Raw genomic sequence first — 1100244 nt, 5'->3', positions numbered from 1 at the left:
CATCACTCGAAAGAGCTAATATTAGTCCCATTTTAAAGATGAAGAAATGAAGTTTACAGTGGTTAAGGTGTATAGGAGCTAGCAGGTAGGAGGTAGAAGGACCATGACCTTGATCTGATCAGCTTGGTCATATCCAAGGTGCTGATCATTTCGCCAATGTGCGTGTCTCCCACTAAAGGTATAGGAGATGCTTTTGAGTGGTACACAGAGAGTGAGGTTAAATAACAGATCACATAGTGAAAATAGCATATGCCCCTTTAAGTTCTCTTGAACCTATGATTATGTCAAGGTAGGAGTATTATTTTGTGGTACCTGATCGCTACACCTCTCAACATTTGCTAAGCTCCTGTTTTAGCAAAGGGAGAGACTGCCTCAGGCTCAACACCTTTGTTAGTCAACACTTCCTAAGTAGAATTTAATACCATCACTTTCTCTTCTTTCTGATATTAGTCTCTATGCTGTCAGGTTCCAATTGATACAGGTTTTCCACATACAAGGTGATACAGTTTCCATTTAAGGTAAAACTTATCCATGAAAACTGGATAATTTGAAAGAAAGACATTAAAAACCAATAGGACCAGTGATATTTGATTTTGATAAAATAAAAATGACAAAGTAGTGGAAGTGGTACGCAGATGCTTACACCTGCCCCTTACTTCATTTTGACCTGCGGAGGGAAGGTATGGTGAGGCAGGTTTCAGTTAGAAATAAATGAGAATTTCTGACAATCAGAGCTGTCTGAGAAGATGTGTGGGCTGCCTTGAGGGTGTTAACCACATTCTCTTTACTTCAGGGTTTGACTTAGGGGTTAGATACCTGCTTAATACTAATGAAGTCAAGGGAAGTCAAACACCAGGTAGGCTAGAAGCTCTAAAGTTACTTCCAGCAAAAAGAATTTGAGGTTCCAGTGAGCTTTCCAGGGACCTGACCACTCGAGAGACTGGATTTTGGAGTAAGTTTCATTAGCTCCCTTCAAGGAAAAAACCCCAAAGAAGAGTCCCAAGTGAGCTTTGAGTAATGGCTGCACCACTGTGACAACTGCATAGTTTATGGACCACTAGTTGATTACCCACAAAGCAATGGCTTTGAAACAGACAACATTTTGGGAGGGGAGGGAGGAGGATTAGAAAATTTTAGGGTGTTTGCTTACAATTCAATCATTTAATCTACAATTACACTTGTGCCTGGTGTAGCCTCTATTCCTAACCATGCCCAATGGCAGAAAGGATGGAGCTGCTCCTCCTTTCTTTCACACATCAGCATTCCCCACTCCCAGGTTTCTTTGTGTGGTGTCTGCTTACCCCAAAGCAGCTGCCTTTGCTGTTCATTTTAACCATTTTGACTAGTATAAAAATGCATGTGTGATGGAAAAGGTAAGCAGCAGTGAAAAAGTTATTTTGGTATAGAAAATTTACTTTGTAACTATTTAGCCTAAAAATTTACGAAGTATAGAACCACTTCCTGACTTCCTTAAAATCCAAGTATTTGCTATGTGCGTGATATCTTAGAGGTCACCTGAGGATAGAAATGCTCTTATGACCTTATTTGGCAAGTAAGTTAGAGAGAAAAGAACCCCCTAATGGAGTAACTGCCTCTGCTAGAATAAGTGCACCTAGGGAAAGCTCATGCGATTGTCAGACAGCTCCTTGGGTTAGAAAGTTTCTTTTGCACGCCATATTCAACCCACCTGCAAAGTCTTGCTGCTTCTAGTTTTCAAATACAGCCAGAATCAACCTCTTTTCCCCACCTCCACCACTAGCGGCTTCATCCAAGCCAGCATCATCTCTCTCTTACTGTTTCTGCCGCTCTATATTCTTTCCACAGAAACTGAAGTGATACATTTCAAACAACTTGAATTATGTCATTTCTCTGCTCAAAACTCTGACTGTAATAACTTTCTGTCTGATTCAGTAAAATCCATGGCTCATCGAGGCCAGCATTATCTGGCTCCTGGCTATTTCTCTGATGTCGTCTCCTACAATCTCTCCTGGCTTCACACACTCTGTTTTCTTGCTGGTTTTTAAATGCGCCCAGCGTATCCTGCCTGGGAGTCTCTGTGTTAACTTTTCTCAGTGTGGAATACTCTGTCTTCTCCCCCCCCCCTTTATTTAAGTGTTACTTTTTCAAAGAGGCATTCCTGTGGGATGTCTATCCCCTAGTAGCATAGCCCTTTTCACTCTTTTTCACTATTCCTTTATTCTGCTTTTTTATTTTTTAGGGTGTTGTAAATTTTTTTGATGGTTTGAGAGCAATAAATTGGAGGATGTAATTGGGGTCACAGAGAGTTTAGAACAACTCATAGCACAGAAAACAACTTAAAATGAATATTAAATACACTGTTCTTTAAAACACTTAGGGAATTCAGCTACTGTGAACTTGTTGTCCGCTGACTTTCCTCTGGGTCCCCAGTCATCTACTTTATTACTGTAGGGTTTGGTCACACTCTGACCTGTAGCTCGTTTCATTGTTTTATTCTAACTCCTCTCAGGATACTGTTAAAAACTCAAATGGAGCCTATTCTTTTTGTTTTAATTAACTACTTTCATTGAAGTATAACATATGCTTAGAAAGATCTACAGTTTGACCAGCATTCATACCCTTTCCATTCTATTAAAAACCCAGAGAGTTATCACTATCCTGACTTTAACATCATGGATTACTTATGTGTGAATTAATAGAGTCATTCAATAAATACTCTTTGATGTCTAACTTCTTTCATTCGACAATTTTAAGATTCAACCATATCGTGCAGTAGTTTATTCCTTTTATTTGCTATATAATATTCCAATTTGTGACAAGTATTAGTTTATTGATCTATTTACTTTTGACTGGCATTTGAATTGCTTTTAGTCTTAAGCTGTTATGAATTATGTTATCATAAATGTTTCTTTATGTGTTTCCTGGTGTATGTGTGCTTGCATTTCTGTTGAGCAATATAAAGGAGTAGAATTACTAGATCAAAAGGACAGAAAATGAATTGACTGTAGGTGTTGGGCACACAACATAATCAACAGTTCAAATACTATAGAAACATTTACCTGAAACCTATATTCTCTTATTGATCAATGTCACCTTGTTAAATTTAATTTTCTAAATAAAATTTAAAAAAGGAAATAAATAATTGGAATGGACCTATAATAAGTAAAGAGGTTGGATTAGTAATAAAATAACTTCCTACAAAGAAATGTCTAGGCCCCAATAGCTTCACAGATGAATTATACCGAACATTTAAAAAAAATTAACACCAACTTTTTAGAAATTCTCCCCAAACATAGAAGAAAAGGAAACACTTCCCAATTCCTTCTATGAAGCCAGTATTACTTTGTTACCAAAACCATTCATAGATATCACAAGTAAAGAACATTATAGGCCAATATTTCTTATGAATATAGAAACAAAAATCCTCAACAAAATATTAGCAAGCCAAATCCAGCAGCAACATAGAGAAAGAATTATCTACAATGACCAATTAATTTACTCGAGTAGTGCAAGGTTGGTTTAACATCTAAAAATGAATTATTGTAATATATTAATAAAATAAAGGACAAAAACCACATGGTCATCTCAGTAGATGCAGGAAAAGTTTTTGACAAAATACGGCACCCTTTCATGAAGATAAAAACACTAAACAAACTAGGAATAAAGAGATTTTCCTCCACCTGATGAAGGGCATCTTTGAAAAATCCATATGAATATGAAAGACTGGATGTTTTCTCCTTCAGATAAGTAACAAGACAAGTATGTCTGCTCTCACTACTTCTATTCAACATTGTTCTGGAGGTTATAGGGAGGGCAGTTAGGCTAGGAAAAGAAATAAAAAGCATACAGATTGGGAAGAAAAAAGTAAAACTATCTTCATGGCATAGTTTTATATACAGAAGATATTACAAAATCTACAAAAATTATAAGAATAAATAAATGAGTTCAGCAAGGTTGCAGAATATATGATTAATATACAAAATCAAGTGTGATTCTATTATACACAAACAATGAAAACTCTGAGCCCTAGCTGGTTGGCTCAGTGGTAGAGCATCGGCCCAGCATGTGAATGTCCTGGGTTCAATTCCCAGTCAGGACACACAGGAGAAGCTCCTATCTGCTTCTCCACCTGCTTCTCCACCTCTCCCCTTCTCACTCCTCTCTCTCTCTCTCTTCCCTTTCTGCAACCACGGCTCAATTGGAGTGAGTTGACCCCTGGTGCTAAGGATGGCTCCATGGCCTCCGCCTTAGCCACTAAATAGCTCGGCTGCCAAGCAACTGTGGCCCCACATGGGCAGAGCATCACCCCCCCTAGTGGGCTTGTTGGTTGGATTCCCATCAAGGCACATGTGGGAGTTTGTCTCTGCCTCCTTTCCTCTCACTGAATAAAAAAAAAAAAAAAAAGAAAAATCTGAAAATGAAATTAAGAAAAAATTCCTTTTACCACAGTATCAAAACAAGGAAATACTAGCAATAAATTTAGCAAAATAAGTACTTGTTCTTAGTGGTGGGATTTAAATGATAGAATAGTTGGTTCTCTGCCCTAATGACCATATTAAATATAAAAAAATGATATGCCAAAGGTAGTTTATTATTTCTTGCACTTAATACTTAAATGAGAATAATAAAGGAGGTATACAAAATTAGATTGTTATAAGAAAGAGTTCTAAAATATTAATGAAAAAATATTAAATAATACCTGCCAAAACCAATAAAACTGTTATTTAAAATATTTTCATATTGTATCTTGATTGGCATCCTCACAATTTTTTTCACCTATGGATGGAATGAACATTACTACGAGCACATAGAATATGCTATTGCACAGATAAACATTATAAAAAGAGTAAGGAGTGTAAATCTATGATTTCCACATTGGGTGGCTACCCAGGTACACACCTTAGAGAGAACGCTGATTACAAGTGCCATTTTAACAACTGCTTTGCTGAACTCAACAAAAAATTAGGTATTGGTTCTGCCGAACTGGTGTGAACCATCTGAATTCCACCACTGGCCATGTGCTACACACAAAAATTAACTTTAAAGAGATCATAGACCTAAATATAGCTCGGTTGGTTAGAGCATTGTCCTAAAGCATAGTTTGCCTGTTTGATCCATGACTGTGGTCATACAGGAACAGATTGATGTTCTGTTTCTCTTTCTCTATCACTTTCTCCATTTCTTTCTCTAAAATCAATAAAATAAACATTAAAAAAGAGCTAAAACTATAAAGCTCTTAGAAGAAAACATAGGAATAAATGGTCAAAAAGCATGTGAAAAGATGTTCAATATCATTAGTCATCTGGAAAATGCAAATCAAAATCACAATGAGATACAACCTAATATGTCAATTTCATATACACTAAGATGGCTATAATAAAAACGATAGTAACAAGTATTGAGGAGATGGAGAAATTGAATCCTCAAAAAATTGCTAGTGAGAAGGTAAAATCATGTAAAACAGTTTGGCAGTTCCTCAAAATGTTATCGAGTTATCACATAATCCAGTAATTCCAGGTATATGTAGGTGTAAGTATATATACCTATATCCTAGGTATATACTTAAGAGAATTGAAAACATATGTCCACTCAAAACTTGTACACCAACATTCATAGCAGCATTATCATAATAACCAAAAATGGAAACAATGCAAATGTCCAACAACTGATGAATGAATAAACAAAATGTGGTATATCCACATAATGAAATGTTATTTGGCCATAAAAGGGAGTATAGTTCTGATAACATGCTACATCAGTGAACATGAAAATTGTTATGCTAAGTGAAAGAAGCTAGATATCAACTACCACAAATTGTATGATTCAACATACAGTATATGCAAATGTCCAGAATAGGTAAATTCACAGAAACAGAAAGTAAATTAGTAGCTGCCAGGGTTTAGGGGAGGAAAAGAATGGAGAGTGACTGTTAATAGGTATGGAGTTTCTACAAGGAGTGACAAAAATATTCTGGAATTAGATAGTAGTTAGTGATCAGTATACAACTATAATAAGATACTAAATACCACTGAATTATATACATTTTAAACTTTTTTTTTTAATTTTTATTTATTTATTTATTTTTTACAGAGACAGAGAGTGAGTCAGAGAGAGGGATAGACAGGGACAGACAGACAGGAACGGAGAGAAATGAGAAGCATCAATTATTAGTTTTTCATTGCGCGTTGCAACACCTTAGTTGTTCATTGATTGCTTTCTCATATGTGCCTTGACCGCGGGCCTTCAGCAGACTGAGTAACCCCTTGCTGGAGCCAGCGACCTTGGGTTCAAGCTGGTGGGCTTTTCCTCAAACCAGATGAGCCCGCACTCAAGCTGGCGACCTCGGGGTCTTGAACCCAGGTCCTCTAGCATCCCAGTCCGACGTTCTATCCACTGCACCACCGCCTGGTCAGGCTGAATTATATACATTTTAAAAGGATGAACTTTATGATATGTAAATTGCATTTCAATAAAACTGTTATTAAAATGTAATCAAGACAAACTATAATATTTGAAGAGGTCAATAAAAGAGAAGAAATAGAAAAGTAGTCCAAATAAATAAGTAAATGAAGAATAATGCCATTTTATACATAGAAAGATTTAATATCATTACCAAGGAATTATTTATCACCAAATTAATGTATAAATTTAGTGTAATCTCAATGAAAAATTGTTTTAAAAATAATTCTTTTCAATTCTGACCTGTGGTGGCACAGTGGATAGAATGCCAACCTGTAATACTGAGGATGCCAGTTTGAAACCCAGAGCTTGCCAGGTTAAGGTACATAAGGCAAGCAACCAATGGATAGCTAGAATGAAGCAACTACTCTTTGTCTGCCCTTACCCCATAAATTAGTAAATAAAATATTTTAAAAAATAATTTTCTTCAAGATGATTCTAAAATTCATCTACAAAAGTAAGTATACAAGAAAAACCAATAAAAATTTAAAATAGAAAAAATATCAAAGAGTGACTAGCTCTAGCAAAACAAAAGCTATTATGAAGCTAATAATTAGAGACTGTAAAACTAGGTCCCAAAAAACTATGGATTTAGTTTGTGATAAGTGAACAATTGTTCCTTTTGGGGGGGAGGGAATAAAATAATATCATACTTCATAACATATTCAAAACTAAATTCCATATTGATTCAATAGCCAATTTAAAAAACAAAATTATTGCCCTGGCCAGATAACTTGGTTGGTTAGAGCATTGTCCCAAAGCAAAGTTTGCCGGTTTGATCCCTGACTTGTGGTCATACAGGAACAGATTGATGTTCTGTTTCTCTTTCTCTCTCACTCTCTCCCTTCCTTTCTCTAAAATCAATAAAATAAACATTAAAAAAATAAAAACCAAAATTATTTGAATAAAACTTTTAAGTATATTTTTGTCATCTTGGAATAGGTAACACCCTCCTAAGCTAGATAAAAAGCAGTTACCAAAAGGGAAAGGCAGATGGATCTGACTATGTACAAATTAAAATTTTCTGTAAAATGAAAGGCATTAAAGACAAAAAGGACAGGGAGAAAATATTATCAGTATACATAATAGGCAATATAATTTAGTCATCTGTAGAAGACTTCTACAACTCATTAACTAAAATATGAACCATCTGCTAGAATAATGAACAAGGTATGTGAACAGGTCATTCACAGATGAAAAAAATATAAATAGCTAGTAACATGAAAAGATGTTTAGTCTCTCTAGCAGTTGTGGGAATGTAAACTAAAATAATAAGATATTTTGATCATCAGATTGACCAAAAAAGAGTTATTTTAAGTTTTTTAGTACACATGGTTTCAGACAGTATACAGGAATCACTATTTTCATACATGGTTGATATGTGAGCTCAAATGGCATAGCCTAGTTGGAAGGCAATTAGGCATTATCTACCAGTATCTAATAACGTAGCTTCTAAAAATACTTGTTATTCTTAACATCTCTCTTCAGAGAATAAGCAGAACTTAACAGAGGGCTTCCCTTGTACAGAAAAGCTGGGATTCCCATCAATATTGATGGAAATACAAATAACTTGATCAATATTTATTAAAAGTTTGAAAATTTTATACCATCTGACCCACTAAAGTCCATTACTAGTAATTTATCATGAGGAAATTATCCTATGATAAAACTTTTATATTAAATATATTCATAGCATCATCAACCTTAATAGCAAATATTTTAAATTTATTTAAAACTCCAAAATAGAGATATATTAAATGATCCATGGCAAATCTGCTCAATAGACTATGATGATACCATTTGAAAATGATATTTATGAAAATAATGTGTTATTAACATAGAAAGTGTTTCTGAGATTATATTTGCAAAAAGTTAGGGTACTTGATGAAAATGAATTATCAAAGATATAGGTAGAGCTTGGAAAGCCCCTTTCCATATAACCACCGGCCCAAAATCCTCTATCCCATCTGCCTGTTTCCCTGTTCCCTGCTCCATCCCTTCAGGGTTTTTCGTTGTGTCTGTCTCTCTCTGAGTTTACACTGCAGCCTGAGTCTCTACCATCTCCTGGCTTTTACCCTGTCTTTCAGCATTGGCAGCTCTGGTCTTCTCTCCCCCAGGCTTCCCTCTACACAGGCACCGGGCTTCTTGCTTCATTTCCCAAGGCTTCAGGAGTCCAAGGTGGTTGTCTATACTAGACACTTACTGAAGGGGTAGAGATGACAGAATTTGAACATAGTACTGAAAAGAGCATTGAAATGAATGCACATTACTGTTGCTGTAACAAATTTTCTTCCCTCTGTGATCTTCTGGTGGCAATTATTAAATAGTGATGTGTTTTCCTCCTGTTCTCAAAAAATAATATGCATCTTTGAACTGAAGAAATATATGGTGGTTTTCATCGCGCATGCCTACTGTGGTTGGTAGGGCTGCCAAGCGCTCTCCCTGTATGCAGAAGCTGGGCCTACAGTCAGCAAGAAGGAATAGGGCTCTTGTCTGCCCAGGCCCAGGAAGAACCTCTAGTCGGCCATCTTAGGCAGGTGAATGTAACATTCTGTGATTTAATAGCATTATTCGCTGAGATTATTTCCACAGGCAAGAGAGGAAATTAAATTCTCCAGCCTCGCCTGACCTGTGGTGGCGCAGTGGATAAAGCATCGACCTGGAAATGCTGAGATCGCCGATTTGAAACCCTGGGCTTGCCTGGTCAAGGCACATATGGGAGTTGATGCTTCCAGCTCCTACCCCCTTCTCTCTCTGTGTCTCTCTCTCTCTCTCCTCTCTAAAATGAATTAAAAAAAAAAATTCTCCAGCCTCAGAATAGGGACACCTTGTGTTGTCCCAGACCACATTAGACAAAATAAAACAAAATTGTGGTTTCCTGCAAATGGTGCTGCTCTCATATCCCTGTGCTGGAAGAAAGATGGCTCACGTGGCTCTGTGCCCTGGTCAGCCATGTCCACAGGCTGCAGAGAGTAGTCAAGGAAGAGCAGGAAATGACCCTGGGTTGCTCACTGCAGTTTACTGCTGGGGAGGAAAGTGGCTAGGGTTGTTAGGATATTTAATGGGGGCTGCAATCTTATTAAGCTCCTGTTAATAAGCATGACTTCCTTATTTATCAGGATAATGAGGTCCAGGATTAGAGAAAGAGCTTATAGTCTTTAGCTTTCAGGACATAAACTATTTTTTTCTGTCTTACCTCACAGCTGTGAACCCAAGATTAACCATTTTCCTGTCACAGTATTGCCCTGAACTGCAGTGTACTAAGTTCATATCTGAGTGTTTAATTATGTCTCAACTCTTGATTTTTAAAACAGTTGCCGGGTGATTAATAAGAAAGCTAGATTTACAAATATTAAACGTCCTATCCAAATGGTGGCTCGGGCTCTTCTGAGAAGAAAAATTCTAGCCTTCTTTCTCTTTGTGGTAAAAGCATAGCTCCTCAAATTTTAGATGACTGAATTGATTGGGTCCATCAAATTTTCCATCAAAATTTCTAGAGTAAGCCTTACCCTCTCAGGTAGAGAGACATGTAAGATGTCTCTCCTCTCGCCTGAGAATCTCTTTTTATTCAGTGTCATAGACTGGCTTGGGACACAGTGCAGCTCAGAGGAGACCCCCTTTACACAGGTATCAGGACCTCGTGAGCAGAGTCCCTGCAGAACTGAAGCTTCCATTAAACATTCCGGGAAGCAGCTAGAGGCAGGCAGGTCTCCACACCATCCTCTCACAGTGCACAGTTTGGGCATTTTGGCCCTCGGGTTGGGGAAGCAGGTGACAGAATAGAGAAGATAGTGTCTGCTATTCCATTGGGAAAGTTATAACATGTGATCTGACTGAGACCACCAGGGCCTGGGAAAGAGCTCAGGTCAGAAAAGAGGGCTCTGCATCCCGGTGTGGGGCCTGGCACTGGGTCAGTGTCCTGCTGGGTAAAGCTAGCACTATGCAATTTTGTGTGTTATGCAGGTGGTTGGCAAAGCCTCCCTGGTCAGCTTGAGTTTTCCTTTTATCTGAACTTGGCTAAAAATGTCCATAAGCATTATCCAGTGCTTTTTAAAAGATTTTATTTATTAATTTTAGAAAGAGGAGAGAGAGAGAGAAAGGCAGAGGGGAGGAGGAGTGGGAAGTATCAACTCATAGTTGCTTCTCATATGTGCCATATGTGCTGTGACCAGCCAAGCCCAGGTTTTGAACCAGCAACCTCAGTGTTCCAGGGCGATGCTTTATCCACTGTGCCACCACAGATCAGGCATACCCAGTGCTTTTTATATATTTATTTTAAAAAAAAAAAAAAAGAATATTCAAATTGCTCTCTGCTTCTGTGACCGTGTCTGCCTAGGTAGGTGGAAGATAAATAGGTCCCCAAGGCACTTGGACCAGGTAAATGGCGGAAGCCTTTCCCATTATCTGGGGCTTAGCTGGGCTCAGCTGTCATAGAAAGCCTCGGGGTCATTCTTCACAGACCTCATCAGCAGATCTCTGAAGACCTCTGTGGGGCCGCAGAGACCATCTGCCCATTTATCTCAGAGATGCATCCTCACTGTTTGAGAGGCCCTAATTATAAAAGCCCAGCTAATCACACAATAAAATATTTATTGGGCACCTAAGATGTGCTCAGCAATGTGCTGGGTGCTGGTAAATATAAAAGTATAATGCCTACCATATGTTAAGCATTGCAACAACAATGGAAGGCACATTATTATTACACATTTTACACATGAGAAAACTGAGGCAGAGTAAAATTAAGCAACCCACCTGGTAGAGCAGAGATTTGATGGTAAATGCCAGGCCCTTAGAAGGTTCTTTCCTGTCATTTTAAGACTTCTAAGATCCTGAAACCATAAGGATATAATAGTTTATTTTCCAGGCTGTGGTGATAAGGAAAATGTGAACTAGTTAGCTGCATGTTCTGTGTTCTATTTTGTCACAATTCATATATTTAAGTTTGGTTTTGGGACAAGATTTCTATGACAACACAATGGGCTTTCTCAAGGTATAGAAGGCATTTACAGGCCACTGTCTCAAAAGTACTCAAAATGTACTTTCATTTACTTCACTTTCTGTTTGTTCATCTAAGCACAGAGTATTTTTATCTGGATCAGGTTCATCTGATAACTCCAGAGTGATTTTTCCACCCCTACATGCTCCAAATCCCTTACGTTAGGAGTTTTATTTTTCTGTCACCTGTTTGTTGGCACATTTTTCTAAGAACTTTGTTTCTCAGAGCAAGAATGACTCATGACATGCAAAGTCAGCAGGTTGGCCAGGAGAGAGGGAAGTGAAATTAAACCTGGCGTTTATTCCTCTTAGGGATGATGGTTCAGAAAGACATGCCATCAGACCAAAGATGTATTGGTGGTCAAGGAATAAAAGTCCCAGGGATCAGACAATTAAAATAAATCATGATAAGAGCTGTTCTAGAGGTGAGCAAGGCACAGGGAAGCTCCAATGCTCATTCTCTCTCACAGTACATGTTATTCTTTCTCATCATATTTACGACAATATACCACTGAGTTTGTGGAAATTTGTTACAGCGACTCTAGGAGACTAATACAGTGAGTGATCTGGCAAATGTATCATCTCTATATAATGCAGGCATATATTTATTTTTCAGATTTAAATCAAGACATTACCTTAACCGGGGCTGATTTGTCTCTTTCCTAACAGTCCTAAAGATTTTTCTCATGTCTATAAATAAATGTATTGAGAATTTTAGGGCGTTCCTCTGGAAGCCAAAGATAACGTTAGGTTTTATTCCTCAGATGTTATATACCTTATTAAAAATGGTCACAGAAATCTTATTCTTGAGAGATAAATAGGGTGATGGATAACAACATGTGGCTTGTTCAAGTTACTTAAATCCTTACAGATGTAAATAGAGGGTCTCTATTTTACTCTGCCTCAGTTTTCTGAGGCAACACCATCAAACTATGTTGTTGAAGATTTTTTTTTTTTAACAGGGACAGAGAGAGAGTCAGAGAGAGGGATAGATAGGGACAGACAGACAGGAATGGAGAGAGATGAGAAGCATCAATCATCAGTTTTTCGTGGCAAAACCTTAGCTGTTCATTGATTGTTTTCTCATATGTGCCTTGACCGTGGGGCTACAGCAGACTGAGTAACCCCTTGCTTGAGCCAGTGACCTTGGGTTCAAGTTAGTGAGCTTTTTGCTCAAGCCAGATGAGCCAGCGCTCAAGCTGGTGATCTCGGGGTCTCGAACCTGGGTCCTAGGCATCCCAGTCCAACGCTCTATCCACTGTGCCACTGCCTGGTCAGGCTGAAGATTTTGATATAACTAATATTTTAATAACACTTCACAATTTGCAACATTTTAATATATTAATTATTTCTCTTTGTTTCTGCACAAGAACTCCGTAGATTATTAATATTATTTATCCCTTTTTAGAGATGAGAGTACTTACCTGTGATGAGTTAAACAACTTGTCAAGGTTTCACAGCTAGTACATTGTTTAGTTAGGACTCTTACACCATGTGAGCTGCTGCTTCTTTTTTTATAGGGAGACTTTATTGTGATTGACTGATACTCATTTTAAAATGTTTTGTTCTATACTTGTTTATAAGAAAACACTTCTGGTCATTAGGAAGCTAATACTGTGTGCTTTCTTCTTGCGATGGTAGCCTGGATTATTTGTATCAATTTTCCCTTTAAAAATTGACTAAAAAATAATGGATAAAAAGTTATTTCTAAAAATCATCAAAGAGATAACAAAATAATAAAAAAAATAACTAAATGAAGAAAGGAAGGCATGGGAGATGATCTGATCTTGAAGGCATTTCCAATTCTGACAAGCTTGAATCTTGTTTTTGATGGACTCTCTGATCTACCCAATGGAAGACTATAATTGGAATTCTTTGAAAATTATGCTAGTTTCCAAAGGGCTACCCCTTTAGGGTTATGAAGAAACAATAATAATTCAATCTGAAGTAGATATGCAGCTTGAGTTCATATTCCTTGGGTCATCTAAGGAACCTCTTGTCATGAACTTGATTTAAAATTTTCTCAGTGAATACCCCTCTCTAGAGAAAAACATTTTCATTTTGGCTATCTATAAATTCAAGGTCCATGAGCAGCACAAATCCTAGAATAAGCATACACAAAAGAAAACAAGTATACAGAAACAAATACACAAAGATTTTAGATATTGGCATTATTTGCCACAGTCTATCAAATATGCTCACTATGTTTTTAAAAATAAAAGATATGCTTTAAAACATTACAGGGAACAAAATTTAAAATTATGGCAAATAATATATTTATTTTTATTATTTTTAAAACTTTATTTAGAAAATTAAATTTAACAGGGTGACATTGATCAATAAGAGTACATAGGTTTGGAAGACAAGATGGCATTGGAGTAGGCGGACGTACCAACATCCACCTCCCAGAGCCAAAGTGGATTACAAACTAATTTTAAGAACTATCATCTGGAAAAACCAACTTTGGACTAAACTAAGAGGACTCTTCAACCAAGGAACACTGAAGAAGCCACACCGAGACTGCTTAGTGTATCCCAAGGTTCTCTTTACCACACCACAGTCACAGAGCTCCAGGGAAAAGCAACCTGGTCTCATCTCTCCAGGCAGAGGAGAACAGAAGCTCCATCTCCACACATGCTGCAGATGGCTTTTCCAGTCTACCTGAATCATTACCAGCTAGAAGCAGCAGTCATTGGGACTTCGACGTTAGCTGCAAAGTAGAGAATTGTGACAACAATTCCAGTGCCATGCAAACTTTTCCTGGGTGTGGACTTTTCCTGGACTCCTGCTCCTTGTGACAGCTCCTAACAGACTGAACTGGGGTTGGGTTGCATTTGCAGGGATTTGGAATGGTGTTGGTGCCAACTTGGACTTGGTGAACATGTTAAGGACACTACTCTTTTATGGATTCTTGCTGTATTGGCCAAGAGTTTGCTTAAAGGCCTTAATCACTGTAAAAAAAAAAAAAAAAAGAAGACCGGATAAAGAAGATGTGGCACATATACACTATGGTATACTACTCAGCCATAAGAAATGATGACATTGGATCATTTACAACAAAATGGTGGGATCTTGATAACATTATACGGAGTGAAATAAGTAAATCAGAAAAAAACAAGAACTGCATGATTCCATACATTGGTGGGACGTAAAAACGAGACCAAGAGACATGGACAAGAGTGTGGTGGTAACGGGTGGGGTGGGGGAGGGAAGGAGGGAAAGGGGGAGGGGCACAAAGAAAACTAGATAGAAGGTGACGGAGGACAATCTGACTTTGGGTGATGGGTATGCAACATAATTGAATGACAAGATAACCTGGACATGTTTTCTTTGAATATATGTACCCTGATTTATTTATGTCACCCCATTAAAATTAATAAAAAATTTTAAAAAAAGTATGAATACTTGGGTCCCAGCCAGAAAGACTATGATATAATTGATTTGAACAAAATCTTAAACAATGAGATTTTTTAAATAGCTCTATTGAGGACTAATTTACATAGCATAAAATTTACCCATTATAATTGTAAATTTAATTATTTAAAAATATACTTGAGAATTGTGCAATCATCACCACAGTCTAGTTTTAGACCATTTCCATCAACCCCAAAAGTTCCCTCCTCCCACTTTGCAGTCAATCTTTGCTCCTACCTCTGGCCCCAGAGAGCCACTAATTTGCTTTACATCTCAATCAATTTTTCCTTGTGGACATCCATATAAACCACATGTAGTGGTTTGCATCTGGTTCTTTCACTTTTCATAAGATTGTTGGGGGTCTCATGTTATAGCATGTTCTTTTTTTTAAAATTAATAAACAGCATTCTATTATATAAAAAAAGAGTACATAAGTTTTAGTTAAACATTTCTGTAGCATTTGAACTGTTGATTATATTGTATACCCATCACCCAAAGTCAAATAATTTTCCATCACCGTATATTTGTCACTCCTTATGCCCTCCCTCCCATATCTCCCCCAAATCCCCTCCCCCAGTAACCACCTCGCTTTTATCTATGTCCATGACGCTCAGTTTTATATCCCACCTACATGTGAAACCAGATAGTTCTTAGATTTTTCTGATTTAGTTATTTCACTCAGTATAATATTCTCAAGGTCCATTCATGTTGTCATCACTGGCACTATGTCATCATTTCTCATGGCTGAGCAGTATTCTATTGTATATATGTACCATATCTTTTTTGTCCATTTCTCTATTGAAGGATACTTTGGTTGTTCCCATATCTTGGCCACTGTGAATAATGCTGTGATGAACATGGGGGTACATGTGTCTTTACGTACCAATGTTTTTGAGTTTTTTTGGTAGATAGCCAGTAGAGGGATTGTTGGTCATATGGTAGTTCTATTCTTAATTTTTTGAGGAACCATTATACTTTCTTCCATAATGGTTGTACTACTTTACATTCCCACCAGCAGGGAATAAGGGTTCCTTTTCTCCACAACCTCTCCAACACTTGTTGATAACAGCCAATCTAACAGATGTGAGGTGGGATCTCATTGTAGTTTTGATTTGCATTTCTTGAATAGCTAGTGAGAATGAGCATCTTTTCATATATCATTTGCCCACTTGTATGTCTTCTTAGGAGAAAATTCTGTTCAGGTCCTCTCCCCATTTTTTAATTGGATTGCTTGTTTGTTTGTTGATGAGCTTTGTGTGTTCTTTATGTATTTTGGATATTAACCTCTATTGGAGATGTTATTTGCAAATATCATCCCCATTTGGTTGGCTGCCTATTTGTTTTGTTGTCAGTTTCTTTTGCTGTGCCGAAGCTTTTTAGTTTGATATAGTCCTGCTCATTTATTTTGCCTTTACTTCCCTTACCTTTGGGATCAAATTTATAAATTGTTCTCTACAGCCAAGGTCCATGAGTTTAGAACGTATGTTTTCTTTAATGTAATTTATTGTTTCAGATCTTTTATCTAGGTCTTTGATCCATTTTGAATTAGCTTTTGTGCAAGGGGACACACTATAGTCAAGCTTCATTCTTTTGCATGTGGCCTTCAAATTTTGCCAGCACCATATATTGAAGAGGCTTTCTTTTCTCCATTGTGTCTTTTTGGCTTCTATGTTGAAGATGGTCTGTCCATGTATATGTGGTTTTATTTATGGACTCTCAATTCTGTTCCTTTGGTCTGTTTTTCTGCCAGTATCATGTTGTTTTGATTATAGTGGTTCTATAGTATAATTTGTAGTCAGGTAGTGTGATACTCAGCCTTCATTCTTTTTTTCTCAGGATTGCTTTGGCTATTCAGAGTTATTTATGGTTTCATACAAACCTGGTGGTTTTTTGTTCTATTTCTTTAAAAAGTGACATTGGGATTTTGATGTAGATAGCATTAAATTGTATATTGCTTTGGGTGATATGGCCATTTTAACTATGTTGATCTTTCCAATTCATGAACATGGAATATTTCAAAATTTCATTGTGTCTTTTTCAATTCCCTTCAATAATGCTTTGTAGTTTTCAGTATGTAGTCCTTCACATTCTTTTTGTTTGTTTGTTTTAAGATTATATTTATTCATTTTAGAGAGGAGAGAGAAAGAGAGAGAGAAAGGGGGAGGATCAGGAAGCATCAACTCCCATATGTGTCTTGACCAGGCAAGCCTGGGGTTTTAAACCAATGACCTCAGAGTTCTAGGTCGACTCTTTATCCACTGTGCCACCACAGGTCAGGTTGGTCCTTCATATTCTTTGTTAATTTTATTCCTAGGTATTTTATTATTTTTTTTGTTGTTGTTGTTATTATAAAGGAATTGTTTTTTGGGTTTTCTTTTAGTTCATTTTCTTAAGTTTCATTATTGGCATACAGGAAAGCAATAGAGTTTTGTATATTTGTTTTGTATCCTGCAACTTTACTGTATTGATTTATTGTTTCTAATAGTTTTTTTAGTGGAATCTTTGGGATTTTCTACATATAGGATCATGTCATCTGCAAAAAATGATACCTTTACTTATTCTTTCCTGATAAGGATGCCTTTTATTTCTTTCTCTTGCCTGATTGCTCTGGCTAAAACTTTCAGATCTATGTTGGATAGGAGTGGAGAGAGTGGGCAGCCTTGTCTTTTTACTGATTTTAAAGGGAAAGTCTTCATTTTTTCACCATTTAGTATAATATTAGCTGATGGTTTGTCATATATGGCCTTTATTAGGTTGAGGTGCTTTCCTTCTGTATCCATTTTATTGAGTGTTTTAAACATAAAGTGATGTTGTATCTTATCGAAGGCATTTTCTGCATATATTATTGAGATCGTATGATTTTTGTTCTTTGTTTTGTTGATGTGGTGTATTATATTGATCGGTTTACAAATGTTGAATCATTCTGTGCTCCTGGAATGAATCCCACCTGATTGCATGTATTCTTTTTTTTTAATGTGTGGTTATATTTGACTTGCTAGTATTTTGTTTAGGATTTTTGCATTGGTATTCAATAGAGATATTGGTCTGTAGTTTTCTCTTTTTGTATGTTGTCCTTGCCAGGTGTTGGATATCATGGTTATGTTGGCTTCATAAAATGTGTTGAGGGTGTATTGCTGTTTCTTCTATTTTTTGGAAGACTTTGAGAAGTGTGGGTACCAAATTTTCTTTGAATGTTGGGTAGAATTCACTAGTGTAGCCATCTAGTCTTAGACTTTTATTTTGGGGGAAGTTTTTGATAGCTGTTTCTATTTCCTTCCTGCTTGTGGGTCTATTTAGGTTTTTCACTTTTTTGTGACTCAGTCTAGGTAGATTGTATAGTTCTAGGAATTTATCCATTTCTTCTCAGTTGTTGAATTTGGTGGCATATAATCTTTCATAATATTCTACTGTGATCCTTTGTATATCTATGATGTCTGTGGTAATTTTTCCTCTTTCATTTCAGATTTTGTTTATATGCATCCTCTCTCTTTTTTCCTTAATGAGTCTAGCCAGGGGTTTGTCAATTTTATTGATCTTTTCAAAGAACCAGCTTTTTGTTGTATTAATTTTTTCTATAGCTGGTTTGTTCTCTATTTCATTTAGTTCTGCTCTAATTATTACTATTTCCTTTCTTCTGCTGAATTTGGGTTGCCTTTGTTCTTTTTCTTTTTCTTTTTTTTTAGTTCCTTAAGATGTGATATTAGGTTGTTTACTTGGGATCTCTCGTTTCTTGATATAAGCCTGTAATGATATAACCTTCCCTTTTATTACTGCTTTCACTGCACCCCAGAAATTTTGATGTGTTGTGTTGTCATTTTCATTTGTCTGTATATATCTTTTGATTACTGCTTTTATTTCTTCTTTGACCCAGTCATTTTTTAGAAAGATGTTGTTTAATTTCCACATTTTTATGAGTTTCTTTACTTTGTTTTTGAAGTTAAATTCTCATTTCAAAGCCTTATGATCAGGAAATATGGTTGGTATAGTTTCAATCCTCCTGAATTTCTTAATGTTAGTTTTGTGGACCAACATATGGTCAATCCTTGGGAATGTTTCATGCACACTGGAAAAAAATGTGTAACTTGATGTTCTGGGATGCAATGTTCCTTAAATATCTATTATGTTCATTTGGCCTCTAGTGTGTTGTTTAAAGTCAATATTTCTTTATTGGTTTTCTGTTTGAATGATCTATATAAAGTCATCAGTGGTGTATTGAGATCTCCAAATATGATTGCGTTTTTCTTTATTTTTATTTTTAGATCAATTAGTAGATTTCTCATATATTTTGTTGCTTCCTAATTTAGGGCATGTATATTAAGAAATGTTATGTCTTCTTGATACAATGTCCCCTTTATCATTATGAAATGTCTATCTTTGTCTCTTGTTATCTTTGTTGTCTTGAAGTCAGCACTGTCAGATATTAGAGTGGCAACACCTGCTTTTCTTTGAGTATTATTTGCTCAGACAATCATTTTCCAATCTTTCACTTTGAGTCTACTTTTGTCCTTGCAGCTTACATGTGTTTCTTGAAGCCAGCTTATAGTGGGTTTTGCTTTTTGATCCAATCTGCTACTCTGTGCTTTTTTATTAGTGAGTTCAAGGTACATTTAAGGTAACTAATAACACTTGAGGATTTTCTATCACCATTTTATGTTTTGTTTTCTGGTACCAATGTGTCTTTTGGTTCTTCTTTTTTATGTTTCTGTCAGTTGTTTCTATGTGGTGGTATTCCATACTTCTTTCCCTGCTGCTTTTTTTTTTTTTTTTTTAAATGTGTTTCAGTAGTGGATTTTTTGTGGGTGGTTAACATTAGGGTATTAAGAGAAACATTTTCATATATATAAGAGTCCTTTGTTTCATAAGTGCTTCTGCACTCTGTCTTCTTTTATTACTGCAGAATTTTATCCTTTCCCATTTTTTTTCTTACAGAGACAGAAAGAGAGTCAGAGAGAGGGATAAATAGGAACAGACAGACAGGAACTGAGAGAGTTGGAAACATCAATCATCAGTTTTTTGTTGCGACACCTTAGTTGTTCATTGATTGCTTTCTCATATGTGCCTTAATCGTGGGTCCAAGCTGGTGAGCTTTTGCTCAAACCAGATGAGCCCGCGCTCAAGCTGGCGACCTCAGGGTCTCGAACCTGGGTCCTCTGCATCCCAGTCTGATGCTCTATCCACTGCACCACCACCTGGTCAGGCTCCTTTCCCCTTTTATGTTATTGTTTTCCTTGTTTTTATTGTGACCTTGTTGGAACTTTTTCTTGTTTTGTTTTTTGTATCTGGTCAAATAACCCTCTTGAGTACTTCTTGCAGTGGGAGTTTTCTGGTAATAAATTCCCTAAGCTTCTGTATGTCTGCAAAATTTTTATTTCTCATTTATATTTCAAGGATAGCTTTGATGGATATAGTATTCTTGGCTAGTAATTCCACTCCTTCACTACTTTAAATGTTTGGGTCCATTCTCTTCTGGCTTATAGAATTTCTGCTGAGCCTTCCTTTATATACTTTGTTCTTTTCTGTAGTTTCCTTGAGGATTCTTTTTTTGTCATTGATTTTTGACAATTTTATTACAATTTGCCTTGGAGAAGGTCTTTTTGGGTTGAGGTAACTCAGCATTCTGTTTGCTTCTTGAATTTGAGGATCTAACTCTTTTCATAGGATTGGGAAGTTTTCATCAATTTTTTGTTTGAATAGTCTCTTTATTCCCTTCTTCTCTTCTTCTTATATACTCATTATTCTTATATTGCTCTTAATGATGGAGTCAGACAATTATTGTAGAGCTCTCTCATTTTTTAAAATATTTGTAAGTCTCTCTGTTCTTCTCTCTTAGCATCTCTAGTTGCCTCTCTTCAGTGTCACTGATTCTTTCCTTTATCTAGCTTGTTCTATTAGCTAAACTTGCTACCTCAGTTTTCAATTCATGTGTTGAATTCTTTATCTCTGTTTTTAAAGTTTCAATCTCCTTGGTGAAGTACTCATTTTGTTCATTAATTGTTTTTTGAGCTCATTAACTTGCCTTTTAGTGTTTTCTTGAATCTCACTAAGTATATTTAGGACTTTAATTTTCTATCATGTAAATTTGAGATTGCTTTCTGGAAATTTTTCTTTCTTTTTTTTCTGTATTACTAGTCTATCTTGTGTAGCCATGGTATTTGATTTCTCCTTCCTTGATGGCATTTAAGAATGGTATTGTTAAGACCACTAATAAAAATTTACTTAAAAAATACAAATTGCAAAATACAATAAAAATATAAAAATTTAAGAAATAATGACAAGTAAAACAGAAAAATTATTGAAAACAAAAAGTAGAAACCAAAAGAAATAAAGAACAAACAATACACCCCCCAAAATAAGAAAAATATAAAAATTAAAGAAAATGAAATTCAAAAGAGAAAAAGTGGGAAAAAGAAAAGAAAGAAAAAACAGGGAAAAGGAAAAGAATTTCAGTTTTGAGAAGTTATTGTCTTCTACCAGTAGGTGTCGCTGTATTACAAATTTTAGCTCTGTGAAATTCCTGAGTTGACCTCCACTAAGATGTTGTTGTCTCAATGATGTAGGTGGGGCCACAGTTGCATTGGTGGGAGGGGCATGTTGTGAGAGTTCTACAGCTTTATGATTTTAGCCATGGTGATCTCAGGGCACTCCTCCCAGCATCTTAACAGACCAGGGGAGCAGTTGCAGAGCACCTCTGTACTTCCCAGGAAAGAGTGGTTCTGGAGAGTTAGCTGTGTGGTTTGTTTCTGAGCACTGTTTTTACCCTTGAGATAAGGGAGGTGGGATCTGGGAGGCTGGGGGGGGGGGTCCACATTTTGGTTTTTTCTATCTCTGCACTAAGTGCAGGTTTTTGTCCATTTGATGTGCCAATCTTTCAGGCACACCTGTGAAAGGAAGCTGGGGTTCCTTTGCTGTGTTTTAGTTGTTCAACTTGTTGAAATTTCAAGGGGAGAGATCAGGAGTATCTGTCATGCTGCCATAACTCTGACATCATCCTCAAAAGAGGTTTAAATAGTATTAGAAAGTGTTCTGTAAGCTGTACTGTCCAAGAGGAGATGGTCATTAACTATACATTTTGATATATTTAGTTTGTAGGCTGTAATTTCTATATAGTCTTTAAAATAATGGAAACTGGCATTTCCTTCAGCACTCCACCATCTTGGCTGCTCTCCTTTCTTCTGTCCTCTCTAATGCTAATCTCAGGAACCAAGAGAGCAAGCTCCCGTTCTGCCCCCATTTTATAGTGTAGAAATCAAAACCTTTAATCCAATATACAAATAAGGAAGTCTCTAATACAAAATCACTTATTTGAGGCATAATGGGATTCCTCATGCCAGTGCACCACCCACATCAAAAAGGGTGGGAAAGGCTTAGTCCTAGAACCAAACCCCAGGCTACAAGGATCCTGCCTGCCCACAGCCCACCCCAACACACACGTGGGCTGCGCCATCTTCAACAAAGTGAGCATAATATATTTTATCTGCCCAACAAATGTAAAAGGAAAAAACAAAAATATTTTAGAGAACAATAGAAGAGGAGAATATCTTCATGACTTTGGCTGAAGGCACCCTGAAAAGCACTAGTCATAAAGGAAAAGATTAATGCTTTGACTATATTAAAATGAAGAACTACTGTTAATCAGAAGATACAATAAAAGAAAAGATAAGCTATAGAGGAGAGGATATTTGTAACATACATAATTGACTAAAAACCCATTGGGGTAATCAGAATATATAAAGAACACCTATAAATCAAAAAGAAAATGACAGACAATCCAATTTAAGAATTGTGAAAAGACTTAATAGGCACTTTATAGTACGGTAATCTAATTACCAATAAGTCTATCAAAACATGTGATCAGAGAAACACAAGTGAAAACCACAAATAAAACACCATTATACATCCACCTGATGGGCAAAAATGAAAAAGTCTGCAGTGTGTTGGGCAGATAAAATATATTATGCTCACTTTGTTAAAAATAGCGCTGCCCACGTGAGGCCGTCGCCCAGATGATATTAATGTGTGTTGAGAATCCTTGCAGCCTGGGGCTTGGTTTTGGGATTAAGCCTTTCCCACCCTTTTTGATGTGGGGTGGTACAATCCAATCATGCCTCAGAGAAGTGACTTTGTATTAGAGACTTCCCTATTTTGTTTATTGGATTAGAGGTTGTGAAGCTACAATATAAAATGGGGATGGAGCGGGAGTTTGCTCTCTTGGTTCCTGGGATGATTAGCATGAGAGAGTAGAGGGAGCAAAACAGAGAGCAGAAAGAGGCCATGTGGCCAGGAGAAGCAGCCAAGATGGCGGAGTGCTGAGTGAGCTAGAAACTTTTGATTCTAGGAAACTCGGATAAGTCAGTGGCTTTGTGAGCACTGAATGTGAATGGGTTTTGGAGCCCAGTGTGTGTTTTTACTTGCCCGTCGGGTGCAAGCTAGAATTAAAGACTATGGCCCACCAGTTTGTGGCTCCGTTGTTTCTTTACCGACTGTCCGAATCCAATGCGAACCTGCATGGGCCGGGCTGCTGTGATGGTGGCCCTGGCCCTGCCTTCTGGCTTTACACAGTGGAAAATGTCATACATGTTGGTGAGTATCTAATTTGGAACAACCCCTTTAGAAAATAGTTTGACTTTGTCTAATAAAACAGAAGCTAAACTGTTTGTAAGGGACCAAAAAGCTGCAAATTAATATTGATATTCTAGGAAAAAAAGGTCTGGCTTTCCTGTCCTTTCTTTGGAAGATGGAGGAAAAGGAATGTAAAAGTCTCCTGACTTACAAGGACGACTAGGGTCATTTGGTTTTAAGTTCTCTGAAAGAATTAAAGTTAACTGAGAAACTTCCTCTCTTTCAATAGGAGGCAGAATTTATACACCACCTTGCATGGATTGTAGTTCCTCCCTTTCCTGGAATCTTGAGAGTAAAATACCTCTAGGCTAGTGAGGGAAGAGGAACCCTGAAAGATTTGTAAATGTCTTTGATTGTGTTACCTTGAGAGTCTTAATGTTTCTGTGTATCCCCTAGACAAATGTTATAATCTTGTTAATAATTGTGCCATAATGTCATGCTCTCCCCCGCCCGAGTGTGATCAAGGGTATATAAGCAGCCCCTGAACTATTTTTGGGATTGCACGATTTGGGCCTGATGCCCCGTGTCAGCCATATACGGCCGGAATATTAATAAATCTCCTCCTTTAATAAAACTCTTCAAAATTCATCTGGACTGGGTGTCTCTACGTGGACTCGATGAAGTGAGGTACAGTGCCTTTCAGAATCTGGGGTGTGGTACTTTATAACAAAACATATCTCATGACCCTATGTACAGGAGTTGAACAAAATGGAAAGTTTTTATAGGCAGAAAGATGGCGCTGCCCATATGGAAGCCTGTCACCCAGGTGATATTAATGTGTGTTGGGGGCGGGCTATGGGCAGGCAGGATCCTTGTAGCCTGGGGCTTGGTTTTAGGACTAAGCCTTTCCCACCCTTTTTGATGTGGGGTGGTGCAATCCTAACATGCCTCAGATAAGTGACTTTGTATTAAAGACTTCCCTATTTTGTATATTGGATTAAAGGTTTTGATTTCTGCATTATAAAGTGGGGCAGACCAGGAGCTTGCTCTCTGGGTTCCTGAGATTAGCATTAGAGCGGAGAGCAGAGAAAGGCCACATGGAGGAGGCCAGGAGAAGCAGCCAAGATGGCGGAGTGTTAAAGAAGAAGCCAGTTTGTGCAGTTTGTGTAGAGAGAAGAAAATGGGGAACAAAGGTGAATAAGGCTGGTGAGCTAGAAACCCTTGATTCTAGGAAACTCGGATAAGTCAGTAGCTTTGTGAGCACTGAATGAGTGGGTTTTGGAGCCCAGTGTGTGTTTTTACTTGCCCACTGTTGGGCAGATAAAATGTATTATGCTCACTTTGTTAAAGATAACACGAGGAGGCCGTCGCCCAGGTGATATTAATGTGTGTTGGGGTGGGCTAAAGGCAGGCAGAATCCTAGTAGCCTGGGGCTTGGTTTTGGGATTAAGCCTTTCCTACCCTTTTTGATGTGGGGTGGTACAATCCAATCATGCCTCAGAAAGTGACTTTGTATTAGAGACTTCCCTATTTTGTATATTGGATTAAGTGTTTGGATTTCTACACTATAAAATAGGGACAGAGCGGGAGTTTGGGCTCTTGGTTCCTGGGATGATTAGCATGAGAGAGAGAGGAGAGCAGAGAAAGGCCACGTGGAGGAGGCCAGGAGAAGCAGCCAAGATGGCGGAGTGCTGAGTGAGATGCCAGTTTGTGTAGAGTTTGTATCTGGGATAAGGAAGGACATGGGGAACTGAGGAGAATAAGGCTGGTGAGCTAGAAACCTTTGATTCTAGGAAACTCGGATAAGCCAGTGGCTTTGTGAGCACTGAATGTGACTGGGTTTTGGAGCCCAGTGTGTATTTTTACTTGCCCGCCGGGTGCAAGCTAGGATTAAAGGCTATGGCCCACCAGTTTTTGGCTCCATGGTTTCTTTACCGACTGTCCGAATCCAATGCAAACCTGCATGGGCCAGGCGGCTGCTGCGATAGTGGCCCTGGCCTTGGCTTCTGGCTTTACACCCACTGAGTGCAAGCTAGGATTAAAGATGATGGCCCACCAGTTTTTGGCTCTGTTGTTTCTTTACCGACTGTCTGAATCCAATGCGAACCTGCATGGGACAGGTGGCTGTGATGGTGGTCGCAGCAACTGGCTTCACATATGAGAAAAAAAATTAGGCACTTGTTGGGCAGATAAAATGTATTATGCTCACTTTGTTAAAGAGGCCATCGCCCAGGTGATATTAATGTGTGTTGGAGATCGTTGTAACCTGGGGCTTGGTTTTGGGATTAAGCCTTTCCCACCCTTTTTGCTGTAGGGCGGTACAATCCAATCATACCTCAGAGAAGTGACTTTGTATTAGAGACTACCCTATTTTGTATATTGGATTAAAGGTTGTGAAGCTACACTATAAAATGGGGGCAGAACGGGACTTGGCTCTTGGTTCCTGAGATTAGCATGAGAGAGCAGAGAGAGTAGAGCCAGCAGCGGGAGGAGGCCACGTGGAGGAGGCCAGGAGAAGCAGCCAAGATGGCGGAGTGCTGAGTGAGATGCCAGTTTGTGTAGAGTTTGTATCTGGGATAAGGAAGGACATGGGGAACTGAGGAGAAGAAGGCTGGTGAGCTAGAAACCTTTGATTCTAGGAAACTCGGATAAATCAGTAGCTTTGTGAGCACTGAATGTGATTGGGTTTTGGAGCCCAGTGTGTATTTTTACTTGCCCGCCGGGTGCAAACTAGGATTAAAGACTATGGCCCACCAGCTTTTGGCTCCACTGTTTCTTTACCGACTGTCCAAATCCAATGCGAACCTGCATAGGCCAGAAGGCTGCTGTGATAGTGGCCCTGGCCTTGCCTGCTGGCTTTACAGCACTCTAATTCTTGCAGCTTTTTTTTTTTGTATTTTTCTGAAGCTGGAAACGGGGAGAGACAGTCAGACAGACTCCCGCATGTGCCCGACCGGGATCCACCCGGCACGCCCACCAGGGGGTGATGCTCTGCCCACCAGGGGGTGATGCTCTGCCCATCTGGGGCGTCGCTCTGTTGCGACCAGAGCCACTCTAGTGCCTGGGGCAGAGGCCAAGGAGCCATCCCCAGTGCCCAGGCCATCTTTGCTCCAATGGAGCCTCAGCTGCGGGAGGGGAAGAGAGAGACAGAGAGGAAGGAGAGGGGGAGGGGTGGAGAAGCAGATGGGTGCTTCTCCTGTGTGCCCTGGCCGGGAATCGAACCTGGGACTTCTGCACGCCAGGCCGACGCTCTACCACTGAGCCAACCAGCCAGGGCCTAATTCTTGCAGCTTTTGTTGATCCTTTTGTGGTATTTCTGGGGTCACAACATGGTGCTGAACCTTAGAACTCTCACAGGCCATGATCCCAGGTTCACAACTTTCAATACTGTCACTTTCTCTTTTCTCCCAGGTACTTCATTCAGCCCTAGGGAGATCATTTGTTTAGCAGTTAGCAGCTGTGAACATGCATGTAAAGTTTCTTAGAACTGTTGAACTGAGTACAGCAGGTGGTGTGGGCCAAGCAGACACCTTGCTCAGTGTTGGGCAGATAAAATATATTATGCTCACTTTGTTAAAGATGGCGCTGCCCATGTGGAAGCCCATCACCCAGGTGATACTAATGTGTGTTGGGGGCAGGCTGTGGGCAGGCAGGATCCTTGTAGCCTGGGACTTGGTTTTAGGACTAAACCTTTCCCACCCTTTTTGATGTGGGGTGGACTTTGTATCAAAGACTTCCCTATTTTGTATATTGGATTAAAGGTTTTGATTTCTGCACTATAAAGTGGGGCAGACCAGGAGCTTGCTCTCAGTTCCTGAGATTAGCATTAGAGGAGAGAGCAGAGAGGAGAGCAGAGAGAGGCTTCATGGAGGAGACCAGGGGAAGCAGCCAAGATGATGGAGTGCTGAGGAGAAGCCAGTTTCTGCAGAATTTGTGCAGAGAGAAGGAGATGGGGAACAGAGGTGAATGAGTCTGGTGAGGTACAAACCTTTGATTCTAGGAGACTCAGATAAGTCAGTAGCTTTGTGAGCACTGAATGAGTGGGTTTTGGAGCCCAGTGTGTGTTTTCACTTGCCCGCCAGGTGCAAGCTAGGATTAAAGCTAATGGCCCACCAGTTCTTGGCTCCGTTGTTTCATTACTGTCTGTCTGAATCTAATGTGAACCTGCATGGGCCAGGCAGCTGTGACGGTGGCCGTGGATACTGGCCTTACACTCAGCTAAAAGATAATTGAAGGTTATTCCAATACCAAGAACAACTTTTGCCAGAGAATCAAAGGACTTGGGGGGAGAGAGTAGCTCTTACTTCAATAGCAGATTCTGCAATATTTTTAAGACCTAAGGAGAGGTTCCTTATTATAGCCTTATTTGTATTTATTTCTAACCACCGGAAGTAGGGACCTGCCAAAGGTATCTTTTAAATTTTCATCATGAAAGCTTTTTGTAAGTCCTTTCTAACTTAACGGTATACATTCAGTAAAGTTAACCAATGATGAATCCCAGTTCATTTGTGAAGTTAGAGTCATGGTTAGTTAATCTAAGAGGCATTTCCTGGCTGTGTGCTAGCTACCTTTGCTTATGTGATAACTGAAAGACAGAAACTGCAGGTCGAACCAATAACACAAGGCTAGTGTGTTCCAAAAGGAAATTTTATTTATTTAAAAGCACCTGGGTGTAGGCAGGCTGAGACCAACAAAGTGTGTCAGCCCTGAGCTGCGGGAGGGAGCATTAGATATAGGGGTTGCTAGCATCATGTTGTGTGCACCTGGACATGCTCAGATTAGCATATCTTGGTTTGTGGCCTTGGTCACTGACTTGATGATGAGCAGTAGGTGGGGGATTCAGCTGAGAAACATCTCCTCTGCAAGTTTTTCTGATGTAGCACGGGCCTCATCAGTGTGGTCCTATCTGGTGTCCTTGGTAAATCTTAAAGACAGCCAAGAGGTCAGGTGTCTTCCAGGAACAGCTGGGCCCTGGCACCTCTGGGCTGTGACTAGGCTGTGACTAGGCTTTTACTATTGTGATTTAAACTCCTCTAATTGTCAGGTCTCTTCTCCAATGTAAACTTTCCCTGTCATTCCTGAGAGGTAAACTTTTTGCTACATTTCAAAGTAAAGGCCAGGAAGCCATTAAGAGAGAGAATAGCAAGCAAATGAACTACAGCCTCACAGTAGGGGCTGAGAATGTTCTGTTTTGAGCCCTTCCTCCTCCTTTGGGTCTTCACTGTTCTCCAGAGGGCAGCTGAGTAGTCACTGTATCTATCAATAACCACCATAGACAAAGATATATCCTATTAGGCACAAACCTTTCCACGAAGGGGGCACTGTGAATAGACTCATTTTTCAGCAATTGCTGCATTTACCTGTTCAAGTCAGGGGTCTGTCAGGTTTTTGATTCATTTGGGAAAGAATCTAGATTGAAACAAACAGTGATTCTAAATGCTTTGTAAAGATGGGTGCTGCTGTTGAAAACTCTTAGTAAGTGTAGGCAAATCTGAGCTAGATAATTATGAATAGATTGGAATCTTTGATGACGATTCTAGCAATCTGAAAAGTTACCTCCCTGGAAGATACATTTGGTGGTGTTATCTTTCCAGACCAATGTTGGAGTAAAAGAAAGTAAAAGGAGAGAGTGTTTCATATATAGTGAAGGGTAAAGTCTTTTTTTTTATTTATTTTTTATTTTATTTTATTATTTTTTTAATGGGGCGACATCAATAAATCAGGATACATATATTCAAAGATAACATGTCCAGGTTATCTTGTCATTCAATTATGTTGCATACCCATCACCCAAAGTCAGATTGTCCTCTGTCACCTTCTATCTAGTTTTCTTTGTGCTCCTCCCCCTCCCCCTTTCCCTCTTCCTTTCCCCCCTCCCCCCCATAACCACCACATTCTTATCAATGTCTCTTAGTTTCACTTTTATGTCCCACCTACGTATGGAATAATGCAGTTCCTGGTTTTTTCTGATTTACTTATTTCGCTTCGTATCATGTTATCAAGATAAGGGTAAAGTCTTGATCCTTCATTTTGGGCAAAAGCAGTCTACATATATGTCAGCCACTCTCCTTCCTCATCAATTGAGTTGAAGATCTCCAGCGTCTGTACAGGACCAGAGCCTGAGATGTATCAATACATCCACAGCTCAATGTCTTCTAGTTCTGTAGCAGTGTCAGTGGTCAGGAGTACTTGGCAAACTTCCTTCCAAAGGGGCTTGTGGGCCGTCTTCCTCTGATGATGCTTCCAGAATATCATTGCCAGGCTCTAGACTGTAATGAACAGGATTATTTGAATTAGTATCTGGGAAGGCTTCTTTAACCTATTGGTGATAAAGCTTAAGCATAAGACATTAAACTTAGAGTAGCTGGTCATACAAGCATGGGAAACAAGGAAGGTTGTATCCCATAGCCCTGACTGTTCATTTAATTTACAGATATTGTTTACCCATTTTAATGCTTCACTTTTGGAGCACGCTGTTACTGTGCTACAAAGAACAGCAGGATGGCAAAAGTCTGGCAATGAGGGCTTATTTTTTGCAGGTGAAGTTTGAACCACTAGAGCAACTCTGTCCCCACAGAGATTTCCAAAATGACAGTTTTTTTTTAGTTCCTCAAAAACTGGATTGCAGCCTGAATAATATCAAAGGAATGACATACCCACTGGCATTGTTAGAATGTTTCTCTCAGTTTTAGCAGAGGGGAGAAGTTATTTTTTTTTTTTTTTTTTTTTTTTTTTTTTTTTTTTTTCATTTTTCTGAAGCTGGAAATGGGGAGAGACAGTCAGACAGACTCCCGCATGCGCCCGACCGGGATCCACCCGGCACGCCCACCATGGGGCGACGCTCTGCCCACCAGGGGGCGATGCTCTGCCCATCCTGGGTGTCGCCATATTGCGACCAGAGCCACTCTAGCGCCTGGGGCAGAGGCCACAGAGCCATCCCCAGCGCCCGGGCCATCTTTGCTCCAATGGAGCCTTGGCTGCAGGAGGGGAAGAGAGAGACAGAGAGGAAAGTGCGGCGGAGGGGTGGAGAAGCAAATGGGCGCTTCTCCTGTGTGCCCTGGCCGGGAATCGAACCCGGGTCCTCCGCACGCTAGGCCGACGCTCTACCGCTGAGCCAACCGGCCAGGGCTGAGAAGTTATTTTTAAAAAGTTCCTGTCAGGCTCTACTATCACCTTCCAATCTGACCAAGTTTCTGATCAAAGTTTATTAAATTTGTTCAAATATCTTGTCACGTTTTAGCCTGATGTAAAGCCAGGAGACGCGGCCACCATCACAGCCGCCTGGCCCATGCAGGTTCGCATTGGATTCGGACAGTTGGTAAAGAAACCACAGAGCCAAGAGATGGGCCATCATCTTTAATCCTAGCCTGCACCTGGCAGACAAGTAAAAACACACACTGGGTTCCAAAATCCACTCATTCAGTGCTCACAAAGCTACTGACTTATCCGAGTTTCCTAGAATCAAGGGTTTCTAGCTCACCAGCCTTATTCACCTTTGTTCCCCATCTCCGTCTCTCTGCACAAACTCTGCACAAACTGGCTTCTCCTTCAACACTCCATCATCTTGGCTGCTTCTCCTGGTCTCCTCCACGTGGCCTCTCTTTGCTCTGCTCTCTATTCTCTCCTCTAATGCTAATCTCAGGAACCGAGAGTGCAAGCTCCTGGTCTGCCCCACTTTATAGTGCAGAAATCAAAACCTTTAATCCAATATACAAAACAGGGAAGTCTCTGATACAAAGTCCACCCCACATCAAAAAGGGTGGAAAAGGCTTAGTTTTAAAACCAAGTCCCAGGCTACAAGGATCCTGCCTGCCCACAGCCTGCCCCCAACACACATTAATACAATCATGCCCATTCCAAGCATAAGGGCAACTAATATCATCACCTGGGAGACCAGCTTCCAAGTGGACAGCACCACCTTTAACAAAGTGAGCATAATATATTTTATCTGCTCAACACAAGATCAAACAGCAAATATTTCTGGCAGTACTACACAACCCCATTTATTTTAATTTTAGTTTCTTCTTGGCTGTTTAAGGCAATAATATATCTAGAAAATCTCTCAAGAGCCCCATCAATTTTGGGAGAGGCTCCTATTCGGCCTACTTTTGAAGGTAGACATGAAAGCACTGGAGAAATTGTATATTTAAATAGGGTCTTGAGGACAATCTGTTCTCCAGTGTCCCAGTAATCAATTAAGACATCAATTTCTGGGCCAGTGTCTCAATAATGAGCACTTCAGAGGGAGTAATAAGGAGGCCTAGGGTGTTGTTTTAGATACCTTTTGTATTTTTTATTATCAGCCTTTTGCAGTGAATGTTTTTGTGTGTGAAAGGGAGAGAAGCGTCAACTCTGTTTCACTTATTTGTGTCCATTGATTTCTCCTTGGAACCAGCAATCTTGGGGAGTCGAGCTGGCACCATTAAGAGCAAGCCAGTGACCCATGATTGTGCTGGTGACCCTGGCACCCTGTGGCAAAGCTCTATCCACTGCACCATGGGTCAGGGCCTGCAATGAATCTTTCAATGAAGGTATTTTGGAGTTTTGAAGGCTTTTGTAAGCTTCTGCATACCAATTAAAGTAGGCATCCCATTTCTTTTTGTTCAGCTGGGATCCTTCTCTCTCAAAAGCATTTCTTAAGTGAACAGTTTTGTCTAATGGGAACCTGCCTTATAATGACCATTGCTAATACTTTGTCATTTTGCTAAATATCTGCAGTTTCTGCTACTATAGTTGTTTAAACAGGTGAGCCATAAGGTGGAACACTCAACTTTTTAACATAATGGATCCCATTCATCTTAGACTTGATCTGCATAAAACAAGATAAACAAAGCTTTGCACCTATGTATATCAGCAGTAACCAAGAGATGTTACAGTGTCCTAAGAAAAGTCCCTGTTGGCACTTCCAAGAATTCCTGTGGAACCATGCACTGGGGAAAAAATTGAACCAGAAACCCCCAGGAATGGGACTATGGACTGATTCCAAACAAATAGGGAACTGCAGCTGCTACCACACCAACAGTTCCCAACATGGAATCTGGAAATAGAATAAGGGCCAGGGTTTCCCTCTGTATCAGCAGTAACCAAGAGACGTTACTGTGTCCTGGGAATTGCTGTCTGAAAGGGTAGGGGCTTGACTCTGAGGAGAATCTCCTACCAGGAAATTCTAATCAGGAAATTTCAGATTAACTGTTTATAAAGTTCACATTTCTGGGAAAGGTTGACTAATGCAATTAAGTCTTGGTTTGCTATCATGGGGGCTATAGATAAGGTTTTACCTCTAAGGGGAATGGTGGGCTTGTGATCTCTTTTCATGAGTTCTTGATCCCCTTTGATTGTACATGTTAAGCAGGACCCCTGATGGTGGCCCATCTCCTTGCCCCTGAGAATACTATGTTCTATGAGCTACCTCTAGGGCAGGGGTCCCCAAACTACGGCCCGTGGGCCACATGCGGCCCCCTTAGGCCATTTATCCGGCCCCCACCGCACTTCTGGAAGGGTACCTCTTTCATTGGTGGTCAGTGAGAGGAGCATAGTTCCCATTGAAATACTACTGGTCAGTTTGTTGATTTAAATTTACTTGTTCTTTATTTTAAATATTGTATTTGTTCCCATTTTGTTTTTTTACTTTAAAATAAGATATGTGCAGTATGCATAGGAATTTGTTCATAGTTTTTTTTATAGTCCGGCCCTCCAATGGTCTGAGGGACAGTGAACTGGCCCCCTGTGTAAAAAGTTTGGGGACCCCTGCTCTAGGGAACTCTGTAGGTTTGCTGCTCCTCTCCCATCCTCCCCTCGCCACTGCTGTTACAAATTTACTGCCCATACAGTAACTATACTCATTACCTCTGATGTTTAAGTGCTGCCCCTGATCCCTGGATATTCCAGAATTTTGTCATCTGTAACAACTTCTTCTACTCTCAGTCCTGGCCTACAAAGAACAGATTTTCCTGGACTTTCAACAATGCATGAAAGTCCCACTCTCTCCAGTGTATTTATTACCATCTCGGCTGATGAAGTATTATTCAGGCCTTCCTGAGAAATATACAGTGGCAGGTTTTCTGGGCTTGTGTAGTAGGCTCAATCCAGCATTCCAACTTCTCTAAGCTTTTTGAGCCTACTGCCTTTACTATGGGCTGTGTTTTTCTCCAATCTTCCTGCACCAGCACCACCTCGGTAGTGTATTAGAACTGTGTTGGGCAGATAAAATATATTATGCTCACTTTGTTAGAGACGGCGCTGCCCACATGGAAGCCCATCGCCCAGGTGATATTAATGTGTGTTGGGGTGGGCTGTGGACAGGCAGGATCCTTATAGCCTGGGGCTTGGTTTTAGGACTAAGCCTTTCCCACCCTTTTTGATGTGGGGTGGTGCAATCCCATCATGCCTCAGATAAGTGACTTTGTATTAGAGACTTCCCTAATTTTGTATATTGGATTAAAGGTTTCGATTTCTGCACTATAAAGTGGGGCAGACCAGGAGCTTGTTCTCTGGGTTCCTGAGATTAGCATTAGAGGAGAGAGCAGAGAGAGGCCACGTGGAGGAGTCCAGGAGAAGCAGCCAAGATGGCGGAGTGTTAAAGAAGAAGCCAGTTTGTGCAGTTTGTGTAGAGAGAAGAAAATGGGGAACAAAGGTGAATAAGGCTGGTGAGCTAGAAACCCTTGATTCTAGGAAACTCGGATAAGTCAGTAGCTTTGTGAGCACTGAATGAGTGGGTTTTGGAGCCCAGTGTGTGTTTTTACTTGCCCGCTGGGTGCAAGCTAGGGTTAAAGCTAATGGCCCACCAGTTCTTGGCTTTGTTGTTTCTTTACCGACTGTCCAAATCTATTGCGAACCTGCACGGGCCAGGTGGCTGGGATGGTAGCCGTGGATACTGGCTTTACAGGAGTTTTTGGGGAATGTTCACTACCTTTTGGTTTATCATTTTTTTAGACTTAAAACAGTCAGTAGGGCATGAATCAGTTGTAAATTATTGGAATACCTCCACTGGTTAGAGGTACAAGGGGATGCACTAACTGGTACAGTGTCCCAGCATGAAATTCACCCGGCAATTTCTTTTTTTTTTAAAGATTTTATTTATTGATTTTAGAGTGAGGAGGGGGGAAGAAGCAGGAAGCATCAACTTTTCATAGTTGCTTCCCATATGTGCCTTGACTGGGCAAGCCCAAGGTTTCGAACCAGAGACCTCAGTGTTCCAGGTCGACGCTTTATCTACTGTGCCACCTCATGTCAGGTTTTCCTGGAATTTTTTTTTTTATTTCCTGGAGGGCATTATCCTAAGTGAAATGAGTCAGAGACTAATACCATATGATTTCACTTATATGTGCAATCTAAAGAATAATGTATAACTGAACAAACAAAACAGAAACATACTCATGGATACAGAGATGAAACTACTCTTTTGACAATAGGTCCATGATTCCTGAATCAAATATCTGGGCCTGGATTCTCTTTCTTTAGAATAAATTATTTCTGAGTATCACCAGGTCTTCCATCAGTTCTTTCCTCATGATCACTTATACCAGAGTCTCAGTGTATGACAGTTTTGGTTCCTACTGCACAATCCTGCCCCAACACAACAAAATCCTTGGTCACTGTTCTGCTGTTCTCATAATTTTTTTAATCTTCTCTTTATTCTCATACTATAATACTCCAGTATGCTTTCCTTTGGTGCTCCTTTCTCTTTTTAAAATGAGCCCTTAAATTTCTACAAGATGATACAGCTGTTTCCCTTCTTCCCAAGATAATATCTGTAAACTTATTTTTTTTAATTAAAAAAAAATTTTCTTTTAAAGCCAGCCTCTAGAGACTCATTACAGGTGACATTTTGAATCCTAGGTGAGAACTATTTTAAATGTCTATTTTATTGGTTTTAGAGAGAGGGAGGGACAGCAAGAGAGAAACGGGAACTTGGATCTGTTCCTGTGTGTGCCCTGTTCGGGGATCAAACCTGTGGCCTCTGTACTTGGGGACAATGCTCCAACCAACTGAGCTATCCAGCCAGGGCACATGTAAACTGTTTAGCATAGTGTGCTCAATAAATAGCGATGATGGTGATGATGATGATGACGACAACAACAACGATGATGGCAATGATAATGATGCCACATCACTCCCTTATATAGGTTTAGAAAGATTTGACAATTTCTTCCAATGTTTAACACCCTGATGCAAGATTTTCTTCATATCTCACTTATATTTCCTGCTATAAATAAAGCACTGCTAATAAGTTCTGGATATATGCAATTACTCAAGGAGGATGAAAAATCTTTAAATTCTCATTGATCTACCATCTTGTTTCTTTTAAGTCTTGCTACAGTATCTTTTTTTCCAATCCAAGACTATTTAAACCCTGAGGACATTCACACATGTTAATATGCATGGCTGGTTTGGACACAGAAACAGATTTATTTTTAACGTTAATAAAACATTTCTTTTCTTTTAAAATTGATAATGAGAGTCTCAAACTCTGAGACTCTAACTCAAAAACTAAATTGGAAATTAAAGAAAAATTTGTTTTAAAAAAGGGACAGATTTAATTGTTTGGATTGATTTTTTAAATTTTTTTAATGGAACGGACTTGATGTTTTCCCATCAAGTGGACACAGCTCAGCTGTTTTCACAGAGGTTGTGACGTCTGAAGCCTGAGGGCAAATACTTGATGTGTGCAGTTAAAAAGTGGCAGGTGGACTGGTAGAAACAGCATATAACTAGTTCGTGCTACCCATCAGCAAGGCAACCAAACCCTGGGTGGTTTTAAATTTCACATATCTACTTTGGGTTGCAAATGCGAATTTAAGAAAGTTAATTTTTTCATAGTCAGTGATCTGGAAGTAAAGAGCCCCTGATTCCTACTCTGCGTCTCTGGTCTCTCTTATCTGAACTTAACCTTCAGCTTGACTTCATGCTGGGCCTACAGTATAGAAACAGATCTGTTCACCTTGGTGACTAAATCAAAGACTATGATGTATAATACTATTTTTAGTCTGATAGCTATGCTTGAATCATCTAGCCTTTCCAGCATCATGCTTTAGGATTCGTTCCTTTCATTCTGATTGAGTGCAGAGAATTCCTGTCATCCATCTTTCCATCAGCATCTCAGCATCTCAACCCAGGGACTGAGATGGTTTGTATAATCATCTTATGTCCATGGGACTTTTCCATCTTTACTATCTGAGGCCAAAGTTATCTTTCAAAGACCCCCCTTATCTCCCCTTTGTCAAGATTCTTTCCAGACATTCAAAAATATGTACTTCTAGCCTGACCAGGCAGTGGCACAGTGGATAGAGCGTTGGACTGGGACGCAGAGGACCCAGGTTCGAGACCCTGAGGTCACCAGCTTGAGCCCAAGGTCACTGGCTTGAGCAAGGTGTCACTGGCTCAGCTGGAGCCCCCCAGTCAAGGCATATATGAGAAAGCAGTCAATGAACAACTAAGGTGCTGCAATAATAAGTTGAAGCTTCTCATTTCTCTTCCTTCCTGTTTGTCCCTATCTGTCCCTCTCTCTGTCTCTCTCTGTCACATGCATGCACACACACACACACAAATATCTATAATATATACACACACACACACACACACATACACAAATATATATATATTTATACATATACACACACTTCTCTGTCAAGGCAGCAGAGAGCTCTGTTCATCTTGAGTATAACAAAAATTCTAAGAAGTCAGGTTGACAGAAAAAGGAGTCCAGGGGCCTCTAGCCAACATTTGAGAAGACCTCTGTCTTAGAAGGCAGTCATGCAGAAGATGGTTTGTTAGGGAGAGAGGTGTGTAAATCAGAAGCGGGAATATCAGTTAGGAAGCTGGCACAAGTATGGCATTTCTAAGGAGCTGAACTAGAAGAAACCTCCTAACATTTCCAGCCTGGATCCTGGTGCCTGGGCTCATCAGACCAAGGGCAGGGTCAAGGAACCTCCACTACAGAAGCAAATCCAAATGACAGAAAAATGGAAATTTAAGGAGTTGTAGAAGCATTTCTGGCTTTCTGCAGGGTGTGTAGGGACTTCTGTGCAGACTGTCATATGACAATCTACACCCACCCCTATTACTCACTCCACGAAAGCTTCCTGTTCCCATTCTCCTACTACTAATGCTCCCTCATCACCCCTAACCCCACTCGACTCCAACAAGCTACACAATTCATGTTTGCTAGGATTCTTCTCCTCTCCTCTCCTTTCTGCTTCTCTTTTTCTTCAGTTGTATAATCCTCATATCTTCTGGATTGTCCTTGATTGAATGAGGTATGTTATGTATGTATTATTAACCCTATTTATATTAATACATAAGGAAACTGAGAATCAGAGAAATTAAGCGCAATTTGCCTAAGGTCACATGCCAAAGTCCACGCACTTGCTGCATTATCCCCTGCTGACACCTGCCTCCCAGCTCTTCCAGCTAACGAGAACAGCAGAGGGACCCAGTAAGATGGAAAGCACCTTGGTCTGAAGATTGAAACCTAGGTTCTGGCCATGGCTCTTGCTGGTGTTTGGTAAATCCCTCTTTTCTTTACTCTCTTTTGCCACATAAAATGAATGCTTTCTGTAATTCTTCCATATATAATAGACTGTTAGGACAATTTACTGACTTTTTACTCTGTACTTTATATATTTAGCAAACTTGTGAGTTCATAGCTTTTAATCTCAGAAATAATAGACAAGATCAGATCTACAGTCAGATTTTGAGAAGAGAAGCCACTTTGCCACACGCTATGAGCATCACTGACTGGCCCTACTGTCCCAATAGAGAGTTACCTTCTGAAATATTGAGTATTTCAGAATTCATGGCTATTTTTAAAAGGTCTCTTTTCATAATAAAAACACTGAAAAAGTACTAAGGACTCTAATATTTATGTCACACTTGTTTATATGTAACTATACTTGTGTAGTTATGAATAGGGGATAGCATAATTGGTGCCAGGATGAGGAAGACTAGGGGGCTTCATTAGTAGACAGCCTTGACCTAAGACCCAGCATCTGTGGTTTCTCCAACCCCGTGATTCTGAGGTAGACTCTGTAAGTATAGGGTCCTACAAATACCGAGATGTATTTCTCTCTCCTTGTCCACTAAAAGCATTTATTAATCACTGTAATCAAACTGTAGCTTAATAGGAAATAATTTGAGAAATGGGAAATCTTATGTGCTTCCTCATAAAATGTGAAAACTACTGATTCTGATCTCTTTTATGCTTCCTTTATTATTATATGCCTTTAATCCTTAATATTTATTCACAAGAAAGTATTAAGAAATGTATAAGGAACAGTAGAGATAACTACCTATATGATTAAAAGCATTTTGTTACATGCGGGCAAGCTTAAAGTGCAGCAAGTTTCAGAAATGTTGCCATACACTGACATTTTTCCTTTTCTATTCTACTTTAACTTTGCCACCACCCCATCATCTCTGAGTGAGTCTTTCCTTTCTGTTTACCATCTCTCTATACCCTGCTTCCCAATTCCTGTGGTACCCAGCCTCCATCATCCCCCTTGAGGAACAAGACCTGTTTTGCTTCTTTCAAGCTCTAAAATTATATGATTTCATAAAATGAGAGGTTTTCTTTAGTTAATAAGGATGTCTACTAAAATTGAGGGGTAGAAATGGCATACCTCTACCTCCTGTGTAGAGTCATGTGCCCTGTTAATCCTGCTTCCTGTTGGCTGGGAAGAGCTTCTCTGGTATGAAAGCTCTGAAATAATGGGTCTGGAGCCTAAGATGGGTGGGGGTGTGTGTGATTATCCTGGGTGGCCAGAGACAACTTTTTAAGGGAGTGAATCCAAGTTGTACTTAGAGTGGGAAACTAAAATTCTAACCTGGGAAGAGATGCTGATTGTCAGGTCTAAGTGATGTGGTAAGGACAGGAGGCAACTCATTGGTTGAAAGCCAGGATGGTTGGGGAGAAGTTTGCATGTAGAGCATGAAACTGCCCAGAACAAGGGGTTTAGAGCTAAGCCTGTGTGCAACAGAACACCTGCTTCTTCAGTGGCTTGAAGTTCCCCTTGGGACACCCAGAGCTGCTCTATAAATTAGCCCATAGCCAAAGTCATGGTACTTGGTGGGGAAGAAAAGTGTTGGAACAAGAATGAATTATTGCTGGAAAGCGTGTTCTAGAATCACAAGGATATGGCGTCAATTGTGTGCAGCCTGGGTAGTGGTAAAGTATGTGGACCCACAGAAGTAGTGGTATTTGAGTCAGGCTTTAATGATGAACAAGAATCCAGAAAGCAGAGGCAGATGGGAAGAAATATTCCAGAATAGCATACGGAGGAAAAAAACAGGTAATACAAATTATATTTAAAAAATTATTAGTAGCTAAATCTAACAAGATCACAGTTTTACAGTATGCAAAGAGGAAAAAATAAGGGTGCTAAAAAGTTGAGTTATTTTTGCCTTGGCCATTGGCTCAGCAGTAGAGTGTCTACCTGGTGTGTGGAAGTCCCAGGTTCAATTTCTGGGCAGGGCACACAGGAGAAGTGACCATCTGCTTCTCCCCCCTTCTCTCTCTCTCTCTCTCTCTCTCTCTCTCTCTCCTCCCCTCCTGCAGCCATGGCTCGAATGGTTCAAGCAATTTGGCCCTGGGCGCTGAGGATGGTTCTATGGCTTTGCCTCAGGTGCTGAAATAGCTAGGTTGCAGGTTGCTGAGTAGTGGCCCCAGGTGGGCAGAACATTGCCCCGTAGGGGGCTTGCCAGGTGGATCCCTGTCAGGGCACATGTGGGAATCTGTCTCTGCCTCCCTACTTCTCATTTAAGAAAGAAATAAAAAAGTTGACTTATTTTTGAGTCACATTGTTGATGACTTTGGATTTTAGGCTGAAGGCAATCAATGGTAAAGTTCTTAAAATTTTTGAATAGTAGAGTTTCCGGTAAAATGGTAGATTAAATATACACATCTAATTCCATTACCTCCTGAAATTCCATTAAAACTAAAAAAAGTTTTTTTTTTTTTTTATTTAAATGGAAAAATTTAATAAGTATAAGAATAGGAAAGGAGACAACAGTTTGGAATCTGAAAAGTAGGTGGATGAGTGGTAAATAGAAAGACAAGAGAGCTACATCTCATCTATTATCCGGTAAACCCAAGAAACAACCCAGTTTATACCCCCAAATTATCAGAAACTTCAGGAATTAGCAGGACTGGTAACCAATTGAGGGTGAAAATTAAAAGAAAAGATCCAGGCCAAACTAAAGAAGATTGGGTAAAGGTTGTTTGAGAAGCAATTAGAGCTGAGCTCTCCTTTTCCACTCCACAAGACTGAGCAACGTCCCTCTCCCACCCTGGCAGAAGTCTGGAGTCTTGTTCTCTAGAGAGGGTAAAGAAACAATGTTTGAATTGATAGACATCTTACACATTTGAGGATGGAGTTACCACACTGAAAACACATAGATGAAGTAAGTTGTGCATATTAAGTGAAGACTGCAGAGACCTCACCACAACACACACATAAACACACCACACACCCCTCTTCTCTCACTTGGCTCCCAGAATGCTAACAGCCAGACTTCTACCTTCTAGGCAAAATACCGCAAAACCACCAGCCCAAGAGCAACGAACTAAAGATAGTTTCCCAGCAAAGGTTCACCTAGATTCCTTTCCAATAAAGCTAAAGTTAATAAGCCAATCCATAGACTCAAATCCTCCAAACAAATTTTTAGTTTCTCACTCTTAATCATGAATAGACAATCAAAGGTAATTAGATATCTGAGGAAGCCTCCAAAATAGATGCTATAGACCAGGGGTAGTCTACCTTTTATACCTACCGCCCACTTTTGTATCTCTGTTAGTAGTAAAATTTTCTAACCGCCCACCGGTTCCACAGTAATGGTGATTTATAAAGTAGGGAAGTCACTTTACTTTATAAAATTTATAAAGCAGAGTTACAGCAAGTTAAAGCATATAATAATAATTACTTACCAAGTACTTTATGTCAGATTTTCGCTGTTTGGCAGAATAAATCTTTATAAAACAACTTACTATAGTTAAATCTATCTTTTTATTTATACTTCGGTTGCTCCGCTACCGCCCACCATGAAAACTGGAACACCCACTGGTGGGCCATAGGGACCAGGTTGACTACCACTGCTATAGACCAAAACAAACCAAACAGGAAGGAAAAAACTTGGAGAATTCAGAGACAATAGAGAAGATATAAAACTTAATCAGCATATCAATATCTTCAGAGAGTTAATATTGCAACCATCAAGAACAAGCTCCTTGGAGAAAGAAACATTCAGAGAACAAAAAGGAACTCTTGGAATTTAAATTATGATAGCAGAAATTTAAAAATACAACAGCAAGTTAGGAAGATAAAGTTATGGAAATCTTTAATAAATTAAACAAAAGACAAAAAGATGGAAGAGGACAGAAAGATAAGAAAAAAAAGATCAGCCTAGGAAATCCAACACCGAAATCCAGTATCCTAGAATGAGAGATTAGATAGAGGGAAAAATAATCAATGAAACAATTTAGGAAAACTTTCCTCGAGTCAAAGACACACATTTCCAGATAGAAAAGGCCACCTCAATGCTAAGCACAGTGGTTGAATAGGCATTTTATTATAAAACTGAAGAACACTGAAGATAGAAGATCCTAAAAGCTTCCATATTAGAAGGCAAGGAGTCAGAACACCTATAGGTATCTCAAGAGCAACCCTGGAAGCTGTAGAGAATGGAAATAATTATACAAGACAAATGATCAATTAAGTAGGATAGTAGGATAAAGACATTTTCAGATACACAAAATCTCATTAAATTTACTTCTCACAGGCCCTGGCTGGTTGGCTCAGTGGTAGAGCGTCAGCCTGGCATGTAGGAGTCCCAGGTTCGATTCCCGGCCAGGGCACACAGGAGAAGCGCCCATCTGCTTCTCCATCCCTCCCCCTCTCCTTCCTCTCTGTCTCTCTCTAACCCCTCCCGCAGCCAAGGCTCCATTGGAGCAAAGATGGCCTGGGCGCTGAGGATGGCTTCATGGCCTCTGCCCCAGGCACTAGAGTGGCTCTGGATGTAACAGAGCAATGCCCCAGATGGGCAGAGCATGGCCCCCTGGTGGGCATGCTGGGTGGATCCTGGTTGGGCGCATGCAGAAGTCTGTCTGACTGCCTCCCTGTTTCCAGCTTCGGAAAAATGCAAAAAAAAAAAAAAATAATAATAATAATAATAAAATAAATAAATAAATAAAATAAAAGTTTACTTCTCACATATCCTTTCTCAGAAAGCTACTGGTGGATATGAGGGAGTAAGTCAAGAAAGACAAATACATGAAATGCAGGAAACAAGAGATCCAGTTCAAAGTGACTATTATCCACTAGACCTAGGGTATAACTTGTACAGACTGAAACAAGTTCAAAAATTTGTCTAAGGACAGTGCAGGCTTTGTATCTGTTTGTATTTTTCTCCCTGGAGTGCACAGGTAGCAATGGTGAAAGCCAACGGAACCTCACTTTTACTGTAAGAACCACAAGAATGCAGGTATATGGCTGAGAATGAAAACTAATACATTAAAAAAGTATGTTTGTAACTAAAGGATTACAATTAGAGGCTAGTGTCTCATAATCATTTTAGCAAGAGCCTTATGTTTAGGTTTAAATTGCTTAGGTATAGAATAAAACCAAATATGATTGAATAAGGGGAATATATCATATATATGGGACACATATAAAATAAATACATATATACTATATTTACACACATACTATATATATATATATATATATGCACAGTGTATCTATGGAAAGGTACATATGAAGCTGGAGATGGGAGTTGCCTCTGTGTGGTTAGGAAAAAGAAATGTGAGATCTTTGTTTTTTACTATTTACCTCCTTGTTCTTTTTGATGTTTTGGGCATAATGCAGTGTAAGAGAGTAGACTAGGGTCAGTTGGGTGGTGACTGTCATGTTCTTGGAAATAAGGGTATGACTGAAAAAATAGGGGGTGGATGCAAAAGCTAGAGAGATCCTTGCCTGGCCTGGTGGTAAGCAAATGTGGCATTGTGGTGGAGGTGGGCAGTGGGTGTTGAGGGAAAGGTCAGAGGGCAGTAGTCAGAGATGACTGCTTTCTAGCTTGTGTTAACTAACACACATGAGGGCATTGAGTGAATAAAACCGGCTTCACAATTGCAAAGGGAGGAGGGTGAATTACAAAAGAACAGTAAGTGGCAGGGATGGAGGGGGAGGATTCGCAGGCAGCAATTGTAGTTCACTTTCCTCCTGACCAAAACGTCATTTTCACTGGTTACATCATGTGCCTGAGCATCCACAGCTTCTGGCCTTATGAGATGATAGAATGACTTCTGGAAAAGTCAGGGATGGGTCCTCTGGAGACATCACCTTAAAGGGCTGAACTACAGTAATGCAAGACGTGGCGTAGGCACTCAACCTGCAGCCCACCAGAATGCTGTCTCTCCAACGGCCAGAAAATATGGGGCTGAGAAATAAAGGGGTGGAGGTTATGATGCTTTCCAAAATCTTCCCTAGCTCTGCCACTTACTAAGTTAGAGACCTTGGATAAAGTGCTCTGACCTCTCTGTGCCTAGGTTTCCTCGTCAGCAAAATGGGCACCATATCCCAATACGGACATTATAGGGTCAGTATGAGGATTAAGTGGGATAATAAATTTCAAGGTTTAAAAGAGTACAAAGTAAGCACTAGTGATGTTAGTATTGATATTAAATCTAGTGACTTCTTTTAACCTTTCTTGGTTTTCTTTCTCCCAGAATTGAAAACCGATGGTCTAAATGTAATATACAAAGGAGAGATATTTTTGCCAGAGGACACATTAATATTTCATTCAATATTTAAACAAATAGTTTTGAGGTATTCTTTATTGAGGTGCCTGGGAGTCATTGGTGAAGAAGTTAGACACATTTCTGTACCCACAAAGCCTGAACAGGTTTCTCCCAGAATCTCCCTGCATTTATTTATTATTTCCAATTAAGATTTAATTGCCATATACATATTAGTTTTAGGTTTACAAAATAATCATTGGATATATGTACATACTGTGAAATGATTACAATAAGTTTAGTTAACATCCATCACCACACATAGTTACAAATTATTTTTTTTCTGATAAGAACTTTTGAAATCCACACTTTTAGCAACTTTCCAACAGGCAGTACAGTTATATAAATTTTTTTATAATAATATATTCTCAAGAAGTACTTTTACATTAGCCTTCGTTTCATGTGTATACAAGTACATTATTTTGAAAGTACACAGTATAAAAGGTTATAAACTAAAAAGTATTCCTTCCTTAACTCCATATCTCCTAGTTGTCTTGGGAAACAATCAGTCTTACCTAATCTTTTATGTCTTATTACCAAGATTAGCATATAGAATTCTATTATCCCCTCTTTCTCATGCAATGGTTAGGGGAAGGGAAGAGGGGAGGGTTTGGGATGAGGAAGAGGCTTCTAGCTAGGGTAACTGGAGAATGGGGCCACCACAGAGATGTCAAGAGGAAGGAAGTAACTCAAGAAGACAAAGGGAGTGACATCAGACTATAAGGGCTGAGTAATACTGCTGAAGTAGAAGCAAAAAATGTAGACTTTTAAATCAATTTAATGAAAATTTACTGAAAACTACCCTGTACAAAACATGTTAAAAACCAGAAGATGCTTAGCATCTGAAAAAAAAGGCAGAAGCAGGGCAAAGCACATAAATGATAATATTACAAGGATGAGCATGGCTAGCACAGCTGTCTACAACCCTCTAGGGTCTACAGAACTATTTCTGTAGCTTGGGCCTCCCAAAGTTCTCTTTAGCTTTGAACTGAGGCTGCTCTATCCCGTAGTGATGCTGCCATAGACCAGGGTCTCCTAACTAATTTCCTTTGGGCTAGTAGATTCCTCTTCTGCACCCTGTTTTCTTGCTGTTGAGGATGATGCTCAGAGACAGTCCTCAGACACAAGTTCACTAGCTCTGCTCTGGCCAGCCAATATGTTCTTAGGGCATCTATGAGCTCAATCAACTTCTGGATGAGTTGCATCTGGTCTTCCTAATCTTATTCCAGCTCTTTGTCTCTCAGCCATTAGTTAGAAGAATCTTAAGCCTCCTTCCATTTGTCACATGATCAAGATGATAGCTCTCTCTTCCATGCTCTGTTGCTTTCAGCCAGGTGACACATCACAACAACCTGGGTATCATCAGAACCCTTTGGTGACCACCCAGGAAACTACTGTCTGTCTTAAGCCTGTTTGGGCAAACTGTCCATTTGTTGCTTGTCCCAAGGCTTGTTGAAGGACTGGGCAGATTGAACATGCATGTGTATCTCTGTTGGTCAGGATTTTTCATTTTTTCCTCTTTTGAGTATTGTGATCTCCCCATTGGCTCTGGCATAGTTGTCCAGGCCATGATCTCAATCAGTTTTTTCAAGAAGAGAAGTAGGGTTCACAATGCACAGCTTTATCCAGCGCTCTCTTGCTTTTATCAAGCACTTATTAGCTTCTTGGGCACGTGGCTCCACCTCAGTATTAGCAACAGTGCACATAGAGGTGGCTCCAGGATCCAGAGCTGGTTTCATCTCCATCTCTCCTAGTCTCCCAGATTTTGTGTTTGTTTGCTCATTGTTGTCAGCACAGTAGGCCATCACATTTCTTACCAACCCACAAGGAAGAACAAGAACTCCTTAGCAGAGGGTGGACATTTCTCAAGGCATTATAAATTATGATAGCACATATTTCTTTCTATTTCAAGATGTTAATATTAACACTATAAAGATAGACTGAGGTACTAGCTTAGAATCCAGAGTAGATAAAATCCAGTATTCCAGGAAATGGGAGCTCTACAGAAAACACAATTTGTAAAATTAAGAAAAGAGGCCAAATCTGAAACAGGAGGCATTAGTCCTAAACGTGATCCAGGAGCCAGTCAGTGTGCTCTGAAAAGAAAAGTGGGAGATAAAATTTTCTCGGGCAAAGGGAGAAGAGCTGGCATTATAAGAAGGCAAAGTAACATAGAGGGAGTCGTAGGGCCCCTGCTATTATTAATGGTAATATTTTCTTGCCTTCTGGGAAGGTTCAGAGGGACAATAAAAAGATCAGCCATACAGTTGAAAAGAAAAGTGTATGTATCATAGAATTGTGCACTTGGAACCTATATAATCTTATTAAACAATGTCACTCCAATAAATTTAATTAAAAAAAAGAAAAAATAATAAAGAAAAACAAACCTACCCGGGATCCAAAAACAAACAAACAAACAAAAACAAAAAAGGGACAGTCAAGTAGATTTTACTCTTTAATTAAAAATGTGTAGCACTTTTGTCACCTGAGGCTGTCTTTGAAATGTTAACAACACACTGGGCCTCATCAGATCTTTCAGGTACACTGTTTTCTACTCTGGAAAAAAAAAAAAAGGAATTGGGTCAGATTTCACAGTAGAGCCACTTCCTTTTTCTAGATTTCAATGACAGGGCCAAATATAGAGGGTATTGCAATAGCACCGAGGAGAAACAAAGTATTGAAGAGAGAAGTAGAGAGGTGCCATCCACACTTCCTTTAATAACTACCCTTTATCTTGTCTGGGCATGTCCCTGTCCTATATGAGTCCCTGCTACCATCCCTCTATAGGCTCTTCCAGACCATATCTGAACTGAGTCTGAAAGGGTAGGCAAGATCTCAGCACCCTGGCTCACCTCCCAGGATCTCTAGAGTCACAGTGGCTGGTATATCCAGATAAATGCCAGGCACACTGGGGCCTATGCACTCTGGGGCCATAACTATATCTCTGAGGCTGCTATGACCCCACACCTGTGTAGCCAGAGCCTTAATGTTCTTGAGAAGCTCAGTTCCTCAGGGGGGAGGAAGGTATAATCTGATTATATCACACTGTGAAAGGATTTATCACCACAAATCTTCACACATTCCTTCATGCATACATTCAATCTTTCAACAAATATTTATTGAGCACCTACTATATGCCAGGGACTGTGCTGGGTGCTGGCAGCACAATGATGACCTTAGTGGATATGGTCCCGGTCTTCTATTGAATTTAGTTTAGTTCAGTTTATAGTTTAATAAGACAATTACACACACACATATATATACAAGTATACTTGCTGTTATAAAGAAAAGAACAAGGGCTGACATAATCTAGTTTCAGAAGGGATTTTAAGAAAGTGCTGCTTCAACTAAGACTGAAGAATGAGGTGAAGAAGTGGCAGAAGACTATTCCAAGTGGAGAGCACAGCAGATTCAAAAACACAGAAGCCAAATGGAACATGTCATTCCTCACTTATTCATGTGTTCACTCCACACATGTAGGATGCCCACTAGTCCAGGCTCTGTGCTAGGTACTGAGGTTACCATGGTGAATAAGATATAGCTTATGGTCACAACATCAGACCACTTTGGTATTGACTGGCCATGACTGAGCATTGTACATTGGACACCCTGTCACCCATTTACTACTAGGACATTTTCCTCCAGGTCCTATTAGTCTGATTTTCCCTTTCCCTCTCCATTAGCTCGTGTTTGTTGGGATCTCAGCATGCCTCAAATTGAAACCTATTCAAGTTACAAACCCTCTTGGAATTTGACTGCTTTGAGCAATGTTTTAGGAGCAGGACTCACCTTTCCTTGGCCTGTTGACTCTCTTCCCCTTCGGCCTGTTGACTCTCTTCCCCTTCTACTCGGGTGCCTTCTGAAAGAGAGCAAAACCACCTCAGAAAATGTATTGCCAATTGATACTAAAAGAGGGAAAGGTTGGAGAGGTTTCAAAGTCTTAGGACTCAGAGAAAAATCATTGTACCTTATATGTAAAATAGATGGTTACTTGATGCAATTTCAGGGGGACTGAGAAAGAGCTCCTTGCATCCCCAAAGTAAATAAATGTCTTCATTTGCTCTAATCTTGGAAATAGGATTTTCATTTACAACTCTACTCTTTGCTAAAATAAAAATACTACTGGGAAGGAAATATATACATTTAGTTGTAGCAATCATTTAGTGATCAGAAAAGAGTTCCTGATCCTTTTCTGAAAGTAAGGAAATCTCGAAGATATTGATGCTGAAATGAGTTAACCAGTTGGCACTACCAACTATACAGCATTGCATGAATGGGCCCAAGTGGGAAAGCTCTAGCTGGCTAGACCTCCCAAAGCTTGAGTTGCTACTGGTATGAACTTACTACTGATGCAACTTGCGGTGTAAATTCCTCTCAGTTGACTGCTATAAGAGTACTAACGTCCCACTTAGAGCCTTACATCAGGGGCTGTTAACCTGGGTGTCCATGGAGAAATTGAGAGTCCACAGGAATCTTCCCAATAGCTCCCCTGATGGTTTTATGAACACTTCCTATGACAGTTCTAGTGTGTGTGTGTGTGTGTGTGTGTGTGTGTGTGTGTGTGTGTGTGTGCATATCTTGAAAATAATTAGCTTTATGGAGGTATAATTAATATACAATAAAATCCAATTATTTTTTATATAGATTTTGGTGAGTTCCACAAATGTATGCTGTCATGTAACTACCACCATAACCAAGACATAGAATATTCATATGAGCCCCAAGGTTCCCTCCTGCCTCTTCCCCTCACCCCATCCCCTGGTAACCATTGATCTGAATGTCACAAGAGTTTTGCTTTTTCTAGAATTTTATATATGCAGGATCATATAATGTGTAGTCTTTCTGTCCCTGGCACCTTTCACTTAACATACAAAATGCTTTCGAAATTCATCCATGTTGTGGCATGTGGTCTGTTCCTTTCCATACCTTGAGAGAATTTCCTTGTATGACTATACCACCATTAGTTTACCCATTCACCAATTGATATAAGTTTGGGATTCCAGGTTTTCGGTATTATAAAGAAGGTTACTATGGACATTTGTGTGTGCGCTTTGTGCAAACATGTGGTTTTTATTTCTCATGGATAAATATCTAGAATTGCTAGGTTATATAGCAGTACATGAGAATTTCAGTTGTTTCACATCCTCTTCAGAACTTGGTATTTATTAGACCTTTTAATTTTAGATATGTTAGTGAGTGGGTAATGATATCTCATTATAGCTTTAATGTGTATATCCTTAATGACTAATGATGCTGTGACTGTGACTGTGTGACTATTTTTTTTTTTTTTGCCCATTTATATATTTTCTGTTAAGTATCTGTTCAAATCTTTTGCTCCCTGGCCTTTTGTTAAACGGATTATCTTATTACTGAGTAGTGATATACAATTATATATTCTGGACATAAGTCCTTTATCAGATAGACATTTCTACAATATTTTCTCTTAGTCTGTGACTTGACTTTTCATTTTCTTAACAAAATCAAAGGGCAAAATATTTTAATTTTGATGAATTTCAGTTTATCAATTTTATGTTTTTATGATATAGTTTATATTTATTGTATTCTGTCTAAAATTTGGGTAAGGTAAGGTCACAAAAATTTTCTTCTGTATTTCTTTCAAAAATCTTTTAATGTTAGCTTTTATGTTTAGATATAAAATCCACTTCAAGTTTTTTTTGGCCCTGGCTGGTTGGCTTAGCAATAGAGCATCAGCCAGTGTGTAGAAGTCTTAGGTTTTATTCCTGGTCAGAGCACACAGGAGAAGCAACAATCTGCTTATCCCCTCTCTCCCCCCTTCTCTTCCCCTCCCACAGCCATGGCTCAAATGGCTTGAGCAAAGTTGGCCCCGGGTACTGAGGATGGCTCCATGGCCTTAGACTCAGGCACTAAAATAGCTCAGTTGCTGAACAACACAGCTGCAGCCCAGCCCCACAAAGCATCACCTGCTAGGGGCTTGCCAGGTGGATCCTGGTCAGGGTGCATGCAGGAGTCTGTCTCTGCCTCCCCACCTCTTGCTTAATTTTTTAAAAAAAATAGTCTTTTTTTGCATGTGTGTCTATGTTCATATATCTCCATGTGGCTATCTAATTGTCCCAATACCATCTGTTGAAAAGACTATCCTTTCTTTATGGAATTACTTTTACATCTTTGCCAAATCAGTTGACCATGTGAGTTTATTTTTTGACTCTCTATTTTGTTCCATTGAATGATGTGTTTGTGCTTTTACCAATATAATGTTGCCTTAGTTACTATAACTGTATAGTAGATTCTAAAATCATGTCGTATAAGTCCTCTATTTTATTCTTATTTTTCAGAATTGTTTTGTCAATTGTAACTCTTTTACATTTCCACATAACCTTTAGAATCAAAATTTTAATTTCCACTAAGCAGCTTGCAAAAATTTTTGATTGGTAATACATTAAATCCATAAATCAATTTGAGGAGAACTGGTATTTTAATATCTACTTTTCTGATTCATGAACATGGCAAATTTTTTCATTTACTTAGGACATTTTAACTTCTGTAAGTCATAATATTTTTTAGTTTTTGGTATACAGGTCTGGCACTTGTTTTTAAAAATTTATTGCAAAACTGTAGTATTATTTGATATTATTGTACATGGTATTTAAATTTCTCAGTGTCCAGTTGTTTGTTGTCAGTATATAGAAATGCAATTGATTTGATTTTGTGTAATTGACCTTATATCCTGTCACTTTGCTATACTCAATTAGTTCTAATATCTTTTAGTGGATTCTTTAGGCATTTCTACAAGCATGATCATGTTATCTGCAAAAAAGAGAGATTTTTGCCTCTTCATTTTCAATTTGAATGCTTTTTATTTCTTTTTCTAGACTAGTTGCACTGACTAGGACCTCCAGCACAATGTTGAACAAAAATAGAGTGCACATCTTGCTTTATTCTTGATCTTAGGGGGAAAGCAATCAGTCTTTTATCATTAAATATGATACTAACTAAAGGATTTTGGTAGATGTCTTTTGTCAGGTTGAGGAAGTTCCTTTTTGTTCTGACTTTTATAAGAGTTTTCTTTCTTTTCAAGTTATAAATGGATATTATTTTTGCCAAATGTTTTTTCTCTATCCATTGACATGACCACATGGATTTTCTTTCTAGTTTGTTAATATGATAAATTATTTTTGTAAGGCTTTTTTCTAGTTTTGATATCAGGGTTCCCCCTACCATCACAGCTGCCTGGACATTGACTCCAGACAGGAAGGTGGGGACAATTACAGGGTTCACCTCACCTTTCTCTCATGTCAGAGACTATAATTTTCTGCAGCCTATTGTCCAGTGTCTTAGAACAGTTGTTTTACATAGTTTGTCTGATTTCTAGTTGTTTATGGAAGGATGACAATTCCTATAGCAGTTAATTCTTCAGGTGAGATGGGAGAAGTCTGTGTCTTCTATATACTTTTAAAAAAGAGTTTTAATTGTTAGGAAAAAGCTATCTTATTTCCTATACCTTCTTACAATCTTTATCCATTTGGAGTGGCTTTGGAGCCACAGTAAAATATGATTGATGTATCCTGTGGGAGCTCTTTAGATATTTGTAGGTGTACTTGAATCTTCCCCAAGGCTTTTTTTTCCTGGTTAAGCATCCTTGGTTACTTGAGCTATTTCTTATTTGACTGAGTTTCCAGAGATGAGAAATCCAGTTAGGTTCTATTTTTGTCAAAGTTTCTTTTAAAAATAATGGTGTTTGTAGCTGAATAGAGTATTTCAGATGTCTTTAATCCAATGCAGAATAATTAAATCATTCTTTTATGCCTATGACAAAATTATCACCATTAAAAGAACCACTTTTATTTTACAGTGAAAGCAGACAATAAAAACAGATCTCTAACATTTTGGATTGGATTACAAATTTAGCATTTTGAAGGGCAGATATGATGATATCACCAACTTTCAGTTTTTAAGCCCTGTAAACTTTTCTGTTTAAATGGTGGTTAAATGATTTATTTTGGAAAAGATACTTGCCCTTTAAGAAATCATTCTTGAAAAAGCTGAGACTCTTTCAGGTTTGGTGGATGCAGGCAAGTTGAAAAAAAAACAACTGTTGGTTGCTAGGGCACTATCACATACAGATTTCAGTCACACAAAACCCAAATGAGGAAGCAAAACTTCAGGAGGAGCTATTTTAGTCTTTCTCCCCAATGGGTAAGCTAATAGGGTAGCTTTTGATTGGGAAGACAGTAATTCAAACTGACAATTTCTCATACCTTATCTGCCTTATTTGACCAAACAAAAAAAGAGAAGAGAGATTAGAAACCAGCTAGACTAACCATGGCATTTCCCTTTTATTAATTTAACAGGGTAAATATGTATGGTTTGAGGGGAAAGGACACTGTAAGTATGAACTTTTGGTGCCAAGTTAGTTTGAGGGCTGTCTCCTCTGAGGTGAGGGTTAATATTGGGTTAGGAGGAAGCTCCATTTCTGGAGAAATTCCTACAGGTTATAAGTAAGCTTGTGTCTCTGAGGATGAATCATGACTGCTTTCATCTCTGCCTATTGGCAGAATTTAGTTCCTGTGGTTGTGGGACTTAAATCTCTGTTTCCTTGCTGGCTCTCAGCTGAGGATCATTTCAAGCTTCCAGAGGCTGCCTCCATTTCTTGGCTCATGGCCCCTTCCTCCATCTTCAAAGCCAGCAATGGTGGTTTGTGCCTGTTGTAAACTTTGGATTTCTCATCTTTCTAACTAAGCTGGGAAAGGTTTTTTGACTCATGTGATTAGGCTGGGTCCACCTGAATAATTCAGGATAATTTTATGATCGTAAGGTCAATATCTTAATCACTTATGAAAGTCCCCTTTGCCACGTAAGAAAATATTATAGAGTCTGGAGTATAGAAAGTGGATACCTTGTTGGGGGCATTATTCTGTTTATCATATAGCCAATGCCAGAGGTAGTCACAGAGCAAGTGCAGACATTGCTAAAGTTATGGAACACAAATTTATAAACATCTCATATCTACATGTCATAGTTATTTGGTAAATCTCTCTTTCTCCAGTGATATCAAGGCTCTTCTCTTTGACCAAACCCACTCGCACAAGTGACTGAACCAAACAAGGGATCATATATGTGCTGTGTTCTCTTGTTGTCTTCTGCCTTTTATCACTCATAGCTCAGTTTGACCATCTCATATGCATATATGCATATAGCTTCTTAAACCCCCTTCCAACTTCTCTTATGTTTACACACATATCTTCTTCTTTAACTCCCTATCTAGTCTCCCGAATTTTTCTGATTGCCTCTCGGAGAAAGAAAAATTCTTACTCTCTTTTTCTCTATCCCTTCTTTGTTTCATTTGTAAGTTAATTATTTCAATGTGAAAGCCAATTTAGGGAACAGCTTATTCCCAAACTGAAGGTTGCTTCTGCGCATTTAGCCAATTCTAAAGGCAATAAGATTGAAAGAAAGAGAAGCTCAAAATTCTCACCTTGGAAAGTCAAAGCCTAGAAAAGCATGGTATATCCATACATCTGATCCTGTACACCAAACTTTACACATTTATATGATAGAAATCTTTAAGCACATCCCTTACTTTAGAAGTTTGGATTGCTCCACCATATGCTTTGTGTTAATTTATTGAAATTGGATAATCACTCCCCAATTCCCTGTTTTTAAAATACAGCAGGATTAAATGAATGACTACTAATGTCATCCATTTTCTAGATAGCTCTTAACATCAGTACACTGAAATTTTAAATAAGATGCTGACCAGAAGCATTATTCTTTTTACTATAAGTAAGAAGGTTACCTTAATTATTAATGCCAAGCAAACTTCTATCAGAGGCAATTACTGAAATAAAGGCCAACCTGATCTTACAACTTTGTCCAAACCAGCCCACACCTCATAAAGGGCTTATTTTAAAGTCAGGAATCACCTTTCCCCACTACACACAGGCCATTTTTACAATAAATGTGGGGACGCTACAGAATAAAGTACTGTTTACAATAGCAAAAGTATGGGGAAGACCTAAGTGCCCAACAATATGAAGTTGGTTAAATATGTTAAAGTATAGAATGCATTCGGGGCAACACTAGAATCTATGTAAACACAATAAATTAAAATAAATTTAAAAATAAGTTAAAGTATAGCCACATGAAATAACTCGCAGCCACTTAATGTGATGTTGCAGAATGATATTTAATAACATCGATTACTTTTTTCTACATTTAGTACAAAAAAAGTTAGAAAACATGTGAGATTATCCTAATTGTAAAAAAATAAGTCCTTAACCCTGGCCGGTTGGCTCAGCGGTAGAGCGTCGGCCTAGCGTGCGGAGGACCCGGGTTCGATTCCCGGCCAGGGCACACAGGAGAAGCGTCCATTTGCTTCTCCACCCCTCTGCCGCGCTTTCCTCTCTGTCTCTCTCTTCCCATCCCGCAGCCAAGGCTCCATTGGAGCAAAAGATGGCCCGGGCGCTGGGGATGGCTCTGTGGCCTCTGCCCCAGGCGCTAGAGTGGCTCTGGTCGCAACATGGCGACGCCCAGGATGGGCAGAGCATCGCCCCCTGGTGGGCAGAGCGTCGCCCCCTGGTGGGCGTGCCGGGTGGATCCCGGTCGGGCGCATGCGGGAGTCTGTCTGACTGTCTCTCCCTGTTTCCAGCTTTAGAAAAATGAAAAAAAAAATAAATAAATAAATAAAAAAAATAAGTCCTTAAAATATTATCACACTTATGGAAAGTAATATAGATTTCTAGTACATAAAAAAATCTGAAAGTTATACACTAAAATGTTGTCAGCATATTTTTTTGTGTTACTAATGAAACTATAGGTCATTTTTCCCTAGTATATTTGGCAATGCATATGTAATACCTGGCATTTAATTAAAGTTCATATTCTGTTTAAAAGTCAGTGGAGAATAATTCACCTAACTTACTTCCTAGGAAACCTGCTTTAGAGATGAGAAGGCAAATCTGATGGTTATCTAATGCTCCCCTCTTCCCAACAAATATCCCTGCTTGAACACCACCAGGTCTGTCATCCCTAAAGTGTTTTCACCGTTTTACTTCATTGAATCCTGACAGTAACCATATGAAGGGAAGTAGGTAAAGCAAGGAATAATCCGCTTTGTCTGGAAATCACAAGTATATTTGTAAACCTTAGGTTAGAAATGTTGCCTTTCTTAGAAATCCAGAGCTACATGATCGGTTGCTGAGCCCCATTTACATGGGTTCCAAATCCCAAGGGGAAACCTCCCCAACCACTTGCTGACTTTTTGCCAGTCTGGGCTCAGCCAAGGAGCTCTGGGAGGCAGCAGTCAGGAAAGTAGCTGCAAAGCGTCATTCTGCAGAGGACAAGCACTGACTCACCACTTTCATGAGAGGAGCCAGCCTGCTGCTTCTTCCTTTTCTTACATTTTACAGAGGCCACAATCACACACACAGTGGCCAGCAGCCCAAGTATCGCTAGAGCCACAATTGAGGCGTAAGATTCCGGGGGAGGCGGGGGTTGTACAGGTAGCTTTGCATCTAAAAATAACCGCAAGTTTTCAGTCAGTCGAAAGGTTGATTACAGAAGGTTTAGAATTACTGTTCTCTTATCTACATGTCAGCTTCCTCTCCCCATGGTTCCTCAGCCATAGGGCCAGAAATACACAATTTGAGATGATAGGAAGTCCCAGTCTCAGAGTCTTCAGCAGCTAAGAACCAAGCCAGTACCTCTGGACTAAGCTCCCTCACCGTCCCGGAGGCTGGGATGACAATGACTGTGGTCTAGAACAGGGGTCCCCAAACTTTTTACACAGGGGGCCAGTTCACTGTCCCTCAGACTGTTGGAGGGCTGGACATTTAAAAAAAACTATGAACAAATCCCTATGCACACTGCATATATCTTATTTTAAAGTAAAAAAACCAAAACAGGAACAAATACAATATTTAAAATAAAGAACAAGTAAATTTAAATCAATAAACTGACCAGTATTTCAATGGGAACTATGCTCCTCTCACTGACCACCAATGAAAGAGGTGCCCCTTCCGAAAGTGCGGCGGGGGCCAGATAAATGGCCTCAGGGGGCCGCATGTGGCCCGCGGGCCATAGTTTGGGGACCCCTGCTCTAGAAGATGGTCAACCTGGTCCTTGGTTCTGGAATTTGGGTAAGGTACCTGTGCCAAGGCTCTGACTGTACAGTCATCTGTGTGATACCTGCTCCCTCAGCCCCATATATAGTCAGGCTCCAGGCCCTGAGGTTCCCTGTGTAATAATTCCTCCACCTACTATCATCTCTAGGTCAGGCTCCTGACACCCCTCACCAAAACACATATAAAAACCTCCTCACAGGCCTCCTACCTCCAGTTTTGTTTTTGTTTTTTGTCTTTTACAGCAGATTGCCCAAGTATGGCATCAGCATGTCTAATCCACTAGAAGAACTTTGCTATCTCTTCATGCCCTCAGGAATCAGGGTCAGACTCAGCTTCTGAGAGGTCAAGACTTACTTCCTTGCATGGAAACTCACAAGTTTCTAAGAAGTTGGAAAATAGGCTTTGGGGGGGAAAAACTTACAACTGAGTGGCCTACTTTATAAACATTTATGGGAAGAGTTTTAAACATTGATCCTAACTTACAGGAAAATAGGACCAGTTGACCTCCCATTAGCTTAGCTGCAATTTATGGACTCGTGCCCGGTTCCTGGGATATTAAGAAGAGCAATTACTGCAAGGCTTGTTCAACATTTTTCGAGTCTCTCCCATTGCATCCCACTTGAGCCTGTTTGGCCTTCCCAGTAAAGGGGAGTTATACTTGTTAACATGGAGACTGCTCAACCTTTTGGCACCCCAAAAAGTTCCTTGACTCCAGGTCTAGCTTACCTCTCATCAGGTCATAGAACAGGGACACAGAGAATCAAGCCCCATCTTCCTGACGCAGTTAGAGCTGAAAGCTTTCTGAAGATGGTGGTTTTGGAAGCCTGGAAGGTTTTGGCAGTTGTTGAGAAGCAGCCAAAAGGTGAGTCATGATGAGGCTATAGTGGTGGCAAGGCCAGGAGCCACGGGCAGAGGGCCCTAGGGCATGTCATGTGGTAATATTGGTGGCTTCAAGAAGGTGCTTCTGAACTTCAGGGATAGCTTAGGAGAGGCCTACAGTAGAAGGCTACAGGCTACAGTAGAAGCAACCAGGACAGGCTGGCTGGCGTTACCATTTACTGGATTCTCAGAGGCGGAGGTGTTTGAGCAGAGGGATTTAGTACCAGGAGAGAGAACTGGCTCACTAGTAAAGTTGGTTGGCAGGAACTGGCTCCAGAGGCTGTACATAAAAATGTCTCCAGAGACCAAATTATATTTAAACATGAGACATCAGGAGAGAGGAGGCAGCAAAATCAGAGCATGGAGCAAAGGACTTGGAAGGATCACTTAGGAGGGGACAAAACAAGGGGCCAGAGCTGGAGAAGGGGCCCAGGCAAGCAGAAGACAGATAGGTTGTGTCCTCCTGACAGGAGGGGTCAGGATCTGAACAAGCAGTGATGAAGACAGTGTGGGAGAAGAGTGCCTTTATTCCAGGAAAGAATCTTGCAGTTACTGCTCCTCAAAAGTGGGGTTTCAAATATGGATGCTTCCCCTCAAGGGCAAATCCGTGACTTTAAAATGGCAGGCTCCTATCAGCATCCACTGTTTAGTCTCAACCCTTTCCTCCAGCTGGACTGCTGTCAACATGCCACAAGAATTTCTGCTTCTGAGTCTTTCCCTGACACATACATACTGGTGTGCACCATTTGTGCCCACATTGGATACTGTTAATCGGTCATGGTCCTCTCACTTTCTAAGTCTGAATACTATCTCAGAATTCTTCTTCCTGTCCAAAAAGCCACCACAAGTCTGGGTACCTATCATCACCTCACCACACTCATCAAGCCTAATTCTTTCTTTTATTGTGTTATAAGATCCCACTTCCTTTAAGAAGACTTTCCTAACCATCAAGAACTTGCCTATGTCTGGTTGCCTAGAAAACTAATTACAGTCACTCTTATTTCTAAATTTATACTTTATTTCCATTAACTATAATTTAGATTCCAATCCAATCTTTTTAAAGTCCAGATTTTCATGTGTGTACAACATGGAGGTCTAATTCTATCGGAAGGTCTTCGAGGGCAGAGGGCAGAGAGCATGTCTTAATTCTTTTGGTTTTCACCCCTGCAACCAACAATGTCTAGAATGGTTCTATACACATAACAAGTGCTATATATATGTATGTATGGGGTGTGTGTGTGTGTATGTGTGTGTGTGTTTTAATGAATGGAATCATTCTAGTCTGGAGGAACCCTGCATTTTTTTTTTTTACCTAAACTTCAGAATTTTCTATCCAAAAGTAGGCCAAAAGACTGGGTCAGTTTCAGGGCTTACATATATGCTTCCTCAAGTACAGATAGGCTCATAGCCTCCTAGACCCTGCAGCACTCAGCTGAAGCAGGAGCTGTCTGTCTGAGTATAAAATGCCTCAGTTGGAGGTTTCCTGGCGAGCAAGGGACACGGGATGGTCTGCCGTATCCACTTTTGTATATTACCTGTTAAAAGAAATAGTCGTGGGAAGCAGCTTTACCTATATTGTAAGGTCGGGAGAGGAGCTGTTCCTGCGTTGGTCCAGGTTGCAGGACGCAGAAGATGCTCACATTTGTTTCAGGAGTCACTGAAAAAGGCAAGCTGATAGAAACATTGTACAGTCCCGTGATATTACTGTGATCTTCTCTCATGTCAGCATCATACTTTTCAGTTGAATTCACAGTTGTTAGCAGAAAAAACATCTTCTCAGGTTTTGGGTAACCTTGTACAGATGAGCAGGTCAAATTAATGTCAGAATTTTCTGTTCTATTAGAAAGTGGCACTATTTCAGGTTGACTGAAGTTAGCTGAAATCAGAATGGGGAGGGGGGACAAAAAGAAAGAAAGAAATCAGTCTATGTATAAATGTATTTAGAAGAGAATAGCAAATGACTAGGTGCCTGACCTGGGAACTCTCTGAGGGCACACCTAGGAGCCTCAGGTGTGTGCCTCAGCCCATGGTGATAGCCACATAATGGCCCCACATTTCTTTTTCAAGAATGCAGTTTGGGGCTATGCTTACTTCCTGCTTACCTAAATCAAGGGGAGGCTGTTTGAGTGTCAGGAGGGCTGACTTTGAGTCATCAAAAGACTATAATGACACCTAAGGAATAAAGTCTTTGGAAGGAAAAGAGGTCTGACTTTAGGACCCAAGTGTCCTGTGGACAGAGGTAAATTAAGGACGGTTGAAGCCCTGGGCGCAGAAGTACTGGGCCCCTTATATTAGAAAAAAGTGCAAAGTTGGAATTTTGCAGGGCCCAGGGCGGGTGCCCGGTGTGCCCGTCATTAAATCCGACTCTGCCTGTGGAATATACTCCAGGTTGCCAGACCAAGAGAACACAAAGGGATTGAGGCTGAAGTTCCACCAGGAACCGACAGAGCTCGTGACGCTGGCATGCTCTGGGCCCTGTCTTCCAGAAGCCTATGTAAGAGGGTGGTAAGTGAGTGGATGGGGATTTGGGATTTAGATATTCAGAAAACTGGTTCTGAGCATGACTGTCAGGGTATCTTCATCATTCACTTTAAGATGAAGGGCAAATCCAGTTGATTTTAGGAAAAATGTATGATCTTAATACACACAGAACTTCTCTTGCTTCGTTTGCCATTCCGATTTTCATGGCCATCGAGGATCACTGGCTCCTACTCCCTCTGCCAGCCACAGCCCTTGCTCTCCCTCCAGAGGCACTGGCTCATTTGCAGGTTCTGCACACTAATACATAATTTAGTATGTTGTTTCTGAAACTTCAGTGATTTGCATGCCACAGTTACAAATTTTGCTATATTGACCCACTACTTAATCACTCCGCCTGTAACTTTATGTGGTCTGGAGAAGGTAGAATGCCATGGCACCACCTACTGTGTAGCCTTATTGGCAATATCTGTGAATTCACAGGTTGTGTAAGTTAGTTATAGCTTTCTAATATATATTAAAATAAAATACAAAACCATTAAATTTTTTTTTTATAAAATGATTGTCTGTGTCCCACCTAAGCCACACCATGTTTCTTTATAGTACCTGGCCACACTTGGAAAACATCGATTTAGCACTTGGTTAAATGTCCCCAAAGCCCTGCAGCCTGGTTTGAATCACAGAGGGCTTAAAGGGGGCGCCTTCCCATTCTATTTTTACCTCTATTTACTCTGTGGCTTCAGAATTGGTGTTAATCAGTCTTTTCTAGTTTCATCAAAAATTAATCTGTATCTAGTAATCCCACACCTGGGTATTTAGCCTAGAGAAATAAAAACTTATGTTCACACAAAGATTTGTATGTGAATGTTTATAGTGGCTCTATTCATGATAGCCTCAAACTAATAACAACCCAATGTCTTTTCAGGGTTGAGTGGTGATAAATAATAGAATGCTATTCAGTGATCAGAAGAAATAGATTTTTGATACATGCAACAACTTAAACAAATCTCAAAGGCATTATGTGGAATAAAAGAAGCTAGTCTTAAAAGGTTATACGCTTAATGGCTCCATTTATAGGATGTTCTCAAGAGGATAAACCTGTAGGATGCAAAGCAGGGGTTATGGGTGTGCTGAGGGTATGATTGTGGAGGGATAGCATGGGGAAGTGTTTTTTAGGATGATAGAAATGTTTTCTATCCTTTTTAGAGTGGTGATTACAAAGTCTATATATAAATTAAACAAAACTGTACACCAAAATAAAAATGATTAATTTTACTATATTATAATTTTTAAAAATCCATAGTGACATTTAAGCTTTTCAAGGCCTAGAGAAACAAAGGAGCTGGCTGGCCAGTTTTTATACTATGTATGTTAGGTCATTTCCCTTCTGTCTACCAGGCTTATGGTTGGGCAACAAACGACTCATAAACAACCTTTGGAAGGTTGAAGGGAAAACCCAAGTTAGTCAGCTGTCACCCTCTGTAGGAGCTCCAGGCAAAGAATCAGTGGGTGAGAAATCTTGGACCAAAGGAGAAAATGAATGCAAGATATTTGAGGCTTATATGGTTATATAATGGCCAAATTATGGTTTTTACTTAGCTACATTACCTTTGTTCAGTTAGCTCTATTTTTATCCCCAAAGCAGATTCTTACTGATCCTTCAGAAGTAAACTTCAAAGATTACAAAAGACTTTTAGTTCCCTACTCCCAAACCCTGCATTACCTTCAAGTGAATTTCCTTCCTAGAAATAGCTGTCCTCTGCCTCCTCTTTACAGGTCACCCCCCATCCCCCACCAATGTCTCTTTGGTCATTGCAATCTCATCAAAAAAGGCCAGGGATCTGAACAAGCCATTGACAACATACCAAGCACTGAGAGGTCAATACTCTTTTGGTGGACGGGAACCATTCCTTGACTTTTGAGACGATGGATGTAACAGAAATACAAGCCCTCGTCCTTGATCTGAACATTGTGGAGTTGCAGGGTCCACTTATCCTGGCCCAAGCTTGTACGCCCCTTGTAACTGGAATCAATATTTGTAGGTTTCTCTTTGCCTTTGTATAGCTCATATAGAACCAACTTTTTCTGGTTCTGCCAAAATACTACCAGTTCCTCCATGCTTATGTTTTCAGAGTTTATAAAGTTGCATGGGAGTTGTCCAGTCTTGTTGAAATATGCCTGATTCTTCACAAAAGCAGCATCTAAAAAATAAAAAGAAAGGTGGAGATTGGCGAAGAAGAAACGAAAGGGGAGAAAAACAACACTGTTTCTCTTTACAAAATACCTAGATGCTATCTTGTCAGTAAGGAGATGCAAGAACTAGATATTGAACTTGTAACTGTGCATGCTTATTGGCATCTGGAGGATGGGACTATTGTTCTCACTCTACTGTTAACTGTGCGTAAATAGGCGTGGCCTTGTGTAAACTGCAACTGCTGAGAGCCTCAGTTTCCTTTTCTGTTTAATGAAGCAGTGAACTGAGTATTCTGAGGGTCTTTCCAGTACCATGTGTCTGTGAGTTTAAATCCCAGAACAGGGAAAACCAGCAGCTGGACAACTCATTTGCCCATCTGTTACATTCCTATAACCTGAGTATTGATTCACTGTAGCTGTTACAGGCTCCATTATTTCTATACTATCACCAAAAGCTCTCCCTTTCCTTCCCTATCCCCTTATTCCTTGGTTTTGCTATAGTGAAAAGATTTCTGCTAATGATAACAAATTGATATCCCCCTCTTTCATTATGCCTCCATAGTTGGGGATCACATTGAGTAATAGCTTTCAAATTCAAATAGTTCCTTATATAGAACTTCTCTCATGACTGCAGCTTTCCTGGCCAGGGATCCCAAGGATGTAGCACAGTCTGAAATTGATACAAATAGTCAACCAAGGCCTCTAACCTTAATGACCTCTCTAAGCTCTTTCAGGGACAGAAAGAGAATTGGGCAAATATAATGATTGTTTGGGGATTGTGGCGGGCAAAGATCATTTAAGGTACATGAATGAAATGCTGGAAATGAATTATAGAAGGTGAGGATGTGCTTTTGGAGTAATGAGGAAACCCCAATCACCATAAACTTGCTCTTCCCAGCATGCATAACCTTGCAAAGTTTTACAACCCCTGGAGGACAAGGTGGGAGAGTTCAGAGAAAGGCTTTCATCCCCAAGGGATATTTTAGAATTTGTGGAAGGGATTTCAGCCACCTAACTTCTCAAATGTGATTGACTATATATTGTAATAACTATGTATAGTGGTAGGTGGGTACTTGAAATATCAGGGGGACCTCTTTGTAAAGTATATGATTATCTAACCACTATACTGTACACCTGAAACTAATACAAAATAATATTAAATGTAAATTGTAATTAAAAATACAAATTTTAAAAAATGTAATTTATTATAGAGTTTTAGTAAGACCTATACCGGGTCACAAAATTACTTGAGACTTAGCCGAGAAATTACTTGTGGGAGAGAGTATAGGGTGGAGAAGAAATACTGTTTCTTAGTTAATAGGAAGTTAGATGCCATCTTAGGGAGGAAGTTAGGGTGGGCTTTAAATGAAGCATCACCATTTGGGACTTCATTAAGGAGGAAAGGGAGGTAGATGGGTGAGAGAAATGAGAGAGGTTTCATTTGAGTGCTCATTGAGGGGTGGTAGGAGAAGTTAAATTGATCTGATCAAATAGAAGGACAAATAATAATGGCATTCATTTGGCAGAACTGAACTGTGTGCAGAATGGCCCAGTGAGGACAAATAATCACAAGGGTTGGTGATGGTCTTGAATTTGAAGGGAATCAGTGAGAGCTGGCCCAGGTTTGAATTGCTGCCTATTACCTTCTACACTAGAACCCTGTGAACTACTTGGAAGTATAAAAATGCAGCATACATACAGGATACATTCCCATATTGGAGGGAAGCAGAAAAATCTACCTGGGTACCTGAAGCAGTGAAAGGGGGGGCCTCAGGAAGATTTACTGTGTTGAGTAATTATATCTTACAAGGCAATCCTGAGGCTCCTGCTCCTCCCGTGCTAAACTCCAAACAATGAGGTAAGAGTGCCACCTACCGTAAAAGCATCTAGCAGCCATCTCTAGGGAAACTGATTCTGGTTGTGTCTACTGACATATGAAACAAGGCAAAGGACCTAACAGAGAATCCAAACACAGATGGAAATTCCGCCAGTTAGCAGTCAATGTTATGTTATCACTCAGCGGTCAACTGTGCCCTCTGGACCTGGAAGTGACGTAGCCTTAGGCTTCAGTCTTCTTGATTTATGGTTGTTTCTCTACAGAGCCTCACTTTACCTTCTCTTCTTTCCCTCCAACTCATCTCTTCACTCACAGACCTAACTTCTCTGATCCAGGACCCCTCTCCCAAAGAGTACAAGGACTTTCCTCCCACCCATCTAACTGCTTCCCTCCTCATTTACAAACCAAAAGAGTGGTCTATGTTCAAAGGCATCAGCATCATGGAAGGCTGGTGAGAAATGCAAAAGCTCTGGCCCCACCCAGACCTACTGAGTCAGAATCTGCATTTTAACAAAAGCTCCAATTTGACGTTGTGTCATGTGTGTATAATTTCACCAATCTCTTTCCCTTCTCTGATCCCTTCCTATCATCCCCTTTCCCTCTGTCCGCTTTCCTTCTGGACCCATTGATCCCACCTCTGTCTCTATTCCGTTCCTCAGTTCACATTCATTGGATTCCTCAAATGAGTGAGGTCATATGATATAATCCTGGAGGGAAAAGGGAAGGGTGTTGCGGGGAGGGAGAAGGGGGATGGTGTGGAAAACACAGGGGAGGGTGGGATGCATTCAGGGGGACACTAGAATCTATGTAAACACAATAAATTAAAAAAATTTTTAAAAGCTCCAATTTGAGAAGCTGCAACAGAATATCTCTACCTTCCTCTCTAGAGTGAAACTGAGGTGATAATGATATGAACAACTGGTTTTCATCCAAACCCTTTTTTCTATTCTGGGGTGCAAATCACTCTGAAGCCCACTCTGAGTGGAACTGAAAGTATTTCACAATTTGCACTCCATAGTTCCTCACCAACCACTGGCTTCCATGACATCACTCAGAGCTACGCATACTAATCCCCTGGCTGACAATATGGAAAAGATTTAGTTCAAGGTCTATTTTCCCTAAGTGACATTAGGTCTCCCCTGCTATGACCCCAGACCCTGAGCCACCCAGCTACTAGACTCACTGGGACTCCATTGATGGGTAAGCATTGAGATTCTCTTCTTTCTCAGCACTTGGGTAATAGATATGGTCTGGGTCTAGTTGTAACTGGATGCTACAATAATTTCAGAAGCTAGGCACTCAAGAATCCATCTACATACCTCCTTAAATGGCTGAAGGGATTTGTTTCAAGGGATATTCTAGAACTTCCTCAGCAATATTCTATTTGACTGCCACACAAAAACGATAGTCTTCTAACCTTGTGAGGTCTCCGACCCCCCCTGCGATTTCATTCTCCCTTGGCTACTACCCTAAGTGCATGTCTGGTTAGTCATAAGATCCTGAAGAGTCAAGGATCATGTTTCACTCATGTTACAATGCTGATCTATACTAATGAATTTCCCTTCTTTTACTAAACTTCTTTCAGTGTTATACAGGGTGGGGTAAACATAGGTTTACAGTTGTCCATATGGAAAATAACATAATAATTAATAATTAATAAGAATATAAGAATAAACTGTTTTGTGTATCACAACTGTATACCTACTTTTGCCCTACTCTGTATCAGGCCTTCTGGAAGCTTCATTCCATTGTAATAAACTACATCCTTTACCTCTTCATCAAATGTTTCTCTCAAGATTTTGCTTTCATTGATATCTGGCCCGACCCAAAGCATGGCACTTTCCCCAGCCCTGCTTATTTTCTCATACTTCATGGAGACGCTCTTCCCCTCTGGGATGTCCCTGTTGCCTCTCATTGTTGTCAGCTACCAGCAGCAATGTCATTACTTCCTTGCTCACTGAGCATTTTGGCATTAGAAGCAAGGTCTTCCTTTTCAACCAGTTACAACTATCAATTTGGATGACTTCAGCAAGGATGAGTTTACCAGAAAACTTGACAAAAATGTTTTGATCTTTTTCATTTCTCAGTTTCTTTATTTTCTTATTTTTAGTGAGAATGAGAGAGAGAGAGAGAGAGACAAATAGAGAGATAGGAAGGGAGAGAGATGAGAAGCATCAATTCTTTTGTGTCACCTTAGTTGTGCATTGTTTGCTTTCTCATATGGTGGTCTTGACCAGGGGGCTCTAGATGAGCCAATGACCCCTTCCTCAAGCCAGCAACCTTTGGGCTCAAGCCAGCGACCATGGGGTTATATATATGATCCCATGCTCAAGCCCATGACCCCACGCTCAAGCTGGTGAGCCCATGCTCAAGCCAGATGAGCTTGCATTCAAGATGGTGACCTCAGGGTTTCAAACCTGGGTCCTCAGTGTCCCAGGCTGAGGCCTTATCCATTGTGCCACCACCTGATCATGCTGATCTTTCCCATTTCTAAGGTCATCCACAGGTGATGTTAATAGTCCCTCTCCCATGACATAATCCTGAACCTAATCTCCAAGAACAGATCTACTCCAAGAATCTTAAACCTCAATGTACTTATCTCTGTATAGAATACATCTTCCTCCAAGATTTGCTCCATTGCTTCACCTATATCTCTTTTTTACCTCATCAAGACCTCAACTCTATCCAGTCTAGACCCTCTAGTTCAGTGCTTTCCAAAAGAGCCCTGCAGCAGGGTAAATGTTGTACCTCTGTGCTAACCAATATGCTAGTCACCAGCCACTGCTATTGAGCCATTGAGCACTTGATATGTAGCTAGTATGACTGAGAATTAAATTTTTAATCTTACTTAATTTTCACTAATTTAAATAACTACATGTGGCTAGTCACTATCATACTGGGCAGCACAGTGATAATATATCTTTTCAACCATTCTCTTGCCAGCAACTTCAATAAACTTGCCCCTTTGTACAGAATTCATCTCAAGAACACTCTACTTTTGATCTACATATCTGTTCTTACAACTGAATGTTGGAGCACTCCTGAAGGAAATTATTACAAGTCTGTAGCCTCTTGTCCCACTTAACTTGGCCTCTAAGTTACTCCCTCTGCTTACCAGCCTCTTCCTTCCTCATAGCAGTTTCATCAGCAGTTCCCACTGCTGCTGCTTCTGGTTCCCTTTCTCTTATAGTCAGACTCCCGGAAGGAGTAAGCAGCTGTTGCTGCCTTCATTCCCAGTCTCTGCTCCCCACCTCTCTGCCGGAACTTCCCTGGCAAAGGTTATCAGCGACTCCCCATCGTTGCCAAATTCAGAGCTCTTTCAGACCTCATTTTATTTGACCACCCTGTTGACTGTCACACTGTTGGTCATGTCTCCTTGAAACTCTATTCTTTCCCAATCTCTGACCTCCTGGTCAGTTTTCTCTGATCACTTGTTAAATACTGATGATCTTGACTGCCTGCTCTTGATCTTCTCCCCACTCTTGACACTCTTTCTCCGGGTTTTCTACTTTATTGAAAGAAAGAAAATTCACGAAGACAGATATGCATGGTTTCAACTGCCAAATATAAAAATCAATAATTCACAGATGCTTATCTCCAGCCAATAACTTATACTAGCATTCCAGATATCCACATCCAACTGCCTGCTGGATACTGCTATTTAGGTAACAAAACATACTCTGTTCCTCTCCTTCTAACTTTTCTGTCCTCTATCTCAGTGAATGATTTCCCCACTTGCTGTCATCAGTAACCATCTGACTCATCTGTAGAAAGCACCCAAAGAGGGTCTTCACAGGTGTGGCTGAGAAGTTCTAGCTTTGCTACAGCCAGAGCTGACCTCATGGCCAGGTTGGTTAGTCAGGAGCAGCCTGCTTACTGCTATGGCTAAACTGCAGACTCAACTCACTGTCTGCTCCACACCGGGATGTGTGTATAAGGTGGCTCCCCTCTCAGTGCTGGGGTGGGGGTGGTAAATGGGCAGCAGGAAAGGGCAGGACAGGAGAAATTAAAGGCACCTAGTCAGTCACAGGATGTGCGACAGGAACCTCCACCAACCCGTTAACAGATGAAGAAACTGAAACTCAGAGAGAAGTTGCAAACAGGGAAGATCTGAGTTCTATGAGTTCTGACACTCTGAGAATTTCTTTTGGGCAGAAAGGACTCTTTAAGAAATGCAGAATTCAAATACAAAATGCCCACGGCCACTGTAACACCACCCAACCAGAGGAGATTGGAGAGAAAAGTTGCAATAAAAAGACTCAGTGGTTTTAACTTATTGTGGTTAAAATATCTTACTTTTGAAAATTGTATCAAAGCATAAGACATGTGACCATCCTGCTGGAGCCCCTCTGGGAACCTTGGAGGGGCGCTGGGTAGGGCTTGTGTGCTGGAGACACTCCGCAGCTCAGCTTCATTAGCTTCACAGTAAATCGGCTGATGCCATTAGCTGAACGTTGCTGAAGTAGGTATTGCAACACTGGGGTATTCTGATCCTCCCAGTAAGCAATGGCAACTATGGTCTATGGGTGTGGACCAATGGAGGGGCAAGGTAGAGGAGAGGAGGGAGAAACATGAAAACCAATGCTCCCGAAAGGAAGGAAACTTTTAGAAACCCAATAGCTGTTTCCTAAAAGCCTAAAAATGCCAGAAATGGGTGCAGAGAAGACCAGAAAGGAGTATGTGTGAAATAAAAGAGTTAAGGCTCAGGGGTGTCAGAGCAGGAACCTTCCGCTTGCTCCCTGGGTGCCCCTGGACAGGCCACTCTGTCAGATGGCACCTTGTGAGACGGCAGAGGAGAAGGACGCACAGAGAGGATGGGGCTCGGTCCCGGGCCCTGCCTGCCATCAGCTGAGATACCTGTTCTCAATCATGAGGCTTTCTTCTTCTCCACAAAAGTCTTTTTCTGCATGTGGTATTGTGCAACGCTGGATAGAAAGTGAGTAAAACCCACCAGGTCACAGGCCTAGGCTTGCAGTGGTCAGACTCATCAGGAGACAGTGGAAGAAGGATGCTAGGACTTTACAGAGCCAAAGGTTCTTACCAAAGCACAGGAGGGTCACCACAAGGATAACTGTTCTCAGTCCCATAGTGCTAGAGTTAAAAAAGAAAAGATAAAATTCGATTAGAAACAGAAAACTGAAAACCAAAACACAAGTGAAGTTTGGGATTCCCTTAGGTCCATGGGTATGATATAGCCCCTGCTAGGTGCTCGCCAAAGCCATTTTCTTTGTTGCCTAGCTTCACAGATACGCCCTCCTTCCCAGCCTCCCCCTTAGCTAGGAGGGCCACGTCAGAGGGTTCTGGCCAATGGAATTGTGGGCAGAAAAATCGGGTATTACTTTCGGACCTACCACTAAAACTCTATTTCTTTCCTTGCACCCTGCCTCCTTGAATGCAGAGGAGCCAGAGAAGGAGTCCAAGGGTGTAGAGGCCAGCAAAGCCTCACTGTGGAGGCCAGCTAGTTTTCTGAACAAATTAACAAGGCAGCTCTCTCCACCTCACAGTGATTCATAAGCTCTCTCCACCCCACAGTGATTCATACTGGAATGTGACATGAGCAAAAAATAAACTTAAAAAAAATTTTATTAATTTTTTTTCTGTTTTTTTTTTTTTTTAGTGAGAGAAGAAAGGAGAGAGAGACAGAAACATTGATCTGTTCCTGTATGTGCCCTGGCCAGGAATCGAACCTGCAAACTTTGTATTTCAGGACAACGCTCTAACCAACCAAGCTATCCTGCCAGAGCAAACAAAAAACAAAACAACAACAAACAAAAAAAACCCAACAATTTTATTGCATTAAATTAATGAAAATTTTGGCATTGTTTATTACAGTAGCTAATATTATTTATCTTGGCCAACACAGTGAGTATTGATGGGGCAAATGGAAAGTATTTTTGTTTAGAAATCAAGGTTCCTTTGGTTTCCCTGTGGTTCTCAAACTTTTCTTTTTTGTGTGTGTGGCAGAGATAGAGAGAGTCAGAGAAAGGGACAGACAGACAGGAAGGGAGAGAGATGAGAAACATCAATTCTTCGTTGTGGCTCCTTAGTTGTTCATTGATTGATTTCTCTTATGTGCCTTGACCGGGGGCTACAGCAGACCGAGTAACCCCTTGGTCAAGCCAGCGACCTTGGGCTCAAGCTGGTGAGCCTTGCTCAAACCAGATGAGCCCACGCTCAAGCTGGCGACCTCAGGGTCTCGAACCTGAGTCTTCCACATCCCAGTCCGATGCTCTATCCACTGCGCCACCACCTGTTCAGGCACAAACTTTAATGTAAATAAAAATCATCTTGGAGAGCATGGTAAAGCAGTTTCTTGGGCCTCATCCACAGAGATTCTGATTTAGTAGGTTGGGTAAAATCCAGATCTAATAAGCTCACAGGTGATGCTGATGATGCTTGGTCTGAGGACCCCATTTTGAGAATGATAGCACTACAGTTATTCACTTAATCTACCTGATAGAGCCAAGGAAAATAACAGGAATTGCTTTATAGCCTCTGTCTTCTCTTTCTTCCTCTCTCTCCCTTCCTCTTGCTGCACTCACCCACTTACCCCAACTTACACCAAAAGGGCTCTACAGTGGCTTACAGGGAAGCACTGCAAGGAAAGATGGACATTAGAAACAGGGGAAAAGCAAACCAAATACAAGAATATAAAATGGAGCCAAGTACAAGGCCAATGCTAAGCGCTTACCATAGAAATCTGCCCACTCTGTATGATGCAGGTAACAGGTTTGGCTTATGTTTTTAACAGCCTAAGTGAAAGGAAAACCTAATTGGTGAATTAATTTCTAGATTTGTCTTGAAGGTAAAAACAAACCAATCCTTAGGAAAAGATGCACAACTATTTCTGATTCAAGCAATTTCTTCCTTGGGGTGGATTGTCTAGAAGCTATCCCTGATCTCTTTGGGTTGTGCCAGATACCCTATTTGTTCCCACAGCACTCAGCACAGGGCTTTGGACTAAAAGTGTCTGTTAATGTTTTTTTTGTTGTTGTTGTTTTTCCCCTTCTAGACTATAACCTCTCTCTCTTTTAATTAAAAATATTTGAGTCCTTGGCTGGTTGGCTCAGTGCATAGAGCATCGGCCCAGCGTGCAGACGTTCCAGGTTTGATCCCTGGTCAGGGCACACATGGGAAGCAACCATCTGCTTCTCCCTCTTCTTTCTCTCTTCTCCTCCTGTAGCCAGTGGCTCAGTGGGTCCGAGTGTCAGCTTCAGGTGCTGAGGATAGCTCAGTTGATTAGAGTATCAGTCCCAGATGGGGATCGCAGGATAGATCCTAGTCAGGGCACATGCAGGAGTCTGTCTATCTCCCCTTTTCTCACTTTAAAAAACCTTTTTTTTTTAATACAGCCCAGTCCAGTGGTATAGTAATAGAGCATCATCCCAGAGAGTCAAGGTTGCCTGTTCCATCCCAGGGTTGCTGGACTGAGTCCCAGTCAGGGCTTGTATGGAAAGTAATCAGTGTACAACTTAGTGGAACAAGTTGTTGCCTCTCTCTTTGTCTCTCTCTCTCTCTCCCCATCCTTCTCCCTGCCTCTCCCTTCCTGTCTCTCAAAAAAAATTTTTTTTGACTACTTCATATCTGCATATGGTACTAAATTTAAAAGGTAAAGGTGATAAGTAGTGGGAAGCAAGTCTCTTTCCCAACTCTGTCCCCTAGCAGTCTAGTTTTCCCCCACAGACATAACTGGAGTGACGACATTACCTGTAAAGAGTTTCTAGCAGTTATTTGAGGCAAAACAAAATAAAAACATAGACCCATATATTATTTTATTTTATTTTTAAACACCTGGGTAGCACAGTATACACACTTTACTCCTACCATGGAGATTGTTCTGGATCAGCACAGACTGAGTATCCCAATTCTAACACTTGCATATTATTTGATTATATTCTAATAGATGGCAATAATTTATTTTGCTAGCCCCTGTCAATTGACATTTAGGTTGTTTCCAGTCTTTTGCTGTAATAAAACCTTGATCATATGTCAAATCACGTATGTGGGAGTAAGCTATTTTCCTAAAGATACAATGTCTTGACTAAAGTGTTGAAGGGTAATTGCTACTTTAATTTTCACACATATTGAAAATCTGTTCTCCCCCAAAATTATGGGTTTATGCTCCAAACAACAAAACATGAGTGTGCTTATTTTCACATCTCTTTTGCCAATATAGTATGTTTTCTAATTTGTGATTTTTACCATTAGAGAAGGTTAAAATGACATCTCATTGTAGTTGTAAAAATTATTTTTATTATAGTATAATACACATAATATACAGTTTATCATCTTACTAAGCGTGGTGTAATACATTGTAAATCAGGGGTCGGGAACCTATGGCTCACAAGCCAGATGTGGCTCTTTTGATGGCTGCATCTGGCTCACAGATAAATCTTTAATAAAAATAATATTCAATAATAACATTAAAAATATAAAATATTCTTATGTATTATGATCCATTCATTTCCTACCGCTCATGTTCATGGTTGCGGGTGGCTGGAGCCAATCACAGCTGTCCTCTAGGACAACACCAAATTTTTATTGGATAATGCGTAATGTACACAGGTCGTTGTGAGGTCAGGAAGTAAACTTCCCTCCTTTTAATCAAGCAGTCAGCTAGCTAATTGCAGAAACCCTTTTGACAAAGAAGATGGCTAAAAGAAAAAAAGATGAGGAGTATCGTACTTTTCAGCAGGAATGGACAGAGGAATTTGCCTTTGCGGAGAGAGCAGGTTCTGCAGTGTGTCTAATATGCAAGGATAAAATTGCATTGATGAAACAGTCAAATATAAAGCAGCACTTCAACACACACCATACTACATTTGCATTGAAATATCCAGCAGGGCACAGCAGGAAGAAAGCATGTCAAGAGCTACTGTGCAGAGTGCAAACTAGTCAGCAGCAACTCCATGTTTGGACCCAACAAGGTGACTGGAATTTGGCTAGCTTTGCTGGTACTTTAGCAATTGTGAGAGATGGAAAGCCATTCACAGATGGAGAGTATGCCAAAACACTCATACTTGATGTTGCCAATGAACTTTTTGACAACTTTTCGGATAAAGACAAGATAATCAAATGAATAAAAGACATGCCTCTGTCGGCAAGAACTGTTCACGATCGTACCATCATGATGGCAAATCAAATTGAGGCAACACAAGTGAAGGACATAAATGCAGCACCATTCTTTTCTCTCACTTTGGATGAGTCAACAGATGTAAGCCATTTATCCCAGTTCAGCGTGATTGCAAGGTATGCTGTCGGTGACACACTATGTGAGGAAAATCTTGCTGTTTTGCTTATGAAAGAGACAACAAGAGGGGAGGATTTATTCAAGTCTTTCACTGAGTTTGCTAAAGAAAAAAATCTACCAATGGATAAACTTATTTCGGTGTGTACTGATGGTGGGGAAAAACAGAGGATTCGTAGCATTTCTTCATGTACATGAAAAGAGATCCATCCTAAGTTTTCACTGCATCCTACATTAGGAAGCGCTTTGTGCTCAGATGTGTGGCGAGCAGCTTGGTGAGGTGATTTCGCTGGTCATTTGGGTGGTCAACTTTATTGTTGCCCGAGCTTTAAATGATCGCCAGTTTAAAACACTGCTGGATGAAGTTGGGAATAATTATCCTGGTCTGCTTCTGCACAGCAGTGTGCATTGGTTGTCACGAGGGAAGGTGCTTAGCCGTTTCGCGGCTTGTCTGAGTGAAATCCGGACTTTTCTTGAAATGAGAAACGTTAAGCATCCTGAGTTAGCTAACACTGAGTAGCTCCTGAAGTTCTACTATCTCGTGGACATGATTGAACATCTGAACCAGCTCAATGTGAAAATGCAAGGTGTTGGAAATACAGTCTTATCCCTTCAACAAGCAGTGTTTGCATTTGAAAACAAGCTGGAACTCTTCATCATCAACATTGAAACAGGTCGTTTACTACACTTTGAAAAACTGGGAGAGTTTAAAGATGCATGCACAGCAAGTGACCCTGCTCAACATCTTGATCTCCAGCAGCTAGCGGGCTTCACATATACTGCAGTCATTCAAAATGTGCTTTGGAGAATTTCGTAAGCGCACTTGTTTTTTTAAGTTCATCACCCATCCACACAAGTGTGCGGTGAACAGTGCCGACCTGAGTTATATCCCCGGTTCTCCATCAGAGATTTTGAGCCACAAGCTGCTGACGTGAAGGCCTCAGACATGTGGGTGAATAAGTTCAAGTCACTAAATGAAGATTTAGAAAGACTTGCATGACAGCAAGTGGAGTTGGCGAGCAAACGCAAGTGGGGAAAAATGAAAAAACTTCAATTCGCAGACCAGCTGATTGTCAAAACTTGGAATGCACTTCCTGTCACATACCACACACTGCAGCGTGTGAGTATTGCTGTACTGACAATGTTTGGCTCTACGTATGCATGTGAGCAGTCTTTCTCACATCTAAAGAACGTTAAGACCAATCTACAATCACGTTTAACAGATGGAAGTCTCAACGCCTGCATAAAGCTTAACCTCACCATGTATCAACCAGACTACAAAGCCATCAGCAAAACCATGCAGTACCAGAGGTTGCATTAGTGGTAAGAAGTACTTTATTCATCATTCGTTAGCAATAGCATAACAATGTTATTAAAAAGAATTCAGAGACTTATTGTACTTTAAAAGTGTTGGTCTTACATAAAATGCACACATTTACTTGTATTTAGTGTTAAACATATTGTATGGCTCTCATGAAATTACATCTTTATTATATGCGGCTTAAGTGTCTGTTTGTCGCCGATAGCTTATTGGTTGCTTGGGTAACTGTACTAGCCAATGGGGTGAAGTTGCCACGGCTGAATACAAATTGAGCGGGTCAGGGGGAAGGTGAACATTTGTTTGCATTGGCAATCATCTGTTTTACATAAAAACTACGTCTTAACGTAATTTCTTTTAAGAATGCCTCCTAGAAAATACAGCACTGAAGAGGAGAGAAAAGGAGCTAAAGCTGCACAAAAACGGCTTTCTCGACAAAAAGAAACCACTGAGCAGAGAAAGACAAGGCTTGCTTCAGTCGCAGAGCAAATGCGTCTTTCTCGGCAAAATGAGACTGATGAGCATAGAGAAACAAGGTGCTCTTAAGAAATGTACCGCCAGTGGTTTCCTTCATTGCACTCTTCTTTAAGCAATTAAGCAAGTAGAAGGGGGAAACCCCGTGGGGCACTAAGCAAAGGGTGTCCTTGCTGCCTGCCCTGGGTAATTCAGTTTGAATTAGCAGACACCTTTGCACAAATCATTTTAATTACAATTTATAATATCTAGAACAGCGGTCATTTCGTATGACCGCCAGGCTTTCTAGTTTTAAAATATGTGGCGTTCATGACTCTCAGCCAAAAAGGTTCCGGACCCCTGCTGTAAATGTACAGCGGTACTAAATACATTCACGTTGTTGTGCAGCCATCATCTCCACCAACCATCCCCAGGACTCTTCATCTTGCAAAACTTAAACTTTATACCCATTATACAATAACTGCTCTCTCCTCTCCCCCAGCTGCACCAAGCCACTAGTCTACCTCTGTCTCCATGAACTTGACTGGAAACACACAGTATTTGTCTTTTTGTGTCTGGCTTATTTCACTTAGCATAATGTATTCAAGGTTCATCCATGTGGTAGCATTTGTCAGAATTTCGTTCTAGGCTGAATAATATTCTAATATGTGTGTGTGTGTGTGTGTGTGTGTGTGGATAAACGCTCCACACTTTGTTTATCCATTCATCTGTTGATAGACATTTAAATTGCTTCCACCCTTTGACAATTATGAATATTGTATTTCTACATGTATAAGACTCAGCCTTTGTGGTAAACTTGGTGTCTAAAAACTGGGTGCATCTTATTAATTAAAAAGTTTTAATTGCATTTCCCACTTTTTCATGCTTGTTTTTGCTCATTATTGTATGAATATATAAAGACAGTGATTCATCATCAGACACAGATGAGGACAAGCTAATGGATGGGAGTTTTGACAGTGATGAGGAGTTGTATGAATTTTATGAGGAATAAACTTGAGTTCAATAACTTTAAGAAATACATTTTTTTTTCAAATTTTGGGACCCCAAATTGAGGTGCGTCTTATACATGGGGAATACAGTAATCTGTCATGAACAAATATCTCATTTCTTTTGGGCATATACTCAGAAGTGGAATCATTGAATCATATGGTAATTCTATTTTAAAAATATTTTGAGGATTTGCCATAGTTTACCAGAGCAGCTGCATCATTTTACATTTCCATTAACAATGCACAAGAGTTCCAGTGTCACCCTATCCTTGACAACACTTATTTTCTGTGATTTTTAAAAATAGTGTTTATTTTGAGTATCAGTATCTTTTCAAATATATAAGAGGTTATATTTCGTGTTCCGTGACTATCTATACATTTCTTTTACCTACTTTTAATTTGGATCTTTTTCTTACTGATTTGCAGTAGCTCTTTTATATTTAAAAATTAATGCTAACTAGTGACTAATTAGAAGATTAGTGCATTGTGACATCGAATTGCAAATACATTCAGTCGCTAAAGCACACAGTAGGTGTTCAACATATGAACCTCACATTGTTCCTGATTGCTCTCTCCCGCCTTCTAATGATTTCACCAGGTTGTAGAAATTGGGCATTATCTGTTGGGCCAAAGCTGACACCACTCAGTGGTAGAACCTGGAAAGAATTCTCTATTTGATTCTTGTGTACCTCCTCATATTAAATCACCACCAGCCCCTAGACTCTGAACACTGAGAATCCTTTGAACCTGAACTCCCACCTAATATAGGGATTTCCCATTGTTTTCAAACCAACAAGCAAAGATACTCCCCCAACCCCCGCATGATGTTGAACAGGGGCACAAAATCAAATGTATATTTTGCTATAAATTTAAATCACCTTGAACTCAAATAATTATAAGTTATTGGCCCTGGGAAATCTTGGATAAATGGTCCATCCCTGTAAATCAGTCACACAGTGGGAAGGAGCACTGTGTATGACAAGGAAGTCAACACTGGTTTTTTTTAAATTAATTTTAATGGGGTGACATTGATAAATCAGGGTACATATGTTCAGAGAAAACATCTCCAGATTATTTTGACATTTGATTATGTTGCATACCCCTCACCCAAAGTCAAATTCTGTCACCTTCTATCTGGTTTTCTTTCTGCCCTCCCCCCCCCCCCCCCCGCCTCATTACCATCACTTTCTTGTCCATGTCTCTGAGTCTCATTTTTGTCCCATCTATGTATGGATTCATATAGTTCTTAGTTTTTTCTGATTTACTTATAACATTATACTGAGTGAAATAAGTAAATCAACACCGTTTTTGACTTCTCTATTTGGAAACTCTCTTCCCCTGAGTGAGAAGCTGCCTCCTGTTAACTTCCTCTCATCGATACTGGTGTTGTTCTCTGGAACTGCCCATGATAAGCCTAACACATTTGCCAAAGCCCTTCAAGGATTTGAGGACAGTGATTACATCCTTCTTCAGAACCCTGGCCCAGCTATGACAGTCCTCGTAAACTTGACGAACATTCATTTGGAGAATGCACTGTCTCGGACACCACTTTAAACACACAATTTGTCAGAGACCCTATTAAAGTGTGGAGCTAAAATACTTGAGACTGACATGATTATCTTTTAAAAAGTATAAATGCTCCATGTGAAGAATTCCCACTCTAGCCACTGTGCGTGGGGGAGAAGGGTGGTAGTGGGTTAGTAGCCAGTTCCTTCAATGTTGTTGGCTCTAGAAAAGGACAGAAGTGTCACTACTCCTTCAGGAATCCGCTCTCAACCACAACCACATGTCACTGCTCTCTCCAGAGGACCTCGAAGTAGAAACTCTTGCTTTTGGAGGGAGTGATCAAAAAGGGGAATGGGAGAGGAAAGAACCTAAGAATTTATGGGGGAGATTCTCTGAGAGATTTCTGCAGTCGGTGAGCAGAATCAGGTCTGTAGGTAAGCGAGGAGCACCACGGGACACCACTTTTCCTTCACTGCATGCCCGGCCCATCGGTGAGAATCAGCTGAATGACTAATTACGCTATTAGTTCTCACGATGACATGTTCCAGATGAAGAAATGGAGTCTAAGAGAAGTTAAGAAACTTTCCTTAGCCGCCTGGCCAGTAAATGACAGAGGCGAGATTTTAAATGCACTCAGCCTCACTCTGTTCCTTTTAAACACTGATGTAGGTCCAAAGTTCCAGCCAGTCTCAGCTGTGCTGTGGGAGCAAGTGGACAGGATTCTGAGAGTGCCCACTGTCAGAGTAACAGGGGGGCAGCATGTCCCCAAGGCCAGCTGTGAGACTCAGGGAACCATGCCGGGATGGGGGTGGGAGGGCACCGACAGTATCCCTTTGTATCAGGGCAATTTCTGCCCTGAGCTCCCATTAATTCCACAAATATGACTTGAGCACCCGTTATGTTCCAGGAATGTTCCTCTTCCCTCCAGCCCTGGGTAAGTAATCAGTTTGCTGTTGTGGCTTTATCTCCAGGCACCTGTTACTGTGTCCTAGCTAAGCCTCACCTAGAAGAGCTCTGGGCAAATGTGCATATTTGGGCAGAAAAAGGAGGGAATACAGAAGGAATCTTTTGTGTCTTGGGCCTGAAGCCCATGTGAGATCTAGTTCAGGCAAAGGCAGTATGAAGGGATGCGGACTGGTGGTGGCCAGCAAAGGGGAGGGACAGGGAAGTACAGAAATGATGATATGGAAAGTGAGAGGATTCCAAGGCAGAAGTTGGGGAACAGCAAACAAAAATGTTCCTTATTTCACAATTTTGTGTAGAATATTAGTGACGATCAGGGTATAGGAAAAATTGCTATTAAGTTTGCTGCTGTCTTAGGAAGGTTGTTCACTGAGAACAGCCCTCATGCAAACATTTACTGAATTTACTCAGTGTCAGGCTTGTTTTAGAGATTATGGGGGAATATAAAGATGTGTAGGCCTTGGTCTCTCACTTAGTCCTAAAAAGTAAGATAGGGACCACAAATAGCTATAATTGAAGCTCCGGGATCAGTGTGGAAGGCGGCAATGCTTATCTCCTCCCAGCAAATACAAGAGTCCTTATTCCAAGCAAAGCAGAACCCCACAACCTTTGTAGAAGGACCAGGTTGGCTGCAGCCCAGCGCTCAAGGCCCAGCCGTTTGCCTTCCCCAGTTCATATTGTGACTGGACAAGGCAGCCTTGCTGGACTGGTTTTGTCAACCAGGTTACAGGACAGTGGGAGGGCACAAGCTGCCCAGGGCCAGGGCTTGCCTGGGACATGCTACTTGGATTACTTCTCAGAGCACCAGAACCTGAAGCTATACCCTCAGAGCAGCTAGTATAGTGTTACCATTGAGCTGCTGGGAGGATTAAGGTAGGCTTACTTCTTTTATAATTAATTTATTGATTGATTTTAGAGAGCGAGAGGAAGGTGGGGAGAGAGAGACGGAGAAAGAGAGAGACTTTGATTTGTTGTTGTACTTAGTTGTGCATTCATTGGTTGCTTCTTTTGTGCGCCCTGACCGGGGATCAAACCTGCAATCTTGGCATATAGGGACAACACTCTATCCAACTGAGCTACCCAGCCAGGGTGGCTAACTTCCTTGTCAAATAAAGCTTCTTAACTGGAATTAGGAAGATTACTGGGAATTGAATGTATCTGAATTTTCACAAGGCCTCTGACAGGATGCCTCATGATATGCTTACGAGCAGTATGGGCAAATGTGGGATTGGTATTAGTATGCTTACTTGGTTAAAAAGCTATGCCCTAGTATTGTTCATTCATTCAACAGATATTTATTGAGTCAGATAGTGCGCTAGGTGATGGGAATATAATGATGAGTAAAACCAGAAATAGCTCCCCTTCACAGAGTTGCTTACAGTTAAGTAGAAAAGCAAGATAATGATCAAATAATCACATAAATAAATATGAAATTAGAATGATGACACAAAGGAGAGGTTCATGATATTTTGAGGGCCAATGATATAAGTCTAACTGGGATTTGAAGAACGAGGTGGTAGATTAAGAGTGAACACATTTTTTGCTACTCCTCCCATGAAGAGGCAGAATCTTGTTTTTTTCTTGACCTTGGGCTGGCTTCAGAGACTTGTTTGATCAACAGAATGTGTAGAAGGGAAGTTTGGGACTTCTGAGGCTAGATCAAAAGAAACTTTGCATTTTCTTTCTTAGAAAGAACTACACTTTCTGGAGTTCTGAGGCACCATGTAAGATGTTCCGCTGCCCTGAGACCACTGTGCCGGAGAGGCTATGTGCAGGTGTTTGGGTGAAGAGTCCCAACTGAGTCCACTTTCCAGCTACCTCTGCCAAGTCACCAGACATGTGGCTTGAATTCTCTAGATCAGAGGTCATCAAACTGCAGCCTGCAGACCAAATCTAGCCACCAGCTACATTTACAAATAAAGTTTTGTTGGAATACAGCCTTCCCCATTTATTTAATTATTGTTTCCGGCTGCCTTTTCACTGTAATAGTAGGGTTGAGCAGCTGTAGTAGAGACAATATGTCCCACAAAGCTGAAAATACTTTCTAACTAGCCTTTATAAATAAACATATTCTTGCTCCAGATAAGCACAGCCCGATAGAAATGCAAAGCAAGGCACATAATTTGAAAATTTCTAGTAGCTACATTAAAAAATTAAATATAAATAAGTGAAATTAATTTTAATAGTATATTTTATTTAATTCAATATATGGAAAATATTACAATTTCAATATGGAATCAATGTAAAAATTATTAATGGAAATGTTACATTATTTCCTGTATTAAATCTTTAAAATTTTGCATTTACAGTACATCTCAATTAAGACAAGCTACATTTCAAATGATCAGTAGCCACAAGTGGCTAGCAACTACCAAATCGTACAGTGAAGCTCTAGAGAAGTCCATTAATTAGCTAATACCACCAAGTGTCCTCAGCTGATGCCCTAAGAAACAGAGAAATCACTTAGAAGCCTGCCCAAAGTTCTGATCCACAACACTGAGAGAGAGAGTAAAATACTTCTTGGGTTAAGCTGCTAAATTTGGGGGCAGTCTGTAATTCACCAATAGGTAAACAGAATGGACTGAGTAAGTGCTAAGTAGGTGAAAGGTTGGGGAATGGCTTGGGAGGAATCTTGGCAAAGGAAACAGCACGTGAAAGTCACTGAGGCAGAAAACAGATGTGCTAAAGTGAATAGAGAGGTGGGAGAGAAGGCTGGAGAGGTCAGCAGGAGCCAGATCTTTCTTACCTTATGACTCAGTTAGGGATTCTGGTCTTTATTTTGAGAGCAATGTGAAAACTCTGAGGATATTAAAGCAGAGGAATGACATAATCAGGCTTGCATTTTGAACAGATGACTCTGGCTACCGTGTAGCAAATGGCTAGTAGGGAGAACAGACGCCAGAAGACCAATCAGTTGACCATCTCCTTTCAGTCATTTAAGTGAAAGGAGATGGTGTTTGGTCTAGGGTGGAAGGGGCAGAAGTAGAAAGAAGTGAATAGGTTCAAGCAATATTTAGGATTATAATCAATAGGGTATGGTGAAACATTAAACATGGGACATGAGGAGAAGGTATCAGTTGGTTCACTGATTCATACATTCATTCATTCATTTGTTCAACAACCATGTGCCAAGAATCATTCTTGTTTAATAGGCTCACAGCAGAGTAGATACTAAAGGATTGGTTTTTTACTTTTTCACTTTCACAAACTGAGTAAAACTATGAATGAAAGCACAGATCATGCTTTTGCTTTCAAATGTGCTGATGACACAAAAATGAGTCAGATAGCTACTGGTCAGTTGGTCAGCTGAATTAATATTAATAAGTTCTGAAAAGAGACTCTGATACTAACATGATGAATTTCATGAGGATAAGCATCAAGATCTTAAGTCTTAAAGTGATGATTATGAAGTGGAATAAGTGGTCAATAGAGAAATAGCTGAATAGTGGTCCATAGTACATAAATGTTAGGGGGGCATGGGTGATCAAGAATTCACTAAAATCTTAGTGCAGAATTTGGTTACTATATTCTGTGCTTATCAGACTGAATTACCAGTGGTATCACCTTTGGTGAAGTTGGTTGTACTTGAATGACAATGACAAATCAGAACTTATCAAGAAAAGGAGCAAACAATTCAACTGGAGGATAATGACAGTGTGTCAAATGAGGAACAACTTAAAGAACTGGGAGTGATAAACTTGAAGCAGAGAAACCTGCAAGTACATGCCAGTGGTCTGCAAATATCTATAGGCCCTCCTGTGGGACGGGACGGCACATGCACTGTTGCCGAAGGGCAAGTAGTTTCCAAAACTGGGAGTTATAGGGATCCACGTTTCAATCTCAGGCACGTAAAGAAGAACTTTGAATAGAGTGCTACAACCAAAGACTGGATGTTCCTGTGAGGTAATGAGCTTCTCATTGCCAGAATTGCTTAAGCAAAAGTGGGATAATGATGTGTTGGAGACATTTTAGGAAGGATTCTTGAACTGAATATAGGTTGAACTCTATAACTTTTAAGTTTCCTTTAAGTCACTCCTTACATTCCAAGAAAGGAGGAAAAATAATGTAGACAACCTGGACACACCACCTTTCCCTGTCCCCCATCCTGAGTCCATTTCTTTCATTTTTAGCATAGTATAGGATATGGTGCATTTGGAGGATGTTCCTATCTGAGGAGGATCTGCTAAGCTGATCCAGAGCTTCAGAAAAGATGGAGAATAGCAAGCAATCCTACAGCCCAGAGAGAGAAGTGAAGGTATAAAAGTAGGTCAGACTTAGTCTCAGAATTGTATCCTGGTAATAAAAAAAGATGAGCTAGACATGGTGATATTTGCAGGAGAGTCAATTTCTGATGAGGCTTTTACCCAGAACTGGCTCCAACTAAGCCCTGTCATTCTGATACTCTCACTCCCGAGAATTACCACTACATTGCTTAACAGAATCTTACTCAGAGAATTGCTCTTTTTCTTTCATATTAGCAATTGTTGATTTTCTAGAACTCAACATAGTGGCCCTCTGCTTCTGCTCTTAAAGGGCTTTGCAAAGCTTTCAACAATTCTTTTTATGACAGCCCTTTAAACAGATTCCTGAAGCCTGACCTGTGGTGGCGCAGTGGATAAAGCATTGACCTCGAATGCTGAGGTTGCCAGTTCAAAATCCTAGGCTTGCCTGGTCAAGGCACATGTGGGAGTTGATGCTTCCTGCTCCTCCCCCCTTCTCTCTCTCTCTGTCTTTCTCCCTCACTCTCTCTCCTCTCAAAAATGAATTTAAAACAAAATAAACAAACAAAATAAAATAAAATAAACAGATTCCTGAAGAGGTACAACCCTGCGTTCCAGGCATCAAGTTGATGTGTCTCCAAGAACTACTTCCTGCTGATAAACTACTTTTAAATGTTAAATTATATTCAATTAGATAGATATTTCAGTCATATTCTTTTTTTTTTAAGTGAGAGGAGGGAAGACAGAGACAGACTACCACATGCACCCAGACCAGGATTCACCTGTCAAGACCTCTACAGTGCAATGTTCTGCCCATCTTGGGCCATTGATTGGCAACTGAGCTGTTTTTAGCACCTGAGGCAGAGGCTCCTTGGAGCCATCCTAAAGCCCCAAGGGTCAACTTGCTCAAACTAATTGATCCATGGCTGTGGGAGAAGAAAAGAGAGAGTGTGAGAGAGAGAAAGGGAGGGGTGGAGAAGCAGATGGTCACTTCTCCTCTGTGCCCTGACCAGGAATTGAACCCAGGACATCCACATACCAGGCTGTTGCCCTACCACTGAGCCAACTGTCCAGGGCCTCAGTCATATTCTTGATATGCACATATATGCATGCACAGGTATAAGAGCAGAGCATAACCCTATGTTTAATGCTTCCTATTGGTATAATATTTTTTGGCAACTTTCTAAGCCATGATCAAATATAATAGCATATAAAAACACATGAAAATGGGGAAATGATCAAGGCCTTTTTGTAGGACAGTAAGAAAAGCTGACTATACTAGAAGAGAGGTGGACTTTGAAAAGATAATGAAAAATTAGTTTCTGTATGTTGGCTAGGATGCTTAATGGGGCCTAGAAAATCAGATAAGGAGTTTATATTTGATTTGAAAGAGAATTAAGAACTTTAGATCAGGTGTCCCCAAACTTTCTACACAGGGGGCCAGTTCACTGTCCCTCAGACCGTTGGAGGGTCGGACTATAAAAAAAAACTATGAACAAATCCCTATACACACTGCACATATCTTATTTTAAAATAAAAAAACAAAATGGGAGCAAATACAATATTTAAAATAAAGAATAAGTAAATTTAAATCAACAAACTGACCAGTATTTCAATGGGAACTATGGGCCTGCTTTTGGCTAATGAGATGGTCAATGTCCAGTTCCATATTTGTCACTGCTAGCCGTAACAAGTGATATGACGTGCTTCTGGAGCCATGAGGCATGCGTCCCACGTCACCGGAAGTAGTACTATACGTGAGCAACGCCATGCTTTGCGGCACCACCACATACAGTGCTCCTCTCATTGACCACCAATGATAGAGGTGCCCCTTCTGGAAGTGCGGCGGGGGCTGGATAAATAGCCTCAGGGAGCTGCATGCAGCCCACAGGCCGTAGTTTGGGGACCCCTGCTTTAGATTAATAGTTTGGGAGCAAAAAATATATAAAATGAAGGTTTAAAGAAAATAAGCCTATCAGTAGCCTAAAGAAGGAGGTGAGGTCTGATATCAGAGTGATCAAGAAAGCCAGGATTAGCCTGACCAGGTGGTGATGCAGTGCATAAAGCATCAGACTGGGACACAGAGGACCCAGGTTCAAAACCCCGAGGTCGCTGGTTTGAGCGCGGGCTCATTTGGTTTGAGCACAGCTCACCAGCTTAAACCCAAGGTCACTGGCTTGAACAAGGGGTCACTAGCTCTGCGGTAGCCCCCCCTCCCCGGTTAAGGCACATATGAGAAAACAATCAATGAACAACTAAGGTGCTGCAACGAAGAATTGATGCTTCTCATCTCTCCCTTCCTGTCTGTCTGTCCCTATCTGTCCCTCTCTCTGTCTCTGTCACAAAAAAAAAAAAAAAAGAAAGTCACGATTAAAGACTCATAGACCTGAGATGAAGAGGCTGAACCAGCATAGGGGCAGTTGGCATGACAAAAAAGAGATGAGTGTAAGTGATGCCTTCACGAAAACATGTTTTCATGTTTTCTGGTGTAGACACATGAGATGATTGGCTATGGATACATGTCACCCATCCTGGGCTCTGCTTTCCTTGAGCTTCCCCACCAGGCATGTCTCCTTCTAGTTCAAGCTTCCTCAAGGGAGCAAATCCCCCTGGGCTCCCAGTTTTGAAGAATTTTTCTGTCTTCCTTTTCTAACACTGTCTTCCTTTCATTATCTGTCTTCTCCCTCACCCATTTTGGAACACAGTGTTTCCACATGGATAAGAATGGGGAAGCATCAAAAATGCATAGGTACAAAGAAGAGATGTCTATGCAGATTCTTTAAGAATTTTTTTTTTTTTTTATTGATTCTTTGAGAGAGAAACATCAATTTGTTCCTGTATATGTCCTGACCGGGAATCAAACCTACGACCTTTGCATATCAGGATGATGTTCTAACCAACCACACTATCCAGCCAGGGCTATGCAGATTCTTAAGGAGTAGCAGATGCTTTAATTCACTCCCCAATATTGTTGGTAACTAAAGGATTAAAATGAAGAGTCTGTTCTCCGCACTTGATTATAAGATTGACATAGCGTGGCGATAGCATTTAGTTTTTCCTGTCTCCCAACAAGTCTGTATGCAAGACAGATGCCCAGCTCTCCTGATTATATATAGAATCGGACCTTTCTGTGTCAAGGAGCATGACTTTTTCAAATTGTCAATGGCTTTGGAAACCGCTTCTTCCATTTTGCCAAAAGGTGCTGATAGGTAAGCATCATGCAAAATTTTAATAGGCACTCTGAATCTGTGTCAAGGGCTCTGTCTGCCAAGAATAGAACCAATAGGACACACTAAAAGCAGCCATGCCAATCCTGGCCCCTAGGGAACCTCCTTCTGTTCTCTCAGATTCGGAATCATGGTCAAAGAGAGAAAGTCAGTGTTTGAAGAGCCTAATTTGAGAGATGTCCCCCTCTGCCCATTACGAGTACCAGCCGTACTCTGGTGCTTGGAATTCCCAAATTACTCATTCCTTGGGTTAAAGCAATTTTGAAAGCCCCTGTTAAAATGCAGATGCTAGCTGGAAGGGAGAACTGTTTTTTGTGTTTTTGGGTTTTTTTGGTTTTAGCCATGAAAAGTTAAATTCAAGTTAATTTATCTAAGTAAGAAATGGAAATCAGAAAGGAATCATCCTCACAAAAAGAGGGAGAAGAACAGGGAATGGGACCTTTCCCGTCTTGATGGGAGGGGGGTGAAGAGTACTGAAAACATACTTTTCTTCAACACATATTCAAAATGGTGTCTATTTCCCAAACCTCAGCCTGAATATACACCCATATATATTCTGACTTGTTCAGAAACAAGTCTCTAGTTAGATTAGTATGAGAATAAAGGTCCAGTAAAGGTGGTATGCCCAGCTTATGTCCTTCCTTCCTGCCTCCTAAATATTATTATCCGCCTGACCACAAAAGGTGAATTGTTAACACTTGCTTGGACTCTAGAATAACCACCCAGTAGCCTCCCTGCCACCCCCTTGTCTGTTTCAGACATGTTTTGCTCTAGTTGATCTCTTCACAGCTTCAATTTCCAGGCCCAGAGACCCCTAAACCCACTCCCACCCTTATTTGATATTTGAAACATTGTATTTGAACCTTGATTTTCTCCTAAAGAATCTGGCTTGGCTCACCTTTTCACCTGTTTTGTTTTCTTTCTCTCCTTCTCACCCTCCACCCTGCCCTGCCTCATCTCCATAAAATCCAACCATCACCTCCACCAGGAAGGGACATCTGACATCCAGGGATATCAGAGTAACTAAAATATCAAACTCAAAGACATAGTCATTAAACAGTGAGCACAATCACTATTTTCCCACTAAGCTAGAAGCTTTGAGAGTATAGGGACTAAGACTTTTAGCTTTTAGACTCCCTATTAAAAACCCAGTACCTGGAACATAATAAGTACTCAATAAATAATATATTTAGAGCACACAAATGAACAGAAATTTATAAAAGCTTTCCATCTGTACAGGATAGCTTTTGTAAATAGCACTAATGGCATCTGCAGCAGTAAACAGAAGACATATCACAGAACTGTGAATTTGTGCCAATAGTTAAATCGAGTCATTTTAGTTCAGAGCCTTAGTCCAAGATGTAGGTTGCATGTTAGAGAAACAGGTCATCTCCTTGGTGATAAAAATTTGAGAAGACTGGGAAGTTCCCTTGGCCCAAAATTATTTTCACCTGTCTCTCCAGAACCTGAAATAACTATTCGTGAAGGTATTATTTTAAGCATATTTGCAAATGCAAATATGTTCGTGGTATGCAGAACACAGTAAACCACTGATTGCATTCTTTTTTTGCCCAGATATTTCTTTCTGAACGAGCTATTAGGGTCTCTGGTGCAAGGACCAATACTGAAATGGGGCACTTGGATGGGAAGATATGGGGAAAGGTTCTGGACTGGAGAGAAGGGAAAGGCTAAAGCAAAAAGCAGAGGCCACGGCAGAGGCGGTGGGTTTGACCTCCTCTCTTCTGACCTTCCGATTGGCACAAGGGACTCGTACAGGACCAGTCTCCTTGGGTAGCTTGCCCTGGAGTAGAGGTACTAGGAGCACCAAGTACTCCACAGCCAAGAGTAGCTGTTTAAGTGGCCCCTTCTATTTCCTGCCAGTCCTGTCGCTAAGCACACCAAAGCAGAGAAAGGAATCTGGCCGAAAGACAGTTTTGTAATGCTCGATCTTGAACGCTGCCAGTCTGAGAATCAAGCCTCAGGGTCAAAGGTTTTAAGCATGTACTCCACACCCCTTCTTATCCATTCCCTTGCCGGCCATCAGCCCCACATCTGAACATCTGCACCAGATGCAGTCTACCCCACACCACGCTCCCCAGGCACACAAGCTTTATAAGAACATACCTGTCACCAATGTCCATCCAACGCAGCTCCCAGAGACCAGATGTACAAGCCCAGTGGCATTCTCAAGAAACACAGAAGCAAGGTATCAAGAACAAATGAAGAGGAGCCTTTGTGAGCTACCCGGTTTTCCTACTGCTCCTTGTAGAAAAAACATGTTAGGGCTGAGGCCGGAACGCAAATGCAGAAAGGGGAACTGACTAGAGAGAAATAACACCCCAGAAAGGGCCGGGCTCTTGTTCCAGATAAGATTGGCAGGTGGGCATTTCCACTAAACATAATGACTGTGAATACACTCTCAGAGAGTGAGTGAGTGTAAAGCCCTCAGGAAACCCCCCAAAGACAGCCCCAGCCACAAACATGAAACACACATTCCCTGACAGACGGGCAGATCCAGGAATGGAGCCTTTAGAACCCTGAGGGAAAGATTCGGCTCAGCTCAACAAATATTTTACTGGCCAGCCATGTGCCAGGCACTGTGTCGCTCTGCAGGACTGCAAGACATAGTCCTCAACCAGAGACAGCAGAAAGACCAGGTGCTTCACCTGCCACCTCCCCCCCCCCAAATCATTCATTGAGTACCTACTTCCCCGTGGATCCTGCTAGAAGCCAACTAACACACACAGCCCTTATTTTCAGATTGTCCTAATATAATCCTAGATGTCCTAATCTAGAATGTTTCTATAACCTTGGCCCACTATTCCTGGAAGTGAGTGGTACTCTTGAGACGGGGAACAGGTCAAAGCAGAAGTGTAAAATGTATATGAATGCCCAGTGGATTTTTCTAAGCCTAGTGCCTCATCAGGGACAGGCTTTACATATATAATTCTGCTCCCATATGCATGGCTTCTTTCTCTGACTTGATCAGGCCCTGCAAAACCCTCTGCTCACCGTCTGTAGCATTTGAGCTCAGGAGAGAGGCAGCCCTCTTCAAGCATGCCTCCCCCCCGCCCCCTCCCTCTCTTGGAGGCTAGGTGTGTCAGCTTGGCTGGAGAAACTGAGTGACAAGAGTGAAAGCTGTTTGGGTTGAGGAGGCTCGCTCAGGCAGAACGTGTGGTGCAGCGGGGGCAGTGCAGGCTTGGAACTGGTGGTCCAGGGTCAAATCTTGGCTTGAACACTGGACCCTGGGCAATTTACTGAGTTATCTCCTAGTCTGTGTTTTCATCTATGAAATGTAATAACTTTCTTGCTGCATTGTTGTGAAAAAACAAATGAGATCTTGCATGTAAATCACCTGGGCCAAAGTCTGCTATGCAGCTATTTAATCTTCATTATTACTTTCCTATCTTCTTTTTGGACTTTCCAATTCAACTTTGAAATTTTCCCTCTATCACTGGAAAGGTGATGTTCATTCTTCCCAAAACAGGTCTGTAAGCCCCTGCACCTTGCACCCGGGCCTCTCAAACCCGTAGGACTCCTGTGTGGGTCCTGGGCCCTGACTCACAGGGTCATCACTTCCCCTCAACTATTCTACGTGCATACCTTGGAAACTTCATCCTTTATTCGACTAGGCCCCACCTGGGGTTTTCCTCTGGATTTTACAATCATATCTTTTTTATTTTTATTTTTATTTTTTCAAGGGTCAATTTGGTTTCCGTATTGTAACACATGAAAATTACCCACCCATCAAAACATAGGAGAATTAATTCACATTCAACTTAGTTTTTAAGTTTTTCTTTTCCTTGTATTCAGCAGTCAGAATATAAGAGAGGCTAAATTGGAAAGTCCTGCTATCAAAATATTTGGAATAGTATTTCCCAAACTTCATTCATTCTGCTACTTGTGCCACCTAAAATCTGTATTATTGGTTAGACAATGTTTTTCTCCTAACTTTAAGTAAATTTATTGTAAACAGAGTATTTATGTTATTTTGAGGATTAAATAAAATGTATATGTGGTGCCTGGCACGGATTCTGGCAGATAGTAAGTTCTTTAAAAACAAACAAACAGAAGTGTCAGCCCAGCATGTGGAAGTACCGGGTTTGATTCCCAGTCAGAGCACACCGAGAAGCAGATGGTTGCTTCTCCACCCGTTCCCCTCACCCTTTCTCTCTCTCTCCCTCTCCCACAGCATGGCTTGAATGTTTAGAGCAAGTTGGCCCCAGGCACTGAGGATGGCTCCACGGCCTTGCCTCAGGTGCTAAAATAGCTCAGTTGCCTGAGCAACAAGCAATGCAGCAGTGGCCCCAGATGGGCAGAGCATCACCCCATAGGGGGTTGTTGGGTGGATCCCGGTTGGGATCTGTCTGCCTCCCTGCCCTCTTACTTAATAAAAACAAACAAATAAACAAAAACAGTTGTTTTATTGTTTTATCTTTTCCATCTCTCTCCCCTCATCTACTTATTTTGGTTTCTTCTAGAGCAGCCTCCCTCACTGCTGTGAGCTCAGCAGCAGAAATGAAGGATTACACATGGGAGTCTCTTACTCTAAGATTAAGAGTTGCAAGGTTGTCTAAGGTATCTCAGAAGTCATCTCAGTTTCTCACTCCAACAAGGACCCTCTGATGTCCTGTCTGATAGATGAATATCCAGTCATTGCTTTCTCACTTATGTTGGAAAAACTCACTGCCTGATAAGACAGTTATAAAAGAAAGGTCTTCTCTATTATAACCTCAAATCCCCCACCCCTCTAAGTACCATCAAGTTGTCCCTGTCCTGTTTTCTGGAACTACAAGAATATATATTAATGTCCTCCTTTATTATAAAACCCTCCAAATACCTGAAAGCAAATTTTATACATATCCTTAATAGTTTCTTCTCTCAACTAAATACACTGCTCACAAAAATTAGGGGATCTTTTACAGCTTCATGTTCATTCTGAAATATCCCCTAATTTGTGTGAGCTGTATATAATCAGTGGCCTCAGCTGTTCCTCATATGGAAGAATTTTTTATTTTTTTATTATTTATTTATTTATTCATTTTTTAGAGAGGAGAGAGAGTTAAAATGAGAGAGAGAGAGAGAGAGAGAGAGAGAGAGAAAGGGGGGAGGAGCAGGAAGCATCAACTCCCATATATGCCTTGACCAGGCAAGCCCAGGGTTTTGAACCAGTGACCTCGGTGTTCCAGGTCAATGTTTTATCCACTGCGCCACCACAGGTCCAACTGTTCCTCATATGATGTGATCTCTAGACCTACTCAACTTGCTGGCTGTTCCACTGGCACCTGTCTCCCTATATTTGTCAACATATCTCTTTACAGAGAGGGCTCACAGGATGGAACAGGCAATGATAAGATCACCTTTGTTAATGAGTCAGAGATCAAATTAACCCGTGAACAGTTACATTAGGAGGTTGGCTGACCATCATGATATTTTCTACATGTGAAGTCAGATTACCATCCCCTGGTCCCATCCTGTTTGTATGCCAGTCTTTGAGGCCAGTTGAAATTACTCTGAATCCCATACATGACTTCCATTGTATTAGCCATCCTTCTAAGCCTATGCCACATGAAAATCCGATAAGGAGTCCTTACCCAAGGGTTACAAGAGCCAAGGACAGAGAGAGTTCAACAGTGATGGTGGTCAAATGATGGTCAACAGTTTCAAATGTGAGAGGAGGGTGAGAAGAACAAAGATCAGTTCCTTGTGCTCACAGAGAAGGAAGTTGCTGGTAACCTTCAGAAAGCTGCTTTTGTGTGGGGCTGCTTCCTCCACTGTCTCACTCTGATCGGATGTTCTCAGGTCTGAGCTAGCCAAGGCTACAAGGAAAAGTAGCGTGAGGGGAGTGGCTACCGGGGGGAGCTGGGTGGGAAAAACAGATACTTTCCTGATATCCTTGCTTAACGTTGCCCGAGATGTATTTCCCTGGAACCACATAGTTAGGATGGGCTCTGGGAGGCAGTGCTGGAAACCTGTAGACATTTGGAAACACCTAAACACCGTGGAATCTTTCAATCCCAGTCATATATTTGTTGCTATCTACAAGTGGCTTTCTGTGGCCAGTGGTGAAAGGGCAGTCTAAAAGTATTCCAGGTGGCGATGGTACCAGTATAAGATGAAATAGTTTCCACAAATAAATGTAGCAGCATTATTTATTGAAATATTAATTAGTATTATTTTCTGAGTTTTCTTGACATAGCCCAGGAATTTTTGCAGGGAGAAAGCAAAAGAAACCTATAGTGAAAGGCACTTCTAGGCTCTTATAAAAGCCCCTGGAAGACATAATACAGGTGCCCTCGAAGGTGACAAAAAAGAGACAGAGTGCTTTGCAGATGCAAGAGGAAGGGAGGGAAGGGCAGAGGGGTGTGGATACTGTGAAGAGTGGGACCAAGTACTCACTTTCAGCGCTCCCCAGGGGATAACAGCTTCAGGGTGCTGGCTCGTGCCTGCAGAGAAGGTGCCCTTGACTCAGGGACCCAGCCTCAGTAGATAATGTCATTTCCCATTACAGCATGGGGGCAGAGAGCTGCCAGACTTCAGAGATCACTATGGGCTAGACAGTGAAGTTGCTGATGGCAACCAGTACAGATTAGGAAGGAAGTTGAGGCCCTTTCACCACTTTCTAGGTACCAGGTAAGCTTCCTGAATTCTGGCTGGACTACAGGAGGGGCAGGGTACCCGTGTATGACCAAGATAGGGTCTCCTGTCCAACTGGTAAAATTGGGGCTCAGGGGTGGTAGTAGGTTGAATTAAAGGAAACTAAAAAGTTGATCATCTCATACATTCTTAGATTCATGGACAGAAATTCATACTCTATACATATGTAGTACAATCCATGCAGGGGGGCTCAGGATTGGACTATAAACACAGCTCCCAAACTGTTCTTAATTTAGAAGTGATACAGCTCAGGGGTGGGTCCTGTTGTCATTCCCAGACCTGCTGCACAACACCTAGTTCAGCATAATCAGCCACAGCTTCCGGGACCAGACTCTCCCCCCCCCCTTTTTTTTTGTATTTTTCTGAAGCTGGAAACGGGGAGAGACAGTCAGACAGACTCCCGCATGCGCCTGACCGGGATCCACCCGGCACGCCCACCAGGGGCGACACTCTGCCCACCAGGGGGCGATGCTCTGCCCCTCCGGGACATCGCTCTGCCGCGACCAGAGCCACTCTAGCACCTGGGGCAGAGGCCAAGGAGCCATCCCCAGCGTCCGGGCCATCTTTGCTCCAATGGAGCCTTGGCTGCGGGAGGGGAAGAGAGAGACAGAGAGGAAGGAGGGGGGGGTGGAGAAGCAAATGGGCGCTTACTCCTATGTACCCTGGCCGGGAATCGAACCCGGGTCCCCCGCATGCCAGGCCGACGCTCTACCGCTGAGCCAACCGGCCAGGGCCAACTCTCCCCTTTTAATTAAAGTCTGTTGGGTCCACAGACAGAGTTCCCTGACACAATCTGAGAAGAGAACATAAAACATCTGCTCTGAAATTTTTCTTTTACTGTTATTGTAACACTATATTTTTAGAGCCCTTTCTCCTTAAAGCATAAATATACTGCTAAGAGCATTCTTAGACAAGCCACAGACTGGGAGAAAATACTTGTAAAACATATATCTGATAAAGGACTGGTATCCAAAATGTACAAAGAACACTTAAAACTCAGATAAGAAAACAACTCAATTAAACACGTGCAAAAAAATAAACAAACAAAATAGAAACAGGCTCACAGATACAGAGATCAGTCTGATTATTGGTTTCTAAAGGAGAGGAGGGTTGTGGAGGCTGCGTGAAAAAAGTGAAGGGGTAAAGAACTACAAATTGGTAGTCACAAAACCATCATGGATGTAAAGTACAGCATAGGGAATATAGTCAATAATATTGTAATAAGTATGTATGGAGCCAGGTAGGTACTTGAAATACTGGGGGATCACTCTGTAAAGTACATGATTGTCTAACCACCACACTGTATACCTGAAACTAATACCAAATAATATTGAATGTAAACTGTAATTGAAAAAATATTTTTAACTAGGTAAAAGATCTGAACATACACCTCACCAAAAAGAAAATATATAGATGGTGATTCGTATTTGAAAAGATGCTCAGTATTATTGTATATGTCATTAAAGAATTGCTAAGTAAAACAAGAATGAGCTACTATTACATATCTACCTATTCAAATAGCTAAAATCCAAAAAGAAGACAATTTCAAATGCTGACAAGGATGTGAATCAACAGGAACTCTCATTCATTGCTGGTGGGAATGAAAAAATGACGTAGGCACTTTGGAGCACAGTCTGGCAATTTTTTTTATAAAACTTAATTAACAAGATTACCCAATGATTCAGCAAACATGCTCCTAGGTATTTACCTAAATGAGTTGAAAATACATGTCCACACAGATACCTGCACATGAAGATTTATAGCAACTTGACTCATAACCTCCAAAAATTAGAAACAACTGAGACGCCCTTCAATGGGTGACTGGATAAACACATTATGGTACATCCATACAATGAAATATAATTCAATAATAAAAAGAAATGCACTATCAAGCTACAAAATGATATGGGAGAACTTGAAATGCATTTTGCCTAATGAAAGAAGCCAGTGTGAAAAGGCTACATATTGTGTGCTTCCAACTTGATGACATTCTGGAAAAGGCAAAACTATGGAGACAATAAAAAGATCAAATGTTGCCAGGGGATATAAGGAGGAATAAATAGATGGATAGAGGGATTTTTAGGGAGTCAAACTATTCTTTTGACATTATGATGGTGGAAATGTTATTATAAATTTGTCAACATCCATAGAATGATAGGACAGAAAGAGATAAACTTAATACAGACTTAAGTTATTAATAATGTATTGATATTGCCTGACCAGGCGGTGGTGCAGTAGATAGAGCATCAGACTGGGATGCCAAGGACCCAGGTTCGAGACCCCAAGGTCTCCAGTTTGAGCGTGGGCTCATCTGGTTTGAGCAAAAGCTCACCAGCTTGGACCCAAGGTCACTGGCTCGAGCAAGGGGTTACTCGGTCTGCTGAAGGCCTGCGGTCAAGGCACATATGAGAAAGCAATCAATTAACAACTAAGATGTCGCAATGTGCAACGAAAAACTAATGATTGATGCTTCTCATCTCTTCGTTCCTGTCTGTCTGTCCCTGTCTATCCCTCTCTCTGACTCTCTCTCTGTCTCTGTAAAAAAAAAAGTATTGATATTGATTCATTAATTGTAACAAGTATACCACATTAATGCAAGGTGGTTCAAACAGGGGAAACTGCAGGGAAGGGCGTATATGGGAATTCTCTGTACTATTTTCTTAATTTTCCTATAAATCTAAAACTGTTCTAAAAATAAAGTCTGTTCATTAAAAAAATACACACACTAACCACATGCACTGATTACTTGCAAAACAACTAAATTAATGATATGACATTTGAGAGGGCTTCTAGACTAGTAGGTAAGAAAATTAGCATCAATGTCACAGTCTAAAGGTTCACTTCTCCATGTTGTATACATGTAAGTAAATGCCATACACATAAATGTTGCTGTGAAAAATCTCCAGTTTTGTATTTATGCCATCTATTTTGACATTTTCTGGAGATTTCTGGTGCAGAACCATAGGTTTTTATGTCAATTCCTTAGGTAAATTAAAGAAAAAGCCCCATTGTCTTCTAAGGGCCAGATCAATAAAAAAAATAGCTTTCAGTTCTATATTTCTAGAGGAACATTCTTAGAAATGTAATAAGTTTTTTTTCTTTGAGGTGATGATACAGTCTTGACCTACACTTAAAAGCAAATTTTATAGAATTAAGCATTAGAGGGTGACTTTTTTTCTTTGAGTCAAAATTTTGCCACCTCGGTATTTATACTATAACCGAGTCACTGAGGGAGGACTCTACACTGGCTACAGCCTCTACCACTGGCTCCCCTCTCATCCTAGGCTGGCTTGTTTGATCTCCCTAACTGCCCTGGAGTACCTTATTTTATTGACTTTCTCATGATGCAAATTCACAACCATCATTCATGCATGCTAATAAAAAAAAAAAAAAGAGGCAACATGTATTATTTCTTAACTTGTATTCAATCAATTCCTGAGCACAGAAATTAGGACCTAGTGACACATTTTTGCCTAGATGTCTTCTGGGAAGAACTAAAAAAGGCAAGACAGTTATTTGTAAGACATCAATAGTTATTAGTAAGATTCTATCAAACGAATGCAAAAGATTCTTGTCTGCACTTTCTCACAAAACCAAACAATGGGTTAATAAAACATATCCAACTTTAGCAGCAAAATACATTTATTTGGATTGAAAATTACATTTGCATGTATGAAAAGGAGGTAAAGGAAAAAAAATGTCCAAAGGGGAAGCATCATGATGCATGCAGTTTAGAGAAAGGAGTACTGTTGTCCAAGGATAGCTGTGGCCTTGGGGTGAACTGTGACTTCAGCGATGTGGGCAAGTGGGCAAGACAAGGGAGGTGGGATTGGGTAGAGCTCGGGCAAGGTACACAACCAACCAGGGGAGGAGCCAGTCTTTCCACTCTCGTGTCTGAAAGGGGTGGTAGTCTGGTGGAGACATGGCAGAACTTGGGTGGGGGTGTGCTGCAGCACCCCCAGAATCAGGAGTTTTGGGGAAGTGTGATATCTAAAGTGTGGTGGGTGGAGACACTTCATCATTTCTCCCTTTGAAAAAGGCCCATCTCTGGGGTAGTAGCCCCAGAGGCTAGTGGGAAACTGGACCATGGGTCAGAAAATAAGGCCAAGCCAGAGAAGAACTGCAGTTTGCAGAACCAAGGGACTTACAACTCATCTTATGGAGACTAGAGATCAGGACTGTAACAAGAAGAGCACATCCAGAACAGCTGTCTGTCCTTGCTTGCCTGCCTGTGTCCAACACCTCATGAAGGTGGTGGGCAAAGCTTCAGGGCTGTGCCAGGGTGTCCACAGGAACTGGTGACACACAAATTCATACATTTTTTGCTTTACCTTTGTTCCTACCCATCTTTGGAATATCTCAATAATAGTTCTCATTTTCCAATAATACTTTAACATCCACAGATATAATTGTACCACTTGGAATATCTGCTTTTAAGTTTGCCTTCATTCATTCAACAAACACTTAGCCAGCCCTGACTGAGGGTAGTAGGCTCTAGGCTGGTCCTGGGATCCAAGGTGAGCAAAAGCAGAGGGTCCTTGCCTTCCTAGAGCCTGTTCGAGACTTACACCAATACAATAATGTCAATGTACTTGCGACCAACTGATTTTTAACATAAAAAACTTCAGTTAAGTATGATGTCCTGATCATAAAATACCATCTTAAGAACACGAGGCAGATTTATTAGGTTGTGTAGGTCACAATCAAGAAAAAAGTTCTTCCCTGACCTGTGGTGGCGCAGTGGATAAAGCGTCGACCTGGAATGCTAAGGTTGCCAGTTCAAACCCTGGGCTTGCCTGGTCAAGGCACATATGGGAGTTGATGCTTCCTGCCCCCCCCTACTCATTCCTCTCTCTTAAATGAAGAAATAAAATCTTTAAAAAGAAAAACTTATCCAGGCTCTCCATCCCAGGAATAGGTTCTTCCAAGAGATATTGGTTCTCCTTCACTTCATATTCTAAATAGTCACGGTGTCTACATGACCATTAGTCATGGATGGCACAGTAGAGAAAATTCATTCAAGGAAAGGATAGACTTAATGATCCTTAACTTCTGATTTAATAATTCTATATTCTAGCTATTTGGTAAGGTTTACAATACAATACATAAAAGATAGCCTATTAGTAAACAAATAACAAAACCAAGTAAAATATTTTCAAGACAAATGAAACACATAAAGCAGCAAGTTTAAAAATTACTACCAATAAATTACCAACATCGGTGATGGCACTTTTCAAAATTTAACAAAGTAAGTATTTAGTTCCAATCTTATTATCTTTTGATCTTTAGTGCTACCTGCAAATGTTAAACCCAAAATCAGAAGATTGTGATCTCTAAATTTCAAGTGGCCTGTTTGCTTAAGGGTGTGTATGCACTTACACATTCTGAGAAACTGTCATTTCTTTCACAAAGCATCTGGCATTTCCTTTATAACCTCAGAATAAATAAAATGAGGTAATATTCTCAATGTAAAAGTTGCTTGAAGAATTAAGTCCATATGTTTTTTTCCTACTTGATCAGAGGACAGAATATAAACATAACAAAACTAGCACATTTTAACAAATAGCAGCATATTTCAAATTTAGGGAAGCACGAAGATTTGTGAAAGCACCTTTTTATGCAAAGTATTTTTATATGAGTATAAATAAAACATGCACTACAAAGTAAAATAAAATAGGTTGGAGCATATAGAACTAATATGACTAAGCTTATTTAAAAAAAAACAAAACACCGCTGGATTTTTTTAAAGCTTTCCTTTCACAACAGGGTCGAGGAAGAGGACACTGCACCCCCAAAGGTTCACTTCCCTGTGGCATCTTATTAACCCAAATCAATGCACACGAGACTTCTGAGAATCTTTAAAATATGCATTTGTCAACCTGGACTGGCAATTTCAAGTTGGTGGAGCAGAACCCTAGTGGTATAATCTCTGCAGCCCTCTTGGTGCACGCCTGTCTGGAAGATTGCAAAGGTCCACCACCACACATAGGTGTTGCTACTTGAAAGAAAAAGAAAAAAAAAATGTTGCTTCTACTAGTCTTCAGCGATGTGAGTAAGGGATGAAAGGGCATTAAATGGCTTTCCTCAAATCCAGTTTAAGATCTAAAACAATCACACCTAAGCCGCGCACTGGTTATAATATAAGGGAGTTAAAATGTTTAAGAAGGACAGCACTGGTAAACCAATTAGATTTTTGTGTTTTATGGATTGGAGACAAAACATTGCACTCATCAGCTCACATGAGTTACACTTTCACTGTGCATGGCCTATTTGCATATAAACAAAAGAGATTATTTTTTACAAGAGGCTGACTTTGTTTTTGTTTTGGCCCTTTGGGATGACTGTGGTAAGCAAGACGGGACCAAGGCATTTTCATACCTTGGATTTCACTATTGTATTTATGTTACCCTTCACTTTCTCTTCCTCAGCACCCACTGCCAATTCATAGTTTGGGGTCTACATCACCTCTTATCTGGACTATTTATTGTAATAGCCTCCTGGCTGGTTCCCTTTCACTATTCTTTACCTTGCTACTATCTTTCACCAAAAACAATCTGATTACAAAATGCTCTTGCTTTAACGACTTTCTTTCTGTTCCTCATGAGCCGGCTAGTGGTCACACTTCTCAGCAAGGCACACAAGGCCCTTTGTCGGGACCCTTCAAAACCTGAATCTAAATTTTCTCTTCTGCTTCTGTCAATCAGCATATACAACTTACTCTCTAGTTACATCTGACTTGTTCTAAGCTCTTCCCAGACCTTTCAGATTTTTTGCCTCCTTTGCTTTTGCAGAAGCTGTTCCTTCTGCCTGGAATGCCTTTCCTGCCTTCTCTGAAAACCTCTGCTGTTCCTTTGTGATCCAGATCATGCCAGAGTTCACAACTGAAAACCTTCCTGCCATCCTTTCATCCTCTTTTCACCATATCTGTATCTTTCTCCCTCCCATTATTTATTCTTCCATAAGTTTCCCCATTTTGTTAAAATTTCACTGTTCTTTTGGCTGTCCTGTCCTGAGTCTCAGAAGGGCAGAGATTTGTTCCCCTTCGCATACCTGGTCCAGTAACAGATTCAGTCCATGTAATTAAAGTTAATATCTGTTAACTGGTTACTTACAAGCTAGGTAGGTATTCTGCTAAGAACTTGAAGTGTATTATTTCACTTAATCTATGGAATAAATATACAGTTTTACAGATGAGGAAACTGAGTTTCAGAGAGGTTAAGCTGCTTGCCCAGGGACACAAAGCTGATAACCTCAAGGTTTTAGCAGAATATAAAATTGAATCTGTTTGAATTTCTAGCCAACAATATTATATGACTATTATTAGAATGACAGATATCAGCATACTTTTGGGGGTGGACATAGTTTGGCACTTTTTGAGTTATTTACATATTGTGTGACCTTGAATAAGTTACTAAACCTTTCTAAACCTCAAGTTCCTCATTTTATTGTTTAATGGGAAAATAACGCCTCACGTAGTCATTGCAAAGATTCAGAACAACACCTAAGTAATGTTTCTAGCCCCACCCCTGCTCATCACAGCAATCATTCATTCCATCCTACTCTGAGCCATCCACTTCACATTCCTCCATTCGCTCACTTAATCCTTACCCTCTGAAAATTTGAAGCTGTTAAACCTTCAAACAGTTAAAGAAATTGAGGCTTAGAAAAGTAAATAACCTGTTCCACGTTTCTTTAACCTAAAGAAATGTTTCTCCTAAGGTCCCCAGAACTGAATGGGGCACTCTGATCAACATCAAAGTAGTGTGTAATAGACTCACTCTGCCTGTATGTATAAAAAAAGATAACCAGAGGCATTAAAGAGACTGGGTTTGGATATTTTGGTTTTGCTTTTTTCTAATTAGTTTTCCTGGCAATCATGAACACTTAGCAAGCCAGCAAATTCTCTTAGAATCTTGAGTGAACCACCGAATGGTCACATTAACTTTTTTATTTGCTGCAGTATAAATTCTCCATGACCCTCAAATTTATACCTTCTCCACTGAGCCTTCAATCAAGTCTCTCCTAACCCCAATCCACTTCCTTCCAAGCCTCAGCTGAAGATCTTGGGACCATGTGTAACCCAGCCAGAAGGCAGTAAGGTAAATGGCCTCTGCCTTTGGATCTGGCATCCTCAGAAAGTATCTTTCTGGGTCCACACTTTCACACACCCTTAGTTTCTGTCCTGCCAGCTCTCACCTGCCTCTTCCATTTGGTTATTCTTTCCCATATGTTGATGCTCCACTTTCTAGGTCAAGGCTTTATCAAGTGCCTGGTGGTTGCTGGCAGGAACTTAAATGAGTAAAGTAGGCCATGTGGGAAGAGGAGAGCTCATATCCCATTGGAAGTCGAGCAGCCTCTGCCAGATTCACCAGTTGTTACCATGAGGCAGTGATTTCCAACCAGTGTGATGCAAAAAAATTTAAAACATGCAAAACCTATTTAGTCAAAGGCACTTATCTCTTTTTCCTTAGATTGTCAAATAACTCTTTTTCCTTAGATTGTCAAATAAAAAAATAATTGACAGCCAATATAACAATAGCTGTCTGGTATGAATAAATCAAAATTACATCTATTTTTTTAGTCATATCAGCAAAAATATATTTTTCGGTGTGCTACACCACTTTAATCATTAGTTTATGTGTGCCCTTAGATGAAAAAGGTTGAAAATTGCTGCCATAAGGGAATGTGATCCCAGTGTTACTAGGTATTCTGATTTCCAGAGGAGCTGAGCATCCAAATTTATGTGACTTCCCCAGATCTTTAAAGTATTGACAGCTAATTTATAAAGTTCTCTTTAAAAATTATTTTGAACGATTACTGTCTGTCTGTGTACTATTTTTGGCTTGCCGGCCTTTAGTTTTCAACCTCTGCCCCTGACCAATGGCTCCCTAGATCTTACCTTTATCACTTGGTTGCTAGAGCTTCTTTTAGATCCTGGTCCAATATAGATCTCTTCAACCACCCATCTTTCCATTCACAAGTTTTTCTTGCTACTAAGAGTAATCTAGTCCTCCCCTGATATCCCACAATATATAACATGCTTGTTTAGAGCTTTGGACTAGAGTCAGATGGGGGTGTAGAATCTGGTTCTGTTGCCAGCTACATAACCTGGACAAGCCACGTAACATCTCTAAGATCCAGTTTTCCCTTGTGGGAAATGGGGGGGGGCAATAACAGTACTTAGCCCTTTGAGTTGTGAGAATTAGATGACTATATGATATAATATGGTATATCATAATGCCTGCCAAATGGTAAGGAATGTGAGCTAGGAGGAAAATTCCTTACTTAGTAGCTTCTTAATAGGATCCCTGTCACATTCATCTTCATTGTATCAACATTAAATAAAACTTTATTAAAAGAATTAATAAATGGCCTGACCTGTGGTGGCGCAGTGGATAAAGCGTCAACCTGGAAATGCTGAGGTCGCCGGTTCGAAACCCTAGGCTTGCCTGGTCAAGGCACATATGGGAGTTGATGCTTCCAGCTCCTCCCCCTTCTCTCTCTGTCTCTCTCTCCTCTCTCTCCCTCTCTGTCTCTCTCTCCCTCTCTCTCTCCTCTCTAAAAATGAATAAGTAAAATAAAATTAAAAATTAAAAAAAAAAAGAATTAATAAATAAACAGTCCTAGCCCCCTCCCTTCTAGCCCTAATTTACTACAGCCTGGAATAGAATACATTCCTAAACCACAGCATTCACAATGCTCTTCCCCTCCTCTAACCCTCCATTGCACAACACAGGTCAGAGGTAAAAACTGGTGACCTGGGCCAAACCAACCCATCCAGCCCCTGAGGTCTTATAATGGGAAGATTTCACCTATGAGTCTACCTTTCTGACTTCCCTTGAGAAATAAGACTAAGTTGTGCTGAACCACACTCCTACACACAGGACAACAGAGTGGTGACCAGCAGCATTGCTCAAGATGGAGGTCATCGGCCGGTGTTACGCAGCTTCTGCTACTTATATGTCATGCAGGTAACAAACCATAGGCCTGTATCAATCACTCTTTACCCGACGGTCTCAGTACTGGGCTTGCCATTCCTCACTCTGAGTCTTCTCTCACCACTAGATTACTTTTTAACTTGATTTCATCCTGTTTAGCCGAGCAATGTAAATTCACTATAGCTTAAGCAATTTCAGTCAAAGAATAAAACCTTTTTTCTGTAATCTTACCAACAAGGAAATAACTATGACTGTTTTGACATATTCATTTGCTATCTTGTTTCTATGCATTATTTTCTTTAAATTTTTATAGCCTTATGTTTTCTTCTGTCATTTCAAAGTCATTATGAACTTCACTTTCAATTTACTTCACTATTCACCTATTATAAAAAATTTTGGTTGATATTTATTTTTCATTATATTAAATAATGCTCTAATAAACATTTTTGTGCACACAAGTATTTCTTTATCTATATTATTTTATTAGCTAAATCTCTAAATGTGAAAATATTAAGGCAAGCAGAATGAGCATTTTTAATTTAAAAAATGATAGTTTACATATCTTCTAGAATTACAAATGCATTACCCATGATGACTAATGAGCAAAAATGTTTTTATAAATTAAAAACAGACATAACAGACAGAAATTATTCAAGTTTAGAAGGCTAAAAAGGGGAAGGGGCTATAAACAACTTCATGAAGGTACTCACATGATTAAAACTTATCTGACTGGATTTTATTTTAATGTTTTTGGCATTCTACCCTTACATAAAATATATTCCAGGTGGCTTTCACCTTACTCACCTTCATTGAACCTGTGCTTCTCTATCTATAATTGGGAGTTCCACTATAGCAACTTCTCGGTTACAGGTAAAAATCTACTTGCTAGAACTAAATCAGAAAAGACAAAGCTAACGAAAATTGAGTCTTAAATTAAAATATAGGAATCCACAAACAAGAGGTGTTGGTGAGAATGTGGAGAAAAGGGAATCACTGTGAACTACTGGTGGAAATGCTAACTGGTGCAGCCGCTATGGAAAACAATATGGAGGGTCCTCAAAAAATTAAAGATGAAACTGTCTTATGACCCAGTGATTCTACTTCTAGGTATATATCCAAAGAAACCCAAAACACCAACTTTAAAGAATTTATGTATCCCTATGTTTTTTTACAACAGCCAAGATATGGAAGCACCTTAAGTGCGCACCAATAGATAAGTGGATAATAAAGTAGCGGTAGATATATACAATGAGCTATTACTTGGCCATAATAAAGAATAAAATCTTAACATTTGTGACAGCTTGGGTGAAACTAGAGGGTATTATGCTCAATGAAATAAGTCACTCAAAGAAAGACAAGTACCATATGATTTCACTTATTTGTGAAATCTAAAGAACAAAATAAGTGAACAAACAAAACTGAAACAGACTCATAGACACAGAGAACAGACTGATTGTTGCCAGAAGAGAGGAGAGTTGGGGGACCAGGTATAAAGGTGAAGGAATGAAGAGGTACAAATTGGTAGCTACAAAAATAGTCACAGGGATGTATAGTATAGCATAGGAAATATACTCAACAATATTGCAATAACTATGTATGGTGCCAGTGGGATACTGGAAATATCAGGGGAGACACTTTGTAAAGTACATGATTGTCTAATCACTATGCTGTACACCTGAAACTAATACAAGATATTACTGACTGTAAACTGTAAATAAAAAATAGAAATAATAGATTTTAAGAAAAAGAATGTGAAGCCTAAAATATTTTATTTCCACAAGACTTCACATTCATTATAAATTCTCACAACCCTCATGGCATTGGTAAGTACTAATAGGCATGTTGTACAGATGGGAGCATTGACATTCCCGAAGCTGGGTAGTTTCCCCAAGGTGATACCACTAATAAAATAACCACTTATTAACTACTCATTATTTGACACCAGTCTGACTGACTCAAAACTCTGGCACTTACTCAAAATACAATACCGTCAGCAGACAGATGGAAAACATCTACCTTTGTGCTTCTGTGGAACCTCACACACTTCACCATTATATAAAAAAATAAAATAATCACATTTGATATATTTACCACTATACTGAGTTCCTTGAGGGCAGAAATCATATTCACTCATCTCTGGTGTATTTCTAATGTGTGACACAGTGCCTGGAACAAAAGCATTGAATGAGCTGAAAAGATTACTAGAACAGAGAAGTAGAGAGTGGCCAGCATGGGTGTTGGCTTGTACCCATGCTCTCAGCTTATGATGAGGTTATGTTCTTTTTTTCTCTCTCTCTAGCCATTCTGATAGGTATGTAGCAATATTTCACTGTGTTTCCACTTTAATTCCCACAATGGCTGATGACATTGAACATCTTTTCATGTTCATCTGTAATTACATATTCTTTTTGGAGAAATGTCTTTTTATATCTTTTTCCCACTTTTACATTGGATCATTCGTTTGTTTGTTTACTATTTAATTTGATAAATGAAAACACTAATTGGTGTTTGAATTGGTGTTTCTTTAATATCTAATGAGAATATTTTTGTCATTTATATATATATTTTTAAAATAAGTTATTAGCTGCATTGAATTGCTTTTGCCATTTTATAATTGTTTTCTATTCCCAATTAGATTATCAAAACTAAATGTTAGCCATTTCTTTTGTAATCTTCACAGTGCCCTAGAACTATCAGGTTCTTGATAAAGATTTATTATGTAATTGGTTGAAAAACTATTGTAAGAAAGGGGTGATAGTCTGGGTTTATCTTTTGGGTAGTTATTTACTTCAGGTTTTACCCCATGGTTAATTTCTGGTTGGTACTGACTAATTGGCTCACTTAACCAAATGTTCATTCTTTTTATTTTAATCGGGTCTTTTACTAGATCTTTTCGTTAAATCTAATTTTTTTGATCCCCTAATATAGACCTGTGACATTTGGGTTATTTGGTCAATAATATTCCTGAGGCTACAGAAAGAAAATTTTAAACTCATTTTGAGTTCAAAGCTTTCTAAGAAAATGCTTTAATACTTCTCCATTCCAATTCTATGGCTTTTTCTTGCTTATTGACATAAATTATAGGTGGTCCCCCAAATTTCACTCAAACTTGTTTCCTTCTTTCCACCACCAGATTCACCATGGGTTTCATCTCCGAGAAGCCTCAGATAACAACTGTCTTCTGGCCTTAATAAAACAGAATGGAATCTGTGTTCAAACCGAAACCCCGACATGTAAAATGACAACTTCAAAAATCCTTTTCTTTCTGAAATCCTTACCAAACAAGTTTTGCATGTAATGAGAAGTATTGACTTTTCTCTCCTGTGTTTAGCTATTAAATTAGAGGAGACTCCAACTCTGGCTGACTCAGCTCTAAGTTGTACCCATGTGGCTCTTTACAGACAGTGGAGGTGAGTTTGGTCCAAAGAAGAGGTCCCCTTTCATCACCAAATGGTTGGCAGCCATGATCTTCCTGCTGTCTCCATGTTTTCAGCTCTCTGAGATCTACTCCTACTTAACTGGGAACCTTCTACAAAGGTCACTGTAGGCCTCAGGACTGACATTTTCAGTCATTCTCTTACTTCACCTTTCTGCAGAATTTGACCCTGTGACTACTCTCTGCTTTGTGAGACAGTTTTCTCCTTTTAGCTTAGGTAATGTAAGCTAAGACATGGGACACTCTCCCTCCCGTGTCTGAGATATTTACTCAGTTTTTTTCTCTGGCTGTATGCACAATTACCAAGGTCTTACGTACATTAGTCAGATGTATTCATTTGTTAGGGATTGTGGATGAAAAGGGGAACTATAATAAACCTGACTGAAAGTAACCTAACAGGGTGATATGATCAAAAATTCTTAACAGAGCCCTGGCCGGTTGGCTCAGCGGTAGAGCGTCAGCCTAGCGTGCGGAGGACCCGGGTTCAATTCCTGGCCAATGCACACAGGAGAAGCGCCCATTTGCTTCTCCACCCCTCCACGGCGCTTTCCTCTCTGTCTCTCTCTTCCCCTCCCGCAGCCAAGGCTCCATTGGAGCAAAGATGGCCCGGGCGCTGGGGATGGCTCTGTGGCCTCTGCCTCAGGCGCTAGAGTGGCTCTGGTCGCAATATGGCGACGCCCAGGATGGGCAGAGCATCGCCCCCTGGTGGGCAGAGCGTCGCCCCATGGTGGGCGTGCCGGGTGGATCCCGGTCGGGCGCATGCGGGAGTCTGTCTGACTGTCTCTCCCTGTTTCCAGCTTCAGAAAAATGAAGAAGAAAAAAAATTTCTTAACAGGGCAGGTCCCAGGCATATAACTGCTTTAGTAAAAGTTAATCTTCGCCTTAAGCAAGCCTTGGTCAGTGTTTTTGTGTAACTAGGTTAACACATCATTAAAATGCTCCTTTTTCAAACCCCTCAGAAGCATAACCACCCTCAAGAGAGCACATAATCTTGCTAAATATCCTGTAATCCAATCCCCCTTTGCTTTCCCTCACCTTTATGTAATCTTCCTCATGTTCCCTCCTTAATTCCAAATGCATAAAAGAAATGCAGAACTGTCACTCTTCAGAACATCTGATATCTTGCTTCCCAGCAATTGTCAGTTTGGCTCAAATAAACTATTTTTAAAAATTCTCTACAGGTTTGGACATTCTTACATTGACAGGATGTAGTAAAAAGTGCCACAAACTGAGTGGCTTAAACAACAGAAATTTAATGTCTCACAGTTCTGGGAGCCAGAGATTCAAAATGAAGATGTCAGTGGTGCTGCTTCCTTCTGAGGGCTGAAAGGGAAGGATCTGTTCCGGGCCTCTTTACTTGGCTTGCAGATGGCCGTGTTCTCTCTGTCTGTTCACATCAGCTTCTCTCTGTGTGTGTTTCTGCATACAAGTTTCCTCCTCTTCATAAGCACATGTCATCTTGGATTAGGACCCACCCTAATGAACCTATTTTAACTTAATTATCTCCAAGCATGATCACATCCTGAGGGACTAGGGGTTGATACTTTAACATATGTATTTAGAGGGGACACAATTCAACCCTAAACACTGAGTCCCTAGAGTCACTTTTTCTGTTGTATCTCATGTGCTCCATGTAGAAGTTTGGTAAATATGTCCTTCCAAGGACACATCCTCCTCTTTTTGCATCTCTCTCTTGCTTTGCTCCAATCTCTGTAGTCCCTCCTTGGTGTCTGTTTTGGACTCTTTATCTTCATCTACCTCCTTAAATTTAAAAATTTTACAGGTTTTATCCTTGGCTTCTTCTCACTCCACCATCTCTCTCTAGTGATCTCACCCACAACAAGAATTCTGACTATCAGCTGTACTTATGCTGAAGACTCTTAATGTCTGCTCCAGCCCACACCTCTTTCTTGAGCTTTACACCTGTATCTCTACTTGACTACTTGCACATCATCATTTAGCTGCTCCACAGAATCTCAAATTCAGCATGTTAGAAAATAAACTCAACTTCTCCCCTCTCTTTCCCCTGGCCTAAACCCTACCCACTTCCTATATATCTATGTTGTGAAGGATGTCACTGTGTACTTAGATCTCTCCTTCCAAGCTCTACATTTATTAAAATCCAAATCCTATCAATTCTAGTGCTTGAACATCTCCTAAATGCATCCCCTCCTCTCCGATCACACCATAACTGTCTTGGTTTCATGTCCTTTAACACATCTTCTTAAATTATTACAGTATTTTTCTAAACAATCTCCTCATCACCCAGAATCAGTTCTGTACTCGGCTGCCAGAGGACTTTTTTTTTTTTTTTTTTTTTTTTTTGGTATTTTTCTGAAGCTGGAAACAGGGAGACAGTCAGACAGACTCCCGCATGCGCCCGACCGGGATCCACCTGGCACGCCCACCAGGGGGCGATGCTCTGCCCCTCTGGGGCATCGCTCTGTCACGACCAGAGCCACTCCAGCGCCTGGGGCAGACGCCAAGGAGCCATCCCCAGCGCCCGGGCCATCTTTGCTCCAATGGAGCCTTGCTGCGGGAGGGGAAGAGAGAGAGACAGAGAGGAAGGAGAGGGGGAGGGGTGGAGAAGCAGATGGGCGCTTCTCCTGTGTGCCCTGGCCGGGAATCGAACCCGGGACCCCTGCACGCCAGGCCGACGCTCTACCACTGAGCCAACAGGCCAGGGCCCAGAGGGCTTTTTTTAAAGCAAATTTTATCATAATCTTTGCTTGTTTATGACTCTTCAAACTTAAGCTGCGACTTTACAATAATCATGACTGAATGCCTTGGCTCTGGAGGCTCCTTGTTCTAGCCCCTCCCAGTCTCTACCTCATCCTTTTTTATTAGTATCTGTCAGACATCTTCTTACAGCAATAGTTGCAATTCTTACATGCATCTTATTTGTCTATTTCATCACCCAGACCTTGGGGTCTTTGAACCACGTAGACCCCCTACCCTGCCCATGAAGCCCTTAGCTGGTGGTCGATAAAAGGACCTATCTGAGTCATCTCTTCTGCTCTTTGCTCCAGGCTTTATGTCAGCACCTAACCTGGCTCTTAGCTTCTTTAGCAGCATATGGTTCTCCACTGTGATCCGAGTCATTCCCTTGAAGTGGCTGGCCTTGAACTCGGGCACTGCCTGTTTCAGGTCAGCTCCCCTTGGAGCCCAGTCTGGGGTTGTCCTGGCAGGTTCCCCGGATATTAAGCACCTGCTTGAAAAAAAACCTTTCTGAATTCTAGTCCTAGCATTGCCATCAAGCAGTTGTGTAATCTTGGACAACTCACTTTTCCTCTATTTATTAAACCTAACGATAGTAGTAAAAGCAACTAATAATCACTGAGTAGTCATCAGAACAAAGTTCTAAGCACTTTACATGGATTATCTCATTAAAATTTCACAACCACCTTATGTCCAGTCACATTTAGCCCCATTATATAGGTATGAAATTCAGCATTAAAATTGGTCAGTAATTTGTCCAAAGTCACACAGCTAGAAAGTGGGAGAAGCTGGGATTTAAACGCCAGCACTCAGGTTCCAAAGCGTAGCCATGCAACCTCTACACTGTTCCTCCTCCCAACACACAGCTCATTCTAGAGCCATGCCATTGCATCTGTAAAATAAGGAAATGAGAGCTCTGGTCTCTTCCACATAGAACATTCTATGAAAACAGGCCTATTAGGATCTAGTGAATTATGGGTAAAGTAGGTATATTTGAAGAGGACTCAAGAGACAAAAAGCTAAACACTAAGGGCCAAAGTTCTAACAACAAAATTTCACAAATTACGAGTTATTGGTTTCTTTTTCTTAGGTATCTAAATTTCTTTTTCTGCCTGCAGATGTTGAATTAGTTTAAAAGCACAAAGTTGAAATTAGAAATCATCTGTAGGTCTGATTAGCACTGTGTGTAAACAGGTATCATATATAAAAGTAGTAACACTGTACATTCCACCTTTTTTGTTCTTAAGCTAAAGACATAAAAAATTGTTCTACGATAGAATTTTTCATGATTGTATGGTATTCCATTGTGAATGTTCTCTAATTAACCAGTTAACCTATGTTTCGAACCTTAAGTTGTTTCCAAGATTTTCCCTATTAGACACAACGGCAAGAAAGATACCCATGTCACTAAAACTTTACAACCATACATGATTGTGTCCTTACAATAAATTTCTAAAAGTTGAACTGCTTGGTTAAAGGAAATATACATTTTAAGGGCTTTTGATATATATCACCAGATTATTGTCCAGAAAGATTATATAAATATTACCATTCACTGGTAATAAGGGTATAAATGTTCTTCCCTCCTTTGAAACTTGTAGGATTTTTGCTTGCTTGCTTTGTAAATAAAATATTTACCACTTTGATAAAAAATAATATATCACTGTTTTAATTTCTATTTCTTTTGTTTAAGATAAGACTAAACATTATTTATTGGCCATTTATATCCAAAACTTCCTGCTCATAATCAATTTTCAGGCACTTTGAAACAGAGAGAACCCAGACAGTGGCTCGTGGTTCTAGAGACATCTGCAGGCAGTGTTAACATAATTAAGTGGTACCACTTCTGTGGCTCCACAAAAATGATAAATTCTGAAAAATTATTTTTATACATGTGGAACATTTCAAAAGTCCGGTGGAGGAAAAAGGAATCTTTCCTTGGAAATTAAGTTCTAATCTTCTGAAACAAAAGCAGCAAAGCTGTTTTTCAAGCCTGTGAGCACTGGCTAGATGAGGGTTACTTCGATTTTCAAAGAACAATAATAAGTAACGACTGATTCCCGCTGCCACGATCTGGGAGAGGGTGGTTGTGACCCCTTCCCGTAAGTCACTGCCACGGGGAACTGCCAGGGCATGGAGAAACCTTGTGAGGGGGGAACCAAGTGGCAAGAAAGATTCTAGCTCTATTCCTTATGAGCGGGGTGAACGTTAGCCTCTCCAGCCTCAGTTATCTCATTCATAAAACACAGTGATGATGTCATCTGCCTGAGAGTCAGGGCAAAGATTAACGTTCAGTGAAACAACAGTAATAAAGTACACAGCACACCAAACATGTTCAATACCCAATAACTAACTGAATTACTCTACTTTTTTTTTTTACTACCTCATCCTACTCAGAATCTCCCATGGCCTGTTTGTGACTCATTATCTGACTTCTGTATTTTCTTTTTACACCTCTTCTTCCTCCTCCTTTTCCTCAGCCTCTTCCTCTCTAGCTTCACTATCTCATTATTCCATCCCCAGATCAAGCTGATTTGATATACACAAAGTCTGTTCCCTAGTTTTTGTCATACTTAGGCAGACATTTAAAAATTTCAGTTCTTAAAATCAACAACTGCAACATTGAAATATTTGAAAAACAAATTTACAAAATTCAAATTAATCACTAAGAAAATTCAACAAGCAATAAAATTTGTGGCAGCTCGATAATCCTCTCCTTCAAGTGCCAGTCAAATGTCTTTGATAGAAAAAATTTTTTAAAGCTTCCCTGCCTTGGAACTATGGAATCAACATGGAGTGGATGCTCCTTTTTGGAGAAGGAGAGAATGGCTTTGGGACTCTAGCCAATGTTTCAAAGGACAGACCATTCTTTCTCCCTGGTGTTTCTACCTTGGGCTTCTAAAATACGTTCTTAATATGGGTTAGCATTCTTGGGCAGGAAGGACACAAAACAGCACTCATTCTCAACCTCAGCCTGCCGCTGAGATCACTTAATTCAAAATCGCCTTTCAAAGAAAAATAAGAATAATCACTCACCATCCAAGATCCATCCTGGCTGTGTCCAGCATTGACCTAACGTCTGGGAATGATCCCACTTGTCTGTGTTAGTCCTGAGTCAAGGTGGAAGGAGGAGCAATCCCTTCCACGCCTGTGAAAGCCTTCCTTCTCAATGACTGCATATCCTGTAAGTTTCTTTAATAAAGGCTGTTCCTCTTTTCTTTTTTGTCAGATCTTGCTGACACTTGTGGAAGAAATTTAACCCTTTCCTTGGAGTTGAATTCATTAGTCTCGGTCAAATATATGCTTAAATAAATAATTTAGTGGTTTGAGTACCAGACCACAACATGAAGATGAGGCAGACAAAAAAATGTCTCCTCTTGAAATGTCCTCAAGAAACCTAGAAAATAAGATAATTTAAAAGAGTGGGGGGGGAGGGATCTCTGCATCTATAAGATAGAATAAAAGAACATTCTATAGATTTTGTTAAGACAGTAAAAAGGTGATTATGTGTGTGGATTGGGAGTATCTTCCCCTGCTGATTTCCATCACCAAGATGAGGGAGGATTTCAATGAACTTTGGAGCAAGGAGGTGCCCTCTTGTGAGAGCTGCACAACCAAAGATGGCAAACAAAAGCTACTGCTTTTATTATGTCATTCCTACTATATCCAGAGATTAAATTGGTCAAAGAGAAGATTCCTCAAATAGAGTCCCAGGAGGGAGGGGAAAAAAAGACAACATCCTAAAATTAAGAGATGTATTTATGAAAGAAACATGAAATTCATGAAGCAGAAACTATTACAGAAGAAATCAAACATGAACTAAATAGGGCACTATTAGGTCAGATTATCAAAAATTTATAAAAATAAATTCTTATTCAGGTAAATATTGTTAACATTTTAAATTCCAAAGACAAAAAAGCTAAAAATAAAATTAAAAAGTAGAATGCAGAGGAAGATTAAACCAACTTGGCCTCTTATTCAACCCTAAATAACGTAAAAACCATAGAACAATATCTAGAATTTAGAGGTAGCATTCTCTATCCAGATAAGATTCCAGTAAGTGTAAAGTCAATAGAAATATATTACCAAGGAAACATATGGATTTAGGGGCATACAACTCAGTCCACAAGAAATACTTTTTGTATCTATTAGATCTAGGTAGATACTAAAAACATCTATCAAGATATTAAGAGTATCTATTAAGATACTTCTTTAACAAAGTATTTTAAGAACTTAACAGTAAAATTTATAATTGTGCTATTTTCATCATTTATTTTACTTTGATACATACTATAAGACAATATATTGTTATTATTTTGCTTTAAACAGCCATTTTCTTTAGCACATTTAAATCTAAAGAAAAATAGATTTTACTTTTTTCATTTATTTCAATTCATTTATTCCATTATTTCATTTCAATTTTTGTGTATAGTCAATTTTCTGACCTATTTTACATTCCTTCAGCCTGAATTTTTTTGTTTTTGTTTTTATATTTCTTGCAAAGTATGTATACTGGCAGTAAAATTCACAAATATTTGTCTGAAAAAGTATTTCTCCATTATTTGTGAAGAATTTTTTGCTGAGCAAAGAATTTGAGTTGACAGTTTTCTTTCTTTTAGCACTTTAACTATATCACTACATCGGCTCCCTACTTATATGGTTTCTGGGGGTGGCGGGAGAGTCTGCTGTAATTTGTATCTTTGTTCTCTGCAGGTATTTTTTTTCCCCCTCTGTATATTTTCAATTTTTTTGTCTCCTTTTTGATTTTAAAAAAATTTTTTGAAAGAGGCAAAGAGAGAGAGGCAGAAACACGGGGTTGCTCCTGCATGTGTCCTGACCAGGGAACTAAACCAGCAACCTCTGTGCTCCAGGATGACGCTCCAACAAACTGAGCTATCTGGTCAGGGCTTAATTTCTTTTTTTAGAGACAGCGAGAGGAAGAGAAAGAGAGGAGAGGGGGAAGGGAAGCATTCATTTGTTGTTCCACTCAGTCGTACATTTATTGGTTGCTTCCCAATTGTGCCCTTACCGGTGATCAAACCCACAACCTTGTCATTTCAGAACACGCTCTCAACTGACTGAGCTAACTGGCCAGGGTTTTTTTTAAATGAATTTTTAAACAATTTATTTGAGCTTCCAACTGACATATTCTGTTTTATTTACACCAGAATAAGGATTTAAGGGACAGTATTTTTTTTATTATATGTATTGAGGTGACATTGGTTAATAAGATCACGTAGGTTTCAGGTGTACATTTCTAGGTTTCAAGTGTACATTTCTTTGGAGAGCTTTGTTTTGCTTTTAGCAGTTTGAATTTTGGTATGGACTGAATTATGTCCCCCCCCCCCCACAACATTCATATGATGATGTCCTAATCCAAGTACCTCAGAATGTGACTGTATTTGGAGATACAGCCTTTAAACAGGTGATTAAATTAAAATGAGGCTGTTAAGGTGGCCCTTCATTCAGTATGACTGATATCCTTATACGAAAAAAAAAGAGATGACATCCATGGACAGAAAGATGACCATGTGAAGAGACAGCAAGAGGGAAGCCATCTGCAAGCCAAGAGGAGATGCCTCAGAGAAAATCACCCCTGCCAGCACCTTGATCTTTAACTTGCAGCCTTCAGAACTGTGAAATATACATTTCTGTTGTTTAAACCACCTAGTATATGGTATTTTGTTATAGTTGCCTTAGCAAACTAATGCAGATATGATATGCCTAGGACGGGGGTTATTTTTTTCTTTTGTTTTTGGTATTTATCCTTTATGGTGTTTTCTGAGCTTCTTAGACCTGTGGTTTGAGGTATGGCATTAATTTTAGAAAATTCTTGGCCACTTTCTCTTCAAATATTTATTTCTCTCTTATATTCTTTCTCTCTGCTCTATCTGGGATTTCAATTACATGTATATTACACCATTTAATATTTTCCTTCAGCTTTTGGTCGCACTATTCTGCCTTTTCCCCATTTTACTTTTTCTCTTCTTTACCAGTTTAATGCAATTTCTATTGACTTATTTTCAAGTTCAATGATTCTTTCTTTTGCTGTGTCAAGTCTACTGATGGACCTTTTTAAGGCATTTTCCATCTCTGTTACTGAATATTTTACTTCTAGCATTGCTGTTTGATTCTTTCTTATAGTTGAGATTTCTCTGCTGAAATTATCTGTCTGCTCTTGCATATTACCTAACTTTCCCATTAGATCCTTTAACATCTTTTTTTTTTTTTTTGTGACCTGAAGTCCTTTATTTATTTATTTATTTATTTATTTATTTATTTATTTATTTATTTACAGAGGCAGAGATAGATAGGGACAGACAGACAGGAATGGAGAGAGATGAGAAGCATCAATCATCAGTTTTTCGTTGCGACTTCTTAGTTGTTCATTGATTGCTTTCTCACATGTGCCTTGACCGCGGGCCTTCAGCAGACCGAGTAACCCCCTGCTGGAGCTAGAGACCTTGGGTCCAAGCTGGTGAGCTCTTTGCTCAAGCCAGATGAGCCCGCGCTCAAGCTGGCGACCTCGGGGTCTCGAACCTGGGTCCTTCCGCATCCCAGTCCGATGCTCTATCCACTGTGCCACCACCTGGTCAGGCTAGATCCTTTAACATCTTAATTATAATTATTTTCAATTCCTTGTGAGACAGTTTCAATATCTTTGTCATATTTCTGTCTGGTTCTGATGACTGTTTTGTCTCTTCAGATTTTTATTTTTCTTACCATGTTGTATATGTTCCCTCCACCACCTACCATGTTGAGGCCATGTTTGGAGACAGAGCCTGTAATGCTGGTGGCCAAGGCCAGGCAGGTCCACATTGGATTTGGGCAGACAGTAGAGAAACTGCGAAGCCTGAAAGCGTTGGGCCATTACCATTTAATGGAGTTTCTCAATGGCAGACGAGCAAACAGGTAGGGGAAAACCACTTCCCAAGCAAATGAACAGCAAAATGGCCCCTCACAGTGGCAGGCAGGCAATCTGCAATTCATCATCTGCAATCTTTGTGGAGGGCAAGCACCTGTGGCCTTACCCAGATTATACGCTCGTGGTGCTGCCACATGCTCATGCACTAATCAAGCAAAGTGCTTGCAGCTAGTAAACCAGTGAGCAAGCCTAACAGATATTTTCCCCACATTCCACCTTTTTAGTGTTTCTCGCCTCACCATATGCAATAGATATCTCCCACAGTGGTCCCTGTGCAAGGTATGAGGTACATTATATAAACATAAACAGTACAGACTATAGCAACCAAATTACAAAGGCACAAGCTATTACAAAAAATGAACTTACAAAGGTTCCCTTCACAATGTCTCCCTGAGCACTCTGTCCAGAGAGTTAACTGGAGGCCCACCTCTAGCACCCATCCCAGGGTAGGTGGGAGGGCCTGTACAGTCCAGGGCTATGTCCATTGAAGAAATGTCCTTGGGGCATCTCTGCAACTGGATGGAAGCAGCTTCCTGGTGCAGGAGGGCCTCCACAGTTGCCATGGCCGCCCACCAAGGTCTCTCATAGTACTGTCCAAAAGCAGAATGTCTATCCAGCAAGGGAGCTGGTGTTCCTCTCTCTTTGCAGTTCAAGAGTCCATTACATCACTCAATGATCAGTCCATGATAGACAGGCCAGCTCTCTGTGCAAATCACCAAGGTAAAAGTCTATTATAGACAGCTAGCCATGCTGTTCTTTATTAACAAATCTCAGCACCTTTCCATAAGCACTATGTCCATTGTCAAAATCCCCTTCTAAACCTCTCAGCAAGCTTACAGGGCTTGGTGGAGTCAAACACATTCAAGGACTGTGCTGCCTTAACAGTTCTCTTAGCTGCTGCCGCTGCTGCTACTGCTACTGCTGTGTTAAAAAAGCACTTATTATCTTCTAATGCCAACACTTGCTGCACATTAGAAATGGACCAGTGGATTGTCAATTTCCCATGGGCTCCAGCACCCTGCCTGTCCCTGTAGGACAGGTCACTAGGCCTTCCCCTGGACAACGGGTCTTGGGGATCCTCCTCTCCCACAGCTGTCTCCAGCAAGTAATCCTGCAACCATGCAACCCGAACACCAGCCATTTTCCTGGCAGCTGCCGGGGTCACCTGCTTTCCCCACTTTTTCAGCAGCTGGAACCTCTGTAATGGCTCAAGCTGCTGCAAAAGCTCTAACAGGATTTTATTAGAACTGCCACCTAATTTCTCTCTATCTTCCCTGGCCACAGGCAAACCTACTCACATCTGTGTTCGTGTAACCTTTCCAGGCCCATTTCTCTTATTAGTTGGGGGACAGCACGGGCATCAGCCCTCACAGCCTTATGGTCCCATGCTATCTCCAGCTCCCCCAAATCTGCTACCATCTGTGTAACTACATTAATGGGCTGCCACACATAAAGCTCAAGATAGCCACTAGTGACCCAACAAGGACTGATGAAACACTAAAGAGAATAAGGGTCCCTTATCCCTGCCATAAACACTTCCCCATCTGGCCCACAGGACTTCAGGTTGAAAGCAGCATTCCTCATACCTAGTTCCTGAAGAACCTAGGGGCAGCTCACTATAGGACTGCCACTGACTCACTGCCCCTGGCAAGTCCCCAGCAATCTGGCGGACCATATGAATGGTGGCCATAACCCATTCTAATGGGATATGGTTTCCTGGGTTGTCATGGCAGTCATGAAGACATTTCCTCAAGGAGGAGTGCATGGTAATGGAAGCCAATTTCTCCATCTCTGTTCTAGAGAGCATGATGCCATCCACTTCCTATGTCCCACAACTGCAGCAACCAGGCTTCCAGGGACTTGGTGGGTTTCTGCCTGAATTGTGATCCCAACTTCATCAGCTCTGCCTGGGTGAAGGGCCGGACCACAGAGTGCTCCACTACCTGCAGACGGGGTTGTACCTAACCCTGAGGCACTCTTGGACACTGGCTTTTTACCTTCTGGGTGACTACTAGCCAGGCTCCGAGTCTGCTGACATCAGTTTCAGTCTAAACCTCCCCCTCATAAGAGGAGGAGTTGGAAACATCTGCTCCCACCAACTCAGAGCCACTCCACCAGCATGGATGCTGCTCCTTCTTCAGCACCCACCTCAGCTCCTGTGGCTGCTGGCTCTCGGCCTGAAGCTGAGACTTGAGCTCTTCAACCCACAGTTGTTTCTCCAATAACTGTCGCTGCTAATATTCAGCTTCCAGGGAAAATTGCAATTAGCAAACCTGTAATTTCTTCTCCAAAGATTATTCCAGTTGGTGCTTATCTTGCATCTCACACTGTAGCTATTGAGAGCCATTGGCTTCTCTCTCTAGTATTCATTCCAGTTCACACCATTGCTGGTTCTCAGCCTATACCTTACCTGCAGCTCTCAAATCTGCAACTTTTTCTCCATTGACCGTTCCAACTCATGCCATTGTTGGCACTAGGTTTGCAGCTCATCCTTCAACTTCTGACCTTGGGCAGGCTCTTACACAGAGCTCTTGATTTTTTTCTCTCAGGGCTATAAAAACCACCCAGCCCAAGGCCCCCAAAGGACAGCCATGGGGAACCATACACAGAACAACAACCAGTCCTCTAACCCACCTTTCAAGGGTGTTGGTGGCTCCATACCAATCTGCTCTGAATCCTGCCCACTATGCCACATGTAATGCCAGTGGCCAAGGCCAGGCAGGTCCACATTGGATTCAGGCAGATGGTACAAAAACTGTGGAGCCTGAAAGTGTTGGACCATTACCGTTTAATGGAGTCTCGCAACAGCAGATGATCAAACAGGCAGAGGAAAACCACTTCTCCATCAAATGAAAAGCAAAATGGCCCCTCACAGCGGAAGACAGGCAATCCACAATTCTCCTGTAGCCTTACATAGACTTTACACACGTGACGCTGCCTCATGTTTACACAGAAATCAGGCAAAGTGCTTGTAGCCAGGAAACCAGCAGGCAGCCTAACACAGTTGTTTTCCTCACAGAGCCTTTGGGATGTAATTAGGCTTAGATAAGGTCGTAATCATGGGGCCTTCATAATGGGATTATGAAGATGTTCATCTGAGAACAGACGCCCAAAGAACTTTATTTCTATCTCTCTCCACTGTATGAAGACACAAGAAGACGACCATCTGAAAACCTGCTAGAGAGCTCTCATCAGAACCCAGCCACTCTGGCACCCTGATCTTGGACTTCCCAGCCTTCAGAACTGTGAGAAATAAATCTATGCTGTTTAAGCCACCCAGCCTATGGCATTTTGTTATGCTAGCCTGAGAAGACTAAGACCACCACAATTTTTTGATCAAAGTCAGATGTGTTTGTAATGCCAGTGGCCGAGGTCAGAGGGTTCACATTGGATTCTGGCAGACGGTAGAGGAACTGTGGAGTCAGAAAGCATTGGGGCCATTCCTATTTAATAGAGTGTCGCAAGAGTGGATGAACAAACAGGGGAAAACTGCTTCCTGTGGCAGCAGGTGAACAAACAGCAAAAAAGGACCCTCACAGTGGTGGCCAGTCGATCAGCACTCTACCCTGAGGGAAAGCACCCATCACTCTACCCTGAGGGCAAGCACCCATAGCCTTTCATAGACTATACACACGTGGCGCTGCCATGTGCTCACACACTAATCAGGCAGAGTACCAGAGAGCAGGTCTAACACAGCTATTTTCCCAACAGTGTTATTATATAAGATAATAGAGACTGGGGTAAACATCTTTTATCCTTAAAGATAAGTATGGCTTTCCTTCTGCTAGGCCAGGGGTCCCCAAACTGCGGCCCCCTGAGGCCATTTATCCGGCCCCGCTGCACTTCTGGAAGGGGCACCTCTTTCATTGGTGGTCAGTGAGAGGAGCATAGTTCCCATTGAAATACTGATCAGTTCGTTGATTTAAATTTACTTGTTCTTTATTTTAAATATTGTATTTGTTCCCGTTTTGTTTTTTTTACTTTAAAATAAGATATGTGCAGTATGCATAGAGATTTGTTCATAGTTTTTTTTATAGTCCGGCCCTCCAACAGTCTGAGGAACAGTGAACTGGCCCCCTGTGTAAAAAATTTGGAGATCCCTGTGCTAGGCCCTTAGTAATATTGGGTATTTGTGTTAATTTTGTCTGCAGTTGAGTTGGATTTGAAGTTTATTGTTGCTATAGTTAATCTTAGTGCACCGCAGGCTCATCTTTCTCTAGGGATACTTCATGTGGACTATTTGCCAGAGTGCTTCTCTCAGTATCTGCTCAACACTTGGCTTCATGTCTCTGTGCTTTGTTTTCAGTCTTTCCTTTGAATTTCTCCCCAGGAAGAATCTGTTTTTTGCAGTTTTCCTTCCCTTATTCCATTCTTATTTTTACTTGATGCTTAGTAGAGTGGTTATGGGAATGGGGAATCATCATTAATTGTTTCCGTTTTAGTCAGACATGGTCGACCTGGCCCTTGTGGGCCTTCACGAGACTTCCTGCCCCTCCTCCAGATCTAGTGCTGAGCCAGAACCCGTTTCCGGGGCTAAATTTGCTTGTTCTTGTTTTATGTCCTCAGTATCATTGGGCTCACACCAAAGGCTTAAGGATAAAGTTTTTGTTTCCATTATCCCTGCAGACTAAGCTTTTTGTTCCATTAGGGAGACAGAATAGATGGGTTTGACAGAGTTTTAGCAGCAACGTCTAGTCCCCCTCATCCAGCCATCCCTATGAGGAACATTTCCACGGGATTTTCTCCAGTTTTCCTTGTGAGTTCCTGGTGAGGTTCTCACAGGAAAAACTCTGCAAAAAGGAGCAAGATCTCAGAGGCTTCACTTATAACAGTAGCCCACACTTAGCCTTTAGCAATTTATTATAATTGTCCAGCTGATTACTGTTCCTGGTTACGTGGCATCTGGAGAGCTCTGCTGCAGATAATCAAACACTGAGCTTGCTTTTGCACATAGGAGCCGTTTCTCCCTAAATTTTGGGTTATGTTTTGTTCTGTGACAGAAGTTCTCATAAGGAGTCAAGAATCTATATTAGTTTGCTGTTTGTCCAGCATTTTCCTATTGTAAGGGTGGGAACAAATCTCTTATAGCTCTCTATACCTCTGAGGTGAAACCAGAGTAAATCTCTATAATTTTTAATATGCAATTTTGGGAACTCAACAAAACTAACCAGATACACAGATTTGCTGAAACGAAAGTCAACATACAAAATCAAATGAATGTCTATAAACCAGCCACAACAATAAAAAAAAATTTAATGGTACAATTTACCATCAAACTATATTAATACCTAAAAAGAAACTATAAAAATGTGTAATGTTTCTACCTAAAAAACTTTTAAAAAGTATATACTATATATATATATGGAGAGAGAGAGAGAGAGAGAGAGAGAGAGAGAGAGAGAGAGGGAGGGAGAGAAAGTGAAGACTATAAAAACACATGAAGGTAAATACTAAGTTCAAAAATTGGGAGGCTCGGCCCTGGCCGGTTGGCTCAGTGGTAGAGCATCGGCCTGGCGTGTAGAAGTCCCGGGTTCAATTCCTGGCCAGGGCACACAGGAGAAGCACCCATCTGCTTCTCCACCCCTCCCCCTCTCCTTCCTCTCTGTCTCTCTCTTCCCCTCCCACAGCGAGGCTCCATTGGAGCAAAGAAGGCCCGGGCGCTGGGGATGGCTCCTTGGCCTCTGCCCCAGGCGCTAGAGTGGCTCTGGTCGCAACAGAGCGATGCCCCAGAGGGGCAGAGCATCGCCCTCTGGTGGGCAGAGCGTCGCACCCTGGTGGGTGTGCCGGGTGGATCCCGGTTGGGCGCATGCAGGAGTCTGTCTGACTGTCTCTCCCCGTTTCCAGCTTCAGAAAAATACAAAAAAAAAAAAAAAAATTGGGAGGCTCATCCCTGGCCAGTTAGCTCAGTCAGAGCATCATCCTGAAATGACAAGGTTGTGGGTTCCATCCCCTGTCAGGGCACACACATGGGAAGCAACAATAAATGCATGATTGAGTAGAACAACAAATGAATGTTTCCCTTCTCTCTTCCCTCTCTCCCCCTTCCTTTCTCTGTCTTCTAAAAATCTATTAATATATACAAAAAACTGAGCCCTGACTGGATAGCCCAGTTGGTTGGAGCATCATCCTGAAGCACAGAGGTTGCCGGTTTGACCTCTAGTCAGGGCACATACAGGAACAGCTCAATGTTCCCGTCCCTCTGTCTCTCCCTGCCTCTCTCTCCCTGCCTCTCTCTCCCTGCGTCTCTCTCTCTCTCTCTGAAAAAAAATTTTCAAGCCTCAATAATATAAAAATGTCAATTCTTCATATCCCCCCAAATTGACCTATCAATACTGGTAAGGCAATCCTAATTAAGATCTTACCAGATTATTGTGGAAGTTAGAAAGCTGATTATAAAATGTGTGTGAAAATGCAAAAAGCTAATAATAATCAAAGGCTTCTTGAAGAAGAAAATGGTATGAAAGGACTTGCTCTAGTGGATATCAAGATTTTTTTATAAAGCTATAATAATTAAGCCTGACCTGTGGTGGCACAGTGGATAGAGTGTCTACCTGGATTGTTGAGGCCGCTGGTTCAAAACCCTGGGCTTGCCTAATCAAGGCACATACAACAAGGAATAAGCAAGCAATAAACAACTAATGTGAAGCAACTACAAATTGATGTTTCTCCTTCTCTCTCTCTCCCTCTCTCTCTAAAATCAATCAATAAAAAAATCTTTTTAAAAGCCATAATAATTTAAAAAGTGAGGTTTTGGCACAAGGCTTGGCAAATGAATAGACAAATGGAAGAGAATAGAAAGTCCAGAATCAGATATACACATGTATGTACACTGGACTTTTGGAAGAGCTGACACTGCTGAATAGGGAAAGAAATTAATTTTCAATAATTCGGCTTGGTCAGTTGGCTATTCCTATGGGAAAAAAAGGTGAAACTCAACCCCTTACTTCACACCTCAGTGTTATGTGGCTTGTAGATCTAAATGTAAAAAGCAAAGTATTGATATAATACTTCTAGGAGATAATTTATACAGAAGAATATTTTCATAACCCTAGGAATGCAAATATTTGTTGAATAAAACACCTAAAACTAAAGGATATTAAAGAAAAATATGAATAAATTAATTTAAAATTTTAAATCTTTAAATAATTAAAGATTAATAAATTAATATAAATAATGAAAATATCTGTTTACCAAACAATATCATTAAGAGAGCAAAAAGGTAAGTCACAAATTGGTACTACACAATTTGTAACCTATATAACCACAAAAAGAACCATACATCTAGAATACATAAGAAACTTCTACAAATCAATAAGGATAGAAAATTGAATAGAAAAATAAGTAAAAGATTCCATCAAACAAAAAATAAAAAGAACAACCGAAAGTCCAATTAACATATGAAAAAGTGCTCAACTTCATTAGTCATCAGAGAAATGCAAATTAAACCACAATGCAATACCATCACACACCCACCAGAAGAGCTATAATTAAAAAACTGCCAACTTCAAATATTACCAAGGCCGTAGAAAAATTAAAACGTTCATACACTGGTGGTCTGTAGGTAAATTTGGAAAAGTCTTGTATTTTCTAGTAAGTTTGTACATATGGTTATTCTACTGGTAATCTGTTGCTGCGTAACAGAAATACTGTTCTGGTGACTTAAAACAGTAAACATATATTCTCTCACTCTGTGGGTCAGGAATTTGACAGTAGTTTATTGGTATGGTTTTTGGCTTAGGTTCTCTTATGAGTTTTTGGTCAAGATGTCAGGTCCTCAGAAGAACTGACCACAGATAGGAAAGTTCCTCTCCAGATGGCTCACTCACATGACTATTGACAGGAGAACTTAATTTCTTACCCTATGCGCCTCTGCACAGGCCTGAATGTCCTCATGAGATTGCAGCTGGCTTCCTCAGAGCAGTCAAGGAAGTAGCTATAATGCCTTTTATGACCTAGTCTTGGAGGTAACACACTGCCGCTTCTGCTATTCCATTCATTACAAATGAGTCACTAAGATCAGCCTACACTTGAGGGTCATGGATTTAGGTTCCCCCTTTTGAAGGAAGGAGGGTCAAAGAATGTATAGACATATATTAAAATTACCATGCATACCTTATTGACCAGACAATTTGGCCCTGAGTTATAGAACCAAAAACGGATGGGTGTGTGGCACCCCAAACAGTTACAAGAATGTTTATTCATAATAACCACATAGTAGAAACAAATCAAATGTCTATCAACAATAAAATGGATTAATAAATTGTGATATAGCCTAAGAATGGAATACCACTCAGAAATAAAAATTAATAAACTACAGATACATACAAAACCATAGATGAATGTCACTAAAATAATATTGAGACAAATTCTAAAAATGCATTCTACATTATTTCCTTTACATAAATATTAAAAGAGACAAAATCAGTCTACAGCGTAAGAAGTCAGGATGGTGGTTACTTTTGGAGAAGATAAAGGAGATAATGATTAAAAAGGGTTCTCGAGGGGGGCTTCTGAAATGGTGATACTGTTATATAATGCCCAGAATGGCAATTGCATAGGTGTGTTTACATCATGATCGTTCATTGAGCCATATACCTCTGATTTGTACAGATTTCAGAATTGTCTGATACTTCAAATTTGGAAAGTTTAGAAAACATGCCAAGGAAAGAAAAAAAGTACAGTACTGTACTTTGAAGGCAAAAACAAAACAGGTCTGTCTGTGTGCTAAATTTGGTTTGCAAGTAGATAGTTTATAATATCTGTTATAGACCACGTTTGGTAAATATGATCTTTGGCAGGCCTCAACGCAGGTGTAATGAGCATAAATCTATTTCTGTAAAACTTAGAATTGCATAATGTTGGTTCTGGAAAAGGCCTTCTGGATCATTTGATGCTGTGATTTTTCAAACCAACCCCTCTAACAGAGGCAACCCCTTAGGTATGCCACAGAATGTCAGACCTTCTCAGAACACAGTATAAAAACCACTGATCTTGTGTTACAAATAAAGAAACTGAGATTTAGAGAGACAGTGTTACTTGTCCTGCACAGCTACTTGGGGGTAATGTCCTGAGATGGTACCATGAGTATGTTATGCTGTCCTGGTGAAGACGTCAGGAAAGGGAAGTTACACACTCCATGACCCTGCGCTTTGTAGTGGAAACTCTCCTTTTCTGTCACTTGAGATAGTGGCAAAGCAAAGTTACCAAAGAGAAGCTCAGATAGGAAATGTGTTGGAGAATGTTCCATTTAGGGACTACCCTGGGGAATGCCCTATTTGGTAACAAACCCTTTAACTATCTTTCCAACTCTGGCTACACATTAGAACCCCCTGGGAACTTTTAAAAAAATACTGCTTCCTGGGCCTCCCCATAGATTAATTGAATCAGGCTCTCTGGACTGAGCTGGAAAGAACTGGATAGTCTGACCTTTATTGAGCTTTACTGATATGGGCATGGACTGAGCTCATTATCTTAGAAGAGTCTGAACAGCAAACTGGGTCTTGCCACAAGAGAAGAAAACACCAGAAAGAAAAAGAAATACCTGGTGATAGCAGAAATTCAGACTCTCAACCTTTGTTTCTAGGACCTCTTCTCTATGGCTCCAGCCTCAGGAATGCAGCCCCCCATTTGACCCTGGTTTCTCTTCTTATAGTAAAATATTGAAAAACCAGATTCTTGGGCCTTGCATAAGTGCAATTAAAGTGCCTTGGTATCATGCAGGATTTTAGTTTCCCATTTGATAGTTTAAAACATTCTCAGCCCAAAGTGACTTATATAACATCACACTGTGTCAGTGGAGAAATATCCTGGCACAAACATACTTGATCTGCTTCTACACCTACTGCTGCTCAGTCTTTGTTGTCTTAAAAGGTTTATTTCCATTGATTTGAGGGCAGGGTGTGAGGGAGAAGAGAGAGAGAGAGTCTCTCATTCTAATTAGTTGTTCCATTTAGCTGTGCATTCATTGGTTGCTTCTGTTATGTACCTGATGCAATAAACCTCAGCTTGCCCAGATGACGCTCTATCCACTGAGCCACCTGGCCAGGGCCAAAAGTATTTTTAATTACAAAATATGCCAAAGATACATAAAAGTATATAAAATAGTATAATAGGCACCCCTTAATACCACTTAAATTTAATTGATTTTACATTTTTAGTGTAATTGTTTTAGATATTTAAAAAATAAATAAATTGTACAGATTCAGCTAAAGTCCCTCCTGAGGTATTCTTCTCCTTTTTTCTCTCAGGAATAAGGATGCACTAAGACTGGTGAATCCCATTCCCCTCAATGTTAATATATATATATTCCATAATACTATATGATGCTGTTTTGTGTCCTAACAGTTGGCAAATTTCTGTTAATAGTATTTTAACTTTTTATTAAATTTTAATCATCCATGGTATAGATCTAGTTAATTCATTTTTATAACAGCTTGTTATCTTATTTTATTGATAAGCCTCATGATATTTATTTATTCTTCTTGATGGAAAGTTGTTTTCAAGTTTCCCACAGATTGTTCTTCAATGAACATTTTGCACATGTATCTGTCTGCACAGTGAGAATTTCTAGAACGGAGACCAAGAAGGAAAATCACAAGGTCCTAGAATTATATAAAGTTTTGTCAAATTATTCTCCAAAGTAGTATAGTCAATTTACACTTCTTACAACTTTACCAACACTTGTTTGGCTCAGACTTTCACATTTTAACCAATATGCCATTTGTGAAATAGCATTTATTGGTTTACATGATTTCTGATTACTAGTCAAGTTGTGCATCTTTTAATATGTTTAGTAGTGAATCAGATTTTCTCTTATGTGAACTGCCTGCTCATCTCCCTTACCACTGTGTTGTCTCCTACTTACTTTTTAGGAGGTTTTGTAATTTTTTTGCTTTTGTTTAAAAAGCACAGAAAATACCTTTTTCTAGTTTGTGGTGTGCTTTTTCATTTTGTATATGTTGTCTTTTGTTTACGGAACTTTTCAATTTAACCTAGGCTTATGTATGTCTTCCTTAATAAATTATTCTTCGTGTTTTTGTTTAAGAATTTACTTTTTCTTTAAGGTCACATGGGTATTCTACCATATATTCTTCTAGAAGCTTGATATTTTTGCTTTTGACGTTTAGATTTTAACCAGATCGGAATTTTGCTGGTGGTATAAAGAAAAGGTATAGGCATACCTCCTTTTATTGTGCTTCACTTTATTGTGTTTCACAGATGTGCTTTCTACAAATTGAAGACAACCCTCACCAACAGCAAAAGGATTATGACTCACTTACTTTATTACAATACTTGCTTTATTGTGGTGGGCTAGAGCCAAATCTGCAGTACCTCTGAGGTAGGTCTGTACATTTTATCTTTTAACGTAACTGTCCCAGCATCACTTATTGAATAGTTTATGCTTGTCCCATTGAATTATAATGTCGTCTTTGTTATATATCAAGTTCCCATCTATATGCATGTCTACTTCTAGAATCTTTTATGCTCCACTTGTTTATCTAGATGTAAATGCCATATTACTTTGCTTTAGCTTTATCATAAGAAGAGGTAAATCTTTCTCTTCCTCCTTATTGTTTTTCAATATTAGCTTGGCTATGTACCACTCTATAATTTTCATTTAACTTTAAAAATGGCTTATAAGGTTCTGAACAGATTTTTCAGATTTTTGTTAGACATATATAGAATTTATTGATTAATTTTGGAAAATCATCATCTTTATATGTTTTTACTCATGAACATGGTATATCTTTGCATTTATTTAAGTCTTTAAAAAATATTTTCTCCAGGAAAATAATTCAGTCAAAAAATGGGCAAAAGAAATGAATAGACACTTCTCCAAAGAGGACATACAGATGGCCAATAGGCAGATGAAAAAATACTCAACATCCCTAATTATTAGAGAAATGCAAATTAAAACCACAATGAGATATCACCTCACATCAGTCAGAATGGCGCTCATCAACAAAACAACACAGAGTTAAGTGCTGGCGAGGATGTGGAGAAAAGGGAACCCTCCTGCACTGCTGGTGGGAATGCAGACTGGTGCAGCCACTGTGGAAAACAGTATGGAGATTCCTCAAAAAATTAAAAATCAAACTGCCTTTTGACCCAGCCATCCCACTATTAGGAATATATCCCCAAAACACCACATCAATGATTCAAAAGGAGAAATGCACCCCCGTGTTTATGGCAGCATTGTTTACAATAGCCAAAATCTGGAAACAGCCCAAGTGACCGTCAGTGGACAAGTGGATTAAAAAGCGGTGGTACATATACACAATGGAATACTATGGGGCCATGATAAAAAGGAAATATTACTTTTTGTGACAACATGGATGGACCCGGAAACTATTATGTTAAGTGAAATAAGCCAGGCAGAGAAAGAAAAATATCATATGACCTCACTCATTTGAGGAATCCGACGAACAATATGAACCGAGGAGCAGAATAGAGACAGAGGCGGGATCAAAGGATCCAAAAGGAAAGCAGACAGTGGAAAGGGGATGATAGGGTGAGAGGATGGGATGAGAGCAGAAAAGCAAATCCTGGAGGGATGGGGGCAGGGCGTTATGAGGAGGGGACAGGGGCGATGTACTGGGGAACATGGGGGAAGGGAGGAAGTATTCGGGGGGACACTAGAATCTATGTAAACACACTAATTAATAAAAGAAATGTTTTCTCCATAAAACTGTTCCACATGTATTGTTAGGTTTATTTCTAGTTACTTTAATAGATTTATTGCTGTTGCAATGTGTATTTTAAAGTTATACCTGTATCTTCCTAATGGATGTTGCTGGTATATACAAATGCCAGTGACATTAATAGATTGACCTTGTTTCTAGCAACCTCTCTTGTTAGTCCTTATATATAATATTCTCTCCAATATTCTATGTAATCATAATACTTTGAATCTTTATTCTTTTTTTTTTTTGTCAGAGACTGAGTCAGAGAGATGGACAGATAGGGACAGACAGATAGAAAGGGGAGAGATAAGAAGCATCAATTCTTCATTGCAGCACCTTAGTTGTTCATTGATTGCTTTCTCATGTGTGCCCTGGCTGGGGGGGCTACAACAAAGTGAGAGACCCCTTGCTCAAGCCAGTGACCTTGGGGTCATGTCTATGATCCCATGCTCAAACCAGCAACCCTGTGCTCAAGCTGGTGAGCCTGTGCTCAATCAAGCCAGATGAGCCAGCATTCAAGCCGGCAACCTTGGGGTTTTGAACCGGGGTCCTCCGCATCCCACACTGTGCTACCACCTGCTCAGGCTCTTTTTTGCCTTTTTCTTTTCTTATTATGCTAGTTATAATATCCAGTATAATGTTGAATAGGAGTGGTAATAATGAGCATTTTTTTCTCCCAAGCTTCTTTCACTAGATTCACTAGATTTCACTACCTTTTGCCTTTAGCTCTACTTCAAGTTTAATTATCTTGTTATATCCACTAACCAAGAATTAGGTCACCCAGGACCCTACTGACCCAAACTTCCCAAATAGGTTTGCAGCTCCTACCAACTTCATTCAATCAGTTGCACTTAACAAAGTATTCCAATCATTCATAGGATGGTCCACTATTTTGTCAGGTACAGTGTATCTGTAGTGATTCATAACCCTTTATATACCTATGTTCTTTAAAGGAATTACCATCCACCCAGGCTCAATAGTCAAAAATTTACATTTTTCTCACAAGTTCCACATCTAATTTATCATCATTCTTATCCATTCTAGATTCTAATTTTATCAGCCAATGTATTCTCTTCTCTATTCCCAACACCAGTGATTGACTTGAGCCCTAAGTATCTCCCCCTTTGACTATAGTAACAGTTACCCAACTGTTTTCCCTGCCTTTCATCTCAATTTTGCCTAAAATTCTTCTCACTGCTGCCAAGTTTATCTTTCTCAAATACAGGTCTCATCATGTTTGCCAGACTAAAAGCCCTTCACTGGCTGCCCATTGTCTCATTTCTCTAGTTGGTCACACAAGCCCTTCCTTTACCCTGGCGAGCTCTCTAACGTACTTTACTGCCAATCCCCACCCTGTGCTATAGTCTAACAAATATGAAGTGCTTATAGTTCAGCTATGGTATTTCCTGGTGCCACAATTTCTTGCACATGCTGTTCTCTCTGTTTGCCTTGCTCTGGCAAAGTCTTATTCATTTTACACCCAGCTCACAGCTCACTTCCTTTAGGAACTAGGGACAAAGAGCAGTACCTATATGCCAGGTACTATGCTATTAGATTCTAGGCACACAAAGATGAGTAATATATACAGCTTTACCTCAAAGGAACTTGTTCCAGAACTCCCCATAGGTACTAATACCTGTGGACGCTCAATTCCCTTTGTTGGCCCTCTGTATTTGCTGGATTCTGATAATTGAATCCGTGGATATGAAACCTTGGATATGGAGGGCTAACTGTATTTGGATGTTGCAGTATTAGTGAGTACTTTCATTTCTTGCTTCGTCCTTTATTTTATTTATTTATTTGTATTTTTCTGAAGTGAGAAGCAGGGAGGCAGAGAAACAGACTCCCACATGTGCCTGACTGAGATCCACCCAGCATGCCCACCAACGGGCGATGCTCTGCCCATCTGGGGCGTTGATCCGTTGTGGCTGGAGCCATTCTAGTACCTGAGGTGGAGGCTATGGAGCCATCCTTAGCACCTGGGCCAACTTTGCTCCAAATGGAGCCTTGGCTGCAGGAGGGGAAGAGAGAGATAGAGAGAAAGGAGGGGGAAAGGTTGGAGAAGTAGATGGGCACTTCCCCTGTGTACCCTGATTGGGAATCGAACCCGGGACTTCCACACGCCGGGCCAATGCTCTACCACTGAGCCAACCAGCCAGGGCTTCTTGCCTTGTCCTTTAACTTTAACTACCTATGGCATGATTTTTACTTACTTATTTTCTTTTTCTGACATTTCTTTTCTCAATTCTTGATAAATATACATGTAGATGAGCAAATATATTATTCTCAAATACAGATGCATGTGTGTATATACAATAGATGCAGTATTCAGAAACATTCATAGACACAGTTTCAACTAGCAAGTGTGATTATAAGTGATGAGATCATAAACTCAGGACTTTGTGGTTACAACTTGGACCAGTTGACACAAAGGAGCACAGTATGGCTAGGTTAGTGATTAAGGGTGTATGCTCTGAAGGTAGATGGCCTGAGTCTGCATCTTATTTCTGCTACTTACAAGCTGAATGACCTTGAGTAAGTAACTGAACCTTTGTACCTCAAGTTTTTGATCTATAAAATGAAGACAATGATAGTCCCAGCCTCATAGTGCTGTTAAGAGAATTGTTGAAGTTAATATAAAAAGTGCATAGAATAGCACCTAGCACATCTTTAATAAATGGTTGTTATTATTATTACTTTGTATATGAATAACACTTTTGTCTTAGTCATATCAACAGGTCAAGTGATTTTTACTTCTATATCTAGCAATGAAAGAACTGCTTGTTCTGAGCCAAATGTGTACATTTGTCTAATTTTTAATGAACCAATGGCATATATTGGCACAATGACTGGCCCAGGAGAGCTCATGACAGTAGACTGAGATTTTCTTTATAAATCTAAGTGACATATACAGAAAAAAACTGCATCAACACACACTGATGGAGCCAGTTAACAGCACACACAGATTGAGACAGGTCTATGAAAGTGTATAGTATAATAGCTGAGACCACAAAGTCTGGAATTGGACTATGTCACTTAGATTGATAACTCTACCACTCACTAGATTTGTTACCTTGGGCAAGTTACTTCCTTGTACCTCAGCTTTCACAACTGTAAAATGTGATTGAAAATAACAGCTCTTATTTTACACAGCTATTGTGGGAATTTAATGAGCTCATGCATGTAAAATACATAGAACATTGCTTGCTGCATAATATATAAGTAGTGAAGAAAAAAAGATCCATGTAGTAGGCAGAGAAACATAGTTAACTCTAAGGTATTCACTCTAAGAGAAGAAATGGAGGTAGATGTTCAACTGAATAAGCAATTCCCAAGAGAAAATAAGAAAATTCTATTCTTCTGCACTTGAGATAACCTTTGTTAAAGACATTTATTTTTTTGTTTTTATAGAAGTCTCTAACACATCCCCTCAATTATGTTTTGTTTAGAAAACTAGAATTTCCTAAAATATCCTCCATGGAATATCTGCCCTGAAATATGTATGAAAAAAATGATTTATGGTTGAATAATGCTGAGAAATATTCCTTTGGAAATTCAAATGTATACTAGCACACTAAGGGTTTGATAAGTCCTGGAGAAAAAATGTTTTATTTAGTTTAATCCAGCATGTCTTGAATTTATTTGATCACAGAGTCTTTTCCCCATATACTATTTATTAACATCCCATTGAACTACTGTTTTATAAAATAAACACGGAGCAACACTGGCTTCAATGAATATTAAAATGACCTTTATACCAAAGCAAGGGCTAAGGGTGGTGGGAAGTAGGTCTGGGGAGGAGAGGTTTTATACAGTTTTAGACTGGGATTGAAAATTTGCCTAGAACAATTCACTAAACCAGCGTCCACACAATCCCTCTGGGTCACAAACATTCAAACACACACAATGTTCATGGAAGTATGTGTGGGATCTCTGGAGGGGGGAGGGGAGCACCCATCTTTTACATTGTATCCTCCTGCTGCTATGCTGGGATCCCACTGTGGAAGACCTAAAGTCTCCTAAACATACCGTACCATCTGCCCTTGACCACGACTTCCTGAACTTACTTCCTATTTAATGGAAGAAAAGAAGCTACAAGAAAAAACACTTAAAATGGAAGGGCTGAGTTGGGCAACCAGAGGCCAGACCCAGGAGTGGAGGAGGAGGAGTGAAAATGGGAGAAGGGACTGCATTGAAAGCTCTAATCAGATTCATAACAAGGATAATCTTGGGTGGAGGTGAAATGAGGGACACCAGTAACATCAGTGAGAAGGACTCTTCAGAGCAGAGCAGAGCAGGTATACACTTCAGAGAAATAATATTGACTTGTAAGGTCAGTGACCAAAATGGAAACTTCCAGAGGAGCAGAAAACATGTTAAATACACTTTTATAATTATTTTCTTGAGGAAAAAGATGGTGACAAAGAGGGAGGAGAATTGTGTTTGTTACAGGAAGGGTAGCATGATAAAAAAAATTCCTGAGACTTTTGGACAAAATGGTGGCATAAGTAAACTAGGGAATTAAAGAAGAAGCCACATTGAGACTGGTAGGAGAGGCAGAGATGCGGAGTGGACGGTCCCATACCCACATGTGGCAGACAAAGACTGGGAGGGGTATCTCAGCTGAGGAGGTTTTCCCTGAAGGAGCCAGGGGTCCCAGCCCCACACTCTAGGCCTCCCAGCCCAGGGTTCCAGCGTTAGGAAGAGAAGTTCCCATAACCTCTGGCTGTAAAAACCAGTGGGGATTGAGGCTGAGGGAAACAAGAGGGCTGCTGGAGTCTCAGGTAGTACCTGTGAAGGAAGAGTGCAGACTTACTCAGACTCTCTCCTTCTGAGTTCCAGCTCTGGGGCACAGTGCAACAGGCACCAGAGACATATGGGTGGAACCAAATTTCTCGGCATCCAGGTAAAGCTGGAGTGGGGGGGACAGCTTTCTCCCAGGCAGAAGTGCTAGCCAAGGCCATTGTTTCTTTTCTGAGCCTTCCCCCTACAGAACAGATGGACACCATATCTGAGACTCCATCAACCTGGCTCCCATTGCTTGCCCCACCCTGATGATTTTCTGAGGCCTCAACCCACCCAATTTTCAGGCACCCCCCCCCCACCACAAGCTGTTTCCAGTGGCTTTTCCATAAAATGACCTGTGTTGGTTCATGCTTCAGATTCTCCTAAAATCTTTCAAACAAGCAGCATCTGGCCCTCAGTATGCCCCATATCTCTTGCTAATTGGCCCCAGCCCTGGCACTAGCAGCAACTGGCCTTGGTTCACAGCCTGACCTTGCTTGGGTACCTCCAAGCCCAGTACAACTAACAGTCATCTGCAGATCACTTTGTAGCTCATGCCGAGTGGTTCTGGGAAGAACACAGGTGGTGGTTGACCTTTCTCTACACTTCTTGGGAAGCCCCAGAGCCAGAGAACCCAATGAATAGCTTCAGAATATGTTGAAACATCACTACCACCTCCACAAGCAACACACTCAAGGGGAAGACTCAACAGGAACCTGAGTCCTGCTGAGATAAGTAAGTCGTGTTCTATTGGGGGGGGTGCACAGCTGATCCTCCACAGTGTTCAGAGGTCTGTGGTCAATCGTCACAGCCAGTCTTTGCAGGTGATTGGCCTGGGGGTAAATCCTTCCCATTGATGTACCAACAGCAATCAGGGCTCAACTACAAGAGGAGGTGAACACAGCCCACCCAGGGTGGGGGTGCGTGCGAGTCCTCTGCTTGGTTGATCAAGGAAGATGTACCACTGGACCCTGCAGAACACCTACATTAAACCACTTCATCAAGCCTGGCAGATGTAGCAACTGTACACAAAACATAGAAACAAAGACAGGGAGGCTGCCAAAATGAGGAGACATGGAAACATGTCCCAAATGAAATAACAGAACAAAACCCCAGAAAAAGAACTAAACAAAATCAAAATGAAGATAATCATCTACTGGATGCAGAATTCAAAACACTGGTTATAAAAATGCTCAATGACTTAGTGAGAACCTTAACATCATAAAAAAGGACCAGTCAGAAATGAAGGATACACTAACTGAAATGAATAATTTACAGCAAATCAACAGTACAGTAGAGGAATCCAGGAATCAAATCCAAGCAATTTGGAATATAAGTAAGCAAAAAACACCCAATCAGAATAGCAAGAAGAAAAAAGAACCTATAAAAAAGGATAGTATAAGGAGCCTCTGGGACAACTTCAAGCCTGCTGACACTTGCATCATGGGGTTGCCAAAAGGAGAAGAGTGAGAGCAAGAAATTGAAAACTGGCCCTGGTGGGTTAGCTCAGTTGGTTAGAGCGTTGTCCCGAAATGCCAAGGTTGCAGATTTGATTCCTGGTTAGGGCACATGCGAGAAGCAACCAATGAACGCACAACTAAGTGGAGCAATGAATGAATGTTTTCCTCTATTTTTCACCCTTCTTCTTTCTGTTTCTCTAAATACAATAAAAAAGAAAGAACAAAAGAGAGAGAGAGAGAGAGAGAGAGAGAGAGAAAGAAGGAAAGAAAGAAAGAAAGAAAGAAAGAAAGAAAGAAAGAAAGAAAGAAAAAGAAAGAAATTGAAAACCTATTTGAAAAAATAACAGAAAACTTCCCTAGCTTGGTGAAAGAAATGAACATATCAGTCCAAAAAGCACAGAGAGTCCCAAAGAAGAGGAACCCAAAGAGGCCTACACCAGAACACATCATAATTAAAATGCAAAAGGTTAAAAACAACAGATCATCTTAAAAGCAGCAAGAAGAAAGCAGTTAGTTTACCTACAGGAGAGCTCCTGAAAGACTCCCATCTGATTTCTCAACAGAAACTCTGTAGGCCAGGAGGGATCGGCAAGAAGTATTCAAAGGATGAAAAGCAAGGGCCTACCACAAGATTACGCAACAAAGCTATAATTTAGAACAGGGGTCCCCAAACTACGGCCCCCAGAGGCCATTTATCTGCCCCCGCCGCACTTCTGGAAGGGGCAACACCATCTCATTAGCCAAAAGCAGGCCCATAGTTCCCATTGAAATACTGGTCAATTTGTTAATTTAAATTTACTTGTTCTTTATTTTAAATATTGTATTTGTTCCCATTTTGTTTTTTTTTTTTACTTTAAAATAAGATATGTGCAGTGTGCATAGGGATTTGTTCATAGTTTTTTTATAGTCTGGCCCTCCAACGGTCTGAGAGACAGTGAACTGGCCCCCTGTGTAAAAAGTTTGGGGACCCCTGATTTAGAATCAAAGGACAGATAAAGAGCTCTCCAGACAAGAAAAGGCTGAAGGAGTTCAGCACCACCAAACCAGTATTATATAACATGTTACAGGGAAGAAGAAAGAAGAAAAAGAAGAAAAGAAGAAAAAGGAGGAAGAGGAGGAGGAAGAGGAGGAGGAGGAGGAGGAGGAGGAGGAGAAGAAGAAAAGATTTTAAAGATTTAAACAATAAAATGGTAAGAAATAGATATCCATTAACAATGAATCTAAAAAACAAAACCAACAGGCAGAACAGAAACAGACTCAGAGATACAGAGAACATTTGATGGTTGCCAGATGTGAGGGCACTTTAGAGGGATGGGTGAAAAGGGTAAAGGGATTAAGAAGTACAAATTGGTTGTTACAAAATAGTCCTAGGGATGCAAAGTACAGCACAGGGAATATAGTCAATTATATTCTAATAACTGTGCATGGTGTCAGCTGAGTGGGAGATTTATTGGGATGATCACTTAGAAAGTTGTATAATGTCTAATCAATGAGGTATACATCTGAAACTAACATAATAATGTATGTCAACTGTAATTGAAAAATAAAAATGACTTTTAAATGAAAAAAATTTTAAAAGAAAGAAAAAAAATTTCTGATAAGGGAGATGTGTATAAAATGGCTTGCTGTCTATTTACATTGACCACTATAGAGGTGATTTTCAAAATGTTTTTGATTGGTTCCTGAAGGCGAGTTTGCCTTCCTCCTCTGTTTTTCTTTACCCCTTCCTGAGGTTTCCTGCCAAGGAAGAAGTAAAGACAAATTATATCCTAAGTGGCCTGGTGAAAAGAAACCTAGAATCTTGAACCTTGGGAGGCCTGAGTCCTGTGAAGGGCCAGCGAGCTGCATGCAGGATGAAAATAATACAAAGGAACATACCAACACTGACAGTGGTGGGAGCAGGATTTTTTATTTCTATTAATTTACATTTTTCTAACTTTTCTATAGTAAATGTCACTTTTATAATGGTCAAAACTTAAGTTTATTTTTCTAGTTCATACACTATATGTTTAGTTTCTAGAAAACCTGAATAGACATAATGTGTAAACTTCATATTAGTATTTTTTTTGGGGGGGGGGGGAATGTTTTCCAAGCACGTATGAATGAATGGAAACATATCGCAGGAAATACTCCCTAGAAAATTATATTTACGTAATTCCACAAAGAGGGGAAGAATTTATCCAGGGCTAAGAGTGCAGAAAAACTTCTGTTGAAAAATGGCACATTCTCTATAGGCGGGAGTGGCTGGAGACACCTTTTCGGTGAGGTGGGGCAGCACCTGGCAGCTTGCAGAAAAATCGGTAGCAGGTAGGAAAGGCGGCTGGGTCTTCAGGGACCGGGGGCGGAGCAGGAAACGGCGGCGCGGGGTCGGGGGCGGGGCCTCGCGGAGCGCCCCAGGTGCGAGGGAGCGAGCGTACCTGCTCCCCGCCCGGCCGGCCCTCCGCCGCGGTGCGCAGAGGGCGAAGCGGAGGGATTCCTGGCTAAGTGCTGCGTCCCGGGGCGACCGCTGATGCGGGAAGACTGTACCCCAGAACCCCTGTGCTGAAAGGGGTCAGAGAGGGGCCGGCATGGGGCTCGAGTTACCTGCGCCTTGGCTGCTGCTCTTCACCTGGCTCCCAACAGGTGAGCCGTGGGGAGATGGGTCCCCACCCTGTGCCCGGGGAAACTGGAAGCCATTGTTGCCCGCCTTGCAGAGCTGGCCACGCAGGGCAGCGGAGGCCTGGCCAGCGCTCGGTGGCTCTTAGTGTGGGGACTGGATAGTTTCACCTGTGGGAACCTGTTGTTTTCCTCTTTTATTATCCCAAGCCCCTCAGAAACAGGTGCAACTAAGAAAGGAATCTCTTGGTTTCCCCTCTTGCAGTCATTAGACGTTTCTTAGTTTCCAAAGCTGACGTGATAGATGCGGTAATACCACTTTTGTAATTCCTGATTACTTTTTCCTTTCATCTGATACTTGCTTTTAGGTTTTAGATATGGTGACAGCTATATTGGCCCAGAAATGCATTTATTTCACTCCTGGGAGATTATAATGTGTCCCAAAATAACATCCCCCGAAAATAAGACCTAGTGCAATTTTTTTCAAGCTTAGAAATATAAGGCCTCCCCTGAAAATAAGAGCTAGCATGTCTTTAGGAGCAAAAAATAATATAAGACACTGTCTTAATTTTCGGGGAAACACGGTATATATATAATGGATGTTCGGTATGATTCAGAACCTGTTTTACAGGACCACAACATTTTTAGCTCTTTGCTAACCATCTTCAGGGTCACTTGCATATTTTTTATTTTTATTTTTTCTATTCACCCTCTTCTCTAACTTTCTAACTTCTCCCATGTTCAGTATCTGCCCTTCAGGTTTCCAACCACACACAACCTCTATGCCAATCCTCTGTCTGCTTTGGAAAGCATGGTTTTGTATGTCTCAGTTTTTATCTCTTGGGAATATGAGAGAAGTGTGTATCTGCACGAGTGAAACCAGGTAGGGAATGATGGCATGTGCAGGCTCTTTCAGCCCTGTTCAGTGAGGATGCAGGTGTCACCTTGCAAACCAGCACGTATCATTTCCATATCATTTCCCTTTGAAGTTCTGCCTTGTTTTATTTTGTTTTACCTTTTTCTCCATTTTTTAACAATAACTGCCTTCTTACCTCTTTGTCAGTGGGAGGTCAGCTCAATTTGCTCACAGACCAATTTGAGTCTTGTATTTTTCCAAGAGAAAAGATGTTATATGAAGGTACAGGCAGAATTCCATTTTTACAAGCTTAATAGAACATGAAAATCATTCAGATGTAATGAAAACTCATTCAGATAAGATTCTACAATAACTTAAGCTTAATACTGAGGGAGGGAGGATTGCAAAAGGGTAGGAAAACTAGAAAATTGGTATCTCTAAGGTCCGGTAGCTTACCACATTTTCTGCAGGATATAGGGCCTACAAATTATCTGAAGCTGGCTAGACTAGATGTTAAACACTGATGATACACAAGAAAATAGACCACACTTCACCTAAATCAAAGTGCCTGAAATTCCACCAGGGTAGACATCAGTTTGGACTATAGAAGCTAATACATAAAAATCCCACAGTTTTGCATAGTTTTCTCTTCAGTGCCTTGTGTTCAGCTCAGAGTCTATAGCAGCTAGAAGTTTCTGAAGCTGCTTGAGCTGCCTTTTTAGGAAAATAGAGTTCTACCCCCACCTTTGCCCCTGGGTACCCCATCTTCAGAGTGCTCCTGAGCTGAAAGGGGGCATGGATTTTGTAGCCAGCAGTAATCCAGGTCAATAGAATAAGAAAAGATGCCTTGCAGACAAAAATTCCATTAGAGTATAAACCCCAATCTTTAAATTATCAGCATAATGTTTTAAAAGCTATTCAGTTTTTCTGAAGAATATCAAACAATGAACATTTTCCAACCATAGTGATGCTAACAAAGGGTATGTTCTAGTAAGCACATTGCTAAATAGACAGGGACTTCAGAAAACGTTGCTCCAAGAGTTCATGAACCAGACATGTAGTGTGAGTAGCTAGGATGCTAGAAGTAAAATAATAAAGACTGCTCAGTCGGCCTGGCCTTCTTTAAATGGAAGCCTACCTGCATGATGCATTTAGGATGTAAAAAAGTCCTAAGTAACATCTAACCTCACTTTTCTATCATAGATGAGAAATTGAGATTTCAACTCTTTTGACTCCAACACTTGAAGGGAGAAATAGCTCTTTTAGCAGGCATTTTCCCTGAATATGGGCAAGAAATGTAAATAAAGGTGCATTCAACTACTTTAATGTGCATTTGGATTTTGTATCCGTGATGTTGGTCAACTTTCTGAATTGCTAAAAGCCTCCAGTAAACTGGGATGATCATAGTACATCTCTCATAAGGTTTTTGTGATGATTAAATGAAATGAAGGTTTTAAAGCACTTAATACATACAGTTCCTGGACCAAAGTGAGGGCTTAATAAATGCCAGCCGTGGTGACAATGGGTGTCATGACTCAGACCCAAGTAGAATTTTATAAAGCTAATTTCAAAGAAACAATTTAGCCTTTTCTACTCCTCTTTCACCTGCAGCTAAAAAACTGCAATTAATAGATGATTATCAGGTTGGATTTCATAATCTACCTCTTACAAGTTGTAACTTTGAAGGAATCTCCCTTCATCTAGAAAGCAGGCAAAATTCCTGACAGAACCCTTTTCTTCCCCACTCGCTTCCCTCCCTCAAAACTCTAACTCTTGTTGGGTGGGTTAAAATCAAACACAGTGTCGACAATGTGGTCATCATTCAGGAAATACTGGGTCTCTCCCTACTGCCCTCACTTCTTTATTTTTAAGCTAAACTTACTAAAATGTCTCTAAGATCAGACTGGTGAAGATCCGCTTCCTCTCTGGTTCTCAAACTTTTTTCACAGCTCCCAGAAAGAAATACCATTTACACTGTGACATGTAAACACATACATAAGATTTATAAAACAGAAACAAAAAGGTTCACACACACACAAACCCTGTTACTACGTTGAATAAAAGAAATAAAAATTGACATCAAATATTATGTTAATAATATTTAAATTCATAGAAAATATTCTCCAAATTAACAATACTAAACCAAAAAATCCAGTAAGTTGATTTTCTCAAGATCCACTACAAATTGCTATATGAACTTTGGAAATCCCTATACTAGAGTGTGTTCATTTTGGTCCATCACCTTGTTCTCTTCTGTTTCTAAAGAAGAGTCAACCCAGTCCTCTGATTAGCATCTAAGCTTCTGCAATTGCAAAGCGTGGGCCGCTGGTGAAATGATGTCAGATTTGGGTACTTGTTATTTGGTGTGGCTTGGGGCCCCTGATGAAGCCTGTGAGGTCACAGAGTCCTGGGAAGTTGCCATAGTCCCAGTGCTCTGAGCTGTGAGAGATCAGTTGTCAGAGGTATTTTTCTTCTTTAAAAAGAAATAAATTTTTATCACACAAGTAGTACTTGCTTTTAAAAACAAAACATTAAGATAAGGTGAAAGTAAGTACCTGTAGCCCATTGCATTATTGGCTAACAGTTCCTGTCTTGTTCAACCTCAAAGTTGATTCCTGGAATGAAAGTTAAGTTCCCTACCCCCAAATTCTAAAAGGGTGTGTCATTTGTGCTTTTTTGAAAAAATTTTAAGGTCATAGAGTGGTGTTAACTTATATAGATCCCTACAGCTATCAACATATAATATTATTCATTGGGAAATCAGACAGCTAAATCCTAAGGGACGAGATTCTAAGCATCTAAAACTCATAATTTTTACTTAGAGGTATGAATGAAGGTTAGAATCAAACTGAAGATTTGATGACATCTTGATCCCTAACATAGGAGATATTAAAGTGGAGCTTCTCAGGGTGAGGGGCCTATGGGTGGTGGATGGGAGGCTGCCCGCTCGGCAGTTCCCTTGTCCCCATGGGACCCCCTGAAATATCTCCCCAGAATCCCTGTGTTCTGCTAAACATAAGTAGAAGTCACTCTGAGTTCCTGTCTTCCCCTCCTGGCCAGTTTTACAGATAAGGAAATCTGTGTTTGGGAAGTCACACAGCTCAGGTGGACACAATGGAGTTAATTTGTGAGCCGTGACCAGAATCCTGATATCCTCACTCTTTGTGTGTGTGTGTGTGTGTGTGTGTGTGTGTGTGTGTGTGTGTGTGGCAGAGACAGAGTCAGAGAGAGGAACAGATAGGGACAAACAAGAAGGGAGAGAAATGAGAAACATCAATTCTTCGTTGTGGCTCCTTAGTTGTACATTGATTGATTTCTCATATGTGCCTTGAATGGGGGGGGGGGCTACAGCAGACAGAGTGACCCCTTGCTCAAGCCAGTGACCTTGGGCTCAAGCTGGTGAGCCTTGCTCAAACCTGTGCTCAAGCTGGCGACCTCAGGGTCTTGAACCTGGGTCCTCTACATCCCAGTCTGATGCTCTATCCACAGCACCACTGCCTGGTCAGGCTCCTCACTCTTAGTCCATTGCTTTTTGTCTATTTCATGTCATGGAGTGGGATTGTTTTGTCTAATTGGATCCTGGTATACAGAAATAGAAATAGATTGTCTAACTAAATGCTACTTATTGAACACCTTGCCTAACACAATGAAGTTGCATGAGATACCAGGTAATTAATGTATCATCTGCCTGGATTTCTTTCAGCCTAATTCTTTATTTTCTTTTTTGAAGTCCTTGGAATAGAAATAAAATTATGTATTTTAAGAATTGGGTGGGTATGCAACATAATCAAATGTCAAAATAACCTGGAGATGTTTTCTCTGAACCTGTGTACCCTGATTGATCAATGTCACCCCATTAAAATAAAAAAAAAATTGGGAAGACTCTGATTATGTCGTCTTTCTCCAGTCCTTATTTCTGTATCTTCTGATGTATAAATCTTAGTGCAAGGTGAGTTCAGAGGAAAGCAATTTTGACACGTTTTTAATTTCCCAAATTCAGTTAATCACAATGCTCCTTCATTTCTATTCTAGGTGACAAACCTCATCCTAACCTACTTTAAGCATCTTAACAGTCTCCTTGCTGCTAAAACTACTACCTCTCCATCTAGTTCCAACCATTCTTCAACCCAGATGATAGATTAACTTACCTTACCTGGGTTCATCTTTCCTACATTCACTTTAATCCTCCAGGAACTTCCCCATAGCTTTTAAGAGTGGCTTAAAGCTCTTTGTGTGGAATTCAAGGCTCACTGTGTCCCCACTGAATGGCATGCTCTTGTACCACCTCTTGCCCCAACATATACCCTTCTTTCTTGGTTTTTATCCGACCACATTATAAATGGTTAACTTTAACCATTCATTTCCTGTTCTTTTAGAGCACTTAAAATTTGTTCCAAGCAGTTTGGCCTGTCTCATATGAATTGATTGGTTTTACTTAGCAAATGTTTAATGCATAACAATGCATTGGAATGAGATGCTGGGTAATTAACCGGCAGGCATGCTGGCAAACAAAGGCAGATGTGGCCTTGGCCCAGTGGTGCTTAAAGTCTAAAGAAAATACAAGCACATGTAGAAATACTACTTTGACAGGAACCATGAAAAAGAGCTGTAGGTACCACAACAACATCTAATAGATGGACCATGTTCATTCAGGAGGCCCTCCCTGAAGAAGTGATGCTTGAGTTAAAAGCTGAGAAATCATCATTTCAAACTAAAGGAATAGTATGTGCAAGACAACTAGATAGGAGCTCAGCGAGTATGTGGAGAGGGAAGAATGTTAGCGGGACTGAGTGGAGGAAGTCACAGGGCCTATGGTGGAAATGAGGCCAGAGGTGTGGGTAGGACCAGATATATATGGCTTCATGGGTCATGGTAGGAGGCTTTGTGTTTATCCTAAGAACAGTGGACACTTTTAAAGATTTTTAAAGAGAAGGAGTTGGGAGACTGACAGCAGTGTGAATCTACATGGCTGAGAACCAGAGTAGGTGCAGGTATCAGTAGAGCTGAGGCAATATTTAGGCTGAAAGTGATGGTAGCTTGTACTAGGGTAAGAGTGAGGATGGACAGAGAGAGAAAGAGATTCCAGAAATACTTAGGAGATAAATAAACCCAGTTTAATAATAGATTCTATATGGAGAGTAAGGGACAAAGAGATGTCAAAGATGATTCCTAGTTTTCAGTGTTGCCCATTCATTGAGATGGAAAACATTGAGAAGGCGCAGTTTGTATGGAAGGATGATTCTTTAATTTGGGGCTTGATTTAGAATTTAAAACAACCCAGAAGAGCTGTCAGGAGTATTTGGATTCGTGTGCCCCTCTTGTCCCTGTGGTATAGTAGTAAGATTTGATATTCAAAGATCTCTCAGGGTCTTGGCCAGTTGGCTCATTGGTTGAGCTTGCCTGGTGTATGAATGTCCCAGGTTCGATTCCACTCAGGGCACACAGGAGAAGCAACCATCTGCTTCTCCACCCCTCCTCCTCTCCACCCTCCCCCCCGCCATCCCCCGCCATGGCTTGATGGTTCAGCGAGTTGGCCTGGGTGCAGAAGATGGTTTTGTGGCCTCTACCTCAGGCTCTAAAAAATAGCAATGAAGCAGCAACCCCAGATGGGCAGAGCATCGCCCAGTAGGGGGCTTGCAGGGTGGATCCTGGTGGGGGCACATGCTTGAATCTGTCTCTCTGCCTCCCCTCCTCTCACTTAATTTAAAAAAAAAAAAAAAGCTCTCTCAGCTTCTGAGCAATCCTGTAAAGCTTAGCCACAGAATACCTTGTCTGTGTGTTTACTTATTTATTGCTGACTCTCCCACCAAGAGTGTAAGTTCCAGTAGTGAAGAGACATTGTCTTCCTTATTTGCTACTGTACCTCCATCATCTGGAATGGTGCCTGGCTCATAGTAGGTATTCAATAAATTAAGTGAATGAGTGACCTCTGAAGACACAGGGAACATAGAAATTTGTCATTCTGGTGAGACCCAAATTTGCATATTTTCTGAGATTAGCATGTGGGGACATGGATGAGTCACTGATCTAATTGACAGGCTTTGGGAAACTCCAAGCCTCTGCCTTTCAACAAGGTTTTATCTTCTACCCCTAAAGGAATACCAGGTTCAAACCACCTGAGTAACTATTTTTTCACCTGGTAGTTTATCAAAAAATTTTAAAGATTTATATGTTCTTTAATTGGAAAGATTGTGGTGAAATATGGGACTATCACACTGTTGATGTGAATATAAATTTCTGTCCTGAAGTTTCTATTAAAATATAAAAGCCTTATTCACTTTGACCCAGCAATCTCACTTTAAGAAATATATACTAGCTCTGGCCAAATAGCTCAATTGGTTAGAGTATCGTTCCAAAGCTCAGAGGTTGCTGGTTTGATCCCCGGTCAGGGCACATACAGGAACAGATTAATGTTCCTGTCTCTCTCTTTCTCCCTCTCCTTTTCTCTCTTTCTAAAATCAATAAAATAAACATTTAAAAAAGAAAGAAAAGAACTATATTCTACTGAAAGGCATGCATGTGAAGAGATACTTTATATAAAGATACTCATTTTAACAATTCATGTTATTGTTTGTAATAAATCAGAAGCACCTTAAATGCCCATTATTAGGAAAATGTATAAATAAACATGGTTCATTCATGTAGCCAATTTTTACAATATGCATAATATTAATTTTTTAAAGAGCTGCATAGGAAAAGATAGGAAAGGCTATACACCAAATTCTCAGCCTCTGGAGAGTGGAACCCATGGCAAGAACATTTTACTTTATATCCTTCTTAATTGTTTCAAGTTTCTTATTATTTGTTTAATATTACAAAAAAAGTAAAAAAAAAAAATGGTTCCTATGCAAAATGGTTAAAATGAATTTGTGAATGTGCCTTAACTATGTGAATATCCCTTAAAGGTTAAACCTCCACCATTGGAAAAACGTACCCAGAAAGCAGTCAGTACACTGGAAACAGTGTAGGCTTTGGAATTTTAGAGGGGTAAATTTAAATCTAGCTCTGCTGCTTTCTAGCTGTGTAACCTTAAACCAGATACTTAATCTCCCAGTGGATTTTTCTTACTTACCTATGAAATTCAGATAAAAATAAAGCTTATCTCGTCGAATTTTTGCAAACGTTAAATGCGATGCTGTATAATAAGGCACGCAGGGCCATGTCTAACAGCGTGCAAGTGTTCAGCGTATGTCAGTTTCTTCCCCAGCGTAGCCACGTTTAGTGCCGCCCCATGTCTAGCACTGCTGAGTAGCACAGGCCAGACCTTTGTTAAATATGTAATATGTAGACATAATTCCTCCCTCACCCCAGCTCTCTGCTAACTCTCTAGATCCCTTACTTCTTGTCTGTACTCACTGCCAGCCCCTCTTCCCCTTTATTTCTCTCATATTTGCACTGTTATCTAAGGAAATGTAAGAAGTACAGAGGGCAAATATACTCGGGGAGATAGCTTGCTCAGAAATAAACTGTGATAGGATTAAACCTGTGTACTTTTTGTTAAGCTGCATACTGGAGCAGAGGTGACTGTGTACTTGAAAAGCACTCAAGAATCAAGACCTCAGCGTCAGCACTAGGCCACCGCCCTTACCAGGAAGGACCATGCTCTCCCCCTCTGGTACCATCCCCTTCCAAGTAGGACCCTCCGTGTCGAAAGGAGGGGAAATGCCATCTCATGTGCTGGAAGCAGTTCTTATTTAAAGAAAAAAAAAAAAAAAGCTTTGCACCTATATCCCTATGCTCTATAGATAGTATGTTCTAGAAACTGTAAGACATCTTGCCCAATTTGATTATAGACTGGGAAGACAATGCAAAAATAAATCTACAAAGATGTGCATGTATCCGAGAACACATGGCATTTAGTTGTAAAGACACTCTTTTTTTGATGTGTTTTTCTTCTACTTGAATGTCAGATGGTAGTCCCCACTTTGCACAGTAGTCTTGGAAAGTACCTCATAGTGGGAAACAGAGAATCCCCTTCCCCTTCCCTCTTTCCCATGAGCTCTGGTATGTCATCTGAAGTTACCTTTCCACCCTGAAATGACAGGTCTTCCTCCCTTCCTCTTTCACAGAGGAGGTAAATTGTGAACGGATTTGCCAGAGTATAAAGCAACACAGCTTTAAAAGTTTTTATGCACTTACTCATTTTGCAAAGAGAAGACAGTTGTGATAGTTTACATTTGTATCATTTTAATTCTTCCAAAGGCTTTTGCATAATGGTCTCAGTTGATCTCAGTATTTTAAGGTAGGTAAGATGCATGCAAATTAAAGCTAATGTTTGTTGAGTGTTTAGTATGTGCCAGGCTCTTTGCTAAGTGCTGGACATTTATCTCAATCCTCACAACAACCCTACCAGGCCAGTATTAGTATCATCCCAATTTTGCGTGTAAAGAAACCACTGGAGTTTGGAAATAACTTGCCAGGTCTCTGGTGGGAAGTGAAGGTATAATCTGAATTCAGGAAGCCAGTCTCTAGAATTAAAGTTTTCAAGGGAACCCTGACCAGGTGGTGGTGAAGTGGATAGAGCATCGGACTGGGACGCGGAGGATCCAGGTTCAAAACCCCGAGGTCGCTGGCTTGAGCATAGGCTCATCTGGTTTGAGCAAGTCTCACCAGATTGAACCCAAGGTCGCTGGCTTGAGCGACTAAGAGGTCACTTAGTCTGAGTCTGCTGTAGCCCCCCCACCCCATCAAGGCACATATGAGAAAGCAATCAATGAACAACTTAAGGTGCCACAACAAAGATGCTTCTCATTGCTCTCCCTTCCTGTCTGTCTGTCCCTATCTGTCCCTCTGTCTCTCTCTGTCCCTATCACACATACAAAAAAAAAAGTTTTCAAGGGAAAAGTGATAGAGACAGCTGGGAAATTAGGTGGCAATGAATTGGGGATAAGGAGATATCATAGATGAAGAAATTTAAGAATAATAAGATAATTTACAAATTGGAAAACTTGTAGTTCTAAGTTTAAAAGAGCAATGATGTAGTCTATAAACAGGGCATTTATCCCTTTGGATCTTTTGCAGCCTTGATTTTGCTGCTTATGGCCTCTTCTTCAAAACTTGATCTGCTTAGTCGTATGTGTGTCCAATGTGGTTAGTTTTATAGAGAAGTTGTAAGCTAACGGGAAAGAGGGGAGGTCTTTGCCTTCCAGATGGATTTGCTGCTTTCTTTGTCTTCACCCCGATCTGAAATATCCTCTTGCTTTTAGAAAGTCCAGTGCCTGACTTCCACTGGGAAGGTTATACTTTCCTACTTGGGAAAGATTGGCTTAAAAATAAATAAAAAGATTGGGTTTTGATGTCAGCAAGCCCCAAATTCAAATCCTGAAGCTGAGAGGGCTTGGCTTATTGTCTAAACTTTTGCCCACATAGATGAGCAGGGCTGATGCCACCACAGGGAGGGTTGTGAGGATTAGAGATAATGTGTGCACTTCACTCAGCAGCACAATAGATGCTGAGGTCCAGAGCAACAACCCAGAAGAAGGGAGAAGGGTTTGCTGGTTGCTCAGTTACCTTTTATCCTGAGACCCTTCCTTACTCTCCAGCTGAGGGTTATAGGGGCATGGGGGTGGGGAGGCCTGAGAGTTGTGCAGAATGTGTCAGGCTGGCAGACCCCTGGACAGACTATGAGTAAGTTCTATGTGATCAAAACATCTGGGAACCTGGGAACCTGGCATATTTTAAGGCTTGAAATTCACATAAGGGATGAAATTGAAGAGAGGATAAAAGGCGGCACAGCCAGTGTTGACGTTGGTAAAGGTGAGTTCTCTGACCCCAGGTGTGGTTTGCTCATAATAAGAGCATTCACGGGAGGGGAGCTGAATGAGGACTTGATCATGAAGGTGATCATCCCTATCTCTATTCGCCTGCCTCAGAGTGTCAGATTCAGCCATCTTCAAAGCTACTCCAGAGCGACTTCTGGCTCCAACCAAATTGCTTCCTCTGACTCTCAGCAAGAGTATCCTTCTCACCCAAAATGTTTCACCTCTATACAAATGATACTGAGTGTAAACTGCTATTTATGTTGAATTACCATTCAGCGAAAATAACTTATAGTTTATTAATTATGGTATCAGAATGACAGTTGCCAATTGTATATTAATTATTGCTCACATAGCCTGGCCCCATGTTCCAAATTCTTTGCAAGCTAATGGATATCAAGCATGCTCCTTTATTTAGAGAATGGCCAGGCAGACTGGCAAGAGCACTGCTCAGGGGAAGACTCTTGAATCATGTTCTCTTAGAAAATGAATGACCAACCACAGACAAGTCACGCTTTCCAGTCTCACGTTTGCTGCATATGAAATGGGCACAGCTCCTCTCTTCCCAGGGCTCATATTTACTATGTAAAAGAAAATATCTGAAAGTTCTGTGTGAACCTCGGGTCTTGTTTAGACTGCAAATCGGTGGTTTTCTCCCTATTCCAATCCATATGTATTACTATACAAAAGAAGCTAATGTTGCCCTGGCCAGTTGGCTCAGCGGTAGAGCGTTGGCCTAGCGTGTGGAGGACCCAGGTTCGATTCCCGGCCAGGGCACACAGGAGAAGCGCCCATTTGCTTCTCCACCCCTCCGCTGCGCTTTCCTCTCTGTCTCTCTCTTCCCCTCCCGCAGCCAAGGCTCCATTGGAGCAAAGATGGCCCGGGCGCTGGGCATGGCTCTGTGGCCTCTGCCTCAGGCGCTAGAGTGGCTCTGGTCGCAACATGGCGACGCCCAGGATGGGCAGAGCATCGCCCCCCTGGTGGGCAGAGCGTCGCCCCTGGTGGGCGTGCCGGGTGGATCCCAGTCGGGCGCATGCGGGAGTCTGTCTGACTGTCTCTCCCTGTTTCCAGCTTCAGAAAAATGAAAACAAAAAAAAAAAAAGAAGCTAATGTTGACAAACTTACTGTCAGAATCTCACCTGTAGCTCCTTCTGCTCGGTTAAACCTGTGTTGGGCACAGGCTCCAAAGTCTAGTTCAGGTCAGTTCTGGAAATAAATAGAGGGTGGAGAAGCAAAACTTAGAAAACAGATCATGATAGAATCCATATTAGGCTTGCGATGCTATTCACTGGACTCTTCTGGTCTGAAAGGGTTCCTGGAATCCTACAGCTGTTAGAGACAGTAGCTATTTTCCCCCAAACTATTGAAGGCTTATTTGCAAAATGATGTTCTTTTTCCATTCACAGCTGAATAAGGAAGTTACCTATCTTCCTAAAAACACCACTGTCACCATATTCTTCAGAAAACCCTTCAGTGATGATCTCTTAACTAGAAAAAGACATTGGAGTGTGATATAGACTCCAGTCCGTCTCCCCACCTCCCCGTCACCAACGCCAGCACCACCTTATTTATCCCCTCTGTCTCCCCTAAAGCCCAAGATGCCAGTTAGGTTGGTTCCCTCCAGGTTCCCCAAGTAAGTGCTCCATCCTGCTAAGGATCTTTGCTTATCTTCCATCCTGAAACGGTTAGTTTATCTGCCCTCTATTTCTCATGTGTAATCTTTATCCTATCTGAGTCTTAGAATCGAGCTTAAGTCTTTTCCTTCATGAGGTCTCCCCTATCCGCAGGTCTCCTCTCCACTTCTGCAGGCCCTCTCTCCACGGCCGGTTATAGCCCAGCCCTGGAGATGGCCTGGGTCATTTCTGGGGGCCAGAGCTTGTCCTGAACAGCATTCTGCTGTCTCTCGGTGGATGTGAGAAAAGTGGGTGCAGGTGCCCTTCGTAAGCCTCAGCAGACAATCTGATATGGGCTATGTCCAGAAAGTGAGGTGGGACCCAGAACCAGTGGCCATGGAGACAGACCCACCAGCTTCCCTGTAATGGGGGTCTGTATTCGTTTTGTTTATGGAAATAAGTCAGTCAAAATAAAGGCAACTCTACCTGAGAACTTGTAATTGGGGGAAAGGGAGAGGGAGAGTGACTCATGTGCTGATGCTAACATGGTAGCATATGTTCCAGGCACTGTGCCACGCCCTGGATATGGATTATTTCATTGAATTATTGCAAGGACCTGATGATGTTAGTACTACTATAATCTTCACTTATCGTTGAGGAAACACAGACTTAGAGTAAATAACTTGTCCAATGTCTAAATAAGTAGTAAAGTTTTGAACCAAGTTATATCTGAGTCCAAAGCCTGGATTTTTTTAAAATCAAGTCTACACCAGTGTTTCTAAAAGTATGGTGCCTAGAGCAGTAGCATCTGCCTCTCCTGAAATTTATTAGAAATATGAATCCCTGGGCCCCACCCAAGTCCTACTGAGTCAGACACTCCTACTGACATTGATCTGGGCTGTCACAAGTTTCCTGGTGGTGTATGCTCAACTTTGAGTCCTCCTGCTCTGCACTAACCCTGCCATGAAAGATCCTCTGTAAGCCGGCCTGGAACCATATTGACGTAGGAACATGACAAGATGCCAGTGACGTGTGGCCCTCTGACTGTGCCGAAGTGCTGCCAGACATTTCTGTGCCACTTGGTTCTTTATCAAGGCAGACCTGGAGTATGTCTGCGTATTTGGAAGGTTAAGAGGAGGGAGGTTTTAAAAAGAAAAACTTTTAATCTCTTTGAGTCTTTCTTGATAAAATTTGTTTACCAGTCTGATAATTTTTCCTTCATCTGCTTAATGCTTTTGTTGACCTGAGCTGCCACTATCCACTGGTTAATGTATTTTTGGTCATTCATTCCATCATTTATTCAACAAACGTGTTGGTTGCCTGAGAGGCGACAGGCACAGTACGTGGTGATTGTGTTTAAACAGTGAGTTTTGGACAAAGCATGCTGGCCTTCTCAGAGCCTACAGCAAAGAGGCCAATCAGGGGTCTTCAAACTTTTTATAAAAACTGCCCACTTTTGCAGTGCTGGTCAACCTGGTCCCTACCACGCAACCAAACAGCGCTGCGATTGGCCCACTAGTGGGCGGTAGGGACCAGGTTGACCAGCACTGCAAAAGTGGGCGGTTTTTATAAAAAGTTTGACGACCCCTGGAGGGGTTCTGGAGGAGGGAAGGGTGCAGGTGCAGATCTAAGGAATAAATAGTAATTAGTCCAGTGAAGGGGGTAGAGTGGTGGCGTGGGAGAGTGCTGCAGCCGAGAGGTCCATGTGTGGGAAGACCTGGCAAAGACGCGGTCCTGGCGTGGAAAGGACTGAAGCCAGTCCTGAGTGGCTGCAGCTGAGGTTAAGGGAGGCCATGAAGGCAGATGAGGCGAGAGAGAAAGGCTGAAGGCAGACCTGACCTGCCTTGTGGGCTTCATTGTAGAGGTTGAACTTTATCCCTAGGGAAATGGGAAAACATTTTAAAAGAAAGTGCTGTGAAAAAATATATATATTATCAATGTCACTCCAGTACAAATATGGCCTTATTTTAATATAATTTCTTTATTGTTGTTACATGTGTTGTCACTATCGATGGACCGTGAGCTCCTTGGGAGTTGCCCTTGATCTTTTGCTCTGCTGTCTTCCCCATTGTCTGTTGCAGTATCCACCCGACATTATACCCAGGCCAAGTAAGAACTCAGACTCTGCCTGTGACCTCCCAGCCAGACAGGCCTTGTGTTTGTTCATTTGCATTGCTTTTATTACCCCATGAACAGAAGTAGGTCACCTCCCAGAGATCTGGTCTGTCTTCAGTATTGTCTCCTGCTCTCGGCTTCAGGGTGCCTGTCCTTGTTGGTGACCGTCCAGCACACAGAGCGCTATGTCACCCTGTTTGCCTCTGTCATCCTCAAATGTGACTACACCACCTCTGCCCAGCTCCAGGACGTAGTAGTGACATGGCGCTTCAAGTCCTTCTGCAAGGACCCCATCTTTGACTACTACTCTGCATGTGAGTGCCCTCCCCTCCTGCTCTGCCCTGGTGCCTTTGTGAAGTATTGCTGTTAGAGTGTAGTTATTATTTAGGGATCACAAATCCTCATAAGTCTTAGAAGAAGCCACAAAGGTCACTTTATCCAGTCTCCTCATTTTATAGATAAACAAACTGAGCCCACACAGATGAAGTCACTTACTGAAGGTCACATACTATTATATTTATTTTAAAATTTATGTCCCACCTTGTTTTAAAAAAGATATAAAGCAGCTCAGACATTAAGTAGAAGACAGAGCCAGTTCCGCCTCCTAGTCCATGCCAGCGCGTTGAGCTGAGGATGCAGACCTGCCACTCATCTCCCCACCCTGAGAAAGCCAACAAGAAGACTCTTATACCCCCGGGGGTGCAAGAGGAATGGTCCTTTGTGGACCTTGTTGCCCACTGCTGATTTCAGTTCAGCGGCCCGCCTTCCTGGTGGACAGTCATTCCTCTGCTGACTAAACACTCGGTGATGTAGAGCTCACTGCACCCAGCGAGCACAGTTGTTGTTTGACATCTCTGAGATGCACATCTCCCCCTATGTTTAGCCAAATCAAATCCTACCTCTAAGTAACAATGGCCCCATTCACGTCAGTGCTGCTGTCTGGAACCAAAGCTCTTCCTAACCGCCCATCTCAGACTCTCTAAGGGAACCCAGGTACCCACTGTCAACCTGGGGCAATTAACCTTGTCGAAATTTTGGGAACAGAAGTAGACGCCCTGTCCTGTTTGTAGGAAGGAAGTGAGCTTCCTGAGATGAGGAAAGGAGGGGGAGACCTCAGTGTTGCTCTTTTAGTCCTACTAATGTCTCACAATATGAAACTGCAGCCTAACTGAGCCATCCACGGAGCCTCATGTCCCCCAAAACCCCTTCCTCTCTAAACTGAGACATTGTTTCCTGGGAAGGTTACTCGTAGAATGCCTGGGTTAAGTGGGGAGGTAAGAGAGACTAGGGTAGTAGGCGTTAACAGCTGGCCAACTTCGTGTTGTAAGGGTAAGCCCCAGGGGGGCAGAGTCTGGGGCATCTGAAAATGAGACAAGGGAAGTTGGGATGGGACATGGGGGTGCAGCCAGGATATGTAAATGATGGCCTACTGAGGGGTCTGGAGGCTCACTTCTCAAACTGTGGTTCCTTGGTATCACTTGGGAGCTCATTAGAAATGCAGAACCACTGCTTTTCACTCAGACATACAGAATCAGAATTTTCATGTTTAACAAGATTCCCTGGGGATGCACAGACACACTAAGGGTACTGTTCTTCCTGGGAGCTCCCATTGCTGTTTGACTTGGGTGTGTCCTCTTTCCTCAGCATACCAGGCGGCTTTATCCCTGGGCCAGGACCCTTCCAATGACTGCAATGACAGCCAGCGGGAAGTTCGCATCGTGGCCCAGAGGCGGGGGCAGAATGAGCCTGTGCTGGGGGTGGATTACCGGCAGCGCAAGATCACCATCCAGAATCGTGAGTGTGAAGGAGGCGGCAGGGGACTGAGGGTGGCAGAGGTACAGATGCCAGGTTGAGTCACTGTGGGGATTTCCTTCTTTCTCTGCTGCCAGATGATCTACTTGGTCCCTATCACTGTTTGAGGAACACGCCAGGTGTACTGAATGTGCTGCATCTTTGAAGTCACTTCCCTGGAAGTTGGTCTCTGGATGAGCTCTGGCTAACAGTCTGGGAGGGTATGGTTTCCTCTGCTTCCCTGGAATTCAGATGTGGATCAAGCTCCTTTGATCCTTTCCACGAATTGCTCTCAGCGTCTGCTTGAACCCCAGGCTCCTGAATTTCCCTCTGGTCAGAGCTGTTACACACATCTAAGGACATAGGGCCTTCCAAGGAGATGGTCACCTTGTGACTGGCATCCTTCATTGAAACAGAAAAGAGTGTTAGGCTTAGAATCAGACACCTGGCTGAGCGTCCCATTATTTCCATGTGCTGGCTCAGTGACCAGTAGCTGATATTTTCTCTAGCTTTTGTTGCCTCATCTGAGAAATGAGCATAATGGTCTCTGTCTGCCCACACTGAAGTGAACATCACATGTGATATCCGAGAGCTCTGTCTAAAGCGTATCTATCCTTTGTGCCCAGTACAGGGAGTGGTGATTAGACTCAGGTGTGAGTCCCCGTTCTGCACTTAACAGGGTTTGTGAACTTGGGCAAGTCCCCTCAATTTTCTTAGCCTCAATTTCTATAAAATGAAACTTGCCATAGTACCTAGGGCAGTGATGGGCAATCTTTTGAGCTTGGTCTGTCAAAATTCACCAAAAAACCGAGCATAACTCGGGGGGTGTGTCACTTCAAGAAAAAAACATAATTTCGCAATATTTATAGTTTACATAACAAAAAATGTATAATTGTAATATATAACTGTATTTAATAAACCAAAAACTAATTATTTAACTTACCTGCTTAGTGACTTCTTTGTTCATCTGTCAGTCGGTTTCTTTTGTTGGTCTTGATATTATTTAACTTGTGTGGGGTGCCGTGAACTAAGATAAGTGAGGAGGAGGGGGAATTCTTTAACTAACCTGCCTATTAGTGACTTCTTTTTTGCTGAATTTCATTGGCTAAATCTTCAATTGAAGGTTTGATATTTTCTACACTTCAAGCCCAAGCAAGCGCTACTAACTTCATCTGTCAATCTGTTTCTTTTGTTGGTTTTATATTATTTAACGCTGAGAATAAGGTCTCACAAAAGTACATAAAGGGAAAAATTGTGAGTAAATCCATTGCTATATTTTTCAGGGTGCTAAAAGTGTCTGGTAATCGGTTCCAGGCATTCCAAATTTCCTGTTCGTAGTGGCACTCTTCTTGATTCTCCAAACGGCACCTTTCCAGATTCTCAATCTTTGACCTCAAGTTGACAAACACCTGAGCCCAGATGCTGTCTTGAAGTTCTGCAAGTTGCATCTTATGTAAATTAAGATGGCTGCCGCTATTTCTAATGGCAGGAAATGGCACCCATAGCACAGGCCCTCGCCTCTTCCAGCCTCCCCCTCACTTATCTCAGTAATCATGGTCAATTAGAAATCCATGACACCTGTTGGGCAGATAAAATGTATTATGCTCACTTTGTTAAAGATGGCGCTGCCCATGTGGAAGCCCATCGCCCAGGTGATATTAGTTGCCCTTCTTGCTTGGAATGGGTGTGATTACATTAATGTGTGTTGGGGTGGGCTGTGGGCAGGCAGGATCCTTGTAGCCTGGGGCTTGATTTTAGGACTAAGCCTTTCCCACCCTTTTTGATGTAGTATGGTGCACTGTCATAAGGAATCCCATTATGCCTCAAATAAGTGACTTTGTATCAGAGACTTCCTTATTTGTATATTGGATTAAAGGTTTTGATTTCTACTCTATAAAATGGGGGCAGACCGGGAGCTTGCTCTCATGGTTCCTGAGATTAGCATTAGAGAGGAGAGCAGAGAAAGGCCATGTGGAGGAGGCCAGGAGAAGCAGCCAAGATGGCGGAGCGTTGAAGGAGAAGCCAGTTTTTTGTGTTTTTTTTTTTCCGGGTCTGTTTTATTTATTTTATTTTATTTTTTTGTATTTTTCTGAAGTTGGAAATGGGTAGGCAGTCAGACAGACTCTCGCATGCGCCCAACCAGGATCCACCTGGCACGCCCACCAGGGGGTGATGCTCTGCCCATCTGGGGCGTCGCTCTGTTGCAACCAGAGCCATTCTAGCGCCTGAGGCGAGGCCATGGAGTCATCCTCAGCACCCAGTACAACTTTTGCTCCAGTGGAGCCTCGGCTGCGGGAGGGGAAGAGAGAGACAGAGAGGAAGGAGAGGGGGAGGGGTGGAGAAGCAGATGGGCGCTTCTCCTGTGTGCCCTGGCCAGGAATCAAACCCGGGACTCCTACATGCCAGGCCTACGCTCTACCACTGAGCCAACTGGCCAAGGCCCCAAGGAGAAGCCAGTTTTGTGCAAAGTTTGTGCAGAGAGGAGATGAGGAACAGAGGTGAATGAGACTGGTGAGGTAGAAACCTTTGATTCTAGGAAACTCAGATCAGTCAGTAGCTTTGTGAGCACTGAATGAGTGGATTTTGGAGCCCAGTGTGTGTTTTTACTTGCCTGCTGGGTGCAAGGTAGGGTTAAAGATGACAGCCCACCAGTTCTTGGCTCCGTTGTTTCATTATCGTCTGTCCGAATCTAATGCGAACTTGCATGGGCCAGGCGGCTCTGATGGTGGCCGTGGCTACTGGCTTTACAACACCCCAGAATAGTAGATTGGATGATGGTTGCTATGGTTATGTGGTTGCTGATGATGGTGATCACAGGGCCCCCAGAGATGTGTCCCCCACGGCAGGCATTCGCTGCTCCCTGCTCCGCTGGCCGGAAGTGAGGTCAAAGATCCCCTAACAGCCTAACCAGAATTCTCAGAACTAGACACTCTGTGCCGGAGTTCTGTTGTTTTGGCCTACAGATCTCCGGTACAGAGTGTCTACACTACAGCAAATGTTTTATTCTCGGATCCTGCACCTGGCCATGCAGGAGCCGAGGATGAAACATCTTTCTCGGCATGCAGCCCCATACTTCTCTGGTATGCAGCTGCATGCAGTCATGTGTCATCGAAAATGACACTGACATGCATGTCATAGGTTCACCATCACGGACCTAGGGAGTTGTCAGTATTAAGTGAGACAATACGTATAAGTCACTTAGCAAACAGTAAGTATGCAGTGAACTTTAGTTAAGGTCACTCAGCATACTTTTGGGTGGATGGGTTAGCACCCCACACTCATATCTTGTAAACCAGAATTAGTGTGATGGGTTATTGACACAAAACCAGAGCCTATTTCAGTGAGTTTTGTGTCCTATGTTAAGTAAACATTTGCTTGTTAAAAAGAAAAAGAGGGCCCTGGCCAGTTGCTCAGTGGTATAGAGTCAGCCCAGGGTATGGATGTCCTGGGTTCGATTACCAATCAGGGCACACAGGAGAAGCAACCATCCACTTCTCCACCACCCCTCCCCCTTCTCTCTCTCTCTCTCTCTCTCTTTTTATCTCTCTCTCTTCCCCTCCCACAGCCATGGCTTGACTGGCTCGAGTGAGCTGGCCTCGGGCACTGAGGATGGTTCCATGGCTTCTGCCTCAGGTGCTAAAAAATGGCTCTGGATGCAATGGCCCCAGATGGGCAGAGCATTGCCCCCTAGTGGGCTTGCCAGATGGATGCTGGTCCATTGCATTTGAGTTCTGTCTCTCTGTCTCCCCTCCTCTCACTAAAATAAAAAAGAAAGAAACAAGAAAAAGAGGGTAGGGGGAATACACTTCGGATACCCATAGCAACAATGTGAAGAAATCAGTTAATATTCTGTGACTGTTTAAAGGTAGATTATTTAAAGGTAACTAGTTTAACAATTGCTTCCAACTTTGTTCCTAATATTTTGGCTGTAATACTTAAGTCTGATCCTTTTACAAATTCATGGCCTTAGGGAACACTCTTCTTTGCCAGTCTTCAGGGGAGTTCTCAAAGATTCAGGGTGGTTCTTTCTCCTGAGCCCAAAGAATTAGCTCTGACTTGACTCCAAAGTTTGAAGTCTGTAATTAGCAAGTCTCCTTTATAGTTTTTGAAGGTTGAAAGTCCCCATGGGTAGTAGTTCCTGCTTTTCTGTCATTTTTTCTAATGTTGGGCAGTCCTGTCTGCTACCTCCACTCCCAGCCAACCACTTTGGATGAGACTCTGACTTTCTACTCCCTGGGGAAAGTGGTATTTCCCCTTGGTTTTTATTTCTATTTCTAGGCTTGTGACATCTGATGTCCTTGATCCTTTTATGACCATGTCTACACTATTTGAGATGACCCTGTCAAATCAGTTCTTGGATTATTTAAAATGTTAACATATTTGAATGTCCTTATTATTCTGACATCCCTAAAATGATGTTTTATGTCTCTAATAAAAATTGGGGCAAATTTATAGTACACATTGACCTTTGAGGGGAAATTTCCCCCAAATCGTTTTCACCATTCTTCCAAGTCTGTGGTAAGCTTGTTTCTGGGAAAGGTAGTGGGTTTGGAAAGCCATCGGTAGGAAAATAATCAGAGGGATTGACGTAGAAAGAGAAGGAAACTGAAGTCAATGTTAGCTCCAGTAGTTCATGATCTCACATTTTTGTTTCATTTCCTCAATAAATATTTCTTGACAAATGATAATTGCAAATATACAGATGATTACCAGACTTATTGTGGTGATCACTTCATATGGTGGATAAATGTTGAATCACTATGTTGTATACCTGAAACTAATCAATATTATATGCCAACTATACTTTAAATATAAAAAAAATTTAAAAGGCAGATATGACTGTTAACTAAGCAGGAGTGAATCTGTAATGCTAAGGTCTTTAAAAATTTGAAGATGTCCCCTGACACTTACTGTGGCTAAAACAGTGGGGACATGGAGGCTGCCCTGATGCCTCTGTCTGGACTTGAAGCTCTCTTGAGACAGAGATGGGCCTTATTTCCCCTCAGATCACTTGCATTTCCTCTTGAGAGCTTCCACAGTGTCCAACAATGCTGAAACCACAAAAGGTCTTTAGTGAGCATTTGTTGTGTTTGCTAATCTTGAATATACTATTCGTCTATCTTAGTGGGGTAGTGCAGCATTTGGTGCTCCTGAGAATTAAAATTCTTTTCTTTGAATAATATTTACTCTGAAAATATTGGCATTTCATCCCTAGTTATTCAGGTTTATCTCATAACCTACCCCTTCAAGATCCAGAGGTGTCTGTTCACAGCTGGCAAGGGATCCAGGCTGTGGCTTTTTCCCATCTAGTTTGGAGAGGACAGTAGAGCTGAGTGTTAAGAACATCAGTGGTGAGGTGAGGAGACATGGGGTTGAACCTACCTCTGCTAAGCATTAACTGCATGTTGTCAGGCCAGTTTTTTAGTCTCCTGGAGAAGGTTAAGGCCTGCTAAACTGCTTGGTCTCTTCATCTGAAATGCAGCTAATAATTGTATCCACTGTATCAGGATTAATTTTGATTGTGAGTAACCAAAGGCCCAAAATATTAGTGACTTAAACAATAAGGTTTATTTCTTCTTATTATAGGTTTCAAGGTAGATAGTCCAGAATTAGTATGGCGGCTTTCTTCCATTGAGTCCTCAGGGTCCCACGCTCCTTCCAGCTTACCAAGAATATCATCTTCTTCCTCATAGTCCAAGATAGCAGCTGTCACACTTGTTTTCCATAACAGAGTAGAAGAAGAAGTTAAGAACAAAGAGGCAAAAGTGTTCCCAGACTGTTTTTAAGAAAGTTCTTGAGAGTCATCATGTAACACTTCTGCTTGCATTTATTCACCAGAACTGAGTCATGTGTCCATGTTTATCTGTAAGAAAGAATGGGAAATATTGATTTTATTCTGGGTGACCACTTATACAGCCAAAAATTCTATGATTAGGAGAGAAAGGGAGAATAGATACTGGGAGACCAGTGGTAACCTCCACCGCACCTACTTATTGAGTTGTGGTGGGAATTATTTTAGGATTTTACTTATTGATTTTAGAGATAGGAGAGAGAGAGAAAGAGAAAGGGGACAAGGGAGAAGCAGGAAGCATCAGCTTGTAGTAGTTGCTTCTCGTATGTGCCTTCACCGGGCAAGCCCAGGGTTTCAAACCAGCGACCTCAGCATTCTAGGTCAACACTTTATCCAGTGTGCCACCATAAGTCAGGCATGTGGTGGAAATGAAATGAAGTGATATATCCAAAATCCTTTCAAGACACCTTGTAGGGCTCAATGAATGATCAGTTCTACCATCATTATACCGTTTGGAGAAAGAGAAGGATCTCAAAAGAAGGAATTGAAGCCTTTCTGTGAACTATGAGGAGCCCTCTTAGGATGTGGGAGAACTGTGCTAGGGTCTTGAAGCTCCCATCGGTCAGAAAGCACTTCCTTCTCCTCTAACCAGTGGCACCTTCTCCCTCCTTTCTTGTAGGAGCAGATCTTGTGATTAATGAAGTGATGTGGTGGGACCATGGAGTGTATTATTGTACCATTGAGGCTCCAGGGGACACATCAGGTGACCCAGATAAGGAGGTGAAGCTCATTGTCCTGCGTAAGTGCTGCAGGAACTTTCTATTTGTCCACCCCACATAACACTTATTTCATACAGAAAAAAGCAGAAGACAGAAACAAGCAAGCCCATGTTGTTATTTTTGGATTGCCAACCTCCAAAGTTCCCTTAGCATAGCTAATTTATTTCTACCTGCCTTTCCTTCCCTCCCTCCCTCCCTCCCTCCCTCCCTCCCTCCCTTCCTCCCTCCCTTCCTCCCTCTCTCCCTCTCTCCCTCTCTTCCTCTCTCCCCCCTCCTCTCCTCTCCTTCCTTCCTTCCTTCCTTCCTTCCTTCCTTCCTTCCTTCCTTCCTTCCTTCCTTCCTCCCTCCCTCCCTCCCTCCCTTCCTTCCTCCCTTTCACCCTCCTCCTCCCTTCCCTTCCCTTCCCTTCCCTTCCCTTCCCTTCCCTTCCCTTCCCTTCCCTTCCCTTCCCTTCCCTTCCCTCCCTCCCTCTTTCTTTTTTCTTTTTTCTTTTCTTTTTTCTTTTCTTTTCTTTTCTTTTCTCTTCTCTTTTCTTCTTTTCTCTTTTCTTTTCTTTGCTTTGCTTTGCTTTCTCAACCTAGCCTGTAGGTCAACAGCTGTATTTATTAGCCCTCTAGGAAACTAGAACTGGAAACATGCCCCTGTATATGTAGTTCAACCCCTGCTTGGCTTCTCCCCTGCAGACTGGTTGACAGTGATCTTCATAATTCTGGGAGCGCTCCTCCTGCTCCTGTTGATTGGAATATGCTGGTGCCAGTGCTGTCCTCAGTATTGCTGCTGCTACGTCCGCTGCCCCTGCTGTCCTGCCCGCTGCTGCTGCCCTGAGGAAGGTGAGAGGGGATGGACAAGCAGTGGGATGGGGTGCTGCTTGCGCTTGATGTCCCAAACAGATCAGCTTCAAAACCTTGTGTTCTTCCAGGTTCTCATCCATGACCTTCTCCCACTGTAGGCTCAGGGATCTATCTTTGGCCCCAGCCCACAAAATGATGCTTGTGCAAGCAACAGAGTCAAGTGAGAGGACTTCTTCTGTCCTCATTCTAGCTTGCCTACTGATGGCATTTCCTCAGTAACTCGGATGAGCCTGCGCTCCACTATTTGCTCCTAGCGCGGGCCTTGCTTGAACCTGTGGCGGCTGGAGGGAGTGGTTTAAATGTAGCAGCAGGCCTGACCTGTGGTGGCGCAGTGGATAAAGCGTCAACCTGTAAATGCTGAGGTTGCCGGTTCAAAACCCTGGGCTTGGCCCTGGCCGGTTGGCTCAGCGGTAGAGCGTCGGCCTGGCGTGCAGGGGACCTGGGTTCGATTCCCGGCAGGGTACATAGGAGAAGCGCCCATTTGCTTCTCCACCCCCCCTCCTTCCTCTCTGTCTCTCTCTTCCCCTCCCGCAGCCAAGGCTCCATTGGAGCAAATATGGCCCGGGCGCTGGGGATGGCTCCTTGGCCTCTGCCCCAGGCGCTAGAGTGGCTCTGGTCATGGCAGAGCAACGCCCCGGAGGGGCAGAGCATCGCCCCCTGGTGGGCAGAGCATCGCCCCTGGTGGGCGTGCCGGGTGGATCCCGGTCGGGCGCATGCGGGAGTCTGTCTGACTGTCTCTCCCCGTTTCCAGCTTCAGAAAAAAAAAGAAACAAAAAAAACCCTGGGCTTGCCTGGTCAAGGCACATATGGGAGTTGATGCTTCTTGCTCCTCCCCCTTCTCCCTCTCCCTCTCTCTCTCTCTCTCTCTCTCTCTCTCCCCCCTCTCTATAATGAATAGATAAAAATCTTTAAAAAAAATAAATAAATAAAAATAAATGTAGCAGCAGGAGAGGAAGCTACTCCCTAGAGATGACTTGAAAAGAGCAGATCAGAGGAAAGAGGTGTTGGAGCAGGGGCTCTAAATTTAAGAATCACCTAGAGGCTTGTTAAAGCTTAATTGCTGGTCCCACTTCCAGAGTTTCTGATTTAACTCGTCTGAGTGGGCCTGAGAAGCTGCATTTCTCAAAGTTCCCAGGTGATGTGCTGCTGCTGCTCTGGGGCCCCCACATGGAGAATGTCTGTGCTAGAGGAAGGGAGGAGGGTGCAGAAGAGCATCTCGCTTTTAGTGTGATCTCTCTCTGGACTGAAATTTGACTTTTTAAAACAGAATTAGGACATGCCCTAAACAATTTAGCTGCAGAATGCATGGTGAAGGTAAAAGAATAATAAATTATTCCACAATGATCTTTTTCTTAGTAAATAGCTGGAGTGGAATCAGCTTCTTTAAATACAGAGAGTATTTGTGTTTTTAAAATAACATTTCCTTTTCATGATGATATAAGTAAAGTATTACAGCATAGAAAATTTGAGAAATTCTGGAATATGTAAAGACTAATCTTAGCGCCCGGAGATAACCACTTTTTATCATTTTGGTCTATTTTAAAGGGAATTTTTTTTTATGGGAAAAATAAGGAATTGCCTTTTAAGATGGAAACAAAACCTAATCTACAACGTCAAAAAGGTCAGTCTGAGTCTGGTTTCAGGCCTGTGTTCCAAGGCTGCTGCTTATAGGAAAACAGAACTTAACTCTTATTGGATATCCCTCTGTGCAGGCCCTTTGCCTATATTTCCCCACTGAATTTTCACAACCCTAGAAGGCAGGTATCATTACTATTTAATAGACAAGTGACTGAAAGTCAGAGAAGTCACACACCTAGTAAGTAAGCAGCAGCAGTAGCACAGTGTTGCATCCATGATGTCTGACTTAGAAGAGCCCGAATTTCCCACAGTAGAGTCTGCCACAACCCCTGTGTGTGCATCATGGTGGGGTTGGCTGAAATACCAACAAGCTCCTCAAAAGGAGGAAAAATAGCAGAGAACTCCATACTGGGCCGTGGAGCATCCTACCTTTACGGGGACTATGGGAGAGATGGCATGATGTCACTGTCATTGGAGTAGTAATATGCAGGAGGAGAGGAGAAAAGCCGTCTCAAGGTGCCTTGTTAGAATCCCTAAGTCAGTGGGACACTCAAAACAGGCAGGACTGGGGACAAACCCAGCAGAATTAGTAAATGTATCCACTGTCGGTCAGCTGATAAGCAGGTTCTGGGGGAGAGTAGTTCCTCCTACGTGGTTAGAGTTCATTTAGAAGAACTGTTGTAGTCAAGAAATGCAAGCCACAAATAAAGGTCCCTAGACTTGAGCAGACGAGGTCACTTCTGAAATGAGTCACTAAGTCAGACAGTCCTGAGAAGTTTGGTGACACAGGGAGATTATATGGAGGGGACAGAAGTTGTTAAGGAAAGCTCTCGGATAGAGAAGAGGGTCTGTGTGTGTGTGTTTGACTTTTGTTCTGTTTTTAGAATAAGATAACTCTAAGCATAGCTGTAGGCAAGGAATCAAGGCCTATGGAAATAAGTAAAGTAAGGTGGTCACTGAGGAGTGATGGAGCCAGTGGGAATGATATCAGGCTTATAGGGAAATAACTGTCTTCAGGAAGGAAAGGAAAGACCGTCTGACCTCTGAAGAGAGAAAGGAAGTCATTATAACACAGACAATGATTAAATACAAGGGAGGAAGCTGAGGGAACTCACATTTAGCAAAGCAAAGTTCTAGACACAGAAGGGAGCTTCAAGAATGATGTCAGTGGTTCTTGAACTTCCCTGACCACAGCCAGTCTCCCTAACCTGCTCCCACTTTCTAGTGAGAGTCACTAGAGGACCAGAGAGGAGAAAAATGAAAATGACACTATGTTTTAGTAACTCTTGATAATTCACTTAGCACTAGTAAACAACCCACAGTAGAACTTAAAGATGAAAGTTACTGAAACTGAACCTTATTTTTTTCTGTGAGAACTGGAAACGCAACTTTCATGCCCAGATTGTTTACTGGGCGTCCTTCCCACGGAACCTCCAGGCACAGCCTGCAATGGGCCACAGGCCACCTTGGGAACCTCTGAGCTGTGCCAGCCCCTCCCCACCCTCCTCACAGATGAGGGATGTGAGGCCTACTGAGACTTTCTCACAAATATACTCAATGTTTTAGTGGGGAAGCCTGGACTAGAACTAAGTCTCTCTCTCTTTCTCTCTTTTGAATTTTAAGTATTTATTTATTGATTTGAGAGAGAGGAACGGAGAAAGACACATTGATTTGTTTTTCTACTTAGTTGTGCATTCATTGGTTGATTCTTGTGTGGGCCCTAACCAGGGGTCAAACCCGCAACCTTGGCATATCGGGATGATGGTCTAACCAACTGAGATACTCAGCCAGGGCTATAGACTAGAACTGGACCTCTTGAATCCTTACCCACAGCTGGTTCCTCTTCCTCAACAAAGATGATGTCATTGGCTGAAAGTTCGTGAGGAGGGGAACACATGAGAAGTGGTGTGTGTTTAAACTGCTGCTCTAGAGGAGGGAAGCAGGGTCGGTAGATCAGGGAAAGTCAGGTTGGGAAGAGGCTATTTGAGGTCAGTTGCCCGACAGCGCAGTCAGCTCTGTCGATGTGGGGCCAGGAAGCATGGGCTGGTGGTTCCCTAAAGCTGAGATGGTAAGAGTTCAAAGGGTGTGGGATTCTAGAAAGCTCCTGAAGATGTTACTGAAATGACTGGCTTGCCACATCACAGGGGCTGGTAGTATGGGAAAAGGACTGTGTGACCATAGGTCTAAAGAGGGCAGATAATGAGTTCTGTAAGAGGGGACAGGAGCAGGTGCAGCTGCAGATCTTCAGGGGCACCACGATGAGGCCCACAGCAGATGCGGGAGGCGCAGGTCTCTGGAGGAGGGAGTGGGTGCTGAGTGTTCTTTCTGTCAGGAAGGAGACATCTTAAAGAATATGCCCCAGGTTTCCCTCAGAAATGAAAATGAATGTGTCTTTGGTGGTTTAGTCTCCAAACATGTATTTTTGTCTCCTGTGGGATCTAAGGCAAAAGAAGCGACATATAAATTTATTAAAACAATGAGCATCACTATCTATTGACTGTCATATATTAGGCATTCATGGGTATTACCTCATTTAACCTCAACAATTTTGTGAAATAGGTATTATCCTCATCTCACGCTGGGCTCAGACCCCCTGAAAACTCACTCAGAATCACACAGCTAGTACATGCTGGGATTCCAGCTGAAGTCCGCATGACCCTCAAAGCCTGTACTTAAGGAAACTTAGCCCCAGGATCACATGTGTCGAAGGTTGGTGAGGGTCCACAATAGTCAACTCCGATTTGACTCTGCATTAGAATCAGGGAGCTTGTTGGAAACACAGACTTTCTTGCCTTGCATTAGACTGAAGGAGAGTTTCTGGGGAGTGGGATGCAGGAGTCTGTATTTTTAACCAGCTCATTAAAGATGGCCAAGGCACACTCTACTTCACTGAGGTTCAGACATAACTTACTAGGAATCTTTTGAAGCTTTGTTACTTTTTCTGTGTTTCTTATTTTATTGTCTGATTCCCCATTAGGTGAGCAGCAGAAAACCCTTTTAGTCTAGACATCCTCATGGGGCTATTTCCAGGGACAGGATGGCAAGGGAGAAGCTCAGGAAGGGAGGAACCCTGAGAAAAAAGTGGTAGCAGCTAAGAAGGGAGCAGGTGGGCCCATGAAAATTTGACAGGAATGCTCATGGAGGATCTGGACAGATCTGTAGAGAGTTATCTGTGCAGGTGGAGTAGGAGGAAGAAATGGCCAGAATGGGTAATGGTACCATTTGGAGGCTGTCAGAAGCCATCGGAGGGGCAAGGGATGTACAGGGATTTTCCCAGTGGAATCAGAATGCCCTTAGGCCTTGGAGGCAGAGACTAGTCTGGAGTGGGTTTTAGAAGGCGTGGAGCCGAGTTGGAGAGGTAACCTCTAGGAGCCCAACTTCCTCATCTGATCCCACGTTGAAGATTTCTCGGAGGACTAGTTAGGTTATGTAAAGTGCCCCGTATTAAGCAGGGCTTTATGTATACTCACGGTGACATGTATAGGGAGCTAGGGGAGGCATCTGTTAGCAAAAGGGAGAGGGAAGTGCTGAGTATGTGGACTTGTCTTTGGAGGGTATGGAGTGCTGTCCATTTGCTTCTGATTTCCTCCAGGCTGGGCTGTGACTCACCTTCAGGGTTGTAGCTCCAGGCGTGTCTGGGGGGACATACTGCAACCGCTTCCTGTTGTGCGGGAAGCTGGAAGTTTGTTGCTCACGGGAGCCACTGGAGAGCTGTCCGTGCGGCCTCTTATTTGCTGGACTCACCAAATCCCCTACCCTGTGCTGTGGGGTCCAGAATGGCTGCCTCCTTTCTCCCCTCTGTGGCAGGAGGGAGGCTCAGGCAGAGCCTGCAGCGTTAGGCGTGGCCACAGGGGTTGGGGAACCCAGGTGGAGGGGGGAGTGCAGCTGGGGGCCCGAGGCAGGTACTTCCTGCACGTAAACACACAACTGCATTTCCTACACGCAAGGATAGACGAGGACTTTGGGAGACGTGGCTCTCAGTCACAATTACCGCAAAATAGAAATTTATGAACAAAAACCACTAAATGTGTTTGTGTTTGACATGCACTCGCTATGGGTTATGAGCTTCAGACCAGCTGCACCTAGGAGACCAGAGTGATATTTCCATGCATCCCTTGTGCTGTTTTTATACTGTTTTCATCACTCTGAAAGGAAATGGTATCTCCCTTCTTCCTTCTCCGCCTCAACCCCACCCCTCAGAGAGTCCCCCCCACTTAGGGAAAACCCCCCACTTAATAAGGTGAGAAGAGTGTGAAAGGTCCACTCTTTGCATTCTCATGCCTTCCTCCCACTGGTTCCCACCCCCCGGGCTGGTGTACTATCTAGAAACGTTCTTTACCAGTAATTCTGCCCATTGACCTCAGCATCTACGTCCTTCTCTTTTTCCACTCTGAGCAGGCAGCCCTGAGCTTCCCTGGCAGCCCCTGACTCACAGCCTCCTCTACACACTTTGCACCTGTACCTTCTATATTTGGCCTGTGGCTGAAGGCCTTGTTGGCTTCTGGCCTGAGATTTCACTACCTGCTAACTACCCGTGTATGCATCCCGGGAATACGCAGGATGATGAAATGTTTTCAAGATCAGGAAGTCAGTTCTAAGAGGGTACTGTCCTGGGGTACAGGAGTTGCAGTCTTGCCTAGGCAATTTATTCCTAGTTCCTTCCCAGAGGGACAATTGGTTCACTACTCCCTTACCTCGTACTCCTGTGCAAGACTTTGCACATCCTGAACTTTGAGGAGGGAGGCTGGCCTCTTGGCAAGGCCACTAGGTGGAGAGAAGTGGGAGGTGCGGGCCTTGCCCTGGCTGAGGGTCTGCATTTCTCCTTTCCCCCTGCAGCCCTGGCCCGCCACCGCTACATGAAGCAGGCTCAGGCCCTAGGTCCTCAGCTGATGGAAAAACCCCTGTACTGGGGGGCGGACAGGAGCTCCCCGTTTTCATCTTATCCAATGAACCAACTGCTGCAGCAAGGTAAACCTTGCCAGAGATTTCGGGTGGGAGAGGGCAGAGGGCAAGAGTAGGAACACGGGCTGCTGGGCCTTCCTGACCAATATGGTGGGTATCTTTGTGATTGGGGATGGGAGGGGATGATGCATACTAGGTAATGTGGCCTCTCCGTGCCCCAGTTCTGAGTATGTTGTGGCCACATTTCTGCATGTTCTTTTCCTTGTTTCCATACAGATTTGTCCCTGAGGTCCAGCCTCCCACAGATGCCAATGACCCAGACCGCCGCTCACCCTCCCATCGCCAATGGTGTCCTGGATTATTTGGAGAAAGAGCTGCGGAACCTCAACCCAGCGCAGCCTCTGCCCACTGACCTCAAAGCCATATCTGGCCAACCTCACAGCATGCTGTCCTCCCTGGGCTCAGAGGTCGTGGAACGCAGAGTCATCCACCTGCCCCCGCTGATCAGGGACCTGCCATCTTCTCGGAGGACCAGCAACTCCTCCCACCAGCAGTGGCTCGCCCCAATTCCCCCCGGACCCTGGGATCTGAGGGAGGAGAGAAGGCAGTACCACCGCTCCGATTTCCACGAGGAGCTCCAGGACTGGCCGCCTAGGCGCTGGGCATTGGAGCGAAGGAATCTGGACCAGCTTCGGAGCGGAAGGCACCGCAGCTCCAGGCCGAACAGGTCACCCATGCCCTGGTCAGACAGGGACAGCCTCAGTGATGTCCCTTCCTCCAGCGAGGATCGCTGGCAGTTCAACTACCCGCCTCTGCAGAGCCGCTACCCAGAGCGGCCCCGCAGGCCCAGCCCCCGGGAGAGCGCCCGCAGGGAGAGCGCCCGCAGGCACCCGAGGCGCCGGCACCGCAGCTACTCCCCGCCCCTGCCCTCCGGCCTCAGTTCTTGGAGCTCCGAGGAGGAGAAGGAGAGGCAACCCCGGAGCTGGGGGGCCCACCGCCGCCACCGCTCCCACTCCCCAAACTGTCCTGAGGAGAAGCCTCCCAGCTACCGTTCACTGGATGTCATCCCAGGCAAGAATGGCAGGAAAAAAGGGAATGTGGAGAGGCACTCGGTGAGCCTGGGGCATCCTGCTAAGGGAAGGGCATAGGCAGCAAGGACCCTTCAGCCAGGCTTGACCCCAGCTGACACGGGCCAGCTCACACGCCACCGCTGGGGATGCCTCTTCCGTTTTGCACAGCGAGCCCTGTGGGCTGGTTGAGACACCTGTTACAGAGCCAGAAGGGACGTAGTGAGTGCAGAGGGCAGGGGAGGTGCTGGTGTCTTACAGAGGGCTTTTCCATCCTTGGGTCCCCCATTTCACAGAGGCTCAGAATAGTTGCCCACCAGGTGAATAGTGGAGCTAGGACTTGACCACTGGTCTTGATGGCTAAGGCTTTACTTCCTGTCACAGCTGCTTTGCTGTACTTAGCAATCATATTTCCATACCCCAAATTAGAACAGGTGGCCTGACAGAGGATGTGCGTGCCACTTCTGGGTTCTGCAAGTCAGTGTGCCAGACCCTGTTGTATTCAGTGATGAGGTCCTTTGAGATCCACGCTCTCCCCTTCCCAGGAAAGGATCATTGAACTGATTTAAAAAAAAAAAAAGACCAAATATGGGTCAAATTTTAGGATTCTGTGAATAGGCAAGGTTACCAATGGGTGCAAGTCAGCTTACCAGCCTAAAAGGAATACTAAGAGGGATGTAGGCCTTTTGGGCCTCTGAACATAAATCTTTATTTTAAAGATGTGCCTTTAAAAAATAATTTTATATAGTTAACATACCCAAATGATAGTATTCTTTTAATGTTGTAACTTCGCAAAGGTATGCTGTCATTGCTCAAGAAATACTCAGGAACTGCCTTCAGAGCCAACTTACAAGCTATCCACAAAAATCTATTTCTCTATTTGAACAGAATCTTTTTCTGTTTTGATTCTTTTGAGATAAAGGGATGTGCAGTTAGCTCTGAGAGACGTTCCCAGAGTAGGAGGATATTATAGGAACAAGAATTTTAGTCTTTCACACACTTTGATGGCTACAACTCTCATTTGGAAATACAGATTCTGCTGTAATTTGTTGAAAAATCAGTCACATGCATGGTCTGTCTGTACAAAGATCAGTAATAATAGGAATTAGTTGTATCCTAAGTGATACTGAGCTATGGACATTTGTGCTGCATCTCATTTAATCCTTACAACACTATGAGATTTGTACAACTGTCTTCATTTTAACAGTAGATACAATTCTTCCTTCTATGTTACCAGTAAGAAAATTACATCCTGAAAGAACACACAGAATCAGTTAGAGCTGGGACAGCTGCTGTTACTTTAATGATATAGCAACTAATCTCTTAACTTCATTTTAACAGAGAATTGCAATTAAAAGCCAGTTTTTGGCCCCAACTCTAAACCCTATTTGCTTTTAAGTTTCTTCTTGTCTTTATTTTCTTCTCTTTAAGTTAAATTATGTGGTTTCTTGTAAGTTAGAGAAGGGAATACCAGTTATGTTCCAGACATTCGGGTAAACCCTTCTCAAGCTTTATTTCATCTAATCCTTATAACAGCCCCGTTGAAGCTCAGTGAGAACATGTCCAAAGTCATACCATCAGTAGGGAGTGAAGCCAGAATTTGAACAGTCCTCTGACTCTCACACCCGTGTCCTTTTCAGTTATGCTGTGTGGGGCAATGATGTTTTCTGGTGATTTTATTTCTTCATTTTCTGAAAGCTTCCTTTGTCCTCCAGATGTACATACAGTAATAATTCTACCACAAGCAAGCCGTATTTTTATTATAAAGTTACTGATGAGAGGCAAAGATTCCCCGGAAGATAATTTTTAAAGCTTTCATTGTTTTGGATGTCTCTGAGTTTATCTCCCAAAGAGTTATCCCTTTACTTTAATCACATTCAATTGTCCACTTATATTTTGAGTGACCTGAGGCTCAGGACCAAAACTTGATTTGGAAGATTGGTTGGTTTGAAGGGCACAGTGTTTTGTGTGTAACTTGAATTTTGAATGCTCTGTAGTGAAGCCAAAATACCGAGGGCCAAAGGCTTACTCTTTTCTCCCCTGCTTGGTGGGGCTGGCTGCGTGCCCGCATAGCTAGCTCCCTAGCCTCTGAAGTGTTCGGAGCCGGCAGCTAGCTTCAGAAGTTATGATACAATCAGGCCACTAGATGGAGATCTTTGGTTATGTATAACAGGAAGTTTATTTACTCCTTGAGTTGATACGATTTATTACTAGTATATTTTCTGAAATCAGGTCTTCAGAAGTTACAGCTTCACCCTAACTTTCTAATAAAATACTTATTAAAAATGCTTTCTTAAATATTCAGAGCAGTATGAATTAATCAAAAAAATCTTTTGGCAAACATGGGATCTTCTGTCTCAAGAATAATGTTTAACAAGTAGATACCAACAAACAGGGCTTTCATATAAATGACCTCATGGGAATACAAAATAGGTAAGAACTATTCTCTGCACAGTGCCCATGGGAAAATGGAAGTTATGTTGAAGAATCTCCCATTTGACTCCAGAACTAGGGCGGTAGCCAGGATCGCTTTTTAGGTCTGCTGGTCTTTTCACTCTACCAAAGGCTGAAACCTCAGAAATATAAGAAGCATCTGACCTGTGGTGGCGCAGTGGATAAAACGTCGACCTAGAATGCTGAGGTCGCCTGTTCAAAACCCTGGGCTTGCCTGGTCAAAGCACATACAGGAAGCAACTACTACAAGTTGATGCAACCTGCTTTTCCCCACTCATTCTATCTCTCCCTCTCTTTCTCTCTCTCTCTCTCAAAATCAATAAATGAAAATCTGATATACATATACGCATATATATGCAGTAACACCAAGCTTTAAACTCTATTAGTTTCAGACTGGGTGTCCCCTATGTTCCTGGGCTCCTTCAAATGGATTTTTTTCCAATCACACTCTATCAAAAAGGGCTTCTTGAGGCATTTCCGCTTTGCTCCAGACTTGGCCTGTACATACCTGTTCTAAGAAAAATTGCATTCTTTCCTCTCTAAGCTAAACTCAGACTTTCTGTAGAGAATCCAGGATTTATTTTATTTTTTCTTGACTTTTAATTTAAAAAAAAACAATCACTTTTTTAGATTAGGATACTTCATCTTTTCCTTTCAGTAAAATGTCTATTCCTTGATAATGTCTAGGATTTCCTTTTCTTTTCCTATCTTTTCTTTTTATGGTTTGGTAAGGTTTAATGGCGTTGAAATGGGAGGCTGCCCACAGGTTCCCAGTGCCTTATCTCTGTCCGTCCCTTTATGGGAAAAGTCAAATCTTGTTTTCATTAAGCCCAGTCCAGAGCTTAGTGTCATGATTCAGTCCAGTTTGCCAGCATAATCTTTTTGGTTTTGCCTAGGCTGGTCCTATTCTCAGGCCCACATTTAGAGCCTGTCCCCACCCCTGCTTGACATCTGTGCCACCGCGGGGCCCCAGACAGCCATTAGAGCTGCAAAGGAATGGGGTGAGCACGTGTTTTCCAAGCAAGAGGACAGCTGTTTAGGTTTTTCCTCAGTAAGCCCAGGACAAGTTCATTTTGCCTCATGTTGCTTTCCTTTGTGTCCGAGAACATTTACCCCTAGTTTTTTTTATTAGAAACTATATTCCCTAAAACTCACTTTCCTGATAAAATGGAAACAGAAAACATTTTTAAGTAGCAACATGAATATGCATATGTTTTGGGACAGATACCTTATCTTGCCATTTCAAATAAGGTAAGAAAGGTCACGTTCATGCACTACAGCTGTCGATCATCAAAACCTAAATAAAACTATCCCTATAGTACACAGAGAAACATGAACCATAGTCTTTGACCTCGTAGAGCAAATTGAAAAAGCTAAAAACTCAAGTGGAATAATGTTTGAAGAAAAGCCATGGGGGGGGGGGCACAGAGAAAACCAGATAGAAGGTGACAGAAGACAATTTGACTTTGGGTGAGGGGTATGCAGCATAATCAAATGTCAGAATAACCTGGAGATGTTTTCTCTGAACATATGTACCCTGACTGATCAATGTCACCCCATTAAAATTAATAAAAAGAAAAAAAAACAGCCATATACATACAGGACAATGTCTAGACCATTAAAAAAAAAAAGAAAAGCCACAAAGTTTGGTCAGGAAGAGGTAATTGTGATTTTTGAAAAATAACTCCAGAGAAATACTAAAGTATGAAGCTAAACTTTGTCAACAAGGACTGAGAAGGAATCATGCAGGAGATATAAGTAGGAAAAGGAGAACTGGGCCATGTTTTCATGAACAAATGGTAACAGATAGACCAATGAATGGAACAGGGTGGCTTTTTTTTTTTTTTTTTTTTCAGTGTAAGTGAGGCTTGGAGATGTTACAAATCAAAAGTCAGAGTGAATGAGACTTTGAAATTTTTTTAGAAATTAAAGGTGTTTGCAGGAGGCTCCAGAGAGGTAAGAGGGAAGAGAAACCTAACCCTGGCGAGAGGCTGGCTTCATGCAGAGTTAAGAAATGTTTTTCGGGTTCAGACCTGCTACCCCAGCGGCCACCACGCACCTAGGATTTGCACCTCAATCTAGCACACCTTGTATATTGTGTACGTGGATGACAGAGCCCAGCTGACTGGATTTTTTGTGTCTTTCTATTCCTCAGGAGAGAGAGAGCTCCCATAGTGGAAGGAGTGTGGTCATTTAGTCACCGGGCACAGCGCTACTTCTGTGACTACTTCTCAGCTCCTGCCTGTCATCGGCATTACTTAGACTTCCAGGTGACTTGGGAAGTTCACTGAAAGTCTATATTTCACAAGTTTTGGCTTAGATTCTGAGAATCAAATAGAAGAATTTTTAAAACAAGAGTTTTATGAATTAATAACTTATTTTTAGCATTGGTTCACACTCTCTGAATATTTAGATTAAGTCTCTAAATTGTCATGGACCCAAATGAGATGTGATTTCTCAAGAACTTAGTAGCCTGAGTCTTCAACTAGGTTATACTGGTCAGAACCATGACCATTCTCAAAGTGAGAACTCAGGAACTTTAACAAAAAAAATCAAACATGATTCAGGAGCAGGAACTCTATGGAGAACTATAGAGTAATTTCCATGGGAACTTATCTCACTCTATAGCATATATAGAGGGTCCTTCCGTGTTAGGAGTCCACCTTGCTACCCCCATGCCTGGGCGCGAGTGTTCCTGAGGGCCTGGTAGGAAGAGGCCCAGGAAATAACCCAGCGGTGTGCTCTTGGGAGCGATTTATTGCACGTGTAGAAAGTCACAGGGAAGCAGTTTTGCACCATTCCTACTCCTGTTCCTTGTTTTCCTCTTTTTATTTTTTTTGCTTATATCTAATTTATATTTTTGCATATGGTATGTATCCATTACAATCACTTTAAATGTGTCTTGAGAACAACAGAGTATATAAATAAGAAAGAAATAAAGTGTGTTGGCCTGAATAAATAAATACCTGCTTTGGTGCAGTTGCCTGGATGAAGCCTGCTTTTGGACTGACGCTCAGAGAAGAGCCACCGGCCTGGGCAGTTCTGAGGCTGCCTTTGTCCTGGCACCACTCAGCCTTCCTAAGCAGAAGCTTCCAGCCAGGTTCTGCCACTCATAGCCCCAGAAAGAAGGAAGGCTGAGTGGTGCCAGGAGAAAGAGGAGCTGTGCCCTCCCTGTAATAAGCTCTGCCACTCCCTCATATTTTCCCCAGTTCTTTTGGTGGCTTCCTGAATCTGTTTGTGCTTAATGTAGCGGCCCTCCTTGAGAAAATTGGAAGGAGATGGCCTGTAAGGAGGTGTAGTGTGTGTGTGTGTTTGTGAGTGTGTGTCCCTCAACAGTATCTATGTGTACGACCCCCAGCTCCATTTAGATCCTATTGTGTTGACATATCACCCCCACATCTCATTAATTATATGTTGAAAAAAAACAGGTTAAAGGCCTGCTTTGGGAAAAGGTTTCTTTAGGACTCTTTATCTCCATAATGTAATTGAGTCTAAATTAACAGAAAAAACATTTTTAATGGATGATGAATAAATATAATTTAGTGGGTGAAAGACTTCTGGTTAGAGCAAGATGGCATAGACCTTTTTTCCCTGCTCCTCTTTGCTAAAGACAACTTTATAAACCCCAGAAATGGTACCAGAAACAAGCAAAGGAAAACCCCGAAGGGTAATAAAAAGAAGTCAAGCTTGTTTGGGAATACGGCATCAGAGGAACAACACAGAGGCAGGTCATCTTGTGTCCCCCAATCAGCAAAAGGTGGTCACCCAGACCTGACATTTTCTGACTTCCCACTTATTACTAGAAGGTATTCCAGTAGCTCATTCTTCCCCTTGGATCTAGTGCAGTGGTTCTCAACCTTTCTAATGCCATGACCCCGCAATGTTACGGTGACCCCAAACCAAAAAATAATTTTGGTGGCTACTTCATAACTGTAATTTTGCTACAGTTATGATTCGGAATGTAAATACCTGATATGCATTATGTATTTTCCGATGGCTTTAGGTGACCCCGCCGGGGTCGCGACCCACAGGTTGAGAACCGCTGATCTAGTGGGAGTCCGTCGGACAACCTCAGGCAAGGGGGACCAACTGGGAGCCTTGCCAAAAATAAGAGATGAATTATCCTTCCCTCCTAGGCTAGAGAATCCTCTTTTTCATGGACAGAGACTAAGGTAGATAGGGGGAACCAGTAAGAGAGACCCAGGAAAAACATCTGGCTCAGCTGGGGAAGTCTCTTCATTCCTAAGGGTTACAGACTTTCTTTCCCTGCCCAGAGATACTAGGGCTGTCGGGTGGAGCCAGAAAAAAGAACTTGTCACAGTTGGCCCTATAACTAGCAGCCTGGTGCCAGAAGTCAATTTGTCTCCATGGAACTGAGACTCTCCTGTCTGGCTCAGAGAAACCTGTGTACCTGGAGGGTACCAACAGAAGGAGTTTTCCACACCCCTCCCTCCCCAAGAGATAACTGGCTATCCAACCAGAGAAAATTCCACCCACTCAAAGGCAGCATTAACAGACCAGTGCAAGCTCCAACAGTACTGGACACATCAAACAGACCAAAATAATACCACAAAGACTCTGAAAATCAGACTGCCATTGGAATGTACAAAAGTAGGCTAGTAATCATATGCTAAACATAGGTAAAGTAACTCCTTGTAAAATAAAATACTTAAGTAGAACCCAGAGTGTCCTAACATGATAGACAAAGGATCCAGGATACAAACCAAGAAAATCACAACTTGAATTAAAAAAAAAATGAAATCAACTGATGTCAACACTGAGAAAAATCATTTTGTAGTTATGTGATAACAATTTTAAGGTGGACATTATAAAAATGCTACAATAATCAAGTACAAATATTCTTAAATTAAAAATAGGAAATTTCAGAAAAGGAATAAAAGTTATGAAAAAAATAAATAGAAATTATAGAACTGAAAAATACAATAGAAATAAAGACTCTGGATGAGTTCAACAATAGTGTGGAGATTATGGAGGACAGAATTAGTGAACTTGAGGACTGAACAATAAATTTCACCCAATATGAACATAGAAAATAGGCTTAAAAATATGAGCAGAACCTCAGGACTTGTGAAACAATTTAAAAATATCCAACATTTATATCATTGGAGTCCTAGAAAGTAGAGAAGAAAGAGTGGGGATGAATGACCATTTGAAAAAATAATGGCTGAAAACTTCTGGAATTTGATAAATGACATCAACCTAGAGATCCAAGAAGTATAATGAACTCAACAGGATAGACTAAAAAAATTCATGCCAAGAAAAATAATAAAATTTTGAAAACTAAAGACAAAACATCCTGAAAACAGCCAGAGAAAAATAATGCATTCCTGGTAGGGAAACACCAATTTGAATATATTTATCAAGTAAAATCATAAAGAAGGAAATGACAAAATATTTTTAAGTGCTAAATGAAAAAAACTGTTGACTCATAGTTCTGTATCTGGCAAAACTATCTTTCAGAAATGAAGGGAAAATAAAAACACAGAAGAATGAAAATTAAAATATTTTGTGACTAGCAGAACTATCCTTGAAAGACTGGCTAAAGGAAATTTTTCAAACAGAAAGGAAATGGTAAAACAAGGAAACTTTGAGCATCAGGAAGCAAGAATGAACAATAGAGCAGAACTATGAGTCCATAAATGGACAAATTCTTTTCCTTACGGGTTTTACAAATCATATTTGATTATTGACAAAAATTATAATACTATCTAATACTATAAAAAATGATATTTAAAGGTGGGGTATGTGCCTGACCAGGTGGTGGCACAGTGGGTAGAGCATTGACCTGGGATGCAGAGGACCCAGGTTTGAAATCCCAAGGTCACTGGCTTTAGTGTGGGGTCCCTGGCTCAAGTGTGGGATCATAGACGTGATCCCATAGTCGCTGGCTTGAAGTCCAAGGTCGCTGGCTTGAGCAAGGGGTCACTGTATCAGCTAGAGCCCCCACTTACTCCCCATCAAGGCACATATGAGAAAGCAATCAATGAACTAAGGTGCTGCATGAATTAATGCTTCTCATCTCTCTCCCTGCCTGTCTCTCCTTCTCTAAATAAATAAATAAATAAATAAATAAATAAATAAATAAATAAATAAATAAATAAGGGATACAAGCCATGGCTGTGGGAGGAGAAGAGAGAGATAGAAGGGAGAGGAGGAAAAGTGGAGAAGCAGATGAGTGCTTCTCTTGTGATTGGGAATCGAACCTGGGACATCCACACAGACCAACACTCCACTGCCGAGCCAGCTGGCCATAGCCTAAAACCTCAGGTTGCAAATGGACTTCCTGGTATAAAAATGAGAATACTAGAAACTCTCATATTTCCTCCAATTTCACTACTCCTTACTTAACACCTATGTCTTGTTAAAGTACAGTGTGTCCATAAAGTCATGGTGCACTTTTGACCGGTCACAGGAAAGCAACAAAAGATGGTGGAAATGTGAAATCTGCACCAAATAAAAGGAAAACCCTCCCAGTTTCTGTAGGATGATGTGGCAGCATGTGTGCATGTGCAGATGATGATGTAACACCGTGTATATAGCGGAGCAGCCCACAGCCATGCCAGTCGAGATGTGGACGGTACAGAGGAAAGTTCAGTGTGTTCTGTGGCTCGCTAAATTCGAATCCGTGACCAAAGCGCAACGTGAATATCGGCGCGTTTATAACGAAGTGCCACCACATAGGAATAACATTACTCGGTGGGCAGTTGAAGGAAACCAGCAGTTTGGTGGAGAAACCCCGTTCTAGTAGGTCATCAGTCAGTGATGAGTCTGTAGAGGCTATACGGGATAGCTACCTAAGGAGCCCTAAAACATCTGTGCGTGAGCCCACATCGAACTGCACTGAATAAGTATGAAACTGGTATAGTTTTCCTTTTATTTGGTGCAGATTTCACATTTCTATTGTCTTTTGTTGTTTTCCTGTGACTGGTCAAAAGTGCACCATGACTTTACGGACACACTGTAAACAAATTTTTCAGTATATTTATTTTAGTAAACCTGAAAAGACATAATTTTGATTCAAGATTATTTTCCAACATTTACAAAAGTGATACAAAGACTTTTGGTAGCCATTTTTAAAAAGCAAAAGCTTTTTTCATCTTATATAATTCTGTAGAGTAAAATACTGCACTTTTCTTAGGGTAGAGTTCATGGAGGATTGAGTTCATAGAGTTCATTTTAAGTTCAGATACATCAAGATGTGAACTAGCCAGGCCTTGGACTTATTTTCATTATCTCAAACATATTTCACAATTTTTGACAAAAAGATTTACATTTCAGATGAGTCATTAGACTATTTCACAGCACAAGTCTTAATTTATTTACCTTGAATATCAGGAAACTGCAGCAAAAAAAAAATTGTAGGTAAAATAGAACATAGTCGAGTTTTATATTACTGGAGACCTGATCTGAACCTGAATTAGTAAATACATCCTTTCTTTTTTTTTTGTATTTTTTTTTTTTTCTGAAGCTGGAAACGGGGAGAGACAGTCAGACAGACTCCCGCATGCGCCCGACCGGGATATCCTGGCACGCCCACCAGGGGCGACGCTCTGCCGCAACCAGAGCCACTCTAGCGTCTGGGGCAGAGGCCAAGGAGCCATCCCCAGCGCCGGGGCCATCTTTGCTCCAATGGAGCCTCGGCTGCGGGAGGAGAAGAGAGAGACAGAGAGGAGGGAGAGGGGGAGGGGTGGAGAGGCAGATGGGCACCTCTCCTGTGTGCCCTGGCCAGGAATCGAACCCTGGTCCCCCACACGCCAGGCCGACGCTCTACCGCTGAGCCAACATCCTTTCTTGAGTCACTCTGGCCATGAGTATATTGCACCCTCTAGATTTTATTATCAGAAAAAGAAGTGATTTACAATAAAGTACTTTTAGGACTTTGTTCAGTTTCTTTTTAAGTTAAAGTTGATGCCCTTGTTAAAGGGAGGCTCAAATTTTGGTTTATAAATTTTGTTTTTTAAAACTTTTTATTTATTTATTTTAGAGAGGCAAGGAGGTATAGAGAAAGAGAGAGAAAGAGAGGACGGGGAGGAGCAGGAAGCATCAACTCCCATATGTGCCTTGACCTTGACCAGGGAAGCCCAGGGTTTTGCACTGGAGACCTGTGTTTGTTACAGGTCAACGCTTTATTCACTGCGCCACCATAGGTCAGGTTCATAAATTTTATTCTTTGTAGATAAGATATATTGTTCTGTTTCTGTACAATATTTTTTATTATACTTTCTATATATAATGTGCTTTCCAATCACATTCTCATAATTAGTCAGTACTGGTTTTATATCTACCATAGCTTTTTCATTCCTGAGTTCTTTATTTTTATCTATCTCTTCTTATCTAGATTTCATTATCACATAGCTTTTGCAAGAGGTTCTCATAAAGGCAGTCTTCCTTGCGTTTGTTCATGTTTATGAAAGCTGTCAGTGGCCCTAAAATTTCAACCACATTTTGGTATAATTTTCACTTCATTATCTTTTGTTATCAGTTTTTGCTGTGGAAATGACTAAGGACAGTCTGTGGGGATATTTTTCTCTTTTTTGTAGATTAGGTGTTCTTAAAGTATGGTCCTTAGATCAGCAGCATCAGTATCACCTCGGAATTTGTTACGATGCAAATTCTCAGGCCTCATTTTACAGCTACTGAATTAGGACCTTAGGGTATAGAATCCAGTAATGTTCTTTTTAATTGAATTTATTCGGGTAACATTGATTCGTAAAAACATACAGGTTTCAAGTGTATGACTCAATAAAACATCACCTTCACCCTGCGTTATGAGCCCAGTGCTCCAAGCAAAGGCCCTTTCTTGTCCCCCTTCCTCCCCCCTTCACCCACCTCCACCTGCCCTTCACCCTCCTTTCCTTCTGGCTATCACCACACTGTTGTCTGTATCTATGTGTTATGTACATACTTTTTTGGCTAATCCCTTCACCTTCTTTCATCTACTCCTCTACCCCCTCCACAGTGGCTGCATCGGTCTGTATTCCTACCAACTGTGCACAAGGGTCCCCTTTTCTCCACATTCTTGTCAACACTTGTTGTTTGTTGATTTATTGATGGTAACCAATCTGGCAGATGTGAGATGATATCTCATTTAGTTTTAATTTGCATCTCTCTGATGATTAGTGATATTGAGCATTTTTTCATATATCTATTGGCCATCTCTATGTCCTCTTTGTCCTCTTTGGAGAAATCTCTATTCAGGTCCTTTGCCTGTTTTTTAATTGGATTGTTTGTCTTCCTAGTGTTGAATTCTATAAGTTCTTTATATATTTTGGAAATTAACCTCTTATCAGATGCATCATTGGCAAATATGTACTCCCATTCAGTAGGTTTCTTTTGCTGTAGAAAAGCCTTTTAGCTTGATGTAGTCCCATTTGTTTATTTTTCCTTTTGTTTCCCTTGCCCAAAGAGATATATCGGCAAAAATATTGCCTTTTTTTTTTCCCCCATAAAAAGAGCTTGAAAGTCTTCCCTCCTCTTGACTTTTTTGGAATAGCTTGAGATTAGGTGTTCTTCTTTGAATGTTTGGTAAAATTTGCCTGTGAAGCCATCCAGCCCAGAACTTTTGTTTGCTGGGAACTTTTTGATTACTGCTTCAATTTCATTAGTTGTAATTGGTCTATTCAGGTTTTCTAAAAATCCAGGAATGTTTTAATAAATCACCCAGATGCTTCTCATATACACTATAGTTCAATAACTATTATTTATTTTTCTGCCTGTAGTTGAAGATTTGTTACTTTTAAATTCAATGACCTAATCCAAGAAATCTTAGAATTGAGATCACTCTATCAAAATTTTCTGGATCTATCTTTCAGTGTGCACTCTGGTTAGTTAAGGATGTGTAGCAAACAAAATTACTTGGCTCTCACAACTGGATGAGCATACATCTCAGGATAGTTTTAATTTATGCCTGTGGTCCCAGCATATTTATTACTAGTGCTTCCTTTCCATCTCAAAACTGTTCTACTTTGAATGATAAATTATATGGTCACCCTATTTATGACCATTGAGTCCAATGGTTTGCAAAATATCTATGACTGATCATGATGCTGTATGGACTCTGTGGAATACCTGATAGAAGATTCAAATAGAGATCCATCTGGTTTTGGAGAAAAATTATGCCTATTTTGAAAAGTAATTATCCTCATTTGAGAGATAGGTTTTGGCTTGCTATTAGGAGTGATTGAGACTGAACACTTACTTGACTGTGGAATAGCAGCTGCCCCACGTGAATTAGGTGTCTGATCTACTGAGCCATAGACCTGGGCAGGCCCAACAACAATCCATCATATCATATATTTGGGACTGGGCATAAACAAGTATAAACTGAATGAACACATGGCTCTCACTGCTGGTGTGTTTACTCTCATTGCACTGCCATTCTGCCCTCATTCCATATTTAAGTCAAATGGAGTGTTCTCTATAGCAAGTTAATCTGCAAATAAAATGTTTGAGCCTAATTTACATGGTTTTGCAAGACAGCTGGAGATGACTTATTCGATGCAGTAGCCCCATCAAGGGGTGGCCCTGCCATAAAAGAATAGGGAATTTCTTCCAATGAGCAGAATTGTAGACATGACATCTCATTGCCCATTTTGCCCATAGAAAAGCTGGCCTTTGGAGCAACTCTATAGTATACATGGATCAGGGCTAATGATGTGGTAAGACAGTTGGAGACATGAAAGGGATAAGATCTAAGAACTGGTGCCTGACCAGGCAGTGGCACAGTGGATAGAGCATCGGACTGGGATGCCGAGGACCCAGGTTCGAGACCCCGAGGTTGCCAGCTTGAGCGCAGGCTCATCTGTTTAAGCAAAGCTCACCAGCTTGGACCCAAGGTCGCTGGCTCAAGCAAGGGGTTACTTGGTCTGCTGAAGGCCCGCGGTTGGGGCACATATGAAAAAGCAATCAATGAACAACTAAGGTGTTGCAATGTGCAACAAAAAACTAATGATTGATGCTTCTCATCTCTCCATTCTTGTCTGTCTGCCCCTATCTATCCCTCTCTCTGACTCTCTCTCTGTCTCTGTAAAAAAAAAAAGATATAAGAACTGGTAACAAGTTGGTCACGAGAAAGAGTTATGTGATGGTATCTCTCAGAATGAACTCATAGTGTCAGAATATTTGTCTTATGTAAATGTTCACCAAAGGGCCTTTACTTCACAGAAAGCATTCTTTACCCAGATAAACTTAAGGACCCTCCTACTTTAGCACTAGGGACCCTATGATCAATTATTTAATACAAAATATTCCAATTACCCAGTTGACTCTGAAAATTTGGTAATACTTAATATTTCTGAGACATCATTAGCTTTATAGAAATTATAGAAGCTACTTTAATATCAGTATTTTCCACCTTCATCTCTGACCTGCAGAAGACAGCCACTATAGTGCTTTAAAAATATGTTGGCTGTTGACACTACCTTTATTAATGCATTTCTCAATGCTCTTACAACAGACATATCCTTGGGGCTGGGATGGCTAAATGGGTAATACCTAACAGATTCATTCTAACATTCTCATCTTCCTAAATCTTTCTATTCCTTCCTCTACAAGGGATTTCTGACATCTGAACTCAGCATAGGCCAGGAATGAATCCAATTTTCAGTCTACCAACAACAAAGAGAGAAAATAATTAGAACTCTACCAACTGCATGTAATAGTACATTGAATCCAGAATCTCTGGTAAGTGCACCTATATAATAATGCTGGCATAACTGAAGTTTATTTTCTACAATTTTTGGTCTGGTACACTTATAATTCAGTTCCATATATATTTCTCAGATTCTTGCTGATAAACATTAGTGCTATTTTATAACTCTTGCTGTGCAAGCTTCTTGCTTCCTAATTAGACTTGGCAACTGGCCCACACACATTTTAGGATATGTCCATAGTTGTAGATATGGAGGCAATGAAGGAGAGTGGAATAGGACACTCACTTGCCAGGAAAGCACTTCAAGTGGGGTCACTACAAGGTCTTCAAACAGGGCAGACTCATCATCCATCAGGGAAGGGTAAGGAGGCTGCTTTTGCGGACAACAGAGGCTCTCTGGTGTTTTCAGTTAGCAGATACTTGGAGTTATCTGAATCCTTTTCAGGTGACAATTCCAATTCTTAAGCCCCATTCTTTCTCATTTGCTATTTTGTCCCCATATTCCTCACTTTTCCCTGAATGTCTATCCTTCTGTCTGTTTTTGTCTCTTTCTGTTGCTCTTTTTGTCTCTCTTTTAAGCTGTGTGTATCTTGACAGTTCAGCTCTTCTCTCTGTATTTGCTCATCTATCCTCTTTTCTGACAACCTTATTTTACAGCATTCTAATTTCATCCCAATATAACTTTTGCTTACACAAAGCTGCCATGATGCCAATACCCCTGCCCTCTGACAGTCTACACACCCTTCAGTGTAAGTGCCCTACACCATCTGACTGATTCTCTCAACCTTTGTATTAATTCTAATTCTTGAGAGACTCTGATGGGCCCACTTGTGCCAAAGTCCACCCTTAGTCCAATCTAAGGATGACAGAGTTACTTAGTATCTAGGGCATCTCCTTTTCTGGATTTTGGCTAGAGATTTTCTCTAAGAGTTTTGGTAGGGAGGATCCTGTGGAGAATGCAAAAGAAATATAAAATAGGTCCTTGTCTTTAGGGAATTTAATACCAGAATTTAATAACCATGGGCTTAGAACTTGCTATGCTTCATTATTAGAATTCTGGCTCCTTTTGTGTTTCTGCAATTGAATATTTGAGATTATAGATGGAGTTAGTCCAGGGTAGGTTTATAATAAAGTTCTAACTCAATGAAGATCTGAACTTTCTTTCCTACTTATTAAACTTAACATAATAGATTGCAGTTTTTATGGCGTGCCTACTGTTATCCCCAATGCTTTTATTTTATCAGAAACTCTATTAACAGTTATTATCATTCTTACTCAGGGTTGAAAGAAATTAATAAATCTTGCAAAAGGACCTCTACTAGTAAATAAAATATTCAGACTAGAGTGTGCTACTCCACAGTCCATGTTCTTTCTTGTAATATTACAAAGCTGCCTTGCTAACCAGAGCAATACAGAACTTTTCTTTTGTTAGGACTAAATGTTCCTCTTCTAGAGGTCCGAGTGTCTCAGAAGTGACCAGATCAATGCAGAAAACAGGCATGTAAAAGGTGGATTGGGCTGGCTTTGTCTGTTATGAACCAGCCTAGGAAATAGGCTACATTCCATTCCTCAAGCTACACATTGTAACAGTCTATGTGGCACTATACTTAAAACCCTCCTTGGCTGTCATACCAAGCATTGATCTCACCCTTACCAGTTTAACATCTTCAATTTGATCATTGGCATCTGAAGCTTACCATGCATAAAACAAAACTACTTGTTACCTTACGCCCCAAACCTATCCTTACCCTCGTCTTCCCTACTCCAAGAAACTTGCACCATTGTTCATTCTCCTTACTCAAGCCCCAAAATCTAAGAGTCAGCATTGCTTGCTGTCTTTCAAAACCATTTATATAATATAAATCATACTTAATTCAGTCCTCCCTTAGTGTTAAATTCCAACACATTCCTACATCCACTGCTCCCACTTTGTCCAAGTAATAATCAACTTTTGCCTGGATTGTTATAAAAATCTCCTAATTGGCTAACTGGACACCCTTCCTTCCTGCCTACAGACAACTCTTCACTCAGCAGCCAGAGTAAGCTTAAATGGAGAATCAGATTGTCTCTCCCATGTCCTAAACCTCCAGCACTTTACATCTCACTTAGAAAAACACCAGAGTCTCTTACCGTGGTCACAAGGCCCCACACGATCTGGTCCCTAGCTTCCTCTGCCTGCATCCTCTACCTCTTCACACCTTACTTACTCCAGTCCTGTCATACTGCCCTTCTTGCTCCTTCTCAAAAGTCCATTACTTCTTCAAGGGCTTTGCACGCTTCAGAATCTTGACAGTCAAGATAAATGAGGTTACTGTGCGCACATGTATAGTAGATTTTCATGTTTGGTTTTCCAACACCTAACTTAGTGAATGGCATATAGTAGAACTCAAAGGTGTATTTGGACAAACAATAGCTCTCTTAAAGAACTGGAGATTTTAGCTGACCACATGATTAGATTATAAGCTTTCATTGTGAGGTGGTTACCCCAAACATCTAATGTTACCTAAGTCTGTATTAACAAATGTGTATTTCTTGGAGAAAGGGAGATCCTAGTTCTTCTAGTCTGACCACTTCTGGATGTTGTACCTGGTGCCAGGTGTCACATATTAAGAGGGATTCTGACCCACTGATGCATTTCAAACAAAGAAGATTTTTCAGAGGAAGGAAAACAGAGTAGTGAAAGGACAGACTGTGCCCTGTGAGGAAGCACTGAATAAACTGTCTCTCTCTCCTATCTTCTCTCTCGAAAAATAATAATACATTTTTAACTACCCTGTTTAAAAAAGAAACTGAGAATCTTTAGCTTAATGAATACTTAATGATTAGAGACGTAGAAGCTCTCCTCAAATAGCAAACAGTCTGCCATTTGAAAGAGGGTTTACACTTATTCTTGCTAGCAAGAAAGGGAAGAACCAACGTGGTAGGAGGTTTCAGAGAAGAAGCTTTAAGTTTGGCATAAGTAAGGTTTGCCTACCAGTTCTTCTCAAACTAGTGTTCTGCAGAGCATGGCACCATGGCAGGCTATACAAAGTGTCTTATGTTTTTACTGCAGGATTTCTCAGAATCTTTAGTATACAAATATTAAGAAGATATGATATGCCCCATTCCTAGAATTTGTCCATAGAAACTTTTATTCACAGAGCACTGCTAACACCTCTTCGAACAATATTTCATTGAACACACTGAGTTAAAGCTGCTCTGGTTCACATCAAGACATCTGGGGAAACTGGACAGTGCAGCTGTCACTTCAGTACTTCTGAAACCTCGGTCACTAAACCTAAAGTAGATAATGTCTGGGAAGCTGGAACAACTTCTCTTGTTATGCTTACAGTGTGAGACTCAGCACAGTTCTAAATGAGTTTAATGGAACAAAACCAATGAAATGAGGCTCTCCAATACAGTGGTTCTGAACTTTTTTTCTAGCAATACATCCTAATGACATTCTCATGTCTGTCCAAGGATTCATTTGTTGTGTGTAAGGCAATGTTTTTCTCCTTTTTCATTAACATAAAAACAAACAAAAAAGCTCATGTTCTTCCTTCCTCTCCTCCCCCACCCCAGATTGTGACAGGATTTTAATATGGAATTATACCCCTCTGTTGAGCATTACCATTTTAAAAGCTCAAATCTAGTGTTTTAATATAACTTTTTTTTAATAAGTGAGAAATTCCCAGGCCTAAATAAAGAAATGGAATTTAAAAATTGTGAGGAAAATAAAACAAGAGAAGTAATTAAAATGGGGCCACTTTATTTGAGGCTGAAGAGAATGATAAAGGAAGATGGATTCATGAAAATATTGTTGTTATTAAATATTTGTTGCAATAAGCAAGACACGATGTAATAATGAGAAGAAGTTGGCACAACACTGAAAAGACAGGATTTCAAAATTGTATTTAGTGTTTACACACTGTGCACAGGAGGGCAGGAGGCCGGGCTGCGCTGGGTGGCCCCTGCGATGGCGTGCACTGCAGAAGGAGGGCTCTTCAGGGTTTCTACAATGTATACGCATTCCTGTTTTCCAGAACCACATTTACAAACGCTTACCATATTTAATTTGATTTCCAAAGATCCATCAGTCCTGAGAAAGGGATTTTTGCATTAGTAGATAAAATACTGTAATTATAAAAAAGATCTTCTTCTATGTTAATAAAATTAACATTCTGTTATTCTGTACTGAAACATTAACTAAGGTTTTATCAGACTTGGATAGCTGATAAGCTGGCCCCTGGACCAGATCACACCAGATGTACCAGTTCTTGAGTTCCTTGTGAATAAGTCAGTTACATTGCTTATGAAGAAACTTGAAATACTATTTCTCTGTTATTCTGCAGTTTTTCCCCTAAACCAGCATCTCAAAAAGTGAGGTCATCAGTTCTAAATAGTGGGCAGTTTCCACATGATTTTGCATACCCACAGAGACTAATTTCAATTATATAGTTGTGTTTTCATAGCCATTTCTAGACACCAGGCTGGCTTCTCTTGCAATATACAAAGTCTATTGAGTTCATTGATACATGGGAAAACAGCTACAGTCTCAGGGGTCTTGCTCTTTAATGTACTTGAAAGTCCAGAACTGCCTCTACCATGGGAGAAAAGTGGAGGAGATCAACTCAGATATGATGCTACCTCTCTCCCCTGACCAATTAGAATAAAAAGAAACGCTTCAAGTCCTATGATGGCCGAGACCAGAGTCCAGAATTTGGGCCTGGGCAGAGTCTTGGGAGTCATTAGAGCTTTGTGTTCTTGATCTCCAGGTTGATCATGTTCTCTTGGAGATGGGGAATCTGCTTAGCTGCTGACCCCAGAATATCCTCTGGCTTTACAGGAACATAGTAGTAGCTCATGATGGAGAAGATCAGGCAGACCAGCAGCAGGAGACAGGAAAACAAAATGAATTCGGCCCACTGCAGGAGGAAATAAATATAAGAAAACAACCTGAGACTAAAGAGATCATCAGAGGATGAGAACTTGGGAGCAGATTGACCCAGGCTCATCATTTAGGCAGAGGTTTCCTAGAAGACTGGATTCACTGACCTTCCCTCACATGGGATATGGTGGCCATTACTGACACTTATTATATAAGTTGATTTTTCTGACAAAGTCTGTGTGCATCTAACCTGTCTCACAGGGGGAATGGGGTGGGGGAAACCTTGGATAGACAGAAGGTTAGACCTTGGAGAGAAAAAAGAATCCTGTTTCTCTCCGATCCATACCTGTACCAGGCCACTGAACTGTGTTACAGCAAGCACAATGAAATTCCCAGCTCCAATTGTCAACAGCCAGGCTGCCTGGAGTACAGATTTCATGCTAGAGGGAGCCTAGAGAGAACATAGTTTGTCAGTAAACAAAGTCCTTACACCACCCTCATGTGCCATGCACCTATCCAGAAAACTTCCACAAAAGTTTCCAGATTTGAACTTTCCCCACTGAGTTCAGCTATCACAGGGGTGTTAATAATGTTAATAGTAATAACAGGATGGAGCTCTTAACTGAATATTTTAATTCATTATATTATACGATCTTAATTATAACCCTAAGAGATAACTTCTACTAGTATTCTTTTTTATATATATAAAGAAAAATAGCATTAGAGAAATAATTCACTTGCTGAAGTTCACAGGATAGGTTGTGCAGCCAAAATTTGAACATAGGCAATTTGACTCCACAACCCTTATTCTTAATTTTTAAATATCCTTTCCTAGATATCAAATACCATAGGCTACTATGTTATACTTCCATGATCCTGGGAATCAGATGACTCTCTGTTGAGGGTCATGTATAAGGACTCTAAGGCCACAATGTATATATTAAGGCAGCACTAGGATTAAATTTCACCACCCTCTAAGCAATATCTCCACCTCCACTTTCTACCTGCAAAAACCCACCTGAGAATAAGAAAACTCAAGTCCTGTGACAGAGAACATGACTTCCCCAGCTGTAACCAGCGCATATTGTGGTAACTGCCATGAAATGGATATTTTGTTGGCTGGAATGTCTTCAGTCTTCCAGACCTGAGGACCCTGATTGGTGTTCTTAGTGAGGGAGAAAAGATATAGGTTTGTTAGTAGCCTCAAGTAAACATTGCTTACCTACAGCATCCTATGATCTTTTATCCACTGCCTTTTACATTTCCATCCTTTTACTACTTTCAAGAGGTTGAGCGATTTCTGCACAATTTTAGGTTTTTAAAATTCCTTTTGATAACACTGCACTCACTTGCCTGACTTCAAATACCATTATTGACAGAGTCCTTAAATGATAGAATGTTTTGATACGATGGTTTGGATTCCCATCATTTTGACCTATTGGGTATTTTGATCCTGGCTAATATTTTAAGTATAAAATGGGATCTGAATTATACAAACAATGAATTTTCAGAAAGCATGTTCTTGATAAAAGTTTAATTCAGAAAAGTTGATGTCAGAGTAATAGGGGCATGAGAGATACTCCTGATCTCTTCCCTTGAAATTTCAACAGATTGAACAACTATAACACAGTAAAGAAACCCTAGCTGGGCTCACAGGTGCACCTAAAACATTCATGCACCAAATAGACTAAAGGTGGGATGGGGTGAAAAGGGGAGATAAAACACATTTGTGGTGGGCATTGAAGAGGAGAGAAGACAAACCTGGAATGACTGTTTTTTTTTTTCTCTGCTGGAGTAGGAGAGGAGGGAAGCTTGGGCTCTCTGGATTTTGTCTAAGGGGTACAGAGAGGGAAACATAGAGTGACTAAGTCTTCTTCTGCTGGGAGGAAAAGTGACATAGAGGGGCAGAGGGGGAGATAAACCAGAGCAGCCAGAGCACTGTGGTCACAGCCAGTGTTCCTATGGTCTGCCTGCAGCCCACACTTGACAGAGACAGAGAAACTAAAGTGCAGTTCCCCAGCCTCGAAAACCTGCCTCCCTAACTTTGTGGTAACAAGAGTGGCAGACACAAACCTCATAGCTCGCTTTCCAGAGCCACTCTCTCCCCTGAATGACAGAGGTGCTCCACGTTCCGTCCCCAGGTTTGTTGAGACATAAGAAAGAGCACCTGGAAGCCTGAGATCATCATTGCTAGAGCCATAAAGCCCTCCCAACACACCCCACCCACCAACCTGACTGCGGTCCCGCCTACGTCTTTGAGACACCATCCCAGCAGAAGATAGCCCAGGAACCTTACAGAGCTAAAACTTATAACACAATAAAACCTACTGGAAGAAACTTCTGAAAACCAAAATTTATTTTTCCTTATTTTTTCTTCTTATTCTTTTTTCTCCTTTTCTCTATTGAATTTAATTTTTTAAATTTATATATATTTTATTCTTATTTTTGGTGAGTGTTTTTTTTTTTTGTTTTTGAAATACTTTTGTAGTTTTTCTTCCTGTATTTTTTTAAATTTTTATTGTTATTTTAATTTTTAAATTTTTTTAGTTGTTTTTTTTGTTAGGGTTTTTAACAATACCACTCTCAAATGCCTTCAAGGAAGAGGAAATTGAATACCATGACTACACAAGATGGAGACGTAGTTCAGAAAGAAAATAAAAAATCTCCAGAAAAAAATCTCAATCACATGGTAACCTTGGAGTTAAATGATAGAGAGTTAAAAATTGAAGTTCTGAAAATACTCAACAAGATGTGAGACGACACCAAAAGGCAACCTAATGAGCTCAGAAAACAAATGAACAAAACGAACAGCTCACCAAGGGGATTGAAACTTTAAATACAGAGATGAAGAACTCAATACATGAATTTAAGACTGACATAGCAAGTTTAGCTAACAGAACAAGCCAGGTAGAGAGAAAAATCAGTGACATCAAAGACAGGTAATTAGAGATGCTACAGCAAGAAAAGGAGAGGGAGTCATGAATTTAAAAAAAAAAACAGCTCTATAAGAATTGTCTGACTCTATCAGGAAGAGCATTATAAGAATAATGGGTATAGCAGAAAAAAAAAAAGAGAAGGAGAAGGGAATGGAGAGCTTATTCAAACAAATAATGGATGAAAATTTCCCAAGCCTATGGAAAGAGTTAGAGCCTTGAATCCAAGAAGCAAACATAACACTGAGTTACCACAACCCAAACAGCCCTACTCCAAAGCACATCATAATAAATGTCAAAAATGACAAAGAATCCTCAAGGCAGGTAGGGAAAAGAAGAACATAACAAATAAAGGAAAGCCCATTAGGTTATCATCAGACTTCTCAGAAGAAACTTTACAAACCAGAAAAGAGCAAACCCAAATATTCAAAGTAATGAAAGAGAGGAATTACCAGCCAAGAATACTATATCCATCAAAGTAATCCTTCAAATATGAAGGAGAAATAAAAACTTTTAAAGACATACAGAAGCTGAGGAAATTTATCACCAGAAAACAGTCACTGCTGGAAATACTCAAGGGTATTATTTGACCAGATATAGAGAACAAAACAAACTAAAACTACAAGTAAAAGCTCCAACAAGGTCACAATAAAAACAAGGATAATTTGTGACAATAATAACATAAAAAGGGAGAGGATAAACATCAGCACTTGCAAAGGAGGATGGAGTACAGAAGCACTCATGAAACAAAGGATTTTTGTACATACAAACATTTTTCTCTTAATAACCATTTAATGGTAACCACCCACAAAATAGCCACTATTGAAACACACAGCTAAAAAAAAAAAGAAGAAACAGGAGAGAAGTATGGAATACCTCCAAACAAAAACAACTGACAGAAACAAAAACGAGATGAACCAAACAAGATACAGAGCTACCAGAAAACAAAACACAAAATGGCTATAGGAAATCCTCAAGTGTCAATAATTACACTAAATGTAAATGGACTGAACCCAGCAATAAAGAGGCACAGAATAGCAGATGGGATCAAAAAGCAAAACCCACAATATGCTGCCTTCAAGAGACACATATAAACAGCAAGAACAAAAGTAAATTTAAAGTGGAAGGTTGAGAAAGATTCTCCAAGCAAATAATATACAAAGAAAAGCAAATGTAGCCATACTCATATCTGACAATGCTGACTTCAAGACAACAAAGGTAACCAGATACAAAGATGGACATATCATAATTATAAAGGGGACACTGAATCCAGAAGACATAACACATGCTACACAAGACTCTTAATATATATGCACTGAACCAGGGAGCACCAAAATATAAAAGAAATCTACTAACTGATCTAAAAATAGAAGCAGACAAAAACACAATCATACTTGGAGATTTCGACACACCATTGACAGTTTCAATAGATCAAACAGAAAATGGAAGAGGAAAGAAAAGTAAGACCGGCAGAGAGTTAATCAACCAAATTGGAGGAGGAAAAAAAAAATATCAAGAATGAAGATGAGAAACAAACGAACAAATATAATAAAATGGGATAGGTTATAAAGTCTGCGGATTATTCTTGATTTTGAGAGGTTATCTTCTTGCTTTTTCTTTTCTCTCCCTCTTCCTGGTCGGTGACTCTGTACCCGGGTTCTGCCCCTTTGGCATGCTCAGGTAGAGGTTTGCAGTTGATAAGTCTCTATGACAATGTCATGTATTGTGCTTTAGTCTCGTTGGCAGTCAAGGCTCATTAGCATTTATAGGCTCCAACAGTGAGAGAGTCCGTGTTCCTGGAGCCTTTCTCCTAGTCTTTCCTTCCTCAATTAGTAGCATGATAATCCAGCTATGGGGTTGCTGCTGCCTCTGCCTGGATAGTAAGAGGCTCAAAGAGCTGGCAACTCCCCCCTCTATTTCCACTCAGCACAGGGCTCTGGGTAAGGCTCAGTCAGTCAGAGCTGCTAGCATAATCAGGCGGGGCTTCCGCCCACTCAAAGACCTCTGGCTCTGCCACTCTGTCCAGTAACACAGGCGGGCACCCACTCCCGGGGCGCTTGGAAGAAACTCTCGCTCACTATCTGCGCGCGCAGACCAGGATATCAGGCCGGCAGTCTCACACTCTGAGTGAAACCCCCACCCACATGGAAAAGTTCCAGCGGATCAAACAGAAAATGAATAAAGAAATATCGGCTTTATGTGACACTCTGGATCAAATGAACATAATAGACATTTATAGGATATTTCATTCCCAAACATCAGATAGTACATTCTTCTGCACTGTGCATAGAACATTCTCAAGAATAGACCATATGTTGGGCCACAAAACTAACATCAACAAATTCAGGAAGATTGAAATTATACCAAGTATATTTTCAGACCATAAGGCTTTGAAATGAGAATTCAACTGCAAAAAAGGAGTAAAGAAACCCACAAAAATGTGGAAATTAAACAACATACTTCTAGACAATGGGTTGAAGAAGAAATAAAAGCAGAGATCAAAAGATATATACAGACAAATGAAAATGACAACATGACATTTCAAAATTTCTGAGATGCAGCAAAGGCAGTAATAAGAGGAAGTTTATATCATTACAGGCTTATATCAAGAAACAAGAGAGATGACAAGTAAACAACCTAACATCACACCTTGAGGAACTAGAGAAAGAACAAAAGCAACCCAAACCAGCAGGAGAAAGGAAATCGTAAGACTTAGAGCAGAACTAAATGAAATAGAGAACAAAAAAAAAAAAACTATACAAAAAATTAATACAACAATAAGCTGGTTCTTTGAAAAGATCAATAAAACTGACAAACCACTGACTAGACTCACTATGGAAAAAAGAAGAAGGACTCATATAAACAGAATCCAAAATAAAAGAGAAATTACTACAGACATCATAGATATACGAAGGATTATAGTAGAATATTATAAAATATTATATGCCACCAAATTCAACAACCTAGAGGAAATGGATAAATTCCTAGAACTATGTAACCTTCTTATACTAAGTTATGAAGAAATGGGAAACATAAATAGACCTATAAGAAGGGAAAAATAGAAATAACTATAAAAAACCTCCCCCAAAACAAAAGTCCAGGACCAGATGGCTACCGTAGTGAATTCTACCAAAAATCAAAGAAGATTTGGTACCTATCCCTCTCAAAGTCTTCCAAAAAACTGAAGAATTAATACTCCCCAACACATTTTATGAGGCCAACATAACCCTCATACTGAAACCTGACAAGGACAATATAAAAAAAAGAAAACTACAGGTCAATATCTCTAATGAATACAGAAGCAAAAATCCTAAACAAAGTATCAGCAAATAGAATATTACAACATACTAATAAAATAATACATCACAATCAAGTGGGATTCATTCCAGGAGCACAAGGATAATTCAACATACATAAATTGATCAACATAATACACCATATCAACAAAACAAAGAACAAAAATTGTATGATCCTATCAATAGATGCAGAAAAGGCATTCGATAAAATACAACATCCCTCTATGTTTAAAACACTTAACAAAATCAGAATAGAAAGAAAGTACCTCAACATAATAGAGGCCATATATGACAAACAATCAGCTAATATCATACTAAATAGTACATAAATAAAAACTTTTCCTCTAAAATCAGAAACAAGACAAGACTGCCCACTCTGTCCACTTTTATTCAACATAGTTCTGGAAGTTTTAGCCAGAGTGATCAGGCAAGAGAAGGAAATAAAAGGCATCCATATCAGGAAAGAAAAAGTAAAGGTTTCACTTTTTGCAGTTGATGTGATCCTGTATATAGAAAACCCCAAAGTCTCCACCAAAATACTATTAGAAACAATAAGCCAATACAGTAAAGATGCAGGATACAAAATCAATATATGAAAGTCCACTGCTTTCCTGTATGCCAACAATGAAAAATCAGAAAATGAACTAAAAAAAAAAAACCCCAAAAAAATTCCTTTTACAATTGCAACAAACAAAATACCTAGCAATACACTTCACAAAGGAAGTGAAGGACCTATATATTGAAAATTTCAAAACACTATTGAAAGAAATTGAAAAAGACACAATGAAATGAAAAATATTTTATGTTTATGAATTGAAGGAATCAACATAGTTAAAATGGCCATATTACCCAAAGCAATATACAAATTTAATGCAATTCCCATCAAAATCTCAATGTCGTTTTTTAAAGAAATAGAACAAAAAATTACCAAGTTTGTATGGAACCATAAAAAAACCAGAATAGCCAAAGCAATCCTGAGGGAAAAGAATGAAGCTGGAGGTATCACACTACCTGACTTCAAATTATACTGTAGAGCCACAATAATCAAAACAGCATGGTATTGTCAGAAAAACAAGATATAAGGAACAATGTAACGAAATTGAGAGCCCAGAAATAACACCACATATATATGGCCAAATCATCTATGACTAAAGAGCCAAAAACACACAATGGAGAAAAGAAATCCTCTTGAATAAATGGTGCTGGGAAAATTGGAAGGCCACTTGCAAAAGAATTATACTTGACTACAGTTTGTCCCACTGCACAAAAATTAATTCAAAATGGATCAAAGATCTAAATATAAGATCTGAAAAATAAATTACATAGAATAAAACATAGGTACTAAGCTCATGGACCTTGGCCATAGAGAATAATTTATGAATTTGACCCCAAAGGCAAGGGAAGTAAAGGCAAAAATAAATGAATGGGACCATATCAAACTAAAAAGTTTCTGCACAGCAAAAGAAACTGACAACAAAACACATAGGCAGCCAACTAAATGGAGATGATGTTTGTAAACAACAGCTCTGATAAGGGGTTAATATCCAAAACATAAAGAACTTACAAAGCTCAGCAACAAACAAGCAAACAGTCCAATTAAAAAATGGGGAGAGGACCTGAACAGACACTTCTCCCAAGAGGACATACAAATAGCCAACAGATATATGAAAAGATGCTCATCTTCACTAGCTATTCGAGAAATGCAAATCAGAAGTACAATGAGCTACCACCTCACCCCTGTTAGATTGGCTATTATCAACAAGACAGGTAATAACAAGTGTTGGAGAGGCTGTGGAGAAAAAGGAACCCTCATTCATTGCTGGTGGGAATGCAAATTAGTACAACCATTATGGAAGAAAGTGTGGTAGTTCCTCAAAAAATTAATATTAGAACTACCATATGACCTAGCAATCCCTCTACAGGGTATCTACCCCAAAAGTTTGAAAACACTGATACGTAAAGACACATGCACTCCACTGTTCATCAAAGCATTATTCACAGTGGCCAAGACATGAAAACAACCAAAGTATCCCTCAATAGAGGACTGAATAAAGAAGATGTGGTACATATATACAATGGAATACTACTCAGCCATAAGAAACAATGACATAGTATCATTTATGACAACATGGATGGACCTTGACAGCATTATACTGGGTGAAATAAGTAAATCAGAAAAAGCTAAGAACTGTATGATTTTACATATAGTGGGATATAAAACTGAGAGTAGAGGACATATATAAAAGTGAAGTGGTTATCAGAGGAAAGAGGATGTGTGTGAGGGGGTTAGGGAAGTGAGTGGGGAGAAAGGAGTAAAGAGAGACAAATAGAAGGAGATGGAAAATGATTCGACTTTGGGCAATAGGTAGGTATACAACATAATCAACAGTTCAAATGCTATAGAAGTGTTTACCTGAAACCTATGTACTCTTATTGATCAATGTCACCATGTTAAAGTTAATTTTCTAAATAATTTTTTAAAAAGTTTATTCCTTGTCCAATTTAAGTACAATTAAATTGTTTTTAATATTTTCAATTAAAATTTTTATTTTACTAAATTTTAGCAGAATGAATTATTTTCTTGGTAATCCTTACATTGAAAAATTTGTTGATCAATTTTTAAAAACCCATATCAAATACCACCTGCTACTTTGAATTCTATTTTTGGCCATTATTTTTTAAACTTAAGTCTTTCACACTGAAGTTTTTCAAAAAGATGCAATTTTCCTGTAAAATTTTGGTCAAAAGGAGTTTTTAGGGTCAGTTCTTGTTATCAATGTTACCGAATATACATAATTCTATAATTTTTGTTCTTTTACTACCACTTTTACTATATGCAGGTTTTTTAGCTATGGTTGATTTTATTTAGATTATATCTACTAATATTAATTATAAATGGAATGAAATTTTTTAAATTATATATATTTCTTGGAGTTAAAACATTGGCAGTAGGTGTAATATCTGGATAAAATGAGATAAAAATGTCAGAGTTAAAATCAAGGTCAAACGTCCTTGAAATAATAAGTCATTGATGTCCAAATGTAGTTGATTCTCCCAGTCAAAGGGCCACTGGGTTCAAAGTAGGTAAAAAAAAAAAAAAAGTAAGATAAAGTTTGCATTAGTCAATATTGTGATAATACCTGGGCATATATTTGGATTTTCTCAGCCTGAGAGGAAAGACCTGAGCTTCTAAATCAAGGTCATATGCTCAAATACCCATAGGTAGATAATTATAAGTGTGACTGGCTGAATGGAAATGAGGTGACTATGTTGTAATGGACAGCATAGGCCCTGGTCAGCAAACTGCGGCTCGTGAGCCACATGCGGTTCTTTGGCTCCTTGAGTGTGTCTCTTCCACAAAATACTACCTGTGGGCGCTACCTCGATAAGGAATGTACCTACCTATATAGTTTAAGTTTAAAAAATTTGGCTCTCCAAAGAAATTTCAATCGTTGTACTGTTGTTGATTTTTGGCTCTGTTGACTAATGAGTTTGCCGACCACTGGTAGGGTATAGCCACTATAGTACTAGCCAATTGACCGGGTAACTCCTGTTATAAAATCTTCTGATATTGTTTTAAAGAAGTGTTATGAATTCTTAGGTGAAATCTCTTAAATTTTAAATATTGTAAATTAATAATAATTATTGTTGTTGTTAATACTGTGCAGACCAAACAAACCAGGACTATGGGAGGAACTGGGCCTCCAGGCCTCCAATTTATGATCTCTACTCTAGATGTTTGGCATTCAGAAACAATATATATGGCCTCTTTCTTTTTAAATTGAATTTATTAGGCGACACTGGTTAACATTAATTATATAGGTTTCAGGTGGCCAATTCTAAGACCTCTATCTTGAGCAGCATATAAGAGACAGAACAGTCAAAAAATGGAGTAACACCAACAGTGCAAATGTTACAGGTGTGATTGTATTTCTCTAAAACTCATATGTTGAGGACTATACCCCTAGTACCTGAGAATGTGACCTTATTTGAAAATATCAATAGCGTTGTTGCAGAATAATTAGTCAAGTTAAAATGAGGTCATTATTGTTTGCCCTAATCCAATATGACTGGTGTCCTCTTAAAAAAGGAGGAATGGAGTGAAGTTCTCCCTGTATAGATAAGTATCCTTGAGAAGATAAAGCCAGGGATGGATCTTATTCTTCTATATACCTAGGAACACCAAATATTTCCAGAAAACCACTAGGAAGTGTATGGAAGATTCTTCCTTACAGCCCTCTTAAAGATTCAACCCTACCATCACATTGATGACCTTAGACTTCTAGGCTTTATGACTCTAAGATAATAAATTTTTCTTATTAGGCCACTCAGCTTATGATACTTTGTTACAGCAGTCCTAGAAAACAAATACAGCTAGATTGGTTTAATATATGAAAATCAATGTATATACCACATCAATGGAATAAAGGACAAAAACCACATGATTATTTCAATAAACATAGAAAAAGCATTTGACAAAATATGACCCCCTCATGGAAAAAAAGTAAAAAGATAAAAAATTTAAAATCTCAACAAATTAGGAATAGAAGAGAACTTAAGCTAATAAACCCACAGCTAACGTAGTTGATAAAGGACTGAATTTTTTCCCCTTAAGAAGAAGATGTTTGTTCTCACCCTTCTTCTATTCAACATTGTATTGGAGGTTCAAGACCGGACAACTAGTCAAAAATGGGAAGAAGGAAAGAAAATATATCTGTATTGACAAGGAAGAAGTAAAGCTAACTCTATGATGACATGATCTTGTGTGTAGAAAGTTCTAAGGGATCCACTAAAACAAAACTATTAGAACTAATAAATGAGTTCAGTAAGGTTCCAGGATATAAGATTAATATACAAAATCAACTGTATTTCTACACACTTGCAATGAATAACCTGAAAATGAAATTAGGAAAATTATTCCATTAACAATAGCATCATAGCCAGGCCTGTGGTGGCGCAGTTCATAAAGCATTGACCTGGAACACTTAAGTTTCTGGTTTGAAGCCCTGGGCTCACCTGGGCACATACAACAAGCAATCAATGAACAACGATAGCATCATAAAGAATAAAATATTTAGGAATATAACAATATAAATGTAAAACCTATAATCTAAAAATATTGTTGAAAGAAATTTCAACCATGTCTTTAAGAAGACCTATATAAATGGAAAGACTGATTGTGTATACTGATCAGAAGACTTAATATTAAGATAACAGTGTTCCTCCCAAACACCTAACAGATTTAATGCAAGCCCTTTCAAAATCCCAGTTGGCTTCCGTTCCTAATCTGGGCTGAAAATTCATATGGAAATTCTTAAGACCCAGACTATCCAAACCAATCTTGAAAAGGAGGAACCAAGTTGAAGGACATATACTCTCTGATTTCAAAACTTACTACAAAGTATCAATAGTCAAGACAGTGTGGTACTGGCACAAAAATAGTCATATAGATCAATGGAAGAGAATTTAGAATCTACAAATAAGCCCTCACATTTATAGTCACTTGATTTTTGATAGAAGTGACAAGACCATTTAATGGTAAAAGAATAGTCTTTTCAACAAATTGTGCTGAAACAACTGGATATTCACTTATAAAGGAATGAACTTAAACCCCTAGCTCACACCATATACAAAATTAACTCAAAATTGATTAAAAATCTAAATATAAAAGCTAAAACTATAAAATTCTTAAAGCATAGGCATACATTCTCATGATTTTGGATTAGGCAATGGTTTCTTGGATATGATAACTAAATCATAAGCAATGAAAGAAAAAACAGACAAATCAAACATCATAAAAATTACAAATGTTTTTCACAGATCAGAAAAGATGAGGGAATTTATCATCAGAAAACCCCCACTCCAGGAATTACTAAAGGGGGTTCTCCAATCAGATACAAAGAACAAAAAAAAACAGAGCCACAAGTAAAAGCTCCAAGAAGAACACAATAAAACCAAATTTAAACTGTGAAAACAACAAAAAGAAAGAGGGGGAGAAGATGGAGATTAACAGTAGCAAAGGACGATGGAGTGCAAAAGTACTCACAAATAGTTCGCTACAATGAACAGGGTAGGGACCCTTTTCATTACTCAAAGGTAACCACCACTGAAAAAACCACCACAGAAGCACATGAGATAAAAAAAGATAGCAACAGAGGAAAGATGTATGGAATACAACCAAATAAAAACAAAAGATAGAAAAATGAAAGAGAAGGATCAAACAAGACACAAAACTAACAGAAAGCAAGATATAAAATGGCAATAGGGAACTCACAAGTATCAATAATTACACTAAATGTAAATGGATTAAACTCACCAATAAAAAGGCACAGAGTAGCAGAATTGATTAAAAAAGAAAATCCAACTGTATGCTGCCTACAGGAAACTCATCTAAGTAACAAGGATAGAAACAAATTCAAAGTGAAAGGCTGGAAAACAATACTCCAAGCAAATAACATCCAAAAAAAAGCAGGTGTAGCAATACTCATATCGGATAATGCTGACTACAAGACAGGAAAAGTACTCAGAGACAAAAATGGCCATTTCATAATGGCTAAGGGGACACTGAATCAAGAAGACATAAAAATTCTTAATATATATGCACCAAACCAAGGAGCACCAAAATATATAAGACAGCTACTTATTGATCTTAAAACAAAAACTGACAAAAATACAATCATACTTGGAGACCTCAATACACTGCTGACGGCTCTAGATCGGTCATCCAAACAGAGAATCAACAAAGACATAGTGGCCTGAAACAAAACACTAGAGCACCTGGATATGATAGACATCTACAGGACATTTCATCCCAAAGTGACAGAGTATACATTTTTCTCCAGTGTACATGGATCGTTCTCAGGAATTAACCATATGTTGGGCCACAAAAACAACATCAGCAAATTCAGAAAAATTGAAGTTGTACAAACATATTTTCTGATCATAAAGCCTTGAAACTAGAATTCAACTGCAAAAAAGAGGAAAAAAATCCCACAAAATGTGGAAACTAAACAACATACTTTTAAAAAATGAATGGGTCAAAGAAGAAATAAGTGCAGAGATCAAAAGATATATACAGACTAATGAAAATGACAATACGACATATCAGAATCTATGGGATGCAGCAAAAGCAGTGATAAGAGGGAAGTTCATATCACTTCAGGCATATATGAACAAACAAGAGAGAGCCCAAGTGAACCACTTAACTTCCCACCTTAAAGAACTAGAAAAAGAAGAACAAAGACAACCCAAAACCAGCCGAAGAAAGGAGATAATAAAAATCAGAGCAGAAATAAATGAATTAGAGAACAGAAAAACTATAGAAAAATTAATAGAACAAGGAGCTGGTTCTTTGAAAAGATCAACAAAATTGACAAACCCATGGCAAGACTTACCAAGGAAAAAAGAGAAAGAACTCATATAAACAAAATCCAAAATGAAAGAGGAGAAATCACCATGGACACCGTAGATATACAAAGAATTATTGTAGAATACTATGAAAAACTTTATGCCACTAAATTCAACAACCTAGAAGAAATGGATAAATTCCTAGAATAATACAACCTTCCTAGACTGAGTCAAGAGGAAGCAGAAAGCCTAAACAGACCTATCAGTAGAGAAGAAATAGAAAAAAACATTAAAAACCTCCCCAAAAATAAAAGTCCAGGCCCTGATGGCTATACCAGCGAATTTTATCAAACATTCAAAGAAGACTTGGTTCCTATTCTACTCAAAGTCTTCCAAAAAATTGAAGAAGAAGCAATACTTCCAAACACATTTTATGAGGCCAACATAACCCTCATACCAAAACCAGGCAAGGATGGCACAAAAAAAGAAAACTACAGACCAATATCTCTAATGAATACAGATGCTAAAATACTAAACAAAATACTAGCAAATCGAATACAACAACATATTAAAAAAATAATACATCATGATCAAGTGGGATTCATCCCAGAATCTCAAGGATGGTTCAACATACGTAAAACGGTTAACGTAATACACCATATCAACAAAACAAAGAACAAAAACCACACGATCTTATCAATAGACGCAGAAAAGGCTTTTGATAAAATACAACACAATTTTATGTTTAAGACTCTCAACAAAATGGGTATAGAAGGAAAATATCTCAACATGATAAAGGCCATATATGATAAACCATCAGCTAACATCATATTAAATGGCACAAAACTGAAGGCTTTCCCCCTTAAATCAGGAACAAGACAGGGTTGTCCACTCTCTCCACTCTTATTTAATGTGGTACTAGAGGTTCTAGCCAGAGCAATCAGACAAGACAAAGAAATAAAAGGCATCCATATTGGAAAAGAAGAAGTAAAGGTATCACTTTTTGCAGATGATATGATCCTATACATCGAAAACCCCAAAGAATCCACAAAAAGACTACTAGAAACAATAAGCCAATACAGTAAGGTCGCAGGATACAAAATTAACATACAGAAGTCAATAGCCTTTCTATATGCCAACAATGAAACAATTGAGAACGAACTCAAAAGAATAATCCCCTTCACGATTGCAACAAAAAAAATAAAATACTTAGGAATAAACATAACAAAGAATGTAAAGGACTTATATAATGAAAACTATAAACCATTGTTAAGGGAAATCGAAAAAATATAATGAGATGGAAGAATATACCTTGTTCTTGGCTAGGAAGAATAAATATAATCAAGATGGCTATATTACCCAAAGCAATATACAAATTTAATGCAATTCCCATCAAACTTCCAATGACGTTTTTTAAAGAAATAGAGCAAAAAATCATCAGATTTATATGGAACTATAAAAAACCCCGAATAGCCAAAGCAATCCTAAAGAAAAAGAATGAAGCTGGGGGCATTACAATACCTGACTTCAAACTATATTATAGGGCCACGACAATCAAAACAGCATGGTATTGGCAGAAAAATAGACACTCAGACCAATGGAACAGAATAGAAAGTCCAGAAATAAAACCACATATATATAGTCAAATAATTTTTGATAAAGGGGCCAACAACACACAATGGAGAAAAGAAAGCCTCTTCAATAAATGGTGCTGGGAAAACTGGAAAGCCACATGCAAAAGAATGAAACTGGACTACAGTCTCTCCCCCTGTACAAAAATTAACTCAAAATGGATCAAAGATCTAAACATAAGACCTGAAACAATTAAGTACATAGAAGAAGACATAGGTACTCAACTCATGGACCTGGGTTTTAAAGAGCATTTTATGAATTTGACTCCACAGGCAAGAGAAGTGAAGGCAAAAATTAATGAATGGGACTACATCAGACTAAGAAGTTTTTGCTCAGCAAGAGAAACTGATAACAAAATAAACAGAAAGCCAACTAAATGGGAAATGATATTTTCAAACAACAGCTCAGATAAGGGCCTAATATCCAAAATATACAAAGAACTCATAAAACTCAACAACAAACAAACAAACAATCCAATAAAAAAATGGGAAGAGGATATGAACAGACACTTCTCCCAGGAAGAAATACAAATGGCCAACAGATATATGAAAAGATGCTCATCTTCTTTAGCTATTAGAGAAATGCAAATCAAAACGGCAATGAGATACCACCTCACACCTGTTAGATTAGCTATTATTAACAAGACAGGTAATAGCAAATGTTGGAGAGGCTGTGTAGAAAAAGGAACCCTCATACACTGTTGGTGGGAATGTAAAGTAGTACAACCATTATGGAAGAAAGTATGGTGGTTCCTCAAAAAACTGAAAATAGAACTACCTTATGACCCAGCAATCCCTCTACTGGGTATATACCCCCAAAACTCAGAAACACTGATAAGTAAAGACACATGCAGCCCCATGTTTATTGCAGCATTGTTCACAGTGGCCAGGACATGGAAACAACCAAAAATCCCGTCAATAGATGACTGGATAAAGAAGATGTGGCACATATACACTATGGAATACTACTCAGCCATAAGAAATGATGACATCGGAACATTTACAGCAAAATGGTGGGATCTTGATAACATGATACGAAGCGAAATAAGTAAATCAGAAAAAAACAGGAACTGCATTATTCCATACGTAGGTGGGACATAAAAGTGAAACTAAGAGACATTGATAAGAGTGTGGTGGTTACGGGGGGGAGGGGGGAATGGGAGAGGGAAAGGGGGAGGGGGAGGGGCACAAAGAAAACAAGATAGAAGGTGACAGAGGACAATCTGACTTTGGGTGATGGGTATGCAACATAATTGAACGACAAGATAACCTGGACTTGTTATCTTTGAATATATGTATCCTGATTTATTGATGTCACCCCATTAAAAAAAATAAAATTATTATAAAAAAAATTACAAATGTTTGTCCTTCAATGGACATGATCAAGGAAGTTAAAAAGACAACATGTTGAATGGGAGAAAATATTTGCAAATAATATATCTGATAACAAACTTATTTCTAAAATATATAAATAATGCTTACAACTCAATAATAAAAAGACAAACCAATTAAAAATTGGGCAAAGGATCTGAATAGAAATTTCTCCAAAGCAGATATACAAATAAGTATATAATAAGTACATCAAAAGATGCTCAACATCATTAGCCTTCAGGAAAATACAAATCAAAATCACAATGAAATGCCATTTCAAACCTTCTAGATTGGCTAGAATTAAAAAGACATAAAACGAGTGTTGCTGAGGGCATGAAGAAATTACAACCTTCATACACTATTGCTGGGAATATAAAATGGTACATTTCACTTTGGAAATGTCTCAAATGGTTAAACATAGACTTACCATGTGACTCTACAATTTCAGTCTTAGGTATATACCCAAGAAAAGTGAAAACATATGCCCACATGACAACTTGTAAATGAATGTTTATAACATTATTTATAGTTGTCAAAAGGTAGAAACAATCCAAACTGCTGAATAGACACACTGGAAACGTTATTTGGCGATAAAAAGAAATGAAGTACTGATATATGCTACAATATAAATGAACCTTGATAAGTATAATAAATGAAAGAATCAGATACAAAAGGCCACATATTATATTATTCCATTTATATGAAATGTCCAAAATAGGCAAATTTATAGAGATAGGAAGTAGACAGGTGGTTGTCTAGGCGGGCTAGGCAGTTTAGGAGGAAATGGGGAGTGACTGCTAATGGGTTATAGAGATGCTTTTTGTAAGGATGAAAATGTTCTAAACTTGAAGAACTCTGTGATATATTAAAAACTAAATATATATTATTGAAAAAATATTCTCTAGATGAATAGATATCTATATACATTGAAAATGTTAATATATTTAAAACCATTGTACACTTAAGTGAGTGAACTTTATGGTATATGAATTCAACTTAAATTAAGCTGTAATAAAAGTAGCATATCAAAGATATCAGGTTATTAAATTAATCAAAAAATCAAAATATGTAAAACAACAGACTATTCTCATAATACCTTTAGAAATGTTCAATCCTTTTCTTATTCACTCTTTTTTAATGTTTAATACAATGGCAAAAGTAATTAAATAAAATTAGAATCAAGATTGATGTCAAAATTAAATTCAGAGGTACCCTGCCCAATTGCTGAGATAATTGCTTTTGATGGACCACAGTTAGCTAATCCCTCAAACTTTGTGTAGAGACTGACATTTTGCTACCAGTCTTGGTATTTCAGATTGTGATATGCCAATAGATCAATTTTTAGGGAGCTAGGAGACCTGTGAGTCAAACAAAAAGACATAAATAATTGTTATCTTAGGGCCATAATGAGACTAAAAGAAGGCACATCATAGCAATGACTCAAGGTAGATTATGTCTTCTATTCCCCTAGACCAGTGGTAGTCAACCTGGTCACTACCACCCACTATTGGGCGTTCCAGCTTTCATGGTGGGCGGTAGCAGAGCAACCAAAGTAAAAATAAAAAGATAGATTTAACTATAGTAAGTTGTTTTATAAAGATTTATTCTGCCAAACTTAGTGAAAATCCAACATAAAGTACTTGGTAAGTAATTATTATTATATGCTTTAACTTGCTGTAACTCTGCTTTATAAATTTTATAAAGTAAAGTTACTTTCCTACTTTATAAATCACCATTACTGTGGAACCGGTGGGCGGTTAGAAAATTTTACTACTAACAGAGATACAAAAGTGGGCAGTGGGTATAAAAAGGTTGACTACCCCTGCCCTAGACCCTGTGCTTGCTGCCAATGTTACTCTTTGAATGTAGAGACCTCAATAGGCTTTTTAAGGTCACTAGAATCTATTGTCTTAAACTAGAAATACATATGTGATCCTATCTTGCTACAAAGTCTTCTTTGGATTCCAGGATAGACACAGATATAGATACAGATTAATGGAAGGAAAGTGCAGGGGTGGCCCTGAGCTACTTACATTAGTAATAACAAACAGATAAGCTGCACCAAAGTCTAGTAGACCCAAATTCAGTGAAAAGGCATCATCTTCTGTTTTACAGTGCACTGCAGGGTATCTGCAACAGGAGTTTAGGTTAGAATAAACTCATAGCTTAGAAAAGCACTCCCATTAATCTCATCTCTTTATTGATAGTGAGTTGAGCAGCGAAGCCACCATTTCTCTTAAGGAGAGGAGTCTCAATGACTGGTAGAGGATCACCCCAGGACGCTGAGGGCCCCAGTTTGAAACCTCAAGGTCACTGGCTAGATTGGGCTCATCAGCTTGAATGTGGACTTGCCAGCTTGAGTGCAGATTCACCAACTCGAGTGCGGGATAATGATCCCAAGGTCACTGGCTTGAGCAAGGGGTCACTCACTCAGCTGGAGTCCCAGGTCAAGGCATGTATAAGAAGCAATCAATAAACAACTAAAGTTAAGCAACCATGAGTTGATGCTTCTCATCTCCCTTCTCCCCTCCACCCTTACTGTCTCTAAAAAAAAAAGAGAGAGGGAGAATAGTCTCAAGAAGTAAATTATTTCATGCCAGGTTTTCCTGCCCCTGATCTGAACCCTTCATTGTCAAGTATTTTTTGTTTAAATTTAAACCTGAATAAAGAAGGCACAAATCATCTTCTTTTGTGAACCTTAGGTCCTAAGTCTTCTCATCTAAGTTTTATGAATTTTTCTCAGCATAAAACAGTAAACCTCAAAGGATAAACTTGAAGTAATGATTTGCCAATAGGCAGTACCAAAGGATAGGAGCCCATAATAAACTTTGCAAGCCTCCCAGAATTGGGCCTTATTAACTACACAGTACGACCTTCACAGCTCGTACGGCAATATCTGTATGGATAAAGGTGACACTGAGGGAAGGAGGAAGGGGTTAAAAAAGAGCTGGAGTCAGAGTATACTCATATCTTGATATATCCCCAACTATATGCAGAGAAAGCATTTTATTTTATTTTTTATTTTATTTTATTTTATTTTTTCTGAACTGAGAAGTGGGGAGGCAGAGAGACAGACTCCCACATGTGCCCAACCAGGATCCACCGGGCAAGCCCACTAGGAGGCTATGCTCTGCCCATCTGGGGCATTTCTCCCTTGCAACTGGAGTCATTCTAGTGCCTGAGGTGGAGGCCATGGAGCCATCCTCAGCGCCCAGGCCAACTTTGCTCCAATGGAGCCTTGGCTGCGGGAGGGGAAGAGAGAGAGAGAGAAAAAGGAGAACGGAAAGGGTGAAGAAGCAGATGTGTGCTTCTCCTGTGTGCCCTGACCAGGAATCGAACCTGGGACTTCCGCACCCTGGGCCAATGCTCTACCACTGAACCAACTGGCCAGGGCCAAAAATTGTTGATAAAGTAAAATGCCCAAAGGATAATGAATGTTCTTACTCTCCTATTTGCACAGTTCTGTAAGCAGACTCTCCATAGTCTTCACCAACATTGAGGGAGATATCTGTACCCAGGCTGATGTTGACCTCTTTATGCAAAGTGTTAACAAACCTAAGGGTAGAGACATTATTACAGATCAGACAAACTTTCCCAAACAAGGACACATGATAAAAGGGTAGGGGCCTTTTCTGTTTTATTTACCACTATATCCTAGTGCCTAGAACAGTGCCCGGTACTTAAAGGTACATACATATAAATTGTTAACTGAATGAATGAGTCAAATCAAATGTAAAAAGAAATCAGCAGTCTTAGTTGTCCCCAACTTTTTCCTCTCTGAGGTATTAGCTTTCTATCGTTGTACCCTCGCCTGATCTCTAGCTGGGATGGACACTATTATGATCACCCATGGCAATCTGAGTTTGCTCACTAATCCAGCATAGGTGCAACCAATTTCTTTCCCTCTTATAATGGTGGGATTCACCAACTGATGCTCCATTAAGAAAAATGATTATGTACATATCCCAGTATTCATATAAAACTAATACTTTATATTTTTATAAAGGAAGTCTGATTTGACACACAAACTCAGATGCCCAGCCCATAATAGGTTGAGTTCTCAATGTTTTGGAGTCTGCAGGCATTCCTGGACTGATCTAGAATGATCCTTCTAGTCTTCTGAACCCAAGTCCCTAAATTGTCCCCCTAGTATAGGCTTTTGGTACATTTTGATTTCTATAGCTTTGGCTTTTGTTCCTGGCCTATGAAATAAGAAGGGAGTTCCCTCTAGAATTATTAATGTTGATTCCTGGACTGTAGATAATCCTGCACTGATTTAGGAATTTCCCCTTTCACCTATTCTGGAGGCTCCTAGGCTCTCTGACCCAGGGAATCCTGTCAATTCTTAATAGCAACAACCTAATCTTGATGGCCATAGACATGTGCAACTGTCTATTTCATATCAGATTCTTCCCACAGAAAACAAGTGACTTCTTTGGTGCTCTATCAGTGTAACTGTCCCAGGCTGTCTGATAAGACCTCCAGTCTTATCTGAATTCAAACCCAAGCTTTTGACTCCAAATGTTACCTTTATTACACCATGATGACTCTATTAAGTTTATAATAAAAACCATACTTTACTTTAAAAACAAGAGTTAGAAACAAGAGATATCCAACTACCAACAATGAAGGATTATTTGCCCACTTCTAAATTTCTCTCTGGTCATCAAAAAGAGGAAAGTACTGAGTTATTTTCCTGAGAACAAGGTAAGTGGATAAAATCCAGTAGAGGCATATATTCATCAGAGCACAGGGGACATACAGATACAGGGTCATCTTTGAATACCACTTGGGAAAGCAAGTCTATCTTCTCTGTGTCCTGGAAAATGCCTTCTTACACCCATGCCCCTAACATATTAAGAGAGAGAATCCCTGTACAAGACAAGTAGAATGTTAGGCCTAATCATCTGAAGTCCCACAGATCAGAAGAGACCCAGGATTAAAGAGAACAAAGTGGCCTGGCATCTCCTTCGCATCCAAACCTCACAGCTGTCATCCCATTGGTGGTTATGTTTCCTGCATCCTTCACCTTAAATAGAGAAAAGTAAAAATCAGTTACAGCTGATAAGAGGAAACCAGTAATCAAAAATTTTTATCATTAGGCATATACTTGGTAAGATATTGATAAGCCAGTCATCATACTCTAAGATCACAGTTTGGAACCTCGGCTTCCTCAACTTACCATCATGCTGGAAATACTTTTCCCATATTCTCGAATGACCAGATTGTAGTATTTCTTCTCCTCCACATAATGCTGAGTGTAAACAGAGAAATTGTGATATTTCAGGTGGAAGTGGAAATCCTGGCTTTTTGTCTTCAGGAGGAGTTTGGAATGGTGTGGCATTTTCTGTAAAATGGAAAACATATCACACTCACCCTCTGCCCCATGTTGGACAACATAATTTCATAGCATCCCAGAGCAGATGACTGAATCAGATACTTGTTTTTTTAAGTAAGAAGAGGAGAGATAGACAGATTCCCACATGTGCCCTGACTGGAATCCACCTGGCAACTCCTATCTGGGGCTGATACCTGACTCAACAAAGCTATCCACAGCACCTGGAGCCAATGCTCAGACCACCTGAACTATCCTCAGTGCCCAGGGCCAATGTTCAAACCAATCGAGCCACTGACTGCGAGAGGAGAAGAGTGAGAGAAGAGGGAGAGGGAGGGGAAGAGAAACAGATGGTCATTTCTCATGTGTGCCCTGACCTGGGATCAAACCCAGTACATCCGCACGCTGGGCTGACACTCTATCCAGTGAGCCATCTGGCCAGGGCCTCAATCAGACACTTTTAACATTATTCTTTAAACTAGTAAACTCGTTTTTAGGAATATACCATAGGAGTAATTAGAGGCATGCATAAATATTTATGAGTACAAATACTATAGGTTTATATATAATAATAAAAGAACTTAATACCTATAAAGAAATCTTTAAATAAACTATGCTGTATCCATAGGAACATTATGTGTCTGTTTAAATCATGTTCTCAAAGATTATCTAAGGATATGAGAAAATGCTTATGATTCAATTAATGTTAAGAAAAAAACCAAGGTCAATAAGATAGACTTTGAGCACTTTAAAAATTAGATTGTTTATTCATCTATATGAAAATGCTCACTGTGATTATCTGTAGGCAATGAAGTTATAGGTGGTTTTTGTATCTTTCTACATGCTCCTCAATTTTCTTTCTTTCCATATATATATATATATATATATATTTTTTTTTTTTTTTACAGAGACAGAGAAAGAGCCAGAGAGAGGGACAGACAGGAACAGACAGACAGGAATGAAGAGAGATAAGAAGCAGCAATCACTAGTTTTTCGTTGTGACACCTCAGCTGCCCATCGATTGCCCTCTCACATGTGCCCTGACCATGGGCCTTCAGCAGACCGAGCAACCCCCCGCTCGAGCCAGCAACCCTGGGTCCAAGCTGGTGAGCCCCGCTCAAACTAGACGAGCCCGTGCTCAAGCCAGCGACCTTGGGGTCTCGAACCTGGGCCCTCTGTATCCCAGTCCCATGCTCCATCCACTGCGCCACCGCCCAGTCAGGCACTCAATTTTCAATAATAAGTGTATAATACTTTTATTAAGTAATACTTTCAAATATTTCAGAATATGTACAGAAATACTATGCAAGCCAAACTTTTCCAGAAGATGTGTGATCAGGAGGTAGTTTAAAATAATGATACATAGTCAACCTATTGAGACCTTACAGTGTCCTAGACACTGTACTAAGCACTTTGCGTATAATATTTATCCTTACAAAAGCTTCTGACTTAAAAATTATTGCCATTTTACAGATGATGAAACTTAGAGATGTTTAGAAATAAAACAACTTGTTCAGGGTTTTATAGCTATTGAGTGGCAGAACCAGAAATTGAACCGGGTCAGTTCGATTATTAAATGCATACCCTTACCCACTATGTCATGCTGCTGCTTTGGTGCATAACCAGAACGTGTTTCTAATCCATATCTTACCTGAAAGGATTTGATGGACTCTGTCAACAGAGAATTGTTTTCATCTCCCAGCACTGTCACCTCTACCTCATCATCTGCCAGATTCAAGACTTGTAGGAAAATCTGCTGGGGACCTGGCTGTGGTGGGGCCATTTCCTTAGGACAGAGAACGCATGTCAGAATCACCAACAAAAACCCCTTTGGATACAAAGAGAACACATATCTCAGTTCTATCTCTTACAGCCTAGTCCGTTTGTCAGGATGACATAGTTTTCTCCCTCTGAAGAGCATTTGGCTTGGAAAACTCTGAAGGCATTTGTAGGGGGAAACATCAGCTCAATGCAGCAAGCACAGAAAGCAGGTAACAAACTTCATGCTTTTAGACTCAGCTGTGGCCTCATTCATCTTTCCCCAATAGTGGCTACTCAAAAAGTATATTTATGAATATCTGTTATTATATAAGCTTGAGTTTCCAAAGAGATGGCTCGATACCTTGGATATTAGTGTTTGGAAATTCCTTGACAATATATTCTGAATTATTCAGATGGGAGATGAGCCTCATTTTGCATTGCTGCTCTACTGCTGTATCTACTCATTTATCACAAATATTTATTATGTACAGTTCTTTCTTTAAAACAGGTACTGTGCTAGGTCTCAGGGAATCAGAAGAGTGAAAAAGATAGATAAAGTCCTGCACTCGTGAAGCGTAAGATCTATTAGACTTACATTAATTTTTATCTCTACAACTGCCACCACTGCAAATGCCAGGCATGCTAGGATCATACCAACGGCCATTTTCCTAAGCGATCTGCAAAGGAGAAGGGAAAACAATTATATCTAAACTTTAGACCAGGCATCCCCAAACTACGGCCTGCAGGCCACATGCAGCCCCTGAGGCCATTTATTCGGCCCCCCACCGCACTTCCGGAAGGGCCACGTCTTTCATTGGTGGTCAGTGAGAGGAGCACTGTATGTGGCGGCCTTCCAACGGTCTGAGGGACAGTGAACTGGCCCTCTGTGTAAAACGTTTGGAGACCCCTGCTTTAGACTTTAAAGGATAAAATCCAGTCCTCCTAGGCCTACCATCTAAAGACCTCTCCTGATTTGACTCCAATTTCTTCTCAAAGATTTCCTAGAACATCCCTTCACACATCCTTTTTTCTCCCTTTCTTGGTTCTTTGTAATGTATCATATTTCCCACATCTACCTTTGTTTATGATCATTTTTCTATCCATCATGTCATAATAACAAGAATAATAGTAATGCAGCCAGATTAATTGTACATTTACCAAATGCCAAGAGGCATTTACAAAATGCAGGTACTATACACTATTACCTCACTTTTCTCTTCTTCAGAAGTTTTTCTTGACCCTGCCAGCAGACTCCTCTACACTTCCCTGGTACTCGGCTCCCTGATTAGGGCATTTAACATATTTCACTTGGTGTGATAATAATTCATGTGCATGGTCCACTCCCTTGGTAAACAGTAAACTCCTTGAAGGAAAGATTTATGCTTTTACATCTGCATGGCACTTGGTGCTGAACCCACTAATATTTGCTCAATGAAGCAGTAAATGACAAAAGGTCATTTGAATATGGTAAAGGGGTCATTAAAAGTACATTGCTATTAAATCAGAAATTAGAAGAGGCTTGAAACTGTCCTTTGTCAAAAATTACAAAGAATAACACTTCTATGGGGAAAAAGCAGTAAATACGGACAATTCTATCCCCACTTTTACCAGGCCCCTTACTGGTTCAGAGGAACAATAGGAGATTTAAAGAGATTTGTTGTCGTGGAAGGCTTGAGACTTCTTTGAGGAGGCAACATTCAAGAAAAAAGCAAGAAGTTGGTTTAGAAACCCACTCTCACATACTCTTTACTTTCTATGAAACTAATCTACCCCTTCAACACTTCACAGTTTAGTCTGCAGTAATGGCTTAAACTCTCTACAATAAGAATTAATTCATTCTAATTCCCATTCTCTGGTACTAATGACATTTAGTCTAACATGGGTAAACAGAGGCATAAAAATGAGAAACCAAAACAAATCACCACTAAGTAGGAAAATACACTGAATTGTATCAAACTGGGCAAACTGAGTCAGTCTGGAGCACACAGGCATAATGAGCACTTACGAGAAGTTAATTCCGCACTTGGAGACGAGAGGATACACGACAAGGTCAAACAATGGGATGAAGATAAGAACCAGAAGAGGATTTAGAACCTGTAATACCATGATAAAAAAAATAAAGTTATAAGTGTGCTCCTAACATAAGTGTGAGCCTGTGCTTTTACATATTCTCTCTCACGTCCACACTTTCATCATACTGAGTACAAAATGATTCCACACCTCCTAGTCCCTTTACACCCAAGACTGTTTCCCTTGAATTGCACCTTGGTTTCCAGATATACCAAGGAACCAGTTTCACTCTGAACCTGTTTTCTGTGCATCAGTTGGGAGTTTACATTTTCACTTATCTCCATTTCCACAGACCAAAGGAAAATGTCATGGCCACAGAAACGAAGAAGGGAAGAAGAGAAGGATCATTGGGATCATTGAGCAGGAAGTTAAAAAAAGAACTGGGAGTCACCAATGAACAGAGATTCTGACTTTGTTGCTCATACAAACAAAGCCTTCAACTTCCTTTGACAATATTTCCATTATACCACCTTGCCATGAAAAAAAATTCCAATGCTTATACTTTGCTTGTAAGCTCAAAACTCACCCTTCCTGGAATTGGGCAGGAACTAGTTGCTTAACAGAAGATGTGAAAAGGAAGTGTGGGGCTCAAGGAGAATATTTTCATTCCTATGTTTAGCACTCTTCGGCATATAAGAAAAAATAGCACCAAATTATGGTTGGAAATTCTAATACTACAGGTAAAGGTATAGATGAGGAAAGAAGGAAGTCCCATAACTATAAAGAAGTGTCCTACCTGCATCTGGTCAGGCTGAAGCACAATAAAACCCTGCAACATTATAATAAATTTAATTTAGAGGTGGCCAAAAAAGACAAGAAAAGCCTAAATCAACCATCTTGGTAATTATCAGGCAATAAACATAAGTTAAAATCCATCAGGTCTTTGGTTCAGAGCCACTGTCACACTGGTGAGAGTATGTAGGGGAACAGAGTGGGAATGGCCTCAGGCTATGTTGCTGAAGGCAGATGCCCTAAGGCAGAATATTCTTTTCTATGAACTATGCTTTCCTTAACTTCAGAGAGGATAGAGTCAGTATGTTTTTATTCATCTCAGTAACCGGAGTTGTAGGTGGTAATAATATGAAAGACAAGCTATCATGGTTAGGGTAAAGATTCCCACTGTGCTTGCAGTGTTTCCAAAGTTGTTCTCTAGGAGGTCAACAAACAAGCGGGCAATCCTGGTAAATCCTGGACAACCAGAGGAAAGAGAAAGGTAAAACTATACTTGGCAGGCTGCAAAGAGACTGGCTAATAAGACCCTGGCATCATTCCGCTCTATCTCTTCACAACTGAGATGTTAGAAAAAAAATACAATAACCTAGGAAGTGGAATAATTAAGAGCAGAGATGGAACTTTAGTGAGTTTGCCAAAGAATGGAGGTTGGAAAAAGAGAAAATAAAGCTTACAACTTGCCCATTCTTTCCATATCCATGTACAGAATATCCCATGTCCAGGCCCTCTGCTGTGATCCTTGACTGAGAGATAGGCCAGTTGTATCCTGGCACCATTAGACCCGTCTCTGCTGTGCGGGGCAGGCTTAGATGGCAGAAAACAATCACCACCCCAGGTCTGTATCGCTTCATTTGCTATCCTCTCAATACTTCCTTGTATACATCTTTCCTATCCTTATATTCCTGATTCCTAAAGATAAGATTGTGGTTTTTACTTCTAGAATACATTTCTTTACTTTGTCTACTCAGTACTTTCATGCTAAAGGCACCTGTCTTATGACCTTAAGTCAGTTCTCAGGCACAAAGGAATTAATTTTTCCTGAATATGGATTATAAAGAAAGTAACAGACTTCTCTGGAAAAATCTCTTCAACTCACCAAATTTCTGTTCATCCTGGTGGCTTGCAAGGTCCATCGTGAGCCCTAGGGTGGACAGATGCCATTGTGAGAAATTCCTATTCCGTAAGAGGGAAATGGCTGGAAGAAGGGGTGGCTTTCAGAAAAACAAACAAAAAACTATTCTTACCGGCTGTTCTAGAAGAGCCCAGAACATGGGCAATGGAATATAAAGGAATAGTACCCTGGTCAGTGCCTTCACATCCAGAATCAGCTGCTGCTGCAAGAAAGACAAAGGAGGAATGGGCTAAATTGTTAGACGTGGCTTTCTTGCCTGGAGCAGAGGTATTCCCGAAGAGTTTGATGCAGCCAGAGGAAATCAGTTTGGACATTAAGGAAGATGTAACAGAGGCATAAGATATTTCTGAAGTTCCAACTTACTGGGTATTTCTCAGCTGCCCAGTCCAACCAGTGATGTCGCTTTGGAATGTCCCCAGAACGGTTCTTGAAACGGTTAGAAATAGCGAACTAGGGCAGAGCATAGACATCAGACAAAGGGCAAAAAGAAACCCACCCCTGTCTTCCAATTCATCATCCCAACCCTCAAATACACATACTTCAAGTGACGTATTCCAACCCTTTGATTTATCAGACATTGAATTTCAGGATATTTTAGATATAATTTTATTTATCTCTGTCTTTAGTCATTCATTGATTACTTCTCATATGTGCCTTGAAGGGGGGACTCCAGCAGAGCCAATGACCTCTTGCTCAAGCCAGTGACCTTGAGCCCAAGCCAGTGACCATGGCGTCATGTCTACAATCCCATCCTCAAACCGGCAACCCTGCGCTCACGCTGGTGAGCCTGCGCTCATGCTGGATGAGCCTGTGCTCAAGCTGACAACCTCTGGGTTTTGAACCTGGGACCTCAGCATTCCAGGCCGATGCTCTATCCACTGTGCCACCACTAGTGAAGCTATCCTTATGTCTTGTTGACAATATATTTCATTACATTTCAGAAGATTTTTTCCAATTTAAAAAAATAAATAAAATCTTTTTTACTTACTAGTTAAGTAGGGACACAGAGGAAGACTGATTAATCTCAGTTTGCCAAAAGGCACAGATATAGAATAGAGATCATTGAGAAAAACATATACCCATGTTTGAAGGCTTATATGCTCAGCAATAGCATCTCTTTCCCTTTGATTGAAAAAGGCATGTAAACAATTCATGGACTTACCCAGATACATTTGAAAACTTGGGTCACTATGTTTCCTTCTGGAGGTGCTTTATTGTACATTTTGCTTCCCATTGCAAACACAACTGCAGTTGATACACAAACAAGGTTCTTAGCTTCTCATTTAGCATATTCAGTATGCCAGTGCTAAGGACACTACTGAAGTGTAGGAAGATCATCTCATAAAAGGAGGAAACTCACTTAACACTTCCTGACTTTGGAGTTAGAAAAATTGTGGGAGCCAAAAAAAGAATAAAATGGTCAATCGTTACGAGATATCTGTTGAGACTTTCCTGTAATCATAGAAATAGGAGTCATCTTTGCGTTCTCACTCTTCTTTCTCTATCTCTACATCTGATGTATTACCAACTCTCCTCGATCCTCTTTCTCCAGTCTGCCCCCTCTTTCCCACAACCATCGCTACAACTCTTATTTAGGACCTCACACTTTCTCCCCGGGGTTATTAAAATGGCCAATTCCTAGTTTCTCAATCCCTAATCTCTTCTTTCTCTTATCTAATACCAAATTAAAACCTTCTTTTCAGGACCTACCTAATAAGTCTAAACCCTTGGCATGAAAGACCATCCCAAATTCATTATTGTTCTCATGGTTATTATTATTACTATATATTGAAGGCTTATTATTATATCTAAAGTGCTAAGCATTTTACATACTTGAACTGATTTTAACCTGACAAAATATGTACTACCCTATTCATTTTTACACAAGAAGACATTGAAGATTAATGAAACTAAGCAACTTGTACAAGGTTATAAAGCTGGAAATTGCCAGAAACTGCACTTTAGACCTGAGGCCTGATTCAAAAATCTATGCTCTTAGCCATCAGAAAGCATCTCATTCATTCACTCATTCTTGCACTACTCAGTATGCTAACTACTATTAGGGGTAAAGACAAAAAAGATGTGGCCTCTGTCTACAAGGGAGCTCACCTCAACCTACTGTTTCCCACTTTATGTTTCATTACTTGCCCTTATGTATCCTGTGCTCTAACCACTATTCATCATTCCTACAAAAAATTCTGTACCATTTCTGTTCTTAAGCTTACTCTCTTTCCCTTAACTCACATCTTTATTCTTTAATCACATTGCCACAGCTAAGTATAGGGAAATTTTATTTTATTTTCCAAATAATCAACAATGAATGGATAATAGTTTTATAATTACAGAGTGCTGTGGTTGTTTTTTTTTTTTCTTCAAGTTTCTTAAATTTAGCTAAAGTCAATGGGAAGGCTCCATCTTGTGTCCTGCTAGAGGTAATTTCCTCCTTAAGGGATTTTCCAGCTCCAGCAAGACATCCCTCTAGCAGATCATTTACCAATGATACCTTTCTTAGTAGCATTTTCCAATATTCTTACAAATGAGAATGCCTGAATAACCTTACTTTAGTGGCCTTAACTTTTTCATTTCTCCATTCCCCTCAGTCAGATTTTACTCTACCATTTTTTCTTTATTCATTCTCAGTTTCCTCAGTGCTTCTCCAAATACCACTCTTTACCTATAACAGCCTTCTTGCTGTTTTTTTTTTTTTCTTAAGTGAGAAGCAGAGAGGCAGGCAGACAGACTCCAGCATGCGCCTGGACCAGGATCCACCAGGCAAGCCCCCCACTGGCGATGCTCTGCCCATCTGGGGTGTTGCTCCATTGCTTGGCAACCAAGCTATTTTAGCACCTGAGGTGAGGCCATCCTCAGTGCCTGGGGCCAACTTGCTCCAACTGAGCCATGGCTGCAGGAGGTGGAGAGAGAGAGAGAGAGAGAGAAGGGAGAAGGCAAGGGGTGGAAAGAAGATGGGCACTTCTCCTGTATACCCTGACCAGGAATCAAACCCAGGAGTCACACATGCCAGGCAATGCTCTAGCACTGAGCCAACCAGCCAGGACCACCTTCTTACTGTTGATATAAGAAATAGTTCAGGAAAAGAATGTAAATCCTGTAGGAAGAATAAATATAATCAAAATGGCCATATTACCCAAAGCAATATACAAATTTAATGCAATTCCCATCAAAATTCCTATGAGATTTTTTAAAGAAATGGAACAAAAAATCATCAGATTTATATGGAACTATAAAAAACCCCGAATAGCCAAAACAATCCTAAGGAAAAAGAATGAAGCTGGGGGCATTACAATACCTGACTTTAAACTATATTATAGGGCCACAATAATCAAAACAGCATGGTATTGGCAGAAAAATAGACACTCAGACCAATGGAACAGAATAGAAAGCCCAGAAATAAAACCACATATATATGGTCAAATAATCTTTGATAAAGGGGCCAACAACACACAATGGAGAAAAGAAAGCCTCTTCAACAAATGGTGTTGGGAAAACTGGAAAGCCACATGCAAAAGAATGAAACTCGACTACAGCCTGTCCCCGTGTACTAAAATTAATTCAAAATGGATCAAAGACCTAAATATAAGACCTGAAACAATAAAGTACATAGAAGAAGACATAGGTACTAAACTCATGGACCTAGGTTTTAAAGAACATTTTATGAACTTGACTCCAATGGCAAGAGAAGTGAAGGCAAAGATAAATGAATGGGACTACATCAGAATAAAAAGTTTTTGCTCAGCAAGAGAAACTGATATAAAAATAAACAGACAGCCAACTAAATGGGAAATGATATTTTCAAACAACAGCTCAGATAAGGGCCTAATTTCCAAAATTTACAAAGAACTCATAAAACTCAACAACAAACAAATAAACAATCCAATAAAAAAATGGGAAGAAGACATGAATAGACACTTCTCCCAGGAAGAGATACAAATGGCCAACAGATATATGAAAAAATGCTCAGCTTCATTAGTTATTAGGGAAATGCAAATCAAAACTACAATGAGATACCACCTCACACCTGTTAGATTAGCTATGATCAACAAGACGGGTAATAGCAAATGTTGGAGAGGCTGTGGAGAAAAAGGAACCCTCATTCACTGTTGGTGGGACTGTAAGGTAGTACAACCATTATGGAGGAAAGTATGGTGGTTCCTCAAAAAACTGCAAATAGAACTACCTTATGACCCAGCAATCCCTCTACTGGGTATATACCCCCAAAACTCAGAAACATTGATACATGAAGACACATGTAGCCCCATGTTCATTGCAGCACTGTTCACAGTGGCCAAGACATGGAAACAACCAAAAAGCCCTTCAATAGAAGACTGGATAAAGAAGATGTGGCACATATACACTATGGAATACTACTCAGCCATAAGAAACTATGACATCAGATCATTTACAGCAAAATGGTGGGATCTTGATAACATTATAAGGAGTGAAATAAGTAAATCAGAAAAAAACAAGAACTACATGATTCCATACATTGGTGGAACATAAAAATGAGACTAAGAGACATGGACAAGAGTGTGGTGGTTACCAGGGGTGGGGGGAGGGAGGACAGGGGGAGAGTTAGGGGGAGGGGGAGGGGCACAGAGAACTAGATAGAGGGTGGCGAAGGACAATCTGACTTTGGGCGAGGGGTATGCAACATAATTTAATGACAAAATAACCTAGACATGTTTTCTTTGAATATATGTACCCTGATTTATTAATGTCATCCCATTACCATTAATAAAAATTTATTTAAAAAAAAAAAAAAAAAAAAAAAAAGAATGTAAATCCTGGAAGACAAGAGGGCTAATAAAGAGGTATATAAACAAAAGAAATATTTTGAATAGGAAATAAACTGCTCCTGAAACTAAAATTTATCCTAGAAAGAGGCTGGAAATATCAGGAATTCTGATCTCATAAGTGACACTGGAGTAATAACAGAAAGGCCAGGTAATCAACTCAAAAAAGGTCACATTTAAATTTCAAGGCTACTTCTAAAGAAGATGAGTAAGGTCCTTGAGTTTCTTTACTATCTTCTCCCTGTCAGCGTAAGAAATGTCCAAAATTGTAGAGAATTATACACATTTATTTGAGTCAAACTGACAACAATGCCAAGAAGCAAGATTTCAAATGATCTGGAGAATGACAGTTATGCAGTTTCTTTTATACATTTGGAATGAAGGAGGGGATGTAAGGAAGCATACATAAAGGTGGGAGAAAGCAAGGAGGGGACAGGATAGTTAACAAGATTATGTGCTTCCTTGAAGGTGCTTACACCTTTAAAGGGTCTGGAAATGAGGCATTTCAAAGGTGTATAAACCTAGATGCACAAAAAAGAAGGCACAGGTGGAAGGCAAAGTTCAACCTTTTACTAAAACAATTATATGACTGGAGCATGGTACCATGATCTGGATACTTACGAATTTATGATCACGTAACTCTAGACTTGTCAGATTTATTATAGAACCTCCTTATCATCATATCCCTCTAGTTATGATGTTGCCTCTTCATGAAAATGGAAACTCCCTCAACTTCTTGCCATCAAACCTATTAATTCCTGTATTCACACCCATCTTCTCCTCCCTCCAGTTATGTGAAGGTTACATGCTCCTGTACAAAGTTAATTTTGCCATGTGTGCTCTCATACTGACTATACTGTCTTCATCTTGCATCTTCAACCTCTTTCTCTAAAGGAATCTTCCCAATAACATTCAAGTGTGCTTTTTTTTTTTTTTTTAAGAATTTTAAATTTTATTTATTCATTTTTTTTAGAGAGGAGAGAGAGACAGAGAAGTGGGGAGGAGCTGGAAGCATCAACTCCCGTATGTGCCTTGACCAGGCAAGCCCAGGGTTTTGAACCGGCGACCTCAGCATTTCCAGGTCGACGCTTTATCCACTGCGCCACCACAGGTCAGGCTCAAGTGTGCTTAATATCCTCTCTTGACTCCATGTCACCTTTCAGCTATAAATACCATTTTCCCTTTCTTACTTCTTATTCACTTCCCAATCTTTTCCAATCTTGAATCTCCACCAACATACCATACTGATATTACCAAATCAGTGACCTTTTTTTGCAATATTTAATGTATATATTTTACCCTTACTTCAATTTCTAACTCAGTGACATTCATCATAGAATGATTTCCTTTCTTCTGGAAATCCTCTTGGTATCCAAGATAGCACTACTACCACTTTGGCAATTCCTTCTTAGTCTCATTTATGGGCTTTCCCTCTTGGTTTATTTTTTAAATGCTGATGTTCCTCAGGATTCTATCCTAGCCCTCTTTGTACCTTTTTATTATCTCTTAGTTATTTCCACTATGTTCATGGCTTAATCATCACCCTGATACTTATCATTTCAGATATTTATCTATATCCTAAACATTTATTCTGAGCTCTAAACCTGTATTTCCAAATAACTGCTTGATAACTCTGATTATATGTTCCAAGATATCTAAAATGTAACATGTTCAAAACTGAATTCATTGGTATTGCCCCAAACCTGTTCTCCCTCATTATTTCAGTTAATGACCCCCACTATTTGCCCACCTGCTCAAGTCACAACTCTAAATTCAACTTTGACTTGCCTTCTCCCTCACTTCACATATCTAATCAAATCCAGGGATGGGATAAGGTGAGCTGAGTGAGCCACTCAACTTGAGCACAAAATTTAAAGAAGTGCCAAAACCCTAGTAATCAAGATAAATAGTATTCTTCACTCACTTGTAACTGACCCTTTCTCCACATTATAGTAAGAGATACCACTGAAAAATAACAATTTAATAATCATTTCTTTGTTCAAAACATTTTTGTAGCTTTCCACTGTCCTCCTGATAAAGTTCTAATAACTTAATTACTTAAAAGGCCTTTCATTATTTGGTTTCTATTTCTTTTCTTTATTTTTTCTCATTTATGCCCCAGGTAATCTGAATTCTTTTAAGGTTGTTATACGATCTCTCACTTTCTTGTCTTACAGCTACCATGTCCTATTTCTGTTTCACTTCCAATCTCTTCTTTAATTGCTATTAAATTTTTAGTTTGCCCTTAGATATAATTTTTTAGGCAAACTTTTTTTAAGCCCCAAAGTCTTAGTCAGCTATCCCTCTTATGTGTTCCTCTAGCTTTCTATATACTTCCCCAGGTGTGACACTGATCATACTATATTGTGAATTCCTGTAGACATGTTTGTCTCCCTCTTCCTGCTGACTAAATAACTTTTTTGAAATCATGTGCTGTAGTTGTCTCATGCTCCAATGTTACCCCCAAATCTAGCACAGAATCTGACACATAATAGGTACATTAAATAAATGTTTGTTGAATGAATGAATAAATTTATTAATTAAGTAAATTACAGTGAAGGGCCAGAGGATTGAGTTATTTATTAGTACCAAGAAAAGTGAAGCAGCTGACTAATAATGACAGCTAGTACTTGTTTGACATTTCATAATTTATAAAAAACTTTGCAGCATCTCTTTTGGTCTTCATAATTATTCTGCTTTGTAAATATTATTATTATACAATGATTCAGAGAAGGAGACAGTTCTAATCACTGAAAAACCAGGAAACTGGGAAAATGTTTGGCTCCAAAGGGAGAAGGAAGCAGGGAATGTATTATCAGAGCTCTCCTGAATGACACAAAAATTTCCTTGGAATTGGATTTGGAATCTGAGTATTACTATTAGCCAGCCCTGGTAGAAAATAATCACACTGAACATTGAGTCTCTGGTCTCTTTTTCCTCTGTTGAGCTCTTTTTGTGTTTGAACTGGATATCCTCCAGAGGGGGCGTTACCCAAAGGCTCAGAGTGAGAACAGGTTTCCAGGTCAGTGATTAGAAACAATCATGTCCAAGTTTTCCCATAGACTGCATAAAGTAAGCAGCCCACACATCCCTTTTCCTCCTCCATTACTGGGTTCTCAGTGGTAAATAGAATGCCACTGATCTAAGTTGCATGAATCCTACCTACTTATCCAACTCTTCTATTCTCTTTGCTCAAGAGCAAAATCCTTGGGAGTGTTGCAGAGCAGGGCAGAAACAGCTAAACCTAGAAGCTACTTTGTAAGGCCTGAAGGGTTAAAAATGTTTTCCAATTACCAGATGAATAACTATCAGATGAAATAAGCTAGTTTGAGAGAAAGAATTAATTATCTTTCTTGCTTTCTACATATTGTAGTGTAGAACAGTAGATCTCAACCTTGACTACACATTTTAAGTACCTACATATTTAAAAAATTATAGATGCTCAGGCCCTATTCCACAGAGGAACTCATTTAATTGGTCCTATATTGAGCCTAGGGATCATCAGTCTTTTTTAAAGCTCTCTAGGATTCTTATTAGTTGTGTAACCTTGAGCACTTTTCTAACTTCAGTTAACTTAGCTCTAACGTTTAGCGGAACCTCTACAATAACACTTACCTAAAAGGTAATGTGAGGATTGAACAAAATAGTTCACGTTAAGTCTTTATATGGTGATTTGATTTACATGTGGTGGGCATCTATGGTTATTAGTTTCCTCTGCCCCACTGGACTTACCAAGAGCTATCATCATAAGCAATCCTGGGACTCCAAAAGCCAAGGCATAGCAGTCTTCCCCAAAACATTGCACATCTCCTAAAGAAAAAAAAAAAAAAAGAAATCCTGAACCTTGAGTCTATGGTGTTCTATTCTGCAAGCTCAGGTTTTTGAGATGATAGACATAGACAAATTCTTTTCTCCCATCACCTAATCCATAATCCTTCTTTGGGGCCAAGAAAATCAAGATTGACAACAATTTCTCAGATTTTCAAGCCCTTGGAAAAGAAGGAGAGGAACAGCAGGAAGTTTTGGACAGATTTTTGGCTGGCCAGAGTAATGCTTTCCATTGGGCCCCTTAGAAAAGATCCTAACCTCTCAGCATGGGTGTGATAAATGTAGAAAGCAAGCTCCCTGCATTGATGGAGAGGTAGAAGACTGAGAAGTATCTTGTCCGTTCCTTTTCCTGAAACAAACAGGAAACGTCATCAGTTCAGTATGACTCTACCCTATGTTCAGATTCAGGTGGAAGGACCTATACAGAGACAGTTTCAGATATTGCTTCTATGGTATCTGAATATTATATTAGATATTTTAAAACATACCTGCTTTACCCCAAACACTTCCCCATCTTTCAAACCCCAGTACAAGCATCGTTAACATTCTTTTACCTCTGTACCTAGCCAAAAATGACCATCCTATACACATTGCCACTACTGTGTTCTATACATACTTATTGTATAATATTAACTGCTCTGCATTAAATATCTGTTTCTTTCAGTAGACTGTGAGTTCCTTTAGGACAGAAATCATGTGTTACTCATCTCTGTAATACCACTATCTAACATAGCACCTGCTTATATTACAGACTAAATAATTATTCATTGACCAAATTAAGTGAATGATTGAGTTAAATAATATTTTGTGAAATGTGTGGTAGAAATGGGATTAGAATTTATCAGACAGTGGAGTAAACTGTTGGTCAAGCAGGGTAATTCACCTACTGCTTAGGGGAAGTTTGCCAGAGAGTATAAAAGGAAGTCCATGGCTCAGAAGTGACTGGTAGAAATTTGGAGGTGGGTTTGTCCTACTATTAAATTTCTTTGTGGAGCAGTTACCAAATGAAGCAACTTTCAAATAAATTTGCTAATGCTTTATTCACAGTGCGCTGCTGTGCTTCATTCTGGCCCCCCAGGTCTTCTCCTGAAAAAGCACACTCTGTTCTTCCCCATTTTCTATTTTACAGTATATTTCACTTCCTTGTCTGCTCCCCACTTAAATCTTATGTCATCCACATATTTGTATAGTTTGTTGTGCATAGAATCCTACCTGCCAGAGTTTTGTTATTTCTCCAAATTCAGCAAGCAATTATGATCTATGGACCCCCAGACACATAAAGAATATAAAATGATTACTAAAATGGTCTGAAGGGTAAGAGACCATTTTAGTTATGACCACAGGAAGACAAGACACAAAGAGGAAACAGAGAGAAAAAAACTAGAAGCATGATAAATAGCTATAGAAGAGGGAATAGATACATGAAGACAGACAAAAAAGAAAACTGAGAGCACAAGAGAGGAAGCCAGAAATTTTGTCTGTCCTAAGAATAGGTTATTTCCCTTGTCTATTTCTTAGTGCTTTCTCATACGGGCCCATATTTACCTTAATCATATTATTTGTTTTCCTTCATTAACAATAGGAAGTATTTAGGAAAAGAGAGAATAGTCACCTAGACCAGCAATTTTCAACCTTTTTCATCTCATGGCTAATTACTAAGACTGTGCGGTGCACCAAAAAGTATATTTTTCACCAATTTGATTTAAAAAATAAGTATAATTTTGATTCATTTGATTCAATTGCTAGATGGCAATTGCTGTGTTGGCTGTTGTCATTCTGTTATTTGACAATCTAAGGGAAAAGAGGTCAATGCCCCTGGCTAAATAGTCAGCTATTGCATGTTTTAAATATTCTTATAGCACACCGGTTGAAAATTGCTAATCTAGACAAGTTTATCTATAGAAATTCATTCTTTTGGTCATTTTGCCCTTTCATTGAGTATCAAAGCTAGAGATGTTTAAATCTAGCTTTAAACATCTACAGTATTCATCGCCTTCCATTCTCAAAGTGCTTACCACATTTCTTTTTAAATAGACTGCTCACAAAAATTAGGTGTTATTTTAAAATGAATATGAAGCAATAAAATATCCCCTAATTTTTGTGAGCAGTATACTTCAAGTGAGAGTAATCTCACTACTTCAAACTCTGACTATTTCAAGTTTTTTCTTCCTTTAAACAAAAAGCTAGTTTCTTGTAACTTTTATTCATTGGTCTCAAGCTCAATTACTGACATCTGTCCAATCTCTATAGAGAGCTATAATATTCTTTTTAATTATTATCTTATCCAGGCTAAATATCTCCATTTTCCTCAACCTTTTTTCATAAGATGTCTTTTAGTTCATCTATCACTCTGGTCATCTTCCTTTGAACATTTTTTAGTTCTTCTCTCTATTACTGAACAGTACCCCGAATGGAACATCCTCAAATATTTTACCAGTCAATTACTTCAATCTTGGCAAATGGCTACCTACCACCTCTTTTAACATCTGCTCTACATTCTTGAAAATACAGGATTAACAGGACTCTTACATGTTTTTTTTCAAACTGGTCTCCACCAAAAGCTGCCACGCAGGGTTTGATACCTCCTGTCCCCAAAGCTATTAGACTCAGGCCAAGCAATGATAGAACTCTGAAATGAAGACATGAGGACATTAAACACATTGATATTAAATACAACTGTAGAAACTGAATAGACAGCTACAGGAGGAAATAAAAAGTATACAAGAAAAAAATTCTTTTTTTAGTGAGCGAGAGAGAGACAGGAAAGGAGAGAGATGATGAAGCATCAACTTGTAATTGTATCACTTTAGTTGTTCATTGATTGCTTCTCATATGTGCCTTGATGGGGGGCTCCAGCTGAGCTAGTGCCCCTTGCTCAAGCCAGCCATCTTGGGCTTAAGCCAGCATCCTTGGGCTTTAAGCCAGCAACCTTTGGGCTCAAGTCAGCAACTATGGGATCATATTGATGACCCACGCTCAAGCTGGCAACTTCATGGTCAAGCTGGTGAACCAGTGCTCAAGCCAGAGACCTTGGAGTTGTGAACTTGGGTTGTCAGTGTCCCAGATTGACATTCTATTCACTGCACCACCACCCATCAGGCTTCCCTTTACATTTCTAGCCTGTGGGCACTTTCCATTTACCTTCATTCCTAGGAAAGAGTTGAGGGGAACTTAACAGCTGTATGACCCTTGAGCCTCTGCCAGAAAGTATTTAGTGCGTGGAAGAATTTTTGTCCCTGACATTTCGATTTACCCCTTGTGTACAAGAAATAGAAGCAGAAAATGAAGCAACTTCAGAATTAAAGCTCTGGTTCTCAATCTTGTTTTTATCAGAGAAGTTCTTCAGCCTGACCAGGCAGTGGCGCAGTGGATAGAGCATTGGACTGGGATGCCAAGGACCCAGGTTCGAGACCCTGAGGTTGCCAGCTTGAGCGCGAGCTCATCTGGCTTGAGCAAAATAAAAAATGCTCACCTGCTTGGACCCAAGGTCTCTGGCTAGAGCAAGGGGTTGCTCGGTCTGCTGAAGGCCCACGGTCAAGGCACATATGAGAAAGCCATCAATTAACAACTAAGGTATCTCAACGAAAAACTGATGATTGATGCTTCTCATCTCTCTCCGTTCCTGTCTGTCTGTCCCTATCTATCCCTCTCTCTGACTCTCTCTCTGTGTCCCTGTAAAAAGAGGTTCTTCAATAGAAAGATCTTATGAATCCTTATTCCACATAGCATTACTAACCATAATATACAAAAATTCATCATAATTAATTGAAGTATCACTGATTTTTGATGGGATACCAACAAGGAGGTATCTAATATTTATTAAATTTCAAACAAAATTCTTAACTCACTGGATAAATACATATATAGACACATTATAAACATGAATACAAATAACCTGTATCTTGAACAACTGCAATCCTCTTTATCAACTGTATCAAAAGACATCAGAATCTATCAAATGTTTCTTGCCCCACAAACATTAATAGCTTCAGTGAAAATAAATAGACAACTGGAATATATGGAACTACACATAAATGAAAATAATATAAGCTTTGAATATGACTTCTATAGTGAATTATAAAGAAATATTACAGATATTATTTTAAATATTGGTAAAGTACAGATAAATAGATAAGTAAATAGGTGAGGGGATATGGAGGGCATAAAGGCTTTAATGATTGTTTTCAAGCATAGGAGAAGTTTTTATGACGAGGATACTACTAGGCATTCCAGAAGTCCCCAAATGTTTAATAAAAATGAATGAGCTCTAATAAAGTAGGAAAGAGTTCGACTGGTAAATAATTTTTTCTTAACCATTTTGATAATAAAACAATAGTAGGTTGTAAAGTAAAGAGACATCTCAGATTAGAAAATAATCTGTAATAAACATGTGAGACATTTACCTGTCTAATGGAAGAAAAATGGTAGTTAATTCCATGATTTTACTTACGTGTGAACCATGTGTCCCCCCAGTATTGGTAAGGCACCCAAGGACTTGATCACATGGCCAAGCACATACACCAATGATAGATAAATAATTGTCCTGTTGAGAGAGTTAAATCAGTCAGTGTACAAACAGAACTCAGAGGTTTGAGTAATATAGATTCAGAGCTCATACTAGTCTCAGTGCCATGATAAATAAAACGGGAGGAAGAAGGGCTGAAGGAAAAAAAAATTACCTGAGAAATGCAAATATAAATAATGGTGAGTGAGGTAAACAGACTAGGAAAAGAGAGAAGAACTCTTTGCCTTGACTGGTAGAAGTAATGGACATTCCCTTCAAGCTCCTTTCCCATACCTGACCTCTCTTTCCCACCTTACTCTCCATATGTACATAGCATCCCTGCTCTGGTACAGACATGTCAAGACTAGAATAAATTTGTAGTAAGTGACAATGTTTTAAAGTAGGAGAATCAGGCCCTGGCTGGTTGGCTAAGTGATAGAGCATCAGCCCAGCGTGTGGAAGTCCTGAGTTTGATTCTCAGTCAGGGCACACCCTTTCCTCTTTCTTTCCTGTCTAAGCTCTCTCTTCCCCTCCCACAGCCAAGGCTCCATTGGAGCAAAGTTGGCCCAGACTCTGAGGACAGCTCCATGGTCTCCACCTCCAGCATTAGAATGGTTCAGATTGCAGTGGAGCAATGCCCCAGATAGGCAGAGCATCGCCCCCTGGTGGGCATGCCAGATGGATTTCGTCAGGCACATGCGGGAATCTGTCTGACGGCCTCTGTGCTTCTACCCTCGGAAAAATACAAAGAAAAAAAATAAATAAATAAAATAAAGTAGGAGAACCAGAAGAAAAGGATACTTTTGAGATGTTTTTCTTAAAAGATGTCTTTAGCTCTAGAAATTGACAGGGGTCAAGGAAGAACTCCAATTAAACAGGAAAAACAATGGCTAATACAAAGAACTTTCTCTAAAAGCAACAATTGCACTATTTAGAAAGGTAAAGAGCACTCAGGTTCAGCCTAGTCACTTGAACACTTGGGTTCATTGTAATTCCTGTCACAGTTGCCAAAGGTAAGAAAGGAACCGGGGACTTTTAATAGACTTTCCAGTGATAAAGATCATGCAGCTGGTAGGGACTTTCTTTTATGTTGTTTTTCCAAGAAATCTGAATAGCAAATAGAAAGTAGAAGAGTGAGGAATTCCAGTGAGAACATACATAGAATATACACACTGAAATAGGCATACAATCACACATACAGTACACTCCTATTTATATCACCACACTACCATTCTCTATGAAAGTAGAATGTTAGTACTAGAAGGAACCTTGGAAATTATATAGTTTACATCGGTGAGTATAAAGTATTACATGTTAATGTGAACTATAAAGAGTGAATGAAGGTATCAGAGAGAAGCTAAAGATACCAGAAATTTAGGATGTGGATTTCTCATTCTAAATATCTAATTCTATTAGGTTGGGTCTCCAGGGAAGGGTACTTAGAAGGTTTATAACATCAAGTAGGGGATAAAAAGTTGGTTGAATAACTAATATCGGAGAAGGTAGGGTTTCACAAAATGTTTTGTAGGGTCTTCCAAAGAAAAGTTCTCTTTGTTGGAATAAAAAGAATAAATAGAAAGAATGAGAATGAAAAGGCACTGATAAAAGGCCAGCTATCATAAACCCAAAAGAAAGAATCTATGCTAGATTATCAGAGAGAAGAATCAAAAGGAGTCTGAGGTGGAGTAATAAAGTCTGAATAGGGAGATCAAAGTGATATCAAATTTTTGGACTAAATAAATGAGAGAAGTATAAGTGGCTTAGAAAGAAAATAGGCAACTTTCTAGGTGAAATACTCAGGAATTAGTCTAGAATATGAAGAATATAAAAGAGGAAGCTAGAGGACCAGAAGATGGTGGTGGAGTAGGCGGACGTTACAACTCACACTTCCCAAAACCAAAGTGGATTACAGCTTAACTTGGGAACAATCATCTTGAAAAACCAACTTTGAACTAAACTAAGAGGAATCTATAATCAAGGATCACTGAAGAAATGACACTGAGACCGATAGGAAGGGTAGAGATGTGGAAAGGGCTGACCAGCTCCCAGCAGCGAGCGGTGGCCTGGAGGGATTCTCACCGCAGGGTGGGTTTCCCAGAGAATTGTGGTCCTCAGCCACAGGACCAGAGCCCCAGCCTACAGCCCCAGAGACTAGAAGAGGCATATGGACAGCATTTAGTTGAGAGAAGAGCCGGGTTACTCTTTGTGAGAGGGAGACAAAACTCTCAGACCCAGGCTCTGTCTTAAAAAAAAACATGCAGAAAACCTTGTTTATAGCCACTTATTTGGAGCTCTAGGAGTGGGGAGTGCTAAGAGGACTGGAGTTGCAAGAGGAGAGTGTAAGTTCAAAGGCACAGGGAGAGTCTGTGGGAGACAGCCACCCTGTGCTGAGTCATTTCCCAAATCTAAAGTGGCCATTTTTCCTGGGAGAAGCAACAGCAGCAAAGGGAAGCAATCTCCTACTCCAGTGAGAGCAAAGAGTCGCTTAGAAGCAGGGGGTGCATCAGGACACAGGTTTTGAGTGCTGAGGTCTGGGCTACATAGCCCCCCCCCCCCACGCACTGCTGAGTACCTCCCAAGGAGGCAGCAGTGGCGGGCCAGCAGGCAGATCACATCTCAGGAACACAGAGGCCACACCCACTGGCCAAGAGTAGATAAAAGCCATCCTAGGACTGCAGCTGATATTTACAATGGCACCTGGGCCCAGCAGAGGCAGCCACAAATTCTGGATCACCTGTAGCTTCAAGAAGGTTGCTAAGGGCCAGTCCTAGGCAGTGACCCCCACTGGTCTGTACCAGGTTCCAGCCAGGGAGGTCCAGGGCTGGCACATCCAGATATGGAGAGCATCAGCTCAGGACCTAACAACCTTATTTAGAGTGGAATCTTAAGGAAGGGCTCCTCACCTGACCAGGCGGTGGTGCAGTGGATAGTGCATTGGACTGGGATGTGGAGGACCCAGGTTCGAGACCCCGAGGTCACCAGCTTGAGCACGGGCTTATCTGGTTTGAGCAAAAGCTCACCATCTTGGACCCAAGGTCACTGGCTTGAGCAAAGGGTTACTCGGTCTGCTGAAGACCCACGGTCAGGGCACATATGAGAAAGCAATCAATGAACAACTAAGGTATCACAACCAAAAACTGATGATTGATGCTTCTCATCTCTCTCCATTCCTGTTTGTCCCTATCTACCCCTCTCTCTGACTCTCGCTGTCTCTGTAAAAAAAAAAAAAAAAAGGAAGGGCTCCTCACACATGACCCAGATAAGGCATAGAAAATGCCAACAAAAATAGCAAAAAGAGCAGTAGCAGCAAACAAGTAGCCCATAGTGGATTACAAACAGCAGCTGATACCACCCAAGAAGACCTAGAAAAAACACAATTGGAAGCTGGAAGCAGACAACACCAACCCTATACTCAGCTAGCTACACAAACAGCACACCCAAAAGAGCATTCTATAGCCTGACCTGTGGTGGTGCAGTGGATGAAGCGTCGACCTGGAAATCCTAAGGTCGCTGGTTTGAAATCCTGGGCTTGCCTGGTCAAGGCACATATGGGAGTTGATGCTTCCAGCTCCTCCCCCCCTTCTCTCTCTCTGTCTCTCCTCTCTCTCTCTCTCTCTCTCTCTCTTTCCTCTCTAAAATGAATAAATAAATTTAAAAAAAAGAAACATCAATCATCACTTTAAAAAAAAAAAGAGCATTCTATACACAGACAAAATGGGAAGACAGTCTATACACAGACAAAATGCAATCTAAATAAATCAACAAGAGAAATCCCCAGAAAAAGAACTGAATGAGATGGAAATAACCAAGATACCAGATGCAGAGTTTAAAATAATGATAGTTAGGATGCTCAAGAATCTTAGAGCAACAATAGACAGACATAATGAGCACCTAAATAAAGAGATAGCAAGCATCAAAAAGAACATTGAAATCATAAAAAAGAATCACAGAAATGACAAATACAATATCAGAAATGAAGACTACACTAGAAAGAATTAAAAGCAGGCTGGATGAATCAGAGGATTGAATCAGCAATTTAGAGAACACGATAAATGAAAGCATGGAAGCAGAACAGCAAAAAGAAAAGAGGCTCAAAAAGTCTGAGGAAACTCTAAGAGAGCTCTGTGACAACATGAAGAGGAACAACATCTGCATCATAGGGGTTCCTGAAGGAGAAGAGAAAGAACAAGGAATAGAGAAGCTGATTGAAGAAATCATAGCTGAAAACTTCCCTAAATTGATGAAGAAAAAAGTCACAGAAGTTCAAGAACCACAGAGAGTACCATTAAAGAGTAACCCAAAGAGACCTACACCAATTGTGACACATCATAATTAAAATACCAAAGTTAAGATGTAAAGAAAGAATACTAAAAACTGCAAGAGAAAAGCAGTTAATCACCTACAAAGGAGCCCCCATAATAATGACAACTGACTTTTTAACAAAAACACTTGAGGCCAGAAGGGAATAGCAAGAAATATTCAAAGTAATACAAAACAAGAGCCTACAACTAAGACTTCTTTATCCAGCAAGGCTATCATTTAAAACTGAAGGAGAAATTAAAAGCTTCCCAGACAAAAAAGAACTCAAGGAATTAATTACAACCAAACCAATGCTGCAAGAAATGTTAAGGGGATTGTTGTAAACAGAACGAAGGGGGGGGGGGGAATCTAGAAAAAGAAGAGTGTAAATTTAAAGAATAAAATGGCCATAAACAATTACATATCAATAATAACCTTAAATATAAATGGATTAAATGCTCCAATCAAAGACATAGGGTAACTGCATGGATAAGAAAACAGGACTCATACATATGCTGTCTACAAGAGACCCACCTCAAAACAAAAGATACACATAGACTGAAAGTGAAGGGATGGAAAAAAATATTTCATGCAAATGAAAATTTTAAAAAAGGTGGGGTAGCAATACTTATATCTGACAAAATAGACTTTAAAACAAAGGCTATTGTAAGGGATAAAGAAGGTCACTACATAATGATAAAGGGAGCAATCCAACAGGAAGATATAACCAATATAAATATCTACGTGCCGGCCTGACCTGTGGTGGCGCAGTGGATAAAGCGTCGACCTAGAAATGCTGAGGTCGCCGGTTTGAAACCCTGGGCTTGCCTGGTCAAGTCACATATGGGAGTTGATGCTTCCTGCTCCTCCCCCCTTCTCTCTCTCTCTCTCCTTTCTAAAATGAATTTAAAAAAAATGAAAAAACAAAAAAATAAAAATATCTACATGCCTAATATAGGAGCACCTAAATATATAAAGCAGATTTTCATGACATAAAGGGTGAGATCAACAGCAATACTATAATAGTAGGGGATTTTAATACCCCACTAACATCAATGGATAGATCCTCAAGAAAGAAAATCAACAAAGAAAAGCAGCCTTAAAGGACACACTAGATCAACTGGATTTAATAGATATCTTCAGAACCTTTTACCCTAAAGCAGCAGAATATACATTCTTTTCAAATGCTCATGGTACCTTCTCTAGGATAGACCACATGTTAGGACACAAAACAAGTCTCAATAAATTTAAGAAGGTGGAAATCATATCAAGCATCTTCTTTGATCACAATGGCATAAAACTAGAAATCAACTACAATAGAAAAACTGAAAAATATTTCAACACTTGGAGACTAAATAGCATGTTATTAAATAAAAAATGGTTTAACAATGAGATCAAGGAAAAAATAAAAAGTTTCCTCAAAACAAATGAAAATGAACATACAAAAACTCAAAATTTATGGGACACAGCAAAAGCAGTCCTGAGAGGGAAGTTTATAGCATACCTTATGAAGCAAGAAAAAGCTCAAATAAACAACTTAATCCTGCATGTAAAAGAACTAGAAAAAGAACAGCAAATAAAGCCCAGAGGAAGTAGAAGGAAGTAAATAATAAAGATCAGAATGTAAATAAATGACATAGAGGCTAAAGAAACAATACAGAGGATCAATGAAACCAAGAGCTGGTTCTTTGAAAAGGTAAATAAGATTGATGAACCTTTAACCAGATTCACCAAGAAAAAAAGAGAGAGGACCCAAATAATTAAAATTAGAAATGAGAGTGGAGAAGTAACAGCTGACACAGCAGAAATACAAAGGATTGTAAGAAAATACTATGCAGAACTGTATGCCAAAAAATTAGACAACCTAGGTGAAATGGATAAATTCCTTGAAACATAATTTTTCAAAAATCAATCTGGAAGAATCAGAAAACCTAAACAGACTGATTACAACAAATGAGATTGAAATAGTTATCAAAACACTCCCAACAAACAAAAGTCCTGGGCCAGATGGCTTCACAGGCAAATTCTATCAAATATATATTTAAAGAAGAACTAACTCCTATCCTTTTTAAGCTATTTCAAAAAATCCTAGAGGAGGGAAGACTTCCAAACTCCTTTTATGAGGTGAGCATAATCCTCATTCCAAAACCAGGCAAAGACACTAAAAAGAAAGAAAACTATAGGCCAATATCCCTGATGAACTTAGATGCTAAAATTCTCAACAAAATATTAGCAAACTGGATCCAGCAATATATGAAAAAAATCATATATCATGATCAAGTGGGATTTAATCTGAAGAGGCAAGGCTGGTACAATATTCACAAATCAATCAATATGATTCATCACATAAACAAAAGGAAGGAGAAAAATCACATGATAATATCAAGAGACACAGGAAAAGCATTTTATAAAATCCAGCACCTATTTATGATCAAAACTCTCAGCAAAGTGAAAATAAAGGGAATATACTAAACATGATAAAGGCCATCTATAACAAACCCACAGCCAACATCATACTCAATGGGCAAAAATTAAAGCAATATCTCCTTAAGATCAGGAAAAAGGCAAGGGTGCCCCCTTTAACACTCTCATTCAACATAGTTCTGGAAGTCCTAGCCACAGCAATCAGACAAGAAGAAGAAATAAAAGGCATCTCCAAATTGTAAAGAAGAAATAAAACTATCATTATTTGCTGATGACATGATACTGTGCATAGAAAACCCTAAAGCAGGGGTCTCCAAACTTTTTACACAGGGGGCCAATTCACTGTCCCTCAGACCATTGGAGGGCCACCACATACAGTGCTCCTTTCACTGACCACAAATGAAAGAGGTGCCCCTTCCAGAAGTGCAGCGGGGGCCGGATAAATGGCCTCAGGGGGCCGCATGTGGCCCACAGGTTGTAGTTTGGGGATGCCTGCTAAAGTCTCAGTCAAAAAACTACTGGACCTAATAAATGAATTCAGCAAGGTGGCAGGATATAAAATTAATATTCAGAAATTAGAGGCATTTTTATACACCAAAAATTAACTGTCTGAAAGAGAAATTAAGAAAACAATCTCCTTCACTATAGCAACAAAAAAGTAATCAAGTACTTAGGAGTAAATTTAACCAAGGAGGTTAAAGACTTGTACTCGAAAAATTATAAAACATTGATAAAAAAAATCAAGGAAGATATAAACAAGTGGAAGCGTATACCATATTCATGGATAGGAATACTAAACATCATTAAAATGTCTATATTACCCAAAGCAATCTATAAATTCAATGCATTTCCTATTAAAATACCAATGGCATACTTCAAAGATATAGAACAAATATTCCAAAAATTTATATGGAACCAAAAAAGAACACAAATAGTCTCAGCAATTTTGAAAAAGAAGAATAAAGTGGGTAGTATCATACTTCTTGATATCAAGTTATACTACAAGGTCATTGTACTCAAAACAGCTTGGTACTGGTGTAAGAAAAGGCATATAGATCAATGGAACAGAACAGAGAACCCAGAAATAAACCTACACCTTTATGGACAATTGATATTTGACAAAGGAGGTAAGAGCATACAATGGAGACAAGACAGTCTTTTTAACAAATGATGTTGGGAAAATTGGACAGGTACTTGCAAAAAAATGAAACTAGAAAACCAACTTACACCATACACAAAAATAAAATCAAAATGGATAAAAGACTTAAATGTAAGTCATGAAACCATAATCATCTTGGAAGAAAACGTAGGCAGTAAATTCTCCGACATCTCTTGCAACAATATATGTGCTGATTTATCTCCACGGGCAAGTGAAATAAAGGTCAGGATGAACAAATGGGACTATATCTAACTAAAAATCTTTTGCACAGCTAAAGACAATATGAACAAAATAAAAAGACAAAGCACACAATGGGAGAACATATTCAACAATACGTCTGATAAAGGGTTAATAACCAAAATTTATAAAGAACTTGAATAGACACTTATCCAAAGAGGACATACAGATGGCCAATAGGCAGATGAAAAAATGTTCAACATTACTAATCATTAGAGAAATGCAAATTAAAACCATAATGAGTTACCACCTCACACCTATCAGAATGGTGCTCATTAACAAAACAACACATAATAAGTGCTGGTGTGGATGTGGAGAAAAGGAAACCCTCCTGCACTGCTGGTGGGAATGCAGACTGGTGCAGTCACTGTGGAAAACAGTATGGAGATTCCTCAAAAAATTAAAAATGAAACTGCCCTTTGACCCAGCTATCCCACTTTTAGGAATATATACTATGAATACCAAATCACTGATTCAAAAGAAGAAATGCACCCCCTTGTTTATTGCAGCATTGTTTACAATAGCCAAGATCTGGAAACAGCCCATCTGTCCATCAGTGGACGAGTGGATTAAAAAGCCATGGTAGATATACACAATGGAATACTATGCGGCCATGAAAAAGAAGGAAATCTTACATTTTGTGACAACATGGAGGGACCTGGAAACTATTATGCTAAGTGAAATAAGTCAGGCAGAGAAAGAAAAATATCATATGACCTCACTCATTTGAGGAATCTAATGAACAATGTGAACTAAGAAATGAAATAGAGGCAGAAGTGTGATCAAAGGGACCAGAGGGAAAGTGGTCAGAGGGAAAGGGGACGAGAGGGTGGGATCTGAGAAGGGAAGGAGATTAGTGAAATTATATATACATAACACAGAAAATCCTGGAGGGCAGAGGGGAGGGGGCCAGGGGGGTGTTGAGGGGAACACAGGGGTGGGGAGGGAGATATATTTGGTAGGACACATGAATCTGTGTAAACACAATAAATTAAAATCAATAAAATTTTTTTTTTTAAAGAGGAAGCTAGGGGCTTCCTGGCAGGAAACTAACAGAAGGAGGAAGAAGTCAAGAGAGACTTGGAAATTCTATATTTATAATGAGATCATTGGGGTCATTGTAATAAAAATCATATAACCTAGGACTGTTTGAGATAGACTTGACCTAGCTTCCATTTGCAAATGAAGAAAATGAAATCCAGAGAGATCAAAGGACAGTCTTAAAGTGACAGTCCAATTAGTACTGGGGATAGGTCTTGAACTTCTACTTTCTAACTCATAGTCCAGTGTTTCTTCAGTTTTATCATGAACAAGTTAATGTGGAAAAAGGAAAAGAAAAAAGAATAACTTTCAAATTTTATTTCACCAACAGAACTAAATTCAATTAGAGGAATATGTGCAGTGATGGCAAAGGAAGAGACCTAGTGGGAGAGAATAAGCTCTGACCAGACAAAAATGATAGAGGAGGGGGGAGGAAATGCTGTAGTCTCACTAGGAGAAAGAAAAAGGAGAAGTGTCAAGAGGACATCCTAAAGCATATCTGGCAATGAGTCCAGACCAATAAGAATGGGTCACAGGGTATAAGAACCAACACGAGAGATAAAAGTCATCTTCATGCCTGTCCACAGCTATTCTCAGTTTTGTGTCTACATTTGATTATCAAAGGGTGAATAATTTTATTAATTGAAACATTTACCAGACACTCTTTTAGGTGCTGTGGATAAAAATATAAATGGGACTTTATTCTCTTTTTAGAATAAAATATTAGATTTATACACAGATAATTATAGTAAGGTAGAATTTGGTAAATGTCATATGAGGGCAAAAAATAAGAAGTTCAAAGATTAGATTACTTCTGACTAGTATAGTGAAAGGTGAGGGGCAGAGAATATCCATAACACAGGTGGCATTCAAACTGTGCTTAAAGGATTTGGACAAGGGAGAATGAGGAGGAGGAAAATTCCGTGAAGTAGAAACAGTGCAAACAGACATGGAAAAGATATGCACTGACTATTGTTAGGGAAATCTTTGTAGTATTTAATTTTTTTCTAGTAAACAGTCTTGACAAGGAGTATGACAATTAGAACTGGAAGATCAGATAGGATGAGATTAGTAGACAATGGGTTAGTCAGCAGAAGATTTTAAGCAGAGTCGTAATGTGAACAGATTTCTTTTTAGAAAGATTAATTTGGCAGTAGTGTATAGGATATGGGAAGCAGTGATAATACTTTAGGTGCCAATTTCAATAGCCCAATTTGGAGGTAATGAAGCCCAAAACTCAAGCAGTAGCTATTAATGGAAGTGAGATTCACTGCTGAAGAGGGATATATGTGAGAGATATTATAGAAATATTCAATAGAATTGGTAGAATTTGATCATATTGAATGTGGGGGTATAGATTTGCTAAGTGAGATAAGAGAAACATCCAGGACATGAATGGCAATATGTCATTTAAATGCATACTGCAATTTGAGTGAGAGATTAAGATTACAGAGTTTAAGGAGCTATTAGCATATATAGCTAATACTTACACTAGGGTTTGCTGAAGAGAGTAAAAGATACACCCTGGGGAAATGCTTACATCCAGGACAGAGTGAAGTAAACAAAAGGCAGAAGAGGGGCCAAATAAGGAAGCATCCAAAAAAGTATGAGGAAGAAAATCAGAAAATGCAGTGTTAGAGAAGCCCAGGAAGTTTCGAGAGTATAGAGATGATAAACTGACTTAAATGTTAAAAGAAGTTCCAAGTGAATAAGAATCTAGAAAAGGCCACTGGAATTTGTTAACAAAGAGAGCACTATCAATGATCTTAAAGAGAGGAATTTCAATAGGATGAAAGAATGATTTATGCTATTTTTTATCATACTTACTGCAGTCTGCTGAGCTGCATTAACAGTAGTTGAATAAGAACAATGTGAAGCAGGTATTTGTGTCTTATTCATCTCTTTATCCCCCATGCATCTTTAAACAAATAGGTGTTTGATAAGCATTTATTGAATTAACTTCTATCAGATTAAATTGAATTGAATTGGGTTGGATTCTATTGTACTACATTAAATTATATACTTTGACCTATGTGGTGATAAGGAAGAAAAAGAAAGGTAACAGATATAGATGATTCTTTTTAAAATTTGGAGATCGGGGTAATAAGACAAAAAGGACAGCTTAAAAGAAGGGTTAACAATAGAGTTTTGTTTGTTTTGTTTAAAGCTATTGGAGATTTGCACCTGCTTCTAGGTATAGGAAAAGACTGTCTCTAAGGGAGAATTTGAAGTCAAGAGAGGGGAATATTGAGGGTACAGAAATCCTAGGAAGAATAATCTAGGTAATGGTGATACATATGTAAAAATTCATCAAACTGTATGTACACTTAAAACTTTTGGATTTTTGCACTTTATGTAAATTATACATCAATAAAAATAGGTTAAAAAATAAAAAGTATCTCAAAAAGAATTGAAATTGAGGGCATAAGTGGAGGTTGTTATGTTTCCTCTAAAATAGACAGGAAACTATTGTTTACCAAATCCCAGAACTATGCTTCAATTTTAATGGAAGTGATTTAAAAATTAAATAAATGTACTAGGATGTGAGTCTTTAATTCTGTAACTGAATAGAGACCATGGCTTATACTTTTTATTCTGCATAGAGTGTCAACCCCCTATTTGGATAGTACTGGTAACCAATACTACATAAATAGCAAACATGGATATCAGCCGCCTACCCAGAATCACCTTTCAATTAAACAAACAAAACTGTGTTTAGTACTTTATGTATAAATTGTAACTACATATAAAGTGCTGATTAAACACTTTAGAACAATGAATATACAAAGGCCAAAGTTAGAGATAAATCAGTGTTTACTAAAGAGAATTCTTTGGAACATTAGGTCCATTAGATACCCTGAAAAAATATTCTATGGTCAGACAAGTTTGGGCAACACTATGTGCCATTACCTTCTCTTCAAGATTACAGTGTATAATAGCATCTTAAGGGCTATAAGAAGTCATGCAGTAAAGAAACATGTTAAGCTGTGCTCAACTTAGCCTTTTCCAAACTTATTTCACCATGAGCTATTTATCTTCCCATAGAACACTCATTATATCCTATACAACTAATTTTCAACAGAATGTACTTTGACAAATGCTAATTTAGATAAACCCATAGATGACTACTCCATAGAAAATAACTGGGTAATAAATCTAGGATCCATCTCTAACCTGTAAGGGACAACTATAACACCATCCTCTAAATGTCTCTTGGTGCTATTTTCAGAGATTTTTTTTCTTTTAATTAAAATTTCTTTTTCTAAATTGAATTTATTGGGGTGACACTGGTTAATATAATTATACAGATTTCAGGTGCCCAATTCTACAACACATCTCTGTACTCTATATTGTGTGCTCACCTCCTCAGGGACTTAAAAGTAACTGAACTAAATAAATAGACCATTAGTCTAATTCATAAAAATATTTATATTCTTAAGAAGAAAATTACAGAAAGAGGTTAGAGAAGAGAAAAGGAGTTGGTAAAAGAACTAAGAAGAGGGACTCGTAAGAAGATACTAAAAGATTTGGAATGATTCAATATGGAGAAGAGATGCAAAGCATATCAAATAATTATACTGAGGTCTCTAAAATTATTTAAATTTTCTGGTGGGTAGTAAGCTTTATTTCTCCTGAGAGCAGAACAAGAATTGGTCTTAAACCACAGGTTAGAATATTAAAATCAGATTTAAGAAGAAAACAAAACAACTCCTGATTGAAAAGGATAAAAATATTGGGGAAAAAAACCCTGATAATGATGAGAAATAGCTTTTCTATGTTGTCTGTCTTAGAAAGATTCTATTTGTCATGGATGACATAGTATGTTCTTGCATGGGAGAAGAAGCTCTAAGTGGTAACCTTTGCACAATTAATCTGTGAGGCTTCTGGAGATGAGATCTTCCATCTTCCTTACTTGAATTTTCCCAACCATGAGTCAGCAATGGTTGCTCCCAGGATGGGAGTGAAATAACAGAGGCTGCTGAAGGCATGGTATACAGATGTAGAGGTGTCTTCATTCCAGTGCAGGAAATACAGAAAATACAGGGTCAGCACAGCTGAGGTGAAAAAAAAGGGAGGAAAAATAAGATAGATTCATTAAAGTGACTTATGGAAGATAAATACATTTGATCTCTGATCTTTGAAGGTGACCTTGACCTTCAACACTCCTATCAATGAAGTGACTGAGGAGTGACTGCCAGGCAGTAGAAGCAGGGTGGATAGGAGTTATAAATGGGGTGATGCTGCTCAGTGTACAAATGCAATACTACTCCCTTTAGTCTATGTGCACACAGAGCACCTTAGGCCAATCATAAAGATAATAATGGTACATCCAATTCCCTTCTTTCTCCTTCTCAGCAACAATATAGTTCATAGAACTGAGGAACAGATCTGAAGAATGGAATTCAGATGGTGAGCATTTTCCCATTTACATTCTCACAGACTGTGTTTTGGTTTCTATTAGAGCTTTCCATTCTTGGCCTGTATAAGTTTCTAGCTAAAACCCTATGAGGCATTTATTGGAAGTCCTAGCCAAAGGAAAGGACCAATTTGGATGAAGACAGAAAGAGTAGATAAGGGAAATAAAAGCATACAAGAAAACCAGACATTACAAACATGGAGTGAGGGTAAGTGTGGAAGAGGAAGACTCTGAGACACAAAATTACCTTTCATTCCATAATAGGAAAAACGTTCACAGAATTCATTCACCACAATGAAGACAATGCTCAGTGGATAGTTGGAGCCACATATTTTCTATGAAGCAGAAAAAAAAAAAACGGTTCAAACATGAGCTTTTTCCTCCTATTTAAACCACTGGACTGTTTCACAGCAGAAAAATTTATTTTAAGTCACCATGATAAGTAATGTAAAGCAATGATGCCTACTCTTCATAAAACAGCCATTACCTACTACTAAAAGTACTCACATTGCTGATTTAGGAGTGCTAGGAACTATTCTGAGTATTACTTGTTTCTCATTCATTTGGCATGAAACTGCTGACAAATTTCTTGATCCTAGACATTGGACCTGCTTATCTTACCACAACTACGAACTGAAAAGCCTGAGGCTCTGGGCAGAATAGTTGTTACTTATTTCTAGAAACAGAATGAAGTGGTGGCGTAGGGAGCATTTGATGTCCAAGCAGTTACAGTTAGATGTCAGTAACCTGTTTAGCTCCAATGTGCAAACTAACCTCCCTTGTCCCCACCTGCCCTGTTCACCCTGCAAGGAATTCTGTCAATATGATGGCTTCCCACTCAGAGGCTGCTGAAGCCGGGCGCACACCACAACATAGACTCCCAAAGGTAAGCTGATTGATCACCTTGATCTTGGACAAAGAGTTCTTAAATCTTATAAAATTAAATGTCCGTTCATCCTGCCTGATCAGACGGTGGCGCAGTGGATAGAGCATCGGATTGGGAGACAGAGGACCCAAGTTCGAGACCTGAGAATGCCAGCTTGAGTACGGGCTCATCTGGTTTGAGCAAGGCTCACCAGCTTGAGCCCAAGGTCGCTGGCTTGAGCAATGGGTCACTCAGACTGCTGTAGCTCCCCGGTCAAGCACATATGAGAGAGCAGTCAATGAACAACTAAGGTGCTGCAACAAAGAACTGATACTTCTTATCTCTCTCCCTTCCTGTCTGTCTGTCTCTATCTGTCCTCCTCTCTCTCTCTCTCTCACAAAAAAAAAAAAAAAAAAAAAAAAAATGTCCACTCATCCTGTGGAAGAGATTCAATGCTGTTTTTTTGTAATCCCATTAGACATTAAAAAGGACTATGCTAGTTCATGAACTATGTCAGTCATAATATAAGGAATGTCATCTTTTATTTCAAATCTCCACACATTATGATAGCCCAGAAATGTGGGGGAAGGGGATGGGAACAAAGATATCTGTCCTTGAGAGGGTCAAATCTTATTTCATAAAAAATGTATGTGTCTTTGTAAGCAGTCTTATATTGTTTGGGATCAGAAGAACTATAAATAAATAAATATTTTTTTTAATCTTTTACCCATATGGATATATATTAACAACCTTTCTAAATATTAATGTTAATGTACGCTGATAACTTGCTTGAAAGACACAATGAACTGGCTTCTTACCCTCCCAGCTCACAGCTTAAGAATTATTCAGGCTGAAGTTTTCTTAACACACTTTTACTAGCTATATAACATCGTCCCTGGCTGGGTTAATATCCTAATCCTGGTCATGTCACTACACCTGTCTTTATGCTTCAGTTCTGTTATCACAGAGAAATGAGAGTACTACCACCTCTTGGGCCATATTAAGAACTCAGTAAATATTGGCTATTATTACTGGATACTCTCCACTATAAAATTTTGATGTGAGGATAGAGTGAGATAATAAATTTGGAAGTGTTTTAACAAATATATAATAAAAGACACTATTGATACATCTTAGTTTCTTTATCCTGTCTCCCACTGTAAACTGGAACACATAGTGACAGAGAATGGATCTATTCTAAAACTTCCCTTCGTGTCCAGCCTAAGACTCTGCACACAGGGGGAACTAAGGGCTGAATTTTTATATTGGTAAAGAAAGAACAATCACACACAGTTCTCCAAACAGAAGTGCTTGCCAAGCTTCCCTGGACTTTCAAATTGCTTTCCCCCCCCCCTTCGCCCAGAGAAATTCAGAATATACATACAATTAAACATAGCAAAGTCCTGAATCTCAAATGAAAAACTTTGACTACCTCTTCCTGCTGCTTCCTCTCTTAAGTAAAGGGAACCTCAGTTTACATTTGATTTTCATGTTAATTCTAACTCCAAGAAAGAATAGTTTTTAATACCCTAGTACGACTCAGCCTGAAGCTCCAAGAGGCCAAGGGAAAGAACTAAAAGAGCTCAGCGTTCCTGTCAGAGGCAGCAGCGAATCTGGGGACTCACCGGAGGTGGCTTCTTGGGAAGGCTGGGAGGTCGAGGTGGTATCTCTTCGGTGGAAACAGGTGAAAAAAAAGTTTCCTTGGACTCATTTTTCTGGAAAGGATTCATAGCTGGCTCCTTACTCTCTCTCTCTCTTCAAACATTTGGCTTTGGTGAGCACTTGGGACAGCTGCCAGCCTACTGTGAAAAGGGGCACTGGGAGGGAGAGTGGGGGTGGCTTCAGCAACTAGGTTTAACCCTGTGCGTGTTGGCTTCAGCAACTGCCTGACCCAGAGCAAAACCCAAACCTATAGGAAAAGAAAGGGTTGGGTCTCAGAGACCACTTGGAGAAAATAATTATGTAAAAGATAAGTCATGGAGAAGTGAGAACACATCACAAAATGGGAAGGACAATGCTGGAGAATTGCAAAAGAATGCAAAAACAGTTCATACAATCCCTCAAGCATAGATTTAAACAGTGATTTTTGGATAACAATAGCTGCCATTTACTGAACACCAATTATGGGCAAGGTTGATATATATATGAATTACATACTGTATGTATTACCTATCTATTCTAATTTTTATTATTATGCTCATTTTATACGAATGAATGTCCAGAGGTTAAGTAATTTGTGCAAAGTCATGTGGCCAGTAGGTGGCAGAACTGGAATTTCACCATGACATCAAAATTGGGTATTAGCAAACTGAAATGCATTGGAGAGGAAAAGTCAACACATAATTGAATTTGGAAGTAGAAAAGATGTTGAATTTTGGTTTTCATAAAATATCCCATAAGCAATTAAAGAGGTGGGGCTAAAGACAATGAGAAAAGAGTTGGCGATGTACCTACAGGAATCATTCTTCTCCTTTGCTAAATTCAATCCCTGTGTTCGCATCACTTCCAGATAAATCCATCATTTAATAGATAATTTTTTTAAATGAGAGGAAGAGAGATAATGAGACAGACTCCCACATGCACGCCAACTGGGATTCACCTGGTATGAGGCTGATGCTCGAATCAACTGAGTTATTTTTAGCTCCTGAGGCTGACATGCTCAGACCAACCAGCCATCCTCAGCATGCAGGGCCGAAGCTCGAACCAACTGAGCCAATGGCTGTGGGAGGAGAAGAGGGGGAGAAAGGGGAAAGAAAGGGGTAGAGAAGCAGATAGTTGTTTCTCTTGTGTGCCCTGACTGCGAATCAAACCCAGGACATCCATATGTGAGGCCCACACTCTATCTACTGAACCAACCAGCCAGGGCAATAAATAAAATCTAATTTGAGCAAAAATTATGAACCAGTTACTTTCTAAATACTATTGCAAATATCATTTTCCTTATTTTTTAGTGGATGAACCCCCCAAATACTCTAGAATATATTTTAGTCCTTATCACAGGAAGAACAAGAACAGGCATGATGATGATAGATGAATTTTATATAGTATTGTTTTTGCTAAGTCAAAGAGGTAAAAGTAGAGAAGAGTAGGGTGCCCTTCTACATAGTTGTCAGTCAAAAAAAAAAGATTGGTTGGAGAGCTATAAAGAGAATGAGGAAACCAACAAAGTTGGAGAAGAAATTATTTTATGAGACTATGAGAGAGGACTTATAACTCTATCCCTTGCAAAATTCTTACATTACCTAGTTGAGTAATTTTTAAATTTTATTTTATTTTTATTTTTTGTATTTTTCTGAAGCTGGAAATGGGGAGAGACAGTCAGACAGACTCCCGCATGCGCCCGACCAGGATCCATCGGCATGCCCACCAGGGGGCGACGCTCTGCCCACCAGGGGGCAATGCTCTGCCCCTCCGGGGCGTCGCTCTGTTGCCACCAGAGGCACTCTAGCACCTGGGGCAGAGGCCAAGGAGCCATCCCCAGCTCCCGGGCTATCTTTGCTCCAATGGAGCCTCGCTGTGGGAGGGGAAGAGAGAGACAGAGAGGAAGGAGAGGGAGAGGGGTGGAGAAGCAGATGGGCGCTTCTCCTGTGTGCCCTGGACGGGAATCAAACCCGGGACTTCTGCACGCCAGGCAGACACTCTACCACTGAGCCAACCGGCCAGGGCCAAGTTGAGTAATTTATTGACAAAACCATAAAAGGGTGACCTTTCTTCTGTAAACTACTTCAGACTTTGACCATGTCTTCCCAGTTTCTTGTACATGTACCCCCGTGTCCCACAAACCTTTACATAAAGAATCCAGCTTCATTTCTGACTGTGGCATTAATAATTAAGCTGTAGTTATTCTTTCAGGGAGTATTTCTCTTTCTGGTCTGCTTAATGACCCTGGATGCAAAACAAATGAAATTACTAATCCAGTTAACCACTGGTGGCACAGATGCCTTGAAGGTCTAATTATGTCAGTGGTTCCCCTAGCCTTGTACTAGAATAGCATCACATCTAGCAGTGCAGACGAAATAGCACCTGCTTGTAGTGCACCAACTCATTTGTGCTTATAGGCACCCAAAATACCAAACATTAGAGCAGGGGTCCCCAAACTTTTTACACAGGGGGCCAGTTCACTGTCCCTCAGACCATTGGAGGGCTGGACTATAAAAAAACTATGAACAAATCCCTATGCACACTACACATATCTTATTTAAAAGAAAACAAAATGGGAATGAATACAATATTTAAAATAGAGAACAAGTAAATTTAAATCAACAAACTGACCAGTATTTCAATGAGAACTATGCTCCTCTCACTGACCACCAATGAAAGAGGTGCCCCTTCCGGGTGTGCGGCGGGGGCCGGATAAATGGCCTCAGGGGGCCGCATGCGACCTGCGGGCAGTAGTTTGGGGACCCCTGCATTAGAGTATTGACATTGGTTCTCTGATATTCATTTGTGTAGATGAAATTCGTCTTTTGACTATGACAACATAATGGTAGTATTCATAGAATCAAATAATTTCAGAGATGAAAGAAATCTTAATCTCGTTTTATGTAAACTAAACTACCCTGATGATGAGTCATTGTTAATTTATATGTATGTATTTGTATACAAACACATCTTCCCCTTGAAAATTCATCCAAGAACCTATTTTTAAATTAAATTTATTGGGGTAACATTGTTTAATAATATTATATAAATTTCAGGTGTACAACTTTATAATACAGTATCACAATATCCTATTGCAGGGTCGGGAACCTATGGCTCATGAGCCAGATGTGGTTCTTTTGATGACTGCATCTGGCTCGCAGACAAATGTTTAATAAAAAAAATAATGTTAAAAATATAAAACATTCTCATGTATTACAATCCATTCATTTCCTACTGCTCATGTTCATGGTTGCGGATGGCTGGAGCCAATCACAGCTGTCCTCTGGGACAACACCAAATTTTTATTGGATAATGCGTAACGTACACGGGTCATTGTATGGCTCTCATGGAATTACATTTTAAAATATGTGGCGTTCATGGCTCTCTCAGCCAAAAAGGTTCCCGACCCCTGCCCTATTGTGTTCAGCATTGAAAGTCTAGTCTCCTTCCCACCTTGACCTCCTGTACCCTCTTCATTCTTCTCCAGCCTCCTTCCCCTCTGACTACTACCATTCTGTTGTCTGTATTCATGAATTTTTGTTTTGTTTGCTTATTGCTTTTTGTGTTATACCCACATATGAGTGAAACCATACAATCTTTGTGCTTTTCCATTGTATTTTATTTAGCTTAATAATCTCAAGATCTATCCATGTTGTTAAATAGCAATGTTTCATCTTTTTCATGGCTGAGTAGTATTCCATTGTCTATATGTACAGCTCTATCCAATCATCTATCAAAACACAATTAGGTTGTCTCCATGTCTTGGCTATTGTAAATAATGCTGCAATGAACATAGATCTTTACAAATAAGTGTTTTCAAATTTTCTCCTCTCCAACACTTTTTTGTATTGATAATAGTCATTCTAACAGGTGTGAATTGATATATTAGTAAGGTTTTGATTTGCATTTCCCTTACTAGTGATGTTGAGCATTTTTTCATATATAATGTTGGCCATGTGTATGTCTTCTTGGGAAAAGTGTTCAGGTCCTCTGCCTATTCCTTTAATCAGATTGTTTTTGTGTGTGTGTTTGATTGCTGATGAGTTCTTTATATATTTTGGATATTAGCCCATTATTGGTAGTATTATTTGCAAATATCTTCCCCCATTTCGTTGTTGCCATTTTGTTTTATTGATGGTTTCTTTTGCTATGCAGAAGTTCTTTGGTTTGATGTAGTCCTATTCATTTACTTTTGCTTTTACTTCCCTTGCCTTTAGGGTCAATATCACAAAAACCCCTGAGACCAAAGTCCCTAAATTTAGTGCCTATGTTTTTTTCTATGCATTTTATGTTTCAGGTCTCATATTCCAGTCTTTAATTCACTTAATTTTTAAAAAAAAATTTTTTTTTTTTACAGGGACAGAGAGAGAGTCAGAGAGAGGGATAGATAGGAACAGACAGACAGGAACGGACAGAGATGAGAAGCATCAATCATCAGTTTTTCGTTGGGACTCCTTAGTTGTTCATTGATTGCTTTCTCATATGTGCTTTGACTGCAGGCCTTCAGCAGACCTAGTAATCCCCTGCTCGAGCCAGCGACCTTGGGTCCAAGCTGGTGAGCTTTTTTTTTTTTTTTTTTTTTTTTTTGGCTCAAGCCAGATGAGCCCGCACTCAAGCTGGCAACCTCGGGGTCTCGAACCTGGGTCCTTCCGCATCCCAGTCCGACGCTCTATTCACTGCGCCACCACCTGGTCAGGCTCACTTAATTTTTGTGTATGATATCAGATGACAGTCTGGTTTCATTCTTTAGTATGTGGTTTCCAAGTTTTCCCTTCATTTATTGAAGAAACTTTCCTTTCTTCATTGTATATTCTTGCCTCCTTTGTTAAAAATTAGTTGCCATATATGTGTGGATTAATTTCTGGGATCTGAATTCTATTCCATTGGTCTGCATATCTGTTTTTCTGTCAATATAATACTGTTTTGATTACTATAGATTTGCAGTATAAAGTTAGGGAGTGTGATACCTCCTGCTTTAAGAACTTGTGTTTTTAATGAGCACCTCTGATGATTCTTATGACATGGATTTAAAGAACACTGGTTTTAAAGTCTCTGTCCTAGTCTGGCCTGAAGAATATTACAAAAGAGCTCAGAAAGGACAGAGCAGGAACCAGAACTCCAACTTTCCAAGGCCTATTCTAGAGGCCTTTCTGTCATATCAATATGCCTCTTATACCCTATATTTTTGCTAAGTTGAAACCAGATAGAAGGATAAAAGGGAAAAGATCAAAGAGAAAAGCAACTCCTGGATACATTTCAACACACTCTTCAGAGACAAAAAGGTAATAAAAATAGAAAAGTCTAAAATATCAATGGAAAGAGTAAAAACATTTCTGTTCTCAATGCTTGACAGCAGAGAGATATGTACAGTCATATACAGAAAGGAGACGGATGCTCTAAAAAGATAAGTACTAATATAGTCAGAGAAAAGGCAAATACGGAATTTAAAAAGAACATGTATTTAACAGGTATATGACTATAAAATCAGCACACAAAAATAAATTGTATTCAAATTTGGCAAAAGTCAGGGCCTGAAAGAAGTTAATTTGAAAAGGCTGCATACTGTATAACTCCAATTATATGACATGCTGGAAAAGGCAAAAGTAAAGAAAGAGTAAAAAGATCAGTAGTATATCGGTTGGAGGGGAGGAATGAATAGGCAGAACACAGGATTTTCAAGACAGTGAAACCGTTCTGTGTGATATTATAATGGTGGATACATCATTATACATTTGTCAAAATCTATAGAATATAAAAAACAAAGCGTGAACTCTAATATAAACTATATGTTAATAGAGGTTCATCAACTGTAAAAAATGCACCACTCTGGTCAGGGTTTATAGTGGGGAGGTTGTACATGAGTGGGGACAGGGAGTATATAAAAATTCACTGTACTTTCTGTTCAATTTTGTTGTGGACCTAAAATTGCTTTAAAAAATAAAGTTTATTAATTAAAAAAAAACCTTGCTACTGGTCAGTGGCTTTAACTATAATCTAATATTTATCTTTTCGTCTAAATTAAAAATATTAGATATAAATATTATCTCAACACTTATCTGCTTATTTTTCTCTTAAAAATACTAAAATAATGAAAAATATTAAGATAATAGTTGTTTCATTAAAACAATTATTGTCTGACCTGTGGTGGTGCAGTGGATCAAGCGTCAACCTGGAATGCTGAGGTCGCTGGTTCAAAACCCTGGGCTTGCCCAGTCAAGGCACATATGGAAGTTGAAGCTTCCTGCTCCTCCCCCCCCCTCTCTATCTCTCTCTTCTCTAAAATGAATAAATAAAAATAAATTTAAAAAATCAAACCCCCCCCCACAATTATTTAGCTTCACTTTACCCTAAATTATAACTTAATTTTGCTAACAATATATTTTCAACAAAAATTTAAGGAATATGAGATAGAAAAGGTTCAGAGCTATAATGAAATTCACAGTATTACAAATCTATAGTTTTGACATTGCACAGTTGGAGATAACCATGTGATAAAACAGAGCACTGAACTTGAAAACTAGAACACCTGACCTGCCACTCGTTAACTAACAATATGTGGAATATGTGTGGGCAAGTTTAACCTCCGAGTCTGTTTCCTCCTCTTTAAAACTTCAAAAAAATTTTGAAGATGAAATGAAAACACACATGAAAATGCTGGTACGCACAAAGGATAAAAAAATGTAACATAAACTGAAAATTCTGAAACAATTTAATTTCTTTTATCATTTAAAGTTAAGATACATTTTTCTCAGTCCTAGGAATTTTTATTCTTAATATCAAATAAATTATCACATGTCTTGTAAATTTTATATGTATAGCTGAATGTCTCTTCAGTCATCAGTGTCACTTCCTGATTCACTCAGCTGCAAATCATTTCCTAAAATAAAAAATGGCAAAACTGTAGTAATTAATATTTATTTTTTAATATATTTATTTTTTATAACAAATATTATACAAAAGTCCCATGTTATCCTGTTTAAACAACAATTTGTCATTAATAGACTGCTTATCATACAATTTTGTCACATCATTAGTAATTCAAATAATTAATACTAAAAAACACCCCATGACTCTTCAGCATAGTTTTATCATCTGGCATCTACTTCAGTCTTATTTCACCTACCAACATCACCCTTATTTTTATTGCACTGATTTAATTCCATCAGGAAATGAGAGATAAGTGGTTTAGAAGATCAGACTATCATTTCAAAGAATAAAAAAAAATTATATAATTTTTTACTTGAAATGTTGTCAAAATCATTAGTGTTTGTTAAAAGTAACCCATCATTGATTCCTTTTGTAATTCATTCATATGATTATGGCCATGAAATTTACATTCCAGTGAAGAAAACAAACAATAAACAAATATATGACATAATGCCAAGTAGGGATAAATACTATGAAAAAAGATAGGTATGAAGAGAATGGAAAGAAGTGCTATTTTAGATAGAATAGTTGGGAAAGCCTCCTTGAAGGGTGACATTTGAACAGAGATCAAGATGTGAAAATAAAGTCATGAAAATATGGACAGGAGTAACTATCCAGGCTCAGGGACGAGCACATACAAATGTCCCAAGGTAGAAGTTCTAACTATAAGAAGGTCATTGTGGATGGAATGAAATGAATGAGGAAGAGAATGATAAGAAATGAGGTCAGAAAGCTATCCAGAAGACCATCTAGGTCATGGTAAAAACTTTGAATTTTATTTGAAATGGTAATTCATTGGAAAATATTAAGAAAGCAACTGAATTGGACACTACTGTATATCAGGGACTAAACTATAATAGTGTGGAAGAAACATGGAGTCAGAGAGAGTAGTTAAGAAGTGATTGCAGTTTCTCACATAAGAAATAATGCCAGCTTTGCCTGACCAGGCGTTGGTGCAGTGGATAGAGTGTTGGACTGGGACACAGAGGACACAGGTTCGAAACCCTGAGGTCGCCAGCTTGAGCGCAGGCTCATCTGGTTTGAGCAAGGCTCACCAGCTTGAGCCCAAGGTCACATGGAGTGACTCGGTCTGCTGTAGCCCCCCCCACCCAGGTCAAGGCATATATGAAAAAGCAATCAATGAACAACTAAGGTGCCTCAATGGGGAACTGATGCTTCTCATTGCTCTCCCTTCATGTCTGTCTGTCCCTATCTGTCTCTCTGTCACAAAAATAAAAAATACTGGCTTTGACTCCAGTGGTTCAGATGGAAGTGGTGCTAATGGGCAGATTTATAATATAATTTGAAGGTAGAGCTTACAGGATCATCAAAAGCACTAGATTAATAAGGCATGAGAGAAAGCAAAACATAAAGAATAAGCCCAAATTTCTAGTCTAAATAACTGCATAAATGAAAAAAAAATAACTGTATAAATGATTGTATTATTTACAGAGATGAAAAAACACTAAAAGAACAAAATTATGTTAGAAAAATCACAAGGTCAATTTCAACATGTTACATTTGAGATATCTAGTAAATATTTAAATATATATGGTATAGGCCTTTGGTCAGCAAACTGCAGCTCGCGAGCCACATGTGGCTCTTTGGTCCCTTGGTTGTGGCTCTTCCACAAAATACCACATGCAGGTGCTACCTCGATAAGGAATGTACCTATCTATATAATTTAAGTTTAAAAAATTTGGCTCTCAAAAGAAATTTCAATCATTGTATTGTTGATATTTGGCTCTGTTGATGAATGAGTTTGCCAACCACTGATATAGGCAATTGGATACAAGTTTGGAGCTCAAGGTAGAGGCTAGAGCTTGAAATAAAAGATTTGAGGGAGATGATGTCAGAGTAATGGCAGCATGAGAGATACTCCTGATCTCTTCCCTTGACATTTCAACAAAGTGAACATCTATAATGCAGCAAAGGGACCCCAGCTAGGCTCACAGGAGCACTTGAAAGAACCACATACCAAATGGACTAAAGGTGGCTTGGGGTGAAAAGAGGGGGTGGGAGATAAAACACATTCGTAGTGGGCTTTCAAGAGGGGAGGAAATAAACCAGGAGTGACTGGGTTTCTCTCTCTGCTGGACTATAGGGAAAAGGGAAGTTTGGGCTCGCTGGATTCTGTCTGAGGAGTACAGAGAGGGAAACTCAGAATGACTGGAGCTCCTTTTGCTGGGAGGAACAGTGACATAGAGGGGCAGAAGGGGAAAAAACCAAAGTGGCCAGAGCATAGGGTCACAGCCAGTTTTCCTGTGGTCTGCCTGCAGCCACACTTGGCAGAGACAGAGAAAGCTAAAGTGCGACCCCCCTGCCTCCAAGATCCTGCCTCCCTCACCTCGCGATAAGGAGAATGGCAGAGAAACTCCACAGCAAGCTCCCCAGAGCCACTATCTCCCCTGAAAAATAGAGGTGCTCCATGTCTGGTCCCAAGGTGTGTTGAGACGTGGGAAGGAGCAACTGGAAGCCTGAGATTGCCATTGCTAGAGCCATAAAGCCAGAAAGCTGAAGCCATAAAGCCAAAGCTGTAAGGCCGAAGCCTTAAAGCCCTCACAACATGCCCTAACCAACATGACTGCAGCCCCATCTACATCACTGCGATAGCAATATCTCCGTTGAGGACAACATAGGAACTTCACAGACCTAAAGGCTGTAATAAAGTGACACTGAAAGAAACTTCTCAAAACCAAAATTAATTTTTTCTTTCCTCCCATTTTCCCTTTTTTCTTATTTTTTCTTTTATACTCTTTAATTTTTATATTTTTTTCTTATTTTTAATGGGCATTTTCTTTTGATTTTTTATTGGCTTTTGATCTTTTTTTCTGTGGCTTTTCTAGTCATAATTTTTAAAATTTTTGCATTTTGTATTGTACTTTTTTCATTGTTTTTCTGTTAGGGTTATTAACAATACCACTCTTAAATGACATCAAGGAAGAACAAATTGAATACCATGGATACATAAGACAGAGATGTAGTTCAGAAAGAAAATAAAAAATTTCCAGGAAAAAAAAATCTAAATCACATGGAAGCCTTAGAGATAAATGATAGAGTATTCAAAATTGAAGTTCTGAAAATACTCAACGAGATGTGAGAATACATCAAGAAGCAACTTAATGAGATTAGAAAACAAATTAATAAACAAAATGAATAACTCACCAAGGAGATTGAAAATTTTAAAACAGAGATGAGGAACTCAATAAATGAATTGAAGACTGATGTAGCAAGTTTAGCTAACAGAACAAGCCAGATAGAGGAAAGAATCAGTGACATCAAAGACAGGCAATTAAAGATGGTACAGAGAGGAAAGAGACTCATGAGTTAAAAAAACTGAGAGAGCTCTACAAGAATTGTCAGAATCCATCAGGAAGAGCATTTAAGAATAATGGGTATATCTGAAGAAGAAGAGAGGAAGAAGGAAATGGAGAGCCTATTCAAACAAGTAATAAGTGAGAATTTCCCACGCCTATGGAAAGAGTTGGAGCCTCGAGTCCAGGAAGCAAACAGAACTCTGAGTTACCTCAACCCAAACAGACCTACTCCAAAGCACAGCATAATAAAACTGTAAAAAATCAATGACAAAGAAAGAATTCTCAAGGCAGCTAGGAAGAAGAAGAACATAACATATCAAGGGAAACCCATTAGGTTATCATCAGACTTCTCAGAAGAAACTCTACAAGCAGAGTTTGGACCCAAGAGAATGGACCCAAGCATTCAAAGTAATGAAAGAGAGAAATCACCAGCCAAGAATAGTATATCAAAGTTTTCCTTCAAATATGAAGGAGAAATAAATTTTACAGACATATAGAAGCTGAGAAAATTTATCACCAGAAAACCCCCACTGCTGGAAATACTCATGGGGGTTATCTGACCAGATATAAAGAACAAAACAGATCAAAACTACAAGTAAAAACTCCAACAAGGTCAAAATAAAAACAAGGATAATCTGTGACAACAATAAAATAAAAAGGGAGAAGATAAACATCTGCACTTGCAAAGGAGGATGGAGTACAGAAGCACTCCTAAGACAAAGGACTCTTGTATATATGAACATTTTTCTCTTAATAACTTAATGGTAAACACTCATGAAAAATCCAGTACTGAAACACACAGCTGAGAAAAAGAAGAAACAGGGTAAAGAAGTATGGTCCACCAAACAAGCTAATGGACCTTGGCCATAGAGAACAATTTATGTATTTGACCCCAAAGGCAAAGGAAGTAAAGGTAAAAATAAATAAATGAGATTATATATATAAACGAAAAAGCTTCTGCACAGAAAAGAAACTGACAACAAAACACATAGGCAGCCAACTAAATGGGAGATGATATTTTCAAACAACAGCTCCGATAAGAGGTTAATATCCAAAACATAAAGAACTCACAAAGCTCATCAACAAACAAGCAAACAATCCAATTTTAAAAGGGAGGGGAAAAAGTGAACAGGCACTTCTCCCAAGAAGACATACAAATTGTCAACAGGTAATGAAAAAATGCTCATCTTCACCAGCTATTCAAGAAATATAAATAAAAACTACAATGAGATACCACCTCACACCTGTTAGATTGGCTATTATCAACAAGACAGGTAATACCAAGTGTTGGAGAGGCTGTGGAGTAAAAGCAACCCTCATTCACTACTGGTAGGAATGCAAATTAGTACAACCATTATGGAAGAAAGTATGGTGGTTCCTCAAAAAATTAAGAATAGAACTATCATATGACCCAGCAATCCCTCTACTGGTATCTACTCCCAAAACTCAAAAACATTGGTACGTAAAGACAAGTGCACCCCCATGTTCATCCCAGCCTTATTCACAGTGGCCAAGATGTGGAAACAAAGTGTCCCTTGATAGAAGATTGGATAAAGAAGATGTGGTATATATATGTGGTACACAATGGAATACTACGCAGCCATAAGAAACTGATAGTATCATTTATGACAACATGGATGGACCCTGAAAACATTATACTGAGTGAAATAAGTAAATCAGAAAAAGGTAAGAACTGTATGATTTCACACATAGGTGGGGCATAAAACTGAGACTCATGTACATATATAAAAGTGAAGTGGTTATCAGAAAGGGACATAGGGGAGAAGGGAGGGGGAGGGCATGGGTGAAGGGTGTAAACAGGGACAAATATTAGGTGACAGAAAATGATTTGACTTTGGGGGTTGGGTATACAACATAATCAACAGTTCAAATACAGTACTATAGAAATGTTCACCTGAAACCTATGTATTCTTATTGATCAATGTCACCATGTTAAAGTCAATTTACTAAATAAAATTTAAAAATAATAAAAAGATTTGGGAATCAGTGATTGTAAGGGTTTATTTGAAGCTATGGGACTAGATAAAATCATTTGGGTAGTAAATTAAAATGGCTAAAAATATTCTTATTTTTCTTAACTCTATCACAATCAACAAAAGCTGGCATTATTTTCAAGTTAATTCCCAGTTTAAGAGGTATAGTTTTTAAGCAATATACAATTGCTGTAAGGTATCTCAGTCTATTACCTGAACTCCAGAACTGATCACATCATTTGATAAAGAGATCTTCTAAAGCTTCTTCTGAGCATCTGGTTCCCATGATTACCATTTTATCATTTTTAAGACTTAAATTTCCACTTATTATACAACTACTGAATGGATTAAGAATGGTAAACTTGATACGCCTGTAATATGAGTTTCTCAAGTGACACTAACCCAAACATCCTGAGTTCAACTTTTCTTACTAGATTCCTGCTATAAAGCAGTGGTTTTTAAACCAGTGGTTAATTTTCATACAACATCAAGGTGGGTGGTTAACTCTTTTGTGGAATGGCACCAGTCCATGGTTGGCAGTTTAAAAACAATGCTATAGAGCAGGGATCCCCAAACTTTTTACACAGGGGGCCAGTTCACTGTCTCTCAGACCGTTGGAGGGCCAGACTATAAAAAAAACTATGAACAAATTCCTATGCACACTGCACATATCTTATTTTAAAGTAAAAAAACAAAATGGGAACAAATACAATATTTAAAATAAAGAACAAGTAAATTTAAATCAACAAACTGACCAATATTTCAATGGGAACTATGCTCCTCTCACTGACCACCAATGAAAGAGGTACCCTTCCAGAAGTGCGGCGGGGGCCGGATAAATGGCCTCAGGGGGCCGCATGTGGCCCGTGGGCCATAGTTTGGGGACCCCTGCTATAGAGGTTATATGCATAGTATTAGCATGTTGTTAAAATGTTCATACAGTTTTGAATATATGAGATTTGGTAATATAGCTTTTTTTCTTAAAGATTTTAATTTTTCATTTTAGAGAGGACACACACACACACACACACACACACAAAGGGAGAGAAGATAGGGGAGGAGCAAGAAGCATCAACTCCCATATGTACCTTGACCGAGCAAACCCAGGGATTCCAACTAACGACCTCAGTGTCCACTGCGCCATCACAGGTCAGGCTGGCAATACATTTTCAATTAAAATGGTAATTATGATTTAAATAAAAGAGTTTGCCCACAGCAAATGCATTAAGCCACCAAATCAATGGTTTTCAATTAGATCAATACTTCCCCCTGGGAGATGTTATAGAAATTTACATGAGGGGTTGCTTATCCAGATGATTTGCAGATTGCCAGTGGCATTTAGTGGGAGGAAAATTTAGGGATGATAAATGTCTTGCAATGCTGGGACCAGTCTTATGCAATGAAGATGTCTTGCACATTCTATAAAACTTGAATCCAGTGGGATATTCACGTACTTGTAAGACTTGTTTATAATTTTAAAACCATAACTTAATTGTATTTTTTATAAACTGGAAGTCTTCTTCTTCTTTTTTTTTTTTTTTTTGTATTTTTCCAAAGTTAGAAGTGGAGAGACAGTCAGACTCCCACATGCACCCGACTGGGATCCACTTGGCATGCCTACCAGGGGGCGATGCTCTGCCCATCTGGGGCATTGCTCCATTGCAGCCGGAGCCATTCTAGCACCTGAGGCGGAGGCCATGGAGCCATCCTCAGCGCCTGGGGCCAACTTTGCTCCAATGGAGCCCTGGCTGTGGGAGGGTAAGAAACAGAGAGGAAGGAGAGGGGGAAGGGTGGAGAAGCAGATGGGCACTTCTCCTGTGTGCCCTGGCCAGGAATCAAACCTGGGACTTCCACATGCTGGAAGTCTATGCTCTACGGCTGAGCCAACCAGACAGGGCCAGTATTCTTTTATTTTAAAACTGAAAGTATTCTTTTGTACAGATTTAAAATTCATTTAAATGTACAAGGATGTAAGTATCATGTAAACTGAAAGGATACTTTTTCTTAGAACCATACAAAGATTTTCTTTTCTTTAATTATTTGGGAAAACACATTAGTGATCTCAATGGTGCTCACATCTTTGGGTCAACAATACAGCACCTCAATACTTGTCTGTACATGCAAATCTATGAATATATATGTACAGGTATATACTTTTCCAGTACTTATTACAACACATTATATAAAAATTATTGACAAATTTAATGTTGTGCTCTTAATTTCCAATTTATTGACTAAAAGTCAGTACAGTATAAACATATGGCTACTTGGTTATGTCTTCTGGTGTAGCCATGCCTGAATATTTTTAAAGAGTGGATACATATTAGTTTACTATAAATTATTTTTATTTTGTCTTAATATTACATTAATTATTTTCAAAGATGTATGTACCTAAGCTATAAAAATCATTTTAAAACAGTAAAGGGGACTTAAAATTTTTCTTATAAAAGAGGATACTGGGTTTTATAAGGTTGAGAAATGGGATGATTGCAATAACAATAAGAGAGGGTTTATTTCCTCTTACTAAGGAAACCTCCAGTTTGGATAAAATATATTGAGAAAAAAAAATTCACTCTTTTTTTTAAAAGAAATTTCAAGTGGTTATTTCTTCTTAATAGGAAACTTTCAGTCTGTATAAGATATATTGAGAAAAATAAATTCATTATTTTTTTAAAGAAATCCCAAGTGGTTATTAGAGGTATAACACATCACTACTGACTTTTACCTGTAATTTTTTATCCACAATCTTTCCAAATTCATTATTTCTATAATATGTTGATTCTCTTGGACTTTCTATGTAGAAAATTATATTGTCTATAAATAAGGAGCATTTTATTTATTGTTTCCAATTCTTATATACGTAGTCCCCAGGTTTGAATGAGACAGGTTCTGTAGGTTTTTTCTTAAGTTGAGTTTATATGTAAGCTGGAACAGGTACATTTTACCTATTAAATGCAACTTAGATGTTTGTCTTAACAAAGTATTTATTTTTACCTTTCTGTGCATATAAATACTTAAACATTTTAAAACCTACTGAACCTATTTCATTCATAACTCAGGGGATGCCAGTATCTCATTTCTTTTACTTTTTTTTTATTGCATTTGCTAGACTGCTCAGTACAATGTTGAATAGAAATCATGATATTAGTCCTTGTCTTCTTCCTAACTTTAGTGGGAATGCTTCTAGAGTCTATTACCATAATGTTGTCAGTAGTTTTGCTTTTTTATAGTTAACTTTTACGGTTAAGGAAATTCCCTTATAGTCAATCTTTGGTAAAAGTTTTAAAATTAATTTTAAATTTTGTCAAATTCAAATTTGTTGAAATGATTATATGGCTTTACTCCAATAATCTGTTAATATGGTGAATTATATTGATACTGTTTCAGACACTGAACACTTTTTAAAATTCTGTGATAATGGTCATGACTTAGCTTGCTTAAGTACACTGGTTATTCAATTTGTTTATATTTTATTTAGTAATTTTGCATCCATGTTCTTAAATGAAATTGATTCATTTTGATTCATATTGCTTTCTGTCTTGCTCCAGTGCAGTTTTGATATAAAATTATCCTAGAATTATAAAGGAATTGGGTCAATTTCCCTACTTTTCTGTACTGAAATAGTGTGTAGAAGAATTATTTGTTCCTTGAATTTGTTAAAATTCATCTGTGAAACTATCTTCAGTTTACCAGCATCTTGGGACACAGAAGTAGGGTGGAAAGAAAGACGTTAGTTCCTCAGGCTTTCCATTATCTCTTTATTTGATAAATTGTACTTTTTCTAGAAAATCATCTACTTCTGTGCTAAATTTATTGGGATAAAATTTTAACAAAATTCTCATAACTTAAAAAATAAAAGCATTCTTAGATCTATAATTCTAACCACTTTTTCATTCCTAATATTGTTTATTTGTGCCTTTTCTTTTTCTTCAGCAGACCTTGTTTGAGGTTGGTCTTTCCTACTAGTTTTCAAAGAAATTACTTCTGGTTTTGTTTACCCTCTAATGTTTCTTTATATTCTATTACATTAATTTAATATCTAATCTATATTACTTTCTTTTTCTACTTCAAGATGTTATTATTCTTCTAGTTCCTCAAAATGAAATTTTTACTTATTTATTTTCAATTAAAAAAAATTTTTGAGGCTATACATTTCCTTACAAGTATCATGTTGGCTGCATTCCAAAACTGTAGAGATATATTATTTTTGATACTGCTTAATTATAAATATTTTGTAATTTCATTATAGCTTCCCTTTAACATGTACGTTATTAGGCATATGCTTTGAAGTTTCTAAGCATGTATTTTAAATGAACTTTGTGTCAATTATTTATATTTTATTGTATTATAGTCATATAAAATATGAATTCCTGAAATGTTTTCTTAATCTAGTAGAAATTAATTTCTACATTTTATATATAACTTAACAAAGTCCCATTTCACATTTCTGTATTGTAGAATTCTTTAATTACTGTTAGAATAAGTATGTTAATTATGTTGTTGAAAGATTTTATATACCCTTACTATATTTTGTCTGATTGATTAGATACATTAATCTTCTACTAACATAAAAACTTGTTAATTTCTCCTATTTCTGTTCATTTTTGTTTTATATACACACACACATATAACTTCATATTTTAATACATATGGTACATACGTGGTAAATTGAATATTGAATATCAATTCATAAGTGTTTATCTTCTTAGTGAATTAAACCTGTTGCTATTATTTGGACATTCAAGAAATCAGATGCTCTAATTTTAGCACTCAAATTTGGAGTAACAGCATTAAAGATATAAATTAATAGGAGTTCAAAACACCTTTCCTTATCCCTAATTAATTCATAGCGTTACTCCCTCTGCTACCAGCCTTGGCTCCTTTTTTGTTTAATTCCATTATTAGGCTATAGTTAGTCTCTCTTTCCTGGCTGCTTACTTTATCATTATTAATTACACAGTGAGATTAGTTTTAAATATATAGAAAGTCCCATTTTCCCCCAGAGTATCAACCTGCATGGATTTATTTATTTATTTATTTTTTGGGTTTTTTTTTTGTTTGTTTGTTTGTTTTCATTTTTCTGAAGCTGGAAACAGGGAGAGACAGTCAGACAAACTCCCGCATGCGCCCGACCGGGATCCACCCGGCACGCCCACCATGGGCGACGCTCTGCCCACCAGGGGGCGATGCTATGCCCATCCTGGGCGTCGCCATGCCGCGACCAGAGCCACTCTAGCGCCTGGGGCAGAGGCCACAGAGCCATCCCCAGCGCCCGGGCCATCTTTGCTCCAATGGAGCCTTGGCTGCGGGAGGGGACGAGAGAGACAGAGAGGAAAGCACGGCGGAGGGGTGGAGAAGCAAATGGGCGCTTCTCCTGTGTGCCCTGGCCGGGAATCGAACCCGGGTCCTCCGCATGCTAGGCCGACGCTCTACCGCTGAGCCAACCGGCCAGGGCTGCATGGATTTATTAAAAAGTATTTATTGAGCATCTACTATGTATCAGGTACTGCAATAGGTTCTAGCATTCAATGGTAAACAAAAATAAACTGTCTTCCTGCAGCTTATACTTTGGAATAAAGTATATTATACAAATAAATATAAATTTATAATTATTATATTTGATATAAAGATAATATTACTCTGAAGCTGTATAAAAAGAGGGATTGGACTGTGTCAGGAAGGTAGAAGTAGGCTTTCTTGATAATATAAATTTTGAATTGTAATCTAAAGGAGAAAAAGTTAATTACATAAAAAGAAGGAAGAGTTTCTGGATAAATGGACAGCATTTATTAGGGTACTGAGGAGGGTGAAAGGATTTGAGTGAAGTGGCAAAAGAAGGCAAATGTTGCTATAATACAAAAGAGCAAGGCTATTATGGTAAGGCATTTTGTTGCTATCCTAAAAGAATTATAAGCTCTTACAGATTTTAAAGCAGAAGAGATGACATAGTTGAATTATGAAAAGATCAATATGGCTGCAATGTACACAATAGATAAAAAATGGGTTTGAGTAAATATGGGGTAAACCAATTAGGAAGTTATTGCATAGTTAAGGCAGGAAATAATGGTACATTTAACTAGAGTAATAGTGGTAGCAATGCAGAAAAGTAGGTGAATTTGAGAAATATTAAGGAAGTAAAATAAGCAGGACTTGGTGAAGGACTGACTATACTATAAAGAAAGAAAAGAAATCAACCCTTGAATACAATCAGGTTTCTGATTGGCAAAATTAGAGGAATCCTGTCTCTTACTAAGAAGAAACATGAGCCCTGACCAGATATCTCGGTTGGTTAGAGCATCGTCCTGAAGCACAGTGGTTGCCAGTTTGATCCCTGTCCAGGGCACATCAGGAACATATTGATATTCCTGTCTCTCTCCTTGCCTCTCTCACTAAAATCAATAAATAATTTTTTTTTTTAAAAAGAGAAGAAATATGCTCAAATATTTTAAATTGATTTTAGACAAAAGAAATTTGAAATGTCTTTTGCTAAAAGATGATATTGGACTTATGGATCTAGATAGAGCTCATAGGTCTAAATCAGAGATGCAAATTTACAAATTATCTATTGATTGAAACAGATATATGGAGATTATCTAGGAAAAGAGAGAAAAAAGAAAGAAATTAATGGCTTCCAGGCAAGAGCACAGCCTTCGAGCACATGGTACTCGAATCCTCCCATAGCCACATCAAAATTACAACTAAACTGCAGAACAATCATCATTCAGAACCACCTGAAATCTAGCTGGATGGATGTCCTACAACTAGGGATTTAAAGAAGCCACAGTGAGATTGGTAGGAGAGGCAGAGAAGCAGAATGGGCTGGTCTTAGGCCTGGCCGTTTGGCTCAATGGATAGTGTTGGTCTGGTGTGCGGAAGTCCCGGGTTCAATCCCTGATCAGGGCAAACATGAAAGTTGAACATCTTCTCTCTCCCTCCCTCTGTCCCTTCTCTCCCTCTTCCCCTCCTGCAGCCAGTGGCTCAGTTGGTCTGAGCATCGGCCTTAGGCACTGAGGATGGCTTGGATGATTCGAGCATCAGCCCCAGACTGCCAGGTGGATCCCAGTTGGGATGCCGGTGGAAGACTGTCTCCCTGTCTCCCCTCCTCTCACTTAAAAATAAAAAAGAATGGGCTGGTCTCACACCCAAGTGTGGCAGTTTAAAATTGAGAGGGACAGCTCAGCTGCAGAGGTTCCTCTGGGAAGCAAGAAGCCACAGCCCCATACCAGGGCTTCCAGCCCAGGATTCCAGCGCTAATAGGAGAAGTCCTTATAATTTCTGGCTGTAAAACCCAACAGGGATTGTGGCTGAGTGAGATGCAGAGCTGTGGGGGTCCCTGGCAGCTCCTCCTCAAGGGTCTGTGCACAGACTTACTTAGGCTCCTCCCTCTGAGCTCCAGCCCTGGGGTAGCAGCTCAAAAGGAACCAGGACATATGGTGAGTAACTGGATTGTCTGGCATCAAGGCAGAGCTAGGGGGACAGCTTTCTGCCAGATAAAAGTGCTAGCAGAGCCACTGTTCCTTTCCTGAGCCAGACACACAGGGCTGGCAGGTGGGTGTCCTAAGTTTCCATCCACCTGGCTCACACTCTTTACCCCACTTGGATGATTCCCTGAGACCCCACTCTACTTTACTTGCTAGCACATCCAAGCCATTTCTAGTGGATTTTCATAACAAATGGCTTCTACTGCCTCATTCTTCAGACTTTCTTAAAGTCTCTCAAACAGGCAGCCTCTGGCTCCTGCATACCCTGAACAACTTGCTAAATGTCCCCTGGCCTGGCACTAACAGCTGCTGGCCTTGGTTCACAGCTTGGCCTCTCTTGGGCACCTTAAACTCCAGCACAAGTAGCAGCCATCTGCATGCCATTCTGTAGCTTGTGCCAGGTGGCCTCAGGCAGGGCACAGGCAGTAGCTGACCTTGCACCTTCCAGGAGGCCCCAGAGCCAGTGCACCCAGCGGACAGCTTCTGACCACACTGGATTACAACCCTACCACCTCCATGAGCAACACACTCAAGGCATGACTCAGTGAGCACCAACGCCACATTGAAGCAAGTCCTGCTCCTGACGGTCAACTCCTGTTCAGCAGCTTCTCCCCTGCAGCCGCAGCCGGTCCTTGCAGCCAATCAGCCTGGGGGTCAATACCTCCTAGTAACGCCAATTCTTTGCTCAGTTACCATGGGACAGTGCACACAGCCCACATGGGGGAGTGCATCTGGAGCACCCAGCACGGATGACTGGGGAGGTTGTGCCACTGGGCTCCACAAGACGCCTAACTACTCAAGGCCACTCTACCAAGTCTGGGAGAGGTAGAAGCTCTACCTAATATATAGAAATGAACACAGGGAGGCAGCCACAATGAGGAGACAAAGAAACATGTCCCAAATGAAAGAACAGAAGAAATCGCCAGAAAATAAAACTAAATAAAATAGAGGCAAACAAGCTATCAAATACAGAGTTTAAAACAATGAGTATAAGGATGCTCAAGGAACTTAGTGAGAACACAGAAACCATAAATACCAGTCAGAAATGAAGGATGCACTAACTGAAATGAAGAATAATTTATCAGGAATCAAGGGTAGAGTATATGAAGCTGAGAATCAAATCAGTGATTTAGAATATAAGGAAGCAAAAAACACCCAATCAGAACCAAAAAAAAAAAAAGAATCCAAAAAAAATGAAGACAGTGTCAGAAGTCTTCGGGACAACTTCAACTGTACCAACATTCACAATACGGGGGTGCTGAAAGGAGAAGAGAGAGAGCAAGAAATTAGAAACCTATTTTTAAAAATGACAGAAAATTTCCCTAACTTGGGGAAGGAAATAGATATACAAGTCCAGAAATTGCAGAGAGTTCCAAACAAAATGAACCCAAAGAGGCCCACACCAAGACACATCATAATTAAAATGCAAAAGGTTAAAGACAAACAGAGAATCTTAAAAACAGCAAGAGGAAAACAGTCAGTTACCTACAAGAGAGCTCCCAAAAGACTCTCAGCTGATTTCTCAACAGAAACTCTTTTGGCCAGGAGGGATTGGCAAGAAGTATTCAAAGTGATGAAAAGCAAGGGCCTACAACTAGAGTATTCTACACAGCTTAAAACTATCATTCAGAATCAAATGACAAACAAAGAGCTTCCCAAACAAAAAAATCCTAAAGGAGTTCATCACCACCAAACCAGTATTACATAAAATGTTAAAGGGTCTTCTTTAATAAGAAGAAAAAGATAAAAAATATGAACAGTATAATGGTGATAAATACATATCTATCAATGATTGAATCTAAAAACCAAAATAAGCAAACAAGCAGAACAGAAACAGACTCATAGAAACAAAGAACATTTTCAGGGTTGCCAGATGGGAGGGGGTTTAGAGGACTGGGTGGAAAAGGTGAAGGGGTTAAGAAGTACAAACCGGTTGTTACAGAACAGTCCTGGGGATGTAAAGTACAGCATAGGAAATATAGTCAATAATATTCTAAACTATGTATGGTTTCAGATGGGTACAAGACTTATTGGGATGATCATTCAATAAGTTATAGAATGTCTAATCGCTGGGTGTACACTTGAAACTAATATAATATGTATGCCAAGTGTAACTGAAAACTAAGAAATGATTAAGAAAAAGAAAAAAAAGACCTAGGATTAAGTCTTGAAGAACTCCAGCTGTTATGACTGAGGAGATTATAAACCAGCCAAGACAAGGAAAAGTATCTAGAAAGATAAGAGAAAAACTAATAAGACTTTATGTCACAGAGTCAAGAGAAAAATGAATAATTCAATAAGAAGGTAATAATTAATAGCATCAAATGAATAGGAGTCTTTCTCTTCATCCAAATTTTAGATCATAATCTGTACAGCTTCACTGTAAATTCTTACTTTTCTAATTACTCACGTTTATGTATACTTACTTAAAGTATTCATCAGAAGGCCACTGTTATAATGTCTATTATTACCCACATCTACATCAGGAACCCTGCAAGATGGCATGGCAGACACGGTAGGGTACTGAGAGACAGAGTTCCCTGGATCAGGAGAGGATCTGCACTCTTCATCTTCTGAGTCACTAGAACTATCTTCACTGCTTGAAGATGATGAACTTTTAGAATCTGAAGAACTATCACTACTCATCTGATCCATTCGATTAGCTTCTGCCTTCAGTTCTAAAAATATAATAAAACAGATTTGCTAAATAACACTGAATATAAATATTAAATAAATATAATAAAATTTGAATGCATTAGTTCCTAATAAAGTCTTAATGAGGACTCAGACTAAACACATATTACAGCATTTTATTTTAAAAGCTCCTCTAGCCCTGGCTAGAAAGCTCAGTTGGTTAGAGCACTGTCCCAATGTGCAAAGGTTGTGGGTTTGATCCTTGGTCAGGGCATATATACAGAAAGATTGATGTCTCTCTCTCTCTCCCCCTTCATCTCTTTCTAAAGTCAATAAATAAATTTAAAATAATAATAATAATAAGCTGCTCTACTAGTACAAAATAAAAAGCAACATCCTTTACAACCTTTAAATTCTTTTAATCCCCAGAAATAACCACTGCCAACACTTTCTTGTGACCATGTATGTTTTTAAATTCTGCTTGGAAACTGGCATTTTAGATTTTGACACCCAAATCACTGCTATTAGAGCTTGAGTTCACTCTGTCATCATCAAACTAGGAGTTAAAAAAAAAGGAACAATTCAAATTTTTCTGCAAAAAGTGCATCTGTGGACTCAAACTTCTCCTTTCTGTCTCTTCTCAGTAGTACCTCTTTCTCCCAGTTCCATTTCTGGACAACATACATCCAGAGTTCAAGAAACTATCCAATTTTTTTTTTAAAAGCTACTCTAATATCAAGCCAAACCAAGCCAAACTTCAATGTTGGGATTATGAAAGTTAAAAGGCATTAGGGCCCTGGCTGGTTTGCTCAGCCGATAGAGCATCAGCCAGCATGAGGATGTCCTGGGTTTGATCCCTAATCAGGGCACACAAGAGAAGCAACCAACTGCTTCTCTTCCCCTCCCTCTCCCCTTTCATTTCTCTTTTCCTCTTGCAGCCAGTGGCTCGAGTGGTTCGAGCATCAGCTCTGGGTGTTGCATATAGCTCGGTTGATCCGAGCTTCAGGCTCAGGTGCTGAGGATAGCTTGGTTGATTCAAACATTGGCCCCAGATGGCGGTTGCTGGGTGGATCCTACTCGGGGCACATGTGGGAGTCTATCTCCCCTCCTCTCACTTAAAAAAAAAAAAAAAAACGTATTTGGCAGTATCTAAAAATAAACACTACTTTTATTTATACTATTACATGCAAATATAAAAATAATTCAAATAAAACAATAAAATTATAAAGATTAAAACTATAAAAATTAAAAGCTATTTTGGCAGAAACCATCTTTCAATTTGTTTTTTAATTTACCCAATACATATAATGTAATAATACGATACATACAGATGAATTTCTTTTTTTGTCAGCTAAATTAAGGTATAATTGACAACTAAAACGGTATATATTTAAAGTGTACAACAATTTAATTTTTATCATGAAAGTATGTTAAATTTTTTTCAAATGCCTTTTTTGCATCTATTGAGATGATCATGATTTTTAGTCCCATTCTGTTAACATAGTGTTATCATGGTTATTGATTTGTATACATTGAAATATCCTTGCAACTCAGGCAAAAAAAAACAACCACTTAATCATGGTGTATAATCCTTTGAATGTGCAGTTGAATTCCTTTCGCTAGTTTTGTGTTGAGAATTTTTGCATTTATGTTCAACAAATATTGGCTTGTAATTTTCTTTCATTTTATTTAGAAAATTAAATTTAATGGGGTGACACTGATCATTAAAAGTACACAGCTTTCAGGTATAAATTTCTATAGCATTTGAACTGTTGATTATGTTGTGTGCCCATCACCCAAAGTCAAATCATTTTCCGTCACCTTATATTTGTCCCTCTTTACGACTTTACCCACAACCTCTCCTTCACAACCTCCTCCCCCTGGTAACCACTTCACTATGTCTGTGAGTCTGTTTTATATCCCACCTATGTGTGAAATCATATAGTTCTAGCTTTTTCTGATTTACTTATTTCACTCAGTATAATGTTCTCAAGCTCCATCAATGTTATCTTAAGTGGCAATATGTCATCATTTCTTATGGCTGAGTAGTACTACATTGTATATATGTTCCGCTTCTTCTTCAGCTGTCCTCTATTGAAGGACACTTTGGTTGTTCCCATGTCTTAGCCACTGTGAATAATGTTGTGATTACATGGGGATGCATGTGTCTTTGTGTACCAATGTTTTCAAGTTTTTTGAGTAGCTACCCAGTAGAGAAATTGCTGGGTCATATGGTAGTTCTATTCTTAATTTTTTGAGGAAATACCATAAGAACTTTTTTTAGCATTTCTTGTAAGAAATGTGTCTGGTGGTGAGGATCTGCCTCACCTTTTGTTTATCTGGGAAAGACTTTATAACTTCTTTGTTTCTGAAGGACAATTTTGCTGGTTAATGTATTCTTGGTTGAAAGAGTTTTCTGTTTATTTGTTTTATAGCACTTTTAAAGTATCATCCCAGCCTGACCAGGTGGAGGCACAGTGGATAGAGCATTGGACTAGGATGTGGAGGACCCAGGTTCGAAACCCAAGATCGCTGGCTTGAGCGCAGGCTCATTCGACTTGAGCACAGGATCATGGACATGACCCCATGGTTGCTGGCTTGAGCAGAGCCCAAAGGTTGCTGGTTTGAAACCCAAGGTCACTGGCTTGAACAGGGAGTTACTTGCTCTGCTGTAGCCCCCCGGTCAAGGCACATGAGAAAGCAATCAATGAACAAGCAATCAACAACTAAGATGCCACAATGAGTGGATGATGTTTCTCATCTCCCTTCCTGTCTGTCTGTCTTTATCTGTCCCTCTCTCTGATTCTCTCTGTCTCTGTCAAAAAAAAAAAAGCATTAGTGAGTTTGATCAATTTTTTATATAGTATTTGTTGGCCATTATGTATTTTATATTGTGATAAGACTTAAGTCCACATAGAAATTTTGCATGTGATAAAAATGGCTTTTCATATCAACAAAAGAAATGATGGTTTACTCAATAAATAGATATTGATATAGATACTCTTTATTAGTACAATACTTGTTGATTATCAATACTATTTATTGATACTGTTACGGCAGAGAGAAATTTGGATTCACATCTTATTCCCTAAACTAAAATTCCAGATAGCTCAAAGATGTAAATGTAAAAATTAAACCATAGAAACACTAATACACGTGCCAGACACCTAGATATAAATCTGAAAACATGATTCAACCATAGTAGGAGGCACTGGCAAAGCAGAGTCAAGGAAATACTTAAAAGAAGACCATCTAAGGAACAGGCTATACAAACAACTCAATGTAAATTCTTATAGAAACTTAGATCTTAGGTTTGGACCATGCTAACTTATCCTCTATGATATGATCAATACAACGCTTTTACTAAAGTCTCTGCTAAAAAACTGACACAGAGAGGAACTTCTTATATTATAAAATTGTTGAAGATACTATATCATTTAATATTACCTAGAACAGGTTCCATATAATGAATTCCTTTTAAAATTTAGTAGCAGGGAAGTCTAATTCTTTGGAACCTATCTCTATAGATAATACAAAATATGCTAGTCTTTATTTTGATCTTACTGGCTAGGATGCTCATATCTAAATATAATGTTTTATTAATTAACAAATTTGTTTCCTCTTCCCCTTTAATACCATGATTTTCTTTTCCAGTATTTTACTGTATACATGTATATGAATTACATCATGATTCAAATCCATTTTGGAAGCAGATAAGATATAATGATAAAACTCAAGATCCCTTTTAGCAACTAGAGTTCTGAGCTTCTATCTTCCTTACTGTTAGTAAAGGGAACACTAATATATTAGGGTACTAATACCATACTGGACCTAGAAGGGGGTCAAGTGGAATTGGATTGCTACACGTAAGTTACGAAAGAAAAGTATAGAAGCAAATATACTTTGGTTATCAGGGTCTTACTACTACCACAATTACTATAACACCAACATCCAAAATGTAGCTAGAAAATAAAATGGAACCTGACCAGGAGGTGGTACAGTGGATACAGCATCGGCTTGGGATGCTGAGGACCCAGGATTGAAACCCCGTGGTCGCCAGGTTGAGCGTGGGATCGTAGACATGACCCCATGGTCACTGGCTTGAGCAAGGGGTCACTGGCTCAGCTGGAGCAACACACCCCCACCCCCACCTCGGTCAAGGCACATATGAAAAAGCAATCAATGAACAACTAAGGTGACGAAACTATGAGTTGATTCTTTTCATCTCTCTCCTTTCTTATCTGTCTCTCTCCCTCTCTCACTAAAAATCAATCAATCAATCAATCAATCAATAAATAGAATGGAGATTTAAATTTCCTTACTTTCAAAAGGAATGAGCCTCCCTAGAAACACCTTCCTGCTGAGAAGTGAGCAGCAATTCAGAATTTGCCTGCTGCTTCTGCTTACTATATTTCCTCACTTCACGATGACATCTTAGACATCTACAGTTTGGCTATGCATAAAGAACTTTGACAGGAAGATGCTGTGAAGAACTGAATTTGAACCACAACTGTCAAAAAGAAGAAAACTCCAGTTACACACATCTAAACACTTTTTCCTCTGAATAATAAAAAAAGCTGTAAATTCTTAGATATATAATTACAAAATACCCTAAAAATCACAATCTACACTCTCCCCCCAAAATGCCCATAATAATAAAAAATGCTATCAATAAAACTTTATAGTTAGTTCCCTTGTCAATTAAAATGAAAATGTTCACTTTTAATAATTTCTTGTAAAGGAACATTATATACACTTAAGAGTTTACCTCTTTCAATATCATCCATCGGAGATGTTGGAGACTTGTCTTCAGATGGAGACTGTTTTATAAGATTGGGAGTCCTAGTTAAATTCCACATTTGTTGCTGCTGATGCTCTACACGAGGCTGAATTTTACTGCTTCCTTCAACTCTGCAATTAAGAATATCAAAGGTTGAAACAGGTGTGATGGCAATGTAACAACAATTTCAAATTACAGAGTTCCTAAAATTGATCACTTATTCTTTTTCCTAGATACATTTAAATAGTTTTCAAGAATGGAAATGTTAATTTAATACTTTATTTAACAAATATTTATGAAGCCCTGTTCCACTGAGGGATACAAATGTGAATAAAAACAAAAACGCTGCTCAAAATTGTAGAGATAAGACACACAAAAGACTAAAATAAAATATACCTAAGTGTATATTAGGTACAATGTATTCACTAAATTCTAAAATGATCATTTCTCTCAAAATTAAGTCACACATTTTTCATTCATAACTTTAAGGTATGTTACTAAAGCAGACTCATTTACTTTCTTTTCTTTCAATACTTTTAAGGAAAGTATATAATCATGCTTGACTTCTGCCTCTTCTATTTCCAGTGACCAAATTCCATCAGTTATTCATTCACAAAGTATATATTTAGCACCTCATTTTTCTCTTTATTCCTACTCTCAAAATTGTGGTTTGTGCATTTTTCTGTCTTCCACATAGTTTCACTTTACTCAGTTTCTATGGTGGATTAATGTTTCAATACAAAAATATTTTTTATTAAAAAAAACTTAATCCCTATTTTTAACAATGTTATTTAATACATAACCACTGCCAGTAAAGCCCTTAAGACAATGTCTGAAATTCAGGCATTAACTTCAACCTACCTTTATGACTTTCTAATCTAATATCAACTTCATTCTTCACTTTCCAATACTTATTTATATGCAGGCACAGAGACAAATCTCTGCCTTATTCAAACAGGTCTTATTCATGGTCCCAAATAAGTCAAATATATCTTTCCCTAGACATCTTTTCCCAACCTTGTTTACATCCTCATGTTCTCTCTGATCAATTAAATCAGTAGTTTACAAACTTTCCTGCCAATAAAATCACCTGGAGGAGGGGGAAAATAAAAAACAGAGCTTCCCAGGATCCTCCCTTATCTAAAATTTGACTTGGGAACTCATATTTAACAAGCACTAACAGTAATTCTTACCAAGTATGTTTTGTGGGAGAAAAAAGCCCTAAATCTTAACCTTCTCTCAAGTTACATTAATAAGGGCTCCCTAAACGCTCCAATCAACCATAACTTTTCCCCTCCTTTGATTCCTAAAGCAATTTTTGTTTATTCTACAGTGTGTCCGTAAAGTCATGGTGCACTTTTGACCGGTCACAGGAAAGCAACAAAAGACGATAGAAATGTGAAATCTGCACCAAATAAAAGGAAAACTCTCCCAGTTTCATACCTATTCAGTGCAGTTAGATGTGGGCTCATGCACAGATGTTTTAGGGCTCCTTAGGTAGCTATCCCGTATAGCCTCTACAGACTCGTCACTGACTGATGGCCTACCAGAACGGGGTTTCTCCACCAAACTGCCGGTTTCCTTCAACTGCTTATCCCACCGAGTAATGTTATTCCTATGTGGTGGCGCTTCGTTATAAACGCGATGATATTCACATTGCACTTTGGTTACGGTTTCGAATTTAGCGAGCCACAGAACACACTGAACTTTCCTCTGTACCGTCCACATCTCGACTGGCATGGCTGTGGGCTGCTCCGCTGTATACACGGTGTTACGTCATCATCTGTGCATGCGCACATGCTGCCACATCATTCTACAGAAACTGGGAGGGTTTTCCTTTTATTTGGTGCAGATTTCACATTTCTATCGTCTTTTGTTGCTTTCCTGTGACTGGTCAAAAGTGCACCATGACTTTACGGACACACTGTATTTGTATGGCTTTTAGAGTAAGTCCCTTATATTACATAACAATTAATGCACCTGCCTGTACCAAAAAAGGATATGAGACAGCTATACTCTTACTGATTTTCCTAATAGAATTATATGTTAATCTAATTAAAATGCAGAAGTTTTGAGGTTAATACTTATATAGAAAACTTTCCTTTTCCTAGTGCCTTGCAAAGTCAAGGTGCTCAATAAACTTTTACTAATGAAGATAAAATAATGCTGAAGAGTATATATAATGTCTCCTTTCAGTCCAGTTCCATAAAGCAGAGGTCCCCAACCTTTTTTGGGCCACGGACCAGTTTAATGTCAGAAAATATTTTCACGGACCGGCCTTTAGGGTGGGACAGGTAAATGTATCACGTGACCAGGACATGCGTCAAGAGTGAGTCTTAGATCAGTGGTTCTTAACCTGTGGGTCACGACCTCGGCAGGGGTCGAACGACCAAAACACAGGGGTCGCCTAAAGCCATCGGAAATATGTAAAAAATACATATTTCCGATGGCTTTAGCCTCTGAGAAGCCGCGCTACCGTCTGCAGCAGTGCTATTCAGCTTGAACGCACGCTGTTATGGACGTGCATTCCAAACTGAATGCCTGCGGTCATGCGCAGACGTGATTGTATCATCCGTCCGGGCCTAAAGGGTGGGGGAAGAGGGGGGGGGGCGCTCCACAGTCCATAGCAGCGCATTACGTGTGTCCGGCGCTTGCTGACGTCATCAGTGGGCAGGTGCAGCAAGCGCCGGAGGACAGAAGCCTAGGAGGCGGAGAGGCAAGAGGCGGAGAGCCAAGAGAGCCTGTGAGACAGCCTGCTGGTGTAAAAAGGTTAATAATGTAAAAACAGTACACACACCATACACACAATACTGTGTAAGTGTAAGGTGCTTTGTGTGTAATCATTACACAGTACACAAAGCACCATACATTTACACAGTGTGAACTACATCGGTCTTATAGTATAAGAGACCACTATAAGATGTAGTTCACACTGTTCCCCAATGTATAATTATCTCCCATATCTCCCACTATTTTCCCATATTCTGAATGAGGAAACTGCTGAAATCAGTGGTTTCCGGCATTGAATCCGCCTCCTATTGATTTCATTGGGAGTGCGGCGGATTTTGTGGAAGAGAGCTCCCGAGAATCTCGGGTTACCACACAATCCGCCGCAGCCTCCTTTTGATTTCAATAAGAGGCGGAGAAATGACAGTTTCCGACACATTTCTTCCTCTCCTATTCAAGTCAATGGGAGGCCTCAGCAGATTCTGCTCAAATATAGAGCATGTTGCTTAATTTTTTCCACGCTAGAACTTTTCCTAGAGCAGCAAAATTCCAAAGGTGGAATCCGCCACCCCCAACAGACTGAAAGAGGCCTCACACTGAGAAATCTGCTGTGCGGATTCTGCAGTGTAAAAGATCTGCCTCCTATAGAAGTCTATTGGGGGGGGGTGGATTCCACCTTTGGAATTTTGCTGCTCTAGGAAAAGTTCTAGTGTGGAAAAAATTAAGCAACATGCTCTATATTTGAGCAGAATCTGCTGAGGCCTCCCATTGACTTGAATAGGAGAGGAAGAAATGTGTCAGAACTGCATTTCTGCCGAACAGCGGATCTCTCTTCTGCGGAATCCACGGGTCTCCCATTGAAGTAAATGAGATGTGGATTCCACCGCAGAAACCGCTGCTTTATAGTGTGAAAGAGCCCTGAAAGATACCATGCTGTGCAGAAACTTCAGTGTATCCTATGACGTAGTTCACACTGTTCTATATAGAAAACTTGCCACTAATCTGGAAAAAACAGATCCATTTTAGTTAAGCAGCTATTTATGGAATGGTAGCCCCAATACACTAGGTAAGGAGGTCCATTAGTAATAAATATTTCTCAATATATAATTAAATATTGTTTTTGTGATTAATCACTATGTTTAAATTATGTTTGATTTGTAGCACTGAGAATATATAATGCATATCAGGTATTTACATTCCGAATCATAACTGTAGCAAAATTACAGTTATGAAGTAGCCACCAAAATTATTTTTTGGTTTGGGGTCACCGCAACATGAGGAACTGTATTGCGGGGTCACGGCATTAGAAAGGTTGAGACCCACTGTCTTAGATGAATGTAACAGAGGGAAACTGGTCATTTTTTAAAAATAAAACATCATTCAGACTTAAATATAAATAAAGCGAAAATAATGTAAGTTATTTATTCTTTCTCTGCGGACCGGTACCAAATGGCCCATGGACCAGTACCGGTCCGCGGCCCAGGGGTTGGGGACCACTGCCATAGAGAACAAGATATGTCTACACATATAGAAAATATTCAAAAACAAAGCAAGCTTTTCCATATCATAGAAAAAATGTACAAGTTTTGGTTAAGGCTCTCCACCAAATTTAACTTAAAAAATGGTTAAAAGAATTTTGTACCATACAGAAATAACCCCTATATAATAATGTGACTTAATCAAATAATGCTTTTCGCTAACATTTTGTTAGCAATTTATGTGCTGATAAAATAATGTTTTGTTAACCACGTACCTTGTTTTTTTTACAGTGATATTGCTGCTGAGTTTTTCTAGTCGACATTCTCCAGTATCATGGTTAATTATCAAAATGCATTCTTTTAAGTAAGGTTTCTTTGAACCTTTGAAAACAGTTATTGGTGGAGTTGAACCCTGTTTAAAAAGTTAATTATCATTACTTGAAATTTATTATATAAATTCAGGTGGGAGAGATCTGTTGAGATCTGTTTCTCAATTTATGTTATACTTCAAGTTACCTAAATACTTAAATTTAGTAAAAGTTAGAGATGGGCCCTGGCCGGTTGGCTCAGTGGTAGAGCGTCGGCCTGGCGTGCGGGGGTCCCAGGTTCGATTCCCGGCCAGGGCACACAGGAGAAGCGCCCATCTGATTCTCCACCCCTCCCCTTCTCCCTCCTCTCTGTCTCTCTCTTCCCCTCCTGCAGCGAGGTTCCATTGGAGCAAAGATGGCCCAGGCGCTGGGGATGGCTCCTTGGCCTCTGCCCCAGGTGCTAGAGTGGCTCTGGTCACAACAGAGCGATGCCCGGAGGGGCAAGGCATCGCCCCCTAGTGGGCGTGCCGGGTGGATCCCGGTTGGGCGCATGCGGGAGTCTGTCTGACTGTCTCTCCCCGTTTCCAGCTTCAGAAAAATACAAAACAAAACAAAAAAAGTCAGAGATGAAGAGAGGCTGAGATCTTAAAGCCTCTATCTTTGATAGAAGGGAATAAAGAAAGTACTTTTCCTGAGCCAGTACAGATTTGTTTCATTGGTCTACAACAGGCAATTGGGATTCAATTCTAATACAACCAATATGGTTTATAGATAAGGGAGCAGAAGCCTGGAATCCTATTTTCTACCCCTCTTTTTCCTTCTTAAGTTTAGTTTTTAAATCTTGTATTTCTTAAAGTGATGCTTCCCTATGCAGATAAAGGAAAATGAATGTATCAAAGAACACCTGTTACGCTAAACCAATGGTTGGCAAACTCATTAGTCAACAGAGCCAAATATCAACAGTACAACGATTGAAATTTCTTTTGAGGGCCAAATTATTTAAACTTAAACTATATAGGTAGGTACATTCCTTAACGAAGTAGTGCCCGGACGTGGTATTTTGTGGAAGAGCCAAAGAGCCGCATGTGGCTCGCGAGCCGCAGTTTGCCAACCACTGCACTAAACCCACTGATTAATTTTAGCAGCATTAAACGTGAGACAGACAGACATGATATGCTTCATGATGTGATATAAAAGAAAGTATGAAGCATCACCTATACAGTTTTCTTGCTAAAAACAAAACAAAACTCCCTACAAAGAATCTAACTCTCGTCAAGACTTTAAATATAACTATCATTTTACAAGAAATATAAGGAATAAAGGACAAGTTAAATAATACTGGACAACAGAAGTAATTTGGAACCTAGAACATGAGTATATTCTCGAAGATAAATAATGTGATTTCTCTAACCAACTACTGGTATAAAAAGGGAAAGGGACTTTTACAGAATAAAAAAGACTTAAGAAACATCATGTCAAAATATCACAGTAGTCTTTTCTGGATTCCTAGAAGAAAAACTGTAGAAAAGACATTTTTGAGACCATCATCAAAATGTGAGTATATTCTGACCAGGCAGTGGTGCAGTGGATAGAGCATCAACCTGGGACGCCGAGGACCCAGGCTCAAAACTCCGAGGTCACCAGCTTGAGCACAGGGTTGGCAGCTTAAGCACGGGATCACAGAAATGACCAGTGGTGGGGTTCAGCCAGTTCACACCAGTTTGGCAGAACCAATACCTAATTTTTTGTTGAGTTTGGCAAACCGGTTAAAATGGCACTTGTAGTCAGGGTTCTCTTTAAGGAGGGTGCCAGGGCAGCCGCCCAGTGTGGCAATCACAAATTTACATTCCTTGCTTTTTTTTTTTTTTTCTGAAGTGAAAAACAGGGAGGCAGAGAGACAGACTACCACATGTGCCTGCCCAGGATCCACCCAGCATGCCCACTAGGGGGCGATGCTCTCCGCTCATCTGGGCTGTTGCTCCTTTGCCAGAGCCATTCTAGTGCCCGAGGGGGAGGCCATGGAGCCATCCTCAGCACCTGGGCCAACTTTGCTCCAATGGAGCTTTGGCTGTGGGAGGAGAAGAGAGAAATAGAGAGAAAGGAGACAAAAAAAAAAGGGTGGAGAAGCAGGTGGGCACTTCTGTGTGCTCTGGCCAGGAATCAACCCGGGACCTCCACATACTGGGCTGATGCTCTACCACTAAGCCAACTGGCCAGGGCCCCTTACTCTTTTTTAATGTTCACCTGTGCAACAGTGTATTCTAAGTGCCCGTGGAAATGTTCATTCCATCCACAGGTGAAAAAAATTGCAAGTGAGGATGCCCATAAAGAAGCAATATGGCGGAGGACCCGGGTTCGATTCCCGGCCAGGGCACACAGGAGAAGCGCCCATTTGCTTCTCCACCCCTCCGCCGCGCTTTCCTCTCTGTCTCTCTCTTCCCCTCCCGCAGCCGAGGCTCCATTGGAGCAGGGATGGCCCGGGCGCTGGGGATGGCTCTGTGGCCTCTGCCCCAGGCGCTAGAGTGGCTCTGGTCGCAATATGGCGACGCCCAGGATGGGCAGAGCATCGCCCCCTGGTGGGCAGAGCGTCGCCCCTGGTGGGCGTGCCGGGTGGATCCCGGTCGGGCGCATGCGGGAGTCTGTCTGACTGTCTCTCCCTGTTTCCAGCTTCAGAAAAATGAAAAAAAAAAAAAAAAAAAAAAAGAAGCAATATGAAGCCTGACCAGGCGGTGGCACAGTGGATAGAGCATCGGACTGGGATGCCGAGGACCCAGGTTCGAGACCCTGAGGTCGCCAGCTTGAGCGAGGGCTCATCTGGTTTGAGCAAAGCTCACCAGCTTGAGCCCAAGCTCGCTGGCTCGAGCAAGGGGTTACTCGGTCTGCTGAAGGCCCACGATCAAGGCATGTATGAGAAGGCAATCAATGAACAATTAAGGTGTTGTAATGCCTAACAAAAAACTAATGATTGATGCTACTCATCTCTCCGTTCCTATCTGTCTGTCCCTGTCTATCCTCTCTTTGACTCTCTCTCTGTCTCGTTAAAAAAAAAAAAAAAAAAAAAAAAAAAGAAGCAATATGAAAATATCTTAAATAACAGTTTTTTGTCAGGTATTATTTAATATTTTTTCATTAATATTTTAAAACTCTTATAATTTATTTTTGTGTACCTCTTTTACTGTTCTTATTTAAGTAATAAATGCATGAAATAAACTTCCTTTCGGTATATCTCTTTTTATACATAAAACAACTGTTTAGGGCAGAGAATGAGTTGTTAAATTATTTGAATCCCACCACTGAACATGACCTCGTGGGTGTTGCCTAGAGCCCAAAGATCACTGGCTTGAAGCCCAAAGTTGCTGGCTTAAGCAAGGGGTCACTGGCTTAGCTGAAGCCCCCTGGTCAAGGCACATATCAGAAAACAGTCAATGAACAACAAAGGCGCCACAACTATGAGCTGATACTTCTCATCTCTCTCCCTTCCTGTCTGTCTGTCCCTATTTGTCCCTCACTCTGTCTCTCTCTTTCTCTGTCTCTGTCACACTCAAAAAAGAAATATTCAATTTCAATTGAGACCATAACTAAACATATGGTAAACAGTAACTCTTGATTAAAGTAGGATCTGTGTGAATAAAAAAAAGTTTACAAATAAATATAAGAACTCTCATCTGCTTGAAGTATGTAGAAAAGCAATGCAAGAGATGAGGATGGGGGGACTACAATTTGAGAAGGCAATATTATATAATACATGACAAAGTAAAATACAAAGTTCTTCTGCAAACCAATCATCAATGATCAATAATCCTATAATCTGAGACCAGGCTGGTGGTGCCTGTTACCAATTTAAGGTTTTTAAGTAACTTTTAAAATTAAGTGGTAGTTTAGGTTTTTCTTTAAACAACATCAAAAGGAAAAACAAAAAGGAAAGAAAAGCCTTAGATTTTGGGTTCTAGATTTCCAAATTATTTTAGAAGTGCCAGAATCTGAATCCTTTCTCATAAAACAGTAGTACAAAGTAATACGAATCCACAATGTCTCGTAACAATTGACATTACATTTCCTTCAGTTTCGTAGTGAGCAAATGAGAAATATACAATAAAAGGCCCCCACAAATTTAATTTAGCATAGGAAAATCTTCAGAGGCAACTTTAATCTGACATAATAATGGGGCCTAATTAAATGGTTTTGACTAATAAAAATTAAAAAAAAATAAAGACTAGAGGATAGTTTGTTTGCTACCCTTCTAACTATGACAAACTATCTTATACATGCACACAAAAGAATGAGGTTGGCCTGACCAGTGGTAATGCAGTGGATAGAACACTGACCTGGAACACTGAGGTCCCAGGTTCGAAACGCCGAGGTTGCTGGCTTGAATGCGGGTTCAGCTGGCTTGAGCGTGGGGTCACTGACTTGAGTGTGGGATCATAGACATAATTCCATGGTTGCTGGCTTAAACCCAAAGATTTGGCTTGAAGCCCAAGGTCTCTGGCTTGAGCAAGGGGTCACTGGTTTGGCTGGAGTCCCTTGGTCAAGGTACATATGAGAAGCAAATCAATGAATAAGTAAAAGAGCCGCAACTACAAATTGATGCCTCTCATCTCTCTCTTTCTCTCTCTCAAAAAAAAAATTAAAAAAAAAAAAAAAAGAAAAAGAAAAAAAAAGAACGTGAATGAACTAGAACAAAACCATTTCTTTTTTTTTTTTAAAAAAAACCATTTCTATTACAAAAATTAAACAAAACAAAGAAAGCTCAAAAGTCCATATATAACATAAAAACATTTCTTTATATGTTAAAGTTACAGTCATGGTTTTCTATGAGAATAGATCAAGTCAATATAAAGAAATTTAAGTTGAATACTAAAAAATTTCTAACTCAAGAACTGAGAAAACTGAACATAAAATAAAAAACTTGTATTCTTATATAAATAGTATTTGATAGTTTTACTCGGATACGCTTGGAAATTTTTAAATGGTCAAAATTTAAAATTTCTGGTTATAGCCTCCCTGACCTTAATCTCTTCCTTTTCCAACTTATTCCCTAAACTATTGCTAAAATCACTTCATAAACACAAATCTATTCACATTAGTTGTCTGATTAAAAACCTCTAACAGTTCTCTAATACCTATGAGATCAAGTCCAAATTCTATATTGCAACATAAAAGATTATTTACAATCTACTCCCAATCCACTCCTATCAATCATTTTTCATTTTTTATAATGTACTACATGAATTCATTTATTCTGCAAACTTGTTCTTTCTCTACTAGTCTTTCACGTACTATTTCTTCTGCCTAGAATATTCTACTCATCCTTTAATGCTGAGCTCAAATAGCACCTTCTTTGGAAGCCTTTCAAGACTCCACCAGGTAGAGTATTTGTTCCACTGTGTTTGCACAGAATTTTGAAAATGCTCCAACATATAGCACTAGATGTTTACATGTCTGTCGGCTATTATGGATTAGGACTAGACAGGGAATATGTTATTATTCCTAGTTTGTAGTACAAAATCTAGCCTATAGAAGTAATTTAATATTTGTTTAGACTTCCAATTCTTTCAAATCATTTGATGTAACTGTTGAAACTTTTAAAAATAGATTAATGTATTTTAAGATTGTTTTAAGTAAAGGTGTTTTTTTCTTTTTGCTTCATTGTTTATTAAATACTTTGCCTATTACTACATGAATTGTGTACTTATTTCATTTAAATTTAGTGGAAATCTTACAAAAATATCCCTTTGTCTAAATATATAGAAATACTCACTTCTATATTTGGCAGAGTTATTGTCACCTGTTCACCTTTGCCAACCTCAAGCTCTCCTTCACAAGAAGTGTCAACAGAAGCAGGTTTGAAGTCATCTAAAAATAGATACAAACTTTAATAAGATGAAACAACACCTAAATCCCTGGATATCAAAAATAGGAGGTTTCAGAATGATAAATCATTTATTTATTTTTTTAAATTTTTCTGAAGTTGGAAACAGGGAGGCAGTCAGACTCCCGCGTGGGCCTGACTGGGATCCACCCAGCAGACCCACCAGGGGGCGATGCTCTGCCCATCTGGGGCGTTGCTCTGTTGCAACTGGAGCCATTCTAGCACCTGAGGCGGAGGTCATGGAGCCATTCTCAGCGCCCCAGACAACTTTGCTCCAATGGAGCCTTGGCTGCGGGAGGGGAAGAGAGAGACAGAGAGGAAGGAGAGGGGGAGGGGTGGAGAAGCAGATGGGCGCTTCTCCTGTGTGCCCTGGCTGGGAATCAAACCCGGGACTCCTGCACGCCAGGCTGACGCTCTACCACTGAGCCAACCGGCCAGGGCCGATAAATCATTTTTTAAAAACCAGTAATTAGGCCCTGGCCGGTTGGCTCAGCGGTAGAGCGTCGGCCTGGTGTGCGGGGGGACCCGGGTTCGATTCCTGGCCAGGGCACATAGGAGAAGTGCCCATCTGCTTCTCCACCCCTCCCCTCCTTCCTCTCTGTCTCTCTCTTCCCCTCCCGCAGCCAAGGCTCCATTGGAGCAAAGATGGCCCGGGCGCTGGGGATGGCTCCTTGGCCTCTGCCCCAGGCGCTAGAGTGGCTCTAGTCCCGACAGAGCGACGCCCCCCCTCCCGGTGGGCAGAGCGTTGCCCCTGCTGGGCGTGCTGGGTGGATCCCGATTGGGCGCATGCGGGAGTCTGTCTGTCTCTCCCCGTTTCCAGCTTCAGAAAAATACAAAAAAAAAAACACCCAGTAATTAAAATGGTTTTAAAGACTTTATATTACAAATAAACAAACAAAATGCAATCCAGTTTACATCTGTATATATAATTCCAAAACAAAAGGGAAATAGCTATACTCAAACACTATTCTTTAAACCAGTGGTAGTCAACCTGGTCCCTACCGCCCACCAGTGGGCATTCCAGCTTTCATGGTGGGCGGTAGTACGGCAACCAAAGTATAAATAAAAAGATAGATTTTTTAACTATAGTAAGTTGTTTTATAAAGATTGATTCTGCCAAACTTAGCGAAAATCCCACATAAAGTACTTGGTGAGTAATTATTATTATATGCTTTAACCTGCTGTAACTCTGCTTTATAAATTATATAAAGTTACTTCCCTACTTTATAAATCACCATTACTGTGAACTGGTGGGCGGTTAGAAAATTTTACTACTAACAGAGATACAGAAGTGGGTGGTAGGTATAAAAAGATTGACTACCCCTGCTTTAAACCATGCTCCCTGGAATCCTGTTTAGATCAAGATGAACTAGACTAAATGTTCCAATGCTAAAAACTATCAGTGTTTTCACAATTGGCTAAAAAGTATTATCAGTAGAATGTTTCGATTTTCAGTCTTTTTCCGCCATATATTTTTGTAAGCTACTGTGGGTGCCTACTACTGGTTTTCTGCTGTTAAAGCAGAATGCAAAATGAATGAACACATGGCAAATACATATTTATGGGGAAACTTTAGATAAAATAATCTTATTTATTAACAGCTTGAGTTTTTCATGGATATGTACACCACCAAAGGATGTATAAATTTAACTATATCTGCAATCTCAGAAAACCTTAGAATAAGTTTTCATATTGAGTTAAACAGTAATTAAAATGAGGTCATTAAAATATATCACCCAGAAGCAATTTAGGGCACTGAAATATTTCACATGCTGTAAAAGCTTAAAAACCACTAAAGATATAAAAAGCACTTAATTCACATCAATATATATCAATGACTGACATTTCAGATATAGAACTCCTTGGGTTATATTTATTTTTTTTCTAGGCTGACTCTTTATTAAAATATAACATACATGCAAAATAAAACATAAATCATAAGCCTGATGAATTTTCACAAAGTGGCACATGCACAATCAGCAACCATATTAAGAAATAGAATGTTATTAGCCCCTGAGAGCCCCCTTCCAATTACCCTCAACCCCAAGAGATTGGTCTTAATATTAACAGGGAAGCACCAAAGGCAAAAAGTCTAAATCCAAAGTAATAAATATTTATTAGTAAATAGTAGGGAATTATAATGGACAATCTTGGGAAAGGAGAATCTTCTAGTGCTCATCAAATCACCACTGCCAATAAAGAAAGGCTGGCCCTGCTTCATAATGATAATTATAATAGCTAATATTTATGCAACACTTCCTATATGCCACTCATCTTGTTTAACACTTCATATTTAATTCTCATAATACTGCTACGAAAAGAAATTAAATCCATTCCTCTGTTCCTTAAATACCAATTCACACTAAGCATTCTTTATAATATGGTTCATTCTTCATGCTGCTTTATTTCAAAACTTATTACATACAATAACCATCCCTTCAAATCTTGACGCTTATTCCTAGATTTTTTTTTTTTTTTTTTTTTTTTTTTTATTTTTCTGAAGCTGGAAACGGAGAGAGACAGTCAGACAGACTCCCGCATATGCCCGACCGGAATCCACCAGGCACGCCCACCAACGGGCAATGCTCTGCCCACCAGGGGGCGATGCTCTACCCCTCCCGGGCGTCGCTCTGTTGCGACCAGAGCCACTCTAGCACCTGGGGCAGAGGTCGAGGAGCCATCCCCAGCGCCCGGGCCATCTTTGCTTCAATGGAGCCTCGGCTGCGGGAGGGGAAGAGAGAGACAGAGAGGAAGGAGAGGGGAGGGGTGGAGAAGCAAATGGGCGCTTCTCCTGTGTGCCCTGGCCGGGAATCGAACCCGGGACCTCTGCACGCCAGGCCGACGCTCTACCACTGAGCCAACCAGCCAGGGCCTATTCCTAGATTTTAAGAAATCATTTTTAAAAATAACATAAGCAATATGAAAAATATGAAAGAGTTTGATACATTTTACAATGTATCCCTAGGTAGTAAGATTGACTTATAAAGATTAGACTGAAAAAAAATTGAGGCATTTGTTAGTAGCAGTAGCAAGGTAATGAGAAAGATAAAAGATAATTAAGGTGTTAAGCTTTAGATGCTTGAAAGAGGTTTTGGACTTAGAAAAATAACTGTTAATGCCATTGTATTAATCATAATATAAGGTATATAAATGTCTAATCACTATATTGTACACCTGAAACTAATAAAATGTGCATCTACTATATACTTAAAAAACAAAAAACAATTTCACATAAAAATGTCAATTGATGAGGCCCTGGCCGGTTGGCTCAGCGGTAGAGCGTTGGCCTGGCGTGCGGGGGACCGGGGTTCGATTCCCGGCCAGGGCACATAAGGAGAAGCGCCCATTTGCTTCTCCACCCCCACCCCCCTCCTTCCTCTCTGTCTCTCTCTTCCCCTCCCGCAGCCAAGGCTCCATTGGAGCAAAGATGGCCCGGGCGCTGGGGATGGCTCCTTGGCCTCTGCCCCAGGCACTAGAGTTGCTCTGGTCACAGCAGAGCGACCCCCCGGAGGGGCAGAGCATCGCCCCCTGGTGGGCAGAGCATCGCCCCTGGTGGGCGTGCCGGGTGGATCCCCGTCGGGCGCATGCGGGAGTCTGTCTGACTGTCTCTCCCCGTTTCCAGCTTCAGAAAAATACAAAAAAAAAAAAAAGTCAATTGATGAAATGACAGTCATATTTAAAGGGAAAAATCATAACTGTGCCTTGAGTATCACAGAGATAGAGAGAAAATAGAAAGCAGACCAGAAGGCAGAAAAATCCAAGAGAATGAACTAAGATAAAGTAAAACAATAATAATATCAGCTATAACCTATGTGCTAATCAGGTTTTTTTTAATCTTCCTAATTACTTTTCTCTCAAAACTTCACAACAATCCTGTAATGAATAGCACTACCTCACAGATAAGGGAAATAAAGGTGTAAGAAACTAAGTCTCTTGCCCAAGATCACCCAATTAATATCTGCAAAAGCTAGAATAAGGAACTCCAAAATCCAGCTAGAGTGAAAAGATGAGAAGGTTGGCCAACAACCTCTGACATCAGTTTCACTGATATCAACATCAATGAGAAGAGAAAATGACTACGTCTTCTTTCATATTATCTTTTCAGAGGCATCTCCTTCCATTCTTGCCTAGGACAAACTATGTAGTTTCCAATCAGCAAAAGGCTAAACTATCAAAGTACCTAAAGTTTGCCCTTCCGCTTTTCTCTGTGCTTTTGCTCACACAATACCTCATACTTTCATTCCTCCAGAATTGTGGCTCCTAGAACAATACCTTTCATATAATGGGTACATAGAGAGCTTGGTAATTGACTCAAGTTCATATTGTTAACCCTCCTCTGAAGCACTTCCAAACTTATTTTTAAGTATAAACTAATTTAATTTAAAATGTGTAGAGGCTTGATTCTAATTGTTTCCTGAGGATTAGGTTCATCTTTACTTCAAGACTATCACTTCTTTTAGGATAGATATTGCCATCTTCCTTTGTACTTTTTTCACTAGTATGCTTCTGTTTTCACAGAGGGCACCTATTACGTAATATTTGATAATGAAGAATTCTCTGTAATAAATATATAAAACAATATAAATTGTACCCTAGAGTAAAACCATGTCCTTCTGACCTTTCATGTTTTTCTGACAGTGACACAAAGGACAATTCTGGGAGGTATGACTGTCATTTGACTCCCACTAAATAATGCTTTGAAAGGAGACAGGTAACCCAAGGCATGAAACAGACCAGTGGAAACCACAGTGACCCAAAGAATGAATAAACCTAGTCTCAAGAGGACAGCTACAACTGGGCTTCAACCAACTGCTGCCAAAAGGAATTTGGGCTAGGTATTACCAAGTTATCTTCTGATTTTTAAAAGATTTTTGTATCGAAGGTCTTGATTTTTAAGTAGTCACAGTAATTCATGTTAACTGTGAGAGTCAAACAAAACATCTCTAAAGTAAAATTCAGCCATTTGGCTGTTAATCTAAAACGAGGGTCAGGAACGTTTTGGCTGAGAGAGCCATGAACGCCACATATTTTAAAATGTAATTCCGTGAGAGCATACAATGACCCGTGTACGTTAAGCATTATCCAATAAAAATTTGGTGTTGTCCCGGAGGACAGCTGTGATTGGCTGCAGCCACCTGCAACCATGAACATGAGCGGTAGGAAATGAATGGATTGTAATACATGAGAATGTTTTATATTTTTAACGTTATTATTTTTTTTATTAAAGATTTGTCTGTGAGCCAGATGCAGCCATCAAAAGAGCCACATCTGGCTTACGAGCCATAGGTTCCCGAACCTCTGTTTTGGTGTTTAAGAACACTTTTCTTTATAATAATCATCACTTTTTACCTTGACAATCTCTTTGAAATAAGTATTTTCACCTATATTTTGCTGTTGAGGCACTCCTCTGTAATAAAGCCAGTAAAAGATCAAGTAAAAAACCCAAAGGCCCTGAAAAAACAAACAAACAAAAAAATTCAAAGGCCCTTGCCGGTTGGTTCACTGGATAGAGCCATCTGCCTGGCGTATGGATGTCTTGGGTTCATTTCCCAGTCAGGGCACACAAGAGAAGCAAACATCTGCTTCTCTCCCCCTCTTACTCCCCCTTCTCTCTCTCTTCCTCTCCTGCACCCAGTGGCTCAATTAGTTCCAGCATCAGCCCCAGGTGCTGAGGACAGTTCAGTTGATTTGAGCATTAGTGGCAGATGGGAGTGGCCTCTTGCATCCTGGTCCCGGAGCATGAGGGAGACTGTCTCAACATCTCCACTCCTCTCACTTAAAAAACAAAACAAAACTCAAGCCACATATTCTATCACATTGTATAGCCTCTTTCTCTTATATCTACAATCCTTAACTTTTGCGTACATCTGTGTGTTGGGGGAACGGTGTTCCGAGATGCGGGATAGTCATAAATCCCTACAGGCATCTGATAGAAATTATAGACCAGCTATCGATCCTCTCCACACACACACACATAAAAGTATACACAAATATACATATCAAATACTATATAATTTCAAGTGATTTACAAGCCCCTGAAGCCTATCTATAAATGCCTATAGGATCTGAGATAAGTAAAAAGATAAGAATGTACTAAAAATATCTGTAGATTTACCTAATGAAAACTGTGAATTAATCAATAAGTCTATCAAAACTATTCTGAACCTATTTACATTTCTAATTATACTATTAGGATTAATAAATTTCATTTTTTATTATTTGTTATTTAAGTACTGTCTTTTATTTATCTTCAAACAACTTATTTTTTAAAAAGTATATACACTTTCAAGGGGTTAAGCATAGTTCTAGAATTTTAGAATTTGTTGAATAATTTCATGTTCATGCTTTTCATATACTTCCAAATGTCAAATACATTCTCTTGTAAATTGTTGATTCAGATTAGTTTTTTTCTTTCAGTTCTCCTTGGTTTGAAAACTTAACCACCACTTTGACCATATTTATTCTGTCTAGATTTCCTTCATCTATGTTATTTTCTTCAGATTTACAATACAATTACTGATATTACATAAAGATTAGAAAAACATGTCCTACTTTGTACTTACTTTTCTGTCAGTGTTGACCACTTTTCTGATTATTTTGGCTATAACGGTTTATAATGTCAATATCTTCATAAAAGAACCCATAATTACTATAATAAATTTACTTCCTTAGATTTGAACTAATTCAACTAACTCCAATACCCACACCCTTTCCAATATACCACACTGATCGGAGAATATTAAGTATAACTATAATTTTAATCCTGGTTTTCATTACTGTACTTTCTAATATTTTCTCACACAAAAGCTTAATAACCACTTCACTGGGAGTGTTTCCACTTGAACACTCTCCCTGCAGTCAATGCCAATGAGTTCATTATTTCCTGACAGCCAAAATGATATCATTTATAAACTTAGAAATTTCAATGTTTGTTCCCTTATCTGAATATACATTGTAAAACTAGTACTAGCCCAAATCCAAAATTTATTCTGGTGAGTCCTGTCACTCAAACACTTCTACTGGTGAAACATCTGCTGCTGAGCATTTACCTTATCATTTATAGAATATCTCATATCTTCCCTATCACATGCCAGACTATCTTTTTGATAGTTTTATTGTAAAGCCTTGATAAATGCTTTTTTTTTAAAGATTTCTTTTTTAAAAAATTTTTTTTATTCATTTTAGAGAGGAGAGAGAGAGACAGAGAGGGAGAGAGAGAGGTAAGAGAGAGAGAGAGAAGAGGGGAGGACCTGGAAGCATCAACTCCCATATGTGCCTTGACCAGGCAAGCCCAGGGTTTCAAACCGGCCACCTCAGCATTTCCAGGTCAACGCTTTATCCACTGCGCCACCAGAGGTCAAGCTTGATAAATGCTTTTAAAAGTCTAAGAAAATTACATTTCATTGGCAATCCTCATACCTACATAATAAATATACCACTTCAAGAATAGTGGTGACTATTATTATTTTCTACCAGGCACCAAATACTACACTAGGTTGTTCATGCTATCTTATTTAATCTTTAAAAATTATGAAATTTAGATATTATTATTACTACTTTACATGTTTAAAAAAAGACAGGATGTTACTTTTTCCTTTCTCCCAGACGACACTGACATAAGTGTTTGTTATAAATTAGGTCTACCTGCTTTGTATCAATATCTGCTATTCCGTTCCATAGTTTCCTTCCTTTACTATGAGTCCTTAAGAGTGAGGATCATATGGGAAATAAACCTGTCCTCAAGAATAAAGCCTGATTTTATTTAAATAAATCTAGATTCTTCCTGCTTCAACAAGAATAAAACTAAGGGCTGAAAACCTTTCTAATGTCTTCCACAGGACCGAGAGTATAGTCACACATCTTATTTATTGTGGTTGTTGTTTTATTTTCATTCTGTAGGGGGATCATCTGATTCTCAGACTCTTAAGACACAATTCCAGCATTTTGAGAACTATGATAAATGAAAGGCTTTGAAGGATCTGCAATTTTATTCACATGACTCGGGATTCATAGCCTTAAAAAGAGAATATATACCCAAGTTTATGAAAATATATTCCTGATCATATTTTTATAATCCTAAATTTTGTAATTTGAAAAATTAAGACTACTGCATACCAAAGAAGAGGAAAGGAGAGAGGAAAGACTATTTGAGAGAAAGTCATGAAGAAACCAAGTAAAAACTACAACATACTTTTGTAAAGTGGGACTGAAGAAGGCCAGAAACTCCACAGCCAGCACTAACTGTGTCACTGTGGGGAGCTTAGAATAGAGTACCGAGAAGAAGAAGAATCAAGGGACACTGTTTAAGAGTCTCTGTTTGCAAATATCTATCCTTTTAATTCTAAATTTGGATATTAATTTTGCTTAACAAAACCCTTTATAAAATGTATATCCATGGAAAGTTAGAAACCTATTGGTTCTTCATATCTTTACTGTGAGTTATTATAATTAGATTGTCGAAAACTTTAGAAAACTTTTGGAAAATCTAAGTTTTAATTGGGTGTTTTGATTGAAGCTTGGAACACCTCAGAGAAAAAAAAGCCATAAAGATTTGCAGGGTCTAAGGGTAGAATGACTGAGGTGGAATGAGATACTAGACTAGACACTAAGGAAAGGCAGAGCTGTGGAAAGGAAATGAAAATAACAAAAAAAAACAAAAAAAACCCTACTTTACAATTTTGGCACAGAAAAACAAGAGGTTACGGTTCAATGATCTCAAAGTTTCCTTTCCGCTCTATAATTCTATGGGGGGTATTATGCAAAGAATGAATGTTTTACATGCCAAACCATAATATGCTATATTTTTCTTCCTAGTAGCTATACCATCCAACTATTAAAGCAAAAAGAGTTCCCTTTTCTACCTCAACAATATAAAAAAGAATAATTTATCAAAACTAGTTCCAGAGGACAAAAAAGAAATCAAAAGGAGAAATCATAGGGACGTAAATATCTTCTGAATCAAGAAGTAACACACCCTCCAATACTTTGATCAGTATTTGATAATTGAATGAAATCAGGAATCCGAAAGAGACAGATTATAGAGGTGGTTCAGAATCTGTCCCCAGGAACATTCTAAATTAAGAATCCTACTTAGCCAAACAGAAAAAGCGTTTAAGAAAGGAGAGAATATTTCCCTACCAGTCTCAAGGCATCCCCTTTCCACTGTCTAAATTCGGTCCTTTGCTCCCTTCCATTTGTCACCTACCGGCAATTGTTTTCCTTTCCACCTCTATCATCCACCCATCACGTCTGTCTCCATAGTCACTTATGCAGACCTTCTCCACAAAGTTTCCCCTTCGCCTGTCGGTTTCACTTAAATCTCTCTGCCCAAGGTTTACCCCCACCTGCTGGACTCTGCCTCCTTCCACCCACCCACCCACAGCGCTCCAGGCAGGACAGTGGATCGCGCCGGGCATCCCACTCTGCAGCAGAATAAGGGAGTCTGTGAGAACATAACTCGGAGACGTCTGTGCCTCCAAAACCCCATCCCCAGAGCGCTCCCCTTTTCCCAGGGTCGTCCTCACTCACAGCGCACAGTGTGAAAGGCACAGCGCGGTTGCTTCTCAAAAGTCTCGCCTAATTTAAGAACCCGCTCGCGACTGCCGATGTGCCAGGGTCTACTCATCCTTCTCCTTGGGCTCCGATTTTGCCCGAGTCTCAGGCTCTCCCCGCCGTCTGCCACCTCAGCCCTCTGCAGCTGTACTCAAAGCCGCGGGCGCAGCCACCCACAACTCCGCCCCGCGCTTCACACGCACGCCCACCGGACGTCTCGTGTGCTGATTGGCTGCCTAGCGAAAGCCGCCCCGCCCCTTGGCTCGAGGATCCCGGTCCCGCCTCTAGGCCCCTTCCCGCGTTGCGACGCACGCCGCTCCGGGAACGCCGCTTCGGGAACGCCGCTCAGCTGTGGTGAGCCGTCGGAGTAGGTTCTCCGGGAGAGAAACGGGAAGCGGGTGGAGGTAACGGATCTAAGGTGGTGGCTGCGGAAGGTGTAGAGCCCACGGTGCCAAGAGGCTGGCACCCCGACTGCTGGGCCAAGTGACGCGGAGTGTAGGAGCTCTTAACGGGAGAATGGGCCTGCTCCACTCCCTTCTGTGGGGATTTGGTGTGGAAACTGAGGCCCGGGGAGGAAGGGGGTGACTCGAGGCGCAAGGCCTGGTAAAGCCACAGTTGGGTCGAGAATCATGAGTAAGGAGCCCCGCGACCTCAGAGCCTCGGTCCGTGGACCTCACTGGAAGGCGACGCCTTACCTCGACCATCGTTTTCCGACCTATTTCTTAGGAAGTTCCCGGTGCCATTAGGACCCACAGGGTCAGGGCTTGTGCAGGGAGGGAGAAAAGATTCGGAGTTCGGAACTGCTCGTTTAGGACCAGTTGAAACTGCATTGCATCTGGTCTGATATTTATTTCCTCCACAGTGATCCGTGGAGGCAGCAAGCGCAGGGCCAAGAAGACCCGATTCCCAAAGAGTCAAGGCGGGAGCTTGTGCTCTGGCAACAGGTAATATAGCATTTACAATTGAGAAATAATTGTCTTTTTTTCCTGTTAAAAAGTTCATGACTGGCCCTGGCCGGTTGGCTCAGCGGTAGAGCGTCGGCCTGGCGTGCGGGGGACCCGGGTTCGATTTCCGGCCAGGGCACATAGGAGAAGCGCCCATTTGCTTCTCCACCCCTCCCCCTCCTTCCTCTCTGTCTCTCTCTTCCCCTCCCGCAGCCAAGGCTCCATTGGAGCAAAGATGGCCCGGGCGCTGGGGATGGCTCTGTGGCCTCTGCCTCAGGCGCTAGAGTGGCTCTGGTCGCAACATGGCGACGCCCAGGATGGGCAGAGCGTCGCCCCCTGGTGGGCAGAGCATCACCCCTGGTGGGCGTGCCGGGTGGATCCCGGTCGGGCGCATGCGGGAGTCTGTCTGACTGTCTCTCCCCGTTTCCAGATTCAGAAAAATACAAAAAAAAAAAAAGTTCATGACTTTAATAATGGTAAAGATGAGAGAAGTGTTTTATGAGAGGAAAAGCACCCCCCCAAAAGGTTACTTAGGTAATCAAACTCTACTCCAGGGGTCCCCAAACTTTTTTACACAGGGGGCCAGTTCACTGTCCCTCAGACCGTTGGAGGGCCGGACTATAAGAAAAAACTGAACAAATCCCTATGCACACTGCACATATCTTATTTTAAAGTAAAAAAACAAAACGGGAACAAATACAATATTTAAAATGAAGAACAAGTAAATTTAAATCAACAAACTGACCAGTATTTCAGTGGGAACTATGCTCCTCTCACTGACCACCAATGAAAGAGGTACCCTTCCAGAAGTGCGGCGGGGACCGGATAAATGGCCTCAGGGGGCCGCATGTGGCCCGCAGGCTGTAGTTTGGGGACCGCTGCTCTACTCCCTGACTTAACTGATACCTTAGTCAATTCATTGTTCCAGGCAGGTGGATGAATGTGCCACTCACAATCAGCTTTTCTAGACTCGACTCATTAAAGGTGTGCTGAACATTTTTTGTGTGGTCAAGTCAAACACAGAATCTTTGAGTTTGAACTTCATACTTTACACTGTGCAAACCAAAGTTAGGTATGCCTGTTAAAATGGGGGGTGGATCATAGTTATTACACCTTACAGCTGTTGAGAAAATTAAGTGAGTTAATACATGAAAGCACTTAAAACTCATAATAAAAGCTCTCCAGTCTGACCTGTGGTGGCACAGTGGATAAAGCGTCAACCTGGAAATGCTGAGGTCGCCGGTTCGAAACCCTGGGCTTGCCTGGTCAAGGCACATATGGGAGTTGATGCTTCCAGCTCCTCCCCCCTTCTCTCTCTGTCTCTCCTCTCTCTCTCTCTCTGTCTCTCCCTCTCCTCTCTAAAATGAATAAAAAAATAAATAAAAAAAAAAAACATTAAAAAAAAAAAAAGCTCTCCAAATAGTTATTATTGAGGCTTAACTCGACTATTATGCAGCATTTTAGGACCATCCTTGCTGACTGCCTGCTCTTCTAAATCTTGAATTAGTCTAGGAATTAAACTAATTCAGGAAAACCTATTCTCTGACGTTATGGTCTGTATTATCATCTGTGTCATTTATTTGGCACTTAATATTTTATATAATTATTTTATTTTACATATATGTATTCATGTATATGTATATGTTGTGTATACTTTTCCTTTCCAATCAGAACATTAGCAGGACATCTGTCCTATATAAAAAAGTCTTTGTGATCCTTACATCTAACAATGCCGTCCCACACACATTGGGTGATGATAATATTTCAGTGATGTTTTATTATATTAGCCAGAGGGCAAGAATAGTGTTTTCAGCCTATTTTACTTAAAAAGGTTTATGACCATGCCTGGCCTGTGGTGGCGCAGTGAATAGAGCATTGGCCTGGAATGCTGAGGTCGCCGGTTCGAAATCCTAGGCTTGCCTGGTCAAAGCATGTACCACAAGTAAGCAATGAACAACTAAAGTGAAACACCTATGAGCCGATACTTCTTGCCACACACACCTTCCTTTTTTTGTAAAATTAATACATAAAATATGTTTAAAAAAATTAAAAAGGCTTCTGACCAGAAATGTGAGGTTTCCATCTTGTAACAAAGAGAAAAGCAAGGGGGTTGCCGGTGGCACAGTGGATGGAACATTGGCCTGAGATAATGAAGACAGATTCAAAACCCCGAGGTCACTGGCTTGAGCGCAGGCTCACCAGCTTTGAGCATGGGGCGCCAGCTTGAGCGTGGGATCATAGAAATGACCCTATGGTCACTGGCTTGAGCCCATAGGTTACTGGTTTGAGCAAGGGGTCACTGGCTCAGCTGGAGCCCCCTCCCCCAAGGCATAGGAGAAAGCAATCATTGAATAACAAAAGTGCCACAACTATGAGTTGATGCTTCTTCTCTCTCCCTCCAGTCTTTCTGTCCCTGTCTGTTTTCCAACCGTCTCTCTCACAACATCAACAAAAAAAAAGAAAAGCAAGGGTCAAGAAGTTGAGTTTTGGAATGCCCCAAGTTTGTGCATTTATTTGTTATTTCACCGTATGTTCATTAAGTACCTACCATATGCCAGGCACTAGTCTAGCCTCTGGGAATACAGCAATGAACCAGAGAGAAGAAGGCAGCTGTCAGGGTCGTCTGAGTTTTGCTCTTAGGAAGTTTACCTTCTAGTGTGAATTTTCTCCAAATATATATTAAAATAAAATGTATTGAACTAGCCTAGGAATGAAAAAAATAGATTAAAGAATTAAATAGAGTCCAAATATATACCCAAGTGGAATTTCAGATTTCTTCTGTTATATTATTCATGACTAATTACCTCAGGAATTCATGACAGCTATGTTCATTTGTTCTTTTTTCACCAATCGATAACCTCATCTAACTCAAAAAATTTAGTTATATTTCTATCTTAAACCATTCACAAAAATAACTTACATGTGTATTGAAGATATAAATAAAGATAAAAGTTAAATGAAGATATAAGTACAACAAAACCATAAAAACACTAGTATATTTAACTCTTAGGGTAGAGAGAACCTTTTCTAAACATGACATCAATGTTGCAGAAGCCATAGAGGAAAAGATTGTTATACTTGACTACATAAAAATTGTAAAACTATGATGACTCCAACTTCAAGGAAAATTCATACTGTAAAATACTAGCATGAGAGCATAAAGACATGTACATTGATATTCATTGCAGCATTGGTTATAATAGCGTACACTCTGAATGACTTCCAATAAAGGGAATATTTAAATATGTTGGTAGTTCCCCTCTTTATTCATGGAGGATACGCTTGAAGACCCCCAGTAGATCTCTGCAACCATACATAGTACTGAACCTTATATATACCATGCTTTATTCCTATGTATGCATGCTTAGGATAAAGTTTTTAACAGCCACAGTATGAGATTAACAACAATGACTAATAATAAAATAAAACAATTATAACAACTAGTAAAAGTTATGTGGTCTCTCTTACAAAATATCTTATTGTACTGTAATCATCTTGTTATCTACAGGAAGCACATTACAACTTCTCTTTGACATAGCTGAATTGCCAGCATCACTACTCCTTCACTTGGGGGCCATTATTTTAGTAAAGTGAGGGTTACCTTAAAAGAAGCACTGTTATACAGGGACAGGTGATCTCACCATTGAGAAGACTACTAAGTGGCTAATGGGCAGGAAGCATGTGGAGACACTGGACAAATGGATGATTCACATCCAAGGCAGAAAGGAGCGGGACAGTGTGAGATTTTATCACGCCACTCAGAATGGCATGCAACTTAAAAATTATCAATTGTTTATTTCTGGAATTTTCCATTTAATCCTTTTGGGTCTATGTTAACTGGGGGTAACTGAAACTGTGGAAAGTGAAAGTGAATAAAGGGACTGCTGTATTTTGATTCACCCTTACAGAGGAAACAGAATAATGCTGCCTTTGGAAAGATGAGATAATTATATCCACAATCTTGGAAAGTAGTTTGTCTGCTGTGTGCTGGGAGTTGTGCTGGACTTTCTTTAAAATATTTCCTGCCCTGGCTGGTTGGCTCAGTGGTAGAGCGTCAGCCCGCATGTGAATGTCCCAGGTTCCATTCCTGGTCAGGGCTCATAGGAGAAGCGCCCATTTGCTTCTCCACTCCTCTCCCTCCCTCTCTTCTCCTCCCTCTCTCCCCCTTCCTCTCTCCCTCTCCTGCAGCCATGACTTGATTGGAGCAACTTGACCCTGGGAGCTGAGGATGGCTCCATGGTCTTGCCTCAGACGCTAAGAAGAGTTTGGTTGATAAACTGAGCAGTGCCCCAGATGGGCAGAGCATTGCCCCCTAGTGTGCTTGCCAGGTGGATCCCTGTCAGGGCACATGCAGGAGTCTCTCCCTCCTCTCCTCTTACTGAATAGAAAATATATATATATTTCCTGAAATTTTGAGTTTTTTAAAATTATATTTTGTATAATAAAGGATGATTTGAGATGCCTATATTATGTCCAACTCTTCAATAGAAAGAATGGACAGTTATGGAAAATAATAGCTAAGAAAATGGGTTAGAAGTAGGTAATTTGTGGTGTGTTTTATATTCTTTACTATTTCACATTGGGGTCAATATTACAAACATTGTAATTAAAACCACAGACTTTGGAGTCAGACTGATCTGGATTTGAATACATGTTGGGGGAACCATGACAAGTTTCTTAAGTTCTTCAAGCTTTATTTTTCTTATCTGTAAAATGGAGATGATTACGGCACTGTAGTCCTGTTGTAAAAATTAAATAAGGTATGCATATAAATGCCCTTATCACAGTGCTTAGTTCATAGTAAACAATATATGTTAGCTTCTGTTAATTATAAGTTAAGATTATACATTTTTAATGATATCTTTGAGCTTTGAATGCTTTAAATTAAATTAATTTTTATAAAGAAAAGTTTTAGGAACAAATTCTATTGAAATGTGAATTTAAAAATTTTAAGATAATTTCATTTATTCATAAACAAGCTTATTTATTTATTTATTTTGACAGACAGGGATAGATAGGGACAACAGACAGGAAGAGAGAGAGATGAGAAGCATCAGTTCTTCATTACAGCATCTTAGTTGTTCATTGATTGCTTTCTCATATGTGCCTTCACCGGGGCTACAGCAATACGAGTGACCCCTTGCTTAAGTCAGCAACTTTGGGCTTAAGCCAGTGACCGTGGGGTCATGTTTATGATCCCAAGCTCAAACTGATGAGCCCACGTTCAAGCCAGTGACCTCGGGGTTTCGAACCTGGGTCCTCCATGTCCCAGTCCAACGCCCTGTCCACTATGCCACTGCCTGGTCAGGCTAAATAAGCTTTGATTATCTTATAGTTGCATAACCTTTCTGGGTTGTGCGTTGGGAATCCCCAAGACCAACTTCAAGTTCAGTGATTTGCTAGGAGGACTCAGAGTTCTCAGGATATAGTCATATTCATGACTGTTACAGTGATGAAAAGATACAAAGCAAAATCAGCAAAAGAAAAAAGGCCCATGGGGCAACTCAACAGGTGCAAACTTTCAAAAGTCCTGTCCCAGTACAATCATATAGGACATTCATAATTTCTCCTTCAATGAGTTGTGACAACATATTGAAGTGTTGTCTATCAGGGAAGCTCACTGGAGACTCAGTGACCAGAGTCTTTATTGGAGGATTGTCATATAGGCATTCTGTGCTACCATGTACCAGAATTCTAAACTTCAGGAAAGAAAGCAGGCATTCAGAACAAATTACATTGTTTATGCACAGTGAGGCAGTCTTATTAGGGAATGGTAAAAACCTGAAACCCAAGTTTCTAGACACCAGCCCGAGGGCTAGCCTTTTAAGGAGACGTTTGGAAATAGTCTCAGACATATGTTAGCTCTTTTATACATATGTGGTTTTCTTTCATGGTAAAGGAAAATTAATTTCTATCGTAGGACTGTTGTGCAGATTAGAAAGAGTGAATGTGAAGTCTCAGGCACAGTAAGTGTTAGTGTGTACATAATATACAAAACCTGTAGTTGTTACAGTAATGTATAGGTGTCTCTAGCTCTTGTAGAGGTATACTAGTTAGAAAAACCAGAGTTTTCTATATGGGAGAAATGAAAGGAAACAAAAATAAAAAACCATACCCTTCACTTCTCAAACAAAGCAAGCAAAGTTAAGTTTTTATTTATATTGAGACTTTTTTAAACATTTAGGGAGTTACTGTTTTACAGTATGATATTTGATCTTTATTTTCCTCATTCTGTTAAAATATAGGTGATATGAGAAATGAAGCCAAGAGGTACAGACCCAAGGATCTTATCTCTAGCTGCTGAAGTTGCAAAAAGTCCTGAACAGAATGTCCCTATCATACTGTTGAAGTTAAAAGGTAAGAAATTTATTTTTGTGACTGGCTAACACTGTTTAAATAAAACAATTTCATCATGGGTACAATTTTAGCATTTATTTCTAATTTGTTCAGAGAAAACATCATGATTAAGCAGTGGTTTTTTTTCCTTTTAATGTATTTTTATTCAACCTATAAAAATAGATAGTTCTTGGATTTTTAAAATAAAAGTAAGTGTATCTCATTTTCTTTTTCCCTAGAAATAATAAACAACACACCTTTAGGAAGCTCAGAGTTGAAGAAAGTCAAACAAGATATATATTGTTATGACCTCATTAGATATTGCCTATTGGTGCTCAGTCAAGAATGTTCTCGAATCCAGGGCGGTTGGACTACCATTTCTCAGCTTGCTCAGATATTAAGGTAAAATGAATCCATAAATCGCCTTGTTCTTAAGGGATATATTGGTAGATTCTTTTTTCAACATTTGCTTCTTTTTATTCATCTAACAAGTATCAGCAACCTCTTGAGATAGGTTATGGTTGTACTTTTCTTTCACACTGTATGTTGGTTTTTTATAACTATATATTTGGGAATGTTTTACTGTCTAAAATTTGGCTTCATAAGCTCTGTGAAGATTATGATCACGTCTTTTCTCTCACCATTGAATTCCAAGTGCCAGTAGACTTGATTGACTAAAGAATATAGGAAGAAATGAAGATACTAAGACACTGGCTCTATACTGGAAAAACTTCAAGTGAAGATGTGATCACAGTCATGTGAATTTATTGTACAGGGCAGAATAAAATAGGTGCTAAAATGAAAGGCATAAGCAAAGTAGTATAGGAGAACAGATAGAGAAAATAATTTGTTTCACTTTGTATTGATTTACCTATCTCATCTGTGTATTTCATTTGGTAATCCAAATTCTATCAATAAAATTTAGAGGCAGCATTTACTGATCTACTGCCCTGCTAGAAATTAAGAGAAAAGAAGTAAAAAAATTAAAAAAAAATTTTAAGGAGTCAGTAAAATAAACCAGATGTTCTCGGTGACTAAGCCACTTCCTAATTAAGTAACTGAAAGTGTGTATTACTAAATGGATCTTGAAAACAGTTTACTCCTAATTGGTTACTAGATGACAGCCAGATTCAAGGTATACTGTTGGGAAAAGTTAGAAATATACATAATATTTTATACTTTGATTTTCAAGATTATTTTCTTAAGTAAATAAAGCCTTATGTCTTTATTCTGATAAGATATGTAAGCTCATGAAAATATTGGTTGATGTGGGCTCTCTTGAGTGGAATCCAATGTTTGTGAATATACAAAAAACATGTCATTTATTAACATTCTCAAAGTAAGTACTCTTAATTCACTTTAGAAACCAAACAGAAAAACTGATGCGTATGAGCCTTAGTCCATTAATTTTAGGAATTGCTGTGCAGAAACAAAAACAAAACATGATACATTGAGCATTAGCCAGTTAAAGTTTTAGCATGCTCAGTATGTAATTACTAGTGCTCATCAGTGTCTGCACATTTTGTGTAAGTCTCAGATAGCCTTACTTACTCATTAAGAGTACACATTTTAAGACCATTCTTGGGCTTCCCCCTCTGATGTAAGGAATATGCACTCAGATATTTTGCAGATTTTAGGAAAGTAGATCTATTAAAAAGTAGAATTGGTATAAAGTTAGAGTGTTTGATTTTCTAATCTGTCCCTTTCAGACTAATCTCACCCGTTATTTTTCAGCTATTTGATGGCTAAACTGTATCAGTTAGAACAAATGATATGGTTTAGATTCTGAAAGGTATCCTATGGTTTTTTAAATGCTTGTAGCCCATTCACTGAAAACAGCCTCACTTCTCTTCGAGTCAGACGTGTTTTATTTCCTGAAGGGTTGACATGTAGGTTTTCAGGACATAGGAGTCTTGGCTCTAAATATAGGCAAAACCCATATGAGTATGACTTTTCGAAAAAATTGTTACATAGTTTTACAGCAAAAGTTCTTGGTTGGTTTGACAGTCAAAGGAAGATACTACAAATTTTAAGGCACAGTGTCTTTATAAAAGCTTTAGTAATCAGTTGAAATTTATAATTAACACAACCTGAGTCACAAACTTATCCTCTTACTTCAGCCATTGCTGTGTGGGCTTAGAACCAGGAGAAGATGCAGAGGAGTTTTACAATGAATTACTTCCATCAGCTGCAGAAAATTTTCTGGTTTTGGGGAGGCAATTGCAAACATGTTTCATCAATGCAGCTAAGGTAAATGTTCCACGTTATTTTTCAGATGTGCAATATTTGACTGAAGGTACAATTAGAGTAATCAATTTTTATTTATTTATTTTTTTTCCTGTATTTTTCTGAAGCCGGAAACGGGGAGAGACAGTCAGACAGACTCCGGCATGCGCCCGACCGGGATCCACCCGGCACGCCCACCAAGGGGCGAAGCTCTGCCCACCAGGGGGCGATGCTCTGCCCCTCCGGGTCTTCGCTTTGTTGCGACCAGAGCCACTCTAGCGCCTAGGGCAGAGGCTGAGGAGCCATCCCCAGCGCCCGGGCCATCTTTGCTCCAATGGAGCCTCGGCTGCGGGAGGGGAAGAGAGAGACAGAGAGGAAGGAGAGGGGGAGGGGGTGGAGAAGCAAATGGGCGCTTCTCCTGTGTGCCCTGGCCGGGAATTGAACCCGGGACCCCTGCATGCCAGGCCGATGCTCTACCACTGACCCAACCGGCCAGGGCCTAGAGTAATCAATTTTTAAAGTTACAACAACAAAAAATGTCTACATTTAAAATTTGTAAAGTGCTGGCTGAAGCGGACTGTATGATTTTTTAAGAATCTGCCTTACTACTGAACTTTGAGCTGCACCTGTAGACATTTCCTAGCATTTTCTTTCTACTTAATAGTAGAGGAAAGTTGTTCTCTAGGCCCAGGCTTTTCTCAGTAATTCCAGTGGTGAAGCAAAATAAAAGTGAACTTTCTATTTGATCTTTCAAATCTTCTCTAGTCAAAATCCAAGTATTTTCTGGGTGAAATGTACGAGATGCTCTATGTATTCTTTTTCTGACCCATAGAATTAAGAATTTTAATTAATTTAGAAGTATGGTATATTGCTTACTTTCAAGATATTTGACAACTTTCTTGTTTTCTTGTTAATTGTTTCTTATTTAATTCTGTCAGGTCAGATAACACAAAGGATCATTTAAATCTTTTGAAATGTTCTCAGACCTGTTTTATGGCCTTCCATATCTTGGCGAATATTACATAACAAGCAGTCCTTGCTTTTTTATAAAAAGGCCCTGGCTGGTTGGCGTAGTTCTCAAGCATTGGCTTTGCATGTGGATCTCCCAAGTTCTATTCTCAGTCAGGGCACACAGGAGAAGTGCCCATCTGCTTCTCCACCCTTCTCCCTCTCGCCTCTTTCTCTGTCTCTCTTTCTCCCTCCTTCCCTCCTCCCCACCCCCTCACTTCTTCCTTCTCTGCCTCCCTCTCTCCCTCCTCCCTTGCTGCAGCCATGGCTTGATTGGAGTGAGTTGGCCCTGGGGGCTGAGGATATCTTCATGGCCTTTGCCTCAGGTGCTAAGAAGAGCTCGGTTACTGAGCAACAGAGCAGTGCCCCAAATGGGCAGAGCATCGCCCCCTAGTGTGCTTGCCAGGTGGATCCTGGTTGGGGTGCATGCAGAAATCTGTCACTCTGCCTCCCATCCTCTCACTTAAAAGTTTTTTTTATTGGGGTGACATGGGTTTAATAGGGTCATATAGGTTTCAAGTATACGTTTCTATGATACATGATCTGTATATTGCATTATGTGCCCACCACCCAAAATCAAAACATCTTCCATCACTGTATATTTGACCGCCTTTACCCCCTCCCCTCTGCTAACCACCATACTGTTGTTGGTGTTTATGACTTTCAGTTTTATATCCCACATGTGGGTGAAGTCATATAGTTCTTAGGTTATTAGTTAGACTTATTTCACCTAACAAGCTTTGCACAGTGCTATCTTAACTGAAATTCAATGTATCAGAGCCATGTAAAGGTTTTGATAGGCTCACGTTCATTTAATACGGTACCATGCAAAAGCAAGGATTGCCTGTATACTTGAATGTGAATTCCACAGTTGTGTGCGTAATGTTTTATGAATGTGTTTGGTCCAAGTTCAGAGGTAATGGATGGAAGGCCGCAAGGGGCTGGGAGCTGGGAGCTGGAAAAAGATGCATGGAGTTTTAGGCAGATAGGACATGCTTTGTTGGCAGCAGCACCGGACGCAGTATGGCGGCGGCAACAGCAGCAGCAGACAGGCACAGCTGACACTGCACTCAGGTGTTTTGTGATAATCAGATAATAGTGGCACTTAGCCAAAAACCATGTTCTTGATTACATAAGGTGCTTACATTAAGACAGTGCTCAAGGTCCTGTGTCTTTGGTTACATCAGGTTATGGCTACACAGCCGAAAAACAGGTGAGCAAACCTAACTTGAACCTATTTTCCTAACAGAATGTCAATTAGATCAATTTGGTTGTGGAATGTATAAGGAATCATAAGTCTGTAAGGCTGAAACTCCTTTATGTTGGAAGAGTTCTTGGCTGTATGTACATTTGGGTCTACTGCTACATCAGAAATTGAGCACATTCACAACTTATGTGAATTATGAAGAGAAATAAAAGTCCCCATGGGATACTGTTTTATTTGAGATGCTTTGAGAATATAAAGAATAGACATTATCTTGCACTTGAAAAACTCCCAGGCTGTTGCTTGTAGAAAACCTAAGACAAATGTATTATTAATTAAAAATGAAAAGTTGTATGCATGAAATTTAATGAGAAATACAACAATATGGACAACATAGTGGTTTAAATGTAAAACTCATTGGCAGGGAATTTGACTTAGTGGTAGAGTATATGCTTTCTATGTACTAGGTCACAAATACCACTTGTTGAATCTCCACTGGCACTTTTGAGAGATGCTAGCACTAAATCAATATTTGCTAGATTTAATTTAATTCACATTAATTAAAGTGGCGTGAACTATGGAAATTTTGTTGTATTCTATTTCTTTTTCTGGTTGTGCTGCCACAGACTAGCTCTGTCACTTGATTCACTGTATCTCAGTTTCTCCATTGTAAAGTGTTTTCTGTCTTTTGAATAGCTTAGGCCAGTATGAAAAATTTATGTCTTCTTCAAAGCACTTTAATATTCACCTTTTCAGGGTAGTAGTAATTATAGTCTTGTCATTTATATAGTTCTTTACTACTTTGCATTATACTTTCATATTCTTTATTATGATGTTTGTATAGATTTAAAAAATTCCCCAATACTTATTAATTAAAGGACTTACAGATGTTAATTAAAAACAAACCTACAAAATCACTAAAGATCAAATCAAAAACATCAATGTGATGGACGATGTTTTGCTGAAACTAAATTGCTGATGTCCGTGCTCGCTTCAGCAGCACATATACTAAATTGCTGATGTTGAATTAAGTCAGATTTAGTAAACCTACTATTTGCATGTTTTATGCTAAAAAATAAGCCTAATAGATGTTGATATAACTTAGCTTTTCACTGCACATTTTTATAGATTTAAGAATAATTGTCTCAAATGGTCCTGCTTTTAATTATGGAAAAAGATGGTGTGTTTAAAGCTTATTTTAATACTAAAGTGTTAGATATTTTAAAAATACATATAATATATGAGAGAGAAAAAATTGTTTAGTACATATATTAAAGGGAATAAATCAGATGTAGACAAAGAGGGCCACTTAACCACAGGGCAAAATTAAAGAGGGATAAAAATGAGATACTAAGAAAACTGAATCTACCTAGATGTTTCCCACATTTTTTTAAAATTAGCATATACAAAGAATATCACATGGCAGGACATACACAGGACGTTCTGGCCTCATATGTATATATTATATAAGGGTATTATATAAGAATATATATAATATGTATATGATACATTGGAAGGGAAAAACACCTATGGGAGAATTTTGAAGTGATTTGAAGGTAAATTGTGTTAACCATTCCAGAAGCCATAAATTTATAAGTGATATTATCTAATGAGTTTTTAAGAAAATGAGAAGTCTAGGAGCCTAGCACTATTCTTTGAGATTGACAACAGTGAGGATTACTTGCTGTGTGTGTTGGTGAAACTGGCAAAGGCTGTTTATTGGATTAGAGAATTCTTGATATAATGTGACGTTTCCTTTTTTTATCTTATATTTAAGTTAGCACCTATCTAACCCTTTGCTAGAAAAACAGGAAGAACATATGTTCGTTATTATAAAGAATAATCATAGCTATCATAATGTTCTTGCTGGTATCATTATTTTAGTGCTGCAGTACAAACATTCACGATGTGAAAAAGATTAGTAGCTTTCATACAAGTTTCTGCTAAAATTACATGGTCAGTAAATGACAGAATTGTGAATGAATGGAATCTTATTTCTCATAGTGACACATACTCTAATCTAGAATAATTTCACCCTACCTTCCAGAAAAGAAGAAGTAGGGAAAATTGTCATTTATTTATTGAATAAATGTTGATTGAACATTTACAACGTGTCAATCACTTTTAGACACTGAGTGTGTAGTGGAGAGCTAAGTAACATGGTCTCTGCCCTCAGGGAATGAGAGTAGACGCTGCAACTGCAATGCACTATTAATAAGGCTTTACATGCTGACACTTACATTTGCATATTGTAGTGATTTTCAACCTTGGGTGTAGAGTAACTGATAACATCCACCTAACTGTAAAAATACAGATGTCCAGACTTTAACTTTGGAGATTCAGATTCAGTAAGTTTGCACCAAAGACTGTGTATGGAATATTTTCAAAACTTCACAGGCCTGACCTGTAATGGTGCAGTGGATAGAGCTCTGACCTGGAATGCTGAGGTCACTGGTTCAGAACCCTGGGCTTGCCTGGTCAAGGCACATACAACAAGCAACCAATGAACAACGAGAGTGAAGCAACTATTGATATTTCTCTTCCCCAACTCCTGTAAAATCAGTACATAAAATCTTTTTAAAAATTAATAAATGAAAAGCTCCACAGGTGATTCTTTTGCATAGCTAGAGTTGAAAAATCCTAGTATAACCACTGGGAAATTTTTATACTACTTTCATTGTCTAATTTGACCTCTGGGTAACAATCATTTCTAATAAGTAGAATAGGTATTACTAGCATTTAAGCACAAGTTTCATAAATTAAGAAAGTAAAGGCTTCAAGATCATGTACCTCATAATTAGCTGATAGATCCAGAAACCAGGCCTTCTAACTCAATGAGAAAACTCTCTTTCTATTTCTCTCTCTTTTTCTCTCTTTGATAAAGCAATTACAAAAACAGTAAATTGGTTTTTTGTGTGTGCTTGTGTTAAGGGTGAAGAAAAAAAAGAATTACTACACTTTTTCCAAATTGTGACTGATTCTCTCTTCTGGCTAGTGGGAGGCCATGTTCAACTTATCCAAAATGGTAAGAGAAAAGATATTTAATGTGACTGATAGTCATTGTAAAGTCATCTGCTAATAGTTTGATTTTTTTTTTCTAAAAATACATACCTCATCAGCTCTACACATATTTATAGTTAAATGAAAACATGTTGAAGTAACCTCATGTACAAGAAAATAACAGTCCATTTGTACATTACAGTTTTAAATAGCCAACAATGACAATGTGAATATTATATTAAGGGGAAAATTGCTAAAATATAGCTTTCTCCTTTTTCTATTAAGCAAGTCCAAGATAAAAATTGATAATGTTAATAATTTAGGGAGAAAAGTTTTGTTTTTAATTTTTGTGAAAGTTTTGTTTTTTAATTTTTATTTTTCCCAACAATATAACACCCCCCACACACACATACTGCAACGTGCAAAGTTTCTTTCCATCCCCATTTTCTTCCCTTTGCCTTCCCTTCTCCTTGCACCCCTCTTTCCCTCTGGCTATTGCTACTATATTGTCTGTATATATGATTTTGACTAATGTCTTCAACTTTGATCCTGTCACCTCTTCCCCTTTCCCTCTGACAACTGTGCATCTCTTCTCTGTGACCCTACCTCTTTTTCTATTTTGTAGCTTTCATTAGATTACATGTTAGTGAGATCACATGTTATTTGTCTTTCTCTGCCTGCTTATTTCACTTAGCATAATAATCTCCAGGTCCATCCATGTTGTCACAAAAGGTAAGATTTCCTTCTTTTTTACAGCTTCATAATATTCCATGATATAAATGTACCACAGCCTTTTTATCCACTTGTTTACTGATGGACACTTGGGCTGTTTCCAGATCTTGGCTATTGCAAGCAACACTACAGTGAACACGGAGTGGATATCTTCTTTTGAATTAGTGCTTTGGGATTCTTAGGATATCTTCCTAGAATTAGGATAGCTGAGTCATGAGGCAGTTTTATTTTTAGTTTTTTAGAAAACTCCATATTGTTTTTCACAGTGGCTGTATGAGTCTGCAATCCCACCAGCTGTGCAGGAGGGCTCCCTTTTTTCCACACCCTCTCCATTGCTTGTTTGTTGACTTGTTAATGAGAGCTATTCCAGCAGGTATGAGGTGATATCTCATTGTGGGTTTTTGGGGTGTTTTTGGTTCTTTTTTTTTCCTTTAAGTGAAAAGTGGGGAGGCAGAGAGACAAACTCCTGCATGTGCCTGACCAGGATCCACCCGGCATGCCCACTAGGGGACCATGCTTTGCCAATCTGGGCCCTTGTTCCATTGCAAATAGAGCCACTGAAGCCATTCTAACGCCTGAGGCTGAGGCCATGGAGCCTTCCTCAGAGCCTGGGCCAACTTTACTCCAACGAATCTTGGCTGCGGGAGGGGAAGAGAGAGAGAGAAAGGAGAGGTGAAGGGTGGAGAAGCAGATGGGTGCTTCTCCTGTGTGCCCTGGCTGGGACTTCCACACGCAGGGCAGACGCTGTACTGCTGAGCCAACCAGCCAGGGCCTCTTGTGGTTTTAATTTGCATTTCCCTGATTACTAGTGACATTGAGCATTTTTTCATATGCCTATTGGCCATCTGTATGTCCTCTTTAGAGGAGTTCTAATCAAGTCTTTGCCCATTTTTTAATTGGATTGTTTGTCTTCTGGTGTTGAGTTTTATAAGTTCCTTAAGAATTTTGGTTATTAATTCCTTATATGTATTGGTGACTATGTTCTCCCATAGAGTGCGTTGTCCTTTTCTTTTGCTAATGGTATCTTGCTGTACAAAAGTTTTTTATTTTGATAAAAGTCCCATTTGTTTATTTTTTCTTTTATTTCATTTACCCAAGGAGATATATTGGCAAAATATTGCTATGAGAGATGTCTGAGAGTCTACGGCCTATGTTTTCTTCTAGGATTTTTATGGTTTTGTAAATTACATTTAGTCTTTTATCCATTTTGTGTTTATTTTGTGAATGGTGTAAGTTGGTGGTGTAGTTTGTTTGTTTTTTTGCATGTACCTGCCCAATTTTCCGAACACCATTTATTAAAGAGATTATTTTGACTCCATTGTATACTCTTGCCTCCTTAATTGACTATAAAGGAAGCAGTTTATTTCTGGGTTCTCTGTTTTGTTTTATTATCTGTCTGCCTATTCCTACATCAGTATCAGGCTGTTTTTATTACAATGGCCTTGTAGTAAGTACATTTGATATAGGAAGTGTGATATATCCTGCTTTGTTCTTCATTTTCAAGATTGCTGAGGGTATTTGGGTTCTTTTTTGGTTCCATGTAAATTTTTGGGTTATTTGTTCTAGATAAGTATGCCATTAGTATTTTAACAGGAATTGCACTGAATTTATAGATTGCTTTGGGTAAGATGAATATTTTAATGATGTTAATTCTTCCTATCCATGAACATGAAATATGCTTCCGCTTTGTATTTTTCTTAATTTCTTTTTTCAATGTCTTACAATTTTCCAAGTACAAATCTTTTACCCTCTTGGTTAAATTTATTCTTGGATGATGTTTTTTTTTGTTATTGTTTTTTTTTTTTGGTATTTTTCTGAAGTGAGAAGCAGGGGGTGGCAGACAGACTCTCACATGCGGCTGACCAGGATCCACCTGGCATGCCCACCAGGGTGCGATGCTTGGCCCATCTGGATGTTGCTCCACTGCAACTGGAGCCATTCTAAAGCCTGAGGTGGAGGCGATGGAGCCATCCTCAGTGCCTGGGCCAACTTTGCTCCCATGGAGCCTTGATTGTGGAAGGGGAAGAGAGAGAGAGAAAGGAAGGAGAGGAAGAAAGGTGGAGAAGCAGATGGGCACTTCTCTGTGCCCTGGCCAGGAATCGAACCTTGGACTTCCACATGCCATGCCAACGCTCTTCCACTGAGTCAACTGGCCAGGGCCAATGCTTTATTATTATTTTTTTTTGCTGCAATAGTAAATGGTATCATTTCCTTAATTTATTTCTCTCTCTGACTGTTCATTACTGGTATATAAAAATGCCGCTGATTTCTGAAAATTCATTTTATATTCTGCCATTTTGCTGACTTCATTTATCAGGTCTAGTAGTTTTTGGGTTTTTTTAATGGAGACTTCATGATTTTCTATTACAATATCATGTCATCAGCAAATAATGACAGTTTTACTTCTTCCTTTCTAATTTGGACGCCTTTTACTTGTCTGATTGCTGTGTCTAGGACTGCCCGTAGATTTGGGGTTTTGTATATTCATTTTCATTAGTTTCAAGGAAATTTTTTATGTATTTCTTGATCTAGTCTTTTTTTTTTTTTTTGTATTTTTCCAAAGCTAGAAACAGGGAGAGACAGACAGACTCCCGCATGTGCCCGACCGGGATCCACCCGGCACGCCCACCAGGGGCGACGCTCTGCCCACCAGGGGGCGATGCTCTGCCCCTCCAGGGCGTCGCTCTGTTGCAACCAGAGCCACTCTAGCGCCTGGGGCAGAGGCCAAGGAGCCATCCCCAGCACCCGGGCCATCTTTGCTCCAATGGAGCCTCGGCTGCGGAAGGGGAAGAGAGAGACAGAGAGGTAGGGGGCGGGGTGGAGAAGCAGATGAGCGCTTCTCCTGTGTGCCCTGGCTGGGAATCGAACCTGGGACTTCTGCACGCCAGGCCGACGCTCTACCACTGAGCCAACCGGCCAGGGCCGATCTAGTCATTTTTTAATAACATGTTTTTTAGCCTCAAAATGTTTGAATGTTTTTCAGTTTTTTGTATTGTAGTTGTTTTCTAGTTTTATACCATTGTGGTCAGAGAAGATGCTTGATATGATTTCAATCTTCTTAAATTTGTTGAGACTTATTTTTTGTCCTCACATGTAGTCTATCCTAGAAAAAGTACAGTGTGCACTTGAAAAGACTGTATATTCTGCTGCTTTGAGGTGAAATGTTCTGAAGCTATTAAGTCCAGTTGATGTAATGTGTCATTTGAAGCTGGTTTCTTTGTTGTTTTTCTGTCAGGAGGACCTATCTGTTGATGTCAGTGGTGTGTTAAAATCCCCTAATATTACTGTAGTGCTGTTGATCTCTTCCTTATGTCCATTAAAATTTGCTTTATATCTTTAGGTGCTCCTATATTGGGTGCCTAAGTATTTGCAATGCTTATATCCTCTTGTTGGATTGTTCCTTTTATCATTATGTAGTGACTTTCTTTGTCCCTTACTGTAACCTTTGTTTTAAAGATTATTTTATTAGATACGAGTTTTGCTGCTGCAGATTTTTTTTATTTCCATTAGCATGAAATATTTTTTTCCATCCCTTCACTTTCAGTCTGTATTTATCTTTTGTTCTGATGTGGGTCTCCTGTAGACAACATATGTATGGGTCCTGTTTTCTTATCCATTCAGCTCTTCTGTGTCTTTTGTTTGGAGCATTTAATTCATTTACATTTAAGGTTATTATTGATAAGTGCTTTTTTCTTCTAACTAAGAGGTGGTGAGATAGACAGACTCCCACATGTGCCTTGATGGGGATCCACCTGGCAACCCCTATCTGGGACCGATGCTGTACCCTTCTGGGGCCATGCTTACAACTGAGCTATTTTTAGCACCTGACATAGGGGCTCCATGGAGCCCCTGGGACTAGTGCTCTCAAACCAATTGAACCATGGCTGCAGAAGGAGAAAAGTGAGTGGAAAAGCAGATAGTTGCTTCTCCTGTGTGCCCTGACTGGGAATTGAACACAGGACATCCACATGCCGGGCTGACACCTTACCATTGGGCCAACACCTTACCATTGGGCCAACTGGCCAGGGTCAGATATGTGCTTATTTATTGCCATTTTATTCTTTAAACCTGCAATCTTCTTTCTCTTTTTCCCTTTGCTCTTCTTTTAGCAGGCCCTTTTGCATTTCTTAAAATACAGGTATGGTGGTGATGAACTCCTTGACCATTTTGTTGTCTGAAAAGTTCTTTATTTCTCCTTCAATTTTAAATGATAGCTTTGCTGAATAGCATAGTCTTGGTTGTAGGTTCTTGTTTTGCAACACTTTGAATATTTCTTTCCAGTCCCTTCTGGCCTGAAGTGTTTCAGTTGAGAAGTCAGATGTCAGCCTTGTGGGGGCTCCTTAGTAAACAATTTGTTGCTTTTCTCTTGTAGCTTTTAGGATTCCTTCTTTTTCTCTTATCTTTGGCATTTTATGTGTGTTTTGGTGTGGGCCTCTTTGGATTCATCTTTCATTGGACCTCTGTGCTTCTTGAACTTATGTGACTTATTCCTTCATCAGGTTAGGGAAGTTTTTAGTTATGATTTCTTCAAACAAGTTCTCTATCCCTTATTTGTCATCTTCTCCTTCAGGAACTCCTGTGATGTAGGTGTTTCACTTGATGTTGTCACAGAGGTCTCTTAGAGTTTCCTCAGCTTTCTTGAGCCTCTTTTATTTTTGCTGCTCTGCTTCTGTGCTTATATTTATCTTGTCCTCTAAATCACTAATTCAGTTGTCTGATTCATCCAACCTGCTGTTGTTTTCTTCTAATGCAGTCTTCATTTCAGATACTGTACTTGCCATTTTTAGCTGTTTCTCTTTTATCGTTTCAGTGATCTATTTAATGTTACTATCACTTTGTTTACGTTCTCACTGAGATCATTCATTCGTACTCTAAGATCCTTGAGCATCCTAATAACCATTATTTTAAATCTGCGTCTTGTAATTTGGTTGCTTCCATTTCATTTCTTTTTCTGTGGATTTCTCTTGTTGATCCATTTGGGGCATTTTTTTTTTTTTTTTTTGCCCATTTTGTCTGTGTATTAGGTAGCTCAGCTCTGACATTAAGATTTGTTGTGATGTTTTTATGAGGAATAGTGGGGTCAATGGTATTAACCTCCAGGCCACCCAAGCTCCTTGCTCGAGGGTTATATTTGCCCTCCTGTTCTAAGTGAGTCTTAGATGCTGTTGGCTTTTTTGTGGGTTGAGTTAACCCTTCAGGCTGGCTGGCTCTATGAAGGGTCAACCTTGCTCACATGTATGAGATGCTGTACAGTATCTGTCCAATGGGGCATAGTTATTCTCAGCAGGGTCTGGTGCCTGCTGGTCTCCTCCTTTGAGTATGCCATTTGTGTGGCTAGTTGAGACTAGTGTTGATGCAGTCTGCAACCCACTACTACTGCTTTTGTTGGTTCTGAGTCCTCTAGGGCAGGATTCCAGTATAGGTTCATGTTATACGTTGTTTGTAACCCACTGTGGGTTACCTATCTGGAGCATCCACTCTGTTCACTGTTTGTGTCTGTGTTTTCTGTGCCTAGGTGTGTGTGGGAACGGCCGACCTGTGTATGAGAATCAACTTACTCCTGCTTAGAGCTGAGAGAAGGTCCTTGAAGTGACCCAAATTCCTAAGACTTGCTTCTCCTTTTCAGCTGCTCTACCCCCTCTTGCAACTGCCTGGTCTTCCCAGAGTTTTCTGTAGAAAGGCTGTAGAGTGGGTTCAGACTGACCTCACCCCATTGACCCCTCCAGAGTTTGCAAGCTTGGAGGGTTAAGATAACAGGTCAGGAGGACAACATTAATGGGACCCCCTACTTTGGGGGTCTCTTAGTCAGAAGCTTGGTACAGGGAAAGTGGCCCCTACTCAGAGCATAATTTCTCAGCTATGGCTGCATACTGCAAATCTGTTTCTTCCCAGAGAGGTGATCAGTAGGTTCGAGTTGGATGAGGCCAACAGTCCCCTCTGCAGAAGTTCTTTCAACTGAGGAACCCCTGGTGTCAGGGAGGAAGATTGGGAGAGTCGTTTACTGGAGCTGGCTGCACACCTGAAACTGAGCTAGTTTTTGCCAGCACTGGGCCTGGGGGCAAGTAAGCAGAAGACTCAAGGTTCCCTGAGAATCACCTGCTGAGTCTGTTTGCTGGTGCTAAATAGGCATCAGGAAAGTTGATGGGTATGGCTCCCACCCCAGGGCCCCAGGTGTTTGTCCTGAATTTTTCTCAGACCTCAGTATGGTGTGGCCACTAAGAGTCTGGTGGATGTGGCCTCTGAAACCCAGAGATTTGGTTTGCCTCCAGTTTCAACAGTAATTTGTAGAAGATCAAAGAAAATTAATGTTATATTCCAAGAATGCATAGCAAAAATAGACTCTGGGAAACTCATAGGACAATTGGCATAGTTTAGTTAGCAAATACATTTCAAAGGAAATAAAAAAGTAGAGGAGGAATCCATAGATTAAAAGAAATTAAAATATAATTAGTTACAATGTGTGGATCTTACTTAGATCTTAATTTAAACAAACTTTTAAAAATTCACAAAACACTTAGAAATTGGAGCACTAACTGAACATTTGACACAATTAAGAATCATGATTATTTAGATTAATAATGGTTTTATTTTATTGCTTGATAATTCATATCTTTTGTGAATGTATATTGTTTGTAGATAAAATGAATCAGTGTCCTGGATTTACTTCAAAATAAAATGGGAGGGAGGTAGGAAGTGAATGGAAAGGTGAAGCATGTTTGGCCAATGAAACAAGGTCATTGTTAAAGTTGAATGATGGGTACATACAAGGCCATTATAATGCTTTTTTAACTCATATATATTTAAAACTTTCATTATGAAAATTTTAATTAAAGAAATAGGTAAAAGTATTAGTTTTTGTTTCATGGTCCAGTTACCGGACTACACTTGAAAAACAGAATAAAGGCTCCAAAAACTAGTTATGTAATAATATAAACAGTATAAAATATAAAATGAAATGACTAAGAATTTTTTTTTAAGTGAGAAGAAGGAAGCTAGAGAGACAGACTCCCACATGCACCCTGACCTGGGTCCACCTGGCACCCCACCACCACCTTCCATCTGGGCCTGATGTTAGAATCAGCTGAGCTATTCTAAGTGCCTGGGGACAATGCTCAAACCAGTCAAGCCACTGGCTGCCAGAGAAGAGAGAAACGGGGAGAGGAAGGAAAAGAAAAGCAGATGATTGCTTCTTGTGTGTTCTCTAACCAGAAATCAAATCCAGGACATTGGCACACTGGACCAACGTTCTATCCACTAAGCCAATTGGCCAGGGCGTAATAAATTATTTTAGCATAACTTTCCAATATAGATAAAACAAACTAATATATACAGTATATATATACTACATGATTTTGGTGAAATCAAAGTTAATTAAAGAGTTAATAGACACCTTTAAGTAGGTAAAAATGAAGGAATATACCTACCTCAGCTACTTAGAAAAGTTTTTTTTATAGACTAGAAAATAAGAAGCCATAGAAATATTTAATAGTGGGATTGTTTGAAGTTGTTAAACATTTTAAGAATCGGTACTTAGTGAAATAGTGAAATGTTAGACTATGTAAATAGACATTTCTTGTGAAAGAAATCAAATAGCCCTGTCCAAATAGCTCAGTTGATTAGAGCATCATCCCAAAGTGTGGAGGTTGCCATTTCTGGGCACATAGAGGAACAGATCAATGTTCGACCAATGTTCCTGTCTCTCTCCCTCCCTCTCTCCCTTCCTCATTCTCTAAAATCAATAAAATAACCATAAAACATTTTTTTAAATAAAAGGAAATCAATGTTCCTTCAGGAGATAGAGGAAAAGAGTAAGTTGTTTTGTAGAAACTAGGAGAATGTTCACAGAGCTTCGTTGCCACATATCTGGTCCCACTTTAATTAATATTCTGATTAGTTAGTGGAGAAGGGAACAGAAATTGACATTTACTGGGAACCTACCCTGTTCTAGGACATCCTGTGAGACAACTATTATTTCTAGTTTTACAGGTGAAGAAATGAGTGTCCAAAGTGATCAAACAACTTGCATTTAAGGATCCAATGCTAAGTCTTCATAACTGCTGAAAGCCTAAAACTTATTAACCAATTAAAGCAAATGTTGCTTTTTAGTCAATGATTTTATTATTATTTAAGACAAAATGTTAGCAAACTTTTGACACATTTTATAACAGAATTAAATTATTTTAAGGATATGATTGTAATCATCTGTATCGTTTACATATTCTGTCTTCACAAGATATTTGATATTATTCACTGAAATTCAGTACTAGAAAAACAGATTCTAGTTTAGGTCATGTTATATTTTATTTTTCATTTAAGGGGAGATAAAAGATTCTTAGGTTTGTATTGATACTCTAGTATTTATAATAACTTCATAAAAATGGAATGACTGGTTATTGAAACTTCCTATCTATCTTCTTTATTGTTAAGTATACACAGGTAAGAAGTTTTGCAGAAATAGTCATGCTTTGATTTGGTTTTGAAAGGACAAGTGAATTCCAATTGTATCATAAAATCATTGTTTTAATCTTTTTTCTCTTTAGTACTACGGAGTGATAATTTCTTGCACTTACTGCAAACTGACAATGTTCAAATAGGATCTACAGTCATGACTATGCTACAGAATATACTACAGATCAACAGGTGACTTGGTTTTACAAAATATTTATAATTTTTTATTTTTGATTAGCAACATTACCAATTTCATTTCAATTTTGCTGAAATCAATTGCATGTGGATTGTATATGATACTTATCATTGTTTTTTAGAAAAAGAATGAAAATTACATGCTTTACAACACAGGAAATCTGTTGAATTAGTATCATATCTGAGCTTATGATTTTCCACCAAATTTCACACTTGGTGAAGAAAAACCACTGTCATTTCTGAAGAAAAATGTTGGATCACAATTAAAAAGTTTAATTATATATTTGTTTAGCAAACTGCAAGCTCAGTATTGTGCCAGGTGCTATAGAAGGGCCTAAAAAACGTAATAGACAATTTTCCCAAGTTAAAATTCAAAGGCAGAGCATGTACACTTGAAATAACTGGATTTTTTTACTTTAATAGTGGATTTATTAAACACCTATGTTTCCGGTATGTGTGTCTGTTGTTAGGTTTACCAAATTGATTAAGATATAAACCTTGTCTTCAAATAGCTTACAATATAGTGAAATAGACTGACACATGAACATAATCATAGTGTATTAAATATATTGAAGGTGTATACAAAAGTTAGGAGGTTCTAACTCAGACTTAGGGGAAATGCTTCTTGGAGAAGGTAACTCCTGAAATGAAACTTTAAGAACGAGAAATTAGGCCCTGGCTAGTTGGCTCGGTGGTAGAGCATCGGCCTGGGGTGTGGATGTCCTGGGTTCAATTCCTGGTCAGGGCACACAGGAGAAGCGAGCATCTGCTTCTTTACCCCTTATTCCTCCCCCTTCTCTCTCTCTCCCCCTGTCTCCATCCCCCTCCTTCTCTCTTCTCTGCCTGCAACCATGGCTCAATTGGTTTGAGCATGTTGGCTTGGGTGCTGAGGATGACTTCGTGGAGCCTCTGCCTCAGGTGCTAAAAATAGCTCAGTTGTGAGCATGGCCCCAAATGGGCAGAGCATTGGCCCAAGATGGGGATTGCCCGGTGGATCCCAGTTGGGGTACATGCCGGAGTCTTTCTGTCTTCTGAGAAATAGCCAGGGAGGACAAAGAGAAAGCAGTATTTCTATGCAGAGGTAACAAGGTAAGCAAATGCACAGAGATAAGAAACATGTTGAGGGTGAAGAATAGGTACAGTTTATTATTGCCAGCATTTAAAGTTTGATATGTGGAGGTGGCTGTCCAGGTTTGTAGAAACTTGTCATGAAGAGCTTGTATGCTGTGTTAAGAAAACGTAGTTTTATTATATGGGAAATAGGGACAATTGCAAGATTTTTAAAATGGTCAGATTACATTTCACTTATGTTATTTTGGTCACTGGGGAGGAAATATTTAAAGGACATAAAGCTCTAGAAAAAGAAGGCAATTAGAGGAAGAAACCACAGTAATCCAAGTAAAAAGTAAAGGATTTTAAAAACTAGTGACTAAAAATCATCAGTACTTCACTTCCACTTGGGATCAAAATGGAAGGATAGAAATGGATTTACCTTACCACCTGGGAAAAAAAAATCTACCAGGCAAAACATGAAATAAACAGTTTTCAAGAAACTGGACTTCAGTCAATGAAAGGAAATGAGCCCTGAGAAAAAGGAATGAGCAAGGTAAACCTAACAGTTTCCTTAATAACATTTACGGAATTTCTGGCTATCATGAAGGAGGGATATCCCAGCTAGACTGAGTTGAAGAGAGAGCTGAGAGTCTGGGGAAAACAAAACAGCTAGAGTTCTCAAGACAGAATAGGATAGAAGAGAGAGCCACATAGACAACCCTAGGCATCTATAGAGTGTTCCTTTCCAAGTATTCAGTAGCATGCAGGTCACATATGTGATAGAAAATTACCCAAAGTCAGGGAGAACAGTAATCCAAAAGGATTAAAAGGAGTGGTATCAAAAGGTCACACAGAGTCAAGAATACTACCTGATTCTAACAGCCAAACTGGAAAACGTCATGAATAAAGGAGTACTGTATAGTAGGGTACTCAGGAAGGTTTTTTCACCTTGTTAGTGGGGGATAATTACCACTAGACTCGGCACTATTCTGGACCATCCAAACAAAATAAAAACAGGATCCAAAATGATCAAATTATTTTCAAGTAATTGAATTGCATCTAAATCTTTATTGTAAAGTACAAAGGGGCAGGAAATTTAGCAGAAAAGGTTGTGCTTTGATTTGACTTTAAAAGGTACCATCACAGAATCTTTTTTTTTTTTTTTTTTTACAGAGAGAGTCAGAGAGGGATAGACAGGGACAGACAGACAGGAATGGAGAGATGAGAAGCATCAATCATTAGTTTTTCGTTGCGCTTTGCAACACCTTAGTTGTTCATTGATTGCTTTCTCATATGTGCCTTGACCGCGGGCCTTCAGCAGACCGAGTAACCCCTTGCTTGAGCCAGCGACCTTGGGTCCAAGCTGGCGAGCTTTTGCTCATATTAGATGAGCCCGCACTCAAACTGGCAACCTCGGGGTCTCGAACCTGGGTCCTCAGCATCCCAGTCCGACGCTCTATCCACTGCGCCACCGCCTGGTCAGGCCCATCATAGAATCTTTGATCTTTCTTTTTCTCTTCCTTTAGTGATGCAAAGTGATAATTTCTTGCAGTCACTGCAAACTGATCATGCTCAGAAAGAATCGATAACTAGCCCGACCAGTGGACAGATGCTGAAGACCCAGGTTTGAAAACCTGAGTTTGCCAGCTTGAGCAGCACTGGCTCACCAGCTTGAACATGGGGTCCCGGCTTGAGTGTAGGATCATAGACATGACCTCATTGTCTCTGGCTTCAGCCCCCAAAGTCTCTGGCTTGATGCCCAAGGTCACTGGCTTGAGCAAGGGGACACTGGTTGGGTAGAGTTCCCCAGTTAAGGCACATATGAGAAAGCAATCAATGAACAACTAAAGTGCCACAAGTATGAGTTGATGCCTCTCATCTCTCTTCCTTCCTGTTTGTCTTTCTGTCGGTTTTGCTAAAAAAAAAAAATATATATATATATAATATGTATATATATATATTATATATGTAATTATAACTGTTAAAACAGTGCAGATCAGTAGGCAACCTGATTTTACAAAATGTTACTGATTTTTTTTTTTTTAGTGTTTTGGTCAGAACCATTACCAATTTTGCTAAATCATTGCTTGCATATGATTTTTACATGGTTCTTGAAAATATTTAACCAAAAGAAAAACAGGTATTTTTAGGAATACAAAAATATCTAGCACCCAACAAGATAAAAATTTATACAAGTACCAGGAATGCAAGCAAGCAGGAAAACAGAACCCACAATAATATGAATCAGTTGATCAAGACTGACATATATGTTATAAGTAACAGACAAGGCCATTAGAACAGTTATTATAGCTATTTTCCCATATGTTCAGGATATTGAATAGAGGCATACATAAGATCCAAACTGAACTTCTAGACATGAAAACTACAATGTCTGAGTTGAAAGTACACTGCATTGGCTTAATAACAAATTAACACTGCATAAGATTAGTGTATTTGAAGACAGAGCAGTAGAAGCTATCCAAAACAAAACAGAGAAGAATAAGCAAAAAGGAGAAAGGAAGGAAAAGGAAGGCAGGGAGGGAATATAGTGATCTGCAGTACTATTTCAAACAGCTTTATATAGTATAATCAGAGTACTTAAATGAGATAGTAGAGTCAAAAGAAAATATTTGAAGAAATAGTTGCTGAAAAATTTCCAAATTTGATGAAAATCATAACCTTGAAGATTCAAGAAGCTCATTAAACCCCAAGGACAAATAAGTTTGAAGGAAATTCTACTTGAAGGCATATTGTATATAAAGTGCTTAAAACAGTGATAGAAGATATTAAAAGAAGCCAGAAGGAAAAAGGTATCATATACAGAAAAATGACCATGAGGATGACAGCAATTTTATCAGAAGCAATGCAAGCAAAAAGATAGTTGAGCAACATTTAAAAAGAAATTTTTTTTAGGCTGACCAGGCAGTAGCACAATAGATAGAGAATCCTCCTGGGACACTGAGGACCCAGGTTCAAAACCCCAACATTGCTGACTAGAGCATGGGCTCATCCAGCTTGAGCACAGGCTCACCAGATTGAACACAGGTTTGCCAGCTTGAGCGCATGGATGCCAGCTTGAGCGTGAGATCATAGACATGAGCCAAGGGGTCACTGGCTCAGCTGGAGCCCCACAGTACATATGTAAAAGCAATCAATGAACAACTAACAAATAAGGTCTGCAACTATGAGTTGATGCTTCTCATCTCTCTCCCTTCCTGTTTCTCTTTTATCTCTCTCTCTCTCTCTCCAAAAATAAAAATAAAGTGTTTTTGGCCTTGGCCAGAGGCTCAGTGGATAGAGCATCAACTCAGGATATGGACTTCCCAGGTTTGATTCCTGGTCAGGGTATATAGGAGAAGCTACCATCTGCTTCTTCCTGTCCCCCTTTCTCTCCTGTAGCCAGTGGCTCTGTTGTTTTGAGTGTTTCCCCAGAAGCTGAGGACAGTTCCATTGGAACACATCGGCCTCAGGCTCTAAAAATACCTCTGTACTTGAGCATTAGCCCCTGGTGGGGTTGCCAGGTGGATCCCAGTTGGGGTGCATGTGGGAATCTGCCTCACTATCTCTAAAAAAAAAATGTAATTGAAAATTTTTTATTAATGTAGTTGACATATAATATTTTAATTTCAGGTATACAACATATTGAGTGGACATTTATATACCTTATGATGTGATCACCATGATCAGTCTAGTACAGGGGTCAGGAACCTTTTTGGCTGAGAGAGCCATGAACGCCACATATATTAAAATGTAATTTCGTGAGAGCCATACAACGACCTGTGTACCTTACGCATTATCCAATAAAAAGTTGGTGTTGTCCCGGAGGACAGCTGTGATTGCTTCAGCCACCCACAACTATGAACATGAGCAATAGGAAATGAATGGATTGTAATACATGAGAATGTTTTATATTTTTAACATTATTATTTTTTTTACTAAAGATTTGTCTGCGAGCCAAATGCAGCCACATCTGGCTCGTGAGCCATAGGTTCCCGACCCTTGTTATATAAAGTCAGCATTACCTTAATACCAAAACCAAAGACATGAGAAACTACTCATCAATGTACTCATGAACACAAATGTAAAGAATTCTAAAAATTTAGCAAGTTGTATCCAAGAATATATTAAAAAGCCAATATAATTTTTTAAGCAAGGGAGAGGGGGGGGAGGGAGGGACAGACAGGAAGGAAGAGAAATGAAGAAGCATCAGCTTGTCATCATGGCACCTTAGTTGTTCATTGACTGTTTTTTTATACGTACCTTGACCAGGGGGCTCCAGGGAGCCAGTGATCCATTGCTCAAGACAGCAACTTGGGCTCAGACCAGCAACCTTGGGCTTCAAGCCAGTGACATTTGGGTTTAAGCCAATGGCCATGGGGTTGTGTGTATAATCCCATGCTCAACTGGTGAGTTTGCACTCGAACTGGATGATTTCATGCTCTAGCCAGTGACCTTGGGGTTTCGAACCTGGGTGTTCAGCATCCCAGGCTGATGCTCTATCCAGTATGCCACCACTGGTCAGATAAAGTGTCTTTTGATTTCCTCCTTGATTTCATTGTTAGCCCATTCATTGTCTAGTAACATTTAGCCACCATGTCTTTGTGTATTTTTTAAGTTTCTTTTCTTGTGATTGTGATTGATTTTTAATTTTATACCATTATATCCAGAAAAGATGATTGATACGATTTCAGTCTCCTTAAGTTTGAGACTTTGTTTATGTCCTAACATGTGGTCTATCATAGAAAATGTTCCTTGTGCACTTGAAAAGAATGTATATTCTGCTTTGGAATGAAATGCTCTGAAGACATCACTTAAATCCATCTGATCTATTGTGTCATTTAAGGCCCCTGTTTCCTTATTGGTTTTCTTTCTGGAAGATGCCAGTGGAGTGTTAAATTTTCCTATTATGACAATATTACTGTCAAAGATTGACAAACCTGTAACCAAATTCATCAATAAAAAAAAGAGTATATAAATAAAATTAGTAATGAAAGAGGAGAAGCATCAACTGACATCAAAGAAATTCAAAGAATTGTAAGAAAATGCCTGACCAGGCAGTGGCGCAGTGGATAGAGCGTCGGGCTGGGATGTGGAGGACCCAGGTTCGAGACCCTGGGTTGCCAGCTTGAGCGCTGGCTCACCGGCTAGACCCAAGGTCACTGGCTCGAGCAAGAGGTTACTTGGTCTGCTGTAGCCCCACTGTCAAGGCACATATGAAAAAGCAATCAGTGAACAACTAAGGTGTCACAACGAAAAAACTGACAATTGATGCTTCTCATCTCTCTTCATTCCTGTCTGTCTGTCTCTATCTATCCTTCTCTCTGACTCTCTCTCTGTCTCTGTAAAGAAAAGTAAAAAATAAATAAAAAATAAATAAATTTAGAAAATATTACCAACAAATATAAGCCAACAAATTGGACAATCTGCACAAAATGAGTAAATTCCTAGAGATACACAATATTTTAAAACTGAATTGGAAGAATCTGAGAATCTGGACAGACAGATTACAAGTAGTAAAATTGAAGCACTAATGAAAAACTTCCAAAGAACAGAAGTCCAGAACCAGATGACTTCACAGGTGAATTTTACCAAATGTTCAAGGAAAAACTAACATCTATTCTTCTTAAAGTATTTCAACAAATTCAAGGGTAGAGAAGACTCCCAAACTCATTTTATGAGGCCAGGATTATCCTAATTTCAAAACCAGATGAAGACACTAAAGAAAGAAAACTATAGGCCAATATCACTGATAAATGCTGAAGCCCTCAATAAAATATTAGCAAACTGTATCCAGCAATACATTTAAAAGGTCATAAACCATGATTAAGTGGGATTTATTCTGGAGATGTAGAATTGGTACAATATCCACAAGTCAATCAACGGTGATACACCACATAAACAAAATGAAGGATAAAAATCACATGATTGTACCAATAGATGCTGAAAAAAGCATTTGATAAAATTTAGCACTGATATATGATTAAAAAGAACTCTCAACAAAGTGGAATAGAGGCAATATACCTCAATGTAATAAAGGCCATATATGACAACCCAACAGCCAGCGTCATACTCAGTGGGCAAAAGCCATAGGCATTTTCCTTAAGATCAGAAACAAGACAGGGATGTCTGTTTTTACTGTTTTTATTCATCATAGTACTAGAAGTCCTAGCCACAGTAATTAGACAAGAAGAAGAAATTAAAAGTGCATCTAAATTGAGAAGGAAAAAGTAAAACTGTCATTATTTGCAGGTGACATGATACTGCATATAGAGAACCCTAAAGATTCTACCAAAAAAACTGCTAGAACTAATAGATGAATTTAACACAGTAGCAGGATACAAAATAAAAATCCAGAAATTAGTTGCATTTTTATGCACCAATCATTATAAGATAGCAATCCTACTTACAATTGTGTAAAAAAAAAAATCTAGGAATAATTTTAACCAAGGATGTAAAAGACCAGTACTCGGAAAATTATAAGACACTGAAGAAAAAATTGAAGAAGATACAAATAAGTGGAAGCATATGCCATATTTATGGATTCAACTTGATTCTATTAAGATACCAATGGCATAATTCACAGAACTAGAATAAATATTCCAAAAATTCCTATGGAACCATAAAAGACCCCAAATAACAACAGCAATCTTGAGAAGGAAGAACAAAGTCAGAGGCTTCACACTACCTGAAATCAAGTTATACTACAAGACAAGACTATAGGAATCAAAACAGCATGGAAATGACATAAAAACTGACATAGATCAAGGAACAGAATAAAGAGCCCAGAATTAAAACCATATCTTTATGGTCAGTTAGTATTTGACAAAGAAGGCAAGAACATACAATGGGGTAAATACAGTCCATTCATAAATGGTGTTGGAAAAAATGGACAGGTGTGAAAAAAATGAAACTAGACCACCTTCTTACACCATATCTAAGAATAAACTCAAAATCGATGAAAGACTGAATTATACGACTTGAAACCATTACAATTCTAGAAGAAAACAGTAAAATCTTGGACATGTCTCATAGCAGTATTTTTTTGGATATATCTCCTTAGGCTGAGAAACAAGAAAAATAAATTAATCGGATTACATCAGACTATAAAAAGTGTTTGTGCAGCAAAAGGAAACCATCAACAAAATGAGCTGACAGTACAAAGAATGGTAGAACATATTTGCCGGTGATACATCTGATTCGGGGTTTATATCAAAAATTTATAAAGTTATAAAACTCCACCAAAAAAACAAAAACAAATAATCCAATTTACAAATGAGCAAAGGACCTGAATACACTTCTCCAGAGAGACAAACTTATGGCCAATAGACATGAAAAATGCTTATCGTCACTAATCAACAGAAATGCAAATTAAAACAACAACGGAATATCACCTCACACCTGTCCGAATGACAGTCATCAACAAATCAACAAGCAAATGTTGGTGAAGATGTGTAGAAAAGGGAAACCTTGTGTTGGTAGGAATGCAGATTGGTGCAACCAATGGAGTTACCTCAAAAAATTTAAAATAGAACTACTTTATGACCCAGCAATTCCATTTATTAGACTATATCAAAAGAAACAAACACTAGTTAAAAAGAAAATATGCACTCCTATGTTCACTGCAGCATTATTTACAATAGACAAGATATGGAAGCAGCCCATATGTCCGTAAGTAGATGAGCAGATCAAAAAGCTGTGGTACGCCTGCCCTCTGGTTGCACAGTAGACAGAGCATCGACCTGGAACACTGAGTTGGCCAGTTTGAAACCCTGGGCTTGCCTGGTCAAGGCACATATGCCAGGTCATCAATGAACAACTAAAGTGAAGCAACTATGGGTTGATGCTTCTCATTCCCCCAACCCTTCCTCTCTCTGTAAAATCAGAAAAATCATTTTTAAAAAGATTTTTTTTTAAAAAGCTGTGATATGGCCTTGGCTGCTTGGCTCAGCAATAGAGCATCAGCCTGGCGTGTGGAAGTCTCATGTGCAATTCCCAGTCAGAGCACACAGGAGAAACAACCATCTACTTCTCCACCCCTACCCACTCCTACCCCCTTTTTCTCTCCCTTCCCCTCCCGCAACCATGGCTTGAATGGCTCAAGCAAAGTTGGCCCTGGGTGCTGAGGATGGCTACATGGCCTCTGCTTTAGTTGCTAAAATAGCCTGGTTACTCAGCAGATGGTTCCCTGGTAGGGGCTTGCCAGGTGGATCTTGGTCAGGGTGCATGCAAGAGCCTGTCTCTGCCTCCCTGCCTCTCACTTAATAAAAAAAACAAACTGAGGTACATTTACACAATGGAATACTACTAAGCCATAAAAAAGAAGGAAAGCTTACCTTTTGTGACAGAATAGCTGGACCTAGAAAGTACAGTGGTCCCTCGTCTATTGTGGGGGTTAGGTTCTAGAACCCCCTGCAATAGGTGAAAATGCACAAAGTAGCGACCTTTATTTTATTATTTATATATTGTTTAAGGCTTTATAAACCATCCTTACAGTCTTATAAACCGTTCCCACACTCTTATGAACACTTCCTATGCTCCTAACCACTTTAATCTACACTCTTAAACCTATGTAATTTTAACAATAGATAAAATTTTATATGGGTACTTACCAGTGAATATACTACAACTTGAGTGGTGATGTTTTAATTAATATTTTTAATATTGTTTTCAATTTTTTAGGCTAAAAAATGCTTATTTTACCACAAAAATAATAAATATATTAAAATACCTATATACCACAAAATTCCGTGATATAGTGAAAAATCCACAATACAAAATTAGATATGTAAATTTAAAAATCCACTATACTGTGAGACTGCGAAAAGTGAACCACGATATGGCGAGAGACTACTGTATTCTGATGAAATGAACCAGTCAGAGACACAAGTACCATATAATCTCACTCATGTGAAATCTAATGAACAAAATAACCAAACAAAATAGAAACAGACAACAGACTGACAGCTGTCAGAGTGGAGGGCAGCTAGAAAGCAGGATAAAAATGATAAAGGGGCTTGACCTGTGTTGGCGCAGTGGGATAAAGCATCGACCTGGAAGTGCTGAGGCCGCCGGTTCGAAACCCTGGGCTTGCCTGGTCAGGACACATATGGGAGTTGATGCTTCCAGCTCCTCCCCCCTTCTCTCTCTCTGTCTCTCCCCTCTCTCTCTCTCTCTCCTCTCTAAAATGAATAAATTTTAAAAAAATGATAAAGGGATTGGCCCTGGCCGGTTGGCTCAGCGGTAGAGCGTCGGCCTGGCGTGCGGGGGACCCGGGTTCAATTCCCGGCCAGGGCACACAGGAGAAGCGCCCATTTGCTTCTCCACCACCCCCCCTTCCTCTCTGTCTCTCTCTTCCCCTCCCACAGCCGAGGCTCCATTGGAGCAAAGATGGCCCGGGCGCTGGGGATGGCTCCTTGGCCTCTGCACCAGGCGCTAGAGTGGCTCTGGTCGCTCGTGGCAGAGCGACACCCCAGAGGGGCAGAGCATCGCCCCCTGGTGGGCAGAGCATCGCCCCTGGTGGGCGTGCTGGGTGGATCCTGGTCAGGCGCATGCGGGAGTCTGTCTGACTGTCTCTCCCCGTTTCCAGCTTCGGAAAAATACAAAAAAAAAAAAAAAAAAATGATAAAGGGATTAAGCAAAAGGAGAAAAAAACCTCATAGACACAGACAATATGGTGATTACCAGATGGACAGGGGGAAGTAAGTGAGGATATAGAAGCGATAAATGGTGATTAAAAGAGATTTGACTTGGTGTGGTGAACACACAATACAGTATGCAGATGAGGTATTATAGAATTGTACACCTGAAAACTGTATAATTTTATTAACCAATGTCACCCCAGTGAATTAAAACTCTCAGCAAAGTAGTAATAGAAGGTAGTACTTCCTCAGTCTGATTAAGGAAAAACCTATAGCTGAGATACTTAATGGTAGATTACTAAATGCTTCCCCTGTAAGATCATGAACAAGACAAGGATGCCCACTTTGATCATTTCTAAACGTACTGGAGTTTCTAGTCAGTACAATCAAACAAGGAAAAGAGAAGTTATCCATATGTACAGGAAGACTCAAAACTTTCTGTGTTTGGGGATAGCACTATTATCTGTATAAAGAAATTTGATGGAATGTACAAAGAAGCCACTAAAACCAATTGAGTATAACAAGGGTAGTAGAATACAGGATCAATATTAAATATAAATTGAATTTTTATATCCATCGAGTAATACTCGGAAACTGAAATTTCAGAATTGCTATTTATAATAGCATAAAAATATGAAATGTGTAGGGTTAAATCTGATAAAAGATGAAAGACCTATTTACTTAAAAGTATAAGAATTTGCTGAAGGGAATTGCAGAACATGTAAATAAAGGAGAGATTTGCTGTGCTGATAGATCAATGGTACAATATTGTGAAGATTTTGTTTTATTTATTTATTTTAAGTGAAAGGAGGGGAGATAGACTCCCACATGTGCGCTGACTGGGATCCACCCAGCAAATGTTTCCCCATCTGGAACCAATGTTTGCTAAGCTATCCTCAGCACCTGGGCCAGTGCTCAAACCAGTCAAGCCACTCACTGCAAGAGGGGGTGAGAGAGAGAAAGGGGGGATAAAGGGGAAGAGAAGCAATGGTCGCTTCTCATGTGTGCCCTGACTGGGGTTCAAACCCGGGACTTCTGCATACTGGATTGATGCTCTATACACGAGCCATCTGACCAGGGCAAGATTTGAATTCTCTGTAAATTGATATACAGAAGGTCTTCGAATAACATATTGTTCAATGTTGTTTTGTTAGAACATTGGTGATACGTTGTAGGAACTTAACTCTTGTTTAATCCATTAGCCTATGGTAAAATTGTTTATATGTAATTTTGCTTAATGACACAGACCCTGCTGACATCATCAATTGAAGACCTTACTGTTTACCTTAAACATAATCCTCATCAAAATCCCATTTTTGCAGAAATTGATAAGCGAATCTACTAGAATCCACATAAAAGTCAAAAGAACTAAAATATAAAATAGCCCACCCTACAACGTTGGGAGACCTAACAGTACCTAATTTTAAGACTTTTTAATAAAGCTGATATAATTGAGACAGTGAGGTATTGGTACAAAGATAAGCAAATACAGTGTGTCCGTAAAGTCATGGTGCACTTTTGACCGGTCACAGGAAAGCAACAAAAGACAATAGAAATGTGAAATCTGCACCAAATAAAAGGAAAACCCTCCCAGTTTCTGTAGGATGATGTGGCAGCATGTGCGCGTGTGCAGATGATGACGTAACACCGTGTATACAGCAAAACAGTCCACGGTCATGCCAGTTGAGATGTGGATGGTACAGAGGAAAGTTCAATGTGTTCTGTGGCTCGCTAAATTCGAAACCATAACCAAAGTGCAATGTGAATATCGGCGCATTTATAACAAAGCGCCACCACATAGGAATAACATTACTCGGTGGGATAAGCAGTTGAAGGAAACCGGCAGTTTGGTGGAGAAACCCTGTTCTGGTAGGCCGTCAGTCTGTGGAGGGATAGCTACCTAAGGAGCTCTAAAAAATCTGTATGTGAGCCCACATCGAACTGCACTGAATAGGTATGAAACTAGGAGAGTTTTCCTTTTATTTGGTGCAGATTTCACATTTCTATCGTCTTTTGTTGCTTTCCTGTGACCGGTCAAAAGTGTACCATGACTTAACGGACACACTGTATATCATTGGAACAGTGTAGAATCCTTACATAGAATCACACATGTGTGAACAATTGATATTTAAAAGGAGTATAAAGTCATTCAGTAGGGCAAGGTTAGTCTTTTTAAGGGTGGCTGAACAATTGGCTATTAATATATAAAGAAAAGAAATTTGATCTATACCTCTTACCATATACAAAAATTAATTTAAAATGGATAATAGACATAAATGTAAAACTTAAACTGAAAAACTTTTTGAATAAAACTAGTAGAAACTATAATGACTTGGGTTGAACAAACTTCTTAATTATGACTCTAAAAGTAAAATTTATAAAAGAATTTGATAAATTAGACCATTGAATTTTTAAATGCGCTCTTCAAAAAACATTGTTTTAAAAAATGAAAAAGACAAGAGACAGGCTGGTAGAAAATATTTGCAAAACTTATATCTTAAGTACTTGTATGTGGGTGGAGCGCAGAGTGCGTTCCTAGCAGCTGTGGCTGATGCAATACTGTGGGGATACTCCAGCTCCCAGAACCCTCCTGGGCATACCCAGGGAGGGAGCTCGCCCGCTATAAGAAAGTGACTCAGCGCTGACCATGCAGCTCCCTGATCTTTTTAGCCATTGGCTATGAAGGACACGCTGTAACACCCTATAGGCTGAACCTGTGTATATAAGCTAGCTTACTTCCTGAATAAAGTGGATCTGCATCACTGAACCTGGTCCCCAGAGTCTGGTCTTTGCGTCTCTGTCATCCTCACCCCCGGCAGGACTTGTCCACACTTGTATCCAGAATATATAAAGAATTCTCCAAAATTAATAATAAAATGTTTGAAAATGGGCAAAAGATCTGAACAGATAGTTCATGAAAGAAGATATGTAGATGGCAAATGAGCACATGAAAAGGTGGTCAGCAACATTAGTAATTAGGAAGATTTCACTACACACTTATTAAATGACTAAAGTTTGGCCTGACCAGGCAGTAGCGCAGTGTATAGAGCATTGGACTGGGATGTGGTTGACCCAGGTTTGAAACCCTGAATTTGTCAGCTTGAGCACAGGCTCGCCAGCTTGAGTGCGGAGTCGCTGGCTTGAGCGTGGGATCATAGACCTGACCCCACGGTTGCTAGTTTGAGCCCAAAGGTTGCTGGCTTGAGCATGGGGTCACTTGCTCTTAGAAACCCCCCCTCCCCCGTCAAGGCACATATGAGAGCAGTTAAGGTGCCGCAATGAAGAATTGATGCTTCTCATCTCCCATCCTGTGTGTCTGTCCCTCTCTTTGACTCACTCTCTGTCAAAAAAAATTTTTTTTAATAAAAAAGAAAATGGACAAATGATCTGAACAGATACTTCATGAAAGAAGATATGTGGATGGCAAATGAGCACATGAAAAGGTAGTCAGCAACATTAAAAATGAGGAAGATTTCACTCCACACTTATTAAATGACTAAAATTTAAAACCATGACTGACCCAGCTGTTAAAGACATGGAAGAACTCATCCACTGCTGGTGGGAGTGGTAAAATATACAATCAATCACTTTATATAATTGGGCAGTTTCTTTTTTATTCTTTAAATTTTTATTTAGAAAGTTGAATTTAACAGGGTGACATTGATCAATAAGAGTACATAGGTTTCAGGTAAACATTTCTATAGCATTTCAACTGTTGATTATGTTGTAGACCCATCACCCAAAGTCAAATCATTTTTAGTCATTGTATATTTGTCCCTCTTACTTCCTTCCACATAACCTCCTCTACCAAATCTCCTCTCTCTGGTAACCACTTCACTTTTATCTATATCCATGAGTCTCAGTTTTATATCCCACCTATGTGTGAAATCATACAGTTCTTAGCTTTTCCTGATTTACTTATTTCACTCAGTATAATGTTCTCAAGGTCCATCTACAATATGTTGTTGAAAATGGTAATATGTCATCATTTCTTATGGCTGAGTAGTATTTCATGGTATATATGTATCACATCTTTATCCAATCCTCTATTGAAGGACACTTTGGTGGTTTCCATGTCTTGGTCACTGTGAATAATGCTGTGATGAACATGGAACTGCATGTGTCTTTATGTACCAATGTTTTTGAGTTTTGGGGGTAGATGCCCAGTAGAGGGATTGCTGGGTCATATGGTAGTTCTGTCCTTAATTTTTTGAGAAACCACCATACTTCCATAATGGTCGGACTAGTTTACATTCCCACCAGTAGTGAATGAGGGTTTCTTTTTCTCCAGATCCTCTCCAACCTGTCTTGTTAATAATAACAAGGCCAATCTAACAGGTGTGAAGAGGTACCTCACTGTAGTTTTTTTGTTTTTGGTTTTTGGTTTTTTTGTATTTTTTCTGAAGCTGGAAACAGGGAGAGACAGTCAGACAGACTCCCGCATGCGCCCGACCGGGATCCACCTGGCACGCCCACCAGGGGCAACGCTCTGCCCACTAGGGGGCGATGCTCTGCCCCTCCAGGGCATCGCTCTGCAGCGACCAGAGCCACTCTAGCGCCTGGGGCAGAGGCCAAGGAGCCATCCCTAGCGCCTGGGCCATCTTTGCTCCAATGGAGCCTTGGCTGCGGGAGGGGAAGAGAGAGACAGAGAGGAAGGAGGGGGTGGTGGAGAAGCAAATGGGCGCTTCTCCTATGTGCCCTGGCCGGGAATTGAACCCTGGTCCCCCGCACACCAGGCCGACGCTCTATCGCTGAGTCAGCCGGCCAGGGCCTCTCACTGTAGTTTTGATTTGCATTTCTCAGATAGCTAGTGAAGATGAGCATCTTTTCATATGACTATTGGCCATTTGTATGTCTTCTTGGGAGAAGTGTCTGTTTGGGTCCTCTCTCTATTTTTTAATTGTATTGTTTGCTTGTTTGTTGCTGTCCTTAGTGAGTTCTTTGTATATTTTGGATATTAACTCTTTATCGGAGCTGTTGTTTGCATATACCATATTTCCACATGTATAACGCACCATTTTTTGAAAAATTTGGGTTCTAAAAACTGAGTATGTCTTATACAGTGGTTGTAGATTTTTTTAACTTGACTTTTTCTCTTTTTTGCACGGATGAGTAGTTGTATGAATTTTAGGATGAATAAAACTTGAGTTCAATAACTTTATGTAATACTTTTTTTTTCAAATTTCGGGCCCCCAAATTAAGGTGCATCCTTATACGTGGGAGCGTCTTATACATGGGGAATTATGGTATCATCTCCCATTTAGTTGACTGCCTGTTTGTTTTGTTGTCAGTTTCTGTTGCTGTGCAGAAGCTTTTCAGTTTGACATAGTCCTGTTCATTTATTTATTTATTGTTTGTTTGTTTGTTTTTTGTATTTTTCTGAAGCTGGAAACGGGGAGAGACAGTCAGACAGACTCCCGCATGCGCCCGACCGGGATCCACCCGGCACGCCCACCAGGGGCGACGCTCTGCCCACCAGGGGGCGATGCTCTGCCCCTCCGGGGCGTCGTCGCTCTGCCACGACCAGAGCCACTCTAGCGCCTGGGGCAGAGGCCAAGGAGCCATCCCCAGCGCCCGGGCCATCTTTGCTCCAACGGAGCCTTGGCTGCGGGAGGGGAAGAGAGAGACAGAGAGGAAGGAGGGGGGGGTGGAGAGGCAAATGGGTGCTTCTCCTATGTGCCCTGGCCGGGAATCGAACCCAGGTCCCCTGCACGCCAGGCCGATGCTCTACCGCTGAGCCAACTGGCCAGGGCCATTTATTTTTGCCTTTACCCCTTGCCTTTGGGGTCAAATTCATAAATTGTTCTCTAAGGCCAAGGGATGTGAGTTCAGTACCTGTTTTCTTCTATGTACTTTATTGTTTCAGATCTTATATTTAGGTCTTTGATCCATTTTGAATTACTTTTTGTGAAGGAGAACAAACTGTAGTCAAGTTTCATTCTTTTGCATGTGACTTTTCAATTTTCCCAGCACCATTTATTGAAGAGGCTTTCTTTTCTCCCATTGTGTGTTTTCTTGGCTCCTTTGTTGAAAATGATTTGTTCATATATATGTGGTTTAATTTCTGGGCTCTCGATTTTGTTCCATTGGTCTGTATGTCTGTTTTTCTGCCAGTGCCATGCTGTTTTGATTATTGTGGCTCTGATATTTTGGCACTTTCTTAACAGACATACACACACATCAATTTTACCTATTCAATCCATTCCTAGGTTTTTGCCCAAGAATAATGAAAGCATATGTCCATACAAAGGCTTGTACACAAATGTTCATAGCAGCTTTATTTGTAATAGCTAAAGGCTAGAAACGACCCAACTTTTCCCTGCGGGTGAGTAACCCGTGGTGTGTCTATACAATAGATTATTACTCAGTGATAAACAAATGACTTTTTCATATATGTGATGACACAGATGAATATCAAAATTATTATACCCAATGAAAGAAGCTAGGCCAAAAAATTACATACTGTATGTTTTATTTGCATAAAATTCTAGAAAACATTGACTGTAGTGACAAAAAGTAGATCAATGGTTGTACACCCCTAGAAAATCACATATTCCCAAGTGAGGTGAGTATTAAAGACACCCAGTAATCCCTTTTGTCTATTTCTAAGTTTTATATTTTTATGACATATGCAGGATAAGGTTCTTAGTGTAATAAAGAAAAAACCAAAGAATAGACAAATATCCTTCTCTATTAAGTGTGTGATAATTGAATTCCTGTAGTATTTTTATCTTCTTGTCTGAAGATAGGGTACCAGGGAGGGCTTGAAGAAAAGGACTATAGTAAAGCACAAGGAAACTTTGGGGGAGTGATGGATATGTTCATTATCTTGATTATGGTAGTGAAACAAGTCAAAATTTATCAAATTGTACACTTTATGTGCAGTTTGTTATATATCAGTTAAACTTACTAGAGCTGTTAAAAAATTAGAGAACTTGGTGAATGTTTTGATATGAGATGAAATAAAAGATGGATTCAGGTATGACACCAGAGTTTTGGTGTTAAATTGGATAATTAGATAGTGGTATAACCACCAAAGAATATGTAAGGAGTTGGTTTGGGGAGACAGATGACGAATTCGGTATGGGTCATGTTGAACAGAGATATGTTCATCGGCAGGGAAATAAGAGTCTTTAAACTATCATTGTATTTAAAGACTTCATTTTCTAAATGCAAGACTCCAATATCATGTTATAATACCTAGCATAGATTCAGTTATTTTAACTCATTCAGATTCCTTTTCCATTTAGTGGCATTTCATGCGGTCACGTAAACAAACTTGGTTGTTTTTGTTTTCAATGAGTTTATATTCAATATTATTTTGTCAGTTTCAGATATATAGCATAGTGGTTAGACAATCATGTACTTTATAAAGTATGGTCCCCCTAGTATTTCAAGTACCCATCTGGCTCCATACATAGTTATTACGATATTAATGACTGTATTCCCTATGCATTCACATCTCTGAGACTATTCTGTAACTATCAATTTATACTTCTTAAATCCCTCACCTTTTCGCCTAGTCCCCCACCTCCCTCCCTTCTATCAACCCTCAGTCTGTTCTTTGTATCTATGAATCTGTTTCTATTTTATTTTGTTCTTTAGATTCCATGTATAAGTGAAATCATATGGTATTTGTTTTTCTCTGACTTATTTTATTTAGCGTAATACTCTCTAGGTCCATCCATGCTATCACAAGAGGTAAGATTTCATTCTTTTATATGGCCGAGTAGTATTCCATTTGCATATGCAAATGTTTATAGCAGCTTTATTTGAGATGGCCAAAGACAAGATGACTCAAATATCCATTATAGGTGAGTAGATAGACTTACTTCTGGAAGAGATCTGGACTAGAGTTATAGATGTATGAGTAATCAACCTACAAATGACGGTTAAAAACATGAGAACATGAGCTCAATGGGAAATATACTATAAATAGAGTGATAAAGGAAATTGGCTGAAAATGAAATCCTGGGTAATAACCTTTATACTGGAAAAGGGTAGCCAGTGAAGACTGAGGTAGAACGGTCAGAAGTTTCTGAGTGGAGGAGGATCTGGAGGAATATTGTATCACGGAAGTTGAATGGGTACATACTTAGATACAACTTTGCTTTTTCTACTGCAAAAAAGTCGTTTATATTGTTATTGAATAAGAATCTTTTGCTCTCAGATAAACATCATTGCTATTATTTGTTTTCTACAAGTCAACCTCTACTTTTACAGAATTGCAAAATATCCAAACAGTAGTGAGTAGAAATCTTCCCACCTCATTAATGAGTATGTGATTTTTAGGGGTAATGTGAGTAAAAAGACTCCCAGTCTTCTCTCTTGACTATTTCTGTATTTTTTGTATTTGGATTTTTTTTTTTCTGAAGCTGGAAACGGGGAGAGACATTCAGACAGACTCCCGCATGCGCCCGACTGGGATCCACCCGGCACGCCCACCAGGGGGCGACGCTCTGCCCACCAGGGGGCGATGCTCTGCCCCTCCGGGGCATCGCGACCAGAGCCACTCCAGCCCCTGGGGCAGAGGCCAAGGAGCCATCCCCAGCGCCCGGGCCATCTTTGCTCCAATGGAGCCTTGGCTGTGGGAGGGGAAGAGAGAGAGAGGAAGGAGGGGGTGGGATGGAGAAGCAAATGGGCGCTTCTCCTATGTGCCCTGGCCGGGAATCAAACCCGGGTCCCCTGCACGCCAGGCTAACGTTCTACCGCTGAGCCAACCGGCCAGGGCCTCTCTTGACTATTTCTAAATTTCAGATAATTTTTCGTGACATTAGTACTGCAAGATAAGGTTGATAGTGTAATGAAAGAAATACCAAAGGAAACATAAGTTTCTTCTATAAAAAGGACATGATAATTGAATTCCTACAGCATTTTTGTCTTCATACATCACTAAACAATTATGTACTATTGTCTTGTGGTTTTCTTCTTATTGTTGCCTTGAACCTTTTGAATAACCTTTTGAATATTTTGCACATTTATCTTTACTCCACAATTTGATTGTAGGTTTTTCTGAGGAGAGGGCCTTTGGCTACTTTGTATTCCTCATTTTACCTAGCATGGTGTCTTATACACAGTATGAATTCAGTAAATATTAATTGACTTAATTGTTCTGCATTCTTGGAACTAAGCTATACATTTTTAAAAATGCTTATCTTCTTGGACCAGGCCAGAGTCAGCCACAGGTTGCTGACATTTTGTTTAATTTGTTGTAATATCTATGTACAGTTAGTAATTGTCCATTTTCTTTTTGTTTTATTCTATTAGTGGTGATTTACTCAGAATAGAAGCAAAAACCCTGCACTCAATTTTAGATGAAGTTATTTTCAAGCTTTTATCAACTCCTAGTCCAGTCCTAAGAAGTATTGCTACAAAGCTCCTACTGTTGATGGCAGAATCCCATCAGGAAATTTTGATTTTACTAAGACTAAGTGCCTGCTACAAAGGTAGTACATATATCCTTTCTTTTTTTTAGATTTGAAAAATTAACATTTTTATTGTTGGTTTATGGAAAACTATTTCTATGTTTTGAAAAAGTCAGTAACTATGCCTGATCTGTGGTGGTGCAGTGGATAAAGTGTCGACTTGTAATGCTGAGATCTCCGGTTTGAAACCCTGGCTTCCCTGATCAAGGCACATATGGGAGTTGATGCTTCCTGCTCCTCCCCTCCTTCTCTCTTTCTCTCTCTCTTTCTGTCTTTCCTTTCTAAAATGAATAAATAAAATCTTAAAGAGAAAAAAAGAAAAAGTCAGTAACTGAAATGTGCAGATAAAATCATATCACAACAGATAAGCAGGAAAAAGTCTTTAGTTAAGCAAGCAATCTTCGTGTCTCAACAGATGGCGTTTGGTACATTATTGAGTTTACAATGAAGATTTACTCCCTCTCTGATGAAAAGGTTGTGTATTGAATATACCATATATTGTTATAAAATTATGACCAGAAAGATCTGTGACCTTACCAGGTCAAGCTTTACTGGAGAAAATAGAGCTGTGTTTGACTGGTTGATAACCCTTTTGATCGTTATATCAATTAATAATTACTATTTAACTCCTTCACTGTCTTTCCTCAAAAACAGAACATCTCTCTGACTTCTAAATCAAATGTATATGTGAATAAAAAGTCAAAACATTTAAACTAGAAATGGCTCAGTAGTTTACTATTCCCATATAATAGCTTCACTTAATTGAACATTTACTCTGTCTGATACTATTCTACATACTTTACATACATTAAAATATTTAATCCTCATAGTAACCCTTTGAGATATTTACTCTTTATAGTAAAGGGAACAGAAACATGAAAAATAAGGTAATTTATTCAAGATCACATAGCTTTTTTTCAATTGCCAAGCAAAATTATATGTTAGCTTTGTTTTAATTTTTTGCTAGCCAGAGCCATGAATTCATTACAGTATATTTTCTTATTCAACATGGTGAGGAGCCTGAGCAGGTGGTGGCACAATGGATGAAGCATCGGCCTCAGAGGACCCAGGTTTGAAACCCTGAGGTCTCTGGCTTGAGCACAGGGTTGCTAGTTTGAGCATGAGATCGTAGACATGGTCTCCTGGTCACTGGCTTGATCCCAGAGGTTGCTGGCTTGAAACCCAAGGTCTCTGGTTTGAGCCTAAGGTCGCTGGCTTGAGCAAGGGATCATTGTCTCGGGTGGAGCCCCCTGCTCAAAGCACATAGGAGAAAGCAATCATTGAACAACTAAGATGCCACGAAGAAGAATTGATCCTTCTCATCTTTCTCCCTTTCTGTCTGTGTCTGTCTGTCTATAAGTCTCTCTTGCTAAAAAAAAAAAAAGAAAACATGATGAGGAAATGAGTCTAGTTTATTAAATATACTTATTTATATAGGTTTGCATTATGTGAAAATTTTAAAAGATTATAATGTGACACATTTAATACAAAAACTATTACAGTGGCCTTTTATTTATTTATTTTTTTATTAATTTAAAAAAGAGAGCGAGAAGCATCAATTCATTGTTCCATTTAGTTATGCATTCATTGGTTGCTTATTATATGTGCCCTGACTGGGGATCAGGTTATGACCATGGCACACTGGGATGACGCTGTATCCACTGAGCCACTATCCAGGGCCCCTTTTATAATGCTGGCACTTTAGTAACTTGCCTCATACCATTACTGTGAACACTTTATTTTGTTACAAGGAGAGAGAGAGAGAAAGAGAGATAGAGAAACAATGCTAGTAATAAAACCCTCTAGTTTATATTGTGCCAGATGTACATTTCTTAAGTCTGTACTTAGACTTCTTTAAAAATGTGAGTGTTCCAACACAGTTCATTTTAAAGGAATTTCACCTTAACCATCCTTTCTACTTCTTCAGTCTCAAAGAGAGTATATATGATAGATTATGGAAAGATTCATATGGTGGCTTTGCCAATTGTACTCTCCAAAACTATTGTAGCTTACTTATGCTGAATACATACATTATAATACATCATTTCAACATGCCTTTTAAACTGTATTTACTTTGTCCCTTATACTAGTACTATGTTTTATGTTGGAATGAAAATGCAGTATTGTAGCCTGACCTGTGTGGCGCAGTGGATAAAACATTGACCTGGAATATTGAGGTCGCTGGTTGGAAGGATACATATGAGAAGCAACTACTATGAGTTGATGCTTCCCACTCCTCCCCCTTTCTCTCTCTCCTCTCTTAAAAATCAATAAATAAAATCTTTTTAAAAAAAAGAAAATATGCAGTATTTTAGTGTTATAGCACTTCTATAATATTTGCTCAGGAACCTATTGATCTTCCCAAGTTATTAGCACCACTGTGTATTTTTATTTAGTAGTAACTAATTAATGATGAATAATAACCTGCTTAAGTGTTTCCCGGGTAGGCATTTCTCAGTATGTATTCATTATCTTTTTAAAAATGTTTCAATTTAAGGTTTTTATATTCAAATAGAAATAAATTAGGTATATACTCTTTGACTTAGCATAATGATTCCACTCCCTCTTTTTAATTCAAGACATTAGCTAGACAGATTTTGCATCAGAATGCACAAGGACCCTTAAGGACATGGGGCACATAAGAACTCTTAGGACAGAGGAGTATCCTAAAGACATCAATCTAGAAGTCTGAGGGAAGGAAAAAGAAGAATCATGTGATTAATCTTGTTGTGTTCATGTATTTCTAAATCAGCCTGTAACTTCAAATTAATATTAATTGAGTAACAAAATTGTATTTTATTATTAATAGTTGTATCTTTGTTATTCCATTTCAGGACTCAGAAGTCTACTGAATAAAAAAGAGCCTGGGACAGAGTTTTGTCCAGAATTTAGACAGCTCATTGGCCTTTTAAGCCCTAGAGTCTATCAGGAAGTAGAAGAAGAGGTATTAAATTATAAAAATAATTACGATATTTGCTAACATTTCAGTAAATGTTTTCATTTCAAAGTATTGGAGTGATGACCTCTTGAATCTTTTATTTGCTCTCCCTTTTTGTTAGTTATTCCCCCTAAGATCCACAGCAGCCATAGTTTGATGGGGCAAGGGGTTATTTATGGACTGTATTTCAACAGCAGAACCTTTTTTTAAAATTATTTTTAGCCTACGTAGAGTTCTTTATACCTTGAATCGTTGAGTAAGTTAGGCTAGGAATAAGATGCCAAGCAAAGAAGTTAAAGCATTAAATAAGCAGAACTATGAAATATGTGTAAAGGGAGTAGGAAGTAAGATTATTCAGAGAGAATTTGAAGCTCATTACACTGTATCTTGAATACATTCTAGATTTTGCCTAAGTAAATAAACCTAAACATACCTCCTTTGGGAGGTCAGATTTAATATTCTTTGGCCTTTACTGTCCTGGGCCTATAGAAGTGTTGCTTCTTGCCCGATTTATTAGAGATGGGATTAATGCTCCAGGCCTGATTTAAGAAATAAAACTTCTTAGGGGTTAGGGTTTGGGGTTAGTTAGGGTTAGGAAACAAACAAAAAAGAGGTAAAACTTCTGAAACTGTATTTCTTAGAGATGTCTTTAAATTAATTCTGGCATTTAATTTCAGAAACTACATCAAGCAGCTTGTTTGATTCAAGCTTATTGGAAGGGTTTCCAAACGAGAAAGAGATTAAAGAAGCTTCCATCTGCTCTGATTACTTTGCAGAGGAATTTCAGGTAAAAATTTTTGGTGAGAGGAATGGTAACCTGAGAGGGTTAGATACATCTTATTAGGTACAGCTGAGTAAAAACTCAGGAATTTTGTTTTTCTTTTTCATTTTATAATCTGTTTCTTTTATTCTTACTTTCATTGTTTTATACATTTCTGGGTACCAGCACTCTAGTAACAAGATGTACTTTCAAAGCAAAGGACATAATATAAGACAGGAATCTAATGTAACAAATACACAATGTTATTCACTTAATAAGATGTTTTTGTGAGCCAAACCCAGAGAAGAAGCCAGTGATCATGACCTTTTAAAACCCTTAAAATCAAAAGTTGCCATAATTGTTTATATGTAATTCTGATTAAAACATGTATGTGTATTTAAGTATGTTAACCTGATTTTCTTCAATAAGGTGTGGATAGTTATGGTTATTGAGATATGATGTGGTTGTCATCTACCTCTATTTCAAATGAAATACTGAAGACATGGCCCAGTTTTGTTTTGTTTTGGTTTGTTTAGAATCCCTTCTATGTTATTAGAAACAAGAACAATAATTTCACCAGTATGAAGTAATACAATACAAGTAAGTTTGACACTCTTTTGATGGTTGTACATTGCAGACTTGTTGGATCCAAAGAATCCAAATGTGAAATAATTATCATCCAGTCCCTGATGAGTCACTTAAGTCCTGCTTAAATAGCTGAAAGCTTCCACCAGAGGAAGAGTTGCTATTGCTCCTGGTTGGCTTTGTGTTTTCTTTCAGTGCTCTGGAGAACTTTGTACTTGGGCATCTTTGTTGTGTCAGGCTGCTGGACAGGAGTTGATGCTCAAAGCACCGCTGACCAAGGCTGCTTTATTAAAGCTCACTGGGCTCCCATCAGTCACAAAGTGACAGATTCAGCCTGTGAAGGGTCTGCCGGTGGGACATGGCCCAGTTTTTAGTATGACTAATTCATCTAGATTCTTAGAGGCAATAAAAAGAACACACGTACAAATGACTTGGTTCCTAGATCATTTATGATAAAGTAGAGCCACCCCAAAGGTCATTTCTCATGCAGCCTAGCTTAAAGCTAAATTTTAGTCTACTAAAGTGAAACTTACATGTTCTAGAAGCAGTTGGTTTTAATTGAAACTATTCTTTTAATAACTGCAACCGCATTTCTCAGTTTAAAAAATATTTTTAAAATAGTGAACTAAAATTTAGGTTTAAGTTAGACTGCATGAGAAATGCATTCTTTATCATAACTGACTTTTTTATAAAATGACCTGAGTGTGTGTGTGTGTGTGTGTGTGTGTGTGTGTGTGTGTGTGTGTTCATGTGTTCCATTGCCTGTACAAATCTGGATGGGTTAGTGGCAGGTATTGAAGCCATTCAGGCTGACTGGATCCTTAGTAAATGTTCCTTTTATTGATGAAAGTTTCCCTCAGAGAAGACTTAAATATAGGGTATTAGTATTATTGGGCATGGATTTTATTGGTAGCAACAAAACAAAAAAACAAAACACATTAATTCTTTAAACATATTTCAATTAATGTATGCCAGAGGCTATGCCAGATATTGGGAAAGCTAAATAGACTTTAGTTTGAATCTCATCTCGGCAATTTATAGGCTAAATAACTTTAGACAAATTGCCCCACCTCTTTCATCCTCAAATTTCCCATTTATAAAATGGGGTTAATTATCTGTGTACCTCACATGATTAATATAAAGTATTTTTTAGTATATTACTAGACATTTAGAAAATGGTAGGGGAAATCCATATGACATATTTTTTCTTTGAAGATTGCAAATCTAGTTAGACAAATGAATCTGTTTGATAGTCCTGGTGAGAGGCAAATATAGTCCATTCCAGAATTGCTCAGAATTTATTGTCTATCTAAAAAGCTCCTTAAAAAAAGTTGTAAAAGGATTTTTTTGGTCAAGTAAAGTAGGGAAATGATGAATGCTTTGAGAGTCACAACGTATATGCTTCTGTTCAGGAGTCTGAGATGTTATTAGTGTAAATACCTTTACCTTGTGTGATGCACTCACAGTAGTTATTTCTTATGAATTCTACCTGCTATTATTCTCAGCTATTATCTTCTTACACTTAAAGGTACCCATACATGGATTCAGACCTTTAATGTTTAGTCTCACAATTCCTTTTTCTTGCATTATTAAAATCTTTATTTAAAAGTATCCCAGGATTACAAATTTTGTCTACTTAGAAGTATGTTTTTAGAATCTAATTCATATTACACTATTTTAAAATAGAAAATTTTCATTGCTTTATGTAACCAAACCATATCGGTTGTAAATATTTTTATTTTTTTTTAAATTAGCTTTTAAGCCAAAATTATTTAAATCACACATTATAATGAATTTGTTTCCAGTATTTTGGGTTTGAAGTTTTAGGACTGACTGCAGTATAGTTTTAACTTTTGGGTTCTATTTAACTTTTAATTTCAAGTTTGCTTCAGGCTTCACCTTTCCTCATCTATTTAGTTGCAACAGTTTATGCAAATATCTCTTGCTTCCTTTACAGCTGGGCTTTATGCAAAGGTTATTTCTGTCACTTTGCGGTCAGGTTGTTATCTCATAGTAATTTCTTCTTCCCTTGTTTTTGGGGGGAGGGACTGCCCACCACTCACAATTATGGGTTCAGATTCATCAGAACTCTTAACATTCAGCAAGAGGCACTTTTTCATAGACAACCTTGCTAAAGCACTTTCTTGAAGATTTTCTTTTTCACTTAATCATTTTCCATGGTCAGAAACTTTATATTTTGTTCAGTACCTTTTTCTCAACTTTGTTTTCTGTAGCAGCTAATAACTGCTCCAGTTACATTCATGAAACATCGCAATTTACCTATTTCTATCCTGCTGCTGATATTTAGGCGTTTTAAATATACATCTTTAACTTTGTAAGAAAATAAAACAATTTTTTCTCCTACCCATCTCAGGTTCATTGGCTGTGGCCCTGCAAATTAGACTAATAGAAAAAATAACAGATTAACAAGAGAAAACAGTTTATTCACTCATGCAGTGCATATCACTCAGAAGAAACCTCACATAATGAGTAACTCAAAGGGTTGCTTAGAACTTGGGCTTATAAAGATTTTTTTTTTTTTAAACAGAGACAGAGAGAGAGTCAGAGAGAGGGATAGACAGGGACAGACAGACAGGAACAGAGAGATGAGAAGCATCAATCATCAGTTTTTCGTTGCGCGTTGCAACTTCTTAGTTGTTCATTGATTGCTTTCTCATATGTGCCTTGACTGCGGGCCTTCAGCAGACTGAGTAACCCCTTGCTGGAGCGCTCAAGCTGGCGACCTCGGGGTCTCGAACCTGGGTCCTTCCACATCCCAGTCCAATGCTCTATCCACTGTGCCACCACCTGTTCAGGCAAGATTTTTAACAAATATTAATAAATTTGGAGAGCAGTGACAGTTACAAAGAAAGGCATTTTATTTTAGGCTTCCAGGGGCAGCAAACTGTCGGAAGGTAAATATTTTGGGATAAATTAATGGAAGATAGGGGTTATTTGTGCAGGTCTGTCTTGACACCAACTTTCCATCTTCTACATGACCATAAAACTTCCTTAGGATGTGAGGATTTATGGCTCTCCTCATTTCACAGACCTTTTTCTTTTAGTCCAGTAAGGGTAGCTCCTGAAAATCTTTCTGCATTTGCTGATTTTCATTTGCCTCCAACTCAAAATAATCTTTATGCCATAATGGCATATTTTCCTACCTTTTTTTAACTATTCCTTGAAACTGAGCTCCATAAGGACAGAATTGCTTCTCTCCTCTGTTAGGACATTAGTACCAGGTAGCAATTACTCAGTGAAATTGAATTAATGAACTGAGCCCATCAACTACTTTGCCATCAATTCATATTGTACTTGCCAGATACATACTTATTTTTTCCACAAGAAAGAAATTCCTGGAAAATTTCTAATGTCTTGTCAGCAGATAGTTTGGTCAACTCCCTCCTTGATGGCAAAGATTCATGTTAATTAAATGTAAGTCATGGATTATACTTATGTAAATTAATTTAAGAATATGATATCCAATCACTCATTTCCTTTTCAGAAGTACAATTCAAATGCCAGATGGTCACATGACTACTACTGCAATTAAATTAATGGTGTTTTAATTTTTGAGTGATTAGTAATTATAGACACTCTCACCCACAGAATAACTAGAATGTTTCTGGGGGAGGCATCCACAATCCTAGTATATGTTTTAAAATGTGAAATTAAAGCATATAAATTTAGAAACACATATTTACAATTTAGTCATTATTTCAATCACCAAACCTTACTTTTCTCTCTTGCTGGTTTATATTTTATTTCCACCTGCATGCTTCATAGCCTTATGGTTTAGCCATATTTTATAGTCTGTATAACTAAGCTTTTTCCCAAACTCAGGGTTTTTTTGACAGATTAAATGCCCTCATGATGCAGTTTTAATGATTACTATGTTTAGTATATTAAAAATAATGGTAATGTGTCTGAGGTCGCCTGCTTGAGCGCAGGCTCATCTGGTTTGAGCAGAGCTCACCAGCTTGGACCCAAGGTCGCTGGCTTGAACAAGGGGTCACTTGGTCTGCTGTAGCCCCCTGGTCAAGGCACATGTGAGAAAGCAATCAATGAACGACTAAGGTGTCGCAACAAAAAATTGATGCTTCTCATCCCTCTCCCTTCCTGTCTGTCCCTATCTGTCCCTCTCTCTGTCTCTGACACACACACACACACACACACACACACACACACACACAATAATAATAATAATAATAATGGTAATGCATACTAGGTGTTATAATTTATAATCACTTAGAAGTTAGAAACAAGTGGTTTTTGTTTCATTTTCTTGTTAATGAATTTGAAAAGAGATGCTGTTTAGGGCCTGTTCACTTTTACTCTATAAGTAGGTAAAGAATAAAATGTCTCAGCTTGACCTGTGATGGGGCAGTGGATAAAGCATCGACCTGGAATGCTGAAGTCGCCGGTTCAAAACCCTGCACTTGGTCAAGGCACATATGGGAGTTGATGCTTCCTGCTCCTACCCCCTTTCTCTCACACACACACACACTCTCCTCTCTAAAATTAATAAATAAAAAATAAAAATAAAAAAAAGAAGAAAAATGAAATTTAAAAAAAGAAGAAAATGTCTTTATATGCATACTGTACAACCCAGAAGTTTTGGAGGGGGTGTTCCATAGGAGAGGCAAGTTTCCATCAGCTACTGGGAAGGGAAAGAAAAGGTTCTTACTTGATCTCTCAGGAAGAGGAAGAGATACTTAGAAACTATTCAGCTCACCCTACAACCTCTGGAGAACCCCTTTTTACACACACATACTTCAGGTCTTCACTATCTTTGATAATAGTGATAAGAAAGGTTTTTTTTTTAATTTTCATTGAATTTATTGGGGTGAAATTGGTTAATAAATTTGCATAGGTTTCAAGTATACAATTCTATAATATATCATCTGTATATTGTGTTATGTGTTCATCACTCAAAGTCAGATATCCTTCCATCACCATTTATCTGCTTTTACCCTCTTTTACCTGCCCCCAACCCCCTTTCCCTCTGGTATACAGTACTGTTGTCTGTGTCTTTGTTTAGGTTATTTTGTTTATTTTGCTTAATCCCTTGACTTCCCAGCTTCCCTCTCCTCTGACAGCTCTTAGTCTGTTCTCTATATATATGCATGTTTCTATTTTGTGTGTTTATTTTATTCATTAGTAGTTTTTTTTTGTTTGTTTTTTTAATTTTTTTTTTTTAAGATTTTATTTATTCATTTTAGGGAAGGGGGGAGAAAGAGAGAGAGAGAGAGAAGGGGGAGAGGAGCAGGAAGCATCAACTCCCATATGTGCCTTGACCAGGCAAGCCCAGGGTTTCGAACTGGCGACCTCAGCATTCCAGGTCGATGCTTTATCCACTGTGCCACCACAGGTCAGGCCACATTAGTAGTTTTTCTTCTCTACTTTAAAATGCTTCCTTTTATATGCCTAATTGTTTTTGCTTTTCAAAAGAAATTAGATTAAAAATCATTATATCCCTCTTTACACCATTATGAAGTCTCCTATAGCCAAGATACATTTGTTGGCAGTTCAATATAAGAATCTAAGAGAAAGCAAATGTTTTTCAGTGAGATACATGCAGATTAAGTTTGTAGAGATAAAATGAATAATGCATCTTGCTTCTCATTTCTTATTCTCTCTGGTTTTGTTTTCTTTGGTTATCTGAAGGCATTTTGAGTATACTGTACATACCAAATAGTATATAGCAGTGTTTTTTAACCACCGGTCCACAAACCAGTCTACCAGAAATTTTATGTCGGTCTGCAAAAGAGTTAAACCACCTGATGTATGAAGATTATAGACCAAATGATCTTAGTTGAATTTCCTTAAGCTTATTTTTACCTTAGCAATTCCCAACATAATTCTCCTATTTTCACTGGTCCCCAGGTGTAAAAAGGTTGAAATCTACTAGTATATATACTGCTCACAAAAATTAGGGGATATTTCAAAGTGAATATGGAGCAATAAAATATCCCCTAATTCTTGTGAGCAGTATAGTATATATGACTGATACATGTGATCTCCTTACATAGTGATGTAGGAAGCATTTAAAACTGGCTAAAAATGGTTGGGGAGTAAAATTTTGCTGAGTAAAATCAGATAGTATTGAATGCTAATTAAATAAAATTTTGTGGCCACGTATTATAACAATAATATTAATAATTGAGAAACAGGTAAACATGAAGAAAATTAAAATTATTCATAATCACACTATGCAGTGAAGATCCCTGTTGAAATTTTTGTTTTTAATTACTTTTTAAAAGATTTATTTCTTGAAATTAGAGTAGAGAGAGAGAGGAAAGGGGAGGAGCAGGAAGCATCAGCTTGTGGTAGTTGTTTCTTATATATGCTTGACTGGGCAAGTCTGGGGTTTCAAGCCAGCAGCCTCAGCGTCTGAAGTCAACATTTTATTCACTGTGCCACCACAGGTCAGGCTTTAATCATTTTTCTATATAAGTAAATATATATTTTTAACACAGCTTAGATGTCTTCTATATCCTGTTTTGATTTTCACTTAACATCAGATTGTTGGTATATTCCCATGTTACTGAATATTCTTAGAAATTTTTATTGTTTTATAGTACTCATCCAGTGAATGAACCGGTATTTGTTCAGTTCAGTGTTGTGAGACATACAGTTTGTTTTCAACTGTTACTCTTATAATGCTGTGGAGAACATCCCTGAACATAAATCTTCATATACATATCAGGCTTTCCTTAAAAAAATTGTTAGAAATGGAATAAATTTGTTAACATAATTAGGGCTTTTGATACGTGTTTTAAATATTTCTCTAGAAGGTTGTATAGCAGCAGAACCGGAAAATTTATTTTCCCATACTCTAACAACACTAAGAACTATCTTGAAATATTTTTTGTCTATATCAATGTGATTACTAATGAGTTTAAGCATTTTTCATATACTTCTGAGTGGGCATATGACTTCTGAAAATTATGTGTATGGTACTTAATGTTTCCATCACAGATCCAGACGAGCAAAGATATTACTGGAGCTAAATAGACGGAAGGAAGAAGAGGACCGCAGACTACAACTGCAACTCCAAAGACAGAGAGCGATGAGACTTTCCCGAGAATTACGACTGAGTATGCTCGAAATAGTTCATCCAGGTGGGTGGCAGTATCAGTTTAATAAATGTAAGAATGTGTAGGATATCTTTTAGTAAACTAAATTTTCTAGCTACCTAGTGATTTTTTTAAAAAATTTGGACCTTCTCTTTCTCTTTTTTTAGAGAAACCTTATTAAATCTCTTGTCAAATACCTACCTCTTGTTAGTTGACAATGAGCTAGCTCTACCAATTTTTCTATTCTTATCTTTCAGATAAAGTAGTGAAATAGGTAAACACATTCTTAAAGATAGTTGTCAGTGACATAGAGAATCCCTTGAACTGAAGGAGTTAGAATATCACCATTCTGCCATCAGAACTGTACTCATACTCCAGTGTAACCCTTGTGACCCCCTTCTTGTCATTGACACACTAAGCTGGAATTCATATTGAAGTGTAGTCTGAGAGGCCCTGGCTGGTTAGTTTAGTCAGAGTGTCTTCCCAAAACACCAAGGTCGTGGGTTCAGTCCCCATTCAGGTCATATATAAGAAGTGACCAATGAAGGCACAACTCACTGGAACAACAAATGAATTTATTCTCTCTCTCCCCCTCCCTATCTATGTCTCTAAAATCAATCAATTAAAAAAAAAAGTGTAGTGGGAGAGATCTGACTGGTTTCAAGGTTCTGTTTTGTTCTCCCTCTTCTCTTCCTACTGACTGCCAGTGTCCTTTACTAGTTTCTTATTTATCTTCCTTTCCATAAATGTAAATGTTTCTCAGTGTTTGGCTTCACCCCATTATTCTCGTGTTGTTCTTCCTAAGTTATCCCATCCATAACTGTAGCTTCGACTACCGAGTGCTGAGCACTCTGAAATCTTTTCTCCATCCTCTACCTCTCTTCTAAGCTCTAACCCAACAGAACTTTCTACAAGATGAGAGATGTTCTGTATATGCAGTGTCTAACATTTAGCCACTGACCAGAGGTGGCTGTTAATTATTTGAATTGTGAGTAGTGCACTTGAGGACCTGAATCTTTAACTTTACTTTATTTAAACTTAAGTAGCTATCCATGGCTAGTGTTGACTGTTGACTATATTGGACAGCATAGCTCTGTAGCCAGCTGCCTGTTTGATAACTTTACTTAGTTATCCACATATATCCCTGAGTCTAGTCCTTATCTCTCCCCTCTAATTCTTCTCTCTATATTCCCAGTCTCAGGTAATGGCACCAATAGTCTACTCAGTTTCTCATCTGTGAGACATCCTACCTAGCATTCATTTCTTCCCTTATTGCCACCCTCAGTTGGTCTGTAAATACTATCAAATTTTTTGTACTGTCATCTCTCAGATATATCCCTTTTTATTATTACCTTTGACGGCCTTACTCCATCAGTACATACTGCGAACCCTAGGCTATATGTGGACCAGCTCCCAGAAAGTAAAATGAGAAATTTAAAAGTACACAATAGATAACATTTACGTGTGTTTTTCCCTTCTCTCTCATGGTACTAAATGACTTTCACAAGTCATTTACAAGTATTTACTTGTGATTCTTTTTTCTAAGTGCTCTTGCTATTGAGTTTTTAGCCCCTTATTCTTTTCTGTGACAAAACATGAGTCTTTTCTCTAAAGAATCTGTACAATCTGAAATCTGAAAAACCTTTGGAGCTCTGTTTCTGAAAATTAGAACTATTGGAAAACAATAGAAATGGGGAAAGAATTGAACAAAGAACTGTAAGGTTTTTGTTACTATCATTGTTTTGATTCCAGAATTTGAGAAAGCATAAAGGTGAGTAGGTTGTAACAGTGTCTGTTCTCCTTTTAGGTCAGGTGGAAAAACATAACCGGGAACTAGAAGAGAAATCAGCATTGATTATCCAGAAACATTGGAGAGGGTACAGGGAAAGGAAAAATTTTCACCAACAGAAGCCATCTCTCATGGAGTATAAAGCAGCTGTCATACTTCAGAGAGCTGTGAGTCTGATGTAGGAAAAAGAGTACTTGGTTTAGGAGGCAAAAAAATGGGTTCAAACCTGACTTTGCTATTTACCCGATGTGTAATCTTGGTCAGGTCACTTAGTGACTGAGTAACCTAAGTGACTTAGTAATCTGAGCCTTAGTTTCTCTTCTATAAAGTAGAAACCTTCTTTGCACTTGCCAAACTAATTTAGACATCCAGTCCTTAGTACTTGCATAGACCCTTGTATACATTTACCATACTGCAGTGTTTATTCTTTTATTTTCTTAGTTGGACTGTGAGCATCTCCAGGATGAGGAACTAAATCATATTTATTGTTGTCAGCTCTCAGCACATGTTTGATGCATGAATGGATGTCTACCCTACCATTTTCATTCAGTTGTTATTTGGATCAGATGACCTAATTTATTGGGAAAGTGTTTTGTAAATTGCAAAATTCTATGTAAATGCAGTATGTCACATTTGATATTTTTAATGTGTAGATAATGATTAGGTATGACTAGATCACTATAATTTATGAGTTATAGAAAGGTGTTCTTAAATGATTATTTTCCTGGGGATTATCTAGAGCATGGTTATATATAAATTTTTGCCTTGGGAAAGCACAACACAAGTTTATTTCATTTCATGGCAAGTTTTCCTAATATCTTGTTCTTTACTTATACATGGTTAACTTTCATACTACATATATTATGAAATCATTTACTATTTCAGGTCTTATTGTTTGGTCACTTTTGGTTTTTCATAGTGGTACATTTTGAACAGTCTCTTTGCTGAATTATCTGATTAACCTTTTACAAAGATTATTTTAAATCATTCATAAAAAAGAATAGAGTAAGTTCTGGGAAAATAGGAAGAGATGCCTGTCATCTTCTTCCTCAGTCTCTTAATCTCAGGCTATACCTGCATCAAACAGTCCTGCACCAACCACTGAATCACACCCACATTTAATATTTACTCTCTGCTAAATAAGACCATCTAAGGATTAACCCATAGCTGTCACATGTTAGAGACATCTCCTTTAGAGGAATCCTTGAGTCCTTTCTAATATTTTTACCTCATGGCAACCTCCTTTTTAAACTGTTCCCTGTCAGAAAATCAACTGAGTCTTTATTATGTTGACTCACTACTTTGCCTGATTTAGATAAGCCCAACACTTTGTAAAAGGGTCCTCTCTCCTAAAGTGAGATACCTGAGTTTGTCTACCATTCCTTTAAACAGAAGAGCAGGGGTTGTTATAGGACAGGGGTCCCCAAACTACGGCCCGCGGGCCGCATGCGGCCCCCTGAGGCCATTTATCCGGCCCCCCGCCACACTTCCAGAAGGTGCACCTCTTTCATTGGTGGTCAGTGAGAGGAGCACATTGACCATCTCATTAGCCAAAAGCAGGCCCATAGTTCCCATTGAAATACTGGTCAGTTTGTTGATTTAAATTTACTTGTTCTTCATTTTAAATATTGTATTTGTTCCGGTTTTGTTTTTTTTACTTTAAAATAAGATATGTGCAGTGTGCCTAGGGATTTGTTCATAGTTTTTTTTATAGTCCGGCCCTCCAACAGTCTGAGGGACAGTGTACTGGCCCCCTGTGTAAAAAGTTTGGGGACCCCTGTTATAGGAGAATACCTGAGGGCCGTAAAGGCAAAGTTCTTTTGGCTTTCACACTTTCCTTTGGCATAAGTGGGAAAAAAAGTGTGTCAAGTCTGCCTTCTATATATACCCAAAAAAGAATATGGATCTCCGTTGAAGTAAGATCAAAATGGGAAGGTCACAGTCATTTTTATAGTCTTTGGAGTTCACTACCAAAAATAACAGTGAGGCCAAAGCAAAGCTAGTCAAATAAAGAAGGAAAGAAGAGGATTACTTTCAAAGAGGAAAAAGAGAAAGAAAAATAACAGTCCAGACAGGGAAGAAAAAGGAAAGTAGTAGAGAAAATCAGGATGGGGCAATACTTAGTAAAGGACACATTTGCCACATTTTTAAACCATCAATTTCTAAGACATACACTAATTGGACTTGTATTGTTCAATACAGTAGCCACTAACCACATGTAGCTAGTGAGTATTTACATATAGCTAGTCCAAAATGAAATGTGTTATAAGTGTAAAATACCCACCATATTTTGAAGACTCACTATGGAAAAAAGAAAGTATAAAATATCTCAATCATTTTTTATATTTTCATGTAAAAATGCTGATATTTTACTTATATTGAGTAATAATGTTTATATAACTATGTAAAATATTACTTTCACACATCTTTTTTCAATATACTATATAATTTAAAATTACATATGTGACTTGCATTATACAGGGTGAGATAAAAGTAGGTTTACAGTTGTCTTTGTGACTTGCATTATACAGGGTGAGATAAAAGTAGGTTTACAGTTGTCTATATGGAAAACTAATACAATAATTAATATATAATATAAAAATAAATTCTGTTTTATGTATCCACAACTGTAAACCTACTTTCGCCCCACCCTTTATTTCTATTGCCTCTGCAATTGACCTTGGTAAGAAAGGGAAATAATCATTGGTCAGTTTCATAGAAAAAAGTAGGATTATCATTTCATTGGACTGGGTCCTCAGAAGGAACTGGTTATTTTAGTGTCCTTCACAGACAAAGGCTAGAACTGTTGTTTGTGTACTTCCTTTTTATCCATTACCTTGTGCAAAAGCAGAGACATTGTTTTTTAGGTAGCTAAAAATCAAGAAAACCCTATGTAAACTTGCTAATTTCAAATTAAACATTCTTACTTACATAGATAAGTTGGAGTTCTCTGTAGCAGTATAATGTAATTCAATTTGAAGTTAGCTACCTTTTCCCTTTTAATGCTCCAGGATTTTCTTTTCTTGCCTTCTTGTTGCTTAAGCTTAGAAGGAAGGTAATGGTTGCTGGTATTTGGTTTCTAGAGCCAGAATTATGGCTAATTGTTGCTACTTGATTATAGCAGAAAAGTTCTATAGTGCCTTTGCACATACCCATCACAGCCCATCACAAAAGCACTTAGTGAAACAAACCATTGGCAGTGGAGAAAATAAATAAAAATTAGAAGATAAATACAATTTCAGAAAGTTCTGAAATGACAAGGAATGAGGAAAGGAGACAGCAAAAAAGTAAAGGTGGACATTTCTGATCTAAACGCAGTGATTCCTCTGTTTTGGAACATTTCTCTAAAATTCCCAACATAGCATCATAAGCCTAAGATGGTACTAAAAGTAGGAGATAGAGGAAGTAAGGAAGAAAAATCAAGGAAAGGGAAGAATAGCAGGAGAGGATCTTACAACAGGGCAAGGCAAGTACAATTGAAGACTTGAGTACTGTACTAGAAAACACAGTGGTATTAGGGAAATTTTATATACCAAATGTGAAAGCCTCCAGCCATTTTTTTTGTCTCAGCTCTCAGTGCTGTAAAGCAGGCTTATATCCTGCACATTGTAGATTGAATGTGTTTTCTTTGGGAAATCTGAACAGCCCAAAGGAAGAATCATAAGTATACTCACAATAAGGTACCCCAATGATACCACCCAGTTCAGTAATCACATTTTGATTTTGTTTTTTAGTGAGAGAGAGAGAGAGGGACAGACAAGAAGGGAGAGAGATGAGAAGCATCAATTCTTTGTTGCAGCACCTTAGTTCTTCATTGATTACCTTCTCATATGTGCCTTGACCAGGAGGCTCCAGCCAAGCTAGTGACCCCTTGCTCAAGCCAGCAGCCCCATGCTCAAGCTGAATGAGCCCATACTCAAACTGACGACTTCAGAGTTTCAAACCTGAGTCCTCTGTGTCTCAGGCCAACTCTATCCACTGCACCACTGCCTGGTCAGGCCAAAATATTTTCTTTTTAAACTTAGTACAACCATATCAAATGTAAAAAAATTTCTTAACCCATAAGCCATTTAAAAATAGGCAACAAGCTCGACTTAGCTATGGACCATAATTTGCCAGCCTTTGCCCTAAACTAGTGATTTTGAACCGGTATGCCATGGCACACTGGTATGCCACAAGAATTTTTAAAATGTGCATACCTGGCCCTGGCCGGTTGGCTCAACGGTGGAGCGTCTGCCTGGCGTGCAGGAGTCCCGGGTTCGATTCCCGGCCAGGGCACACAGGAGAGGTGCCCATCTGCTTCTCCACCCCTCCCCCTCTCCTTCCTTTCTGTCTCTCTCTTCCCCTCCTGCAGCCGAGGCTCCATTGGAGCAAAGATGGCCCGGGCACTGGGGATGGCTCTGTGGCCTCTGCCTCAGGCGCTGGAGTGGCTCTGGATGCAATGGAGTGACACCCCAGAGGGGCAGAGCATTGCCCCCTGGTGGGCATGCCGGGTGGATCCTGGTCGGGCGCATGCGGGAGTCTGTCTGACTGCCTCCCCATTTCCAGCTTCGGAGAAATGAAAAAAAAAAAAAAAGTGTATACCTGACTATTTAGTCAGGGGCACTGACCTCTTTATCCTTAAATTGTCAAGTAAAAAAATAACAGCTAGTACAACAATAGCCATCCTGTATGTGTGAATCAAAAGTATATCTATTTTTGGACCTGGCCTGGTTGTTCAGTGGATAGAGCGTACCCCCAGCACGCGCAGGTCTCAGGTTCAGTCCCTGGTCAGGGCACATATGAGAAGCAACCAATGAGTGCACAACAAATGGAATAGCTAAGTAGAACGAGTTGATGCTTCCCTCTCCCCTCTCTCCCTTTCCCTCTTCCTCTCTTTCCCTTTCTCTCTCAAATCAAAGGGAAAAAAATTTTTAAAAAGGGTTTTTTGTCAGATCAGCAAAAAATATAGTCTACTTTTTAGAGTGCTGCAAAATTTTAGTAATTTATGTGTGCTATGAAATAAAAAAGGTTGATAATTGCTGCCTTAACCAGTATGAACTTCAGTGAAAATAAAAACTACAAAGGGAGAAAAGTGAAAATAAGTTGGGCAGAATAATTTCAAATTTGTCTCCAAATCTTTCCTTATATTAACAAGATTTTCTATTAGAAGTCCATTCTAAAGGACATGGGAAGAACATTCATTTATAATTTAAAACTTTTACTTTTAGATTGTCTTTTTTATCTTTACAATCCTGTAGGATAAGTAGAATTAGGTCAGTTTTCTGTCCTATAGAAATAAGTGACTTGCCCCAAATTGTACACTTTATAAGGGACTAGAATTGAGACTAGAACCTATTTTTTTCTATTTGTTGCTTACTATACAAATAATTCATGAATATATCCTTGTAAAATATTAAAACACTACAGAAGAATGTAATTAAAAAGTCATTTCACCATGTCACAGCCCCACTCCCTCCTCATATGCACTTAGTTAACAGCTATTATACTGCTGTTGCTACCATACACGTTGCTGTAGGAAGAAAATAATTCTATGAGGGAAAGAAAAATCTCAAATTTTTTTTTCTTTTTATAGACTCTTAAATTCCTGGCAAAGTGCCATAAGAAAAAGAAATTATTTGCTCCTTGGCAAGGACTCAGAGAACTTACTGATGCACGTAGAGTTGAACTGAAGCAACAAGTGGATGACTACGTCAGAAGACATCCAGTATGTAGCCTTGAAAGCGGTTATGTTATTTTAGTACATGATATTCACAACAAAACAGTGTCTCATGTATATGTATATATATATTGGTGGTCTAAGGTAATGCAGTTGCTTTACCACAGAGTTAATGAACATGGGCCATAGAGGTGTACAGGTATAGTCAGTAGTAGTATAGCAAAAAACTTTGCTTCAAGTCAGTTATTTTCCATAATGTCTCAGTAAGACTGTTTCCACATCCTCACCAAGGTTCGTTATTTTCACATCATAATAGATGAAGTGGTATTATAATTTGGACTTACATTTTTCCCTAATAATTAGTGATTTTGAGCATCTTATTTTATTTGATTTTGTGTTTTTTTGTATTTTTCCGAAGTTAGAAGCAGGGCGTCAGTCAGACTCCCGCATGCACCCACTGGGATCCACCTGGCATGCCCACTAGGAAGCGATGCTCTGCCCATCTGGGACGTTGCTCCGTTGCAGCCAGATTCACTTTAGCACCTGAGGTGGAGGCCATGGAGCCTTCCTCAGTGCCCGGGCCAACTTTGCTCCAGTGGAGCCTTGGCTGCCGGAGGGGAAGAGAGAGATAGAGAGGAAGGAGAGGGGGAGGGGTGGAGAAGCAGATGGGCGCCTCTCCTGTGTGCCCTGACCAGGAATCAAACCTGGGACCTCCACACACCAGGCTGATGCTCTACCCCTGAGCCAACTGGTCAGGGCTTGAGGATCTTTTCATGTGTTTATTGGCCAATTTTATATTTTAATTGAAGAAATGTTTATTCAGGTGTTTTAGAGGTTTTTTTAATCAGGTAGTTTTTTTGTTGGTTTTTAGAAGTTCTCTAAATATACTGCTCACAAAAATTAGAGGATATTTCAAAAATGACTATGAAGCAATAAAATATCCCCTATTTTTTTTTTTTTTTTTTTGGTATCTTCCTGCAGTTGGAAATGGGGAGGCAGTCAGACAGACTCCCTCATGCGCCTGACTGGGATCCACCCGGGATGCCCACCAGGGGGCGATGCTCTGCCCATCTGGGGCGTTGCTCTGTTGCAACCAGAGCCATTCTAGTGCCTGAGGCAGAGGCCACAGAGCCATCCTCAGTGCCGGGGCCAACTTTGCTCCAGTGGAGCATTGGCTGCGGGAGGGGAAGAGAGAGACAGAGAGGAAGGAGGGGGGGAGGGGGGGAGAAGCAGATGGGTGCTTCTCCTGTGTGCCCTGGCCGGGAATCGAACCCGGGACTCCCGCATGCCTGGCCCATGCTCTACCACTGAGCCAACCGGCCAGGGCCACATCCCCTAATTTTTTTTTTTTTTTTTTTTTTTTTCTGAAGCTGGAAACGGGGAGAGACAGTCAGACAGACTCCTGCATGCGCCCAACCGGGATCCACCCGGCACGCCCACCAGGGGCGATGCTCTGCCCCTCCGGGGTGTCGCTCTGTTGCGACCAGAGCCACTCTAGCGCCTGGGGCAGAGGCCAAGGAGCCATCCCCAGCGCCTGGGCCATCTTTGATCCAGTGGAGCCTCAGCTGCGGAAGGGGAAGAGAGAGACCGAGAGGAAGGAGAGGGGGAGGGGTGGAGAAGCAGATGGGCGCTTCTCCTGTGTGCCCTGGCTGGGAATCGAACCCGGGACCTCCGCACACCAGGCCGACGCTCTACCACTGAGCCAACCAGCCAGGGCCTACATCCCCTAATTTTTTGAGCAGTATATTTTGGATATTAATCTCTTATTAGATATGATTTGCAAATATTATCTCTCATTCTTTGTGCTTTCTTTCTATTCTATTGATAGTATCTTTTGGTGCACAAAATTTTTTAATTTTGGTACAGTCTAGTTTGTCTACTTTTACTTTTGTAGCCTGTGTCTTCAGTATCATAACCAAGAAATCAGTCCAAAATCTAATGTTGTGATGTTTTCTTCCACCTTTTCTAAGAGTTTTATATAGTTTTAGCTCTTATGTTTAGGTTGTTAGTGTCATTTTTTGAATGCACTAAGTGTGATTCTGTTGCATACTCCTGTTTGAAAAGGAAGTGCTTCTCTAGCTGTACTCTAGTGTATCTGTTTAAAATTCCATGGCCAAACAGTAAGGTGTTAGCTGGAACAGAGCTGCATCCAAGATCCAGGAATTGGAATTTTTATGGTGTTGGAAGTTTTGTCGGATTGATTGATTGATTGATTGATTTCTAGTCAGGCCTTTATTTAAAAATCTGATCTGCCAACTTACTGTTTTCCACCAACACAGGGAGCAGAAACATTCACAGCCTTCACAATCTTTCACTTAGGTCAGGGGTCAGGAACCTATGGCTTGCGAGCCAGATGTGACTCTTTTGATGGACGCCTCTGGCTTGCAGACAAATCTTTAATAAAAAAATAATGTTAAAAATATAAAACATTCTCATGTATTACAATCCATTCATTTCCTACCGCTCATGTTCATGGTTGCAGGTGGCTGGAGCCAATCACAGCTGTCCTCCGGGACACCAAATTTTTATTGGATAATGCATAACGTACACGGGTTGTTTTATGGCTCTCACGGAATTACATTTTAAAATATGTGGTGTTCATGGCTCTCTCAGCCAAAAAGGTTCCCGACCCCTGACTTAGGTGCTGCCTTTGTGGGAGCCTTAGCAGTAGCCATTGCAGTCTTTTTAGACATTTGCCTAGCCTTTTTTGCTTCCTTGGCAGCCCTGATAGCTTGTTCTCATTGAGCTTTCCTAACTTCAGGTTTCTGATTCCTCTTGGCTATTATGTCAGCAAGAGATGCACTAGTGTTTGGCCCTGGCCGGTTGGCTCAGCGGTAGAGCGTCGGCCTGGCGTGTGGGGGACCCGGGTTCGATTCCCGGCCAGGGCACATAGGAGAAGCGCCCATTTGCTTCTCCGCCCCCACCCCTTCCTTCCTCTCTGTCTCTCTCTTCCCCTCCCGCAGCCAAGGCTCCATTGGAGCAAAGATGGCCCGGGCGCTGGGGATGGCTCCTTGGCCTCTGCTCCTTGGCCTCTGCCCCAGGCACTAGAGTGGCTCTGGTCGCAACAGAGCGACGCCCCGGAGGGGCAGAGCATCGCCCCCTGGTGGGCGTGCCGGGTGGATCCCGGTCGGGCGCATGCGGGAGTCTGTCTGTCTCTCCCCGTTTCCAGCTTCAGAAAAATACCAAAAAAAAAAAAAAAGAGATGCACTAGTGATAGCATTCTGGAATTTGATTGCTTGGCAGATTCTTTTCTTTTGAATTTCTGCCATCTGTCCCTTTTTGTGCTTTCTTCTGTAGAGGACAGTCCAGTTTTTCTGTCAGGTGTTCCTCTTGGAAAGGAATGCTAACTCACATTTTGCTTTTAGAAATTTGAAAATCTTCCCTTTGGTCCTGGTGTAGCACCTCCCATGTCCGGGGTAGATCTTGTAGCCACTGAAACTGCACAGCTCGACCTTCATGGTTACAGCTGCCGGGAAGAAGGAATGATGGTGAAGAGAAGGAAAGATCATTTTATCAGCTTTAAAGTTAACATTATTTTATTCTTCTCCAAACTAATTAAGTTTTCCTTAAAGTAGCTTACTAGCCAAAAGAACATGGTTCTTTGGCTGATTTTTGTCCCTTGTTCTATGAAATCAAAAACAGTTATAACATATGACTTAGATAAGTTTGGGAGTAGGGATAAGTAAGATAGTCTTATCAGGTGGGATCCAGAACAAAAGGGTTGGCCTTGTTACTTTCCCAGGCCAGTGTCTTTATCAAACCATTTATAATCTTTACTATGATTTCTCAATCCTGTCTATTCTCCCAGAATATCACACTGTCTGAGGAAGTGGGAGCATACCAAAAGAAACTTCCCCACCTGTAGTTGCATCTAAAGCTGCTTTTAAGAGTCTTTTTAAATGCTTGCACAAGAGTAGAAGGTAGATATCAGTCATAACACTCAGTTAATAAGATGAGAGACAGCTAAGTATTCTGTAACCTCTACTAAGTGGTTGGGTGAAGCATACTTTGGTATATATGTCCTTTCTGTGACAATGTTTTCTTCCCTCTGTTCCCAGAGCTCTCAGATGCCAGCTGTGACCAGCAGGGAGCTCCATTCCCAAGCACAAGAACGGCTACAACACTACTTCATGGGCAGAGCCCTAGAAGATAGAGCCCAGCAGCACAGAGAGGCTCTGCAGGCTCAGATCAGCACCAACATTGATCAGTTAATGAGTATGTGCTCCATCATTTTTGTTTCCTAAAAGTAACCTATACAAGATTTTGTGACATCCAAAATCAGAAGGAAAACACCACTGAATGGTCTTTTAGTCCATCTCCTGTCCTCAGAAATCTCTACTAGATCATACCAAAACAATGTTGCAAATGATGCAGATCTTATAACCTCCTTACTGACTACCTCCAGCCTTGCTATCATTCATGTGTACCAACTCAGTTACTACCTTTAAAGATGCTAAGACCTACTAGCCAGATTCTATTATGTGTTGCGAACCAGCTACAAGGAGTCTATTCTGGGGTCTCGAGCGGGAAAAAGTATGAAATTGAATTAAAGATAGAGACTTAAAGATATATACATACTGGATGGGTTTGGGAGGATGCCATGGCTTGCCAACAGTAACTACTGCTCCAGATCCACAGCATGACTTCCCCAGAAAGACAACCATCTTTATTCATGGGAAAATGTGGTCCATTAGCAATTCAATTAAGTTTCCAAGGCAACTCAAAGACAACCATCACCATACCATTCAATCTAACTTTACACCAATAAGAAACTAGCTTCCAGTCTCTTCCGGAGAACATGGGTGGGCAGAAAGCACAGCTCTTTGTTCACTTAAATAGGCAGGTGAGGTGAGGGGTTGGACCCAACACCTCTGTCCCCAAGATATCCAAATTGCAAAATACCCTGTTGGCTTATTCGGTCTCCAACAATTATGTAGTCTCAAAGCTGTTGATCATGTTTTAGAAGTAGATGATGACTGTGTTTACAGTGCCATTTTATAATTTTTATTTTTTTATTTTTTTACAGGGACAGAGAGTCAGAGAGAGGGATAGATAGGGACAGACAGGAACGGAGAGAGATGAGAAGCATCAATCATCAGTTTTTCATTACAACACCTTAGTTGTTCATTGATTGCTTTCTCATATGTACCTTGACCACGAGCCTTCAGCAGACCGAGTAACCCCTTGCTTGAGCCAGCAACCTTGGGTCCAAGCTGGCGAGCTTTTTAGCTCAAGCCAGGTGAGCCCGCGCTCAAGCTGGTGACCTCGGGGTCTCAAACCAGGGTCTTCCGCATCCCAGTTCGACGCTCTATCCACTGTGCCACCGCCTGGTCAGGACCATTTTATAATTTTTAATAAAGGGCTTTCACAAAAATTCATCTGGCTTGGCCTGTGGTAGTGCAGTGAATAGAGCATCTACCTGGAATACCAAAGTCCTTAGTTTAAAACTCTGGGTTTTCCCAGGCAAGGCATATAGGATAGGCAACCAATGAATAGCTAGAATAAAGCAACCCTGAGTTAATACTTGTCATTCCCCCTACCCTCTGTAAAATTAATAAATTCATCTGATCCTCATTGGTACATTTAATGAGATATCCCATCCATGAAGCCACAGTGTTTCAGTCAGTTTCTGAAACACTTGAAGTATATGTGTATGAGAGAGGGCCAAGGTTTCTATTTCATGCATTACTTGTAAATTTTGTATTTTTGAAGGGATAGGTGGCTATATTTGAACCTCATCTGTAGGATGGAATTCTATTATTTTAAATATTCCTGCTTTTTATTTAATTTTAATTAAAGAGAAAATGTTTTTATAAAGTGAGAGGAGAGGAGGCAGAGACAGACTCCTGCATGTGCCCCGACCAGGATCCACCAGCAAGCCCACTAGGGGTTGATGCTCTGCCCATCTGGGTCATTGCTCCGTTGCTCAGCAACCGGGCTCTTCTTAGTGCCTGAGGCGGAGGCTGTGGAGCCATCCTCAGCGCCTGGGGCCAACTTGCTACAATTGAGCCATGGCTGCAGGAGGGGATGAAATAGAGAAGTGAGAGGGGAGGGGTGGGGAAGCAGATGGGCGCCTCTACTATGTGCCCTGACCAGGAATCGAACCCAGGACATCCACATGCCGGGCATGCTTTTAAAATAAATCTACATCTTTTCTTATTCTATTAAATATATAAGCCCTGGCTGGTTTTCTCAGTGGATAGAGTGTTGGCCTGACATGTTGATGTCCCAGGTTCAATCCTTGGTCAGAGCACTCAAGAAGCAACTATCTGCTTCTCTTCCCTTTCCACCACACCTTCTCTCTCTCTCTCCTCTTGCAGACAGTGGCTCGATTGGTTCAAGCATCGGCCCAGGTGTTGAGGATAGCTCAAATGATTTGAACATCAGCTCCAGATGGGGGTTGCTAGGTAGATCCTGGTTGGAGTGCATGTGGGAGTCTGTCTCGCTATCTCCCTTCCTCTCACTAAAAAGAAAAAGAAAAACATATAATGAGGGGGTGGATGCAATTGCTGCCAGCCACAGCTACAACTTGTGAATAGTCACATGCCATATAAATCCAGCAATGATAACAGATTCAGAGTTGGAAACTTGTCCCTGTCTCTGTTGCAGAATTCTAACTCTATAGTTTTCAAGTTCCTACTTGTTTGTATTGAACTCTTCTCTCACCTGTTTATTTTCTGTTTACTACAGAGGCACCAAGTCTAAAGGAAGCAGAAGAAAAAGAACCTGAGCTCTTCCTAAGTAGATCCAGACCTGTGGCAGCCAAGGCCAAGCAGGCCCATCTCACCACTCTGAAGCATATACAAGCACCCTGGTGGAAAACGTTGGGGGAAGAAGCAGGAGATGAGATTGATTACCCAAAGGATGAGCTTAGTGTAGAATTAGGAACTTTATTCATTAGTGGACCCAAACCCCCTTAAGTAGGTACCCTGAGAAATTGTACAAATTCTGTATTTTAGGAGATTATATTGGTTCTGCCTTCTGGCATGCTAGTAAACTAGACCCATCCTAACTCAGTTTTTCAGAGGTTCCCCTCCAAACAGCACTTACAGGAAGTAAGCAGAGTTCACTTCTACCTCTATCTTATTTCTGTCTCATTTTTTCCCCCCACACCTCCATACCTGGCCACACAAAAATTGGAGTGGATTTAATTGTGGAACTCAACTCAGCATGTCATTCTGCTTATATAAAAATGTGGTATTTCTTGTTTGTTTCTGCTGTTTTCCAACTAATGGTGTTTCTGAAATAAATTTTTTCAACGATTGTTCTGAAAAAGTTGTCAGAATTACTTCACCTTTTCATATTTATTATTAGAATTCCTATTTTTATAGGAAGTATACTCTTGGCCTTTATTAAGATATGGAAAAGAAGTGGTCAACTGAAGAACAATTGTTTTCTACACAGTAGTGTTTGAACTCAATTTCTATCTAATTATCTCTAGAAGGTACTACATTTAAAAAATCAGGATTCGATGCAAGAAAAATTTCTCAAGGTAAAATTGCGTTCTTTCTATGAGAACTGTATAACCCACTATTACCCTTTTTTTTCTTGTCTCCTAAGAATCTCAAAGCTAAATAGAATGCTTAATTTTTGTTACGATCCTAGGTGCCTAGATGATTATTTGGTTCCAACCTATTAATCTCTGGTGTCCCTATTTATCTTTACTTGTGTTTTAATAGCAGAAGCCACCACTATTTGTGTTTATAACTATATGGAATTTAAGTTAAATCAGTTAACAAATGACAGACTTCATATAAGGAACCTGGAGTGTGTGTTTTGTATAAATGAGTATAAATACCAGTATTTCTGTATGGGAAGACCAAATAGTATAATGTCCATTCCCCCAAAGTTGAGTTTAGTAAAATTCTAATCAAAATCCTAATATTTTTATTGTGATTGGAAAAGAAATGTATAAAGTTCATCTGTAAGAATAAACAGATGAGAGTTTTGGTTTCATTTAGAATGTAGAAACTTCCATGAAAATGTTGCTCTAAAAGATGAAATAGGTCATCTCACAGATACTGATATAAGATTCAGTATCTGTGAGATAACTATTTCATCTTTCATAGAGCATAGGAGACAGGTAGCAGGATAAGAAATCAACTAAAAATTTAAAGGCCAAGTGTGGAGTAGCATGTCACTTTAAACTATCTAGGAGTTTCATATAGCAGGAGAATTTAGACCTCTAGCACATACAAGAAACCTTGGGGGCAGTAGGAGGCCTGAAGAGATGCCCTTAGTGGTGCAGGCAAACAAGTGATAGACTGCTACTTACTAGATGATATGCCCAAAGCGTTACCTGCTTTCCCAAACCCTGGCCTTAATAACCTTAAAGCTGTAAGGGCAGGGGCAGCAAGCCCTCTTACCTGCAAGGTTCTGACAAAATTCTATTGCATGTAAAGAAGGAATAGAATCAAAATCTATCTGTCCCTGGGGCGGGATAGGAAACACTAGACCCAGACACAAGTAGAGCTCTAGCATTGCTGAGGAAGGGATAGAAACAAAACCTTCCACTCCTGAGAAGGGCAAAAAAAATCTTGGGCCCAGAAATGTTACATCAGTAGAAACCAGAGGTCAACTAATTCTTGGGAGGAAACTCTCCTGCTAAAGACCAGCCACAGAGATGAGGCAATTTGAATGCCATGGGGTAAAGGGTAGGAACCCTGGGGAAGCCACACCCCAAACCCAGGAAGAAGAGACCTGGCCTAAAATTTAGGCTGGATCAGGACAATAGACCACCCATGACCTGAAGTCTTGCCTAACACCAAGTAATAAAGTTTACTGCTGGGATAGGGTAAAAGTGCAGGGAGTTCCCTCTATGGCAAAAGCATACAGGGATGGTTAAAAGTGGAGGGTAGAGCAGGAACACTGAGAACAGCTTTCCAGACCCCTCTTTAAGCACAAGGTAACAGCAGCTAAAAAGTAAAGGAATTGGGGGTGCATTGAAGATAAAAAACCAACCCCAGCTAAACTACTTTAACTCAACCTCCCCACAGCAATACTGAAAGACAATCCAAATTCTGACAATGCTGTCATAGTCTCTGACTTATAATGCTATTATATTTACTATATTACTATAACAAAACAATTCTGCATTACTCAGATGAGACTAAAAAATCTAAGACACATGAAAAAGTGATTTCATCAATAATTAAATCATCTACAATTTGTCACAAATTTTGTTGGGGTCATTTTCTATAGAGAATAAAGTGCATTTATATATACTTTATAATAAAAATAATATGAGAAATACAAATTCTTAACATAATAGAAGTAGAAAATTATGTAGTAAGACAAATTCTGTTGAAAAGCCACTCTGAATCATGTTTTTAATTTCAGAAATATCCATATCATTAAGGTCAACCTCAAATTATGGCAAAAGGGAATCAAAATACATGATTGCTAGGGCCAATTTAATGATTAAATTTTGAAGTCTTTTTTTTTTTTTCTCCAGGTTTATTGAGGTTTGTTTTTTTGTTTTGTTTTTACAGAGACAGAGTCAGAGAGAGGGACAGACAGGAACGGAGAGAGATGAGAAGCATCAATCATCAGTTTTTCATTGTGACACCTTAGTTGTTCATTGATTGCTTTCTCATATGTGCCTTGACCATGGGCCTTCAGCAGACCAAGTAACCCCGTGCTCTTATTCGAGCCAGCAACCTTGGGTCCAAGCTGGTGAGCTTTTGCTCAAACCATATGAGCCCGCGCTCAATCTGGCAACCTCGGGGTCTCGAACCAGGGTCCTCGGCATCCCAGTTCGATGCTCCATCCACTGCGCCACCACCTGGTCAGGTGGTTTATTGAGGTTTAATTGACAAAAGTATATATTTAAAGTGTATAATGTAATGATTTCATCTATATAGTCATTGTGAAATGATTAGCACAATCAGGTTAATACATCAATCATCTCACATAGTTACCTCTTGTTTATGTGGTAAGAATGCTTAGGATCTACACTTAGCAAATTTCATATATATAATATGATATTTTTAACTGTAGTCATGATGATGTACACTGGATTCCCAGAATTTATTCATCTTATAACTGAAAGTTTGTATCCTTTGAACAGCATCTCCCCATTTCCTCCACCTTCCAGCTCCTGGTAACCACCATTCTACTCTGTTTCTACTAATTTTATTTTTTTAAGAGTCCAGATAGGCCCTGGCCGGTTGGCTCAGTGGTAGAGCATCAGCTGATGTGTGGATGTCCTGGGTTCAGTTCCCAGTCAGGACACACAGGAAAAGCAACCATCTGCTTCTCCACCCCTCCCTCTTCTCTTTTTCTTACCCCTTCCTGCAGCCATGGTTCAATTAGCTCAAGTGAGTTGAGCTGCCTGAGGCACTTAAAATAGCTGGGTTTCCAAGCAACAGAGCAATTCCTCTGATGGGGATCCACCAATCAGGGGTTCATGCAGAAGTCTGTCTCTCTGACTCCTCTGATCTTAAAAAAAAAAAAAAAGTCATCATTCAAGTAAGATCATATACAGTGTTTATTTTTTCTTTCTGGCTTATTTCACTTCCTATAATGTCCTCCAGTTTCATTCATGTCACAAATGGCAGAATCTCCTTTTTTCTTGCAGCTGTATAATATTCTATTATATATATTTCACTTCCTCTAGATATATACCCAGAAAGGAAATGGCTGGATCATATGGTAGTTACATTTTTAATTTTTTAGGGAGCTCCATATTGTTTTCCATAATGGCTGTACCAATTTACAGTTCCAACAACAGTGTACAAGGGTTTCCTTTTCTCCACATCTTTATCAACACTTGTTATTGCTTGTCTTTTTTTATCAAAGTTTAAGAACTGCTGATCTAAGATGACCATTTCAGCATTTGTCTTTAACAGTTGGTCCCTTACCTAGTGTGTTTGAGAATTTAAAGATATGGTATTCATAGACCCTTCATCAAACCATTCCACCTCGTTCCAGGAACTTAATACTACTACTACTGCTACTAAATAATAGTTAAAATTTATTGTGTGATATTTGCCCATCTCTGCTAATTACTTTATGATCGTTCTCATTTAATCCTTACAAGATAGGAACATTTATAATTTCTATTTCACAGATGTGAAAACTGAAGACAAGAGGCTTTGACTATCTTGCCTAGGTTAAAATCTGGCTCTACGTCAGACTGGGATGCGGAAGACTCAGGTTCGAGACCCCGAGGTTGCCAGTTTGAGCGCGGGCTCATCTGGCTTGAGCAAAAAGCTCGCCAGCTTGGACCCAAGGTCGCTGGCTCGAGCAAGGGGTTATTCGGTCTGCTGAAGGCCCACGGTCAAGGCACATACGAGAAAGCAATCAATGAACAACTAAGGTGTCACAATGCATAACGAAAAACTAATGATTGATGCTTCTCATCTCTCCGTTCCTGTCTCTTTCTATCCCTCACTCTGACTCTCTGTCTCTGTAAAAAAATAAAATAAAATAAAATTAAAATCTGGCTCTATATAACTCTAAAATGAACCATTTATTCACTACAGTTAATCATTCACTCTTTTCATTTCTGGAATTTATATAGCTATTTAATTGGTTGTATGAAAATGGCCCATTCATACAAGAGGACTTTATTTGAAGCCCTCTTGAGGCTGGGATGGTGCACTATACATATATTTCTAGTCCTCCACTATGCATTATGTCCACTTAATAACTCCTCAATGACTGAATTCTCAATATTTGACCAAGTGTCTATTATCTCAAGAGATTTTAAACTCTAAGATACAGCTATTCATTCAGTGAATACCTAAAAGAATTTATGCAACAGATGCCGTGCTAGATACAGAAGACAGTCTCTGCTAATGGAGTTTACATTTCAGTAGAAGAGGGAAATATTAAACAAGTGAATTAAAGTGTTATGACTGTTATTCTGCAGAGAGTAATGTATACTGAGAGTCACTAACTTAGTCTGGGAGATGGACAGAAGAAGCCTCTCAGGAAAGTGAACTAAAGAACGAACTGACCAGTTAAAGGAGAAGGAGGAGTGTTTTAGGCATAGGGAATGAAAAAAATATATTCAATTTATCATGAAGAGGCACTTACTATTTATTGAGTGTGGATTTGTCTGTCACATGGAAAGTGGGCTTGCCCTACTTTTGAGATCCAACCAATTTTAGTGCTCTGGATTTTCATGTAATACTGTCACAAAAATATGCAGCATAGAAATATAAATATAAAATTGATATGGATTGACTACATTGGCTTAATGGAATTCCCATATTACATAAAGAAGATAAAGAGATGAGACAAAGTCCTAGGTGGCCTTCTCTAGAATATGCAACCCTCAGCACCACACAGGCATAAAGAGGAAGTCATATCTTATTGAGAAAGACTGTTTCAGGAAGTAGACTAATACCTGTGCCTGTATAGGACTCCTATAAGGTATTTTATTACTGGATATATAAATTATGCAGCTAAATCATTCATATTAATAGGTCAGTATATCTTATGCCTGTCAGCCTAATTAAAATGTGTGTAAGGAAAGTAAATGAGAAGGTTGATAGCCTGAAGAGCTAAGAGGAATAAGGCAGGAGACAAAGGGTAGGGTTGCTTTATTTCAGGAATCAGAAGGGAGGCTGCTAACTGCTGATGATCATATAAAATCCATTAATAGGTTGCTTTTGATGCTAGGTTGAATACACCTTCCTAAATAGTACTCAATTAGTAAATGAAGAAGGTATCCTGTTTAAAAATTCTGATAAGCCTGACCTGTGGTGGCGCACTGGATAAAGCGTCGACCTAGAAATGCTGAGGTCGCCAGTTCGAAACCCTGGGCTTGCCTGGTCAAGGCACATATGGGAGTTGATGCTTCCAGCTCCTCCCCACCTTCTCTCTCTGTCTCTCTCCCTCTCTGTCTCTCTCTCTCCCTTTCTCTCTCCTCTCTAAAATGAATAAATAAAATTAAAAAAAAAAGTTTAAACAAACAAACAAACAAACAAAAAAACTTCTGATAAAAACCAAGGGGAAGCCCTGGCCGGTTGGCTCAGTGGTAGAGCGTCAGCCTGGCGTGCAGAAGTCCTGGGTTCGATTCCCAGCCAGGGCACACAGGAGAAGCGCCCATCTGCTTCTCCACCCCCCCTCCTTCCTCTCTGTCTCTCTCTTCCCCTCCCGCAGCCGAGGCTCCATTGGAGCAAAAAGATGGCCCGGGCGCTGGGGATGGCTCCTTGGCCTCTGCCCCAGGCGCTAGAGTGGCTCTGGTCGCAACAGAGCGAGGCCCTGGAGGGGCAGAGCATCGCCCCCTGGTGGGCAGAGCGTCACCCCCTGGTGGGCGTGCCGGGTGGATCCCGGTCGGGCGCATGCGGGAGTCTGTCTGACTGTCTCTCCCCATTTCCAGCTTCAGAAAAATACAAAAACAAAACAAAACAAAACAAAAAAACCAAGGGGATTTTACTGAGCAGAACATACCAAGGACAATTAGGAGTAAGTATGTGCTTTATATGCAAATCTTCAAATTTATCAGTTATATCTGCAATGGTAGGGTCACTTTGTTATTCTTGGTGATCCTTTTGCTGGAAATATTAATGAGGGTAGGCTTCAGTGATATAGTCCTTGAAAGTTCCTATGAAGTATATCAGAGATGTCAGTTTGATATGTAACGTGAATTCTGGCATTCTCATTGTGCTAGTATCTTAACATTTTAGATACAGCTGTATCCTGAGGAATTTTATAGTACTTGGGATTTCTCCAAAAGAGGGACCTGCCACATCCCCTAAGGCAGTGGTCCCCCACCCCTGGGCTGCAGACCGGTACCAGTCCGTGGGCCATTTGGTACCAGTCCACAGAGAAAGAATAAATAACTTATTTATTATTTCCGTTTTATTTATATTTAAGTCTGGTGTTTTATTTTTAAAAAATGACCAGATTCCCTCTGTTACATCCGTCTAAGACTCACTCTTGACGCTTGTCTCAGTCATGTGATACATTTATCTGTCCCACCCTAAAGGCCGGTCCGTGAAAATATTTTCTGACATTAAACCGGTCTGTGGCCCAAAAAAGGTTGGGGACCACTGCCCTAAGGTACATAAGAACATTCTTCAATTGTTGGGCTAGAGAAGTAAGTCCCCATCACAAAGCTGACTTAGAGGCCTGGGTTTATTCTTAGCTCCTAGATAAAAAATTAGCCACACAAGTGCCTGGCACATAGTCTGTGCTTATAAATATTTTGAATGAGTGTTTAATAAGAACTTTATGATTATACCTCTTAGAAATTTTCTTCTCTTTGGTTTCAGATTCTACATGTCCTTGCCTTTTGGTGCCTTAGGATGAGGAGATCACAATTATTCCCCATATGACTTTCCTGATATATTAGAAGTGCTCAATAATGATGCACACAAATTTAGTACCTGAGTTATTGTGTCATGATGGCTGCTTCTCCTCTACAAAACACTGGGGCTTCTCCCTCTGTGGAGAGCAAGCCTGTTTGAACCATTCTCCACCCTTGGCCTACAATGTCTTCCAAGGTTTTCTGCCTGGATCCACATGCTGCATTAAGTACCCAGCCTGCTGATTCTGTGGGGGAAGACTTGAAGTTAAAAGAGGCCACAATCAATTCTCCTGGAGGCTAGCCTATTCCAGGCCTTTGAGTCAAACAACTCTAGCATTTCTAGTCCCTGAAGAGAGAGCTGTAAGAGCAGCAGCTTCCAGCCAGACCATGGCTGGGAGACAGCCCTTGTTATCCCCAGGCAAGGATGCCTGGTCCCTGTAGCTTTCCTGTTCTCTCATGTGCCAGGGTTCCTGCTTACCACTTTCCACCATTTTCAAGCAAACTGCTTCTGCTTGAGGATGCTTAGCAAGAATGAAAAGACAGGCTGCCTGACCGGTGCACTGAATATTAAGCGTCAACCTGGGACATGCTGATGTCCCAGGGTTGAAACCCTGAGGTCACCTGCTTGAGCGTGGACTCATCAAAATAATCCCTGGCTTGAGCAAGGGGATCACGGGCTTGGCTTGAGCCCCCCAGTCAAGGCACGTATGAGAATCAATCAATGAACAACTAAAGCGATGCAACTACAAGTTGATGCTCCTTCTATCCCCCCCCCAATTGTCTTGCTAAAAAAAGAAAAAGAAAATAAAAAAGAACTAAGACAAGCAGTAGGGCCTTCATATACAGTAGGAGCAGAAAGTAGTAAGCTTCTGCATCCCTCAGGCATCTCTGATGCCTCTGAGAAGATTGAAACTGGGACATCTACGCATTCCACACTTAACTGCCTCTTAGGATCCAGCCTATCACTCACCCACCCCATCCCAAAGCTTATCCAGCAGGAGGCAAGGAAATGCCACAGACAGAATAGATCCCCAAATCGCAATCTCTTCCATTCTCAAACACAGACTATATAGAGAGACCTGTGGAGATCAGAAACCTGGAGCTGGAAACAAAAATACACAAGGGCTACTGTACATTGTAAGTTTTAAAGCGTCAAGAGGATGAAACAAGTCGTCAGGCCTGGGTTTAGTTTTCCTAGAGCCAGCCCAGTCTCTCCATAGGTCTAGTGCTTAATTTGAAGTGCCAACATTCCTAGGAGGAAAGTCAGGAGAACAGAAGTCCTGATTCCTTTAGGAGGCTTCCTCTAACATCTGTGAAGGATGACTACCAACTGTTAACATGGAGACAAATAGTCTGAAATCTACCCCATGTCACATTGGCCTCCTAGAGACACCAGAACAGCCCAAACTATTCAGAGCAGAAGATCCTCCGTCCTCAGCACTGGTGTGACCCAAGTTCCTATCTGCTACAGCAGTATTCTGCAGGTAGGTCCTAGTCAAGAAATAAGCACCAACATATGTCCAGCTATTTCTGCACTTCCAGAGAAAACACCCATGACTCACTACCTGAAGTCTAGGAACAGAGGTGGATTAAGGTCAGTTGAGGCCCCAGGCACAGAAGAAAATACTGGGCCCCTTAACAAAAGAGAGAGAGAGAGAGAGAGACTTGGAAAATAAAAATACATGTTAACCATATTTTTAGATAAATAAAAAATATTATGTACTATTAATGATAAATTGGACATATGAAACGAAACTTGGTGTCATTAGAAAAATGTGTAAAGTTGGGGTTTTGCAGGGCCCTTTAGAAGTTGGGGCCCAGGGCGCATGCCCAGTGTGCCTGCCATTAAATCTGCCTCTGGCTAGGAATTTCAGAATGATCTTTTCCTAGGCTTTGAGTGTGAGGTGTTTGGTATACTCTGGATTTGTTTGGAATTTTTGCTGATAACTGATAGAAGCCAGAGTTCTGCAGGGGAAGTATTTACACATATTTTCAAACAAAATCCAAATCTCTTAATTTAGACTTTTACCCTATTTAATGAGGATTATATTTAATGACTATTTAAATATAACACAGAGAGCAGCTTCATCAGAGGTCTACAAATCATAAGGGAGCAGTTTCAGCTGTTGATGTAGTCAGCTGTGTGACTTAGCCCTAGACAGCTGCAGTTCACACTCCGCAACATTCCCTATTTACTGACCTCAACTAGAAACTCTTGGAGAGCCTGCAGAAGACCTTCCAAGCAGTGGTCATGTTAGGCTCTGGAAGGGCTGCCCTGCACATTCCAAGTTTTGAATATAAGAGGATCAAACAAAAGTCATCAAGCCTGGTCTGTTTTTCGAAAATTGCACTCCCCCACATACACCATACCTCTTCTCTGCTTACTTTTTACCTAAGCATTTTGTCATCTATCATATTATATTATTTATGTATCTTCATTTTCTCTCTCCTCACTAAATTGAGTTCGGAAACAGCAGGAATTTTTGCCTCTTTTGGTCTCAACTCTATCTTCAGGTCCAAGAACAGTATACAGTAATTGCAGGGGACTGCAATTCAGATGGGTGGCCAGCAAAAACCTCACTGGGCATTAGGGTGAAGAGATGCATATAGTGAGCTAGCCTACTGCCTGGCACACAGTATGCCTCAGTAAATTCAAACTAATACTCTGTTAAGAGATTAACTGGCCTGACCTGTGGTGACGCAGTGGATAAAGCGTCGACCTGGAATGCTGAGATCGCCAGTTCAAAACCCTGGGCTCGCCCGGTCAAGGCACATATGGGAGTTGAAGCTTCCTGCTCCCCCCCCTTCTCTCCCCCCCCCCTAAAATGAATAAATAAATAAAAATAATTTTTTTAAAAGTGCAAAAAAAAAGAGATTAACTGAAATCACAGAAGCTGACTACTTTCCCCACTTTCCGTAGGGGTTTGGGTAGAGAATGCATGATTTCAGTAACTTGTTACTGGAGCTCCTCACTGACTCCCATTCTAGCACCTGAGTCCTCAAATCTCATCTTTGGCCCAACTCAAGCGCCACTTCCTAAGAGGCACTTTCCTGGTTATGGCTTTTCTCTCTCGCTCATGTCCTTAGAGACATCTCTGATAGACACCAACCAGGTTCTAGTCAAAGTTCCATCACTAAGTCGCTATTTGTCTGTGGGCGTGTCACTTTAGTCTGGTTCTCATTTTTCACCAGTAAAATGAAAAAGGTCATCAGAGAACTCTCTGGCTCTTATATTTTATTGACTCTAAGAGCAAAACCCACATCCCCACTCTCATCTCACAGCTCATTCAACAACCTTAATGGCAGCAGGCGTCCGCTCCACGGGGTCTACACAAAAGCCCAAACGGTAGTCTGGGTCAGCCGCGGCAAACGCGGCGAGAGAACTGGAGGAACTCCGCCGAAACACCTGACACTGGAAACACCTAGCCTTTCCCAAAACGTCAGTCCTCCAACCATTTCCGGCTCGAACCCAAATCTTCTTCCGGAACGCTAGCTCCCACTTGACCTCCCCCCTACACTACTCTTTAGAGTCCATTGGCTGCTTCTTTGAGGAAGTGGAGCATTTCCTGGCGGTGATTGGTTTGCGTCATAGTTGATGGGTTAGTTCAAACAAGGCGTGCCTGGTCTCCTTGGTAACTCTCCGCCGATAGCCCTGATTGGCCCACGCCCTAGTCCCATTTTCCGTCCCAACAGCGAGTGGTTGAGTGTCCTGCGGGGCCCGGCGTTGGTAGGTGTTGTGTTTGGGATTCCTGAGCTGACGTGGCTTAAATTTGGAAGGGGGCAGCTGGAGCCCCTGGCAGTAGCCTCTTCCAGGTGAGTGGGGGACGCTCCCCAACTCCTCCCCTCCATCAGTCTTTTCACGGTAACCCTCGCCACAGGGTTCGCGAAGCTGCCCAAGCAGCCACCTCAGGTCCCCTCCCCGCCCGGCCTCTTCCAGATTCAGTTCGAGATCCGGCTCTTCACTCGCCTCTCTTCCCCTGCCGGGCCTAGTTCTCTCACCGACAGGCCTGCTGGACCTGCGGGAAGAGCGGGGGAGGGGTTCGGAGTCGCTCTGCGCGGCCTCGGGCACGTACGCGCTGTCCGCTCTCTCCCCAGGACGTTTCTCCTCCCGGAGCGACAGAGAAGGCGCTCGGACCAGTCCTGCCCGCACGGCCTTGCCCTGAGCGGCCTGCTAGGGCGGCCTGGGTACGCAGCAGCTGATGTCGGAAAGAACCTGACCTGCTCAGGCCCTAAACAAACTTCGTGTCCGGAAGGGGAGGCGGGACCCAAACAAATCAAAGGTCTTGAGGGCGGAGATCACAGAAACACTGGAGAGATTAACGCCAACGAGGGCCTATGAGACAATCCCGCTAGATTCTTGCAGTGCCATCAACACTAAAATCCCAGGCAGAGATGGGAAGGCTAAAAGAGGAAAGGGGCTCGTGAAGAGAGTACTGGCGGAAAAGAAACTTGATTTGGTAGTGTGGAGACAGTTTATTCTGCATAATGCGAGTGGCGTGTAGGAGCGTGAAGGGGAGGACAAACCCATTGACAAATGAGAAATACATTTGTCTGACTTATTTAAAGAGTGCCAGTTGGTCTTTGTGGAGAGGACAGTTTAAAGTGAGACAGATATTTAAAATTTCTGGATAAGTATTTTCACTTTTTGAAATAGTTGGAAACTCTCTGGGCTTTTAAAGAAAATCTCACAGCTCTTTAAGATGACAGTGAAGAACTGGGTAGAGAGAGGCTGGAGGCCTTTCAGAAGTATGCAGTAATTAAATTTGGATGGTCCAATTATAGTGAATGGTGAAATATCAGGAAATGTTCTTTTGCAAAATGGCAGGATTTGGTCATGGACTAGATAGATACAGGGAAAAGTTGAAGAGAACTAAAAAAATGACGGCATTGTACACTGTTTCACAGCTTTTACTTTTCACCCCTTATCTATGGAAAGACCATTAAATGCTTTTTCTCTTTGCAGCATTAAATTTGTTTGACTACATCAGTAATTTCCAAACATTTTTTATTGTACCCCCATCAGTAAAACATGTTAAAATAAGCATCCTCCAAATATTGTTTCTTTAACTGTGGGTAATGGGTAAATGACACTATAAATATGTTATAAAATATGTAAAAGCATATTTTTTAAAGAATGAAAACCAAATCTTGCCCACTCCCGGGGATGCTCCCAAACTACTGTGGTTTCCATATAAAGATGTTTCCTTAGTTTTCAAGGAGACTATTGGCATCTCTGAGGATGCCAATCAGACTTAGGAATCTTCTTTTTATTTTTTTTTATTTTTAAGTGAGAGGAGGGGAGATAGGCTTCCACATGCTCCCTGACCAGGATCCACTCAACAACCCCATCTGGGGTCAATGCTTGATGCTGGAATCAACTGAGCTATATCCTCAGTGCCCTGGCCCATGCTTGAACCAATCAAACCACTGGCTGTGAGAGGGGAAGGGAGACAGAAGAAAGTGAGGGAGGGGAAGGGAATCAGATGATTACTTCTCCTGTGTGCACTGACTGGGGATGGAACTTGGTCACACCAGCTGACTCTAGCCTCTGAACCAACAGGCCAGACCCGGGAATCTCCTTTTTAAAAATATTTTTGGGCCCTGGCCGGTTGGCTCAGCGGTAGAGCGTCGGCCTAGCGTGCGGAGGACCCGGGTTCGATTCCCGGCCAGGGCACACAGGAGAAGCGCCCATTTGCTTCTCCACCCCTCCGCCGCGCTTTCCCTCTCTGTCTCTCTCTTCCCCTCCCGCAGCCTAGGCTCCATTGGAGCAAAGATGGCCCGGGCGCTGGGGATGGCTCTGTGGCCTCTGCCCCAGGCGCTAGAGTGGCTCTGGTCGCAATATGGCGACGCCCAGGATGGGCAGAGCATCGCCCCCTGGTGGGCAGAGCGTCGCCCCTGGTGGGCGTGCCGGGTGGATCCCGGTCGGGCGCATGCGGGAGTCTGTCTGACTGTCTCTCCCTGTTTCTAGCTTCAGAAAAATGAGAAAAAAAAAAAAAAAAAAAAAAATATTTTTGAGGACCCCCATTCTTCTGAGATGCAGATTCTTCTAAAAATAATCGTCTGTAGAAGATAATTTATTTTCCTTCTGCTTGATTCTTAAAGATTCCTCTCTTTTTTACCCCTTTGCATTAATGGATTAATTAGAAGGATGTTGGTTTTGCTCTTGCTTATAAAAAAATAAATCATTTATAAACTTCTTTAGGTTAACTGCTATTAGGAATAAGTTATTTGCGAAATGTCTCACCATTGATTATTACATACCACTCTATTGTTAGGAACCTCTATATAAGTAGAGCTTAGGCTCTATAACACTCTATTTTTATTAAGCTACTTTGTAATCAGCAGTATGGGATTTTGGTAAAATGAAATTTAATACAAAAGGATGTAATATAAAAACAAATATCTTTCTCTACTGACCCTTTTTCCCATTCCTCACCTTCCAGAAGTAAGCACTGTAAATAATATTTTCCCTGAGAAATTTTCTAAACATATTCAAGCACATATCTATTTCCTCTTCCTTTTTCTCTCCAAGTGGAATCATAGAACACAAGTTATTTTTTTATTTTTATTTTTTTCATTTTTCTGAAGCTGGAAACAGGGAGAGACAGTCAGACAGACTCCCGCATGCGCCCGACCAGGATCCACCCGGCACGCCCACCAGGGGGCAATGCTCTGCCCATCCTGGGCGTTGCCATGTTGCGACCAGAGCCACTCTAGCGCCTGAGGCAGAGGCCACAGAGCCATCCCCAGCGCCCGGGCCATCTTTGCTCCAATGGAGCCTTGGCTGCGGGAGGGGAAGAGAGAGACAGAGAGGAAGGAGGGGGGGTGGAGAAGCAAATGGGCGCTTCTCCTATGTGCCCTGGCCGGGAATCGAACCCGGGTCCTCCGCACGCTAGGCCGACGCTCTACCGCTGAGCCAACCGGCCAGGGCAGAACACAAGCTATTTTATACCCTTCTTTTGCCACTCAATTCTACATATTAGGTATTTTCCATATCCATATATATAAAACGGCCTTATTTTTTAAAAAGGCTCTACAGCGTTCCTTGTAGAAATATCAAATGTATTTAGTCTTCTGTTGATGGACGTTCAGATTATTACCAGTTATTGGCCATCACAAACACTGCTCTAGTTAACATCTGTGTGCATATATCCTGAGTCCAGAGGGAGCCTGTCTATGATATTAAAATATGGAATTCTTTGGGGCGATACTATTCTACATCATTTCATCTTAGTCTATATAGTCCTCAAAGTGCTCATGGAACTATAAGTATATTTAAGTGTATGAATGTTCTCATGCATCCAGCTCTATTTTCAGCCCCAATGACAAATGCTGGATAATGAGGTGACTCAGGAAATAGATTACATTTGTTTATTTTTCTCCTAATTACATGTTTACTTATTTAACCCAGGTTGCAGATAAAACAATGCTTTCTATAATGATAGATGGTATGTAAAGGGAGAACCTCAATTGGCTTGATTTGGGGATTAAATGACAGTGACCTTTTCCATAATTACAACCACACCAGGTCTGAAACCTTCATCCCAGTTGTCAGGAGGGCACATAGCAAGACTCCCTGGATCTGTTCCCTCAAGATGGGGCTCACTCACAAGGATTATATTTAAATTTTAGGGAAATCATAGCTTTCTGAAAGAATGGGGTTCATGGGGCACATAAAAAAATTTGCTGAATCATGGGATAGATTTAGCAGAGTAGCAGAGAACAGTCTGGGAAGGGAAGGAATAGTTAGAAGTTCATGTTTGTAAATGAAGTTCTGTTGAAAAAACTGGAGTTGAGGATAACCTGTAAGGTACATTAGTTCTCACTAAACAATCATGTATTTGTGTGTTACCTTGAAAATACTAGTGATGGTGCTTAAACATCTCTGTGCAGTTGTCCCTGAAAAGGAAAGTGTGTGACTGCATTATACATACTCAAATGTCTTTTTAGAATATACCATCATACTACTGTTTGTTTCTAATATATATCACTTACACAGTTTTCTTATTTCACTTATAGATGATATGGTTACCAATATAGGAAAAGATTATATTCTATATTTACTGATTCTTATGTTTTCTTTTCCTGCAGAAATGTTCAGCCGAATCTCAGGATTAGCAAATGTAATGTTACATGAATTATCAGAATATTACAGTAATCAGAATATGAGGGATTCTTTAGACCCTGTAAGTAGCTCTGTTCTGAATTAAACTGATGAGGCATAGGTTCCATGTTCTAAGGAAAATGATTTAAGGTAGAAGGGTGTGAACAGCCTCCCATGTGCTAGGTAGAAGAGATGAAAAGATGATTAAGAAAAATATTGAAGCCTTGGCCAGGTAGCTCAGGTGGTTAGAGCATCCTCCCCGTAGGCTGAGGTTCTGGGTTTGATCCCCAGTGAGGGCAAATACAAGAGTCCACCAATACATGCCTAAAGTGGAAAAACAAATCAGTGTTTCTCTCTCTCTTCTCTCTCTTTTTCCTTCCCTCTCTTTCTTTCCCCTTCTCCCTCAAGTCAATTTAAAATAAAAGAAAGAAAGAAAAAAGAACAATACTGAGACTTTATAAATGGACCTTCTGTAAGCTTGTAGCCTAAGAGCTACAGGGATAGGAATCAAGTCCTGAATGAGATTCACGAGATCTTTTTCCTTTGCTCTCCAGAGACTTGTTTAATATTAGCTTGTTTCAACTGCTATTGGATATATATTCCTTTTCCATAGAAAGATTTGAATGACATGTGGCAGAATTGGAGTACTTTTCTAACTTGAGACTGTTTGCTATTGTAAATTCATCCATCAACTTAAAGTTTGCGCTGTATTTCCTGAGGGCCACATAGGGAATCAAAAGAACTTGAGTTTTCTGAAAAGACAAGCATTATTGCTGAGAGGTTAAAGAGAATTTTATTCAACTATTTTAATTTTAAATTTTGGGTGCTCCCACTTACTGGTTTGTGGTCTTTGCTTCTGTTTATTTTTCTCTTTGGTAAAATTTGAATAATACTGTAAATGAGATAATGTTTGGAAAATGCTTAACATTTACAAAAAACTTGTAAATGGCTATGGTAAGAATTATATTGAATCAGAGTTGGAAAGATTTCCTAAATAAGGATATGATTTGGGATAAGATAAAGTTGGAATGAAGAAACTCCTGTTTAGAAGCTAATACCTTTTCCCTGGTGCATTGACAACTTCTTTGTCTAAATACTAGGAATTACCTCAAGAATCTGACATGGAGTTTAATAACAAAACACAAGAGGGTGTTGTGGAACGCCTGACTTATGCAGAACAGTTGGTGGCGGAGCTAAAAGAAACCATTAGACAGAAGGATGCTGAACTGCAGCAGAAAGATGCAGTTTTACAGGTACCATTGTTTTCATTCTTGCTGAGTATTTACTAAAAGAGTAGAGAATCTGATTCATATTTCCCTGATGCTGTGAGCTGATGCCTACTTTTGTTATCACTAGATAAGTGATGAGTAAACATTTATGAATTTATCATCATTGTTCTTTGATAGGATGAAAGAAGAGCTTCTGATGACAAAATTAAAAAAGTGAAACTTCATGCTAAGGCCCAAGTAACTTCTTTGAATAGATACATAGAAGAATTGAAGGCACAAGGAGAGAATGCTCTGCTTCCAGAGCCTCAGTCAAAGAGACAACTATTGAAGGTATGGTGACTGCGTAGAATACATATAAGTGGAAAAAGACTTTCAATATAACAGATCTTCACTAATCACATATATATGAAGTGAAAGTAGTACAGCATCAAATGCTATCCCTTTTTTTTAAGTGTGTGCATGTGGCACAAGAGAGAGAGAAAGAGAGAAGGAGAGAGAGAGGAGAGATAGGGACAGACAGACAGGAAGGGAGAGAGATGAGAAACATCAATTCTTCGTTGTGGCCCCTTAGTTGTTCATTGATTGCTGTCTCATAAGTGCTTTGACCGGGAGCTCCAGCCAAGCCAATAACCTCTTGCTCAAGCCAGCAACCTTGGGCCTAAGCCAGCAACCTTTAGACTCAAGCCAACGACCCTAGGGTCATGTCTATGATCCCACACTCAAGCCAATGAACCTGCGCTCAAGCTGGTGAGCCTGTGCTCAAGCCAGATGAGCCCGCACCAAGCCAGCAACCTTGGGGTTTCAAACCTGGGTCCTCCGTGTCCCAGTCCAATGCTCTATCCACTGTTCTCCCTCCTGGTCAGGAAAAGTAATACAGCATTAAATGCTATCCTTTCTTATTGAACCTGCTGTCTAGCTGGGCTATGAATCATACACAGAGTGAACAGAACAACAGAAAACATGGAAATGAAATGTTAGTTGGGGGTTAGACTTTCAGAGAATTAAAAAGGCTAATGAGAAGAAGTAAATACTGAAGCAAGGTCTTTAGATGGGAGAGGCACAAAGCTTTTGGAGAAGTTTCATCATTGGTGAGAAGATTAAGTCCGATGATCTCGAGGTTTCTTTTAGCTCTGAAATTCTTTAACTCAGTGAGTTGATTTAGAATATTATATGTCCTGATATGGCCACATAGTAGTAGATTAAATCTTCATTCATTGTAGTCTGAATCAGACTGCCTTGGCCTCTCTATAAGGTGGCAGTGATTTTCAACCTTTGTTTCTCCGCACTCATAAACTAATTACTAAAGAAAAAGGGGCCCTGACCTCTTCTTCTTTAGTAACTAATTTATTTGTGCCATGAGATGAAAATGGTTGTATTTAGTCAGGGGCACTGACCTTAGTAATTAGTGTGTGTTTGTGCCATGAAAAAAAAAAGGTTGAAAATTGACCACCACCAATAAAAGAGTTTGAAATTGGAGATAGAGAAGTAAGGAAAGTGGTGCCCTTTAAAACTAAAGCATTGTTTCAGTGCTCATCTTTACTACCTTTCCAAACTTGGCATAGAATATTTGGAGGCTAATATATCACAGTGCACACCACAGTTGGCCTAGACTTTACTCTGCATAGGAAATCTTTTTATTTTCTTAATTTCATCTTGCCTCACTCTTTGACCCACTAGTATTCTTATTCTCAATACTTTTATTTCTTGGGAAATTAGGTTTTAATCAGTTCTCTAGGCACAGTCTTTGGAGTAACTAGTTAGCTCCCTAGTTAATCTTTCTTTTTGGGTCTAATGCTCCAAAAACATTCCTTTTCCCGCATCAATAGCCTTATTTAACTTCTCAAAACTTATTTTAGAAGCTCTCTCATTCTTCTCAGTTAATTTCTTAACATTATTCTTTTTTTACTTCTTGGTTTCCCCTCTGGTAGTTTTTCCCCTAGCTTCAGTAGCAGCCACCTCTCCCCAAATTGTTTTCTTCTAACGTTCTTTTCCTCTGCTATGCTGTTAGATTTTTTAATTAGTCATTTTATAATATGCCTTCTTTTTTTTTAAAGCTCTGAGACCATAAACAAATCAACAGTTTATAGCATCGTTTTCTTCCTATTTAGATAAAAGGATTGGATTAAATCAGGGGTCTCAAACTTGTGGCCCGCGGGCCGCATGCGGCCCGCTGAACAATTTTGTGCGGCCCGCAGACTAATCCACGTAGTCTGCGGGCCGCACAAAATTGTTCGGCGGGCAGTGAGTTTGAGACCCCTGGATTAAATTACTAAGTTCCAGCAGTTTCTCACAGCAGCCCTGGAAACTGTTGTACACCTACCGATCACAGAGCTAGATGTTCTGTGCAAAGTGTAGCTGAGGAAATGGTGGCAACCCCCGGGTGCTTGTCCACTACTTTGTGGAAGAAAGTATACAATTATTCCGTGTAGTTCCATTAAGGAGACTAGGTTCATTAGGGGGAGGTGAGATGAATTCAATTGGGAGGCAAACTCTGGTTCCGCCTAAGGAACTTTTGGGGCGAAAAGTAGACCGTTGAAAGATTTGGATTTCCCCTCACTAACTGGTTCTTTTCTGATGTTTGCCCCTCACTGAGCAGTTTCGGCCTCTGGTTCTTGGAGGCAGTAAGACTGAGTTTTCTGTTGAGTCCTACATGACACTGACTGGTTTTGCACTCAGACTAAAAACCATAAAAATGGGAAACATTTTTTCCAACTATCAACTCTCCTCCAGTATCATCGCTTTTTGTTGCTCTCCTCATGATCAAGTAGCTGTTTTTATTTCTTATTTAAATTTATAGCTGTTATATGAGGAAGGATGGGTATAGTAGGAGCTAGTTGGCCCTACTGAAAATGTAAAACTTTTAAAGTGTCATCCTTGTTGTTAGGTAAGGTGTTATTTCTCATTCCTATCAATTTATTGATTTTAGAGAGAGGAGAGAGAGAGAAAGGGTGGGAGGAGCAGGAAGCATCAACTCATAATAGCTGCTTCTTACCTGGGTCTTGACCAGGCAAGCCCAGGGTTTCAAACCAGTGACCTCAGAATTCCAGGTGATGCTTTATCTACTGTGCCACCACAGGTCACCTATCATTTTGATAAAACTATAATAAAATGGTTTTATAGGGCAAATTCAAGCAAAAGATCAAAAATATATTAATTGCAATTTTTTTAAAAGAAATGACTTTATCTCCTGCATTCTCAGCGTGACCCCAGTTCTGCAAAGAAAAGGTTGGAAATAGAAAAGTTAAAACGTACACTCCAGGAGAAGGAGGAACTAATTAGCAGTTTGCAAGCTCAGCTTACCCAGGCACAGGCAGAGCAAGCTACACAGGTAGGGGTTTATGTCACCTCATAATCATTAAGGGTAACAGTTCACTGAAGCGTATTGGCTTATTATCTGACAAATACATCTTTTTAGGTGCCCAGTGGATATTTTATCCATGTTACTTATCAATTATTTTCATTTCTCCTTCCCTTTCTTTCCTTTCCTCCCTTCCCTTCTTTTCCTTCCTTCTTTCCTAAACCTGGTAATTTTACTAGACTGTACACGTGATTGTCATTCTTAATGTTTACAGATACCCAGTATGCTCTTTTGATATCTAGTTTCATGTATTTTTATTTCAGAAGAATTTCCTTGAATTATATAGCTTGTAGTATGTGGCCTGTTTTCTTCATTAGTGACTTCTTTTAGCTGTATGTTTCATCTTTGATTTATCTGTAACATTGTCACTTTGTCTCAATTTTTTCTATCTTTTCATTTTATAAGTTTCTTCATTTTCTCTTTGACTTAAGGCATTCCATTTTGTGTTTATTTACTTTTGTGTTTTTTATTGTTTTGTCTTTTCTTAAATGATTTTCTTTTATATCAAATTCTTTCTGAATTCTGTCACCTAATTTCTGAGTTTTTCTAATTCTGATTTATGTTCTTCTTTCTTGCCTTGTGTAATTTTCATAATTTTTAACACCTGTTGAAAGAGTATAATTTTTATTTGTTTTTTGAACATATCTCTGATATCCTATTATAGCTTATAAATGGTATATTATTCTGCCCCATAGATTTTTTTTTAATGTATCTTATGAACTATATAACTTGATCCTTCGGATCCTTATTTTTTTATTATATGAGAGGCAGGGAGGCAGACAGACTCCTGCATGTGCCCTGATCAGGATCCACACGGAAAGTCCACTAGGGGGCGATGCTCTGCACATTTGGGGACAATGTTGCGTTCAACTAAGTCATTTTAGTGCTTGAGGCAAAGGGCACGAAAGGATCCTCAGCACCTGGGGCCTACTCACTCAGACCCCTTGAGCCGTGGCTATAGGAGCGGAGGAGAGAGAAAAAGAGAAAGAAAGGGGGGAGGGGTGGAGAAGCAGATGGTTGCTTCTGCTGGGTTCCCTGACTGGGAATGAACCCGGAATCCAGACGCTGGGCCCATGCTCTACCATTGAGCCAACCGGCCAGGGCCCTGATCCTTATTTTTGTGTGAAATCAATTCTCCTCAACTTTTAAAAAGAGTCTCGGTTCAGGAAAGCTTTTTCGATATAACAGGCTTGCTTCTTCCATTATTTCTTGTGCTGTGTTCAAAGAGATGACAGTTAGATTTCTAAGATTTTCTTGGTTCCTTTCCCCTACCCTTCACTTTGGTCTATGCCAACATTGTCCAATATTGTCATAATAGCATAATGTAATCCATATGTATAATTTAAACCTTTTTATCAGCTTTATTACAATAGGTGAAGAAGAAACAGGTGAAATTAATTTTACCAATACATGGGGTCCTCGGGTTATAACATAGTTTAGTTCCTATGACAGTGATGTAACCCGAATTTTGGTGTAAGTCAAAACATACCCTAGCCTAAGTCACTTACTTGTCCTAACACAATTGTAAAATCATCATCTTATTCTAGAACATTAAAATATAACTAAGCCACACAAAATGGAAAAGGACACACCGTATTTTTCGCTCTATAAGACGCACCTGACCATAAGACACACCTAGGGTTTTAAGGAGGAAAATAAGAAAATAAATATTCTGAACCAAATGGTGTGTTTAAATGTTTAATAAAATACTGTATTTTTTGTTCCATAAGACACATGGGAATTTTCCCCTCCACTCTTTGGGGAAAAAAAGTGCGTCTTATGGAGCAAAAACTATGGTAAATATTCTGTATTATACACCTTACAGTAGTAACAGATAAAATGACTAAAATGAGTATTAAAAAAAATTCTTACCTTTATTCCTGTGGTTGGCTTGCACACTGGAAGGGGCATTGCAAGGTGGGAGAGAGTGACCTATTGGAAGGAGGAAGCTGGAGAGGCAGGAGAACCTGCAGAAGGTGCTGGAGATACTGGGTCAGGTGAATCAGGATTGCCTAAGGAACATGCAGGAGACACTGGAGATGATTCTCCCTGTACTACAGGTGTTTCATGTTGCGAATCAGCTGCTGGAGAGGGTACAGGATGTGTTGCAGGCATTTCTGCCTTCTTAAAGAATTGTTCCAGGCTAGTCTGAAACTAGTTCACCATGTAGTCTGTAAGTTTGATGCTAACAGCTAAGCTGAAACACTCACGTCTTAATTCTTTGAAGTTTTTATGGGAGCGCTGTAAACTTGAAATGTTGGACATCAAGACTGTTGTGACCTGAGGACACCCTGTATATTTAATTTAGTTTAATATGTTCAAAATATTATACTTACAAGATAATATAAAAATTATTTTCCTCCTACTCTACAATCAAATCTTTGGGAAATGGGCAAAGGTTAGGGGTAGGGCCAGAGAGACTGAGGAATCTTGGAGCAAGGGGGTTGCAATGCCAGTGGCCGAGCTTGGGTGTGTTCACACTGGATTGGGGCAAACCACAGAAGAAGCACGGAGTCAAACGGCATTGGGCCATTCCTGTTTATTGGATTCTCGCAGAGGCTGAAAATAAACAGGCAGGGGCTAATCGCTTCTTGCGGCAGCAGCCTGGCGATCAGGAAAACCGTCCTTTATAGTAATGGGTAAGCGGTCAGGAACACCCCTCCCTCGCTGTGGCGGGTCAGCGATCCACCCGTACCCACAGCCTTATGTAGGCTCTACACACATGGCTTTGTGCCATGTGCTCACACACTAATTGTGCAAAGTGCTTGCAGCTGGAAAACAAGTGAGCAAGCCTAACCACAGCTATTTTCCCTACAGGGGCTTACTTGTTTTTCAGGGCATAGCCTGGGAAAACTTCAACCTCTTTAGGGAAGTCAAACATTCAGTATATTCTGTATGCAGAGCCACCAACCATGGTTCATTGGAAAGGTCTAGAGGAGAGGTCTCGACAAAATGAGCCTATGGTAGGCTGTCTGGTTCCCATTGCATATGTATGTCAAGTGGGGAGTCCAGAATGTCTGATAGGACTGTGGGGGTATGCAAATGCTAAGAGGACTGGAAGAGGCATGGGGTCAGGTCGAGGAGGCTGCAGAATGTGGGATCTGTATGAGCAGAATGTATAGTAAGGCCTACGCTTTTCAACAGTGGATTCAAATTGTAAATAGGTTGGGCCAGCCTTCCTGCAGAGGATGCCTAGTTGGTTGAGAGAGGCTAGATCAGAGCATCAATACCAAAACATCTCTGCTTCAAATCTGCAAGTATTTAGAAAGTCCCTTGAAAGGAGTCTATCAGAAGGAGGGAGAAAAAAAAGATGTAATATACTGGGATGAAATCCTCAAGCAATGGTGAAAATACCTAAAAAGCATTGGTGAAAACTTGAAGAGACTGAGCTATGTTCACTGATGAGATGAAGATAGATTTTATTCTGTTGAGTGGACTCAAAAGCTAGATGAGATTCCTTGTAGAAAATAGTTACCTTTAAAAAAAAAAAAGATTTTAGAGAGATATGAAGGGAGAGGGAGAGATGAGAACATCAATTCGTTCCTGTAGGTGGTCTGACCAAGGATCAAATTAGCAACCTCTGTGTTTTGGGATAACACTCTAATTAACCGAACTATCTGGCCAGGGTGAAAATATTTTCCTTTTTTTTTTTACCTTTGAATTGTGGTGTGTATCATTAACCATACTATATTTTTAATAATTCTTCAAAAATGCATTTAACAACTATTTAATGGTCATCTATTGTATACTAGATTCTGCTTTTAACTCTTTCTGATGTTTTCAAATCCCTATTTGACACTTTCTATGTGACCATAGACTCTCTTGAAGACTCATGTAGGCCTCCTAAAGCTTCTGGAAAGCCAATCCTGCCTTTTCTTAGAACAGAGGATCTTTATCCTTCATAGTCTCTTCTTTTTTTTTTTTTGTATTTTTCTGAAGCTGGAAACGGGGAGAGACAGTCAGACAGACTCCCGCATGCACCCGACCGGGATCCACCCGGCACGCCCACCAGGGGCGATGCTCTGCCCACCAGGGGGCGATGCTCTTGCCCCTCTGGGGCGTGGCTCTGCCATGACCAGAGCCACTCTAGCACCTGGGGCAGAGGCCAAGGAGCCATCCCCAGCGTCTGGGCCATCTTTGCTCCAATGGAGCCTTGGCTGCGGGAGGGGAAGAGAGAGACAGAGAGGAAGGGGGGGGGGGGGTGGTGGAGAAGCAAATGGGCACTTCTCCTATGTGCCCTGGACGGGAATTGAACCCAGGTCCCCTGCATGCCAGGCCGACGCTCTACTGCTGAGCCAACCGGCCAGGGCCATAGTCTCTTCTTTAAAGCTAGTTTTCTGGGTGTTTTCATTATGATTTTCAAGTAATTGACATGGTAGCTTATTTATGTAAATCTATTTGTTTAAGTTTGAACCTTGTATGAAGTCATATTATCCTTGCATTAGGTCTCTGGTGATCCCACTGCTTTTCCTGGATGTTAAGGCTAAAGCACTGGATAGACACTTCTACATAATGTAACTCAAAGCTGGAAAAGGAGAAAGAAATAAAATGTTTTTGTGTTATTTTTTTTCCTGCACTATGTCTGAAATTTGGTGTATATTTTACATTATATCTGAACATTTTTTACTTTATTTTTATTTAGAAATTAAGTTTAATGGGGTGACATTGGTCTGTATAATCACACAGATTGCAGGTATACATTTCAGTGGCACTTGATCTGTACATTGTGTGTGTGCCCATCACCCCGAGTGAAACTGCCTTTTGTCACCGTATGTTTGGTTCTCTTTAGCCCCCACTACTGCTCTTCTGTCCTCTCTCTGATAAGCACCATACTTTTGTCTGTGAGTCTCAGTTTTATATCCCACATGAGTGAAATCATATAGTTCTTAGCTTTCTCTAATTTACTTACTTTGCTTAGCATAATAGCCTCAGTGTCCATCCATGTTATCACAATGGCGGTATTTCAACTTTTCATGTGGCTGAGTAATATTCCATTGTATATATGCACTACATCTTCTTTATCCAATCCTTTATCAAGGGACACTTTGGTTTCCATATGTTGGCCACCGTGAATAATGCTGTGATGAACATGGGATGCATATGTCTTTGTGAAAAAATGTTTTCAAATTTTCTAGGTAGATACACAGTGGAGGGATTTCTGGATCGTATGGTAGCTATTCTTAATATTTTGTGGCACCGCCATACTCCTTTATTTTTTTTTAAATGTTTATTGATTTTTAGAATGAGGAAAAGAAAGAACAGGAGAGAAACAGGCACACCCGTTTCTGTATTTGCCCTGACCAGGAATCAAACTGGCAACCTCTGCACTTCCAGATGATGCTCCAACCAACCGAGCTATTTGGCCTGGGTGCAACCACCATACTCTTCCATAGTGGCTGTACTAGTTTACATTCCCACCAGCAGTGAGTGAGGGTTCCTTTTTCTCCACAACCTCTCCAACACTTGTTATCACCTTAATGTCTTGTTGAGAATAGCTAATCTAACAGGTGTGAGCTGGTATCTCACTGTAGTTTTGATTTGCATTTCTCATATAGCTAGTTAAGATGAGCATCTTTTCATATATCTGTTGGCCATTTGTATGTCCTCTTGGGAGAAGTGTCTGTTCAGGTCCTCTCCCCATTTTTTAATTTTTATTTTTGAAAGAGATAGAGAGTCAGAGAGAGGGACAGATAGGGACCGACAGACAGGAAGGGAGAGAAATGAGAAGCATCCATTCTTTGTTGCAGCACCTTATTTGTTCATTTGAATGCTTTCTCATTTGTGCCTTGACCCAGAGGCTACAGCAGAACAAGTGAGCCCTTGCTAAAGCCAGCCACCCCGCACTCAAGCTGGTGAGCCTGTGCTCAAGCCAGTGACCCCGAGGTTTTGAACCTGGGTTCTCCACATCCCTGTCCAACACTCTATCCACTGCACTGCTACCTGGTCAGGCCTCTCCCCAGTTTTTAATTGGATTGTTTGCCTATTTGTTGCTGAGCTTTGTGAGTTCGTTGTATATTTTGTGTATTAACCTCTTATCGGAGCTGTTGTTTGCAAATATCATCTCCCATTTGGTTGGCTGCCTTTTTGTTTTGTTGTAGGTTTCTTTTGCTGTGCAGAAGCTTTTTAGTTTGACAGTCTCATTCATTTGTTTTGTCTTTACTACTTCCCATTCCTTTGGGGTCAAATTCATAAAATGTTCTCTATGGCCAATGGCCATAAGTTTAGTATCTATGTTTTCTATGTAATTTATTGTTTCAGATCTTATATTTAGGTCTTTGATCCATTTTGAATTAATTTTTATACATGGGTACAAACTGTAGTCAAGTTTCATTTTTTTGCATGTGGCATTCCAATTTTCCCAGTACCGTTCATTCAAGAGGCTTTCTTTTCTTCATTGTGTGTTTTTGGATTCTTTTTCAAAAAGTATTTACCTGTATACATATTGTTTCATATCTGGGCTCTCGATTCTGTTCCACTGGTCTGTGTGTCTGTTTTTCTTCCAATACCATGCTGTTTTGCTTATCATGTCTTTGTAGTATGATTTGAAGTCAGGTAGGGTGATACGTCCAGGTTTGTTGGTTTTTTTCTCAGGATTGCCTTGTCTATTTGGGGTCTTTTGTAGTTCTATACAAATATGATGATTTTTTCTATTTCTTTAAAAAATGACATTGGGATTTTAATGGGGATTGCATTAAATTTGTATATTGCTTTGGATAATAAGGCTATTTTAACTATGTTGATTCTTCTAATTCATGAACACAGAATATCTTTCTATTTTGTTGTGTCTTTTTCAGTCTTTTAAAAGATTTTTTTGTAGTTTTCAGTGTATAGATCATTCACATCATTTGTTAAGTTTATTCCTAGAAATTGTAATCTTTTAAATTTTTTGATATTGTAAAATGAATTTAAAATTTTTTTTATTTTCTGTGGTTTCATTGGTATATAGGAAAGGATATTTTTATATGTTAATATTATATTCTGTGACTTTAATATATTGTTTATTATTTCTAATAGTTTTTTGATGAGGTCTGGGTTTTCTATACACAAAATTATGTCATCTGTATTTTCCTTCTATATCCATCTTATTGAGTGTTTTAAACATAAAGCGATGTTGTATCTTATCAAATGCCTTTTCTGCATCTATTGATAAGATCATATGATTTTTTTTTAATTTTGTTGATACGATGTATTACATTAATCAATTTATGTATGTTGAACCATCCCTGTGTTTCTGGAATGAATTCCACTTGATCTGATGTATTATTTTTTAATGTGTTGTTGTGTTTGATTTGCTAGTATTTTGTTTAGGTTTTTTGCATCTGTATTCATTAGAGATATTGGTCTGTAATTTTCTCTTTTAGTATTGTCCTAGCCAGGGTTTGGTGTGGGGGTTATGTTGGCCTCATACAATGTGTTAGGGAATATTGCTTCTTCTATTTTTTGGAAGACTTTGAGAAGGATAGGAACCAAATCTGTGAATGTTTGGTAGAATTCACTAGTGTAGCCGTCTGGTCCTGAACTTTTATTTTTTGAGAGGTTTTTGATAGTTGTTTCTATTTTCTCCCTGCCAATAGTTCTATTTAGGTTTTCCACTTTTTCATGACTAAGTCTAGGAAGATTGTATAGTTCTAGGAATTTATCCACTTCTTCTAGATTGTTGAATTTGGTGGGTTGCCTTTTTAGGTTTTTGTTTCAGGCTTATGTTGCCCTCATAAAATGTGCTGGGAAGTATTGCCTCTTCTTCAGTTTTTTTGGGAGACTTTGAGAAGGATAGGTACCAGATCTCTTTGAATGTTTGGTAGAATTCACTGGTGATAATATCATTGGGTCCTAGACTTTTATTTTTGGGGTGGTTTTGATGGTTGTTTCAATTACCTCACTGTTTATTGGTCAATTTAGGTTTTCACTTTTTCATGATTCAGTCTAGGTAGATTGTATAGTTCTAAGAAATTATCCATTTCTTCTAGGTCATTGAATTTGGTGGCCTATAGTCTTTCATAGTACTCTGGTATGTTCCTTTGTGTATCTATGATATCTGTGGTAACCTCTCCTTTTTTATTTCTGATTTTCTTTATATGAGTCATTTCTCTTGTCCTTAATGAGTCTAGCCAGGAGTTTGTCAGTTAATCTTTTCAAAGAATCAACTTGTTGTATTAATTTTTGTATAGTTTATTTTGTTCTCTACTTCATTCAGTTCTCTAATTTTTATTATTTCCTTTCTTCTGCTGACTTTGGGTTGCTTGTTCTTTAAGATGTAATGTTAGGGCCCTGGCCGGTTGGCTCAGTGGTAGAGCGTCGGCCTGGTGTGCAGGAGTCCCGGTTTGATTCCTGGCCAGGGCACACAGGAGAAGTGCCCATCTGCTTCTCCACCTCTCTGTCTCTCTCTTCCCCTCCCGCAGCCAAGGTTTCATTGGAGCAAAGTTGGCCCGGGCGCTGGGGATGGCTCTAGGGCCTCTGTCTCAGGTGCTAGAATGGCTCTGGTTGCAGCAGAGCGGAGCCCCAGATGGGCAGAGCATCGCCTCCTGGTGGGCATGCCGGGTGGATCCCGGTCAGGCGCATGCAGGAGTCTGTCTGCCTGCTTCCCCGTTTCCAACTTCAGAAAAGAAAATAGAAAAAAAAAGAAAAAAAAAAGAAAAGATGTAATGTTACACTGTTTACTTGGGATCTCTCTTTTTTCTTGAGATAGGCCTGCATGATATAAACTTTCCTCATTACTGCTTTCACTACATCCCAGCAGTTTTGATCATATATCTCAATTTGGATGCTATATTTTCATTGGAAATAATTTATCTGTGTTTAGATTTCATAAAATTTCCTGTAGAGAAAATAGATTCATTTACTTAAGTTGCTCTAGACATACCTAAAAGCTTTGCAATAACTGAAATGACGGCTGAAACATTATTTTCCTTTACTATTTGCATCTTCATTGAGAAACAATTCCATAATTTTTAGGATAATAATTTGAGTTTTTGAAAAGCATATCAACTTCAAAGCTAAGTCTGTGAGAAATGAAAGCATATGTTCATACAAAGACTTGCATATAGCTGTTCATAGGAACTTTACTTATAATAACCAAAAACTTGAAATAACTCATGTCTGTCATAGATGACTAAACAGACTGTGGTATATCCATGTAATGGAATGCTACCCAGAAATAAAGTGGAATGAACTATGACTTCATTTTAAACTTAAAAATGTGTCTATTCTTATTTTCTCTAGAAAAAATTCAATTATAATTAAAATAGTAAGTATTTATATGTCAGTTTAATTACCAGTTACAATATACATAGGTATCAACTGTTAGTCTGTATAGAACATTTAAAAGAACACATTACAATGTTATATAGATGTATACAAAAGATATCAAAATGAGTCAGTCCATTGGACCCAGTAAGGTAGGAGCTGTATTTATTGTAACACTAGGAGCAACATGCACACTTAATACTTGCAAGACAGCCTGACCAGGCTGTGGTGCAGTAGGTAAAGCATTGGACTGGGATGCGGAAGACCCAGGTTCGAGGCCCCAAGGTCGCCAGCTTGAGTGCAGGCTCATCTGGTTTGAGCAAAAGCTCACCAGCTTGAGCCCAAGGTCGCTGGCTCAAGCAAGGGGTTACTCGGTCTGCTGAAGGCCCATGGTCAAGGCACATATGAGAAAGCAATCAATGAACAACTAAGGTGTTGCAATGTGCAACGAAAAACTAATGATTGATGCTTCTCATCTCTCCATTCCTGTCTGTCTGTCCCTGTCTATCCCTCTCTCTGACTCTCTCTCTCTGTCTCTGTAAAAGAAAGAAAGAAAAAAAATTTTTTTCAAAAAAAAAAAATACTTGCAAGACAATTCAGTAATATCTTATGTGATAAGTCAAGTGAAATGTAATCATACCAAAACATAGTTTTATTTATTTATTTTTATTTATTCATTTTAGAAAGGAGAGAGGGAAAGAGAGAGAGAGAAGAGAGAGAGAGACAGAGAGAAAGAAGGGGGGAGGAGCAGGCAGCATCAACTCCCATATGTGCCTTGACCAGGCAAGCCCAGGGTTTTGAACCGGCGACCTCAGCATTTCCTGGTTGACGCTTTATCCACCACAGGTCAGGCTACATAGTTTTATTTAATGAAAAAATTTTATGTCTTCAGTTTTTAAATTAAAATTAAATAATGGTAATAATTAAATTCCTCATTCACAGTACGCATATTTCAAGCGTTTTTATAGCTACATATGGCTTGTTGATAATGAGTCCTGTAGCACATGTATTGACCTTCTTTTTCTTCTGTTTTGGTTATCTTTTTTCTGCTCAATTTTTATTTCATTCCTAGACATATCTTAGTGCATGGCAGTGTCTTGGAAGGCAGCCCTATTAAGTCAGTTTTGAGCATTCAGAGGAGCTATAATGTTCTAGCCAGTTAATACTTCTTCTTTTTTTTTTTGTAATTTTCTGAAGCTGGAAACGGGGAGAGACAGTCAGACAGACTCCCGCATGCGCCCGACCGGGATCCACCCGGCATGCCCACCAGGGGCGATGCTCTGCCCACCAGGGGGCGATGCTCTGCCCCTCCAGGGCGTTGCTCTGCCACGACCAGAGCCACTCTAGTGCCTGGGGCAGAGGCCAAGGAGCCATCCCCAGCGCCCGGGCCATCTTTGCTCCAATGGAGCCTTGGCTGCGGGAGGGGAAGAGAGAGACAGAGAGGAAGGAGGGGTGGGGGGTGGAGAAACAAATGGGTGCTTCTCCTATGTGCCCTGGCCGGGAATCGAACCCGGGTCCCCCGCACGCCAGGCCGACGCTCTACCGCTGAGCCAACCGGCCAGGGCCCAGTTAATACTTCTTACCCAATATTGAAGACTGGTCAAGTCATGCCAATTTAAGCTGCCATGCTAAGACTGAACCAGCTGTGTTTTTCATTAAGTGATTTTTGGCTCTGGGTGTTTTCCTGTTTTCAAGGCCATCAGATGTTGTTCTGTTGTTTCCTCTCACAGATTCCTTTTTAAGACTTCTTGGTTTTAGAGAAAAGAGAGAGAAAGCGGGAGGTGGGGGGACATCAACTCAGTTGCTTTTCATATGTGCCTTGACCACACAAGCCCAGGACTTCCAACTGTCACCCTCAGCATTCCAGGTCAACCCCTGTCCATTGTGCCACCACAGGTCTCAGGCCCTCTCTCAGATTCTAATACCTTGCAGGCTTTGTGCTTTTTGGTGGGTTGTCCTTAACCTTTTTGTATTCTGGGCTTTGGGGATAACCATTTTTGTTTTATTGTAAATATTGTCCATGGGCTTTTGGTTTTGCTACCTAGTTGTACTGTCATTCTGTATGAGAGACATTTTTAAAATGCTGTTATTGCTTTCTTCCTCTGAAAAATAGTTTTATAATTTTTTTTTTAAACTGTAGTACATGCAATTCTCTTCTTTAAAGTAGATATTAGAAGGATGTTGGTGGGTATTTAGGGCAGATGAGAAAGAGAGATAAAAGAATTAAGACTGCTAATTCTTTTGATTAAATAATTTTTTCTTGTGTGTCTTAAATTTGATAAGAATTCAACAGAGATGGAAGAATTTTCAGTGATGAAGCAACAGCTCAAAGAAAAGGAGGAACTCATTGGCACTTTGCAAGCCCAACTCAGCCAGACACAGGCAGAGCAAGCTGCTCAGGTAGGTTGGAAGGTACCTTGTAATCATTACAATAAAGAATCATAAAAGTCTAACAAGTTATTACATGATGAGTCAATTTAGACACTCACTTTTAAAATCTTGGTAGATGAAAGTATAAAGCTAGAGTGTTACACTGGTAATTAAAAGGGTGTGCTTGTAGAAGAATTCGAAGTGTTATTTACCTTGATGAATTTGTCATAACCTAACTGATTTTGTTTTTAGTTTTATAGGACCAGAAACTTGATTTTAATAGCACCCAGCAATTCACTCTCTTAGAAAGAGACTCATGCTAACTTCAAGAGACTGATAGATAAACTAAAAGAAATACAAATGATTAGGTCAATTATTTCCCTATAATAAACTCCTAGTAGAAAGTAAATTATAATCAGAAGATTATTTAGTGAGTATGTAATGAGAAAGTGGTATAGGTTATGTGATTTAATATTAAGTGGCACTAGTATTTGACATTCTTCAGTATCAGTGTATTTTTATCTGATACTAGGACCAGACTATTTGGACTGTTATCCTCAACTCTTTCTCTCTGTTTTTCTGAATTTCCAGTTTGACCACCTAACCCCCATATTTTTCTTTTTCGAATGCTTTTGACTCATGACATTTTTTTTTCCTGAAGTGCCCTGGCACAATAGTTATCCATCAGTTATTTACATTATTGATTACTCAGAATATTAGTGGTGCCTTCTGTCTATGAATGGTATTCTGCTGTATATACAGTTAAAATTGCATATCCTGAAATCCTTACATTTATCTATTAGCTTTTATTGTTTCTATTTTATAAATTGATATAAGAGAGAAAGAGAAACAGTGAATTTGTTGTTCTACTTATTTATGTATTCACTGTTTGACTTTCATATGTGCTCTGACCTGGGATTGAACCCACAACCTTGGTGTATGGGGATGACACTAACCAACAGAGATAGCAGCCAGGGCATGTATATGCAAACACTGTATGCAGTTTAATATGGAAAAATACAAAATAAAGTATTTACCCATGAATGGCTTAAAACATGGAAAGCCAAGATATATAAACATATTAACATACCATCAGAATACAAGTTGTTCCAGGTAAGTGCATAGCAACAGCAGTACAGACTGAGAGGATTTGGGGAAGTGAAAGTGGTTACTTTGAGTATGGCAACCAAGGAAGATTACATGGAAAAGTCAGTATTTAGGTAAAATTGTGACAAATAGACAATATTCTAGACAGGGTGGAAGAAAGTATTCCATTTGTGGTGAATGGTGTGAGTCAAATCTCATAGAAGAAAAAGAATATGGTATATTTTGGGGAAAGGATGTGTAGATGTGTTCGGCTCATGAAGCTAGTGCCTATACACTTGAAACACAGGAGTCCAAGTTCATAGTGATATCAAAATTCAGATAATCACACAAAAATTTTGAAGATTTTTGTCCTATCACTAAAGAAAGCCAAGGTCAGTTTAAGATTTCACAAATTGAGAAATCAGTAATAGTTAAGGACCAAAGCAAAATGGACATCCTGATAGCTGGTGGGCATGCTCCAGCAGAGATCTTAAGAAAAGGAATAAGCAGGCACACACAAAACCTCAAAACAAAACAGCATTAATACTGGGCAGCTCACCGTCAGTCACTTTATTTCCATTTCATTCTGTTAAGAGCCAGTTACAAATGAAGGTGAGCTAGAAGCCTTCAAATAATGACAGCTGAAAATAGCTTTCTGGAGAGGTAGTTTGAGTTTGGAAATACACAAAGCCCTTTGGTAGAAGCAACTCTTTGAAAATAAGTCTAGAAAGAAAGATTCATGTTTTTATTTGCAGAGAATCCTGAATAAAAGATCCTTTCATTTGAGGTTTGACATATGAGAATTTCATTGCAAGTTTTTGACCATGAATATGATACTAAAAGAAGTGTATAGGGCTTAACAGAACTCTAACTTTACTTTGTATGTTTAATATTCTAATCTCCTTTAAATTAAAAAAATATATACTTATTGCATATTTAAACATTTCTAGCAACCATGGAAATATACTTTGCAATCAAAATTTATATTTAGACTGACTTTTGAATTTGATAATAGGCTTTATGTCACATTTAGAAGTTACTGTCAGGCCTGTATCTCTTCCAACATTATCAACTTTGGCATTCAAAATTTAATTTAAAAACCTATTGTCTGTCAGTTCTCAATGTCTATTCTTGGAGAATAGTCTGTGCGTTTTGTTTGTGTGATATTTGGGGAGTGTAACTTGTATAGTTTCTCTGGTGTGTGTCTTTAGTTGAGTTCCATGCAGCAGGTGGTCCGAGAGAAAGATGCCCGCTTTGAAACACAAGTTCGTCTTCATGAGGATGAGCTTCTTCAGTTAGTAACCCAGGCAGAGGTGGAAACAGAGATGCAACAGGTGTGTTGCTAAAACTTAGTAGAATGACTGTCATTTTGGTTAACATGTAATCACATTGTCACAGCCACTTTTTCACCTTTACCCACTGCTCTTCACATGGTCTTTGCGTGCTCACTGGCTTTTTTTTTGGTTGTCTTGTTCTTCTGTTCCATATTATTTACTTTTTTCTTATGCTTACCTTGCCTCTTTAGCCAGGTTGTTGGTACTCAAACGCTGAGTTTAAATGGCAAGTGTATGTAGTCAGAAATTAGTGTCTCTTTGGTTTGCTGGTCAAGGCTACTACCTTTGTACATTAAAAACCTGATCCAAAGCATCAAATCAATGAAGCCAGTTTTAAACTTTCAGACATCAATTTTGAACCCATGAAGTTTTTTATCAAATCAATATTATTTTGAAAAATTCATTGAGTATATTTTGAAAATTGGCTTTATTGTTTATTTGAGCTTATCATCTACTAACTTCAAGGTACATATTTGTTTCTATTTAGTGTGAAGTGCAGTGTAGTACTTAAAGGCACTCCAGTGTCACAATAGATCCATTTAATTGTGTTTGACTGAAAACTTCTTCCAAGTTCTAAGCAGTCCTTCAGAATACACCATGAAATTACGTTTCAGAATATAACACTTTTTAAAGTAAAGTATTAATGTATACATGTATCATAGATTAATTTATTTAACAAATGTTTATTGAGTACATGTGGCATGCATGACACTAGAAGAGAAATGGTTCTTGCCTGCAGAGAATGTTCTCTTTGTTGAGTGAGATGTATATACATATACCTATGTTCTTTAGGTATAGGACAGGGGTCGGGAACCTATGGCTTGCGAGCCAGATGTGGCTCTTTGATGGCTGCATCTGGCTCGCAGACAAATCTTTAATAAAAAAATAATAACATTAAAAATATAAAACATTCTTATGTATTACGATCCATTCATTTCTTACCACTCATGTTCATGGTTGCGGGTGGCTGGAGCCAATCACAGCTGTCCTCCGGGACAACACCAAATTTTTATTGGATAATGCCTAATGTACATGGGTCATTGTATGGCTCTCATGGAATTACATTTTAAAATCTGTGGTGTTCATGGCTCTCTCAGCCAGAAAGGGTCCCGGCCCCTGGTATAGGACATTGACTGCGTAATTTCAAAAGTGGATATGTGTTGTTTTCTTTAATTTTAAAAAGGCTCCCTAATTCAGGGACTCGCTTGCATCTCAATTTGGTGGTTGTCAGTGCTCTAGAGGAGACTCTTGGAGATTCCTTCTTGCTGCTGGATGGGGAGCTTGGCATGCTGGTGTCCCACTCAACATCCAAAAATCTTAAGTGCACAAATCTACGTGACATTTTGAAAAGAAAGCAGATAATAGTGCTCACTTGTTAGCACATTATGTCTAAAACATTCTCTTCTCAGAACTTGAGGGTGCTGCAGAGGAAGCTTGAAGAGCACGAAGAAGCCTTGCTGGGCCGCGCTCGGGTCGTGGACGTGCTTCAGCAGGAGCTGACTGCTGCCGAGCAGAGGAACCAGGTACTGCCTTTTGATCTTACTGCCTGCCTTGGGAGCACTTGTTTCTACTTGAGTTTGCCAGGTGGCAGGTATAAAATTTCGTTGCAAGTTTTCAGAGGATTGATGGCATTTATTTATTGTTTTCATGTACCAGTACTCCCTGTGGTAGTGATGCATTGTGAGCAAAACAGTACAGTACAATTTCTTCCCTTGTGACGCTTACATCTCACATCTTTCCATTGCTGTTCTTTTCCTTTGGGATTTTAGATGTAGGCCCCGGTTTCTCTAGAATGTCATATTTTCCTCTGGTGAGTTTCTTTTCTATCAGTTTACCTCTTATCTGCCTCGGATGGTTCTTTTACTTTATGTACTGTCCTTTCTTTGCTTGTTTTTGCTGGTTGATTTTCTGTTGGCTTGAAATAATCCAATTACTTTATGTACTGTCCTTTCTTTGCTTGTTTTTGCTGGTTGATTTTCTGTTGGCTTGAAATAATCCCACCGTGCAATATTCCCTTGAATCTAAAGGTGATCAAGGATGCTGATATCCTAAGATCTTAAACTCAGGCATCCCATTCTCTGAGTGTAACCCATCTTGTTCCCTTTCTTAGACTGTCCTGATCTTCCTTCTCATTGAGGTCCCTTGATCTTTTCAGTTTGTTTCTCTAATATTTTTAGTTCTTTTGTGGACTCTTGCCTCTCCCTGTCTGATAGAAAATCATGTTTGACTATTTGGGCTACTCATTTACCAGCCCTTGGATCCCCTGTGTCCCTGCCCTATCCCATTCAAAAAGCCACATTGTAATATGTAATTGGTGCCACAGTTTCCATTCTCTGCTTGGTTACCTGAGTGCAGGATGCAGCTGGAGAGTGTCAGGCATCTCCTTTCTTCTCAGTATTCAACTCTCCTTAAGAAGGACTTTCTTGCACTGAAAGATGTTCCCTTCTCTCCAGTCCTAACAAAAACCATATACCCTGACCCTGAGGCCCCTCCCTGGCTCTCATCAGATAATCATGTTCAAATCCCAGTCATGTCACTTACTAGATAGATACAAATGGATAGTTATATAATGTGGCTTTTGGTAAAATTTCTTCCTTTCTTCCTCTTGTCCTTTTAATTGCTTGTAAGTATCTCTTTCATGGCCTCAATAATTTTGCATTATAATGATCTGTTTAAAATGTGACTCTCCCACTGAACTTGGAGTTCCTTGAGGGCAGGGATTGGATTCATTTATTCGTTCATTCATTTATTCAGTATTTATTGAGTACTGTGTGGTATGTGCTGGAGAGCAGTGAAGATAAAACAGGCACAGTTCTTTCTCTTATTGAACTTATTTTGTATTGGGAGAGACAAATTAAAAGATAATGATATAAGTAAATGTATAAAATTAATGGCACAAATAAATGCAAACTGTCAAAAGTATCAAGAAGCAAAAATTGACGGTCTTACATAGTTGTAGGTTTGGTGCTGAGTGTCTAGCAGGCGTCCCCAAACTATGGCCCGCGGGCCGCATGCGGCCCCCTGAGGCCATTTATCCGGCCCCCTGCTGTACTTCTGGAAGGGGCACCTCTTTCATTGGTGGTCAGTGAGAGGAGCACTGTATGTGGTGGCCCTCCAACGGTCTGTGGGACAGTGAACTGGCCCCCTGTGTAAAAAGTTTGGGGACCCCTGGAGCCCATGCTTCACCTAGAAGCGGCACTCCACTATGCTTATGGAAATAACGGAGTATAGTTATGGTTCAGGAGGTTTTATCTTTTTTATCTTAGACTCTGACTCAACAGTTACAGCAAATGGAAGCTGAACATAACAGTTTTAGGAACACTGTGGAAACAGAAAAAGAAGAGTACAAGATTCTGATGGAGAAGATGGAACTTGAAAAGGCAGAGAGAGAGTCACTGTTACACCACCTACAGGAAGAAGTGCATCATCTATTGGAACAGCTTGAGCAAGCTGGTCAAGCCCAGGCTGACCTTCAGTCCCAATACAGTGCTTTGGAGCAGAAGCACAAAACAGAAATGGAAGAAAAGACCTCTCACATTTTGAGTCTTCAAAAGACTGAGCAAGAATTCCACTCTGCCTATGATGCTCTAAAGAATGAAAACTCAAAGCTTCTGCAAGATAAAAATGAACAGGCACTGCGTTCAGCCCAGACCATTCAACAACTGGAAGGTCAGTATTTGATTGCTTTTGAAGCCCATTTATCCAGTATTTGAGTGTTCCTACTTTGGAATTTTAGAGATCTGTTAATGGTGGCATTTGCTCAAACCAATTAAATCAATAGAAGGATTAAGAAAGACATTACTTCTGAACTCTTTGTTGTGTTTCTCCTGTCTCTGATTGAAGTTATAGTTTTGCCTAATACTGTAATTATCATTACAGTACTAAAAACTATTGATAATGACTTGTCAAATATTTAAAAGAATGCGATATGAAACATGACTGTGGTTTGAAGGGTTCAGTGACTGAAACGAGTAGGATTTGAATTAATTTATGGATAACTCAGGCCAGGACTAGGTGCATAGGTAGGGAGACTGAATTGCATGGATTTATTTTTTCTTTTAAAGATGGATCTTTCTTGGCCCTGGCTGGTTGGCTCAGCGGTTGAGCATCGGACCTGTGTGTAGAAGTCCAGGGTTTGATTCCTGCTCAGGACACACAGGAGAAACAACCATCTGCTTCTCTACCCCTCCTCTGCCCCTCCCTCTTCTCTCTCTCTCTCTCCCTCCCTCCCACTCTCTCTCCCTCTCTTTCTCTCTCTCTCTCTTCCCCTCCTGCAGCCATGGCTCAAGTGGTTCAAGCAAGTTGGCCCTGGGCACTGAGGATGGCTCCACGGCCTCACCTTAGGCACTGAAATGGCTCAGTTGCCAAGCTGCAGAGCAGAAGCCCCAGATGGGCAGAACATTGCCCTGTAGGGGGCTTGCCTGGTGGATCTTGGTTGGGGGCAAGCTGGAATCTGTCTCTCCACCTCCCTACCTCCCTGCCGTCCCTCCTCTCAATTAAAATAAATCAGGTTGCTGCAAGTGTGCCTGTGGGAAGAGGAAAGAAGCATTAGCATGATCAGGGTAGGCCTTTCTGAAAACTTGAAACCTGAATGATAAAAAATGAATAACCATGCAAAGAGTCTGAGCAAAGAGCATTCTAAGCAGAGAAAAAGAAGTACAAATACCTTGAGGTATGAATAACCTTGTACATTCGCAGACAGAAAGATGTGTTTGGGGAGTAGATTACATGTTAAAAGGGGCAGTACAAGAGGAGGTTAGAAAATAAATGCAGGTCTAGTCATCAGGGCCCGTGTAGGTCGTGTTGAGACGTTTGCATTATAGTATGAGCAATATGCTGGGGACTTTTTCTTTACTATATCTATCTTAGCTTCTCAAAAAGAATGTAAGCTCCTTGGGGGCATATTAATACCCAATACTTTTATCCCCCAAGGTACTACCATGCTTTTTAGATATATGCATTATAATAGAACATGGGATAGGACTCAGAAGACTAGACTCTGATTTCAGCTGTCTTTGAATTAGCTAGGTCATGTCATTTTTTCACTTCATATGGTCATCGAGGAGACTGGCTAGGTCCCTTCTAGTGCTAAATTTGATGTCTTTGTGAACATAAATGAAAGAAAATTGAAGACATTGTAAGTATTATATTAATACAAGTGTATGTTAGGAACATAGTAGGGTATGGATAAGTTAAGGCAAACTTATTACCCTAGAAGTCCAAAATTATGCTACACAATAGCTGCTGCTTATTACATGCTCTGGTGTCCTTCTACTTCAAAGCCTCCACTATTTATTATTCTTTACTCAGGTTAATTATTATCACCTAATATGAGTCTATCTTATATCTTCACTTTACTTTCTATTTCTTTTTCCTTTTATCTCCCCCAAGCTATTTTGTTTGTCTGTTTTTCTTACTAATTTTTTATTTTGAAAGTGCGTTTATTAAAGCTGGGGGCAGTGAAACAAGGAAGGGCTTAGGATAGAAGCCACAGGAGAGAGCCCAGGTGGGGCTGTCTTGGCTCACTGGGAAGTCAGAGAAAAGGGGGCCTTGGAAGCAGTTCAGGAGTTAGGCCAGGCCAGGTGGCTGCTGTCTGTTGTTCCCCTGCTTGGAAGTCCAGTGGGGACCCTTAGAGCCCTAGTCCGCAAACGGCAGCTCGCGAGCCACATGTGGCTCTTTTGTTCCTTGAGTGTGGCTTTTCCACAAAACACCACGTGCGGGCGCAGGTACATGGGGGTGGGGGGTGGGTGTAGGTCTCTCGCTAGCCCCACCTGCAATTCATGCAGGAGTTGAGTGAGCATGTGGCTCCCCTTTCCCCTCCCCCTTCCCCTTTTCTCTTTTCCCCCTTCCCCTCGCCCCCCTTCCTCCTTCCCCTACCCCTCCCCTTCCTCTTCCCTTTCCCCTTTCCCCTTCCCCTTCCCCTTCTCCCTCCCTTCTCCCTTCCTCTCTCTCCTTCCTCCTTCCCTTCTCTGTCCCTTCCTCCCTTCCCTTTCCCCTCTCCTTTCCAAGAAAGCCTCAGCTTTCACATTCTTCCTTTTTCAGGTGGGGAAAACAAGGCCCAGAGAGGTTGGGAACCACAAAATACCTTCTGCTTCTTTCTCTGGGGCAGTGGTCAGCAAACTGCGGCCCAGGAGCCACATGCAGCTCTTTGGACCCTTGAGTGTAGGTCTACTACAAAACAGGACATGGGGCGCAGGTGTGCGCGGGGGTGTGGGTCCCTTGGTCAGGTGAGGGGAGATGTGCTGCAGGATACGCAGTGGGGTGGGGGGGCTCGTGCGATTCATGCACCAGTTGAGTGAGCATGTGGCTCGCCAGCCAGCCACGGTTTGCCGACCACTTTTTGCCAAAGAAGGAAGAAGGACATGGGGGTGCTCCTGGGAGGGAGAGTGCACCTCTTTCCTCTTGATTATTCCATGCGTCTCAAATAGCCTCACACACAATATCATGCCTCTGGTTTTTTAAACACTACATATTCTAAGGATATTTATTTTGTGACTTTCAGAAAAACTCTGTTCTCAGATTACTTTCCTGGAGGCTCAGAATAGAGTTGGAGGGGCAGATAGAGAAGTCAGTGAGGTAAGTGATGTGATCTTAAAATAACCAAAATGTGAACTAGACTAAGAGGACTTAACCTTCAAACCTAAACACTTCTGCAATTTTCTAAGAAACTCATAATGGTTATTACCCATATAGTCATTTGTTTCTGAATATTTGGGTTTTTTATTTGTCCTTATCTTTATAATAATAATGGTTCATATTTGTCCTGAACAAATAAAAAAAGATTTGATAACCCATTTCTCATACTGGGTTATCATTTATCTCAACTTTTTTGCCCATCTCAAAAAAAGTTTCTCAGTAAAGCGATTAGATAAAATCTGTACCACCTCCAATCAATTCACACAGTTTCACTTAGGATTATATTTAAAGAGTATTTTTGGATGACGGTGCTTTTTATAACCTGAAAATTACTATAATTGTGTGCTTTCTTAATATTCTGTTGACATAAGATTACTGTTAGCTGTATTATGTTTAATTAGCTATTTTCTTTTAGTCAAAAAGTCAGTGATAAAGTCATAAATGGCTTTGAGAAATAATGTAGTTTCTTAACAGAAGTATCTGCTTACTTATTGTATTCAAGTTCTCTAGAGAAACAGAACTAATAGGAAATGTATATATAGAGAGATTTATTTAGGAATTGGCTCATGCAATTGTGGAAGCTGGCAAATTCAGAATATAAAGGGTAGGCCAGCAATAGGCTAGAGCAGGGGTCCCCAAACTTTTTACACAGGGGGCCAGTTCACTGTCCCTCAGACCGTTGGAGGGCCGGACTATAAAAAAAAACTATGAACAAATCCCTATGCACACTGCACATATCTTATTTTAAAGTAAAAAAACAAAACGGGAACAAATACAATATTTAAAATAAAGAACTAGTAAATTTAAATCAACAAACTGACCAATATTTCAATGGGAACTATGCTCCTTTCACTGACCACCAATGAAAGAGGTACTCCTTCCGGGAGTGCGGTGGGGGCCGGATAAATAGCCTCAGGGGGCCGTAGTTTGGGGACCCCTGGGCTAGAGACTCAGGAAAGACTTACAGTTCAAGTCTGAAGGCACACTGTTGGCAGAATTTCTTCTTTTTGGAGGAAGCCAATTTTTTTTTTCTTAAGGCCTTTAACTACTTGTTTAAGGCCCACCCACATTATAGAGGACAATAGGCTTTTCTCAAAGTCTACTAATTTAAATATTAATCTCAACTAAAAATACCATCACAAAAACAGCTAGAATAATATTTGACCAAGTTGATAATAAAATTAACTACCACGCTTATATTCATTGCTGTTTCACAGGGCCATTGGTTCTTTGTTCACAAAATGTTAAAAAAAAATCCTGATATTTGAAAATTGTACATTATGTGAGGACTGACAGAATAAAAATAAATTTTGTTTGGCCAGGGGGTACTATGTATTTTAAGATGCTTAGCAGCAGTGGCTAGTGAGAACAAGATAACTTAGTTCAAGAAAGAATAACAGATAAGAAAGATTGGAATTTGTTAAAAAGAAAAGAAAAGAAAAACAGAGCAACCAGAAGGGAGAACAAATAAGAAACAATGGAAAAGAAAGACAAAACACACAGAAATTGCAAAAGGAATGGTGATGAGAGAGAGTAGAAAATTTTTATATGAACTCAGCTGAAAGATGCAGGCTAGTTTTAGGAGAAAAGATAATGAGAGTGGCTAGAAAGAGCTAAATTCTCTGGTTTTCCACCCTCTCCTTATGGGATAACATTGTTTTTTGTTGTTTTTTTACTATAGCCAAAAAGTTAAACTTTGCGGATGCCATAGGTTAGCAGCAGACATCATGACAGATGGATAGAAAAGAGGAAATAAGAATATTTAGGCTAAGAGAGAGAACAAAAAAGGAGTTATATTGAAATCTTCTGGCAGAAGTGGTGCCTTGACTATATCAGGTCTTTAATGTGTATGGGGATGGATAAATAGGAATGTGACATAAATTATAAAGGAACTTTTTCCCTGCCCCAATACTGTTTCTAGTTTTGGTCTCTAGAAAAGTGACTGTGAATAATACAGAGACTGAAGAGTTTTAAATGATTAAAAATAATGCATATGAAACTGATGAGTTAACTTTTCTTAAAATAATAAATAATTACAGAATAATGAACCTTTTTTCTTACTCAGTGGCTAAGAATGATATCGAGATAATAGCTAATATTCATCGAATACTTACTATGTGCCAGCTTCTGCTAGTAGAAGGCAGCACTAGGCTGTGAACTTGGGCAGTTAAGCTGTAGAGTTTGTACTCTTGACTACTATATTATTTGACAGTCTTCTGTCAAATTGGAATTTTTTTTCCGGAAAGAAAAGGTGTTATTGATAAAGGTAGATATTTTATTGCATACACTGTCCCAAACTCATTTAATAAAATACTAATTAAATTTACTACGAGATTTTACTTTTGTTTTCCTAAAAAAAATTATAGAAGTGATTTATAGAGATTGAGCAGTTTATCACAGTTATCTTTATAATAATAATGGTTAATATTTTGTCAAATAAGTCCTTAATTTTGTACTTAACCTCTAGCAAAGCTCCTTTTGATGATTTGATCCTGGTAATTTATCTCAAGTCTACAGCAGGTTCTCAAATACTATTTTGTTCAAAGTTGTTTCATTATAGCATTTATGAGATACTGCAGGAGCTTAACAGTTGTTTAAATCAATTAGTCTATGCTAAAATTGGTTTCATTATACATAGTTTTGCCACATTTCTAAGCTTTTGTTGACATCATGAGGACTTATATAGTTTCATAAGTAAGGAATATCTAGAAAATAAGTTCCAAGTTTCCTTAGGTCTTATGAATATCACCTCAGTGTAGAAATGAGAGGGTTACCTCAGAGGTCGAATTTGGAAAATAAAAACTGACTTTAAAAGTGTGTAGCAATTTTGTTGTTGTTGTTTACAGTTCTGTTCTTTTTTGTTTGTTTTTTGCGAGAGAGAGGGAGACAGGCAGGGAGAGAGATGGGAAGCATCAACCTGTGGTTGCGTCACTTTAGTTGTTCATTGATTGCTTCTCATATGTGCCTTGATGCGAATCAGGCGGGCTCCAGCTGAGCCAGGTACCCCTTGCTGAAGCCAGTGACCTTGGGCTCAGTGATTATTTGGCTTAAGCCAATGACCATGGAATTATTTTGATGATCTGGACTCAAGCCTGTGATCTTAAGGTTTTGAACCTGGGATCTCAGCATGTCCCAAGTTGATGTTCAATCCACTGTGCCACCAACAGTCAAGCACAAGTGTTTAGCAGTTTTTTGGTGGGAGGAAGATTTGGACTAAAATGTTTCAGGTTTTGGAAAATGCACTAAATGCCATTTGTTAATTAGGCTGTTTCTTATAAAACATTTCATTGAAGCTTTTTCTTTCTTTCATATTTTAAAAATAGATCAGCATGATTGATAGTACCAGGCTCAACAAGAACAACTCTTCTACAGAAGAAAGTGATCAAGATGTCCTAGAGAAAACATTTTTTCAGAAAGATAAAGAACTGTCCATTTTATTGTTGGAAATGAAAGAAGCTCAGGAGGAGATTGCATTTCTTAAGTTGCAGCTCCAGGACAAAAGGGCTGAAGGGGAACCTGAGTCCTTTAACCAAGAAGTAATGAACCAGGAAGAGGATGAAGGAATACTTCCAGTTACAGTGAAAATACAGTGTGAAGATACAGGGCAGCATTTCCCCTCCATGTCAAATGAAGAGAGCAGTCTTCCAGGAACTGTAAAAGAAGAGCAGGTGAACATTGAACATCAAAATAGAACATCTGAGAAAATAGCTTCAAATGACTCTAGAATAGAATTGAAATCAACAAAACAGTATGATGTTGATAATCCTCCTTCTGCTGCACCAGGCATTTGTCAGTGTCACCAGCATGAATTGGAAAGGCTAAAACATCAAATTTTGGAGCTTGAGATGAACTTTCATAAGGCAGAGGAAGCCTATGGCGGAAATTTAGATGAAAAAGCTAGAGAAATAAGCAACTTAATGCAGTTGATTGATGAGTTTAAGAAAAATGCTGAAGACACCAACAGTGCATTTACTGCTTTATCTGAAGAAAGAGACAAGCTTCTTGCTCAGGTACAACAAATGGAAATGAATCTTGCAGAAGCAGAAAGGCAAAGAAACCTTGACCATGAAAGTCAAACTATGCATCACAACTTGCTTACTGAACAGATTTATAACCTCAGTATAGAAGCTAAATCAAAAGATATGAAAATTGGAGTTTTACAGAATGAACTGGATGACCTCATGTTTCAGTGTTCTGAGAAGAGTACACTGATAAAAAGCCTGCAAAGCCAGCTGCAGGAGAAGGAAGGTGAAGTGCTTGAGGGAATAGAACGTCTGAGGGATATCTCACATAAGATGGAAGAACTTTCACAGGATCTGTCAAAGAAGGAACTTGAAATAGCAAAAATGGATCAACTCTTACTAGAGAAAAAGAGAGATGTGGAAAGCCTGCAACAAACAGTCCAGGAGAAGGACCAGCAAGTGACAGAAATCAGCTTTAGTATGAGTGAAAAAATGGTTCAGCTAAATGAAGAGAAGTTTTCTCTTGGGGTTGAAATTAAGACTCTTAAAGAACAGCTGAATTTATTATCCAGAGCTGAAGAGGCAAAAGGACACATTGAAGAAGATAAAGAAGTTGTTTCTGGCTTTAAACAGACTTTTGATGAGTTGAACCCAGCAGGGCTAGTAAGTAGAGAAGAACTCCAGCATGAATTAGACCTTGTAAAGAAAGAAAATGAGCAGAGAAAGAGAAAGCTCCAGGCAGCTCTTATTAACAGAAAAGAACTTCTACAAAGAGTCAGTAAATTAGAAGAGGAATTGTCCAAAGTGAAAGATGAATGTAGAAAAGAGGTCCCATTTAATGAGAGTGAGAGAGGAGAAATGGAGAAAGGGAAAGAAGGTAAACAAGGCTCAAAAAAATGTGTGACTTCCAAATGCCAAGAAATAGAAATTTCTTTAAAACAGACAATATCTGAGAAAGAAGTAGAACTAGAGCATTTAAGGAAGAATTTAGAAGAAAAGGCCGCAGCTGAAGAAGAATTAAAGGCTGTGATCAAACAGATGAATCAAAACTTCCAAGAGAAGACACAGCAAGCAGAATTACTCCAAGCAGAAATCACTGAAAGCCAAGCAATTATCCGAAAGTTAACCACAGGTAACAAGGATGCAGGTGATGGAGGCTCAGCAGAGCCTGTAAGAGAAACAGTGGTGAGCAGTCCTCCTGGTGCAGGTGGTGGTGAGTACAGGAAACCAGAACTGGAAGAAAAGATACTGAACCTAGAAAAAGAAAAGGAGCACCTTCAAAAGAAGCTACAGCAAGCATTAATCTCTCGCAAAATGATTCTTAAAAAGGCACAGGAGGAAGAAAGACATCTTAGGGAGGAGCTAAAGCGACAAAAAGATGACTATAATCACTTGCAAGAACAGTTTGATAAGCAAAACAAGGAAATTGAGAACATTGGAGACCCACTGAAGCACTGCCATATTCAAATAAGGGAGTCTGTAGATAGAAAACTCCCAGGCACCAACCAGCAGGAAACAGGCTCTCCTACTCAAAGTTTAGAAGAACCTTTATCTAAAGCCATGAAGCAGCAACCTCTTTTAGAGTCTGACTTGTGCCCAGACTGGCCTGCTTCTCCTGGAGATGGAAATGCTCTGCAGGGCAATACTTCTATTGCTCAGATTAAAATCCAGCTCGAAGAAATAGAAACTGAGAAAAAGGAGTTAGAATTGAGGGTTAGTTCAACAACAAGTGAGCTTACTAAAAAATCAGAAGAGATATATCAGCTACAAGAGCAGGTAAATAAACAGGGTTTTGAAATCCAGAATCTGAAAACAGCGTTCCATGAAGCTGAAGCCCTTGCGGAAAGCCTGAGGCAGAAATTAGAAAGCAGTCAACTAGAACTTGCTGGATTAGAATGTTTGAGAGACTTAAAGCCTGAACTAGATGAACTACAAGAAATTATAAACAGAAAGGAGGAAAAAGTTAGATACCTTTCTGGACAGCTTAATGAGAAAGAAGCAGCCTTAACTAAAGTACAGTCAGAGATGCTAGAACAAGAGGATTTAATTAAGGCTCTGCATACACAGCTGGAAATGCAAGCCAAAGAACACGATGAAAAGATCAAGCAGTTACACGTGGAACTTGATGAAATGAAGCAAAAACCAAAAGATATTGGAGAAGAAAGTAAAGCAAAACATCAAATACTGAGGAAACTGAGAGCTGCCCTCATTTCCCGAGAAGAACTGCTAAAAGAAAATAAAAATCTCCAAGACGAGCTATTTGGAACCAGAGATACCATTGACTGTCTCACCAAGTCATTGACTGATTTGGAAAGCCAAGTTTCAACTAAAAATCAAGAAAAAGCTACATTCTTAGAAAAGTTAGCTGTTCTCAAGGAAGAAAAAGAGAAACTTATCACAGATATGTTCAAATGTTCAACGGAAAAGCAAAATCTTAACAGTTTATGTGAAAGTCAGAAATTAGCTTTGGAGGATCTTACTGAAGACAAAGAAAACTTAGTGAAGGAAATTGAATCTTTGAAATGTGCTAAGATTGCAGAAAGCACTGAATGGCAAGAGAAACACAAAGATTTACAAAAAGAATATGAAATTCTTCTGCAGTCCTATGAAAATGTTAGTAATGAAGCAGAAAGAATTCAGCATGTGGTAGATACTGTGAGGCAAGAGAAAAAAGAACTGTATGGCAAGCTCAGGGGCACAGAGGCAAGCAAAAAAGAGGTGGAAAAGCAGTTGCAGGAAGCTAAGTGTGAAATGGATGAAATGAAGGCAAAGATGAGGAAGTTTGCTAAATCTAAACAGCAGGAAATCCTAAAGTTGGAAGAAAAAAATGACCAGCTTAGAGCAGAGGTACACCCTATAGGAGGTACATCTAAAGATAGTATGGAAGTACCTTCTTTGAATTCTAACATGAAGGAGGAACTAGAAAGGATCAAAACAGAGAATGAAACCCTTTCTAAAGAGTTTGAGGCTTTAAAGACAGAAAAGAACTCTCTAAATAAAGAAATTCAAGATTTAAAGCATCAAATAGAAGATTATATAGCCAGACAAGCTAGCCAAGAGGCCACTGAGAAACGTGATAACCAAATGCATATCATTGAAGAGGCAAGCCAGTCTGTCCCCGGTGAGGCTAATGAGGAAGACTCTTTGAGTATAAGCACAAGGCCTGAATATTCAGAATCCTTTATGCCAGAAGCCATTGTCAATCCTGACACATGTGAGGAAGTCAGCTCACATAATGCAATTAATAACTACCTACAGCAGATTGATCAGTTCAAAGAAAGAATTGCTGAATTAGAGGAGGAGAAACAGAAAGAAACGGAATTTAGCCAGACTTTAAAAAATGAGAAAAATAGTTTACTCAGTCGAATATCAGCAAAGGATGATGAACTAAAAGTGCTTCAAGAAGAAGTAACTAAAATAAACCTTTTAAATCAGCAAATCCAAGAAGAACTTGCCAGAGTTAGCAAACTCAAGAACATAGCAGAAGAAGAAAAAGATGATTTGGAAGAGAGGCTTATGAATCAGTTAGCAGAACTTAATGGAAGCATTGGGAATTATCATCAGGATGTTTTAGATGCCCAAATAAAAAATACACAGTTAGAATCTGAAATGCAGAACCTTAAAAAGTGTATGAGTGAATTAGAAGAAGAAAAGCAGCAGTTAGTCAAGGAGAGATCTCAGGTGGAATCAAAAATCCGAAAAGAATACTTAGAGAAAATACAAGGTGCTCAGAAAGAACCCAGCAATAAAAGCCACACACAAGAACTTCAGGAACTGTTAAAAGAAAAACAACAAGAAATAAAGCAGCTACAGAAAGATTGCATCAAGTACCAGGAGAAAATTAGTGCTCTAGAGAGAACTGTTAAGGCTCTTGAATTTGTTCAAACTGAGTCCCAAAAAGATTTGGAAACAACCAAAGAAAATCTGGCTCAAGCCAATGAACATAGTAAGAAGGCAGACACAGAATTAAATACTTTCAGGGTTCTGCTAGATGACACTCAAAGTGAAGCGGCAAGGGTCCTAGCAGAAAACCTCAAGTTGAAAAAGGAACTTCAGTCAAATAAAGAATCAATTAAAAGCCAAATGAAACAAAAGGATGAAGATCTGGAGCGAAGACTGGAGCAAGTAGAAGAGAAATATCTGAAAGAGAAGAAAAATATGCAAGAGAAACTGGATGCATTGAGTAGAGAAAAGGTCCTCTTGGAAGAGATATTTGGAGAGGTTCAGAATACTTTGAATAAGAAAGACAAGGAAGTTAAACAACTTCAGGAAAATTTGGATAGTACTGTGGCCCAGCTTGCTGCTTTCACTAAGAGCATGTCTTCCCTCCAGGATGATCGAGACAGGGTGATAGATGAAGCCAAGAAATGGGAGAGGAAGTTCAGTGATGCTATTCAAACTAAAGAAGAAGAAATTAGACACAAAGAGGAGAACTGCAGTATTCTAAAGGATCAACTTAGGCAGATGTCCATCCATATGGAGGAATTAAAGATCAACATTTCTAGGTAAAGGAATTTTTTGCTCTTCTGAAGGTAATCGAAGGCAAAGAAAGTTTTTTGGGTTTTTCTTGTTTGTTTGTTTTTTGTTTGTTTTAGACAGAAACAGGAAGTGAGAGAAATGAGAAGCATCAACTTGTAGTTGCGGTGCCTTGACTAGGGGGCTTCAACCAGGCCAATGACCTTGAGCTCAAGTCAGCGACCTTGGGCTTCAAGCCAGTGATAATGGGGTCATGTCTGTGATCCCACGTTAAGCCATCAACCCTGTGCTTGAGCTGGTGAGCCTGTGCTCAAGCCAGCAACCTCAGGGTTTTGAACCCTGATCATCAGCATCCCAGGTCGATGCTCTACCCACTGAACTACCACCTGGTCAGGCTAAGAAAGTCTATTTTTTATATGACTGATTTTGGCTTAAATTTCCCTGGAAGACACATTTTCTCACCTCTCTCTCTTGCTCTCATTTTTCTTTATTTTGCAAATTATTTTCTGCTACAATTGAATTAACATGAAAATTCATGTCTGCTTCTTTCCCCATCTTTCTGTTGAGAACCTCCTAGATTTTTCCCTTTCTTTTCATTTCTGTTTCCACTGCTCTAGTTTGGGTTTGCATCATAGTACCCTCAAGTCATTGCCTTACCCTCCCAAGTGATAACCTCTTCTTCCTTCCTCATAGTCCACATCAATTCATACTGCATACGTGTGTTAGAGTAATTTTCGTCAAACTTCAATTTTATGTCACTTTTCAAGTTCAAAAACTAACAGTATGCCCCATACTTTATACTCTTCCACTTTTAATAGTATCCTTCTGCTTATTTTCTCTCACCTTAAGATTATTTCTTAAAGGGCCAACCATTAACTTATCTAGAGCAAAGTAAAGCATGGTAGTAGAAACTATTACTTTCCAGAGTGTCCCAAACCATGTCGCTAAAATAAGCAAGATACTTTGGAGTTTATAATTTAAATATCTGAATCAGTATGTGCAGTATACCTTTAATACAGAAATACAGAGCATTCAGTAGAACTAATATCTTTTCATTTCAAAGATGAACACTTTTAGTTATGAATATTTATTTTTAGATCTGAGTACATGTTGATGTATGTGTTTCTTAGGCATCAAGTAATTTTTCCTTTACATCTGTAATTTAGGGCCTTTTCTCTTTTTTTCTAGGCTTGAACATGACAGGCAGATCTGGGAGTCCAAGACCCAGACAGAGGTCCAGCTTCAACAAAAGGTCTGTGATACTCTACAGGGGGAAAACAAAGAACTTTTGTCCCAGCTGGAAGAGACTCGACATCTATACCACAATTCTCAGAATGACTTAGCTAAATTAGAATCAGAACTTAAGATGCTCAGAGACCAGTGGACTGATTTAAATAATTCTTTCAAAGAATGTAAGGAAAATAAAGACAACTTTGAAAAAACAATAAGTAAGCAAGAAATTGATATCCAAAATTATAAATTCAGTTATGAACAGCTAGAGACTGATCTTCAGGCCTCCAGACAACTGACCAGTAAGCTGCATGAAGAAATAAACATGAAAGAGCAGAAGATTATAAGCCTACTTTCTGCCAAGGAACAGGCAATCCAAGAAGCTGTTGCTGAACTGCACAAGCAACATGATAAAGAAATGAGAGAATTAGAAAACCTGCTGTCCCAGGACGAAGAGAAAATTGTCTTAGAAGAAGAGAACAGAAAAGCTGTTTACAAAACCAGTCGGCTCATGGAAACACTTAAATCCATCAAAAAGGAAAACATGCAGCAGAAGGCTCAATTGAATTCCTTTATTAAATCCGTGTCTTCTCTCCAGGATGACAGAGACCGTATTTTAGATGACTATCAAAAGCTGGAAGAGCAACATCTCTCTGTAATCTTAAAAAAAGACCAGCTCATCCAAGAGGCTGCTGCTGAGAATAATGAGCTTAAGGAAGAAATTCGATGCTTGAGAAGTCATATGGATGATCTTAATTCTGAGAATGCCAAGCTAGATGCAGAACTCGTCCAATATAGGAAAGACCTCAACCAAGTGATATCGAGAAAGGACTGTCAGCAAAAACAGCTGCTTGAAGTTCAACTTCAGCAGAATATGGAGCTGCAAAGTAAATATGCTAAATTAGAAGAAAAGTTGAAGAAGTCTGAGGAAGCAAAGGAGGATCTGCAGAGGTCCTCCATTGCTCTACAGGCGGAGAAACAAGGTTTATCTAAAGAGATTGACAGCTTGAAAGTATCTATATCCCAACTAAAGAAAGAGTTGATGGCCTTGCAAGAAGAAGGCGCTTTAGGACCATGTCAGGCCCAATTAAAAGTAAAAGAAGAAGAGGTGCAAAATTTAAATACCACCCTTTCCTCCTCTCAAAAGAGAATTACAGAACTGGAAGAGGAATTGGTTCATGCTCAAGTGGAAGCTGCCAAAAAGGTAGGTGAAATTGAAGATAAAATGAAGAAGGAACTAAAGCATCTTCATCACGATGCAAGGATAATGCGAAATGAAACAGAAACAGCAGAAGAAAGGGTAGCAGAACTAGCCAGAGACCTGGTGGAAATGGAACAGAAATTACTCATGGTCACCAAAGAAAATAAAGATCTCACTGCCCAAATCCAGTCTTTTGGAAGGTCTATGAGTTCCCTACAAAATAGTAGAGACGAGGCCAATGAAGAGCTTGATAAACTGAAAAGGAAATATGATACCAGTCTGAGGGAACTGGCACAGCTGAAAGAAGAACGGGGCCTCTTAAGCAGAGAGAGAAATGTCCTTGTTTCTGAAGCTGCCTTTTCAGTGAATTCCAGTGAGGATAAGAGCTTGCCTCACCTTGAGAAACTTAACCAACAGTTTTTATCCAAAGATGAGCAACTGCTTCACCTGTCCTCACGACTAGAAGATGCTTACAACCAAGTGCAGTCCTTTTCCAAGGCTATGGCTAGTCTACAGAATGAAAGAGATCACCTGTTGAAGGAACTGGAGAAACACCACAGGACAGAGGAAGGGAAACAGAGGTCTGCAGCCCAGCCTGCCACCAGCCCAGCTGAAGTGCAGAGTTTAAAGAAAGCTATGTCATCACTCCAAAATGACCGAGACAGATTAGTAAGTGTATGGTTTTCTCTTTCTGATCTTTGAGAGTTTTTGAATCTTTCTTTAAATTACAATTTCTAAAGAAAAAAAAAATACATTGTTTTACATGTTATATGGGAACCGAGAAACAGTATATTATATATTCCTCAGGTTCTGTTCGATCTTAGAGAAACACAGAAACATTATTTATATTTTAAACCTGTTATCACCATTTTTAAAAAGTTAGAAATTTCCTTGGCATAAAACACTCCATTGGTTATAAAAGGTCTAAGAAGTGGAGAGATGTTTTATATATTTTATACACACAACACACATCTAAATGTTTCCAGAATTTGTCATAGTACATTTAAATGACTAGTAAAGTTTTCTTTGCAGACTGAAACATTTACTCACTTTCTTTCATACCTAGCTTTTTTCAGTCAGAGAGAAAGATAAAGAGGATCTCTAATGCTACATTTTCTGCTGTTAGTAAGATCTAGTAGTTTAATCCAGGTCTTTATTCTGAAAAATTCTAGATCAGCGGTTCTCTATCTGTGGGTCACGACCCCGGCGGGATTTCCGATGGCTTTAGGCGACCCCTGTGTTTTGGTCGTTAAGATGGCTTTAGGCGACCCCTGTGTTTTGGTTGTTCGACCCCGCCGGGGTTGCGACCCACAGGTTGAGAACCGCTGTTCTAGATCATCAAGATTCACAGGCAAAACCAGAACTATGTATATAAGCCAACCAGGTCATCAGGGGATTCTACTTTGTGACATTACTCTTTTCACTTTCTTGACAGTCTTTACTCTGTCAAGCCCATGTACTTAGGCAAAATAGGAAATAAAGGCTTCAAAACGGCTGAATATTTTCATCTTAAAAATTTGAAAATTCTAGTTTTTAACATTAGCCCTAGTGAAGAGATCATTCATTCTTCCTTACTGTAAAGTCCATTGCAGACTTTTTTTTGTAGGTAATGTGTTCATTCATAGTACACTTAATATCCAGTATTTATAGATAGTCTTTTGACTTTTGTATTCTGAATAAACTCTCCCTTCAGCAATGGCTTTGACATCAACAATTTATGAATACTTGTTTATATTTTTTTTATTTTTTGACAGACAGAGTCAGACAGAAGGACAAATAGGGACAGACAGACAGGAAGGGAGAGAGATGAGAAGCATCAATTCTTCATTGTGGCACCTTAGTTGTTCATTGATTGTTTTCTCATATGTACCTTGACTGGGGGGCTACAGCAGACCGAGTGACTCCTTGCTCAAGCCAGCGACCTTGGGCTCAAGCTGGCAACCTCAGGGTGTCGAACCTGGGTCTTCCGCATCCCAGTCTGATGCTCTATCCACTGCGTCAGCGCCTGGTCAGGCTTGTTTATATTTTTAAAGTAGTTTGAGTTCAGCTGATTTTGTCCTAGGAGCTTGACCTTTTGTCATTGCTTTCAGAATGCAGGTGCAAAAAGTTTTTTATCAGGGCAGTATATACCTCAGAGATATAATTTATACCACCTAGGTGTTATCTTCTAAGTCAAAATCTTTTTCCTCAAAGCTGTTATGATAGATTCTGAATTAACTTTCATTCAGTGACTTGCTTTACTATTCTTATCTATTATAAATATTAGAGACTAAACTTTGTATCTCTCAACCCTAGTTCCACATTTTTATCTGCTGGATATTTACAAGCCAAGACAGCTTTATAAAAAATCTCCATGTTTCTAGAACTCATAGTAATAGTCTTCTGTTCCCTAAGGCTCATAACTGCGTATGATTTCAATTCATCTAATCATCAAGGTCCATCATTTCTTTATTCATAATATGACTCAAATATTTCTTTTTTCTTTCCACCATTAACTAAGTGAAAATAAGTCCTTAACACCTTACCCTTAAACTGTTGTAAAATTGTTGCTTCCAATTTGTCATCTCTCCAGGATATTGTATATATCACTGCTGAATAAATCTTTCTGAAACTCTACTATGACTGCACTAATCAAAACCTTTAAAAGTTGTGCTATCTCTATATGAGGCTTATGATTCAAACTTCTTAGTCTGGCATTTAAGATCCTATAATTTGTCCTTACCTTTCTTTCCAGTCTTCCCTCTTACTGCTTCCTGACTCATACTCTTCATTACAGCCAAACTGCTCTCATTATGCAGTAATCCTACCTAGTACTCCCTACTCACCCGTGTTACCATCCTTCAAACTAAAATGTCCTCTCAATTTTCATTTTTGGGGCAAATATTACCACTCTTTAAAAGTCACCCCAGAGCTCAGATCCTCTTTGGTTACAATTCCAGATCACTTTATTATCTATTATCTTCTGTTTGTATTTTTGTAGTACTTATAATTTGTCCCATAATGCCTTGATTGTGTATGTATGTGTCTATGTGTGTTATTTCCCTGATTAGATTGCAAGCTCCTACTGATATGTCTTATACTTGTCTTACCCTTTGAGTAATGAGTTTTTTTCATGCTCACTGAACCCTAGGAGTGAGTTTTTTTCAAAAAATGAATTAGTTACAGTTACAGTTTTATTAACTTAAAATTATGTTTGTTTGATATCCAATTTATGGAAACAAGAAGAATATTCATTTGCCTTTTTTTAATGTTGCCTTATACATTTTTAAAATAAAATTTTTGAACAGTCATACTTTGGATAGTCAAGAGGCAGAGGACATACATGAATGTTTGTACTATTCAAAGGGTTAAATTTCCCATCATCTTTATCATAGGGGTAGTTAATTATATGGTAATAATCAGCGATTGGTGGTTATTCTCAATAGTGGTTGTTATTGTAAACACTGTTTTCTCCATTTTGTAAACTATCATGTTAGGAGAGTTACAAGAACTTTTGAGACAGGCTTTTACATCTGCCATGAAAGAGTCAGAAAGCCTAGGCAGGGTCGTAAATCACATGAAGGCCTGACAGTGTGATGTAATGATACTATATACATGCACTTGCTGAGGCCCTTCTGCATACTTTCTGAGTGGATAGTTATCTGTCCATAAACTCTTCCTTTCCACATATCTTGTCCTCAGTCTGTCTCATGTGCCTTGAAGTTTCTAGTCTTTCAGTCATTTGGCTGCATATTCAGTAAATATGAGAGATAACATATTCCCATCTATAACAGTTTAAACATGCAGCCTACCCCAGAAGTTTATCACCTCTGACTACCCTAATCTTCCTTTCCCTCAGGACAACCCCAGAGATTATCTAGGTCTGAAAGGGACTTAGGCTACTTTGGTTTTCTTCTTTACTTAGTCAAGGCGAAGTTTCCCAAAATAAAGTCTTAGGATTCAAGTGGCAGGAATTAGCCCAGGAGATTCTACTGGGGTTTAACAAGCAACTTTGAAAACATTCTGGAGTTTTCATAGCTGTCTAAACTTCCTTAGGAGTTTCCCCTAAGCAAAAAAAAAAAAAAAGCACACATTTTTACCTAAAAAGTAGAGAGCAAAATCTCTAGAGTTGCCTGTATATTTGTTTATCTATACTCACTTCATTCTGAAAATGACTTGAAGTAGCTTATTAAAATATGAAGTTTTTATTTTTATTTTTTTATTAAGTGAGCGTCAGGGAGGCAGACAGATAGGCTTCCACATGGGCCCCGACCGGGATCCACCAGGCAAGCCCCTTACCCTGCGATGCTCTGCCTATCTGGGGCCACTGCTCTTTTGCTCAGCAACCAGCTATAGTGCCCGAGGCAAGGCCATAGAGTCAGTCATCCTTAGCACCTGGGGCCAACTTTGCTCAAACCATTGGAGCTGTGGGTGCAAGAGGGGAAGAGAAAAAGAAGTAGGAGGAGAAGGAGGGGAGAAGCAGATGGTCGCTTCTCTTGTGTGCCCTGACCGGGAATCGAACCCAGACTTCCACATGCCAGGCTGATGCTCTACTGCTGAGCCAACCGGCCAGGACCAACAGTTTTTCAAGATAATATAATACAAGAATTAGGAAGGAGGAGAAAATGAGGACAGAAAGAAAAAGATTAAACCAGGAGTAAGTTTAGTATTCCAAGGAGATGTCACATCGCCTGTACTCTTTGTTAGAACTGTGGGCCATTAATTGCTCTGAGCTTTCTGGCAGTCATCAGAAATAGGGAACTAAAAAACCAAGTACATGAACTTGTAGTGTCCATATTTTAGAAAAGGGAAAGGAAAAACACTACTTGTTCAAGATAAGAATAGTTATTCTTTAAGTATTGAGGCCTACAAAAAAATTTCTTGTCTGTTTCCATAGAGAGGACATGATGAAGTTGTGAAACATCTATTATTTCTCTATAATAAATATACAATAGTATAGTAGTGAAAATGTTTTACATTTTCTGATGCTCTGATCTCTTCCAAGGATAATATTTAGAGTATCTGGACTAGAGGAATGAGTGGATTGCATAAAGAATATATTTTCCTTTAAAATAAAACAAAAATATATTTTTATTTTAGTTTTTGGGTTAAAATTTTCTATACACATGGCCCTGGCTGGTTGGCTCAGTGGTAGAGCATCGGTCTGGCGTATGGATGTCCTGGGTTTAATTCTTGGTCAGGGCACACAGGAGAAGCACCCATCTGCTTCTCCACCCTTCCCCTCTACCTTCTCTTTATTTCTCGCTTTCCCTCCCACAGCTATGGCTCCATTGGAGCAAGTTGGCCCAGGTGCTGAGGATGGCTCCATGGCCTCTCAGGCACTAAAATGGCTCTGGTTGCAGCGGAGCAAGGGCCTGAGATGAGCGGAGCATCACCCCTAGTGGGCTTGCCAGGTGGATTCTGGTCAGGTGCATGTGGGAGTCTGTCTCTCTGCCTCCCCGCTTCTCATTTAAGAAAAATACAAAAAAAATTTATACACATATTTAATAAGTCATTAAGTTCTACATGTTTGATGAGAAAAACAAACAGTAGTACCCTCAACCCATTTCTCTTTCTTTAAAGGCAGTTTACTTTTAACTTAGTATTTTGGTGTTTCCTCATATCTAAACATGCTTACTATTAATAATCTTGATGTTTTATTCTTTGAATTAGATATCACCTCTTTTTATTCTAACAGGCTAACAGGGTTTTAGTTCTCTTTGCTCCTTATCCATTCTCTTGATGAAATATAATTTTAAGTTTGGTTTAATTAACAGTCATTTACATTTTTTTTTCCTACAGGCATACAGATCAATGGAACAGTCATTTACATTTTTATGACTACAAATAGTATTGGAGCTCAGACATTGTTTTTAACTTACTTAGTTTTCTTTGCACTTCAGTATACTCTAAATAAGACTTACTGCCATTTATTCACATTTCCTCCCAAGATGTTTATTCCTATTAATTTCATTTTCACAAAGAAAATTCTCCTAGATTCTCTGATTTGTTCTTTTATGAACCAGTTGCCCTGTACTCCTAAAACACAGTTTTCATCCTAGAATATCTCCTTTCACCTCTCTCCTTTATTAAACCTCTGTTTCTTGTATTCCATGTCTCTTTCGTCTTGGTTTTGTGCCATCTTTTGTTGGAATAAATCATTCAGTAGCTCCCTAGGAAAAGATATGTGGGAGGTAAATTTATTGAAAAAGTCTTTTGATCTCTCATACATGATTGATAGTTTAGCTGGGTATAGAATTCTAAACTGAAAATAATTTACCTTCAAAATTTGTGAAGACATTGGTCTTACTGCCTTTTAGCTTTCATTGTCTAAAGCTGCTGATTTCTGATCCTTCATATGAGTGGTCTCTCTCTCTTTTTCTCTCTCTCTCCCTGGAAATATATAGAATCTTTTAGTCTGTGTTCTGAAATTTCATGATCATGTACTTTGGTTTCATTCTGCTTTTATTCATCATTCTGTCTAGTCCTCTGAATCTAAGAATTTATACTCATTAAAATTGGGAAATCTTTTAATTTATGTCTTACCATTCCCCTCCTCATCAATACTTTTTCTTGGTTGTCTTTTTTTCCCCCTTGAAAATCCAGTTATTTATATGTAGGACCTATGGATTAGCTCTATAATTTTCTTATCTTTTATTTATTTTTTGCTATGTATTGAAAAGATTTTCTCATTATCATCTTTTGAACCCTATTAAGAGGTTTTCATTTTTGCTCTCATATTTATAAATTCTAAGGATTTCTTCATTTTTAAGTTGTCTGATGGATATATGTTCATACCATTCCAAAAATAGTGGTGGTAATTTTGTTCTTTGAGGTTTTCTCATGCTGAGTTTTCTTTATACTTTTTTATTTCTAATTTTCAATATTCTCTCTTAAATCTTTTAATATATTACATTTTTCCCCTGATAATTTGTTTCAAATACTCTTTTGGTTCTTTTCATCTCAGTCTGAATACTGTTCTTGGTGAGGTTAATTCTTGGTTTACTCTTTATGTTTAAGAGTAGGGTCTCAAAAGCTTGTGGGTGGAATTTACCAACTCCAAGTTTCATTGTAGGGTCATCATGCAGAGCTTTTTGTAGGTAGTCCCCCATGTTGGTGTTGTAGGTCCTCTTGGGACAGTCATATTTTCTAGAGAAGACTTTTTCATTCCATGCATGGATGTTAAGGTTTTATGCCAGCACTCCAACCTGAGTAGGGGAAAGGCTTCAAACGTTCAGAAAGAAGACATTCACTTGATCACTCTTGCTTTAGAGCAGGGGTAGTCAACCTTTTTATACCTACCGCCCACTTTTGTATCTCTGTTAGTAGTAAAATTTTCTAATCGCCCACCGGTTCCACAGTAATGGTGATTTATAAAGTAGGGAAGTAACTTTACTTTATAAAATTTATAAAGCAGAGCTATAGCAAGTTAAAGCATATAATAATAATTACTTACCAAGTACTTTATGTTGGATTTTCGCTAAGTTTGACAGAATAAATCTTTATAAAACAACTTACTATAGTTAAATCTATCTTTTTTGTATGAGCATTGTGCTAAGTATTTAATGTTTTTTTAATTAATTTTAATGGGGTGACATTGATAAATCAGGGTACATATGTTCAGAGAAAACATCTCTAGGTTATTTTGACATTTATTTTTTTATTTATACTTTGGTTGCTCCACTACCACCCACCATGAAAGCTGGAATGCCCACTAGTGGGCGGTAGGGACCAGGTTGACTACCACTGCTTTAGAGCAATACCTTTACCTTTAGCTGTGCCTGGTGTTCTATAGTCCAGAGACACTTCTTTTACCTTCTCCAGAGAATAAAACTTGAGTTGCCTGTCAAGGTAACAGAAAGTGTGGACTTCAAGAGGGTATCTAGAGGTACAGTTGTTTCTTAAGCAGCTGTCATCTAATCCTTCTTATTTCAGCTACCTCCTTCTTGTCTCCATCACCGTCTTTTCCAGAGGTACCTGGTGCTGTTCATTTCTGAAGTTTCTGCAGAGTAAGTTCTATAGGTTCTTGTCTTTTTCTACTGCCAACTTAAGATTTGGCTTTCCCAGATCTGTTACATCATTTACCACTTATGCATCTGCTTTTCAGCTTCCAAAATTAATTTTGTTGCAGCTGAGCCCTCTCTTGTTCTCTCTGTTCTTTTGTTTTATGCTTTTAAAAATGCCTTTATTTTAGCTGTAGTATTGTTTCTGGAGTGGGTGAAACAGATCAAGGCCCCCTCTTTGCCCAAAAATCCTGACATTTTTTTTACTACCAAACTTTTTAATTAGTATTGGGGATAAAGTGTTTGGAGATACACCTGGAATACTCAGTTTTGCTGGTTAAAGTCAAGTCCATCATCATTGTGTCATCATCATCATCATCATCTTCATTAATGTTATGTGTGTAACACATTACCATATTTCCTCATGTAGAAGACACACCTTTTTTCAAAAAAATTGGGGTCTAACAACTGGGTGCATCTTATACAGTGATTGTAGAAGTGTGGCATTTCAAATGCCATAAATGGAACTGAGGACAAGGCAGTATATGAAGACAGTGATAAATCATTCAGACACAGATGAGAACAGGCTAATGGATGGGAGTTATGACAGTGATGAGGAGTTGTATGAATTTTATGATGAGTAAAACTTGAGTTCAATAACTTTATGCAATACATTATTTTTCAATTTTTGGGCCCCAAAATTAAGGTGCATCTTATACATGGGAAATACGATAATTTTTTTTTTTTCCTCTTCTTATGATAGGGACTCTATCTTCATTTTATAGGTGAGGGAAATTAAGGCTTAGAGGGTATGAGGAACATGCAGAGGGTCACACAACCTGTGTGAGCAGGATAACTGATTCCAAAGCCTAAGTGCTCTTACCCTGTGGGCCCAGGCATCACCACGTTCTTCATATCATAATCATCAGATAAGGTAGAGTAGCCTGACCAGGCGGTGGCTCAGTGGATAGAGCATCGGACTGGGATGCAGAGGACCCAGGTTCAAGACCCCGAGGTTGCCAGCTTGAGCGCGGGCTCATCTGGTTTGAGCAAAAGCTCACCAGCTTGGACCCAAGGTTGCTGGCTTGAGCAAGGGGTTATTCGGTCTGCTGTAGCCCCACGGTCAAGGCACATATGAGAAAGCAATCAATGAACAACTAAGGTGTCGCAACAAAAAACTAATGATTGATGCTTCTCATCTCTCTCCATTCCTGTCTGTCTGTCCCTGTCTATCCCTCTCTCTGACTCTCTCTCTCTGTCTCTGTAAAAAATAAAAAAGGTAGCGTAAAGGTTGGCATTCATATAAGAAAGTTTAGGAACCCAATCAGAGTACATGGCTAAATAGAAAACCAGTCTGTGTTGATACTTTTTGTTCTAGGGAGTTATCACTCACAAAGAAGCTTTCTGTCCCTTAGGTCTCTCCCATGTCAGAATTGTTGATCCAGAGTGAATTTAGGATGTTGGGAGCAGGGGCCAGGGATAGAAGTTACAGGAAGGTAGGCCCTACAGCCCTGATGGCAGCTTTGTGGAGTGATTCCCACCAACCTGGCCGCTTATATTTCACCATTCTAGAGATTCATGCTACAGCCATATGTCAGTTGACTGCTAGGTGCTGGTCGTCTGCTGTGGTGTCTGACTGACTTAGTAGGGAGCTGCTAATTTACTTATAGCTGGGTGAATGAAGAAATATGATGAATCTCCCTTTTACTTTCCCCTTGGTTAAAGCTGAAGGAATTGAAGAATCTGCAGCAGCAGTACTTAGAGATTAACCAGGAGGTCACTGAGTTACATCCACTGAAGGCTCAGCTTCAGGAATATCAAGATAAAACAAAGTCATTACAGATTATACAAGAAGAGCTCAAGCAGGAAAACCTCTCCTGGCAGCATGAGCTACGTCAACTCAGGTATGACGATCTCTGCTCTTTGGCTTCTTTTTCCAGTTTTCTATTTTTCTTTTTAAGTTTTTAATATGAAATAATTATAAATGTATATAGGAAGTTGTAAAAATAGTACAGAGAGCTCTCATGTGCCCTTCATGCAGTTTCCTCTAATGGTCACATCTTACTTAACTCTAATACAGTATCAAAAACAGGAAATTGACATTGGTATGATTTAAAGACCTAATTGTATTTCACCAATTTTATATTCATTTGAGTCTGTGTGTGTATAGTTCTCTGCAATCTTACCATATATGTAGATTCATGTAACTACCTCCACAACTCAGATATACATAACTGTTTGTTTCATCAACACAAATATGGCCCCTGTGCCACTAATTTATAGTCACGCTCTTACCCCTCCCTCCTCTCCACCCTCTCATCCCTAATCTCTGGCAGCTACTAATCTGTTCTCCATCTCTATAATATTGTCATTCTGAGACTGTTTTATAAGTGGAATCATACAATATGTAACCTCTTGAAATAAGCTTTTTTCACACATCATAATGCCCTTGAGATCCATCAACTTTGCTGTATGTTGTCAATAGTTCATTCTTTTTATTGACAAATTGTATTCCATGTTATGAATATATTGCTTTTAACAATTTACCCATTAAAGAACTTGAGTCATTTCTAATTTTTAGCTATTATAAACAAAGTTGCTATAAACATTTGTGTATAGATTTTTGTGTGGACAGTATGTTTTCATTTCTCTGAGATAATTACCCAGAAGTGCAATTGCTAGGTTATATGGTAAATATAATGTTTAGTTTTTTTAAAGGCTGTAAAACTATATTCCAGAATGACTATACCATTTTATATTCCAACCAGCAATATACGAGTGATCCATCTTCAATTTCAAATGCTGTGTCCTTGTCAGCATTTGATATTAATTAATATGTAATGTTTTAATTTGCATAATGGCTAATAATGTTGATCATCTTTTATGTGCTTGTGTAACAGTCCTTTATCCTTTTTGATGAAATGTTTGTTCATGTGTTTTGTCCATTTTTTCTATTTAGCTTATTATTTTTTTTTACTGTGGAGTTTTGAGAGTTCTTTATATATTCTAGATACAAGTTCTTTCTTTGTTAGACATGTGATTTGCCCGTATTTTTTTCTGTCTGCAGCTTACCTTTTTAATCTCTTTAACAAGGCCTTTTAAATTTTTGACATATACAATTTATTGCTCATTTTTCTCTTTATTCAGATTCATTCATTTCTCTTGTTTTCTCTCCAGTTCACTGATCCCTTTCATCTGTCACCTCCATTTTACTGTGGAGCCCACTGAGTTCCCTTTTTATTTTGCATATGGTACTTTTAAGTTCTAAAGTATTCATTCAGTTCTTCTGTATGTGTTCTATATTTTTGCTGAGGCTTTCTCTAGTTTTCTTTGTTTCCAGTGTGTTAGTAATTGCTTGTTGAAATATTTATATGACTGCTTTAAAATCCTTGTAATGTAATTCCACCATCTGTGTCATCTCATTGTAATCTGATGATTTTCTTTTGTTAATCAAATTTTGATTTCCCTGGCGGTTAAAATGTGACATCCTTGATTCTTATTATGGTGGGTTCAGTTATATCCTGAACATTTTGGAAATTGCTATAAGAATCGAAGTCTTATTTAAGTCGTCTGCTTTAGTGAACTTCCACTGATCCCACACCAGCAGGGGACGAGGGGCATGCCGCTTCACTGCCAGATGGAGGGTGAAGCCCAGAGGGTTCCACACTCAGCCTCCATTGATAGCTCTAAAGAGAAGGAGTGCCCCGATATTGCCAGGAAGAGGTGGAGTCCTGGCTCCCCGCTTGTACTGCACTGACAGCACAATCAGTGGGGAGGGTCATCTCATTACTGTACAGTGAGAGTAGAAGTCCAACCTGTGGTCTCTGTTGATACCACTGGGGGATGTGGAAGTCACCTTATTATTACTGGGCAGTGGTGAAAGTCCAGGCTCCCTAGTCAGTCTCCACTGACACTACAGAGGATGGTTGAGGAGGGGTATCTTGTTACCACTGCATAGTGCCCAAAGTCCAAACTTTCCTCTTGACCTTTTTTAATACTGCCTCTGCAGGGACAGGAAGGAGCTCTTCATTCCCTTCTTTTTTTTAATTTTTTTTATTTTTTTATTTTTTTGTGTTTTTCTGAAGCTGGAAACGGGGAGAGACAGTCAGACTCCTGCATGCGCCCGACTGGGATCCACCCGGCACGCCCACCAGGGGCGATGCTCTGCCCACCAGGGGGGGCGATGCTCTGCCCCTCCGGGGCTTCACTTTGCTGCGACCAGAGCCACTCTAGCACCTGGGGCAGAGGCCAAGGAGCCATCCCCAGCGCCCGGGCCATCTTTGCTCCAATGGAGCCTTGGCTACGGGAGGGGAAGAGAGAGACAGAGAGGAAGGAGGGGGGGGGGTGGAGAAGCAAATGGGCGCTTCTCTTATGTGCCCTGGCCGGGAATTGAACCTGGGTCCCCGCACGCCAGGCCAATGCTCTACTGCTGAGCCAACCGGCCAGGGCCTTCATTCCCTTCTTATGGATGAAGATGGATGCCCAGATCTCACTTGTTTTCTGCATGACACCCCAATAGGGGTGGGGTCGGTCAGAGAGAGGCACCTCTTTACCATTGGGTGGTGGCGGCAGTCCAGGTTACACACTTGGCTTTTCCTGATAGCACCTGGCAGGGAGGGTGAGGTGCATCTAGTTACCTCTAGGCAAGGATGTAATTCTGTTAACGGGATTGGGAAGGTACTGTGGGTTTTCCATGGTGTTCACCTGGAGGTGAGTGTCTCGCCAGGCTGCCCGTTCCTGGTGCACTGGCAAGGGGGCAGAGTGTTCTTGGCACTCAGTGTTTCCAGGCTGTAGGATATTCCAACACCCAGTTTCAGTTACATGGAATTAAAGAACCAGGTCATTCCTCAAGCACTAGGCTCCCTAGCTGGTACACCTCCTTTTCTTCATCTCTCTAAGTCTTGTTTGTTTTTGTATATAATTCCTAGGTTTTTTATGGTTGTTGTTTTGTTTTTTTAATCTATACTTAATGTGAGGAATAAGGAGAAATGCATCTATACTATCTTGTGTGGAACCAGTAATCTAACCCCCTTTCTTTTAAAGAAACAGATGAATTACTGCTACATGACACTATCAGGGCAGAAAAAAATTAAGACAGGAGCTGTAATTCTGCTTGGTTTTTTAATTCAGTGTTTTTAACAAATTTGACCCAAAGAAAAAAGGTAAAGCATAAATACTTAACAGCACATAAAAACAGGTCCTACTGTAACCTTATTGTTGGGACTTTATTACTATTTAGCTTAATATATGGTACATGCCATCTTATTAAATTAAACCCAGAGCTTTCAAGACTTGCTACTAAAAGGAGAATCTCCATGTTGAAAGGCACTGCCGATTAATCAGCAGCTGCTTTGGCTCACCAGTTGCTACAGGACAACCACAGGCAAGCAAATACAGAAAATAAGAGGTGCAGTCTACATTCCTCCCAGCTTACAAAGGGCAACCAGGATGATAGATGCCAATATAGTAAAGTAATAATTGTAACAACCAGAGGAGACCTCTTCGTGTATACAAGAGGTTTATTTCTTCATAGATCCTAGGTGTACATGCACTTTACTGATACGCTATTTCAAAATAAACCTTAAGCAAAGTATATAGAGGAAAGCGCTTTATAGAATTTGGTGATTTAAATTTTATGGAGTAAAGATTTTTGTTTATCATCATTATGAACGTTCTTATAAGTCAGTGGTAGTCAACCTGGTCCCTACTGCCCACTAGTGGGTGTCCCAGCTTTCATGGTGGGTGGTAGTGGAGCAACCAAAGTATAAACAAAAAGATAGATTTAACTATAGTAAATTGTTTTATAAAGATTTATTCTGCCAAAATTAGTGAAAATCCTACATAAAGTACTTGGTAAGTAGTTATTATTATAATATATGCTTTAACTCTGCTTTATAAATTTTATAAAGTAAAGTTACTTCCCTACTTTATAAATCATCAATACTGTGGAGCTGGTGGGCGGTTAGACAATTTTACTACTAACAGAGATACAAAAGTGGGCGGTAGGTATAAAAAGATTGACTACCCCTGTTATAAGTGAATGTATATCAAACTCATTCATTAAGATTGGCAGATTCCCAAGGTAATACAAGAACACATTTTTGTTTTGTTTTGATCAAATGATGATGATTTCAGAGAAGGTAAAACCTGTGTGTTTTTTTGCTCTCTGGGAATACAAATTTCTTCTGTTTATTCTTTCTGAAATTGAACCTCAAAAGAGAAGATAAATTGTCCCATTTTAACCTCAGCTGCCCCCACCCCCTCAGAGAATACTGCCCCTGCTTTATTTTGTTAGACTCTCCATTTATCATAAAGAGATGGGCTCTCGGTGTGTCATCCTTCAGATACACATTGATGCTGACTATTGACTAGGGCCTTCCAGAGATGATTGGTGTCACCTTGCTATCTCTCATATCTAGATCACCTGGACCTACAAAAATCTTAAGTGTCCAGTTACCAGTGTAAACCTACTGTGGTAGACTGCAAGTGGCAAAAAGCCTTTGTAGATTCCACGCTTAGCAAAAGGCTAAGTTCTTGCCCCTCCACCTCCATATTGGCTATGATGCTAAGTATTTGCACCCACTTCATTTGCTTGCTTAAGTTGCTGGAAGCAATTTACATGATCTTCCTCTCACCCTTTGTTTGTTCAGATGTTGGTTGATTTCACCTATGCATGGTGGGGGGGGGGATTCCTGTTTTTGCCTCAGATGTGTGACTTTGTATCAAAGACCTTCTTTGCATATGGCTATATAATAAAGCAGGGGTCCCCAAACTTTTTACACAGGGGGCCAGTTCACTGTCCGTCAGACCATTGGAGGGCCAGACTATAAAAAAACTATGAACAAATCCCTATGCACACTACACATATCTTATTTTAAAGTAAAAAAACAAAATGGGAACGAATACAATATTTAAAATAGAGAACAAGTAAATTTAAATCAACAAACTGACCAGTATTTCAATGGGAACTATGCTCCTCTCACTGACCACCAATGAAAGAGGTGCCCCTTCCGGGAGTGCGGCGGGGGCCGGATAAATGGCCTCAGGGGGCCGCATGTGGCCCGCGGGCCGTAGTTTGGGGACCCCTGTAATAAAGCATACTCGGGGCTATGGGGCACTTGGGTATTGCCATCAGCATTGAAGAGGCCTCCCAATCCCAGTGAGTCTATTTTCTTAATTCTGCCCTGTTCTCCCTGGGGACCCAGAGTTACTAGCTGCGCTGGTCCACAGCAACCTACAAAGGGCTGCAAAGCATTAAGGGCTTATTTTTCAGCCACCTGTTCCTCTTTATATTTCCTAAAAAGGGTATTCCTAAAGGGTACTTTATTTATAAAGTTGATCTTTGGGGAAGAGAAAAAGGGAGATAAGAAACAATTTCTGCCTTATTGATCCTTTTTGCCCTCATTTTCTCCCTTTCCACCTTTCTTTTAGCCTTTTTCTCTTTCCCTTTCACCTTTGGAAAGAAGCAAAATTATATATCAAGTGAATATGAGTAAATTTGGAAAGGAAAGGAAGACAGTTTACTTCATTGTTCGAGGGAAAAAGAATATGAAAACCGAGTTGATTTCACTGACATTAGGATCAGCTTCTTTAGCTAATCTTGGAGATGCCCTGCCCTGTCTTGCTTTTGAAATACTGGGGAGAAATGAGCTTTTTAACCATGAAAAAGTTGAAACATGTTATTCAATATTCTGTGGGCCTTGGGTTTGGCTTCTCAGGAGAGCCTGGATTTATACCATAACCCTTCTCTTCCACTTGTGGTTACTGTTTTGCTTATTCTGCTGTGTTCCTGTGCTCTCTTACTTAAGGGGTCAGTGTGGGATAGCCCTTTTTATGTCTGAGTTCTGTCAAGTAATTAGGTTTGTTCCTTAGCCCCATGCTCTACTGAGGGCTCTTTCCACACCATAACCATAGTAGCCTTGTAATAAAAATTTATTTTAGCCTGACCAGGCGGTGGCACAGTGGATAGAGCATTGGACTGGGATGCAGAGGACCCAGGTTCGAGACCCCGAGGTCATCAGCTTGAGTGCAGGCTCATCTGGTTTGAGCAAAAGCTCACCAGCTTGGACCCAAGGTTGCTGGCTCGAGCAAGGGGTTACTCGGTCAGTTGTAGCACCATGGTCAAGGCACATATGAGAAAGCAATCAATAAACCACTAAGGTGTCGCAACGAAAAACTGATGGTTGGCCCTGGCTGGTTGGCTCAGCAGTAGAGCGTCGGCCTGGCGTGTGGGGGACCCAGGTTCGATTCCCGGCCAGGGCACATAGGAGAAGCGCCCATTTGCTTCTCCACCCCCCCCCTTCCTCTCTGTCTCTCTCTTCCCCTCCCGCAGCCAAGGCTCCATTGGAGCAAAGATGGCCCGGGCGCTTGGGATGGCTCCTTGGCCTCTGCCCCAGGCGCTAGAGTGGCTCTGGTCACGGCAGAGCGTCGCCCCTGGTGGGCATGCCGGGTGGATCCTAGTCGGGCGCATGCGGAGTCTGTCTGTCTCTCCCTGTTTCCAGCTTCAGAAAAATACAAAAAAAAAGAAAAGAAAAACTGATGATTGATGCTTCTCATCTCTCTCTTTTCCTGTCTGTCCCTATCTATCCCTCTCTCTGACTCTGTTAAAAAAAAAATTTAGTTTATAAATTTTAGTTCTGCCTTTTTGAAAAATATTTTGACTATAATCCAAGTTATCTCCTAGGCAAGCAGGATTACTTCATAACAGATATGTATCAATTAGAAAATGACCTGATACAGTATACAGATGAAGTGTTGTAGAATTGAGCACCTGAAGCCTGGATAATTTTGTTAACCAGTGTCACCCCAATAAATTCAATAAAAGGGAAAAAAAGAAAATTACTTTTATTTGTAGAGAGAATGAAAAAAAAGTCAGATGCAATTCAGACCTTTTTTTTTTTTTTTTTGTATTTTTCTGAAGCTGGAAACGGGGAGAGACAGTCAGACAGACTCCCGCATGCGCCTGACCGGGATCCACCCAGCACGCCCACCAGGGGCCACACTCTGCCCACCAGGGGGCGATGCTCTGCCCCTCTGGGGCATCGCTCTGCCGTGACCAGAGCCACTCTAGTGCCTGGGGCAGAGGCCAAGGAGCCATCCCCAGCGCCCGGGCCATCTTTGCTCCAATGGAGCCTTGGCTGCGGGAGGGGAAGAGAGAGACAGAGAGGAAGGAGGGGGGGGTGGAGAAGCAAATGGGCGCGTCTCCTATGTGCCCTGGCCGGGAATCGAACCCGGGTTCCCCGCACAGCAGGCTGACGCTCTACCGCTGAGCCAACCGGCCAGGGCCTCAGACCTTCTATTATTGGAAAAAAATAGACATTAGTGCTATTGAACATGAAGAGATACTATAGAAATTTGCTTATTATTTTAATGGGGTTTTTTCAGGTATAGTATAGAGACAAGTAGAACTATACAATATGACAGAGGCAGTTTTTTTCTGGTGCTAAAGAACATTAGCTGGGATCAAACAGAATCCTCCCTCTTGGTCAAATTCAGGGAATAAATGAATAGAAACATCAGCTGCTAATATTTACTGAGTGATTACAATGTGCCACTCTCTATGTTTGGTTCATGACATAAAGTATCTCATTAAATTCCTACAATCCTAAGGAGTAGGTAGTTTATTCCTATTTTACCATAAGGTTCAGAGAGATTAACTTGAAATGTGAGTTTCATGCCTAGTGTGTGATAGAGCCGCTGTTTAAACCCAGGTCCATCAGACTCTACCGAGACAGCCTCATAGCCATGATGCTCCTGCATCACGCACGGCACTGCCTTTCTGAAAATCAGTGCTTTCCCGTTGCTTACAGAGGAGGTTTTATTGAGCGTGTGTTCAGTGCCTCACAGGATCTGACCTCATCCTCATTTTCTACCTATCTACTTGACACACTGTCGACTACAGCAAACAAAATTCACTCTTGTTCCTTTTACTCAGTTTGTTCCCAGAACCTGGAATGCTTTCCCCATTATGTAAACCTGAGTCATTGTTCAGGGTTCAGACTAAATGCCTGCTTTTCTGGGAAGTATTTCCCAGTATTTCCAGTTGAATTGTTTTTTACACTTTTAAGCCCTTTATTGACATATATACATTTAAAACAAATCACAGATCTTAAGTGTATAGTTTTATTTTTTCATAGTTTCCATAAATTGAACACTTTAATATAATGAACCCACATCAAGAAACATTATTTGTTTATTTGTCATTTATACTTCAATAAAGCTGAAAAATATAAAATTAAAATAAAAAAGAAACAATAACATCCCAGAAACAATCCTTTATGTCCCCTCCCAGTCACTGTATACCCAAAGAATAACCACTATCCTGATTTCTAACACCAAATACTTATTCTAAGTGTTGTTGGTATTCAATATTAGTTTCAGGTGTATAATAAATATAGTGATTTGACATATACCTCAGTGTGATGACCACATTGTCTAGTAACCATCTGTCACTGTGTAAACTTATCACAGTGGTATTGACTATATTTCCCTTCACCTTTTTTTTGACAGGAACAGAGACAGAGAGAGGGACAGATAGGAACAGACAGACAGGAAGGGAGAGAGATGAGAAGCATCAATTCTTCATTGTGGCATCTTAGCTGTTCGTTAATTGCTTGTTCATTGATTGCTTTCTCATATGTGCCTTGACTGGGGGTTACAGCAGGGTGAGTGACCTCTTGCTCAAGCCAGTGAACTTGGACTCAAGCCAGCGACCACAGGGTCATGTCTATGATCCCACGCTCAAGCCAGCGACTCTGAGCTCAAGTTGGTGAGCCTTGCTCAAGCCAGATGAGCCTGCACTCAAGCCGGCAACCTCGGAATTTCAAACCTGGGTCCTCCATGTCCCAGTTTGAGGCTCCATCCACTGTGCCACCACCTGGTCAGGCTCCCTTCACCTTTTTTAATCATCCGCCCATACTCCTTCCCTCTGGCAACCTTCAGTTTGTTCTCTGTATTTATGCGCCTGTTTTTATTTGTTTTGTTTGCTTTTTTAGATTCCATATATAAGTGAAACCATGCAGTATTTGCCCTTCTGTGACTTATTTCACTTAGCATAATACCTTCTAGGTTCATCCATGTTATTATTGCAAATGACAAGATTTCATTCATTTTTATTGATGAGTAATATTCCATTGTGTGTGTGTACACATATACATATATACACACACACCACATTTTCTTTATCTCTTCATTAATTAATGGGCACCTAAGTTGGTTACTTCTAAATCTTGTCTATTGTAGACAGTGCTTCAGTGAACATAAGGGTGTATGTATCTTTTCTAAGTAATGTGTTTATTTTCTGCAGATACTCAAAAGTGGAATTGCTGGGTCATAGGGTAGATCTATTTTTAGTTTTTTGAGCAATTCTTTATACTGTTTTCTACGGTGGCACCAGTGTGCATTTCCACCAGCAGTGCACCACTGTTCCCTTCTCTCACACCCTCACCAACAGTAGTTGTTTGTTGATTTATTACTGATAGCCATTCTGACTGCAGTGATAGCTCATTGGGTTTTGATTTGCATTTTCCTGATTATAGTGATGTTGAATCTCTTGTTTTAGTTTTGTTCCATCATCATGCTGCACGGTTCTGTTTACAATATAAATTTTTCTCTGATTTCATACTTACTACATCTCAACAGCCCATGGTTGTGTTTTAAATATGGAGTTGTCTTTATCTCACAAGTAGAGTTTTGTCTGATTATTTCATGTTTTTTCTAGGATGGAAAAGAGTTCCTGGGAAATGAATGAGAGACAGATGAAGGAGCAATACCTTATGGCTATTTCAGATAGAGATCAGCAGATCAGCCATCTGCAAAACCTTATGAGGGAATTGAGATCTTCCTCCCAGACTGAAACTTTCAAAGTACCATACCAAAAACAGGTGAGTAATTTTAATGCCAAGTGCTACTCAGGGCTAACCATTTCCTGGGACGCATCAGCTTCCGGCAAGCGAAGTGCCCATCTGTCACTATTAGGCAAGCCATCTTATGACTTCTGATGAGATGAACAGAGTTCCTGGGGGGAACTAAGCATGAACAGTCTTAGAGGAAGTTTTCATCAATGTTTATATCCCGGCAGGCATCTGAAGAGACATCAGCTTCCTTAGATGGCTCACAAAACCTAGTTTATGAGACAGAACTTCTTCGAACTCAGCTTAATGACAACTTAAAGGAAATTCACCAAAAGGAATTAAGAATCCAGTTACTGAACAGAAAGGTAAGTCTTTCCTGCTAGGCTGGAATTCAGTTTCTTGCTTCCGTGGCTGGAAGCAAGAAGCTAAATAGAAGCTGATTAACCCCAAGCTCCAGCATATCCTCAGGTACAGACATTCTACCTTTCTCGGAGCATGGGTTGCTCACCCCAAGCACTGGACACAGGGTCATTTTCCTTTCCTCGCTTTAGGAGAAAGTCCTTGGGTTAATTTGGAGACGTCCATTCATTAAGAGTAAAATAGCCAATTCCCTTAAGAAGCCTTCCTCCCCGGCATCATCTCCCCTTCTCTGTCACTCATTAATAATAATCACTTGTTAATAATAATATCCCACAAATCTCCCAACAAGCCCCTCTACACTTCCCACCAGTGTGTAACAGGGAAGAGTCTCAGGAAGGGGGAGGGAGACTTCTCAGACGTGATTAGCTGGCAAGAGCAGAGGTGAGAGGTCTGCTCTCTTGCGCTCCATCTGTGGGCCTCGCTGTGTGTCTGATATTCCAGAACTAAAGAAGCCAACTTGCTTTTCCCCAAACCCCAGCCTTGCCACTCCAGATACTCTAGGGAAGCAGGCTGGAGTGGACGGGACATACTTTTATAGGGAAGGGCCACTTTGCCATCTGGGCCCTCCTAACCATATCTTATAATTTCTTATTTGACGTTCTTGTAACTTGTAACTTTCTACAGTATTGAAGAATATTCCCAGAAATCTTATTGTATGAATTTTTAGATGATAGCTCTACCTCCAACCGTCTTAACCTCGGGGGATTAGAGTCATTTGTTAGTAACTTTAACTTGGATCCCGGCTACCATCCTCTTACATACCCGGGATGCCTTCCCTGTTAGGATGCTTGTGGGCTTCCTCTTCCTGGTCTTTCAGTAAGTCAGGTTTTCTGCTACTTCTCCCAAATTGTTTTCCCTTCTCAGTCAAAAAATTCTGAGTTTTCTCACTTTGATGGAACCCACAGTACCATTGTTCTAGCCTAAGTACTCTTTATACCAGGGGTCCCCAAACTACAGCCTGCGGGCCACATGCGGCCCCCTGAGGCCATTTATCCGGCCCCGCCACACTTCTGGAAGGGTACCTCTTTCATTGGTGGTCAGTGAGAGGAGCATAGTTCCCATTGAAATATTGGTCAGTTTGTTGATTTAAATTTACTTGTTCTTTATTTTAAATATTGTATTTGTTCCCGTTTTGTTTTTTTACTTTAAAATAAGATATGTGCAGTGTGCATAGGAATTTGTTCATAGTTTTTTTTTTATAGTCTGGCCCTCCAATGGTCTGAGGGACAGTGAACTGGCCCTCTGTGTAAAAAGTTTGGGGGCCCTTGCTTTATACTGAAACAGTCCTGTGGGACGGTGCTTATCCAGTCCTCTATCAGTTTTCTCAACCACTCGAAGAGAAAAATGCCCCTTCAATGCAGCTATGTGATACCAATCAAAGTCTTCGCGAGAACCAGCAGCACTACAGTAACCTTTATAATCACTGTGCAGTCTTGCAGAAGCAAATTTAGGAGCTACAGGCGGTGAGTAAGAAGAAGTTGGAGGCTGGGAAAAGTTATGAAACTGAGTGTAAATAAGCAGCGTTGAGGAGGCCAGTGTGTTCAGGCTGAAGATTATTAGGTGTGATGGAAGAAAGTGAGAGAGTAAAGGGGAGTTAATTGAAATGGGAATAAGGTCTGGGAAAAAATTAAAGAAGGGATTAGAAGAAAAAAGATTAGTGAGGCAGTAGGAAAGAAATCAAAAAGCGAGTGGATAATCTTTAAAACGAGTGGAAAACAGTGATGATGGAGGCTTTTGGAATTCTGAAAATAGGAAAACTTTGATTTTGCTTCAAGAAATAAGAAAGCTGTAGGGAGATTTAGATCTGAGGAATGAAGTAGGCAGAGCTGTTGGCAACAGTGGAATGGAGTCCATTGTTGAAATTGGAGGAGATTGAGAATTATTATGAAGATAAATAGGGCAGGAAAGACAGAGAACAGGTTTGCAAGAGATTGTTGAACAAGGGAAGGATCAGAGTACCTTCTGGAAAATCCACGAGCCTCTACTGGAAGAAAGATTTCAGTGGTAAGTCTTTAAAGTTTTGAGCAGAGAGATTCAAGAATGAGATTCTGGCCTGACCAGGCGGTGGCGCAGCGGATAGAGCGTCCGACTGGGATGCGGAGGACCCAGGTTCAAGACCCTGAGGTTGCCAGCTTGAGCGCGGGTTCATCTGGTTTGAGCAAAGCTCATCAGCTTGGACCCAAGGTCGCTGGCTCAAGCAAGGGGTTACTCGGTCTGCTGTAGCCCCACAGTCAGAGCACATATGAGAAAGCAGTCAATGAACAACTAAGGTGTTGCAATGAAAAATTGATGATTGATGCTTCTCATCTCTCTCCATTCCTGTCTGTCTGTCCCTATCTATCCCTCTCTAACTCTCTGTCTCTGTAAAAAAAAAAGAATGAGATTCTAGAATAAAATTAATTGAGAGTTATATGTAGGAGATTAATCTATTAGAGTTAAAGATTCTTTTTTTTTTTAAGATTTTATTTATTTAGAGAGGGATAGATACGGACAGACAGATGGGAACGGAGAGAGATAAGAAGCATCAATCATCAGTTTTTCATTGTGACACCTTAGTTGTTCATTGATTGCTCTCTCATATGTGCTTTGACCGTGGGGCTACAGCAGACCGAGTAACCCCTTGCTCAAACCAGCAATCTTGGGTCCAAGCTGGTGAGCTTTTGCTCAAACCAGATGAGCCTGCGCTCAAGCTGGCGACCTCAGGGTCTCAAATCTGGATCCTCCGCATCCCAGTCCGACGCTCTGTCCACTGCCCCACCGCCTGGTCAGGTGATTCTCGCTTCTAAATCTGTACTTGAAGAGAATTACAAGCAGAGGTATCTCCAAGATTTCTTATTCCCTTTGATGTTAAGCGGGTTCTCCTTTTGCCCTGGTTCAGTTTCTTAAGTACTTTCATCACTGAATTGCTAAGTTTCTTTTTCTAGGGGGCACCAAATACGGATATTGCGCTAGGAGCTCCCCAGGAAATGAATGGAGCTCACAGGAAGAGTGAGACTGAAGAAATGAAGGACCCACAACTAAGGTAGGGAAGCCACTCAGTCCTCCAGCACCGTGACGCACACCGAAATCGGACAGTCATCTAGATTGAACTGGAGTCCATTATATGGATCCGATATTTCATCTCATCTTATTGGCCTCTCAGAATTAATGTGAGGATTAAATAGTAACAATTATAACTAACGAATTAAATATAAAAAATTTGTAAAGCAAAAACAGTAGCACCATCACGTACACACATTTACACCACTAATCCAGTGGTATTCAAATGAAAGATATTTATTCAGTCCCTAAAATCACTTAAGATATTTTCTTTATCTTCAGTATATCACTCTGCAGTTGTGCTTTTAATATATCCTTTGTGTTTGTACAAGCTTCTGTACATTTTCCTGCATTATAACCTTATGAAGACTTGAAATTCCTTGTATCAGCAACTGCGATCTGCATCTAGTGATGCTGTTTGTTTTCTCTTTGTCCTGAAGTTTAACAGAAGCCCAGAAGGAGCTGAGCAACACTAAACAGGAGGTGAATGATTTAAAGAAACTTCTGGATGAAGAACGAGACCAAAGAGTGGCTGCTGAGAGCGCCCTCTCGGTGGCTGAGGAGCAGATCAGACGGTAAAGGGCTGAGGGACACCCGTGTTCCCCTCTGGTCCGTGGACCTTCCCGCAGCCAGACTGGGGAATAATTAGGATCTAATTCTCACCTTTTTTTTTTTTTTTTTTTGCATTTTTCTGAAGCTGGAAACAGGGAGAGACAGTCAGACAGACTCCTGCATGCGCCCGACCGGGATCCACCCGGCACGCCCACCAGGGGCGACGCTCTGCCCACCAGGGGGCAATGCTCTGCCCATCCTGGGCGTCGCCATGTTGCGACCAGAGCCACTCTAGCGCCTGAGGCAGAGGCCACAGAGCCATCCCCAGCGCCCGGGCCATCTTTGCTCCAATGGAGCCTTGGCTGCGGGAGGGGAAGAGAGAGACAGAGAGGAAAGCCTGGCGGAGGGGTGGAGAAGCAAATGGGCGCTTCTCCTGTGTGCCCTGGCCGGGAATCGAACCCGGGTCCTCCGCACGCTAGGCCGACTAATTCTCACCTTGAGATGGGTGCTGCAGTGACTTGAGAGTCATTGTAGTCACTTAAGACTGTAGTTTTGGAATCTAGGAGGCCTGCACTTTCCAGAGCAGTTGTTCTTAGAGAAGAAGAAGAATATCACCCTTCATTGACAGTTTATTTCATGTGGGGTGAAACAAGGTATCTTTTATATCCCAACAATAACTCCGAGGTAGGTGTAGGATTCTTTAGAGAACCAGTTAAATGGCAGCCCCATTCCTATCTGAGATCTGAATCAATTGAAACTTTTTTACAAAGATTAAATATATGGCAGATTAAGAGACCACTTCACAAAGCTGATATAAAAGAATCTAGCTTTTGATTTGTTAGCAAATGCACTTCCTAACTCTGAACTTCCTCCCCTCACAGTTACAGGCCGTGTTAGGTCAAGGTAGACTTGCTTACAGGAGAACCCACGCTTGTAAAATTAGAACAGCAAATTATGCTTCTTTTGGGAAGTTTGCTCCAAGTGTGATTTGAGAGTTCTACATATCCCAAGTTCCTTATTGCCCACTCACCAGTCAAGAGAATCGCTATGCAAAAGAGAGTAGAGAGTGGCTACAATTATTTTGCTGCTGGATGTCCCTTTTCCTGGAAAGAAACATTAAAAGCAGGCTATTTTATTGTAGCCGGTGGGAGATGGGATAGCCACCTACAAACATTGTCTCTTTCCTCAGAGTGGCATTTTGTGATATTAATGGCTTGCAAAGTTTAGGTGGCAGAGGGGAAGCCCCAGTGAGCAGGTCTTATTTAAAATAACATTCTTTCCCAGCCAGCATATGCACAACTTCTTAATTTTCATCACTCCTTTGCGCCTTTGTGTGCAACTTTGAGGGTGGGCTCTGGAGATACCACAGTCTTACTGTCTCCGCTGAGCATCTTCAGGCCTCTGCACCCATGGATGTTTCTCTGCTGCTTGCTGTGGACTTGCTTAGACCTGTGAAACTCAGCCCTTTGAGGGGGGGTCTCTTCCTCATGTGTAATTAACCTGTTCCAAGCCAACCTGAAACTAGTGCAGGGTGATTCTTGAGTCTGTGGGCTCACCACATACATCCAGACTTTGTCCCTCCACAGTTCTCTTTGGCCCAGATGTGGAATGGAAATAGAGGTAGCCAGTCAAGTACGCCTACCTAGGCCTGTTACTGTCATTTTAATCAGACCTTCATGTGCCTCTGTAGTGTGTGTGGAACGCAATGGACTTGCAATTTAAAAGCAGCCAGCACTGTTTGGCTCACCAGTACGTACCTACAATCATCTCCTCCTTCCTCAGCCTAGCCTACAGAGTTGACAGACTGACCTACATAGCAGCATAGACTAGGCTGTTCCAGATCAAGTCTGTCCCATTTATCCCGTGCAGGAACAGACGAAAGTGTACTCTGCAGTCGGCACGTCTCACGAGAGGAAAACAGGCAGACGGACCTAGGCTGAGCTTTCCAGTTTTTGTTTCCAGACTCACAAATCAGATTGAAGTGTTTCTTGTCGCCTGGAGGAAAGTGTGTGACTGCAGAGAGGCCAGGAGCAGCAGGCTAACGGCTATCCCTCCATTGGGGGAAACATCAGAGGGCCATTCTTCCCACCACAATTAAAACATGCCTTCCTCAAGGCAAATGCCTGATCAGATGTGCTGTGTTGCCTGCAGCTTCTTTGATATGGTCCTTGTTTTTGGGAAGGAACCATTGAGTGGGTAAAGGCAGCTTCTTCTTTAAATGGAGAAGTTCTAGTATTAAATAAACAAGTCAGCAAAAAAAAAAAACAAACCCCAAAACAAACCCAGAAAGCAGTAAAGGCTGCCATTCAGTTTAATTCTTTGATGCTTTTGCCCATTAGCCTTTAATAAATGGAAAATAAAATTAGTGACTTTCTGTAAATCAGGTGTGGTGTAGTGGAAAAAGAGAGCATGTTGTTTAGAGGTAAATGTGGGTTTTGAATTCTGTTACTGGCTGTGCCACCAATGACAGTTAATTTTACCTCTTCCAGCCTTATTTGAAGAAAATAACACTAGCTTCAAAACCTGAAGATGAAATGGCTGTAAAGCACCCAGTCCAGCATCTGATAGGGAGTAGGCAGGCAATTCCTGGCAGTTACTTCCTGGCAGCACCTTTTACCGCCACTGAAAGAAACCTGCTGCCTGGACACTGGGCACGGGCGGGGGTTTGCGAGCAGCCTTTGCTGCAGGTCCCCGGTGCCTGGGCACTGGGCACGGATGGGGTGTGAGAGCAGCCTTTGCTGCAGGTCCCCGGTGCCTGGGCACTGGGCACGGATGGGGTGTGAGAGCAGCCTTCGCTGCAGGGCCCCGGTGCTACAGCATGGGGCAGGTTGGCTGGGCTGACTTCGCCCCATCCGCCTCCCATGTTGTGAACCAGTGCCACGTCTCTCTATTTTTTCTCAACACAGGTTGGAGCACAGTGAATGGGACTCTGCCCGGACTCCTCTCATTGGCTCCTGTGGTGCTCAGGAGCAGAAGGTGTTAATAGACATTCCAGGCAACAGTTGTCGAAGGGTAAGAAGGGAAGAAGGGTGGAGAGGGTACTGTTCTACCCTACAGGGCCAGCTGTGTTGAGGCAAGGGGTCAGAGAGGAGGAATGTGGAATGCCAGGCACTGCGCACCAGGTGGGGCTGAGGCTGGGAGAACATGGGAGGCTGGAGGACACTGGGGGACTTTCTCTCAGATCTCTTCTACAGGGGTTGGGGAAGGAAAAGGGACATCTCTCTCTCTACAGGGTTAAACTCAGACTGCCACATTTCTCTTTCAGTCATGGAGCGGTGCTGGGTGGAAGCGAGTCCTCCGTTCAGTGTGCTATTCCCGGACCCGAGTGCGTCTGCTGGCGGCCGTCTACGTTTTAATGATTCATGTCCTATTTATTTTATGTTTCACGGGCCATCTGTAAACTTCATTCTCGTCTTTTGACTACTCCTCTCGGAACTTGGAATTTCCTAATCCCCTTTGGTCCTGTGAAGAGAAGCTGAGAGAAGTGTTTTTTAGCCAGAAGGGAGGCTCCAATAAACCTAATAATCAAAGTCCAGTATCATTTTGATTGATACTTTATTTGCTTCATTTACCTTATATTTTCTGCTGCTTCAAGGGGAAGGTGGACCCATCGTAATCAATTTCTGGGAGACATTATCTCATAGGATCTCTGATTAGGTTTCCTGGCTGGGAGCTGAAGAAGTAACTCCCTAGGGTTAGAGCTGTTGGATCACAGGGAAGGACATCTCCTTCTCTGGCTGTCCAGACGTCATTGGTATAAGATTCGTGGTCCTCAGCTGTAAGGAGAGGATCCCAACACTTATGCCCTCGATCGTGTGTATACAAAGGTACTGAGTGGCCCATGCCTTTCCTGTCACTGACAGGCAGGAAGTACTGGCTGTATAGACAAGGGATTCAGCTGCTTGTCACTCTGCATTACTTGGGTATGCCTGAAATTCAGGAATATTGTAGAGCCCTACGACAGTACACTAGGAGCCAGTCCTAGGGAGGCATTGACCTCCAGCCAAGGCGATCTGACTGGTTGGGAGACCTCGCCTAGCCTCTTAGCCTCTCGAACACTAAACTGCTTTGCTGTTAGTAACAGTTATCCTACTTTCTCAACTTCATGTTCATCTCTCTGTGGTAACAGAGCTAAGGAAAATGGAGGGCTAGTTTGGAGAAGACAAAGTGTTTAAATCTAGGCCTGAGAGTGACGGCAGGATCGAGTTCCATTTGTGCCTGTCCCTGCCTCCCCCCACCTCAGCCCTTCTCTGTTGATTATTTTCTCTTCACGCATATGATGTCTTCCCAGCCTGTTCTCACCGCCCAAAGAGGAGAGAAAACTAATGAACTGACTGATCTGCTCTAATCATCTGTTCTGTGGTGACCAAATATTGGTCACCCCAACCCAGGAACTTTCCTGAATAACTGTAAAATAATAAAATTATTTTCAGAATGAAAAACTGGTGGTGTGTGTGTATAAATACATGGGTGCTTCCATTCATGCGTTCGCGTGCTGAGGGGAAGAAGGGAGATAGGGGATGTAGGAGCGGGGTAGCCAGGGATGGGTAGAGGGATAGAAGCTCTACGTGGTCAGGCTTCCTTCTCACTGACCAGCATCAGTAACGGCTACATGTGTCCTTCCAGCCTAGCTACTAGACGCCAGCCAGGGTAAGGAAGGAGAGGGAGGCAATTTCATCCTAACACAGAGCCAAACAAGGTGGGCCAGTGCCTGGGAGAACTCTTACCTGGTGCATATTGAAAACACGGGTGGCCCTGGCTGGTTGGCTCAGTGGTAGAGCGTCGGCCTGGCGTGCAAGAGTCCCGGGTTCGATTCCCGGCCAGGGCACACAGGAGAAGCGCCCATCTGCTTCTCCACCCCTCCCCCTCTCCTTCCTCTCTGTTTCTCTCTTCCCCTCCCGCAGCCGAGGCTCCATTGGAGCAAAGATGGCCCGGGTGCTGAGGATGGCTCTGTGGCCTCTGCCTCAGGCGCTTGAATGGCTCTGGATGCAACAGAGCGACGCCCCCTGGTGGGCGTGCCGGGTGGATCCCCGGTGGGGCGCATGCGGGAGTCTCTCTGACTGCCTCCCTGTTTCCAGCTTTGGAAAAGTGCAAAAGAAAAAAAAAAAAGAAAAGAAAAGAAAACATGAGGCCTCCAGGAGTCCCTCTGGGTAGTCTAAGGCTAGGCATTACTATGTATTTATATTAAGTTGCTGCTTGAGGAAAGCTAGCTCAGTTTTTCAAGGTATAATAAGTGAATTGAACCAAATCTACCTGTCTTCAAAGCTCATGCTATTTCTATGTGCAACAAACTGCTCACTGCCTCTGCTTGGGACAAACATGGGACATTTGCTAAGGAGAGATGAAATTCCTTGGGGTCCTCTCTAATGTTAGGGTTTCTCTAAAAACTCCCTGGACAGTGTATCAACATCTGGTCAGATCATTCCTATTTTCATCACTGAATTGGGATCACAGTGATCTAAAAGATTTTTCTCCTTCTACAATTTTACTTTTTCTTAAAATAATTTTGATGCTGCCACAATAAATAAGTAATGAAATAGGAGAGATCATTAAATAAACCTCCCTACCCCAAGCACAGATTCCTTAGATTTGGAAGTGACTAAAGTCTTACTTATTTCTAATGCAAAAATCCCCTCCTTAGACTAGTTTCATCTAGTCTTTTCTTAAATCCACTGGGGAGTTTATTTCAGAGCAAGTAAGGTCACAACACCTCAATCAAGATTAAGAGAAGCTAGTTTGACTGATGATAGCACAGTAGATGGAGCATTAACCTAGGATGCTAAGGACTCTGGTTTGAAACCCTCAGGTCACTGGCTTGAGCACAGGCTTATCCAGCTTGAGTGCAGTTACTTGCTTGAGCATGGAATTATAGGCATGACCCTGTGGTGGCTGGCTTGAGTCCAAAGGTCACTGGCTCAGCTAAAAGCCCCCTGGTCAAGGCACATATAAGAAGCAATCAATGAACAACTAAAGTGACACAACTATGAGTTGATGCTTCTCATCTCTCCCTTCCTGTCTGTCTCTCACTTGAAGAAAAAGAAAAGTGTTAGGAGAGGGAGGTTAGGTCATACTATGACAAACACCCCCTAATTTTCAGTAGCTAAAACCACAAAGGATTACTTTCTAATCAAAGTCTCCAAGTCCCTCACAAAACAGTGTTGTCATTCTCAGTTGGGGACCCTGCCACTGCGTGACTGAGGACGGACCTACTGGAAAATTGCAGGTGGTAGGCACTGGGCCAAAGGATTGCTCTGGTCTTCAAATCGCCACCAGAAAGTGATGCATTTCATTACTCATCTCATTGTCCAAGACAAGTGACCTGGGCAAGTCTGACTTCAAAAAGGAGGGAGGTGGCCCTGGCCGGTTGGCTCAGCGGTAGAGCGTCAGCCTGGCGTGCGGGGGACCTGGGTTCGATTCCCGGCCAGGGCACATAGGAGAAGCGCCCATTTGCTTCTCCACCCCACCCCTCCTTCCCCTCTGTCTCTTCCCCTCCCGCAGCCAAGGCTCCATTGGAGCAAAGATGGCCCGGGCGCTGGGGATGGCTCCTTGTCCTCTGCCCCAGGCGCTAGAGTGGCTCTGGTCGCGACAGAGCGACGCCCCGGAGGGGCAGAGTATCGCCCCCTGGTGGGCAGAGCGTCGCCCCCTGGTGGGCGTGCCGGGTGGATCCCGGTCGGGCGCATGCGGGAGTCTGTCTGTCTCTCCCTGTTTCCAGCTTCAGAAAAATAAAAAATAAAAATAAAAAAAAAGGGAGGGAGGGGCAGCAAACCATGAACAGTAGTACAGAATGCCCCAGACCTCCCATCGTCTGGCACCGTCAAAGTGGCTTCAGACTTCTTCCTGCTGTGTGCAACCGAGTCTTTCTATCGGTTAGCTCAGTCTCCTCACTGTCCCCTAAACCATCTGACTTTTTCTCCCTCCATGTCTTTTTGCCTTTCCCCTGTGACTTATTCCCTTCCATCATTCAATTGATCAATATTTATTGGAACACCTACTATATGCAAACCCCAGTTTTAAGTGCTGTGGGTAAAACTGAGTTTTTATAAAAGTGAGTTTCTGTTTAAATCTTTCTGTACAAGATTCACATAAAGGCATTTTTCCCATTAAGCCTTTATTATTATTATTATTATTTATTATTATTATTATTATTATTATTAATGAGTTCAGAAAGTGAGAAAGAAACATGGATTTGTTAAGCCACTTATTTATGCATTTATGGCTTGACTCTTGTATGTGCCCTGACTGGGGGTTGAACCAAGCCTTACTTGATTACTTCAGCCAATACCAAACTGTCTACATTCCTCAACTATCACACACGCAATTGCCTGCCTATCTAAGACACGAATGCTGTTCTATAGCATTATGTTATGCTTTCCGGTTGAATGTTTTGCTTCCCTGACCAGATATAAACAGAGTAAGAGCATTTTTTTTAACTTCCCCATGACCCTCCAAGCCTTGCAAAAGACTAGGCAGAGAAGCATTTAGTCCTTTTTTGTTCAAGTGCCTAAGCAGAAGTAACTGACTCAAACTTCAGGAAGTAGCTGTGAGGACACGAAGGCAGGAAATGACAGAAAACCTGAACACGGAACTGAAGCAGCAGCTCATTTTCTTGCTCAGAAGTAGCGGCAGCTAGAAAAGGAGCCCAGTGTCGCTGTGAAGAGCTGGGAGCTGAGAGCAGACACTCGCGCTGTTGGAGGTGGGCACTCTGAGCGGTGGGAAAGGGAGCAAGGTGAGATCTGGGGAAGCGGGAACCTACCTGGCTGTTAGTCCTGTTGACAGATGGAGTCGGTGCTAGTAGGCTTTTAACCTTTTATGGCCAGAAGGCCTGGGTGGGAGCGGTTGTGGATAATGAGCATCTGGGGGTGCAAAGTGGGGGGCTGGAGCCCAGGGAACATGATTCAGGAGCCATCCAATCCAGGACCCTTGGTTTCTGCTGAAAGTCTACAACCCTGTCTTAGGGCTGGTTGCTCCCAGTCACTGAGTTGGGAGAGTTGGGAGGAGGACCCGAGGAGGTGAGACCAAGTCTCTGCTCTTGGGGACTGTATGATCTAGCAGGAAGACACAATTCACATAAAAGACATTGTGACCGATCAGGAAGCACTTGCTCATGTACGCCAGTGCTGAGAACCGAGTATGGGTGGAGGTCAAATGATGGTGTGACTAGGGGTAGTTTCTCATTGTGTGATCACAGAATCCCAGGATGTCAGAAATGGATGGGACTTTATAGATTAGCTAGGTTAACCTCTTCATTTAGTTTTCCTTTGGGGAAAACTGAGTATCTGAGACATTCAAGGATTTAACAGATTATTTAAGTCAGTATTTGTAAATTGCCTACTCTGGTACCTGACAAATAAGTACATACTCTTTGTTGATTCCCTTACCCATGTTCCCACAGCGGCTTAGTAACATAGCTGGGGTATCTTCTGACTCCCTGTCCGTCGTCTTCACTGATGCTATAAGGCAGCCTTGTGATGAGGCCCTTGTTAGCACATGATATTCTAGGCATCATGCCCTTTCATGCTCTATACCAGTGGTCCCCAACCCCCGGGCCGCGGACCGGTACCAGTCTGTGGGCCATTTGGTACTGGTCCGCAGAGAAAGAATAAATAACTTACATTATTTCCGTTTTATTTCTATTTAAGTCTGAATGGTGTTTTATTTTTAAAAAATGACCAGATTTCCTGTTACATCCGTCTAAGACTCACTCTTGACGCTTGTCTTGTAAGTTCAGCAATTATATTTAAAATACCACAGTTTTTATGCTGGTCGCATAATTTTTTTTTTACTTTGATTTTTTTTTTTTTTAAAGACTTTATTTATTCATTTTAGACAGGAGAGAGAGAGAGAGAGAGAGAGAGAGAGAGAGAAGGGAGGAGCAGGAAGCATCAACTCCCATATGTGCCATGACCAGGCAAGCCCAGGGTTTCAAACCGGTGACCTCAGCATTCCAGGTCGACGCTTTATCCACTGCGCCACCACAGGTCAGGCTGGTTGCATAATTTTATTTTGTGCATTTATTCGTCCCACCCTAAAGGTCAGTCCGTGAAAATATTTTCTGACATTAAACCAGTCTGTGGCCCAGAAAAGGTTGGGGACCACTGCCCTATGCCACGTTACTCTCCAGTCTCCCACCTTGCTTCCCTATTTCTGGCAGTAGCTCAAGGATATTCACTTGTCTCTGTGTCATAAACTTCCTTTTGTTTCAAAAATACACAAGGACAGAAGATTTCTGGGAGAGTCCGGCTGAGGCCTTGGAGGAAGAACAGGAAAGAGAACAGGACCCCAGTCCTCATTGCTGCCCTGTTGTTCCAAAATACTTCAGAAACGCCTCCTGTCCAGGTGTCTGTGTGAACTCCTTTTGTTGCAGAGCAGCCCAGGAGCTATGGCCCAGCTCTTGTCTACCTACCCGCCACCCCTGCATCCGTAATTGCTGCCCCACAGGGGAAGGTAGAGCTGGTCTCAGCAGTGACTCATCCCACAGTGCAGCTGACTTAGTCAATACTTCTCCAACATCCTCTTTGTATCTCTTTAACCAATCTACCACAGACTTCCCTTGGGCTGGTTTCTAAGTCATTTTTCAAAGAGCATGGAAAAGGAGTTTTCAAGTGGAGAGGAAAATCAGAGTCTGAGGGTCTGGGTGGAAGCGCTGCTGTGTCCCGTTAGTGGTTGTAAGGCAGACTGCTTTAAGAGACAGTGAAGAGCATGGGAAAGACCAATGGGATGAAGAGTGTGAGCAGGGAACAACGGGCAGGGGAGTTGCCAGCTAGCACGTGGTATCAGAGTCAAGTGGTCTCACAGCCACCTGAGCAGATGCGCAGTGTGTTTCTTCTCCCCGTCGAGATCCAGGATCCCACAGATGTGGAGCCCCTGTGCAGCTCCCCCTCTGCACGGTGGGCAGGGCCAGTGGAAACAGGGCGGTGCCCCAGCGGAATAACAACTCATAGCCCTTCAAGCTGGTGTTCTCTACAGTTCGTTATCATTTATTAATAAAAATCTGATAACTCCTAATGTTCAAAACGAGGGATTTATTACATGCCATTTTGGCTCAGTTGTCTTCTTTTGAAATATACAGTAATTAAATTTTTTTAATATAATTTTATTTTTTTAATGGGGTGACATCAATAAATCAGGATACATATATTCAAAGATAACAAGGCCAGGTTATCTTGTTCAATTATGTTGCATACCCATCACCCAAAGTCAGATTGTCCTCTGTCACCTTCTATCTAGATTTCTTTGTGCCCCTCCCCCTCCCCCTCTTCCTCTCCCTCTCCCTTTCCCCCCCTCCCCCTGTAACCACCACACTCTTATCAATGTCTCTTAGTTTCACTTTTATGTCCCACCTACGTATGGAATAATGCAGTTCCTGTTTTTTTCTGATTTACTTATTTCACTTCGTATAATGTTATCAAGATCCCACCATTTTGCTGTAAATGATCCGATGTCATCATTTCTTATGGCTGAGTAGTATTCCATAGTGTATATGTGCCACATCTTCTTTATCCAGTCATCTATTGACGGGCTTTTTGGTTGTTTCCATGTCCTGGCCACTGTGAACAATGCTGCAATGAACATGGGGCTGCATGTGTCTTTACGTATCAATGTTTCTGAGTTTTGGGGGAAATATACAGTAATTAAATTTTTTTTAAATGAAAAAATAAATGACTTATTCTCAGCAAATGATGCTTCCCCATGGTCAGGTGCCACCAAGGGCCCCATGTCCAGTGTAGGAATTTCAGCCCTACTGGCTCCATGCAGCTGTTTAGTGGCTGGTCTGAGTGCGGGGTCAGGGGGCAGCACTTGCACTAGGAATTGGAAAATTCCTTAATAGTTAAGCAGGTTGTAGATATTCACTTTATCAAGAGATGGACCAATCTATGTTTTGATAGCTATAAAAGGAGTCCTATAGAAACCTGAGTGAAACGGAGCTGTGATTCTAGCAATGTTCGGGCACCCCTCGTTGATTATGAATTCAAGCCACTGCCTGGCTGATCTCTTGGCAAATGAATGATCCCAGCACTTTTGACACCCAGGTCATTTAGCGTTACTTAATGTACCCACGACTCCTCTCCAGACTGAGGTGTTTTACTTTCCTAAAACTCCCATCTGCTTTGCCTCAGCTTCTATTATCTTCTAACAAAAAACCTCAAGAAACATTGACTTCAGCATTCCTGTTAGCCCTCTCTTGATTTTCTCCCTAATTATTGCCATCTTCTGTCACCCTCAGATGTGGAAGTCTGTAGTAGGACATGATGTGTCTGTTTCCGTGGAGAACCAGGGTGATGACTGGGACACAGACCCTGACTTTGTGGTGAGTTTGGAAACAGCTTTGCTTGGATACAGAAAGGTGGAGGGAAGGCGCTTGGACCACTCTGTAACCTTTGGGGAGACTTAAAAAAGGACAGTCTGGAGCTGAGATAACCCTCGCAGTGGAACTGACTGGTAGGGCAGTTAGTTGTCTATAATGAGTAGGGCATGCATGATATCCGATGTGGAGGATGGGAGGAGACAGGTGAGATGGAGAAAGTAATTGGACATTGTGATTGATGGGCTATGACAGGCTATGCTGAAGGAGCAGGTCAACCTGTGTCTCCTTTGGCCCATAAGCCAGGATTTGGGCTAGACCTTTGTAATCTGGGGGGATTCAAAAGTCATAGACCTGAAGGGGAAACTGTAAGGGATGCAGTAGGAAGGGAGGTTTCAGAGCTCACCAGTTTAATTTAACATGGGGGCCAGGTGGGTACACATGAAGAAGGCAGCAGAGGCAGGGGACATGGAGGGCGTGTGTGTCAGCTGCAGGGCCTCTCTCAGTGCGGCACTTCTCTTGCCATCACTTATTGCTGAGTGTTGTCTTTTGCAGAATGACATCTCTGAGAAGGAGCAACGGTGGGGAGCCAAGACCATCGAGGGCTCTGGACGCACCGAGCATATCAAGTAGGTGCCAAATGGACTAGGAAGAGGGAAAGGGATGTGGGAGGAGCCCAAGGACAACTTGGAAACTCAGGGAGGAAGGAAGGAAAAAGGTAGTTTGTGTTTATGTGTCTTTTCATTTTTTTCTTGAATCTGTGTGTTCCTAAGTGTGTGTGTCATTGTGCATTTCTATCTCGTGTCTCTCCTCTTATCCCCCAACCCTATTATTTCATTTTTTTAAAAGTGAGAGACAGCCTGACCTGGTGGTGGCGCAGTGGATAGAGCGTCGGACTGGGATGCGGAAGGACCCAGGTTCGAGACCCCGAGGTCGCCAGCTTGAGTGCGGGCTCATCTGGTTTGAGCGAGGCTCACCAGCTTGGACCCAAGGTCACTGGCTCCAGCAAGGGGTTGCTCAGCCTGCTGAAGGCCCGCGGTCAAGGCACATGTGAGAAAGCAATCAATGAACAACTAAGGTGTTGCAATGCGCAATGAAAAACTAATGATTGATGCTTCTCATCTCTCTCTGTTACTGTCTGTCTGTCCCTGTCTATCCCTCTCTCTGACTCACTCTCTGTCTCTGTAAAAAATAAATAAATAAATAAAATTAAAAAAAAAAAAAAGTGAGAGACAGAGAGAGAGATAGCCAAAGACAGACAGATAGGAAGGGAGAGAGATGAGCAGCATCAACTCGTAATTGTGGAACCTTAGTTGTTCATTGATTGCTTTGTTATTATTTCTTTTTTATTTCTAACAATCAGCTGTTTTCCCCAAGTGAGTCTATATAAGGGATTCAGAGAGGAAATGGTTCAAATGCTGAGGTTGTATTATACTTTATTATCTATCTATCTATCTATCTATCATTCTATCTATCTATCTATCTATCATCTCTATCTATCTGAATGTAAATGTATGTCTGGAATATAGGGTGATTTCAGATGGCCCAAGGAGGATTCAGTAAGATGTCAAGGTAAAGAACTCAGAATAAATATTGTAAAATGAGGACACTACCAGGTCGCATGCCTGGTCTGAGTAATTTTTTGTTGTTGTTGTTGTTGTTAGCAAGAGAGACAGACAGGAAGAGAGAGAGATGAGAAGCATCAATTCTTCATTCCAGCATCTTAGTTGTTCATTGATTGCTTTCTCATATGTGTATTGACTGGGAGGCTCCAGCTGAGCCAGTGACCCCCTTGCTCAGTCCAGTGACCTTGAGCTTCAAGCCAGTGACCTTTAGCCTCAAGCCAGTTATCTTGCACTCAAGCTGGAGAGCCTGCACTGAAGCAAGATGAGCTAGTACTTAAGCCAGTGACCTCGGGGTTTCTTTTTTTTTTTTTTTTTTAATATTTTTCTGAAGCTGGAAACAGGGAGAGACAGTCAGACAGACTCCCGCATGCGCCCGACCGGGATCCACCCGGCACGCCCACCAGGGGGCGACGCTCTGCCCACCAGGGGGCGACGCTCTGCCCACCAGGGGGCGATACTCTGCCCCTCCGGGGCGTCGCTTTGTTGTGACCAGAGCCACTCTAGTGCCTGGGGCAGAGGTCAAGGAGCCATCCCCAGCACCCGGGCCATCTTTGCTCCAATGGAGCCCTGGCTGCGGGAGGGGAAGAGAGAGACAGAGAGGAAGGAGAGGGGGAGGGGTGGAGAAGCAGATGGCCGCTTCTCCTATGTGCCCTGGCCGGGAATCGAACCCGGGACTTCCGCATGCCAGGCCGATGCTCTACCACTGAACCAACCGGCCAGGGCCAACTTCGGGGTTTCAAACCTGGGTCCTCAGCGTCGTCCCAGGCCAACGCTCTATCCAATGCGCCGTCACCTGCTCAGGCTTGGTCTGAATGATTTTGAAAATAAATATTTGTATTTGGCTACTTAGGAGAAATTGGAAGCTATGAAAAGTGATATGAAGAAATATGACACTTGGGAAGCCTGTCAATTAAAACTATTTTAGTAATGGTGTTTAGCGATCTTAAAGATTATAACCCAATATTTTACCAAAAACAAACAAAAAACTCTGTATCATAAAGAGAAGGTACAGCTATATCTAAGGGTTTCTGTGGGATATATTGTATATTTGAATTGAGAGATTCCCTCTTCTCTTCCCTGGATTACTTGAGATCATCCAACCAGGGCTGTCTTCTTAGGATAGTTTCAGAATATCAAATATTAATAGTAAGGTAGACACAAGAAACGGTATGACAAGGGCAAAATTAAAAGCAAAAGTGGACAACTACGCACAAATTGGCAAAACTAATACAGCTCTAAGCTCCATTATAATTCCCTCCCTCCACTATAACAAAAATGCTTTTACTTCTTTGTCCCCTAGAGTTAAAAAATATCAGGGGAAAAACATGTCAGCGGATGGTCACATTGCACAAACAACACACTTGGAAAACTTGGTACATTTTTACACAATTTGATAATACTGCGCATTGTGCATTGTTGTTTAATGAGATGTAAATGGTTTATCTTAAATAATTGTAATGAATATTATTCTTAAAACAAACAAAGCAATTCTGGCAGCAGTTGGGGAAGTGAACAAGAAATGGATCAGGGTCATGCAGAAAGCTTCTTTATGCCCTCTGTCGGCTCGACAATCTAAAATAAAAGATGCCCCCCATTTTTTCTGAGTAAAGGCCACTCAGCCCTGGGAATCCTGAGAATGGTTAAGATCAGGATGCAGGCCCTGGCTGGTTGGCTCAGTGGTAGAGCGTCGGCCTGGTGTGCGGGGGACCCGGGTTCGATTCCCGGCCAGGGCACATAGGAGAAGCGCCCATTTACTTCTTCACCCCCCCCCTCCTTCCTCTCTGTCTCTCTCTTCCCCTCCCGCAGCCAAGGCTCCATTGGAGCAAAGATGGCCCGGGCGCTGGGGATGGCTCCTTGGCCTCTGCCCCAGGCGCTGGAGTGGCTCTGGTCGCGGCAGAGCGACGCCCCGGAGGGGCAGAGCATTGCCCCCTGGTGGGCAAAGCATCGCCCCTGGTGGGCGTGCCGGGTGGATCCCGGTCGGGCGCATGCAGGAGTCTGTCTGTCTGTCTCCCCGTTTCCAGCTTCAGAAAAATACAAAAAAAAAAAAAAGATCAGGATGCAAACTTTCCTAGTGCCTTTTCCCTCCCGGTGCCTGTGTCATGCGTAGTAGGAATAGAACATTTTAAGCAACATTCCTAAATTCCTGCCATGATCTTAAGGACAGAACTTGAGTTTGGATTCACAGCTCTGCCATTACCAGTAATGTGAATTCAGACATAGAACCCCTCGGAATCTCAGCTTCCTCTTTCTCAGATGGGGATAATAATAGCTACCACGCAGAATTCATGGGCTAACATGTCTAGACCAGTACTTAGCACCTCTTAGCAACTCAATAATTTTATTTCTCTTTTCTGTTAATATAGATTAGTTTAATTATATTTTCTTTGTTTTGTTTTTAAGAAACATTTTATTGATTGATTTTATAGAGAGAGTAGAGAGAAGGAGAGGGGAGTGAAAAGTGTCAACTCATAGTTGCTTCACTTTAGTAGTTTATTGATTGCTTATCGTATGGGCCTTGACCAGACAAGCCCAGAGCTTTGAACCAAAGACCTCAGCATTCCAGGTTGACGTTTTATCCATTGCATCACCACAGGTCGGGCAGATTCTTTTTCTAAAAACCTAACATAAACATGACAATCCTTTTCCTTCCTAAGTGGTATGTACGTCAGCTGTTGTGTTGCACAATCTAGTACATACATGACGCTGACTAGAGACCCCTGGAGTTATAAAATGTGGTGACCCTACATTTTCCCTTATAAACATTACTGGATCCACATATGATAGAATAAATAGTATCTTTTCCCTCCCGGTGCCTGTGTCATGCGTAGTAGGAATAGAACATTTTAAGCAACATTCCTAAATTCCTGCCATGATCTTAAGGACAGAACTTGAGTTTGGATTCACAGCTCTGCCATTACCATTATCTTTACCAAAAAGGTAAAGATATTTACACAAAACCTACTCCCCTCCCATTTACCTAGGTTACTAAGGTGTAAAATCCCAGTCTCTGCTAGCGACTAGCCAGGTGACCTTGGACAAGTCACTTCTCTTCCTCAGATTCTCATTTTTCCCCCTGGGATCATGAAGATCGCTAGATGACTTTCCAGTTGCAAGTCCTTTAGTAATCTCTCTGACTAATGTGGGCTAAGCCATCATTAAGATCATGCAGGAATCACTAAGGGCTTTGAGAGAGGAGGAAGTTGAAGGGGAGAACAGTAGCTGCAGAACTGAGATGACTCAAAGCAGGAAAAGGAAGTGATTGTGGTTCACACTGATCTCACTACCTTACCCCACACCATCATCTTTCTTTTTTAGGTCTACCTAAAACAAATTTAGCTTGGGGTGTGGTTTGGGAACTTGCTGAATAGCTCAAATGATTCTATCTATCTGTCATCTGTTGCATAAAGGAGTCCTGAGCCAGGCAGCGTCAAGCAGCCCAGTGTATCCTAGGAAGTGCTTGGTTTTCAAGGACCATGTCCTTTTCTCCATCTTCTTCTTGCCACTCTTGCCCACTCATACTCATGTGCCTCTTTACAGTCAAATACCCCACTCCCTCCCCTGGATGCATGTCAACACTCATCTGCTTCTTGTCAAGACAGAATAGTTTTGCCTGCTTAGAATTTTATGTAATGAAATAATATAGAACTCATTCTTTTGTGTCAGCATAATGTTTTTGAGATCTATCTATGGTCTTGTGTGTTATCAGTCTGTTGTTCTTTATTATTGCCAAGTAGTATCCAATTGTATGGATATACCACAATTTGTTTTACCTGTTACCCTGTTGGTGGACATTTAGGTTGACAGTTTAGGGCTATGACAAATAAAGCTATCGTGAACATTTGGATTTAGATCTTTTTGTTGACATATATTTTTATTTCTCTGAGGAAATACCTAGAAACAGAATTGATGATTTATATATTAAGTGTGTGTTTAACATTTTAAGAAACTAACAAATTATTTTCTGATAGGAATTTATCATTTTCATTCCTACCAATAATATATGATTTTTAATTGCTCCACATCCTTGTCTACACTTAGTATTGTTAGTATCTTTAATTTTAAACACTCTTGCAGATATGTAGATTTTAATTTGTATTTTTATGATGTGCCATTAGTATCTTTATTAGTGATGTGCCATTCATGTATCTTCATATCTTCATTTCAGTGTCTGTTTAAATCTTTTTTCTCACTTTTTAAAATTTATTTATTTATTTATTTTAGTTTTAGTTTAACACACATTTATTTCCTTAGTTCAATAACCTCTATACACAAATACATGGTTTAAGATTTTTAATTTGGCCCTGACTTGTTGGCTCAGCTGTAGAGTATTGGCCCGGTGTGTGGAAGTCCCAGGTTTGACTCCTTGTCAGGACACACAGGAGAAGCAACCATCTGCTTCTATACCCCTCCCCCCTTATCTGTCTTACTCTCTCTCCTCTTTCTCTCTCTTCCACTACCACAGCTATGGTTCAAATGGTTTGGGCAAGTTGGACCCAGACACTAAGGATGGCTCCATGACCTTGCCTCAGGCACTAAAATAGCTCGGTTGTCAAGCAACAGAGCAGTGGCTTCAGATGGGTAGAGTGTTGCCCAGTAGGACACTTGGCAGGTGAATCCCAGTCAGGGCACATGGGGAGTCTGTCTCTGCATCCCACCTCTCACTTAGTAAAAAAAAAAAAAAAAAAAAAAATCTTACAGGGACAGAGAGAGAGTCAGAGAGAGGGATAGACAGGGACAGACAGACAGGAACGGAGAGAGATGAGAAACATCAATCATCAGTTCTTCTTTGCGAGACCTTAGTCTTTCATTGATTACTTTCTCATATGTGCTTTGTCCGTGGGCCTTCAGCAGACCGAGTGACCCCTTGCTCGAGCCAGCGACCTTGGGTCCAAGCTGGTGAGCTTTTGCTCAAACCAGATGAGCCCGAACTCAAGCTGGCGACCTCGGGGTCTTAAACCTGGGTCCTCTGCATCCCAGTCCGACGCTCTATCCACTGCGCCACCACCTGGTCAGGCAAAAAAAAAAAAAAAAAAAGATTTTTGAGTGGAAATGAATTTAGGTTTTATCAGGTTTTAGAAGTCTGCTACATGTTTTCTGGAAATCATTTAACTGAGCCTTTTAAGACTTCTAGCCTGCCCTGGCCGGTTGGCTCAGCGGTAGAGCATCGGCCTAGCGTGCGGAGGACCCGGATTCGATTCCCGGCCAGGGCACACAGGAGAAGCGCCCATTTGCTTCTCCACCCCTCCGCCGCGCCTTCCTCTCTGTCTCTCTCTTCCCCTCCCGCAGCCAAGGCTCCATTGGAGCAAAGATGGCCCGGGCGCTGGGGATGGCTCTGTGGCCTCTGCCTCAGGCGCTAGAGTGGCTCTGGTCACAACATGGCGACGCCCCGGAGGGGCAGAGCATCGCCCCCTGGTGGGCAGAGCATCGCCCCTGGTGGGCGTGCCGGGTGGATCCCGGTCGGGCGCATGCGAGAGTCTGTCTGACTGTCTCTCCCTGTTTCCAGCTTCAGAAAAAATGCAAAAAAAAAAAAAAAAAAAAAAAAAAAAGACTTCTAGCCTGACCTGTGGTGGCGCAGCGGATAAAGCGTTGACCTGGAATGCTGAGGTTGTCAGTTCGAAAGCGTGGACTTACGGGGTCAAGGCACATGTAAGAGTTGACACTTCTTGCTCATCCTCCTCTCTCCCTCTCGCTGTCTTCTCTAAAATGAATAAATAAAGCCTTAAAAAAAGAACTAAAAAAAAAAACCCTAAAGATTTCTGATAGCTACAGCCAGACAGAAATTTATTTTTACTTTTAAAGTGGGTTGTTTGTATTTCTATTGTTTTAAGAGTTCTTTATATATTCTGGATACAAATCTTTTGTGAGGTATATATTGTGCAAATATTTATTTCAGAGTGCAACTCCCTTTTACATTTTATTAATGACATCTTTTGAAGATCAGAAGGTAATAATTCTGGTTAAGTCTAATTTATCAAAATTTTTATGGTTAGTGCTTTATGTGCATAAGAAATTTTTGCCTATCTCAAAACTGTGAAAATTATCTTATGTTTTGAAGTATTTATAATTTTAACTTTTACATTTAAGTCTATGATCAAATTAGTTTTTGTGTACAGTGAGAGACAAAGATTGAGGTTCATTTTTTGCCATATGGGTAGTTCATTATTCTAACATCATTAAAAGACTATTCTTTCCTCATTGACTTACCTAGCTATAATGCCAGTAACCGAGGCCAGGCAGGTCCACATCAGATTTGGGCAGACGGTATAGAAACTATGGAGCTGGAAAGCATTGGGCCATTCTATTTAATAGTCTCACAATGGCGGACAAGCACACAGGCTGGGCAGAACTGCTTCTCAGGCAAACAAACAGTAAAATGGCCCCTCACAGTGGTGGACAGGCAATCGCCATCCACAATCCCCTTCCGTGCAAGCAACCATAGCCTTACGTTAAGTCACACACATGTGGTGCAGCCATGAGCTCAAGCACCAATCAGGCAAAGTGCTTGCAGCTGGTAAACCAGCGAGCAAGCCTAACACAGCTGCCCCACACTGGCATCTTTGGTCATATACATGGGGGTCGATTTTATTGAGCTGTATTTCTTCCCTGTCCTGTACTATATACTGTGCTGATTATTGTAGCTTTTTTTTTTTTTTTACATATTTTTTTTTCTTTTTTTGTATTTTTCTGAAGCTGGAAACGGGGAGAGACAGTCAGACTCCCGCATGCGCCTGACTGGGATCCACCCGGCACGCCCACCAGGGGGCGACGCTCTGCCCACTAGGGGGTGATGCTCTGCCTCTCCGGGGCGTCGCTCTGCCGTGACCAGAGCCACTCTAGCGCCTGGGGCAGAGGCCAAGGAGCCATCCCCAGTGCCCGGGCCATCTTTGCTCCAATGGAGCCTTGGCTGCGGGAGGGGAAGAGAGAGACAGAGAGGAAGGAGGGGGTGGGGGTGGAGAAGCAAATGGGCGCTTCTCCTATGTGCCCTGGCCAGGAATTGAACCTGGGTCCCCCGCACGCCAGGCCGACGCTCTACCGCTGAGCCAACTGGCCAGGGCCTATTGTAGCTTTTTGACAAGTCATAAAATCAAATAGTCCTCCAATTTTGCTTTCCTTTAAAATAATAAAACTTTTACTATTACAGGATTTTACATTTCCACATATATTTAATTTAATTTAATTTATTTATTTTCTGAAGTTGGAAACGGGGAGGCAGTCAGACAGACTCCTGCATGCGCCCGACTGGGATCCACCCGGCATGCCCACCAGGGGGCGATGCTCTGCCCCTCTGGGGCATTGCTCTGTCGCAACCAGAGCCATTCTAGTGCCTGAGGCAGAGGCCACAGAGCCATCCTCAGCACCTGGGCCAACTTTGCTCCAATGGAGCCTCGGCTGCGGGAGGGGAAGAGAGAGACAGAGAGGAAGGAGAGGGGGACGGGTGGAGAAGCAGATGGGCGCTTCTCCTGTGTGCCCTGGCTGGGAATCGAACCTGGTACTCCTGCACGCCAGGCCGACGCTCTACCACTGAGCCAACCAGCCAGGGCCTCCACATACATTTTAATATTATTTATTTTGTTAGAGAGAGTGAGAGAGAGACAGGAAGGGAGAGAGATGAGAAGCATCAAGTCGTAGTTGCAGCACTTTAGTTGTTCATTGATTGCTTTCTCATATGTGCCTTGACCAAAGGGCTCCAGCCAAGCCAGTGAGCCCTTGCTCAAGCCAGCAACCTTGGGCTTAAGCCATCGAACTTGGACTTCAAGCCAGTTACCCTAGGATCAAGCCAGTGGCCATCATTGACATGATCTCATGCTCAAGCTGGTGAGCCTGAACTCAAGCCAGTGACCTTGAGGTTTTGAGCCTGAGACCTTAGCTTCCCAGGTCAGTGCTCTGTCCACTGTGCCACGACTGATCAGGCCTTCGTATGTTTTAGAATAGGCTTGTCAATTCCTACAAATACGCCTGTTGGTATTTTGTTTAGGATTGCATTAAACCTGTAGATCATTTTGGAGAGAACTGACAACTTAATGTGTTTGAGTTTTCCAATTTATGAACGTGGGCTATCTCTCCATTTAAGATCTTGTTTTTATTACTAAGTAAAAGCAACTGAGCTGACTGACTTAGTCTATAAAGTTTTATTCACAAACAATATGACCACAGATGCAAAAAATCCTAACGAATTTACAAAATCATCTGCTACTAGAACCATTAAGTACATTTGGCAAGATCACAGGATACAAGATTACTTTTGAAGTCAATTTTATTTCAACATACCACCCATGGACATTGGAAATTGAAAGTTAAAAATAAATGCCACTTATCATCACCAGAATAACATAAAATATTTTAGCATAAATTTAACAAAATATGTGCAGGACCTGAATACATAAAAATATTTCTGAAAAAAATTAAAGACAAATGGAGAGTTAATGCGTCAAAAGTTTCTTAGGTATGCCACTAAGCATGCTGAATCGTAACTTTGTGTTTGTTTTTTTTGTTTGTTTGTTTGTTTGTTTTGCATTTTTCTGAAGCTGGAAACAGGGAGAGACAGTCAGACAGACTCCCGCATGCGCCCCACCGGGATCCACCCGGCACGCCCACCAGGGGCGATGCTCTGCCCACCAGGGGGCAATGCTCTGCCCCTCCTGGGCGTCGCCATGTTGCGACCAGAGCCACTCTAGCGCCTGAGGCAGAAGCCACAGAGCCATCCCCAGCGCCCGCGCCATCTTTGCTCCAATGGAGCCTCAGCTGCGGGAGGGGAAGAGAGAGACAGAGAGGAAGGCGCGGCGGAGGGGTGGAGAAGCAAATGGGCGCTTCTCCTGTGTGCCCTGGCCGGGAATCGAACCCGGGTCCTCCGCACGCTAGGCCGACGCTCTACCGCTGAGCCAACCGGCCAGGGCCTAACTTTGTGTTTTCCTCTCTGTCTCTTCCACCTGACCACTACCTCCATACGTTAATCATCTTTGTGTCCTCAGGGCCTAATAATGTCTCACACTTAAAAGTTTAATTAGTATTTAATTAATATTTATGGAATGAAGGAACGATATAATTAAGACCTACTTAAAGTGGCTTCAGCTACATTCTAAAGAATTTGATAAGTTGGTTTTCTTTGGTCCTCACATTTTCATTCAAATTATACTGTGTATTGGCATGATCCTCTAACTAGCCTTGCTGTCATCCATTGGATGATATGACTAAATCTCATTTTCCTTTTAAAAACTTTTTTCCACTTTAATATAGTTATGACCCATGTAACAACCATTGGACTCACTAAAACTTTGTAGAGTTTTTCCATTTTAAAGTAATGGTGCCTGACCTGTGGTGGCACAGTGGGTAAAGCGTCGACCTGGAATGCTGAGGTCCCCGGTTCAAAAAAACGCTGGGCTTGCCTGGTCAAGGCACATGTGGGAGTTGATGCTTCCTGCTCCTTCCCCGCCCTTCTCTTTCTCTCTCTCTCCTCTCTAAAACGAATAAATAAATTTAAAAAAAAAGTAATGGTTAACTCCATTTTCATTCTTTATCTGACTTCTTTGGTTGGGAAATATCAGTCATTTACATGTTCTTGGAACCAGTCTCCGCTTTGACACAGCTCTGAAGTGTTGGTGGTGTTGAATTAGCAACACAGGATCTCTACCCTCACTGCTGCCAGAGGGTTTAGAACAGGTACAGGAACAGAAGGTTCTTCCAGCACTTAGTTTAATTTCACCTGGTTCAAAGCCAGCTTTCTAAAATTAACTGTGACTAAAGCTGAGAAGGCTTCTTAAAAAGATCTTCGGCGGGTGTATACTACAAGGCCACCAGATGGATCTAGTCTTCCATGAAAAAGGAGAATCCCTGATGTGAGCTGGCCATTCTACCTGTAACCAATAGATCTGGTTTTCTTGAGCTGGTGAAATTCCAGTAACATCACTATCTCAATTCCCTAAACTTCCATTTCTTGCTATAGGAAGTCAGTTCTTTTATTTAGGGTGCTCTTGTCCAAATGTTTCTCAGAATTCTAGGGGGTTTATATATGTGTCCAAGTATCAGTCCTAATTGTTACTTATTGGTGTTGGTGCTGACCTATCCATATCCTCAGACCAAACTGATATACTGAGGTGCTCTCTACCCTTATGGTGAAGGTGGAAGTGAAGTAAGGACAATGCCTTCCTTCCTTTCGTGTTACATTCTCTTAGTGATAGAGGTGCTCCAAAGTGTTACAACAATTAGTGATAACAGTCAAGTTCATTAGCTAGCTTTTATTAGTTTTTAGTTCCATAAGAATTCTTAGATTGCGGGTGGGAAGGGAGGGCATTCATTTTTTACAAGAACATAAAACAAAATACTTAATAGTAGATCAATTTCTCAATGCTACATTTTTTATAACCATTGTTTTATTTTATTTTTAAATTTATTTTATTTGTTTAAATTGAATATATTGGGGTGACCATTGGTCACTAAAATTATATAGATTTCAGATGTACAATTCTGTAGGACACCATCTGTATATGTATTGTGTGTTCACCATCCCAAGAGAAGTCTTCTTTCACCATTTATCCCCCCTGTATCTTTTTCTACCATATCACCTCCCTTTCCCTCTTGTAATCACCACACTGTTCTCTGTGTCTATGAGGTTTTTTTCTTGGCTTAATCTCTTCACCTTTTACACCCACCCACCCCCTTCCTCTCTGACAGCTCTCTGTATCTATGAGTCTGTTTCTATTTTGTTTGGTAGTTTAATTTGTTCATTAGATTACACGTATAAGTGAAATCATATGGTACTTCTCTTTCTCTGTCTGGCTTATTTCACTTAGCACAATGCTTTCTAGGTCAATGCATGCTATCACAAAAGGTAAGCTTTCCTTCTCTTTATGGCCAAGTAGTATTCTACTGTGTAAATGTACCATCTAAGGATGGTCACTAGCTTTACATCCACAGCAGATGATCTACTTTAAATATTGTGAAGAGAGGCAGAATGCCTGTTGGAAGGAGGATTACATGTGGCTGTATATTTGGAAAAGGAGAGCTGGCACCGATTAGGGTGAAACTAAGGTGCATTATTGCTAATAAGAGTAAATAGGATATGTGTCAGGCCAGTAGTCATGGGTTTTTAATCCACTCATCTACTGATGGGCACTTGGGATGCTTCCACATCTTGACTATTATAAATAACACTGCAATAAACATAGGGGTGTGTGTATTCATTTGAATTAGTGTTTTAGGTTTCTTTGTATATATTCTCAGAAGCGGAATTGCTGGGTCATAAGGCTGTTCATTTTCATTTTTGAGGTAACTCCATACTGCTTTCCATAGTGGCCACAGCAATCTGCATTCCCACCAACAGTGCATGAGGGGTCTCTTTTCTCCACATCCTTAGCAGAATATATTGTTTGTTGATTTACTGGTGATAGCCACTCTTGACAGGTGTGAGATAATATCTCATTGTGGCTTGAATTTTCATTTCTCTGATGATTAATGTTAAACATCTTTTCATAGGTCTGTTGGCCATCCGTATTGTCCTCTTTGGAGAACTGTCTATTCAGGTCCATGGTCCATTTCTCTCTCTCTCTTTTCTCTCTCTCTCCCTCCCTCCCTCTTTCTTTCTTTCTTTCTTTCTTTCTTTCTTTCTTTCTTTCTTTCTTTCTTTCTTTCTTTCTTTTTCAAGATAGACAGAGACAGAGAAAGACAGACAGGAAGGGAGAGAGATGAGAAGCATCAACTTGTAGTTGTGGCACTTTGGTTATTCATTGATTGCTTCCTCATATGTGCCTTGATGGGGGCAGGGGGATGGCTTCAGCTCAACCAGTGACCCATTGCTCAAGCCAGAAACCATAGGGTTACATCTGTGCTCCTACACTCAAGCCAGTGACCCCATGCTCAAGCTGGTGAGCCCGTACTCAAGCCGGATGAGCCCACACTCAAGCCGGATGAGCCCACACTCAAGCCAGCGACCTTGGGGCTTCCAACCTGGGTCCTCAGCATCCCAGGACGATGCTCTTTCCACTGCACCATCGCCTGGCCAGGCCTTTTTAATTAAAAATTTATTGGGATGACATGATTCATCAAACAATATGGGTTTCAACTGTACAACTCAATATAACACCATCTACACTCCATATCGTGCAACCTCTGCCCCAAGCAAAGTCTCTTTCTGGCTCCAGTTTCCCCACTATTGTCCTCCTCCCCCAACCCCCACCCCTCCCTTTTCCTCTGGCTATTGCCACCTGTTGTCTGTATCTCTATGCTATGTATATATTTTTGGCTAATCCTTTCACCTTCTTTCACCCTGTCCCCTCATCTTCATCACCTCTGACAGCTGTCCATCTGCTTCATAAGTTCATGCCTCTTTTTCTATTTTGTTCCACAGTTTATTGTCTTTATTAGATTCCACATATTAGTGAGATCATATGGTGTTTGTCTTTTTCTGACTGGCTTATTTTATAATACTTAGCATAATAACCTTCAGGTTCATCTAAGCTGTCACAAAAGGTAAGATTTCCTTTTTTTTACAGCCATGTAGTATTCCATTGTATAAATATAGCACAGCTTTTTTATCCACTCGTCCACTGATGGACACTTGGGCTGTTTTCAGATCTTGGCTATTGTGAATAACGCTGCAATGAACATGGGGGTGCATAAATGCTATCAATTTAGTGTTTCAGGATTCTTGGATTTTTTTTTATATAGGGTTTTTTATAGGTTCCTTATAAATTTCAAATGTTAAGCCTTTATCAGATGAACTGATGAATATGTTCTCCTATTCAGTGGGTTGTCTTTTCATTTTGTCGATAGTTTCCTTCGCTATACAAAAGTGTTTTAGTTTGATACAGTCCCATTTGTTTATTTTATTTATTTTTTGTTTCCATTGCACAAGATAATATATCAGAAAAAATATTGCTATGAGGAATGTTCAAGATTTTACTGCCTATGTTTTCTTTTATGATTTTTATAATTTCAAATCTAACATGTAAGTTTTTAATCCATTCTGAGTTTATTCTTGTGCATGATGTAAAAAGGTGACCTAGTTTCCTTTTCTTGGGTATATCTGTCCCATTTTACCAACACCATTTATTGAATAGACTGTCTTTACCCATTGTATGTTTTTGCCTCCTTTGTCAAATATTAATTGACTATAAAGGGTTGGATTTATTTCTGGACTCCCTATTCTGTTCTATTGATCTATGTGTTTGATTTTATGCCACTACCATGCTGTTTTGATTACTATAGCCTTGTAGTAGAGTTTGATATCAGGTAGCATGATTCCTCCAGCTTTGTTTTTTTTCTTTCTCAAGGTTGCTTTAGCTATTCAGGGTCTGTTGTGGTTCCATGTAAAAATTTGGAATATTTCTTCTAGTTCTGTGAAATATGTCATTGGTATCTTATTGGAATTGTGTTGTATCTCTAGGTTGCTTTGAGTAGTATGGACATTTTAATGAGGTTAATTCTTCCTGTCCATGAATAGGCTATATGCTTCCACTTGTTTCTATCTTCTTCAATTTCTTTAGTATTTTGTCATTTCCAAGTACAAGTCTTTTATATCCTTGGTTAAATTTATTCCTAGGTACTTTATTCTTTTGGAAGCAATTGTGAATGGAATTATTTTCTTAGTTTCTTTTTCTGATAGTTTATTGTTGGTGTATAAAAATGCAAATGATTTCTGGATATTTATTTTGTATTCTGCTAGTTTACTGAATTCATTTTTCAGTTTTAGTAGTTTTTTGGTGGAAGCTTTAGGGTTCTCTGTATACAGTATCATGTCATCTAATAATAATGACAGTTTTACTTTTTTCTTTCCAATTTGGTTGCCGTTTATATCTTCTTCTTGTCTTATTGCTGTGACTAGGACTTCCAGTACTATGCTGAATAAGAGTGGTGAAAGGGGACATCCCTCTCTTGTTCCTAATCTTAAGGAAAATGATTGTAGTTTTTGCCCATTGAGTATGATACTGGCTGTGGGTTTGTCATATCTGGTTTTTATTATGTTGAGATATGTCCTCTCTATTCCCACTTCGCTGAGCGTAGTTTTTTTTTTAAACATAAATGGGTGCTAGATTTTATGAAATGCTTTTTTTGCATCTATTAACATGATTACACGATTTTTATCTTTCATTTTGTTTGAGTGGTGTATCACATTTATTGGTTTTCAGATATTATACCACCCTTGCATCCCCAGAATAAACCCCACTTGATCGTGGTGTGATGATCTTTTTTATGTATTGCTGGATTCAGGTTGCTAATATTTTGTTGAGGATTTTAGCATCCATGTTCACCAGGGATAGTGACTTGTAATTTTCTTTCTTATTCATGTTTTTATCTGGTTTTGGAATTAGGATAATGCTGGCCTTATCCTAGGCTTATTTACTCTTGTGGATTGCTCCTTTTATCGTTATGTACTGTGCTTCTTTGTCTCTTATACAGCCTTTGTTTTAAAGTCTATTTTGTCAGATATAAGTATTGCTACTCCAGCTTTTATATTTTATTTCCATTTGCATGAAATATCTTCTTCCATCCTTTTACTTTCAGATTGTGTATACCTTTTATTCTGAGGTGGGTTTCTTGGAGACAGCATATATATGGATCTTACTTTCTTATCTATTCAGCTACCTTATGTCTATTTCTTTTTTAAGTGAGAGGAGAGGAGACACACTCCCATGCGCACTACAACTGGGATCTACCTAGCGACTCGACTAGGGTCAATGCTCAAATCAACTGAGCTATCCTCAGCGCCCGAGGCTGATGCTTGAACCAATTGCGCCACTGGCTGTGGGAGGGGAAGAAGAAAAGAAGGAGGAGAGGGAACTGGCAAGAAGCAGATGATTGTTTCTCTTGTATGCCCTGTCTAGGGATCAAACCTGAGACATCCATTCACCAGGCTGACGCCCTATACACTCAGCCAACTGGCCAGGGCCTATCCTATGTCTTTTTTTTTTTTTTTTTTGTATCTTTTCTGAAGTTGGAAATGGGGAGGCAGTTAGACTCCTGCATGCGCCCGACCGGGATCCACCCGGCATGCCCACCAGGGGCGATGCTCTGCCCATCTGGGATGTCGCTCTGTTGCAACCAGAGGCACCCTAGCACCTGAGGCAGAGGCCACAAAGCCATCCCCAGCGCCAGGGCCAACCCTGCTCCAATGGAGCCCTGGCTGCGGGAGGGGAAGAAAGAGACAGAGAGGAAGGGGAGGGGGAGAGGTGGAGATGCAGATGGGCGCCTCTCCTGTGTGCCCCGGCCGGGAATTGAACCCGGGACTCCTGCACGCCAGGCCGACGCTCTACCACTGAGCCATCTGGCCAGGGCCTTACTCTATGTCTTTTGATTGGAGCATTTAAGCTATTTATATTTAAAGTGATTATTCACAGGTATGTGTTTATTGTCATAATCTTTCTTTTTTCTTTTCTTTTTTTACAGAAACAGAGAGAGAGTCAGATAGAGGTATAAATAGGGACAGACAGACAGGAACGAAGAGAGATCAGAAGCATCAATCATCAATTTTTCGTTGTGGCACTTTAGTTGTTCATTGATTGCTTTCTCATCTGTGCCTTGACCGGGGGCTACAGCAAACCGAGTAACCCCTTGCTCAAGCCAGTGACCTTGAGTCCAAGCTGGTGAGCTTTTGCTCAAACCAGATGAGCCCACGCTCAAGCTGGCGACCTCGGGGTCTCAAACCTGGGTCCTCTGTATCCCAGTCCGACGCTCTATCCACTGCACCACCTCCTGGTCAGGCTGTCATAGTATTCTTTTAACTATGTTCCTCTATGTCTTCTACTACTACTACTACTACTGTTACTACTACTACTACTACTGTTACTACTACTTCTTAAAGCAGGCCCTTTAACATTTCTTGTAATACGGCTTTGGTAGTAACAAATTCCTTTAGCTTTTTCTTGTCTGGGAAGCTCTTTATTTCCCCTTCAATTTTAAATGATAGCCTTACTGGGTTTAGTAGTCTTGGTTATAGGTCCTTGCTTTTCTATAACTTTGACTAGTTCAAGCCAATCTCTTATGGCCTGCAATGTTTCTGTTGTGAAATCAACTCACAGATTTATCGGAGCTCCCTTTAGGTAACTATCTTTCTCTTGCAACTTTTAAGATTCTCTCTTTGTCTTTAATCTTTGCCATTTTAGTTATAATGTGTCTTAGTGTGGTTCTCTTGGGTTCAACTTGTTTGGGACTCTCTGCCCTTCCTGAATTTATGTGTCTTTTTCCTCCACCAGCTTTGGGAAGATTTTGATCATTATTTCTTCAAATATGTTCTTGGAACCTTGCATTCTCTCTCTTCTCCTTCTGGCACCCCTATGATGTGGGTTTTGTTCTGATGCTTCATGTTGTCTCAATGGTTCTTAAAGTGTTCATTCTTTTTAGTTGTTTTTCTTTTTGCTGCTCTAATTTGGTGTTTTTTTTCTACCTTATCTTCTAAATTGCAGATTTGATCTTCTGTTTCATCCATCCTGTTTATTCCTTCCAGTGTATTCTTTCTTTCTTTCTTTTTTTAGTGTGTGTGTGTGTGAGAGAGACAGGATTAGAGAGAGATGAGAAGTGTCTACTCATAGTTGTGGCACATTTAGTTGTTCATTGATGCTTCTCATATATGCCTTGACCAGGGGGCTCCAGTTGAGCCAGTGATTCCTTGCTCAAGCCAGCAACCTTGGGCTCAAGACCATAACCTTGAACTCAAGCCTGTGATCATGGGATCATTTCAAGCCGGTGACCTCATGCTCAAGCTAGTGAGCCTGCACTCAAACCAAATGAACCTGTGCTCAAGCTGGTGACCTCAGGGTTTTAAACCTGGGATCTTAACATCCCAGTTTGATACTCTATCCACTGCACCACCACCAGTCAGGCCTTCCAGTATAATCTTGATGTTAGATATTGTTTTTTTTAAACAATGTAGTTAGGTTTTATTATTGTTATTATAGGAGATGAGGGACTAGAACCAACACTCCCTACAGTGCATGCCACCCACACGTGGCCAGCTTGCAGGAGAAGCTGCAGCTACTTTCTTGTAGATTATACTCTAGAACAAGGGATGAACTCCACTCTTTCACAGACTCTCAGAATTTCCAAAATTGTTAAGGGCTCATCTGTGGATGGGAGTTCATTAACTTGACTATCAGCAAGTCACACCAAAGAGTCTGCTCACAAAAATGCAAAATCCCAACATTGTAGCACAGAAGGAGTTTATTGTGTCTTGAAGACACTACCGTTTAGACTCCTCTCCCAGAGAAGGGTCTTTCAGGGACAGGGAACCATCCTCCTCATTTGTCATTTTCATAGTCAGCTGGATTCTCCCTCTTGCCTTTTTCAAACTCCTGGGTCTTCCATGTGTAGACAAAATAAAACTCTATAAATGCTTTAAAAATCAAAAGTGAGAGAAAGCAGTGAGCAAATATAAACAAAGGGGTCCCATCCTTTTTAAAAACCACTTTTAAACTAGATGATCACACACCATTTGATAGGTGACCAAAGAAACAGAGTCTACCTGGGAAATTCTGTCACCAAACCTTCCTGTGTCTCCCCTGTAGGACATTTGAGAATTTTTAATAAAATAATAGAGATAAAATTAACATAAGAAACTTCACCATTTAACCAAATTCACAATTTTGTGCAACTATCATCACTGTCTGCTGCACGTTAACACAAAACTGCTAGATGCTAAGAAAGTAGTGGGTAAAGCTGACCTCAAGGGAGACGGAGTGGCGCCCTGGCCAACCTGCTCCAGTGGAGCCATAGCTGCGGGAGGGGAAGAGAGAGAGAGAGAGAAGTGAGAGGGGAAGGGGGTGGAGAAGCAGATAGTCGGTTCTCTTATGTGCCCTGACCGGAAATTGAACCTGGGATATCCACACGCTGGGCCCATGCTCTACCACTGAGCCAACCAGCCAGGCATTCTTCATTTCTGAGTGGTCCTTTTTTATGCTTTACATGGATTTTTTCATGCTGTTATTATTCTGAGTCCCTTGAGCATCCATATAACCATTACTTTGAACTCTAAATCTGAGAAATTGCTTGCCTCCATTTCATTTAGCTTTTTTCTGGAGATCTCTTCTATTCTGTCATTTAAGTCCTGTTTCTTTGTCTTGCCATTTGGCTGCCTCTTTGTGTTTGTTTTATGTATTAGATAGTTCTGCTATGACTCCCAGTCTTGGTGGTGTGGCTTATGTAGGAAGCATCCTATAGGATCCAGAGGCAATCTCTCCTTGTTATGTGTGTTGGATGCTCCAGAAATGTCCCTTGTGTGTGTTATGTGGGCACATCTGTCGTAATTGAGTTTTGATTGCTATGGCCCATTCGTGCATGCAATGCGAGGTTCAACTCTGACTGTGAGGTTCAACTCTGACTATGGCGTGACTGGTGCTGACCTCACGAAGTGGGAATTTGCCTCAGCTGGATTTGGTGCTTCCTGAATTTTTCCTTTGGATAGCTGCTTATGAAGCTTATTGGATCCTGCTGTGATATCTGAATCTGGCCACTGGATGTGTTGGTTCTGGGTCTCTTAGGAAGACTCTGGTGCTAACCAATGTCAGTCACTGTCTTTTCCTGGCTCTTGCCAACCTGTTTGAAACTACAAATGATCCACAGTTTGTGGCTGTCTCTCCTGGGCTTGGGTGTGTGCCAGAAGGACAACACTGTGCACCAAGGCTAGCTGTTACTAACACCGGATTGGGGACAGGTCAGCAAAGTCCCAGGCACCCAGAGACCCACCTACGGCTGCCTCCACCTGACAGCTGCTTGCTAGGCTCAGTCACTGTGGACTCAGGGGGATAAGGCTAGTGGATCTCCCATGAGGGGGAGGTGCTGGTCATGCTTCAGGGATGGTGGTGGCTGTGGCTTACATCCCAGATACAAGTGATGCAACCTCAGCGCAGCAAAGCCACTCTGAGTCAGGCAGGTGGGTCCTCCAAAGCTCAGAGGGTGGGTCTGCTGGAAGCCACGAGGATGGTTCTATCAGCTCTTTGATGAGGGGAAAGTGCCAATCAGGTTCACATGAAAGTGGGAAGTGACTCCCACATCAAAGTCAGACAATTCAGTCACCAACACTCCCTGAGTCTGCCCATGCTTCTACACCCTGGCCAAGGCAGCTGAATATTCAGCAGGGCCTAAGCTCTGCAGGGGGAAGCAAGAGGGAGTCCACAGTGTGGGGGGCAATTTCTTTTCCCCAGGCAGATGCCACAGGGAGGGGAATACTCCACCTAAAAAAGATGGCCTCTATTAAAAAATGTATTAAAAATGTATTAAAAAATGACTCAGCACAGGGACCCTGGTGGCTTTTCTCCCAGATCTCTGCCCAAAGCCACAAACTCCATACTCTCGTCACCCAACTCCGGTCTGTTCTGCCTGCCCTTTGTTGGAGCCCAGGGAGAACGGCTGTGAACTAAATTTTCTGCATTGGCCCTTCCAGAGTGTACCTGTATCTTTAGCAACTTCTTGTTTCTTCTGACAGACAAAAACTCCATTGCTTTTCACAGCCAGATGTTATGTGGCCACATCTTTCTAGTTCAGGTGCTCTAGTTCTGGGAGGGCCCACATTGGAGGTTCGGCCCCATGCTTCTCAGGGCACCCCCGCCTCGTATTTGAGACATCCCTCTGAATCTCAGCCATTGCTGGTGGGAGCGGGGCAGACCTTTTTCATCTCTGCCCTTCCTGCCAGTCTCAATGTGGCTTCTGTGACTCCTTCGTTATAAGACCTAGACCATCATTTTAAGTGACTTTCTAGTATGCTATTGAAAGATAATATTGCAGCTGACCAGTGGTGGCACAGTGGATAGAGCATCAGTCTGGGATGCTGAGGTCCCAGGTTTGAAACCCTAAGATCAGTGGCTTGAGTGCAAGCTCCTTCAGCTTGAGCATGGGGTTGCCAACTTGAGAGTGGGATCATCAACATGACCCCATGGTTGCTGGCTTGAGCCCAAAGACCACTGGCTTGAGCCAGGGGTCACTGGCTCAGCTGGAGCCCCCCTCTTCAAGGCACATATGAGAAGCAATCAGTGAACACCTAAAGTGCCATAACTGAGCTGATGCGTCTCATCTCTCTCCCTTCCTTTCTCTCTAAAAAAAAATTTTTTTTAATTTAATAATTTTTAAAAATAACATTGCATTTTACTTAATTATTCTTCAGTTATTGGTCAGCCATATTGGTTGTTTCTTAGTTCTTCTATTACTATATATTGTATACAATGTTTCAGTGCATATCATTAGACATTAAGCTTTTCCATATTTAAAATTATTTTTTTCTTTTTTCTCTTTCTAAAAAATTCAATAAATAAAAAATCTTAAAAAACACAACAAAAACCTAACCTATGGTGGCACAGTTGATAAAGTCTTGACTTAGAATGCTGAGGCCACTGGTTCAACACCCCAAGTTTGCCTGGTCAAGGCACATACAAGAAGCAACTACTATGAGTTGATGCTTCCTGCTCCTCCCCCTCTTCTCTCTCTCTAAAAAAAAATAATAATAATAATAAATAAAATATCTTAAAATAAAATAAAATTATTTCCTTAAAGTAGACTCTTGAAACTAGATTCTATGGATGAAGTGTATATAAATATTTTTGTGCTTCTTGAGATAATGTACCTAATTGTAGAAAGCATATTTATTCAGAGAGGAAAATAATTCCCTAGTTACTAGAATATTGTCCTAATATTTAGGAACTTGGAAAATGGGACTAAATATTAGCAGTTATTTAGTGAGCAAAATAACAGACTAGAGAAAATACTTTTGGCTTATGGAAAGTTTGAATTAGGCTATGGGATACAGGCCACCCAAATCTCTTACTCCCAGACCCAGCTCTGGGATACATTGGGAAAACAGGTTATTGCTAAAAATAAGCAGAACATACTTGAAGATTTCCATTTTGCTGGGAAGTAGGGTTTGTTGATTTCCCTGTGCTAGATGAGTCTCTGTCTGTGGTTACTTCCAGCATCCACCAGCTGAGGAACAAAGTATCAGAGGAGCATGATCGACTCAAGAAGAAAGAGATGGAAGCAGCACCCAAAGCATCCCATGGCTACGGAGGTCGGTTTGGTGTGGAAAGAGACCGAATGGACAAGGTGAGTTGAAAGGCAGAAATTTGCTTAATAAAAAAAGAAGATAGATTCATTCATTTGTTGGTTTTATGGTATAAAACTTGTTCAAAAGTTTAATATTCATTTGGGCTTTAAAATATAGTGTCCATATAGTATTTGTATTATTTTTCCTCCTATATAAACACATAAAATATAGACAGCAAAAAATGGAAGCCAAGAATTGAAAAGGGCTGGCTGGAGTCGGCCCAGCCACATCATAAACCCTAGACTGATGAGACAGGGAGCACAAGTGAGAAGGGAAAAATATGTTTTAAAATAATTTACTGCCCTTAAATGTTTGTGTATCATGTCTGTGTTGCCAATTCTCCTATTATTTTTTACTGTATGTTTAGTGTTTTATGTATATAAATATATATTAATATTATATATTGTATAATGTGCACATAGGTATGAAAAATATTGATGTGAAATTGAAATTATCCATGAGAAGCCCTCAAATATGAATAGTTGTTTTGTGTTTTTATTAAGTGATAGGAGGGGAGATAGTGAGACAGACTACTGCATGTGCCCCAACTGGGATGTACCTGGCAACCCACGTCTGAGGCTGATGCTCAAATAACCAAGCTGTACTCTATGCTTGAGGCCTGCTCTCAGACGAACTGAGCTATCCTCAGTGCCCAGGACCAACACTCAAACCAATTGAGCCACTGGCTATGAGAGAGGCAAAGAGAGAGAAGGGGGAGAGTGCGGGGAAGAGAAGCAGAGGGTGCTTCTCACGTGTGCCCTGACCAGGAATCAAACCCAGGACATCTGTACACTAGGCCACTGCTCTATCCACTGAGCCAATTGGCCAGGGCCTGAATAGTTTTTATTTTATCCACTGGATGCTATAAAAGTATGATAAAAGGATACTTGTATATTGAATCATATTTTCCATTGACTTTCCTAACTTGAAGGATAACTTGTAAGAAAAAAAGTTTCCTTTCAAGGAGAGCCTGACCAGGTGGTGGTGCAGTAAATAGAGCATTGTCTTGGGATGCTGAGGGCCCAGATTTGAAACTCAAGGTTCCAGCTTGAGCATGGGGTTGCCAGCTTGAGTGTGGGTCATCAAAATGATCCTATGGTCGCTGGCTTGAACCCAAAGGTCACTGGCTCAGCTGCAGTTCCTGGGTCATGGCACATATGAAAAGCAATCAATGAACAACTAAAGTGCTGCAACTATGTGTTAATGCTTCTCATTTCTCTCCCTTCCAGTCTGTCTGTCTGCCTATCTTTCTCTCCCTCCCAATAAAAGCCTTTAGTTCACCCTTAAGAGGTATTTAGTTTGTTTGCTTGACCAGGAGGTGGTACAGTGGACAGAGCATCAGACTGGGACGCAGAGGACCCAGGTTTAAAACCCCAAGGTTGCCGGCTTGAGCACAAGCTCACCAGCTTGAGTGCGGGGTTGCTGGCTTGAGTATGGAATCATAGACAAAACCCCATGTTTGCTATCTTGAGCCCAAAGGTTGCTGGCTTGAAGCCTAAGGTCACTAACTTGAGCCCAAGGTTGCTGGCTTGAGCAAGGGGTCACTCACTCTGCTGTAGCTCCCCAGTCAAGGCACATATGAGAAAGCAATCAATGAACAACTAAGGTGCCGCAACGAAGAGTTGATGCTTCTCATCTTTCTCCTTTCCTGCAGGTCCTTGTCTGCCTTTTCCTCTGTTGCAAAAAAAAAAAAAAAAATGGAGGTATTTTGTTTTAGTCACTGTGTGAAATGCAGTGTAGGCATTGTATTTTCCCACAATATTCCTAGAAAAAGAGCAGTCATTCCTTCTTCAATTCAACAAGCAAAATTGATTTACACAGACCCCAAAATGTTGCAAAACCAGTTTCCAGGAGCTTGTACAGGGCAGTGCTTCTCACCAAGCTCTGTATTGATATTGCTTATCCTAGCATGGGATTGGAAATACAGGAGGAAAAAGAAATTTCTAATTTCTTCGTAGCTCAGACTCTTCAGACTCTGCAAGGCATCGTTATTTGGCTTGAAGTAGTACTCAATTCTCAAATTATTAAAGCTTCTATATATATTATAAAAGATATAATTTTTAAAACCAAATAGAAAATAAAATAGTAGATGGAATAAAAAGTGGAACAGAACAGAAAAGATTTAAGTTACATGCCATGTTGAACTGCTGGCAGTATTGTCTGCCAGCCTCCTTTGGTATAGTCAGTTACTGATAAACCTTAGGGTCCAGGTGTCCTATAGGAGAAAAGGTGCAGACAAAAGCACCTGGCTATTTATGTGAACCTTCAATCCTGACTAAGGCATCCAGTCAGTGTCCTTTGGTCTCTCCCCAGTAACTATTCTCATTTCTATTTTTTTTATATAAAGTTTTTATTTTTTAATTAATCAATTAATTAATTAATTTTTACAGAGTCAGAGAGAGGGATAGACAGGGACAGACAGACAGGAATGGAGACAGATGAGAAGCATCAATCATTAGTTTTTCGTTGCGAGTTGCGACTTCTTAGTTGTTCATTGAGTGCTTTCTCATATGTGCCTTGACTGTGGGCCTTCAGCAGACTGAGTAACCCCTTGCTGGAGCCAGCGACCCTGGGTCCAAGCTGGTGAGCTTTTTGCTCAAGCCAGATGAGCCCGTGCTCAAGCTGGCGACCTCGGGGTCTCGAACCTGGGTCCTTCCACATCCCAGTCCGACGCTCTATCCACTGCGCCACCGCCTGGTCAGGCTCATTTCTATTTTGATGCACAAAGTTTAGTTTTAGCTTTCTTTTTGTTTCTGGTTTAACCACAGATCTGTCTTCCTAGTCTCTATATTCTTCTGCTTCCCAGCCTATCCTGTGGGAGTCTCCTGAATGATGGGTTCTTGATGGTATTAAAGAAGAATCAGGATGTGCGAGGCTCTAGAAGTCACCTTGCTTTTCCACCATGTATTCCTTGGCACCACTGTCAGAGACTATGAGTCTGACCCAGAATGCATGTTCTTGTATTCTTCCATCCTATCCTATCTCTGTATCATTTTATTTCTTTATAGTCAGTTTTATCTTGTCACTCATTCCATCCTTGATTTTTCTCAGAGTGCTGTGGGCCATGAGTATATTGCTGAGGTAGAGAAGCACTCTTCCCAGATTGATGCTGCCAGAGGTTTTGGGGGCAAATACGGAGTGGAGAAAGACAGGACAGACAAGGTAAGTGACAACTCTCTTCCCACATCACCTAACTCCGAGCATGTGGGACTTATGAACACTCTCCCTTGAATGTGGGTCTATGCTTCTCCTGTGAAGAATAGGGCAGTGGATCAAGGAGGGGGGTTCATTATGAGGGTAGCTCCTGTGACCTCCTTCAGCACGTTCCTTGGTGCCACTGTTGGAGGCCACGTGCTGAGCTGAAAGGTGGTAATTTAAACCAGACAAAGACTCTCAAACTCTGTTTGAATAAGGAATCATTCAAACCATTGATTTTTGTTATACCTGTACACATAAAAAGAGAAGAGGAAAATCTCAAAGCTCCTCTTTTGGTCAAACATCCAAACCTTATAAATATTTATGCCTTTTGGGAAAATAGAGATGTCAGCTTAAATGTTTCTACCATAGCAGCAAATAATCAAGTAAAACAACTAATTAGGGTTACATTGTTTTTGGAAGGTAAAGGTTACATTTCACAAGATTTAGCACCAAATCCCTGAAATCCTGGTGTTTAAAGACTCCTTTGTACAATAATAATAATAAGAAGAAGAAGAAGAAGTAAATAGATAGATAGATAGATAGATAGATAGATAGATAGATAGATAGATAGTTTTAAAGAGATAAAATATGACAGCATGATTGCAGATAACAGAGTGGTCATGGGAATGCAACTGATAACTTGTTGATGTTCTCAGTTTGAATACTTAGTCCAGGGGTAGTCAACCTTTTTATACCTACCACCCACTTTTGTATCTCTGTTAGTAGTAAAATTTTCTAACCACCCACCGGTTCCACAGTAATGGTGATTTATAAAATAAGAAAGTAACTTTACTTTTAAAAATTTATAAAGCAGAGTTACAGCAAGTTAAAGCATATAATAATAATTACTTACCAAATAGTTTGTGTCAGATTTTCGCTAAGTTTGGCAGATTAAATCTTTATAAAACAACTGACTATAGTTAAATCTATTTTTTAATTTATACTTTGGTTGCTCCGCTACCACCCACCATGAAAGCTGGAATGCCCACTAGTGGGTGGTAAGGACCAGGTTGACTACCACTGACTTAGTAGAACAAATTCTTTGATCTTTACTTTTATGGTGCAGAATAGTGTCTCCACCACAGCTGCACACACAGAGGACATCTCCTTTACAGTTAGCTGGGATTCTTTTTTAACCTTTCATTGTTGGTTAGGTGGGCCTGAATCCTTACAGCTAAGTGTTAGATGTTATTTTGTTGTAGATGGAAAAAATATCAGAAAAATTAAAAACATACTATAAAGGAAAGGAAACATGTAGAGGGTAAATTTTAAGGTAGTAATGGAATATGGAGCATGTTACAGTCTTTTCTAATCAGGATGAAAATTTTCTTCCATCTTGGCTCCTTTCTGCCTTTGCCTAATGTTTCATTGTTCATTCTTTCTACTTTTGGTGATTGATTCAGTGAATCACCTAAACAAACAGTGTGTCATAAAACAAAGTAACAGTACGTACTAATAGCTCTTAAGATGCAAAAGCTAGGCTTACTTAGAGACCCATAGTTACTGAGCCAGTTGGAGATGTAGCTAGGTGGTAATGTTAGGTGCTGGTCAAAACTTTTCTCCAGTCCCAAGAGCAGCTAGGATCCAGATTCTCCTGGCTGCCTCTCATCCCACCAAAATCCACGTTCTTGTATAAGAAGTGAAAAGAGGCAGAATGTAATTAATTAGGAATAGAATATTATCTTTTACATGTGAATATGCTTTATAGTTTACAAGGCTCTATTATCTCATTTTAGTTTCACAGGAGTTAGAAAGAAAAGCACTAATTTACTGGGTAACCCAATGCAAACACTTCACATAGCTGGCACCATTTAGTTCCCACAATATCCCAAACAAAGAGGGATCATTTCTTTCATTTCACAGTTGAGGTTATTGAGACAGGAATACCTATTTTCATTTTATATTTGGAGAGACTGAGGCTCAAATATTAAAGGACATACCTAAAGGTAAACAACTAAAAGTAGGGGAGGTGGGGCTTGATCTAGAACTCCCTGTTTCCAGAGCCTATGTTCATTGGTCGGTACACTGCCTCTACACCAGCCTGTCAGAGTGCTAAATGTTTCTACATTAAACCCCTTACACAGCCCTGGGCCCCTATAAATGAACCTCTGGGCTGAGCTGGGAGTAAGGCTAGGTGAGAGAGGGAGGAAATTGTCAGCTCCAACTAACAAATTCTCTCTCCTTTTCTTTGTAGTCAGCAGTTGGCTTTGATTACAAAGGAGAAGTGGAAAAACACACATCCCAGAAAGGCAAGGACCCTGCCCTTCAGCCCTAGCAGTCTGACTGCCCTGCCATTCCGCTCAGCCTTCAGCTAGCAACAGCTGCTATCAACTCCCTTTTAGTTCCATGACCCAATTCCTCACTATTTCATTTATTTTTAAATCCAAGTGTGTACTTGCTTCTTTCTCCTTCATCACTTTCTATGGGATTAAGTTTTCTTGGGCCCTTTTTTCTCTAATGGGTTGAAAACAAGGTATTCTATTCCTTTATTTTAGGAGCTTATCCTTAAGTTTTCACATGTATCTTTGACTTAAATTTAAAACTAATCATTGCCTGAGCTGTCGTGTTGCTGTGGATAAAAGGTCGACCTGGAATGCTGAGGTCACCAGTTCAGAACCCTGGGCTTGCCTGGTCAAGGCACATACCAGAAACAACTACTACAAGTTGATGCCTGTTCTGTCTCCTCTCTCTAAAATTTTAAAAAAGAGAAATCAAGAGAATCTTGGTGAATGTTCTAGATACATGAAAAAAGTGTAGTTTGCAGTTTGGGGCTGTAGTGTTCTGTAAATGTCAATTAGATCTTGCTAGTTGATAATGTAATTTGCACCTTCTATAATTTTAGATTCCTTTGTCTAAATTTTTTTGTCAATTAATGAGAGAAGGGTGTTATAGTTTTCAACTATGATCATGAATTTGTCTATTTTTTCTTCTGTCAGTTTTTGCTTCATGAATTTTAATTCTATTAATAGTTTTATATCTACATTCATATTCCTGATGAATTTTTTTATTATTGTATTATAGCTCTCTTATCTCATATAATGCATTTAGTTTTAAGGTCTACTTTGTCTCATTATTATTATTATTTTTTTGTATTTTTCCGAAGCTAGAAACGGGGAGGCAGTCAGACATACTCCCGCATGTGCCCCACCAGGATCCACCCAGCACGCCCACCAGGGGGCGATGCTCTGCCCATCTGGGGCACCGCTCTGCTGCAACCAGAGCCATTCTAGCGCCTGAAGCAGAGGCCACAGAGCCATCCTCAGAGCCCGGGCAAACCTTGCTCCAGTGGAGCCCTGGCTGCGGGAGGGGAAGAGAGAGACAGAGAGGAAGGAGAGGGGGAGGGGTGGAGAAGCAGATGGGCACTTCTCCTGTGTGCCCTGGCTGGGAATCGAACCCGGGACTCCTGCACGCCAGGCGATGCTTCACCACTGAGCCAACTGGCCAGGGCCTGTCTCATATTTTTGACATTTTTCTGATGCTTACTCTTTCTGTGGTATATCTTTTCTTTTCTTTTTTTTCTTTTTTTTTTTTTTTACCTCATTGTTGAAACTACCACAGAGCAACTTCAACAGCAAAGCTCTTTAAGGGCTTCTAGTTTGAGAAAGGTAACTTTATTTCTTTGAAATTTCTAGGCTCCAAGGTCAAGGATGTGTCACTGGTGGCAATATCAGTCCTTTTAATACTTGGTAGCATGCATTTTTTTTTTTTTAACAGAGACAGAGAGAAAGTGAGAGAGAGGGACAGATAGGGACAGACAGACAGGAACGGAGAGAGATGAGAAGCATCAATCATTAGTTTTTTGTTGCGATACCTTAGTTGTTCATTTATTACTTTCTCATATGTGCCTTGACCGTGGGCCTTCAGCAGACCGAGTAACCCCTTGCACAAGCCAGCGACCTTGGGTCCAAGCTGGTGATCTTTTCTCAAACCAGATGAGCCCATGCTCAAGCTGGCGACCTCGGGGTCTCAAACCTGGGTCTTCTGCATCCCAGTTCGACGCTCTATCCACTGCGCCACCGCCTGGTCGGTATATCTTTTCTTAGGTAAGCATTTAAATTAATTTCTCAGCTTAGAATTTGTACATGTAAGTAGCATAAAATTGGATATTTGTATTCCATACACTCAAGTGTGGGCCTGTAGTTTCCACATCTTGTAGGTAAATTTCCCCCCTATAGGTTATTCTTGAACAAACTATAAATATAAGCCCCATCACCATTTCCCTGGACAAGTGACTAGAATTTTTCTAGAACTCTTTTATAGCAGTGGGCAGAGACTCATTTCATGCTCCTCAGCCTTCTGTTCTTTTATTGACATTAGAACCCCAGACCCTAGATTCTGACTCTAGGCATTAAATATGGGACTTAAAATATCCTTGGGTTTTCGGGACATCAGCTCATAATTATTTTCATATCTATTGCTTTGATTTAGCTATTTGTTTTTGGAGCCAGGATAATTTTTTCTTATTTTCATTTGAGCTTCATGACTAACAACAACAACAAAACAGATCGTTATATTTTAGCTGACATTTCTAAGTGTTCCTATGGGAGCCGGGAAAGGCGTGCATTTCATGTGGCTATGCCTTCCACGCCTCACCGCCCAGGGAAGCCTCCTCTTTTTTTTTTTGTATTTTTCTGAAGCTGGAAACAGGGAGAGACAGTCAGACAGACTCCCGCATGCGCCCGACCGGGATCCACCCGGCACGCCCACCAGGGGCAATGCTCTGCCCACCAGGGGGCGATGCTCTGCCCCTCCGGGGGGTCGCTCTGCCGTGACCAGAGCCACTCTAGTGCCTGGGGCAAAGGCCAAGGAGCCATCCCCAGCGCCCGGGCCATCTTTGCTCCAATGGAGTCCTGGCTGCGGGAGGGGAAGAGAGAGACAGAGAGGAAGGAGGGGGTGGGGGTGGAGAAGCAAATGGGCGCTTCTCCTATGTGCCCTGGCCGGGAATCGAACCCGGGTCCCCTGCACGCCAGGCCGACGCTCTACCGCTGAGCCAACCGGCCAGGGCCTGGGGAAACCTCCTCTTATATTTTCTATACTTTGCCTTTCCTTGAGGAAGGGAGAAAATTGAAATGATCTTCTCATCTTGGCATTTAAGTAAGAGAGAAAAGAGAAAAAGAGTGAACAATTAAGCTTGCAAAAGATGGCTTAGAACACCTTTTTCTCTCTTTAATTCACTTGTACTTGAGCCCTGCTCTCCTCCCACCCCCAATCGCCCATTCCGCTTGACTTCTGTCCTCAATGGTTTTTTCCTGTGGGTCTAGAAAGGGCTCTCATGACTGCTCCTTCCATCGCAGATTACTCTCATGGCTTTGGTGGCCGTTACGGGGTAGAGAAGGATAAACGGGACAAGGCAGCTTTGGGATATGACTACAAGGGAGAAACAGAGAAACACGAATCCCAGACAGGTAAGTCGGGGCTGGAGAGGAGGGGGGGTCAGAGAGTACCACAGGGCCCTCGTCCTTCCTTTCTGGAAGCTGACAGAGAGGACCCAGAACACGGGGCAGGTGTGCGATGGAGGTGGTGGGTGAAGAGTAGTAAGTGGATGTGTGGGTGGGCCAGCGGCGGCAAACCGAAAGGGCTGGAGAGGAAAACAGTAGGATTGGGGGCAGGGCAGAAGAGGGAGGCTAAAGGAAAGGGGGCCAAAAAAAGAAAAGAAAAAATAAGGAAAAGAGAAGAGAAAAGGAAAAGAGACTATTGAAAAATGGATGAAGACAGACAGCCTGGTGGTGAGGAGTGTGACGGCTGTGATTCTCAAAGGCTCCCCGAGGTCGCCAGCTTGAGCATGGGCTCCTCTGCCTCAGCAGAGGCCCTTCAAGAGCGAGGTCCCCATCCTCTCTGGGACAACTCGGGGATGGCTGGAGGGCGGCCCTTAGTATTTTTCTTTTTAATTATTTCTTTATTGATTGTTTTGAGAGATAAAGGAAGGAAAGAGAGAGGGGGAGAGAGAGAGAGAGCGAGCAAGGGAGAAACATTGGTCTGTTGTTCCACTCATTTATGCATTCATTGATTGATTCTTGTGTGCGTCCCACCTGAGGATTGAACCCGCAACCTTGGTGTATTAGTACAATGCTGAACCAACAGAGCTACCTGGCCAGGGCAGTCCTCACTTTTTTACATTTTTCTCTTTTCTGTCACTTTTTTCTTTCTATGTTTCCAATTCCCAGCTCTCTCCCCTCCATTCACTCCCAAGTGTTTTCTCCTCACCCTCTTGGCTCTCTGCCCATCTATGCCTCTCCCTATCCTCTGATTCTCACACTTCCTCATCCTTCTCTCTGTTTTCCACATTCCTGTCTTCTGGTCTTTCTTCCCCCTACTCCCTCTTCCCACTCATTTCCAGCATTTTAACTCCTGTCTGACTCCCAGGCTTTCTGTCCTGCAGATTATGCCAAGGGCTTTGGTGGTCAGTACGGAATCCAGAAGGACCGAGTGGATAAGGTAAAGTGCCAGAACACTAATGTTTTGAGAATCACTTCCCAAACTGCACCAGAAGTGCACGGAAAAGAGTGAGAGGCAAAGCTGGAAAAAAAGATGGAAAAAGCTAGGTGTACCGTGCAGTCCTCCTGGTGACCTGCACTCCCCCATCAACTGTCCTCGGCATCTAATAAGCATGTCTTCTGAGGCTTGAGCTTTAATTTAGGAAAGGGAATGGAGGCAGAGAGAGACAGAGAGACAGATAAACTCCAAAGGAAGTTTATTGATTGCTTGGAATTTATTTAAAATGTCATTGATTGTTTGGCATTGTTTATCCCAATCTGTTGTCTCTTTCCACTCCACGGTCCTCTTGGTGCGTCACTCAGAGGCTTTGCTGCATGCCACGCGGCTGGATTTGAGATTCTAGGTACACTGTGTTTCAAAAAGGAGAGCTGAGCCGAGCAGTTTAAAACCTCCCTTTCCTTCTCTCTGCCACAAAACAATGGTATTAGAACACCTTGGCCAACTATTGAGTATCAAATGGTTAGGATGCCTCCCACGGTGGCCTCAATCTCTATACTGCTTTCTGAGTCACTGCAACCTCCTTACCCCCCGCCACACACACACACCTACTGTTCTCCTGCAGAGTGCTGTTGGCTTCAATGAAATGGAGGCCCCAACCACAGCTTATAAGAAGACAACTCCCATAGAGGCTGGTGAGTCTTAACAATTCCCTTTCTCTATGCTCCTCAACTGCGCCTCCCTTCTCAGTCTTCTCCCCAGACCACCTCCTCCTTTAGCCTATCTAGATTAGCTGATGTAAACTTGATCCCTACCCTCATATTCCTGGATTCCCTCTCCCAGAAAAATTAGGTTAAGTGGATAAAGAGGCAGAGTGACACTGGAGAAGGAACTGTGAGCAGAGGACCCAGGGAGGCAGGGATGAGGAGCCGCTGGGGAAGAACACATAGGGATAGATGGCTGGGATGATAGGAAGAGGGTGGGTGGAGGTCAGGGGGTGCACAGAGTTAAGGAATGTGAGCAGGGAAGGATGCAAGTTAGAGGACCAAGTCTTATGGTTTAAAAAGGACAAGGGTCTGAGGTCACATGGCTTGGCTTCACAGAAATCTAGGATTCAAGCCTTCATCACCCTCCTATAATCTCCTCGTTCCTGCATCAGCCTCTCTACCTTCCCTTCCTTAAGTTCCCTCTCCACTTGTTCTCCTGGATGATTAACTGATGGCTCTTCTTCCTTCAAGCACCACAATCCCACCTTTCCCCTGAACCAACAGAACCCTAGTTCTTCTTGCTTGTGTCTATAGCTTCTAGTGGTGCCCGTGGGCTGAAGGCAAAATTTGAGTCCATGGCTGAGGAGAAGAAGAAGCGGGAAGAAGAGGAGAGAGCACAGCAGATGGCCAGACAGCAGCAGGAGAGAAAGGCCCTGGTAAAGATAAGCCACGAGGCTCAGCAGCCAGCGGTCACTGTGGAAGAGCCGGTGGCGCCAGCCCCGGTGCCTAAGAAAATCTCCTCAGAAGTGAGTGCTTGGCGCTCTGGGATCCATAGCCAGGATTCCTTGCCTAGACAGGGGCCTGAAGAGTCCAAATCACTAGTAGAAAATAAAGCAAAGGCTTCCCCTGTGTTAAGCAAATTCTACATAAGTGCTGTTCCCATCTTCAGGAAGATTTCAGTCTGATTGTGTAATTGGTTCTCATATATACTAGAATGGTAGAAAAAAGCCACAAGATGTGTGCAGTGTAACAGAAGACAGGCCACCAGCCAGTGCCACCCATTATTCCTGTAGGAACTAAGAGAAAGGAGCCACCGCTTCAGATCAGAGCCCGTCTTGAGTGTGATTTGGATTGGCAGAGGTGGGAGGGAGGTGCTGTAGGACAGTATAAGAGAGAAGATGGCGGCTTGCTTGCTTGCTTACTGGACAGATGCTTTATTCTCCAAAGGTCTGGCCTCCAGCAGGGAGTTCATCATCAGAGCCTGAGCCTGTGAGAACCAGCAGGGAACCCCCAGTGCCCTCCCTGCCCTCAAGACTTCCAATGTCAGAGCCTGAGCCTGTGAGAACCAGCAGGGAGCATCCAGTGCCCTCCCTGCCCTCAAGACTTCCAATGTCAGAGCCTGAGCCTGTGAGAAGCAGCAGGGAACACCCAGTGCCCTCCCTGCCCTCAAGACCTCCAATGTCAGAGCCTGAGCCTGTGAGAACCAGCAGGGAGCATCCAGAGCCCACCCTGCCCTCAAGGCAGAAATCCCCAGAGGTAAGCAGAGCCCCAGAGATTCTCTGTCCCTTCCCCATCTCTTCATGTCATATGAAGGTGACCATAGAGTATGACCAACCATCTTTGTTTGTCTGGGTCTGTCTTGATCTTAATACTGATAGTTCTGCATTCTGGGAAACCACCCTGTAAGGCCAGTAGCCACAGCCACATCACAGCTGCCTGGCCCATGCAGGTTCGCATTTGATTCAGACAGATGGTAATGAAACAACGGAGCCAAGAACTGGTGGGCCATCATCTTTGTCCTAGCTTGCACCTGGCAGGCAAGAAATACACACAATGGGAAAACATTTTCCTTTCTATTCATGGCTCCCAAAGCCACTGACTTATTTGAGTTTCCTAGAATCAAAGTTTTCTACCTCACCAGCCTTATTCACCTCTGTTGCCCATCTCCTTCTCTCTGCACAAACTGGCTTCTCCTTCAGCACTCTACTATCTTGACTGCTTCTTCTCTCCTCTACGTAGCCTTTCTCTACTCTCCTTTCTCTGATCTCTCCTCTAATGCTAATCTCAGAAACCGAGAGAGAACAAGCTCTGGGTCTGCCCCATTTTATAGTGTAGAAATCAAAACCTTTAATCCAATATACAAACAAGGAAGTCTCTGATACAAAGTCACTTAGGGTGGGAAAGCCTTAGTCTTAAAACTAAGCCTTAGTCGGCCCTGGCTGGTTGGCTCAGTGGTAGAGCATCGGCCTTGCGTGCAGGAGTCCCGGGTTCAATTCCCGGTCAGGGGACACAGGAGAGGCGCCCATCTGCTTCTCCACCCCTCCCCCCTCTCCTTCCTCTCTGTCTCTCTCTTCCCCTCCTGCAGCCAAGGCTCCATTGGAGCAAAGTTGGCCCAGGTGCTGAGGATGGCTCCATGGCCTCTGCTTCAGGCGCTAGAATGGCTCTGGTTGCAATGAAGCAACACCCCAGATGGGCAGAGCATCGCCCCCTGGTGGGCATGCCGGGTGGATCCTGGTCGGGCGCATGTGGGATTCTGTCTGACTGCCTTCCCGTTTCCAACTACAGAAAAATACAAAAAAAAAACAAAACAAAACAACTCCCCCCCAAAAAAAACCCTAAGCCTTAGTCTATAACGATCCTGCCTGCTTGCAGCCTGTCCCCCACACCCAATGCAAACTATAAGTGAGCAAACATATACAGTGTGTCCGTAAAGTCATGGTACACTTTTGACCGGTCACAGGAAAGCAACAAAAGATGAAAGAAATGTGAAATCTGCACTAAATAAAAGGAAAACCCTCCCAGTTTCTGTAGGATGATGTAGCAACATGTGCACATGCGCAGATGATGATGTAACACCATGTATATAGCAGAGCAGCCCACGACCATGCCAGTCGAGATGTGGAAAGTTCAGTGTGTTCTGTGGCTCGCTAAATTCGAATCCATGACCAAAGTGCAATGTGAATATCGGCGTGTTTATAACGAAGTGCCACCACATAGGAATAACATTACTCGGTGGGATAAGCAGTTGAAGGAAACCGGCAGTTTGGTGGAGAAACCCTGGTCTGGTAGGCCATCAGTCAGTGACGAGTCTGTAGAGGCTATACGGGATAGCTACCTAAGGAGCCCTAAAAAATCTGTGCGTGAGCCCACATCGAACTGCACTGAATAGGTATGAAACTGGGAGAGTTTTCTTTTTATTTGGTGCAGATTTCACATTTCTATCGTCTTTTGTTGCTTTCCTGTGACTGGTCAAAAGTGCACCATGACTTTACGGACATACTTTTATATCATATTTACAAACTTATTTGACCAACACACCCAGTCCTGGAAAGACTAGGAGAGTTAGGGATCCTAGCTGTGGTATTCCCAACAATGTGCTTTTATTTCATTATTTTCTTGGTCTTTCAAGGGATCTGACTTGCTTCCCACTTCCCTTCCCTCACACATTTTACATTCCTCTCCTGTCATCTCTTGATATATATATATTTTTTGAGTGGACAGGTGTGGGAGGAAGCTAAGGAATGAAGAATGGGTGAGAGACTGTGCGTCCTGGGAGAGGACAGAAGCAAGGGTGGAGAAGTGGAAGCATGCTGATGGGTGGGGTCTGAGCAGTTCTCCACTGGGAGGTTTTGGAGATGCAACCCCGGGTGGGTTCAAGTCACCCGGCTCCACACTGTCTCTTCTCAGGACAATGAGGAGGCCCCAGCTTTGCCTCCCAGGACTCTGGAAGGCCTCCAGGTAGAGGAAGAACCAGTGTATGAAGCAGCCCCTGAGCCTGAGCCTGAGCCTGAGAATGACTATGAGGATGTCGGGGAGCTGGACAGATACGAGCAAGATGATGAAGCAGAAGGGGACTATGAGGAAGTGCTGGAGCCTGAGAATCCCTCTCTTCCCTCCTCTCGGGCTGGTGAGTGATCAAGGGAGAAGCAGCTCCTGAATTTTGTCAGGTCTAGGGGAGGCTAAGAGGAAGAATTGTTCCATTACTCAGAAGAACCTGTTTGCTTTTCTTCTCCATGTTGGTGAGACCATGTTTATATTTCTCATACTACAGGATCGTCAGGCTGTCCGGCTGGGGCTGGGATCTCAGCGGTAGCCCTGTATGATTACCAAGGAGGTAGGTTGGGAGTGCCTGAGGGGTCTTGTGCCTGAAGGCCCTTGAAACAAGAGAGGGGGATGAATTCTGAGGGTCAGGGAAGGGTCCGTGCTTGGCATCAAGAAGACCAGGCCTCTTTCCCTTCCTGAGGCTTAGAGTGAGCACAGGGGTGAAGATTCTTGTCTGACCATCCTAACATCCTGTTAATTTCCTCTCCAGAGGGAAGTGATGAGATTTCCTTTGATCCAGATGACATCATCACTGACATTGAGATGGTGGACGAGGGCTGGTGGCGGGGACGTTGCCACGGCCGCTTTGGACTCTTCCCTGCAAATTACGTCAACCTTCTCCAATAAACGGCCCTTCTGTATTCTGCACGGTGACTTCCCATGTACAAAGTGGCTCTGCGTCCAGCCACTCCCGTCCTGCTGCAAGTGTCTGATAGGATGTCATGAGTTGCCTGAGGCTTTAGACAGATTTCCCTCTCCCTCTCCATCAGGGCTCACGGCAGAGACAGCGTGAGGAAGGAGCTCTCCTCCAGTGTCCTCTCTACCCTCTGTGAGCTCATAGACACTTACCTCGTCCCTCCTCCTTCCCCATGCATGCTCCCTCTGACACCCCAAGCTCTGCCTTCTGCTTTGGTGAGCTCTGAGCTTGCTGGTTTGCATACCTGGGAAGGTATATGTAGATTGCCTGGTTTACCTGGTTGTGCTTTTGGCTTACTTTCCTTCCCTGAAGAGATGTCGTTTCTCTGCTCAGTCTTAAAATTGGAAATAAAATGGGACTATGTTGCACCTCTCTGCTGGGGTAAATAGTGCTTTTTGTGTATCCCTCAATGGCTTTGACTCTCATGGCTCCAATTCCCCTTCCCTCTTTCAGGCATATCCAGAAGACTCCCTCCTACCACTGCCCACTCCCCTGTGACTTGATGTCTAGGGCTGGGCCTTTTTCTTCCGCTGTAGTTATATCCAGTCCAAAATAGATCAGCCTAGGGAATGGGGGTAAGGTGGGAAAACAGAAGGCCAGGTTGTGTCGGCTTCTACTGACTTGAGCAGTTGTGAGAGGCCTGCCTGGCAGTAATGACTACACTCTTTTAGGACATGATGGTTCTTGAAGAAGCAGCACACATTAGGGATTACGAAGGAGGGAAAAGGGAGATTTGGCAACAATAACAACAAAAAGGCAAAAGCTAACTGAATACAGGCTTCGACGAAGTGATAAGGAGACTGAGCCAGAGACTGACCTCTGCTCAGGAAAGTCCAGGCTTCTTTGTAGCTGGAGGACTGAATCTGACAGCCGAGTGAGAGGGCAGATGGAAGACGCTCACGAGCTTCTGTGTGGTTCGGGGCTGAGGCTGACAGGAAAATGATGAGGATGCCTGACCTGTGGTGGCGCAGTGGATAAAGCATCGACCTGGAAATGCTGAGGTTGCTGGTTCGAAACCCTGGGCTTGCCTGGTCAAGGCACATATGGGAGTTGATGCTTCCTGCTCCTCCCTTTCTCTCTCTCTCTCTCTCTCTCTCTTGCTCTCTTTCTCTCTAAAATAAATAAATAAATAAATTAATTAATTAAAAAAAAAAAAAAGAAAGAAAAGTGATGAGGACATTTGGACAGCCAGTGATGGGCAAAAAGGAAATCACCAAGCCAAGTATGGAGATGAGGGGGAATGAGAGGGCAGGGCACAGTGGGTTTAACCTAGCCCAGGCCGCTGGGCTCTGTAACGCTATGGGTAGGAGATGGTAGGCAAAATCAAACAAAATGTGAATCGAAGACAGGGATTTGGTTGGTGTAGGGAATCTTTGGTTGGTAAGACATAGAAGTCTGTGCTGTAACCAGTGTCCGAAGTGGAGTCCAGCTTTCAAAGATGAAGAGCTGACCAGGAGGTGGTGCAGTGCAATCTGATAGAGCATCAGATTGGGACGTGGAGGACCCAGGTTTGAAACCCCAAGGTCACCGGCTTGAGCGCGGGCTCATATGGTTTGAGCAAGACTCACTAACTTGAACCCAGGGTAACTGGCCTGAGCAAGGGGTCACGTGGTCTGCTGTAGCCCCCAGGTCAAGGCACATATGAGAAATCAATCAATGAACAACTAAGGTTTCGCAACAAAGAATTGATCCATCTCATCTCTCTCCCTTCCTGCCTGTCTGTCCCTCTTTCTGTCTCTCTCTCTCTGTCACACACACACACAAAATAATAATTTTGAATAAAAGATGAAGAAGAAAGTGGGAGTTAGGATCAGTGACCGAGACCCACACGTGCTCCAGGACTTCCTCAGTGCCCAGAGCACTGTATCCCTTAGGCTTGTTCCTTGTCTTCTCTTTAGGACACATACTCCTTTGTTTCCACAATGACTTCTGCTGGTGAGTCACATATCTGTCTCTAGACTAACTTAAAAGAGTCACCCAGTTAGCCTTTCAGAGTGCAAAGCAGCTTTTTTTTTCTTTTAAATGAGAGGAGAGGAGATAGACTCACATGTGCTCCAACTGGGATCCACCCAGAAACCCCCATATGGAGCCAATGCTCAAATCAACAGAGCTGTCCTCAGTGCCTGGGGCTGATGCTCAAACCTATCAAGCCATGGTCTGCGAGAATGGAGAAAAGAGGCCCTGGCCGGTTGGCTCAGCGGTAGAGCATCGGCCTGGCATGCGGGGGACCCGGGATCGATTCCCGGCCAGGGCACATAGGAGAAGCGCCCATTTGCTTCTCCACCCCCCCTCCTTCCTCTCTGTCTCTCTCTTCTCCTCCCGCAGCCAAGGCTCCATTGGAGCAAAGATGGCCTGGGCGCTGGCGATGGCTCCTTGGCCTCTGCCCCAGGCGCTAGAGTGGCTCTGGTCGTGGCGGAGCGACGCCCCGGAGGGGCAGAGCATCGCCCCCTGGTGGGCAGAGCGTCGCCCCTGGTGGGCGTGCCGAGTGGATCCCGGTCGGGCGCATGCGGGAGTCTGTCTGACTATCTCTCCCCGTTTCCAGCTTCAGAAAAATACAAAAAAAAAAAAAAAAAAAAAAAAGAGAGAGAGAAAAGAGGGGGACGGAAGGGGAGAGAAGCAGATGATAGCTTCTCTTGAGTGCACTGACTAGGAATCAAACCCGGGACAGCCATACACTGGGCCGACGCTTTATCTATTGAGCCAATCAGCCAGGGCCACACAACAGCTTTTATTTGTTTATAGGACATTGGGATTTCCAATATACAGAGCTAAGTCACCACAGATACACAATCTCATTCCTGACTTCAGTTTTATTTGATATCACACATAGATCAGAATTTTGCAGTGATTTTCTGGTTACATCTCTACATCCCACCTTACTCTTCACATTTCCCTTTGTTTTAAGAGAGAACCGTCTCCAGTTCCCTATGCTATTAGAGCAATAGTTCTACAGACCTCACCCTCCAAGTTCGGCTGATTGCTACTCTGAACTGAATATTGTGGTAGCGATGCTCATCAAGGGCTTTACTCATAGACATCTCTCCATCCAGGCTCCTCTTCCTGGTTACACAGTCCCTTTTCACTTCCCTCCATGCTTCTTGGTCTGAAGCCATGACTCACTGTCTTGCCCCTGTCTGATGATGCCCACTGCTCATGCCGCTCACTACAGCCTCATCTCACCAGCCAGGTCATCTTCCATCTCATTCAGTCTCTGTAAAAGGTTTTCCTTTTGCTCCAACTGACCTCTCACCATAAAATGCGCTTGTTTGTGTTGAACAGTGCGTGCACCGCAGTACCCTGCTTTGTTACAACATATACAATTAGATGTCTTATAAAATGTGCTTGATGATGTTGATCAATTGAATGTTGCTCTGAAGGCAGCAACAGAGAAAGTCAAGGGCCCTGGAAGTGTGCGGCCCACAGCAGTGTGGCCCTGTTCCCACTCTCCTGCCCCCGCCTCCGCCCATCGTACAGGGAGATCCTTTGCTCCCTTCCTTCCGCCATACTTTTCACCATCACAGGAGCCCCTACTTTTCATCTCCCTTGGCCTATAGCACCCTCCTCTCATTTTTTTCTAGTAAAATAAAACCCCCACAATGGATTTTAGGAGCTCTCTTTCTCCATAGGGGAAGGGCTAGATCCAAAACAATGGAACTGATACTTGAGAACTCTCCTCTTTTTTTCCCCCTCACTGTAGTATTTAGTTGTTTCCTGTTACTCATCTTCACTGACTAAAACCTTAGCTCATACTCTAGTTATATTTTTAGAAAATCGTGCCTTATATACAAATGTGAGATATAAATCGAACAATAAGGAGGAGGAAAAATAGTTACATTACCAAATAGTACCAAGCAGCACATTATAATGAAAAGATGAGCCTACTTCTGTCCTGGGACTTGCTTGAGAGCCTCCTGACTGTTCTCAGTGGTGCCTTCTACTTCCTCTGCACCAGCTTTGAACCATGTTCAGAGAGAAAGAGTCAGGCAATAGCAAGCACTGAGAGAGATTAAACTTGTGTGGATGGCTAAATTCTTTGTTCTCTACTTCCCCACAATGCCTGTCCTCCATTCCCTTTCTGTGCCTCTTGCTTGAGGACAACTGAAACTGCTGAGAAAATGGCACCAATTAAGGTGAGAGGGATATAAACATAAGATAAGCAGCTTAATCTTTCTGGCTTCAGCTCCACTAGAAAGGGCTGAAAGGATATGGTTTAGCACATGACTCAAGAACATGAAGTGACCACAAACAAATCAGCTCCATCTGCTTCGCAACTCAAAATCATCAGGTTTCTAAAACCTAGTTAGTAAATGGCCTTGGCCGATTGGCTCAGTGGATAAAGCATTGGCCTGGCATGGAGATGTCCTAGGTTTGATCCTCAGTCAGGGCACACATGAGAAGCAACCATCTGCTTCTCTTTCTCTCCCTCTCCTCCTTTTCTCTCTCTTCCCTTCTCACAGCCAGTGGCTTGATTGGTTCGAGCATTTGCCCCAGGTGCTGAGGATAGCTTGGTGGTTCCGAGCATCAGCTCCAGATGGGGCTTGCCAGGTGGTTCCCAGTTGGGTCACATACAAGAGTCTGTCTCTCTACCTACCCTCCTCTCACTTAAAAACAAAAACAAAAATCTAGTTAGTAAATAAAGAAAAGTGGATACAATCATCACAGATAACTGTGTGAGAGAAAAGATTTGCTGTCCTAAGAAGCTGATCCTAACTCACCGCCACTGGTATGTCATCCAGTGGTTCTCAATCAGGAGTGACTCAGAGGATCTTGCACAATGTCTGGAGACATTTTTGGTTGACACAGCTGTGAGGATACCACTGGCATCTATGACTAAAGGCTAAGGATACTGTGAAGTATTCTGTAACACACAGGACAGTCCTTCACGACAAAGACTATTCAGTGCATAATGTCAGCAGTTCCCAGAAAGCCTACTTTAGGGGAAGTCAATTTCTATTATGCATTTTTCTTTTACTTTTGTTCTTGTGAGTATTCACTCCTTGTTACCCCAAACTGGCAGTGTCACCCATTTCTGACAGTCTGGAGTCAGGACCGGTAATAGGTAGAAGCAATCATAGGGAACCACTATGTTCCATGACTTCCTTCCTAGGTTGCCCCATGGGATACTCCACTGGTGTCTAGGACCAGGCGACTGGTGCCACGGGACCTGCAGTGAGTGCTGGTGCTGGGCTATGCCTATGTTCTCCCTAATCCAGACCTAGAATATAATTTTCAGAAGAAAAGAATCTTGGCTCTTGTCATTATTAAAATGTATAAATGTAGGCTTAAGACTATTTTTTTTGTCCTAATTTTCTCCACAAATATAGTGTACCTTTTGGACTCTTCATTTGTTAAGGTCATCCTATATCTCGCCAAGAGTACACACAAAAAGAACTGTGACCTTATTTCTGTCTTTTATCTTTCGGTTTGTGGTGTCCTCAAGGGTGCTGTGCTTAGCCTAGGTCTCGATTACATCGGGCTGTGTTTGCACTGTCTGGGCTAAGGGATGGTGGGCCAACTAAAAACAGCCATGGACTTGAACATCAGGACAACCCCAGCTCCAGAACCTTCCCCGTGGAGGGCTGGCACCTCAGTTGGCATCTCTGCATTGCCTGCACCACAAATATGAACGTGCTTGTAACCTGAAACGCCCCTCCCCCATATAAGGACAGACCTATGCTGGTTATAGCATTCATTGCTCTCTCATCTCTTAAGAAATGGAGCTTATCTTCCTCAATGACCTTGAGTTACCCATTTCTCTTCAGACTGATTTATTTTAGAAATAAAAAAGGAAAGGAAATAAGTCATCAACATGGCACTATCGCAATTGTATAAGGCAGGACCTAGGAGAGTCTTAGACCTTGTGCAACTGCTCAGGTTTTGAAGGCCATTGCATGTTCTAATCCATCCAGATAAGCATATATGCAGTTTACAGAGAGAAGTCCCCCAAGCCATGCTCTGTCCTACTTTCAGCAACTCTGAGGAATTCAAGAATGGTGGTATCTGAATCTTTAGTTGGCTTTTCTTCCTTGTGGTCTGGCTCTAAAGGTGGTGACTAAGCTCTCTTGGGCCTGCTCACGGGGCTGACACATGCTGGTCAAAAGAATTGGGTCAGTCTTGCGCTCTACAACGTTGAAAGGACAGGTCTTCAGGTGCTCGGACATGGAGGCGACTTCATTAAATTCCCAGCGGTGGATTTTAGAGAAGAGACTGCTGAACTGCCAGACCTGTTGGGAAAGACAGAAGCTCGAAAGTGAACACTGGGGCGATCCCCGTCAGGCCCGCTTTGTTTGGACAGTATAAGTAAACGCCTTTCTGTTTCTCCTGTTCTTAGTTCCCAGAGAGGGGTTAGTGGCTACTGCAGACATTTTGCTAGTTTCCTCTCTAGCACCCAACTTCTACTCCCCACTTCCATTGACGATCTTCCTAGCTGGCCACGCGGTTGTGTGGGAATGATTAATACTGATCTGCATATTGCATATTGAACCCCACCACCACTACCACTACCACCACACACACACGCCAGTTCTAGAATAGATACTTGGTTCAAATCAGGGCAATTAGTTTCAATGAGGCTCTACTCCAGAACTGCCTTTATTGAGATATCAAGAAGCAGATTCTCTTTCCCCCTCTATACTTAGACTGGGGAACTGCTGTCTTAGGAACTGCTGGCCACCACCAGGGACCACCACGGGAGCACTATGTCTTAGAATGGAGCCACTGTTGAGGAAAAAGATAAAATAAATAAAAAGAAAATATCATTTGGGGCATTTTCTTGAGTAGCTAGATCAAGCCTTACCTGAAGCTATTCCCTTTGGACTTTTTAATTATTTGGGGCCAATAAATTTTTCTTGTTTTTTATACCACTTTATTTTATTTTGTATTTTTCTGAAGCTGGAAACGGGGAGAGACAGACTCCCACATGCGCCCGACCGGGATCCACCCGGCACGCCCTCCAGGGGCGAAGCTCTGCCCACCAGGGGGCGATGCTCTGCCCTTGCCCCTCCGGGCGTCGCTCTGCCGCGACCAGAGCCACTCTAGCGCCTGGGGCAGAGGCCAAGGAGCCATCCCCAGCACCGGGGCCACCTTTGCTCCAATGGAGCCTTGGCTGCAGGAGGGGAAGAGAGAGACAGAGAGGAAGGAGGGGGGGGGGGTGGAGAAGCGCTTCTCCTATGTGCCCTGGCCGGGAATCAAACCCAGGTCCCCCGCACGCCAGGCCGACGCTCTACCGCTGAGCCAACCGGCCAGGGCCAGCCTCATCAAATTTATTGGCCTCTTTGCTCATAGGTAAATTAACAGAACCTGGGTTCAGGTGCATAGAAGGGTAGTTAACTAATGTCTTTCAGGTATGTAAGGAAGGGCTATAGGGATCAACTATTTTCCTTGACACAATTTTTCTAGTGCTTGCAAGGGCAGCGTTCTGCCCCCACAGGACCCAGCGTTCCAAACTCCGCACAAAAGACTTGTCTCAGGACCACAGTCTAAACCCCACCCATTTTCCCGCATGTCCCCTTCTTGTTTTATTGCACAGCTGCATGGTTTTTTTTTTCTTTTTAACACATGGATGCAGGTATGGATACATGAGGGAGAATCTCAGTTATTGTTTGAGGAAGACTGCTCATGGAATAAATAATAGTAAGTATACAAGATGTTTTAGAAATAATTAATAAAAATAGATGTAAACAACTCTAACTCTCCAATGTCAGTTTGCAAACAGCCACATATTGGGAAGAAACTCAACTGTGAGATTATAGATTTACTGACCTCATTGGGTACATAAATTTGTGATTCATATTAACATATTTACCATGAGAAAAGGATGCTAAGGTTACTTTGACTACAATAAATTAGGAGTTTCACACCTGTATGGTATAAGGTGATAGAAGAGATAATACTGTTAAGCAAGTATAAACTGACAGGGAAAAAGGAGCAGAGTGTTTTTGAAAAATTTACTAGGCATTTGAACAAGGAAATCAGTGGACCACATTATGTGAGAATTTCAAAATGCCTTTAATGAAGGCAAAAACTGTTTAAAAAATTAAATGACATGGGATGGAGGGGAATTTGTTGGCAGGCTAGATCAGAGTCCAGGCAGGAAACAGATGGCACATTCAAATGGGGTAATTTGAATAGAGTTTTAAAAAGGAAGGATATACTAATTGTGGACAAGGTTTAGGAAAGCCACAGATACAGTATAAGTACCTGGGTTGGTAACAATCTAGAGTTTTACTCCTGTAGGCCTGAAAGGGAAGAAGAAGGTTAGATCACTGGACTAGAATAAGAAACTGTGTGGTGAGAGCCACCTAATACAGCCACCTTCTGTGGAAGGACATAGCCACTGCTAAGTGTCACGAAGGGAGAATGCATGCAGTGAGGGAGCCAGAAGAATAGAAATGTCAGCCTCACTCTTCCCCCTCCCTCCCATCCCCTGCTGATGCGCTGCCATTAGTTTAGCCTAACTGGAAGCAAGGGAGCCAGCTGCGGCAGTCTGCAGCGATCAGCCTCCTGGGGAAAAGGCTGGAGAGTGTGTCAGCAAACAGAAGATATCCAGGACACATACATAAACAGGCACTACCATTTGCATTGCCAGTAATATGTTTATAGGTTTGTCTTTCCTATTAGACTGACCTTGAGCCTGGGAATTGTATCTTATTTCCAGTGATCTAGAACAATCCCAGTGCCTACCTAGTACAGTGCTTGGCGCACAAAAGGCTCTTAAATATTTGTTTAATGAATGGATAAATGAATGAATGTTTACTTGCCTCTCTGTGGGCTCTCCAGGAGGTCCCTCCATGGGAATACCTCTTCTTCTTCCATTCCAGGAGGACCATCCCTCTCTCTTGTAACAGAGTGGCACAGATGTTCCTCATCAGCACAGACACCTGGGAGAGCTGGGACAGGCTGATGCTGTCCAAGAACCCAGCAATGTACTGCAAAATCTCCAAGGGCAGACTGGTTAGAGAATCCTGGCTCTTTCCTCCCTGGTCTGAGAGGTGGTTGTTCTTCTTTCCTTCATTCAGCTCTGAAGCAACTTCTGGCTTGATAGCAAAGTTTTTGAGCTCTTGACTATAGATCACTTTTGCTCTTTGCCCTGGGGGACGGAAATGGTTTTGAATAAATGTACATCCCAAGTAGGCAAGGGGGCACCGATGCTGGAACCAGCCATCGAGACTTGACTGAATGTCTGTGTGGACATTCTTAAAATGAAGGGGGAATTCATCCCTTCTGAAGAATCTGTTGCAAGTGAAAGTGAAGGCAGAGCTGCTCTTGTTGTGCCTCCTGGTCACACACTCACTGTGGAGTTCCACATGGAGGCCCTCTGGGTTGTCAGTTAGGAGGTCAGCCAGCACTGTTCCCGAGCAAAACTGTTTTGGCTCAAAATTATAAGTCTGTGTAGCAAAATCCATGAACAGCCCGTCAATGCTCCTTGATTCAGAGATGACATGACCTTTGAGCTCTCTTTCCAAAGCACACAGGAGGGTGGTCTTGATGAGATCTGATCTGGGCAGGTCCTCCACGGTGATCCCTAAATCTGAAGTGTCTACGGCCTTGTGTTCACTTGGCTTACAACTCAACATGGCATCTCCAAGGCGAGCCCGCTTCCCACAGTAGCTCACGGGAACTTTGAAGGTATACACAGTCTTCACTTCCTGAGCCTCAAGTTTGCCGTAAACAAAGTCCTTCTCCTTAGGTGTACAAGCAGGTATCTGACCAAAGTGGATAAGCATTCTCCCATTGTGCACCAGATACATATTATAGTCCTTCGCATCCACAGCTGTTTTCAGTCTTTCCAGAACACCGTCCTGCCAAGGGGCAAGCCCCATCGTTTCCACGGCTGCCTGACAGTCCTGCTGTTTCTGGGTTTCTTGTGGTTCCTTCCCCTTGGCAGAGTCCTCTCCTACCTTGTTATTGCTGTTGGGAATCTGTTCTTTCCCTGGGACCTTATTGCTCTTGCTCTCACAGCTCGTTGATGAGCTTGTTAAAGCAGAGGCTGCAAGCTCTTTGCTGAAAATATTTTCCCACTTGTTAAAACTGGCCAGGTCCATCCCTTCTTTGGTTTTGGCCAACACCTCCCGTTCTTCTTGACTCAGCTCTGCCATCTCTCCCTTCTTGGCCAACAGAAAGCTATGCGGTACTAAACCGGCATTCGCTCCACCCACGGCTCCTCCCATTTCCTCCCAGCTGGCTTCGCCATTAGTAGTAAGTTCCTCCTCCGTGGGCTTTCTAGTTTCTGGGAAAAGTTCTACCATTTTCAAAGATCTGAAAAGGACCTTCTGATCCTGGAGCGCCAAGGCTGTGTCCAAACGCTCCTCACTGGGTGTTTCTTTCATGATGTTCTCATAAAGGGTTGTTGCCGAGTCCACGTTTGGCCAGCGGTTCCACTCCATAGAACAACAGACCACGCTGGCGGGGCACACCTGCAAGTGCTTGGCCAGCTTGTGGCGGGACATGGAGAGGGGGCAGCCGTACTGAGAGTTGAGGCACGGAACCTGCTCTAAAGGGCAGAGCAGCTTGTGCTCTGCCTCTTTGCACATGTGGAAGGTGGCACCACAGGACAGGTGGCAGTTTATCACCATGCAGGAGACACTGAGCTCCACGGGAATGTGGCAGTGACGGTTGAAGCATCTCTCACAATGCCTGTGCTGCCCAGGCGGAGGCTTGCGTGCCCTGCCCTGCGGACACCAAAAGCAAAGGGCAAGATCAAACAAATGACTGCCGGAAGAGCGGATCTAGTGTGTCTGTGACTGTGTTTAAATTGACTTACTTCCTGTTTATACATGCGTCTTATAGAAACCTTGGAAATATAGTAAATCATAGAGAAAAATGCAAAAATTACTAATAATCCCACAATCCAGAAATAATAACTCTAAGATTCTTTTGTGTATTTTCCAATAGCTTATTTTATGTATGTAGTAGAGATGTTTAGGATAGTAAAAAAAAAAAAAAAGAAAAAGAAAAAAAATGCTGAATGTAATGAAATTCAATGTTGACAATTCTTTTTTAAGTAAGAGGAAGGGAGATAGTGAGACAGACCCCAGCATGTGCCCTGATTGGGATCTGCCTGACAACTCCTGCCTGGGGCTGATACTCAAATCGACTGAGCTATTTTTAGTGCCTGATGCTGACACTGGCACCAATGAGCTATCTTCAGCACCCTGGGCCAACACTCTAACCGATTGAGTCATTGGCTGCAGGAGGGGAAGAGGGAGGGAATGGGGAGAGAAGCAGACGGTCACTTCTCTTGTGTGTTCTGACTGGGAATCGAACATGAGGCATCCACGTGCCAGGCCGACCTCTATCCACTGAACCAGCCAGCCAGGGAATGTTGACAATTGTAATTTTTAGGTTGTGGGTTATGGGTGATTTATATTACACAATTAATACTATGAATACTATTTTGAGTCCTGCTTTTTAACTTGTTATTATAACATGAGACTAGACTGTTTTATTATTTTCTACAAACTTCCTTCATAATGGCAGCGTAACATTCCAGAATGAGAGTGCTGTCATTTATTTAACCAGCTACCACCAGGGAACATGCTGGGAGGACAGGGGCCATGTCGGGTGTTGTTCACACTTGCGTCCCTAACACCTGTCACTGGGCCTGGATCATTGTAGGTACTCATTAATATGCTAAGTGAAGAAATTGTTAGCATTTAGATTATTGCTGCAGTTTTTGCTTTTCTGATTTTTAAAGTTTTACTAAAAATTTTTGCTCACAAATCCTTCTCAGCTCCACCCACTGCTCCTCCCATTCAACTTCTTCCAGGTTCTGCTCTAGCAACCCTCAGGCTGCCAGCTCCTTAGGCTATAGGCTAAATGAAGCCAGACCTGGACCTCTACAATGTAAAGATCCAAGACAAACTTGGTACTTACCATAGCTTCCTACTTGCTTCTTGCTTTGTAACTCTAGGGGAAAACATAAAAAGATAAATATGAATGATTAGTAAGAAAGTATTTTGGCCATCTATGTTAATAGGGGCCGGAGAGATTTCATATACTCTCTCTTATTTAACTCCTTCCACCATCCTGGCGGTGTCATTGCCCCATTCTTAGTCGAGGAAAGGGAAGTCAAGAAGTTCAATAGTTTGTCCAAGGTTATATAGCCGCTAAATGTGGGAATCAGGTCCCAACCCAGGCCATCCTAGTCGAGCTGTTTTCACCAATCCACACTGCCCTCTGATGGGGCATCTTTTTGTTGTTGTTGTTGTTGTTGTATTTTTCTGAAGCTAGAAACGGGGAGAGACAGTCAGACAGACTCCCGCATGCGCCCGACCAGGATCCACCCGGCACGCCCACCAGGGGGTGACGCTGTGCCCACCAGGGGGCGATGCTCTGCCCCTCTGGGGCGTCGCTCTGCAGCGACCAGAGCCACTCTAGCGCCTGGGGCAGAGGCCAAGGAGCCATCCCCAGCGCCCGGGTTATCTTTGCTCCAATGGAGCCTCGGCTGCGGGAGGGGAAGAGACAGAGAGGAAGGAGAGGGGGAAGGGTGGAGAAGCAGATGGGCGCTTCTCCTGTGTGCCCTGGCCGGGAATTGAACCCGGGACTTCCTCACACCAGGCCGACGCTCTACCACTGAGCCAACCGGCCAGGGCTGATGGGGCATCTTAACAACCATGGCATCAGTAACTTCTGCTTCCTGTAACTTTCCTCCATTATCTACTGACAATTATCCCGACATTCCATCCCCCAGCCCCACCTCCCCCTTACACCAACATCTGGTCCAACATCTGGTCTCTATCTCACTGGGGCTTCAAATCCACTTAGAAGACAGCCTGATATCCAGCTTAGTCTGGGCAGTGTACAGGTGTTTGTGAAATACCTCTCACATGTCATTCATTCTAGTATATTCAGCTGTGCTGTGGCTAGTGCAAGGGCCAGCCTCCCAAGACCTCAGAAGCAGGCTGAAGGGGTATCTATCAAGCATAAGAGAAGATGCCCTGTCTTCAGAGCAACATAGCTTCTTGGCTCTGGTCAGTTGGTCCCATATGCAAATGTGTTGCGAGATCTTCTGATCTTCCCAGAGAAACTGGGGTGCAGATTTTTGTGAGTGGTAGTATGGTGTAGGGCACAGATAGCATAGGATTTCACCCTGGCACTACAAGTTCGTATCTGCAAGACTTTGGGAAAGTTACTTAACCTCTTTGTTCATCAGTTTCTCCATATATAAAGGGTGAGTAATAATATTACCTAATTATTGTAAGGAGCAAATGAGTTCAATTAAATACAGTACCTGAAACTCTTGGGACAGTATGTGTCTCATAGGAAGTCATCTACACATGTTTGCTATTCTAAGTTTTTATATTTCATTATATTGCAAAATATTTTATTACATAATATATCAAGATAAAAATTCTTGGAATTTTGAATGTTGGCAAATAATATTTTTAAGAACAACTCTTTAGGCCAAGGAAAAACATGTATGCAGCCTACATAAGGTCTGTACTGCAGGTTTGTAGTAAAATTTCAGCACTGTGTTAGTCTAGGAGAGGGTTAGCACTCAGAAGTCACAGATGCAATATTAAAATTTTAAATTTTGGCACTGGCTGATTGGCTCAGTGGTGGAGCGTCGGCCTGGCGTGTGGAAGTCCCGGGGTTCGATTCCCGGCCAGGGCACACAGGAGAGGCGCCCATCTGCTTCTCCACCCCTCCCCCTCTCCTTCCTCTCTGTCTCCCTCTTCCCTTCCCGCAGCCGAGGCTCCATTGGAGTAAAAGATGGCCCGGGAGCTGAGGATGGCTCCTTGGCCTCTGCCCCAGGCGCTAGAGTGGCTCTGGTTGCGACAGGGTGACACCCCGGATGGGCAGAGCATTGCCCCCTGGTGGGCATGCTGGGTGGATCCCAGTCAGGCACATGCGGGAGTCTGTCTGACTGCCTCCCCGTTTCCAGCTTCAGAAGAAAAAAAAAAAAAAAAAAAGAAAGAGCTGAAAAAGAAAAATTTTTTTTTAAATTTTAATTTACTTTAGGATTTTCCAATTCATTGTGGGTGAATTTTCCTTCAACTTTAATTTTTTTTCAAATATACATTAAATGTGAATGAATATATACAATAAACACCCAAATATACTCTACCTAGATTCAACAATTGTTAGTATTTGCCACTTTTGTTTTCCCGCTTTCTCTCTCTCTCTCTCTCCACACACACATTCACACATTTTTTGCCAAAACTCTTGAAAATAAATTGCTGTTACCATGACACATCATCCTTAAGTATTTCAGCACTTATTTTCTCTCTCTTTGTTTTTTTTGTATTTTTCTGAAGTTAGAAGCGGGGAGGCAAACAGACTCCCACATGCACCTGACTGGGATCCACCCAGCATGCCTACCAGGAGGCGATGCTCTGCCCATCAGGGGAGATGCTCCATTGTGGCTGGAGCCATTCTAGTGCCTGAGGTGGAGGCCATAGAGCCGTCCTCAGCACCCAGGCCAACTTTACTTCAGTGGAGCCTTGGCTGCGGGAGGGGAAGAGAGAAAGAGGAAGGAGAGGGGGAAGGGTGGAGAAGCAGATGGGCATTTCTCTTGTGTGCCCTGGCCAGGAATCAAACCTGGGACTTCCACACGCCAAGCCAACACTCTACCACTGAGCCAACTGGCCAGGGCAGCACTTATTTTCAAAGAATAAATACATTTTTTTTTGTAACTACAATACCATTATTTTATCTAAGAAAACTAAAAATAATTGTCTAATAGCATGTGATATATAGTTTATATTAAAATTTCTCCAAAACTTCATATAGGCTTTACATTTTTGAACCAGAATAACTTTAAGGCCAATTTATTACATTTGGTTGGACAGTGGTAATGAACTTAATGTCCACTCATTTCTTATCCTTCAGCATTATAAAGTGAGTCTTAGGAGCAGTATTATTGAATCAGGAAACATTTGTTGGGGAACAAACAAATATTTGAAGTTATTTGAAAATACCCCTTTAAGAAAAAAATAATAAACTAAATGCATGCAGAAAACAATGCTGCTGTTTTTGTTTTGTCTGGTTTTGTTTTTAATGTTGCTATTTAAAGATCTTCTGCCGGTCATTGGATCTACACCAGATAAGTGACTTTGAGAGAGGACATGTGCTGAGCAAAAAGACACAGCATATAGAGACAACTCTTTGGAGGAGTTTGACAGGTAGATATAGAAAGGTAAATACAACCTAAGGGCATAAAACTCACATCTGAACCTTTTGTTGTATATCTGGAGAAAATTTTTCTCACTGAGATAAAGGAAAGTCCAAAATTCTTGATAGTCTAATTATTGCTAGGTAGGCAAGAAAGACCAATGGCCATGCTTTGCCTGGGACTCTCCTGGTTTTATCACTGGAAGTCCTCAGGCCTAGGATGCTTCTTGGTCCCAGGCAAACTTGAACAGCTAATTGATCACCTTATTTGGAGCCAAATGCTCTTGCCTCAAGTTGATCACATTAAATAAATCATTGGTTGTCTTGGGAGAAGATGTTCCATTCTCCTAACTTCTGTTCCAGTACAGTGACAGGATCCTTATCCCCCCATGAGGTTTGTCTGACTTTCCTAGGTTGATTTTTTCTGCATTTTGGACATCATGGAAAAAGTACAAGATTTTAGTGCTTAACATGTGCTTTCACATAACATCTCATTTAATTATCACAATGACCATGTAAGGTGGGTATTACCATTTCTAGTTTACAGACAAGGATTCCGGGACACACACACACACACACACACACACACACACACACACACACACACATCCTAAGTTATTCGGCTTCAAATTCTGTCCTCTTTGCTACATCATACTGTGTCCCCTTGGAGACCCAGAGACATTGTGTGGTCCAGTCCCATGATTTGGGAAGAAAGCAAGCCCATGACTAGAGCCTATCAGAGAAAGAGTCTCTCCCCTTCAGTTAGGACACAAAGTATCGATGTGTAGGATCTTTCCAAACTGTACAGGAGCCAGATGCTCTTCATTAGGAAGCATCTTCTTCCATTTGCTGACCTTTTTTTGTCCTTCTCTGGACCATGTCCATACTGTGCCCATCTGAACTGAGGAAATAAGATTATTTAGTTCCCTTGCTTTTGCATTTCAGGAAATACAAATGTGAAAGTGAAGTGGTTTCTTTTTTAAAGATTTTCTTTATTGATTTTAGAGAAGAGAGAGAGAAAGAAGGGGGGTGGGAATGAGAAGCATCAACTCATAGTAGTTATTTCTCATATGTACCTTGATTGGGCAAGCCTGAAGTTTCAAACCGGCAACCTCAGCATCCCCTGTCCACACCTTATCCACTGCTCCACCACAGGTAAGGTGAGAGTGAAGTTTTTAGGGTTAAAAATCTACACTGCAACAAGGAAATGTCTGTTGCTTGCTTCTTTGTTTCTTTCTTCTTCTCTGGAGCTCATAGTTCAAACCTGTTGCTTAATCCTGTATAGGGCCTTTCTACTTGATATTTCTCCCAAAATTCTCCCCTTGCTCTTTGTTCATGTTATGGGCTCCTTTTTGCCATTTAAACTTCAGATTATATTTTCTTCCACAAAGAGATCTTATCTGAAATCTCCAATATACAGTAAATAAACAAACACTCTCATTTATTAGCTAATTAATTTTTGACAAGTTATTTAATCTCCCTACCACTAATTTATTCATCCATAAAATAGAGGTCATAATAACCCATAGGATCAAATGAGATAAAGTAGGGAAAATGTCTAATATAAGACTTACTCAGTTGTTAGTCATTCCTTTACCAGGAAGGTCATTTCCATGGTCATTTTCCTTGTCCAGGCCTTTATTTCTTCCCATTGCATCATTCGCACAGCTCTTGGCTGGCCTTCCGATTTTCAGTTCTCCCTCACTCAAATGTATCTTACATAAAATTTCTAGTTGAATAATTGTAAAAAATATTTTTTACCTTACTTCTTTAAGAATGTGAATTCCCTCAAATCCCTCCTGTTGGGAAAACACCTGTTAGGCTTGCTTGCTTGTACTTTGCATGATTAGTGCATAAGCCCATGGCAGAGCCATGTGTGTGTAGCCTATGTGAGGTTATGGGTGCTTGCCCTTAGTGTGGATCACTTGCTGGTCATTCACCTACTTCCATGAGAAGCTGTTTTCCCCTTCTGGTTTTTTGTCAAACATTGGAAGTATCTATTAAAAGGATATGTCTCACCTGACCAGGCAGTAGCACAGTGGATAGAGTGTCTAACTGGTTCTCGGAGGACCCAGGTTCGAAACCCCAAGGTAGCTGGCTTGAGCGCGGGCTCATCCAGCTTGAGTGCAGGGTTGAGCATGAGATCATAGACATGAGCCCATGGTCGCTGGCTTGAGTCCACAAGTTGCTGGCTTCAAGCCCAAGGTCACTGACTTGCGCAAGAGGTCACTTGCTCTGCTATAGCCCCCAGTCAAGGCACATATATGAGAAAGCAGTTGATGAACAACTAAGATGCCACAACAAAGAATTAATGCTTTTCATCTCTCTCCCTTCCTGCCTGTCTGTCCCTATCTGTCTATCTCTCTGTCTCTGTCACAAAAAAAAAACAAAAAAATAAATAAATAAAAAAAAACAAAAAATAAACCAGGATTGGCCTGACATTTTCTGGCTCTGCAGTTCCTCTATCTTCTTCCTGAATCCAATGTGAACCTGCCTGGTCTTGGCCACTGGCATTACACCTCCCCTCTGTGGCTCCTAGTAATCGTCACAAAGCATTTATTTCTTAAACATTTAAGAATTCAAGCAATACTGAATGAGCCAGGAACACCTTCCAGATGTCAAAGAGGCAACTTGAGGGATCTTTTCTCTAAGTTGAAGTTTGTAATTTAAATGTTTGCTGTTGGAAAAACAGCTATGTTAGGCTTGCTTGCTGGTTTACTAGTTGCAAGCACTTTGCTTGATTAGTGTGTGAGCACATGGCAGTACCACGTGTAAATAGTCTATGTAAGGGTATGGATGCTTGTGCTCAGCACAGATTGTGGACTGTGAAATGCCTGCCCACCACTGTGAGGGGCCATTTTGCTGTCTGTTTGCCTGAGAAGCAATTTCCCCTGCCTGTTTGTTCGTCCACCACTGTGACAATCTATTAAACAGTAATGGCCAAATGCTTTCTGGCTCCACAGTTTTTCTACTGTCTGCCTGAGTCCAATGTGGACCTGCCTGGCCTCAACCACAGGCATTACATCTGGAGTAGTTGGCAGGATTCAGATTACATTGGTATGGAGTTGCTAACATACTTGAAGGGTGGAATAGAAGAGTGGCTGTTCCTGGTTGCTGTCCTGTTGGGGACTGTGGGCTGGGTGGTTTTTACAGCCCTGAGAGCAGAAACCAAAAGCTCTGTGTGAGAGGCTGCCGGAGTTCAAAACCTCCAGGATGAGCTGCAGACTGAGCACCAACAGTGGCAGGAACTATAACAGTTGCTGGAAAAAAAGGCTGACTGCTTTCAAGAGCTGCAGTGTGAGATGCAGGCTGAGCACCAACGCACCTGGAATTGAAACAGTCACTGGAGAAGGAATTATGGTTTTGTGAGCTGCAATCTTCCCTAGAAGCTGAATGTTGGCAGCAACAGTTGTTAGAGAAACAACTGTGGGTTCAAGAGCTCAAGTTCCAGCTTCAGGCTGGGAGCTGGCAGCTGCAGGAGACAAAGCAGGTGCTGGAGGTGGAGCTACATCTGTGCCGGCAGAGTGGCTCTGAGTCGACCGTTGTAGTCATTTCCTACTCTTCTGAGGAGGAGAAAGTTCAGGATGAGACTGCCATCAGTAGACTCAGAGCCCAGCTGGTGGTTGCCCAGAAGGTAAAAACCTAGTAGCCAAGAACACCTCAGGGGCACAATCCCCTCTGCAGGTAGTGGAGCACTCTATGATCTGGCCCTACATCCAGGCAGAGCTGATGGACTTAGAATCACAGTTCAGGCAGAAACCCACCGGGCCCCTGGCAGCCTGGTTGCTGGAGTTGTAGGACATAGGAGTGAATGGCATCATGCTCTCTGGAACAGAGATGGAGAAATTGGCTGCTGTTACCACGACTTCTTCCTTGAGGCAGTATCTTCAGAACTGCCATGACAACCCAGGAAACCATACCCTATTAGAATGGGTGATGGCTGCCATTTGTACAGTTGGGCAGAATGCTGGGGACTTGCCAGGGGCAGTGAGTTGGTGGCAGTCCTATATTGAGCTACCCCAGATCCTTTGGGAACTAGGTATGAAGAATGCTGCTTTCAACCCGAGGTCCTGTGGGCCAGATGAGCAAGTGTTCATGGCAGGGATGAGGGACCTTATTCTCTATAGTGCCCTGTCATCCCTTTTTTGGTCACTAGTTGCTATAAGAGCCCTTATGTGAGGCAGCCCATCAACGTGGTTACACAGACGGTGGCAGATTTAGGGGAGCTGAAGATAGCATGGGACCATAAGGCTGTGAGAGTTGTTGCCCAAACTACCCCTCTGACTAACAAGAGAAATGGACCTCTAAAGGCTACCCAAACACAGATGTGGGTAGATTTTCCCCCTTCCTGTGTGCTTGTCTGTCATTGTGAGACGTTATTAAACAAAATGGCCCAATGCTTTTTTGCACCGTACTTTTTCTACCACCTGCCTGAATCCAATGTGGACCTGCCTGGCCTTGGCTACTGGCATTACATTTGCCTACATTATGTTGCTCATTAAGAAAGAAAACAAAGAAAGAGGAAGGTGTCAATTGAGATGCTGCTCTGTCTTGTGATTAGCTGTGGGAATCAGGACAACCTGAGAGAAGCATTGCTCTGACGGTGGGTGGAGGGAGATCCTGATGCAGCCATAAAGGCAACAGAAGTGCTCTGAGCAGGGGAACTTTCCCTGCAGCAGCAGAAGGAGCTCTGTCTGGAATATCAAGAGAGCCTGGAGAGCAAGTGCAAATGACCTCAGGGAATGTGTGAAATGGTTGCTGAGGGACTGAGAGTGAGTGCAGCTAACACTGCTCCCAGCACTCAGTTAACATTTACTGAATAAGGACTGATTGAATGAAATTGAATAGAATCCAATGATGGCAGTGTTTTGAAAGAACCACTTCCTCTCTCCCTTTTTCTTTCTTTCTTTCTTTCTTTCTTTCTTTCTTTCTTTCTTTCTTTCTTTGCAACCTTCCTTCCTCACTCCCTCCCTCTCTCCCTCCCTCCCTTCCTCCTTCCCTTCCCTTCCCTTCCCTTCCCTTTCCTTTCCTTTCCTTTCCTTTCCTTTCCTTTCCTTTCCTTTCCTTTCCTTTCCTTTCCTTTCCTTTCCTTCCCTTTCCTTTTTCCTTCCTTCCTTCCTTCCTTCCTTCCTTCCTTCCTTCCTTCCTTCCTTCCTTCCTTCCTTCCTTCCTTCCTTCCTTCCTATTTTTTTTGAGAGAGAGAGACAGGAAGTGAGAGAGATGAGAAGTATCAACTCATAATTGTGGCACTTTATTTGTTCAGATTGCTTTCTCATATGAGCCTTGATGGGGGGGGGTGGCATCTCTAGCTGAGCCAGTGACCCCTTGCTCAAGCCAGCGACCTTTGGGCTCAAGCAAGGAATCATGGGGTCATGTCCATAATCCTACACTGAAACTGGCTACTCCACGCTCAAGCTGGTGACCTCAGGGTTTCAAATCTGAGTCCTCAGCATCCCAGGCTAATGCTCTATTAATTGTACCACTGCCTACACAGGCGAGCTACCTGTTTCAAAGGCAGCAATTTGAAACAAATTTAGGACAAAAGTGTAATGATGTCAGATGTATGCTAAAATGGGGCTTTTTTTTAAGTAAGGAAAAGAAATGATTTCAACTTTATTAGGTTAGTATAGCCTTAACGGAATGGAAAAGACTTCAGGAGACTCAATTCATCACAGATACTCAGAATGCTGCCAGAACTGTTTTCAGGGGACTGTGTACTAGTTCTAAACCCTGGAGACAAATCAGAAATCTGGGTCAAGCAGGTAACAAGAAAGCCTCTGTGAATGTAGAAATCACCCGAGCAATATTTTTAAAATACAGATTCTGATCTGGTAGGACTGGGGTGGGGTCTGAGCCTTTCAAAATGGTAAGTTTCAGACAATGCTGATGGTCCAAGCACCTCACTTTGAAAGAAAAGGATCTAGCCCTGGCCTGATAGCTTCATTGGTTAGAGCAGGGGTCCCCAAACTTTTTACACAGGGGGCCAGTTCACTGTCCTTCAGACCGTTGGAGGGCCAGACTATAAAAAAAAACTATGAACAAATCCCTATGCACACTGCACATATCTTATTTTAAAGTAAAAAAAACAAAACGGGAACAAATACAATATTTAAAATAAAGAACAAGTAAATTTAAATCAACAAACTGACCAGTATTTCAATGGGAACTATGCTCCTCTCACTGACCACCAATGAAAGAGGTGCCCCTTCCGGAAGTGCAGCGGGAGCCGGATAAATGGCCTCAGGGGGCCGCATGTGGCCCACGGGCCGTAGTTTGGGGACCCCTGGGTTAGAGCATTGCTCCAAAGCCCAGAAGTTGCCGATTTGATCCTCGGTCAGAGCACATACAATGTTCCTCTCTCTCTAAAGTCAATAAATAAAAAAATTTTTTTAAGGGTCTAATTTAACCTCTTCATTTTCATAATCGAGGCCCAGAAAAGTAACATGTCTTGCCCACACTCTTCAACTTGATGTTTTGAGAGATTCCGTAGAAACCACAGTGCCACACACTGTGTACCTGTATGGCGGTGGCCAAGGGCATGTGGGCAACTAGGCTGGTACCAAGGACAAAATAGGACAGAGCCTGGAAGAATGAGGAAGAGGTGGTAACTAAGTGTCGCTGGCCAAGAAAGTCATGAGAAGGCATGTGGCAGGTATATTTAAATCACTGACTCAAGCAAAAAGAGAATGGGATTAACAGATAATAGTTTTAACATTCTTTACTATAATTTTAAAGTTAGTTGGCAAACAGGGTTGATGTCAGGGAGATATTTTTAGGCAAGGGGCACTCTCAGCACCCCTCACATGATGTCAGTGACTAACTGTTTTGCCTTCTCATCTGGCAATAATTATTTATTCCTGAGTTTTCATGCCAGTGGAAGTGACAAGGTCAAAATTAAGCATCAGAGGTATTCTTTAACTCTTAACCTATTAACCAGTCAATTAATTAGTTACTTTAATTACACATTATAAACATGTTTCCCCATTATGGAGATATTTAATTCTAGGGAAAGCAAATGTATAAAGTTAAATATTAAAGTAATCCCTTTGTCTCAAGATTTTGTGTGTGTGTGTGTGTGTGTGTTTGTGTGTGTGTGTGTGTGTGTGTGTGTGTGTGTGATAGAGACAGAGAGAGACAGAGAGAGGGACAGATAAGGACAAACAGACTGGAAGGGAAAGAGATGAGAAGCATCAATTCTTCATTGCGGTACCTTAGTTGTTCATTGATTGCTTTCTCATATGTGCTTTGACCGGGGGGCTACAGCAGACTGAGTAACTTCTTGCTCGAGCCAGCGACCTTGGGCTCAAGCTGGTGAGCCTTGCTCAAACCAGATGAGCCCGCGCTCAAGCTGGCGACCTCGGGGTTTGAAACCTGGGTCCTCCGCGTCCCAATCCGATGCTCTATCCACTGTGAAGCCGCCTGGTCAGGCTCTCTTGAGATTTTACCATAACCAGTTGGCTGAAGATAATTCTTACATCTGGTCCCATAGTCTCGGGTTTTCGAACTATGATCTCAGCACTTTCACTATAACTTAAAAATATAACCATCCTCCTTCAAAATCTATTCAACCTCACCACCAGCAGTCTTCTTCCTATGCTAGAAATCTCTCTACCTTTAAACTTTTGGTTATTTAATTAGCTAGTTAATGCTCATATCTGGTGCTTATATTATTAGTATTAGTATTTTAAATTACCATTTGTTTATTACTGGCCAAGAATGGATTACCTTGGGGGTAGCTGTTAATCAGCTTGTCTTCTTGGTTACTCCTAAGCCAACACTCCCAGTCTTGCTAGGAAAGCACCCCAGCAAACACCTCGAAGACCTTGGTGCCCTGGAAACCCCGTCAAGATTAAATGCACTTAACTGTACCTCGCAAACAGGCATAATTCTAACCCAGACACCCACAGCAGAGTTATGGGATGTGCCTGGAGATTACAGAGGCAAGCAGGCAGGAACTAGGAGTTAGGGTATCTGGGTAGATCTCTTTTTACTTGGCATTGGTGGCTTTAGCCCGGGTACTTCAAAGTTCAGAGTGTAGAGAATCACTTTTGCTGCATAAGCCACTTCCCAGCATGTCCTTAGTTGAACTCCAAACTATGTAACCCCACAGCAAGGCTCAGAGGAAAATAAGAAAATAAGCACTGCTCCCTTATCCCTGCCAACACTATGCAGTTATTCCAAAAGCTACATTTTACAACTCCTAATTCCTCAATTGTTATTAATTGCATCTGTCCTTCTGGATGTGCAAGTGACAAGTCTGTAATAATTTATGGTTTGTATGCAAAAGTCTGTATAAGTTTGAGGCCCTGGTTAGCCTGGTCAAGGCATATACGAGAAGAAACTACAAGTTGATGCTTCCCGCTCCTCCTATCTCCCTTTCTCTCTCTCTCTTTTTTCTCTTCCGAAAATCAATAAATAAAATCTTTTTTAAAAAAGCCAAAAAAAAACCAAATTTGTAAAATATACTTCTCACAAAAATTAGGGGATATTTTAGAAATAAATATGAAGAGATAAAATATCCCCTAATTTTTGTGAGCATTATACTTTCAGTTCTGGCCCTGGCCAGGTAGCTCAATTGGTTAGAACACTGTCTCTATATGCCAGGTTGTGGGTTCGATCCTGAGTCCAGGCACATACAAGAATCAACCAATGAATGCTTAGATAAGTGGAACAGCAAATCGATCTATCTCTCTCCTTTCATAAGAAAAAAAAAGATTATTAAAATACTTTCATAATTTATTCCATGGATGAATTTTGGATTCAAAAGCCCTGGGGTGGAGAGAGCCATATTTAGGGAGTGTTATCAGAAAAAAACAGGCTTTAAACTTCACAGGCAGAGCTTAAATAGTACATGCAGTAAACACAATAGTGCTGCATTAACTGGTAGCGTGACACAAGGGATGGGATCTAAACCACAGGAGGATGACTTGCAAATAACAGAACAAATGCTGAAAATTTGAGAATTGGTAAAAAGATCACAGCATTTGGACTCTAGAAAATAGAAATCGTGGGTTTTGGTCATCCATCCAGTTCTTCACCACCGCCTGCCCTCAACCCTGTGTCCCCTCATCACCACTGTGTCACTTTAGACTTACTGCATAACCTCTCTGGCTGATTGCAGAAGAAAGAACATAAACTGTCAGAAAGCAGGTAATCTCCTGCTCTAAGATTTTTTTATTTAAAAACATGAGTTTATTCAGGGCTGGGTCTCATTCTCAGCGCTAACATTCTCCCCCCAACCACACACATGCACGCATACCAGCCCATGTGTAATTAATTTGCTTAACAACCTTCTTGCCCAGAGCAAAAACGGTGATGTGCAGCGCAGCCCCAGTCCCCATGTTCACTACTCCAAATGTCTCCTTGGTGCACCTGCTCACGTCTGCAAAGCTTACCTTAATGGCATGGGCTGAGTCAGCATCTGTTGCGCCTGCATCCCCCCATTGTGAGCAAGCAGGTTGAGGGAGGCGGCTGAAGGTGTATCAGCTGCACAGAGCACAGAGTCCTGCTGTGGAGGCAGGGAAAGGACAGAAAACTTCAACAGAAATAGTTTGAGTGTTTTGAAGTTAAAAATAAAACTATATCACAAGGGGCAATGTGACCCGGCTCAACTTACTGATTTTTTCTGTCCCCTGTATTTATTATCAACAGTAGTCTTTACTGGAGTGCCATTTAGCAGGGGAAGCCGGAAGGGAAGTGAGGTTTTAGATCAATGAGTTTTCTTCCCCTCGAGGAAGGAGAAAATCCAAGTAAGAAAATTCATTTTCACGGGGAGAGCAGCCTCTCAGACTGCTGTGCGTGCTGCCTGCCGGTCCAGCTGTGCTCACCGAGGCTGCTGGAGCCTTTGGGCTGCTGCTCTAATTATAACCACGCTTTTCATCTAAATCCACAACTCGCTGAAGCAGCAACTTGTGCAAGTGACAGGCGGTCTTGTTTCTGTTTCTCCTATTTCTTGTCATGGCAAGTAAGTGGCTGTCCTAACCTGGCCCTCTCCTTTCCTGGGTGGTTAGGAAAGGGAGAGTTGGTAACTCATAAATCAGACATAGAGTAATCCAGTGAGAGAATGAGAAGTGGTGGGAGGCTTAGCTGAGGTGTAATCCAACTCCTTCTTTTTACAGATGAGAAGACTGAGGTTTAGAGAAGGTAAATTGTCCAAGGTCACACAACTCGCCTTGCTCTAGTGGAAGAGCCAGTTATTATTACTCCCAGTGTAGTGCTCTTCCTTGTCTCATCCTCCTCAAGGGAACTCATTCAGCTACCTTCTGAGAAAAGAAAATATATAATCTTGGCTTTTTTAATTTCTAGGTACAGTTGACCCCCTCATCTTGTGGTTTCTCTTTCTGTAGTTTCAGTTACTTGCAGTCAACTGTGGTCCAAAATATTAAATGGAAAAATTCCAGAAATAAATAATTCATATGTTTTAAATTGCCACTGTTCTGAGTAGCATGTTGAAATCTTGTGCTGTCCAGTTCCATTCAACCTGGGATGTGAGTCATCCCTCTGTCCAGTGCATGGAGGCTGCATACACTGCCCTCCTGGGAATCACTTAGTGGCTGTCTTGTTATCAGATTGACTGTCGTGGTATAATGATGCTTGTGTTCTTGCTAACAATCAAGAAATACAAAGAGAAGCCGTAAAGTGCTTCTTTTGAGTGTAAAGGTGTTGTTGCCCTGGCCAGATAGTTAGAGAATCATCCCGAAGCACAGAGTTTGCCAGTTTGACTCCTGGTCAGGGCACATACAGGAACTGATTGATATTCCTCTCTCTCTCTCTTTCTCCCTTCTTCTCTCTAAAATCAATAAAATAAACAGTTTTATTTAAAAAAAAGACAAAGAAAAGGTAAATATAGTACAATAAAATATATACATATATTTAGAGAGAGAGAGAGAGAGAGAGACAGACAGACAGGAAGGAAGAGAGACGAGAAACATTAACTTGTAGTTGCAGCATCTTAGTTGTTCATTGCTTGCTTTCTCATCTGTGCGTTGACTGGGGGATTCCTGCCAAGCCAGTGACCCCTTGCTCAAGCCAGAGACATTTGGGCTCAAACCAGTGACCAAGGGGGTCTATGATCCCATGCTCAAGCCAGCAACCCTGTGCTCAAGCTGGCGACCTCAGAGCTTCAAACCTGGGTCCTAAGCGTCCCAGACCAATGCTCTATCCACTGTGCCACCACCTGGTCAGGTAAATTTTAGTAATTTGAATCTTGGTTGTTGTTCTTGTTGATATAGCTAATGATTTGTCATTTTGTCGATCTTTTCAAAGAACTAGCTTTTGGTTTCATTGATACTCTTTTGTGTTTCTGTTCTCTCATTTATTTCTGCTCTAGCCTTTATTTCCTTCCTTCTGCTTGCTTTGGACTAAGTTTGTTCTTTTTCTAGTTTCCTAAGGTGAAAAGTTATTGATTTGAAGATAAAAAAAAAATCATTGTTTTGACAGTAAAAGGATTAGCGGTTGCCAGGGGTTAGGGTACAAGAAAGGATAAATTGGATCACAGACGATTTTTAGAGCAGTGAAACTATCCTGTATGGTACTGTAATGGTGGATACATGTCATTACCCATTTATGAATATTTATATAATGTACATCAAGAGTGAACCTAAATATAAACTACAGAGTTTAGTTAGAATGATACCTCAATGTAAGCTCAAATGTAACAAATGTATCACTCTGGTGTGCGTTGTTGCTAGTGGGGTCAGCTGTGTGTATGTGGGAACAGTGGGTATATGAGAAATTTCTGTACCTTCTGCTCAGTTTTGCTAGGAACCTAAAACTGCTCTTAAAAAAAAGACTATTTAGCCTGACCAGGCAGGGGTGCAGTGGATAGAGTGTTAGACTGGGTTGAGGAGGATCCAGGTTCAAGACCCCGAGGTTGCCAGCTTGGGCACAGGCTCATCTGGTTTGAGCAAAGCTCACCAGCTTGGACTCAAGGTTGCTGGCTTGAGCAAGGGATTACTCGGTCTGCTGAAGGCCCACAGTCAAGGCACATGTGAGAAAGCAATCAATGAACAACTGAGGTGTTGCAACGAAAAACTGATGATTGATGCTTTTCATCTCTCTCTGTTCCTGTCTGCCTGTCCCTATCTATCCCTCTCTCTGACTCACTCTCTGTCTCTGTATATATAAAAAAAAAAGACTATTTAAAAATCTAAAGTGAAACACACACACACCTCACAGCCTAAGGGCCAATGTGTGTCACTTAGGCCTGCAGGCTTGCCCTGTAGGATTCCCGTGGTGACCCAATGTGATGGATACTGGGACCTGCCAGCCTGCTACTGTTACTCTCCCCCTTAGTAAATGCTACTGTCAGTAAAAGCTGATTCAGTTATTATTATTACTGTTCACATTATAATTTCTTTCATGATTGATTAATTCTTTGGAAATATACTTTTAAATTTCTCAGTGGAGGGAAAGGTTAGCATTTCTTCTAATTAACTTTCCTTATGATCAAACAACGCTGTTTGTATGTTATTGAATTATTTGAGTTTGCTAAGATCTGCTTTGTGGTCTAGTATGTGGAAATTATGTGTTTGAAAAGAATGTGCGTTCTCTACCAATTGGACGCAGAAGGCTACATACTTCCATTAGATCAAGCTTATTAACTGTGTAGTTGAAATCTTATCTACTCATTCTGTTTTTATCCATTTGATCTATCAATTATTGAGTGTATTAAAACCTTATTTTATAATTATGTACTACTGTATTTGTTAAGTTTCCCCAAGAACTTTGTTAATTTTACTTGATATATTTTGGGAATATGTTGTTAAATAGATACAAATTCAGAATTATTATTATATCTTTTAGGTTAACTGTTCCTTTTGTCCTTGTCTAATATACTTTTACTTCCAAAACAGTGTCTTGCCTTAAAGTTTAACTTGACAGATATTAATATAACTGTGCCAGCTTCCTTTCTATTTAAAAATAAAGATTATTGATTTTAGATCTTATTTTTGAAATATAGGATTTTACAGCTATAAATTTCCTTCTAAGCACAGATTTAGCTTAATTCCATAAGTTTTGGTGTGCTATATTTTTATTTTCACTCATATCTGAGTATTTCCTAATTTTCCTGATTTTTTCTTTACCCATTGGTTTCATCTGATAGATTTCTAATTATACTCTATTGTGTTTGGAGGACATATATTATATAATTTCAATCCTTATAAATTTATTATTTCATGGACTCATATGCCTTTTATCCAAAACATTTCTACCCTGGCCAGTTGGCTCAGTGATAGCGTAGGCCCAGCGTGTGCATGTCCCAGGTTCGATTCCAGGTCAGGGCACACAGAAGCGACCATCTGCTTTTCCACTCCTCCCCCTCTTTCTCTTTCTTCCACACCTGCAGCCATGGCTCAATTGGTTTGATTGCATCGGCCTTAGGTGCTGATGGCTTCATGGAGCCACCTGAGATGCTAAAATAACTGTTGTGAGCATGGCCGAGATGGGCAAAGCATCTGCCCTAGACAGGGTCACCAGTGGATCCCCATCGGGCACATGCAGGAGTCTGTCTTTCTATCTCTATCTCCCTTCTTCTCACTTGGAAAAACAAAAACTAAATAATAAAAATTAAAAAAAAAAAAATTAGCCTGACCAGGTGGAGGCGCAGTGGATAGAGCGTCAGACTGGGATGCGGAGGATCCAGGTTCGAGACCCCGAGGTCACCAGCTTGAGCACGGGCTCATCTGGTTTGAGCGAAGCTCACTAGCTTGGACCCAAGGTCACTGGCTCAAGCAAGGGGTTACTCGGTCTGCTGTAGCCCCACGGTCAAGTCACATATGAGAAAGCAATCAATGAACAACTAAGGTGTTGCAATGAAAAACTGATGACTGATGCTTCTCATCTCTCTCTGTTCTTGTCTGTCTGTCCCTATCTATCCCCCTCTCTGACGCTCTCTCTCAATGTAAAAAAAAAAAAAAAAAAAAAAAAAATTTCTATGTCCTTTGTTCAAGTTTTTGTATTATTCTCCACAAAGGTCTTAACTTTCTTAGTTAATTCCTAAACATTTTATATTTTAATGAAGAGATGCTTATTTTATTTATTATATGTTGCTTTATGAGTGGTTTTTTTTTTCCTGTATTTTTCTGAAGCCGGAAACGGGGAGAGACAGTCAGACAGACTCCCGCAGGCGCCCGACAAGGATCACCTGGCACGCCCGCCAGGGGGCGATGCTCTGCCCACCAGGGGGCGATGCTCTGCCTCTCTGGGCGTCGCTCTGTCGCGACCAGAGCCACTCTAGCGCCTGGGGCAGAGGCCAAGGAGCCATCCCCAGCGCCCGGGCCATCTTTGCTCCAGTGGAGCCTTGGCTGCGGGAGGGGAAGAGAGAGACAGAGAGGAAGGAGAGGGGGAGGGGTGGAGAAGCAAATGGGTGCTTCTCCTGTGTGCCCTGGCCGGGAATCGAACCTGGGACTTCTGCATGCCAGGCCGATGCTCTGCCACTGAGCCAACCGGCCAGGGCTTTATGAGTGGTTTTAAGAAATGCCATTAACTTTGATCACATACCTGTAAAATTTGCTTAATTGGCAGACTAAAAGTTTGTTGATTTTGTCAGTTTTCCTAGATGATCATCTCATCTTCAAAAATCTGTTTTTTCTCTTCCTATGCCAGTTCTTACACTTCTTACTATGTATGGACTCATACTATATTAAAACTAATGGTGATGGTAATTTTCCCCTTAAATTTTGACTAAAACTACCCTTTGGGAAACCCCAGACATATAGATTAGAAATAAAATGAGTTTATAACCTGCTTCCATAAAAAGGCTGTTGACCCTCTTTTAAAAAAATCTAAGATAGCCTGACTAGGCGGTGGCGCAGTGGATAGAGCGTCGGACTGGGATGCGGAAGACCCAGGTTCGAGACCCCGAGGTCGCCAACTTGAGCATGGGCTCAGCTGGTTTGAGCAAAGCTCACCAGCTTGGACCCAAGGTCGCTGGCTCGAGCAAGGGGTTACTTGGTCTGCTGAAGGCCCACGGTCAAGGCACATATGGGAAAGCAATCAATGAACAACTAAGGTGCCGCAACAAAAAACTGATGATTGATGCTTCTCATCTGTCTCCATTCCTGTCTGTCTGTCCCTATCTATCCCTCTCTGTAAAAAAAAAAAAAAAAAAAAAAAAAAAAAGTCTAAGATAGTTTGGGGAAGAAAGGCTTTTGGTGTCCAACTGACCATCTAAGGAAGTAAGGCCTCTTCCCAGGCAGAGTTGTGGGATTGGTTGTGTAGTACCAAGCTACACTTGGAAAAAACTCTAGTTTCTACAACATTTCCATTGAAATCAAAGTGACACTAATCCAGATATAATATTTGGGTTAAGAAGCAAACAAAGGAAAGAACAGAGGCATGTACAAGACACAAGATCCTTTTTTGTACAATTTGGTATTTATTAGTACTTTGATCAGAGAAATCCAAAGTCTAACATACTATCGTGGTTCTGGAATTCCAGGTTGTTACTTAATTTTTTAAAAATTGATTTTAGAGAGGGATAGGAAGGAGAGAGAGCGATCGATTTGTTTTGCTTATTTATGCATTCATTAGTTGATTCTTGTATGTGCCCTGACCAGGAATCAAACCTGTAACCTTGGCATATCAGGGCAATACTCCAACCAACTGAGCTACCCAGCCAAGGCCTCCAGGCTGTTTCTTAGATTGTAGGCTGAAAGGCCTCAGCTTGTCATACTGAGTGAGGTTTGCCTAAATGATAAACCTAAAGTTGCATCAGCAAAGATACTAAGAGAAGAACCCTTTTCTTTCTAGCTGGGGCCTGTGGGTGAGAGATACTGATCTAGAGAGTGGAATGAGTTGGAGGTTTCATCCTCATCAGGAAAACTGTACAGTTCCATGATTTGCTCTATGTCATAGGCATCAGGGAACAAAGTAGGAACTGTGGCCACCAGACTCTCCAACTGAGGGTCTTGCATGTGGACATCACTTGTGGGACTCTCAGTGATGACAGAGTCCCATGCCAAGCTTGAAGGGCCTAAGGGCTGAGGTGGAAGGGAGCTATAGAGATCTGAAACAATAGGAAAATAAGAATAAGGGCTGGTTGATGTTGTGGGTGAGGTGGGCACATTCTTGGCTGGAAGAATCTGATTTGGTCGCTTTAATAGTAGCTGCTGCTGCTGCTGCTTCTTCATTTTGACTCGTCGGTTCCCGAACCAAGACTGGGAGTTGGGGAAGAGGGAAGATTATGGTCTGTTAATGGAGGAGTTTGAAGCTTCTCTGGGTAAAAAAAAGCCATATCACAACAACCCTCACATCTTCTTTCCAAGTCACCATGGCCCTGAGTTCTGAGAGCAGAGTGGGCATAAGTGGCGTCAACAGGGGTGACAGGGAGGGACCAGAATCCCAGAGAAAGAAAAAGGAAAGAAAGGGAGGGATGTTCAGAGTTTGTGTTGGGGGTTCAGGGAAAGGGTCCTGAACTCTAGAGAAGGGAAGCTGCTTCAGGGAACTAGGAGGTAGGGAATTTGAAATAAAGTTTTATTTAGAAGGGCTCTCGAGTAGTAAAGAATCCTGCCCCAAAATCTGAGGGCCTTAGCAGACTCAGAGGTTGAGAGCAGTTATTTGTTTGTTATTAGTGAATAGATTGCAGGGTTTTTCTTGAGAAGACCCCAAGGAAGGAGTATGTCCGGATGAAAGTCCTTCCTGTATTTGTGGTCTGTAGTATAAGACCTCTGGAGCTCAAATTCCAGTTACACTACTCATTGACTCTGTGATCCAGTCAGTTTGCCCCTGAACCTTAGTTTTCCATTTCTTTTAAACTTGATGAGAGTGGGGCCAATATATGCAATGGGCCTAGTTCAATACTAGCACATAGTAGGCACTCAATAAATGCAACATTATTATTATAGTGTTATGAAGGGAATGCCCAGGCTGAATAGTAGAAAAAGGTTGGGAAGGAGATACTAAGCATATCTCAGAGGATCAGACAGACCTTTATTGTTGACTCCGGTAGGTTGAGTTTCAAAGCAAGTTCCTTCTGGAGATTTTTATCTGGAAACATCGTGTGGCTAAAGACAGCCTCCAACTGTTCATGCTGCACATGCTTTAACGAGGTGCGTTTTTGATGCTTCTTCCATGTTGCTGTAGAGCAGTGAGGAGATGGCATGGTTACATGAACACTATCTCCTCTCCCCAAAACCACCCCCCAAAACCATAGCCATGAATCTCTCATGACTGTCTTCCAATCAGGCTTGGAATTGAACAGATACAGATCCCAGTTCTTAACTCAGAGGCTGAGCCCTATGTAACAGTGCTTTATCCTGTTTTCTGAGAGTTAGTTTTTCTCTGCTAAGAAATGTTACCTTTAATTTATCCAGCAACTGACGCCTTTGAGTTTCAGTTTGCCCTGCACGAAAACCAGAAAATCCTTTTTCATATGTACTCGGTCTATATATGTTACTTTAACCTCAGGACAATGGAAAATGCCTTTGCTCTTCTGTTTCACACTTTGTTTCATGAAATGAGACAGGGCTTGGGGGGAGGTGGAGTAGTGTATGGGGGTGATATATGGTGATGGACAGAGTCTTCGACTGGTGGGGTGAACACACAATACATTGTACAGATGATGTGTTCTGGAATTATGCACCCAAAACCTGTATAGTTTTGTTAACTATTGTTACCACCACCAGTCAGGCTAACTTGTATTAAAAGATTTTTAATTAGAATATTTGTCTTCTAATTTTTGAGATGTAAGTGTTTTGTATTCCAGATACAAACCCTTGATCAGATGTACATTTTCCCTCTGCCTGACGGATGGCGTTATCATATCCTTTAGTGCAGGTCCGCTGGTGGGAGGTTCTTTTCACTTTGCGTGTCTGAACCATCTTTACTTGCCTGCCTTTTTCAGAATAGTCTGCTGAATTTTCTGGTGTATACCTGCTTATGTTTTAGGAATTCTGTTCATAACCCTTGATGATTTCCTGCTATTTTCCTCTGCATCGGTGTCACTTATAAACATACAAGGTGGACCAAAAATAAGTTTACAGTTGTTTGTATGGAAAATAACAATAAATAATAACAACAAGAATACACTCTGTTTTACATATTCACAATTGTAAACCTACTTTTATCCCACCCTGTATATACAAATAACCTATATAAAATGTATTTAACATAATCACATATTAAATGTAGATTTTTCTTTCTTTATTGATTTTAGAGAGACAGAGAAGAAGGAAGAGAGAGAAAGCGAAGCATTCATTTGTTATTGCACTCATATGTGCTCTGACTGTGGTTTGAACCGGCAACCTTGGAGTTTTGGGATGACATTCTAACCATTTAGATAACCAGCCAGGGCCTAAATGTAAGATAGCTCTAAGAATCATTTAAAAACACAGGACTTGTCAAAAGAGACTGGTTGTTACAGCAAAGTATGAGCATGAAGCTAAAGTGCAAAAAATTGTTAGTCTTACTAGGAGATACTATTTCAAATAAACATAGACTCAAACTTGAGCATGCGGTTGCTAATCCCAAGATCACCGGCTTGTGCCAAAAGTTCACTGGCTTGAGCAAGGGGTCACAAGCTTGGTTTGAGTCCCCCCTCCTTCACCAAGGCATGTATGAGAAGCAATCAATAAACAAAGTTAAGCAACTATGAGTTGATGCTTCTCATCTCCCTCTCTCAAGAAAATAAAATAGCCAGACTAGTGGTGGCACAGTGGATTGAGCATCAGCCTGGGATGCCGAGGGCCCTGGTTAGAAACCTTAAGGTTTCTGGCTAGAGTGTTGGCTTGCCAGTTTGAATGCGGGGTCACTGGCTTGAGTGCAGGGATCAACATGATCCCAAAGTTGCTAGCTTGAGCCCAAGATTGCTAGTTTGAGCAAGGGGTCACTGGCTTGGCTTGAGCCCCCTGGTCAAGGCACATACAAAAAGCAATCAATAAACAACTAAAGTGAAGCAATTACAAACTGATGCTTTCATCTCTCTCCTCCCCTCCTTCCTCTCTCTCTCTCTCTCTCTCTCTCTCTCTCTATCTAAAATAAAACAAACCAATACAAAATTACTAATTAAAACATTTGAGTGGCATTTCACCAAGAGAAGTTATATAAATGGTCATTAGGAGGAATGTGGAAAATTGAAACTCTCACACAGCAATTGGAAATTGCTAGGGGGACTATAAAATTACATAGCAACTTTGGAAAACAGTTTGGCAGTTCCTTTAAAAGGTTGCCACAAACTTATATGATCCAGTGACTCCACTTCTAGGAATCCACCCAAGAGAAATAAGAACATTTATCCATGTAAGGATAGACATATATCATAACAGCATTGTTTATAATAGCCCCAAACTGGTAGCAATCCAGATCTTCTTGTTCCATCCATATTTAATAAATGTGGTCTATCCATACAGTATAACATTCAGTAACCAAAGGAATGGGTTACTGATATTTTTTACAATGTGGATGAACCTCAAAAACATTATGCTAAATGAGATACATATTTGCTAAGACTAAGTGATAGACTCATAGGAATTCATTACATTATTCAGTTTTTGTTTATATTAGAAATTTTCTATATAGTAAAATGTTAAAGATAAGTAAATAAGAGATAATCTTCAGCAATTATTTTTTCCAAAAGGAGATGGATCTACCATGAGACAGAACTGTTCTGAGCAAGAACTATGATCACCAATGTGAGTGGTTGGAGGAAGTAGAGTAGAGATTGTTAATCAATGAATCATTTATGTTTAATAGTACTTTGCTTATAAAGTGTACTTTTCTGGAAATGTGATTATTCTTTTTTGTTTTTGTTATTTTTCTGAAATTGGAAACGGGGAAGTAGTCAGACAGACTCCCGCATGCACCCAACCGGGATCCACCCGGCATGCCCACCAGGGGGCGATGCTCTGCCTATCTGATGCGTCGCTCTGTTGCAACCAGAGCCATTCTAGCGCCTGAGGCAGAGGCCACAGAGCCATCCTCAGCGCCCGGGCCAACTTTGCTCCAATGGAGCCTTGGCTGCGGGAGGGGAAGAGAGAGACAGAGAGGAAGGAGAGGGGGAGGGGTGGAGAAGCAGATGGGTGCTTCTCCTGTGCCCTGGCCGGAAATCGAACCCTGGACTCCTGCACGCCAGGCCGACGCCCTACCACTGAGCCAACCAGCCAGGGCTAGAAATGTGATTAACAGGTTACTTAAACTAGTCACCTCAGTTTCATCACACATAAGAAAATGAATGCTGAGAGTATCTAGCTTATAATAGATAGTAAATATATTGCATAAATGTATTAATGTAAAGCACTGACATACACAAAACACTATGATAACATGTGACACATCATATTTAGATTAATATTTCATTTTATTAATTTTATTATTTATCACTGAAAATGAAGTCTGTTTATTTAAAGTTATAAACTATATTTAACATAGGTTGTATAACAACTTTATCACATTTCTGATAATTCACTGCTTATTATAATCCTACTGATCTTATAAAATAAACCTCATCATTATATTAAGTGTAAGTTAGAAACACATTGCCAATTAAAATAGTTAAGTGGTTTGCCTGACTGGTGGTGGTGCAGTGGATAGAGCATTGGCCTGGGATGCTAAGATCCCAGGTTCAAAGCCACAAGGTCTCCAGTTTGAATGGGGGCTGATATCCAACCTGAGTGCAGACTCGCCAGCTTGAGTGTGGGGTCATCATGATCCCAAGGTTGTTGACTTAAGCCCAAAAGTCACTGGCTTAAAGCCCAAGGTCACTGGCTTGAGCAAGGGGACACTGGCTTGGCTTGAGTCCTCACCCTCCCCTTGGTCAAGGCACATATAAGAGGCAATAATGAACAACTAAAGGAACACAACTACAAGTTGATGCTTCTCATCTCTCTCCCTTTCTGTTTCTCCCTCTCGCTCTCAGTCTCCCTGACCCTCTCTCTCACTTGCTAAAAACAATAAGATAAGTTGTTTTATAGAAAAGCAAAAATTTTAAACCACGCCCTGGCTGGTGGCTCAGTGGATGGAGCATCATCTGGTGTATGTATGTCCTGGGTTTAATTCCTGGTCAGGGCACACAGGAAAGGTTACCACCTACCCCCTGCCCCGGCCGCCCACAGCCAGTGGCTTGATTGGTTGAAGCATGGCCCCAGGCTCTGAGGATAGCTCCATTAGAGTACATCAGCCTCAGGTGCAAAAAGTAGCTTGGTACTTGAGCATCAGCCCCAGACAGAGATTGCCAGGTAGATCTGGTCAGGGTGCATGTGGGAGTCTGCCTCACTATCTCACATCCTCTCACCTAAAAAAATTTACTTCAGAGAAGAAAGTAAAATAGAAGTGGTAAGAGTGGTCTGTTATGTAAGAACTTTAGTTTAATCTCTATTATTTTGCTTTTATTTTTTAAATAAATGAGACGAAGTTATAGTGTATGATTTACATAGAGCATGAAGTTGAAAGATGTGACTAAAAATTTTATATGTTAACATTTTTTTTCTTTTTGGTGGTAAGATTATGGGTATTTGTTATGTTCATTCTTCTTTTTCTGTATGTTAAGGTATACAATTTTATTGAGTTAAACTACATTAATACTTGGAGAAAATTTTCATTATCATATCAAAAGATGACAGAAAAGTATTTTTTAATTCAACACTTATTTTTGGTAAAACTTTGATCAAGGTATAGCTATAAGGCATCTCTTTAACCAAAAGAGCTCTGCATCAAAAAAATATACTTAATGAAGAAACATTAAAAGCATTGCTATTATAGTAAATAAAGGCCAAAATGTCCTCTAATAGAGGTACCATGCAGTATTGTACTGGTCTACCTACCAAATGCAACAAAATATGAAGGAGAAATAAGTACTATAACTTAGTAAAGTAAGTTATAGTGTCATTATTGCAAAAAAAGTGTCATTATTGCAAAAAAAAAGTTTATCTATTTAAAAAATCTACTGAGAAGACATTGTAATATTGTATAAAACAGTTCAACACATTGGAAAAATATAGAATTGAGATGCAACCATTAGCCTGACCTGTGGCGGCACAGTGAAGAGAGTGTCAACCGGAAAAGCTGAGGTTGCCAGTTCAAAACTCCTGGCTTGCCCAGTTAGGTCACACACAAGAAGCAGCAAAGAGTTGATGCTTCCCCCTTCTCCCCTCCTCTCCAAAATAAACAAATCAAATCTTTTTTTAAAAAAAGATGCAACCATTAATTACTTTAAAGCAAATATAAAATATAATGTCAATACCAGTAATCTCAAAATATATAATGTCTAAGAATACATTTAAATAAAGTGTGCAAGAACTATACAGAATAAACTATAAAGCTGTACTGGAGAGCATAAATGACCTAAATAAATAAAAAACATATTATATTCTTGAAATAAATGACTAGATATTAGAAAAATGTCAATTTCCCCCTCCAAATAACTATGATTTCAATTTACTCCTAATTGACATTTCAACAGAAATTTTTACAGAGCTTGATAAACTGACTTCAAAATTGGGAAATTATCTAAGAATCTGAGAAATTTTCTTTTTTTTAAAAAAGAAACAGAATGGGCTAGATTGTCATCTAATAAACATATCTGAATAGGTAACATATGGAATACTGCAGTATTCTTGCCAAAAGGCTAGTCTAGCGTTAGAACAGAATAGAGAAAGAAAACAATAACAAAATACTAACGTAGATGAAAAGATGGCATTTCCAGACAGTAAGAATAGAACAAGTGACTTTTAGTATACTACAAGAAATTAAATTACTCTCTAGCTCTGGCAGATAGCTTGGTTAGTTAGAGCATCATCCCAACGCACCAAAGTTGTGAGTTTAATCCTTAGTCAGGCCTTCTTTTCTTTCTCCCTTCTACTCTCTCTAAAGATCAGTCAATAAATTAATACACACACACACACACACACACACACACACACACACACACACACACACACACGGGCTTTTGTCCATACTTCCTGGCCCGTGACTCCCAACCTCTTGGTATTTAATTCCTAAGAGAAATGGGAGAATTTTTTTGTCATAATATTTAGTCTTGGCCCTGGCCGGTTGGCTCAGTGGTAGAGCGTCGGCCTGGCGTGCAGAAGTCCCGGGTTTGATTCCCGGCCAGGGCACACAGGAGAAGCGCCCATCTGCTTCTCCACCCCTCCCCCTCTCCTTCCTCTCTGTCTCTCTCTTCCCCTCTTGCAGCCGAGGCTCCACTGGAGCAAAGATGGCCCGGGCGCTGGGGATGGCTCCTTGGCCTCTGCCCCAGGCGCTAGAGTGGCTCTGGTTGCAACAGAGCGACGCCCCGGAGGGGCAAAGCATCGCCCCCTGGTGGGCCTGCCGGGTGGATCCCAGTCGGGTGCATGCGGGTGTCTGTCTGACTGTCTCTCCCCCTTTCCGGCTTCAGAAAAATACAGAAAAAAAAATAATATTTAGTCTTTTGTTCAAAGTTTCTGAAATTTCTAATTTCTTCAAAGCTATAAAAGTGAAATCAGGGTCTCAATCTTTATAACAAGCCCCATGCAACCACAACTGAAATTATGTTAATGAGGTGAAATCCCCTGAAATGGGTAAGGAGGGGTGGTTGCCAGGGAATCCAATCCTTTTTAGAGGGTTGGCATTTTCGGCTCCACCTCCTGATATCTGGGAAAGCAAGAGGGAGTGCAGGTCGAACCAATCATCAGTGGGCAATGATTTAATCAGTCGTGCCTTAAATGAAGTCTCCACAAAAACCCAAAAGGACAGGGTTCAGAGAGCTTTTGGGTTAGTGAACCAGAATGAATCCACATGCTACCAAGCTGGGCCTAAACTCCGTCAGGACAGAAGCTCCTTTGTTTGGGACCCCCATCCTATGTATGTCTTCATCCACCTATTAATTTTTATTCTTTGGTATTCTTTGAGGGGAAGACAATGGAGAGTTATACTCACTGGGAGCAGTTGGATTCTGTGGTATCAAGTTCATGTTGGAATTGTCCATGTGGTTAACAAGATTTGGCTGGGGATTCTCTATAGCCATTCTGTTCATCAGAGATACTGACATCTGGGATGAAAAGTCTATGTAAGGAAGGGGACACTGTTGAAGTCAGTCATTCACTGGAAAGCAATGTTTTCTAGGGGCCCAACCTTGTTGTAACACAAATGAGCTTAACCTCCAGTCTCTACTTTTCTTGAAAAATGATTTGAATTTATAGCATAGAAAAATACTGCAGATTAATATTAGTCAAAAATGAAACTTTGAAATATTAAAAAAAATTGTATATCGATATCTTTGTAACTCAGAGTAGGGGGACATTTTCTTTAATGATTTCATTGAAACACAGTTTATAAATAAAAATACGGGTAAATTAGACAATTAGACTAGATTAACTAACCATAGATTTCTCATCAGAAACCAAGGAAGACAGACAGTGGCACAAAATCTTAAAAGTGCTGAAAGTAAAGAATTGTTAACTCAGAATTCTGTATCCAGGGAAAAGCTACTTAAGGAATGAAAGTGAAATGATGACATTCTCAGATGAAGGGAAACTATGAGAATTTCTGACCAGTAATCCTCTTCTATAGAAATGTTAAAGGAAATTCTGCAGGCTAAAGGGAAATGATACAAGAGGAAAAATGAGAACTTCAGGAATGAAGAAAGAGCCATAAAAAATGGCAAATATCTGGTTAACTGCAATAGATTATTTTTCTCTTAAATTATTTGAAGGAGATACAAATACTGAATGAAAGCAAGAATTATCACATCTTCTAGTGTTTGTTTTACTTTTAATTTTGAAATAATTACATTCATAGAAGTTGAAAAAAAAATTACAAGGAAGTCCTATGTACCCTTCATCCAGCCTCTCCCAATGGTGACATCTTGTATAACTCTACCAGCCTCCCTGACTCCTTCTCCATCTTCTCTATAGGCATTTACCCCAATAAAGTCCTTGCACATCTGTTTAATCCTGTCTTGACATCTACAGTACTTTTTAGAGGACTCAAACTAAGCCATCCAATCACGTTACCAGTTAATCCATTCTGGAAAATAGTATGCAGCCTGCCCCAGAGGCACTTGAAAGTCATTTGACTGTTGAGACTGTCCCTCCTTCAAGGAGGGCTCCAGGAGGTGGGGGTGACACTGGATAGAGGGAAGGAAGAGGGTTGTTGTACTCACTATAATTAACTCTGTTTTGTATCACATCAGTGTTGTTACTACTCATGCAGATGTAGACAAAAGAGTAAGTATGGGTAGTCCCAGTGGCCCCTCTGTTCATCTGGGCACCAGAGAGCTGCCTTGGTAGGTCTGTGGAATAGAGAGACGGTGGAGAATAATAATCTCATTCATGTCTTGGAATGCAATGTATTCAAGGCCATTGGAATTTGGAGCCCAACTCACTCACCTAGTACCTCTATGAATTAAAAAAAAAAAAAAAAAGTTACTTCACCTTCCTAAGCCTGTTATCTCAGTTGAAAAGTAATTATAGTCTCTAACTCACTGAGAGCCTAACTGTAAACCACAAAGCTTATTGCAATGTAATGCTCAAGGGACAGGGTCTGCTGTTACTGAAAAAAGTAATTCAGATCATGTAACTATACTGCTCAGAACCTTTCCATGCCTTCTCTATGCAGGTAGGACCAATCCACATCCTCACTGACCCTGGCCTAGGGATCCTGGGAATAGGCAGTGCTGCCCAGTGTCATAGACTTGGGAGAAAGAGGCCCTTATGTTGAGTCCCTTCATTGAGTTCTGTGCCTCTCAAACTTTACGAAGTATACAGATCACCTAGGGATCTTATTAAATACATATTCTGATTCAATTGGTCTGGGATAGGGCTTGAGATCCTGCATTTCCCAGATGATGCTGAAATCACTGCTCCGCAAAAAGACTTAGAGTAGCAAGAATTTAAAAGAGCCTCTGTGAATATGGATGGATCTTGAGATTACTGTGTTAGGTGAAATAAGTTAAAAAAAAAAAGTTAAGAACCATATGATTTCATTCATGTGGTATATAAAACTGAAAGCAACAAGTGAAGAAACAAAAACAAAAACTCAGAGACAGACAAATATTATGGTTACTAGGGGGAATAGAGAGTGGGGGGCTAGTAAAAGGTAGAGGTCAAATAGATGGTGAGATCTGACTTTGGGTGGTGGGCACACAATGTAATATACAGATCATGTATCATACAATTGTATACTTGAAACATATATATAATTTTATTCACCAATGTCACCCCAGTAGATTTAATTCAAAGAAAGAGAATACAAATAAAGGGCTTCTCTCTGGCTCTTTCTGTATGTGCCCCTCCTCACTGCAAGACAAAAGTGTCATGGCCACTTAGAATGCTTGTCCACCTCTCATACTCCATGTACCAGGGACTACAAGATTTTCTGCCAAATGGTCCTGAACTTATACACCCTCCCTCCTGAATTCATGCCCCTGAGGGGAGACTATGCTGTCCATGTGTTCCCCTACCCTGGGCGCATGTAGACTGTTGGTCGAGGGGTGTCAATAGAGACTGGGCCTTGGGCATGCAGACAGGGGTGAGAATGACGTCAGACAGGGGCTGTGGCTAGCTCTCCCTCCAATGTCATGTTCTAGTGTGGAACTTTCATGAACCCAAGAATTCAAAATTTGAATCTCAGCTTCCTGAAAGATATATTTGTCAAAGGTGGGCAGATAGAATATACTCTACTTAACAGTTTGATTACTTGATTTACAACTTTAAAATACTTACGTGGTAGGTGAGCCTCCATTTGTATTGGTGTCTTGGCCTCACAATGACACCTGCAGAGCACTCCTCGCCCGGCTGGGTTCTGGCCACGCTGGGTTTCCTTTAGTTCTTTGAACAAGTCATGAGCTACATTTCAGGTGTTGGCACATGCTCATCCCCACTATTGTGTCTTATTTGACAACTACGCAATCAATACCCACTCACCTGTCTTTCCTGTTTAAACAACACTGACTTGTAGAAGCTGTCCTCTTCCCAAACTACATCACAAGGTTCTTTTAGCTCTTAGTACTAAATGTTTTTCCTTCTAGAGGCATTAAAAATTGTATTTAATTACTTATATTTCTGTTCTCTATTATCCTTTTATTACCTCTTTGGAGATGGTTGGCTATGAGGAAGGGATGTGTCAGTGGGAGGATAATATAGATTACTTTTGCTTTGCTTAAAGAGAGTTGACACAAGAGAGACTGAGAGGTAATTACTTTCAAAGTTTGGATAGCCTAGGAGAACAGTTCTGAAAGTGGGCTCTGAGGGCCTCTGGAGTTCCTTCAGAGCTTTTCAGGGGATTTTTGAGGTCAAAATTTCCTTTGTAATATTAAGATGTTTGCTTTTTAATTCTCATTCTGTCATGAGTGTCCAGTGGAATACATTTAGAAGAGCATAACTCTGAAAACCAGTATTTTATAAAAAACGACAACAACATTGTGATATTACAACATCATGATGGATAAAAGATCCACTCAAAGGGCAATGTAGACAATGAATTTTTTTTTTTTTTTTTTTTTGGACAGAGACAGAGAGAGACGGAGGAGGGACAGATAGGAACAAACAGACAGGAAGGGAGAGAGATGAAAAACATCAATTCTTAGTTGTGGCACCTTAGTTGTTCATTGATTGCTTTCTCTTATGTGCTTTGACTGGGAGACTCCATCAGAGTAAGTGACCCTTTGCTCAAGCCAGGGACATCGGGCTTCAAGCCTGCGACCTTAGGGTTTTGAACCTGGGTTCTCCGTGTCCCAGTCCAATGTTCTATCCACTGCACCACCGCCTGGTCAGGCTAGACAATGGATTTTAATGTGACAAATTATAAAAAGTTCATTGATATAATTTCAGATTTCATCTAGCAAACAATCTTTAAGAAATTACTACTTATTGAATTTGTTTTGGTTTCAAAGACTATCCACATGATTACAAAGGCTATTAGAATATGTCTTTCTTTTCTAATACCATATCTGTGTAAGGCCAGTTTCAACAAAAACAGTATACCACAAAAGATGAATGCAAAAGTGGAAGGGAATTCTGCTGTCTTCTATTAAGCTGAATAAAAGTTACTATAATGTAAAACAATGACATCCTTCTCACTATTGTTTGTGTGTGGAAAATATAGTTAACATGTAATGCATTTATCATTGTATTTGAAGTAAATATTTTTTTATTTCTCAGTTTTAATTTCTAATGTGGCAAATGCCTATATATACAGCTTACAGATTCAAAAGCTCTTTGGATCCCTCAATAATTTTTAAGAATGTAAAGAGATTGAGAACAAAAAGTTTGAAAAGCAGTAATAGAGGATGAGCCAGGGCCTGACATTTAATTGAAGAGAAGTTAAACTCATTTTAGCATCTGTTCTTCAGTATAATTCTCAGAGTAAATGCAGTAATTAATGATGCAGTTAACGTACAATAACAGTGTTAGGATATTATACAATACAATGACAACAACAACATTTGGAGATGTTTTCCATGTATCAGGCATCTGTTTCATAAACATGATTCATTTGGTCCTCAAGAAACACATGGGTTAAAGTACAATTGCTATCATACTCTTATAGATGAAGAGAAATAAGGTCTTCAAGTTTGGGCAGCTGGAGTAGCATATTGGGAATAAATTTGTTCTTTTATGTAGACACTAACCTCTTGCCCACTTTCCCAGGAAGGGCACTGAGAGCCTACAGCTTAAATTAGCATACTAAACAAAAAAAAGAAGCATGTTTCAAATGGACTCAGGTCTTTTCTGAGATCGTGGCTATGAAAAGCACAAGACAGTGGGGGCCCTGTATTTACTCAGCAAGTATTTGTCTGCCTTCCACAACTGGACACTTTTTTAGATCTAGTGATTCTGTAGTAAATAGAACATACAAAAATTGCTACCATGATAGAGCTTTCCAATGAGGAAACTGCAGGGCCAGGCCAGCCCTGCAAAGCAGACACCAACCCTGCATAACAGGAGTCTCACATTTATCCCCGGACTTCCATGAGGCAATCAGACTTTCCTCCCTCAATTTACAACTCTTTAACATCTCCCTCAATGGGCATGGAGCTGAACGACTTGCTTTCTTTAATCCTGATCCTTTGAGCTTTGAAATCCTTTTTGACCACTTGAACCCCACATTCTGCCCCATGACCCCCCTACCCCAGCTTACCGGCCATGAATCCCCTCGGAGTGCCCATTTTCAAGCCTGCTGGATGTGTCTCTCTGAAAAAGCAGTTTTTTTGGTGTCTTCTCTTGGTGAAACACCATGTATTTAAATGTAAAACTTAATACAATCAACCCTTGCACCACCCAGACCCACCCCTCATGTCCCACCCTAATTCAGTCAATCATTTATTTATTCAATAAAAGTATGCTTACAGACTAATATAACCGTTGCTGGAAATAAAGGTAGAGGTATTTTTCTTTTTATACTCAAACGCTCTACCAGTCGACCCACCCTGTAAGCTGGCTCTCCATTCTTTTGATGACACCACCTCCTTATTTTACTTTTATACTTGCCCATTTTGTTTAAAGTTATAGGTGAGTCTCTTTAAAACAGAAATCCAATTCGAGAATTTAAATTTGGATTAAATCTGTTTATGTTTAATAGAATAATGATTAGTAATAGAGTTAGACTGATTTTTTTTTTCTTTTCTTTTTTATCCCAAATATTTAGAGAAAGTTTATTTAGGAAGTTACAGAGGTCATAGAGGAGAGCCACCCCCGGGCTGCACAGGCTCAGGAAACAAGTTACAGAAGCAAAAGAAGGGCTGTTGGAGTTTAGGAGAAAGAAAAGCAAAGGTAATGTGCCTGGGGGGAAGAAGCGGGGGAAGGGAAAGGAGCCGTGTGCTCCCGAGGGTGGGGGGAAGCACTTCCCGACTGCTTTCTGCTTCCTTTGTGGGTTTCCTTTTTACTTTTCCAGCCTTCTGTTGGAATGACTGCGTTTTAGTCCTTTCCCCTCTCTCGCATGGTATGTTGATTATATGCAGGATTTAAGGTTGCCGTTAATTAATTTTTTACAAACATAATCAATTTTAAAAATTCAAAAACTTAAATCAGTTTCTCTATACTTCTCCCAAACAATAAAATGCTCTTTGGATTTCTAACAGTGAACTCCCCACCGTCAGGCTTTCGTGTTATTTTTGTCGACTATTGTCTACTATTTCAGGTCAAACTTGGTGTTATGCCCCTAAAAGTCATCATTATTATTATTATTTTCTTTTTTTTTTATCACTGTTATATTTTGCCAGAAATATTTATTTAGATTCAACCGTATGTTTATCATGATCTTTGGTCATCATTGCTTTTCTTACCCTCCTTTTTCCTCTATGGCATATTTTTAGACTTTCTGAAGTATATAGAATCATTCATAGTTCTTTTAATGATGGTCTCTTCATTGTAAACCTTTTCAAATGTTTTTTGCATGAAAATACATTTATCATATTGTCAGTCTTGCATAATTGGTTAGATGAGTATAGAATTCGTTTATTTGAAAAGTCTGCTGACAGTAAAACTTTTATTCCTTTGTAGGTAATCTCTCTCTACTCTCTAGTGCGTTTAAAAAGCTGAGTGCTTTGTCCATAGTCTATATTTTTATCTCAAAATGTCTAGGTAATACTTGTTTTTACTTCTCTTGTTCATGTCTCACTATATGTCATTAGTCTAAACACTGAATTTCTTCAATTATAGACATTTCTGAGCTGTTATCTCTTTGAATGGTGCCTTTCTTCCATTATCTCTACTAGCTTCTTCTGGAATTTCCGTTAGATTTGTATTAGAACCTCTCATTCTATTCTTTTTCTTTTTAATGTTTATTGTATTGATTTTAGTGAGAGAGAAAAGAAGGGAGAGAGAGAGGAACATTGATCTGTATGTGCCCTGACTGGGGATCGAACCGGCAACATCTGTGCTTCAGGACTATGCTCTAACCAACTGAGCCATCTGCCCGGGGCTTTCATTCTGGTCTTTGTATTTTTCAAATGCTATCATCTACTTAATTTCTCAGCTGCAGCTTGTTAAGCCATAATGTTAAAAGTCTAATTTATATACATGTGTATATGTATTATACATAATATAATCGTGTATTATAATATGTATATTATATAAATATATAAGGTCTACCAGAAAGTTCTGTCCGTTTTTGGAATAAAACAAAATACAAATTTTTCTTACCATCAATAAACTTTATTAAATAATATAATTGCCATTATTATTAATGATTTCTTGCCAGAGTGAGGGCAATTTGTATATCCCATTTTTGAAAAATGTTTTATCTTTTTTTTTTTTTTTTTTTTTGTATTTTTCTGAAGCTGGAAACGGGGAGAGACAGACAGACTCCCACATGCGCCCGACCGGGATCCACCCAGCACGCCCACCAGGGGGCGATGCTCTGCCCACCAGGGGGCGATGCTCTGCCTCGACCAGAGCCACTCTAGCGCCTGGAGCAGAGGCCAAGGAGCCATCCCCAGCGCCCGGGCCATCCTTGCTCCCACGGAGCCTTGGCTGCGGGAGGGAAAGAGAGAGACAGAGAGGAAGGGGGGGTGGAGAAGCAAATGGGCGCTTCTCCTATGTGCCCTGGCCAGGAATCGAACCCGGGTCCCCTGCACGCCAGGCCGACGCTCTACCGCTGAGCCAACCGGCCAGGGCCAAATGTTTTATCTTTTGATGCGAAAAATTGAACCAGTGCTTGTTTGATATCTTCTTCATTTTTGAATTTTTTGCCCTTCAAAAAATTTTATAAGGACAAAAACAAGTGATAGTCGGAGGGTGCTAAGTCTAGGGAATATGGTGGATGCGACAGACATGCTTCTGTAGTATTTCTTCCTTGTTGAAATTCATCAAAATTACAGTGGCGTAAATGAACTTTATCAGGAGCCATGGGTACACTATCACTTCACACATAAGACTAATGTGAATCAACTTTGTTTTAGTTAATTTGCTACATCAGTATGTATACATTAAGTGATAAAAGTAGAGAGGCACACATGCGCCAAATAAACATGTACTTACGTGTCGAAACTTGTTGAGATAGAAACGAACAGAACTTTCCGGTAGACCTTATATATTAATAACAATATATAAAATATATATATTATCTCTCAGATTGATGCTTTTTATTGACCTTTAATTTTAATTTCTCTGTGGTGCTTTGCCCACCCATCCCAGTTACTATCTTCCACAAACTGACTGAAGCCTTACTTATTCATCCATCTGTTTGTTCTTTCATTTATTCATTCATCGTTTATTTTTTCTCCAGATTTATTTATTTATGGTATAACTGACATATAACATTAAATTTGCCTCAGGTATATAACACAGTGATTCAATATTTGTATTCATACAGTATTGTGAACTGATCACCACGATGAGTCTAGTTAACATTCATCACTGTACATAATTACAAGATATTTTTTCTGTCATGAACTCTTTTAAGATTTACTCTCTTAGTAATTTTTAAATATTAATACAGCATTATCAACTGTGGTGGCCATGCTGTACATTATTCATCACTTGTTTATTGAGTGCCTACGGGCTCACAAGCACTATTCTGGTATTGAAGAGAGAGGAGTCAGTTATGACTATAAGAACTTGACATGCTTCAAACCATAGTAGCAAGCATCCATTTGTTGGACTAGCTTCCCTGGACTGGGGAGTGGGCTCTTGCCATTCTTCTTGTCAGCTAGCCCAGAGGGCCCATCAGTTCAGAAGGCATAAGTCTTAGACTAAGTCGCAAATCTAGAAACAGAAGACTAGGCTCACACTCTATATCCTACCAAAAAAAGAACACAGAAACTTACCACATGACAAAAGAAATGTACCCACAGTAAAACAAAAATAGAAAGCAATAGACAGTAGGAAAGAAAAGATTAAGGTATTAAAGAATCAACCCAGGAAATGGGACAATGATTGACCAGTGTTCCAGAAAAAGAGAACATAGTGTAGTAGGCAGTTAGAGAAGCATAAGGAGAGCAGGAAGATGGGCCAGGAGCAGAGTGTCAACAGAGTGGAGAGCCCCGGATGCCTGGCAATGGACAAAACTACAAGCCCATGCGTGATCACTCCCTTAAGTATTAAGCCCTGGAGATGACATCTAGACCTCAGTGTATTTCAGCTCCAAGCCTAGAAACAACAAAACCAGGTGCAGCAACCCCACAGCTGACGGTAGGACCAGCTGCATTAACTATTGACTCCCTATCCTAATGCCAGCCAATCTGTGGAAACCACGACCCTGAGGAGACACACCACACAGGAAAGCTAATGAATGTTCTGTTGAGAGCCTCTCCTGAAACCTCAGATAAAAACCCTTGGGACCGAGGGCCCAATTCAGCTCTCTTTATGGTGGATCCTTTTCCCCAGGGCATCTCTCTCTCTCTCTCTCTCTCTCTCTCTCTGTCTCCTAAGCTCCAAAGGTTTTTTTTTTTTTTTTTTTTTTTTTGTATTTTTCTGAAGCTAGAAACGGGGAGAGACAGTCAAACAGACTCCCGCATGCGCCCGACCAGGATCCACCCGGCACACCCACAGGGGGCGACGCTCTGCCCACCAGGGGGCGATGCTCTGCCCCTCCGGGGGCGTCGTTCTGCTGGGACCAGAGACACTCTAGCGCCTGGGGCAGAGGCCAAGGAGCCATCCCCAGCGCCCGGGCCATCTTTGCTCCAATGGAGCCTCGGCTACGGGAGGGGAAGAGAGAGACAGAGAGGAAGGAGAGGGGGAGGGGTGGAGAAGCAGATGGGCGCTTCTCCTGTGTGCCCTGGCCGGGAATCGAACCCGGGACTTCCGCACGCCAGGCTGACGCTCTACCACTGAGCAAACCAGCCAGGGCCCAAAGGTTCTTTTTTGCTGTAACTTGTTTCCTGAGCCCATTTCTTTGACAGCTCACTTCTTCTACCTCTGTGACTTTCTAAATACACTTTCTCTTATAGTCTGAGTCTTGATTCTGAATTCTCTGTTAGCCAGAACTCTGAAACTGAGGTTGCTGAACCGAGGATAACACCTGTTCAAACATGTTTCAAATAGTAGGAGAGGGAAAAGATGTGGAAAAGAGTTTTGGTAGTTACCCTCAGGAATCAAAATTATCCACATACTGAAGGGGGAGGGCAGAAAAAAGAAGGAAATGAGAGTGAGGAAATACTGACGAAGGTGAGAATGGACTTGAATCAGACTGTGTACACGTAAGCTCTACTAAACATGTGTGACATTGGGCAAGTTACTTAACCTCTCAGGGTTATTATGAGGTTAAAGTAATTAATATCACTTGAACAATTAAACAATTATTTGTTTTACTAAAACAGAACAGTGGCTACCGTATAGAAAGTACTCTGTACTCTAGGAAGATCTGGTCTGGAGGGAGCCAGACATAAAATAATGAACAGCTTTTATTAGTTTGTTTCTTGATTGGTTGCCCCATTCTCCTTTGATGCATAAAAGCTTCCTTCTTCAAAGTCTTCATAGCTATTCCCACTCTCACCCTAGAAGGAAGAAAAGGGACAAAGCAAAATGAGATTGTAAAGACCAAGAAAAGATCAGAATGTTTAAAATAACAGGATGTAGGCAAGGCACTAACAGAACAGGGAACTTAAGTGTACAGGCAGGTCCTGTCTCTGACCGTTAGGAATGCCATGACCAAGGTTGTTCAAGATACTGACTCACTGACCACATAATAACAGTATACGTGTTTAGGTTGTTCAAGATACTGACTCACTGACCACACAATAACAGTATACGTGTTTAGGTTGTTATGCTACATAAGTATGAATTAGCCAATAGCTAACCGCCACATTTGCTTCTATGAACTGCTTGCTTGCTGAGCTTATAAAAAGACTTAGCTGTAAGCGCTAGGTGCGATTCCCATTGCAGCTCCTTGTGAGTATGGTGTCTCTGGACATCAGGGAATTCGCCCCTGCGCAGGTTAAACTGGCCAATAAAGAAACATCTATACTCCTGAAAGTCTCCGATGTTTGTTCTCGTACCCGGTGCATGCTACAAGATCAGCGCCCAAATGTCAAGCTCCAAGAAACTGAAAATTCAGGAATCCTTCTCAAATGCTTATGATTGATGTCCCTAGTATAAGCAGTTAATATATATTTACATCTCAGAAACTATAACACACTCAATAAAGCCTTTCTCAGGCTAAACTTCCACTTTCCAGTTAAATAAAAACACTGAAAATTTTCAGAAAAGGGGGACAGATGGTTTGAAATTAAGATCCACAAGAGAGGAGACTATATCTCTTTTCTTCATCATTGTGTTCCAGAAGCCAGAAAAATGACATAGTTGTCATTCATCTACAGTATGTATCAGTATGTGTCACATGTTGTGCTAAGTGCTGGAGATAAAAAAGATGAAGTTCCTGCCCTCGTGGAACTTTCATGCTGGTGAAGAAGTCAGTCTATAAATAAACAAATAATACATTTAAGAGAGTTATAGGTGATATGAACGAAGTAAATCAGAAAAGGGAAAAGAATGCTGAGCCAGTGAATGATATTTAGAAAGAATGGTCAAAGAGAGCCTCTCTGAAAAGGTAATTTTTAAGGCATATTTGTTGAACAATTGCATAAATTAATGTAATCTTTTTTCCCCTCCTTTATGAAAGAGTTTGGTGGCTTCCATCAACCAAAATTTTGGGATGACAGAATGTTTTGGGAAAACCCTAAGCCAATGCTTAAAGATGATACTGCATAACTGAATGACTCAAAAAATTTCAAGTTCAAATTTTAAAGAAAGCAATAAATAAATAAATAAAATTTACAAATTTCAAGTCCAAAAAGTTTCTTGAAAATCTTTTTTTAGGTCCTGGTCAGTTGGCTCAGTGGTAGAATGTTGACCAAGTATGTGGAAGTCCTGGGTTCAATTCCAGTTAAGGGTGTACAGGAGAGATGACTATCTGCTTTTTCCCCCCCTTCCCCTTATCTCTCTCTCTTCTCCTCCCACAGCCATGGCTTGATTAATTTGAGTGCATTGGCCCTGTGCACTGAGGATGGCTCCATGGAGCCCTGCCTCAGGTGCTAAAAATAATTTGGTTATGAGCATTGGCCCAAGATGGGGTTGCTGACTGGATTCTGGTCAGGGCCTATGTGGAGTCTGTCTCTATATCTCCCCTCCTCTCACTTAAACAAAAATATATATATATTTAAAGAACACAAGATTATCTGTAGGAAGAGGAAATCCCAAGATATTGTTTCACCTCAGCTGCTGAAAGTATGTTTTCCCCAAGGAGGAAGGGGAAAAGGGAGATTAGAGGTAGAGAGAATAAAGAACATACTACTATATATGCTCTGTATAAGTAAAAATTTATTCATGTGGGATTCTTTAACTGAAGCATAAATTTAAATAGATTCTTCTGTTATTAAAATAAATGTTTATCAATTTCTGTGTTTCAAAATTACTCTGTAGATAGACATTTGTGTTACCTATAATTAAGTATCTGTCACAAACACTTGGGGTGTAAAGATATTAGGAAGGTTTTATTGGAAATAAATGAAAGAGCACTGTTCATAAATAATAAAAAGAGAGAGATGGGAGAAGAGAGTAAGAAAGTCTAACATACTTCTAATTGGAGATCTGGAGGAGACAGGCAGAATATATGTAGTTGAGTAGTAGTTTAAAAATAGTATCTAAGAATTTTCCAAAATGGGTTAGATCCAATACTTAGATTCTAGAAACCTATTAAATCCCAAGAGAAGTTTTTGTCACTCGAATGGCCATTTATTAACATAAAAACTATAGATAAGTGCAAGGTTTCCTTTACCATAATAATTTTTTCCATAGAGGATCTGAGCTTCTTAAGAATAAAATTTGGCATTCTACAATATATAAGCATACACTATCTTAGTAACGATTAAATGTAAACAGAAAGAGAAATAGAGGAAAGTGAATAAATGACAATGACGAGAGAGAATTAGGGACCGAGGTGCTGGGGACATGGAAGAAGAATACAGGAGCACAAGTTCATCCCTGACTAGGCCTGCACCTTAGGTCCTCCCCCCAAGCAAGTGGCTATAACAAATCCCCTATCCATTTTTCATGTGTTGCTGCTCATTTGGGGGAGATTTAGTCTAAATAAGAAAGGGTTAGGTTTCAGGGTATCAAAGGAAAAAAACTAATATCTAGAGAAATCTTCTGAATCAATAAGGGCTTATCTAAAACCTTTACACTTAGGCCCTGGCCGGCTGGCTCAGTGGTAGAGCGTTGGCCTGGCATGCGGAGGACCCAGGTTCGGGAATTCGATTCCCGGCCAGGGCACATAGGGGAAGCGCCCATTTGCTTCTCCACCCCCTCCCCCTCTTTCCTCTCTGTCTCTCTCTTCCCCTCCCGCAGCCAAGGCTCCATTGGAGCAAAGATGGCCCGGGCGCTGGGGATGGCTCCTTGGCCTCTGCCTCAGGCGCTAGATTGGCTCTGGTCGCCGCAGAGCGACCCCCCAGAGGGGCAGAGCATCGCCCCCTGGTGGGCAGAGCGTCGCCCCTGGTGGGCGTGCCGGGTGGATCCCGGTCGGGCGCATGCGGGAGTCTGTCTGACTGTCTCTCCCCGTTTCCAGCTTCAGAAAAATACAAAAAAAAAAAAAAAAAGCAAAAATAAAACCTTTACACTTAAAGACCCAAATGGAAGCCTTGGAGTGCTTGCTTAGGTAGGATCTGACCCAAATCAAGCAGAAGGTTGTTCCAACAGGGCTCTTTCTGAAAGCTTTTCCTTACGTAGAGTACTCACCCCTTCCACGTTTAATCAAAGCCTATTTGTACTCTAAAACTACATCCTTAGGATTCCCAGGCTTACTGCTCATCCCTCCTCCTCATTTTGTCTGTCTCATGTTTACCATACAAGCAGTCAGTAGTATTATTATGTGAAAAGTGGGAAAACAGCATCTCTATATATATACATTTGGAAGTTACTGGTATATGTTCTTATATATTCAATTAGTTTAGTCTCTTTCAGGCTTTCACTGTTTAGTTTTTATCACCTTTAGCCCTAGCTGGACAGCTCTGTTGAGACACTTTCATTTTTTTTTCTTTGATAGAGAGAGAGAGAGAGAGAGAGAGAGACATAGACACAGGAAGGGAAAGAGATGAGAAGCATCAAGTCGTACTTGTGGCACTGTCAGGAAGCTGGTCTCCATAGAATTGGTAAACAGCCTGCACAAGATGGAGTCACTGTGGGCAGGTCCGCTCAGTCAGATCCAGCCATGCATGACTAAGGGAAACAGACAGGGACAGTACACATGCACGCCCAATTTATGTAACCTTCACTTATGTAATCTCTCCATAATCATGGCTTGGTGCCACTTTTGTGTGATTTGCTATAACTCCTGTGCACTGCATGAGGCTGCCATGGCCATACTGAGTCTGGCTGATGCTACAGCCCAATAAAGCATGTTATCATCTGCCTATGGTTCCATGCGTCTTCTTTCAGCTCCTGGCTCCTTGCACCCCTCCATTTCTTGCCTCCAAACTTGGACCCAACAGGCACTTTAGTTGTTCATTGATTGCTTCTCATGTGTCTTGACCAGGAGGGTCCAGCTGAGCTGTGACCCCTTGCTCAAACCAGGGACCTTGGACGCAAGCCAATGACCTTTGGGCTTAAGCCAGAAACCATGGGGTCATGTCTATGAACCCATGCTCAAGCTGATGACCCCATGCTCAAGGTGGTGAACCTGTGCTCAAGCTGGCGACCTTCTGGGTTTCAAACCTGGAATATCAGTGTCCCAGGTCAGTGCTCTATCCACTGCACCACCACCTGTCAGGTTGGTTACAGAAAGGTTGTGGGTTTAATCCTTGGTCAGAGCACATATGGGAACAGATTGAGGTTTCTGTCTCCCTTCCTCTCTCTCTCTCAAATCAATAAATAAATTTAAAAATTAATTTTACCACTCCTAAATTGATTTTCTGATTTTTTAACTTAAACCTTTGAAGTTATTTCAATTTTGCTTCCATCCTCATCCATAAGTAAGCTATTTTGACTAGTTCTTTGGGTCATTGTGGAGAAATTGGTCCTTTTCAGAGTTCTTGTTAATTTAAGCCTCTTGTTAAAATTTTTTCAGTGAAGCCACCTAAATTCAGGTCTGCCTCATTCCTTAGATTGCACCAGTGGTTCTCAATTTCAGCAGCACATTAGGAACACCCGGGGAGCTTGTAGGTGCCTAGAATCTATCCTCCACCAATTATGTCAAAATCTCCAGGAGTGACCCTGGCCGGTTGGCTCAGCGGTAGAGCGTCGGCCTGGTGTGCGGGGGACCCGGGTTCGATTCCTGGCCAGGGCACATAGGAGAAACGCCCATTTGCTTCTCCACCCCCCCCTCCTTCCTCTCTGTCTCTCTCTTCCCCTCCCGCAGCCAAGGCTCCATTGGAGCAAAGATGGCCCGGGCGCTGAGGATGGCTCCTTGGCCTCTGCCCCAGGCGCTAGAGTGGCTCTGGTCGTGGCAGAGCGATGCCCTGGAGGGGCAGAGCATTGCCCCCTGGTGGGCAAAGCTTCGCCCCTGGTGGGCGTGCCGGGTGGATCCCGGTTGGGCACATGCGGGAGTCTGTCTGACTGTCTCTCCCCGTTTCCAGCTTCAGAAAAAAATAAATAAATAAAATAAAAATAAAAAAAAATAGAAAGAAAATCTCCAGGAGTAAGATAACAATTTTAAAACTCCCAGGGGATTGTAATGTTCAGCCACTGGTCTTGTTTCCCTTGCGAACCACTGAACTTCAAACACAAAATTCTCTTAATCTGCATCTCCTTTAATCTGGGAACATTAGACCCAATCAGCATCAATTGAATTCCGTATTTCTGATCCTATATATTTTCCAGTTCTTTCTTTTTTTTTGCAAATCACTTCCACTCATGTGAGAAGCACAGAACAGAATTTATTTAGTGTGGGTAGATGATCCTGTTTTAGTCAGGACATTTACTCAAAATGTAATTTGTGTAAATTTCATTTTCCATATAACCTCTGTAATTTCAATAGAAAAATCACGCTTTATTTATTTATGCAAACTTACTAAAATAATCAGATGGCATCTTTGAATGTATATCAATTGTTATTTGAGTTTCCTTTTTCAGAAAGTATTTATTAATTTTTAGAGAGAGAGGAAGGGGAAAGAAAAAAACAACAACACGGATTTGTTGTTCCACTTATATATGCATTCATTGGTTGATTCTTGTATGTGTCTCGACTGTCATGTCTGGACGATGCTCTAACCAACTGAACTACTGGGCTAGGGCGTCTTTTTTTTTAAAATTTGAATTTCCTTTGCTAATAATGCTTTCAGCAATATTAGGCTGAACAAAACCCACTTGTTTAGCACAGTACACTTTTCCTTAAAACTCTGGATGTTATATAAAAAATGTATTTTAAAAATTCATGATTAAGCCCTGGCCGGTTGGCTCAGTGGTAGAGCGTTGGCCTGGCGTGCAGAAGTCCCGGGTTCAATTCCCGGCCAGGGCACACAGGAGAAGTGCCCATCTGCTTCTCCACCCCTCCCCCTCTCCTTCCTCTCTGTCTCTCTCTTCCCCTCCCGCAGCTGAGGCTCCATTGGAGCAAAGATGGCCCGGGCGCTGGGGATGGCTCCTTGGCCTCTGCCCCAGGCACTAGAGTGGCTCTGGTCGAGACAGAGCGACGCCCCGGAGGGGCAGAGCATCGCCCCCTGGTGGGCAGAGCTTCGCCTCCTGGTGGGCGTACCAGGTGGATCCCGGTCGGGCGCATGCAGGAGTCTGTCTGACTGTCTATCCCCATTTCCAGCTTCAGAAAAAAAAAAATAAAAAAAAATTCATGATTAAACTGATAAAATCAGGGGTTTCCTTGCAGGACAGGAATGTCAAATAATCAAACAATCTAAAGGAGTAAGTGAAGCATTAGAACCAAAGTTTTCCATAGTAATATTTGCTGATGCCTGGTGGTCTACAGTGTGGATGTTACTAGATTATGTATTCTGGGAGATAGCCATCTGGAGTTCCTAGCAGGATAAGAAGTAAAATATAAAATCCCCCAAACCCAAGAAGGGAAACACCCTCAGTAAGCAAAACAGAAATATCTGTTCTGCAGATTGAGAGGATGAGTCTGGAAGCCTGTTCAAATCTGGGTCTGTGTGTCTAACATTACTAACACTATTCTACCACTTTTGTGTCTTAAAAAAACAAACAACAACAGGAACAAAAACACAAAAAAATGGTTAAACCAGAAATTAAGTTTAAAGTGTGCTTCAGGCCTGACCAGGCGGTGGCACAGTGGATAGAGCGTCGGACTGGGATGCAGAGGACCCAGGTTCGAGACCCTGAGGTCGCCAGCTTGAGCACAGGCTCATCTGGTTTGAGCAAAAGCTCACCAGCTTGAGCCCAAGGTCGCTGGCTCCAGCAAGGGGTTACTCAGTCTGCTGAAGGCCCGCGGTCAAGGCACATATGAGAAAGCAATCAATGAACAACTAAGGTGTTGCAATGTGCAACAAAAAACTAATGATTGATGCTTCTCATCTCTCTGTTCCTGTCTGTCTGTCCCTGTCTATCCCTCTCTCTGACTCTCTCTCTCTGTCTCTGTAAAGAAAAAAAAAAAAAAGTTAAAAAAAAAATAAAGTATGCTTCAGAACTGGTATGTTTCCTAGGTCACATTGGCAGAAAATATGTGCACATTCTTTTCTGGAGGGCTTTCACTCAGGCCTTGAAGAGTTAACATTGGAAAAATGCCAAGGAACACAAACTCAGACACAATAAAAAGACAGATGGGAAATACTTTTGCTATTTTAGTATTAATTACAGTAACTGTTAGCATAAAAAATTTTTAATATTTTTGTGGAGTAGCCTTTTCTATTTTCTGAGTTTATAAGATTTGAAATAGATGTTGAATGCTTGAAATAAATTGTAAATTATAAAGTATTCTCTAGTTTTTTTATAGGATGACATAAACCATTACTTGCAATTTCTTCCCTATTATTTTTCCTAATTTGATCATAATTTACCCAATAAAAATAGAATAATGTGAGAGATTTCTTTTGTTTTCATTTCTCACCAAAATTTTGGGTTTATATTAGAACAATGTTAGAACATTTAAATATCACTTTCGGCCCTGGCCGGTTGGCTCAGTGGTAGAGCGTCGGCCTAGCGTGCGGAGGACCCGGGTTCGATTCCCGGCCAGGGCACACAGGAGAAGCGCCCATTTGCTTCTCCACCCCTCCGCCGTGCTTTCCTTTCTGTCTCTCTCTTCCCCTCCCGCAGCCAAGGCTCCATTGGAGCAAAGATGGCCCGGGCGCTGGGGATGGCTCTGTGGCCTCTGCCTCAGGCGCTAGAGTGGCTCTGGTCGCAACATGGCGACGCCCAGGATGGGCAGAGCATCGCCCCCTGGTGGGCAGAGCGTCGCCCCTGGTGGGCGTGCCGGGTGGATCCCGGTCGGGCGCATGCGGGAGTCTGTCTGACTGTCTCTCCCTGTTTCCAGCTTCAGAAAAATGAAAAAAAAAAAATATATCACTTTCTTTTTTAAAAAAATTTTATTTAGAAAATTAAATCTAACAGGTGACATTGAACAATAAGAATACATAGGTTTAACAACACAGAATAAGTGCTGGCGAGGATGTGGAGAAAAGGGAACCCTCTTACACTGCTGGTGGGAATGCAGACTGGTGCAGCCTCCGTGGAAAACAGAATGGAGATTCCTCAAAAAATTGAAAATTGAACTGTGTTTTGACCCAGCTATCCCACTTTTAGGAATATACCCCAAGAACACCATAGAACTGTTCCAGAAGGAGAAATGCACCCCCATGTTTATGGCAGCATTGTTCACAATAGTGAAGATCTGGAAACAGCCCAAGTGTCCGTCAGAGGACGAGTGGATTAAAAAGCTTTGGCACATATATACTATGGAATACTACTCAGCCATAAGAAATGATGACATCGGATCATTTACAATAACATGGATGGACCTTGATAACACTATATGGAACAAAATAAGTAAATCAGAAAAAACTAAGAACTATATGAACCCATACATAGATGGGACATAAAAATGAGACTCAGAGACATGGACAAGAATGTGATGGTAAGAGGGGTTAGGGTGGGGTGGGGTGGGGAGAGGGTGAGGAAGGAGAAAGAGGGGGTGGGGGGAGGGGAGGGGCACAAAGAAAACCAGATAGAAGGTGACAGAAGACAATTTGACTTTGGGTGAGGGGTATGCAGCATAATCAAATGTCAAAATAATCTGGAAATGTTTTCTTGGAACATATGTACCCTGATTTATCAATGTCATGCATTAAAATTAATAAAAGTAAGATAAAAAAAGAATACATAGGTTTCAGGTAAAGGTTTATATGGCATATGAACTGTTGATTATGTTGTGTACCTGTGGGTGGAGTGCAGAGCGCATTCCTAGCAGCTGTGGCTGATGCAATGCTGTGAGAATACTCCAGCTCCCAGAAGCCTCCTGGGCACACCCAGGAAGGAAGCTCGCCAGCTATAAGGAAGTGACTTAGCGCCAACCACGCAGCTCCCTGATCTTTTCAGCCATTGGCTTTGAGGAACATGCTGTAACATCCTATTGGCTGAACCCATGTATATAAGCTAGTTTACTTCCTGAATAAAGTGGATCTGCGTCACTGAACTTGGTCCCCGGAGTCGGGTCTTTACGTCTCTGTCGTTCTCACCCCCAGCAGGACTTGTCTACATGTACCCATCACCCAAAGTCAAATCATTTTCAGTCACTGTATATTTGTCCCTTTTTACCCCCTTTTCCCTATTCCCTCTCCCACATCCTTCTCCCCCCTGGTAACCACTTAACTCTTATCTATGTTCATGAGTCTCAGTTTTATATCTCACCTGTGTGTGAAATAATAGTCCTTAGCGTTTCCTGATTTACTTATTTCACTCAGTATAATGTTCTCAAGGTCTATCTATGTTGTCATAGATGTCACTGTGTCATCATTTCTTATGACTGAGTAGAATTCCATTTTATATATGTATCACATCATCTTTATCTAATCCCTTATTGAGGGACACTGGTTGTTTCTGTGTCTTGGTACTGAGAAGAATGCTGCAATGAACATAGAGGGTGCACGTGTTTTTACGTACCCCTGTTGCAAGGTTAGGACTCTAACAATAAAACAAACAAAACTAAAAATTAAAAATATATGATAAATAATATAAAAATTTAAGAAATGATTACAAGTAAAAAAGGAAAAACCACAGAAAAAAGTTGAAAAAAAATCTAAAACAAACAAAACATCCATAAAAATAAGAATGATAAGTGTAAAAATTAGAGAACATGAAATTCAAAAGAGAAAACAAGAAAAAAGAATGAGAAGGGGAAAAAAAGAAAAAGTTAAAAATGAGAAAAAAAGGAAAAATAAATTTCAGTTTTGAGAGGTTATTTTTTTTTCCAGTAGCTTTTGCTGTGGTAGAACTTTTAGCTCTGTGAAACTCATGGCTGTCCTCCACTGACATGTTGCTGGTGCAATGATGTAGGTGGGGCTGCAGTCGGGTTGGTGGGTGGGGGATGTTGTGAGGGCTTTCCAGCTTTGGCTTTCCAGCTTTCCAGCTCTAGCAATGGTGATCTCAGACCTCTGGGCGCTCTTTCCCACATTTCAACAGACCAGGGGATCTGACGTGGAGCACTTCTATTCTTCAGGGTAGAGAATAGCTCTGGAGAGCTACCTGTGGGGTTTGTCTCTGCCACTCTCCATTCCTGCAAGGTGAGAGAGGTGGGATTTGAGAGGCTAGCGCGGGGGTGTGGGGGGGTAGGGTGTGTGTGTCACTTTTTCTTTCTCTGTCTCTGCCAAGTGCAAGCTGCAGGCAGACAGTGGAAACAGTGGCAGTGACCCCACCCTCTGCTGCCTCTTTTGTTTATCTCCCCCCCTGCCCTTCTATCTCACTGCTCCTCCTGGCAGAAGGAGACCCAGTCACTCCAGGTTTCCCTCTCTGTACCTTTCAGACAAAACCCGAATAGCCCGAGCTTCGCTCCTTCCTGTAGTCTGGCAGAGTAAAAAACCCAGTCACTCCTGGTTTGTCTTCTTTCCAGAGCCAACCGCAAATGTATTTTATCTTGCGCCCCCTTTTAAACCTGTCCCAGCTTTAGTCCATTCTGTGCGCGGATCTTTCAGGCGTACTTTCGAGCCAACCTGGGGTTCCTTTGTTGCATTTTAAGTTGTTCAGTTTGTTGAAATTTCAAGGGGGGAGATCAGGATTATCTCTCATACTGCCATTATTCTGATGTCAAAATATTCCGTTTCTTAAGTATTTAACTATATATATATTGTGTGTGTGTGTGTGTGTGTGTGTGTGTGTGTGTGTGTGTGACAGACAGAGAGAGAGGGACAGACAGGGACAGACAGGAAGGGAGAGATATGAGAAGCATCAATTCTTTGTTGTGGCACCTTAGTTGTTCATTGACTGCTTTCTCATATGTGCTTTGGCGGGGGTGGGGGTGGGGGGTGGAGGGCTACAGCAGACCGAGTGACCCCTTGCTCAAGCCATTGATCCTGGAGCTCAAGCTGGTGAGCCTTGCTCAAACCAGTTGAGCCTGCACTCAAGCTGGCGACCTTGGAGCCTTGAATCTGGGCCCTCTGAGTCCCAGTCTGACGCTCTATCCACTGCGCAACCACCTGGTCAGGCACTAAAGTATCTAAAATATGTAAAAGGATTATGGGCCTTCAGCCCTGGCCTGATGAGGACACTGAAGCTGGATGCCAGCCCTGAACCAATCACCTGGGGATCATCTGGAAGGGTCCTGAACACAGGGGCTTCTCTGTACAATGGAGTTTGGGTTATCTCACCCTACTGCCACACGGATGCTTCCAAATATCATGTTCTTTGAATAGTACTTTTATGCGGTGGTCACAGTTCTAAGCACTTTACACATGTTGACATATTTAGTGCTCATAATAACCAAATACATGGTTACTATTATAATTCTCATCATATTATAGATGAAGGAAAGGAAGCACAAAGGGGTTAAGCAAGTTGCCCAAGATCACACACTTATTAAATCCTCAAACCTGGACTGATTGGCAACAGTTTGTGCTGACCCCATGCTATACTGCATCTAAGAAAGTTTTTCCATTGATTACAATCTAAATCGTGGTCCCTTTTATTTCTTTGATAGCACTCTGTTCATTTCTGACTGAGCATCAGTACAATTTAAAAGAATTAATTAACTAATTAGTTTATTACCTGTCTCCTTCTTCAAGCTCTTTCTCATTGAGAGCAGGAGCCATTTCATGCCATTTCCCTGCCATACACCGGTGCCCAGCACACAGTAGATGGTCAATAAATAGTTAATGAGTGCATAAAAAATAAATAGGGAAAATGTTATTTTATGGAGTAATATCCCCATCTTGTGGAATTTTAGAATATTGTCGTTCAAAAAATTTTTAAAAAAAGGTAAGTTTTTACATGAGAATTTACAGTCATGTGTCTTTTTTATTGGATCAGTCCTCTTGAGATTTTTAGTGCTATAGAATAACACAGCCTTTTCAGGGTAGGGCTTTCGCTTTCTAGATTTGCGTGGTGAGATGGATTGTGCAACTAGATAATTACTGGCAGCAGTTTATATCCAGAGCTCATTTGATTCTACCTTGCCAGTATGTGGAGCACAGGTTCATTAATAAGCTCTGGGCTCACAATGATCACTCAGGCACATCCAGTCCCTTCCTTGCAGCGTTCATATAACCATCTAATGGGTCTATGAGTCAGCAGTCCCCAACTCCTCATGACACAGACCCACAGTGTGTGATGGCTAAAGCAGTGGTGGGATTCAGCCTGTTCTTACAGGTTCAGCAGAACCGATTTCTAATTTTTTGCTGAGTTTGGCAAACTGGTTATTAAAATGGCACTTGTAATCAGAGTTCTCTCTAAGGTGGATGCCTGGGTAGCTGCCTAATGTGGAAATCACAAATTCACATTCCTTACTCTTCTTTTTAACATTCATCTGTGCAACAGTACATTCTAAGTGCTCATAGTAGTTTTCATTCTGTCCATAGGTGAAAAAAATTGCAAGTGAGGACACCAATCAAGAAGCAAAATGGAAATATCTTAAATAACAGTTTTATTGTTTCTTTTTTGGTCAGGTATTATTTAATATATTTTCATTAATATTTTAAAACTTATAATCTAGTTCTGTGTACCCCTTTTATTGTTTTTAAGTATCAAATGCATTAAATAATAAACTACCCTTCAGTATATCATTTCTTTATGCTTAAAATTGTTGTTAAAGTATTTGAATCCCACCACTGGGCTAAAGTGGACATTGTGTAAAGAAATAGCTCCTGTTCTACCATCATCCTCTGGGAGAGAGGTGCCAACTGTGGTGCATTTGAAGCGTAGGTTTTACATATACGTTTTGTGCACATAACGTGTAACTATTTAAAAAGCATAACAATGTTAAGATTTACTTCCCCTGATTTCTATTTCATGGGCGGCTCATTTTACAAAGTTAGCAAAGCTTGATAGTCCAACCAGAAATGGACGAAAAGAAAATATTCAGGCCAGTCTGATTATAATTGCAAATTATATACGCAGAGGGTCTGGTCTCTGACACTAACCAGCTACGGAAGTGGGAGGTCTAGGAAGCCCAGGAGAGCCGCTCCTTCCCCGGACTCTATGGTTCTCAGGTTACAGTCACCACTGAGAACTCTATGGTTTCAGGGCGGGCTGGGAGGCCCGAGTTTGAAGGCCGTGGCGGGAAGGGAGGTGACGGCCACTGCTGTCACCGGCCCGGGTTTCTCCCAAACGGGAGGAAGCTGGAACTGTGGCTATCCCTGAATAGCCAAGAAAAATTCGCAATGAATCTTCCGCGCTGGAGTGGGAAACGGCAGCGTTCAACATCTGGCTCGGACTCCTTCTTGGGAAGCAGCGGTGACCGCAGTGACCGCAGTGACCGCAGTGACAGCCGCCCGCTCCCCTCGGAGCCGGTGCTGAGCCCGCCCGCTGGCCTGAGACGCGGCCTGAAGGACCGCGGCCGCCCCTCGGCCGCAGCAGCAGGTACTCCCGGGCACCCTGGGGCCAGCGGGCCAAGTGGCCAGGCGGGAAGATGTCTCCGCGAGGAACTTGCTTTTCTGCACGATTTCCTCGGTTTCTAGTCCCCTACTCAGTCTGTGACTGGGGCCTGGTGCGGCAGGTCACTTTCTGTTCAGACACAGAAGTGCTTTCAGATTATATTCAGTGACCATCTGGTAGTAGCAGCATTCGAGTGGTTTCTGAGTCTTTCGACCTTTACAGAAACAGCTGCTTAGTTGGCCAAATCGCATCACCTGTAGAGAGCTCACTCCTAATAGTGCTTAATACAACTCACAGCTCCTTGTATTGGATGTGCTTTATGTCAGGTGTGCTTTATGTAGCCTCATTCTAACACGCAGTAATTCCGAAATAGAGTGGAGGGATAACTACTGAAGCCATATGTTAAATTCAGCTATTATTATTTTTCTTTTTTTCCCTAAAAGAGGAATGCAAGCAAACAGTTCCTGACGACCAAACAGACAAGCTGCTATTGGCAAACTGGGGACTTCCTACAGCGGTTCTGGAGAAATATCACAGTTTTGGTGTAAAAAAGATGTTTAAATGGCAAGCAGAGTGTCTTTTGCTTGGACAAGTCCTGGAAGGAAAGAATTTAGTCTATTCAGGTATTCAAATTTGCGTAAATTAATTTCTCTAAATTAAAGACATTGTGAATGTAAAGAATATTCTATTGAGGTAGGGAGAAAGTATTAAAATATATTTGAAAAATGGAGTCTCATTATATGCCTATTTATTTATTTATTTATTTACAGGGACAGAGAGTCAGAGAGAGGGATAGATAGGGACAGACAGGAACGGAGAGAGGTGAGAAGCATCAATCATCAGTTTTTTGTTGGGACACCTTAGTTGTTCATTCATTGCTTTCTCATATGTGCCTTGACCGTGGGGCTTCAGCAGACTGAGTGACTACTTGCTCGAGCCAGTGACCTTGGGTCCAAGCTCGAACCTGGGTCCTCGGCGTCCCAGTATGATGCTCTATCCACTGTGCCACCGCCTGGTCAGGCTATATGCTTATTTAGATTATGCAAAATACATTATATGGCTTGGTGCAGGGAAGGAAAGAAAAGCAGACAAGTTAAAGGGAGCTAACCATTTCTCTCAACAAACATACGTCCCAGGGTGAGTGTGCAGGGGGACATGTAAATCCAGTCTCTCTCAGTTGCTTTTCAGTGTGTGAACATTATAAATTATGTACAATATTTATAAATTGACTTGCTTGTGTAGGATCAAATATACAAAACCACATGTAATATACTTTATAGAAAACTTTATGAGCTTTATAGGGCACTTGTGGCACGCATGCTTTTTAACCTTTTTACTGACTTTAGAAACTAATTGGTAAGATGCACTTTTCTTTCTTTCTTTCTTTTTTTTTTTTTTTTTGGTATTTTTCTGAAGTTGGAAACGGGAGGCAGTCAGATTCCCGCATGCACCCCACCGGGATCCAGCTGGCACGCCCGCCAGGGGGTGATGCTCTGCCCACCTGGGGCGCTGCTCTGTTGCAACCAGAGTCATTCTAGTGTCTGAGGCAGAGGCCATGGAGCCATCCTCAGCGCCCGGGCCAACTTTGCTCCAATGGAGCCTCGGCTGCTGGAGGGGAAGAGAGAGACAGAGAGGAAGGAGAGGGGGAGGGGTGGAGAAGCAGATGGGCGCCTCTCCTGTATGCCCCGGCTGGGAATCGAACCCAGGACTCCTGCATGCCAGGCTGATGCTCTACCACTGAGCCAACCAGCCAGGGCCAAGATGCACTTTCTTTGTATTAGTTTTCTCTGAAATTGTGAGTCATCCAGGTTTTTTGTTATGGTTGAAAAAAATAATTAGACAATTTATCAGTAGATATAAGTTCAAGCTCTAGTCAAACTGGTTGGATTTTTAAAAATTTTATTTATTGATTTTTAGAGATAGAGAGAGAAAGGGAGAGAGACAGACAGAAACATTGATTTGTTTCTATATGTGCCCGGTCTGAGGATTGAACTGGCAACCTTTGCATTTAAAGACAAGGCTTTAACCAACTGAGCTGTCTGGCCAGGGCAGAAAACTATTTTTAACACTTATTGGCTGTGTAACCTTGCAGATCACCAGAGAGAGAGCATGAAAGAGCAGTTAGAACAGTTTTTGGCACATAGCAAGTTCACGATAAATGCTAACTTGTAATTAGTGGCAGTGGTAGAATGGCCTGAGTATTTCAATTATTTAAAACCAATATCTGGTTGTCATTCATAACTCTGGTCACCAATTCACATCAATCACCACATCCAGTGTCTATAACCTCAAATATCTTGATTCTGATTATTTCTCTCTGTTCCTGGGCTCATTACCTAATTTACTACCATCTTTCTCCTATCATTTCTTTGTCTAGATTATGCTCACTATCATCTTTCTTCTAGATTATGCAGTAGTTTTATAACTAGTTTATTTTTTCTCTCTCGCTGGTCTTGTTCTGCAGTCAAAGTCATCTTTATAAAGTATAAATATGATCTTGTCACTCTGAATTACTTTCAGTAAGTCTGTTTTATTTTATTTTTTTTAAGATTTTATTTATTGATTTTAGAGAGAGGAGAGAGAGGGAGGGAGAGAGAGAGAGAGGAAGAGAGAAAGAGAGAGAAAGAGAGGGAGAAACAGGAAGCATCAGCTCATAGTAGTTGCTTCTCATATGTGCCTTGACGTGGCAAGCCCAGGGTTTTGAATTGGCAACCTCAGCATTCCAGGTCGACACTTAATCCACTGCGCCACCACAGGTTAGGCCTGAATTACTTTCAGGATAAATTCTAAACTTCTTACATGGTGGGATGATAAAACTCTTTTTCATGTGATGCATTCATGTTTTTTTTCACTTAGCTATTTACGTGTTCTTTTGTTGTGTGTTTTTTTTTTTTTTTTTTTTTTGAGAGAAGCAAAAACAGACAGACAGGAAAGGAGAGAGATGAGAAGCAACAACTAGTAGTAGTGTCACTTTAGTTGTTCATTCATTGCTTCTCATATGTGCTTTGACCAGGGAACGGGGCTCAAGCTGAGCCAGTGACCCCTTGCTCAAGCCAGCAACCTTTGGGCTCAAGCCATGTCAATGATTCTGTAATCAAGCCAGTGACCCCACACGTAAGCTGGTGAGCCTGCACTCAAGCTGGTGACCTTGGGGTTTTGAATCTGGGACTTCAGTGTCCCAGGTTGATGCTCTAGCCACTGCACCACCACCGGTCAGGCTCCCCTACTTGTTTAATAACTTACGGCCATCTGAACCTACCAGGCTTTCCTCCAGGTTTGCATATACTGTTTCTTCTGCTTGGCACTCATTGCTTCTACCCTTCTTTCTCCTAAGTTCTGTTTCCTTCCCATAAACTTCCTTATAGCTCCTCTCCCTCAACTTCTATCATATCAATAGCTCTTGTCACTATATTAAAGTTATTCACCGGCTTCCTCAGAGAAGGGCTTTTAGCCATACAGTACTTAAAGGAAAGAAGTTTCAGGTACAAGCTAGGTACTCAGTATATTCATCATTTTTTGTTGATATAAAGATTTATTTTCAGTGTGAGACTTCAGAGAGCTAGTTTAAGCTCAGGGATGCTTCAGGGTATAAAGGTTTCAAATGCTTGTTGGGGCTTAATGATAGGAGTCTTAGGCTCTGTAGTTACTGAATATGGTTAAATTATTTACTAGTGCAGTATATCAAATATTATTATTTTTGTGATTAACTTTGTGGAATAACATGTTTTAGCCCCTACAAGTGCCGGGAAGACTCTTGTTGCTGAATTACTTATTTTGAAGCGGGTTTTGGAAATGCAGAAGAAAGCTCTGTTTATTCTGCCCTTTGTCTCTGTGGCTAAAGAGAAGAAATACTATCTCCAGGTAATGTTCTTACACTAAGTTTGGAATTGTGCTAAGGTGTGTTATTGCAGTCATGGCTTTACTCATGAAATAAAATTATAAAAGCAAATGAAAAGTTTTTTTTATTGCATCCCAATATAGCTTTAAGTGTTGATCATTTAAAAAGGGAAACTTTTGTATTATTGTATGAAGGAGAAAGGGCCATCAAATTAAAAGAGTAATTGGTGAACGCTTTGTTAATATTGATAACTCTTTTCCTTAGGAAGTAAAAAGAATACTTCTAGTATTTAAATGTGCAAATTAAGAATCAGCATTTTAACTGCATAGTAGGACTAGCTTGAAGCATGGAAAGGAAAGAGTGTTTAAAGCGGGGGTCGGGAACCTATGGCTCGCGAGCCAAATGTGGCTGTTTTGATGGCTGCATCTGGCTCACAGACAGATCTTTAATAACAAAAAAATAATAATGTTAAAAATATAAAACATTCTCATGTATTACAATCCATTCATTTCCTACCACTCATGTTTATGGTTGCGGGTGGCTGGAACCAATCACAGCTGTCCTCTGGAACAACACCAAATTTTTATTGGATAATGCGTTTACGTACACAGGTCGTTGTATGGCTCTCATGGAATTACATTTTAAAATACGTGGCGTTCATGGCTCTCTCAGCCAAAAAGGTTTCTGACCCCTGGTTTAAAGAAACATACCCCATCCTAACTGAGGGCTGTTGGGAACATTCAGGGGATAAAACACAAGATCCATTAGGCTTATGTGGACCTCCAGGTCTGTGGTTTCTCTGTTCTGCAGAAATGAAAAACATTTTTCATTTGTATGGTGCTCACTGTGGTTTAAGGCAGTGGTCCCCAACCCCCAGGCCGCGGACCGGTACTGGCCCGTGGGCCATTTGGTACTGGTCCGCAGAGAAAGAATAAATAACTTACACTATTTCCGTTTTATTTATATTTAAGTCTGAACGATGTTTTATTTTTAAAAAATGACCAGATTCCCTCTGTTATATCGTCTAAGACTCACTCTTTTTTTTTTTTCTTTTTCTTTTTCAGAGAGAGAGAGGGATAGACAGGGACAGACAGACAGGAATGGAGAGAGATGTAAAGCATCAATTATTAGTTTTTCATTGCGCGTTGCAACACCTTAGTTGTTCATTGATTGCTTTCTCGTATGTGCCTTGACCACGGGCCTTCAGCAGACTGAGTAACCCCTTGCTGGAGCCAGCAACCTTGGGTTCAAGCTGGTGGGCTTTTTTTGCTCAAACCAGATGAGCCCGCACTCAATCTGGCGACCTCGGGGTCTTGAACCTGGGTCCTCTGCATCCCAGTCCAGTGCTCTATCCACTGCGCCACCGCCTGGTCAGGCTAAGACTCACTCTTGACACTTGTCTCGTAAGTTTGACAATTATATTTAAAAATACCACAGTTTTTACGCCGGTCACATAATTTTATTTTGTGCATTTATCCGTCCCACCCTAAAGGCCGGTCTGTGAAAATATTTTCTGACATTAAACCGGTCCGTGGCCCCAAAAAAGTTGAGGACCACTGGTTTAAGGCATTTTTACAAATAGAGTGTTTCATGGAATGGAATAAATTTATTGTGATTTCTGCTGTGAAAAAAATGTGCTGTTGGAATGGCAAGATTATTGTACTGGTAGTTCAAAAAATCTGGGTTCTAGTCCATTTTGCCATTAGTTATGTGTTCATGGAGAATGAGGGGATGGGATCAGAAAAGGTGAAGGGATTAGTGAAATTATATACATTACAGAGATACAGATAACAGGACAGCAAATCCCAGAGGGGAGGGGGGCAAAGGGGGTATAAATAGGGACACAGGGGTGGGGTGGTGAGGGTGTTATGGTCAGTGGGACACTTGAATCCATGTAAACACAATAAACTAAAATTAATAAAAATTAAAAAAGATTATGTGTTCAGGCCAGGCACATAATTTGTTGGGCCTCAGGTTTTTTCATTGGTAAAATAAGGATGTTAACCCCAGTGCTGTGGGTTAACTCAACAAACACTCGGAAATATTTTACTGAATGAAAAGCTCTAAAGTTCTGTGGTTCTATAAATCTTTTTAACAGTTATTTCAGAGGCCAAATAGACAACAAAGCTGGTCCTACTTGGTAACATCCTCTCAACTTAGACCAAAGTAACAAAATGATGAAAGGATCTTTTTTATTGAGAAGGTATGTTAGTTAAAGTTAAACTAAAAAAAAAAAAAAAAATTAACATTAAATTTCCTGCATGTGACTTTTGAAAACTTTTCTTTTGTTATATAAAAATAAGTTGGATAATGAGAATATTTTCCTCATGAAGTATAAATTTATTTCTTAAAGTATTACATTAGCATTAAAGAAAGAGCTAGTTTCTTGTTTGTTAGATTAAAAATATCAGTGCTCAAGTAGTGTTAGTGCTTAGGTGGTTTTTCTCCAATTTCAATTTCTATAAATAACTCTTAGAATTGCTTTGATGATAAAATGCTGTCATGAAAACGGCACACTTAATTTTATTTGACTCTATCTGAACAGAAAAAAAAAATTTCTGTACTGAGTTTCATCAATTCTAAACTTCTAGTATATGATTCTAGAAAGAGCCAGTGTGTCCTGTCCAGGAGCAACTAACAGTAATCTGATAAATGTCTTTAGGTACATATGTCTATGTTCCAGGGTAGAACCGACTTACAATTCATGACCATCAAATATTTTTACCTGTATTGTTCCATTTGACTCAATTCAGAGTCTGTTTCAGGAAGTGGGAATAAAAGTAGATGGTTATATGGGCAGCACCTCTCCAAAAGGGCGTTTCTCTTCCTTGGATATTGCTGTCTGCACAATTGAGAGAGCCAATGGTCTGATCAATCGCCTCATAGAAGAAAATAAGATGGATCTATTAGGTAAGAAAATTAGGAAATAAGCAAATACTTTTTATTGCTTTCTTTTGATGGAATGGAGTGGAACTGTTGTGATCTCTGTTTCCCCATGTTCTATTGTCTATCATCTACTTTTGGAGGTATCGACGTCTGCGACGTTAAGAACTCTGTGTGTGGGGGGGGAAGTTTTGTGTCCTGCTTCTGTTACTGACTAGACTTCCTTATATTTTTGCCCTTTATGAACCATAGAGGATATTCTTGAGCCCTCGAGTCATTTCTCATTGCTTTTTTCTTATCTAAACTTTACCAGAAATAGAAGGAAGCATGCTGGGGTCGGATCTGCCATCTCTGCAATTAGTGTACATGTGTATTGACTATCATCTTCTGGTGCTATGCTGTCTAGATTAGGCCTGTAGCCAGGGGCTACTTTTTAGCAGGGAAATGGTAGGGAGCTACAGAAACTGATTATTGTATTTGAGTTTGGGGCTCTAGGAAGATTTTTTTCTACCTTAATGCTTTTTTTTTTTTTTTTTCATAAACCATTTAGGAAAGGCCCCTGTAGCACCAGGAGAGAATGGTTGTAGCAGCAAGAATATCAGTTAGCTACTTATTGAGATCCTGGTGAACTTAAAAGATAAAGTTGTGGCAGAGTAGAGGTAGGGAGTGAAATCAGAGATTAATATGATAACAGGCTTTACTCTATAAAGCTTGGAGAGCAAAATCACATTTATCAATTTGTATCAGAATTATATTATTGTCACTGCACTGGACTCTATCTTGAGAATTACAATAGAATCTTATTAAGTGTTATAGCTCATATACCTAGCACAGGGCCTGGCATATTAGGTAGGGTAAATTTTTTTGGATGAATGAATAAATACTAAAATAACTCATCATATAGTATAAGCACCGTGTGTCATTAGGAAATGGCCTGAAAGATCTTGATCTTGGTGGGGAGGATTTGTTGGGCGGACACTAGTACATGCAGAAACTATGATGTTTCTGAAAATGTTTAACTGAAGGAGGCATTAGTTGTTACTAAAATCTCAGTAATTCTTCAGCATTATTCCAAGTACATAGACTGGTTTGCTTCTCCAAGCAGAGGGGAATTATGATCATATTTATGTTTTGTAGTCGAGTGACTCACTAACTTAACATAATCAAACAAAAACATCCCTTAAAATAATTTTTTATTCCTGATATTCTGTTTTTCTAAGCAACTTTCTAACATGAGTATGGCTGCCCTGGTTGTTTTTTCCATAGGAAAGTATTATACTGGATAACTGTCATAGATGTCTCTGATACTTCATTATGCATATATTTTTACAAGGTTATCAATTAAAAATTATCAGAGTAATTAAGGCAGTTTTCCCTGAGTTAGCCCTAAGTTTAGCTAATCATTGCTTTTTAGATCCAGAATACATTGTAGCCAGGATCACTTATGAAACCCAAACTGTGTTGGAAAAGAATTGCGCATTATGTGGAATCTGATTTTTGTTTTGTAGTTAGATATTTGCATGACCTGCGATATGTTTTAATAACTACTGACTGTAAAAGATATAAGATATTGAGTCTTTGAAATTCTTCTTGGATTTTTGAAATTCTGTAAAAACTAGTATCTGGAAAATCTCCTCAGGAATTGTGGTTGTGGATGAACTGCATATGCTGGGAGACTCTCACCGAGGCTATCTGCTGGAACTTTTGCTGACCAAGATTTGCTATATTACTCAGAAGTCAGCATCTCGGTGAGTACCTGAAATAACTACATTTCTGAGAGTCTAAACAATGTTGAATGTCTGAAAAAGTGAATAACAAGTATGAGTTACATAAATTAAAGGAGAATAGTATTTGGTACAAACTCATATACATTTTTGTTCCAAAACAACTTTTTTTTTTTTTTTAGGGGGAGATAGAAAGAGGAACAGACAGGGAGAGACAGGAAGGGAGAGAGATGAGAAGCATCAACTTATAGCATCTTTTTTTTTTTTTTTTAGTTATTAGGCATATGTCCCTAATCCTCCATTAAATAGAGCTATTTATTAGGAAAATAGTACCTTTCCTATTTTTGTTAATGACTGTAATTGGCTTCCAGGACCTTTTTTTTTTTTTTTCAGAGACAGCAGGAGAGTCAGAGAGAGGGACAGATAGGGATAGACAGACAGGAATGGAGAGAGATGAGAAGCATCAATTATCAGTTTTTTGTTGAGACACCTTAGAGGTTGATCATTGATTGCTTTCTCATATGTGCCTTGACTGTGGGCCTTCAGCAGACCTAGTAACCCCTTGCTCAAGCCAGTGACCTTGGGTCCAAGCTGGTGAGCTTTTGCTCAAACCAGATGAGCCCGTGATCAAGCTGGTGACCTCGGGGTCTCGAACCTGGGACCTCGGCATCCCAGTCTGACGCTCTATCCACTGCGCCACTGCCTGATCAGGCGCATCTTAGTTTTTGATTGGGGGGCTGCAGCTGACCTAGTGACTTCTTGCACAAGCCAGCGACCTTGGGCTAAAGTCAGCAACCATGGGGTCATGTCTGTGACCCCATGCTCAAGCTGGTGACCCCATGCTCAAGCCAGTGACCTTGGGGTTTCAAACCTGGGTCCTCAACGTCCCAGGCTGACACTGTGCTATTGCCTGGTTAGGCTCCAAAACAACTTTTTAAGGCTGAGAGGGATTTTAGATTATTTTGTAAACATTCTTAAATTGTTAAATTTCTGATTGCTGACCATTTTTTTTTAAGTGAAAATGTGCGATACAGAGATGGACTCCTGCATGCGCCCTGATTGGGATCCACTCAGCAACCCCCATCTGTGACAGATGCTCTGCCAGTCTGGGGCTGCTCACAACTGAGCTATTTTTAGTGCCTGAGGCTGAGGCTTTTATGGAGCCATTCTCAGTGCCTGGGGCCTACATGCTTGAATTAATAGAGCCATGACTGTGGGAGGGGAAGAGAGAGAGAGAAAGAAAGAGAGAGAAAGAGAGAGAGAGAATGGGAAGGGTGAGGAGAAGCAGATGGTCACTTCTCCTGTGTGCCCAGACTGGGAATTGAACCCAAGACTTCCGCACTCTGGGTCAACACTGTATCACGAGCCAGCTGGCCAGGGCCTACTGACCACTTTTATGATAGAGTTTTTAAGATCTATTTTATGTATTTGCCAGTTACTCACACATCTGACTTAAGCAGTCGAGGCTAATTTTGAAAAATAACATTTCTTTATCCCCCACTTCTGAGAGGCAATCCATTTCAACTCTTAATAGCTTTATAAGCATGTTATTTACAGTGGTATCTCTAAATACAGCTGCTTACAATTTTAATTTTAACATTATACATTGAAATTTTACTATGGAAAGTGAAGATCTAGCTGTATTTATATTATTTACTCTCCCCACCCAATCTTCGTCATCCTACCTGGTCTCTATTTCCTCATCATCTTCCCATTCTTCAAATATAGTTATGCCATAATTTTGCTTTGATCCGTATTTAGTTACACTATTATGACTACATAAATGCCATTATCAGATATGCCATGTATATTATGATTACTTTTCCTTTCTAAATAACTTTCTGTTTTCTCTAAAACTTTCGTGTTTAATGGCTTTGTTTCCTATGTACTTGTCACTGATTTATACCCAGCTTCTTCCCCACTTGTGTAAATCTCTACCTAATATGTGCCCACGCATTTGCTATTCTACTAAATTTATCTTTTTTCCCTTTTTATTGAATTTATTGGGGTGACACTGGTGAACAAAACTATACAGCTTTTAGATACACAATTCTACAACACATCATCTGTACACTGTAGTGCAGGGGTCCCCAAACTTTTTACACAGGGGGCCAGTTCACTGTCCCTCAGACCATTGGAGGGCCGGACTATAAAAAAAACTATGAACAAATCCCTATGCACACTGCACATATCTTATTTTAAAGTAAAAAAACAAAACGGGAACAAATATAACATTTAAAATAAAGAACAAGTAAATTTAAATCAACAAACTGACCAGTATTTCAATGGGAACTATGCTCCTCTCACTGACCACCAATGAAAGAGGTGCCCCTTCCGTAAGTGCGGTGGGGGCCGGATAAATGGCCTCAGGGGGCTGCATGTGGCCCGCGGGGCCGTAGTTTGGGGACCCCTGCTGTAGTGTGTGTTCACCATCTGAAGTCAAGCCAAAGTCATCTTCTTGAAGAAGTTTCTCCTAAAGCCTTTGAGTTGTTCCAATCTAGACAAGTGGTTAATCAATATATGTGCTGTATAGTAGTTATCTTGGGATCTCTATCATTATCTTTCATTCCCATAACTTTTTGCTTGAGTCAGAACTTCCTTTTTCTAGGATCACATGCTTTTCTCTTGATTTATTTCCTCATTTTGGTGGGGATATTTTTTAGCAAGTTTTACTTTATTTCAGTGTATAGGCTATTATGGGTATAAAGTTTTTGAAAATTTGCATTTCTGAAAATACCTTACAATTATTTCAGAGATTGTCTAGGTTTGAAAGTCATGGTGTTCTTTTTTTTTTTCTGGTACAAAAATTCTACAAATCGGTAAGAAAAAAGCCAACCCAATGTCAATGGGTAAGGAACTTGGGCAGGCATGTAGAAGAGGGCATCCAAATGGTGCTTAATGTCACTAGCAATCAAGGGAATATAAATGACCTCTTCAAAGAGATATTCCCACATACTCTCCAAAGTGATAACATTTTGGTACACTCTCTTTGGAAAATAGTTTGACATTAGCTAAGGAAATTGAAGATCATCTAAGGCCCAGTAATTTTACTCCTATGTATAAACCCTAAAGAGCTGTATGCATGTATGTACCAAAGAACATGACCAAGAATGTTGTTAGCAGTACTATTTATAATTAATACTATGTATTTTTTAACAGCATTTTCATTTGTTTTTCCCAGCCAAGCAGATTTGGCCAGTCCTCTGTCTAATACTGTGCAGATTGTAGGCATGAGTGCTACTCTCCCTAATTTGGAGCTTGTGGCTTCTTGGTTGGATGCTGAACTCTACCACACCGACTTTCGTCCGGTACCACTGTTGGAGTCAGTAAAAATCGGAAATTCCATATATGACTCTTCAATGAAGCTTGTGAGGGAATTTCAACCCCTGCTACAAGTGAAAGTAAGTCAGTATTTTTACCTCACTACTTCCAGTACTTGGTGTTTGATTGCGTTTTCTAGCAAATTGTTAATAGTTTTTGAGTTATGTAAGTTAGGGGTTGCAAAGTAGTTGAATATGCATTGCATAATCATTTGAATCATATTAATATTAAACTAGTTGCTTTCATTTTAAAGAATTGGTGATGGTGAGAGAGGATATACAGTTGTTTCATCAATTTAAATAACTATCATTTTCTATAAGTAATACAAAATAATAGCTAATTTTATAGATTTTTCTTTTTAACTTGGAGAAGATTTTCTTATGGCTTATTTTATACTAAACATTAATGTGGAAAATTAAACTTAGGTTTAATATATAGTAGAGTGGGAAAAAATATCATTTTTAGAGTTAGACCTACCTCTGATATTTAATAGATAGTTGATATGGGTGTGATATTAGTTGAATCACAAAAGCTCTCTGAATGTAGTGTCTTTGTATATAAAATGAGATATAATACTAATCTTTAGTATAGTTGTAAGAATGAAATGTTTAAAAATTTTCTAGCATCTGAAAAATGCTTGGAAAATGATCAATTCCCTCAGAGTATTTTTCCAAGCCTAATTATTCAATCCTGAGGTTAAAGAACTGACTCACAATCTATGAAGTGAGATATCTTCTATTTTTATGCAGAGCTGTCTCTTTGTACTGAACCAGCCAAGGGTAAGTTTAGAGCTGGACTAAAGTCATCCTTCAGTACCTTCAGAGCTGTTCATTTGTAGCTCTGTACACCTGGTGTGGAATCTTACTCAGTTGCTTTGCTTTGTACTCCAAATCTCATTTGACTTTTCCTTGGTTACCTCAATAGTTATTTATGGAAGCATTTATTTACTCTTCTGTTAATCTTTTTCTTTTATTACCATGCCCATGCTTCTACCTTTTTTTTTTTTTTTTCCTGAAGCTGGAAACGGGGAGGCAGTCAGACAGACTCCCGCATGCGCCCAACCAGGATCCACCCGGCACACCCACCAGGGGGCGATGCTCTGCCCATCCGGGGCATCACTCTGTCGCTACCAGAGCCACTCTAGCGCCTGAGGCAGAGGCCAAGGAGCCATCCCCAGCGCCCGGGCCATCTTTTGTTCCAATGGAGCCTCGGCTGTGGGAGGGGAAGAGAGGAAGGAGAGGGGGAGGGGTGGAGAAGCAGATGGGCGCCTCTCCTGTGTGCCCTGGCCGGGAATCGAACCCGGGACCTCCGCACGCCAGGCCGACGCTCTACCACTAAGCCAACTGGCCAGGGCCCCTCTACCTTTTTTGAATCACTTTCAGCTCCTACCTGAAAAAACCTCCTTAGTTGCTCTCTCTTCTTCTGCCTGGTCCCCTTCCATCTATGCTTAAATCAGGAGCTAGTGATCTATTTAAAATGAACATCAGAGCATGTAACCATTCTGCTGAAAAACTTATGTTGGTGTCCTGTTTCATTTAGAAAGAAAGCAATTTCTTTATAGTAGCCCACAAGGCCCACTTGATCTGCTCTTACCCTCCTAGGGCTCTGACCTCATCTACTAGATCTCATCTGACTCTCTACAGTCTCTTTGCTGTTCAATAAAATGTTAAGAATCTCCCACCACAGGTTCTCTGTCTGGAATGCTTTAGTATAGGCATCAGAATAGTTTACTCTTCACCCTTGGACCTTTAGTCAAGTGTCACTTTCTTAGACCCTCCCTAGCTACCTTATCTAAATTCCAGTGTTTTCTTCCTGGTCCCTGTTTTCCCGTTTTATTTTTCTCCTTCGCACTTTTCAAAATCAAACATACTGTGTGTTTTACCTATCTTGTTTTTGTTATTTTCTATCTCTTCTTATTGGAGTAGAAACACTCTGAGAGCAGAGCTTTTTTCCTGCTTGGTTCTCCATTCCCAGTGCAAAGAACAGTATTGAGCACACAGTAAATGTTTGTTTAGTGAGTGAATGGATGGATGAATTAATTAATCCAGTTGCACACACTGACCTTCTAGTTTTGAGAACTCACTGGGACTTCACATATGCTGTTTATTCTGGATGAAATGTTTCTTCTGTCCCTCAGTTACCTTTCATTGACATAATGTCTCCTCTCCTTCACATCTCAGCTAAGTCACCATTTTCTCAGGGAAACTTTCTTTCAGAATTTTCTGTCTAATTTATGTCAAATATGAGGCCTCAGAACACCATACAACTCTCTTTTTATAGTATATTTTACGACTGTATTTTACAGATTTTTTAGGACTTTAATATGTTTACCCAGTGAGACCTAAACTCCTTGAAGATAGGACTTTGACTTTCTTGTGCTCATTATTCTATCCCCATTGTCTAAGGATTGGAGGTCAGTAAATATTAGTTAAGTGAATTGAAAATATTTCCTTTCACCTTTTATCATAAGGAGGTTTTTTCTTTTTTTCTTCTTGTTTTGTTTTTTCATTGTTTTGTTACTGACTTGGTAACTCATTTTTATTTTGCCTTTGAGTTGAAAGAAATTTCTCTGTGAAACAAATGAGTGACTTTACTATGAAAACGTTTTGAAAGTACCACTAAAGTGGCTATCTATTTTCCTTTCTCAGGGAGATGAGGACCATGTTGTTAGTTTATGCTATGAGACCATTCGTGATAACCATTCAGTATTACTTTTCTGTCCATCGAAGAAATGGTGTGAGAAGTTGGCAGATATCATTGCCCATGAGTTTTACAATCTACACCATCAAGCTGAAGGTAAGTTACTGATAGAAATAAAAACCACCATACTTAATACATTTGCTGAAAGTAATGTTAAGGATTATATTAACAAAGCATGGCTCTCTTTCCTCATTGCCCACATCTGCTTCCCAAGCACTCCTTACAAAACGATGCTTTTGTGAATAGTCCTCTTCCTGTCCTCATTATAGACAAGGTGTGCACACAGTCGGATATTCAGATTTTAGGAAACTGGATGTATACAGGCATTTACTCAGGTCCTTCATCTTGGATCGATGGGCTTTGGGAGGTTAATCTTTGAAGCCCTTAAATTATATATAAAACTTCACACATACACATTTTTCTGGGACAAGTAGCCATATCTTTCTTTATATTTCCAGGCTCTAACTCTAAATAGAATCACACATACACATACATATATATGTATACAGACATGTGTTTGTATATATATTTATTTAGAAATAAGCTTTATTGAGGTATAATATATATACAATAATATGTACCCATTTGAGTATATAATTTAATCAGTTTTAACAAATGTATACACTGATTTAACACCCACTATAATCAACATATAGAACACCCTGTCAACCTGAAATGTTCTCTTTTGCTTTTCTGCTATTTTCTTCTATCCCCACCCCCAGGAAACCACTGATTTGCTTTCTGTAATTCTAGATCAGTTGTGCCTTTTATAAGAATTTCATATAAATGAAGTCATATAATGTGTATGTATCTTTTGTTTCTGATTTGCTTTCTGTTATTCTAGATTTGTTGTGCCTTTTACAAGAATTTCATATAAATGAAGTTATATAGTACTAGAAAGCCCGGCGGTCATACGAAATGACCGCTGTTCTAGATATTATAAATTGTAATTAAAATGATTTGTGCAAAGGTGTCTGCTAATTCAAACTGAATTACCCAGGGCAGCTGGCGAGGACGCCCCTTTGCTTAGTGCCCCATGGGGTTTCCCCCTTCTACTTGCTTAATTGCTTAAAGTAGAGTGCAATGAAGGAAACCACTGGCGGTACATTTCTTAAGAGCCACCTTAGCTCAATAAATAAAGGTGATTTAAATAATAAAATGTTAATTCACATGTCAAAGATCTCTTCGTACACAACATTTCTTGTGTAGATCTTTCCATCATTTTTAAGCTCGCCTTGCAGAGGACCATCAATTATTTTTAATTTTACGTCCGTTCTTTCACGAACTCTTGAACAGGCAACATAAAGTTGACTGTGTCCAAATGCAGGCTCAGGTAAAAAAATGCCAACACGCTTAAGTGTTTGGCCCTGAGACTTATTGATGGTCAGTCATAGCAAAGGCATGTTTTATAGGAAATTGTCTACGTCTCAATTGAAACAGCAACCCTGTTTGAGATGGAGCCAAATCAATTCTTGGAATGACATGTATTTCACCTTTAGAGGAGCCAAAGACTTAGCTATTATGACATTATTTTTCAATTGGAGAACCTCTAGTCTTGTACCATTGCAAAGACCCCTTCTGGTGTTAAGATTTCTTAACAGCATAATAATTGCTCCAATCTTTAACCTCAATTTGTGAGGTGGCATGCCAGAAGGCGACATCAGAATTTTTAGGACACAATATTGCCCTTTCACTAATTTCACTGATGTTTCCAGGCTGGATGATTGCCAATGCAAACAAATGTTCACCTTCTCCCTGACATGCTCAATTTGCGTTCAGCCTTAAATTGTTTCAAAAGCAGATGATTGCCAATGCAAACAAATGTTCACCTTCCCCCCTGACTCGCTCAATTTGCGTTCAGCAGTGGCAACTTCACCCCATTGGCTAGTACAGTTATGCAAGCAACCAATAAGCTATTGGCGACAAACAGACACTTAAGCCGCATATAATAAAGATGTATGTATCTTTTGTTTCTGTCTTATTTCACTCAGCATATTTTTATTTTTTTTGTATTTTTTCTGAAGTTGGAAACGGGGAGGCAGTCAGACAGACTCCTGCATGCGCCCGACCAGGATCCACCCGGCATGCCGACCAGGGGGCGATGCTCTGCCCATCCCAGGCGTTGCTCTGTTGTGACCAGAGCCATTCTAGCACCTGAGGCAGAGGCCATAGAGCCATCCCCAGTGCCTGGGCCAACTCTGCTCCAATGGAGCCTCGGCTGCGGGAGGGGAAGAGAGAGACAGAGAGGAAGGAGAGGGGGAGGGGTGGAGAAGCAGATGGGCACCTCTCCTGTGTGCCCTGGCCAGGAATCGAACCTTGGACTCCTGCACGCCAGGCCGATGCTCTACCACTGAGCCAACTGGCCAGGGCCTCAGCATATTTTTAAGAGTCATCCAGATTGTTACATTTATCAGTTTGTTCCTTTATTTATTGTTGAGTGTATGGCTATAACCATTAGTATATACAGGCTGGGGCAAAAGTAGGTTTAGAATTGTTTGTATGGAAAATAATACAATAATCAATAAATAATAATACAAGAATAAATTCTTGTTTTATATATCAATACTTACAACTGTAAACCTACTTTTGCCCCCACTGTATTTTTGCTGATTTTATTAGCCTGTGGTCCCTTGAGTTACAAAATAAGTGGAGGGAAGACAGAGACCAGTTCTGGTCACAGGATATTAGGCTATTTTATGATTTCATTATGCCATGGCATCGTGAAGCTAGGTAATGGATATCTCAAGCTAAGTTCCAACAAGTGAACTTTTCCTGAAGTTTATATTGGATAGGCTCTGGTTTAACATGAAATTGTCTTTTCTAGTTCTGTCTTAGTTGATACTTTCTGTACTTTGCCAACTTATATTCCTTATATTGTACCATGGTAACTTATATGCCTTAATATCCAGAAAAATTATTATTTTCTTTGCTTAGGGTTCTTTTATTTTGATTTATAGCAGTGGTTCCCAAATCGTAGTGCTTGGGGCTATGATGAAATTTTCACCAGAAAAGACAAGGCTATATATTTTTCATAAAGCTGAAGTTTAAATTCTGAAATTATTTCTAGTACTGTTTTAGTATTTAAGTGACTTTTCTTTTGAAATAAATATATCGATCAATGGTAAGTAAAAAAATTTTTAATTATCCCCAGCATAAGAAAACATTGACAACCCTCTGTGGGTCCTCAACATTTTAAGAAAAGTTAACCTAAAAAGTTGAAAAGTAAAAATATATTTTATGAGAAGTATTACTAGTTTAAAAATCCAAAACTCTAGGAAATTCTGTAAGAAAACATAGCTCCTGCCTGACTGGTGGTGGTGCAATGGATGGAGCATTGACCTGGGATGCTGAGGTCCCAGGTTAGAAACCCTGAGGTCCCCAGCTTGAGCACAGGCTCACCAACTTGAACACAGGGTCGCCAGCTTGAGTGTGGGATCAGTATGATCTCATGGTCACTGGCTTCAGCCCAAAGGTCACTGGCTTGAAGCCCAAGGTTGCTGGCTTGAGCAAGGGGTCACTGGCTTGGCTGGAGTCCCCTGGTCAAGGCACATATGAGAAAGCAATCAATGAACAATGAAAGTGCTGAAACTGAGTTTATGCTTCTCATCTGTCTCCCTTCCTATTGTTCTCTCTAAAAATAAAAAGAGAGAGAGAGAGAGAGTAAGAAAAGAAAGAAAGAAAGAAAAAGAAAGAAGGAAGGAAGGAAAGAAAGAAAGAGAAAGAAAGAAAGAAAAGAAAGAAAGAAAGAAAGAAAAGAAAAGAAAAGAAAATAGTTCCTGAAGAAAATTAAGGTCTTGCTGGGGGAGGTTACACAGAGAAGCAAACATAGAAGGTAATGTATGGTTAATTACCACATTGATGCCAAAGAGGCAAGAAAAATTGTCACACAGAATTATTGTCACACAGAATTAGGCTCCTGTGTAGTACTGAGAGTGCTGGTTGGGGACACACTTTGAGCAAGGATTTTGCTTTTTAGGCTCTGCATGGTAGTCATTATCTATAATCCCCTTCTCCAGCTAGTTTCTTTGGTCTCCTCCTGTGGGCTTGGTCTCACTCTACTACAGTGTTTCCTAAACTTTGGTGCACTTTAGAATTACCTGGGGAGATTTAAAAACTCCTCGTGTTCAGGTTGTATGCTATTACATTACAATGTCCAGGGGTAAGAGCCAGTCGTCAATTTTTTTTAATTCATTTTAGAGAGGAGAGGGAGAGACAGAGAGAGAGAGAGAGAGAGAGAGAGAGAGAGAGAGAGAGAGAGAGAGAAGAGACAGAGAGAGAAAGGGAGAGGAGCTGGAAGCATCTACTCCCATATGTGCCTTGACCAGGCAAGCCCAGGGTTTCGAACCGGTGACCTCAGCATTTCCAGGTCGACGCTTTATCTACTGCGCCACCACGGATCAGGCCAGTCATCAACTTTTAAAAGGAGTCAAGCCTCACCTGTGATGGTGCAGTGGATAGAGTGTGGACCTGGAATGCTGAAATCGCAGGTTCGAAACCCCAGTTTCCTGATTAAGGCACATATGTGAAGCAACTATGAGTTGATGCTTTCTGCTCCTCCCCCCACCTTTTATTATTGGAACAAGCTGGGATTTATGTTGTTTGTTGTTCTCTTTGCCAATTTCATGAGACAGCAACTGAGTAGGTGTAAGAGCATATTTAATTCAAATTACAGCAACTTGAGAAGGCAGGGGACTCCTGTCCAAATGAACTGCCTTAACACTCTCCAGGTGCTGGCAACAGTTTTTATAGGGTTCAGGGGCTATTAGTAATGGTGCACGGGGCAAAAAAAAAAGTCTGTGTAGTTAGTCATGTAACAATGTGCAGGAGGTAGGGGTTTAGTTGCAGGGATGCCTCCTATGAAAGTTCTTCTGGTGTAACACAGGCCCAATCAGCATGGTCCTATCTGATGTCCTCGGTAAATTTTCAAAGCAGCCTTAGACAGGTGTCTCCCTAGAACAGCTGGGACCTGGCACCTTTGGGACTCTCTGCCTCTGAATGGTTTGTGAAAATTCTCCTTATTTTCTTAAGATACAAAGTAAAGATTTAAGATTGGTGAACTAAGTTTCTAATTAATTTATAGGCTTTAACTTTTCACAGTAAATTCTGTGGCTAGGCTTTTACAAACAACTTGTGATTTAAACTTCCCTAGTTGTCAGGTCTCTCCCCAATGTAAGCTCCCCCCCCCTTTCCTACAAAGGTCAAGTTTACTCTGCATTTCAAAGTAAAGTCCAGGGAGCCATTAAGTGAGAAATAGCAAACAGATGAACTATTTCCCAATCCCTAAATATCTCCTATTCATTGCAATGAAAAAGCTACTATTACCAGTCAAATTTCTCACTTTTGGACTCTTGTATCACTTTCTCTCTCCCTTTCTCCTCTCTCTAAGAAGATCAATATATAAAATCTTTAAACTAAAATAAAGGTGTCAAGGTGATTACTATATGCAGTCATTTTAGAATCATTACCTTACTGTTTAGCTCTGTGATGACTTAGGCAGATAGCACTTACAGAGGTCCAGGCAGAGGTGAACAGTGTGGATGTTTTTGTATGACAGGATTGGGAAGATCATCGGAACTTTCACCAGTGACACTGGAACAAAAGGGCCTCCTAGAAGTGATTGATCAGCTAAAACATTCACCTTCAGGATTGGACTCTGTATTACAAAAAACTGTACCATGGGGAGTAGCGTTTCATCATGCAGGTATCCATATCTATAATCAGTTATTAAGAAGCCCCCTGCAAAAGTCCTCACAATTTCTTCATTTTGTATTTATGTGCATTTGATTTCTTGTTAACCACACTTAATACTCTTAGGTCTCATTTTAAGAAATTGTATGTTTAAGTTTAAGCAAGAGTAAAAGAAACGTGTGTAGGTTTACTTCTCTGTATGGTAAACTTGACTTGCAGCAAACAGCTTGATGCCACTTGTTTCAGGACTCCCTTGCTGAAGTCTTTGTACTGGCTCAATGTTTTCTGGTGTTACACATTGCTGTCCATCAGTACACGTTTTCTGTTTTTGTCTTTCACCCACAAATTTAATACTTTTCTCATCTTTAACTAAGCACTTACCACACACACTGTGTCCGTAACTTTTGCAGTTTGAGGTATGATAGCAAAACTAGCACTTGCTATTTCCTTTTTTACAATTTCACAGATAGAAGATTCATTCTTTTTTTTAAATATTGATTTTATTGACTTGAGAGAGAGGAGGGAGAGAGCAAGAGAGAGACAGGAAAATCTGTTCCCGTATGTGCCCTGAGCAGGGATTGAACCAGCAACCTCTGCTTCCAGATGATGCTCCAAATGAGCTATCCAGCCAGGACAGAAGATTTATTCTTAACATAATTTTTTTTTTTGTATTTTTCTGAAGCTGGAAACGGGGAGACAGTCAGACAGACTCCTGCATGCGCTCAACCGGGATCCACCCGGCACGCCCACCAGGGGGCGATGCTCTGCCCATCCGGGGCATTGCTCTGTTGTGACCAGAGCCACTCTAGCGCCTGGGGCAGAGGCCATGGAGCCATCCCCAGTGCCCGGGCCATCCTTTGCTCCAATGGAGCCTCAGCTGCGGGAGGGGAAGAGAGAGACAGAGAGGAAGGAGAGGGGGAGGGGTGGAGAAGCAGATGGGCGCCTCTCCTGTGTGCCCTGGCCGGGAATCGAACCCGGGACTTCCACACGCCAGGCCGACGCTCTACCACTGAGCCAACCGGCCAGGGCCTTAACATAATTCTTGACAACCTCAGCATACAGTCATGTGCTGCTTAATAATAGGGATATATTCTGGGGAAGGTGTCATTAGGCAATTTCGTCACTGTGCAAACATCATAGAGTGCACTTACCCAAACCTAGGCGATACAGTTATTACACACCTAGGCTATATGGTATAGCCTATTGTTCCTAGGCTGTAAAACCTGTACAGCATATTACTTACTGTACTGACCACTATAGGCAATATCTAAACATATCTAAACACAGAAAAGGTACAGTAAAATACAATATAAAAGATATAAAATGGTACAGTTTAACATGAATGGAGCTTGCAGCATTGGAAATTGTTCTGGGTGAGTCAGTAAGTAAGTGATGAGTGAAAGTGGAGGTCTAGGATATTACTGTACACTTCAGTAGACTTATAAACACTTTACACTTGAGTTACACTAAATGAATAAAACAACATGAGACTAAAACAAGCACAAAAGAAAATGACACAATCAAGAGATGCAGTAAACACAAGATGTATGAGGCTGCTGTTGGAGTAACATGGCATACCATTTTATAGTAAACTTTTTTATAAGTAGAGAGAGTATGTTCTAAAATAAAAAAAAGTACCTGACCAGGTGGTTGCACAGTGCATAGAGCATCGACCTAGGACACTGAGGACCCCAGGTTCGAAATCCCAAGGTCACCTGCTTAAGTGTGGGCTCATCGAGCTTGAGCGTGGTATCATTGACATGACCCCATGGTCACTGGCTTGAGTCCGAAGGTCACTAGCGTCAAGCCCAAGATCGCTGGTTTGAGCCCAAGGTCGCTGGCTCTGCTGGAGCCCCCTGGTCAAGGCATAGATGAGAAATCAATCAATGAACAACTTAAATGCTGCAACTGTGAGTTGATGCTTCTCATCTTCCTGTCTTGTCTCTGTCTCCCTGTTTCTCTCTCTCTCTCAATCTTGCTAAAAATAAATAAATAAAATAAAAAGTATAGTATAAAAAACAAAGGAGAAAAAGAAAAAGAATAAAAAAGGAAAAAGTATAATAAATACATAACCAGTAGCATAGTTGTTTATTATCACTATCAAGTATTAAGTACTGTACATAATTGTAGGTGCTGTACTCTTATATGACTAGAGTGCAGTAGGTTTGTTTACACCTGCATCACTACAAAGATGTGAGTAATACATTGTGCTACAATGTCACTAGGTGACAGGAATTTTTCTGCTCTGTTACAATTTTATGGGACCACTATCATATGTTTGTTCCATTGTTGAACTGAAATGTCATTTTTCAGTGCATGACTGTACAATTCTTTTCTTTCCTTATTAAGTGGAGGACTTTTACCTTTTCACTTAAAGGAAACAAGGAAACACTTTCTGGCTCCTCTTTGGCATATCCTAACTGCCATCACCAGGCCTGTGCTTTGAGGTCATTATTAAGTAAAATAAAGGTGACTTGAACACAAGCATTGCAACACCCAGCGTCAGTCTGATAACTGAGATGACCACTAGGTGACTAACGGGCAGGTGGTATATGCAGCGTGGATACGCCAGACAAAGGGACGACTCACATCCAGGACAGATGGAGAGGGACAGTGTGAGTTTTCATCACACTGCTCAGAACAGCCTGCAATTAAAAACTTAGGAATTGTTTATTTCTGGAATTTTTCATGTAACATTTTCAGACCATAGTTGACTGCAGGCGACTGAAACAGTGGAAAGCCAAACTGTAGGTAAGGAGGGACTACTGTACTTGTACTCTAATTTTATGTCACTCTAGTGTCTCCTTTTATCTCAAGGGATATTGAGCTATTCTTATACATATATCAAAATCAAATTAATTTTAGAAATTGTCATATTGTATTTTGAGAAAGCTAGAAGTGTTTAAAAATCAAATACATAGGTTGTCAAAATTGCAAGGATTGTAATAGTCACTGAATTAAATAATTTCTTCCAGAGAGTGGTCTTTCCATGATCATATGTGCTAATGATATGATTAAGAATATATAGTTTCAAAGATTAGGAATTTAACCTTTTCAATTTATTTAAAAATTTATCATGCTATATATAAATAAATTTAAAAAATATATATATACACACATATATACACAGTTGATCCTTGAACAACATGGGCTTGAACTGCATGGTTCCATTTATATGTAGATTTTCAATAAATATATTGTAAAATTTTTTGGAAATTTGCAACAATTTGAAAAAACTCACAGACGAACTTTGTAACTTGTAGAACTATTATAAAGTTAAGAAAACAGTATGTCATGAATGCGTAAAATATATTTAGATCTTAGTTCATTTAAATACCAGAGAAAACAGTCTGTTAGTTCATTTAATACCTTAAAATATACTCAAATCTATTATAAAAAGTTAAAATTGATCAAAATTTCCAAACACAGACCATACATGGAGCAATTTGCAGTGGAGAGAAATATAAGCAATTGTAAAGATATAGTATTAAATAAAAACTGTCTAGAAAAAAGGGAGGGAAGGAGGGAAAAAAAAAAAACCTGTCTAAAATTAACTATAGTACATAGCATACTACTGTAGTACTAATTTCGTAGCCACCTGTTGTAGTGAACTCAAGTGTTGCAAAAGCATTTAAAATGCCTTGTGACATTATCTCCTAGTGAGCAGTTTGTCTCTCCAGCAATTGATTATCACATTGAAAAGTGATCTTTCATTTCTTGCACGTTTTTCACTGTGTTAAGTGCAATACTATAAACCTTGTTATTATACCATAGGACCCTTACGAAGCTCCACTAGTGATGCTGGAAGTGCTCCCAGGAAGCAGAGAAAAATTTTAACATTATAAGACAAAGCTGAATTGCTTGAGATATACTGTAGTCTGATGTCTGCAGCTGCGATTGCCCATCCTTTCAAGATAAATAAACCCAGCATAAGGACCATTGTAAAAAAATGAAAAGGAAATTCGTGAGGCCTTTTCTGCAACTATGCCAGCTGGTTCAAAAATCTAGCACTTTTTGTGAATTACCTTTTTATATTAAAAATGCAGCTCTTATGTGGGTGCAAGATTGCTATAAGAAAGGCATACTATAGACTCTAAGATAATGTAAGAAAAAGCAAAGTCATTACTTGACAACTTAAAGCAAAAGGAAGGGAAAGGAGCTAAAGCTGGAGAATTGAAAGCCAGCAAAAGATGATTTGATAATTTTAGAAAGAGTTTTGGCTTGAAAAAGTTGTCATGATAATAAGAAGCAGCTTCTGCTGACCCAGATGCCATTAAGAAAACTATTGAGGAGAAAGAATATCTACCTGAAGAGGTTTTTCATGCAGATGAAAGTGCCCTGTTCTGGAAAAAAATTTCACAAAGGACATTAATTAGTAAGAAAGAGAAGGGAACACCAGAATTTAAGATTCTGGGAAGGGATAGGCTAACTCTACTCTTTTGTGCAAATGTAGTCAGGTTTATGATCAGGACCACCCTTATCTGTAGCGCTAGTAACCCCTGAACCTTGAAGGGAAAAGATAAACACCAGCTGCCAATCTTTTGGTTGTACAAAGAGGCCTGGATAGTGAGAACCCTTTTTTTTGGATTGGTTTCAATAATGCTTTGTCCCTGAAGTTGGGAAATATCTTGCCAGTAAGGAACTGCATTTTAAAATTATTTTGATATTGGACAATGCCCCTAGCCCCCCAGGAACTCATGAGTTTAGCACTGAAGGCATTGAAGTGGTCTACTTGCCCCCAAACATCTCTAATTCAAACTCTCAATCGGGGGTCATAAGGACCTATAAGGTTCATTGCACATGGTACTCTATGGAAAAGATTGTCAGTGCTGCGGGAGAGAGAACTCTGATAGAAAAAACATCATGCAATTCTGGAAGGATCATACCATTGAAGATGCCATTGTTGTTATAGAAAAGCCATAAAAGCCATGAAACCTGAAATAATAAATTCCTGTTGGAGAAAACTGTGCCCAGATGTTCTGCGTAACTTCACAGGATTTATGACAAGCCATTATCAAGGAAACCATGAAAAGAGATTGTGGATATGGCAAAAACGGTGGAGGGTGAAAGGTTTCAAGATACGGGTCTTGAAGAAGATACTTGATGGAGATGAGTGCTCTGAACCAGTGCCAGAAGATAAAGAAGACATAGAAGCAGAGCCAGAATGCAAACTGACACTAGACAATCTGGCAGAAGGGTTCCAATATTCAAGACTGCTTTTGACTTCTTTTACAACATGGACCCTTCCATGATGTGAGCACCAAAACTAAAGGAAACAGTGGAAGAAGGATTGGTACCATATAGAAACTCTTTTCATAGGCTTGGGAAATTCTCATCTATTATTTGTTTGATAGGCTCTACATTTTCTTCTCCCTCTCTTCTTCTTCTGATATACCCATTATTCTTATATCACTCTTTCTGATGTAGTCAGACAATTCTTGTGGAGCTGTCTGTTTTTTAAATTCCTGAGTCTCTTTCCTCTTCTCTCTAGCAGATCTGGTTGCTGTCTTCAATGTTACTGATTCTTTCCTCTATCTGGCTTGTTCTGTTAGCTAAGCTTGCTACCTCAGTCTTCAATTCATGTACTGAGTTCTTCATTTCTGTTTTTAAAGATTCAATCTCCTTGGTGAGGTATTTGTTTTGTTCATTAATTTGTTTTCTGAGATCATTAAGTTGCCTGTTGGTGTCATCTCACATCTCATTGAGTATTTTCAGAACTTCAGTTTTGAATTCTCATTTAACTCCAAGATGATTGAGATTTTTTTTTCTGGAGATTTTTTGTTTTCTTTCTGAACTATGTCTCTGTCATGTGTAGCCATAGTATTTGATTTCTTCTTCCTTAATGACATTTGAATATGGTATTATTAAGAATCCTAACAAAAAAAACAACTAAAAAATGAAAAATTAAAATAAAACAGTAAAAAATATAAAATATAAATAATTATGACAAGTAAAACCAGAGAAAAAGACTGAAAGCAAACAAAAAAATCAAAACTATCACAAATAATAATAATAATAAATATTAAAAAAAAGTTAAATTCAAAAGAGGAAGAGAAAAAAGAATACAAAGATAAAGAAAGGAAAAAAGAGGGAAAAGAAAGTAAAAATAAATTTTGGTTTTGAGAGGCTTCTTCCAGTAGGTGTCGCTGTATTATAACTTTTAGCTCTGTGAATCCTGGTCTGTTCTCTGTTGAGATGATGCAGGCAGGGCTGCAGACATGATGGTGGGTGGGGAATGTTGTGAGGGCTTTACAACTTTGGCTTTACACCTTTGGCTTTATGGTTTCAGCTTTATGGCTTTATGGTTCTAGCAATGGTGATCTCAGGTTTCCAGGTGCTACTTCTCATGTTTCAACAGACCTGGGGATCTGATGTGGAGCAACTCTGTTCTTCAGGGAGAGAGTAGCTTTTGAGAGCTAGCTGTGGGATTTGTCTCTGCCACTCTTGGAACTGCGAAGTGAGGGAGGTGGGATCAGAGAGGCTGGGGAGCTGCACTTCAGCTTTCTCTGTCTCTGCCAAGTGCAGGCTGCAGGCAGGCTGCAGGCAGACTGCAGGAACACTGGCTGTGACCCCATGTTTTGGCTGCTTTGGTTTATCTCCCCCCTCTGCCCCTCTATCTCACAGCTCCTTCTGCCAAAAGGAGACCCAATCAATCTGAGTTTCCCTCTCTGTACCCATCAGACAAAATCCAGACAGCCTAAGATTCCCTCCCCCCTGTAGTCCAACAGGAAAACAAGAACAAAAATCAGTCTCTAGCCTAACCAGGTGGTGGCGCAGTGGGTAGAGTGTCAGACTGGGATGCGGAGGACCCAGGTTCGAGACCCTGAGGTCACCAGCTTGAGCGCGGGCTCATCTGGTTTGAGCAAAGCTCACCAGCTTGGACCCAAGGTTGCTGGCTCGAGCAAGGGATTACTCGGTCTGCTGAAGGTCCACGGTCAAGGCACATATGAGAAAGCAATCAATGAACAACTAAGGTGTCGCAACAAAAAACTAATGATTGATGCTTCTCATCTCTCTCCATTCCTGTCTGTCTGTCCCTATCTATCCCTCTCTCTGACTCTCTCTCTGTCTCTGTAAAAAAAAACACAACACAACAAAAAACCCCAGCAGTCTCTAGGTTTGTCTCTTCTCCTCTCCAAAGCCCATCAGTATTGTGTGTTATCTTCCACCCCCCTTTTCACACTATCTCACCTTTAGTCTATTTGTGCGTGGATCTTTCAGGCATGCCTGTGAGCCCAGCTGGGGTTCCTTTGCTGCATTATAGTTGTTCAATTTATTGAAATTTCAATTGGAGAGATCAGGAGTATCTGTCATGCTGCCCCATTGCTCTGCCAATATTTTCACTACAGAGACAGCATGATCAACCCTCCTTTGTTCCCTCTTCTTTCCACTCCTCCTTCCCTTCCACCTTCCCCTCACCCTCCTCCTCTTCTCTTCCTCTTCCTCCTCTTTCTCTTCCCCCACAGCCTATTTAATGTGAGGATGATGAGATTGAAAACCTTTATGATGATCCATTTCCACTTAATGAATAGTAAGTAATCACTCCATAGAGTTGATTAACTTATCTGTTGTGTATGTGTGTGCCTTCATGTGAAAATCAAATAACTATGACAGGAACTGTATGAGATATTTTTATGTCACTGTCATCATCATCATCATCATCACCACCTAAGTATTCATTATGTAGAACATCGTGTGCAAGACTTGTATTGAAATGGATAGCCTATCCTTACAAAGGCATAAGGTGAGTGATATTTAACATAAAATTATAATGTGTTAGTTTTCTTACTGTTTTATAACTGCTTTAAAAAATCACATTACTATACAGTATGCCTCTGTTTATCAGCCTATCATTAGAGGTAAGTGATTTTTAAAAAACTGTAATGTTTCCAAATGCTGTATTATGAATATGATTTTTATGTATATTGTTAAAATTTATAACAATTCATTTATTAGTGTGTAGGCTAGGGTGCCATGAAGCAGTCGTATCAGATATGCTAGACTGCCATAAAACAATTGTATTGCTGCTGCTTTGTTATCAATGAATGCATTGTTATACTTATAAGTAAATATGAATTTCTTTTTCATAAATTTTCATTATTGCTGTCTAGTTTTAGTAATTCATGTAATATCTACAGTGTCTTGTATCATATAAGACCATATTGATGTAAGTACTGACAAACAATGCATCTTATAAACAGATGATGTAAACTTATGATATCAATAAATACAGTACAGAACTGTAAATGTATTTTTTGTCTTTATGATTTAATAACAATTTTTTTCCTTCAGCTTACTTCATTGTAAGAGTATGGTATATAACACATACAACATATAAAATATGTGTTAATTGATTGTTTATATTATTAGTAAGGCTTTTAGTCAACAGTAGGATGTTTTGGGGGGAGTCAAAAGTTATACATGGATTTTCCTCTGCATGTGGGTTCTGTGCCCATGACCCCTGTGTTGTTCAGGGGTTATATGTGGATGTTATAGTAACATCCTTCCTTTTTTTAGGTCTTACTTTTGAGGAGAGGGATATCATTGAAGGAGCCTTCCGTCAAGGTCAGATTTGGGTCTTGGCAGCAACTTCTACCCTTTCATCTGGGGTGAATTTACCTGCACGTCGTGTAATTATTCGGACTCCTATTTTCAGTGGTCGAACTCTAAATATTCTTACATATAAGCAGATGGTTGGTCGTGCTGGCAGGAAAGGAGTAGATACAGTAGGTGAGTTTGAATTTAATTTTGATAGCATTGCCAAAGGACAGATTCCTTCTACTTGAAATTTGACTCGTGCCTGACAACCCATTTCTCATCATGTTGTATTTGTTATCTAGAGCACTAATGTCATCCTTTTGGATTTACTTAAAACTTATAATGTGTGTAAGTTATTTTTTATATATTGTCAACCAATTATTTTCTACTAATATAGAATTAAAAATTTCTTTTGTATTATACACAGTGAAATGATTCAGTATTGTTAATCAAGATGACTTATCGCATTAGCTGGAATATGATTTTTAATTTTCAGTATAGTGTACTATTTAGTGCTAATGAAGGGAGTAATTTTCATGAGTATTAGTTAGATTTAGGTGACTGGTCTAACAGAGTTCAAATAGGAATTCTGAGAGCTGAGATCACTATTACACTTTGGGAACAGAAAATGTGATACTATCTTTTTCTCTCTATATTGATGCTGGCTCTCAAAACAACCTTTTCAGTTTCTTACCTTGCATTAGCAAGTAATAATAATGTTACCAGCAGTCCAAACAAAAGTTTTTTCTTAAGCAATGAAGAAGAGACTTGTTTGAATTAAATATCAATATAGCATTATTATTTATAATAATATATACCATATATTACTTCTAACCTCCCACATTATTCTGGGTGTGATTGAATTGTTATGAGTCTTCTAACATTAAAGAAATATTGGAGGAACATTCTTTGTTACTTTATCTTTCTTCTCTAGTTCTCTAGAATATACTTTCTTGACTCCAGTATTACATGTCAAATAAATAGGCCAACAGTTCTGTGGCTATTGAAAAGAAATTTGGATATTCTGGAGAAAAGGGAAAGTCTTTTTTTTTTTTTTTTTTTTTTTTTTTTACAGAGACAGAGAATCAGAGAGAGGGATAGATAGGGACAGACAGACAGGAATGGAAAGAGGTGAGAAGCATCAATCATTAGTTTTTTCATTGCAACACCTTAGTTGTTCATTGATTGCTTTCTCATATGTGCCTTGACCACGGGCCTTTAGCAGACTGAGTAACCCCTTGCTTGAGCCAGCGACCTTGGGTCCAAGCTGTTGAGCTTTTGCTCAAACCAGATGAGCCCGCACTCAAGCTGGCGATCTCAGAATCTCGAACCTGGATCCTCGGCATTCCAGTCCGACGCTCTATCCACTGCGTCACCGCCTGGTCAGGCAAAAAAGGGAAAGTCTTAATGTGAAAATAGCTGAGCTATTCTGGGCACAAAAAGCTGGGTAGTGTACTGAGGAAGTGACTTTTAGAATAACTTGACTTGTCATGTGAGGTCCCTAAATACAGTTGATTCTTGCTATTTGTGGATGTCATATTTATGAATATGCTTAGTAAAATTTATTCATAACCCTAGATCAACACGTGTGGGGCTTTCATGGACTTGTGCAGAACGATGAAAAATTTGACTCTCTGGAAGCACACGTGACTTTTTACCTTCTTGTTTTAACTCTCACACTGTAAACAAGCATCCTTTACATCGGGTAGTCAACCTTTTTATACCTACCGCCCACTTTTGTATCTCTGTTAGTAGTAAAATTTTCTAACCGCCCACCGGTTCCACAGTAATGGTGATTTATAAAATAGGAAAGTAACTTTACTTTATAAAATTTATAAAGCAGAGTTACAGCAAATTAAAGCATATAATAATATTTACTTACCACATAGTTTATGTCGGATTTTTGCTAAGTTTGACAGAATAAATCTTTATAAAATTACTGACTGTAGTTAAATCTATCTTTTTAATTATACTTTGGTTGCTCTGCTACTGCCCACCATGAAAGCTGGAACGCCCACTAGTGGGCGGTAGGGACCGGGTTGACTACCACTGCTTTACATGGTCTAATTAGTGCTATAAATTTATCATTTTTAGGCTTTGTGGTAATTTAACTGTTTAAAATGACCCCCAAGGATAGTGCTGAAGTGCAATTATCATTTAGTGTTCCTAAAGGCAAGAGGCTGTGATGTGCCCTATAGAGAAAATAAGCATGTTAAATAAGCTTTGTTCAGCCATGAGAGGCAGTACTGATGGCTGTGAGTTTAATGTTAATAAATCAATAACATATATTAAGTAAGGTCTCTTTAAACAGAAGCACACATAAAACAAGATTTTATATTGACTGAGTAATGCAAATGTTGAGACTAGGGACTTGCAAGAAGCTAGCTCTGTTTCTCCTAGGAGCAGTGGTTTGATATTCCCTAATTCAGTGTGTGTGTTGACTATAGAATGTAACTACCTCATATAACAGTGTAGTGTAAGTAATCTGGGCCTGACAAGTGACCCCAATGTCAGGGACCTAGACTTTTAGTTTGTTTTACCATGTCCATCAGTATTGTTTCTATCCCACAGTTTAACATGACTATTTCAGTCTCTGACATCACATCTTCATTTTAGCCATCTAAAAGGGGAGATGAGGAAATAAAGAACACATCAGGCCATTGTAAGAAGTACATAGTAAGTAGTTCTCACATACAATTTTTCAGAAGTTAGTCATTTGGTCACATTTCCCAACTGAAAAGGAGCCTGGGGAATATAATCTTCAATTGAGTGGCCATATGTCCAACTGACATTTACTTTTTTTTTTTTTTTAATTAAAGAAAAATTTTAGCCCTGGTCTGGGAGATCAGTTGGTTAGAGTGTCATTCCTGGGTTTGTTCCCTGGTCAGGGCTCAAATAAGAATCAACCAGTGAGCCCTGGCCGGATTCTTGGTGGGTTAGAGCATCATCCCAGAGCACAGAGGTGGCCAGTTGCATTCCTGGTCAGGGCACATACAGGAACAGATTGATGTTCTTTTCTCTCTGTCTCTCTCTCTTCATTCCTCTCTCCCTTCCTCTCTCTCATCCTCTCTCACCCTCTAAAGCCAATAAATAACAATTTAAAAAAGAAAAAGAATCAACCAATGAATGCATAAATAAGTGGAACAACAAATTGATGTTCCTCTTTTTTTTCTTCCTCTCTTAGTAAGTACAAATTAAAATTTTTTTTATTATTTAATTACAGTTAACATTCATTATTATTTATATTAGTTTCAGGTATGTACAGCATAGTGGTTAAGCAATTATATAATTTTCGAAGTGATCAAAGAGAAATTTATGTCTTGCTTCTAGGCAAATAGAAAGAGGGAAAATTGCTTTTTACTGTGTTAGCTACTTCCCAGTTGCTTTCAGGTCAAAATAATCCTTAATATGAAGAAAGTAACACATTTTAGTGTGGCATGCATATTATGATCCCCTTTAATCCAAAGTTATAAAATAAAAACATTAGCAATAATTCTATGACCATAACAGTCACTGTTATCTCATTTCCTTTAAAACAAGGAAGCCAAGGAAGTCCTTTTTAGCCAGTATCTTATGGAAATATGTTGGGCTTTTGCAAATGTATGTCTTTTTTTTTGGTTATAGGTGAGAGTATCTTAATTTGTAAGAACTCTGAGAAATCAAAAGGTATAGCTTTACTTCAGGGATCTCTGAAACCTGTTCACAGCTGTCTGCAAAGACGAGAAGGAGAAGAAGTAACTGCGAGCATGATAAGAGCTATTCTGGAGGTAAATTACCACTTTTTTTTTTTTATTTTTAATCTTTAGTACAGTGGTGAAACTTTAGTATGTGAAAAATATTAGCGTGTGTTTCTTTTTGAGCTTATTTATAGCTTCCCAAGTCTGAATCACTTCTATTTTAATATAGTTATTTTCTGGAATTTACTACAAGCTAGTGCTTTATCAGTTCATTTCAAAACAGTGCATTAAAAGCCAAATGCCAGATGGTTCTTTTTAATATATTATTATTTTCTGAATTAAAAATAAAGGTGAGAAAAATGGACCCTAGTTCCTCTATCCAGATTATACATCTTGATATTAAAATAATATCAAATTACAAATAGACATAATTAGAAATTTTAAACCATATGGAAAGAGCTGAAGTGAAAAATAAAACTTTCTGCTCAGATTCCTCAAAGGTTACCACTTTTAAATATTTCATATGCTCATCCAGGAAAGTGTTCTATTATATCCCAGCATGTCTTGCTATTGGCTCCAGTAGTGGTGCCAGGGGTACTGATACCTATACTCATTCTCTTTTATTTCCTCTCTCTCTTTAGCTCTCAATTGAAAGAAAGAAAGAAAAAGAAAGAAAGAAAGAAAGAAAGAAAGAAAGAAAGAAAGAAAGAAAGAAAAAATAATTGATAATATAGGGTTGGTAAAGATGAAGAAAGTAGGCATTTTTGGCCTGACTTGGTGGCACAGTGGATAGAGTATTGGACGGGACGCAGAGGACCCAGGTTCAAAACTGTGAGGTCGCTGGCTTGAGTGCAGGCTCACCAGCTTGAGTGTGGGATCATAGACATGACCCCACGGTCACTGACTTGAGCCCAAGGTCACTGGTTTGAGCAAGGGGTCACTTGGTCTGCTGTAGACCCTGTCAAGGCACATATGAGAAAGAAATCACTGAACAACTAAGGAGCTGCAGCAAAGACTTGATGTTTCTCATCATTCTTCCTTCCTGTCTGTCTGTCCCTCTCTCTGACTCTCTCACTGCCTCTGTCAAAAAAAAAAAAAAAAAAAAAAGGCACTTTCAAATACTGCTTTGGAGGACAAGCATACCTACTTGTTCATACCTACTAAGATAAAAAATATAATGCACATAGATTTACATCTAAGAATTTTACCTAGGAATTTATTTGTGAAATTACATCAAATTAAATGTACAAGAATGTTGATTATAACACTGTTAGTAGTAAGAAAAAACTGGAAACAACCAAAATATCACCAATACTAAATATATCTTGGAAACACTGAGCAAACTCTATTTAGGATAATTTATGCTTCCAAGATGTATTAAGTGAAAGAAGGTGAGGGTCACCTTCTTTTTTTTTTTTTTTTTTGTATTTCTCTGAAGCTGGAAACGGGGAGAGACAGTCAGACAGACTCCCGCATGCACCTGACTGGGATCCACCCGGCACGCCCACCAAGGGCCATCTTTGCTCCAATGGAGCCTCGGCTGCGGGAGGGGAAGAGAGAGACAGAGAGGAAGGGGGGGGGGTGGAGAGGCAGATGGGCGCTTCTCCTGTGTGCCCTGGCCGGGAATCGAACCCGGGACCTCTGCACGCCAGGCCGACGCTCTACCACTGAGCCAACCGGCCAGGGCCGGTCACCTTCTTTATTTAGTGTCTATATAATAGAATGGTTGTGGGAAAATGATATCCACAAGACACAACTGATTTCATCTTTGTCTACACCTATTCTCAACACCTGTTCTGGGTGGGGAGTAATCAATACTAGCTTTTCTCTATGTGCACATGGTTCAAAGGAAGGATGAGAAGAATTGATTTGGTTCATGGCCATGAGCCATCACAACCTTCTTTCTTTTATTTCATTTTTTTCCCTCCCTCCCTCTCTCCCTTTTTTTTTATTAAGTGAGAGGCAGGGAGGCAGACAGACTCCTGCACCTGTCCTGACTGGGATTCATCTGGCAAGCCTTCTACAGGACAATGCTCTGCCCATCTGGGACCACTGCTCTGTTGCTTGGCTACTGAGCTATTTTAGCACCTGAGGCAGGCTGGGGAGCCATCTTCAGTGCCTAGGACCAACTTGCTTGAACCTTTTGAGCCATAGCTGCAGGAGGGAGAGAGAAAGAGAGAGAGAGAGAGAGAAAGAGAGAGAGAGAAAAGAGAGAGGGGTGGAGAAGCAGATGATCACTACTCCTGTGTGCCCTGATTGGAATTGAACCTGGGACTTTCACACACTGGGCCAACGCTCGACTGCTGAGCCAACTGGCCAGAGTTGAAAAAATAATTTTTAAGAGAACATAACCATTTCATTTCTTTTATGTCATGAGGTCCTGCATGACTTATTAAAAAGTTACAGAACATTTCAAATCTCTTGTATCAGATAATAGTTGGTGGAGTGGCAAGTACATCACAAGATATGCAGACCTATGCTTCTTGCACATTTTTGGCTGCAAGTATGAAAGAAGGGAAGCAGGGAATTCAGAAAAATCAAGATCCTGTTCAACTTGGAGCAATTGAGGCCTGTGTAATGTGGCTGCTAGAAAATGAATTCATCCAGACTACTGACGCTAGTGATGGAACAGAAGGTAACTATGACTTTTTATTTTTTATGTTTTTTTTTTTATTTTAGCGAGAGGAGGTAAGGCAGAGACAGACTCCCACATGTGCCCTGACCAGATCCACTCAGCAAGCCCACTAGGGGGCAATGCTCTGCCCATCTGGGGCTATTGCTCCATTGCAACTGGAGACATTTTTTAGTGCCTGAGGCAGAGGCCATGGAGCCATCCTCAGCGCCCGGGGCCAACTCACTCTAATCAAGCCATGACTGCAGGAGGAGAGGAAGAAAGAGAGAGAGAGAGAAGCAAGAAGAGGAGGGGTGGAGAAGCAGAGGGGTGCTTCTCCTGTGTACCCTGACAGGGAATTGAAGCGGAACATCCACACGCCAGCCGGCGTTCTACCACTGAGCCAACTGGCCAGGGCCACTATGACCTCTTAGTTGCAGTTTACTCACTTTTTGATCTGAATGACTTAGAATGTGTATGACTGATTAGTAAAAGGAAATTGGCTTTTCAAGTAGTGTAAAAGGAAATTGATTTTTTCAAGGAGTAGATCAACTAATTTTTAGTAAGTGTTGTGTTCAGTAACATCAGACAATTAGCATAGAGGCCACTCATAAATAAGCCACGCATTAGACAAGATTCTGTTTGTAAAATATATCAAAGCCTAAAAGATTAATTCCAGAATACAGAAAAAAGTGTGTTTTATTTTCAAATCTAATCCCTTGTTTCTCCACCCCACACCCAAACCAGGAAAGGTGTATCATCCAACACATCTTGGTTCGGCAACTCTCTCTTCTTCACTTTCTCCAGCGGATACTTTAGATATTTTTTCTGATCTCCAAAGAGCAATGAAGAGCTTTGTTTTAGAGAATGATCTGCATATTGTTTATTTGGTAAGTTCTGTGTTCTTCACTGTTATATTGGTGAAAATGGAGGGTAAAATACATAGTATATACAATCTTGGACATCAAAGATACCCTAAGGCAGTGGTTCTCAAACTTTTTGAAGTCGGGGTGCATTTAATCCTACAAATAATTGTGGGCACACTATATACAAATTTCTGAGAAATATGTTATAATAATTAGGTCAAATATTAAAGAAAAAAATTTAAAGCCCAAGTGTGCTTTTATGGCAATTAAACAAAATAAATATGACAAAATTAAATTTATTCTGACATTAAAAAACATTTTTCTGTTACATTTTTTGAGGTATGCTTTTTAGAATTTGTAAAGAGTGGTTAAAAAATAAAAAACGACAAAAAAGTTATCTTTTTATATATATAGATACATTCTTAGTAAGATTTAGTAAATTCAGCAGGTCCTGGTGCGAATGTGTTAAGTTTTTTTCATTCTTGTGTTTATGAGAAACATGAGCCTGATGTGTCCTAGCGATTTCTTCAATGTTTGGGCATATATTTGAAAGGCAAACTCTCATTTCCTCATCAGTACATTGAAAAATTCCTCTCTTTTTACTCTTAATTGTGTTGAGGGTAGAAAATCCTAATTCACATAAATAGAATGTTGAAAATTGTAGTAAAATGTTCAAAGCTTTTTTAGATATTGCCACATATTCTTCTTTTATAGAAATCCAAAAGGCTTCAAGAGACAATTCCTTATGTTTAATCATCAATCCACGATCAGTGGATATAGCTGCCAGTTCTTCTTCTTCTGGTAATGTTAAACCAAAATCACTTGAAGCTTCCATGAATGGGTTTCTAATCCAATCGTATTGTTTAGTGTTAAGTGATGGAAAATGCTATAAATTAAATTCTGCCCATCAGCCTTAAAGTCCTATTTTATTTTACACTTAACTTTTGTTCACTTCCAGAATTGGATTCTTCAATATCACTCTTTTTTTTTGAGAAATCTATCCATTTTATTTGGGTGTATTTATCTAAAAATAATATAATGATGTGTTAATAATAAATATAATAATGATGTGTTAACAAAAAGAGCAGTATTTCTGTAATGAAATGGTATAATAGAGTAACTATATTTTTATATCTAAGCACATGCCATGAACCAGCACAGCTAGTAATTCCAGGTCCTGAGTGGGAATGGTGCAGAATTAAGAAAATACGGGGTCGGGAGGACCCTGTAATTGCTAATGGCAAGAGCAAAGCACACCCTTTATTTATAGGGCAAAATGGACCATTAGCAAATCAATGAGATCTTTGATCATGTTTCTAAGGCAACCCAAGAATTTTACCAAGTGCAGAAAACCTTCACCATACATATCATCTTAACTTTACACCAAACAAAGGATAGAAGAGACTTGCCTCCAGTCTTTCCAGGAACATGGGGGTTAGTGTAAACAATCCAGCACTATAGCTTAACAGTCTTTTGCAAGTGAGGTGGGGGGTTGGGCAGACTGTCAGCTTACAGCCAATTTCCCACACCTCTGTCCCCCCAAAATTTAAACTCCAAAAACCCTGTTGGTTTTTTGGTCCCCAACAGGCACATATTTCTCTGGAATACCATAGAGTGCACCTGGAAATCTTCTAGGGCGCAGTGGCGCACACTTTGAGAACCACTGCCCAACAGAACATCTTGTATTGATAATGCATTGTGGTTGTGGTTTACATAAGAAAGCAATGGTAAATTTTAATCAACAGACCTAAACTCACGGTCAAAAGAAGAGGTCCGACTCTAGCTCAAAATATTGGCAAGTTAATGTACATTTATATTTTAACTTAAATAAAACATTTATAGTTTGCATGTACAGTTTTATTTTGGGGGTTTATTTTTTTTCCTTTTTTCCCCTGCGTTTTTTGTATTTTTAATTTCTGCTTCTTTGTTTTTCTGTTTCTTGTTTTTTTGTTTCAGGTTTTTTATTTTAAAATATTTTTATTAAATTTTTTAAATTTGCCCTGGCCGGTTGGCTCAGTGGTAGAGTGTTGGCCTGGCGTGCAGAAGTCCCAGGTTCGATTCCCGGCCAGGGCACACAGGAGAAGCGCCCATCTGCTTCTCCCCCCTCCCCCCTCCTTCCTCTCTGTCTCTCTCTTCCCCTCCTGCAGCGAGGCTCCATTGGAGCAAAGATGGCCCGGGCGCTGGGGATGGCTCCTTGGCCTCTGCCTCAGGCGCTGGAGTGGCTCTGGTCGCAACAGAGCGACGCCCCGGAGGGGCAGAGCATTGCCCCCTGGTGGGCAGAGCATTGCCCCCGGTGGGCGTGCCGGGTGGATCCCAGTTGGGCGCATGCGGGAGTCTGTCTGACTGTCTCTCCCTGTTTCCAGCTTCAGAAAAATACCAAAAAAAAAAAAAAAATTTTTTTTTTAATTTATTGTGTTAACATGGATTCAAGTGTCCCACTCAATATCCCTCACTCCCCCAACAACGTGCCCCCATTACACTCCCTTTGCCCCTAACCCCCGACTCCTTCCTCCTTTCCCTCTGGGATTTGCTGTCCTGTTATCTGTATCTGTGTTATGTAAATTAAATTTCACTAATCCCTTCACCTTCTTTGATCCCATCCCCTCATCCCTCTTCCCTCTTCCTTCTGACAGCTGTCCCTCTGTTCCCCGTGACCCTGCCTTTGCCTCTATTCTGTTCCTCAGTTCACTGTGTTCATTAGATTTTGCATATATGAGAGATCATATGATATTTGTTTTTCTCTGCCTGGCTTATTTTACTTAGCATAATAATTTTCAGGTCTATCCATGCCTTTGCAAAAGGTAAGATTTCCTTCTTTTTATGGCCACGTAATATTCCATTGTGTATATGTACTACAGCTTTTTTATACATTCATCCACTGATGGACACTTGGGGTGTTTCCAGATCTTGGCTATTGTAAACAATGTTGTAATAAACATGGGGATGCATATCTTCTTTTGAATCAGTGATTTGGTATTCTTAGGATATATTCCTAAAAGTGGGATAGCTGGGTCAAAAGGCAGTTCTACTCTTAATTTTTTTGAAGAAGTACCATACTGTTTTCCATAGTGGCTGCACAAGTCTGCATTCCCACAAGCAGTGCAGGAGGGTTCCCTTTTCTCCACACCCTCACCAACACTCCTTGTGTGTTGATTTGTTAATGAGAGCCATTCTGACAGGTGTGAGGTGATATCTCATTGTGGTTTTAATTTTCATTTATCTGATGATTAGTGACATTGAGCATTTTTTCATATGCCTATTGGCCATCTGTATGTCCTCTTTGGAGAAGTGTCTATTCAGTTCTTTTGCCCATTTTAAAATTTGATTGTTTACCTTCCTGGTGTTGAGTTTTACAAGTTCTTTATAAATGTTGGTTATTAAGTTCTTATCAGATATTTTGATGAATATATTCTTCCATTGTGTGGATTGTCTTTTTATTTTGTTAATGGTGTCTTTTGCTGTGAAAAGCTTTTGAGTTTGATATAGTCCCATTTGTTTATTTTGTCCTTTATTTCACATGCCCATGGAGATGTATTGGCAAAAATATTGTTATGAGAGATATCAGAGATTTTACTACCTGCTTCCTTCCAATATTTTTATGGTTTCATGGCTTACATTTAAGTCTGTTACCCATTTTAAGTTTGTTTTTGTGAATGGTGTGAGTTGGTGGTCTAGTTTCATTTTTTAGCATGTACCTGTCCAATTTTCCCAACACTGTTTATTAAAGAGATTTCTTTACTCCATTGTATACTCTAGCCTCCTTTGTTAAATATCAATTGACCATAAAGGTGTGGGTCTATTTCTGGGTTCTCTGTTCTGTTCCATTGATCTGTATACCTGTTCTAATGCCAGTACCATGCTATTTTGATCACAATGGCCTTTAGTATAACTTGTTGTCAAGAATCTTCATTTTCAAGATTGCTGAGGCTATTTGGGTTCTTTTTTGGTTTCATATAAATTTTTGGAACGTTTTTTCTAGATCTGTGAAGTATGCCATTGATATTTTAATAGAAATTGCATTGAATCTATAGATTGCTTTGTGTAGAGGCCCTTTCTAGGAACATAGAACAGGGACAGAGTTTGGTGCCCTGAGGCAAAAGCCATGGTAGCTTTAATGACAAAAGTAAAGTACTGGCTGCAGTACTGTGCTGAACACAGCACAACAGGGATAGAATGAGCAGTTCTGATTAATCAATAGGGGGGACATTTGAGCTACTCCCTTTCCCTTTTATCTGCTCTAAAGAAGTTCCCCTTCCTGACTTCTTCATTCTCATCTCTGCTTCCTGACTTCCTCATTCTTGTCCCTGCTTCTCTTTGTGTGTAACAATAGATACCGGTCAGGACTGGGGGTCAGTGCCGTGGTGTGAAACCTGTATAGGGGATGGTGAGGCGGTCTCCCGGTCTCCCCTGGGTCCCTCAGTGCACTCCATGTGGTCTCCGAGTAGTCATTGTGTCTACGACAAGTGGTGCCCTGTGTGAGGAACAGGAACCAAATGACAGCTGTGGGTAGTATGGACATTTTAATGACGTTAATTCTTCCTATCCATGAACACAGTATATGCTTCCATTTGTTTTGTGTCTTCCTTGATTTTTAATTCAATGTCTTATAATTTCAAAAGTAAGAACTATATCAAAAGGAATACTCAGTGAAGTCTGACCTCTGTGTGTATGTCCTGCATGCCATTTCCACCCCATTGCCTATATAACTATTTTCTCTAGTTTTTGGTGTCTCTCTTTTCTGTTTCATTTTCTAAATATTAGCAAACACTTATGTATATTGTTACTTTACCTTTTTATACAGGGATAGTATACTATATACATTATTTTGTAATTTTTCTTTTTTTGTGTGACAGAGACAGAGAAAGGGACAGATAGACAGGAAGCGTGAGAGATGAGAAGCATCAATTCTTTGTTGTGGCACCTTAGTTGTTCATTGATTGCTTTCTCATATGTGTCTTGACCAAGGGACTACAGCAGACCGAGTGACCCCTTGCTCAAGCCAACAACCTTGGCTCAAGCTGGTGAGCCTTGCTCAAAGCAGATGAGCCTGCACTCAAGCTGGTGACCTCGGGGTTTTGAACCTGGCTCCTCCACATCCCAGTCCGACGCTCTGTCCTCTGCGCCACCGCCTGGTCAGGCTGTGCTTTTTTCTTAACATAACTTGGAAATCATTTCATATCGGTTCATGGAGATTTTGCGTTTTTTAAAATATACTCCTTTGTTATAGTATGTGTGGAGATGCCATTGTTTATTCAATGAGTTCTCCGTAGCTGGACTTTTGGGTTGTTTCCAATAATTTGTTATGGTAAATGATGCTGCAGTTAAAAAAACTTTGGTACATATATGTTTAATTCTGGTGGAAGTATATCTTTAAGACAGACTCCCAGAGGTACAATTGCTGGGTAAAGGATAAACGCATATGTGATTTTGGTTTTGTCCAATTGCCTTCTATAGAGTTTGTATCATTTTCCAATTTTACCAGTGTTATTTGAGAGTGGTTATTTTTCCATAACCTCATGAATGAGTATATTGTCGGGCTTTCACATTTTGAGTGGTTTTAATTTACATTTTTTATTATGAATAAATTTGAACATTTTTTCCATATGTTTAAGGGCAAGAGAATTTTTTTCTATGAATTATGTGACTTTGTCTCATTTTCTACTTTTTTTTGGTCCTGGAGTTTTAAAATTTCACATATATTAAGGAGAATAGTACTTTGTGGTATAAAAGCATATTTCTCCAAGTTTCTCATGTGGCTTTTGACTTTGTTTATTGTGTGTTTTGTATAGCATTTTTCAAAAATGTAGTTAATTTTGTGAATTTTAAAATCAGTAATGTTTTTTTTACTCTCATCTTTTTTTCATGTCTATCTACAGTTATATCTTAATTTATTAAAAGTTTCATTTATACACAATGATTAAATTTTTTTCTGCACCTTTTATCTTGTAACTTTTTCCTCCAAATTTCATTTACTAACTTGCTTTTGTATTTGGATATCTCTCTAATTTCCATTTGTTGTTGGGTATATTTCTATTTCATTTTTTGATCTGCCAATAGACCAATTTTTACCAATTTGTACACTGGTCCCTCTGTTTTAATTAAAAATGTTTATTATATGTCTTATCTAGTACAGCTAGTTTCTTTCATTGCTGTTTCTTTTTCAGTCCTTACCATATGTAGCATAAAGTACACTGACTTAATTCCAGTGAGATATAGAAACATTCTTGTACATCTCTGTTCTTATCCTTTCTTTGTGCTGTACTATTAATACATGTTACATCATATGTTAAAAACTCAATACAGGGGTCCTCGGGTTATGACATAGTTCCATTCCTATGACAGTGATGTAACCCCAATTTTGGTGTAAGTTGAAACACACCCTAGCCTAAGTCACTTACCTATCTTAACACAGTTGTGAAATCATAATCTAGAACGTAAAAAAACAACTAAGCCAGAGAAAAAGGAAAAGGACATAAATATACTGTACTGTACACTGTGTTTTCTTCTGCTGCGTGCAACCAAACTATACTGCTCACAAAAATTAGGGGATATTTTATAGTTTCATATTAGTTTTGAAATATGTAATTCTTGTGAGCAGTATAGTTAGCCCACATAGTCCATAAGTACAACGCCAATGGCATAAGCTGAAACACATCTTAATTTTTTTTTTTTTTTTTTGTATTTTTCTGAAGCTGGAAACGGGGAGAGACAGTCAGACAGACTTCCGTATGCGCCCGACCGAGATCCACCCAGCACGCCCACCAGGGGCGACGCTCTGCCCCTCTGGGGTGTCACTCTGCCGCAACCAGAGCCACTCTAGAGCCTGGGGCAGAGGCCAAGGAGCCATCCCCAGCGCCCGGGCCCTCTTTGCTCCAATGGAGCCTTGGCTGCAGGAGGGGAAGCAAGAGACAGAGAGGAAGGAGGGGGGGTGGAGAAGCAAATGGGCACTTCTCCTATGTGCCCTGGCTGGGAATCGAACCCGGGTCCCCTGCACGCCAGGCCGACGCTCTACTGCTGAGCCAACCGGCCAGGGCCGAAACACATCTCAATTTTTTAAAGTTTTTATGGGAGTGAGTGTCATAAACTCAAAATGTTGTATGTTTGAGACTGTTGTAACCTGGGGACCTCCTGGAGTTCACTTAATCTCTAAGATATATAGATCAATGCTTTTTCATCAAATTTGGGAAGTTTTTAGCCTTAATTTCTTTTATAAAATTTTTATTGATTGATTTTAGACAGAAAAGAAGAGAGAGGGAGAAAGAGAGAGAAAGAGAGAAACATTGATTTATTGTTTCACTTATATATTTATGTATTCATTGGTTGATTTTTATGTGCCCTGCCTGACAGGAGTGAACCTGCAACCTTGGCCTATCAGGAGATGCTCTAATCAGCTGAGCTACCCAGCCAGAACTAGCCATAATTCCTTCATTTTGTTGTTGTTGTTTCTTTCTGTTATCTTCTGGTGCTTTTATTGTACACATGTTGGTGCACTTAATGCTTCCCCACATTTCTCTTAGGCTTTATTCATGTTTTCTTCCTTTTTCTTTCCACTCAGATTGCATGATCTCTATCGATCTGTCTTCACATTTGCTGCTTCTCCTTCTGCCAGCTTGCATCTATTGTTGAGCTCAGGAGTGAATTGTTTATTTCCATTCTTGTACTTTTCAACTCCAGAATTTCTTTTATTTGGCTCTTTTTTTAAATCATTTTTTTCTTTATTCTTAGTCTCCATTTGATGAGACATTGTCATTAGACTTTTCTTTACTTCATTAGGAATGGTTTTCTTTGTTCTTTGACCAAAATTATGTCTGCTTTGAAGTCTTTGTCTGATAGTTCTGACATCTGAGACTTACTAAAAGTGTTTCTTTTGCCTGATTTTTTTCTGTGTTTGGTACACACTTTTCTGGGCTTTTTTTTGCATGTCTTACAGGTTTTCTTTTATTGTTGAATCCAGGACATTTGAGATAATATATTGTAGCAAGCATGGATATTGATTCCTCCTTCTCCTTGCTCCTCTTTCTATTTTTCTGACTCTTTCTTAGAAATAATATAAAATATGTAAAGTACTTGACATCATAATATTGAGATTAAAAGTATATGTGATTGCCTGACCTGTGGTGGCACATGGATAAAATGTCGACCTGGAGCGCTGAGGTTGCCAGTTTGAAGCCCTGGGCTTGCCCGGTCAAGGCACATACCAGAAGCAACTACAAGTTGATGCTTCCTGCTCCTCTCTCCATCATTTCTCTTTCTCGCTTCTCTCTCTAAAATGAATAAATATATTTTAAAAAAGGATCTGTGATTAAAGTTCCTGGATTCTGTAAAATACAGTTTATATACTTAGTGATCTTTTTCTTAGTGGCCGTGAGTTATTTATGAATGAAATTTCCATATAAATGAGGTATTATCACATTTAGAAATTTTTTTAAAAACTGAGGTCTTTGTTTTAAATATGACATTTACATTGTTCCTTTTGTAATGCAATAGTTTAGGCTAACGATGATGCTTCTTCCCTTCAGGTTACACCTGTGTTTGAGGATTGGACTACTATTGATTGGTATCGATTTTTCTGTTTATGGGAGAAGCTGCCAACATCTATGAAACGGGTGGCAGAGCTAGTAGGAGTTGAAGAAGGGTTCTTGGCTCACTGTGTGAAGGGAAAAGTAGTAGCTAGAACTGAGAGACAACATCGACAAATGGCCATTCATAAAAGGTAAATATCAAGGACCCTGGACTACCCTGTATTTAACACAGTAGAGGTCCAGTTTATTGTAGTTACTTTCATTGTCACTAAATAAAAATTTTGGCTGTATATAGTAAATTTAAATTTACCGTATTTACTGAATTTATTAATATATTAGTTTCTTCCTTGCTACTTGTAATTTAGAAGCCATTATATATGAAGATGCTTTAAAATAGAACATTTAATTACTTTCTCTCCTTAAAGAAATATGAATCAGGATGCTTTAAGGAAAGGAAGGATACTCCTATCATCCTTAGAAGTGATTCATTACCAGTAGGGAAGAGTCAAGAGAAATTGCATAGGCTTTTAGCTTTTTGGAAATATAGTACAATTCTTCTTCTTCTTCTTCTTATTTTTTGTGACAGAGACAGAGAGAGGGACAGATAGGAACAGACAGACAGGAAGGGAGAGAGATGAGAAGCATCAATTCTTTGTTGCTGCATCTTAGTTGTTCATTGATTGCTTTCTCATATGTGCCTTGACCTGGAGGCTAAAGCAGACCAAGCAACCCATTGCTCAAGCCAGCGACCTTGGGCTCAAGCTGGTGAGCCTTGCTCAAACCAGATGAGCCCATGCTCAAGCTGGTGACCTCGGGGTTTTGAACCTGGGTCCTCTGGGTCCCAGTCCGATGTGCTATCCACTGCGCCACCACCTGGTCAGGCTACAATTATTTTTTATTAAAGCATTAGTCTATAGTATATTACTTACAACATAGTGAAGTGTAAATTTTGTAAGGATTTATATACTTGGATTACTTGTGGCACTATTGCCTTTTTTTTTCCAATGATTGGAGGAGAGATAGTGAGACAGACTCCTGCATGTGCCTTGACCGAGATCTACTGATGCTTGAATCAACTGAGCTAATATTAGTGCCTGAGGCTGACACACTCGGATCGACTGAGCTATCCTCAGTACCTGGGCAATGCTTGAACCAACTGAGCCACTGGCTGCAGAAGGGGAAGAGGGAGAGAGAGTGGGAAAGAAGCAGATGGTCGCGTCTCTTGTGTGCCCTGACTGGGAATCAAACCCAGGACGTCCATATGCCAGGCTGATGCTCTATCCACTGAGCCAGCCAGCCAAGGCCACTATTGCCTTTCAAATAAAAACTTTTTTATACTCAAATTTTATAATTTTATTAAAATATAATTAGATGATCATATAACTGTGTATCAGGTGTTGTTTTAAATTTTTGTGCCATCACATTTTTTGAATCAAGTCTTATTTTTTGAAATTAGCAGTATTGAAGCATAGAGGAAATCTTTTTGTTGTACAGATATTAAGTTCTTTGTTATAGTATTAACATATAATGTGTCAGAACTTTACAAACATTGAGCTCAGTCTTTATCTGCTAATCCTATCTTATTAGGGGTCTTCTCAGAGTGTAAACTGTCTCTTGCCTTTTTGGTTCTTACTTGTTTTGCAACATACATTATATATTCATGGTAGTTATAAGTGATCTTTTATTATACTTTCGGTAATTTACTTTCCAGGTTTTTTACCAGTCTTGTGTTATTAGATTTAATCAATGAAGTTCCCTTAAAGGAAATTAATCAGAAGTATGGATGTAATCGTGGGCAGCTTCAATCTTTACAACAGTCATCTGCTGTTTATGCAGGTCAGTTAAACAGGGGTTTCCACGTTTTTTTAAGACTGTGGTTTGAGGCACTGGCTGGGTAGCTCAGTTTGGAGCATCATCCTGATGTGACAAGGTTGCAGGTTTGACCCCGGATCAGGGCACATACAGCAGTCAACCAATGAATGCATGAACAAGTGGAACAACAAATTGATCTTTCTCTTTCTCCCTCCCCTTTCTTCTTCTCTCCCTTCCCCTCTCCTTTCCCCTCTCTCTTCCTCCCTCTGCTTCCTCTCTCTCTCCTTCTCTGCCTTCATCCTTTCTCTCTCTTTAAAATCAATTTGAAAGAAAGAAACTCTGGTTTGAGGCCAAGTTAAGATTACTTTTTTTTCAAATTCCATTTTATTTTCTGCTCCTCTAAAAGTGAGGGGGTCGTGTCAAGCCATAATTTTGTATAGTCCCTAACATTTTTAGAACACCTAGAACTAGGGCTCTCTGAGCTCAGTTGTCCTGCTACAGAAAACTGGCAGCTAGCTGAGTATCTGGACCTTAGTGTCCCCTCCCATTTCTTAGCACCCTACTGACCATCCTTTTGTTTTCTGTTTCTTTTTAATTTTCTTTTTTATTTTTCTGTTGCTTGTTGTAAGGAGAAACAGACACAAAGTTCTCAGTGATTCTCCTTTTCTAATATAGTTACTGATTAATACTTGCTGTTGAGAAAGAGGGTAGCAAATGGAAAGGGATTTCTGTCTGACTGTTCTAAATTATCTCTTGTCTAAGGAAACAGTTTTTTTAAAAAGATTTTATTGATTTTAGAGAGGAGGGATTGAGAGAGAGAGAGGTGTGGGGGAGGAGTGGGAAGCATCTACTCATAGTTGCTTCCATATGTTGCTATGACCAGGCAAGCTTAGGTTTCAAACCGGTGACCTCAGCATTCCGGGTTGACGCTTCATCCACTGCTCCACCACAGGTCAGGCAGTAGTTTTGTTTAATAAAATTTAACCCGCATTCTGCTGTCCCCAAGGGCCCTTTACTCTGACTCTGCAGTAAGCTGACAGCAGCCTCGCCTTGGCTCACTTCTTTCCCAGCATTTTCTAGAGAGCCAGACCAGCCCACCTGCTCCCTCCTGCTGCCGCTTCTCTCCCAGACCCTGTTTCACTGGCCCCAGCTTTAACAAAGTACACACTCCTGGAATCACCTGGAAGAAAACAACAACCCATGTTCTATGAGCTAGGCAAACAGGACAGCTATGGGTCTGGTTTTACCAAGAAATCCTTATTAGTCTTTCGGAAGGAAACCGGGCTGCTGGAGAGTGTGTGTACTGTGAAGTTGTGTCCATATAAGAAGGAGCACCGAGGGAAAGATGCGGGTGGTGGTAAGGCAGGAGAGACTCACCCTTCAACTCGCTAGCATCAGAGATCTCAGACTGCCTCTGGGGCAGTGATTTTCTTAATGACTGGGCTTGGCTGCTCTGGCCTCTATTTCAGGGGTCTCTGGTTATTGAGCTGCGCAAACCTTTGAGGAAAATATCAATGGGAGCTTTACTTTTTGAAGTCTTCTCAGCACTTGAATATTTAAATCAGCTCTCTTGTTATCCTCTAGGTGAAAAGAGCCCCTTACCTGTTTTTTTTCTCCTTTACTTATTTCTTCAGAGTTCTCTCTTTCTTAAAAAAAAAAAAAAAGGAAGAGAGAGTGAAAGAGAAGAATGAATAGAGTGAGGGCGTTTTGTTTTGTGGTTATGTGCTCTGCCTTAGTTTTTCTAAATTTCGAGTACATGATTAAGAATAAATGAGATGACATTTAATGTATTTAGCACATATGTTGGCCATTAGTTAGGACCTTAACATATGTCTTATTCTCCCATTAACTTACTCTGTGGGTCTGTTAAACTTGACAATTGTCCAGGAAAAAAAGGAACAATGCAACCAAAATATATTTACAGAAATAGAGAATTAATCTGTAAAGAATTTTTTTAAGTGAGGGGGGGAGATAGGTAGACTCCTGTATGCCCCCAACCAGGATCCACCCGGTAGTCCCCGTCTGGGGTCAATGCTGGAACCAATTGAGCTATCCTCCGAACTGGGGCTGATGCTCCGGCCAGTTGAGCCGCTGACTGTGAGAGGGAAGAGAGAGAGCAGGGGAAGAGAGAGAGGAGGGGAAGCAGATGGTCGCTTCTCATGTGTGCCCTATCAGGTGGTAGAACCCAGAAGTCTGCACACTGGACCACTGGTCTATCCACTGAGCCAACTGGTCCAATTTTTAATTCAATAAATATTCTATGCATATCCTAGGGATGATTACAGTATTTTGCAACCGCCTGGGCTGGCACAACATGGAGCTACTGCTTTCCCAATTTCAGAAGCGTCTTACCTTTGGCATCCAGAGGGAGTTGTGTGACCTTGTCCGGGTGTCCTTACTTAATGCCCAGCGAGCCAGATTCTTCTATGCTTCCGGCTTTCTTACTGTGGCAGATCTCGCCAGAGCAAATATTGCTGATGTGGAGGCTGTTCTGAAAAATGCTGTGCCTTTTAAAAGGTAAGAGAGATCCCCGTCTGCAGAGGTTAGCAAATGAAAAATCATGTCAATTTGTAAATAAATATTGTATTAAAATATTTTTCTCTTTGATAACATCATGGCATACATGGTATAAGTGGGAGAAAATGTGGCTGCTTCTTTCCCCTTTAGGATTACTTTTCATTTTTTATACTTTTAAAATATTCCATGACTTAAAAAGATATTTCTAAAAGTATCATAATTTTCCCTTAGGAAGACTGAGTAAAAGTAGGTTACCAATGCTTTCTGCCTTGATGGATTTAGATTTTCATATAATGTATATCCAAGACTTATGTTAGATTTTCTTAGGCAAGAGCATTTAAATATGTACTCCTCTTGAATATTCTTTGGACCAATTCTAGTCCCTCCAAACAATTGTGAGAAGAGGATTCCTTGACTATTGTGTGCAAGTGTGTAACCAATTCATATGCTGGACTCAGCATATAATCAAGGAAAAGTTTAAGTATTTTCTTAACCACTATTCTTTGAACTCATTCTTATATGAAACCGCAGCCAGATCGTATTGCTACTTAGGCACTTACAGGTTCTAACAGTTTTATTTTCAGATCTTAAAAATTGGTTCTAAATTGATAAAAGCTTCAGTCTCATTTCTATTTCAATGTTTCTTCCCTCGCATTCAGTTTAGGCCTGATACAGGCTCTGAAACCTGTAATATGTGTGGGAAGGGATAGGGCACAGTTAAAGTAGCAGTCTTGCTGTCGGCCTATGCCACCTCACATGGTGACTGCTCCCCACAACCCCTCCCCCCCCCCGCCCCAGGTATGGCTCCTGTGGGACCCAGGAGCTGCCTGCACAGCACCCAGCATGGCTGTGGGGCATACCTACTTTTACCTAGATTTTGAAGGATGGAATTACCTGGAATTAGGAACGTGTCCCAGAGAGAGAACTGCCGCAGTGGTGGCCACTGTAGAGTCCCCATTAGGTCAATACTCAGTGAAGCTGCAGGCATGGGACCCACTCCTTTGACCCCAGACCAGAAGAGCAACTGCTGTGTGATTTTGTCACTTTGGATTGACATGGAGTATGCTTTAAAACCTTCTTTTAACTGGGTTGAGCCCTCTCCGCCTAGGGACCAGACCCTCCAGGTCTTTGGGAGGCCAAGATGCACCCGTTGCAAGCTCCGTGGTTGGTGGGAGGCAGGGAGGAGGCTGTTGCTGGCTGAGGGCCCAGGCCAGCGTGTCTGACCTCCAACCTTCCAGTCACCTCGATATATTCAGCTGCACCATGGCCCTGGAGGCCAAAGGCGCTGCACTTGTCTGCTTCATAGCGACGCTCAAATGCAAGAAACGGGAGAACAAGGAGGGCAAGGTGGTCGCCATAATTCCCTGGCCTGACCTGAAGCTCAAAGCGGCCCAACAGAAGACCCTACCACCTAGACCCAGCCCAGGAATGGAAGTGGCCGTGACAGCTGTGAGGAGCTCAAGCAGCAGGCGTCTTAGGAGCAGGAGTTCCTGTTGGAGACATCAGGGAGGCGGCGGGCAGGCGCTGTGCACGGCGTGTGGGGCGGAGATCCGTTTCGCCTCGGTGCATGCATGCTAGCACACATCTTGGAGCAGCACCCTCACCCTGGACCGGAGCACTTCCGAGAAACCAACATCCCGGAGGCCTGGACCGAGGGGGCGGCCCTTTTGCAAGATGTTGGAGCTGAGTAGCCACCCCACCCAACTCAGACAGTGCAGACCCTAACTCCGCCCAGACCCTGCCAGAATGCAACAGACTGCTGTTCTTCTAGACTCCAAAGACAACCTATTTCTCCTCAGGGGACTCCGCCCCCTTGAGCTTCCTGGTGCCCCTGCCAGAGCCATGGTCGGAGGTAGAAGGAGCCCCCTGAGAAAGAGCGGGTCAGAAAGACGAGAGGCAAGTCCATGACCAAACACCTGGACCTGGGCCCCGACCTGGACCCCCGACCTGGACCCTGACCCAACCCCTTGACTCCTTCCACCCTCCCCCCAGCTCCACCGTCACCGAATAACCCACGGAGAATTTCACAGCTGCCACTGAAGTCTACACTTCACTGATGGCAGCTTCCCTCCCGGATTGCCCTCCAGCTGGTTTCCCACGCCAGCTAAGGATCTCACACAGCAAGGCGCACCCTAAGGAGGGAGGGCTCCCTAAGGAGGCCTTCCCCAGCTGGGAAGCGCCTCTCCAGCTCCCCTCGGGCTTCACGAGGCCCTGGATCTCCAGGTTATTTGTGTGGACAGAGGAGCCCTCGGTGGTGGTTAGCCTACTGCAAGACCGGTCCAGGCGTCACTAGGGCACCGAGGGTGTGGGAGCAGGTGACACCTCAGACTGGCCCGCAGTTCCGTCAGAACTCAGCACCACTGTGGGGGTGTGGGGTCTGCTGCAGGAGGCGAGAGTGATGCGGAGGCTATTGCTTTCTTCGGGAGGCGGTGGGGGAGGCAGTGTCCCCTTTAGTCCTCTCACTCTGAAATGAGCTGCCCTCTCTGCCACCTGATGAAGAGCAAAACCTGGTGCCAAGGCAGAATGGAGGAGAGGAAGGGGGCACAGAAGAATGTCTACCAAGTGAGGTGGGCGAGGGTGGCTGAGGCTGTCCTGTGGTAAGCACTGGCTTGTGGAGGACACCACCCAGTCCTTCTGCTGACCCTACTCTCTGTCCCCTGACCGCCTCCCACCCTCTCTTAGCCCCCCACCATTCTCCCTTGGCACAGTGCCTCACACAGGAAATAGGTGGCCATCACAGGGTGTGAGCCTCTTCTCCCAGACCTGTTTAGGCTCCTAAACCAGGAGGCCTGCAGGAGAACCAAGCTAGCCACCTGGAGGCTTCATTCACCCAATCTTTGTCCCCTATTTTCCTATCGTATGTATTTCCTTTGTTGACAATATATTATTATTATTATTTTCACTAATAAAACCTTATAAAAGTATTGTTCTCCTCTAGGGCCTCTGATTTTTTCAGAATCTTTGGGTATATTCATACTGGCTTAGAAGTGTGTACTGTTAGTTCCAGAGGTAAAAACACACAAGTGTGGGAGTATCAGTGGTACCAATATACCATACAGCATACCAGAGCCTACTGGGAGTCATCTGAAGGCAGTACACATTTAAACAATTTAGTTGAAAAAAAGTTGTTTAACACATTTTAGAATTATTTCATATTATGCTTAGGCTGTTATTGTCATGGCTCTGCCTCTTCTGAAAGTCTATAACTTTATTGATCAAAATCAGTGACAAATCAGGATCATGTGCCCTCTCATGGTCGCAGTGAGAAAGATACATTACTCCTGAAGTGTTCTTTATCAGAAATGTCAACATGACTTTAATTATAAGAAAACCTCAGACAAACCTAAATTGAGAGACATTCTATAAAATAATTCACTAGTGCTTTTCAAAATATCAAGGCCGTGAAAAACAAGGACTGAGAGCTGTTTATAATTAAAGGAGGATAAAAAAAAGACTTGACAACTCAATGCAGCACCTTATTTTAGATTGAATTAGATGAAGAAAGTGGAACAATTAGTAAAATTTAAGTAAGGTGTGGTTAGATACAGTATTGTATAATGTTAATTTTCCAAATAGAAACTGGTTTATCTGGCCATGGTCACCCTTGTTCTGTAAGAGCCAGATAACTCAGCTAAGCATTTAGATTGTTTCAGTTTGCCATTACCAACAATCTGTAATGAATTACCATGTGCATGTGTATTTTCATGTTGTTGGTGATGTTTCCTCAGAGTAAAATTTGGATTTCCAAAGGTAAGTGCATATGCAGCTTTATTAGATTCCAAATTTCCCTGCACAAGGATTTACTAAGTTGCATTCTCACAACCCTAACACCCACTAGCCTCACCAACAGAATCCATTGTTAGAGATTTTCATTTTACCAGTCTGATAAATGAGAAATTGTATCTCAGTATGGTTTTAATGTACATTTCTGTAATTATAAGTGATAGTGAATATCTTTTCATATTTCAGGATCATTTTATTTTATATCTTTGTAGATTATCTGGTTATATCTTTTCCTTGGATTTTGGTCTTTTTTCTCTCCTTTTAAAAAAGATTTTATTTATTGCCCTGGCCACCTGGCTCAGTGGATAAAGTGTCGGCCCAGCATGTAGATATCTGGGTTCAATTCCCAGTCAGTGCACGCAGGAGAAGTGACCATCTGCTTCTCTCCTCCTCCCTCTCCCCATTCTCTCCCTCTCCCCATTCTCTCCCTCTTTCCCTCCTGTAGCCGGTAACTCAGTTGATTCAAGCATGGCCCCAGGTGTTGGGGGATAGCTCAGTTGGTCTGAGTGTTGGCCTCAGGAGATAAAAATAGCTTGGTTGATTCAGGCATCAGCCTCAGACGGATTGCTGGGTGGATCCTAGTTGAGGTGCATGTGGGAGTCTGTCTCACTATCTCCCCTCCTCTCACATGAAAAAAAAAAGATGTTATTCATTGATTTTATACAGAGAGTGGAGAGGTGGGGACTGGGGAGTAAGAAGTATTGGCTCGCAGTTGGTTCACTTTGGTTGTTCACTGCTTGCTTGTTGCTTCTCCTGTGTTGTCCTGGGTTTCCAATCAGTGACCTCAGCGTTTCAGGTCAATGCTCTATTCACTGCTCTACCACAGGCCAGACTTTCCTCTCCTTTTTAAGAATCTTTTATTCTATTAGATTGATTCATGTTCTTAACCCTTTACTTAATATGTATATTTTCTCAAAATTTATCAATTGTCTTTTAAATTTTATTACATCATTTTCCCCATGTAGAATTATTTTTTATTGATTTACTTTTTATTAATATTTTTTTTCTGAATTAGTATACAGTAACTTTCCTGTATACTGAGATTAAAGAGGAATTCACACATTTTTTCTGATATTTTAAGTTTGCATTAAGAGTCCTGATGCATTTAGAGTTTTTGTATGTAGTTTGAAGTCTAGTTTTAATTTTATCTTTTTCCCATTTATAAAAAAGTTTATCTTGGTCCCTGTGATTTGAGATGCCAGCTTCATCATATACTAAATATCCATATGTAATTAGGTCTATTTCTGGACTTTCTATTCTGTTTACTATCTTTTTGTCAATTCTTGAGGAAGTACTGTGATCTTAATTAAAAGGTTTTATAGTATGTTTTAATGCCTGCTCAGGCAACTTCCCCCTCATAGCTTTTCAGTATTTTCCTGGCTATTTTTTGCATATTTTCTCATATGAAATTTAAAATGTCTGTTGATATTTTATTGGGGTTAGGTTTAGATTTAACTTAGAACTGACATCTTTATAATGTTGAGTCAAACTGCCCCTGGATAGCTAATATCTTTGCATTTGATAGTGTCTTTGTGATTTTGAGGAGTTTAAAAAACATTTCTGCACAAAGCTTTTCAGGAGTTTTTTCAAGTTTTTCTCATAAGAGTTTTGTACATTTCCTGTTAAATTTATTTCTATTTAATTTTTATTCTTTTAATTGGGGGCTTGTGTCTGTGATGTCTTCAACATGATTATTAGGCTATTAATTTTCCTATAATTTAATCCTGTTATTTTCTGAATTCTCTTATTGTTTAAATTACTTTTATCATTGATTCTCTAGGATTTCTAAGATACAGTCATACCATCTACAAGCAGAGATATTTTACTTCTTCCTTAACAATTTTAATACTTCTAATTGATTTCTCTTGTCTAATTGAATTGAAACCCCAGGTTTTTATCCAAGTTACCCTTTATGGTGTTGACTGTAGCTTATCTTCAGTTGAAAAGTGTGACAATTTAACCACAGTCATTCTTTTAGTCTCAACTCTTTCCCAGTTTCTACTTTCTTTTGGTCACTCTATAGTCCCTTCAAATACTTTGTCCAGAGTTCATATTATACAGAAGGATATATTTTCAATGAAAGTTTTATGCTCACTTTTTTTAGGTTTTCATTTAAAGAATGTGTTAGTGAGGCCTTCCCTTATTATGATATGTACTTAAAATTTTTTTAAATTTATTATTATATTGCAGTATCCATCTCTTCCTGATGTTTCTTTTTTCTTTCTTTCTTTTTTAGTGAGAAAGAGAGACAGAGAGACAGGAAGGGAGAGAAATGAGAAGCATCAACTGATAGTTGCAGCACCTTAGTTGTTCATTGATTGCTTCTCATATGTGCCTTGACGGTGGGAGCGGGGGCTCTAGCTGAGCCAGTGACTTTGGGCTTAAGCCAGTGACCTCTAGGCTCAAGCCAGCAGCCATGGGGTCATGTCTATAATCTCACGCTTCAGCTGGTGAGCCTATGTTCAAGCCAGTGAACTTGAGGTTTGAACCTGGGTCCTCAGTGTCCCATGCTGGTGCCTATCCACAGCGCCACCACCTGGTCAGGCGTGGTGTTTCATTTTTCCACAACTCTTATCACCAGTTGACACAGACTGTATTTTAATACTTGTTTATTTTTTGATATCTCCAACTAAAACATAAGCTCTATGAGAATAGTGCTATTCCTTCCATTCCTAAGACAGCTGATGTTTAATAAATATTTGTTGTATAAATGAATGAACAGATTAATTTATTTCTTTATCCTATCTCCTCTCTAGTGCCCGAAAGGCAGTGGATGAGGAAGAGGAAGCAGTTGAAGAACGTCGGCATATGCGAACTATTTGGATGACTGGCCAGAAAGGCTTGACTGAACGGGAAGCAGCAGCTCTTATAGTGGAGGAAGCTAGAATGATTCTACAGCAGGACTTGGTTGAAATGGGAGTGCAATGGAGTCCACATTCCCTCTTAGATTCTGATACACATTCATGGACCAGCAGTGAGTCAGACGAAGTAAAGGAGCATAAATTTACACACCCTACTAAGAATTCTGGTAAAAGATTAACATCAAAGAAAAAAAGTAACAAAATATTTAGTGAGTGTTCTGTTAAGGATTCACCAACTACAGTGCAAGATTTAGATAAAAGTAGAGAGCATACAAATTCCCTTTATCATCAGTTTCAGGATGGGAATCAAGAATGTCAGATACATTCAATTTCCAGAGCAAGAAAACGGGCTTCTTTGAATATAAGTAAAGAAAAGCTAGAAACCTCTCTGAATGAGGAAAAAATAGGCACTAAGAAATTTTTTCAGACTGTCTCATCTGAGAAAACAAAAAAAGAAGCCTTAAATTTCAAGTCAGAAAAGAAGAGTACAACCTTTCGATCTTGGAAACATAGGAAGCACCTAAAACGATCCCGGAACAGTAACCCTTTAAAGGACAATGGGACATGTAAAATCGATTCACAAAAACAGACTAAGTCTGATCTTGTTCATTGTGAAGATTCATTTACCGTAGATGAGAAGAATGTGGAATTTAGAAGTCCTGGGCCGTTTGCTAAAAATGCATCCTTTTGTGCTAAGGGAAAACATAACAAAGCATCATTCCCATTACAAACAAAACAGAGTTGTTCAAAGAACAAAATAACTAATGATACTAATGATATTCTTGAGGAACATTTTATCACAGTATTTCAGAGTAAAACAGGGACTTGTCCAGCCACTAGTGTGGTTAGTGAAAATGGAAGAGTATTCGATGTTGAATCAGAAAAAGTAGATAAAGTGCTGATACAAAATGATTCAAACAACCAGAATGTTTATGTTAAACACCATGATAACCATTCAATTAGCCAGTGCCCGGAAAAGCAGTGTGATAAACAGACAAACACTTATATTCAACAGAAAAGAATACTAGGGGAGCAAATGCCTTGTGATATAGTAAGTAGTTGTATGAATAGAGACTCAAGTGCTATTATTATCAAGTGTAGACGTATGAAGCTTAATGCTGAGAAAAAGAAATCAAATGATCCTCTGGCATCCGGAGATAACATAAGCAGCACTGAGATGCTCAATGGAGTATGTGTACCAACTGGAGCATCTGGTAAATCTGAAGGCCAGCACGAGGACTTTCTAAATACCTCTAGACTACAAGAAAAAACAGATGCTTGTGCAGCAAACAAAACTAAAAATAATTGTGTTTCTGACTTAGGGTTAGTTATTTGTGATTTTGAAGATAGTTTCTACCTCGATACTCAGTCGGAGAAAATTATACAACAGATGGCAACTGAAAATGCCAAACAAGAAGCAAATGATACCGACCTGGCAATGGAGATAATGCAGAAGAGCCTCAACACACAGAGCCGGAGCTCTGTTCAGAACGAGATTCACATCACCTTTCCTGGTGACCAGCATTCTCCAGATCATTTGGGACCTAAGACTGCAGATACTGTAAAACAAAGCACTGGGTCACATGGAATTGATATCCTGACTCCAGAAAGCTCACTTTTTTATTCTCCAATATTACTGAAGGAAAATGACCTTTGTTTTAAAGGGAATGAGCTTTCTGTTACTGACTCCCAATTAAACAGTTTTCTTGAAGGTTATAAAACACAAGAAGCGCTGAAAACAGTTATATCTCTGGTTCCTCAAAAGAGAACTCCCCCTGATGTAGAAGCAGCATGTCAGCCAGTTCCTGAAACGAGTTTGAATTTGAGTGATAGTTTGCTATTTGACAGTTTCAGTGAAGAATACCTTGTAAAAGAACAGCCACCCGATGGAAGAGTAGAGGAACCTCTTTCTTCTGTGGTAATGTCAGACCATTTCACGAATTCTCTGTGTCTACAACCAGAGGGTCCAATTAAATCAAATATGGATGAGAATCAAGATAATCAGCAGCAGTTGACTTGTTTCAGTGATGAGTCTATTTTATTTTCAGAAATGGATTCTGCTCAGATGGTGGAAGCTTTGGATAACGTAGATACATTTCCTGTCCCAGATAAATATAATACTGCAGTGTCTTTTAGAGCATTAGCACTGAGTGGTCCAGTTGTTAATGATTTTCCCCAAAGAGAAGTAACTGGAGGAGATAAAGATGAAAAGTCTCCAAAATCCAAATTAGCTGAGACAAGGCAAAATAATTCATTCATATGGTCAGGAGCATCATTTGATTTAAGTCCAGGACTGCAAAGAATTTTAGATAAAGTACCCAGTCCTCTAGAAAATGAAAAGCTAAAATTAACCACTAGGAATTTGTCTAGTTTGAAAGAAAAAAATACAGAGTTAAATGACAAACAAGAAGAGGTTTCAAATTTGGAGCCAAATCAAGTGCAGGGAATTTCATTATCGCCTAATGTTGACAGAAAAGGCAAGATTGAGGCATTAGAGAGCAATGCTATTCATGGGGAGACCCCGTTCCTTTTGCCTTGTAAAGGAAGTTGTGTAGTTGATGATAATGGACTCATTCCTCCTACACCCATTCCTGCATCAGCTTCTAAACTGTCATTTCCAGATATTCTTGGATCATCTGTAAGACTTCAGAAAACTAGTAGTGTTTTACAACTTGGTGGAAGTTGTTCATTTGGCTTGCCTTCAGATGTTAAAAACTATGATTTAAGTCCAAATAGAAATGAAGTAAAAGACGACAGTCCGATTAGAGGCACAAGTTTTTCACTGCAGTTATCACAGTATGGATCCCAGTTAACTCCAACCTCATGCAGTGCAGAAAGCTTGGCCATAATTGATGTAGCAAGTGATCAAACTCTCTTTCACACGTTCATTAAGGAGTGGCAGGGCAAAAAGCGATTTTCCATCTCACTGGCTTGTGAAAAGATCAGTAATTTGACATCAAAAAGTACTACCATTGGTGGTAGGTTTAAGCAAGGTAAGAATTAAATATTTTTTTCACATTTATATGTAAAATAGTGGACTGAGAAGGGACTGAGACTTTTCAATATTGGATAGTAAATGTAATAAATTTGTTCAAAGTTATTAAGTTTCCCTTATGTGGGTTTACATTTAGAATAGCCTTACTGTTCAGCACAAGTACAGTGTGTCTGTAAAGTCATGGTGCACTTTTGACCGGTCACAGGAAAGCAACAAAAGATGATAAAATGTGAAATCTGCACCAAATAAAAGGAAAACTCTCCCAGTTTCATACCTATTCAGTGCGGTTCGATGTGGGCTCATGCACAGATTTTTTAGGGCTCCTTAGGTAGCTATCCTGTATAGCCTCTACAGACTCGTCCGTCACTGACTGATGGCCTACCAGAACGGGGTTTCTCCACCAAACTGCCGGTTTCCTTCAACTGCTTATCCCACCGAGTAATGTTATTCCTATGTGGTGGCGCTTCATTATAAATGCGCCGATACGGGTTCGATTCCCGGCCAGGGCACACAGGAGAAGCGCCCATTTGCTTCTCCACCCCTCCGCCGCGCTTTCCTCTCTGTCTCTCTCTTCCCCTCCCGCAGCCGAGGCTCCATTGGAGCAAAGATGGCCCGGGCGCTGGGGATGGCTCTGTGGCCTCTGCCTCAGGCGCTAGAATGGCTCTGGTCGCAACATGGCGATGCCCAGGATGGGCAGAGCATCGCCCCCTGGTGGGCAGAGCGTCGCCCCATGGTGGGCGTGCCGGGTGGATCCTGGTCGGGCGCATGCGGGAGTCTGTCTGACTGTCTCTCCCTGTTTCCAGCTTCAGAAAAATGAAAAAAAATAATAATAAAAAAAAAAATAAATGCGCCGATATTCACGTTGCACTTTGGTCATAGATTCGAATTTAGTGAGCCACAGAACACATTGAACTTTCCTCTGTACTGTCCACATCTCTACTGGCATGGCCGTGGGCTGCTCCACTGTATACACGGTGTTACGTCATCATCTGCACATGCGCACATGCTGCCACATCATCCTACAGAAACTGGGAGGGTTTTCCTTTTATTTGTTGCAGATTTCACATTTCTATCGTCTTTTGTTGCTTTTCTGTGACCAGTCAAAAGTGCACCATGACTTTACGGACACAGTGTAGATTAATAATAGTTGCCCTGTGGGATAAGAGAGATAGTTGGCCCCAGGACCCATAGGTGGGAGAACTGAGCACTGAGACCAAGACCTCAAGCTGGGATGCTGAAAAAATGCAGACCACCAAGGCACTACTCATTCCACTGTTATCTCTGGATAATTAGGCCTGTGTTTGCCTCCTTCAACTAGGCCAGAGATCTAATCTAAACAGCCTTCCTACAGCAGCTCCCAACTCTAGGTGACTGGTCAGGAGTTCCAGATGAGTGCTGTCTCCTGGGACACTGACATGGTGGTCAAGCTTATTGCTGTTGGAGCAACCACAATGGGTGTGGCTGGTTCAGGAGTGTGTACTGGAATACTGCTTGGCAGCTTGGTCACTGGGAATGACCATTCCTCAAACACCAGCTGTTTCTCCTATGCCATCTGGGCAGTGCCCTTTCTGAGGCCAGGGGGCTCTTCTGTTTCATAGTTGCCTTCCTCATCCTCTTCTCTCTCTGAGGCTTCATGGAGATCCCTGCTGCTTTAACACCAGGCCATGCCTGGTGCTAGTGCATGAAAGCTTGACCATTAAACACACACTTTTCCTTTAAAAAATCACACACACACGTGTGTGTGTGTATAACATAATATATATTATATAATGTATAGAATTATTAAAATGTAAGTTTGTAAAAGTTAAGATATATATTTTGAGTATGGATCACTTTTATAATTTTGATGGTATATATAGACATGATTTTTATCTGTTATCAGTACAGTACTCATGAATTATTTTGTATTAAATTATAATGTCCTTATTCATTTATATAGTGACAAAAGTACATAGTAGATAGGCCCTACATTTTTCACAATGTATATTAGCTACATTTTCCAATACTTATCTCAAGTAGAACTTATACCTCCACTGGTAGTCATGGATCCTGTACTGAAATGCTGGTCTCAAAACCACACTTAGCTCTTCCACATTTTGAGAGTGTTAAACCATTTGGTCAAATAATGCCATGTATATTCCTGTCTTTATGAAATTAAGGGTTCTGCATCACGGAAAATAGCTGTATTCAGCTTGACAATCTGTTGTGGAAATCAAACATTTGATCAGATTTTTAAAATCTATTTATGAATGAATTTGTTCATCAAGTTTTGAGTATTTGTCTCATCTTCAGTTCATGGAGCACATGTGTTAATGACAAATTCTATGTACATTCCATTTTTCACTCAACATGTAAAATTGAGTGCATTTTTCTGTGCTAGAGTTAGAGGGATAGAAATATTTACTTTAATGTAACAAATATGCACCAGTTATTTTCCAGATATTGGGGATATAATTGTAAATAAAATAAATTGGTTCTTGACCTATGTCTTTGTAAAATTGAAAATCCATTATTTTAGAAAAAAATGTTGACTCCAAATATGAAATCAGACCTAATTCTTCACAAAGAAGAATCTTGAGTTTTCTGGAGTTGCTTAGTGTTAAGAATTGCTGAGTTCACTACAGAAGTTTTATAGTGAGCAAGTGGTCTTTATTTCTGTTTCAGTTATAGAAATTAAAAATGCAGCTTTTAAAATTTTAGTTAATACTCATTTTAGTCATTATTATAGATCTATTTTAAGAAATATTTGGTAGATTTCTCATAGTGACAGTTATCTTACTAATAATTTTATAATAAGCCTTGAAAGATATTACATACAATGAAAATGGTTATCCAAAGGATGCTTTAGAAATCTGGATGTTTTGCCTGTTGAATTTTTTTTTGTGATTATCATTATTTTAATGGCAGTTTAATGGTTTTATTTTTAAAGATTTTTAACTATTTCACTTTTGATTTGCTTAGTTAGCTCACCTCAGGATACTCCTATTAGAGATGATGGGTTTCCTGTTAAAGGTTATGATGACATCTTGGTGATTGGACTGGCAGTATGCTGGGGTGGAAGAGATGCCTATTATATTTCATTGCAGAAAGAACAAAAGCATTCTGGTATGTAATTACTAGTTGGCAAATTCACCATATAATTTTAACATAGCCTCTATGAGGCCATGACTTGCTTGTTGAGAATAATTTCCTGATATTGACCTAGAATTTTTTTTAAATACTAAAAAGGTTTATTTATTTATTTATTTTATAAATAAATTTTTATTTTAATGGGGTGACATCAATAAATCAGGGTACATACATTCAAAGAAAACATTTCCAGGTTATCTTGTCATTTAGTTCTGTTGCATACCCATCACCCGAAGAGAGATCGTCCTCCGCCACCCTCCATCCAGTTCTCTCTGTACCCCTTCCCCTCCCCCTCTCCCTCCTTTCCTCCCCCCACCCCCTGTAACCACCACACTCCTGTCCATGCCTCTTAGTCTCGCTTTTATGTCCCACCAATGTATGGAATCCTGCAGTTCCTGGTTTATTTATTTATTTTTTTAGAGTAGCTAGTGTGTACATTATTTCACATATTAACTAGTAGGAATGTTTTAAGAAATACCGCCCTACTTCCCTCAGCTTTTGGGGCTATTAACACTGTGATTTTTTTCTTGGGGGTAGTGGAGCATCAGGGACCCCCTGGCCACCTGAAGGGTTTGCTTTTGAAGATTGGCTCATAGCAGTTTCCTTTCAGACTTCTTTCCTCCTTCTGACCTCCTCAGACCTTTTAGATCTGGAGCTTATCCAGAGGCAGTGATGAGCAAGACATCTATAGTTGAATCACACAGCCTTGAAGAACTCTGAGGTTTTTGTTTTGTTTTGTTTTTTAGAGAGAGGAGAGAGAGAGAGAGAGAAAAGGGGGTAGGAAGGAGTGGGAAGCATAAAATCATAGTAGTTGCTTCCCATATGTGCCTTGACCAGGCAAGCTGGGGGTTTGAACCGGTGAGCTCAGCATTCCAGGTCGACACTTTACCCACTGCGCCATCACAGGTCAGACAAGAAGTTTTTGGAATTGAAAGTACATGATGTGGAAATACCCTGAGATTGTGGTTGTTGGATACCTAGCTGAATGATTGGTACTAGATAGGAGCAAAACTAATAAGGAAACATTTTAATGGATGCCATATAATGTTTGTTCCTGAGTAAGCATGAAATATTTTCAGTTGTTTTTCAAGAAAATATGTTAGGGTGAGTAGTTACTTGAACTACTGTTTTTTAAGATGTAACATTATACATTCCTACTAAATCTTTTAAAAGGAGCTCCTTTAAAATTCATTTTAAAGTACTATTTTTTTTATCTTTAACTCCTCATTCTGAGAAATGTAAATTTACTTTTAGACATCTTGATATTTAGAATTTCCTCCCCCTAAATAGTGCATTATAAATCACGTATAATTTTTAGATTATGAAGCACTTCATCTACATAGCCAACACGGCCTTGATAAGGTTATACTTAATTAATTGGTTACATGGAACTGGGGTTGGAGTCCTTTTCAATATTTGCATTATAGATTGCTGTTTCATGTGAATGCATGTGGTCTTCGCCTTAAGACTTTTTTTTTCTTTTAAGAAATAAGTGCCAGTTTGGTCCCACCTTCTCTGGATCCAGACTTGACCGTGAAAGACAGAATGTGGCACCTTCAATCCTGCTTTCCGAAGGAATCTGATAAAGAACGTTCTGTTGTCATCTATGACTTCATCCAGAGCTATAAAATTCTTCTTCTATCTTGTGGCATCTTCCTGGAACAAAGTTATGAAGATCCTAAGGTGTCATGTCTTATTTAATTTTTACAATACTTGATTCTTTTTAATGTTTAGGATTCATTTTTAAAGGACTTTGTGTTTATTTACCTCTAACTGTGCAGCTTCAGTTTTATATAGTGTTGGTCCTTTACCCAAAATTCTCATTCATCTACAACAGAATATTATGTACCAAATGCCTCAGTGTAGGTAAAAATAGAAATGTCACAAATTCCAAGTACTAAATTTCATATCTTCCCTCAGCAATATTTAAAATTGTTATTTTGGTAGTATAGTGGTCCCTCGTCTGTCGCTGGGGTCAGGTTCCAGAATCCCCCATGACAGGCGAAAAAATGCAAAATAGCGACCTTATATTTATTTTATTATTTATATATTTTTTAAGGCTTTATAAACCCTCCACACACTCTTATAAACCTTTCCCACACTCTTATAAACACCTCCTATGCTCTTAAACACTTTCTACACTCTTAAACCTATGTAATTTTAACAACATGTAAAATTCTATGTGAGTATTCACTAATGAATATACAATAATATTCTTTTAATATGTTTTAATTCATATTTTTTATATATTTTTTAATATTTTAGGCTAGAAAATGCTTATTTTATCACAAAAATAATTAAAATAATAAATATATAAAAAATACCTATATATCGCAAAATCCCGTGACATAGCAAAACATCTGTGATACAAAATTAGATTTATACAATTTAAAAATCCACAATACAGTGAGATCACGAAAAGTGAACTGTGAGATGGCGAGGGCCGACTGTATGTCCTAAGGTTTCTGCCTTATAGTAAATTAGAAATAAAAAGAGAACTGTCAGATTTATATAGATGATACCAGGATATTTCAACTATCCATGAGAACAGAGACAGAAATAGAAATGCGTAGATGTAAGATGTCCAAAAGAATAGTTAGGGGCCATTTAGCATAGGGACAGACCACCTTACTAGCCTCTTGAGAATTTTCCTATATAACAGCAAAGTATGGTACATTCTTCATAATAATGGCTCAGACTTTTTAAGGAAGGGGTAACTTATGTTAGTGTACCATACACCCAACACTATGATGCATTTTTGAAAAACACATATTTACAATATCATAGCCCTCAAAAGAATCTTTTCCCATGGTGCATAGTGAATACGTGAGGCTGTGGAATATTGATTTTGAGTTGAGATATGATACTACAACATGTCCTCAAATAATGTCTATTGTTCAACATTGTAGAAACTTGTCTCTTGTTTATATTGATTAGCCTATGCTAAAATTGGTTTTGTTATGGTCATTTTACTTAAAGTTACAGAACTATGGATGACATTGAGGACTAACTACTTGGTTGTAATTATCAGCATAATAATGCAATAATTTAGCTTTTTTTTTTTAAGTGAGAGAGAGGGAGAGAGAGAGAGGCAGGCAGACAGACAGGAAGAGAGAGAGATAAGAAGAATCAACTCATAGTTGCAGCACTTTAGTTGTTTATTGATTGCTTCTTATACATGCCTTGACCGGTGGGGGGGGGCTCTAGCCAAGCCACTAACCCCTTGTTCAAGCAACGGACTTTGGGCTCAAGCTAGTGACCTTTGGACTTCAAGCCAGCAACCATGGGGTCATGTCTGTGATCCATGCTCAAGCCGGTGACCCCATGCTCAAGGTGGTAAGTCTGTGCTCAAGCCAGATGAGGCCGTCCTCAAGCTGGCAACCTTGGAGTTTTGAACTTGGGACCTCAGCATCCCAGGCCGATGCTCTGTTCACTGCACCACTAGTGGTCAGGCAAGTTTCTTTAGCTCTTTGGCAAAGATTTTCAAAGGCAGTATCAGATAAACTAAAGATACTATTCTTTTCTATACTTGGTTTACAGTAATAAATGCTATGTAGTTTCTTTTTCTTTTTTTTTTACAGGGACAGAGAGAGAGTCAGAGAGAGGGATAGATAGGGACAGACAGACAGGAACAGAGAGAGATGAGAAGCATCAATCATCAGTTTTTCGTTGCAACACCTTAGTTATTCATTGATTGCTTTCTCATATGTGCCTTGACCGTGGGCCTTCAGCAGACCGAGTAACCCCTTGCTCAAGCCAGTGACCTTGAGTCCAAGCTGGTGAGCTTTTTGCTCAAACAAGATGAACCCATGCTAAAGCTGGCGACCTCGGGGTCTCGCATCCCAGTCCGATGCTCTATCCACTGCGCCACCACCTGGTCAGGCTTATGTAGTTTCTTTTTTAAAAAATTTTATCAGGGTGACATTGATTAATAAAGTTATACATATTTGAGGTGTACAATTCTATAATACATCATCTGTATATTGTATTGTGTGTTCACTACCCGAAGTCAGGTCTCTTTGTTATTATTTATTCCTCCCTTTACCCTCTACTATCTCCCCTCAAATACAGTGTAATTTCTAAACTGATCTCTAATGGATATAAAAGGATGTCATGTAAATTTGATGTTCCTGAATCCAAAATGAGAATATGTTTTCTCATTGCAGGAGGGTAAGGAGAGTGGGAGGGGTGGAGGAGGACAGAGGGAGATAGAGAGTGATGGAGGGAGACTTGACTTGGGGTGGTGAACACACAATACAACATACAGATGATGTTTTATAGAATTGTACACCTGAAACCTGTATAATTTTATTAACCAATGTTACCCCAATAAATTCAATAAAAAGTTTATTGAAGCTCTAAAAATAATGAAAATATACGTAATATGAACTAATTAAAATTACCGTGGCATCACTGATTTATATAGCACCTTTTCCATAATTTGTTTTATAAATCAAAACACTTTTGATGTAAGAAAATAAGCTATTCATTAATAGAATCTCACGTCTATAAGAAACATTTGATAACTTTTACACTAGATTACCTTATGTAATACCTCCTAAAAGGGTTCTGATCAATTTCTAATGTGGTGGGAGGACATGTCCCCTCACTTCCAACAACTCTTTGGGTACCAACTGGGTGTCCTACGACTCCACTCAGTTCGGACACTAGTGTCAGATCCCACAGGTTAAGGGCTCAGTCCCATGAAATCCCCTGCCACCACTTTAGACTCCAGCCACAAGCCCAGGTTGTTATCTGTGCTTCTGACCAACCATCTATAAATCACAGGTTCCCACTACCCCCTCTGGTTTGATTAATTTGCTAGAGCAGCTCAAAGAATTCAGGAAACCAGTTTACTCACTAGGTCACCAGTGTATTACAAAGGATATTGAAGGATACAAATCAACAGCCAGATGAAGAGACACGCAGGCGAGGTAAGTGGGAAGGGGCCTGGAGCTGCCATGACCTCTGTCAGCACCTCTATGAGTTCTTCAACCCAGAAGCTCTAAACCCTCTCTTTTTGTGTTTTTAAGGAGGATCCATTATACAGGCAAGACTGATTAAATCATCACTTATTGGTGATCAATTCAGTCTGTAGCCCCTTCCCCCTCCATCCTTAGGTGACTGAGGGGTATTCCAAAAGTCGCATTATTATTATTATTATTGAGAAGAGGGGAGATAATGAGATAGACTCCTACGTGTGCCCTGAGTGGGATCCACCTAGCAACCCTTGTCTGGGGCCAATGCTCGAATCAACCAAGCTATTTTTAGCACCTGAGGCTGATGCACTAGGACCAACCAAGTTATCCTCAGTGTCCAGGGTCAATACTTGAACCAGTTGAGCCACTGGCTGTGGGAGGAGAAGAGGGAGAGAAGCAGATGGTTGCTTCTATTTTGTGCCCTGACCAGGAATTGAACTCAGAATGTCTATATGCTGGGCCATTGCTCTATTCACTGATCAAACTTGCTAGGGCTTAAAGTCACCTTATTAACATAACAAAAGGCACCTTTATATTTATTCCTACTTAGGAAATTTAAAGAATATTGGAAGTTCTGTACTAGACATGGGGACTGGGGACAAAGGTGATATTTATATTTTGTTTTAATTCACCCCCCTTTGACCCCCCTATAAAGCTACATTCTTAACCTACAAAAATAACTGAGCCATACAATAATTGTCAGACTTAGGAACAAGGCTTATATTTCCTTATTCTAAATTCAGTTTTTTGTTTTTTTTTTTACAGAAAGAGGGATAGACAGGGACAGACAGACAGGAACAGAGAGATGAGAAGCATCAATCATTAGTTTTTTGTTGCATGTTGCAACACCTTAATTGTTCATTCATTGCTTTCTCATACGTACCTTGATGCGGGCCTTCAGCAGACCGAGTAACCCCTTGCTTGAGCCAGTGACCTTGGGCTCAAGCTGGTGAGCTTTTGCTCAAACCAGATGAGCCCTCACTCAAGCTGGCAACCTCGGGGTCTTGAAACTGGGTCTTCCGCATCCCAGTCTGATGCTCTATCCACTGTGCAACTGCCTGTCAGGCTAAAATTCAGTTTTGATCTGCTAGATCTAGTCTTGTTGGGAAGCTAAACAGAATGATCAAATAACCAGTTGGATGATCATGATAATAGGCCTTTATTCTGAGGGGAAAGCAGAGGCTTTCTAGAACTCTGTATGTGAACTTTTTTTTTTTAAGTGAAAGGAAGGGAGATAGTGAGACAGACTTCTGCATGCACCCTGACTTGGATCTACCAGGTAACCCCTGTCTGGGGCTGATGTGCAAATCACCCAAGCTATTATTAGCACCTGAGGCTGATGCACTAGGACCAACCTAGTTATCCTCAGTGCCCATGGTCCATGCTTGAACTAATCGAGCCACTGGCTGTGAGAGGGGAGGAGAGAGAGAAGGGGGAGAGGGCAAGGAAGAGAAACAGATAATTGCTTCTGTGTGCCCTGTCTGGAAATTGAACCCAGGACATCCATATGCTCTATCTACTGAGCCAGCAGGTCCAAGTGATGGATGTGAACTTTTAATGATAAAACATTTGTGCCTCATTTTTTTAATGTTGAAAGAATTAAATAAGCCTGAAACTATATAGGCCCATTTTTATTATATTTTAGCCAAAGTCAGCCTCAATGGAGAAGAGTCCATCTGTATTTTCAGAAACATGGTTTCAGTGAGCTGAGAAGCATGGGGTTTTTTTAATTTTAATTTTTTATTTTTTTATAGAGACATAGAGACTCAGAGAGAGGGATAGATAGGGACAGACAGACAGGAACGGAGAGATGAGAAGCATCAATCATTAGTTTCTCATTGCACATTGTGACACCTTAGTTGTTCATTAATTGCTTTCTCATATGTGCTTGACTGCGGGCCTTCAGCAGACCGAGTAACCCCTTGCTCGAGCCAGCGACCTTAGGTCCAAGCTGGTGAGCTTTTGCTCAAACCAGATAAACCTGTGCTCAAGCTGATGACCTCGGGGTCTTGAACCTGGGTCCTCGGCATCCCAGTCCGATGCTCTATCCACTGCACCACTGCCTGGTCAGGCTGAGTGGCATGTTTTTAAAATTCTATTTTAAATTTATTGGGATGACATTGGTTAATAAGATTATATAGGTTTCAAGTGTACATCTCTACAATACATGATGTGTATATAGCCTTGTGTGCCCACTATTCAAAATCAATCTTCTGTCACCATATAGTTGCCTCCTTTTTTCTTTACTATCTCCCCATTCCCTTCCCTCTGGTAACCACCATACTGTTGTCTGTGCTATGAGTTTCAGTTCTATATCCCACAAATGAATGAAATCATATGGTTCTTAGCTTTTTCTAGCTGACTTATTTCACTTAGCATAATATTCTCAAGGTCCAACCATGATGTCGCAAATATCAGTATTTCTTTTCTTACTGCTGAGTAATATTCTATAATATATATATGTACCTCATCTTGTTTGTCTGATTCTCTATCAAAGGACACTTTGGTTGTTTCCAAGAGGCATGTGGTTTTAAGCCTACTACAGAACTAGGTCATCAGGAGTATTGCAGTAATAGAACAGTTATGTTTTCCTTCTTTGAAGGTTGCTGCTCTCATTGGTAATGAAAATGAGTCCTGCTACAGTTCCTTTTCTTCTCTCCTGGGAAGACCACTGAATAAATATTAAGTAAAAATGAGCCTTCTCCCCACCCCCCACCCCCCACCCCCCTTTTAACATATGGGTGAAGAAGTGTCTTTGATAAAAATCAAGAACACTTCTGATTGCTGTTCTTTCAGGTGGCGTGCTGGTTACTTGATCCAGATTCTAAGGAGCCGACTCTTCACAGCATAGTTACCCGTTTCCTTCCTCGTGAGCTTTCTCTCCTGGAAGGGATAGAGACTGGCGAAGGAATTCAGAGCCTGGGACTGAATGTCAGCACTGAGCATTCTGGGCGATACAGGGCATCTGTCGAGTCGATTCTCGTCTTCAACTCTATGAACCAACTCAATTCTTTGTTGAAGAAGGAAAACCTTCACGGTAAAGCAAAGTTTCTGGCATTTTTTATGCTGTTACAAACTGGCAATAGCTCTACTTTTATACAGAAACTCTATCATTGGAGTATCAGTACAGGGGTCAAAACAAACTTTTCTTTTAAAAGGCCAGATAGTAAATATTTTTCACTTTGCAGCCCAGACAGTCTCAATCACAAATATTCAAGTCTGCCCTAGTAACTTGAAAGCAGCCATAGAAATATGAAAATGAGTGTTCCAGTAAAGTTTTATTTACAGACATCTGTAAATAAACAGACATCTGTCCCTGCTTTGATCATGGTATGCTAAGCTTAGGCTCTACTATAATGAGGAGAATTAGTGATATTTTATTTACTTATTGCTTTTATATTTGAATTTTTTCAAATGATTTCTATTCATTCCTAGAATATATCTTTCATGGGTTTAGAAAAGTGAGCTTTTTTATTTCTTTTATTAAATTCATGGAATGAGTTGATGAATTCATGAATGAGTTATTTTGGAGAAGTTTATGTATCATAGCAATGATGTATTCTTTAAAATTTTGGTAGAATTTGTTTCTACTGTTTCTTTGTGGAAATATATTTTACTACTACTTTGATGTCTCTAATAACTGTAAAATTATTCAATATATTTTTTAGATTATGTTTTGGTAAGCTGTATTTTTAAAGAATTTATCTGTTATCTAAATTCTCAAATTTTTTGTCATAAAGCTATTATTTTCTCTTTTTTTAACATTTCAAGTGTATCTATGTCTTCTCTTTATGTAAAATTTATATTTTAATCTCAGTAGAAGTTTTATTCAATTTTTCAGTCTTTTCAAAGGATCAGTTTTGCCTTTGACCTTTCTATTGTTTTTGTTTTCTATTTCCTTGATTTCTGTCATCATTCTCTCTTTTCTTCTAGTTTCCCTGACTTTATTTTACAGTCCTTTTTTAAATTCATACGTTTGACACTAAACTTATTATTTTTCAAATAATTTCTCTTCTAATTTAAGTATTTTAGGCTATAAATTTTTCTTAAAGCTTTACTTTCATTTTATTTCACAAGATTTGACATGTAATGTTTTCATCATTTTATTCTAAATATTTAAGATTTTCTGTTATAACACTTTTTGACTCACAAGTTATTTAGAAGATTGATTTTTAATTTCTAGTATTTGGAAACTTTTTATTTTGTATTTTTATTATTACCTTCAAAGTTAATTGTATTGTGGTTGAGGAACATGGTTATATAATTTCCATTCTTTGGAATTATTTGAGTTGTTTTGTGACCTAAAACTGGAACTGTGGTGTAAATATTGCACATACATGTAAGAGGAATGTGCATTCTAACTCTGGATGCAGAATTTCATAAGTGTCTGTTAAATCAAGGTTTTTAAAATTTTCTATATCTAATTTTGCATGTAGTTCAGTCAAATGTAACTATATATTTTGAGGTCATTTTATTAGAATCACACATGTTTAAAATTGATTTATCTTCCTGGTATATTAAACCTATCTTTATGTTGTGGCCAGCTCTACCACTAATATTTTTTATTCTTAGTCTATTTTCTGGAATGAATACAGCAGCATCAACTTTCTTTTGATTAACATTTGTCTTTTGTTATTCCTAATCCTTTAAATGTGTCTTATAAACAGAATATAGCTTATTCATTTACTTTTGAAGCTTAGCAATATTTTTAACTTATAAGTTTATTCTGATTATTGATATATTCACACCGTTTTCCTTTGTTTGTATTTGTCTCTTTTTTATTTTGTAAACAATTCATTCACAACTGTGCCCTGTAAACTTTTCTAACAATTTCATATTTGTAGTTCTTGGAATCTAAATCTGTCATTTGTTGTTTCTGCTGAATTCCATTCATATTTCTTTGCTATCTTGTATTTTTCATACCTTTTTCATACAAGATTTGATCAGGGCTGGCCTAACTTGGGAAGCTTTCCTCTAGAAAGATTTTCCTCTTGCCCCTGCTGTTATCCAAGGACCGCATTAGCCTTATACGGGAGTTTTGGTTAAGAACAGGAGCCTGAGAATCAGCTTTTCCTCCTTTTGCTATTTTAAAGGTATATATCCCTTCCACCTTTTGGCTATAGGATTTCATTCCCATGACAACCTGCTTCTTCCTACTGCCTAAGGATCCAGTCTGGCTCCCTGTCACTCTGACTTTGACTACTCTTATTCTGACCCTAGTTCCTTATTTTTCTAGACCAGTATCCCATGAATTTCTGCTTTAGGTTTAGGCCTCAAAATCCAGAGTGACTACTTAGTAACTCTTCTTGTTAGAGACCACTAGCTCGCACTTGCTTTGATGGTGGGTATGAGTGTCCCTGGAGATCTCTCTCCTGCTGATTGAGACCAGTAATGCCTCAGGACAGACACTGTGTTTGTAGAGCTTGGGAGGGCAGGCCAGGGTTTCTTAGAGTCCTAGTGGCCCATAGTACTAGAAACTGAAGTCTTTGGCATGGATATTTTCCTAATGATTTAGGACAGTATTTCTCACAGTGCATTCTATGGACACTATTCAGGATGTTAGTAAGTAATGTAAAAAAAGAGTTTTGTGGGCAGATAATTTCAGACTCTTGTCCAATACAAATTGAAATAGTTGCCTTTGCTTCAGGTCTTCTCAGAGATGATAGTATGTCAAAAGGCATCATGAGCAATATATAAATGCTGAAACTCAGTATACAGTATCTGTCAGCTCCACCCTGTTTATAGAGTATCTTTGAAACTAAAATTTCTATGAGAATAATGGAAAAATTGAGTTAGAATGACAACTCTGTTGATAAATGTCAGCAAATATAAAAATAGTCTGATTCTTATCAGGAATTTTCCTTGCTCTTTGGTGACTGCATCGGAAAATGTAAAACACCCATGTTTAATTCTTTGTGCAGGCATGCACACCATGGAACCAGGAATATTGGAAACAATTTCAAGGAACTGACACTTTGTCGTCATGTTAGCAAATAAGATTGGCTATTTTGCTCTTGCTAAGAGTAGAAGCAGAAACATTATTTAGGTAATCCAGACAATCCACAAGATTGCTAATTCTTTTATTCTCTGGCTAGCCAAGGATAGTAGTCTAGTACTAAAGTGGACAGTACTTTTATACCTTTTATTGTTGGGTTGAGAATGCTGCTCAGGAGACTGGATCATGAAGAATAGTGGGGGTATAGCCTGACCAGGCGGTGGTGCAGTGGATAGAGCATTGGACTGGGATGTGGAGGACCCAGGTTCGAGACCCCGAGGTCGCCAGCTTGAGCGCAGGCTCATCTGGTTTGAGCAAAGCTCACCAGCTTGGACCTGAGGTCGCTGGCTTGAGCAAGTGGTTACTGGGTCTGCTGTAGCCCCACAATCAAGGCACATATGAGAAAGCAATCAATGAACAACTAAGGTGTTGCAATGAAAAACTAATGATTGATGCTTCTCATCTCTCTCCAGTCTGTCTGTCCTTGTCTATCCCTCTCTCTGACTCTCTCCGTCTCTGTAAAAAAAAAAAAAAATATATATATATATAGAATAGTGTGGGTACTACCTGTGGATTTTGCTAGAAGAATTCTATGTGTGATTAGAGAATGATGCTGATGTAGTCGCTTGGCTGGTAAATTAATGTTTTAGTTTTCTTTTTCTCTTCCAGATGTTTTACGTAAAGTGGAAATGCCCTGTCAGTACTGCTTGGCCTTGCTAGAACTAAATGGAATCGGCTTCAGTACTGCAGAATGTGAAAGTCAGAAACACATCATGCAGGCCAAACTGCATGCAATTGAGACTCAGGCGTACCAACTAGCGGGCCACAGTTTTTCCTTCACCAGTTCAGATGACATCGCTGAGGTTGTATCATGGCAATAAGGAATTTAGAAAACTAATTTTTAGAGTTAAAAATGGTGTGTATGAGTGTGTGTATTTCTTAAATAAATATCAAAGATAAATAAAAAAACAATTCAGTTAACCAGAATACTTTGGAGATAGAGAATTCTAACATTTAACTTATAATTTATAAGTTATATCTTCTATGTATGAAATAGGAAGGTAGTAAAGGAGACTCCTAGAACATATGCTCCACGAGAAGGAAGTTTGCTGGGCACAGAGGAGGCACTTATAAGTAAGTGGTGTTGAAGAAAAGACAGTTGGTAACAGTGTAGCTGTTTCTCCATGAAGTCAGTCATTTCATGGGCTCTCACCCCTTCCTCACCTCTAAATCCTTTTTTAGAATACAAAATTAGATATTTTTCTCAGTTAATGAAAAATGGATTTTTTTGAGATTTTTTTCTTTTTAGAAAGAGAGAGGGAAAGAGACAGGAAGGGAGAAAGGTGAGAAGCATCAACTCATAGTTGCGGCCCTTTAGTTTTTCATTGATTGTTTTCCAAATGTGCCTTGATAGGGGTGGGGGGGAGCTCCAGATGAGCCAGTGACCCCATGGCTCAAGCCAGAGACCTTGGGATCATGACAATGATTTCATGCTCAAGCTGGAGACCCCGTGCTCAAGCTCGTGAGCCTGTACTCAAGCCGGATGGGCCCTTGTCCAAGCTGGTGGCCTCAGGGTTTCAAACCTGGGACCTCAGTTTCCCAGGTTGATGCTCTATCCACGCGCCACCATGAGTCAAACATGATTATTTGCTTTTTAAACCCAACTAAGATTTTCTTCACGTTACATAAATTTTGATATAGTTTATTCTTATTTTTATTTTCAAAAGTTGGTGTTCTAGTCTCTCCTTTCCCCACACTCTACAAAGGGTGACTGAGTTGTTTTGGAAGGATTGCCAATGTAGGTTGGGTACTTATACTTGATAGTATCGAAGTTACAGTGTCTTTTAGAATGTAATTTATTTATTATTTTTCATTTTAGTGAGAGGAGGGGAGGCAGAGAGATAGACTCCCACATGCGCCCTGACCAGGATCCACCTGGCAAGTCCACTATGGGTCAATGCTATGCCCATCTGGGGTCGTTGCTCTGTTGCTCAGCAACTGAGCCATTTTTTTTTAGCACCTGAGGTGAAGGCCACAAGCTATCCTCAGTGCCTGAGGCCAACTTCACTTGAACCATTTGAACCATGGCTGTGGAAGGGAAAGAGAGAGAGTGAGAGAAAGAGGCGGGGGGCAGGATGGAGAAGCAGATAGTCACTTCTCCTGTGTACCCTGACCGGAAATCAAACCTAGGATATCCACACACTGGCTGACACTCTACCACTGAGCCAACCGGCCAGGGCCTAGATGTGATTTAATAGTAGAGCACATTGGTGAAGATCATAGGCTTTAGAGCAGCGGTTCTCAACCTGTGGGTCGCGACCCCGGCGACCTAAAGCCATCGGAAAATACATAATGCATATCAGGTATTTACATTCTGAATCATAACTGTAGCAAAATTACAGTTATGAACTAGCCACCAAAATTATTTTTTGGTTTGGGGTCACCGCAACATGAGGAACTGTATTGCGGGGTCACGGCATTAGAAAGGTTGAGAACCACTGCTTTAGAGACAAATTTCTTGGGTTTAAATCCTACCTCTTTCATTTATTAACTAATCAATGATTTTGAGCCAGTACATCAACTCTTTTTTTTTTTTTAATTTTTCATTAATTGAAAGAGAGAGAGAGAGAGAGGTAGGGAGAGAAAGAGAAAGAAGCATCAACTTGTTGTTCTACTTAGTTGTTTTATTTAGTTGTGTACTCATTGATTACTTCTCATATGTGTCCTGACCTGGGATTGAACCTGCGACCTCAGTGCACCCAGACAACGCTTCATCCACTGAGCTACCTGGCCAAGGCTACATCAACTCTTTATCTCAGTTTCTTCATCAGTAAAATGGGTTATACTAGAAATACTTAACGGAATTGTTCTGGGGAGTAAATGATAAATATAAAACACTTAGAAGAGTGTCCATCTCATAGTACTCAACAAATGTTATATACACTTATAAAATGTCAGTTTTTAAGCCACAGAATTAAATGTTTAAGAAAATGAGTATCTTTGTTTCTCCTAACCATTGGTATATTTGTTTGAATTCAGTGGTGCCTTTGTGGGTGTCTACTATTTTCTTTTGAGTTCTTTAGCTCAGAACTCTCAAAGCCAGTACCTACCTGAAAGCACATAAAATTACAAAAGGAGCTCACTAAAAATATAGATTCTCTGGATTTCAGCACGAGTAAGCTTGGAACCAAGGCAGGAATCTGTGCCCTTGTGACTCAGGTGGCCACTAAGGTATTAAGGCCATAGGCCTAGAGCAAACTCTGAGCCAGAATAAAAGGCCATTGGTGTTCCTAGCTTGTTCTTAGGTCTCATGCTAAAATAGAAGTTATATGTAAGGTACTTTAATACTTGCTGATTTTAAGTTGAATCTTTGAACCAGACTGGATATTATTATTCATCTAGAGTTGCATTAATACAGGAGTTACTAGCCACTTGTCATTACTTAAGTTAAAATTAAATAATAGATATCAATTTAGTTCCTTATTTGTACTAACCACATTTCAGATGTCCAGTTGCCACACTGTGGCTAGTGGCTATCATATTGAACAGTGAAAATATGGAACATTTGCATTATTGCAAAAAGTTCTTTTGAATGGCACTGGTCTAGAGCAGGGATCAGCAAACTAATTTGTGGGCCAGATTTGATCTGTCACCTTTTTTGTAAATAAAATTTTATCGGAGTGTAGCCACACCTGTTTGTTTACTTGTTGTCTGTAACTGCTTTCATTCTATATTTTCACAGTTGAGAAATTGTGACAGACGATAAATCGTGAAAATGTCTATTATGTGGCCCTCTATGGGAAAAGTTTGCTGACCTCTGCTCTAGAGGGAAGCATGGGTTAAAGAAAAAAATAAAGGACTTTAGAGTTATAGGACTCTGGGTTCTAATTCTACTATTTCTAGCTATGTAACATTGAGCAAGTTTCTCTATCTTTTTCAGATTTGTCACAGAATTGTTATAAAGATTACATGTGATGACACGTGTTAAAGTACCTAGCATAATGGCTGGTATAGAGTGGGTGCTCAATACATAATACTGCCTATTGCCCCCGTCTTGTCCACCCCCCTCATTTCACAGATGTGTTCAGTGAGGCCTGGAGAAGGAATTATATGTGGGATCCTCCCTGTGCCCAGAGCCCGAGCACCTGCCCTGTGTAGGCCCTGTTTCTTCAGTCGGTGCTCTGGCCACTCTCTAGCTTCCATCATTCCATTTCACATGGGATTGGCCACCTTCTCCTGACTTTTTGTGCCCAAGAACTGTCAGGGTCCAGCTTTATGGTGGTAGAATCAGATGGCTTTTTGGACCCCTTACTACTTAGTGTTCACTGGTTTTTGTGATCACAATAGTTCTGATGACTCCCATGTTGACTTTCTCTGGGGCTTCAATGATTGAGCAGTCGCAGTGTTTGCCACATGAAGTGGCATTTAGGAGAGATCACAGTCCTCAGCTCCTAAAATCTCAGCATTGTTCAGCACAGAGTATGCATTCCTGTGTTCTTGACTATTAAAGCCTGGCATTAGTATTAATCTGTTAGTGCCTAAATTCAGGTATGGACAGCCTACTGACATATACATTTTTATTGCCATTATTTATTAAATGTGATAATTCAAAAATCTCCCCCCCCCCAAAAAAAAAAACAAACCAAAACTATACAACATTTTTTCAACCCATGTTGAACTATATAGGCTGTTTTTTTCAAACAACTTTTAAAAATATTTTCTGACTGACAATACTTGAGATTTGATTCTTGACTAAAGAAGCTTTAATTTCTTACAGGTTTTGTTTTTGGAACTGAAGTTGCCACCAAATGGAGAGAGAGAAAACCAAGGCAGCAAGAAAACTTTGGGTTCTACCAGAAGAGGGCATGACAAAGGCGGCAAGCTGAGGCTGGGGAGACGGTTCAGCACCAGCAAGGTCCGTAGGGGCAGCCGCTGGGCAGAAACCGAGCTGCTTTTAGCACTTTGGTGTCTTCAAAGAATGTCGGTGATCAAGATCCAATATAGCCCACCATTTGAACTTAGCCACGTAAAAACAAACTGGTTTGTAGTTTGGCTGCCAGCAATAAATACTGAGATATTTCAGCAGGGAAAAGTTGGACCATGATCTGATTAGCAGCTCTGTCCTTCCTATCATTAAAACAGTGTAAAGGTTTATAAACTCAGGCCTGTAGACATTACTTAATTATTGATATCCATTACTCTTAGACTTCCAGTGTAATACAATTTGTATATTTATATGAACATAAACAAAGATATGGAAGAATGTTTTTTTAAAAAAGCAAAAGAATAAAACCTGAGTCAATAAAAAGAAAACATTTTTTTTCTATTCCAGGAAAAAATAGTTTTACATGAGTTTCTTTTAAGAATCTCACATGCTGATTCCAAAGTAAAATTGGTAGTCATAATTCATGAAAATTGTTTGTATGGAAAAGAAGAGAGAAAGGGCTCATTTTACATTTTTACTGAATAAATTTTCAATGGAAAAATGAGGGTAGAAAGGACAGCCACAGCAGCCATGGAGAGAGTAGTCCAAGTTACCATCTGTCGAATTTTGACCCTAATATCATTAACTATAACATGCTAGGTCTGGGGGAGTTTTCACGGCTTCATTCTATAGCAAAACTTTTTATTTGCTCTCATTGGCCCTTTCACTTCACAAGTTGCTATTCCTTAATGGTTCATCGAAAGTCTAGTGTAGAAAATTCAAAGTGTTAAAGATAAACGTCTCCTAATATTCTTTTTTTTTTTTGTATTTTTCTGAAGCTGGAAACGGGGAGAGACAGTCAGACAGACTCCCGCATGCGCCCGACCGGGATCCACCCGGCACGCCCACCAGGGGCGATGCTCTGCCCACCAGGGGGGATGCTCTGCCCCTCCGAGGCGTCACTCTGTCGCGACCAGAGCCACTCTAGCACCTGGGGCAGAGGCCAAGAAGCCATCCCCAGCGCCCAGGCCATCTTTGCTCCAATGGAGCTTTGGCTGCGGAAGGGGAAGAGACAGACAGGGAGGAAGGGGGGGGATGGAGAAGAAAATGGGCGCTTCTCCTATGTGCCCTGGCCGGGAATCGAACCCGGGTCCCCCGCACGCCAGGCCGACGCTCTACCGCTGAGCCAACCGGCCAGGGCTTCCTAATATTCTTGATACAGAAACCATGAAAATATTAAGGCAAAAAGGAAAAGAAAACATGGAAACCTCCAATTACCTGAGGAATGGAGGAGGAAACCAGAGAGAGAAAAAGACATGGTATAAACTCTTGGGTAGAGTGTGGGGAGGCAGTTACTTTGCTAAGTTGACATTTTACTGATTTTTTTAAAGGTAGATCTAAATTGATGTTGTTCAGCATTAGCATGCTTGCTTTTAATAATCTATAGTTATAGTTTTAGCATCTGGTGATTTCTATAAAACCCATACAGTAATTTCAAGGTATAGATACAAGAGTTAGCAAATTTAACTTTGAGTCTATATTATTTACCTAAAAGAGATTCTAGTTTGCTCTGGAATTTGGATAAGAATCAGATCTTACCTTATTATGTTTCTTTGGCAGGATGTTTTAAATAAATTAAAGGCATTACATCCTTTACCAGGCTTGATATTAGAGTGGAGAAGAATCACTAATGCTGTCACCAAAGTGGTCTTCCCTCTGCAGCGGGAAAGGCGGCTGAATTCTTTTCTTGGAATGGAAAGAATCTACCCTATATCACAATCACACACTGCTACAGGTAATGAGGAATTGTAAATAGGGATAATATACAGTTTTTGAAGGAAAAATTATATATATATTTTCTCATGCTCGCCAAGGAATTCCAGTGCTGATCATTGGATTCCACAAAGTTTCATAAACATTTATGAAACACATACTACATCTAAAGCATAGGTGGATACTACCTAGATGCAGAGAAGAGATTTAGTAAGATGCAGTTTCTGCTTTCAAGTATTGAGTAACTAGGATGTCTGAGACTGTGCTTTGGATGAGAGTATATTCAGGATTAAATATTTGTTGAGTCATTGATCTTACCTAATTTCAGGCCCTCTCTTGAACATCTTAAGGTTCTCTCTAAGTTGAATCTAAGCAGATATCTGGGGCTTTTGTATAATAACTGAACATCTTATTTTACTCAATTAGAAAAGAGAGTCCTGGCCTGACCTGTGGTGGCGCAGTGGATAAAGCGTCGACCTGGAATGCTGAGGTCGCCGGTTCGAAACCCTGGGCTTGCCTGGTCAAGGCACATATGGGAGTTGATGCTTCCTGCTCCTCCCCCTGTTCTCTCTCTATCTATCCCTCTCTCTCTCTCTCCTCTCTCTCTCTAATAAAAATGAATAAATAAAATCTAAAAAAGTAAATTAATAAAGATACAGCTTTATTTAAAAAAAAAGAAAGAAAGAAAAGAGAGTCCTTTGGGTGTGGCATGGCCCTCTTGACAGTGTGAGTATAGGTGAGGAAGAAGGTATTCTTTCTCTAGACAGTGCAAACTCTAAACGTTTGCCAAATGCTGCGTGCAGTGGAGGTAAGGACCGTGTTAACTCCACACAGAGAAGGCAGTTTAGATTGATGGTACAGAATATACGTTTTGATGTCAGATGTTTTAAAGGTCTGAATCCTGGTGCTGTGACTCTTTGGACAAAGTACTCAGTTTCTTCTCAGTGCCTAAGTCTCCTCATGATAAAACAGGGTGATAGCAGCCCTACTTCACTGAGGATTTAATAGGTTAGTATATGTCAGCTGTTTAGAATAGCGCGGGGCACTAATGCGTGGCTAGTCTTCAGTTGCTGTTATAAGAATGGAGGCACTACGAGGAGCTGCCTTCTTCTCTACTTGCTTATTCCTCATTCTCAACATCTTCTCTTTTCCTTATGCTCTATTTAGTTAACTTCTTTGTCCTTCCTAGTCATTTCTTTCCCAGTTGGTATTTCAGTTTCATTGGTGTAAACTTATGTAAAATAAATCCTTGTTGGTGAAAAAACAAAATATAGAGTTTCAAAGCCATAGCACATTTATTTGTTGCTTAAAAAGTAGAAAGTAATCAAGTTTTTATTTTCCTTATTGTGCTTTATCATACTGTACCTACCTTTAAAGAATATTTTAGAAGTAGAAGTTTCCCTAAATACAACAAAGCTGTTTCATTATTAGAATTCATTTCCAGCCTGTCCAGGCGGTGGCGCTGTGGACAGAGCACCAGCCTGGGATGCTCAGGACCCAGGTTTGAAACCCTTAGGTCACTGACTTGAACACTGGCTCACCAGCTTGAGCTTGAGATCATAAATATGACCTCATGGACTCTGGCTGAAGCCCAATGGTTAACTGGCTTGAGCCCAAAGTCGCTGGCTTGAGCAAGGGGTCACTGGCTCCCTGGAACTGCCCCCCCCCAACCTCGGTGTCAAGGCACATATGAGAAAGCAATCAATGAACAACTGAGGTGCCACAACTAAGGGGCTGCAATGAAGAATTGATGCTTCGCATCTGTCTCCCTTCCTATCTGTCTCTGTCTTTCTTTCTTGCTAAAAAAAAAAAAAAGAATTCATTTCCATTATGCTACATTGATGTTTTATCATTTATTTTTGCCATCTTATTTGCCTGCCAGTGTTACCTCATTAATTCAAACTGTAGACCTGATTGTTATTATAGAAAAGGAGACAGTGTCCTGAGGCAGACTTGGATCACTTCCTCTGCTATTAGTTAGATTTGTAACATTGAGCAGGCCATTTGATGATAATAATTATATTAATATCTACTATTAATTGAGCACTAATTTTTGCTTAAAGCTAAATAGCAAGGGTGTGATATCATGGTTTATTCAGAAAAACAATATTCTAAGTACTTAAAATGCCCGCTTGATTAAAAGAGGATGAAATATATAGTAGCTAGTAGAGAACCCATTAAAATGGTGTATCATAAAACATATCACTATTATGTGTATTGTAAAAACTGCAAAAAATAAAATCAATTACCCAACTGATTTTGAACATTACTTATGTATTCTAGAAAAATTGGACCAATAAGTAAATAAACAAAATGTAGACTATTTGGGCAGGAAATAAAGGCCATAGCATTTAAACAAATAGTTTTCTGTTTCCTAGAAAGTTTATTAACCACCTAATTCTAGTTTCCAGCTATGTGCCTGTTAGCATTGATTCTCTTGATGAGTGATGATGATACTGATGAAGAACATCGGCCAGCCGAGGTCTGGAAAGAGATGTTCCCCTGTCATTGCTGCCCTACCTTCCCCACGCTAACTCCCGTGGCCCAGCTGTCCCTCATCTGCACTCAGGTTGCCCTAACCCTCCCCAGGTCCTCTCTGTATCTCGTGCATCCCTGGCCTCTATGCTTCACAGTCATTTCTCCTAGGAGCCATTCGATTAGCCTTTGCTCAGTGTAAGGTATTTTTCCCCGCTGAGAAAGAATGAAGGGGCCGAAGCCACCAAATGTGGAATAACAAAAGGCTTTATTGAGTACAGCGCATCCCGCCCGGCAAGGTTCCCTGGCCCCGAAGAAAGAAAGATGGAGGAGATGGAGGCCAGGGAAGTTGCAAGGATTAAACTGCATGGGAGACATTTAAAGGGTCCCTCTAGGGAAGTTGAGCTAATATGATGTGGTGAAATCTCACTGGCTGGCAGACAGTCGCTGTTTTTCCCAAGGACTCCTAGGAAGTTTCTTTTGGCGCGCTTGGTTGTGGGCAGTCCTAGCCAAAGTTCGCGGGCCTGGGTTCCCCATGTGACCATCCCCCGTTATTCACCGACCTTACACTCAGTATTATGACTGCTAGTATTTTATAGTGCTGACACCTGGTACTCATTTTAGCATAGGAATAGTTCAGTTTATCAAATAATCCCAAGGTTGCTGGCTTGGGCCCAAGATCGCCAGCCTGAGCAAGGGGCGGCTCACTGGGCTTGAGGCCCCCACCCTGTCAAGGCGTGTATGAGCAACAGTCAGTGAACAACTAAAGTGAAGCAGCAATGAGTTAATGCTTCTCTCTCCCTCCCTCCTCTTCCCCTCCAGTCTCTCTCTCCTTTCTCCCCATCTCAAAAAACAAAAACAATCTGCTAAAAATATTTACTTCCTATTATGGACTTATTTTCTAGAGAACTAGGTTAATGTAAAATATTGCGTTATAGCTAATTCATATATTTACTTACACTGGGATTGGCCTTGTACTTATTTTGTCATTGTTAGACCATGTGAATATAATGAAAAAAAAATTTATTTAAATATAAATTTATTTCAGCAATAATAGAGCATGCATTTTTAAGATAACTCAGACTGCAATTATTATTAAGATAAATGTCAGATTTTCGCCTTTAATTTTGTCTTCATTCTGTTTGATTTTAGGACGAATAACCTTTACAGAACCAAATATCCAGAATGTGCCAAGAGATTTTGAGATCACGATGCCAACGCTCGTAGAAGAAAGCCCGCCTTCCCAGACCCCAGGCAAAGGCCTACTTCCCGTGGGCAGGTAGACAGTACTTCTGTGAGCATGAATGGCTCAAAAATAGCTTAGTGAACAAAGTAATGGAAATAGTTTAAATTCCTGTTGTAGGTATGCACATTTCTACTTGAGGCACGATCCATTTCAAACCCTGAGTCTGTCTATAAAGAAGCTAGTTGAGGGTGAAAAGCTGAAAACCTGGGCCATTAATTAAATCATATGCTTATTTAAGTCAAATACTAAAGGGAAGAGTTGAGCAGTGTCAGGAACAACCCCCCTCCTGCCTTCCTCACATACACACAAAGGGAAGTAGCAGCACAGATAATTTATATTAGATTTGATCAAAGAGATTTATTGAATTGAGCTAAATGTTAGTTATCTCAGAAGCAGTTTGTAGGTAAGGCTTTTACAGAAATGTTTTACTTCCTATTTAATTGAATGTTTGTTTTTTTTAAGTCTAGAATCTTTGTTAAGCTTTAGACTTTCAAATAATAAGGTTTTTAAGTTTCTTAGATGGAGATATTTACTGAATAACCAGGCCTTTCTCATATGTTTGAGACTGCTTTATGTCCAGCTGATGATGTTGTTTGCATGGCAGAGGAAGAAACAGGAAGGGCTGTGGTCTGAACCCGGGGCACCAGGCAGCGATGGAGGAGGGGCCCTCAAACAGAGGAATGCCGTTTGCCGTCAGCATGCGGCATGCCTTCGTGCCTTTCCCAGGTGGGGCGCTGATGCTTTCTGAGTTTCTCTTACTGTGGGAATGTTTTTTTGTTTTTTTTTTATAATAATTTTATATTTTTAATGGGGTGACATCAATAAATCAGGATACATATATTCAAAGATAACAAGTCCAGGTTATCTTGTCGTTCAATTATGTTGCATACCCATCACCCAAAGTCAGATTGTCCTCTGTCACCTTCTATCTTGTTTTCTTTGTGCCCCTCCCCCCTCCCCCTTTCCCTCTTCCTTTCCTCCTCCCCCCCTCCCCCCCCCTCCCCCCCGTAACCACCACACTCTTATCAATGTCTCTTAGTTTCACTTTTATGTCCCACCTACGTATGGAATAATGCAGTTCCTGGTTTTTTCTGATTTACTTATTTCGCTTCGTATCATGTTATCAAGATCCCACAATTTTGCTGTAAATGTTCCGATGTCATCATTTCTTATGGCTGAGTAGTATTCCATAGTGTATATGTGCCACATCTTCTTTATCCAGTCATCTATTGACGGGCTTTTTGGTTGTTTCCATGTCCTGGCCACTGTGAACAATGCTGCAATAAACATGGGGCTGCATGTGTCTTTACGTATCAATGTTTCTGAGTTTTTGGGGTATATACCCAGTAGAGGGATTGCTGGGTCATAAGGTAGTTCTATTTTCAGTTTTTTGAGGAACCACCATACTTTCTTCCACAATGGTTGTACTACTTTACATTCCCACCAACAGTGTATGAGGGTTCCTTTTTCTCCACAGCCTCTCCAACATTTGCTATTACCTGTCTTGCTAATAATAGCTAATCGAACAGGTGTGAGGTGGTATCTCATTGCCGTTTTGATTTGCATTTCTCTAATAGCTAAAGAAGATGAGCATCTTTTCATATATCTGTTGGCCATTTGTATTTCTTCCTGGGAGAAGTGTCTGTTCATATCCTCTTCCCATTTTTTTATTGGATTGTTTGTTTGTTTGTTGTTGAGTTTTATGAGTTCTTTGTATATTTTGGATATTAGGCCCTTATCTGAGCTGTTGTTTGAAAATATCATTTCCCATTTAGTTGGCTTTCTGTTTATTTTGTTATCAGTTTCTCTTGCTGAGCAAAAACTTCTTAGTCTGATGTAGTCCCATTCATTAATTTTTGCCTTCACTTCTCTTGCCTGTGGAGTCAAATTCATAAAATGCTCTTTAAAACCTATGTCTTCTTCTATGTACTTAATTGTTTCAGGTCTTATGTTTAGATATTTGATCCATTTTGAGTTAATTTTAGTACAGGGGGACAGACTGTAGTCCAGTTTCATTCTTTTGCATGTGGCTTTCCAGTTTTCCCAGCACCATTTATTGAAGAGGCTTTCTTTTCTCCATTGTGTGTTGTTGGCCCCTTTATCAAAAATTATTTGACTATATATATGTGGTTTTATTTCTGGGTTTTCTATTCTGTTCCATTGGTCTGAGTGTCTATTTTTCTGCCAATACCATGCTGTTTTGATTGTCGTGGCCCTATAATAGAGTTTGAAGTCAGGTATTGTAATGCCCCCAGCTTCATTCTTTTTCTTTAGGATTGCTTTGGCTATTCAGGGTTTTCTATATTTCCATATAAATCTGATGATTTTTTGCTCTATTTCTTTAAAAAATGTCATTGGAAGTTTGATGGGAATTGCATTAAATTTGTATATTGCTTTGGGTAATATAGCCATCTTGATTATATTTATTCTTCCTAGCCAAGAACAAGGTATATTCTTCCATCTCATTATATCTTTTGCGATTTCCCTTAACAATGGTTTATAGTTTTCATTATATAAGTCCTTTACATTCTTTGTTATGTTTATTCCTAAGTATTTTATTTTTTTGTTGCAATCGTGAAGGGGATTATTCTTTTGAGTTCATTCTCAATTGTTTCATTGTTGGCATATATAAAGGCTATTGACTTCTGTATGTTAATTTTGTATCCTGCGACCTTACTGTATTGGCTTATTGTTTCTAGTAGTCTTTTTGTGGATTCTTTGGGGTTTTCGATGTATAGGATCATATCATCTGCAAAAAGTGATACCTTTACTTCTTCTTTTCCGATATGGATGCCTTTTATTTCTTTGTCTTGTCTGATTGCTCTGGCTAGAACCTCTAGTACCACATTAAATAAGAGTGGAGAGAGTGGACAACCCTGTCTTGTTCCTGATTTAAGGGGGAAAGCCTTCAGTTTAGTGCCATTTAATATGATGTTAGCTGATGGTTTATCATATATGGCCTTTATCATGTTGAGATCTTTTCCTTCTATACCCATTTTGTTGAGAGTCTTAAACATAAAATTGTGTTGTATTTTATCAAAAGCCTTTTCTGCGTCTATTGATAAGATCATGTGGTTTTTGTTCTTTGTTTTGTTGATATGGTGTATTACGTTACCGTTTTACGTATGTTGAACCATCCTTGAGATTCTGGGATGAATCCCACTTGATCATGATGTATTATTTTTTTAATATGTTGTTGTATTCGATTTGCTAGTATTTTGTTTAGTATTTTAGCATCTGTATTCATCAGAGATATTGGTCTGTAGTTTTCTTTTTTTGTGCCATCCTTGCCTGGTTTTGGTATGAGGGTTATGTTGGCCTCATAAAATGTGTTGGAAGTATTGCTTCTTCTTCAATTTTTTGGAATACTTTGAGTAGAATAGGAACCAAGTCTTCTTTGAATGTTTGATAAAATTCGCTGGTATAGCCTTCAGGGCCTGGACTTTTATTTTGGGGGAGGTTTTTAATGGTTTTTTCTATTTCTTCTTTACTAATAGGTCTGTTTAGGCTTTCTGCTTCTTCTTGACTCAGTCTAGGAAGGTTGTATTGTTCTAGGAATTTATCCATTTCTTCTAGGTTGTTGAATTTAGTGGCATAAAGTTTTTCATAGTATTCTACAATAATTCTTTGTATATCTACGGTGTCCATGGTGATTTCTCCTCTTTCATTTTGGATTTTGTTTATATGAGTTCTTTCTCTTTTTTCCTTGGTAAGTCTTGCCAAGGGTTTGTCAATTTTGTTGATCTTTTCAAAGAACCAGCTCCTTGTTCTATTAATTTTTTCTATAGATTTTCTGTTCTCTAATTCATTTATTTCTGCTCTGATTTTTATTATCTCCTTTCTTCGGCTGGTTTTGGGTTGTCTTTGTTCTTCTTTTTCTAGTTCCTTAAGGTGGGAAGTTAAGTGGTTCACTTGAGCTCTCTTGTTTGTTCATATATGCCTGAAGTGATATGAACTTCCCTCTTATCACTGCTTTTGCTGCATCCCATAGATTCTGATATGTCGTATTGTCATCTTCATTAGTCTGTATATATCTTTTTATCTCTGCACTTATTTCTTCTTTGATCCATTCATTTTTTAAAAGTATGTTGTTTAGTTTCCACATTTTTGTGGGATTTTTTTCCTCTTTTTTGCAGTTGAATTCTAGTTTCAAGGCTTTATGATCAGAAAATATGCTTGGTACAACTTCGATTTTTCTGAATTTGCTGATGTTGTTTTTGTGGCCCAACATATGGTCAATTCTTGAGAATGATCCATGTACACTGGAGAAAAATGTATACTCAGTCACTTTGGGATGAAATGTCCTGTAGATGTCTATCATATCCAGGTGCTCTAGTGTTTTGTTTAAGGCCACTATGTCTTTGTTCATTCTCTGTTTGGATGACCGATCTAGAGCCGTCAGCGGTGTATTGAGGTTTCCAAGTATGATTGTGTTTTTGTCAGTTTTTGTTTTAAGGTCAATAAGTAGCTGTCTTATATATTTTGGTGCTCCTTGGTTTGGTGCATATATATTAAGAATTGTTATGTCTTCTTGATTCAGTGTCCCCTTAGCCATTATGAAATGGCCATTTTTGTCTCTGAGTACTTTTCCTGTCTTGTAGTCAGCATTATCCGATATGAGTATTGCTACACCTGCTTTTTTTTGGATGTTATTTGCTTGGAGTATTGTTTTCCAGCCTTTCACTTTGAATTTGTTTTTATCCTTGTTACTTAGATGAGTTTCCTGTAGGCAGCATACAGTTGGATTTTCTTTTTTAATCCATTCTGCTACTCTGTGCTTTTTTATTGGTGAGTTTAATCCGTTTACATTTAGTGTAATTATTGACACTTGTGAGTTCCCTATTGCCATTTTTTTTTTTTTATTTTTAAATAAATTTTTATTAATGGTAATGGGATGACATTAATAAATCAGGGTACATATATTCAAAGAAAACATGTCTAGGTTACCTTGTCATTAAATTATGTTGCATACCCCTCGCCCAAAGTCAGATTGTCCTGCGCCACCCTCTATCTAGTTCTCTGTGCCACTCCCCCTCCCCCTAACTCTCCCCCTGTCCTCCCTCCCCCCCACCCCTGGTAACCACCACACACTTGTCCATGTCTCTTAGTCTCATTTTTATGTTCCACCAATGTATGGAATCATGTAGTTCTTGTTTTTTTCTGATTTACTTATTTCACTCCTTATAATGTTATCAAGATCCCACCATTTTGCTGTAAATGATCTGATGTCATCATTTCTTATGGCTGAGTAGTATTCCATAGTGTATATGTGCCACATCTTCTTTATCCAGTCTTCTATTGAAGGGCTTTTTGGTTGTTTCCATGTCTTGGCCACTGTGAACAGTGCTGCAATGAACATGGGGCTACATGTGTCTTCACGTATCAATGTTTCTGAGGTTTTGGGGTATATACCCAGTAGAGGGATTGCTGGGTCATAAGGTAGTTCTATTTGCAGTTTTTTGAGGAACCACCATACTTTCCTCCATAATGGTTGTACTACTTTACAGTCCCACCAACAGTGAATGAGGGTTCCCTTTTTCTCCACAGCCTCTCCAACATTTGCTATTACCCGTCTTGTTGATAATAGCTAATCTAACAGGGGTGAGGTGGTATCTCATTGTAGTTTTGATTTGCATTTCCTAATAACTAATGAAGCTGAGCATCTTTTCATATATCTGTTGGCCATTTGTATCTCTTCCTGGGAGAAGTGTCTATTCATGTCTTCTTCCCATTTTTTTATTGGATTGTTTGTTTGTGTGTTGTTGAGTTTTATGAGTTCTTTGTAAATTTTGGAAATTAGGCCCTTATCTGAGCTGTTGTTTGAAAATATCATTTCCCATTTAGTTGGCTGTCTGTTTATTTTTATATCAGTTTCTCTTGCTGAGCAAAAACTTTTTATTCTGATGTAGTCCCATTCATTTATCTTTGCCTTCACTTCTCTTGCCATTGGAGTCAAGTTCATAAAATGTTCTTTAAAACCCAGGTCCATGAGTTTAGTACCTATGTCTTCTTCTATGTACTTTATTGTTTCAGGTCTTATATTTAGGTCTTTGATCCATTTTGAATTAATTTTAGTACACGGGGACAGGCTGTAGTCGAGTTTCATTCTTTTGCATGTGGCTTTCCAGTTTTCCCAACACCATTTGTTGAAGAGGCTTTCTTTTCTCCATTGTGTGTTGTTGGCCCCTTTATCAAAGATTATTTGACCATATATATGTGGTTTTATTTCTGGGCTTTCTATTCTGTTCCATTGGTCTGAGTGTCTATTTTTCTGCCAATACCATGCTGTTTTGATTATTGTGGCCCTATAATATAGTTTAAAGTCAGGTATTGTAATGCCCCCAGCTTCATTCTTTTTCCTTAGGATTGTTTTGGCTATTCGGGGTTTTTTATAGTTCCATATAAATCTGATGATTTTTTGTTCCATTTCTTTAAAAAATCTCATAGGGATTTTGATGGGAATTGCATTAAATTTGGATATTGCTTTGGGTAATATGGACATTTTGATTATATTTATTCTTCCTATCCAAGAACAAGGAATATTTTTCCATCTCATTGTATCTTTTTCGATTTCCCTTAACAATGCTTTGTAATTTTCATTATATAGGTCCTTTACATTCTTTGTTATGTTTATTCCTAGGTATTTTATTTTTTTTTGTTGCAATCGTGAAGGGGATTATTTTTTTGAGTTCGTTTTCTAATATTTCATTGTTGGCATAGAGAAAGGCTATGGACTTCTGTATGTTAATTTTGTATCCTGCGACCTTACTGTATTGGTTTATTGTTTCTAATAATCTTTTTGTGGAGTCCTTCGGGTTTTCGATGTATAGGATCATATCATCAGCAAAAAGTGATACCTTTACTTCTTCTTTTCCAATATGGATGCCTTTTATTTCTTTGTCTTGTCTGATTGCTCTGGCCAGAACTTCTAGCACCACGTTAAATAAGAGTGGAGAGAGTGGACAACCCTGTCTTGTTCCTGATTTAAGGTAGAAAGTCCTCAGTTTTATGCCGTTTAAAATGATGTTGGCTGATGGTTTATCATATATGGCCTTTATCATGTTGAGATATTTTCCTTCTATACCCATTTTGTTGAGAGTCTTAAACATAAAATTGTGTTGTATTTTATCAAAAGCCTTTTCTGCATCTATTGATAAGATCATGTGGTTTTTGTTCTTTGTTTTGTTGATATGGTGTATTACGTTAACCGTTTTGCGTATGTTGAACCATCCTTGAGATTCTGGGATGAATCCCACTTGATCATGATGTATTATTTTTTTAATATGTTGTTGTATTCGGTTTGCCAGTATTTTGTTTAGAATTTTAGCATCTGTATTCATTAGAGATATTGGTCTGTAGTTTTCTTTCTTTGTGCCATCCTTGCCAGGTTTTGGTATGAGGGTTATGTTGGCCTCATAAAATGTGTTTGGAAGTATTGCTTCTTCTTCAATTTTTTGGAAGACTTTGAGTAGAATAGGAACCAAGTCTTCTTTGAATGTTTGATAGAATTCACTAGTATAACCGTCTGGGCCTGGACTTTTATTTTGGGGGAGGTTTTTAATAGTTTTTTCTATTTCCTCCCTGCTGATTGGTCTGTTTAGGCTTTCTGCTTCTTCATGACTCAGTCTAGGAAGGTTGTATTGTTCTAGGAATTTATCCATTTCTTCTAGATTGTTGTATTTGGTGGCATATAATTTTTCATAGTATTCTACAATAATTCTTTGTATATCTATGATGTCTGTGGTGATCTCTCCTCTTTCATTTTGGATTTTATTTATTTGAGTCCTGTGCCTTTTTTCCTTGGTGAGTCTTGCCAAGGGTTTGTCAATTTTGTTGATCTTTTCAAAGAACCAGCTCCTTGTTTTATTGATTTTTTCTATAGTTTTTCTGTTCTCTATTTCATTTATTTCTGCTCTGATTTTTATTATCTCCTTTCTTCGGCTGGTTTTGGGTTGTCTTTGTTCTTCTTTTTCTAGTTCCTTAAGGTGTGAAGTTAAGTGGTTTACTTCGGCTCTCTCTTGTTTGTTCATATAGGCCTGAAGTGATATGAACTTTCCTCTTATTACTGCTTTGGCTGCATCCCAGAGATTCTGATATGTCGTATTTTCATTTTCATTTGTCTGTATGTATCTTTTGATCTCTGTGCTTATTTCTTCTTTGACCCATTCATTTTTTAGAAGTATGTTGTTTAGTTTCCACATTTTTGTGGGTTTTTCCCCCTCTTTTTTGCAGTTGAATTCTAGTTTCAAGGCTTTATGATCAGAAAATATGCTTGGTACAATTTCAATTTTTCTAAATTTGCTGATATTGTCTTTGTGGCCCAACATATGGTCAATTCTTGAGAATGTTCCATGTACACTAGAGAAAAATGTATACTCTGTCGCTTTGGGATGAAGTGTCCTATAGATGTCTATCATATCTAGGTGTTCTAGTATTTCGTTTAAGGCCACTATATCTTTATTGATTCTCTGTTTGGATGACTGATCTAGAGCCGTCAGCGGTGTATTGAGGTCTCCAAGTATGACTGTATTTTTGTCAGTTTTTGTTTTAAGGTCAATAAGTAGCTGTCTTATATATTTTGGTGCTCCTTGGTTTGGTGCATATATATTAAGGATTGTTATGTTTTCTTGATTCAACTTCCCCTTAATCATTATGAAATGACCATTTTTGTCTCTGAGTACTTTTTCTGTCTTGTAGTCAGCATTATTAATATGAGTATTGCTACACCTGCTTTCTTTGGGGTGTTGTTTGCTTGGAGTATTGTTTTCCAGCCTTTCACTTTGAATTTGTTTTTATCCTTGTTGCTTAGATGTGTTTCTTGTTGGCAGCATATAGTTGGATTTTCTTTTTTAATCCATTCTGCTACTCTGTGTCTTTTTATTGGTAAGTTTAATCCATTTACATTTAGTGTAATGATTGACACTTGTGGGTTCCCTACTGCCATTTTATAAATTGCTTTCTGTTAGTTTTGTATCTAGTTTGATTCTTCTCTTTTGTTTTTCTATCATTTGTTTCTGTTTGTTTGTGTTCCATACTTCTTTCCTCTGTTGCTACCTTTTTTAAGTCATGTGTTTTTGTGGTGGTTTTTTCTAGGGTGGTTACCATTAAGTAATGAAAAGGGTACCTACCATATTCATTGTAGTACCCTATCTTATAAGTATTTCTGCACTTCATCATCCTTTGCTACTGTTAATCTCCATTCTCTCCCCCCTTTTTTTTTCTTTGTTGTCACAGTTTAAGTTTGGTTTTATTGTGTTCTTGGTGGAGCTGTTACTTGTGGTGTTGTTTTCTTTTGTTCTTTGAATCTGGTTGGAAAACCCCCTTTAGTATTTCCTGGAGTGGGGGCTTTCTTGTGATAAATTCTCTCATCTTTTCTGTATTTGTGAATGTTTTTATATCTCCTTCATACTTGAAGGATAGCTTTGATGGGTATAGTATTCTTGGCCGAAAGTTCCTCTCTTTCAGGGCTTTAAATATTGGGGTCCACTCTCTTCTAGCTTGTAGAGTTTCTGCTGAGAAATCTGATGATAATCTAATAGGCCTTCCTTTATATGTTGTACTCTTCTTTTCCCTGGCTGCCTTGAGAATTTTTTCTTTGTCATTGGTTTGTGTCATCTTTATTATGATGTGCCTTGGAGTGGGTTTGTTGGGGTTAAGAAAACTCGGTGTTCTGTTTGCTTCTTGAATTTGAGGCTTTAGTTCTTTCCACAGGCTTGGGAAGTTCTCGTCTATTATTTGTTTGAGTATATTCTCCATTCCATTTTCTTTCTCTTCTCCCTCTGATATACCTATTATTCTTATGTTATTCTTTCTGATGGAGTCAGATAATTCCTTTAGGGCTTTCTCGTTTTTTATTATTTTTGAGTCTCTTTCTTCTTCTCTCTGTTGTGCCTCAAGTTGTTTGTCTTCTATTTCACTAATCCTATCTTCAATCTGGGTTGTTCTGCTAGCTAAGCTTGTTATCTCGTTTTTCACCTCGTGAATTGAGTTTTTCATTTCTGTTTGATTTGTTTTTATAGTTTCAATTTCCTTGGTAATATATTCTTTGTGTTCATTGAGTTGTTTTCTGATCTCCCTATATTGCCTTTCTGTGTTTTCTTGTATATCTCTGAGTATTTTTAAGATTTCTATTTTAAATTCTCTATCATTTAGCTCCAAGGCTTCCAATATGTTAAGTCTTTTCTCCATAGATTTTTCCACATCTATTTATGTTACCTCTCTTTCTTTTGTATCCATAATATTCGATTTCCTCTTTCTTATTGGCATCTGAGGGTGGTCTTGTTGATAGCACCAATTAGAATTAATAAAGAGTAAAAAAAAAAACAAAAAACCAAAGGGTAAAACACCCCACACAAAAAAGCAGTAATAATTTATTATTTCCCCCTTTTTTTTTCTTTCTTCTCCTTCCCTCCTCTCCCCTCCTCAGGGAAATATTGTGCCTATAATGGAGGGCCTGGTTTGCGGTGAAGAGTTCAAGGGGCAAAAAAAAAGGGGAGTAGGGACCTACTAAATGCAAAAAAAAAAAAAAAAAAAGAGGAAGAAAATCTTATACAAGCATAAGTTGATCTGCCTGCGGGTGATGGTCAACTAAGAGATATAATGAGAGGGATAAGAGGGAACCAGAAAAAAGGACAAAAAAAAGGAATAATAAAGAAGAAAAAAATAAAAATAATAAGTAAAAATCTGTTGTATTAAGTGGAGCGAAGACCAAATACAATGGAGACCTTGGGTTCGGAGGACCCAAAATGCCACAAAAATAAACTAACAAGAAAAAAACAAAAACAAAAGCGAAAAAGAAAAATAAAGCCAAAAAAACCCTTGAGTCCCAAATTAACTAATTTGTTCGTGATTGAGGATTAAATGGGAGGAAAGTAAAATGAGAAAAGAAAAAACGAATAGAAAGGAAAGAATAAGAAAAAGAGAAAAACGAAGGAAGAAATAAAAAAGGAAGAGAAAAAAACAAAATAAAGCAAAAACAACAACAACAACAAAAAAAAAAAAACAAAAGAGGAGAGAGTGAGAGTTAAGTGTCCTGGAGTATAACCCCAAAGGAGGGTGAGGATGAAGAAGAGAAATAAAATGTAACACTTATGGGTAGTGTAGTTCAAGAAAAGGGAAGCATAAGATGGGCAGAGAATAGAAGGACCGAGGTGGAGGAAATAAAGGCAATAGGATAGAAGAAACAAACAACAACAACAACAACAAAAAAAAAATTAGTGGAACAAGTTGTAAAGTCTGTGGATTTTTCTTGATTTTGAGATGTTAACTTCTTCCTTTTTTTTCTCTCTCCCTCTTCCTGGTCGGTGACTCTGTACCCCAGGCTCTGCCCCTGTGTCACATTTAGGTAGGGATTTGCAGTTGATGGGATTCTATGGCAATGTCATATAATTGGCTTTAGTCTTGCTGGTAGTCAAGGCTTGCTGGCATTTGCAGGGTCCAACGATGAGAGAGTTTGCTTTCGTGGATTCTCTCTCCTAGTCCCCCCTTCCTGAATTAGCAGCCTGGTGATCCAGCTATAAGGCTGCCACTGCTTCTGCCTGGGGAGTAAGAGGCTCAAAGAGCTGGGAAATCCCCACTCTATCCCCACTCAGTGCAAGGCTTTGGGAAGGGCTCTGGCAGTCAGGGCCTCCAGTGTAATCAGGCGGGGGTGGGAGTCAATTGTTGTCAAGGTGACTGTTCAGCGCCTAGCATTCAGTTGGACCTCTCAACCCAGGCTTTCCACACTTTGTAGCCTGTTTTGGCTGGTAAGAAGAGGCACTAGTCTCTGCTTGCGACTAGTGTGGTATAGATCTTATTATCTGCCAAGTCCTTCTTGTTAGCGTTTATCCCTGAATATGGAGGCTCTATCAATCAGAAGTTGCCCCCGCCCCTTTAGCGAGAGGCACTAAAAAATATCACGCCTCTTGTCTTGGGTCGGTGAACTGAGAGAGATCTTATCAATTAGAACCGAGGGTGCGCAGATTTCACGGGTTAAGTTAATTTTAGTATTGGGTCACAGCTGTGCTCCCGAAGGTATTTCAGGCTGCCTGCGCGCGCCCCTCCCCCAACGCTTGATTGTTAGCTTGAATGGTGGGTGAGGTGCCCCGCCCGTGGAGAGAATCTCCCAAGTAGGGAATACCGCCCTGGCGGCCTCTCCCGCTCCCCGTTAGCGCGGGCCCGCTGGGAACGTTAGCGGTGCTCGGTCTGCAATGCTCGGTCTGCAACCAGACCGGGAGCGCGCCAGCAGCTGCTCGCCGCTCGTTCTGCAACCGACCCGGGCTGGCGGCGGCGGCCGGCGGCGGCGGCGGCGGCCGGCGGCGGCTTCCGAGTGCGGGATGACTTACCACAGGCGCACTTTCTCGCGGCTTGAGTGAACGTCCCTGGGGTAGCTTCCTCCACACCCTCGTCTCTCAGATTCGAGTGATAACAGTCCTATTGCTTTCAGTTTGCTCCGAAGATAAATTTTCCTGTTTCTAGTTGATAAATTTGTTGTGATTTTGGGGAGATCTGTCGGACGCGCTGCTCACGGCGCCATTTCCGTGACGTCACCCCCTATTGCCATTTTAAATCTTGCTTTCTATCAGTTTTGTGTCTTGTTTGATCCTTCTCTTTCGTTTTTCTATCTTTTGTTTTTATTTGGTTGTATTCCATACATCTTTCCTCTGTTGCTATCTTTTTTATCTCATGTGCTTCTGTGGTGGTTTTTTCAATGGTGGTTACCTTTGAGTAATGAAAAGGGTCCCTACCCTGTACATTGTAGCGAACTATTTTGTGAGTACTTTTGCACTCCATCGTCCTTTGCTTCTGTTAATCTCCATCTTCTCCCCCCCTTTCTTTTTGTTGTCACAGTTTAAATTTGGTTTTATTGTGTTCTTCTTGGAGCTTTAATTTGTGGCTCTGTTTTTTTCTGTTTTTTTGTATCTGATTGGAGAACCCCCTTTAGTAATTCCTGGAGTGGGGGTTTTCTGATGATAAATTCCCTCATCTTTTCTGTATCTGTGAATGTTTTTATTTCTCCTTCATATTTGAAGGATAGCTTTGATGGGTATAGTATTCGTGGCTGAAAGTTCCTCTCTTTCAGGACTTTAAATATGGGGGTCCACTCTCTTCTAGCTTGTAGAGTTTCTGCTGAGAAATCTGATGATAATCTAATGGGCCTTCCTTTATATGTTGTATTCTTCTTTTCCCTGGCTGCCTTGAGAATTTTTTCTTTGCTGTTGGTTTGTGTCAATTTCATTATGATATGCCTTGGAGTAGGTTTGTTGGGGTTAAGAAAACTCAGAGTTCTGTTTGCTTCTTGAACTTGAGGCTTTAGTTCTTTCCACAGGCTTGGGAAGTTCTCATCTATTATTTGTTTGAGTATGTTCTCCATTCCATTTTCACTCTCTTCTCCCTCTGATATACCTATTATTCTTATGTTATTCTTTTTGATGGAGTCAGATAATTCTTGTAGGGCTATCTCATTTTTTTTAATTTTGAGTCTCTTTCTTCTTCTCTCTGTTGTGCCTCAAGTTGCTTGTCTACTATTTCACTAATCCTCTCTTCTGTCTGACCTGTTCTAATAGCTAAGCTTGTTACTTTGGTTTTCAGCTCGTGAATTGAGTTTTTCATCTCTGTTTGATTTGTTTTTATAGTTTCAATTTCCTTGGACATATATTCTTTGTGTTCATTGAGTTGTTTTCTGAGCTCCCTAAATTGCCTTTCTGTGTTTTCTTGTATATCTCGGAGGATTTTTAGGATTTCTATCTTGAATTCTCTGTCATTTAGCTCCAAGGTTTCCAATATATTAAATTTTTTCTCCAAAGATTTTTCCTCATCTAGCTGTGTTACCTCTCTTTCTTTTGTATCCATGATATTCAATTTTCTCTTCCTTAATGACACCTGAGGGTGGTTTTGTTGATAGTATTAATGAGATTTAATAAAGAATAAAAAGTTAAAAAAATAAAAAATCGAAAAGAGTTGTTTTTTTTAAAAAATTAATAATCAAATAAAGAAAAATAAAATAAAATAAAAATTTTAAAAAAAGGAAATTATTCCCCCCCTCCTTTTTTCCTCTCCTCTCCTCTCCCCTCTTTCTTGAGAAAATCTTGTGGTGAATTGTGAATTATAACAAACAATGCCTGTAATGGAGGGCCTGAATTGGGGGAAAGTAATAAAGGGGCAAAAAAAAGAAAAAAAAAAAAAAAGAAAAAAGAAGGGGGTATGGACCCACAAAAAGCAAATAAGGAAAAAATTTGGGTCAAGAATAAAATGATTTGCTTTAAGATGTTGGTTGACTAAGAGTTATGATGAGAGGAATAAGAGGAAAACAGAAAAATGGGGGGACAAATTAAAAAATTACTATTGTATTTAGTGGAACAAGAACTAGATAAAATGGAGAGCGAGGGATGGGGGCACTGCTAGTGAGTTAAAAAGGTGAAGTAAAAAACCCCCCAAAATGCCACAAACATAAGTTTGAGTCCCAGATAAGATAATTTGTTTGTTATTGAGGTTTGAATGAGAGGAGATGTAAAGGAGAAAGGAAGAAACTAATATAGAGGGAGAAAAGAAAGAGAGAGAGAGAAAGAAAGAGGGAACCACTAAAAGAAGAAAAAAGAGGAGAGAGAGAGAGAGAGAGAGAGTTAAGGGTTTTGGAGTGCAACACTCATAGAGAGAAAGGAAGAGGAGAGAAAAGATAATGGGAGATGTAACACTTATGGGTAGTGTAGTTCAAGGAGAGGAGAGAGTAAGACCGGCAGAGAGTTAATCGGCCAAATTGGAGGAGGAAAAAAATATCAAGAATGAAGATAAGAGAAACAAACGAACAAATATAATAAAATGGGATAGGTTATAATGTCTGCAGATTATTCTTGATTTTGAGAGGTTATCTTCTTGCTTTTTCTTTTCTCTCCCTCTTCCTGGTCGGTGACTCTGTAGCCTGGGTTCTGCCCCTTTGGCACGCTCAGGTAGAGGTTTGCAGTTGATAAGTCTCTATGGCGATGTCATGTATTGTGCTTTAGTCTCGTTGGCAGTCGAGGCTCATTAGCATTTATAGGCTCCGACAGTGAGAAAGTCTGTGTTCCTGGAGCCTTTCTCCTAGTCTTTCCTTCCTCAATTAGTAGCCTGATAATCCAGCTATGGGGTTGCTGCTGCCTCTGCCTGGATAGTAAGAGGCTCAGAGAGCTGGCAACTCCCCACTCTATTTCCACTCAGCACAGGGCTCTGGGTAAGGCTCAGTCAGTCAGAGCTGCTAGCATAATCAGGCAGGGTTTCCGCCCACTCAAAGACCTCTGGCTCTGCCACTCTGTCCGGTAACACAGGCGGGCGCCCACTTCCGGGGTGCTTGGAGGAAACTCTCGCTCACTATCTGCATGCGCAGACCAGGATATCGGCCAGCAGTCTCACGCTCTGAGTGAAACCCCCAACCGCATGGAAAAGTTGCAGCGTTGGAATTGGCTCTCGCTCCGTCCCCGTGCGCGGCTTTTGCAAGGCGCTGGGGCGGCCCGAGATTCCGCTTTGGCCCACACAAAGGCCCCTGACTCTGCCCCTCTGTGCAATAACACGGGCGCGCACTGCCGAGGCACTCGGAGGAATCTCTCGCTCACTATCTGCGCGCGCAGACCAGGATATGAGGCTGGCCGCGTTTCCCTCTGAGTGAATCACCTACCAGCACTGTAACGTTCCACCCTTGGAATTAGTTCTCGCTCCCTCCCGTGCGCGGCTTTCCCAGGGCGCTGGGGCTGCCCAGAGATTCCGCTTTCAGCCCACAGAAAGGCCTCTGATTCTGCCTTTCTGTGGGGTAACACGGGCACCCACTCCCGGGGCTTAGGAAGAAATCTCTCGCCCACCTTCTGCGCGCGCCGACCAGGAGTTCGGGTAAAATGGCTGCCCCGCTTGTCTTTCTTTGTTTGGGTTTGGCGCGAGTGTTAGCTTGTATTGCCCGGGTTGCCACAGGATCAGTTTTTCCTCGGCTTGGATCTCCGTGCCACAGCCTGGTTCGGCTGTTTGTGCTGCGGCCTGGATCTTTTCACCCCCTTTGCCCGCCTCAGTTTCTATATTCACGGATCCCAGAGAAAGCCACCCTGTTTAGGTTAGTGAGGAAGGCGGAGCATTTCTTACTCCCTATTTCCTTTGGGGTTTGGTTATATATTTAGCCAATTTTTCGCTCGACCAAACCTTCGGGTGTATTGCGAAACATCTGGAGGCTCCAAGGATAGGTTTTTCTGTTTCTGGTTGAAGATCTTGTTGAGTTTTGGGGGAGATTTATCGGTATCGCTTCCTACCCCGCCATTACTCTGATGTCATCTCCTCGGGAATGTTTTCAAAGCACTGGTAAAGCCTGCCTTATGAATAAGACTCAGCAGTGTGCATTGGTCCCTCCATCTTTCCTGTCTTCTGTGTAGCCCGGTTTTCCCTTTGTGTTGCCAGGTTTAAAACAATCAGTCCTCATGGTCTTTGTGACTTGCTCTGAGGGAAATTTCTGTGGTGTGTGCTAATTTGGCAGCAGTCTGCTCAAACCACGTTTTCCAAGGTCATTATACATCTTTTTGGAAAATTCAGTAGATTTTTTAGTTCTCGTTCTCTCTTTTTTTTTTTTTTTTCATTTTTTGAAGCTGGAAACAGGGAGAGACAGTCAGACAGACTCCCGCATGCGCCCGACCGGGATCCACCTGGCACGCCCACCAGGGGCGAGGCTCTGCCCACCAGGGGGCGATGCTCTGCCCATCCTGGGCATCGCCATGTTGCAACCAGAGCCACTCTAGCGCCTGAGGCAGAGGCCACAGAGCCATCCCCAGCGCCCGGGCCATCTTTGCTCCAATGGAGCCTTGGCTGCGGGAGGGGAAGAGAGAGACAGAGAGGAAAGCACAGCGGAGGGGTGGAGAAGCAAATGGGCGCTTCTCCTGTGTGCCCTGGCCGGGAGTCGAACCCGGGTCCTCCGCACGCTAGGCCGACGCTCTACCGCTGAGCCAACCGGCCAGGGCAGTTCTCGTTCTCTTTGATGATCAACCCTTACTTTCCTCAATTTCTCTCCTCCCTTGATCACTAAGGGCACACCTTTTTTCTCTTTCTCTTGCTTTGCATTTTGTTTCTTTTCCTTTTCTGCTGCTTCCTCTTACATAGTGTGACTCCCAAGGCTACCCTCCTTCTGCCTGTTCTCTCCTCGGTACTCCAGCCATAAGCCTTTTCATCACCAAAACATTTGGAAGTCATGATCTAACTTCCAAATAATCCCTACTATTTGTATACATATTTACTCTCTTATGTTCTGCAAGTTGGCAGGTCAGGTCCAGGTGAGTACAGTTACCTATCTGAATGAATTTGAATTCTGTCAGACACAAAGTCCAAAGGTGAATTCAGGTGTATGATAACATAACCTGCTTGGAAAATTTCAGTTTTGCTTTTTAACTATGAACTATCAGCATTTAACTATTGTAACCATATTTTAGTATTGAGGTCTGTGGCATTAAATACATTTGTTTTTGTTGTGCAACCATTACCACATCCATCTTTGGAACCTTTTCATATTCCCCAACTGAAACCCTGTACCCATTAAACACTAACTCTCCCTCCCCTACTTACCAGCCCAGGGTAACCACCGTTCTTCTTCCTGTCTTTATGGATTTGACTATGCTAGTAGCTCATGTAAGTGTATGTCTGATGAAACTGTATGTCTTAGATATATTAGAGTTTATAATATACATCATGTCACTTCCTTCATAATATATGCATTGCACCATTTCATCCATAACACTGGGGAACAAAATTTTTGTTGCATCCACAAAAACACTTGTTCTTACCTAATTCCAGTGTGCTGATCTCAAATCTGACATTAGTTTTTCTCTGTAATCTACAGTTTTTTTTGCAATCCAAGATTTTAGGTTTTCATCTTATTGTAAAATTTTCAACATTTAGTTTAACATAATGAAGTAGAATGTCTTCTTGGGCATCATCTTTGTGAAAATATAATAATTTATATAATGCAGTAAATACACTAATACACTAAAAAATATGATTGCATCAGAATTTGTCTACAATTTTGAAATAGAACATATTAAAACACTTATTTTAATCATAAAATCTGAGCAAAACTTATTTAAATTCTATTCAGGCAAAAATTTGCGTTTGTAGCTCTTGCGTTTGTGTACTTGTTGAGGACAATCTCGTTTGATGCTCCAGCAGTAGTCTGCCATCATATTTCTGTCCCATCACCCCTGATAATGCTCTTCCATCGTCTTCAGATCTTGATGAAAGTGTTCTCCCTGCTCATCACTAACAGCTCAAGATTTTCAGGAAACTTATCAAGGTGACTGTTCAGGAAGTGAATTTTTTTTTTTTTTTTTTTTTTTACAGGGACAGAGAGAGAGTCAGAGAGAGGGATAGACAGGGACAGACAGACAGGAACAGAGAGATGAAAAGCATCAATCATCAGTATTTCGTTGAGCATTGCAACACCTTAGTGAATTTTTTTTTAATTTGTATTAAATGACTTTATTATGTTGAATCTTCCAATCTATCAAAGTGATATACCTGTCCATCTATATATCTCTGTTTGAATTTCTTTCATAAGAGTTATAATGTTTTCATCACATGAGGCATGCATAGTTATTGTTTGATTTATATATAAATATTTCATTATTGAGCAAATGTAAATGGTATTAGGTTTCAAGTTTCAGTTTCCGCTTGTTCATTGCTCATCTATAGAAATATAACTGATTTTTGTGTGTTGATCTGGTATCCTGTAACCTTTAATAGTTAGTGGGCTGTTTTGTATTGAGGGGCTGTGGTGCCCCTCACCCCCCGCACATCTCAAGCAGCCGCCCCTCGCCCCTGCCACTGGCTCCCAGGGGAATGTTGGGTAAACAGGTGGTGTTTTTTAGATTTGCTCATTTGTATTGAGGGGCCACCACCCCTTGCCCCTACCCCTTGCTTGCTCCCAGGGGGATGTTGGGTAAACAGGTGTTATATTGAGGGGCCACTGCCACTCGCCCCCCGTGCTTCCTGAGCCAAAGACCCTCACCCCCCACGACTCCCCTGTGCATTCCCAGAGCTATCCTCTCACCCCCCACTGGCTCAAGTCGCCGCCCCTCAACCCTGTGTGCTTCCGGAGCCACTGCTGCACCCTCTCGCGCTTCCCCAGCCGCTGCCCCTCACCCCCACGTGCTTCCTGCCCAGGAAGTGAATCTTAACACTCATGTTATATCCAATGTGGCGGAAAGCCAGCAGCATCCTTTGAACCAGAAGTTCATAATTTTCTGCTTTTTTTTTTTTTTTGCCAAGGAAGTTCTTTGTAACTGCCACAAAAGACTGCCATGCTGCTTTCTCCTCCTTATTCATCTTCATGGCAAATTCTTTGTCACGTATGAGGGTTTGAATTTGAGGTCCATCGAATACACCTGCTTTTATCTTCTTGAAAGACAAGGCAGGAAAAGCAGAAATAATATGTTGAAAGCATTCACTTTCTCTATTCAAAGCCTGAACAAACTGCTTCATTAAGCCAAGTTTGATGTGAAGTGGGGGAAAAATGATCCTGTCTCAATTAACTACAGGCTCATTCACAATATTTTGCATCCCTACTTCCAGAGCTTCACATTTCGGCCACTCCTTCTGTGTCCAGTGTTTCTCCCGAGCTCAGCTGTCCCACAAACACAGAAAGCAAGGATACTTCGTGAAACCTCTCTGTTGTCCTAGCAGGAAATTTACCATTTTAAGATCCACACAAATGATCCAGTTATGCTCCTCATACTTCAGAAAGTCAAGGACAATTTTTATGTCATTATAATCTTCTTGCAGATGAGTTGAATAACCAGTTGGAACCGCTGCATAAACATTACCATTGTGTAGAACACATTTCAGACTCTGTTTAGAGCTGTCAAGAAATAGCCGCCATTCTGCTGGACTGTAAGTGGTAACATCTAGCTGGCTGAGAAGACTAGTGATATCATGACAGTAAACAAAGTGTTTGTCTTCGGAAAAAATGTCCACAAAAATATGTTCACGCTTCCTGCAATGGGATACTTTAGCTGACTGGTGAAGTATGTTCTTTTCTTTTCTTTTTTTTTACAGAGACAGAGAGAGAGTCAGATAGAGGGATAGATAGGGACAGACAGACAGGAACAGAGAGAGATGAGAAGCATCAACCATCAGTTTTTCAGCCTGACCTGTGGTGGCGCAGTGGGATAAAGCGTCAACCTGGAACACTGAGGTTGCCGGTTCGAAACCTTGGGCTTGCCTGGTCAAGGCACATATGGGAGTTGATGCTTCCTGCTCCTCCCCTTCTCTCTGTCTCTCTGTCTCTCTCTCTAAAAATCAATAAGTAAAATAAAATAAAATCATCAGTTTTTCGTTGCAACACCTTAGTTGTTCATTGATTGCTTTCTCATATGTGCCTTGGCCACGGGCCTTTAGCAGACCGAGTGACCCCTTGCTCGAGCCAGCGACCTTGGGTCCAAGCTGGTGAGCTTTTTGCTCAAGCCAGATGAGCCCGCGCTCAAGCTGGTGACCTCGGGGTCTCAAACCTGGGTCCTCCGCATCCCAGTCCGATGCTCTATCCACTGCGCCACCACCTGGTCAGGCCATTCTTTTCTTGAAGTCTGGAGGCTAATAACTCAGCTGTTTTCTTTGATAGGTCCGGTCTCTTACTAAGTCATTCAATTCGGGTTGGCTAAACTGCTGAGGGGTTAATGACTGCCTTGCATCAGTAGAAGACCCTTTAGATTCTACAACCATTTCCTCATGCATCTTATCAAAATACACTTGATCATCATGTTCACTTTCTTCATCCTTAGAAGAAATAAAACCACTGAACACTGGAACCAGGAGTGTCTCAGAGTGTGGAATAGGTCGTATTGTTGAAGGAATATTAGGATATGCGATCATATGCTGTTTTTTCTTGCCGATGTCCTTTGTATGGATCAGACAGCAATGACAGTCACTGCTGTGGTCCTTAGGTTCATGCCAAACCATGGGAATACTAAAAGGCATTCCTTTGCATTTTCCTTTGGTCTAGTCATGAAGTATTTCCTCACAATTGTGACACACAATATGAGGAGCCCAATTCTTGTCTTGATCGCCAAGGGGAACTTGAAAATAGGCAATATATGCACGTGTCACAAATGATGAAATATTGCGCCTTTGACGTTGAAGTGTGTAACAGCCACATATATAACAGAAGGTGTCTGGACTATTCTTACATTTACACCTACTCAAAGAAGCCATGATTCAATCTTAAAACAAAATAAGAGGGTGTATTTATCAGATAATAATTTTTTACATTTAAAAACAACTACAATTATGTAAAAGTGATGTTTGTAAAACATTAATTGCCTTGTGGTTATGTTCAATCCAAGAGTCATTGCCCTTTAACTCCAATTTCAAAACCAATGAATACCATTAACTGTAACAAAAATAAATTAAAATTGCATAAAAACTGGAGCATGCACCAAAAAACAGATTTCAGATTTGGAATCAGTGATGCAGAAATATATAGAAACAGTTCTAAAACTTCATGCAACAGAAAATGAAAAAAAAAATTGTTCCCCAGTATAATATAGGAAGTTTTTTCATTTTTCTTATAGTTGATTTAATATTTATGACTGTTATAAACTCTGCTATGTTGTTGTTTTTGCTTTAAACAGTCTATTATCGGCCTGACTGTGGTGGCGCAGTGGGTAAAGCGTCAACCTGGAAACGCTGAGGTTGCCGGTTCAAAGCCCTGGGCTTGCCTGGTCAAGGCACATGTGGGAGTTGATGCTTCCAGCTCCTCCCCCCTTATCTCTCTCTGTCTCTCTCTCCTCTCTAAAAATGAATAAATAAATAAAAAAAATAAACAGTCTATTATCTTAAAAAATAATTTTTTTTTGGTCTCCTTTTTACTATTTCTAGCACTCTTTGTTTCTTGGAGAAGGTTCAGGTTTTTGTCTATTGTCATTTTTCTTCACCCAAATACGTCAAGATTTCTTGCAATGCAGTTCTACTGACAGTGACTTCTTTCAGCATTTCTATGTCTTTAAATTTCTTTATTTTATCTCACTTTTGAAAGATATTTTTACTTGACATAGGTTTATAGGTTTACAGTCCTTCTCTTTTAGCTCTTTAAAAATATATTTCTATTGACTTCTGGTTTATATTATTTCTGATGAGAAGTACACCACCATTTTTTCTTGCTATTCCTCCAAGCACAATGTATCTGTTTCCTGGATGCTTTTTCAATTTTAAAATTTATTATTCAGTTTTAGCAATTTAATTTGGGTGTAAGTTTCTGGGTAGTTTTTTGTGCATTGCTTCTGGGATTTTTGAATTTGCTCAATTTCTTTAGTTTCATATATTTTTTTCTTTAAATTATGTGCTTATATTTTTATTAAATTTAAAGCATTTTCAATCGTTATTTCTTGTAATATTTTTGTCCCTATCTCCTTTCTTCCTTTTACTTGAAATGTACATAGTAATACCCCTTGGTACTGTCCCACAGACCGCTGAAGTCTTTTTCTTTTCTTTTTTATTCCCTTCTCTCTGTTTTTTCACTCTGTGCTGCAATGAATATTTTCTGTTGACTATTTTATTTGTTTTAAAATATTTTACTATTTATTGATTTTAGAGAGAGGAGAGAAAGAGAGAGAAAGGCAGGGGGAGAGGAGCAGAAAGCATCAATTTGTAATTGCTTCTTGTATGTGCCTTGACCAGGCAAACCCTGAGTTTCAAACCAGCCACCTCAGCACTCCAGGTTGACACTTTATCCACTGCGTCACCACAGGTCAGGCATCTGTTGACTATTGTAATGGTCACAGAGCTTTTTGTTTTCAATGTCTAATTGCTGTCACATCCTTTTAGTGAGTTTTACATTTCAGATATTGTACTTTTAGAATTTTCACTTGATATTTTTGTAGTTTTAATTACTTTATGGCAATTCACTATTCGTTCCATTATTATTTTCATATTTCTTTAAATTCCTGAAAATATTTATGTTAGCTATTTGAAATTCCATCATCCCTAGTCCTGGCTGGAGAGCTCGGTTGGTTAGAGCACCGTCCCGAAGCACAGAGGTTGCTGGTGCAGTCCTGGACAGGACACACACAGGAGCAGAGCAATGTTCCCCTTTCTCCACCCCCTCCACCTTCCTCTCCCTGAAATAAAAAAAAAAAAAAAAAATTAAAAACTAGGCCTGACCTGTAGTGGCGCAGTGGATAAAACGTCGACCTGGAAATGCCGAGGTCGCCGGTTCGAAACCCTGGGCTTGCCTGGTCAAGGCACATATGGGAGTTGATGCTTCCAGCTCCTCCCCCCTTCTCTCTCTCTCTGTCTCTCTCTCCTCTCTATCCTTCGCTGTCTCTTTCTCCTCTCTAAAAATGAATAAATAAATAAAAAAAAATTAAAAAAAAAGATCAGAAAAAAATTAAAAACTAAAATGTCATCGTCGCTAATCTCAGGACCATTTTTGTGTTGATTGAATATTCTTCTGGTCAAAGTTACATTTTCCTGGTTCTTCTTACATCCAGTATTTGGTTTTTTTGAACACTAGATATTATGGTTGCTACAGCACTGACTCTGTATTTTTGTAGTCTTAATTAAATAGCATTTTCTTCCGGCAATTTACTCTTACATGAGCTGGATAATTTTGAGACTTCTACAGCGTTGTTAGCAGATGTTTATAGTAGCCTTTATTGTAGGGTTAGATTAGTCTTGATTGTAAGGCATGGCCTTGCCGGGGTTCTGGTGCTCAAGTTGTAACAAGGTCTCTCCATTCAGTTTGACCAGAACTTGGACATCTCTCAACATTTGAGAGTATGTTGTTCAAGTAATTGTTCAGGTTACAGCTATGCAATGGTGGTTCTTTTCTTTGGTGGTAGTAATTTCTTTAGTGTATTTATCTCCTGTTCCCTATACAACCCAGTATTTGGTCCAAAATCCAAAGACATGACTATGCCGATTTCTGGTACTCCTTTTATGCACAGCTCCTTTCTCTCCCTATTTTCACAAATTCTAGCTGCCTCGGTAGGCCCGAACGCCAGCTGCTTCCTCAGCTCAGATAGACAGAGTGCTTTGTTTTCTCTCCTTCCTTGCAGTGCATTCTGGAAAGTGCCTCCATTCAGAAACCTGAGACGGTTGCATGACTCACCCCATCTCCCCTGTGCTCCCCGCTCCTCAGAAATTATAGTCCTGAACTGCCTGTTGTCCAACACCTGAAAAGTTATTTCATATATTTTGTCGTTTCTCTTGTTTAGAACTGGTTATTCATTCACATAGTTCAGCAATCAAAATATATAAAAGGTATATATTGATAAGCTTTGCTTTTTTCCCTGTCCTAGCTACACCATTATCTATAACTCTTATAGATAACTGCATATATGAGTTTCTTATATATGCTTTCAGTATTTTTATGTGGCTATAAGCAAGTAAGAATGTGTAATATTTTCTCCTATTCTTCCACAAAGGTAAGCATTCCATATATACTGTTATGTGCCTTGCTTTTTCACTTGATATATACTGGAGATTTGTGATTCTCAGTGAATAATTTGAATATAAACCAGTTTAATGTGTGTGCAAGTAATCTATATCAGTGGTCCCCAACCCCCGGGCCATGGACCGGTACTGGTCCGTGGGGCATTTGGTACTGGTCCGCAGAGAAAGAATAAATAACTTACATTATTTCCATTTTATTTATATTTAAGTCTGAACGATGTTTTATTTTTTAAAAATTACCAGATTCCCTCTGTTACATCCGTCTAAGACTCACTCTTGATGCTTGTCTCGTAAATTCGACAATTATGTTTAAAAATATCACAGTTTTTACGTCTGTCGCACAATTTTATTTTGTGCATTTATCAGTCCCACCCTAAAGGCTGGTCCGTGAAAATATTTTCTGACATTAAACTGGTCCATGGCCCAAAAAAGGTTGGGGACCACTGATGTATATAGCAATCTAAGGGTTTGTTTACTGAGTCACAGAGTAAAAACCTGTTTACTTTTTTTTTTTAATTTTTATTTTAATGGGGTGACATCAATAAATCAGGGTACATACATTCAAAGGAAACATTTCCAGGTTATCTTGTCATTTAGTTCTGTTGCATACCCATCACCCAAAAGAGAGATCGTCCTCACGTCACCCTCTATCCAGTTTTCTCTGTACCCCTCCCACTCCTCCCCTTCCTCCCTCCTCCCTCCCCCCACCCCCCCACCCCCGTAACCACCACACTCCCATCCATGCCTCTTAGTCTCGCTTCTATGTCCCACCAATGTATGGAATCCTGCAGTTCCTGTTTTTTTCTGATTTGCCCATTTCACCCCACACAATTCTACCAAGACTCCACCATTCCGCTGCAAGTGATCCGATGTCATCATTTCTCCTAGCTGGATAGTATACCATGGTGTATATGTGCCCCATCTTCTTCATCCAGTCCTCTATTTTTTTTTTACAGTGATTAAAAGCCTTTAAGCAAACTCTTGGCCAATACAGCAAGAATCCCTAAAAGAGTAGTGTCCTTAACATGTTCACCAAGTCCAAGTTGGCCCCATCACCATGCCAAATCCCTGAGAAATGCAACCCAACCACAGTTCAGTCTGTTAGGAGCTGTCACAGGGAGCAGGAGTCCAGGAAAGTTCCCCACAGGAAAAGTCCGTGTGGCACTGGAATTGTTGTCACCATTCTATACTTTGCAGCTCATGTCCAAGTCCCAATGACCGCTGCTTCTAGCTGGTAATGATTCAGGTAGACTGGAAAAAGCCATTTGCAGCATGCATGGGTATGGAGCTTCTGTTCTCCTCTGCCTGGAGAGTTGAGGACCAGGTTGCTTTCCCTGGAGCTCTGGCGACTGTGGCATGCTAAAGAGAACCTTGGGATACACTAAGCTGGGGTGGCAAAGGTAAATTCATAATACAAGTTGGCAAAGGGGGAAAGAGAGCTCTAAATTAGGAGTAGTCCCAGCCTGAAATATGAGTGGGGCATTGAGGTAGGAGGGCTAAAGGAAACACTATATATTAAGCAAAGCAGCAGAAAATAGGACTATCAACACCACAACAGAGATTCTTTGAGGGAAGAATAAAAAAACCTGACTATTCAGGCAAAACATAGTTAAGTGGCCCTTGTGCGAATGAGATCAGTTTACCTGCTTTTTGGAAGAAATACCCTAGGCTCGTCCACAGTGTCGTAGATGGGGCCAACGGCCCTGGGCACCTTCAGCCTTCAGTGGCAAACCGCAGCTTTCTGGGCAAGGTTAAAAAACCTGTTTACTTTTGAAAGGTATTTTCAAATCACCATCTGATGGGGGCCAGTTACCATTCACTTCCTAGTAACAATCGATAGCCTTTCTTTCTCAGTCTTGCCCCAGAGTGTGCTCTTAAACTTCTGGATTTTTGCAATATAAGTAGAGGAAAATTGTTTCTTGCTGTAGACTTAATTTGCATTTCTGTTATTGTGAATGAGGTTGAAAATTCTTTAATATGTTTAAGTTTCTTTTATTCTTATTTCCGTGAACTGCTTGTTTATGTTTTGTTTTGTCTTTGATTTATAGCACCCTTTTTATAATATGGCAATGAGTTCTTTGTAATATCAACTGCAAATATGTTTTCTACTTTTTCTTTGAACCTGCATTTATTTTTCAATTTTGGTTTTTTCATGCCTAGCTAATTCAATCATTTCTAATCCACAGGTAAATGATCTGAACCCTCTTAAAAACTTTTCTTCACCTATCAACCACTTGATTTTTTTTTTTACTGACTGTTTTTATCAAAGTAGAGCACCCATTTCTCTCCAGCCCGCTTAAAATGTGCACATATTAGAAACTATATAGTTTCTTTGTTCATTCATATGTTCGTTCATTCAATCATCCATTCACAACCATTTAAGATTCCATTATGTGCCAGGAACCATGTAAAGTTTTATAGAATGCAAAAGAAAATGAAGTCTCCCATCCCTACCAGTCAGTGCTGTGTGGGAGAGGCATGAAAGACCCCTTGCAGGCGATGCGTTAGCTGCTGTGGGAATGGGGGTGGGGGGAGCATGGCCCCCGTGGTTCAGGAGCAGAGGGCAGGGGCAGCTTTACACACATTATGGGTACTTGAAAGCTAAATGAAAAATATGGTCTAAGTGACGGAACTGAATGGCATTATATAAAGAGCACGTTTTAACTTTTGGATGCATGATCTCATGGTTCTATGTAAAAACTAAATTTCTGTCATCCTACTCAATTATATAAAACTTGAATTTGCCTTTGCATCAGCTTTTCTAAAATTCTTCTGCTTCAGGTGGTGTAATATTAGCTGCTGATTACTCTCAACTTGAACTGAGGGTCTTGGCTCATTTATCCCACGATACTCGTCTCATTCAAGTATTGAACACTGGGGCTGATGTTTTCAGGAGCATTGCAGCTGAGTGGAAGATGATCGAGCCAGAGTCTGTGGGGGATGAGCTGAGACAGCAAGCAAAGCAGGTAATCTGAGTGATCACGCTTAACATAAATGAGAATTTTAATGATTCAAAAAATTGAAAAATTGTCTCAATCATTTACAGTTGAGGACTGATTTCTTCTTTGGATCTTTCAAACCACATTTAGTTTAGCCTGTCTCATGGTATTCATTATACTTTCCTTCGGGGAGTCATTAGAAAGAATCAGACTTAGTCTGAGGCACTGTAGTGACATAAAAGCCACATGTGTTAGTGGTAGATGTTGCAATGGTGGTAGTTATTTTTGTTTTGTGTGTGTGTGTGTGTGTGTTTTAAAAATCTAGTCTGCAATCTATATTTTCAGTTTTCTATAAAAAGTGCTTTTTATAAAAAGGGTTTTCTAAATGTTTGTTGAAAAGTAAATATTGTGTAACTGCAGATTATAATTAATAAATGATAGCTTTTTCATTTTTTGAGGCCATTGGTTAGCTAATCCAACTGTGAAACTTCATACTGCCCTTGGACCTTTCATGTGGGTCCCCATTAGTTTCCTGAGTGACTGTCAGGCTCAGAGAACATCAAAGGTCACATTCACACCATTTCCTGGCCTGGATTGACTCTGGCACTTCCTTACCACTTGCCCTGTGGGAAACGTGGTGCTGCTGGGTGGCTGAGGTGAATGCACACCATTCCGTCTCTAAGACCCTGCTTACTGGTTTCACACTTACTGAGTTACTGACAGTGTGGTTCTCTACTGGCTTATTGGGCATGAAACACTTTCTCTCACCACTGTCTGTTTAGCACCAACACTTGTTTCTTCCATGAGTTAGAAAGCCACCTTTGTCTTCTCTATTTAATCTCCTTGGAGTCCTCCTGCATTAGCAACAATCAAAGCCTAGGTAAGGTAGGTGATATTCTAATATTAAATTCTCATAATAAATCCATGAAATAGATATTATTAGTATCCTCATTTTATGTAGGAGAAAACTGAGGTACAAAAAGTTAGTAATTTGCTTAAAGTCATAGCTATAAGTGGTCGAGCCAGAGTAAGTTCAAAATGCCAGAATTTAGATATTCTGACTCTGTAACCTATAAACATTTACCCCCTGATGATAGCAGCCTCTATTTAATAAGTTCTTGCATGATTTAATAGTGTTTATGCTATACCAGTTTTTTTCCCCTAAATCACTATGCACTGCACCATCTAATCCTTGAGTCTTACTGAGATCTCAGCTAGTACTCAGTAATGTCTGAGTTGAAAAATAAAAAAAGTAGGTGTCAGGCATAGAAATATCAAAGAGGAAAACAAAACAGGAGAAAGATATTTGTCTCTGTATTAAAAAAATAAAAAAGGATAAAAAAACAAAATACCTCTAACTGTCCTTTTCTTAAAAAAGTTAAGTGAGGTGCAAGGAGGCAGAGAGACAAACTCCCACATGTACCACGACTGGGATCCACCCGGAAAGCCCCCTACCTTGGGATGCTCTGCCCATCTGAAGCCCCTTCTCCATTGCTCAGCAAATGAGCTAGTTTGGTGCCTGAGGCAAGGCCATGGAGCCACCTTTCATCCTGGGGCCAACTTTGCTTGAACCATTCAAGCAATGGCTGCAGGAGGGGAAGAGAGAGAGAAAGAGAGAGAAGGAGGAGGGGAAGGGGTGGAGAAGCAAATGGTTGCTTCTGTGTGCCCTGACTGGGAATTAAACCTGGGACATAAGTATTGTGTGGGTTCAAATCCTAATGCCAGTATTTAGAAGATGTTTATTTTGCATAAACTACCTAAACTCTTAACATCTTGATTTCTTCATTCATAAAATAAAGATAGTAATACCTCTTTCATGGGATTGTTACGATTAAATCAGTTACTAGTTATTATTTAGCAAATTTTATGACATAAAACAATACTTAAACATGCTGGACTGACACTCTACTGCTGAGCCAACTGGCCAGGGCCACCTCTGTCTTATAACATTAAAAGTATTTTGGAATTCTGATAATCATTTTCTTACAAGCTATCTTTTAAAATTTTATTTAACATCTTTTTTTTTTTTTTTTTTTTTTATGTGAGAGGAGGGAAGATAGGCAGATTCCTGCATGTGGCCTGACTGGGAGCCACCTGGCAATCCTGTCTAGGGATGATGCTTGAGTACCAAGCTATGTTTAGCACCTGAGGTTGATGTGCTTGGACCAACCTCGCTAGCCTCAGCCCCCAGGCCATGCTCAAACCAATAGAGCCACTGGCTGTGGGAAGGGAAAAGGGAGAGAAGGGGGAGGGGAAGGGGGTGAAACAGAGGTCACTTCTCCTGTGTGCTCTGACCAGGAATTGAACTTGGAACGTCCATACACCAGGCTGATGCTCTATCCACTGAGCCACTGGCCAGGACTTTAATAACATTTATATAGCACTTGTTTTATGTCATAAAATTTGCTAAATAATAACTAGTAACTGATTTAATCATAACAATCCCATGAAAGAGGTATTACTATCTTTATTTTATGAATGAAGAAATCAAGATGTTAAGAGTTTAGGTAGTTTATGCAAGATAAACATCTTCTAAATACTGGTATTAGGATTTGAACCCACACAATACTTATTATTAAATTAGAGTTTCTATATTGACCAATTTAGACTATTTTCCTTCCTTATGCCCAGAATTTCATGACTTTGTGTTTAATTCAAATGAATTCTGCAGCTATGGGATTTCAGTTGGCTATGAGGTGAAGAGGTTATTTATTTCCAGTAAGTCTCCCTATTTTCAAGCTTTTTTAGTGCTAAGGGCGAGGAGAGGAATGTTTGTATGCTTTCTTTCCTCCTGCTGGGCACTTCTTTAGGCAGAAGAAGTTAATGAGATTATGAGGAATAGAAAGCTGCTCTGAACTGCTGGATAAATAACAGCGTCAGAAATAAACCTTACCTTTTCAATCATTAGGATTACTTTCCTAAGACGCATTCATATTCACATTCATATTCATTTATATTCCACCCCACCCTCTCTTCCTTTTCCCTCCCAAAACGGTACTGCTAACAGGCAGAAAAGATGTTCACAGGATAGCAGCTTTTATGGATCTAACCCACCAAAAGCAGTTCTAATAGTTTCTCTGACTCACTCTGAAATAAAAAGTTTACCAAATTTCAATCTTATGAACTTTTTATATTTGCATTTTATGTAGTTATGATCTTTAACTTACTGAGTGTGATGACTTCCTTTCAGATTTGCTATGGAATCATTTATGGAATGGGAGCTAAATCGTTGGGAGAGCAGATGGGCATTAAGGAAAATGATGCTGCTTGCTACATCGACTCCTTCAAATCCAGATACACCGGTAAAGAAGCTTGAGTATCGTCTTCTAGATACTGTACTATTCTTTTCAACTGTGTTTTCATATTGTTAATTTTTTAAAAGTTGTGTTATAGAAGTTTCTATTAACATTTCTCTTAACTAGAAGCTTTCATAAGACATGTTAATTAGAGAACATTAACCTTATGATTATTTATTGAGATGTGCTTTTTTTCATAAAAGTATGGATGGAAATGGAATAGCAAATTGTAGTTGATGTATATGTCATTGTGACTATCTCATATATGGAACCATCACCCCAGAAAATTCTTTTATGTTTCCGGGTTTTTTTGGGTTTTTTTTTTTTTAGGAAGAGAGAGAAGGACAGACAGGAAGGGAGAGAGATGAGAAGCATCAACTTGTCGTTATGGCATTTTTGTTGTTCACTGGTTGTGTTCTCATATGTGCCTTGACCAGGGGGCTCCAGCTAAGCCAGTGACCCCCTTGATCTAGCCAGAGACCTTGGGCTCAAGCTAGCTGGTGATCTGGGGTTTCAAACCTGGGACCTTAGCATCCTAGGTCGATGCTCTGTCTGCTGTGCCACAACCTGGTCAGGATCTTCTATGCTTCCCCCTTTTTTTTCTTAATTTAGTGAGAAGAGGGGAGGCATAGACAGACTCCGGCATGCACCCCAGTAGGGGCCCACCTGGCAAGCCCACTAGGGGGCAATGCTCTGCCCATCTGGGGCCCTTGTTTTGTTGTAACTGGAGCCATTTTTTAGTGCCTGAGGCAGAGGCCATGAAGCCTTCCTTAGCACCCCAGGCCAACTCCTCCAATAGAGACATGACTGCAGGAGGGGAAGAGAGAGAGAGTTAGAGAGAGAAGGAGGAGGGGGAGGGGTGGAGAAGTAGATGGGCACTTCTCCTTTGTGCCCTGACTGAGAATTGAACCCAGGACATCCATACTCTGGGCCAACGCTCAACCACTGAGACACCCGGCCAGGACCTTATGCTTCTTTTTAATTTACTGTCCCCAGTCCTGAAAAAGAAGACTTTATTTACACATGACATGATCTTGTACATAGAAAATCATATGAATTTTATAAAAATAACTACTAAAAAAACCCCTAAATTTAGCAAGCTCCCACTGTACAAGGTCAATTTATTAAAATCAGTTATATTTCTACTAGCAATAAACAATTAGCATATGTAGTAAAAATAAAACGATTTACAGTAACATTAAAATACATGAAATACTTAGGCTAAATTTAACAGAGCATTTGAAGATTTTACTGAAAACTCAAAAGCAGTCCTGAGAGAAACTGAAGAATACTGAAATAAATGGGAGGTTTACCATGTGAATTTATTAGAGGGCACAATATTATTATGATGACAATTTTCTGTAAATTGTTCTATAGGTTTAATGCAATTTAAATAAAAAATTTTATTAGACTCTTGTGTAGAATTAGACAAGTTGACTCTAAATTTATACAGAAACTCAAAGGGACTAGAACTTTTTTGGGAAAAGTATAGTGTTGAGTTACACTTAAACTCCATGGTTTCAAAACTCATAAAACTATAATAATTAAGATAAGCAAAAGGGTAGATATAGAGAACAATGGATCATATTAAGGGGCCCAAAAATAGACCTATACATATATGGCAAATTGATTTTCAACTAACTGATTTTCAACATGGTAATTTAATGAAGGAAAGATGACCTGTCAACAGTTGGTGTTAGAACCACTATATACTCGTATGGGAAAAAAGTGAATTTCAACTTTTATTTCACACTATATTCAAAAATTAACTTGATACAGAGCATAGGCTTAAAAGTAAAGGCTAAAATTATGAATTTTTCAGAAGAAATTATGACATTGAGGTAGTCAAAGATTTCCTAGGTGATAATTACTCTGAATCATAAAAGATAAACATTGACAAAAGACGTCATTAAGAAAATGTAGAGGCAAGCCACAGACTGAGAAAAAATATTTGCAGTTCCTATTATCTAACAAAGGGCTTACATTCAGAATATATAAAGAACTCTTACAACTCAATCCTAAGAAGGCAAAAAATCCAATAAAATAAAGGCTAAATATTTGAACAGGCACTTCACAAAAGAAGATATATGAATGACCACATTAAATGTTATCATTGTTAGTCATCAAGGAAAAGACAATTAAAACCACAAAGAGATACCATTACAAAAACAAAAATAAATGACTAAAATTAAAAGCATTGTATTTTTTACATTGCGGGTAGAATTGTAAAATGGTACAACCACTTTACAGTGTGGCTCTTTATAGTATGGTCAAACTGTTCACCTAAAGTGAGTACCTTTTATTTTATGTAAATTATATCTCAAAATTGGTAGTTTTTTTAGAGACATAGGAAGGGAATGAGAGAGAGAGAGAGAGAGAGAGAGACAGGAACATCAATCTGTTCCTGTATGTGCCCTGGCTGGGGATCGAACTGGCAACCTCTGTGCTTTGGGATGATGCTCTAACCAACCAAGCTATCCAGCCAGGGTGGTAGTTTTTGTAAAAGTAGTTCTTACAATCTCTGAATATATGAAGGCCTCCTACAGAGTCCGGTAAGAGGATTTTTAGAGCTCCCTTAAATCTCATCCTTTTGTTCGCTCTTCACTCAACAGTATCACAGTAATTCTTAAAGAGAAAAAGATGAGAGCTTGATTGTTTTCTGTACTTTCATGCTGGTGGTCAAATACCACCAACTTTATTGGGCAGGGCAAGGTTTTTTCTTCTTCCTATCATCCACAGTCTCCTCAATTGTCTTTCCTGTGCCAGCCACACAATAGAAATCTTCAAACGAAGAATTCAGTTAGGAGACTTTACTGTTTATTACTTAGAATAAGCAGAGCTATGAGAAAGCAGAAGTTGCTTTTATGAATAAAGTTAGATCAGCACAGTCTCTATACTTTGCATTTTAGAGTATATAGAGAAAGAACCTCTATCTATAGCAGGGGTCCCCAAACTACGGCCCGCGGGCCACATGCGGCCCCCTGAGGCCATTTATCTGGCCCCCACCGCACTTCCGGAAGGGGCACCTCTTTCATTGGTGGTCAGTGAGAGGAGCATAGTTCCCATTGAAATACTGGTCAGTTTGTTGATTTAAATTTACTTGTTCTTTATTTTAAATGTTATATTTGTTCCCGTTTTGTTTTTTTACTTTAAAATAAGATATGTGCAGTGTGCATAGGAATTTGTTCATAGTTTTTTTTTATAGTCCGGCCCTCCAATGGTCTGAGGGACAGTGAACTGGCCCCCTGTGTAAAAAGTTTGGGGATCCCTGATCTATAGTATATAGAGAGACAAGAATAAGCCGTGAAGAGATTGACCCACCTGGAGCAAAGAATTCATCCTGGAGATCCATCAGATATAAGAATGGTCCTATTTTGTAAAGGTAAAGGCTGTATAAGGAACATAAATGTGTCTGAATAGTACACTATACATAGTCCTTTTGAATTTTAAGAGGTTGGTTGTATATGTTCCCAATGGATATTTTATCTCATGCATTAATTTCAGTTAGGTCCTATTTGGATTGCAGTTTAGATGGTAGCAAGGAGCTGGTTAGAATGTTTTAAGCCTGGAAATGATAGGATCAAAGAGTAAAAGAGGATTAAGGTGATCAAAGAACAGAAACCTGTGAAAAGTAGCATGGAATTCTCTTAAGATACTGGAGTAAAACATCCTAGATTTTAGTACTTGCTTCTTGTTCTGAAGTTTAATATTTTTATTTTTGTTACTGGCTAAAAAACAAAGAGTTACATTATGTTGTTTCTAAAGTCCTTTTTATTTCTAATTTTTTATCTATAAAAATGAATAAAAGTTTATATGCAAATGATGGTGTGATATTAGGGTTTTGATACATTTCACTATATTGAGCCTATTGAATGAAATTAAGAATGGATTTAGTTGTACTTCTTTTCTTTTTTCTCTGTAGGAATTAATCATTTTATGAAACAGACAGTGAAGAATTGTAAAAGAGATGGGTTTGTTCGGACCATTTTGGGAAGGCGAAGATATTTACCAGGAATCAAAGACAACAACCCTTATCATAAAGCTCATGTATGTTGAAATTCTCTGGATTTTTAACTTTAAATTTTTTTTTTTTTTTGTATTTTTCTGAAGTTGGAAACGGGGAGGCAGTCAGACAGACTCCCGCATGCGCCTGAGCGGGATCCACCCGGCACGCCCACCAGGGGGCGATGCTCTGCCCATCTGGGGCGTTGCTCTGCCGCAATCAGAGTCATTCTAGCGCCTGAGGCAGAGGCCACAGAGCCATCCCCAGCGTCCGGCAAACTTTGCTCCAATGGAGCCTTGGCTGCAGGAGGGGAAGAGAGAGACAGAGAGGAAGGAGAGGGGGAGGGATGGAGAAGCAGATGGGCGCTTCCCCTGTGTGCCCTGGCCTGGAATCGAACCCGGGACTCCTGCACGCCAGGCCGATGCTCTACCACTGAGCTAACCTGCCAGGGCCTTAACTTAAAATTTTAATGACATACTTTTCAACAAAGATAAATGCTGCTAATGTCCCTTAGAGGGAATCACTAGCATATTAATTGGATCTCCTGTTTCATTAAGGACTTTTGAAGTGATGGCCCATCTCAGTCTTTGGAGACTAATGTAAATATCGGCTCACTTTTATAATACTTCATTTAAAGATGTTTCAGTTAGCCAGTTACTTATTAGCTTTGATAATAAGTTATAAATAAACTTAATTCTTGCCTTTGCTAGTTATGTTTTGTTTCAGATACTATATGATAGTTTGTCATATCACACACATACCTGAAGACTGCCAGTATCTTCAGAGATTAACCAGTCATTAAATTGCGATTTTTTTTTTTTTTGGCTCATTCTACTTGTTTATTTTAAAAGAACTAGCTTATCCGAGGTTATTAGGATACCCAAAATATGAAATAAGCCTATTTTTAACCATCAGCTTAAAGACTTATTGATGGTATTTTCTCAAATTTAGGCATAAAATCTCTTTCTGAAATCACTGGGATTTGTAAGAGCATTCTGTGTATATGAGCATTTAAACTTCTATTTTAGTTCAGATCTTTTCTATTTTAACTGGTTGTATTTTGCCCTTCCTCCATAGTTTTGCATGTCAGTGTCCACGACATATTGTATGTAATGAAAATGCCCACCCCTCAAACGGCTAAACTTCTGTCTGAATCCAGAAGCCTTCCGAGCATTGATGCTCTTAGGGACCATGGAAGAAGAGTTGGCTTCCTATTACTTCTTCATTCTCTTTCTAGCTCCCATATATCCACATATAGACATCAGATGTTTACCAGGCTTTTACTGTCTCTTAAATGAACTAGGCACTGTAATCAAGGATAGAAAAATAAACCTTAAAATGCATTAGAACTGATAAAACAAACTAAAACTATATAAAAATAACATTCAATTATTTGGGTTTCAGGAAGAAGGTAGTATTTGAACAGATTCTTAAAGATGACTTAAAATTTAGATTATTGGGCATGTGAAAAAGACAATTACAAGTAAATGAGAATTTGAGTGAGGGTTGGCTAGAAGCCAGTCTGGTAGGAATGGAGAGTTTGAGTTGTCACTTGGGGGTAGTTCGTTTTCAACTTGTCAGATGGAGCCAGATAGTAGAAGGATAGTAGGTTTTAAATTCATACTACTCATGAATATGAATTTGAGAAATATGTATTTGATATAACAGGAGTTGGTTATATTTCTTAGAATTTACATGATGAAAAATGGAGGACAGAGTTGTTAATATAAATAAACAATATAACTTTTTGAAAACTAATATTTTTGTACCCAAAGATGTAAGAGTAAGACTTTTTTTTTTAATGCTACTATAGTAGTTTAAATTGGTAGGATCTTTCCTTTTTCTTTCTTTCTTTTCTTTTCTTTTTTTTTTAAGTAAGAGGAGGGGAGATAGTGAGATGGCACCCGCATATGCCCTGACCAGCTTCAACCCGGCAATCCTTGTCTGGGGCCAATGCTTGACTCAACCAAGCTATTTTTAGCACCTCAGGCTGACATGTGGGACCAACTGAGCCATCCTCAGTGCCTGGGCCAATGCTAGAACCAATTGAGCCACTGGCTGTGGGAAGAGAAGGGGGAGGAAAAGGGGGAGAGAAGCAGATGGGCGCTTCTTTTGTGTGTCCCGACTGGGGATCAATCCCGGGATGCCTGTATACCAGGCCAACGCTCTATCTACTGAGCCAACCATCCAGGCAGGATTTTTCCTTTTAATTTCTATTTTTAATTGAATTTATTGGGGTGATACTGGTTATTAAAATTACATAGGTTCTAGGTGTACAGTGCTATAATACATCATCTTTATATGGCATGGTGTGTTCACCACCCCAAGTTACCTCTCCTTCCATCTTTTTACCTTCTACCTCCCTCCACCTCCCTTTCCCTCTGGTAATCACCATACTATTATCTGTGTCTATGAGTTTTGTTTTTAATTTCTTTACCTATTTCACCAAGTCCCCCAAGTCTCCTCCCCTCTGACAGCTATCTGGCTGTTCTTTGTATCTATGAGTCTGTTTCTATTTTGTTTATTTTGTTCATTAGAGTCCACATATAAGTGAAATCATATGGTATTTTTTTTTCTCTTACTGGCTTATTTCACTTAGTGTAACACTCTTCTGGTCTATCCATGCTGTTGCAAGAGGTAAGGTTTTCTTTCTTTTTATGACTGAGTGGTATTCCATTGTGTAAATGTGCCATAGCTTTTTTATCCACTCATTTACTGATAGGCACTTGGCCAGCTTGGCTATTGTAAATAATGCTGCAATGAACATCTTGCAGAGAGTAAAACTTTTTTTTTTTTTTTTTTTTTTGGAGAAAGAGACAGGAAGGGAGAGAAATGAGACACAGTATCAATTCATACTTGTGGCACTATAGCTGTCATTGATTGCTTTTCATATGTGCCTTGACCCGGGGGGCTCCAGCTGAGCCAGTGACCCCTTGCTCAAGCCAGTGACCTTGGACTCAAGTCAGTGACCATGGGATCATGTTGATCCCATGCTCAAGCCACCAACCATGCACTCAAGCTGGTGACCTCAGGGTTTGAAACTTGGGACCTCAGTGTCCCAGGCTGATACTCTATACACTGTGCCATCACCAGCCAGGCGAGGGTAAGACTTCTGATGGGAAAACTTTTTTTTTTTTTTTTTACAGAGACAGAGAGTGAGTCAGAGAGAGGGATAGACAGGGACAGACAGACAGGAACAGAAAGAGATGAGAAGCACCAATCATTAGTTTTTCATTGCATGCTGCAACACCTTAGTTGTTCATTGATTGCTTTCTCATATGTGCCTTGACCGCGGGCCTTCAGCAGACCAAGTAACCCCTTGCTGGAGCCAGCGATCTTGGGTCCAAGCTGGTGAGCTTTGCTCAAACCAGATGAGCCCGCGCTCAAGCTGCCGACCTCGGGTTCTCGAACCTGGGTCCTTCCACATCCCAGTCCGACGCTCTATCCACTGCGCCACCGCTTGGTCAGGCGGGAAAACTTTTGATGTCAAGATCTAACTGATTTGTTATGTTCTTGCTAAGAAAAAGCAAATCCAACCCTCTGAATTAGGAATAGAGTAAATATAGCCAGATATATATATTTTGGTTTCAGTTTTGTTTTGTTTTACTGTTTAATTTTTATTGCATTGAAAAATATACATAGAAAAAGCAGAAAACAAATGTAAATTTGAGTATATTATCATAGGGCTACACCTGTGTAACCATTACCCGAGTCACCAAACAGAATGTTGTTCAGCACCCCGGAAACCCCCTCATGCCTCTTCTAATTACTACCCATTGCCTTCCCAGGAATAGCCACTGTCATAACTTCTAACCCTATAGTTTCATTTTATGTATTACTGACTTCTGTATACATCACGTATGAGTGTTCTTCTGTGTCTAGCTTCTTTTTCAACATTACACAGAAAAGTCATTCATGTTGTTTCATATAGGGGTAGCTGTACGCTTTTGTATGGATATTCCACAACTTACCCATTTTTTCCCATTGATGGGCATTTGGGTTTCCAGTTGGAGCTGTTATGGATCTTGGTGTTTAAACATTCTTATCCAAGGTTCTTGGAGCCCAGATGCTTCCATTCATGCTTGGTAAAGACTTAGTCATAGAATTACTGCTTATGTTCAGCTTTAGTAAATAAAGCCACGTTGTTTTCACGGCAGTTGTAGCAGTCCTTCTATCAGAGTGTGTGAGAGTTCCTACTGCTCTGCATCCTTTCCAACATTTGCTATTAAGTTAATATAATTTAAACTATTCTTTAGTTTTAATTTGCATTTTCTTTAATACTTATGAGGTAAAGTAACTTAACACATATTTTTTAGCCATTTAGTTATCTTTTTCCTTGGGAAAGTGTCTATTCAAATATTCTTGTTTATTTTTGTTGTTGTTGGGTATTCTTTTTTTTTTTTTTTCCTTAGAGAGAGAGAGAGAGAGAAGACAGGAAAGAAGAGAGATGAAAAGCATCAGTTCTTTGTTGTGGCACCTTAGTTGTTCATTGGTTGCTTTCGCATATGTGCCTTGACCAGGGGGCTCCAGTGGAGCCAGTGACCCCTTGCTCAAGCCAGTGACCTTGGGCTCAAGCCAGTGACCATAAGGTCATGTCTATGATCCCACGCTCAAGCTGGTGAGCCTGCAGTAAAGCGGGATGAGCCCGTGCTCAAGCTGGCAACCTCTGAGTTTCGAACCTGTGTCCTCTGCGTTTCAGGCTGATGCTCTATCCACTGTGCCACCGCCTGGTCAGGCTGGCAGTCTTTTTCTTATTGATTTTTAGGAGATTATAGGTTACATTTGTGGAAAATATTCTTTCCCAGACTGTGTCTGGCCTTTTCATTCTCTTAGTGATTTTAGATGAGGATAGAGTATTTATTTTATTTATTGCTAAAATTAAAAAAAAATTTATTGATTTTAGAGAGAGGAGAGAGAGAGAAGGGATGGTGGTGGTGTGGGGGAAAAAGTGAGAAGCATCAACTCATAGTAGTAGCTTCTTGTATATATGCCTTGACCCGGCAAGCCAGGGGTTTTGAACTGACAACCTCAGCGTTCCAGGTCAACACTTTACTATGCCACCACAGGTTAGCCTATTGCTAAAATTTTTATTGCATAATAACATATGTGGCAAATGCCACAAATATTAAGAGTAAGCTTGAAGTTTTATGTATGTATGTGCCCATATAACTGCCATCATTGATTATGATAGAGAAGTTTTCCAGGCCTTGGCTGGTTGGCTGCCCGGCATGTGGATGTCCTGGGTTAGATTCCCAGTCAAGGCACACGGGAGAAGTGCCCATCTGATTTTCCACCCCTCCCCTTCTCACTTCTCTCTCTCTCTTTCTTCTCCTCCTGCAGCCATGGTTTGATTGGAGCAAGTTGGCCCTGGGTGCTGAGGATGGCTCCATGGCCTCCACCTCAGGAGCTAAGAAGTGCTTAGTTGCTGAACAATGGGGCAATGCCCCAGATAGACAGAGCATCACTCCCTAGTGGGCTTGCCAGGTGGATCCTGGTCAGGGTGCATGTGAAAGTCTGTCTCTCTGCCTCCCCTCCTTTCACTGAATTAAAAAAAAAATGTCTTCTATAACCTCAGAAGACTTCCTTATGTTCCCTCCAAGTGCCCCCTGTACACATAAATCTAAAAAACTATAGGTTAGTTTTGTGTGAACCTGAATTTTATTTAAATCCAATCATAATGTATGTATCCTTAGGTCTGGATTTTTTTCTTCAAATATAAATCTGTGAGATTCACTAGTGTTGTGTACAGCTATAATTTATGTCTTTTTGTTTTGTTTTGTTTCTTTGTTTTGGGTTTTTTCTGATTTACTTATTTCACTCCATATAATGTTATCAAGATCCCACCATTTTGTTGTAAATGACCCGATGTCATCATTTCTTATGGCTGAGTAGTATTCCATAGTGTATATGTGCCACATCTTCTTTATCCAGTCTTCTTCTTCTTCTTCTTCTTCTTCTTCTTCTTCTTCTTCTTCTTCTTCTTCTTCTTCTTCTTCTTCTTCTTCTTCTTTTTCTTCTTCTTTCTTCTTTCTTCTTCTTTCTTCTTTCTTCTTTCTTCTTTCTTCTTCTTCTTCTTCTTCTTCTTCTTCTTTTTTTTACAGTGATTAAAGCCTTTAAGCAAACTCTTGGCCAATACAACAAGAATCCATAAAAGAGTAGTGTCCTTAATATAATTTATGTCTTTATTTAGCTGAAACTATACTATGGAATAGTTTCAGCTAAATAAAGGAACATACCAACAATTTATCCATTCTCGTGTTTGCAGACATTGTGTTTATTTCCACGTTTGGCTATCATTAGATGAAGCTATCAACATTTCATATACGGTAAGGCAGTAGTGGGTTTACAGTTGTGAGTATGTGAAACACAGAGTTTGCTCTCATGTTATTATTTATTAATTATTCCATATGAAAAACTATAAATCTACTTTTTCCCTACCCTGTATGTCTTTTGGTGTGTATATGTGCCCAATTCCATGACCTTAGATTGCAATTGCTGAGTCATTGAGTACATAGTTTTACCTTTAGTATGTAGTATGTACTATGTAACAGCTTTGCAGAGTGGTTATTCCAGTTTACATTGCCATCAGCTATGCGTATTATATTTACATTCTCAATATCATTGGTCTTTCTAATTTTAGCTGTTCTGGTCATTGTGTAATAGTAACTCACTGTGCTTTTAATTTGTTTTTTTTTTGGCAACTAGTGATGTTGAGATCCTTTTTAAAATGTTTATTAAACATTTGGGTATTTTCTTTTGTGAAGGGTATGTTTAAGTCTCAATAATTTAGTGTGTGTGTGTGTGTGTGTTGCCTGTCCTTAACTGATTTATGTGAGTCCTTGATATATTCCAGGTATGAGCCCTTTGCTTACTTGGATTTATCAGTCTTTTATATTATTGTAATGCTTTCCCTGATCTGTTTAAAAAAGCTTTCTCTACCCCAACATCAAGAAAATATTCTCTACAAATTTTTGTTTTGCCTTTTACAGTTATAGCTACAGTCAATCAGGAATTGGTTGTCATGTATATGAGATCGAGGGTCAGGTTCCCCCGCTGCACATGGGTGTACAGTTGTCCCAAACTATTTATTGAAAAGATTGAGCTGTACCCCCAGCCCCCCGCTCTGCAGTGCCACCTTTGCCACAATAAAAAACTATGGGTTTCTGTTTCTGGACACATCATTTTGGTCTGTTGTATTTGCTCATTGTTTAGACGGTGCCACACTGCCTCAGTTATGCAGCTTTATGAGGTGTCTTGATAAATTGACAAAATAAATTGTTTTACCTTGTTCTTTTTCCCCCCAAATATTTGCCTATTCTTGGTTCTTTGCATTTCTGTATAAATTGTAGGAGCAGGTAGTAAATTTTCACACAAACACAAAATCATGTTGGGATTTTTTTCTATTTTATTATGATTGCTTTGAGTTCATAGATCAAGATGGAATTAATAAACATATTTGTGAGTTTGAATTTTCAATCCATGAACATGATCTATTTGTCCATTTATTTAGGTGTTTAGGTCTTGTTAAATTCTCTCAATAGTGTTTTGTAGTTTTGGGGAAGAGATCGTATATGTTCCTTATTAGATTTATAACTAGGTATTTTAAAAGTCTTGATGCTGTTACAAATGGTATGTTTTTAAAAATGTTTTTCTAATCCTTGGCTGATTGCCTGTAGAAATAGAATTCTTTTTATTGTTGTCCTTTTGTCTAGAAACCTTTAAAATATTACATATTAGTTCCAATAATTTATCTGTAGAAACTTTTTGATATTCTATCTACGCAGTTAATCATCTGCAAAAAAAGCAATTTCAGCTTTTTCAGTTGTTATGAGTTGATTCTAATGACCTAATCTTCCATTATCAGAAACCTATTTTTTTAGGTATGTGAAATATCCCTGATCATAAAGACTCTTAGATTTTGGGACACAAAACTACAACTTACAAGTTTTCTCATTTTGGAAGAGAATCAGGAAAGTAAAATATCATGAGGATAAAGTATACATTTTAGTCATATTTTTACTTGCTTATGTCAGTACAGACAGCCCTAAAATTCCAGTGGCTTATATAATGAGCAGTTCTATTTTATTTTTTAAAATTTATTTATTGATTTTAGAGAGAGGAAAGGAGAGAGAGAGAGACAGATAGAAACATTGATCTGTTTCTGTATGTGCCCTGACTGGGATCCCTTCAGCAACCTCTATCTATATCGAGATGATGCTCTAACCAACCAAACTATCCAGCCAGGTGCCAGGGCAATAAGCAGCTTTATTTTTAATGTATGTTGTAGTTTGGCTCTCCGTTGACTGTGGCTCTGTTCATATCTTTTTCACTCTGGAACCCAGAACAAAGGAAGAGTCCCTGTCTAGGTTAGGCCATTTTTGTGACAATGGTGGATAGTTTTTAAAACTTCTTACATGTGTTGTATTTCAGTTTTACTCACAGTTCATTGGCCAAAAACAAGTCAAGGCCATGCTTTTAGAGTGAAAAACACTTCAAATCACATGGTAATGGGTGCAGCTGTGTAACTTCACAGAGAAAGGCAGTAAGTACCTTATTTCCCCATGTATAAGACACACTTAATTTTGGGGCCCGAACTTTGGAAAAGAAGTATTACATAAAGTTATGGAACTCAAGTTTTATTCCTCATAAAATTCATACACCTCCTCATCACTGTCAAAACTCCCATCCCTTAGCCTGTCCTCACCTGTGTCTGATGAAGAATCCCTGTCTTCAACAATGAGCACAAAAACAAGCATGAAAAAGTGGGAAGTGCAAATAAAAAAATCTACAACCACTTTATAAGATGCACCCAGTTTTTAGACCCCAAATTTTTCCAAGAAAATTGTGTCTTATACATGGGGGACTATGGCAATAACAATGATATAACACATTACACAGAGTGTCAGCCAGGGGGGGAGTCAGTAGAACTCTGAAATTCAGTCACTTATACATGGGGAATATGGCAATAACAATGATATAACACATTACACAGAGTGTCAACCGGGGGGGGGGGGTCAGTAGAACTCTGAAATTCAGTCACTCTTTAAACAGTGACGACTGAGTGAGTTTACAGTGGATTCATCAGCATTTGACAAAAGAAAAGTTAGTGTTTTTTTTTTAAAAAAGTCTCTCTCTTTAGCAGGTATTTAATACGCTAGGAGTTAGGTGTACCCAGGAGACCAGGGCCCAGTGAACTCCACCCAAGTTACAAGATCACTCTAGCAGGTGGACTCTTTTTCTTCCTCCCTCCCTCCATCCCTCCCTCCCTTCCTTCCTTCCTCCCTCCCTCCCTCCCTCTGTCCTTTCCTTCCTCCCTCGCTCCCTTCCTTTCTTTTTTCTTCTTTCTTTCTTTCTTTCTTTCTTTCTTTCTTTCTTTCTTTCTTTCTTTCTTTCTTTCTTTCTTTCTTTCTTTCTTTCTTTCTTCTTTTGAGAGGAGAGAGAGAGAGAGAAGGGGGGAGGAGTAGGAAGCATCAACTCCCACATGTGCCTTGACCAGGCAAGCCTGGGGTTTCCAACTGACAACCTCAGCATTCCAGGTTGATGCTTGACCCACTACGCCACCACAGGCCAGGCCCATTCCATTTTCTGAGACCTTATAGGACAATAGGAATGATATTCATGGGTATAGGTTACACCTTGAATATGAACGCAGACCTCATTCCTACTGTCTCAGGATGATGAGCTTTAGCGGCCATGGTTGCCTGCCAAGAAGCTCATGGAAACAGGAGTTTCAGGAAAGTTCTAGCTTAGCACCTAAGGACCTAGAATCTGCATCTTCACTAGCAGCTAATGATTAGCCCTAGCAGCCCATTAAAAGCTCCGATTCATACCTGAGGGCTCCAGACCTGCCAGTGGCAAACTCTACATTTCACTAAGAGGCCACTGATACAGGGTATGTACTTGGAACATTCCAACTCACATCGCAAAGACTAATCCTCTACTTACATCTATTTAGGACTTATAGGAGTTGTATTTTGAGGACTAGAACCTTGTGAGTGAAGTTTAGAACAGCTGTAACTATTGATATATGTTTTAAAAATAAAACAATTTGAACTATTAAATACATTTCAAGTGTGATATAGCTTTTGGTTCTTAATGGAGTGTTGAATATTTTAAACCTGAAGCAATCTGACCTTCTATTTACCAGGTAGATGACAGCACAGAATCTAGAGCTCTAGGTCATTCCATTTGCTATTCTTCTGATGCTGTTTAATAGTTGACATCCTTGCTCCTTCCCTGCTGTGCAGAGTTGCACGAGGCAGAGCTTGGGTGCACTGGAGATTCAGCTCCAACCATAACCCACTGCCAGGGCACAGGATGGCATTGCCCCTGGAGGTGTCATGGACTACTGCTTTACAGGAGGTGCCGAAGACTGCCCTCATCCAAGGCCTAGTGCAGAATTCGCGAAGGTGCCACAGCCTTAGACAAGCACAAAGCCCACCTTTGTGTGCTTACATCCAACTGTGATGTGCCCGTGTATGTCCAGTTGGTAGAGGCCCTTTGTGCTGAACACCAAATCCATCTTGTTGAGGTTGACAACAAGAAGCAGCTAGAGGAATGGGGAGGCCTCTGTAAAACCGGTAGAGGGGGAAAACTCTAGTTTTGTTGATAGCAGTTGTGTGGTGGTTAAGGACTGTGGCAAAGAGTCTCAGGCCAACAGTGTCACAGAGTAGTATTTCAGATGCAAGAAATAAAAAAACCCTTGGCTTTTGTTTCTCAAAGAAAAAAAAAAGTTGATATCCTGGGTCACATCTTGGTCCAGATTTCCAGTTTGGTTGCAGGTGTAAGCACTGATCTGTGTGGATGCTTCAGCAGGTATGACACCATGTTGGGTATCTGATGGAGCACTTGTTATTGTTACTGTTTTCCATAGGCTGAGCGTCAAGCTATCAACACAACAGTCCAAGGTTCGGCGGCTGATATTGTCAAAGTAGCCACTGTTAACATTCAGAAGCGATTAGAGACCTTCCACTCGATCTTCAGATCCCATGGTCATCGGGAGTGTATGCTCCAAGGTGCCAGAACAGGTGAGTCCATAAGTGAGATTTCTGCTACAGCGTGGTGAGACCAATTGCATAGGAATAAAGAGGTGAAGTATTTGACACATTTTTTTCTTAGCAGTTCTCCAACATTTTGGTCTCAATTTGTCTTTACATTCCTAGAATTATTAAGATTCCAAAGAACTTTTGTTTATATAGGTTATATCTACTAATATTTACTATTTAGAAATTAAAAAAAAAACCCAGGGAATTTAAAAGAATTTAACATTTAAAAAAAACTCAATGTATGTTAACATTAGTAACATATTTTTATTAAAATAACTACATTTTTTAAGAACAAAAGAAATTTGGTGGCTCTGTTCAGTTGGCTCAGTGGATAGAGAGTCAGCCCAGTGTGCGGAAGTCCCAGGTTGGATCCTTAGGGCACACAGGAGAAGCAATCTTCTGCTTCTCTTCCCTTCTTTCTCTCTCCCCTCTCACATCCAGTGGCTCGATTAGACTGAGTGTTGGCCCAGGTGCTGAGGATAGCTTGGTTGATTTTAGAATCGACCTCAGATGGGGGTTGCTGGGTGGATCCTGGTCAGGGCAGATGTAGGAGTCTGTGTCCCTATCTCTCCTCCTCTCACTTAAAGAAGGAAAGAAGGGAGGGAGGGAGGGAGGAAGGAAGGAAGGAAGGAAGGAAATTTTGTGATGAGTGGCTTTATTTTACCTTTCTCTTTAATTCTAGCTTATGAGAAGACAGTTGGATTCTCTTACCTATTTCTTTTTTATTTTATTTTTTGTATTTTTCCAAAGTTAGAAGCAGGGAGGCAGTCAGACAGACTCCTACATGCGCCAGACAGGGATCCATCTTACATGCCCACCAGGGGGCAATGCTCTGCCCATCTGGGGTGTTGCTTTGTTGCGGCCTGAGCCATTCTAGCGCCTGAGGCAGAGGCCATAGAGCTGTCCTCAGCGCCCGGGCCAACTTTGCTCCAATGGAGCCTTGGCTGCGGGAGAGGAAGAGAACGATAAAGAGAAAGGAGAGGGGGGAAGGGTGGAGAAGCAGATGGATGCTTTTCCTGTGTGCCCTGACCAAGAATCGAACCTGGGACTTCCATACGCCAGGCCGACACTCTACCACTGAACCAACCGGCCAGGGCCTCTTTCCTATTTCTGCATTCAGTTTGTTGCTATATTATCTACCCTGTAACATCTGGAAAACTGTAAACATACAGTCAAGAGTGGTAAATGTCCCAGTTGTGAAAAACTGTTGGATTTCTCTGCATGTGATACTCTAACTGCTAAAACCAGGATATTTGGTCACTTTGCTGTACACTTACTGACAAGTGAGACTAAAAAAGGAAAATAAACTCTGCATGTTGTTAAAAAATAATTTGACTTTGCACATGCTTTGAAAGGGTCTCAAGGACCCGCTGTGGTCCTCAGAGCACAACTTAACTTGCTGATTTTACCTGGTGTTCCTGCCTTACTTGTTCTCTGAAGTCTGGAATTATACACTAAGTTGACCTCCTTATCACATATATTTCTTTGCCAATACTGTTACCTTTTCTTGTTCTTGTTCTCAAAATATTTTCTTTAAGTTCTCTCCTTATTGCTTAAATAGATTATTATTTTTTTAACAAGTATGTACGTAGAACTTCCCCTTCTCTGTCCCATGTCCATACTTCGGTTTTAAATACCATTTCATGGAAATTGAGATTGTCACACATGACTGCAGCCATGTTTTAAATTTTCCTGGGAAGAAGTTAAGGTTTTGGGCATAAAGGGGAAGAATAAACTGCTTGAGATAGGGCAGAAAAGGTATGGAGCAGCTGTTGAGGGTGGAGTTTGCTATTTCTAGAAGAGATATACAAATAAAGAAAATAATACAGCCAGTTAGTTACATAAAAAGATGTCCACTTATATATAAAAATTCATAGATATAAAAACCTGTTTAACATCAAATGAGGACTGATGTCCTCAGTTTTATTGTCTTCAGGGTCCCCCAAAATATCTAAGGCTGATCAGTCAACATTTTGTGTGAGAGAGGATATGTGCACAGACACACTCACACACACACTCACACACACACGTATAGAGAGAATAAATATATGATCAAGCTTATTTGGGGAATAACAATGTGCTTTGAAGGGTTCAGAAGTAAAATTTATCAACCTATGTTTAAATTTAAAAGCTGCTTAGGAAAGGAAGGGAAGATATGATACCTGACTGAAATATTTGCATAATTCTTCACAGCAGAATGACGCAGTGTTAAAATGAGGATGTAGACAGTAACAACCTTTAGAATGAGTGGAAGGCAATGTAGATATGTCTCTGAGGATGACTTTATGGTGCCCTGCTGGGTTAAAGGCCGCAGGTCAGTGGGATCAAAGGGAGCTGAGCCGAGGAAGCAGAGCACACTGGGAACAGGTGGATCATGGCACTCTGCACCAGAAAGAGGCCAAGTACCTAAGGGACGGGAAGAGGACAAAGGTTCCGTGGTCAGAATGCAGAAAAGCTAGAGCATCTGGACTGCGAATGTTGTGAGATAAGTGGGCCCAGCGGGCGTATCAGATGCCAGCTGCACTGGCAGACAGATGCACAGCTTGCAGCCCTGGATGGAAGCAGCTTGCCGTGGCCTCATCAGCATCTGTCCGCTCCCTGTGAAACCCCCTCTGAGAAAACTTGGGCTGTAGATAGCGAGAACTAAAGAACTCGGAGGGAAGCGGCAGCTATTGAGGAAGAGAGGCTGGTGTTTGTGCTGTCCTGAGGGATAAGTAGGCAGAAAGGAAGAACTGCTGTGAGATATGAGCACACGAGTAAGGCAGTTACTCTGAAGGTGTTCATGGCGAACCTTGTTTAGTGATCAGCAGGCTCACTCTGTAGCTCCAGGCTCAGCTAGTGAGGAAACAGGAATGGCTGGCATAGTGATTTATAACCATTGTTGGAGGCATGGGTTTTCTGAGAATCTAATGAAAGGTATAGATCATCTCCACAGAAAAATGTACAGACGTAGACTCTCACATATAACACCAAGGGATTCACACTCTGAAGTCCACATTGGACCCGAGGTTTAGAATTAAGTCTAGAGTATGTGGTCCAATTGGGGAAGCACCAGTTCTACCAAAATGACACTTCTGGCCATAAAAAGACATCAGGAAGTGTCCCTCTAGACCAGCAGTTCTCAACCTGTGGGTCGTGACCCCGGCGGGGTCGCCTAAAGCCATCGGAAAATACATAATGCATATCAGGTATTTACATTCCGAATCATAACTGTAGCAAAATTACAGTTATGAAGTAGCCACCAAAATTATTTTTTGGTTTGGGGTCACCGCAACATGAGGAACTGTATTGCGGGGTCACGGCATTAGAAAGGTTGAGAACCACTGCTTTATACAACGCTGCCTAATGGACAGTACAGTTCACCCTTCTGGAGCTGGACTCGGGCTCCACACTGTATGGTGCTTTTACTCAGAGGAGTTGGTAGTGGGGACTCCATGGAAAGAAAAGCTGCTGATTGTTTATAAAAAATGAATTAGACTGGAGTTTGGAGCAGATTTCATCAAACTTCATTTGCTGGCTTGTTAGGCTCCTCCTTTCTGGTAGGAAGTTGATGAAGTTTAAGTTTACCTGATAGGTGGGCTAGGTAGCCAGCAAGAAGTTATTTTCCTAAAGTTCTAAATCTTATGTGTTTTAATCTCTTAATTAAAATTTCCGAGAGTTTTTCAAGATCTCTTAAAAAGCCTGGTCTGTGGTGGCGCGGTGGATAAAGGATCAACCTGGAATGCCAAGGTCGCTAGTTCAAAACCCTGGGCTTGCCCGGTCAAGGCCCATATGACAAGCAATCAATGAACAGCTAAAGTGAAGCAATGAGTTGATACTTTTTGCTTAATCCACCCCCTCTCTCCTTTCTGTAAAACCAATAAATAAAACCTGTTTTAAAAATCTCTTTAAAAAACTCTCCTATGGCCGAGTAACATGCTTATCAGTTTGCTGCTTTGTCATGGGATAGGGTTGTTACCGAGGAGAAAACGGCAAGGAATGTTCTGCCCAGCGAGAGGAGCCTTCTTCGTCCTTCAACTCCATGATGAACTTTTATATGAAGTGGCAGAAGAGGATGTTGTTCAGGTATTTTCACAGCATTTTCCATTTTTCCTCCTGTGGGTGTTTAGCACACTGGAGGTCAGGCTAAGATGGTGAGGTTTCTGAAACTTCCCGCCCGAGGATGGCTGCAGAAGGTGTGAGTCCTCAGGGCACAGATGACACTAAGAGTGCTCGGTGTCACCTGTGCCTAAAGCAATTCCTGGTGCAGGGATGTCTGTCTGGGAGAAGTTAGGTGAGAATGTGGAGTCCTGTCCTGTGGCTTCCAAAGCCGTGAAGTCCTGTTCCAGCTGAAGCTGGCGGAGCTGCTCGCTGTGTGGCAGCTGGGACGCGGGCGCTGCTCCCTCACGGTTCCGGTTCCGGTTCCGGTTCCAGCACCAGAGGAGGCGCCGGGCCGGCTCATCACTTCAGTGTGTGAGGAGGAAACATTCTTTGATGTTTGTTAACCTGTTTTTTGTTTTGTTTTGTTAGGTTGCTCAGATTGTGAAGAATGAAATGGAAAATGCAATAAAACTTTCTGTGAAACTGAAAGTGAAGGTGAAAGTGGGCGCCAGCTGGGGCGAGCTGGCGGACCTGGACCTGGACCTGGCCGGGTAAACGCAGCCGGAGCCCTCCCGGGAAGAGCAGAGCCTGCCTTCACCTGCTTCCTGAGAACGGAAACCCTCGTCTCCAAGGACTTAGGATAGTGATTTTATAGTGGGGGTTCCAAAATGTATGAGTTTATTCTCTGTAGCGTAAAAAGTCTTTTTTTAGGCAAAATACGAGATTTAATAGTTATATTCACTCTCAAAGAGTATGTATGAAATTGCCTTTGGAGTTCACTGGCTCTAAACAGGTTCGGCACACATGCCTGAAATACGCACTTAGCACGCTAGGTCCCCACCTGTCTGACCTGAGCATGAGGAAGCGTGGTGCTGCCCCGAGGGTCGTCAGCCTGTACAGGACGCGGACACTTGTGATACAGACCCGAGCAGGAGCCACAGGCAGACAAGGCTTTGAGTTCATATGCACCACAAGGATCAGGCCTCGTGTGCGATTTTTCTCCAATATCCATTTCAGACTGTGAAGTAGTATTTTCAAATAGCTTTAGCTGATAAATTACGAATTCTGTAAAGAAGTAAGCCTTGATATGGATGTAGTCAAAGAATGGACTTTTAGGAAATGCTGCTGCGTCTTCCTTTCCCCTCCCCAGTTCATGGAATGAATGCACTTGCAATATTAGGTAATAGAGAATAATATAGAATAGGCCCCCTCTTGAAGAGGTGCCCTGTCTGCAGGACCACATGTGTACACTGCAGTGCAGTACAGTACTGCCAGGGACAGACACCCTCTCACAGTCCCCCAGTGCCCCGATGTTCGAGTCATTGTGAGGAAAGCCACCCTGACAAGATTGTATTTTAATAACAATTCCAGTCAGAGGTGTATAACTATTTTTTTTATCTATTAAAATAAAATGTATTTATGAGAAACTTTTGATTAGCAGTTGTTTTAAAAAGTGTTTGGTCTGAGAGTATCAGAAACCTGTGTCCCATATTTACTTATTCTGTGGTTTGCCCAATGTGCGCACATAGGAAATGTTTACTATATCCTTAACCAGTTATCAAAAGAGCTCTTTTATTTTTATTATTCAGAGTTGTTTAAAAGGACAGTTGCTGTATTAACAAAGTGTGACACACTGTCAGTAATTGGATATTAGTGCACGAGATACTCAGACGTGTAGTGGGAAGAAGATGGCAGAGGTGAGAGGAAGTCCCATCATCGTTTCTCAAGGCTTCTCCATATTCACCCGCACCATGTTTGTCAGAGAGAAAAGCTGCAGTGCTGTCAGTGTTCTGGTGGCGAAGAGAAAGCTCGGTCAGCTTTCTTGTGAGCGTTCTCCGAATGCGGGTGCAGACAAATCGGTCACCGCCAGCTCATCCTCTGCAGCCATGGCCCTGCATGTGTACGGCATGCATTTCCTCACCCTTTCTGACCTATCGGCTAGGCCTCAAACAGGCAGCCCTTGCTTTGCATGATTCAGTTATACATAAATTCCAGTTATCATGGTTTACTTAAGTAACACTAGTGTCCCTACAACACAGTCCAAATTTCAGTTACCAAGTATAGTACCTAAGTAATTGCATAAATTTCAAGCTTCATTGGTAGCAATTTGGGGCACAAATCACTGTATAAATTATGTGTGCATGGTGGTAGGCAGAATAATGCTCTCCCTCCTCCACCGAATGTCCACATTCTAATTCCTCAAACTGGTGAACGTTATATAGCAAAATGACATTGCTGATGTGATTTAGTTAGAGATCTGGAGATGGGGAGGTTCTCTGGGTAGTTCCAATATAAACACAAGGGTCCTTATAAGAGGAAAGTAGGTGGCCAGTCAGAGGTGGAGATGAGACTACGGAAACAGACTGAGATCTGAAGATGGAAGGAGCATGAGCGAGGGAATGCAGACAGCCTCTGGAAGCGGGAAAAGGCAGTAGAATGGCAATGGGTTCTCCTCCAAAGCCTCCAGAAGGCTTGAGTTCAGCCCAATAAGACCATATTGGACTTCTGACCTCCATAACGGTGAGATAATATGCATTGTTTATTTTTAAGTTTTATTGAGATATAATTGACATACGACGCTGGGTAAGTTTAAGGTGTGCGGCATAATGACTTGACTTACGTATACTGTGGAACGATGACCACAATAAATTCAGTTAACATTCATCATCTCATGTAGATATAAAAAAAAAGAAAAAAAAGTGTTTTTTCCCTGTGATGAGAAATTTTATAATTTACTATCTTAGGAACTTGCCCATACATAATCTAGCCTGTTTGTTGTGTCATCATGCTGTACATTGCATGTCTAGTACTTATCTTCTAACAGGAAGTTTGTACCTTTTGACTACCTTCATTGAATTTCCTCATCCTCTACTCCCCGTCCCCTACCTCTGGTAACCACAAATCTGATCTATTTTTCTATGAGTTTTTTTTTTTTTAATTCCACATTTAAGTGAGACCATACAGTATTTGTCTTTCTCTGACTTATTTCGCTTAGTATAATGCCCTAATGGTCCATCCATGTTGTAGCAAATGGCAGGATTCCCCTCTGTTTTTATGGCTGTATAATATTCCTGTATGTGTGTATATTTCTTGGCTATTGTAAATAATACTTCTGTGAACATGTAGGATACAGATATCTTTAAGTGTTTTCCTTTTCTTCAGATATTTACCCAGAAGTAGAAATGCTGGAACACACAGCAGTTCTATTTTTAATTTTTTAAGGACTCTTCATACTGTTTTCTATAGTGGCTGCACCAATGTACAACTCTACCAACAGAGCACAACTGTTTACTTTTCTCCACATCCTCACCAGCACTTGTATTTTTTATCTTTTTGATAACAACCATTCTGACAGGTGTGAGGTGATACTTCATTGTAGTTTTGATTTGCATTTTCTTAATGATTAGGCATTTTGAACACCTATTCATGTACCTCTTGGCCAGTTGTATATCTTCTTTGGAAAAATGTCTACTCAGCTCCTATGCCAATTTTTATAGTTTGATTGTTTTGGGGGAGATTATTTTACTATTGAGTTGTATAAGTATACATTTTAGATATTAACCTCTTATGAGATTTAAGATTTGCAAACATTTTTTCCCCATTTCATAGGTTGTCTTTTCATTTTGTTGATTGTTTATTTTGCTGTGCTGAAGCTTTTTAGCTTTATGTAGTCCACTTGTTTAATTTGGTTGCTTGTGCTTTTGTTGTCATATCCAAAATATTGCAAAGACCAATGTCCAAGAACTTTTCCCATGTTTTTTCTAAGAGTGTTATACATTTAGGTCTTCCATTTAAGTTTAATCCATTTTGGATTCATTTTTGTGACTGGTGTGAGATAAGGGTCTAGTTTCATGTGAATACCCAATTTTCCCAGCACTATTTATTGAAGAGACTGTCTTTCCTCCATTGAGTATTCTTGGCTCCCTTGTCAAATGCTAGTTGACTATATATGCATGGATTTATTTCTAGGCTCTCAATTCTATTCCATTGGTATATGTGTCTGTTTTTATGCTAGTATCATGCTGTTTTGACTACTATAGCTCTGTGATATAGCTTGGAATCAGAAAGTGTAATGCCCACTGCTTTGTTCCTCTTTCTCAGTATTGCTTTGGCTATTTGGGGTCTTTTGTGGTTCCAAACAAATTATAAGATTGTTTTTCCTACTTCTGAAAAAATGTCATTGTATTCTTGATAAGGATTGCATTGAATCTATAGATGGCTCCCGGTAGTATTGATATTTTAACAGTATTAATCTTTCCAATCCATGAACACAAGATGCCTTTCCAATTTTTGGTGTGTTTTATTTCTTTCATTAGTGTTATGTAGTTTTTAGTGTAGAGATCTTTTCCCTCCTTGCTTAAATTTATTCCTAAGTATGTCTTTGGTTTTGACGCTATTATATGTGGGATCATTTTCTTTTTTTTTTTTCCAGATAACTCATTTTTAATGTATAGAAATGCTATCGATTGTTGTATGTTAATTTTGTAGCCTGCAACTTCACTGAATCTATGGATTATTTCTAACAGTTTTTTGGTGAATTCTAGGACTTTCTATACATAAAATTATGTCATCTGCTAATAGAGACCATTTTACTTCATCCTTTCCAATTTGGATGCCTTTTATTTCTTTTTTGTGCCTGATTGCTTTGGCTAGGACTCCTAGTACTACGCTGAATAGGAAAGGTTAGAGTAAGCACCCTTCTTAAATTCCTGATCTTAGAGGGAAATCTTTCAACCTTTCACCATTGAGTGGGATGATAAGCTGTGAATATATATAATATAGGGCATGCATTATGTTGAGGTATGTTCTTTCTATGCCTAGTTGTTAAGAGTTTTTTATCATGAACAAGTGTTGAATTTTGTCAAATACTTTTTCTGTATCTATTGAGATATGTATTTTTTATCTTTCATTCTATTAATGTGATGTTTCATATTTATTGATATACATATGTTGAATCACTCTTGCATCCCAGGGATAAATCTCACTTGATCATGGTAAAAGATCCTTTTAATGTGCTGCTCAATTCAGTTTGCTTGTATTGTATTGAGAATTTTTGTATCATATTCATTAGAGAGGCATATAAACATTTGGTCTGTAGCTCCCCTCCCCGCCTCCCGGCCCCCCCTCCCCCCTCCCCCGCTCTCTTGTAGTGTCCTTTTCTGGCTTTGGTATCAGGGTAATGCTGGCCTCAAAACATGAGTTTTAGAGTGTTCTCTCCTCCTATTCAATTTTTTTGGAAGAATTTGAGGATTGGTGTTAATTCTTTAAATGTTTGGTAAAATTCACCAGTGAAGCCATCTGATCTTGGCCTTTTGTTTCCAGAGAAGTATTTTTTGTTTTTGTTTTTTACTCAGTGAGAGGAGGGGAGGCAGAGATAGAATCCTGCATGTGCCCCGACCAGATCCACCCAGCAAGCCCACTAGGGGGTGATGCTCTGCCCATCTGGGGCATGACTCTTTTGCTCAGCAGCCGAGCTCTTCTTAGCACCTGAGGCGAAGGCCATGGAGCCATCCTCAGTGCCAGGGGCCAACTCGCTCCAAATGAGCAATGGCTACAGGAGTGTAGGGAGAGAGAGAGAGAGAGAGAGAGAGAGAATGAATTATGAAGGGGAGGTATGGAGTAGCAGATGGGCACTTCTGTGTGCCCTGACTGGGAATCAAACCCAGGACGTCCACATGCCAGGCCGATACTCTACCACTGAGCAAACTGGCCAGGGCCACTAAGAGGTTTTTGATTACCAATTTAATCTTCTTACTAGTTACTGCTCTGCTCAAATTTTTGATTTCTTCTTGACTCAATCTTTGTAACTTGTATATTTCTAACAATTTTTCCATTTCTACTAGGTTGTCCAATTTGTTGGAGTATAGTTAGTTGTTCCTTTGATGGTACATTGTAGCCTCTTATGATCTTTTGTATTTCTGCGGTATTAGTTGTAATATTTCCTCTTTCATCCACAGTTTTGTTGATTTGAGTACTCTTTTTTTCATTGGTTAGTCTAGCTCAGCAATTTCAATTGGTGTGCCATGGCACACTGGTGTGCTATAGAGCAGTGGTCCCCAAACATTTTTGGGCCACAGACCGGTTTAATGTCAGAAAATATTTTCACGGGCCGGCCTTTAGGGTGGGATGGATAAATGTATCACGTAACCGAGACAAGCGTCAAGAGTGAGTCTTAGACGGATGTAACAGAGGGAATCTGGTCATTTTTAAAAAATAAAACATCGTTCAGACTTAAATATAAATAAAACGGAAATAATGTAAGTTATTTATTCTTTCTCTGTGGACTGGTATCAAATGACCCACAGACCAGTACTGGTCCGCAGCCCGGGGGTTGGGGACCACTGCTATAGAGTTTTAAAACATGCAATACTTGACTACTTAGAGGCACTGACCTATTTTCCTTTAGATTGTCAAATAAAAAAATGACAACAGCCAATACAATAATAGCTGTTTGGTATGACTGAATAAAACTTATACCTATATTTTGTCAGATCAGCAAAAAACTTACATTTTGGAGTGTCACAGAATTTCAGTAATTAGTCTACGTGTGCCGTTAGGTGAAAAAGCTTACAAATCTCTGGTTTAATTAAAGATTTGTCAATTTTCTTTATCTTTTAAAAGAACCATTCTTAGTTTTTTAAAAATTTATTTATTAATTTTTAGAGGGAGAGAGAAAGGGACAGAGAGAGAAACAGAAACATCACTTTATTGTTCCACTTAGTTATGTATTCATTGGTGGTTTCTTCTAAGTGCCCTGACGAGGGATCGAATCCGCAACCTTGGTGTACTGGGACAATGTTCTAACCAACTGAGCAACCAGCCAGGGCAAGACCCATTCTTACTTTTGTTAATTTTTTCTATTGTTTTCCTGTTCTCTGTTTCATTTATTTGTTTATTTATTTTTGAGAAAGAGGGACAGATAGGGATGGACAGATAGAAAGGGAGAGCGATGAGAAGCATCAACTTGTAGTTGCAGCACTTTAGTCATTCGTTGCTTTCTCGTATGTGCCTTGATCAGAGGGCTCCAGTTGAGCCAGTGACCTCTTTTTCAAGCCAGAGGCCTTGGGCTTCAAGTCAGTGACCTTTGGGCTCAAGTCAGCGATTAAGGGTTCACGTCTATGATCCCGTGTTCAAGCCAGTGATCCCATACTCAAGCTGGTGAGGCCTACGCTCAAGCTGGATGAGCCCATGCTCAAGCCAGCAACCTCGGGGTTTTGAACCTTGGTCCTCAGCGTCCCAGGCCAATGCTCTATCCGCTGCATCACTGCCTGGTCAGGCTGTTTCACTTATTTTTATTATTTTCTTTCTAATGCTGCCTTTTGGATTACTTTGTTATTCTTTTTCCAGTTTCTTAAGCCATAGAGTTAAGTTGATATTTGAGATCTTTTTTGTACTTTTTTTTTTCTTTTTGCGAGAGAGAGAGAGAGAGAGAGACAGAGACAGAAAGAGAGAGAGATGAGAAGCATCAACTCGTAGTTGAGGAGCACTTTAGCTGTTCATTGTTTGCTTCTTATACATGACTTCACCGGGGGACTTCAGCCAAGCCAGTGACCCCTTGCTCAAGCCAGTGAGCTTGGGCTTCAAGCCAGAGATCTTTGTACTCATGCCAGTGACTTTGGGGTTTTGAATCTGGGACCTCAGTGTCCCAGGTTGATGCTCTCTCCACTGTGCCACCATCAGTCAGGCAGATTTTTCTTGTTTCTTAGTGTTGGTGTTTATTGCTATGAATTTCCCTATTAGCACTGCTTTCACTGCATCTCATAAGTTTTGATATGTAGTGTTCTTATTTTCCTTTGTCTCAGGATACTCTTTTATTTCCCTTTTAATTTCTTTTTTGATACACTGGTTGTTTAGGAGAGTATTGTTTAATTTGCATGTGTTTGTGAGTTTCCCAGTTTTTCTCCTGTTATTGATTTCTGATCTGTGGTCAGAGATGATACTTGGTGTGATTTCAATCTTCTTGAATTTTTTTCTCATCTTTTATTTATTCATTTATTTATTTGAATTATTTTTATTTATTTATTTATTTTAGAGGAGAAAGAGAGAGAGACAGAGAGAGAAGGGGGGAGGAGCAGCAAGCATCAACTCCCATATGTGCCTTGACCAGGTAAGCCTAGGGTTTTGAACCGGCGACCTCAGCATTTCCAGGTCGACACTTTTATCCACTGCGCCACCACAGGTCAGGCATCTTCTTGAATTTTTAAGGATTGTTTTGTGGGCTAACCTATGGTCTGTCTTAGACCAAATGTCCTAAAGGAAGTGATGACAGCAAAAACCATCATTATTTATTAACCTATAAATTTACTATAATTATAATCAAAGTCTCAACAGGGATTTTAAAAAAAAGATCATTAATATCCTGAAACTCACCTAGAGAAAAAAATATCAATACCTATAAAACTTGAGAAAGATCAAAGGTATCTATTACATATTAGGACATATTATAAATATTTACTTTAACAGTTTGATACGAACACAGAAACAGATTACTTGAGAATTTAGAAAGCAGACTTATATGTCTATATGTAAAAGTCATTTCAAATTAGTGGTGAAAATGTGAGTCGTTCAAAAATAGAGTTGTAGTATTATCCATTTGTCGAAATATTAAATTAGAGCCCTATCCCAGAACTCCTGATGGACTAAAAGCCTCATATGAAAAATAAAACTATGAACGTAAAGAAGATGTAAGAGAATTTTTATTGTTTTATAGATGTAAAGGCCTTTAAAACAAAGTTCAAAAGTCAAAGTTAAGAATTTATAGAAGTGACTATATTAAATGGAAAAAATAAATATTTCATGAAAACGTGATGACATAAACACACTAAACAGTCTAATTTGGCCAGGGCAGACAGAGAACCCCAAAGGTGTCCATAACCTAGATGAGGCTGATTAAGCAGGTGAGGACCACAAGGCCCTGACCTAAATATTGAATGCAGGTATGTGAAGAGTAAGTGATTGTAATACAAAGAAGGTGAAAAGATAAATGGATCCTTTGAGAAAATTCTTGAAGGGAAACCTGGGTATATGGATTTTATTGTCTGTCTTTATATTTGTACTTTATAAAAAAATCTATTTTTAAAGATTTGATTTACTAATTTTACAGAGAGAGGAGGCAGGGAGTGAGAAGTATCAACTCATTGTTTCTTAACTTTAGTTGCTCATTGCTTGCTTGTCATACATGCCTTGACCAGGAAAGCCCAGGATTTTGAACCAGTGACCTCAGCGTTCTAGGTCGAGGCTCTATCCACTGCACCACCACAGGTCAGGCTATCTTTGTACATTTTTTTCCTTCTTTTCCAAGTGAGAGGAGGGGAGACAGACAGATTTCCACATGCACTCCGACTGGGATCCACCTGGCAACCTCAGTCTGGGCCAGTGCTCTGCCCATTTAGGGCCACTGCTTGGCAACTGAGCTATTTTTAGTGCCTGAGGCAGAGGCTCCATAGAGCCATCCTCAGCACCTGGGATTATGCTCTTGAAACAATCAAGCCATGGCTGTGGGAGGGGAAGAGAGAGAAAGAGTGAAAAATGGGGGGAAAGGAGGGGTGGAGAAGCAGATGGTTGCTTCTGCTGTGTGTCCTGACCAGGAATTAAATCTAGGACATCCACATACTGGGCTGATGATCTACCACTGAGCCAACTGGCCAAGGCTCAGAGCCTATCAGTCAAGAGCTTGTATTTGCACTTTTAATAAAAAACGATGTTTAGCCTGAGCAGGCAGTGGCACAGTGGATAGAGCATTGGCCCAGGACACTTGAGGACCTAGGTTAGAAACTCCGAGGTCACTGGCTTGAGCATGGGTTCACCAGCCTGAGCACAGCATCACCAGCTTGAATGTGGCATCACAGACATGACCCTGTCATTGCTGGTTTGAGTCCAAATTTCACTAGCTTGAGCAAGGGGTCGCTGGCTCAGTTGTAGCCCCCTGGTCAAGGCACATATGAGAAAGCAATCAAAGAATATCACAACTGTGAGTTGATGCTTCTCATTTTTCTCCCCTCCTGTCTGTCTGTCCCTCTCTCTCTCTCAAAAAATAAAATAAAAATAATTTTTTTTTAGCTTAGGGTTTCTTTTTTCTTTTTTTAGCTTGGGTTAGTTGGTTTTTTTTTTTCATTTTTATATGGAATCAAAATTAGGAGGAAAATTGTGGTGATGGGAAATTTTTCCTGAAATACTTAGATTTTGAAGACTATGATGAGTTGGCTGAGGCCACGGTGTAGGGGAGTGTAAAGAAAGTACCTGAAGAAGAGTTACCTGCAGAGCGAAACAGAGAAGCCAGAGAGCGCACTCTCTCTGGGGTACATCTGCAGCTAATTTGATTGGGTTGATGAATGTTTATTATAATCATAGCTTATGTTATTGTTACTGGGATTGAAGCCTGAGTTTAAAAAAAAAAAGAAGTGAGGAAGTACAATGTGAATGCAATACACACAGCTCATTCAGCCTCAGTCCCTCATGCTGCACTCTCACCAAACTAAGTCTTATCTTGTACTTCGCCAAGGGTAAAATCCATCAAGAGCCTCAAAAATTGCGAAGTCTTCCAATACAGGGAAGAGTTCCACAGCTCCCCTGTTTGATGGAAATTTTGAATGGCTATTTCTACCCTTTTGGAGTTTAGGAAATTTGCGTTTTGTTTTATTACTTTACCTTTTTCAGTTGAAATATATATGATGTACATTGCTTCCCCACCCACCTCCCTGCGTTCTTAAAACAATTATACTTTGTAAAACCATGGTTCATGGTGCTGCAAATGAAGGTCTTACCTCTGTCCATATTTAATCTTGGCAAAAATCATTAGTAGTTCATGATATTATAACATTCGAGAGCATCTATTTACAAACATAAACAATTTTATTGTTATCTCTACAGACTACAAGAATTTCTAGTATAGTCACAATTGCTGAATGCAACAGAAAAATAGTAATCTGTCATTTTCTGAAAAGATGCAAAAGTTCTGAAGATGAAAGAAAGATACATCAATGATATCATCTGTTTCTTATTTCCTAGAATAAAACATCACATAATTAAGTACTAAAAATTATAGGTTATTAGAGATTTGATCCTGTGTACACTTGTCCATAACCACCATCTAGTTTATTCTCTGGCTTTGCAGTTGAGAAGGGTGGGCCAATACTGGAGGGGAGTGGTCTGAGAGGAGAGCACTCTCTCGAGTTTTCTCACTGAGTAGCATTGCCTTGGATAGGCGGACTCTCCCTTTTTGAAGGCAAAAGCACTCTTTCAACACACTGGAGGCCAGACAGTGAGATACAAGCATTCTTCTCCCTTTAAACACATGTCCAGTTACTAAGAAAATGAATCCAAGAGACCCTGGGAGCTAAGACAACCACCAGAGAGGAAGAGCTGCTCTCCCTTCTTGCTAGGATCAAGTTCAGTACCCATATCTCCTCCAAATAAAGAATGAATAATAAATTTGGACCTGATTTAGTAAATGATTGTTTTGAGCACTTCCACTATACAACTATTGAAAATTGGTTTTCCACTTAGATTTACATGCTATTGAATTTCTTATGATATTTCTGGTGTTTTGTGATGTCATATGTGTAAGATAATCAAAACCTAGATGTTTCAATTGGAATAATTAATGGCCAACTCACACAGGAAAAAAATCCCAGTTATTAAGAGTTAATGGGGTACCGGCAGGTCAGAAATTAGCAGAGAACATTTGTTTTGGGTTGTGATAAAAAATGAACATCCACCCAGCCAGCACGGTATCTCCTACACCCCTGACCCCTCAGATGTGGTGCTTGGACACCAGGCATGGTAGGAAAATGGGTTTTTTAAGTTGGCCATAAAGTGGTGGTTATCAACCTTGGCTGGACATTGGAACCACCTTGGAGACTTCTAAAACTACTTATGTTTGGTTCTCAGAACTTTGAGAGATGTTGATATATTGGGGATTTTAAAAGCTCCTTAGGTGATTCTTCTGTACAGCCAAGGTTGAGTCACTGCCCTACACAAATATATAAATAACTGCACGCTTCAGTGCCTCTGGTTCCTCATCAAAGCCTTTTCCACTTCCCCCTGGCTTCCGGGCCCCTCCCCACCCTAACCCTCTTGCCTCAACTTGACCCTCTTCTTCCTTTCCCAGGTAGGACCTTACCTATTCTGTATTTCATCCTTTCAGGGTTATGTTGTCTGCAGATACACCTGCTACGTGACAACTGTGCTCCCTGGAATAGTGGTATCCAAATACACAGCTCGGGCCAGTGTGTATGTGACGTGGTCCCGAGTCAGAAACGAAGCTGAGGCTCTACAGGACAGGTGGAGAAGCGTTTCTCTCCTGTTGCAGAGGGCAAGGCCTGACGGGAACGTCTGTTTGGCATTGTGTCTCCCCAAGGGGCAGGCTGTAATCACACAGCTGCACTCCTGGTTGTCCAGTGTCCTTAAACTCAGGAGGGGAGCTTTAGTCTTCTAGACCCTCTTCCTTTTCCCTCTGCCAAACATTTACAACCAAGTATCTTAAAAAGAACTAATCTTAATTTCCCTCAATCAACCTAGGGCATACCGCCTCCCACCCCTCGGTTTTCAAAGCTGTGGTCCTCCCTGAATGCAGACAACGGACAATTGGTACCTTTAAAACTAGACACATGGGTCACATAAAAGGACTCTGGCAGAAACTTGTTCCTTTCCAATCTCTTAAGATCTTTGAGGAATAGAAACCTGGATTCTGATTTATTAGCTTGAGAATCATTCAAAGGCTGTAGAAAAGATTTGAAAAATGTCTTTATGACTAATTCATTGGAAAACATCTCAGTTCTGTCACTGCCCTTCCAAAGTCAGTCAGACAATGGCCCTGATGGTGACCAGGGCACTGAATCTGGGTCTCAGGGAAGTGTAGGAAGCAGAATCAGCAGTACTGCTTTTGTAAGAGATTAAAATAAAAGATAATCAGTCATCCATCCCTCCAGATGACAGGGTTAGTGAATGATTTCATGATAGGAATTATTGCTTATTATTAGAACCAGAAAAACGAATGCTTCTAGCTTCCCTCTGGTGAACAGAATGCAGAGGCCCACTTTCTCCTCGAACGGCTTTTCTTGAGGAAGTCAGAGGACTATAAGGTCAACTTGAGAGACTGGTTTGCAAGCCTTATTTTCCGATGACACCTTAGCAAACAGAATGTAATTTTGATGACAACTAAGGCTCAGAGTCATTTTCTCCATCACTGTCCAAATTATTAAGAGTATTTTTCTTCTAAGATAGAGGCAAGACATTTAAGTAGTAGATAAGAAGATGTAAAGAAATACATGGATCAATAGTACTCACTTACTAAAGGTGACGATAATAACGGTGATATTGATGGCGCGTGTGTGTGTGCATGTGCGAAGGTGAGCGCAACAGAACAGAAATGTCCAAAGAGAGAAATCACGTCCACATTAGATTCTTGTTATTGCTATCTCTTTGAATTATAAAAATAATTTTGATACAGTAAAACCTCATTAATTTGTATTCTACTAATCAGGAGTTTGTGGAATAAAGTCACCCTTACATTACGAATGAGATTGTAAAAACAAGATTGTAAGACACATTTCAAAAGAACCTATTCTTTTCAAGCATTTTGGAAGCACCTGTTTACTCTCAATTGTGCTAATTATTACAAACTTTTGATCTGTTCAATAAAGCCAGAGTTTTAAGCACTTCCATTGCAAAATGCTATATTGTCCTTTTAGGTATTTTTTCTATGCTTTAAAATACATATTCTGTAACTTATTTTTTATTGATTCATGTAAGTTTTCTCCAAAATAGTATTTTATTATGTATGAAACGTGTCAATTTGGGTAAAATAATTTATCGTTTTAAGACACTGTGCACTTATGATGTCTACTTTTATACAAGACATATATTATATATTCACACTTAAGCTGTCTTTAAATGATGTAGAACAGTGGCTCTCTCAATTGGGAGCGATGGCTGGAGACATTTTTTGATTGTCATTACTCAGGGGTTGCTACTGGCATCTGGTGGACAGAGGCCAGGGATGTTGCCGAACACCCTATGGTGCAAAGACCAGTCCCACGACAAAGAATGAGTCAGCAGTGCCACTGCTTAGAAACCCTCATGAAGAACAAGTTAATCAACACTTACTGGGCCTTCAGAGGTATTCACTGCACTTAATGCCACTTTGGAATGAATTTCATTGTTCCTAAAAACTATTTTAGATTTTTAAAGTTTTTTTTTTTTTTAAATATAGAAATGATAAAGGTATCTGTTCAGAAAATCAAAAAACTAGGTCTTTGAAACCAATGTACAATTGTGCACTGCAATTTGACTACCAATGTTTCCCAAATCCTGGTCTCAAATTTCTTTAATACTTTTACTATATAATGTTATGCATCATTATGTATCATGCGTGTTGTATTTCCACGTCAGGCTTGTTCCCTAAGGCTGTTCCCAGGCGTCTGAAGAGGCTCATGGAGAGGCGTCTATGAGATCAGGTGGATCGCAGGGCTAGGAGAAATGCTACCCTGGTGAACGTTTGCTGACCTTTCAATCACCTTTGCTCTTCTCAAAATTACTAAGAACATTTAAAGGAAGTACCACTTCAAAGAAGTTCACTAAATTTTTTTAAAATCTTAAAAAAAAACAGGTTATTTTGGCTGTTAAAATAACCTGGACTTCAGGGAAATGGTGAATTCTTAAAACATAAAATGTGTATCTAGTAAGACCTTGATTAATCAAAGTTCAATAAGCTAAAGCCATCATTTTAAAAAATATTCCAGGATGGGTCCTGGAATCTGCACATCCTCATTTCTATGACTTCTGACTCAGACTCATGCTCGTTAGTGCCAGCAGGTGTGTGTGTGTGTGTTTACTTTGCCTCCAGTTGTCTGCTGAGTTATGGTAGATGCCTGTTACCATGTTAAGTATATTTATGTCACTTTGAAAACATTAATAAGGAACAGGTATTTGGTATCTATTGGCGTAATCCTCTGGTTTATATTTTTTAGTCTAATGAATGACAAAATTATTGATTTTGTATCATTAAACTGTATATTTCTTTGCACATGGTTACTGAGGCCAAGTTAGCAAAAACCACTATATTTTATAAAGATTTTCAATAATAAGTATTGAACCAAAATTATTTTCTAATGAAAGCCCTTGTTAATCAGAAATGTAATAAATCAGAATCCCTTTCCCAGAACATTAACTGAGGTTTTACTGAATCATGCTAAAGAGAATGACCAGTTTGGTCTGTGAGTGTCAGGCTGCAAGAGCACCTTTGAATTAAAGACCCCACTGGGTTTGAACAGTAATACACTGCATAACTGGCAGATAAGGATACAAATGGACATTAAAAATGTATCGCATTAGAAACTGAAACCAGAGTGTGTGAAATCAAAGCTAATTGCATTGTTCCTATAGTCTAGTTTCCCCAAACCTATCAGTCAGCTCTCCTGCAGAGAGCAAAGCCAGGCTGAAAAAATGCTTTGAGGTGTCCCAACCCTGCATGGTTTATGACTAAAAACAGCAACTTGTTCTGCAAGTGGTAGAAATGGAATTAATTGCATTAGAAATGATTTACTAAACCGGCAATACTTGGTTATGACCAAGAACTGTGAGTGAAGTAAGACATTATGGAGCGAGAGGAATGTTAGACTCTTGCCATCAGAATTCAATGGTATTTTAGTAGAATGAAAGTTACAGATGAGAAGAAAACTTTGGTTCTGTTTTCTTTTCCTTTTTGGTTGGGTATGGCAAATGTACTTGAAATGCACTGGTAAGTTCTAATGTAGATTTTTTAAATTGTCAGGTGTGGCCCAATTTATAAAAATAGTTTACCATTAATCTTTTTTCTTCTGTCACAACATGCTTTGTTTTCTTGTCCTCTTAAGATGTTAATTTATCATGCAAAGATTTTTTTTTTTCATTAAGTGCATTAATGCTTTTGTTTGTACAGGATTTTTTCAAATCAGAAGGACTCCCCATAGTTCCTACATGTAAATCCTTAGCAAATGACATGCCGAGACGAGGCTCCATCCACGGGGGCAGAGGCAGACTCAGCCATACCTTGGCCTCTAACAGGGTCCAGCCTTGCGGTCCTGCGGCGTCTCTGATAAGTCTCTCTCATGATAACGTCACATGGATGTAATGGAATATTTTGTAGAAGAAACTGGCTTCTAGCAGTTGAATAGTGATGCTGGGAATAAATTTGGTTTCCCTGAATAATGGCTTCTCTAAGCAGTCACAGCTTCTTTAGAAGTTTAGAATTGGTACCATTTCTTATCCTTATATTTCAGCATTAACTGCAAAGAAAAAATAGTCACTATGAGATGTTAAAAAGAATTTTTAATAGTGCTAATCCAGCAAACTCATAATGAGTTAACCATGACTGTCTCAGTAAATCTTAAAACTTATAAAACTTCCTTTATTTTGTAAAATAATGAAAAACACTTTTTTATTTAGAAAAACAAGCGGTAAAGACTCCGCTGACAGGACACCGTTTTAAATGACTGAGACAACATGGAGTGTGTGGCGCCCAGGCTCGCTGCCCGCACTCCTGGGAGCCCGGAGTCTACCTGAGCACCAGCGGAGCAGGCAACGCACGGTCTGCTCCCAAATGGATCAGCACGAACGGGGGATTTTCTTTTATCTTATCCTCTAAGATAATGAAGTATCAATGTGTTATAGTATTTTTTAAAAAGTGTTTTTTCTTCCAAATACTGGTGGGGTTATACTACTTATACTGTGGTGAGATCCAGGTCACCTTGCCTCTCCACAGGATGACTTACAATGGCATCTCTGTTTAAGCTTTCTTGTGCAGAACCTAAATGTTTAAAGTTATTACTTTAGGCCTTGGCCAGTCGGCTCAGTGGTAGAGCATCAGCCTGGCGTGTAGATGTCCTGGGTTCAATTCCCAGTTAGGGCACACAGGAGAGGCGCCCATCTGCTTCTCCACTCCTCTCCCTCCCCTTTCTCACTCTCTCTCTTCCCCTCCTGCAGCCATGGCTCCACTGACTTGAGCGCATCGCCCAGGTGCTGAGGATGGTTCTATGGAGCCTCTGCCTCAGGTGCTAAAAATGGTGCAGTTGTGAGCATGGCCCCAGCTGGGCAGAGCATCAGCTCCAGACAGGGGTTGCTGGGTAGATCCTGGTTGGGGAACATGCGGGAGTCTGTCTCTCTATCTCCCCTCCTCTCACTCGGAAAAGAGAAAAATAAAGTTATTACTGTATGAAGAGGCCCACATTTACTTGGGCAGTTTACCTCGTGTGCATGTTTGGAAAACGCTTCTGCACTGGTCATCATGCCTGCGGTCTTCTCTTCCAGCTCGCCGAGCCTCTGGCCTCTCTCGTCCAGGGCGAGCCGCGCGCGGGTCAGCTCCCCCATCACCCCTCCGGCCGCGCCCTTCACCCCTTCCACGCTCCCGGGGCCCGGGATGTGCTGCGCCAGGCTGCGGGAGGCTTTCCCCGCGGTGGCTTCTCCAACTGGGAATTCAAGCCATAGCAATTGAAAACATTTGTCAGTAATTCAAATAGTTACTGTCAAGTTTACCAAGGACTTACATTAAATTCTCTTACCCTATCATAGACATGTACCCAATAAAGGTGGCTGAGAGACTGTGAGAAACTGTGGCCATATGCCCTTTGTACGTGTGTGTGTGTGTGTGTGTGTGTGTGTGTTCCATTCACTATGGCATCGTTACAGTTTTTGGTTATTTTATTTTGTTTTGTTTTACAGCTGACATACAATATTAGTTTTAGGAGTACCACACAGTGAGTAGACATGTATATACCGCACGGAGGGATCACCGCAGTAAGTCCAGTACATGGGAGGAGGTGAGCGAATTTACCTGCTCTGCCACCTTGACAGGAAGCCACCTAGTCACATCCTTGATGTTGCTGCACTGGGATGCTCCCAACATGTGTGGACTCATATTTAACCCGCAGTAGTGTCTGCTCCAATCTCAGGTCTGTTCTTTTGTTTAAGTTTCAGCCCATGTCTTCATTCCAGTGTTCTCTGTTTATTCTGCTGTCAGCCTTTGTAGGGGTCAGTTGTTTATAAGTGTGTGTGTCTGCGTGTGTGTGTGTGTGTGTGTGTGTGATGTGTAAAATTCCAAACAATGAGCTATTCGCATTACAGGCACTAATATATATATGTTGAAATTTGGTTACTTTATAAAAGACTAAAAATTTACCTGTCACAAAGTTGTTTCTTTTAATTTGATTTAATTTTTTTTTTTTGAAAAACAGCAGTGTTGGTAAAAATTTAGTGAGCATTCCCAAAGAGGTAACATTAGGAATGGAATCTAGGTTTATTTATTTTTTTAAAAAGAGCCTTATTGGGATATAATTCACATACCATAAAAATCATCCTTTAAAGTGTACAAGTCAGAGGTTTGTAGACTGTTTACTGAGCTGGGCAAGTACCACCATCTAATTTTAGAACATTCCCATCCCCCCGAGAGAAACTCCATGCCCACTGCACACCGCAGTCACTCCCAATCCCTTCCTGCCCAGTGCCTGGCAACAACGAATCCACTTTCTGTTTCTATGGATTTGCCCATTCTGGACATTTTCTATAAATGGAATCAATCATACAATGTGTGACTCTTTTTGTCTTCCTTCTTTAATTTAGCATGATGTTTTCAAGGTTTGCCCATGCCGTAGAACGCATCTAATTTCATGCATTCTAATGGCTGAAGAATACTGCATTGTGTGGAAGTACCTAGATCTTTTGCATAGGTCAAAGTTTAAAAGAAAAGAGATCTGCAAGGTCAAAGGTGATGATATATTCTGGAAAACATTCTTCACTCAAACTTTTTTTAACCTCCCTCCCTTTTGGAAAACATTTTCTGTATCTATGGGTCTGTTTTTGTTTTGCTCATTTGTTTTGTTTTTCAGATTACACGCGGCAGTGCAATTATAGTATTTATCTTTGTCTGACTTATTTCACTTAGCATAACACCTTCTAGGTCCGTCCATATTGCCGCAAACCGCAAGAGTTCATTCTTTTTATAGCTGAGTAATATTCCATTGTGTACATGTGCCACATCTTCTTTTTCATTCACCTGCCAGTTGAAACCTAGGCTGCTTCCATATCTTGGTTACTGTAAATAATGCTGCAATGAGCACAGGGGTGCACATATGTTTTCAAAATAATGTTTTTGTTTTCTCTGAATAAATATCCACAAGTGGAATTGCTGGGTTGTATGGCAGCTCTATTTTTAACTTTTTTAAAAGGAATATCTGTATTGCTTTCCATAGTGGCTGCACAAATTTATAATCCCACTAACAGTGTATGAGGAAAATATATTCTTTCTAAAAATGTTCCCTAGTATCTTTCTACTGCTTTTTGATTATTGTTCGAGTTCTTAGTGGTACATATTAAAAGTAATTTATTCTGTAGCATTGATAAACCTTGTGTTCTGAATAAAGAATCTATTTCCCAGCAGTGGATAAGAGGTAGGCAGATTCAAAAATGTTTTTTTCCCCAGACTGTAATACCGAATGTCTTCACCCTGCCTTGCAGGCATGATCTACCTGCAAATGACACATGTATTAACTTATTGGTTATTTGTATGAATTTCATGTACTTTTTTGTTAAACTACTTCCTAATATAAAGTGATCAATTTTATTTTTGATAAATAATTTTCATGTTTGATAAATAATTTTCATGATATAGAAGCAAAATAATTTAGTCTAGAATTTGAAATCACATATTACATTAAAGTCACACACACATAGGTCTTGTACTTGGTGATACAGTTTTATAATGAGGACTTTACTCACAGAGCTCTTCTCTGTCAAATGTTTGTCCACTTCCACCAAACAGTCCCTTTAGAAAACCTCTGTTTTGAGCTTCTGGTGTCTCTATGGGAGTAAACAAATCTCCCAGCATGTCCTGTACCAAATTCAAAGAAAAAAGCATTGGAGTAACTATAAATAAGTGAACAGGTCAAAGATAACACTGGTTGTTAGAGCACATCGTGAAAAGACAGTCTGCTTTCCGTATTTTCCTGGCGACTTTTGCTTTGCTCCTAGTTCTGTTTCTGGTGTTTCTTTCTCCTCTTTATCCTTCCCTTCTCCAATAACTGACATCCTAAAATTTCCATTTTTTTCTGTGCTCTTCTTCCCTTTAGAATTAGAAAACATGGGAAGATAATATATTCATTCTAGGGTTAATTTTCAACTGAATAATGACTCTTAATCTCTACTTCTCATCTTTTGCAATTATCGTAGCCCTGCCCATCCTCTCCTCAGCCAAGCATGGATTGCCCTAGGCAATCGGAAGCTTTTGGTGGTATGTGGAGAAAGGGTGGATTTATTATTATTTATTTAAATTTTTAAATTTTTATGAATTTAAATTGTGTTAAAATGGATTCAAATGGATTTATTTTTATATCAAGTATAAAATTATGAAATGGCTCAAGATAATTTAAATGAGTCAAACAGGCAGAACTGCATGATGAGATACCATTGCTCTCAATATCTGGTGTGCTTTAGCAATGGGAAAAATCTTGTTAGAAACACAGAGGCTCGGGCTCTATTCCACACATACTAAATCAGACTCTACAAGATGTTCTCCAGTTATCTGTATTTAAACTTGATCTCCCGGTCTTTCTAAAGCAGATCAAAATGAGAACTATCAATATGGAGGAAGGCTCATCAGCCAAAACTCTGTGACTTAATATCAGTTTGTCTATGAACTTGCAGTATGACTGCATCTTCATCACCTCCCTCACCTCTCCTCACCAGACTGTGCTCTTCCTCCTAATTCTTTCTCTTTGGAAAGGACAGTATTCCGTCTATTTGGTTTCCCAAGCCAGAACCCCAGGAGTAGTTGTTAATTCCTTTCTTTCCCTCACGTCTACCTCTAATAATCCTCCAATCCAACAGTTTACACTTCTTAGCTTTGGAATCTGCTAACTTTTCTCCATCCTCACTGCTGGTTGTCTTATTTCAAGCCACTGTTATTTTTGGCCTTAATTATTTTTTAAAAGCCTCCTAATGGTTCTCCCTCCCTTAAGTCTTAATTCCTCAAAACCAATTGCCATGCTGCAACCAGAATACTAGTTACAATGAACAAATTTGCTAAATTTTAAAAATCATTTTCTGTTGCCCTTGTAGGATAAATGCCAGAATTCCTTAAGGAGCTTACAAAATGCTCCAAGCTCTATTTTTTTTTCCCAAGTGAAGGAGACAGAGAGAGGACAGATGGGGATAGACAGGAAGGGAGAGAGACGAGAAGCATCAACACGTAGTTGTGACACTTCAGTTGTTCACTGATTGCTTTCTGATATGTGCCTCAACTGGGGGACTCAAGCTGAGCCAGTGACCCCTTGCTCAAGCCAGTGACTTTGGGCTTCAAGCCAACAACCATGGAGTCAGGTCTATGATCCCACACTCAAGCCGGCAGCCCTGCACTCAAGCTGGTAAGCCCACACTCAGGCCAGCGGCCTCAGGGTTTCAAACCTGGGACCTCGGCATCCCAGGTTGATGTTCTATCCACTGTGCCACCACTGGTCAGGCTCCAAGCTCTATTCTTGACTAATTTTCCAGCACCATCCCTCCATTCTTTTCACTTTCCAACTCTGAACTTTGTTGGCAGTTTCTTGAGCCTCTGGGCTTTCGCATGGCATTCTGTGTCAAGACTATCATTCCCTTTTCCATCCCCAGCCATTCATTCTCATGGGTAACTCCTACTAACCCTTCAGAATTCTAACTACTCCCTCTCTCTGTTCACCAACCCAGGTACCCCTCTTGGAGGTCTCCCCAGTCCCTTCACAGCCATCTACAGACAGCATTTCCACAGAGTACTGTGGTTGTCTGTACCTATCTCTCCCTCTACACCAGCAGGCAGGGACCTGTATCTCGTTTATTATTGCATTCCTAGAGCCTAGTCAAGTACAAGGCACAGAGTAAAACTCAGCACTTGTTGAATAACAACAATATTTATTATTACTTATTTAAAAAACAACTATATTCCAGGCACTGTGCTCAGTTCTTTGTAGGAATTCTTCCTTAATTCTTACAATGATGCTCTAAGGAAGAGCATACAGGTAGGTTAAGTAAAATACCCAAAGTTATACAAGTGTGAAAAATACAACTTAAGTAGTTGAGAGCTTATACTCTAAGCTTCTATATAATGAATAATTTTAGGTTTCTTCTTTATAAAATGGGACTGAACTAATAAAATTTCTATAATATTTAAAAAAATTGTGATCACTTTTACTTACCCAAGGTTGCATAGGCTTTAATATTTATTCTGTTTCTAGGCTCTGCTTATTGCTATGATCAAAAGCAAACGCCCAATTCTAACCCATAGAATAAATATGTATTTATTTTGTACGGCTCTTAGTCAGATTCAGTTTTCTTACAAACAAGTTCATGAACTCCCTGAACTGTATGCAGTTTCTGTGGGCACACACACATTCTCCACCCTGGAGGAGGAGTTTATAATTTTTCAGGGTATTCTCCACAGGCAAAAACAAAACAAAAAATAATTGTTAGTATAGTGGTATCTTGAGATACGAACAGACCAACATACAATTTTTTTTTTTTTTTTAGATATGAGCTGCGACTCTGTCCATATTTTTGTTCGAGATCGGAGTGAAATTCCGAGATACGAGTCGTGATTTGGGAAGCTGCTGCTAGTTGGCCCATTGGCACACGGGTCCAGTATCAGCAGTTTGATATACGAGTTGACTGACTTACAAGCTCAGTTACAGAACAAATTAAATTCATATCTCAAGGTACCACTGTTTTATGCATAATCTTCCCATTTTGTCCTCTTCTCTTTTTCTGTATATACCTAGAACCACACTGGAGTTTGGTATGGTCCCAGTGATGAAAATTACATTCAAGACATATTCTAGGGAAGGCATATTTATTGTCTGGCCCAATAATACTTCAGCTTTCAGACATCTCTCTCATTCTCTCTCTTTTTACAGCCATTCCATTGATTTTTTTTTTCTTTTATAAATGTGCCTAACCCACCTGTAGATTATCACACATCTCCTGGCTGTATGTTAACCGCTGAATTTCAGTAGGAGAAACGAGGTACAATGCCTGTCCTTCATTGGTAAAACAAAATGTCCGTGCTATCCTCATGTCTGTCAGTGGCAAATAATTTACATCCAACATTGGGCGAAGACTAGGTAGGCTGCATGGAAAAAAGCAAATCCACATTTCATATTCAAATTGTTGGAACCTTTTCATTTCTCTGTATAAAATGGCAGATCCTTACAGAAAAATAGTAATTTTTATATCACTATTTTATGGTTACTTCTTTTTAATCTCTTGGAGCCTCAGTGGTAATAAACTGACTTTGACATAAAATTGTATAGACAAAATATCATGGGCATGGTTTTTCTATCTTAATCCAGTTAGATACTTAGCACATGTCCTGGAAGAATGGATTAAATGCAGTGGCCAACCATTTCAGGATACTTTTGCAGCATTTCACCAGTTCCTACACTGTGGTTATAGTCTTTGGTTACAGCGGAAACACTACCTCTGGAAAGTGCTTGACTGGATACTTGGACTTTAAGGCAAAACTCTTGAGTCTGAGGAGGTTATATGTACCCTGATGGAGACGTGGTCCAGTTCACTGTTTCTGGGAATGGAGTGGCTTTGCTCCCTGTTCCTTTACCCCCTCTACACACAGGAGATGAAAATTACCTATGACTTAGGGCACCTGCACTGAAGGCATGATTAATAAATAAGCACGGCCAGGGCTGTAAGGGAATGCGAGTAAGTTATAAATAATAGTTGAGAACTCGCACATCCAAATGAAGACAACCCATCTTCGGTGTCTTACTGAATGGCTATCTATATGCTTATCCTATTGTATACCCAATGATTTTGCTTAAATTCATTAGACTGTCCCTTCGGATACTGTCATTAGAGCCAGTTTTATAAACTACTTAGGCAAACCAGTCTCATTTCTTTTAAGTCACACTTCTAATGCCAAAAGGAGTAAAGTGAACTTGTAATTATATCTCAAATTTTGAAACCATCCAACTAATTCCAGTATGCACAATGATGTAAAATTATCCCAGATCATAAAACCAGCACCTTGAAAAAAATAAGTACTAATTTCCCATATCAGAGTAATTTGTAATTACAGTTTGAACCCTAGAATCTTACCATATAAAATGGGACTGAAATAAGTGCTGTTGGAATAAGCTTCTCATGAGGCTCTAGCACTCTGCTGTCTGTTATGGGAGCCACTACCACACGTGCCTGTTGAGGGGTTGGTATGTGGCTTGTCTGAGTTGAGATGTTCTGTAAGTATGGATTCTTTACTGGACTTCAAATACTCAGTATGAAAAAAATATTTAAAAGTATATGTTATGGCATTTAAAGTGACTAAGCTCCTTAGAGGAGTCCAAAACAAACCCAGTTAAATAGATTACCATGCTAAATTCAGTCAAATTAATGGGTGGTGGTGGGGAAGAGGTTATTTTATTAACATATGTAAAATAGTGGATGCAAATAATTATTTCCCTTTTGTTTTATTTTTTCATTCATTTTAGAGAGGGGAGAGAGAGAGAGAAAGAGAGAGAGAGAGAGAAAGAGAGAGAGAGAGAGGGGGGGAGGAGCAGGAAGCATCAACTCCCATATGTGCCCTGACCAGGCAAGCCTGGGGTTTCAAACCAGCGACCGCAGGGTTCCAGGTCGACACTTTATCCACTGCATCACCACAGGTCAGGCAACAAATACCTATAATTATTTTCTATGTATTAGAGAAGCTATAAGGATCAAATTAAATTATGTATGTAAAATTCTTGTGTGGACTATGAAACATAGTAAAAGTACAGTTCATTTATTTTCCTTGTAGATTATTCATCTTTGTATTTCCAGTGCATGGCATAGCTTCTAGGAGATAATATATGCTCAATAAATGTTTGCTGAACGAATGTGTGAATGACTGGGAAATCACTCTTTCCTTAGATTCCTTAATGTCAATTAAAATATATTTTTTATTCACAATGCAAAGCATTGTTAGCAAAAAAAAATTAAATTAAAAAAGTTAAGCTCTTCAAATTGTCAAACAATAAACATTCAGAAGGATCTCAGGTTGCTTCTTGATAGCATATTGCACATTACACATATACACTTCAGAACTGTACCTTGTCGGCACTGTTGTGATTACCAGAGAACTTATAAAGAAGGCAAGTACCTCATTATCATGATGTGCCCATTAGCACAAAAGCAGGCCAAGCAGGCACTGTTACACATGCCCACCACGTCTGCTTGCAGAATAAAAGATGTCTCGGTGATATTATGGACGTAAAGGCAAGTCTGAGAAGGCAGTGAGAAAACTTTGGCTTGTTTTTCTGAGCAGATGATTGTATACTGATGATCTCCTATTTCTTGTGACAGAGAGGGGCAGTTCATGACCAGTTTCCTTCTCCAAGATTTCTCATTGTCATCTATGTTGTTCGGGTCCCTCCAGACTTCATATGGTGGCTGCATTAACCCACCAGCTCGATCCATGCAGGAGAATGTGAGCACAGCTCCCTTCAACGAGAGGAATGTACCTAGAAAAACAATGTCACATCACTGGCATGTGAAATTCTTTCTAAAACAGCTGTTATTCATCCATTGGGAATAAACATTTTATATTATGATAATTTATATCTATAGTATTATAATATTGCAGTAATCTATATAAATCAGTAGATTTGTGAGTTCATTAGTTGCAATAAGTTAGAGTCATAGAATGTTAGTTCTAACAGGAGCCTAAGATACCAACTTGTTCAAAGCTTTAATTACATTAATAAGAGAATGGGAGACCCAGAAAAATGATGAGACTTGGGTCATATACCAACTTAGTGGCTGAGACTGAGTTACAACTTGGGTGTCCTGATTCCTACTCCAGTGTTATTTCTTTATACTATATAGTCCCCTTTATAATCATTTTTTAAAAAGCAAATTTTAGAAAATGTAAAGTTTTTATTTATTGAAATAACTTCAACTAAAAAAATAATCATGCCATTTGATTAAACTTATTTCATTAAGCTCATTCACTGAAGAATGCTATATTTTTCTTCTTCTTGAAATTAAACACAGAATAAATTTCAGGAAATTTTACCATGTAGAGCTCATGCTAAAATTTTTGGTTATATGGAGAAAAACAAGCTATCTTTGGCTCTTGGGCAGGCTAACCCATCTTTATCCTGAAAACAGATTCACTCACTTGCATTCTCCAAGGTTGAATGTTCATGCCGTATTTTTACCAGTCCCAGAAGACAGGGCACTGTGACGCTTAGGAGGCACAGACTGCAGTGGAATGGCACCAGCCTTGAAGAATAAGTTTGGGGGTGGAGGCAAGACTAGAAGATGAGGCTTCGTGGCCTACCTTTCACCGACTGGGAGTCAGAAAACTGGAAATCCAACCCGAGCCTTCACACACTCTAACCCCATTCAGTGTGCGGGTCCATGCATTTAATCAGCAAGCAAATTTCCTGAGCGCAGTAACAAAAACTGCAAGGGCAGCATCAATAAGTCGGTCCCTGACCTCAAAATCATACACAGGCCAAAAATTACAGGCAAAGCCAGTCCAAATACTAAGTTTTAGGATTTTGAGCCTGTCTATTATTTTCAGAATCCTGTGAGGATTGTGTATCAACTCATATTCAGACTAAAGCATAAACACATTTTTGTAACTTTGCTCACTCTACTCAGATGAGAAACCATAGCAGGATATAAGTAGCTTTCTTAAGAAATAAAAATAAATAAAGCTTATGAGGTAAGTTGGAATAGATTGACCTTTGGACATCTCCCGACTTTCCCTCAAGCAGTGAGTGCCCTAGCAGCCTTTTCTCTGCTTTGTCTTTGACATCATGTAGAGAGAGTAGAGAATCAGCTGATAGGTGTCAAGAGTATACATGTGACCGTCTACAGAGGGGAAGGATGATACAAAATACATTCCATTTAGAAAGTACTTCATAACTTGAAATACTTAAAATTTATCAAATTCAAAATGACATGTTTAGATGTTTTAGCATTTCAGTTGTGTTTTTAAACTCACTTAAAAAAAAAGGTTTTATTTGTTGATTTTAGGGAGAAAGGCAGGAGGTTGGGGCAGGGTGGGAAGTATCAACTTGTAGTTGCTTCTGGTATGGGCCTTGACTGGGCAAGCTTGGGGTTTTGAACCAGCGACTCTAGCATTTTAGGTCAAAGCTCTAGCCACTGTGCCACCACAGGTCAGATTAAATTCACTTTAAAATCGGAATTTGTGGCCCATGAATGTACTACTAGGTAACTGAAGAGGATAGGAGAGTAGGGGTTTAAGTGTTTCAGTCTGAGCTGAGGGTCAAGGTATTTAAAAAAGCCCAAAAAACTAAAAACTTCTCCCAACCTCCCATGAAGAGAAAATAATGACAATGTCTTTGATACAGATAATATATATCAGGGGTCGGGAACCTTTTTGGCTGAGAGAGCCATGAACACCACATATTTTAAAATGTAATTCCGTGAGAGCCATACACCCGTGTATGCTATGCATTATCCAATAAAAATTTGGTGTTGTCTCGGAGGACAGCTGTGATTGGCTGCAGCCACCTGCAACCATGAACATGAGTGGTAGGAAATGAATAAATTGTAATACATGAGAATGTTTTATATTTTTAATGTTATTTTTTTAAAGATTTGTCTGCGAGTCAGATGCAGCCATCAAAAGAGCCACATCTGCTTGCGAGCCATAGGTTCCTGACCCCTGATATATATGATAAGTATATATATGAGATATTACATAGTAATAAGTACTAAGGAAAGAAGTAAAGCAGAAAAGTTGTAGGAACTCTTGGTGAAAGATGTGATTATATTTTAAATAGGCTAGAAGTGTTCTTGACTAAATGTTTGTACCTTTCCCCTCCCCAAATTCATATTGAAGCCCCAGCTGCCAGAGTGGATGCACTTGGAGATGGAGCCTCTAAGGAAATAACTAAGGTTAAATGAGGCGGGGCCCTGATATGATACAGAATTAGTGTCTTTATAAGAAGAGTCAGCAGAGTTCTCTCTTCCTCTCTGTGGGCATACAGGAGAAAGGCCACATGAGCTCACAGTGAGAAAGAAGCTGTCTGCTACTCCAGGAGCGAGCTCTCACCAGGTACTAACACTGCCGGCACAGTGATATGCGACTTCCAGTCTCCGTAAGTGTGATAGGATACATTTCTGTTGTTGTGCCACTCCATCTGTGGTATTGTGTTATGGCAGCCCGAGCAGACTACCACAGAAAGGAAGGCACCACACTGTGGGAATTAGGGCTCAGGAAACCAGCACAAAATGTTAATATTCTGGCTGCTGTGGTCTCACACTTTCTAGCAGCAACAATGAAACTGGCAACTTAACTTTATGTGTGTAACGCGGGTGGCCAGGCAGGCTCACGGTGGATTCGGGCAGACGATAGAGGAACCGCGGAGCCAGAAAGCGTTGGGCCATTCCCGTTTATTGGAGGCTCGCAGAGACAGATGAGTGAATAAGCAAGAGAAAACCGCTTTTCGCAGTGGAGGGCAAGGGATCAGGAAAACCGCCCTTCACGGTGGTGGCTGAGGGAATCAGGGAACCGCACCTCGTGGTGGCGGGACAGCGATCTGGGAGAATCACCACCAAGAGAAAGCAATCTTAGCTTTTCATAGAGACACATACATGGCTTTCTACAATGTGCTCACTCACTAATTGTGCAAAGTGCTTGCATCTGGAAAAACAGCAAGCATAACTGACTACAGCTGTTTTCCCCACAGTCTGCAACTAAAGTAAAATCTCCAGTATTTCACAGACCTTGACTCTCTAGAGCAATGAAAGGCAGACTCATAGGAGATAAGATCACAGAGATAATATGGAGCCAGGTCATGTAGGTTCTTGTGGAACACAGTTAAGACTTAGACTTTTACTGAGTTTGAGATGGCAGGATTTTGAGAATAGAGTAATATAACCTAATTCTCATTTAACAGAATTACTCTTCCTACTGGGCACATCCTATAGGGAGTCAAGGTTGGAAGAAGGGAGAGCAGCTAAAAGGTCAGTACAATTATCTGGGTGAGAAATGGATAGAGGCTTGCTCCAACCAGCTTGGTAACCATAGAGGAGGTGAGAAATTATTGGAATCTGAGTATATTATAAAGGAAGCCAACAGAATTTGCTAACAAATTAGATTTAGACTTTGAAAGAAACAGCGGTCCAGGATGATTCTGTTTTTAAGCTGAGAAACTGGAAGGATGGAGGATGGAATTGCCATTAAGAGATGTGGGAAGACTATGGAGAAAGGAAAGGATGTCAGGAACTCAGTTTTGGACATGTTAAGCTTGAGATACTTATGAGGTATCCATTGGATGTTAAATAATTGGATATTTGTGTCAGGAATTTGGGGATAGATCCAGTCTATAAATAGAATAAATATATTACCTATCAGATTATAAATGGCATTTAAAGTCATGAGGCTGGCTGATTTAATCTAGGGCTTGAATATAAATAGAAAACAGGAAAGGTTCAAAGATTTAGTTTTTGGGCATTCTGGTATTTTAGGTGCAGTGAAGTGAGGAGGAAACAGAAAAAAGGACTAAGAAGAAATAGCTAAAAATGTAGGAAGGAAACTAGGTAAAGTGTTCTGGAATTAAGTGTAGTATTTTAAGGTAGAGACAATTGTAAGTTGTGTGTTATGCTGCTATGTCAAGTAAGATATTGCCTGGGAACTGACCATTGGATTTAGCAATGAGGTCAGTGATAACCTATATATTTTTGTTGACTGGTGTGGGATAAAATTTGATCCCAATGGATTCAAAAGAAACTGGGAGAATAAAATTAGAAATAGTGACTATAACAACCATTTCAAGAAATTTTGTGTTTAAATAAAGAAGTGAAATGGGGCATTATAGGAGAATAGATTTAAGAGAGGGTTTTTCTCTTTTAGTGGGAGAAATAATAGCATATTTGTATACTGATCTAATATAGATATTAGAATTAGAATTATATAATTATCTGTAATATAAATATAACAATATATTTATAAAGAGGAAAAATTGCTGAAGTCACTTTTTTGAGTCAGTGAAAGGGGGTAGAATCCGGTGTACACATGGGGAATGTGGACCAGGTTAGACGCTTACACGGATCAGTCATGATAAGAGAATATAGAGACCATGGAGATATAGGCAAATAGGTTGGTAGATGTGGTTGTGGCAACTGTTGAAGTTCTTATATGATTGCTTCAATTTCCTCGGTGAAAGAGGACACACCATTATTAGCTGAGATTGAAAACTGTGGAGGAGGACTTAGAGGTTTGAGGAGAGTGGAGCAAATTGCACTTGTTGTTCAAGCGGGTGGGAGAGAGAACGAGATAACTATGGTATGACTGATTACCTGGCAACATAGGAGCCTACTTGAGGTTATTGCTGATTTATTTCAAAATGAGACTGTTGTCCTGGCTGGTTGGCTCAGCGGTAGAGCATCGGCCTGGCGTGCGGGGGACCCGGGTTCGATTCCCGGCCAGGGCACACAGGAGAAGCACCCATTTGCTTCTCCACCCCCCCCTTCCTCTCTGTCTCCCTCTTCCCCTCCCGCAGCCGAGGCTCCATTGGAGCAGGGATGGCCCGGGCGCTGGGGATGGTTCCTTGGCCTCTGCCCCGGGCGCTGGAGTGGCTCTGGTCACAGCGGAGCGATGCCCCAGAGGGGCAGAGCGTCACCCCCCTGGTGGGCGGAGCTTCGCCCCTGGTGGGCGTGCCGGGTGGATCCCGGTCAGGCGCATGCAGGAGTCTGTCTGACTGTCTCTCCCCGTTTCTAGCTTCAGAAAAAAGAACAACAACAAAAAAATGAGACTGTTAGTTTGATTATATATTTTCTCAAGCCAAATTCTGCTACATGCGTGTAGAAATTAAGTAGGTAGAGTAAAATTTAACCAGGATTTTGATTAAGCTGAATATAAATGTGTGGTATTGTGATTTATGATAAATATGGTCCTTAGTCTTTCATTCTTTAATTTTTTTTTTATTTCTAATTTTAGTGAGAGGAGGGGACACAGACTCCCGCATGAGCCCTGACTGGGATTCACCCAGAAAGCTCACTAGGGGGTGATCTCTGTCCTTCTGGGGCCCTTTCTCGGTTGCAACCAGAGTCATTTTTTAGCAGCTGAGGCAGAGGCCATGGAGCCATCCTCAGCGCCCAGGGCCAAACTGGCTCTAATCAAGCCATGGCTGCAGGAGGGAAGGAGAAAAGAGAGAGAGAGAGAAGCGAGAGGGGGAGGAGTGGAGAAGCAGATGGGTGCTTCTCCTGTGTGCCCTGACCAGGAATTGAACCTGGGACATCCACAGGCTGGGCCAATGCTCTACCACTGAGCTAACTGGCCAGAGCTCCTAAAACCCTTCCAATCTCCTTAATGATGAGAGCAACACAGGTGTTTATTTGTTATGTTAATGAGGTGACTTTTGGCCCTCAACTTAGGATAGGATGGGGGCTAGTTACCATGGGAATCGACCATGTGGTTGGGGGGGATTGAGTTCCATCAGCAATGGCCAATGACCGAATCATTTATGCCTGTGTAATGAATGAAGTCTTCATAAAATCCAAAGAGGAGGGGTTTTGGAGAGCTTCTGGGTTGGTGAGAAGGTGAAGGTGCCAGGGAGGGCATGGAAGTGACAGGGTATTGATAGAGTACACAATCAGTGATTGCTAGTGCACTCGATGTAACCTGTTTCCTATATTGTCTTTAGCACCCCCACCCAGGAATACAGAACTACTGAAGCTGGACTTTCCCATACCCTGAGGAGATGACTGTTCCCAAAAAGCAATAAAGACTGAAATTAGATTGAAACACCATGGAGAAGAAATTACGATTTTGGGAACCAGCCATCCTGCTTGATGACTCTTACAATGCTGGGAACCAGCTATCCAGCTTTATGACTAACTGCATGCCCCCCACTGTACTAACCTCACCTGAAAAAGTATATAATCAGCCCTCACAACTGAGAGTGTAAGGCAGGCTTTGGGCTAGGATATGCCCCCTGTCTTCTCAAGTTGCTAGCAATCTTGATTAAAGATGCCTGCTTCCCTCTCCAATCCAGTATCTGCTTATTGGCTATTGTGGCTGGGGGCAACCTGAACCCTGGACCAGTTGTAGTCCAGTAACATATTTCTGGGGCCCCAGGTGGGACCCGACATGGGATTCTGGTAAGGCCCAGGGACTTTGTGGAATATCCCTGGTGGGAGTCCCATCAGCTGCCTAGACTAGGGGACCCTGGAGGATCTGACTACAGTACCCCCAAGAAGCTGTTGATTGTGTATTTACTTGGGAAAGTTCTGCTGATTTCATCCTCCAGGCGCCCCCTGTCATGCAACACCCTGACTGAGATTGGGCAGGCGTCTTTCTGGTCTGGTTGCATGCTGAAATCCCAGATTACGGTATTGTATAACAGGTTAAAGGTTCCTCTCTGGTTTGTCTGATTCTGGTTTCTGTTTCATTTTTGTCTGATATTGTAATAGAATGGGTGATACATTGTCCATTCCTAAGGAAAGATTCCTAAGGAAAGACCCCTAAGGAGATTTTGGGCTGATTGGTCGACCTATGCTCACCAGTCTGTGATGAAAAGAATAGCGTTTTTCTGTAATACTCTTTGGCCAATGCATATACTTGACTCAGGTAAGCACTGGTCGGATCTTTAAATTACTATACTGTATATCAGCTTTAATTGTTCTGTCAATATTCAGGGAAATGGGACAAAATACTGTATGTACAGGCTTTGATGGCAGTACATAACCAAGAGGCAAATAAAAAGGGTAATAAGCTTATGGTGAACAGAAAGTAGAGCCCCTCCCAGACAGTAAGTCTCGGGAGGATCTGGAACTCGGAGATCAGGAAGTTATCCTGGCTGCCAGTGCAGGGCAAGCCAAGCCACCAGCTCTGCCACCACCAGTGCTGCTGCCATCCCCTCCAACCGCACCCCGGGAGGAGAAAGGGCTGGCTCCCCCATGTTCCAAGGGAGAAGGGTGAGGAGAGGCCTCCCCAAGCCACACCCGCGGGGAGCTCGATTTGGGCCTGGCTCTGCTGGCAGCAGGGCAATATCCTTTAGGACAGCTGCCTGGAGGAATCGGCCAGGGCGGGCTCCTGCTGGAGATTACTGGGCTCCTGCCCCTTTTTCCACATCCGACCTTCTTAACTGGAAGAGTTCTAATCCCTCCTGTCGGGATGATCCAGGAAAGATGACTGATCTAATTACCTCCATTTTTGCCCCTCGCCTTCCCAGTTGGGCAAACATGCAGGCCCTTCTGAATATCTTACTTACAGGAGAGGAGCAGCACCTTGTGTTAGACAAGGCCAGGGAGGAAACCAGTAAAAGACATCAGGAAAACCCGAACAACACCCCTATTCCTGAGGCTGCCGTCCCCTCAGCTGAGCCTAACTGGGACTGACGTGGAGATCTTCCCAGATTGGAGCATTATAAAAGGTGCTTCCTAGCAGGCCTGAGGAAGGCAGTCCCTAAGCAGAAAAGTCTGAATATGGTTCAGGTAGTTCAGCAGAAGCCTACGGAAGACCCTTCTGAGTTCCTTGACAGAATCTATCAGGCTTACAGGAAGTACACTGATATTGACCCTGTAGCACCAGAAAACACTTGCATGGTGAACATGACTCATTGCACAGAGTCCTCCTGATATAAGGAAAAAGCTATGGAAGCTGGATGGCAGTCTTGGTATGAATCCATCCCAGTTAGTAGACTTTGCTTTTAAGGTATTTAATGGTAGGGAGTATAAGAAAGCTCAGGCTGCAACAATTTTCCTGAGTGAGGTGACAGGAAAAGGAAAAGAGAAGAACTGGATCTCCGGAAAAAAAGTCTGGTCCCAATATCAGCAAGGATCAATGTGCCCACTGCAAACAGAAAGCGCACTGGAACAACGACTGTCCAAATAAGAGCAAGGGTCGTCCCAAAGCAAGGAACGAAGCCTGAGTTTGTTTAGACAAAGGAACTGATTTGGTCTGAACAGGTCCAGGGGTTCCAACTTTGCAATAGTCCATCCACGTCACCCCCCAGGAACCCAGGTGAAACTAACAGTGGGGGTAAACAGATTTTTAAATAGATGCCAGAGCTACATATTCTGTTGTAAACACCCCTCTGACCAAGACTTCCAAGCAAGTATAACTGTCACTGGGTTTTCAGGGCAACCTGAGTCCCAACCTTTTTTAGAGCCACTTGAGTGGCAACTGGGGATACTGTGTTAACTCAGAAGTTTTTGTACATCCCGAGTGCCCCATCTCTCTCTTAGGGTGGGACTTGTTGGCCAAACTGAGAGCACAGATTACCTTTGTTCCTGAGCAACAGCTTTTAGAATTTCAGATTCTGCCTGAACACGTCTGGCAATTTGTGGTAAAACCTTGGGAGACCTAGAAAGCACTACAGAAAAAGGACCAGAAGAAATTCATCTATCGGTAAATCACTGTGTCTAGGCCTCCGGGCAGACCTAAGAGAGCCAAACCTGTAAAAATAGAACTAAAAGAGGGGCTTAGGGTCCCCAACAAAAAACAATATCCTCTAAAATGAGAGGCATTAGAAGATATTCAACCTGTTCTCCAGCGATTCCTAGAATACGTGTAACACTGGGGAACAATTTTTTTTTTCATTTTCTGTTGCATGAGGTTTTAGAACTGTTTCTATGTATTTCTGCATCACTGATTCCAAATATGAAATCTGTTTTTTGGTGCATGCTCTAGTTTTTATGCAACTTTAATTTCTTTTTGTTACAGTTAATGGCATTCATTGGTTTTGAAATTGGAGTTAAAGGGCAATGACTCTTGGATTGAACATAACCACAAGGCAATTAATGTTTTACAAACATCACTTTTACATTAATTGTAGTTGTTTTTAAATGTAAAAAAATTATTATCTGATAAAAACACCCTCTTATTTTGTTTTAAGATTGAATCATGGCTTCTTCGAGGAGGCATAAATATAAGAATAGTCCTGACACCTTCTGTTATATATGTGGCTGTTACACACTTCAACGTCAAAGGCACAATATTTCATCATTTGTGACACGTGCATATATTGCCTATTTTCAAGTTCCCCTTGGCGATCAAGATGAGAATTGGGCTCCTCATATTGTGTGTCATAATTGTGAGGAAATGCTTCGTGACTGGACAAAAGGAAAATGCAAAGGAATGCCTTTTGGTATTCCCATGGTTTGGCATGAACCTAAGGACCACAGCAGTGACTGTTATTTCTGTCTGGTCCATGCAAAGGGCATCGGCAAGAAAAAATGGCATATGATCGCATATCCTAATATTCCTTCAGCAATACGACCTATCCCACACTCTGAGACACTCCCGGTTCCAGTTTTCAATGGGTTTATTTCTTCTAAGGATGAAGAAAGTGAACATGGTGATCAAGTGTATTTTGATAAGATGCATGAGGAAATGGTTGTAGAATCTGAAGGGTCTTCTGGTGCCAAGCAGTCATTAACCCCTCAGCAGTTTAGCCAACTCAAATTGAATGACTTAGTAAGAGATTTGGGCCTATCAAAGAAAGCAGCTGAGTTATTAGCCTCCAGGCTTCAAGAAAAGAATGTACTTCACCAGTCAGCTAAAGTATCCCATTTCAGGAAGTGTGAACAAATCTTTGCGGACTTTTTTTCCGAAGACAAACACTTTGTTTACTGCCATGATATCACTAGTCTTCTCAGCCAGCTAGGTGTTACCACTTACAGTCCAACAGAATGGTGGCTATTTCTTGACAGCTCTAAACAGAGTCTGAAATGTGTTCTCCTACACAACAGTAATGTTATTTTAGCGGTTCCAACTGGTTATTCAACTCATCTGCGAGAAGATTATAATGACATAAAAATTGTCCTTGACTTTCTGAAGTATGAGGAGCATAACTGGATCATTTGTGTGGATCTTAAAATGGTAAATTTTCTGCTAGGACAACAGAGAGGTTTCACAAAGTATCCTTACTTTCTGTGTTTGTGGGACAGCCGAGCTCGGGAGAAACACTGGACACAGAAGGAGTGGCCGAAATGTGAAGCTCTGGAAGTAGGGATGCAAAATATTGTGAATGAGCCTGTAGTTAATTGAGACAGGATCATTTTCCCCCCACTTCACATCAAAGTTGGCTTAATGAAGCAGTTTGTTCAGGCTTTGAATAGAGAAAGTGAATGCTTTCAAAATATTATTTCTGCTTTTCCTGCTTTGTCTTTCGAGAAGATAAAAGCAGGTGTATTTGATGAACCTCAAATTTGAACCCTCATATGTGACAAAGAATTTTCCAGGAAGATGAGTAAGGAGGAGAAAGCAGCATGGCAGTCTTTTGTGGCAGTTACAAAGAACTTCCTTGGCAACAAAAAAGCAGAAAACTATGAACTTCTGGTTCAAAGGATGCTGTTGGCTTTCCACGACATTGGATGTAACATGAGCGTTAAGATTCACTTCCTGAACAGTCAGTCACCTTCATGAGTTTCCCAAAAATCTTGGAGCTGTTAGTGGTGAGCAGACTACTACTGGAGCATCAGACGAGATTGTCCTCAACAAGTACACAAACAGAAGAAGTAAAACCGCAAATTTTTGCCTGAATAGAATTTAAATAAGTTTTGCACAAATTTTGTGATTAAAATAAGTGTTTTAATATGTTCTATTTTGAAATTGTAGACAAATTCTGATGCAATCATATTTTTTAGTGTATTAGTGTATTTACTGCACTATATAAATTATTATATTTTCACAAAGATGATGCCCAAGAAGACATTCTACCTCATTATGTTAAACTAAATGTTGAAAATTTTACAATAAGATGAAAACCTAAAATCTTGAATTGCAAAAAATCTGTAGCTTACAGAGAAAAACTAATGTCAGATTTGAGATCAGCACACTGGAATTAGGTAAGAACAAGGGTTTTTGTGGATGCCACAAAAATTTGTTCCCTAGTAAATTATTCCAACCATGCAGATCACCGCATAACACCCCAGTCTTGCTGATGAAAAAACCCAATTCCCAAGAATATCAATTTGTGCAGAACTTACGGGCTATTAAATAAATGTCCAGGACATTCATCCCACAGTGCCAAACCTATACACTTTAATCAACAATATCCCTGGAGACAGCCATTGGTTTTCAGTCTTAGATTTAAAGGATACATTTTTCTGCATTTCAGTTGCAAAGGACTCTCAGCCACTATTTGCCTTTGAGTAGCAGGTATTGAAATCACAGGTTAAGACTCAACACTGCAGGACAGTGCTGCCACAAGGATTTAAGAACTCCATAGCATTTTGGGGGAAATCTTAAGACAATAACTTGCTAGCCTACAACTAAAACAAGGAACATTATTACAATATGTAGATAATCTCCTGATTACCAGTGATACCTAGGAGATACCTGAATCACTCAGCTGCCCATGAGTATAAAGTATCAGCCAAGAAAGCTCAGCTAAGCCATTAACAGGTAAATTTTTAGGATTCCTTCTAGAACCAGGAAAGAGGGAGTTTGCTGGCAACAGGAAAGAGGCTATTATCAGGATACAGGAACCAAGAACCCAAAAACTGTTACAGGTATTCCTAGTTATGGCTGGCTATTTCTGAATTGGACCCCAAATTTTGGACTTATAGCCAACCCATTATATGAGGCCCTGAGAGGCCATGAAGAGACACCTCTAGAATGGAACAGGGAATGTCAACAGGTCTTTAAGACTCTGAAAACCAACTAATCTTGAAACTTGCTTTAGGGCTTCCAAATTTAGCAAGGCCTTTTCAGCTGTATGTCCTTGAAAAACAAGGAATAGCACTTGGCGTCCTGACACAGAAGCCTAGGGACCTAACTCAGCTGGTAGCATACCTGTCCAAAAGACTAGGTAGTATGGCCCTCAGATGGCCTGCCTGTCTTAGAACTGTTGCAAGCAGCTGAGAAATATTCTCTTGTGCAACCTGTACCATCTTTGTGCCGCATCAGGTCCTAGCTTTGCTAGAACAAAAAGGAAATTTATGGCTCACAGCTGGCCATATGGAAAAATACCAGGTGATATTATTAAATAATCTCAGTATCCAGCTCCAGGTAATAGAATGCCTCAATCCTGCATTACTCCTTCTAGAAGGAAACACCACTGAACTGTGCCAATTGATGAGATTTATTCCAGCAGAGTACATCTACATGATCAGTCACAGGAGGAGGTTGACTGAACTCTATTTGCTGATGAGAGTAGTTACATGGAGCACAGACACAGGAAAGCAGGTTATGAGATTGTGACTCTTGAAGGAACAGTAGAGGCTTGGATTCTTAAACCTAGAACCTCTGCTCAGAAAGCCACGTGATCGCTCTAGCGCAGTCTTTGGAATTGTCAGAAAGAAAGTGAATGTATATACAGACTCAGGATATGTTTCCTAATTCTGCATGAACACAGGGCTTTCTGGAAAGTAAGAGGTCTTCTTACCTCTTATAATAAAAAGTTAACTGTCCCGGCCGCGATGCCAGCCCCAGAGGGTGCAATACCCTGCCACCACCGCAGCTGCTGGAGGAGGGGCCCCACTGAGGCAAGAGACGAGAATGTACTCATAGAGATTCCAAGATGGCAGCAGAGTAGGAAGACGCACAGACGGCCACCTTCCATGACCAAACTGGATTACAAATTAAGAACAGTCATTGTGAAAAACCAACTTTGGCCTAAAAGAACAGTACTAGAAAACCAAGGAGCACAGAAGAATCCATACCAATCCTGGTAGGGAGTGCGGGGGTGCAATGGGGGATCCCCTGCTCCCAGGAGTGAGGGGAGGCTGAGGCTGAGAGTCCAGAAGGGCTCTCATTACAAGGAGAGAGACCCTGAGAGGAGGTCCTCAGTCTCAGGACCAGAGACCCAGCCTAGAAATCCAGGGTCTGGAGGAGATAGCGGGACAGGTAGAGTGGGGAGAAGAGCGAGAGTTCTGTCTGTGGGAAGCAGCAGGCAAAGGAAAGAGCAGCTTTAAAGGGACAGAGCAGAGAATATCACTCACAGCCACTTGCATGAGGCTCCGGGGATAAGGAGGGCTGAGAAAACTGGTCTTGTAATAGGAAACGGACCTGAGCTGAGCTGACTCATTCTCCAGTGCAGAGGTGGCCATATCTGGGGGAGGGGTTGCTCCCTCTGCCCAGTACAAGATTAGAATGAAACCAGGTGACCAATGTCCAAAAAGCTCTCCAGCTCCAATCACCATGAAAGACCTTCCAGAAAGGAGGAAGTAAGGGGCAGGGGCAGTGACTCAGGTTTCCAGGGAGACCTGAGCTACACCTCCCCCCTCATACTGAGAACAAACCCCACTCCCAGAGAGTAACTGGGTAGAACACACCCTCAGATTCTCAGAGGTCACACCCACTGTATTCCTGGACACAACTAGGGCCAAATAAAAAAAAAACACCAAAAAAACAAAAACAAGATATGCCCACTTCCCACTTCCTAAACATAAAAGTCCCCTGCTGAGATCAGCAAATAGAAACTCCCTGCTGTGCTCAGCAAATGAACAGCAGAAAATCAAGACTTTAAAGTGGTTCTACTTATTAAGGAGAATTATAGGAGGAGAAGCTGAATTAAATAAACCAACCTCAGACCCACAACTTTAACAAACCTGCAAACCACACATAGAAACAATGGGAAGACAGAGGAACATAAGCCATATGAAGCAACAAGAAAAATCTCCTGAAAAAGGATTGGATGAAATGGAAGTAATCAAATTACCAGATGCAGAGTTTAAAATAATGATTGTTAGGATGCTTAAGGATCTCAAAGCTACAGTGGACTTAATGAGCACTTAAATAAAGAAACTGTAAGCATCAGAAAGGACACTGAAATCATAAAAAGAACCAGGCAGAAATGACAAACACAATTATCAGAAGGAATTAAAAGCAGGCTGGATGAAGCAGAGGATTGAATCAGTGACTAAGAGGACAAAATAAACAAAAGCACTGAAGCAGAACAGCAAAAAGAAAAGAGGATCAAAAATTCTGAGGAAGCTCTAAGAGAGCTCTGTGACAACATGAAGAGAAACAACATCTGCATAATAGGGGTTCCTGAAGGAAAAGAGAAAGAACAAGAGATAGAAAAATTGATTGAAGAAATCAGCTGAAAATTTCCCTAAATTAATGCAGGAAAAAGTCACACAGGTTCAATAAGCACAGAGAATCCCATTAAAAAGAAACTCAGAGACCTACAGAAAGACACATCATAATCAAAATACCAAAGCTAAGAGATAAAAAAAGAATACTAAAATCTGCAAGAGAAAAACAGTCAATCACCTACAAAGGAGCCCCCATAAGGATGACATCTGACATTTAAACAGAAACACTTGAGGCCAGAAGGAAATGGCAAGAAATATTCAAAGTAATGCAGAACAAGAGCCTAAAACCAAGATTTCTTTATCCAGCAAGGCTATCGTTTAAAATTAAAGAAGAAATAAAAAGCTTCCCAGACAAAAGAAAACTCAAGGAATTCACTACAACCAAACAAATGCTGCAAGAAATGTTAAGGGGCCTGTTGTAAACAGAACAAAGAGGGGGAAATCTGGTAAAAGAGGAATGTAGATTTAAAGAATAAAATGGCAATAAACAACTACATATCAATAATAACCGTAAATGTAATTGGCTTAAATGATCCAATCAAAAGACAGAGTAGCTACATGGATAAGAAAACAGGACCCGTACATATGCTGTCTACAAGAGACCCACCTCAAAACAAAAAATACACATAGACTGAAAGTAAAAGGATGGAAAAAATTATTTCATGCAAATAGAAATGAAAATAAAAAAGCTGGGGTAGCAACACTTATATCTGACAAAATAGACTTTAGAGCAAGGGTCTCAAACTCGCGGCCCGTGGGCCGCATGCGGCCCGCCCACCAATTTTGTGTGGCCCGCAGACTGGCCCGCAGATTAATCCACGAAGTTGATTAGTCTGTGGGCCACACAAAATTGGTGGGCGGGCCGCATGGCCGCGAGTTTGAGACCCCTGCTTTAGAGCAAAGACTATAGTAAGGGATAAAGAAGGTCACTACATAATGATAAAGGGAGCAATCCAACAGAAAGATATAACTATTATAAATATCTATGCACCTAATATAGGAGCACCTAAATATATAAAGCAGACTTTGATGGACATAAAGGGCGAGATCAACAGCAATACTATAATAGTAGGGGATTCAATACCCAGTAACATCACTGGATAAATCCTCAAGAAAGAAAGCTAACAAAAAAACAGCAGACTTAAAGGACACACTAGATCAACTGTATTTAATAGATATCTTCAGAACCTTTCACCCTAAAGCAGCACATTCTTTTCATGTGCTCATGGTACATTCTCTAAGATAGACCACATGTTAGGGCACAAAAGTGGTCTCAACAAATTTAAGAAGATTGAAATCATGTCAAGCACTTTCTCTGATCACAATCACATAAAACTAGACATCAACCACAACAGAAAAACTGAAAAATTCTCAAACACATGGAAAATAAATAGTATGGTATTAAATAACAAATGGATTAACAATGAGATCAAAGAAGAAATAAAAAAATTCCTAGAATTGAATGTCTGAGCAAACAACAACTCAAAATTTATGGGACAAAGCAAAAGCAGTCCTGAGAGGAAATTCATAGCATTACAGGCATACCTTAAGAAGCTAGATAAAGCTCAAATAAACCACTTAACCCTGCAACTAAAAGAACTAGAAAAAGAACAGCAAGTAAAGCCGAGAGGAAGTAGAAGGAAAGAAATAATCAAGATCAGAGCAGAAATAAATGACATAGAGGCTAAAAAAACAATACAGAAGATCAATGAAACCAAGAACTGGTTCTTTGGAAAGGTAAACGAGATCAATAAACCTTTAACCAGACTCACCAAGAAAAAAGAGAGAGGACTCACATAAATAAAATTAGAAATGAGAGTGGAGAAGTAACAACTGACACAGCAGAAATACAAAGGATTGTAAGAAAATACTATGAAGAACTGTACACCAAAAAATTAGACAACGTAGGTGAAATGGACAAATTCCTTAAAATATATAATCTTTCAAAAATCAATCTGGAAGAATCAGAAAACCTAAATAGACTGATTACAACAAATGAGATAAAAAACAGTTATCAAAAAACTCCCAACAAACAAAAGCCCTGGGCCAGATGGCTTCACAGTCGATTTCTACCAAATATCCAAAGAACTAAGTCCTCTCCTTCTGAAGCTATTTCAAAAAATTCAAGAGGAAGGAAGACTTCCAACCTCTTTTTATGAGGCGAACATAATTCTGATTCCAAAACCAGGCAAAGACAACACAAAGAAAGGATAGTATAAGGCCATATCCTTGATGAATTTTTAACAGGAGAATTTTTTATTTATTTATTTTTTTACAAAGACAGAAAGAGAGTCAGAGAGGGATAGATAAGGACAGACAGACAGGAACGGAGAGAGATGAGAAGCATCAATAATTAGTTTTTCGTTGTGACACCTTAGTTGTTCATTGATTGCTTTCTCATATGTGCCTTGACCATGAGGCTACAGCAGACCAAGTAACCCCTTGCTCAAGCCAGCAACCTTGGGTCCAAGCTGGTAAGCTTTTGCTGAAACCAGATGAACCCGTGCTTAAGCTGGCAAGCTCGGGGTCTCGAATCTGGGTCCTCCGCATCCCAGTCCAACGTTCTATCCACTGCGCCACCGCCTGGTCATGCTTCCTTGATGAATTTAGATGCTAAAATTTCAACAAAATATTAGCAAACCGGATCCAGCAATGTATGAAAAAAAATCATACATCATGATCAAGTGGGATTTATTCTGGGGAGGCAAGGCTGGTACAATATTTGCAAATCAATCAATGTGATTCATCACATAAACAAAAGGAAGGAGACAAACCACATAATTTCAATAGATGCAGAAAAAGCATTTGATAAAATCCAGGACCCATTTATGATCAAAGCTCTTAGCAAAGTGGGAATACAGGGAGTATACCTCAACATGATAAAGGCTGTCTATGACAAACCCACAGCCAACATCATACTCAAGTGGCAAAAATTAAAAGCAATATCCTAAGATCAGGAACAAGGCAGGGGTGCCCCCTTTCACCACTTGTACTCAACATAGTTCTGGAAGTCCTAGCCACAGCAATCAGACAAGAAGAAGAAATAAAAGGCATTAAAAATGGAAAGGAAGAAGTAAAACTATCATTATTTGCTGATGATATGATACTGTATATAGAAAACCCTAAAATCTCAGTCAAAAAACTATTGGGCCTGATAAATAAATTCAGCAAGGTGGCAGGATATAAAATTAATATTCAGAAATCAGAGGCATTTTTATACACCAACAATGAACTGTCTAAAAGAGAAATTAAGAAAACAATCCCCTTCACTATTGCATCAAAAAAAATAATAAAGTACCTAGGAGTAAATTTAACCAAGGAGGTTAAGACTTGTACTCGGAAAATTATAAAACATTGATAAAAGAAATCAAGGAAGATAAAAACAAGTGGAAGCATATACCTGACTCATGGTTAGGAAGAATAAACATCATTAAAATGTCTATATTACCCAAAGCAATTTATAAATTCAATGCATTCCCTATTAAAATACCAATGACATACTTCAAAGATATAGAACAAATATTCCAAAATTTATATGGAACCAATACAGAACACAAATAACCTCAGCAATCTTGATAAACAAGAATAAAGTGGATGTTACCACACTTGCTGATATCAAGTTATACTACAAGGCCATTGTACTCAAAACAGCCTGGTATTGCCATAAGAACAGGCATATAGATCAATGGAACAGAACAGAGAACCCGGAAATAAACCCACACCTTCATAGACAATTGGTATTTGACAAAGGAGGTAAGAACATACAATGAAATAAAGACAGTTTCTTTAACAAATGGTGTTGGGAAAATTGAACAGGTACTTTCAAAAAAATGAAATTAGACCACCAACTTACACCATTCACAAAAAGATACTCAAAATGGATTAAAGACTTAAATGTAAGTCAGAAACCATAAGCATCTTAGAAGCAAACATGGGCAGTAAGCTCTCTGACATCTCTCGCAGAAATATATTTGCTGATTTATCTCCACGGGCAAGGGATATAAAGGACCTGATGAACAAAATGGACTATATCAAATGAAAAAGCTTTTGCACAGCTAAAGACAATATGAACAAAATAAAAAGGCAAACCAGGCCTGACCTGTGGTGGTGCAGTGGATAAAGCGTCGACCTGGAATGCTGAGGTCGCCGGTTCAAAACCCTGGGCTTGCCTGGTCAAGGCACATATGGGAGTTGATGCTTCCTGCTCTTCCCCCCTTTCTCTCTCTCTCTCTCCTCTAAAATGAATAATAAAAAAAAAAAGGCAAACCACACAACGGGAGAACATATTCAACAATACGTCTGATAAGAGGTTAATAACCAAAATTTATAAAGAACTTGTAAAACTCAACACCAGTAAGACAAACAATCCAATCAAAAAATGGGCAAAAGAAATGAATAGACAGTTCTCCAAAGCAGACATACAGATGGCCAGTAGGCTGATGAAAAAATGTTCAACATCACTAGTCATTAGAGAAATGCAAATTAAAACCACAATGAGATATCACCTCACACCAGTCAGAATGGCGCTTATCAACTAAACAACACAGAATAAGTGCTGGCGAGGATGTGGAGAAAAGGGAACCCTCCTGCACTGCTGGTGGGAATGCAGACTGGTGCAGCCACTGTGGAAAACAGTATGGAGATTCCTCAAAAAAGTTAAAAATGGAACTGCCTTTTGACTCAGCCATCCCACTTTTAGGAATATATCCCAAGAACACCAGATCAATGATTCAAAAGAAGAAAAGAAATACATCTCCATGTTTATGGCAGCATTGTTCACAATAGTGAAGATCTGGAAACAGGCCAAGTGTCCGTCAGTGGACGAGTGGATTAAAAAGCAGTGGTACATATACACAATGGAATACTATGGGGCCATGAAAAAGAAGGAAATCTTACCTTGTGCAACAGTATGGATGGACCTGGAATCTATTATGTTAAGTGAAATAAGCCAGGCAGAGAAAGAAAAATATCATATGACCTCACTCATTTGAGGAATGCAATGAACAATGTGAACTGAGGAATGGAATAGAGACAGAGGTGGGATCAAAGGGACCAGAGGGAAAGCAAACAGAGGGAAAGGGGATGATAGGACGGGATAATTCCGGAGGAAGGGGGGAGGGCATTGCGGTGAAGGGGGCTAGGAGGATGCTGAGGGGATAACAGGGGAGGGGGGATGCATTTGGGGGGGACACTAGAATCTATGTAAACACAATAAATTAAAATCAATAAAATAAAAGAAGATAAAGAAGTTAAGCATGCAACAGAGATCCTTAGGTTGTTAGCTGTTCAAAGACCAGAAAGGTTGCTATATTGCACTGCCTGAGACATCAGAAAGATAAATCTGATATCACAAAGAGAAATAATTTGGCAGATGTTGCTGCCAAGAAGGCAGCCTGGGAAGGAGCAATGTTGCTGTTATTGCTTGTAGACCTATCACAGTTCGCACCAGACTACTCCTGTGAGGATCTTAGAAAGGTAGTGGATTGGGGTTATGAGGAAGACACCCCAGGAAAATGGAGAAAGAACAGGAATGGAATTATACTACTCCCTCAGCATTTAGTAACCCCAGGTCTGACTCAGCAATACCAGGCCACCCACTATAGCCAAGACACCTTAACTGCTTATATTAAGCCGCAGATAACAGGCCCAGGAATAGCTAAGGCTATTCACCAGATTACCTCTCCCTGCTTAACCTGCTAAAAGAATAATCCTAAACGAATGCAGGACAGAATTTATCTGGAAAACAATATCAAGAACAGACACCATTTGAGGATTGGCAGGTAGACTTTTCTCAGCTACCTCAAATCAAGGGATGGCAATATCTATTAGTATTTATAGACACTTTCTCTGGATAGGTAGTGGTTTCCCCTACAAGGACAGAAAAAGCAGCAGAAGTCACCAAATATTTACTCAAGGAAATCATTCCCTGCTTTGGACTACCTAAGTCCATCCACAGCAATAATGGACCAGCTTTCATTTCAAGGACAACCCAACAAAACAAGCAAAACATTAGGTACAGAATGGAAGCTACACAGTGCCTGGTGCCCTCAATCTTCTGACAAAGTCGAGAAAATGAATCACACCCTCAGGAAACTATTGCCAAGATCTGTCAGGAAGCTTGTCTGCACTGGGATCAAGCTTTATCTATTGCCCTGCTGTGGGTGAGGGTTGCTCCCCGAAGAGGGATTCACTTGAGTTCCTTTGAAATTGCTTTTGGATGGCCTTTCCAAGCTACTTTAGGGCTAGGAGATGCCTTTATAGATCTTAAGATAGGGTCTCATCTGAAAAATGTTTGACAGGTATTGTCTACTATACATTCTTTTGCTAGAGATCTTCATCCACATATGCCAGGAGACCAGGTCCTCCTCCGGTCTTGGAAACTTCTTCCCCAGAGGATCAACAAGAAGAAAAGTGGCCTGGCCCATGGGACGTACTCCTCACCACCCCAACTGCAGTGAACTAGCAGTCCAACCATGGGTACATCAACCAGGATGAAGAAGGTGCCAGAGGAGGCCTGGAACGCCAAAAGAACTGGAGACCTCAAATTGACACTGCCAAAGCTCTGTTTATATATTTCACTTGTTACTTTTCTTGCGTTCTTCTTCTTTTTTTTTTTTTTTTTTTTTTTTTTTTCTGAAGCTGGAAACGGGGAGAGACAGTCAGACAGACTCCCGCATGCGCCCGACCCGGATCCACCCGGCACGCCCACCAGGGGCGATGCTCTGCCCACCAGGGGGCGATGCTCTGCCCCTCCGGGGCATCGCTCTGCTGCGACCAGAGCCACTCTAGCACCTGGGGCAGAGGCCAAGGAGCCATCCCCAGCGCCCGGGCCATCTTTGCTCCAATGGAGCCTTGGCTGCGGGAGGGGAAGAGAGAGACAGAGAGGAAGGAGCGGGGGGGGGGGGGGGGGTTGTGGAAAAGCAGATGGGCGCTTCTCCTATGTGCCCTGGCCGGGAATCGAACCCGGGTCCCCCGCACGCCAGGCCGACGCTCTACCGCTGAGCCAACCGGCCAGGGCCTCTTGCGTTATTCTAATGAGTTAATTCCCTTTAAGGGAGATGAAATGTTTGGGTTTATTTAGCTATGTAAGATAACATATTCACAGGCATAATGCCAGGGGACAAAGTCTAGCTCCTTAAAGCTTTTTTTTTTCTTTTTTCTTTTTCTTTTTTTTTTTTTTTTTGGTGGGTGGGCTCAGTGTGTCTTCTGTGTTTTCTTGTTTTCCGCAGGGCTTTTAATTTCTACCTCAAGGGCGTCTCCCATAGTGCCTCAGCAGGTCCTGCACCTGCTCTGGTATCTTCCATCAGTTTCCCAGTATCAAATCTGTTTTCAGTATGTATTTTCCCACTTAGAGTGGGTCTTTTCCTTTCAGGGAGTGATTTTATCTGCCTTTCAATCGCCTGGCCCTCCCCCTTCCTCCACTTATCTCCCTGGGAGGGTGAGCTCAGGAGCTGTCATGGGTTTGTAGGTAATTTGAATCTTCTAGTTTTCTCTTTCTCCTGGTCAGTAGGGCTGGACTGAGGATGGCTTTATTTTTGCTTCTTGTTGTTCTGTTCCTTTTGGAGGATGTCTCTGGGGAGATTCAGATTTAGGTGGCTGCCATTATTTTCAGGTACCCAAAACTTATGTATATTTTTTTAACATAAGGAAATAGGTGTGTGTATGTACACCTGCCCCCCCATATATATCCTCCTTTTTGGATAAAAGTAGCTACAATACACACTTTCCTGCCCCTAGCATTTTTTGGCATAATGATATATCCTGGAGACCACTCCATAGCAGTATCTAGAAGTATTCCTTATTCCTTTTTTTTTATTGCTGCATGGTACTCCGCTGTCAGACTGTGTCATTGTTTATTTAATAAATTCTCTCTTGATGGACATTTGGGTTGTTTTTAATCTTTTGCTACAACCAAAAACACTGTAGTGAATGGTTTGTGCATAATACTTTTGTAGTTCTAGTAGGTTTCTTTGGACTCAGTTCTTCCAGCTGGGACTGCTGGAGGAAGAATAAATACATATGTGACTTTGTTAGATATTGCCAACCTCCCTCCAGGAGTGTATCCTTTGCATTTCCACTAGCATGCTCGCAGCCTCACCCAATAGAGTGTATTAAAAAAAAATTGTACTTTTGCAATTCTGATAGATAAGAAATAGGATATCAGGATAGTTTATTTGAGATATAATTTATATAACATTATATTAGCTTCAGGTGTACAACATAATGATTTGATATTTGTATATATTGTGAAATGATTACCACAGTTAAATCTAGTTAAAATCCAACACCACACATAGTTACGATTTTTTTCTTGTGAAGGGAACTTTATACTCTCTTAGCAACTTTCAAACATATTAGTCATCATGTTGTACATTACATTATGGGGACTTATTTTATAACTCAATATAGTTTTAATTTGTGTTTTCCCTACTGTGAGCTAGATTGAACATTCTTTTCACATGTTTGAGGACATTTGCTGTTTATTTAGCTGAACCATGTTCATATCTTTTGCCCAATTTTCTATTAGGGTTGTGGTTCTTTCTCCTCTCTGCCTATAGAAGATCTTTATGTTAGGCATATTGTGATTTATATTAGGAATATTAACTCTTGGTCTGTGATATAAGCTGAAAATATTCTTTTCTAGTTTGTCATTTTTACTATGCTTTATAGCAAGTCCAGGGTTTTGAACCAGCAAACTCAGCATTCCAGATCAACACTCTATTCACTGCACCACCACAGGTCAGGCAAACAACAAAACAAAAACCCAATTCTTAATTTCACTTAAAAGTGGGCTAAGGATTAACCAAAAGAATTGTGCATATTTTCTTAAAAATTAAAAATATAGTAAAACATATTTTCTAATTGTGAAATAAGTTCACAATTAAAATAAAATAATCCATCCTATCTATGATTTTGTTACTGTTTTGTTTGCTCATTCATTTTATTTTTTAGATTCTACACAGAAGTGAAATCAAACAGTATCTGTCTTTCTCTGCCTGACTTATTTCACTCAGAAACAAACTCACAGAAAGAATAAACTGATGACTGCCAGATAGTAGGGTGTTGGAGAAATGGGTGGAAAAGTGATGGGGACAAAGATGTACCACACTGATAAATAAGTCATGGGACACAGGGAATACAGTTATAATATCACAATAACCTATGTACTATGGTGTCAGCTTATCATTAGACTTATGGTAATCACTTCATAAGGTATATAAATGTCTAAACACTAATGTATACCTGAAATTAATATAATGTATGTCAACTATAATTAAAAAGTAAATTTAAAAATGATCCAGTTATATTACCTTTTAAAATACAGTGCATTTTATAGTCTGAGTTGTCCCCTTTTCATTCATATGTTGAAGCCCTAAACCCCAGTACCATAGAATGTGACTGTATTTGAGATAGAGACTTTAAAGAAAGAGGTGATTAAGTTAAAATGAGGCTGTTGGGGTAGACCCTAATCCAACTGACTAGTGTCTTTCTAAGAAGACTCCTTAGACACAGTGACCAGTGGGTCCCTGCATGCAGAGGAACAGCCACCTGCAAGTCAAAGAGAGAACTCAGAAGAAACCAAACTGCCAACACCTTACTCTTGGACCTCTAACCTCCAGAAGTATGAAAAAATTGTTTAAGCAACACATAAACATTCATGGGAATCTGCCACAATAGTAGAGAAAGCTGACTATTGTACCTACAAGTAATATTTCATGGATATAAATTTAGCATACCAGTTAACAACAACAAAAAAACAAAAACAACTTTAACCTAATATATATGTATGTATTTTAAAAATAAAATCTTATGCTTTAAAATTCTTTCTTTTTTATTTAAATGCTTTTCAGATAACTTTTTATCATATATAAGAGACAGTAAAATTTATTAAAAACAAATTTAAAAATATTGAAAGGAATAATAGGAAGAATCTCACTTGTCTTTTCTTTGAAAGAATAAAGGATAATTCAAGTACAAAGAGAATACAACATATACTTTAGCAACAGTGTTCATAATTTAAGGTCAAGTTCTCTATAGGCACGAGGCTAGAAAGGGAAGAAACTGTGAGACCAGACGGGAAGATTATCAAAGACTTTAGAAAGCCACCTCAAGTGCTTACTCGTTCCGAGTTCTTCAAGGATGATGTAAAAACACTCATAGGCTCTTTGCTGGCACAGAACTTTGGAAAAATGCTTCAATTCATTAAAAATAATTTTTTAACTTTTGCATTAAGGTTTTCTTCTGTGCTTTTCAGAAACTTATTTCCCAAGGCATTTTTTAGGTTGGTAGTTCCACAGTTTACTACCATAGAAATGGCTGTGCTATTTTACCTTAAAGGAAAGGTAAGTTTCAATATAGCAAATGTTGAAATAGTATATGACTTATGAAATTCTCAATAGTCCTGTTACACAGAATAATTAAAATCTTTGCTGAAGATCAATAAAAAATAATGTTTTACAATACCTTATATCTAAATTTTAAAAAGGAGCAGTGAAAGAATAAATAAAAACTCACTACTTGGCAACACCATGACTGGCTCTGTGAATCTTTGTTCATCTGCTGAAGGTAGGTTCAGGGAGATGATTAACACCATTCCCAGACTAGTTCCAACAAACAAACAAGGGGAGACGGTGGAGTCATTCTTCCGAGCAAAGGACTCCATGAAATATAGTGCTGTGATGGCTTCTTTAGAATCTTTGTCAATACTGGAGATGCTAGAGCTTCTGGAACGATTATAGGAATTTTCTCGGCTTTCTATGAAAGTTTAGAAAACAAAAACGAAATGTTAGTGTATTTCCAGAAAAAGTAAAGTCAGACTTAGTACATGAAAACCAAAATTATACAGAGGAAGCAGGATTGATTCTTTGTTATCTGATCTGGAAGGCAGCTTATCCAGTTCACCAGATTATTTTGAAAATGAAATGACTCAAGTCTGGAAGTGTAAATCATAAACTTAAGCAGGGCTGGGACCAGAATTTGACTCCTCAGTTCACCATGCTTTTCTCTCTACATAACCTTACAAGTTAGTTGAAATTCTCTAATTTGGAAAAAAAAAATTTAGTTTATATAGTCAGGACTACAAGAGTTTCTGGTATCATTTTAATTATGCTTCCCTTCTATTTCTCCATTTTTTGGAAGTATTTCTAACGATTGCTTAGCAATTTTCACTTAGTGACAACATTGTGGCTACTAACTTGAAGAAGAGTCACATGTGTTCTATGGCAAATACATTCCCTTAACACAATTTTTAGTTTTGCTGTAACTGGAGTAATTACAGTTGTAAAAATTGAACTATTTACTGAGGCCAAATAGAAAAATCAAATGTTATATTACTGAACTAGTTTCAAGTTGCCTACCTTGAATCCAGTCCTAGCTGCAAAGGGCCAAATAAGGAGCTGTAGACAGTGCCGTCCCACTGACGGTGGTAATCTTTCCGAGAGGGCTTCAGCCCACTCAAGAAAACAGGGTGGTTTCAGGTTCTCCTGCTCACTGACACTTACACTTTGGCAAGCATAAACTCACCACGTCAGTTAAATGGTGGTAGGAAGGTTGTATTCTTAGAAACTCCAGACTACAAGTTCCTCATACTCTTCTTTCTACTGCCTTCACTCACCTTTCCCTCTGGATAAGTAGAAGTGTGACTCATTTTTATAAAAAGAGACTAAATACAAATTTCTCAGATGATCCTTTTTCTAGAAAACAAAAAATAGTAATTCTAACTTCCCTATTCCATCCCTCAGCAGGTTTATAAACGTAATTGTTTGTAATAGAACTTAGAGATGAGAATAAGCTTGGATAAAATCTTTATACTTCATGGATTTGAAGACAGAGATATAGAGTTATTTCCCCAGAATGCAGCACAAGTCAGAGGGAGAAATAATTAAAACTCAAAATTTCCAACTGTCAGTCCAGTGATTGAAAGCTGCTGCTTTTATAACCTTTACATTTTGCTTCTCTTATAACATTCCTAGCAAATATGTTCCCTAATTATTCCATTAATGGTTCATCACATTCAAGGTTGCTACTCCTAGATACCTGTGATAGAGAGATAACATTGTCTGTATATCCATGGACTAGATTTATTTATTTATGTATTTATTTAAACGAGAGAAACAGACAGACAGGGACAGACAGATAGGAAGGGAGAGGGATGAGAAGCATCAATTCTTCATTGCAGCACCTTAGTTCATTGATTGCTTTCTCATATGTGCCTTGACTGGTGGCTCCAGCTGAGCCAGTGACCCCTTGCTCAAGTCAGTGACCTTGGGCTCAAGCCAGTGACCAAGGGGTCATGTCTATGATCCCCCACTCAAGCTGGTGAGCCTGTGCTCAAGCTAGCGACCTCAGGGTTTTGAACCTTGGTCCTCAGGATCGCAGGCCAATGCTCTATCCATGCTCCACTGCCTGGTCAGGCCCATGGACTAGATTTAGTAAGGCGTAATACTAAATAAACAATAAAAACTAAAAAAATGTATATAAAAATTTGAAGAATAACATATTTATAGATCATTGCTATCAATATTTTTGAGGAGTGATAAATGGAGAATTACTTTATAACATAGAGTAAACTTAGCAAATCTAAGATTATTTTTTTCTATCTCTCTCCTCCAAGTTCTTTATCAGCAAAATACTAGCAGCAAAGTTACAAGATTTCTTTCTTTTTTTTCCTTCTCTAAAAATTTCTGGCCTTCTGGCTCTTGTACTTTATTGCCTGCCCCCACAATCATTCCGTAGTAAGCAAATAATCCTTTTTAAAATACACTGAGAAGGAAATTGTAAACTTTAGATTTCAATATCTTGCATTTTTCTTAGTCATATGCACTTGACAATGAGAAATTAAGGTTTCCAGACATTAAATAACTTTATAGGTAGAGACACAAGAGGCTTACCACTGTCATGGAAAAAACTCTCAATTATACTGGGAGTGTAGCAAATCGATTAAGGGATAGGCCCCCCTTTGTACAGAGGAGGTGGGAAGCTACCAACAAGCAGGCCATTCGGATTTCGAGATGAAGAAGGAGGTGCAGCATGGAATGGACTTGGAGTCATGGTCACAGCCCTACCAGACTCTCAGTCACTCATTGCCTAGAGTTGACTAGTTTTTTTTAAAAAAAGATTTTTATTTATTGATTTTTACAGAGAGAAGAGAGAGATGGGGAGTGAGAAGTATAGTTGCCTCACTTTAGTTGTTCACAGCTTGCTTGTTGCTTGCCTTATGTGCCTTGACTGGGCAGGCCCAGGGTTTTGAACCAGCAACCTCAGTGTTCCAGGTCAACACTCTAACCATTGCACCACCACAGGTCAGCAGAGTTGACCAGTCTTTAATACCTAGTACACATGACCTCCATCCCTGTCCATCAAGCTCCCGTTACCACGGTACATCAAATTTTAATTGTATTCACAAAAATTGTATGTTTAACCCACCTTCTGTAGTAACTGGTAAAGAAATCTCCATGCAAGCGGCTGACTGTGCTTTTCGAAACGGTGGCCTTCCAGGACCCCAGCGATTTACTTTGGAAACATCAGCACTAGAAAGACGTTTCCCAGAACTGCAACTCTGAGAGGTTGGACTTGTGCAGTGTCCATTCACATGATCTGTATCAAGAGAAAGAAGGCAGCATAAATACCATAATTAAATCTTTTTTTTTTTTCAGAGAAAGAGTCAGAAAGAGGGATAAATAGGGATAGACACACAGGAATGGAGAGAGATGAGAAGCATCTATTATTAATTTTTCCTTGCGACACCTTAATTGTTCATCGATTGCTTTCTCATATGTGCCGTGACCGTGGGGCTGCAGCAGAGCTAGGAACCCCTTGCTTGAGCCAGCGACCCTGGGTCCAAGCTGGTGAGCTTTGCTCAAACCAGATGCGCCTGCGCTCAAGCTGGCAACCTCGGGGTCTTGAACCTGGGTCCTCTGCATCCCAGTCCGATGCTCTATCCACTGCTCCATCGCCTGGTCAGGCACCATAATTAAATCTTAATATAAAGAAATCCAAGTGTGTAGATTAATAAATAGTGAGAATTCTTTCTGTTCAAACCATATAAAGATGGCTCAGTCCTTGCTATTTTAAAATGTAGTCACAATTTCATTAGTTAGTCACAAATTTCCTATTTATTAAATACTATATGATTCATTTTTAAAATTTGTTAGTTAACATAGTTGAATAGTCTATACCCTCACTATGTATTCTAACAGTTAATGGCAAAACAAAATAGGTTATGGTAATAAACTGTCTTTTGATTAATTTAAATAAAGACCTATTTATATGAGTTTTGGAAGTACTTCAAGTACTTGTAGATTAAATTATGAGATGGAAGCATCTTACTGTGTGCAATTAAGAATGATACTTAACATTCACTCTATAGCTAGACTGCCTAGACTCAAATCTACTAGTTTTACAAATTATTAAAGTATTTATGCTTTAGTTTCCTCTTTTGTAAATTGGGAATATAATTATATGCCTCATGCAGTTTTTGTGACAATGCCCATCACATGCAGGAACATTTCCTGGTAAATGGTAAACTCAGAACAAAGATGATTGCTGTCACTTTTGTTTCAGAGTATTAAAACTGCTCATTTCTAAGACAAACAGTACTGTTTATTTAGTGTGTAACTTTAGCTGGTTTTTGTTGTTTTTTTTTTTTTGTATTTTTCTGAAGCTAGAAACGGGGAGAGACAGTCAGCCAGATTCCCGCATGCGCCCGACCGGGATCCACCCAGCACGCCCACCAGGGGCGATGCTCTGCCCACCAGGGGGCGATGCTCTGCCCCTCCGGGGTGTCACTCTGCCGTGACCAGAGCCACTCTAGTGCCTGGGGCAGAGGCCAAGGAGCCATCCCCAGCACCCGGGCCATCTTTTGCTCCAATGGAGCCTTGGCTGCAGGAGGGGAAGAGAGAGATAGAGAGGAAGGAGTGGGGGGGTGTGGAGAAGCAAATGGGCGCTTCTCCTATGTGCCCTGGCCGGGAATCGAACCCGGGTCCCCCACACGCCAGGCCGATGCTCTACCGCTGAGCCAACCGGCCAGGGCCACTTTAGCTGTTTTGATATAACTTAAACGTGTATATAACTACAAAAATGTGTTATTTTTCTTAATGCTAAAAATAATATTTGAAATATCATCCCATAGTTCTGCAATATTCAGAATGCATTTTAAACATCCTTGTTTGGTCATTCAGAGGAAAACAGAGTTAAATGGAGAATCCACGTTTAACATCCATGTTGGGGAACTGGCTCTCAGTGTCCATTCTGTTACAGCCATTCTGTATCGTAGAGTTTGAAAACTTAAAATTGTATGTTTCCTAGATTTCCTTGCAGATCGTGCAAGGATGAGAATTAGGTTTCACTATTTGAATGCACTAGTGTGTTATATACTATGTTTTAAAAATGAAAGCTAACATTTATTGAATATTTTAAATGCCAGGCATTTCATACAAATTTTTAAATTTAATCTTCACAACAACCCTGCAAGGTATGTGCTTTATTATCCTGATTTTGGAGATGAGGAAACTGAAACTCAGGGGAAAAGGGATTCAGAAAATTGTCCGATACTAGGAAAGTAGTATTCATGGAGGCAAGATTCTAATCATGATTTTCTCATTGTCTGTATACTTAAAAGCTGGGAGACAGGGTCACATAAATCACGTGGCAGGGTTTAGGAGTGGGTTGTGTAAAGCACAATGAGATCCAAGCCCTTTAGGGCCAATCATCGTCCACACTAACAAAGACTTCAGAAATCCCAGTTTTCCCAGGTGGAAAGGCAGAAATATCCCATGAAGAGTTAGCCAATGGGAGACTGAAGTCAAGGGCTCTATCCCTGCTGCACTACCTAATGTACTCTTATAAATAGGAAGAACTCTGAGGGCAACAGTTGGCACTAACAAGGACTTAGAATGAATTAGAAAATGGCCACTACTTTGGGGTACAAATTGCAATAATAAGCATCCTCTAGGTACACCAGTTAGGACAAGATGCTCCTTCTTCAGAAGTGATGCCTTATTCTACAGCTCACTGCTTGTCCAGAGGAATGTGGGATGGGCTCACAGTCGCCTTAGCCAGGTACAGAGTATATGGCAGCCTGACTGGTGGTGGATAGAGCTTCAACCTGAGACGCTGAGGACCCAGGATCGAAACCCTGATGTTTTCGGCTTGAGTGCGGGCTCATCTGGCTTGAGCACGGGCTTATCCAGCTTGAGTGTGGGGTTGCGGTCTTGAGCACGGGATCATTAACATGATCCAAGGTTGCTGGCATGAGCCCAAAGGTCACTGGCTTGGCTTGAGCCCCCTGGTCAAGGAACATATAAGAAGCAAAACTAAAATGACACCAACGATGAGTTGATACTTCTCATCTCTTTCCTTTCCTTGCTCTCTTGCTAAAAAAAAGGGGGCAGGGGGAGTAGATGGCAGAGCCCTGGGAATAGTAAAATTTGTTTCCTTAGCCAGGACCCCCTGCACTTGCTAAGCCAAAGATACTGCCTAGCTATTACCATCTCTTGTCGGCTATTTCATATGAATATTATTTCATTTCGGCTCGTAACTGGGCAGTATCAATTATTAGATTACTCAGCATGCTGGTCTCTTTCCCCCCTCCCCCCTCCATGCACTGTAATGACCAAATTTTCCTCAGGTACATTACCATTTATGGGGCAGCCCACGGTTTTTGGCCAAATATTTCTGTTTTCAATAGGGCTGATTGAAGGATTTAATTTTTGTGCTTAAATTTTAAAAATAAATGAAAATAAACTTGCTTTCTTTAAAACCTTTAAAAACCATGCTAAATGTTCAAGATAGATATGAACAGAACATTTAGAAAGAAATTTGGTCATAGCCCAGACTCAGTCATTCTGGAAATTTATAATAAAGAAATAATGCTAACTACAAAACAAACAAACAAACAAACAAACAAACAAACAAAAAAACCCCCAAAACCTCTATGGATAAAATTATTCACTATAGTGTTAGTTCTTATAGATAAAAATTGGGCATCAGCTATCCTTTAAAATTGAGCATAAAATTTTAGGTAAATTGTGGTATATAATCACATAACAGTATGATAACCTTTAAAAATGTTTCTGAAATGCTAAGTGAATTGAAATGTAAAATATATATGATGTGTTTGGTTAACTCTTGTTGCATAAAAAACCACTACAAATGTTACTGATGCAAAATAATAATCATTTGATTATGTTCACAGATTCTGTGGGCCATGATTTCGGGAGGCTAAGGCAAGGTGTCTGGGGCTTCAGCTGGGGATACTTGAATGGCTGGGGCTTGGAATCCTCTGGAGGCTTCTTCACTCACATGCCTAGGTTGGAATGAGGCAAAGGCTGAATTCAGTTGAGACAGTCAAGTGTGGCTTCTACAGGAGGCTTGGGCTCCTTCAAAGCATGACCTTTCAAAAAGTTGGCAATTAATTTGAAAATGAAATGGAAGCCATGTTTCCACTGCTTTGGTGTTACTGCAAGGGCGACTTTTACTTTATTTTGCTTTGAAAGCGGCTTTCCAATGTCCAGTCATAAGCTTTTTTGAATATCAAGAGCCAGTTGTAGTAGATTCCTGATCTTTTAACAATACACTCTTCAGTTCAACAATTGATTGGAAATAGTCTTCCGATTCTTTGCTTCTAACAGAAAGGAAAGATGTTTGCTCCTTTGGTGTCTGTTTGGTGGCCTCATTATGAAACTCATACCTATAGTCCAAGCTTAGTGTTTACTCCTCCAATATTTCAGTGATTTGATAAGCACCTAGTTTTTTGTATTAAATCACTTTCTGCATTAACACAGCTAGAATGGTTTCTGTTTCCTAGAACTGCTCCATGATTATAGTGGTACTTTAGCCCATGTATGGAGCTCTAGGTCATGCAGAGAAAAATCAACATTCTAAAAAATTCAATTGTAAAACAATAAGTACATTAAAGCAAAAGGAAAAATTGTTATTCTTTATTTTACAGAAAGAATCCCAAATTTTAAAAATCTACAAGTTTCTTTAAATGGGCTGATTCTATTATGCCTTTAAATAAAAATTTGATTTAACATGTTTAATTGTAGTAAGATATAAGTGATTTACTGAAAAAATGGCTTATTGAATACAATTGAAATTATTTTCAATATAGTCCTTGACAAAGCTTAATAGAAGAATATAAGTGAAGATTTAGTTGCATACTTCATAAACTAATCTGGTTAAACTCTTTAATACAGTGTACAATCCCCAGAAAGTGAAAAAGTAGATTATGCCTGTGCCGTACAGGATAATTCTATGGTGAAATAAATGTTGAACATAATGCTAAATCAAAATAAGCATTGGATTTTAAAAACTATGAAAATAAATGAAATAAAAAGCTGGTATTTAACCATAAAAATATACAACCGATATTAAATAATTAGTTAAAATGGTCGGAAACCCATAGTATTTTACCTTTGCTTACTTTTATAGTTTAGCAATAATTCTTTTTTCCCCTCCTCTCCTTTCTTAATCATTTATTATGTAACCCTAGTCTGAGGACAAGTTGGTTTGTTGATTGATTTAATGTTGGTTGTTTACTTGACTGCTTTGCTTAAGCAGGAAAAGAATTTATTAAAGGTCATTAGGCAGCTCAAACTCTCAGGAGAAACTTAAAGGTATGCTCAGCATCTTTGCAGCCCAAACCAATGCCCAACCACACTGGAGTTGAGTTATTTTTAGTTAAGATACCACTCTGCCAGTGACTCAGCATCAGTGATACTGGGGCCTGAGTACTAGGAGCTGTGCTACTGTGAGCCTGGTACAGGAGGACATCTCTGTCATCACACTCACCAAAACCGAGTTTTACCTAGTTTTTAATTTGTCTTTATTTCAGTGTTTTTGACTGTCAAACAAGAAATAGGCTATATATTTTGGTACTTTTATGCTCACCCTTTTGATGTTTTTAAAGCTATTTTTAGGACATTTTTTTTGAAGAATTTTAAGCTGGTGACCCAAAGGGACTGAATGACAGACTTCTCCTTTAATTCAGCTTTATTTTTATTCAGGCTTTAATCTGATTCTTCTGTAGCAAAGTTTTCATGGCTGTGATTTTCTTATCAAAGTTAAAATGCCTTGAATGAGTACAGATGTATACTTCAAATTTAATGTTGTTTATGAAATCCAAACTTTCAAAGAGCTTTTTCCTTTTCACTTCTCAATCGTTTCTTTTTTTTTTCAAGTTTAATTTCTATTGCATTTAACAACTATTTAAGTGGATTTAAAAAAACTATTTGGGACCAAATTTACAGTTTTAAGGAAAACAATCTTACTGAAAACATTGCTTTAGGCTTTGTCACTGATGACTGAATGTTTAACTTAGAATAACAATGTTTAATTAAATAGTTTCAACTTCATCAAGGCATAATTAACCTAAAAATTGTAAGTTATTTAAAGTATACATTGTGGTGATTTGATAAATGTATGCATTGTGAAATGTTTCCCACCATCTAGTTAATTAACACACCCATTACCTCACATATTTATTTATTTTGGTAAGAACATTCAAGTTCTACTGTATCAGCAAGTTTCAATTACATATATCAATGTTGTCAACTGTAGTCACCATGTTAAACATCAAATCCTCAGAACTTACTCATCTTATAACTAAAAGTTTGTACCCTTTTACAAACCTCTCTCCATTTTCCCTATGTAAGCCCCCAGTAGAAACCACTTTTCTACTGTTTCTGAGTTTGACTTTATTTTTAGGTTCTGCATATAATTGATGCCATGCAGTATTTGTCTTTCTGTCTAACTTATTTCACTTTCATAATGCCTTCAAGGTCCATCTGTATTAATACAAATGGCAAATTTCCATCTTTCTCATGGCAGAATAATCTTGTCTATATTATCCATTGTGATGTGTGTGTGTGTGTGTGTGTGTGTGTGTATCTCACATCTTTTTATCCATTCATCTGTTGATGGACATGGACATTTAGGTTGTTTCCATATCTTGGCTATTGTGAATAATGCTGAAATGAACATGGGAGTGCAGATATTTCTTTGATATCCTGTTTTTATTTCTTTTAGCTATATACACAGAAATGGAATTGCTGGATAATATGGTAGATCTATTGTTAATTTTTGAGGACTACACCAGTTTATATTCCTACCAATAGCATACAAGAGTTCCCTTTTCTCTACATCTTCACCAACACATTTCTTTTTGATGGTACCCATTCTAACAGGTGTAAGGTGATATCTCATTGTGGTTTAGATTTGCATTTTTCTAATGATTTGTGATACTGTGTACATTTTCATGTACCAGTTGGTCATTTGTGTATTTTCTTTGCAGAATTTAGTTTCTTTTCTTTTTTTTATTTTGGATTTTTCTGAAGTTGGAAATGGGGAGGCAGTCAGATAGACTCCTGCATGCACCCAACCGGGATCCACCCAGTATGCCCACCAGGGGGCGATGCTCTGCCCATTAGGGCGTCACTCTGTTGCAACCAGAGCCATTCTAGTGCCTGAGGCAGAGGCCACAGAGCTATCCTCAGCGCCCGGGCCAACTTTGCTCCAATGGAGCCCTGGCTGCGGGAGGGGAAGAGAGAGACAGAGAGGAAGGAGAGGGGGAGGGGTGGAGAAGCAGATGGGCGCTTCTCCTGTGCGCCCTGGCCGGGAATCGAACCTGGGACTCCTGCAGGCCAGGCCGACGTTCTACCACTGAGCCAACCGGTCAGGGCCCAGAATTCAGTTTCTTTGCCCATTTTAAAATTAGTATTTTTTTTTTGCTATTACGTTGTATGACTTTTTATGCTAACCTTCTCTCCTTTCATACAACACTGTATGACTTTTTATAAACAGGGTTAAAAGTAGGTTTACAGTTGTTCATATCGAAAATAATTCAATAATTAATAAATAATACAAAAATAAAAACTGTTTCACATACAACTGTAAACCTACTTTTGTCCCAGCCAGTATTTTGAATATTAATCTCTTAGCAGATATATGATTTGTAAATATTTTCTCCCATTCCATAGGTTACTTTTTCACTTTGTTGATGGTTTTCTTTGCTGTACAAAAGCCTTTTAAATTGATGTAAGTCCCACTTGTTAATTTTCGCTTTTGTTTCCCTTGCCTTTGATGTAAAATCCAAAAAATTAGTGCTTAGGCCTGTGTCAAGGAGCTTACCTCCTACTTTTTTTTCTAGGAGTTTTACTGTTTCAGGTCTTATATTCAAGTATTTAATCCATTTTTAGTCATTTTTTTGTGTATGCAGTATAGTGGTTCAGTTTTATTCGTTTGCATGTGGCTGTCCAGTTTTTTCAGCACCATTTATTGAAGAGACTATTTATTCTTATTGTATATTCTTGGCCCCTAAGTTGTAATTAATTGACCATATATGTGTGGGCTCTCTATTCTGTTCTATTGAGCTTTAGTGCCAATACTGTTTTGATTGCTATAGTTTTGTAATATAGTTTAAACCAGAAAGTGTGTGATGCTTTTAGGTTTGTTCTTCTTTCTCAGTATTGCTTTGGCTATTGGGGTCTTTGTGGTTTCATACAATTTTAGGATTTATTTTCTATTTCTGTAAAAACTGTCATGAGAATATTTTAATAGAAATTGCATTAAATCTGTAGATTGCTTTGGGTAGTATGAATATTTTAGCAATGTGAATTTCTCTAATTATGAGAATGAAATATCTTTACATTTATTTGTTTCTAATTTTTTTCATTAGTGTCTTATAGTTTTCAGTTTACAGATCTTTTACCTCCTTTGTTAGATTTATTCCTAGGTATTTGTTTTTGATGTAATTATAAATGTGATTTTCTTAATTACTCTTTCTAATATTCTGTTGTTAGTGTATAGAAATGCAACTGAATTTGTATATTGATTTTCTATCCTCCAACTTTTCCGAATTCATTTATATTTCTGTTTTTTGGTGGAATCTTTAGAGTTTTTTATATATGTCATTTGAAATAAAGGCAATTGTACTTTTTCCTTTCCATTTTGAATAACTTTTATTTCTTTTTTGCTTAAATTCTTTGGCTAGAACTTCTAGTACTATTTTGAATAAAAGTAGTGAGAGTAGCCATCCTTGTCCTGTTTCTGATATTAAAGGGAAAGCTTTCAGTTTTTCATTGCTAAGTATGATGTTAGGTGTGGGCTTCTCATGCATGGTCTTTATTACATATAGAGAAACCTCTATATCCACTCAACATAAGTAGATATTAAATTTTGTCAAACACTTTTTCTTCATCTATTGAGGTGATCATGTGATTTTTATCCTTATCTTTGTTAATGTATCACATTGATTTGCAGATGTTGAATCATCCTTCATCCATGGAATAAATCCCACTTGAACATAAAATCCTTTTAATGTGGCCCTGGCCGGTTGGCTCAGTGGTAGAGCGTCGGCCTGGCGTGCAGAAGTCCCGGGTTCGATTTCCGGCCAGGGCACACAGGAGAAGCGCCCATCTGCTTCTCCACCCCTCCCCCTCTCCTTCCTCTCTGTCTCTCTCTTCCCCTCCCGCAGCCGAGGCTCCACTGGAGCAAAGATGGCCCGGGCACTGGGGATGGCTCCTTGGCCTCTGCCCCAGGCGCTAGAGTGGCTCTGGTTGCAACAGAGTGATGCCCTGGAGGGGCAGAGCATCGCCCCCTGGTGGGCAAAGCGTCGCCCCCTGGTGGGCGTGCCGGGTGGATCTCAGTCAGGCGCATGCGAGAGTCTGTCTGACTGTCTCTCCCCGTTTCCGGCTTCAGAAAAATACAGAAAAAAAAAATCCTTTTAATGTACTGTAAAATTTGTATTGCTATTTTAATGTAGTAAATTTATTTTGTTGAGGAATTTTGCATCTCTGTTCATCATAGATATTTGGCCTATAATTTTCTTGGAGTGTCCTTGTCTCATTTTGGTACCAGGATAATGCTGTACTTAAAATGAGTGTAGAAATGTTTCCTTCTCTTCTATCTTTTGAGAAGAGTTGAGAAAAATTGGTATTGATTCTTTGAATTTTCGATGGAAATCACCAGTGAAGCCACCTGGCTCTGGACTTTCTTTTATTGAGAGGTTTTTGATTACTGATTCAATCTTACTTACTATCTCCTTACTAGTAATTGGTCTGTCCAGATTTTCTGTTTCTTCACAATTCAATCTTTGTATGGTTCTACAAATTGATCCATTTCTTCTAGGTTTTCAAGTTTGTTGGAGTGTAGTTGTTTATAGTAGCCTCTTATGATCCTTTGTATTTCTGAAGTATCAGTTGTAATGTCTCCTGCTTTTACTCTAGTTTTGAGTCCTCTTCTTTTCTTGGTAAATCTGACTTCAAGTTTGTCTGTTTATCTTTGCAGAAAACTAGCTGTTACTTTCATTCATCTTTACTGTGGTCTTTTTTTTCCTACTTTTTTCCCGCTACTGTCTTTTTGGTCTACATTTCACTCATTTCTGCTCTGATTTTTCCTTCCTTGTACCAATTTTGGGCTTCATTTGATATCTTTCTAATTCTTTGAAGTATATGTTTAAGGTCTTTCTTGTTTCTTTTTTTATTTTTAAATGGAGGAGGGGACAGAGAGAGGGACAAACACAGACATGCAGGAAGGGAGAGATATGAGAAGCATCAATTCTTTGTTGTGGCACCTTAGTTGTTCATTTATTGCTTTCTCATATGTGCCTTGACCTGGGGGCTCTAGCCGAGCCAGTGAACCCTTGCTTAAGCCAGCAACCTTGAGTTCAAGCCAGTGATGTTGGGCTTCAAGCCAGTGACATTTGGGCTTAAGCCAACAACCATGGAGTCATGTCTGTGCTCCCATGCTCAAGCTTGCAACCCCACACTCAAGCTGGTGCATCTGCACTCAAGTCAGATGAGCTTGTTCTCAAGCTGGTGACCTTGGGGTTTTGAACCTGGGTCCTCTATGTCCAGGTCAATGCTCTATCCACTGTGCCACCTCCTGGTAAGATTTCCTTGTTTCTTAATGTAGGTGTTTATCACTATAAACTTTCCTCTTAAAATTGCTTTACCTATATGCCATATGTTTTGGTATATTATATTTCCATATTCATTTCTCAGAAGATATTTTAAAATTTCTCTTTTAATTTATCCTTTAACCCACTGGTTGTTCAGTAGCATGCTGCTTAATCTCTATATATTTGTGAAATTTCCAGTTTTCTTCTTATAATTGATTTCTAGTGTTATATCATTGTAGTCAGAAAAGAAGCTTGATATAATTTCAATCTTATTACAGTCATTAAATCTTACTTTATGAGAATACACAGGATGATGTCAGAGTAATGGCAGTATGAGAGATATGATCTTTCCCCTTGAAATTTCAACAAATTGAACAACTATAATGCAGTGAAGAAACTCCAGCTAGGTTTGCAGGCATGCCTGAAAGATATATGCACCAAATAGATTAAAGGTGTGATAGGGTGAAAAGGGGGACAGAAGATAAAATTCATTTGCACTGGGCTTTGGAGATGAGAAGAGACAAACCTGGAGTGACTAGGTTTTTTTTCCTCTGCTGAACTATGGGGAAGTGGGAAGCTCAGGCTTTCTGGATTTTGTCTGAAGGGTACAAAGAGGGAAACTTGGAGTGACCGGGTCTGCTTCTGCCAGGAGGGCAGAGGGGGAGATAAACCAAAGCATCCAGAGCATGGGGTCGTGACCAGTGTTCTGGCAGTCTGCTTGCAGCCTGCACTCAGCAAAGACAGATAAATATAATGTGCAGCACCCCAGCCTCCCAGATCCTGCCTCCCTCACCATGCGGCATGGGGATTGGCAGAGACAAACTCCACAGCTAGCTCTCCAGAGCTACTCTCTCCCCTGAAGAACAGAGGTGCTCCATGTCCATCCCCAGGTCTGTTCAGACATGGGAAGGAGTGCTCAAAAGCCTGAGATCACCATTGCTAAAGATGTAAATCCAGAAAGCTGAAGCTGCAAAGCTGAAGCAGTAAGGCTGAAGCCTTAAAGCCCTCACAACATGCCCGCCCAACAGAACTGCAGTCCTGCTACATCATTGCCACAGCAACATCTCAGCAGAGGACAGCCCAGGAACTTCATAAAGCTAAAACTTGTAATACAGCAACACCTATTGGAAGAAACCTCTCAAAACTAAAATTTATTTCTCCTTTTTCCCCTTTATTCTCTTTTTCTTCTTCTTACTCTATTTTGCATTTATTCTTTTAAATTTCATTTTCTTTCATTTTTATATTTCTTATTCTCATTTACTGTGAGTGTTTTGTTTTTGATTTTTTTGGTTTGTTTTCAATTATTTTTCTGTGGTTTTTCTTTACCTGTTATAATTTTTAAAACTTTTATACTTTTTATTTTAATTTTTCATTTTTGTTAGTTTTTTCTTCTTTTGGTTCTTAATAATACACTTTCAGATGCCATCAAGGAAGAAGAAATTGAATACCATGGCTACACAAGACGAAGATATAGTTCAGAAAGAAAATAAAAAATCTCCAGAAAATATCTCAATCACATAAAAACCTTGAATTAAATGATAGAGAATTCAAAATTGAAGTTCTTAAAATACTCAATGAGGTGAGAGAAGACATCAATAGGCAACTTAATGAGCTCAAAAAACAAATTAATGAACAAAATGAATGCATCACCAAGGAGATTGAGCTTTAAAAACAGAGATGAAGAACTCAGTACATGAATTCAAGACTGAGGTAGCAAGTTTAGCTAATAGAAAAAGCCAGATAGAGAAAAGAATCAGTGACATCAAAGACAGGCAACTAAAGATGCTACAAAGAGAAGAGGCGCCCTGGCCGGTTGGCTCAGCGGTAGAGCGTCGGCCTAGCGTGCGGAGGACCCGGGTTCGATTCCTGGCCAGGGCACAAAGGAGAAGCGCCCATTTGCTTCTCCACCCCTCCGCCGCGCCTTCCTCTCTGTCTTTCTCTTCCCCTCCCGCAGCCAAGGCTCCATTGGAGCAAAGATGGCCCGGGCGCTGGGGATGGCTCTGTGGCCTCTGCCTCAGGCGCTAGAGTGGCTCTGGTCGCAATATGGCGACGCCCAGGATGGGCAGAGCATCGCCCCCTGGTGGGCAGAGCCTCGCCCCTGGTGGGCGTGCCGGGTGGATCCCGGTCGGGCGCATGCGGGAGTCTGTCTGACTGTCTCTCCCCGTTTCCAGCTTAAGAAAAATGAAAAGAAAAAAAAAAAAAAAAAGAGAAGAGGAGATAAATTCACAAATTCAGAAAACAGAAAGCTCTATAAGTCTGACTCCATCAGAAAAAGCAATATAAAAATAATGAGCATATCAGACGAAGAAGAGAGGGAAAAGGGAATGGAGGGCCTATTCAAACAAATAATGGGTGAAAATTTCTGAGGTCTGTGGAGAGAGTTAGAGCCTTGATTCCAAGAAGCAAACAGAATGATGAGTTACTACAACTCTAACAGACCTACTCTAAGGCATATCATAATAAAATTGTCAAAAATCAATGAAAAAGAAAGAATCTTCATGGTAGCTAGGGAAAAGAATATAATGTATAAAGGAAAATCTATTAGGTTGTCATCAGACTTCGCAGCAGAAAGTCTACAGGCCAGAAGAGAGTGGACCCAGACATTCAAAATACTGAAAGAGAGGAATTACCAGCCATTGATACTATATCCTTCAAAGTTATTCTTCAAAAATGAAGGAGAAATGAAAAATTTTACAGACATACAAAAGCTAAGGAAATTTAGCACCAGAAAAACCCCATTTCAGGAAATACTCAAGGGGGTTATTCTACCAGACACAAAAAACAAAACAAATCAAAACTACAGGTAGAAGTCCCAACAAAGTTAAACTAAAAACAATAATAATCTGTGACAACAATTACATAAAATGGGAGAGTATAAAAATATGCAGTAGCAAAGAAGATGAAATGCAGAAGCACTCATAAGACAAAAGACTCTTGTACATATGATAAATTTTCTCTTAATAACCTAATGATAACCATCCACAGAAATGACACTACTGAAAGATACAACTTAAAAAAAAGAAGAAATGGGAAAGAAGTATTGAATACTACCACAATAAAACAATTGAAACAAAAAAGAGAAGAACCAAACAAGACACAGAGCTATCAGAAAACAAAACATAAAATGGCTATAGGAACTCCTCAAGTGTTAATAATTACCCTGAATGTACATGGGCTGAACTCACCAATAAAGAGGCAGATGATCAAAAAGCAAAACCCAACCGTATGCTGCTGTCAAGGACACATCTGAGCTGCAAGGACAAAAGTAGACTCAAAGTGAAAGTTTGGAAAACAATTTTCCAAGCAAATAACCTCCAAAAGAAAGCAGATGTAGCCCTACTCATATCTGACAATGCTGACTTCAAGACAACAAAGGTAACCAGAGACAAAGATGGACATTTCATTATGATAAAGGGGACTGTATCAAGAAGATGACATAACACTGATGAATATATATGCACCAAAAGAGGGATCACCAAAATATATGACATCTACTAACTAATCTAAAACTAGAAATAGACAAAAACACAATTATACTTGGAGATCCCAACACACCATTGATGGCTTTAGATAGATCATCCAAATAAAAATAAATATCAGTTTTAAATGACACTCTGGACCAAATGGACATATTAGACATATGTAGGACATTTCATCCCAAAATATCAGATTGTACATTCTTCTCCAGTGCGCATGGAACATTCTCAAGGATATAAGTTGGGCCATGAAACTAACATCAACAAATTCAGGAAGATTGAAATAATACCAAGCATATTTTCTGATCATAAGGTTTTGAAATTAGAATTCAACTGCAAAAAGGAAGTAAAGAAACCCACAAAAATTTGGAAATTAAACAACATACTTGTACCTCTAAAAAATGGCTGGGTCGAGGAATAAATAAAAGCAGAGATCAAAAGACATATAGAGACAAATGAAAATGACAACATGAAATGCAGAGATGCAGCAAAAGTAGTCATAAGAGGAAAGCTTATATCATTACAGGTGTAATTTAAGACACAAGAGAGATCCCAAGTAAACTACCTAACATCACACCTTAAGAAACTAGAAAAAGAAGAACAAAGGCAATCCAAAATCAGCAGAAGAAAGGAAATAGTGAAAATTAGAACAGAACTAAATGAAATAGAGAATAAAAAAAGTATAGAAAAATTAATACAACAAAGAACTGGTTCTTTGAAAAGATCAATGAAATCTACAAGGCTAGATTCACTAAGGAAAAAAGAGGAAGGACTCATATACACAAAATCCAAAATAAAAGAGGAGAAATTACCACAGACATCATAGATATACAAAGGATCACAGTAGAATACTATGAAAGATTATATGCCACCAAATTCAACAATTTAGAGAAAATGGATAAATATTCCTAGAATGATACAATCTTCCTAGACTGAGTCACAAAGAAGTGAAAAATCTAAGTAGACCTATAAACAGGGGGGAAATAGAAACAACTATCAAAAACCTCCCCCTAAACAAAAATCCAGGGCCAGATGGCTACACTAGGGAATTCTATCAAACATTCAAAGTTTTGGTACCTATCGTTCTCAAAGTCTTCCCAAAAATAAAAGAAGCAGTACTCCCCAACACATTTTATGAGGCCAACATAACCCTCATACCAAAACCTGGCAAGGAAAAGACAAAAAAAATTACAAACCAATATCTCTAATGAATACACATGGAAAAATCTTAAACAAAGTACAAGCAATTTGAATACAACACATTAAAAAAATAATACATCATGATCAAGTGGGATTCATTCCCAGAGCACTGGAGTGGTTCAACATATGGAAATTGATCAACATAATACACAACATCAACAAAACAAAGAACAAAAATAATCATATAATCCTATCAGTAGATGCAGAAAATGTATTCAATAAGATTCAACATCCCTTTATGTTTAGAACACTCAATAAAATCACAATCAAAGGAAAGTATCTCCACATAATAAAGGCCATATATGACAAACTATCAGCTAATATTATACTAAATGGTGAAAAAGTGAAGACTTTTCCTCTAAAATCAGGAAGAAGACAAGGCTGCCAACTCTCTCTACTCTTATTCAACATAGTTCTGAAAGTTTTAGACAGAGCGATCAGGCAAGATTAAAAAATAAAAGGCATCCATACTGGGAAAGAAGAAGTAAAGGTATAACTTTTTGCAGATGACATGATCCTGTATTTAGAAAAACCCAAAGACTCCACCAAAAAACTATTAGAAATAATAAACCAATACTGAATGTTTCAGTATACAGAATCAATATACAAAAGTCCACTGCTTTCCTATATGTCAATGATGAAACACTGGAACATGAACTGAAAAAACAATTCCTTTTACAACTGCAACAAAAATAATAAACTTAACAAAGGATACATATATACAAGATACATATATACAATGGTACAACAAAGGTACATATATACAATGGAATACCACTCAGCCATAAGAAATGATGACATACTGACATTTACAACAACATGGATGGACCTTGAGAACATTATACTGAGTGAAATAAGTAAATCAGAAAAAGCTAAGAACTGTATGATTTCACACATAAGTGGATATAAAACTGAGACTTGTGGACACAGATAACAGTGAAGTGGTTACCAGGGGGAGGAGGACAGGAGGAGGGGGATTTGGAAGAGGGGGTGAGGGGAAGGGTGAAAAGAGGGATAAATATAAGGTGACAGAAGATGATTTGACTTCAGGTGATCGGTATATGATGCAATCAACAGTTCAAATGCTACAGAAACGTTTACCTGAAACCTATGTATTCTTATTGATCAATGACACCCTATTAATGTAAATTTTCTAAATAAAATTTAAAAATTAAAAAAAATGTTATAAAGCAAATTTTCATGAATTTGTCAATTACTTCATAAAACACTAACTACTTAGGGGTTCTAACTACATAAGCGTCAATTTATGAGATTTTTACTGTTACTAATATCTTTAGATAGATGAGTGTTATTAATTTGCGCTTGAGATTACCCCCTATACCAGGGGTCCCCAAACTACGGCCCGCGGTCTGCATGCGGCCCCCTGAGGCCATTTATCCGGCCCCTGCCGCACTTCCAGAGGGGGCACCTCTTTCATTGGTGGTCAGTGAGAGGAGCATAGTTCCCACTGAAATACTGGTCAGTTTGTTGATTTAAATTTACTTGTTCTTTATTTTAAATATTGTATTTGTTCCTGTTTTGTTTTTGTACCTTAAAATAAGGTATGTGCAGTGTTTATAGGGATTTATTCATAGTTTTTTTATAGTCTGGCCCTCCAATGGTCTGAGGGACAGTGAACTGGCCCCCTGTATAAAAAGTTTGGGGACCCCTGCCCTATACTGCAGCTCTACATTTCTAATTGGTTAACATAACAAGTCCCTGTAGCAACTCAAACTCATTTTTCTTTCCTCTCAATCAGGTATCCTCCATGAGAGCTATTCTCAACATTCTGTAGTTGTCCTTGCCTCTTCTTATGCCCTCTTCCCAGTACCTTCAGTTGTAAAATCTCCTATAGTAATTCCTTCTCTCCTCCAGTTCATTTTCTTTGTTGTTATCTAACTTCAGGCTATCATTTGGTCTACTGCAATAGCTTCCTAAACACCTTCCTCCTTCATTAATAGATTATACACTATTTGGTATTTTTCCTAAAGCATGTTATAAGCAACTTAAGGTATATATTTACCTTAAGGTTTTACATTGGAAGAATTAACATACAGGCAGCCATTTATCCTCTTTCAGAGCCTTATAATTTTTTTTTCTGGAAATTTGTGGGAAACAGTTTTTTTTTTAAATTTAAGTGAAAAGAGGGGAGATAGACTTCACATGTACCCTGACTGGGATCCACCTGGTGACCCCCATCTGGGGCCAATGCTTGCAACTGAGCTATTTTTAGCTCCTGAGGTAGAGGCTTTAGGGAGCCATTCTCAGCACCGAGAGAGAGGAGCTTGAATCAATTGAGCCATGGCTGTGGGGGGGTGGGGGGGGAGAGAGAGAGAGAGAGAGAGAGAGAGAGAGAGAGAGAGAGAGAGAGAAAGAGAAAAGGGGGAGGGGTAGAGAAGCAGAAGAAGCAGATGGTCATTTCCCTTGTGTATCCTGACCTGGAATTGAACCTGGGACTTCCACATGCCAGGTGAACGCTCTACCACTGAGACAACCAGCTAGGGCTGGAAACAATTTTTAAAAATAATACTACATTGATTACATATTTAGAAATAGAGATTTAATAAAATTTTATTGTGAATCCTTTTAAGTGCAAGATATCCTTTAGTAAAGTAACAAGCACTTGACTATTTTATATTTTATATATCTCTGAGTTTTCATAATTCATCTTTGTTTAAAGTATGTATGAAAATAGTGAGAATAAAACAATTGAAAAGGGGATAATTGGAGACTTACTTAGCAAGACTGACATAGGTATAAATTATTTATTAACATGTTTATTAATAACAACCATGCCTAACAGACTTCAAGATCAGAATTATAACTAAGATTTCTTTACGACTTCTAAAAATATAAAAATGGGCTAGAAATTTTCTTTCTTTTTTATTTTTCCTTTTCAACAATCTAGAAAAAATATTCTGATTGTAGAAATGTGAATACAGGAATGCGCGTGTTCTCTAAGGAAAAAAGTTATTTAAAAAATGGTCTTCATTTGATGTTTGTCAGAGTATATACTACACAAAATAATAGGTAGTTATAAGATTATAAACTTTGCAATGACATATATTTGATTTAAATTCAATTTTGCTACTAGTTGTGTGGCTATAGACAAATGTAAAATTTTCATAGCCATAAGTTATTCATTTGTAAAGTGGGAACAATATCACCTACCTTATCTCAAATAATATGTACATATCAGATCACATAGTGTCTGACACATAGTAGATGTGTCAGATACTCTAACATTAAGTACACTATAAAATACTAATTGACTTCATAATTTATTTATTGAACTAATAATATTTAGCTAATGATAATTAGTTTACTATGTTAGAGCTTTGCATTTTAAAAATACTAAAATTTAAATTCAATAAAAAGAAAAAATTAAAAGCTACTATAATGCCAGTAATAAAATACAAAACAAAAAATAAGAATACTATAATTATCTAATTTAAACAAATCCTTAGAGTATTTTTATGTGATCAGCTTTTAAATTTAATGAACTACTTATCTAACAGTTGTTTAATTTAGATACAATGAGATGAATTATGTGACCATGTGCTCCATAAACTCTGAATACTATGTTCTGTGATCTAGGTTCAAACTTTAATCTACCATTTATTAACAGCATATGTGGAAACAGGTTTGTAAATTCTTAAGAATAATGCAAAACCAGTTATTGTATTTCTGTTACTTTAACTGTGATATTAGTAGAATTTAATGCTATAGTTTTAAGTCAGAATAAAGGTGATTTGAAAAAAGGCAATTAAATAAAATTTCACAAAAGAAAAACCATGCTGGAACAAGCAGATAAAAGTTCTAAAACAAAAATATATGAAAGCCTATTTAATAAAGCTTTATTTATTTCAGAGTTACAATCATGAAAAAAGTAAACTAAAGTGAATCAAATTTTCTATAACTTCTCTAGAATAAAAAAAATGACCAAATTCCATTCTTTTATATATCAGATTTTTTAAAAGTACCGTTACTTCTAAATGATAGTAATATAAAAGTAGAAAAACTAATTCCAGAAAAACAATGCACTTTTACATGATAACAGTCACAACAGACCCATATGCGTGACTATTTAATGTTTAAAAACATTTTCATGATAAAAAGAAAATGAAACATTATATACCTTGGTGTGTAATGATTTATAAAACATAATTTTGTAAAATGATTATTAAACAAAATGTTGAATGCTGCCAACAGAACTGTATGGTGATTTTTAGAAAGCTTTTTTGGAAAGACACCAAACACTGCCATCTAGAAAACTTGTGTTATTCATGGACTGGTTGGTAAAAATGTTCAGCCAAATGAATGTAAGAAAACTTAAAAATTGTTGGCTTTTGCCTACCGTACCAAGATCAGCCTTAAGATCTGTTGGCAGACTTAACTTTCTTGATCCCTTGACTGAAACAACAGAAAAAGGAAAAAGGTAGTTGTTAATTATAAAATTAAAGAGGTGTGTGGGGGAACAGTATGTTTTACAGTATATTATTAACATCCTGATAAACATTACATTTAGTGAGCATGTATAGAAGCAGAAATATTGTTCAATGTTAGTTCATTGCCACTTAGTAGTAAATACTTACTATGCACACTGAAACATGAGAAAAGTAATTGTCCTTACATTAAATATTTAAGTGTATCTATGCATACTTTTTTTTCACATGTAGTATGAGGAGTGATTTCTTATATAATTTGGAAAGAACCAAAAATAAATTTTAGATGAATCTAATAGGTTAAGACATATTGCATTAAATAAATTAGGTAGTAAAAATAATGACAACGGTAAAAACTGATGAACTTTGCAATGTTTTTGAAATAGAAAGAAAATTCCGTTATAGAGGTATATGAGGTAGTTAAAGAAACTTTACCATGCCTATGGCAGGTAAAACGACTTCACTATTGAACACTATAATGTTAAATTCAGTAGATTAAAAAATCCTGAAAATACAAAATATTTTAAAATAAACTTAATTATGTTATCATAAAATGTTTGAATAAATCAAAATAACTCCAGCAATTTATCAAAAAACATTACTTATTTATCTATTAAAAATTTTACATTGGCCATCTCATAAAAATATTTAACTGTAATGCATTAGGGCAAATCATATTAGAGATTTTTTCTGTCAATACTTTAAGACTCATATTGATACTAACAATTAACTTTCTAATGACTAATATTTTACAACAGTAAAGTTATTTTAAAATAAAGATGCCAAATGATATAGTAGAAAGAATATTCAATTTAAAATGAGAAAACATGGCTAACAAATTTCTGAATTGTTACCACCTAGATAAGCAGCTTTGAAAAAAATCACTTTATCAATTTGCAGCTTAGTTTTCTTTTATGTCAGCTAATATTCTTGAGACTATCTCTAATGTTTCAGCTGGCATATGATTGAAATACATTTTATAATAGACTTTATAAAACCTATAATATAATATAAATCCAAATGTACTTTTTGTGTGTCATAAAATATTACTCGTCTTTTGATTTTATCCAACCATTTAAAATTTTAAAACCCATTCTTAATTTATAAGTTACACCAAAATACATGGCAAGCTGCATTTAGTCTATGGGCTGTCATTTGCTAACTATAATATGCCATCCTAAGCTACTTATGAAAAGACCCTAAGTACTATTATTCTAGTAAATATAATAGCAGCAGGCACTTTTCTTTTTGAAAAGACATTAGGAAATAATTCAAGATTAAGGGGAAATAAATAAATCAAGTTTTAGTAATTTGGGTTTAGAATAAACAACACAAACAAAAAGATGTTACTTATATCAAAACATGGCAAACTATATAAGTATATGTAATAATTACGCCTTAGAAGAGGTTACAAATAAAGTATAGTTAAAAAATTCTTCATAATGCAGATGAGCTAAGGGAGTGAAATATTTACCATTTAAAATAATCTTTTTGATTTTTTAAATAAAAATAAATTCTTTATAATTTAAAGATTTGTTTTATAATTTCTTTTTTGTTTCTATTTTGGTTTTATATAAAGTACTTCAACATATCTATATAGTATTAATTATTTCAAAAGTGGATTACAAAGGTGCTTTTAAAAAGAGGCCAGAGTTCCTGCCTATTGGTCAATAAGCCCAGATGCATACAGCAGGACAGTGACCACGGTGTCAGATGCCCTCCCACTCCTCACTATTGTAATGAAAAATTCACCTTCTATGTCTAGTATCTAATTTACTCTGGCTCTCAAGTCTGGTCCAGTTTTAGGGATTCCCACCTCTACTTTGCCACTTAGTTCTCTGGCTTCCTTTAGACTACTTCCTACCAGGAAACTGGGGTTCCCACACAAACTCCATCCTCAGTGTGTTACAGGGAGGGAAAGGGAACGGTTAGATTGTGGGATTAAATAGGGAACTTCTTTAATAACAATGTTAATAAAAGTCCTCTGTTATTTATGCATGGAATGATCCTCTTCTTCCCTAGTTCAACTAGTAAACTCCTACTCATTCTTCAAGGCAGCTCAAAAAATCACCTATGTGAAGGCAGACTCAAACTTAAGCCTTCATCTGATGCTATTTTCTTAATGTTCAGAGCACCTGTGCACATCTCCTTATACCTAACACATTGTATTATGCTTGCTTTTTTTTTTCACTCTGTCTACTACCCACTAACATCCTGGAACTTGGGAGTTCTCCAAAGATAGGGATTGCATTCTCACTGCCTAATAAAATATTGACATAGAATCAGTATACAGTAAGTGTTTCCTCAATGAATGTTGGGGGAAAAAACTGGTAAAGCCAGAAGGTGGGGTGAAGGGTTATTCTGAAGAGGGCTAAGCAGAGGGAGAAAGTATGTTCAGATGTAATATGTTACACATCAACATTTGAGAAATTGGGATTGGAAGATATATGAGGCAAGAGGGATTAAGAGGGAAATAGTCTTGGAAATGTATAGAATGAAAACAATACATATTAATCTTTGCAATGTGCCCCTTAGGATTGCAGCTCTGAATTTCTTTATTTTTACTGTTATCTAAGCTAAGCATAACTACCACTATAATTTCATAGTATTAGCCAAAGGGAAGAAAATGAGAAATCCAGACTTCTCACTACTCACTGGCTTACCACACTGCACAGAAAAGATGGAAAATCCTGGCTCTAAGAAATCTTAGCGGTCTAGACAAATATTCCCTCAGTCTAAGTATTTCTTTTATAACATTCTTGACATCCTGTTAGAACAGTTCCACAACAGAAACCTTCAAAGGTATTTAAAAAAACATCCATTTTGGGATTTGCTATAATTGCTACAGGATTTCCCTTTTGAGCTTAAACTGCTTTCCATGATCACTTACCAACGTGTCCCAGTTCTAACCTCTGGAGCAGTAAGAAGTAACTGATTCATGCTCTCACATGCCAGATCTTCAAGTACCTGCAGAGACTTAGGGGCCGCCTCCAGGTACTCTCAGTAAGTAGATCAGCAGAAATTTTATTTTAAAAAATGTGGCAGGTGATACTGATGCCAATAGAGGCTGGCAGATCACATTTTGAGAAATAATATTTTACGGTTTTATGAACATTAACCAACCTATGGGATTTTTTTACTGAGGACCTTTCAACACAAAGTATGCTCAGAGGTGCACCTCAGATTCTCCATACTAGACATGCCATATTTCCTTGTTGTTCTTAGTTGTTAAATTAGATATAGATACAGATACTAATATCACTTTGCTGAGCTTAAGGTTATTATGATTATGTGTGTGTGTGTGTGTGTGTGTGTGTGTGTGTGTATAATAACATATAATTAACAGGTACTTTTTTGAGTAATTAAAAATTTTTTCATCATATCTGCATTTGATCTTCCATTTTGTAATGAGGAGTAGGAGGTGGTAGTTACAATGACAGTAATGTCCCTATCAGAACAGGCTAGATGCTTTTTTCCTCTCTGTAAAGATCCACAAAGACTTTGCTTTTCTCTCAGACAGGTTTCCTGGTATCTGATGAAGCAAAGCACAATGATCAAGAAAGAACACAGGTAAGCTGATTTCAAATCATGACTCAACTATTTGCCAGCTGAGTGACCCTGGGTTAGTAGTTACTTAATCTCAGGAAGATTATGTTTCTCTTCCTCTGTAAAGTGGAAAAGAATAATAGTCCTCCCTACATAGGAATTGTGTCAGTATTAATTAAGGGAATATGTAAAGTACTGAGCATGGTATGGTACATAATGACCACTCAATATTAGTTATTATTTTTATTATCAAACTTAGTTGGAAAAGATTGTCATTCTACTATATTCTAGATAAACAATGACTTTTTGGGCAACATACCTTATTAAAATAGAGTGCATAGGATTGAACATAGCACGCTTGATAAGGCCTCCTATTATATATAGCACTACTGTTTCTTTTCTCTGCACAATAGTACTTCCTAAGAATCCACTGTCTTTTTAAGAATGACATCCCACACTTGATTTATAATGGGCTTATTCTCTAAAAAAATCTCTTTGAGTCATGTGTGCATCATCACATAGAATAGTATATTTCATCCTTCACACCATGAAAAACTGACTATCTTGACTCACAGGCAATAACACAACAAGCAGTACCACAGGGAATCCAGCTGTGGGGTAGGGGATATAGCCTCAGCAAGTGTTTGATTTCTTAAGATCATAGCCCTGTCAGATTCTGGGCAAATTCTCACAAAATTCTTGTTACTTTAACATGTGGTAGCATACATTTTTGAAAATAAAAAAAAAATTAAAAGCAGAGAAAATAATTCATAACTGTACACTAAGAAAGTGAATTTTATGTTATATAAATATATCTCAATAAATCTGAATTAAAGAAAAAAAAAACGTTTGAAGGAAAACATCCCCAAAGATAGAGTTAATCACTTACCTAATTATATCTACTACCTTCTGGCTTACCAAAAATTGTTAGGAAGAATGGCATAAGTGACTAAAGGCAATGTAAATGAGAGAAAGGACTGGCTGATGGCAAAATCCATAATATTTATCTATGATTTTAGGTCTAAAGATCAGGTGGTGGCCAACCAAGTCTTACAATAGCACCAGATTACAAACCTTTGCAGGACTGTCGCCATGCCTAGATTTTCTGCCTCCCAAACTCAGGTTGTTACAGTAATGAGTCAGGGTGGTTTGGTGGTTTACCATAGCTATGCCAGAATATCCTCAGCCTTATCATTGATTTTCAACTCTAAATAGAGACAGATCTTCAGGCATTACAACAGGGTTTTACCTGATTTTACCTAGGGGGCTTTATGTATCTTGTTCCTATCACCTAGTTCAATCACTTGTATATTCGTATGCCCTTTTTCTAACATCTAATTCAATTCAAAGTCAATAGACAGTTCAGCCTTGCTCAACAGAGGGATTTTGTATTGGCTTCAAATAAGTCTCAGTCAGATCCTTGATTCCATATTTGAATCAAAATTTTAGGAAAAGAGTGACTCTGAATAAGTCAGAATATGGATACTGCTTTAATGACAAATAATATAAAAAGTGAGGTTCAAAGCTCCTAATTCAAAGCTTCTGATTAGTTGTTTTTATTTGTTTGTTTGGTTTTTGAGAGAAAGAGACACACCAAACAGAAGAGAGATGAAAAGCATCAACTTGTAGTTGCGTCACTTTAGTTGTTCATTGATTGCTTCTCCTATGTGCCTTGACCCAGGGGCTCAAGCCAAGCCAGTGACCTTGGACTTCAAGACAGCAACCTTTGGGCTCAAGCCAGCAACCTTGGGATCATGTTGATGATCCTGCGCTCAAGCTGGTGACCCCACACTAAAGCTAGTGAGCCTGTGCTCAAGTGGGTGACCTTAGGGTTTTGAACCTGGGACCTCAGTGTCCCAGGTGGATGCTCTATCCACTGCACCATTACTGGTCAGGCTAATTGTTTCTTGATTAGAAACAAGTAAACTTTTTGTTTTTCAATGAAGGATTTCTGCTTTGTTATGAATAAACTATAAATAATGCTTGGAAATTTAAAATGATTAAGGCGACCAAATTCAGTCCCTTTAGGCTATGAGTGTTCATTATACTTTTATAATAACTACTACTATGTTATTGAGAATCTATGTTCTGAACACTAGCACTGAGTTAGAGTTAAGAAACTTGGCTAAAGTTATAATGGTAGAAAGTGGCAGGGTAAAGTAAAATTTCTCTGATCTAAAGCTGGGTCCTTCCCACTAAGCAGCACAGTCTTCCTGATTTAGATGAAACCTGTGTGGCCAAGATATCTTCTGTAAAATAAATGTAACACTAAATTAAAATAAAAGTTGTAAAGTTTATAGATTAACTGAGTGGTTGAAATATAGTAATACATTTCATTTGTTTCTATCTTTGATAAGTCAGAAACTAAGATAGAAAACACTTGGTATGTATATAGGCATACATACACACACATATTTTGGAATCATTATGCCATAGTGGAGTCCAAAAGGGCATACATGCCTGTAATTTTGTTGCCATTCTCCTTTTTGTTGTTGTTGTTCTTTGGAAGTGGCGAAGATATAGTCAGGCAAAGAGGTAACTTTAGTAGAATTCGGCTCAGCATAAAAATGTTTAACACTTTGAGTAGTATAAACGTTCATGTATGTCCTCAAAGGGTTAACAAAAAACTCACTACTCAAAGGGTTAACCTATAACTACTTTTACTGCTACATTAAAATATGTATTATTTCTATCTAAATGTTAATGAATCAGTGACATTTTACTGTCATATGAACAACTGTTAATTATATAATTTTATTTCTGTTATTTTTTTATTATTTATTTTTCTAAGTGAGGGGAGGGGAGACAGTGAGACAGACTCCCGAATGCGTCCAATCTGGGGCTAATGCTCCAATCTATTGAGTTATTTTTAGCTCCTGAGGCTGACACACTTGGACCAACCAAGCTATCCTCAGTGTCTGGGGCCAATGCTGAACTGAGCCACTGGCTGCCGGAGGGAAGAGGGAACTGATTGTGAATTTAACCTGAGACATCCATAAGCCAGGCCAACGCTCTACTCCCGAGCCAACCAGACAGGGCCTATTTCTGTTCTTGTCTATCTTGAATTATAAACTCCCACAGAAAACTAGGTTCTTCCACACACCTTTAAAAAAGGTGTAAATAGGAGATCAAATAATTTGGGGTCAGAGGACCTTGAAGTCTGAAACATTGGGTTGGTTCAGACTAAGTCATTTATCAGTAGGGTAACCTTAGGCTAGTTATAGAATTTTTTTCTTGGCATAATTTCTCCACTCACACAAAATGAGAATAATGCCATTGTTACAGGGTTGCTGTAAGGTTAAATACACATGAAAAATACCTGGTTTGTTTTAAAGTGATATACCAATGCTGATTATAATTTTTAGCAAACAAGGCTTAATAAATTAAAAAGATGGTGATAATAATTATTATTTTTTTGTATTTTTCTGAAGTTAGAAGCAGGGAGGCGTCAAACAGACCTCCACATGCACCTGACTGGGATCCACTTGGCACGTCCACCAGGGGCCGATGCTCTGCCCACCTGGGGTGTTGCTCCATTGCAGCCGGAGCCACTCTAGCACCTGAAACAGAGGCCATGAAGCCATCCTCAGCTCCTGTGCCAACTTTGCTTGAATGCAGCCTTGGCTGTGGGAGGGGAAGGGAGAGACAGAGAGGAAAGAGAGGGGGAAGGGTGGAGAAGCAGATGGGTGTTTCTGCGTGCCCTGACCAGGAATCGAACCTGGGACTTTCACATGCTGGGCCAACGCTCTACCGCTAAGCTAGCTGGCCAGGGCCTTGTTGTTTTTTATGAACTATAAAACTAAAATTATTTTCAAATCTTGGAATTTAAATGGTGAAATATGTTTCTGATGTGTCATACAAAGTATATTTCTTAAGTTCTGAATTTCTTTGTTAAAATATTGTCTGTTCATGACTCAGCAGCTTCTCACTTTCTTACTACTTGGATGCCATATAATTTCAACTGTGATTATTTTTTGTAACTCATATTTTTTCATTTTATTAATAAAAACCAGGAAAATATCATACGCTTTATAAGCAAATGTTACTAAGTTGGAACTCTCCTCAGAAAAAGGCATATCACAGAGTTGTGTTATATCAGAAGAAAAGAAACTACTGTCTGGAAATTTGCGGTTACAATTATCTTTAGGTTTCTTGGTTGCTGAATTTTTAGGGGTCTAGAACATTGGTAATTCATATTTTTTAAAGTTGCAAATACGGTCACAACCATTTTGTCATAGTTTTCTAATTTAGGAAGTTTCATAACTTGTATTTGATTATGATTTGGTCCCTTTAAAGACTGCATGGAATTGAGATTATAGGACCTTACTTTCTGCTTACTATTTTTGAGAGACCATTGTCCATATGAGGCAATGGAGTTTCCATGATCATCATAGTTGTTTCTGATCACAGAAAATATTTGTGTTAGGAAGAATTATGGAGAATTTTTACAAAACAACTCTACTGTTTTTCCTGAATTCTCTGTTGGCCCCTCCATATTATCTTGCAGGCCTGATAAAATAATTCAGGTATAGAGTAGAAAAATAACACTATCAAAATTCTATGGAACATTTGAAAATTGTTCACAAAACCCTTAGGAATTCCTGCTTTGTATCTCATGAAGTCAAGGTCTATAGTTTTAACCATTGTTTCAGGGAAATTTGTCTTCATTAACCATAAGGGACCTGTGTTTTATACAAATTGTGAAGTTGAGAAAATTGTGGAAGTATGAATAACTTGTTTGCTTATAAGAGAGATTTTCACTTTCACCTGGCAAGTGATGTACTTGATTCTTCTGTCTCACAGCTGGTATTTCATTTCTATAAAAGCCTGGTGCTGCCTCGGGAGTCCTGGTAGGAAGTCCTAAAGGAAAGGAATAAAAAACTATTGGCACATAATTTCTTAGCCCAAGTGCACCAAGAATTTTTACCTTAAAGGTGAATTTTATGATAATTATTTAGAAGGGTCTCTACTTCATTCCTTATCTGTATATTTGGGTAATGTTCCAACAGAAGACTGTTGGGAAGGAAGATGTCTTCTTTGGAGGATGTACTGGAGTTCTAGGCATATGGAATCACACTGAAGGAACACTCAGAACAGGCTCTAAGACCTAGCTGTAACCCAGATTTAAGAACAGAGCTGGTTACTTCCTGTTAGTATTTTGGACATTCACCTCTGTGATATATATATATTTTTTTCTGAAGCTGGAAACGGGGAGAGACAGTCAGACAGACTCCTGCATGCGCCCGACCGGGATCCACCCGGCACGCCCACCAGGGGGCGACGCTCTGCCCACCAGGGGGCGACGCTCTGCAGCGACCAGAGCCACTCTAGCGCCTGGGGCCGAGGCCAAGGAGCCATCCCCAGCGCCCGGGCCATCTTTGCTCCAATGGAGCCTCAGTTGTGGGAGGGGAAGAGAGAGACAGAGAGGAAGGAGAGGGGGAAGGGTGGAGAAGCAGATGGGCGCTTCTCCTGTGTGCCCTGGCTAGGAATTGAACCCGGGACTTCTGCACACCAGGCCGACGCTCTACCACTGAGCCAACCGGCCAGGGCCACCTCTGTGATATTTTAATGAAGATATCTTTACTGAAGATGCCTAAATAGATATATTTTAATACAGATAAATATTCCTATTACCCTAGTGCTCACTTGGCATTGGTAGCATAGTAAGTCTATTGTATATTGTGGAAAGTCAGAATCATGAGAATAGATGGTTGTACAGGCAGCAGCAGTATTAGGACCTAATTTCAGTCTAGAAAAAGATATTCATCTAAGAAAATTATTTTTAAAGGCATAGCTTCAAGAAAGACAAAGTAAAAAAATACACACATCTGAGCAGATATAATTCTACGGTTGAAGGCTTGTTTAGTTTTCAACTCTGTCCAAAGAAAAAGGTGCTGTTTTATTTAGGGGATTCCAGTTTTGTGCCAAGACCTAGAGGAGCTGGGTTGAATGTTAGCTCCTCCTTGCCCCCTTGGGAGATATGTTTATGTAGTACACAAATTGCACATGATCTTACTTGGTAAATGAAAAAAGGATTATACAGCTTTAAGAAAAAGCAACTAACAATTTGTAAAACTATTAGTATAATATTGGTTTCTGTAGATTGGTTTATTTGGCAAGAAGTATGTTTATTTTGTTCATTTTTTTTGGTGGATAGCATCTTATTTATTTAACTGGAGATACTGAAAAGTATTTGTTGAATAGCTGTTGAATAATTAAATATGAAATGATTATATTATTCTGTAAGCTGAGAGTATCAGCATTCTGATTGGCTCACTGGGACTCTTTCAGTTCCTAATTCCTACTATGTCCTCTCTCATTATCCTAAAGGATATATTTAATAGTCCAAAACTTTGCTCTATTTTACTTGTAGCTTATTGTGCTAAAAGGGAGCTTGAGATCCATGTAAAAAGTCAGAGTTATAAAATGGTTACTGGTCTCCAGGTACTATAATTCTTAACCTCTCTCAGAGGTATTTGTGTGAATGTTTTAATATGTTTTTAGCAGACTTTAAAGGGTTGAGGACTTGAAATCCCAAAATACACACTGAGAGGTAAAATAACTACTGAAAAATGAATATTTAAAAGTTTCACATAGCCATAGTTCTCAAGTGGTCCAGAGACCAGAATCATTAGCATTACCTGAGAATTTGCTAGTAAGGCAAAAATCTCAGGCCCTACTCTAGACTTACTGAATTAGAATCTAGCTCTAGCACTCAGCAATCTGTGTTTTAACAAACTCTTCACATGATTCGGATACAGTTTTAAGTTTCAGAACCACTGCACTAGAAAAAGAACAGGCGAGGAAAGTATTGTCTCATAAATACTATGTATGCATGAAAAGGGAAGGTATATTGAGATACAAACAAAAAGTGCTTATATTATAGACCCAGTGAACTATCTCTGAGTGTACAAATGAAGGAGACTTGTTAGGAAGCATGGCTGCTTTTCTTAATTTTCTAAAAGTTACAATGTATTATAAATATTCTAGTTTCTCTTAATTATATATATTTATCCTGTTATTCATATATTATCTAAACATTTTAATTGTTTATATTTTCATTGTTTTCTACCTCTAGAGATAATAAGCTTCATGAATTTTGTAAACTATGGTTAAAGCCTTAAATTTGTTTTTTTTCTAGTTACATTTTAATTTCAGGAGATGGGCTAAAAATTTGTCTTTAACCTATATCTTTTCTGACAGTCTGGGTTGGACGCAGAAATTCCTAAAACAATAGCAAGAGATTGTAGAACGTAGTTTTATGTATATATACTGGTAAGTTATTCTGTACATAGTATTGGACACATTCTCCTTTGTGGGCTTTAAAAGACCCCTTAATATGCTAAGTGAAATAAGCTAGTCATAAAGACAAATAGCATATGATTTCACTTATATGTGCAATCTAATGAACAATTTAAACCGACAAAATAGCAACAGAGACATAGATACATAAAACAGACTGACAGCTGTCAAGGGAAGGGGGTTTGGGGGGCTGGATGATAGAAGGTAAAGGTATTAAGCAAAAACATATCTATATATACATATAGACACATATATACATACATATGAACATGTATACATATACACATATTTATATATACATATATAAACATGTACATATATATATATAACATGTAGACACAGACAACAGTGTGGTGATAGCTAGAAGGAAAGTAGTGTGAGGGGATGGTGGGAAAAGGAGGTGAAATGTGGAAGAAAGACACTTTGCTTGGGCAATGGGCACATGATGCAGTGTGCAGATGTTTTATTGAGTTGCACACCTGAACCTGTACCCCAATAAATTTAATTTTAAAAAGACCCCTTAATATACACACAATTGCTTATTTTTTTATGGGAAATGAAAGAATTAAGCAAATATTATTTCCAATATTCTTAATTAAGATAGATGAAAATCTATTGATACTTTCTCCAGAATAATAATCCACATATTTTAATAAATATAACATATACTGATTAAAAAGCTATTAAAATAGAAAAATCTCTTATTCCTCTGGTACTAAAGAAAAACAGGACTTGCCCAGCAAAGCACTCTCAAGCCACTGAAGTGAAAATTAATTTTATCACAGTTAATCACTGCTTTCTCAAATCACAGAATACAAATGTATTCAAAATCTTCCTGCTTTGAAGCAATCTATTTGATTGCATACAAAGTCCTCTGATTTTCCTTAAAAAAAGTGACAATAGTGTTTTCAGAACTTCTCTAAAGTAAAAGAAGATAATCCACAGGAAGAGGGATAAAAGCAGATGCCCACTAGAATTCTACAGAAATTACCATAATTATGAAATACTCAACGACTTATCCCTGAGATTGGGAACCAGGAAAGGTGTCTGCTAAAACCACATCTATTTAACATTATATTGGAGGTCATAGCTAATTTATTTTCTTCAGAAAGAAGAAATGAAACTATAATTTTAACAGGAGGATTAATTGGATATATAGGTAATTCAAAGGAACTTACAAATTACTGGAATTAAATAATTATATCAAATATCTAGATATAAGTTTAATATATAAGAATTAATTATATATTTATATTCTAGCCACAAACAATAATAAGTTTTAATTTCAATATAAAAATTAAATACAAAGAAATAAATCCAATGAAAGATGTGCAAACCTCTTCAAAGAAGACTAAAAATACCCTGGTCAATAGCTCAGTAGATAGAGCATCAGACCAGTATAGAAACATCCCAGGTTTGATTCCTGGTCAGAGCACACAGGAGAAGTGACTATCTGCTTCTCCCCCCCCCCCCCGCCCTTTTTTTCTCTTCTTCTTCCTCAGCCAGTAGCTCAATTGGTTTGTGCATGGCCTGGGGCACTGAGGATAGCTTGGTAGGTCTGAGTGCATCCACCTCAGGTGTTAAAATAGCTAGGTACTTGAGCATCAGCCCCAGATGGGGTTGCTTGGTAGGTCCCAGTTGGGGCACATGTGGGAGTCTGCCTCACTATCTCCCCTCCTCTCAACTAAAAAACAAAAAAGGAAAAAGAAAAAGAAAGAAGACAAGAAGTATTTCTGAAATTAAAGAGGGGCAAAGGTATGGAGAGATATCAAACAGAAGATTCAATATTGTTGAGGATGTTCTGTGTAATTGATCTATAGATCCAATGAAATGCAACCACTATTCAAGCATACTGTTTGTGTGCAAACTTACAGATTGTTTCTAAAAGTTATATGGTAACACAAAAGACCAAGAATAGCTAAAATATTCATCTACAGTAAGTAAAACAGTTTGGACTTGGATAAATGATAGATGAACATGCTAATGAAATAGAATATAAAGTCTAGAAATACATACATACACAAATACTAAAGTATACTAATTTGTGGCAAAAATGCCACTTTAGTGCAGTGGGGGAAATGATAGTTTTCTCATGAATACTTCTTAACCTAAATAAAAGAAACCTTGACTCCTTCCTCACATTATACACAGGAATATATTACAAATGAAACTTGAACATAAATGTGAAAGAGAAACCAATAAGGCTTCTAGAACATAATATAGAAAAATAGCTTCATGATCTTGGGATGGGCAAAGATTCTTTTTTTTAAACAAAACATAAAGAAGAGGCCCTGGATGGTTGGCTCAGTGGTAGAGCGTCGGCCTGGCGTGCGGAAGTCCCGGGTTCGATTCCCGGCCAGGGCACACAGGAGAAGTGCCCATCTGCTTTTCCACCCCTCTCCCTCTCCTTCCTCTCTGTCTCTCTCTTCCCCTCCCACAGCCAAGGCTCCATTGGAGCAAAAGATGGCCCGGGCGCTGGGGATGGCTCCTTGGCCTTTGCCCCAGGCGCTAGAGTGGCTCTGGTCGCGACAGAGCGAGGCCCCGGATGGGCAGAGCATCGCCCCCTGGTGGGCGTGCCTGGTGGATCCCGGTCGGGCGCATGCGGGAGTCTGTCTGACTGCCTCCCCGTTTCCAGCTTCAGAAAAATACAAAAAAACAAAACAAAACAAAAAAACCCCAAAATCCCAAAACATAAAGAAGAAACAAAAAATATTGATAAATTATATATAAACATTAAAACTTCTGCTTAACAAAAGACCACTTTTAAGAGAGTAAAAGGCAAGGCACAGAATGGGAAAAGATATTTTGTACCATATACATCCAACAAAAGACTTCTTTGTATGTCTCTATCTACATATATACATTGAAGTCCCAAATATTAAAAGTAGTTGGCAACAGAATTACAATGAGTAAAATATTTAAATACCTTGTAAAAGAGAATATTAAAATAGTCAGTAAACATAAAGCAGCTCATCAAAATCATTAGACATCAGGGATATGCAATTCAATTTAATTCCACATTGACATTGCACTACATACATCCATAATGATTGATATTGAAAAAAAATTAAACATTGGTCAGTATGTAAAACAAATAGAACTTTTACACTCTATTAGTAGAACTAAAATGGGTTCAACTACTTTAGAAAACATGGTCCTATTTACCCAAGCTGAAAATATGCAGATGTATATATGTATAAGTATCTTATAACCCCCAAATTCCACTATCTACAATATACATGAGCTTATATTTGCATTAAAAATTATTCATGATTCATCATAATGGATTTACTTATAATAGCCCCAAACTAAAAACCACCTAAATGTTCAGCAAAAATAAACTGAAATAATTTAATACCTAATGGAATATTACAAAAGCAATAAATCACTCAGCAACATAGATGAGTATTATATACAAAATGTTGAGCAAAATAAGCAAGAAACAAAAGAAATAAAGAATGTATGATTCCATTCAGATGAGTCCAAAGCCAACAGGACTAATCCACTTTGATAACGCAGAATAGTAGATACCTTTTGGGGGATTCATGATGCAGAGGCACATGCCCTCGTCTCATTATATATCTTGATTTGGATGTTGTTTTTATGGTGTGTTCATTAGTAAAACTAGTCTAACTAAACTCTTAAGATTATTAATGCAGCTTGAGGTTTACATATTATATCTCAGTTAAAAAAAAAGTTTACTCCAAAAGAGTAAAATCAAGGTATATAAAAAATTCCAAATAAAAAAAAGCAAGAGTTGTGGTATTAATAGTAAATAAGGTAGAATTCAGGTGAAGACACACATAATATGAAATGAGCGTTAGTGATTAATGGTGAAGGGCATACATTTTGTAGATAGATTCGGAAATCTACACATAAATATTCTTAAAAATAAAAACATAACAGATAAAGGAAAAATAGAAACACATTATTTGTACAATATTTTAATTCACCTTTTGTCTGTACTGGACAGTCAAGTAATCAAATTAATAGGTAAAGACATGAACATGTAAGATAAATAGTAAGGTAACACAGCTACTTAATGCTACACATTTACATTAATTCCTGGGTCAAAACAATATAAAAAAAATGTCTACAATATAGAAAATACTGTTAAAACAATAATTACTAAGAGCGGAAAGATGGCGATGGAGTAGGCAGACGTACCAACTTCCAACTCCCAGAACCAAAGTGGATTACAGCTTAATTTTAAGAACCATCATCTGGAAAATATAACTTTGAACTAAACTAAGAGGACTCTTCAACCAAGGAACACCGAAGAAGCCATGTTGAGACTGGTAGGAAAAGTGGAAACGTGGAGAGGGCTGCCCAGTTCTGCAGAGCGAACGGCAGCCTGGAGAGACTCAAGTGGCAGGAAGAGAGTTTAGTGGAGAGGGGAGGGACCTGGGCCCCAACAACAAAGCCCTAGCCTGCAGTCCCAGAACCTAGAAGAGGCGTATGAACAGTATTTAGTTGCGAAACAAATCAGGATACTGTTTGTGAGAAAGAGACAGTTTTCTCAGATCCAGAATTCTCCTTAAAGGGATCGCACAGAAAACCCTTTCACAACCACCCACCAGGGGCTCTGGGGGACAGGATTGGAGTAGCAAGAAGAGAGTGTAATTAATCTAGGAGGCACAGGGAGAAACACTTTGAGGGACAGCCACCCAAACCTCTGGGCTGAGTCAATCCTCAATTCTTTTTTTTTTGTTTTTTTTGTTTTTTGTATTTTTCCGAAGCTGGAAACAGGAGAGACAGTCAGACAGACTCCCGCATGCACCCAACTGGGATCCACCTGGCACGCCCACCAGGGGGTGATACTCTGCCCCTCCGGGGCATCGCTCTGTTGCGACCAGAGCCACTCTAGGGCCTGGGGCAGAGGCCAAGGAGCCATCCCCAGCACCCAGGCCATCTTTGCTCCAATGGAGTCTCCACTGTGGGAGGGGAAGAGAGAGGCAGAGAGGAAGGAGAGGGGGAGGGGTGGAGAAGCAGATGGGCGCATCTCCTGTGTGCCCTGACCAGGAATCGAACCCGGGACTTCTGCATGCCAGGCCGACGCTCTACCACTGAGCCAACCGGCCAGGGCCAATCCTCAATTCTGAAGTGAATATTTCTCCTGGAACCAGCAATACCAGCAAAGGGAAGCAGGACACCAGCCAAACAAGACCTCGCACGCACTCAGAGCAGAGCAGTGCAGCTTAGAGGGAGGGAACTTTCAGGACTAGTGTTAGGGTCTGACCTGCAGCACTCCCACCCACACTGCTGAGGGCTTGCTGGAGGGCCGGGGGCGGGGGGGACTTGAAAGTGCGGTTCCATAGGTGGGGGCAGAAGATGGGCTCGACAAGCCTGAGACCTGGCATGAGCTCAGTCTAGCCCGGTAAGGACAGAGGGGACACGTGAAAGTGGTCTGGCACGACTGCGGACCCACCTGCAACCCTGCCTGCAGGGGATGGGTGGGATAACGGGAACGGGTGGAAATCCACCACTGAGCAAGGGCGAGGGCAAGCAGTCTCACCGGACCTGCGGAGCCAAGGCTTGCGGCACGACATACAAGCCGGCTTTGACTGCAGGGATGGGGCGGAAGCCTGGGAACAGGCAAGACTCGCAGCTGAGCAAAGGTGCTCACCCTTGCCCTTGGTGGCAAGGCTTGTGGCCCATTCTCAGCATGCAACCCCACCCATGGGGGCAGGGCAAAGGCTGAGACCCACTGAGGCTTGCAGAGCAGGGCAAGAGAACACAGCCCATCTTGTGGAGGAGAGGCGGAAACTGCAGCGAGAGCTGCAGCTGGCAGGCACTGGCAACGCCCATATTCCAACGCCCTAGGCAGTGGAATAGGGGTGGCGGGCCTATAGACAGACCACACCTAGGGAACACAGAGGCAACACCCATTGGCCAAACCCTTCTTATACACAGATAAAATTGGCAGGCAAAGAAATTTAACCCAAATGAATCAAGAGAAATCCCCAGAGAAGGACCTGAATGAGTCAGATATAACCAAATTATCCAATCCAGAGTTTAAAATAATGATTGTTAGTTTGTTCAAAGAGCTTAGAACAACAATAGATGGTCATTATGAACACCTAAATAAAGAGATAGAAAATATAAAAATGGAAGTTGAAATAATAAAAAAGAATCAGTCAGATATGACAAATACAGTATCAGAATTGAAGACCACAATGGAAGGAATTAAAAGCAGGATGGATGAAGCTGAGGATTGAATCAGCGAGTTAGAGGACAAGATAAATGAAGAAACAAGTAGAAGAGAAAAAAGAAAAGAGACACAAAAAGTCGGAGGAAACTCTAAGAGAGCTCTGTGACAACATGAAGAGATATAACATCCGCATCATAGGAGTTCCTGAAGAAGAGAAAGAACAAGGGATAAAAACTTTGTTCAATCAAATCATAGCTGAAAACTTCCCTAAATTGAGGCAGGAATAAGTCTCACATGTTTAAGAAGCACAGAGAACTCCATTAAAGAGAAACCCAAAGAAATCTACACCAAGACACATCATAATTAAAATACCAAAAGCTGCTAGAGAAAAAAAGGCTATTACCTACAAATGAGCCCCCATAAGGATGACATCTGACTTATCAACAGAAACACTTAAGACCAGAAGGGAATGGCAAGAAATATTCAAAGTAATGCAGAACAAGAACCTACAACCAAGAGTACTTTATCCAGCAAAGCTATTGTTTAAAATTGAAGGAGAAATAAAAAGCTTCCCAGGCAAAAAAAACAAAACAAAACAAAAAACTAAAGGAATTCACTATCACCAAACCAATGCTGAAAGAAATGCTAAGGGGCCTGTTGTAAACAGATCAAAGGGGGGAAAGAATATAGCAAAAGAGAAATACAGCTTTAAAGAATAAAATGGCAATAAACAACTACATATCAATATTAACCTTAATTGTAAATGGATAAAATGATCCAATCAAAAGACATAGGGTAGCTGCATGGATAAGAAAACAGACCCTTACATATGCAGTCTACAAGAGATACACCTTAAAACAAAGGATGCACATAGACTGAAGATAAAAGGTTGGAAAAAAATACTTCATGCAAATGGAAATGAAATAAAAGCTGGGGTTGTAATACTTATATCAGACAAATGAACTTCAAAACAAAGGCTATAGTAAGAAATAAAGAAGAACACTACATAATAATAAAGGGAGCAATCCAACAGGAAATATAACCATTATAAATATCTACGTACCTAATATAGGAGGACCTAAATAAATAAAGCAGACTTTGATGGATATAAAGGGTAATATCAACAGCAATACTATAATAGTAGGGGATTTCAATACCCCACTAACATCACTAGATAGATCCTCAAGAAAGAAAATTCCCTGGCCAGCTGGCTCAGTGGTAGAGCGTGGGCCTGGTGTGCAGGAGTCCTGGGTTCGAGTCCCGGCCAGGACACACAGGAGAAGTGCCCACCTGCTTCTCCACCCCTCCCCCTCTCCTTCCTTTCTGTCTCTCTCTTCCCCTCCCACAGCCAAGGCTCCATTGGAGGAAAGATAGCCTGGGAGCTGAGGATGGCTCTGTGGCCTCTGCCTCAGGCACTAGAATGGCTCTGGATGCAACAGAGCGACGCCCCAGAGGGGCAGAGCATCGCCCCCTGGTGGGCATGCTGGGTGGATCCCAGTCGGGCCCATGCAGGAGTCTGTCTGACTGCCTCCTTGTTTCCAGCTTCGGAAAAATGAAAAAAAAAAAAAAAAAAAAAAGAAAATTAACAAAGAAACAGCAGACTTAAAGGACACACTAGATCAATTGGATTTAGTAGATATCGTCAGAACCTTTCACCCTAAAGCAGCAGAATATACATTCTTTTCAAGTGCTCATGGTACATTCTCTAGGATAGACCACATGTTAGGGCACAAAAGCAGTCTCAACAACCTTAAGAATATTGAAATCATATCAAGCATTTTCTATGATCACAATGGCATGAAACTAGAAATCAACCACAACAGAAAAATTGAAATACTCAAGCACTTGGAAACAAAATAGCACGTTATTAAATACAAATGGGTTAACAATGAGATCAAAGAAGAAATAAAAAAAAATTCCTAGAAATGAAGGAGCATACATCAACTCAAAATTTATTGGACACAGCAAAAGCAGTACTGAGAGGGAAGTTCATAGCATTACATGCATACCTTAAGAAGCTAGAAAAAACTCAAATAAACAACTTGACCCTGCATCTAAAAGAACTAGAAAAAGAACAGCAAGTAAAGCCCAGAGGTAGTAGAAGGAAGAAAATAATAAAGATCAGAGCAGAAATAAATGACAAAGAGGCTAAAGAAACAATACAGAGGATCAATGAAACCAGGAGCTGGTTCTTTAAAAAGGTAAACAAGATCGATGAACTTTTAACTAGATTTTCCAAGAAAAAAAAAGAGAGAGGACTCAAATAAAATTAGAAATGAGAGTGGAGAAATAACTACTGACACAACAGAAGTACAAAATATTGTAAGAAAATACTATGAAGAACTCTATGCCAAAAAACTAGACAACCTAGATTAAATGGACAAATTCCTTGAAACATACAATCTTCCAAAAATCAATCTGGAAGAATCAGAAAACCTAAACAGACTGATTACAACAAATGAGATCAAAAGAATTATCAAAAAACTCCCAAAAAGAAAAGTCATAGGCCAGATGGCTTCACAAGTGAATTCTACCAAATATTCAAAGAACTAACTCCTATCCTTCTCAAGCTATTTCAAAAAATTCAAGAGGAAGGAAGATTTCCAAGCTCCTTTTATGAGGTGAGCATAATTCTGATTCCAAAACCAGGTGAAGACAAAGCAAAGGAAGAAAATTATAGGCTAATATCCCTGATGAATTTAGATGCGAAAATCCTCAACAAAATATTAGCAAACCGGATCCAGCAATATATGAAAAAAATCATACATCATGATCAAGTGGGATTTATTCTGGGGAGGCAACGCTGGTACAATACTCATAAATCAATCAATATTATTCATCACATAAACAAAAGGAAGGAGAAAAACCACATGATAATTTCAATAGATGCAGAAAAAGCATTTGATAAAATCCAGCATCCATTCATGATCAAAATTCTCAGCAAAGTGGGCATACAGGGAACATAACTCAACATGATAAAGGTCATCTATGACAAACCCACAGCCAACATCATACTCAATGGGAAAAAATTAAAAGCAATCCCCTTAAGATCAGGAACAAGGCAGGGTTGCCTCCTTTCACCACTCTTATTCAACATAGTTCTGGAAGTCCTAGCCAAAGCAATTAGACAAGAAAAAGAAATAAAAGGCATCCAAATTGGAAAGAAGTAAAACTATCATTATTTGCAGATGATATGATATTGTATATAGAAAACCCTAAAGCCTCAGTAAAATAACTACTGGATCTGATAAATGAATTCAGCAAGGTGGCAGGATATAAAATTAATATTCAGAAATCAGAGATATTTTCATACACCAGCTATGAACTGTCAGAAAGAGAAATTAAGGAACCAATCCCCTTCACTATTGCAACCAAAAAAATAAAGTATCCAGGAGTAAATTTAACCAAGAAGATTAGTGACTTGTACTCGAAAATTATAAAACATTGATACAAGAAATCAAGGAAGATACAAACAAGTGGAAGCATATACCAAGCTCATGGTTAGGAAGGAATAAACATCATTAAAATGTCTATATTACCCAAAGCAATTTATAAATTCAATGCAATTCCTATTAAAATACCAATGACATACTTTAAAGATATAGAACGCATATTCCAAAAATTTATATGGAACCAAAAAGAACAGGAATAGCCTCAGCAATCTTGAAAAGGAAGAATAAAGTGAGAGGTATCACACTTCCTGATATCAAGTTATACTACAAGGCCATTGTACTCAAAACAGCCTGGTATTGGCATAAGAAGAGGCATATAGATCAATGGGACAGAACAGAGAACCCAGAAATAAACTCATACCTTCTTGGACAACTGATATTTGACAAAGGAGGTAAGCGCATACATTGGAGTAAAGACAGCCTCTTTAACAAATGGTGTTGGGAAAATTGGACATCTACCTGCAAAAAAATAAAACTAGTCCACCAATTTACACCATTCACAAAAATAAACTCAAAATGAATAAAAGACTTAAATGTAAGCCGTGGAACCATAAGCATCATAGGCAGTAAGCTCTCCAACATCTCTTGCAGTAATATATTTGCCAATTTATCTCCATGGACAAGTGAAATAAAAGACAGGATAAACAAATGGGACTACATCAAACTAAAAAGCTTTTGCACAGCTAGAGACAAGAACAGAATAAAAAGACAAACTACACAATGGGAAAACATATTCGATGATACATCTGATAAAGGGTTAATAACCAAGATTTATAAAGAACTTGTAAAACTCAACACCAGTAAGACAAACAATCCAATCAAAAATGGGCAAAAAGAATGAATAGACACTTCTCCAAAGAGGACATACAGATGGCCAATATGTATATGAAAAAATGCTCAAGATCACTAATCATTAGAGAAATGCAAATTAAAACCACAATGAGGTATCACCTCACACCAGTCAGAATGGCGCTCATCAACAAAACAACACAGAATAAGTGCTGGCGAGGATGTGGAGAAAAGGGAACTGTCCTGCACTGCTGGTGGGAATGCAGACTGGTGCACTGTGGAAAACAGTATGGAGATTCCTCAAAAAATTAAAAATTGAACTGCCTTTTGACCCAGCTATCCCACTTTTAGGAATATACCCTAAGAACACCATAACACTTCCAAAAGGAGAAATTCACCTCCATGTTTATAGCAACATTGTTCACAATAGCGAAGATCTGGAAACATCCCAAGTGTCTGTCAGTGGACGAGTGGATTAAAAAGCTTTGGTATATATACATACATATATATATATATATATATATATATATATATATATATATATATATATATACACCAAAGCTTTTTAATATATATATATATACATACACACCATTGAATACTACTCAGCCATAAGAAATGATGAATCGGATCATTTACAACAACATGGATGGAACTTGATAACATTATACTGAGTTGAATAAGTAAATCAGAAAAAACTAAGAACTATATGATTCCATACATAGATGGGACATAAAAATGAGATTCAGAGACATGGACAAGAGTGTGGTGGTTCCAGGGGTGAAGGGAGAAGAGGGAGGGGATTGGGAAAGGGGAGGGGCACAAAGAAAACCAGATAGAAGGTGATGGAAGACAATTTGACTTTGGGTGATGGTATGAAACATAATCAAATATCAAAATAACCTGGAGATATTTTCTCTGAACATATGTACCCTGATTTATCAATGTCAACCCATTAAAATTAATAATAATAAAAAAGCCATAATTACCAAAAGCTATGCTATGTTTAATGTAAAGGTCAAAGGGAAATTTAGCCTTATTAACATATATCAATCTATAAAAAATAGTAAGTGTAAGTGAATTAAGCATCTACCATGAAAGTTGAAAGGGTAAAATAAAGAAAGGAAAGCTGTAGAGGAAACAAAGATATAAGTAGATATAAGTTAAAAAACAAAATAAAACCTCTTTGTATATCTTTGTTTGGGTTTAAATAAATAGCAAAATAGACCAACTGTTAGACACTGTACATTGTTAGAAATTTTCTATAATAAAAATATTTTTTAAAGAGCAGGTACAAACATATAAAATAAGTAATTATAAAGGATAAATGACTTAACAGGGGAAATTCTACCAAAAGTTTGAAAAGTGATAATCCCAATAGTATTTAAATTTCTGTTGATACAAAAGTCCTTAAAAAGAAAGATCAATGCCTGATTACAAAAACAGCTCTTAGACAAGAGACATGACAATCAAAGTTAAAAGTAAATTGTGAAAAATATTTGTCACAGAGGAATAATCTTAACTTATGTAGAGGTAATACAAATTAATATAAAAAGAATAAATGACCCTTTAGAAAATGGGCAAGGTATATGAATAAATGATTTACAGAAAAAATATTTAAAGAACTTTTAAACATAAAATGAAAGTTATTTAACATCATTTACATGTGAGAGGTAAACTGAAACTACATTGATATATCTTTTTTTTTTACCTAAGAGACTCTCAAAAATAAAAACAAATTGATAACTAATATTTTCCTGTTATTGCTGAAAGAAAACTGTTGCTAACCCTAAGAAGAGCAATTTGAGAATATCTATAAAGATTAGAGAGGCATATACCCTTTGATCCAGCAACTCCAACTTTAGGAATTTATCCTATAAATATACCTGCATATATTTCAAATGAGGACTGTTCCCAGGTTAGTCACTGCAGCACTGTTTGACATAACAGAAGACTGGTGCCAAGTAAGTTTCCTTTAATTGAAATGTTTAAATAAATTATAGTACATTATGCAATTCAATATATAACTGTATATAAGAATGAGAAAATACTTTTTGTAATAAAATGGAAAGATACACTATAAAGATAATTAAGCAAAGAACAGTGAAATGCATATAATATGCTACTTTTGTATAAGACAGGAAGCAAAAAAATTTGTTTTTTGATTTGTTTACAAACACAAATTGCCTGAAAAAACAAACAACTAACTAAAAATGCCCCTCCTTTTTTAAGAGGATGGAAACAGTGTTTAAGAAGAAGGGAAGAAAACCTTTTTAACTCCATTTCTTTTTGATGTTTAGCCATATAAATGTATTAACTATTCAAACTCAGATTATGGATGAGAATTTAAAGTGAGGTTATTTAAGTTTGATTAAGAATACTGAATTATATTTCATACTGGATATTTCTGTCATGTGAAAATACAATCAAAGCAGGATTTTAAGGAGCTTAACTTTGTAACATGATATGCAAATTAAATCATAAGAGGGAGAGATGAAAAGCAAAGACAGCTGTTAGAATATTTTTGTCATACTCTTGGTATGGGGTAACAAATACCTGAATGAGTATGGTGACAATGGGATTGCAACAGAAAAGTTAAATGTATGAGATTATGCTTAAATAAAAGAAGTAAAATAAGGATAACATAGATATAATTAAAACAAAACTTTACACAGAAAGGATTATGTGTAAATTCTTAAAAATAGGGATAAAGAACTAGCAATTTTCAAGGGATGAATTAAATTGAAAATGTTACAATTCTAAATAAACATCTAAAGTCAAAATTAATTGCTTTACAAAGACATTAAATGTTTATAAATTTGTATGAAATTAAACAGTTTAAATTAAAAGAAGTTTTTGTACTCTGTAAAAACAGATGTACAGTTCAATGTCAAAGCTATACCTCATATTTTGGGGGCTTGGAAATGTTATATTTTACTATATATTTATTATAGAAATAAGATAAATAAAAATTAGAAAAGTAAGCTAACCATTCATAGTCCCACATAAGAAAGGAAAAAAAATCTCTTTACCCAACATTTCTACTGTTCACATTTTTTAAAACATATTTTAAAAAGTTATTCCATCCCTGATAGGTTGGCTTAGTGGATAGAGAGCATTAGCCCCTGTGTGGACGTCCTGGGTTCAATTCTTAGTCAGGGCACACATGAGAAGCAACCATCTGTTTTTCTTCCCCCCTCTCTCTTTTTTCCTATTCTCTTCTCCTCTTGCAGCCAGTGGCTTGAATGGTTTGAGCATTGGCCCTGGGCACTGATGATAGTTTGGTTGATTTGAGCATCAGCTCAAGATGGGTTTGCCAGGTAGATTCCAGTTGGGGTGCATGTGGAAGTTTGTCTCACTATCTCACCTCCTCTCACTTTTTATTTCTAGGAATATTTATACTGACATTTTTTATTTACTTTAATAGACTTATGCTCTATCTTGATGTTTTACTTCCACCATGTTATTAAAAATTATTTTTGTCAATGAATATATATGCTTCTGAACTACATAGTCCAGAGACTTGAGATCATATGCTACTGTACTTATGGTATATAATTTCCACTAATTTGGTTCTAGCTAGAAGAATTTCTGTATAAAATTTCTGTTGAGATGTGGGGAGGAGCACACGGAGGCCTGAGATCTCTGATGCTAGAGCTGTAACCGTAAAGCTGAAGCCATAAAGCCAAACTGCAAAGCGCTCACAACATGCCCCACCTTCCAACACAATGGTGGCCTCGCTAACATCATTGCAACAGCAATATCTCAGTGGCGAACAACCCAGGAATTTCACATAGCTAAAATTTGTAATACAGTGACACTGTATTTGTAATACAGTTTACTGAAAAAAAAAAAACCTTCTCAAAACCAAAATTTATTTTTCCTTTTTGTTCTCATTATTTTCTTCTGTTTTTCTCTTTTGAATTCAATTTTCTTTAATTTTTATGTATTTTATTCTTATTTTTTTGTAGGTGTTTTGTTTGTTTGTTTTTTTATATTTTTCTTAAGTGAGAAGCAGGGAGGCAGAGAGACAGACTCCTGCATGCTCCCCACCCAGTATCTACCTGGCAAGCCTGCTACAGGGTGATGCTCTGACCATCTGGGGCCATTGCTCCATTGCTCAGAAACCAAGTTATTTTAGCACCTGAGGTAAGGCCATGGAGCCATCTTCAGCACCCCGGAGGCCAATGTGCTCCATCTGAGATATGAATGCAGGAGGAGAAGAGAGAGATAGAGAGAGAAGGGAGAAGGGGAAGGGTGGAGAAGCAGATGGTCTCTTTTCCACATGCCCTGACTGGGAATTGAACCCAGGACATACACATGCCAGGCCAACGCTCTACTATTGAGCCAACTGGCCAGGGCCTTTTGTTCATTTTTTCTTATTTATTTATTTATTTTGGTTTTAGATCTTTGTTTTCTATAGTTTTTCCTCTTTTTCTTGTCATAATTTGTTAAATTTTTATACTTTTTATTGTATTTTTAAATTTAATTTTTCATTTGATAGATTTTTTTTTTGGTTAGCGTTCTTAACAATATCACTCTCAAATGCTATCAAGGAAGAAGTCAAATACCATAGCTACACAAGAGAGACATAACTCAGAAAAAAAACATCTCCAGAAAAAATAATCTCAATTACATGGAAACCTTGGAGTTAAATGATAGAGAATTCAAAACTGAGGTTCTGAAAATACACAATGAGATGCGAGAAAACACCAACAGGCAACTTAATAAGCTCAGCAAGGAGATTGAAACTAAGAACAGAGATGGAGAACTCAATCCATGAATTAAAGACTGAGGTAGCAAGTTTAGCTAATAGAAGAACCCAGATAGAAAAAAAAAATCAGTGACACTGAAGATAGGAAACTAGAGATGCTACAGCAAAAAGAGGAGAGAGACTCATGAAATTAAAAAAACTGAGAGAGCTCTACAAGAATTGTCTGACTCCATCAGAAAGAACAATATAAAAATAATGGGTATATCAGAAGAAGAGGAGAGAAAGAAGGAAATGGAGAGCCTATTCAAATAGTGGATGAGAATTTCCCAAGCCCATTACAAATGTTACAGCCTTGAATCAAAGAAGCAAACAAAACACTGAGTTACCTCAACCCAAACAGAACTTCTCCAAACACATAATAATAAAATTGTCAAAAATCAATGACAAGGAAAGAATCCTCAGGGCAGCTAGGGAAAAGAAGTACACAACATATAAAGGAAGGTCCATAAGGTTATCATCAAACTTCTCAGCAGAAACTCTATAAACCAGAAGAGAGAGAACCCAAACATTCAAAGTACTGAAAGAGAGGAATTACCAGCCAAGAATACTATATCCATCAAAATTATCCTTCAAATATGAAGGAGAAATTGAAAATTTTACAGACATACAAAATTTGAGGGAATTTATCGCCAGAAAACCCCGACTTTAATAAATACTCAAAGGGGTTCATTGAACAGCCACAAAGAACAAAACAAATCAAAACTATAGGTAAAAGCTCTAACAAGGTCACAATTAAAAACAAGGATAATCTGTGACAATAGCATAAAAGGGAAGAAGATAAAAATCTACAGTAGGAAAGGAGGATGGAATGCAGAAGTACTCATAAGACAAAGGATTCTTGTACATATGAACATTTTTCTCTTAATAACCTAATGGTAAACACTTGTGAAAAAGTGACTACTGAAATGCACAGCTTAAAGAAAAAAAAGAAACCTGGGAAAGAAGTATGGAATACCCCCAAACAAAAACAACTGACAGAAACATAAAAAAGAAGAACCAAACAAGACACAGAGCTCCCAGAAAACAAAACATAAAGTGGCTAAAGGAAATCCTCAAATATCAATAATTACACTGAATGTACATGGTCTGAACTCACCAATAAAGAGGCACATAATAGAAGATTGGATCAAAAAGCAAAACCCAATTGTAAGCTGCCTTCAATAAACACATGTAAGCTGCAAGGACAAAAGTAGATTCAAAATGAAAGACTGGAAAACAATTCTCCATGCTAATGATATCTAAAGAAAAGCAGATGTAGCCATACTCATATCTGAGAATGCTGACTTCAAGAGAAAAAAGATAATCAAAGACAAAGATAAAGATTTCTTAATGATAAAGGTGACATTGTATCAAGAAGATATAATCCTTCTTAATATAAAGGCACTGAACCAGGGAGCATCAATATCTATAAGACATCGACTAACTGATCTAACAATAGAAGCAGACAAAAATGCAATCATACTTGGAGAACTCAACACACCATTGACAGCTTTAGATAGATTATCCAAACAGATAAGCAATAAATAAATATTGGCCTTCATGAAAAAGAAGAAAATCTTACCCTATGTAATGACATAGATAGACTTGGAGATTATTATGCTAAGTGAAATAAGCCAGGCAGAGAAAGACAAATATCATATAATCTCACTTATATGTGGAATCCAATGAACAAAGTGAACTGAGGAACGGAATAGAGGAAGAGGTGGGGGTCACAGAAAGCAGTGGGACAGCTGTCAGAGGGAAGGGGGATAATGGGATAGGATCAGAGAAGGTGAAGGGATTAATGAAATTATATATACATAACACACAGATACAGGTAATGGTACAGCAAGTCCCAAAGGGAAGGGAGGGCAATGGGGGACAAGGGGGTGAGGGTGAGGGAGTTATATTGAGTGGGACACTTGAATTCATGTTAACACAATAAATTAAAATTAATAAAATATTAAAAAAAGAAAAGAAATACCAGCCTTAAATGAAACACTAGACTAAATGGACATAATAGATATTTACAGGATATTTTATCCCAAAACATCAGGTTATACATTCTTCTCCAGTGTACATGGAACATTCTCAAGGACAAACCACAAAACTAACATCAATAAATTCAGGAAAATTTAAATTATACCAAGCATATTTTCTGACCATAAGGCCTCAAAATTAAAATTCAACTGCAAAAAAAAGTAGAGAAACCCACAAAAATGTGAAAATTGAACAACATACTTCTAAAAAATGACTAGGTCAAAGAAAAAATAAAAGCAGAGATCAAAAGATATATACAAAAAATGAAAATGACAACACAACATATCAAAATTTCTGGGATTCAGCAAAAACAGTCATAAGAGGAAAGCTTATAGCATTACAAGTGTATATCAAGAAACAAGAGAGATCCCAAGTAACAACCTAACATCACATCTTAAGGAACTAGAGAAAGTAGAACAAAGGCAACACACAGTCAGCAGAAAAAAACAAAACAGTAAAAATTAGAGTAGAACTAAATGAAATAGAGAACAAAAGAAGTATAGAAAAAATTATTACAACAAAGAGCTGATTCTTTGAAAATATCAATAAAATCAACAAACTACTGGCTAGACTCACTAAGGAAATAAGAGGAATGATTCATATAAATAAAATATGAAATGAAAGAGGAGAAATTACCACAGACATCATAGATATACAAAGGATCATAGTAGAATAATGTGAAAGACTATATGCCACCAAATTCAACAGCTTAGAAGAAATTAATTCCAAGAGCTATACAATCTTCCTAGACTGAGCCACAAAGAAGTGGAAAAGCTAAATAGACCTATAAGCAGGAAGGACAGAGAAATAGCAATCAAAACCTCCCAAAAACCAAGAGTCCAGGACCAACTGACTACACTAGGGAATTCTTCCAACCATTCAAAGATTTGGTACCTATCCTTCTCAAAGTCTTCGAAAAAGTAGAAGAAGAAGCAATACTCCCTAACCCATTTTATGATGCAAATATAACCCTCATACCAAAATCTGGCAAGGACAACAACAAAAAAAGAAAACCACAGACCATTATCTCTAATAAATACAGATACAAAAATCCTAAACAAAATACTATAAAATCAAATACAACAACACATTAAAAAATAATACACCATGATCAAGTGGAATTCACTCCTGGAGTGCAAGGATAGTTCAACATACAGAAATTGACCAATGTAACACACTACATCAACAAAACAAAGAACAAATATCATATGATATTATCAGTAGATGCAGAAAAGGCATTCAATAAGATACGACATCCCTTTATGTGTAAAACGCTCAATAAAATCAGAAGGAAAGTACCTCAACATTATAAAGGCTATATATGACAAGCCATCAGCTAATATTATACTAAATGGTGAAAAATGAAGCCTTTTCCTCTAAAATCAGGAAAAAGACAAGGCTGCCCACTCTCTCCACTCTTATTCAACATAATTTTGGATGTTCTAGCCAGAGCAATCAGGCAAGAAAAAGAAATAAAAGGCATTCATATTGGGAAAAAAGAAGTAGAGATATTACTTTTTGCAGATGACATAATCCTGTATATAGAAAATCCCAAAGACTTCACCAAAAAACGATTAGAAACAAAAAACCAAAATGGTAAAGTTGCAGGATACAAAATCAATATACAAAAGTCCACTGCTTTCCTATATGCCAATGATAAAATATTGGAAAATGAACTAAAAACAAAAATTCCTTTTACAATTGCAACAAAAAAAGTAAATTACCTAGGAATAAACTCAACAAAACTTGTGAAGGACCTATATACTGAAAAGTACAAAACATTATTAAAAGAAATTAAAAAAGACACAATAAAATAAAAAATATTCCATGTTAATCGATTGGAAGAATCAACATAGTAACAATGATCATATTACTGAAAGCAATATACAAATTTAATGCAATCCCCATCAAAATCCCAATGTCATTTTTGAAAAACATAGAACAAAAAATTACCAGGTTTATATGGAACCATAGAAAACCGGGCGCATGCGGGAGTCTGTCTGACTGCCTCCCTGTTTCCAGCTTCGGGGGGAAAAAAATGGGGAGAGGACGTGAACAGACACTTCTTCCAAGAGGACATACAAATGGCCAACAGATATATGAAAAGATGCTCATTTTCACTAGCTATCTGAAAAATGCAAATCAAAACTATAATTAGATACCACCTCACACCTGTTAGATTGGCTGTTATCAACAAGACAGGTAATAACAAGTGTTGGAGAGGCTGTGGAGAAAAAGGAACTCTTATTCACTGCTGGAAGGAATAAAAATTAGTACAATCATTATTGAAGAGGGTAAAGCAGGGGTCTCAAACTCGTGGCCCGCGGGCTGCATGCGGCCCGCCGAACAATTTTGTGCGGCCCGCAGACTAATCCACGAAGTTCAAAATATTTTGGATAAAATTAAGTAAGCCTAGGGGCCTACTTGTATTTTTCATTTCTCTAGCATCCTAGCTAGATATTAGCTTAGTTAACAGCAGTTGTGATGCGAACTACAGTTTCTGGTCGTTTTGTGACACTGAGTAAACTGCATGTACGATTGTGCTTGTTGTACTGACTTTTTTTTTGTTTTCAACTGCAGTGAGAAAAGTGTTGCATAACAGTTGCCTTTTGTAGACCTAGTGCGGCCCGCCGAACGGCTGTGATCTTGCTCTGCGGCCCACATGTTGAGTTGAGTTTGAGACCCCTGAAGTAAAGTATGGTGGTTCCTCAAAAGAATAAGAATAGAATTACCATATGACCCAGCAATACCTCTACTGGGTATCTACCCCCAAAATTTGAAAACATTGGTGCACAAAGACACATGCACCCCCAAGTTCATCACAGCATTATTCACAGTGGCCAAGACATGGAAACAACCAAAGTGTCCCTTGACAGAGAATTGGATAAAGAATATGTGGTACATAAATATATATACAATGGAATACTACACAGCTATAACAAATGATGACATAGTGACATTTACGACAACATGGATGGACCTTGAGAACCTTATATTGAGTGAAATAAATCAGAAAAAGCTAAGAACTGTATGATTTCACTCATAGGTGGGATATATAACTCATGGACATAGATAAAAGTGAAGTGGTTACCAGGGTGAAGGGGCTGTGGGGGAGGGGGTGTGGAGTGTAGGGTATAAAGAGGGAAAATATAAGGTGACAGAAAATGATTTGACTTTGAGTGATGGGTATACAACATAAACAGTTCAAATGCTATAGAAATATTTACCTGAAACCTATGTACTCTTATTGATGAATGTCACCCTGTTAAATTTAATTTTCTAAAAATTTTAAAAATATTTATTTCAATTTAATTTTGGAATCAAATTTGCTTATGGTTAAATTTCAGAAACTAAATTACCCCTTTACTAAAATAGTGAATTTTATATTCAAAAATTAAGAAAATAAAGCAGATTACTGAAGTGAATTACCAGACGCCTGAAAAATACCACTTAATGTTTACCTGAAGTGGGAGACTTGCAGCGTTCAAGTTCCAGGGAAACTTGACTGTCATTCAGCTCAGTTAAACCTGAAAATAAAATAACATAAAATGAGATAAATTTTGCTAATACTTTGTAGATAATTCTTATTTCTTAATTCCTGTAAGTTTTAAAAGGCATTTTCCCCTGTGAAAACTACTTTTCTATGCTTATGTTATAATAGTATGTATTAATTTTTAAAGTTAAAATATAGATGGCATAAAATATATTAGTTTCAGGTGTACAACATAGTGGTTGACATCTATTTTTAATGTGATCTACACACCAAGTCTAGAACCATATATCACTGTGCAAAGTTAGAACACTAATATTGACTTTTATTTCCCCTCACCTTTCTCATCCCTCTACTTTCCTTTGGGGCCATTTCTGGATTCTCTATCCTGTAATCACTGGTATACATACATATACATTTATATATATATTTTTGATTGCCACATTATCTAATTAATGTAGTTTTTTAGTACATCTTGAAATCAGGTAGTAAAATTCTCCAACTTTATTCTTTTCCAAGAGTATTTGGAAGAGTATTTCATTTTTCTAGATTCTTTGTATTTCTATATAAATTTTAGAGTCAGTCTTCCAATTTCTACAGAAAAGATACACTATATTTTTATAGGATGTGATAAATGTATAAATAAATTTGTTAGACAAAGAATCTTAATATGGAGTCTTGTAATCCATGCATATGGTATTCCCTTCCATTTAAAGGATTTTTTTCCTTTCTGCAATATTTTGTAGATTTCTGTATAGAGGTCTTGTGTATGGCATTTTTCAAGATTTGTATTTCCTTTTTGGTCTTCTGCCTACTTGTATCATTATTAAAAGTAGAATATTATAATTTTCAATAATTACTGCTCAATTGTCTATTACTTCACTTGACTCATCAGGTTTTGCTTCATGTATTCTGTAGCTTCGTTGTTATGTGCATATTTATCTATAATTGTTATATCTTTTAGATGGATTGACTATTTTGTCATTAAACATGTGCTTTTCTATTTCTAGTAACATTTTTGCTTTAAACTCTGTTTTGTGTGATATTAACATAGCTACTCCAGCTTTCTTATGGCTGCTGTTTGCATGATCTTTTCCCATCCTTTTACTTTCAACCTATTTGTATCTTTTTGTGTCACCTTTGTTAAGCATAGCATTAGATCTAAATTTTTTTGTGTGTGTGGCAGAGACAGAGTCAGAGAGAGGGACAGATAGGGACAGACAGACAGGAAAGGAGAGAGATGAGAAATATCAATTCTTCGTTGTGGTTCTTTAGTTGTCCAATGATTGCTTTCTCATATGTGCCTTGACCATGGGCCTTCACCAGACCGAGTGACCCCTTGCTTGAGCCAGTGACCTTGGGTTCAAGCTGGTGAGCCTTGCTCAAACCAGATGAGCCCGCACTCAGGTTGGCGACCTCAGGGTCTCAAACCCAGGTCCTCCGCTCCCAGTCCGACGCTCTATCCACTGAGGCATCGCCTGGTCAGGCTAGATCTCAATTTTTAAAAAAAGTCTGGTTGACAACCTCTATATTTTTAAAGGATTGTTTAATCTATCCATATTTAATTATGTTAATGATACAGTTAGATTACACCTCTCATTTTACTTTTGGTTTCCGCATGTCTCATGTCATTTTTATTTCTCTTATCCTCCTTTACTACTTTGTTTGGCATTAAGTAATATTTCTACTATAATTTTTCTTTAATAAACTTTTTTGAAGTTTTTTCTGGTTATTCAAAGGTTTAATATGTATATTTTATCAGAATGTACTACAGATGTGTACTAGCTTAATATTAGTGGGATATAGAAATGTTACCCTTTTATAGTTCTATTTCTTCTTTCCCCTTTATGAACTATTTTTGATATACATATTACATCTATATGTGTTACAAGTCCTATAATTATTGTTATAATTATTACTTTATACATTTTGCCATTTCAGGTTCTCTTCATTTGTTATAGTATATCTACACATTTGGAGTCATCTATTTACTCAAGTACAACTTTGCTCCCACCCACCTCATCCATTGTGCTATTATTACATTTTTATACATTATATATAGGTTCAATAATTTTACACATATATTATAAATTGCTTTTTAAAATCAGTTAAGAGAAGAAATGTGCATTTACATTATTATTTTAAAACTATATAATTACTTTAACACTGTTTTTTTTTGTGTAGATTCAAATTATCATCCAGGGTCACTTTCTTTAGTATTTCTTGTAAGGTGGCTCTGCTTACAACAAATTCACTTTTTTGTTTATCTTGGAATGTCTTTATTTCACCTAAATTTTTAAAAGATAGTTTTACTGGATATAAGATTATTGCTTGATAGGTTTTCTGTTGTGCACTTCGAATAATATGTTATACCACTGTCTTCTGGCTTCCATTGTTTCTTATGAGCTGCTAATCCGACTGGAATTCCCTTGTATATGACAAGTCATTTTCCTCTTACTACTTTCAAGATTTTCTCACTGTTTTCCAGCATTTTTACTGTGATGTGTATTGGTGTGGATATCTTTATAGTTTTCCTCCTTGTAGTTCACTGAACTTCTTGGATGTATACATTTTTTCCATCAAATTTCAAGTTTTCAGCATTATCTCTTTAAATATTTTTCTACTTCTTCCTTCCTTCCTTCTGCTACTCTTTTTATGGATATGTTAGTACACTTAAGTTATCCCACACTTCTCAGAGGGTTTGTTAATTTTTCTTCATTATTTCCTTTCTGTTCTTCATAATGCATAGTCTCTTATCAATTTACCTTTTAAGTTGCTGATTATTTCTGCCAGTTCAAATCTGTTGAGTCCCTTTAGTGAATTTTTTTTTACTTACTGTACTTTTCAACACCAGAATTTCCATTGTTTTCCTTGACCTCTCCTTTTATTCATTTCACCCATCTACCTTCAAACCCCAACCATGGCAATCATCAATCTGTTCTCTACAACTATAGGCTTAAGGTTTTGTTGCTGCTGTGTTTAGATTCCACATTTAAGTTATATAATATGGTATTTGTCTTTCTCTATATGATTTATTTCATTTAGCATAATGCCCTCAAGGTCCATTGATGTTACAAATAGCACACTTTCTTTTTTGTGGGTGAATGATATTCTATGATGTATATATACCACATTTTCTTTACCCAATTATTCATTGATTTACACTTAAGTTGTTTCCATATCTTGCCTATTGTGAATGTTTCAATAAACATGGGGGTGCACATATCTTTTTGAGTTAGTGTTTTTGTTTTCTTTGCATAGATATCCAAAAGTGAAATTGCTGGATCATAGGGTAGTTCTATTTTTAATTTTTTGAGAAATCTCCATTCTGTCTTCCATAGTGGCTGCATCAATTTACACTAATATCAGCAGTGGATAAGAGTTCCCCTTTCTCTTCATCCTCTGAATATTTGTTATGTCTTATTTTGTTGATAATTGCCATTCTAATAGGTATGAAGTAATATTTCATTGTGGGTTTTTTTTAATTTTTCATTTCCTTGACGATTAGTGATATTGAGCATCTTTTCATGTACCTGTCAGCTAGGGATGTGTCTTCTTAGGAAAAAAAGTCTATTCAGATCCTCTTCCCTCTTTAAAATCAAATTTGACATTTTTGCTATTGAGTTTTATGAGTTCTTTATATATTTGGTATATTAATCCCTTATCAGATACATAATTTGAAAATGTTTTCCCCCATTCAGATTTCCTTTTCATTTTGTTGACTGTTTCCTTTGCTGAACAGAAGCTTTTTAGTTTGTTTATTTTTGTCCCACTTCTTTATTTTTGTTTTTGTTCCCTTTGCTTTAGATGTCAAATCCAAAAATAATCAACATCCATGTCAAGGATCTTACTGCTTGTTTTTTTTCTAGGATTTTTATGGTTTCAAGTCTATGTTCAAATGTTTAATTCACTTTGAGTTAATTCTTATGTATCATGAAAGACAGTTCATTTAAGTTATAGTTCTTTTTATAACTTCCATTTCTTTGTTGATATTTTCTATTTGATGAGACACAATCATCAGTGTCCCTTATTTCTTTAAGCATGGTGTCTTTTCTTTAAACAGATTTTTAATAGCTTCCATAAGGTCATCATTAAAGTCAATGTCTGGATCCTGTTAGAGGCAATTTATCTTGCCTTATTTTTTCCTGTGAACGAATGACACTTTTCTGTTTATTTGCATGTCTCATATCTACTAATGTCAGTAACTAGACATTTTAGCAATTCTAGATACTGATTACTGCTTCCTATCACCCCTCTCTAATTCTTATTGTTGATTGTTTACTTGTTTAGTGACTTGGCTAGACTATTTTTGTTAGGTTTATTTCCCTTACATTGTGAAGACTTTGAGGCTGTTTCTCAGAGCGTAAATATAGTCATCCTGCGATGACAGTGGTTATAGAAGAATTCTCTTTGACTGTTTCTTCCCTTTTTTTTTTCTTTTTTAAAAAATTATTTATTTATTTATTCATTTTAGAGAGGAGAGAGAGAGGGAGAGAGACAGAGAGAGAGAGGGAGGGAGAAAGAAGAGAGATACAGGGGGGAGGAGCTGGAAGCATCAACTCCCATATGTGCCTTGATCAGGCAAGCCCAGGGTTTCGAACCTGCGACCTCAGCATTTCCAGGTCAACGCTTTATCCACTGCGCCACCACAGGTCAGGCTGACTGTTTCTTTCCTTGATATCTTTGTTGTTTGCCTCTGTTTATATCACATCCATCTGTAAGGTTTCACAATCACAGCCAGCTGATTGCTCTATTCTAATCCAATTAAATTTGGGTAGGAGTCATATTTAAAGCTACTGGGTTTGTTCAAATCCCAGGAAGAGTCTTAGCTGTGTCTTCCTTGGTTCTCCCTAGTGAACCAACTCACCTGTGGTCTAGCTGGCTGCTCGTAATTTAGAGAAGCTATCTTACTTGATTTCCACCTAATACTTCATAGTTTTGAGGGTATTTTGGGCTTGAACTTCCCAAAATTGTATTTCAAATAAAGCTAGTTCCTTTGGGAAGAGCTTCAGAGTTTACTCTCCTTGTACACTGCTTCGTCCTTTGGGCAAAACTCTTAGCCACCAGTCTGGGCCATAGCAGGGCTGGGAATATCTGGTCTTCTCAGCTTGACTTTTCTGGCATGAAACCTCTGCCTTCTGACCAAGTTAGTGTGGTAACGATCAGGGTCTCAGTATTCTGGGGTTGCTATACCTTGGGTAGATCTGTCCTGTGAGCAGGGAATTGGCAGGGGAAGGGAACCTCTAACTTCTTGGTCACAGTCACCAAGAATCTGGCCTTTTCAACTTGGTGTTGAAGGGGATGAGAAATGCTGGCAACCTGAAGACAGGACAGGTATAGAGCAAATCGTGGCTCAGTGCCACAGACTCTCACTTTTTACCAAGTTTCTGTAGATCTTTTGGTTTTCAACATTGTGCTGGCCTCAGATAACCAGTTAGGATGAGTTCCCTCTTTCTTCTATTCCATAGAAATTGTCTGAATGAGATTAGTTTTATTTCTTCCTTAAATGTTTGATAGAATTAATCAGTGAAGGCATATGAAGCCTGAAGTTTTGTCTTTTGTGGGTATTTGATTTTGCATTGAAAATAATTTTATTTATTTATTTTTATTTATTTATTTTATTTTATTTTGTATTTTTCTGAAGCTGGAAACGGGGAGAGACAGTCAGACAGACTCCCGCATGCGCCCGACCGGGATCCACCCGGCACGCCCACCAGGGGGCGACGCTCTGCCCACCAGGGGGTGATGCTCTGCCCCTCCGGGGCGTCACTCTGCCACGACCAGAGCCACTCTAGCGCCTGGGGCAGAGGCCAAGGAGCCATCCCCAGCGCCCGGGCCATCTTTTGCTCCAATGGAGCCTCGGCTGCGGGAGGGGAAGAGAGAGACAGAGAAGAAGGAGAGGGGGAGGGGTGGAGAAGCAGATGGACGCTTCTCCTGTGTGCCCTGGCCGGGAATCGAACCCGGGACTTCTGCATGCCTGGCTGACGCTCTACCACTAAGCCAACTGGCCAGGGCCTTGAAAATAATTTTTTAAAGATAGAAAGCTATTTTTATTTTCCGGTGTGTTTGATGTCAGTTTTTGTAATTTTTAGATCTCTAAATTACATCTATACCATCAATTTATAGGCATACAGTTGTTTATAAACTTTATTTTTTAAATGTCTGTAGCCATAGTTACACTCTGTTTTTTATTCCTGGTATTGGTTGTGTTTTTTCTTCTTTCTTGATCAGCCTTGCTAGGGTTTTATAAATCTTTGTAATCCTTTTTGAAGATATTTTGTTGTTTTGTTAATCTATTGTTTTCCCTCTATTTCACTGATTTTTGATCTATATTTCTTCCTTTTTGTTTACTTTGTGTTACATTCTTTTTTTAGCATCTTAACAAAGAAATTTAGATGTATTAATTTGAGATCTATTTTTCTAATATAAGCATCTGATGTTCTAAATATCCTTTTGTTGTTTTTTTTTGTATTTTTCTGAAGCTGGAAACGGGAGAGACAGTCAGACAGACTCCCGCATGCGCCTGACCGGGATCCACCCGGCTCGCCCACCAGGGGGCGATGCTCTGCCCCTATGGGGCGTCGCTCTGCTGCGACCAGAACCACTCTAGCGCCTGGGGCAGAGGCCAAGGAGCCATCCCCAGCAACTGGGCCATTCTTGCTCCAATGGAACCTCCGCTGCGGGAGGGGAAGTGAGAGACAGAGAGGAAGGAGGGGGGGTGGAGAAGCAAATGGGCGCTTCTCCTATGTGCCCTGGCCGGGAATCGAACCCGGGTCCCCCGCGCACCAGGCCGACGCTCTACCGCTGAGCCAACCGGCCAGGGCTCTAAATATCCTTTAAGCACTACTTTAGCAACCTCTCACAAATTTTGTTATGTCTTGTTTATACTTTCATTCAATTAAAAATATTTTCAAAATTTTCTTAGGATTTTTTTTTTAAGCCATGGGCTATTTTTTCCCCCTTTTTTTTAGTGAGAGAGAGGGACAGACAGGGACAGACAGACAGGAAGGGAGAGAGATGAAAAGTATCAACTCATAGTTGTGGCACCTCAGTTTTTCATTGATTGCTTTCTCATATGTGCCTTGACTAGAGTGGGAGGCCTCCATCCAAGCCAGTGACCCCTTGCTCAAGCCAGTGACCTCAGGCTCAAGCCACCGAACATGGGATCATGTCCATAGTCCCATAGTCAAGCTGATGACCCCACGCTCAAGTGGATGAGCCCATGCTGAAGCCAGCGGCCTTAGGGTTTTGAACCTGGTCAGGCTGCATAAGCTATTATTAATTTTCAAATATGCATTTGGGAATTTTAAGACATAGTTCCGTTACTGGTTTATAATTTATTTTCTGATCAGAAAACATATTCTGCTTGATTTCAGTTCTTTATAATTCATTATAACTTTTTATGACTCAGTATTTGTGAACTTCCCATGTCTACTTGAAGAGAATCTATATTTTCACTTGTATGGTATGTCTACTTATGTCAGATCAATATGGTTAAAAGAGTTGCCTAATTTTTTTATGTTTTTCTTAATTTCTGTCTATGAGTAGAAATGATGACTCTCTAAGATGTCAATTGGTCAATTTCTTTTTTTAGTTTTGACAATTTTTGCTTCATATATTTTCAACATTTCTTATTAGGTCTATACAAGTATATGATTTTTTTTTTTTTTGTCTTACAGATAAAGCTAGCCTTTTATAAATTTTCAACTGCTTCTTTACCCCATTTTCTTAAAATCTACTTAATTTCATAATACAGCTGCACTGGTTTTCTTGGCATTAGTGTTTTGATGGAATTTTCCCCCTTATATTACTTTCAATTTATTAGTATGTTTTTCTGATTAAAGTACATCTCTTTCTTCTTCTTTTTTTTCCAAGTGAGAGGAGGGGAGATAAATGGACAGACTCCCACATGCACCCTGACTGGGATTGGCAAATCCCATCTGGGGCTGATGCTCTGCTCATCTCAGGTCATGATCACAACTGAGCTATTTTTAGCACCTGAGGCAGAGGCTCCACGAGCCATCCTCAGTGCCTAGGGCGATGCGCTCAGATCAATCAAGCCCTAGATGCAGGAGGGGAAGAGAGAGAGAAACAGAGAAAAGGGAGGAGAGGAAAAACATAGAAGCAGATGGTCACTTCTCCTGTGTGCCCTGACCGGGAATCAAACCTGGGACATCCATATGCCAGGTTCTACCACTGAGCCAAGCACCCAGGGCTAAAGTGCACCTTTTATAAATAGCATCCAGTCACATCTTTTTGTTTGTTTTTATTCTCTCACAATCTGTCACTTTTTTGGTTTTTTTTGTATTTTTGGGAAGCTGGAAACGGGGAGAGACAGTCAGACAGACTCCCGCATGCGCCCGACCAGGATCCACCCGGCACGCCCACCAGGGGGCGACGCTCTGCCCACCAGGGGGCGATGCTCTGCCCCTCCGGGGCGTCGCTCTGTCGCGACCAGAGCCACTCTAGCGCCTGGGGCAGAGGCCAAGGAGCCATCCCCAGCGCCCGGGCCATCTTTGCTCCAATGGAGCCTTGGCTGTGGGAGGGGAAGAGAGAGACAGAGAGGAAGGAGAGGGGGAGGGGTGGAGAAGCAGATGGGCGCTTTTCTTGTGTGCCCTGGCCGGGAATCGAACCCGAGACTTCTGCATGCCAGGCAGACGCTCTACCACTGAGCCAAACGGCCAGGGCTCTGTCACTTTTTTTGTTTGCTCTATTTACATTTAATGTAATAATTGATGAAGGCTTATGTCTATCATCTTCCTAGTTGTCAGTTTGTTCCTTCTGTTCTTTTTTTCACTATTCCTCTTTTTGAACTTTTGAGAAAATCAAGTATTTTCTAGTATTCCATTTCATCTTCTCTTTTGGCTACTTAACTATATCTCTCTCTTTTTAAAAATTTTTATTTATTGCTTGATTTTGAGAGAGAGAGGAAGGGGGGAGAGAGAGAGAAAAAGAGACATCAATTTGTTGTCCCATTTATCTATGCAGTTACTTGTTGATCCTGTATGTACTCTGACTGAGGACTGAACACGCAGCCTTGACATATCAGGACGATGCTCTAACCACCTGAACTACATGGACAGGGCCACCTCTGTCTTTTTTTAGGGATTATAATATGCATCTATAATTCATCAAATCAACCTTTAATTATTATTGTATCATTTCTCTTATGATGAAAGAAATCTATACCAGTATAATCCTGTTTACCTTGCTCCCATCCTTTGTTACTGTTGTCATCTATTTTTCTTCTATATATGATAAACCCCAATACATTGTTAGTTCTTAATTTAAAGAGTAAATTAACTTTTAAAGATTTTAAGAAAAGATAAAATAATCTTTATATTTATCCACATATTTATTTTTAGTGATCTTCATTCTTACTGTATATCTGTATCTCCATCTGGTATTATTTTCAATCAGCGTTAAAAACCTCCTTTACCATTTTTGTAGTGTAAGTCTGCTGATGACAAATTCATTTACCTTCATTTAAAAATATTTTTGCTAGGTATGAAATTTTGAATTTACAGTTATTTTTCTCTAGCACTTAAAAGGTGTGATTCTGTTGTCTTCTGTCTTCAATTATTTCTATGAGAAATCATTCATTATTCATATTATTGTTACTATGTGTATGTGTGGGTATATATTTACTACTTTTAAGGTTTTCTCTTTGATGTTAATTTTAGTAGTTTTACTATGAAATCTTAAGTACAGTTCCTTTGTATTTTTCTAGTTTAGGGTTTTCTGAACCTCTTGGACCTTGGAGTTTCTATTTTTAACCAAATTCAGAAAAAACATTCAGCCACAAGTTACTGACACCCATTTGGCTTTTAACTGTTTCCAGGCTAGGCCAGGGCACCATCCTCAGCACCCAGGGCCAACTTTGCTCCAACGATTGGAGCCATGGCTGTGGAAGGGGAAAAGAGAGAGAGAAAGAGATAAAGAGATAGAGATAGAGAGAGAGAGAGAGAGATATGGAGAGGTGGAGAAGCAGATGGTAGCTTCTCCTGTGTGCCCTGACCAGGAATCAAACCCAATACCTCCACACACCGGGCCGATGATCTACCACTGAGCCAACTGGCCAGGGCCTTATTGTGTCCTTTCATTTCAGATTATTTTATTTTTTATTTCTAGAATTTTTATTTGGTTCCTTTTTAGAGTTTCAGTTTCTCTCCGGAGATTCACTCATTCTAGTCCATCTTTTACTGTAAATTCTCATAATACATATTTAGAAGTACTTGTTTGCCAATTTAAATTTGTGTCATATATTGTTCTGCTTAGATTGAGTCTCCCTGCTCCCAATTTTCTGTTCCTTTGCGTGTTTTTATTTTTTATTTTTTAAATTTTTTTTTACTGAGAGGACACACACACACACACACACACACACACACACACACACACAGAGACAGAAAGGGAGAGAGATGAGAAGCATCAATTCTTCATTGTGGCATCTTACTCATCAATTGCTTTCTCATATGTGCCTTGACCAGGGGGCTCCAGCAGAGTCAGTGACCCCTTGCTCAAGTCAGTGACTTTAGTCTCAAGCCAGTGACCTTTGGGCTCAAGCCAGCAACCATGGGATCATGTCTATGATCCCATGCTCAAGCCAGTGACCCCGTGCTCAAGCTGGATGAGCTCATGTTCAAGAAAGTGACCTTGGGTTTTGAACCTGGGTCTTCAGCATATAGGGCCAACACTTTATCCACTGTGCCACTGCCTGGTCAGGCTCTTTGCATGTTTTTAAATATCTGAGAGTAAACTGAGCAGGGCATGGCCTGCAGCTTTCTTTTTAAGTTTTTATTTATTTATTTTAGTGATAGAGGCAGGGAAAGAGAGAGGGAGACAGGAACATTGATCTGGCCTTGTATGTGCCTTGACCAGGGATTGAACCATCAACCTCTGTGCTTCAGGACAACCAACCTAGCTATCTGGCCGGGGCTGGCCTGCAGTTTTAACTAGATTGTTTCATTTTAAAACTGGACTATAAAAAAACCTCTCTTTGTTGTTCTGTCCAACCCTCAAGCATCCATACTCCATTTGCCAATGGGCTTATTCTTTATCTTTTTAGTTTTTGTGTAGTAAGAGAGTTAGAATGCAACTTTGAATATTTTAATTCACATTGGTTCAAATTCCATAATAACTCCAAAGTGCAAGCACTTTGCACTGCATGAATTCTTTCTGCTTTCCACTCCCACTTATACTGTTACCTTCTTACAAAAATTCATGGAATGGTGGGCATTAGGTGGGAGAATTGCCAAACTGAATAATGTATTTTTGTGTTTAGACTCATTTCAGATTTCCATTCAACAGGCCAGTCCAGACAGTCATTAAACCTCACTAGTTTTTCCTATTCTTTGCAGTCTGTCCATCTATAAAAGGCCCACTCCTTCTCCCACCTATCAGGTCAGTCACTTGCCCAGCTGCAGCTTTCTGCTCATCTATGTGTGGCTCTTCTCTCTGAAATTCAGTTAATCAATACTTCTTTGAATCAAGCACTCTTTCGTAGCCCCAAAGAAGAGTATGATTTTGATTTTATCATTGTTATTATCACGGTATTTTGTTATTACTGTCATCATTGTCATTTTCATGGGGATAAAAAACTTTCATGTCTTTCAGCATCCTAATCTGGAAACAGAAAGCCTCTCTTTCACTTAAGTTTTTATTTTGGAAATACTGTGAAAGCTGGATTGAGGACATGAGGACCAAAGGAATAGAAACCAGTTAAATTGGTTAATCCATTACTGACACTAGTAAGCATCCACTAAAGTGCTCAGAGTGCATGCTAAATAACTGTGATTTTCCTAATAAATGATAACATTTCCCTAAGATTATGTGGATAAAGTTATGTCTGGTATATGAATAAAGTAAAGCAAAATGACTGCTAAACTTGAAAGGCTTGTATAGTGAATCATTAGAAAATATGTAATAAATCCTGATTGAGAAATTTTATGGTAAACAAACAATAAAATATCAGAAGACAAAATCTCCTTGGGTATAGTGAATTATATCAACTTTTAAAAAATGTTTAAGGTTATATATCTATAATTTATATTAATTGATAATATAATGAAAAGAATATTTGAAGTAGCTACTTGTGAATGTTAAAATATCAGTATTCTTTTGGAGACTAATACCTAGTACATAAATGTCTCCATGAATATAAATAGTCTACAATTTGAGGGATTCCTGTTACCAAATTATTACTTACCATATAAAATGTTGTGATCTGAATGTTTTTCAATTTGGTTGACATTTTGGCCTTGTATTTTTTGTTGTGTGTGGTATAATGTTGGACATGTAGAAGCATCTGTGGCTTCTACATATTAGATGCCAGTAGAGTGCCCCTCCACCCAACTGTGACAACGAAAAATGCCTTGTAGGGGACAAAATCATCATCCCTGGTTGAGAATCACTGAATTAAGTTAGTCTGTTTTATTAGTTTGACTCACATTGAGATTACTGTTATCTGATCAAACTCTAGAAAACTCAGCCATATTGCTTATCTCACTACGTATTTTTATTTCATATTTAAGTTTTTTAATTCATAACTGGAAACTTAAATTTTACCTACTAATTACAGTTCAATGTAGTTGCTTTTCATCACAAAGTTTTAGAATAAGAAAAATATACACCGTAAAACTGATTAAAAATAAAAAAGCTTTTGCAACAGCATGGTGAACCTGGAAAGTATTATACTAAGTGAAATACAATAAGTCAGTCATAGAAAAGAATAGTACCATAAGATTTCACTTACATGTGGTATCTAAATGAACAAAATGAATGAAGTATAAGCAGACTCTTAGATACAGAGAACAGATTGACAGCTTTCAGGGGCTGGGGGCTGCGGGACTGGGTGGAAAAGGTGAAGGGATTAAGCAGAAAAAATATTTATAGACAACAGCGTAGGGACTGCAGGAGAAAAAAGGGGTAGAGGGGGCTAGATGGTGACAGAGGCAGTCTTGGTGAACACACAATGCAATATGCAGATGATGTATCATAGAATTGTGCACCTGGAACATTTTATTCACCAATGTCAATCATACATTTTTTAAATTTATCCTTCTCATTCTTTAACTCTCTCATTTTCTTCTCTGTACCTGTCTATTATAATAAAGACTCCTTACTAAATATCAATCTTTGTACATATGCTCTGATAATCATCCTCCCTTTCCCAAGGATTTTGTTCCTTTACTTAACCCCTCTCTGTTACTTATCACCAATCTCTCTTTTTCTATGGATTATTCTATATTCATTTCAACTTTATGATGTGTTCCTTATCTAAAATGAAAAAAAATCCTCCTTTTAACACTTTATTCCAGTGCAGGTACTCACATATTTTATGCACCCCTTCATAACTAAACATCTTGAAAAGAGTTACAGTTTATGTTCTTTCTTCACTTGCCACTAATCAGGCTTCTATCCCAATACTTTTTTTCCAAACGGTCATGAATAACCTTCACAGGGCAAGACCCACTGGTCACTTTTATGAGCTTATCTTACTTATGCTATCTGTAGTATTTGGTGTGGCTGACTACTTCCTGAAACAATTTTCTTTATTTTGGCTTTTGCAACAGTGTCCTCATTTTTTCTCTTCTCTCTGGCAAGTCCTCTTTGCAAATCTTCTGGAATTTAAATGTTCCTGATGTCTTTTCCATAATCCTCTTCTTCCCCTATTTGCTCTCCCCTTCCCCACCTAGGTCATTTTATTTATCTCCATGCCATTATATACTATCTATATGCTAGACTCAAATCTCAACCCTGATATTTAGATTTCTTTACCTGTGCACTTGACATTTTTATTTGGTTAAATGGTAGGCATAGCCAAAATTTAACATGTCTGAAACTTAATTCTTTATTGCCTACCACCATGCCCCACCACAACGCTAGTTTCTTCATCTTTGTAAATAATAACATGATACCAGCAGCTCAACACCAAATCTGGAAGTAGTATTTGATGCCACACTCTGATATCCCAAAATAAAATTATAATTAGTAGCTCTGTAAGTAATAATGATTCTTGGACTTACTCTTTTCTCTACAACAACATTACTATCACCCTAGTCAAAGCCACTTTCATTCCTTGCCTGGAGTACAATACTGGTCTCCTAACTGGTATACTGGCTTTCTTTCAAATTTTTTTCACCCCACAATATTTCTTCATTCAATAGTATGGATGATATTTTAAGACATAAATCAAAGTATATCATTCCCCCGCTTAAAATAAAACTGAATTTCTTGTAACTGCTTCAGTAGCTATATGATTTCATCCCTGCTTATCTAGAAGTAAAAAATCTTAATCTACTTTCCCTCTTCATCACTATATGCCAGCCTCCAAGGCCTTTTTGTTTTTAGGAGATAGTTAAGTCCTTAGAATCTTCTTATAAGCTGTTCTTCACTCTGTCAGGAATACATTGCTCCCTATACTTCATGTGATTAGTTTCTTTAAAAAATAACTTAAAGTTTATATGACATATTTCTAAAGAATATAATTTGATAATTTTTGACATACATAATAATATTTATACATATGTACACACCTGTAAAAACATCTCCACAATCATGTTAATAAGCATATCCATCGTGCCCAACAGTTTCTTTGTGTTCTTTTGTACTCCTCCCTTCCAGACCTCCCCATAAGTGCCTCTCCTATCTCCAGGCAACTAGTAATCTACTTTCTGTAGCGACCCATTTATTCTCATTTCCTAGAATTTTATATAAGGGAAATAATATTATCAGCACCATTTTTTGTCTGGTTTATTTTATTCTGTGTAATTATTTTGAGATCATCTATTTTGTAAAATATATCAATAGTACATTCCTTTGTATTTCTTATTAAACCATTAAATGCATATACCAGAATTTGTTTATCTGTTTACCTATTAATGGAGATTTTCATTGTTTACATTTTGGACTACTACAAATTTTAAAGTTTTTGGTAGCTATTAATGTCTTTGTATGGATATATGCTTTCATTTGTTTAGGGTAAATAACCAGGTGTAAAATGACTAGATCATATTATAAGTATATGTTTAAATCTTTAAGAATATACCAAATGGTTATATTGTTCTACATTCCACTAGTGTGGGAGAGTTCTATTTCCTTCACATTCTTGCCAATATTCAGTTATGATCAGTCTTTTTAATTTTAGTCACTCTAATGGGATGTATAATGATATCATTATAGTTTTAGTTTGATTTCCTTACTGGTAAATGTGGTTGAGTATCATTTTATATGCTTTTGTTATTAGTATATCTTCATTTGTGAACTACTCATTCAAATTGTTTACCCATATTTTTCTTGTTCTTTTTGTCCTATTGAGTTGAGAATTTTAAAAAATATATTCTAGATACAAGTCCGTTATCAGATATATGAGTTGAAAATATCTTCCCTGTGGCTTAACTTTATTTTCATAAGTGTCTTTGAAGAGTAGAAAATTTTACTTTTGAAAAAGTATAATTTATCTATATGTTCTTTTATGGAGAATGTTAATGGCATACTATTTTCAAAAAACCTTACTTAATGCAAGGTCACAAAAATATTATTCTCTTTTTTCTAAATTTATGTTTTTAGGTTTTATACTAAGTCTCATGATCCAGTGTAGGTTTTAAAAAATTTAGTACAAAGTATGAATCAAAATTAATTTTTTTATACAAGGATATCCAAATGTTTAAGTACCTATTTCTACTTAATTGACTTTGCAACTTTGTAAAAAGTCAGTTTTCCATATAAGTACAGGTATATTTCTGGAGATTCTGAGTTCCACTTATCTATTTGTCCTTGGATCAGTACCAACCTGTCTCAATAACACTAATTATTATTATTTTTGACATCTTGAAAGCAGATATTGTTGGTCCTCCAACACTGTTCTTTTTTAAATAAAGTATAGTTGGCATGCAATATTATATTAGTTTTAGGTGTGCAACATAGCTATTCAGTATTTACATATCTTAAAATGTGCTCAACACACTAAATTTAGTAACCATCAGTCACCATGCTAAATTATCACACTGTTATTGGCTATATTCCCCTTTGCCTTTTTCAAACATTCATCTAATACCCTCCCCTGTGGCAACCATCAGTTTGTTCTTTATTTCTACTTTGTTTGTTCATGTGTTTTGATTTTTTAAAATTACACAATACATGAAATAATGTGATATTTATCTTTCTCTGTCTGAATTATTTCACGTAGTGCAATATCTTCTAGGTCCATACATGTTGTTGCAAATGACAGAATTTCTTTTTTTTGTTTCTGAGTAATATTCCATTGTACACATCCTTCATCTATCACTGGAAACTTAGGTTGCTTCCATATGTTAGCTATCGTAAATAATGCCACAATGAGCATAGGAGTGCATACATTTCTTTCAAATTATTGTTTTCATTTTCTTCAGATAAATGCCCAGGAGTGGAATTGCTGGGTTGTATGGTGGATCTATTTTCACTTTATGAGGAATCTTCATGTTTTACATTGTGGCTATGTCCATTTGCAGTTCCACCAACAGTGCACAAGAGTTTTTTTTCCACACCCTTGCCAACACTTTTTATTTGTTGACTTTTTGATAACAGCCATTCTAACAGGTTTGAGGTGATATCTCATTCTGGTTTTGATTTGTATTTACCTGATGATTAATTATGTTGAGTATCTTTTCAAGTGTCTGTCAGCCATCTGTATGTCTTCTTTGGAGAAATATATCTTCATGTAGTTTGCTCATTTTTTAATCCACTTGCTTGTTATTGAGTTGTATGAGTTCCTTATATATTTAGGATATCAACCCTTTATTGGATATATCATTTGTGAATATATTCACCCATTCAGTAGATTGTCTTTTCATTTTGTTTATGGTTTCCTTCCTATGCAGAAGTTTTTTAGTTTGATGAAGTCCCATTTGATTATTTTTACTTGTGTCTCTTGCTTAAGATGTTATATCCAAAAGGATATCAGTAAGACTGATGTCAAGTGGTTTACTACCTATGTTTTCTTCTAGGAGTTTTATGGCTTCAGGTCTTACATTTAAACCTCTAATCTATTTTGAGTTTATTTTTGTATATGGTATAAGAAAGTGGTCCAGTTTCATTTTTTGCATGTATCTGTCCATTTTTTCCCAGTACCACCTATTAAAAGGACTATTTCTTCATTGTATATTTTTGCCTCCTTTGTAATATATTAATTGATCATATAGACATAGGTTTATTTCTGGTCTCTCTATTCTGTTCCATTGATTTATGTATCTGTTTTGGTGCCAGTTCCCTATTTTTTTTATTATTATAACCTTGTAATATAGTTTGAAGTCACAACATGTGATACCTCTATCTCTGTTATTCTTTCTCTCAGTATTGCTTTGACTATTCAGAGTTGGTTTTGAGTGTTTGTATGTGTGTATGTGTATAATCCAATATAAATTTTAGGATTATTTGTTCCAGGTCTGAGAAGAATACTATTAAAATTTTGATAGAGATTGCACTGAATCTGTAGGTTGCTTTGGGTATTATGACTATATAAAAGATATTAATCCTTCCAGCCCATAAGCCTGGTATATCCTTTCATTTATTAGTGTACTTTCCATTTCTTTCTTCAATGGCTAACAGTTTTCCAAGGACAGGTCTTCTACCTCCTTGGTTAAATTTATTCCTAGATATTTTATTCTTTTTGGTGCAATTGTAAAAGAGATTTTCTTTTCCCTTTCCCTTTCCCTTTCCCTTTCCCTTTCCCTTCCCTTCCCCTCCCCTCCCCTCCCCTCCCCTCCCCTCCCCTCCCCTCCCCTCCCCTCCCCTCCCCTCCCCTCCCCTCCCCTCCCCTCCCCTCCCCTCCCCTCCCCTCCCCTTCCTTCCTTCCTTCCTTCCTTCCTTCCTTCCTTCCTTCCTTCCTTCCTTCCTTCCTTCCTTCCTTCCTTCCTTCCTTTCTTCCTTTCTTTTCTGTTTTTTTTTTTCTTTTGGAGACAGAAACAGAGATGAGAAGCATCATCTTGTGGTTGCATCTCTCTAGTTGTTCATTAATTGCTTTTCATTTGTACCTTGACTGAGTGGCTCCAGCTGAGCCAGTGACCACTTGCTCAAGTCAGTGACCTTGGGCTCAAGCCAGTGACCTTAGGTTTCAAGCCAGCAACCTTTGGGCTCAAGCTAGTGACCGTGGGATCATGTTGATGATTCCATGCTCCAGCCAGCAACCTTGGGGTTTTGAACCTTGGACTTCAGTGTCCCTCGCTACTCTATCCACAGTGCCACCACTGGTCAGGCTAAAGAGATTTTCTTAATTTCCTTCTGATTGTCTAATATTAGTGTATACAAATGCAATGGATTTATGTATATTAATTTTGTATCCTACTACTTTAATTTGTCCATTCTATTAAATTTTTGGTGGATTCTTTAGAGTTTTTTATATATACTATCAAGTCATATGCAAATAGTGACAATTTTATTTCTTTCCAATTTGAATGCTTTTTATTTTGTTTTCTTATCTGACTGCTGTGGCTACAACTTCTAATATTATAATAAATAATAGTGATGAGTGTGAGAAACCCTGTCTTTTTCTTTTATCTTGAAGGAAAAGCTTTCAGATTTTCATCATGAGTATGAGGTTAGCTGTGGGCTTCATCATCTTTTGGAGGGTAATATTCCTAATTTCAGTCTTTTTAAACTTAAATTTATTTATGTTTATATAATTATTTTTAATTAAATTTATTGGGGTGACATTGACTAATAACATTATACAGGTTTCAGGTGTACAATTCTATAATACATAATCCCCAAGTCATGTCTCCTTCTATTACCATTAATTCCCCCTTTACTCTCTTCTACCTCCCCACCCCCTTTCTCTCTTATAAGTACCATACTGTTGTCTATCTATGTCTATGAGTTTTCTTTGCTGAATCCCTTCACCCTTTTCATTCAGCTCTTAAGCCTCATCCCCTGACAGCTGTTAGTCTATTCTCTATGAGTCTGTTTCTATCATATATTGTTAGTTTATTTTGTTCATTAGATTCCACAAATTTATTTTTTTCCTTATTTTTCCAAGCGAGAGGAAGGGAGATAGAGAGACAGACTCCCAAATGTGCCCCAACTGGGATCCCCCCAGCAACCCCCATCTGGGGCCAATGCTAACAACTGAGCTATCCTCAGCACCTGAGATGAAGGCTTCATGGAGTCATTCTCAGTGCCCGGGGGGGATACGTTGGAACCAATCAAGCCATGGCTGAAGGAGGGAAAGAAAGAGAGAGAAGGGGACAGGGGTGGAGAAGCAGATGGTCACTTCTTCCATGTGCCCTGACTGGGAACTGAACCTGGGACATCCACACGCCAGGCTGACACTCTACCAAAGAGCAAACCAGCCAGGGCCTAGATTCTACATACAAATGAGATCATATGGTACTTGTCTTTCCCTGACTGGCTTATTTCACTTAGTTAAATAATACTCTCCAAGTACATCCATGCTGTCACAAATGGTAAGACTTCTTCCATTTTTATGGCTGAGTAGTATTCCACTATATAAATGTACCACAGCTTATTCATCTACTCATTTACTGACGGACACTTGGGCTGCTTCCAAATCTTGGCAAATACATATATGTATATAAACATATGGATACATATCAATATATTCATTCAAATTAGTGTTTTGAGTTTCTTTGGATATATTCCCAGAAATGGAATCACTGGGTCATAAGGCAGATCCACTTTTAATTCTTTGTGGTAACTCCATACTGCTTTTCACAGTGGCTGCACCAATCTGCATCCCCACCAACAGTGCACAAGGTTTCCCTTTTATTCATATCCTTGCTTACACTTGTTTGCTGATTTATTGATGATAAGCATGTGTGAAGTGATATCTCATTGTGGTTATAATTTGCACTTTTCTGATGAATGACATTGAGCATCTTTTCATATGTCTAATTGCCATACATATGTACTTTTTGAAGAAGTGTCTATTTCAGTCCTTTGTCCTTTCTTAATTGGATTAGTGTTTTTTGTTTTGTTTTGTTTTGTTTTTTAGTGCTGAGTTTTATAAGTTCTTTACAAATTTTGGATATTAAGCCCTTATCAGATATATTGGTAAATATGTTTCCCATCTACTGGGTTGTCTATTCATTTTGTTGCTGGTTTCCTTTGATGTGCAAAAACCTTTTAGTTTAATATAGTCCCATTTGTTTATTTTCTCTTTTATTTCCCTGGCCTGAGGTGATATATCTGAAAAAAACAATGCTATGAGGAATATCTGAGGTTTTATTGCCTATGTTTTCTTCTAGGATTTTTATGGTTTCAAATCTAACATTGAAGACTTTATTTATTTTGAGTTTATTTTTCTGTATTTTGTAAGAAGGTGGTATAGTTTTTCTTTTTCTTTTTGCATTATTTGTCCAATTTTCCCAACACCATTTATTAGGTAAATTATCTTTACCCTATTGTATGTTTTTACCTCTTTTGTCAAATATTATTTGACTATAAAAGTGTGGGTTTTTTCCTGGGCTCTCTATTTCTGTTTCATTGATTTATATGTCTGTTTTTATGCCAGCACCATTCTGTTTTATTATGGCATTATATAGTATAGTTGGATATCAGGGAGTGTGATTCCTACAACTTTGTTCTTTCTTCTTTCTTAAGATTGCAGGTGCTATTCTGGGTCTTTCATGGTCAAATACAAATTTTTTAAGTATTTGTTCTAGTTTTGTGAAATATGCCATTGGTATCTTGATAGGAATTGTGTTGTATGTCTAGCTTTGAGTAGTATGGATATTTTAATGACTTTAATTCTTCCTATCCATGAACATGGTATGTGCTTTCACTTATTTGTATCTTCTTCAATTTCTTTCTTCAGTGTCTTCTAATTTTTCGAGTACAGGTCTTTCATATCCTTGATTAAATTTATTCCTAGGTATTTTGTTCTCTTTTGAAGCAATTGTGAATAGGTTTGTTTTCTTAGTTTCTCTGATAGTTCATTCTTGGCATTTAAAAATGGCTATTTGTTTTGTATCCTCCTACATTACAGTGGCTTCTTCCTTCTTCTGTAAATATTTTATTATAAGACTCTTTCAGCTTGTGTTCTGTTGGTTATTCAGGTTGATTATTGTTGTAATTTCAGTTTAGATCATAAAAGAGGTGAATGTAACTTCCACCTAGTTTGCCATCATCTTAGATCTCTACTCAGTACTCACTTTTTGATAGTTTTATACATAAATGGAATTTGAATTCAGTCCAATACCTTTTGGTGTCTATTGAGATGTCACATAATATGTATTCTTAGTTTTGTTGATGTGGTGTATCACACTGTTTTGTAGCAATTATATCATCCATTATAGCATTCCTATTGTAAATCCTACTTGATGGTGTATATTATTTTTAATGCATTGTTAAATTTGATTTGCTACTATAATAATTTTTGCATGCATGTTCATCAGAGATATTGGCCTGTGATTATCATTTTTACAAGTGTCTTTGTATAGTTTTTGTATTGGGGTAATGGTGGCCACATAAAGTGAGTTTAAAAATATACCTTCCACTTCATTTTTTTCAAATGGTTTGAGAAGAATATGTATTAATTCTTCTTTACATTTCGGTAGCATTCACCAAGGAAACTGGTCCAGAGCTTTTGTTTGATGGTAGTTCCTTTTTTTCATTACTACATCAATTTCATTCATAGTATCATTCTATTTAGATTCTCTGTTTCTTCTTGGTTTAATCTTGGAAGGCTCTAATTTGCTAGAAATCTATCGATTTCCTCTAGATTGTTAATTTGTAGGCATATAATTGTTCATAGTATTCTTTAGTGATCCTCTGAATTTCTTTGGTGTTATTTGGAATCTCTCATTTCTGATTTCATTTATTTGGATGCTATCCTTTTTTTCTTAATGAGTCTTGCAAGATGCTTTTCAATTTTATTTGTCCTTTCTAAAGACCATTTCTTAGTTTCATTGATCTTTTGAATTTCTATTTTGTTAATTTCCACTGTGATATTTATTTCATTTCATTTCTTCTACTTTGTGTTTTGCTTGTTTTTCTTTTTCTAGTTATTTTAGGTGTAAAGTTACATAGTTATCTGGAATTGTTTGTTTCTTGAGGTTGGCCTATATAGCTATGAACATGTCTCTTACAACTGCTTTTGCAGCATCCCACAAATTTTGGGAAGTTGTGTTTTTATTTTCATTTGTCTCAAGGTAGTTTTGATTTTCTCCTTGATAGATGGGTTGTTTAGTAGCATATTGTTTAATCTCCCTCTATTTTTGTTTTTCCCCCCAGTTTTCTTCTTGTAGTTGATATCCAATTTTATGCCATTGTGGTTGGAAAGGTAGCTTGACATAATTAAAATTTCCTGAATTTATTGAGACTATTGCCTAATATGTGGTCTATCCTCAAAAATGTCCCATGTACATTCAGGAAAATGTGTTTCCTTACAGTTTTAGTTCAGAGAGAGGGATAGATAGGGTCAGACAGACAGGAATGGAGAGAGATGAGAAGCATCAATCATCAGTTTTTTGTTGTGACACCTTAGTTGTTCATTGATTGCTTTTCCATATGTGCCTTGACCATGGGCCTTCACCAGACTGAGTAACCCCTTGCTCAAGCCATCGACCCTGGGTCCAAGCCGGTGAACTTTTGCTCAAACCAGATGAGCCTGTGCTCAAGCTGGCGACCTCAGGGTCTCAAACCTGGGTCCTCTGCATCCCAGTCTGATGCTCTATCCACTGCGCCACTGCCTGGTCAGGCAGGGGTGAAATATTTTATACATTTTTATTAGGTCTGTTTGATTTAATGTGACATTTAAGGCTGTTATTTCTTCTTTAATTTACTGTCTGGATCATCCATCCATTGAGGTAAGTGTGGTATTAAAATACCCAACTATTATTGTATTATTGTTAATTTATGCTTTTTGTCCACTAACATTTGCTTTATGTACCTGGGTGCTCCTATGTTGGATATGTATATATTTTCAAGTGTTCTATTTTCTTCTTGGATAGACCCATTTATACTTATGTAATGTCTTTTTTGGTCTCTTTCAACATTCTCTGTTTTTCTTTCTTGTTTCTTTCTTTTCTTTTCTTTTTTTTAAGTGAGAGGAGGGTAGATAGTGAGACAGACTCCTGCATGCACTTCCAACCAGGATCCACTCAGAAACCCCTGTCTGGGCCAATGCTTGAATTAACCAAGCTATCCTCAGTGCTCAGTGCTGGCACTAAAACCAGTTGAGCCACTGGCTGTGAGAAGAAAAGGGAAAAGGAAGAGGAGAGGGAAAGGAAGAGAAGAAGATAGTTGCTTCTCATGTGTGCTCTGACTTATGATCAAACCCAGGACACCTGCATGCTGGGCTGATGCCTTATCCACCAAGAAAACCAGCCAGGGTCAGCATTCTTTGTTAAAAAATATTTTTTCTTAGTATTGCTACCATAGCTTACATTTTGTTTATATCTGCATGGAATATCTTTTTCCACATCTTCACTTTTAGTCTGTGTGTGTCTTTCAATGTAAAGTGATTGCTTTTAAGCAGCATATAGATGGGTCTTTGTTGCTTTGTTTTTTGTTTCTTCTTCCAGCCACCCTAGGTATTTTGAGTGGAACATTCAGACCATCTATATTTAAAGTAATTTTAGATAGTCATGTGCTCATTGACATTTTTAAAATTGTTTTTGTTGTTATGGTTTTCTGCTCCTCTTGATCTCTTTCCTTTTTAAGTTTTCATTTTTTATTTTTCCATTAATGTTGACATAAAATATATTAGATTTAGGTGTACAACAACATAGTGATTAGACATTTATATAACTAATGAAGTAATCATTGCAAGTCTATACCCATCTAAAACCATATACAGTTATTACAATATTATTGACTACACTTTACATCAAAGATACTACTTTCATGACTAAGAATTTCTACTTAATCCCTTCACCTTTTACACTCACCCTACCAACCCTACTCCTATCTGGCAACCATCAATTTGTTTTATCTATGAGTTTGTTTCTGTTTTGTAGATTCTACATATAATTGAAATCGTATGGCATTTATCTTTCTAGTGTGACTTATTTCACTAAGAATAATACCTAATAGGTTCATCCCTGATGTCACAAATGGTATATCATTCTTATTTCTGAGTCAGTCATTGTATATCTATACCACATCTTTATCTATCAATGAACACTAAGGTTGCTTCCATATGTGGGTATTGTAAATAATGCTGCAATAAATATAGGGTATCATGTATCTTTTCAAATTAGTGTTTTGGATTTGTTTGGATGAACAACCAAAAGTAGAATTGCTGGGTCATATAGCAGTTCTATTGTTAATTTTTTGAGGAACCTTTGTACTGTTTCCCATAGTGGTTGTGCCAATTTACTATCCTGCTATCAGTGTACAAGGGTTCCCTTTTCTCTATATCCTCTCTAACATGTGTCGTGTGTTGATATATTAATGATAGCTATTTTGACAAATGTGAAGTGATATTTTATTGTAGTTTTAATTTATATTTCCCTGATGATTAGTGGGGTTATCTCTTTATATATCTATTGGCCATTTCTATGTCCTCTTTGTTAAAATGTCTATTTAGTTCTTCTGCCCATTTTTTAAAATCAGATTTTTGGGGGTGCTAAATTATGTGGTCCTTATATGTTTTGGATATTAACCCCTTATTGAATATATCATTGGTGAATATCTTCTCCCATTCAGTTGCTGTCTTTTCATTTTGTTAATAGTTTCCTTCTCTGTTCAAAAAGTTTTCAAATTGATGTAGTCCCAATTGTTTCTTTTTTACCTAATTTTGCTCACCTCAAGAGACATATCCAAAAAAATATATTACTAGGTACAGTGTCAAAGGGTTTTCTGCCTATCATTTTTTCTAGAGTTTTATGGTTTACATCTTAAGTCTTTAGTCCATTTTGAATTTATTTTTGCATACAGGTTAAGAAAGTGATCCAGTTTTATTATTTTGCATGCATCTATCCAGATTTCCCACTACCATTTATTGAAGAAACTGTATTTACCCATTGTATATATATTCTTGCCTTCCTTGTGATAGACTGACCTTGTAGGTGTGTTTTTATTTCTGGGCTTCCTATTCTGTTTTACTGATCTATGTGTCTGTTTCTTTTTTTTCTTTTTGGTGGCAGAGACAGAAAGAGTCAGAGAGAAGGACAGATAGGGACAGACAGACAGGAAGGGAGAGAGATGAGAAACATCAATTTTTCGTTCAGTTCCTTAGTTGTTCATTGATTGATTTCTCATATGTGCCTTGACCGGGGGCTACAGCAGACCGAGTGACCCCTTGCTCGAGCCAGTGACCTTGGGCTCAAGCTGGTGAGCCTTGCTCAAACCCGATGAGCCTGCGCTCAAGCTGGCGACCTTGGGGTCTCGAACCTGGGTCCTCTGCATCCCAGTCCAATGCTCTATCCACTGCGGCACCACCTGGTCAGGCTCTAGTCTGTTTCTATGCCAGGACCATGTGTTTCAATTACTATAGCCCTGTAGTATAGTTTAATATCAGGTAGGGTGCTACCTTTAACTTCTCCTTTCTTAAGTTTGCTTTGGCTATTCAAAGTCTTTTGTGGTTCTATAAGAATTTTTGGTTATTTGTTCTAGTTTTGTGAAAAATGTCATTGGTATTTTGATAGATACTGCATTAAATCTGTAGATTGCTTTCAGTAATATGGAAATTTAACCAAGTTAATTCTTCCTATCCATGATCATGGTATACTGTATAGCCTTTTATTTATTTATATCTTCATCATTTCCTTTCTTCAATGTCTAGTTTTCCAAGTACAGGTTTTTTACCTTCTTGGTTAAGTTTATTTCTAGGAATTTTATTTTCTTGATGTAATTTTAAATGGGATTTTCTTAATTTCTCTTTCTGTTCATTACTGATGTATAAAAATGCAACTATCTTCTGAATATTAATTTTGTATCCTGCTACTTGACTGAATTCATTTATTACTTCTAAAGTTTTTTGGTGAAAATTATGGTTCCCTTTAAATATATTATCATGTCATTTGCAAAAAAAATAGTTTTGCTTCTTTCTTTCTTTCCTATTTGGATTCCTTTTGCTTCCTGTTCCTGTCTGATTACTGTGACTAGGTTTTCTAATATTAAATAAAAGTTGTGAAAGTAGACATCCTTGTCTTGTTCGTAATTTCAAAGAAAATGTTTTCACCACCGAATATGAAGTTGTTATATATAGCCTTTAAAAATTGAGTTATGATCCCTCTATCCCCACCTTGCTGATAGTTTTTTTTTTTTTATCATAAATGTATGTTAGATTTTGGCAAGTGCTTTTTCTGCATCTATTGATATAATCATGATTTTTATCCTTTAATGTCTTTATGTGGTTTACCACATTAATTAATTTGTGACTATTGAATCAGTCTTGAATCCTGGGATTAAATCTCAGTTAATAGTGGCGTTAATCTTTCTAATGTATTGCTAATTCTGTTTACTAATATTTTGTTCAGGATTTTTACATCTGTGTTCCTCAAGGATAGTGGCCTATAATTTCTTTTTTTTAGTGTCTTTGGTTTTGGTATTAGGGTAATGTTGGCCTAATAAAATGAGTTTGGGAGCCTTCCCTCCTCTTCAAATATTTTTGGAATAGTTTCAGGATAGATATTGTTCTTTAAATGTTAAGTAAAATTCACCTGGAAAGCTATCTCTTCCAGGGCTTTTATTTTTGCTGTTGGGAGTTTTTTGATTACTGGTTCAATTTTGTTAGTACTTTCAGGTCTGTTCAGATTTTTTTCTTTTTGATTCAGCATTGGAATATTTTATGTTTTTTTAAAAAAAAATTATTAATTTTAATTTATTGTGTTAACATGGATTCAAGTGTCCCACTCAATATATCATCCTCATCCCTCACTCCCGTGTCCTCCATTACACCCCTTTAGTCCACCTCCCTTTTACATTCTCCCCCCTTCCCTCTGGAATTTGCTGTCCTGTTATCTGTATCTATGTGTTATATATATCATATAATTTCAGTAATCCCTTCACCTTCTCTGATCCCATCCCCTCACCCCCCTTATCTCTGACAGCTGTCCCTCTGGTCCCTGTGACCCTGTCTCTGCCTCTATTCTGTTCCTCGGTTCACTTTGTTCATTAGATTCCACATTTAAGTGAGATCATACGATATTTGTCTTTCTCTGCCTGGCTTATTTCACTTAGCATAATAATCTCCAGGTCCATTCATGCCATCACAAAAGGTAAGATTTCCTTCTTTTTCACTGCCGTGTAGTATTCCATTGTGTATATGTACCAAAGCTCTTTAATCCACTTGTCCACTGATGGACACTTGGACTGTTTATGTTTCTAAGAATTTATTCATTTCTTCTAGGTTGTCCAACTTGTTGGCATATAATTTTTATATATTATTTCATAATGCATTGTATTTCTGTGTTGTCCTTTGTCACTTCTCCTCTTTATTTTTAGACTCTTGATGAGTCTCTATAAAGGTTTATCAATTTTGTTTATCTTTTTCAAAGAACCATTTCTTGGTTTCATTGTTCCAGTCTCTATTTTTAGATTGTATTTTATATATTTTTGCTCTAACCTTTATTATTTCCTTCTTTTTATTCACTTTGGGCTTTGTTCTTTAAGTTTCTATAGGTGTAAGGTTAGATTGATTAAGATTTTTCTTGTTTCTTGAGGTAGGTCTATATTGATATAAATTTCTCTCTTGGAATTGCATTGTCTGTATCCCAGTTTTTGCATCATTGTGTCTTCATTTTCATTTGTCTCAAGGAATTTTGATTTTTTTTTTCTTGATCTTGTTTTGTGGCCTAACGTGATCTATCCTAGAAAATATTCCAAGGACACTTGAAATAATGTATATTTTGCTGCTGTGAGGTGAAGTGTTCTTAAACTACCAATTAAGTTCATATGATCTAATATGTCATTTACCATTACTGTTTCTCTGTTAATTTCAGTCTGGAAATCTATCTTTTGATGTCATTGGCATGTTAAAGTCCCCTAATATTACTGTATTACTATTAATCAGTAACTTTATGTCTGTCATAATTTGCATTCTATATTTAGTAATCTTATTTTAGATGTGTACATGTTTATGACAGTTATATTCTCTTATTGGATTAATCCCTTTATCATTATAAAATACCCTTCCTTGTCTCTTATTACAGCCATTGTTTTAAAATTTATTTTGTCTGACATAAGTATTGCTACCCCATCCTTCTTTTTTTTAATTTCCATTGGCATGAAATATCTTTTTACATCTCTTTACTCATCTGTATGTGTCTTTTCATATGAAGTGGGTCTCTTGTAGGCAGCAAATGCATGAGTCTTGGTTGTTGTTTTTTTTAAAAGAATGGAACTTTTTTTATTTATTCACTTTAGAGAAGGGAGAGAGAGAGAGAAAAAGAGAGAAGGGGAGGAACAGGAAGTATCAACTCCCATATGTGCCTTGACCAGGGAAGCCCAGGGTTTCAAACCAGTGACCTCAGCGTTACAGGTCAACGCTTTATCCACTGCGCCACTACAGGTCAGGCCGAGTCTTAGTTTTTTTATCCATTCAGCCACCCTATGTCCTTTGATTGGAGCACTCAGTCCATTTACATTTAAAGTAATTATTGATAGGTGTGTATTTATTGAAATATGATTTTTTTCTCATTGCTTTGAAATTCTTTTGTTTCTTTTTGTTCTATTGCTTACTTCTCTTTCATAATGATGATATTTTATAGTGTTGTGTTTGGATGCCTTGCTTTATTTAAGTAACAGCATGGATTTTTCGGTTTGTGTTTATTGTGTGCTATTTTTGTAGTAATCTATTTTAAGTTGATGGTCAATTAAGTTCTAAAGCATTCTGAGATCACTATTTTTTTTTTTTGCTATTATTTTCCTATGTTTGTGTGTATCTCTTAATTCAGTGTTTTTCAACTGCAGGTCCACAGACTTGTCCGCCAGAAATTTCACGCTGGTCTGTAAAAGTTAACCACCCTGATGTAGTATGAAGGGTGTAGACCCAATGATCTTAGTCAAATTCACTTATGCTCAGGCTGATTTCTACCTGAAATAATTCCATTTTCACTGGTCCCCAATTGTAAAAAGGTTGAAAACTACTGCCTTAATTTATTGGGATTATATACAATGTTTCTACTTCGGCCTTTTAATCTTTGTGCTAGGACTTCATACTTAGTTGACCCACTGCTTTAAGTGTTTGATATGTCAGTGAGAAACTTTTTCTGTCTTATTTTCTTATTCAGATTTTTTATCTTTTCTCTTTAGAAAAGAAAATGAAAGCTCCTTTAAATTTCTTGTCACACTGGTTTAGTGGTGACACTTTTACCTTTTTCTTGTCTGGGAAAATCCCTCTCTTCCATTTCTAAATTATAGCCTTGATGGGTACAGTAGTCTTGGTTATAGGTGTTTCCTTTTAATCACTTTAACTATTTCATGCCACTCCTTTCTGGCCTACAAAGTTTCTGTTTAAAAATCATCTGACAATTAAATGCATCTTGTATGTAACTACTGTTTTTCTTACTACTTTTAAAATTCTGTCTTTAACCTTTGTCATTTTAATTATGATGTGTCTTAGTGTGGGCCTCTTTGGGTTCATCTTGTTTGGAACTGTCTGCACTTACTGGACTAGTATGTTTATTTCCTTTGCTAGGTTAGGGAAGATTTTAGTCATTATTTCTTCAAATATGTTTTCCATCCCTTGCTGTGTCTTCTTCTGGTCCTGTGATGTGAATGTTGGTATGCTTGATGTTGTCCCAGAGGTCCCTTAACTATCCTCTTTTTTTTATTCCTTTGCTTTTCCATGTTTCAACTAAGTGTAGGTGGTCTCTACTCTCTTGTATTTCACATTGCTAGTCCTCTGCTTCATCTAATTTGATATTAATTCCCTCTAATGTAATCTTTATTTCTGACTGGTATTTTGTTTTATGGTTTCTAATTCTTTGTTGAGGTTCTGATTTCATGTATTCTTCTCCTAAGTTTATTGAGCATCCTTTATACCTAATTTTTTGAACTCTACAGAAGGTAGATTGCTTGTCTCCATTTCATTTAATTTTTTTCTGGAGTTTTGTCTATTCTTTCATTTGGGAAATACTTCTGTCTCCTTATTTTGGTTGACTCCCTGTGTTTATTTCTATGCATTACATAGATTTGCTGTGTCTCCCTGTCTTGGCAGAGTGGCCATATGTAGTGTAAGTCCTTTGAGGCCCAGTGGTGGTCTCCCTGTTTACCTAAGCCGGGCGCTCCAGGAATGTCCCTTGTGTGGATTGTATGTGCCCTCCTGTTATAATTGAGTCTTGATTGTTGTTGGCACATTAGTAGCTGGCATTGGCCCTCAGGATAACTCTCTGTATGGTCTGGCCATAACTATAGTAGACAAACTATAGTGCAGTGACTGACCCCACAAAGTGTGAGTCACTTTATTGAAGCTCTGGTGTTAGTTAAGTGTACCCTTTGAGTGCATTGTTTGTGTAGCTGGTTGGGCGATGCTCTGGTATGGTTTGAAGCTGGCCTTCAGGCATGTTGATTCTAGAGCTTTTGGGGAGTGGCTCTGGTGCAGGCCAAGGTAATAAGCCACTTGTGCCCAGCTTAGGGATGCCCTGTGGGCACTACAAAGTGATTCACAGTTGATTGCTGCTAGTGCTTGTTATGGGGGTGCTGGGAGAAGTTATGCTGTGATCTAAGGCCAGCTGCCACTAGTGCTGAGCCAGGGACCCTGTGATTGGTACCACCATGTGCTGAGCCCAGCTACCACCTCTGCTGGGGTTGTGGACTTTCAGTTAAAGCTCCATTCCAAACCAACCCTGATGGCAAATTATGCCAGGCTTGGGAGTTACAATGCAAGTTGAGACTGGTCACCACTTGTGCTAGATTTGGGGCTATTTGGTAAGAGGTAGAAGGCATGTCATGGCCTGATGTTGCCTATTAGGGTTTGGAGACCTTTAACAGATTTATGGAAAGTCTTCAGTGTGAGTCCAGGCAGTCCACTAGTATAGAAAAGCCACTGGAGGCTGTTCAGGTCAGGCCCATAAACTTGGTGCGGTGGTGTCTCAGGGCATCTCCAGGGTGAGGCATATGGTATTAGCAATGTTAATGAAGAGCTCAGATTTGGTACCTACTTGAGCTGCTGGTTCAGTGGGAGAGGGTTCAACAAAGGAACAATTTGCATCTGCAAGTGCTTCTGTTCTTGTAGAGAGCTGTCCTGACCCCTGGCTCTCTAGCTCTCACTTTGAAGCAATTCAATTCAGTTCCTTCCCATATGTCCCTGGCTCTTGTCAAGTTGATGCCCCTGTGCTGGAGCTCAGAGTGAGTGGTTTTATGAGGGAGCAAGTCCATGACTGGGTCCCTCAATAGGAATACCTTGGATTCTAGCAGCCTTCCATCTCACTCAGATGCATTACCAACTGGTTTTCACAGCCCGGTGTTATGAGGACTCCTCTTTCCAGTATTGGTTCCTGGGCTGGGGATCCCAGGTGAGGCAGGATCCCTCACTCCTCAGGGAGAACTTCCACAGCTGATATATCTTCCAATTTATAATCACCTCACAATGGGTGTGAGATGTGCCCATTTTTTATCTATGTTCCTCCTATCAGTCTTATTTTGGCTTCTTTATATCTTTAGTTATAGGATTCTATTCAGATATTCTTCAGCTGGTTCTCACTGATGCTTGTTTTATAATTTAGTTGTAATTTTGATGTCATGGGAGTAGGCAAGCACAGAATTTACCTATTCTGCCATTTTGACTAGAAATAATTATCTTTTTCCTTTTGATGTGCTGGTTTTCTTTAGTGCTTTGTTTGGGTTCTTTTCTATTATTTGTATATTAATGTAGGTTTTTGTTTGTGGTTACCATGAGGGTCATATATATCCATCTATATCTATAGCAGTCTATTTGAAGCTGATTGATGTTTCTATCAAATGTGTTCTATTTTTACTTTCTCCTCATTTGTTTGTTTGTTTATTTATTTATTTATTTATTTTTACAGAGACAGAGAGAGTCAGAGAGAGGGACAGATAGGGACAGACAAACAGGAACAGAGAGAGATGAGAAGCATCAATCAGTTTTTTGTTGTGACATTGATTGCTTAAATGTTCATTGATTGCTTTCTCATATGTGCCTTGACCATGGGCCTTCAGCAGACCGAGTAATCCCTTGTTTGAGCCAGCGACCTTGGGTCCAAGCTGGTGAGATTTGCTCAAACCAGATGCGCCCACGCTCAAACTGGTGACCTTGGGGTCTTGAACCTCGGTCCTTGGCATCCCAGTCTGATGCTCTATCCACTGCGCCACCACCTGGTCAGGATTCATTTTGTTTTTGATGTCATATTTTTCTATTTTTAAATACATTTTATTTTTGAATTGCAGTTTGCATACATTAGTTTCAGGTGTATATCCCAGTGATTAGACATTATGTAACTTACTAAATGATTATCCTGATAAATCTTGCACCCATTTGAAATCATATATTGTTATTAGAATATTATTGACTATATCTCCTATCTTGTACTTTACATCCCCATGACTATTCTGTTGTCATATTTTATATCTTTTTGTGTATCCCATTACTATTTATTGTAATTATGATTTTTCTTTTATCTTTTAACCTTTATATTAGCTTTTTAAGTGACAGATTCACTGTGTTTCTTACATATTTACCTTTACAAGCAAGATTTTTATTTCCTATGTTATATTATTTCTAGTTATGGCATTTATTTTCTATAAAAAAATTGATCATTTTTTTAATTTGTTAATTTTAGAGAGGGGGAGAGAGGGGGAGAGAGGGGGGGAGAAAGGGAGGGAGGAGCAGGAAGCATCAACTTTTATATGTGCCTTGACGAGGCAAGCTCAGGGTTTTGAACTGGTGACCTCATTGTTCCAGATTGATACTTTATCCACTGTGCCACCACAGTTCAGGCAATCATTTCTTGTAAAGCCAGGTTAGTGGTGGTAAAGTCCTTAGTTTTTGTTTGTTTGGGAAACACTTCACTTCTGAATTATAACCTTGCTAGGCACAGTATTCTAGGTTGGAGATTCCTTTCTTTCCTGCCACTTCCTTCCAAAATAGGGTGATTTTCACTATTTTGTCTTCCATGTTGATAACCCATTCATTTGTATTAACTAATCTGCTGTTGATGTGTTCTTATATATTTTTCATTTCGGGTATTGTATTATTCCTCTCTAATTGGCCCTTTATTATATTTTCTAACTCTGTTTTGAAGTTCTAAGTTTCTCCATTTTGTTCTCAGTTTTGTTCAGCATCCTTGACCATTTCTTTGAATTATTCAGCACGCAAATTAGTTATCTGTTTTATTAAGGTTTTTCTCCAAGACTTTTTCTTATTCATTTGGGTTATATTCTTCTGTCTCCCCATTTTGTTTGACCTTTCTGGGTTTTTTTTTTTAATTAGAGTTATATGAAAGAGCTATCTCTTACAATATTGAAAAATTCACCATTGTATAGATTGTGTGTCAGATGATTTTAGTAGTCAAGGCATGTGTGTGCAGTGACTGGTTGCATCTTGGACAGAAAAAGTGGCTTCCTAATAGAGCAAGCTGATGTACAGATGCATATAGTAACTTCCTGTTTGTTCTGGCTGCCCATGGCCAGAAAGGAGACTGGGCAGGGCAGCCTAATGTGTGTATGGTTCCTTGCCCTTCTGTTCTAGTTGTGGTGCCTGGTGTGTGTGTAGCATGCCCTATTGCATTAATTGTCTGTTTCTCAAGCTTGGTCTGGGTGGGGTTGTGTGCATGTACCACAGCACTTTGCTAGTTCTACACTTTCTCCAGGCAGGGCAGTCTTATGTGCTCATGCAGTAGTGCTCCACTGGTTTTGAATCCTCTTTGGGTGGGGCATCCCTGCATTCACTCACGGCAGCAACCCTCTAGTTCTATATTTTCTCGTGATTGAGCAGCCCTGTGTGCATGTGCCATTGCACTTTGCTAGTTTTGCACCTTTTCTGGGTAAGGCAATCCAACATACATGTAGGCACTAGAGCACTTTGCTACCTTCACACTCTCTCTGAGTAGAAGAGCTTTGTGTGCACATCCCAGTGGATATACAAAGCAGCACCCTGCCATAACTGCTGGATCAATCTCAGGGTGCAGGGCTCTATGCGTGTGTACTATAATGCCCTCCTTTTCCCACTGGAGGTGGTCCAGGAGGGAGATACACTGCAGCAGCCTTGCAGATCAGCTAGGAAACCTTGAGAGAACCCGTTTGCCATCCATGTGCAGGAGAAATGTAAAGAATGACATTTATTGGTTCTCATGGTCTTGGAGAGGAGAGTTCCTTTGACTTCCAGAGAGCTCTCATCTTTCCAAACCTCTCTGTGGTCTCTTGTTTGTCGTGAAGAAGCTGTTCAATCTCAGCTGATTCTCAAAAGAATTTTCTATATAAATATAGGTGTATATCCATTGTGTTCTTTGTAGGGGGTGAGCTCAGGTCCTCCTTCACCAACATCTTGGTGCCCTGTCCCAATATTGTTCTTTTTAAAAGCTATTTTGGCTATTCTAAATCCTTTGCATTTCTGTACGGACTTAAGAATGAGTTTCTCAATTTCCATTAAAAGTCTGCTGAACTTTTACTGGGATTTTATTGACATACAGATCAATTAGGAGAAAACTGACATCTTAATACTATCAAGACTTTGAAACATAAATATGGTGTAATTCATTTTTTAAGATTTTTTTTATTAAGTGAGAGATGGGGAGGCTTTAAGAGAGACAGACTTCTGCATGAGCCCTGACTGGGATCCACTTGGAAAGCCCCCTATCAGGCAATTCTCTGCCCATCTGGGGCCACTGCTCTGTTGCTCAGCAACCAAACGATTTTAGGCCCTGAGGTGTGGCCATGGAGCCATTCTCAGCACCCAGAGCCAACTTGTTTGAACCAATCCAGCCATGGCTGTGGAAGAAGAGGGAGAGAGAGAGAGAGAGGGAGAAGGAGAGGGAGAGGGAGAGAGAGAGAGGGAGGGAGAGAGAAAGAGAGAGAGAGAGAGAGAGAGAGAGATAAAGAGGAGGGGGAAGAGTAGAGAAGCAGATGGTCGCTTCTCCAGTGTGCCCTGATTGGGAATCAAACCCTGGACATCCACATGCTGGGCCAACACTTTATCACTGAGCCAACTGGCCAGGGCTTAAGATCTTTTTAAATATTTATCAGCAATATTTCCTGATTTTCTATATATGGGTCTTTCACATCTGTTATCTAATTTATGACTAAGCGTTTCATATTTTGATGCCATTATAAATGGTTTTTTATATTTCAGATTTTTTGTTGGTAGAATGAAATAAAATTGATTTTCATATGTTGACTTTATTTTCTTCATTTTGTTAAACTCATTAGTTCTAGTAGCTTTTTTTAGATTTCATTAGATTTTCTTCATATATTATCATGTTGTGTATGAAGAAAAGACAATTTAACTTCTTTTCCAATCTTTTTATTAAGCTAATTCACACACACACACACACACACACACACACACACACACACACACACACACTCTTTTTTTTTCCTGACTGCACTGACTAGAATCTCTAGTACGATGTTGCTTAGACATGGATGTGAATTATATATATATTTTTCTAGTCTGGCTGGTGGGGATAGGCACTATTTTCTTGTTTGAGTGTTGAGCACTGTTTCTTTTAATTCTTTCAGACAGTTTTTTACCTGTCCCTGGTTAGTTTTATCATAAACGTGTTACTCTGAATTTTGTTTGAGAAAGAAACTGTAGGTCTCTGGGATCCCTTCCTTGTGACTGTAGCTGTTTTGATTTCCCTGCTTTCTCATTCCTATCTCCTTAACTCAGGGAGTTGACTGGTTTTCTCCTGAGTTTCCTCTTCTCCCTTTGCTGCAGTCTAGAAATTCTCTCAGGTATCAATCAGGTGTGGTTGCAGACTTCACTTATTTATTCCATCTGTCAGAGATCATTGTTTTTCATTGCAAGATGTCCTGTCTCTTAAAAGCTATAGATTCATTTGCTATGTCTGTTTTTATTTGTTTCCGGCACTTGATTAAATCTTGTGCTTGGCAATTTGGTCTCTGTTACTCTATCTTGATCTGAAGTGAAAATCCAAAGCTTGTCCAAATCTTATTCTGTAGAGCATCACTTATATGTTTCATCCTCAGATAGATCCTTCCCCGACACACTCAAAAATAGGTGCATTTCCCCCTCCCCTTATCTCATTTTCTTCTTTCATTGCACTGCTACTTGTTTTTCAACTATAACAGTATATCTGGTTCTTCCTTGAGACATTCATTTATCATTCCCCATACTCTGAAAAAACCATGCAGTGAGAGAAGGAAAGTATAGAAAGACCTGAGACTTTTCAAAATCTTCCACAGTTTGGTTGTGATTCTGGTATTTAACTTCTTTGTGGTTTGGTTCATTTTCTATTATAATAACAATGTCTAATATTTATAGACATGCTTTTAGAAACATAAACCAAAAATGTTCCAAAAGTCTCTAAGGGAATTAGGAATTATAAATTCTTACTTTATATGTAATAAAAAAACTCAGAGCAGTTAAATGACTTGTTTAAGATTACAAATATAATGAGTAGATAATAAGTAGAAATTGATATAAAACTTTTGACCTATGTCTGCTGCTCTTTCCAAAGCATTTCATTGTGTCTACAGATCATAATCTGTAAAATACAGAGGTTTCCTTCGAAGTATAAAGTTTTATTTTTCTATGATGTAAAGATTGGTTAATGAAAATTTAAAGGTTTCAGGAAGTAAGCTTTTTGGAGCCTAATTTGCTACAAGATGACCAGTGAAAGAGCCCAAATAGAATGTCATATCACTTTGAGAGCAAAATTGACACAATAAAATGTAAAAATGAAATTTTGAGAACACTTGGTCCAATCTCTGCCATTGTGAAAAAATAATTTTAAGTTTTTTCGTTTTTGAATATATAATTTTGACAATTATAGGTGAAAACTTAAAAAGTGGTTTCTGATTATAGAATAATGAAATTGGTTTACAATATACTTGAAACTTTAAGAGACCCCTGTAGACACAGAATAAGCATATAAAGTCCCTTTTGCTTCAGACAGGTCCAACCAAGTTTCGTTCCCACTTACCCTGGGTGACTATGAGAAACTAATTTCATTTTTAACTTCAATTTTCTCATCTGTAGAGAAATTACTAATAAATATCTATCTTCCTCAAAGGGTTATAATGATCATTAAATAGGATAACACCTAGTCAAATTTCCAAGCACAATGCCAGAACGGAATAGACACTCAACAGAATTGGGTTAAGTTTCTCCAAATAGGGACAATGAAGACATGCTTTTTAAAAGCTAGGAAACAATTAATGAAAAGACTGTAGATTCTCTATTATAATAAAATAAAACTGTAGAAATGTAACCAGGTTCTATTATCCAATAGTTAAACTTAAAAGTTAAATTTTCATAAAATTTATTTTTAAAAGCAAATTCTAGGCTATACCTTCAAGACATTAAAAACTCAATCTCTAATCAAAACTTATAATATGGATTATCAAGAGAAGATTTTAAGAAATCTGCTTTAAAATCTCAGGACTTCTCTGACCCCTGGAGCCCACTGGTGTAGACATGAAGGATCTCTTTATGACCTTCTAAAGACTTGATTTTACTTCTGTCTTTACACTTTAGACCTTTGTTTACAAAAAACTATGATTTCTTTTGCAATATCCCAGTGAATCCAGTAACTATAGAAGCTATTTCTGTTCTCATTTATCAGCTTTGAAAAATCCCCTTACTCTTCAGGTGAGCAAAAAGAGCCTGTTGTCATTCTCTATACCACTATTATCATCCTTTACGTACTGAGCTCATACTTTTAAAGTATATAACAACTTTAGATATGTCCTTCAGGTTCTTGTCATGCATTTGTGAAGGTAGTGCCTATGTATAGAAGTAAGTAAACACACAAGCAAATCTGGGTTAAGTACCAACTAAAGGATTCAAACACTGTTGTGTACTAGCCTGCACACTGGATGTACTAGAGGCATTTTCTAAATTAAGGAACTGGCATAACAGAAAGCAGCAGAAGCCAGCATAGATATCAATGTTCTAGCACAAGACACCACTAGCAGGCAGTGGGCAGTACCCCAAAGGGGTGCTCTGTTATAATAGAAAACTAGAGAATACTTATGAGCAAAAATAAGTCATCCTCTGGGCACTCCCAGAAAAATTTTTAAGGATTTCGCAGGGACAGACTTTCTTTAGCTAGAGAAACACAAAATTTTAAATTTTTATAAGTGAGGCGATTCCATTAATATCTGTAAGCTGGTGAGGTCTGAAGAAATTCAAGATACAAACAACATATATGTGTATATATATTTCATACAAATATGAGGCCATCTTGTATATATTGTCAAGAAACATGCTTTTAAACATAACATTGCTTTACTTATTGTAAACATATTCTTTGTCAACATTCACCCATAATGTCACTAATATCATTTGTACCTCTAATTATACCTTCACTCACCATGCTCTCTGTATCAATTTTTAGAATTGCTTACTTCACCATTTTCAGCTTTGCATTTTGCTACCAAGTTAAATAATGATAGTATTGACTCTTTAATTTGTGACCTTAATTCCTGAACTTCACAGTGGTGGTACCTAAAATCACTAGAGAAATGTGTTTGTGTGTTCATAAAAATCATCAGAAATCAGGAGTACATAGCTATCTCTAAGAAATCTAATTACTTAGAAAAAGAAAATATTTTGACCCTGGTTAGAATATTTTATAAAATAGCCAAAGGCACAAGGTTTGCAAAATAAAAGAACATTCAATTATTATTGATACTGGGATATCAGATTTTTTATTTATAAGGACACCATGGCTCTTCCTCCTCAAAACAAAAGACAGCGACTCTTGGACTAATAGGACATGGTCTGCATGGTTTAAAATAAACACTGAAACAATGGATATGAGTAAATGGGTCTATGACAATAACTATTTGAAGTATTTTTATGATTTTAATTATTAGGACGCACTTCCATAACAAAACAAAAAATTGCATGCATGCTGAATGTGTTTCAAAAAAAACACATTACTGAGCACAGATGTATGGATTTAACTCAAGCACTATGACTTAGAAATGTTATTTGCCTAACCTTAATAGAACTTACTCTGATAGGAAGTACGGATCCGTTTCGTTAAATCAGGATAAAAGTTAGACAGGCCACGCATGCAAAAGTTGTCTTTGGAACATGCCAGAACACCAGCATCAGCAGCAGGCAGGGGAAAGAGAGAGAAAAGTCTAAAGTAAAAGAAAGTGATATCATACCAGAATCTAGAACAGCCAAGATGAAGAAATTGCATAATCAAATTAGAGAGAAGATATTAAAAATAAATCAGTTAGAAAGTAAAAATGTGATAGATGAATAATGAGAATGCTATAGTAATTTTATTTAGTCAAATATCTTATGAAAATAGACGGTATATTTCTCTTATGTTTTTATGTAGTAAAATTATTTGGCTTGCAAATAATATGTATGTTACCTCATAAATATCAAAATTTATGATTAATTTTCAGTATTAAAAAGAAAGTGTAGGGATTTTAGTCTTTAATATTTTATTTTTATAACAAAGCAAGTACTTATTTTATACACTAAATATGAAGTGTATGGCTTCATTACATTTTTTCCTAATTTTGAAGTTATCAAAATTCTAAGCTCTAATCATTAGTGTTAAGGCTTACCAAGATTAAATAACAGTTGTATTACCTGTCACCCCACTGTGCAAATCCAGCAGTAACTTAGAGACCGCTTGATTGAATTATGCTTCCAGTATGCAAACAGTACCTATTACCTCCCAATATCTTCCTACCCTGGAGTCCATGAACTTCTAAAAATCGACCTTATTCTCCAGTCATGAGGGAATCTCATGATATATGCATGTGCAGTTTATCTTATTCTGTCTCCCTTGAAAAAGCCAGTAGTGGTTGAGACAGAACGTATAAAATTAGAGATTTCTAGCACTCCTAAAATATTGCCGAAAGTTGAAATTCCTAACAAAAATCCAGATTCTGAAAGAGAACTTCTGTGCCCCTGAAAAAGATCAAAACTAGCATTTTGTAAAGGATTGTGATTTATAAAATAAAAATAAACAAGATTTCAGTATATTAAGTAATTTTTTCATTAGTCCAAAAGGAAACTTTAGTATCACATTTAGAGGGTAAATTTGGCATACCTACTATTTAGAGCATAAAACCTACCATCATGCATTATTTTTATTTTAAAATATTCTCGCATGGGTATATTTAATAAGTCTTCAATATTCAATTAATTAAAAATTAAGACTTATCTAATTTTTTAAAACTGTGTATTTGTTTTCTGTCCACTGACATACTACTATAAATATATTTTCATCTGTAAAACTTTTAGCCCAAATAATTTTTTACCTAACTTTTTTAAACCAAACTATGTCAGTGGACTAAAAATATACAAAAGTTTTGTCAATTTTTGCAAAGTCAACTATCTGTATATGCACCAAAATTTCTGTAAAAGTTTGGATTATTTGGCAGTGGTTTTCACCTGCCAGACCACAAAAGGGTTAACCACCCTGATGTTATATGAAGATTATATAGCCTATAATCATTGGGTTGCGGATTGGCAGCTGAAAACCACTGATCTGACATATCAAAGTTTTGTATTATATAGAAAGTACTTCTGGTTAAATCCTAATTAACCATGTATATTTTCCTTTTACAGTTAATGAAATCAATTTATTAATCCTGTCAATAAAAATGTCATCTTTTTCTCATTTTTCAATGTTTAATCAATAATGTTTATTGCATTTGTTAAATTACCTCCTAGAAAGTCATCACCCAACAAAGAAAGATGATAGCTAAAATATGGAGTTTATTTAAAAATTCAAAGAATTGAATAGTTACTTTTACCTAAATGAATGACTACTTTTAACTAATAATTATATTTTTAAAGGGGCCAGATATAGTAGAAAATTATCTTCTTTAACACAACCTTTGAAAGCAGTGTTTTCAACTAGGTACCCTGATTATCATAGCATTTTTATATTTAATAGCTTATTTTCTCTTATTTCCTAAGCCTTCAGCCTAAGAAACTCAAGATGTTTCCTAACTTTAACATCAAATTGAAGTTTAAACACTTCATTTACCCTTTCAAAGATTCTATCTATGTTTCTGTCCAATATTACTTACATGGTATTGTACATTATGTTCACTTTATATTGCCATGCATCTTAATAGCATCACAGAAGAAAGATAAGAAATCTAAAGTTAAGAAAACAGATGAACTACTCAAGTTCATAACCATCTTGTTTTATCTCCTACCTGCAATGAACTGCTTGTTTTTTCGAGGAGACCGTGGTTGTCGTTGGTATAGGTCACTTGATCTATATAGGTCAATGGTCCCCATGCTTAACAGTACTGTCTTCTGTATAAAATCCACCACAGCCAACCCATTGCAGTTCCCAAATGCAACTCTGAGAGAAAAAAAATATGCAACTAGAATGTATCACACCAACCATTATTATTTTTACCTTTGAATTAAAAATAAGATTACTGGAAAGTAATGCTGTAGGGTTGGGGATGTTGAGCAGAGATTGGAGCCAAGTCATGAAGGATATAGTGCCTTTGCGTGGGATAGGCTGACCTTGTTGGATAGTCACTGAATAATTTTCCACCCCAAAACAGAATTGATCTCAATTATCATTACAGGTAAATGTATAAATGACCACTGCAAAAGACAGAAATTACCTGCAATCACATTTTGTCATGTAAGTAGTGATTACCCAATATGCTCTTTAACTTTGTCTTATATTTTTATGAAGAATCATGTAACATCCTTTTGCTGTGCAATGGAGAAACAGGTCAAGAAATGTAACAATTTTAAAAACTACAGACGCTTAGGTATGTAATTAGGAGTCTTTTTGAAATAAAATTATAATAAGGCTGCAAATTAGTTTTTGTTTTAAACAGGGGATGTTTCAACACAAAATATTATTTACTAATTCATCTCTAAAGTATTGACATTGTAGTAGATATAAACAGATATGTTTCATTTACGAAAAATTAAAATTTTTTCTCTTGTTCTCTATTTTGTCCCATTTATTAACAAAGACCATTTTATTGATTTTATAACTAAATCTCCTGTGAAATCAAAACTGTTCTCCTAAGCAGTCATTTTTGTTACTTCAACCATTAGGCATATAATAACTTTCTTTTTTCTCCATTTACAACATGCTTACTAGCTGAACAATTATAAATCTGTGAGTTTTGCTTCCTACATTGAGTATCTACTAGTTGTATAAATGCTATTTTGTTCATTTTATGAGTTCCATGTTGTTTTATTGCTTAATTGAATCTGGTTGGCAAACCATCTGCTTATTCTGTATCTAATTCTTTACACTCCATTACACTGCCTTGCTCACAAAAAACTAAAAGTTCTAGGACACTAGATGTTTTGCTATTTCACACAGAGTTTTATATCTTCTAGTAAAACAAATTTAGAAAACTAGGAAAAAGTCTTGTTATGAAAGTCAAAAGATCCTATCTCTATAATTTTATAGGTTATTTGACTTTGAGAAATATTAATCGTGCCAGGCATATTTCTTTAATTTATAATGAGAATTATAATACTAGATTTATCTAGTTCACAGGACCTTTAGGACCTTCCAATGATACATTTTTTATGTACTTTAAAAATTTTCCACACAAAATTAGAATTGATCTCAATATTATTATAAGTAAATGTAATATTATAATATATATTATATATTATAACAAGTTAATATCTTTTTATGTAAAATATAATTATTTCCGCTTATAGTTCCATAATGTAATACTGACAGGAAAAAATAGGCAACTAGAATGCATAATATCAACAAAAATAATTATTTTTATCTGTGAATTAAAAATAAGAATACTGGAGTGATATCAGCATTATGGTAGAGTGAGAAGACCTCTTCATTTCTCCCCTTCAAGTTACAACAAGTTGGACAATTATGATGCAAAAAATTATTCTATGCTTAACACAAAATCATTGGAGAGATCCATACATTAAGACATCTAAAGGTGGGTATGCCGAAGTAAGCAGAGAAAACAGGCAAGGGTTAGAAAAGAGGCAGAGGTTAAAAATCAGGACAGATGCCACAGACACAGTCCTGGACACACTATAGCTCCAGCTGTTGCAGTAGCAGTGAAGGGTCAGGGTGAAGCCCTCACTCAGCAGCCCAGGGAGGGGCAAAGGCTGTATTTTAGACTGAATGGCTAGTGCATATTGTGGTTAAGTCCAGTGACAGGGGAAAAAAGTAGTTAAAAGGTCTGGCAGCTTCAGTCTGGCAGCTGCCATTACCAGATTAAAAGTGATACAGATATACAAGACTACCTCACTCAACAGCCTGGAGAGAGCTGGGAGCACATAAATATCATTCCAGGCAAGTGTCTGGTGCACATTGAGCTAGTCCCAGTGGAAGAAACTAAGCTGCAGCATGTGGACCCACCTTACCCTGCCTACATCTTTCCCCACCCATCATAGCAGAGGCTGGTAGAGGCAGTTGGGACACCTCAGATGGTACATCATTGACTCTATTAGAAAGAGTGAATAAGAATAATGAGTATACCAGAAGGAGAGGGGAACAGAGAACCTATTCAAATAATTGGTGAGAACTTCCAAAACCACTGGAAAGAGCTGGGACCTTGAATCCAAGAAGCTCACAGAACACCTAATTACCTGAATGCAAAGAGACCTCCAAGACACATTATATTAAAACTGTCAAAAGATAGAGACAAAGAATTCTTTAAGGCAGCCGGGAAGTGGGGATAATTGTAACCTACAAAGGAAACTCCAACTGATTATCATTGAATTTTTCAGCAGAAACTTTATAAGCTAGGAAAAATTAAAATCAAATATATCAGTATTTAAAGAGAAAAATCAACAGCCAAGAATAATCTATCCAGCAAAGTTATCTTCTAGATAGGAGTGAGAAATAAAAGCTTTTCCAGACAAGAGTTGAAAGAATATACCACCTCAAGGCATGCATACAAGAAATGCTGAAAGAAGTTCTTTTACCTGAAACAATAAAGGCAAAGAATACAACACTGTGAGAATGATAAAATACAAAACTGAGTATGATAAAAAAACACAAAGAGCAGGAAACTGCAACTCTTTCAGAATAGAGTATTAAACACTTAATTATAAAGGGTAAATGGGGTAAAATCATTTTAACAAGACTATAGCTTCTGCAATTTGGATACAAATACACAGCATAAAAGAGAATAATTTATGACAAAAAATAACCCATAAAAGAAGTAGGATAAAAGGACTGGAAATAAGGTGCACTTAGATGAAAAAGGACTATTGTACATATAAAACTTTTTATTACATAAGCCTAATAGTAACCACAAAACAAAAATGTAGAAAAGACACATAACATAAAAAAAGAAGAAACAGGAAAAATTGTAGACTACAATCAAACTAAAATATTGTAGCAGACAAAAACACAGGGAAAAAGAAACAATGGAGATACAGAGCAACCAGAAAAAACAATGGCTATAGTAAGTTCTCAAATATCGATAATCACCCTAAATTTAAATGGACTGAACTGAGAAATTAAAAGGCAAAGAGTACCTGGATGGATTAAAAAATAAGATCCAATTATATGTTGCTTTTAAAAGACCCATCTCAGCTAAAAATACAAACATTGATTCAAAGTGAAGGTAGACAATGATATTCCATAAAAATGGCATCCAGAGAAGGAAGATGGCAGCGGAGTAGGTGGACACACAGACGCCCAGCTCTCACCACCAAACTGGAATACAAATCAATTTAGGAAAAATCAGCATGAAAAACCAACTCTGAACTGCAAGAACAGCTCTCAAAAACCAAGGAGCAAAGAAGAAGCCACAATCCTGGTAGGGAGTGCCTGAATCTCCTCTGCTTACAGGAACGGAGGGGGGCGGGTGAGGCTGAGAGCCCAGAGAGGATCTCACATAGGGAAAAGAGCAGAAACTACTGCTCACAGCCACTTACCTGGCGACCAGGGAGCGAGGTGTGTTGAAAAGACCAGCTTATCTCCCAAGTGGAAAGGACAGGGAGAGGGACAGACTGTGAAGGGCTAAGGAATGCAGGAAACGAACTAAAAAAGCTGACTCATCCATGCTGGAGGCGGCCATAGCTGGGGGAGGGACTGAACCTTTCACAAAACAGAGCTGAATTGCTTCCAGATCAGAGATCTCCGGACATCTATCCAGCTCCAATCAGCGCAACAAGACACAGCTGAAAACAAGAAGTAGGGAGGAGGGGTAGTAACTCAGGTCTCCATGGAGATCTGAGATACACCTCCCCCTACTGAAGCTGAGAAAACACCCTGCCCCCAGTGAGATTAGCTGGCTAAAGAGGTCTTCAGAGTCTCATGTTACACCCACCGCATTCCTGGATACAGTTTCAAGGAAGCCCCCTGCTGAGATCAGTAAAAAGACTATCACCTGTTAAGAAAACAAACAAATCAAGACTTCAGAGCGGCCCAAATCTGAAAGTGGATTACAGATAACAGCTGATAGCAACCAAGAAGACCTAGAAATAACTGAAAACTGGAGGCAGACAACACCAAGCCTAGACTCAACCAACTCTACAAATAAAAAACCCCAAAACAGACAATGAGAAGACAAAGAAGTGCAATCCAAATGAAACCACAAGACACACCTTCAAAAGATGAACTGAGTGATATGGAAATAATCAAACTTCCAGATGCGGAGTTCAAAAATAATGATTGTAAGGATGCTTAGGGATCTTAGAACAACAATGGATGGTCTCTATGAACACCTAAATAAAGAAATAGCAAGTATAAAAAAGAATCAGTCGGAGATGACAAATACAATTTCAGAAATAAAGACCACAATGGAAGGAATTAAAAACAGGATGGATAGAGCAGAGGATCGAATCAGCGAATTAGAGGAGAACTGGAATGAAGGAATGAAAACAGAGAAGAAAAAAGAGACTCAAAAAGTCAGAGGAAACCCTTAGAGAGCTCTGTGACAACATGAAGAGAAATAACATCCGCATCATAGGGGTTCCTGAAGAAGAAGAAAAAGAACAAGGAATAGAGATGTTGTTCAATCATATCATAGCTGAAAATTTCCCTAAATTAATGCAAGAGAAACTCTCACAAGTCCAAGAAGCACAGAGGACTCCATTAAAGAGAAACCGAAAGAAACCTACACCAAGACACATCATAATTAAAATACCAAAGCTAAGTGATAAAGAGAAAATATTAAAATCTGCAAGAGAAAAAAAAGTTATCACCTACAAAGGAGCCCCCATAAGGACGACATCCGACTTCTCAACAGAAACACTTGAGGCCAGAAGGGAATGGCAAGAAATATTCAAAGTAATGCAGAACAAGAACCTACAACCAAGACTACTTTATCCAGCAAGGCTATCGTTTAAAATCGAAGGAGAAATAAAAAGCTTCCCAGACAAAAAACAACTCAAGGAATTCATTACAACCAAACCAATGCTGCAGGAAATGTTAAGGGGCCTGTTGTAAACAGATCAAAGTGGGAAAAGAATATAGCAAAAAAGGAATACACCTTTAAAGAAGAAAATAGCAATAAACAACTACATATCAATAATAACCTTAAATGTAAATGGATTAATGATCCAATCAAAAGACATAGGGTAGCTGCATGGATAAGAAAACAAGACCCATACATATGTTATCTACAAGAGACACACCTTAGAACAAAGGACACACATAGATTGAAGGTAAAAGGATGGAAAAAAGCATTTCATGCAAACGGAAATGAAAAAAAGCTTGGGTAGCAATACTTATATCAGACAAATTGGACTTTAAAACAAAGGATATAGTAAGAGATAAAGAAGGCCACCACATAATGATAAAGGGAGTAATCCAACAGGAAGTTATAACTATTATAAATATCTATGCACCTAATATAGGAGCACCCAAATATATAAAGCAGACTTTGATGGATTTAAAGGGCGAGATCAACAGCAATACTATAATAGTAGGGGATTTCAATACCCCACTAACATCACTAGATAGATCCTCAAGAAAGAAAATTAACAAAGAAACAGCAGACTTATTGGAAACACTAGATCAACTGGATTTAATAGATATCTTCAGAACCTTTCACCCTAAAGCAGCAGAATATACATTCTTTTCAAGTGCTCATGGTACATTCTCTAGGATAGACCACATGTTATGGCACAAAAGTGCTCTCAACAAATTTAAGAAGACTGAAATCATATCAAGCACTTTCTCTGATCACAACGGCATGAAACTAGAAATGAATCACAACAGAAAAGCTCAAAAATTCTCAAACACATGGAAACTAAATAGCAGGGTGTTAAATAATGAATGGATTAAGAATGAGATCAAAGAAGAAATAAAAAAATTCCTAGAAACAAATGACAATGAGCATACAACAACTCAAAATTTATGGGACACAGCGAAAGCAGTGCTGAGAGGGAAGTTCATAGCACTATAGGCACACTTTCAGAAGCTAGAAAAAGCTCAAATAAACAACTTAACCCTGCATCTAAAAGAATTAGAAAAAGAACAGCAAGTAAAACCCAAATGTAGTAGAAGGAAGGAAATAATAAAGATCAGAGCAGAAATAAATGACATAGAGGCTAAAGAAACAATACAGAGGATCAATGAAACTAGGAGCTGGTTCTTTGAAAAGGTAAACTAGATTGATGAACCTTTAAGTAGACTCACCAAGAAAAAGAGAGAGAGGACTCAAATAAATAAAATTAGAAATGAGAGTGAAGAAATAACAACTGACACAACAGAAATACAAAATATTGTAAGAAAATACTATGAAGAACTGTATGCCAAAAAACTAGACAACCTAGATGAAATGGACAAAATCCTTGAAGCATACAATCTTCCAAAAATCAATCTGGAAGAATCAGAAAACCTAAACAGACCGATTACAACAAACGAGATTGAAACAGTTATCAAAAAACTCCCAACAAAGAAAAGTCCAGGGCCTGATGGCTTCACAACAGAATTCTACCAAATATTCAAAGAAGAACTAACTCCTATCCTTCTCAAACTATTTCAAAGAATTCAAGAGGAAGGAAGACTTCCAAGCTCCTTTTATGAGGCGAGCATAATTCTGATTCCAAAACCAGGCAAAGACAACACAAAGAAAGAAAATTATAGGCCAATATCTCTGATGAATATAGATGCTAAAATCCTCAACAAAATATTAGCAAACCGGATCCAACAATATATGGAAAAAATCATACACCATGATCAAGTGGGATTTATTCTGGGGAGGCAAGGCTGGTACAATATTCGTAAATCAATCAATGTGATTCATCACATAAACAAAAAGAAGGAGAAAACCATATGATAATTTCAATAGATGAAGAAAAGCATTTGATAAAATCTAGCACCCATTCATGATCAAAACTCTCAGCAAAATGGGAATACAGGGAACATACCTCAACATGATAAAAGCTATCTATGAGAAACCCACAGCCAACATCATACTCAATGGGCAAAAATTAAAAGCAATACCCTTAAATCAGGAACAAGGCAGGGGTGCCCCCTTTCACCACTCTTATTTAACATGGTCCTGGAAGTCCTAGCAACAGCAATCAGACAAGAAGAAGAAATAAAAGGCATTCAAGTTGGAAAAGAAGAAGTAAAACTATCATTATTTGCAGATGATATGATATTGTATATAGAAAACCCTAAAGTCTCAGTCAAAAAGCTACTGGACCTGATAAATGAATTCAGCAAAGTGGCAGGATATAAAATCAATACTCAGAAATCAGAGGCATTTTTATACACCAACAATGAACAGTCAGAAAGAGAAATTAAGGAAACAATCCCCTTCACAATTACAACCAAAAAAATAAAGTACCTAGGAATAAACTTAACCAAGGAGACTAAAGACTTGTACTCGGAAAATTACAAAGCATTGATAAAAGAAATCAAGGAAGATACAAACAAGTGGAAGCATATACCGTGCTCATGGTTAGGAAGAATAAACATCATTAAAATGTCTATATTACCCAAAGCAATCTATAAATTCAATGCAATACCAATTAAAATACCAATGACATACTTCAAAGATATAGAACACCTATTCCAAAAATTTACATGGAACCAAAAGAGAACATGAATAGCCTCAGCAATCTTAAAAAAGAAGACTAAAGTGGGAGGTATCACACTTCCTGATATCAAGTTATACTACAAGGCCGTTGTACTCAAAACAGCCTGGTACTGGAATAAGAACAGGCATATAGATCAATGGAACAGAACAGAGAACCCAGAAATAAACCCACAGTTCTATGGACAACTGATATTTGACAAAGGAGGTAAGGAAATACAATGGAGTAAAGACAGCCTCTTTAACAAATGGTGTTGGGAAAATTGGACAGCTACCTGCAAAAAAATGAAACTAGATCACTAGTTTACACCACTCACAAAAATAAACTCAAAATGGATAAAAGACTTAAATGTAGGCCGTGAAACCATAAGCGTCTTAGAAGAAAACATAGGCAGTAAGCTCTGGGACATCTCTCAGAGCAATATATATGCTGATTTATCTCCATGGGGAGGTGAAATAAAAGACAGGATAAACAAATCGGACTATATCAAACTAAAAAGCTTTTGCACAGCTAAAGACAACGAGAACAGAATAAAAAGACAAACTACACAATGGGAGAACATATTTGACAATACGTCTGAAAAAGGGTTAATAACCAAAATTTATAAAGAACTTGTAAAACTCAGCACCAGGAAGACAAACAATCCAATCCAAAAATGGGCAAAAGAGATGAATAGACACTTCTCCAAAGAGGACATACAGATGGCCAATAGGCATATGAAAAAATGCTCAACATCACTAATCATTAGAGAAATGCAAATTAAAACCACAATGAGATATCACCTCACACCAGTCAGAATGGCGCTTATCAACAAAACAACACAGAATAAGTGCTGGCGAGGATGTGGAGAAAAGGGAACCCTCCTGCACTGCTGGTGGGAATGCAGACTGGTGCAGCCACTGTGGAAAACAGTATGGAGATTCCTCAGAAAACTGAAAATCGAACTGCCTTTTGACTCAGCTATCCCACTTTTAGGAATATACCCCAAGGACACCATAGAACGGCTCCAAAAGGAGAAATGCACCCCCATGTTTGTGGCAGCATTGTTCACAATAGCGAAGATCTGGAAACAGCTCAAGTGTCCGTCAGAGAACGAGTGGATTAAAAAGCTTTGGTACATGTATACTATGGAATACTACTCAGCCATAAGAAATGATGACATCGGACCATTTACAATAACATGGATGGACCTTGATAACATTATACGGAGTGAAATAAGTAAATCAGAAAAAAAACTAAGAACTATATGAATCCATACATAGAAGGGACATAAAAATGAGACTCAGAGACATGAACAAGAATGTGATGGCAACAGGGGTGGAGGGTGGGGGGAGGGGGGATGGGGTGAAGAAGGAGAGAGGGGTTGGGGGAGGGGAGGGGCACAAAGAAAACCAGATAGAAGGTGACAGAAGACAATTTAACTTTGGGGGAGAGGTATACAGCACAATCAAATGTCAAAATAATCTAGAGATGTTTTCTCTCAACATATGTACCCTGATTTATTAATGTCACTGCATTAAATTTAATAAATAAATTAAAAAAAATGGCATCCAGAGAAAAGTGGATGTAGCCATACTTACATCAGATAAAATATATTTTAAAATAGAAATGTGTAACAAAATGGAAGGGAAGTGGAAGAATTAAGCAAAAAAGAAAAAAAATTCACAAAAAGGGTAACAAGAGACAAAAGTGGACATTTTATAATAAAGGGAACAATTCATCAAGAAGAAATAATGCCCGGCCCTGGCCGGTTGGCTCAGTGGTAGAGCGTCAGCCTGGCATGCAGGAGTCCCGGGTTTGATTCCCGGCCAGGGCACACAGGAGAAGCGCCCATCTGCTTCTCCACCCCTCCCCCTCTCCTTCCTCTCTGTCTCTCTCTTCCCCTCCCGCAGCCAAGGCTCCATTGGAGCAAAGTTGGCCCAGGCACTGAGGATGGCTCCATGGCCTCTGCCTCAGGTGCTAGAATGGCTCTGGTTGCAACAGAGCAATGCCCCAGATGGCCAGAGAATCGCCCCCTGGTGGGCATGCTGGGTGGATCCTGGTCGGGCACATGCGGGAGTCTGACTGCCTTCTCGTTTCCAACTTAAGAAAAATTAAAAAAAACACCAAAAAACCAAAAAAATAGAAGAAATAATGCTTGTTAATATATATATATATATATGCACCTAGTATGGGAACACAAAAATATATAAAGCAATTATTAAGAGATCTAAAAAGACAGACAAAAATACAATTATAATAGGATACGCGAGTATACCATTGACATCAATGGATAGATCATCCAAACAGAAAATGAATAAGGAAATACAATACAAGCTGTAAATAACACACTAAACCAAATAGACATAATTTACATTTACAGAGCTTTGCGTCCCCAAAACAATAGAATAATACATTCTTCTCAAGTGAACATGGAACATTCTCAAGGATAGACCATATGTTGGGCCACAAAACTAGCTTCAATGAACTTAAAAAGATTAAAATAATAGCAAGCATATTTTCTGAGCACAACAGTATAAAACTGGAAATTAACTACAAAAAGAAAACTGGAAAATCCACAACTATGTGGAGATTAAAAGGATATCAAATGAAACATACAAACAAATGAAAAAGACAATACAACATAACAAAATTTCGAGGATGCAGCAGTAAAAGCAGTAATGAGAGAGGAGTTTATTAGCATTCCAGGCCTACCTCAAGAAACAAAAATCTTAAACAATATAACATTTCACCTTAGAGAACTAGAAAAGTAACAAAGAAAACCCAAAGTCAGTAGCAAGAAGGAAATAATTTTGAAAAAGTTTCTTTAAAAAGATAAACAAAATTGGCAAGTTTCTGGCTAGACTCACCAAGGAAAAAAGAGAAGTTACACCAGATACCAAAGAAATACAGAGGATTAGACAACAATACTATGACAGGCTGTATGCCACCTAATTCAATAGCTTAGAAGAAATAAACAAATAGACATTTATAACCTTCCTACACTAAATCATGAAAAGTTGGAAAATCTGACCAATCAATAGTTAAGAAAATTGAAACAGTAGTAAAAACTCCACAAAAACAAAAGTCCATGACCAATGGCTTCACTGGTGAATTCTACCAAACATTCAAATAAGATTTAATATACCTATCCCTTTCTAAACTCTTTGAAAATAGTGAAGAAGAGGGAAAACTTTTTAATTCATTTTATGAGACCAACATTACCCTGATACCAAAGCCAGGCAAGGACAAAAAAAGAAACTAAAAGCCAATATCTCTGATGAACATACATGCAAAAATCCTCTATAAAATACTATCAATTTGAATACAACAGTACGTAAAAATATAATACATCACAATCAAGTAGGGTTTATTCCAGGAATGCAAGGATGGTTCAACATATGCAAATCAAGTAATGTGATATATAACATTAACAAAATAAAAGATAAAAATCATATCAATTGATATAAAAAAGCATTTAAAAATTCAATATCTATTTTTGATGAAAACAATAAAATTGGTACAGAAAGTACTTCAACCTAATAAATGCCAAATATGACAAACTGTCAGCTAATATCATACTCAATGATGAAAAACTGAAAGCTTTTCCTCTAAGATCAGAAATAAAACAGGATGTAAAGTTTCACCACTGTTATTCCACATAATAATCATCCAAGCCAGAGCAGTCTGACAAAAAGAAGAAGTAAAAGGCATCCAAATTGGGAATAAAGAAGTAAAACTCACTATTTGCAGATAACATAATTCTATATATAGAAAATCCTAAAGACTCCACCAAAAGACTATTAGAAACAATAAACACAGTAAAGTTGCAGGATAGGAAAAGTTAATGTCCAAAAATCTGTTGCTTTGTATGTATGATACTAACAGTAAAATATTAGAAAGAGAAATGCAGAAAATACATATTTTCAATTTGAACAAAAATGTTCAAATACTCAGGAATAAATTTAACAAAGGAAGCAAAGGATTTATATACTGAAAACTACTATAAAACACCGTTGAAAGAAATTGAAGACACAAAGAAATGCAAAGATATTGCATGTTCATAAATTGAAAGAACTATATATATATTTTAATGGCTGTATTACCTAAAACAAGATGCAGATTAAGTGCAATACCACAGGAATTTTTCAAATACACAGAACATTAAATTCTCACATTTGTATAGAACCAAAAAAGAACTCAAATAGTAAAAGTAGTCCTGAGGAAAAAAGAGCAAAGCTGGAGGTATCACACTCCTTGACTTCAAATTATACTATGAAGCTACAATAATATAAAAAGTATGGTAGTGGCAGAAAAATCAGACACCAATGAAACATAATTGAGAATCAGAAATAAACTCACACATACATGCACTACTAATTAACAAAGGAGCCAGAAATATACAGTGAATAAAGAAAAGACTCCTTAATATATGTTGGGAAAATTGAAAAACCACCTGCAAAAGAATTAAACTAAACTACTATCTGACTGACCTTATGTACAAAAATTAAATCAGAAGTAGATTAAAGACTTGACTACTATGGCTGGGTAGCCCAGTTGCTTAGGACATCATCCTTATATGCCAGGGTTGTGAGTCAGATCCCCCATTAGGGCACCTACAAAAATCAGCCAATGAATGTATAAATAAGTGAAACAACAAATTAATGTTTCTCTCTCTCTCTCTTCTCTTCCCCTCTCTCAAATCAATAAAATAAAAAAATAAGAGAACTAAAAGAGATAAATCAGTAAAACACATAAAAGAAAACACAGGTACTAATTTTATGGACCTTGGTCTCAGAGGGTTCTAAACCCTTCTAAAGGTTGAAGATTGCCCCAAAGTCAAGGGAAGTAAAACCAAAAACGAATGGCACTACATCAAACTAAAAAGCTTCTGCACAGCAAAAGATTTTTTATTGCACATCAATAAAACAAAAATGCTACCACCTGAATGGGAGAAGATATTTGCAAATTAAACCTCCAATAAGGGGCTAATATCCAAAATATATAAATAACTCATACCATAAAATAAATTAAAACCAGAGAATTCAATTAAAAAATGAGCAGATGACATGAACAGACTTCTTTCCCAAGAAGACATACAAATGAACAAGAGATAGATAAAAAGTTGCTCAATCTCAGGAGCTATAAAGAAATGCAAATCAAAATCACAATGATATCACCTCACACTTATTAGAATGGCTATTATCAATAAGACAAGAAATAACAAGTGTCAGAGAATGTGGGAAAAAGGAACCTTTGTACACTGCTGTTTGGAATGTAAATTGGTGCAGCCTTTATGGAAAACAGTGTGGTGTTTCCTCAAAAAATTAAGAATGAAGCTATCACATGACCCATCAATCCCTCTTTTGGGTACCTCCAAAATTTAAGAACACTTATTCCAAAAAATTATGTACCCCTCCTCTGTGTTCACTGTAGTATTATTCACAATAGCCAAGACATAGAAATATCCTAAATGTCCTTCAACAGATTATTGGATAAAGAAGATATGGTACATCTATATATAGGGGTGGACAAAAGTAGGTTAATAATAACAATACAATAATTAATATGTAATACAAGAATAAATTGTGTTTTGCATACTCGCAACTATAAGTGTACTTTTGCCCACCCCTGTATAATGATATACTATTTAGTCATAAAAAGTTGAAATATTGCCACTTGAAGGTATCATGCTAAATGAAATAGGTCAGATGGAAAAGGATAAGAACCATATGGTTTTACTCATTTTTGGGATAAACAAAAAACAACAAACAAAACTTATAGGCACAAACAACTGTATGGTGGTTACTAGAGGAAAAGGGGGACGAGGGGAAGAAAGAGAGGATAAATGGAGTCAAATATATGGTGATGGGAGGAAACTACATTTTGGATGGTAACCACACAATGGAATGTACAGATAATGTATTATAAATTCTGCATCTGAATCTTATATAATGTTATTAACAAATGTTACCCCAATAAAGTTAATTTAAAAATAAAGCAAAATAAAACCAATGTATTATGGGGTTTGTAACACATATAGAAATAAAACATATGACAATAACACTAAGAAAAGAAAAAAAATAGAAGTATACTGTTATAAAGTTCTTACAGTATATGTGAGGTGGTACAATGCTAATTATATAGTTATTTATATAAGTTAAAGATAGATATAGTAAACTGTTGAGCAAACCATAAAAATTAGTTTTTAAGAATTAAAATAAAAAAATACTAAGACAATAGATGAGATAAAATAGAATTACTAAAAGATACAAAATTTAAAAGGCAGGAAACAGGAGGGACAGAAAACAAATGGAACAAACGAGAAAGAAATATAAATATTTCCATTAAACCCAGCCATATGGATAATTACATTAATGTAAATGGTCTAAGTATTCCAATTAAGTGCACAAGTTACTTGAATGATAAAAACTTAGATGTTTACTGCAACAAATCACTTTAAATATAAATTAATAGGATTGGGAAAATATAGCAACATGAAAGTACTAACTAAAAGATGACTGAAGTCGTTATTAATATTTATATAATATTAATACAAAGTATATTTCAGAACAAAAACTTTTTAGGTATACATTTGGAGAATTATGAAGAGGCCAATTCATCAAGAAAATAAAGCCAACCTAAATGTGGATTCATCTAATCATAGAGCTTGAAAATACATTGAGAAATACTGAGAATTGAAAGGAAAAAATAGACAAATTTACTATTAAGGTTGAGAATGCAAACCTTCTTCTTTCAATAATTGCTAGAACAATTATAGAAAATAATGAGTAAGGATATAAAAGTTTTGACATTATCAATCTCCTTGACTAAACTGAAATTTATAGACCTCTCTATCCAATATTAAAAAATAGCATTAATGAAATACTTAGGCATAAATTTAATAATATATGTATAAGTTATGTATACTAAAATTATAAAATATGACTGAAGGAAATAAAAGAAAATTTAAATAAATAGAGATGTACCTTGATCAATGGTCAGATCATTCAATGTTGTTAATTTTCTCCAAATTGATTTACAAGGTAAAAAAGTTCCAAACAAATCCCAGCAGACATCTTTTTTTGTGTAAGACATTGAAAGCATGATTCTAAAATATATATGGAAATGTAATAAATCTAGAAGAGCCAAACAGTTTTGAGAAAAAAAGAAGGTAGCTTGAGCATTTGCACTATATAATTTCAAGACCTACTCTAAAGCCACTGGAAGCAAGTATACTTGTCTTGAAATAAAGATAAACATAAATATTAATGAAACAGAAGACTGTTCATAAAAATCACACCGAACTAAATGGTCAACTAATTTTTAACAAAAGTGCAATTATATATATAATATAATTTGGAGAAAAGAAAATTCTTCAGTAAATGATTTTGAAACAATTGGATGTCCATCAGTAAAAAATTGAGCCTTAATTTTTTCTTTCCATCATACACAAAAATTAACTTAAAATGGATCAGGAGAAAAATAATAATGATTTGGGTTAGGCCATCACATAGGACATGAAAAGAACAAAGTTTAAAATATAAAACTGATAACCTGCATGACATTATATTTAAATCATTTTGCTCTATTGAAAATACCATTAACAAAATGGAAAGGCAAGTCACAGACCAGAGAAAAAGTTTGCAAAATAATATCTTGTTTAGAATACTCAAAGCACCCTGAATAATAGTGATTAGACAACTTCATTAAATAAAGAGTAGGCAGCCTGATCAGGTGATGGTGCTGTGGATAGAGTGTCAACTTGGGATTTTGAGGACTCGGGTTCGAAACCCTGAGTTCATTGCCTTAAGCATGGACTCACCAGTTTGAGCAAGTGGTTGTGAACTTGAGTGTGGGATCACAGACATGACCCCGTGGTTGCTGATTTGAGCCCAAAGATCACTCACTGGCTTAAAGCCCAAGGTTGCTGGCTTGAGCAACGGGTCACTGGCTCAGCTGGAGCCTCCCCCCACCCCAGTCAAGGCACCTATGAGAAAGCAATCAATGAACAACTAAAGTGCGACAACTATGAATTGATGTTTCTCATCTCTCTCCCTTCCTTGTCTGTCTGTCCCTGTCTGTTCCCCACACCCCTCTTCACTATAAAATAAAATAAAAAAGAGTAGGAAAAATATTTTACCAAACAAGATGTACAGATGTGAAATAAGCACTTAAAAACTGCAGATCATGAGTCACCAAAATATATAAATTAAAACCACAACTGCATTTAGTTACCACTGAACCCATCAGATTGAATTATATTAAAAAGACTCACAATATCAAGTGATGACATGTATGTGGTAAAACTTAAACCCTCATACATTCCTGGTAGAAATGCAAAATAGTATAGCCTATTTATAAAACAGTTTTCCTCTTTCAAACAAATATTTATGATATGACCCAATAATTCCACTCTTATTTACCTAAGAAAATGCAAACAAATGTTATATAAAGACATGTACCTGAATGTTAATAATGGATTTATTTTAACTAGTCAAAATAAAAAACTACCCAAGTTTTCATTAAATGGTAAATGGATAAACAAGTTTTATATCTACATAATAAAATATTATACAACAATGAAAAAAGAACAAGTCATTGATACACACAACTTGGATGAATCACAAATGATTATGCTAACTGAAAAAGAAACACAAAGTAATTTATGCTTCTATTTATATAAAATTATAGTAAAGGCAAAATTATAGTGATAGAAAGAAAATCAGTATTTTTGTATTGCCAGGGCCTAAGAGGTGACAGTTAAATGCAAAGGGCACAAGGGAACACTTTGAAGGGATAAATACATTTTTTATATCATTAGTTGATAATGATGTCATGTATACTTGTAAAACTTCTTATTGCATACTAAAATTAAGTTATATTCTATATAGATTATACCCCAATAAAGTTTTTTTACATCAATAAATGCTTAATTAAATTATGACAAAAAGGCAGTCTAAGAGAATCACAGAACATAATCCTGAGAGAAAGAGAAAAAACAATAGAGGAAAGATTTTAAAAATTGGATAGTATGGTAAATCTACTTGAAAGATAGAATGTTATCACTGAGGGAAATAAGGTGATATATTCTGTCACTATCTTGGTAAGGAAACTCAAAGGAAAACAACCAACAAAGAGTACTTTCAAGATTTGGGAATTATATAATTCCTTCTTTGTTTCTTTAATTAATTAACATCTACCTTAAAGGATATTTCATATCAAAATTTGTTCTTCTAAATTATACAACAGTTGATAAACTTTTCTATTTTTAAGTATAAAATATATTTGAATATAAAAATTACTACTATTTACTTATTTAGAAAGAAAATTAAAAGTCCAGATTATAAAGTCTCTGAATATCCTATGGGTCCTGTTCTATTTGGCATTTACAAACAATGCTAATGTTTGAATATTTATATAAATGTAAAATAAGTGAAAATCAAACATTTAAAAAATATATTTCTATTTTGTACCTTTAATTATGTTGGTGCTTTAATATCCATCAACATGCAAAATGGAAAAATAAAACACTATTTAGAATAAAAGGGAATAATGTACTGATACATTCTATAACATGAATGAATGTCAGAAACAGTATGCTAATTTAAAGTGGGTGGATGAAAAACCACATATTAAATTAATCCATTTATGCAACAGTAAAGGCAAATCTTTAGAGACTGAAAATAAATTAGTGGTTGTCTGGGGCTAATGCTAAAAATGAGAATTGATGACAAATGAATATGAAGGTCATTGGAGAGTAAAAAAGTATCCTAACATTTTATTGTGATTACGGCTTTGTACAACTCTGCAAATTTACTAAAAATAATTAAAATGTAAACTTAAATGGGTAAATTTTAAGTTATACAAATTATACTAAAATAAAGTATCTTTACAATATACTTTGTATTATCATTATTTATTACTTTTTTCCAAATTTCAGATGGATGAAAAATTCTTTGAAAACTACAAATTACCAAAACTGACACAAATAAAAAGAAAAAAATCTTACTATCTCTTTATCTATTTTAAAAATTATATTTGTAACTTAAAACCTTCCCCCCCCACACAAAATATATATGTATATTATATATCTAGGCCCAAATGACTTTACTTGTTAATTCTGTCAAACACCTAAGAAAACAATAATATCAATCTTATGCAAATTTTTCTGAAAATAAAGGAGGTAAGAACATTTCCCAATTCATTTTATGAAGCCTAAAACCACTGATACCAAACCTGAAAACAAAAATTAAAGGTTAATATTCTCATGAAAAGAAATCTAAGCTCCCTAACAAAATATTGCCATATTGCAAATGACATAATGTACTAAGAACATGAAAAATTCCACCAAAAAGTTTTAGAGCTAATTAATAAATTCACCAAAGTAGCAATATACAAAATTAATATTCAGAAATCAGTTGCATTTTTTATGTATCAATAACATACTATCAGAAGGCAAATTTTAAAAAAAATTCCATTTACAACTGCATTAAAAAGAATAAAAATACTTAGGATTAAATTTAACTAAGGATGTAACCAATCTGTACACAGAAAACTGGAAGATATTTAAAAAATGCAGATACAAATGAATGGAAAATATTCTGTGATTATGGATAGAAAGAATTGATACCATTAAAATGTCCATAAAACCCAAAGCAATATGTAGATTCACTGTAATCCCTATCTGAATACCAATAGCATTTTCTACAAAACTAGAATAAATAATCTACAAATTTATATGGAACTACAAAAGTCTCCAAATAGCCAAGCAATCTTTTCTTCCCCAAAGTAATTTTAAGAAAGAAAAAGTTTGAGGCATCACCCTACCTGCTATTAAACTATATTATAAGGCTACAGTAATTCAAACAGCATGGCACTGGTATAAGAACAGACACATAGATCATTAGAAGAGAATAGAGAGCCCAGAAATAAGCCCACAACTACCTGGTTAATTAATCTATTGCATCTTCAATAAATGGTGTTAAAAAATCTGGAAAGATAAATGTAAAACAATGAAACAGTCACTTTCTTAAACCATATGCAAGAATAAACTCAAAATGGATTAAAGATTTAATGTAAGATGTGAAACCATAAAATTCCTAGAAGAAGAGATAGTAAGTAAACTCTTCAACATCACCCTTAGTGACTGCACTTGGTGTTTTTGTATATATCTCCTTGGGCAAGGGAAAGAAAAGAAAAATAATAAATGGGATTATATCAAACTAAAACCTTTTTGAAAGAGAGGAAAACCATCAACAAAATGAAAAGTCAACTTATTGAATGGGAAAATATATTCACCAATAATATATCCAATAAGGTGCTCATATCCAAAATATATAAGAAATTCATACAACTTAACATCCAGCAAACAAACAACCCAATTTTAAAAAGTGGGTAGAGGACTTGAATGGACAGTTTTCCAAAGAGGACATACAGATACCCAATACACATATGTAAAGTTCCTCAGCACTACTAATCATCAGGAAAATGCAAATTAAAACCACAATGAGATATCACTTCACACCTGTAAGAATGACTATCACCAATAAATCAACAAGCAACAACTGTTGACCAGGATGTAGTGAAAAGGGAACCCTTGTGCACTGTTGGTGTGATAGCATATTGGTGGAGCCACTGTGGAAGACAGTATGGAGGTTCCTCAAAAAAATAAAAGTAGAACTATCATATGACCCAGGAATTCCACTGTTGGGTATTTCTCCCCCAAAATCCAAAACATTATGTTCATTGAAGCATTATTTATAAAAAAGCCAAGATATGGAAGCAACTTAAGTGTCCATCAATAGACGGATGGATAAAGAAGTGGTACATATATACAATGGAATATTATTCAGCCATAAAAAGAATTAAATCTTACCATTTGTGACAACATAGATGAATCTAGAGGGTATTAGGCTAAGTAAAAAAAATCAAACAAATACCATATGATTTCAATTATATGTGGAATCTAAAATCCAAAACAAACAAACAAACAAAACAAAAACAAACATAGACACAGAGAATAAATCTGCTGGTTGCCAGACAGAAGACGGGTATGGGACATGGATCTAAAACAGGGGTAGTCAACCTTTTTATACCTACCGCCCACTTTTGTATCTCTGTTAGTAGTAAAATTTTCTAACTGCCCACCAGTTCCACAGTAATGGTGATTTATAAAGTAGGGAAGTAACTTTACTTTATAAAATTTATAAAACAGAGTTATAGCAAGTTAAAGCATATAATAATAATTACTTACCAAGTACTTTATGTTGGATTTTTGCTGTTTGGCAGAATAAATCTTTATAAAACAACTTACTATAGTTAAATCTCTTTTTATTAATATTTTGGTTGCTCCGCTACCACCCACCATGAAAGCTGGAATGCCCACTAGTGGGCAGTAGGGACCAGGTTGACTACCACTGATCTAAAAGGTGAAGGGATTAAAAAGTACAAATTGCCAGTTAAAAACATCATGGGGGCCCTGGCTGGTTAACTCAGTGGTAGAGCGTCAGCCTGACATGTGAAAGTTCCAGATTCAATTCCTGATCAGGGCATACAAGAGAAGTGACCATCTGCTTTTCCATCCCTCCCTTTCCCCCTTCTCTCCCTCTCTCTCTCCTCTCCTCCCACAGCCTTGGCTCGACTAGTTAAAGCAAGTTGGCCCAGGTGCTGAGAATGGCTCCATGGCCTCACCTCAGGCAATAAAGTAGCTCAGTTGCTGAGCAACAGAGTAATGGCCCCAGATGGACAGAGCATTGCCTAGTAGGGGGCTTGCTGGGTGGATCTCGGTTGGGACGCATGTGGGAGTCTGTCTCTCTTCCTCCTTGCCTCTCACTTAAAAAACAAACACAAACAAAAAACATCATTGGGATGCAAAGTATAGCACAGACAATATAGTCAATAATACTGTGCCTGACCAGGTGGTAGCACAGTGAATAGAGCTTTGACCTGGGACACTGAGGACCAGGTTGAAAACCCCAAGGTTGCCGGCTCGAGCGTGGGCTCATCTGGCTTGAGCACGGGCTCCACCAGCTTGAGCACATGTGAGCGTGGGACCCCAAGGCCACTGGCTTGAGCCCAAGGTAACTGGCTTGAGCAAGGGGTAACTGGCTCAGCTGGAGCCCTTCAGTCAAGGCATGTAGGAGAAAACAATTAATGAACAACTAAAGTGCCACAACTATGAGTTGATACTTCTCATCTCTCTCCCTTCCTGTTTTTCCCTGTCTGTCCCCTCTCTCTCTTGCTTATATACAATATAATGTATATTATATATATAAATAACTATGTATGGTATTAGATGGGTAATAGACTTGAGGTGATCACTGTAAATTATAGAAATGTCTAATCACTATATTTAACACCTGAATATAATATTTAATATCAACTGTAATTAAAAAAATAATTTAAAAACAATATGAGAATAATCTTTTAAAAAGATGATAAAGGCGGCCCTGGCCGGTTGGCTCAGTGGTAGAGCGTCAGCCTGGCGTGCAGGAGTCCCGGGTTCAATTCCCAACTAGGGCACACAGGAGAAGCGCCCATCTGCTTCTCCACCCCTCCCCCTCTCCTTCCTCTCTGTCTCTCTCTTCCCCTCCCGCAGCCAAGACTCCATTGGAGCAAAGTTGGCCCGGGCGCTGAGGATGGCTCTGTGGCCTCTGCCTCAGGCGCTAGAATGGCTCTGGTTGCAACAAAGCAATGCCCCAGATGGGCAGAGCATTGCCCCCTGTGGGGCATGCCGGGTGGATCCCGGTCGGGTGCATGCGGAAGTCTGTCTGACTGCCTCCCCGTTTCCAACTTCAGAAAAATACAAAAAAAAAAAAAAAAAAAGATGATAAAAGCATCTCCTTCTCTTCTCCAGAGAAGGTCTAATTATACTCCAGAATAAAGATGTGAACTCTCTCCAGATGGATAGGCAGGTCACCAGGAGACCTATTTTCATAACTTTTTGAAACTTAGAATTCTTCTTTTGCAATATCCACTGCATATGCAGGTACCATTGATTTCTCAACATGCTCCCCTGGTGGGACTGAGGCTCAGGGAACTGATGTAAGATACTGCTCTAGCTGCTGTTTTTGCTGTCAATAATAACCTATCATTTTCTCTTACCCAAGGACAGTTTTCAGTCAAGATATATACATACAAAAGTGTGGTGAGCAACTAGCTTGAAAGAGGCAAATAATCTCAGACCCTGCACAGTTTCTTACTTAACATTTGCCCCTTGGTAAATTCTTAAAAAGAGTAGAACAATCAATAATCATGAGAAAATTGGGCTACTCAGTTAGCTAAACTTGATTAAATTGATCCTTGGGACCTCTTAGCTTAGACTTAGGCCAACTAGGATATTGGACAGCAAGTAGTTTCCAAAGATTTTTAAAATAATAATTGTGATTGTCCTTCTCTTTCTCTCTTTCATTAACATTTAATATTTATGTAGTTAAATGTTGTCATAAAGCCACTATCCTGTGGCACTATTAAACTTAAAATCTGCTTTATAAAAAGGCTGAGGCACTCATGGTCAATCTGCTTGAGGGCTGAGTTAGACCAAAAAGGTGGAATTAATTAATTATAACAAGAAAGAAATGGTACAGACCTGATATAGCTCTGTTGGAAGTATTCCCAAATAATGATAAACATAACACAAAAATGTCATATATATATATCACAAATTAAACAACTCAGGTATCCTGAAAAAGCCATAAATACCAAAACTGGTTTAGTTGATGATTTATAAAGCTCCCAAGAGCAAACACCCTGACTGGTCTCATTACATCTTTCTTACAAATGAAAGAAAAATACTAATTTCTCTATTTAGAAAGTTACTACGATTTTTATTTCTCTGCTTTTTTCTTTTTCTCATATATAAATTCTGCTTCTGTATTTGTTAGATAAGATCAATTATTGCTTTACTTTGTATTTAAGTAATAGCGTGGTAATAATTAACTACATCTTCAAGTTATGTCTAGCCCTGGCATACCCAACTACCTTGTGTTGTTTCTCTAGATCAGGGGTCTCAAACTCAACTCAGCATGTGGGCCGCAGAGCAAGATCACAGCCCTTCAGCGGGCTGCACTAGGTCTACAAAAGGCAACTGTTATGCAACACTTTTCTCACTGCAGTTGAAAACAAAAAAAAATCAGTACAACAAGCACAATCGTACATCCAGTTTACTCAGTGTCACAAAATGACCAGAAACTGTAGTTCGCATCACAACTGCTGTTAACTAAGCTAATATCTAGCTAGGATGCTAGAGAAATGAAAAATACAAGTAGGCCCCTAGGCTTACTTAATTTTATCCAAAAGATTTTGAACTTCATGGATTAGTCTGCGGGCCTCACAAAATTGTTCGGCGGGCCGCATGCGGCCCGTGGGCCGCGAGTTTGAGACCCCTGCTCTAGATCCTAAATAAAAAATCCATTAATTAAAAACTCCTCAAATTATCCTATCTTGAATATGTCATATGTATCCTACTTTGAACCTCAAAGATACATTTTATGTGTATTAATACATTTAATCCTCAACAACATTTTATTCTCATTTTACAGAAAAGGAAACAAAGCACAGAAATGTAAGTAACTTCTCTAATATCCAACAGCTAGAAAGAAAAATTAGGATTTGTATCCCAAAAAATCTGACTCTGGCATTCAAAATAAAACAGAAGGAAAAAAATACAAATAAAAAATATAAATGTAGAAGTATACAAACAAAAATGTATAAGTGTAGCAACATCCTAACATATTGTTAATAACATTAAAAATGGAAATACTGTCACAAGTTTGACATCAAGAAAGAACAAGTAATTATAATTTATATTTAAATTATTATTTTCCTATAGCATTTATTTTTTTACCATTTTTTCTTTTGCATTTATTGGAGTGACACAGGTTAACAAAACTATACAAGTTTCAGGTGCAGAATTCCACAGTACACTATATTGTGTTCACCACCCCAAGTCAAGTCTCCTTCCATCACTGTTTATCCTCCCATACCCTCCCTCCACCTCTCCCCACTGCTCCTCCCTCTGGCAAGCACCACACTCACTGTTGACCATGTCCATGAGTTTTAATACCATTTTTTATCTAATAAAAATCCAGGTAAGGGCTTCTTTTCATATTAGAACCTTACTTAAGTATTTTAAAAGAAATATCTAAATAGATTGAACTTATTAGATAAATAATACAAATCAGAAGGAATGTTTAGCTACTTACATTCCATATGCTGAGCTTACAGCAAGACTAGTAATCTGTTGGGGGGGTTCACCATCCACCCATACTAACTGAATAACGAGTTCTGCTTGATATCCTGGAGGCATCCGCACTGGTCGTGTCTTAACACTAGAAAAAAAAAGAAAAGGTAGTTCTAGTAATACAGTTTAATAAGTATGTTCATGCTAATCTTCATAATTTACATAGAATCTTCCTACAGAAATACACAATACCAGGAATTAAGGGCAGTAGGCAGGTGGACAATGTCTTCTAGCTTTCTCAAAATACAATGAGCCACTGTGACTGCATAGCTTTTTCTTTAAGTAGCTGTTCAGTCAGTCAGGTCCAGAACTTCAACTGGTCTTAATCACTTCCTTTTTTCTTTTGAGAATAGTATTTTTAATTATTTCTATTATTTATTTTTTTATGAATTTCTTTTTATTCAGTGAGAGGTGGGGAGGCAGAGACAGATTCCCACATGCACCCCAACTGGGATCCACCTGGCAAGCCACTACCAGGCGAGGCTCTGCCCGGCTGGGCCGCTGCTCCGTTGCTTGGCAACTGAGCAGTTTTAGAAACTGAGGTGAGGCCATAGAGCTATCCTTTGTGATCGGCGCCAACTTTGCTTGAGCCATTCAAGCCATTGCTGTGGGAGGACAAAAGAGAGAGAGAGAGAGATTGGGGGGAGAGTTGGAGAAGCAGATGGTCACTTCTCCTGTGTGCCCTGACTGAGAATCAAACCCAGGACTTCCTCATGCTGGGCCAATGCTTTACCACTGAGCCAACTGTCCAGGGCCTCTTATGAAATATTTGTTACATATTTTTAAGATATAACTCATAAAAATAAAAGAAATAACCATTAATCCTACCACCCAACATAACATTTCAACATATCCAAAACCTGAATTTCTGTTCTTTCTGAATTTGCTCCACCTGAACCCTTCTCTATTCTAGTTGATATCAACCCCTATCTTTCTAGTTACTCAGTTAGAAAACTTAAGATCATTATTGACAAATATCTTTCTTTCATACCTCACATCCAATCAATTATCAAATGCTGACGGTGTTACCTTAAAAATATACTAAGGACCCTGGCCAGGTGTCTCAGTGGATAAAGCATCCACCCAGAGTGCCGGAGTGCAGGTTTGACCTAGTCAGGGCATTTATGAGAAGCAATCAGTGACTATACAACTAAGTGGAACTACTAAGTGGAATGAGTTGATGCTTCTCTCTTTCCCATTCCCTCTCTCTCTCTCTCTCAAGTCAATGGAAAAATGAACACACACACACACATGCACATTCAGAATATGACCCCTTTTTACTTCTCTACTGCTACTATCCTATTTATAGGTGACAAATAAAATACTGGATATCCATTTAAGTCTGGATTTCAAATAAATAATAAACTGGCTTATTTTTTTACTACATGTATGTCCCATGCAATATTTGGAATATACTGAAACTAAAAATGTTTATTATTTATCTGAATTTCAGATTTAAGTTGCTATTACATATTTTTACTAAACATCATCTCTAATTAGGTGCAAACATTCTCCTTACTGGTCTCCTGGCTTCTACTTTTTTTCTCCCATTTCAAAAATCCATTTTCAACATAGCCACCAAAGTGATCAATTTAAAATTTATATCTGATGTCACATCTCTCTTCAAAACTCTATAATGACTCCCCATTTAATTAGGAATAAAAGCCCCAGGTCATTACAATGGCTCTCTGTGGCATAACTGACTTCACCTTCTACTACCCTCGCGGCTAACCTTGCTCCCTTTGTTCTAGCTATACTGACTTCCTTATATGCCAGGCACTTTAAGGCCTTTGCTCTAGCTCTTCCTTCTGCCTGGAACACTAGTCCACCATACATTATTCCGCTAACTTCCTCATGTACTTTTTGTGTAAATCTTACTCTTTTAGTGAGGCCTAGGATGACCTCCTACTCTACACACTAGGAAGCACAAAGGCAAAAACATTAAAAATCAGTATTTGCACAAATATATGTATGTTGGTAAGTATTGTAATATTGCTAAAAATGAAGAGTTGGCTTGTTGAAATGCTTATTTATCTGTTAATGTATATGGTAATCTAAATCCAGCAAAGGAAAAATGATTTAGGGATCAATGTCAACATATAATTTATTAAATCATAGATTATATGCAATTCAAAAACCACTTGTAGTATAATGTAATTCATAGAATAATATTCTTAGATCAGTTCTGCTGCTTGGTTTTTAAGACCTTATATACATAACATAGGACTGTACTAATTTTTATACTTTGGTTCTCTTGATTATCCTTAAGATTGTTTATATTTCTTCTCAAGTCAACATTATTTTATTATGCTTCAATATTGTTATTGCTTACTTAATCTCCACTACCAAATTTCTGTTGCTTTCACTGTTTTTTCCTTTTATCCCTATCTTTTAATTTTTAAAAAGAATTTTGTTTCTGAAATCTTATCTTTAAATGTTCAAGTATTTTCATAAGAAATGAGGAAACTAGTTATCTAATGTTGCTATCATAGAAGATTTAGATATTTCATATGATGCTCATAGAAATTCTTAGCTTAGGCTCAATTCTCCAACCAGCTGTGGCTAGTTCCAAAACTAGCCTTAATTCTCCAACAGCTTCACCTCCCCAAAAAAAGGTTATGTTTTGATGATAAAGAAGCAATGAGTAGTAATTTAAAGAAACTGCATTCTTTTATATTTGATTATTGAAAACCATAAAAATAATTAAGATAAATATTACTATGGCTTGACTAACTTTAAATTTTCTTTGATTATGACACTCAATTTTGTTTAGCTATACTGAGAAAACATAGTTTACTACCAAATAGCAACAGTTAAAAAAAAGAAAGTATTCTTACAGTAGGTAGTAAACTTGGTTTCTTTTCAATTCCAAGAAAGCTGAAGAAATTCCCTTAACATACTTTTTCATTTTGGAAATATAAACGTGGCCATGTTTCTTCCCTAAGAAAACTTTTCCCATTTTATCAAAGCCATATTTTCTTTAGGACCCTTTTGGGAAGGATATATATAAATTAGTAAGTAAAGGATGAAAATACTGTGCACTCCTTGGGATGTTCAAAGGAAATACCAGAGGGCCCTATGATGGATTGTAGATCACTTGACAACAACTTAATGAGAGAAGAATGATTTTATTTGGCACAGTTTTAAAGAATTATACGATTAGTATGTTAAATTGTTTTAAAATTTAGTAGCAACCCTTACTTGAGGCATGGGATACTGTCCTTTGTTACTCCTTCACTAGCCACAGTGTTAGTGCTCCCGGAAAGACTCCTCGAAGAAGGAAGCTGAGATGAAAGATCTGGGAATGGAGGACTTGTTTCTGGTTCTGGAGTAATAATATCTTCAACATCATACTGAAGTCGTACCTCTAATGACTAAAAAAAAAAAAATCAAGTTTAAATAAATCTAAGTCATGATAATAAATAATCACACTGAAATAGATGACAATTTTCAGTAATTATATATTCTGATTAAGTTTGATTTCAATTTATAGTAAAGCTGAGCTATTCCAAACTGAATTAAATAGTGAATTATATAAAATATTAAATGGTATTCACAAAGAATGCAAAATACTTTTTAATTCTTCAGAATTATGAGAAAAATACCTAGCAGTGAAGATAATTTTCTATGTAATAAATATTCCTTAAAACTTGACCTGTGGTGGCGCAGTGTATAAAGTGTCGACTTGGAATGCTGAGGTTGTTGGTTAGAGACCCCGGGCTTGTGCAGTTGGGGCACATATGAGAAGCATAGTTGATGCTTCCGTTCCTCCCCTCTCCCCCCCACTAAAACCAATAAATAAAACCTTTAAAAATTTTAAAAATATTCTTTAACATAAAGTATAAATTACAATTCCATATATGAAAAAGATAAAAATTGGTCATGTTTACTCCAGTGGAAGAGATTAAAATGGATATATGTGTCTGTTTATAAATTGTTATCTGTAAAGGCTTTTTAGTTTTAAAAAAGTTTCCTTCAATTTTGACTTCAACTCAGTAATAATTTTTCAATATAAATTCCATATTTCTTTTTGTTTCTTTTTTTTGTACTTTTCTGAAGCTGGAAACGGGGAGAGACAGTCAGACAGACTCCCACATGCGCCCGACCGGGATCCACCTGGCACGCCCACCAGGGGCGATGCTCTGCCCACCAGGGGGCGATGCTCTGCCCCTCCGGGGCGTCGCTCTGCCGCAACCAGAGCCACTCTAGCGCCTGGGGCAGAGGCCGAGGAGCCATCCCCAGTGCCCGGGCCATCTTTGCTCCAATGGAACCTTGGCTGCGGGAGGGGAAGAGAGAGACAGAGAGGAAGGAGGGGGTGGGGGTGGAGAAGCAAATGGGCGCTTCTCCTATGTGCCCTGGCCGGGAATCAAACCCAGGTCCCCCCCACGCCAGGCCGACGCTCTACCGCTGAGCCAACCGGCCAGGGCTTGTTTCTTTTATTAGATTAGCTCTTCCTTGTTTAATTTCATTAGCTTGGTCAGAGTTGCTTCATGATACACATGATAATTTATATTAAAATCCAAAACTTTTTTATAACTAAAAATGTTTTTAAATTAAATACTTTATTATTGCACTTAATGCTTTATTAAAATTGATTTTGTAACAAACATTTGCTTTATAATGTAAAAATCAGTATTTTTGAGATTGAAACAATTGTTACACAATGTCATTATGAGGTGGTGAATATAGCAATATTACCAAAATGCTTGTCATAATTATCTTTAAACTATAAAAAACCTCTAGTGACAATAACAATTGTTAATTACTGAGTGCTTACTACACTTAATACTATGTTAATGATTTTATATAATCATCAGAAGATCTGTATAAAACTGGCATTTCTTTCTAGTTTATTACTACCTTCCATTTTATTTACACAGGGAATTATATAGGTGGTGAGATTAAGCCTTACCCAGATCTACGACTGACTAATGGAGCCTTCTGACTTGCTCAGTCACACAGACATTCTCTCTGGTATAACCAGAATTAAAACCTAGGCTTATCCAGCTTCAAAGCCTTGGATTTTAAGTAATATACTTTAAAAGGTCAATTTTTGCCTTGGCCAGGTATCTTCTTCCCTATATGACAAGGTTGCGCATTTGATCCCTGGTCAGGGCACATATGATAATCAATCAATGTATGTATAAACAAGTGGCTCAACAAATCAATATTTCACTCTCTCTACCACCCTCTCTAAAATCAATTAAAATTTTTAAAGGCTAATTCAACTAATATACTATAAAAGAGTAATATTTTTGTTTTTGAGTTAAAAAAGTTATTTACATGCATGTCTTAAGCAGATAATCTTCAGTAGGCCTTTAGTAGATTATCTCTATTTTCTGATAAAATGGTAAAATGGACTGGATAGAGAAAGAGACCATTATCTACAGATGCATTTATTTATTTATATATTTATTTATTATATATTTATGTGAAAATAAATTATTTTACCTCTAGTAATAAAGAGCTTTCCTAGTTCCTATATTTCCCATCTGGTCTCCCATCTCTCTCTCTCTCTCTCTCTTTCTTTTGTTAAGTGAGAGGCGGGAAGGGAGACAGACTCCTGCATGCGCCAGGACCAGGATCCACCAGGCAAGCCCTCTACAGGGAGATGCTCTGCCCATGTGGGGCCACTGCTTCATTACTCGGCAACCTGACATGAGCCATCCTTAGCACCCCAGTTTAGCCATGGCTGCAGGAGGGGAAGAGAAAGAGAAAAGAGAGAAAGAGAGAGAGAGAGAAAGAGAGAAAGAGAACGGGGAGGGGTGTAGAAGCAGAGGGTCGCTTCTCTTGTATGCCCTGACCTGGAATTGAACCTGGGGCTTCCACACACTGGGTGACTCTCTACTGCTGAGCCAATCAGCTATTGTTCTCGAGATGGTTTCTTTACTCCAGTGAAGCCAGTATTCTTACAGTCTGCTCAGGCCAGTTTCTATGCCTTTGCTTGGCCCAGTGGTTCTCAAACTTTAGCTGTATCAGAATTACTTGGAAGGCTGGGCCTCACTCCCCCCACCCAGGGAGTTTCTGATTCCGTAGGTCAGCGGTGAGGCCTGAGAATTTGCATTTCTAACAAGTTCCCAGGTGATGTTGATGTTGTTAGTCTAAGAACCACACCACACTGAGAACCACTGGCTTATTTATAGGTGCCTTCATTTAGATTAATTTATTCAATTAGAACATATTTTAAATAATTAAATTATTTCATTAGTTTAAAAATTAAGATTAGGTAAATCAACCCCCTAATTATTTCCACTGTATTTAAAATGTTGCTATATCATTAAAGAAAGTCATTAAAAATAATCTTGTCATTGAGACCTACTCATATATGTTTATTAATTGATAAAAAGACAAACTTTAAAAAAGTTAATAAAGATATAGAACTAAGCCTGCACTAATTGGACATTTATACATAAAATAAATCAATAAAAAATCTATATAAAATCTATAGGAATAATTTATCCTATTTAATAATACCAAGTTTCTATAGGTAACTGTTTTGTCATTTTAAGCCAAACTTCTGTTATACTATGCAAACTGAAAATACTATGAATTGAATTATCGCACACAGAACTGCAGTCTTAGTGGATTAAAACTATACCAAGTACTAACCAAAATCTATAACTTCTTTCTTTTAAATAAGTGTGAAAGTTAAATTTTAAATGACTTACCACTATTTCTGTAGTAATTTCATGTCTGCTGAATTTATAAATTATGACATAGGCAGAGACTCCTGAAACACAGAATATCCTGCTCTCTGGACACCAGTACATCATCTGAACAGCATATGGATCTTCCTCTACAATTTCACATGTTTGTTTCCCTTCTCCTATCTTCTGTTTTTCAAACACTTTTGAAGTTTTTAACTTGTACAACATCTGTAAAGTTACTATGAGATATCGAAGCACAATTACCTTTAATTGTAACTTAAATGTTGTTTTTTTCAACACATTTGTAAAACAACAAAAGTAAAACTCAAATAGACAAAATAAATTACATTTAAATTAGTAAGCATTTAATGTCATTCTCTCTTATCAGTACATTTTAAATGAAGGGAGAAAACAGGAAAAAAAATAAACATTTATTGAATATACATCATATACCAAGGAATATGTTGGTTGTTTATATGCATTGTCTCATGTTGTCCTCAGAAAAAGTACCATGAAGTATTTTTATCCTCATTTATTTGGCAAAAATGTTGGAGTACAGAAAGTTGACAATGAAATACTGAACCTAATTCTCCTCAGAGAGACCGCTCAATTCTTTTTCCCTTTGATTACTGGGTGAGAGGTTGGTGCTATTTTTTGAGGGTTTACTGAACAAATTTTTAGACATTCCTTCAGATGAGAAACATTTGTTAGCAATACTGGAGATCCAATAATCTAATTATTTTAGACAGAATCTTTTCTGAATAGCTTAGTGTTAGGAAAGGGTCAGTTATACTTTTAAGACATTCTGGATTTGTGAATTTCAGAAATATTTATTTGGGGAAATATTTTTTGTTTCTATTCCGTGATAATGCTCCCTTATAAGAAAGCTCTAATTCTACAAAGGATCTTTGAGAAAAGCTCTAAAAATCTAGGAGTTCCTTCCAAATGTATATAATCTGAACCTATCATGAGAAACATTAATCGAACCCAAATTGAAGGAGATTTTACAAAATAACTAGCCTAAACTCCTCATAAATGTCATTTTCATAAAATAAAGACTTGGGAATCATTCCAGATTAAGGAAAACTCAGAATATATAACTAAATGCCATAACTTATTCTTGATTTTCTTTTATTATAAACAATTATTGGAACAATTGACAAAAACTGAATAAGATCTGGAAGTTAGATAATAGTATTGTGTAAATAATAATCTCTTGATTTTAATTATAATTTCATTATGTAAAAGAATGACTATTTGTAGGAAATACACACTGAAATATTTAAGGGTATTTAGTGCTGGGGGAGCATGATATAAGCAACTTACTCTTAGGTGGTTACAAGAGTTATATGTATGTACACATGTATATACATATGTGTATGATTATATAGAGGAATAAGAGAGTAAGGGGTTCAGGGGCAGGAAGAGAGAGTAAGGAGTGAGGGGAGAGCATGGGCACATGTGCAAACATAGGAGAAATGTAGTATACATGACATTTGGGAATCGTGCTGAAGGCTATACAACACTTCATACTGTTTTGTTGTTTTTTTTTTGCAATTTTTGATAAGTCTGGAATTATGTCAAACTAAAATAGTTTTCAAAATAGGAAAGCCATTATATTAGGTATGATATCTTTGCATCTAGGTCAGAGGGATGATCACTTTCACAATTATTTTACGTGACATGGCAATGGTAAAAGGATATTGCAGACATAATTAAGTCCCCTAATTAGTTGACTAACTTAATCAACAGAGACTGTCCTTAATGGGGCTGGCGTAATCAGCTGTGCCCTTTAAAAGAGAGGTTCTCTGAGATTAGAGAGATAAACCTTTGCTGGCCTTGAAAAAACAAGTAACCATAAGTTCTAATGCCGCAAGAAAATGAATTCTGCCAACAACCACATGAGCTTGGAAGAAAATCCTGAACCTCAGATGAAACTGCAACCCTAACTAATACCTTGGCTGCAGTCAAGAGACCCTAAGCCAGTGGTTCTCAAACTTTTTGAAGTCGGGGAGCATTTAAAATCCTACAAATAATTGTAGGCACACTATATACAAATTTCTGAGAAATATGTAATAATAATTAAGTAAAATATTAAAGAAAAAAATAAAGTCCAAGCATGCTTTTATGGTAATTAAATGAAATAAATACAATTAAATTTATTCTGACATTAAAAACATTATTATGTTACATTTTTTTGAGTTATGCTTTTTAGAATTCATAAAAAAAGAGGGGTTAAAAAATTAAAAAACAAAAATGTTATCTTTTTATATATATATAGACACATTCTTTTTTTTGTGTGTGTGTGTATTCTTCTGAAGCTGGAAAGGGGGAGGCAGTCAGACAGACTCCCGCATGCGCCCGACAGGGATCCACCCAGCACGCCCACCAGGGGCGATGCTCTGCCCCTCCGGGGCATAACTCTGTTGCGACCAGAGCCAGTCTAGCGCCTGAGGCAGAGGCCATGGAGCCATCCCCAGCGCCCAGGCCATCTTTGCTCCAATGGAGCCTTGGCTGCGGGAGGGGAAGAGAGAGACAGAGAGGAAGGAGAGGGGGAGGGGTGGAGCAGATGGGCGCTTCTCCTGTGTGCCCTGGCCGGGAATCGAATCCGGGACTTCCGCATGCCAGGCCAACGCTCTACCACTGAGCCAACTGGCCAGGGCTATAGATACATTCTTAGTAAGATTTAGTAAATTTGGCATGTCGTGGCACGAATGTGTCAAGTTTTTTCATTCTTGTGTTTATGAGAAACATGAGCCTGATGTGCCCTAGTTATTTCTTCAATGTTTGGGCATGTATTTGAAAGGCAAACTCTCATTTCCTCGTCAATACATTGAAGAATTCCTCTCTTTTTACTCTTAATTGTGTTGAGTGCAGAAAACCCCCACCATACATATCATCTTAACTTTACACCAAACAAAGGATAGAAGAAACTTGCCTCCATTCTTTCTGGGGAACATGGGGGTAGTGTAAACAATCCAGCACCACAGCTTAACAGCCTTTTGCAACCTAATCAGGCAAGTGAGATGGGGGTTGGGTAGACTGTCAGCTTACAGCCAGTTCCCCACATCTCTGTTCCCCCAAAATCTAAACTCCAAAAATCCTGTTGGTTTTTTGGTCCCCACAGGCACATATTTTTCTGGAATACCATAGGGCACACCTGGAAATCTTCTAGGGTGCACCAATGCGCCCTGGCACACACTTTGAGAACCACTGCCCTAAGCAAAGAACATAGCTAAACTATACACAGATTCCTGACAGACAGAAACTGAGATAATAAATGGGTATTGTTTTAAGCTGATTAATTGTGGTAATTTTATTACTCAGCTGTTTAAAACTATACACACAATAACAAACTCAATTATTCAAATGCAATATAACCTCACTTCCTGTAACACTGGACAGTATTACATAATTGGCAAACTAAGTGATATTTCTTCAATGACATCCATTAAACTGGAGATTTATTTTTACTGATTACAGTAAATATGTTAAACATGCTATAAACCTTTGCAATACAGGGGTAAGTAAAAGTCGGTTTACACTTGTTCATAGTATATAATACAATAATTAATAAATAACTCTAGAAGAATAAACTGCTTTTCATACTCACATCTGTTAACCTACTTTTGCCAAGCTTGTATTTGTTCTAAATGTGGTAAAATAATATTCTACTTAAAATTTAAATTCTTGCCCTGGCCGGTTGGCTCAGTGGTAGAGCGTCAGCCTGGTGTGCAGAAGTCCCGGGTTCGATTCCCGGCCAGGGCACACAGGAGAAGCGCCCATCTGCTTCTCCACCCTTCCCCCTCTCCTTCCTCTCTGTCTCTCTCTTCCCCTCCCGCAGCTGAGGCTCCACTGGAGCAAAGATGGCCCGGGCGCTGGGGATGGCTCCTCAGCCTCTGCCCCAGGCGCTAGAGTGGCTCTGGTCGCAACAGAGCGACGCCCCGGAGGGGCAGAGCATCGCCCCCTGGTGGGCATGCAGGGTGGATCCCAGTCGGGCGCATGTGGGAGTCTGTCTGACTGTCTCTCCCCATTTCCGGCTTCAGAAAAATACAGAAAAAAAAAAAAAAGAAAAAAAAATTTAAATCTTAAAATATTATATATGCTTGATGATAAAATATACTTCCATCATTAGAGTGTTAAAGTGTCTTCTCACATTTTAGAAGCTAAGAAGTGACTTTGCGGTGGTGTGAAAGGAGCAATGACATTACTATGTGATTAATTTTGTTCCCCGAACACACTCAGATTTAAAGGCATGTTTCACAAAAAGAAAATATGTTGTACTCTGAAATTTTATCCATACAACTGCTTATCGTCTGAGGTCACAAAGGGGTCTCAGAATTCATGGCTTTAAAGCTTTTAATCACTTTTTCTTGCTGATGGTTTGCATTAATGCTTGAGAATTTAGCTTGCAGGCTAAGAGTATCATCAATAGCCAAACTTCTTCCTTCTGCTTTTCTGTTTATCATAGTCTTTCTCAGAAGCTGTTCACTTCTATAGCCTTGAATACCACTTTTATGCTAATTCTTCATTAGTTTCCTTTTTTTTTTCTTAAGTTGGAAATGGGGAGGCAGTCAGACAGACTCCCGCATGCGCCCGACTGGGATCCACCCGGCATGCCCACCAGGGGGCGATGCTCTGCCCATCTTGGGGCGTTGCTCTGCCACAATCAGAGCCATTCTAGCGCCTGAGGCAGAGGCCACAGAGCCATCCTCAGCGCACGGGCCAACTTTGCTCCAATGGAGCCTTGGCTGTGGGAGAGGAAGAGAGAGACAGAGAGGAAGGAGAGGGGGAGGGGTGGAGAAGCAGATGGGCGCTTCTCCTGTGTGCCCTGGCCGGGAATCGAACCCGGGACTCCCGCACGCCAAGCTGACGCTCTACCACTGAGCCAACCGGCCAGGGCCTATTAGTTTCCATTTTTGACTACTCTTACCTTCTTAGACATTTTTACTTTGATTTCCTGGCATTAATACAAAATCCAAACCTTTAGAACTCTCTTGTATTACTTATTCCTAAAAGAGCTACCTACATCTTGCTGGTTACTCATCCTCAGAAATTCTTCTATTCCTGGAATTCAAAAATCTTAATCTTCCAAAACTCACATTAAATGTTACCCCATCAAAATACCACTCCTGGATTTACCTGGTTCTAATAAATCTCCCATTTAAAAAATAAGAAATAGGATTGAGGTTGCATTACATTTAGAGTTATGCTGTTTGCCCTGTAGTTACATACATGCATTCCTTTATCTGCTGCAGTTACTAAATTTTCTGCAAGGTATTTATGGTATAAACAAGTCTTAAGTATCTTTCTTTTCTTTGCATGCTCTTCAACATTGAGCAGAGTACATTATTTCTTTTAAACTGTGTAATTCTCAAGAATTTAATTTATCAAATATTTTATCTTGATTCTCACAGGACGCTGTAGACAAGAGGTGAAAAAAAGTAAAGACTAATGTGTTAAAACCACTTTTCCAAGACCACAGAGTTAGGAGGTAAAGGATATTCCTTTAATAGAGTTAATCTAATCAAGTTCAGTACTTTTTCCAGTGTACTTTGCCTCTTGTAAACATAATGGTTGGTGATAGAGTGATTTTAGTCCTGTGTGTTTAAGAAGTCAAGTATAACAGTGATACTTTAAACTGATTTAATAATATAGAAAATAATCTTTTTTTAATGCAACCATGTATGCATGCTAAAAATGTACATGAAATGTTAATTGTGTAAACTAAAATGCAATGAATGGCTGTGAGTACATATTAACCAAGTGTCTTCTGTTACAGAAGGAGAAACTTAAAACTTACTTGCAGAAGCATCCCAAAATTTTATTGATCCATCTGCATGACTAGATGAAAAATAAATTAGCATTAATTAAAGTATATTAAATAAAAAATAATCATTCTAAAAGTATACAACTTGAGTTACTGTTAAAATTCTATTGAAAAATACTGTTCCAAAAAAAACTAGCACACATTAAATAATTTAGAAGCTCAAAACAATGGTTTATATTTAAAACAACACACTAAAATCTAAATTAAAAAAATAACAATAACTATATTTTACTTTGAGAAGACTTTATATATAATAAAGAGCAATGAAAACTGACCTGGGGAGAAAAAAAGACAGTATCTTTTATATAAAAAATTGTTTATACTCAATAAAAACGATATCTGAGGTCATTTTATGTTAAAATAATTTTGAAATAAATATCATGGTAAAATTAAAGTTAAGCTTCAAATTATAAAAATCAAATCCTTAAATCCTCTAGAGATTTATCATTATTTTGTAATAACGTAATGGTAATGCTATCAGAACTCACCAAGAAAATAAAATGGGATAAAATTACTTCCCACACATTTTATGAGGTTTGCTTTTCCTGACACCAAAACCAGTAAAAACCATTACAAGAAAAAATTAAAAACCAATATTCCTCAAGCACAGCATAAATACTGTCAACAAAGTATTAGTAAATCAAATGAAGAACTAAATAGAAAGAATCATACATCATAACTAGATGTGATTTATGCCAGGAATGCAAGGCAACTAAAACTTTAAAAAATATCAATCACCTATTGTATGTAATTCATCATACTAAAATATTAAAGAAAAACACTACATGATTATCTCAATAAATGCCAAAAAAGCAGTGACAATAATTTACTATCCATTCATGAATAAAAAACAAACTAGGAGCTGAAAACTTCAACCTGCAAAAGGGCACCTAAGAACAACCATATAAGTGAAATTATATGATATGTCTTTTTGTCTTATTTTATTTAACATATAACTCTCTAGATTCATCAGTGTTTTTGCAAATAGCAGGATTTCACTCTTTTTTATAGCTGAGTAATATTCCATGATATATATGTGCAACATCTTCTTTATCCATTCATCTATTGAGGAATACCTAGGTTGCTTCCATATCTTGGCTATTGTAAATAAAGTTGCAATAAAACAGGGGTGGTATATATCTTCAAATTATTGTTTTCATTCTCTTTGGGTAAATATCTAGTGGAATTGTGAGATCTTATGGCAGCTTTAGCTTTACTTTTTGAAGAATCTCCATATCGTTTTCCACAGTAGGTCACTAATTTACAATCCCACCAAGTGCACAAAAGGTTCCCTTTTCTCAACATCTTTGCCAACACTTGTAATTTGTCTTTTATATAATAGCCATTCTGACATATATATATAGTGATATCTCATTGCAGTTTTGATTTGCATTTGTCTTATGATTAGTGATGCTGAGCATTTTTTCATGTGTCTGTTGGCCATCTATAAGTTTTATTTGGAGAAATGTCTATTCAGGTCACCTCTGCTCATTATTTCATTGGATTTTTTTCTGTTGAGTTATATAAGTTCTTCATATACTTTCAATATTAACCCCTTATCAGATATAATACTTTTCTTCATTCTTTTTTTCCTCTGACTCTATCATTTCATATTACCTATCTTCAAGTCAGTGATTTTGTCATCTCATTAAGTCTGAAGTTGATCCCTTCTAGTAAATTTTTCAATTTAGTTATTGCAATTTGCTTTTATCTTGTTTGTTCTTTGATAGTTTCTATCTTTGTTTATATTTTCATTTTGCTCCTGCTTTATTTTTTAAAATTTTATTTAGTTTATATGTGTTCTCTTTTAGTGCACTGAGCTTTATTTATTTATTTACTTATTATTTTTTAAATTAAGTGAGAGGCAGGGAGGCAGAGACAGACTCCTGCATGTGCCCTGACTAGATCCAGCCAACAAACTCCTACCAAGCGATGCTCTGCCCAGCTGGGTCACAGTTCCGTTGCTCGGCAACTGAGCTATTTTAGCACCTGGGGCTGAGGCCATGGAGCCATTTTCAGCACCCAAGGCGAAATTTGGTCAAACCATATGAGCCATGGCTGCAGGAGGGGAAGGCGGGGTAGGGAGAAAAGAAAATGTCACTTCTCCTGTGTGTCCTGACCAGGAATTGAACCTAGGACTTCCACATGACAGGCCAATGCTCTACTGCTGAGACAACTGGCCAAGGCCACACTGAGCTTTTTAAAGAAAATTATTTTGAATTGTTTGTCAGGTAATTCACAGATCACTATTTCTTGAGGGTCAGTTTCCATAGGTGTATTTTGTCCCTTTGATTGGGCCATCTTTCTCTATTTCTCTGCACCCTTGTTATTTCCTGTTAGAAATTTGTCATTGAAAATACAGCCACCCCCTGACTGGTTGGCTGAGGGGTACAGCATTGGCCTGGTGCGTAAAAGTCCTGCATTCAATTCTCGGTCAGGGCACACAGGAGAAGCGCCCGTCTGCTTCTCCACTCCTCCCCCTCTTGCTTCTCTTCCTCTCTCTCTCTCTCCCTTCACCTCCTGAAGCTATTGCTCGATTGGAGCAAATTGGCCCCAGGTCCTGAGGATAGTTCCACGGCCTCCATCTCAGGCACTAAGTAGAGCTTGGTTGCTGAGCAACAGAGCAACACCCCAGAAGGGAAGAATATTGCCCTTTAGTGGGCTTGCCAGGTGGATCCTGGTTGGGGCACATGTGGGAGTCTGTCTCTACTTCGCCTCCTCTCACTGAATAAAAAAAAATTAAAAAAATAAGAATAAAACTACAGCCACCTCTTATGAACTGGCTTTGTACAGAAGAAGACCTTTACTAATCAGCCTAGATAAAAATTTTGGGGCTTTCAAATCTTTTATGGGAATGTGTCTTCTCTGGGCAGTGTGTGTGTGTGTGTGTGTGTGTGTGTGTGTGTGTGTGTGTGTAATTTCCCAATTTTTAAGGTTTGCTGATTGTCTTAAACAGTTTGTAGTCTCATGCTTTCCCTTTGTCTGTTTTCAGTCCTACAAGTTTTGGGGGGGCATTTCAACAACCACTGAGTTCTTTTTGTTTTCTGTAGCCCCCAGGCATCCAAAGTCCATCAGTATTCAGATTCAGGTGAAAGAAACTAATCTCTTGGGAAGCCCCTTGAAAAGCAGGAATATTGGATGTATGTTCTATTCCTCTCCTTCCCTCTGATGAGAGAAGGTGCAAGTTGTGCTTTCCTCCTGAACACAGGCTGTATCAGTTTTGCAAAGGAGCTGACACAGCTGAAATGCAATTAAATGGCTATGTTAGCCTATTTCAATGTAGCTGTTCTTAGTTTTGAGCTTGCCTGAATACTACAACATTTTACTGGTTTCTTGAGTTTTCATAAAAACTTTTGGACCTTATATTGTTGTTACATCAGTATCTCTCTGAGAGAATGAGGTCTTGGGTTACCTATTTTGATATCTTGCTAATGTCACTCTCCATCAATTCTTTTTTTTTAAGAGAGGAGAGGGAGAGACAGAGAGAGAGACAGAGAGAGAGAGAGAGAGGAGAGACAGAGAGAGAGAAGGGGGGAGGAGCTGGAAGCATCAACTCCCATATGTGCCTTGACCAGGCAAGCCCAGGTTCTCGAACCGGTGACCTTAGCATAATTCTTACTTTTTTTAAGTGAGAGAAAGGAGGGGGGTGACAGATAGGGACAGACAGCAAGGGAAAAATATGAGGAGCATCAACTCATAGTTGCAGCTCCTTAGTTGTTCATTGATTGCTTTCTCATATGTGCCTTGACTGAGGTACGGGGGCTCAGCTGAGCCAGTGACCTCATGCTCAAGCCAGCGACCTTGGGGTCATGTCTCTGATCCCGTGCTCAAGTAGACAAGAGTGCACTCAAGCTGGTGAGTGCATGCTCAAGCTGGTGACCTCAGGGTTTCAAACCAGGGTCCTCAGCATCCCATGCTGTCACTCTATTCACTGCACCACCTCCTGGTCAGGCATTTTTATTCTTTAAAAAAAATTTTATAAAGACTTTATTTATTCATTTTAGAGAAGAGAGATAAGAGGGAGAGAAGCAGGAAGCATCAACTCCCATATGTGCCTTGACCAGGTAAGCCCAGGGTTTTGAACTGGCAACCTCAGCGTTCCAGGTTGACGCTTTATCCACTGCACTACCACAGGTCAAGCTTAACATTTTTATTTATTGATTTTAGTAAGAGAGGGAGAGAGAGAGACAGGAACATTGAGCTGTTCTTGTATGGTCCCTGACCAGGGAACCAGCAATCCCTGCACTTCAGACAATGCTCTAACCAACCAAGAAATTCAGCCAGGGTGTGCCACTGATTAATCTAACAAAGGTTGGGACCATATTTTTTCACTTTGTCTCAAGGCTACGATGAACAGGACTCCAAGCAGCACTGGGTTGGTCTTATTGCTATGAAGCCAACCTTCTGTCCAGGTGTGAATGATCAGGGTTTATTCCAGACAGCCAGGATATAGTCTAAGGCTACCTGTCATCCATTAAGACCTACACAGGGAGGTCAGGGTGGTGACCTGCTGATCCTTGATAATCACGAGGCCTGAAAGCATCCCTCAATGCCCCCATGGACAGACACTATGACTCATTCTTTCCCACAAACAAAAACACAAATTGCTGGGGTGTAGGACATCCCAGTTGAGGATTTGTTGTTAAACTTGACATGGACTGTTGCCTTGGTTTGGTTAAGCCATATGGGCAGGGCCACTGAGTAGTTACAGCCTCCACTGCCATACATGGATGGTATAACCCAGGGCTGCCTGGGCAGCAGAGTTTTTGATTTTGTTATCAGCCAGACTAGGACAAGGTTGTACAGGCCCATTGTATTTATAAACATATAGGGGTGGAGTCTACATTCAGAAGCTGCTACTGATGGGATCAAGAACAGCAGAATGGGTTTGGACGGACCATGGCTCCCTGTCCCACTACCAGCTATAAATGCTGCAGGGCTCAGGCAGACCAGGTGATTGGCCAAGATGCAGTGTTGGGTCTAGAGGAAAGGAGAACACTGACCACACTCCTTTCCCTTCCCCCCACCTCCTGGAGTCTAAGGCCTCCCTCCCTTGGTCCCAGTCCCCAGCTGTTAACTCCCTTCAAGGACATAAAATCAGTGTGAATCCCATCCCAGTAGGTATAGCTACATTTCTTCTACCAACAGCTACTCACACCCAGGCCTTTTGTTTGAGTCAGATATGAGTGGAACAAGCATTTTTATATATTTAAAGCAAATATGTGGGCCACCATCAGAAGATTTGGCAAGCAGGGTACTCATGACCAAGTCATTGATTTAATGACGTAGGATCAGAAAGAATCCAAGGGGCTGAGCCAGCATTAGCTTAAAATCCAAGGCCCCCTCCTGTTCAGCCTGTTGCTTGGAAGATGCAGGGATCAGGAGAGCTGGGATGTTAGAGAGAAGAAAGGTATACCATACCCAGGAATGATGAGGGCACCATCTCCAATGCCTCTGACCCGATCTTTACTCAGGAGTTGGGCTCAAGATAAACCATTTCTGGAAAAAGTCACATTCAGTGACCAAACTGCCTCTCAAAAGTATATTAACAAGGAGAAAGGAAGGAGAGATCTTTGTGAGTTGATTTTTTAAATTTTAATTCTATTTTTTGTGAGTTAATTTTTTTAAAAAGTCTATTACACTCTTTTTTAAAAAAAATGTTTAATAATTTTAGAGAGTGAGGAAGGGAGAGACAGAAACATCAGTCTGTTCCTGTATCCATTCCACTTCTTCCTTTTTTTTTTTTTTACATGAGAGGAGGGGAGATAGTGAGACAGACTCCCACATGTGCCCAGACCAAGATCCACCCAGCAACTTCCCCATCTGAGGACGATGCTCGAATTAACCAAGCTATTTTTAGCTCCTGAGGCTGATGACTGGACCACAAGCTATCCTCAGCACCCAGGGCTGATGCTCAAACCAACTGAGCCACTGGCTGTGGGAAGGGAAGAGGGAGAAAAGGGGCAAAGAAGCAGATGGTCGCTTCTCTTGTGTGCCCTTACTGGGAATCAAACCAGGGATGTACGTATGCTGGGCAGATGCTCTATCCACTGAACCAACCAGCCAGGGCCCAATTCTTTTATAGAGTATTTTTCAATTTCTTTCTCTCAACCTTGCCATACTATTATATTTGAAGTGAATGTATGGTAAACAGTATATAGTTGGGTCATTGTTTGTAATCCACTCTTCCAATCTTTGAATTTGAATTGGTGTGTTTAAAGCATTTACAGTTATTTATTTGTTGTCTTTTTTTTTTAAATACAAGGGGAGGCAGAGAGGGAGAGAGAGAAAGAAAGAAAAAAAGAGAGACAGATAGAGAGAAAGAGATCAATTTGTTTTTCCACATATTTATGCATTCATTGGCTGATTCTTATATGTGCCCTGACCAGGGATGAACCTACAACCCTGGAAATATTGGGACGACACTCTGACCAATGGAGCTACCTGGCCAGGGCCTATACTTAATTTAATCATGGATATGTTATGGTATAGTTTGTCATTTTTCCCCCCTGTTCTTTTTAGTGCCTTCCTATGGGTTAACTGAACTATTTTAGTACATCTATTCTGATGTGTCAGTGTTTCTGAAAGTATGTTTGCATTTTTTAAAAAAATAGTTGTTTACAGTATGGCGACTTGTCACAATCCACTGGTGTTATCACACTATCATTTCAAGGGAGTATCAAAACCTTACTTCCCTTTACATTACTTTGCCTTCTCCCATTTAAATATTGTCTTAAATATTTCTCCATACAAATATGGAAACACATCAGACAACATACCTATAATATTTTATTCTATCATCAAAAATAACTTTAAAAACTCAAGAGAGAAAAAGCCTAATGTATTTACCCATATTTTTGTTTACCAGTTTTTTTTCCTTTTCGATATTCCAAGGTTCCTTCTTTTATTATTTGCTTTCTGTTTAGAGAACTTCCTCTTGCCACTCTTTTTAGGGTAGGTATGATGTTGACAAAATTCTTTGTTTCCTTCTGAGAATGTATTGAGTTTTAGTTAATTCCTGAATATTATTTTTGCTGGGTATAGCATTCTGAGTTGCCAGGTTTTTTGTTTGTTTGTTTTTCCTGGAAGCACTTAAAAAAGATTCAGGTTTCCTTCTGGCCTCCACAGTTTCTTATGAGAAAGTCACCATCATTCACATCGGTTTTTCCATATAGGTAAGTTGCCATTTCTCTTATGCTGTTTTTATAATTATTTTTCTTGGTTTTTAGTGTTCAGAGGCTTGATTATTATGTGACTTGTTGTAGATTTCTTGTGGTTCATTCAGTTCTGGAATCTATAGATTCATGTCTTCTACCAAATTTTGAAAGTGTTCAGCCATTATTTCCTTATATATATATTTTTAAACCTCGTTTTTCTCTCCTTATTAACTGTATTTCCACTGGTATAAAAGGTAGAGAGTATATGGCAGTGGTGGGTATTCTGGCTCCCCATATAATTTCTTCTGATACCACAGGTAATAGGTTTCATCATCACCCAGCAGAGTTAAAAGTCCCAACTTCTTACACAGCTTTTGTTCAGTATGAGAAAATGATACTCCACTCAGGAGAAAGTTGAGGCACTATTTTACAGCCTAATGAGGGTGAAAATTTAGGCTCCCCAATCTGCCTTTGCTTGAGTCGTTTGGGATGGGGCAGTACGTTTTTTTCTGTAGAGGTTAGCTAGAGTAGAGAGATTATTTTCTAAAAATTCTTTCTCAATAGGCTACCCCTTTCCTCATTGTTTGGCTAGAGAGAAGCAGCTTTTGTTGGTATTTTTTGTTTGTCTGTGCCCATTGGCAGACCCAGGTTGCCAACTTCTTCAGCTCCAATTTTGGGATATGTGAAGCAAAAAGAAAACCCAGGAAACTTACCAATATGTCATTCCTTAGAACTTGGAGACTTTGGCAGTCTGACTTATCTCCATCTTTTCCAGTCATCATATGTTTGCGTAATATATGGTACTTAGGGGTTTTAGTTGTATTCAGTGGGAAGAATAGGGAAAAGTGCATCTACCCTATTGTCTCATCAGCAGAACACCTTGTTATCTTTTCAATCTCATCTTTATTTGTTGTTACATCTCTATTTTCATTCCAAATATTAGAGCATCAATTAGATTGCTACAGAAAGTGGCAACACTTCTGGTGCTATTAATTTTGAAACATTTCTAAGATTAACAATCTATGATTTCCACAGGAATTCTCCCTTGGCCAGTCTCTCAGGATTTTTCTTTCTCTGACTTTCTCCTACTCTTAAAATCTATACTTAATTATTTTTTACTGTATGTCTCTGTTTTCAGTGGTTTCATTCTATCTTCCACCAAAGTTATAATCTTTGGATAGAATTTGTCTTGTATATTTTTACTTTTACTTAAACTGTCACTCGGCCTACAACATAATTACAGGGGATCCCTAGGTTATGACAGTCTTGACATAAGACATTTTGAGTTTACGATTCTCACTGCTATAAAAACTTAAAAAAATTGAGACGTGAGTGTTTCAGCTTATGCCATTCATGGTTAGTGTCATACATACAGACTACATGGGTGAACTATGTAGTTTGGTTGCACACAGTGAGAAAATACTCAATAACACTGCATATGAGTGAGGGATTTGGCGTCCCCCAGTACAATTACATACACCATTTTGAACTGTTAAAAGCACAAGTGATCCATTTGTGTTAGGCAAGGGTTTGTTTTGACTTACACCAAAATTCGGGTTATGTTACTGTTGTAGAAACGGAACTGTGTCATAACCAGAGGACACCCTGTATGGAAAATTGTAAAAATTAAATGAAATATTTTTGATGATGAATTGATAAATTTGCAAATCACATCCCACTTACCCAGTAATAATAATTTCTGGATATGTTTGAGTTCCAAGGTTCCAAGCTCCTCCACTGATTGGCCACTCCTAAATATATTATTCAGGAAGAATTTTTTAAGTTTATTTTTAAAATTTGAGTACCTTAAACATTTTAAGTAAAAATATTTTAAAATAAGGGTAAATATTTTTCTTAGCAGTCAGTAGCTGTAAAGTAATAGAGGATGAAGTATGTGGCTATATTTTAATTCTTTCAGCAAACAATTCCAAATATATAATTTCATCACCTTTAAAAATATAGATTTTAACAAAAATTACCATTTATATTAAAAGGTCAAAGAAGTATTCCAGTCATACAAATACAATGCTGCTATATTTGCCATATAACCTGTGTACTGCCAAACTATTGTGGTGCTGTTTAACACAGAATACTATGCAAGTTGTGCCTTCCCTAGAGTTGTCCATCCCAATAGTCCTGTACAAATAATAGAAGTCATAATAGATGGTTTACTACAATTATAAGTATTTGAATCTTGTGATTAAATACAATAAAATGGAATTCCAAAATGTAATTTAACAAATGACTTTTGATAATTATGTATTGTTAGCCATTGATTGATAAGAGATAATTAACTAAAAAGAGTTCACCTGAATTTCTTAAAATATAATCTTTCATCCAAAATAATTAAAAGTTACATCTTATCATTCAAATCTGTTACTTTAAAAATATACTTAGTATATAAATACATAGGCTAGATAAGTATATCTTAGTATATAATTGTATGCATATTATATAAGAAATTTATATTCCTATAGGTTTAAAGCTATGTAGCATTCAGGAAATTTAAATTTCAGAGACTATATCTTTTATTGATTCCAGCTTGTGATTTCAAATAATTTAATTCAACTCTACTTTCATAGAAAGTCAGAAAAAAATATAACAAAAAAGTGTCACACATGATATAAATATGAATACAAGACAACTTATTTTTAATTGTTAGTTTTACCTTATTACTGTATCCTTGTTTTTTATGCTTTGCTCCTATAGCATAGAGCACCAGAATCAAATCTGGTGGGCAGTCAGCAAAGTAGGCTGTGCATGTAACTGGTGATTCGTGAATGTCCATGGGATACGGATTTTCAAAGATTGGAAAACTAATAGATGAACAAAATATATTAGGTTCATTTTCCAAATATAAAATAACTTTTATAAAACAAACCCTAAAATCTTCTATATATTAATTATACATTTCATTTCATTGTTTTTAAGCATCATAAAACAAGAATCATAAGAATAACAACATCCTTTTAAAAATATTTATCTATACAATGTAATAGGAATATTGGTAGAATTTTACTTGTATAAATGAATTTTCTTTTCATAATTAAAAAATTCCACAGTGATGTCACTTTTATCTAAATATTTATATAACATACATATAAGTACTAAAATAGCTTAGTGAATTTGACATGTTTTTCCAAGGGAGATAATATATGAGTGTTTTGTGTTTGTTTTTTGCAGGAGTAATGGAAAGATGTGTGTGCTTACACTATTCTTAAGATAATCCCTGTGTAAACAAGAGAACAGAGTGAGTTGCAGACTCATGGATGCAGTACATTTCCTAATGTTCCAATCAAAATGGCAGAGAAGGTGGAAGCTACACTCATCTCCTACCATTACCACATCAAAATTATAACTAAATTATAGAATAATCCACCTGGATAACCATCTGAAGACTAGCTGAACAGAAATCCTATACGTAAAGATATTCAGAAGAAGACACATAGAGGCTGGCAAACGGGGTGGGCACACAAAACAAACTGGCCTTGCTCCTACGTGTGGCAATTGAGGATTCAGAGGGATCTTCAGTTGCAGAGGTTTCCCCTGAGAAATGAAGGGTTTCAGCCCCACACCATGCTACCCAGCCCTGAACACCAGTGCCAGGAAGAGGAGCCCATATAACATTTGGCAGTGAAAATCAACAAGGCTTCCATCCACCCACATGGGACAGGAGACTGCTGGAAATTCAGGCATTCTCTTATAGGGACAACACACAAACTCTTGCTCACAGGCACTCAACCTGGACTCAGGTGGAGGGACAAGAGCTATACAGGGAGAGACTGAGTTGTGTGGCTTTGGGAAGAGGGCTGAAGGAACTGGCACCAGTGTTTCTGTGTTGAGTCCTCCTTCAGGATGGCCCTTGGACACCATCTTTCCTGGGCTGGGTCTTCCACCCACATGGCATTGCTCTGATAAGCTACATCAGCTCCACCCTGACAACTCCCTGAGACTGTACCCTATCCAATTCACATACAGCCCAAGGCTCCAGTCAGTGGCAACCAGTCTGTCTTTAAAAACTCTTGAAGAATTGCTGTCAAACTCAGAGAGTGCCAGAGACACACAGGGAGAAACAGCTGCATGGCTTCAGGATGATGAGGAGCTTTCTGGGCTAACAACAAGTGCCTTTTTCCTTGTATTAAGCCTTCCCTCCACATGTCCAAATCTTAATATGTATTCTCCTAATAAATTCTACTAGCTCTCCCTGAGAAAATCCCTGAGACTGTATCCCATCTCAAAGGTCTGCAGGCCCCAGGTGGGTTGCAGTTGGCCTTGGTGTACCTTGAAACTTAGGTTGAGTGACATCAGACCCTGCGCTGGTGCCAATATCAACCCGATGTACACCTTGGCCCCACCCCAGTGATACCTGAGACACTCCGCATGCAGTACCATCTAAGGTCCTTTCAGTGGCTGAGCACTGCATACAGCTGGCAGGTCTTAGGGTGCCCTGGGCCTTCTGTTGATCTGCCATAGGCCTGACACTGGTGGCAGCTGGCATCAGTTTGTAGCTTGGTCCTTCCCACACCCACTCAGGCCCAGCAAAGGCAGCTACCAACCTTAGATTATAGCTACTAACAGTTATTCCTGGGCTGGTACCAGGCAGCAGTTAACATTGATGCACATCAAAGTCCCTCCTAAGAAGCCCCAGAACAAACACACCCAGTAGCAGGTTTCAGACCAGAACAGAGCACTATACAATTATCTCTACAAGTGGCACATCCAAGGAGAAGTCTCAGCAGATACCAATCTCAGCTGAGAAAAATTCTGCTTCTTGGGTAAGTCCCTGCACAGTACCTCGTGTACTGCGGTAAGTGGCCAATACTCACTGGAGCCAGCCTAAGGGGACAACAGTAATCAAGATTTAACTTCACCCCTGGCCGGTTGGCTCAGCGGTAGAGCGTCGGCCTGGCGTGTGGAAATCCAGGGTTCAATTCCTGGCCAGGGCACACAGGAGAAGCACTCATCTGCTTCTCCACCCTTCCCTATCTCCTTTCTCTCTATCTCCCTCTCTTCCCCTCCCACAGCCAAGGCTCTGAGAATGACTCTATGGCCTCCACCTCAAAGCGCTTGAATGGCTCTGGTTACAACCGGAGCAATGCCCCACATGGACAGAGCATCGCCCCCTGGTGGACTTGCCAGGTGGATCTTGGTCGGGTGCATGTGGGAGTCTGTCTCTCTGGCTCCCTGCTTCTCACTTCAGAAAAATACAAAAAAAAAAAAAAAAAAAAAGATTTAACGTCACCAAAAGGGAACATATAACCAACACAAGATACACTCCTGGAGCACCCCGATTGGATGATCAGGAAAACTGTGCCACTGGGCCGCACAGGATCCTTACTATGTAGGGCCACCACACCAAAACTGGGGGACAGAGCAGATTTAGCTAATTCATAGGAACAAACACAGAGAGGGAGCCAAAATGTGGAGAAAAAGAAACATGTTACAAATAAAAGAACAGGAGAAATCTACAGAAAAAGAACTGAATAAAATTAAATCAAGCAACACAAAGCTCACAACAGCAGTTATAGGGATTCTCAAGAAAGTAAGTGAGAACTTCAACAAAGTTTTGTTGTTTAAGAAGACACCTGCATATTATCATAGAAGACTGCATCAAGCAATTGAGATTTGGGAGCTGAACCAAAGCCTCTTCTAAAGCATAGTATCTGCATTTAAATAAGATTTCCATCTCAGTATTGCTAAGATATAAGAGAAATCTCATTTGCCTTTGTCTTATATCTCTGTTCACCTCTCTCTCTCTCTCTTTTTTTTTTTTAAATTTTGGCCAAAGTATCCACTTATCCCAGTCAAAGATTTACAGTACACATCATCCTCAGAATCCATAAATGTGTTCCTGGCCCACTGTCTGAGCTTAGAAGAATTATCATTACAAACATATTTTATCCATTCAAAATATTAAAAAAGAACTTGAAAGTTTAAAACAAAAAAATAAATACATCTATACTGAAGAAAGTGAATATTAAAGTATATTGGTCCTTGGAGGATGTTAGACAATTAAACAAGGTATGAGGAACCGACAAATAGGGCACGGGGAGAACTGAATACGAATGAGATCAGAAGAGACATTTAAAAAACCCGATACTAGAACTTAGAGGAAGAGGCACAAATTTTAATCAAGTTTAACAGTGGCTAGGCAAAATTCAGCTATGATGATTTTACAGCCCAAATCCTACATCCCTATCAAAATATTAAAATATATGCTATAAACTGGCATAAAGAACAACTTTGGCTTTTACATAAACAAAGTACATGGAAAGCAGAATTCAGACTGTAATTTTTTTCCAACAAAAATTTATTGATCCATTGGTCTGAGTGTCTATTTTTCTGCCAATACCATGCTGTTTTGATTGTCGTGGCCCTATAATAGAGTTTGAAGTCAGGTATTGTAATGCCCCCAGCTTCATTCTTTTTCTTTAGGATTGCTTTGGCTATTTGGGTTTTTTTATAGTTCCATATAAATCTGATGATTTTTTGCTCCATTTCTTTAAAAAATGTCATTGGAATTTTGATGGAAATTGCATTAAATTTGTATATTGCTTTGGGTAATATGGCCATCTCGATTATATTTATTCTTCCTAACCAAGAACAAGGAATATTCTTCCATCTCATTATATCTTTTTCGATTTCCCTCAACAATGGTTTATAGTTTTCATTATATAAGTCCTTTACATTCTTTGTTATGTTTATTCCTAGGTATTTTATTTTTTTTGTTGCAATCGTGAAGGGGATTATTCCTCTGAGTTCGTTCTCAAATGTTTCATTGTTGGCATATAGAAAGGCTTGATGACTGGATAAAGAAGATGTGGCACATATACACTATGGAATACTACTCAGCCATAAGAAATGATGACATTGGATCATTTACAGCAAAATGGTGGGATCTTGATAACATTATACGAAGTGAAATAAGTAAATCAGAAAAAAACAGGAACTGCATTATTCCATACGTAGGTGGGACATAAAAGTGAGACTAAGAGACATTGATAAGAGTGTGGTGGTTACAGGGGGAGGGGGGAGAGGGAGAGGGAAAGGGGGGAGGGGGAGGGGCACAAAGAAAACTAGATAGAAGGTGACAGAGGACAATCTGACTTTGGGTGATGGGTATGCAACATAAGTGAACGACAAAATAACCTGGACATGTTATCTTTGAATATATGTATCCTGATTTATTGATATTGCCCCATTAAAAAAATAAAATTATAAAAAAAAATTTATTGAAAACATACTCCATGAGGAGACAAAACCCCATCTTCATGAGGCCTACAGTCTGGCAGGGAGACAATCTTAAAAACAATAACAAATGGAAATTTTAATCTTTGTCAAAAGCTGTGAAGAAGTGAAACATGAGAGATGGCCCTTAATAGGATATTTGACCAAATTATATACATAACAATAGACTTTTTAACAAGAAATGATATCTGACTTGAGATTCTTATGAATAAGATATTAACAAGGAGAAAAAGGAAGAGAATTCCATGCAGAGGAGTGAGGAGTGAGAAATATATGAAAGTTCTACAAATATAAGAGGCTGAAAGATGATCAATGGGTCCAGGTTATAGAATGAGGGAAAATCAGTTTTAGGCCTATCATTATTTCTAACAAATATGTGTAGCATGGAAGACAATTTCATCAATTTTAAGTCTATGTTTTATTGTCCTTGTAAAGGAGTGGAGAGCATTAACCATTCTTACAGCAATATTTTCTATTTGTTCTCATTGCTCACAACATAATGAAAAGAAAAAGAAGGCCTCCCTCTTATCTTCCCCCAAACTCCTGCTCTTTTGTATTGACTACTGAAATAGTCCAATAATACTTTTATCATGCATCATTTTCCTTTAGTCAATAGCTTAGCAGATGACCACATAATAAATGCATTATACAAGTTTTCATAATAGTTGCTTTTGCTTAAGAAAACAGTAGGTATGTGATCCATTTTGTTTGTTCTAATACTACAAAAATTAGGTGCTTTAAAATATTTATTTTCTTAGTGTTCTCTTAACTTTTTTCAGTTCAGTTTTTGTTATTTAACCAAATTACGTTTCTGTAATTCTATCTAAATAATCCTCCACATGAAAAATATTTACCATCTAAAAACACTAATGTCATTTATAATGTCCTCCAGTATTTTAACTGTAATGAGTTGATTTTAAAAATAGTGTTTTTCTGAACATGGATAACTTACTTGCTTTGTGTCAGGTCAACCACAATGAGATCTTTCTCCAGAAGTACTACAACAGCATAGGGTTCTTGAAATTCTACAAGTTAAAAACAATGAGAAAGATTTCATATTTCACATTTATAAAATCGCCAAACTTACATTTCCTTTATCTGCTGTACAAATGTTATTTAAATTATTTGAGAACACCAAATTATGAGCCAAAGTAAGAAGTACCAAAAGCACATTTATAAATAAATAAGTAATATATTGTATTTCTCAAACTTAATGTTTAAGATGGTTACAGGGAGCAAGGAAAAAGTTTGCATAGCATAGAGTTAAATATATCTCAAAAGTAATGAGGCAGTGATAGTAACAGTTTATTTCAGGAGAGTCTGTCATCTCCATCTCACATTTATCTTATTCTTCTGTAAAAGTTATTTAATTTCATGCTTATAAGGAGATATACTAAAGAAATAGTTATGTATTCATGTCCTTATGAGAGCAACACTCATACCAAAATATTTACTTTCAATTCAATGTAATTAATGTGTATTTAAAGATTGCCTACTATGTGCCCAATGGTATTTAACTCAAAAGAGCAGAGAATCTAAAGATAATCTAGGATTTTCAAGTTCTTAAAATTCAACTCTCCCTTTCTCCCTTCCTTCCTTTCTTTCTTCAATATGTTCCAGAAACTGAAAGAATAAAGGACATATGAGATTGTCAAGGTCCATGTTCTCATGGAGTTTACATTCTGGGCATGTATACAGACCATGAACAAGGAAACAAATAAGATTAATTCTGAAAGTAATATGAGCTATGAAAAAATAATATGGTTAATGGTATAAGAAATGACTTGTGGTTGGTGTGGGAGCACCAATTTAGTTGTAGTGGTCAGGGAAGACATTGCTTTTCATCTATAACAAAGGACTAAAGGGAAAGCCACAATTAAGGTGTTATCCTCTATTTAAAGAAGAAGTATTTACAAAAACATTTTACATACACGATATTTCTCAATAGCTAGAGCAGGTATTACTATTTTTCTATTTCATAGGGAATACTGAGATCCAAAAATGTTACAAGATTGGGACGAGTTCACAAAGCTAGTAAGTAATAGAGCTGAAACTTTAATCCAGAACGTCTGACTCTAAATTCGATCCTGGTTTCATTATACCCAAGGTTTCTACTCGTCAGTTTAAGAGGTATTTAATCCTAAATTCAACAATCATTTGGCAATAATTTTGTTCATAGTATTCAAGTTTTGAATGGGAAACTGAAACAGATGGCCTTCACAGTCCTTCCAGTCCAGAGAAGCTGTAGAACCTATTCAAAAATCACATGCTACGAGAGAAAAAAGAAATCCTCAAACTTGCAAACTCAAAAAGAGCATGCCATTGTTTGCATGTGCATATCTATATGACAGCATGCCCTCGTGTGTTTGCTATTCAAACTGTGCTTAAACTGAGCTTCTTTCCCCTTCTTCCTTATCTGTTAAAGCTATTTTTCAACACTGTTTCAATTCTTCTGGTTTGTTTTTGTTTGCTTATTTGTTTTGATTTTCAGCTGGAAGAACACTGGGGTTTTATGCTACTTGTTTCCTCTTTTTCTTCTCTCCCCTTTTTAGAAAAACCATCTATTGGAAAGCATAGATTTTTTTTGGGGGGGGGAACTACATAAGAAATTTAGTAATAGTGGTTGCCTCTGGAAGGGCATAGAGAAAGTTTTAATTATATACTGTTATGTATTGTAGGGTATGTTTCTGGCATTTTTAATGTATTGTTTTAATTAGAAATAGTTAATAATAATAAAGATCATTTATACTTTACTGAGTAAAATAAAACTATTTCTCCTAGTCCTGGATAAATGAAAAGTTCCACCCTCATTACCACTTATTTGGAAAACAGACATACATGTATGTGGCTTGGAAGTGATTAGACTCGGTTACAATACATTTGTAATTTATTTAACATCACTAGAAGTTGTCCTAACGTTCCTACTGCTGTACAGAAATTTATATACAAATACACAAACCAGTTTTATCTCTGCAACCACACATTTTGAGCATTTCATTACTGGCACACACATCTTTATCTTGGCTCTTTAATTGGAGGCATTTTAGTAAAGTAAGTTTTTGGTCCTCTGTTCTTTCTTTGTTTCTTTATCATTCATTCTTATAACTCCAAAGGACATCTATATTCTGATGCTCACAAATAAATATTAAAGATTTTCTCCTCTTATTTTCTGTTCTTTAAACAACTCCATAATCAGACTTATCTTTCTCTCCTTCTAAAAACATTACTTACTGCATATGAAACTACTATTTTTAAAATATTATCTTTGACTCACCTATCATGTTACTACTAATATAATTGTTGAACAAATTCAGCGGGTTTTCCTCTTCATTGCTATAGGCAGTACTCTGTTTCAGATCTACCATTTTAAAGCACATTATCACAAAGCCTCCCAGCTGGAATCTGGAATTTTTTAGATTTCAATGTCTCTCTCTCTCTTCAAAGCCGCACACTCCTTTAGGGCAAATCTTACTAAAAACACTGCTTTCTTTCATCTTTGTATTTTCTCAGAATTCCTCTGTAGCTCCCTTATTTCCAAATATCTCCAAAGGCTTTTGATTTTTTTCTCTAAATTGACATTATGTGAACAAAGCTCACAATTTCTAAAACCTTTACTCAATATCCTTTTTCAAGGCCCAAATCATTCTTCAAAGCCTATCTAAATTCTACTTTTTCCTCAAAGCTCTGCATGAATATTTGAGTCAACTGATTAGCCTTAAATTAATACACTTTAAAAACTCTGACCCATAACTCAGTACTTGAAATGTCATATTTTTAAAATTTGTCATAATTATTTCCTTCATCTGACCAGATTTTATATAGTTTGACATCAGAGGTCAGTTTCATACTTCACCTGTATTCTCAACAGCTTCTTACAGTATTGAGGCCATAGAAACATTCAATAAATATTTGTTGATTAACAACACAGGTAATTCGTCTGTCCCCAGCAACTCTAGAAATAAAGTGCCACATTGACTGGTATCTCCTATCAACCCATCTTTTAAATATAAAACTAAAGAATTTTAAAAATGAATATGCATGATAAAACTCACTATTTATCTTCATAGTTTATAATTTACATTCACTTTAGCCCTTCAGTTATCATTTGGAATCAATATAATTATTCTCTTTCTACAAATGATCAATGAAACTCAAAAAAGTAAAGTTACTTATCCAAGGTCACATAGCTTGTAAATGGCAGAGCTAAATCATAGACCCAAATATTCTCCAAGTCCCTCTTGAAAATGTGGTAATGTATATATACACTGTTGTTTTAATCATATACTCCTAGTTCCCTTTCTATAGTTTCACCCTTTTAAATGTTTAGATTCATCATTAAAATATTTCATTGTCATTAGATTCATTATACAATTCACATATAGTTTAGATTAGTTTTTGTTTATAAAAGGTCTTTATATTTGGAATGGTAAAAATATATAAGCATCTTTTCTCTCAAAGACCCTTCTGACAATTACTCCCAGAATTGTGATAAATCACTAACCACACATCAGCAATCCCAGAGTAAGCAGAGGTGCCGCAGTTGCATCTGAAGCAAAGCCAGATGTGAAATGGATGCAGCACCACCAGGGTTACAGATCACTGATATTAGGTAAGTGCTTTAACTTTGATTGGCTTTGGAATGGGATGGGTGGAGCTGGTCTAGGAGAGGCTATTAGGAGACCTCAGTTTCCCCAAGTGATTTCACCCTGGACCCCTCTAGGACCCTCCCAGCTCAGCTTCCACCATCCTTATCAAAGTTTAAAGCACTTACCTGACATTGAACCTGAAACTCCAGCACTGCTGCATTACGTCTGCTTACTTCCAGTTCATCAAGTAGGTACAGTTACAGAACCTGCTCCCGCACCTGTAGCTCACAGTGTTGGACCACAGTGGATGTCAGCTGCCAAAACTAAAAATACTTAAGCTTAATTTTGTTAGGAACTAATTTCAAAAATTACTTTCAATACTAAGAGTTTCATTTAGTTACTTACCATTTGGATAGGGTGTGTCACATAAAGTTAGAAATTCAACAATAGGATGATCCATTTCAAGTACTGTAATGGCTTTTCCATGCATGATGGTTAAGCTTGGTCTTCTGCAAGCTTTGTCATAAGACAGTCCACCAGAAAATATTATAAATGGTTCACTACATAGGAAAAAAGTTAATAAGACTGAGAAGTCATTTAAGATGACACAATGTCACAGGAGCCATTAACAGACTTAGTGGAGAGTTTATACAAAGTAATTACACAGAACAAAAGGCTTTCCAAAATATTGTATCTCACCCAAAAATTTACTATTCTACCATTTCTATTTTTCTTAACATGTTGAGGTCACTGCAGGAGGGAAAGGCAGTGAGGTTGGAGAGAGGTGGAGGTGTTCACTGAGTCAAAAAGACATATTCACATATACTGATAGTTGGTTCCCAAACTTTAAATCACTACCATCAGAATATAGGCTATGTTAGTTCATCACATTAACCAGTCTGAACATGGGGCCCAAAATCCTTAAAAGAAAAAAGAAAATTTCAATATGAAATAAAATGTGACAGCAGCAGACCCAGAATGGCAGGTCACATGAAAATTCTACCTAATCAAACTTCTGTGGGGAAGGGGTTATGATAAAAAGATGAAGAAAACTAATGAGCAAAGGAAAAATAGTTCACAAGAAAATATGTGTAATCTTATTCTCAACTTTACTTAGTTCTAGCCAGCTTTATTTAGCTTGTAAAATTAACTTCAATATTTTTATTCTCAGTTGCAAGATACAATTAGATTACAGAGTGGGACTGAGATGACTGTAAGATATAGCTATTAGAAAGTTATGAAATACCTTCATAATTTTTCACTTTTCTCAAATACCTATATTTCTAGTATATGTATATAAAAGGAAATAAGTGATGATATAAATTATTTCAGTAAGTAAATACCAGACTGAAAATAGTCTTCTCTAATAATATTTTAAAAAGAGCTAGACTTTTATTGTACCAAGTTCTTTGAGAATATGTATTTCTCTAAATAATTCACTTCCATCCATCTGCTAAACTGACGGATCTACTTATTTCTAGAAATCACTCTATAAGATTTCTCTTTCTCTTCCATTCTGTACTGTACATAGTACCAAACACTACCAATGGGACAGTTGCTAATTTTATGCTGGCTATGTAACAAAACAAAACAAAACTTTTAAAGTGGCCATCAAAACCTACATATAAAATACATGTACTAATTTTTACTTATAATTCTGTCATAATGTTTTGAAATAAATATTTGAGTTGTCAGCTATAAAAGAAAAATGGCTCTAATTTATTTTTCCTGAGTTTCATATCAGTTGACTTGAGTTAGTCTTTCCCCAGTAATTTGGCATAATAAATTACTAACCTCTAAATAGTGGTATTAAGAAACACCTTTGTTCTTTCTATAAACTATGTACTTATATTATAAATAATATTTGTCCATATTTAAAAATCATTTATGATATGAATATGGGATTTTGTACCTTTGTTGGTTGTTTTGTTTGTAACAGGGGTCATGACTTGGAGAACATAGTATCTTTTCATATATATTGACCTTAATGTCTGCTTCAAATATTAATAAAGGCCATAACTACCTATTTGTTCCATGTAAAAGTGAGTGAATTTACTCTCATCTCCTACTACTAATCTAAAATAGATAAGAAGTGATTTATTCTCCCTCTTTTAAAATTTTTTTATTAATTTTTAGAGAGAGAGAGAGACAGAAAAATCAATGTTTCTGTATGTGCCCTGACCAGGGACCAAACTGGCAACCTCTGTGCTTCAGAACAACACTCAAACCAACCTGGCTATCTAGCCGGGGAATATTTTCCCTCTTTTTTGTAAGCACTTTGGAAAAGATATTCTTTTTAATATTAAAAGACAGCAATATTTACTCACATTATGACCCTGTATCAGAAAACACTAGGTGTAAACTTAATTATATATGCATTTCTTTGTAAACTACTGAATGATTAAATATAAAGTGATTTACTCAGGAAAATGCTCAGGGAACCACTCATAGATAATTGCATTAGATATTTAATTATCACAGTAAATCCTCATAAGTATTGTCCTCATTTTATTAATGAGTTTAAATAACAACGAAGCAGAAAAACCCAAAAGAAAACTGAGATCTATCAGACTTCAAAGTCTATTCTCCTAAACAGTGGTCTAAAATGCCTGTAAGTATATAGCTACAAAATTACTAAATCATGGTTCTGAAAATTGGTAATATATTGGCATATACTGTGCTATATGTACATATAAAGTAAATTTTATGTAATCCTCAAAACTCTGTAATCCTCAACCCTGATGAGAAAAGTATCATTAGCCCTATTTTGTAGATGAGGAGTCTAGAATTAATACAGATTAAATAACCTAGTCAGAGTCAAGCAGCTAGTGAGGAGACAAAGATTCAGATCCAGACTCCAAATTCCATGTTTTCTATTTCTAGTCTAATGTTTCTCAAACTGCAAAACACAACTTAATAGATGTTTTGCAAAAAATAAAAATAAAAATGTTCTTAATAATTTGACACTTGCAAATCATATCCTCCCTTTGAAATTTTACAACTCATGTTGTATATTAAAGATTCTGAGAAATTATAAAGAATTCAACTTACTTTTATATAACTGGAATTTTCTCAGATTTCTTAAATTTATCTGATTATAGATTCCTTTTTTCCATGAATACAATTAGTGATTAAAGGGAGATAATTTGGTAAGTGCTGTACTAAATTGTCTTCTTTAATTAATGCAAATGTATCTTGGGATACTTATCAGGTGGATTACTATAAAAGAAATAGATAACAGGTCCTGCCCGGTTGGCTCAGTGTTAGAGCATCGGCCCAGTGTGTGGATGTTCTAGTTCGATTCCCAGTCAGGGCACACAGGAGAAATGACCATCTTCTTCTCCAGTCCTTCTTCTCCCCTTTCTCTCTTTCTCTCTCTTCCCTCCCACAGCCATGGCTTCACTGGTTTGAGTGTATCAGCCCAGCTGCTGAGGATGGCTTGTGGAGCCTCCACCTCAGGCACTAAAAATAGCTCAGTTGTGAGCATTGCCCCAGATGGACAGGTCATTATCCCCTGAGGGTGGTTGCCAGGTGGATCCTATACAGGGCACATGCAAGAGTCTATCTCCCCTCCTCTCACTTGGAAAAGAAGGAAAAAAAAGAAAGAAATAACTATATAATTTACAGTGTTTTCATACATAAGAAAAGCATTAATAAAAATTATCAACACATACAACTTTGATAAATCTCAAAGGCATTATGTTTATAAAATAAACTAGGCTCAAAAAATTATATATAATATATAACTACATTTATACAATATCTCAGAAAGCTGAAACTATAGTGATGGAGAAGAGATCAACCGTTGGCAGAAGTTAGGAGTATGGGAAAGGTGATAAGGGATAACATGAGGGAGTTTTGGGAGTGGGGAAATGCTCTGTATTACAGCAGTGTGTCCGTAAAGTCATGGCGCACTTTTGACGGTCACAGGAAAGCAACAAAAGACGATAGAAATGTGAAATCTGCACCAAATCAAAGGAAAACCCTCCCAGTTTCTGTGGGATGATGTGGCAGCATGTGTGCATGCACAAATGATGACATAACACCATGTATACAGCAGAGCAGCCAACCGCCATGCCAGTCGAGATGTGGATGGAACAGAGGAAAGTTCAGTGTGTTCTGTGGCTCGCTAAATTCAAATCTGTGACCAAAGTGCAATGTGAATATCGGCGCGTTTATAACGAAGCACCACCACATAGGAATAACATTACTCGGTGGGATAAGCAGTTGAAGGAAACCGGCAGTTTGGTGGAGAAACCCCATTCTGGTAGGCCATTAGTCAGTGACGAGTCTGTAGAGGCTATACGGGATAGCTACCTAAGGAGCCCTAAAAAAATCTGTGTGTGAGCCCACATCGAACTGTACTGAATAGGTATGAAACTGGGAGAGTTTTCTTTTTATTTGGTGCAGATTTCACATTTCTATTGTCTTTTGTTGCTTTCCTATGACAGGTCAAAAGTGCACCACGACTTTACGGACACACTGTATTGCTGTGATGGTGATTTTGAAATTTAAACATATGTCAAAATCCATAGAATTGTATGCCAAAAGAAAAAGAGTTTAATTGTATAATTTGTAAAATAGATGAACTATAATAAAGAAAGCATTAACATTTTGTCTCAAAGAAGGCAATAGAATTAAACAATAAATTGTGTAATAATATAATATTTATTAAATGATAATATTTGTTAAACATTGATGATGTTCCAGGTATTTTGTGAAGAACCTGACATGTTTTTATTTAATCCTCATAATACTTCAATGAGAGAACTACTATTATTATTCGTATTTAGCAGGTGGGTATACTGAGGCTTGGAGGACTTAACTGCACATGAAGTCTATCAGTAGGTAGCCATAATAAGAAGCGATTAAAACAGTAGCAGAAAGTAATTTTTATTTAACTACAGAGAACTTGATAATGGCAGTGGTAGCAGGTAGAGAGCTCAATATCCATATTTTTGAAGGGGATAAAATTATTATGCCTAGACGCCATTGTGGCTGGAGTGCCAGTAGGCAAATTGGTAATTGGGGACCAAAGAATTCTGAGAAGAATAGTTATTCATCCCTAGAAATGTAAAGAAAGGTTGAGAATGTCTGGTTTTAGATAAAGTTAAGCAGAATGTATACCCCTTACATCTGCTATCTATGTAGTCCTTTAAGAGGACTTATTGCTGCAGCATAAGTAGTAGAGCTCCTCTTGAGATTCCTGCTCTTGTCATAGCTATCCCAATTTTTGATTTCACAAAGTTTCTCCTTTATCCTAGAATAAAATGGAAATATACCTATTTATTTCCACTTCCACACTATAGCCCATTTTGCTGTTCCAATACCTTTCAGAACTCTTAACTTCAGTGCTCTTCTGCTTTTTAGTATCCTTTTCTAATATAGTAGTAATTACAACAAATAGACACAATGTACTAAAATATACAGTAAGTGCAATGACAGTAATTATGATTAATTATATGTATGTAATTATTTTATATTAGAACTCTGAAGAATTACTTTAATACAAAGTTGAATTAGCATTATTAGAACAAATTATTAATTTAGGGCAGGTGAATAATTTAACAATGTGGTGTCTATGATGATGATTTCTTTTTATTCAGAAATCCATTATATGCCATTCATAAAACTTATGACATTACAAATTCTATGCATAATTTCCTTAATCCTCACAAACATCACAAATGAGTAAATTAAAATTTGAAAGTATTAATTAAAAATTTCAAGGTAATACAGATGTCATACCGTATAAGTTAATGATCTTAATCATTACTTTACACTACCATGACTTGAACTTTTGATTCCTGAAATACATTTTCTCAACCTTCACCCTTTTTCTCCCTTTGCCTGTCACCATCCTGTCATCCCTTTAGTACCATCTAAGGCAACTCAAAAGGAAAGCCATGAAGAAATGCATTGACTTCTCTATTATTCTCTCCGCTTTCTCTCGGAAGGTTTGGGCACTCTTTTGCTGTTCTCTCATAGCATATCTCTATAAGAGCACCTCACATGTTATATGGAAACCACAAGTTTATGGCCTTACTTCTGCTACTAGACCATAACAACTTCAAAATAAAAAAGCATTCACTTTTATTTTAGTATGCCAAATTTCACAAAATTACATATATGTTTTACGTAAGTTTTATATATATAAACACACACACACATAGACTAACTGGTTAAATGACCACAATTTTAAATGACCATAATGGCAGGTATACACTAACATTAAATGTACCTATGATGCCAAGAAAACATTCTAGTGTAAGCATAAAAGTAATACAAAGTAGGTTATCCAATTTAGAGTAAAAATAAAGTTTAAGCAAGATTTGAAATTATGGTAATTCTGGATGAACATATTTCTACTCATAATTGTTGCAAGTAAAAAGAACATTGTTGATGTATAGGATATGGCTGCTATATATACAAGATGTAATTTTACTACATATTTTTCTTTAATTTTCTATATATTAAAATTTAGTACTATTTTATTATGCCAATATATATAAATGTTTATCTTTCAAACTAACTATGATCTTCCCAACTTCAGAATGTAGAAACCTAAAGTACAGAGGCTAGGTTATATATGTAATAATTTCATGTCCAATACCAATAGGTAAAAAGCTGTGCTTAATAATGCTAATTAATTGTACCTTATCATATGCATGTAAAAAAGTTATAAATTATTAAAATTAATGTACATAATACTCATCTAAATATTCACAAATCATTTTTAAATTATTTTCAATATTTATAATAATAATCATCATAGATGTCCTTATTAAACAATAAGATATCTGTACTTGTTAATGTAAAGAACTCAGCCAGGTAATATAATTATATAAAACTTTAAACAATACACAAACATTAAAAGTTATCTGCCTTTCTTATTTCTGTTTATTACATATTTCCCCACATTTCCTAAAGTAAAAATGTATACCTGTTTCTGCAGGTCTTGTATTCTACTTTAAGAATTGGTTTACACGACTCAGATTTTCTTCCTTCTCTTTGACTTTTTCCTAAAGCAAAAGAAAAGATTTTATTAAATCCAATTTAACTTCTACTCATCCATGAGAATTAAAATGTTTGACTAAAGGAATATAAATAAAAACATAATAATGTAATTCTGTGTTTTTCTTGATAGAATAAACACATCTATGAAGCCTAATATTTTTGTTGAATCTGTAAACAACTTATTGAATCCTAACAGTTGACTGCTATATATTCAATTAAGTTATATATAAACTTATCAAATTAGTATTGCTTTACAGTGTCTATGTATAAATATTGTCTATGTAAGACTATTTAATTAATTAGTTGTTTCAAGATAAAATAAACACTTTTTAATTAAAAACATACATATATACTTATGTACACAATAAAATGTACTATTATGAAAATCCATACTAGATTCAATATTTTATCTATAATACACACAAACACCATTCATATAAAGAAAAACATGTTATTCAACACTTATGATAGACTATCAAAATCAATGCATTTTCCTTAAATGTTCATGTTATATTTGCATATAACAAAAATAATAGTTTCTTGTAGGGGAAAGTTTATGCTGTTTAGATTCCGTAAGATTTTGAATAAAGAATCAAAAAGTATGAAATGGAAACAAAGCTATTCTGTATTTAACATATTTATCTAATCTTTCTATTTAGGCTTTTGCTTATATTCTATCTCATTTTAATAAAAATTGATGTTTTTAGATGTTTCCTTTTTATTTTAGTAAATATCCCTATTTATTCTTATATAGCCACAGTTATTTATAGACATAGATACCTATTATAAATAGGTATTTACCCACATATATGTTTCAAATTTCATGATGGCTTTAAAATGGTACAACCAGGTCCACAGAGGATGTTAAGATAGTTGTATTTAATTTTTTTAAGGGTAGGGTATCATCATACAACATGCCTTATCTGCTCTATGGTATGCTTTCTAAAATTTCCTTCTCTTTTATCTTATGTCAATAAAGAAGTAACCAATAAAATATTGGTCATAATCATTCTCATAATAAAAAATATTTAGAAGCATCTCTTACATAAAAAAAGTTGCTGACATTATATATAATGGCTATGGCTCAGGACTCACTCTAAACACTCGTCTTAGGGTTATGGAATAGAGGGTTGGTGACTACTGGTTTTGGTAATGAGTTGAAATACAGAGAACTGTATTGAAGGAGGCAACAGAGCCAGAAAAGACACTCATCCATTTCATGGTTAGTTGGTGCTTCTCTAATAATTGCCAAGCCTTTAGTAACTACAACAGTATATTTACAGTTGTTTATATATGTGGAAGCAAATATTATTTTTAAATCAACACACATCAATATATACTGATTTCAGGATCTTAGAGTAAGAATGAATGATCACAAGAAGAACTTAAACAAAAAGAAGATAGCATTAAAAACAACTCTGAAACCATAAAAAAGAACCTGTCAGAAATATAATATCTAAAATGAAAACTGGACTACAACAAATCAACAACAGGCTGGATGAAGTGGAGGACTGAATCAGCAATTTAAAAGACAAGATAAATTTAAGCACAGAAACAGAGAAGCAAAAATAAAAGAGGCTCAAAAATACTGAGGAAATTAATAGACCTCTGTGACAACATGCAGAGAAACAACATCCGCACTATAGGGGTTGCTAAAGGAGAAGAGAATGAAAAAGGGATAGAGAACTCGTTTGAAGAAATCATAGCCAAAAACTTCCCTAAACTGATGAAGGAAAAAGTCACAAAAGTTCGAGAAGCACAGAAAGTTCCATTAACAATGAACCCAGAGTTTTAAAATTAGTGACGTCAGTGAAATGGCGCTGTAAGGAGCGATACTGATAAATCTCCCCAAAAATTCAACAAGATCTTCAACCAGAGACAGAAAAATCTATCCTTGGAGCCTCCAGAAGTTCCACACTAAACGCAAAGGTATGATAGAGCAAAAAGTTGACTAAATATATAATCAACCCCAAAGGAAATAAGATGGAGGAAGAAACACTCCACTTTCCTCACTAACCTAAATAAGGGCTGCTTTCACTGGGAACTGAGAGTATAGGAACTAAGGTGGACATAGGGTGTGAATAGAACCAGGCTGTGGCACAAATGTCCGAACCAGGCTGTGGCATGGACATCCAAGCCAAGGACAAACTGTGCTTGTGGCAACCCAGTCAACACAAGCTAACACTCGTGCCAAATCCAGACAAAGAAAGACAAGTGGGGCAGCCATTGGCCCCGATCTCCTGGTCAGCGCGCGCAGATAGTGGGCGAGAGATTCCTCCTAGAGCCCCGGGAGTGGGCGCCCATGTTACCAGACAGAGGGGCAGAGTCAGAGGCCTTTCTGTGGACCGAAACCAGAGTCTCGAGGTTGCCCCTGCGCTCTGAAAAGAGATGCATGAGGAGTGAGCAGGAACAAAATTCCCTACTCTTGAACTTTTCCGTGCGGATGGGGTGCCTCACCCAGAGTGAGAGGCGCCCGGCCTGATATCCTGGTCGACGAGCGCGGATAGTGGGTGAGAGATTCCCCTGGGAGTGGGCACCCATGTTCCAGGACAGAGGGGCAGAGTCAGAGGTCTTTGTATGGGCCGAAACCAGAGTCTCGGGGTCATCCCTGTGCCCTGAAGAGTGGCATGCGAAAGCGAGATTCCCTACACTCGAACTTCTCCGGGCGGGTAAGGCACCTCACCCAGCCATACAAGCTAACAGACCCGTGAAGGATTAGCTTAATCCACAGTCTGCTCGCCTCCCAACTGACATATGTAACCCTAACTGACAAGATCTCTCACAAGTCAGTGATCTAAGACAAGAGGGGAGATATTTTTTTGGTACCTCTTGTTATGCTATGCACACAAGGGTGAGGGCAACCTCTGATTGGCAGAGCTTGCATATTCAGGACTATATGTTAAAAAGAGGAATTTGAGGCCCTGGCCGGTTGGCTCAGCGGTAGAGCGTCGGCCTGGCGTGTGGGGGACCCGGGTTCGATTCCCGGCCAGGGCACATAGGAGAAGCGCCCATTTGCTTCTCCACCCCCACCCCCTCCTTCCTCTCTGTCTCTCTCTTCCCCTCCCACAGCCAAGGCTCCATTGGAGCAAGGATGGTCCGGGCGCTGGGGATGGCTCCTTGGCCTCTGCCCCAGGTGCTAGAGTGGCTCTGGTCACGGCAGAGTGACGCCCCGGAGGGGCAGAGCATTGCCCCCTGGTGGGTAGAGCGTCGCCCCAGGTGAGCGTGCCAGGTGGATCCCAGTCGGGCGCATGCGGGAGTCTGACTGTCTTTCCCTGTTTCCAGCTTCAGAAATGAAAAAAAGTAAAAAAAGAAAAAAAAAAAAAAGAGGGATATGGCAGCTTTTAAGTCCTACTACTTTGCAAACTGCAACTAGGGCATCTTCTACCCAGCCAAAACAGGTTACAAAGTGCAAAAAGCCTAGGGAAAGTGGTCCCACAGAGTGCTGAGGCATTCGGGACACGCCTAGAGGAGCATAGAAAGGCACCTTGAAAACAACTAGCTCCCAGCCCCGCCTGATTATGCTAGTGGCTCTGACTGATTAAGCCTAACCTGAGTTAAGCCCTGCGCTGAGTGGGAATAGAGTGGGGATTTGCCAGCTCTTCGAGCCTCTTACTCTCCAGGCAGAGGCAGCAGCAACCCCATAGCTGGATCATCAGGCTACTAATTCAGGAAGGAAAGACTAGGAGAGAGACTCTGGGAAAATGGACTCTCTCATTGTTGGAGCTTGCAAATGCTAATGAGCCTCGACTGCCAAAGAGACTGAAGCCCAATATATGACATCGCCATAGAGACTTATCAATGCAAACCTCTACCTAAGCATGCCACAGGGGCAGAACCCGGGGTACAGAGTCACCGACCAGGAAGAGGAAGAGAAAAGAAAAAGCAAGAAGATAACCTCTCAAAATCAAGAATAATCCACAGACTTTCTAACCTACCCCATTTTATTATATTTGTTTGCTTGTTTCTCTTATGTTCTTGTCTTGATTGTTTTCTTCCTCTTCCAATTTGGTCATTTAATTCTCTGCTGGTCTTACTCTCTCCTCTCCTTGAACTACACTACCCATAAGTGTTACATCTCCCATTATCTTTCCTTTCTTCTTCCTTTCTCTCTATGAGGGTTGCACTCCAAAACCCTTAACTCTCTCTCTCTCCTTTTGTTCTTTGTTCTTTTTTCTTCTTTTTCTGTTTTCCTCTTTCTTTTTTTCTCCCTCTATATTAGTTTCTTCTTTTCTCCTTTACTTTTCCTCTCATTCAATCCTCAATCACGAACAAATTATCTTATTTGGGACTCAAATTTTTCTTTGTGGCACTTTGGGGGTTTTTTACTTCGCTTTTTTAACTCACTAGCAGTGCTCCCAATGCTGGCTCTCCATTTTATCTAGTTCTTGCTCCACTAAATACAATAGTAATTTTTAAATTTTTCCCCCTTTTTCCTGTTTCCCTCTTATTCCTCTCATTATATCTCTTAGTCAACCATCACCTAAAAGCAAATCATTTTATTCTTGACCAAAATTTTTTCCTTTATTGCATTTTGTGGGTCCATAACCCCCTTTTTTTTTACCCCTTACCACTTCTCCCCAACTTAGGCCCTCCATTATACGTAGTTTTTGTTCTATTTAGCACAATATAATTCACAGTTCACCACAGGATTTTCTCAAGAAGGAGGGGAGAGGAGAGGAGAGAAAAAGAAAAAGGGGGGAAAATAAAGTTTTTTTTTATTTTTATTTTTTTAACTTTTTATTCTTTATTAATTCTCATTAGTACTATCAACAAAACCACCCTTAGATACCATTAAGGAAAAGAAAATTGAATATCATGGATACAAAAGACAGAGAGGGCCCTGGCCAGTTGGCTCAGTGGTAGAGCGTCGGCATGGTGTGCAGGAGTCCCGGGTTTGATTCCCGGACAGAGTACACAGGAGAAGCACCCATCTGCTTCTCAACCCCTTCCCCTCTCCTTCCTCTCTGTCTCTCTCTTCCCCTCCTGCAGCCAAGGCTCCACTGGAGCAAAGTTTGCCTGGGGGCTGAGGATGACACTGTGGCCTCTGCCTCAGGTGCTAGAATGGCTGTGATTGTGGCAGAGTGATGCCCCAAGATGGGCAGAGCATCGCCCCCTGGTGGGCATGCCGAGTGGATCCCGGTCGGGCACATGTGGGAGTCTGTCTGACTGCCTCCCCGTTTCCAACTTCAGAAAAAAAAAAAAAAAAGACAGAGAAGTAGCACAGATAGATGAAAAATCTATGGAGAAAAAATTTAACATATTGGAAATTTTGGAGCTAAATGACAGAGAATTTAAAATAGAAATCCTAAAAATACTCAGAGATATATACAAGAAAACACAGAAAGGCAATTTAGGGAGCTCAGAAAACAACTCAATGAACACAAAGAATATATTACCAAGGAAATTGAAACTATAAAAACAAATTAAACAGAGATAAAAAACTCAATTCACAAGCTGAAAAATGAGGTAACAAGCTTAGCTAATAGAACAGGCCAGATAGCGGGTAGGATTAGTGAAATAGAAGACCAGGAACTTGAGGCACAACAGAGGGAAGAAGAAAGAGACTCAAAAAATTAAAAAAATGAGAAAGCCCTACAGGAATTGTCTGACTCCATCAAAAAGAATAACATAAGAATAATAGGTATATCAGAGGGAGAAGAGAGAGAAAATGGAATGGAGAACATATTCCAACAAATAATAGATGAGAACTTCCCAAGCCTGTGGAAAGAAGCAAACAGAAATCCGAGTTTTCTTAACCCCAACAAACCTACTCTAAGACACATCATATTCAAATTGGCACAAAGCAACGACAAAGAAAAAATTCACAAGGCAGCCAGAGAAAAGAAGAATACAACATATAAAGGAAGGCCTATTAGATTATCATCAGATTTCTCAACAGAAACTCTACAAGCTAGAAGAGAGTGAACCCCAATATTTAAAGTCCTGAAAGAGAGGAACTTTCAGCCAAGAATACTATACCCATCAAAGCTATCCTTCAAATACAAAGGAGAAGTAAAAACATTCACAGATACAGAAAAGATGAGGGAATTTATCATCAGAAAAACCCCATTCCAGGAATTACTAAAGGGGGTTTTCCAACCAGATACAAAAAACAAAACAAAACAAAACCACAAGTAAAAGCTCCACCAAGAACACAATAAAACCAAATTTAAACTGTGACAACAACAACAAAAAAAAGGGGGGGGAGAGGACGGAGATTAACAGTAGCAAAGGACGATGTAGTGCAAAAGTACTCACAAGATAGTGCACTACAATGAACAGGGTAGGAACCCTTTTCATTACTTAATGGTAACCACCCTTGAAAAAACCACCACAGAAGCACATGATTTAAAAAAGATAGCAACAGAGGAAAGTTGTATGGAATACAACCAAACAAAAAGGATAGAAAAACGAAAGACAAGAATCAAACAAGACACAAAACTAACAGAAAGCAATGTATAAAATGGCAATAGGGAATCCACAAGTGTCAATAATTACACTAAATGTAAATGAATTAAACTCACCAATAAAAAGACACAGAGTAGCAGAATGGATTAAAAAAGAAAATCCAACTGTATGCTGCCAACAAGAAACTCATCTAAGCAACAAGGATAAAAACAAATTCAAAGTGAAAGGCTGGAAAACAATATTCCAAGCAAATAACATCCAAAAACAAGCAGGCGTAGCAATACTCATATCTGATAATGCTAACTACAAGACAGCAAAAGTACTCAGAGACAAAAATGGTCATTTCATAATGATTAAGGGGATGCTGAATCAAGAAGACATAACAATTCTATTTTTTTTTCTTTTTTCTGAAGCTGGAAACGGGGAGAGACAGTCAGACAGACTCCCGCATGCGCCCAACCGGGATCCACCGGCACGCCCACCAGGGGCGACGCTCTGCCCACCAGGGGGCGATGCTCTGCCCCTCCGGGGCATTGCTCTGCCGCGACCAGAGCCACTCTAGCGCCTGGGGCAGAGGCCAAGGAGCCATCCCCAGTGCCCGGGCCATCTTTGCTCCAATGGAGCCTTGGCTGTGGGAGGGGAAGAGAGAGACAGAGAGGAAGGAGGGGGGGGTGGAGAAGCAAATGGGTGCTTCTCCTATGTGCCCTGGCCGGGAATCGAACCCGGGTCCCCCGCCCGCCAGGCCGACGCTCTAATGCTGAGCCAACCAGCCAGGGCCAAGAAGACATAACAATTCTTAATATATATGAACCAAACCAAGGAACACCAAAATATATAAGACAGCTACTTATTGACTTTAAAACAAAAACTGACAAAAATACAATCATCCTTGGAGACCTCAATACACCGATGATGGCTCTAGATCAGTCATCCAAACAGAGAATCAATAAAGATATATGGCCTTAAGCAAAACACTGGAGCACCTGGATACGACAGACATTTTTGGACATTTCATCCCAAAGTGACAGAGAATACATTTTTCTCCAGTGTACATGGATCATTCTCAAGAATTGACCATACGTTGGGCCACAAAAATAACATCAGCAAATTCAGAAAAATTGAAGTTATACCAAGCATATTTTCTGATCATAAAGCCTTGAAACTAGAATTCAACTGCAAAAAAAGAGGAAAAAATCCCACAAAAATGTGGAAACTAAACAACATAATTTTAAAAAATGAATGGGTCAGCCCTGGCGGTTGGTTCAGTGGTAGAGCATCAGCCTGGCGTGCAGGAGTCCCGGGTTTGATTCCTGGCCAGGGCACACAGGAGAAGCGCCCATCTGCTTCTCCACCCCCCCCCTCTCCTTTGGAAAAATACAAAAATAATTTAAAAAAACGAATGGGTCAAAGAAGAAATAAGTGGAGAGCAAATGATATATACAGACAAATAAAAATGACAGTACGACATATCAGAACCTATGGGATGCAGCAAAAGCAGTGATAAGAGAGAAATTCATATCACTTCAGACATATATGAACAAACAAGAGATAGCCCAAGTGAACCACTTAACTTCACACCTTAAGGAAACTGGAAAAAGAAAACTACAGACCAATATCTCTAATGAATACAGATGCTAAAATACTAAACAAAATACTAGCAAATCAAATACAACAACATAATAAAAAAATAATACATCATGATCAAGTGGGATCATCCCAGGACCTCAAGGATGGTTCAACATACATAAAATGGTTAACGTAAAACACCATATCAACAAAACAAAGAACAAAAACCATATGATCTTATCAATAGATGCTGAAAAGGCATTTGATAAAATACAACACAATTTTATGTTTAAGACTCTCAACAAAATGGGTATAGAAGGAAAATATCTCAACATGATAAAGGCCACATATGATAAACCATCAGCTAACATCTTATTAAATGGCACAAAACTGAAGGCTTTCCCCCTTAAATCAGGAACAAGACAGGGTTGTCCACTCTCTCCACTCTTATTTAATGTGGTGCTAGAAGTTCTAGCCAGAGCAATCAGACAAGACAAAGAAATAAAAGGCATCCATATAGGAAAAGAAGAAGTAAAGTTATCACTTTTTGCAGATGATATAATCCTATACATCGAAAACCCCAAAGAATCTACAAAAAGACTACTAGAAACAATAAGCCAATACAGTAAGGTCGCAGGATACAAAATTAACATACAAAAGTCCATAGCCTTTGTATAGGCCAACAATGAAACATTTGAGAATGAACTCAAAAAAATAATCCCCTTCACGATTGCAACAACAACAAAAATACCTAGGAATAAACATAACAAAGAATGTAAAGGACCTATATAATGAAAACTACAAAGCATTGTTAAGGGAAATGGAAAGAGATACAATGAGATGTAAGAATATTCCTTGTTCTTGGATAGGAAGAATAAATATCATCAAGATGGCCATATTACCCAAATCAATATACAAATTTAATGCAATTCCCATCAAAATTCCAATGACATTTTTTAAAGAAACAGAACAAAATATCATCAGATTTATATGGAACTATAAAAAACCCCAAATAGCCGAAGGAATCCTAAAGAAAAAGAATGAAGTTGGGGGCATTACAATACCTGTCTTCAAACTATATTATAGAGCCATGGCAATCAAAACAGCATGGTATTGGCAAAAAAATAGACACTCAGACCAATGGAACAGAACAGAAAGTTCAGAAATAAAACCACATATATATAGTAAAATAATTTTTGATAAAGACGCAACAACACACAATGGAGAAAGGAAAGCCTCTTCAACAAATAGTGCTGGGAAAACTGGAAAGCCACATGCAAAAGAATGAAACTCGACTCCAGTTTGTCCCCTCGTACTAAAATTAATTCAAAATGGATTAAAGACCTAAATATAAGACCTAAAACAATAAAGTACATAGAAGAAGACATAGGTTCTAAACTCATGGACCTTGGTTTTAAAGAGCATTTTATGAATTTGACTCCAAAGGCAAGAGAAGTGAAGGCAAAAATAAATGAATGGGACTACATCAGACTAAAAAGTTTTTGCTCAGCAAGAGAAACTGACAACAAAATAAGCGGACAGCCAACTAAATGGAAAATGGTATTTTCAAACAACAGCTCAGATAAGGGCCTAATATCCAAAATATACAAATAACTCATAAAACTCAACAACAAACAAACAAACAATCCAATAAAAAAAATGGGAAGAGGTCATGAACAGACACTTCTCCCAGGAAGAAATACAAATGGCCAACAGATATATGAAAAGATGCTCATCTTCATTAGTTATTAGAGAAATGCAAATCAAAACTGCAATGAGGTACCACCTCATACCTGTTAGATTAGCTATTATTAAGACAGGTAATAGCAAATGTTGGAGAGGCTGTGGAGAAAAAGGAACCCTCATTCACTGTTGGTGGGAATGTAAAGTAGTACAACCATTATGGAAGAAAGTATGGTGGTTCCTCAAAAAACTGAAAATAGAACAACCTTATGACCCAGCAATCCCTCTACTGGGTATATACCCCCAAAACTCAGAAACATTGATATGTAAAGACACATGTAGCCCCATGTTCATTGCAGCATTGTTCACAGTGGCCAAGACATGGAAACAACCAAAAAGCCCTTCAATAGAAGACTGGATAAAGAAGATGTGGCACATATACACTATGGAATACTACTCAGCCATAAGAAATGATGACATCGGATCATTTACAACAAAATGGTGAGATCTTGATAACATTATACGAAGTGAAATAAGTAAATCAGAAAAAAACAAGAACTGCATTATTCCATATGTAGGTGGGACATAAAAACGAGACTAAGAGACATTGACAAGAGTTTGGTGGTTGGGGGGGAGGGGTAGGGGAGGGGCACAAAGAAAACTAGATAGAAAGTGACAGAGGACAATCTGACTTTGGGTGATGGGTATGCAACATAATTGATTGACAAGATAACCTGGACATATTTTTTTTAACATATGTATCCTGATTTATTGATGTCACCCTAGTAAAATTAATAAAAGAAAAACAAAAAAAACACCCCCAAACTACAATGAACCCAAAGAGGCTCACAACAAGATACAATATAATTAAAATCCCAAAATTAAGAGACAAAGAACAAATATTAAAAGCTGTGAGAGAAAAGCAATTAATTACCTACAAAGAAGCCTCCATAAGGCTGACATCTGACTTCTCAACAGAAACACCTCAGGCCAGAAAAGATTGGCAATATTCAAAGTGATACAAAACAATAACTTAAAACCAAGACTACTCTATCCAGCAAAGCTATCATTTAAAAGTGAAGGAGAAAAAAAAGACCTTCCCAGACAAGAAAAGGCTCAAGGAGTTTATTACCATTAAACTAGTACTGCAAGAAATGTTAAAGGGCCTGCTATAAAAAGAGGAAAAGAAAAAAGAAATCCAGGAAAAAAGGATTATAGCCTTAAAGAATAAAATGGCAATAAATAAGTACATATCAATACTAACCTTAAATGTAAATAAATTAAATGCTCCAATTAAAACACATAGGGTAGCTGCATGGATAAAAAAACAAGACCCATATATATATGCTGTCTACAAGAGATCTAACTGAAAACAAAAGATACACATAGACTGAAAGTAAAGAGATGAAAAAATAAATAGCTCATGCAAATGGAAATGAAAAAAGAAGAAGAAAAAAAAAGCTGGTATAGCATAGTTATATCTGACACAATATCCTTTAAAACAAAGGCTATACAACTAAATGGGAAATGATATTTTCAAACAACAGCTCAGATAAGGGCCTAATATCCAAAATATACAAAGAACTCATAAAACTCCACAACAAACAAACAAACAATCCAATAAAAAAATGGGAAGAGGACATGAACAGACACTTCTCCCAGGAGGAAGTACAAATGGCCAACAGATATATGAAAAGATGCTCATCTTCTTTAGTTATTAGAGAAATGTAAATCAAAACTGCAATGAGATACCACCTCACACCTGTTAGATTTCAGCTATTATTAACAAGACAGGTAATAGCAAATGTTGGAGAGGCTGTGGAGAAAAAGGAACCCTCATCCACTGTTGGTGGGAATGTAAAGTAGTACAACCATTATGGAAGAAAGTATGGTGGTTCCTCAAAAAACTGAAAATAGAACTACCTTATGACCCAGCAATCCCTCTACTGGGTATATACCCCCAAAACTCAGAAACATTGATATGTAAAGACACATGTAGCCCCATGTTCATTGCAGCATTGTTCACAGTGGCCAGGACATGGAAACAACCAAAAAGCCCGTCAATAGATGACTGGATAAAGAAGATATGGCACATATACACTATGGAATACTACTCAGCCATAAGAAATGATGACATCGGATCATTTACAGCAAAATGGTGGGATCTTGATAACATTATACGAAGTGAAGTAAGTAAATCAGAAAAAAACAGGAACTGCATTATTCCATACGTAGGTGGGACATAAAAGTGAAACTAAGAGACATTGATAAGAGTGTGGTGGTTACGGGGGGAGGGGGAAAGGGAGAGGGAAAGGGGGAGGGGGAGGGGCACAAAGAAAACTAGATAGAAGGTGACAGAGGACAATCTGACTTTGGGTGATGGGTATGCAACATAATTGAAAGACAAGATAACCTGGACTTGTTGATCTTTGAATATATGTATCCTGATTTATTGATGTCGCCCCATTAAAAAAATAAAATTATAAAAAAAAGAAGTGGGAACAGTGTCCTGTTATGCAAATAAATAACTAGGAAGAGTGAAAAAAGAACAAACCACAAAGGTTAATAATTTACATAATAATTTTATAAAGTTAGGACTGTTCAGAGACCCACCCACTGTCTCTTGCCCCCCATTAGAATTTCTCATGCTCCCTAGATATCATTGGAGAACAATTTGAAAATTTTTGAGAAAAAAACAAACAACAACAACAACAAAAAAAAACAAAGGCTATAGTAAGGGACAAAGAAGTTCAACATAATGATAATGGGAGGAACCCAAGAGGAGGATGTAACCATGTAAATATTTATGTACCCAATATCAGAGCACCTAAATATATGAAGCAGATTGTGGTGGACATAAAGGGCAAGATCAACAGCAATACTATAATAGTAGGGAATTATAACACACCACTAAAATAAATGAAAGTATCCTCCAGACAGGAAGTCAACAAATAAACAGTGGCCTTAAATGACACACTAGATCAACTGAATTTTATTGGTATTATCAGACTAATACACCCCAAAGCAGCAGAACATGCATTCTTTTCAAGCCCTTATGGTACATTTTCTAGGATAGACCACATGTTATGACACAAAACAAGTCTCAGTAAATTTAAAAATATTAAAATCATATCAACATCTTCTCTGACCACAATGGCATGAAACTAGAAACCAACTACAATAGAAAAACTGAGAAACATTTAAACACTTGGAGGCTAAATAGCATGTTATTTAGTTAACAAATGGGTTAACAATGAGATCAAGGAAGAAATAAAAAAAATCTGGGAAACAAATGAAAATGAACACACAACTACCCAAAGTCTATGGGACACAGCAAAAGCAATCCTGAGAGGGAAGTTCATAGCATTATAGGAATACATTAAGAAGCAAGAAAAAGCTCAAATAAACAAGCTAACCCTACACCTAAAAGAACTAGAAAAAGAACAACAAACAAAGCCCAAAGAAGTAGAAGGAAGAAAACAATAAGGGTCAGAGTGGAAATAAATGGCATACAACCCTACCCCCCCCAAAAAAAAAATCAAAAGGCCAATGAAACCAATAGCTGGCTTTTTGAAAAGGTAAACAAGATTGACAAACCTTTTATCACTCATCAAGAAAGAAGAGAGAGGACCCAAATAAATAAAAACTAGAAATGAAAGTGGAGAAGTAATAACTGACACCACAGAAATACAAAGGATTATAAGAAAATACTATATGCCAAAGAAGATCTATATGTCAAAAAATTGGATAACCTAGTGAAATGGATAAATTTCTAGAAACCTACAATCTTCCAAAATTAAATCTGGAAGAATCAGAAATCTTGAGCAAACCAAATTACAAAAATGACACTGAAACCATTATCAAAAAACTCCCAGCAAAAAAATGCCCTGTACCAGATGGCTTCACAGGTGAATTTTACCCAATATTCAGAGTAGAACTAATACCTATCTTTCTTAAAATAATTCCAAAAAATTCAAGAGGAGGGAACACCTCTAAACTCATCTTATCAGGCAAATATGATCCTAATTCCAAAATCAGGTAAAGATTCTACAAAGAAAGAAAACTATAAATCAATAATATCCCTGATGAAAATAGATGCTAAAATTCTCAATGAGATAGTAGCAAAATGGATCCAGCAATACACTGAAAAGATCATACATCATGATCAAGTCGGATTTATTCTAAGGAGTCAAGGCTGATACAATATTTGCAAATCAGTAAATGTGATTCATCACATAAACAATATGAAGGATAAAAACCATATGGTCATATCAAAAGATGTAGAAAAAGCATTCCGTAAAATCTAGCACCCATTTATGATTAAAACTCATAGCAAAGTGAGAATACAGGAAACATACCTCAACATATATAATAAGGGCAATATTTGACAAACTGACAATCAACATCATACTCAGTGGGCAATAACTAAAAGCAATCCCCTTAAGATCGGGAATAACACAGGGATGTCTCCTCTCTCACTGTGATTTAACATACTTCTCGAAGTCCTAGCCACAGCAATCAGACAAGGAAAAAATAAAAGGTATCCAAATTAGAAAAGAAGTAAAACTGTCATTATTTGCTGATGACATGATATTGTATATAGAAAAGTCTAAAGTCTCAGCCAAAAAATTCCCAGACCTAAAAAATATATTTGGCAAAGTGACAGGATATAAGATTTAAAACATATTTTATTAAAAAAAATTAAATTCAACAGGGTGACATTGGTCAATAAGAATACATAGTCTTCAGGTAAACATTTCTATAGCATTTGAACTATATTATGTTGTATACCCATCACCCAAAGTTAAGTCATTTTCCATCACTGTATATTTGTCCCTCTTTAAACCCTCCCCTACATACATCTCCCCCTGGTAACCACTTCACTTTTATTTAGGTCCATAAATTTTATATCCCATCTATGTGTAAAATCATATACTTCTTAGCTTTTTCTGATTTACTTATTTCACTTAGTATAATGTTCTCAAGGTCCATCCATGTTGTCATAAATAGTAATATGTCATCATTTCTTATGGCTGAGTAGTAGTCCATTGTATATATGTACTACATCTTCTTTAGTCAATCCTTTATTGGGGACACTTTGCTTCTAGTTCTTGGCCAATGTGAATAATGCTGCGATGAACATGGGGGTGCATGTGTTCTTATGTATCAATGTTTTCGAGTTTTGGGGGTAGATACCCAGTAGAGGGATTGCTGGGTCATATGGTAGTTCTATTCTTAGTCTTTTGAAGAACCACCATACTTTCTTCCATAATAGTTGTACTAATTTGCATTCCCACCAGCAGTGAATGAGGGTTTCCTTTTCTCCACATCCTCTCCAACACCTGTTATTACCTGTCTTGTTGATAATAGCCAATCCAACAGGTACAATGATATCTCATTGTAGTTTTGATTTGTGTTTCTTGAATAGCTAGTGAAGATGAACATATTTTCATATATCTGTTGTCCATTTGTATGTCCTCTTAGGAGAAGTATCTAGTCAGGTCCTCTCCTCATTTTTTAATTGGATTGTTTGTTTGTTGCCGAGCTTTGTGAGTTCTTTATATATTTTGGATATTAACCCCTTATCAAAGCTGTTGTTTGCTTTAAATATCATTTCCATATATTTGGCTATTTGTTTTGTTTCCAGTTTCTTTTGCTGTGCAGAAGCTTTTCAGTTTAATATAGTCCCATTCATTTATTTTTGCCTTTACTTCTCTTGCCTTTGGGATCAAATTCATAAATTGTTCTCTATGGCCAAGGTCCATGAGTTTACTACCTATGTTTTCTTCTATGTAATTTATTGTTTTGGTTATTATATTTATGTCTTTGATCTACTCTGAATGAATTTTTGTGCAAGGGAACACACTGTAGTCGTTTCATTCTTTTTCATGTGGCTTTCCAATTTTTCCAGCACCATTTAGCAAAGAGGCTTTCTTTGCTCCATTGTGTGTTTTAGGCTTCTTTGTCAAAGATTATTTGTCTGTGTATATGTGGTTTTATTTCTGAGTTCTCAATTATGTTCCATTAGTGTGTATGTCTGTTTTTCTGCCAATATCAAGCTGTTTTGATTATTGTGGCTCTCCAGTATAACTTGAAGTCAGGTAATGTGATACCTCTGGCTCATTCTTTTTCCTCAGCACTGCTTTGGCTACTCAGGGTTTTTTATGGTTCCATACAAACCTGGTGACTTTTTTTCTATTTATTTAAAAAATGACATTGGGATATTAAAAAGGATTGCATTAAATTTGTATATTGCTCATACTTGCCAGAATGGCTTTCACTTACAAATCAACAAACAGCCAGTGCTGGTGAGAGTGTGGAAAAAAGGGAACCCTCCTGCACAGCTGGGAGAATGCTGTCTTGTACAGCCACTGTGAAAAAAAAAATGTGAAGTTTCCTCAAAATATTAAAAATGGAACTTCCTTATGACCCAGCTATCCCACCCCTAGGAATATATCCTAAGAATCTCAAAACAATTATTCAAAAGAAGATATGCAGCCCCATGTTTACTGAAGCATTGTTTACAATAGCCAAGATCTGGAAACAGCCCAAGTGTCTGTCTGTAGACAAGTGAATAAAAAAGCTGTGGTACATTTATACAATGGAATACTATGCAGTTGTGAAAAAGAAAGGGAATCTTACCTTTTGCAACAGCATGGATGGACCTGGAAATTATTATTAGGTGAAATAAACCAGTCATAGAAAGACAAGTACCATATGCTTTCATTTATATGTGGAATCTTATGAACACAATAAACTGAAGAACAAAATATAAGCAGAGGCAGTATCACAGGGAACAGATGGACAGGTGTTAGAAGGAAGGGAAAAGTGAGGACAGGATCAAAGAATGTTAAAGGATTAGCCAAATTTTATGTACATAGCACACAGATACATACAACAGGGTAGCAATTGCCAGAGGGAAAGGGGGGGTGGATGTAGGTGAAGCAGGAAGAAAGAGGGTGAAATGGGGGTGGAAAGAGACTTTGCATGGGTCATGGGGGGCACAATGCAGTGTGTAAAGGGTGTTATATTAAGTGGGTCACTTGAAACCATGTCAACAAAATATTTAAAATTTTTAATTAAAAAGAAAACAGAAAAATAGAGAAAATCAGGAAAACATAAAGCTGATTCTTGGAAAAGTTCAATAAAATAGATCAGCCTTTAGCCAGGATAAAAAGAAAGAGAGAGGACACAAATGACTAATAACAGAAATGAAAGAGTGGACATCACTACAGAGCCCATAGACATAAAAAGGATAACTCTATGCTCACAAATTTTGATAATCTAGATGAAATGAACTAATTTTTTAAAAGGCACAACTTGCCAAAACTCACATAACAATAACTAGACAATCCGAATAGGCCAATATTGATTAAAGAAATTGAATGAAAAATCAATAACTTTCCAAAACAAAGCACCAGGCCCAGATTCTACCTAACATTTAAGTAAAAAAAAAAAATCATACCAATTATCTACAATCTCTTTCAGAGGACAGAAGCAGGAGAAATATGTCCTAATTCACTCAATGAGGCCAGCATTACTCTAATACCAAAACCTAGAGAATTACAAAAGAAAACTATAGACCAGTATCTCCCCTGAAAATCAATGTAAAAACCCTTAAGAAAATGTTAGTGAATCAAATTCAACAATGTATAGAAAGTTTTCTACACCATGATTAAGTGAGATCTATCCCAGGTGAGCAACGCTGGTTCAACATTCAACAACCTATAAATATAACCCATCATATCAACATGCCAAAAAAGAAAACTCACTTTATATAAATAGATGCAGGAAAAGCATTTGATAAAATACAACCCCATTCATGATAATAACTCTCAGTAAATAAAGAGTAGGTGAAAACTTACTCAATTTGACAATCTCTACAAAAGACCTATAGGTGACATCATACTTAATGGTGAAACTCAAACTTCTTCACTATAGTTAGGAACAAGGCAATGCTGTTCCCTCTCACTATTCCTTTGAGTTGTACTAGAGCCCTAGCTAATGAAACAGGAAAAGAAAGAAAGGGAAAAAAAAGGAAGGAAGGAAGGAAGCAAAGGAGGGAGGGAGGGAGGGAGGGAGGGAGGGAGGGAGGGAGGGAGGGAGGGAGGAAGAATAGAAGGAGAGAGAGAGAGAAAGAAAGAAAGGAAAGGAACGAAAGAAAGAAAGAAAGAAAGAAAGAAAGAAAGAAAGAAAGAAAGAAAGAAAGAAAGAAAGAAAGAAAGAAAGAAAGAAAGAGAAAAGAAAGAGAAAAGTAAGGTATATAGATTGGGAAGAAAGAAAAAAGCAAGTATAAGCAGATGACATGATCACCTATATAGAGAATCTGAAAGAATCAACAACAAACCTGGATCTTAGAAGTGATTACAGCAAGGTTGCAAAATTCAATGTTAACACACAAGTCAATTTCTTTCCTATATAATATACCAAGTCAATTGCTTTCCTATATGCCAGCAATAAATAAGTGAATTGGAAATAAAAACATAATATCATTTTTATTAACATCTAAAAAATGTAATACTTAGGTAGAAGTATTAAAAAATATAAGATCTATACAGGTAAAAATGAAAGAACTAAATAAATACAAAGATATTTCATGTTCATGGATAGGAAGACCCATTATTGTCAAGATGTCAGTTCATCCCCACTTGATGTATAGATTCAATGGAATCCAAATCAAAATCCCAGCATGCTATTTTATAGATATTGACAAATTTTATAGAACCGTTTTACTGTTTTTTTTATAACTCTTTGCATAAAATACAAACACATTGTTTAGCTTTACAACAATTATTTTTCTTTATAACATGCTGTAAGCTTTTTTTTCCTATTTTTAAATTTTTAACTTTTTAAACTTTCTGTCAAAAAATTAAGATACAACCACACACATTAGCCTAGGCCTACACAGGTTCAGGACCATCAATATCAATCTTATACCTCCACATCTTGTTCTACTGAAATGTCTTCAACGGCAGCAACACACATACAGCTGTCATCTCCTGTGATGATAATGAAGCCTTCTTCTGGAATACCTACCTCCGGAAGCACCTGACTGAGGCACTTCTTGAGGAGGTGTCAGTTTTGGAAAAGAGGTGACTTATTTTTTTTTATCATAGATTTGCTTGCAAGCAGATAATGAGGCACCATAAACATTCCTCTCTATTAATTGAAACCTTTTGATGATGGGGTCAATGTTTTCAAACATGTTAAGGCGTTTGTTGAGGTCTGAAAAAGCTTCTGCTAAATGCCTCACTATAAATCTGTGTGAGGGAGGTTCTTCAGCTTTTTCTTCTACAGTTTCCCCTTTCTCTTGTCTCTTATTCAGCTATGCATTCCTGCCCTAGTTTCAACAACTCCTCTAGTCAATTCCTCAGGAACCATCTCTAGGAGCTTTCCATTGTCATCCTCATCTGCACGTAGGTTAAAGTTTGTCATCTTAACTACAGCTTTGTTGATTTTTGTAACCTCTGTATCTTTGGCAAATCCTTTGATGTCATGGACAAACTTCTTGAGGGTCTTTTTCCAGATGCCATTCATACACTTTGTGGTGACATCACCCCAAGTCCAAGCATGGTTCTTGATGCAGTCATAGACGTAATCTTTCCAGAAATACATCAGTTTCTTTCTCAGTTGCAGCAATAGCTTAGGCAAAAGTCATTCTCTGTAGGCCTCAAAACCTACTATAACACCTGAATCCACTGGTTGCTGTTTCCAGGGGAAATATTCACTTTAGATTTGGGGAGTGACTCAGCCCAGGGGTTAGGGTGGCTGTCCCTCAAAGTTTTCTCTCTGTGCCTCCTAGATTACACTCTCTTCCTGCTACTCTGGTCTTCTCTCTCCCCTCATCCCCTGGAGCCCGTGTGAGTGGTTGTGAGAGAGATTTTCTGTACGTTCCTTTATGAAGAATCCTGGGTCTGAGATATTTGTCTCTTTCTCACAAACAGTATCCTGACTTGTTTCACAGCTAAATACTGTCCATATGCCTCTTCTAGGCTCTGGGGATGCAGGCTGGGGCTTTGTTCCTGGGGCTCAAGACCCTCCCCTCTCTGCTAAACTCACTTCTCACCAGGCGAGTCTCTCTGGGCTGCCATTCGCTACAGGGAGCTGGGCAGCCCTCTCTACATTTCCATTTTTCCTACCAGTCTCAGTGTGGCTTCTTTAGTGTTACTTGGTGGAAGAGTCCTCTTAGTTTAATCCAAAGTTGGTTTTTCTAGATGATGGTTCTTAAAATTAAGTTGTAATTCACTTTGATTCTGGAAGGTGGAATTTGGTACATCCGCCGACTCCATTGCCATCTTACTGCTCTCTCTGTTACTTTTTTCTTCTTCAGGATTGTAGCAATGATGAAAGGGGACATGCCTGACTGGTGAGCATTAACTATCCCTGATTTTCTACCTTTGTACTTTTATATCATTTTAAGCTTCATTTCCAGGTCACACACTCAGCATGGCTTCTTATAACATTAGTAGTGGAGATTGTATGTTTAGAGGCTATGATGAATAAAACAACATGAGATTAAGTCAAGCTCAAGAGAAAATGATGTAATCAAGAGACACTGTAAACATGAGATATATGAAGCCACTGCCAATGTAACATGGCATATGGTTTTACAGCAAATTTTTGGTAAGTAGAAAGAATACACACTAAAATAAAAAGTGTAAATATATAAATTATTAACATATTTATTATTAAATATTACACTGTAGTTACATAATTTTATGCGCTATACTTTTATATGAATGGCAACCCAGTAGGTTTGTTTATATCAGCATCATCACATGTAAGAAATGCATTAAGCGACAATGTTACGATGGCCATGTCACTGGGTGATAGGGATTTTTCAACTCCATTATAATTTTATGGAACGTCCATTGTATATGTAATCCATAGTTGACCAAAACATCTTTAAACAGTGCCTGACTGTACTTTCTTTTATATAAAAAATACATATTTTATACTTAATAGCATTCCTATTTAGTTACAATTACAAAAAGTAATTATAATTTTAAACTCTTTCTAAATTATTAAATACCATATTTCTTTTCCAAGTCTAATTACATTGAATAGTATTTTCAGAAAAGATTTAAGTAAAAGTTGATGTTGATACCTCTGTCCTGTTTCTTATGAACAACTTCACTTTTACATATTTGATGGAATTTGGTTTAAGGTCATGCATGTAGATGTATGTGTGTATGTCTTTAGCTGAGGGCACTGTGACTGAAAAATATATGTTTAAAACTATAACAATTTACTAAGAAAGAAAACTGATGTCTGTAGCACCAGCAAAAACCAGTTATAACAAAAGCAGTGTCATCACAGTGCTGATATCAAGTGAAAAAAATTCTAATCTGGCCTCAGTGGTTGTGGCCACCCTCCCATTCATCCCACCATTTTCCAATAACCTGAGTTTCAGACAAAGCCTATTTTTATCATATAGAAAATTTTGATTTATAGAAAAATAATGAATCTAGATAGCTTCACAGCTTAGGAGACACAATGGGTAGGGATAAAGGTGGCAATAAAACTATATTTTATAGTGCGTACAACATAATGTCCACAAAATGTATGATACAGTCCAAATTATCAGACATGAAGAAACAGGAAAATGTGAGCCATTCTTATGAACACAGGACAACTTCAAGGTAAAGCAGATGTTGGTATTACCAGAAAAAAAATTAAACCAGCTATTATAACTAAGCTACATCCTTAAAGGAAAAGAAAATGTTCATAATTATTAAAAAGAGGAAATGTCAGCAGAAAAATAGAAGATATAAAAACATAGTGATTAGAGAAGTAGCTGATTAAAAATAATAGCTTAATAGCTGAATGAAGATTACAGAGTAAAAAAGTTGTTAAATGCATACTAGATCAATAGGAATTATCTAATTTGAAATCCAGAGAAAGAAGTTATTGACAAAAACCAAAATAGAGGCTCCACGACATGTGGGACAACACCACATATTCTGTATATGGTAACTGGTGTCCCAGAAAGAGAGGAAAGATAGAAGATAGAGCAGAAAAACATATTTGAGAAAATTAAATGGCTGACATTTTCCTAAATTTTATGAATGATATAAATTTATAAATATAAGAAGCTCTGTAGCTCATTAGAACCTTACTGAAATAAATTTGAAAAAAGAAGCCTAGACACATCATAGTCAAATTGCTGAAAATAAAAGATAAAAAAATAAAAAAATTAGAAGAGCCAGAGAATAAAATATCACATTTTATACAGAGGAAGCAAAAAATCAAAACATTCCACATTTCTCATTCATAAACTACGTAAGCCAGGAGACAATGGAACAACAGCTTTAAATCCTTTAACACCTCGAAAACAACATACCCATAATCATCCAGAAATCTATATTCAGCAAAAATGTACAACAAGAATGGAAGTAAAATAGAGAATTTTTTAGATTAAGAAAGGATAAGGGGATTAATTTTCACGGAAAGAAATGCTAAATGATGTTCATAATATCTTCAGCAACAAATAAAAAGCATTGAAAATAATAATGGAAAATACAAAAGAATATTTTCCTTTTATTTTTTATTTATATTTTAATTTGTGTATAGATTCAAGTGTCCACCAAATACATCTCCCCTACCTCCTTATTCCCCCTTGAAGAATATTTTCCTTTTAATTAAAAAATAGTTAAGGCTACTTAAAGCAAAAATTATAACAATGTATTTAGATGTAATACAACCAAAAACTATTGCATAAAGGACAGTGGGTGAAGGTAAATAAATCTGTAAGATTGTGAGATTTCTTTACTTTATGCAAAGTGTTAAAATGTTGACACTAATAGACTGTGGAAAGTTGAGAAAATATAATTGTAATCCCTAGAGCAACTAATTAAAAAATATGTGAATCCCTGGCTGGTTGGCTCAGCAGTATAGCATCAACCCCATGTGTGGAAGGCCCAGGTTTGATTCCCAGTCAGGGAACACAGAATAAGTGACCATCTGCTTCTCTATCCTTCCCCCTTCTCTCTCTCTCTCTGTCTCTTCCCTTTCTGCAGCCCTGGCTTGAATGATTCAAGCACATTGGCCACATTTGCTGAGGATGGTTCCATGGCTTTGCCTCAGGTGCTTAAAATGGCTTGGTTGCCAAGCAATGAAGAAGCAGCCCCAGATGGGCAGAGTATCTCCTGGTAGGGGGCTTGTGGGGTGGACACTGGCCAGGGCACATGCAGGAGCCTGTCTGTCTGCCTCTCCGCCTTTCACTTAATAAAAAAAAAAATTGAAGATAAAGTGCCAATATGTAAATTGAAAATGAAATTGAAAAATGCAATTCTAATAAAAACATTAAAATAGTCCTAAAGAAAGCAAAAAGGGGAGAAAAAGGAACAAAAATGATAGGACCAACAGAAACAAAAATAAATTGGTATACCTGAACCCAAATCAGCTAAATGATATATAAACCTGGATAAAAAATCAAGACCCAACTATATGCTCTCTATAGTGGATATAATGAATGCCTAATAATAAAGCTTCAAATTTATAAAACAAAAAAGAACAGAATTAAAGTAAAAAGTAGACATGTTTATAATCATATCTAGAAATTTTAATACTACTTTCTCAGGAATAGCATTCATCAAATATCAGTAATAACAGATAATCTGATAAATGCTATCAACCACCTTAATTTATATGGAAAATATGAATTGATAGAGATTTTTTCCCCCCCTTTATTTTCTGAAGCTGGAAACGGGGAGAGACAGTCACAGACTCCCGCATGCGCCCGACCAGGATCCACCCGGCACGCCCACCAGGGGCGACGCTCTGCCCACCAGGGGGCGATGCTCTGCCCCTCCAGGGCGTCGCTCTGCCGTGACCAGAGCCACTCTAGCGCCTGGGGCAGAGGCCAAGGAGCCATCCTGAGCGCCCGGGCCATCTTTGCTCCAATGGAGCCTCGGCTGCGGGAGGGGAAGAGAGAGACAGAGAGGAAGGAAGGGGGGGTGGAGAAGCAAATGGGCGCTTCTCCTATGTGCCCTGGCCGGGAATCGAACCCGGGTCCCCTGCACGCCAGGCCGACGCTCTACCACTGAGCCAACCGGCCAGGGCTGAATTGATAGAGATTTTAACTAATCTCTCTCCAAATTGAAAAATCAAACAATCACTTAGGAATATATTTAGAAAGTATAAAGTAAAAAAACACAATTTTGAGTTTGAACTGTGTGTAACAGGAACTGTACATTCTTCTCAAGAATACTTGGGAAAAAAAAGAATACTTGGAACTTTATAGTAATTGTGTATATGTAATTACAAAGCATATATCAGTAAATTTTGTATATGAACTCAAATCATGCCACTTTCTCTGACTATAATTTTAATAACTCCAATAAAAATAGTTTTAGAAGTTAGAAATCACATGTCTAATAGGTAAAAAGGAAAATTGTAATAGGGATTAGCAAATACCTCAAACTGACATTAACAAAAATTGCATATTATTAATGAAATTACATATAAAAGTTTATAGGCAACTTAACTGGTACTTAGAGAAAATATTTTTTATTTTAGAAAGTAAAAATTGCTGAAACAAAAGAAAACAAAATTAATCCAAAGAACGTAGATAGATATGACAATGGATGCCCCTATTATCTAAATCACTTATTTTGGCTTAACTATGTCATGATGAGACAGCAGAAATTTAACTTGATTTATATGTTATGAGAGACAAAGATGCTGATATTTTCAACAACACACAAATAAAACTTCATCTCTTCAAAAAGAGAATTATTGAAACCAACCCAAACTCAAATAAATATAATATATGCATCAATTATCCAATCATGCCAAAAAGAACTTGAATAAAGTTGACTTTTGAGAAGAACAGAAATAAAAAATTTATTACTAAATCATATTACACATTTGGAAATAAAAGTTATAAAGATTGGGGGAGGGTTTGGGGGAGGAGAATCCACCATAAAAGCAAATAATTAAACCTGAGTAGATGTATAGCACATACCTATCCAAGGTTTCCATAATAGAAATCTTTAAATAAAGCTTTTTAAGTACCTAAATGAAAAGTAATCTCTAAGAAAAGCAGTTTAGGTTCAATGTATTAAACTTTTACATGGAGCATGCAACTGTGGTATAAAAAAAGGCAGACCAACACAAGATAAAATAACTCCATCTTGTGATTTATAAGTCACTCATTATTAAAGAAAACATACCACTGTTTTCTAAATGTTATACTAAAATAATTGCTCAGAAACTATAAAACAGAATGCCTGGTTAAATGGAAGGTTTTGACTTCTCTATTCTAAGAAACAACCAATAGTTTGAGATAAACATGGAATCCAAATCATCACCAATATTCTTGGAAATAGTATGGTCATCTGAATAAAAGATATTCTTATATTTGAACTTTTTATTCTGCCCAGTTCAGTAGAGAGGTCCAACAAAAATGTTAAATACCTCTTTTCAATGAGGAAGATAGATAAATACAACCTATAGTAATACCAGAGTTCTCATAATTTAGTGGAACGAAATGGCATAAATGGAAATAAATGGGAGAACTAGAAAACAACAGACCAAAAAGCAGTATAGGAATTAGGTCTGAATGTCAGATCTAGGTAATATGATTCTCTCACTAGCTCCTTAACACTTAAAACTGGCAAAATATCCTTTATTATCTCCTCTGTTTCAGATACTGTACTTCGACCATCCATTCCAATTTTTGGTTGGGAAGGTCTATATAAGTATCACTTACAAGGTAGGAAAGTGGCTAGACAGGAAAATTTGGGGCATAATGTGGGGGATCTGAGGGAGATATAAAAGAGGTATTTAGAATCAGAAACTATATCCTATCACCTCTTTCTACCAAATATATTGATACCTTTTGTACTTTAAATCAAGGCACTATAACACTGGAGTTTATTTCTTTTGAAAGCATACATCTTACCATGTGGAATTGTGGTCTGGAAAGGACGACTTGGGCTTTTCAGGTTCCATAAAGTCAAGCTACCATCTGAATGGCTGCACATGAACTGTCTGCCCTCATGATGCCAATCAATTGAATGAATAGCCTAGTGAAATAACAATTGAAAACAAGTAGAGGGGGGAAACTTGATATATTATGTCATTCTATATTCAGAAAGAAAAATATTCTGACGTTAAATTACTATCACAATAACACTTAAACATATGTAGTTTTTCTGTCCCAGATCATAACTATCTTTGGTTCACCCCTCTAAGGGCTTATAAAAAGCTACCAAAACTCATCTCCTGAGATAAAAAAAAAAGTTAAATAAGTTTTTTAACATTATAACATTCTATATCCTCCCTGTAACCTATAATAATTTTTCTTTGAAATTTATTTACGTAAAAGAAAAAGGAACATTAAATAATTTCTGATAAGGTAGTGGACTAGTTCCACTTAAAGTAGCTGATTTTAAAATTATTTATGTAAGAGCCACCATCTGAGTGTTTATGATATGCTAAACCAATGGTAAGCACTTTATATACATTATTTCATTTAATCCTATAAAACAGGTATTTTTTTTCTAACTTACACATAGCAAAAATAGACTTAGAGAGATTGAGATACTTGCTCAGGTCACCCAACTTAAAGCCAAGGTTTATCTAATTACAAAACACATATTCTCAATATTTGTACCATATTGCTTCTAACATAAACATTTTAAATTGATTTGATGCAAGGAAAGTTAAAATATATATTATATTATATTAATTATTATATTATATTATATTATATTATATTATATTATATTATATTATATTATATTATATTATATTATATTATATTATATTTACAGGTTCACTGTGTAGTTGTAAGTTAGATAACATTAAAAAGTATTATTTCATTTTCCTAAATTTATTCCCAGTGGTAGCACAGTGTCTTGCATAAAGTAGGTGCTCTAGACATAAAAGCTGAACAGATGTATACACGATCCTTTCCTTTAAAGGAACTTGAAAAACAGTAAAATAAGAAAGACTGATATAAATGAACTTCTAAACAATAAATATTATTACCTACAAATTGAAAGCCAGAGTAATCATTAGACAGATCATAAAAGAAAGAGGATATAAGCTGTATCTCAAAAGATAAGCAAGATTTGATTAAGTGGAAAAAAACATAATACCCTGGACTTATGTTTTTCTCTCATCCTGGTCTTCATTATTAGGCAGAGAAAACTTCTTTTTTGCCAGGATTCAGAAGAGGCAGTTGGAGGAAAAACGAAACAAAGTAAAACCCCACTTTTGTTTGTCTTCTCCTTTGCTTATTTCTTCTTACTTTTGTAGATGGCTCAAGAAAAATGTCACTTCTCTTTTTCTTTAAGTGAAAGGAGGGGAGAAAGTGAGGCAGACTCCCACATACATCTGGATTGGGATCCACCTGGCAACCCCGTCTAGTGTGAATGCTTGAGTACTGAGCTATTTTTAGCACCTGAGGCTGACACACTCAGACAAACCAAGCTTCCTCAGCACCCAGGTCCACACTCAAATCAATGAAGCCACTGGATGTGGGAGGGGAAGAGGAAAAAAAGGGGGAGAAGATAGGGGCAAGAAACAGATAGTTGCTTCTCCTGTGAGCCCTGACCAGGAATTGAACCCAGAGGTCCATGTGCTGAGCCTATGCTCTATCTACTGAGTCACTGGCCAAGGCCAAAATGTCACTTCTTCTTGCCACCTCTACATGTAAAGTCCTCTCAGAACTGCTTTTCTACATATGGTGGGGGCAGAGAAAGTGTCTCCAGCCCCAACCCTTCTTCCTATACCAGTTAATTTCTACCTGCTGGTGAAGACAGGTAGCAAAATAATAGCTACAACACAAAGGCAAGACAATTTAGTACTATAAAAGAAGTATACTTATCATACAGAAGAGTAGGCATGTATAACCAACTTGTTATTAGGAAGGAGAATGTCAAATAGTGCATTGTTAAAGAGCTGGCATTTGAACTGACTTAATGAATAAATATTCAATTTCTATTTATTTTTTTTACCCTACTCCTTTCTTAAAAAAAAAAAAAGACTTTAGAGGTCTGCTAAAATGCCAAATATAATACAACTAAGTCAAAAAAAATTTAAAGATAGAAAACAAAATATGGAAGATAAAACACTAGCCAGTTCAGCTTGGCCAACTCAGTGGCTGTGACTAAATGTCTTGAAAACAAACAAAAAAAAGAAAACCCAAAAAGCTGGGAAGAAAGGAGAAATGCCAGTTACTCAAGGAATTAAAAGGTTAGCTTCATGTCAAACTGAGAGATTTCTCTGTGAGAGGTTATTCAAAAAATACTAATGGAATAAAATAAATTCACAACTAATATGGATGTAAAATTCATATAGTTATTTCTGAAAATGAGTTTGGATTAACAACAAAAAAAGAAACCCTCAAATTCATCAATAGTTATTAATCAAGGGAGTAGTTAGATAGGCCAAGTAGTTTTACAATGGCTAAAGAATTAATAGCAATTTGATAGGTGGAAGAAAAGGGGAATTTGGTATAAGAAATTAACAGTAGTAAAGGATTAGAGGTGGTAATAAATGATAAGTTTAGGAGATAGGAAGTAATATGTATGAAACGTGAAAAGTATATAGAATGCTGTAAATTAAACTAAAGGTAAAAGATGGCACCACAATTTTAAGTCTTATATAAGAGATAAAGACTTTATGTTGTTGACAAATTGAGAGACATTCAAAGGTTCAGAGGTGAAGAATTGCGTGATCTGACTATATCTTAAAATGGTAATCTTGCTGGTAAAAGGATATCAAAAAGGAAAGATACCAAAAAAATGATACAACTATCATATAAATCAATATTTCAAAGACTTCTAGGTATAAAGTAGGTGTAATATAATATTCTACTGACTTCAACATTGTTAATCCTTATTTAAACATTGCACTGCAAAATTACTTTTGCTTGCTGTTTAAGGTTAGAAACATTCCTTCTACACTGTTTAAGACCATAGGAAAATGATCTGATTTTGTATTTTCCTCTGGATTTCCTTTGTAGCTGTTCTACTGGTATTCCAACTGGCTGAATTCCCAGATGGCATTTGGACTCTTCTCTAGCTGCTAGTCTTAAGGGAGGGAGGAATTTGCATCCTCATCTTTATATTTTGGGTATTTAACAAAAGGAAAATCTTTCTTTCCTTATGATTTAAGATGTCCCAAAAGTTGATTACAAATGGCATATTTGTATAACAACACTTGTCAGAGTATTTTTCACCAATGATGACCACATTACTTACAAACCTTTGGCTATCTTTAGGCATCAAAATTTAAAAATTAACCTGTTAAGAGGGAATGAGAGGGAGCACACAAAAGAAATATTCTAAAGAGATGTTTTGTTTTTTTAAGTTAATCTTATTTATATCAGTGTTACCTTATGTTCTTTGGAACTTTTTCCATATAAGGTTGGGTGATGCCAGACAGTGATTGTTGACCTGTATATTTCCTATTTCTCCCTACTCTACCACTTAAAAATTTTCATTGAAAGCATAAATGATCAACTTTATTTTCACAGTCACAAAAGGTAATTCCACTTTCTCAACTTTGCTCCCAGCCTCACTGTCTTCATATCAGCTTTTCCTGACAGGGTAAATAATAATGGTCTAGAATCAATCTGTAAACAACTGAGGTAACAACTCAGAGACTATTCCATGATAAATAGTTAATTGCTTTCTCTAAATGAAACTCATCAACTATGAACTATCAACTATGTACAACAAAACTTCAAGGTCTTATTGACTCTTTATTAAGTATTACTATTCACAAAATTTCTCTTTTATTCTAAGGCAGCACATATTAGAAGACCACTTAACTTGACCACTTAAACTTTCTGCTACAGAAAAAGAATTTTCTAAGGAAAGTTAATAGTATCTTTAGAGATCTTAAGGACAACAGATCAATACAAAAGCACAGAGCCTAAAGAAAAAGACAGAAAAAGGAAAGGAAAGGAAAGGAAAGGAAAGGAAAGGAAAGGAAAGGAAAGGAAAGGAAAGGAAAGGAAAGGAAAGGGGAAGGGGAAGGGGAAGGGGAAGGGGAAGGGAAAGGGAAAGGGGAAGGGGAAGGGGAAGGGGAAGGGGAACGGAAGGAAGAAAAAAAGAAAAGAGAAAAGAATAGAAAGTTTAGATGAAGGTGACTATACAGTATAGGTAACAGGCACCAAAGTACACATATAAGATGGCATAAAGGGCTCCAAAATGGGCAATGAAGGCAGAATTTCCACTCAGGAAAACTCAGAGTAGGAACCTGTGCAAATAACAGGCAGTGTGAGACACTGAGTCAGAACCAGGCAGTGTTCCAATGATAAGAATACTGGTGACATACAAAGCTTAAAAGTAAAAGGTATAAAGTTACAACACTGTTTCAAATATTTCAGTAGAAATCACTTACCTCATCATAATAAACTCTAAGTTCTGCTCTTTTAGATTTCAAGTCCCAGAATACCACAGTACCATTTTCATAACCTATTAGCAGCTGGAAAACATGAGAACAATCATTTTGTAATTCTAACATTACTTTTATTTGTTCAAAATAGATTTTAATGTTAATACAATAAAGTAAAATCATACTATTGATACATAACACAATTTTATTTAAAATCTACATTTTTCCAGATCCTTAATGTAGGGCATCCTATATATTTTTAAAGTTGGCAAATAAGCTATTTCAATATAAACACTGACCAATTAAATCTGCCTCATTCCAAAGAGGAACTGAGTAAATATGTAAAAATAAACGATACAGCATAAAAATAAGAAAATTGAAACAAAAAAAAGGAAGAAAGAAAAATGAAGATGAAATAAAAGATGAAATACTCTAAGTTTAATAAATTATGTATCATGCCATTCAGTACTATGCACTTGAAAAATGTGGGCACAAATTTAGCATCAAGTTTCTTTATATTAAATCCTATTTTTTCTTTGATTTCTAGCAGCATTTTAAACTCAGATTTATGACCCCTCAGAAGTTCACAAAGATATTCTAGAGATTCAGATCATTAAAAATGGTTATTTATTTATAAATCAGTAAGACAATTAAAATATATGTTCTTCATTTTAAAATAAAAGAATCTGAGAACAGATGATAACGGAAATCATATTCAAGACTTAACCATTCAGTTAAACAGTGTACCGTGATGATGATTTTTGCTATGATTCTGAGTTAATATATTTCATTAACTTGAATGTATCATTGGTTAAAAAAAACAGGTGATGAAAGATGATTTGTCTTTGGGTGGTGGGCCCACGTGCAATGTGCAGATCATGTATCACAGAGATGTGCACTTGAAACCTATATGATCCTATTAGCCAATGTTTCCCCAATAAATTTTTTTAATGAGAGGAAGGGAGATAGACTCCCACATGCACCCAGACTGGGATCCACCTGAGAACCCCTAACTCGGGCCAAAGCTCAAATCAACTGAGCTATCCTTAGCACCTAAGGCTGATGCTTAGAGCAACCGAGCTCCTCAGTGCCTGGGGTTGATGCTTGACCAATCAAGGAGAAGAGAGTGAGAAGGGGGAAAGGTAAGGAAAGAGAAGCAGATGGTCCCTTCTCATGTGTGCCCTGACCAGAGATCAAACCCAGGACTTCCACATGCAGGGCCTGAGGCTCTCTATACACTGAGCCAACTGGCTAGAGCTTCACCCCAATAAATGTAATAAAACATAGATCAATATTCAAATAATAATATTTACCAAGGATATGCCTTAAGATGACTTTCTCAAAATCCATTAGTAGTTTTTCTCTGATAAAAAATTTTATACAATGCAATGTTTCAATATTCAAAAAAAAGTGGTAAAACAGAAAATGTAGTAGTGGTTATAAGCTAATCCTACATAATATCCTGAGACTTAATCACTTACCTCAATATTTTATAACATCTAAAAATAAACCAGTTAGTAGTTTTAACATGAAATAAAATTTTAAGTATCAGGTCAGGAAAGTAATGTATATATTTATTTTTGAAGCTGTAACATATACTTAAATGTTTTGCTTTAAGTCATAAACAAATTTTCAAATTGATTTGACAAAATAATTGAGCTTCTTTACAAACTAAATGAAATGGCATAATGAGTTGCTAAACTTAAAAAGTCAAAATTAAGTATAAATTGAAATAACAATAGCAATACTGTTATTCTGTTGTCCATGTATATGTGTTATGTATATATGACATAGGGAAGGAGGGGTGGATATATGAGGAGAGGGGCAAAGTGGGAGAAATGGGGTTGAAAAAGACTTGGCATGGGGGGAAAGATTCAGTGTGTAGATGGTGTTATATTGAATGGGACACCTGAAACCAAGCACTGAGGTGCTCGGTGGTCTGAGCATCAGCCTCAGGTGCTAAGGATTGCTTGGCTGATTTGAACATCAGCCTCAAATGAGTGTTGCTGGGTAGATCCCAGTCAGAGTGCATGCAGGAGTCTATCTCCTTTCCTCTCATGTAAATAAGTAAATAAATAAATAAAAATTATATAAAGTCATATACACTATACTAAGATATGTTTTAACTTCAATTATTCTTACATGCCAGAGAAAATGATATACAATAAAACCAAATCCTATGAAGTATATGAGAAAAAGTTCCTATAGAACTTTTTGGAAATGAAATTTGTCAATGTAGGAAGTTTGAAAAATCTGACTTAAGTGAGAAAATGAATAATATAACCTTTCATAATCTGAGCCCAATGTATTCTAAAATGTTATTGCATATATTACATATTTTTCAAAGTAAACATCTGAAAAATGAGCTGTAAAACATTACTACCAATAGCCTAAGCAAAATCACAAAATATAAAATACTGAACCTCAAAATGTCATAAATTATTGAGATAATTATACAAGATTATAACACAGGAAGTATAAAAAGACATTAGAATGACTTAGAAAATTGAAACAGAGAAAAGCATCTCCTGACACCCAGGAGATATCAGACAAGGTCACTCTGTGACCATGATGGATCAAAACAAAAACAAAATCATCATACAATCATGACTGACCACACCAAAAACATGAATATCACCCAAATCACAAATGTATACTGCTCAAAAATTTAGGGGATATTTTATCACTTCATATTCATTTTGAAACATCCCCTAATTTTTGTGAGCAGTATATATATTCTATGTACATATTATATATTTCTTATTATTTTATGTAATTATATATGTTAAAATATATACTTCTGGTAATAGAATATAAGTACCATAAAGACACAGAAATAACATGACTTCTTCACTACAGGTTATCTAATAAGTATCTGTTAAATTAACTATTAAACACCAAAAAATAAAAATTATAGATACTAGGCCCTGGCCATTTGGCTGAGTGGTAGAGCGTTAGCCTGGCATGTGGATGTCTCAGGTTCAATTCCCAGTCAGGGCACACAGGAGAAGCACCCATCTGCTTCTCCACCCCTAACCCTCTCACTTCTCCCTCTCTCTCTCTCTCTCTCTTTCTCTCTTCCCTTCCCGCAGCCATGGCTTGATTGGAGCAAGTTGGCCCCAGGCACTGAGGATGGATTGCCAACCCCCAGTGGGCTTGCCTGTGGACAAGGCCCACCGGGGCGAGGACGACAAAGATGCAGAGACCCGACTCCAGAGACCAGGTTCAGTGACATAGATCTGACTTATTCAGGAAGTAAGCTAGCTAATATACACAGTTTCAGTCTATAGCGTGTTACAGCATGTCCTTCACAGCCAATGGCTAAAAAGATCAGGGAGCTGCCTGGTTGGCACTGAGTTACTTCCTCACAGTGGGCGAGCTCCCTCTTGGGTGTGCCTAGGAGGGTTTCAAGAGCTGGAGTGTTCTCACAGCATTGCATCAGCCATAGCTGCTAGGAATACACTCTGCGCTCTACCTACATTTTTCCCTTCTCTTTTAATTAAAGCCAGTTGGACTTGATGAATGACAGCTTGCTGTTGTTGTCTCTACGAGCAGGATAATGCCAGGGTGGGGAAAAGCAGCCCAGATGTGAAGGTCCGCCCACGTCTGGGAGTTAGTGGTTATTATAGCACACATAAGCAGGAACAGAGCACCAGGGCCTGGGGGCCTGTCAGAGGCCATTCTCTGGGCTTGCTCCACTAAAGCCTTCATATCCCCCCAGGTGATGAAGTGTGCATGTTGGCCACGAGGTCTTCTTCTGGAGACTTGCCATTTCCTGGGTTGAAGTGTTCATTGGAGGGGTCATCTTGGGACACCAGGACTAGCCTTATATTTCATCCTGGGATCCAAATTGGCTGAGGGCTGTTTTCTGGAAAGACACAAGCATAACCTCTCCTTTGCATCAGAAGGGGGTGTGGACCCCGTCACTGTGCCATGGCTGGGTCCTTCCAGCATACCAATGGTAAAGGGGTTCAGGAGTGGCAACTTCCACTTCTTCGGCTGGCAGAGCTGATGACACAGTTAGCAATTCGGTTGGTTTTGTTTTTGCATGCTCCGCCACGAGTGTGTTAAACTCGGAGGCTAAGCCACTTTCCTCCTCAGTGGAGGTAGGGGCTCCTTAGGGAGAGGGGTAGCCTGTAATATTTTTGGAATGGGGAAGGTCCCTTAGTGGGAGTGAGACCGAGGGGGAAGGTTTGCCCTTCATGTACTTCTGCTGAACAGACGTGCCAGAGAGCTCGGGCCCAAGTATCGGGGTCCCAAAGAGGTGTGTCCCAAAGCCAAGGGTTGAAACCTGAGAGGATTTCCTAGTAGGTACAAAGATCCTTTTCATTAACTTTAACTTGCCTGCTCTGCAATAGGGCATGGAGGGCTCAAGTCTGCAGGGCTCAGGAGTGAGAGAGAAGTTTCCTATTGCAGAGGGCCACTCACCCATCCCTTGGATGCCAGTTGGGTCCCTGTTCGGGTGCCAAAATGTGGACAAGGCCCACCGGGGCTGAGGACGATGGAGACACAGAGATCTGACTCCTGAGACCAGGTTCATGACACAGATCTGATTTACTCAGGAAGTAAGTTAGCTAATATACACAGGTTCAGCCTATAGGGTGTTACAGCGTGTCCTTCACAGCCAATGGCTAAAAAGATTAGGGAACCACCTGGTTGGTGCTGAGTTACTTCCTCACAGTGGGAAAGCTCCCTCCTGGGTGTGCCTAGCAGGGTTTCGGGTGCTGGAGTATTCTCAGAGCATTGCATCAGCCACAGCTGCTAGGAATATGCTCTGCGCTCTACCTACACTTGCCAGATAGGTCCAGGTAGGGGTGCATGTGGGAGTCTGTCTCTTTGCTTCCCCTCCTCTCTCTCTAAAAAAAACCACAACATAGTTACTATGTTCCCTCTCAATAGTGAAATAATATTAACAGTCACTGACTAACTTATTTTGTAAAATAAAAAACATACTCCTAAATAATGGTCAAAAAGAAATCATAATAAAATAGATAAAATAAAACTAAGCAAAAATGCCTCATATTGAAACTTATGGGATACAGATGAATCTTTATCATCAGAGAAATTTACAGTTTCAAAATGCATATGAAAAGAAAATTTTAATTGTTTACCTATATAATCATTTGACTTCAGAAAAAAATTTTAAATAGAAAACTTCAGGAAATAGAAGAAAAATAATGAGTCATCCAAGTGCAAAGAAAACCTTTCATCTATGGCCATACCACCCTGAACGCGCCCGATCTCGTCTGATCTCGGAAGCTAAGCAGGGTCGGGCCTGGTTAGTACTTGGATGGGAAGAAAACCTTTCACTTATTCAAGTATTCTTTTATATCTTTCAAGAAGTTGGAAAGTGATGGTGGAAAGATGGTGATGGAGTAGGCAGACGTACAAACTTCCAACTCCCAGAACCAAAGTGGATTACAACTTAATTTTAAGAACTATTATCTGGAAAAAAACAACTTTGAACTGAACTAAGAGGACTCTTCAACCAAGGAACACTGAAGAAGCCACACTGAGACTGGTAGGAAAAGCGGAAACGTGGAGAGGGCTGCCCAGCTCCCCGGAGCAAATGGCAGCCCAGAGAGACTTGCGTGGCGGGAAGAGAGTTTAGCAGATAGGGGAGGGACCTGGGCCACAGAAACAAAGCCCCAGCCTGCAGCCCCAGAGCCTAGAAGAGGCATATGGACAGTATTTAGCTGCAAAACAAGTCAGGATACTGTTTGTGAGAATGAGACACTTTTATCCGACCCGGGATTCTTCTTAATGGGACCACACAGAAAACTTCTTTCACAACCACCCACCCTGGGCTCTGGGGAATGGGGAGAGCTGAGAGGACCAGAGTAGCAGGAAGAGAGTGTAATTTAGGAGGCACAGGGAGAACACTTTGAGGGACAGCCACCCTAACCCCTGGGCTGAGTCACTCCCCAAATCTGAAGAGAATATTTCCCCTGGAACCAGCAATACCAGCAAAGGGAAGCAGGACACCAGCCAAACAAGCTCTCTCATGGCACTCAGAGCAGAGTCACATAGAAGGAGGGAGCTTTTGGAACTGCAGTATTGAGTGTTAGGGTCGGACTTACAGCGCCCCCACCCACACTGATGAGGGCTTGCTGGAGGGCGGGAGGCAGAGGGATGCAGAAGCACGGTTCCCGTGGGCAGGGTGGAAGCTGGACCAACCATGACTGAGGCCTGGTGTGAGCTCAGTCTTGCCTGACAGGGGTGGAGGGGACACACAAAAGTGGTCCAGCATGGCTGTAGGCCCACCTGCCACCCCACCTGCTGGGGAAGGGTGGAAGCCCAGGAATGGGTGGAGATCCACTGCTGAACAAGGGCATGCAGCCTTGCCCGACCTGCTGAGCGGAGGCTATCAACCCTATACTCGAGCCAACTCTTCCAGTGGGAGAGGGGCAAAAGCCCAGGAAAAGGTAGAGCTGAGTGTGTGTCCCACAGCCCTGCCTGGCCTGCAAGCCGAGGCTTGCGGCCTGATGCACAAGCCAGCTCTGACATCAGTAGCGAGGCAGAAGCTAGGGAACAGTTGGAGACCTGCAGCTGAGCAAAGGTGCTCATCCCTGCCCTTGGTGCCGAGGCTTGTAGCCTGTGCACTGCACACAACCCCACTCGTGGGTGCGGGGCCAAGGCTGAGACTGGTTGAAGCTTGTGGAGCTGGGGACATGAACACAGCCCCTCCTGTGGACGAGAGGCAGAAACTGCAACGACAGCTGCAGCAGGCAGGCACCAGCAACATCCATACATGAATGCCCTAGGCAGCGGCAGAAGAGGTGATGGGCCTGCAGACAGACTACACCAACAGAATACAGAGGCAATACTCATTAGACTCCAGTGGTCATACCCTTCTTATACACAGACAAATAAGGCAGAGAAATGCAATTCAAATGAATCAAGAGAAATCCTCAGAAAAGGACCTGAATGAGTCGGATTTAACCAAATTACTGGATGCAGTTTAAAATAACAATTGTTAAGATGTTCAAAGAGCTTAGAACAACAATAGATGGTCATTACAAACACCTAAATAAAGAGATAGCAAATATAAAAAAAGAAATTGAAATAATAAAAAAAATCAGTCAGAAATGACAAATAAAATATCAGAATTGAATACCACAACAGAAGGAATTAAAAGCATAATGAATGAAGCTGAGAATCGAATCAGCGAGTTAGAGGACAAAATAAACAAAGGCATGAAAGCAGAGCAGAAAAAAGAAAAGAGACTCCAAAAGTCTGAGGAAACTCTAAGAGAGCTCTGAGACAACATGAACAGAAATAGCATCCACATTATAGGGGTTCCTGAAGAAGAAGAAAAAGAACAAGGGATAGAAACTTTGTTCAATCAAATCATAGCTGAAAACTGAGGCAGGAAAAAGTCTCACATTTTCAAGAAGCACAGAGAACTCCATTAAAGAGAAACTGAAAGAAATCTACACCAAGACACATCATAATTAAAATACCAAAGCTAAGTGATAAAGAGAAAATATTAAAAGCTGCTACAGAAAAAAAGGCTATCACCTACAAAGGAGCCCCCATAAGGATGCCATGTGACTTCTCAACAGAAACATCTGAGGCCAGAAGGGAATGGCAAGAAATATTCAAATTAATGCAGAACAAGAACCTACAACCATGACTACTTTGTCTAGCAAGGCTATTGTTTAAAATTGAAGGAGAAATAAAAAGCTTGCCAGACCAAAAAAAAACCAAAAAAACAAAACTTAAGGAATACACTACAACCAAACCAATGCTGCAAGAAATGCTAAGGGGCATGTTGTAAACAGATCAAAGGGGAAAAAGAATATAGCAAAAGAGGAATACAGCTTTAAAGAATAAAATGGCAATAAATAACTAGGTATCAACAATAATCTTAAATGTAAATGGATTGAATAATCCAATCAAATAACATAGGGTAGCTGCATGGATAAGAAAACAGGACCCTTACATATGCTGTCTATAAGAGGTATACCTTAAAACCAAAGATGCAAATAGACTGAAGGTAAAAGGATGGAAAAGAGTATTTCATGCAAATGGAAATGAAAAAAAAGCTGGGGTAGCAATACTTATATCACACAAAATGGACTTTACAACAAAGGCTATAGTAACAGATAAAGAAGGACACTACATAATGATGAAGGGAGCAATCCAACAGAAAGTTATTACCATTATAAATATCTACACACCTAATATAGGAGCACCTAAATATATAAAGCAGACTTTGATGGATATAAAGGAAGAGATCAACAGCAATATTATAATAAGGGGATTTCAATACCCCACTAACATCACTAGATAGATCCTCAAGAAAGAAAATTAACAAAGAAACAGATTACTTAAAGCAGTGGTCCCCAACCTTTTTTGGGCCATGGACCAGTTTAATGTCATAAAATATTTTCACGGACTGGCCTTTAAAGTGGGACAGATAAATACACAAAATGAAATTATGCGACCGGCATAAAAACTGTGGTTTTTTAAAATATAATTGTCAAACTTATGAGACAAGCATCAAGAGAGAGTCTTAGACAGATGTAACAGAGGAAATCTGGTCATTTTCAAAAAATAAAACATCATCAGACTTAAATATAAATAAAATGGAAATAATGTAAGTTATTTCTTCTTTCTCTGCAGACCGGTACCAAATGGCCCATGGACTGGTACCAGTCCGCAGCCCGGGCACAACTGACTTAAAGGACACACTACATCAACTGAATTTAATAGATATCTTTAGAACCTTTCATCCTAAAGCAGCAGAATATACATTCTTTTCAAGTGCTCATAGTACACTCTCTAAGATAGACCACAGGTTAGGGCACAAAAGTGATCTCCACAAATTTAAGAAGATTGCAATCATATCAACCATTTTCTCTGATCATAATGGCATAAAACTAGAAATCAACCACAACAGAAAAAATGAAAAAACACTCAAGCACTTGGAAACTAAATAGCATGTTATTAAATAATGAAAGGGTTAACAATGAGATTAAAGAAGAAATAAATTCCTAGAAATGAATGATAATAAGCATAAATCAACTCAAAATTTATATAACACAGCAAAAGCAGTCCTGAGAGGGAAGTTCATAGCATTACAGGAATACCTTAAGAAGCTTAAAAAAGCTCAAATAAACAGGTTGACCCTGCATCTAAAAAAACTAAAAAAAGAATAGCAAGTAAAGCCCTAGAGTAGTAGAAGGAAGGAAATAATAAAGATCAGAGCGGAAATAAATGATATAGAGGCTAAAGAAACAATACAGAGGATCAATGAAACCAGGAGCTGGTTCTTTAAAAAGGTAAACAAGATCGATGAACCTTTAACTAGACACACCAAGAAAAAAAGAGAGAGGACTCAAATAAATAAAATTAGAAATGGGAGTGGGAAATAACAACTGACACAACAGAAATACAAAACATTGTAAGAAAATACTATAAAAAACTGTATGCCAAAAAACTAGACAACCTAGATGAAATGGACAAATTCCTTGAAACATAAAATCTTCCAAAAATTAATCTGGAAGAATGAGAAAACCTAAACAGACTGATTACAACAAATAAGATCTAAATAGTTATATAAAAAAAAACTCCCAACAAAGGAGAGTCCTGGGCTGATGGCTTCACAAGTGAATTCTACCAAATATTCATAGAAGAACTCTTATCCTTCTCAAGCTATATCAAAAAATTCAAGAGGAAGGAAGACTTCCAAGCTCCTTTTATGAGGCGAGCATTATTCTGATTCCAAAACCAGGCAAAGACAACACAAAGAAAGAAATTTATACGCCAGTATCCCTGATGAATATAGATGCTAAAACCCACAACAAAATTTTAGCAAATTGGATCCAGCAATATATGAAAGAAATCATACACCATAATCAAGTGGAATTTTTTCTGGGGAGCCAAGGTTGGTACAATATACGCAAGTCAATAAATGTGATTCATCACATAAACCAAAGAAAGGAGAAAAACCACATGATAATTTCAATAGATGCAGAAAAAGCATTTGATAAAATCTAGCACCCATTCATGATCAAAACTCTCAGCAAAGTGGGAATACAGGGAACATACCTCAACATGATAAAGGCCATCTATGAGAAACCCACAGCCAACATCATACTCAATGGGCAAAAATTAAAAGCAATCCCCTTAAGATCAGGAACAAGACAGGGGTCCCCCTTTCACCACTCTTATTCAACATAGTTCTGGAAGTCCTAGCCACAGCAAGCAGACAAAAAGAAGAAATAAAAGGCATCCAAATTGGAAAAGAAGGAGTAAAACTATCATTATTTGGAGATAATATGATATTGTATATAGAAAACCCTAAAGTCTCAGTGAAAAAACTACTGGACCTGATAAATGAATTCAGCAAAGTGGCAGGATATAAAATTAATATTCAGAAATCAGAGGCATTTAAAAATTTTTTTTTTAATTTTCTTTTTAGATTTTATTTATTCATTTTTATTGGAGAGAGAGAGAGAAGAGGGGAGGAGCAGAAAGCATCAACTCCCATATGTGCCTTGACCTGGTAAGCCCAGGGTTTCGAACCGGTGACCTCAGCATTCCAGGTCGACACTTTATCCACCGCACCACCACAGATCAGGCTCAGAGGCATTTTTATACACCAACAATGAACTTTCAGAAAGTGAAATTAGGGAAACAGTCCCCTTCACTATTGCACCAAAAAAATAAAGTACCTAGGAGTAAATTTAACCAAGGAGATTAAAGACTTGTACTCAGAAAATTATAAAACATTGATAAAAGAAATCAAGGAAGATACAAACAAGTGGAAGCATATACCGTGATCCTGGTTAGGAAGAATAAACATCATTAAAATGTCTATATTATGCAAAGCAGTTTGTAAATTCAATGCAATACCAATTAAAATACCAATGACATAATTCAAAGATATAGAACACATATTCCAAAAATTTATATGGAACCAAAAAAGAACACAAATAGCCTCAGCAATCTTGAAAAGGACGAATAAAGTATCACACTTCCTGATACCAAATTATACTACAAGGCCATTGTACTCAAAACAGCCTGGTACTGGCATAAGAACAGGCATATAGATCAATGGAACAGAACTGAGAACCCAGAAATAAGCCCACACCTTTATGGACAACTGATATTTGACAAAGGAGGTAAGAGCATACAACAGAGTAAAGATAGCCTCTTTAACAAATGGTGTTGGGAAAATTGGACATCTATCTGCAAAAAAGGAAACTAGACCACCAACTTTCACCATTCACAAAAATAAACTCAAAATGGATGAAAGACTTAAATGTAAGCCATGAAACCATAAGCATCATATAAGAAAACATAGGCAGTAAGCTCTCCGACATCTCTTGCAGTAATATATTTGCCAATTTATCTCCACGGGCAAGTGAAATAAAAGACAGGATAAACAAATGGGACTATATCAAACTAAAAAGCTTTTGCACAGCTAAAGACAATAAGAACAGAATAAAAAGAGAAACTACACAATGGGAGAACATATTCGACAAGACGTCTGATAATGGGTTAATAACCAAAATTTATAAAGAACTTGTAAAACTCAACACGATGAAGACAAACAATTCAATCAAAAAATGGGCAAAAGAAATGAATAGACACTTCTTCAAAGAGGACATAGAGATGGCCAATAGGCATATGAACAAATGCTCAACATCACTAATCATTAGAGAAATGCAAATTAAAACCACAATGAGATATCACCTCACACCAGTCAGAATGGCGCTCATCAACAAAACAACACAGAATAAGTTTTGGTGAGGATGTGGAGAAAAGGGGACTCTTTTCTGGGAATGCAGACTGGTGCAGCCACTGTGGAAAACAGTATGGAGATTCCTCAAAAAATTAAAAATAAACTGCCTTTTGACCCAGCTATTCTACTTTTGGAATATACCTTAAGAACACCATAGCACTGTTCCAAAAGGAGAAATGCACCCCCATGTTTATGGCAGCATTGTTCACAATAGCGAAGATCTGGAAACAGCCCAAGTGTCTGTCAGTGGATGAGAGGATTAAAAAGCTTTGGTACATATATACTATGGAATACTACTCAGCCATAAAAAATGATGACATCGAATCATTTACAACAACATGGATGGACCTTGATAACATTATACTGAGTGAAATAAGTAAATCAGAAAAAACTAAGAACTATATGATTCCATACATAGATGGGACATAAAAATGAGACTCAGAGACATGGACTGAGTGTGGTGGTTACCGGGGGCAGGGGGGAGAAAGGGAGGAGGTGGGGTGAGGGAAGGGGCACAAAAAAAAAACAGATAAAAGGTGACGGAAAACAATTTGACTTTGGGTGATGGGTATGCAACATAATCAAATGTCAAAATAACCTGGAGATGTTTTCTCTGAACATATGTACCCTGGTTTATCAATGTCACCTCATTAAAATTAATTATAAAATAAAGTAAAATTAAACTGGATCAAAAATTAATAAATAAATGCAAGAAGCCAGTTAAAAAAAAGTTGGAATGTCTTCCATACTGAGATTTTCTTAATTTATCGCTAATTGTTTTGAATTTTTGGCTACTGTTGTATATGGGATTGGCTCTTCATTGTTTCTTCTAAGAGCGTATCATTTCTATGGTTAGATTTTAGTATGCTACTCTCTAAATTCTTTGTGTTTGTAATCATTTTAATGTTGATTTTTGTAGGCATTCTAGGTATATTATCATATAATCAAAATAAATTAATTTTCCCCTTTCCAATTTTTATTCTTGGTTTGTACATGTCTAACCACATTACTAAAAATCTTATAGTATTAAAAATAGTGGAGAGGGTGAGCATTCTTGATTTCTTCCTGTCTTTAGTGCCACTTCTTCTAGTGTTTCCCCATTAGTTAAGGTACTGGCTTCTATATATTTTAACATAGATAAGTGAAAGAAGCATGAATTAATTCATTTTTATAAATTTCTTTTGCTGGGAATAGTTGTTTAATTTTTTTTTTTCAAGAGAGAGAGAGATAGGCGGGAAGAAAGGGAGAGAGATGCGACATATCAACTCATAGTTATGGCACTTTAGTTGTTCAATGATTATGTCTCATATGTGCCTTAACCAGGGTTAGGGTGGGAGTCTAGTTGAAACAGTGATCCCTGCTCAAACCAGCAACATTGGACTCAAGCCAGCAAACTTTGGGCACAAGCCAGCAACTATAGGATCATGTTGATGATCCCATGCTGAAGTCGGCAACCCCACACTCAAGCTGGTGAGCCTGCACGCAAGCCATTAACCTTCGGGTTTCAAACCTGGGTGGGTCTTCAGCGTCTCAGGTTGATGCTCTATCTACTGCACCACTACCAGTCAGGCAGGGATTTAATTTTTTTTTTTTTTAGTTTTTTTAAATTGTTTTTTTTTTTTCAGACCATTCTGATTGGGTATTTTTTTTTAACTTTTTTATATTATTTATTTTTATTTTTTTAATGGGGTGACATCAATAAATCAGGATTCATATATTCAAGGATAACAAGTCCAGGTTATCTTGTCATTCAATTATGTTGCATACCTATCACCCAAAGTCAGATTGTCCTCTGTCACCTTCTATCTTGTTTTCTTTGTGGCCCTCCCCCTCCCCCTTTCCCTCTCCAATTCCCCCCTCCTCCCTGTAACCACCACACTCTTATCAATGTCTCTTAGTTTCACTTTTATGTCCCACCTACGTATGGAATAATGCAGTTCCTGTTTTTTTCTGATTTACTTATTTCGCTTCATATCATGTTATCAAGATCCCACCATTTTGCTGTAAATGTTCCGATGTTATCATTTCTTATGGCTGAGTAGTATTCCATAGTGTATATGTGCCACATCTTCTTTATCCAGTCATCTATTGACGGGCTTTTTGGTTGTTTCCATGTCCTGGCCACTGTGAACAATGCTGCAATAAACATGGGGCTGCATGTGTCTTTACTTATCAATGTTTCTGAGTTCTTGGGGTATATACCCAGTAGAGGGATTGCTGGGTCATAAGGTAGTTCTATTTTCAGTTTTTGGAGGAACCACCATACTTTCTTCCATAATGGTTGTACTACTTTACATTCCCACCAACAGTGGATGAGGGTTCCTTTTTCTCCACAGCCTCTCCAACACTTGCTATTACCTGTCTTGTTGATAATAGCTAATCTAACAGGTGTGAGGTGGTCTCATTGCAGTTTTGATTTGCATTTCTCTAATAGCTAAAGAAGATGAGCATTTTTTCATATATCTGTTGGCCATTTGTATTTCTTCCTGGGAGAAGTGTCTGTTCATATCCTTTTCCCATTTTTTTATTGGATTGTTTGTTTGTTGTTGAGTTTTATGAGTTATTTGTATATTTTGGATATTAGGCCCTTATCTGAGCTGTTGTTTGAAAATATCATTTTCCATTTAGTTGGCTTTCTGTTTATTTTGTTATCAGTTTCTCTTGCTGAGCAAAAACTTCTTAGTCTGATGTAGTCCCATTCATTAATTTTTGCCTTCACTTCTCTTGCCTGTGGAGTCAAATTCATAAAATGCTCTTTAAAACCCAGGTCCATGAGTTGAGTACCTATGTCTTCTTCTATGTACTTAATTGTTTCAGGTCTTATGTTTAGATCTTTGATCCATTTTGAGTTAATTTTTGTACAGGGGGACAAACTGTAGTCCAGTTTAATTCTTTTGCATGTGGGTTTCCAGTTTTCCCAGCACCATTTATTGAAGAGGCTTTCTTTTCTCCATTGTGTGTTCTTGGCCCCTTTATCAAAAATTATTTGACCATATATATGTGGTTTTATTTCTGGACTTTCTATTCTGTTCCATTGGTCTGAGTGTCTATTTTTCTGCCAATACCATGCTGTTTTGTTTGTCGTGGCCCTATAATAAAGTTTGAAGTCAGGTATTGTAATGCCCCCAGCTTCATTCTTTTTCTTTAGGATTGCTTTGGCTATTTGGGGTTTTTTATAGTTCCATATAAATCTGATGATTTTTTGCTCTATTTCTTTAAAAAATGTCATTGGAAGCTTGATGGGAATTGCATTAAATTTGTATATTGCTTTGGGTAATATAGCCATCTTGATTATATTTATTCTTCCTAGCCAAGAACAAGGTATATTCTTCCATCTCATTATATCTTTTGCGATTTCCCTTAACAATGGTTTATAGTTTTCATTATATAAGTCCTTTACATTCTTTGTTATGTTTATTCCTAAGTATTTTATTTTTTTGTTGCAATCGTGAAGGAGATTATTCTTTTGAGTTTGTTCTCAATTGTTTCATTGTTGGCATATAGAAAGGCTATTGACTTCTGTATGTTAATTTTGTATCCTGCGACCTTACTGTATTGGCTTATTGTTTCTAGTAGTCTTTTTGTGGATTCTTTGGGGTTTTCGATGTATAGGATCATATCATCTGCAAAAAGTGATACCTTTACTTCTTCTTTTCCGATATGGATGCCTTTTATTTCTTTGTCTTGTCTAGTTGCTCTGGCTAAAACCTCTAGCACCACATTAAATAAGAGTGGAGAGAGTGGACAACACTGTCTTGTTCCTGACTTAAGGGGGAAAGCCTTCAGTTTAGTGCCATTTAATATGATGTTAGCTGATGGTTTATCATATATGGCCTTTATCATGTTGAGATATTTTCCTTCTATACCCATTTTGTTGAGAGTTTTAAACATAAAATTGTGTTGTATTTTATCAAAAGCCTTTTCTGCATCTATTGATAAAATCATGTGGTTTTTGTTCTTTGTTTTGTTGATATGGTGTATTACGTTAACCGTTTTACGTATGTTGAACCATCCTTAAGATTCTGGGATGAATCCCACTTGATCATGATGTATTATTTTTTTAATATGTTGTTGTATTCGATTTGCTAGTATTTTGTTTAGCATTTTAGCATCTGTATTCATTAGAGATATTGGTCTGTAGTTTTCTTTTTTTGTGCCATCCTTGCCTGGTTTTGGTATGAGGGTTATGTTGGCCTCATAAAATGTGTTTGGAAGTATTGCTTCTTCTTCAATTTTTTGGAAGTCTTTGAGTAGAATAGGAACCAAGTCTTCTTTGAATGTTTGATAAAAATTCTCTGGTATAGCCGTCAGGGCCTGAAATTTTATTTTTGGGGAGGTTTTTAATGGTTTTTTCTATTTCTTCTCTACTAATAGGTCTGTTTAGGCTTTCTGCTTCTTCTTGACTCAGTCTAGGAAGGTTGTATTGTTCTAGGAATTTATCCATTTCTTCTAGGTTGTTGAATTTAGTGGCATAAAGTTTTTCATAGTATTCTACAATAATTCTTTGTATATCTATGGTGTCCGTGGTGATTTCTCCTCTTTCATTTTGGATTTTGTTTATATGAGTTCTTTCTCTTTTTTCCTTGGTAAGTCTTGCCAAGGGTTTGTCAATTTTGTTGATCTTTTCAAAGAACCAGCTCCTTGTTCTATTAATTTTTTCTATAGTTTTTCTGTTCTTTAATTCATTTATTTCTGCTCGGATTTTTATTATCTCCTTTCTTCGGCTGGTTTTGGGTTTTCTTTGTTCTTCTTTTTCTAGTTCCTTAAGGTGGGAAGTTAATTGGTTCACTTGGGCTCTCTCTTGTTTGTTCATATAGGCCTGAAGTGATATGAACTTCCCTCTTATCACTGCTTTTGCTGCATCCCATAGATTCTGATATGTCGTATTGTCATTTTCATTAGTCTGTATATATCTTTTGATCTCTGCACTTATTTCTTCTTTGACCCATTCATTTTTTAAAAGTATGTTGTTTAGTTTCCACATTTTTGTGGGATTTTTTCCCTCTTTTTTGCAGTTGAACTCTAGTTTCAAGGCTTTACGATCAGAATATATGCTTGGTACAACTTCAATTTTTCTGAATTTGCTGATGTTGTTTTTGTGGCCCAACATATGGTCAATTCTTGAGAATGATCCATGTACACTGGAGAAAAATGTATACTCTGTCACTTTGGGATGAAATGTCCAAAAATGTCTGTCATATCCAGGTGCTCCAGTGTTTTGCTTAAGGCCATATATCTTTATTGATTCTCTGTTTGGATGACTGATCCAGAGCAGTCAGCGGTGTATTGAGGTCTCCAAGTATGATTGTATTTTTTTCAGTTTTTGTTTTAAGATCAATAAGTAGCTGTCTTATATATTTTGGTGCTCCTTGGTTTGGTGCATATATATTAAGAATTGTTATGTCTTCTTGATTCAGTGTCCCCTTAGCCATTACGAAATGGCCATTTTTGTATCTGAGTACTTTTCCTGTCTTGTAGTCAGCATTATCCGATATGAGTATTGCTACACCTGCTTTTTTTTGGATGATATTTGCTTGGAGTATTGTTTTCCAGCCTTTCACTTTGAATTTGTTTTTATCCTTGTTACTTAGATGAGTTTCCTGTAGGCAGCATACAGTTGGATTTTCTTTTGTAATCCATTCTGCTACTCTGTGCCTTTTTATTGGTGAGTTTAATCCGTTTACATTTAGTGTAATTATTGACATTTGTGAGTTCCCTATTGCCATTTTATATCTTGCTTTCTGTTAGTTTTGTGTCTTGTTTGATCCTTCTCTTTCGTTTTTCTATCTTTTGTTTTTATTTGGTTGTATTCCATACATCTTTCCTCTGTTGCTATCTTTTTTATCTCATGTGCTTCTGTGGTGGTTTTTTCAATGGTGGTTACCTTTGAGTAATAAAAAGGGTCCCTACCCAGTTCATTGTAGCGAACTATTTTGTGAGTACTTTTGCACTCCATCGTCCTTTGCTACTGTTAATCGCCATCTTCTGCCCCCCCCCCCACTTTCTTTTTGTTGTTGTCACAGTTTAAATTTGGTTTTATTGTGTTCTTCTTAGAGCTTTTACTTGTGGCTCTGTTTTTTTTTTGTTCTTTGTATCTGATTGGAGAACCCTCTTTAGTAATTCCTGGAGTGGGTGTTTTCTGATGATAAATTCCTTCATCTTTTCTGTATCTGTGAATGTTTTTATTTCTCCTTCATATTTGAAGGATAGCTTTGATGGGTATAGTATTCGTGGCTGAAAGTTCCTCTCTTTCAGGACTTTAAATATTGGGGTCCACTCTCTTCTAGCTTGTAGAGTTTCTGCTGAGAAATCTGATGATAATCTAATGGGCCTTCCTTTATATGTTGTATTCTTCTTTTCCCTGGCTGCCATGAGAATTTTTTCTTTGCTGTTGGTTTGTGTCAATTTCATTATGATATGCCTTGGAGTAGGTTTGTTGGGGTTAAGAAAACTCGGAGTTCTGTTTGCTTCTTGAACTTGAGGCTTTAGTTCTTTCCACAGGCTTGGGAAGTTCTCATCTATTATTTGTTTGAGTATGTTCTCCATTCTATTTTCTCTCTCTTCTCCCTCTGATATACCTATTATTCTTATGTTATTCTTTTTGATGGAGTCAGATAATTATTGTAGGGCTATCTCATTTTTTTAAATTTTTGAGTCTCTTTCTTCTTCTCTCTGTTGTGCCTCAAGTTGCTTGTCTTCTATTTCACTAATCCTCTCTTCTATCTGACTTGTTCTATTAGCTAAGCTTGTTACTTCATTTTTCAGCTCGTGAATTGAGTTTTTCATCTCTGTTTGATTTGTTTTTATAGTTTCAATTTCCTTGGAAATATATTCTTTGTGTTCATCGAGTTGTTTTCTGAGCTCCCTAAATTGCCTTTCTGTGTTTTCTTGTATATCTCAGAGGATTTTTAGGATTTTTATTTTGAATTCTCTGTCATTTAGCTCCAAGGTTTCCAATATATTAAATTTTTTCTCCATAGATTTTTCCTCATCTTGCTGTGTTACCTCTCTTTCTTTTGTATCCATGATATTTGATTTTCTCTTCCTTAATGGCATCTGAGGGTGGTTTTGTTGATAGTATTAATGAGATTTAATAAAGAATAAAAAGTTAAAAAAATAAAAAATCAAAAAATGTTTTTTTAAAAAAAAATTAATAATGAAATAAAGAAAAATAAAATAAAATAAAAATTTTAAAAAAAGGAAATTATTCCCCCCCTCCTTTTTTCCTCTCCTCTCCTCTTCCCTCTTTCTTGAGAAAATCTTGTGGTGAACTGTGAATTATATTGTATTAAATAGAACAAACAATGCCTGTAATGGAGGGCCTGAATTGGGGAAAAGTAATAAAGGGGCAAAAAAAAAAAAAAAAAAAAAAAAAAAAAAAAAAAAAAAAAAAAGAAGGGGGTATGGACCCACAAAAAGCAAATAAGGAAAAAATTTGGGTCAAGAATAAAATGATTTGCTTTTAGGAGTTGGTTGACTAAGAGTTATGATGAGAGGAATAAGAGAGAAACAGGAAAATGGGGGACAAATTAAAAAATTACTATTGTATTTAGTGGAACAAGAACTAGATAAAATGGAGAGCCAGGGATTGCAGCACTGGTAATGAGTTTAAAAGGTGAAGTAAAAAACCCCCAAAATGCCACAAACATAAGTTTGAGTCTGAGATAAGATAATTTGTTCGTTATTGAGGTTTGAATGAGAGGAGACGTAAAGGAGAAAGGAAGAAACTAATATAGAGGGAGGAAAGAAAGAGAGAGAGAGAGAAAAAAAAGAGGGAACCACTAAAAGAAGAAAAAAGAAAAAAGAGGAGAGAGAGAGATAGAGAGAATTAAGGGTTTTGGAGTGCAACCCTCATAGAGAGAAAGGAAGTGGAAAGAAAAGATAATGGGAGATGTAACACTTATGGATAGTGTAGTTCAAGGAGAGGAGAGAGTAAGACCAGCAGAGAGTTAATCGACCAAATTGGAGGAGGAAAAAAAAAAATCAAGAATGAAGATAAGATAAACAAACGAACAAATATAATAAAATGGGATAGGTTATAAAGTCTGCGGATTATTCTTCATTTTGACAGGTTATCTTCTTGCTTTTTCTTTTCTCTCCCTCTTCCTGGTTGGTGACTCTGTACCCCGGGTTCTGCCCCTTTGGCATGCTCAAGTAGAGGTTTGCAGTTAATAAGTCTCAGATGACATCAGAGTAATGGCAGGGTAGGAAGCAATACCGATAAATCTTCCCCAAAAATCAACAAGATCTTCAACCAGAAACAGAAAAACCTCTCCTTGGAGCCTCCAGATGTTTCACAATACACCCGAAGGTATGGTCGAGTGAAAAATTGGCTAAATATATAACCAAACCCTGAAGGAAATAGGGAGTAAGAAATGCTCTGCCTTCCTCACTAACCTAAACAGGGTGGCTTTCACTGGGAACTGAGAATATAGAAACTAAAGTGGGCAAAGGGGGTGAATAGATCCAGGCCGCCGCACAAACAGCCGAACCAGGCTGTGGCACGGAGATCCAAGCCAAGGAAAAACTCTTCCTGTGGCAACCCGGGCAATACAAGCTAACACTTGCGCCAATCCCAGACAAAGAAAGTCAAGCGGGGCAGTCATTTTCCCCGATCTCCGGGTCAGCGCATGCAGATAGTGGGTGAGAGATTCCTTCCAAAGCCCTGGGAGTGGGCGCCCGTGTTCTCCCACAGAGAGGCAGTGTCAGAAGCCTTTGTGTAGGCCGAAAGTGGAATTTCCAGACCACCCCAGTGCCCTGAAAAAGCCACGCACGGGGAGGGAGCAAGAGTCAATTCCATCGCTGGAACTTATCCATGCGGGTGGGGGTTTCACTCAGAGGGTGAGGCGGCCAGCCTGATATCCTGGTCTGCGCATGCAGATAGTGAGCGAGAGATTCCTCCGAGTGCCTCGGCAGTGTGCGCCCGTGTTATCCCACAGAGGAGCAGAGTCAGAGGCCTTTGTGTGGGCCAAAAGCGGAATCTCGGCTGCCTCAGCGCCTTGAAAAAGCCGTGCACGGGGACGGAGCGAGAGCCAATTCCAACGCTGAAACTTTTCCGTGCAGGTGGGGGTTTCACTCAGAGTGTGAGACTGCTGGCCTGATATCCTGGTCTGCGCGCACAGATAGTGAGTGAGAGTTTCCTCCAAGCGCCATGGGAGTGGGCGCCCGCCCGTGTTACCGGACAGAGTGGCAGAGCCAGAGGTCTTTGTGTGGGTGGAAGCCCCGCCTGATTATGCTAGCAGCTCTGATTGACTGAGCCTTACCCTGAGCCCCGTGCTGAGTGGGAATAGAGTGGGGAGTGGCCAAATCTTTGAGCCTCTTACTATCCAGGCAGAGGCAGCAGCAACCCCATAGCTGGATTATCAGGCTACTAATTGAGGAAGGAAAGACTAGGAGAAAGGCTCCAGGAACACGGACTCTCTCACTGGCGGAGCCTATAAATGCTAATGAGCCTCGACTGCCAACGAGACTAAAGCACAATACATGACATTGCCATAGAGACTTATCAACTGCAAACCTCTACCTGAGCGTGCCAAAGGGGCAGAACCCGGGGTACAGAGTCACCAACCAGGAAGAGGGAGAGAAAAGAAAGAGCAAGAAGTTAACCTCTCAAAATCAAGAATAATCTGCAGACTTTATAACCTATCCCATTTTATTATATTTGTTCGTTTGTTTATCTTATCTTCATTCTTGATATATTTTTTTTCCTCCTCCAATTTGGTCGATTAACTCTCTGCCGGTCTTGCTCTCTCCTCTCCTTGAACTACACTATCCATAAGTGTTACATCTCCCATTATCTTTTCTTTCCTCTTCCTTTCTCTCTATGAGGGTTACACTCCAAAACCCTTAACTCTCTCTATCTCTCTCTCTCTCTCTTTTTCCTTTTTTCTTCTTTTAGTGGTTCCCTCTTTTTTTCTCCCTCTCTCTCTTTCTTTTCTCCCTCTATATTAGTTTCTTCCTTTCTCCTTTACGTCTCCTCTCATTCAAACCTCAATAACGAACAAATTATCTTATCTGGGACTCAAACTTATGTTTGTGGCATTTTGGGGGTTTTTACTTCACCTTTTTATTTTTTTATTTTTTTTTTTATTTTTTTTTTACAGAGACAATGAGTCAGAGAGAGGGATAGACAGGGACAGACAGACAGGAACGGAGAGAGATGAGAAGCATCAATCATTAGTTTTTCTTTTTTTTTTTTTTTAAATTTTTTTTTTTTAATTTTATTTATTCATTTTAGAGAGGAGAGAGAAAGGGAGAGAGAGAAGAGAGAGAGACAGAGAGAGAAGGTGGGGAGGAGCTGGAAGCATCAACTCCCATATGTGCCTTGACCAGGCAAGCCCAGGGTTTCAAACCGGCAACCTCAGCATTTCCAGGTCGACGCTTTATCCACTGCGCCACCACAGGTCAGGCAATCATTAGTTTTTCATTGCGCGTTGCAACACCTTAGTTGTTCATTGATTGCTTTCTCATATGTGCCTTGACCGCGGGCCTTCAGCAGATGGAGCAACCCCTTGCTGGAGCCAGTAACCTTGGGTTCAAGCTGGTGGGCTTTTGCTCAAACCAGATGAGCCGTGCTCAAGCTGGAGACCTCGGGGTCTCGAACCTGGGTCCTTTGCATCCCAGTCCGAGGCTCTATCCACTGTGCCACCGCCTGGTCAGGCTACTTCATCTTTTTAACTCACTAGCAGTGCTTCCATCCCTGGCTCTCCATTTTATCTAGTTCTTGTTCCACTAAATACAATAGTAATTTTTTAATTTGTCCCCCCATTTTCCTGTTTCCCTCTTATTCCTCTCATCATAACTCTTAGTCAACCAACTCCTAAAAGCAAATCATTTTATTCTTGACCCAAATTTTTTCCTTATTTGCTTTTTGTGGGTCCATATCCCCTTCTTTTTTCTTTTTTTTTTTTTTTTTTGCCCCTTTATTACTTTTCCCCAATTCAGGCCCTCCATTAGAGGCATTGTTTGTTCTATTTAATACAATATAATTCACAGTTCACCACAAGACTTTCTCAAGAAAGAGTGGAGAGGAGAGGAGAGGAAAACAGGAGAGGGGGGGAATAATTTCCTCTTTTTATTTTTATTTTATTTTTCTTTATTTCATTATTAATTTTTTTTTTAAAAAACAACTCTTTTCTATTTTTAATTTTTTAACTTTTTATTCTTTATTAAATCTCATTAATACTATCAACAAAACCACCCTCAGATGCCATCAAGGAAGAGAAAATCAAATATTATGGATACAAAAGAAAGAGAGGTAACAGAGCTAGATGATGAAAAATCTATGGAGAAAAAATTTAATATATTGGAAACCTTGGAGCTAAATGACAGAGAATTCAAGATAGAAATCCTAAAAATCCTCCGAGATATACAAGAAAACACAGAAAGGCAGTTGGTAAGTCTCTATAGCAATGTCATGTATTGTGCTTTAGTCTCATTGGCAGTAGAGGCTCATTAGCGTTTATAGGCTCCGCCAGTGAGAGAGTCCGTGTTCCTGGAGCCTTTCTCCTAGTCTTTCCTTCCTCAATTAGTAGCCTGATAATCCAGCTATGGGGTTGCTACTGCTTCTGCCTGGATAGTAAGAGGCTCAAAGAGCTGGCAACTCGCCACTCTATTTCCACTCAGCACAGGGCTCTGGGTGAGGCTCAGTCAGTCAGAGCTGCTAGCATAATCAGGCGAGGCTTCCGCCCACTCCAAGACCTCTGGCTCTGCCACTCTGTCTGGTAACATGGGCGGGCGCCCACTCCCGGGGCGCTTGGAGGAAACTCTCGCTCACTATCTGCACGCGCAGACCAGGATATCAGGCTGGCAGTCTCACACTCTGAGTGAAACCCCCACCCGCATGGAAAAGTTCCAGTGTTGGAATTGGCTCTTGCTCCGTCCCCGTGCGCGGCTTTTGCAAGGCACTGGGGCGGCCCAAGATTCCGCTTTTGGCCCACACAAAGGCCACTGACCTGCTCCTCTGTGGGATAACACGGGTGCACACTGCCGAAGCACTCGGAGGAATCTCTCGCTCACTATCTGCACGCGCCGACCAGGGGATCGGGGAAAATGGCTGCCCCACTTGTCTTTCTTTGTATGGGTTTGGTGCGAGTGTTAGCTTGTATTGCCTGGTTGCCACAGGAACAGTTTTTCCTCGGCTTGCATCTTCGTGCCACAGCCTGGTTCGGCTATTTGTGCCGTGGCCTGGATCTATTCATCCCCTTTGCCCACCTTAGTTTCTATATTCTCAGTTCCCAGTTAAAGCCAGCCTGTTTAGGTTAGTGAGGAAGGCAGAGCATTTCTTACTCCCTATTTCCCTCGGGGTTTGGTTATATATTTAGCCAATTTTTCGCTCGACCATACCTTCGGGTGTATTGCGAAACATCTGGAGGCTCCAAGGATAGGTTTTTCTGTTTCTGGTTGAAGATCTTTTTGAGTTTTGGGGGAGATTTATCGGTATTGATTCCTACCCCACCATTACTCTGACGTCATCCTCATATTATGTTTATACATGAAACATTCATATCTCAATGATGTAAATTTTTTCTAAATTAATCAGTATGTTCAAGTTTCAAACAAAATCCCGACAGGGGTTTACATAGAGCTGGATAAACTGATTCTATAATTCATATAGTAGAATAAATGATAAGAAAAATCTAAGCTAGTGGTAGGCGGAGGTGGAGGACCTACCTGAAATTTTGTCAAGTTACTAAAGTGTGCTATGAGTAAAACAATCAAGATAGCAGTGCAACAAAGTAAAAAGCCTAAAGAAACCACTCAAATATGGGAACTTGATATAGGAGTGAGATGTCTTTATATATCAGTGGAAATTGAATTACTTCAATAAATGAATTATTTATATGTAAAAATAAAAGTATACCCTTATCTCAAATCAAGATAAATTTTACATATAGATTAAAATATAATTTTAAAATGGAAAAATTTAACCTTAAAACTGGTAGAAAAAATAAGATTGAATTTTCCCTCAGAAAGGGAATGATTACCCCCAAAGAAACAAAATGCAAGAATCAAATTAAAAGATTGATAACATTAAATCATTAAAATAAAATACTATGTGACAAAGGGCTACTGATGAAAAAACTAATCTACAAGAAATCTAATGATTTATTCAAGTATATATGCTAATAAGTAGAAGAGCCATAATTCAAACACATAGTTTTCTGATTCTAATATTAATTTATCTTGCATTCCTTTTCTTTTTTAATTATACAACACACATTATATTACTTCATAAAAATTTGAACATGAGTAAAATAATTATAACTTTAAACATTTTCCCCAATCTCAATCTCCAGTATTCTCCTGAGATGTATACATATACTTGCAGACATTTGCCTCGGGTATTTGAATATATAAGTAAAAATACAGACATTATTCAGGTGGTTTTATAGTGTACTAATGGGTCTGCCACTTTTCTTTTAAAAACATGGCTTAAAGAACTTTCCATATCAGCACAGCATTTAACAGTATGAACATAACAGCATTCATTTATTCAACTTTCTATTAATAGATCTTTAGGCTGTTTTCAATATTTTGCCCTTTAGTCATATAAATAGGATAGATATCTAAAATGGATTTTCTAGGTCATAATGAATATGTTTTAAATATTGATAACACCAAATTGCCCATACTGCTGTACCCAGATGCCCATTTCTCAATGCCTTTTCCATGGTCTAATGTTATTATTTTTTGTTTGTTCGTTTCTTATTTGGTGAGAGGGATAGACAGGGATATACAGGGACAGATAGGCAGGAAGGGAGAGAGTTGAGAAGCACCAACTCTTCATTGCAGCACCTTAGTTGTTCATTGACTGCTTTCTCATATGTGCCTAGAACGAGGGCTGCAGCAGAGTCAATGACACCTTGCTCAAGCCAGTGACAATGGGGTCAGGTCTATGATCCCATGCTCAGGCCGGTGACCTTAGGGTTTTGAACCTGGTCCTCAGCATCCCAGCCTGACACTCCACCCACTGTGTCACTGCCTGGTCAGGCCATGATCTAATATTATTAATATTTTTCATTTTTAATATTTTGGAAAAGAAAATGTTATATTGAATTTCCTTAGTAACTGCTAGGGTAGTTGTTTCCTGCTCACTGCTTAACCCTGCTCTCTGAGGTAAAAGGCAACCATATCTTCAACTCTTATAAACATCTTTTCTAGTAGACTTACTTTTCCATATTTCTAAATATATGTAAATTGTCATTTCATAGACATTATTTATTGATTTCCTATTATGAAATATAAGGATTTAGTATAAATTCTTCACTTACTTTGCATGTTCATTATCTGTCTGTCATACATGTAGCAAATATTGCCTCCTACTTTATTGCCTATCTCCTATCATGATTGTCTTGTTATAGTCTAGTCCTTAAAGCTTTTAGGTTTTGCAACTTTCCTAAGGATGTCCCTACTCCACAGTAACAAGCCATTTCTCTAGTTTCTTTTAAAACTTTTTTTTTTTTTTGTATTTTTCTTAAGTTGGAAACGGGGAGGCAGTTAGACTCCCCCATGCGCCCGACCGGGATCCACCCAGCACGCCCACCAGGGGGCGATGCTCTGCCCACCCGGGGCGTCGCTCTGTTGCGACCAGAGCCATTCTAGCACCTGGGCAGAGGGGCAGAGGCCACAGAGCCATCCCCAGCACCCGGGCCATCTTTTGCTCCAATGGAGCCTTGGCTGTGGAAGGGGAAGAGAGAGACAGAGAGGAAGGAGAAGGGGAGGGGTGGAGAAGCAGATGGGCACCTCTCCTGTTGCCCTGGCCAGGAATCGAACCCGGGACTTCTGCACGCCAGGCCGGCGCTCTACCACTGAGTCAACTGGCCAGGGCCTCTTTTAAAACTTCTTGAGTTGTGATTTCAATACTTATGTATTTTCTCCATCTGGAATTTATTTCTGTAAGTGGTATGAGGGAGAGGTCTTACCATTTTACTCAAAACGGATAGCCAATTATCCAACATTATTTATTCAATAGTATATCATGGTCTAAAATACCTCTAAAATGTGAAAAATTACCCCAAATGCCTAAACTATTTTTGAATATCTATTTAGATCTATTGGTCTTCTTCTATCCCCCAGCACCAAAATGCTTTGGCTGTTCTTAAACATTTTCTTTTTCTTATGAATTTTATAATCAGCTTTTGAATTCTTTTAAAATAAATAAATAAAATAAATAAATAAATAAATAAATAATAAATAAATAAATTCTAATAGCACCTAATTGGAATTGCACTGTATATATATATATATATATATATATATATATATATATATATGGATCAGTATGGAAAAAAAAATCTAATGTTCTTTCTATGGCCATCAGTCACACTTGTTCTTCAGGTTCAATATTTATTAGGCTAGTTCAGTTTCTATCATTTAAAAATGAACAAAGAACCAAACCTATACTAAATTAACTTACTCAAGTATTTTTACATTACTTAGCAAAAAATATATACCTGAAGATACAATATTTAAATGCTTTAGATCTTTTCATGTTATCAACTTTGCTTCCTTATAAAAGAAAAATTATGAATAATCAAGAAGAATAGGATTATTTCTATAATTTGAGAACATTTTTGATATTATTACCTACCTATAAAATCAAGGGCTGATTTATGATTATTACCAAAATTGACTAGCAAAGGCCAAAGATTAACAATACCAAAAATCATATATATATATATATATATATTTTGTATTTTTCCAAAGCTGGAAACGGGAGAGACAGTCAGACAGACTCCCGCATCCGCCCGACCAGGATCCACCTGGCACGCCCACCAGGGGGCGACGCTCTGCCCACCAGGGGTCGATGCTCTGCCCCTCTGGGGCGTCGCTCTGTTGGGACCAGAGCCACTCTAGCGCCTGGGGCAGAGGCCAAGGAGCCATCCCCAGTGCCCGGGCCATCTTTGCTCCAGTGGAAGCCTCGCTGCGGGAGGGGAAGAGAGAGACAGAGAGGAAGGAGAGGGGGAGGGGTGGAGAAGCAGATGGGCGCCTCTCCTGTGTGCCCTGGCCGGGAATCGAACCCGGGACTTCTGCACGCCAGGCTCTACCACTGAGCCAACCGGCTAGGGCACCAATAATCATATTTTTAAGTTTAAGCATTGAATATCTGAAAATTAAAATTGTTCCACATGTTATACAAATTCCTCAACATTCTACATTCTAGAATTAAATACCAACTTTAGCTTTAGGGTAAAATTAAAAGACTTAATTTGGAACAAAATAATTCATTCATCTAGTTGTTTATTTACTCAACATATTTTAATTTTATATTACACTGAATGCTGTGAACTGTGCTAGAGATGTTAGGTATCAAATAAGAGTAAGACATATCTTTATTTGAAAACAAGGAAAATAAGTGCAAAAATAATGGTATAGTAATACTCACTTTCCCTTCATCTCTTGGGCTATCACTTAAATGTACAACTGGACCTGGATGAGTCTTTGTAGATCTGTTAAATCAATTTAAAACAGTAATTAAAAAATAAATATTAAAACACCTTACCATTAGAGACTGGAACTAGAAATTAAGATTATACTGGAATATACTCCCAATATCCTGGGATTTAGCATAGATTCATTTGATTTGGGGGTTGTTTTTCTTTAAGACTACTTTTTCTTTCTTCTACTAACTCTATTAAAGTAGGCATGCTTTTTAAAAAAAAAAAATCAGGTTTAAGAACAGAGATCCATATTAACAATGGAATTCTTTATTATGTATTTGTTGCTGAATCTAGCTAGGCCTCTGAAATTTTGAAATTAAACTTTTATTTATACACAAAAGAAAAACTTATACAGCCACAAGGGTGGTGATGTAAACCTGTTTCAAGCAAATTGAAAAGTACATACCTGGTTTAAAATTTCCTTTGACATAAAATCTCTGATTTTGCTCCTACAAAAAAATACATAGGCTCCTACAACTTAAAAGACAATTCTCTCTAGTAATAATCAGCATAGAGAAAACTGACCAACTAGGTAAACCAAGTTTGTTGGTTATGTCTCATTTATCTGGTTATCTAGGGTAAGCGATAACAGATCATTATGAATCTAAGAGCATATTGCTAAAGAGATCTGTGATCTGTCAATATAACTGAATTTATTCTACCCTGATATCTAGCATGTTTCTTTTATATTTCCTACTTTAACTTAGGTCATTATTGAGTGTAATTAGGTCATGGTTAAATACGACATGCCCTGTATGACCACAGATCTATTATTGCTAAATTTTCCACATCCTTTCCTCAGTGATCTAAGTGTGCCAGATTAATTCTATTATGATTATACTGACATAGCTATAATTATTTAACAACTCATGAAAATCATGAAAGACTCCGCACAAAAAATTAAAGGTTTAAATTTTAGAAACTGTTTGAAATCAGAGAAAAGTTAATAAATAAAAATTTACTAGATATTCTGTTAGTGGTTTTGCCCTAAATTTTCTCATCTGAAAACGAATGTAGTAGTACTAATCCTAATGAACAACTGTGAGGATTAGAATATACATACAGCACCTAATATAATACCAAAACATAGTAAATACTGAATAAGTACTATGTATGATGGTTGTTGTAAACCATTGGAATAACTGAAAATCAGAGTTACTATTTGCACTCTAGAATATATCCAGGAAGAAAAGAAACTAAGCAGGGCTTTATAAAAACTTTACAGAGCTTTCAACAGTTATATCATTTACACATAAATGCAGTATTTTATTATAGTATAAATGCCTCTGATAAGGGACAATGTCCTTCAATTATCCTTTAGGAACTAAAAATATCCAACATACCACAAACCTCTGTCTGTCTCCTGGGCTTGATTGGAGCAAAAACCACAATAACCAACCAAATACATAAAGTATTTTACATAAAGAATGTTCCATATCAAAAAATGTTTGGGAACCCCTGCATTAAACAAAATTAAATATTTTCTTCTTTTATAGAACTTCTTAGGGTTTTATTTTGCAAATAAGCATTGCAAATCTTTAATATTTTCCAAATTTATTGACCCATAGAATCCTTTTTCATTGACCATATTAAGGAAATCACTGAAATATACTTTGAGAAACAATAGTTAGACTATTTGCAAGAATTCCATTTAGATCAGTGGTAGTCAACCTGGTCCCTACCGCCCACTAGTGGGTGTTCCAGCTTTCATGGTGGGCAGTAGCGGAGCAACCAAAGTATAAATAAAAAGACAGATTTAACTATAGTAAGTTGTTTTATAAAGATTTATTCTGCCAAACTTAGTGAAAATCCAACATAAAGTACTTGGTAAGTAATTATTATTATATGCTTTAACTTGCTGTAACTCTGCTTTATCAATTTTATAAAGTAAAGTTACTTCCCTACTTTATAAATCACCATTACTGTGGAACCAGTGGGTGGTTAGAAAATTTTACTACTAACAGAGATACAAAAGTGGGCGGTAGGTATAAAAAGGTTGACTACCCTGATTTAGAATCTCAGACTATAATACAGGGGTCCCCAAACTATGGCCCGCAGGCCGCATGCGGCCCCCTGAGGCCATTTATCCGGCTCCCGCCGCATTTCCAGAAGGGGCACCTCTTTCATTGGTGGTCAGTGAGAGGAGCATAGTTCCCATTGAAATACTGGTCAGTTTGTTGATTTAAATTTACTTGTTCTTTATTTTAAATATTGTATTTGTTCCCATTTTGGTTTTTTACTTTAAAATAAGATATGAGCAGTGTGCTTAGGGATTTGTTCATAGTTTTTTTTATAGTCCAGCCCTCCATCGGTCTGAGGGACAGTGAACTGGCCCCCTGTGTAAAAAGTTTGGGGACCCCTGCTATAATACAATCAAGTTCAGAAAATAATCTAGCACTAAATTTCCACTATTTGTAATGACTTTTTCTAATTATAGAAGAAATATAATTTACTGTAACAAAAAAAACCTTAGAAAATACCAAAGTTCAAAGAAAAAATTTCTCATTATTTCACTGCCTATATATGACTGAAATTTCATGGTATTTTTCTGACTTCTTCCCCAACATTAAACATCAAAAACCATCAAGCATTCCTTGCAAAACTTATGTCCATTAAAGACTGACAAAAAAGTATGTATAGGCCCTGGCTAGTTGGCTCAGCAGTAGAATGTTGCCTGGTGTGTGGCAGTCCCAGGTTCAATTCCTGGTCAGGGCACACAGGAGAAGCAACCATCTGCTTCTCTACCTCTCTCCTCCTTCTCCTTCTGCAGCCATGGCTCGAATGAGCAAATTGGCCCCAGGAGCTGAGGATGGCTCCATGGCCTTGCCTCAGGTGCTATAATAGCTCAGTTGCAGAGCAGCAGAGCAGAGGCCCCAGCTGGGCAGAACATCAGTCACAGATGGAGGTTGGCGGGTGAATCCCGGTCGGGCACATGCAGGAGTCTGTCTCTCCGCCTCCTTCTCACCTGATTAAAAAGTCTGTATACTGTACTCCAGATTCTATAAATCCCACAAAGATTACTTTAGATAGACTTACCAATAACCTTATATTCATATAATATCTAAATAAGGATAAAGCCCAGCAATTCTTCTAAGTATCCTTATTTATCAATATTTCTCTTCTTCCCAATCACCACATGGCTGTTGAATTTCCCTTGTAAACTTTCTATTTCTGTATTTTAAATATTAGTAATCCTTTGTATTTTGTCCTATACTGCCATATACTCCCATATTAGATGTGGTCATGAATTCAAGAGCCCATAGGAGCCAGGCAGGTATTGCAAATAAGTTAAATAGGCTAAATAACAGCTTTACTAAACTGGATAGCATATTACTCACCTACAAAAGCAAAGTTATTAACTCATTTCCAGTTGATTACCGTCTGCAATGCTAGAATGCTAGACTAGGATTGTCGCATCATAAACTGTTTCCATGAAGAGCAGAAAATCCAAATTTTCATTTCTACTCTACCAATTTTTAAATATTAGAAAATAATAATTCAGATACATTTAAATATTCTGATGGTCAAACAAAACACATCTGTGAATTGGTTCACTGTCTACTAGTATGCTGACTCTTTTTTCTATATTCTTCATGCACAATCTCATCTATTTTCATGGTTTCAATGAGAATGTAAATGCTGGTCTTATTAATAATATAATAATAAATAATAATACAAGAATAAACTGTGTTTTATGTAACCACAACAGTAAACCTAATTTTGCACCCCCCTGCACACCACTTCCTACCGCTTTCCCATACCAGTTCTAGTAGAATGCCTTATAAACACGTACAATCAACCTACCTAAAATTGAACTCATTATTTTATTTCTAACCTATTCCATCTCTTGCATTCTTTCAATAAGCAGCACACTAATCTACACAGTTGCTAAAACTAAATTATCTAGTAGTCACTCTTAATTCTTCCCTATTATTCTTACATATTCTCACAATAACCCAAGTCTTGCTGCTCCTTTCTTAATATGTCAACTTATCTCCACTCCTAAATTTACCATCATAATTTTTACCAAGAGTAGTCTTTTTCTCTCTTCAGTCATTTTTTTCATACTTGCATTCAGAGTAATCTTAATAAATGCAATTTTGATCCAATTTTCTGCTTACAATCCTTCAAAATCTAGCTCTTTGCCTTAGATAAAGCCTGAACTTCTCAAATTGTCCTATAAGACCTTCCACATTATATACTCAGATTACTTCCTCAGCTTTCTCTTTTGCCATCCTTTCCCTCAACCATTCCTACCAACTATACACTACATAAAATTGCTGGGTATGCAACAAAAACTCTCTCACATTCCATCCCTTAAACCTTCTGTTCTTTCTTTCTGAACACCCTTTCCCTCACCCCCAATTCTTCACTCTTCTGACTGAAACTTATATAATTTACTTCACAGATACTTCTGCAAGATGCCATGTCTATATTACGTGTCCTTCTTATGGAACTGACACATTATATTTCTAATACATTATAACAGCCTTTTTACTTAATCTCACCTTTATTTGAGTGGAAGCCCCCAACAGGACAGAAATAATGTCTTTTCAATTTATAGTTGTTTCTAGTATTTACCATATTGTATTGTTCAATAAATACATTTGAATAAGTGTTAGTTAAATACAATCCTGACACTTACTTAATTTTGAATTCCATGCTCACATTTTAATCATATATAGAAAAAAAAGGTTATATTTTTTAAAAAGCTAGGGTTGCCCTGCAGAAACAGCTATTTCTAGTTCTGTGCTATAACCTGGAATGTATTTTTCCATGGAAGTATTTTTTAAAGTCAGTTTCATTCTATACTACTATTTTATGAGGTGTTCTACAAACATCACTGTTTATATGGAAAATGTCTTTCAGTTTCCAAATAATCAATACATACATTTTGGGAAAACATAATTTTGGGAACTCCCTATAATTATAATTAGTAGACCACTAAAATATTATAGAAATAAGATTAATAATAACACACATTAAATGAAAAGTATTTCAAGTAAAGACTTACAAAAAAATCTCACATATCTCTTAAAGGTAATTCTGCATTTGTCATACTTAGAAAATGTATAACATTTGTGTCTAAATTTCTATTTATAAAATGACTTTTAAATTAAAGACATATTTTATTATTGTCCCATGCAATTTACACATATTAACAGGAATTAGCATGCATTTTCATATGTATCTCAAGAGGTAGAGAGCAATGAAAAGATTTTGGGAGATTGGAATTTGGTATTTAAATTATATCTATAGCAATGAAAATACACTTTTGGAAATCTGGTCTAAGTAAACCAAAAAACAGAGAGTGGTATTGTATACTAATGATTTCTTGAGAATATTTCAAGAACATTCAGAGGCAGTTATAACTCTATAAAACACTGGATTTACAAAGCTGTTAGATTCTATTCTGATGCCGAATTATATGTATAAAATCAGATTATAAAAATAAAATGCCTTATTTTACTTCTTTAATTTCTCCTAAATTTATTCTCCTTTATTTTTTTGTTTTTCATTTCTTTTCTTTTTTACCTTTCTTTCTAATACACATTTTTAAACTTTCATTAGTCCTGAAATCATAAAGTATTGAGCATATAAATATATATATAGGTAAAGTATAAGTCACTATTTCAAGAGGTCTTAATTTAAATTATAAAAAGGATTTGTTAAGCAAGTTAATATAGAAACAACACTGAAAAAGTGGTAAAATATTTTATCTATTCAGATAAAAAAACTCAGTTATTTTAGCAGCATTTAACTGAACACAAATGATACATCTATTATAATTTACACTGCTATTAATTTTGTATAAAGTTCTATAATTGGATCTCTCAAAATTACTTGTATTTTTATCAATATTCTAAAACAATACTATGAAAACAAGCATTAAGTTCAGCCTATTTATTACTTTTATAGGACTAAAACATTAAGTAACATTTTGGGGAAGACATAATTGTTTACAGGATAAATGCTTTTAAAAACACACATACAAAATGCTAAAACATATATGATCAAATTGCTATACCAATTATAATTACAAATGAAAACTGTGACTCAATAGTAGTGTATAACTATTATACAAATTCTTCAGCAATGTCATTAATCATTGAGTATCCACTCTGAGAAAAGCACCAAAATAAGCCAAGTATATAGAAAAAAAGAGAATGAACCAAGATTCTGCCCTGGAGCAGTTCTTAATCTAAGGAGGGAGGAAGAATTATCATTAATAAATAACCTATTAAGACATAACACAAAAAGAATATTGTAAAAAGAATATAACTAGTAACAAACTCCCACATTAAGTAATATATATACATTGAAACATTGGAAATATGGAACAGTAGATTTATTATTAAGACCAAAGTCAAGAGTCAAACTTTGTGAAAACAGGCTGTTTTAATCAGAGTTTTGAAGAATAATAATTATGGAACTTAGAATGAATATATATGAATATATATTTAGAATGAATGTATTCATTCTAAATAAGTAGGTTTACAGTTGTTCATAGGAAAAATAATACAATAATTAATAAATAATACAAGAATAAACTTTAATATACTCACAGTTGTGAAATTACTTTTGCCTCACTTTATATGTGGACTAATATTATTTTTATATACAACTAAATGTGGCCACAATCCACTTGCCATTCTCAATGGAAGTGGCTATACTAAGTTTGACTATAAAGAATGTGATGATTTCCATGTATAACTTTTAGAATTAATATTTTATCACCAAATTTTGAATACATACCCTTAATAATTTATAGTATTTGGAAAGTCTAAAATTAGCATATGTTAATACTACTCTAGCTATTTTTAAAAAGCCTTTATGGTTTTAAATTATTTTGGTTGAACTGTTTACTCATGTTAATCATAAATTAGCTATAAGGTTTCAAATAACTCTGTGATTTGATATATTACATAACCGTACAAAATATTTAAGCAAGAAAAGGTGATATTTAAGTTCAAACTTACAGTTCGATTGCTTTGTTCCACATGATAACATATCCGGAAAGAATGAAAGATTCAATATTTACAATATGTGTATTTCCTCTTTCTGTTCCAACATAGAGCCATTTACTCTGGAAAGGTAGATGACAGTAAGTAATTCTGAAAGAAAGAAAATTACAATTAAAATATCTAAATTTATGTCTGGTCAGTATTTTATTTTTCTTACATTTATTATGTAGAGACAGGTATATAAACAGTAAAATTTGCTATATACTCAAGTAGCATTTAGTTATTAGTAACGGTATAAGATAAATAACTATATTACTAAAAACTGTAATGATTGATAATATCCACATTTTTTGGAATTTTTCTTTTTCTGTGTCTGACAGAGAGACAGAGAGAGAAACAGAGAGAGAGACAGAAAGGGACAGACAGTAAGGGAGAGAGATGAGAAGCATCAATTCTTCGTTGCAGTTTCTTAGTTGTTCATTGATTGCTTTCTCATATGTGCCTTGATCAGGGGGCTACAGCAGAGTGAGTGCCCCTATGTTCAAGCCATCAACCTTGGGCTCAACCCAGTGAAGTTTGGCCTCAAACCAGCAATCTTTGGGCTCAAGCCAGCGACCATGGGGTCACATCTATGACCCTATGCTCAAGCCAGTAACCCCATGCTCAAGCTGGTGAGTCCGCGCTCAAGCTGGCAACCTCAGGATTTCAGACCTGGGTCCTCTGCGTCCCAGTCCGACCCTCTATCCACTGTGCCACTGCCTGGTCAGGCAATACTGACTATTAGTAAGTATTTAAGATAGGCATTAATATTATTTCTAATTCTGAAAACAGCACTACAAGACAGATATATACTTCTGTTTTATAAAGAGGAAACAGGGCAAGAATTTTTATGTTTACTTGTCTAGGACTAACAACTATTAAGTGGCAAAACTGGGATTATGATTTATTTTTGTTTGGTTGCAAAATTATCATCTTTCTACCAAGCTATACTGTTTGCTTTTTTTTTTCTTACACTAATGTTCAGTTCAAAAACCAAGTAGGTTCATTTGAAACATAAATTTCAGAGTTGTCAGAGAGTTAGTAGCTACATCTACTTTAAATGATAAATTGTCTACTTTTTATTCAAACGCTTGCATTGCAGTAGTATGAAGAAAACTTATCAAGTCAGAGATCTACTATATTATTCCTTTATTGTATTTTTTTTTTGTTCTACTTCATCTTCATAATGGACTTTCTGACCAACTCTGGAAGCCTGTTCCATAGCCAGAGCAACATGAGTCCTCTATATGAAATCTGGAGGTCCTGGCCTGTTGGGTCAGTGGTAGAGCATTGGCCTGGCATGTGGATGTTCTGGTTCAATTTCTGGTCAGGGTACACAGAAGTGACCATCTGCTCCTCCCCCCTCCCCCTCCCCCCTCTTTCCCCTTCTGCAACCATGGCTTGATTGATTCAAGCACATTGGCCCTTGACACTGAGGATGGCTATGTGAAGCTTCTGCCTCAGGCACGAAAAATAGCTCAGTTGTTAGCATTGCCCCAAGTGGGCAGAGCATCAGCCCCAGACTGGGGTTGCTGGGTGGATCCAGGTTGGTGTGTATGTGGGAGTCTGTCTCTCTATCTCCCCTCCTCTCACTTGGAAAAAGAAGAAAATAATTTACAAAAAAAAGAAATCTGGAAATTTAACAGTCTTCTCTTTACAGTACCCTCAACTCTTTCTAGTTTGGCCTACTCATGCTCTTTAATCACTCTTATAAAGGAAAATAGGGGTAAGTTCACAGTTATCCCTTGCCAAAACTTGTTATTGATCATAATATTTCCTAGAGTTTACTCAGAAAAGTAGCTAGTAAATTGTTACAAGAGCTAGATAAAATTCTGATGAGAGAAACAGACCAATATGAAAAAAAAATGTGAAGGGTAAATTCCCAACAAGATTCCATCTTGTACCACTTTATGTAAGAGTGAACATCTGGTCTATCAACTCTATCAAATATATACTCTCAGCAGTCTGAGAGTTCACTGAATTATGTAACAGCCTACCTCTCTAAACCAGTCTTAGTCTATTCAAAAGTATTCTGCTGAAAGCACCTTGCACAGTATATCTGAAAAATCAGAAACTGTGCTATTACATATCACTTACAGAATTAACTGACAATCTAAGTAAAGTGAAACTAACCTATATGATATGGGGCAATTCTGATTAAAACCTAAAGGTTAGAATCACTGTTGCCAAAAAATATTTAAAAATGTTCCAGAGGAAATAAGTTGATGACCATGTTTCTAAGCCATCAATTTTCTTTTTTTTTTTTTAACTGTATTTATTGGGGTTGAAATTGGTTAATAAGGGTATATAGGTTTCAGGTGTAAAATTCTATACTACATAATCTGTACATTGCACTATGTATTTACACCCCAAGTCAAACCTCTTTCCGTCACCATTTATCTCTTTATCCTCTTTTACCTACCTTTATCCCCTCTTGCTCTTGTAATCACCATTTTTTTCATTGCTTAATCCATTCACCTTTTCACCCAGCTCCCAACCCTCTTCTCCTCTGACAACTGTCAGTCAGTTCTCTGTACTTAAAAGTCTGTTTCTATTTTATTAGTTTACTATTAGATTCTACATGTAAGTGAAATCATATAGTATTTGTCTTTTGGTCATCCATTTTCAATTAAATACAAATAGAAAGAGAAAACTTGGGTTAAAAAGTATTTAAGATCATCCTTTGTGAATCACAAGGAGAGTAGAAAAACACGTATCCCATAGAAGTTCAAATAGGAAAAGAACAAACATTAATATAGTCGTTTTCAAGGTGAAAAAGAAAAGTCTAAGAACTGCCAGGTTCTTATTGAATGAGACCTGAAGCAAGAGGCATAATTCCAATATTGACAGACATTACAGTGTAATAACAATGGAAATGGAATACATGAAGATGATCCAAACAGGATTAGAATTATCCTTGAACCATACAGGGGGTCCCCATTACAACAGTCTCAACATACAACATTTCGAGTTTATGACGCTCACTCCCATAAAAACTTTAAAAAATTGAGACGTGAGTGTTTCGGCTTACACCATTAGCACTGTACTTATGGACTACATGGGTGAACTAGTTTGGTTGCGTGGTGGAAGAATATGCAGTATTCTTTTTCTGTGGCTTAGTTGTGTTTTTATGTTCTATATCAGTGGTCCCCAACCTTTTTTGGGCCATGGATTGGTTTAATGTCAGAAAATATTTTCACGGACCAGCCTTTAGGGTGGGATGGATAAATGTATCACGTGACCGAGACAAGCATCAAGAGTGAGTCTTAGACAGATATAACAGAGGGAATCTGGTCATTTTCAAAAAATAAAACATCATTCAGACTTAAATATAAATAAAATGGAAATAATGTAAGTAAGTTATTTATTCTTTCTCTGCGGACCGGTACCGGTCCGTGGCCCAGGGGTTGGGGACCACTGTTCTAGATTATGATTTTACAACTGTATTAGGATAAGTAAGTGACTTAGGCTAGAGTGTGTTTTGACTTATTTCGAAATTCGGGTTACATCACTGTCGTAGGAACAGAACTGTGTCATAACCTGAGGACCCCCTGCACTACCTTTTATCATCATTTTTTTCTTTTAAAAAAATTTTAATTTATTGTATTTACATAGATTCTAGTGTCCCCCCCCCAAATGCATCTCCCCCATGTTCCCCACAACATCGCCCTTTCCCCCTCCCTACAACGCCCTTCACCTTTCCCATCAGGATTTGCTTTTCTACTCTATAAAGTTCTGTTATGTGTGTATAATTTCACCAATCTCTATCCCTTTTCTGATCCCTTCCTATTATCCTTTCAGTCTGTCCGCTTTTCCTCTGGTCCCTTTGATCCCACCTCTGTCTCTATTCCATTCTTCAGTTCACATTGTTCATTGGATTCCTCAAATGATTGAGGTCATATGATATTTTTCTTTTTCTGCCTGGTTTATTTCACTTAACATAATAGTTTCCAAGTCCATCCATGTTGTTGCAAAAGGTAAGATTTCCTTCTTTTTCATGGCCCCATAGTATTTCATTGTGTATATGTACCACCACTTTTTAATTCACTCATCCACTAACGGACACTTGGGCTGTTTCCAGATCTTGGCTATATAAAAAATGCTGCCATAAACATGGGGTACATTTCTTCTTTGAATCATTGATGTGGTGTTCTTGGGATATATTCCTAAAAGTGAAATGGCTGGGTCAAAAGGCAGTTCCACTTTTAATTTTTTGAGGAATCTCCATACTGTTTTCCACAGTGGCTGCACCAGTCTTCATGCCCACCAGCAGTGCAGGAGGGTTCCCTTTTCTCCACATCCTCACCAACACTTATTTGGTGTTGTTTTGTTGATGAGTGCCATTCTGAGTGGTGTGAGGTGACATTTCACTGTGGTTTTAATTTGCATTTCTTTAATGACTAGTGATATTGAACATTTTTTCATCTGCCTATTGGCCATCCGTATGTCCTCCTTGAAGAAGTGTCTATTCATTTCTTTTGCCCATGTTTGATTGGACTGTTTGTCTTCCTGGTGTTGAGTTTTACAAGTTCTTTATAAATTTTGGTTATTAACCCCTTATCAGACGTATTGTTGAATATGTTCTCCCATTGTGTGGTTTGTCTTTTTATTTGTTCATATTGTCTTTAGCTGTGCGAAAGATTTTTAGTTTGATGTAGTCCCATTTGTTCATTCTGCCCTTTATTTTACTTGTCCATGGAGATAAATCAGCAAATATATTGCTGTCAGTGATGTCAGAGAGCTTATTGCCTATGTTTTCTTCTAAGATGCTTATGGTTTCACAACTTACATTTAAGTCTTTTATTCATTTTGAGTTTATTTTTGTGAATAATGTAAGTTGGTCTAGTTTCATTTTTCGCAAGTAGCTGTCCAATTTTCCCAACACCATTTGTTAAAGAAGCTGTCTTTACTCCATTGTATGCTATTACCTCCTTTGTCAAATATCAATTTTCCATAAAGGTATGGGTTTACTTCTGGGTTCTCTGTTCTGTTCCATTGATCTATATGCCTGTTCTTATGCCAGTACCAAGCTGTTTTGAGCACCATGGCCTTGTAGTATAACTTGATATCAGAAAGTGTGATACCACCACTTTATTATTCTTTTTCAAGATTGCTGAGGCTATTTGTGGTCTCTTTTGGTTCCATATGAATTTTTGGAATATTTGTTCTATATCTTTGAAGTATGTCATTGGTATTTTAATAGGAATTGCACCGAATCTATAAATCGCTTTGAGTAATATAGACTTTTTTTTTTAACATAGGCAGAGATAGACAGGGACAGACAGACAGGAACGGAGAGAGAGATGAGAAGCATCAATCATTAGTTTTTCGTTGCGTGTTGCGACTTCTTAGTTGTTCATTGATTGCTTTCTCATATGTGCCTTGACCGCGGGCCTTCAGCAGACTGAGTAACCCCTTGCTGGAGCCAGCGACCTTGGGTCCAAGCTGGTGAGCTTTTTGCTCAAGCCAGATGAGCCCACGCTCAAGCTGGTGACCTCGGGGTCTCAAACCTGGGTCCTTCCGCATCCCAGTCCGACGCTCTATCCACTGCGCCACCACCTGGTCAGGCAATATAGACATTTTAATGATGCTTATTCTTCCTAACCAAGAACATGGCATATGCTTCCACTTGTTCGTATCTTCCTTGATTTCTTTTATCAATGTTTTATAATTTTCCAAGTGCAAGTCTTTAACCTCCTTGGTTAAATTTACTCCTAGGAACTTTATATTTTTGTTGTAAGAGTGAAGGGGATTGTTTTTCTTAATTTCTCTTTCAGACAGATCATTGTTGGTGTATAAAAATGTCTCTAATTTCTGAGTATTAATTTTATATCCTGACACCTTAATGAATTCATTTATCAGGTCCAGCAGCTTTTTGACTGCATTTTTAGGGTTTTCTGCGTACACTATCATATCATCAGCAAATAATGATAGTTTTACTTATTCTTTTCCAATTTGGATGCCTTTTATTTCTTCTTCTTGTCTGATTGTTGTGGCTAGGACTTCCAGAACTATGTTGAATAAGAGTGGTGAAAGGAGGCACCCCTGCCTTGTTCCTGATCTTAAGGGTATTGTTTTTAACTTTTGTCCATTGAGTATGATGTTGGCTGTGGGTCTGTCATAGATGGCCTTTATCATGTTGAGGTATATTCCCTGTATTCCCACTTTGCTAAGAGTTTTGATCATAAATGGGTGCTGGATTTTATCAAATGCTTTTTCTGCATCTATTGATATTATCATGTGGTTTTTCTCCTTCCTTTTGTTTATGTGATGAATCATATTGATTGATTTGTGAATATAGTACCAGCCTTGCCTCCTCAGAATAAATTCCACTTGATCATGATGTATGATTTTTTTCATGTATTTCTGGGTCTGGTTTGCTAATATTTTGTTGAGAATTTTAGCATCTAAATTTGTCAAGGATATTGGCCTATAGTTTTCCTTCATTGTGTTGATTTTGTCTAGTTTTAGAATCAGAATTATGCTCACCTCATAAAAGGAGCTTGAAAGCCTTTCCTCCTCTTGAATTTTTTGAAATAGCTTGAGAAGGATAGGAGTTAGTTCTTCTTTGAATGTTTGGTAGAATTCACCTGTGAAGCCATCTGGCCCAGGGCTTTTGTTTGTTGGAAGTGTTTTGATAACTGTTTCTATCTAATTTGTTATAATCAGTCTATTTAGGTTTTCTGATTCTTCCAGATTGATTTTTGAGAAATTATATTTTTTCAAGGAATTAATCCATTTCACCTGGGTTGTCTAATTTTTTGGCTTACAGTTCTTCACAGTATTTTCTTATAATCCTTCATATTTCTGCTGTGTCAGTTGTTACTTCTCCACTCTCATTTCTAATTTTATTTATTTTGTCCATCGAGTATGATGTTAGCTGTGGGTCTGTCATAGATGGCCTTTATCATGTTGAGGTATGTTCCCTGTATTCCCACTTTGCTGAAAGTTTTGATCATAAATGGGTGCTGGATTTTATCAAATGCTTTTTCTGCATCTATTGAAATTATCATGTGGTTTTTGTCCTTCCTTTTGTTTATGTGATGATGTATATTCTGCTGCTTTCGGGTGATATGTTCTGAAGATATTTATTAAATCCAGTCGATCTAGAATTCTTTATCTCTTAGCTTTGGTATTTTGATTATGATGTGTCTTGGTGTAGGTTTCTTTGACTTCCTTTTTAATAGGGTTCTCTATGCTTACTGAACCTGTGTGACTTTTCCCTGCATCAATTTAGGGAAATTTTCAGCTATGATTTCTTCAATCAGGTTCTATCTCTTGTTCTTTCTCTTCTCCTTCAGAAACCCCTATTATGTGGATATTGTTTTTTTTTTTCATGTTGTCACAAAGCTCTCTTAGAGATTCCTCAGACCTTTTTTTTCTTTTTTCTTTTTCCTGTTCTGCTTTCATGCTTTTGCTTATCTTGTCCTCAAAATCACTGATTCGATCCTCTGCTTCATCCAGCCTGCTTTTAATTCTTTCTAGTGCAGTCTTCATTTCTGATATTGTATTTTTCATTTCTGTCTGGTTCTTTTTTACTATTTCTGTGTCCTTTTTGATGCTTACAATTTCTTTATTTAGGTGCTCATTAAGTCCATCCATTGTAGCTTTTAGATCCTTAAGCATCCTAACAATCATTATTTTAAACTCTGCATTCAGTAATTTGATTATTTCTATTTTTTGCATCCAGATCTTTTTCTGGGGATTTTTCTGGTTGATTCATATGGCTTATGTTCCTCTGTCTTCCCATTGTTTCTATTTGTGATTTGCAGGCTTGTTCGAGTTGTGGTCTCCTTAACTAGTAGAGCCGCTTTTCCATTTTGTATATTTTAACTGGTAAGGTGTGAGGAGCCCTTCCTTAAGATGTCACTCTAACAATGGTTGTTAGGTCCTGAACTGATGCTCTCCATATCTGGCCTCTGGATGTGCCCTCCCTGCAACTTCTTGGTGAGAGCCTGGTGCAGACCACTGGGGGTCGCTGCCTATGACTGGCCCTTATCTATATTTTTAGAGCAACAAGGATCCAGATCCTGTGGCTGCCTCTGCTGAGCCTAGGTGTTGTTGTTAATATCTGCTTAGGCTGGCCTTTATCTACTTTTGGCCTGGAGGATGTTTGTTTAAATGTTCAGGTTCCCCTGAGATCCACTTTCTGCCACCTCTTATTGGTGGCTACTTGTTGGGCTCAGTACTATAAATCAGGGGTTAGGTAAGGTATTGGATATGGCTTGCCCCTTAATCTCAGGTGTCATTCTGTCCAACCTTCTATTTTATTTTATTTTATATTTTTATTTCTTTTCAGCCCTCAGAAGGGTGTGGCCACTGCAGTCCAATGGGTGTGGCCTTTGTGTTCCTGAGGTGTGGTCTGTCTGTAGACCCGCCCCCACTGCTGCTGCTGCCTTGAGTATTCAGGCATGGGTATTGCTGGTGCTGGCCCACTGATATAGTCGTTGTGGCTTCCTCCTTGCCTCCGTGGAAAGGACTGCTTTCGTGCACCCGGGCCTCAAGCCTGGGCTGGTTCCACAGCCTCTGTCCTGCCCCCACGGGTGGGACTGCATTTGTGCATCTGGGCTGCAAGCCTTGGCCACTCTGCCCCACTCCCACAGGCAGGACTGCTTTTGTGTGCCAGGTGTCAAGCCTAGGCAGGTTCCTTGGCCTCCGTCCTGCCCCAGCAGGTGGGAGTGTGTTCATGTTTCTGGTCTGCAAGCCTTGGCCATCTCCCAGATTCCCAGGTGAGTGGTTGTGAAAGAGGGTCTGAGAAATCTGTCTCTTTCTCACAAATGGTATCCTGACTTGTTTCGTAGCTAAACACTGTCCATATGCCTCTTCTAGGCTCTGGGGCTGCAGGCTAAGGCTTCAGTCCTGGGGCTCAGAACCCTCCCATCTCAGATAAAACCCACCACCACGCGAGTACCTCTGGCCGCCACTCACTCCCGGGAACGGGGCAGCCCTCTCCACATTTCTGCTTTTCCTACCAGTCTCAGTGTGGCTTCTTTGGTGTTCTTTGGTTATAGATTCCTCTTGGTTTAGCCCAAAATTAATTTTTCCAGATAATTGTTCTTAAAATTAAGTTGTAATCCACTTTGGTTCTGAGAAGTGGAAGTTGGAATGTCCGCCTACTCCATTGCCATCTTGCCGCCCCCCTCGTCATTCTTAGTGACAAGAAACTAGACCCCTGATGACAAAGGTTTTCATCATATATGTTCAATGTCCAAATGATGGATAGTGGTTAAGTAACTAATTAAGAAAGATTTATAGATTTTATCTGAACACAATAAAAAAAGAGTAATGAAATACTTAAGATGATTCACATAGATGAGGGAAAGGGCATTATTACACTGTGCTATATATTTGAAGACCATAATAAGTGACTAAGTCAATACCCTTATAAGATCTTAATTTATTGTATTTAATAGTTACACTTTCATTTGTAATCTATTTCTACCACCACATCTTGCAAGAATTTTCTGTTATATGTGAGTCTTAGAAAAATAATCTTGTCTACACATCTATATTCACTATCATTCCTCTATAGTAAATCATCTAAGACATTCATAGTCTTCCATCCATTCATTCATTTATTCGCTGAATATTTTTTAATAAAAAGTACTGTCCTTTATTACAACACACTCTTTTTCCCTTGAAAAACATACCATGTAGTAGAAGAGATAAGACAAGTAGACAAGTAAGAAAAATAAAATTGTTAATTGCTATAAATAGTTTAAATAAGAAAAAAATTAATTCCAGTAGTGGAAATCATGCAGAGCTAAATGTAGAAAACTATTAAAAGTGGGCCATTGCTGAGCAAATAGTTCTGTTATTTGGTACATATTACATAACCATATTAAATAAGCAAAATAAAGTTTCTCAAGCTTAAATAATGTACAGACCTTTAAAATAATCTTGCTGATCATCACTTTTGATTTTCATAAATTTTTTATGTGTAGAATAATAGCTTATGTATAAAAATATAAACAGATATGAACTCCTCATATTATAGCTCTTCTATGCACATAAAACAAAAATTCAAATTAGACACAAATAAAACTACAACTGGAATTAAAATTAGTGACATTAATTTATGTAACAAATTATTTCACAGCAATATAGTAACCTCACAATATGGAGATGGTTCTGGCTGCATAGGTTCTTCTGAAGCTGGAGTGCCTATACTTACTCTGTACTTCTCTTTCACTACTTGTCTCTACTGAACAGCTTTGAATTGTATTCTCAAGTACTCCATTACATAATTTTACACTCACTATAAATACCTAATTGAGGTGCATAGTCCACTTCTCCTATTTCATTAATTCATAACAATTAAAATAACACTGGTGCCATCACAACAATAAATGTAAATTTGCCTTCACAAACTGGACCTGTGTGGCAGTATATTTTGCATGGCTTACTCAATTCATTCAAATATATCTATTAGCCTATTATAAGAATAAAAATATTACAAAAATTACTGAAAAATGCACAACCCCAAGATTATGCCCACAGATCCTAGTGTGAGCAACACTATCAATAAACAAGCTAAAATATATCTTTATAAAGTAAATCATTTAAAATTATGGAAATTATGAAGTTTAGTGGGAGATTTCAAATTTAAAGCATTTTCCCCTTAAATTCTAAATAGTGCAATTTTAGTTCTTTTTTCATATGGGCTCCAGGTGAAACCTCTGGTACCAGGCATGATGTCTCTGGCTCCAGTCCTTCTTGTAACACTTATAATTATGTTTTATAACTTGGTAACACTCAATATAAGGTATATAATGATTCTGTATATTAAAAAAATAAAAATGCCAGAGATAACCATTCAATACTCTGAGGTAATGTCTAGCAATACTGTTTTAAGACATTTCTGGGTGGTTATGATATACAACCACATCATTAAATTATAGGAACATGAAGAAATTCAAAACACTAATTTGAAAAGATATATGCATCCTAATGTTTATTGCAATGTTTTTCACAACAGCAAAGATATGGAAGCAGCCAAGTTGTTTATCAATAGACAACTGGATAAAGAAGGGATGGTACATATATTAAGCCATAAAAAAAATGAAATCTTGTCATTTGTGACAAAATGGATGGACCTAGAAGTATTATGCTAAGTAAAATAAGTTAGACAGAGAAAGGCAAACACCATACGATTTCATTTATATGTGTCATCTAGAAAACGAAATAAATGAACAAATAAAACAGAAACAAACCCATAGATACAGAGAATTGCCAGTTATATAAACAGTAACAAGGAGGTAAACTATAGCACAGGGGGTACAGTTAATATTGTAGTAACTATAAGTTGTCAGATAGGTAATAAACTTATCAGAGTGATCATTCTGTAAGGTAAATAATGTCTCAACAATATGTTTTACTCCTAAAACTAATATACGTCAACTGTAATTGAAAAATAAAATTTAAAGAAGAACTTTTAAATTATACTAACAATTCTTAATCTTTGGTACAAGTAAAAAAATCTCATTAAAATACATATTCTCAGACTCCAGCTACACAAACTGTGACTCCATGAGATAGGACCCTTGACTGATGTATCCTCAGTACTTGTTATTACAAATTAAGCCTATATGCCTGACCTGTGGTGTCACAGTAGATAAAGCATCTACCTGGAATGCTGAGGTCACTAGTTTGAAATCCTCGTCAGGCCCGGTCAAAGCACATATAGGAGTAAATACTTCTTGCTTCCCCCCTTTTTTCTCCCTCCCTCTCTCTCTCTAAATGAATAAAGTCATTTAAAAAATTAAGCCTATGCACCAGCAGCATGAATATCACCTGGAAGCTTAGTAAAAATTCAGGGGTCCCCAAACTTTTTACACAGGGGGCCAGTTTACTGTCCCTCAGACCGTTGGAGGGCCGCCACATACAGTGCTCCTCTCACTGACCACCAATGAAAGAGGTGCCCCTTCCAGAAGTGTGGCAGGGGGCCAGATAAATGGCCTCAGGGGCCACATGTGGCCCACGGGCCGTAGTTTGGGGATGCCTGATTTAGATTCTTAGGTTCCACTGCAGAAACAGCATTTTATGAAGAGCCCTCAGGTGAATCATATACATGTTACTATTTAGAAAGCACTTCTCTAGGTGATACTAATACACACACAAAAAAATCCATGAACTACACTGTAAGGAACACTGTTCTATGGCTGAATGCTGATTAGTTACTCTCGTTTCAAGATAGAACCTAAATTGCTAAGTTAATAGTGGGGATAAAGCTTTGTTGTAGCTCCCCAGAACAGCTAATGATAATCATGGTGATGATAATAAGAATCACAACAACATATCTAGCCTAAGACTACCTTAGCATGTTAACTCAATGACTGATACTTTAGAAATTTTTATGGAAAAACTCAAATCACATGAAAGAAAAAATAAAGAATTAAAATTTATTCATGAAAAGAATCTGGCCTGACCTGTGGCGGCTCAGTGGATTAACTGTCGACCACAAATGCTGAGATTGCCATTTGGAAACCCCGGGCTTGCCTGGTTAAGGTACATTTGGGAAGTAACTACGAGTTGGTGCTTCTTGCTCCTCCCCCCAATCCCTCTTTCTCCTCTCTCTAAAATCAATAAATAAAATCTTAAAAAATAAAATAAATGAATTATTAAAAAAAAGAAGAATCTGATAATTATGGGCAATCTTTAGCTAGAACTATAATACTATAGACAAAATTAAACAGGTAAGTGAAAAGTTAGTTGAATTTCATTCACAGTCTTAATGGGCTATTAATACACTCACCAAACAGTATACAATTGGCTCAGTTTTGTTGTTAATAGTTAGTTGGAAAGCTATCAAACATAAGTCAATTTTTAAAAATAAGTCTAATCTCTACATTTCCATAGGGAATAAGAACATAATTTCTAACAAACAAACTCTGAGAAGCTTATTCTCATTCTCCTACAGAAAATGAAATAACATTTTCTACCTTTATTTAAATTCACAGAATATTTCATAATTCTCTCCAAGAGAGCATTATGTTAGTGAAAAGCATATGGGGAGAAGGAACAAGTCACTGATCTCCTGGTTAGGGTGATAAAAGTACAATAGGCATCTATAATCTTACACCACCCAACAGTAACAGAGTACCTCTACCTATCTCAAATATTAATGAAGGAAAACTAGGGAAACCAATTCAAAAGAACTTATGCAGTCAGGACCATATCCATATTTTAGGGTTATTGTATTTCTGTGAAATAATTTATCTGTCCCATAAGTTAATGTCAAGAATTTGAATTCTAGTTGTAGTTTTACTTGTATTTAATTTGTTTTTATTTTAATTTCCACATGTTACTAAACAAGATGACATCTGTCATCCCCTGGCAGAGCAATGTCAAAACAGCACACCCAAAACAGAAGGTTTAAATAAAACTTAGGGTGTCATAACACAAAGTCCAAATTATAATTTTAAAAAACCACTCATCATACCAAGAAATAGGAAAATCTTAATTAGAATTTAAAAATATAAGACATCAACATCAAGATGATAAAAATGTTACAATTACTGATAAATATTTAAAAGAGGCTATCATAAAAATACAAGTAATTATGAATAAAATGAAATGAAAAAATTAGAAAGTCTTGGCAAAGAAACAGGAGATAAGACAACTAAATGCAAATTTTACAACTGAAAATGACAAAAAAATTAGAACCTATGTTATAAATAGGTATATTCTCCACACCAGAATGGAGAAGCCAGAAAGAAGAGTCTGTCAACTCAAAGATGAAACAATGTACATTATCAAATTTGAACAAAACATATGTAAAAAAAAAGTCAGAGGCTCAGAAACCTGTAAGACAAAAATTAAAAATGCAATTATGTTATCAGGGTCCCAGAAGGAAAAGAAAAGAGAATGGGACTGAAAAAGTAGTCAAAGAAATAAAGTCTAAAAATTTCTCAAATTTGTCAAAGGACAAACAAAAAATATTCAGCACATTGAGGAAAATCTTACAGGATAAACCCAAAGAAATAAAACCAAGACAGATCATAGCCACATCTGAAAACAAAAACAAAAACAAAAACAAAAACAAAAACAAAAAAAAAAGAAAAGAAAAAAAATAAAAAATCTTGAAAGTAGCAAGAGAGAAATAAAACCTTAACTATAGGAGAAAAAACTGCAATGATAGATTTCTCATAAGAAAACAGGAGGTCAGAAGGGCATAGAACATTATTCAAGTGCTTAAGAACTCTCAACCCAGAATTCTATATCCACCAAAAATATTCCTCAAGAACTAAGGTGAAACCATGACATTACTTGGTGAAGCAAACTAAAAAATTGTCATTGAAAAACCAACTCTAAAAAAAAAATGGTTAAAGGAAGTTCACTAAGCGGAAAAAATGATAAAAGAAATTTTGGGAGATTCCAAGATAGCAACAGAGTAGGCAGACATTCAAATTGCCACCTCCCAGTACCAAAATGGATTACATCTAAATTTAAGAATGATCAACTTGAAAAACCATCTTTGGACTACACAAAGAGGAGTCCATAACCAAGGATTACAGAAGAAGCCACATTGAGACTGGTAGGAAGGGCGGAGATGCAAAATGGGCTGCGCCACTCCCAGGAGCGAGCGGCAGCTGAGGGTCCAGAGGGGCTTTCACTGCAGAAAGCTTTGCCCTAACAAGTGACAGTCCTAAGCCCCAGGCCAGACACCCCAGCCTAGAGCACCAGAGCCTAGAAAAGGTTCTCAGAGCATTTGACGGTGAAAAGAGGCAAGGTTTCTGAATGCCAGAAAGAGACAGGACCTCTCAAGAGATGTAGGCTCCATCTTACAGGGCTATGCAGAAAATCTCATTCACAGCCACTTACCCAGGGCACTGGCAGAGAAAGGCCTGAGAAGACTTCATAAAAGACTTCATTCACATAAGGAGACTGTGAAGTTGGTGGCCCAGAAAGAGACACTGTGGAGGACAACAACCAGAACCCATGTGCTAAGTCAACCCAATACTGCAGTTGCCATCTTCCTTGGGTAGAGTAGTGCCCTCTGTGTGGCATCAGCCTTGGGGAAAGCAACTATCCCACCTTCAGGAATCTCTCTTGCCTATGGAGAATGGGCCAGAGAAGTAAGCCAGAAAGCAGGGTGTGTGTCAGTGATAGTTTTCTGGTGTTGAGGCTGAAGTTTTTCTTCACATTCACCCAAAAGTATGGTGCTTCTGTCTCATGGAAGATTCAACAGAAACTGTCTGGACTGTGTGCAAACCAAATCTCTGGGTTTCAGAGGCCACACCCACTGGAAGCCTAGTGGCCACACCCTACTGCAAAAAACATCAGGACAGACTGACACATGCTGGCTGTGGGGTGGGAGCCACACCCACTATCTTTCCTAACCCCTGGATTTCCCCAGGCTCTAAACTCTACCAGAGGTTTTTTTCAGCAGCTGAGCCCAACAAGCAGTCAGCAGAGGTAGCAGAAGGCAGTTCTCAGGAAACCTTGGGTCTTTTGCTGACCTGCCTCCCCTCCCCTGGTCCAGTATGGGTAAAAGCCAGCCAAGGTGTACGGCTTGGTATTTCCAACTGTACCTGAACCCAGAAGAGGCAGCCACAAACTCTGGTTTGCTTGTAGCTCCAAGAAGGCTGCTGAGGGCCAGTAATGGGCAGTGTCCCCCACTGGTCTGCACTGGGTTCCTACCAGGGAGGCCCAGGAGGCTAGCTTCAGAGAGCATCAATTCAGGACCTAAAGACCCTTGCTGGCAGCATGTCCTAAAGGAGGGCCCATCAGACACTGGGCCCAGCTGAAAGGAGTTCCACTTTCTATGGTCAGCACAAGTGCTGTGGCTTGCATGCATTAGACGATATTGAGCTTCATAGTCAGCCAGCCCAGGTTCAGGATATTTGGCCCTGCTGGGCTAGGTTCCACAGGAGGAAGGGAGAGAGCCTTGGAGAATGAACATTCAAGGTATGGGTCCTCTTGAGCCTATTGTTTGGTCCAGTTGAGGGGTTTAGCTACTTTTGGGAGGGGGCACAGTCAACCCCAGAGGAGGACTCTCTCAGTCTTCCTCCCTGAGACCAGGAGCTCATAAGCTGGAAGAACTTCTGTAGAGGGGAATGTTGGCCTGACCCAATCAGAACCTGCTGCTCACCTTGCTGGGGAGAAATAGAATTGGAGTATTCATCAGTGTCTGAGGGATTAGGTTTTGGAGTAGGGTCCACTTTCCCCATACTGAGCTCTAATCAAGAAACCCCTGAAGTAGGGGGTCCCATTAACATTGTATTCCCAATCTCAGTTGCTTCACAAAGCTCACAAGTTGTAGGGTTGCCTGACCAGGTGGTGGCACAGTGGATAGAGCGTCAGACTGGGATGTGGAGGACCCAGGTTTGAGACCCTAAGATCGCCACCTTGAGCAAAAAACAAAACAAAACAAAAAAAAACTCACTGGCTTGGACCCAAGGTTGCTGGCTCCAGCAAGGGGTTACTCGGTCTTCTGAAGGCCCGTGGTCAAGGCACATATGAAAAAGCAATCAATGAACAACTAAAGTGTCACAATGAAAAACTGATGATTGATGCTTCTCATCTCTCTCTGTTCCTGTCTGTCCCTATCTATCCCTCTCTCTGACTTTCTCTGTCCCTGTAAAAAATAAAAAAAAGAAAGAAAACAAAAAAAACTAACTTGTAGGGTTGGTGGGGTGAGGCCATCTTGAGTCCACACCACAGTCTTTCTACAGAAGAACTGTGGGAAGACCAGGCAGCTGTAAGAGGAGGTAGAGCAGCTGAAAAGTAGAGACAAGTATTATATTATAAAGCTTGTGGCTTTTATGGGGCTCTTACATAGCCACTGCCACCTCTAAGCAAGAGGAAGCTAATCCTTATCCACAGGTTGGCCCCTCCCACACTATCCAGGTACCGAAAACACAGACAAAAACAGTGAGCAGAGCAGTAGTAGCTCCAGACAGGTAGCCCATAGTAGGTTACAAACAACAGCTAATGCCAACCCATACCAAAACCTGCCAAAGAGGACCCAGAACCAACACAACCAGCAATGGATGGCAGACCAACATCACTAGACTCAGCTAGCTATACAAATGGCACACCTGAAGAAAGAGTCCAGCAGGCACTAGACACTGCAGAGAATAAATACACCCAACAGGACAGATACTGCACAGCATCTAATACACGTGATCAAGGTTGACCCTTAGAACCAGCCAACCTGAAGGGATTATCCCACCCACAAAAGAGCCAACTGCATACAAGACTCACATACAACAGGAGGATAAATATAACCCTCAAAAAGCATTCCTAGATCAAAAACATAGGCAGCGTGGAGGTTAGTACCACTGAGCACATCTTATAAAGATGCCACAAAAAATTTGAAAGTCAGAGCAAAGCTACCTAATATACTACAGACAAAATGGACAAACAAAAGAAATATACCCCAAAAGAGAACTAAAAGAAATGGAAGTAACCAAACTACCAGAAGAGAGTTTAAAATAATGGTTATGGGGATACTCAAGGATCTCAGAGTAAGAATGTGTTATCTTGAGAACTTAAATAAAGAGATAGTAAATATTAAAAAGTAAACTGAAGTGATAAGAAACACCTAGTCAGAAATGACAAATACAATATCTAAAATAAAAACTGGACTAGAAGGAATCAACAGCAGGCTGGATGAAGCAGAAGACTGAATCAGCCATTTAGAGGACAAGATAAACATAAGCACAGAAGCATAGCAGCAAAAAGAAAAGAGGTTCAAAAACACTGAGGAAACTTTAAGAGATCTCCATGATAACATGAAGAAAAATGACATCTGCATTATAGGGGTTCTTGAAGGAGAAGAGAACAAAGGACAGAGAAATTGTTTAAAGAAATCATAGCCAGCCCTGGCCGGTTGGCTCAGTGGTAGAGCGTCGGCCTAGCGTGCAGAGGACCCGGGTTCGATTCCCGGCCAGGGCACACAGGAGAAGCGCCCATTTGCTTCTCCACCCCTCCGCCGCGCTTTCCTCTCTGTCTCTCTCTTCCCCTCCCGCAGCCAAGGCTCCATTGGAGCAAAGATGGCCCGGGCGCTGGGGATGGCTCCTTGGCCTCTGCCCCAGGCGCTAGAGTGGCTCTGGTCACAATATGGCGACGCCCAGGATGGGCAGAGCATCACCCCCTGGTGGGCAGAGTGTCGCCCCTGGTGGGTGTGCCGGGTGGATCCCGGTCGGGCGCATGCGGGAGTCTGTCTGACTGTCTCTCCCTGTTTCCAGCTTCAGAAAAATGAAAAAAAAAAAAAAGAAATCATAGCCAAAAACTTTCCTAAACTGATGAAGGAAAAAGTCACACAAGTTCAAGAAGCAAAGAAAGTCCCATTAAAGTTGAACCCAAGGAGGCCTACACCAAGACACATTATAATTAAAATGCCAAAGTTAAGAGACAACATTAAGAGACAAAGGATATTAAAAGCTGCAAGAGAAAAGCAATTAGTTACCTACAAAGGAGCCCCAATAAGGCTGACACCAGACTTCTCAACAGAAACATCTCAAGTCAGAAGGGCTTGGTAAGAAATATTCAAAGTGATATAAAAAAAGAACCTATAACCAAGACTACATTGTACAGAAAGGCTATTCTTTAAAATTGAAGGAGAAATAAAAAGCTTCCCAGACAAAAAAAGAACGGAGGAATTCATTACAACCAAACCAGTACTGCAAGAAATGTTAAGAAGCCTGTTATGAAAAGAGGAAAGTTAAAATAGAAATCCAGAGAAAAAGGATTATAGCTCTAAAGAAAAAAAATGGCAATAAATAAGGACATATCAATAATAACCTTAAAGGTAAATAGATTAAATGTTCCAATCAAAAGACACAGGGTAGCTGAATGAATAAGTAAATAAGACCCATATATATACTGTCTACAAGAGACTCACCTTACAACAAAAGATACACATAGACTGAAAGTGAAGAGATGCAAAAAAAATATTTCATGCAGGTCCTGGCCGGTTGGCTCAGCGGTAGAGCGTCGGCCTGGCGTGCAGAGGTCCAGGGTTCGATTCCCAGCCAGGGCACATAGGAGAAGCGCCCATTTGCTTCTCCACCCCTCCCCCTCTCCTTCCTCTCTGTCTCTCTCTTCCCCTCCCGCAGCCGAGGCTCCATTGGAGCAAGGATGGCCCGGGCGCTGGGGATGGCTCCTTGGCCTCTGCCCCAGGCGCTGGAGTGGCTCTGGTCGCAGCGGAGCGACGCCCCGGAGGGGCAGAGCATCGCCCCCTGGTGGGCAGAGCGTCGCCCCCTGGTGGGCGTGCTGGGTGGATCCCGGTCAGGCGCATGCGGGAGTCTGTCTGACTGTCTCTCCCGGTTTCTAGCTTCAGAAAAATACAAAAATATATATATATATTTCATGCAAATGGAAACGAAAATTAAAAAAGCTGGGGTAGCATACTTACATCTGACAAAATAGCCTTTAAAACAAAGGTAAGGGACAAAGAAGATCATTACATAATGATAAAGGGAGCAATCCAACAGGAGGATAAAACCATTGCAAATATTTATGCACCCAATATAAGAGCACTAAAATATATAAAGCAGAGTTTGGTGGACATAAAGGGTAAGATCAACAGCAATACTATAATAGTAGGGGATTTTAATACCCCACTGACATCAATGGATAGATCCTCCTGATAGAAAATTTACAAAGCAACAGTAGCTTTATATGACACACTAGATCAACTGGATTTAATTGAGATCTTCAGAACATTTCCCCGAAAGTATCACAATATACATACTTTTCAAGTGCTGATGGTATAATCTCTAGGAGAGACCACATTTTAGGACACAAAACAAGTCTCAATAAATTTAAGAGGACTGAAATCATATCAAGCATCTTCTCTAATCACAATGGCATGAAAGTAGAAATCAACTACAATAGAAAAACTAAAAAACATTCAAACATTTAGAGGCTAAATAGCATGTTATTAAACAACAAATGGGTTCATAATGAGATCAAGGAAGAAATAAAGTATTCCTTGAAACAAATGAAAACAAACACAGAACAAACCAAAATCTATGGGACACAACAAAAGCAGTCCTGAGAAGGAAGTTCATAGCATTACAAGCATATGTTAAGAAGGAAGAAAAAGCTCAAATAAACAACTTAACCCTGCATCTAAAAGAACTTGAAAAAGAACAACAAATAAAGCCCATAGGAAGTAGAAGGAAGGAAATAATAAAGATCAGAGTGGAAATAAATGACAGAGGCTAAGAAAACAATACAAAAATCAATAAAACCAAGAGCTGGTTCTTTGAAACATTAAACAAGATTGACAAACTTTTAACCAGACTTATCAAGTAAAAAGAAAGAGAAGACACAAATAAATAAAACTAGAAATAAAAATAGAGAAGTAACAACTGACATCACAGAAATACAAAGAAAATACTATGAAGATTGTTGGTCAAGTAAGTTTGTAAATATGATATATATGTTTGCTCGCTTATAGTTTGCATAGTATGTGGGGGACAGGCTGTAAGCAGGCAGAGTCATTATAGCCCAAGGCTTAGTTTTAAGACTAAGCCTCTCCCACCCTAAGTGACTTTGTATCAGAGACTTCCTTGTTTGTATATTGGATTAAAGGTTTTGATTTCTACACTATAAAATGGGGCAGACCAGGAGCTTGCTCTCTCTCAGTTCCTGAGATTAGCATTAGAGAGGAAAGCAGAGAAAGGCCACGTGGAGGAGAGGAGAAGCAGCCAAGATGGCAGAATGCTGAAGGAGAAGCCAGTTTGTGCAGAGAGAAGGAGATAGGGAACAGAGGTGATAAGGCTGGTGAGGTAGAAACTTTGATTCTAGGAAACTCGAATAAGTCAGTAGATTTGTGAGTGCTGAATGAGTGGGTTTTGGAGCCCAGTGTGTGTTTTACTTGCCTGCCAAGTGCAAGCTAGGATTAAAGCTAATGGCCCACCAGTTCTTGGCTCCATTGTTTCATTACTGTCTGTTCGAATCAAATGCGAACCTGCATTGGCCAGGTGGCTCTGATGGTGGCCATGGCTACTGGCTTTACAAAGATCTATATGCCAAAAAATTGAACAACCTAGGTAAAATGGATAAATTCCTAGAAATGTACAATCATCTCAAACTGAATCAGGAAGACTCAGAAAGCCTATGCAGACTGATAACAATTAATGAAATTGAAACACTTATCAAAAAACTCCCAGCAAACAAAAGTCCTGGACTGGATGGCTTCACAGGTGAAGTTTACCAAGCATTCAAAGAAGAACACCTGTCCTTCTCAAGCTTTCCAAAAAATTCAAGAGAAGGGAAGAATTCCAAGTTCATTTTATGAAGCAAGCATTATCCTAATTTTAAAACCAGATAAAGACACTGCAAAGAAAGAAAACTATAGGCCAATATTCCTTATGAACATAGATGTTAAAATTCTCAACAAAATATTAGCAAACCGGATCCAGTAATACATTAAAAAGATTCCCATTTTTTTATTGGATTGTTTGTTTGTTGTTGAGTTTTATGAGTTCTTTGTATATTTTGGATATTAGGCCCTTATCTGAGCTGTTGTTTGAAAATATCTCCAATTTAGTTGGCTGTCTGTTTATTTTGTTGTCAGTTTCTCTTGCTGTGCAAAAACTTCTTAGTCTGATATGGTCCCATTCATTTATCTTTGCCTTCAATTCCCTTGCCTTTGGAGTTAAATTCATAAAGTGCTCTTTATAACCAAGGTCTATGAGTTAAGCACCTATGTTTTCTTCTATGTACTTTATTGTTTCAGGTCTTATATTTAGGTCTTTGATCCATTTTGAATTAATTTTAGTACAAGGGGACAAACTGTAGTTGAGTTTCATTCTTTTGCATGTGGCTTTCCATAAAAATGAGAATCAGAGACATGGACAAGAGTGTGGTGGTTAGGGGGGTGGAGGGGCACAAAGAAAACCAGATAGAAGATGACAGAAGACAGTTTGACTTTGGGTGAGGGGTATGCAACATAATCAAATGTCAAAATAACCTGGAGACATTTTCTCTGAATATATGTACCCTGATTTATTAATGTCACCCCATCAAAATTAATAAAAAAAAAGATTATACATCATGATCAACTAAGATTTATTCCAGGGAGTCAAGGCTGGTACAGTATTTGTAAATCAAATAAATGTGATACATCACATAAACAAAATGTAGGATAAAAATCACATGATTATTGCCATAGATGCAGAAAAAGCATTTGATGAAATCTAGCACCCATTTATGATAATAAAAAAAAAAAACTCTGAGCAAAGTAGGAATACAGGGAACATACCTCAACATAATAAAGGCCATATCTGACAAACTGACAGCCAACATCATACTCAATGGGAAAAAAAAATGAAAGCAATCTCCTTAAGATCAGGAACAAGACAGGGGTACCCCTTTTCACCACTCTTATTCAACATAGGTCTGGAAGCCCTAGCCACAGGTATCAGAGAAGCAGAAGAAATAAAAGGCATCCAGATTGGAAAAGAAGTAAAACTGTCACTATTTGCTGATAACATGACACTGCGCTTAGAAAACCCTAAAGTCTAAGTCAAAAAACTACTAGACCTGACAAATGTATTCAGCCAGGTGGCAGGATATAAAATTAATATTCAGAAATCAGTGGCATTTTTTTTTGTATTTTTCTGAAGTTGGAAACAGGGAGACAGTCAGACTCCCACATGCGCCCAATCGGGATCCACCCGGCACGCCCACCAGGGGGCGATGCTCTGCCCATCTGGGGCACTGCTCTGTTGCAACCAGAGCCATTCTAGCGTCCGAGGCAGAGGCCACAGAGCCAGCCTCAGCGCCTGGGTGAACTTTGCTCCAATGGAGCCTTGGCTGCGGGAGGGGAAGAGAGAGACAGAGAGGAAGGAGAAGGGGAGGGGTGGAGAAGCAGATGGGCGCTTCTCCTGTGTGCCCTGGCCAGGAATCGAACCTGGGGCTCCCGCATGTCAGGCCGACACTCTACCACTGAGCCAACCGGCCAGGGCCAATCAGTGGCATTTTTATACACCAACAATAAACTGTAAGAAAGAGAAATTAAGGAAACAATCCCCTTCACTATTGCAACAGAAAAATAAAGTATCTAGGAATAAATTTAACCAAGGAAGTAATAAAAGAATTGTGCTTGAAAAATTATGAGACATTGAAAAAAGAAATCAATAAAGATACAAACAAGTGGAAGCATATACTATGTTCATGGATAGAAGAATTAAATTCATTAAAATTTCCATACTGCCAAGAGCAACCTATAGATTCAATATAATTCCTAATAAAATATGAATGGCATACTTCACAGATCTAGAAAAAATATTCCAAAAATTTATACGCAATAAAAAAAGAACCCAAATAACTTCAGCAATCTTGAAATGAAGAACAAAGTGGGAGGTATCACACTTTCTGATATCAAGTTATACTACAAGGCCATTGTAATCAAAACAGGTTGGTACCAGCATAAGAACAGACATACGGATCGATGAAAGAGAATAGAGAACCCAGAAATGAATCCACATCTTTAGGATCAATTGATATTTGACAAAAGAGGCAAAAGCATACAACAGAGTAAAGACAGTTTTTTTAATAAATGGTGCTGGGAAAATTAGACAGGTACATGCAAAAAAATGAAACTAGACCACCAACTTACATCATATATAAGAATAAACTCAGAATGAGTTAAAGACTTAAATATTTGACTCAAAACCTTAAAAATCCTAGAAGAACAGATAAATAGTAAAATCTCAGACATTTCTCAGAGTAATATTATTACCAATATATCTCATTGAGCAAAGAAAACAAAGGAAAAAAATAAGTAAATGGGACTATATCAAACTAAAAAGCTTTTGCACAGTAAAAGAAACCACAGCCCTGGCCGGTTGGCTCAGTGGTAGAGCATCGGCCTGGCATGCAGGAGTCCCAGGTTCGATTCCCAGCCAGGGCACACAGGAGAAGTGCCCATCTGCTTCTCTACCCCTCCCCCTCTCTTTCCTCTCTGTCTCTCTCTTCCCCTCCCACAGCCAGGGCTCCATTGGAGCAAAGTTGGCCCAGGCGCTGAGGATGGCTCTGTGGCCTCTGCCTCAGGCACTAGAATGGCTCTGGTCACAACAGAGCGATGCCCCAGATGGGCAGAGCATCGCCCCCTGGTGGGCATGACAGGTGGATCCCGGTCAGGCACATGCGGGAATCTGTCTGACTGCCTCCTGTTTCCAGCTTCAGAAAAATACAAAAATACAAAAAAAAAAAAAAAAAAAGAAACCACAAACAAAATGAGAAAACAACCCACTGAATGGGAGAACATATTTGCCAATAATATATCTAATAAGGGCTTAATTTGCAAAATATATACTGCTCACAAAAATTAGGGGATATTTCAAAATTATGAAATTACAGTACATATAGAACTTATACAACTCAGCACCAGGAATACAAACAATTCAGTTAATAAATGGGCAAAGAACCTGAATAGACACTTCTCCAAAGAGGACATACAGATGGCCAATAGGTATATGAAAACATGTTCAAAGTCACTAATCATCAAGGAAATGAAAATTAAAACCACAATGAGATAACATCTCACACCTGTCAGAATGGCTTTCATTAACAAAACAGCACACAACAAGTGCTGACAAGGGTGTAGAGAAAAGGGAACCCTCCTGCATTGCTGATGGGAATACGGACTTGCACAGCCACCGTGGAAAACAGTATGGCATTTCCTCAAAATTTAAACATGGAACTGCCTTTTGACCCAGCTAACCCATTTTTAGGAATACATCCAAAGAATCCCAAAACACTAATTCAAAAGAAGATATGCACCCTCATGTTTAATGCAGCATTATTTACAATAGTCAAGATCTGGAAACAGCCCAAGTGTCTAAGTGGATGAGTGGATAAAAAAGCTGTGGTACATATACCCAATGGAATACTACATCACCATAAAAAAGAAGGAAATCTTACCTTTTGCAATGGCATGAATGGGCCTGGAGATTATTACGCTAAGTGAAATAAGCCAGGCAGAGAAAGACAAATATCTGATCTCACTTATATGTGGAAACTAATGAACATGGTGAACTGAGGAATGAAATAGAGGCAGACGCAAGGTCATGGGGAACAGAGGGACAGTTGTCAAAGGAAAGAGGGATGAGGGAATGAGATCAGAGAAGGGAAATTGATTAGCCAAATTATATATACATAACACATAGATACAGATACACAACAGTAAATCCTAGAGGGTGAGAGGGTGGGGGGGGGGAGAAAGTATGTAATGGGGGGCACGTTGTTGGGAATTGAGGGTGTTATACTGACTGGGACACTTGAATCCATGTTAACACAATAAATTAAAGTTTAATTTAAAAAAAGAGAGAAAAAAAAGAGAGAAAAAGTTTCAAATCAATAATTAAGTCCCTACCTCAAGAACTTAGAAAAATAAGAGCAAAATAAACCCAAACCAAGTAGACAAAATAAAATAATAATAAAGAGCAGAAATCAATGCAACTGGAAACAGAAAAGCAATGGAAAAATTCAATACAACAAAGAGCTATTTCCCTGTAAAATTCAAGGAAATTGAAAAATCTCCTGCAAGACAGACAAGAAAAAACAATTTTCCAATAGTAGAAATAAAACAAGGAATATCACTACTGATCAGACAAACTCAAATATGATAACTCTACAGAAGTGTATCTGAAAACTTAAGATGGACCAATTCCTCAAAAGGCTAAAATTAGCACAACTCTCCAAATCTGAAAAGGTTCATTAGTGCTGTAACAGTTAAGAAAATGTAATTAATAACTTTTATATTTCAGGAAAAACAATCTTCAGGCTCTAATAGTTCCACTATCAAACATTTAAAGAAGAATGAACAATTATAACAATCTCTTCCAGAAAACACAAGAAAGAGAACTCTCCAATTCACTTTATGAAGATAGGAGTACCTGACAGCATAATCAGATAAAGATAGTAAAATAAAGAAAATCAAATTGTTTAACATAAATATATTTATTTTGGTCTATTTTAACTCAATAAAGGTTGGGGACACCATGGGAGAAAACTACACAACAGTTTTCATGAATATAGATGTAAAAGTCCTTAATGAATATAGTCTTTAGCAAATAGAATTGAGTAAAGTATAAATAGACCAAGAGGTACTTGTTCTAGAAATGCAAGACTAACTTGTAAATCAGTCAATGTAATTCAACATTAACAGTCTAAAACAGAAAAATAACATGATCATACCAATTGATGAAGACTAGCATTTGACAAAATTCAACACTCATTTATTATAAAAACTACCAAAAATTATATTAGAAGGTTTTTTCTCAGCTTCATATACAATAGAACAGCTACAAAACAAAACAAAACAAAAATCCCTACAATTAACATGATATTAATAGTGAAATGGCTGAATGCTTCCCACCTAAGATCAAGAATAGGCAAAAATGGCTACTCTCATCACTCTTCTTCAACATAGCATTGGAAGTTCCAGCTAGTGCAAGAAAGCAAGAAAAGGAAATAAAGGCATATAGATCAGAAATGAAGATATAAAACATCTTTATTTGTAGATAACATGATGGTGTACTTAGAAAATCCAAGGTATCTACAAAGAAATTTTTAGAACTAATGTGAGTTCAGCAACATTTCATCATGAAAGATAAATATACAAAACTCATTTGTATTTTCCTGTATTAGCAATTAACATATGAAAGCTGAAAGTTAAAGTGCAACACTACTTAAAATCACTCAAAATATAATACAGTGAGATAGAAATATAAAAAGCAACTATAGAACTTATATGTTCTATAAAAAAATCCAGATGAAAGAAAATATCTAAGTAAATACGCTGTGTTCATGAATTTTAATACTCAATAAAAATGTCAATTCACACTTTTATAAAAATCTGGAAAGATATTTTTGCAGCTTTCATAGACATGCTTATTCTAAAATTTATATGAAAAGGCAAAAAACTAGAATAGCTAAAGCAACTGTGGAAAAGAAGAATAAAGTAGGAGGAATTAGTTTACTCAATTTTAAGACCGAAATCATAGCTACAGTAATCAAGACTGTAGCACTGGCAGAGGGATAGACACATAGCATAGATCAGTGTAATAGAATAGCAAACAAAGAAGAAAAATAAATCCACTTAATATATATCCAAATACTTTTGACAAATGTGCAAGGCAATTCAATAAAAAAGATCAACAAATAATACTGGAAAATTGGATATCTACTGAGACAATAATGAATCTCCAGCTAAATTTCAAACCTGATATAAATATTAACTTAGAGTACACATTTACATGCAAAGTATAAAAAAATTTTTAAATAAAAAATTCTTGGGATCTAGGACAAAGCAACCAATTCCTAGATTTTATGCAACAGTATGATTCATAACAAAAGAATTAACAAACTAAGCTTCATAAAAATATAAAATATTTTCTCTGTGAAATACTCTTAACAGAGTCTTAAACAATTGACAGGGAGAAAATATTTGGCCTGACCTGTGGAGGTACAGTTGATGGGGTGTCAACCTGGAATGCTGAGGTCACCAGTCCAAAACCTCAGGCTTGCCTGGTCAAGGCACATGCGAGAAGTAACTACTATGAGTTGGTGCTTTCTGCTCCCCCTCTCCTCTGTCTCTCTCTAAACTCAATAACAAAGAATATTGGCAAATAAGATATCTAACAAAGAACTAAAAAATTTATCTAGAATAACACTTAAAATTCTCAAAATTGAATGGTTAAAAGAAGTAGAAGAGAAAAGCCTAACAAACTGAAAATCATTACTTTAGTTAGACCTAGAAGAAACGGAAGTTTCAGGAAAAATGACAAACCAAAGATCTCTATATAAAAAGTTCTTAGTAAAACCAGAAACCAAAGGAGAAAAAATCAAGGACGCTAGAGAAATTTGAAGCAGAATACCCATATAGGAAAAAATAAATTCTGATATAATAGGTACAAGTAGTTAAAGGTCTGTATATCATAGCCTACATATTAAATTTTACTAGAAAACCATATAAAATGACTATGCTTTTCCCAACATTACACAATTTATGATCAATGACCACAAGGGCTGTTCATATGTCTAAAATGTAAATGTTTGATTTTATTCATTTTTCAGATTAGGCATTACAGAAACCAAAACAGTTTCTTTTCCATTTTTAGGTTTAAAAGGAATCATCCATCACAAGCAGCTGAAATATCTAAACCTAATTCTCAAAACTCTAAAACTTGTTACTGCCTTTAAAAATTGAAAGACCAAAGGCTGAAGGTATCTTAATAAAAAAGGACACTAAAATTTTTAGCATAAGCTATATGTATGGTATAAGCATCTATAAACATTTACATAATTAAATGGTTAATTTAAGAGGACTTAGAGAGTTCCAAAAGATGCTTGGCTAAATTTTCCTTTCTTTATAGACCCAATCCTCTCATTCACCATACATTTAAAGATATGGTATCTTCCCCCTCCAGAATAAATTGTGAGAGTCAATGATTATTCTTAAATTTAAGATAATGAATTTCTTTTTTAAAAATATGTATATTACATTTTTGTAAGCATTAAAATAGGCAATACTTGCAAAGTTCCCATGATTTAAACTTGTCCAAGGTCTGTCAGCTTGCATTTTTATGTTACTTTCAATTAAATCCACCTCAACTGAGATATAAAATTATTGACACAGACAACAGTATGGTGATTATAAGAGGGAATGGAGGGTGGGGGAAGGAAGAAGAGAGCAAAAGAGGGGATAAATGGTGATGGAGGGAGACTTGACTTGGGGTGGTGAATACACAGCGCAATGTATAGATGATGTATTATTGTAGAATTGTACACCTGAAACCAGTAGTGGGTTTCTTTTGTTTTTGTTTTTAGGGAGAGGCAGGGAGAGAGAGAGACAGGAACATCAAGCTGCTCCTCTATATGCCCTGACCAGGGAATCCAACAGGCAACCACTGTGCTCTGGGAGGACACTCCAACCAATGGAGCTATCTGACCAGGGCTTTTAACTTTTATTTATTTTTATTTATTTATTTATTTTTTAGAGAGACAGAGAGAGGACGGGAGAGTGGTGGGGGGGGAGGAAGCATTCTTTGTTGTTCCAGTCAGTCCTGCATTCTCTGGTTGCTTCCCATGTGTGCCCTGACCAGGGATCGAACCCGCAACCTTGTCGTTTAGGGACAACACTCAACTGACTGAGCTGACCAGCCAGGGCCTGAAACCTGTATAATTTTATTAACCAATGTCAATTCAATAAATTCAATAAAAACAAGAGATAATAAAGTTAGAATTGGCAATCATCACCATCAATTATTCCTTTCCTTCAAAGGAGCCATAAAAGGGGCCAGAACCTTTCCTTCAACATTCGAATTATAAGGGGAAAAAACGCATTCTGTCCACAAAAGTGTATGACCAAAATACTCAAACCATTGAGACAAACAAAAAAATCCGGCTGTGGTTTGGGGGTTGGGGAGAGGCTACTGGGAGAATAAATAATGATGGATAAAGACTTGACTTGGAGGAGAGTGTACACACAATACAGCATACATAGATGATGTAGTATTGGGCACCTAAAACCAAGGTCACCACAATAAATTCAATTTAAAAAATCTGGATGGCAATATCTGAATAGGCAGTATTTTTATTAGTAAAGAAACAGGAATAGTATAACATCTGATTGATTGATTTTTAATATCCTGAAATTTCTGTTATATTACTCATTATAAAATTTAAATTAAAAAAAAACAAAATTAGATCTAATCTAAAGAAAGGATTTCTATGTAATTTTAGCAAATATCTAAAATATAAATATCCTCATCTGAAAAAACTGAGGATACAATAAAAATATCCACTGATGCTAAATGCTAAAATACTGCAGATTCATGAATACTACTCAAAGTATTGAGGATTAATAATTTAAATAATATAGTATGTATACGAGAAGGAAAAGAAAAAAGCTTCAGAAAAAGAAAGAATATCTCTATAGCTGCCATCCTCTTTTCTCACTCTTTCTATAAAAACAAGTGTATTCCATTAAGCATTGCCCATATGATGATGCCTTATGAATTATTAACCATTCAACAAAATAAAATAATACTTGAGCTCTTAGAAATGACTGCCTATCTCCATTATTCACCTGCCTCAATTTGAGTACTACTTGCTAATCTGTGTAAATTTATTTCTCAGAGGCTTTTCTTTCATGAACATCAAGTTTTCCTGTGATGGCCCTTTCCATTCACTGTAAATGGTGTAATTGTTTTCCAAATAATACATAAATATTAAAATATTTTATAATTAAAGTACAAAGATAGATTACAAAATATAAGTTTTATACACTCAAGGTGTATTATCAGTTAAGTAGATGTGTGCTATGTTCTAGGCCTGGTTGAATCCAACATTAGAAACACTAAAATTCAGTACAATTTGTTACAAGTAAACTGTAATAACTTTTTCCATATCTACTCATGTAATTTTCTCTTTCCGGTTATTAATATATATTTCATTCTAAAATGGGCAATTTGGCCTGAACAGGCGATGGCACAGGAAACAGAGCAGCAATCTGGGACACTAAGGACCCAGGTTCAGTATGGGGTCACAGACATGATCCCATGGTCACTGGCTTGGGCCCAAAGATCACTGGCTTAAAGCCCAAGGTCATTGGCTCAAACTCAAGGTCACTGGCTCAGCTGGAGTCCCCTGGCCAAGGCACATAAGAGAAAGCAATCAATGAACAACTAACGTGGCACAACTATGAGTTGATGCTTCTCATCTCTCTTCCTTCTTGTCAGTCTATCCCTGTCCGTCTGTCTGTCGGTCTGTCGCTCTCTCTTTTTCTCTCTCACTAAATAATATAAGACGGGGAATCTGAATTTTGATCAAATTACCATGTTAAGCATTAACCTTGCAAATGCAGTGTTTCTCAACAGTCAGTACCATAATTTTTAGATATCTAAAACTTCTGTCTCGGTATATTTTTAATGTAAAAAAATATTTAAGCAAAAGGGTGAAACTATAACAGGTAACTGCTATGATCAAAGGTATAAACATATGTTTAATATTTATTTGACTCTTATATTTTAGATCAGGGTTTGCAGCACCCTGCCTTAGGGAAAAGAATACATCATTGCTGAAGTGCTGGTTTATAATAAAAACAAAATGTTAGGTATTTTCTGTTTGTAGATAACTAAATCTATTTCAATTATATATTTTTCTATGAGAATTAACTCATAAAAGCAATCATAAAAATTAAATTATTTCTAGCTACTAAAATTATGAAAAAAATGTTTTAAAAGTTAACCTGTAACTTGCTCAGGAAATCATTTTATTGTACATTAATAAAGTATTTAATTCATACATTCTTACCGTTCTCTATTAAATTTAAGGGAATGAAGAATAGCTGGTCTTTTTTGTCTAAGGTTCCATAAATGAAGTGTATCATCTGAACCTGCACTGACCAAAGCACCCTGAAACAAAAAGAAGACAAATTTAGCAAGTGATTTACTTAATTTACGGTATCTTATGAAGCAAAACCAAAAATCTAATTTTGAATTTTTTATTGCTTGACTTGTTATTTGTAGCTCTATGAACTATAAATATTTGGTACATCAACCACACACACTTCAATCAGGAAGGCTAAGAAAGCTGAAGTGGAAGAAGAAAGTAAACTACAGCATAGGGACTGGTCAGGATGACTAGCTCAAAAAACATGCACATACTAATATAGAGGAGTAAGCATGACTGTGACTATTAAGAACTTTTTTCTATTGTTTTGGGGAAAAACTTAGCTTAATTTTTTTTGTTTCTACTATTCACACATATACTATATAGCTTTGCAGAGAAATAAATACCTAACCTAGTTTTAAAATTCAATCTAGTCATATCAAAATTCTCCATTTGTAAGAATTTTCTAAATACTATAGTTAGAAAGCATATATGACATAATTTTTTATAGTTCAAGAAGCTTCATCTATGATGAAAGAAAAAAATTATAATAAAAGGAAACACCCAACTAGAATTCAGCATAAGTTCAAAAATAATGTTAAGATTCTTTATATGCAAAACCTCCAAATATAAACAAATCCTATTTCCAATACAAAAGGATATTTTCTACTTCTTAATATGGAAGACACCATATAGACAGATAACTAGCTGCCATGTATGATATAATACACACACACATGCAAACACACATATATATACACATTTAAACTATTTATTTCACTGAACTCAGTAACATCATCTTAAATGATGTCAGAATTTTTATAATTATGAATTTCCCAACTAAATATGTCACTGCTTGTCCTATTACAGATCCTGAATCAAAGTATGTTCTGTAAAACTGATTTTGCAGAATCATGGTGATCCTGAGATACCTAAAATTCTTACCATATTTTCCAAAGTACTCTGTTAGAAGTAACCTTTTACAGTTTATAACATCAATCACAAATATCAAAATCATTATCCATTCAGATGCTAGAAAGAACTATATTGAAATTCCTAAAAGTTATTTGTTCTTTAGGCATTAGAGAGAAGATAGGAATCTAAATGCCTTCATAAAAATTCCTAAAACAAAAGTACTAATGTATCCTATGGTGGTTCTATTTATATTCTGTATCTGTGACTTTAGTCTCAAAGAAGAATAACTTTTAAACTACCAATCATAATCAGAGTATATCTAGTTAAAAATGTTTTTAAAAGTTTATATAATTTGCATATATGTGTATAAATGTATAAATATACATATTCAAAGAGGTATATACATTAAAATATACACTATAACATGAACTCACCAATAATTACATTTCATACAATAAAATGTACCCTATACATGCCTTGCAGATTTTTATGTTTGTTTGCTTATTTGTAAACTATTCCCAAATGTTTTATATATATAAACTGTAAAATTACTAGAATTCTTGGAAAGTGCTTAATAAACTACAATTATTTTTTTTGAGATATAGGATACTGATCTTGTTTCTCAGGAAAGTAGAAATTTACTTGAGATATGGTGAGGATAAAATATAATATAGGAAATTAAAACATTCTCCACAGTAAATAATTATGTGCTATACAAAAGATGGCAAAACCAATAAAATTAAAGCAACATATGTCAATAATATTTTAGTATAATAGCTGAATAATCTAGGGAGAAAGTCAGTAATATTAATTCTATGACAAATTTGGGAGGTAACTTTTCATTGGAAGAAGATGAACAGGATCACTGAACATTATAGCACCCACAGAGATAGGATACATGAAAGTAAGCACATCATCAGTGTGTCTAGGACTCATTTACAAGCAAAGTGAATCCACAAGAAGCATTACTAAAAAAGATCTATGAAAAGATTAAAAACTTTGAACAAAACCACCAGTCATGAGGTCAGAAACTGGGAAATTTGCAAAAAAAGTACAGAAATTAAGAATAGAGTAGATCAAGATGAGTAGTTTAGCATAAACAGTATAAACAATAGAAGGATGTTGAAGGCTTGTTTTTATAATATATATTCTTGTTATGTAGCACAGAGGAAAACATAGGGCCTTGAAGACAACTCTCAGAAAATCAAACGCAGAGAAAATACTGGGAGACAATTTATGCCTGCTAGTATACATCCATGTAGAAGGCAAAAAGGCTGAGATCTCTCAACGAGTAACACTGAGACTTAAAACGTAGTCATTATATAATTAGTTATTATAACAAAATATTTTTTAAATGTTTTCCTTTTCTGTCCTCATTTCTCTCTCTTGTTTTGATACCTTATAGCAAGTATGTCTATAAAGTGAAATATGCTCGGTTTGTCAATAAGGAAATTCCCACAACCTTATGAGAACAATTTTGAGCCAACAGAAGTAAAAAGCGGGCATCTGCCAAGAACACAAATTCTTCATGCCCCAGGTTGTCTCTAGTACAAAGTTCCATGAACCACTGTATTCATGTTATGGTTATATATGCTTAGAAAGAGGTATATATGCAAATATATGCAGACATTGAATTAAAAATCATAGTTCATGCCATAAGAGATCACTCTGTAGTATCTCATTTTTTCCCTCTGAGCACTAAATTTAATCTTCTAAGTGCCTTAAAAGATTTGGCCCTGGCCGGTTGGCTCAGCAGTAGAGCGTCGACCTAGCGTGCGGAGGACCCGGGTTCGATTCCGGCCAGGGCACATAGGAGAAGCGCCCATTTGCTTCTCCACCCCTCCGCCGTGCTTTCCTCTCTGTCTCTCTCTTCCCCTCCTGCAGCCAAGGCTCCATTGGAGCAAAGATGGCCCAGGCACTGGGCATGGCTCTGTGGTCTCTGCCTCAGGCGCTAGAGTGGCTCTGGTCGCAATATGGCGACGCCCAGGATGGGCAGAGCATCGCCCCCTGGGGGGCAGAGCACCGCCCCTGGTGGGCGTGCCGGGTGGATCCCGGTCGGGCTCATGCGGGAGTCTGTCTGACTGTCTCTCCCTGTTTCCAGCTTCAGAAAAAAGAAAAAAAAAAAAAGAAAAGAAAAGAAAAAAAAAAAAAAAGATTTGGTAGTGCACGAACTCTTAAGGCATTTTTGCATTGACTGGCTCACTTAACATTTTTAAAAAGTTCTAGAAAACTCAAGGATCCACTATAAAAAATCTGAGTCAAGAACAATAAGAGATATTTTTTAAACCCCATTTACAATTGTATCAAAAATTCCTAGGAATAAATTTAACCAAGGAGGTAAGACTATACTTGCAAACTATAAGGCATTGAAGAAAGACATTAAAGAAGATACAAATAAATGGAAGTATCACCATGCTTATGGATAGAAGAATTAACATAGTTAAAATGTCCATACTACTCAAAGTAATATATTCAATGCAATTCCTATCAAAATATCAATGTCAGGCCCTGGCTGGTTGGCTCAGTGGTAGAGCATTGGCCTGGCGTGCAGGAGTCCCGGGTTTGATTCCCGGCCAGGGCACACAGGAGAATCACCCATCTGCTTCTCGACCCCTCCCCCTCTCCTTCCTCTCTGTCTCTCTCTTCCCCTCCCGCAGCCGAGGCTCCATTGGAGCAAAGATGGCCCGGGCGCTGAGGATGGCTCTGTGGCCTCTGCCTCAGGTGCTTGAATGGCTCTGGATGCAACAGAGCGACGCCCCTGGTAGGCATGCCGGGTGGATCCCGGTCGGGCGCATGCGGGAGTCTGTCTGACTGCCTCCCCGTTTCCAGCTTCGGAAAAGTGCAAAAGGAAAAAAAAAAAATATATATATATATATATATCAATGTCTGCACAGAACTAGGACAAATAATCCTAAAGTTTATATGGAAACACAAAAGACCCCAAACAGAGCAATCTTAAGAAGAATTAAGCTAGAGATATTACATTACCTGTAAACTCTTTTGTGGACGCACACAAAATTTCTGGCAGACCAGTGGTTAAAAATCACTGGCATAGGAAATATAATCAATAATACTATAATAACTATGGGTGGTGTCAGATGGGTACTAGACTTATCTGGGTGATCACTTTCTGAGTTATATAAATGCCTAATCACTATATTGTATACCTGAAAGTAATATAATATTGTATCAACTGTAATTGAAAAATTTTAAACACATTTTTTTTTTGTATTTTTCTGAAGCCGGAAATGGGGAGAGACAGTCAGACAGACTCCCGTATGCGCCCAACCGGGATCCACCCGGCACGCCCACCAGGGGCGACGCTCTGCCCCTCTGGGGCGTCGCTCTGCCGTGACCAGAGCCACTCTAGCGCCTGGGGCAGAGGCCAAGGAGCCATCCCCAGCGCCCGGGCCATCTTTGCTCCAATGGAGCCTTGGCTGCGGGAGGGGAAGAGAGAGACAGAGAGGAAGGGGGGGATGGAGAAGCAAATGGGCGCTTCTCCTATGTGCCCTGGCTGGGAATCGAACCCAGGTCCCCTGCACGCCAGGCCGATGCTCTACCGCTGAGCCAACCGGCCAGGGCTACACATTTTTTAAAAAGGTATATGTGATGGACATTTAAACTAAACAAAACATCTTTTCACACCAAAAAAAAAAAAAAAAAATCTGAATCAAGATGGCTTTAAGTAGCCTTTAACTAATGGGAGCTTCAACCTTCCTGAGCTTTATAAATAAATATTTTTTGTCCATAGAGAGTTACTAATCACCACAGGTCTATAAAATTAGAGATAAGCTAGGCAGCCAATTGGCATTATAGCTATAGATATATAAATAGATAAATATCCATACATATACAAAATGCACGTGCGCGCACACACACACACACACACACACACACACACAAAGAAAGAGAGAGAAAAGCTCATAAGTAATTAAGTGAAAAGATTATTTCATGGGAGATAAAGACAAAACATGAAATCAGAACTGAAATATAAAATTTAAGTTGATGGGAGAAGAGTGTATGGAAGAAAAGGTTTATGGTCAGTGAAGCAATCAAAGAATTTAAGTAATATTTAAAAAACATTTAAATAATCTATAAATAATTCTAGAACATTAAATTTAACAAGGTGACATTGATCAATAAAAGTACAGTACATAGGTTTTGCCTGGCCTGCGGTGGCACAGTGGATAAAGCATTGACCTGGAATGCTGAGGTCACTGGTTCGAAACCCTGGGCCTGCCTGGTCAAGGGACATATGGTAGCTGATGCATCCTCCTCCTGTCCCCTTCTCTCTCACTTCTATCTCTCTCTCTCTCCCCTCTCTAAAATGAATAAATAAAATCTTAAGAAAAAAAAAAGTGTACAAAGGTTTCAGAGAAACATTTCTATACCTTTTGAACTGTTGATTATGTTGTATACTCATCACCCAAAGTCAAATAATTTTGCTTCACCATATATTTGTCTTTTTTGACACCCATCCTCCCACCACTCCCCCACATCCTCCTCCCCCTGGTAACCACTTCACTTTTATCTATGTCCATGAGGCTCAGTTTTATATCCCACCTATTTGTGAAGTCATATAGTTCTTAGCTTTTTCTGATTTACTTATTTCATTCAGTATAATGTTCTCAAGGTTCATCCATGTTGTCATAAATCACACCATGTCATCATTTCTTATGGCTGAGTAATATTCCATAGCTTATATGTACCACATCTTCTTTATCCAATTCTCTGTCAAGGAACACTTTGGTTGTTTCCATGTCTTGGCCACTGTGAATAATGCTGCAATGAATATGGGGGTGCATGTGTCTTTATGTACCAATGTTTTTTAGTTTTGGGATAGATACCCAGTAGAGGGATTGCTGGGTCATATGGTATTTTGATTCTTAAGCTTTTGAGTAACCACCATACATTCTTCCTTATGGTTGTACTAATTTGTATTCCCACCAGCTGTGAATGAGGGCTACTTTTTCTCCACTGCCTAACACTTGTTCTTAACCTGTCTTGTTCATAATAGCCAATCTAACAGGTGTCAATCCCATTTTTAAATAGTCTGCTTGTTTGTTGCTGAGTTTTGTGAGTTTTTCATATATCTTGGATGTTAACCCGTTATTGATGAAGTTGTTTGCAAATATCATCTCCCATTTAGTTGGCTGCCTATAAGTTTTGTTGTCAGTTTCTGTTGCTGTGCAGAAGCTTTTCAGTTGTATAGAGTTCCACTCATCTTTTGGCCTTATCTTCCCTTACCTTTAGGGTCAAATCTAGAAATTGTTGTCTATGGCCAACATCCATGAGTTTAGTACCTATGTTTTCTTCTATGTAATTTATTGTTCCAAATCTTATATATAGATTTTTGATCCATTTTGAATTAATTTTAGTGCAAGAGGACAAACTATAGTCAAGCTTCATTCTTTTTCAAGTAGTTTTCCAATTTTGCCAGCACCGTTTATTGAAGGGGCTTTCTTTTCTCCATTGTGTGTTTTTAGCTCCATTGTCAAAGATTACTTGTCCATATATATGTTGTTTTATTTCTGGGTTCTCAAATCTGTTCCATTGGTCTGTATATCTGTTTTTCTGATACCATGCTGTTTAGATTATCATGGCGCTATAACATGATTTGAAGTAAGGTACAGTGTCTGCCATCTATTGCGGGGGTTAGGTTCCAGAACCCCCCATGATAGGCAAAAATCTGCAAAGTAGTGACCTTATATTTATTTTATTACTTATATATATATTAAGGCTTTATAAACCCTCCCCACACACTTATAAATCATTTCCACACTGTTATTAACATTTCCCACACTTACTTTGCTTATTTTACTGCAAAATAATAAAAGTAATATATAAAAATACCTATATGCTGCAAAGTCCCATGATATAGCAAAAAATCCATGATACAAAATTAGATATATACAATTTAAAAGTCCGTGATACAGTGAGACTGCAAAAAGTGAACCACAATATCGTGAGGGACGACTATAGTGTGATACCTCTGGCTTCATATTTTTTCCTCAGCATTTCTTTGGCTATTTGGGGTTTTTTTATGGTTCCATACAAACCTGGTAATTTTTGTTCTATTTCTTTTAAAAATGTACTGGGATTTTGATGGGAATTGCATTAAATTTGTATGTTGATTTGGGTAAGATGACCATTTTAATTATGGTGATTCTTCCAACCCATGAAAATGGAATATTTTTCCACTTCATTGTGTCTTTTAAAATTTCTTTCAACAGCATTTTGTAGTTTTCAGTATATAGGTCCTTCACATCCTTTGTAAAGTTTGATCCTAGGTATTTTACTTTATTTTTTGTTGTTGAAATTCTAACAGAAATTGTTTTTTTGAGTTCATTGTTGGCATACAGGAAACCAACAGACTTTTGTATACTGATTTCATATTCCGTAACATTATTGTATGGTTTCTTGTTGGAGTCTTTGGGGTTTTCTATATACAGCATCATGCCATCTGCAAAAAGTAATACCTTTACTTTATCTTTTCTGATATGAATGCCTTTTATGTCTTTCTCTTGCCTGATAGCTCTGGCTAAGACTTCTAGAACTATGTTGAATAGGAGTGGAGAGAGTAGGCAGCCTGTTTTGTTCTTGATTTTTAGAAGAAAAGCCTTTATTTTTTCACCACTTAGTATATTAGCTGATATAAATAGTTGGTCATAGATAGCCTTTATTATGTTGAGGTACTTTTTTCTATATCCATTTTATTCAGTGTTTTTTTTAACATAAAGGGATATTGTATCTATTGAATGCCTTTTCTGCATCTATTGATAGAATCATATGATTTTTCTTCTTTGTTTTGTTGATGTGGTGTATTACACCAATCAATTTCCATATGTTGAACCATCCTTGTGCTCCTGTAATGAATTCCACTTGATTGTGATATGTTCTTTCTTAGTGTGTTGTATTCGACTTGCTAGTATTTTTTTTTTTTTTAGGATTTTTGCATATGTATTCATTAGAGGTATTGGTTTGTAGTTTTATTTTTTTGTGTTGTCCTTGCCAGGTTTTGGTGTGCAGGTTATGCTGGCCTCATAAAATATGTTAGGTAGTATTGCTCCTTATTCTGTTTTTTGAAAGACTTTGTGAAGGATAAGTACCAAATATTCTTTGAATGTATGGTAGAATTTACTAGTTCAGCCATTTGGTCTTGGACTTTTATTTTGGGAAAGGTTTTTGATAGTTGTTTCTATTTCTCCTCTGCTTATAGGTCTATTTAGGTTTTCCACTTCTTCATGACTCAGTCTAGGAAGATTGTCTAGTTCTAGGAGTTACTAATCCATTTCCTCTAGGTGGTTGAATTTGGTGGCATATAATCTTTCATACTATTCTACCATAATCTGTTGTATATTTATGATGTCTGTGGTAATTTCTCCTCTTTTATTTCAGATTTTGTTTACATGAGTCTTCATCTTTTTTCCTTACTAACTCTAGCCAGGGGCTTGTTGATTTTATTGATCTTTTCAAAGAACCAACTTTGTTGTATTACTTTTTTCCATAAATTTTTTATTCTCCATTTCATTTAGTTCTGCTCTAATTTTTACTATTTTCTTTCTTCTGCTGATTTTGGGTTGCCTCTGTTCTTCTTTTTTTAGTTCCTTAAGATGTAATAGTAGGTTGTTTACTTGGGATTTCTCTTGTTTCTTAAGTAATGATATAAACTTCCCTCTTATGACTGCTTTTGCTGCACTCCAGAAATTTTGATGTCTTGTCAGTTTTGTGCGATTGTATATATGTATATTTTGATCTTTGTTTTTATTTTTTCTTTGACCCAGTCATTTTTTAGAAGTATGTTGTTTAACTTATTCATTTTTATGGGTTTCTTTACTTTATATTTATAGTTAAATTCTAATTTCAAAGGCTTTTGGTCAGATAATATACTTGGTACAATCAATCTTCCTGAGTTTGATTATGTTAGTATTTTGTCCCAATATATGGTCTGTCATTGGGAATGTTTCATGCATACTGAAAATGAATATCGATATAATCTGATGTTCTAGGATAAAATATTCTGCAAATGTCTATTATGTCCAAAGGTCTAGTGTGTTGTTTAAAGCCAGTATTTCTTTGTTGATTTTTTTTGGATGATCTATCTAAAGCTGGCAATCTCCAAATATGATTGTGTTTTTGTTTGATTCTATTTTTAGATCAATTAATAGATGTCTTACATATTTTGGTTTGGTGCATATATATATATACATTTTTTTTTCATTTTTCCGAAGTGAAACTCCGGAAAGACAGACTCCCGCATGCGCTTGACTGGGACCCACCCAGCATGCCTACCAGGAGGTTGATGATCTGCCCATCTGGGGCATTGCTCCATTGTGGCTGGAGCCATTCTAGTGCCTGAGGTGGAGGCCATGGAGCCATCCTCAGAGACAACTTTGCTCCAATGGAGCCCTGGCTGCAGGAAGGGAAGAGAGAGATAGAAAGGAGAGGAGGGAGGGTGGAGAAGCAGATGGGTGCTTCTCCTGTATACCCTGACCGGGAATTGAACCTGGGACTTCCACATGCTGGGCCAACGCTCTACCACTGAGCCAACTGGCCAGGGCCTTGGTACATATATATTAAGAAGTGTTATGCCTTCTTGAAACAATGTCCCTTTTATTATTATTAATTGTCAATCTTTGTCTCTTGTTACTTTTGCTGTTTCGAAGTCAGCATTGTCAGGTATGAGTATGGAAACATCTGCTTTTCTTTGGATTTTATTTGCTTGGAGAATTGTTTTCCAACCTTTCACTTTGAACCTACTTTTTTGTCCTTGCACCTTAGATGTGTCTCTTGAAGGCAGCATATGGTTGGGTTTTGCTTTTTGATCCAATCTGCTACTCTATGCCTCTTTGTTGGTGAGTTCAGTCCATTTATTTTAGGGTAATTATTGATACTTGAGGATACTATAGCCATTTTATGGGGGGAGGGTTGGCAGCTATGTGTCTTGTTTGATTCTTCTCTGTCAGTTGTTTTTGTTAGGTGGTATTCCATACTTCTTTCACCTGTTTCTTCCTTTTGTTAAGCTATGTGTTTCAGTATGGCTTTTTTGTGTATGGTTATCATTACATGATTAGGAGAAAATTTGTCATTACAAGAGTCCTTTGTCTTATGAGTTCTTATGCACTCCATCCTTCTTTGCTATTGCAGATCTTTATGCTCTCCTCTTTTATATTATTATTGTCATAGATTATCCTTGTTGGAGCTTTTTCTTGGAGTTTTGATTTGTTTTGTTCTTTGTTTTTGTTTGATTAACCCCCTTAAGTATTACCTGCAGTAGGAATTTTCTGGTGATAAATTTCCTCAGCTTCTGTATGTCTGGAAAAGATTTATTTCTCCTTCATATTTGAAGGATAGCTTAAATATAGTATTCTTAGCTGGTAATTTCTTTCTTTCAGTACTTTGAATATGTTTGGATCCACTCTCTTCTGGCATTTAGAGTTTCTTCTGAGAAGTCTGATGATAACCTAATTGGCCTTCCTATTTAGATAATGTTGTTTCTTTCCCTAGCTGGCCTGAGGATTCTTTCTTTGCCATTTATTTGGTTGAGGTAACTCAGTGTCCTGTTCCCTTCTTGGATTTGAGGCTCTCTTTCCATAGGTTTGGGAAGTCTTCTTCAATTATTTGTTTGAATTGTTTCTCCATTCCCTTATCCCTCTCTTCTTCTTCTGATATACCTTATTCTTATATTGCTCTTTCTTTTTTTTTTCTTATATTGCTCTTTCTGATGGAGTCTGATAATCTTTGTAGAGCTAACTCATTTTTTAAATTTGTGAGTCTCTTCTTCTTGCTGTAGCACCTCTAGTTGTCTGTCTTCAATGTCACTAATTCTCTCCTTTATATGGCCTGTTCTCTTAAACTCACTACCTCAGTTTTCAATTCATGTATTAGTTCTTCATCTGTTTGATTTCTTTTTAAAGTTTCACTCTCTTTGGTGAAGTGCTCATATTGTTCATTAACTTGTTTTTTGAGCTCATTATATTGCCAATCAATGTTTTCTCGCATCTCAGTGAGTATTTTCAGAATTTCAATTTTGAATTCTTTATCATTTACCTCCAAGGTTTCCATGTGATGGAGATTACTTTCTGGAGATTTTTCATTTTCTTTCTGAGTACTTGTCTGTCTCATGTAGACATGATATTCAATTACTTCTTTCTTGACAGCATTTGACAGTGGTATTTTTAAAGAACTGTAACAAAAGAAACAAGTAAAAAATGAAAAATAAAAATTGAAAATATATAATGAAATATAATAAAAAATTTTAAATAATGACAAGTAAAAAATAACCACAAAAACAAAGAGCAAAAACCAAAACAACAAACAAACAAAATGCCCACAGAAAATAAAAATATAAAAATAAAATAAAATTCAAAATAGAAGAAGAGGAAAAATGTAAAAAAAAAAGATTAAAAAGTTTTAAGTTTTGAGTGGTTACTGTTTTCTTTCAGTAGGTATTACTGTATTAAAAATTATATCTCTATTAAATTCCTGGGCTGTCCTCCATTGAGATGTTGCTGTTGCAATGATGCAGGCAGGACTGTAGTCACAATGGTGAACAGGGTGTGTGGTGAGAGCTTTACAGCTTTAGCAATGGCAAACTCAGGCCTCCAGGCACTCCTTCCCACATCTCAATAGACCAGGGGACCAGGGGTGGAGCAGCTCTGTTCTTCAGGGGAGAGAGTAGCTTTGGAGAGTTAACTGTGGGGTCTGTCTCTGATACTCTCCATACCCATGAAGTGAGGGAGACGGGATCTTGGAGGCTGGAAGGCTGCACTTTGGTTTTCTTTGTTTCTGCACTGAGTGCAGGCTGAGAGAAGACTGTGGGAACACTGGCCATCACCCCTCGTTTTCCTGCTGCTTTGGTTAAGTATCTCCCTCTCTGCCCCTCAATATTTCTGCTCTTCCTGGCAAGGAGACCTAGGCACTCTTGGCTTCTCTCTTTGTATCCTCAGCAGATAAAACCCAGTTTCCTTCCTACCTTTTGTCCCAGAAAAGAAAAAAATCCAGTCACTCTTGGCTTCTTTTGGGATCTGACCAAGCATATGTTTTATCTTCCAGTCCCTTTTCTAACCCTTCCCACCTTTAGTGGATTGGGCGCGTGGATCTTTCACACATGCCTGTGAGCCCAGTTGGGGTTCTTTTGTTGTGTTATAGTTGTTCAATTTATTGAAATTTCAAGGGGAGAGATCAGGAGTATGTCTCATGCCACCATTATTCTGTCACCCCTATAAATTATTCTATACAATCACAATAACAGGACTTTCTAAAACATAAACATTTTCTTTTAAAATTTAATAAATTGACAAATACCGGAGTACAGTCCTTTATGAAAAATTTGACCATGTATAATATTGCATACATATATATCTTTAAGCCTTTAGAATCAAAATATAAAAAGATTATATCAATGAATATTGTGTATGTGATAAACAATCAAGAAAATCCTTACCTCATTGATCAAGAATTGAAGCTGCAAAACAGCTGCACCACTTTCATGTTGGCAATAACAATCAACACCAGGTCTCCCGAGTCTAATATAAATAAAAGTCAAGGATTCTAATATCTTAATTAGCACTAATATTAATGAGTAAAAAATAAACTAAATAACTGATGTTTTGTTCTGTAGTTATCCTAATTTTTTAAAATAAAGAGTTAAAAAATCTTAATCTTTCTTGATGCAAATTGCATTATATAGCACAGGGTATCAGCAAAATGGCCAAATAAGACATCCCTCTCATGTATTCCCCCTTCACCAAAAATAATTTGGCCTGTATACGCAGAAAAAAATGGCCTTCGTGGGAGCTTCCGGATTCAAGTAGGAGATTGTGAAATCCTGGTGCAGTCCCAGAATGAAAAGAACCATTTTGATAAGGCAGGCTCACACTCATTTGGCTGATAAGGAAATAGCTCTTTACCCCTGAAAATTTCACTTCAGCCCTGTTTGGACTTACAAATGCCATACACTGAAGGACCCAGAGGAATCAAGTCCATGCAAAAATCAGGTAATAGGCAGAGAGACTTTGGTCCTGGTTGTAGACTCAGAACTGGCCTTTAAGCCAACTCTAGTCCTTCTCAGCTGCAGTGTAGAAGCCCTTGGAGGTAAGGCTGACAAATTTGATATTATAGATTCTGAAATGGCCTTGTAACTCAGCTCCAGTTCATCCCATCTACATTTCATAAAGTCTCACTGGCACAGGCCCTCTTGTCTGAATTCCCAGAGATACTGAAAGAGTTCTATACTAGGCATAAGCCCCCTCCCTCAGTATATGTATCAAGCAGGCCTGCTGGCACAGGTGCCAAACAGGATAAATTTCTGTCTGTGCTCCCAGAGATCCTGAAAGGGCCCATACATGACTCTAGCTTCCTCACAGACACAGTATTCCAGTCTGCCAGAAGTTTTGAGGGTCAAAATACTTCAGTGAAAAATACTTCTCTCTGCAACCCTGGAGACTCTAAGATGGCCCTATACTTAATTCCAAACCTGCCCAACTGCAGTTCAAGAATAACCCTGCTGCCACAGGGAACCAGTAGGAAACACTTCTGTCTGCATTCTCAGAGATCCTAAAAGGGCTCTCTATACTCAGTTTCAGCCCCTCCAGCTATAATCCACAAACAGTCCAACCAGCACAGGGACCTGGCAGGAGACACACTGAACTCCTGGAAGAACCTACAGGCCACTCCAATCCCTCTAACCATGGTCAGGTTCCAACCCAGCCTATCCAATAACCTGAAAAGGGACATGCCTAGTGGTGCCTGCAGAACCAGGTCTGCAAACTTCAACATTGGTTGTGGAATCTGAAATAGCCCCAACAGCCACAGTTCAGGATCAGTCCTGCTCACCTAGGGACTTCTACAGTGATCAGGCAGCAGTACTACCAGGAGCCTGATGGAAACCAACCCTGCAATCTACCTTACCAGATAAGGTAAATTTATTTTACCCACTATCTGAGGATCTATATGTGCACCCTTGTGTAAGTGCCACCTTATTGAACAAGGTACTAGAGAGGTAGTCACATCCACTCAGGAACAACAAGAAATTCACTCCAGCCTGTGTCCTGGTGGTGAGTTCACTAACCACAGACACCATTACAGACCCACTAACAGCCACATAACTGGCTCCAACCCAGCACAACTGCATTTCAGTAGTAATCTTATAAGCCTAGGGAACAAACTTAAAAAGGTCTTCATATTCTGAAACCAGTCTGTAAAGACTGGAAGAAGTGTTTGCTCTCACAAATTCACAGGCACCAATGCAAATCTACATAGTTTGTGAAGAAAGATGAAACCACCAATGGAAACTAATTTTTCAGAGCTCCAGTACCAAATCCAAAGAAATGTAGATCTATGACTTTCCTGATGAAGAATTAAAAACCACTTAAAGAAATCAAATAAAATACATGAGAATGCAGATAGACAAACAAAATCAGGAAAATAATTCATTAACAATATGTATTTAACAAAGAAATAGAAACAAGAAAAAAAGAACCAAACAGAAATCCTAAAGCTGAAGAATACAATGACAGAACTGAGAAATTCAATAGAGAGTTTCAGCAACAGCTCTAATTATGCAGAAGAGAGAATCAGCAAACTCAAAGGCAAATAATTTGAAATTAGCTAGAGAGAAAAACGAAAAAGAGCAAAGAAAGCCAAAGTTAATTATGTGATACCATTAAGCACGCAAAAATCTGCATCATGAGATTACCAGAAGAAAAGAGAAAAAAACCCCACAGAAACATTATTTAAAGATATAATGGTGAAATACTTGCCAAACCTTGCCAGAGAAATGGGTATCCAAATACAGAAATCTCACAGGGACCCAATGGACTAAGTCTACAATCAAAAGAAAGAAGTGCCTAGTAGATTAAAAAGAAAAGATTGAACAATATGCTATCTATAAAGGACTCACTTTAGCTTTACTGACACATGTAGGCTGAAATTGAAGGGATGAAAAAAGATATTCATGTAAATAGTAACCAAAAGAGAGCAGGAGTGTCAATACTTATCATAGATGAAATAGACTTTTAGTCACATCAGTCACAAGAGAAAAAAAAAAAGATCATGATGAGAGAGAAAAGAGTCAATTCATTAAAGGATAAAACAATTATAAATATATTCACTCACCATTGGAGAACCTAAATAAAGCAAATATTAACAGATTAACAGAACTGGAGGGAGAACTAATAGCCATACAATAATAGTAGGGCACTTAAATACGCAACTTGTAACACTGGAGAGATCATCCTTATAGATTTAATAAGGAATGAATGAAACTGAATAATGCTATATATCAAATAGACCTATCAGACATATACAGAACATTCCCTGTAACACTATCAGAATATATGATATATTCTTCTAAAGTGCATATGGAACATTCTCCAGGGTATATCATATGTTTGGGCACATATAAAGCAAAATAAATAAGTAAACCATCTAGTATATTTTCTGACCACAATATTAAACTAGTAATCAATTACAGAAAAAAAGTGAAAAATTCACAAATATACTGCTCACAAAAATTAGGGGATATTTTATTGCTTCATATTCATTTTGATATATCCCCTAATTTTTGTGAACAGTATACATAAAAAATAAACAACACAATCCTGAACAACCAATGAATCAAATAAAAAGCAAAAGGAAAATCATAAAGCATTTCAAATGAAAATGGCAATGTCACTAATCATCAGAGAGATGCAAATTAAAACCACCACAAGATATCACCTAACACTCGCCAGAATGACTATCATCAACAAATCAATAATCAAGGGCAGACGAGGACTTGGAGAAAAGGAAACCATCCTGCACTATTGGTGAGAATGCAGACTTGTACAGCCACTGTGGAAACAGTATGGAGTTCCCTCAAAATATTAAAAATTGATCCACCATTTGACTCAGCTATCCCACTTCTAGAAATTTATCCTAAGAACCTAAAAACACTAACTTGAAAGACTATATGCACCCCTATGTTCACTACAGCATTATTTACAATAATCAAGATCTGGAAACAGCCCAGGTGTCCATCAGTGGATGAATGAATAAAAAAGCTGTGGTATATTACATAATGGAATATTATGCAGCCTTAAAAAACAAGGAAATGTTACAGCATGGCTGGACCTGGAGATTATTATGCTAAATGAAATAAGCCAGTCAGAGAAAGACAACTGTCATATGATCTAACTTATATGTGGAATCTAATAAACAAAAACTGATGAACAAAATAGAAATGGAGGCATGGATACATGGAACAGATGGAAGATGGACAGCTGTCAGAGGGGTGGAAGTAAAGGGGAATGGATGAAAAAATGTAAAGGGATTAGCAAAATACATATACACACACACACACACACACACACACACACACACAAACACAGACAACAGAGTGGCAACAGCCAAAGGGAAAGGAAGGGGGGTGGAGGTAGGGGAGGTAGGCAAAAGGGGAGAAAATGGGGACAGAAAGAAACTTTGCATGGGGCAGAGAGCACACAATGCAGCGTGCAGATGGTGTTATATTGAGTCATGCACTAGAAACCTGTATGGTTTGGCAATCTATGTCATCCCAATAAATTAAAAATAATTGATTTAAAAAACTAAAATAAAAATTTACAACAAAACTTATGGAGTAGCCTGACCAGGCGGTGGCGCAGTGGATACAGTGTCGGACTAGAATGCGGAAGGACCCAGGTTCAAGACCCCAAGGTCGCCAGCTTGAGTTTGGGCTCATCTGGCTTGAGCAAAAAGCTCACCAGCTTGGACTCAAGGTCGCTGGCTCCAGCAAGGAGTTACTCGGTCTGCTAAAGGCCACCGGTCAAGACACATATGAGAAAGCAATCAATGAACAACTAAGGTGTCGCAACGAAAAACTGATGATTGATGCTTCTTATCTCTCTCCGTTCCTGTCTGTCTGTCCCTGTCTATCCCTCTCTCTGACTCTCTCTCTGTCCCTGTAAAAACAAAAACAAAAACAAAAACAAAAAACTTATGGAGTACAGGGAGAGCAGTTCTAAGAGGAAAGTTTATTGGGATAAATGCCTATATTAAGAAAAAGAAATACCTCAAATAACCTAACTTTACATTTCAAGAAATTATAAAAGAAACAAAATAGCACAAAGTTAGCAGAAGAAAAAAATAATAAATATCAGAGTGGAAATAAATAAAGACTAGAAAAATAGAAAAAAAATCAAAACCAAGAGCTGTGATTTTGAAAAAATACACAAAACTGATAAATCTTTAGCTAGACTAAGAAAAAAGAGAGAGGACTCAAATAAACTTAAACTCATAAACAACAAAATGAAAAAGCAACCTATGGAATATAAGAAAATATTTGCAAACTATCTATTACATAAGAGGTTAATATCAAAATATATAGGCAACATACAACTCAGTAGGGAAAAAACGAGCAGAGACTGCAGGTAGACATTTTTCAAAAAAAACCCATACAAATGGCCAGGGGTGCATAAAAAAAAAAACTCAGGCCCTGGCTGGCTGGCTCAGTGGTAGAACATTGGCTGGCATGTGGGTGTCCCACATTCAATTCCAGGTCAGGGCACAAAGGAGAAGTGCCCATATTCTTCTATACCTATCCCCTCTTGCTTCTTGCTTTTCTCTCTCTCTCTCTCTCTCTCTCTCTCATTTGCTCTCTTCTCCTTCCCTCCTGCAGCCAGGGATCCATTCCAGTGAGTTGGCCCCAGGCTCTGAGGAATGGCTCCATAGCCTCTGCCTCAGGCACTAAAAAATGGCTCTGGTTGCAGTGAAGCAAGGGCCCCAGATGGGCAGAGCATCACTCCCTAGTGGGCTTGCTGGATGGATCCTGGTTCGGGGACATGCAGGACTCTGTCTTGGTCTCTCCTCCTCTCACTAAATAAAATAAATAAACTCAACGTCACTAGCAGAGAAATTAAAATCTAAACTTCACACCTATTAGAATGGCTGTCATCAAAAAGACAAATGTTGGTGAGGATGTGGAGAAAAGGGAGCCCTTGTGTATTGTTTGTGGAAGTGTAAATTGCTACAACCATTATGGGAAACAGTATAGAGGTTCCTCAAAAGATGAAAAAGAGAGCTACCATATGATCCAGTAATTCTACTTCTGGGTATATATCCTAAGAAAATGAAACCACTGTCTTGAGAGACATGTACTATTGATACAAACAACAATTTGGATGAATCTTCAGAGAATTATGCTGAGTGGAAAAAGCAGTTCCAAAAGCTTGCATACTGTATGGTTCCATTTCTGTAGCATTCTTAAAGTTGTAAAATTACTAAAATGAAGAATAAATTACTCTGTCAGGAGTCATGTGTAGTGGTGGGAGAATTGAAGGGATAGAGTATTACTATAAAAGAGCAACATGAGGAATTATTGTGATGATAGAAGTGTTCTGTAACTTGAGTATATCAATATCCATATCAATAATCTTATTGTAATATCACACTATAGTTGTAGAAGATGTTACTATTGGAAATTGGGTAAAGAGTACACGGGATATTTCTGTAGTATTTCTTACAACCACAATTAAATCTGTAATTATCTCAAAATAAAGTGTTTGATTTTAAAAATGGTATTACACTAAAGCAAAATATGCTTGTACTACAAGCATATTTTAAAGAAGAGGATTCTTAAATCAATTACCTCAGTTTCCACCTTAAGAAACAAGAGTTAACTTAAGCAAAATAAGGTAATAAAAAAGATGAAAGTGAAACCAGTGAAACAGGACATAAAAAAAAGATACAAAAAAGACAATGAGACCAAAAGTTGGCTCTACTGAAAACCAATACACCTGATAAGCTTCTATTCACATTGATCAGGAAAAAAGAGAAGACACAATTTATCAATATCAGGAATTAGAGAAAGGACATCAATACTTATCTCACAGACATTAAAAATATGCCAATAAATTTGACAATGCAGGTTTTCACAATTGTTACTTGCTTGTAAAGAAACAATAAACTTTATTTGTTCACAAATATATTCACTATCCTGAATATTTAAGGAAATGTAATTGTTATTATAGCAAATAATGAACCAAAAATTAAGGATACATTCGTATAGCACCTGTTCTTGTCCCAATAGCCAAGATTTTCTGAACTGGATCAAAGGCTAATGTTGTGGGCTGGTAAGGAAAACCATGCCGAACTGTCTGAAAGAGAGAAGATAGTAAAAATAGTCATCAGGAAAATAAAAATTAAAATCATGACATACCACTATATAACCACCAGTATGGCTAAATAGTAAATTTTTTGCTTAAAAAAAACCCCTACTAACTAACAAAATGGTAATAAAAATGTAAAATGATACAACCATTTTGGAAAAATGTCTTGCATTTTCTTACAAAACTGAGCATATACTTGTCCTCTGACCTAAAAATTCCACTCATATGTATGTACTCAAGAAAATAAAGAACATACATCCAACATAATAATTTGCATAAGAATGGTCCTAAAAACTTTATACATAACAACTTTGAAATAGCCCAGATGTCCAATAAGAGAATCAAAAAAACTGTGATAGTCTCATACAATGGAATACTACTAAACAATTAAAAACTACTAACAGCTCTAACAACATGGATGATTTTCAAAAACATTATGTTAAGTAAAAGAAGCAATATGCAAAAAAAGTGCATAAAATATCATTACATTTATATTAAATTCTGAACAAGCAAAACTAAAATATGGTGAAAACATTCCGATCAGTGATTGATATAAGCAAACTGACAGGGAAGGGATATAAAGAAACTTTATCCAGTGAAGGTAAAAGTCTATGTTTTGATAGAGGTTTGAATTACACAAGTGTATACATTAGTCAAAATTCATCAAATGGTTCAATAAAATTTGTGATTCCTCTATATAAAATTATACCTCAGGAAAGATAAGAAAAGGTTATTAAAAACAAATACTAAACTCCAGTTTGTGATATGCATACAAATATTAAACTAGATGATAATTATCATATCTAGGTGGTGAGTGTTCATAGTATAATTTCTTCAACTCCTCTGTATGTCTGCAAGTTCATAATAACACAATGAAAAATATATATATAAAGAGCTCATTATATCATAAAGAAGATAAGGCTAACATGTAAGAAGGGAATATATAATATTAGGAAGGAATTAAATTCAATACAAAATGTGCTATAACTGTTCAAAAACTTAGAGGACCACATAGTAAAAATAAAAAATAGATTCTGTATCTTGTTCAGCCAGATATTTAGTGCTCCAAGAACTATTTTTAATGGAACTATTTTTATAATACTACATTTGTAATTTACAAATATGTGAAAAGAAAGATAAAGTACAACATGCAGTTCATATAAAACTCTATTCCCCAAAGAAAACATTGTAAGTTCACTGTGTTACTTCTTCTTTTAAAACATATAAGAACATATGCATATTATGTAGTATATAACCAGATCTGTAATCTGCTTTTTTCACTTAACAGTATATCACAGAAATAGTTACACACCACTCACACACAGACACATACACACACACACACACACAGTACTCCAAAATATTTAAAGTTGTAGAGCTTATTATAGGATGACTACACTATGATGTCCTTAACCAACCAACTACTGTTCTATAATCTCTAAAGAATTCTCAACTAAATTGATAAAAACAAACAGAAAAAACCATTTTTTTAGTCATGATTCTAAATTCTAGTGTTTCCACTTGATTCCAAACTATCTTCCTTATTTAGGCATAACATTGTCAAAAGGATGATAACCTTAATCTTCCTGCAGAGCAATGTGGAGTAAAAGAATCAGAATATAGTTCCTCTCCACACAAGAAAGAAAGAAAAGAAAGAAGAAAAAAGAAAGAAAGAAAGAAAGAAAGAAAGAAAGAAAGAAAGAAAGAAAGAAAGAAAGAAAGAAAAGAAAAGAAAGAGAAAGAGAGAGAGAGAGATGAGAATACTTCCCAACTCATTATATAAGGCCAGTATTACCTTGAAGCTAGAATCTGACAAAGACATTCATAAGTAAAGAAAACCAAAGATCACTAATTCAGATACAAAAATCCTCAATAAAATACTAGCAAACTGATTCCAACATATAAAAACGATATACACCATGACTTGGTAAGATTTACCCCAGAAATGCAAGGTGGGTATAAGATTTTTTTAAAAATTATTTAATGTAATATACCATATCAGTAAAATAAAGGGCAAAAATCACATGACTATCTCATAGATGCAGAATAATTTTTTCAGGAAATCCAATACTATTCATGTTAAAAAGCACTCAACAAACGGAACTGTAGAGACTTCCTCATAAATGATAATGATAAATGACATTAACAAAAAATCTACACCTGACGTCATACTAATTAGTCAAAGAAAGAATTATTTCCCTCTTAGATCAGGAATGAGACAAGTCTGTTCTTGCCACAGCTCTTTTCTATGCAGGGCAATCAGGCAAGAAAAATAAGTAAAAGATACTCAGATTGAAAAGAGTAACATAGCTGTACATTACAGATTGCTGCTTCCTCATATAAATATAATCTTTAGTCTCTAAGGAGTCTATAACATAATTAGTTGTTTTACTTAATAATGTGATCCCTGGTAATAATATTTAAATTGACATAGAATTTTCAGAAAAATATTAAGTACACATGTGTTTTCTTTATAAAACCAGAAGAGCACTGGTACTTTTCTTTTTCTCTCAGATAAATGAAAAATAAAATAAAAATTTTAAGGTATGTCTCTGTTGAACTAAGATTTAGTGTGACTGCCTATCTTACTTAAATGAACACAAAGACAATTCAATATCAGGATATGTACTGACATTCATTATATCAAAAATTAAAAGATAAAACCTCATGACTGTATCAAAAGGATCTGGAAAGCCATTTGATAAAATTCAGATTCAATCCAAGTAAGCATTTTATATAAAATTAGGAGTGACGTCAGAAAAATGGCGTCATGAGGAGCGCGACCGACAAATCTCCCCAAAATTTCAACAAGTTCATCAACCAGAGACAGAAAACTCTATCCTTGGAGTGTCCAGGAGTTCCACACACTGAAGGCGAAGGTAGGATTAGGATTAAGCAAAAAAATGGCTAAATATATAATCAACCCAGAAGGAAATAAGTCGGACAAAGGAATACTCTGCCTTTCTCACTAACCTGAGCAAAGGCTGCTTTCACTTGGAACTGAGAGTGGGGGGGGAGGCTAAGGGTGTGGAGGAAGCTAGGCTGTGGCATGGACATTTGTTCAAGCCGAGGAAAGACTGTGCCTGTGGCAAATCAACCCACGCGAGCAAACACTGTGCCCCGCGAGCAGCAGCTGCCAGTGGCACGCGGGGAGTGTGCCAAAGCGAACTTCCCTACGCCCAAGCTTCTCTAGACAGGTGGGGTGCCTCACCCAGCCATGCAAGCTAACAATCAAGCATCAGGGGAGGGGCGCGCAGTCAGTTTGCAGTCCTTTCTGGAGCAGATCGGCAGATCCAATCGCTGAAATTAGCTTAACCCACAGTCTGCTCACCTCCCAAATGACCTACGCGGCTCTAGTTGAAAAGATCTCTCTCTCAGTTCAGCAATCTAAGACAAGAGGCGTGATATTTTTTAGTGCCTCTTGCTAAAGGGGTGGGGGCAACTTCTGATTGGCAGAGCTTTCATACTCAGGGATATACACTAAAAAGAGGGACTTGGCAGATATTAAGACCTCCTGTACTGCAGGCAGCGACTAGGGCATCTTCTTCCCAGCCAAAACAGGTTACAAAGTGCGGAAAGCCTGGGGAAAGTGGTCCCACAGAGTGCAAGGCTGCTGAACAGGCCTGGAGGATCATAGAAAGTCACCTTGAGAGCAATTGGCTCCCAGACCCTCCTGATTACGCTGGCGGCCCTGACTGCCAGAGCCTTACCCAGAGCCCTGCATTGAGTGGGAATACAGTGGGGATATGCCAGCTCTTTGAGACTCTTACTCCCCAGGCAGAGGCAGTGGCAGCCTCATAACTGGATCATCAGGCTGCTAATTCAGGAAGGAAAGACTAGGAGAGAGGCTCTGGGAAAACAGACTCTCTCATTGTCAGAGCCTGCAAACGCTAACAAGCCTTGACTACCAACGAGACTGAAGCCTAATATATGACATCGCCATAGAGTCTCATCAACTGCAAATCCCTACCTAAGCATGCCACAGGGGCAGAGCCTGGGGTACAGAGTCACCGAGCAGGAAGAGGGAGAGGAAAGAAAAAGGAAGAAGAAGTTAACCTCTCAAAATCAAGAAAAATCCACAGACTTTATAACTTGTTCCACTATTTTTTTGTTTCTTTCATCTTCTTGTCTTTATTATTATTATTTCTATTTCCTCCATCTTGGACCTTTTATTTTCTGCCCCTCTTATTCTTTCCTCTTGAACTACACTATCCATAAGTGGTACATTTTATTTCTTTTCTTCTTCCTTACTCTCCATGAAGGTTACACTCCAAAACCCTTAACTCTCTCTCTCTCTCTTTGTTTTTTTTCTTTTTTTCTTCTTTTCCTTTTCCTCTTTTTCTTATTTCTCCCTCTCTATTAGTTTCTTCTTTTCTCCTTTTACTTTTCCTCTCATTCAATCCTCAATCACAAACAAATTATTTAATTTGGGACTCAAGTTTTTTTTTGTGGCATTTTGGATGCTTTTTACTTCACTTTTTAACTCATTAGCATTCCTCCAAACTCAGGATATCCATTCTATTTAGTTTTTGCTCCACTTAATACAATAGTTTTTTTTTTCCTTTTTCCTGTTTCCCTCTTATCCCTCTCATTATATCTCTTAGTCAACCATCACTTACAAGCAAATCATTTTATACTTGATCAAAATTTTTTCCTTTTTTGCATTTTGTGGGTCCCTACTTCCTTTTTTTCCCCTTGAACACTATGCCCCCACTCCATTATAGGCAGTTTTTGTTCCATTTAGCATAATAAAATTCACAGTTCATCATGATATTTTCCTAAGGAGGAGGGGAGAGGAGGGGAAGAGAAGAAAGAAAAAGGGAAAAATAATAAATTATTATTGGGTTTTTTGGTGTTTTTTTTCCAAATTTTTATTCCTTTTTTTTTTTACTTTTTTAAAATTTTTATTCTTTATTAATTCTCATTAGTGCTAGCAACAAGACCACCCTCAGATGCCATTAAGAAAAAGGAAATCGAATATCATGGATACAAAAGATAGAGAAGTAGCACAGATAGATGTGGAAAAATCTATGGAGAAAAAATTTAATATTGGAAACCTTGGAGCTAAATGACAGAGAATTTAAAATAGAAATCCTAAAATTACTCAGAGATATACAAGAAAACACAGAAAGGCAATTTAGGGAGCTCAGAAAACAACTCAATGAACACAAAGAATATATTACCAAGGAAATTGAAACTATAAAAACAAATCAAACAGAGATTAAAAAAAAACTCAATTCATGAACTGAAAAACGAGGTAACAAGCTTAGCCAATAGAACAGGCCAAATAGAAGGTAGGATTACTGACATAGAAGACAAACAACTTCAGGTACAACAGAGAGAAGAAGAGAGAGACTCAAAAATTTAAAAAAATGAGAAAGCCTTACAGGAATTGTCTGACTCCATCAAAAAGAATAACATAAGAATAATAGGCATATCAGAGGGAGAAGAGAGAGAAAATGGAATGGCGAATATATTCAAACAAATAATAGACGAGAACTTCCCAAGCCTGTGGAAAGAACTAAAGCCTCAAATTCAAGAAGCAAACAGAACACCAAGTTTTCTTAACCCCGACAAACCTACTCCAAGGCACATCATAATGAAATTGGCACAAACCAGCGACAAAGAAAAAATTCTCAAGGCAGCCAGGGAAAAGAGGAATACAACATATAAAGGAAGGCCTATTAGATTATCATCAGATTTCTCAGCAGAAACTCTACAAGTTAGAAGAGAGTGGACTCCAATATTTAAAGCCCTGAAAAAGAGAAACTTTCATCCAAGAATACTATACCCATCAAAGCTTTCCTTCAAATATGAAGGAGAAATAAAAACATTAACAAATACAGAAAAGATGGGGGAATTTATTGTCAGAAAGCCCCCACTCCAGGAATTACTAAAGGGGGTTTTCCAACCAGATTCAAAGAACAAACAAAACAAAACCACAAGTAAAAACTCCACCAAGAACACAATAAAACCAAATTTAAACTGTGACAACAACAAAAAAAAAAAGGGGGAGAGGACAGAGAATAACAATAGCAAAGGACGATGAAGTGCAGAAACACTCATAAGATAGGGTACTACAATGAATATGGTAGGTACCCTTTTCATTACTTAATGGTAATAACCCTTGAAAAAACCACAACAGAAGCGCATGACTTAAAAAAGGTAGCAACAGAGGAAAGAAGTATAGAATACAAACAAAAACAAATGATAGAAAAACAAAAGAGAAGAATTAAACAAGATACAGAACTAACAGAAAGCAATTTATAAAATGGCAATAGGAAACCCACAAGTGTCAATAATTACACTAAATGTAAATGGATTAAACTCACCAATAAAAAGACACAGAGTAGCAGAATGGATTAAAAAAGAAAATCCAACTGTATGCTGCCTACAAGAAACACATCTAAGCAACAAGGATAAAAACAAATTCAAAGCGAAAGGCAGGAAAACAATACTCTAAGCAAATAACATCCAAAAAAAAGCAGGTGTAGCAATATTCATATCTAATAATGTTAACTACAAGACAGCAAAATTACTCAGAGACAAAAATGGCCATTTCATAATGGCTAAGGGGACACTGAATCAAGAAGACATAACAATCCTTAATATATATGCACCAAACCAAGGAGCACCAAAATATATAAGACAGCTACTTATTGACCTAAAAACAAAAAACTTACAAAAATACAATCATACTTGGAGACCTCAATACACCGCTGATGGCTCTAGATCGGTCATCCAAACAGAGAATCAATAAAGATATATTGGCCTTAAATGAAACACTAGAGCACCTGGATATCTATCATTAGACATCTACAGGACACTTCATCCCAAAGTGACAGAGTATACATTTTTCTCTAGTGTACATGGAACATTCTCAAGAATTGACCATATGTTGGGCCACAAAAATAACATCAGCAAATTCAGAAAAATTGAAATTGTACCAAGCATATTTTCTGATCATAAAGCCTTGAAACTAGAATTCAACTGCAAAAGTGAGGGAGAAAAACCCACAAAAATGTGGAAACTAAACAACATACTTTTAAAAAATGAATGGGTCAAAGAAGAAATAAGTGCAGAGATCAAAAGATATATACAGACAAATGAAAATGACAATACGACATATCAGAATCTCTGGGATGCAACAAAAGCAGTAATAAGAGGGAAGTTCATATCACTTCAGGCCTATATGAACAAACAGGAGAGAGCCCAAGTGAACCACTTAACTTCACACCTTAAGAAACTAGAAAAAGAAGAACAAAGACAACCCAAAACCAGCCAAAGAAAGGAAATAATAAAAATCAGAGCAGAAATAAATGAAATAGAGAACAGAAAAACTATAGAAAAAATTAATAGAACAAGGAGCTGGTTCTTTGAAAAGATCAACAAAATTGACAAACCCTTGGCAAGACTCACTAAGGAAAAAAGAGAAAGAACTCATATAAACAAAATCCAAAATGAAAGAGGTGAAATCACCACAGACATCATAGATATACAAAGAATAATTATAGAATACTATGAAAAACTATATGCCACCAAATTCAACAATCTAGAAGAAATGGATAAATTCCTAGAACAATACAACCTTCCTAGACTGAGTCATGAAGAAGCAGAAAGCCTAAACAGACCAATCAGCAGGGAGGAAATAGAAAAATCTATTAAAAACCTCCCTCAAAATTAAAGTCCATGCCCAGACTGTTATACTAGTGAATTCTATCAAACATTCAAAGAAGACTTGGTTCCTATTCTACTCAAAGTCTTCCAAAAAACTGAAGAAGAAGCAATACTTCCAAACACATTTTATGAGGCCAACATAACCCTCATACTGAAACCTGGCAAGGACAGCACAAAAACAAAGAAAACTACAGAGCAATATCTCTAATGAATACAGATGCTAAAATACTAAACAAAATACTGGTAAATCGAATACAACATATTAAAAAAATAATACATCATGATCAAGTGGGATTCATCCCAGAATCTCAAGGATGGTTCAACATACATAAAACGGTTAACATAATACACCATATCAACAAAACAAGGAACAAAAACCACATGATCTTATCAATAGATGCAGAAAAGGCATTCAATAAAATACAACACAACTTTATGTTTAAGACACTCAACAAAATGGGTATAGAAGGAAAATATTTCAACATGATAAAGGCCATATATGATAAACCATCAGCCAACATCTTATTAAATGGCATAAAACTGAGGACTTTCCACCTATATGATAGGTTCCTTCAATCAGGAACAAGACAGGGTTGTCCACTCTCTCCACTCTTATTTAACGTGGTGCTAGAAGTTCTGGCCAGAGCAATCAGACAACAGAAAGAAATAAAAGGCATCCTTATCAGAAAAGAAGAAGTAAAGGTATCACTTTTTGCAGATAATATAATCCTATACATCGAAAACCCCAAAGAGTCCACAAAAAGATTACTAGACACAATAAACCAATACAGTAAGGTCGCAGGATACAAAATTAACATACAAAAGTCCATAGCCTTTCTATATGCCAACAATGAAATATTAGAAAACAAACTCAAAAAAAATAATCCCCTTCACGATTGCAACAAAAAAAATAAAATACCTAGGAATAAACATAACAAAGAATGTAAAGTACCTAGATAACGAAAACTACAAAGCATTGTTAAAGGAAATCAAAAAAGATACAATGAGATGGAAAAATATTCCTTGTTCTTGGAAAGGAAGAATAAATATAATCAAAATGGCCATATTACCCAAAGCAATTTATAAATTTAATGCAATTCCCATCAAAATTCCTATGACATTTTTTAAAGAAAGGGAACAAAAAATCATCAGATTTATATGGAACTATAAAAAAACCCGAATAGCCAAAGCAATCCTAAGGAAAAAGAATGAAGTGGGAGCATTACAATGCCTGACTTCAAACTATATTATAGGGCCACAACAATCAAAACAGCATGGTATTGGTAGAAAAACAGACACTCAAACCAATGGAACAGAATAGAAAGTCCAGAAATAAAACTACATATATATGGTCAAATAATTTTTGATAAAGGGGCCAAGAACACACAATGGAGAAAAGAAAGCCTCTTCAACAAATGGTGCTGGGAAAACTGGAAAGCCACATGCAAAAGAATGAAACTCGACTACAGCTTGTCCCCTTGTACTAAAATTAATTCAAAAATGGATCAAAGACCTAAATATAAGACCTGAAACAGTAAAGTACATAGAAGAAGACATAGGTACTAAACTCAGGGTCCTGGGTTTTAAAGACCATTTTATGAATTTGACTCCAAAGGCAAGAGAAGTGAAGGCAAAGAGAAATGAATGGGACTATATCAGACTAAAAAGTTTTTGCTCAGCAAGAGAAACTGACAACAAAATAAACAGACAGCCAACTAAATGGGAGATGATATTTTCAAACAACAGGTCAGATAATATCCAAATATACAAAGAACTCATAAAACTCAACAACAAACAAACAAACAATCTAATAAAAAAAATGGGAAGAGGACATGAACAGACACTTCTCCCAGGAAGAAATACAAATGGCCAACAGATATATGAAAAGATGCTCATCTTCTTTAGTTATTAGAGAAATGCAAATCAAAACTACAATCAGATACCACCTCACACCTGTTAGAGTAGCTATTATCAACAAGACAGGTAATAGCAAGTGTTGGAGAAGCTGTGGAGAAAAAGAAACCCTCATTCACTGTTGGTGGAAATGTAAAGTAGTACAACCATTATGGAAGAAATTATGGTGGTTCCTCGAAAAACTGAAAATAGAACTACCTTATGACCCAGCAATCCCTCTACTGGGTATATACCCCAAAAACTCAGAAACATTGATACGTAAAGACACATGTAGCCCCATGTTCATTGGGCCAAGACATGGAAACAACCAAAAGGCCCTTCAATAGAAGACTGGATAAAGAAGATGTGGCACATATACACTATGGAATACTACTCAGCCATAAGAAATAATGACATCGGATCATTTACAACAAAATGGTGGGATCCTGATAACATTATACGGAGTGAAATAAGTAAATCAGAAAAATACAAGAACTACATGATTCCATACATTGGTGGGATATAAAAATGAGACTAAGAGACATGGATAAGAGTGTGGTGGTTACCAGGGGTGAGGGGAGGCCTAGGAGAAAAGTAGGGAGAAGGGAAGAGGGAGGGGGAGGGGCACAAAGAAAACTAGATAGAGGGTGATGGAGGACAATCTGACTTTGGGTGATGGGTATGCAACATAATTGAATGAAAAGATAACCTGGAAATGTTTTCTTTGAATATATGTACCCTGATTTATTGATGTCACCCCATTAACATTAACAAAAATTTATTTATAAAAAAATTAAATTAAATTAAAGAAAAACTAAAGATAAATAATAATAACAACACATGATTCTAAAAGGGAAAAAAGCTATAGTGATTCCCATTAAAATCAGGAAGAAGCTATACATGCTCATTATTCCCATTAATTCATCTTTGTTTTATCGATTCAAGGTAATTCAGTAAGACAGGAAATTGAAATAATATATATAAATGTAGAAAAGTAAGAAAAAATAGATTACAAAAAATTTTTAGAAATAAAAGAATGTGGTAAATTGTCTAGATACAAATTAAATATGCAAAATTCTAACTTTTCTAATAGCAATAACCGATTACCAATAAAAATTACAGGGAAATCCTCATTTACATTCTTAGATGTTAATTTGAAGTCTGTCAAATTTGTTAAAAGTATAAAAACAAATGTTTTATTCAGTAGCATTGAATAATATATTTTGTAATATATAAAATCATTAGGGAGGCATTAGTTGCTAGACTAGACTATTAATCTCATTAATAGCAGGGTTATATTTCTACATCTCTGTGTTTAATATTTCAGAGGTTACAACACAACTGTTCGAATTCTATTGGAAATACAGAGCTGATGTAATTAGTTTGCATTGTAGCTGTGAAAAGAAGATCCCATCAGAATTTAGTATATAAGAAGCACTTACTGTTTATACCTCAAAAACTTTTTCATTATTGTTCTGCTGAAAGTATTTCATTATTCAACCTGCTGAAAGTATTTCTTTTCAACATATCTACAATAATCTAATAGTGTAAAAATTATTTATAAAATGATAAATAATGAGGTCCTACTTATTAATATTTTGCAAAAATAATATATAAATATTTACCAACTTGTCTCTCAAATACCAGGTCAAGGCTCACTCCTACATGAAATATTTGCTAAAATTCTAAACTAATACCACATTTTTAGCACTTATTTTAAATTACAGAAGAATCATTAGGACCCTTTGGTCTTCCCAAATAGGTTTTAAGTTCTTTTGTGAGCAGGAATCATGCCTTAAATTTGTCTCCTTCGATTAAGAAATACAAATTGATAGTTACAAAATAGTCTCAGGATGTAAAGTACAACATAGAAAATATAGTCAATAATATTGCAATAACTATGTATGGTACTGGAAATACCAGGGGAACACTTTGTAAAGTATATGATTGTCTACTACTATGCTGTACTAATACAAAATAATATTAAATAATATTGGATGTAAATGGTGGCCCTGGCCAGTTGGCTTAGTGGTAGAGCATCGGTCCGGCATGTGGAAGTCCTGGGTTCGATTTCCGGCCAGGGAATGGATCCTAGCATCCATCTGCTTCTCCACCCTTCCCCCTTTCCTTTCTCTCTATCTCTCTCTTCTCCTCCTGCAGTCAAGGCTCCACTGGAGCAAAGTTGGCCCGGGCCCTGAGGATGACTCCATGGCCTCAACCTCATGCACTAGAATGGCTCCAGTTGCAATTAAGCAATGGCCCAGATGGGCAGAGCATTGCCCCCTGATGGGCATGCCAGGTGGATCCCAGTCGGGCACATGCGGGAGTATGTCTCTCTGTCTCCCAGCTTCTCACTTCAGAAAAAAATATATATTGAATGTAAATAGTAATTAAAAAATAAAATTTAAAGTTCTTTAAATAAACTATTTGTCCCCTTCACTTAGTTCAGTGCTATGATTAAATAGGTTTTTTAAAGTTCATCAATATTTTTGACCTGACTGGTGGTGGTACAGTGGATAGACCATCAACCTGGAACGCTGAGGTTCTTGGTCTGAAAGCCTGAGGTCACTGGCTTGATAGTGGGATTGTCGGCATAATCCCAAGGTCACTGGCTTGAGCAAGGGATCACTGGCTCAGCCCCCTCATCAAGGTATGTATGAGAAATAATAAATAAACCACTAAAGTGAAGTAACTACCAGTTGACGCTTCTCACTTCTCTCCTCCCTCTTTCTCCTTTCCTTTTTCTTTCTTTCTCAAAATCAATTTAAAAAATAATAAAGTTTATCAATATTTGTGCATATAAACAGCATTTCTTTAAAAAATTATTCTCTTATATTTTTAGGAAAGATGAATAATTGTAACCAAAAATTTTATAAACATGGAAATAAAATCTTTACAATAATTATAAATCAACATATATCTCTGTATTTGGAGCTTTTGCCTCAACTTTCCACAGTAATGAAAGCACATTTGATATTTAAAAAAAAAAATTCAATAGTTATCATTCTCACTCTTTTCCCTTTGAGAGCTTTTGTGATTATTATAACCATATGCAATTTAGTATTACATAATTCTGTGTTAGAACTATACAACCATCACATATAGATAAGATTTTTAATATAGATATAGTTGAGGATGTGTTATAGATATTAATACATCACTAAGTCTAATGTAAAAGAGGTTATTCTTTACTACCTAATTATGTTTCTTCTTACAATATTATATCAGAAACAACTTGAGAGATTCTGTTGTTTCAAGCTTAAAAGCCTCATAGGCGTTAAAAAACTACTGACTCTTATCACAATAGTTTAACACATTCTATAATTCTATAGTTCATGCAGTTGATCTTATAAAAAAATTCTAAGACTCATAATTTGGATAATCCATGTAAATATGCTTTATAAATGAGCATACTATGTAAATATAATTTTATAGTAGTTAAACTTTACAGTAAAGTGTTCATTCAAAATATGAGGGAATCAAGTTCAAATTTGATTAATTTACCTTCTCTAACACTATCTCATCTCTCACACTATCACCTTCTCTCATAATATCATTTAAAACATACTTTTATGGGCATATGGGAGAAGAAATAGAGGGAAGGGAATAAAGAGGGACAAATATACGGTGAAGAAAAGTTATTTGACTTTGGGTGATAGGTATACAACATAATCAACAATTCAAATGCTATAGAAATGTTTACCTGAAACCTATGTATTCTTATTGATCAATGTCACCCTGTTAAATTTAATTTTCTAAATAAATTAAAATAAAACATATTTTCAAAATATCCCCACATAATTTATGAATAGACCTAATTCTCACTACAGAAAAGTACAGATATACATACAAATATGTAATGAAAAATAATATGAATACTAGCACACTAATAAGATGAAGTAATCATGGGAATACCTTAAAGGGTAGCCAATTCTATCATTTTAATTATTCAATATAGGACACAAAACTGAAGGACAGAATAATCTCTAATGCAATCAGATTGTTCTCTCCAAAGTAAAGTACTTCCACTGTTTCTTTTCCCCAACCCAAGATTCATTTTCATCTTCTTAGGTGATTTTACCTTCTATATTATATAATTTTCACTACTCTGAGACCTATTAACAGCTTTATGTTTTCAATGTCATTGTTTTAATCTATCACACACCTTGACTACATCATTCTTCCCTTCTTTCAACTCAACTGACTGTCCACAATTAATATCAAAACAAAGTGGGAGGTATCTCATTACCTGACATCAAGCTCTACTATATGGCAATTGTAATCAAATCAGCCTGGTACTGGCATAACAGCCATGTAGATCAAGAGAATAGTACAGAGACCCCAGAAATAAACCCATGCCTTATGGTCAATTAATATTTGACAAAGGAGGCAAGAGTATACAATGGAATAAAGACAGTCTCTTTAATAAATGATGTTGAAAAAACTGGAAAGGTACTTGCAAAAAAAATGAAACTAGACTGCCAACTTACACCATATACAAGAATAAACTCAAAATGAATAAGAGACTTAGTTGTAAGTCATGAAACCATAAAAATCCTAGAAAAAAACAGGCAGTAGAACATCAGACATCGCTCACAGCAATTTGCTGATATATCTCCTTGGGTAAGTGAAACAAAGGAAAAAAAATAGACAAATGGGACTATATAAAACTAAAAAGCTTTTGCACAGCAAAAGAAACCATCAACAAAATGAAAAAAGACAACCCCCTGTATGTGAAAACATATTTGCTGATACATCTGGGTAAAGGGTTAATAACTAAAATTTATAAAGAACTTATAAAATTCAACACCAGGAAGACAAACAATCCAATTAAAAAATTGGCAAAGGTTCTAAACAGACACTTCACCAAAGAGGACATACAGATGGCCAGGAGGCATATGAAAAAATGCTCAATGTCGCTAATCATCAGAGAGTTGCAAATTAAAACCACAACAAGACATCATCTCACACCTGTCAGAATGGTGCTCATCAATAAATCAACAAACAAGTGCTGGCGAGGATGTGGAAAAAAGGGAACCCTCATGCACTGCTGGTGGGGATGTAGAATCGTATAACCACTGTGGAAATCAGTATGGAGATGGAGTTTCTTCTAAAAATTAAAAATGGATCTTCCTTTTGACCCAGCTATCCCACTTCTAGGAATATATCCTAAGAATCTCAAAACACTAATTCAAAAGAAGATTTGCAACCCCATGTTCATTGCATTATTTACAATAGCCAAGATCTGAAAACAGCACAAGTGTCCAACAGTGAATGAATGGATGAAAAATGCTGTGGTACATTTATGCAACTGAATACTATGCGGCCATAAAAAAGAAGGAAATCTTACCTTTTGTGACAGCATGGATGGACCTAGAGAGCATTATGCTAAGTGAAATAAGCCAGTCAGAGAAAGACAAATACCATATGATGTTACTTATGTGGAATCTAATAAACACAATAAACTGAGGAACAAAATAGAAATGGAGGCATAGACACAGGGAACACATGGACAGCTGTCAGAGGGAAGGGGGAAGAGGGCACTGGATCAAAGAAGGTGAATAGATTAGCCAAAAAAATATATACATAATACATAAATACAGACAATGGAGCAGCAATAAGCAGCAGGAAAGGAGAGTGGAAGTAGAGAGAGGAAGGCAAAATGTGGGGGTGGGGGAAGATGGGCAGAAAGAAACTTTGTTTCCGGGCGGGGGGGGGTTCTAGGGCATGATACATGTGTATATGGTGTTATATTGAGCTGTACACTTGAAACCTGTATGGTTTGGCAAACCATGCCAACCTAGTAAGTTAAAAAATTAAAAAATAAAACAATACTATCAGCCTCAAATCAACACAGCCTCATCATCATCTACCACTAGTTCTCTTTCAAGAACTCCTATTTGGCATTCTTCCTATTCATTCACAGTTTCTTTTCCTGTCATAACACCCATTCCATCTTTCTTACAATCCCAACATTTCCACTTAAATCTCCTAATTATCTGAAACCTTTTATCTTCTTTCTGACTACACTAGCCTTTATTCCCAATTTATTTAACATCTCAACATACTGCAACTTAATTCCGTATCATACTTGAAAGATTTGTGTACATCTTTTATTAAATCTATTTTATGTGTCTATATATCTATCAAACTAATTTCTGTAGACTTAAAAATCTTTTCTCATTGACATATAATAAAAATACAAATTTGTAGTCATAGAAAAATAATTTGACCTGGGGGGGGGAATCACTTTAAAAGAAAAGAAAAGGAAAATCTAGTGAAGCAAAATTATAGACAGAATGATGTGGAGGAATGCTATGCTAGGAGTCAAGAGACCTAGTTCAGTCCCAACTCTGTCACTGATTATCTAACCTGGAGATATTATTTTAAACATTTAGCTTCGCCTGTGAAATGAAGAGAATTAAAAAGGTCCTTTCCAATTCCACACTTTACTCCTAATCTAATTATTTTCACTAAAAACCATGGTAGACTTAGAGACACATGATAAACAGATAGGTTGGTCTATATTCCTCATTAAAAATGCACTCCTTAAAAATAACAAACAATAGGCTTATATTTCCATTATTTTAGTATGTTGCCCAAAATTCAATTTGCAGAAGGACAACAAAATTTCAATACCACCACAAGAAAAACAAAAACATTTTATAAAATAGTACATTGACTAATATGTTTTCACAATGGGATTATTATAATGACTAGTGGTTCTTTTACTCCTAAAAAGGGGGAGAAGTGGGGGGAAAGTTAAAAAAGAGAAGACTGGAAGCTGAAGACCAACCTTACCTAGTGAAATAGAAACTATGAATAGAGGTGTTTTTCATGTTGGAAAACACTAATCCCAAAGGTGATACTTAAAAATTTACAAACCCTAATCCTTTGAGTAGTAGCAGCAGCAAGCTAAAGAAAAAAAAACCTAAGGAAACCTTTAGGTGTAAAGATCTTCTATCTCCTTGGTTAAATTAATTCCCAAGTATTTATTTATTGCTATCTTAAATTGATTGTTTTCTTAATGTCTTCTTCAGATAGTTCATTGTCAGTGTATAGAAATGCAACTGATTTTTGCACTTTCAGCATATATGGTGATTTTTATATGCTTAAGCTTTACTAAATTTATTAGTTTAACAGTGTTTTAGTAGAATCTTCAGGGTTTCTATATATATGATCAAGTCAGCTGCAAACAAAAACATTTTACTTCTTCCTTTCCAACTTGGATGCCTTTTTATTTATTTTTCTTGTTTAATTGTTCTGGTTAGGGCTTCCAGTATTATGATGACTAGGAATGGTGAGAGTGGGCACCATTGTCTTGTTCTAATCTTAAAGGAAAGCTTCTAGTTTTTCACCATTTAATATGATGTTAGCTGTGGGCTTGTCAAATATGGCTTTTATCATGTTGAGGCATATTTCTTTCGTAACAAATTTGTTCAATTTTTACCATAAAAGGTTATTAAATTTTGTCAAATGCTTTTCTGCATCTATTGAAATGATCATATAATTTTTATCGTTCATTTTCTTAACGTAATGTATAATATTTGTTACTTTGTATATGTGGACCGCCCTTGCATCCCAGGGGTAAATCCAACTTGATCAGGGTGTATAATACTTCTTTCCTTTTTTTTTTTTTTTTTTGTATTTTTTCTGAAGTGAGAAGTAGGGAGGCAGAGAGACAGACTCTACAGGCGCACGACCGGGATCTACTCGGCATGCTCACTAGGGGGCGGTGCTCTTCCCATCTGGGGCATTGCTCCATTGAAACCAGAGCATTCCAGTGCCTGAGGCGGGGCCATGGAACCATCTTCAGCACCTGGGCTAACTTTTTGCTCCAATAGAGCCTTGGCTGTGGGAGCGGAAAAGAGAAATAGAAAGAAAAGAGAGGGGGAAGGGTAGAGAAAGCAGATGGACGCTTCTCCTGCGTGCCCTGGCTGGGAATCAAACCTGGGACCCACATGACAGGCCAATGCTCTACCACTGAGCCAACTGGCCAGGGCTATATAATACTTCTTAATGTACGGTTGAATTCAGATTGTCATTATTTTATTGAGGATTTTTACATTTATGTTCACCAGAGATACTGGATTATAATTTTCTTCAAATACTGATGAAAGAAATAAAAAAAACATAAATAAAAAGATATCCTGTATTCATGGATTGAAAACTTAATACTGTTTAAAATTCCATTCTAAACAAAGTGATCTACAAATTCAAGGCAATTCTCCATCAAAATTTCAATGGCATTTTTCACAGAAAGAGAAAAAAATCCCCAAATTCACATATAACCATAAAAAACCTGGCATAGCCAAAGCAATCTTGAGCAAGAAAAGTAAAGCTGGAGTCACCACAATTCCTGACTTCAAACTGTATTGCAAAGACACTGTGATCAAAACAATATGGTACTGGCATAAAAACACATAGACCAAAAAAATAGAGAGCCCAGAAATAAACCCATTCACGTACAACAAAATTTCAACCAAGGTGCCAAGAATATTCAATAGGGAAAAATAATCTCTTCAACAAATGTACTGGGAAAATAGCCACAGGCAAAATAATGAAATTGGACTCTTCCCTTTTACCATAAAGAAAAATCAGCTCAGAATGGATTTACAGACTTAAATGTAAGACCTGAAACTATAAAATTCCTAGAAGAAAACATACAGAAAGAGCTCTCTGACATAGGTCTTGGCAATGATTTCTTTGGGACTGACACCAAAATCACAGGCAACAAAAGCAAAATTATTCAGGTGAGACTACATCAAACTAAAAAGCATCTGTGTTACGAAGAAAACCATCAACAAAATGAAAAGGAAACCTATAGAATAGCAGAAACTAACTGCAAACCATCTATCTGTTAAGGGGTTAATACCCTCAAAAGATGTAAAAAAAAAAAAAACCCACAAAACTCAACAGCAGAAAACCATACACATATGCAATTATCCAGCCAAAAGAAAAAAGGAAAATCCTCAATAGACCTTTTTTTCTCCAAAGAAGACATACAAATGGCCAACAGGTATATAAAAGAATGCTCTCTATCACTAATCGGAAGTGAAAATTAAAACCGCAATGAAGTATTACTTCACACCTGCTAGGTTGGTTTTCAGCAAAAAAGTCAAAATAACAAGTGTTGGTGAGTATGTGGAGAAAAGGGAACCCTTGTGCAGTATTTATGGGAATGTAAATTGACATAGAAATTATGGAAAACAGTATGAAGGTTCTTCACAAAATTAAAAATAGAACTACCATATGATCCAGCAATCTTACTTTTGGGTATACATATATTCAAAGGACATAAAATCACTATATCAAAGAGTTGTATGCACTCCAATGTTCACTGCAGTATTCACAGCAACCAAGGTATGGAAACAACCTATGTGCCTACCAATGGATAATGGATAAAGAAAATAGGTTGTACACACACATTCACACACACACTTTGGAACCTCAAGACTATCATGTGAACTAAGCCCAAGCCAGCCTGCTGGATGATAAGCATTCACAGGGAGGAAACTTAAGGCACAACAGCTAACATAAACCACCTGATATGTGAGTGAGGCCACGCTAGGTCACTGACATCACCCAACCTACCAGCTGATCCTAGACAAGGAAGACAGCTGAGCCTGTTTGTGTTTTATTTTATTTACTTGTCTTTCCCTAACAAAATAAAGCAGATGAGTCAATAATAATTAGCCTCTGCTTCTATATAAATTACTATTAGAACAAGCTAGTAAAAAATAATCCTTCATTTTTTGTAACAGTTTTACGACTAGTAACAAAGCAGCTCACATTTGTATTAGGTGGAGTGGAAGAGAATTATAATTATGAAGCTAAATAAGCCCTGATCATTCACTGAAACTGTTACAGTGGCCATCATGTTAGTTCAATGGATACTTTTAGAATGGACTTGGAACCTTTGCCAGGCTCTAGAATAAGTACTTTTGGTAGACACTGAAAAGCAAAGCCAAATCATCATTCAAGAATTGTTGATATTGCCTGACCAGGTGGTGGCATAGTGACGAAAGCATTGAAATCAGACGTGGAGGACTAAGGTTTGAAACCCTGAGGTCGCCAGCTTGAACGTGGGCTCATCCAGCTTGAGCGTGGGATTATAGACATGACCCCATGGTTGCTGGCTTGAGCCCAAGGTCCCTGGCTTGAGCAAGGGGTCATTCAGTCTGCTGTAGCCCCTCAGTCAAGGCACATATGAGAAAGCAATCATTGAACAACTAAGGTGCCACAACAAAGAACTGATGCTTCGCATCTCCCTTTCTGTCTGTCCCTATCTATCCCTCTCTCTGACTCTCTGTCTCTGTCAAAAAAAAAAAAATGTTGATATTATCACAATTGTAAAAAATAAAGCCTTGAACAGGAGAATAATCTCTGGAAGCAAGGGTATATATATCAAGGGGAATGGGTGATTTGTACCATTACTTACTTTTAAGCCACTTGCTCTCATTTTTAAAAGCCTGAAGTTAAAAGCTCAGTCAGATACAAAAAGTGTGAAATTCTATAAGACAAATTATCTAGTTTCTTCAACTACCAATCACATGGGGAAAATGGAAAGGGAACTACATATTATAAATTAAAAGAATCTTAAGGGACATATGCAAAGAAATAGAATGTATAACAGTTGTATCCTTTTTCAAATGAATCTATTACATAAACATTTTTTGAGACAATCAGGGCACACTGATTAGACATTAAATAATATTACATTAAGGATTAGATATTAAGTAATATTTAAAATTTTTTATTAATAATTTTATTAAGTGAGAGGTGAGGAGGCAAAGACAGACTCCAGCCCTGACCAGGATCCACCCAGCAAGCACCCTATCAGGCAATGCTCCGCCCAGCTGGGCTGCTGCTCTGTTCAGCAACTGAGCCATTTTAGTGCCTGAGGTGAGGCCATGGAGCCAATCTCAGCACTGAGGGCCAACTTTGCTCAAAGCATTCAAGCCATGGCTGTGGGAGGGGAAGATTGGGGGGAGGAAGTAGATGGTCGTTTCTCCTACGTGCCCTGACTAGGAATCAAACCTGAGACTTCCACTCGTGGGGCCAGTGCTTTATCATTGAGCTAACCAGCCAGGGAAATTTTTATTAATTTTACTGAGTATGACAATACACTGCTTACAAAATTTAGGGGATATTTCAAAATGAATATGAAGAGATAAAATATCCCCTAATTTTTGTGAGTGTAGTACTATGGTTGTTTCTTTTAAACTATAACATGTTAGAAATATATACTTAAAAATGTTTTAGGTGAAATAATAAATATCTAGGGCTTATTTTATTTTATTTTTTTTAATTCATTTTTAGAGAGGAGAGAGAGAGGGAGAGAGAGAGAGAGACAGAGAGAGAGAAGGGGGAGGAGCTGGAAGCATCAACTCCCATATGTGCCTTGACCAGGCAAGCCCAGGGTTTCGAACCTAGGGTTTATTTTAATTACTAGTTGTTTCTACATAATGACTGGCCAACACTCTTCAAAAATATCAAGATAATAAAAGTAAAAGAAAGATTGAGTAATTGTCCCATTTTAAAAGACTCTAAAAAGACATGACAGCCAAATATAATATGTGATCTCGGTTTGAATCCTGACTCAGAAAAAATTTATTTTTATTTTGCCTTAAAGGACATTAGTGAAACAATTTGCAACATTTGGATAAAGTTTATGGATTAGATAATAATATTATACTCATGTAAACATCCTAATTTTGATAATTAAACTGTGGTTTTACTTTTTTTAAAAAACAAGTCCTATTTCAAGGAAAGAAAAACTTTAGGTAAGACAAAGAAATATCACATCTGTAAGTTATTCTCCAACAGTTCAGATAATAAGAACAGTACTAAAATGTGATAAAATAATATTTGTGAAATTAGGGTGAAGATATATAGAATGCTTTATACTGCTTTTTTAAAGTTCTTGTAAGTCTGAAGTTTTCTACATAATGAAAGTTAATAAGATACTACAAAGAAAACATACATATTTAGAGAATAAATAAAATAAGAACAGCAAAATATGAAAAGCATTGAATCTGGGTAATGACTACATATAGTTTTTTATATGCCTCTCTATGTTTTATGTTTAAAATTTCCATACAATGTTTTGGTTAAGGAATGTGCAGTTGGCCAGATGGGTGAATCAAAGGGAAAATACACCTTCTCTATCTTTAAATTTCTTTATCTATTTCAAGGACCCTCTGGAATATAGACTACGAATCAGATTAGTACCACCCTTTAGAGAAATCAGAAATAAAATTAAATTATCTTTAAGAATTGAAAAAAACTTCAATAAATATGGCTGTCCAATGCTATATTTTATAGAAAAGATTCATTGAGCTTCTTATTAGTATTCATTTTCATAAAGAAAACATCAAATATATATTGTATTTTCAAATAAGTAGGGATGAGAAAGATATTGTACAAGGAGTATTCCCATAGCAGGGATGTTTTTCCCCTCGTGCACTTCTCACAATGTTATTTTATCAGTGCCTTGTGGTTTACTATAGGGGTTTTGCTTTCAGAAATTGTTTTAATTTACTGCTAACAGAAGCAATTGTAAATTTAGAAAGACCATTAACAACTAAAACTCACCCAAATTTCTTTGTAAATTAGCATATCAAGTATCCCAATGCTTCCTATAGAGATTCACATAGTAACCAAGTCCCCCTTTCCAAAACAAAAACCCTCTCCTAGTCCTTCATCATCACTTTTTTTATTTTTTGTATTTTTCTGAAGTGAGAAGCGGGGAGGAAGAGAGACAGACTTTCACATGCGCTTGACCAGGATCCACCCAGCAAGCCCACAGGGGGTGATGCTCTGCTCATCTGGGGCATGGCTCTGTTGCAACTGGAGCCATTTTAGCTCCTCAGGCAGAGGCCATGGAGCCATCTTCAGCACCGGGGCCAACTTTGCCCCAATGGAGCCTTGACTGTGGGAAGGGAATAGAGAGAGAGAGAAAGAGAAGGGAGAAGGGAAAAAGGGTGGAGAAGCAGATGGGCGCTTCTCATAGTGTCCTGTCGAGGAATCGAAACCAGAACTTCCACACGCTGGGCCAACACTCGACCACTGAGGCAACTGGCCAGAACCTCCCTCATCACTTCTTGAGCATGGCCTTTATCACAAAGACAACAAAGAATCATCCCAAGACAACAGTTAAAATTTACATCAAGAGTTCAAAGGTAGAACATCTATATTTCCCCAAAATACTTTAGGTTTCCAAATCCCATACCCAAAGCCCTTGTAGGCTGACTGGATTTACCCATAAGTTTCTCATACTATTTCTAGCTGATGAATGCAGTGGAGTTCATTCAGCAAATATCCACTGAATCTTAATTCCTGTCTTAAATTCTTTCTATTTCTTTTGTTAAAAAGACTACGAGAATACTATCTAGTTTTCCTTACAGACCAATTTTAAATATAAAAACCAAGGAATAATTGTTTACAAAGCAATTATCAGTTGATAATTTACTATCAAAAGTAAGGCAAAAGCAGAGAGAAAAATTAAACTAATTTACCTTTATATAGTAAACATAACAATAATAATGTAGTTTTTACTTCAGTCCAAACATCTCAAAAGGTATTTTAAATGCCATTTACCTGAACCACCCACTGAAAGTAAATAGCACACTTGATACAAGCTGTCAAAAATTAGCTGTATAGTTACATTTCTTTTTATTTCCTAAGTGAGAAGTGGGGAGGCAGAAAGACAAAACACTACAAGCGTCCTGACTGGGACCCACACATAAGTCCCCTATGGGGCGATGCTCTGCCCATCTAGGGCCGTTGCTCCATAACCAAGATACTTTAGCACTTAAGGTGAGGCCATGGAGCTATCCTCAGCACCCAGGGCCAACTTGCTGAACTGAGCCATGGCTGAGGGAGAGGAAGAGAGAGATAGAGAGAGAGAAAGGAAAGAGGGAGGGGTGGAGAAGCAGATAGTCGCTTCTCCTGGTTGCCCTAACTGGGAATCGAACCCAGGACATCCACACACCTGGCCAACCCTCTACCACACCTGGCCAACCAGCCAGGGTTTTAACATTTCCAAATCAAAAATTTTCTACTTTGAAATCTGATATTTTCTATGCTAGACAAATGACATACAATATGTATAAAACAGATATTTTATCAAAGTGATAAGTAACCTATCACACCATCCTATAATTTTAAATGACAAAACTAATTTTTTATACTTTCAATATAATTTTGAAAAACATATCACAGGGCTTTTTATTTAAAAAACTAAAATAAAAGTTATTCAAAAATAAATTTGCTGAATACAAAAAAATGGTATAAAGCTCAGCTTTATAAAACTACTTATTAAAGGCAAAGACATATGAAAGCATTATTTGCATAGAATTGACATTCAATAGATTAATATTAACAAGAGGACATTGATAGGATATGTAAATAATTTATGCTGAATTAAACATTATGAGGTATTATTAACATAGAATTCAAGCTTTATCTCTAGTTCAAGAACATAAAATAGATTATTTTTCTTTGCAAAAACATAACATTAGTTAACACCTAATCTTATTATAATCTTAATATCCTTGAGCTTAATTCCTATACTTGTAAAGGTGTACATTTGACTTGATTATTTCTACATTTTCTTCCAGGTCTAAAATCTTGGGAGGATTTCAAATTATTTCCAAGGCATTCAATGGTTTCCCCAAGATTTGGAAGTATTCAACCTGCACCCCAATTGCATAAGCCAAGTAGAATAGTCTTGAATTCAATTTATGTATTCACATATTCAATAATGTATTACATTAATAAGTTAATTATGGGTAAAATGTACTACATTATTATTTTCAAAGTATATTCTTTGAAACACTAGTTGTAGGATATTAAATGGTGTTATATCAAAAAGGGTCACATAATCACCTACATAAATCATGTAAGTTTGATAACTGGTCACAAAACTTGACATTGGTCACCTAAGTTTGGAAAATGTCCCATTAAACACAGGTAAATAGCTTCCTATACCATAAGACTTCTTATATATTTTATCATATAAAAAGATAATTTAAAATTTCAACAGTAAAAGTTCATTCAGCAATGGAATAGAAGTATATTACCAATATATTTTTCTTATTATTAATCAATCCAAAAAATATTTTAGCCTGGCTGAGTAGTTCAGTTGGTTAGAGTATCATCTCATTATGCCACTAAAATGTCCATACTAAACAAAGTAATCTACAGATTCAGTGCAATTCCTATTAAAACACCAATGGCATACTTCACAGATCTGGAACAAATATTCCAAAAATTTTTATGCAACCAAAAAAGAACCCAAATAATATCAGCAATCTTGAAAATGAAGAACAAAGTGGAAAGTATCACACTTCCTGATATCAAGTTATATCACATGGTCATTTTAATCAAAACAGCTTGTTACTGGCATAAGATCAGGCATACAGACCAATAGAATAGAACAGAGAACCCAGAAATAAACCCATGCCTTTACAGTCAATTAATATTTGACAAAGAAGATAAGAGTATACAATGGAATAAAGACAGTCTTTAATAAATGTTTAGAAAATAAGACAGATACACGCAAAAAATGAGACTACCAACTTACACCATTCACAAAAACAAACTCAAACTCAAAACTTATATTAAATATAAGATGTGAAACCATAAAAATCTTGGAAGAAAACATAGGCAGTAGAATCTCAAACATCTCTTGTAGCAATATTTTTGCCAATATATCTCCATGGGCAAGTGAAGTAAAGGACAAAATAAGCAAATGGGACTACATGAAACTAAAAAGCTTTTTGCACAGCAAAAGCCACCATCAACAAAATAAGCCCTGGCCATTTGGCTTAGTGGTAGAGCATCAGCCCAACATGTGGAAGTCCTGGGTCCAATTCCTGGTCAGGGTACAAAGGAGAAGCGATCATCTGTTCTCCACCCCTTCCCCTCCCCTTCTCTCTCTCTCTCTCTCTCTCTCTCTCTCTCTCTGTGTGTGTGTGTGTGTGTGTGTGTGTGTGTGTGTGTGTCTCTCTCCTGCTCTTGCAGTCATGGTTCAGTTGGAGCAAGTTGGCCCTGGGCACTAAGGATGGCTCCATTGCCTCACTTCAGGCACTAAAGTAGCTTGGTTGCTGAGCAACAGAGCAATGGGCCTACATGGGCAGAGTATCATCCGGTAGGGGGCTTGCTGGGTGGATCCTGGTTGGGGCATATGTGGGAGTCTGTCTCTCTTTGCCTCCCCACCTCTCAATAAAAATTGAATAAACAAATAAAAATAAAAAGACAACCCACTGTATGGGAGAACATATTCACTGATTTGTCTAATAAGGGATTAATAGCCAAAACTTATAAAGAACTAAAACTCAACACCAGGAAGCTAAACAATCCAATTAAAAAGTGGGCAAAGGAACTGAATAGACACTTCTCCAAAGAGGATACACAGATGGCAATAGGCATATGAAAAAATGCTCAACATCACTAATCATCAGAGAAATGCAAATTAAAACCACAATGAGATATCACCTCACACCTGTCAGAATGGCTTATATTAACAAATCAACAAATCACAAGTGCTGGCGAGGGTGTGGAGAAAAGGGAACCCTCCTGCACTGCTGGTGGGAATGTAGCCACTGTTGAAAACAATATGGCGTTTCCTCTAAAAATTAAAAATAGAACTGCCTTTTGACCCAGCTAGCCCACTTTTAAGAATATATCCAAAGAATCCTAAAACACTAATTCAAAAGAAGATATTTACCCCCATGTTTATTGCAGCATTGTTTACAATAGCCAAGATCTGGAAACAGCCCAAGTATCCATCAGTAAATGAGTCGATAAAAAAAGCTATAATACATATACACAGTGGAAGAACACCCGGCCATGAAAAAGAAGGAAATCTTACCTTTTGCAATGGCATGGATGGACCTGGAGATTATTATGCTAAGTGAAATAAGCCAGGCAGAAAATGACAAATATCATATGATTCCACTTATATGCAGACTCTAATGAACACAATAAACTGAGGAACAAAATAGAAACAGAGGCAGGGTCACAAGGAACAGATGGACAGCTGTCAGAGGGAAGGGGGATGATGGGACAGGATGAAAGAAGGTGACGGGATTAGCCAAATTATATATACATAATACACAGATACAGATAACATGATAGCAAATCCCAAAGGGAAAAGAGGCAGGGAGGTGGGCGGGGGCAAAGGGGGTGAAAAGGGATTGGAAACAGACTCTGCATGGGGCATAGGGGGCATGATGTGGGGGGTTGAGTGTATTAATATCTCAATAGCAATATCCCACTTAATATAAGTGGGATATTTTCAAGATCTATCCATGTTGTTGCAAATGATAGTATTTCATCTTTTCTTATGGCTGAATAGTATTCCATTGTGTATAAAACTGAAAGCAACAAATGAACAAATAAGAAGAACAAAAACTCATAGATACAGACCACAGCATGGTGGTTAACAGTGGAAAGGGGACTGGGGGTAGTAAAGGGTAAGGTGGGTCAAATATATGGTGATGGCAGAAGAACTGACCTTGGATCATGAGCACACAATGCAGTATACAGATGATGTATCATAGAACTGTACACTTGAAACCCATATAATCTTATTAACCATTGTCACTCCAATAAACTTAACTTGAAAATAAAATAAAATAAATAAAAAATAAATGTAATTCTTTCATTAGATTAAGAGGATTAAAAAAGCCTTGACTTGGTATTGAGTTAGCTTTGCTGTTGGTTCCCCAGTGTTCTTCCATCCTGGTTCCTCGAGATCAACCTGAGTATTTGGATTATCGCCAATATCGTAGTTTCTTCTGCATCACTCTTGCCTGTATTCTTCCAGGTTCTGTAGCTTTCATCTTGAATCTTAATATTGTCTATATTTGATCACACTATACAACATTTTGTAAAATTGCCTTCGGTGACTACTTCCTATGCACTCCTTGCTAGAATCTCTAACACACTCAGTTAAGTTTCTTAGTATGATTCATTCAACAGCCTGGCCATCCTACTACCATATACAATGTTTTCCTCAAAAATATGTATTTGCTAAGGATATTATTTCACCTTACATACTTTTCTTGTATTAAATAATCTATGTTTGCCAGTATAGGAGTGACTAAAAAGGAAGGGTTAGAAAATAAAAGTAAGACTACTCTAGTATTGTTAAATATTTGCAGTGATGCAGGCCAGATAGCTTCTCTTCTGGAGCTTAATTAAAATACCTGGTTTAGCTGATGTCACATAGTTCAGGTTAAAAAAATCAGAGAATTATAGGCAGTTTACATCACTCAGACTAATATATACACAATAGAGTTTGCTACTTTTGAAAATTGGTTTTCTTTCCACAGCAAATAAAATGTTATATATTCACACAAAAATACTTAATTGATTTGCTGGGTTGAATTCTCAGAAAAACAAAAGTTACTTCAAATCTTCTATTTACTTACTAGTGTTAAAAATGGCTGTCTGGGCCCTGGTCTGTTGGCTCAGTGGTAGAGCATTGGCCGGGCATGTGGATTCCCGTGTGTGGGTGTTCCAGGTTCGATTTTCGGTCAGGGCACACAGGAGAAGTGAACATCAGCTTCTCCACCCCTCCCCCTTCTCTCTCTCTTTCTTCCGCAACCATGGCTGGATTGGCACAAGCGAGCTGGCCTCAAGAGCTGAGGATGGCTCCATGGCCATGGCCTGCACCTCAGACACTAAAAGAAATGGCTCTGGTTGCAAGGAAGCAGAGGCCCCAGATGGGCAGAACATCACCCCCCTAGTGAGTTTGCTGATGGATCCCTGTCAGGGCACATGCAGGAGTATGTCTCTATGCCGCTCCTCCTCTCACTAAAATAAAAATTAAAAAAAATAAAAAGGCTGTCAGCTAGAGAACATTATGTAGAGAAAATAAAATCTGTATATTTTCTCAAAATGGAGAGGAAAATGTGAATTGTGACTAAATGGACTAACAGTACAAATAAAATTAGTACAGAAAATTGTTATAATTACTATAGTTGTTTTCAAGTATATAATTGTACTAAACAATGGCTACTGTATATTACATATTATATATAATCATATAATTTCATATCATTTTGAATTAATTACATAGCAACTTCAAATTATGTAATAATTTCAAATCATTTTCAATTAACAATTATAAAACAAATATAAATCAACCAATATGAATTGTTTCCCTTATGTAGGTATTGAAGTAGGTCTGCTTAGCAACATATTATAGCAACTTTAGCTACAAAGGCTACTTTAGAAGTAGTAAACTGCTTAAAGAGAAAAAAACAGCCTCTAACAGCTATTAATGGGAGTTCGCTTGGTACTAACAGATAGGCCATGGTGTTCTCCTATGAAATCTGAACAAAGTCACAAATAACCATCAAACAAGACCCCTCTATGACCAAGATTAAGCAAGACAAAAACCAAACCACTGCAGGATCATGTCCAGGTGCTGATAAATGTAAGAACATTGCATAAAACACACTAATGATAAAATGTTCCCCTCATCCACTAACGTAACAGCTGCTTCTTTAGTAATTACAGCTTTAGCCCATGCTATTTCTTGTCTCCTAGATAAATATTCTTACATTACAAAATGATAGAATCGTCCCCTACTTTCTGACGACACTCAATTATGCTTCTTTGAACTTTCCTAAAATCACCTAACACAAGCCCAAGTCCTATAACAAACCCCCTCAGAACACCCTCTTACTGAGATGTCTCATGGTGTCCTACGGTACACAATTTCTCTTGTTGTAACAAACCCAACTTTGTTTGACTATAGATTTGCACTATTTGGTTGATGGGCACAGGCAATGCATTTGCTTTCACACATTCCAAAACCCACCCTACACATTCTTTTGACCAGTCTTTTTAGTCTGAAAATTAAATCGGTATGATATTGGCATAAAAATAAGCAGAAAGATAGAAGAACATCGTTAACCTAGATATAAATTCTAGTACATAATGAAAGTTAATATATGACACAGGAGTAGCAGCACAACCAGTGGAAAAAGAATCAGTTAATAAATGATATGATAAAACTGATTAGTTACTTGAAAAAAATAATTTTAGAGTCACACTGTACACCAAAACAAACTCTGTTTGAATGAAAAAAAATTAAATACAAAAGATCAAAGAACCAAAAATTAAAGAACATAGAAATGACTATTTAATCAAAACTCTAAATTTTAGAAGCATTTCTTTGCTTCAGAGATAAAAAAGGAAAGGATCCAAGATTTAATTATATAAAAAAATATAACTGTCACTATAACCAAAATCAACTCAATTTAAAATTAAGTTTAAAGTAAGGCTTCTACATAAAATCTTTAATGATACAAAGTTACTGCTATTAAACTATTACGTAAATGATTTCTAGACTCTAATGTGGGAAACCAATACAATCAACCTATCATTAAAAGTAAACTATGGAATTTAACAGTATGTTTTTCACAGGCACCTTCTCAAGTACTGAACTTCAAAACATAGGAATCTGGTTTAATTACTAGTAATAATCCTACAGATAAATTAGGAAATTATGTAAGCTTTTAAATTAGTTCTATACTTAGACATACACAAAGTATGACAGCACTTTGTTCTTAAGAACATAAGAACTGCCAGACTAAATAAGTCCAACAACCCAATCTCCCGACAATATATTGATACTAGTACCAAAGGACCTTTTGTGAGAAAATGTGATTGCCTTCTATAGTAACTGAAAAAAATTACATACATACTTCCTACAAGTCTACAGTCCCTTACTCAATCTGACCCTGCACCCTAGAATAAACATTGTAGAGAGCCTAGAACACTGAATAATTTGGCTTTGGTTCCTGGTTCTTAATTTTTTTTTAAATTTTAATTCTATTTGGTTCTTAAATTTGTTAACATCTTAAACCAAAAAGAGTGATTTAATTTTTCTGGTTTGCATCCCTTACTATTTTTTCATCTTTTTTTTTAAATTGACCTTTGTACAGAGAGAATTGGGAGGGCGACACAGAGACAGAGAGAGAGAGAGAGAGAGAAAGAAAGAGACTGATTTGTTGTTTCACTTATTTATGCATTCATTGGTTGATTCTTATATGTGACCTGACCAGGGACTGAACCTACATACAGCCTTGACATATTGGGACGATGCTGACTGAGCAATCTGACCAGAGCAGTAAAGATGCCCTTCCTCTACTGTTCATTTTAGTAATAGGAGCATGAAGTCATTGTCAGATGCTTTATCCATAAGGTATTCTGCAGTGTCAAATGTACTACGTTTTATTCTACCAGTTTATAAGAATGAAACAAGTCCATCCATCTCAGGGAATCTTATATAGTTCTTTTAATGAATGAAAGTGGAGGAAATGAGGAATTGTGTTCATAGTCTTGTGCTAATCTCATTTATAGAAACTCCCAAGTAAAATTATGTAAAAAAAAAGAATGTGGAGACAATGGAAAACCTAGAGACAAAAATCAAGGATATCTACATACTGAATCTCCTTTCAAATTTCCAACGTTCTAGAAAACCCAAATCTTGACAGTCCACACCTATGTTTCTGATTTTATACATATTTATCGGGCAATATCTGATATTATGTCTAGTACGAAGGTCATGGTTACAAATCCATCTATTTGAAGAAGTTACATTAGTTATCTACATGTTGGCTCTGACACCATGACTATTTATTAAAAAATAGTTTTAAAGTGTTGATGAATAGTGACTTGCCTAATTTAAGAGTTTATTCAAAACATTAGGGATTATGCCATCTGGTTCTGGAGATATATTTATTTTTATCTATTTTGTTGATTAGGTCTAGAACATCCTGTATGTTTGGCACTATCTCTCTATATATAATACTTCTGTATTGTTCCTCTAAAAAAGATCATTGGGAAACAAAATACCTTCCTCAGTAAAAACTAAATTTAAATGAATCTTTCTACAATCTTCTTTTCCATAGCTTTTTGAAAATTATATACCATGTTCCTAAAATAGGGACACTCTTTCACTGATTGTTCCTTGTTTTTATGTAATATACAATTTATTTAATAAAAGAATTTTTCAAAAAGTCATTCAAATTAATATCTAATTTGCTTTTAACATATCACTCTATCACAGTGATTTTCAACTTTTTTCATCTTGTGGCACACATTAATTACTAAAATTCTGCAGCACACCAAAAAATATATTTTTTGCCACTCTGACAAAAAAAAAGATATAATTTTGATTCATTCATACCAGAGAGCTATTGTTGCATTGGCTGTTGTCATTTTTTTATTTGACAATCTAGGGGAAAAGAGGTCACTGCCCCAAACTAAATAATCAAGTATTGCGTGTTTTAAAAATTCTTGCGGCATACCACTGTGCCTTCGGACACCAGTTAAAAACCACTATTCTAACCATTTCCGTGCTCTAATTTATTCATTCATTCACTCAACAAATGTTTGACTGCCTTCTTTGTGGCAAGTATTTCTCAATGAATTGGTGAGACAGTTGTAAACAAAATAAACTCCTGCCCTCATGGAGTTATGTTTTAATAGAAGCTAATAAATATATAATTTAATAACAGGTAGTTGTGTTATCAAGAAAAATTAGGATAAGGACTGAGAATAAAGGGAGTGTGCAGTAGTCAATGAAGATCTCTCTGAAAAGTTAACAGCATAACTAAGAACTGAATAATGCAAAGGGAGTAAGTAATATAATCATTTGAGGGAGAAGTACTCCATGAAAGGAAACAGCAAATGCAATAGTCCTGAGGCAGGAATCATGTCTGAGCAGTAGTAATGTAGTTGGTAGATTAAGTAACAGAAGAATTGAAAATGATGTCTTGTCAGTAGCCAGATCTTAGAGCTTTATAAGACAATAGAATTTATGGTTTTATTTTTAAGAGAAATGAAAAGCCATGAGAGTTCTAAGACAAAACTGCATAGGATTTAAATTTTAAAAGGATTCTTCTATCTATTTGATGAGACTGTGATGTGACGTGAATGAAAGCAGGGAAAATACTTAAGAGTAGTAGTCTAGTCAAGAGATATGTTAGAAGTGAAGAGAGGTGGTCATATTTGGATGTATATATTTTGAAGAAAGAGTCAACAAAATAGTCTTTATCTTCTCAAACTTTCTATGTTTACTGAGGAATTCACCATGTTGCCTTTTTAAATAAGAAAGATGAAGCAGAAAAAGTACTGGGTTTGAGAATCAAAGAGCAGTATGTTAAACTTAGCTACGTCTCTTAGCAACTTGGAGACCTAAGAATCACACTTAAATTCCCTGGCCTGGGATGTCTTATCAGTAAAATAGAAATATTAACACTTTCCTTGCCTTCCTTACCACACTGTTATGAAGCTCAAATGGGGTATCTTACAGATTAAACTCTGTAATTTTAATATAACAACTTGCTAGATTAACAAAAACTCCATTCTCTTTGTAAAACACAGATTGATACTGATGGTTCATTGAATGCTTGAAACTAGTCAACTCCCAGCTGCAATATTCACAATCTTCTACTCCCAGCCTAATTAGATATGGGTCAGTTAACTATAGGGATAAATATATGTGTATATTATATATGTATCATTATTTTGTGCTTTAATTTCTTGTCAATTAATCAACCAACCATGTATATATGCTGCTTTATTCACAAAGTATTACAAGTGCCTACTATAATGGTCTCCATACTGACTATATATCAGAATCTTCTGCAAGGCCTCTTTAAAAAATGCAAGACCCAGCCCTTGAGATTTGAATTTCCTAAGACAGGAGTAGGGCTAGAAATCTTCCTTTTAGATGGACAGTTGAGAAACACTGGCCTGATAGGTAGTGAGCACCCTAACAATGATAAAAAAAAATCTATTTGACTCTCAAAGAGTTTATAGTATAATGCTTGTAACAGAAATAAAATTTTTAACAAGTTGCTAAATTCACTCTACAGGTATATGCCAGATGCTATAGGACAACAGAGAAGGAAGGAAACTAACTGCCTGGAGCGGGTCGACAAGGAAAGTAATGGTTTGAGCTAGTTTCGTGGTGGTGTTTGAACTAGAAGTAAAGGATAACTGGGAATTCCCCAATTATACTAAAGCTGGAAGAGATATCGTAGTCAAAGCAACAGACTGAGAAAAGGCAGTAAGATATGAGAAAATATGGTGCTTTCAGGGAATACAATATGCTTAGGGAATCAAGGAAATGAGGATGGAAAGGTAAACAGGAGTTCCTTCTGAAGGGAACTACATGCAGATCATGTTAAGTTGCTTGAATTTTACCGTATAAAGCAGTGGTTTCAAATTGTATTTCATAGAATTCAAATTTGTAAAAGGCAGTTAATGTACTGTATAAATATCTGAACAACACAGGCATTTACATGCATACATACTGAACTTAAAATATGTAGGTTGTAGTAAACCAATGCATTAACCTGTTTAGGATCTTTTGCTGACCAAGAATCAAAATATCTTCTACTATTTCTGTGGTTTTTTTAAGTTCTTATAGATGTGTCACTAATTATAACAGCAGTAGCTTTATACTTTTACTTTTTAAAGGCTAGAAATTGTCCTACTACATGCCTATGGATCATATTATACAAGAACCAATAATAATAATAAGTATAGATAGAGAGTACACAATTCATTATTATTTAATTTAAATGTATGCCAATTAACCACCATATTTATTTAATAAATGTTATTTACTGGGGTTTCACATAGGACTTGTTTGTAGAGCATCACTGCTCTAGGGAAACCAACACAATTTTTATCAGGGAAACGACACAATTAGCATCTATTCAGAAATAACCATTATAACAAACTAAATTGGAATAGAGTAAAACAATAGGTGATAAGATCAGTTAGGAAGTGATTTCAAGAGACTAAGCAAGAAAATATGATGAAATGACAAGTGCTAGAGATGGCAAAACAGAACAGATAGGATTTAATGACTAAGCAGATAATAGAAGATGATTTTCAAAAGAGAAGACTCTAGATTAATATTTTAATTTTGACCATGTTGAAAAGGTAGAAGTATCTAGAAGATGCCAACTGCTTAGTACTCAGAATAGAATGTTCTTCATACATTGAATCAATGAGTCCAAATAAGGTCCCCATTTTAGTAACAGTTTTAATTTTGGAATTTCCATAATCTATTTTTATATAGTTTATTATAGTCAAGTAACCTGAAGCACAATCATATAACCACTTTTTAAAATTAACTGTTTTTCTATCCAAAGATACCATAGTACTTTCTCTATTTAGTAAGATTTCAATACAATTAGTATACAGCTTATACAGCAATCTATGCTTATAATTTCTTTGAACCTAATATTATTATAATTCACTGGTGATAGTCATATCCCCAAGGGTAAAATGATTTTAAAACTTTAACAATAGCCTCAGCTGGGTGACTCAGTGGATAGAATGATGCACCAGCATGCTGAGGTGGCGGGTTCCATTCCTGGTAAGACCACATATGAGAAGCAACCAAATGAGTGCGCAACTGAGTAGAACAACAAGTTGATGCTTCTTTCTCTCTCTCTCCCATTTCTTTTCTCTCTCTTAAATCAATGGAAATTAAAAAAAACTTTAACAGTAATATAAATATATATTTTATCGCCTTTTCCAATTTATACATTGCCTTCACCTAATTGTCTTGTTTAATCATTCTGATAACTTTCTTAGAAAAGAAAAGCTGAAATAGTTATTACCATATTACAGATAGGAAAAATCAAGGCTCAAGGCCGATAAATGTCTCCCTGAGATTATATGGCCAGTAAGTAATAGAGCTTTAAAAAAAAATACAAATTTTCTGGTTCCAAATCCAGTACTCTTCCTACCACACTATGACTATCTCTTGTTTGAATAAATAAGAAGATGACTCTAATCCCATTTCCCTCTCTTGCATGCATTTCCCCTATTTTTTATTTAAAACCTTCTCTAACAGCTTTATAATCTCAACAGCTCAGTGCCACTGGGTTTCAGAAGTGTACCTCTTCTGTACCAACTTTACATCCACTAAAACTCTCTTCCATCACTACCACATTCATGAACTGAGAGAACTGGGAATTTTGTTATCAAAATATTGAACCGGCCCTGGCCGGTTGGCTCAGCGGTAGAGCGTCGGCCTGGCGTGCGGGGGACCCGGGTTCGATTCCCGGCCAGGGCACACAGGAGAAGCGCCCATTTGCTTCTCCAACCCCCCCCCTTCCTCTCTGTCTCTCTCTTCCCCTCCCGCAGCCAAGGCTCCATTGGAGCAAAGGTGGCCCGGGCGCTGGGGATGGCTCCTTGGCCTCTGCCCCAGGCACTAGAGTGGCTCTGGTCGCGGCAGAGCAACGCCCCGGAGGGGCAGAGCATCACCCCCTGGTGGGCAGAGCGTCGCCCCTGGTGGGTGAGCCGGGTGGATCCCGGTCGGGCGCATGCGGGAGTCTGTCTGACTGTCTCTCCCCGTTTCCAGCTTCAGAAAAATACAAATATATATATATATTGAACCGAATATTCTCTCATCTTAGAGAGTCAGGGCACAGTTCCTTTGCCTAGCAGTCCAAATTTGACCTCTAGGAGCCTTTTTATATTTATCTCACAACCATTATTTGACCCCTCCCTAATCTGACAAAATACCTTTTATTTCAAATTGAGGACAGAATTGTATAAAATATTATATACAGACCTCACAGGGTAGGTTATAATTAAATGTTTATCTAGCCTAAGTATAAATAAACTCATTTTTATGTAAATTAATTTATAACATTTTAATAACTAGTGATTTAATGTTTTATAATAATGCTTATGGGAATGGAGACTAATGCAATAATTGAAACTTTTCTCACTATACATAGTTTGTGTACTAAAAAACTAATTTTAATGATTTCAAAAATATTTGTTGAAGTACAATGAAATTGAGTACTTAATTTCCGTGATTTCAAAAATTTACTGTGTCACCTGACCAGGTGGTAGCACACTGGATAGAGTATCAAGCTAGGATGCTGAAAATCCAGGTTTAAAACCCCAAGGTTGCCTGGCTTGAGTGCAGGCTCACCAAACTTGAGCACAGGGTCGCCAGTTTGAGCATAGGATGATAGGCATGACCCCATGCTTGCTGGCTTGAGCCCAAAGGTCAGTGGCTTGAGCCCAAGGTTGGTGACTTGAGCCCAAGGTCAGTGGCTTGAGCAAGGGGTCAGTAGCTTGGCTGGAGCCATCGCCCCTCCCGGGTCAAGGCACATGTGAGAAGCAATCAATGAACAACTAACATGATAAAACTATGAGTTGATGCTTCCTTCCTGCCTCTCCCTCCCTCTCTCCTACTCTCTCTCTCTCTCACTAAAATAAAAACAAAATTTACCATTTCTTATGTATTCAAACATTTATAAAACTATAATCATTGATAGCATTTGAATGAGTTAATAACTTTACTATTAAACATTTCAGGTCAAAAGCACATTCCTAGGGTACCCCAAAAAAGGACAATAAAAATTATGAATTACTTCATTTCAGAAAATATAACAATACTTCCATATATTAACATAATGCCTGTTCTATAAGTTCTCATCTCTCCCTATCAGAAACGCTCTTGAATGTTCATTAGAAGTTCAACATTAAAGTATAATTATCTAAAATGTTTCTCCACTAAATCAGAACACAGTCTATTTTAGAGCTCTTAGGAGTTTGAAAGTTCTCACAATTATTAAACCCATGTCATTTGTTTGTTTAGAGTTTAAGACTGGGGTGTTTTTATTCAAAATTTAAACAATGAAATTTAAACAATGCCATTAGATCTTTTAAAACAGATATATTCACCTAATTATTATCTACTTAATTTTAGCAACATCTTAATAGCTTTATTTTACTAAACAGTAAAATAAAATAACAATTAGTTTATGTGAATAACATCACAGGATAGCCAGAATGACAATTTTCTCCGATTAATGACTTATACATAAATATTACATTAAAATTTTTCTCCACTACTGGGCCTTAAAATAATCTTTCAAATACTAACTTTTTATGTTTGCTTACATCCCCTTAAACGACCATTATTTTTTAAAGTTGATGCTCAGCATAGCTTTATTAATTCAAACTGACCTATCTATATAGTTTTCTGCACCAGACTCTGATGCTGGCATCTCAAAAAATTTCCAGTTGTGTGGTGTGTGTGTGTATGTTTTAACACTTCTTTCCTCACAACAGTAAAATAAAGGAATAATGGGGCTTTAAGTCAATTCAAAACTTACCTTACAAATCTGGAAATACTCTGAAGTCAGGGTTTCCTGAATCTCTTCTCTGAGAACCCCCGCAGTCCCTCCTGAGGGTATGGAACCACTTCCAGCCCCACCTCCACTGTTGCTGCCACCGCTGCTCCCACTGCCAGGAGAGGAGGCAGTTAAGCCATCCAAAACTTTTCGGAAATTAAACTTCTTCATTTTAAAAACTGTCGAGAAATTCAAAGGATAGAGTGACTCAACACATGGAATTATCCCCAGGTAAAAGTGTTTAGCTTTTCATTAGTCAAGGCAGTAGCCAGTCCCCTTTTTATTATCTTTGGCTATAAAGGACAAAAAAAAAAAAAAAGTCAGGCTACCTATTGTCAAATTTTAATTTTAAAAAGCATTTCTTTAACAACACACACACACACACACACACACACACACATACACACAACTATGAAAGCAACAGTATTTCTTCCTCATATATCAATTTTTCAAGGTCTTTATCCCCAGCTGTGGCTACGCTTCATCAGCACTGGGGTAAAAATAAAAGGCAGTGTCATCGTCGTCATTAGCATTATATCATCATTATTATACAATCAAACCAGAGTCCAACAGACCAAGACTGTCTCTTTCTTAAGGGCGGGCTTTCCAACTAAAGGTTCATTCAACTCAGACTATTATATTTTCGGTAAAATGATGTTGGGGTGTGGGGAGAACCGGTACCACCACCTTCTGGTGGTCTGTCCGCCCATCGTCTTCAATGCTCCCTTTTCCTCAATAGAAAATGGGGTGGGGGGTTTTCTATTCCCCACCCACAACAACCCAGACCCCACAGCATCTGCGGGTGACCCACAGTAACAGCTAACGGGAGGGGCAAGCGGCGGCCCCCGCTGCCCCCGCTTCTCCCTCCGCTGGCCCCCCTCCGTCCCCGCGTCTCCGGCCCCCTCCCTCCTCGCCCCGTTCCACCCGCTCTGGCCCCGCTCTACCCGCAGCCGCCGCCGCCGCCGCGCTCGCCCGCCAGTCCGCTCACCGCAGCACAGCCGCTGCTCTGGCGGGACGGGAAGCAGAGGCGGCGACGGCTGCGGCCCGAGTCTCGCCTCTGCCAGCTGAGCGCGCAGAACCGCGGCTCGCACCGTCCCTCCCCGGGCCGATCGCCCAGGCGCTGGGCTCCCCACCGCGGACGCGCGAACACACAAACACCGTCGCTCAACATTCACGCGCGGGCGCTCACGCTCACAGACGCACACACAGGTGTGAGGGAGCCGCGGCTGGACGGCGGCGTCCGCGTCCCAGAGGGACGACTATCTGATTCCTGACTTATGCACCTTCCTCAGCCGCCACTAGCCGCCTGCCAGCCCGGGAAGCTCAGGGTGCGGAGGGAGGCGGGCTCGCAAGCGTCGGTCCCGCCAGTCTTCAGCAGCGTCTCCAGTCTCTTTGGTGGCAGCGCCCGGCGCTCTCCGAGGTCCTAACCGAGCAGGAAAGCTCCACAGCAGGCTCCGCCCTCCCGCCGTGGGAGGCAAGCCCTGCCCCGAACCGCCCCTCGCTCGCCCCGCCCCCTGCCCGGGCCTCCCGGGGCCTGTGAAAGGGGCGGAGACCTCCTAGACATCACAGGGCGGGAATAACTTTCGCTCCAATCCTAGGCTCGATAGTTGTATTTCCACAGTCGCAAAGCGTGAAAGAGATTTTGGGATAGGCCGCAGGAAAAGCCAATAAAAAGAGGAGGGGGGAATTTGGAAAGATGGTGAAGTATTTGATAGACAGTAGTATTGTCCAGTATGCTGGCGGCTTTGCTTTAGGGGTTGTAATTGGCGCTACCTGTTGAAGGACGCAAGTGTGAGTCAATAGAATGCCTGGAAGCGTGCGAACTTGGGCTCTTCGAGTCCGAGGCTTTCAGAAGGTTTTCCCTAGGTCTAGCTCTGGACAATATTGTGAATTTGGCAAGTGTTTTTGCAGTTTATCACCTCTATGAACCTCTTCTCGCTTTCCAGGTGCATCTACTGGGCTCCCCTTGCTGCCCTGCTACTTGCATAATGACTTAATGGGTCACCTCTGCCAGAGAAAACTGTATTTCAATAGAGTTTTGGGATATACTATATAGCCTTACAGATACTAAGGAATTAATTGTTCAGCTTGTACCCTCTAAAACGTAGAATTACCCCTTCCTCCCATTTTTTCAAATATATAAAGATTTTTTTTTTCAGTAAACGGTGTCAAGAATATATTTTAAGCTTTTTCTGTGAGTCACAATAACCACTTTAAAAGATGTACTATTCAGGGCAGGATTTAAAAAAAACAAAAAACTAACATCAGGATAGGAACATTTGGTTCTAAGCCCTAACTTGCTTAGGGGAAATTTGTACCTGATTTCTTAGTCTATGAAAATGAAGGGCAGCTCAGCGGGCCACAGCGAGCTGTAGACTTCAATCTGGGCAACACAGCAGAGCTTATTTGTAATCACAAATATTCTTACATTTGAGAAATCTTTCGTGTGTAGGGGGGAGGGCAGTAGGAATAGGAATAAATGAGGACATCAGAAAGAGAAATTAGTTGCTCAAGGCCACATAACAAGTAAATGGCAAAGATGAACTAAATCCCAATTTTTCAGATCCTCAGCTCAATGCTTACCTTTTCCTTTTGAATTTTTCAGTACTTAATGTCCTTTTGAAACCTCCAAAGACCCTCAATACTGCCTGGTAAGTAAGTCCCTCATTGCCACAGCAATAAACTCTTGAAGGCAGGCATAGAATTTTATATTTCTCCTATCTTGTTTAGCAGCTAAGAATGTTTCACATGTAATCGGCACTTAAAGAGTTTTTGAACAGTTTTTTTAATGGTTATTGGTAAAATATTTATGAGATGGTACCCATTATATTATTTGGGGAGGGTTTAAAATAAGGGTGAAAATAAATTCCATGTCTGATACTAACTAGATTTTGGAAGGGTTCCAAATTTTATTTTGGATTCTGAATAATAAGTGTCTTTGTATTTACTCTCTTTTTATATTTATTTTCCCTTTTCTTCATGGCCCATTTCACTTCCAACCATGTGTAACTATTAAGGACAAAGAGTTTGCTTTCCTCTTTTCCTCTTTTTTGTTTCTGGCTTTTCTTTAAATGGCTGGGGGTAGGGTGGGGAGGATTGCTCTAACTATCTGAGAAATAGGTATTGTTGTCTAAAATAATGGATTTAGATGTACTCTTTCCCTTTATCAAAAAGTCTGTCAGCAACTCCTTAATTTTCTTTTTCTTTTTTTTAAGTGAGAGGAGGAGAGATAGTGAGACAGGCTCCTGCGTAAGCCCCAATCAGAATCCACCTGGCACCCCTATCTGGGAACAATGCTCAAAACAACCAAGCTATTTTTAGCACCTGAGGCAGACGCACTGGGACCAACCGAGCTATCCTCAGTGCCTGAAGCCAAGGCAAAATGGAGCCACTAGCTATGGGAGGGGAAGAAGGAGAGAAGGCGAGGGGTGGGGGGAGAGAAGCAGCTGGTCGCTTTTCTTGTGTGCCCTGACTGGGAATCGAACCTGGGACATCCATTGTGAGGTCGATTCTCTATCCACTGAGCCAACCAGTGGATAATGTCAACTCCTTAATTTTCAAGTAAATGTAAACAAGCCTATGCCAAGTGGTGGTTTGGGTGTTTGTTTGTTTTTGGTTAGGTATTTTGATTAGAGTGAAACAAACAAAAAAAGATATCCTGAGTCGGCAAAAAGAGATAAAAGTTTTGCAAGAAAACCCCTTAAACCACACACCTTTAACTCCGTAGTCTAACAGTGTAGTATCTTAGCAAACTAGGTGATGGGTTTTATTCTAAAAGTTGGGAGGAAACTGAGAATGAAAAAATACACGAACAGATTGACAAAGTTTCTGCTTGAGGATCCTAAAGGGAATTCACTTACTTGAGTTATAAAAGAGGTGACAGTAGCTATCCTTTCAGATGGGACAATGAGTAAAAATAATAGAAAAAATCCAAGTCAGAATATATGTGTTTATAAACAAGTGGAAGAAGCCCCCAAAATAAAATATAGTTATAATGCTGACACTGTGGACTCTTAGGGACTATTTTAAATATCTTTATTTCTCCACAGTACATAGCATAGTGCCTTATGCATAGTAAGTGCCTAGTAAAATTAATTTGAATAAATGGTAGCAAGTAAAAATCTTAACATAATTCCAATCTTATAAGGAGAGAGAATCTGTGGACAGAAGATATTGTGATGCCATCACAAACTATAAGCAAAGGATAGAAATAAGCAAAAAACAGAGTGTATTTATGTATATGAGGAGATAGCATAAACAATTATACCCTAAAAATCTTGTTCAGTGAGAGAAGCAGAATGAAATATTTATGAAAGCAAATTTTATTCTTAATAAAGTAAAGAGAAGATGTAAGCCATCTGGTAAAGGGAATGAGACTAGACCATGAAATGCACGTTATAAATAATATAGTGGACTTTAAATTGGGTCAGATAACAATAATAGAGAGCTTTGATAATTTCACTACAAATTAAAACAATACTTTATGGAGAGAGGTTTCTGATTAGCCATGATATATTCCTAAAATTACAGGTATGAAGACCTACAAGAGATAAAAAATGTCTAAACTTGGTCCTTGGAGCAAAATCATCAAATCGTTCAAACAAATCTAATACATTGGGAAGATTTTTAGGATATATGTAAAAAAAATATATTACAAATCACTTCAAGGGATTGAGAGCTTGGATTCAAGCAAAAATGAAGCTAATAGAAGCTGCTTTTTCACACCCTAACAGCAATCAAATAAATGTAGAAAGTATGTATATCTGTGGCACTTTACACAGACAAGATTTGCTAAACTGACCAGCCTTGGAGAAAACTAAAGCAAATTGAAAAAACACATGTAAATAAAAGATAATAACATCTACCAGTTATTTAGCTCCTATATGCCTGGCTACACTATGCAACTTACAAACATTTCTTTTAATTTGATCTTTGTTATAATTATGATATATAAGATAACTGTTGTTCCATCTTATCCATGACAAAATCTGAGACTAAGAAACATTTGAGAAATTCACCTGAAGTCCTTTAGGTGGATAACCTAGTCTTCAAATTCAAGGCTAACATCTTTTTTTAAATTTAATTTAATATTCTTTTTAATTTTTTAAAATTTTATTTAGCAAATTAAACAGGGTGACATTGATCAATAAGAGTACATAGCTTTTAGGTGAACATTTCTATAGCATTTGAACAGTTGATTATGTTGTATACCCATCAGCCAAAGTCAAATCATTCTCCATCACCCTATATTTGTCCCTCTTTACACCCTTCCCCCCCACTGTTCCCCCACAATTCCCTCCCCTGGTAACCACTTCCCTTTTATCTATGTCCAAGAGGCTCAATTTTATATCACACTTATGTGTAAAATCATATAGTTCTTGGCTTTTTCTGATTTACTTATTTCACCCAGTATAATGTTCTCAAGGTCCATCCATGATGTCATAAATCACAATATGTCATTGTTTCTTATGACTGAGTAGTATTCCATTGTATATATGTATACCACATCTTCTTTAGCCAGTCCTCTATTGAAGGACACTTCGGTTATTTTCCTGTCTTGGCCACTGTGAATAACGCTGCACTGAACACTGGAGTTCATGTGTCTTTATGTACCAATGTTTTTGAGTTTGGGGGGTAGATACCCAGTAGAGAGATTGCTGGGTCATATGATAGTTCTATTTTTAAATTTTTGAAAAACCATCAGACTCTCTTCCATAATGGTTGTACTAATTTGTATTCCCACCAACAGTGAATGAGGATTCCTTTTTCTCCACAGCCTTTCCGACACTTGTTACTACCTGTCTTTTTTATAATAATCAATCTAATGTGTGTGAGGTGATATCTCATTGTAGCTTTGATTTGTATTTCTTGAATAGCTAGTGAAGATAAGCATCTTTTCATATATCTGTTGACCATTTGTATGTCCTCTTAAAAGAAGTGTCTGTTCAGGTCCTCTCCCATTTTTTAATTGGATTGTTTGCCTGTTTGTTGCTGAGCTTTGTCAGTTCTTCATATATTTTGGATATTAACCCCTTATCAGAGCTGTTGTTTGCAAATATTATCTCCCATTTAGTTGGCTGCCCATGCATTTTGTTGTCAGTTTCCTTTGCTCTGCAGAAGTTTTTAGTTTGATATAATCCAATTTATTTATTTTTGCCTTTATTCCCTTATCTTTGGGGTCAAATTCATAAATTGTTCTTCATGGCCAAGATACATGTGTTTAGTATCTATCGATATGTTTTCTTCTATGTAATTTACTGTTTCAGATCTTATATAAATATTTAGGTCTTTGATCCATTTTGAATTAATTTTTGTGCAGGGGAACAAACTAATCAAGTTTCATTGTTTTGCATGTGGCTTTCTAATTTTGCCAGCACCATTTATTGAAGAGGGGTTTTTCTCTCCATTGGGTGTTTTTGGCTCCTTTGTCAAACCATATATATGGTTTTATTTCTGAGTTCTCAATTCTGTTCCATTGGTCTGTATGTCTGCTTTTCTGCCAATACCATGCTGTTTTGATTATTGTGGCTCTATAGTGTAATTAGAAGTAAAGTAGTGTGATAAGTCTGGCTTCATTCTTTTTTCTCAGGATTAATTTGGCTATCAGATTTTTTTATGGTTCCGTACAAACCAGGTGATTTTTTGTTCTATTTTGTTAAAAAATGGCATTGAGATTTTGATGGTGATTGCATTAAATTTATATACTGTATTGATTTGGGTAATATGACCATTTTAACAATGTTGAGTCTTTCAATTCATGAACATGGATTATTTTTTTTATTTCATTGTGCCTTTTTCAATTTCCTTCCATAACACTGGGGAACAATTTTTTTTTCTGTTGTATGAGGTTTTAGAACTGTTTCTATATATTTCTGCATCGCTGATTTCAAATCTGAAATCCATTTTTTGGTACAAGCTCTAGTTTTTATACAATTTTAATTTCTTTTTGTTACAGTTAATGGCATGCATTGGTTTTTAAATAAGAGTTAAAGGGCAACGACTCTTGGATTGAACATAACTACAAGGCAATTAATGTTTTACAAACATCACCTTTACATAATTGTAGTTGTTTTTAAATATAAAATATTATTATCTGATAAAAAAAAACACTCTCTTATTTTGTTTTAAGATTGAATCATGGCTTCTTCGAGTAGGCGTAAATGTAAGAATAGTCCTGACACCTTCTGTTATATATATATATGTAGCTGTTACACACTTCAACATCAAAGGTGCAATATTTCATCATTTGTGACACGTGCATATATTGCCTATTTTCAGTTCCCCTTGGCGATCAAGACAAGAATTGGGCTCCTTATATTGTGTGTCATAATTGTGAGGAAATGCTTCGTGATTGGACAAAAGGAAAATGCAAAGGAATGCCTTTTGGTATTTTCATGGTTTGGCGTGAACGTAAGGACCACAGCAGTGACTGTTATTCCCGTCTGATCCATACAAAGGGTATTGGCAAGAAAAAACAGCATATGATTGCATATCCTAATATCCCTTCAGCAATATGACCTATTCCACACTCTGAGACACTTCTGGTTCCAGGTTTCAATGGTTTTATTTTTTCTAAGGACGAAGAAAGTGAACATGGTGATCAAGTGTATTTTGATAAGATGCATGAGGAAATGGTTGTAGAATCCGAAGGGTCTTCTTCTGATGCCAAACAGTCATTAACCCCTCAGCAGTTTAGCTAACCCAAATTGAATGACTTAGTAAGAGATTTGGGCCTATCAAAAAAAGCAGCTGAGTTATTAGCCTACAGCCTTCAAGAAAAGAATGTACTTCACCAGTCAGCTAAAGTATCCCATTTCAGGAAGCGTGAACAAATATTTGTGGACTTTTTTTTCGAAGATAAACACTTTGTTTACTGTCATGATATCAGTAGTATTCTAAGCCAGCTAGGTGTTACCACTTACAGTCCAACAGAATGGCAGCTATTTCTTGACAGCTCCAAATGGAGTCTAGAATGTGTTCTCCTACACAATCGTAATGTTTATGGAGCGGTTCCATTGGTTATTCAACTCATCTGTGATAATATTATAATGACATAAAAATTGTCCTCAACTTTCTGAAGTATGAGGAGCATAACTGGATCATTTGTGTGGATCTAAAATGGTAAATTTCCTGCTAGGACAACAGGAAGATTTCACGAAGTATCTTTGCTTTCTGTGTTTGTGGGACAGCCGAGTTCAGGAAAAACACTGGACACAGAAGGAGTGGCCGAAACGTGAAGCTCTGGAAGTAGGTATGCAAAATATTGTGAATGAACCTGTAGTTAATCGAGACAGGATCATTTTTTCCCCACTTCACATCCAACTTGCCTTAATGAAGCAGTTTGTTTAGGCTTTGAATAGAGAAAGTGAATGCTTTCAACATATTATTTCTGCTTTTCCTGCCTTGTCTTTCAAGAAGATAAAAGCAGGTGTGTTCGATGAACCTCAAATTCAAACCCTCATACGTGAAGAAGAATTTGCCAGGAAGATAAATAAGGAGGAGAAAGCAGCATGGCAGTCTTTTGTGGCAGTTACAAAGAACTTCCTTGGCAACAAAAAAGCAGAAAACTATGAACTTCTGGTTCAAAGGATGCTGTTGGCTTTCTGCGACATTGGATGTAACATGAGCGTTAAGATTCACTTCCTGAACAGTCACCTTGATAAGTTTCCTGAAAATCTTGGAGCTGTTAGTGATGAGCAGACTATTGCTGGAGCATCAAACGAGATTGTCCTCAACAAGTACACAAACACAAGAGCTACAAACACAAATTTTTGCCTGAATAGAATTTAAATAAGTTTTGTGCAAATTTTATGATTAAAATAATTGTTTTATATGTTCTATTTTGAAATTGTAGACAAATTCTGATGCAATCATATTTTTAGTGTATTAGTGTATTTACTGCATTATATAAATTATATTTTCACAAAGATGATGCCCAAGAAGACATTCTACTTCATTATGTTAAAATAAATGTTGAAAATTTTACAATAAGATGAAAACCTAAAATCTTGAATTGCAAAAAAAACTGTAGCTTACAGAGAAAAAGTAATGTCAGTTTTGTAATTATCAGCACACTCGAATTAGGTAAGATCAAGTGTTTTTGTGGACGCAACAAAAATTTTGTTCCCCAGTGTAATTCTTTGCAGTTTTTAGTATATAGGTTTTGCATCTTTTGTTAAGTTTATTCCTAGATACTTTATTTTTTGTTGCAATTGTAAAAGGAATTTTTAGTTTATTTACTGAAGTTTCATTGTTGACATATAGGTAAGCAATAGGCTTCTGTATATTGATTTTTTATCCTGTGACTTTATTGATTTATTTTTTCTAATAGTTTTTTTACTGAGTTTTGGGATTTTTATATAAGGATCATGTCATCTGCAAAAAGTGATACCTTTGCTTCTTTCCTAATATGGATGCCTTTTATTTCTCTTTCCTGATTGGTTTGGCTAAAACTTCCAGAACTACTGTATGTTGAATAAGAGTGGAGAGAGTAGACAGCCATGTTCCTTATTTTAGAGAGAAAACCTTCATTTTTTCACCAGTTATGGGAGAAATGTCTGTTCAGGTCCTGTATATTGGCTGATGCTTTGTCATATATGGCTTTTATTAAGTTGAGGTACTTTCCTTCTCTACACATTTTATTAAGTGTTTTAAACAACAACAAAAAAGTGGATCTTATCAATGCCTTTTTTGCATCTATTAATAGGATCATATATATGATTTTTGTTTTTTGTTTTGTTGTTGGATGTATTATGTTCATCAATTTCTATATGTTGATCCATTCTTGTGCTCCTGGAATGAAACCCACTTGATTGTGATGTATTATTTTTTTAATGTGTTGTTGTATTTGATTTGCTAGTATTTTGTTTAAGATTTTTGCATCTGTATTTATTAGAGATATTGGTCTATAGTTTTCTTTTCTGTGTGTTTTCCTTGCCAGGTTTTGGTACCAGGGTTATGTTGGCCTCATAAAATGTATTAGGGAGTATTGCTCCTTCTAGTTTATGGAAGACTTTAAGAAGGATAGGTTCCAAATCTTCTTTGAATGTTTGGTAAAATTTAGCAATGTAGCCATCTGGTCCTGGACTTTTATTTTGGGACAGGTTTTTGATAGTTGTTTCTATTTCCTTCCTGCTTATGTGTCTATTTAGGTTTGCCATTTCTTCATGACTCAGTCTAGGAAGATTGTATAGTTTTAGGAATTTATCCTTTTCCTCTAGGTTGTTGAATTTGGTGTCATATAATTTTTCATAATATTCTACCATGATCCTTTGTATTCTATGTCTGTGGCAATGTCTCCTTTTTCATTGAGGGTTTTGTTTATAGGGGTCCTTTCTTTTTTTTCCTTAGTGATTCTAGCCAGGGATTTATCAATTTTTTTATCTTTCAAAGAACCAGCTCTTTATTGTATTAATTTTTTATAGTTTTTTTCTTTGTTTTTTATTTCATTTCTAATTTTTTTTCTTTCTTCTGCTGACTTTGGGTTGCCTTTGTTCTTTTTTTTTTAGCTCCTTTTGGTGTGATGTTAGGTTGTCTACTTGAGATCTCTTTTGTTTCTTGATATCAGCCTTTAATGACATAAACTTCCCTCTTATTACTGCTTTCCCTGAATCCCAGAAATTTTGATATGTCATGTTGCATTTTCATACATCTGTATATATATATTTGAGCTCTGCTTTATTTCTTCTTTGACCTAGTCATTTTTTATAATGATGTTGTTTAATTTTTACATTTTTGTGGGTTTCTTTACTTCCTTTTTGCAGCTGAATTTTAATTTCAAAGCCCCTATTATCAGAAAATATGCTTGGTGCAATTTCAATCTTCCTGAATTTGTTGATGTTAGATTTGTGGCATAACATATGATCTGTCCTTGAGAATGTTCCATGCACACTTGAGAAGAATGTATAACCTGATGTTTTGGGATTAAATGTTCAGTAAATGTCTGTTTTGTCTATTTGGTCTAATGTGTCTTTTAAGGCCAATATTTTTTTTATTGTGTATCTGTTTGGATGCTCTAGCTAAAGCTGTCACTGGTATGTTGCAATCTCCAAGTATAATTGTGTGTTTGCTTCTATTTTTAGATCAGTTAGTAGATGTCTTACATATTTTGGTGCTCCCTGGTTCAGTGCATATATACTAAGAAGAGTTTTGTCTTCTTGATACATTGTCCCCTTTATCATTATAAAACATTCATCTTTGTCTCTGGTAACCTTTGTTGTCTTGAAGTCAGCTTGTTAGATATGAGAATGGCTACACTTGCTTTTCTTTGGATATTATTTGCTTGGAGAATAGTTTTCTAACCTTTCACTTTGAGTCTACTTTTGTTCTTGCACCTTAGATGTGTCTCTTGAAAACAGCATACAGTTGGATTTTGCTTTTTGATCCAATCTGCTACTCTGTGCCTCTTTATTGGTGAGTTTAGTCCATTTACATTGAGGGTAATTATTGACCTTTGTGGATTTTCTATACCCATTTAATGTTTTGTTTTCCTCTCTTTCCATACTTTGAATGTTTTCATTGACTCTCTTCTTTTTTTTTTTTAATTAATTAATTAATTTATTTATTTTCTGTATTTTTCTGAAGCTGGAAACGGGGAGAGACAGTCAGACAGACTCCCGCATGTGCCTGACTGGGATCCACCCAGCACGCCCACCAGGGGCAACGCTCTGCCCACCAGGGGGCGATGCTCTGCCCCTCCGGGGCGTCGCTCTGCCACTACCAGAGCCACTCTAGGGCCTGGGACAGAGGCCAAGGAGCCATCCCCAGCGCCCGGGCCATCTTTGCTCCAATGGAGCCTTGGCTGCGGGAGGGGAAGAGAGAGACAGAGAGGAAGGAGGGGGGGTGGAGAAGTAAATGGGCACTTCTCCTATGTGCCCTGGCTGGGAATCGAACCTGGGTCCCCTGCACGGCAGGCCGACGCTCTACCGCTGAGCCAACCGGCCAGGGCCCATTGACTCTCTTCTTGCTTGCTGAGTTTCTGCTGAGAAGTCTGATAATAACTTACTTGATGGGCTTTCCTATATATTTTATGTTCTTTTTATCCCTGGCTGCCTTGAGGATTCTTTCTTTGTCATTGATTTTTGACAATTTTATTATGATGTGCCTTGGAGTAGGTCTGTTTGGGTGGAAGTAACTCAGCATTCTGTTTGTTTCTTGTATTCAAGGTTCTAAGTCTTTCCAAGGGCTTGGGAAATTCTCATCAATTATTTGTTTGAATAGACTCTCTATTCCTGTCTCCATCTTCTTCTGATATACTCATTATTCTTATATTGCTCTTTCTGATGGAGTCAGAGAAGTCTTATAGAGCTCTCTCATTGTTTTTAGTTTGCGAGTCTCTCTCCTCTTCTCTCTGTAGCATCTCTTGTTTCCTGTCTCAATGTCACTGATTCTTTTCTCTACCTAGCTTATTCTATTAGCTAAATTTGCTAACTCATTTTTCAATTCATGTATTGAGTTCTTTATCTCTGTTTTTAAAGTTTCGATCTCCTCATTAAGGTGCCTATTGGTGTTTTCTCGCATCTTTTTGAGTATTTTCAGAACTTCAATTTTGAATTCTCTATCATTTATCTCCAAGGTTTCCATGTGATTAAGATTTTTTCCCTGGATATATTTCACTTTCTTCCTGAACTACATCTGTGTCTTGTGTAACCATGATATTCAATTTTTTTTCTCTTCATGGCATTTGAGAGTGGTATTGTTAAGAACCCTAACAAAAAACAACTAAAAAAATTAAAAATTTAAAAATACAATAAAGAATATAAAAAATGTTTAAAATGACAAACCCCACAGAAAATATAAAGATCAAAAGTCCAAAAAAAGAAAAGAAAACAAGAAACAAAAGATCTCCAAAAAATAAGAATTAAAGAGTAAATAAAATGAAATTCAAAAGAGATCAAGAGAATAAAAAGAATAAGAAGAAAAATAATGGGAGGGAAGGAAAAATAAATTTCAGTTTTGAGAGGTTACTGTTTTCTTTTAATAGGTGTCCCTGTATTATAAGTTTTAGCTCTGTGTAATTTCTGGGCTGTTCTCCCCTGAGATGTTGTTGTTTTAATCATGTAAGTGGGGCTACAGTTGCATTGATGGATGGGACATGTTATGAGGGCTTTTAGCTTCAGCTTTCTGGCTGCAATTTTCGGGTTTTACATCTCTAGCAATGGTGATCTCAGACCTCCAGGCACTCTTCCCCACTTCTCAACAGACCATGGTACCAGACGGAGCACCTCTATTCTCCAGAGGAGAGAGTGGCTCTGGAGAGCTAACTGTGGGGTTTGTCTTTGCCACTCTTATTACTGTGAGGTGAGGGAGGTGGGATATGGGAGGTGGGATATGGGAGGCTGGGGGTCTGCTCTTCAGTTTTCTTTGTTTCTGCCAAGGGCATGCCGATTGCCTTTGTGTCATGCCACCGTTACTCTGACATCATCCAAGGCTAACTTCTAAGATTATACACTTTTACTAATTAGAAGTTTAAATAGGAACTGGAATAGGAAATGGGTGAGGTCAATTCTTTTGCAATAGTGAGTATATGTGTATTAGTAAGCTGCCTAATTAATTATTCACTTCTGACTCCTCAGTCAAGTTATAGCACCATCCTTTATTATTTGCCAGTCTAGGAGTTAGACCTTTTTTTTTTTTTGAAAGAACACAGTAAAAAAAAATGGGTTTTACCTGTATCTTTTCTGGAAAAAATTTTCAAGAGAATTAGGAATTATCTTTCCTTCCTAATCTTTATCCAACTTGTTTCTGACCCTATTATAATTCTTTAGGAGAGATATTGTTTGATACTTGTTAGCTTTCTGTCATATGGCAGAAAATGGGAATGAGTACTAAAACTCCTTATTCAGCCTACTCCAAGTTAACAATGGGAGAAACCACGGGGTTAATTAAATAATGTCATAGCTCTCATGAGTTTCAGATAGACCCAAAACATACAAAGTATGGCTCAGCACACAATCAAAGACAGACTGCAAACAGAACTTATCCCTTCCAGGGAAAAACTCAAATATTTGCTATTAAACATGTAATTAAATTTAGCTCTTTGTATATCTTTTAAAATAGATTTTTACATATCAAACCATTACATTAGGATGTGGTAGGAGAAAGTGATTTGGTTTTGGGATAAGATTAAATTTTCCAGCTGAAGCACCAACATGCCCTTTTAGCCTCTAAGCCTCAGTTTTTCATATATAAATATATATTATATATAATATATGGTATATGTATATATCAATATTATACCCACACATACACACAGTCTATTATAAGGAACAAATGAGATTATGTCTATAAAAGTGATTTGTAGAATGCAAACTGCTTTATAAATATATTATTATTTTATTCATTATTCTTTTGCTTAGTGAAATAATTTATAGGGATTGACTTTAGAGATAAATTTATTTTCCCACTATTGTTGATATAAAAATCGCTTGCATTCTGTGGGTTGACTGTTGTTGAAATTGAAGGAGAAGTCGGTGTGGACTAGATTACTTTTAAGGTTCTTTCCAATTCAAAATTCTGTCTTTATGTAATTTATTTAGTCAAAGTTTACTGTATTTTTTTCTTAAATGCAACAAAGCTTCACTGAAAAGTAAATAAAAGAGTATCCTTGTAGGTATTGGCCAATGGAGACAAATTATAGCCTACACAGGAATACTAAGAAGTATTTGTCTACCAATTAGAATTCTTGGAGATCATTTTTTATTAATATTTATATGCATGTGCATGTAGATCGGCTTATAAAAGTAAGATGTGCTGCCTTGCTCAGATAGCTTGGTTGGTTGGAGCATCATTCTGAGATGCAAAGGTTGCCGGTTCAATCCCTGGTCAGGGCACATACAGGAACCAGTCTATGTTTCTTTCTCTCTCTCCTCTCCTCTCTCGTTGAAGTCAATTAAAATATATTCTTTTTTAAAAGTAAGATGTGCTTACTGTCAAAACTTTAGAAAATCTAAACATTTATTGTTAGCCCTCTTCAGGACATTTTAAAATAAAACAAACTGGTAGGGTCTGGTATATATCATTTTGATTTCTGTTTTTTTATATTTTTAACTTTTTTTTTTTTTAGTGAGAGGAGGGGAGGCAGAGAGACAGACTCCCATATTTGCCCCAAGAAGGATCTACCTGGCAAACCCACTAGAGGGCAATGCTCTGCCTATCTGGGGCCATTACTCCATTGCAACTGGAGCCATTTTTTAGCACCTCAGGCAAGAAGGCCATGGAGCCATCCTCAGTGAGTGAGGCCAACTCACTCGAGCCAATCAAGCCATCACTGTGGGAGGGAAATAGAGAAAGAGAGAGAGGAGGGGGAGGGGTGAAGAAGCAGATAATCACTTCTCTTGTGTACCCTGACTGGGAATCAAACCCAGGACTTCAACACACCAGGCCTATGCTCTACCACTGAGCCAACAGGGCTTGATTTCTGTTTTTAACTAAACATTTTTGTTGTGAGATTTTCCCATTTCATTAAATATTTTTCAGAAATGCCATTTTGAATGTCAATTCTATATTCTATCAGAGAGATATCTATATAATATATTTAGTCATTTCCACATTCTGGATATTTTATTTTTAATTTTACACTATTATAAATAATAATGAAAGAACTTTTATCCAATATTTTGGCAAAGTTTCAAATTTGTTTTCATTAATGTGTTTCATATATTAAAAGTCTCATAATGTTAATTCTTCATAGAAGAAATCCTTAATCAGATTTTTTTCTAGGAGATACTGCCATGTTAAAATAATATAATATATACATATCTTCAGGCACTGGCCATTTGGCTCAATGATAGAGCGTTGACCTGGTGTCTGGAAGTCCTAAGTTTGATTCCCGGTCAGGACACACAGGAGAAGCGCCCATCTGCTTCTCCACCCTTCGTCCTCTCCTTCCTCTCTATCTCTCTCTTCCCCTCCCACAGCCAAGGTTCCATTGGAGCAAAGTTGGCCCGGGCACTGAGGATGGCTCTATGGCCTCCTCCTCAGGTGCTAGATGGCTCCAGCCACAATGAAGCAATGCCCCAGATGGGCAGAGCATCTTCCCCTGGTGGGCATGCTGGGTGGATCCTGGTTAGGTGCATGTGGAAGTCTGTCTGACTACCTTCCCTCTTCTAACTTTGGAAAAATACAAAATAATAATAATAATGTCTTCATATTTAGTTTTAAATTTTACTGTTAAAAGGCTGTTTCAATTTATACCCTACTTAAGACCTTAGGTCTCATGGAGAATTCATGTTACAATGAACATTTTAAGAGTGATGTCCCATACCACTTACATTGATTTTTTTTGTTGTTGAGATGCTGAAAAAAATACTTTTACTTTAGGAAGGGAGACAGTGAGGCAGACTCCCAGATGCACCCAACCAGGACCTCACCAGCAATCTTATCTGGGACCGATGCTTGAACACTGAGCTATTTTTAGTGCCAGAAGCTGATATGCACAGAGCATCCAACCTATCCTCAGTGCCTAGGGCCACACTGGAACCAACTGAGTCACTGGCTCTAAGAAGAGAACAAGAAAGGGAGGGAGAAGAAGTAGAGAAGAAGCAGATGGTCACTTCTCCTGTGTGCCCTGACCAAGAATCAAAACCAGGACATCAATGTGACAGGCTCTATCCACTGAGCCATGGACAGGGCCGAAAAAAAATTCAAAGAGAGTTTTAAGATGATAAGAATTGGTAAGCACACCTGACCAGGTGGTGGCGCAGTGGATAGAGTGTCAGTTGGGATGCAGAAGGACCCAGGTTCAAGACCCCGAGGTTGCCAGCTTGAGTGCGGGCTCATCTGGTTTGAGCAAAGCTCACCAGCTTGGACCCAAGGTCACTGACTCAAGCAACGGGTTACTCGGTCTGCTGAAGGCCCATGGTCAAGGCACATATGGAAAAGCAATCAATGAACAACTAAGGTGTCACAACAAAAAAACTGATGATTGATGCTTCTCATCTGTCTCTGTCCCTATATATCCCTCTCACTGTCTTTGTTAAAATAAATAAATAAATAAAAATAAAAGAATTGGTAAGCACAATCAACTAAACTGAGCAGAAAACATGGCAAGGTAAAACATAATTTCAGCAAAGCTTTTCATTTCATTTGAAGGAAGAAAAAATTTCATAGAATTTTAGCATTAGAAAGAAACTTGATAATTAACACAGTTGATTTCTAAACTTAAAAAGTAATTACATATGCTTGACTAGGCAATGGTACAGTGGACAGAACATTGGGCTTGGACACAGAGGACCCAGGTTCAAAACCCCAAGGTCACCAACTTGAGTGTGGTCTCATTTGGCTTAAGCACACAGACTCACCAGTTTGAGCGCAGGGTCGCTGGCTTGAGCCCAAAGGTTGCTGCCTTGAAGCCAAAGTCTGCTGACTTGAGCCCAGAGTTGCTGGCTCAGGGGATGACTTGCTCTGCTGGTCAAGGCACATATGAGAGAGCAATCAATGAACAACTAAGGAGCTGCAATGAAGAATTGATGCTTTTCATCTCTCTCCCTTCCTGTCTGTCTGTCCCTGTCTGTCCCTATCTCTGTCTCTCTCTCTCTCTGTCTCTTTCACACACAAAAAAGTAATTATACAAACCTCCATTCAATTATATCAACAAATTAAAGTTATAATATAATCATGTTATGTTTGGGAGGAGATGAGAAAATAAACAGAGAGAAAGCTTAAAGGGTAGAGAAAGAAATATACTGTATAGACCTAATAAAAGATTATTTTATAGGAAAACAATCAAATCTTCAAACCATATTTAAGACTTTTCAAAGCAGGTTGGGTTTTTGCCACTATAGACTAAATAGAGATATGAACACTTGGAATCTGTTGGACAAAATGAAGCTGAGAGCAAGATTCAGACCACAGATCATAGGTTTTCTAACCCTGATCTCTAGATGATAAAAACTACCAAGGGTGACTGTCTTTCTTGGGTTTGAATATGGAGACAAATGGAAACAGTCCCTTTCAGGGCCGGCTTCTCTTGTATCCTGAAGCTTTGATTCACCATTACTCATGATGTTATATCAATTTTAAAAGGAATATGCATTTGTTTTCATGATGGAAATCATAAAATATAATAATGCCATTACTGAATTAATCTTTGATAATGGCTAACAAAAGGTTAAAATGTTAAGATTCTGACAATGTACATATTAATTATTAGCTCTGCTAAAATTAGCACCCTAGAGTTTTTAGTATATGTGCTGCCGAAGCGAGCACAGCACCCTAGTTTTAAAGAATAATTTGGGATGCGAGTATCCCAAATAGTAAAACTTTGGTTTACTATCAACAAAATTTCCAAAATAGAATCATGAGCGTTGAAGGATGAATGACGTCTTGCCTGGCCAACTGCAGACTTAGGACCCTTTAAGTGGGTTTTCTCTGGCCATGCAGGATAAGCTTTCCATTTCAATCAGTATCTTGGCTAGCTTGGGAAGACAAAACGTTGTTGTTCTCTTCAATTTTGCCAAGCTGAAAAACTTTACAAGTATTTCTTTCAGTAACAGCCAGAGTGATTTATGGCTTCTGCTAGCTCTCCTCAGATAGAAAAACAGATTTTATTTCTCTGCCTTATTCTTTCATCCTCATTATTCCCACTCTCTATTGTCTTTAGCCATAATTCCTTTTAATTTCATGCAAACATTACTTTGTTTTGCATAGCTTTTCAAGTGTATCTATATCTAATGTGCTTTAATTATGAAGACTAAATTTCTTGAATTTTCTGGGACAGTTTCTGTTTAAAATATCCATTGCTCTCATAAATCATCAAATCATCTCAAATATCATTTAGTTCCTCAACAAATATTACTGCTTTCCATGATATTGTTTTTAAATTTTGAGTGACCTATAGTAAGGGAGATACATGATAGTGTATTTTTAAGAGCAGGATCTCTGATTTCAGACAGCCCTGAGTCTGTTACTCATTGTGTGTGACCTTGGACAAGTTATTTAACTTCTCTATGCTTCAATTTCTTATCTATAAAAGAAAGATAAAATTACCAAACTCATAGGCTATTGTGAAGACTAAGTGAGAGAATTCTGGCACTCAACACTCTGCCTGGCACATAGAAGCCCTCCATGTATGTTAGTGATGATTATTTTTCAGCACCAAATTCTCCTATGAAGATTGATCATAAAAGAATTATAAGAAAAAATGTAATTCTTTACCACTTAAGTAAAAGACCCTACCACAGAAACTACTAAAATGCTCTTTGTTATGATTTGGACATTGGGAAATAGATAGTCGGGTATTTGTAGGTTAATAATTAACTAATCCTTTAGAACGGAAATCTTTGTAGAAACTATAAGCTTGGCGAGCTTCACTGGAAGGCCCAGAATAGTAAACCTTAGCAAATAGTCAATTAACTTAGTCATATTATCTGTTTAATAAACACTGTGTCTTTAAGTCATATCTTAACAAGAACTTGCTAGCAAAATGGGACAAAGGACAATGTATTCATAGATCAAAGATGGTTGAATATGTTTAAGGATTATCAACATGGAATATTATTCTTCCAAACAGAGATAAAATGTGTAAACTCAGTCTCTCTCTGTCCAACCTCCAGAATGGAGGAGAGTTGTTACTGTTTGTGTTTGCTTGCTTGTTCTTTGTTATTGCTTTCAGTTTTGGTTTTTCTCATTAAAAGTTTTTAAAGTTGGAATAACCATTTGCAGCCATTGCTACTGTAAATTTTTTTTTGATAATCCACATGAAGTACCCAAAGACTTGCCAAGAAATGCTGGAAAAAACTGGAAATAATTAATAATTATTAAGCTAGCTGAATTTTAAAAAAAAGTTTGAGGGAAATAATATACCATCATTTCAATAGCAGATGATGAAAATGACCATTTAAATATTGTATTAACTAATATATGTCTGGGCTGAATTTTTAAATTTCTCTTCATGTAATTGTATACTTTTTAATAAACATTATTTATTATATGTATAATTAATTGTGACTTAAATTTTAACATCACTGTAAGACTTTTGATGTAGTTTACAAATAGAAAAATATTAAAACTTTTGTAAGAATAAATGCTCTGATTTATAAATTTTACAATATGATTACCATATTTATAATTCATCAACTCTTATAGAGATTTCCACAGTCCAGAAAAAGAAAAAGGCTTTAAAAATCAAGGGTAGCGGCCCTGGCCAGTTGGCTCAGTGGTAGAGCGTCGGCCTGGCGTGCGGGAGTCCCGGGTTCGATTTCCGGCCAGGGCACACAGGAGAAGCGCCCATCTGCTTCTCCACCCCTCCCCCTCTCCTTCCTCTCTGTCTCTCTCCTCCCCTCCCGCAGCAAGGCTCCATTGGAGCAAGGATGGCCCGGGCGCTGGGGATGGCTCCTTGGCCTCTGCCCCAGGCGCTAGAGTGGCTCTGGTCGTGACAGAGCAACCGCCCGGAGGGACAGAGCATCGCCCCCTGGTGGGCAGAGCATCGCCCCTGGTGGGCGTGCCGGGTGGATCTCGGTCGGGCGCATGTGGGAGTCTGTCTGTCTCTCCCCGTTTCCAGCTTCAGAAAAATACAAAATAAATAAATACATAAATACATAAATAAATAAATAAATAAATAAAATCAAGGGTAGCAGCTACAAAAGCAGGTGTTCCACAGGATGTGTGAAGCAAAGACAGGGAAGAAGCCTTATTCCCTTTATGCACACCAGACATAAGGAAAGCCTTAGGCTTTGAGAAAAGAGGGAAAATACCAAGAATAGATATAAGAGTGAGTTTTATAAACTGCAAAATGGCTTGCAAACATCAATATTTGCCTATTTTGTTCGTGGCTATTTCCCCAGCACTCACAGTAGTGTCTGGCACATGGTAGGTATCCTGTAATCATGGGCTGAATGAATGAATAATACATAATATCCATGCTTCATGCTAGAATTTCAGGCCTTAATTTGAATACATAATTAAACCACACATTAGGTAAAATGTATCACTTATTCAGAAATATGTATTGTGTACCTATTTTGCACTAGGTAGAATGCTAACATTATAGGTGATTTTAAAAAGAAAGAAAGAAAGAGCCTAACCTGTGGTGGCACAGTGGGTTAAGTGTTGACCTGGAATGCTGAGGTCACTGGTTCAAAACCCTGGGCTTACCTGGTCATGGCACATATGGGAGTTGATGCTTTCTGCTCCTCCCCCCCTCTTTTTCTTTTTGTCTCTCTCTCCGTCTCCTCTCTCTAAAATAAATAAAATCTAAAAAAAAAAAAAAAAAAAGAAAGAAAAGGGAAAAAATGAGTAACACTGACTTAAAAAACTTACAATAATTTAGTATAGGGTGACAGACATGCAGCAATTAATCATAAAACACTGTCATGAGTGTAATGTGAATGGTATAAGCATAACCCTGTGATTGTATTGAAAGAAGAGGCAATTATTCCTTCCAGGTGCCTCAATAAAGAAGAGGTAAATGAATTGAGAAGGTTGGTTTTAGCTCTTCTTGAATCTTTCTCTGCACTTAGCTTCCTCAACACAGCTCTATGCAGACTCCCTTTTTCCTTCTTTGAGGTCTCTTTCACCTCCTAAAATGGGTCATTTTCCCCAATCCATAAGGATTTAAGGAGCAAATAAATTATGAACATGAGTTGGTAGTTATCATAAATTAATATATCAAGAAGTTGAATAGTTAAGGTAAAGGAGAAAGCAGAAAAAATGAAAAAGTGAAATAAAAGGGGCTAAAGGGGATTGGAATGCATAATATTTGGGTGCAGAGAGGTAAAACAGAAAACAAACTATTAAAGATCCAAGAGTAAAATAAGATAGCCAAAGAAACAAGATTATAGTCTATAAGAACTATTTCATAACCTTCCTACTTTCCCCAACCCTCCAACTTCTCCCCTTCCATTGCCACCCTGGCTAATAGGCTTTGTCCTGAATAGAGAAAATGGAAACCATTAAAGAAGAATGTCTTAGTCCTCCTACCATCAAACCTTCAAGACAATGCTAAGCACCCATCACCTTGGCCTAATAGCTCACTTGGTATAGCATCATCCTGGTAAGCAAAGGTTGTGATATTGACCCCCAGTCAGGGTACATACAGGAACAAATTGATGTTTCTCTCTCTCTCTCCTCCCTCCTGCCTTTCCTCTCTTTCTCTTAAATAAATAAATCTTAAAAATAATAAAAATGAGCATCTAGGCCTGACCTGTGGTGGTGCAGTGGATAAAGCGTCGACCTGGAAATGCTGAGGTGGCTGGTTCGAAACCCTGGGCTTGCCTGATCAAGGCACATATGGGAGTTGATGCTTCCTGCTCCTCCCCCCTTCTCTCTCTGTCTCTCCTCTCTCTCTCTCTCTCTCTCTCTCTCTCTCCTCTCTAAAAATGAATAAATAAATAAATTAATTTAATTTTTAAAAAATGAGCATCTATCCATGCCTTCCCACTTTCACCCCACCCTCCTGGAAGTTGAAAAGGGATTTTTCCTACTAACAGTCCCTAACTCAGGGTATGGCAAAAGTAGTTTTACAGTTGTGAGTTAGTAAAACAGAGTTTATTCTTGTATTTATTAATTATTGTATTATTTTCCATATAAACAACTGTAAGCATACTTTTGCCTGACATGCCTGACATGCTATCCTTCTTTATGAGCATAACAATTAAGAATCCTTGGGAACCTCTCACCTTCTCTTTTTTTTTCTTTTTTTTTAAGTTTTAAATTTTATTTAGAAAACTAACTTCACCAGGGTGACATTTATCAATAAAAGTGCATAGGTTTCAGGTGAACATTTCTATAGTATTTGAACTGTTGTATAATCATCACTCAAAGTCAAATAATTTTCCATCACCTTATATTTGTCCCTCTTTATACTCTTTTTAAATGTGTTGTATTCGATTTGCTAGTATTTTGTTTAAGATTTTTGTATCTGTATTCATTAGAGATGTTGGTCTGTAGTTTTCTTTATTTGTGTTTCTTTGACAGGTTTTGGTATCAGAGTTATGTTGGCCTCTTAAAACGTGTTGGGGAGTATAGCTTTTTCTTTTTTTGGAAGACTTTCAGAAAGATAGGTATCAAATCTTTAAATGTTTGGTAGAATTCAGTAGTGTAGCCGTCTGGTCCTGGACTTTTGTTCTTGGGGAGGTTTTTGATGGTTGTTTCTATTTTCTACCTGCTTATAGGTCTATTTAAGTTTTTCACTTCTTTGTGACTCAGTCTAGAAAAATTGTATAGGTATAAGAATTTATTCATTTCTCTAGGTTGTTGAATTTGGGGGCATATATTTCATAGTATTTTACTATGATCTTTTGTATATCTATGATGTTTCTGGTAACTTCTCTTTCATATTGGGTTTTGTTTATGAGTCCTTCCTTTTTTCCTTAATGAGTCTATCCAGTGGTTTGTCAATTTTATTGATCTTTTCAAAGAACCAGCTCTTTGTTGTATTAATTTTTTCTATAGGGTTTTTGTTCTCTGTTTCATTTAGTTCTGCTCTAATTTTTACTATTTCCTTTCTTCTCCTGACTTTGAGTTGCCTTTGTTCTTCTTTAAGGTGTGATGTTAGATTGGGATCTCTCTTGTTTCTTGATATAAACCTGTAATGATATAAATTGCATTCCTTGCATCCCAGAAATTTTGATATGTTGTGTTGTCATTTTTATTTGTCTGTTTATATCTTTTGATCTCTGCATTTATTTCTTCTTTGACCCAGTTATTTTTTTAGAAGTATGTTGTTTAATTTCCACCTTTTTGTGAGTTTCTTTACTTCCTTTTTATAGTTGAAATCTAATTTCAAAGCCTTATGATTAGAAAATATGTTCACTATAATTTCGATCTTTCTAAATTTGTTGATTTAGTTTTGTGGCCCAATATATGGCCTATTCTTGAGAATGTTCCATGCACATTGGAGAAGAATGTATAATCTGATGTTTTGGGATGAAATGTCCTATAAACAGAGGCAGATTAAGGTTGGTTGAGGCCCTGAGCACAGAAGAAAATATTGGGCCCCTTAAAATAAAGAGACAAGGAAAATAAAAATACATGTTAACCATACTTTTAAATAAATTAAAAATATTATGTACATGTTAAGGACACTACTCTTTTATGGATTCTTGCTGTATTGGCCAAAAGTTTGCTTAAAGGCTTTAAATCACTGTAAAAAAAAATAGGAGACTAGATAAAGAAGATGGGGCACATATACACCATGGTATACTATTCAGCTAGAAGAAATGATGACATCGGATCACTTACAGCAGAATGGTGGAATCTTGATAACATTATGCGGAGTGAAATAGGTGAATCAGAAAAAGACAAGAACTGCAGGATTCCATACATTGGTGGGACATGGAAGCGAGACTAAGAGACATGGACAGGAGTGTGGTGGTTACGGGGGGGTGGAGGGAGGGAAGGAGGGAGAGAAGGAAGGGGAGGGGGAGGGGTACAGAGAAAACTGGATAGAGGGTGACGGAGGGCGATCTCTCTTTGGGGGATGGGTATGCAACAGAACTAAATGACAAGATAACCTGGAGATGTTTTCTTTGAATATGTGTACCCTGATTTGTTGATGTCACCCCATTAAAATAAAATTTTATTTATAAAAAAAATATTATGTACTATTAATGTTAAAATTGCACATATGAAACCAAACTTGGTGTCATTAGAAAAAGTGTAAAGTTGGGGTTTTGTGGGGCCCTTCAGAAGTCAGGACCCAGAGTGCATGCCTGGTGTGCCCGCCATTATATCCACTTCTGTCTATAAATGTCTATTATGTCCATTTGGTCCAGAGTGTCATTTAAGGCCAACATTTCTTTATTGATTTTCTTTCTTATGCTTTATCTAAAGCCCTCAATGGTGTGTTGAAATCTCCAGGTATGATTTTATTTTTGTCTGTTTCCATTTTTAGATCAGTTAGTAGATGTTTTATATATTTCGGTGCTCCCTGATTTGGTGCATATATATTAAGAAGAGTTTGTCTTCTTGATACACTGTCCCCTTTATCATTATGAAATCTCCATCTTTCTCTCTGGTTACCTCTTTTGTCTTGAAGTCAGCATTCTCAGATACGAGTATGGCTATACCTACTTTGGATATTATTTGCTTGGAGAATCTTTTTCCAACCTTTCATTTTGAATCTACTTTTGTCATTGCAGCTTGGATATGTCTCTTGAAGGCAGCATATGGTTGGGTTTTGCTTTTTGATCCAATCTGCTACTCTGTGCCTCTTTATTGGTAAGTTCAGTCCATTTACATTTAGGGTAGTTATTGATACTTGAGGATTTCCTATAACCCGTTTTATGTATTTGTTTGTTTTTTCTTGGTAGCTCTGTGTCTTGTCTGGTTCTTCTCTTTTGTGTTTCTGTCAGTTGTTTTTGTTTGGTGGTATTCCATACTTCTTTCCCTGTTTCTTCTTCTTTTAAGCTGTGTATTTCAGTAGTGGCGTTTTTGTGAGTGGTTACTATTAGAATATTAAGTGAAAAATGTCCTATATATAAGCACCCTTTGCCTTATGAGTGCTTTGGCACTTCATCCTCCTTTGCTACTTCCAATCTTTATCCTCTCCGCTTTTATGTTAATGTTATCACAGGTTATTCTTGTTTTTATTATGACCTTGTCGGAGCTTTTACTTGGAGTTTTGATTTGTTTTGCCTGTTGTATCTTGGTGAATAACCCCCCTTGAATATTTCTTTCAGTGGAGGTTTATTTCTGGTGATAAATTCCCTCAGCTTCTGTATATCTGAAAATATTTTTATTTTTTCTTTATATTTGAAGAATAACTTTGATGAAGATAGTATTCTTAGCTGGTAATTTCTTTCTTTTAGTACTTTGAATCTCTGGGTCCACTCTCTTCTGGCTTTTAGAGTTTCTGCTGAGAAGTCAGATGATAACATAATGGGCCTTTGTTTATATGTTTTGTGCTTTTTTTCCCTAGCTGCCTTGAGGATTCTTTCTTTGTCATTGACTTTTTACAATTTTATTACAATGTGCCTTGGAGTAAGTCTATTTGAGTTGCAATAACTCAGCATTTTGTTTGCTTCTTGGAATTGAAGCTCTGACTCTTTCCATAATCTTGGGAAAGTCTCATCATTTGTTTGAATACGATCTCCATTTCCTTCACCCTCTCTTCTTTTTCTCTCTGTAGCATCTCTTGTTGCCTGTCTTTGACGTCACTAATTATTTCCTTTGTCTGTTTTGTTCTATTGGTTAAACTTGCTACCTCAATCTTCAGTTCATGTGTTGAGTTCCTAATCTCTGTTTTTAAAGTTTCAATCTCCTTGGTGAGGTATTTGGTTTGCTTATTATTTTGTTTCCTGAGCTCATTAAGTTGCCTACTGGTATCTTCTCACATCTCATTGAAAATTTTCAGAACTTCAATTCTCTATCATTTAACTCCAAGGTTTGCATGTGATTTAGATTTTTTTCTGGAGATTTTTTCTTTTGTTTATGAACTACATTTATGTCTTGTGTAACCATGGTACTTCATTTCTTCTTCCTTGGTGGCATTTGAAAGTGGTGTTGTTAAGAACCCTAACAAAGAACAACTATAAAACTGAAAATTTTAATTTAGAAAAATACAATAAAAATATAAAAAATTTAAAAATTATGACAAGTAAAAAAGAAAAACCACAGGAAAAAATTTCAAAAACAAATGACATTAAAAATATAAAACCCACAAAAAAATAAGAATAAAAATTGTAAAAAAAAAATTAAAGAAAATAAAACTAAAAAGTAAAAGAAAAAATAGAAGAAAGAGAAAAATAAAAAAACTAATAAAAAAATTAGTTTTGCAGCATGGTATTGGCAGAAAAATAGACACTCAGACCAATGGAACAGAATAGAAAGTCCAGAAATAAAACCACATATATATAGTCAAATAATTTTTGATAAAGGGGCCAAAAACACACAATGGAGAAAAGAAAGCCTCTTCAATAAATGGTGCTGGGAAAACTGGAAAGCCACATGCAAAAGAATGAAACTGGACTACAGTCTCTCCCCCTGTACAAAAATTAACTCAAAATGGATCAAAGATCTAAACATAAGACCTGAAACAATTAAGTACATAGAAGAAGACATAGGTACTCAACTCATGGACCTGGGTTTTAAAGAGCATTTTATGAATTTGACTCCACAGGCAAGAGAAGTGAAGGCAAAAATTAATGAATGGGACTACATCAGACTAAGAAGTTTTTGCTCAGCAAGAGAAACTGATAACAAAATAAACAGAAAGCCAACTAAATGGGAAATGATTTTTTCAAACGACAGCTCAGATAAGGGCCTAATATCCAAAATATACAAAGAACTCATAAAACTCAACAACAAACAAACAAACAATCCAATAAAAAAATGGGAAGAGGATATGAATAGACACTTCTCCCAGGAAGAAATACAAATGGCCAACAGATATATGAAAAGATGCTCATCTTCTTTAGCTATTAGAGAAATGCAAATCAAAACGGCAATGAGATACCACCTCACACCTGTTCGATTAGCTGTTATTAGCAAGTCAGGTAACAGCAAATGTTGGAGAGGCTGTGGAGAAAAAGGAACCCTCATACACTGTTGGTGGGAATGTAAAGTAGTACAACCATTATGGAAGAAAGTATGGTGGTTCCTCAAAAAACTGAAAATAGAACTACCTTATGACCCAGCAATCCCTCTACTGGGTATATATCCCAAAAACTCAGAAACATTGATACATAAAGACACATGCAGCCCCATGTTTATTGCAGCATTGTTCACAGTGGCCAGGACATGGAAACAACCAAAAAGCCCATCAATAGATGACTGGATAAAGAAGATGTGGCACATATACACTATGGAATACTACTCAGCCATAAGAAATGATGACATCGGAACATTTACAGCAAAATGGTGGGATCTTGATAACATGATACGAAGCGAAATAAGTAAATCAGAAAAAAACAGGAACTGTATTATTCCATACGTAGGTGGGACATAATAGTGAAACTAAGAGACATTTACAAGAGTGTGGTGGTTACGGGGGGGGAGGGGGGAATGGGAGAGGGATAGGGGGTGGGGAGGGGCACAAAGAAAACAAGATAGAAGGTGACAGAGGACAATCTGACTTTGGGTGGTGGGTATGCAACATAATTGAACGACAAGATAACCTGGACTTGTTATCTTTGAATATATGTATCCTGATTTATTGATGTCACCCCATTAAAAAAATAAAATTATATATAAAAAAAAAAAAAATTACTTTTGGTTTTGAGAGATTTCTTCCAGTAGGTGTTGCTGTATTACAAGATTTTTCTCAGTGAAGTTCCTGGGCTGTCCTCTGCTGAGATGTTGCTGTGTCAATGATGTAGGGGGCCATAGTATTATTGGTGGGTGGGGTGTGTTGTGAGGGCTTTATGGCTTCAGCTTTCCAGCTTTGTGTCTCTAGCAATGGCAATCTCAGGCTTCCAGATGCTCCTTCCCACATCTCAACAGTGACTTGACATGGAGTTCCTCTGTTCTTCAGGGGAGAGAATAGCTCTGGAGAGCTAGCTATGGGGTATGTCTCTGCCACTCTCTGTACTGTGAAGTGAGGGAGGCAGGATCTGGGAGGCTAGGGGGCATACTTTAGCTTTTTCTGCCTCTTCTGAGTGCAGGCTGCAAGCAGACCATCAAAACACTGGCTGTGACACCATGCTCTGGTCACTTTGGTTATCTCCCTCTCTGCCCCTCTATCTCACTGCTTCTCCTGATAGGAGACCCAGTCACTCCATGTTTCCCTCTCCATACCCCTCAAACAAAATCCAGAGAGCCCGAGCTTCCTTCTTCCCCATAGTCCAGCAAAGGGAAAAAAAAAACTCAGTCACTCTAGGTTTGTCTCCTCTCCTCTCCAAAGCCCACCACAAATGCATTTTATCTTCCCATTCTCTTTTCACCCTGTTTCACTTTTAGGCTATTTGGAGCATGAATCTTTCAGGCATATTTGTGAGCCCAGCTGGGGTTCTTTTACTGCATTATAGTTGTTCAATTTGTTGAAATTTCAAAGGGAGAGATCAGGAGTATCTCTGATGCTGCCATTACTCTAACATCATCCCTTAATTTCTCACCTTCTCTACATGTAAAATTATAATTATTTATCCTGATTCTTCAAGATATGGTTGATTTATAGGACAAAAATATCCATTAAAAAAAGCTCTACACAGTTTTAAGGGAACATAAGATATTCATTCTATAATGGAAATGGTGAAATTATGGTCAAAACTTCCTTCTCCTCCCCCTCCTTCTTTTTCTTCTTCTTCTTCTTCTTCTTCTTCTTCTTCTTCTTCTTCTTCTTCTTCTTTTTCTTCTTCTGCCAAACCAAAGAGCATGCTTTATCAAATAGGAAAGAACTAAAAGATTCCTATCTAGCAGTGTTAAAATAATATACTCTATTTAGGTTTAGTAAAAATAGCAATTGCCTCAACATATTTTTTTAATCATTTAAATATCTTTTAAAATGGCAGATTTAGCCCTTCAATAGATAATTGGATAAAGAAGATGTGGTACATATATACTATGGAATACTACTCAGCCATAAGAAATGATGACATTGGATCATTTACAACAAAATGGATGGATCTTGATAATATTATATGGAGTGAAATAAGTAAATCAGAAAAAACTAAGAACTATATAATTCCATACATAGGTGGGGCATAAAAATGAGACTCAGGGACATGGACAAGAGAATGGTAGTTACTGGGGATTGGGAGGGGAAGGGTGGGGTGGGAGAGAGGAGGGGCACAAAAAAAACCAGATAGAAGATGATGGAAGACTATATGACTTTGGGTGATGGGTATGCAACACAATCAAATGTCAAAATAATCTGGAGATGTTTTCTCTGAACCTATGAATCCTGATTGATTAATGTCACTCATTAAAATTAATTTTAAAAAATGGCAGATTAATACTTCAATTGCTTTAGAGTTTGCATGTGTTTCAATTTTCACATAATAATAAAACAGAATTCCAATTTTTTAACATGATAAAAAAAGCAGGCTTGCCTCTTGAGTGTAAGGAGGGCTTCTAGCTGCAAGACTCAATCAGTCAGGAAGGGCATTTGTGAGTAGGAGTTGTGAAAAGCTTGACCTTGAAGATAATGAAAAATAATTGAGGTTTGTGGCAATGAGCATTTATTTCCCATGTGTTGTAGTCTCTTTCTCATTATTTTTTATTTGGTTTAAATTTCTGTCCTCTACCACCTACTCACACATATTCATGTGCACTATTAACACCATAATATATATTAATGAGCCTTCACAGCTGGTTAAAAAGCTTCTTTTAGCAACCTAATAACATCACTTTAACTCAGTGACACTGTGCATAATGTCCAATAAAACTGTATCATACACTAAAACATAGTCAGAGTAAAAGAATAGTAACTCACCCCAAAAGGCAGCAACTAGGAATATAGCTACACTAACAAAATCATCCTGATTTATATAGCTCAAAATAAATTTTGCCTATATTTGTTTGATTCCATATATATGCTCTATGGTAGATATATATAAAATGATAGACTCTCAAGGTTGGGAAAGATATAAAAGGCCAACTATTCCAATCAACTGTAAAATATTTGAATTATCTCAACATTTGCTCCAAATGATCATCTAGCATATGTATAAAACACCACCCTTTACCCTAATATTCTATCTATCCCCCAAAATGGCAAAAAGGAGTAAAATATCTCTAGAGAAGAGGTTTTAAACCTTGGCGCTACAATGGAACATCCATAGGAGCTTTTTCAAATCTCCACGCTGAGACTACAGACCAGATAAAATTATAATCTCTGGAGTTGGGACCCAGAAATCAGAATATTTTTTAACACTTTTCAAGTGATTTCAAATTCAGCCCAGGTTGCGAATCACCTCTCTAGGGTCAATACATCCTGGAAAAAAAATTGTTTTTATAGGAAACCAAAATCAATCACTCTTCAACTTTGATCTATTGGTCCTAAAAGAAGTTTTCTTGAGAATTTTCAGCTGAAGTTCAGGGAAAGACCATTCTTACAAGATCAAAAATTAAATAATAGGTTATTTTTATAAAGCATGTGTGAAAGGTTTAGAACTGTAAGTGACAGGCATCACATATAACTCCCATTTGTTTCTAAACCCTTGAAGAAAATATCCATTTCCTTAAACTTTTACACATTGGAACAGAAGAGAATTGGACAGAAAACATATCCTGTAGAGTCTGTCTCTATGGATATGTTTCTGTCATTACCTCTATACTCATGAGATGCCTCCCCATCTCTCTCTCTTGTGAGATATAACACCCAAGTAAACATTTTCTTTTAGGACACTGAATAATAGGCTTTATTTGTAATTTAGTAGAGATATTGTGAAGTAATAATCACGCAAAGATCCTCAGGATATACAGCAAAATATTAAGACTGTAAAACAACTCAAGATATTGTTCCCTTTTTTGTTTGTATATCCATGTTTGGGAAAAGTAAGTTTATAGTTGTGAATACACAAAACACAGTTTATTCTTGTATTATTATTTACTTATTAATAATTATATAATATATAAATAATAACCTGCTTTTTCCCTCCCCTGTATAATGATATCTTGAAAACTAAATGGCCTAAGTCTTGTTTATATATATTATATCAATGATTTTCAACTTGTATGTCACAAGACTTTTTAAAACATGCAATACCTTACTACTTAGTCAGGGGCACTGACTTATTTTACATTAGGTTGTAAACTAAAAAATAAAAACATCCAACACAACAATATTCATTGTGAGTGAATCAAAATTGAACTTATTTTTTTGTCATATCAGTAAAAAATATGTTTTTGGTGTGCTGTAGAATTTGAGTAATTAGTTTATGTGTGCCATGAGATGATGGTTGAAAATCACTGCATTATTACATATAATATATATAGTGTATATTATGTATATTATATATTAAAATGATACTTGAAAACAAAATAGCCTAAGTCTTGAGTATCATAGTATCATGTTTTCCTAGTGGCTGATTATCAAGTCCACCAACTGTCAGAAGAAGAAAGCATTATTGCATCTCTAATGGCCTAACTGAACCAAGATGGATAGTGTGGCAATCATTCTTCCACATTGAAGGACTATCAAAATATTTAATAACAGATATCATTTCTTTGGTTTCTTTCTTCTCTAGGTTAAATATATCCTCAATTCTTTCAACTATCTCTCATAAAACATGCCTTTAATTTCCCTCAATATCTTGGCAACATTCCTCCTGTTACTCTCTAGATACATTTAACCCTCTTAAATTATGGTTTCCAGGCCTGACCTGTGGTGGCGCAGTGGATAAAGCATCGACCTGGAAATGCTGAGGTTGCCGGTTCGAAACCCTGGGCTTGCCTGGTCAAGGCACATATGGGAGTTGATGCTTCCAGCTCCTCCCCCCTGTCTCTCTCTTCTCTCTCTCTCTCTCTCTCTCTTTCTCTCTCCTCTCTAAAATGAATTTAAAAAATAAAGAAAAAAAATATGGTTTCCAAAAACATGGAAATTACTTTATTTATCTTACATTAAAATAGAAATCTTCTTATTTTATAAACTGAGATCAGTAGTTGATCAATAATTTTAAAATTTTACCAATATAAAGAACCATTTAATAAGTGATAATTCACTAGATGATGGTACATTATTACCAGAAGTTTATACTGTTAGACCTAAGCAATTAAAAACATGGAGTTGCCATTAATTTTTCAGGAGAAAGTTTTGGAGGAAGGACAGATCAGAACTTTGTTTTGAGATGTTAATATTTTAGTGCCTATTAGTTGGTATTTGGATATTTAAGTCAGGTATTCAGGGAAGAGGCCTGAGCTATAAATATTAAAAGGCATAAATTTATGAATTACCAGCATTTATGTGGTACTTAAAGGCATGATTTTGAATGAGATCACCAAAGGAATGAATATAGATAGAAAAGAGAAGAGGTACAAAGACTTAAGTCCCAGGGCATTCTGACATAAAGAAGGGAGTAATGTCCAGAAAACAAAAATTAAAAGGAGCAGTCAATGAGGTAATTAAAAAAACCAATAGCGTGTTCTGTGTGCCCAGTGAAGGTAGGAAGTGTCCAACTGTTTCAAACACTGCTGAAAGTCTAATAAGATAAAGACTTGAGGTCATTAAGAATATTGATATAGGTGGTTGTGTTAGAGTGACAAGAGCAAAAGCTTATCTAGAGTAGATTCAAGAAAAAATGGATACCATATTTTTCACTCCATAAGATGCACCTGACCATAAGATACACCTAGCGTATTAAGGAGGAAAATAAGAAAGAAAATATTCTGAACCAAATGATGTGTTAAAATATTTAATAAAAGACTGTATTTTTCACTGTATAAGATGCACAGGAATTTTCCCCTCCACTTTTTTTTTGGGGGGGGGGGAGTATGTCTTATGGAGCGAAAAATATAGTATATAGGAATTGCAGATCAACTGTATAAATACCGTCATCTTTAGGTTTTGCTTTAAAGGGGAGAAGAGAAATGGCACATAGCTGGAAGGGAAGTGAGATCGACAGAAGAGTGATCTTTTTGGATGTAGAATAAAAACTGCACATTTGTTTATTAATGGAAAATCCATTAGAGAGAGAGAATCAATGATAAATGAGAAATGGAGATTTGGATAGACACACTGGAAGCAATAACCTAGAAATGTTAGCAGAGGAGTTAATAGGTGTGGAAAGCTTCAAAATGAAGTCAAGAGTTGGAAGATATCCTTAATTGGGAGGAAAAGGAAATATCTAGAATACAGTGGTCCCTCATCTATCACTGGGGTTAGGTTCCAGAACCCCCTGCGATAGGTACAAATCCGCAGAGTAGTGACTTTATCTTTATTTTATTGTTTATATATAAATTTAAGGCTTTATAAACTCTCCTCACACTCTTATAAACCTTTCCCACACTGTTATTAACCTTTCCCACACTTATTTTGCTTATTTTACCGCAAAAATAATTAAAATAATAAATATATAAAACTACCTATATACCACAAAACCCTTCAAAATAGCAAAAAAAAAATCCACAGTACAAAATTAGATAGATACAATTTTAAAATCCTCAATACAGTGAGACGGCGAAAAGTGAACTGCGACATGACAAGGGACGACTGACTGTACAAGTTGAGGATCTGGCCTTATCTAAAAGTACATAGAGTGTATCCAGGATAACAGGGGAGAAAGCAGAATGCATTAGGATGCATTAGAAAAGTTTTTTAAGTATTGCTCTATTTTCTCAGGAAAAGAGGAAGTAAAATCAGAAGCTAGGAGGAAGGATGGGAGAGGAAGTGTTGGAGGTTTAAGGAGAAGGAATGAAATAAGTCTAACAGTGTGGGAGTGTAATTGCTAGGCAGCAGCATCAAGGGCCCACTTAAGGTTAATGATCATGAACATAAAGTGAGACCAGTCAGCACAGTTGTGTGCTTTTCTCTAGTTGTCAACTAAACAAATACAGGCATGCAAGAGACATAAAATTGATTTTAACCAGGACTGAAGACAGCTGAAAACAATATAGTAAGGAAGTGGAAAGAGGCTGAGAACATTGGCAAGGGAGTTAGTATAATAATTGACTACAGAATTCAAGCTAAATAGCAAAGGAAGTGAAGACATGAGCAATGAGATAATGAAAAAGAAGATAGATACTTCATTGTCCCTGGTGGGTTCAAAGGATTTTTGGAATAGACACACTGGAAGCAATAACCTAGAAATGTTAGCAGAGGAGTTAATAGGTGTGGAAAGCTTCAAAATGAAGTCAGGCAGGGGTTTCAGATACAAATAGACAAAAACAAGATTTACCATATAACCTATAGAGTGGCTGAGGTAATGTGGAAGAGAGGTCTTTGGAAGAGAGTAGGTTTAGAAACTGAAAAAGCAGGCAAGTAGAAGGATCATATATGTGTGTAAAGAAATTGGCAAGAATCAAGACAGCTGTACTATCAGAAAGAGTGACAGAAATGAGGAGGAGTGATCTCTTAGAGGTCAGTACATGACTGCAAACAGGCGGGATAGTGGGTGGAATAGACATCTGAGATATAATCAAATTTTGGGAGGAAGATGGTTTAGAGGTTGCTTTATATATTTTTTCTTTATGTAACTTACTTGGTTTCACCTTTAGCTTGTTGACAAATTTGTTTAACATATATTCTACATCTTTATTTGTAACTTGGATGAAATTATAGGACAAAACACATCTAAGGATGGAGCTCTGAACCATGCCACTAAAAACCTTCCTCCAGCTTGATACTGACCAATTAATAAACACCCAACGAGGCTCTGGCTGGTTGGCTCAGTGGTAGAGCATCATCAACCCAGCGTGTGGAAGTCTCAGGTTTGATTCCTGGTCAGAACACACAGGAGAAGTACCGATCTGCTTCTCCACTCCTCCCCCTCTCGCTTCTCTCTCTCTCTTTACTGCAGCCATGGCTCAATTGGAGCGAGTTAGCCCCTGGCACTGAGGATGGCTCCATGTTCTCCACCTCAGGCACTAAGAAGAGCTCCGTTGCTGAGCAACAGAGCAATGCCTCAACTGGGCAGAGCATTGCCCCAAAGTTGGTTTGCCGGTGGATTCCAGTTGGGGAGTTTGCAGGAATCTGTCTCTGTTTCCCTTTCTCTCACTGAGTAAAAAAAAAACAACAACAAAACAAAACAAACAAACAAAAAAAAACACCTATAAAAAAATAAGGACCCAATGAAATTATTCTATGCTTTAATAATTTTATTATTTTCTTCATGAAGATGTCCAGTGTTGTGAGACATGTCTTGCCTTATTGAAGCTTTGATATTTTTATATCAAGTGCAATGTTTTTCTGACTAGCATATACTGCCCCTACTATTCCACAGATAGACCCTCAGAGGTCCTCAACTTTCCTAGGAGAATGATTCTAATGTTGTCTTTTCATTTTAATAAAATTTAAAAACTCAATACAGACATATTCAACATAATTTGGACAACTTTTTTTATAACTGAGGACTTCCACACTTCTTCTCTTCAATCTCAATAGCTTTACAAAAGTTTATATGTACTTCATATTATAAATCTCATGCAGATCTCAGAGAAATTTTCCTCATTATAGTCACTCAGATACTCATGATAATAGACTTCATCTGGACATTAGCTTCCCTGATCACCAGAACAGTGACCAATTACATGCTGGCTTTTTAAAGTTTTCACCTAGAAATGCTACATATTGTTTTCAAACACATTCTATTGGCCAAAAAATAATCCCACAGTCACATCTTCAAAGGGGACTGGGAACGAGAAGTTCTACCACATAAGTGGTAGGGGAATTGGAAAGATTTGGTAGATAATATTAATGACTGCCCATATTCCTAGAATCTTACAGAATGAATACATTCATCAATTTAGAGTTCTCATTTGTGCTAGTCAGAGTTCTTTGTTTGTAAACAACAGAGATTGACTCTAGCAAACATAAACCATAAAAAGAAATTTATTGAAGGACTAAAAAGAGACCATTAAATAACTAGGTTCAAAAACATAAAAACCAGAGAAGTTCTGGGTGTCTCGGTAGTAAGAATAAACAAATGGTCTCTTCAAGGTGCCTCTCTATTGGGGTGAGTGAAATTCACACAAATTTATTCTTTCTGATGTTCATTCAGGAGGTGAGAATTGATTGGTTATATTTAATCTTACATCCACTCCTTGAATAGGGGACATTGAGCACCCTAATATCCATTCCAGTGAGGAAAGAGGTAATTCCCCTCCCCCCAAAAAATCAGTGTTGTTATAAGAATAAGGAAAGAGGGACCATGGAAAGCCAAAATGGAACCTTATGTTCCATTTGAAAATTTGAGCTTTATTAAGCGGTCTCCTGGCATCTCCTCTATATTTGATTTCTCAGAAGTTTATTGGTGTTCTCATGACCATGGGATGGGAGACTGACAAGAGAAAGATCCTGTCTACCCACAATTATCTTTTCTACTGACATGTCACATAGCTGAAATCTTTCATCATTATAGACCTTGTTTTGTGTAGTCATCATAGCCAGGAGAGGTTTAACATCTAAAAATCATCAAGTTGTGAGATTAGATTGCCACAGTTTATCAGAGCAAGATGGTGTGGGAAGGAAATAAAGGACCATAAGAACATTTTTTTAAAAGTCTGTATCCTGGGGAACTTCCTGGAAAATGATGATTTGGGGTTTGGGGTAGAGGGCAATCCTTGAGAGAAGGCTTGGGCAGTCTTAAGTACTAGCATTATGACTGGGAAAAGGAGCCATAGGAAAACATTTTTACAGTAAGAATATGAACACAAAATACTTTCATTCCACGCTTGCACCATCTGACCTTTGAAATTTGGCAACTATTGAGTTCTTCACCGCCTATTTTTCCTACTTTGGAAAACCAGTTATAAATAAAATGAGTTATTAATATTTGGCAATGCAGCTTCAAACACCGAATAGAAAGTTTTACTGATTACTCTGCTGAGTCCTTGAAGACAGATGGAGCAAGCATGTGTGCATCATTTGAAATGGCAGCACTTTGTAATGGAAGGCCAAAATCTCATTCTGTCCACCCCACCCCCACACACACGGCTTCTGCAGCCTGAGTTCTCTGGATAATCAGAGAGAGTTCTGCACATTCAAGAAAAGGGCAATAGCACGAGTCTGAGGTGGATTTGAATTATATTTAGTTACTTTTACTTAATTTTTTTAAAAAGTCTGATACCAGAGTCTATAGATGTGTCTATAATATAAACCCTGTTGTAATGAACCAAATTCGTCCTGTAGAATCTCTCTCTAGTCATAAATTAAGCAATCTGGATGTTGCATTTATTCTCTCAGGCCTTAAGTAACTGCCTCTTTATAGAATGGCCCCAGTATAGAAACAAATACAAAGATAAGGAAAGGAGGTTCCATGCCAATTTGCTAATAAGTTGCCACTTCAGTTCCCTAAATGAATTCCTAGTGGCCTAAAGAAGTTGACACAGATTCTGAACTCTGTCAAATTTCTAGAGAAAAGCTTAAAAGCTTAAAAGCTAGTTGAAAAACTGATAAATTATTTAGATTTTAAAAGATTGAAGATGAAATAATGAAAACATTAGTCACTGCATTCATTCCTTAGGCTGGAAAGTTAGTCAATTTCTGTAGGAGGCAATGTAGGGCACCATGACCCTCCATTTTAAGAGTTCACTCTAAGTATGAAGGTAGAAATACATTATGTACGATGCTACAGATTACAGTATAGAAATGCATTATGTACAATGCTACAGATTACAGTATAGAAATGCATTATGTACGATGCTACAGATTACAGTATAGAAATGCATTATATGAAATGCTGTGGATAGCAATATAGTGGATTGAGGCAGCTATTTGCTACAGGCTACACCGTCATGGGGTCACTAAAGACTAGAACTGGATTTAAACCTGAATCTAATCCTGTCATTTTCCAGATTAAAATACTGCGATGGCTTCTCATTCATGTTAAAGTCTAAAATCTGTGATATGGCCAGCAACATCCTGGCCTAATCTAGCTCTTGCTTACTGCTCCAACCTTAACTCATGATTAACTGTAGCTACACTGGCCTCCTTTCAGTTCCTCCAACACCCCAAGCTCCTCCTCACCTCTGGTTCTTTGCAGATATTGGCTCCTTTGACAGGGACACTTGTTCCCTATTTGTTGAAGTGGCTAACTCTGACATACCTTTCAGGCCCCAAATTAGCCTTTTTTTTTCTTTTTTTTTTTTGTATTTTCTGAAGCTGGAAACGGGGAGGCAGTCAGACAGACTCCCGCATGCCCCTGACCGGGATCCACCCGGCACACCCACCAGGGGGCAACGCTCTGCCCATCTGAGGGGTCGCTCTGTTGCGACCGGAGCCACTCTAGCGCCTGAGGCAGAGGCCATGGAGCCATCTCCAGTGCCCGGGCCATCTTTGCTCCAATGGAGCCTTGGCTGTGGGAGGGGAAGAGAGAGACAGAGAGGAAGGAGAGGGGGAGGGGTGGAGAAGCAGATGGGCGCTTCTCCTGTGTGCCCTGGCTGGGAATCGAACCCAGGACTTCCGCACGCCAGGCCGACGCTCTACCACTGAGCCAACCGGCCAGGGCCGCAAGTTAGCCTTCTTTAGTCTTCCTTAACTCCCAGAGAAGGTCAGGTCTCCTTATTATACTTTTTTTTTATTCAAAGATATTGAAATGAGGGTGATATAAATTAATGATGAACAATAATTTATACTAGTGATAGAGCAAAGATGTTTCCAAAATTCAAAAACAGGTTTTTTCCAAAATCTTATTTATATATAGACTTTTTTAAAGTGTGAAATATGTTTTTCATTTGTACTTGGAGTCCCAGGCTAATTCAAAAAGATTGATCCACCCAAAAATATGCTCAATTGTGGTATTTTCAGTACAATTTGACCTATATTTAGCCAGTTTATAATATTATTTATATAGGAAAAGACATTTGGAATTTTACATAAAGAAACCAACAATACATTTATTCTGTGGCAGCAGCTTTACTATGACACTTTCTCTCCCATGACGGAGATGATTGAGAGGCCTAAGGAAGAGGAGGTGGGGAGAGGAAGACCGCTATAGGAGCAGTCAGCTGAGGCTAGGTTGATACTCCTAGACATCCATAACATTTAACTTCCTATCTCTATACCTTACTTCTCATGTGACCTGCAGCAGAAGAACAAATAGTAGGGGTATTACTTATGGGAAGAGAGGTACATGGAACAGAATTGTGAGTAATATTGAGAAAATATTATAAAGGCACCAGTTGTTTATAAATCAGATGTTCTTATATCAGAGGATACTTGTCCTCATGTTTAATAGCTAAGACACTCTTCCCAAGATAATAATTAGAAGATTTTTCTTAAGCACAAAAACAGAGGGAAGGTATTTGAATAATTTATACAAAATCCAAAAGATTTATACCTGCTCTGTCCAGAGAACACCTTGCTAGTGGCTGGAATTTTAATGTTTACCCGCCAGACACACAGTGCCTGTTTTCCCTAGATGCTGCTAGCTAAAGACTCACTTCTTTTTTTTACTTTCTTTTTAATATTCCCTATTAGTCCACAAAGTACTACGGTCATTACAACCTTACATCTTAATATAATTGCCAAGGTTAGAGCTATCCTTTATCATCACATTTTAGAATGGCTTCCTGATGAGATGTTAAGAGAGCAGACACCTTAATCTCACCAGAAACAGTTTATAAATCATATTTAAAATGGGTCTCCTCTGTGAAATTGTTTTGCAAATAATGCTTCCTCTTATGTGTTGATTCCTGTGCCTCGCTCTTAAATTTGTAGCTATAGCTTACACTGGCAGTTTTTTACATTTATCTGCTTCTTATATTTTTCTTGTTACATTTTCCACATTCATTGCCTCAGGTCTTTGTTAAAACTACACATGAATCTAGACAAGAGAAGTGGCTGATGGTTGTGCGTATTGGGGGTGGGGGGATGGTGACCAGAGTACATTTTGATAGAAGAGGACCTTCGAGGCACAATCTGATTCATAAGAAAACAAAGAGGACTTCTCTTAAAGTTGTGATTATGAAGTAAAAACATTGTTTTTTCAAGGCTCCTAGTTTTATTTGAGGGTAGCTTCAGAGTGGATATAACCCTTTTGATTGTTTGTTTCATCGTTTTTTATAGTACCGACCTAGGTAAAGTAAAAACTGTTTTCTCTGCCATGGGGAACACCAGCAATCTGAGTATGATAGTAGATAGCAATTATCATTGCTCTTAGTTTCAGGGAGAAAAGAGGAATGATAGAAATATAGTTTTTTGTTTGTTCTGTTTTACAATGGAGAGTGTGCCTTCTAGAAGAGGCAGCTGCTTCTTGATTTAAGCAGACGACTGCCATCTAGGAACGTGGCCACTGTTATCATTATCTTCACTTTTTCTAAAAAAGTCAGAAATTCAGACTTTTATGTGAGCTTTTTCAAATTTTTTTCAGTGTTGGCTCTCACTAATGCTTTTTGGTGACTTTATAAGACAGTATGGCATCTACTTTCCAGGAGACATTGACATCCGTTCTATCTTGACTGACTCATTTGGTGGGAACAAAAAGTCCACATGCCAATGCAAATAAAAAAAGGGAAAATGTTTAGGGAGAGGGAAGGAGTGGGGGAGACATTCTATAATCTATAAAAGATATGAGTATTAGTGTTTATTTTTAAACAAAGTATCTATTTTACATCAAACTGAATTATTGAGATGTCAACAACATACACAATAGTGAGAAACTTACAATTTTAAAAAGAAGTGCTATAACCTTTAAAACAGACAATAAAGAAAAATACTGGGATATAGCACTTGTCTTAAGTCTAGGAAGACCTGTTCTTATAAAGAATTAATATTGGTTAGTAGCAATAGATTCAGAGAAATGCCTCAAGATACTGGTTACCTAAGGTGCAGACTGGGAAGGGGTACCAAAGGGCTTTAATTGTGTTGCTGGTGTTTTATTTCTTAAGATGGGTGATAGAGGCCCTGGCCGGTTGGCTCAGCGGTAGAGCGTCGGCCTGGCGTGCGGGAGACCCAGGTTCGATTCCCGGCCAGGGCACATAGGAGAAGTGCCCATTTGCTTCTCCACCCCTACCCCCTCCCTCCTCTCTGTCTCTCTCTTCCCCTCCCGCAGCCAAGGCTCCATTGGAGCAAAGATGGCCCGGGCGCTGAGGATGGCTCCTTGGCCTCTTCCCCAGGCGCTTGACTGGCTCTGGTTGCGGCAGAACAATGCCCCAGAGGGGCAGAGCATCGCCCCCTGGTGGGCAGAGCATCGCCCCTGGTGGGCGTGCCGGGTGGATCCCGGTCTGGCGCATGCGGGAGTCTGTCTGACTGTCTCTCCCCGTTTCCAGCTTCAGAAAAATACCAAAAAAAAAAAAAAAAAAAGATGGGTGATAGATATGTGAATGTTCACTATAATTGTTATAAATTTTTATATGTCTGAACTATTTCGTAATAAGGACATTTTAAAAGAATAAATGCTAGGCCTTTTTCAGACCTGTGAATGGTTTTTCTGCCAAACAATGACATTTTCTTTTCAAGGGCAAGAAGGCAAAAGGCTCTTAGATTTTTCTTCTCTCACTAAAATCTCTCAGCCTCTGACAGATGACAAGAGTCTGTAAGCTGAAAAAGTACACTTCAGGTTGGCAGGAACATTGAGGGGTTACCAAAAATGCGCTAGCTGATAGCACAGCTATGACTCCAGCAATTAGACCCCAGATTTCTGTTTGCTCTCTGAACCCAGCCAAAGATCTTTATAGAGTCTTTGACAGGGCTCAGGAGTCTGTGTGATTTCTATAAGAAAGTAATTAAGAGAGATTAGTAATAGCTGAGTAATAACCAGGCATCACACTGGGCATATGAATTGCCATCATTATCACCATCATCATAACAATTAACATTCACTGTAGCATTTAACAGTATACAAAAAGATATTACATATGTTATCTCATCCTAGCAAAACCCCTGGAAGGAACAAATGAAAAGCAGTGTTATATTCATGGAGAAAACTGAGTATCAGAGTGACTTTTCTCAAGGTCAATTAGTTATTAAGTGTCTGAGCTTGACTCAAACTTACGTTTTCTGATCCAGTCATTTATTTTCTGTATATGCTCTGGGTCAGCTCAATGGTTGAGCTTGCGCAACTTTAAATAGTGAGAGGTATTTGATGAGGAAGTTCCAAGATTCCAACCCTTAAAAAATTAAAAAATTAATCAAATATCTCTAAATCCCATAATAAATTGATAGAGATCTACAGCCATGACTTTATCAAAACTCTTTCTGTACAATTATCTGCCAGTGACATACTTTCCCTAATCCCACAGTTTGAGTCCACCAACCTGGCTAGGACCATGGGTTTAGCCATGCCCCAGACTTGATGATTAATGCTGTTCTTAATAATGGCCAAATTAAAAACAGAAAACAAACAAACAGAAAAACCTCACATATGAGAATCTCTTCACATCCAATGTTATATGTCTGACTGCTAATCCTATCTAATATAGTGCCTATGTTTTTGTATCTCTAAGACTTTCTTTAAAGAAATTACTTTCATGTTTTAATTTTATAACCCAGCAACATACTTTTCTTCTTATTTGTAGTGTTTGTCATTTGATTCTCATAGGTTTTCCATCATACAATGATTTTGTATGTAAATAATCATAATTTTACCTTATTCTTTCCAGTTTTTAGTACTCTAATTTTTTTCTCTCATCCAATTGAATGAGTAATACCTCCATTGAAACGTTAACTAGTAGTGGTGACTGCAGGTAACCTTGTATACTCCTGACTAGCAGGGGCTCCTCAGGTAATACTAATTAAGATGCCACTCATGTGATGATGACCATGTTAGCAACTTGAGGAGGTATATACCTGTTCCTCTTCACTGAGGGAGAGTATGTTAATGTTTTCCAGCCTTTTGAGATATTATTGACATATAATATGTAACTTAAAGGTGTACAATGTAATTTGATACACAAATATATTATGAAATGATTACCACAATAAGGTTAACACCACTAACTTCTCACATTATTACAGAGTGTGTGTGTATATGTGTGTGTGTGTTTGTGTGGTGAGAACATTTAGGGTCTACTCTTTTAACAATTTTCAAGTATTGAATATATAATACCATGTTATGTATTAGATCTCCAGAACTTATCTTAAAGCTGGGAGTTTTTATCCTTTGACAGGCATCTCCCCATTTCTTTCTCCTTCAGCCCATCCATGATAAGTACCGTTTGACTCTATTTCTACAATTTCAACACTTTTAGATTCCACATGTAAGTGAGAACCTAGAGTATTTGTATTTGTCTGACTCATTTTACTTGGCACAATGCCTTCATGATCCAGCCGAGTTGTCATATGGCAGGATTTACTTCTTTCTCTTGGCTTTAATGTATATATACATGATACATATGATATATATGATACAACTTCTTTATCAATTGATCCATCAAAGCACACTTAGGAGTTTCCAATACCTTGGCTATTGTAAATAATGCTGCAATAAAAATAAAAGTGCAGAAATGTCTTCAGGATGGTGATTTAGTTTCCTTCAGATATATACTCAAAAGTGGGATTACTAGATTATACGGTAGTTCTATTTTTAATCTTTTGAGAAGCTTCCATACTGTTTTCCAATTTAAATTCTTGCCAACCATTTGTCTGTTCCCGTTTCTCCACATCCTCACCAACAATTGTTATCTCTTGTCTTTTTGATGATAGCCATTCTAACAGATCTAAGGTAACAGATCTATGGTACTTTTGATTTGCAATTTCCTGATGCTGGGTAATGCTGAGCAGAGTTCATGCGTTTGTTGGCCATTTGGAAAGATATCTATTCAAGATTCTCTGCCCACTTTAAAAATCAGATTATTTGTTTTCTTGCTATTGAGTTGTATGGGTTCCTTATGTATTTTTGGATATTAACATCTTATTAGATGGTTTGCAAATATTTTTCTCCCATTTTGTAGTTTGCCTTTTTACTTTGCTAATTGTTTCTTTTGCTGTATAGAAACTTTTAAACTTATTTTTGCTTTTGTTGCTGTGCTTTTGGTGTCAGTCACATCCAAAAATTTGTTGCCATGACCAATATCAAGGACATTGTCCATATGTGTCCCTATGTTTTCTCCTAATAGTTTTACAGTTTTGGGTCTTACATCAAATTATTTAATCCACTTTGAGTTATTTTTCTGTGAGTAGTGTGTGAGAGAGGTCCAATTTCATTCTTTTGCATGTAAATATCCATTTCTAAATACAGAAAATATCCAACACCACTTATTGAAGAAACTATCCTTTCCCTTCCCCATTGAGTATTCTTGGCTCCCTTGGCAAATATTAGTTGAATAAATATGTATGGGCCTACTTTTGGGCTCTCATTGGTTTATATGTCTGTTTTTATGTAAGTATCATACTGTTTTGATTACTACAGCTTTGTAATAAAGTTAGAAATCAGGAGTTGTGAAGCTTCCAGCTTTGTTCTTTCTCAAGATTGCTTGGCTATTTAGGACCTTTGTGGTTCCATACAAATTTCGCAATTGTTTGTACCATATCTGTGAATAATGCCATTGGAATTTTGATGAGAATTGCATTAAATCTATAAATCACTTTGTGTAGAATAGAATTATTAACAATCTCAATTCTTCCAATTCATGAACAAAATGTCTTTTCATTTATTTGTGTCTTCTTTAATTTCCATCCTCAATGTCTTATAATGTTCAGTGTACAGATCTTTCATCTCCTTGGTTAAATTTATTCCTGAGCATTTTATTATTTTTCATGTATTGTAAATAAGATTATTTTCTTTACTTTTTTCTTAGATAGTTCATTGTTAGTGTATAGAAACACAAAAGATTAAATTTCTTTGAGTGACATTGGTTAATATTATAAGTTTAAAGTGTACCAATTCTATAATACGTCATCTGTATATTGCATTGTGGCCTCATTGCTCAAAGACTAGTCTTCAGTCACCATGTATTTAGCCCTCTTTACCATCTTCATCCTTCACTCCACCCTCCTTCCATTCTGGTAACCACAATACTCTTGTCTGTGTCTATGAGTTTGTCTTATTTGTTGGTTTGTTACTTTCTGTTTTACATCCTACATAAGTGAAATCATATCGTTCTTTTCATTTTCCATCTGACTTATTTTACTTAGCATGATACTCTCAAGATCCATCCATGTTGTCGCAAATGACAGTATTTTATCCTTTATTACAGCTGAGTAATATTCCATTGTATATCTATATACCACATCTTCATTATTCAATCGTCTATTGAAGAACACTTAAGTTGTTCCTATTATTAGCTACAATGAATATGCTGCAATAAACATAAAGGTACATATATCTTTCCAAAGAAGTGAAATGTAACTGATTTTTGTATTTGATTTTGTATCTTGTAATTTTACTGAATTTGTTTATTAGTTCTAAGAGACTTTTTGAGTGGACTTTTTAGAATTTTCTATATATCTATATAAGATCATTATCTTCTGTAAGCAGAAACTATTTTACTTTTTCCTTTCCAATTAGCATGCCTTTTATTTGTTTTTCTTGCCTGATTATTCTGGCTAGAACTTCTCATTTTATTTGACTAAATGAGAGTGGGCCCATGTCTATTCCTGGTCTCAGCAGGAAAGCTTGCTTTTAACTTTTCACCATTGAGTATTATGTTAGCTGTGGATGTGTTACATATGGCCTTTATCATGTTGAGGTACATTTCTCCTATACCCAAATTTCTGAGAGTTTTTTTTATCATGAAAGGATGTTAAATTTTGTCAAATGCTCTTTTATAATCTATTGAAGTGATCATATAATTTTTATCTTTCATTGTATAAATGTGATGTATCATATTTATTAATATGTTTATGTTATACCATTATTGCATGTCAAGAATAAATCCCATTTGATCATGATGTATGAATCTTTTAGTGTGCAGTTGAAGTAGATTTCCTAATTTTCTTTAAAGAATTTTTGCATCTCTACTCAACAAGGACATTAGCCTGTAGTTTTTTTGTTTTTCTGTTTGTTTTGTTTTTATATCTGGTTTTGGTGTCAGGCCTCATAAAATGAGTTTAGAAATGTGTTATTTTTTTATTTTTTAAAAAGAATTTAACAGGGATTGGTGTTCATTTTTAAATGTTTGATAAAAGTCATCAGTGAAATCATCTGGTTCTGGGGGTTTTTGTTGCTGTTGGGAAATGTTTGTTTCATTACTGTTTCAATTTTCTTATTCAGTATTGGTCTATTCAAATTTTCTACTTCCTTATGATTCAGTTTAATAATTAAAAAACTCACACAAGCTTTTCATTAAATAAATGGCAACAGCATTTCTTAACTAAATGATTTGTATTCATTTTTTCAAACTTCACAGTACTACCCTTAACCTGAACACCTACATGCACAGAAATTTTGTTTTCTAGATTCTATATTTGCCAACCAGTAAGAGAAAGATATGCACTGGAAAATCTGGTGTGAGTTTTAAGTATGTGTCAATATGTTTTCTATTTCTCCCTCTGTATGTATTGTTCAAGTTTTTGAATGTTTCTAAAACCTGATTAATAAAGGCTTAAACAAATAAGGACTTATTTTTTTTCATATTAAACATAGCCTAGAGCCCTGGCCGGTTGGCTCAGCAGTAGAGCGTCGGCTTGGCGTGCGGGGGACCCAGGTTCGATTCCCGGCCAGGGCACATAGGAGAAGCGCCCATTTGCTTCTCCACACCCCCGCTCCTTCCTCTCTGTCTCTCTCTTTCCCTCCCGCAGCCAAGGCTCCATTGGAGCAAAGATGGCCCGGGCGCTGGGGATGGCTCCTTGGCCTCTGCCCCAGGTGCTAGAGTGGCTCTGGTTGCGGCAGAGCGAAGCCCCAGAGGGGCAGAGCATCGCCCCCTGGTAGGCAGAGCGTCGCCCCTGGTGGGTGTGCAGGGCGGATCCCGGTCGGGCGCATGCGGGAGTCTGTCTCTCCCCGTTTCCAGCTTCAGAAAAAGAAAAAAAAAAAAAAAGGAAAAAAAAAAAACATAGCCTAGAAATAAGTGTTTCTCTTTGTTGGTACTAGTTCATCTGCTCAACAATGTCAAGGATCTAGGCTATTTCTATTTTTCTGCTGCATCACCCAAAGTGTGCTAAATTTTATCTTCATGCTTATTGCCTCACTGTAGCATATGTCTTTTGAAGCTCTAAATTCTGTATTTGCATTAAAACTAGAGAAACTGGGTGTGGAAAGTGAACAGGAATGAAAGGAAAACAGTGCCAACAGCATGTTCCTTTTTATTAGGGTAAAAATTTCCCCAGAAACTCCACAATCAGATTTCATCTTAGGCTTCATTGGCTAGAACTAGATGACATGAGCATCCTGAGCTGTAAGACACATTGAAGAAAGAAAAGTTGTCACAGTTGACTTACCAATCATGCTTTATTACCTGGGGCTGGGTATAAAGAAAGGCTTCCATTAGCAAGGAAGAAACAGGAATCAATTTGGAGTGGACAACTAATGATGTTTGCTTTAAATATACAATCTGAAATCATGTTTTCTGCACTCCTTTAGCAAATAGGTGAGGTAGAGATCTATTAATTTCTTAGGAGTAGAAGAAATGTAGAACCATAATAAATTTACTACCCACTTTCTTCCTACCCACTTTTATCCATGGCATAATCAATTGTATGATTTCTATTAGTTGAAGGAGATTCATGAAATATGAAAAGCTCAGGTTTTCTATTCACACAGAAAATATTTTGTATGTGATCTCTCTCTTCTCTCTCCACTGCTCTGAAAATTTATTCAATTGTCATTTCCAGGATCATTTCTAGAAGCCACTATTAAGTCCTAATTAAGAGTGAGCCTGATGATCACTCTACACACACACACACACACACACACACACACACACACACACACACACACACACTAACTTGGATAAAAATAGAGTTCTAGTTTATTCAAGAAGCGCAAATTGCTTCAATATTAATGTTACAGAGAAGACAGGTTTCTTTCTCTTGGCAACATTTTTCTCATAAGTAGATGACTATTGTTTTATGGTCCTATAACAAAGTGCTCCAACCATTATCGAACATGTCAACTGCCACTTTGAACAGATTTGAAATGCCTGGAGCTCTAAAAACTGAGAAAAATCAGAACCTATTTTTGGCTTTTCAAAAACTTCTTGACACCCCTGGGGACAGATATCCTAATCATGTTTTTGTCTTCTAAGTAAAATTTTAAAAGCAGATCAGCCACAGTGCCAAAGTGAGACATCTCATATTAATGTTCTTGTCCCCAACCTGAGAATTTTGTCTTTTAAAGTTGTTTGCTTCTGTGGATGTAAGAATTTTCCATTTTTTCGTGGTTTCTTCTCTGTTACATAAAGGAAATAAATGTACTTTTCCAAATGTAATCTTATGGGTTTAACTTCAGAAATCTCAAATTTGAATCTTCTAAACTTCAATATAAAGCCCATTAGTTTAACATTCAACAGATATTTTTAGTTTGTCCATGAATTTTGTACATACCCTGACATAAGAACTGAAGATACAATAGTGAGTAAAATAATGGTAGTTGCCCTTACTGAGCTTACAGTGGAGTGGAGAAGACAGATTTTGTCAGTCAAAGGTTTCCCAGGGAATTTAAAACTACCCTATGATTTTGAGTTGCTTAAGGAAAGTAATGCCAGCTGCTGAACCAAAGAAACTTCAATTTCTCAGCAGCTTAATACACTGATGCTTCACTTGTTGTTTATGTCACAGTCAAATGAAAGTCTCAGGCACTTTCATAAGGCCTCTATCTTCCTCAGAGTCCTCTGAATCCTTTCAAGTCATGTGGTAGAGAAAGAGAACAAGGCTGACTTGTGGCAGGGTTTTATGAACCAGGCCTAAGAGTAACACATCACTTCCACCACAAGTATTCAGTTACACAGTCACACCTAACTATAACAGAGGCTAGGAAATGTAATCTATGTGCCCAGGATGAAGGAGGAAAGGTGGATACTGGTGAGCACAAATAGTGTCTGTTCAAACCTTGAAAGGCAAGTAGCCATGAAAGTTGATGAGGGAGAGAGGTAGGAGAGAGATAATTAAGAATATTACAGGCAGAGAGAACATAAAGTAGAAGACCCAGAGGTGAGAAAGCGTGATATGTGGGAGCTGAAAAATGCCCAGTGGGGCTGGACTATGGAATTCAAGCTGGTGAAGTGGATGATAGAGAGGTCATACACAGAATTGAAATAAAATGATTTCTTATTAGGGTTGCATGTAGCATCTATCTTCAGAGTTTCAGATACATTTCTTTCTTTTAGCTAGGTATACTTACTTGTTCATCTAGATAAGCTAGAACAAACACTGTTAGTTCATATAACAACCCATTTGTCAGTCTTTGAAATGAGGTTAAACTGTTCCTAACTCAGAGAGCAAGATATGACACCAATATGTCCACTCAGAATTATAAATGTAGCTGCAGATTTCATTTCTCACCCAAGACCAATTACCTGAAATTATTACATAAATCAAAAACTGAGATGAATAGGAAATCCCCAGTTGACTCTGGGCAAATATCTTAATTTTCCTATTTCATAGACTTCTAAAAAATTACAGAATTGCCCAAATTGAAATAATTTCTGCCTCATCATGAATCAGGTTATGTCCTGGTTTGGGGGTGAGTGTTTAATTTTGTCACTGGCTGAAGAAGTTGGGAACATCTTAGTCAGACGAGAAGCAAGAGTTGCCAACACCTTGCTAGGCAAAGGCTTTTTCAGCATCTTTCAGGACATACTTGTTTGGCAGAATCCCAGACTGTGTTCTGGGACCTTCTACCTGAATACATTCTGTTTCTGCAATATCAAATCATAAGGATGCTGCTTGCCAAGACTCACACTGTTGTCCACCTGGCCAGGCCTGACCACTTTAAGAACTGAGAATAGTGGGCAGAAGGTCCTGGCTAACATTTCCATAACATGGAAATTAGGCCATACCCACAAGCTCATCTTTAGAAGTAAATGCCTGCTGGATTCTGAAGCCCACAGTGTGTCTCCTGCTCTGCTCCTGATCAGTGATCCTGAATGATGGCATGCTGTTCCTGGCTCTATTTCTTCATTCCTCTCGCCATTAAACATACCCAGCTCTTTCTTAATTCCTCATCACTCCTACTTTCGTTGTGTAGCACAGGTGCTTTGGTGCCACATTCCGACCTTCAACCTGTCTGAACCTAGCATCTGGCTCCTCTCCAGAAAAAAAAAAAAGTATGTATTTCTTCTAGGTATTCTACACTCTGGAGCTGCGCCCACCTCTGGAGAGTCTCTGCCTTAACTGCCTGTGTGGCTTCACCCAGTCATCACAGTTCTTCTCCTCTACTGCAGTTATCCATTGGATCCCATCTGTTTCTTCAGTGCTGACACCACTTTCTTTCTAGTCCTGTAAAACGTGATCATGGTGCTTCATATTTCATTTTTTTTTAATTTGGAATTTAAGAAATTTGCAGGAGCAAGAATTGACTAATGACAATCACTCTGTTTCTGAATAAAAGTCTATTACTTATGGTCTTTGGTTCTTAACATTAGAAATGTATTCTGAGTCTCAAAATATATTTTAAGTTCATTTTTATCCTGTTTAGTTGACAAATATCTAACAAAACTGCATGGTTTGATTTAGATGCTAAATAATATGGTTTAAAAATATTCTAGAGTTTATAGCTTTGCAATTAAACTAAAAAAATACAGCCTTAGGTGGTTTGCTCCTGTTTTTCTGAGTACGTTAAGATCATCAATAACTATTGCTATTCCTTGAAGTTTTTTTTTTTTTTCAACTTTCAAAGGAAATTGCTTCTTTACCCTATTAAGTTTTACTACAGGGTTTTAACATCACTTTAGGATTTTTTGCATTCTTTGTGTTTCCTTGCTTCTTTTTTAAAAAAGGAGAAATTTAAAAAATAGTTTTTCGATAAATGACTTTTTGTTATGAGTGGTGTTTAGGTATTTCATAACTCCCAGTTTTTTAAAGATCTTTGGGTAGCTTTCAATTTCATGATGATGTGACAACATGAGGAAGCAGATTTAGGCTATGAGTTATACAGTCCTTTGAAGAAAAAGGAATACATGGATGTGATCTCTCAAATAGCTTTCAAGTTATTTATATTAGTATTCAATAAAGATTCTCTGTTTACTGAAGGAGAACACACATTTGCCAATTAACTCAATGTACAGGTGTTGTCCTCTTCTATTTTAGTGTCTCCCCTGCTTAAAAATATCATTGGACACATTTTTGACAGTTTAACAGTTCTTTATCCCTGAAGATCCATCCACTCTAAGTACTATAAGACACAATGCCTCACTGATTTTTTTCTTTCAAGATCTCAGTACCGGTCTATATTCTGACTCTAACAGGAGCCTTGATTAAAAATAACATGTGGTAGAAAAATGAAACAGTAGTCCTAAGAATTTAAAATGCACTAATAATAGCTACCACTTACTGAGTATCTAATACATACAATGTGTTGTGTCAGGTACATTTAGAAATATTACTACTAACCTTCATGGTAACAATTATTCCTTATTATCTCCCTTTTGTAGATAAGAACAAATTGAAGCTCAGAAGCTTAAGTGAATTATAAAAAGTCATAGAGCTAGAAAGTGGCCAAACCCGAATTTGTAGTCAAATCTTACTCCAAGGCTCATGCAAACTCTAATACATCATACCATATTGCATCTAATTCCTGTTCATTGTAAGGCTTGAAGTTGTGGCAGAATAGATTGATTGGGGGTAAGTCTACATGGGAGAAATAGGAGAACTTTCAGGGTTCTACAAAGACAAATGTCTAAACCAAGGGCTTGTCCAGTTTTCAGTTCTTGGGCTTATTAGTGTTCTAGTGCTATCATAAATCACTACAAACTTAGTGGCTCAAAAACAATTCAAACCTATTATCTTATAGTTCTGCAATGCAGAAGTCTGGCATGGATCTTAGTGGGCCAAAGTTAAGGTGTCAGGAGGGCAATGGTCCTTTCTGGAGGCTCTAGGAAAGAATTAATTTCTTTGTTTTTTCCAACTTTACAGGCCACCTACATTCCTTGACTTGCAGCTCCCTACCTCCATTTTCAAAGCACTAACATAGCATCTCTTTGACCCTGCTTCCATAATCACATACATTCTTTAATCATCTTATTTAACCTTCTTCCATGTTTAGAGACACTTTGATTACACAGGGACTACCTGGATAACAGTCCTAGATAACCTCTCTATTTTAAGGTCAGCTGATTAGCAATCTAAATTCCATTTGTAACCTCAGCTCCTCTTTGCCACAAAACCTGCTGTATTTACAGGTTCAGGGGATTAGGATTTTAATATTTTTGGTGTGGGGAGACATTATTCTGCTTACTACAAAGAACTAGGCATAACGAGACATGACCCCATCGTAGGTATAGACCTAGAACATTAATGTCCTAATGAGAAACAACGTAGATCACAAAAATAGCCAAGTGAAGTTAAAATGATATTCAAGAAGCTTATCAAAGATGCAATACAGTAAGCAATCAAAGGTGAGCCATGAGCATGTCATTGGCAGAATCAAGCATGTCAATATTTAGAAATTAGGACAGAGTTAGTAAGCTGATATTGTGCTCCCCAAATTCATAGGCTGAAGTCCTAAGCCCAGTACCTCAGAATGTGACCTTAACTGGAAATAGGGTTGTTGCAGTTATAATGAGCTAAGATGAAGTTATATCAGGAGGGTGGACTCCTGGTCCAAAATGACTAGTGTCTTTATAAGAAGAATGCCATGTGAAGAGACAGACACACACAGGGGAAAAAATTGTGTAAACATGAAGGCAGAGATTGTTGTGTTGTCTCTAGAAGCCAAAGAACACCAAAGATTTCCAGCAACCAACAGAAGCCTGGAGAGAGGCATGAAACATACTCTTTCAAAGCCCTCAGAAGGAAATAACTGCTAACACCTTGATTTTGAACTCTAGTCTCCAGAACGATGAGACAATACATTTCTGTTTAAGCCACCTGGTTTGTGGTACTTTGTTCCAGCAGCCCTAGAAAATGAATAGATATGTATATAAGCTTCTGGGAACAGAGAAACATATTTTAGAAACAAGCAAGGAGCTCAGTTAATTATGTCATTAGGAGAGAGAAAATGAATTCAACCAGGAACAGCTTGGACACACACCAGGGTTCAAGAGGGGCCATCAGCAAATCTCAGATCAATGAGTTGAGTAATACTTATTCCAAGAACTAGGAGGAAAATCTAGGTGAATTTGCAAAGGAGCAGCTATCTGGCTTGGGGGAAACTGGGGACAGGAAGCAAGTCAAGTGTACCATCAGTAAGCAACACAGCCGTGTGACAAATACAATCTTCTTACAAGTGCTTGGCCAATTTATTTATTGATTCTTTGCAGTTACCTTGCCTACAAATGAAGGTTGCTGAAAGGTTTTTGTGTATTTACTTGTTTTAAATACTCGGTTACTCAAGAAAGTTAATTGGGTGCCTCTCTGTGTTCACTTTGCAGAGAACAACAACAAAATGTGTGGAGATAGAATAGTGGGAAAAACAACTTGTCCTTCTTTGTGATTTTTCCTTTCTTATATCCAGGAAGGTTTCTTTTTAAAAAACACACTGCAGTACACTTCTTACTTATGAAAATGTGCTTGGTTATCCTGATAGCATTGGGATTATACATTTTATTGGACAGTATTTCAGAACCTTATTTTTCCACTAAAACTGCATTCTTTCTTAGAATTACTCATGCAAGAAATTTGATTTTATCATTCTGATGTAGGGAAAATAAACAAAAATGTATATAATTGGCTAGTTTGTATGTAAATTCCAATCTAGAGTATGTACCAATATAGCAATTCTTCTACACATAGTTAAATGTAAACAAATTTCTAGTCCTACAGGCTCACTTCATTGCCAAGGTCAAGCTAGTGACTATGCAACACCAGATAACTAGAACATCAGTGAAAATTTATATAGGCAAAAAAATATATATGTTAATGTTGTTAAAGTACAGTTTAGTATTCTCATTCAAGTATGTTTAAACTCTTTCTTATCAGTGATAATCTTTTAACTTCTTTGTGAATCAGTAAAAGCATATATAAATATTTATTTCTAAATCTTTAGATATGTTTTTCTTTCTCTCTCTCTCTTTTCCCTCCTTACCCTTCCCTTTCATTTTCTCTTTCTCAATATCATTTGAAGATTTAGAGCAATATGCTTCTTGATTCTAGTCTCTAAGGGGGTTAATATTTGTTGCAACCACTTAACTCCAGACTTCAAGGACTACTCAGTAGAATAGGAAACTCCCCAACTTTTAACCTAGAAGTCTACAAGCAAATAAAGCCCTGAATTCTTTCTATTCATCAGCTTAGAAAAATGGAAAAAGATATCCTAAAATTTATTATACTTTTGCATTTGAGAGCTGTGCTGTGTTGCTCATCATCTGACACTGTGGAGAGCTTTACATAAAAATACTCCTTTTGGATTTGGGAAATGCAAAAACAAGGTATCAATAGAGAAAAGCCTCTTTCTGAACATATTATTTATTTTAAAATGTTTTAGTATTAATATATTTTTAATTCTTTGTTTATAACTATCCATTTTCCCTCTCAATCACTTCTTCCACAAATCACATGAGGATTCTCTCTCTCTCTCTCTCTCTTAAGGGGTAAATAATAAACAAACATAAAAAGATTACATTCCTCCAACATTTTATACAAGCAAGTGAGATCTCTACGTAGGGAGAACCATGTGATCACATTACCCCAACTGTTCTTAGAGATTCACCTTTCCACTCACACCACAATTTTGAGCCCTCAGGCATCTACAGGTAAAGCTCCAAACCCAGTGGGATCAAATCCTTTTCTTTGGTTCCCTGTGGCATTGCTTAGTCAAGACAGAACTTTCACCACAACTCTGTTAAATAAGAAGGAAAGGAGAAAAATAAAAATAAACGCAGAGTATAAATACATGAAAACAATGCAGTTTACAAAGCACAGGTTTCTGACAATCTTGTAGCCAGCTTGCTTTCTGTCCTACTCTGTCTGTATCCATTCTCTGAAGACATATACTGAGCCTCAAAAGCCTTCTATTAATAACCCCCACCAACCAGGCATTTTAATCCTCCATAGCTAGGCAAAGTTAGTTTGGGTGCTTTCTGTTTCACTCTGTCATTGTTCCAGTTTCAGTCTGAAAAAATTTTCTCTTTTCCAATTTCAAAAATCTGCAATGATCTCATCTTACAGATGAGAACCCAATTCCTTACATACATACAAAGGTATGATTAAAAGTACAACCATCTTTTGTTAGACATGATGTAAACTTTAACTTTCCCCAACAAGAGACTTGTTTCTTTACACTCTTCTTTGTTACCATCCAAGATACTAAACAAAATGCCAAATATGGAGTTAGGAGACCCAAGTTTGAATCTCAAACTATCATTTACTAGATGTTTTACTCAGGGCAATATATATTACTTCACTGATCTTTATCTGCCTTGCTATAATGTCTGACTAAAAAAATGTATTAAAACAGTTTTATAATGACAACTTTTAAACAAATACAAGCTATTAGCATTTCTGTTGTCTGTGAGCCACCTTAAATAAAGCATTTTAGATGCATACAGAAGATAAATAAATGTACAAATATTTAATCTAATTAAAGCTCAGTTTTAGCATGGCATTACTGAAAGGAAAAACAGTTTAATGACTATAGTAGTGATTATAGTAATAATAGTAATTTAAAACCAATTTAAATTTTTACAGGAATCTATCAAAAATACAAATTTTATCCTAATGTTTAGCAAAATTTCTTTCTTCATCTTCTCTCTATATACCTATCCATTACCTTCCTCAATTCTATCCTTAATCCACTTTCAAAACTCAAAATAAATTTCTTCTTCCCAAACCAGTCTATTCTGGCTCTTATCCCCACACATTCTTTCACCTTTTGAACCTAATATGTTACTCTTGCAATAACTTTCTTCTCTTACTTTTGTAGAGCAAGCCCTCCTACCTCAGTCCCTTTCAATTCTTTTCTTAAAACTCTGACACTGATTCTGTACAAAAAACAACAACAACAACAAAAAATAATTAGCTTAAATGGTGAACACATGACTCTCCTTAAGGATCAAAAGAAAAGATGTTTTGGATACTCATGTTATTTTTTTCATATTATGATATTTATTGTGATTAAGATATTATGATACCATCATATCTTGCCAAATTTAGAGTGAAACCCATTTTCTAGAGTCTCCTCCAGAGCACTGTTCAGCGATGAGGTGTCACCTGGCTGACCATCAGCCCACTGGCACCATTCCATCTACATTTATTATTTACTGTGACCAACTGTTCTTTTAGTTTTTCAGAACTTTTGAATAGCTAAAGTTTTGTAGCTTCTTCTTTTTTCAAAAAAATTATTTTAATTTAATGACACAGAGAAAGGCAGAGATGGAGATAAGAGAAATAGAGAGATAATGTGATGTAGAAGTGATTTCCACTATGGGTCACAGTTAAAAAAAAAACTGTAAAGTCACTGAACAAATCAACCTGTCTTGTTTTACATGTCAGTAAATTAAGGATCAAGAAGGGAAAGGGACCACAAAAGAAATAGCCTAGTCTGAGTCCTTCTGGCATGGCTACTCACAAAGACCATGCTCTCGTTGTACAAAAAAACTCAGTACATGTGACAAATTTATTTATATGAATCCTCTTAATAGATATCAATAAAATTACATTTTTGTTGTACATTTAACAGATTGTGACAGTTGAAAAGATTAAAACTGCATAAAAACAGGACTTTCTCAGAAAAGCCTCAGTTGTATGGTTTTGCTGACTATAACCTATAATATCTTAATATGTTACTGAACAAATATGACTTGCTGTCTGCTCACAAAACAAAACAAAACAAAAATAAACCTACAATTAAGACATTTTGCCACTAGGTGCCAGGCTATAGAGACACATTCTGAATGACACACTCCAAAATTTCTTCTTTGATAAAACAATAAAATTTGACATTAAAATAGGTAAAAGTGAAGTGGTTACCATGGGAAGGAGGTAGAAGGAAGAGGGTAAAGAGGGACAAATATAAGGTGATGGAAAATGATTTGACTTTTTGGGTGATGGGCACACAACATAATCAACAGTTCAACTGCTATATAAATGTTTACCTGTAACCTTATCTACTGTTATTGTTAAATTTAATTTTCTAAAAACATCCCCCAAAATAGAAGTCCGGAGCCAGATGGATATACTAGTGAATTCTACCAAACATTCAAAGAAGAATTGGTTCTAATCCTTCTCAAAGTCTTCCAAAAATTGAAGAAGAAGCAGTACTTCCAAACACATTTTATGAGGCCAACATATCCCTCATACTAAAACCTGGTAAGGACAACACAAAAAAAGAAAACTACAGACCACTATCTCTAATGAATATAGATGCAAAAACCCTAAATAAAATACTAGCAAATCGAATACAACAACACATCAAAAAAAATAATTCATCATGATCAAGTGGGATTCATCCCAGAAACACAAGGATGGTTCAACATACATAAAACAATTAACGTAATACACCATATCAACAAAACAAAGAACAAAAACCAC

The 1100244-nt window shown here is 38.9% G+C and overlaps 11 protein-coding genes, 3 non-coding genes and 3 pseudogenes across 41 annotated transcripts; 7 read left to right on the top strand and 10 right to left on the bottom strand.

Annotated features, from left to right (window-relative positions):
- Nucleotides 1–29299: 29299 nt before the first annotated feature.
- Nucleotides 29300–111548, bottom strand: CD86 (CD86 molecule). 9 transcript variants are annotated; one of them, XM_066347254.1, is made up of 9 exons: nucleotides 111409–111525; nucleotides 104310–104384; nucleotides 68721–68770; nucleotides 61515–61850; nucleotides 58742–59047; nucleotides 55525–55683; nucleotides 47981–48050; nucleotides 46677–46747; nucleotides 44213–46287 (listed from the first exon to the last, which is right to left on the bottom strand). In XM_066347254.1, the coding sequence occupies exons 3-9, from the start codon at nucleotides 68764–68766 to the stop codon at nucleotides 46256–46258; spliced, it is 1020 nt and encodes a 339-aa protein (XP_066203351.1). In that variant the 5' UTR covers nucleotides 68767–68770; nucleotides 104310–104384; nucleotides 111409–111525; the 3' UTR covers nucleotides 44213–46255. The 9 variants fall into 9 exon arrangements, with proteins under 9 accessions (XP_066203349.1, XP_066203346.1, XP_066203351.1 ...); XM_066347252.1 differs by lacking the exons at nucleotides 44213–46287; nucleotides 104310–104384 and adding an exon at nucleotides 29300–29675 and having other exon boundaries at nucleotides 111409–111548; XM_066347248.1 differs by lacking the exon at nucleotides 104310–104384 and having other exon boundaries at nucleotides 111409–111548.
- A 25097-nt stretch (nucleotides 111549–136645) lies between these two features.
- Nucleotides 136646–173323, top strand: ILDR1 (immunoglobulin like domain containing receptor 1). 4 transcript variants are annotated; one of them, XM_066347597.1, is made up of 8 exons: nucleotides 136646–136847; nucleotides 151306–151476; nucleotides 152807–152956; nucleotides 159424–159543; nucleotides 160207–160353; nucleotides 166789–166920; nucleotides 167131–167925; nucleotides 172531–173323. In XM_066347597.1, the coding sequence occupies exons 1-8, from the start codon at nucleotides 136793–136795 to the stop codon at nucleotides 172548–172550; spliced, it is 1590 nt and encodes a 529-aa protein (XP_066203694.1). In that variant the 5' UTR covers nucleotides 136646–136792; the 3' UTR covers nucleotides 172551–173323. The 4 variants fall into 4 exon arrangements, with proteins under 4 accessions (XP_066203694.1, XP_066203693.1, XP_066203695.1 ...); XM_066347596.1 differs by having other exon boundaries at nucleotides 167131–167966; XM_066347598.1 differs by lacking the exon at nucleotides 166789–166920 and having other exon boundaries at nucleotides 167131–167966.
- A 12454-nt stretch (nucleotides 173324–185777) lies between these two features.
- On the bottom strand, nucleotides 185778–243895 carry SLC15A2 (solute carrier family 15 member 2). Of its 4 annotated transcripts, none has more exons than XM_066347279.1 (22): nucleotides 243732–243895; nucleotides 241489–241576; nucleotides 240738–240879; nucleotides 227611–227703; nucleotides 225690–225789; nucleotides 223419–223509; nucleotides 223065–223142; nucleotides 215684–215766; nucleotides 214885–214971; nucleotides 214634–214723; nucleotides 214486–214530; nucleotides 213394–213426; nucleotides 212593–212681; nucleotides 211183–211264; nucleotides 210478–210612; nucleotides 208674–208745; nucleotides 208474–208520; nucleotides 206936–207046; nucleotides 205525–205621; nucleotides 187932–188078; nucleotides 187260–187364; nucleotides 185778–186950 (listed from the first exon to the last, which is right to left on the bottom strand). In XM_066347279.1, exons 1-22 carry the CDS (start codon nucleotides 243834–243836, stop codon nucleotides 186774–186776), a joined length of 2097 nt encoding a protein of 698 aa, XP_066203376.1. In that variant the 5' UTR covers nucleotides 243837–243895; the 3' UTR covers nucleotides 185778–186773. The 4 variants fall into 4 exon arrangements, with proteins under 4 accessions (XP_066203376.1, XP_066203375.1, XP_066203374.1 ...); XM_066347278.1 differs by having other exon boundaries at nucleotides 208674–208838; nucleotides 214634–214720; nucleotides 243732–243893; XM_066347277.1 differs by having other exon boundaries at nucleotides 208674–208838; nucleotides 243732–243892.
- Nucleotides 206810–206885, bottom strand: TRNAP-AGG (transfer RNA proline (anticodon AGG)). The gene has a single exon. It is a non-coding gene; the product is annotated as a tRNA-Pro (tRNA).
- A 6561-nt stretch (nucleotides 243896–250456) lies between the features above and the next one.
- On the bottom strand, nucleotides 250457–290980 carry EAF2 (ELL associated factor 2). The gene is made up of 6 exons (XM_066347281.1): nucleotides 290794–290980; nucleotides 281155–281249; nucleotides 275361–275497; nucleotides 270869–271011; nucleotides 265893–266144; nucleotides 250457–250624 (listed from the first exon to the last, which is right to left on the bottom strand). The coding sequence occupies exons 1-6, from the start codon at nucleotides 290888–290890 to the stop codon at nucleotides 250578–250580; spliced, it is 771 nt and encodes a 256-aa protein (XP_066203378.1). The 5' UTR covers nucleotides 290891–290980; the 3' UTR covers nucleotides 250457–250577.
- Nucleotides 290981–291081: 101 nt separating this feature from the next.
- IQCB1 (IQ motif containing B1) lies at nucleotides 291082–361100 on the top strand. 5 transcript variants are annotated; one of them, XM_066346945.1, is made up of 15 exons: nucleotides 291082–291171; nucleotides 291680–291761; nucleotides 298007–298118; nucleotides 298337–298499; nucleotides 300218–300347; nucleotides 305467–305560; nucleotides 314808–314907; nucleotides 334869–335047; nucleotides 337861–337970; nucleotides 338642–338751; nucleotides 346291–346433; nucleotides 348196–348344; nucleotides 353753–353884; nucleotides 357895–358051; nucleotides 360527–361100. In XM_066346945.1, the coding sequence occupies exons 3-15, from the start codon at nucleotides 298019–298021 to the stop codon at nucleotides 360754–360756; spliced, it is 1797 nt and encodes a 598-aa protein (XP_066203042.1). In that variant the 5' UTR covers nucleotides 291082–291171; nucleotides 291680–291761; nucleotides 298007–298018; the 3' UTR covers nucleotides 360757–361100. The 5 variants fall into 5 exon arrangements, with proteins under 5 accessions (XP_066203042.1, XP_066203046.1, XP_066203044.1 ...); XM_066346947.1 differs by having other exon boundaries at nucleotides 291160–291184; XM_066346946.1 differs by lacking the exon at nucleotides 291082–291171 and adding an exon at nucleotides 291191–291221.
- A 10228-nt stretch (nucleotides 361101–371328) lies between these two features.
- Nucleotides 371329–440615, top strand: GOLGB1 (golgin B1). Of its 5 annotated transcripts, none has more exons than XM_066347613.1 (17): nucleotides 371329–371912; nucleotides 377304–377456; nucleotides 377610–377762; nucleotides 392317–392433; nucleotides 394719–394823; nucleotides 396233–396346; nucleotides 398090–398492; nucleotides 401326–401399; nucleotides 404783–409926; nucleotides 411086–412997; nucleotides 422036–422214; nucleotides 432030–432192; nucleotides 432390–432527; nucleotides 435507–435604; nucleotides 436062–436196; nucleotides 439080–439202; nucleotides 439447–440615. In XM_066347613.1, exons 2-17 carry the CDS (start codon nucleotides 377325–377327, stop codon nucleotides 439571–439573), a joined length of 9117 nt encoding a protein of 3038 aa, XP_066203710.1. In that variant the 5' UTR covers nucleotides 371329–371912; nucleotides 377304–377324; the 3' UTR covers nucleotides 439574–440615. The 5 variants fall into 5 exon arrangements, with proteins under 5 accessions (XP_066203710.1, XP_066203709.1, XP_066203708.1 ...); XM_066347612.1 differs by having other exon boundaries at nucleotides 394716–394823; XM_066347611.1 differs by having other exon boundaries at nucleotides 394701–394823; nucleotides 439080–439185; nucleotides 439439–440615.
- Nucleotides 429520–429595, bottom strand: TRNAS-GCU (transfer RNA serine (anticodon GCU)). The gene has a single exon. It is a non-coding gene; the product is annotated as a tRNA-Ser (tRNA).
- A 3047-nt stretch (nucleotides 440616–443662) lies between the features above and the next one.
- Nucleotides 443663–485346, top strand: HCLS1 (hematopoietic cell-specific Lyn substrate 1). Its single transcript, XM_066347538.1, has 14 exons — nucleotides 443663–443866; nucleotides 447398–447481; nucleotides 448031–448104; nucleotides 469986–470115; nucleotides 473168–473278; nucleotides 475509–475563; nucleotides 478609–478719; nucleotides 479694–479749; nucleotides 480372–480441; nucleotides 481048–481259; nucleotides 481681–481989; nucleotides 484141–484360; nucleotides 484505–484567; nucleotides 484766–485346. The coding sequence occupies exons 2-14, from the start codon at nucleotides 447398–447400 to the stop codon at nucleotides 484900–484902; spliced, it is 1632 nt and encodes a 543-aa protein (XP_066203635.1). The 5' UTR covers nucleotides 443663–443866; the 3' UTR covers nucleotides 484903–485346.
- A 2338-nt stretch (nucleotides 485347–487684) lies between these two features.
- Nucleotides 487685–510042, bottom strand: FBXO40 (F-box protein 40). 2 transcript variants are annotated; one of them, XM_066347920.1, is made up of 5 exons: nucleotides 509703–510042; nucleotides 509482–509594; nucleotides 496847–496879; nucleotides 493732–495642; nucleotides 487685–491196 (listed from the first exon to the last, which is right to left on the bottom strand). In XM_066347920.1, exons 3-5 carry the CDS (start codon nucleotides 496847–496849, stop codon nucleotides 490981–490983), a joined length of 2130 nt encoding a protein of 709 aa, XP_066204017.1. In that variant the 5' UTR covers nucleotides 496850–496879; nucleotides 509482–509594; nucleotides 509703–510042; the 3' UTR covers nucleotides 487685–490980. The 2 variants fall into 2 exon arrangements, with proteins under 2 accessions (XP_066204017.1, XP_066204019.1); XM_066347922.1 differs by lacking the exon at nucleotides 496847–496879.
- Nucleotides 510043–515748: 5706 nt separating this feature from the next.
- ARGFX (arginine-fifty homeobox) lies at nucleotides 515749–517190 on the bottom strand. Its single transcript, XM_066347810.1, is given in 2 exon segments — nucleotides 515749–516246; nucleotides 517017–517190. Coding segments are annotated over 2 exon segments (672 nt in total).
- Nucleotides 517191–547244: 30054 nt separating this feature from the next.
- POLQ (DNA polymerase theta) lies at nucleotides 547245–681284 on the top strand. Of its 2 annotated transcripts, XM_066347918.1 has the most exons (30): nucleotides 547245–547893; nucleotides 548352–548531; nucleotides 551639–551769; nucleotides 554500–554656; nucleotides 556269–556377; nucleotides 559535–559754; nucleotides 562323–562470; nucleotides 567929–568075; nucleotides 576580–576792; nucleotides 580225–580367; nucleotides 582708–582912; nucleotides 583636–583778; nucleotides 592274–592467; nucleotides 593988–594112; nucleotides 596362–596605; nucleotides 603145–606242; nucleotides 609206–609349; nucleotides 610860–611056; nucleotides 617149–617389; nucleotides 621017–621210; nucleotides 625125–625262; nucleotides 626892–627066; nucleotides 630672–630798; nucleotides 631370–631491; nucleotides 657961–658145; nucleotides 661309–661420; nucleotides 665337–665461; nucleotides 676291–676444; nucleotides 680412–680527; nucleotides 680972–681284. In XM_066347918.1, exons 1-30 carry the CDS (start codon nucleotides 547548–547550, stop codon nucleotides 681095–681097), a joined length of 7959 nt encoding a protein of 2652 aa, XP_066204015.1. In that variant the 5' UTR covers nucleotides 547245–547547; the 3' UTR covers nucleotides 681098–681284. The 2 variants fall into 2 exon arrangements, with proteins under 2 accessions (XP_066204015.1, XP_066204016.1); XM_066347919.1 differs by lacking the exons at nucleotides 547245–547893; nucleotides 548352–548531; nucleotides 551639–551769 and adding an exon at nucleotides 553887–553949.
- Nucleotides 597869–598563, top strand: LOC136380034 (spindlin interactor and repressor of chromatin-binding protein pseudogene; annotated as a pseudogene).
- On the top strand, nucleotides 671718–676111 carry LOC136380033 (small ribosomal subunit protein eS12-like; annotated as a pseudogene).
- Nucleotides 681285–691773: 10489 nt separating the features above from the next.
- STXBP5L (syntaxin binding protein 5L) lies at nucleotides 691774–1043634 on the bottom strand. Of its 4 annotated transcripts, XM_066347937.1 has the most exons (29): nucleotides 1043555–1043634; nucleotides 1042254–1042450; nucleotides 1004381–1004478; nucleotides 997791–997872; nucleotides 985352–985452; nucleotides 954044–954178; nucleotides 947009–947072; nucleotides 918873–918956; nucleotides 914416–914539; nucleotides 888778–888856; nucleotides 882240–882394; nucleotides 878201–878273; nucleotides 872669–872816; nucleotides 871684–871751; nucleotides 862817–862857; nucleotides 857035–857252; nucleotides 853568–853740; nucleotides 850329–850454; nucleotides 826326–826477; nucleotides 824143–824214; nucleotides 785071–785136; nucleotides 761890–761982; nucleotides 733982–734152; nucleotides 731072–731311; nucleotides 705687–706047; nucleotides 703499–703664; nucleotides 700292–700403; nucleotides 697766–697986; nucleotides 691774–696807 (listed from the first exon to the last, which is right to left on the bottom strand). In XM_066347937.1, the coding sequence occupies exons 2-29, from the start codon at nucleotides 1042440–1042442 to the stop codon at nucleotides 696766–696768; spliced, it is 3654 nt and encodes a 1217-aa protein (XP_066204034.1). In that variant the 5' UTR covers nucleotides 1042443–1042450; nucleotides 1043555–1043634; the 3' UTR covers nucleotides 691774–696765. The 4 variants fall into 4 exon arrangements, with proteins under 4 accessions (XP_066204034.1, XP_066204036.1, XP_066204035.1 ...); XM_066347939.1 differs by lacking the exon at nucleotides 761890–761982; XM_066347938.1 differs by lacking the exon at nucleotides 824143–824214.
- Nucleotides 741306–741337, bottom strand: LOC136380267 (U6atac minor spliceosomal RNA; annotated as a pseudogene).
- On the bottom strand, nucleotides 976920–976995 carry TRNAV-GAC (transfer RNA valine (anticodon GAC)). The gene has a single exon. It is a non-coding gene; the product is annotated as a tRNA-Val (tRNA).
- Nucleotides 1043635–1100244: the final 56610 nt, after the last annotated feature.

This window comes from Saccopteryx leptura, chromosome 8 (genome assembly GCF_036850995.1).
Source record: "Saccopteryx leptura isolate mSacLep1 chromosome 8, mSacLep1_pri_phased_curated, whole genome shotgun sequence".
Taxonomy (NCBI): domain Eukaryota; kingdom Metazoa; phylum Chordata; class Mammalia; order Chiroptera; family Emballonuridae; genus Saccopteryx; species Saccopteryx leptura.
This window is presented reverse-complemented; position numbering and strand designations above follow the sequence as displayed.

Bases quoted from the DNA above. Each gene is read 5' to 3' on its own strand.
- CD86 (XM_066347248.1), bottom strand. From the start codon at position 111,440: ATGCTGGACACAGCCAGGATGGATCTTGGATG. The intron at 46,748-47,980 runs GTGAGTCCTGCT...TTTTTTTTCCAG, and splicing joins AGTCAACAGGCCAAGGAAAG to AGTAGAAAACAGTGTACCTG. The intron at 46,288-46,676 runs GTGACAAAAGTG...TTTTCTTTTCAG, and splicing joins CATTTCAAAGACAGCCTCAG to AGCACACTGACTGGCTCCTG.
- ILDR1 (XM_066347596.1), top strand. From the start codon at position 136,793: ATGGGGCTCGAGTTACCTGCGCCTTGGCTGCTGCTCTTCACCTGGCTC. The intron at 136,848-151,305 runs GTGAGCCGTGGG...TCTCGGCTTCAG, and splicing joins CTTCACCTGGCTCCCAACAG to GGTGCCTGTCCTTGTTGGTG. The intron at 159,544-160,206 runs GTAAGTGCTGCA...TCTCCCCTGCAG, and splicing joins GGTGAAGCTCATTGTCCTGC to ACTGGTTGACAGTGATCTTC.
- SLC15A2 (XM_066347277.1), bottom strand. From the start codon at position 243,836: ATGAATCCTTTCCAGAAAAATGAGTCCAAGGAAACTTTTTTTTCACCT. The intron at 223,143-223,418 runs GTTAGGATCTTT...TTTTTTCTTTAG, and splicing joins TATCACACCCATGCTGAGAG to GAGATGTGCAATGTTTTGGG. The intron at 212,682-213,393 runs GTAGGACACTTC...ATGGTATTACAG, and splicing joins TTCAGCCTGACCAGATGCAG to GTTCTAAATCCTCTTCTGGT.
- EAF2 (XM_066347281.1), bottom strand. From the start codon at position 290,890: ATGAGTAGACCCTGGCACATCGGCAGTCGCGAGCGGGTTCTTAAATTA. The intron at 271,012-275,360 runs GTACGTGGTTAA...TCTTAATTGCAG, and splicing joins ATCACTGTAAAAAAAACAAG to AGTTGAAGGAAGCAGTAAAA. The intron at 250,625-265,892 runs GTAAGTATACAT...TTTTTATTTTAG, and splicing joins CCTTCTGATGAATACTTTAA to GAAATGATTTGCAGCTGAGT.
- IQCB1 (XM_066346945.1), top strand. From the start codon at position 298,019: ATGAAGCCAAGAGGTACAGACCCAAGGATCTTATCTCTAGCTGCTGAA. The intron at 300,348-305,466 runs GTAAATGTTCCA...GCTTGTGTTAAG, and splicing joins GTTTCATCAATGCAGCTAAG to GGTGAAGAAAAAAAAGAATT. The intron at 305,561-314,807 runs GTAAGAGAAAAG...TTTTCTCTTTAG, and splicing joins TGTTCAACTTATCCAAAATG to TACTACGGAGTGATAATTTC.
- GOLGB1 (XM_066347610.1), top strand. From the start codon at position 377,325: ATGGAGTTTAATAACAAAACACAAGAGGGTGTTGTGGAACGCCTGACT. The intron at 396,347-398,089 runs GTACTGCCTTTT...TTTTTATCTTAG, and splicing joins CTGCCGAGCAGAGGAACCAG to ACTCTGACTCAACAGTTACA. The intron at 412,998-422,035 runs GTAAGTGTATGG...CCTTGGTTAAAG, and splicing joins AAAATGACCGAGACAGATTA to CTGAAGGAATTGAAGAATCT.
- HCLS1 (XM_066347538.1), top strand. From the start codon at position 447,398: ATGTGGAAGTCTGTAGTAGGACATGATGTGTCTGTTTCCGTGGAGAAC. The intron at 475,564-478,608 runs GCAAGGACCCTG...CTTCCATCGCAG, and splicing joins AAAACACACATCCCAGAAAG to ATTACTCTCATGGCTTTGGT. The intron at 481,990-484,140 runs GTAAGCAGAGCC...GTCTCTTCTCAG, and splicing joins CAAGGCAGAAATCCCCAGAG to GACAATGAGGAGGCCCCAGC.
- FBXO40 (XM_066347920.1), bottom strand. The intron at 491,197-493,731 runs GCAAGTAAACAT...CTTTCCCAACAG, and splicing joins CCTGGAGAGCCCACAGAGAG to GTCTGGCAGTTCAGCAGTCT.
- POLQ (XM_066347918.1), top strand. From the start codon at position 547,548: ATGGTTTCAGGGCGGGCTGGGAGGCCCGAGTTTGAAGGCCGTGGCGGG. The intron at 559,755-562,322 runs GTAAGTCAGTAT...TTCCTTTCTCAG, and splicing joins AACCCCTGCTACAAGTGAAA to GGAGATGAGGACCATGTTGT. The intron at 665,462-676,290 runs GTATGTTGAAAT...TGTTTTCCATAG, and splicing joins ACCCTTATCATAAAGCTCAT to GCTGAGCGTCAAGCTATCAA.
- STXBP5L (XM_066347937.1), bottom strand. From the start codon at position 1,042,442: ATGAAGAAGTTTAATTTCCGAAAAGTTTTGGATGGCTTAACTGCCTCC. The intron at 882,395-888,777 runs GTATACATTTTT...TTTCCTATGTAG, and splicing joins TACAAGACCTGCAGAAACAG to TGAACCATTTATAATATTTT. The intron at 862,858-871,683 runs GTAAGTGGGATG...TTTTTCATCTAG, and splicing joins CCAGAAATTATTATTACTGG to TCATGCAGATGGATCAATAA.